Source organism: Microcaecilia unicolor, chromosome 6 (assembly GCF_901765095.1).
Source record: "Microcaecilia unicolor chromosome 6, aMicUni1.1, whole genome shotgun sequence".
Classification (NCBI taxonomy): domain Eukaryota; kingdom Metazoa; phylum Chordata; class Amphibia; order Gymnophiona; family Siphonopidae; genus Microcaecilia; species Microcaecilia unicolor.
Window position 1 is genome coordinate 330,361,253 of NC_044036.1, and position 1,153,433 is coordinate 331,514,685.

At 45.0% G+C, this 1,153,433-nt stretch overlaps 5 protein-coding genes and 1 long non-coding RNA gene across 10 annotated transcripts in view; 3 read left to right on the plus strand and 3 right to left on the minus strand.

Moving 5' to 3' along the window:
* Positions 1–10,395: 10,395 nt before the first annotated feature.
* Positions 10,396–87,218, minus strand: CACNG4 (calcium voltage-gated channel auxiliary subunit gamma 4). Its single transcript, XM_030206890.1, has 4 exons — positions 86,996–87,218; positions 26,558–26,641; positions 16,781–16,921; positions 10,396–10,963 (listed from the first exon to the last, which is right to left on the minus strand). The coding sequence occupies exons 1-4, from the start codon at positions 87,216–87,218 to the stop codon at positions 10,422–10,424; spliced, it is 990 nt and encodes a 329-aa protein (XP_030062750.1). The 3' UTR covers positions 10,396–10,421.
* Positions 87,219–200,780: 113,562 nt separating this feature from the next.
* On the minus strand, positions 200,781–240,616 carry CACNG5 (calcium voltage-gated channel auxiliary subunit gamma 5). Its single transcript, XM_030206902.1, has 6 exons — positions 240,499–240,616; positions 222,240–222,472; positions 214,850–214,936; positions 209,465–209,605; positions 202,785–202,930; positions 200,781–201,561 (listed from the first exon to the last, which is right to left on the minus strand). Exons 2-6 carry the CDS (start codon positions 222,433–222,435, stop codon positions 201,304–201,306), a joined length of 828 nt encoding a protein of 275 aa, XP_030062762.1. The 5' UTR covers positions 222,436–222,472; positions 240,499–240,616; the 3' UTR covers positions 200,781–201,303.
* Positions 240,617–295,782: 55,166 nt separating this feature from the next.
* Positions 295,783–907,455, minus strand: PRKCA (protein kinase C alpha). 2 transcript variants are annotated; one of them, XM_030208455.1, is made up of 18 exons: positions 907,143–907,455; positions 885,583–885,614; positions 703,685–703,767; positions 502,712–502,823; positions 490,172–490,300; positions 414,505–414,661; positions 411,314–411,448; positions 409,217–409,310; positions 379,145–379,168; positions 373,110–373,253; positions 364,782–364,955; positions 360,186–360,277; positions 353,356–353,418; positions 347,235–347,373; positions 314,533–314,613; positions 314,105–314,212; positions 312,278–312,418; positions 295,783–298,008 (listed from the first exon to the last, which is right to left on the minus strand). In XM_030208455.1, the coding sequence occupies exons 1-18, from the start codon at positions 907,316–907,318 to the stop codon at positions 297,844–297,846; spliced, it is 2,049 nt and encodes a 682-aa protein (XP_030064315.1). In that variant the 5' UTR covers positions 907,319–907,455; the 3' UTR covers positions 295,783–297,843. The 2 variants fall into 2 exon arrangements, with proteins under 2 accessions (XP_030064315.1, XP_030064316.1); XM_030208456.1 differs by lacking the exon at positions 379,145–379,168.
* LOC115473475 lies at positions 760,064–771,579 on the plus strand. Its single transcript, XR_003942665.1, has 3 exons — positions 760,064–760,075; positions 768,921–768,925; positions 771,512–771,579. It is a non-coding gene; the product is annotated as an uncharacterized LOC115473475 (long non-coding RNA).
* Positions 907,456–943,309: 35,854 nt separating the features above from the next.
* APOH (apolipoprotein H) lies at positions 943,310–965,667 on the plus strand. Of its 4 annotated transcripts, XM_030208457.1 has the most exons (8): positions 943,311–943,462; positions 945,521–945,697; positions 949,958–950,054; positions 954,022–954,098; positions 957,920–958,108; positions 959,496–959,675; positions 960,068–960,265; positions 965,260–965,667. In XM_030208457.1, exons 1-8 carry the CDS (start codon positions 943,402–943,404, stop codon positions 965,337–965,339), a joined length of 1,059 nt encoding a protein of 352 aa, XP_030064317.1. In that variant the 5' UTR covers positions 943,311–943,401; the 3' UTR covers positions 965,340–965,667. The 4 variants fall into 4 exon arrangements, with proteins under 4 accessions (XP_030064320.1, XP_030064318.1, XP_030064317.1 ...); XM_030208460.1 differs by lacking the exon at positions 957,920–958,108 and having other exon boundaries at positions 943,310–943,462; XM_030208459.1 differs by lacking the exon at positions 945,521–945,697.
* Positions 965,668–1,011,962: 46,295 nt separating this feature from the next.
* The window catches only part of CEP112 (centrosomal protein 112), a 704,958-nt gene continuing 563,487 nt past the window's right edge, over positions 1,011,963–1,153,433 (plus strand). The window contains exons 1-11 of the mRNA XM_030208453.1: positions 1,011,963–1,012,299; positions 1,017,518–1,017,659; positions 1,021,007–1,021,197; positions 1,029,099–1,029,262; positions 1,032,182–1,032,301; positions 1,047,997–1,048,072; positions 1,057,409–1,057,486; positions 1,090,853–1,090,900; positions 1,091,023–1,091,097; positions 1,137,036–1,137,122; positions 1,150,508–1,150,607. Of these exons, the coding sequence (XP_030064313.1) occupies positions 1,017,560–1,017,659; positions 1,021,007–1,021,197; positions 1,029,099–1,029,262; positions 1,032,182–1,032,301; positions 1,047,997–1,048,072; positions 1,057,409–1,057,486; positions 1,090,853–1,090,900; positions 1,091,023–1,091,097; positions 1,137,036–1,137,122; positions 1,150,508–1,150,607 (1,039 nt within the window). The 5' untranslated portion in view covers positions 1,011,963–1,012,299; positions 1,017,518–1,017,559. The remainder of the gene's footprint in view (positions 1,012,300–1,017,517; positions 1,017,660–1,021,006; positions 1,021,198–1,029,098; positions 1,029,263–1,032,181; positions 1,032,302–1,047,996; positions 1,048,073–1,057,408; positions 1,057,487–1,090,852; positions 1,090,901–1,091,022; positions 1,091,098–1,137,035; positions 1,137,123–1,150,507; positions 1,150,608–1,153,433) is intronic.

Below are 1,153,433 nucleotides of genomic sequence, written 5' to 3' on the forward strand. Positions count from 1 at the left end.
TAACCGGGAGGTAAAAGGCATTCTATGCACGTAGACCATTACCGCCCGGTTAACGCGTGAGACCTTACCGCTAAGTCAATGGGTGGCGGTAAGCAGGGGCGTAGCTATGTGGAGCCACGGGGGCCTGGGCCCCCATGGATTTGGCCCTGGACCCCTCCTGCCAATGACCCTCTCGACCCCCCTCCCGCCGCCAACCCGCCATCGCCTACCTTTGCTGGCGGGGAACCCCAACCCCCGCCATCCAAGGCCCTCTTCTTCCTTCGTTCTGTTTCTGAGTCTGACGTCCTGCAGAACGAAGGAAGAAGAGGACCTCGGCTGGTGGGGGTTGGGGCCCCCGCCAGCAAAGGTAGACGACGGCAGGGGAGGGTTGGCGGCAGGAGGGGAGGTCAAGAGGGTCGTCGGCAGGGGGGGGGGGGTCAAAGTTGTTGTTGTTGGTGGTGGTGGCAGGGGGGGGTCAGCAATGGTGGGGCGGGGGGGGGGGACTAAAATGTGCCCCCTCACCTCAGGCTCTGGACCCCCCCTCCCGCTGAAGTCTGGCTACTCCCCTGGCGGTAAGGTCTCAGACCCAAATGGAGGAGTGCCAATTTTCATTTCGCTGCACGTCCATTTTCAGCCAAAATGTTTTTTAAAAAGGCATTTTTTTACAGGTGCGGTGAAAAACGGATCTGCGTACGTCCAAAACACGCACCTACAGTAGCGTGGGCCATTTTTCAGCGCACCTTAGTAAAAGGACCCCTCAGTGTAAAAGAGAGCTAACAGCCAGGATGAACTGGAAAAAGTATGCACCGACCGCTTAAGGAAGAACAAAAACATGGGATTATTTAGACATCTCGGAATAGAGACAAAACAGTCTTAGTGACACTTGAACTAGTTGGTAAAGCTACTCCTTTTTCAGGTTGAGAAGATTCCTACGGAGTTTGATTATATGAAGGCATGGATGGGGCCCTCCATACAGTCCAGAGGTGGGAGGGAGGAAGAAGCTGAAATTCATGAAGTGCGATCAGATTCAAATGAGAGAATTTGTTCTCTATATGTGGAGGCAAAATTGGGAGATGTTCTTATCTATTGACGATGAAGCTCTAAACAATATTCTTCAAATGGTTAAGACTGCAGTTGGTACCTGGACCCAGGCCCACAGGCTAATGTTTGCCATTGATGATCTTTTGGAATACTTCCTTAACAAAGGGCAGTTTCCCAGCTCTTTGGAGGAAAGCATTAATGAGACTGATTTAAGCAAACTTATGAACTTATTTTTATAACCATCGTATTGATTTGTGTGAATTCATTGTGATTGCGTTGCCCTGTCCATTGGCTTATTTCCTATGATTTTGCTGAGTGCTGCTGAAGAATGCTATGTGGCATATAAATATTTTTAAATATTAAAACAGCTGTGATTGCAGACCAATCTCAAATGTAACGCCGTGGAATCGATTTGAATTGGGCAAAGTCATTGAGAAGGTAGTAGCCAGGCAGGGGCGGGTCGCACAGGGCCTTGCGCTCCCAGGGGCCCCGCATCTCTGGCGTGTCTGTCCTCCTGTCTCACAGCACCTCCCTGCTCTGTACCTTAATGTGCATCCACATTTTAACAGAGAGCATCAGACAGCAGCAGCAAATTTCATATCCCGTCAGCTGCCAAGCCCAGAGCCTCCTCGCTGTTGCATCCCGCCCCCTTTTGATGTCACTTCCTGCTTCTGCAAGGGCGGGATTCAGCAGCGAGGAGGATCTGGGCTTGGCAGCTGACGGGTTATGAAAATTGCTGCCGTTGTCTGCCGCTCTCTACTGAAACGTGGTGGATGCATTTCAAGGTATGGGGTGAGGTAGGGTTCCGAGAGCTCTAAACCACCTTTTAAACTGATAAATTATGGCTTATGGTGGCGGGTGGGCGTGGGCGAGGATGGGCGGGCGTGGGTGGGGGGCCCCACAATTGCTACTTGCCCTGCCCATGTACCACTCTTTTGTAGTGAGGCGCTATTGCACGTGTAGCACATGAGTCTTTACCGCTAGGTCAATGGGTGGCATTAAGGGCTCAGGCCGGTTTTGGGTACGCGCTGGTTTCATTTTTACCACAGGCCCTTTTCCTGTCCCATGAAAAAAAAGCCATTTTTTTTGTAGATGCGGTAAAAACTGGCCCGGCGTGCCCCAATACACGCGCCAACACAATCGCAGGCTGCTTTTTACTGCGGCTTAGTAAAAGGATACATGAAAGATTTGGTTTTGGGTCACCTCTGATTGGTATTTCTATATTTACATGTTCCAAAGAAAAACACCTCCACAGTTTGCAAACTGAAAGCTCTGCCCTAAGGATGTGCACAGGTGAAACACTTTTTTGGTTCATTAAAAAAAAAAATTTAGACTTTTCCCCCCAGTTTTTATGCATTGGTTTGGATCATTTCAGACTTTTTTTTAAAGGAATTTTAATGCACATTAGAACTTTTAGGGGTCCTTTTACTAAGGTGTTCTGAAAAATGGCCTGCTGTAGTGTAGGTGTGTTTTGGGCGCGCGCATATCCATTTTTCAGCACGCCTTCAAAAAATGCCTTTTGAAAAAGTTTTGCTAAAAAAATGGATGTGCGGCAAAATAAAAATTGGCGCGTGTCCATTTTGGGTCTGAGACCTTACCGCCAGCCATTGACTTAGCGGTAAGGTCTTATTCGTTAACCGAGCAGTGATGACCTACACGTGTATAATGCCGCTAGATGGGTGTCTGCTACGCGCGTCAGAAAATAAAAATTATTTTTCGGATGCACGTAGTGGATATACATCAAAAAATAAAATTACCGCAAGCAACACGCATTAGCTGGGCGCTAACTCAAAATTGGCGCACGATGGGTGCACATAGGTGCCTACGCAGCTTAGGAAAACGGCCCCTTAAGGGGCATACTGTAGATCTGTTTGCATGTGTTAGGGTCAGAGCTTTTTTTGAGGGGGTACTTGGGGGTACTGAGTACCGGCACCTTTTCTATTGTCTGCTAAAATTGACCCTTCCTTAGCGTCCCTCCGGACAGGTGCAGGAGTTGATTGATGGGGTTATGCATCTCCTCCAGCAGGTGGAGACTGAGAACTTTGAATCTAGAGAGCCAATAAGATCCATGGCCACCTAGCCCTAGAGTCAATATTCTCAGTCTCCAGCAGGTGGAAGGAGGTAAGAGCCCTTTAGTCTCTTCCGGGACTTTTTTGTCTCGGCACCTTTTCCATTGTCTGCTAAAATTGACCCATGGTCCCCAAGTTTTAATGAAAGAGCTCAGGCTCTACACACCAATTCTGCCTTGTCATAGATTCTGTGACTGGTTGTAGAGGACCTGGCTATTGTGGGATGGGTTCCTCAGTGATCACCCCCACACCTGAAGGGTGACCTGGCATTTGAGTACCGGCACCTTTTTTGCTAGGACAAATGCACTGGTTAGGGTTAGCACCCATTAATTTGATTTTGCATTCCCTATATTTATTAAGGATATATTGACAAATGCTCAATGCGAGTCTGTCTTTTCTGATCCATTTACGAAGTTGGGGGAAATGCCAGTGATTCTGTCAGGTTCAAAGTTCAATTTGATATCGCCAGTATCAAAAACAGTCTAATCAGTTTTATGTCATTTTATTTTAAAAGAACAAAATGGGGAAGGAGGGAACCAGGACAAAGCAGGACACGACTAGATCTAGAGGAGAGGAGTTGATGGGGAAGGATATGATTTATGCAGGGGGAAAAAGTAGGGAAGGGAAAAACATCGAGATAGGAAAAATGCCCGATGGGTTTCTAAAAAAATGATTGTGGTATGAACTTATACGAAAGATATCTGAGTGGACAGAATCTATGTTGACGCCTTGATTGTTACTAACACTCATGAGTTTGAAGCTTGTCTTAATTAATCCCCTTCTGAAGCATTTTTTTTTAAAAATTTGAAACATTTAACCACCAAGAGTTCACGGTAGGAATGAACTGTACTCAAAGCTTTACCCATCTCGGTTGTTTTTCAAATCTAAAATGATACTAATGTTCTTTGCTGCTGTAAAATACCCCGTGTGATAAATATTTAACTTTTTGATCTTCTCTTTCATGATTAAAAATGAATGTTTGATGCAATTCACATCCCACGTTGCTAATTTAGAAAGAAAAGGCTTGAATTACTAGTACATGTGTAGGAAACGATGCTTTTTGTGTGCTGTTTATTTAAGTCAGTAATAATAGCAAGAGTGGAGATGGTTTGTGCTTGGTTTTTTCTTTCACTTCTAGAAAAGGCTTTCGATTTTCAGGTCTAACGTAGTAGGCCATGGCAGAAAAGGTCCAGCTGAGTCACCTCAACTGTCAAGTGGAGCACCACAGAGGACAACGTTCTTCACTATTGTCCAGTGGTGGGGGGGGGGGGGCTACTTTGGGAGGGGTACACCCACCTCCTCCAAAATCCTCAATGTGAGAGTCAAGATTGTGTTGGACAAAGTGAACAGCACACTGGGCAGGGTAGCATGCTCACTCCAATGACAACACTGGCCTGGGGTACCCGGTCAAAATAGCCCCGACAAAAAAGCTCCCGACATAATAGCCCCTGACATAACAGCCAGTGTCAAAACGGCCCGCCCACAATATAGCCCTTAACAAATTAGCCCCCTGACAAAAGGGCCCGATCAGGCTGCCCAGAATATGGCACTTCAAACCTTGCCAAACAGGATAAGGTTGGTAAGACTATGAAAATGACACTATTGTTTTTTTTTTTTTAATTAGCATGTTGATGGAAGAATAGTTTCCTTAAACAGCAGAACAGATCGTGAATACCAGTTGGTAGCTATAGAATTTTGTTTATTGATATACGCTTTATACAATGCAATGCTGGAAGGAGCCTTTATCAGTGAAGATTTCACTTGTAGTTCATCATCTTTTTTCATGATGTGCTATTTTTGTCTAGGGGCTATTTTGTCAAGGGCTATTTTATTACAAGGCTGTTTTGTTGGGGCTTTTTTATCGGGGCTATTGTGTCAGGGTGCCCTGGCCTGGTGGCTTTGCTGCTTAGATACATTTTACAGTGACTTGCATAATGCAGTCTACTCCCGCAACAATTTCTTACCCTAAGTCCACCCCCTCCTCCCCACCGGGGCCAGCGCAACCCAGTAAACATGGCGGGGGGGGGGGGGGGGGAAGATGCCAAAAGCTCCTGCAAGCCATGCTTACCTGTTGCACCAGGCTACTCTCCTCTCCCTTCCCTTCCTCAGCTCTTGTGGGTCCACACCCCCTCTCTCCCTCTTCCTACAACCGCCCCCCCCAAAGCCCAGTACCTCTCCTACTCCTTTTTCTCCCCTCTACTCTGCAGTCCAGCACTGGTTTCTCCCTTGTCTCCTGTCTCCTTCCATCTCTCAAAACTTTCTTTGCAACATCAGTAATGTCAGCAGGCTGCTTTGACCAACCCAGGGGGAGGCAGTGATAACCAGAGCAGCAACAGCAGAAAGGAGAGATTTGAGGGAAAACGCTGAATGGGAGGGTGGGAGGAAGTAAAGAAAGTAAGGGAAACGCTGGACTGGGTGGAGGGGAGAGAGAGGGGTGATGCTGGGTGGGTGGTAGGGGAGAGAAAGGGCAATGCTGGATGAGGGAAGGAAGACAAAAGGGAGATGCTGAACAGAGGGAAGAGAAGAGAAACAGGAGATACGGGGGTGGGGAGGGGGAGGGGGAGTTAGAAATCCAGCATAGCCTACTACTACTACTATTTAGCATTTCTATAGCGCTGCAAGGCGTACGCAGCGCTGCACAAACATAGCCCTGCCTCCTATCCCCTTATTCTCTATAGTTCCTCACATGTTCTTTCCCAGTTCCTCTCCAGTACACACTTCACCAACCAGTCTCAGTTCGTATTCCCACCAGTTAGCGTTTATCATCCTTTTTCTATCCAAACCCCTTCAAGCTGACCTTCATGCCACTTTAAGCCTCCCCCTCTGTATTTTCTGCAAAGCTTATTGGCCTATTTTCTTCCCACACCACATGGCTTTGAGTTTGAACTGCACTGTGCCCGATTCCTTCACTGCTCGTTCAGCCTCAAGAAAAAAAGCTTGCAGGTTTGGGAAGTATATAGCACAGGTAGAAAATAGAACAGCTGTTATAAATGTTGTCTAAGCAACAAGTGTCAGGACAAGATGGGGGGGGGGGGGGGGAAGAATGTGTATGGGATAAAAATCGGGAGCCACGCTGGCTCCTGGGCCTTGCAATGAAGAAGGTTGATTATAGCTGATCTCCCACATAGCAGCTGTACAAGCCTGACCACTTTTCTTGTCTTGCCCTCTGCCTTTCTGCATAGATAATCAAACTGGACCCCCTTACTTACAATCAATGGTACTAAGCCACCTAGATTACTGCAATGCAATCTATGCCGGATGCAAAGAACAAATCATTAAGAAACTCCAAACTGCTCAAAACACAGCAGCCAGACTCATTTTTGGAAAAACAAAATACGTAAGCGCCAAACCCCTAAGAGAAAAATTACACTGGCTCCCACTTAAAGAACGTATTGCGTTCAAAATCTGCACCCTGGTCCACAAAATTATTCATGGCGAAGCCCCGATCTACATGACAGACCTCATAGACCTACCAACCAGGAACACAAAAAGATCAGCGCGAACATTCCTGAACCTCCACCACCCTAGGTGCAAAGGACTAAAATATAAATCAACATATTCATCCAGCTTCTCCTACATAAGCACGCAATTATGGAATGCACTTCCAAACGCCATAAAAACAATGCACGACCTAACGAACTTCCGAAAATTACTAAAAACCAACCTGTTCAAAAAGGCATACCACAATCGATCCATCCTAAATACCAGACAACGAAACCGATACTAGAAATAGACAAAAATGAACGCTTAATACTTGACTACTTCACCTACTCTGTCTATTACTGAACTTTAATGCATTACCACTTGACTTCTCACTCCAGAAACGAATCTTTAAAACTTGACTGCTTAATTTACTCTGTCATATACGAACTATACTGCAATACCACTCTGTATTTCTTAAACAGGAAATGGTGATCGCCATAACGGTACAATGTAAGCCACATTGAGCCTGCAACTAGGTGGGAAAATGTGGGATACAAATGCAATAAATAAATAAAATAAATAAAACCAGCCCCCAGGCCCCCTACATCTCTCTATCTCCTGACATCTTGTTTCCCAGAAGAAAGCTATAGATTTAACTTAATTTCAATCATCATTAGAGAAGTTATTACGGCTTTGGTTAACCAGTGCTAAAATGTTATTGGCCAATGAAGCTTTTTCATGCTAAAGTCAAGTTAAAATTGCCAGCAGGATTCCTTCTGACATAATAAATTAAAGGATTTGAAAAGGTGCTGAGGGAAGAGAAGGGCTCGGTGAGATTTGGCAGGCAGCGGTACATAATTGTACTGAAATCCTGAAACACTTAAATGCATGATCTACACCATCCAATGACAATGAAGTTGATGACATCACAGTAGCTCCCTGGACATTTCAGCCGCTTGGAGCATTTCAAGTGTGCAGTTTTCACTTGATGTGTATAAAAATTTCAAAACAAGTTCCTGTCCTGTGTTTAGTTACATAAAATTAACATGATTCATATTCCTAATAGCAGTGAACGTCGCCCCCCCACACACTCTCTTACAGCACTCTATCCTGTGCTACAGCTTAATTAGTTATGGCGATGGTCAAGGGCTGATGGCCATCAATGCCACTTATCTTTGGTCTGAAGAGTTTCATCAGCCCAAACGCCCAAATGTCAGCCCATGGTGCGGTTTCTCATGCTACAATTTGAACAGAATGTGGGCTGACCCGCCCTTGAAAAGAATTATTGCTACCTTATACCCTTATACTGGATTTTGTTTTTTTCCGTACACCCTGTTCTGCAAGATTCAGGTTTAGCTATCTGGCTGCCCTTTCTAAGTGACACACACTAATGTAGGAAATCGGCAAAATTTCTTAAATGACTGGACTGGTTAATCGTGCTGTGACTGTTCTTTGATCCTAAAGCAACAAAAAGAGTCCAATTCTCCCGTAAAAAACAACAGAAAAAACAAAAAGAACGGAAGATATCAAAAAGACCAGACTCAAAGATATGAAAAGCCAAATTTATTGCACAAGACCCTACACGGTCCGTGTTTCGGCCAAAGAGGCCTCTTTGGCCGAAACACGGACCGTGTAGGGTCTTGTGCAATAAATTTGGCTTTTCATATCTTTGAGTCTGGTCTTTTTGATATCTTCCGTTCTTTTGTTTTTTCTGTTCTTTGATCCTGGCATCTTGATTTTACTACACTTTGTAATTTTAGAAATACCCAGAACACTTTGGGTGGAGGTGGGGGGGGGGGGGGGGGGTTGAAAACCCAGGTGGAAGTGCCCCTGGTGGAAGACGGTTACGAAGTATGATGGTGCTTCACGCAGTTGAAAAGATCTGCAGATTAAACTGTTCAGTTGCAGCCTGCTTCTTTTTTAAATTTCAAATACCTTAAGAGCTTTAATGTGGGTGTACATAAATCAAAATTCCCTTCTCATTAAGCTGTTCTTCTGTACAGAATGATTCCTGATGGGCTCTACATTTCATCGTTATGGAACCTCAGTGGAGTGGAAGACACACACACGGCAGCTTGCCATAATCCTTGTGAATATTTAAATATTCACACAATTTGTTATATGAAGAAGATTATATATCAGAATTGAAGTGTCGTTATTTCATTCATTTCAATGATGTCTGGGTATTGGTCTTCCTTAGGCTATAAGAATGAGTGGACAAGAGAGCAATTGTACTGAGTGGAAAGCAACTTACTTACAGGCGGAAAAATGATGAAATGCAAGCATGGGCTAGCAACAGATGAAAAGCCAAAGTACAGACAGAGACTGCTCATCAGGGTATGTGTCTTGGGGGGGGGGGGGGGGGAGAGCAAGAATTAGGGTAGAGATCTGGGAAAAGGAGGAGGAACTCTGATTTTCCCTTCATGCATCAGGGTATGACTTCTGGCTCATTGCCCATCTACCTAGGGTTACCATATGTCCGGATTTACCCAGACATGTCCTCTTTTTGAGGACATGTCCGGGCAACCGGGCGGGTTTTGCCAATCTGCCCGTTTGTCCAGAAATCCGGACAAATGGACAGATTGCTAGCCTCCCCTCCCCTTACTTACTACTGCCCTGGTGGTCTAGTGACCTCTTCTATCTTCGGGGCAGGAAAGAGCCCCCTCTTTCCTGCCTGGGGCGCTGCCCTCGCGAGACTTCAACTCTCAGTGGCCATTTTGAATCGGCGCTGAGATCACGAACAGGAAGGATGCATGCAAGGCAGGACTCTGGGCAGGAAAGAGGGGGCTCTTTCCTGCCCCGAAGAGGTCACTACACCACCAGGGCAGTAGTAAGGTAAGGGGGGGGGGGTGACGGGGAGAGGGAGTGACGGGATGTGTGACAGGGGGAGGGGAAATTTGACAGGGGGCGGAGCGAGGGCATGAAAGGGGGTGTGCGGGGTGTGCAAGGGGCAGGATGGGGCATAAAATGGGCGGGGCGTGAAAGGGGGCGGGGTATGTGTCCTCCGTTTTGGGGGACAAAATATGGTAACCCTACATCTACCTGCGTGATAACTCTTAAGGTATTTTACTGACATCTGGATCTCCCTAGGCCCTGTTTTTAGGGTATTTCTGCAGTCTTCAGAGATGCACATTCATGGCAAGGCAGTACAGAAAGAGTCGCATACTGTGAAAAACCCGGTGGTGTGATCTTGGTGTATTGTTTTCCCCCAGTATTACCAAAAGTTGCAAGGTAAAAATACTTTTGCAAATACTATCTAAAAAATATATAAAGCTAATTAAAAACACACATTAAGTGAAAAACCTATTTTAACCTGAACCTAGAATCAGTACCGCATTTGTATTTCTGCAAAGTATCTCTTTAAAGAGTCATTTTAAAATGTATATAAATAAGTTAATTAGAGAGAGATCACTTGAATCCAGTCTCCACTCTGGGAAATATGTCTGACCGCATTAAGGGTCTAGTATAAATGAGGCAAAGGGACCGTTACAAGACTGAAGGCAGGAAGAAGGGTGGAGCTGCTCCTCCTGATTCTTGCTGGAGACCTCAGACTGCAATAAATCATTTGTTACCGAAAATTGTGCACCTCAGTTCATGAGACTGTGCTCCTTTGACACTTGATACCTAATAAAACTGGGTCTAAACAGTTCATGGCCAGCTCTTCATGCCTATCAGTTGCTTCCCGTTTCTATAGTATGTCAGACTCTTCATCAACATATCACGTATCTTTAAAAAACAGAGAACAATTTTGAGAATCTATGCCTCTTCCAAAGAGTATGTAAGAATATGCCATACTCGGTCCAACTAGTCCAGTATCCTGCTTCCAACAGTGGCCAATCCAAGTCACAAGTACCTGGCAAATATCCCAAGGAGTAGCAAGAATAGCAATTTGATGTTAAAGGGGAAACTTCAAACAGGAGTGGTCCTGCGGTTGACCATACTAATGTTAATCCCTTCTTTAATTTCTTTCTGGAAGCAATTGTGGATCTGCAGAAAGCTGGCTTCCTGTTCTGGATCGTAGCTTGCCGCAGTCGTCACTTTCAAGGGTTCTCTAGAGAGAGTGTACATGGAGAGCTCGCTCATGGGTATAGAACTACCAATCCTCATGCCGACTGGCGAAACATCCCTAGAGGGGGAAGGTTCTGTGGATTGAGAGCTAGACCGTGATCTCCTCCTCCTGTACCTGTAGCTTGGCATTCGGGCGTAAGGAGAGGAAGAGGAAGACGTCTTCAAGAACTCCCTCTTTGACTTGAATCTCAATTCTTTATTTTTTTCAATGTAAATGTTTACTGTGAGTACGCCTATGGTCTCTGCCACAATGAATGACAATGCGCCAAAATAAAATGACCATCCATAGCTGTAATGATTCTTCTTGTCTTCATCTTTCTTGTCACTTGGGTCCCCTGCATTGCTGGATATGTAGACAATAATTCCAATGATGTTACTTAGTCCTTTAAAAAAAAAAACCAAAAGCAATTGTTAGCTTTATATTCTTCAAGGGCTCACAGAGTAATTAGAAAATACATTCAACACAAACATTACTCATGCACCTACTGTACGCAAATGCAACTTGCCTTGAACTACCACTGGAAAGGTGTCGAATAAATACTAAAATAAAAATAAATGTGTTATGTCTACTAATGAGAGCATTCTATTAACTATTTGTAAGCATGCCCATTCTTTCAAAAATGTGTAAGATGTACCGAGTACCGGATCTTTATGCCTGCAAAATGAACAAAATTCCTCTAAGTGTACATTTATTTTCAAGAGGATGATTCAACTCTCATTCCAAGCCATGCAAATTGATCAAGAACTCTTGCTTCCTGGAATTAATATGTAAGAGCTAGATCCATTGTATACAGATCTGTCTAGGTAGTCTCTGTCTCCTTAATTCTATAAACTTGTGTGTGTAAGTTAATTAGCTGTTAATTTGCATTAATAACCAATTAGCTATACATATAACTGCTACCAGTTGGTAGTCTATAAATTGTGTGCGCAAAAAAATCTATTGTGTGCAGCTACAAATGGGTGAATATTAAACTTCTAGAGTAGGGCGCAGCACTTGAATGGGGGGAGGGGTGAGAGGGCGGGGGCGAGAGTGACCTTAAGGGCTCATAGGTGGGTTCTGTAGCACTATCTCTTCAAAGATGAAGGCACTAATGGTTGGAGTCTTTCTCTTGAAAGGCCCTGGAGTATTTTCATATTGTTTTGTACTTACTACTACTACTACTACTACTACTTGACATTTCTAAAGCGCTACTAGGGTAACGCAGCGCTGTACAAAGTTGATGGGGGCGTGTCAGAGGTGTGGCGAAGGCGGAACTGGGGCGTGGTTATCTGCCGAACAAAGATGGGCGCATTTCACCGATAATGGGAAAAAAGTATGCGTTTTTAGCTAGAATTTAGGACACTTTTCCTGGACCCTGTTTTTTCACGAATAAGGCCCCAAAAAGTGCCCTAAATGACCAGATGACCACTGGAGGGAATCGGGGATGACCTCCCCTGACTCCCCCAGTGGTCACTAACCCCCTCCCAGCACAAAAAATGAAGTTTCTCAACTTTTTATTTTGACCCTCAAATGTCATACCCAGCTCCCTGACAGCAGTATGCAGGTCACTGGAGGAGTTGCTAGGGGGTGCAGTGGACTTCAGGCAGGTGGACCCAGGCCCATCCCCCCTACCTGTTACAATTGTGCTGCTTAATGCTTATTAGTCGTCCAACCCCCCCCCCAAACCCACTGTACCCACATGTAAGTGCCCCCCTTCACCCCTTAGGGCTATAGTAATGGTGTAGACTTGTGGGCAGTGGGTTTTGAGGGGGATTTGGGGGGCTCAACACACAAGGAAAGGGTGCTATGCACCTGGGAGCTCTTTTACCTTTTTGTTTGGTTTTGTAAAAGTGCCCCCTAGGGTGCCCGGTTGATGTCCTGGCATGTGAGGGGGACCAGTGCACTACGAATCCTGGCCCCTCCCACGAACAAATGCCTTGGATTTATTCGTTTTTGAGCTGGGCGCTTTCATTTTCTATTATCGCTGAAAAACAAAAACGCCCAGCTCACACATTGTTGAATAAAACATGGGCGTCTATTTTTTCCCAAAATACGGTTCGGTCCGCCCCTTCACGGACCCGTTCTCGGAGATAAACGCCCATGGAGATAGGCGTTTTCGTTCAATTATGCCCCTCTATATGGCATGCAGGCAAAAGAGGGAGAGACCAAATCACTTGTGGGATGACACGGGGTTCTTCTGCCCACCCATCTTGGGCCCAGGCCCTCCCAAAATTGGGAGTCTGGCTACGCCCCTGTCCCAGATTATTATTGAATGTATTTTGAAACAAATATGTTTTCAGAAACTTATGGAAATGAGTATAAGAATAGGGGCTTAAGGGGCCCTTTTACTAAGCCATGGCAAAAAGTGGCCCACGGCAGTGCGAGCGTGTCTTTTGGGCGTGTGCCGGGCCAGCTTTTGTTGCGTCCTGGAAAAAGGGCCCTTTTTAAAGGGGCCATAAAATGAACCTGAAGCAAAATAAAAACCAGCGCATGCCCATTTTCAGTCTGAGACCTTACGGCCACCCATTGACTTAGCGGTAAGGTCTGACGCGCTACTCTGGCGGTAGGCGTGCAGCACGCATACACTGCCATTTACCGCCAGGTAAGTGCCACATGGTAGAAAATAGAAAATATTTTCTACTGTGTGTTTTCAGCGTGTGCCAAATTCAGAATTACTGCCCGGGGCACGCAGTAGCCAGACGGTAATGCTGATTTGGCAAGCACTGGACTCGCTTAGACCCTTATGCGCCTTTGTAAAGGGGTCCCTATGTTTGTTATGCCAATTTGTTACATAAGCACTTAAGTAATGCCACACTGGGAAAAGACCAAGGGTCCATCGAGCCCAGCATCCTGTCCACGACAGCGGCTAATCCAGGCCAAGGGCACCTGGCAAGCTTCCCAAACGTACAAACATTCCATAAATGTTATTCCTGGAATTGTGGATTTTTCCCAAGCCCATTTAGTAGTGGTTTAGGGACTTGTTCTTTAGGAAACAGTCTAACCCCTTTTAAAACTCTGCCAAGCTAACCACCTTCACCACGTTCTCCAGCAACAAATTCCAGAGTTTAATTATGCGTTGGGTGAAGAAACATTTTCTCTGATTTGTTTTAAATTTACTACACTGTAGTTTCATTGCATGCCCCCTAGTCCTAGTATTTTTGGAAAGCGTGAACAGATGCTTCACATCCACCTGTTCCACTCCACTCATTATTTTATATACCTCTATCATGTCTCCTCTCAGCCGTCTCTTCTCCAAGCTGAAAAGCCCTAGCCTCCTTAGTCTTTCTTCATAGGGAAGTCGTCCCATCCCCGCTATCATTTTAGTCGCCCTTCGCTGCACCTGTTCCAATTCTGCTATATCTTTCTTGAGATGCGGCGACCAGAATTGAACACAATACTCAAGGTGCGGTCGCACCATGGAGCGATATAACGGCATTATAACATCCTCACACCTGTTTTCCATACCTTTCCTAATAATACCCAACATTCTATTCGCTTTCCTAGCCGCAGCAGCACACTGAGCAGAAGGTTTCAGTGTATTATCGACGACAAAACCCAGATCCCTTTCTTGGTCCGTAACTCCTAACGTGGAACCTTGCATGACGTAGCTATAATTCGGGTTCTTTTTTCCAGAATCACCTTGCACTTGCTCACATTAAACGTCATCTGCCATTTAGCCGCCCAGTCTCCCAGTCTCGTAAGGTCCTTCTGTAATCCATGTTAGGATTTGGGGGATATACATTGGAAAGGGCACAACACCTGCTTTGTTCACGGCTATGATCGATCTTTTTGCCCTGCTTCTCAAGTGTGGGTTTGGATTTGAACTGTAATTATTTGCCTTTTCCAAATCAGCTCAAAGTGAGTTAGGTACACAAGTCATTTCCCTACATGGGACTTATAATCTAAATCAGTGTTTCCCAAGTCCAGTCCTGGACTACCCCTTGCTAGTCAGGTTTTCAGGATATCCACAATGAATATGCATGAACATGATTTGCATACACTGCCTTCCATTATATGCAAATCTGTTTCATGCATATTCATTGTGGATATCCTGAAAACCTGACTGGCAAGAGGTACTCCAGGACTGGACTCGGGAAACACTGTTCTAAATTGTACCTGAAGCAATGAACGATTGAACCATGGCTTCCTGGCCCTTGGTCCACTGCTTTAAGCATTAGGTTACATCCAAAACTAAACCCAAAAGACTGGATATAGCCAACAGTAGGCAGCCAGGGACGGAGCCCAGAATCTCTGAATATGGCTATGCTTTAGTGCAAACCTTTTAAAGACATATCGGTAGTCCTGTCATCTCCTTAATTACACTTTTACAAAGGAAACCAATCACTGCCTCAGTTTTGATGTAAATAAAATGTGTGGTTTTTTTCATTCCTTCCCCTAGTTGATTTTCATCCTATGTTCAAGTGATTTGACAATATTTTTAATCTAACCTTTTGAATCACCAAAGTTCCTCTCATTGTCCTTCGTAGCAAAATATCCATCCACTTTCCTAGCCTGTATCTTCATAGCAAAAGATTCTTGTTTTGACAATTGTTTGGTAACAATGAGTATTTATACTGATGGGTTTTGAGAACAAGAGTCTTAAAAACATATTTAAATGAGCTATGTTTAGCTCTCTGTACAGCTGGAAGAACAGTTGACTTGTCAGAATGACATAAGGAGGGACCTGCACAGTGGAATACTTTGCATATACAGATTTGAAATCTACATTCAGGGCCTGCTCAACCTATGGAGCAGGTGAGGATCTGTCTCAGGGCACTAAAATCCCAGTCTGGCATCTCCTCCTCTTTCTTCCCTCCCTCCTGCAGGAGGAGGTAGAGTAGGGAGAGATGTTGGACCTAGGATTTGGGATTTTGACACCCTTTATCACCAGCTGGGGGGTGGGGGGAGGGACGAGAAAGAGAGGAGGAGATACCGGTTTGGGTGCGTATGTGTGTGTGTGGGGGGGGGGGGGAGGTATTGATAGTAACATAGTAAATTATGGCAGAAAGACCTGTCCAGACCATCCAGTCTGCCCAACAAGATAAACTTTACATGGTATGTGATACTTTATATGTATACCCGAGTTTGATTTGTCCTTGCCTTTCTCAGAGCACAGACCGTAGAAGTCTGCCCAGCACACTTCTTGTACTAAGTTCTGAAGATTCTGGAATCCTAGAGTTACAAGATTCCGGAATTCCAATTAGTAGCAACATTCCATGTAGAACCCCAAAGAGTAACATAGTAACATATAGTAACATAGTAAATGACGGCAGATAAAGACCTGTATGGTCCATCCAGTCTGCCCAACAAGATAAACTCATTTTACATGGTATGCGATACTTTATATGTATACCCGAGTTTGATTTGTCCTTGCCTTTCTCAGAACACAGACCGTAGAAGTCTGCCCAGCACTGTTCTTGTACTAAGTTCTGAAGATTCTGGAATCCCAAAGAGTTACAAGATTCCGGAATCCCACTTACTAGCAACATTCCATGTAGAACCCCAAAGAGTAACATAGTAAATGACGGCAGATAAAGACCTGTACGGTCTATACAGACTGTCCAACAAGATAAACTCATTTTACCTGGTATGTGATACTTTATATGCATACCTGAGTTTGATTTGTCCTTGCCTTTCTCAGGCCAGGGCACAGACCATAGAAGTCTGCCCAGTACTGTTCTTGTACTAAGTTCTGAAGCTAACGCCGAAGCCCCTTAAAATTTACACTCCAGTCCATCTCTATTTATTCTCAGGGCGAAGACCATAGAAGTCTGCCCGTTTTGTTTCTCAATTACCAGCGTCGCCACCCAATCTCCGCTAAGATTCCGCGGAACCAGAATTGTCATAAATATGTTGACATAATGTGACTGTCCCAAGCTGTGGGTTCCCAATAAAAGTTCTGACCCATTTGTACCTTTCATGGTACAGAAGAGGGTCCCCAAATCTTATCCTTGAAAGCTACAACTCAGTTGGAATTCTAGGATGTCCACAATGAATGTGTGAGTTCTATCTACGTACGGAGAAGGCAGCTCATGTGAACTGATCTTTCCTCATTATGGAAAAACTAACTCAAGGAGCAGATTTGGAGACCCTTGTTGTGTAGGGATTTTACCAAGGCTTCCTCCTCTCTACAGCCAAACTCTTTGACAACAGGGACTTGGATTTCTAGCTAGGACTACCGAGTCAATGTTCCTTTCAGAAAACATTTTGCCCCTCTTACCTGCTGCTACAAACAGAATCCCCGCACTAAGGATAATGTTACTTTTGCTGCTGTAAATCCTTCCGGCTCCAACACAGAGGCCTCCCAGCAGCAGTAATATTGTACTAAGGATGGGAAACACACTGGAGGCTCGAACGATACCTACAAATGAAAGAAATAAAACAGACGATAATTAATTGGGTGGTTTTGCTCCCTCCCACCAGGCAGACTCCAATGGAGGGGGAGGGGAGAGTAACTTATTTCCATGTACTCTGAAGGGGCCAGACATGAGGAGGGCGTGCTGCAGGCTAAGTATGTAACAGAAACACTTTTTAAAACTCGGATGTCACCAGCAAGCGCATAACTTCATAGATTAACTAGATCATTGGCCGTAACCAATTATTGGTTCTAATTAAGACTGTTTATAACTATTCTGCATGCTGTTTTAGATTCCTTAATTTGTACTTTTTCAGTTTGCTTTTCTTATCTCTATTACGTTTTCATTCTTTGATTTCTTTTAGGGTTGAATTTTGATTAAAATTTTAATTACGCGATTAAAGGCATGTTGGTTTTTTTTCCCCACTGCAGCTTCTTGTGACTCTGGGTAGTGGAGGGTTAACTTGCCCAGAGTCACTGGGAGCTGCACTGGGGAAAAATATGTCTTTAATCGTGATTAAAATTTTAATTGAAACACAGCCCTAGCTCTAATTGGTAATGGTGCTAATTGGTACTAATTGATAGTTACATGTGTATTAGTCTGAATTCTATAAATTGCACACTCAAATTCCAAAGCACGCAACTCCAAGGAGGATGGGTCAGAGGCGTGTGAGGCAGTAACGCGCGTGGGGGGGGGGGGTTCTAGAATACTAGTATTTTCATGTCGAACTGCCGACAGTTAGGTGCAATTGTTTGCATCAGTCATTTGGCTGGCATAAGTTCTCATTAGGAGTCACCACCTAGAAAAGGGATCTAGGTGTCATTGCTGATGTTACGTTGAAACCCTCTACTCAGTGTACAGCGGCGGCTAAACAAACAAATACAATGTTAGAATTATTAGGAAAGGAATGGAAAACAAAAATGAGAATGTTATAATCACGTAGCTGGTCAAAAGCAATTCCATATTTCAAAAGCATATAATAACATGGTAGATGACAGCAGATAAAAAGACCTGTACGGTCCATCCAGTTTGCCTTTGTATCGCTCCATGGTGCGACCGCACCTCGAATACAGTGTGCAATTCTGGTCACCGCATCACAAAAAAGATATAGCGGAATTAGAAAAGGTACAGAGAAGAGCGATGAAAATGATAAAGGGGATGGGACAACTTCCCTATCAGGAAAGGATAAAGCAGCTAGGGCTCTTCAGCTTGGAGAAGAGATGGCTGAGGGGAGATATGATACGGGGAAAAACTGAGTGGAATGGCACAAGTAGATGTGAATTGCTTGTTTACCCTTTCAAAAATGCTAGGACTAGGGGTCACGCAATGAAGCTACTAAGTGGTAAATTTAAAACAAACTGGAGAAAATATTTATTCACTCAATGTGTAATTAAACTCTGGAATGTGGTAAAAGCAGTTAGCTTAGCAGAATTTAAAAAAAAAAAAAGGTTTGAATAATTTCCTAAAAGAAAAGTCCATAAGCCATTATTAAGATGGACTTGGTAAAATCCAATGCTTATTTCTAGGATAAGCAGCACAAAATCTGTTTTTACTCTTTTGGGCTCTGTCCCAGTATGGCAATGCTTATATATGCGCCCAAGTTTTACATATAAATGTGGACGGGTGCTAGTATTTTTTATAATGGCAGTTGTGAACAAGTGCTGTGTTAGGTATCTATTAAGAATTACACCCAGAGTGCACAACTTCCTTAGAAATATTTCCTGTCATAAATCTCATGCATTAATGACTCACCAGGGTTTAAAGATGAGCTCCACAAAACACCATATTAGCCTAAATGTAAGATGACCCTATACATCAGAGCTCTGGGAAAAAATATTTAACTTTTAAAATTGTGGAGCTTAGGTATCTTGTCATGGACTTTTTGTAATTGGTGGAGTCACTGGATGGACTTTATCTTTAGGTGGTGTTGCCAATGTCCTTTCTAATCTAATGATCAATGATCATTCAGTGTAAAAAATGTAATGAAGGATGCTATATTGGAGAAACAGGCCAGATGCTTAAGACAAGATTCAATTTACATAGACATCATATAAACAATACTGGTGCCAGCAGGGTTCCCACGCCTGTTGGGCAACATTTTACAGGACCAGGACACTGCACCAGTGACTTCACAGTGAGAATCCTCAAAGGTAACTTTAAAACCATACAAGAACGTAAGACCTTTGAAGTCAGAATGACTGAATATTTTAACACCCAACAGAAAGGACTTAACAAGGATCTGGGGTTCCTAGCCCATTATAAACCATAAAGCTGTATGTCTCTGTTGATCACCCTCCCCTCACCTATCTACACCCACCCTGTTAGAATATCAATGATATGCTTTGATGTCCCCATGCATACCTCCGACCCACCCCCATCCTCCCACCCTGTCAGACTGTCATAGTAATGCTTGAATGTTATCACTTATATACACTGTCAGCTAGCACATTTGCTTATTTCCGATCTGAGGAAGAAGGGCAACCTTCGAAAGCTAATCAAGAAATGTATTAAGTTATGTCCAATAAAAAAGGTATCATCTTATTTTCTTTTCCATGTTTTATTTTGTTTGATTTCTATAGATTCTACATGGAATGTTGCTATTCCACTAGCAACATTCCATGTAGAAGTCGGCCCTTGTAGATCACCAATGTGGCTGCGCAGGCTTCTGCTTCTGTGAGTCTGACGTCCTGCACGTACGTGCAGGACGTCAGACTCACAGAAACAGAAGCCTGCGCAGCCTTCTACATGGAATGTTGCTAGTGGAATAGCAACATTCCATGTAGAATCTCCAATAGTAGCAACATTCCATGTAGAATCTCCAATGGTATCTATTTTACTGTCATAGTAATGCTTGAATGTTTTCACTTATATACACTGTCAGCTAGCACATTTGCTTATTTCCGATCTGAGGAAGAAGGGCAACCTTCGAAAGCTAATCAAGAAATGTATTAAGTTATGTCCAATAAAAAAGGTATCATCTTATTTTCTTTTCCATGTTTTATTTTGTTTGATTTCTATTGATAACCTTAAGAGTGGACTAACACGGCTACCACACTCCTCTACTTAATCTAATGATAAATTTCTTGAAAATCATTCTTGGGCCACAGGCCACCTTGCAAATACAATTTTGCTCTTTATTTTTCTGCCCCATTTGCATAGGGACCCAATATGTTTTTTTTTTGTTTTTTTTTTTTAGCTCAGGTGCCTGATAGAAAAATTGTTCAGGCAGTAATCTCTAATTGCTGCTACCCCAACTCCCCCCACCGTGTGTAAAAACATGTAATCCCGTTACTCTTATCTAAGCACCTGCATATCCATATATTCAGGGAGATAAAAATAAAGGCTGGTTCAGCCCAGTCCGGATGACCGCTTTGGGCAGCTTATCAAATTCGATACCGGAGCACTCTGAGTGTGTAAAACTTCCTTTAAGTTCTTAGGTACCGTTACTTCAACGGATCCAGACTGACCCACCAACTTTGACTCGGTGGAGGTCTCAAATGCATGAACTATTGTGCATGGAATGTCTTTCAGTGCAGTCAAGGGGACGTCCAGCTAAGCGACGCTTCCTGAGGCTGTGGACACCTTGTTTGGATAAATTAATGGCAAGGACTCTGTTTTGATAAATGATTTAGATATTAATTGTTAGCACCGCTTGAGAGATGATTTTGTACTGAGGAGGCATGCAGGGGGTGGGGGGAGACTGTTAAGTATTGTTTTTGGCTTTTGGCTATAGTGAGCATTCTGACATGTTGATTGACTTGTGATGTAAGTGAATTTGGCATTGTTCATTTTTTGTGGGTTATTTTTGAAAATTTAATAAAGAAATTTAAACGTAAGTTCTCAGGTATCTTTTTTGGTCTAGGCTAGACCTTTTTGTTTGTTTGTTTTTTACAAACGAGGAGGGGCCAAAATCTCTGTTTTCAAATCAGACTTCATGATTTTGGGCAATTCTGGTCAGAAGATATTCATGGATGCTGCTTGACTTCAGACCCAACAATTCATCCACTCATTCCTATTTTCTCATTTCCATATTTAAAAGTTTATTTTCTGTTTTTCAAAACTAATTTGCCACAGAACCAACAGCAGGTAAACTAAATGGCCTTTCTTTTCAATTCGGCTTTATCAACAGCTCAGCTGGGGACAAGAGAACACATTAGACTTGGGAAACAAGTCTTTGAATACTGAGAATTGGAAACGGCAACGAATTTTGACAAGCTCCTCTGTTTCTAGATGTTGTTATACAATAAAGTTACTTCAAATAGTGTATCCAGTGGTGTCATTCATGTTAGCAGTTGAAAGGTTTCTGTCCTGTATATTTTACAGTACAAATGAAGAAAGATCAAGATCAAAACTAGGAAGTTAGTTGAGTGACTTCCTAGTAAGTAACAGATCTGGGACTAAAACATGAAAGGATGGGTGAATAGAGATTTCACGTGTTCACTGCTCTAACACATTTTACAGTCAGTTTTTACATTTTTAATTTTATCTTTACAATGTGCAAACACTTAAGCAGTAAGGTGGGGTAGGGATGAGGGGAAATTGGAGATAAGGGACATAACATGCAATGGCTTAAACACTGCTGAATGAAAAGTCATTAGCGTTGTGTCAACTGAGGACACCTGGATGAACCCAGAGCATGCTGGCACTTGTGTAGGAAATCCCAGTTGGGGTTGTGGAGCCTTCATGTACAAGTCATTGGGCCCCCTCACCCTGATTGTGATGTCATTTGAGGGTGACTAGATGTGACGCTTTACTCCAGGTCTTCTCATGGAAGATTGAGAGAGGGAAGGTCCTTAGAGGAAACCAGAATGTGCAGGTACCTGGGTGAGAAGCCTAGTTGTGGTTGTGGAAGGCCAGTCTTACAGGGCCATCATGTATAATTCATTATCCCTCCCCTAGCTGTGGTACCATGTTGGGGGAACAGGGTGTGACTATTTAAACCAACCCTTTGCACAGCTGCAGGTATGACTGAAGGGACCTAACCAATGAGCAACTCCCTTTTGGTGCCCCTTCACTGCCTGCTGGAGGAATACAAAACGAAGATTAAGCACCAGCTGACCCTTGGGGATACCAGAAGAGTTCATTCAGGCTTGATGGACAAGCATGTCTAGATAATATCAGGTACACGAACGCCTGGTATTTCCAACCCTCCAATTCCCAACTCACCTCAGTCTTCTATTAGGGAATTCAGGTTCTCCATGGACCCTTGCGAAGTTTTTTTTTCAAGAAGGCTAATAGAAGCCCATCATCTGATTCTGTGTCTGGCCCTCAAATAATATCTTCAGTTCCTCAGGTACTGTACTAACCGAGGACTATTCACGGGAGGCAACAGTAAGGTTGAGTAGAGGTAATATTGATCTGGTTAGATTAAATCAGTCCTTAGATACTCACCTTGGTGGAATGTATTATCAAAATAAGAATTTAACGAATTTGCTTGGGATCTGGGATGATGGTTGTATAGATGAGTTTCATATAAAAAAAAGAAGAAAAGCAAGTTGGAGAGGTGTTGGAGGAAACAAAGATGTCGGGATTAGGAGAGAATGACACAAGCTTAAATGAATTTCAAAAAGATTAGGGAAGATGGCAGCACATTTTTCAGAAAAGATTCTATCAGTTAAAAATCCTACAAGAGAATGAGTTGGTGTAGTGGATAAAATTTTTGGAGTGAGTAAAAGACCTTTGACCCCGGGAAAAACGCATTCGAGTGATGAATTCTGTAAATACTGCCTTCAAAAGAGTGATTTAAGAAACGGTATTGATCCATATCAGGTGAGGTAGAGGAGATTGTATGGTCCGAAGAGGAACAGATGTTGAACCTTAGTGCTATTTTCTTATCTCAAATATGAGCATTCAATTTTGAGAATTAAGCCAGGCCTATTCTCGTTGGATAATTAATCTGTTGGCAGTGGTAAGAGGATTGGGAGAACATGGCTTACCTTTGACCTCTTTGGTTAATTCATCTTTATAGGAAGGGGTAGCACCAGTATCTGAGGACCTGAAGGCGACGAAACAGTGCGACAAGGCGGTGGCCGTAGCGAGAAGATTGCTAGGCTGTATAGGGAGAGGTGTGACCAGCAGAAGAAAGGAGGTTTTAATGCCCCTGTATAAGACGTTGGTGAGGCCCCACCTGGAGTATTGTGTTCAGTTTTGGAGGCCGTACCTTGCGAAGGATGTAAAAAAAAATGGAAGCAGTGCAAAGAAAAGCTACGAGAATGGTATGGGATTTGCGTTCCAAGACGTATGAAGAGAGACTTGCTGACCTGAACATGTATACCCTGGAGGAAAGGAGGAACAGGGGTGATATGATACAGACGTTTAAATATTTGAAAGGTATTAATCCGCAAACGAATCTTTTCCGGAGATGGGAAGGTGGTAGAACGAGAGGACATGAAATGAGATTGAAGGGGGGCAGACTCAGGAAAGATGTCAGGAAGTATTTTTTCACGGAGAGGGTGGTGGATGCTTGGAATGCCCTCCCGCGGGAGGTGGTGGAGATGAAAACGGTAACGGAATTCAAACATGCGTGGGATATGCATAAAGGAATCCTGTGCAGAAGGAATGGATCCTCAGAAGCTTAGCTAAAATTGGGTGGCGGAGCAGGTGGGGGGAAGAGGGGTTGGTGGTTCGGAGGCGAGAATAGGGGAGGGCAGACTTATATGTTCTGTGCCAGAGCTGGTGATGGGAGGCGGGACAGGTGGTTGGGAGGTGGGAAAAACTGCTGGGCAGACTTATACGGTCTGTGCCCTGAGAAAGACAGGTACAAATCAAGGTAAGGTATACACATAAGTTTATCTTGGGCAGACTGGATGGACCATGCAGGTCTTTTTCTGCCGTCATCTACTATGTTACTATGTAACTGAGTGGAAAAAATCTATCATTAGATTGATATTCAAAGGAAAAGTGAAGGATGCAAGAATATGTGCAAACTACAGACCTGTAGATAATCAGTCTTGAATATCAAAACGTACGGATAACATTTTAGAGCAAACTGTGATGTTTTTTGTGAATGATTTTAACTGGTTGGATCTGGCTCAGTCAGGATTCAGAAGGGGATTTAGTACATAAAATGTAGTTTTAGTTGTTGAGGAATCTTGCATCATTTGTAAAAGGGTGCTGAAATGATACTGTTATTGGTGGACCTTTCAGCTGCCATTGACTTAGTTGACCATTCTTGGTTAATATTATGGTATAGAACCATTGGCAAAAAGGGAGGGGAGATTGTTTTGAACTGGATAATATCATTTATGGAAGTTTGTATGGTCAGGATAAAGAGATGGAATACCATCACAATGGAAAGTATCAGGTGAATTTTCGAAAGAGAAGGACGCCCATCTTCCGACACAAATCGGGAGATGGGCGTCCTTCTCTCAGGGTCGACCAAATCGGCATAATCGAAAGCTGATTTTGGGCATCCTCAACTGTTTTCCGTCACGGGGACGACCAAAATTCACGAGGGCGTGTCTGCACCGTACGGAAGGCGGGACTGGTTCATGATTTAGAGTTAGGTGTCCTCGGCTGATAATGGAAAAAAGAAGGGCGTCTCTGATGAGTATTTGGCCGACTTTACTTGGTCCATATTTTTTTTCACGACCAAGTCTCGAAAAGGTGCCTGAACTGACCAGATGACCACCGGAGGGAATCGGGGATGACCTCCCCTTACTTCCCCAGTGGTCACCAACCTCCTCCCACCCCCCCCCCAAAAAAATTTAAAAACATTTTTTGCCAGCCTCTATGCCAGCCTCAAATGTCATACCCAGCTCCATGACAGCAGTATGCAGGTCCCTGCAGCAGTTTTAGTGGGTGCAGTGTACCTTCAGGTAGGCGGGCACAGGCCCATCCCCCCCTCACCTGTTACACTTGTGATGGTAAATGTGAGCCCTCCAAAACTCATCTGAAACCCACTGTACCCATATGTAGGTCCCCCCCCCTTCATCCATAAGGGCTATGGTAGTGGTGTACAGTTGTGGGGAGTGGGTTTTGGGGGGATTTGGGGGGGCTCAGCACCCTAGGGAAGGGAGCTATGTACCTGGGAGCAATTAATGAAGTCCACTGCAGTGCCTCCTAGGGTGCCCGGTTGGTGTCCTGGCATGTGAGGGGGACCAGTGCACCACAAATTCTGGCTCCTCCCACAACCAAATGGCTTGGGTTTGGCCGGTTTTGAGATGGCCAGCCTCGGTTTCCATTATCGGCTAAAACCAATGCCGGCCATCTCTAAGGGTGGCCATCTCTAAGGCCGAACCAAATGTTGAGATTTGGCCATCTCCGACTGTATTATTGAAACGAAAGATGGCCGTCCATCTTGTTTTCGATAATACAGTCAGGGCCGCCTCTTTACGAGGCCGTCCTTAGAGATGGGCGCTCTTATAGATGGGCGCCCCCGTTCGATTATGCCCCTATATATGACTATATGCATCCATTTACACCAAGGAATCATGATTTAGGCACCCTATAGCATATTCTATAATAGTGCATGGAACGCTAGGTCTGCTATATAGAATCCGGGAGAAAGCAACTTGCGATGTGTACCTAGTTTTTGCATAGTAATGAGCGGTTTTGCATGCTTTTGCATCTCATTGCTATATAACTTGCAGTGACCTAAATTATACAGAAGTAGGGCAAGAGCCCTGTAAGTCATATTAAGGGGCAAATAAAGTGTCTTAAGGCCCTAATGCAGCTTGATAACTCCCCTCCCCCCCATGCTTACTTACTCCCTTGGTAGGAGATTATCTGGTTTTGTACCTTAACTAAGCATTTGCACTCTTAAGAACATCTGAGTAAGTTTTTGAAGAACAGGGTTGTGAGTCCATTAAGGTTTTTGTTATTTGGCTTAATTAGCTTATGGTTTAATTGTACTTCCTTCTCTCCCCCCTCCCCCTTAATTCCTTGCTTTACCCTTTTTCTTTCAAGGATGTGATGTGGACTTTAAAAGTTGAGCCAATTTTGTTTTTCTTGTAATGCTCTGTAGCTCCTTGAAATGATCAATTAAAAAAATAAGTGCAAGAAACCGCCCCCCCCCCCCCCCCCCAAAACAGAATTATAACCTATACTGAGCAGATGAAAAACCAGGCATGAATCTAAACTGTGTTCATGGCATTCTCTGGTCTTGCATTTCGGGAAAAGGAGACCTGGATGTGGTAACAGTTTCAATGGAAACAACAAGTCAAGCAGAAGATATCCAGAAGGACCAGACTGAAGTCGCAGATGTTAACAGCCAAAAATAATTTATTAAGACCCTACACAGTCCGTGTTTCGGCCAAAAGGCCTTCTTCAGGGGTCTTCAAATTGGCAAATACAGATAATCCAATCAAAAGTGCTTATGTAATAAACCAATCTAGATGGAACTCAGAATAAAAAGCTGTTTGAAGCTATGAATGGTATATACAGTCTATATTCACCAGTAAAAGGGTCTTAATAAATTATTTTTGGCTGTTGACATCTGCGACTTCAGTCTGGTCCTTCTGGATATCTTCCGCTTGACTTGTTGTTTCCTTGTGTGTTTTTGTGGGAGAATTGGACTCTCTTTGTTGTTCTTCGAACAGTTTCAATGGTGCATGTTTTTGCACTAAGTTTCTAAAGAAGTCTTTTTTGTTCCCTTTTAAGCAAAAAAAAAAAAAATGTTTTGAACTTGCAGAAATACTTACGTAAAAGGTATTCTGAGCTATCATGGTCATAATCATTGTCCTCTGGAAAGTGATTGATTCGAAAACAGTTTCCTTTATAAAGACCTAAACATAGGGAGACAGAAAATGAAAGGTCAGTGTCTCGCAATGGACAGGAAAAGGACTGAGTTTGCAGTAAACATCTGTCCATTTAATTTTGGTTTCTTGCATGATGGGTTCGGTAACACTTGCGCCCTTTCTGTAAAAACTCTGGTCACAAAACCTATCTGCACAAAATCCCAGTGTGTCTTTTAATGACGGGAGAATATTGTTTGCTTATTAACTATTGTACGCCACATTGAGCCTGCCCTTGGGTGGGAATACTGTGGGATATAAATGTCATAAATAAGTAAATAAATATGTCCAAAATATAACATAAAGCACCACCAAAAATGGAGAAGTACTTAGCTTCATCCACAGAAAAAGCGTGACACGCTATCCACAGGCCACTTCCTGCTTGGTGTAGCATCAATAGAATGTAAATTTTTTTTAATTACATTTGTACCCTGTGCTTTCCCACTCATGGCAGGCTCAAAGCGGCTTACATGGGGCAATGGAGGGTTAAGTAACTTGCCCAGAATCACAAGGAGCTGCCTGTGCCTGAAGTGGGAATTGAACTCAGTTCCTCAGGCCCAAAGTCCACCACCCTAACCACTAGGCCACTCCTCCACTGTTGCTACTATTTGAGATTCTACATGGAATGTTGCTATTCCACTAGAAGTCGGCCCTTGCAGATCAACCAATGTGGCCGCACAGGCTTCTACATGGAATGTTGCTAGTGGAATAGCAACATTCCATGTAGAATCTCCAATAGTATCTATTTTATTTTTGTTACATTTGTACCCTGCGCTTTCCCACTCATGGCAGGCTCAAAGCGGCTTACATGGGGCAATGGAGGGTTAAGTGACTTGCCCAGAGTCACAAGGAGCAGCCTGTGCCTGAAGTGGGAATCAAACTCAGTTCCTCAGGACCAAAGTTCGTCTCCCTAACCACTAGGCCACTCCTCTTCCGTCAGTATAGTTTTGACTTTTCTGATAATCGTTCTTCCGAGAATATAAATAAGATAGGCATTGCTTGCATATTTAGATAACTGATTTGTCACTATTACACCCTCTGTTTTTTTTTTTTTTTTTTACTGCTGACTGCTTTAATTTTTCTCTAGATATAGAGTTGTTTAACTCTGCAGGTTTTTCGGAGGTGGTGGTTGGCCTGTGATGAAAGCCAATGTAGGTGTGTCCACAGAGTTGGTACCCTCGGCTTATGAGGCCTATATTTAGAAACACACAACAAGTGACCTTTAATATATGTACAAGCAATACCAATCTTTTAGAGCAAATATATATAATTTTAAATAGTATACCATGCCATACTTTGTATTGTTTTTGAATATTTTTACTGCTGTAATTGTCTATTGCTCATGTTTGATCTATTCTTACTCTACACCGCAGTGGCGTAGCCAAGGGTGGGCCTGAGTGGGCCAGGCCCACCCACTTTGTACTCAGGCCTACCCAGTAGCAGCACACCTATGCTGATTCCCTAGCCCCACCAGCTGAAAACTCCCAACAACTGTCCCTCCTGCACACCTTGTAAATAGCAGATGGCATGCAGGTGAGACAAGGAGAGACCAAATCACCAGTGGGACAGGGAGGGGTTCTTCTGCCCACCCATCTTGAGTCCAGGCCCACCCAAAGATGGGTGTCTGGCTACGCCCCTGCTACACCGCCTTGAGTGAATTCCTTCAAAAAGGCGGTAAATAAATCCTAATAAAGAAATAAAATAAACCGGAGCAGTAGCAGCATGGTTTAACGGTTTCCTAAGAACGCAAGCCTATCTCGTTAAGATGGCTAATCAGTTTTCAGTCTCCTGGAGCTCTGAATGCGGGGTATCACAGGGCTCCCTGATATCACCAATATTATTCAATTTCATGATGGCTCCACTCGGCAAGAAACTGGGAAAATGGAATTTAACCTATTTATATATGCTGACGATGTCACCATCTACGTACCTTTCAACAACAGTATCACTGAAATACCGGCCAAGGCCAAAAAAGGGTTGGACCTTGTGGAAAACTGGGCCACAGTTTTCAAACTTAAACTAACTTGAGACAAAACCAAACTCCTGATTTTATCCAGCCCGCACAATCCCACTACCTAGCAAAACCTCACAGCAGCCCAACAAACATACCCAACGGAAACACAACTAAAAATACTAGGAATAATTCTCGCCAAACATCTGTCACTTAAATTCACCCACAACAAAACTCAAATGTGCATAAGTGCGCTCAAAGTAAACGCTGGAATGGCCCCAACCTGCTTCGCCCCGGGAATCTTGTAAACTGGCCATAAACTGAACTCTTCTATGAGCGGCTGAGACACACCACTGGGAATGTATTATGGAACTTACTAGTAAAAAAGGCCCGTTTCTGGAGCAAATGAAACGGGCGCTAGCAAGGTTTTCCTCCCGAACCCCCCCCTCCCTACCCACCCCTTCGTCGTTGTGAAGCCACTGACGCCATTGCTCCGCACCTCGTCAACGCACGCCACCTTCATCTCCTGAGTCCTTGTTCGTTGTGAAGCCACTGACGCCATTGCTCCGCCCTCGATCTGTGACGCCATTGCTCCGCCCTCGATGTCACCACGTTTGACGTGAGGGCGGGGCCCAGAGACCGTGATTTCGCTGGCTTCACCACCACGAACCCTTCGAACCCGAAGGAAGTGACAGTGACGTCACTGTCTTCAGAACGTTGAGGGTGAGTTTTATTATATAGGATTAGTTGTTACTGCTACTGTGATAGGTTCAGGGGTTCGGTTTCTGGCACTGTTAATCGTGCACCCCACAAGCGCTAAATTTATAACCAAAATAAGAACAAACAAAAAACCAAATCCCCTGACATTGATCCTGTTCCTTGTGATGAATGAGCTTGGGTTGCATCACATTTTTGCTTTGTTCATCGGCAATGCATTTTTCATCAGCCTCAGTTGAAAAAGCTCAGTCTCTCTTCAGTTTTATCTTCTCGTGGAAGTGTCAGATATAACAGCTTATGTGGCTGCTTTCTTTGACAGTCACAAAAACAGACTGGGTGGGAAAAAAAAGCTGCTCTTTGCTGTTCTGCTACTGTTGGAAGAATTAATTCCTCATGGAGACTTTCTGCTCCCGAATCCTCTCCTGTTCTCTACCTTAAAACCTAAGAAATGTAATTCCCTCTTGGCCCCCCCCCCCCTCTCTTCCCATTGTCTGTACCACCCCAATGCCCTGACAAAATTACACTTTTAAAGGCGACTCTTGCTTCACCTGGGCTTCTGCTGTCAATCTGCTGTCAGTATGATTAATTCCGTTTTTTTTCCTTCATGTTTTTATACGTCAACCCGAGTTCAAGATAGTTTGCTATTGAAATTCCCTGTTTTTAAAAATCTCCGATTCAAGGCTCAGCTAGGCTCTATCTTCGCTTTTCAAGCAGTTGCTATCTGGAATAATTTACCTGGTATAATCTGAACAAAGTTCAAAATTATACGCATTTACGTGAGATGCTGACAACTTTTTTTATTTGATAATTTTGATGGTTAAAATTTTTATTCTTTTATTACTTTTATCATTATGTAAATTCCTCTTCTTTGATTGACTTTCTTTTTATGTAAACCGCCTGGAACCCCCTGTAGGGAAAGAGCAGTATATAAGATATGTATTAGATTAGATTAGCTCACACAGCTGCCAAGTTTGAATTTTCACATTTATTTGATATAACTCTTATTAGAGGGCTATCAGCGCAGTGATCCTCAACAAAGGATTTGCCCATTTTTGTCTCTGTTTCCCAAAACCTCGGCATTGAATGTTCTAATCTCTGGTGTATCCACTGGATTTCGTTCCATTTTCCTCCTCTATTCTGCTGCTCTACGTTTCTCTCATTTAGGAGCCTTTTACTAATCTGTGGCCTTAGTGCGCCCTTACGTGGGGTTTTCCCACACGCTAAGACCATTTTTACCGCACTTTAGCCTGCGGCCATGAAAACGAATTACCGTGTAAGTACTTACCGACACACATTTTGCAGGTGGTGAGGGCTCATGCGGGAATCCCGGACTAACCAGTTTACTTTCACCACCTATTTATTTATTCCAACGGACCCTGTACCACCCATCTTGTCCCCATCTATATATTTGCACTTGGCTCCTCAGCTATATGTAAGCTGTATTGTAGAAAAGCATTAGTATCAGTGGTGTACCGAGGGTGGGTCGGAAGGGGCAATCCGCCCTGGGTGCACACTGCAGGGGGGTGCAGGGAGCAGCCGTATGGCTGTTGACTCCGCTGGTTCCCTGCTCCCTCTGATGTTACTTCCTGTTCCGGGGCAGAGGGAGCAAGGAACCGGCGGAGCTGCTCCCAGCACCCCAGGAGGTAAGAGCAATGCACCCGGGGGGGGGGGGGGGAGGGGAGTGTTTGGAGGTGATGTACCAGGGGGGACAGTGCTGCATCTGGGGGAGGAGACAACGCTGGATCTGGGGGGTGCATAGCAGTGCTCCGCCCCGGGTGGCAGCCGACCAAGGAACACCACTGGCTACAATCAAAATCAAAACGTCTCCAGTAGTTTTTCCAATGCCATCAGAAGCATCCGGCACATCAACGAGTTTCTCCTCTTATGATTTCTGGTAATAACTTTATTTATTTTTTATTTATTTATAGCATTTATACCCCGCTCTTTCCCGCTCGACAGCAGGTTCAGTGCGGCTTACAAGGTATGGTTCAAAGTATCACAGAGATAACACAAAGTATGGTACAAAGTCTATGACAGTCTCAAACAGAAGGCAAAAATGCTCTACTGGAAGGGATGCACCAAGTGGGAAAAAGTAGAGCAACGCAACCTCTCACAGATGGTGGTCAAAACAAACTTTATTGAAAATTCTTCCAAAATAACGATGGAAGAATTTTCGATAAACTTTGTTTTGACCACCATCTGTGAGAGGTTGCGTTGCTCTACTTATTCCTGCTTAATAACTGTGTATGACACTGTTCTTACTGCAGCCTCTTTCTTTCTTTTTCTATAACATCAGCAAAATCCGTTCCTTCATCTCCAAGCACTCTACCAGAACTCTCATCCACACTCTTATCACCTCTCGCCTAGATTATTGCAACCTGCTTCTCACCAGCCTCCCACTTAGCCATCTCTCTCCTCTTCAATCAGTCCAAAACTCTGCTGCGCAACTCATTTTCCGCCGGAGTCGCTATGCTCACATTAGCCCTCTTCTCAGTCACTTCACTGGCTCCCTATCCGTTTCCGCATTCAATTCAAACTTCTTTTACTGACATATAAGTGTATTCACTCTGCTGCTCCCCAGTACCTCTCCACTCTTGTCTCTTCATACACCCCTTCTCGAGCACTCCGGTCTGTTGACAAATCGCTCTTATCTGTCCACTTCGCCTCTACTGCTAATTCCAGACTCTGTTCCTTCTATCTCGCTGCGCCACACGCCTGGAATAGACTTCCCGAGCCTGTATGTTTAGCCCCGTCTTTGGCTGTTTTTAAGTCCAAGCTAAAAGCCCACTTCTTTGACGCTACTTTTGAGTCCTAACCACTGCTCACTTGCCTGTACCTTTATCCCCTCCTCTTTATTTCCCCCCTGCCTCTCAGTTGTTCTGTCTGTTACCTGTCTTATTTAGATTGTAAGCTCTTTGAGAAGGGACTGTCTTTGTGTGTATGGTGTACAGCGCTGCGTATGCCTTGTAGTGCTATAGAAGTGATAAGTAGTAGTAGTAGTAGCCTCTTGATCGATCACAGAGTATGCTCAACTTCTATAAGTCTTTGATGTTACTGCCAGCTGATGGCATACTACAAATAACTTACTTTATGCAGTGTTCTAGCTGTCTCCCCCATGTTAACCAACAATCTTCCCATATTCTTCTGTTTTGAATTCAGCACTGAGGAACCGTACAGGGCTTGTATACCCAGCATATTTTACTGCTTGTATTATGTTTTCACAGTTGCGATTCAGTATCATTTCTCTATCATCGTTGATAACCTGTATCAACTTTTTAAAAAAATTACCACAGCTGTTCCCACCTTCTTGAGCCGGTTCTAGACAGCTTTCATGATTGCTTAGCCATCTAATTCGGTCAGCTACTGATAGCATTACACTACAATTCGAGGACCTTTAGTGGCGTTATTAACCAAAAGTCTAGTCTGGCGCCCATCTCATTAATGGCATACTAGAGAGCTGGTCCTTTGGACACCTTCCGGTGAGAGCATATCTTTAATATGCTTTTAATTTTAAGAAAAAAAATTAATATTGCCACCTGGAGACTAACATGAATCCTGTTTACACAACAGGAGTGGCCTAGTGGTTAGAGTGGTGGACTTTGGGCCAGGGGAACTGGGTTCAATTCCCACTGCAGGCACAGGCAGCTCCTTGTGACTCTGGGCAAGTCACTTAACCCTCCATTGCCCCATGTAAGCCGCATTGAGTCTGCCATGAGTGGGAAAGCGCAGGGTAAGCGCAGGGTACAAATGTAACAAAAATAAAATAGATACTATTGGAGATTCTACATGGAATGTTGCTATACCACTAGAACATTCCATGTAGAAGCTTGCGCGGCCACATTGGTGATCTGCAAGGGCCGACCTCTACATGGAATGTTGCTAGTGGAATAGCAATAGAATCTCAAATAGTAGCAACAGTGGAGGAGTGGCCTAGTGGTTAGGGTGGTGGACTTTGGGGAACTGAGTTTGATTCCCACTTCAGGCACAGGCAGCTCCTTGTGACTCTGGGCAAGTCACTTAACCCTCCATTGCCCCAGGTACAAATAAGTACCTGTATATAATATGTAAGCCACATTGAACCTATGGGAAAGTGTAGGGTACAAATGTAATAAAAAAAAAAAACTCCAGTGTAGAGTTTGAACATCAAATAGTAGAACACAACATAACTTTTTTCTAGTTTCATACAAATATTGCGATTAAGTACTTCAGTCTATTTACATTGCACAATCACTAGTGTGCACACTGGCTGAAGTCACATCAGAGAACCATGTTCTTCAAAATGGACTGCTTGTATATCCAGATTTCAACTGTGGCTGAATTTTAGGCCAAACCTTGACGGATGCCTTTACATGCCTTCCCCATGATTGTGCCTATCTTGCACCCTACGTTTTCTCGTAAACATAGACAGATCCAACTTGTGGCCAGTATACAAGTGATCAAATCATTACTACGTTACTTCAAGTACAATTACTATTTTTAATGTTACAGTCTATCATCGTCCTATTAACATATATATTCAAATCGTTTCTGTTCAATCCCAGATGCAAAGGCCTGAAATGCCAATCGTCATACGCCTCCAGCTTCTCCTTCATAGGCACCCAACTCTGGAACGCTCTACCAAAAAATCTGAAACTCTTGAACAACTACCTAAACTTCCGGAAAAACCTTAAAAACACACCATTTCAGGAAGTTCATCCCCTCTGCGTCTTCATAACCTTTCAACCACAAAATATCGGAAATAACCTAGAAAACGGAAAATAACGATACAAACCACTAATAATATTATCCCTCCCACACGGTATTTAAACGCATTCTATGCCATGACTGATCACTTGTATTAAGTGATACTCATCAACAAACCAAAACTCAGTAACCGTCTCTATTGTAATATGTAAGCCGCATTGAACCTACCAAAGGGTGGGAAAATGTGGGATACAAATGCAATAAATAAATATATAAATAAATAAGACCACAACCCTTCTCCCATGGTTCACCCACTTGGCACATTGCATCTTATTCTCCCTTAGCATGGCTTCAGTTCACAGTTACAATAGCACCTCATGTATCATTGACATATTTTCAGCATCTCTTGATAGGCTAATTGCATGAGATGAAGTAAGTGCAAAGCATCAGTCTCTTGAAACTGAGGGCTTTTTTCTTTAGCTCTTATGTGATTTCCACAACATTATACAACTTGTTTGCCAAGGATTATGTCAATCAGCGGAGGATGACACATACTCATGTTTACTCTAAAAACACGCTATTCAACTTCTCAACGCTTAACGTTCTGCTAGATTCTTTGGGCAGAACCTTGAGGTCTCATGAATAATCATTCAGATTTAATTCTTCTAACCATTTTCAGAAAGTACAGTTAACTCTCCATAGATCGTTTTTTTTCCCTTAATGTGAAATATCACAGATATATTTCAAACAGCCTCAATTAAAAAAACAAAAAACACCTTGTTGCATTTCTGATCATCTACCTTCAGAACTTTATACCTACCGTACAATTTCCTCTCACTATATAAATAAATGTAAGGGAATCTCAGCATCAGACTGTTAACAGGTGTTGATTTTCATAGCTCAGAGTCAACTCTTTTCTTTGCAATGGTACTGACTTTCATATCACAGACCCAACACATCCTTCTCAACTTAGGTTTTTCCAACCTCACCCTTGCAAAACAGATCATCACCCATTGACCTTGACTGACATTGCTTTTTCTCCATAAGGATCGACGTACTCTTTTGGTAGCACGTCAATACTTCACCACTTGAATAACTACTTCAAATGCCATTGGTTATCTTTCTTGTATGTGGTACATCAACCTGAATCTGACTGCATGTATCTTTTTTCAGCTATTGAATACTTTACTTGGCTTTCCAATAGTAGCTTTCTGTTTCCTTTCCTCTCTGGGTGGATATTTAGTTACGGTTTACACTATTCCACGATTCCAGGGCCGATACTCCTATAATACGTCAACAGTTTACTCAGGGGTTCTTTTACTATGGTGCGCTGAAAAATGGTCTGCGGTAGTGTAGACACATGTTTTGGGCACGCACAGAATTATTTTTCAGTGCACCTACAAAAAAATGCCTTTTTTTTTGCTGAAAACGGACGTGCGGCAAAATGAAAATTGCTGGGTGTCCATTTTAGGTCTGAGACCTTACTGCGAGCCGTTGACCCAGAGGTAAGGTCTCATGCGGTAACCGGGTGGTAATGACCTACGCGTGTCAAATGCCACTTGATCTGCGTAACTGCCATGCGCCAGAAAATAAAAAATATTTTTCAGATGTGCGTAGCAGATGCGTGCCAAAATTGAAATTACCGCAAGGCAAGCGAGTGGTAAGTCCAATTTGGCGCACGTTGGGCGCACGTTGGCGCCTATGCGGCTTAGTTAAAGGGCCCCTCAATGTTTTCCGGGACACCTCTTCCTTTTCTAGTCACAGTATGACCTTCAGTCATGACTATGCACTTCATTTTGCTTCTGGAAAACTAGAAAACTGTTCTCCAGTAGCCAACTCTGCCATATTCTCATATTGCATACTTCAATCACTTATGCACATTACAACATATATATAAATTTGACATCTTATGATGCTTATTCACACCCACCTGCAGTTTTTACCTCCAGCTGTTGCATCATTCCATCTCACCAGTATTATATATTACTAGTATGCTGTCCATTTCCCACATACTAGTTTGGATACCAGACAATTTCATACCTCACTTTATACTCATCCTTTTGGTCTATAATTGGCTCGTACTAAATCCTTTGACCCCCCCTGTCTCACACAGTGTCCTTTCTCTAAGTAGACTGAGCTTTGCATCTTTTCTGCTAGGACCGCAATGGCCGTTATCACTCTATTCAAACGCCGGATGTCACAACACATGGACGAGGAACTATATGGAGATCAAGAATTCTTCCACAGCACCGTTTCACTAGATAACTGTAAAGCAAACATATCTGAAATTTTGCTCATCTTACAAGATACTTCTCTACTGTGGATGCCTATTCAGCAGACTCTGTAACAAATGTTTATTTTCATTAATTGGAGGTGTCAACTCACCACCTCCTCCAGGGCCAGTCCAACCTGGTAAGCGGGGTAAGCACCGCAGGGGGGCACCTGCCTTCAAGGGCACCTCCCTCCCGTGGCCCGCCCAGCTGTTCGACGATGGGTCAGGTGCAAACCTGCCTGCCCATGCGCCTTCCCGGTTCTTGGCTTGCTTCCTGCAACACGGCGCTGCTCTTGCTTCTCTCTTGTCTCCTTCCAGCCTTCCACTCTCGACGTCATGATGACGCCTCCTCCCCCTGCGGCACCTTCATGCGCGCGCGCCAGTGTGTGCCTTCCGGTTGCAGCCCTGCTTGAAGCTGAAGCATCTCTCGCATCTCTCTGAGTCCTCAGGCCAGCACGCTCTGCCGCAGAGCTGTGTGTGGCCCGGTGTGGGGGGGGGGGGTCTCAGTCAGTTCTGGCAGTTGCATTCGAATCAGGACTCAGGAGTCAGACATAAGTAAGTTGTATTGCAGTCTTTTGCAGAGCTTGCACGTGTGTGTGTGTGTGTGTGTGTGTGTGTGTGTGTGTGTGTGTGTGTATGTGTGTATGTGAGAGGGGTATTTGTGACCTGGATTGGTGGGGGGAGGGTCTCTATTGAAATAGGAGGCACTGCAGGGAAGGAGAAAGGTGCTTTGGTAGACCTGGGATTCTCAGAACTTAAAAGGCAGAGGGTGCTGCATGGGCATGGCAGGATTTGAGTGTTCTGCAGGGCTCCTCCATTAAAGTGGAATGAGCAGACTATCAGCATAGGAGCTCCAGGCTACAGTGTCACATGCTTAGAAGGGAGTAGCCAGGGATGAAGACCTGCAGGAGAGAAAGAGTGCTAGACCGGGGGGGAGGGGGGCGCCAACTGATAGTCTGCAGGGAGGCACCAGAGACCCTACGACCGGCCCTGACCTCCTCCACTTTAAGGAAATAGTCCTACTAGCAGTACATAAGCATACGTTTGGTATTCTTCTATGGACTGTTTCCTCTTATAGCTTGGGAGTCTTCGGCTGTGTGGCTAGATGATCACTGTCCATGAAGAAAAAATAGTTACTTATGAACCTTTTCTGGAGACGGGAAGGCAGTTGAACTAGAGGACATGAAATGAGGTTGAAGGAGGCAGACTCAAGAAAAATGTCAGGAAGTGTTTTTTCATGGAGAGAGTGGTGGATACTTGGAATGCCCTCCCGCGGGAGGTGGTGGAGATGAAAACGGTAACGGAATTCAAAAATGCGTGGGATAAACATAAAGGAATCCTGTTCGGAAGAAATGGATCCTCAGAAGCTTAGCAGAGATTGGGTGGCAGCACCGGTGGTTAGGAGGCGGGGCTAATGGTTAGGAGGCGGGGCTAGTGCTGGGCAGACTTCTACAGTCTGTGCCCTGAAAGTGGCAGATACAAATCAAGGTCAGGTATACATATAAAGTAGCACATATAAGTTTACCTTGTTGGGCAGACTGGATGGACCGTACAGGTCTTTTTCTGCCGTCACCTACTATGTTATGTTACCTGTAATGGTGGTTCTCCGTGGACAGTAGATCATCTAGCCACACACTCACTCTCCCAACCAGAGTTGCTGCCAGTTTTTCATTAACTGAGGCGGGCCAGCTGAGCGTATGGTATATATAGTGGCCATTAGTGGTGGGACATGCGTGGAGAGCTCTGTTTGAGTTTTCTGTGCTTTAGAAAGGCCCGGTCAGTGACGTCACCAGGGCATCACTTCAGCTGTGTGGCTAAATGATCTACTGTCCATGAAGAACCACCGTTACATGTAAGTAACTATTTTTTACGCCCCTAGCTGTTATACTTCCTGTTTCCTGTTCTTCTGGCTCCACCTCTCCCATGTCACTTTCTCCTTGGGTGAGACTATGGGCCTTAAGGTGGTTCTAGCACTGTGAGGGAGTATCCTTAAGGGGAAGTGGCCATGTCCTATTGACTCACTCACAGACCACTGGATTTCAGAGGTCTTCATTTGGCAATTGTGGAGGTCAGAGAAAACACTTCTTCCAATTAATAACACCGCCGTGTTGTCACAAATATTTGCGGGTTACGAGAAGTTGGCAATGCTTGCAGCTCGGAGCTCACCTTGGAATCTATTCTATTTCCCCCCCCCCCCCCCCCCACTTAAAATTTACTTTTTTGTCCCAACCAAAGATATAAGTACAAGCAGGACAACATACAATTCTCAATTATAATAAGAATAAATAAATGAAACCATTATACATTCTAAAAATTAGAACACCATGACCGCAACAAATACAGCCAGTTATATACAAATTGTCCCACCTCAATGGACTCTATTAATTCTTAGAGTAAAATGACAAAAAACCCAAAAGCCCTAGTCCTGGCGCATTACTACAGTCCTCACAGTGAAAAGCTCCACAAAAAACAGTATTTAAAATGCATTTATAACCCACTGTGCTACAATTCTTTACAATTGTGCATCTTTGAGTAATATTTTAAAGGAATTACTAATCAAAGAGTGATTCTATAGTACTATTTTGACAAAAATAATAATCAGAATTTTAAAATGTTCACACAGCTGCCAATATTTTTGCTCAGAATTCCCCGAGTAAATTGTGTTGGCTTTCTACAAGGACACAAATTAATTACTGCTGGATTTCTTCTATGCTGGATCTGTAACAGAAGCTTTAGCACTAATTGGTTCCAATCAAGGATGCCTCCGATTCTTAGAGGACAGCAGTGGTTACATTTATACCTGTCCAGACTGAGAGCGGCTGCCCTGCTTCCTAAAGGTCAACTTTGCATGAGTGTTAGAGAGAGACAAAACATGACCTAAATGTAGATGTTCTCGGGTCCTGAATCGGTCCAAATCTTCCCATGCCTTATCTGTAAACATTTACATAGTAACATAGTAAATGACGGCAAATAAAGACCTGTACGGTCCCCCCCCCCCCCAAGGTTGTCACTGCTCCCCCTCAACCCCCCCCCCGCCGAGGTTGCCGCAGCCACTGCTCCCCCCCCTCTGTCTGCCACCGGGACGGGCCCCCTGCATTGAAATCGCAGTCTCACCTCCGTGAAAGCAGCGCTGCAGGCAGCAGAGCGCCTCCCTTCGGCCCTTCTTCCCTCCTTGTGTCCCGCCCTCGCGGAAGTTACATCAGACGAGGGCGGGACACAGGGAGGGAAGGAGGTCTGCAGGGGGCAGACGGTCGACGACGGAGGGCGGGTGGGACTGCAGCACTGGGCCCCCCCTTGCAGGCCCGGCCCGGGGAATTTTGTCCCTCCCTGCCCCCCCCCTCGGTGGCTATGATTAGGGCTGGTGGAGCAGAAGGTGGCCCCACCCAGGTTTTTTGCTGGCCTTGCTCAGTTGTAGCTAAGCCCCATATCAATATTTGAAATAAATAGGATTAAAATTAGCAGATGAAATAGAAACTTATAAATAAGAGTTTTCAGCATACTGCATGATGGTAAAAATAAAAAAAGAAATAAAATGATTGTTTTCTGTTAGCTAAAATCAAAGGAATGAAAAAATCTTGTTCTCCTTTTGGCTTTAAATACCGTAATCACTGGGTGTTTTTCTATCAGCACAGACTGAGGTCAGAACTCCTAACCCGCTGTTCTTAAGGGTAGATAATTCATTTTGCTGTTTAATCAGGAAATACAGAATATGATGGTGGATAAAGACCACAAGCTCTTCTCAAGTCTACCCATTTTCTTTATTTTTTTTTCCAGCACAGCAGCCTGTGTTTGACCCTACTGTCACCTCCCTTGCAATTGAATGATTCTTTGTGCTTATCCTGTAGTTGTTTAAATTTAAACACTGTTTTTACCTCCACGGGGAGGCTGTTCCCTGCATTCGCTAACCTACGTGAGAAGAAATATTTCCTGATGTTATTTATCTCCATGATCACTTGTTCGAGAACAGGGCCAATCTCGGTCCTCGAGGGCCGTAATCCAGTGGGGTTTTCAGGATTTCCCCACTGCCTCCATTGTATGCAAATAGACCTCACGCATATTCATTGGGGAAATCCTGAAAACCAAACCTGGTGAGGGCCGAGGTTGGACACCCCTGTTCAGAAGCTTAACCGAGACTGGGTGGCAGAGCCGGTGGTGGAAGCGGGGCTAGTGCTGGGCAGACTTCTATGGTCTGTGCCCTGAAAATGGCAGATACAAATCAAGGTCATGTATACATATAAAGTAGCGCATATGAGTTTATCTTGTTGGGCAGACTGGATGGACCGTGCAGGTCTTTTTCTGCCGTCATCTACTATGTTACCACGCAGTGGCGTACCAAGGGGGGGGGGCGGTGGGGGCGGTCCGCCCCGGGTGCACGCCGCTGGGGGGGGGGGGGGGGTGCCGCGCGCCGGTCAGCTTCGTTCGTTTCCATGCTCCCTCTGCCCCGGAACAGGTTACTTCCTGAGCCCAAGGTGGGTGGGCATGGGATTTGCTTCTCCCTCGGGTTTGCTCCTCTCTCCACCCCTCCTTCCTCACAAACCCCCAAATACTAAATACTTGAGCTGTCGGGATCCCCAAACCCTGCCACCTGCAGATTTCCTCCTCCTCCTCGAACAGCCAGCACTCTTCCAAACGGCAGCCAGCAGCACTTGCCTCAAACTGATGCTGCTACCGGCTTGTCGTGCATGCTCAGTGCTTACGCATGTGTGAAAACTGAGCATGTGCAGAAGGGCCGGTCTCAGGATCAGCTCAAGGCAAGTGCTAATGGCTGACCTTTGGAAGAGCAAGGGCTGCCCAAGGAGAGGAAATCTTCAGCTGGCAAAGTATGGTGATCTCCACCAGTCACAGCAAGAATGACACAATTTTGGGTGGGCCTGAATCCATAGTGGGTGGGCCCCAGCCCACCCAGGCCCACCTGTGGCTATGCCACTGGTAGGGGGGCAGCAGTGCGGCAGTAGGGGGTGTCGGGCAGTGGCCAGGCGGGGGGCCCAGAACACCCTCAATGCCTGGGGACCCAGACCAGTCTCAGTCCGCCCCTGCACTTTGCTATCCTCTCACTACCACCCTAACCCAGGTATGAAACTCACACTAATACAATGCAAATGCTTTCCCGGTCTCTTTTTTGTTATGTGTTCATTGTTAGGTAGAAGATCAAAAAAGATAAGACATTTTCAATGTAACCTTTAAAAGCTAGGTAAGCCTTAGAAGCAACCCTCCCCCCTCCCCCCTTTAACTGAGTAATCTGAGAAGAGGCGTAGTGGAAATATTTAGAATCAAAAGCTGACAGTCCCTCTCCCCTCTCCCCCTTCTTCATTTACAGTTTGTGCTGCTTCAGGACAACAGGAGCCTGAATCATGTAATGTGCTGTAGTGGAAGGAATTTTTCAAAGCGCATTTCCAGCAGGATGCGGCATATGCCACTGGCCCTGTTAAAAATGTGATGGCAATTTTTTTTTTTTGAAGTTTAAAGTAATTTTATTGATAACTCAAAGTTAAGCAACACAACACACAACATACTCAATATTGCCAACTTACAAACAATAAGATACTATGCATGAACCATACAGCTTGTAAACCGCCTGCTTGTAAAAAGAAAAATAATTAAAAAAAAAGATTCAGATCACAGTGAAATGCAATTGATTGTTTTTTTTTTTTTAATGTTTGAAAATAACCTTTCTCGATTGCATGTAGTATAGAGGAACATTCTTGCATTTATTTTATTGATCGGGATTTTGCTCACAGTCAATTATATTCAGGTATATTGGGTATTTCCCTGTCCTTGGAAGGTTCTTAATCTAATTTTGTACTTGAGACAAAGGAGCAGTGCCGTTCCTAGGGGGGCTGACGCCCGGGGCGGATCGCCGATGCGCCCCGCCCCCCCCCGGGTGCAGTGCCCCCCCAGAACAGCGCAACGCCCCTCCTCCCTGGCGAAAGAACACCCCCCGGGTGCAGCGCCCCCCCGGAACAGCGCAACGCCCCTCCTCCCCGGCGAAAGAACACCCCCCGGGTGCATGCTGCTGGGGGGGGGGGGGTGCCACGCGCCTGCCAGCTCTTCGTTTTCATGCTCCCTCTGCTCCGGAACAGGAAGTAACCTGTTCCGGGGCAAAGGGAGCATGAAAACGAAGAGCCGACAGGCGTGCGGCACCCCCCAGCGGCATGCATCCGGGGCGGACCGCCCCCCCCCTTGGTACGCCACTGCAAAGGAGGGTTAAGTGACTTGCTCAAAGTCACAAGTAACAGCAATGGGAATTGAACCAGGCACCCCTGGCTGTCAAGCCTGTTACGCTAACCACTAAGCTACTTCACTGCATGCATCCTTCTGTACCAAAAAGTTAGTAATGGAGGAGTGGGATGGTATTAACGGTGCTTAGAACAGTGTTTCCCAAGCTGTGCACCGTGGCACCCCAGTGCGCAGGGCAGATGGGAGTTAACACACCGAGCGCCAGAACAATTGGTGAGGTATCGTTCATCTTCCTCTCTGCACTCCTGCCCTGCCCGCCCGCCTGCTCGCGGCAAAGTAAGCACTGCCTTTGTCCTGCCCCCGAAGTGGGAAGAGGAAGTGGCTGTACAAAGAAGGCTTCCGGGGCAGGCTGAAGGCAGCGCTTAGCCGTTAGAGTGATTCATGAGCTGATGTGCCTTTTTCACTTATTCAACCGTGGCTGGAGGGACACTGCTGGTTCTTGTGTTTGGATTCGAAGGCTTGACTGTTGTGTTTGCTTTAATGGACTGCACAGACAGTGAGTCCAGGAGCTCCCTAAAAGTTTTGTTTTCTCTAGTTACAATTGTTTTATATTACTAGTCTTTTTACCACCTTCCCCAAATTAGTACTCACCAACCACCTGCAAGTTTGAGAGATAAAAGACTAGGTAGGCCACGTGTATGAGAAAAGCAATTCTTTAATTATTTACCAAAAGAAAGTTACAATTATAAATGCTAGTTTCTCATGTGGAGAGCAGGGGACACAAACATGTGGTCTGCCACTGCCTCTCCAACGTAATGCTCTGGTTCTACCTTTTGTGTTAAGCAATGCTTCACATTACTTCAGCACTTATCTTCCTCAGAGATCATTCTGTTCTCTGTTCTCATCATCTATTTTCCCTTAAGTTGCTAAATCACATTCTTCTGTCTATCCATAATTGCACCTTTCCTACGCCAGCTTGCCCATAAGGGTATCATAATAGATCATAAATTCCTGAGTTTACACAGGCTCATGTTCTTTAATAAATTACCTGCTTCTCAATCTCTGAGAGATTCCAGAGTTACACCAGCTTGTCAGCCTCTGCCCTTTTTGACCTGTGCTGGAGTGCTGACCTGTGCTCATGATTCTACATCTCCCCCCTTGAAGGCCTTGAAAAGGGCTTCACTTATTTTGAACCTTCATATCGGGATCCCTCAAGGATCTGTTAGTGCTCCGGCCACAGGCTGTCTTAGGTTGCAGGCTGTCCTATCTTACCTGTCATTACCATATGACCTCATGAGCACTAATGGATGATCTCATTTTTTCGTTTAAGGGATAGCCCCTCATAGGTTCCCGTCAATTTAGGTAGGGAGATTGTAGGTGTCAGCCACAATGTCAAACCCTTTTTACAGGTATCGGGCTATAGGTGACAAAAGAATGTGGTTATAGTGAGATGTAAGTTACTCCTCTTTAACCTTCCCCAGGCCTTATGTTACTTAGAATACCTTACCATCTAAATGATCCTAGAGGAAGATAATAATGCAAAACCAAGAGTATCACAAAGAAATAAAACATTATCATCAACATTTTCAATTTCTGCGCAAATGCGTAGTCTTTCATACAGTACATACGCATGTTCTATAGGTTCTCATTTACTTAAAGCAGTTTAAATTAACTGTTGCACTAAGCTTCTAATACATGCAACAGCCAAGAAGTACAAATACAGCAATAACAATTTATACAATGTCGGTGTGAGTGGGGTTTGTCGGTGGTGCAGCTGTTTTGTGTGGATGTTGATAGGGGGATAGATACTCTGAGGAAACAATTACTATGAGCTGAAAATTACATTTGAAGTGTGATTAGTGAGATTGAGAGTGGTGATGGGTAAGAGTGGAGTGAGTGAGGTATATGTTGAATCAGTGGCGTTCCTGGGGGGGCTGGCACCCGGGGCGGATCGCCGATGCGCCCCACCCCCCCGGGTGCAGTGCCCCCCCCTGGTGAAAGGACACCCCCGCGAAGGAACCCCCCTGCCGGGTGCACGCCGCTGGGGGGGGGGGGGGTGCTGCGCGCGCCTGTCCTCCGTTGGTCCATGCTTCTTCTCTGCCACGGAACAGGACGTAACCTGTTCCGGGGCAGAGAAGAAGCATGGACCAACAGAGGACAGGCGCGCGTGGCACCCCCCCAGCGGTGTGCACCCGGGGCGGACCGCCCCCACCGCCCCCCCCCTAGGAATGCCACTGTGTTGAATTATGGCAAAGAATGGGTTCTGCTTAATGGGGATCCACTCATTTTGGATTTGGGGATATGAGGGGAGAGGTAGAAAGGAAAGTGCACATTTTGAAACATGACATTCTCACCGAGTAGTGTGAGGAAGGGACAAAGGGGAGGAAGGGGGTGGGGTGGGAAGGCAGAGGTTGAAAACCTCTGAGGTAGACGGTGGAGGCTGGGCACATTGCACCAATTGCAAGAGGTAAACTTTAGAGAAATGCTGTTCTAAGTCTACTACTACTACTTATCATTTCTATAGCACTACTAGATGTACGCAGCGCTGTACACTTGAACATGAAGAGACAGTCCCTGCTGGACAGAGCTTACAATCTAATCAGGACAGACAAACAGGACAAATAAGAGATAAGGAAATATTAAAGTGAAGATGATAAAATAAGGGTTCTGAACAAGTGAATAAGGGTTAGGAGTTAAAAGCAGCATCAAAAAGGTGGGCTTTTAGCTTAGATTTGAAGACGGCCAGAGATGGAGCTTGACGTACCAGCTCAGGAAGTCTATTCCAGGCACATGGTGCAGCAAGATAAAAGGAACGGAGTCTGGAGTTAGCGGTGGAGGAGAAGGGTGCAGATAAGAGAGATTTACCCAGTGAACGGAGTTCCCGGGGAGGAGTGCAGGGAGAGATGAGAGTGGAGAGATACTGAGGAGCTGCAGAGTGAATGCACTTATAAGTCAATAAGTTTGAACTGTATGCGGAAACAGATAGGGAGCCAGTGAAGTGACTTCAGGAGAGGGCTAATATGAGCATAGCGACATTGGCGGAATATTAGTCGTGCAGCAGAATTGTGAACAGATTGAAGAAGAGAGAGATGGCTAAGTGGGAGACCTGTGAGAAGCAAGTTGCAATAGTCTAAGCGAGAGGTGATAAGAGTATGGATGAGGGTTCTGGTAGTGTGCTCAGAAAGGAAAGTGTGAATTTTGGTGAAATTGTAGAGAAAGAAACGACAGGTTTTAGCAGTCTGCTGAATATGTGCAGAGAAGGAGATGGAGGAGTCAAAGATGACCCCAAGGTTACGAGCTGATGCGACAGGAAGGATGAAAGTGTTATCCACAGAAATAGAGAATGGGGTAAGAGGAGAGGTTGGTTTAGGGGGAAAGATAAGAAGCTCAGTCTTAGTCATGTTTAGTTTCAGATGGCGGTAAGACATCCATGCAGCAATGTCAGACAAGCAGGCTGATACTTTGGCCTGGATTTCGGCTGAGATTTCTGGTTTGGAGAGGTAGATCTGGGAGTCATCAGCATAAAGATGATACTGAAAACCATGAGATGAGATCAGAGTACCAAGGGAAGAAGTATAGATGGAGAAAAGAAGAGGTCCCAGGACAGATCCCTGAGGTACACCAACTGACAATGGGATAGAAGTAGAAGAGGATCCACTAGAGTATACACTAAAGGTACGCTGGGAGAGATAAGAAGAAAACCAGGAAAGAACAGAGCCCTGAAATCCAAGTGAGGACAGCGTATCAAGGAGTAGGCTGTGATCAACAGTGTCAAAAGCAGCAGATAGATCGAGAAGGATGAGGATAGAATAGAGCCCTTTGGATCTGGCCAGGAACAGGTGATTGGAGACTTTAGCAAGCGCTGTTTCAGTTGAATGAAGGGGGCGAAAGCCAGATTGAAGTGGATCAAGAATAACTTGAGATGAAAGAAAGTCAAGGCATCGACGGTGAACAAGCACGTTCAAGTATCTTGGATAGGAAAGGGAGGAGGGAGATGGGGCGATAGTTGGAAGGACAGGTAGGGTCCAATGAAGGTTTTTTAAGGAGTGGTGTGATAATACCTAGATAATACCTAGATGCTGTGGCTGGTTGGGGGGGGGGTGCCGCGAAAAATTGCTCAGACACTAAGGGTGCCATGAACCGAAAACGTTTGGGAACAACTGGCTTAGAACATTGACCAATGCTTCATGTCTTCAAGAATCTCCTCTGCTGCAGACTTGCTTCATCATAAGCCAGTACTTTATCTCCTCTGTTGAAAACAAGCCATTTTTTTTCTTTCTTTGGGTTTGCTGGTCATCAAATTACATGACACATGATTTACAGAAAGCAACTTTAGCGAGACTCATATTAGACTTTGAGCGTTGATTTCTGTACACCATCCAAGCCTATTTGATAGTTTCTGAACCTGTACAAGCAAAAACACTTCCCCCCCAAAAAACAAACTGGGAGACAGCACTTAACAAAGGTAAGCTCTTGCACTCACTCCAGATAAACCTCTGAGCAGAAATCTTCCAATCTCTACAGTACGGTAAATCTTGATTCTGCAGTCCAGTTGATTGATTCATGTCTTACTGCTGCAGGACACGCACTGTCTGGTACTTCTGTCTAGCATTGGGATAATAGCTGATGAAAATAACAGCTGTATTTCAGCATTTAATTGCCTTCACTACAGCATGAACAGGATCACAAACAAAGCACAACAGTTTTGTAATGATACGACGAGTAGTAAACGATCCACACGAGTGGCTATTTTCAAAACGGGCTAAGCGTTCCATTTTTAGGGTGTGCTTTTCTTTGAAAATGGCATAAGAACAATAGTGAAAAGCCAATGGAATTTTCTTTTTCCTGTTTTAGTACACACCAACTGCTGGATTCTATATAGCGCACCTAGAGATCTGCGCCAAAATCCAGGCATATTCTATAACAAAGTGCATAGCTTAATTGGCATAACAAGGTAATTAGTGTTGATTACAGCACTTAACAAGCAATAATGAGCACTAATTGGCAATAACTAGAATTTATACGCACAACTCGCTAAGCATATTCCGCAGTGCAGTGCGCCTAGCTTCTAAGTGTGCAGGCAAAAAGGGGCATGGCTTGGGATTTGCGTATGGGATTTGCATTGCAAACCGTACGAGGAGAGACTTGCTGACCTGAACATGTATACCTTGGAGGAAACAGGGGTGACATGATACAGACGTTCAAATATTTGAAAGGTATTAATCCGCAAACGAACCTTTTCCGGAGACGGGAAGGCGGTAGAACTAGAGGACATGAATTGAAGTTGAAGGGGGGCAGACTCAGGACTAATGTCAGGAAGTATTTTTTCACGGAGAGGGTGGTGGATATGTGGAATGCCCTCCCGCGGGAGGTGGTGGAGATGAAAACGGTAATGGAGTTCAAACATGCGTGGGATAAACACAAAGGAATCCTGTTTAGAAGGATTGGTTCCATGGAATCTTAGCGGAGATTGGGTGGCGACGCCGGTAATTGGGAAACAAAACTGGAGCTGGGCAGACTTCTACGGTCTATGCCACGATTGTGACTAAATAGATAGGGGTGGGCTGGGGTGTAAATTTTAAGGGACTTCGACGTTAGCTTCAGAACTTAGTACAAGAACAGTGCTGGGCAGACTTCTACGGTCTGTACCCTAAGAAAGGCAGGGACAAATCAAACGGGTATACATAGTAACATAGTAGATGACGGCAGAAAAAGACCTGCACGGTCCATCCAGTCTGCCCAACAAGATAAACTCACATGTGCTACTTTTTGTGTATACCTTACCTTGATTTGTACCTGTCCTTTTCAGGGCACAGACCGTATAAGTCTGCCCAGCACTATCCCCGCCTCCCAACCACCAGTCCCACCTCCCACCACCGGCTCTGGCACAGACTGTATAAGTCTGCCCAGCACCATCTCCACCACCCGCCACCGGTTCTGCCACCCAATCTCGGCTAAGCCCCCCTTCAATCTCATTTCATGTCCTCTCGTTCAACTGCCTTCGCATCTCCGGAAAAGGTTCGTTTGCAGATTAATACCTTTCAAATATTTGAACGTCTGTATCATATCACCCCTGTTTCTCCTTTCCTCCAGAGTATACATGTTCAGGTCAGCAAGATACGGCCTCCAAAACTGAACACAATACTCCAGGTGGGACCTCACCAACGATTTATACAGGGGCATCAACACCCCCTTTCTTCTGCTGGTCACACCTCTCTATACAGCCTAACAACCTTCTAGCTACGGCCACCACCTTGTCACACTGTTTCGTCGCCTTCAAATCCTCAGATACTATCACCCCAAGATCCCTCTCCTTTCAAAAATACAAAATGACATTACATAGAAATTCTTTAGCATTGAGTTTTAATGTTAGCTGTACTGGAGAATTCCCTGAAGAAGACGAATTCTTTAACGTGTATGTTAGGAGTCAAGCATAACGCATATACAGCTCGAAGGAACAGATCAAGAATCATACCTTACAACTGAGAGTAAACGTCCACATTTGATGAGATTTTTTGGTGGTGACGGTGACAGATAGCTCAGGACTGTGATCTACCCTCACTCCTTCTACACAATATACATATAAAGTATCTTGTTGGGCAGACTGGATGGACCGTGCAGGTCTTTATCTGCCGTCATCTACTATGTTACTATGGTTATGGGCGAGGAAATAGACATTTTGTGGCTGTTCTGAAATTTACACGTGTAGTTATACAATACGGTCCAGTGGTGTAAATTTACATGCTGGGATTCATGCCACAGTTTCATTGGTTGAAATGGAGGTGCGTACTTTCAGACACACGGATATCAACTAAGCGTATTCTATTAAACTGCCCCTAAATCTAGGCACCGCTTATAGAAGATGCTTAGTTGGAAAGGTTTTCCACGTGGATTTTTTTTAGGTGTCATATGTAGAATCTGGTCCTAAGCCCCTAATTGTAAAACGTTGTGTGCCCAAGTTTGAATAGTGTGCAACTTTAGAATAAGGGCAGTTGTGCATATAATTTAATAGATTAATCATATGCTAATTGGCTTTATTGGCGTTAATTAGCACTTATGCGCATAACTACCCTTAGTCAGTATTCTATAAGTTGTGTACTCAAATTCCAGAGTACACAACTCCGAGGGGGCGTGGACTGGGAAGGGCCATGGGCGGGTCTGGGGTGTGTCTGGCAGTTATGCACCTAGGTAATAGAATGCCTGCAATTGTAGTATAAATATGGACTTGGGCTACTATATTCTACGATGTGGAAAAAAAGTGAGGAAATAGTATGAGGATACCAAATCTGTTTATTCACATAAAAATGACGAAATTTACATAAAAAATGACCCGACACGGCCGTGTTTCGGCCAAAAAGGCCTGCCTCAGGGGTCTTTGAAACCTCGGAGAGTGTGGCTTGAAGTATATGCTCCAAGGAGAATGATAAAACGTAATGCTCTCCGGTCTCCTCTCTAATAAAAAATTTTTTTGTTATTTTAAAAGGAAGAACGGCATTACATTTCACAGTTTGCACACATCGTTTTGCAGAGGAGTTTAACGAGCCTGTGCCGTTCTTCCTTTTAAAATAACAAAAAAAATTTTATTAGAGAGGAGACCGGAGAGCATTACGTTTTATCATTCTCCTTGGAGCATATACTTCAAGCCACACTCTCCGAGGTTTCAAAGACCCCTGAGGCAGGCCTTTTTGGCCGAAACACGGCCGTGTCGGGTCATTTTTTATGTAAATTTCGTCATTTTTATGTGAATAAACAGATTTGGTATCCTCATACTATTTCCTCACTTTTTTTCCACATCTCACGGTTTCGTGAGGGTTTTTACCTCCTGTTTGTTTTATCTACTATATTCTACAACAGCAGGTGTATATGCAACTGCCGCTATAGAATCCACGTTTAGCACGCATCATTGCTGCACCTAACTTTAGATGATCTCAGTGGCGTAGCCAGACCCATTATTTTGGATGGGCTCAGAGTTAACTTAGATGGGCCCTTCCACACCATGCCACACCCCTCCCCCCTGGAGATCTAAAAAAAATGTAGGTTTTTTTTTTCCACCTACCTCACGAACATCTCTCCTCCTCAGTGGTGCCTCGGCATCTGCCTGCCCGTCACTGAACCCCGCTCTGCCCCAGTGTACCTTACAGGCGTCCCCAGTGCCTGCAGTGATCCATTATTGCTGCCCGTGCCAGCCCCACAGTGTCTCAGCATCTGCTCACCCGTCTCTGAACCCCGTCCTGCCCTGGTGTACCTTACAGACATCCCCGGCACCTGCAGTGATCCATTATCGCTGCCTGCGCTGGCCCCACAGGCTTCCATTGGCCGGATCCCTCCAGACAGGAAGCAGGAAATGACATCAGCAAGGGCAGGATCCGACCAATGGAAGCCTGCGGGTCCGTCACAGGCAGCAATAATGGATCACTGCAGGCGCCAGGGATGCCTGTAAGGTACACTGGGGAGGAACGGGGTTCAGCGACGGGCAGGCAGATGCCGAGACACTGAGGAGGAGAGATGTTCGTGAGGTAGATGGGAAAAAAACCTACATTTTTTTTTTAGATCTGCCTAAGTGCATTCTATAAGTGGCACTGAGATTGTCATGCTAAATATGCTTAGTTAATATTACGTTGCCTAAAACTAAGCATCTCCATTTAGACTAATGAAAATGTGGCGTAAATCCTGGGCCATATTCTGTAACTAGGGGCGTAAATTTTGGAACGCCTACAAAACGTCCATTTCCCCACCCATAGCCACATCCCTTTTGAACTGCATGCATTATAATTTAGGCACACTTCATTACGGAATACGCTTAGTGAGTTGTGTGCGTAAATTCTAATTATTACCAATTAGTGCTCATTATCGCTTGTTAAGTGCTGCTATCAATGATGATTAGCTTGTTAAGCCAATTAAGTTGCGTGCATTGTTATAGAATATGCCTGGATTTCAGTGCGGATCTCTAGGCGGGGGTATATGTGCAAGTGATGTGATTCTCCTCCCCCCCCTGCATTTATGTGCACTGCCACTGGGGCGTGCCCTCACAGAATAGCGCTCAGTCGCTTCACTGTCCCGTGTGTAACTATACACGTCACCAAATGGCACATAAATTTGGGCGCTCAATTATGCCACAGATTCACAGACTCCTGATGCAGGCCTCCCGACCGAAACACAACGTTGTTAGATAGCCTGGTTTTCATTCCCACGTTCCTCCTCCATTTGAGTTTTCCTGTGGGATTTTTTTTTGTTGTTGTTACATTTGTACCCCGCGCTTTCCCACTCATGGCAGGCTCAATGCGGCTTACATGGGGCAATGGAGGGTTAAGTGACTTGCCCAAAGTCACAAGGAGCTGCCTGTGCCTGAAGTGGGAATCAAACTCAGTTCCTCAGGGCCAAAGTCCACCACCCTAACCACTAGGCCACTCCTCCACTGTTGCTACTATTTGAGATTCTACATGGAATGTTGCTATTCCACTAGCAACACTCCATGTAGAAGTTGGCCCTTGCAGATCACCAATGTGGCCGCGCAGGCTTCTACTTCTGTGAGTCTGCAGGACGTCAGACTCACAGAAACAGAAGCCTGCGCAGCCTTCTACATGGAATGTTGCTAGTGGAATAGCAACATTCCATGTAGAATCTCCAATAGTAGCAACATTCCATGTAGAAGTCGGCCCTTGCAGATCACCAATGTGGCCGCGCAGGCTTCTGCGAGTCTGACGTCCTCCTGCACGTACGTGTAGGACGTCAGACTCACAGAAACAGAAGCCTGCGCAGCCTTCTACATGGAATGTTGCTAGTGGAATAGCAACATTCCATGTAGAATCTCCAATAGTAGCAACATTCCATGTAGAATCTCCAATAGTATCTATTTTATTTTTGTTACATTTGTACCCTGCGCTTTCCCACTCAAGGCAGGCTCAATGCAGCTTACATGGGGCAATGGAGGGTTAAGTGACTTGCCCAGAGTCACATGGAGCTGCCTGTGCCTGAAGTGGGAATCCAACTCAGTTCCTCAGTTCCCCAGGACCAAAGTCCACCACCCTGACCACTAGGCCACTCCTCCACTCCTTGAGTGGATTCCTTGAGTTCTCCACGCTTGTGGATTCTCTTTAGCCTAATATTTTTTTAAACATATTCTAATATGTGTTTTGCCACTTTTGGTTTCTTTTCATTCAGAGTACAGATAAAGAATTCTATGGGGAGAATCTTTTTGGCTTTATCTTTCTTTCTTTTTTTTTTAACCCGATAAGAAACGCTAGTGCTTTCAAATGCTAGCAACAGTAATAATGAGACCTTAACTGGAGACCTGGAACATCAGAGGAAAAACAGCAGCACCTCAAGATAACCTCCCGCTCTTGATGCTTTCGCCTTGCTATCTTTTCATATTGTGTTCATTAAAAATTAGTCTCTCCGAGCCACTTTGGAGCTTTCCGTTCACATTAACACAGACTCCCAGTGAATGTCTGTTGTTCTAGCCTCACATGGATTATTTAATTAGCACATTATTGCTGTAAACTAGAATCCATGCTGCGAAGGGTGGAACGGCATTTAGGACTCACATTTGGGAGAAGATGGAATGGACAATGGTGACAGAGGCCTACATTTTCTGATGGAACTCATATTTCAGATTGAAGACGCAGGGGCCACTTTACTAAAGTGCAGGGCTTTTTTTGAGGGGGGTACTTGGGGGTACTGAGTACCGGTACCTTTTCCATTGTCTGCTAAAATTGACCCATGGTCCCCAAGTTTTAATGAAGGAGCTCTTGCTCTACACACAAATTCTGCCTAGTCATAGATTCTGTGACTGGATGCAGGGGGCCTGGCTATTGTGGGGTGGGTCCCTCAGTGATCACCCCACCCCTGAAGGGTGGCCTAGCATTTGAATACCGGCACCTCATTTGCTAGAACAAACACACTGGATAAAGGGACCCACGTGTGGGTGATCAGGCCTTTGTGACATCACTGATGAGGTTGGCTGTTAGCCATTGGTGGAATGAGGCATTATGACATCACATTATCAAAAGTGAGCCAAGTATAGAACAATCAAGCTAATTACAAGTTAACAGTAAAATAACATGTCTTAACAATAGCTCATGTTGATAAGCCCCCTAAATGAAAAAGAAATGCCTGTAGAAATCAAAATCACTGCTACATGTGATAAAAGCAGGGCTTTTTTTGAGGGGGTACTTGGGGGTACTGAGTACCGGCACCTTTTCCATTGTCTTCTAAAATTGACCCGTGGACCCCAAGTTTTAATGAAAGAGCTCAGGCTCTACACACAAATTCTGCCTGGTCATAGATTCTGTGACTGGATGCAGGGGGCCTGGCTATTGTGGGGTGGGTCCCTCAATGATCACCTCAACCCTGAAGGGTGCCCTGGCATTTGAGTACCGGCACCTTTTTTGCTAGAAAAAACACACTGCTAAAGTGTATCGAGATTTACAGCTGTGTTAACTACAAATCTTAACGTGGCATTAGCGGAGGCATTTGCAGTAGGTATTTTGTTCAGGACATGCATTAAGTTTCCCACTAATGTGCAGTACCTGCTCACAGTTAACGCAGGAACGTTCCTGTTTAGGAGGGTCTAACTGCTCTTGCGTTAACCGTACATTAGCCAGTTAGGGACCCTTTTTCTAAGCCGCGTAGGCGCATACACGTGCCCAATGCAGGTCAATTTGGTGTTACCGCCCGGCTACCGCATGGCCCAGGTGGTAATTTCGTTTTTCATGTGTGACGGAAAATAATTTTTATTTTCCTGCGTGTGGCGGAAACCGGGCGATAATCATCATTCTACGCGCACAGGCAATTACTGCACAGTTACTACGTGAGACCTTACCGCTAAGTCAACGGGTGGCGGTAAGGTATCAGACCCAAAATGGACGCGTGCCAATTTTTATTTTGCCGCACGTCCATTTTCGGCAAAAATTTTTAAAAAAGGCCATTTTTACAGGTGCACTGAAAAATTGATCTCTGTGTGCCCAAAACATGCACTTACACTAGCGCAGCCCATTTTCAGTGCACCTTAGTAAAAAGACTCCTTAGTGTATGATAAATATAACATGCTAATTGGATAATGTTTCCAGGCTGCTTCCTTGCCCTGGCCACACCCCCTGAGAGAGTCTGAGAAATTCATTAACACGTGGTAACAGGCATGGTAGCACATTAATGTTAATCACACATTAAGGGCCAGATTTTATATATATGGCGCCAAAACTTTTGCGCCAACAAAAACCGCACTTAGCAGTATTTTTATAAACCTTGCCTAAAGTTAGACGTGGTTTATAGAACAACCTTGCCTAAAGTTAGGCGTGGTTTATAGAACAACCTCGCCTAAAGTTAGATATGGTTTATAGAACAACCTCGCCTAAAGTTAGGCGTGGTTTATAGAACAACCTCGCCTAAAGTTAGGCGTGGTTTATAGAACAACCTTGCCCAAAGTTATCCGTGGTTTATAGAACAACCTTGCCTAAAGTTAGGCGCAGCTTATAGAATATACATAGTGGCCGTCCTGTGACTAAAATTTAGGCACAGCCAATTACATTCTTATTACCAGCTGCTACTATTCGTTGCTTTCCTGCTTGTAAGCTTACCTGTCAAGATGGTGTCACGCTCTAAAAAGATGCTATTCTTCAAACGGATCAATCAGATTACCCCATACTATATTCTAACTCCCGAAAGGTTAAATCAACGCTCCTTAAAAAAATTAGTTCTTCAAAAATAGGCGGTAGTACCGTCCTGAGCGCACGTCATTTCTGGGAGGAACCCCCCCCCCCGGAAATGGCTTGCATGGCGGTAACATGGTAGCAATTGGGCATTGTCGAATGGTGCCCGGTTACCACTGGGTTAGTGCAGGAGCCCTTATCGCCACCTCAATGGGTGGCGGTAAGGGCTCCCCGTTGCATGGCCATACGGTAAGAGTTCTCATACCGCATGGCCATGTGTGCCTGGGGTCTTTTTACCCCCCAGACACACATGGCCATGCGGTAAGAGAACTCTTACCACACCATGCAGTGGGGGAGCCCTTACCACCACCCACTGAGGTGGCGATAAGGCCTCCCGTGCTAACCCAGTGGTAACCAGGCAGCGAGTGGCGATGCTCGATTACCGCCAGATTATTTATTTATTTATTTGTTGCATTTGTACCCCACATTTTCCCACCTCTTTCCATGCTCAATGTGGCTTACATAGTACCGTGAGATGTTAGCCACCTCCGGTGATGAAACAAATACAGAGTGATATTGTTACAGAACATTAGAGAATCAAGAGAGGAAGAGGGATATATTTTGTTCATTGCAGGTTATGGCTTCGTTGTGTTGCTGAGTTCAGTTACTTAAGTTGGATCAGTAGTGTATGCCTTTTCGAACAGATCGGTCTTTAGTGATTTCCGGAAATTGAGGTGATCCTGCATTGTCTTTATGGCTTTCGGTAATGCGTTCCATAGTTGCGTGCTTATATAGGAGAAGCTGGATCCGTAAATTGATTTGTACTTGAGTCCCTTGCAGCTTGGGTAGTGAAGATTTAGGTATGTTCGTGATGTTCTAATTGTGTTTCTGGTTGGTAGGTCTATGAGATCAGCCGTAGATAATCTTGTGGACCAGGGTGCAGATTTTGAAAGTAATACGTTCTTTGATTGGGGAGCCAATGCACTTTTTCTCGTAGGGTTTTGGCGCTGTCGAATCGGGATTTACCAAATATAAGCCTGGCTGCTGTGTTTTGAGCAGTCCGTAGTTTCTTTATGAGTAGTTCTTTACATCCTGCATACAGTCCATTGCAATAGTCAGCATGGCTTAATACCATTGATTGTATCAGGTTGTGGAAAGTTACCCTTGGGAAGAATGGTTTCACACGTTTAAGTTTCCACATTGAGTACAACATTTTCTTGATTGTAGAGTTAACTTGGGTTTCGAGTGTGAGGTTACAGTCAATTGTGACACCAAGGATTTTCAGGCTATCTGAGACGGGAATGGCGTAGTCCGGGGTGACTAAGTTTGTGGATATATTCGTGTTTATCGTATGGTATATCGCCATGCTAGTCATTTCTGGGGGGGGGGGGGGTTCTTTTTCCCCCAGAAATGGCACACGCTCGGGGCAGGACTACCGCCGGTGGCCACATTGGGACGGCGGTAGTCCAAGAAGAGCGAGCGGTAAGCCTGCATTGGGCTTACCACCGCTCTGTAAAAGGGCCCCTCGGTAAATTATAGAGGTGAGATTTAATATCTAGTAATAGTTGATGTTGAAAGAAATTCTGAAATTTTGCAGTCCGCTGGTTATAGTTTCATAGAGTGCCCCATTTTTGTGTTTGAAAGGTTGTACAGCCCCACTCTTGATTTTGTTAACATTAAATTGTGTCCCTTTCATTCATTTTTCACTGTTCTTGTGCTAGAGAGTTGCTGAAAATGGATTTCCTACCAAAACTGACCTGATACAGCAGGCAGAGCTGCCCACACAAAAACTGATTGGGTGTTATCACTCACTGAAGAAAGAAGTGGACAGGGAAAGGAAAGCAGAAATCTGAAGTTTAATATATTTTTCCATCAAATAAATTGCACAAGGCTACTTGCTAGCATAACAGGCATTATAGACAGCTCTTTCGCTACAGTAATTGGAAAACACCCACCAATGTTGATTGATACTTTAACTTAAAGGAAAAGTGTTCTTTCAGTGAGAAACGTATTGCCTGTTGTGCCCTTAAGAATTGTTTTGATAGTTTATTTAAGTAATTGTAGGTAAAAAAAAAATGATGGGCCCTATCAAATACAGTGTAAAAGTCTATAATCTTTCAGCTGAAAGTACCATGTGTACGTTTCATAAAAATCTTTTTTTCAGAAAATCAGAGTCCCGTTGCCCCTTTGCTCTTTGGTATTTTTAAGTTGACAATAGGGTATCAATAAGCAGTTGATGTAGGTGGGGGCAGATACTAGGCCAGCCCTTGAAGACTAAAAACAAAAATTTGAAGCAAATGCATGCTGAAACAGGGAGCCAGTGTTCAAATTGAAGCAGTGGAGAGATCTGATCAAACCGATGTGAGCTATGGATGAGTTTCACAGCTATTGATTGAATAAGTTGGAAGTGTTTGATGGGAAAACCAACTGACCCAGAGCAGTTCAGCTGAAATCTGTGATCTTTGACTCCTCTGTCCACGAGACCTTATGGAAAAAAAATTATTCAAGTGATATTTCAAAAACTGAGATTAGTTCGTTGCTTGAATCCTTGAATCCTATTAATTTTAGGATGGTGCTGCAGAGTCTTGTGACTGCCCATTTTGATTATTGTCATGGGTTATTGTTGGGGATGCCTAAACTCATTTTGAGATTATTGCAGGTTGCACGGAAAGCTATTGCACGCATTACTGAGGAAATTTCTAGATCAAAGTACATGACTCCAGTGCTCAAACTTTGTTGGCTCCCGATAGAATGGTAAATCCACTATAACAATCTAAGGGCCCTATTTACAAAGCCATGCTATAGATGTGCTAGCGTTTTAGCGTGTGCTTAAAAATTTGCATGCGCTAATGCTAGAGACACCCATAGGAATATATATATTTATTTATTTGTTACATTTGTATCCAAGTAACACAAACAAAAGGGGATCACTCCGCTGAACTATATAACATAACAACCAAAAAAACAGCGGAAATCTTATGACGATTGTGAATAAATAACAGAGGGGGAGAGGACCTCAGACCAGTGACACTTTTTTAATCAATTAAGATTATAATCATATGGTCACAAATATATAATCACTGGTCCTCTACCAACCTCCTCCCTCGATATTGGTTAGTGCGCTTTTGATATTTTAATATTTGTTAATGCTGAATTTCTCAAACATATTCAGTAAACATTAAACACCACAGTTACTTAGCTTAGCTTATTACTGTTCCAACCAGGGGCGTAGCCAGCCTTCCGTGGGAGAGGGGTCCAGAGCCCGGGGGGAGGGGGCACATTTTAGCCCTCCCCCCGGCGCCGCCCCCCCCACCGCCGACATTGCCGCCCCCCCTCCCGCCGCGAACCCGCCGCCGCTGCAGCTTACCTTTACTTTTGCTGGCGGGGGATCCCACTCCCCGCCAGCCGACGTCTTCTTCTTAGTCGCTTCCTGCTCTTCAATTTGTTTGCTGACGTCCTGCACGTACAATTACGTGCAGGACGTCAGCAAACAAATTGAAGAGCAGGAAGGACTGAGAAGACGTCGGCTGGCGGGGAGTGGGATCCCCCGCCAGCAAAAGTAAAGGTAGGCGGCGGAGGGGGCGGGTTCGCTGGGAGGGGTGTCCTGGGGTGAATCTGCGGGGGCCCCGGCCCCCTCAGGCCCCACGTAGCTACGCCACTGGTTCCAACCAAGGGCTAAGTAGCTGTGGTGTTTAATGTTCACAGAATATGTTTGAGAAATTCAGCATTAACAAATATCAAAAGCGCACTAACCAATATCGAGGGAGGAGGTTGGTAGAGGACCAGTGATTATATATTTGTGACCATATGATTATAATCTTAATTGATTAAAAAAGTGTCACTGGTCTGAGGTCCTCTCCCCCTCTGTTATTTATTCACAATCGTCATAAGATTTCCGCTGTTTTTTTGGTTGTTATGTTACATTTGTATCCCACATTTTCCCACCTATTTGCAGGCTCAATGTGGCTTACATGTTATCGGAAAGGCGATTGGCGATTCTGGTAAGAAAACAAATAGAAAGTAGTGTCCGGTAAGAAAGACAGATCCGGTGAGAAAAACAGAGTACAAAGTAATGTTGGGTATTATAGATTGGAGTGGAACAAACACAGTTACGTTGCCATTGAGCGGAAGAGTTATATCATGTCCATTTCGTGCTTTGAGTTCGTTGTGTTGCTGAGTCCGGGGCTTTAGGTTCATTGTGTTGCAGAGTCCATGCAATTAGGTTGGGTCGGTAGGATAGGCCTTTTTGAACAGCTTGGTTTTTAGTGATTTACGGAAATTTAAGTGGTCATACGTTGTTTTCACGGCGTTTGGTAGTGTGTTCCACAACCGTGTGCTTAAGTATGAAAAGCTGGATGCATAGGTAGATTTGTGGTAGTGGACTTTTAGGTATGTTCGTGTGGATTTGGATGTGTTTCTGGTTGGTAGGTCTATGAGGTCTGTCATATGGGTGTCTCTAGCATTTAGCGCATGTTAATTTTACTGTGTGCTAAAAACGCTATTGCATCTTTGAGAGGAGGAGTGGCCTAGTGGTTAGGGTGGCGGACTTTGGTCCTGAGGAACTGAGTTCAATTCCTACTTCAGGCACAGGCAGCTCCTTGTGACTCTGGGCAAGTCACTTAACCCTCCATTGCCCCATGTAAGCCGCATTGAGCCTGCCATGAGTGGGAAAGCGCAGGGTACAAATGTAACAAAAATAAAATAGATACTATTGGAGATTCTACATGGAATGTTGCTACTATTGGAGATTCTACATGGAATGTTGCTATTCCACTAGCAACATTCCATGTACAAGGCTGCGCAGGCTTCTGTTTCTGTGAGTCTGACATCCTGCACATACGTGCAGGACGTCAGACTCACAGAAGCAGAAGCCTGCGCGGCCACATTGGTGATCTGCAAGGGCCGACTTCTACATGGAATGTTGCTAGTGGAATAGCAACATTCCATGTAGAATCTCCAATAGTAGCAACAGTGGAGGAGTGGCCTAGTGGTTAGGGTGGTGGACTTTGGTCCTGGGGAACTGAGGAACTGAGTTTGATTCCCGGCACAGGCAGCTCCTTGTGACTCTGGGCAAGTCACTTAACCCTCCATTGCTGCATTGAGCCTGCCATGAGTGGGAAAGCACGGGGTACAAATGTAATAAAAATAAAATAAATAGGGCCCTTAAATTCTCAACAATAATGTTCTGGGGTAACAGCAAAGGTTTGTCTACGTGTCAGCCATATCTAGGCTTTTAAGATCTGATGTTCCTTATTTCCAACTTGTAAAATTAAAGGGTCTCTAATTTTCACATTGTGGAATTCGCAACTGGCATTTTAATGTTTAATTAAGAGCCTTGAGACCTTTAAAAACATTTGAAGGCTTTTTTTTAATTTCAACAGGCTTATAGTGATGTACTGTACCAATTGCGCAAGCAAGATGATAACAGTCAGTCTGTCTGATGTTGAAATGTGTATTGTGTTATGTTTTTGATTTAAGTTTTACCTATGTATTTTTGTACCTCATTCAGAACTGCAGATAGCGTGGGATACACATTTTAAAATAAATAGATCACATTGTAATGTCACTGAGCATTTTTTTTTACAGGCTCCTGCCATTGGTTACTGGTCACGTACATTATTTGCAAATTTCTGTATGAAAGAAAGTTTCCTGGAACATTCATACATCCTCTTGTTTCCGCTCTCAGACCTCTGTACCAGTGATTTCACAGTGAGAATACTGAAAGGTAACTTTAAAACCATACAAGAACGTAAGACCTTTGAAGTCAGAATGATTGAATATTTTAACACCCAACAGAAAGGACTTAACAAGGATCTGGGGTTCCTAGTCCATTATAAACCATAAAGCTGTATGTCTCTGTTGATCACCCCACCCCTCACCTATCCACACCCATCCTGTTAGAATATCAATGATATGCTTTGATGTCCCCATGCATACCTCCGACCCACCCCCATCCTCCCACCCTGTCATAGTAATGCTTGAATGTTTTCACTTATATACACTGTCAGCTAGCACATTTGCTTATTTCCGATCTGACGAAGAAGGGCAACCTTCGAAAGCTAATCAAGAAATGTATTAAGTTATGTCCAATAAAAAAGGTATCATCTTATTTTCTTTTCCATGTTTTATTTTGTTTGATTTGTATAGATTCTACATGGAATGTTGCTATTCCACTAGCAACATTCCATGTAGAAGTCGGCCCTTGTAGATCACCAACGTGGCCGCGCAGGCTTCTGCTTCTGTGAGTCTGACGTCCTGCACGTACGTGCAGGACGTCAGACTCACAGAAACAGAAGCCTGCGCAGCCTTCTACATGGAATGTTGCTAGTGGAATAGCAACATTCCATGTAGAATCTCCAATAGTAGCAACATTCCATGTAGAATGTCCAATAGTAGCAACATTCCACGTAGAATCTCCAGTAGTAGCAACATTCCATGTAGAATCTCCAGTAGTAGCAACATTCCATGTAGAATCTCCAATGGTATCTATTTTACTGTCATAGTAATGCTTGAATGTTTTCACTTATATACACTGTCAGCTAGCACATTTGCTTATTTCCGATCTGACGAAGAAGGGCAACCTTCGAAAGCTAATCAAGAAATGTATTAAGTTATGTCCAATAAAAAAGGTATCATCTTATTTTCTTTTCCATGTTTTATTTTGTTTGATTTCTATTGATGCTCTCAGACCGATACCTCAGCAAATGAAAATGTTACTGGTTTCTATACCCTAGAAATACAGGGACCGATGTTCAGCATGACCTGCCTGGATAGGAAGAAGAAAACTGAAAAAAAAAATCCCACGTAGAACTTAGGCAAACCAACAACAGTGGGAAGGTAGAGAAGGCTTGAGAAACGCCAGGTACTCAGGATGATCATAAATTCTTATACTCGCAATGACATGCAATACCAGACATGGCACCATGTTTCGGGCACTAAGAGCCTGCCTCAGGGGTCACATGGCACCATGTGTCCAGAGAAATGTTAAAATATAGCAATGGAATATTGCTTCAACAATCATGTACTCGGTCTTTAAAAAGACCTTTGTAGTTGCGATGCGCTTATGGCAAACTGCGGTGTAAACACTGTACAGAGAGTATAAGAAATAAAATGTTTTAGCAATTTATGATTATCCCGCATACCTGGTGTTTTTCAAGCCATCTCCACCTTTCCACTACCTAGATAGAAGCCATTCCAAGCCAAATAAGTCCTGCTCACTGGATCATACTCAGAATTTCAGCAGAACATTTATATGGCTAACCTGCTTATAATCGAACGAGAAAAATGCCCAAGTTCCGACCTAAATCGGGAGATGGACGTTTATATCACAAAAACGAATAACGCGGTATAATTGAAAGCCGAACTTGGACGTTTTCAACTGCACTCCATCGCGGAAGCGTACAAAGTTGACGGGGGCGTGTCGGAGGCGTGGTGAAAGCGGGACTGGGGCATGGTTATCACCCGAACAGAGATGGGCACCTTTCGCCGATAATGGAAAAAAAGTATGCGTTTGTAGCTAGAATTTAGGGCACTTTTCCTGCACCCTGTTTTTTCACAAATAAGGCCCCAAAAAGTGCCCTAAATGACCAGATTACCACCAGAGGGAATCGGGGATGACCTCCCCTGACTCCCCCAGTGGTCACTAACCCCCTCCCACCACAAAAAATGATGTTTCACAACTTTTTATTTTCACCCTCAAATGTCATACCCACCTCCCTGGCAGCAGTATGCAGGTCCCTGGAGCAGTTGTTAGGGGGTGCAGTGGACTTCAGGCAGGTGGACCCAGGCCCATCCCCCCCCCACCTACCTGTTACAATTGTGCTGCTTAATGCTTATTAGTCGTCCAACCCCCCCCAAACCCACTGTACCCACATGTAGGTGCCCCCCTTCACCCCTTAGGGCTGTAGTAATGGTGTAGACTTGTGGGCAGTGGGTTTTGAGGGGGATTTGGGGGGCTCAACACACAAGGGAAGGGTGCTATGCACCTGGGAGCTCTTTTACCTTTTTTTTTTTGTTTTTGTAAAAGTGCCCCCTAGGGTGCCCGGTTGGTGTCCTGGCATGTGAGGGGGACCAGTGCACTATGAATCCTGGCCCCTCCCACGAACAAATGCCTTGGATTTATTCATTTTTGAGCTGGGCGCTTTCATTTTCCATTATCGCTGAAAAACAAAAACGCCCAGCTCACAAATTGTCGAATAAAACATGGACGTCTATTTTTTGCGAAAATACGGTTCGGTCCGCCCCTTCACGGACCCGTTCTCGGAGATAAACGCCCATGGAGATAGACATTTTTGTTCGATTATGCCCCTTTAAGGCTCCTGAAAAAAAAAAAAATCCATGAAATAAAACAAGACAGACAGCCTTGGCACACTTTGGGCAGTGCTGGGGCATCCAGGGATGGAGTCTGGGAGGTTCTGGGAGTTTACAGGCAACATTCAGTCCACTAACCGAGTAACTATCTGTATAAAGTTGAGCAGTGGTGTAGCCGTGGGTGGGCCTGGGTGGGCACAGGCCCACCCAGCAGCAGCCCAGCTGGTTTGGGGCTGGCAGGGATCCCCAAGCCCCACCAGCTGAAGATGCCTGGCAATCTGGTGTCTTTTAACTTCACTCCCCCAACTCCACCAGTTACAGTACCTTTTAAATCCTTCAGTGCTGGGCTGGCAGTGAGCAGTGACTCATAGCAGCTGTTAGCCTTGGTCCTGAGCCTTCCCTCGGATGCAACTGTGCATCCGAGGGAAGGCTCAGAGCCAGCCCAAGCAGGCGGTATGAGTTGCTTCTCACCCAGCACTGAAGGATTTAAAACATACGGGGGGGGGGGGGGGGGGGGGGGGGGGGGGGGGGGGGAGTTGGGGGAATGAAGTTAAGCGATGCTGGATCGCCTGGGGAGGGGGGAGATGCCAGGCACAGGGCGGGGTTCCTGTGCCCACACATTTGAGGCTTAAGGCTGCCCAAAATTGGGTGTCTGGCATTGAGGGAAACAGGGACAGACAGTTCGTTGCAGCCAGCATTTAAAAAAATGGTAACCACCGCAGGCTGAATATTGACTGATATTATTTTAGTCCCCATTAGGTCCATATCTGTGACTTTCTTATTGGTCGTATTTACTATTGAATACAGTTTGCAACAAGCTTATTTCAGGAGGTGAAACTCAGCACTTAATATCTTAGAGATGGCGTCTACTAAATGTGATTTCTTGTCGACATGACGCCTTCAGGCAGAAACCTATTTCAAGTCATAATTTTGACATGGTTTTTAGTTACCACACTGGCCCACAGGAACCCTGCATACCGTAGATGCTGCCTTTGGGAAATGGAAACCCACAGAATTATTGGACATTGCTGCCGGGGGCCAGAGAAAACGTTCAGCCATTTGCGCTCTGAGTTGCTGAAGGAGCTCTTTCAGGCATCTGAACAGAAGTCAAAGAGGAGGTCTGTGGTTTGGAACTGGGGAAGGGCTCCAACCTGAAGTTAAAATTATTTTCTAGGCAGATCAAATCAAAGCGGGATATATTCTTTAATTTAGCACAGAGAATAAGGTGTTATGTAGTATTTTGCATTAACTTAGACCCAAAGGACAGTTTCATCCCTGCTGTCTGAGAAAGGCACAGTGCCTGATAACTACATAGATGAGCTTTGATGGTTAAAAGCCAATGTTTTGCTACTGTTCTGCTCATTATCTTTTTCCACTGGGCAATATTTCTGTATGGCTGCACTATCCCTGAAAAGTCTTGATTTCGCTAATGTACATTAATTATATTGGCTGCTGTAATGTGGTTGGTGGGTACGGCTCACCCTGAAATGCTAATTAGGGAACAAAAATGCCTCCTTTGGTACAGTAACATCAATGTTTAGGCAAAGTCCACAGAAAGCAGGCTATTTAGAAAGGCAACACTTAACTATAATTTATCTGGAGGTATCTCAGGTTGTGCTTTAACTGGCCTTTGTATCAGATATGAGATGAGTTTACGTCTGTGTAATCGGATTCTGCCGTGAGTATAACTGTCGGTGATTTACTGCTTACACAGAGAGAGAAATGTACAGGAAACATGATGCTGCTCATTTACATCTGCCGTGTCCCTGGGGCGTAGTCAGATCTCGAGGTGGGAGGGGGCCAGAGCCCAAGGTGGGGGGGGGGCACATTTTGGTTGCCGCCGCACCCCCTCTGCCACCTCCACTGCCTCGCCGCCCCCCTCTGCTGCCCGCTGCTGCCGCTGTAATATCTTGGCTGGTGGGGGTCTCCAACCCCCGCCAGCTGAAGCACTGCCACCGCAAATACCTTGGCTGGCAGGGACAGGATTAGAGACAGGATTAGTGGCGTAGCTAGGTGGGGCCACAGGGGCCTGGGCCCCTCCCCAAATTTACTCTGGGCCCCTGGTTGGCTGGCAGGGGTCCCCAACCTCCGCCAGCTAAAGACTTTGCCCAGCACTGGTCTCTGGCGCCACCGCATTGCCTGCCCTGCTCTCTCTTCCTCTCACATCTGGCACACTCTTTTAGTTAAACTGAGCATGCTCAGTTTCACTAAAAGGAGCATGTCTGACGTGAGGGAACGAGAGGAAGCAGGGAAGGCAATGCTTCGGCGGCACCACGGACCAGCGCTGGATGAAGTCTTCAGTTGGCAGGGGTTGGGGACCCCTGCCAGCCAACCAGGGGCCCAGAGTAAATTTGGGGGGCCCAGGCCCCCGTGGCCCCACCTAGCTACGCCACTAATCCTGTCTATCTTTCTGCACAACTGAATGCACGCACACCTGTGCGAAGAAAAGGAGCGCTGATGCACCTAATAAAAACGTATTCCTGACTTACACATTACTATTCAAATGTTTTATTTTGATTTTCATCTATTAGCTGCTATTTTTATGATAATAGCATTTTAGTTATGCTTTGTTTTAGTCGATGGACTTTGCTACGTTTGATCATTAGATAGGATGCTAACACTTTTGGTGATTAGATTTATTTTGGCTTGTTCGTGTAACTCGCTTGGAGAACGCTGGCAATAAAGCATGTTGGAGTATTGCTACATGAAAAAGAGAGAAGGAAGAAATGTCCCTCATGCCAACGTGAACAGCAAAACAAAAAAGTGAGGCAAGTCTAAGGAGGCTATGAAAATGTGAAAGTCTTTAATTCTAATAGATGCAAAACTGACCCGACACGGCCGTGTTTTGGCACAAAGACCTGCCTCAGGGATCCATTAGGTCTTGTGTTTTGTGATGATAAAACTTGACTTAAAAGGAATATTAGGATGCTGATCGCTAAAATGCTGAGTAGTCCGTATAATCTCTCTGCTTGAACCAGGGGCGTAGCCAGACTTCGGCGGGAGGGGGGTCCAGAGCCCGAGGTGAGGGGGCACATTTTAGCCCCCTCCCGGTGCCGCCGACCCCACCCCCATCCCCCGCCACTGCCGACACCCCCCCTGCCATTGCCGACACCCCCCGCCGCTGCCACCAACAACAACTTTGACCCCCCCTGCTGACTACCCTCTCGACCCCCCTCCCGCTGCCAACCCTCCCCCACCACTGCCGCTGTCGCCTACTTTTGCTGGTGGTGGACCCCAACCCCCGCCAGCTGAGGTCCTCTTCTTCCGTGCAAGGCTTTGTTCTGTTTCTGTGAGTCTGACATCCTGCACAAACATAGAAGAAAGACAGTCCCTGCTCAAAGAGCTTACAATCTAATAGACAAAAAAAAAAAATAAAGTAAGCAAATCAAATCAATTAATGTGGACGGGAAGGAAGAGAGGAGGGTAGGTGGAGGCGAGTGGTTACGAGTCAAAAGCAATGTTAAAGAGGTGGGCTTTCAGTCTAGATTTAAAGGTGGCCAAGGATGGGGCAAGACGTAGGGGCTCAGGAAGTTTATTCCAGGCGTAGGGTGCAGCGAGACAGAAGGCGCAAAGTCTGGAGTTGGCAGTAGTGGAGAAGGGAACAGATAAGAAGGATTTATCCATGGAGCGCAGTGCACGGGAAGGGGTGTAGGGAAGGACAAGTGTGGAGAGATACTGGGGAGCAGCAGAGTGAGTACATTTATAGGTTAGTAGAAGAAGTAGCCTACTGTCTCTTCTGTATTTGTCAGTTTATTCTTTTTTTTTTGCTTTTGTCTTGGTATTTTTATTAATTTAAAATAGAATAACAGAGGACAATGCAGTGTAACATCATAACAGCATACAAATTGCAAGAATCATGAAAAGGATAGAAGAGAGAAAGAGTGGAGAGTAAGAAAAGAAAAGTCTCTAAAGTAGGACAATAACAAAGACCACTTCTCCTTATGAGTGATATAGTGACATGACGTTTTAGTTTATTCTAAAGCCTGGTTCAGCTTGGGGCTTGGAAGCTTTTTTTTTTTTTTTGTTACATTTGTAGCACGCGCTTTCCCACTCATGGCAGGCTCAGTGCGGCTTACATGGGGCAATGGAGGGTTAAGTGACTTGCCCAAAGTCACAAGGAGCTGCCTGTGCCTGAAGTGGGAATCAAACTCAGTTCCTCAGTTCCCCAGGACCAAAGTCCACACCCTAACCACTAGGCCACTCCTCCACTTGAGGTTCTACATGGAATGTTGCTATTCCACTAGCAACATTCCATGTAGAAGTTGGCCCTTGCAGATCACCAATGTGGACGCGCAGGCTTCTGCTTCTGTGAGTCTGACGTCCTGCACGTACGTGCAGGATGTCAGACTCACAGAAACAGAAGCCTGCGCAACCTTCTACATGGAATGTTGCTAGTGGAATAGCCTGTGTACACAAACCAGGACTCTTAGCCACCAACTTCAAGAAAGTGCTAGAAACAGTTCACACCAGTATAATATAGCAGATATATAATTTATGTGTATAGAGTACCCTCAGATATGAACCACTATAACTGCAGTCAATGAATGCTGCTAAAAAGTGGCATAGCACTTCTTTCATTAGGTAACTCTAACAATTTTTTGGGAGAGCAAATTATGCTCGTTTTTTTTATGCGTCCCAATCACCACAGTGCTATAAAATCACTTGTTACTTTTAAAATAGTATATACTAGGTGAAAACTGTGCACTTATCTTTTAAGTTCTTGCCTCCCAGGCAGAACTGTCTTGCCTTGCTGAAACATTTATCAGTTGCCTTCCCCTGGAACTGCCCGACACCGCAGGGTTTCAATAGCTTTCCTCAGGGACAAGGGTTAAGGCTGCATAGATCTTATCTTACTCCTTCTTTGTTGCTTCTTTTCTTTGTTTAAGCAATCCACAAAACAAGGCCTTGTTAAGTGACTTGCCCAGAGTCACAAGGAGCTGCCTGTGCCTGAAGTGGGAATTGAACTCAGTTCCCCAGGACCAAAGTCCACCACCCTAACTACTAGGCCACTCCTCCACTGTTGCGACTACTTGAGATTCTACATGGAATGTTGCTATTCCACTAGCAACATTCAATGGAGAAGTCAGCCCTTGCAGATCACCAATGTGGCCGCGCAGGCTTCTGCTGCTGTGAGTCTGACGTCCTGCACGTACGTGCAGGACGTCAGACTCACAGAAACAGAAGCCTGCGCAGCCTTCTACATGGAACGTTGCTAGTGGAATAGCAACATTCCATGTAGAATCTCCAATAGTAGCAACATTCCATGTAGAATCTCCAATAGTATCTATTTTATTTTTGTTACATTTGTACCCCGCGCTTTCCCCCTCATGGCAGGCTCAATGCAGCTTACATGGGGCAATGGAGGGTTAAGTGACTTGCTCAGAGTCACAAGGAGCTGCCTGTGCCTGAAGTGGGAATCCAACTCAGTTCCCCAGGACCAAAGTCCACCACCCTCCCTAACCACTAGGCCACTCCTCCTGTAAGATTGTCTGTCTACAGAGAACAACCATTACAGACCAGTTTATGTTCATTTTACCAGACGTATTGCCAAGGACACTTGATTGTCAAGTATACGCATCAAGCCCCTGACGCAGCCCCTTTGGGCAAAACACGACCTGTGATGTTTTATTGGTGTTTTTTTTCCCTAGAATAAAGATTGATTTGCACTACTGACTGATCTGCTCCATTTGTCTCCACGTTGGATTTTGCAGATCATCTGCCTTGTTGTTTCTTGGAAAGAACAAAATGGTAATGTTATAAAACCATTTCTATTCCTATTTTGAATTCTATAGCACTTTTCTTTCCCTGAAAAGGAATCCAAAGCTATTTACACCGAGGAACATTCAACAGTACGCTTTTTATAACAATGACTGCCAGTATCTGAACCATACCGTAAATTATAAAGTACAGGATGTCCCCGTTTTGTTAGTGCAAAATATATTTAAACTCACAGCATAAAATACACCCTTGGCTGCTTGTTCATGCTGTTTAGTTTGTGGCCACTAGGGGTGCTGTAACACATACATAAAATACCTTGGACCAAGATGCACTAAAACAATCGTTAATGCCCGTTGCTTACCGATTCCTCAAGGAAAGGGAATGCAAATGAGCTGCTCGTTGTAGCTCACTTGCATTCTCTATTCCATCGCTAAACAGTCGGTCAGTTGGCCGGTCGAGTATGTGCAGAGCAGCCAAGCGTTATGCTGGCTGCTCTGCGCATGCCAAATATGCCTCCCTGTGCCGCCCTAAAGGAAGACGCCGTGCCGCTCACCTCCTCCACAGTGTGCTGCAAGAAGGCTCCAATCCTAAGGAGAGTGCAGTTGAGGACGCCCATCGAAAAAGCCGAGCTAAACGCATTGTGATTGGCTCAGAGACTTCCAGGTCTCTCAGCTGAGTGAAGCACGTCCAAAAAGGATGTTTTTATTATTGCGGGGGGGGGGGGGGGGGAATGATAGCCAAAAAGGACATCTTTTTTGAAGTGGAGCGCTTTTTTTTTTGTTTGCAGGTGGGGGGGGGGGGGGGGGGGTTGAGCTAAATGCGCTGTGAGAGACTTCCAGGTCTCTCAGCTGAGTGAAGCACGTCCATAAAGGACGTCCCTGACGAGCACTTTTTTCCCCGATTTTTTTTGTAAAATTTATAGACGTTTTTCAATCCCGCGCAGCCCCAACGACAGGTACAGACCTCTCGTTAGATTTTCCAGCGTTAAGGCAATCGGAAAAGGTTAGTGCATCTCATTACAATAGGGTTTCTACTCAATTTGCTCATCTGTTGCTGTCCTTGGAAAATGGCTTGGAGACGTCTTTAGTGCATGCCAGGGTTTACTACTTGCTCGTTATTGGCTCATTAATGGCTCGTTAAGTTTAGTGCATCTGGCCCCCAAAAAACACAGGGAAGTGGGATGGGGTATTGGGAGGCCAGGAAACAAGGTGCACAAATGGGAGGGGAGAATTGACAGAGTACTGGGAGTGACTTGGAGAGGTAAAGGAGGACTGCAAAGGTTGGGCTGGACCAGGGCCAAATATTCTCCAGTGAATTTTCACTGACTTACAGCTAGTATATGGGAAATGTCACATTCCCTGTTGACTGGGGGGGGGGGGGGGGGGGGGGGTGGACATACCATAGAGGGTTTTGATATGTTACTGAAGTCCAGGGTATTGCTTGACCAATTCTGACATTGACTGTTCTCGACCACCACAAGAGTTGAGCGAGAATATTTAATTTCTCTCTGGGCTACTGTAATCTAATATCTATATATATAAAGCTCACCCTCAACGTTCTATTGACTGCTGACGTCACTGAAGCCAAGGTTCGTATGTTCGAAGCTCTGAAGCCACGAAAATCACAGTCTCTGGGCCCCGCTCTCGCGTCAAACGTTATGACGTTGAGGGCGGAGCAGATTCTCACCTCCAACGATCTACTCAGGCCACAAACTCCGGTTTTCCACACTGTAGCTCTGCTCCGCCCTCGCGTCAAAACGCGATGACGTCGAGGGCGGGCCACGAAAACCGCCACCCACACAGAGCTACAACGGAAACAGCAGCGGTGCATGCCACGAACCAGGTAAAACCGCGACGAGCCATGCAGCCATGAAACCCTTGCTAGCGCCCGTTTCATTGCGCTCAGAAACGGGCCTTTGTTTACTAGTATTTAATAAAACAATAAATGCCTCAGCATTGCTACATGTGTGAAGTGAATTTAGAGAATCTTATCTTATGATACATATTTACTAACTGCAAACAGATCCAGAGTAAGGCATCTAAATCCAGACCACGAAGAGGCCGAGTACAGAATATGAAGCGTTTGGAGCTTCTTGGATACTGGTTGAAGTAGCCTTGGCAAGATTTATAACAACTGATAACAGATGATAGCCGTAAACAGTGCTTTTTTTGAGGGGGTACTTGGGGGTACTGAGTACCGGCACCTTTTCCATTGTCTGCTAAAATTGACCCTTGGACTCCACGTTTTAATGAAAGAGCTTATGCTCTGCACACCAATTCTGCTTTGTCACAGATTCTGTGACTGGTTGCAGGGGGCCTGGCTATTGTGGGATGAGTCCCTCTCAGTGATCAACCCACCCCTGAAGAGTGGCCTAGCATTTGAGTACCGGCACCTTTTTTGCTAGAAAAAACGCACTGGCCGTAAAGGAAAAATAAATAGGAAATCTGATGCTGTGGCTCTGTAAAATTATCCTGATATTTTGTTGGAGGAATTCCAGTGGCAGTGACATTCAGCTACTATCGGGATAACCTTATCTATATTGTAGGTCAACCTAGTGGTCCTATCTCAATGGATAAAACAGATGAATATTGGGCATCGAAATAAGCAGATAAACCCTAGTCATCTGTTTTTCTTTTGTGGTGGCCGGGACAGCTGAATATCTCCCCCCTTAAGGATCTATAAGATATAAACAGTAATAGGGGTCCTTTTACAAAGGCGTGCTGAAAAATGGCTTGCAGTAGTGCGGGCGCGGGTTCGGCGCACGCGCCGATCCATTTTTTTAAGCGCGCCTATAAAAAAAGGCCTTTTCAAAATGTTTGCTGAAAACGGACGTGTGGCAACGTGAAAATTGCCGCGCGTCCGTTTTGGGTCTGAGACCTTACCACCAGCCATTGACCTGGCGGTAAAGACTCACGCGGTAACCGGGCGGTAATGACCTAGGTGCACCGTGCCACTTGGCGCGCATCCATTACTCGCGCCCGAAAATAAATAATTATATTTTTCAGACGCGCGTATCGGACGTGCGCCAAAAATGAAATTACAGCAAGAGTCACGTGGTATTCGGGCGGTCACTCCATTTTGGCGCATGTTGGGTGCAAGTAGACGCTTAAGCGGCTTAGTAACAGGGCCCCTTAATGATGTAATAAATGAAATTGCCTAATCTTTTATTTGTCCTGTGTTTCTTTCTTGAATATATATCAAATTCTGTCAAGGAGGGACTGCCTTATGTGCTTGTGTACAATGCTGGGTATAAAACCAGTAGTAGTATCATTTTACATCCTTGACTCCTTATCCGCATTGGGACAGTTCTTAAATGCACAGCTTCACCTAAGTTCCATTTCGGCGTATTTAAAATGAATTGGAATGGAGAATTAGCCTGATAGTTAGAGCAGTGGGCTGAGAACCAGGGGAGCCCAGTTCAAACACCACTGCGGCTCCTTCAGATGTTGGGCCAGTCACTCAACTGTCCATTGCTTCAGGTTGTACCTGAATGTAACTCTCCTTGAGCTAAATCCCAAATCCCATCCCTTCCCTTCCCCTTGAAGAGAATTCTCCTTTGTACTTTACAATTTGAATTCACTTTGTTTTTGTCTGCTGGAGACTTTGGGAATACTTCTGAATTTGGATTCATGCAACTCCTTCACTTGACTCAACTAAAAAAGCATTCTTAATTACCAATAGCCAACAGGGTTGGGGTGGGGGTGGGGTAGAGGAGGAGCTGGAAGTGTTATACCTACTTAGGTCATTTATAACAAAATTCTGAATGACTGCAAAACTAGCTTAGGTGCAGGTACTTCTCATTTAATAAACAGCTGAGAGTTGGGATTATCTGCTGTGGTCATCTGATAAACCTGTAGTAGTAACATAGTAACGTGAGTAACATAGTAGATGACGGCAGAAAAAGACCTGCACGGTCCATCCAGTCTGCCCAACAAGATAAACTCATATGTGCTACTTTTTGTGTATACCTTACCTTGATTTGTATCTGCGATTTTCAGGGCACAGACCGTAGAAGTCTTGCCCAGCACTAGCCCCGCCTCCCACCACCGGCTCTGCCACCCAATCTCGGTTAGTGATGGCCCCTAAAGATGTCCACTATGTGTTGCCTTTGTGGAATGACTGTACCTTCCCACTCAACAGGGCTACAGTTAGACATGCAGGGTCCCAGGGCACAAACCGGGGAGGGAGCCCATAAGCTGACCTTCAGCCTATGCCTCCTATAGCTTGAGGCAGGTTTGGGACCCCCTAGGTTATGAGGGTCCAGGGCAATTGCCCCGTTGGCTACCCCCTAACGCTAGCCCTGCTACTCATAGGATGCTGTCAACTCTGCTTCTGCAACAGCCAAGGGAAGGAAGGAACCCCACCTTGGTTCTGAATCCAGTTTTCCACACAGTAGACTGGGTTTAGCCCTTTAGTTTTCTTAAATGTACCTACGTTAGCTTGGGCTCAAAATAACACATTTCAAATCCATGATAATTGCATGATCTTGTGCAATTAATTATTTTTTAAGTGTACATGAAAGGGTGCAATTGAGTTCATTCTTAACATTTCTGGTGCAAAAAATGCAGCTATTCTACATTATGGAGAACACGCATGGAGTTACTATACCAATCAATATATAAACTTCATGAAAGGAGAGTCCGCGGGGGGGGGGGGGGGGGCTTATTTTAGGCTCAAGAAATGTGTGCTACCTGACCCTGTCAAGTAGGGTGATCCATAGACCACAGCATGTTAACAATGGAGCTTGACATTGCTAAGTCCTGCTGATTGAAACAGGTGCGCTGGAGTTGAAATTCCAAGTGCGTTGCCGTGAAAAGAACAGACCGCGTTAGCTTTTAAAAAGTTTTCATAAATCCAAACAGCTTCAGAAAAAAATCAACAGCCTTTTCTTTTGTAAGCTGCATCCTTCGCTACAGCTGGAAGTACCCTTTTGGCTTTCTGCACTATCTGAAGATGATATTCAACCTGGGTTTCTGATTCCCCCCCCCCCCCCCTCCAAAATACCCTTGGATTCCAATGCAGCTGCAATTTTGTCGACTGCCTCATTTTCCATTATATTTTTTAACACAATGCCAGGGCTGGTGGTTGGGAGGCGGGGATAGTACTAGGCAGACTTATATGGTCTGTGCCTGAAAAAGACAGGTACAAATCAAGGTAAGGTATATACAAAAAACTAGCACATATGAGTTTATCTTGTTGGGCAGACTGGATGGACCGTGCAGGTCTTTTTCTGCCGTCATCTACTATGTTACTATGTTATGTTACTATGTTATGGTTAGTTTTGGGGTGGTTTTGCATCTGTAACCTATAGGGAAGTTAGATTAAATTAGACTTTGCTTCCTAGCTATCTAGACTAGGCCTGAACTGTATTTTTATGAGGATTAAGCTGTCAGTATTATTGATCCAAGCTGGTGTACCATAACGCAATGCAGTGCAACGTGGAGCTTAATTGTTTACTCTAGGTGGGACAGAAGAATTGCAATGGACTAGGTGACCTGGGTACAGTAAAGGACATGACAACACGAGCACCAGAATATATGACAAACCTAATAGAACTACCTACACGTAACGCTCTCAAGGGTGCTAGAACATACCTCACCCTACACTTTCCCAGCTGCAAAGGCCTAAAATACAAATCTTCATAATCAACCAGCTTCATATACATTTGACCCAAGACTTGGAACACAATACCGAAAGTCCTAAAATGCACGATATGACTACATAACTTTCCAAAAACACCTGAGAGCTCACTTCTTTAGAAATGTTTTCTTCAATGAGCCCACATGGAGGGGCATAATCGAATGGGGCTGGCCATCTATATGGCTGGCCCCATAAAGTGGCGCCCTGACCGTATTATCGAAACAAGATGGCCGGCCATCTTTCACTTCGATAATACGGTCGGAGCCGGCCAAATCTCAACATTTGGGCTGGCTTTAGAGATGGCCGGCATTGGTTTTCAGCGATAATGGAAACTAATGGCAGCCATCTCAAACCCAGCCAAATGCAAGCCATTTGGTCATGGGAGGAGCCAGCATTTGTAGTGCACTGGTCCCCCTCACATGCCAGGACACCAACCGGGCACCCTAGGGGGCACTGCAGTGGACTTCAAAAATTGCTCCCAGGTGCATACCTCCCTTAGCTTGTGTGCTGAGGTCCCCAAATCCCTCCCCCCCAAAACTCACTCCCCACAACTGTATACCACTACCATAGCCCTTAGGGATGAAGGGGGGCACCTACATGTGGGTACAGTGGGTTTTTTTTTTTTGGGGGGGGGGGTTGGAGGGCTCCCATTTATCACCACAAGTGTAACAGGTAGGGGGGTGGGCCTGGGTCCACCTGCCTGAAGTGCACTGCACCCACTAAAAACTGCTCCAGGGACCTGCATACTGCTGTCATGGAGCTGGGTATGACATTTGAGGCTGGCATAGAGGCTGGCAAAAAAATGATTTTTTATTTTTTTGGTGGTGGGAGGGGGTTGGTGACCACTGGGGGAGTAAGGGGAGGTGATCCCCGATTCCCTCCGGTGGTCATCTGGTCAGTTGGGGCACTTTTTTGAGGCTTGGTCCTAAAAATAAATGGACCAAGTGAAGCCGGCCAAGTGCTCGTCAGAGTCAGCCTTCTTTTTTCCATTTTTGGCTGAAGCCGGCCATCTCGTAACCACGCCCCCATCCCGCCTTCCGTACCGTGCCGAAACGCCCCCTTTAACTTTGGCCGGCCCTGCGATGGAAAGCAGTTGGAGCCGGCCAAAATTGGCTTTCCGTTATACCAATTTGGCTGGTTTTAGGAGATGGCCAGCCATCTTCCGATTTGTGTCGGAAGATGGCTGGCCATCTCCTTCGAAAATAAGCAGGATAGTCAACCTGAACACTAACCAACACACTACAATGCTCAATCAATAATGGAAACTGAACACGACTTGCATCTGCTCCAAAAAGCAATATAACATGTCTAACTGAATTAAACTGTAAGCCTCATGGAACCGACAATTTGGTTGGAAAATGTGGGGTACACATGAAGAAATAAGTAAGTAAATAGAGACAAACCCTATATAACATGGGATTTCCTGGAAATTAGGGGCAGTGAGAGGAGGGGACTGGGAGACTGAGTGAGACGGAATATGTGAAAAACAGTGGACTCCAGCCCCTCAGAGGGACTGGAAAGATATGTCACCAAAGTGGGGGGGGGGGGGGGGGGAAGCAAGGATTTCTTCCTGGAAGAAGGTGAAAAATTCCTATTCAGATTGAGCTAACATCAGAAATGATGCTACAGTGCAATTCTGATTTTAAATTGGACTTTTTTTTTTTAGCCTGATCACAGATAGCACAGTCTTAAGTCCATCCGAGCGAACAGGGGGTAAGCTAGAATAAATATGTGGTATTGACCAGGGGCGTATCTGCGTGGGGCCACAGGGGCCTGGGCCCCCGCAGATTTCACCCTGGACCCCCCCCCTACCGCCGTCAACCCTCCCCCGCCGTCACCTACTCCCGCCGAGGTCCGCTTCCTCCTGCCTGCCAGTGCCTTTTACTTCAGCTGGTGGTGGACCCCAACCCCCGCCAACCCAGCCGAGGTCTTGTTTAAGTTTTCTTCCTCGTGCTGTGCTGTTAAAAGCTGCTTGCATCCCTTCCCTTCCAGTTTCGGACGGAGTCTGACGTCGCAGCATGTTGACGTCCTGCACGTACAAACAACGTGCTGCGACGTCAGACTCCGTCCGAAACTGGAAGGGAAGGGATGTAGCTTTTAACAGCACAGCATGAGGAAGAAAACTTAAGACCTCGGCTGGGCTGGCGGGGGTTGGGGTCCCCCGCCAGCTGAAGTAAAAGGCACCGGCAGGCAGGAGGAAGCAGACCTCGGCGGGGGTAGGTGACGGCGACGGTGGGGGAGGATTGACGGTGGTGGGGAAGGTCGGCGGTGGCGGCGGCCGGGGGGGGGGGGCTATAATGTGCCCCCTCGGTCTAGCCCCTGCCCCCCCCCCCTACCGCTGAACTTCAGATACGCCCCTGGTATTGACTCTGTGTGGAAACATTAAGCGTAACATCGAACTGAAATACACAGATATGTAAGTTTCTACATATTTCTTTAATCAAAACTTAATCAGCACAGCAAACGCAATGAAACCCATAGGAATTGAAAGGGCTTCTTTCACATTTGTTGCATGAGAATCGCAAGTGCGGCTTTTGTAAAAGGAGCCCTGAATTTGTTAATTACTTTGTCTAGCTATTAGCTTGAGTTAAATAAAAAAAATCATACATTAATTCTCAAGCACAGTTGTATTTACTGTGAGCATCTTTTGCTTATAAAAGAAAAGGCATTAACATGTACCGCCTTTCTGTGGTTTACATATTATATACAGGTACTTATTTGTACCTGGGGAATGGAGGATTAAAAGACTTGCCCAGAGTCACAAGGGAATTGAATCCAGGTCCACCAGGATCAAAGTCCACTGCACTAACCACTAGGCTACTCCTCCACTAGCAACATTCCATGTAGAAGCCTGCCCTTGCAGATCAGCAATGCGACTGCGCAGGACGTCAGACTCACAGAAACAGAAGCCTGCGCGGCCACGTTGCTGATCTGCAAGGGCAGGCTTCTACATGGAATGTTGCTAGTGGAATAGCAACATTCCATGTAGAATCTCCAATAGTAGCAACATTCCATCTAGAAACTCATCCTCCACTAGCAACATTCCATGTAGAATCTCAAATAGTAGCAACAGAATCTCAAATAGCAGCAACATTCCATGTAGAAACTCATCCTCCACTAGCAACATTCCATGTAGAATCTCCAATAGTAGCAACATTCCATGTAAAATCTCAAATAGGGAAAGGGAACTGGGACTTGACATGCCACCTTTCTGAGGTTTTTGCAACTACATTCAAAGCGGTTTACATATATTCAGGTACTTATTTTGTACCAGGGGCAATGGAGGGTTAAGTGACTTGCCCAGAGTCACAAGGAGCTGCAGTGGGAACTGAACTCAGTTCCCCAGGATCAAAGTCCACTGCACTAAACACTAGGCTACTCTTCCACTAGCAACATTCCATGTAGAAGCCTGCCCTTGCAGATCAGCAATGGGACTGCGCAGGCTTCTGTTTCTGAGAGTCTGACGTCCTGCATGTAAGTGCAGGACGTCAGACTCACAGAAACAGAAGCCTGCGCGGTCGCGTTGCTGATCTGCAAGGGCAGGCTTCTACATGGAATGTTGCTAGTGGAATAGCAACATTCCATGTAGAATCTCAAATAGTAGCAACAGAATCTCCAATAGTAGCAACATTCCATGTAGAAACTCATCCTCCACTAGCAACATTCCATGTAGAATCTCCAATAGTAGCAACATTCCATGTAGAATCTCAAATAGTAGCAACAGAATCTCAAATATCAGCAACATTCCATGTAGAATCTCAAATAGGGAAAGGGAACTGGGACTTGACATACCACCTTTCTGAGGTTTTTGCAACTACATTCAAAGCAGTTTACATATATTCAGGTACTTATTTTGTACCTGGGCCAATGGAGGGTTAAGTGACTTTGCCCAGAGTCACAAGGAACTGCAGTGGGAATCAAACCCAGTTCCCCAGGATCAAAGTCCACTGCACTAACCACTAGGCTACTCCTCCATTAGTAGCATGCCATGTAGCATCTCAAATAGGGAAAGGGAAATGGAACTTCATATAGCACCTTTCTGGGCTTTATACAACTACATTCAAAGCAATTTACATAGTATATACTGGTACTTATTTGTACATGGGGCAATGGAGGGTTAAGTGGAGTTGCAGTGTGAATCAAACCCAGTTCCCCAGGATCAAAGTCCTCTGCACCAACTACTAGGCTACTCCTCCGCTACCAATAAGGTATAAACAGATCCTTTAACAACCCATGATTCACAATTTGCAGATTTCCAACAACTGTATCATCAACTTGACACTTGGGAGCATGGTTCAACCAACTGTGCTGCGTAATGTGCATTTTGTTTACCTGGTGCCCAGCGTGGAGGGCTTGCATTGCCTGACTAGGCACACATGGGACATTCCCATACCAACTGATGCTAGAAAAACATGAATATATGAAAAACACAGGAATGGTATTGCTGAAGGTACCCATACTTCTAAGTAGAGTGACAGAAGATCACCAAGTACCAAGTGATGCATTTGGAAACCAAGAAAATGTAATAGAAACATATAGAAAAAGCCCCAGCTCACATAGGTGCCCCAGACTGATGGGGGGGGGGGGGGGAGGAGGAGGGAACTTAAAAGCTCACCTGGATCTCTCTCCTCTTCAATCAGTCCAAAACTCTGCTGCGCGACTCATTTTCCGCCGGAGTCGCTATGCTCACATTAGCCCTCTCCTCAAGTCACTTCACTGGCGCCCTATCCGTTTCCGCATTCAATTCAAACTTCTCTTGCTGACCTATAAGTGCATTCACTCTGCCGCTCCCCAGTACCTCTCCACTGTTGTCTCTCCTTACGCCCCCCCTCGGGTACTCCGTCCTGTGGATAAATCTCTCTTGTCTGTCCCCTTCTCCTCTACTGCTAATTCCAGACTCCATTCCTTTTATCTCGCTGCACCTCATGCCTGGAATAGACTTCCCGAGCCTGTACGTCATGTGAAACTTAACATGGCCAAAACCGAGCTTCTCATCTTTCCCCCTAAACCTACCTCTCCTCTCCCCTCTTTCTCTAACTCTGTGGATGGCACTCTCATTCTCCCTGTCTCATCAGCTCGTAACCTTGGGGTCATCTTTGACTCCTCTCTCTCCTTCTCTGCTCACATTCAGCAGATTGCCAAAACCTGTCGTTTCTTTCTCTATAACATCAGCAAAATCCTTCCCTTCCTCTCTGAGCACTCTACCAGAACCCTCATCCACACTCTTATCACCTCCATTAGCCCTCTCCTCAAGTCACTTCACTGGCTCCCTATCCGTTTCCGCATTCAATTCAAACTTCTCTTACTGACCTACAAGTGCATTCACTCTGCCGCTCCCCAGTACCTCTCCACTGTTGTCTCTCCTTACGCCCCCCCTCGGGTACTCCGTCCTGTGGATAAATCTCTCTTGTCTGTCCCCTTCTCCTCTACTGCTAATTCCAGACTCCATTCCTTTTATCTCGCTGCACCTCATGCCTGGAATAGACTTCCCGAGCCTGTACGTCATGTGAAACGTAACATGGCCAAAACCGAGCTTCTCATCTTTCCCCCTAAACCTACCTCTCCTCTCCCCTCTTTCTCTAACTCTGTGGATGGCACTCTCGTTCTCCCTGTCTCATCAGCTCGTAACCTTGGGGTCATCTTTGACTCCTCTCTCTCCTTCTCTGCTCACATTCAGCAGATTGCCAAAACCTGTCGTTTCTTTCTCTTTAACATCAGCAAAATCCTTCCCTTCCTCTCTGAGCACTCTACCAGAACCCTCATCCACACTCTTATCAACTCCATTAGCCCTCTCCTCAAGTCACTTCACTGGCTCCCTATCCCTATCCCTATCCCTATCCGTTTCCGCATTCAATTCAAACTTCTCTTACTGACCTACAAGTGCATTCACTCTGCCGCTCCCCAGTACCTCTCCACTGTTGTCTCTCCTTACGCCCCCCCTCGGGTACTCCGTCCTGTGGATAAATTTCTCTTGTCTGTCCCCTTCTCCTCTACTGCTAATTTCAGACTTGATTCCTTTTATCTCGCTGCACCTCATGCCTGGAATAGACTTCCCGAGCTTGTACGTCTAGCCCCGTCTTTGGCCGTTTTCAAATCCAGGCTAAAAGCCCACCGCTTTGACGCTGCTTTTGACTCCTAACCACTATTTATTTATTTATTTATTTGCATTTGTATCCCACATTTTCCCACCTATCTGCGGGCTCAGTGTGGCTTACAATACACTGTGAATGATGGAAATACAATTTGCTGCAGTACGATTATCGGTTACATTGTGAAGAGTTATGGGAAGACAAAGTAGAGTCAGGATATCATTTGGGAATAGAACAATGGAATATAACAGTGGGGAATTGATAGGGCAATACTCACTTGCCCTGTACCCTTTTATCCCCACCTCTTTAATTCCCTTACCTCTTAGATATTCGGTCTGTTTGTCTGTCCTATTTAGATTGTGAGCTCTTTGAGCAGGGACTGTCTTTTCGTGTATGATGTACAGCGCTGCGTATGCCTTGTAGCACTATAGAAGTGACAAGTAGTAGTAGTATTAGTAGTATATATCTAGACCAATGTGGATCTACCATACACCATAAATCTATCACTTCAATTTAGTGTAAAAGAGAGGAAAAAGGCCTCAGAAGTAAGCATACAGCACCCGCAGACTTCCGAGGCCGTTTTCCTCTCTATTAAGTGATATATTTATGGTGCATGGTAGATCCACATTGGTTTAGAGTGATAGTCTGGTTTTGGTGGATTCATTCTCTTTTTGTTGTTGGCAATGTATATTACACTTTCTAAATTCCAGAAGGAAGACATCTTTGGTACAATGCCAAGATTGGCACAAGAGAAAATATGAGAGCGTGAAAGTTGTGCCCATGTTACCCTGGCTTAAGATAAAAGTTCATTCCTGCTATGGTATATGTAAACAGATCCCATTTAAGTTATTCCAGCCTGCTGTAGCAGGCTGTGTTGCTTCATGAGTTGGTTGTATCCAAAGCAGCCTCACAGGACCCAGATATGTATAAACAGTCCCTTCACATGTCACTAAGACAGTTCATAAGTACATAAATATTTATTTATTTATTTATTTGTAGCATTTGTATCCCACATTTTCCCACCAATTTGCAGGCTCAATGTGGCTTACATTATGCCGTAATGGCGATCGCCATTTCCAGGTACAGAATTACAAATGGTATTGCATTAAGGCGCATACATGGTAAAGTAGAAAACAAAGTGGAACTGCATAGAAATTCCTGAGCGAAAGAGAAAATGATAACATAAGTTAGATGGTCAGCTATAGAAAGTTCATTTCCGACATGAGAGATAAAGTGACAGTGCGTATTGCGTAACTTTTATTAATAGCAGCAAGGTTTTTTTAGTCAAGTATAAAGAGTTCGGTTTTGTCTATTTCATATAAAGTCTAGTTGTCTAGTATTTAGGATACATCGTTATGGTATGCCTTCTTGAATATTGTCACACTGGGACAGATCAAAGGTCCATCAAGCCCAACAGTGACCAATCCAGGTCACAAATACCTGGCAAGATCTTGAAAAAGTTCAATACATTTTGTGCTGCTTATCCCAGAAATAGCAGTGGATTTTCCCCAAGTCAGTTTAATAATGGTCTATGGACTTTTCCTTTAGGAAGCCGTCCAGACCTTTTTAAAACCCTGCTAAGCTAACCACCTTTACCATGTTCTCTGGCAACGAATTGCAGAGTTTAATTACACGCTGAGTGAAGAAAACATTTCTCCGATTCGTATTAAATTTACTACTTTGTAGCTTCATCACATGCCCCCTAGTCCTAGTATTTTTGGAAAGAGTAAACAAACGATTCACGTCTACTCGTTCCACTCCACTCATTATTTTATAGACCTCTATCATATCTCCCCTCAGGCATCTTTTCTCCAAGCTGAAGAGCCCTAGATGTTTCAGCCTTTCGTCATAGGGAAGTCGTCCCAACCCCTTTATCATTTTCATCGCCTTTCTCTGTACCTTTTCTAATCCCACTATATCTTTTTTGAGATGCAGCGACTAGAATTGAACACAAGCTCAAGATCTATGTCTCTGCTACTTTATGGCCTGAACTCTTTCCACTTAGCAATAATGCAGGACCCATGTCTCACAGAGCCCCAAGAGTATCAGTAATGCCATGCTTGCTCTATACACTCCCCATCGTCTTCTGTATCCTCTTTCTTGACTTCTCCATTCTTGGGACCTCACTCGCTTTCTAGACTTTGTGTGAAAGATAGAACTATTGCTGGGGGAAATGGTGCATCAGGAAAGGATTGCCATCGGCAGCTCTCTGGCTGACTGTATAGCTTCCATGATTCACCCTCACTCTGGGACAATATATGCTACTATTAATTTGCTCACATACTCCTCAAACCTGGGGGAGGGGAGAGAAGGATGCATAGTAGAGCCCAGGCGGTGAACTCCACCCTTCTTGTCTTCATCCTCCTGTGATCCTCTTGGTTTTGGTGGTTTGAAACAGACCTGATCAAACTTGACCAGGACTACACTGAAATGTGGGTAAGGGTTAAGGCATCGCATCCTTATTATCCCACCCCCCTCCACACACACACATCTGCCTCATTTATTTGTTAAATCTAATATAGTTCAGTAGTTCTCAAACGTGTCCTGGGGGACCACCAGCCAGTTGGGTTTCCAGAATATCCCTAATGAATATGCATAAGAGAGATTTGCATGCCTGTCACCTCCATTATATGCAAATCTCTCTCATGCATTTTCATTAGGGAAACGATTTGCCAGTGGTCCCCCAGGACAGGTCTGAGAACCAGTGAGATAAATGATGGACTTGCAGAACCCAAGTCTCTTCATTAGCTGGTCAGTGTCTTATGGGTCTGAAGGTAGAGCTGCATCACAAGTAGGACATTTTTTTCCAGACTATAAAAAGATGTATTAGATCATCTTTTACTTTAATACCTTCAGGTTTTGTTTTCATGGTTTACTTGTCCTTTTTTATCTAATTTGGAGATTTTTTCATCACCTAATTGAACTCTTCAGTCTGTGAGTTACAGCACATACTGGACTTTGCCTAAGATCAATCAGGGCTGTCTCACCTCTAAACTTTGCAAAGTGTACCTGAAAAACTAATACATTTTAAAAACTTGTCAATTCTGTTTATAGAGAAAATCACAGAGGCTTCTGCTGGTTTTTTTTATAGACAGTAAAATTATGGATGCACCAGCTTTTGAGGTCAAACATCCACTTCAATCAATCTGTTGTCTATAAGGTGTCACCGGTCTCTGGACCAGTATTTATAGCTACTTTTCTTTAGAAATTTTTTTCTCAAAACTATATTATTATTCTGAGAGCCTATCCCATAATTCCAGCTACAGTCCAAAATTATTTCCCTCCACCAAACTTAAGTATTGCCATGCCGGGAAAGACCAAAGGTCCATTGAGCCCAGCATCCTGTTTCCAACAGTGGCCAATCCAGGTCACAAATACCCGGCAAGATCCCCAAAATGTACAAAACATTTTATACTGCTTATCCCAGAAATAGTGGATTTTCCCCAAGTCCATTTAATAACGGTCTATGGACTTTTCCTTTAGGAAGCTGTCCAAACCTTTTTTAAAGTCCGCTAAGCTAACCGCCTTTACCACATTCTCTGGCAATGAATTACAGAGTTTAATTGCACGTTGAGTGAAGAAAACTTTTCTCTGATTCGTTTTAGCCCATAACTTACAAGTTATGGGCTAAGGAAACAAGTCACCACCCCTCATTGACCAAAACTGTCATATTTTTTTTCCAGAGGTTTAATGATTTAGAAGTACCTTATTGTTTGAACTACACTAATCCTATTTTTAAATATTTCTCTCTCCAGTGCCCTTTCTCAACCAGTTCAGTGACAGCAGTGGTTTGATGCCTGGCAGTCTATATAATGTAGTGACCTGAAATAAATCAGAGGAAAAGCCTAGAGCGTTTCATTTATTTTAAAGGCTTAATTCCAAATGCCTCGCTGAGACAGAACTAATGTCTGTCTACCTTTATCTTAAACAGTATAGCTGCATTCACAGCACAAAGAACACACACCACCGAGGTTCGTTTGTGACTGAGGCTGCAACCATATCAGACATTAACCTGCTCACTTTGTATTGACGGGATGAAGGGTTGACTCAGGAAAGCTTTCAAAAACTAGTCATGGATGCATTGAGGGGGTCTTTTACTAAGCGGCGTTACCGCTCACTAAAACGAAAGTTCCGCTGGGCTACCGCAGCAGCCCGGCGGTAGTTCTCACCCCCCAGCGCGTTTTATTTTTGTAGTGCTGGTATGTACCCGGCAGTAATCGGGCCGTGGCGCAAGCTGCCCGGTTACTGCCAAGTTAGCAAAGGAGCCCTTATTGCCAGCTCAATGCTTCACTTGCCGCATGGCCATTTCTTAAAAAAAATAAATTTGTGTCCTAAGCTTTTATCTGTATCTTAAATAATTGACTGTGGATAATTAATGCACCTTAGAACCTTAATGTATCCTTAATGTAAGCTCTTTGAGCAGGGACTGTCCTTCTATATTAAACTGTACAGCGCTGCGTAACCCTAGTAGCGCTTTAGAAATGTCAAGTAGTAGTAGTAGTAATGTATCCAGACCGCCCAAAACACAGCAGCCAGACTGATATATGGTAAAACACGATTCGAAAGCGCTAAACCCCTTCGAGAAAAGCTGCACTGGCTCCCAATCAAAGAACGGGTCATCTTCAAAATATGCACATTGGTCCACAAAATCATGTACGGCGTAGTCCCAGGATACATGACAGACCTCATAGATCTGCCAAACAGAAACAGACTCAGATCAGCACGATCATACCTAAACCTACATTACCCAAACTGCAAAGGGCTAAAATACAAAACAACTTACGCATCCGGCTTCTCCTACATAAGCGCACAACTATGGAATGGACTCCCGTATGCTGTGAAAACAATACATGACCACCTATATTTCAGGAAGTCATTAAAAACCCACCTCTTCAGAAAAGCTTATCCCACCGATCCAACATAAATCCCCACACCCTGCAACACAACATAATCAAAGATCGTACTGGACAATTTACTATCCTCTTTCCCCTCGACCCCATGATGCTTGATTCACCTCTATCTCATTTGACCACAACACAATCTTGTATCTGTTGTCAACCGAAATGGCAAACGCCTTTACGGTACTTTGTAAGCCACATTGAGCCTGCAAATAGGTGGGGAAATGTGGGGTATAAATGTAACAAATAAATTAATGCTCTTCCTGTCATTTCACTCAGACTTTGCAATATCTAACCCCCCCACTACAAATTAGAGCTGTCCAGAATAACATATTTTACTACTCAGCCAAACACCAATCGTGGGCATTGAGCTTTCACATAAATAATAAAAGCAGCAACCTGAAATCAGAGATCGAGAGTTTATTTCATATTCCAACGGATTATTCTTATTCGAATTTAAATCACTATTCGGCCGAATAATATATTCGGGGCCGAATCGAATTGAATACGGATATTCGGTACAGCCCTAGTATAAATATCCCCCCTTCCCCATCCCGTACTAACAAGTGTCAAAAAGCCGAATTTGCCAGACGCTTTTATTTAATCCATGCTTTCTGTCCCTTGGCACGGGGAGTCTGGGCTTTGTAACATTATCATGTCCCCCCCCTTAACTTCATTCCTACAGCAGCCCTGAACTCCGCCCATCCCTCCCCCCCCCCAATATCCTGAGATTGTGTAAAATTACTGGGAGGGGTTTTCTACCCCCCCCCTCCAATATCCAGACATAGGACTCTGCCAGTTTCCCCACTCGCCACCCTGCCTCTATTGTCATTTGAGAGTTCAACTGAGAATTAACCACAGACGTACGAGGCGAGTTACACCCGCCCCCCCCCCCCCCTTCCCCAGGACTAACCTGGCTAAACTCATTGTACTGTCAATGACAAGGTTCCCATAGCAATCGTACAGATAACTTGTTGCCAAGCAACAGCATCAGCTACAGCCTGAAAGAAGAATCCTTTTGGGACCCGACTGCTACCCAGACTTCAATTATTTGATTACTGCAACAACCTGATGCCCCTGTCGGTTCTCCGAATATATACTGCACCCAAGAAACGGGTTTTAAATTTTACTTTTCACTCTGCTGGGGTTTGTTTGTTTTTTTTTTTCTTGCCACAAAATAACTCAGGAAGCTGCTCTCCTATTTGCATAAGTTAAAACAAGACCAAAAGAAAGAGCATAATACCTTCGAGGCAACATATCCTCCAAAGTCCGGAGTGAGTAAGATCCCCTTTGGTCTTCTTGGGCTGAGTCTGCGTTTCATCCAGAGTCACGTTGGTGCCGTTACAGATGTGAGCCCTGGAATAGAGCCAGTAGTCGGTGCCAATCGCGATGGTCATCAGGCTGAAGGCAGCAAAGGCGCCCGCTGTGGTCAGCAGCATCTGGACCCCGCGATCACACCACCCCATCGTGCATCATAGTCTCGCCCCCACAGCCCGTCCGGTGAAAGCGGAGCCGCTCCGGAGCCTCAGACCAGGCTGCTCGCCCCTGGCTAATCTCCTGTCCATGCACACGGCTCAGACAAAAGAAACCAACGAAGCAGCATGGGTGGGAAAAAGTAACCAGGGCTTTGCCTGCACCCTCTAGGAAAGTGCTGAGAGCTCCGTCTGCAAACTGCTGCTCCCCTGAAGCATGATCAGCCCTAAAGCCCGCGCTCTCTCTGAAGTGATGTGCAGCTCTCCCGGGTTAATCTACTTTCTCCTAGCCCTAAACTCCAGCCTTAGGAACCGGGAAGGGTTCAGATGGCAGCTTTCCCTTTCTGGGGTGGAGCAAAAGAAATATGCAAAGAACTGGGCGGAGACTGATTCTGTAAGGACCAAGGGGAAAAGACTTTACAGTCAGAGTCTGACCCACCTCCAAGAAGTAGAATTAGAACACAAGTTCCAGCCAATTACCCCCCCCCCCCCAAATCAAATTCAGCGTCCGGTATTTAAACTTCACTGCCCGGATATAAACTGAATTCACTTTAGTTGTGAATTGCCTTGTGCGTGAGTGTGTGTTTTAAATACGTTTCTCTGCCTTATATCAGTTAATCCCTCACAATTTAATAAAACGTATGATTAGATCTATTAACATATTAGACCCATCAGTCTCTTCCCTGCTTTTGGATCTGAACAAGGTGAGAGAGAGAGGGAGAGAAGCATGGATATACAGAGACAAAAAGAATGTTTATTTTTTTTTTTTTGTAATTTCTGGAAATTTTCTAGGTTTATGCACTGCTTATCTTTAAAACCTGTTTTACACATTCAGTTTAATTAAAAAGTTCTAACACATTTCATTTTTTTAAATGTGCACTGCTAGACTGTGCATAAATTTCTGTTAACACAGTTTAATCAATATAGTAACATAGTAATATAGTAAATGACGGCAGATAAAGACCTGTACGGTCCATCCAGTCTGCCCAACAAGATAAACTCATTTACATGGTATGTGATACTTTATATGTATACCCCAGTTTGATTTGTCCCTGCCTTTCTCAGGGCACAGACCGTAAAAGTCTAACCAGCACTGTTCCTGTACTAAAAGTTCTGAAGATTCTGGAATCCTAAAGAGTTACAAGATTCTGGAATCCCAATTAGTAGCAACATTCCATGTAGAACCCCAAAGAGTAACATAGTAACATAATAAATGACAGCAGATAAAGACCTGTACAGTCCACCCAGTCTGCCCAACAAGATAAACTCATTTTATATGGTATGCGATACTTTATGTGTATACCCGAGTTTGATTTGTCCTTGCCATTCTCAGGGAACAGACTGTAGAAGTCTGCCCAGCACTGTTTTTGTACTAAGTTCTGAAGCTAGCGTCGAAGCCCCTTAAAATTTACACTCCAGCCCATCCCTATCTATTCAGTCACGATCAGGGTGTAGACCATAGACATCTGCCCAGCTCCCGTTTTGTTTCCCAGTTACCGGCGTCGCCACCCAATCTCCGCTAAGATTCCATGGAACCATTTCTTCTAAACAGGATTCCTTTGTGTTTATCTCACACATGTTTGAATTCCATTACCGTTTTCATCTCCACCACTTCCCGCGGGAGGGCGTTCCACATATCCACCAAACAGATCAGCTGGGAGGTGGTGGGGGCGGTGCAGGCAGTAGCGAAGTGGGAACGGGTGGAGAAAGGTAGGAGGGTGGCCGCTAGGTGGTGGGAACAGGTGAGGTTGAACCCGCCCTGAATACTATGAGGGTTTGTTGTTGTAGGTGGGTGTTATTTGGTTGGTGGGGGAGGCCCTATGGTGGGATTGTGGATAGGAGGTGGGAGGGGGTTGCGTTGTGGATAGTTGTTGTTCGGGGATGAGGGGGGAGGGATGAGGGGGTGATATGTGCTGTTTGTATTCTGTTTTTAGTTTTTATAATAAAATGAGTTCTCCACATATCCACCACCTTCTCCGTGAAAAAAATACTTCCTGACATTAGATCTGAGTCTGCCCCCCTTCGACCTCAACCTCAATTGCAAGCACTAAAGTTTTAAGATGTGCTAACAAACCAAGGGCTGTTTTTACTAAGGTGGGCTAATGATTAGAGTGTGCAAAATGCTGAGAAGTCTATTCTATTCCTGTGGGCTTTTTAGCACTTAGCACATGCTAATCATTAGCGGATGTTAAATCCGTTAGCGCACCTTAGTAAAAGCACCCTCAAATACCAATCCCTACTTGAGCACTTTTCTCCTTCCACTTTTATTTTACAAAAATGTCTTGCCTCACCAAAAAGCCCAAAGTGTTGCTGCAAATGTAAAATATAAAAGCAATACAATTTAAAAAAACACGAACATAATACAATACACATACAATAAGATCTAGACTAAATTAACAGACCCAACAAAGTGCAGCAGGTACAGTGGCTTAAACATACTTACATTATCCACAGAAGATTCACTTCTTCAGAACCTAGAGACACAAGGAGCCACAGTGGGAATTTAACCCAGTTCCCCTGGTTCTTGGCTCACTGCACTAACTGTACTTCTGTAGTATAATCAAGTATATTAAAATGCTAGCAATCACCTTTCTTATTCCCACTTTGAACTAGTAGGGGACCGGGACAGAGTCAAAAGTACAAAAGTACACTTCAGGCTTTTTGGAACTTTTCAGGTATACATATATTTATTTATTTGCTGCATTTGTACCCCACATTTTCCCACCTACAGTGGGGGAAATAAGTATTTGATCCCTTGCTGATTTTGTAAGTTTGCCCACTGACAAAGACATGAGCAGCCCATAATTGAAGGGTAGGTTATTGGTAACAGTGAGAGATAGCACATCACAAATTAAATCCGGAAAATCACATTGTGGAAAGTATATGAATTTATTTGCATTCTGCAGAGGGAAATAAGTATTTGATCCCCCACCAACCAGTAAGAGATCTGGCCCCTACAGACCAGGTAGATGCTCCAAATCAACTCGTTACCTGCATGACAGACAGCTGTCGGCAATGGTCACCTGTATGAAAGACACCTGTCCACAGACTCAGTGAATCAGTCAGACTCTAACCTCTACAAAATGGCCAAGAGCAAGGAGCTGTCTAAGGATGTCAGGGACAAGATCATACACCTGCACAAGGCTGGAATGGGCTACAAAACCATCAGTAAGACGCTGGGCGAGAAGGAGACAACTGTTGGTGCCATAGTAAGAAAATGGAAGAAGTACAAAATGACTGTCAATCGACAAAGATCTGGGGCTCCACGCAAAATCTCACCTCGTGGGGTATCCTTGATCATGAGGAAGGTTAGAAATCAGCCTACAACTACAAGGGGGGAACTTGTCAATGATCTCAAGGCAGCTGGGACCACTGTCACCACGAAAACCATTGGTAACACATTACGACATAACGGATTGCAATCCTGCAGTGCCCGCAAGGTCCCCCTGCTCCGGAAGGCACATGTGACGGCCCGTCTGAAGTTTGCCAGTGAACACCTGGATGATGCCGAGAGTGATTGGGAGAAGGTGCTGTGGTCAGATGAGACAAAAATTGAGCTCTTTGGCATGAACTCAACTCGCCGTGTTTGGAGGAAGAGAAATGCTGCCTATGACCCAAAGAACACCGTCCCCACTGTCAAGCATGGAGGTGGAAATGTTATGTTTTGGGGGTGTTTCTCTGCTAAGGGCACAGGACTACTTCACCGCATCAATGGGAGAATGGATGGGGCCATGTACCGTACAATTCTGAGTGACAACCTCCTTCCCTCCGCCAGGGCCTTAAAAATGGGTCTTGGCTGGGTCTTCCAGCACGACAATGACCCAAAACATACAGCCAAGGCAACAAAGGAGTGGCTCAGGAAGAAGCACATTAGGGTCATGGAGTGGCCTAGCCAGTCACCAGACCTTAATCCCATTGAAAACTTATGGAGGGAGCTGAAGCTGCGAGTTGCCAAGCGACAGCCCAGAACTCTTAATGATTTAGAGATGATCTGCAAAGAGGAGTGGACCAAAATTCCTCCTGACATGTGTGCAAACCTCATCATCAACTACAGAAGACGTCTGACCGCTGTGCTTGCCAACAAGGGTTTTGCCACCAAGTATTAGGTCTTGTTTGCCAGAGGGATCAAATACTTATTTCCCTCTGCAGAATGCAAATAAATTCATATACTTTCCACAATGTGATTTTCCGGATTTAATTTGTGATGTGCTATCTCTCACTGTTACCAATAACCTACCCTTCAATTATGGGCTGCTCATGTCTTTGTCAGTGGGCAAACTTACAAAATCAGCAAGGGATCAAATACTTATTTCCCCCACTGTATTTACAGGGTCAATGTGGCTTACACTATGTTGCAAAAGGTATAATCATAAACAGAGTAAGAGGTATGGTCTAATTTAACATATTACTGTGTAAGAAATTAGGTAGATAGGTCAGTAGAATTATTTACATAACACAAAATAAAACGGGTAAGATATAATGACCAATAGTGATAATGTGATTAACATAATCAAATTAGAAGGGATCAGTATTAGTTGGTTCAGATATAGAATGGAATCAAGTCATTAAGGAGGATTTTTATTTTAAGTCTCTTCAAACAGGTGCGTCTTCAATAACTTCCGGAAGGTTGTCAAGTCAATCGTTGTTTTTTATAGCATTCGGTAGTTTATTCCATGATTTTGTGCAGAGGTATGTGAAGGCAGATGCGTGTAGTGATTTGTATTTGAGTCCTCTACAATTGGGGTAGTGGAGGTTTAAGAAGGTACGTGATGAGCTTTTGATGTTTCGTGCAGGTAAGTCATGAGTTTATCTTGTTGGGCAGACTGGATGGACCATACAGGTCTTTATCTGCCGTCATCTACTATGTATGTTTACTATGTTACTTTAAGCATGGCTTATAGAATACTGCTTTTCTCCGTGCCGATTCTTTTGGTTTCAGAGTTTTCTGCTAAATGACACCTCTTTCACGGATCCTTTTTCCCCGGAAAAAAAACTTTTTTTTTTTTTTTTTATAATTCTTTTTATTTATTTCCATATTACAAAACCATATAGAAACATTACAGAAATTGTAGAAATGTACCAATCAAATAGAATCTCAAAATAACATAAAGAATTTTACTAACATTCTCCACCCACAATATCAGATTCAAGATCAAGGAACTATAAAAACTAATATCATAACATATATTATGTACTTAAATCAAGAGCAGAAGTTCCTTCAGTGATAACAATCAGGCAGCAGTTCTTAATTGGGAAGCTACACCAACGGGGCCTTTCATCTGCTCCCTACTAACCACAAATTCTTGCAATTTCTTGGGGTCAGAGAAAATATAATTATTAGATTCAAAGGAAATACAACATCTGCTAGGAAACTTTATGAAGAAGGTAGCCCCTAGGGCTAATACCCTTGACCGAAAAGTCAAGAGCTCCTTCCTTCTCAATTGAGTCTCCTTAGCCAGATTTGGAAAAATACTACGGAAAAAAAACTTTTACACTTGATTGCTTAACTTACTTTATCTAGTTTGACCTTTACTTTAATAACGTTATGTATTTCTTGATTCTGAACTGGCGATCGCCATTACGTTACAATGTAAGCCACATCGAGCCTGCAAATAGGTGGGATAATGTGGGATACAAATGCAACAAATAAATAAACACACGGAGCACATTGATGTCTGTGGATATTGCCATTCCACTGTCAGGTGGGTACCTTTCTTCCCGAGATACATCTTCCGTACCCTGGTACAGTCAATGGTAATAAGTCATCTGGACTACCGCAATGCACTGTACGCCGGATGCAAAGAACAGACCATCAAAAAAACTCCAAACTGCCCAGAATACGGCCGCCAGACTCATATCTGGAAAAACTAAATATGAAAGCACAAAACCCCTAAGAGAGAAACTTCACTGGCTCCCACTTAAGGAACGCATCGCCTTCAAGATCTGCACGATTGTACACAAAATCATTCACGCAGACGCCCCAATCTACATGCTAAACCTCGTGGACCTACCTCCCAGAAACGCCACAAGATCATCCTGCAAATTTCTCAACCTGCGCTACCCCAGCTGCAAAGGTCTTAAATGCAAGCTGATGCACGCCACTACCTTCTCTTACAAGAGTATGCAGTTATGGAATGCATTACCTACAGACTTGAAAGCAATCAACGAAACACCTATCTTTCGAAAATCTCTGAAGACATTCTTCTTCAACAAGGCCTACAATGAGAACCTATAGCCTCACTAAGCCACCTCACCAACCCACTCAATTCTGAAAGCCCACCTTCTATAACTACCCTAATCACCCCTTCCTCCTTCTTTATTCCCTTCCTTAATCACCACACATTACTAACTTTATCTGATATCCTGAAATGACAATGTTAACAAAACTATGTAAGCCACATTGAGCCTGCAAATAGGTGGAATAATGTGGGATACAAATGCAACAAATAAATAAACACACGGAGCACATTGATGTCTGTGGATATTGCCATTCCACTGTCAGGTGGGTACCTTTCTTCCCGAGATACATCTTCCGTACCCTGGTACAGTCAATGGTAATAAGTCATCTGGACTACCGCAATGCACTGTACGCCGGATGCAAAGAACAGACCATCAAAAAAACTCCAAACTGCCCAGAATACGGCCGCCAGACTCATATCTGGAAAAACTAATATGAAAGCGCAAAACCCCTAAGAGAGAAACTTCACTGGCTCCCACTTAAGGAACGCATCGCCTTCAAGATCTGCACGATTGTACACAAAATCATTCACGCAGACGCCCCAATCTACATGCTAAACCTCGTGGACCTACCTCCCAGAAACGCCACAAGATCATCCTGCAAATTTCTCAACCTGCGCTACCCCAGCTGCAAAGGTCTTAAATGCAAGCTGATGCACGCCACTACCTTCTCTTACAAGAGTATGCAGTTATGGAATGCATTACCTACAGACTTGAAAGCAATCAACGAAACACCTATCTTTCGAAAATCTCTGAAGACATTCTTCTTCAACAAGGCCTACAATGAGAACCTATAGCCTCACTAAGCCACCTCACCAACCCACTCAATTCTGAAAGCCCACCTTCTATAACTACCCTAATCACCCCTTCCTCCTTCTTTATTCCCTTCCTTAATCACCACACATTACTAACTTTATCTGATATCCTGAAATGACAATGTTAACAAAACTATGTAAGCCACATTGAGCCTGCAAATAGGTGGAATAATGTGGGATACAAATGCAACAAATAAATAAACACACGGAGCACATTGATGTCTGTGGATATTGCCATTCCACTGTCAGGTGGGTACCTTTCTTCCCGAGATACATCTTCCGTACCCTGGTACAGTCAATGGTAATAAGTCATCTGGACTACCGCAATGCACTGTACGCCGGATGCAAAGAACAGACCATCAAAAAAACTCCAAACTGCCCAGAATACGGCCGCCAGACTCATATCTGGAAAAACTAAATATGAAAGCGCAAAACCCCTAAGAGAGAAACTTCACTGGCTCCCACTTAAGGAACGCATCGCCTTCAAGATCTGCACGATTGTACACAAAATCATTCACGCAGACGCCCCAATCTACATGCTAAACCTCGTGGACCTACCTCCCAGAAACGCCACAAGATCATCCTGCAAATTTCTCAACCTGCGCTACCCCAGCTGCAAAGGTCTTAAATGCAAGCTGATGCACGCCACTACCTTCTCTTACAAGAGTATGCAGTTATGGAATGCATTACCTACAGACTTGAAAGCAATCAACGAAACACCTATCTTTCGAAAATCTCTGAAGACATTCTTCTTCAACAAGGCCTACAATGAGAACCTATAGCCTCACTAAGCCACCTCACCAACCCACTCAATTCTGAAAGCCCACCTTCTATAACTACCCTAATCACCCCTTCCTCCTTCTTTATTCCCTTCCTTAATCACCACACATTACTAACTTTATCTGATATCCTGAAATGACAATGTTAACAAAACTATGTAAGCCACATTGAGCCTGCAAATAGGTGGAATAATGTGGGATACAAATGCAACAAATAAATAAACACACGGAGCACATTGATGTCTGTGGATATTGCCATTCCACTGTCAGGTGGGTACCTTTCTTCCCGAGATACATCTTCCGTACCCTGGTACAGTCAATGGTAATAAGTCATCTGGACTACCGCAATGCACTGTACGCCGGATGCAAAGAACAGACCATCAAAAAAACTCCAAACTGCCCAGAATACGGCCGCCAGACTCATATCTGGAAAAACTAAATATGAAAGCGCAAAACCCCTAAGAGAGAAACTTCACTGGCTCCCACTTAAGGAACGCATCGCCTTCAAGATCTGCACGATTGTACACAAAATCATTCACGCAGACGCCCCAATCTACATGCTAAACCTCGTGGACCTACCTCCCAGAAACGCCACAAGATCATCCTGCAAATTTCTCAACCTGCGCTACCCCAGCTGCAAAGGTCTTAAATGCAAGCTGATGCACGCCACTACCTTCTCTTACAAGAGTATGCAGTTATGGAATGCATTACCTACAGACTTGAAAGCAATCAACGAAACACCTATCTTTCGAAAATCTCTGAAGACATTCTTCTTCAACAAGGCCTACAATGAGAACCTATAGCCTCACTAAGCCACCTCACCAACCCACTCAATTCTGAAAGCCCACCTTCTATAACTACCCTAATCACCCCTTCCTCCTTCTTTATTCCCTTCCTTAATCACCACACATTACTAACTTTATCTGATATCCTGAAATGACAATGTTAACAAAACTATGTAAGCCACATTGAGCCTGCAAATAGGTGGAATAATGTGGGATACAAATGCAACAAATAAATAAACACACGGAGCACATTGATGTCTGTGGATATTGCCATTCCACTGTCAGGTGGGTACCTTTCTTCCCGAGATACATCTTCCGTACCCTGGTACAGTCAATGGTAATAAGTCATCTGGACTACCGCAATGCACTGTACGCCGGATGCAAAGAACAGACCATCAAAAAAACTCCAAACTGCCCAGAATACGGCCGCCAGACTCATATCTGGAAAAACTAAATATGAAAGCGCAAAACCCCTAAGAGAGAAACTTCACTGGCTCCCACTTAAGGAACGCATCGCCTTCAAGATCTGCACGATTGTACACAAAATCATTCACGCAGACGCCCCAATCTACATGCTAAACCTCGTGGACCTACCTCCCAGAAACGCCACAAGATCATCCTGCAAATTTCTCAACCTGCGCTACCCCAGCTGCAAAGGTCTTAAATGCAAGCTGATGCACGCCACTACCTTCTCTTACAAGAGTATGCAGTTATGGAATGCATTACCTACAGACTTGAAAGCAATCAACGAAACACCTATCTTTCGAAAATCTCTGAAGACATTCTTCTTCAACAAGGCCTACAATGAGAACCTATAGCCTCACTAAGCCACCTCACCAACCCACTCAATTCTGAAAGCCCACCTTCTATAACTACCCTAATCACCCCTTCCTCCTTCTTTATTCCCTTCCTTAATCACCACACATTACTAACTTTATCTGATATCCTGAAATGACAATGTTAACAAAACTATGTAAGCCACATTGAGCCTGCAAATAGGTGGGATAATGTGGGATACAAATGCAATAAATAAATAAAAATAAATACCTGTGGCCAGGCCAGGTGCGGTGTTAGGAAGCATTCATTTGCGGACAGAACCAGTTTGGCTATCATCTTAGACTGTGGATTCCTTGACTGGGGCGTGTAGTTGCCGGCTAGTTAACTTTACCATTTCGCAAGAAGCAAGATCACCAGGGGTTCCACTGCCTATGGAGAGACCTGGCATGGGCTGACTGGCTTGATTTGGCTTTTGCGGGAGCCATGTGCCCTCAGGGAGATGAAAAAAAAAAATGGATGAATGTGTAAATAGGCAACAGAGGTCTGAGCTCCCTGCACTTAGTTCACCTAGCCTGGAATAAAGTGACTGCGATGATATCCACTGAGCTGCCTATGAAGAAAGGGAAAGGGGATGGGACTTATATACCACCTTTCTGTGGTTTTTCCAACTACATTCAAAGCAGTTTACATATTATATACAGGTACTTATTTGTACCTGGGACAATGGAGGGTTAAGTGACTTGCCCAGAGTCATAAGGAGATGTAGTGGGAATTGCACCCAGTTCCCCAGGCTCAGAGTCTGCTACACTAACCACTAGGCTACTCCTCCACTCCAGATTCATTCAGAACAGGCTTTCAAGAACTAAACTCCCTTCATCGGTTGGCAGTGTTTAGCTAGTTTTTAAGATTTTCTGCGTTCTCATTTGGCTCACAAGAAGCCTGCTCTTATTTTTTTTTCCTTTTAAATAAAATTCTGAATTGCGAGTTGTAGTAAATAATTCCTGAGGCTGTGCCTGAGAATGCGCTTTAGAGCGGTCCAGTGCATGTCTCTTAAACAGAAGCAGATAACGTATTATGGCTGTGGTTCGTTCTTGTGCATTCAAATGAACTAAAGTTAACCAACAAAACAACTGATCTAAGGTCAGTCCTTTTAAATATTTTTCCTGACCAGCTTTCTGAAGCTGACCGTCCCTTCCGCAGGTCAGAACAGAATAAATAGAGAACGACATTTTCCGGGAAATAGAGGTAAATCAGGAAGCGTATCTCAGTGGGGGTGTGATACGTTAAAGTGGTCAGAAAGGCCTCGCTCAACTATCGCTACTTCAGGAAGCAGGTAAAAGCTTGACTCTTCTCCCAAACCTTTAATGGAAGAAGCAGTTCACTTGCCGGTTGCCGACACACAGCAGGACTTTCTTACCCTAGTTGAGAATATATTTGTGTACCTTTCTGACTTCACATCAGGGGTAGTCTGACCATTGGGACAATAGGGCAGTGCTTGAGGGTCCACAGCAGTAGGGAGCCCACTTTCCCCTAGCTTCCATCTAGTTTAGTCATTTTGATAGATGGATAGGGGCCCATGACCCTTGTTGCCCGGGGTCAAGATCATTGTCAGTCCGCCTCTGCTTCATGTGCAACTTTCTTTAAATTAGTCCCCTTGTTTTCTAACTCCTGCTACTCTACCGTATCTATCTATAAGTTCCATCTTTGCTTACACCATGTGCTATCTCAAGTGGGTAATATTAAGCACCTTATATTTGACTGTGTATGCATGCAAAACTATTGGAAAGAAATTTGGTCACAACTGGTAGACATTTTTCACCTTCCTGGCTCAATCACTTATAGATTGCTGACTCCCGATGAAGGGATTCTTGTTAGCGCCATGATATCTTTAGCGTTGAAGGTAATCTTTTTGCATTGGAAGTCCTTATCTCAAGCCACCTACCAGGAATGGTGGAACTTATTGTTGTAAATTTATAAATACGAAATTCACCTCGCAATGAAATCTTCTTGTTTTGCTTCGTATAGGGAGAAATGGCTACCACTTGTACCTTACCTTAACACTGTACAGTGATTAGTACTAAACTCTGTGTATCTCATAGCTTATGCAGGCTCCATGCTCTGACTTGTATCCTCTAGCCCCCCTCCCCCCTTTTTTTCTCTCTGCTTCCTCTCTCTTTTCTTTTCTTAATTTATTCTTAATCACAACATTCTCGTCTGCGTGGTCATCAAAATGCGGAGTCCCCCAAGGATCGCCTCTATCCCCGATTCTCTTCAATCTTATGATGATTCCCCTGGCCAAATCCCTATCCAAATTTGGTCTAAACCCCTTCATCTACACAGATGACGTTACTATATTCATCCCTTTCCAATCCAACCTAGCAGAAATCTCCGATAAAATAATCACTGGCATGAACATCTTAGCCTCCTGGGCTAACACTTTCAAGATGAAAATGAATAAAGAAAAAACTCAATGCCTAATCCTCTCATCACAACACTCTATTCTCCTCCCAACTACCCTGATCACCCCTGACGTCACAATCCCAATATCCGAAAATCTAAAAATCCTAGGAGTAACTTTAGACAACCACCTAACTCTAGAAACTCACACAAAAGCTATGACAAAGAAGATGTTCAACATGATGTGGGTACTGAAAAGAGTGAAACCATACATCTCCCTAAAAACTTTCCGCAACCTGGTACAATCCACTGTACTCACCCACGCTGACTACTGCAACAGCATCTTCATTGGATGTAAAGCCCAAATCCTGAAAAAACTCCAGACCGCCCAAAACACGGCAGCCAGACTCATTTTTGGTAAATCACGATTCGAAAGCGCAACACCACTCCGTGGAAAAACTCCATTGGCTCCCTATCAAAGAACGAATAAACTTCAAAGTCCACACCAGGGGCGTAGCCATGGGCGGGCCTGGGTGGGCCTGGGCCCACCCAATTTGGGGTCAGGCCCGCCCAGCAGCACAGCGATTCCGGAGGCTCCGGTCCCCATCATCATCCCTTCCCCCGTGGCGTGCAGCAACTTTCATCCCCATCTTCCCTCACCCTCACCCTCGCAGGCCCGCCCAGCAGCGATTCCGATCACAGGCAGCTTCTTCGGCTCGCACACGCTGCCTGCCGGCTGCCGCTCAAATAGTTCAGCTTCCGGGTTAGCGAGCTGCTAGTAGCTGCAAGGAGATTTGAGCGGCAGCCGGCAGGCAGCGTGTGCGAGCCGAAGAAGCTGCCTGCGATCGGAATCGCTGCTGGGCGGGCCTGCGAGGGTGAGGGAAGATGGGGGTGAAAGTTGTGTCATGCAACGGGGCAAGGGATGATGGGGAAAAGATGTTGGAATGGGGGAGGGAAGACGGGGACAGCAGCTGCACAAGGGGGGGAGGGAAGAAGATGGAAGGAAAGATGCTGCACAGGGAGGAGGGAAGATGGAATGATGAGGCATGGTGGGTGGGGGAGAAGCTGCATGGGGAAGAAGGGAGAGATCCAGTAAAGGGGTGGAGGGGTCAGGAAGGGAGAAGTCTTGGCTGCATATGAGGTGGAGGAGAGGGAGACATGCTGCATAGAGAGGGGATAGGTGGTGAGAGGGGGAGAAATGTTAAACATAGGGGTGGAGAGGAGGGCAAAATGGTGGGCATAGGGGTGGAGGGAAGGGAGAAATGTTAGACATACTGGTAGAGGGGAGGAAGGGAGATATGCTGTATGGGAAGGGGAGAGAGATGTTGGACAGTGGGAATGAGAGGGGGAGATAGACATGGGGGTGGATGAGAGGTACACACAGTAGGTGGTGAGGGGGGAAATGCTGGGCCATGGGGGAGAGGACTACTACTATTACTATTTAACAGGAATGAAGAGAGAAGGGGCAGGAAAATATAAGGCTACCATGGTGGGGTGGGGAGGGGAGGGGATCAGATGCTGGTTAGAAGGGTGGAGGGAGAAGATGATGGGAATGGTGGAACCCTGTGGGAGAGGGCAAGGAAATGAATGAGAGATAGTGGTTACAGAGGGTAGAAATATGGTAATGGGGAGTAGATTAAAGATAAAAGAGAAAGTAGGGATGGGGAGGAGTAAGATGGGGAATGGGAGAGCTAGTGGGTGAAAGAAGAAGATGGAAATTTGATAGGTAGTTGAAAAGTAAAAAGGAGACAAAGAAGGGTGAGAGAGAGGCAGAAAAGAGCTACAAAGGAATGACCAACATGTCAGAGGCAGGAATAGTGAGGGAACAGACAGGAGAGAGGAGAAAAGACAAATGGACTACAGCTGCTTGAAGAAGAATTAGCAGACGGCAGAGAGGAAAGCAGAAAAGAGAAATTGGAACCAGCAAGATGGAAAAATAAAATGTCCAGACAAAGGTAGAAACAAAGCATTTTATTTCAAATGTTTTAAATGGAATATGTTAGCTTTTGGAAATGTGCATAGCAAACGCCTTTGTATTGTGTTCTGTAGAAAAGGAAATGCATGTTTTGTGTCTCCAGTGTTGCAGTAATGCTATGTTTAACTTCTTGGGGTTCCTTTTCAATTTTTGTCTAAATATTTTTATTTCTAATTTGTGATCCCTTGTTCTGAATTTGGTGAGGTTCTGTTGGTGTGATAGTAATGGCAGGTGGGAAATTGGAAGGGAGGCAAAGAGGAGAGGGAATCGGGGAGGGGAGCCCTCCTTTATTTTCTGGCCTGGGCCAAGTAGGTCTTACAACAGTCCTAACCCTTGCTGTATAGCTGGTGAGGATTCCCAGACATCCCCAGCTAAGGACCTCCTCCAAAGGCGGCCAGAACTCCCTTCTACCAAGCTCTGGCAACAGCATCCTTGAGCCATCGACAGCTAAGCATGTGTGGGGTGCTGGCATCAGTGGCTTAGGGTCATTGCTGCTGCCTGCCAAGCTTGGTAAAAGAGAGTTCTGGCCACCTTCAGAGAAAGTCTTCAGCTGACTGAGCTTGAGGATCCTCATTAGCTAAAGTATTTATATTTTGAGGTGGAGGTAGGGCGGAGCAGAGAAAATTTTGTGCCCACCCACTTCGGGCTCAGGCCCACCCAAAATTGGCTGTCTGGCTATGCCACTGGTCCACACACTGATTCACAAGACTATCCACGGAGAATCTCCAAGTTACATGACCAATCTGATCGACCTTCCAGCTAGAAACGGGTCAAAATCTTCTCAAACATATCTCAACCTTCACCTTCCCAATTGCCAAGGTCTCAAGTACTATGCATCCAACTTCTCTGTTATAGGTAGCAACTCTGAAATGCCATACCAAGATCCATCTGAACAATCAACAACCATCTACCCTTCCGAACGTTGCTGAAAACTTACCTCTTCAAGCAAGCCTATCCTAATGACCCCGACTTAATTTACGAGCCTATTCCACACCACTAATACCTCTACCTCCCTCGTACATCTCACCTTCTTGTCCTACTTAATACAACCGCGTCATAACTCTACTATTCTACAGCTGTGTTCTTTCTGTGACACTTTGTAACCCATATTGTGTAAGCCGCACTGAACCTGCTATCGAGCGGGAAAGAGCGGGGTATAAATGTAACAAATAAATTAAAAATAAATAAATATAGGATTTGTTTACTGCTTCTTGAATGTGAGCTCCGGTATTGCCATATATTGTAGAATGTTGCTTGTTACTATATTGTGAGCTCTTGTTCATCTCTGTATTGAAATGCAATAAAAGAAATTTAACTAAAAAAAGAAAAAAATATATATATCATGTCATATTGTGTTGACACTGTAATGTAGCACACTATCCTGCTTATAATCGAACGAGAAAAACGCCCAAGTTCCGACCTAAATCGGGAGATGGACGTTTATCTCACAAAATCGAATAATGCGGTATAATCGAAAGCCGAACTTGGACGTTTTCAACTGCACTCCATCGCGGAAGCGTACAAAGTTGACGGGGGCGTGTCGGAGGCGTGGTGAAGGCGGGACTGGGGCATGGTTATCACCCGAACAGAGATGGGCGCCTTTCGCCGATAATGGAAAAAAAGTATGCGTTTGTAGCTAGAATTTAGGGCACTTTTCCTGCACCCTGTTTTTTCACGAATAAGGCCCCAAAAAGTGCCCTAAAGGACCAGATTACCCCCAGAGGGAATCGGGGATGACCTCCCCTGACTCCCCCAGTGGTCACTAACCCCCTCCCACCACAAAAAATGATGTTTCACAACTTTTTATTTTCACCATCAAATGTCATACCCACCTCCCTGGCAGCAGTATGCAGGTCCCTGGAGCAGTTGTTAGGGGGTGCAGTGGACTTCAGCCAGGTGGACCCAGGCCCATCCCCCCCTACCTGTTACAATTGTGCTGCTTAATGCTTAGTCGTCCAACCCCTCCAAACCCACTGTACCCACATGTAGGTGCCCCCCTTCACCCCTTAGGGCTATAGTAATGGTGTAGACTTGTGGGCAGTGGGTTTTGAGGGGGATTTGGGGGGCTCAACACCCAAGGGAAGGGTGCTATGCACCTGGGAGCTCTTTTACCTTTGTTTTTTGTTTTTGTAAAAGTGCCCCCTAGGGTGCCCGGTTGGTGTCCTGGCATGTGAGGGGGACCAGTGCACTACGAATCCTGGCCCCTCCCACGAACCTATGCCTTGGATTTATTGGTTTTTGAGCTGGGCGCTTTCATTTTCCATTATCGCTGAAAAACAAAAACGCCCAGCTCACAAATTGTCGAATAAAACATGGACGTCTATTTTTTGCGAAAATACGGTTCGGTCCGCCCCTTCACGGACCCGTTCTCGGAGATAAACGCCCATGGAGATAGACGTTTTCGTTCAATTATGCCCCTCCACGCATTGTTTGAATATTTGTACTGCAGTAATTGTCTGTTGCCTATGTTCAACTTTTTCTTGCTGTGCACCGCCTTGGGCTTTTTCAAAAAAGCGATATATAAATCCCAATAAATAATTAATAACTAAATAAGAAGGCGATAAGCAGTGAAAATTTATGATGCATGGGGTGTTAAGAAACCTTTGAACCTATGTTCGACTCCTTGCTTGTCTGGTCCAAAGTGTCTGATCGTTTCCACTTCAAAACTCCTATGGTTCGGGGTTGTTTTTGAATTTGCCTTTCTTAAATAAAACATACGGTGATATCGATTGATTGACTGGGATTTGTTAACCGCCTTTATGAAGAGATTCACCCAAGGCAGTTTACAGTGCGAACAGTTTCACATCAAACTTTAAAATGTTTTATTACACATTGTGTTGACATTGTAAGTAGTATACTGTGCTATACTTTGTATTATTATTTGAATGTCATTTTACTGCTTATGTTTGATTTATTCTTACTGTACACTGCCTTGAGTGAATTCCTTCAAAAAGGCAGTAAATAAATCCTAATAAATAATAAATAAACTTACAATTTTGTTAACTGCATAACAATAGGAAAATGTGCAGTGCAAGTATATACATAAATACAATGAAAGAGAAAAACTTGAAAACAGCAAATTGCAACCTAACAATAAGAATACCATGAAACAGGATCAAAAATTTATACGTTTAACAGCACTGAAATTCAAATAACAGATATAATACGATGTAGGCATAATGGTGATGGAATCTAATATAATAATTTGCTCCTTCAACATTCGAATGTGTCTCACTGGGATCGTAACCATTTCCTGATGTCATGAACTCAGTGAGAGACATTTCGAACGTTGAAGGAGCAGACTGGGCCGGGCCCGGGCAAGGCCGCCCCGGGGGTTTCGCCCCTGCTGCCACGCCCCCCACCATGAGGTCGCCGCTGCCGCTCACCCCTCCACCCCCCAAGGTCCCCACTGCTCCCCCCAAGGTCGCCGTAGCCACTGCTCCCCACTCCCCAGGTCGCCACTCCCCCCTCTCCGTCCGCCCACCCAACAGACCTGCGAAATCTCCAGCGACACAGGCGGCGCCAGCTCCGATTTCTGGCCGCTGCTGCCTCTCCTGTTCATCAGCAGCCGCCGCTACAAAAACACCAACAGCTGATTTTAGGAAGCAAGACGGCACCGCAGGCAGCCAGCAGGCATTGGCTGTTGGCTCTGCAGCCGCTCCTCTCACCTCTCACGTCACTGCCCCTGAAGGACGACCCCGGGGGTGAGTAGTGGCGGCCTCTGGGGGGGCATGGTGGCAGGGGCGGGGAGAGAGGAGTATCGCTGGGTTGCTGGAGGGGGGAAAGGGGAGAGAGGAGAATCGCTGCGTGGCTAGAGGGGGGGCAGGGGAGAGCAGAGAATCGCTGGACAGTGGGGGCAGGGGACAGAGAGAAGAATCACTGAGTGGCTGGAGGGGAGACAGAGGAGCCAGTCTCACTCTCTCTCTGTCACACAAACACACACACACACACACACACTCGCACATTCACTCTCTCTCACACACAGTCACTATCAAACACACTGTGTCAAACACACACACTAAAAAGGAAAACCTTGCTAGCGCCCGTTTCATTTCTGTCAGAAACGGGCCTTTTTTACTAGTCCTATATAATAATTTTCACCTCCAACGTTCTGTGCTTGGGACCGTGGCTCCCTGGAGGTGGTGGTCTGCTAGGCAGACACGCACTGACGTCACTGACAGCTGATTCCAAGGCAAGGGGAGGAGCGTGTTTCCCTACTCCTCCCCCTGCCTCGGAATCATCTGTCACCCCCGCGCTACGGCCCCCTCGACCCCCCCCGGCCCGCCGAAAACTGCTCCCCGCCGCCATTGTGGACTACCTATGCTGACGGGGGACCCAAACCCCCGACAGCCGAAGTGCTGTTGTGCCCTTCTTGTTGTTCATCTTCTCTGCAAGTTTCTCTGCGTGCGTCTGACGTCAACGCAAAGGGCACAACAGCACTTCGGCTGTCGGGGGTTTGGGTCCCCCGTCAGCACAGGTAGTCCACAACGGCGGCACCGCAGCGGGGAGCGGTTTTCGCCGGCACGGGGGGGTCGAGGGGGCCGTAGCGTGGGGGGGGGGAGAAATTGCCTGCCTAGGGCCCCTTTCCTTGCCTTCAGAAATGGGCCTTTTTTACTAGTATCTAATAAGCACACAATTAGAACATTCAAATAGCATTGCTATGTGAGAACCTCAACCTTGCAGGTCCAGGAGACAGCTTCCCTTTTAGCAGGTAACATCCAAAAATCAGCTTGTTTACTTTCTGTCAGAATGAATCTGGGTAGTGCAAAATGTAATGCTGTATTGCAAGTACAGGCTGCTGTTTCTGCCAGGCGGTTTAATGAGTTACGGTTCCACTTGAGTGGCCATTGAACTAAGTATTATAAAAGTAAACTCATGTCTTGATGAGATGTGGATGGATGTATGAGGAAGGAGCAGGGAGAGGACCAGTTTTTTTTCGGATTAGGGCTATCCAGGTTTTAACTCCTGCTAAGACCTTTTGACTATCTGTCCTGATGCTCCAACAGCCATCCCAAATTAGAATAAGGACTTGTACTTTAGACTTTAACAGCCAGTTGCTATAGTTTCAAATCCCCACTTCCTTCCCAGATTTATGATGTTTGGCAGCTTAACTGATCCTACAGCTCTCGTTATGTTATACCGGGTACCGCAATTTTTAATTATGCAGACAAAGGAGGCTCTGTAGTGATATTGGGCACAGAAAAACACATCGAAGGACACAGACAGCTCTCAGACAACACATATTACAGGAAACGAACTGAGGAACCCACGCAGGATTAAAGAAAGCACTTGAAACATCTTATCAAAATACTTCCAAAGCAAGTACAGCCACATCTAAAAAAAAAAAAAGCTTGTACCAAACCATCTTTCTTTGGACACATTCTACATGTTACCCAAAATCAGTGGCGTAGGAAGGGGGGGGGAGGGGTGGTCCGCCCCGGGTGCACGCCGCTGGGGGATGTCGGCTCCGCTGGTTCCCTGCTCCCTCTGCCCCGGAACAGGTTACTTCCTGTTCCGGGGCAGAGAGAGCAGGGAACCAACGGAACCGACGGAAACGATGCAGCTCCCAGCAGGTAAGACTGCACTCCGGAAGAGGGGGGTTGCTGCGCTGAGGGGGGCTATCGATGCGCCGAGGGAGGGTGTCGGGCTGCACCCGGGGGGGTGCACAGCGGCGACCCGCCTCAGGTGGCAGCCGTCCTCGCTACACCACTGCCCAAAATCCACAAACCTGGAAACCCTGGCATACCAATCATATCTGGTATTGGTATACTTACAGAGGAAATAGATGGAATTCTTAAACCCTTCATGCACAAGACAAACAGCTTCATACAAGACACCACAGACATTCTGAACAAATTAAAAAAAACATCAAGCAGTTGGCACCGGGTTGCCCTTCTGGTCACAATGGATGTAGGATCACTATACAGCAACAGTCCCCAAGCAGATGGCATAGCTGCATGTGATAAATTCCTAAAAGCATCCACCCTGGACCACCAATACTCACCGGAAACTATTACAAAATGAATCAAATTTATTCTAACTCACAACTATTTCCGCTTTAACAATGATATCTATCTACAAATCATGAGCACTGCGATGGGCACCAGGATGGCACCCCAACACGCTAACCTCTTTATGACAGAACTGGAAGAGACATTTTTGAATACATATCAGACTAAACCCCTAAAATACTACTGCTATATTGATGACATTTTCGTGATTTGGACTGAGGGGGAAGAGACTCTCAAACAATTTCACAGTTTTTTCAATACATACCATCCTACAATCAAATTCAAAATTGACTACCCCTAGAAAAAGTCAATGTTTTGGACACTATTCCATCAGCAATGGCTATATACAAACATTTTTATATAGGAAACCTACAGACATATGCAGTTACCTCCACAACTCCAGCTTCCACCCTAACAAACAAAAAAATCCATTACACACAGCCAAGCCACAAGACAGTGGCGTACCAAGGGCGGGGTGGTGGGGGCGGTCTGCCCCGGGTGCACGCTGCTGGAGGGGTGCAGAGAGCAGCCGCGCGCCTGTCGGCTCCGCTGGTTCCCTGCTCCCTCTGCCCTGGAACAGGTTACTTCCTGTTCCAGGGCAGAGGGAGCCAGCGGAGCCAACAGCCGCATGACTGCTCCCAACACCCCTCCAGCAGCATGTGTCGATGCCAGGTATGCTGATGTGTTGGGGGAGGGGGGTGTTGATGCTGCGGGGGGAGGGGGGTGTTGATGCATCAGGGGAGGGGGGTGTTGATGCTGCGGCGGGGGGTGTCGTGCTGCACCCAGGGGAGGTGCGCAGCGGCGATCCACCCCAGGTGGCAGCCGACCTAGGAACGCCACTGCCACAAGAAACCATTGTATCTGCTCTGACCCAAGAGACAAAGATAAACACCTCAAAATCCTGACTGAATCCTTCAAACAAAAAGGCTGAAACCCCCAAATAATCTCCAAGAATGTTGCCTCTTCCTTTTAAAATACCCAGGGAAAAGAGAGAGAATCCATTTTGTAGTGACGTACAACCGAAAGCTAGAAAAATTGAGAAGAATCATAAAAGATCTACAGCTCAGTTCACAGGATAAATCCCTCCTCTCAGTACCCTTCTCCACCACCGCCAACTCCAGGCTCCGCTCATTCTGCCTCGCCTCACCCTATGCTTGGAACAACCTTCCTGAGCCCTTACGCCAAGCCCCCTCCCTGCCCGTCTTTGCTTAAAGCCCACCTCTTCAATGCTGCGTTCGGCACCTAACCCTTACCGTTCAGTGAATCCAGACTGCCCCAATTTGACAGCCCCTATCGGACCGACCGTTCACTTGTCTATTAGATTGTAAGCTCTTTGAGCAGGGACCGTCCTTCTTTGTTTATTTTGTACAGCGCTGCGTAACCCTAGTAGCGCTCTAGAAATGTTAAGTAGTAGTAGTAGTATTACATATAGCAGTGATTTAACCAGAGCTGAGATTGTGATGTCATAATGCCTCATTCCACCAATGCCTAAGAGCCAACCTCATCAGTGATGTCACAATGGCTTGATTGTCCTATATCTGTCTCACTCTTATCTATTAGATTGTAAGCTCTTTGAGCAGGGACTGTCTCTCTTTGTTAAATTGTACAGAGCTGCGTAACCCTAGTAGCGCTCTAGAAATGTTAAGTAGTAGTAGTAGTAGACTGTCATTTGTCAACATTTGCTTATTTCTGACCTGAAGAAGAAGGGGTTACCTTCGAAAGCTAATCAAAAGAATGTGCAGTAATACCTCGCTTTTCGTTGACTTCGGTTACCGTCGGTTTCGATTTTCGTCGATTTTTTTCTGCAAAAATTTTGTCTCGGATATCGTCGGTTGCCTCGGATTTCGTCATCGTGCCACGTGACCTTGCTGCTAATTTTGCGAAAACAAAGGGCGACCCACGCGTTCTCCTGCTCAGTGTGGCGTTGTTTCTCGTTGTGCCTCGGTTTTCGTCGGTTTCGGATTTCGCTGATTATTTTCGGACGGATTATCGACGAAAACCAAGGTATCACTGTATTTAGTCCAATAAAAAAGTATCCTCTTATTTTTTTTTCTATGTTACGTTTTATTTCTAATTATGCTGGAAATTTCCACCCCCACCCCCCCTCTAATGCCCAGTATTAAGTCACATGCTTTAGGTTGCTCCAGCACTACTGATGGTCCTTTTTAACGATTTACACAGTCTAAGGAAATTAATTGGTCAACAAAATTTCTGGTGCCTCCTCTCAGCAGTTCAGTGCTCAAAGGAAGTATTAGAAGAGAGGGCCAAAGTTGATTAAGTTGCTTGGTTGATTATATCAGAGTTTCAGTGAAACAAGGGAAAGCTATGCAGAGTGTGTTTCATTGCCTACTGTACTCGAATGTTTGAACATAAGACTAGCCATACTGGATCAGACTAATGGTCCATCTAGCCCAGTATCCTGCTTCCACAGTGGCCAATCCAGGTCACAAGTACCTGGCAGAAACCCAAATAGTAGCAACATTCCATGCTACCAATCCCAGGGCAAGCAGTGGCTTCCCCTTCCCCCATGTCTAACTCAATAGCAGACTTTGGACTTTCCTCCAGGAACTTATCCAAACCTTTTTTTAAACCCAGATACACTAACAGCTGCTACCACATCCTCTGGCAACAAATTTCAGAGCTTAACTATTTGTTTAGTGATAAAATATGTCATCCTATTTGTTTTAAAAGTATTTCCATGCAACTTCATTGAGTGTCCCTTAGTCTTTGTACTTCTTGAAAGAGTAAAATATCGATACACTTTTACCCATTCTTTACCACTCAGGATTTTGTAGACCTCAATCATATCCCCTCTCAGCTGTCTCTTTTCCAAGCTGAAGAGCCCTAACAACTTTAGTCTTTCCTCATATGGGAGGAGTTCCAAACCCCTTTATCATTTTGTGTCTCTTCTTTGAACCCTTTCCAATGTTCTTCACCTTGAGCTAAATCCAAAACCCCCTTTCCATTTGGAGACCTCCTATAGCAGGGCTTCCCAAACCTGTCCTGGGATCCCATGCTGAATGGGATTTTAAGAATGTGCACCAAAACTATGCCTGAGATAAATCTGCATGAACAGCTGACCTAGAATGTGAGAATTTTATTTCAGATGTACGCATTGTGGATATCCGGAAATCCGGAGTGGCTTTGGATGTCTTAAAAAGAGGATGTTGTTTATATGTGTACTGCATATATGTTTTCTGTGTTAGCTGATTTTTATAATGAATATATTTTTTAGACCCCCTGAGGCAGGCCAGGAGGCCGAAACACGAGTTGTGTCTTATTTGCTTAGAAGACTCAATAAAGTACACTTGGACACCATCTGTGAGAGGTTCTCTTTGTCTCTATTGTTTTGTGCTTTGTGATTCCCCAAGCAGGTTTGGGAAGCCATGCTTTATCGTTTGGTTATTAGAAGAACGAAGCAGGGAAAAATGAAGGCAGATAAAGACCATGTGGCCTATCCAGTCTGTCCATCCGTGTCCTCTACTCTCTCTTGGTCTGCCATGGAACTTGCTCTCCCCCCCCAACCTGAAGTGAGTAGCCTACTAGAACAGCAGGCTAAGAACGTGGGAAGCCGAAGTTCAAATCTCACAGGGGAGAGGTAGTGTTCCTCATTCTTCCTCACCTCCACCTTTCTCTCAAGACTGTCATTGGAGTGCTCTTCATGTTTCAAGTACATATATTTTGATATTATCATCTTTTCTCCATACCTGAAGAAAGTTCTGCCTTCAAAAGCTAGCCAAAAATTGGGATTTATTAACCGCCTTTATGACGAGATTCACCCAAGGTGGTATGCAGTAGGAATAGTTTAACATAAAATGTATAATTTTATAAACAGTATAACAATAGTAAAATAACCAAGAATAAACATAAATACAATAAATGAATTAAACTTGAAAACAGTAAATTGAAACCTAATAATAGAACTACCATGAAACAGTATCAAAAATATACACCTTTAAGAGCACTAGAAGTAAAATACCAGAGATATAATACAATGTTAGCATAATACTAATGATACACGCAATAAGCATTAGAACATTCAACTAACATAGATATGATGCTAAAGAGTTTCTACAATATGGCTAACCATATAGCTGAGGGACCAAGAGCAGATATATAATGGGAACAAGATGTGTGGTACAGAATCAGTTGGGGTAATTTGATAGTTAGTTAAAGTCAAGGCACGTTTGTTGTATAGTTAAGCAAGAGATGATGAACTGATCTAAGTTACAGTGTGTGTAGCAAGCTAGTCCAGGTGCAGAATGGGTGTACAGCCAGTCACCCTATGTATTAAAGGCTTGGGAGAAGATTCAGACTTTTACTTGCTTCCTGAAGTAGAGTTAGTCTCGAGTTAAACGTAGCCCCTCTGGGAGTAAATTCCAGAGTGTGGGGGCTACTCCTGAGAAGGCTCACTGGTGGCTATCACATCATACAATTTCTTTTGATGAGGGTACAGATACTCTGGCCCATTTTATCTGAGCCCTGTAAGGTACTGGTAGCCAGTGTAGTTTTTGCAGGAAGGGGGTAATTTTTGCAGGAATTAGATGGAGCTGATACAAACACATTAATCTCCATCACTACTACTTCTACTACTGCTTATCATTTCCATAGTGCTACTAGACGTCAACCACCACCAGGAGAACAAACAGAAGGAGGTGAAGGCAGTGTTTAGTTTCCTCCTCTAGGTTAAGGAGAGCCACAGCACAATGCCGTTCCTCCACTCTCTAATACCCTTGGAGACACGGACTCTGCCTGAATGAAAGGAGCTACATGAATTGTTGCACTGTTGTCTTTACTTACACTACTGGAAATTTCCACGTTATGGCCAACGGTTAAGGCCTAATGGCCTTTATGTTTAAGCTCTGCTTTCACACATTTAGTTGGACTAACACAGCAACCAAGTTCAATTCACCTTTCAAAGTCTCTTGGGTGTAGAACAAAGTTTGGTTTCCTACGCTGGAAAGGAGACCCACAGATACCAAAATGGAGGTAGCTGTGAACATAATTATCAGGGTGAATTAAAATCTGAGGGCATTTGCAGGAACCGAAAGCCCTGCCAGCTTATAAGACCTGCAACAAGACCCCACCTGAAAACCTCTTTGCATTGTTTTTGAACAAGAAGAACAAAACAGCATTTTCCAACACTCAGAAGTAGATATGGCATGTCTCACGCATTTGGCTTGTGACACACATATCCGGGCCCTTTCTCCAACTCACCCGCATAACTACGTGTGTCTCACACATTGCTGATCTCTCTCTCCTGCCTCTACTCCAGCCTGGCCCAGCATCTCTCACTTTCCTGGCTCATGCAGTCTGCCAAACTTGCTTGACGTTGACACAGGAAGTGCTGAACAGACGCTGGTTCTGGCCAACGTAGGGCCTTTCTTCTGCTGCTCCTGCCTCCAGAAACTGGAAGTAGCACCAGAGGAGGCGGGAGCAGCAGAAGAAAGGCCCTATCTGTTCAGCACTACTGGTGGCGACTGGCAAATGGGAGATGCCGGCTGGGCTGCTGGGGAGCAGGGGAAAGAAAGGGGGAAGTGAGAGGAAGGGATGACAGGATGTGGGGGAAAGGAGAGAAAGAGAGAGAGAGAGAGAGCTGCCAGGATTTGGGGGAAGGGAATGAGAGGCCAGGATGTGGAGGAGGGGAAAGAAAGAAAGAGATGATAGGATTTGGGAGGGAAGAGAGAGAGAGATACCAGGATGGTGGTGGTTTGGAGGGGGGGGGGGGGGGGAGAGAGATACCAGGATGGTGGGGGAAAGAAGGGAGAGGTGCTGGACCTCCGAAGGGGCAATGGAACAGGAGTGAGATAAGAGAGAGGGACACTTACTGGATCCCTGGGAGGGGGTGGGGGCAGAAGGAGGGAAGAGAGGGAGTGATGCTGGCCTGATGGGGACAGGAGGGAGAGGAAGAGATGCTGGTTTGCTGGGGGAGTGGCAGCATAGGAACACGAAAGAGTTATGTTTGACAGAGGAGGGAGATGCTCAACATGGCAGCAAGATAGGGCACAGAACAAAGAGGTGATGCTGGATAGGGTGAATAGGGATACAGAGAGGAGAGTAGATGGATGGTGGACACGGAGAGGAAAGATGTGCCAAACGGTCAAGGAGACCCTGGCAAGACAGTTAAGGAAAGACAGAGGAGAGCAGAAAGCAGAGACTGGGACCAACATGATTATTACCAGACAACAAAGGTAGAAAGACTTTTTCTTTTTCTATTTATTGATTAGACTATGTTTTGGAATGTACATATGCCAGAGCTGGATTAAGACATGGCAGGGACCCATGAGAGAAATCTTACTCACTGGCTTTAAATCTCCAGCTTTAGGATGTGCCACCCTTGGGGTTTCTGCAGAAGCCTGGGTGACTGATCCATGCACAACTGACAGTTTTTTCTCACCACACTCCACTGATATTCTCGCTGCAGAGAAATGTGTGTGAAATCTCTCTCTCTCCCGCCCCAGTTCTAATGTGCAAAATTCCAAAGTTTAAAACCAGAAGCGCATCAGAATGTTTTATACATGTCTGAACCTTGATAATGGCGTGGCCAATTAAATTATGCAGCAGGCTTGCGGGACCTCTCTGTGCAGGGAATCAGAATATTGCATTACTGACTGAATGGTAAATTTTGTTTTCCTTTTTATTGGCGGCCACTGCCATCAGCGTTCGAGGCTTGGCATTATTACTCTTCACATATCCAGGGGGCCTTGTTGGCTTATTTGGTGGAGAGCAGAATCATTTTTCAGAGATCAATTTACCTCTGGCTTACAGGGCTCCTGCTCTGCGTTGAGAGCAGTTGTATGTCTGGCAGTAATGAGTTATTTTTCAGAGGGGGCAGAGTCCTTTTGCTGAGGCTTGATTAAGATGTAGGAATAATATGGTGCAGAGGAGGGAAGAAACTAGGCATGGGATGCTGAGATGCAGAAGTGGCAGGATTGCTCCACTCGGGGCAGGATTAATCTTTTGGTATGCCCTGGCCTAGGCAAACTAGCGCACTGGGCCCCTCCCCCCCATTGTAATATAAAAACAGATTTTAATGTTCATATAAATGAGGTCTCATTGACTGCAGAGGAAGCAGCAGGTAGGAAGTGCTGTTTGCCGATAACTCCTGGAAATGCACAGAAGGTCAGGAAAATTGACAGAGTTCTGCTGGCAGCTATGACTCTTCCATCCCCTCCCCCCTCTCCCCCCCCCCCCCCCCCCCCCCCCCCCACCACTCTTCTGTCAGCCAGCAGTTATCTTGCTAGGGCGAATATCTACCTTGAAAGCCATTAAATCAGCACATCTGAGAGGACCTTTCTTAAGTGCCTGGGCCCTGGGCACATATCTGCTTTGCCAAATGTGCTATTTCTAGTCTGATTCTACTCACTGACAGGTCCTTTTACTAAGGTGCACTGAAAAATGGACTGCGGTACTGTAGTTGCGTGTTTTGGATGCATGCAGAATCATTTTTCAGCGCACCTGTAAAAAAATACCCTTTTTTTTGGCCGAAAATGGAGATGCAGCAAAATGAGAATTGGCGGGTGTCCGTTTTGGGGTCTGAGACCTTACTGCCAGCCATTGACTTAGTGGTAAAGTTTCATGCATTAACCGGGCAGTAATCATCCATGTATGTAGGGCGACTAAAATGATAGCGGGGATGGGACGACTTCCCTATGAAGAAAGACTAAGGAGGCGAGGGCTTTTCAGCTTGGAGAAGAGACGGCTGAGGAGAGACATGATAGAGGTATATAAAATAATGAGTGGAGTGGAACAGGTGGATGAGAAGCGTCTGTTCACGCTTTCCAAAAATACTAGGACTAGGGGGCATGCGATGAAACTACAGTGTAGTAAATTTAAAACAAATCGGAGAAAAGTTTTCTTCACCCAACGCATAATTAAACTCTGGAATTCGTTGCCGGAGAACGTGGTGAAGGCGGTTAGCTTGGCAGAGTTTAAAAAGGGGTTAGACGGTTTCCTAAAGGACAAGTCCATAAGCCGCTACTAAATGGACTTAGGAAAAATCCACAATCCCGGGAATAACATGTATAGAATGTTTGTACGTATTGGGAAGCTCGCCAGGTGCCCTTGGCCTGGATTGGCCGCTGTCGTGGACTGGATGCTGGGCTCGATGGACCCTTGGTCTTTTCCCAGTGTGGCATTACTTATGTACTTATGTACAATGCTAACTACTGCCCATGTGCCTGAAAATAAAACATAGTGAATGTGCGCAAAATATGAAATTACTGTACGGGCCACGCGGTAGCAGGGCGGTAGTTCAAAATTCACATGCATTGGACATGCGGCTCAGTAAAAGGGCCCCTGATATAGGTGAATGAGGATAGGGACTCTCAGAAGTTTATTTGGAATTTAGCTCACACCTCTTCAGTAATATCTGAAGGCAAATCACATTTAGAACTTAACACCAAAACCTCCCTCTTGGACGTAGGTAATTTGTCAGTTCTGTGTATTTTATTTTTATTTTGCTGCGTTTATATCCCACATTTTCCCACCTATTTGCAGGCTCAATGTGGCTTACAATATAACACAACTACAATCACATTGATGGAATAGAGAATCAGAGTATATATAACAGATAAGGTGCATAGGAATATTATGGCAATCGTATTAACGGAGAAGAATTTCAGAATTATTGCTATTAAGGTTCATACGAAAATTATGTTGATTAAGAAGTGGGTAAGTGGATAACAACATAATATAATGATATCAGCACAAGGTATAATTGTCAGTAATTATGTGTTAGGGATGCATCAATGTGGGTAAATTTTGATAAATAAGGCAGAAGGATGGTGGTAAGGGGGAATACTGAGATTAACAACAGCCATAAATTACATGTATTCTATTAAAGTAAGCGTACATAAGTACAGAAATATCGCCATACTGGGAAAGACCAAAGGTCCATCAAGCTCAGCATCCTGTTTCCAACATGCCCCTCTCTGGTTCACGTCCCCATGCAGTTGTACACTCTGTAATTTGGGCACGCAATTTATAAAATACCAGCGGCAGTGTGTGTAAATCCATGTGCAGGGATTTACGTGACATTTTCATTGGTGTAAATGGAGGCATATAGTTTTAGGCGCTAGGATATCAATGAAGCATAGTCTATATACTGCGCCTAAATCTAGGTGCCACTTATACAATACACTTAGGCAGAAATGCTTACCGCGCGGATTTTTTAGGCGCCTTATATAGGATCTATCTATCTACTTATCATTTCTATAGCGCTACAAGGCATACGCAGCGCTGTACACCATACACAGAAGACAGTCCCTGCTCAAAGAGCTCACAGTCTAAATATGGAATGTTGCTAGTGGAATAGCAACATTCCATCTAGAATCTCAAATAGTAGCAACAGAATCTCAATAGTAGCAACGTTCCATCTAGAATCTCCAATAGTAGCAACATTCCATGTAGAATCTCAAGTAATAGCAACATTCCAGAATCTCAAATAGTAACAACATTCCATGTTCCACTGCACTAACCACTAGGCTAATCCTCCACTAGCAACATTCCATGTAGATTAGCAACGTAGCTGCGCAGGCTTCTGTTTCTGTGAGTCTGATGTCCTGCACGTGCAGGACGTCAGACTCACAGAAACAGAAGACTGCGCGGTCGCGTTGCTGATCTGCAGGGGCAGGCTTCTACATTACTACTACTACTTATCATTTCTATAGCGCTACAAGGCATACGCAGCGCTGTACACCATACACAGAAGACAGTCCCTGCTCAAAGAGCTTACAATCTAGATAAGACAGGTAAACAGACAGAACAATTAAGGGTAAGGGAATAAAGAGGTGAGGATAAAAGGACAGGGCAAGTGAGTTAGGAGTCAAAAGCAGTGGTAAAGAGGTGGGTTTTGAGTTTGGACTTGATATAGGATCTGGCCCTATATGTGCAAAGATGGAACAAACGGGAAGATGAGTCAATGCTGGCTGACTATGAAGTCATCTACTTACTATTGACTATAAAAGTAGTGGAAAGCCCCCCCCCCCCCTTTAGGATGAATCCCTCCTCTGAAAGAGCGTGATGCAGTTCCCAAACTTTCTCTCTTTTTTCGCTGAAATGGGGACTATCCCAGCTGATGGACACTGAGATGATGCGTGGGATAAACATAAAGGAATCCTGTGCAGAAGGAATGGATCCTCAGGAGCTTAGCCGAGATTGGGTGGCAGAGCCAGTGGTGGGAGGCAGGGATAGTGCTGGGCAGACTTATACGGTCTGTGCCAGAGCCTGTGGTGGGAGGCTGGGCTGGTGGTTGGGGGGCCGGTGGTGGGAGGCGGGGCTGGTGGTTGGGGGGTGGGGATAGTGCTGGGCAGACTTATACAGTCTATGCCAGAGCCGGTGGTGGGGCTGGTGGTTGGGAGGTGGGGATAGTGCTGGGCAGACTTATACGGTCTGTGACAGAGCTGGTGGTGGGTGGTGGGTGGTGGGGCTGGTGGTTGGGAGGCGGGGATAGTGCTGGGCAGACTTATACTTTCTGTGCCCTGAAAAAGACAGGTACAAATCAAGGTAAGGTATACACAAAAAATGGCACATGTGAGTTTATCTTGTTGGGCAGACTGGGTGGACCGTGCAGGTCTTTTTCTGCCGTCATCTACTATGTTACCACGTTACTATGTATTTTAAAGCTGCTAATAAATGTCTGTCTGTCTTTCTTTAGTATCTTTATCTGTGTAAGTGTCTTTTCTTGCTTTTTTTCATTGGGATCTACACGGACCTAGAACACCCTGACTTGCTTATCCCATGGCCATGCCACTTTTTGAGTTGCGTGCAATGGGATTTGGGCACCTTGCATGATAGAATAGCACACAGCCAGATGCGCAAGCAAATCCTAATTGGTGGGTGGTTGGCTGCTGCTGATTGATGTTTTATAGCTTGTTAACAAATTAAGTTGCATGCGCATTGCAGGATCGTACCTAAGTCTGGACGCTATATCTCGAATCTGGGGGGCAGCATGCAGTATATGGAAACAGTGCACACTATTATCTGCCAATGACATTTCATTTCAAATGACAGCCCATCCCTAGTGCAGAAGCATTGCTCACAGACCCTGGCTGGGAGATGAAGGGAGCTAATCACGGAATGGTAACATAATCTAATTTCAGTTTACTGCAGATCAATTCTTTAATCACACAACGTATTGCACTTATAACTATAATCCTTGTACAAATTTAAATTGTATAGTGCTTATAATTAATTAATAATTTTTCTATCACATTGTTGTTATTATCTCTTTTCTCATGTTATAATACTATTTATCTTCCGCCTAGACCGATATGCTCATATCACCCCTCTCCTCAAGTCACTTCACTGGCTCCCGATCAGGTACCACATACAATTCAAGCTTCTCCTACTAACCTACAAATGCACGTGATCTGCAGCCCCTCAATACCTCTCTACCTTCATCTCCCCTTACGCTCCTACCCGTAACCTCCACTCACAGGACAAATCCCTCCTCTCAGTACCCTTCTCCACTACCGCCAACTCCAGGCTCCGCCCTTTCTGCCTCGCCTCACCCTATGCTTGGAATAAACTCCCTGAGCCCATACGCCAAGCCCCCTCCCTACCCATCTTCAAATCCTTGCTCAAAGCCCACCTCTTCAATGTCGCTTTCGGCACCTAATCACAACACCTCTATCCAGGAAATCTAGACGGCCTCAATCTTGATTGACTGCACTTTTTGTCCTTTAGATTGTAAGCTCCTTTGAGCAGGGACTGTCCTTCTTTGTTAGATTGTACAGCGCTGCGTAACCCTGGTAGCGCTTTAGAAATGTTAAATAGTAGTAGTTATAATGATTGTTCTTTATTATTCACTGAAAACATATTATTTTTCGTCCTTATTATATCCTTCTGATTATTCAACTTATAACTACCTTAATACTACTACTACTACTACTTAACATTTCTAGAGCGCTACTAGGGTTACGCAGCGCTGTACAATTTAACAAAGAGAGACAGTCCCTGCTCAAAGAGCTTACAATCTAATAGATAAGAGTGAGACAAATATAGGACAATCAAGCCATTGTGACATCACTGATGAGGTTGGCTCTTAGGCATTGGTGGAATGAGGCATTATGACATCACAGTATCAGCTCTAGTTAAATCACTGTCATATATAAAAAAAGTGAACCAAGTACAGGACATTCAAGCCATTGTGACATCACTGATGAGGTTGGCTCTTAGGCATTGGTGGAATGAGGCATTATGACATCACAATCTCAGCTCTGGTTAAATCACTGCTATATGTAATACTACTACTACTACTTAACATTTCTAAAGCGCTACTAGGGTTACGCAGCGCTGTACAATTTAACATAGAGGGACAGTCCCTGCTCAAGGAGCTTACAATCTAAAAGACAAGTGAACAGTCAGTCCGACTGGTAATATATTGTTCCTTCCACTGCTGTACTGATTTCATGTTGTAAGCCACATTGAACTCAAGATTCCTTGGTATAATGCGGGATATTAATGTCACAAATAAATAAACATTCTGGACCGCTTTGTCCTGAGTTGGTGAATGCTCATTTCAACGATGACTGGGTTAGGTAATTTGGGAGGGAATACAGTGTGTCTGTGTGTGTGTGTGTGTGTATGTGGGGAGGGGGGATCCTCCCAGTTCTGAACAAAGGCTTGTTATGCCAGATCCCAGCTACAGCTCAGACTGATGATAACCCCCCCCCCCCCCCAACACAGCCCTACCTTACCCTGCCAGTCCCTTTCTGTTGAAATTACTGCAGCTGCTGCTGGTATAAAGACATGATGGACCCATGGGTCTGCTTCGAGCACATCCACCATCCTTTTTACGCAGCCACTGCATGAAAGAGAGAAGTCGAAATACAAGCTCTGGCTCAGCTAAAATAACATTTATTCACTTCAGCTGTTCCTGCAAGGCAGGGATCCTCCAGGGAGAACCTGAGCAGCTTGGTCTGTTCATCCTGGGCTAAGTGATGTCTGTGGGGCCATTTTACCCAGCCTGTATCCACGCAGTAATACGATAAACATGTTCGCTGTGCAAGAAACATTTCAGTCATCAGATCTGTCCTTTTCAAACTCTCCGGTACCTGTTCATAGGTCCCCAAAGGGTGCAGTACAGGGGTTCTAACTGTTGAAAAGGCTCATGGTTTATTATTATGATCATTATTTGTTTTTGTTTTTAATCTTTTGCATTCAATTATTTCATTGGTAAAGGCTTGATTTTCTCTTGGACTGAAAGAGGACTATGGACTTGAGGACAAAAAATAAATAAACCTTACCTTGACGATAAGGAATGACCAGTTTAAACAATTTCTCACAAATATTTGCACAAAACTCAATTACAGGAATAAAGGTTCTAGCATTTTCTACTATTATTAATCATTTCTTCACTGGCTCCCCATCAGAGAAAGAATTAATTTTAAAGTCCACACACTGATTCATAAGCTAATACATGGAGAAGCCCCTATCTACAAGAAGAACCTCATCGACCTCCCAACCAGAAACAGATCGACGTCTTCCCGTATTTACCTCAATTTACACCTTCCCAACTGCAAAGGTATTAAGTACAGATCTTCCTATGCATCCAATTTTTTCCTTTTTGGGTAGCCAGCTTTGGAACGCTCTACCAAAACCCATCCGAACAATCAACGGCCATCTGCCCTTCAGAAAAGCGTTGAAGACCCATCTCTTCAAGAAAGCCTACCCCAATGATCCAACTTAACTAAAGCCCACCCACATGGTACCTGTCCTGACGATTGTTATACATTAGACCATGTCCCCCATTCTCCTTATGCTCACCCCCTATCTTTTCCTCCCCATCCTTCCTACGCCTTACCCTCCTCATATTCTTTTCCTTTTACGCATCCTATCTTTGTTACCTTTCCATGCTCAGTTTACTTATCCTTTAACCCCATTATTACTACGTTTACTACAATTTGTAATATCTCTTTCAAGACTTTGTAATTCTATTTACTTTTTACTATGTAAGCCGCATTGAGCCTGCTATGTGTGGGAAAGCGCAGGGTACAAATGTAATAAATAAATTTCTATAGTGCTACTGGACCTATTCATACTGTACTTATTATATACAGGTACTTTTTCAGACCCTAGAGGGTCATAATCTAAAGGGCCCTTTTATTTTTTGTTGCATTTGTACCCCACACTTTCCCACTCATGGCAGGCTCAATGTGGCTTACATGGGGCAATGGAGGGTTAAGTGACTTGCCCAGAGTCAAAGGAGCTGCTTGTGCCTGAAGTGGGAATTGAACTCAGTTCCTCAGGACCAAAGTCCACCACCCTAACCACTAGGCCACTCCTTCACTGTTGCTACTATTTGAGATTCTACATGGAATGTTGCTATTCCACTAGCAACATTCCATGTAGAAGTCGGCCCTTGCAGATCACCAATGTGGCCGTGTGGCCATGCAGGACGTCAGACTCACAGAAACAGAAGCCTGCGCAGCCTTCTACATGGAATGTTGCTAGTGGAATAGCAACATTCCATGTAGAATCTCCAATAGTAGCAACATTCCATGTAGAAGGCTGCGCAGGCTTCTGTTTCTGTGAGTCTGACGTCCTGCATGGCCACACGGCCACATTGGTGATCTGCAAGGGCCGACTTCTACATGGAATGTTGCTAGTGGAATAGCAACATTCCATGTAGAATCTCCAATAGTAGCAACATTCCATGTAGAATCTCCAATAGTATCTATTTTATTTTTGTTACATTTGTACCCCGCGCTTTCCCACTCATAGCAGGCTCAATGCAGCTTACATATTATATACAGGTACTTATTTGTACCTGGGGCAATGGAGGGTTAAGTGACTTGCCTGTAACTGCAGTGGGAATCGAACCCATTTCCCCAGGACCAAAGTTCACCACCCTAACCACTAGGCCACTCCTCCACTCACTAAAACCAACAAAACAAAAAACAAAACAAAACAAAAACAAAAGTCAACCAATGTGAATATACACAACTCCCCCACACATATTCAGAATTGTTTTACAATGAGGCATATTTTCAAAGCACTGTGAAAACGTGAAAATGTGCAAAAACTGAGATCCAAATCTTTGGTTCATTTGTTTTTTCAGTTCTTTGGGGAGATTTTGAAGAATGTCTATGACCTTGCATTTGCAGAGTGTGGGTCCTGTCGGCTGTGCTTTGTAGGCTGTGACACTCGATACTGTTTTATGTTTCTTTAGATTCCTAATTCGGTTGGACCCACCTCCTCTATGCACCTTCATCTATGGTTATCTAAGGCTTTACCTTCATTGCTAAACCCTAGTGAGCTAGCTCAGCTATTGTGGGATTGTCATCTTTTTTTTTCAATGAAAGGCACAGAATGTGGCACACGTATGCCAGTAGGTGTCGCTGTTGCACAATGGCTAGGATTCTTAGCCCCAGGTAACGGAGAATGCTGCCCCAACAGCATCTCTAGTCATAGCCAGCCCGATCATCTGAAGCTGGCTATGGGATGAAATGCAGGCTTTGCACATGGATAAAGGGAATGGGAGGACTTGCCTATGAGGAAAGGTTAAAGAGGCTAGGGTGATTCAACTTGGAGAAGAGATGGCTAAGGGGAGATATGATAGAAGTCTATAAAACACTGAGTGGAGTGGAAATGGTAGACTAGGGCACACAATGAAACTACTAAATTTAAAACAAACAGGAGAAAACATTTTTTTTCACTGAACATGAAATTAAACTCTTGAACTCTTTGCCACAAGATGTGATAAAAGCAGTTAGCTTAGCAGGGTTTAAAAAAAAGGTTTGGCAACTTTCCTAAAAGAAAAGTCCATAAGCCATTATTAAGATGGACTTTGGAAAATTCCCTACTTTTTTTCCTAGGATATGCAGCATAACATTTGGTTTACTCTTTTGGTATATCACCAGGTACTTGTGACCTGGATTGGCCACCGTTGGAAACAGGATGCTAGACTTGATGGACGTTTGATCTGTCCCAGTATGGTGATGCTTACATTCTTATGTTGCTTGATCCATTGAATATACAGCAACAAAATAGATCAAGCAATTTGCATGTTGTTCAAACAAAATAACGGAAGGGGAGAAGAAGGACCTCAGACTGATGACATTTTAACCAAGTTAATGGAATTACTTATGCACATGTATCACATGTGTACAGTCACCATACTTCAATCACTGGTCCTCAACCAACCACCTCCCTAGATGTAAAACAATATCTATTTTATAATGATTTTTGTGCGAAAAGTGTCACATATACACCTCCTCAGGACGTAGAGAGCAAAAAAACTTATAATATGGCGGCGTTGAACTTAGACCTCCCCAATGGTCCATTTCGCCGGTAAGGGCTTCGTCAGGGGAAGGACGCCTTAATATTAGAATCCTGCTCAAATGGCAAACGACAACATCCTGTCCTGCCGTCAACTACGTTGAGTACGCCAACTTTTCAAAATGATTGAGGGTGCTAAATCCAGTGTAAATGATGTCTTCGTGGACACAGGGAGTTTCCTCTATATTGGGGGTTGTCAAGCACCCACAGAGCTGACTCTTATGGAATATGCTAATTTTTCAATTCAAACTGTATTGTACAGCTGACATGATGGGAACATCTCTGCTGATTAATAGGGATGTAAGAAAAGCCATGGTGAATCAGACCAAGGTCAGTCAAGCTCAGAATCCTGTCTTGACAGCAGATCCCTAAAAGCTGTTCTAATTTTTCAGAACCTATTTCCAGAGATTGAGCAACGGCTCTCCCAAGTCTACCTGGCTAATAATTATTTTTATGGACTTTTCCTCCAAGAACTTACCTAAACCTTTTTTTGAATTCCTGATTCCTGCTATGTTAGTCGCCTTGACCACATCCCGTGACAGCAGATTCCAAAGTGTAGTTATGCCCTGTTCTTAATCTGCTGATGCTTAGTTTCATGCAGTGTTCTCTTGCTTTTGCAAAGTTTGACAGGTTACACAACTGTTGTGCATTTAATTGTTCATCCCCACTTGTGATTTTATAAACTTATAACCGCTCTGTCATTTTTTTTCCAAGCAGAAGAATCCTAACCTATGTGGCTTCTCTTCGTAAGGTTGAATTGCCTGCCTCTTCACTCTTCCTCTGGAAGAAAAATTTGGCCCTGGACCCCTGTCACTCCTTACCCCCCCCCCCCAACTTTCCAGAGTGCTGCTCCCAGGTCAATTCTGGTCATCGCATCTCAAAAAAGATATAGTGGAATTAGAAAAGGTGCAGAGAAGGGCGCCGAAAATGCTAAAGGGGTTGGGACGACTTCCCTATGAGGAAAGGCTAAAGCGGCTAGGGCTCTTCAGCTTGGAGAAAAGGCGGCTGAGGGGAGATATGATAGAGGTCTATAAAATAATGAGTGGAGTTGAATGGGTAGATGTGAAGCGTCTGTTCACGCTTTCCAAAAATACTAGGACTAGGGGGGCATGCGATGAAGCTACAATGTAGTAAATTTAAAACGAATCGGAGAAAATATTTCTTCACTCAACATGTAATTAAACTCTGGAATTTGTTGCCAGAAAATGTGGTAAAGGCAGTTAGCTTAGCGGAGTTTTAAAAAAGGTTTGGACGGCTTCCTAAAGGAAAACTCCATAGACCGTTATTAAATGGACATGGGGAAAATCCACTGTTTCTGGGATGCTGGGCTCGATGGACCTTTAGTCTTTCCCAGTATGGCAATACTTATGTACTCATGTATTAGCAGAATCCCCTTTTTCCCTCTCAGCATCAGCATTGCTCTGCGAATGCTACATTTGCTGTGTAGGGTAAAGTACAAATGGTTAATGCAGCTGTCATAGCAACACAGCAAATATGGCATTCGCAGACCAATGTTGATGCTGAGAGGGAAACGGGATTCTGCTAATGACGTGGCTCGGAGGGCTTTGGGAGCGCTCTGGAGAGTGGTGTGTGGTGTCTGGAGTGTGTGGTGGTGGTGGTGGGGGGGGGGGGGGTAAGGAGTGACAGGGGCCCAGGAAACATCTTCGGCTGGCAAGTCCTTGGCATCTCCGCCAGCCAAGAAAGCAGGGGGGGGGGGCCAGAGCTGAAGGTAAGGGGGCTCAGGCCCCTGAGGCCCCTCTGTGGCTACATCACTGTGTCGTAGCATTGTGTTTAGAGATACTTTACTTGAAAACCTTCCCTGCTTTTGTTTCTAATTCCTGCTGTTTTTCCAATGAAAAAGGTTTGCTTAAGGATTATTCATTTCTCTCCTCTCCTCTAATATGTAGATTCTTAATTCCCATATCATGGAGCTTTAGGTTACCCTGCATCATTTGTCTTTCTGTGTGGAGGGTCTTTTTTCTCCAGCCTCTAGGTGAAGGGAATCCTAGCTCTTGCTCAATGCTGACACCTACTGTTTGGAAGTAGGGGGCCATGCCTACCAGGTTCTAGAGGGAATTCATGGTCTTGGCTTTAGGGCAAGAACAGTCACTGCAATGGCTGGGCTTGGGGGAAAAATAGGGGGAAGGGGAGAATATCCCCAGGCAGCTGCAAATGAAGGTTCATGGAGATATCGCCTGATGGAAGTAATTTCTGGTTGAGCTGAAAATCCAAAGAAGCTGGAGGAAATTGTCAGGCCCAAAACACTATTAAAAAGGAAAACTGTAGCTGCCTAGTGAGGAACAAAGCTCAGCGGTACTGTGATATCAGGTAAGACTAGAGCAATACACTGTACACTGTGAAATTGTTCAAAGATGCAAAGTTACCCTTAGTAACGTTTCCTGATGCCTCCCACCCCTCCCCCAATAAATGGATAGCTGCAGAATGAATCTGAATCTCACATAAATGCAGAACAGGGAAATAGGAGTCTAACCTGTGAGGTTCCTTGAAAATAATTTCTAAATATTCTAATTACAATTATGCTTCTATTAGCAGGGTAAGAGTAATTGTTTTTCCAATGCCATAAAAGGAAATCCCCCCCCAGGAGCATCGGACCACTTATCATATTTTCATATTCAGTGCTAAAGGGCCAGGTAGCAAAATGATTTATCAAGGCAGCTCCATGATGTTAAATTAACTTGGAAGCAGGGACAAGACTGACACCGAGATAAACAATGTCAGAAAACCAACGTACGAGGCAGTAATTTATCCGAATTAAGTAAATGTTTTGTAAGATGTTTACCGACAGGACTGCATAGGCTGTAGAGGTGGAAAGTTACCTTCCTAATCATCTGTCAATTTTTGCAGAATGTTTTACAATTAAGCTGCAATGCTTCTGGCTGTTTATTCTTGTGAGTATCTCCCTATCACCGTATCATTTGCCCCCATTAATTACCACAAAGTATTTATTCATTTATTTATTGGGATTTATTGATCACCTTTATGTCATGCAAGGTTCCACGCTAGGAGTCACGGACCAAGAAAGGGATCTAGGTGTCGTCGTTGATGATACGTTGAAACCTTCCGCTCAGTGCAGCGCTTGAAGGGAAATCAGCGTGCACTAAGTGTGTACGAAAAATAGTTTTGCACAGATGAGGCTTGTCTGGGGGAGGGGGGAGGGGGCATTTCTGTGCAGGTGCATTACCGCGTGCTGATTAATGCAGGATTACCACGTGACCCCTCACCACCTACAAAATAGATGTCATTCGCTGTTAACGTGGTAATTCGTTCTAATGGCGGCAAGCTAATGGTAAACAACCAAAAAGGAGAAAAAAAAACCTGACAAAGACGTGAGACGTAAAAAAAGACAGTGAGGGAAATCCAAGGACGAAAACAAAGAAGTCTTTATTGAAGACTTGTAAAAGAGGCCCGTTTCTGAGCAAATGAAACGGGCGCTAGCAAGGTTTTCGTCGCCAACACCCCCCCTCCCTGCCCAACCCCTTCGTTGTTCTGCCATTGCTCCGCCCTCAACATCATGACGTTTGACGCAAGGGCGGGGCCCGGAGCGATTTCCCAACACCCCCCCCTCCCTGCCTCCCTCCCTGCCAACCCCTTCGTTGTTCTGCCATTGCTCCGGCCTCGAGAGCGGGGCCCGGAGCGATTTCGGTGGCTTCACCACCACGAACCTTCGAACCCTGTTTGAAGGAAGTCAGTGGCTTGGCTTCACTGACGTCACTGTCTTCAGAACGTTGAGGGTGAGTTTTATATATATAGATACTTAAAAAACAACCCGACACGGCCGTGTTTCGGCCCGAAGGCCTGCCTCAGGGGTCTTGGTAAATCTCTGGTGTTGCAGTATAGTACTCTACAACGGAGAAATATAATACGCGGATCTGGCAATCGAAATCCTTCGTTTATCCTCTGTCTTGTAAGCACGCTGATTGACAATTGCCTAGCTGTTGGCTAATGTAAACGACGCATCATTTACATTAGCCGTGCCGGGTCGGTTTTTAAGTATCTTCAATAAAGACTTCTTTCTTATCCTCCTTTTCTTTTTTACGTCTGCAAGCTAGTGGTGACATTAGCACATGGCGATTAATGCAAAAAAATTTTTACTGCTGTGGTAAAAATGGCCTTAGTGCAGGGGAAAAACCCACATAAGGGCACGCTAAGGTCATCTTAAACTGCAGTTTAATAAACGGACCCCCAAAGGGAACCAAATATGTACCAAGGACAAAGTGCCAACAATGAAATGCCAAACAGAGGTTTAATAATTTCAAAACTTCACCACATAAGGGGGGGGGGGGGTCCTTTTACTAAGGACTTTCCCTATGAGGAAAGGCTGAGAAGGTTAGGGCTCTTCAGCTTGGAGAAAAGGCGGCTGAGGGGTGATATGATAGAAGTCTACAAGATAATGAGCGGAGTAGAGCGGACAGATGTGAAGCGTTTGTTTACACTTTCAAACAACAACAAAACCAGGGGACACAAGATGAAGCTAGAATATGGTAGATTTAAAACAAATCAGAGAAAGTTTTTCTTTACTCAGCGCATAGTTAGACTCTGGAACTCGTTGCCGGAGAATGTAGTGACAGCAGCCGGCCTTACTGAATTTAAAGGGGGTTTGGACAGATTCCTGAGGGAAAAGTCCATTGAACATTATTAACTTTTTTTTTTTTTTGGGGGGGGGGGGGTTGCCGGGTTCTTGAAGCCTGGATTGGCCGCTGTCGGGGACAGGATGCTGGGCTTGATGGACCCTTGGTCTTTTCCCAGTATGGCGGTACTTAGGTACTTATGTACTAAGGTGCTCTGAAAAATGGCCTGCGCTGGTGTAGACGCGTGTATTGGACGCGCGGGTGTCCATTTTTTAGCGCACCTGCAAAAAAGACCTTTTTTTTGCCGAAAATGGACGTGCGGCAAAATAAAAATCAGCGCGCTTCCATTTTGGGCCTGAGACCTTACCGCCACCCGTTGACTTAGCGGTAAGGTCTCACGCGTTAACCGGGCGGTAATCGTCAGCGCGTGTACACTGCCGATTACCGCCCAGTTAGCGACACGCAACAGAAAATAGCCATTACTTTCTGCCGCGTGCGTTGAACACGCGTAGAAAGTAGAATTACCGCCAGGGGCACGTGATAGCCGGGCGGTAGTTCTAATTTGAGGTGTGTTGCACGCACGTAGCCGCTTACGCGTTTTAGTAAAAGTGCTCCAAGGTTATTATGTTTAGAAGACCTGACACAGTCATCTTTCGGCTTGTCTCCTGGCAGAAAATGTGTTTTTTGACACTCCGTTGTTGGCATCTTGTCATTGTACTTCCTCTGGAACCTCCCTGGACTCCTTCTTATTGTTTACATCTTTCTCTGCTACAAGACAAGCCTGAAATGATGTTTTCAGACTGTGTGTAGCCGCCCGAAACCTCCAGAGATTCCACAGCTACTACAAACGATCATGAGGTCACTCAGAGGCGCCCGAAACCTCCAGAGATTCCACAGCTACTACAAACGATCATGAGGTCACTCAGAGGCGCCCGAAACCTCCAGAGATTCCACAGCTACTACAAACGATCATGAGGTCACTCAGAGGCCAAGGAATCGATAGCTCTGGGGTCCTCCATAGATAGTAGAGAAACCTACGTCTGTCCTGAGCACTGGGAGAAGACAAAAAACACAGTGTATTTGGATAAGACTGTGAAAAGGCTGATGTCATCCTACCGGCCATAAAAACAATGAATTATATCATTTTTACTCTAGTGTACTGGGGTCTTAGTGAATTAGCAGGACTAATTGTGAAACAGTTCAGAGCAATAACTAGCAATTAAGAACCTTCTTTTCCAGGGCCATTGTCTTGTTTGAACTTTGCAATAAATTAAATGGGGTTTCTTGTTGTTGGGTATTTACAGCTTTTAACCTTTCGCTCCTTTCGTCTTGAGATGCTAAAAGTCTCTCTAGCTTCTGCCTTGACCCGCACAAAAATTCTTTTGAATTAGCTAAAAGAACGGATAACGGAAGAATCTTTCAGAGCAGCAGCATTCTCCATCCAACAGGTGACGCGTGAGCCCTGACTGCTAAGTCAATGGGTGGCGTTAAGAGCTCAGGTCGTAACTAGACGTGCACTGGTTTTCGTTTCGCTGCATGTCCATTTCCCAGACCAAAATCCCCCCCCCCCCCCCCCATTTTCCAGATGCGGTAGAGAAATGGTCCAGCACGTGTCCAATGCACGTCCCACACAGGCCACTTTTTGGCATGCCTATGCCTCCAACTTCACATTCATAGGCACACAACTGTGGAATGCTTTACCCAAATCAGTAAAATCTACCCAGAACTACCTAAATTTCAGAAAATTATTGAAGTCCGTCCTGTTCAAGAAGGCTTATTCTACAGGTTCAACATAATTCTGTTTAACTCCTAGTTTAATTAAGACTCATGGACACTAATTATCTTTATTATCTTCTACATATTGTTGTTTAAATGATGTTTACTATCTTACTTTTACACTGTTTAATTGTACTTTTCTGTACTGTAGCCTTCCTACAGATTCATGTAAGCCACATTGAGTCTGCAACTAGCTGGAAAATGTGGGGTACAGTGGCGTACCAAGGGGGGGGGGGCGGTGGGGGCGGTCCGCCACGGGTGCACGCCGCTGGGGGGGTGCCGCGCGCCTGTCGGCTCTTCGTTTTCATGCTCCCTCTGCCCCGGAACAGGTTACTTCCTGTTCCGGGGCAGAGGGAGCATGGAAACGAAAAGCCGACAGGTGCGTGGCACCCCCCACCCAGCGGCGTGCACCCGGGGGGTGTTCTTTCGCCGGGGGGTCGCGCTGTTCTGGGAAGGGGCACTGCACCCGGGGGGCGGGGCGCATCGGCGAGCCGCCCCAGGTGTCAGCGCCCCTAGGAACGCCACTGGTGGGGTATAAATGTAATAAATAAATATGTAGAAAACCTCCAAACCTTCAAAATAAAGTGGTGTGTCTGTCATACCCAACACATAAGTTGGATAGGATCAGACCTTATCTTATTCGATTGCATTGGTTGCCGACAGAGGTTAGAGCCATTTTTAAGCTATGCATAACGCTTTTTCTTATATTAACCCCATTATTTGCTCTTTTCTGTTTTTCCAAATTTGTACTGATATCGGTCACTTTGACAGCAAATCACATTTTTGTTTTCCGGACCCCAAAAGGGGAAAAGTATAAGCTGGTGTGATCTCAAATTGTTGCCGTACCAACTGGCTAAAATATGGAACTTTGCTTATACCCTACGCTGTCTATTAAAATGTTCTATTACGTATTGTGTTGACATTGTAAGTAGTATACACGCCAGACTTTGTAGTGCTATTTGAATATTTTTACTGCAGTAAGTTCCTAGCCTGGATGACACCCGGGGCGGCCCGCCCCCACCCCCCTCCCTTGGTACGCCACCGGTCTTTTGCTTATGTTTGATTTATTTTTATTGTACACCACCTTAAGTGAATTCCTTCAAAAAGATGGTAAATAAATCCTAATAAGTAAATAACAAATAGGGCCCTGTTTACTAAGGTGCGTTAGTGTTTCTTTAGTGTGTCCACAATTAGCGCGCATTAACCATGTAGGCGCCTATAGGGATATTGTAGGCACATACATGGTTAACGCACATATATGGTTAATGCGTGTTAAAAGCGTTAATGTGCCTATAACGCTGTTTAGTAAACAGGGCCCTAAATAAATAAACTTATCTTCAGGACACATTGAGGGGCATTTTCGAAAGGGATATCCAAGTTGCAATTTGGACGTCCTTGCAAAATGGTGAAATCCAGGGGCAGGGAAACCCGTATTTTTGAAACAAGATGGACGTCCATCTTTCGTTTCGAAAATACCATCAGGGACGTCCAAATCCTTAAATTTGGACATCCCTAGATTTGGACATCTCTAGACATGGACGTTTCTGACTTTCGGCAATTTTTGAAACCAAAGACGTCCATGTCAAAAACATCCTAATGCAAGCCAGCATTTGTAGTGCACTGGTCCCCCTGATATGCCAGGACACCAACCAGGCACCCTAGGGGCACTGCAGTGGACTTCAGAAAAAGCTCCCAGGTGCATAGCTCCCTTACCTTGTGTGCTGAGCCCCCCAAAAAAACCCAAAACCCACTACCCACAACTGTACACCACTACCATAGCCCTTACGGGTGAAGGGGGCACCTAGATGTGGGTACAGTGGGTTTCTGGTGGGTTTTGGAGGGCTCACAATTACCACCACAAGTGTAACAGGTAGGGGGGGATGGGCCTGGGTCCGCCTGTCTGAAGTGCACTGCACCCACTAAAACTGCTCCAGGGACCTGCATACTGCTACGATGGACCTGAGTATGACATTTGAGGCTGGCATAGAGGCTGGCCCGACATATTTTGAAAGATGTTTTTTGAGGGTGGGAGGGGGTTAATGACCACTGGGGGAGTAACAGGAGGTCATCCCCGATTCTCTCCGGTGCTCATCTGGTCATTTCGGGCACCTTTTTGTGCCTTAGTCATAAGAAAAACAGGTCCGGGTGAAAACGTCCAAGTGTTCATCAGGGATGTCCTTGTTTTTTTCGATTATGGGTCAAGGACATCCAAGTGTTAGGCATGCCCAAGTCCCGCCTTTGCTACGCCTCCAAACGCCCCCTTGAACTTTAGCCGTCCTTGTGACGGAGTGCAGTTGGAGACGCCCTAAATCGGGTTTCGACTATACCGATTCGGACGTCCCTGGGAGAAGGACGTCCATCTTCCGATTTATGTTGAAAGATGGACGTCCTCTCTCGAAAATGAGCCCAATTAGCACCCTAATTTTATAAAAGTTGCTAAAAATTGCACGCACAAATTTGGGAGCACAATTTAATTGAATAATGAGCAAATTTGTGCCAATCATTGGTTTAACAAGCAATTTTTAACTATAACATCAAAGAGGTATACAACTACATGTTAAATCATTTAGAATTAAACAAGGTTGATAGTTCTATTTTTGGTAAATTACAGCTGCTGTGGCAAATTACATAAAGGGGCATAATCTTACAGAAACGTCTATCTCCATGGGCGTTTATCTCCGAGAACGGGTCCGTGAAGGGGCGGACCGAACTGTATTTTCGAAAAAAAATAGACGTCCATGTTTTATTCGACAATTTGTGAGCTGGGCGTTTTTGTTTTTCAGCGATAACGGAAAATGAAAGCGCCCAGCTCAAAAACGAATAACTCCAAGACATTTATTCGTGGGAGGGGCCAGGATTCGTAGTGCACTGGTCCCCCTCACATGCCAGGACACCAACCGGGCACCCTAGGGGGCACTTCTACAAAAAAAAAAAAAAAAGGTAAAACAGCTCCCAGGTGCATACACCCTTCCCTTGGGTGTTGAGCCCCCAAATCCCCCTCAAAACCCACTGCCCACAAGTCTACACCATTACTATAGCCCTAAGGGGTGAAGGGGGGCACCTACATGTGGGTACAGTGGGTTTGGGGGGGCGGTTTGGAGGGCTCCCATTTACCAGCACAAGTGTAACAGGTGGGGGGGGGGATGGGCCTGGGTCCACCTGCCTGAAGTCCACTGCACCCCCTAATAACTGCTCCAGTGACCTGCATACTGCTGCCAGGGAGGTGGGTATGACATTTGAGGGTGAAAATAAAAAGTTGTGAAACGGCATATTTTGTGGTGGGAGGGGGTTTGTGACCACTGGGGGAGTCAGGGGAGGTCATCCCCGATTCCCTCCAGTGGTCATTTGGTCATTTAGGGCACTTATTGGGGCCTTATTCGTGGAAAAACAGGGTCCAGGAAAAGTGCCCTAAATTCTCGCTACAAACGCATATTTGTTTTCCATTATCGGCGAAAGGCGCCCATCTCTGATCGGCCGATAACCACGCCCCAGTTCCGGCTTCACCACGCCTTCGACGCGCCCCCATCAACTTTGTCCGCATCCGCGACGGAGTGCAGTTAAAAACGTCCAAATTCGGCTTTCGATTATACCACTTTATTCGTTTTTGTGAGATAAACGTCTATCTCCCGATTTGGGTCACAATATAGGCGTTTTTCTATTACGATTATAAGCAGGATAGTAACATAGTAGATGACGGCAGAAAAAGACCTGCACGGTCCATCCAGTCTGCCCAACAAGATAAACTCATATGTGCTACTTTTTGTGTATACCTTACCTTGATTTATACCTGTCCTTTTCATGGCACAGACCGTATAAGTCTGCCCAGCACTAGCCCCGCCTCCCACCACCGGCTGTGGCACAGACCGTATAAGTCTGTCCAGCACTATCCCCGCCTCCCAACCACCAGCCCCGCCTCCCACCACTGGCTCTGGCACAGACCGTATAAGTCTGCCCAGCACTATCCCCGCCTCCCACCACCGGCTCTGGCACAGACCGTATAAGTCTGTCCAGCACTATCCCCGCCTCCCAACCACCAGCCCCGCCTCCCACCACTGGCTCTGGCACAGACCGTATAAGTCTGCCCAGCACTATCCCCGCCTCCCACCACTGGCTCTGGCACAGACTGTATAAGTCTGTCCAAATTAGAAATTTATTTTTCATTAGATACCTTCAAAGGGAAACCGAAGCAACTGTTTTGTCTCGTATGGACTATTGAAACATTCTCTCTCTCTGGAAAAGTACGTTGAGGCTTCAATTGCTTTAAAACATGGCATCTAAGATTATTCTTTTTACCAATAAGTTTGATAGAGTCACGCCATTTGCTTTCCAGCTTCATTGGCCGTCCATTATCAATTTGTGCTGCATTTGAACGGGTTTGCCTGGTTCTCTCTCAAAATTGTATACGGCTCCAGCCTTGATTATCTGTCAACATATTTATTGCTGCAGACGAGGATTCGTTCTTCTCGTTCCTTATAAACAAATCAAGTTCACTTACCTCCTGGTCTGAGTGTTGAGAAAAAGTTCACTGGTAAAACTCTGTTCATGAAATTGTTCCAGGTATATGGAACCCACTGTCTGTTAGAATATGATTATATGAAGTTTTGAAAACTTTTAAAGACCTGGCTATTTAATAAGCTTTTATAGCTAATATTTGTTTTGTAGAATTAGTTCATTTCTTTGAGGTTTGATGTTCTGGGGACTGTAATTTCCCTTGTAATTTTTTCCCTTTTCTTTTGTAAACCATCTAAAGCTAATAGTATGAGATGACATGGGAAAAGGTGGGATACAAATGTAACAAATAAATACATAAATAAATTAAAACAAGGATAGTAAAACATATATGTATATGTGTTGGGTTGTGTTTATGTTTTGGGTTGAGAGTGACATACAGTTACTACTATGCTGTTATGTATCTATCTATCTATCTATCTATTTTATTTATTTAATTTATTTAATACATTTGTATCCTGCGCTTTCCCACTAAAAGCAGGTTCAATGCGGCTTACATAGTATTAGGTTATACAGAATTTTGTTTGATAGGTAGGAAAATTAAATGTAGCATAGGAATAGCTTGGATAGGTCGGTAAATATAGGCGATATGGGGTAGTGATTGGATGGAGAAATGGAAGAATTGATGGGTTGGTATATATATATATATATATATATAATAGGATAGTAGTAACTGTATGTCACTCTCAACCCAACACATAAATACACCTTCAAAAGAGTTTAAATTGAGATCTTCAGACAATATGGTTCATATGTCAAGTTAGGGGTGTCTCAGCTATGCTTTATTGGTCAGACCCAACACGGTCCATGTTTCGGCAAGAAATGCCTGCATCAGGGGTCTAATATTGGTATTTACTGCCAAGGATATCAGTGTGCTGTTGTAGCTAAGAAAGCAGACTGGAAGGACCATGCAGGTCTTTTTCTGCCGTCATGTACTATGTTAAATAGAATGTTAGGTATTATTAGGAAAGAAATGGAAAACAAAAATGAGGATGTTATAATGCCTTTGTATCGCTCCATGGTGCGACCGCACCTTGAATATTGCGTTCAATTCTGGTCGCTGCATCTCAAAAAAGATATAGTGGAATTAGAAAAGGTGCAGACAAGGGCGACAAAAATGAAAAAAAGGAATGGAATGACTTCCCTATGAGGAAAAGCTAAAGTGGCTAGGGCTCTTCAGCTTGGAGAAAAGGTGGCTGAGGGAAGATATGATAGAGGTCTATAAAATAATGAGTGGAGTTCAACAGGTAGATGTGAAGCGTCTGTTCACTCTTTCCAAAAATACTAGGACTAGGGGGCATGCGATGAATCTACAATGTAGTAAATTTAAAACGAATCTGAGAAAATGTTTCTTCACTCAACGTGTAATTAAACTCTGGAATTCGTTGCCAGAGAATGTGGTAAAGGCGGTTAGCTTAGCGGAGTTTTAAAAAGGTTTGGATGGCTTCCTAAAGGAAAAGTCCATAGACCATTATTAAATGGACTGGAAGAAATTCCACTATTTCTGGGATAAGCAGTATAAAATGCTTTGTACATTTTTGGGATCTTGCCGGGTATTTGTGACTTGGATTGGCCACTGTTGGAAACGGGATGCTGGGCTCAATGGACCTTTGGTCTGTCCCAGTATGGCAATACTTTTGTACTTAGGATTCTGAATGGAATCTTGCTACTCTTTGGTGTTCTACATGGAACGTTGCTACACTTTGAAATTCTGCATGGAATCTTATTATTCTTTAGAATTCTAGAATCTTGCTACTCTTTGGGGTTCTACATGGAATGTTGCTACTCTTTGGGTTTCTGCCAGGTACTTGTGACCTGGATTGGCCACTGTTGGAAACAGGATATTGGGCTTGATGGACCTTTGGTCTGTCCCAGTATGGCAATACTTTTGTACTTAGGATTCTGAATGGAATCTTGCTACTCTTTGGTGCTCTACATGGAACGTTGCTACACTTTGAAATTCTGCATGGAATCTTGTTATTCTTTAGAATTCTAGAATCTTGCTACTCTTTGGGGTTCTACATGGAGTGTTGCTACTCTTTGGGTTTCTGCCAGGTACTTGTGACCTGGATTGGCCACTGTTGGAAACAGGATGCTGGGCTCGACGGACCTTTGGTCTGTCCCAGTATGGCAATACTTATGTACTTAGGATTCTGAATGGCATTTTCCTACTCTTTGGGGTTCTAGAATCTTGCTGCTCTTCGGGGTTCTACATGGAATGTTGCTACACCTTGAAATTCTGCATGGAATCTTGTTATTCTTTAGAATTCTAGAATCTTGCTACTCTTTGGGGTTCTACATGGAATGTTGCTACTCTTTGGGGATCTTGCCAAGTATTTGTGGCCTAGATTGCCCACTGTTGGAAACAGGATGCTGGGCTCGATGGACCTTTGGTCTTTCCCAGTATGGCAATACTTATGTACTTATGATCCGTTTTTCTATGTGCACCCTTAGTCTTAAAAAAGACAAATGTGCTGGAAACGCATCTAACAAGATGCCAAGAAACGGAAATGCCGGAACAAATAGGGTTCCAACAATAAAAACTGCCCTGTATACATTCAACACAGAACGTGTGGGACCCAGGGGTGTAGCCAGACCTCGGCGGGAGGGGGACTCCAGAGCCCGAGGTGGGGGGGGGCACAATTTAGCCCGTCTCCCCAGCTGCTGCTCCCCCTCCTGCCGCTGCCCCCGCCGCTGCCGCCCCTTCCCCGCCGCCAGGTACCTTTACTGGTGGGGGTACCCCAACCTCCGCCAGCCGAAGTCTTCTTCAGCGCCGGTCGACTCCGGCGCCTTCACTGATGATCTATTTCTAACTCCTGATGTCCTGCGTGCACGTCCTGTATGTAGCCCCGTGCAGGACGTGCGCACAGGACATCAGGAGTCAGAAACAAATCATTAGCGAAGGCGCAGGAGTCGACCGGCGCTGAAGAAGACTTCGGCTGGCCGGAGTTGGGGCCCCCCGCCAGCAAAGGTACCTGGCAGCGATGGGGGAGGGTTGGCGGCGGTGGGGGTCGGCAGCAGGAGGGGGGTCCAAAGTGGCGGGGGGGGGGGGGGGCGGCGGCTGGGGGGGGGGTCAAAAGTAGAGGGGGCCAGGGCTTAATCTATGGGAACCCATGCCCCCATGGCCCCAACTAGCTACGCCCCTGACTCGGACCTGACCAATAAACCATAGCTGAGATGCCCCTAACTTCAAGGCTCTTTGTGCTTTGCTTTCTGTTTGCCTTTGGGCTTTTGGATTCCCTCTCCTTGTCGTTTGCCAAGATTTTTTTAAACACATGTATAGCTCACAAAATGTGCATACACGCCTAGCACAAGATGGTGTAAGTCTGTGCAAGAAAATGTATTCACTATTGGGGCTCATTATCGTAGTCTATTTTCATGCTGCATGTATATAATAAGTATTGTTTTGCATGTCACAAAGGTGTACAGTTACCACTGTAGTAACTATTCCACTCATTAGTGCGAATGGCAAGTGCTTTTTATGGCACTTCATGCAGTTCTCGCATTTACTCAATATTTTCCATGCAGTTCTCAAAATTACTGAATATTTTCCATGCATGTCAAACTAGATCACTCAGATGGAATAACACAAACACTTACTGCTGGGAGGACTAGGGAACAAGGGAAGATAGCATTCCTGGAATTAAAACCAAGGGGTCGATTCTCAAAAGGGTTTAACAGGGCAAGAGAAGCTCTTGCCTTTTTAAACCCTGCTGAGATATTCAGTACCGCTTAACTGGGTAGTGCCACTAACTAACCAGCTAGGATAGGGGCAGTCTGGGGGCGGGGCTTGGCAGAGCCGCCAAGAGACAAAAGCTGGGCCCGGGGCAAAAAATCTTCGGACACTCCCCCCGCCGCTGCTGCCACTATCACCACCATCCTTCCCGCTGCTACTTTCCCTTCCCCCGCCACTGCCGCTTTTCTCCCCTCCCCTCCCTTCTCCCCGCTTGTCTCACCTACAGGTTCCTGCAACTCAGCAGCGATTCACAGTCAGAGGCCGTCTCTGACTCTGAGGCCTTCCTTCTGCTGAGTCCCGCCCTCTGTACTACAACTTCCTGTTTTGATCTTCCAGGCTGATCCGGTCTCCTTGCACATGCTGATCAGAGCCCCTTGGCCCGATTCCAATTCATGGCAGTCCTCTGGCAAATGCCTCGGAAAACTGCGGGACACATTCTTTCTGCATCGGCACAACCACCGATGCTTCACAGCAGGGCCTCTATCAAGAATCTGGGACAATGGAAGTCACATGCCTACAAAAAATATATTCCCCCCCCCTCCCCCAACAGTAACAAGGGCTGACTGTTGCATATACTCTCTTTCTGGTACCGTGAATTACTACTACTACTACTACTTAACATTTCTAGAGCGCTACTAGGGTTACACAGCGCTGTACAATTTAACAAAGAGAGACAGTCCCTGCTCAAAGAGCTTACAATCTAATAGATAAGAGTGAGACAAATATAGGACAATCAAGCCATTGTGACATCACTGATGAGGTTGGCTCTTAGGCATTGGTGGAATGAGGCATTATGACATCACAATCTCAGCTCTGGTTAAATCACTGCTATATGTAATACTACTACTACTACTACTACTTAACATTTCTAGAGCGCTACTAGGGTTACGCAGCGCTGTACAGTTTAACAAAGAAGGACAGTCCCTGCTAGAAGGAGCTTACAATCTAAAGGACGAAATGTCAAATTGGGGCAGTCAGGGCTGTGCCAACACAGTAAGCAGGGTAAGCGCCGCAGGGGGGCGCCTGCCTTCAAGGGCGCTGCGCAGTCGAGCTGTATTTAAAAAAAAAAACCTTACTCCTCCGCTCCCGCTCCATCCCCGATTCCCCGGCGCTTTAAATTTACCTCGCTCTGCCTCCGACATCTGTGTAGCGTCAGTGAAAGCACTGCCTGTCTGACGTCTCGCCACCAGCCTTCCCTTCGCTCGTTCGTTCCCTCTGTGTCCCGCTCTCAAGGAAATGACGTCAGAAGAAGGCGGGACACAGAGGGAACGAACGAGCGAAGGGAAGGCTGATGGAGAGACGTCAGACAGGCAGCGCTTTCACTGATGCTGCGCAGATGTCGGAGCCGGAGGCGGAGAGAGGTAAATTTAAAGTGCCGGGGAATCGGGGATGAAGCGGAGGAGGCTCAGGCCAAACCCAGCTATTTCCTCCATCGTGCCCCAGATGGCAGCTTGGGGGAGCAGCGCTCGACTCTTTGGCACCGCCCAGCTATTCACGTGCCTTGGAGCCAGGCAGGTCCGGGGGAGGGCACCAACTGATGGTCTGCAGGGTGGCGCCAGAGACCCTAGGCACAGCCCTAGGGGCAGTCAAGATTTCCTGAATAGAGGTGTAGTGGTTAGGTGCCGAAGGCAACATTGAAGAGGTGGGCTTTGAGCAAGGATTTGAAGATGGGCAAGGAGGGGGCCTGGCGTATGGGCTCAGGGAGTTTATTCCAAGCATGGGGTGAGGCGAGGCAGAAAGGGCGGAGCCTGGAGTTGGCGGTGGTGGAGAAGGGTACTGAGAGGAGGGATTTGTCTTGAGAGCGGAGGTTACGGGTAGGAACGTAGGGGGAGATGAGGGTAGAGAGGTAAGGAGGGGCTGCAGATCGAGTGCATTTGTAGGTTAGTAGGAGAAGCTTGAACTGTACGCGGTACCTGATCGGAAGCCCTCCAGAGGTTGGCGACCCCCGCCATGCTTACCAGGATGCGCCGGCCCCGCTTCACAGGCTCGGGTGCTTCCTTAATATCTGTTGTTGAATAAAGCTGTGGCCTAATTTCCCACAATTTCACTGAAAATCTATGGCTCTGGTGATGTTTGTTCAGATTGTAATAATGTTTTCTTGGGCCCGAGAGAGCAGTGTGCTGCCTGCCTATGTTAAACAGATTCTAGTTGAACTGAAAACCCAAAAGAAATATGATAAAACTTCTGAGTGAAACGTTAGTCATTTCCTTAGCGTTAACAGATGACCTTTAATTTTTAAGAAACTGGGGAAAAGGAAATCTGGAGAATATCCTGTTAAATCGCAGTGGTTTCTATTCATTTTTAGGTATAACTTGTCTGGAATGTTTTTACGTTTGGGGAGCGTGCCAGGTGCCCTTGACCTGGATTGGCCACTGTCGGTGACAGGATGCTGGGCTAGATGGACCTTTGGTCTTTCCCAGTATGGCACTACTTATGTACTTATGTACTTATGATCAGTCTTCATGAGCTGTTCTAATGTTATTGCCTTTGTACACCCAGTATGTGATCAGTATCTTGGAGTCTGCGTGAGCTCGAATTTTTTCAATAAATGAGAAAACACTTCAAATGTTTTAATTTTGAAAATGACTTTGGGATGAGAGAGCAATTTTTCAAAAAACTTCAATCAGGGATGTCCAACCTTGGCTCTCGCCCAGCTGGATTTTCAGGATTTCCCCAGTGAATATGCAAGAGACCTATTTGCAAACAGTGGAGGCAGAGCATGCAAACAGATCTCTGGCATATTCATTGGGGAAATCCTGAAAACCCGGCTGGGTTGCAGCCCTTGAATAAACCAGTGGCGTAGCCAAGGGTGGGCTCGGGTGGGCCCAGGCCCACCCACTTTGGGCTCAGGCCCACCCAGTAGCAGCACACCTATGATGTGACTGGCAGGGATCCACAAGCCCCACCAGCTGAAAACTCCCAACAATTGTCCCTCCTGCATACCTTGTAAATAGCAGATCTTCACCTGCAGTGAGACGCAACTGATACACACTGCTTGCTTTGGCCCCACAGCCTTCCCTCTGATGTATTCCTGCCTATGCGGAAACAGGAAGGTGCATCAGAGGGAAGGCTTTGGGGGTCAACATGAGCAATGTGTATTAGTTGCTGCTCGATGCCGGTGAAAATCTGTTATTTAAAAGGTATACAGGAGAGGGGGGGGGGGGGGATGTTTGATAGACCATATGGCATGCAGGCGAGAGAGGGAGAGACCAAATCACTTGAGGGACAAGGCAGAGTTCTTCTGCCCACCCATCTTAGGCCAAGGCCCACCCAAAATTGGGTGTCTGGCTACGCCCCTGGAATAAACTAATTTTTCCTGGATGCTTTGAGATAATCCAGATACAGGGGCATAGCCACGGGTGGGCCTGGACGGGCCCAGGCCCAGCTACTTTTGCTCCAGGCCCGCCCAGCCTCTTCTGCCCGCTCTCCCTGTCCGTGTGGTCTGCTCACTTTTACTGCCCTGAAGCGCCGTTCTCCCTCCAGCACCGGCGATTCCCATAGCCAGCCTTCTGCCAGCGCGTGTCGTCGGGGCCTCTTCTCAGGCGCGTCCTGCCTACTCTGCAACTTCCTGCGTCCCACCTTTGCGGAAAACAGGAAGTTGCAGAGTAGGTGGGACGCGCCTGAGAAGAGGCTCCGATGACGCGCGCTGGCAGAAGGCTGGCTATGGGAATCGCCGGTGCTGGAGGGATAATGGCGCTTCAGGGCAGTAAAAATGACCAGAACTGACCATGTGCAGGGGGCTGTCGTGGGGGGGGGGGTCGCGGATGGAGTGGAAATGCGGCGGCGGGCGGATGGAGAGGAAATGCGGCGGCAGCGGCGGGCGGGGGGGGGTGGTAGTGGGTGGAGAGGAAATGTGAGGCCTGTACCCACCCAGTCCACCTCCAGGCCCATCTAAAAATTAAACTCTGGCTACGCTACTGATCCAGAAGGTTAAGGAGTTGGGTGTTCACTATCAGCCATTTGGGTGAAGAGCATCTTAATGCACTGCATGTGCCCTTTGAATCCAGGGGGATTTTCTAGTGAATATTAAGATTGTATATACCAGTGGTTTTCAAACCTGTCCTGGGGGACCACCAGCCAGTCTGGTTTTCAGGATATCGCTAATGAATATGCATGAGACTAGGGGGCATGCGATGAAAGTACAGTGTAGTAAATTTAAAACAAATCGGAGAAAGTTTTTCTTCACCCAACGCATAATTATAAGTACATAAGTACATAAGTAATGCCATACTGGGAAAAGACCAAGGGTCCATCGAGCTCAGCATCCCATCCACGACAGCGGCCAATCCAGGCCAAGGGCACCTGGCAAGCTTCCCAAACGTACAAACATTCTATACATGTTATTCCTGGAATTTTGGATTTTTCCAAGTCCGTTTAGTAGCGGTTTATGGACTTGTCCTTTAGGAATCCGTCCAACCCCTTTTAAATTAAACTCTGGAATTTGTTGCCGGAGAACATGGTGAAGGCGGTTAGCTTGGCAGAGTTTAAAAAGGGGTTAGACGGTTTCCTAAAGGACAAGTCCATAAACCACTACTAAATGGACTTGGGAAAAATCCACAATTCCAGGAATAACATGTATAGAATGTTTGTACGTTTGGGAAGCTCGCCAGGTGCCCTTGGCCTGGATTGGCCGCTGTCGGGGACAGGATGCTGGGCTCGATGGACCCTTGGTCTTTTCCCAGTGTGGCATTACTTATGTACTTATGAGAGAGATTTGCACATAATGGAGGTGACACGCATACAAATCTGTTTCATGCACACACACAAACATAATAAGAACACGGCCCTATATATTCTGGAAGTAATATAAAATCTATAGAAATGGAGGTTTAATAGGCTGTCTTTTACATATGTTTGAATCAACCACAGTCTTACCACACTGCTGTTCCAGGGCTGTTCTCTAATAAATAATGTATAATTAAGCCGATAGGTTAGGCCTGCAACATTTCATTCTACAGCAGCAAAGGGTGTTCTAATGAACTAGTTTTTTTTTTTTAATGCAGAAAAGGAGAATCGATCTCCCTATAATGATCTTCCTCATTTTCCCAGTGTCAGACACAAGGGCCCCCCCCCAGAGCAGGGTGGTGAGAAAGTGCCATGCTTGGCTTTCCTTTACCTGCTGTGTGTTGTGTTCTGGGGTTAATGAGTCTCTACTTGCCGATTTTTATCTTAGTGCATGGGAAGGAAAGAGTGAGGCAGGGAAAAGAGGCACAAATTTAAAATGCCTCCCTGTTGGAGAGCTACTTGGTTATGATAAAAGATCACAGTGGCCTGGGGAAAGGTCAGTGTCTGAATAACATCTGAATGGGATTGGCCCCTTTTTGAAAGCAAAGTGAATAAATGAATATTAAGTAGCTGTAGGCTGACACCTTTACCTACAGCATTACAAATTTCAGGTCCAAGCAAGGACCTGGCTCCGGAGTTGGTTGAGGAGGGGCTTTTGGCTAGTCTAAGAGGAACAATAAGCAGGATGGGACTTGTTTGTAGGGGTTTTTTTCCTCCGTGGAGCAGCTGAGAGAGTAGCAGAAAGATGGGGGAGGGGTTCCCACTTTGTTTTTTTTTTTAGTTGGATGGTCTGAGAAGCCCAGGGGCAGACTGAGAATGGTCTGGGCCCCCGGGCACTGAGGGTGGTCTGGGCCCTCAGTGGTCTGGGCCCCCTGCCCGGCCGCTGCCTGACACACCCTTTACCGCTGTGATGCTGTCCCCCACCACCACCACAGCCAACACCCCCATTGCCCCAGTCCTACCTGAAGGGCCCTGGTGGCCTCTGTGGGGAGCATATTCTTTCCTGCCCACTGCTCTGCCACTATTCCCCCGCCTGTCGGTGCCATCATGTTTTCAAAATGGTGGCAGAGACTTCCCACGGTAGTCTTGCGGGTCTCGACAGTCTCATGAGACTTCCGCAGGGAGTCTTGGCTGCCATTTTTAAAGTGCGGCGGTGCCAGGCAGGGGGAATAGCAGCAGCACAATGGGCAGGAATGAACATGCTCCCCCACCCCCTCCCCGCAGAGGCCCCTAGATCATCAGCTGCATGCCTTTAAAGGTAGTGTGTGACGGGCATCCGGGCAGAGCCTCTGGGCCCTCGGGCACTGCCCGGTTGCCCGAATCGTCACTCCACTCCTGGAAGAGCCGGATTCTTGCCAATTGGGAAGTAGGGTAGAAGAGGTTTACATAGTTTTTCTCTTCATAGGGTCAAGTTAAGTGGACAAGGGAAGGGGAAGCTCATTCAAATGATTTACTTATAGCTCTTTGCAAAGTAAAGTAGATCGTAAAATGACATAAACCATATTGTCAATTTTTTGTGTTTTGGCTGAGAAATGCCACAAAACGAAGCTGGAAAAGTAATTGGTATTTAAATGCTTTCAAATGACAGCTCACTTCTAAGTGTAAATGTTCTATTTTCATACAGGCTTGGTATTTTTAATGCTCTGGCAATGTCGACCGCTTCGCAGCATGGTGGCCTTCCAGATCTCAGCTTTGTCTTTATCTCAGTGAATGGGCTGTCTCAGCATTAGCGCACTGGCAGGCGCTAGCGCGGCTTTGTAAACAGAGGTATTGACACAGGGAGACACGTTCACTTTTAAATATAATTAGGGCTGCATTTCGACTAAAATTTGTAATCACGATTAATCACATGATTAAAGTTCAGGTATCTTTTTATTTATTTATTTCCCGCTGCAGCTCCTTGTGACTCTGGGCAAAATCACTTCAATCTCCACTGCCCCAGGTACAAAATAAGTACCTGTATATAATATGTAAACCACAGAAAGGCGGTATATTAAATTCCATCCCCCTTCCCTTCCCTAAAGGACTGATAATCTCCCTCCCTCCTGCCCCCACCCCAGATCCAATTTATCTCCCTTTCTGTTCCTTCCCTCCCTTTCCTCTTCACCATTATCTCTTTCTTTCTATCTTTCTTTCTTTCTCTCTCCCTCCCTCCTATTGTTCAACACCTCACCCTCCCTCCTTCCACCCTCATGAGTAGCAACACAAAGTCCTTTTCGTGGCTTCTGGAGCTTACTGCTGTGACAATAGCTTCCACTGGTGATTCCTCCAGTTCTGCTCGTGGGTCTGCAGCTCACTCCACTCCCCCACTCAGGGTTCGGCATCTGCACCCTCTCAATTCCCCTCGCCCCCCAGTCTTTCTTCAAGGTGGCAGTGGCTGCCTGCAGCCAGGTCCAAAACTATACCTCTAGCCCATCCCGCCCATGCAAAAACAGGAATTGACATTAGAGGAGGCAGAACGGGCCAGAGCAGACTGCAGGCAGCATATGTGTAACTCAGCCACTGCTGGGGACCAACAGAAGACCATTTTTAAGGGGGGGGGGGTGGAGGGAAAGATACTGGACCATGCTAAGGAAAGGGGTCGGGGTGGATGAGAGCAGAAGAGATGTTTGGAGGAGACAGGAGATGCTGCAGCGTTATTAAAGAATACTTTTTAAAATTGCGATTAATGCATAGTTAACTGCGATTAACTTGCAGCCTTAAATGTAGTACAACAGAAAAAGCTTCCCTCATTGTGGGGTCTTTTTACTAAGCTGTGGTAAAAAGTGGCCTTAGCACACGCCCTTACAAAGGTCTTTCCTGCGAACTAAGGCTATTTATACTGCAGCTGAAAAAAAGACCATTTTTCTATTTTTTTTTGCATTAATGGCCATGCGCTAATTTTGCCATTAGGGTGCAGCTATTAAAAAATATTAGCAGGCGTTTTGTAGGTGGTAAGAACTTATGCGCTAATCGTGCGTTAATCAACGCACAGAAATGTAGATGCATGGATTAGTGCAGAAACACCAACTCTTCATCCCCCAGACATGCCCCCTCTGCGCTAAAAATGAAACATTTTAGCACGCTAGAAACCTGAACACATCCTGCATTAAGCCATTTTAAGTTGCGGTAAGTGCGTCCTCTTCAAAGCAATGCAAATCTTAAGATCAGCATTACCAGTGAATTTTTTAGAGGTTACAAAAAATCTCAACACACCCCGGAAGAGGGGTGAGGTTCTTTCCTATCATTGTATTCACAAAATTAACCTATTTGGAGACATCACCCCAAGTTTTACGGGGCATTATGTATTAAATAATTTCTTTTTAGAAACCGTGAATGTACAAAAATACTACATAGATTGTTACAATTCCATCCCAGAAAGGTGATTGTCTTTTTTAATGCATTGTGCTGTTTGTCTTTGGAAATTAGCATAAATTATGCATTCTATAAGTGTTCATTGACTTTAGAACGACATGGGTTATTCTACTACTACTACTACTATTTAGCATTTTTATAGCGCTACAAGGCGTACGTAGCGCTGCACAAACATAGAAGAAAGACAGTCCCTGCTCAAAGAGCTTACAATCTAATAGACAAAAAATAAAGTAAGCAAATCAAATCAATTAATGTGGACGGGAAGGAAGAGAGGAGGGTAGGTGGAGGCGAGTGGTTACAAGTGGTTACGAGTCAAAAGCAATATTAAAGAGGTGGGCTTTCAAAAATTTTTATTCGAAAATTCCAACAAAGTAATTACATTTATATTAGTGCAATAATTTTTTTAAAAAATAGGTAGGTTTCCAAACTCCTCTCCCCCCCTTAAAGATGATAGTTCCTTCATCATACTGTTGTAGAATTCAGCTTTGGGAAGGAAGGAATGATTGGCCGCTTCTGACTTTTAGATCAAACTTTATTATTCTCTCTCAGTTCCGCTGTTGAGAATGAAGGGTATGATAGGACAGCTCTGGTTGAATGGGTGAGAGATACTTAGCACAGCCTGTACTGAATGCCAGCTGAATGGGATCCCAGAATTAAAACAAACAAATGAACAAAAGATGCTTGTGTGTGTGTCTCTCTCTCTTTGAATAAAGAATCTCCAGCCATTTCTGCTCCCCACCCCCACCCCACACACACACAACACAAAGAAAAGCATGTTACAGTTTCTTAATGAGCCAGCTGTAGATTTTTCTCAAAAAGGGGACTTAATTATGATGCTGATGGAAGGATACACAAGCACAGTAATGTGAGATGCCAAGGAACATCACAGAGGTGGGTTTTTTTTTTTAATGAGTGGTGGAATTTTGAGGGATACCAGACTGGCAGAAGAATTAAGGGTAGGGGGGAGGAAGCCCTAAGGGGCTAATTTATAAGTGACTCAAGTGGATAGAACAATGTTTTATATGCTCATGTGGGCATTTATGAAATTGCATGCAGACATATAAGTAGGGCAGTCAGAAAACATAGCACCTAGTTTTAGGCGTTTCTGGAAGCAGAGAATGGGTAGACCTGGGACTGGTTTGGCACATATGCACGCAGGCAATAAAATAAGGACTGGATTCAGTAAATGGCACTCACACCCCAAAAATCAGCGCTAAGAGACAGATTCTATACAAGGCACCTAAAAAATCCAGGCGGTATACATTTCCGCCTAAGTGTACTCTATAAGCGGGTGCCAAGATTTAGGCGGATTATATAGAATGCGCTTAGTTATTATTATTTATTATTTGTTGCATTTGTATCCCACATGTTCCCACCTTTTTGCAGGCTCAATGTGGCTTACATGGTACCGTAATCGGCATTAACCGATTTCGGTATGAACAAATACAAGTTGCGATTAATATCAAGGTGATATTATGGTAGAGTGAGATACATGTAAGGTAAAGACAATTGGGGAGAACTTAGAGAGGGAAGAAGAGTTAGGATATGTCCGTTACGATCTTTGGTTAAGTTGTCGCAGTCCATATCCCAATTAGATTGGGTGAAACAATCTAATCTTGTAGTGCGAGCAGTTCTTTCTTTTTGGACTACAGCTCCCTGTCTGTCCAAAGGAGTACCATTCCAGGCTACCATCTTTGGCTCTAAACAGTTCTTCACTGTTCCCGCTCCCAGACTGGGATCCCCTACTTCCCACATGGAGCACTCCTCCTCCTCATGGATAACGCTGGAATTAACGGAAACCACCTCCGTCAGTCTTAGTTTCTCGAAACCATCCAGGACTCCCCCTCTCCTCCAAGGGTGCCAGCGGGGGTACAAGCAACTAAAGACCTTGTGCACTCCCCACCATCCTCATTTGTTAGCTCCTAACTCCTCCCTACTGTCATTCAACAACCAGAAACATCTTCCTCTGCAACTTACCCAGGAACTTACTCCCTTGGGTTGGATCCTTCACCAACCACAACCTCAGAATCCTCCTCTCGGAAACTCTGGAATTCTACATTCTGACTCATAGTAATCCGAGTTTCCAAGTTGGCCAACTTTATTAAGATTTACTAGTCCGCCAGCTGGGGGTGCCATCTAGGTGGCTCACAATTTCATCAATAATAATAAACTGAGTGAGAAGATGATAGCATGTGTACATAGACAATCGACAGAGAGTGAGGGAAGGAGGGAAGAACTCCATATATTCAAGAAAAAGAAACGGAAGGAACAAAGAATAGGGATGCCGTTAAGTAATTCAGGGATGATAACATGGTGCTCTATAAATAAAGTTGGTAAGGAAGTCTGATGTCGCTGAGAAGTGGGTAAAAGGTTCAAGGACCAAACAGAGAAGACTGAGGCACGAGTATGATCATGAAGAGCTTGCTTATACGTCTGTACAATGAGTAAGTTCTGATCTTGTGAACGAAGAAGATGCAAGGAGGTATATTGAAGTAGAAGGTGAAAAAGATAAAGAGGTTCCTTTGAACCTAAAGTTTAGAAAACCAAGAGAAGCAGCTTATACAGAATTAGATGTGTCCTTCCACTCTACTGGAACACTATACTGTAAGTCCCGGCAGCTTTTGAGTGCCAAAAAGCTCAACCCCAAATGAAAAGAGATTGTTGTAGGTGAAAGCACTCCCCCCTTGATGCCTGATGGTCCCTGGAGTGGGCCTGGCCGTGATATCCCTAGACTAATCTGAATTTATTTCGTTTTGTTATAAGAAAAAATTAGCTGCCCTTAAAGTGAATAACCCACCAAGGCAGTTCATAATAGCCATTAGCATACGTGGTGAATTGCTTCTGAAGAAAAGATGAGAGATTGGTGTATGCTTCCAATCCTGTAGGTATAGTTACTTTTTCTAAGCTTTTCTTTAATTCTAATTCATTATACTGTTGCCATTTTACCTCAGAACCTTCTTAGAACTTTGTGAACGAGTTATCATTAAAACAAATAATTTTATTTAATTAGATGCCATTCACTTCAAGAAAGAGATCAATTTGCTTAATTTCATTTCTGGTATGGTGTCACAGACCTCTGTGTATCCCTGGCCTTGCCTTCACTTTTCTTTTTTTGCAACCAGAGATCCCCTGGGGTTTTCCTCCTTGAATTCTGTGACTGTTCCTGCCTTCTGGGTTTCAGCTAGAAGGCTGCTTAGTGTTCCCCATCCTTTCTGTGAAGAAGTGTTTATAGTAAATATTTCATGGGTTATACTCTCATTTATCTTCTAGGCCCAGGGTGAGCAACCAAGAGTTAAAGCTCTCTTCTCTAAATGCAATAGCTCTCCACGCTTTTCTCTGCCTGTTTTGTTGAATTCATCAGGCGGAGTGAAGTCATCAGCGCTCACATCCTGCCCAAAGGCTTATTCCTCTCCATTCCTGCCCATCTTCATCAAAACTCCTAACCATCCATGACAAAGCTGACCTTTCTATTCCAGTGGAATGGAGATGGTGTAAAAGCAAAAAGTCCCAGAGCACCGGGTGCTCAATTACCCAGGGAGTCTGTAATTTTGCTATTTCCAACCTAGATAACAGAATAGCCAGAGAGAGAGCGAGAAAAGGATAAGTATGAATAGAACTATTTGGGCTTAGTTTATAGGGAAGTTTTACTCTTATAATTAAACATTAGCCCTGCTTAATTCAGACTTAGGAAAGAGAAAGGAAATGAATCTCAAAGGGCAGGAAGCAAAACGTTTTCTCTACACTCTATCCTGAACATGTATATCCAGACCTTCAAAGATTTGGAAGGTATTAATCCACAAAACAAACCTTTTCCGGAGACGGGAAGGTGGTAGAGCTAGAGGACATGAATTGAGGTTGAAGGGGGGCAGACTCAGGAAAAATGTCTGGAAGTATTCTTTCACGGAGAGGGTGGTGGATACTTGGAATGCCCTCCCGCTGGAGGGCGTGGAGATGAAAATGGTAACGGAATTCAAAAACGCATGGGATAAACACAAAAGAATCCTGTTCAGAAGGAATGGATCCACAGAAGCTTAGTGGAGATTCAGTGGCAACACCGGTAATTGGGAAGCAAAGCTAGTGCTGGGCAGACTTCTACGGTCTGTGCCCTGAAAATGGCAAGGACAAATCAGGTATACATATAAAGCACAGGCAGCTCCTTGTGACTCTGGGCAAGTCACTTAACCCTCCATTGCCCCATGTAAGCCGCATTGAGCCTGCCATGAGTGGGAAAGCGCGGGGTACAAATGTAACAAACAAACAAAAAAAAAGCAGCTCATATAATGAGTTTATCTTGTTGGGCAGACTGAATGGATCGTACAGGTCTTTATCTGCCGTCATCTACTACGTTACTATGTTACAATGCCTTCTGTGACAAAATTGAAGTGTTCAAACGCTCTTGATGAGAATATGGTCCCTGAATTCAGTGATGTATTTATATGTACTCTGTAACAAGAGTGCATGAAATATAAGAACACTGAAAATAGATTTAATTTAGCTGTTCATTTAGGAGGTCATTTATTAACAGTGTGGGCTCATTCCACCAATGCGTTTTATTTACCACGGGCCTGCTGAATAAATGGGATCAGTGGTATATAGCATATGTGTTAATGATATTAGGGTTCCTTGTTAGTATATGCATAGGAGCCAACTTTGCAAAATTATTGGGGGTGCTAAGCCCAATGGAAATAACCCCTCCCTGGACACATACAAGGAATTTTCTCAATATTGGGGGTACTCAAACACCCACAGCACCCACAGAGTCAGCTCCTATGAGTATATGATCCCATTTATGTATGTGGTGTTTATAAAAATGGTCAGATTAGTGACCTTCCCAATTGCAAAGGTCTCGAGTACAAAACTTACCACGCATCCAACTTCTCCGTCATAGGCAGCCAATTCTGGAATGCCCTACCAAGACCCATCCGAACAGTCAACGACCATCTACCCTTCCGGAAGTTGCTAAAAACTTACCTCTTCAAGCAAGCCTACCCAAATGACTCAACTTAATCTACAAGCCCATTCCACACCACCACTACCTCAACCTCCCTCCTCCCTTGCCCATTACACCCTTCTTAACCTATTCTAAACAACCGCATCATTTCTTTCTGTGTCATCATCGCATTGTTCATCGTTTTTCTTAAAACTGAAGCCTCAGCCCTCTGGTTGTAACACATCGACTTTCAGTGGAGGTAGCTGGTAAACAATTTCTGAAATCTTGGGCAACAGAAGGGATTACTTGGACAAGGGATAGCCAAGATGGTCCACAGACACCAAGATGCACGGGTGTGTGTGTGAATAAATTGTACGCTTTCTTGGTGTGTCTAAGTCCTTCATCTGAAAAATGACTTTAAATCATCTTGAGTAAACTAAGCTAGGAAAAGAGGAAGGTTACACTAATACCAACCTCTGTGTCCTTCACTCATTTGTTATATATCAATTGACATCTGCAACAGAATGTGATGAGTCCATGAAATCATGTTAATTGCAGCTGATGGCCATGCTGTCGCTAAGCAGGTTGCTATGCAAGTAGGTTGATATCCATTAATTATAAAGGCATTCCATATATGCAGGCGCAGGGGGTTTGCTTTTTTTCAACGAAGAGAACCGCATTAAGAACTGCAACTGGAAGAGGTCAGTCATTTCTTTGCCACCACATTACATTGTTCAACAAAATTGCAAGTTTTATTTTAAACTGTACCTGCTGTACACCGCCTTGGGTGAATTTCTTCATAAAGGTGGTTAATAAATCCCAATAAATAAATAAACAAACTGTATTTTAAAGCAATTGCTGAGCCCAAAGTACACTACAGCTCCATGGATAAATACCTACGGCCATCGGTTTCTATTTGGCTGCTTAGTTGTAAACTGATAGGGATGTGCATGGAGAATAGTTACATTTTTGCTTAGTTTAAACTTAGTGTCTGTTTCATTTCTTTGCTTTTCCAAGTTAGTTTGTTTTATTTTCTGTTCAAACCCTTCTTCCTATTTTTGACTTCCACATGGGAGTTCTCCTTCTTGCAGGTATGGCATCAGCAACAGAGCCAACAGCACCCTCCAGCATGACGAGAGGAGCAAAGTGGCTTGAACAATCAAGGCACCACGAGAGGACCAACCGTGCAAATGTTGAGAGAGTAACATAGTAAACGACGGCAGATAAAGACCTGAATGGTCCATCCAGTCTGCCCAACAAGATAAACTCATTTTACATGGTATGTGATACTTTATACCTCAGTTTGATTTGTCCTTGCCATTCTCAGGGCACAGACCGTAGAAGTCTGCCCAGCACTCTTCTTGTACTAAAAGTTCTGAAGATTCTGGAATCCTAAAGAGTTACAAGATTCCAGAATCCTAGTTGGTAGCAACGTTCCATGTAGAATCCCAAAGAGTAACATAGTAACATAGTAAATGATGACAGATAAAGACCAGTACGGTCCGTCCAGTCTGCCCAACAAGATAAACTCATTTTACATGGTATGTGATACTTTATACCTCAGTTTGATTTGTCCTTGCCATTCTCAGGGCACAGACCGTAGAAGTCTGCCCAGCACTGTTCTTGTATTAAGCTCTGGAGCTAACGTCGAAGCCCCTTAAAATTTACACTCCAGCCCATCCCTATCTATTCTGTCACAATCAGGGCATAGATCGTAGAAGTCTGCCCAGCTCCCATTTTGTTTCCCAAGTACCGGTGTCGCTGTATTTTTGACTGATTCAGATTCTCACCTTCTCGAACAGCACAGGCAAGCTGTGTTGTTTTCTGAAGTTAGTCATTTTTGCATCTGCAGGAAGTAACGCCAACAGAGGTAGGGGGGGGGGGGGAGCCCAATAATGTACTGCTAAAATGTGATGAGTAGTTTAAACATTTTAAGCTTGTGTAGCATGAATAAATCAAACAGTATGGATACACAGAATACTTCTTAAACATCATTTCCCTTCATTTCTGCTGACAGGATGGCAAAATTCTCTGAACAGCCATGAAGGCGTGATTGGAGGAATGGGGAGATACAATTGGCACGACGAATTAACATCTTCCAGTGTGATAATTAGTTTAGTGACAAAAAGTAATTCTGCCATCTATTGGGTTTCATGAGATGTCAATTTAAGTTCTGTAAATGCAGATAAGGTTCACATAAGGTATTTTTTAATAAGTGTAATAAACTTCATCAGCGTTCCAAATAAGGTTGAAACGAGTCAGCACACGGGTAATTAGCAGGAATCAGACAGGGGCAAAACATATTTATTTTCTGATAAGATTATAATTTTAGTTTGTTCCCAAAGAAAATAACCTATTAGAAAGCCACTAGAACCATAAACACAGCAAGGAGACAGAAGAGACTCTAGATTAAGTGGAACAAAGTTTAATAAACCCTACTAGATAGCCCTGGGTCTGTTCTGTTCTCATGGTTGGACTTTTGACTCCTTGATCGGGGGCTCTTTGAAATTGAAGGTTTTAATCCAATTGATGCCAGTGGCAGACATGAATGAGACCCTTCGCTTTCATGAAATCTCAAGACACCGCCCTGCCCCGTTGGATCAATTCCTTTCAAAGATGGCAAACTCTACATAGCTAATTATCTTGATACATACAGCAGTGGCAATTCCCAGCTTGGCACTTGAACAATAATTTGTTCTGTGAATTTCAAGGAAACAGTGAAGAGTGTCTGCTAGTTATAAATCAGTCCAAGCTACCTTTATCTACAGTACCCTATTATCTTGAATAGAAGTGACCCTCAATATCCAGAAAAAGTCACACCAAAATTCAGCAGTTCTACTGCAAACCACAGTTAGGTCATCGTGCAGAATGTGCGATACAAAGCACATTACATAATGCTGCTATATTCAGTCTTGCAAAGGGTGAATAACACTTTTCATCTAACCAGGAACAAAATACTTTGCCCTTGTAGCACTTTTCGAAACACAGGCATCATATCCTCTATAAATAACTATGCACATTATCCTTGAACCCTTTTTAGAGAAGAGGAGAGACAAATGTTATTAAAACAGTTATGGGCAGGTAAATGAAGTGGTAAAAACCAGAACCTTGTCTCAGTGGAGTAGGAAGGGGGGGGGCGGTCCGCCCCGGGTGCACACTGCTGGGGGGTGTCGGCTCCGCGCTGGTGCACTGCCCTCTCTGCCCCGGAACAGGTTACTTCCTGTTCCGGGACAGAGAGAGCAGTGAACCAGCGCGGAGCCGACACACCCCAGCAACGTGCAGTCGGGGCGGATCGGCCCTCCCGCCCGTCCCTCGCCGCAGGTATGCGCTCCGGGGGGGGAGGTATGCGCTCCGGGGGGTGCGCCGTGCTGTACCCGGGGGGGGGGGGGGGGTGCGCAGCGGCAACCCGCCCCGGGTGTCAGCTCCCCTCGCTATGGCTCTGCCTTGTCTAGACTCTAGATCAGAAGTCCTATCTGCAATTTAACATTAAGCTACGCTTTAATTCAGAAATTGGAAGATAAATGAGCGTCTTGACCTGTAAATGCTACCACTGAGCATCGTAAAGAGAACATTAAAAGAAGACGGAAGGGTCACGTTGGAATAGAATTTAATTTGTTCTAAAGACGAATGGCCGTCAGGCTTTTGAAGGAGCTGTGATCTGAAATGAAGTGGACAGAGAGAAGCTAGTGGGAAGAAGGGAAGGAAGGTAGGTGGAAAACGTCAGTCAGGAGCCCTTTTACGAAGCCACGTAAACGTCTACGCATGCCCAACGTGCGCCAAAATGGAGTTACCGCCCAGCTACCACGCGGCTCTTGCGGTAATTCCATTTCTGGCGCGCGTCCGCTAAGCGCGTCTGAAAAAGAATTTTTATTTTCCGACGCCCATATCGGGCTCGCGCCAAGTGGCATTTGATGCGCGTCGGTCATTACCGCCGAGTTACCAGGTGAGACTTTACTGCTAGGTCGATGGCTGGCGGCAAGTTCTCAGACCCAAAATGGATGCGCGGCAATTGACGCACGTCCATTTTTGGCAAAAATTTTAAAAAGGCATTTTTTTTTTGCAGGTGCGCTGAAAAATGATTCTGCTCGTGCCCAAAACACGCGCCTACACTACCGCAGGCCATTTTTCAGCGCACCTTAGTAAAAGGACCACTTAGTGCCTTCTGCAGATAACATGGGTGAATTGTTTCTGTGCATTGGTGTTACCTGTTCATGCATGTCAGGCTATTGAAAATCTAACACGTTGACTATGTCCCTCTTTGCTATTGGTTATCTTGATGCAGACGGAAGATAGATCGCCGTTTTTATCTAAACATCCATTTTGCTTTCCACATTTTTGTAGATGACAGTGGGGTGATGGATCTTATGCACTGATAAAGATCAATCTTTCCTTGACCCCCAGAGCATCTGTCATTGCCACAAAATAAATCACCAGTGGAGCATTGTATAATCCACACTGACCAGATTTTTCAACCAGGATTTTGAGGAATATAACTTCAATGAGTAAAATGAAAAAAAAAACCATGCTCTACTAACCTGAGACTGGGCCCATTCAAAAGAGAGCAGATAACGATCTCATTAACAAAGATACTTCTTGTTTTAAATCTTATCCAATAGATAACTAATCTTCAAGAAAGGGTGGCAGGTATTTAAGATTCATTATTTGTAACATTTCCATAACGTAGTAGACAGCAGGTAAGCCACAGAAGCAAGCACAGGGGACTTCTGTAAAGGAAAGTAGAGAGGTACTGTATTTATGAGAGACATTCTTTTACCCTCTGGAGATTTAGGGCCCCTTTTACCAAGCTGTGGTAAAAGTGGCCCTGTGGCAGTGGTGTAGCCATAGGTGGGCCTGGGCCCACCCACTGTGGACTCAGGCCCACCCAGAATTCTAGTGCACTTGTTATAGCTGGGTGGAGATCTTCAAGCCCCACCAGCTGCAGAGATCCTCCAGAGGCAAGGACAGCTCCCTTTCCTACTTGCTTCAGCCAGCGGCACTGTGTATGCTGCCTCCCCCTGCCGCACATGCTCAGTTCTTACGCATGCATGAAAACCGAGTATGCACGAGGTGGCAGGGCAGGGCACCAGCAGCAGCATGTGCACAGAGCCACCAGCTGAAGCCAAAAAGGAGAGAGAGGGTTTTTTTGCCTCCAGAGTACCTTTGCAATTAGTGGGGCTTGGGGAACCCCATCAGCTCGGGTGTTTAATGTATTTTATTGGCACTGAGGGGGAGGGGGATGTAGAGACTGCAGGTGCTCACCCAGTTTGCCAAGTGGCTCATCCAGAATTTGAGATCTGGCTACGCCTAGGGTTACCTTATTTTGTCCTCTTAAAAAGAGGACACCTGTCCCGCCCATGCCCCACCCCTTTTGCATCATCTCCCCGCCCCTGTCACATATTCCCCTCCCCTCCCCCATCACCTCCCCTCCCCCGGGTCACATATTCCCCTCCCCTGCCCCCTGTCACCTCCCCTCCCCCTTGTCACATATTCCCCTCCCCTCCCCTCCTCTCCCCTTACTTACTATCTACTGCCCTGGTGGTCTAGTGACCTCTTCGGGGCAGGAAAGAGCCCCCTCTTTCCTGCCCAGAGTGCTGCCTTGCCCTGCATCCTTCTTGGTCTTGGCTCGGGATTCAAAATGGCTGCCGAGAGTTGAAGTCTCACGAGGCCGCGTCAACTCTCGGCGGCCATTTTGAATCCCGAGCCGAGACTGAGAAGGATGCAGGGCAAGGGCAGGCAGTGCTCCGGGCAGGAAAGAGGGGGCTCTTTCCTGCCCCAAAGAGGTCACTAGACCACCAGGGCAGATAGTAAGTAAGGGGAGGGGAGACCTATGGCACCGCTCGCCTGCCCCCCCGCCCGCCCGCCCGTTTGTCCAGAAATCCGGACAAACAGGCAGGCGGGCAAAACCCACCCGGACGCCCCGGACATGTCCTTAAAAAGAGAACATGCCCGGGGAAATCCGGACATATGGTAACCCTAGCTACGCCTCTGCCCTATGGAAGCATTGGCACGTAGATTCACAGCACGCCAAGGCCCCCCTTTACTGCAGCGATTAAAAGGCTGGTTTTTAAAAAGCACTACCTCCACTGAATGCAAATCTATCTCATGTATATTAATTGTGGGTATCCTGAAAACCCGACTGACTATGGCAAAGACTGGGTTGAGAGCCCCTGTTCCAGAAAGATTCTTTGGGGTACAAAGGCCCTTACTCGTTCCCCCAAACAAAGGAAGAAAAGTTGGAAAATGGCAGTCTTATCTGAGGGGGCGAGACTGAAAGAAGATGAGTATGGGCTTGGGCTCCGAGATTCTGTGTAGCCATTTTCTTTCGGCAACAGGCCTGAGGGCAACAACGGCAGCGGTGAGAGGAGATGCTGTACGGGGAGTGGGATAGAAGGCAAGATCAGGGGGAGATGCTGGACATGGATGTTGGAGAGATTGAAAGCTATAGATAGAAGCAGTAAAAAGAATGATGAAATCTGAGTGGATTGAGAGGCAGAAAATAAATGGAAGAAAGCTGAGTGTGAAAGATCCATTCCAGAGATGAATACAGGGGAGAAACCGAAGACAAGAAAGAAACGACATGGCAAGGAGGCTCTCTGGACGGCAAACGAAGAGGATAGAGGAAAGAAGAATCCGAGACTGGGGCCAATATCATTAGAAAAATAAAATCACCAGCCACATAGGTAGAAATAATAATTTTATTTTCTGTTTAGTGATTGAAGTATGTCAGGTTTGGGAGTTGATCTCTGCTGTCTTGATATTTTGAGTAGCACAGGAGGAAATGCATCTATCTTTCTATTTCTCTGGTGTTGTGCTGCATGCAACGTCTGGCTTCTTGGAGTTTCAGATTAATTCTTGTCTACATATTTCTAATTTTAGATTGTGGTCACCTATCTTGTATAAGGAAAGGGTCTGTCTGCGTTATGCCTGTGTGACCATGGCCAGGTATTCTGTTAGCACTGAGTGCCCATAGGAATCTGTAGCAATTCAGCTTGCTCAATTTTCCCGATAGGTGTATTGATGTTCTAGGGCTCACTGCAATATTTATGATGCTGCCTTTTCCTAGGAAGGTCCATGTTGATGTTGTTATAAAATGGTAAAATTGATCTATAGGTCCTGAGTGACTTTGGGTCTTGTAGTTCACACTATGCCTGATACTACAGAGGGGTATGTTACTGTAAATGGGATGAAACCCATCAGCTTCTCTGAGCAACTTGTGAAATCTCTTCTGTACTGCAGACCCTTCCACTGCATTCCCCTGCTTCCATGCCCTCTTTACACACCTTGGGCCTCACATCTCTACTGCAGACCCACTTCAAACACCCCTCCGTCCCCCATACTATACCACCACCACAGGCAGAACCCTTCTAAGACCACGCCCACCATGCCCTCACTGTGCACGACACCCCTCTCCTGGTCTCTTTCACACATACACTGCCCACAGAAATAGACACCTCTCATAACATACTCATATACATACACTCCCACTGCCCCCCCCCCAACATACTCAAATCTCTACTCCCACATCTTAGACATCTCTCCAACAGTAGATACCGCCACAACTCACATGTGTCATCCTGGCCTACATTTCCCCCCCCCCCCCCCCCTCCGACCTATAATCTCCTACCACAAATATCACCCTCCCCATACACTATCCCAGATATCACTCAGTTTTCAACACCACCCCCTTCCCCCCCTTCCCTGACTGACTGGTGTGCAGAAGGAGACCTGCTTTTCTGGCCCCTTGGGAAATATGGTGTTATGGGGGAGGGGTGAATTTTGATTTTTCTACCCAGGGACCATTCAATCCTAACTATGCCTCTGGACTTTTAAGAAATGCTTCTCTTCTTCCTGACCCATCCTTCTGTACCCCTAAAAACATGTGGCCAAACTTTGTGCTTAGATTTGAATACACTGTTACAGCTATTTATATCAATCAAGCATTAAATAGAAATAGTAAAGAGATGACAGCATTATGTTTGCAATTTTCCTAAAATCAATTGTAATTGTGAATTTCCATTAAAACATACAAATAATATATTTTACTGTGATTGAATATTTGTCTGCACTATTTGCATCTCAAGAAATTATTACGCTGTCTCCCTCCAGGAAATCGTTCAAGAGTTAATCACCGCATTGCTAACCCTCTTGAAATGAGGATTCACTTAGGCCATTATCATTTCAAATGCACTGTTTGCAACGTGGCAAAGCAGATTATTCAGAAATGAATGCAGAGTGAAGAAATGCAGGCAGTCGTATAAATCAGTAAACGGAACGCTGTCCCTTCAGAGGTTCATAATGATTGTCTTTTGACACACAGACTAGGGATTCTTTTGCCATCTAGTCATTCAAGACAAGGCGATAAGTTTTGTTAAGATATACTATATGAATGTATGAAAAGAATATATTCCTTTCATATGGTTGGTGACATTGGGGTTAATATTCGGACTGCGGGAGGCAGCCTGGCTAACTCCCATGGTTGGCGGTGAGACAGGATATTCAATGTTGGGCTATTTCCAGTGACCAGCGTTGAATATCCAGTTTATTTTTGGCCAGATAAGTTTAAACCAGCCAAAGACAGGCCTGCTATTTTGGCAGCCCGATTTGGCCACCAAATGTAGCCAGCGTTGCACTGAATTTTTGTGGCTAGCCAGTGCCAGAAATAGTATTCAAAGTTGACGAGTCAGATAAACTAAATCAAATCTCTGTAAACCTGGAAGATGTAGGCAATTTGACAAATTGAAGAGCAGAAAATCTCCTGGACCAGATGGTATTCATCACAGGGTATTGATAGAATTGAAAAATGAACTTGCAGAACTATTAGTAATATGTAATTTATCTTTAAAATCAAGCATGGTACCGGAAGATTGGAGGGTGGCCAATGTAACTCTGATCCTTAAAAAAAGGTTACAGAGGTGATCCAGGAAATTATAGACCAGTGAGCCTGATGTCCATGCCGGGCAAAATGGTAGAGACTGTTATAAAGAAGGAAATTACAAAGTATATTGAAAAGCATGGATTAATGAGACAAAACCAACATGGATTTAGTGAAGGGAAATCTTGCCTCACCAATCTATTACATTTCTTTGAAGGGGTGAGCAAACATGTGGATAAAGGTGAGCTGATTGGTATTGTGTATCTGGATTTTCAAAAGGTATTTGACAAAGTACCTCATGAAAGGCTTCAGAGGAAATTGAGTAGTCATAGAATAGGAGGTAGTGTTCTATTGTGGATAAAAAACCTGGATAAAAGATTGAAAACAGAGAGTACAGTTAAATGGACAGGTTTCTCAATGGAGAAGGGTAGATAGTGAGGTTCCGCAGGGGTCTGTGCTAGGACTGCTGCTTTTTAACATATTTATAAATGATCTAGATATGGGAATAACTAGCGAGGTAATTAAATTTGCTGATGACACAAAGTTATTCAAAATTGTTAAATCACAAGAGGATTGTGAAAAATTACCAGAGGACCTTATAAGACTGGAAGACTGGGCATCCGTATGGCAGATGACATTTAATGTGAGCAAGTGCAAAGTGATGCATGTGGGAAAGAAGAACCCAAACTATAGCTACGTGATGCAAGGTTGCACATTAGGAGTCACCGACCAGGAAAGGGATCTAGGTATCATCGTTGATGATGTATTGAAACCCTCGGCTCAGTGTGTGGCGGTGGCTAAGGAAGCAAATAGAACCTTAGGTATTACTAAGAAAGGATTGGAAAACAAAAATAAGGACATTATAATGCCTTTGTATTGCTCCATAGTAACCTATGAAACTCTGTAAGTCTAAGTGCTTTGAAAATGAGCTCCAGAGTGGAATTGGAAAAGGTACAGAGAAGGGCGATGAAAATGATAATGGTAATGACACGACTTCCCTATGAGGAAAGGCTATTCTGGCTAGGGCTGTTCAACTTAGAGAAAAGACGGCTGAGGGGAAATATGATACAGGTCTGTAAAATAACGAGTGGAGTGGAACAGGTAGATGTGAATCGCTTTTTACTTTTTCCAAAAATACTAGGACTAGGGGGCACGCAATGAAGCTACAAAGTAGTAAATTTAAAACAAATTGGAGAAAATATTTCTTCACTCAACGTGTAATTAAACTCTGGAATTCGTTGCCAGAGAATGTGGTAAAAGCACTTAGCTTAGCGGGGTTTAAAAAAAAGGTTTGGCTTAATTTCCTAAAAGAAAAATCCACAAGCCATTATTAAAATGGACTTGGGGGAAATCTACTGCTTATAAGCAGCATAAAATGTATTGTACTGTTATGGGATCTTGCCAGGTACTTGCAACCTGGATTGGCCACTGTTGGAAACAGGATGCTGGGCTTGTTTGACCTTCGGTTTGTCCCAGTATGACACTGCTTATGTTCTTATGATATAACCGGTTAGCCCCCAAGCTATGACCCGCTGGATATTCGCAGATAGTCAGTTAAGCACTATTTAACCAGCCAAGAGGATTGTGTCTAGACAGCTCTTTGAGAAGCTTCTGATAGCAACAATGTACAATAATGCATTAGAAGGTCAATGAAATGCTAGAAGCTCTGTTAATATCAAGATAGGTACATAATGTAGCAACAAACTGTTATGGATGTAGCCGGTCCCCTGATTCGTAGTGATGGTCTGTGGCTAAAATCTTCAATCTCCTTAAAATCCTTCGCCAAACATGCACACCAGTATGAAAGTCATCTGATTACTGGCTGTAAAACTAGAATGAGATCTCTCAGGGCAGACATACAAAATTCACTCACAGAATGAATGAGGGAGGCTGATATATATCATCTTAAAACTCCCTTTTAATTGATCATCCCCCAAGTCCACAAATATATACAAACGTAGGGCTATGAAAATGAGGCAGACAGTCTATAAAAGCAGTCCTATAGTTGTAACATGTATCAAATGTACTTGCAGTATTTTGATTCCTTGGCCGTTCTCTTCTAACATAGTAAATGACGGCAGAAAAAGACCTGCATGGTCCATCCAGTCTGCCCTACAAGATAAAATCATATGTGCTACTTTTTGTGTATACCTTACCTTGATTTGTACCTGTCCTTTTCAGGGCACAGACCGTGTAAGTCTGCCCAGCACTATCCCCACCTCCCAACCACCAGCCCTGCCTCCCACCACCGGCTCTGGCACAGACTGTATAAGTCTGCCCAGCACTATCCCCGCCTCCCAACCACCAGCCCCGCCTCCCACCACCGGCTCTGGCACAGACTGTATAAGTCTGCCCAGCACTATCCCCGCCTCCCAACCACCAGCCCCGCCTCCCGATCTTGACTAAGCTCCTGAGGATCCATTCCTTCTGCACAGGATTCCTTTATGCTTATCCAACGCATGTTTGAATTCTGTTACCGTTTTCATTTCCACCACCTCCCGCAGCAGGGCATTCCAAGCATCCACTACTCTCTCCGTGAAAAAATACTTCCTGACATTTTTCTTGAGTCTGCCCCCCTTCAATCTCATTTCATGTCCTCTCGTTCTACCGCCTTCGCACCTCCGGAAAAGGTTCTAGTCTCCTTCTTCTCATAGACTCATTCACTTACTGCTGGGCTTTTGAACCCTCTCTGCTCCTTTGTAAGTAGCTTTCCCCCCTTATCACTTCAGCAATCCCAGCTGCCTCCTAACTCATCTCAGATCTAAATAGGGTTTAGGACAGGTACGTCAAACTCATGACCGATAGGCTGCTAGGGCAACTGATGAGCCATACTAAAATATCCATCCTCACTGTTCTCCCCATTACAATTACTTAGGAGCCCGTTACACTATGCAATTAACCAGATGTTAAATTTAGAATCACATGTGGTTCTTGGTCCTCATGTTTGACACACCTGGATTAGAGCATAGGATGTTCCCTGCTCTCCACATTTCTTCTCTGAAACCCTTTGCTCTTGCTCCACCCAGATTCTCTTCATACATCTCATGATCTCCTTCCTCCTGGTACAATTCCTCTGTTTCTTCCCTGGAATCCTTTACTTGCTCAACCAAGATTCTATTCTTACATCTCCTGATCACCTTCCTCCTTGTACAATTCCTCTGTTTCTTCTCTGGAACCCTTTGCTTGCTCCACCCAGATTTTCTTCATTCATCTCCTGATCTCCTTCCTTCTGGTACAGTTCCTCTGTTTCATACATGGAACCCTTTGCTTGTTCCACCCAGATTTTCTTCATTCCTGATCTCCTCCTCCAGAGCTGGAATCTCTCCAAACATCTCCTCTGGAGGAACTCCTTTAATTGCAGCTACCACTTTGGCTACCTACGACTCTGTCTCATTCACCAAACTTGCCCCCAGATTCTGTACAGGTCACCCACATGTGGACACAGATCCCAGATCTGCACGTAAACTAATTAATCAACTAGGTGCTATCAATTATTGGAGTTAAGCATGTAATTGGCAATAATTAGGAACTTGGCACAGATCTGGCATATGCCCTATTCTGTAACTGATGCAATTTCCTGTTTCCTCAGAGGTGGCCAGCCCACAGTAGAGAGAAGAGGCCAGGACCGGCAGCAAGGCATTCTACGGGAGTCGCTGCTACAGCCTTTTTCTGAAAAACAAGAAAAGAAAAGAAAAGAAAAAGGTAATTTGGGGGAATGGGATTGGGGAGGGAAGGGCAGGGGTGATGCCACCTCACAAGAGTGTCACCTGTGGCTTAGTGGTAGGGCCACCACTGCACAGAACTAACTTCTTTGGAGACACTGCCCACTGGATGATCCAAACCAGGTATTGAACTAAGGACTACATAAGTACATAAGTAATGCCATACTGGGAAAAGACCAAAGGTCCATCAAGCCCAGCATCCTGTCCCCGACAGCGGCCAATCCAGGTCAGGGGCACCTGGCAAGCTACCCAAACATGCAAACATTTTATACATGTTATTCCCGAAATTGTGGATTTTTCCCAAGTCCATTTAGTAGCGGTCTATGGACTTGTCCTTTAGGAAACCGTCCAACCCCTTTTTAAACTCTGCCAAGCTAACCGCCTTCACTACATTCTCCGGCAACGAATTCCAGAGTTTAATTATGCGTTGGGTGAAAAAACGTTTTCTCCGATTTGTTTTAAATTTACTACACTGTAGTTTCATCGCATGCCCCCTAGTCCTAGTATTTTTGGAAAGTGTGAACAGACGCTTCACATCCACCGACAAATGTGTCAGTGAGTTCACAGCACCCTGTGGGTCAACCTATGTACTATTTTCTATATTATTTGATATGTCTGCAAAATCGCTTTGGATCTCTACTAACCAAGAGGCTCATTTTCAAAGCACTTAGACTTACAAAGTTCCACAGGTTATTATGGGGCTCATTTTCAAAAGAGAAAAACATCTAAAGAGTGGCATAAAGCAACATTTTGACTTTTTTCTCTCCAAAACTTCAAAACAGTATTTTCAAAACCCATTTTCCAGACTTTTTTTTAAAGATGTTTGTCCTGTGTCCAGATCTCAAGGGGGCTGTGTTGGGGGTGTCTTAGGGGCGGGATTTGGGTGTTCTAAGACCTGCACTTTTTTCAGCCATAAATGGAACAAAACAAAAACATCCAGGACTAAAACTAAGACTTTTTGAGCTAGGCCTGTTTTAATAATGACTGAGCCACAAAAAGGTGCCCTAAATGACCACTGGAGGAATAAAGGAATGACCTCCCCTTACTCCTCCAGTGGTCACTGACCCCCTCCTACCCCCCTAAGATGTGAAAGAAACAGTACATACCAGCCTCTCTGACGGCTTCAGATGTTATGGCCAGTCCTAAGAGCAGCAAGAAGGTCCCTGGAGTAGCCTAGTGGTCGGTGCAGTGCACGGTGGAGAAGGGGACCCAGGCCCATATCCCACTCTGCACACTTGTGGATGGAATGTGTCTAGGGTTACCATATTTTGTCCCCCAAAAAGGAGGACACATGCCCCGCCCCCACCACACACTCCACCCCACTCCCTTTCACACCCCGCCCCTTCAAATTTTCCCCTCCCCCCTGTCACATACCCCATCACCCCCCTCCCCATCACCCCCTCCCCTTACCTTACTACTGCCCTGATGGTCTAGTGACCTCTTTGGGCAGGAAAGAGCCCCCTCTTTCCTGCCTAGAGCGCTGCCCTGCATGCATGCTTCCTGTTGCTGATCCTCGGCGCCGAGTCAAAATGGCCGCCGAGAGTTGAAGTCTCACGAGGTCACTCTCGGTGGCCATTTTGAATTGGCTCTGAGGATCAGCAACAGGAAGCTTGCATGCAGGGCAGCGCTCTGGGCAGGAAAGAGGGGGCTCTTTCCTGTCCCGAAGGCGGAAGAGGTCACTAGACCATCAGGGCACTAGTAAGTAAGGGGAGGGGAGGCTAGCAATCTGCCCGTTTCTCTGGATTTCTGGACAAACGGGCAGCCTGGCAAAACCCGTCCGGTAGGACGGCCCACCCACCAGCCTGCCCGTTTGTCCAGAAATCAGGACAAACGGGCAGATTGGCAAAACCCGTCCGGTTGCCCGGACATGTCCTCTTCCGGACATATGGTAACCCTAAATGTGTCAGCCCTCCAAAACTTACTGTACCCACATATATGTGACCATGCATCCATAAGGGCTATTGTAGTGGTGTACAGTTGGGGACGATGGGTTTTAGAGGGCTCAGCAGGCAAAAGAAGGGAGCAACAGTGAAATATGTACCTGGGAGTTTTTATCCGGTCTATAGCAGTGGCCCGTAGGGTGCCCCATTGCTCTCCTGGGATGTCTGTGTGGCCAGTCTACTAAGAATGTTGGTTCCTCCGACATCCCAATGGCTTGATTTTGTGCATTTTGCAGTTGGACCTTTTTTTTTTTTTTTTTGAAAATGGGCCAAAAAGATAAACGCACAGAACACAAAAATAGCATGTGGCCATTTTCGAAAAATAAAGATAGATGTTTTGCTGTTTCGAAAATGGCTATATTTGCTATTCAGATTCTGGACGTTTTGAGCAAAATGCCCAAAGTTGGACATAGACAATGAAAATAGGGTTGAGATACCTAGATCAGTCAGATGAAAGTGAACAATTGTTATTTAGGTCCTCAAAGAAATTACTTCAAGCAAGTACTCGTAGTGACTTTTAATGACTTCAAGAGGAAAAGGCCAAAATCAACAAAGGGAACACAGAGATCGCCAGGGTCGCTTTACTCATACTACCCCTCTCCTCAAGACCCTTCACTGGCTCCCTATCCGTTTTCGCATCCTGTTCAAACTTCTTCTACTAACCTATAAATGTACTCACTCTGCTGCTCCCCAGTATCTCTCCACACTCGTCCTTCCCTACACCCCTTCCCGTGCACTCCGCTCCATGGATAAATCCTTCTTATCTGTTCCCTTCTCCACTACTGCCAACTCCAGACTTCGCGCCTTCTGTCTCGCTGCACCCTACGCCTGGAATAAACTTCCTGAGCCCCTACGTCTTGCCCCTTCCTTGGCCACCTTTAAATCTAGACTGAAAGCCCACCTCTTTAACATTGCTTTTGACTCGTAACCACTTGTAACCACTCGCCTCCACCTACCCTCCTCTCTTCCTTCCCGTTCACATTAATTGATTTGATTTGCTTACTTTATTTATTTTTTGTCTATTAGATTGTAAGCTCTATGTTTGTGCAGCGCTGCGTACGCCTTGTAGCGCTATAGAAATGCTAAATAGTAGTAGTAGTAGTAGACTTCTAATTGAGCTAAGTTTGTTTAATTACTGTTTTGCCCTGATAAAAGATTACATAGAGGTTTTTCTGGCCGGTGACGAGGAAGTCCAACCCCCCCCCCCCCCCCCCCCCCCCCCCCGATTGACTTTTCTATGTGTCAAGGGGTTTCTCGAGGCCTTTTCATCTTGAAGTCATTAAAAGTCACAAAGAGTATTTGCTTGAAGTAATTTCGTTGAGGACCTAAATAACAATTTTTCACTTTCAAAGTTGGACATACATACATCATATCGAAAATGCCCCTCCACGTAACTTTGTAAGTGTAAGTGCTTTGAAAATACGCCTCGATAGTCTCTCTGCAGCTCATGCACCAAGTAGTCAGAGGAGTATGTCATGTTGCTATAGCACCCCCTGGGGGAATTCTAGCATGATATTTTCTTCTTCCTATAAGAGCTAGGGCACCTCCAGCAACTGGATATTTTTAGTTAGTGTTGGGGGAACAAGAGCTTTTTCCTCTAGGTCCTGTCAAGACGTCCTTTTGCTAGAATAGAACTTTCAAGGAAACACTTCTGAGCTCAGTACAGGTTTCACCCGTGGCCAGGTTAAGACATAGGTCAACCAGGTAAGTGCCTAGGACACATTTAGGGGGGGGGGGGAGGGTGGTGGGGGATGGACTGTCAGATGTGCTCAGGAAGGCTAGGATTGCTACATTATTTTTATTTTTTATGATTTTGCATATTTGTAAATGAACTGTCACAAACCCAGAAGGATGTCTAAAGTGTCGGGATGTTTTTTTTCAGAGTTTATAGTTCTTCAATCCTTCCTTTGTCCAATTAGAAGGCTACATCGTCACATGAAGAAGAAGTGAGTTACAAGTGCTGATGAGGAGACTGAGCTCTGCAGGGGACCTTGGAGAAAACCAGTGGAACCATTAAATGTTCTGGGGGGGGGGGGTAGTTGTTGATAAGGAGCAGGAAGGTAAGAGGAATGAAGGAAGTGTGAGGGATCTGCTACTACTGGATGAAAAACAGCTGGCAGAGAATGCAATAACGTTACATGATGGTGAACAGAGCTGGTAGGGGTGGGGGTACTGAATGATTGAGCACATGAAAAGCAGACAGAAGCACAGCACCAGGAGAGAGAGAACACGCCAATCGGCGTAGTTTGGGGGGGCGAGGGGGGAAGAGCCACCGCCTGCATTGCCGATCGCCAATTCCGTCCAACCCCTCTCTTCCTCCCTCCCTCCCTCCGGCGCTGCAGTCTTCAATCTTTCTGTGCTCCCGGCAGCGTTAGTGATGTATACACGCTGCCTTCGCACTGCCCCAGAAGCCTTTCCTCTGCAGCGTCCCTTGGTCCCACCTATGCGGGAACAGGAAGTTGAAGAGAAGGCTTCCAGGGCAGACCGAAGGCAGCGTGTATACATCGCTAACTCTGCCGGGAGCACAGAAAGATTGAAGACTGCTACGCCAGAGGATGGAGAGGGCAACTTGGTTGTTGAATTGTTGGTTGTGCAAGAATAGTTGGGAACGAAGACCAATGCCGGACAGACTTCTACAGTCTGTGCTCCACAAACGGCCAAAGTCAAATGAAGATCAAGACTGCGCAAGACAGATGAAGGTCACATCTGCATATCATATGCTCCAAGTGAGGGTGCAGGGTATCTCAAGGGGGAGGTGAAAACGTCTTAGTGCTGAAATTAGCAAGTTAACCAAAAGCACTGCTAACAGTCGGTGTAATTTGGGTTATAAGTACTGCATCATATTTAACTTCTTATAGGTAGTTGGCATGATGGCAAAATGCCAACCAGTGTTTAAGCACGAATGACTATAACCTATACCAAACGTCATGAAAACAAGGCACAACCTAACAAACTTCAGGAAAGCATCAAAAACCAATTTGTTCAAAAGGGCATACCATAATGATCCAACCTAAACACCTGAACCCTGCAACACAACGAAACTTATACCAGAACTGGACAAAACTTAACTCTCTCTCCTTGACTACCTAATGACTACCTAATTTACTCTGTCACTCATGAACTTTAATGCAATACCACTAGGTATTTCTCATACCGGAATTGGCGATCGCCATCACGGTACTATGTAAGCCACATTGAGCCTGCAAATAGGTGGGAAAATGTGGGATACAAATGCAATAAATAAATAAACAAACCTGCACAGAGTGGTGGGTGCAGTTCTGGCTGACTTCTTGGGCAGACTGGATGGACCGGGCAGGTCTTTATCTGCCATCATTTACTGTGTTACCATGTATTTTACAGTTATATATGGCCTAACATTCCTGCTACATATATAGTTAGGTGCAGAGCCAGTGCAAGCGGGCGCCCTAGGCAAATCTTCAGCCTACCCTTCCCCCCCAATTATCTTTCAGGCCCCTAGCCTGCAGCTACCCTCTCAAGATTTTGATAATTAAACTCAACAGTCATGATCATCACAAACAAATCCTACATAGATGCAGATTAAAGTATTTGCTGATGGTTGTTTGAGTTTGTGTGGCTACCAGAACCTGTTGTTTTGCTTTGGCTGAGGTTGCTCACTGCTACCCAGGGTAACTGCCTCATCTTGCCTAGTGGTGGTGCCGGCCCTGGTTAGGTGTTACTGCCCATGCTCCGCCTCTAATATCACCCAGGCATTACACGGAGAGTGTCGAATCGGTTAGACTGATTTTTTTTGCTGACATTCTCCAAATGGTGCCTTTGAAAATCAACAACATGGAGCATTATGCATTTACCAGCAAATGTTAAGCTGCGCTAAAACTTCATTGGCTGCCTGTACAGGAGCGCATTGCTTTTAAGATCTGCTCCCTGACACGTAAAATCATCTATGGGGCTGCCCCGGATTACATGCTCCCCTTGATCGACCTTCCGCCTAGAAATGCCAACCCTGCTGCTCGGTCCTATCTCCACCTCCATTTTCCGAATTGTAAGGGTGTCGAGTACAAGAAAATCTTCGCCTCGTCCTTCCATTATTGGAGTCCCAAACACTGGAACACGTTACCTCGTCACCTTAAAGCTCAAGTGGACCATGCCCTTTTTAAGAAGTTGTTAAAGACATTCCTCTTTGCTAAGACTTACCCCCCCAACTTACCATGTTGATTGATGCATCCCTTGTCCCTTACCCTGCCTAGTTCACGCTGTTAGTTTCTCCCCTCCTATTTGCTTCTTTTATGCTTGCCTAAGCTTTTAACTTTGTACTCTTATTTAATTCTCTGTAAGCCATATTGCGCCTGTATGAGTGGCAAAATGTGGGATATAAGTAACAAATAAATAAATAAATAAATATAAATCCTTTCGCATACTGGCCTGGATACAATGGATGGCAGATCTAGGCACGTCCATGACCACGTGGCAGTTTCCAGGTGTGGAGAGATGGAGAAAAATTAGCAATGGGCTAGCTTTGAAGCAACCAAGAAAAGCTGGTTCGTAGTAGAAACAAATACACCAACATCCACTTACTTATTTTTTTTTTTTTCATTTTTGGCTTCTTTAGAGAATAAAAATTCTCCTCTCAGAAGAAGCATCATCTTGCTTCCAGGTGGGTTGCTTTAAAACGTCGGCATTTGTTTTCCTGTTAGGATAGGGTGATTAATATTCGTGTCATGCTGATGTGCCTAAACAATGAGACAGTGGGGACATGCATTATTGACTAGTGTTACATTGTCACTCAAGTTTGAGTTTCATGCTTATCAGCTCGATGGTGCTTTGTGGACATTCTGGTCACTATTAAACGATCTTAGGGGCCTACGTGCTCGTAACCTTTATCTTGTCTTCCTCTCTTCAATAGTCCCCTTTTCCCTATGTGCCCTATCTGTCTGTCCTACCCTTATCCCTTATTTGTCCTGTCTGTCTGTCCTGATTTAGATAGTAAGCTCTTTTGAGCAGGGACTGTCTTTTCTTCATGTTCAACTGCGAAGCGCTGCGTACGACCGGTAGCGCTATAGAAATGATTTGTAGTAGTAGTTTGTAGTACCCCTCCCCCCCCCCCCCCCCCCCCCCCCCACCATGGTGTATAACCTGTAGAAATGTACACAGTGTTCACAATTTTAATAGAGTGGATGATTGAATGGATGACCTATGCATTGTTACGTTAACAGCTGATGAGGGAGCAGCATTGGTGGACCTGATCACCCTGAGGCGATCAAACCACTGCTATCACAGAGGGTCTCAACTTGGAATGCCCTCCCGCGGGAGGTGGTGGAGATGAAAACGGTAGCGGAATTCAAGCATGCGTGGGATAAACATAAAGGAATCCTGTGCAGAAGGAAGGGATCCCCAGAAGCTTAGCCGAGATTGGGAGGCGGGGCTGGTGTTTGGGTGGTGGGGCTAGTTCTGGGCAAGATTTCTACGGTCTGTGTCCTGAAAATGGGGCTAGTTCTGGGCAAGACTTCTACGGTCTGTGTCCTAAAAATGGGGCTAGTTCTGGGCAAGACTTCTACGGTCTGTGTCCTGAAAATGGGGCTAGTTCTGGGCAAGACTTCTACGGTCTGTGTCCTAAAAATGGGGCTAGTTCTGGGCAAGACTTCTACGGTCTGTGTCCTGAAAATGGGGCTAGTTCTGGGCAAGACTTCTACGGTCTGTGTCCTGAAAATGGGGCTAGTTCTGGGCAAGACTTCTACGGTCTGTGTCCTGAAAATGGGGCTAGTTCTGGGCAAGACTTCTACGGTCTGTGTCCTGAAAATGGCAGATACAAATCAAGGTAAGGTATACACAAGAAGTAGCACATATGAGTTTATCTTGTTGGGCAGACTAGATGGACCGTGCAGGTCTTTTTCTGCCGTCATCTACTATGTTACTATGTAGCCAGTCAGGTTTGATATCCATAATGAATAGCCAGGAGAGAGATTTGTATACAGTGAAGGCAGTACATATTCATTGTGGGATCTTGAAAACCTTACGGGCCAGAACTGGATCAAGAACTACTGCTCTATTATACAAAAGCAAATCAGATTCCATAGCAGTACTACTACTACTACTATTTAGCATTTCTATAGCGCTACAAGGCGTACGCAGCGCTGCACAAACATAGAAGAAAGACAGTCCCTGCTCAAAGAGCTTACAATCTAATAGACAAAAAATAAATAAAGTAAGCAAATCAAATCAATTAATGTGGACGGGAAGGAAGAGAGGAGGGTAGGTGGAGCCGAGTGGTTACGAGCCAAAAGCAATGTTAAAGAGGTGGGCTTTCAGTCTAGATTTAAAGGTGGCCAAGGATGGGGCAAGACGTAGGGGCTCAGGAAGTTTATTCCAGGCGTAGGGTGCAGCGAGACAGAAGGCGCGAAGTCTGGAGTTGGCAGTAGTGGAGAAGGGAACAGATAAGAAGGATTTATCCATGGAGCGGAGTGCACGGGAAGGGGTGTAGGGAAGGACGAGTGTGGAGAGATACTGGGGAGCAGCAGAGTGAGTACATTTATAGGTTAGTAGAAGAAGTTTGAACAGGATGCGAAAATGGATAGGGAGCCAGTGAAGGGTCTTGAGGAGAGGGGTAGTATGAGTAAAGCGACCCTGGCGGAAGACGAGACGGGCAGCAGAGTTTTGAACCGACTGGAGAGGGGAGAGGTGACTAAGTGGGAGGCCAGCAAGAAGCAGATTGCAGTAGTCTAAACGAGAGGTGACAAGGGTGTGGATGAGGGTTTTGGTAGAGTGCTCGGAAAGAAAGGGGTGGATTTTACGGATGTTGTAAAGAAAGAAACGACAGGTCTTGGCAATCTGCTGGATATGAGCAGAGAAGGAGAGAGAAGAGTCAAAGATGACTCCAAGGTTTCGAGCTGAGGAGACAGGGAGAATGAGAGAGCCATCAACAGAAATAGAAAACGGGGGGGAGCGGGGAGGTGGGTTTGGGGGGGAAAATGAGAAGCTCGGTTTTGGTCATATTTAATTTCAGGTGGCGTTGAGACATCCAGACAGCAATGTCAGACAAGCACGCTGAAACTTTGGTTTGGATGCAAGGTGAGATATCAGGGGTAGAAAGGTAGATTTGGGAGTCATCAGCATAGAGATGGTAGGAAAAGCCATGGGATGCGATTAATGAACCAAGGGAAGAAGTGTAGATAGAAAAGAGGAGGGGACCAAGAACAGAACCCTGAGGTATGCCGACAGGCAGAGGGATAGAAGTAGAAGAGGATCCACCAGAGTGAACACTAAAGGTGCGGAGGGAGAGGTAGGAAGAGACATTTGAATTTGGTTTGAGGGCTAAGCGATCTACCTGGACCTGTTCGACTGTGCCTATCGCTGTTTGCTCTCCTGTTTTATTAACGGAGTTCCTTTCTGCGTTCTAAATTTTAGAGGCCCATTTACTAAGCTGAGGTGAAAGGGGCCCTACGCTGGCGGTGGTGGCCATTTTTGCCGTGCGCCAGGGCCCCTTTTACCGCCGCGGGTAAAAAGGCCAAAAAAAGCTGACCCTGATGCACAGCAGTTGATCAAAATACAATCACATTTGCAACTGATAAAATAAAGTTTCTTGTATTTTCACTGGTGAAATGTGCCTAATAATTTTGTTGGATTATAGAAGGAATAAAATTAATCGATTTTTTTTAAACTGCATGATAAAAAAAAAAGCTGGAAAGGATCGATGGCTGAAAACTAGTTTCCTATATGATGGTCATTGTATTTAAATGTTATTTATACTATTTTGGCTCTGGGGAGGTTTTTTATGGTGCCCTTATAAAACAACAGATTAACAATCCCTTAGCTTTTACCAAAACCCCAAGGGTTAGTGCAGTAATAATTTCGCATTTGCCACATGGCCATTTCGGGGGGGGGGGGGAGCACTTCCCGTAAGGGCTCTCGCACTAACCCGGCGGTAACTGGGCAGTGCATGATGCTGCCCAATTACCGCCGGGTAACCCCCTGTGGAAATGTTTTTTCAATAGTGACGCTAGCGCCGGAAATGGCACGTGCTGGGGTGGAACTACCAGCGGCGCCCGCGTTGGGCCAGCGATACTTCCAGATTGACATGCAACAATCCTTTAGCGAAAGGGTCCCTTAGCCTGTAAACCGCTTGGTCCTACTTGTTAGATTAAGCGGTATAGTAAACTTAGAATAAATAAATAAATAAAAAATAAACCATACCGACTTCTTTTTTTTAATTTTTATTATTTTATAACAGGACACCTGGGTGAAAAATTCACAAAGGTGCCTATTTTAAGGACCTTTTACAAAAGCGAGAAAGGTGTCCCTGTGCCTCCAACAGCGCACAATTACTCTCATGCAAATTTAGGGACCATTTTACTAAGGCATGTAGGCGCCTATTTACGTCCAACCAGGGGTGTAGCTATGTGGGGCCACGGGGGCATAGGCCCCCATAGATTTGACCCCTGGCCCCCCGCTGCCAACCCCTTCGACCTCCCTCCCGCTGTCAACCCTCCCCTGCCGCTGCCATCGGGTACTTTAGCCGAAGTCCTCTTCTCCGGCGCGGCCGCATTGCTGATCTGCAAGGGCAGGCTTTTGTTTCTGAGAGGCGGTGGGGGAGGGTTGGCGGCGGCAGGAAGAGGGGGGTCGAAAGGGTTGGCATCGGGGTTTCAAAGGTGGTGGTGGTGGGGGGGGGGGTCAAAAATGGTGGCGGGGTTAAAAATGGCAGAGGGGTCGGCGGCGCCGGGGGGGGGGTCTAAAATGTGCCCCCTCACCTCGGGCTCTGGACCCCCCCTCCCGCCGAAGTCTGGCTATGCCCCTGCGTCCAATGTGATCAATTTGGAACTACCCGGTGGCCTGGGCAGTAATTCCATTTTTTTACATGCGCCCGATACGTGCGGCAGAAAATATTTTTTTATTTTCTACCGCATGGCGCTAACCGGATTACCGCCCAGTTAACGCGTGAGAACCTTACCGCTAAGTCAATGGGTGGCGGTAAGGTCTCAGGCCCAAAATGGATGCGTGATTTTTATTTTGCCGCACGTCCATTTTCGGCATAAAAAAGGTCTTTTTTGCAGGCACACTGAAAAATGGACCTGCATGCATCCAATACACGCATCTAAACCAGCGCAGACCATTTTTCAGCGCACCTTAGTAAAAGGACCCCTTACACATGTCTGAGAATGATGTAGATTTGTATGTGCCAGTGGCGTAGCTACGTGGGGCCAGGGGGGCCTGGGCCCCCGTAGATTTGGCCGTGGACCCCCCTGCCTATGACCCTCTTGACCCCCCCTCCCACCATTGCCATCGCCTGCCTTTGCTGGCGGGGGACCCCAACCCCCACCAGCCGAGGTCCTCTTCTTCCCACAAAAGGCTTCCTTCTGTTTCTGACATCCTGCACGTACAACGTGCAAGACGTCAGAAACAGAAGGAAGCCTTTTGCGGGAAGAAGAGGACCTCGGCTGGTGGGGGTTGGGGTCCCCCGCCAGCAAAGGTAGGCGACGGCAGGTTGGTGGTGGGAGGGGGGAGTCGAGAGGGTTGGCGGGGGGGCAAAGTTGGCGGTGGTGGGGATGGTGGGGTCAGCAATGGCAGGGGGGGGGGTCGGTGGCGTCGGGGGGAGGGTGCTAAAATGTGCCCCCTCACCTCGGGCTTTGGACCCCCCTCACGCCGAAGTCTGGCTACGTCCCTGGTATGTGCACGGGCATAGCTAATACAATGTGCTTGTTGATCACAACTCTGCCTCCGTTCCACTCAAACCAAGTGTCACATGCAGACATGTAAAAGTAAGAGCCCACCCTAGTCCTCCCCTGCCCCCCCCCCCAAAAGAAAAGACACCTCCAACACACTCCCTTGCTAGTTGGTCAAACTGCAGTTTAAAACGTCCAGATTCTGCCTTTGGAAAATCACAATGTGGATATTTTCGACAGACGCATCTTATCATTTGAGAAATGAACTAAGACATACCTTGTCAAGAAACCCACTGACTATTCCATATGCACTAACAGTTATCTTGCCAACCGCTCTAAAACACAGCATCTTACAACCTTGTAAATGAAATTGAATCAATGTCATCTCTAACAACTGTTCGATGTAAGCCACATTGAACTGAAGCTCATTTTTTGGATAATTGTGGGATACAAGCATGAATAAATAAAATTTCGAGACATCCATCTGCTTTGAAAATGAGTGCCGTGGTGTTGCGTCCAGAAACCCTACACAAAAAGAAGACAGACATGTAAAACTGAAAATTAAATATTGATGAAGTTCTTTGATCCTTCAAATGGTGTCGAGTTTCTTAGATTTTAAGTTGCTTAGCAGTTTCAGATGACAATCGCGTGCTCAATAAATTTACTGAACTTGGCAGTAAGAAATGAAGAAACTTAATCCCTGGGATTCTGTATATTGTGTCCTAATTTCCACATAGAAATCAAAGCGTATTCTACAACTTAATTGTTTAACTAGCTAATCAGTGCTGTTAACTGGATGTTAACAAGCCAAATTATAGCTTCCTCATGCAAGGTTCCACGTTAGGAGACACAGACCAAGAAAGGGATCTAGGTGTCGTCGTTGATGATACGTTGAAACCTTCTGCTCAGTGTGTTGCTGCGGCTAAGAAAGCAAATAAAATGGTAGGGATTATTAGGAAAGGAATGGAAAACAAAAATGAGGATGTTATAATGCCTTTGTATCGCTCCATGGTGCGACCGCACCTCGAATATTGTGTTCAATTCTGGTCGCCGCATCTCAACAAAAGATATAGTGGAATTAGAAAAGGTGCAGAGAAGGGCGACGAAAATGATAGCGGGGATGGGATGACTTCCCTATGAGGAAAGGCTAAAGCGGCTGGGGCTCTGCAGCTTGGAGAAAAGGCAGCTGAGGGGAGATATGATAGAGGTCTATAAAATAATGAGTGGAGTTGAACAGGTAGATGTGAAGCGTCTGTTCACGCTTTCCAAAAATACTAGGACTAGGGGGCATGCGATGAAGCTACAATGTAGTAAATTTAAAACGAATCAGAAAAAAAGTGTCTTCACTCAACGTGTAATTAAACTCTGGAATTCATTGCCAGAGAATGTGGTAAAGGCGGTTAGCTTAGCGGAGGTTTAAAAAGGTTTGGACGGCTTCCTAAAGAAAAAGTTCATATTATTAAAATGGACTTGGGGAAAATCCACTGCTTATTTCTAGAATAAGCAGCATAAAATGTATTGTACTTTTTAGAGTTGGAAACAGGATGCTGGGCTCGATGGACCTTTGGTCTTTCCCAGTATGGCAATACTTATATACTTATGTACTTATTATCAGCACTAATTGGCATTAATTAAGATTTACACACACAACTTGCTAAGCATATTCTGTAACGTGGTATGCGTAAATTCTAAGCCACATAGTTGAAAAGGGGGTGCGGCCATGGGCGTTTCTAAAATCTATGGGTCCAATAAGGGCTTACCACTTGCTAAACAGGAAGTGCCACCAGGCTACCGCAGCAGCCCCGCGGTACTTCCCACCCATAGCGCGCCATCATATCTGGCGCTACAAAAATACATGTATTTTTGTAGCACCGGCGTGTACCCGACAGTAATCGGGCAGTCATGCAAGCTGCCTGGTTACCGCCAGGTTAGCGTGTGAGCCCTTACCACCACCTCAATGGGTAAGGGCTTCCCCCAAAATGGCCAGGCGGCAAGTGCTTTACTTGCCGCGTGGCCATTTCCTGCAGGAGAGAGAGACTTCTCTTTTACCCGCTGCGGTAAAAGGGGGCCTCTGTGCACATGAAAAACTACTACTACTTAACATTTCTAGAGCGCTACTAGGGTTACGCAGCACTGTACAGTTTAACAAGAAGGACAGTCCCTGCTCAAAGGAGCTTACAATCTAAAGGACGAAATGTCAAGTTGGGGCAGTCTAGACGTGTCGATGCCAGCGCAGGCCCCCTTTTGCCGCAGCTTGATAAAAGGGGCCCTATTTGCGTTGCTATAGAATACAACAGCTCTGCGTCTAGATACAAGTCAAGGTCAGGTATACATATAAAGTAGCACATATGAGTTTATGTTGTTGGGCAGACTGGATGGACCTTTCTCTGCTGTCAACTACTATGTTATGTTATACTAGTAAAACATGTCCATTTCTGACACAAATGAAACAGGCACTAGCAAGGTTATCCTCTGAGTTCCAGCTTGGCCCCCTCCCTCCCCCCTCCCCTCCGAGTTCCATGACCCCTTCTCCTCCGAGTTCCAGACTCCCGCGCCTCCCTCCCTCTCTCTCCTCCCCTCTGAGTTCCAGTCCCCCCTTCCCTCCGAGTTCCAGGCCCCCTTCCCTCCAAGTTCCAGGCCCCCCTCCCTCCCTCTCCTCCCCTCCGAGTTCCATGCCCCCTTCTCTTCTCCGAGTTCCAGACCCCCGCGCCTCCCTCCCTCTCTCCCCTCCGAGTGGCAGCCCGACCTGCGTTGCCCGCCCTCTTCTCTGAGTCCTCCGCCTGCCCCTCGCCTTCCTGTGTGCCGGCCTGAATTTAAAAGTTCTTACCGTGGGGTCCGCCGGCAGCAGTAAAAAGCGAGCAGGCACGGCGCTTCAGCCTGCCTTCCCTTCTGTCTCAGCTCTGCTTCTGGTCCCGCCCTCATTTCCTGTTTTCGGAAGGGCGGGACCAGAGGCAGAACTGAGACAGAAGGGAAGGCATGGCATAAATGGCCACAACTAAATTTGGTCACGTGGAGAGGCGCTGGCATAATTCTATATACCACACAGGTATTTAAACCTATTCTATAAAATTTAGGCGTAGTATAGAGAATATGCCTAGGCGTATTTTTTTTTCCTTGCAGAATTTTCAGGCAGCATATATAGAATCTAGCCCAATAGCCTTTTATGTAGAGAATGGAAAGATTTTAAGAATATTCCCAGCATTTGCACTCTTCACAAGTATTGTTGAGTATGAATTTAGGAGCTATCCTGCCATCTTCTGTTCCTGCAGAGTTTCACACTTTAAAAAAAACTTGCCAGTGATTCTTTGTCATTCACAAACTGCGTTCAATTCTGGTGGCCATATCTCAAAAAAGATACAGCAGAATTAGAAAAGGTTCAAAAAAAGAGTGGCCAAAATGATAAAGGGGATGGAACTCCTCCCATATGAGGAAAGGCTAAGGAGGTTAGGGCTCTTCAGCTTGGAAAAGAGATGGCTCAGGGGTGATATGATTGAGATCTATATAATCCTGAGTGGTGTAGAACAGGTGAAAGTGAATCAATTTTTCCCTCTTTCAAAAAGTACAAAGACCAGGGGACATTCAATGAAATTACATGGAAATACTTTTAAAACAAATAGGAGGAAATATTTTTTCACTCAAAGAATAACAATAGCTATACTGAGTCAGACCAATGGTCCATCTAGCCCAGTATCCTGCTTCCAACAGTGGCCAATCCAGGTCACAAGTATCTGGCAGAAACCCAAATTAAACAAAAGCTGAGCCTCCTAACTTGCTTCTGCCCCACAAATAAAAAAATAACTAACCCTACCTTCAAGCCACCTGGTTTTTACTGAAATCTGGGTCCACCCAAAATAAGGTGGGAATAAGTGCCCCAGTCACCAATCACAGTAGACATGACGGTCCTGACTGACAGGTAACATTCTAACCTCCTTGAGTGTTCCTCTACCCCGTAAAGCCGTAGTTTAGCTAAGTTCTGCAACTCATTGCCAGAGGATGTGGTAACAGCGGTTATCATATCTGAGTTTAAAAAAGGTTTGGACAAATTCCTGGAGGAAAAGTCCATAGTCTGTTATTGAGGTGGACATGTGGGAAGCCACTGCTTTGCCCTGGAATTGGTAGCATGGAATGTTGCAACACTTTGGGATTCTGCATGGAATCTTGTTATCCTTTGGGGTTCTACATGGAATGTTGCTACTTTTTGGGATTCGGAATGGAATCTTGTTATTCTTTGGGATTCTACATGGAATATTGCTACTTTTTGGGATTCTGAATGGCTATTCTTATGTGCTTAGGGAAGTATCTTTCACCATGTAGTTTGCCTTTCAGCTGACATTTATGGAAGGATAATACAAGGCAGCTGAAATGAACTGCATACAACGGAGAGGGTCAAAGTACACAGCAAAGCAATCCAGAAAAAAAAGTGCAACGGTCTCTCAAGAAAAGGTACAAGTGTACTTTATTAATGACCCAACATGGGCCGTGTTTCATCATAAAACAACGTCTACCTCAGGGGTCAATTCAAATTGGACAGCACAATTAATTCTACTCAGAGAATTATCAGTCCGCTCATGGAACAGTGAACCATCAACTAGCTGCGGAACAAATCGCCATGAAAGTGCACAAAAAAAAAAAACCCTACCAAATAAAATGTGACCTGGATGCTCAATGGAATGGACTGGGGATGATCTGAATAGAGTTTAAGACCTGTTTCTGCTAATGACCTTGGGCAGCTTAGTTCCCATTCCTTCAGGATCTCCTCTGATTGTAAGCTTGTTGTGAACAGAAAGGCCATGTTAGAGTCCAGTTTAGGGTCCTGATTCACTAACTTGCACTGATTCAAATTAACCCCTTAGTGTCCAGTGTTCCCATCAATCTGTTCCCATGTGGCTTATTACGGGAACACTGGACACTAATTAAGTGCATAGCTAGCCCATGAGGACCCACAAAATACTGGAGCTGTTTATTTAATGTGTGTTAATGTGTATTAGGTTGAATTCATTTGATTCTGATTTAAAGTTTACTTACGCTTTTGATGAGAACCGAGTGAATATTTTAGACCTTATCAAATGATCAGGGAGAAGTTTCTTGTCTTCCGTCTTCCGGAAACCTACAGATAGGAACACCTTATTGACAATTGTCATCCCCGCAAGCTTAGGGAGAATGTTCAAGTAACGCAGGTTAGTAAACACAGACCTTAAGGGAGTCTTTTACTAAGCTGCAGTACAAGCCAGCTGGCGGTAAGCGTGTGTTTTTGCCACATGCCGAGGCCCCTTTTACTGCAAAAGGTAAAAAGGCCAAAAAAAGAAATGACTGTGTGGTAAGTTTGCATTTGCTGTGTGGCCATTTTGGGGGGGGGGGGGGGGAGAAAGCGCTTAACCCCTGGTGGTAAAAATATTTATTTATTTATTAGGATTTATTTACTGCCTTTTTGAAGGAATTCACTCAAGGCGGTGTACGGTAAGTTTAGATCAAACGAGCGATAAGGCAATTAAAGCAGTAAAAATATTCGAACAACAATACAAAGTATGGCATAGTATACTACTTGCAATAACAACACAATATGTACTAGAACATTATAATTGGTAGTGAAGAGTAAGGCAAAGTTGTAACATATAGATGAGTAAGAAAGTAGGAAGAATTAGAAAGTAAGGTGATTGATTTGAAGAAAGTTGCACGTGACGTCAGAGAGATGGTTAAATATTATCTCAGCTAGGGTAGGAGTGGATAAACATGTCCCACTGCAGTATGTGCAGCCTGAGTCAATCCTTGTGTGTGTGAAAGACTAATAAGTTAGTTACTTCTTCCGTTAAAGGCTTGGTTGAAGAGCCAAGCTTTCACCTGCTTCCTGAAGTAGAGGTAGTCTTGTATTAAGCGGAGCCTTTCAGGCAATGCATTCCAGAGTGTGAGAAGGCTCGCTTGCGGGTATCACATCGTGTAATGTTTTTAGTGAAAGTCCTTGGGAGGACCTTAGTGTCCTTGGCGGTGTGTGGAGGATCATCCTATTCTTCAGACCATTTCCTTTCAGGGCCTTGAAGATCAGACAAATTTCCATAGTGCTGCAAATGGCATGCACTGGAGGGGGGGGGGCACAATTACCAGCAGGCTGCTGTGGTAGCCCAGTGGTAGTTCTGGCTTGGCGCGTGCCAACCCTTTAGTAAAAGGTCCCCTAACAGGGACATTTTCGAAAGAGAAGGGTGCTCATCTTCTGACACAAATCGGGAGATGGGCGTCCTTCACTCAGGGTCACCCAAATCGGCATAATCGAAAGCCAATTTTGGGCGCCCTCAACTGCAGTCTGTCATGGGGATGACCAAAGTTCATGGGGGCGTGTCCGAAGTGTAGCGAAAGCAAGACTGGGGCATGCTTAAGAGATGGGCATCCTCGGCCGATAATGGAAAAAAGAAGGGCGTCTCTGATGAGCATTTGGTCGACTTTACTTGGCCCAATTTTTTAAACGACCAAGCCTCAAAAAGTTGCCTGAACTGACCAGATGACCACCGGAGGGAATCGGGGATGACCTCCACTTACTCCCCCAGTGGTCACCAACCCCCTCCCACCCTAAAAAAACTTTTAAAATATTTTTGCCAGCCTCTATGCCAGCCTCAAATGTCATACCCATCTCCATGACAGCAGTATGCAGGTCCCTGGAGCAGTTTTTAGTGGGTGCATTGCACTTCAGGCAGGCGGACCCAGGCCCATCCCCTCCCTACCTGTTACACTTGTGCTGGTAAATGTGAGCCCTTCAAAACCCACCCGAAACTCACTGTACCCACATCTAGGTGCGCCCTTTCACCCCTTAGGGCTATGTTAGTGGTGTACAGTTATGGGGAGTGGACTTTGAGGGCTCAGCACCCAAGGTAAGGGAGCTATGCACCTGGGAGCAATTTCTGAAGTCCACTGCAGTGCCCCCTAGGGTGCCCGCTTGGTGTCCTGGCATGTGAAGGGGACCAGTTCACTACGAATGCTGGCTCCTCCCATAACTAAATGGCTTGGATTTGGTCGTTTTTGAGATGGGCGTCCTCGGTTTCCATTATCGCTGAAAACCAGGGACGACCATCTCTAAGCTTGACCATCTCAACATTTAGGTCGACCATCTCTAAGGTTGACCTAAATGTTGAGATTTGGGCGTCCCCGACCGTATTATTGAAATGAAAGATTGACACCTATCTTGTTTTGATAATAGCGGTTTCCCCGCGCCTTCACAGGGCCGTCCTGTGGGGACGCCCTCAGGAAAACTTGGGCACCCCGTTCGATTATGCCCCTCCACGTGAGCAGGAGGTCTTTACTTTTTAACCCTTGAAAACTACAGTCAAAATCCTGTCGCCTGTCAGATGTACAGCCATTTCAGGAAATTTCAGAATGGAAAATCTGGATTTTGTCTGTCAAGTCAACCCACCTAACGAGTTATATTAAATGCAATTAAAGTAAATAAATGACTAGCATTTGCTATTTACTCCTGAATTTTGAATACTTTGGTTCTGCAATTTTCTTATCTTGTTTGATGTTCTAATTACTCTGCTTTTCTATTTTATTGTGCTTAGTGCTTTGCTTTATTTTTGGTTTCTAAAATTACTTTTTTGAAAATCTATTCTGTTTTTGTTGCATTTTCTGTTTGTTCCATGTTCTGTTTGTTCACATGCTGCCTTTGGTCATGTGAAAATAATTTATTGGCCACATCCCATTCCTCTAAATCTTGCTGTAAATTAAGATTTCAAGCCCCAGAGAGTGCTGTTCACATCTTTCTGCAGCCATGAAAGGCAGATACTGTATTTCAGGGTCACATATGTGACTGAGAATGTTAATTACACAAATAAGGTAATCTTTGAAGTACAAAATTTTCTTTGACAACGGTTCCTTTTTTCTGATTATATGACATCCCTTCTCCAATTCACCTAGCCCAGCCATAGTAGACAGTCCTTAACCAGAGGAAATGCAGCAGGGCTCTCCCCTCAGGACAATTCAACCTTCAAATATAAATCTAGCCATCAGAGGCCACTATTGTGCAATGGATGGCATTCCCCCCTCCCACCCCCCACCGAGTTTTCAAGGCTTTTGGTAATGCGTTCCACAGTTGTGTGCTTATGTAGGAAAAACTGGACACGTAAGTTGATTTGTATTTGAGTCCTTCGCAGCTTGGGTAGTGCAGATTTAGGTACGTTCGTGTTGATTCAGATGTGTTCCTGGTTGGTAGGTCGATCAAGTCTGTCATGTATCCTGGAGCTTCACCGTAGATAATTTTGTGAACCAGAGTGTAGATTTTGAAAGCAATGCGTTCTTTGATTGGGAGCCAGTGTAGTTTTTCGCGAAGGGGTTTTGCACTTTCGAATCGCGTTTTTCCTAAGATAAGCCTAGCTGCCGTATTTTGAGTGGTCTGAAGTTTCTCTAAGGTTTGTTCTTTGCATCCCGCATAAATTCCATTAGATTGTAAGCTCTTCGAGCAGGGACTGTCCTTCTATGTTATATTGTACAGCGCTGCATAACCCTAGTAGCGCTTTAGAAATGTCAAATAGTAGTAGTAGTAGTAATTCCATTGCAGTAGTCTACATGGCTTAGTACCATTGATTGTATCAGGTTGCAAAATGTTCCCCTCGGGAAGAATTGTTTCACGCGTTTGAGTTTCCACATTGAGTAGCACTACTTAAGTCACGGTATATAGAATCCAGGAGATAGTGCCCGAAGTAGTGTGCGCCATTAGAATAAGGGCCATATGTGTGTGCAAATTGGACGGGACAGACAGTTACTGGCTATAATCGGAGTTAATTGATGCTAATTGGCACCAGTTTTCAGTTGTGTGCACAACTGCCCTTAGTCACGATTCTATAACGTGGGTGCTTCTTTAAAGTGGGAGGAGTTGATGTGGGAGGGGCATGGGCGGGTCAGGGGTGTGCTCTGAATATGCATGCAGAGGTTCCAGAATACTTCCAGTTATGTGTGCAGCTTTTGAGCTGGCACACGTAGGAGGTGTATCAACCATAAGCAAATATAGGGGCAGCTTAGTAAAAGACCCCCATAGATACCAAGTGCTTTCATTAGCAAGTGATATTTTCATTGTAAACAATACAGAAATCTCTGTATATTTATTTATTTAGCCACCTTTTCCCACATGGTTGCAGGCTCAAAGTGGCTTACAATGTACTGATAAGGCTAATCGCCAGACCAGTGGTTATACAATTACAATTAAATTAGATAGGATAGAAGGAACAGGGAAGAAGAAAAAGGGAAAGGGTAAGAGAGACTAAAAAGGTCCACGGATACGTTGTTAGGAAGGACTTTAGGATATTTGTTGAATCCACACACAGGAGCAGGAGAGGACAGACCCATTTAGGCATTTACACCTTATAATAATGCACATACCCCAAGTGCAGCAGCGTACAAGGGCGGGGCGGTGGGGGCGGTCCGCCCCGGGTGCACGCTACTGGGGGGGGGGTGCCTGTCGGCTCCGCTGGTTCCCTGGGAGCCGAGAACCGCGCGGCTGCTCCCCACAGCTAAAGATGCACCCGGGGGGGGGGGGCTTGATGTGCCGGGGGGTGTCATTTCACCAGAGGGGGGTGGTCGTGCTGCACCCGGGGGGGGGGTTGCACATTGGCGATCCGCCCCGGGTGGCAGCCGACCTAGGATCGTCACTGCCCATGTGACCCCTGTCCTTTAGCATAAATGGTTGGGTCCAACACACATCTCAAGCCCTGGTAGCTGGACTGGTAGCCTCAGACCGATAGGCAACCAGCAAGCTCCACATAGCATCACAGCCATTCAGTCCTGTGGAGGCAAAGGGCCTGGTGGCTGGCAAAGAAGTCAGCTCTATCCCTCGCCCCCTTGATGGTTTCATTGTCCAATGAGTCCCACCTCACTGGTGCTGTCAGGCAGAGAGAGGGAGGGAGGGCAAGTGGTATGTTCACCACAGGTGTGTTACGGTTATCTTCCATGGTGTCCTTTTTTTCTGGTTCCCCTATTACTTTAGTGGACTCCTTTTAAATACTTGCGTTTCATCATGGACTCGCAACTTTTTTCTTTGCCCTACAGATATCATCTGTCCTGAAAGTATTTATATAGTGTGCGACAATTCCGTGTCCCTCATAATTGTTTTGAGGCGCCATTTATGGAATTCAGCCCTAAGTGTTCTTTTCTGGAGAGCAGCTAAGCTCTTGATTTATCTGGATTTAATTGCATCAGGTGGGTGGAGAGCCAGTCTCTGATTGGTCTTCCCCCTTAGTACTACTTTGTCCTGCCCTTCCATCCTAGTTACTCCTCCCCCCACCCTGAACTTTGTTGGTTTCCATTAGATTTTAGCCTCTTTGTTGACTGCTTGATTTCTTTCATATTAGAAACAGGGAAACATGACGGCAGACAAAGGCCATATGACCCATCCAGTCTGCCCATCCTCTGTAACTCCTAATTCTTCCTGTTCCTAAGTGATCCCACATGCTTATCCCTTGCCTTTTTAAATTCTGGAACAGTCCTTGACTCCACCACCTCCACTGGGAGGCCATTCCACACCTCCACCACCCTTTCTGTGAAATAATACTTCCGTAGGTTACTCCTAAGCCTATTCCCTCTTAACTTTGTCATATGCCCCCTCATTCCAGAGCTCTCCTTCATTTGAAAAAGGCTCTCTTCCTGTACATAAATGCCCTTGAGATATTTAAACGTTTATATCATTTCTCCTCTCTCCCTCCTCTCTTCCAGCGTATACATGTTGAGGTTCATAAGCCTGTCCCTATAATTTTTGCATTCAAGACCACTTACTAATTTCGTAGCCGCCCTCTGGACTGACTCCATCCTGTTTATATCTTTCCGTAGGTGCGGTTTCCAGAACTGCACGCAGTACTCCAAATGAGGCCTCACCAGAGACTTATACAACGGCACTATCACCTCCTTTTTCCTGCTGGTCATGCCTCTCTTTATGCACCCAAGCATCCTTCTGGCTTTGGCCGTCGCTTTTTCTACCTGTTTGAAAACTTTAAGTTCGTCAGACACAATCACCCCAAAGTCCCGCTCTTCCTTCGCACACTGAAGCACTACACCCCCTATACTGTATCGTTCCCTCGGATTTTTGCAACCCAAATGCATGACCCTGCATTTTTTGGGATTAAACCTTAGTTGCCAAATATCGGTCCATTCCTCTAGCTTCGCTAGGTCCTTCCTCATGTCATTCACACCCTCCAGGGTGTCCACCCTGTTGTAGAGTTTAGTATAACCTGTAAAGAGACAAACCGTACCAGACAGCCCTTCCGCAATATCGCTCACAAAGATGTTAAAAAGAGCCGGCCCTAGGACCGATCCCTGCGGTACTCCACTGATGACCTCCTTTTCTTCAGAGCAAGCTCCATTTATTGAATTATTGTAGTTCCTTTCTTCTTTTAAATTAATTTTTTAAAATTTGTAAACCACCCAGAACTGCCAGTCAGCTAGGGAGGCATAGAAAGCTTTAATAAATATAAGCAATCCATTTTTCATTAAAGGAAGCTCTATTTTGTGGAGAACTAGGGTTGAAAGAGGAAAGGATCGTTGGGATCCAAGATGGCCGCATCTTACTAAGTTGCTGTGATTCTCACCTCCGATATACAATGCCGAAGCGCAGAGGGAAGATAGCGGCTAGAGCCTCGCCGTTGACTCCTTCCTTACCTGGATCTATTGAGAGATTCTTGAGACCGCAGAGGGTTAATTTGGATAGCGGAATGCTGCCAGAAGGGAGCGTCGGCGTTCTAGGAGAATCGACTTCCCCTGGCTTAGAGACCACGCTGAGCCCCGCTATGCGCACCCCACCTCCTCAGCCGGTTGGAGCGAGCTCCTTTCTCGATGACTCGACGGGGTCTCCCCGCGAGGGTATTATTGACCCGGAAGAATGCCGAGTTGAAGGTTCGTTTCTAACAGAGAGAGGAATGGAGGGCCTTGAGCCTGTGAGACCGCCACGAACTGAGGAGGCAGGAACCGAGGGTCAGGATAAGCCACCTGTAAAGTCTTCTGAAAGGTTTGCGATTCCAGTTGAGTTAGTAGTCAAGCCAAAAGAGGTTACACTCGACGCTTTATGGGATTTGGTTTCTAATCTGGGACAGACTTTTTTGAAGCAAATTAATGAGACTGTACCTAAAGTAAATTTATTGGAAACTGCTATACAAGAGATAGAGGAAAAGACTAAACTTATTGAAGATAAAGGAGAGAAAATGGAACAAAGAGTTATGAAACTGGAATCAGTACAAATGTTGATGACAAATGATTTAACAAATCTTAGGAGAAAAACTGAAATGTTTGATAATTATACCAAAAATCATAATCTAAGATTTGTTAACTTTCCTAGGATTATGACTGTTACTCCTCTTGACATGTTAAAACGATATATGCGAGAAATCCTGAATATACCAGAACATAATTTGCCCCCATTTACCTTAGCATATTATATACCAGGAAAGGAACCGAATCAAAATTTGGAAAACCCATTAGACGTATCCCGTTTGCTTGAGACTTCTGACACAGAATTAGCAGTGGCGGCGACTTTGGTCGCAACCACTGCATTATTACCCGATAAAGGTTGGATCTTTCGTCTATTTTTCCGAAATAAAGATAAACCCTTTTTGGGTTTTAAAGTATTATTATTTCCTGATGTCTCCAAGGAGACACGTAGACGAAGGAAACAATTTTTGCTCCTTAAGTCTGAAGTATTGCGCTTGGGGGGCACCTTTTTTTTAAGATACCCCTGCAAGTGCATAATAAGACTTGTTGAGAAGAAATATGTCTTTACAGAACCTTCACATCTGACAGCCCTGATAGCATCGTTGACTAGGGATAAGCGTTAAACTATAATTATATTAACTCCACTTAGTAAGAATAATGTGATTCCTTAGTTATATATTTTTCCTTTTGTATTTTTACATGATTTACTCCCTGAATTCCTAAATCTTGGATCCTAAATTATGGACTTGAGTATCATTGCCTATTTAAAGGAAAAATGTATTTACATTTTCTGTAATATGATTATCCTTATTTTTATGATGCTTTTCCATCAAGATGTTTTTCTTGTATAATATGTTTAAATTGAATAAAGAAAAAAAAAAAAAAAGAGAGGAAAGGATCTGGATTTCATCTGCGTATACAAAAGATATCAATCCAAGAGCAATATAGCAAACAGAAATGGCAGTCTCACCTGCTCAGAGGCAGATCACAGATAGATTACTTGTAGCGAAGCAAAATGATTCATGATAGGATGAGATCCATGATGTGGAGAATTTCGGAAGATGGTTTTTCACAATCATACAGATCCTGTCGGAAAAAGACCTGGAAAGCTAACAGATGAGAACCTGTTTTACATAAAATGCCATTGACAAGTGTTTGCGGAAATGCTGATTTTATCACTTGGCTCTGATTAGACTGACCACTTGTCCAGGCTAATTCCGTATGCGTTTATGAAATTGTTTAACTGTAATCTCTTTAGCTCATATGAATATTGTATGATGGAGGCCTGCCTTGCGATATGACCTACTTCGCCTTCTGAAAAATGAAGCTCGGGAAAGGATTTCTTTTCATCTTGGCAATGATTTAAATTTTTTTTATTTTATTTTATTTTATTTTTATTTATTTATTTTAAATTTAAGTTTTATTGATTGTTATAGACAACGTAACATACTCATAACATCTTACATACATATCGCAATTAAACTATACAACGTGTAAAGTTCCCTTCCCTCCCCCCACACCCCCTCCAACCCCTCCAACCCCTCCTCCCCCCTATTACTTAGTCTCGGGAACCTACTTACTGCTAACTGAGTGGTTACAAGTAAATACATCAGAACCATATCATACCATCCTCAATGAGCATTAATAAGCAAGCTTCTACCCCTTGGGCTGAGCACCTGAAGATAAGGCATCCATACCTGAAGAAATTGTTTCCTACTTTTAGGCGATAATTTTGAATCTCTAGCCTCCCAAGAAGCTAATTGGTGCACCTGATTGCTCCAATGCCAGTAGGCGGGCGCTTCCGGTGAGGTCCAATATTGCATTATACACTTTCGAGCCACCAAACTCAACTTTCTACATTACAGAGTTGCTGGAGCACACAAAGGGGAAAAAGCTCTTGGTCGATCAAGCAAAAACTGGCCCCCCGTTCCCTGTATTTTATATCCTAGTCTGATCAGAAACCCTCGTATCCGCTGCCAGAATGCACGCACTTTTGGGCATTGCCACAATGCATGGTAGAAGGAGCCTGGAACCCCCCCACATTTGGAACAGGCAGTACTAACCAAACCCAACACATGAGCCCGCTGCGCTGTGGACATATAACCCCGAAGGACTATCCTGTACTCACATTCTCTCAACCTTTCATCCTTTACTAACCGCCTTAATCCTAGTAAAGTAGCCTCCACATTCCATGATGTCAAGGAGTATCCCAGATCTTGCTCCCATTTATGCTTGAGGCCCTCATATCTTCTCTGTGGTATACGCCGAACCAGAGCCCCATACAAATCAGAGACCAAATGCCTATCAGTTACCAGCTCTTCAAAAAAACCACGGATCCGGCCCCCCCAACGGCCCCTCAAGGAGGCCTGATGCAAGGACTTCATATAATGCTTGACTTGTGCAAATGCAAACCGATTACCCCAGGCCACTCCCACCCTGTCCTGTATAGCTTCAAATGGCAACACCTCCCCATCATCTTGCAGCAAATGCTCTAATTGCACAATTCCCTTCTTCGTCCAGGTGCCAAAAATCGGATTGTCCATTCCTGCTGGAAACATGACATTTCCCATAATTGGTAATAAGTCAGTGATATGAGGTTTTCCCCCTAAATGACGCACCCACCAATGCCACACCTCACGGAGCGGCTGCAACAAAACACTGTTTTTAAGCCTGGGGGGTATTTTGTTATGAGGCAGGTGAAGAAGCGCCATTATATCGTAAGGGGCAAATAAAGCTTGCTCTAAGTTTGTGGGTGTATAAAATTGAGTGGATTCCAACCAGTCCCCCAGATGGCGCAGCAAACATGCTTGATTGTATAAGAACAAATCTGGGAAACCTATACCACCCTGTTTCCAACTCCCAACTAGTAAATCCTGATTTACTTTAGGATTTTTGTTTTTTTTTTTAACTCATCAAGAGGGTTTGTTGAGATGCATCCAGTGTAAAGTTCCGACCTTGCTAACTCATTATACCTGCACGTGCTATCTGAATACATTTCAAACATTAATGCATCTTTTTTATGACAAACCAGCTTTGCCACCTCGGGCAGACGTTTGTACTGCTTCCTTGACGTCTAGTTCAACCTACTTGGGGTGTGATGCAGTTACCTTGGAAATTTTGGCCCTCTCTCTTCCCTCCCTTCAGCCCAAGCACTGCAGTGAAAGTCCCCCTGGAAACATGAATGCACACGTCAGACCAGTAGGTGTCACCATTGCGCAATGCCTGGAATTTCTTCTCTTCCCCACGATTGTGAGCACTGCCTCCATGGCATCCTGAGGAGCAGAACCCGAGTTCAGGAATTTCATTCAGAAGCCACTACTAAGCTATTGGGCCAGCATCCATAATTTTAACAGATAAGAATCTTTCTAACCCTAGACAGTATCTTGTGTTGAACATAGTTGAGGTTTATGAATAGTTAAGCTCTGGAATTCATTGCCAGAGGATGTGGTAACAGCGGTTAGTGTATCTGTGTTTTTTTTTTTTTAAATAGGCTACTCACCTGCTTTACTGTCAAGGGGGCCCTTTTACTAAGCCGCGTAAGCGTCTACGCTCGCCCAACGCGTGCCAAAGTGGAGTTACCGCCCGACTGGCATGTGGCTCTTGTGGTAATTTCATTTTTGGTGCATTTGACGCACATAGGTCATTACCACCCAGATTCTTTACCGCTATGTCAATGGCTGGCGGTAAGGTCTCAGACCCAAAATGGACGCGCGGCAATTTTGATTTTGCTGCACGTCTATTTTCAGCAAAAAGAAAAGGCCTTTTTTTACAGGCAAGCAGAAAAATGGATCGGTGGGTGCCTAAAACCCGCGCCTACACTATCTGCAAGCCATTTTTCAGCGCGCCTTAGTAAAAGGACCCCTTGGTTACTTTGAAAAGAATCTGTTGAGGGGGGGTCATCTCTTATCAGCCACCTAGGTCTAGATGGCAGGAACACAGGTAAATGCTGAGAAGAGATTAAAGAAGTTTTTTGATTATCCATATATTATCCATATATTGGGCACAAATTCTCATCGGTGTATTATATCACACCGCAACACCTGAGATTGATCAAGACCCCTGAGGCAGGCCTTAGGGCCGAAACACGGCCATGTCAGGTTGTTTTTTTTAGAAACCCAATAAAAGTTTTTTGGTATCCTCCTTGGTTTCTCCTCACTACTTTGTTCCAGGTCTTCTAGTGAATACATATGCCCGCAATTAACACTCCTAGATGCAATGGGGCATACTTTGCAAGTGGGTATTCACACGGGTGGAAGTTTGGTGGGGTACATACTTACATATGGAATTATAAAATTTTTCTTCTATTAGAAGTAGTATCAAACTGTATGGTGATAAGTATTGTATTAATTTTTTATAGATAAGGAGAGAAAGCTATTTAATTCTTTCTGGGATTTGTTTTGGCTTGTTTGTACCCTAAATGTAAATTAAATGTGCGGCCAGGGTACTTTAGGCAAAACCCAGTGACAAATGCTCTTTTTGTTAAAGTATAACTAGCAAGTAATTGTCATGGAAACAAGGACAAGAGAATTAATTTTAAATATGGGTGGTTTGCTAGCAAGTATAACACATTCAAAATGTACAGTATTTTCCCTAGTTTAATCATTGAGACGATCATTTTTTGTTTCAAAAATAATAAATAAATAAAAATAAAATAAAATTTTTCTTCACTCAACGTGTAATTCAACTCTGGAATTTATTGCCAGAGAATGTAGTAAAGGTGGTTAGCTTAGCAGAGTTTAAAAAAGGTTTGGACAGCTTCCTAAAGGAAAAGTCCATAGACCGTTATTAAATGGACTTGGGGAAAATCCACTATTTCTGGGATAAGCAGTATAAAATGTTTTGTACATTTTTGGGATATTGCCGGGTATTTGTGACCTGGATTGGCCACTGTTGGAAACAGGATGCTGGGCTTGATGGACCTTTGGTCTTTCCCAGTATGGCAATACTTATGTACTTATAAAATCTTATACTCTACCTGTGGACTTTTGCAATCCATGTGTGAGCAATTACACCACTTCTATGGCTGGTGTAACTGTACCTTACCTATAGGTGCTTTCGGCCATTTTCACTAGTATAGGAATGGCTTCAAATAGGCACTCCCTTACAGAATTGCTTTCTGTCCCCTATATTCCAGGGCTACTGAGGGGGGGGGGGGGGGGGGGGGGGGGGGGAGGGCGGCGCCAGCAAGGTTTCGAGGGAGAACCTTCTTCCTGCTTCTGGGTCTGTCTCTTTCCTGTTCCTCTGTGCCAGGATCCAGATGATTGTGTTAACGCAATCACCCAGGCCTCAGCACACAGGAGCAGGAGAGGACAGACCAAGGGAGGAGGACAGCCAGACAAAGGAAGGTAAGGGACGGCGGCCTGAGTGTGTGTTGGGGGTACAGCACGGCAGCAGCCTGGGGGGGTGGGGTGGCAAGGTAGCAGCCCAGGTGGGCAGAGGAGGTCCTGCCCCAGTCCCAGCTGCGTCTCTCGGCGGCCCTGCTGTATTTTATAACGGGCAACCAAAATTGGGCGCAGATCCCAGATCTGCACAAAATAATTAGTTATTGAGCTCCAATGATTTAAATATTGGAGGTAACCAGCATTTAATTGGCACTAAATATGATTTGTGCCCAGATCTGGTGATGCACTATTCTATAACAATGGGCACCTAAATTGAAGCATGCGCAACTCAAAAGGGAAGGGAGGCCATGGAAGGGGCACTTTGATGTTTTTTTCTGCTAATTTTTAGATGTCATCCTTCTTTGATTGGTAATATACAACACCTTTATCGTATGTTATATATAATCTAATATTTTTTAATAATTTAAGTATTTATTATATATTTGAAAACTATATATGCATGTATGTTTGAGTATATGTATTTTTACATGTATGGATGTTATATGTATGTGTATGTATATGTATGTATATGTGTATATATATTATAGCATTTCTGCAATACTAATAATAATTTTTTTTATAAAAAAATTTTTTTTATAAAAAATGTTTTTATTAATTTTTTAATTCTACATGGAATTTATGTTTATCACACATTTAACGTTCTACACTTATTTTACTTTTGTTCTGCATGTTTGTTATATTACCATTGTTTGGTTTTATTTCATAGACTCCTGAAGAAGGCGTCTGTAGCGCCGAAACACGGCTGTGTTGAGTCGAGTGTATATTTAAATAAAGAGATTGTTTCTAATCTACGTCGCCTACTAGTGTTGTTCAAGAGCCTACGCCTCCTACTCCCCCTTTCCTCAGGGGCATGGGTGAGTCAGGAGGCATTCTCAAGATTTAGGCACAGTGTTATAGAATAACAGAGATTCATACCTAACTTACACAGCAGGATTCAGGGGCAAATTAAGAGTGGTCTGGGCTCCTGGGCACTGGGAGTTGTCTGGGCCCCCCGCCCGGCCGCTGCCTGACACCCCCCTACCACCTCACAGCTGCCCTCCCTACTGCCGCATCCGATGCCCCTGCTGCCCCAGTCCTACCTAAAGGACCCCTGGTGGTCTAGTGGTCTCTGGGGGATCATGTTCTTTCCTGCCCGCTGTGCTGCCACTATTCCTCCACCTGCCAGTGCAAAATGGCCACTGAGACTTCCCGCGGTAGTCTCATGGGTCTCAACAGCCTCATGAGACTTCTACAGGAAGTCTCAGCCGCCATTTTTAAGTACGGCGGTGCCGGACAGGAGGAATAGCAGCAGCACACTGGGCATTTCTTCCCAAGGAATGTTTTCTGCAACCTGGTACAATCAATGGTGCTTAGCCATCTAGACTACTGCAACGCACTCTATGCCGGTTGCAAAGAACAAATAATCAAAAACTTCAGACAGCCCAGAACACTGCAGCCAGACTCATATTCGGCAAAATAAAATATGAAAGTGCTAAACCCTTACGAGAAAAGCTACACTGGCTCCCACTTAAAGAAGGCATCACGTTCAAAATTTGCTCCCTAGTTCATAAAATCATTCACGGAGAAGCACCAGCCTACATGTCAGACCTGATAGACTTACCACCCAGGAATCATCCCGCACATTCCTTAATCTGCACTTCCCAAACTGCAAAGGCCTAAAATACAAATTAATGCATGCGTCGAATTTCACCTACTTGAGTACACAGCTATGGAACGCACTGCCGTGCAACCTAAAAATGAGTTACAAACTAACCAACTTCCGAAAACTACTGAAGACCAATCTCTTTAATAAAGCATATCACAAAGATCAACAGATGTAAACATACACTACTCCTTCACAGATATTCAGAACTGCCTTATAATATCTGGTTGTTATATTCCTATCCTGTTATATCATTATCATGTTACCATGATTCTTCTGTTAACTAATTTGTCTATTTTTCTATTATATCTTCACCATTAAGTGGAGGAGTGGCCTAGTGGTTAGGGTGGTGGACTTTGGTCCTGGGGAACTGAGGAACTGAGTTTGATTCCTGGCACAGGCAGCTCCTTGTGACTCTGGGCAAGTCACTTAACCCTCCATTGCCTGCCGCATTGAGCCTGCCATAAGTGGGAAAGCGCGGGGTATAAATGTAACAAAAAATAAAATTAAATTTAAAAAAAAAAACCTATGATGTACAGTGGTGGAAATAAGTATTTGATCCCTTGCTGATTTTGTAAGTTTGCCCACTGACAAAGACATGAGCAGCCCATAATTGAAGGGTAGGTTATTGGTAACAGTGAGAGATAGCACATCACAAATTAAATCCGGAAAATCACATTGTGGAAAGTATATGAATTTATTTGCATTCTGCAGAGGGAAATAAGTATTTAATCCCTCTGGCAAACAAGACCTAATACTTGGTGGCAAAACCCTTGTTGGCAAGCACAGCGGTCAGACGTCTTCTGTAGTTGATGATGAGGTTTGCACACATGTCAGGAGGAATTTTGGTCCACTCCTCTTTGCAGATCATCTCTAAATCATTAAGAGTTCTGGGCTGTCGCTTGGCAACTCGCAGCTTCAGCTCCCTCCATAAGTTTTCAATGGGATTAAGGTCTGGTGACTGGCTAGGCCACTCCATGACCCTAATGTGCTTCTTCCTGAGCCACTCCTTTGTTGCCTTGGCTGTATGTTTTGGGTCATTGTCGTGCTGGAAGACCCAGCCACGACCCATTTTTAAGGCCCTGGCGGAGGGAAGGAGGTTGTCACTCAGAATTGTACGGTACATGGCCCCATCCATTCTCCCATTGATGCGGTGAAGTAGTCCTGTGCCCTTAGCAGAGAAACACCCCCAAAACATAACATTTCCACCTCCATGCTTGACAGTGGGGACGGTATTCTTTGGGTCATAGGCAGCATTTCTCTTCCTCCAAACACGGCGAGTTGAGTTCATGCCAAAGAGCTCAATTTTTGTCTCATCTGACCACAGCACCTTCTCCCAATCACTCTCGGCATCATCCAGGTGTTCACTGGCAAACTTCAGACGGGCCGTCACATGTGCCTTCCGGAGCAGGGGGACCTTGCGGGCACTGCAGGATTGCAATCCGTTATGTCGTAATGTGTTACCAATGGTTTTCGTGGTGACAGTGGTCCCAGCTGCCTTGAGATCATTGACAAGTTCCCCCCTTGTAGTTGTAGGCTGATTTCTAACCTTCCTCATGATCAAGGATACCCCACGAGGTGAGATTTTGCGTGGAGCCCCAGATCTTTGTCGATTGACAGTCATTTTGTACTTCTTCCATTTTCTTACTATGGCACCAACAGTTGTCTCCTTCTCGCCCAGCGTCTTACTGATGGTTTTGTAGCCCATTCCAGCCTTGTGCAGGTGTATGATCTTGTCCCTGACATCCTTAGACAGCTCCTTGCTCTTGGCCATTTTGTAGAGGTTAGAGTCTGACTGATTCACTGAGTCTGTGGACAGGTGTCTTTCATACAGGTGACCATTGCCGACAGCTGTCTGTCATGCAGGTAACGAGTTGATTTGGAGCATCTACCTGGTCTGTAGGGGCCAGATCTCTTACTGGTTGGTGGGGGATCAAATACTTATTTCCCTCTGCAGAATGCAAATAAATTCATATACTTTCCACAATGTGATTTTCCGGATTTAATTTGTGATGTGCTATCTCTCACTGTTACCAATAACCTACCCTTCAATTATGGGCTGCTCATGTCTTTGTCAGTGGGCAAACTTACAAAATCAGCAAGGGATCAAATACTTATTTCCCCCACTGTATTGTAAGCCACATTGAGCCTGCAAAAAGGTGGGAAAATGTGGGATACAAATGCAATAAATAAAATGTTCTTCCCCCCCCCCCCCCCCACAGAGTCCACTAGATCACCAGCGGCGCTTTTAAAGATAGGACTGGGGAGGACTGTAGTGTGCAGTGGGCATCTGGGCAGAGCTTCTGTGCCCCCTAGAGCCTCTGGGCCCTCGGGCACTGCCCAGTTGCCCTAATGGTCAGTCCACCCCTGACAGGATGTACAGCAGGTTTCACTGCTCTCATCCTTCCTGTCTCATCAGCTCGTAACCTTGGGGTCATCTTCGACTCCTCCCTCTCCTTCTCTGCACATATTCAGCAGACTGCTAAAACCTGTCGTTTCATTCTCTATAATATCACCAAAATTTGCCCTTTCCTTTCTGAGCACACTACCAGAACCCTCATCCACACTCTTATCACCTCTCGCTTAGACTATTGCAACTTGCTTCTCACAGGTCTCCCACTTAGCCATCTCTCTCCTTTTCAATCTGTTCAAAATTCTGATGCATGACTAATATTCCGCCAGCATAGGAGCCAACTTATCTGCAATTTCTCTTATCTGCACCCTTCTCCTCCACCGCTAACTCCAGACTCCATTCCTTTTATCTTGCTGCACCATATGCCTGGAATAGACTTCCTGAGCCGGTACGTCAAGCTCCATCTCTGGCCGTCTTCAAATCTAAGCTAAAAGCCCACCTTTTTGATGCTGCTTTTAACTCCTAATCCTTATTCACTTGTTCAGAACCATTATTTTATCATCCTCACTTTAATATTCCCTTATCTCTTGTTTGTCCTGTTTGTCTGTCCTAATTAGATTGTAAGCTCTGTCGGGACTGTCTCTTCATGTTCAAGTGTACAGTGCTGTGTACGTCTAGTAGCGCTATAGAAATGATAATTAGTAGCAGTCTTTGGAATTCCGGAATCTTGCTACTCTTTGGGATTCCACACAGAATCTTGCTTCTCTTTGGGATTCCAGAATGTTGCTACTCTTTGGGATTCTGCATGGAATCTTGGTACTCTTTGTCCTTATCTCTTATTTGTCCTGTTTGTCCTAATTAGATTGTAAGCTCTGTTGAGCAGGGACTGTCTCTTCATGTTCAAGTGTACAGCGCTGCGTACGTCTAGTAGCGCTATAGAAATGATAAGTAGTAGTAGTAGTCTTTGGGATTCCGGAATCTTGCTACTCTTTGGGATTCCGGAATCTTGCTACTCCTTGGGATTCCAGAATCTTGCTACTCTTTGTCCTTTTCCCTTATTTGTCCTGTTTAGATTGTAAGCTCTGTTGAGCAGGGACTGTCTCTTCATGTTCAAGTGTACAGTGCTGCGCACATGTAGTAGCGCTATAGAAATGATAAGTAGTAGTAGTGGTTTCAGCAGGCATAAGTCCTTGTACTCAAAGTTGGGCGTGGAAATCCACGCTAAGCACTATTCAATACAGGGCACTCATCCTGGAGCACCTTTTATTGAATATCGCCGAGTATGAATTTTTATTTTTCACACCATTTATAGAATCTGACCCCTTGGGACTAGATGCTGTAAATCACATCTAATATATAGGCGCATCAGAACAACGTGCATAACACTATTCTATAAAACATGTCTACATTAAGAAGTGCTTTATAGAATAGAGTATAGGCCAGGGGAATGCGTCTACATTTAGGCACAGTCACCTACGCCAGTGAAAACCTGGTGTAAATACTCACGCCGAAATGTAGGTGCATTCCCCCAAATTCTTTAACAACAAATGTAAATCCGAGTAATGCCCCTGGCATACCCACACTCCTCCCATGTCTGTGCTGTATTTTCTGCTACACACGTTAGGATTTACGCATACCTTTTTTTAGAATACGCCGAAAAAGAAATGTGCATAAATTCCAATTATTGACAATTAGTGAAGATAATTGGTTATTGGCCAATTATCATTACCGATTGGCTCGCTACTTGAGTAACGTGCGTAAATTGGCCGCATGCACAATTTAATGCGTGCTACTTGCCACGCCTTGTATAGAATCTGGGGATTAGTGTGGAAATTCTCTGGCAATCTGCAAAATGTGCTCACATTTCTCTGTTCAAAGTAGCTCTGCCAGTGTCCAGTACATATGGCGCAACTGACGGCTTTTGTAGCTCTGGATCCTTTTGTACTTTTGTATTTTCGTACCTCTGTTCTGAAGTTTGCAAAAATACATTTAAAAAACAGTATGTACCTCCTTCCTCTGCAGAATATAAATTGGGATCAATGGATACTTACATATTTCAGATCAGTTTGCAGTTACTTCCATGTTCATTGCGATACTAATGTTTCCTTAGATTAGGATCCTTAAAAAAGTACCTTACTGCAGGGTATTCATAACCGTGATATTTAACTGAAGTGTCATTTCACACTTTGAAAATACAAAAGTTTACACTACTGTTTTAGCAGTGCTGAAAACACAACGCAATTAATAGTTCAACATTCACATTCTTAAGATCAGTAATGTTTGAAATAATCTACCAACAGAATATATTTACATACATCATTCAAAACCACTACATTTTATTACATCAAATACAGCATTTAGAGATCAAGTTGTTAATCACTTGTCAAGATCGTTCCTATCATGCAGCAAAACAGCAAAGATGACTCAGAAGTGAGTGGACAACCTTCCAAATAATAAAAGTTTATTAAAAGTCGTGATGATCGAGACTCGACACAGCTGTGTTTTGGCCGATAAGGCCTGCCTCAGGAGTCTCATATCAAATCAAGGTCATCCGCCTGAAAAATTAGTCGTTGCAATTGTATAAAGATTTTAAAAAACGTGCACTCCATGCGCCCAAGTGGAACAGAAGTTCTGAAAAGCAGTAAAACTTCGAGAGTGAATTCGTGGTTTAGAATCAGAAATCTTTTCTGATTCTTTTCTGATTCTAAACCACAAATTCACTCTCTGAGTTTTACTGCTTTTCAAAGCTTCTGTTCCACTTGGGCGCACAGAGCACACGTTTTTTTAATCTTTATACAATTGTGATGACTAATTTTTCAAGTGGATGACCTTATTTGAGGCAGGCCTTAGCAGCCGAAACACAGCTGTGTTGAGTCTTAATCATTACGACTATCTTTTTTTTAAAAAATTATGTTTTGGAGCATTGTCCACTTACTTCTGAGTCATCTTCGCTGTTTTTCTGCTTACTGTGTATTCTGAGGAGATTTGTTTCATCTGTGTACACATCAAAGATTATTCCTATCTACATAAATATATAAAAATGTTTAAAAGAGAAATTGTTTTGTGAGGGTGAGATCCAGCATCCACACAGAGAGGTACAACATCTAGAACTGTTATCTCCATTTATGTGACTGGCACATCTGTACATTGCGTATACAAAAACGTTCTAAAACTGAATACATCAGCGAAGGAACAAGTATTTACTTTGAGAGCAGGAATATACCAGTGGATTTAGAAAACCATTACAACCTGGTCCTGTAATGAAACATTGAAATCAGTGCACTGAAAAGTAAGCCAAATTTAGGGGCCCTGTGTCACACCCTCGCGCAAGTTATGTCAGATGAGGGCGGGACACAGGGAGGGAAGGTCAGAAGGGAGGTGATCTGCAGACTGCTGCTGCTGCGCTTCTTTCACATGGAGCGAGGTCTAGGTGAGGCGCTATGATTTGAATTCAGGGGGGCCCGGCCCAGTGGTGGACGGAGGGGGGCGGCGACAACGATGACCTTGGGCGGAGCGGGGGCGGGGCCCCGGGGGTGGCCTTGTCCTGGGCCCACCCCAGTCTCTCGGCGGCCCTGGTGCTGATTAATTCAGCATCGTCATTTTGTGCACTCAACGTGTGTGTTAGGTTACATCAATGAAATGATCCCCCTAGGAACTTCTTCATAGCATGAAATAACTAAGGGGCCCTTTTACTAAGCCGCGTAAGTGTCTACGCGCGCCAGAATGGAGCTACTGCGTGGCTTATGTGGTAATTTCATTTTTGGCACGCATCCAATATGCACAGCTGAAAAATAATTTTTATATTCAGACGCGCATATCAGACGTGCGCCAAGTGGCATTTGACGCCCATAGGTCAGTACTGCCTGGTTACCGCGTGAGACTTTAACGCTAGGTCAATGGATGCACGGCAATTTTGATTTTGCTGCACGTCCATTTTTGGCAAAAATTTTAAAAAGGCCTTTTTTACAGGTGTGCTGAAAAATGGATCGGCGCGTGCCCAAAACCCGTGCGCAAGCCATTTTTCAGTGCAACCTAGTGAAAGGACCCCTAATTTTTTAATTGAATTAATCAATGAAGTATTGCAGGTCAAGCAAGGCATTATGGGTTCGGACTTTCAACTACTCAGTGCAACTAGAAAAAAAGTTTCTTCTTATCTTTAAAACTGATAAACACATTTATAAATCTATACAGTCATTATTCATCAATTGATATTTTTGGTTTTAATTAAATAAATATCAGTGAAATAGTGCTTATAAAAAGGAAAATAGTTTAAATTGAAGACCACTTTTTTTAAAATTAATTTTTCATTATTGTATTACAGATGGTATTTTAGGTTGGCAATCTGACACCACACTCAGAAATCAACGGTACAATTATACAAATGAGCACACAGGTCCCAGTCACAGCTTGAATCCATCTTGTCCAGTAGTTTTAGGTTAGTGAACTTTTCTGAGCTCTGCTTTTCAAACTCAATACAACAAGCAGTAATTAAAAATGAACCTCTCAAAGAAATGGCTGAATATTGGAATGTCTCGAAATGATGACCCAAACAATCTCATGACCTAGCAAGAGACGCCTGCTCCATACTTATCCAACTGGACGTGGTGGCTTAGCAAGGGGACGATGACATTTGATCATAGTCTGGACATTTGAGCAGAGCAGGATAACTGGTATTCATCTGCAGAGATGCTTCACTAGAGATATCGGATGGGCTGCGGCCTCGAATCCAAGCGTCCGGGTGCAGGAACTGACCTGAATAATCGGAACAGTTGCTAAGTCTGGGGCGATAGAAGCCAGGGTGGGGTCGGTAGATTTCCTCTGCTGTATATCTTTTCATGAATAGGTAGACGGACATCACACCAGCACTCTGTAAGGGATCATACAATTGGGATGCAAGATGGGTCAGCACAGATAACCCTCATCTCAGAAATTATATTAATAGTCTTAACATGGAATAATCTTAAGCATGTAATTTGGTTTGTGAGACGCAACACACACAAAAAACTGCTGACATCAAATCTTTTTAAGTAGTTTAAACATCACAAAAAAATATCCTAAACACTCCTGCCATAACATTAGCTTATTTGGAACTATATGATTTTGGGAACTAAGGGGAATTGTTATCAATGGGGGCTACTGTTAAGACAGGTTATTTTACCACTAACGTGCTATTTTAGCACAGGTCCAATTTTATGAAATGAGACCCCAGTTACTAATAACTGGAGTTAACGGTAATCTAACACATCTTAATGGTAGCCCATGTTGATAACTTCCCCCTTAATTAAAGAGAAGAGAAATGTCTTCAGAAATGGAAATCACTGCTGTATGTGATAAAAGTGAGCCAAGAATAGGACAATCATGTCATTGTGACATCACTGATGAAGTTGACTCTTAGGCATTGGTGGAATGAGGCATTATGACATCACCATATCAGCTCTGGTTAAATCACAGCTATATGTAATAAAAGTAAGCCAAATATAGGGCAATCAAATCATTCTGACATCACTGATGAGGTTGACTCTTAGGCATTGGTAGAATGAGGCATTATGACATCACAATATCAGCTCTGTGAAACTCCACACTAAGGGGGAACATTATCAACCAGGGCTACCATTAGGATGGGTTAGTTTACCACTGTTTTAGCACAGGTCCCATTTTATGCTATGACACCTGGTTACTAGGTTTTATTGCATAAAACCTCATCCTCTCATCCCAATATAACAAGTATAAACCCACAACCATAAACAATCCAGGCCATACCCTCCCTATCTCAAACAGCCTAAAAATACTTGGAGTCACAATGGACTGCAACCTTACCCTTGAGAGCCAAGTAAACTCCGTAATAAAGAAAATGTTCTACGCAATGTGGAAACTTAAACGATTAAAGCCTTTCTTCCCGAGAGCAATTTTTCAAAACCTAGTACAATCAATGGTCCTAAGCCATGTAGATTACTGCAACAGAATCTACGCGGGATGCAAAGAACAACTCACAAAAATACTCCAGACCACAGTCCCAGCAGTCTCCAGTACAGTTCGTCCCCCCCACCCTCCACCCCAGGACCCTGCGATCACAATCCTTCTTCCCAATACCTCTGTCAAAAGGAAGGATATAGCAGCAAACGCAAAGGACCAGCCATATTTATAATTGAAGTAAGTCTCCGAATCCTTGGTTCTATTCAGGAGTTCGTCGTTGATGCTTGAGATGTACAACACCAGTCCCACAACCAGAGATAAACCTACAAAAGACACTTGTGTCACAATAAAATTCAACATGCAGTTTTGCACGTAATGACCAAACTGGGTCTCTGTGATAGCAACTCTAATATTGTAATGTAAACCCCCTGGTGGCAGAGCAAGGTATTAAATGATGGTACCAAATATGTCACAGTGTTTCCCCAAAATGACTCAACACCAACCAGGGAGTTTAACAATAAAAAGAAAATATTTTTTTATTAGTATTATATTTAAATGTTAATTAAATTTTACCAACTTGCACATTCAACATATGTATTTCAATTACAGGTTTAAACATTGGGAGCATTTTCAGATAACTATAAATATTAGGTACATAAATCATGTAAGCACATTCAATTTTACAAAACACTAGATTCTTTAACATTTCTTTTCTCCTGTCTTTCAGATTTCCATAGACCCTCAAGGATCTCAACATGTAACTCTACTTTTTTTTTTCCCTTAGTTATCTCTCACTTATTGTTCAGGTTTCCTTTACTATTTTCTCTTTTGTGCACTTTTTAAAATAGTCTCAGTCACTTAGCTGCTCTCTCTGTTTTCTCTCTCTCTCTCTCTTGAACGGTGGGCGCCTTTACTTTCAGGTGATGATCTCCAGCATAAACTTTCTTCCAGTCTTTTCCTAGTAACATCTTCTCATCAATACAGCTCCATCCCAACTGCCAGCCTGAGCCGTTTTGTCACTCTCCTGAGAGTTCCATCAGCGTGCGGAACACTCAGCGCATGCACACAGACTACTCAGTTTCTCTGCACTGCTCACTGTCTCTACACCAGATCTAGAAGGAGCCAGGTAATCTTTTCAAATTTAACCCATAGGGTTACATTCGGGCTGGCAAAATAAAAAAAATGTATATAATAAACTTTTTTTTCCAAACATCACCCCAAAACCAACACCCCCTTAGACAATACATCTTCAACTATCCCCAACATTACAATTTCCACGCACTTTACCCACATATACATTTAATTTTTACATGCCACCCTTTTTAACTTCAGTTTTTATCACAAATTTTTTTATGTGGTGAATATGTTTCAATATACTTTTCTTTTACCACAAGCACAATAAGTAATTACATGTTACCTCCTGATTGCACAGTCTCTAGCAGAAACAGACAAGGTTGTTTCTGGGTAACCCCCAGTCCTTCCCTCAGGTCAGAGTCACCCCTCAGTCACAAAATGTCTCTTCTTTTTCCTCTTCTTGAAATCGTAAGACTTTCTTTCCCTGCGTCTTCTTTCATGCTTCTCCGCCTTACACTCTCTGGCTGTATCTCTCTGACTGAAGTCCAATTCCCCATCTGTACCTTTTCGTCTCACAGGCCAAGAAAACAGTTGCAGTTCTTGCCCCGCAACAGACTCTAGCTGCATCTCTGTCCATTTATCCTGGCCCCTTACTTCTCATTGCTTTATTTCTTTAGTGTCTTTCCTGATCACAATTTTCCTCAATTTATTGTATTTATTTTCAGATTCTGGTGACGTTTCCTTCAGTACCATTTCTTTTCTTTCTGAACTGACTGTCCATTCAATCTCTTCTGACTGTGCTGATTCACTTATTTCTGACCATATTAAATTTTCAGAACCATTTCTCTCAGGATTTATTTTCTTTACCTCATCAACATCTGCCTGGAGTTTTCCGTTTTCCACAAGGGGTTCCAAAATTTCCTGCTGCTCCAACATCTCCTCCTCCACCTGGAGCTCTTCCTCTTGCACAGGTTCCCTGTGTGATTGTATCACCAGAGGATCCTCATTTACCACTTCTCCTTCTGGCAGCTGGACTTCATCAGAGTGAGAGAACAATATTGATTTAGGAAGTGATTCCTCCAACTCAGGAACTGAGGCTTTTTCATTTCCATTCCCCTCTGCAACTGCCCGCTCTTCTTCAAACACCAGAACCTGTGACTCCACGTCCTGTTGAACACCCAAATTTTCCACAGCTTCCTCCTTTTTCCTTCTTTCTTCCTCAACCAACTTTTCATACGCCCTCTCAATCTTATGTAATTTCTCTTCCACCAGAACCAACTCCTCAGACGAGAGGGTCAGGACCTCAGTGGTCTGATAGACCTGGTACCACTGTGTTAGACTACACCTGGGTTGCCGGACCCTTTCAACTTCAGGGTTTGACTCATATTCCCACAGGCCTAGGTTGCTGCTTCTGGTTGCCATGGACCTCTGCATCCTGTCATGATGGAGGTCTTCCACTGCCCATTCAGCTTGGCACTGTCGCCAGACATGACCTGCTTGACCACACTTGTAACATATGAGAGGCCTCCGGTCCTCTTGAAATGAGAACCTCCCAGCATTCTCACACCACTGTCCATGATGCCAACCTGCATTTTTTCTGCAGTATTCTTCTTCTTCCCAGTAATCTTCTCTATTATAATCTGCTCCTCGATCCCCAAATCTTCTCTGTTTCTCCATTCTGTGGCTGGGAGTGAACTCAGACCCTCGGGGAACCTAAAAATTAGCCAGAAAGAACCCACTGATACACAATACATTTTAAATTTACAGGCAAGGCCACCCCCAGGGTGTTAAGTGGGGTGATGTATCCTGTCCGTGACGCCAACTGTAAACCCCCTGGTGGCAGAGCAAGGTATTAAATGATGGTACCAAATATGTCACAGTGTTTCCCCAAAATGACTCAACACCAACCAGGGAGTTTAACAATAAAAAGAAAATATTTTTTTATTAGTATTATATTTAAATGTTAATTAAATTTTACCAACTTGCACATTCAACATATGTATTTCAATGACAGGTTTAAACATTGGGAGCATTTTCAGATAACTATAAATATTAGGTACATAAATCATGTAAGCACATTCAATTTTACAAAACACTAGATTCTTTAACATTTCTTTTCTCCTGTCTTTCAGATTTCCATAGACCCTCAAGGATCTCAACATGTAACTCTACTCTTTTTTTTTCCCTTAGTTATCTCTCACTTATTGTTCAGGTTTCCTTTACTATTTTCTCTTTTGTGCACTTTTTAAAATAGTCTCAGACACTTAGCTGCTCTCTCTGTTTTCTCTCTCTCTCTCTCTCTCTCTCTCTCTCTCTCTTGAACGGTGGGCGCCTTTTCTTTCAGGTGATGATCTCCAGCATAAACTTGCTTCCAGTCTTTTCCTAGTAACATCTTCTCATCAATATAGCTCCATCCCAACTGCCAGCCTGAGCCGTTTTGTCACTCTCCTGAAAGTTCCATCAGCGTGCGGAACACTCAGCGCATGCACACAGACTACTCAGTTTCTCTGCACTGCTCACTGTCTCTACACCAGATCTAGAATGAGCCAGGTAATCTTTTCAAATTTAACCCATAGGGTTACAGTAAATACAGCAGCACACATTTTATCCTCTCAAACAAGCTGTACTAGTCAATGTTTTCTGCAAGAGAAATGAAACAACCAAGGTTTTGATTGTTGCAGTTGCCCAGGTCTTGCTGTGTCTGAGTAAGTAGTACTGATGTTTCAGCCATTGTGGCTTTGTTCAGGATATTCTCTGAGGTCTGCGGTTTGTGTTTATATAGTGGGTTCTCAAACCTCCCAAATTTTCAGAATATAGCCTACAGAAAATCCATCCCCCCCCCCCCCCCCCACCGCCCACCACCAAACCCCATAGAGTCAGAACTGTTCAACAAATTACCTGCCTCACTTCCTACCAGAATTTATAACTGTGACCAATGAACTTTCCTGCCAAAATTTCCTCACCTCAATTTCCTGTTGAAATCTCTTGTCTTTCTGAGGAAACCATCCACCTCAAACCCAACCAATCGAGTTTGGGAATCCTTGAATGGGCTTCTTCTCATTTGCCGCACCGAGAATAGGTAGCACGGCTTTGTAAAAGAAGCCCAAACCAAGAAGGGACTGAGCGATATTTCATCAATAGTGACATCCTGTATTTCTAAAATTAATAATAGAGTCTTATCCATAGATTTAAATTGAACATTGATAATACTAAACGTCTCTGGTTGATTTTGTTCCTGACTCTCTAACTATTTCTGATAATCTTTCTTTAAACTGGAGGAGTGGCCTAGTGGTTAGGGTGGTGGACTTTGGTCCTGGGGAACTGAGGAACTGAGTTCGATTCCCACTTCAGGCACAGGCAGCTCCTTGTGACTCTGGGCAAGTCACTTAACCCTCCATTGCCCCATGTAAGCTGCATTGAGCCTGCCATGAGTGGGAAAGCGCAGGGTACAAATGTAACAAAAATAAAATAGATACTATTGGAGATTCTACATGGAATGTTGCTAAACTTGGAGATTCTACATGGAATGTTGCTATTCCACTAGCTATTCCACTAGCAACATTCCATGTAGAAGGCTGCGCAGGCTTCTGTAGAATCTCAAATAGTAGCAGTGGTGGACTTTGGTCCTGGGGAACTGAGGAACTGAGTTCGATTCCCACTTCAGGCACAGGCAGCTCCTTATGACTCTGGGCAAGTCACTTAACCCTCCATTGCCCCATATAAGCCACATTGAGCCTGCCATGAGTGAGAAAGCACGGGGTGCAAATGTAACAAAAATAAATAAAATAAAGGCTGACAGAACATCCAAAGGTTCTTGAAATCATCTTGGATGCCACACTTTCTTTTGAACCTCAAGTAAATCATATCTCACGAGTTGTATTTTTTAAGCTTCGTGAGCTACGTTAAATTCATCATTTGTTTCATACTCATAATTTTGCTACTTTGATGCAGGCTACTGTATTATCTCATTTTGACTACTGTAATATTTTATATTTATCCATTACTGCTAAACTTCGCTCAGAACTACAGATCTTGCAAAACACTGCAACCAAATTGATATTGGGTCTTAATAAATCAGATGACTCTTCTTCAACTCTTGTTTCTCTTGTATAATGTTCAAAATGTTTGATGGGTTTATTCCTGCTTACATTCTTGATTTTTTTTAAAAAAATTCCTTCTGTTAATGGTTTCATTGGAACGAGGGACCCGTTTTGTTTGTTTCTGCCTTCTTTTTTAGGAGTCGGATACAAGTGATATCTTGAGGCTTCTTTTATTTATGAAGCTCCTCATTTTTGGTCATCTCTTCCATATGTTTTTTTGGGTTCTTCTTACTCTTTTCGTAAAAACTTAAAAACTTTTTTACTTAAGAAATTTAGGAGTTAACTTTTCATTTTTTATTACCCGCTTTGAACCACTTTTGTGGGAGTCAGCGTGATACAAGAGCCATATTACATGTATAATCTGATTGACCTTCCAGCTAGAAACGGTTTAAGATCTTCTCGAACATATCTCAACTTGTATCTTCCTAATTGCAGAGGACTTAAATACAAGACATACTATGCATCCAATTTCTCTGTAATAGGCAGTCAACTCTGGAATACCTTACCAAGATCCATTCGATTAATCACTGACCTTTTACCTTTCCAGAAGCTATTGAAAACTTACCGCTTCAAGCAAGCCTACCCAAATAACCTGAATAAAACCACAAGCCCATATGCACTACAAGACCAACATAAGACTACAGAACTGGTCTATCCTCCCCTATCCTAATCCTTCAACATACCCTTCTTCTTACACCTCCCACACAATCTATTACTTCCTTCTTCCTAGCCCTCCCTTACATTTGTTCCCTTACTTAACACGTTAACTCCCGATTCTCATCCTCCTCCCATTACCCTACATCTTCCACCCTCCTTTCCTTGCCTATCTTACATATCCACTCATAAATGACCATCTCATCTCTTACAATGTTATAACTGTACTCTATCTGTATCACTTTGTTACCTGATATATTATGTAAGCCGCATTGAACCTGCCATTGAGTGGGAAAGTGCGGGATATAAATGTTACAAATAAATAAATATTACATTACATTACAACTGCAGACCTCACAGCACACTCTGAAGAAAGCCACAGTACGATGGCTACAACAATCATAACACCAGCCACAGAAGCTAAGAGAACAACCAAGGTTCAGGGCCACCGAGAGGGGGGGGCAAGGGGGGACAAAATTCCCTGGGCCCAGGCCTCTAAGGGGGGCCCAGCGCCGGGGTCAGGCTGCCGGCGCTGCAGTTCCCGGTCTGACCTGCCTGCCTCCTCGGCTCCGGGCTCCCTGCATTCGAAGCGGCAGTCACAGATCGCCTCCCTTACGGCCTTCCCTCCCTGTGTCCCGCCCTCGCGGAAACCGGAAGTTACCTCAGAAAAGGGCGGGACACAGGGAGGGAAGGCCAGAAGACAAGTGATCTGCGACTTTCGCCTTGAATGCAGGGGGCCCGGAGTCGTGGAGGCAGGCAGGTGAGACCGCGGACTGTAGTGGCAGGGGGAGCGACGGGGGGGGCGGCAGCAGCGGGGGGGGGGGGGGGGGGGTTGGAGGCGGGGCGGCCTTGCCCCGGGCCCGGCCGAGTCTCTCAGCGGCCCTGCCAAGGTTTCATCCCTTCTTCAAAGGTTACCGGATCTGTGTCATGCGGCATCTTCAGAGAAAGATACTGGGCCAAAGTTGGAACAGAGTCCTTGGGCAGCTGTACCACAAATATTTTAAGTTGGACAAAAAGACCAAGGCTTACCAGAAAGTATAAAGAAGATCCCAGACACAAAAGCTAATATAGTTCTGTGGGGACGGATGTGTCCAACGTTGCTCATAATAAATCCAATGAACATGAAGAAGAGGCTGACCAGGGGGAAAGGGGTAGCAGACCGAATCATCTCTGGTGGAGGAAGGACACACAAGAGTTAACAATTGCCCTGAGAAAGTGTGGGGGGGGGGGGGGGGGGGGAATGGCCAGGTCAGTTTAGCTGCGATTAAAAAAAAAAAAAAAAAGAGGTAAGTCGCATAAAAATAACCCTATGAATTTCAGCTTAAAATCACAGAAAGAGGAGATATGAAAGGGTGTTGCCAGATAAGGACACAGAGGTGGCACCTTAAAACTATTCCTTCTCTGTCCTTGGACGCTGCCCCCAATATCTATTCTGAAAGTATTGAAGCAAAGGTGAGAATATGCTGGGGAGAGGCATAGTAACATAGTAGATGACAGCAGAAAAAGACCTGCACGGTCCATCCAGTCTGCCCAACAAGACAAACTCATATGTGCTACTTTTTGTGTATACCATACCTTGATTTGTATCTGCCATTTTTAGGGCACAGACCGTAGAAGTCTTGCCCAGCACCAGTTGCGTTCCTAGGGGGAGGCGGTGGGGGCGGTCCTCCCCGGGTGCACGCCGCCGGGGGGGGGGGTGTCGCGCGCGCCTGCCTTCCGTTGTTCCATGCTTCTTCTCTGCCCCTGAACAGGTTACTTCCTGTTCCGGGGCAGAGAAGAAGCATGGAACAACGGAGGACAGGCACGCGTGGCAACCCCCCCCCCCCAGAGGCGTGCACCCGGCGGGGGGGGGGTCCTTGCGGAGATGTCCTTTCGCCGGGGGGGGGGGGGGCGCGCTGCACCCGGGGGGCGGGGCGAATCGGCGATCCGCCCCGGGTGCCAGCCCCCCTAGGAACGCCACTGCCCAGCACTAGCCCCGCCTCCCCCCACCGGCTCTGCTACCCAGTGTTGGCTAAGCTTCTGAGGATCCATTCAGATCAGAAGGGGGTCCTTTTACTAAGTTTTGGAATGTGCTTGCGGTAAGCACACGCTACAAAATAAGTTTTATTTATGCACGGGAGGGGGTGTGTCTGGGGTGGAGAGTGGGTGTTCCTGTGCTAATCACTTAGGGCCCCTTTTACAAAGCGGCGGTAAGCCCAACGCGGGCTTACCGCTCGCTATACAGGAAGTACGGCCGGGCTGCTTCCCACCCCTATGGCAACTGTCATTTCCGGTGCTACAAAAATCTATTTATTTTTGTAGTGCCGGAGTATACCCGGTGGTAATCAGGCAGTGCTGCACGCTGCCTGGTTACCATTGGGTTAAAGCGGAAGCCCCTGCTGCCACCTCGATGGGTGGCGGTAAGGACTCCCCCTGGAAATGGCTGCGCGGCAAGTGCTTTACTTGCCGCCAGGCCATTTCCTGTAGGAAAGCAAGACTTCCCTTTTACCAGCTGCGGTAAAAGGGGGCCTCAGTGCACATGTAAAATCACGCGCTGAGGCCAGCATCGGCCCTCTTTTGCCGCAGCTTGGTAAAAGGGGCCCTTAGTGTGTCCACATTACCGCACACTAATTAGTGTCAAATTACCGCATGAGCTCCTACCACCTACAAAATCAGTGTTGGTCAGGGCCATGAGGTCATTTTATTCTAATGGTCATGCGCAAATGGCACAGATGCAATGTAAAATCAGCAAAAAAAGGAGGTAAAAAGACCTCACACACCGTGAGAAGTAGAAAAAAAGTGAGGATGAACCAAGGAGGAATACCAAACAACTTTATTAAGGATTTTCAAAAAACGACCTGACACGGCCATGTTTCGGCCCTAAGGCCTGCCTCAGGGGCCGAAACACGGCTGTGTCGGGTCGTTTTTTGAAAATCCTTAATAAAGTTGTTTGGTATTCCTCCTTGGTTCATCCTCACTTTTTTTTCTACATATAACAGATGCAATGTAAACTGGGTAGACTGGATAGCCAATATGGTCTTTAAGTGCCTTAATATTTCTCTGTTTCTATTAGCGCATTGCCATTAATGCAAAAAAAGGGAAAATTGGCCATTTTACTGCTGAGGTAAAAATGGCCTTAGCACGCGGGAAAACCCCATACAAGGGCGCACTAAGGCCACTTTTTACCGCAGCACAGTAAAATGACCCATCAGTGCTGTAATATCTCATATACACTGAAGAGTTTTGCTTGTGCTGTGAACAAGAGCACACACAGTGCCTCGACAGAAGAAGCAGACGCTGTGCATTGTGTTAAATGCTCCGAGCACGCACGAGAAGTCCCGGCATGCTGCTCAGAGCCAGAAACAAGCAGTGGAGAGCAGCGGCAGTCCAGTTATTTGGCTGGTGGGGCTTGGCAATCAGGGCCGCTGCGTGAATTTGGAGTTACCACCCGGCTACCGCATGGCCCAGGCAGTAATTTTGTTTTTTATGCTATGTGCCAGAAAATAATTGTTATTTTCTGGCACGTGGCGGAAACCGGGCGGTAATTGTCATTCTATGCGCGTAGACCTTACAGCTAAGTCAATGGATGGCGGTAAAGTCTCAGGCCCAAAATGGACGTGCGCCAATTTTTATTTTGCCGCACGTCCATTTTCGGCCAAATAGGGAGGCCTTTTTTGCAGGTGCGCTGAAGACATTCGCGCATCCAATACATGCGCCTACACCAGTGCAGGCCATTTTTCATCGCACCTTAGTAAAAGGACCCCTAAATGTCTTCTTTCCCTCCTCATTTTCTAGAATGGATCAGTTTGGGAAACAGACATCCTGCAAAGTGGGAAAATGAAATAAAACACCTCTCTCAGAGCAGAGATTTCCTGTGAATCAGCTTATCCAAGGTGTAATTCGCAATCACACTTCATCTGTTAACACTTTCCATTCCACAAGCTTTTGCGTAGGGCGCACTCAGTAAGAATACGAGTTTAAAATGGTCTGAAGATATTCTGTTGTTTTTACATTACGAAAAGCAAATCATTTCAAAGTTTCAAGGTTAATTCTGAACAGTTTACTAACAAAACAATATCAGATGTGTTTCGGTTTGTGTGATCAGGGCGTAGCCAGACCTCACGGTGGGAGGGGGCCAGAGCCCGAGGTTGGGGGCACATGTTGAGTGCCGCCCCGCCGCCGCCCTCTCCCACTTCACACCTCACCTCGCCTCCTCAGCCCCCCACCGCCTCGCCCCCTCACAAACAAATACATTTGCTGGCAGGGGTCCCCAACCCCCGCCAGCCAAAGCCTTCTTCAGCGCGGTCTCCGGTGCAGCCGCATTCGCAGCCTGCCTCCTGCTCTTCTTTCTTTTTGCTCCTCCCGTGCATGCTGACGCTGAGCATCAGCGTGCACAGGAGGAACAAGAAGAAAGAAGAGCAGGGGGCCCGGATTAAATTTGTAGGAGCCCAGGCCCCCGTGGCCCCCCATAACTACTCCCCTGACTGAATTACCGTCAGGTAAACACCGATGCTACAAAAATAGAAAATATTTTTGTACTGCTGGAAATGGCGCGCTCTGTGGGTGGGAACTAACAGCGGGCTGCTGAGGCAGTAGTTCCTGTTTGGCAAGTTAAGTCCACGGTGGGCTTACCCCACCGCTTAGTAAAAGGGTCCCTTATTTTCTTTTATGCTTATGTGTGCACATTTTACAATGATGCTGTTAGCACTATGGGCCCTGTTTACAAAGATGCTCTCAGGGCCGGTCAAACCCGGTAAGCGGGGTAAGCACCGCAGGGGGGCACCTGCCTTCAAGAGTGCTGCCGCGGCTCTGCGCCGCCATACCGCGCCGCCCTTGGGGGTTTAAATCTTTAATTTACATCCGTCCCAGCAGCCGCGTCATTTGAAAGCCCTGCCCGTCTCTAGCCTTCCCTCCCTTCGTGAGTTCGTTCCGCAGAGTCCCGCCTTCTGATGTCATTTCCTCGAGGGTGGGACTGAGGGAATGAACAGACGAAGGGAGGGAAGGCTAGAGATGGGCAGGGCTTTGAAATGACGCAGCCGCTGGGACGGAGGTAAATTAAAACAGACTTAAACCACGCAGGCTGGCAAGTAGAAAAAGGGGGATGTTGGGGGGAGAAGAGGGTGGGCAGGTGGCCATAAATGGGAGGGGGAGGGGGGCGAAGGAGAATCGCTGGACAGGGGCAGGGTGGGACAAGAGAGAAAGGAGATGCTGGGGAGGGGGGGTGCCAACTCATAGTCTGCATGCAGGGGGGGCGCCAGAGACCCTAAGACTGGCCCTAGATGCTCTAGCGTTTTTAGCAGGCGCTAATGCTCGAGACACCCATAAGAATATATGGCTGTCTCTAGCATTAGCAGGTGCTTATTTTTAGTGTGCGCTAAAAACGCTCACACACCTACAGCGCAGCTTAGTAAACAGGGCCCTGAGTAAGCTGTCTGTCAAGTTATACCTGGTTTTCCACTGCCTGGGGTGAATTTCTTCATACAGACAATTAAATAAATCTCGATCATCCTCAAATACATGATCTAAAACATAGGGAAATTCTAACATCTATATAAATAAAATCCCCCCTCAGTGTTCTGAAGCTAACTCCATCTGTCCTGAACTCCTGTCCTCCTGGTAGGCTAGGCTATTCGGACTACTCACCCTCAGTCTCAGCCACGCCCATCTGGGCCGTAGGCCACGGCCCATCTGCACATAAAAAGCACCCTCAACGTTCTAAATACACTCTGAGGCTTCAACAGTTCGTATGTTCGAAGCTCTGTAACCATTTTTAAGCACACTACATCTCTGCCCCGCCCTGACCTATCAGAGAAGGGAGGAGTGTCACAGCTGCACCGCTCTGACCTATCAAAGGGAACTGAAACAGGAAAAGGGAGGAGCGTCACACCGAATGACGGACCTATCAGAGGGAAGTCAAATAGAAGAAGGGAGGAGCGTCAGAGGCCAAGGGGACGGCCGTATCTACGTCTCATAGGTTTCCTTGCTTTCTTTTCAGTGTATTGCAGCTGCAGCCACTTAGGTAAGTCTAGCAAGCCTGTCAGCTACTGAATACAGAAATCAAAAGATAGCATGTGGGAACTTGCTCCATTTTGTTCTCTGGAATGCAGTGATTATTATACAAATGGTCTTGCTTTCATTATTTTGGTAGGGGCTGCCTTCATGACTGTCCACAGTCCTCCCCAGTCCTGACACCTGACAGGGGGGACAGGGAAGGACACTCACTGTCTCACATACGCACTCGCACACACTCATTCTCACATACACACACGCTCTCTCACAGACACACTCACACCCACTCTCTGTCACACACACACACTTGCACATTCTCACTCTCTCAAACATACACACTCTGCGCAAAACTTTGCTAGCGCCCGTTTCATTTCAGCCAGAAACGGGCCTTTTTTACTAGTATTAAAGAATCATAACATCACCTACTTAAAACATTGACTGTGGATTCAGATGTCAACTGGACATTCACTGGCACAACATATTCAATGGTAAAGCATCGCCCACGTTCCTCACCTGGAAGCAGAAAGACGTATTAACTACTTTTTCATCAGCTAGTACAATGTTCACAAGATAACTACATTTCTCCCTTTCTGCAAAACGAACTATTAGAATTACAATTAAAACTTATATTTCGCTGCAATCCAAACCAGTTCAGCACGAATAGCAATACAAGAGAGCCAGCAATTTCTAGTGAAATACAAAATACCATAGAGTAGCAATCAGTATGCAAACTACATTAGAAACTTCTGAAAAAGAAAAAGCTGTCACCAATTCCTAAACAACTTTAGGGAAACCCTTTGGATTTAATTTAGTTAGTTAATTGCTGGAAACTTGTTTGCTTAATGAATGATATCCTGTTAACACATGGCTTTAATGTGGTATAAGATGCTATTAGTCTTACCCCCTTGTTTACTAAGCTGGGTGTGTGTGTGTGTGTGGGGGGGGGGGGGGGGGTTAGAGAAGTCCATCAGCAAAATGAATTGTGTATGATCTATGGTCACCCTAGAAATTAGGAATGGAAAAACTCTATTAAATGCCAAAGAGGTAAATAAGCAAAATGCTATGCAAACTGCATAGTGGAGGAGTGGCCTAGTGGTTAGGGTGGTGGACTTTCGATTCCCACTTCAGGCACAGGCAGCTCCTTGTGACTCTGGGCAAGTCACTTAACCCTCCATTGCCCCATGTAAGCCACATTGAGCCTGCCATGAGTGGGAAAGCGCAGGGTACAAATGTAACAAAAATAAAATAGATACTATTGGAGATTCTACATGGAATGTTGCTACTCTTGGAGATTCTACATGGAATGTTGCTATTCCACTAGCAACATTCCATGTAGAAGGCTGCGCAGGCTTCTGTTTCTGTGAGTCTGATGTCCTGCACGTACGTGCAGGACGTCAGACTCACAGAAGCAGAAGCCTGCGCGGCCACATTGGTGATCTGCAAGGGCCGACTTCTACATGGAATGTTGCTAGTGGAATAGCAACATTCCATGTAGAATCTCAAAGAGTAGCAACAGTGGAGGAGTGGCCTAGTGGTTAGGGTGGTGGACTTTGGTCCCAAGGAACTGGGTTTGATTCCCACTGCAGGCACAGGCAGCTCCCTGTGACTCTGGGTAAGTCACTTAACCCTCCATTGCCCCATGTAAGCCACATTGAGCCTGCCATGAGTGGGAAAGCACGGGGTACAAATGTAAGAAAAAAAATGTTTAAGAAAATGGAATAAAAAGTCAAATGAGGCCTGTTAGCAGCGTGCAACCATTTTCTGTCAGAAAATTTATACGTTTCAACTTTAAGTATTAGCTCTTCCCATGGTTACAATACTTTGGGATCCTTTTACTAAGCCACAGTAAAAAGTGGCCTGCGGTAGTGCGAGCACATCTTTTGGGCGCACGCTGGGCCATTTTGTTACCGCGTCTAGGAAAAGCGTGCGTCCGTTTTCAGCCTGAGACCTTACCGCCACCCATTGATCCAGTGGTAAGTGCTCGCGTGCTACATAAGCGGTGACTGGTCGGCGCATGCCAACTGCCGATTAATGCTGGAAACGCAACAAGCAGTATGAAATTAAAAAATCATTCGTCCCAGCGCTATGGACACGCCAAATCCAAAATTACTGCCAGGGGAGGGCGCGCTAGCCTGGTGGCAGTCTCATTTTGGCATGCACTGCATGCGTGTAGAGCAGGGGCGTAGCAAGACTTTAGCGGGAGGGGGGTCCAGAGCCCAAGGTGAGGGGGCACATTTTAGCCCCCGCCAGTGCTGCTGATCCCCCCTGCCACTTTTGACCCCCCCCCCCCTTGGTGCCGCTGCCCCTCCCCATCCTTTTCGACCGCGCTCCCGCCGCCGCCAATCCTCCTCTGCCACCGTCAGGACTCACGTCAGAAACAGAATCCAGATCAGCAGTGCGCCGGACTCGGAGACCGGCGCTGAAAAGGACTTTGGCTGGCGGGGGTTGGGGACCCACGCCAGCAAAGGTACCTGACGGCAGCAGGAGGGGGGGTCGAATGTGGCGGGGGGCGGCAGCAGGGGGGGAGTGAAAGCATGGGGGCCAGGGCTAAATCTGCAGGGGCCCATGTCCCCTTGGCCCCACATAGCTACGCCCCTGGTGTAGAGCCTGCCGCGCCTTCGTAAAAGATCCCCCTTATTTTGTATTTACATTTTAATTTGTATTAGTCGCCAGGTAGCAAATGCATAACTCATTTGTCCATGGATTTTTAGCCCTTAAGGGCCAGGTTCTGTAAATAGTGTCTAAAACATAGACATGAGAATGGGAAATGGGTCTTGATATACTGCCTTTCTGAGGTTTTTGCAACTACATCCACAGCGGTTTACATATATTCAGGTACTTATTTTGTACCAGGGGCAATGGAGGGTTAAGTGACTTGCCCAGAGTCACAAGGAGCTGCAGTGGGAATTGAACCCAGGTCCCCAGGATCAAAGTCCACTGCACTAACCACTAGGCTACTCCTTCACTCATTCCACCAATAAGAGCCAACCTCATCAGTGATGTCACAATGGCTTGATTGCCCAATACTTGGCTCACTTCTGATATTGTGATGTCATAAGGGAAAGGGGGGGAAGGGAAATGGGACTTGATATACTGCCTTTCTGAGGTTTTTGCAAATACATTCAAAGTGATTTACATATATTCAGGTACTTATTTTGTTCCAGGGGCAATGGAGGGTTAAGTGACTTGTCCAGAGTCACAAGGAGCTGCAGTGGGAAAAAATAGCGCTTAGCGCCAGTGGCGTAGCTACGTGGGACCCTGGCCCCCGTAGATTTGACCCTGGACCCCCCTGCCGATGACCCATCCAACCCCCTCTCCCACCGCCAACCCACCGTCGCCAACCTGCCGTCGCCAACCTGCCTTTGCTGGCGGGGGACCCCAACCCCCGCCAGCCGAGGCCCTGTTCTTCTCACAGAACGAAGCCTTGCAGATCAGATCGGGTCCCCCGCCAGGAAAGATAGGCGACGGCGGGTTGGCAGCAGGAGGGGGGTCAAGAGGGTCGGCGGCAGGGGGTCAAAGTCGGCAATGGCGGTGGGTCGGCAGCAGGGGGGGTACAAAGTCAGCAATGGCGGGGGGGGGGGGGGGCTAAAATTAGCTCCCTCACCTCGGGCTCTGGATCCCCCCTTCCCCTGAAGTCTGGCTACGCCCCTGCTTAGCGCTATTCTACAAACCACTGCTAAAGTTAGGCGCGGTTTACAGAATAGTGCATAGGGCCGAGGAACATGTCTACCTTTAGGTGCGGTCATTTATGCCACTGAAAACCTGGAGCAAGTAGCCTGCACCTAAATGTCAGCGCATTCCCCCAAATTCTATAACTACCTGCGCAAATTTGTGGAATGCCCCAAACCCTCCCATGGTCACGCCTTCTTTTCAGCTATGTGCGTTAGGATTTATGCACACCTCATTTTAGAATTCGCCTAAAAAGATGCACGTGTAAATCCCAATTATTGTCAATTACTGATTGGCTCGTTAGTCAGTTCAGGTGCATGTGTAACTTGGACGTGCACTCAATTTAACGTCCGCAGCTCACCGTGTCATATGTAGAATCCAAGGGTAAATACATAAAATCAGGATAAATGGTTTATATATATGAAAAAGGTGCTGATACAGGCTTACCGCTCGCTTTTCCGGGACTACTGCCGGCCCAACGCAGCCGCCGGTGGTAGTCCCGCCCTGATCGTGTGCCATTTCTGGGGGAAAAAGAACTCCCCTTCCCTCGGAAATGGCTTGCGCAGCGATAACCTGGGTTAGTGCAGGAGCCCTGTATAGGCTCCCTACCTTGTGGTCATGTGTGTCTGGGGGCTTTTTTTAACCTGCTGCGCTAAAAAGGGCCCTGGCGTACAGGAAAATCAGCCCCCGCCGCTAGCGCAGGGCCCTTTTTCCTGCAGTTTGGAAAAAAGACCCCAGATGAATATGTTACATGTTTAAAGACGGGCCTTACAAAATAAATTCTCTTTAAACATTTTTATATACTAGGACTAGGGGGCATGTGATGAAGCTACAATGTAGTAAATTTAAAACGAATCGGAGAAATTTTTTCTTCACTCAACATGTAATTAAACTCTGGAATTCGTTGCCAGAGAATGTGGTAAAGGCGGTTAGCTTAGCAGAGTTTATAAAAGGTTTGGCCGGCTTCCTAAAGGAAAAGTCGATAGACCGTTATTAAATGGACTTGGGGAAAATCCACTATTTCTGGGATCAGCAGTATAAAATGTTTTGTACATTTTTGGGATCTTGCTGGGTATTTGTGACCTGGATTGGCCACTGTTGGAAACAGGATGCTGGGCTCGATGGACCTTTGGTCTTTCCTAGTATGGCAATACTTATGTACTTATGTTCTTATACAGTATAAATAATGTAATAAAGCCATCCCAAAACAGGTTTTTTTTCCCTTTTATCTTTTTCCAGCCTACTTTTTTTCTTCTCTACACATTTTCCATTTTCATCATTATTGCTTTTATGCTCTTTGAGCTTTTATTGTTAACCGCACAGATGCTACTTAGTGATTAGCAGTATTTATTTTATTACGTTTGTACCCCGCGCTTTCCCACTCATGGCAGGCTCAATGCGGCTTACATGGGGCAATGGAGGGTTAAGTGACTTGCCCAGAGTCACAAGGAGCTGCCTGTGCCTGAAGTGGGAATCAAACTCAGTTCCTCAGTTCCAAAGTCCACCACCCTAACCACTAGGCCACTCCTCCACTGTTGCTACTATTTGAGATTCTACATTCCACTAGCAACATTCCATGTAGAAGTCGGCACTTGCAGATCACCAATGTGGCTGCGCAGGTTTCTACATAGAATGTTGCTAGTGGAATAGCAACATTCCATGTAGAATCTCCAATAGTAGCAACATTCCATGTAGAATCTCCAATAGTATCTATTTTATTTTTGTTACATTTGTACCCTGCGCTTTCCCACTCATGGCAGGCTCAATGCGGCTTACATGGGGCAATGGAGGGTTAAGTGACTTGCCCAGAGTCACAAGGAGCTGCCTGTGCCTGAAGTGGGAATCCAACTCAGTTCCCCAGGACCAAAGTCCACCACCCTAACCACTAGGCCACTCCTCCACCAAGTACAAATGAATGAATGAATGAATCAATCAATCAATCAATAAATAAATAAATTTAGATGGGCACAGCCTTAACAGGTGATCTCAAAACTTTGATCTCTAAATCTTAGTGATTTCGAATGATGAGTGTAAATATGTTCTGTTGGTAGACTGTTTCGGACATTGGTAGTATTAACATTAAACTTTTAATCATTTAGGGGGTCCTTTTTACAAAAGCACCCTGAAAAATGGCTTGCGGTAATGTAGCCGCAGGTTTTGAGCGCGCACCGATCCATTTTTTAGCAAGCCTGTAAAAATAAATTGAATATACACCGTTTTGGGTTTAAAGAAGCCAACCATATGATCAATGTGGAATAAAGATTCAGATAAATAATAACTGGGGATAATCAGGTTAATACCACGTTTTTTCTGTTTACTGTTGTTTAATTGATCTCCTTATCTTGTTTCACTCTCCCTATTTTGTGGTCTAAGGAAGAGTATAGAATTACCTGATTGAAATAATTTTTGTGTATTACTTTCTCAGTATTTCTGGCAAATTATTTTATTGCTTGTAAATTTGAATTCTTATAAATGTTAAAAAAAAAAAAGGCCTCTTTTTTTTTTGCCGAAAATGGACGTGCGGCAAAATCAAAATTGTTGCGCGTCCATTTTGGGTCTGAGACCTTACTGCCAGCCATAGACCTATTGATAAAGAATCTGGGCGGTAATTATTATTATTAACATTTGTATAGCGCTACCAGACGCATGCAGCGCTGAACACCTGACTGGCGTGCGTCCATTAGGCGTACCAGAAAATAAAAAATATTTTTCAGATGCGCACCAAAATTCAAATTAACACAAGGGCCACATGGTAACCGGGTGGTAACTCCAATTTGGCGTGCGTTCGATGTTCGTAGGCACCTATGCGGCTTAGTAAAAGGGGCTTTTAGCTTTTCAGCACTGTTAAAACAGTAGCGTAAACTTAAAGGGTTAGATTCTATTTAAGGCAATTTAAAAATCAGCGCAGAATAAATTTCCGTCTAAGCGTATTCTGTAAGTGGCTCCTATATCACAGTGCTTAAAACTACACACATTCAAGGGAAACAGGGTGTTTTGGTGCAGAGGGCATAATCTATAGCAGTGCATGTAAATTTTGCAACGCTCATGAAATGCCCATTTCCCCACCCATAACCTCACCCCTTTTTGGCTCTGTGCATTGCAAAATACGCTTAGTGAGTTATATGCATAAATTCTAATTATTGCCAATTAGTGCTCATTATTGTTAAGTGCTGTTTAAAAATAGCCGATGGATCTCAGGCATATTCACTGTCAAAAGTTTAAAAACCTGACCAAGCTGTGGCCCATGAGGGCCAGGGTTGCCCACCCCTGGGCTAGAGGTACAGGATCAGAGCAGGGGCGTAGCCAGACTTTGGCGGGAGGGGGGTCCAGAGCCCAAGGTGAGGGGGCACATTTTAGGCCCCCCCGGCACCGCCGACCCCCCCAACATTTTTGACTCCCCCGCCACTGCTGCCACCACCAACAAGAACTTTGAGCCCCCCCCTGACGACGACCCTCTCGACCCCCCCTCCCGCCACCAGCCCTCGACCGCCGCCTACCTTTGCTGGCGGGGGACCCCAACCCCCGTCAGCCGAGGTCCTCTTCTTCCGGCGCAAGGCTTCGTTCTGTTTCTGTGAGTCTGGCATCCTGCACGTACAGGACATCAGACTCACAGAAACGGAACAAAGCCTTGTAGATCAGCCAGCAATGCGGCCACTGGCTGATCTCGTCCTGCACGTACAGACTCACAGAAACAGAACAAAGCCTTGCGCCGGAAGAAGAGGACCTCGGCTGGCGGGGGTTGGGGTCCCACACCAGCAAAGGTAGGCAACGGCGGCGGGAGGGGGGGGTCGAGAGGGTCGTTGGCAAGGGGGTCCAGGGCCAAATCTACGGGGTCCAGGCCCCCGTGGCCCCACGTAGCTACACCACTGACTCAGAGTACAACTGTGTGGGCCCTGGGTCTAGCTTTAAGACAGCTCTGGTCACACAGTCTCAATGCGACTTACCTGATAGGCGAAAAAGTTTAGTTTGGTTTGAACTTTTTTGGACTTTTTTCCCCAATTTGGGGGGAATGTTTTTTCAGTTCATTTCAGGCAAATTTTACTTACATTCATAGGTTAAGACATGTAAAATAAATGTTAAGGTGCACTTAAGAACATGCAGGCTCTTTTAACCGAATCCACACTACAGCTTCTATCCAACGTCTTACCCGCTAAGAAGCAAACTCTCCAGAGGCCAGAATGCAGGGACATCTTAATTTCTGTTGTTTGGTTTTGAGGAAGGATGATACCCTCCTCCAGATAGAGCCAGTAATCTGTGCTAACAGCAATTCCTAAAAGTCCCAGACTGCACACAGCAAACACACTGCTGAGCAGGGTCAGAGCTTTCCGGCTGCATACACCCATTGCACCGAGCTTCGGCTTAGAGGGACCCAGGAGAAAGCTGTAGAGAGACAAAGCGTTACCGCTGGAGTTGCTGTTCTGTAAAAGTGTGTTCACCGTTCCTATTTTCTTATTCAGGTATTTAGTCTTTGTTCTGTCGCTGAGTTATACAAAGCAACACAGGAAATCATGTTCACTAACCAGAACTGTAGAAGTGAAGGGATTTTAGATTTAGCTTCTCCTTTTCAGTAGCAGGTTACATTCAGGTACAGCAGTGGCGTAGCCACAGGTGGGCCTGGGTGGGCCGGGTCCCACCCACTTAGGGCTCAGGCCCATCCAACAGTAGCACATGGTAATGAAAATGCTGCTCTCCACAATACTGGCACCTTCGCATGCTCAGTTTTCAGTGCATGCCTGCTGCCAGTGGCGTAGGAAGGGGGGCGGTGGGGCGGTCCGCCCCGGGTGCACGCGCTGGTGGGGGGGGGGTGTCGGCGCTGCTGGTTACCTGCTCTCTCTGCCCCAGAACATGTTACTAACTGTTCCGGGGCAGAGAAAGCAGGGAACCAACGGAGCCAACGCAGCTCCCAGAGACGACGTGCACTCGGCAGGACGGAGCGCCAGCGGTAAAGATTCACTCTGGGGGGGGGGGTTTGCGCAGCGGCGACCCGCCCTGGGTGTCAGCCGGCCTCGCTAGGCCGCTGCCTGCTGCAGACTACCAAGGTGGAGACTGGATAGAAGCATTTTCCCACAAGCTGAGATATTTTTTTGTTGTGGGGGTGGGGGAGAGAACATTTGGTGCCCACCCACTTCTTGCCTAGGCCCACCCAAAATCTGCTGTCTGGCTACGCTCCTGAGGTACAGTAGGTAATTCTCCTGTCCCAGGGCCACCAAGAGACTGAGCTGGGCCCGGGGCAGGGACGGAATCATCATCGCTGCCACCCTCCCTCCAAATCGTCCTCGCCGCTGCCCCTCCTCCCTCCCTCCCGCCCAGAGTACCTTGGCTAGTCCCGCCAGCTGCAGGCAGCGCAGCTTCTTCCTCTGCCCATCACTGCCTGCCCCTGCGGCTGCTTTCCTCAGGTCGCACATGCTTATTGTGAAAACTGAGCATGCGCGGCCTGAGGGCCCAGCAGCTGCTAGGCAGGCAAAGCAAGGGGGGGCCCAGCGCCGGAGTTTTCTCTCTCTTGTCCTGTCACCCAGGTCCCATCAAGAGCAGGAGAGAGAGAGAGAGAAACCCCTGCGCCGGGCCCCCCCTGGAGGCCCAGGGAATTTTGCCCCCCCCCCTCTCAGCGGCTATGTCCTGTCCACAGAGGACTTGCTGTCTGTCTGTACCCGAGGCTATGGAGGGTTAGGTGACTGCCCAAGATCACAAGGGCAGCAGCGGGAGTTGAACCCTGGCTTCAGACCGCTGAGAGACGAGGCCGGGCCTGGGGCAAACAACCTTGGTGGCCTCACCACCCTCCCCCCCCCTCCCCCCACCGCACCATCAGTCAAAAGTAAAGCCATTGGCTGACAGGCAGCAGTGATCGAGAGAGACTGATCTGACAGCCGTAGGTCCCTCTACTTGCCACGTCCTGCCTCCTATGAAGTAACTTCCTGTGTCCACATAGGCGGGACATGGCAGGAAGAAGGACCTGTGGCCGGCAGAGCAGTCTGTCTCGATGATTGTTGCCTGCCAGCCAATGACTCCAAGGCAAGTAGAGGACTGGGGGGAGGGGGGTTTGGAAGGGAGGGAGACGCTGGATCTGACTATGTGAGGCTCTCAGGCTGGATGCAGCAGCTCTGAAAAAAAGTGGCTTTCCTATGACTGGCCCTCCTTGGAGGCTGGGCTCGGGCAATCTTACCCCCCCCCCCCCCCCCCCCCCCATGGCCCTGCCTGGCTTCCTTAGTTCTCAGCCCACTGCTCTACTCTTCCACTCCATTTCATTTAAGTAAATAAATAGATACAAAAGCCACCTTTTTGACAGGTTCATGGCCCAGTTACAAGAAACAAAAGATGAAAACCTTCAATTAACTTTAAAAACAAGAATAGCAAGATTCAAAAGCATGTATACTGCTAACGTTTGGGAGTGATCCGGATAAATACTTGCTTTTTTCAATTTAACTTTTGTCTGACGTGTAAAATTAGAAAGGATCAGAGGCGTGGCAGGGGTGGGTTTAAATGTAAGCCAGATAACGGTGACATTTAGCTATTATCCTATTAAACTGATCTGGATAAGTCAGCCACAGAGAGCCGGTTACATTCACTACCACTGACTTAGTTTAAAGATAACTTATCTGGATATTGTTTCATTGAATATCATCCTCTCAGGATATTTACAGGGACCTTTGCTTCCTTCCCTCCCCCTCCCACCCCCCCCCCCCCCCCCCACCCCCCAACATCTTGCAGAGATTTAGCAACATTCTGAGCTAACTCAAAATACAGAACAAACTGATCTGGATAAGTCAGCCACAGAGAGCCGGTTACATTCACTACCACTGACTTAGTTTAAAGATAACTTATCTGGATATTGTTTCATTGAATATCATCCTCTTAGGATATTTACAGGGACCTTTGCTTCCTTCCCTCCCCCTCCCACCCACCCCCACCCCCCAACATCTTGCAGAGATTTAGCAACATTCTGAGCTAACTCAAAATACAGAACAAGTCAAGAAGTTTACACGACATTGAATGTTGTTTTTTTTGAGAAAGCATTTACATTTTTAACATGTGAGTACAATATTAAAACTGACATCTTGTATAAGATCTCATTAATGAGGAGCCTTGAAATGTACAATTGGACTTTATGGAATACATAGAAACACAGAATGTGACAGCAGAGGTCAAGGAATGAGGGGCCACATGATGAAGTTAAGAGGGAATAGGTTTAGGAGTAATCTAAGTAAGTATATTTCACAGAAAGGGTGGTGGAGGCATGGAATGGCCTCCCGGTGGAGGTTGTGGACTGTTCCGGAATTTAAAAAGGCATGGGATAAGCATGTTGGGATCGCTTAGGAAAAGGAAGAGTTAGGGGTTACAGAGGATGGGCAGATTGGATGGGTCATACGGCCTTTATCTGCCGTCATGTTTCTCTGTTTCTAGGTTTCTAGTCCTGCCCAAATCCTTTCCCCCTGAAGTGCCAGAGACCCCCACCTGATCTTTGTCATTTTCATAAACGAAGCCTAAATATCCTACTCCTGACACCTTTAATTTTTGCTCAGGATCAGACACATTAGATGTTCAATGTTTGGAACATAAATCTGAGCATTTAGGGGACTAAGGGAGGATATGAGTGAGGTCTATAAAATCCTGAATGGAGTGGAATGGGTAAATGAAATCGTACTTTTTGAAAGCGTAATCAATCAGAGACTAGGGGACACTCCATGATGTAACACAACAGCATACTTAAAACAAAAGTCGTTCAGCTGGTTGATCTTTATATTAAAACAATACGCACCTGGATGACAGCTAATTGTCTATTCTTAAACTTATCTAAAACCCAGATTCTCTGATTATCTCGATTTGAAACTGCAACCATGATCATTATTCCTGAGTCGCCCCCCCCCCCCTCAACCTCAATTCATGTCCTCTAGTTCTACCACCTTCCCATCTCTGGAAAAGGTTTGTTTGTGAATTAATGACCTTTCAAATATTTGAACGTCTGTATCATATCACCCCTGTCTCTCCTTTCCTCCAGGATATACATGTTGAAGTTTCTCCTCGTACGTCTTGCTACGCAAACCCCATACCATTTCCATCACTTTTCTTTGAACCGTTTCAAGTCTTTGTACATCCTTAGCAAGATATGGCCTCCAAAACTGAACACAGTACTCCAAGTGGGGCCTCATCAATGACTTGTACAGAGGCATCAACACCTTTCTTCTACTACTACTACTACTACTACTACACATTTCTAGAGCGCTACTAGGGTTACGCAGCGCTGTACAAATTAATAACTAAGGACGGTCCCTGCTCAGAAGAGCTTACAATCTAAAGGACGAAATGTCAAGTTGGGGTAGTCTAGATTTCCTGAGTAGAGGTGTTGTGATTAGGTGCCGAAAGCGACAATGAAGAGGTGGGCTTTGAGCAATGATTTGAAGATGGGTAGGGAGGGGGCCTGGCGTATAGGCTTAGGGAGTTTGTTCCAAGCATGGGGTGAGGCAAGGCAGAAAGGGCGGAGCCTAGAGTTGGCGGTGGTGGAGAAGGGTACTGAAAGGAGGGATTTGTCTTGAGAGCGGAGGTTACGGGTAGGGACGTAAGGGGAGACGTAACAGTCTTCTGTTGGTTATACCCCTCTCCATGCAGCCTAGCGTCCTTCTGGCCATGACCACCGCCTTGTCACATTGTTTCGTCACCTTGAGATCTTCAGACACCATCGCCCTCATTTTGAAAATCTCCTTCACATCTGAGTCATCTGAGCCTGAAGTCATCCTATAATGGACAGGCAGCCTTTTCTCTCCTAACTTGTTACGCTCCCTGTAGTGACTTCTTAAATGCATTGTCTAACCAAATGTAAATCATTTGTACCAGCGGAATAATTTTTATTGTGTCGTGATCTTTCACCATCAGGAACAACATTTCATAATGGAGTCCATAATTTATTGTAAAACAAATGAATTTTTTTTTCTACTTGTAAGGAATATTAAATTCTTGGTTTGTAGAATGTCACTGTTGTCAAGGACACAGAAATCTGCTGATAAATGCAGATTAATAAGAAATCTGAAAAGCCGAGAGAGCGCTGTGCCATGAAAGGATCGCAGGTGGCTTCTGGCATCATTTCCCCCCACCTACACGAGTAATAATATTGTAATTTCCCCAAAGATTAAAAGGAAGCATTTTCTGATTGCACCCCTGCCTGATTCTGTTATCGAGTTGTCATGTCTGCTCTTCCTAGCAGTAGGGAGACTAACGTGAGCAAGTTCAGTTGTTGTTTGAACACGAGAATGTACATCTTGCAAGATCGTATTATTGCATGTCAAGCTCGCACCTTCCATAATTTCAGCCAGTGTAACTGCGTAAATCACTCAGCCTCTCCAAACCTCTAGTAAAAATAGGTTACCTACCCTGTACCAATTGCAAATGGTAGTTTAAATTGCTAATTTCGAAGCTCTTTAAGCTGCTCCCCTGCAATTCTCTTGGCCACCCCTGAGCACTTGAAGGAATTTGTGAAGTGACATAACCAGGCATGTTTTGGATTGGCTGAAGCAGAAAGTGGCCTAGTGGTTAGGGTGGTGGACTTTGGTCCTGGGGAACTGAGGAACTGAGTTCGATTCCTGGCACAGGCAGCTCCTTGTGACTCTGGGCAAGTCACTTAACCCTCCATTGCCCACCGCATTGAGCCTGCCATGAGTGGGAAAGCGCGGGGTACAAATGTAACAAAAAAAAAAGTATGGCGAAACAATATGACCCAATCAAATTTGGACTCGGGGCTGGTGCCAAAAATCACCCCAAACTATACTTGTTTCCATGGTATATTACAATTACAGAAGAGCTTGAAAGTAAAATTTGTAAACTGATTCATAATGTATATTCCTGTAATACTGGATTTTACAAAGCCGTGGTAATGATTCCCACACAATTGCATAGAATAAGGAGGGTTTTTTTTTTTACATTAAAACTTCACCCACCATTCTCCCCCCCCCCCCCCCCCCTCTTCTCCCTCAAAAATGCTGTTTACATCTTAAAAGAACAAATATTATTCTTAATTACTGATTTGATGGAAACCCAGATTACAAATATATTTATAGAGGTTAACATTGGTATCATGCGTCCCATCGGTAGAAGCAAAAGAATAAGCGAGAAAGGAACAATTCTAGTTCCAAAAAACTAAAACAAAGCATGGACAGTTGCCAGGTGTTTATTGAGCTGCAGTTGAAAGAGTGGCACATTGTTGCTGTGGTATTTATTTATTTATATTTTGCTCACACCTTTTTCAGTAGTAGCTCAAGGTGAGTTACATTCAGGTACTCTGGATATTTCTCTGTCCCAGGAGGGCTCACAATCTAAGTTTGTACCTGAGGCAATGGAGGGTTAAGTGACTTCCCCAAGATCACAAGGAGCAGCAATGGGGGGGGGGGGGGGGGAGGATTAAGTGACTTCCCCAAGATCACATGGAGCAGCAATGGGATTTGAACTGGCCACCTCTGGATTGTAAGATTGATGCTCAAACCACCTGACCACTCCTCCACTAGCAACATTCCATCTGGAATCTCAAATAGTAGCAACATTCCAGAATCTCAGAAAGTGGCAACATTCCATGTAGAATCTTCAATAGTAGCAACATTCCATATATTTATTTATTTAGATTTTTTTCAGTAGTAGCTCAAGGTGAGTTACATTCAGGTACTCTGGATATTTCTCTGTCCCAGGAGGGCTCACAATCTAAGTTTGTACCTGAGGCAATGGAGGGTTAAGTGACTTGCCCAAGATCACAAGGAGCAGCAGCGGGATTTGAACTGGCCACCTCTGGATTGCAAGACTAGTGCTCTAACCACTAGGCCTCCACCCCAAAATAATCTTGTTACTCTTTGGGGTTCTATATGGAATGCTGCTACACTTTGAAATCTGCATGGAGTTATTCTTTAGAATTCTAGAATCTTTATTTATTTATTTAGATTTTGCTCACACCTTTTTCAGTAGTAGCTCAAGGTGAGTTACATTCAGGTACTCTGGATATTCCTCTGTCCCAGGAGGGTTCACAATCTAAGTTTGTACCTGAGGCAATGGAGGGTTAAGTGACTTGCCCAAGATCACAAGGAGCAGCAGTGGGATTTAAGTGGGGATCCCTAGCCACACCACCTAAAAACTCCTGGCAACTCTCCCTCCCATATGCTGGTGATCTGGCATCTCTCCCAGTCTCCGAACCTGCCCCCTCCCCTCCACACCCCCCCGGTGCACCTTTTAAAAACTTCTCTTCACTTCTGGAGGTTGCTGGAAGTGAGCAGCACCTCATATATGCTGCTTGTGCTGGTCCTACAGCCTTCCCTCTGAAAGGTAGGCCCAGTAGCGTACCAAGGGTAGGGCGGTGGGGCAGTTCGCCCCCAGGTGCAGGCAGCAAAGGGGTGCACAGAGCTCCCTCTGAGATTACTTCCTGTTCCAGGGCAGGGGACCGGCAGAGACGACAGCCACGTGCCTGCTCCGTGCACACCCTTCCTAGGAGGAAATGTGGTGGGGTGATGCGCTTTGGGGGGGGGGGTTGTGGTGCACCTTTGGGGGATGACACGCTGAGGAGGGGGGAGCAGCAGCGACCAGCCCCAGATGGCGAACAAGCTAGTAACGCCACTGGGTAGGCCCATACGCACTGGGTTCAGGCCCATTGAAAAATTGTTGCGCCCTTAGTTTTGACTGACAGAGTTCCTGAAGCCCCACTAGTCGAAGACCTCCTTTCAGCCAGGACACTTGCAACCTCAACAGCTGACAGCAGTACCCCCGAGCTGCTGCTACCACTGCTGCCCGTCCCCCCTGCATGCAAGTGTTTTGGCCTGAAGGAGGTCTTTGTTTCCCCACCAGCTCACGTATTTCTATTTTTTGGAGAGGGCAAAGAGATCAGGGGTTTGGGCAGAGATGAAATTTTGGGCCCATTCACTTTGGGCTCAGGCCCACGCTAAATCAGCCATCTAGCTATGCCACTTCCTCTGGCATGGTCCCACCTAGTTTTGTAGCACCTGAAATGGCGCATGCTGGGGGTGGGAATTACCGCCGGGCTGCTGCAATAACTTGGCAGTAGTTCAAGATTAATGAGTGGTAAGCCCGCGTTGGTCTTAGTGCCGCTTCGTAAAAGACCCCCCTCTGCCAGTCAGGTTTTTCAAGTTACTTACAATGAATATGCATGAGGTCGATTTATATACAGCAAAGGTAGTGAAAGCAAATTTATCTCATGCATATTCATTGCTGATATCCTGAAAGCCTGACTGGTTAGGTTGTGTCCTGAAAATTGAGTTGAGAACTCCTGGCTTAGTGTAAAGGTGCAGTATATAAACCCTGAACACTGATCAAGATCGTGGAAGACTTCAAAGAACAAATAAAAAGGGCAGGGGCAGACTGAGGGTGGTCTGGGCCCCCCCCCTGCTGACCCTGAGGGGTCCTGGTATTCTGGTAGCCTCTGCAGGGGGGGAGCATGTTCTTTCCTGCCCGTTGCGCTGCTGCTATTCCCCCATCTGTCAGCGCCACCGTGTTTTCAAAATAGAGGCCGAGACTTCCCGGGGTAGTCTTGCGGGTCTCGATACTCTCGCAAGACTTCCGCAGGGAGGCTCGGCCGCTATTTTTAAAATACGGTGGTGCCGGGTGGGGGGGAATAGCGGCAGCTTAGCGGGCCAAGCAGGAAAGAACATGTTGCCCCCTCCCCCCCCCCCCCTGCTGAGGCCACTAGATCACCAGCGGCGCGCCAGGCATTCGTCAGAGCCTCTGGGCCCCCTATGGACCCTGGGGCACTGCCCGGTTGCCCAAATGGTCAGTTCGCCCCTGGAAAAGGCAAACAAGAGAACCGAGAACTAGTAGGCATTACAGCTGTGGGGCTTAAGGAATCGTGGAATGTTGCCCGTAATTGTCACAGCTAAAGTGAGAAACCATTAAGAAGGCATGCGGTGAGAAAACCAGGCGCAGGTAACAGTAATTATTTGCTACTATTATTCTGTATGATTGCAGCTTAATCACTAAAGAATTACAGCATGAGTAGGGAGATCAAGGGATTATGAGAGGCACAAAATACTAATGAATGTATAGTTTCTGTAGACCGATTGATACAGTGCATAAAGGGAGCAGTGGCGGAGCTACAGGTGGGCATGGGTGGGCCAGGGCCCACCCACTTTGGACTCAGGCACACCCAAAATTGTGACACTTGCTGTGACTGGTGGGGATCCCCAAACCTTGCCAGCTGAAGATTTTCTCTCCTTGGGCAGCCAGCGCTCTTCCAAATCTCAGCCAGCAGCACTTGCCTTGAGCTGACACAGACTGGCCCTTCTGCACGTGCTCAGTTTCCGCACATGCAAAAGCACTGAGCATGCTCGGCCTGCCAGCAGCAGCATCAGTTTGAGGCAAGTGCTGCCGGCTGCCGTTTGGAAGAGTGCTGGCTGCTTGAGGAGGAGGAGGAAATCTTCAGCTGACAGGGTTTGGGGATCCCCGCCAGCTCAAGTATTTAATATTTGGGGTTTGTGGGCAGGGAGAGGAGCAAACCGGAGGGGGACTGGGGGGGGGGGGCAGTGAATTCCATGCCCACTCACCTTGGGCTCTGGCCCACCCAAAATTGGCCATCTAGCTACGCCCCTGAAAGGGAGGAAGTGCAAAGGAGGAGTTCCAGATTGAGTCTAGGTCTCCCTGGGATAGCTTTGTTTTTAAATGTGCCCATTAAATTGCCACCCTATACCAATGTTTCCAAAACTGGACCTGGAGATATCCGCTAAACCGTCTGGTTTTCAGGATAACCACAAAATGAATATGCATGAGGTAGATTTGCATACCCTTCCTTCAGATTCCCCATCTCCCATGCAATCTCCATAGCAGGAGGTCAATGGTTCCCAAACCTGGTCCTGGAGGCCCCCCAGCCAGTCAGATTTTCAGGATATCCACAATGAATATTGATGAGAGAGAGATTTGCATACACTGCCTCTACTGTATGTAAATCTCTCTCATTGTGGATATCCTGAAAACCTGACTGGCTGGGGGGCCTCCGGGACCAGGTTTGTGAACCATTCAGGAAAATGCTGAAGACCCAACTTTTGAAGACAGCTTATCCGAATAACCCTACTTAACTTTTAAACCCTTCCTCTTAATCCCGGTCCTGATGATGATACATCCCAATCTCCTTATACCCTCATCTTTCCCTCTCTACCCTTTACCTTCTCCTCTCCGTCCCTCCTCTCCTCACCTCTCCCAATCTCTTTTCCTGCTTTCCTTTGTTTGCCTCTACACGTTCAACTTTTTTATCCTCAAACCCCCACTCACTGCTTATAATATTCTCCTTCAAGACTTTGTAATTGTAATTATATTTACTATGTAAATCTACTACTACTACTACTTAACATTTCTAAAGCGCTACAAGGGTTACGCAGCGCTGTACAATTTAAACATAGAGGGACGGTCCCTGCTCAAAGAGCTTACAATCTAAGAGACAAGTGAACGGTCGGTCCGATAGGGGCGGTCAAATTGGGGCAGTCTGGATTCACTGAACGGTAAGAGTTAGGTGCCGAACGCAGCATTGAAGAGGTGGGTTTTAAGCAAAGACTTGAAGATGGGCAGGGAGGGGGCTTGGCATAAGGGCTCAGGAAGGTTGTTCCAAGCATAAGGTGAGGCGAGGCAGAATGAGCGGAGCCTGGAGTTGGCGGTGGCGGAGAAGGGTACAGAGAGGAGGGATTTGTCCTGTGAACGGAGGTTATGGGCGGGAACGTAAGGGGAGATGAGGGTAGAGAGGTAGTGAGGGGCAGCAGACTGAGTGCATTTGTAGGTAAGAAGGAGAAGCTTGAATTGAATGCGGTGTCTGATTGGAAGCCAGTGAAGTGACCTGAGGAGAGGGGTGATATGAGTATTGAGCCTGCAATGTGTGGGAAAGCGCAGGGTACAAATGTAATAAATAAATAAACAAACACTGCAGTAAGTGATGAGAGCTGGCCCTCCTTGGTATGCAGTGGGAATGTTGCACATCATCACTTATTTTTATTAAAGCAAGTATTTCGTTAATATTTCTTCAGTCTATATATTTTAGTATTGGTAACGCATGAAGCTCTCTGGGGCAGGGAGAACACCCCTTGCATTCTTTTCCCTCCTTGGCCAATGTGCACTTTACCTCCTATGGTGTTGAAAGTTATTGAAAGAACGCTCTCGAATTAAGCAATTGTTCTAACTTCCTAGATATCGCATTTGTTACCTTTCGCTCTACTGTGCATCAAACAATAGACGCCTGCTTTAAATTCTGTCCGATTTCTTCTAGAGAGTGACTTTCACTGCATCAGCCCCCCCCCCCCCCCCCGACTCACTCTGTATACCACATACTACAGCTGAGGTTATAACAGCCATAGCAACAAAGGAACTTCTGCTAGTGACTAACCCTTGTGTGTCATTGCAGCTCGGTCAGTAATTACAGACTGTCAGACCGTGCCCTGCTTATTCCTCGGTTTTAATTAATTAATGTATTTCTTTTTGTTCAACTAGAAACCCTGTCATGTAGATGGGATGCCACAGCTATTTCAGGAGATGCATTGCTTTCTCTGCTAGGCACAGGTGAGCAGGGAAGGCCTGCCCTTGGTTTTGGGAGACAGTGGCATGGCTTCAACATGTGTAAGAGCCTTCCTCCAGGTGCTGACCAAGATGGCGTCAAGGTTAGATGCACTATGCTAAGCTCCAGAAGACTGTTTTCTTTTTTTACTTATTTCTTGGTCTCTACGATGCCGAAGAGAAAGGGAAAGATTAGAGGAGCTCCCTACTTGCCCTCTGCGATCGTGGCTCTTCATCAGGCTCTGATTACTGCGTATGTGGGTGTCTACTGCACCTCAGGGCATTCCTTTGACCGGCACAGAGAGGAGTCCCGGTCAGGAGAGTGAGATTCCACTCAGCCCGCGAAATCCAGCACAGCAGGCTCAAGGAGCAGAGAGTATGTTGGGAAGCGCGTCTGCTGAGACCTCGGAAGTCGGGGCTTCTGGCTCAGCTAGGGAGGGGCTCTCTCCCAATACTGCAATGTTCCAGGATGGGGTTCTTCCCGAAGAACTGAGCCTTCTAGTTACCCCTGCGGCCGTCGGGCTGAATTTGCCAGAACTAGAGAAGCCATTGGAAACGGCGATGGTGGAGAACGGCCTAGTCCCGATGTGGCTCTACAACTGCTGGTGAGACCTTCAAAGTTAACATTGGAGTCCTTATGGTCAGCTATGGAGTCCTTGCACAAGGTCTGTCTTACCTTTGTTTCCATTAATGCTTCAATGATTGAAACAGTCCAATCTCGACTAGACAATCAGGATAATAAATTAAAAGATTGTGAGTCATCTTTATCCCAAGTAAAGGAAGTAGAATATAAACTGGTGCAAATTTAGTACATCGAAAATTGGAGAACCTAGAAAATGGAGCTAGATCATTAAATTTGAGACCCTTTTAAATTTTCCAGCTGTTAAATTTAGCTCCCCACGGGATATATTTCAGAAGTTTCTAAAAGAAGTATTCCAATATTCTGAAACAGGGCTTCCACCAGTACAAAAGCTTTATTATTTAACTGCACCTTCTAAGCGGGAAGCTAGATTACAAGGTCAAGTAGTCGCTGAGTCATCTTCTTTTGGAGAGTTCACAAGAAGAGGCGGATTTTCGTGCCAGTCTATTGGTCTCATTTGTGTTTCTTCCAGACAAGGAAGCTTTACTTAGACTTTCTTTGAGACAATCTACTTCAGTTACTTTTATGGGAGGAAAGATCTAGATTTTTCCTGACGTTTCCAGATGGGCGCAGGAGAGAAGGAAGAAGTTTCTCTCTATGTGGCAGGAAGCCTTGAATATGGGAGCTAAATTTCAGTTAAGGTTTCCATGTAAATGTGTTCTGCAGATTGATTAATGTTACTTATCATTTCTTTGAGCCTTCACAACTTCGTTCTTCCTTGGATGCAAGAACTCCTAAGCAAGATCCGTAAATGGCAACTGGACCTTTTGAGTTTAGGTACAGTTAAACTAGAATTATGAATAATATTTTTTTTCCTTTATACTTCCTCTCAGGTTATGGTGTATTGGTCAGTCTTCCCCCTTTCTTTTGCGGACCAATGCCTGCAACGTTTTGTATAAACGGAATTTTTCCCTAACTTTTTTTATGTATTTCTTGGCAATTTGCTTGACAAAGATATCTTTGGTGAATATTGTAATCTTTTATAAGGAAAAAAACAGTAATAGCCTTCCTCCTAGACCTGCTGCTGCCACCTCTGACCCCCCACCCCCTCTCATGCCAGTCCCAAGTTAGGGGACTGAGTGCTGGGTGGGCCCTGTAGTAGCACAGCAGGGCAGGCCTTGGCAGCATTTCACTGTGGGCTTGTACTTAACGAGGCCTATGCAGCCCTCAATCCTCTTTAGCTTAGGGCTGGTGAGGGAGGGGAGAAGCAGCATCCCAGACAACAGGGAGTGAAGGGAATGGGGGAAAGATGCTGTATATTGGATGGGGGAGGGAAGATGCTAGACCTCGTTGACCTACCTCCTAGAAATGCTAAAAGATCAGCCCGCACATTCCTGAACCTACACTTCCCCAGCCGTAAAGGACTAAAATACAAACTAACACATGCGACCAGCTTCTCATACATGAGCACACAACTGTGGAACGCACTACCATCAAAACTGAAAACAATTAACGAAATAACTATCTTTTGCAAATCTCTGAAAATGTACCTCTTCAACAAGGCCTACCACGAGAACCCGTAGCTTAACCATAACACTTCACCACCCCAACTGAAACGACGTCTTTCTTTAAACGTTGACTTAGTTCTTCTCTGTCGTCCTTGATCTCTTTATAACACCAATTTGTATCTTTTAACCTGTATTGGCGATGCCATAACAGGTCTTTGTAAGCCACATTGAGCCTGCAAATAGGTGGGAAAATGTGAGATACAAGTGCAATAAATAAAAATAATAGTAAATAATATGGTATGGAAAGTGTCACTTTAATGTATAGTAAAACCATTATTGCATGGGAAATCATTTTAATGAAAAAATATTTATGGAATGTGAAACAAAACAGTGCATTACGCTTAGCACATGTGTACCTCATCCCTTTGTTGGAATAATAAGCTATTTCCTTTAACTGATCAGCCACTTTTTCCCCAAGTGAAGAGCTTGCAAAACCTTCTGTAGCTTAGGGATGGTCAACAGTCCTCAGGACACACCCAGCCAGTCACATTTTCAGGATACCCACAATGAATATGCATGAGATAGCATTGCATACTATAAAGGCTACGCATGCAAATTTGACTTATGCATATTTATTGTGGATATCTTGAAAATTAGACCGACTGGTGGCCTTATTTTCGAAAGTGATGGGCGCCCATATTTCGACCCAAATCAGGGGATGGGCGCCCATCTCGCAAAGGCGCCCAAATCGGTATAATCGAAAGCCGATTTTGGGCGTCTCCAACTGCAATCTGTCGCCGAAACGGACAAAGTTGACGGGGGCGTGTCGGAGGCGTGGTGAAGGCGGGACTGGGGCGTGTTTATCGGCCGAGGAGAGATGGGCGCCCTCGGCCGATAATCGAAAAAAGAAAGGTGTTTTTCGCGAGAATTTAGGTCACTTTTTTTGGACCCTTTTTTTCACGAACAAGTCCCAAAAAAGTGCCCTAAATAACCAGTTGACCACCGGAGGGAATCGGGGATGACCACCACTGACTCCCCCAGTGGTCACTAACCCCTCCCATCAAAAAAAAAAAACAACTTTAACAACTTTTTTTCCAGCCTGTATGCCAGCCTCAAATGCCATACCCAGCTCCATCACAGCAGTATGCAGGTCCCTGGAGCAGTTGTTGGCGGGTGCAGTGGATGTCAGCCAGGTGGACCCAGGCCCACCCACCCCCACCTGTTACACTTGTGGTGGTAAATGGGAGCCCTCCAAACCGCCCCCAAAACCCACTGTACCCACATCTAGGTGCCCCCCTTCAGCCATAAGGGCTATGGTAATGGTGTAGAGTTGTGGGCAGTGGGTTTTGGGGGGGGGGATTTGAGGGGCTCAGCACCCAAAGGAAGGGAGCTATGGACTTGGGAGGTACTTTACTTTTAAATAAAATGTTACAAGTGCCCCCTAGGGTGCCCGGTTGGTGTCCTGGCATGTGAGGGGGACCAGTGCACTATGAATCCTGGCCCTTCCCACAACCAAATGCCTTGGATTTGTTCATTTTTGAGCTGGGCGCCTTTGGTTTCCATTATCGCTGAAAAGCGAAACCGCCCAGCTCAAATCTGCTCAAATCCGTGCATTTGCCCAGCACAAACCGTATTATTGAAAAAAAAAGATGGGTGCCCATTTTTTTCAAAAATACGGTCTGTCTCGCCCCTTCACGTACCCGTTCTCGGAGATAGACGCCCATGGAGATGGGTGTTCGTGTTCGATTATGCCCCTCTGGGTGTGTCCCGAGGACTGGTTGAGGGCCCCTGCTTTAGGCCAGGTTGGGTTTTCAGGATTTCCCCAATGAATATGTATGAGATCTATTTGCATACAATGGAGGCAGTGCATGCAAATAGATATCATGCATATTCATTGGGAAAATCCTGAAAACTTTACTGATTGTGGCAGTGGCGTAGAAAGGGGGGGCGGGAGGGGCGGTCCGCCCCGGGTGCACGCGATCAGGGGGTGCCGGCCCCGCTGGTTCCCTGCTCCCTCTGCCCCGGAACAGGTTACTTCCTGTTCCTGGGCAGAGAGAGCAGGGAACCAGCGAGGCCGACGCAGCTCCAGGTGACGTGCACTAGGGGCGGATCGGCCCTCTCGCAGGTAAGAATGCGGTCTGGGGGGGTTGCGGTCCGGAGGGGGAGTACGCCGCAGAGGGGGGGGGGTCGCGCCATGCTGCACCCGGGGGGGTGCGCAGCGGCGACCCGCCCTGGTACCATTAGCCCTCGCTACAGCACTGGATTGTGGTTCTCAAGGACCAAGGTTGGACAACCCTGCTTTACATGAACAGAACAGATGGATCCAAACCAGAAATAGCAGCCAGGGATGAGCTCTAGAGACAAGTGTGGCTGAGTGCAGGAAGGGATAAAGAACTGAAGTAGAAGAATGCTAAAAAGAAGAAAAAAAAATAAAAACTATTGGAAGTGTGTAAAAGATTATTTTTGACAGCGAGACAGTGACAAATATCTGATCTGGTCTGAAGCAACATAATAAGGATTTATGTCAGGAGAAGAAGATAATCTGTTAGATTTGTGCTACTTTATTGGGAGATTTAGCTAAAACCTATTAGTCTAGACCTCAAGGGAGCCAGCTTGTAAAATCATTAAGGCTTCTGAAATGAACACAAATTACTTCCTCACTTGATCTGGGGCAGGAGTTTTCTTTTTCAATACTGATAGTGGAGGGAGTCAGCCTAGTGGTTAGAGCAGCAGGCAGAGAAGCTGGGGGTTCAAATCCCACTTCTGTTTCTTGTGCCCCTGGGCAAGACACTTAACCCTCCCATTGCCTCAGGTACCAAATTAGATCAGAAACCATCTGATTGTAATGAAACGCCTTAGTCTACCTGAACCTAACTCACATTGAGCTATTATTAAAAAATGTCTGAGCTATAATCCAATTAAAAATAATTCTAGTGGTGTTAACAAAAGATCCGGAGCTGACACATATGCTTCTGTCAAGTCTTCTAGCATTCTGCTGATACTGCCACATTGGCTGCCATCTCTTTATAACAGCCCCCTCCTCTCTCTCCCCCACCTTGGTGACGAGAATTTATTATTTATTTGGATTTTGCTCACACCTTTTCAGTAGTAGCTCAAGGCGAGTTACATTCAGGTACCCTGGATATTTCTCTGTCCCAGGAGGGTTCACAATCTAAGTTTGTACCTGAGGCAATGGAGGGTTAAGTGACTTGCCCAAGATCACAAGGAGCAGCAGCAGGATTTGAACCAACCACCTCTGGATGTCAAGACCAGCTTGCTAACCACTAGGCCATTCCTCCACAATATCTCACACTTTCTGCACTGGCCCAAGAAAGGGATCTGGGTGTCGTTGTCGATAATACACTGAAACCTTCTGCTCAGTGTGCTGCTGCGGCTAGGAAAGCGAATAGAATGTTGGGTATTATTAGGAAAGGTATGGAAAACAGGTGTGAGGATGTTATAATGCCATTGTATCGCTCCATGGTGCGACCGCACCTTGAGTACCATGTTCAATTCTGGTCGCCGCATCTCAAGAAAGATATAGTAGAATTGGAAAAGGTGCAGCGAAGGGCGACTAAAATGATAGCGGGGATGGGACGACTTCCCTATGGAGAAAGACTAAGGAGGCTAGGGCTTTTCAGCTTGGAGAAGAGACGGCTGAGGGGAGACATGATAGAGTTATATAAAATATTGAGTGGAGTGGAACAGTTGGATGTGAAGCGTCTGTTCACGCTTTCCAAAAATACTAGGACTAGGGGGCATGCGATGAAACTATAGTGTAGTAAAATTTAAAACAAATCGGAGAAACGTTTTCTTCACCCAACGCATAATTAAACTCTGAAATTCGTTGCCGGAGAACGTGGTGAAGGCGGTTAGCTTAGCAGAGTTTAAAAAGGGGCTAGACGGTTTCCTAAAGGCCAAGTCCATAAACCACTACTAAATGGACTTGGGAAAAATCCACAATTCCAGGAATAACATGTCTAGAATGTTTGTACGTTTGGGAAGCTCGCCAGGTGCCCTTGGCCTGGATTGGCCGCTGTCATGGACAGGATGCTGGGCTCGATGGGCCCTTGGTCTTTTCCCAGTGTGGCATTACTTATGTACTTATGGAGTTAAACAGGTCCCCATCTGGTGTCATACCAGAAGGGCAGCGTTTTCTCCCTCCATCCTTCCCTTTTGCATTAGCCCCTGCTGGTTCCTGACACAGCAGCCTTCCAGGGTTACAATGAAACCTTTCGGCAGCCCAATGCGTACAAAACACACACATTTTCAATGTATTTTAGCCCACAGCCTGAATTGCAAACGCTTAATACAACACGATGACTCTTGCCACGGCCGTATTATAAAAATACGGCGCAAAAGCTTTGAAAAGTTCCATTGCTGCAGATGATGACTTGATTCACAAAAGAACATTTCAGATCGAGCTGACCCCAGAACACGGTCTCTGCTGAATCCTTCCAGGACCGAGGGAAGGATGTCACTATTTTTGAAACATCCAAACACTAAGGACCAAGGCTTTAACACCCTACCACCGTCGCCACCATCACAAAGGAGCCTGATGAGCAGAGAAACCTGCAATTCAATACATTAAAAATTGCACCGAATCTCATGTCAGCAGTCCCAGAATTATCCCCTCTCTCCCTCGAGGAATGTGTACTAGCTGTGACCGGGTACAGTACAACCCTATTTCTTCCCCACGTATTTATTTATTTACATCTAAAAAAAATCTCTTCAAATGAAACTGCAGCATGCTTGATTTTCAAGACTAAAAGCAGCCCCGGTCGTTAGAAATGTAGGCACCGGAACGCGCATCTTACCTGGGTAGCCAAATAATGAAGGATGTAGTTCAGATTCGCTTGGGTGATCGAGGGGGACCTTGAGGGGTGCGCTGTGCAGCAACAGCAGCACCCCTCCCCCCTCCCTCAGAGCCCTTCAGCTGAGTGGACTAGAAGCCATGAAGCCCCGGGTAGGAAGGAGCAGAGCCGGTACGAGAGAACTTTCCCTAGGAACGGTCGGAAGGAGCCACAGGCGCAGAAAGACGGGGCAGAGCCTGCCTGCGTGCAGTCAGCAGCTTACTTGCTGGATATCCTGAGCATGTGACTGCTGGTCCCAGGCCCCCTCCTCCCCCTTCCTTTCCCCACTGCCTTCAAGCCCCTGCAGATTACCTGCTTTGTGCCTCCCCCCCACCCTCAAATCTCCGGAGGGGGGGGCGTTATAAAGATCCTTTCCCTTAAATCACTTCCAGCTCGTCCAATCTAATGTGGGGATGGAGACAGGGAGAGGCCCCCACTTTTTGGTAGATGGAGAGTGGAGGGGGAGGGAGTTCTTAGCCTAGACGGCCAGGAGAAAGACACAAAGTTCCCATAGGGGAGGGCTACGCTGTATTTAACTTTTGTGTTTCTTTCTGGGTGACTGTTAGCATCCTTCAAACTTCCTTGATCATCTCCAGCAGCTCTGCTGAGCAATTAAGCGTCATCAATCGTGAATAGAGCTCAAAGAAAAGGGGGTGGGGCGGGGCTGAGCGACATAGCAAACCCAACCACTTATTTAATATTGAGTTCATGGCTTATTACCCGGGAGAGAGAGATTTACCCTTTCCGGAACCCAAAGTGCGTAGCTTTTGTCTTTTGCTGGGATTTTTGCATGTGTCCTGTATTGGCTCTCCAGTATTTAGGTATTTTTTTAATGGCTTTGACTTTGACCGTAGGGAGTCCTCAAGCGAACTATTGCAACATTCCCTAGAGTTCAGGGACCCCCAACCTGACAGCAGAATAAGGAATGCTAGCAGCCATTTTATTTCTAGCTCTCCCAGCAGGGTACCAGATGGGGTATCTCAGCTCTCAAGACAAATCCCTCCTCTCAGTACCCTTCTCCACCACCGCCAACTCCAGGCTCTGCCCTTTCTGCCTCGCCTCACCCCATGCTTGGAATAAACTCCCTGAGCCCATTCGCCAGGCCCCCTCCCTGCCCATCTTCAAATTCTTGCTCAAAGCCTACCTCTTCAATGTCACCTTCAGCACCTAACCACCATACCTCTATTCAGGAAATCTAGACTGCCCCCACTTGACACTTCGCCCATTAGATTGTAAGCTCTTTTGAGCAGGGACTGTCCTTCTTTGTACAGCGCTGCGTAACCCTAGTAGCCCTTTAGAAGTAGAAGTAGTAGTAGTAGTAGTATTTAAAAGGTCCTAGAACTAACATTGGGTACCACCACTGCCAACTTTTTGATGCCCCAGGTCTCTGGGTTCTAGTAACTAGCATGAAAGTGCTTAGTGTCCGGGAAATCACATCCTATGGGCAGCACAGACCAGGTTTTTTTTTTCCCTACTGCAGAAAGAACCCCAGCCAGGACCCCCTCTTATCAGTTCCCTTCCATTTTCTTGCAAATTTCTTGCAAAGTTGCTCGTGATTTTTTTTTAATTCTCTTGTTTTTCTTTCTTATTTTTCTATAGCATTACGGTAGCTTTCAGACTCTACTTGTTTCTTCTTTTTGTCAGGAAGTTTCTGCCCTTTGGTATGGGTTTTCAGCTCAGTTGGAACTGGCTTTTTCTGGGCTATGTTACCATAAGCTTTTGTTCTCAGCTACCCAAGGTTTTTCCTCATTTAATAACCACCATTCTTAAAATCCGGTTTAGCTAGGACAGTAACAGGCCATACCCAGACTGCAAACCTTTGCTCCATCCAAAAATGGTGGGCATTTACCTTCCGTTTGGCCACTGTACATGCACAGCATTTATTCCCTCTTCCAGCCCCCCCCCCCCCCCCCCCAGTTTTAGAGTTATGATGTTATTCAGGAGGAGGGTGAATAGTGGAGTGCCACAGGAATCTTTACTGAGACCGGTGCTATTTAACATATTTATAAATGATATGGAAGACAGCTTGTGTTTGGGGAAGGGAAGGGAAGGGGGAGGAATACGGTTGGGAGGTTGAGATTTCAGGGGGAGTGGGGAGTGAGCGGGTAGGATTTCCCCGGGTCCTCCCAGAATAGTTGATGGCCATCACTTAGCAGGGGGTAGGATTGGGATGATCTGGGGGGGGGGGGGGCGAAAATGGAAATTACTTGACGTTGATAGAGTTACTGCTAGTTGCTTGTTGTATTAGTGTTCTAGCTGGTTGCAATTCCTGACTGTATTATATCAAGCATTATATGTCAATAAAAAAGATTTAACCATAAATGATATGGAAAACAGAATGATGAGTGAGGTGATTAAATTTGCAGAGGACATAAAACTATTCAAAGTTGTCAAAACACTTGGGGCTTGGGGATAGTGCTGGGCAGACTTATACGGTCTGTGCCCTGAAAAGGACAGGTACAAATCAAGGTAGGGTATACACAAAAAGTAGCACATATGAGTTTATCTTGTTGGGCAGACTGGATGGACCATGCAGGTCTTTTTCTGCCGTCATCTACTATGTTACTATATTACTATGATGTTATGCATCATTTAAAAAAGAAGTGGTCTCACTCAACTTTTTGGCATGGTAAAATGACTTCAATCTTGCTATACTTTTGACCCAGAAGTTGCATGAATCCACACTGAAGCATACAAGAAGACATAACATAAAAACATAAGAATAGCCATACTGGGTCAGACCACTGGTCCATCTAACCCAGTCTCTCTGCTTCCAGCAGTGGCCAAGTCAGGTCACAAGTACCTGGCAGAAACCCAAATAGTTGCAACATTCCAGAACCTCAAAGAGTAACAAGATTCTGGAATCATAATGAATAGTAAGATTCCATGCAGAATCTCAGAGTAGCAAGATTATGGAACCCAAAGAGTAGCAAGATTCCATTCAGAATCTCAAACAGTAGCAACATTCCATGCTACCAATCCCAGGGCAAGCAGTGGCTTCCCCCATGTCCATCTCAATAACAGACTATGGACCTTTCCTCCAGGAACTTGTCCAAACCTTTTTAAAAACCTAAATATGTTACCTGCCATTACCACATCCTCCAGCAACGAGTTCCAGAGCTTAACTATTTTGTGACTGAAAAAATATTTCCTCTATTTCTTTTAAAAGTATTCCCATGCAATTTCATCGAGTATCTTCGGTCTTTGTACTTTTTGAATGAGTGAAAAATTGATTCACCTCCACCTGCTCCACACCACTCAGGATGTTGTAGATGTTGTGATGCATGTGGGTAAGAGGAACCCGAATTATAGCTACGTCTTGCAAGGTTCCGCGTTAGGAGTTACGGATCAAGAAAGGGATCTGGGTGTCGTCGTCGATGATACGCTGAAACCTTCTGCTCAGTGTGCTGCTGCGGCTAGGAAAGCGAATAGAATGTTGGGTGTTATTAGGAAGGGTATGGAGTCCAGGTGTGCGGATGTTATAATGCCGTTGTATCGCTCCATGGTGCGACCGCACCTGGAGTATTGTGTTCAGTACTGGTCTCCGTATCTCAAAAAAGATATAGTAGAATTGGAAAAGGTACAGCGAAGGGCGACGAAAATGATAGTGGGGATGGGACGACTTTCCTATGAAGAGAGGCTGAGAAGGCTAGGGCTTTTCAGCTTGGAGAAGAGACGGCTGAGGGGAGATATGATAGAAGTGTATAAAATAATGAGTGGAATGGATCGGGTGGATGTGAAGCGACTGTTCACGCTATCCAAAAATACTAGGACTAGAGGGCATGAGTTGAAGCTACAGTGTGGTAAATTTAAAACGAATCGGAGAAAATGTTTCTTCACCCAACGTGTAATTAGACTCTGGAATTCGTTTCCGGAGAACGTGGTACGGGCGGTTAGCTTGACGGAGTTTAAAAAGGGGTTAGATAGATTCCTAAAGGACAAGTCCATAGACCGCTATTAAATGGACTTGGAAAAATTCCGCATTTTTAGGTATAACTTGTCTGGAATGTTTTTACGTTTGGGGAGCGTGCCAGGTGCCCTTGACCTGGATTGGCCACTGTCGGTGACAGGATGCTGGGCTAGATGGACCTTTGGTCTTTCCCAGTATGGCACTACTTATGTACTTATGTACTTATATCCCCCCTCAGCCATCTCTTTTCCAAGCTGAAGAGCCCTGGAAAAGAGACAGCTGAGGAGGGGGGGGGGGGGGTATGATTGAGTTGTTACCCTCTTAGGAGTCACCAAAAAGATCACTGTGACCATTTCCAAGAACTAAAGTAGAAACATTCAGTGCAAATCACGAACGAGAGAGAGACTATAATTTTCACTTTTAATGGAATACGATCTTAGCACAAATTGAATCTGTATTGTCTGTTTCCATATAATTTCAACGACCATTAATTTCTTTTTTTAAGATGCGTAAGTTGGTGTGTTAACCCTATTAGTCCACTTTTAAAGGTAATAAATAAAAAAAAAAAACCCACACACAAAAAAGAAAATAAAATGATACCTTTTTTCATGTAATAACATAAAACAATTTTGACTAGCTTTTGAAGGCAATACCTTTTTCTTGGGGTCAGAATGAGCAAAATGTAACAAATATCGGAATATAAGAAAGAAAAAAAGTATTCTGACAGTTTTAGGGAGTAAGGTAAGGATGGGGATGAGGGCGTGGGTGACTGATGGGAACCGCAGCAAATTAACTATGTGGAAGTTAGGCAATCTTCAAAGTAATACTAAATTACCTGTTTTTGCTTTGAATATCTATCACACACACACATATACCCTAGTTTGTAGTAATATCTTTATATTAATATTATTTCGTTAATATTAGTATAATAATATGAAGTACATTTTTTTTAAACTGCATATCTTTGTAAAACCCTGAACAGCATTCTGAGTTATGGCAGAGTAAGATTCCTCATATTCTTTCCCTACTGATAAGGGGAAAGGAACTCCATTGTTTTAAACTCCTATGTGCTTGAAGGCAGGTTTCTATGCTCCACCCCTACCTGGTCAGGAAAAGGCTCTCTTGCATACAGTGTCAGAATGCGGGGGGGGGGGGGGGGTCCCCTTCTATTCCTTACATGGTTATGGACTCCCCCATTGGCTGAGTGCCAGAGCTGGGATTTCCCTATTGGCCGATAGCCAACCTGGGCAATTAGAACTCAAGGTATATCCTACAGGGCTGCAGAGACTATGCGTTAGGTCTGCACAGAACTCACAGTGTAAGCAGCTGCCTAGTGGCTCACATCCAGTGGCACCTTCTTCATAATATTTCAACTGGAAGGTCAATTATTTATGAAGGGAGACAAGATATTTTGTTCCTTTTAGAAAAGAGTGAGTATAGTGTGATTTCTCAGTTTGATGGCTTCCAAGTATCTCAACAGGGCTAACGGGAGTATGTTTGACTGTCATGCTTTCGTCCCCTTAGCTTTAACCTAGTGGTAATGTCAACAGGTAGGTGGTAATCCTGCCATCTCCCAGTCTGTCTTCAGACTCCTTTGAGGAAGGTGGGAAAGGAAGGGAGATAGGATGATCATTTCTGATGTCAAAATAACTGAAGACTAACTTATTATTAGACTTCAAGGTCACTACCGGGTCATTGTTTGTACTTCTGGAGTGAACTATTTGTATTTGAATATTTTTACTGCTGCAATTGTCTATTGCTCATGTTCGATTTATTCTTACTGTACACCACCTTGAGTGAATTCCTTCAAAAAGGTGGTAAATAAATCCTAATAAGTAAATAAATAATTGAACAAATCCATTTGATACATCATCAGGCATGTGACAGGTTTAATCAGATCTGAGTTAACTTTTCATGCATATACAAGAAGGGATCCATATTTTTCTGTTCAACAATAACCTACTACACCAATGGTCCTCATCCTGGGCTTGGATGAGTCCCTGACCCAGGCTGGTATTCAAGATATTCAACATGAATATACCTCCATTGTATTCAAGTATCTTACACCTATTCACTGACCTTATCTTGAAAATCAGAAGGGGGGAGGCATAGTCCCCAAGCATTTGGATTGAGAAGTATTTTAACAGTGTAAAATTAAAATATAATGGAAGAGATTTTATAAGCCTGAGGGTCTGAGTGATCCTTATTTTGACAGAAAGATTGCTACACGTTAATCAGTTTCCATTCATTTTCAGCACCTGAACAGCTCCATGGTAACTTAGAAACAGAAACATCCCTTTTCTTGGGGAATGAAACCATGCCCTGAGCCATTCTAGACACACTGTCATTGAGCTGAAGAGACATAAACTAAGGAAAGGCGCCTGGCAGCTGACTGCCTGTCCTGTGTGACCTTTGCTTACTCCACATGTGATGGATAAGCATTTGAACTGACCACAATTGTGGCTGAGAGAGATTTCCTCAATCAGAGCTTGTATGAATTCAGGTGGCAAAATGCATGATAAAATCCACTCACAGTCATTCACTCATGTTTCCAGACAGATGAGGAAATCTAAGACTTCTGCGTTAAAGAAAACAAACCAGCTGACAACAGAATATACCAAGCAGCCTAATGGTTAGTGCAGTGGGCTTTCATCCTGGCAACCTGGATTTAATTCTTACTGCAGCTCCTTGTGACCTGAGGCAATTCACTTAACTAGCGGCGTACCAAGGGCAGGGCGGTGGGGGCGGTCCGCCCCGGGTGCACACTGCTGGAGGGGTGCAGAGAGCAGCCGTGCGCCTGTCGGCTCCACTGGTTCCCTGCTCCCTCTGCCCTGGAACAGGTTACTTCCTGTTCCGGGGCAGAGAGAGCATGGAGCCAGTGGAGCCGAGAGCAGCGCGGCTGCTCCCAGCAGCTAAGAAGGCATCCCGGGGGGGGGGGGGGGAGTTGAAGCGCCGGGGGGGGGGTGTTGTTGTGCCAGAGGAGGTGTTGTGCTGCACCCGAGGGGTGGGGGTGCACATCGGTGATCCACCCCGGGTGGCAGCCGACCTAGGATTGTCACTGCACTTAACCCTCTATTGCCCCAGGTACAAAAACTTAGACTGTGAGCCCTCTAAGGACAGAGAAAATGCACATATAATGTGTACAGCGCTGCATACATCTAATAGCGCTATATAAATGATTAGCAGTAGTAGTAATATACCATTAAATGTGTGGAGGAGTGGCCTAGTGGTTAGAGTGGTGGACTTTGGTCCTGGGGAACTGAGGAACTGAGTTTGATTCCCACTTCAGGCACAGGAAGCTCCTTGTGACTCTGGGCAAGTCACTTAACCCTCCATTGCCCCATGTAAGCCGCATTGAGCCTGCCATGAGTGGGAAAGTGTAGGGTACAAATGTAACAAAAATAAAATAGATACTATTGGAGATTCTACATGGAATGTTGCTATTCCACTAGCAACATTCCATGTAGAAGCCTGCGTGGCCACATTGCTGATCTGCAAGGGCTGACTTCTACATGGAGTGTTGCTAGTGGAATAGCAACATTCCATGTAGAATCTCCAATAGTAGCAACATTCCACGTAGAATCTCAAATAGTAGCAACAGTGGAGGAGTGGCCTAGTGGTAAGGGTGGTGGACTTTGGTCCTGAGGAACTGAGTTTGATTTCCCACTTCAGGCACAGGCAGCTCCTTGTGACTCTGGGCAAGTCACTTAACCCTCCATTGCCCCATGTAAGCTGCATTGAGCCTGCCACGAGTGGGAAAGCGCAGGATACAAATGTAACAAAAATAAAATAGGTTTATCTAAAGAGAAAAGTATAGGCCTGTACAAGTTCTGAAGGGACTATTTCATTTATAATGGTTGTCCACTATCACTTAGCCAGTGATACAAGCAATGTCAGTAACTTTAAAGCCTTTCATAGTGTGCATTCTTAGAAACTACACCGTTTACATAATGCTCAGCTCCTGAAAGCAGCTGTATTGGTTCTGGTTGCTTTCTTGGCAAGCAGACCAACATAAGAATTTATGGAAAGATAGTGGACTAACCAGCATATAATTGAAAAAGAAAAACGCCTATATTGCGACCCAAATCGGGAGATAGACGTTTATCTCACAAAAACGAATAAAGCGGTATAATCGAAAGCCGAATTTGGACGTTTTCAACTGCACTCCGTCGCGGATGCGGACAAAGTTGATGGGGGCATGTCGAAGGCGTGGTGAAGGCGGAACTGGGGCGTGGTTATCGGGCGATCAGAGATGGGCGCCTTTCGCCGATAATAGAAAAAAAATGCGTTTTAGCGAGAATTTAGGGTACTTTTCCTGGACCCTGTTTTTCCACGAATAAGGCCCCAAAAAGTGCCCTAAATGACCAGATGACCACTGGAGGGAATTGGGGATGACCTCCCCTGACTCCCCCAGTGGTCACAAACCCCCTCCCACCACAAAATATGCCGTTTCACAACTTTTTATTTTCACCCTCAAATGTCATACCCACCTCCCTGGCAGCAGTATGCAGGTCACTGGAGCAGTTATTAGGGGGGTGCAGTGGACTTCAGGCAGGTGGACCCAGGCCCATCCCCCCCCCCCACCTGTTACACTTGTGCTGGTAAATGGGAGCCCTCCGAACCGCCCCCCCAAACCCACTGTACCCACATGTAGGTGCCCCCCTTCACCCCATAGGGCTATAGTAATGGTGTAGACTTGTGGGCAGTGGGTTTTGAGGGGGATTTGGGGGGCTCAACACACAAGGGAAGGGTGCTATGCACCTGGGAGCTCTTTTACCTTTTTTTTGTTTTTGTAAAAGTGCCCCCTAGGGTGCCCGGTTGGTGTCCTGGCATGTGAGGGGGACCAGTGCACTACGACTCCTGGCCCCTCCCAAGAACAAATGCCTTGGATTTATTCATTTTTGAGCTGGGCGCTTTCATTTTCCATTATCACTGAAAAACAAAAACGCCCAGCTCACAAATTGTCGAATAAAACATGGACGTCTATTTTTTTCGAAAATACGGTTCGGTCCGCCCCTTCATGGACCCGTTCTCGGAGATAAACGCCCATGGAGATAGACGTTTTCGTTCGATTATGCCCCTCTAAGTGACTTTTCTAGTTGACACAAGACATCATTTTCAGATACAGTCTGGCATTCCATTGTAAAATCATTTGGTCTATTAATCTTCACATGGGTGGATTATTTCATTTAAAGTTTATGGTGCATTGTCACCCACTAAAGTCATACCTCCCTCCCCCTCCCCCCCAGCTTACTGTGCTAGCAGCTGCCGTGTGGCAATTCAAAATGAACGGGCTGTGTCAGCATTAGCACACAGCAGCCTGCTAGCGCAGTTTAGTAAACAGGGGGGATAAAGTTAAGGGGCCCTTTTACTAACGGGTTGCTACGTGGCAACGGGCTTGTAGAGCACCAATCCAGAACTATCACAGGAGTCTGGCGGTAGTTCCCACCCCCAGCCATTTCTGGCACTACAGTCATTTTTTTTAGATCTTTGTAGCGCCAGAACTTAACCGGTGGTAATTACTGCCCAGTTACCGTCAAGGTAGCTTGGGAGCCCTTACCGCCATCTCAATGGGTGGAGGTAAGAGCGTCCCACCAAAATGACTGTGCCGTAAGTGGTTCATGACCAGCCTTTTACCCACTGCAGTAAAAGGGAGCCTCAGCGCATATCGAAAACACGCACCGACGCTAGCGCAGGCCCCCTTTTACTGCAGCTTAGTAAAAGGACCCCTAAGTTAATTTAGATTTTAAGAGTTTTTTTGTTACATTTGTACCCTGCGCTTTCCCATTCATGGCAGGCTCAATGTGGCTTACATGGGGCAATGGAGGGTTAAGTGACTTGCCCAGAGTCACAAGGAGCTGCCTATGCCTGAAGTGGGAATCCAACTCAGTTCCTCAGGACAAAAGTCCACCACCCTAACCACTAGGCCACTCCTCCACTGTTGCTACTATTTGAGATTCTACATGGAATGTTGCTATTCCACTAGCAACATTCCATGTAGAAGTCGGCCCTTGCAGATCACCAATGTGGCCGCGCAGGCTTCTGCTTCTGTGAGTCTGGCGTCCTGCACATATGTGCAGGACGTCAGACTCACAGAAACAGAAGCCTGCGCAGCCTTCTACATGGAATGTTGCTAGTGGAATAGCAACATTCCATGTAGAATCTCCAATAGTAGCAACATTCCATGTAGAATCTCCAATAGTATCTATTTTATTTTTGTTACATTTGTACCCTGCGCTTTCCCACTCATGGCAGGCTCAATGCGGCTTACATGGGGCAATGGAGGGTTAGGTGACTTGCCCAGAGTCACAAGGAGCTGCCTGTGCCTGAAGTGGGAATTGAACTCAGTTCCTCAGTTCCCCAGGACCAAAGTCCACCACCCTAACCACTAGGCCACTCCTCCACTGTTGCTACTATTTGACATTCTACATGGAATGTTGCTACTATTGAGATTCCACTAGCAACATTCCATGTAGAAGTCGGCCCTTGCAGATCACCAATGTGGCCGCGCAGGCTTCTGCTTCTGTGAGTCTGACGTCCTGCACATACGTGCAGGACGTCAGACTCACAGAAACAGAAGCCTGCGCAGGCTTCTACATGGAATGTTGCTAGTGGAATAGCAACATTCCATGTAGAACCTCCAATAGTAGCAACATTCCATGTAGAATCTCCAATAGTAGCAACATTCCATGTAGAATCTCCAATAGTATCTATTTTATTTTTGTTACATTTGTACCCTGCGCTTTCCCACTCATGGCAGGCTCAATGAGGCTTACATGGGGCAATGGAGGGTTAAGTGACTTGCCCAGAGTCACAAGGAGCTGCCTGTGCCGGGAATTGAACTCAGTTCCCCAGGACCAAAGTCCACCACCCTAACCACTAGGCCACTCCTCCATTCCCTATCTTTATTAACAAATATGTGACAAAACTAGCAACAGCCAAACCAGTACAACACCACCCTTTACACAATTCCTTGAGTAACCCAACTATCACATTTCAACAAGGGTCACACCAGCCTCCAGGCAAAAATGGCTCCATGTGGGTACTGAGGGTCTGCTGTGCCAACCTTTTCTTTATTCCCCACACTGGAAGTATCCAGTCTCCCAGGAGACCACCAATCAACAGCAAGGTATTGCTACACTGCATATTATCTCAGCTTCACCCTCTCCTCCACTCCCCCCCCCCCCACCTCCAAAGACCACCAGGGTGACGAGGTGGTTGGAGGGCAGGTCAGGTGCCAAATTGTTCACTGCATTACTGGTTCTCTTATGAATATTTTCCAGAACACTTAAAAAAAATTGAGTGGTTAAGTTCAAGTTCGATTTATTATTTGATATACTAATGTTGATCCACTAATGTTGTAAACTGCACTGAACCCTAAACAGGGGATATTAGCGGTATATAAGACCTAAATTTAATTGAATTGACAGGGCCCATCTTTCCACCCACCACCGTAAGCCATAATTTATCAGAGTTTACAAGGAGATTTAGAGCTCTCGGAACCCCACCTCACCCCGTACCTTGATGTGCATCCGGCATGGTTCAGTAGAGAGCGCAGCCAGTGGTAGCAATTTTCATGTCCCATCAGCTGCCACGCCCAGAGCCTCCTCGATGCTGTATCCCACCCTTGCAGAAGCAGGAAATGACATCAAAAGGGGGCGGGATTCAGCAGCAAGGACGCTATGAGCTCGGCAGCTGATGGGATATGAAAATCGCTGCCTGATGCTGTCTACTGAAATGTGGATAAGCATTAAGGTAAGGAGCAAGGAGGTGTTCCGAGACAGGAGGACAGATGTACCAGAGATACGGGGCCCCTAGGAGCCCGGGGCCCTGTGCGACCGCCCCTGTCACCCCTGCCCAAGACTGGCCCTGTGAATTGAATATACCGCAAATCAGGGGCGTAGCCAGACCTCACGGTGGGAGGGGGCCAGAGCCTGAGGTGGGGGGGGGCACATTTTGGTCTGCCGCCCCCCCCCCCCCACCGCTCCCCACCCATGACTCAGTAAATACCTTGGCTGGAGGGGGTCCCCAACCCCCGCCAGCTGAAGTGTTTGAGCATGCTCAGTTTCAGTAAAAGGAGTGTGCCGGATGTGAGGGGGAAGACAGAGCAGGACAGGCAACGTAGTGGCGCCGGCAGGGGTTAGGGACCCCCACCGGCAAAACCAGGGGCTCACAGGAAATTTGGGGGGCCCAGGCCCCTGTGGCCCCACGTAGCTACACCACTGCCGCAAATCAGTGTAAAGTGTAAAAAAAAAATAATTAAATCTGGAGAATAGGGAGGGTATTGGCTCTCTAGTGTGGAAAAACTGAGAGCAGATGTATTTCCTGGAGAGTGAGTGCTGTACAGGAGGCTGAACAAAGATTGGGTAATAGTCTGAAAATATGACGGAATTTATTGTTCCACTTTTACACAGACAATTCATTCACAAAGATACAAAAAGCTTTGATTTGCTTTGTCAGGTTCTGTTTAAGATGTGCACCCAGTTGACAATTTCCTTTCGAAATGATTGAGATAATTCATATCTTCCAGGATCTGTTTCTTGCTACTTGTCAAAAGAAATAATACACAAATCCAGTACTTGATTGACAAGGAAACCTCAGCTACATTGTTGCACGTGTTTGGAATTTCTGATTTGAATTTATTTATTTGGGATTTTCTCGCACTTTTTTGTTTTCAGTTGTAGCTCGTTTTCCAATTAAGTTTTCACTAAGTGACCACCTGAAACAAATGGAACCTCCCAGATGAGATAAGAGACAAGAAAAAGCTGAGAATTTCTTTGAGGCCTCAGACTATTCACACCTGGATGAAAAGACTCTACAGTGTATAATACCCCTGTATAAGATGTTGGTGAGGCCCCACCTGGAGTATTGTGTTCAGTTTTAGAGGCCGTATCTTGTGAAGGATGTTAAAAAAATGGAAGCGGTGCAAAGAAAAGCTACGAGAATGGTATGGGATTTGCGTTACAAGACGTATGAGGAGAGACTTTCTGAACTAAACATGTATACTCTGGAGGAAAGGAGAAACAGGGGTGATATGATACAGACGTTCAAATATTTGAAAGGTATTAATCCGCAAACGAACCTTTTCCGTAGATGGGAAGGCGGTAGAACGAGAGGACATGAAATGAGATTGAAGGGGGGGCAGACTCAAGAAAAATGTCAGAAAGTATTTTTTCACAGAGAGGGTGGTGGATGCTTGGAATGCCCTCCCACAGGAGGTGGTGGAGAGGAAAACGGTAACGGAATTCAAGCATGCGTGGGATAAACATAAAGGAATCCTGTTCGGAAGGAATGGATCCTCAGAAGCTTAGCCGAGATTGGGTGGCAGAGCCGGTGGGGGGAGGTGGGGCTGGTGGTTGGGAGGCAGGGCTAGTGCTGGGCAAGACTTCTACGGTCTGCGCCCTGAAAATGGCAGATACAAATCAAGGTAAGGTATACACAAAAAGTAGCACATATGAGTTTCTCTTGTTGGGCAGACTGGATGGACCGTGCAGGTCTTTTTCTGCTGCCATCTACTATGTAAGATGAGATTTCCTGGGAGCGTGCTGGGTCAGAGTGATAAAAACACGTGTACATTTTAGTTCCAAATCTTTTGCATGGAAAATCAGCCCACACCAAAAGCAGGTGCAAACGACAACATAGGGGCCCTTTTTATGAAGCTGCGGTCCTGGTGGTAGTTCCCTCCCCCAGCGAGCACCATTTCTGGCGCTGCAAAAATATTTAAATTTTTGTAACGCCGGTGTGTACCCGGCAGTAATCGGGCAGTGCCATGGGCTTCCCGGTTACCACCACTTCAATGGGTGACGGTAAGTGCTCCCCCCCCCCCAATGGCCGTGCAGCAAGTGGTTCACTTGCCGCATGGCCATTTTTTTAAAAAAAGGGAAACCTGCCTTTTACCCACTGCAGTACAAGGGGGCCTTGGCATGCATCAAAAACCGAAACCGATGCCAGCTCAGGCCCCCCTTTGCCGCTCCTTCGTAAAAGGACCTCTCAGTTTCAATTCACGGAAGCATATCGAGCTGCATTTTTGCATTAAAAGTTGGTAGAATGTCTTGCAGGTAAAAAGTGTGGGATTCATTTACTAACAGGACATGCTAATACAATTAATTTTATTCTTCTGGGCCCCATGCAAGTAACATGCATTGACAGTGTCAGAAACACTGTTCGCAAATGATTGTCTTTATGCCATCCTTGTCCAATGTGGACAGTTGAAAACCGCCTTCATAATATTTCGCATATCGATAAATATGTAGCAGGATTGGAGGATATCACCGCTCTATTTCAAACCTGTGCTAAAATTATGCAAATGATCACAGAATGGAAAAAGAGTTGGTTGCCTGTTGCCCAGTTCCTTCTCATTAGGAGCCTTCCAGATTATAAGAGAGTAGTTTAGCTTGGAGACTTGCCGACAGAAACTGGATGGTCTCGGTAGACATCTTGCCAACCAAATAACAGGCAACATCAATACCAGCTCATTACAAAGCACGACTGTGTTTTGCTTCGGAGGTGGGAAGTTTTCAAAGCCATTTACGCAGATAACTTGGCTGTTCCTCAATCCAGCTGGGAGTTTGTGCAGCTTTCACTAGCAATAAACTTTTTGCTGAGCGGTCAGGAGGTCTTCCCAGAGGCACATTGAGGTTGCGGAAGCAAAATAAAGGGAAAGGGAAATGATATATCGCCTTTCTGAGGTTTTTGCAACTACATTCAAAGCGGTTTACATAGTATATACAGGTACTTATTTGTACCTGGGACAATGGAGGGTTAAGTGACTTGCCCAGAGTCACAAGGAGCTGCAGTGGGAATTGAACCCAGTTACCCAGGATCAAAGTCTGCTGCACTAACTACTAGGCTACTCCTCCATGTAAATTAAATGTAAAGTAATGCACCAGGATTTGAAAACATACCCACGAGCCTAATCACCCCTGACTATACCCTCCCTATTTCAGATTATCTGAAAATCCTCGGTGTCACAATTGACAGGAACCTGACACTTGAGAGCCAAATTAACTCTACAATCAAGAAAATGTTCCACTCAATGTGGAAACTCAAACCAGTAAAACCGTTCTTCCCAAGGGCAATATTTTGCAATCTGGCACAATCAATGGTCCTAAAGTATGCTGACTACTGCACAGTGGCATTCCTAGGGTGGCTGACACCCAGGGAGGATCACCGATGCGCCCCCCACCCACGGCGAAAGGCCACCTCCCCCCGTGAAAGGACACACCTCCCTCCCGGCGAAAGGACACCCCCCCCCCCCGGGTGCATTTGTACCTGCTGGGGGGGGGGGGGTGCCGCGCACCTGTCTGCTTCGCTCGTTCCATGCTCCCTCTGCCCCGGAACAGGAAGTAACTTGTTCTGGGGCAGAGGGAGCACGGAATGAGCGGAGCAGACAGGCGCGCGGCACCCCCCCCCCAGCGGCGTGCACCCGGGGGGGAACGGATCCACCGCCCCCCCCTAGGAACGCCACTGCTACTGCAACGGAATTTATGCCGGATGCAAAAAAAATCTTATAAAGAAGCTTCAGATCGCTGAAAACACGGCAGCCAGGCTTGTATTTGGAAGATCGCGATTTGAAAGTGCCAAACCCCTTCATGAAAAATTACATTGGCTCCCAATCAAAGAACGTATTACTTTTAAAATCTGTACCTTAGTCCATAAAATTATCTATGGTTATGCCCCAGGATATATGTCTGACCTCAAGGACCTGCCAACCAGAAACTTAATCAGATCATCACGTACTTACTTAAATCTCCACCACCCTAGTTGCAAAGGACTCAAGTACAAATCTATTCATGGATCCAATTTCTCATATATAAGCACACAACTCTGGAATGCATTTCCAAAAGCTGTGAAAACTATGTACGACCACCTCAACTTCCGGAAATTACTAAAGACCAACCTGTTCGAAAAGGCATATCCCACTGACCCAGTGGAGTGGAGTGGAGTGGAGTGGAGGAGTGGCCTAGTGGTTAGGGTGGTGGACTTTGGACCTGGGGAACTGAGTTCAATTCCCACTTCAGGCACAGGCAGCTCCTTGTGACTCTGGGCAAGTCACTTAACCCTCCATTGCCCCAGGTACCTAAGCCGCATTGAGCCTGCCATGAGTGGGAAAGCGCAGGGTACAAATGTAACAAAAATAAAATAGATACTATTGGAGATTCTACATGGAATGTTGCTATTCCACTAGCAACATTCCATGTAGAAGGCTGCGCAGGCTTCTGTGAGTCTGACGTCCGAAGCGGAAGCCTGTGCGGCCACATTGGTGATCTGCAAGGGCCGACTTCTACATGGAATGTTGCTAGTGGAATAGCAACATTCCATGTAGAATCTCAAATAGTAGCAACAGTGGAGGAGTGGCCTAGTGGTTAGGGTGGTGGACTTTGGTCCTGGGGAACTGAGGAACTGAGTTCAATTCCCAGCACAGGCAGCTCCTTGTGACTCTGGGCAAGTCACTTAACCCTCCATTGCCCCATGTAAGCCGCATTGAGCCTGCTGCCATGAGTGATAAAAGTGCGGGGTACAAATGTAACAAAAAATAAAAACTTAAGTACCTGAACCCAGCAACACAAAGATACCTAAACTTGTAATGAACACTATGAACTTTGCATAACTTCCCTCTCTCTGATTCCCTAATGTGTCTGTCCATACCTATTTCATTGAAAATTAACCTCACTCTGTATTTGTTTCTTCACCGTAGGTAGCTATCACCTTATGGTATTATGTAAGCCACATTGAGCCTGCAAATAGGTGGGATAATGTGGGGTACAAATGTAACAAATTAATAATAAAAAAAAGTTTTACCAGCATATTTAATTGAACTTGTTTGTAATCTGCTGTATCCTGCAATTCACAGCAGCTAACATAACAGTATCACAGTTGGACAATAACAAAATGCATTACCTTTGCTGCCGATTCAACGCCTCCTCGTCAGGTGTCGTGTTAATGAAAAATCAGCACCTGTTGGTTCCTGTCCACAAATCTCTTTCATAATACAGAGCTGATGGTCTGGTTAAACAAAAATGCCTTGCAGAAGTAAAAGGACCAAGCGACCCTACAAGTAAACATGCATCACAAAAAAAGTAGGGATGGACAAGCAGGTCTTCCGGAAAAGGACCCCAGGGACACAGTTGGAAGTAGATGTAGGATCAATTTTATTGATGTCACCAACTATGACAGGATTCTACATGCAAACAAACTTGTCACAGGCCTGTGTTTCGACGCCTAAGCACCTGCATCAGGAGTCCTTTGATCTTATGAGTGTCACTGTATATTGTAAAAAGCTTAATGAATGTCTAAGAGAAATTTCCTCAGGCATATGATCAAAAGCCCCGCGCTGTTCCAAACAGCGCTCTAAAATAGCGCTGGAACAGCGCGGTGCGCTATTAGAACTATGATCAGAGATAATGCGTGCAAATTTAAGCAGCGCAATTATCTCTGATTATGGGGTAGAAGTGCGGGAGAATTGTGCCTGAGCATGCGCTCAGCACAATCCTCCCGCACTTGTTTGCCAGGTCTGGGCTGGAGACCAATGAAAAGAGAAGGACACCCATCTTTAAATCGGAAGATGGACGTCCTCAACTGCCCTGTTGCAGGGATGGCCAAATTTCAAGGGGGTGTCAGAGGTATAGCGACGGGGCAGTTGAGGACGTCCAAATTTTGGACGTTTCTGCAATGGGCAGTTAAGGATGTCCAAAACTGGATGTTTCTATGAGAAAGATGTCTTTCTCATAGAAACATCCAATTTTGGACGTCCTTAACTGCCCATTGCAGAAATGTCCAAATTTTGGACGTCCTCAACTGCCCTCGCTGGCAGGTTTGCTGTAGGGGCAAATGGGGGCCTGCTGAACAGGGCTCACCATTCCTCCCCAATGATCTGCAAACCCTAACGCCAGCTCGGATCTGGCGTAGGGTTTGTCACGGCCAGCGACCCAATCTTTGTCGCGGTGGATGCTGATCATTGGGGATGAATGCGTTAAGTGCTGATGAGCATGCATTTGCATGCTACTTGTGCTAAGAGCCCTCGAGCACGTTGTTTCACGCACTCGAGGGCTCTGATCATGGGGCGGTAGCAAACGCCGGTGCTGGTATGGCGCTAACAGCCTCTAGCGCTGGCATTTGCTTTTCATCATCTGCCTCAGAGCCTCTCAGCTTGTCTGCATTCTTCTGTTTGGCTGACTTGAGTAGATATTAAGCTCTGTCGAGCAGGGACTGTTGCTTACATTTATATCCCACATTATCCCAAACAAGTTTGAGTTCAATGTGGCCTAAAATAAACAGTATAGGATACATAACAAAGAATAATGCATAAGAAAGTAATTTACTACTACTACTACTATTTAGCATTTCTATAGCGCTACAAGGCGTACGCAGCGCTGCACAAACATAGAAGAAAGACAGTCCCTGCTCAAAGAGCTTACAATCTAATAGACAAAAAATAAAGTAAGCAAATCAAATCAATTAATGTGAACGGGAAGGAAGAGAGGAGGGTAGGTGGAGGCGAGTGGTTACAAGTGGTTACGAGTCAAAAGCAATGTTAAAGAGGTGGGCTTTCAGTCTAGATTTAAAGGTGGCCAAGGATGGGGCAAGGCGTAGGGGCTCAGGAAGTTTATTCCAGGCGTAGGGTGCAGCGAGACAGAAGGCGCGAAGTCTGGAGTTGGCAGTAGTGAACAGATAAGAAGGATTTATCCATGGAGCGGAGTGCACGGGAAGGGGTGTAGGGAAGGACGAGTGTGGAGAGATACTGGGGAGCAGCAGAGTGAGTACATTTATAGGTTAGTAGAAGAAGCTTGAACAGGATGCGAAAACGGATAGGGAGCCAGTGAAAAGGAGAGGGGTAGTATGAGTAAAGCGACCCTGGCGGAAGATGAGACGGGCAGCATCCAATTTTACAATACAGTATCATAAACATTATTATTATTAGTTTTCCTGAATGCTATCTCAAAAACAGTCATGTGTAGCTTCTTTAGGGGGTCTTTTACAAAGCTGCGATAGCGTTTTTAGGTCGTGGTAAAAAATCAGCTGCCAGTAAACACTGAGACGCCCATTACATTCCAGGGTCCCCCTCCCTCTGAGTTCCAGGGTCCCTCCAAGTTCTAAGGCCCCCCTCCTTCCCTCCCTTCAAGTTCCAGGTCCCCTCCCGCCGAATTTTAAAAGTCATCATCTTACCTCGTCGGGCTTACGGTGGCAGCAGCGGTGAAAAGCTTGCAGGTTCGGCACTTAGTTCAGTCTTCCCTTCTCTTTCTCTCAGCTCCGGTCCCGCCAGACTAAACTAAGCGCCGAGCCTGCACGCTTTTCACCACTGCTGCCGCCGTAACCCCGACGAGGTAAGATGATGACTTTTAAAATTCGGAGGGAGGGGGCCTGGAACTCGAAGGAAGGGAGGGAGGAGGGATGAAGGAAACTTCCGGTGGGTGAAATATTGGGGGTGCTCGAGCACCCACGGAGTCGGCACCTATGCTGCGCATTAAAATGCATGGTACATGGGACATTAGCAATGCTGCCCCCAATGCAGAGAAGTTTTAAATGGAGAACAACATGAGAAAATTGCCATTAGTCCTGAGGTGGAGCAGAAGGTTTAGCTCACCCTCTATATTGGGGCAGAAAAGTTAACAAGACCCCTGGGTCTCCCAACCCTCCAATACTGTCCCCACCAAAGACAACCCCTGATTTTCTGATCACCTGTCCCCTATATTATTTGTTACATTTGTAGCCCACATTTTCCCATCTATTTGCAGGCTCAATGTGGCTTCCATAATACCGTAGAGGCGATCGCCATTTCCGGTAGTGAAACAAATACATAGAGTTGTTGTGGACGAATAAGGTTGATGTGTTATAGACACATTGGGGAATCGTAGAGGGGAAGAGTTGCGTAGAGTCTATTACGATCTTTGGTTTCGTTGTGTAGCGAGGTTTAGGCACTTAGGTTGGGTCGGTTGGGTATGCCTTTTTGAACAGGTTGGTTTTTAGTGATTTCCGGAAGTTCAGGTGGTCATACATTGTTTTCACGGCTTTTGGTAGTGCATTCCACAGTTGTGTGCTTATGTAGGAGAAGCTGGATGCATAGGTTGATTTGTATTTGAGTCCTTTACAGCTTGGGTAGTGGAGGTTTAGGTATGTTCGTGTTGATCTGTGTTTCTTATTGGTAGGTCTATGAGATCTGCCATCTAATCCCCCCCCCCCCCCCAATAAATCACTGGTAGTCTAGCGGTTCTTTCCCTCCCCCAATTCCCTCACCCCTGAAATTAAAGAAAACATTTCAGTTGTCTACTGACCGCTGCCCCTTCTCTGCCCTACTCTGGTTGATTAATCGAAGGGTTTGTGTTTTCCTCACCTCTAGTGGGTGCTTTCCCCCAACCAACCCTCTCCCCCTGACATTAAAAAAAAGTCCCACTTGCTCCTGCCTCCAGTGCTGCCCCTCTCGCTCCTGCTTTAAGTGCTGTCATCTTGGAAAAGACCCTGCTCAGTGCATCCTGGAATGCGCTGAGCAGGGTCAGTCTGCTCAATAAGGAAACGTTTCCCTTCTTTGTTAGGTTGGGCAGAGACTACCAAACAAGGGAAGCATTCTTCTTATTTGGCAGATTGACCACACTTGGCGCATCCCAGGATGCACTGAGTGAGGTCAAGCACCACTCTATTTCAAGATGGTGGTGCCAGAGTCAACAGCAAGTGGGCATCACTCTCGCCTTAGTTATGCCCTGGGGTTACCTTATTATTATTATTAGCATTTGTATAGTGCTACCAGACGCACACAGCGCTGAACACCTGATACAAAGAGACAGTCCCTGCTCAAAAGAGCTTACAATCTAAGTAATACAGACAAACTCCCTACCTCTTGAGTAGGGAGTGGCACTATACACCAGGGATTGCCACTTGACATGGGAATTTCTATTTTAAAACTGGAGGGGGGGGGATGTGGGTCAGGGGGTGCCTCTAGACTGCAGGAAATTATGGTGTTAGGACCCTTCTGCTGGGGAACTGCAGACAATGCTCTTTTGTAGGAAATCGGGTACCTGTTTTTTATAGTGGGTGTTGCTGAACACCCCTTATGAAATCCTGGGGTATCGCCACACCCTCAACAAACTGAGGAGTCCTTTTACTAAGGCATATAGGCGTCTACATGCGTCCAACGGGCGCAATTTGGAACTACCGTGAGCTCCAGGCAGTATTTCCATTTTTTACATGCGTCCGATATTTTTTATTTTCCACCACGTGGCGCTAACTTGTCTGTAATGGCAGTGTACGCGTGCTGACGATTACCGCCCGGTTAACACGTGAGACCTTACCACTAAGTCATTGGGGGGGGGAGCGGTAAGGTTTCAGGCCCAAAATGGACACGCACCAATTTTAATTTTGCCGCACGTCCATTTTATGGTGTTAGAGGGGGAAACATACCTCTTAAAAAATTTTTTAAATGTCCCCTTTCCTGTCTGTACATGAGCCAATCACAACTCATGCACTGACAGGAAGGTGGACATTTTTTGCAATGAGTGGCAGATTACTGCCACAGTTTTAAAGTGGCAGTAATTAGCATACTCATTGGTTACTGCGTCTTTGGGGTCATTTTTTGTGGAAAGCTTGTAAGCTGTGAGTCAGCAGCTCTCTAACACACAGCTTTCTGTATCAACCTCCTCGGTGAATAAATTGACAGTCCTAGGAATTATAATAGCCCAGCTTTGAGAATACGACTGCCTGTAATATATAGATCTAAAGTTATCTGGCAAATAACTATGACTTCAGTTTCAGTAAAAGTCACATCTTAATGTAGTGTTAATAACCTCATTCATGAGGTGACACAGAAATGTTACGTGTTACTAACCTCAAAACGGAAGAAAAGAGAACAGTCTTTGGTCAAGTTAGGACAATAACTTCTGTTTTCACAATATTTAATGTCAGTCAGTCTCTAGACCTCTAATTCGATGACACCTAAGCAATTTTCTGCTGATAGAAATGCGTCTTCTACCAGGGGCACAGCCACACACCCAATTTTTGGTGGGCCTGGGCCCAAGATGGGCGGGCAGAAGAATCCCGCCCCATTCCACAAATGATTTGGTCTCTCCTTCTCTCACCTGCATGCCATATGGTCTCTCGAACATCCCCCCCCCCCCCCTGCATATCTTTTACATAGCAGATTTTCACTGGCAGCGAGCAGCAACTAATACACACTGCTCATGTTGGCCCCACTGATGCAACTTCCTGTTTCCGCATAGGCAGGAATACATCAGATGGAAGGCTGTGGGGCCGGTGCGAGCAGTATGTATCAGTCGCTGCTTGCTACAGGCGAAGATCTGCTATTTACAAGGTATGCAGGAGTAACAATTTGGGGGAGTTTTCAGCTGGTGGGGCATCATAGGTGTGCTGCTACTGGATGGGCCTGAACCCAAAGTGGGTGCCACTGTGACTTCTACTGAAGTTGTGTCAAGAAAAAAAATTATTGGAAGTCATAGTTATATCAATAGACATTATGTCAGGCAAACCCTTTGTAGAGGGATGCCAGAGATAGGTTACAAAGTACAGCAGAAAGCACAGACCCCTGGGGTACACTAGTCAATATATAGGTTGATGGGATGAAAACTCAGTTTTCTAGTACACCTGCTACATTCTTACTGATTAAATAAAAAAAAAAAAAGAGGTAAACTCTTTAAGAATGATACCAGTAATCATCCTATACTCTCTCTCCTTGCCACAGTGGCATAGCAAGTTGGGGCCTGGGACCCCTCACTTTTGGATTAGGACTCTGCTTTCCTGGCTGGTGGGGATGCGAAGCTCTGCCAGCCAAAGACCTTTCCTACCTGAGTCGCACCTGCAATAACACTTTGCTTCTAATGCCAACTCAAGTCCAACTGAGCATGCATGGAAGAGCTGGCATTATCGGCGGAGCACACCTGTTGAATAAGTGCTACATAAGTACATAAGACTAGCCATACTGGGACAGACCAGAGGTCCATCAAGCCCAGTATCCTGTTTCCAACAGGGGCCAATCCAGGTCACAAGTACCTGGCAGAAACCCAAATAGTAGCAACATTCCATGTAGAACCCCAAAGAGTAGCAAGATTCTATTCACAATCCCAAGTACATAAGTGTTGCCATACTGGGACAGACCAGAGGTCCATCAAGCCCAGTATCCTGTTTCCAGCAGTGGCCAATCCAGGTCACAAGTACCTGGCAGAAACCCAAAGAGTAGCAACATTCCATGTAGAACCCCAAAGAGTAGCAAGGTTCTAGAATTCTAAAGAATAACAAGATTCCATGCAGAATTTCAAAGTGTAGCAACATTCCATGTAGAACCCCAAAGAGTAGCAAGATTCCATTCAGATTCTCAAGTACATAAGTGTTGCCATACTGGGACAGACCAGAAGTCCATCAAGCTCAGTATCCTATTTCCAACAGGGGCCAATCCAGGCCACAAGTACACGGCAAGATCACAAAATAGTACAAGTGCTGCTGCTGGTGTGACTCAAGCAGGAGAGCTCTTCGGTTGATGGGGCTTGGCATCCCCACCAGCTCAGGTATTTACATTTTGAGGAGCTGAGGGTGGAGACTGGGATCCTGGGGGTGGGGTGGGGGGGGGGGGAGAGAATTGCATGCCTACCAACCTCAGGCTAAGGCCCACCCAGAATTGGTCATCTGACTATGCCACTGCCATGCCAGCAGCACTCCATAGTTTAAAGTATCAGACACCGCTGTTATGGTTTAATTTTATTTGATGAACCACTACTTGTACAGCAAAGCGGTTTAAATTACTCATAAAATTAATAAAGTAAATCAAACATAAGGATAGCCACACTGGGTCAGACCAATGATCCACCTAGCCCAGTATCCTGCTTCCAGCAGTAGCCGATCTAGGACACAAGTACCTGACAGAAACCCAAATAATAGCAACATTCCATGTAGAACCCCAAAGAGTAACAAGATTCCATGCTACCAATCCCAGGTCAAGTAGTGGCTTCCCCCATGTCCAACTCAATAACCTGTCGTTTCTTTCTTTACAACATCCGTAAAATCCGCCCCTTTCTTTCCGAGCACTCTACCAAAACCCTCATCCACACCCTTGTCACCTCTCGTTTAGACTACTGCAATCTGCTTCTTGCTGGCCTCCCACTTAGTCACCTCTCCCCTCTCCAGTCAGTTCAAAACTCTGCTGCCCGTCTCATCTTCCGCCAGGGTCGCTTTACTCATACTACCCCTCTCCTCAAGACCCTTCACTGGCTCCCTATCCGTTTTCGCATCCTGTTCAAACTTCTTCTACTAACCTATAAATGTACTCACTCTGCTGCTCCCCAGTATCTCTCCACACTCGTCCTTCCCTACACCCCTTCCCGTGCACTCCGCTCCATGGATAAATCCTTCTTATCTGTTCCCTTCTCCACTACTGCCAACTCCAGACTTCGCGCCTTCTGTCTCGCTGCACCCTACGCCTGGAATAAACTTCCTGAGCCCCTACGTCTTGCCCCATCCTTGGCCACCTTTAAATCTAGACTGAAAACCCACCTCTTTGACATTGCTTTTGACTCGTAACCACTTGTAACCACTCGCCTCCACCTACCCCCTCCTCTCTTCCTTCCCGTTCACATTAATTGATTTGATTTGCTTACTTTATTTATTTTTTGTCTATTAGATTGTAAGCTCTTTGAGCAGGGACTGTCTTTCTTCTATGTTTGTACAGCGCTGCGTATGCCTTGTAGCGCTATAGAAATGCTAAATAGTAGTAGTAGTAGTAGTAGTGGTTAGGGTGGTGGACTTTGGTCCTGGGGAACTGAGGAACTGAGTTCGATTCCCACTTCAGGCACAGGCAGCTCCTTGTGACTCTGGGCAAGTCACTTAACCCTCCATTGCCCCATGTAAGCCGCATTGAGCCTGCCATGAGTGGGAAAGCGCAGGGTACAAATGTAACAAAAATAAAATAGATACTATTGGAGATTCTACATGGAATGTTGCTATTCCACTAGGCTGCGCAGACTTCTGTTTCTGTGAGTCTGACGTCCTGCACGTATGTGCAGGACGTCAGACTCACAGAAGCAGAAGCCTGCGCGGCCACATTGGTGACCTGCAAGGGCCGACTTCTACATGGAATGTTGCTAGTGGAATAGCAACATTCCATGTAGAATCTCAAATAGTAGCAACAGTGGAGGAGTGGCCTAGTGGTTAGGGTGGTGGACTTTGGTCCGGGGGAACTAAGGAACTGACACGATTCCCACTTCAGGCACAGGCAGCTCCTTGTGACTCTGGGCAAGTCACTTAACCCTCCATTGCCCCATGTAAGCCGCATTGAGCCTGCCATGAGTGGGAAAGTGTGGGGTACAAATGTAATAAAAATAAATACACTAACCACTGTTACTACATCCTCCAGCAAAGAATTCCAGAGCTTAACTATTCACTGAGTGAAAAAATATTTCCTCCTATTTGTTTTAAAAATATTTCCATGCAATTTTATCTAATGCAAGTTGTGGATATCCTGAAAAGCCAACTACAATCCAATCATAGTGTCAATGGATACTAAATGGGGATGGGTGTGGTTACAAGAAAAAGCTAACGTGTATCCAAATATGGTTTGGATCTACATTTCTAACTTGAGTACACCTTTTAATTTGCATATATGTGTCCATAAAGACGTTGCAATGTAGATGAGTTTTATGCTTACAGTCCTTAATGAGTTTGAATAGATACCATATGGCTCTTTAGTTCTAATATATAACCTTCACTTTCGATTAGTGGAAGCTGATAAGCCAAGATGAATGTCATGGTGTTGCCTCATTTAAATTACTTGGTGTGAACACAGCTAACATAGCAGCAATAGTCGAGATTATCCTTTGGATGGACTTCCAAATACAGCTAGTACAAGCATGATATTGGAAATGTATATCCCATGCTAACCTTGTAAATTATTGATTTAATTATTATCCTTTTTGTTTTAGTTTTGCCTAATAAAGCCCCCCCCCCCAACAGCTTGCCAGCATGCAATTACGATGCATGTGGATGCTTGACATCTGTTTTGTGAAGCAGGTGGTGCATTTGTAATTGGTTTTTTGAGCGACGTCTCAGCTAATGGAAAGATGCTTTCATCCCAGTACAACATAAATTCCAGACATGGTACATTCTTCCTTGTTCTCTGCTAGGAATGCACTCTTAGATGGCAGCTTGCACGGTAGAAAGGTAGCTGCTTGTTGGGTACAGTAGCGTAGCCAGAGTTTAATTTTTAGATGGGCCTGGAGGTGGACTGGGTGGGCACAGGCCTCGCATTTGCTCTCCACCCGCTACCGCCCTCCGCCACATTTCCTCTCCATCTACCCAACGCTGCTGCCACATTTCCTCTCCATCCACTACCCCCCCCCCCCCCCCCCGCGACAGCCTCCTGCACATGGTCAGTTCTGGTCATTTTTACTGACCTGAAGCGCCGTTCTCCCTCCAGCACCGACGATTCCTATAGCCCGCCTTCTGCCAGCACACGTCGTCGGAGCCTCTTCTCAGCCGCATCCCGACTACTCTGCAACTTCCTGTTTTCCACAAAGGTGGGACGCAGGAAGTTGCAGAGTAGGCGGGATGCGCCTGAGAAGAGGCCCCGACGACGCGCGCTGGCAGAAGGCTGGCTATGGGAATCGCCGGTGCTGGAGGGAGAATGGCGCTTCAGGCCAGTAAAAGTGAGCAGACCACGCGGACGGGGAGAGCGGGCAGAAGAGGCTGGGCGGGCCTGGAGCAAAAGTGGCTGGGCCTGGGCCCGTCCAGGCCCACCCGTGGCTACAACCCTGGTTGGGTATGGGGCTCAAAAGGTTTAGTCAGTGCTTGGAAAGGGCATATTGGGTTTTGACTGGACCGTTAACTCCTTGCTTCCGTTGCTTTGATTGAGCAGCTGAAAGAACTTCCTGGGGACTGTTTTTAGATTTGGTTGTCCTGCCTCCTCCAACACAAGGAACTCACAGCCGGTTTCCCCATTTCCTGTCTCTGCTATCCTCTGTTTGCCCTATTGATTTTATAAGAAAATTATATTATTATTATTTGTTGCATTTGTATCCCACATTTTCCCACCAATTTGCAGGCTCAATGTGGCTTACATTATACCGTAATGGCGATCGCCATTTCCGGATAGAGAAATACACAGTGGTATTGCATTGAAGTTCCTAAATGATAAAGTGAATTATAGAATAAGTTAGACAATCAACTATAGAAAGTTCATTTCCAGTATATGAGATAAAATGGTAGTGCGTATTGCTTCAATTTCATTAGTAGCCCATAGGTTATCAGTCTAGTGCGCAGTTTTCGGTTTTGTCTAGTTCACGTAGAGTCTACTTGTCTAGTATTTAGGATGGATCATTATGGTATGCCTTTTTGAACAGGTTGGTTTTCAGTAGTTTTCGGAAGATTGCTAGGTCGTGCATTGTTTTTATGGCCTTTGGTAGTGCGTTCCACAGTTGCGTGCTTATATAGGAGAAGCTGGATGCATATGTGGATTTATATTTCAGTCCTTTGCAGCTGGAGTAGTGGAGATTCAAGAATGTGCGTGATGATTTTATTGTGTTCCTAGTTGATAAGTCTATGAGGTCTGACATATAGATCGGGGCTTCACCGTAAATGATATTGCCCATAGACTTGTGTGGAGAAGTACCCTAATGATTAGTGCAGCAGCCTTTGATCCTGGCAACCTGGGTTCAATTCCCACTGCAGCTCTTCACTTAAGGGTTAAGTGAAGAGCTGCAGTGGGAATTGAACCCAGGTTGCCAGGATCAAAGGCTGCTGCACTAATCATGGCTCCAGGTACAAAAAACAACAACAATAGAACTTAGATTGTGGGCCCCCTATGGACAAAGAAAGTACCTGTATATAATGTATACAGCACTGCCTACATCTAGTAGCACTATAGAAACTACTAGTAGTAGACTTTTAAGTTCAAAACTATCTCGTCAATATACAGTGGGGGAAATAAGTATTTGATCCCTTGCTGATTTTGTAAGTTTGCCCACTGACAAAGACATGAGCAGCCCATAATTGAAGGGTAGGTTATTGGTAACAGTGAGAGATAGCACATCACAAATTAAATCCGGAAAATCACATTATGGAAAGTATATGAATTTATTTGCATTCTGCAGAGGGAAATAAGTATTTGATCCCCCACCAACCAGTAAGAGATCTGGCCCCTACAGACCAGGTAGATGCTCCAAATCAACTCGTTACCTGCATGACAGACAGCTGTCGGCAATGGTCACCTGTATGAAAGACACCTGTCCACAGACTCAGTGAATCAGTCAGACTCTAACCTCTACAAAATGGCCAAGAGCAAGGAGCTGTCTAAGGATGTCAGGGACAAGATCATACACCTGCACAAGGCTGGAATGGGCTACAAAACCATCAGTAAGACGCTGGGCGAGAAGGAGACAACTGTTGGTGCCATAGTAAGAAAATGGAAGAAGTACAAAATGACTGTCAATCGACAAAGATCTGGGGCTCCACGCAAAATCTCACCTCGTGGGGTATCCTTGATCATGAGGAAGGTTAGAAATCAGCCTACAACTACAAGGGGGGAACTTGTCAATGATCTCAAGGCAGCTGGGACCACTGTCGCCACGAAAACCATTGGTAACACATTACGACATAACGGATTGCAATCCTGCAGTGCCCGCAAGGTCCCCCTGCTCCGGAAGGCACATGTGACGGCCCGTCTGAAGTTTGCCAGTGAACACCTGGATGATGCCGAGAGTGATTGGGAGAAGGTGCTGTGGTCAGATGAGACAAAAATTGAGCTCTTTGGCATGAACTCAACTCGCCGTGTTTGGAGGAAGAGAAATGCTGCCTATGACCCAAAGAACACCGTCCCCACTGTCAAGCATGGAGGTGGAAATGTTATGTTTTGGGGGTGTTTCTCTGCTAAGGGCACAGGACTACTTCACCGCATCAATGGGAGAATGGATGGGGCCATGTACCGTACAATTCTGAGTGACAACCTCCTTCCCTCCGCCAGGGCCTTAAAAATGGGTCGTGGCTGGGTCTTCCAGCACGACAATGACCCAAACATACAGCCAAGGCAACAAAGGAGTGGCTCAGGAAGAAGCACATTAGGGTCATGGAGTGGCCTAGCCAGTCACCAGACCTTAATCCCATTGAAAACTTATGGAGGGAGCTGAAGATGCGAGTTGCCAAGCGACAGCCCAGAACTCTTAATGATGTAGAGATGATCTGCAAAGAGGAGTGGACCAAAATTCCTCCTGACATGTGTGCAAACCTCATCATCAACTACAGAAGACGTCTGACCGCTGTGCTTGCCAACAAGGGTTTTGCCACCAAGTATTAGGTCTTGTTTGCCAGAGGGATTAAATACTTATTTCCCTCTGCAGAATGCAAATAAATTCATATACTTTCCACAATGTGATTTTCCGGATTTAATTTGTGATGTGCTATCTCTCACTGTTACCAATAACCTACCCTTCAATTATGGGCTGCTCATGTCTTTGTCAGTGGGCAAACTTACAAAATCAGCAAGGGATCAAATACTTATTTCCCCCACTGTATATGCTCTGATCCAAAAGAGAGGGACCAATCTCAAAGTCCCGAGCCTTTCCATTGAAAAGGCCACAATCCTACAATCATATCCACACAGCCACAAGACTCTTTATGTCAAACTCAGTAAAACAAGTGACGATACTTTAATTCTACATTGTGGCAGTAGTAATACCCTTCCAGCAGCATTCCTCTTCAACCTCTGGGGCAGTCATATTAAGTACAATGTCAACATAGTGGAGGAGTGGCCTAGTGGTTAGAATGGTGGACTTTGGTCCTGGGAACTGGGTTCGATTCCCACTGCAGGCACAGGCAGCTCCTTGTGACTCTGGGCAAGTCACTTAACCCTCCACTGCCCCAGGTACAAATAAGTACCTAAGCCACATTGAGCCTGCCATGAGTGGGAAAGCACGGGGTACAAATAAAAAAACAAAAACAAAAAACATTATCCTATACTAGCTCAGTCCTGGAAAAGTATAGGGCTCAGGTAATGTTGAATGTGTACAAGTGTACATGATTGCTTTCATAAGCTTGTATGTATTGGACTCTATGCATAATTGTAAATTCCCAGCTTTCTTGAACTGGCTTTGTCTTTGTGAATTGTAATCCGCTCCGAACCTACTTAAGGTGTTGAGGGGAATATAATATCAAGATAATATAATATAATAACTTTGTACTTATGTAATGCTGAAAAACGCAGGATCATGCATTTCAACTACAGAAACCAGTTCAGGAGGTGTGAAGAAACAGTGTGTGTTTAGCCTGTAAAATGTATTGGATATTTTTCCTGCCTAAATTAATTCTGACGAGTGTTTCTCTAGTTTGGCCAGAAGATGGTGCATGTTTATGCTTAAAGCTGTTACAGAGGACTGACTTCTCTTTCTTTCAGACAGCACACAGATAATAGGAAGTGCCTGTAGTGATTTAGCCAGTTTTTATTTGAAACTTGACTGTTCTGGGCTCTGATTGGCCTGGTGTTTGAAATTACCCAGCAGGTGCTGGCTGTTGCTTCAGTTTCAGCCCGGGAGAAGAGAGAGAGAGAGAGAGTTCTGTGCTAAAGCCCTGTAAGAAACAGTTATATTTGAAAACCGGTAAACAACTATATATGTCCTGATCTCCCCAGGTACTTTCTAGGAAGTATGCAAATATTTAGTTAGTTTTCTAATTGATCCTTTTTTCAGTTACTTGCTACTGTTTGCTATTTGCACATTTGTTTGTTCATTCTGCCTATCTGGACTGATAAAGAATCCTGGTGGTTTGTGTGTTGGTTCTGTGAGTGCTTTCTGGGAGCCATGGGACTACTGGGAGTGTGGCTCCAGTAACCTAGAAATCACAGAGGCGGTTGTGACCCAGTCGGTGGGAGGAGGGTGCTAATGTATAGCACAAGCAGCAGGTGCAGGTGGACCTGAGCTATGCTGGGGATAAACTCTCTAAGTGGCCACGGGGTAACCCCAGATGGGTGGTTAGGCATTTCATGGCAGGAGGTAAAGTCTTTCTGTGCATGAAAGAGGAGTGGGGAGTGATCATATGTGATAAACTTAAGGTGGCCAAACAGGTAGAAAAGGCAATGGCAAAAGTTAGGAGGGTGCTTGGGTGCACAGAAAGAGGCATGGCCAGTAGGAAAAAGGAGCTGATGATGGTGAGATCTCATTTAGAATATTGTGTACAATTCTGGAGACTGCACCTTCAAAAAGATATTGACAGAATGGAGTCGGTCTAGAGGGCTGCTACTAAAACGATTAGTGGTCTTCATCATAAAGTGTATAGGGACAGACGTAAAGATCCCAATATGACTTTGGAAGAAAGGTGGAAGAGGTGAGATATGATAGAGATGTTAAAATACCTTCATGGCATAAGTGCACAGGAGGAGAATCTTTTTCAATGAATGAAGAGACACAGATCGAAGGTGAAAGGAGGCAGACTCAGGAGTAATCTAAAGAAATACTTCTTCACGGAAAGGGTGGTGCGTACATGAAACATGCCTTTTGGCACAAACCCCATGCTATTTTCGTTGCCTTCTTCTGAACCGCTTGAAGTCTTTTGACTTCCTTAGCAAGCTACGGTCTCCGAAAGTGAATGCAATCTCCAAGTGGGGCCTCACCAATGACTTGTACAGGGGTATCAGCACCTCCCTTCGTCTGCTGGTTACACCTCTCTCTATGCAGCCTAGCATTTTTCTGGCTACAGCCATCGCCTTGTCACATTGGTTCATTGCCTTGAGATCCTCAGATACTATCACCCCAAGGTTCCGCTCCCTGTCTGTGCATATCGGCTTCTCACCTCCTAGCACAATATAGCACTCTTCGAATTCTGCTCCCCAAGTGCATCACTCTGAGCATTAAATTTTAACTGCTAAACATTCGCTGTTTAGATGACTTTTCGTGGTATCCACTCTGTTGCAAATCTTGGCTTCGTCCACAAAAAGGCAAACTTTGCCTTCTAACCCTTCAGCAATGTCATAAATGTATTGAATATAGAATCTGCTAATATTACATCTCTCCTTCCAGGAAGATTCCACTCCCCCCCTCTGACACCCAATACCAAGACTGTTCCTATGCTATGGCTGAAGGTACAATATGGAAAGGACAGTTCAAGCCAATAACAGATCAGCTTTGAAAAGATGAAAAAAACCATCCAAAGATTAAACCTGAAATGGTCTTATGTAGAAAGAGTTAAAACGCAATCATAATTACGTATCATGCGTCTGAAAGAGACATACATTTCGTTGCATGATATCTTCAGTTCATCTAATCCTCATCTGTGATGTTGCCGAATAATGCAGGCCACATCATTAGTTTCTGCTTTTATGGTGACACTGTGAAATTGCTCTGGCTCCACAGGAAGGCTGCTTGTCCCATAAGGTCATGCCTTTCTTTCCCCCGTATTGTGTGAGTGGGTAAAGCTGTTTAAAAACCTTCAGACTGGAGCTCTGTGGGGAACTCTGGAGTCCTGTGGTCTCCTCTACCTGAATGGAGGATCAAGGTTGACTGGGGCTGCTGATGGAAAATTAATACATGAGCAATCGCTTTCAAAAGTCACACTTCATTAGAGAGATGCGGTAGCCGTGTTAGTCCACTTTTAAAGGTAATCAATAGAAACAGAATAAAAGAAAACTGAGAAAAGACAATAAGATGATACCTTTTTTATTGAACTAACAATACACTTTTTTGATTAGCTTTCGAAGGTAGCCCTTCTTCGTCAGATCAGAAAGAAGCAAATTTTGATAAGTCACAGCATATATAAGTGAAACATCAAAGTACTTCAGTGACAGTCTGAAGGGATGAGGGAGGGGTGGGCTAGGTGAGAAACAGAGAGGGCTGAGAGGATGAGGGACAGGGAGATATGCATGGGACAGTGGCGTTCCGAGCGGCGCTGACACGCGGAGCAGATCGCCGATGCGCCCCGCCCCCCCCCGGGTGTGGCGCTCCCCCTCCGTGCAGCGCGACCCCCCCCCAGTGAAGGGACACCTGCCACCCCGGCGAAAGAATCCCCCCCGGGTGCACGCCGGTCAGCGTCGTTGGTTTCCATGCTCCATCTGCCCCGCGCGGCCCCCCCCCCCCCCCCCCCCCCAACAGTGTGCACCCGGGCGGACCGCCCCCCCCCCCCCCTTGGTACGCCACTGCATGGGGATCACAGGGTGACAAAGCAGTGAAATTTCATGGTTTATAATGGGCTAGAAAACCCAGATCTTTGTTAAGCCCTGTCTGGTGGGTGTCAAAATATTTAATCATTTTGAATTCAAAGGTCTTACGTTCCTGTATTGTTTTAAAGTTTCCTTTCAGTATCCTCACCATAAAATCATCGGTACAGTGTTCTGGCTTTGTAAAGTGCTGTCCCACAGAGGTAACATCCTGGTTGGCACTGGCATTTTTCATGTGATGTCTATGTAAATTAAATCACTTCCTCAGCATTTGGCTTGTTTCTCCAAAATAGCACCCTTCATCACATTTTTTTTTACACTGGATGACATATACTACATTGAAAGATGAGCATGTGAAGAAAGTCACACTGTAAGTAGCATTCACTTAATTGCTCTGCACTCAGCAAAATTAAGAAAAAAAAAGAGCTCAGTGAGAAGAACCAGCCTTTCAAATCAAGTATTTATGATGTCTTTTGAATATGTAGCATATCTTGAGTACTGGTAAAGATAGTACTGTGATGCTACTAAAGACCTTCCATTCCATGGGAATATTAATGCAAAATATTATTCTCCAGATAACTTAAAGGTTATTTTATTCTTGTTACATTTGTACCGTGTGCTTTCCCACTCATGGCAGGCTCAATGTGGCTTACATATTATATACAGGTACTTATTTGTACCAGGGGCAATGGAGGGTTAAGTGACTTGCCCAGAGTCACAAGGAGCTGCCTGTGCCTGAAGTGGGAATCAAACTCAGTTCCCCAAAGTCCACCACCCTAACCACTAGGCCACTCCTCCACTGTTGCTACTATTTGAGATTCTACATGGAATGTTGCTATTCCACTAGCAACATTCCATGTAGAAGTCGGCCCTTACAGATCACCAATGTGGCCGCGCAGGCTTCTACATGGAATGTTGCTAGTGGAATAGCAACATTCCATGTAGAATCTCCAATAGTAGCAACATTCCATGTAGAATCTCCAATAGTATCTATTTTATTTTTGTTACATTTGTACCCCGCGCTTTCCCACTCATGGCAGGCTCAATGCGGCTTACATGGGGCAATGGAGGGTTAAGTGACTTGCCCAGAGCCACAAGGAGCTGCCTGTGCCTGAAGTGGGAATCCAACTCAGTTCCCCAGGACCAAAGTCCACCACCCTCCCTAACCACTAGGCCACTCCTCCCCTGTTGCTACTATTTGAGATTCTACATGGAATGTTGCTATACCACTAGTAACATTCCATGTAGAAGTCGGCCCTTGCAGATCACCAATGTGGCCGCACAGGCTTCTGCTTCTGTGAGTCTGACGTCCTGCATTCTAGCATTTGAATATAGACACTTCAAATTGAATTTTTTCCTTGCATCTACAGGCTGCTTTGAAGTTGATGGGGATAATTTGCATCCTTCATTGGAGCCGACTCTGTGGGTGCTTGAGCACCCCCAATATTGAGAAAATTCCTTGTATGTGTCCAGGGAGGGGTTATTTCCATTGGGCTTAGCATCCCCAATAATTTTGAAAAGTTGGCTCCTATGGCCATCCTTTACTCTGTTCGCCCATTAAACACTCCTGGCTTTCTTTCACCACTATTGAAACCTCTCTAACGGGATTCCCTAAATATCCTGTTTCAATAATATCCTTCAAGGATACTCCACACTGAACCATAAACTCCTGGGTGACTTCCCCTTCATACATCTTAGTTTAAAAGCTGCTCTACCTCATTTTAAACGTTAGCGCCAGCAGCCTGGTTCCATCACGGTTAAGGTGGAGTCCATCCTTATGGAAAAGGCTCCTCCTTTCCCGGAATGTTGCCCAGTTCCTCACAAATCTAAATCCCTCATCCCCACCCATCGTCTCAACCACGCATTGAGACTGCGGAGCTCTGCCTGCCTCTTGGGTCCTGAGCGTGGAATGGGGAGCATTTCCGAAAATGCTACCCTGGAGATCTGGGTTTCAGTTTTCTACCTAAGAGCCTAAACTTGTCTTCTGGAACCTCCCTCCCACATTTTCCTATGTCATTGTTACCCACATGCACCAAGACAGCTGGCTCCTCCCCAGCACTCTCTTATCATTGTCTATGGACCAATTTTTGTTTTTAAAGACCTAGTCTGAGTGGCACCTAAAATTGTCTGGAATACTGCCAGATATGACAGCATTAGAAGTGTACATCTGTCCAGGAGTGATACTGTAGATTCAGATCAATTTAAGGTTATCAATAGAAATCAAACAAAATAAAACATGGAAAAGAAAATAAGATGATACCTTTTTTTATTGGACATAACTTAATACATTTCTTGATTAGCTTTCGAAGGTTGCCCTTCTTCGTCAGATCGGAAATAAGCAAATGTGCTAGCTGACAGTGTATATAAGTGAAAACATTCAAGCATTACTATGACAGTCTGACAGGGTGGGAGGATGGGGGTGGGTAGGAGGTATGCATGGGGACATCAAAGCATATCATTGATATTCTAACAGGATGGGTGTGGATAGGTGAGGGGTGGGGTGATCAACAGAGACATACAGCTTTATGGTTTACAATGGGCTAGGAACCCCAGATCCTTGTTAAGTCCTTTCTGTTGGGTGTTAAAATATGCTTTGATGTCCCCATGCATACCTCCGACCCACCCCCATCCTCCCACCCGGTCAGACTGTCATAGTAATGCTTGAATGTTTTCACTTATATACACTGTCAGCTAGCACATTTGCTTATTTCCGATCTGACGAAGAAGGGCAACCTTCGAAAGCTAATCAAGAAATGTATTAAGTTATGTCCAATAAAAAAGGTATCATCTTATTTCTTTTCCATGTTTTATTTTGTTTGATTTCTATTGATAACCTTAAGAGTGGACTAACACGGCTACCACACTCCTCTACTTAAGATCAATTTAACAAATTTTTAACTGCAATTTATTTAAAGCTCACAGAAATTTACATCCCTGCTGATTGGTCTTCCATGAGACCTGATCTGATATGGGCGATGGAGAAGTCCCAGTACCTGGGATCAATTCTCAGTACCTTGCAGCAAAAAAAATAGCACAAGTGGTAGCTCTAGAAAGTGTAGGAGCATCTTTCTGAAATCACGCCTCGTCTTAGTTGTATGCAGAGCAACGTTAGCTGGGATCTGCATGCATGGACCTACTTATTCATAAGACCTACTTATTCATAATTTTTATTTTTGTTACATTTGTACCCCGCCCTTTCCCCACTCATAGCAGGTTCAATGCGGCTTACATATTAGATACAGGTACTTATTTGTACCTGGAGCAATGGAGGGTTAAGTGACTTGCCCAGAGTCACAAGGAGCTGCAGTGGGAATTGAGCCCAGTTCCCCAGGATCAAAGTCCTCCGCACTAGCCATTAGGCTACTCCTCCACTCCTTGGGATTCCGGAATCTTGCTATTCATTCGGGTTCTAAATGGAATGTTGCTACTCTTTGAGATTGTGCATGGAATCTTGTTAATGGGACTTGATATACTGCCTTTCTGTGGTTTTTGCACATTCAAAGCGGTTTACATAGTATATACAGGTACTTATTTGTACCTGGAGCAATGGAGGGTTAAGTGACTTGCTCAGAGTCACAAGGAGCTGCCCATGCCTGCAGTGGGAATCAAACCCAGTTCCCCAGGACCAAAGTCCACCACGCTAACCACTAAGCCACTCCTCCACTCTTATTCATAAAGGCGTACAATCAGTGGCGTTCCTAGCGTCGACGACACCCGGGGCGGATCACCGATGCGCCCCCCCGGGTGCACGCCGCTAGGGGGGGTGCCACGGTGCGCGCCTGTCGGCTGCGAGTTCGAATCGCTATGCTAAATTCTCTCGTTCACTGCAGCTCCCTCCCTCTGCCCCGGTACAGGAAGTAACCTGTTCCGGGGCAGAGGGAGGGAGCTGCAGTGAACAAGAGAATTTAGCGTAGCGATTCGAACTCACAGCCGACAGGCGCGTGTCGCAGCACCCCCCAGCGGCGTGCACCCGGGGCTGACCGCCCCCACCCCCCCCCCTTGGTACGCCACTGTGTACAATAAATTTTCCCCATAACGATCTGACTTCCTAATTATTCCAATCACAACTATTAAGGAACCCTCCTATCTGTTCATCCTAATTACATCCTCACGACTGAATATTATATCTTGTCCTGATATCATTATGGTATGTTATGTTGATCTTTCAATCCACTTCCAATCCAATATGATTTACTTATGCACTCTTATTTGTAATCATTGTAAAATTATTATTCCGTTGATATGATTGCTTTGATATTCTATGTACCCATCTGTATCTATATTTTGAAATTCTTATCCTATAATGTGTACATGTTGCTCTAACATCACGTAAGCCACATTGAGCCTGCAAATAGGTGGGAAAATGTGGGATACAAGTGCAGCAAATAAATAAATAAATAAATCATGCAGCACCAACACTGCACTCAGAATGGTGCCTTTTCCCCCTATTGAGCATTCTTGAGTCTTTCCAGCCCTCTTGTCTCAGGCTGTGAGTCACCAAGAGCGTACACTGAGCACAGGATGTGACTCACTCCAAGTGTTAGAAGTAGCAACAATGGAGGAGCTCTGGGGGGTCACATTGGCAGCCAAGATAATAATGAGCTGAGCCAGCTTCCCACACTGCATGAATTTCTCCTGCAAGTGGAAGGAACTGGAATCTGGAAATGGAGAGCGGTGTTCACGAGAAGGAACTCGGAAGATGAAATAAAGGGTTGCCAACAAGATCCAGATTTGCCTGACAGGGTTGATCCAGGCCTGGGCTTGCCCCGTTACATGAAGGGACTTTGTGGTTCTGATTTCCCCGCTGGATTCCCCAAGAAACGCAAAGCTACAAGTCCCTGCATGCATTGAGGTAAGCCCAAGACTGGATCAACCCTGTCGGGTGAATCTGGATCCAGTTGTCAGCCGTACATAAAGAGAAGTCGTCCATGTGCAGCGAGGAGCGGAGAGAAGGGAAAAAGCAAGAGTTAGCAAAGGGAGCAGGAGCATCTAGAGATGTGCCCAGGGCCCAGAGAATTACTACTGAAGCTGTGGATAACCCACACAACATATCTCATATGTTATCCTGCACAGGGTTGCCAGGTGGAAAATATTTTTCCAGCCTAAAGGAGCCCAAAATCCAGCCCAAAACCCGCCCAAACTCAAACCCCGCCCCTGACACCCCCGCCCCCGCGTCATCACCCCCGCCCCCGCCGTCATCAACCCCGCCCCCGCCGTCATCGGCCCCGCCTTCCCCGTCACTAACCCCGCCTTCCCCGTCACGAACCCCGCCTCCCACGTCACTAACCCCGCCTCCCACGTCACTAACCCCGCCTCCCACGTCACTAACCCCGCCCACCGCGGCCGAAAAAGCCACCTAAAAAAACCGCCCGAAGCACAAAAACCAGCCCAAAAAAACCGCAACCCGCCGCGGGCAAAAATTTCCCGCGGCGGGTCGCGGAAAACCGCCCAATTGGGCGGTAAAACCGCCCACCTGGCAACACTGATCCTGCAGTGCCAGAGGAAGTTCGTGGGTAAAAATGAGAAGAAAGCCAGCAGCAGTTATCTGCATGCTGTGCACCTAGGACTACAGTTTAAAGCTGGTGGTGTCGGGTAACTGGTCTAACAACCAGGGCAGCCCAGTGCAAATCTGCTGCTTTTTCTTGTGATTTTTGGGCAAGTTACTTAACCCTCCATTGCATCAGGTACTACTACTACTACTACTTATCATTTCTATAGCGCTACTAGACGTACACAGCGCAATACTTGAACATGAAAAGACAGTCCCTGCTCGTCAGAGCTTACAATCTAATCTGGACAGACAAACAGGACAAATAAAGGATAAGGACAAAGAGTAGCAAGATTCCGGAATCCCAAAGAGTGGCAAGATTCCGGAATCCCAAAGAGTGGCAAGATTCCAGAATCCCCAAGAGTGGCAAGATTCCAGAATCCTCAAGAGTGGCAAGATTCCGGAATCCCCAAGAGTAGCAAGGTTCCGGAATCCCCAAGAGTAGCAAGATTCCAGAATCCCAAAGAGTAGCAAGATTCCAGAATCCCAAACACTACTACTACTTATCATTTCTATAGCGCTACTAGACGTACGCAGCGCTGTACACTTGAACATGAAGAGAAAGTCCCTGCTCGACAGAGCTTACAATCTAATTAGGACGGACAAATAAGAGATAAGGACAAAGAGTAGCAAGATTCCGGAACCCCAAAGAGTAGCAAGATTCCGGAACCCCAAAGAGTAGCAAGATTCCGGAATCCCAAAGACTACTACTTATCATTTCTATAGCGCTACTAGACGTACGCAGCGCTGTACACTTGAACATGAAGAGACAGTCCCTGCTCAACAGAGCTTACAATCTAATTAGGACAGACAAATAGGACAAACAAACCTAGAAGCACTTTTACTAGGTTATGGTACAAAATGACCTTAGCACGGCTGTAACAATGGCCTTTTTGTATTAATGATCATGCACTAATGTTGCCATTAGCGTGCGGCCATGAACAAAAATTACCATGTGAGGCACTTACCCATTTTATTTATTTATTTAAACATTTCTATCCCTGATGCTCTAACCATTAAGCTACTTTTCTACTTTCTACAGTCCTGTTCCAGCTTCTTTACTCTTTATCTTTCACAAATAAACTATCACTGGCAAAAGTATACAATTCAAATATAGAGATTAAAGAGATTACAAACAATAGCAGCGCCTGCTTCCTGAGGAAAAAGGCCTCGAGAAGCGCCCAGCCTAAATGTGGTTCCGGGGACTGGACTTCATCATCATTGGCCAAAAAACCTCTTGTATTATAGCTTGTCTCTCGACATAAATTCAATTAATAAAGTTACTTAGCTTTCATAACTATATTGCTTGTGCAGGTCTACTTCACACCACGGCCACAACCTAGGATGGCCGCCGTTTAGAAAGTCTGCCTCAGGGTTCAGTAGTCCGTGTGTTAACCTCCGCATCAGTCAAGCTCGTTGTGGGGTCATTGGGTGGGGGGGTGCTCCGCTCCCGCTGCTCCGCCTTTAACATTTTTGTTTTCGAAGCGCCGGAGAGTGGCAGGCAGCGCGCCTCGCGTCTGCCCTGCTAGCAAAGATCTTGCTGATGTCGTCGCCCTTCCCACATTGAGTCCCGCCCCCCTCTGAGGCAACTTCCTATTACCGCGAGGGCGGGCGGGACTCAGTGTGGGAAGGACGACGACGTCAGCGCGATCTTCTTTACTAGCAGGGCAGACGCGAGGCGCGCTGCCAGCCACTCTCCGGCGCTTTGAAAAAAACAGCTGTGGGGGGGGGACTCAGGGGGGAGAAGGGGATTGGGGAGGGGTGGGGGCGCTCAGAGGGGTGCTTAAAGGGGATTAGGGAGGGTGGGGGAGCTCAGAGAGGGGAGAAGGGGATTGGGGGAGCTCAGAGGGGTGCTTAAAGGGGATTAGGGAGGGTGGGGAGCTCAGAGAGGGGAGAAGGGGATTGGGGAGGGGTGGGGAGCTCAGAGGGGTGCTTAAAGGGGATTAGGGAGGGTGCGAGAGCATCAAGGAGGGGAGAAGGGGATTGGGGAGGGGTGGGGGAGCTCAGAGGGATGCTTAAAGGGGATTAGGGAAGGTGGGGGAGCTCAGATGGGTACTCAGGGAGGGGAGAAGGGGATTGGGGAGGGTGAGGGTGCTCAGAGGGGGGAGGGGAGTGCTCAGATGGGAGAAGGGGTCTGAAGCTGGAACTGGGGGTCTGACAAGGTGGCAGGAGGGAAAATGGGTCCATGCCTGGGGCAGGTGGGAGAATGGGTCTGGGGCTGAAAGGGGGGGATGCAAGGCTTGTGGTGGATGAAGGGGACTGGAACTGGGGGCTGAAAAGAGGGGGCAGATCCTGGATGGAAGGGGGGCACGTGAGGGAGGGCAGACCCTGGATGGATGGGAGAAGGAGGGCAGACGGATTGAAGGGGCAGAGAGAAAGGGCAGATGGTGGGTGGAAGGGGAGAGAGAAAGAGGGCAGACTGGGGCAAATGGTGGATGGAAGGGGCAGAGATAGAGGGCAGATGTTGATGGAAGGGGGAGAGAGAGATGGCAGACTGGGGCAGATGGTGCATGGAAGGGGCAGAAGTGGATGGAAGGGAGAGAGGGCAGACAGTGGATGGAAGGGGCAGAGAGAGAGGGCAGACACTGGATGGCAGAGAGAGAGCAAAGACAGATGCTGGATAGAAGGAAGACAGTGAAAAGATGAGGAAAGCAGAAACCAGAGACAACGAACTGTAAATATATATTTTTATTTTTTTGCTTTAGGATAAAGTAGTATTGTAGCTGTGTTAATAAATGTTTATAATAGAACATGTAAATAAGGTAATCTTTTTATTGGACTAATTTTAATACATTTTCCTTTCGGAGAACAAAACCCCCTTCCTCAGGTCAGGATAGGACACTGTAACAGTACTATACTGAATTGACCTGAGGAAGGAGGTTTTGGCCTCTGAAAGCTAAATGTATTAGTCCAATAAAATGATATTATTTGTTTTATTTCTATTTGTTAATTTGTAAAGTGGTGATTGGTATTTGTTAGTTTTTTCAAATTTACATCTGCTGTCGTTATATTTTGCACAGTACTAGAGGACATTTTCTGTTTCTGTGGTGTTGCATTGTATGCAGAGTCTGGCATCTTGGGGGTTCAGTTTAATTTTTGTGTAAATAGAAAGTTTATGATTACTTATTCTATAGTGGATTAGGGTGTATCTGTGTTTGTGAAAAAGACATGGCTTTCGGTTGGCATTGACTGTGCAGGATCGACGATCTGTACTAATCTGTCTGGTTTTGTTTTACAGTAGGTGAATTGATGTTCTAGTGCTCACTGTAGTGTTTAAGATGCTTTCCTTTTCCTTGTGTGACTCGTACAAATTACTGCTTATGGTATGGTAGAATTGCTCTATAGGTCCTGAGTGTTTTGTATTCTTGGTATGCCTAGTACTGGATTTCAGGGGGGGGGGGGTGTGTTAAAAAATGACCGGCCCAGGGTGTCAACTACCCTAGCTACGCCACTGCTTAGATCATAATGCAAATGCTAATAATAAGTCCGCTGGGGACAGGGAAATACCTGGTGTAATTCAGGGACTATGGAGCCCATTTTCAAAAGAGAAAAATGACCAAAAAGTGGCATAAATCTGCATTTGGATGTTTTTCTCACAAAAACTCAGAAGTGCGTTCAAATCACAAGGGGGGCGTGTAAAGGGCGGGATCTGGTTGTTCCTAACACTTGGACGTTTTTCAGCCATAATGGAACAAAACAAAGCCATCCAGGCCTAAAAATAAGATGTTTTGAGCTACACCTGTTTTTATAACAAGTAAGGCACAAAAAGGTGCCCTAAATGACCAGATAACCACTGGGGGGAATCAGGGATGACCTCCCCTTACTCCCCCAGTGGTCACTAACTCCCTCCCACACCCCACAAATGTGATTAAAAACAGTACTTGCCAGCCTCAGATGTTATACTCAGGTTCATTAGAACAGCATGCAGGTCCCTGGAGTAGTCTAGTGGTGGGTGCAGTGCACTGCAGACAGGTGAACCCAGGCCCATACCTCCCCCTACCTGTTACACTTGTGGTGGAAGCTATGAGCCCTCCAAAACTCAGCAGAAACCCACTGTACCCACATATAGGTGCCCCTTTCACCCATAAGAGCTAAGGCAGCAGTGTACAGTTGGGGGTAGTGGGTTTTGGGTGGGGGGGGGAGGGCTCAGCAGACAAGATAAGGGAGCAATGGTGAGATGTGTAGCTGGGAGCATTTTATGAAGTCCACTGCAGTGCCCCCTAGGGTGCCCTATTGCTTTCCTGGGACATCTGGGGGACCAGTCTACTACAAATGCTGGCTCCTCCTACATCCTAATGGCTTGAATTTGTGCATTTTGCACTTGGACATTTTTTTTTGAAAATGGACTAAAAAACAAAACGTCCAAATCACAAAAACCTTGTTCAAAACAGTATTTTTGAAAAAAAAAAAAAAGACAGACTTTTTTCTTTTTTGAACACGACTTCCTTTCTTATTCAGATTTTGGACGTTGTTTTGCAAAACATCCAAAGTTGGACTTAGATGTCATATCGAAAATGCCCCTCCACATGGATCTCAAGAAAGAATACACCGTTGGCCTCTTACCTTGTGTTACGAAGGTGGTCTGCTATGGCTTCTTGATGAAATTGTAAATCTGGGAGTGAGATCTGACCAGTGAAACACATGTCCTCAGACTGACAGAAAAGGAAGATCTTGCTTTAGATTGTAAGCTTTTTGAGCAGGGACTGTCTTTCTTCTATGTTTGTGCAGCGCTGTGTACACCTTGTAGCGCTATAGAAATGCTAAATAGTAGTAGTAGTACTTTAACCCCATGGTTCAACAAGGGACCTTTTTACTAAGCCGCGTAAGCGTCTACGCGTACCCAACGCGTGCCAATTCCAAGTTGCCGCCTGGTTACCATGCGGCCGGTGAGGTCATTTCATTTTTGGTGCACGTCCGATACGTGCTTCTGAAAATATTTTTATTTTCTGGCGCCTAGGTGGTAATCAGCATTTGGAGGCGCGTGTACCATTACCGCCCAGTTACTGCGTGAGTCTTTACCGCTAAGTGAATGGGGGGTGGTAAAGTCTCAGACCCAAAATGTACACGCGCCTATTTTCTTTTTGCCGCATGTCCATTTCCCCCCCCCCCCCCAGGGCATTTTTTACAGGTGCGCTGAAAAATGATTCTGCACGTGCCCAAAACACGCACCTACACTACCGCAGCCCATTTTTCAGCGCATCTTAAAGGATCCCTAAGAAAATTCCGTACCTCTGCCAATTTGACACAAATTGTTTATGCTGCCATTTCTAACGGATTAGACGATCATAACTCATTTTAATCTTGGGCTATCAAGGAACAGCTTGAAAGATTAACTCTTGTGTGCAATACAACTGCTAGGTTGAAAGGTGCCAAAAAGTATGACCATATTACACCGATTTTTGCCAGCTTATGTTAGTTTCCAATTGCTGGCAACAGTCCATTTTATTAAATGCTTTGCTTGTCTATAATGTTTTATTCAGGGGAGTCACTTTTTTTTCGGTCTAATGAATGGTGTAATACGTCTTCCAGATTAAAATTCTTCTCAGTAGTGTCTGCTTCAGTTGCTGAATATATTGGTGATTTTGAACTAGGAACAGCACAGCAGGGCTGCCGAGAGACAAGGCTGGGCCCAGGGCAAGGCTGCCCCGCTTCCGCCTCCCACCACTGCCGCCCCCTGTCGCTCCCTCTGCCGCTGCGGCCCCCCCCCCGCCACTGCAGTCTGCGGTCTCACCTGCCTGCCTCCACAGCTCCGGGCCCCCTGCATTCAAGGCGGCAGTCGCAGATCACCTCTCTTCTGGCCTTCCCTCCCTGTGTGCCACCCTCGTCTGATGTAACTTCCAGTTTCCGCAAGGGCGGGACACAGGGAGGGAAGGCTCAAGGGGAGGCCATCCGTGACTGCCGCTTCGAATGCAGGGGGCCCGGAGCTGGAGGAGGCAGGCAGGTGAGACCAGGAACTGCAGCGCCGGCGGCCTGACCCCGGCGCCAGAACCCCCTTGGAGGCCCGGACCTGGGGAATTTTGTCCCCCCTGCTGCCCCCCCCCCTCTCGGCGGCCCTGCAGCACAGTTAAGTGTTACGGGACTTGTGTTGTGGAAAAGTCTGCTGCAAAGTTTGTGGGACTCAATTATTTATCCTTTCAAAAGACGTTAAAAACCTGGTTCAATATTACGATTAGCAAAGAACTCTCTCAGTTTGGAAGTTTGTGATTCAGGATGTTAACGGTTAATACTGTCTCAAATATTTGCAGGCTCTGGGAATCCCCACCCACCCCAATATCAGTTTGAGTTGTGGTTTTAATTTGATGGTTTGTTGTGTTCTAGTATACTGTTAGCACAGGGTCCGTCCTCTGAGGAATTTAGTAGAATTTTGATAAACATTTTGCTTGCTGCTATTATCTTTTGTGAAATGTTGTTGAATTGTTATTTACTTGGTAAAGAATAAAAACTTTAGGTGTGGCTTATAGAATAGTAGGGGGGTTTTTGGCACCAATTTTTAGGTGCAATTTATAGAATTCATCCCTTAGCGTCCAAAGTTGCGCATGCTGTTATAGAAATAGGGCTGTATGTGCACATAAATGATTTGAATAATTGGCAGTTAAATGGCCTTAACTCCAATTATAGCTATTAATTAGCTAATTGGAGCTAATTGGCACCAGTTTCCAATTGCTCTTAGTTGCTACTCTATGACCTGAAAATACATATTCAAGACTGTGCATCTTCAAAATGGGCATTGATGCAGGAGGAGCATGGGCGGGTCAGGAGCACGCCTGGAACATGCATGCCTAGGTTACAGAATACCTGTATTTATACATGCATTTGGCCCATTTAGATGACTGGTTTTACGCCGACCTAAACGTGTGTAAATGCAGACTTTTATTCTACAACAAAGTATATATGTACTTTACGTTATAGAAAAGCCATTAGCGCAGTGGTGTACCTAGCTTGCTAGCCACCCGAGGCAGGTTGCTGTTGCGCTCCCCACCTTCTGAGGTGCATCACACCACCCCCTTTCTCCTACCAAGAGGGTGCACTGAGCAGTCACGCTGCTGTCAGAAGTAACATCAGAGGGGACTCGCATTACCTTATGCCTGGAACAGACTTCCCGAGCCCATACGCCATGCGCCCTCCCTGCCCATTTTCAAGTCCTTACTCAAAGCCCATCTCTTCTCCCTTGCTTTTGGCGCCTAACCACCTTCCCCATTCATACCTACACTGACTACATAGTTTGCTACCTTTAGATTGTAAGCTCTCCTGAGCAGGGACTGTCCTTCCCCATGTTTAAACTTGTACAGCGCTGCGTAACCCTGGCAGCGCTATAGAAATGCTAAGTAGTAGTAGTAGTAGGGGACAGCAGAGCTGACAGTCGTGCAACTACTGCATCCAGGATGAACTGCTCCCACTGCCCCACCCTTGGTACGTTAGCAAGGGCGGGGCACTCTGTACAGAATCTACACCATAGTGTTTATATTCATGACAACCTCAAACTGATGATAAATATCACTTCTGTTTTTCGTAATGAGAAACATTTGTGCATTCTCAAGAAACCTCCCATTTTATATACCAGGTTGCTCACACACGTAACGCTGGGGACGTATTTTAAAACTTTATTTACAAAACATTCATTTTCCTCCTTGCTAAGTTTAAAATAAGAAACAATTAAGTTAAAGAAACCTGTTACATTAGATAAAAACTTAATTTTCAATTAATCAGCAAATCCTAGGATGTCTCTCTTAAAACATATATATAAAATTTAGAAGGTCCAGTTCTAACGCGACAGTTCAGTTTCATACACAAAACATGGAAGAAATCATTTAACATTTCAACAATATTTGGCTCTCTGGCAAACATCTCACTGATAAATTATGATTTGCCTGTGATTTGGAATTGCTGAGCTTCTTAAGATTGAGGCATCATATCTAAACTTTGTTTCAGAACAGCAAGGACGAGTTGTAAAATTAACAGTGGAGAACGGCAGCATCAAAAACAGGAAACCATTCCAGATGATTCGTTTTACTAGGGTTGCCAGCTAGATTCAGATTTGCCCTACAAAGCTGATCCAGTCCTAGATTGACCCCACTGCACGGAGAAACTTGTAGGTTTTTTTTTGTTACATTTGTACCCCGCGCTTTCCCACTCATGGCAGGTTCAATGCGGCTTACATGGGGCAATGGAGGGTTAAGTGACTTGCCCAGAGTCACAAGGGGCTGCCTCTGCCTGAAGTGAGAATCAAACTCAGTTCCTCAGGACCAAAGTCCACAACCCTAACCACTAGGCCACTCCTTCACTGTTGCTACTATTTGAGATTCTACATGGAATGTTGCTATTCCACTAGCAACATTCCATGTAGAAGTCGGCCCTTGCAGATCACCAATGTGGCTGTGCAGGCTTCTGCTTCTGTTAGTCTGACGTCCTGCACATACGTGCAGGACGTCAGACTCACAGAAACAGAAGCCTGCACAGCCTTCTACATGGAATGTTGCTAGTGGAATAGCAACATTCCATGTAGAATCTCCAATAGTATCTATTTGTTACATTTGTACCCTGCGCTTTCCCACTCATGGCAGGCTCAATGCGGCTTACATGGGGCAATGGAGGGTTAAGTGACTTGCCCAGAGTCACAAGGAGCTGCCTGTGCCTGAAGTGGGAATCCAACTCAGTTCCTCAGGACCAAAGTCCACCACCCTAACCACTAGGCCACTCCTCCACTCAAGGAGTGGAGTTCTGAGTTCCCCACCGCATGCCCTTAAAAAAGCAAAACTACAAGTCCCTGCATGCAATGCGGTAAAACTAGCATTGGATCAACCCTGTCGGTAAATCTGGATCCAACTGCCTATTTTCTCTGTTCTGGACATTTGGCATTGGAAGCATTCGTTTAAGACAGATGTGTGTGGCATTTGTGTTCTTTTAAATTCATTTCTGCTTTATTGTATTTTTCATTTGTGTGTAATTTTGTTTTTAACTTGCATGTTTATTTGTGTATTGTATGTAGACCCTCGACACAGGCATTCCGCTGAAACATGGGCTGTTGTCAGATTCTTGAATAAATCTATAACAAGTGGCTCATCACTGTCTCCTCTGTTCCACCCGGGGCCCCTTGCACGTTTTTCTGTGTCTCTCTATAATTGTTTTTGCAACGTGCAGCGTCAGACGGATCATTTAACAAACGGACTTTTTAAAGCCCATTTTTAAATCCTTGTCTGCACTTTTCTCATTCGTGACTTCAGTTCTCTTCATCACGTCACTTGATGATCATATTTTATCATTGTCATTAGCCACAAGACTCCTGATGTAGGCCATCCGGCCGAAACACAACATTGTGTCGAGTCATTTTTAATGTGGAGTTTTGTTATTATTTGTTTGAATATTAAATTTTGTTTATTTTAAACTTAACTTCAGGTCCAATTATTGGATAGCCTGGCTCATATTCCCACCTTTTTGTTTACACTCTCTCTATAGATAGCCATAGGGGGCCAGATTTTATAAATGATGCCTAGATTCCGCACGGAGATACGCGCACAACTTAATTGGAGTAACAAAGCAATCGGCGTTTTTAACAGCACTAAACAAGCAATAATGAGCTTTAATTGGCAATTATCACAATTTCTGCACGGAAATCACTAAGCATATTCCATAAAGAACTGTGCCTGAATTACAAAGCACGCAGTTCAAAATAAACATGCATAGCTTAAAAGGGGCATGTTTATGGGCATTTCATGGGCGTTCCAAAATTTATTGTACGTAATTACAGAATACGGGTCACTGCGCCTAAATCTATGCGCACAGATTTACACCAGGTTATTATTGGCCTACATGGGTGTGCGTAGATTTAGGCGCTACGGTATCGACTAAGAGTATTCCATACACCAACTAAATCTTACAGAATACGCTTAGTCCCACATGGATATTTTAGGCACCATATATCGGATCCGGGGGAGAATGTGTGAAATTTGCAATAAAAGGCATTTATTTGTAAGGTATATAATATTCAGTGAAGATAAAAAATGCTCACGTTGCATAGAACTCTTGTAAATAAAAACTTGTATTTACCCAGAGAACAGCTTTTCATACTTAGGTTTTGGAACTCACCTCTTCAATTCTACTCTGTTTTGGGACGATCTTAGTTGAGAAGGTTTTGCACAACAGTGCACAGGTTGATGTGCTGGGCTGATACCCTATCCACTTCCATTGCGGCAGCACTTAGAAATGGCCAGGGCTACAATAATCTGTGCTGATAAGTCACCCTATAAAGCTGACCTGCAAGCTAGGTTGTGCATCCTCTGTTAAATGATTCCTGTGTCATCTCTGCCTAGATTAATGCTTTGAATTACTTTTTTGCCCTCAGGGCACAGTGAGCTTTACCAGACCGATGGCTCTCTATTAACTGGATGGTAATAATGTTTTTAAGGACTTTTAGCACAATTTCTGGGCTTTTAGCATTTTTCATTCTTTTTGCTTGTTTTACGTAATGGACAAGGCAAAGGTTAAATTTAAAAAAAAAATCCTCAGCAAATTCTTCCTACCTACATACAGATCTTTGTGACCATCTGCCCTTTCGGAAATCACTAAAAACCCATCTGTTCAGGCAAGCCTACCCCAACGATCCAGATTAATTCCCACAAACCCATCTATTCATCACATATCCAGGAGACAATGACAATGACCTAGACTACGTCTCCCGCCTCATTTTCCCCTGCTTATCCCCTGTTGCTTCATCGACCCCTCCCCCAATGCTCACCTACCCTTACTCACACCTCTCCTACTCCCTTCACTCTTGCCCATTCCCCTCCGCAAAGGACTCAAGTACAAAACCTATTATGGATCCAACTTCTCCTTCTTAGGCAGCCAACTCTGGAATGCCCTCCCCAGACCAATCCGATCACTCAGTGACCATCTGCCCTTTCGGAAATCACTAAAAACCCATCTGTTCAGGCAAGCCTACCCCAACGATCCAGATTAATTCCCACAAACCCATCTATTCATCACATATCCAGGAGACAATGACAATGACCTAGACTACGTCTCCCGCCTCATTTTCCCCTGCTTATCCCCTGTTCTATCCCCTTTCGCCCCATCAACCCCTCCCCCAATGCTCACCTACCCTTACTCACACCTCTCCTACTCCCTTCACTCTTGCCCATTCCCCTCCACCTCATCTACCCTCCAATTGCTCACTTACCCTTGCTCATGTTTCTCCTACTCCCCTCATCCCTGCATTTCTACATTCTTATTTTTTTTATTACTCCGATAATACTCAACTTATTTCTCTCCACCAATACTTTGTAATCCCAATTACTATGTAAGCCGCATTGAACCTGCTTTGAGTGGGAAAGCGCGGGGTACAAATGTAATAAATAAATAAACACTTAGGAATCAATTATTACATTTACTAGTAAAAAAGGCCCGTTTCTGACACAAATGAAACGGGCGCTAGCAAGGTTTTCCTCGGAGTGTGTATGTTTGGGAGAGTGTATGTGAGAGTGAGTGTTTGAGAGTCAGAGTGAAAGTGTGAGTCCAATCCATGCTTCTCTGTCACCTGGCCCCTCCATTCATCCCTATCCAGCAATTCCGCTGTCTCCCTGAGGCCTGCCCTGCAATCCATATGCATCCATGGCCATCTGTCCCCTCCATTCATCCCTATCCAGCAATTCCCCTCTCCCTGAGTCCTGCCCTTCCAATCCATGCCCATCCATGCTCCTTTGTCACCTGGCCCCTCCATTTTTCCCTATCCTGCATTTCCCCTCTCTGCCTGAGGCCTGGCCTGCAATCCATATCCATCCATGGCCATCTGTCCCCTCCATTCATCCCTATCCAGCAATTCCCCTCTCCCTGAGTCCTGCCCTTCCAATCCATGCACCTCTGTCACCTGGCTCCTCCATTCATCCCTATCTAGCAATTCCCCTGTCTGCCTGAGGCCTGCCCTGCAATCCATATGCATCCATGCCCATCTGTGCCCTCCATTCATCCCTATCCAGCAATTCCCCTCTCCCTGAGTCCTGCCCTTCCATCCTTGACGTCAGAAGGCGGCGGAACACAGCGAAGGGAAGGCTAGACGTCGAGAGCGCCGCCTCCTTCCCTGACGCTTCGCTGCCGAGCGTTGCGATTGGTTGAGTGTCATTGCTCCGCCCTCGACGTCATCACGTTTGACGCATGGGCGGGGCAGACACAATGCGATCTCACCCCCTTCACTTAGAATGTTGGCTAACAGAGGCTTCATTAGAACGTTGGAGGTGCGTTTTATATAGAGAGATATTTCAAAATTCAGCTTACTAGAGGCCCCTCTTACTAAGCTGCGTAGGAGCCTACGTGTGCCCAATGCGCGTCGAAATGGAGTTACCACCTTACTACTGCGTTGCTCTTGCGGTAATTTCATTTTTGGTGCGCGTCCAATACGCATGCCTGAAAAATATTTTTTATTTTCTGGTGCGTGTAGTGGACACGCGCCAAGTGGCATCTGATGCGTGCAGGTCATTACCGCACAAATTCTTTACCGTTAGGTCTATGGCTGGCGAGCGTCCATTTTTGGGAAAAAAGAGGGTTTTTTTTAATAGGTGCGCTGAAAAATGATTCTGCGCGCGCCCAAAACCTGTGCCTACACTACCGCAAGCCATTTTCAGCGCGCCTTCGTAAAAGGACCCCTTAGCTGTCTATGTTTATGAATCTAAGAGCCCCTTTTACAAAGCTGTGGCGAAAGGGGGCCTGCGCTGGTGTTGGCACGTTTTTGACACTCGCCGAGGTCTCCTTTTACCGCAATGGGTAAAAGGCAGGTCTTGCTTTTTTCAGGAAATGGCTGTGCGGCAAATGAAGAACTTGCCAGGCGGCCATTTTGTGTGTGTGTGTGGGGGGGGGGTACAGCCCTTACCGCCACTTCCAGCACTGCCCAATTACCCCTGAGTTCACACCAGTGCTACAAAATAAAAATGTTTTTTAGCGAGCGGTAAGACTGCGTTGGGCTTACCGCCGCTTTGTAAAAGGGGCGGCCCTAAGCTAAGTACTTGATGCTGAAAATAACTATAGATGACTTTATGGTTGTTTAATCAACTTTTTCAAATCTGAGGTCAAGGTGAGTTACTGATTGAGGTACATGAATTATTCCCCTGCCCAAATTGGCTTACATATCTAAGGCCCTGATGATCAAAGCTCTGGCACTAAAGTGAACAGCGCCCGCCCCAAAAAAATAGACCTCCAATACTCAAAGTTAATGGCTTTCAAATTATATATGCACTGTGAGACTGGGATAAGCAGGTATAACATGTGCTGTACTTTTTGGGGATCTTGCCAGGTACTTATGACCTGGATTGGCCACTGTTGGAAACAGGATACTGGGCTTGATGGCAACACTTACGTACTTGGGATTCTGAATGGAATCTTGCTACTCTTTAGGGTTCTAAATGGAATGTTGCTATACACTTTGAAATTCTGCATGGAATTCTTGTTATTCTTTAGAATTCTAGAATCTTGCTACTCTTTGGGATTCTACCAGGTACTTGTGACCTGGATTAGCCACTGTTGGAAACAGGATGCTGGGCTTGATGGACCTTTGGTCTGTCCCAGTATGGCAACAGTTATGTACTTATGTACTTGGGATTCTGAATGGAATCTTGCTACTCTTTGGGGTTCTACATGGAATGTTGCTACACTTTGAAATTCTGCATGGAATTCTTGTTATTCTTTAGAATTCTAGAATCTTGCTACTCTTTGGGATTCTACCAGGTACTTGTGACCTGGATTAGCCACTGTTGGAAACAGGATGCTGGGCTTGATGGACCTTTGGTCTGTCCCAGTATGGCAATACTTATGTACTTAGGATTCTGAATGGAATTTTCCTACTCTTTGGGGTTCTACATGTTGCTACACTTTGAAATTCTGCATGGAATCTTGTTGTTCTTTAGAATTCTAGAATCTTGCTACTCTTTGGGGTTCTACATGGAATGTTGCTACTATTTGGGTTTCTGCCAGGTACTTGTGACCTGGATTGGCCACTGCTGGAAACAGGATGCTGGGCTTGATGGATCTTTGGTCTGACCTAGTATGGCAATACTTATGTACTTGTGAAAGGGGAACATCATGCCTGGCACAAGATTTTTGCGGTAAGTACACACTGGCGTCATTCTTTTGTGCCCTTAAATATAAGCTTTTCAAAAAAAAAAAATGTTTTCACTTGAAAGGCTTACATTTAAGTGCAGAAAACATGCGCCAATGTGTGCGTTCATTTTTGGGTTTGCTCGGACTCGCACACATTACTTTCTCAGTACTGGCACGTAAAGGCTTGCACAGGCTTCCCCTTCTGCTTCTGAAACAAATCAAAACCGGCAGATTTCAAACAGAAAGTCATAAGAAATCCTCTCTTCAAACCCCCAACCCCAGCTCAGGGCTGGCACTGGCGTTCCCAGCGTTAAGACCAAGATTTGTTTGTGCGCTGTTCTCCGAGCACTGGAAGGGAAGAGCAAACGACCCCATTTAACATCCATTTGAATACATTTACATTCAATTTGCGGCCATCTTTGGCGCGCACAATGTTTTCTGCGATAAGCCCTCTGAGCATTCTGCACAGGGTAACGCCGGCGCTAGTCCAGCGCTAACTGGCTCTAACACTGGCGTTATTTTCTGAGCATTGGGGCCTAAGCTTGTACCTGAGGCAAAGGAGGGTAAGTGATTTCCTCAAGATCAGAGAATCAGCTGTTAGATATTGCTATCGCGGAGCCTCTAACAGCCATATCATAGCTGTCATTTGCAGCACGAATCATCTGCTTAGAACAATCTTCGAAATGTGCTAAAATCAACTGGAAAGAAGGTTTGTTAACTTCTGATAATCCTTCCACTAACTGATTCAAGTTATCCATAATAGTATGTAAATAGTGTACATAATGATAATTATGCACTGCAATGTGAGCAGCGAGCATGGAATTTCGGTACATTCTTTTACCCATTAAGTCTATAGATTTAAGGTTCTTGTTTGGAGAATAAGGCATACGGTCTTTAGATGCTTTGTTCCTCCTCATTGCAGATTTGACTATCAAAGAAACATGAGACAATTGTTGCTTGCCATGTCCTAAAACGTCCTACACTCAATATTTATTATCTGAAATTTTGTTTAGTTGGTCTAACTGAATTAGGAGTTGACCAAATGGATAAGTAAAATCAACAAAGCAGATCGTTATGAAAAAATGTAATTTATTAATCGATATTAAAAATATCGGGCTGTACTGTATATAATTTTTAATATCGATTAAACAATGTCCCCATGCATACCTCGTACCCACCCCCATCCTCCCACCCTGTCATAGTAATGCTTGAATGTTTTCACTTATATACACTGTCAGCTAGCAAATTTGCTTATTTCCGATCTGACGAAGAAGGGCAACCTTCGAAAGCTAATCAAGAAATGTATTAAGTTATGTCCAATAAAAAAGGTATCATCTTATTTTCTTTTCCATATTTTATTTTGTTTGATTTCTATTGATAATATCGATTAATAAATTACATTTTTTCATAACGATCTGCTTTGTTGATTTTCCGTCTTGGAGTTTGCAGACCGTCTGCCCTTTTGCTTTCTTGGACCAAACGGATATGTACAGGTCTTGAAGTATTTCATCTATAGGGAGCCGCAACACTCTCCTTATGAAGGTCATATAATGGACAAATATAAATGTGTCTTTACACACGAACCTTATTCTACCACAACATTGCTGTATTTGTTCATACCGGAATTGGCGAACGCCTTTACGGTACAATGTAAGCCACATTAAGCCTGCAAATAGGTGGGAAAATGTGGGATACAATTAAAAATAAATAAATCAGTGAGTCAGGCATTTGAATATTGTCTTATTTTCCTCCAACCCCCAACTCCAACCCTGTAACCATCCACTCATATTTAGGGCTCCTTTTACTAAGCGGCGGTAAGCCCAATGCAGGCTTACCGCTTGCTATACAGGAAGTACCGCCGGGCTTTTACTTCCCACCCCTAGCGTGCCGTCATTTCAAGCGCTACAAAAAAATTTATTTTTGTAGAGTTGGAGTGTACCCGGCGGTAATTGGGCAGTGCCGTCCTCTGCCGGGTTAACGCGGGAGCGCTTACCACCAGCTCAATGGGTGGCGGTAAGGGCTCCCCTCCGAAATGGCCATGCTGCAAGTGCTTTACTTGCTGCGTAGCCATTTCCTGCAGGAAGGCGAGACTTCCCTTTTACCAGCTGCAGTAAAAAGGGGAAGTCGGTGCACGTGTAAAACACGCGCTGACACCAGCGCCGACCCCCTTTTGCCGCAGCTTGGTAAAAGGGGCCCTTAGGTACTCACAGTAGGTACCAAGTGAAAACAGTCTCCTAAAATTAGGAGCTCAACCCTACACTGTTTTCAAAGGGGCTAATTTCAGTCCTTTATTCCCTAAATCAGGAACCTGAATGAAAATCGAGCCCTTGTTACATGTTAAGATGGATTTGCTCACAGCAGTTTATACAAATTACTTTTTTTCCGAACTGTGGTCAGAGAAAACACAGCTTTGAGCTTCAGAATTAACTTTCATGTCAGAATCGGTAGTTTAGAAACTGAAGTGAGACAAGAGACTTTTAAAGCAGTACAAAAGATGCTTCAATTTGTTGACAAGCAATAGAGAAAGAAAGTACATTTAATGACAAATGTTAGTGAATTTTAGACAAAGACTAACAGAAAACCTTGGAATACTGATGGAAAAATTGACAGTTTTATTCCAGCAGAATTTGTCAGAACAGACCATATGACATCTCCCTACAGTGGAACCTGGCCATATGTCCACAGTAACCTGGTTCAAGCAAAAATTTGGCACAAGTAACCATTTCATTCTAATAAGCACTTACCCCTTTCAAAACTGTACGGGGACTTGAACTATTAGGTCTGATGGTTAAACCCATCAGATCATGGACAGAAACAACTATTTTAAGAATCTCATATCTTTCCGGTAAATGCTTGTCTTTTGCATGAAGGTGTGTTAACATGCTAGAAACACGATAGTTCTGCATGCATGCATCCATTAAGAAAACATGCATCCGAATTCAACATGCACATCGGGAAGGCAAAAACTCTTTTAAGTCACCGACATTAACAAGGCAAAAGTAAACGAAACAAAACAAAACAAAAAAAAAAAGAGTAAAAACTTAAAAGAAGAAAATACACCAGATTACTCGTCATAACAGAATCGAACAATGCACAAATATATTACGAATTCCTTAACCAGTGTATTCTATTTTATTCTAAGAGAATGTACTAAGCTTATTTGTATGTATGGTTGCTGAAGATGGCAAGGGGAGGTGGTTCCATTAAATAATGTTTAACATTGTTGATAAAACATTGTTCTTTTTAATGAGTATAAGCAGATATACGTCAAAAACAGCCCAATTGAGACTTGTATAAAACCTGCAAGTGATTATTACTTAAAGGAGAGCTATCTAAAAAATATATATATATATTCTAAACTGACGATGATGCAGTAAGTGGTTGGGGTGGGGGGGGGGGGGGGGGGGGGAAGAGAGAGCATTTCCGAAGGACACATTAACCTTGATTTAAATAAGAAAACTCATTCAGAACAGGGACTTCCATAAATATAGCACAATTTTATCTTAAAAAAATTATTGTAATACTCTCTTTATTATGAGATAATGATTATGTCAATTATATTATAGATTAATTTGTTGTTAAGGTTTAATAGAAAACATGCAAAAAACTCATTGCTTGATGGACGTCTAAAATGTTTAATCTCTTCACCCAACAAATAAAAAATAAAAATCTTTCCAGCTGCTTTTTCATCTGGGTTCTATTGTGCCATCTTATTTTTCCCCTTAAGTAAACTTGAATCCATCCCTGGGGAGTTGGTAGTAACGCGTTAGATAAACGTACACTGTACATAGTACCTTCTGAAACTCTACTGCAGTTTGCCAAAGGCAATGTAATGGTTTCTGTTGAGAAATTAGCAATGGTGTATGCAAATACCAGTTTTTAATGTGATTAGATTTTTGGCATCATTAACACGAATCTCTTAGAGATTAAAATTAACAACAAAATCAGGCAAATGTAATTAATGGCCATAAGTTCTAACACGCAGTATTTGGCAATGTTATCAACCATCTGGGCCTCTCTAGAAAATTCTGCTCGAATTGTATGTTACTCAATAGCCTTCGATACAATTGATTTTCCAGAAATCTAAAAGGTCCTGATAACATATAATTTATCTTTGAACAGCACTTCAAGCTTCGTTAATCTTCCACCTTACTCTTTCATACAGTTCTTCTAACCGAAGCCACAAGATCGACCATAGGAAAAAGTGGCCTCTCAAGGCCATACGCTTTCATTGCCACGTCATCCACATTTACAGTAAGAACAAAAAGCTTTTTCCATTTAAAGGGTTTTCAACTCTACTGAGTAACCTTGTATTCCTCCTAGACTCTATAGTGAAAAATTCCAGTGGCTAAAGGAGATAGAGATTACGAAAATAGACTTAATTTGTGCCAAAATGGCTTTGTAGCTTTCAATAGATCCTAAAACCTACAGCTCGTTGTGGTCTCAACATGAGTAAAATGGATGCTGGGTATTATCTTTTTTTTTTCCCCACTAAAACAACTTCCCTTTTCAACTTTCCTAGTGATCTGCTAAGAGATGTTTCTAACCCTACAATTTTCAGGTCCTACTAAATGAACGAAATTCATGACCTTAAAATTCTAGGGTTAAGGACCGTTTCCTATTGTTCCTGTCTGTGCATGCCTTTTGGTTTCATACTGTGCTTTGTAAGCTGGGGTGCACAAACTGGGGGTTTATAAACGAAAAGCCTTCAAAATCTGCTTGATCGATGTTGGCGATAACGAGCTGGTCAGGTGGCGTCAACACTGGTTGCCCTCGCGTGAAGAACTTGTCGAAGTTTTCAGCACCTTTGCCACACTGTAGAAAAAAAGGAAAAACAACAGACGCTTTGAACAATATATTTGTGTTTGCGGGATTCTCAGAACGTAGGTGGTTAATTCATTTCTTTAAATTTAGTTGGCTGGAAATAAGATTAAACAACACACAGACACGTCTCTGGATGTGAAAGAACATCATCCTTTCCATTTTTTGCTTTGTAATAACTTTTCTTTTTTTTTTTTTTTGTTACATTTGTACCCCGCGCTTTCCCACTCATGGCAGGCTCAATGCGGCTTACGTGGGGCAACAGAGGGTTAAGTGACTTGCCCAGAGTCACAAGGAGCTGCCTGTGCCTGAAGTGGGAATCGAACTCAGTTCCCCAGGACCAAAGTCCACCACCCTAACCACTAGGCCACTCCTCCACTGTTGCTACTGTTTCAGATTCTACATGGAACATTCCATGTAGAAGTCGGCCCTTGCAGATCACCAATGTGGCCGCGCAGGCTTCTGCTTCTGTGAGTCTGACGTCCTGCACGTACGTGCAGGACGTCAGACTCACAGAAACAGAAGCCTGCGCGGCCTTCTACATGGAATGTTGCTAGTGGAATAGCAACATTCCATGTAGAATCTCCAATAGTAGCAACATTCCATGTAGAATCTCCAATAGTTGCAACATTCCATGTAGAATCTCCAATAGTATCTATTTTATTTTTGTTACATTTGTACCCTGCGCTTTCCCACTCATGGCAGGCTCAATGCGGCTTACATGGGGCAATGGAGGGTTAAGTGACTTGCCCAAAGTCACACCAATGTGGCCGCGCAGGCTTCTGCTTCTGTGAGTCTGACATCCTGCGCAGGACGTCAGACTCACAGAAACAGAAGCCTGCACAGCCTTCTACATGGAATGTTGCTAGTGGAATAGCAACATTCCATGTAGAATCTCCAATAGTAGCAACAGAATCTCCAATAGTAGCAACATTCCATGTAGAATCTCCAATAGTAGCAACATTCCATGTAGAATCTCCAATAGTATCTATTTTATTTTTGTTACATTTGTACCCTGCGCTTTCCCACTCATGGCAGGCTCAATGCAGCTTACATGGGGCAATGGAGGGTTAAGTGACTTGCCCAGAGTCACACCAATGTGGCCGCGCAGGCTTCTGCTTCTGTGAGTCTGACATCCTGCGCAGGACGTCAGACTCACAGAAACAGAAGCCTGCACAGCCTTCTACATGGAATGTTGCTAGTGGAATAGCAGATGAAACAAAAAAGGGTCATTTTTAACAAAATTTTAATACTGTATACATCATTTTTTATTTTTCATGTGAATAAATATTTTTGGTATCCTTAGTCCATCTCCTCACTTTTTGTTTTATAGCTAGTGGAATAGCAACATTCCATGTAGAATCTCCAATAGTAGCAACAGAATCTCCAATAGTAGCAACATTCCATGTAGAATCTCCAATAGTAGCAACATTCCATGTAGAATCTCCAATAGTAGCAACATTCCACGTAGAATCTCCAATAGAAGCAACAGAATCTCAATAGTGGCAACATTCCATGTAGAATCTCCAATAGTATCTATTTTATTTTTGTTACATTTGTACCCCGCGCTTACCCACTCATGGCAGGCTCAATGCGGCTTAGATGGGGCAATGGAGGGTTAAGTGACTTGCCCAGAGTCACAAGGAGCTGCCTGTGCCTGAAGTGGGAATCAAACTCAGTTCCCCAGGACCAAAGTCCACCACCCTAACCATTAGGCCACTCCTCATCATAACCTGACGCCATTTTTTGTACTCGCTCTCAGTCATGGCATCTACTACGTTGAGAACAAATGACAATCTTACAGATATGAGTATAGTGAACCATATGCATTATTTATAGCATTCTGTATCTGGGTCAGCATGCCAAACCACACGAAGGGTTGGCCACAGGCTCTGAGAATATAGTCGCTCTACCTATAATAGCCCTTTCCTGGGCATTGCTCATATACAGTAATGACAAGTTTTATTCTCACCACATCTCATTCCGTTTCAAATTTGGTATTGATAGTCCTCGCTTATAAGCAGTCCATACAGGCCACCCTCCCCATCTTCAATCTCTTCTTACCCTCTATTCTAACTCTGGTCTCCTCTGTTTGGAAAAGAGACGGCTGAGGGGGGACATAGGGAGGTATATAAAATAATGAGTGGAGTGGAACAGGTGGATGTCAAGCGTTTGTTCACGCTTTCCAAAAATACTAGGACTAGGGGGCAAGCGATGAAACTACAGTGTAGTACATTTAAAACAAATTGGAGAAAATGTTTCTTCACCCAACGCATAACTAAACTCTGGAATTCGTTGCCGGAGAACGTGGTGAATGCGGTTAGCTTGACAGAGTTTAAAAAGGGTTAGACGGTTTCCTAAAGGACAAGTCCATAAACCACCACTAAATGGACTTGGGAAAACCCCACAATTCTGGGAATAACATGTCTAGAATGTTTGTACGTTTGGGAAGCTCGCCAGGTGCCCTTGGCCTGGATTGGCTGCTGTCGTGGACAGGATGCTGGGCTCGATGGACCCTTGGTCTTTTCCCAGTGTGGCATTACTTATGTACTTATGTCCTCCACTTGGCTCACTTTTATTACGTAGAGCAGTGATTTAACCTATTGTGATGTCATAGTGGCTCATTCCACCAATAAGAGCCAACCTCATTAGTGATGTCACAATGGCTTGATTGTGTAGAATGTTTGCACGTTTGGGAAGCTTGCCAGGTGCCCTTGGCCTGGATTGGCTGCTGTCGTGGACAGGATGCTGGGCTCGATGGACCCTTGGTCTTTTCCCAGTGTGGCATTACTTATGTACATACTCCTTCTGTACATCCCTCCACTTGCACTGGCCTGGCTTGCCATTACTAGACTACCTTCTTTTTTTGCTGCCTTCCCCCACCCCTCCACACACACACTTTATGGAATCATTTCCTGCTTCAGCTTGAGCCATCATATATCGAATTCAGGCATCTTTGAAAACTCAGGGGTCTTTTTACTAAGGTGCGCTGAAAAATGGCCTGCGGTAGTGTAGGCGCGTGTTTTGGCCGCGCGCAGAATCATTTTTCAGCTCACCTGTAAAAAATGCCTTTTTCGGGGGGTGAAAATGGCCATGCGGCAAAATGAAATTTGATGCGCGTCTATTTTCGGGTCTGACACTTTACTGCCAGCCATTGACTTAGCGGTAAGGTCTCACGTGTTAACTAGGCGGTAATGGTGAACGCGCAAACTAGGCGGTATTGGTGAACGCGCATTCAAATGCCGATTACTGCCCATGTGCCAGAAAATAAAAAATATGGTTGGGCCATGCAGTAGCTGAGCAGTAACTTGGAACTGATGTGCATTGGGCACGTGAAGGCGCTTACGTGGCTTAGTTAAAGGGCACCTCATTTTTTTTGGGACTGCCTAGGCTATAAAGCACAGCTAGAACAGATCTGTATTCCTTCCTCTTCTCTCTTTCCACTTTCTTTTATTTATTTGTTGCATTTGTATCCCACATTTTCCCACCTATTTGCAAGCTCAATGTGGCTAACATTGTTCCGTAATAGCGATCGCCATTTCCGGAATGAGAAATACAGAGTTATATTGCATTAAGGTTCGTAGGTGACAGAGAGGGGGATAATCGAACGGGGGCGCCCATCTCTAAGGACGGCCCGGTAAAGGGGCGGGGCAACCCGTATTATCGAAACATTATGGACGTCCATCTTTCGTTTCGATAATACAGTCGGGGACGCCTAAATCATGACATTTAGGTCGGCCTTAGAGATAGTCGTCCCCGGTTTTTGCCGATAATGGAAAGCGAGGACGCCCATCTCAGAAACGACCAAATCCAAGCCATTTGGTCGTGGGAGGAGCCAGCATTCGTAGTGCACTGGTCCCACTAACTGAATGGAAAAAGCCCTTCCCTTACCGATCCGGAAAGGAACAGGCATGCATGAAGGAAATTGTATGCAAATGAGCTGCTCGCTGTTAGCTCATTTGCACACGATTTCTTTCCTAAAGAGGGGAAGTGACGGCAGTCGAGAACGTCCTTCCCTACAACGGCAGTTGAGGACGTCCAAAACATGGATGTCTCCGCGAGGACATCCACGCCCCCGCCATGCCTCCGACACCCTCTCCATCATCCTTTTACAACTTTCCTATCTGACTGGTGTTCTTTTCTATTTTAATTTGTTGTGAACTGTCTTGTTTTGCCTCAAGAGAGACAGTATATCGAGCTCGATTAACACAAATATATCCTCTGTACTATTTTTTTTCCCAAGTTCGTTTATCACTGGCATTTGCCCACTGGATTACTTGCCATCATGGATCAGAATAGCATCTAGTACAGGGATAACATCCTTTTCAAATCTGACCAAGTATGAATGCAAACAACTGATGGAGGAGAGGAAAGGGAGAGCTGCAGGACAGAGAGAAATACATGCAGCACAGAAGCAAGTAACATATAGTAACATAGTAAATGACGGCAGAAAAAGACCTGCACGGTCCATCCAGTCTGCCCAACAAGATAAACTCATATGTGCTACTTTTTGTGTACACCTTACCTTGATTTGTACCTGTCCTTTTCAGGGCACAGACCGTATAAGTCTGCCCAGCACTATCCCCGCCTCCCAACCACCAGCCCCGCCTCCCACCACCAGTTCTGGCACAGACCGTATAAGTCTGCCCAGCACTATCCCCGCCTCCGGCTTTGCCACCCAATCTCGGCTAAGCTCCTTAAGATCCATTCCTTCTGAACACGATTCCTTTATGTTTATCCCACGAGTGTTTGAATTCTATTACCGTTTTCATTTCCACCACCTCCCGCGGGAGGGCATTCCAAGCATCCACTACTCTCTCTGTGAAAAAATACTTCCTGACATTTTTCTTGAGTCTGTCCCCCTTCAATCTCATTTCATGTCCTCTCGTTCTACCGCCTTCGCACCTCCGAAAAAGGTTCATTTGCGGATTTATACTTTTCAAATATTTGAACGTCTGTATCATATCACCCCTGTTTCTCCTTTCTTCCAGAGTATACATGTTCAGGTCATCAAGTCTCTCCTCATACGCAAATCCCTTACCATTCTCGTAGCTTTTCTTTGCACCGCTTCAATTCTTTTTACATCCTTCGCAAGGTACGGCCTCCAAAACTGAACACAATACTCTAGGTGGGGCCTCACCAACGACTTATACAGGGGCATCAACACCCCCTTTCTTCTGCTGGTCACACCTCTCTCTATACAGCCTAACAACCTTCTAGCTACGGCCACCGCCTTGTCACACTGTTTCGTCACCTTCAGATCCTCAAATACTATCACCCCAAGATCCCTCTCCCCGTCCGTACCTATCAGATTCTCCCGCGGTCTGAATATCGGCCCCATTATGTATAGTTTCAAAACTTTTTATATAATTTTATAATCTGTATTATGACTATAACTTTACAATGTAAACCACTAAATTCCTCCACAATACGGTTGGTTTAAAAATGTTAAACTAAATTAAAGTTGTAAGCCATGCGGCAAAGAGATTATGTGGTTTGCAACTGGACAATCAAGGGAGCCTGGGGGCACTGCTTATAGCCTGAAGCAGTGGCGTACCAAGGGGGGGCGCCGAGGCGCGCGCCTGTGGGGTCCGAGTTCGCTATGCTAAAACTTCGCTGGTTCGCTGCAGCTCCCTCCCTCTGCCCCGGAACAGGTTACTTCCTGTTCTGGGGCAGAGGGAGCTGCAGCGAACCAGCAAAGTTTTAGCATAGCAAACTCGGAGCCCACAGGCGTGCGCCGTGGCACCCCCCCCCAGTGGCGTGCACCTGGGGGGGGGTGTCATTTCGCCGGGAAGGGGAGGTGTCGTTTCGCGGGGGGGGGGGGGGGGGGGGGGGGGCGCTGCACCCGGAGGGGGGGCTCATCAGCGATCCGCCCCAGGTGTCACCGATGGTAGGAACGCCACTGGCCTGAAGCATCGTGATATGTTTTGCTGAAGGGAAGAGAAGACACTGAACATGTACAGTTGATCGGTGGTACTGGACTGATGCCATGTGGGGGCAGTGCAAGAACTCCAAGAAGATTTCAGTGAGCCAAACTAAACACCTAGAACTACCTCCTTCAACCTCAATTCACGTCCTCTAGTTCTACCACCTTCCCGTCTTCCGAAGATTTGTTTGCAGATCAATACCTTTCAAATATTTGAACTTCAGTATCGTATCACTCCTGTTTCTCCTTTCCTCATGATACAGAAGTTCAAATATTTGAAAGGTATTGATCTGCAAACAAATCTTCGGAAGATGGGAAGGTGGTAGAACTAGAGGACGTGAATTGAGGTTGAAGGGGGCGGACTCAGGAAAAATGTCAGGAAGTATTTTTTTTCACAGATAGGGTAGTGAATACTTGGAATGCCCTCCCACGGGCGGTGGTGGAGATGAAAACGGTAACGGAATTCAAAAATTCATGGGATAAACACAAAGGAATCCTGTTCAGAAGGAACAGATCCACAGAAGCTTAGCTGAGATTGGGTGACAACACCGGTAATTGGGAAGCAGAGATAGTGCTGGGCAAACATCTATGGTCTGTGTCCTGCAAATGGCAAGGACAAATCAAGGTCAGGTATACATATAAAGTAGCTCACACAACGAGTTTATCTTGTTGGGCAGACTGGATGGACTGTACAGATCTTTATCTGCCGTCATCTACTATGTTACCTAGTGGAATGGACTTCTACGCTGCTTTTTATTTTCCCGTTAAACGAGCCCATAATGAAGCTGACAGTGTTCTTCAATATTGTGCAACAAACAGAGGGTAAAACTTGTTATGAGGGAATAAGGAAACACGAGACAGCCCCAATGCTCTTTTGCTGTTGTGGTCAATGTGGGAATTAAACAGTTAACTTTAGCATAACATAGCATTGTTTTTCAAAAAAAGACACCATTAATATAGTCAAATATATGGGTGAATCTCTTCATAAAGGCAGTTAATAAATCCCAATAAATAAATACATACAAGCCACACTGGTTATGGCTGCATCGTTTTGATGCAGAATCAATTTCCATTCTTTAATGATCCCATCAAAGAAATCTGCGTTGTACAAGATGTACCATCTGCCATGACCAGGAATGCCTTGTTCCAGACCTGCTGCATAGAAAAGATATTCCACTCAATGTGGAAATTAAAAAGAGTAAGACCTTTCTTCCCAAGGACTGTCTTCCGTAATCTGGTACAATCAATGGTGCTCAGTCATCTAGACTACTGCAACGCACTCTACGCCGGCTGTAAACAGCAAATAATCAAGAAACTTCAGATAGCCCAGAACACTGCAGCTAGACTCGTATTCGGTAAAACAAAATATGAACGTGCAAAAACCCTTACGAGAAAAACTACACTGGCTCCCACTTAAAGAACGCATCACGTTCAAAATATGCTCCCTAGTCCACAAAATCATTCACGGAGATGCACCAGCCTACGTGTCAGACCTGATAGACCTACCACCCAGGAATGCCAAAAGATCATCCCGCGCATTCCTTGATCTCTGCACTTCCCTAACTGCAAAGGTCTAAAATACAAACTAATACACGCGTCAAACTTCACCTACTTGAGCGCACAGTTATGGAACGCATTGCCGCGAAACTTAAAAACGATTTGCGAACTAACGAACTTCTGCAAACTGCTGAAGACCCATCTCTTTAACAAGTCATACTACAAAAATCAACCACTGTGAACACACACAACTCCTCCACATATATATAGAACTGTCTTACTATATCTGGCCCAGATGATCAAAAGCCCTGCGCTGTTCCAAACAACGCCCTAAAAATAGCGCCGGGACAGCGCAGGGCTTTTCTGCATCGATGATCAAAGATAATGCATGCAAATCTAAGCAGCGCTATTATCTTTGATCATCATGTTTAAAGTGCGGGAGAATTGTGCCGAGCATGCGCTCAGCACAATCCTCCCGCACTTGTTTGACAGGTCTGGGCTGTCAAAAGCCCAAACCTGTCAAACAGCCTGCCCCAAGGCCCGAACAACGAGGCCCCCCCCCCCAAACCCCCAGAGAACGTCGTGGCCGCCGCCGTCCAAACCCTCTCCCACCCTCCCACCCAGCTACGGGGGGGGGGCTGGGGGGGGGGCTGGAGGATCTGTGGGTCTCCAGCCCCCGAAACCCCCAGAAATCGTTGCTCCATCGACGGGGGGGGGGGGGGGGGGGGGGGGGGGGGGGGCTGGAGGTCCGGTGGACCTCCAGCCCACCCCAAATCCTCCCCCCAGCATTGTCCTTAAATTCCCTGGTGTCGTGACACCCCCCTGGCCCCATCCCGGCCCCCTCCTGGCCTCCCTACCTTGTGTTGGAGGAGGGACGCAGCCTGCCTCCCTCCTCTTCCAGTCAGTCGATGCCCAAAATGGCGGCGCCCAGCACCGCCCAGTGCATCCATGTAAGGGAGCGATTCCCTCCCCCCCCCCGTTGATGGAGCAACGATTTCTGGGGGTTTCGGGGGCTGGAGACCCACCGGACCTCTAGCCCCCGTTCGCGTTTGCCTTGGGGGGGGGAAGGGGGGCCTGGACAGGGCTCACCATTCCTCCCCAATGATCCGCAAAATCTAACGCCAGCTCGGAGCTGGCGTTGATTTTGCTGCGGCCAGCGACCCAATCTTTGGCGCGCTAGTCGCTGATCATTAGGGATGAATGCGTTAAGCGCCAATTAGCATGCATTTGCAAGCTAATTGCGCTAGGAGCCCTGTTTAGCATGCATTTGCATGCTACTTGCGCTGAGAGCCCTCGAGTGCGCTGTTTCAGGCGCTAGTATGGCGTTAACAGCCTCTAGCGCCAGAGTTTGCTTTTGATCATGAGGGCCTCTGCTTGCTATACCACTATCTTGTTTTATCATTACCATGTTGCCCAAGATCCTTCTGTAACACTAAATGTCTATTTTCTGTTATATTTCCACTATTCATGATGTATTGTAAGCCACATTGAGCCTGCAAAGAGGTGGGAAAATACAATAAAGAAAAGTGAAACATCTGCCATGATGACCAAGGATGCCTTGTTCCAGACCTGCTGCGTATAAAACTACATGATGAAAAGGAGGAGGAGGGATTGCTCTGTCCCCACTCGGTAGACCTACTTTCAGAGCCTGCTTTTAAATATTGCAACTTCAACAGAAATGTGCCTCTCTTCCTCCCACAACAGTTTGTGTGTTTCCTAGTATATTTTAATGAAATTAGCATAAAGTGTAACAAAAAAAAAATCTGGTTGCTTGAATTTGTAGGATCTTTGGTGTGAACTACATAATGAAACTTCTTACACCAAGTGGAACATGCCCTTAGATGGAAATCATTTCTACATCTAGAACACACATGTGATGCACTTAGGAAGTAGAAATCCACGGGAGACGTATGTATTAGGCGGGGAGAGTCTGATAGGTACAGGCGGAGAGAGGGATCTTGGGGTGATAGTATCTAAGGATTTGAAGGCGACAAAACAGTGTGACAAGGCGGTGGCCGTAGCTAGAAGGTTGTTAGGCTGTATAGAGAGAGGTGTGACCAGCAGAAGAAAGGGGGTGTTGATGCCCCTGTATAAGTCGTTGGTGAGGCCCCACCTGGAGTATTGTGTTCAGTTTTGGAGGCCGTATCTTGTTAAGGATGTAAAAAGAATTGAAGCGGTGCAAAGAAAAGCTACGAGAATGGTATGGGATTTGCGTTACAAGACGTATGAGGAGAGACTTGCTGAACTAAACATGTATACTCTGGAGGAAAGGAGAAACAGGGGTGATATGATACAGACGTTCAAATATTTGAAAGGTATTAATCCGCAAACGAACCTTTTCCGGAGATGGGAAGGTGGTAGAACGAGAGGACGTGAAATGAGATTGAAGGGGGGCAGACTCAAGAAAAATGTCAGGAAGTATTTTTTCACGGAGAGAGTAGTGGATGCTTGGAATGCCCTCCCGCGGGAGGTGGTGCAAATGAAAACGGTAACGGAATTCAAACATGCGTGGGATAAGCATAAAGGAATCCTGTGCCGAAGGAATGGATCCTCAGGAGCTTAGTCAAGATCGGGAGGCGGGGCTGGTGGTTGGGAGGCGGGGATAGTGCTGGGCAGACTTATATGGTCTGTGCTAGAGCCGGTGGTGGGCAGCGGGACTGGTGGTTGGGAGGCGGGGATAGTGCTGGACAGACTTGTACGGTCTGTGCCAGAGCCGGTGGTTGGGAGGCAGGGCTGGTGGTTGGGAGGTGGGGATAGTGCTGGACAGACTTGTACGGTCTGTGCCAGAGCCGGTGGTTGGGAGGAGGGGCTGGTGGTTGGGAGGCGGGGATAGTGCTGGGCAGACTTATACGGTCTGTGCCCTGAAGAGCACAGGTACAAATCAAGGTAGGGTATACACAAAAAGCAGCAAATATGAGTTATCTTGTTGGGCAGACTGGATGGACCGTGCAGGTCTTTTTCTGCCGTCATCTACTATGTTACTATGTATGTGCTTCAGCAGGGCCGCCGAGAGCCAGAGCCGGGCCCGGGACAAGGCTGCCCCCGGCCCCCCACCCGAGGTCGCCGGCCCCCCTTCCACCCGCTACCGGGCCGGGCCCTGCACTAACCTTAAACGCCTCCTTTCAGCACATTTGCAGCAAGCAGCAGCAGGGCAGACCTCTCCTTCCTTCCGTGCCCCGCCCTCGCGGATATTACGTCAGGCGAGGGCGGGACACGGAAGGAAGGAGTGGCCTGCCCTGCTGCTGCTTGCTGCGAACGTGGTGAAAGGAGGCATTTAAGGTTAGTGCTGGGAGCGACGGAGGGAGGGCGGGTCGGACTGCGGTGTCGCCGGGCCGCATCCGGAGGCCCGGGCCCAGGGACTTTTGTCCCCTCTGTCCCCCCCCCCCCCCCCTCTCGGCGGCCCTGTGCTTCAGACAACAGAAAAGTGTTAGAGCAGTTTAGACTACATTGGACGGTCATTTTGCTATAGGAGGTGTAGAATCTGATAAATAAATGGTTAATGTTAGAATACTTGAGGAAAGTATTCTACATTTGATGGTAGAAAACGTTGAGACTGACTTGTTCTCTCTGCCTTCACCTTTAACCTCTGGATTATCCAGGAACTATAGGCAATAGCTAAGGGATAAGCTGTCTGTAGGAATGATTACTTTTCCCCTACTTCCACGGAAGTCTTGCGAGGCCACCGCTGGAAGTCTCAGCAGCCATTTAAAAAAAAACAGAGAGGAGAGGATCAGCGCCGTGGTACCGGGCAGGAAAGAGTGTGGATCTTTCCTGCCCCGAAGAAGACATTAGATCACCAGGCTGCCTCGAGCTATGTGCCGGAAGGGCACCCAGGGTCAGAGGGGAGTTGGGAAGGCGAACGAGAAGTCTGTTTCCCTTTCCTCATGCCGCCATCCACTCAAAACAAAGAGAGCGAACCTATGATGAAACTTAACGTGGCCAAAACCGAGCTTCTCATCTTTCCCCCTAAACCCACCTCTCCCTCTCCCCCCTTTCCCTGTCTCTGTGGATGGCACTCTCATTCTCCCTGTCTCATCGGCTCGTAACCTTGGGGTCATCTTCGACTCCTCTCTCTCCTTGTCTGCTCACATTCAGCAGATTGCCAAAACCTGTCATTTCTTTCTCTTTAACATCAGCAAAATCTGTCCCTTCATCTCTGAGCACTTTACCAGAACCCTTAGCCACACTCTTGTCACCTCTCACCTAGATTATTGCAACCTGCTTCTCACCGGCCTCCCACTTAGCCATCTCTCTCCTCTTCAATCAGTCCAAAACACTGATGCGCGACTCATTTTCCGCCAAAGTCGCTATGCTCACATTAGCCCTCTCCTCAAGTCACTTCACTGGCGCCCTATCCGTTTCCGCATTCAATTCAAACTTCTCTTGCTGACCTATAAGTGCGTTCATTCTGCTGCTCCCCAGTACCTCTCCACTCTTCTTTCTCCCTATGCCCCCCCTCGTGTACTCCGCTCTGTAGATACATCTCTCCTGTCTGTCCCCTTCTCCTCTACTGCTAATTCCAGACTCCGTTCCTTTTATCTCGCTGCACCTTCACACCTGGAATCGACTTCCACAGCCTGTACATCTAGCCCCGTCTTTGGCCGTTTTCAAATCCAGGCTAAAAGCCCACCTCTTTGACACTGCTTTTGACTCCTAACAACTACTTACTTGCCCTGTACCCCACACCTCTTTATTTCCCTTACCTCTTAATTGTTCTATTTACCTATCTTACTTAGATTGTAAGCCCTTTGAGCAGGGACTGTCTTTTGTGTATGGTGTACAGCGCTGCGTATGCCTTGTAGCGCTATAGAAGTGATAAGAAGTAGTAGTAGTAATGTAGAAGCCTGCCCTTGCAGATCAGCAACACGGCCGCGCAGGCTTCTGTGTACGTACAGGACGTCAGACTCACAGAAACAGAAGCCTGCGCAGCCGCATTGCTGATCTGCAAGGGCAGGCCTCTACATGGAATGCTGCTAGTGGAGGAGTAGCCTAGTGGTTAGTGCAGTGGAACATGGAATGTTGCCACTATTTGAGATTCTACATGGAATGTTGCTACTATTGGAAATTCTAGATGAGATTCTGTTGCTACTATTGGAGATTCTACATGGAATGTTGCTATTACTTGAGATTCTACATGGAATGTTGCTACTATTGGAGATTCTGGAATGTTGCTATTACTTGAGATTCTACATGGAATGTTGCTACTATTGGAGATTCTGTTGCTACTAGTTGAGATTCTACATGGAATGTTGCTATTCCACTAGCAAAATTCCATTTTTAGATTGTGAGCTCTTTGAGCAGGGATTGTCTTTTCATGTATGGTGGAATAACTTTTCATAGGCAGAGTAGTGATTTGTTATAAATCGTAATCAGTGTGTTATTTAGAAAGGCTGGTTATAGGGCACCCTAGCATGTGCTATATTCGTGCAGAGATTTTTTTTTTCTCCTGGTAAAGGGCCACACTAAAACAGACATAGTTATGAGAATCAGGTGCTCAACATTCAGAGTTTCTATTTATTTATTTATTTATGACATTTATTATCCCACATTAAACATGAATTAAGTTGAAACTTGGGAGCATTTAAAATCTTTTTTTTTTCCTATGCCTACATCTAAAGAAAAAGATGGCATGTGGGAACTTGATCCTTTTGTTCTGTGAATTGCAGTGGTATATTATAAAAATGCACTTGCCTTTTTTATTATGACTTTTTCACAAACGATATTGAATAATTAGAGAATGGCTTCCTTCATGCAGATGTTTTTTCCAGCATCAGTCTAAATGTGCCAACATTGTCCAGTTCAGAATATTATTAGCCACCAAGTTCATACAAAGTTAATTATGTTCAGTGGAAAATAAATCTGTTAACTCAGGCCGCTTGCTATATGAATATTCCATGAAGTATTACGTATTAAGGGCATTTGCTTTAAACTTTGTTTTAATTCATTTATCCAGTCCTTACACGTATATGGTTTTGCTTTTTAATCCCAAAGGTGAATTCTAAGGGTGGTTGAACAATTAGGTATAAACTGTGTTGTTTCCGACTTTGTTTGTTTTGGAATTTGGACTGCTTCGGGTCCCGTGCTGATCTGTATATCTGCTGTCTTAGCAGAGTATGGAAGAAAATTATTTATTTATTTATGTTTTATGATTTATGTTACTTTTACTAGTATTTTTTTACTGCTTATAGAATCTGGCTTTCTTGGGGGGAGGGTCAAGGTGACTGCGGCACGGCAAGGGCTTGGCAGGTCGGGAGCTGGGATTGAGGAGATTAGTTGCGGTGGGAACGGGCTAGATTCCAGCAGGGACGGGGCGGGGACAGGCTAGGTTCCCCACAGGGACGGGTGAGACTCCAGTGGGGACGGGTTGGATTTCTGTCCCTTTGCAACTCTTTACACCAAAAGTTCATTTGCTGTGCAATAATGACAAATGTCTGCATGACATAATGTAATTCATGAAAAGCTGCAACTGCCAACAAAGATTGTATTAGCATAACATAAGAACGTAAGCCATATTGGGTCAGACCAATGGTCCATCCAACCCAGTATCCTGTTTTCAACAGTGGCCAATCTAGGTCACAAGTACTGACAGAAACCTAATTAGTAGCAACATTCCATGTAGAATCCCAGAGAGTAGCAAAATTCCGAAATCCCAAAGTGTAACAAGATTCTGGAATCCCAAAGAGTAGCAACATTCCATGCTACCAATCCCAGGGCAAGCAGTGGCTTCCCTCCATGTCCATCTCAATAGCAGACTATGGACTTTTTCTCCAGGAACTTGTCCAAATCTTTATTAAACTCAGATACGCTCACCATTACCACATCCTCCGATTTCTGACTCACCACTTTAGGCTTGAATGGGGGCTGGATCTCCCGACCCTCTAATTTCTCCCAGTCGATTCTTCTGAAGAAACCATGTTCTCTGATGTCTCTCTCCCCCTCAAGGCCACAGCCCAGACGCTTAGCAGGGTGTTTTGTCATTAACTATAAATCCAGAAAACAAAAATGATTAAAGTGGAAAGTATTCACCATACAAGACTGAGGAACTATTCATGGCTTTCAATACAATCCTTGCAACCTTTACCCAAAGTGTGAAAGAGCAACCTTTTGATTTCACGTTCATAAGCCTTTTTCCATAACAGAAAACAAGATTTATTTAAAAACTCTGAAGCACTGTGTAGTTTCAGTACTGTACAGCCCCAGGCAGAGACGGACCTGCCCTCAGTTATGCCTCCAATCAAGTGTCAGGCTTGGCGTTCGGGTTTGAGTTCCAATCTTTGCTTCCCATTGGGACTGCCAGTGAAAATCTGCCCCAATGGAGATATTTTTTTTCTGATTTGCTCATCTGTTCATGGTCACGTGGACCCAAGCACTCTCTGATTTTGGAGGGTAACAGCATTCGGTTATTACTGGATCAGGATGTGATTTGAGCTAGACTGAGTCGGGTGGTTGCAGACAGAAATAAAATGAAAGGCTCCAGTTGAATCCTCTGCCACACATGCAATGAGGCACTGATTTTACACGTATTTTCAGAAGGAGCCCCCCCCTACAAACTGTATGTAGCATTATCAGGAGACAGCCTCCCCCCCCCCACACACACTCCAAACAAGAATGATTAACTCATTCAGAAGGCAAAACTGTATGAACTGTGCAGTACAGAAATATATATTTGTTTTCTCATCACGTTTATGACATTCTATTACAAACACTTATGTTCTCTGGTAGCTTTGAGGACAGGAAAAAAAAAGTCTGCCCAGCCTGCCTTGTAAATTGTATACTTAAGGCCAGTTCTCATCAGCACAGAGAACGCCCAGGTCCCTGAAAGAAGAGCTTGAGGGGTCCTTTTAATAAGCCGCCCAACGTACGCAAATTTGGAGTTACCACCCGGATACCGCGTGGCTCGTGTGGTAATTTCATTTTTGACATGCGTCCGCTACACGCACCAGAAAATGTATTTTATTTATTTATATATTATTATTAAATATATATTATTTATTTTCTGGCACAAGGCGAAAATCGGGCAATAACTCCGTGTTGACACGCGTAGGCGATTACCGTACGGTTAACGTGAAAGACCTTACCACTGAGTCAACGGCTGGCGGTAAGGTCTCAGACCCAAAATGGCCGTGCGCCAATTTTTATTTTGCTGCACGTCCATTTTTGGCAAAAATTTTGAAAAAGGCCTTTTTTTTACAGGTGCACTTGAAAAATGTATCTGCGCGCGAGTCCAAAACACGAGCCTGCACTAGTGCAGGTCATTTTCTTTATTTATTTTTTGTCTATTAGATTGTAAGCTCTTTGAGCAGGGACTGTCTTTCTTCTATGTTTGTGCAGCGCTGCGTATGCCTTGTAGCGCTATAGAAATGCTAAATAGTAGTAGTAGTAGTCTCTTGTAACCAGAGCTAATATTGTGATGTCATAATGCCTCAGGCCACCAATAAGAGCCAACCTCATCAGTGATGTCACAATGGCTTGATTGTCCTATACTTGGCTCACTTTTATTACATAGCTCTTTGAGCAGGGACTGTCTTTCTTCTATGTTTGTGCAGCGCTGCGTATGCCTTGTAGCGCTATAGAAATGCTAAATAGTAGTAGTAGTAGTTTTCGGCACGCCTTAACAAAAGGACCCCCTTAGTTATTTTTGTGTTCCAAGAGGAGACAGGTACTTACCCCTTTGCAGATGGACACAGCTTCTTTGGACATTGCTTTTGGATAGGAAACATTATGTTCCATTATAGACTGGAACAGCTCATCCTCATCCTCCCCATCAAATGGCGGCTGTGAAAACACAAATTGGTGGCATTCAAATTGTTAAGCCCTTGTGTTTATTCCTTGGCACCATTAACGTGCTGCCAAGCAGGTGACCTACAAGGTGAAAGAGTGCAGTTGGTTCTGTGCTGCCATTTCTTTGGTTCAGTAATTGCGACGAGGTTTGTTTTGCTCTGCTTAAGACAAATGATCCTCCACTCGGGCCTTTTATGCCGGGTAGGATCTCAGCCTCTCAAGTTTACTGGAGCAGTACAATGGAGTTGCCATACAAAGTCTAATCTTGTCCTTATCACTAGGTGTCAAACAATAATATGTTGTGGATTCCTTACCTGCCCAGCCAGCATTTCATATAATAATACTCCGTAGGCCCACCAATCCACAGACTTTCCGTATGGCTGATACGCAATGATCTGAAAAAGTTTTACAAATCAAGATGAAGGTGAGAAGAGGTAATTCAGTGACCAACCAAGTTTACTTCATTTATCGTATTTATGTTTATATTTGGCCATTTTTACTATTGTTATGCTGTTAACAACATTTTAAAGTTTTATGTAGAGGAGTGTGGTAGCCGTGTTAGTCCACTCTTAAGGTTATCAATAGAAATCAAACAAAATAAAACATGGAAAAGAAAATAAGATGATACCTTTTTTTATTGGACATAACTTAATACATTTCTTGATTAGCCTTTGAAGGTTGCCCTTCTTCGTCAGATCGGAAATAAGCAAATGTGCTAGCTGACAGTGTATATAAGTGAAAACATTCAAGCATTACTATGACAGTCTGACAGGGTGGTAGGATGGGGGTGGGTAGGAGGTATGCATGGGGACATCAAGCATATCACTGATATTCTAACAGGATGGGTGTGGATAGGTGAGGGGTGGGGTGATCAACAGAGAAATACAGCTTTATGGTTTATAATGGGCTAGGAACCCCAGATCCTTGTTAAGTCCTTTCTGTTGGGTGTTAAAATATTCAATCATTCTGACTTCAAAGGTCTTACGTTCTTGTATGGTTTTAAAGTTACCTTTCAGGATTCTCACTGTGAAGTCACTGGTACAGTGTCCTGGTCCTGTAAAATGTTGACCAACAGGCGTGGGAACCCTACTTGCACCAGTATTGTTCATGTGATGTCTATGTAAATTGAATCTTGTCTTAAGCATCTGGCCTGTTTCTCCAATATAGCATCCTTCATTACATTTTTTACACTGAATGATATATACCACATTGGAAGATGAGCAACTGAAAGATCCCTTTATGTTGAATATCTTTCCTTTGTGGGTAACTGTGGGGTCCTGTGAAATATTTTGGCATAGTTTGCAACTGGATAAATTACAGGGAAGTGTGCCCTTCTCATCACATGAACAATACTGGTGCCAGTAGGGCTCCCACCCCTGTTGGTCAACATTTTACAGGACCAGGACACTGTACCAGTGACTTCACAGTGAGAATCCTGAAAGGTAACTTTAAAACCATACAAGAACGTAAGACCTTTGAAGTCAGAATGATTGAATATTTTAACACCCAACAGAAAGGACTTAACAAGGACCTGGGGTTCCTAGCCCATTATAAACCATAAAGCTGTATTTCTCTGTTGATCACCCCACCCCTCACCTATCCACACCCATCCTGTTAGAATATCAATGATATGCTTTGATGTCCCCATGCATACCTCCGACCCACCCCCCTCCTCCCACCCTGTCAGACTGTCATAGTAATGCTTGAATGTTTTCACTTATATACACTGTCAGCTAGCACATTTGCTTATTTCCGATCTGACGAAGAAGGGCAACCTTCGAAAGCTAATCAAGAAATGTATTAAGTTATGTCCAATAAAAAAGGTATCATCTTATTTTCTTTTCCATGTTTTATTTTGTTTGATTTCTATAGATTCTACATGGAATGTTGCTATTCCGCTAGCAACATTCCATGTAGAAGTCGGCCCTTGTAGATCACCAATGTGGCCGCGCAGGCTTCTGCTTCTGTGAGTCTGACGTGCAGGACGTCAGACTCACAGAAACAGAAGCCTGCGCAGTCTTCTACATGGAATGTTGCTAGTGGAATAGCAACATTCCATGTAGAATCTCCAATAGTAGCAACATTCCATGTAGAATCTCCAATGGTATCTATTTTACTGTCATAGTAATGCTTGAATGTTTTCACTTATATACACTGTCAGCTAGCACATTTGCTTATTTCCGATCTAAGGAAGAAGGGCAACCTTCGAAAGCTAATCAAGAAATGTATTAAGTTATGTCCAATAAAAAAGGTATCATCTTATTTTCTTTTCCATGTTTTATTTTGTTTGATTTCTATTGATAAAGTTTTATGTTAAACTGTATGTGCTGTACACTGCCTTTGGGTGAATCTCTTCATAAAGGTGGTTAATAAACCTCAACCAATAAATAAATAAATAAATAAATAACCCAAGGATATGGCATCTGAGAAGAATGAAGATCAGCCAAGGCGATCAACATAAAACAGAGGTTCTCATAAGTCTGAAATACTAAATTCCACCAGCCTTGATGTGTGGCTTGATTCAGAGTCTTCCAGTGGCAGAATACAATTTCCAAGGCTAAAGTGAGTGAAGTATTAACAAGCAAGCATTCATTTTGACTTAACATAGATTGAAAACACTGGTCTCGAAGCAACACATATTTTGTATAACACAGGACCAGTGAAATGAAACGTATCTGTTAAAGTGAGCCATACTTCATTCCAAAATGGATTACTACATACGCAGTCAAACATAAGATGTTTGATATGCCCAGTTGAGCATGACAAGACAGACATGAACTGGGAATGGAAGGGTTAATTGAATGCGACCTGAGGGGCTTCCAAAGTGATCTGTGCATGAAAAAATAGAGGGACTGTGTTGGGGCCGCAGACCTGGAGCACTTAAACATTGAGTTCCCTACCTGGTGGAATTTAGTATTTCAGACTTATAAGTATGAATCATTCCTTGCTAAAAAAAAAAGTCCCGTCGCTATATCTCTTATAAGGAGAAGTGGTCTTTGTTACTAACGTACTTTAGAGATGCATGTTGAGAAGTCCTTTCCCTCCGGGTTTAAAAAAAAAAAAAAATTATTATTCTTTTTCTCTCTTTCCCTCCTTCACGCTTTTTGACATTTGTATGATATTATAATGCTTTATGTTATTTATTTATTGCATTTGTATCCCACATTTTCCTACCTCTTTGCAGGCTCAATGTGGCTTACAATACATCATGGATAGTGGAAATAAGAAAAGAATAGACATTTGGTGTTACAGAAGGATTTTGGGTTGTACGGTGCAAAAAAATGGAAGCGGTGCAAAGAAAAGCTACGAGAATGGTACGGGATTTGCGTTCCAAGACGTATGAAGAGAGACTTGCTGACCTGAACATGTATACCCTGGAGGAAAGGAGGAACAGGGGTGATATGATACAGACGTTTAAATATTTGAAAGGTATTAATCCGCAAACAAATCTTTTCCGGAGACGGGAAGGCGGTAGAACGAGAGGACATGAAATGAGATTGAAGGGGGCAGACTCAGGAAAGATGTCAGGAAGTATTTTTTCACGGAGAGGGTGGTGGATGCTTGGAATGCCCTCCCGCGGGAGGTGGTGGAGATGAAAACGGTAACGGAATTCAAACATGCGTGGGATATGCATAAAGGAATCCTGTGCAGAAGGAATGGATCCTCAGAAGCTTAGCTAAAATTGGGTGGCGGAGCAGGTGGGGGGAAGAGGGGTTGGTGGTTCGGAGGCGAGAATAGGGGAGGGCAGACTTATATGGTCTGTGCCAGAGCCAGTGATGGGAGGCGGGACAGGTGGTTGGGAGACGGGAAAAACTGCTGGGCAGACTTATACGGTCTGTGCCCTGAGAAAGACAGGTTCAATTCAAGGTAAGGTATACACATAAGTTTATTTTGGGCAGACTGGATGGACCATGCAGGTCTTTTTCTGCCGTCATCATCTACTATGTATGGTAATGGAATACATGATAGTAATATAACAGAAGGCATTATTAGGCATTTCTGGATATATGTGGGGAATTTCACATGTGTTGATCTTTGTGGTATATTTTTTCAAATATACCAATAAATCAATAAAAATCCTAAGGCAAAAAAATAGAGGTTCTCAACCCAATCCTTGGGGCATGAATCCTGTCAGTCTGAACATGCAACAGATATATATCTTCACGTACAGCCTCTGTCCTATGGATCTACAGCTGCTATTATTTAAGGCCTATTAAGCAGATTCTGCTTACCTAGGTTTCCTTTTAACAATTTTAATTAATAATTTGTCCTGAAATATTAACAAGGAAATGTCCTTAATTTATTCGCCTCTTTTTATCAACTCAGAATTAATTTAAGTCACAAGGACTGAAAGCTCAGAGCAGCTTCTTGGGGAGAAATCAAAGCTGCAGCCTTGCAATTTCCAAGAAAGAAGCTCAATTTTCAGCTCAACAATGCAATTCGATTTAGTGAAAGCATAACGAGTGCAGAGCCCACTAGAAAATTGCTCCCTTTTCAGTGGTAATAACAGGATGCAGTTAAAATTAAGCTACCATCTCCTGGGTCCAAGAAATTAGAAATCTGCCACCTATTGAACGGGAAACTCAAAAGCTCTCAAGTTTGCAGCTGAAATGTGTGGGTCAAATTTCCAAATTACAGTGTTTATGCCTCAACTGTGCTGAAGTAGTTTCACGTGTAGACGAGGGAATATTTCTTTTTTTTTTATTTTGTTCACTCGGCGCTGGTGACTATTAATGAACATGTCCAGTTTATTATAAACTAGACTTTGAGCCCGTAAAAACGGGCTATTATAGGAAGGGGGGGTTGAAAGGCCCGCCCCCACCGCCGAGTTCGCCGCTGCCCCTCCCCCTCCGAGTTCGCACCCCCCACCGAGCCGTCACCACCCACCTTCCACCCGGCCGGGCCCTCGCTCCGCTATTGAAACAGCGATGGTCCGGGAACGCAGCACTGAGCTCTGCTGAGCTGCCGACGTCGGCCTTCGTTCTTCTTCTCTGCCTGTCCCGCCCTCGTGTGACGTAACGTCGTCGAGGGCGGGACAGAGGCAGAGAAGAAGAAGGAAGGGTGATGTCGGCAGCTCAGCAGAGCTCAGTGCTGCGTTCCCAGACCCTCGCTGTTTCAATAGTGGAGCGAGGGCCCGACCGGGTAGAAGGTGGGTGGCGGCGGCGACTCGGGTGGGGGAAGCGTTAGACGGCGGTGTCCCTCCCTCAGCAATGCGCAGTACAGACCCTCTGTGTTCCGCCCCCCGTCATGACGTATTGACGTGGGGGCGGGGCAGAGGAGGTCTGTACTGCGCATTTGCGAGTGAGTACGGTCACTCGCCGTTTATATGTTTGATAATAATATTAATGAACAAGTCCAGTTTATTACGCATAATAATAAAAACAAACCACTCTGAAGAACTCTCTTCACCATATGGAAATGCTGAGAATAATATGGCCACTTAATTTTCTTTGCAACTCATTTTGTGAAAGAAAGTATCACGACTGCCATAATGCAGTGGCATAGCCACAGGTAGGCTTGAGTGTGCACAGGCCCACCCACTTTGCGCTCACACCTGTGTTGTGGCTGGTGCAGATCTGCATACACAAAAACTGAGTGTGCGTGGCGTGGCGTGCCATGTACGGCACAGGGACATTATTTATTTATTTACACATTTGTATTCCACATTTCCCCAGCGCGATTAGTTTCAATGTGGCTTACAATGACATCAGATGAGCCAATTCTGACAATACAGTGGAATGCCTAGGACTCAAAAGTTCTAATTATTGATCGAAGAATTAGAGTGGAGGAGTTTGAGACGAGAGTATAATGGGGATAGTGGAGTGTAAGTAGGTGACATACGAGATGCACGCAAGACTGGTTATATTGAGTGAGGCAGGTATTATGTGTTATCAACATGAAAGGATTTCCTGAAAAAGGCGGCTTTTAGATGTTTTCAAAATAAAATATAGTTATTCGTAGACCTTAATTCTTTTGGTAGAGAGTTCCAGGTTTTTATACATAGGAAGGGGAAGATGAACGACTACACTGATTTATATCGTAATCCTAGGCGGGTCAGGAAGTGAAGGACAAGATAATTACATGCTCCACTAATAGTGTTGCGCAGTGGGAGATCGATTAGGTTGGCCAAGTATTCATGAGCAAGACCAATGATGATCTTGTGGACCAGTGTGCGTATCTTGAAAAGAATTCTGGCTCTTATCGGGAGCCAGTGTAGGTTTTGAAGTAGTGGGAGGGCGCTTTTGTAGTGTGACTTCCTGTAGATCAGTCTAGCGGCCGTGTTTTGGGCTGTTTGTAATCTTGCCAGTAGTTGTTCTCCACAACTGGCATACACGACATTACAGTAATCGATGTGTGCTAAGACCTTTGATTGGACTACTACTACTACTATTTAGCATTTCTATAGCGCTACAAGGCATACGCAGCGCTGCACAAACATAGAAGAAAGACAGTCCCTGCTCAAAGAGCTTACAATCTAATAGTCAAAAAATAAAGCAAACAAATCAATTAATATGTAGAGGAAAGAGGAGAGGAGGGTAGGTGGAGGCGAGTGGATACAAGTGGTTACGAGTCAAAAGCAGTGTTAAAGAGGTGGGCTTTCAATCTAGATTTAAAGATGGTCAAGGATGGGGCAAGACGTAGGGGCTCAGGAAGTTTATTCCAGGCGTAGGGTGCAGCGAGACAGAAGGCGCGAAGTCTGGAGTTGGCAGTAGTGGAGAAGGGAACAGATAAGAAGGATTTATCCATGGAGCGGAGTGCACGGGAAGGGGTGTAGGGAAGGACGAGTGTGGAGAGATACTGGGGAGCAGCAGAGTGAGTACATTTATAGGTTAGTTGAAGAAGTTTGAACAGGATGCGAAAACGGATAGGGAGCCAGTGAAGGGTCTTGAGGAGAGGGGTAGTATGAGTAAAGCGACCCTGGCGGAAGATGAGACGGGCAGCAGAGTTTTGAACCGACTGGAGAGCATGTGGATGATCTCTCTGGGAAAGTAGTCCCTTATTCTCCTAAGATTCCACATTGTTTGAAACATTTTTGATGTGGTAGTGGAGATCTGTTGTTCAAATGATAATTTATGGTCAACAGTGACTCCTAATAGTTTCAGCTACTGGGTGAGTGATTCCACCTATGCTGATGCTTGTGAAGGTGTTGTTGCAGTAAGTAGATGTTAGCACTAGGAATTGGTTTTTTCTGTGTTAACTATGAATTTGAATGTGGTGGCCCGTGATTCTAGGATGTTTACACCCGATTTAATTCTGTCCATGTCACTGAGTTCATTGTCAAATGGGATGTAAACTGACATATCATCGGTGTATAGGAAAGGATTAAAGTCGTCTTTTCTCCAAAGTTCATGCTAATGGAATCATCATAATGTTGAACAAGGTAGGAGAAATGGGTAAGCCTTGGGGAACTCCACATTCTGCTTTCCATATCTGAGATATGGTTGTACCCATCTTTACTTGATAGGTTCTGGATGTTAGAAAATCATCACACCATCGGAGAACCTCACCACCGATTCCAATTTTGTCTAGCAACTTCAGAAGAATCATGTGATCGACCACGTCAACTGTGCTTGACATGTTGAAATGTAAAAGAAGAATTTTCTTGCCTTTGCTGAACTCGTTCCTTAGTCTTGCTAGAAGGGTGATTAGCACTATTTCAGTGCTGAACAGAAGGCGGAAATCTGATTGGGATTCATGTAGTATGGGGTGTTTGTTTAAGTATTCCATTAGCTGGCTGGGTTTGGGGAGCCCAGATATTTATATTTTGAGTTTGGGGGGGGGGGGGTGGTTTGAAAATAAAATTTCATCACACACCACTTTGGCCATCTGGTTACGTCACTGGTATAAGTCTGCTGTGCAACAGTTTTTTTTTTTACATATGTTCCCTCACAAGTAATCACTGTATGGCAGAACAAATGCAACGAAAATGCCACTGGGGTAGTTTTATGAGCACCCGAGTATACATTCAAGTAGATGCTAATGAACTTGCCTGGGGTTTAACCAGGATGCTTCTCCTCACTCTTTGCTCCATGCTAAGACTATCAGCTAGTGTGTCCATTGAGATCCTCTCAAAAGCCGTTCCTTGAGCTGCCATCTTACCATATGGTGTGATTGGAAGAATATAGGTTTTCTATTCTTTTCCATCATTGGTCCCAATTATGGTATACCCTACCGTTTGAGCTTTGTGCAATGCGAAATATAGCTCAGTTTAAGAAAGAATTAAAGACCTATTTCTTTCTTCAAGTGTATGTGATGGAAGAATAACAAGGACCTATTTTATCTGGTTTATATTGATACCTGACACTTTCTGTTTTTAATCTGTTTATACAGTATTGATAGTTTGTTTATTTTACTTTGTATGTGAATTGCTCTCCACTTAGAATTCGTGGATAATGCAAATTTTATTTATTTTATTTTTACGTGCTTTGAAACAATAACATTACTTCTTATTTGATACACCCACAGACATTCTCGGGGCCAGAGAAGAGGCAGTGTGAAGAAAGAATCAGCACTTCTCCGTCCTGTTATAAATGTATTCCCATTGTCAAAACAGGTGACTCCAGTGTTAAGGTCTACACTGACTATAGCCATCCATATACAGAACACTTAAATTATAGTGGAGGAGTGGCCTAGTGGTTAGGGTGGTGGACTTTGGTCCTGAGGAACTGAGTTTGATTCCCACTTCAGGCATAGGCAGCTCCTTGTGACTCTGGGCAAGTCACTTAACCCTCCATTGCCCCATGTAAGCCTCATTGAGCCTGCTATGAGTGGGAAAGCACAGGGTACAAATGTAACAAAAATAAAATAGATACTATTGGAGATTCTACATGGAATGTTGCTACTATTGAGATTCTGTTGCTTCTATTGGAGATTCTACATGGAATGTTGCTATTCCACTAGCAACATTCCATGTAGAAGGCTGCGCAGGCTTCTGTTTCTGTGAGTCTGACGTCCTGCACGTACGTGCAGGACGTCAGACTCACAGAAGCAGAAGCCTGCGCAGCCACGGATCTGCAAGGGCCCACTTCTACATGGAATGTTGGAATAGCAACATTCCATGTAGAATCTCAAATAGTAGCAACAGTGGAGGAGTGGCCTAGTGGTTAGGGTGGTGGACTTTGGTCCTGGGGAACTGAGGAACTGAGTTTGATTCCCACTTCAGGCACAGGCAGCTTCTTGTGACTCTGGACAAGTCACTTAACCCTCCATTGCCCCATGTAAGCCGCATTGAGCCTGCCATGAGTGGGAAAGTGCGGGGTACAAAATGTAACAAAAAAAAAAAAAATCACCTTAAAATGATTTAATTATTGGTCTTCTAAGAATCTAAGAGGGAAGTGACAGGACCTGAAGTAGCCCACCAGCAGGAAGGTGTTACCCAGTATATTAAGATAACTGGAACTTTTGATGTTCTGGCATATCCGTCATTACAAGTCCTACTGACAGCGTAGGAGGACCCCTCCCCTCCGCCACCTGTACATGCACCCTCTTATTCAAAATCCAAATAGTTCTGTCAGAATAAAGCCACAGCTTCAGCAGCCTTTGGCCCTGCTCAGTCTTTGAAAGTAGAGGCTGTGCGCGAATGAGAGCAACCAGGAAATTCTGACTATGCTGCCACCTTAGAAAATTTTGACTGAAGCATAATCTTTTGTTGAGCAAACGCTACAGCCCTTGACTTTCAGAAGAAGCTCAGGGCTATATTTAGCCCTTCAAACTGTAGGCAGAGCTGCACTTTTACGTATAATGCGGGGGACAGTGTAAAGAGCCCAAATCACCATGGTATTCTTGGAGGACAAGTCTAATTATGCATCAGCTGGTATGGCCCTGAGGCTTGGAAGACACTCGCTTCTTTTGTAAGTCCTAATTATCCGCATCCCAGGTGACACCATCAATTTAACGCTTAGTATAGCTTTGCAGATCTGATGAAATGAAATGCAGGAGAGCACAACCTGCCATAATCATCTGTTCACCTTTGCATCATGCACAGTGAAACCGGTAGTCATGTTGACACAGAGTAAACGGTAGCTGATTAACACGCTAATTGGGAAATCAAATGAAGAACTTTGGTCTGCAGAGTAAGACATAAGGGGGAATTTAGTTTGCTTTATTCTGGCATTTTCAGAAGCCCTGCTCTGGCCATAATTTGAATTTTGTGACACTGTCAGGATACATTAAACAAAGTTTAATATTTAAAAATACATGAACGTTGAGGTTAATTACAAGTCTGAAAGGAGGGAGGCCTAGGGGTTAATGAGGGGGGGAGGGGGGGAGGGCAGCACAAAATATCCTTACATCAGCCCTATAAGTCACACATTTTTAACAGACTCAAAGTAGCCGGGTAACAGTGAATAAAACCTTCAGATTTGAAAATGTTTACTTTGTGTTACCATTTGCCAGCCTATTGGTTGACTATTGTAATGCACTCTACGCTGGCTGCAAAGAGCAAATAATCAAGAAACTTCAAACAGCCCAGAACACTGCAGCTAGACTCATATTCGGTAAAACAAAATATGAAAGTGCTAAACCCCTATGAGAAAAACTACACTGGCTCCCACTTAAAGAACGCATCACGTTCAAAATATGCTCCTTAGTCCACAAAATCATTCACGGAGATGCACCAGCCTACATGTCAGACCTGATAGACCTACCACCCAGGAATGCCAAAAGATCATCCCGCACATTCCTTGATCTGCACTTCCCTAACTGCAAACTTTACCTACTTGAGCACACAGTTATGGAATGCATTGCCGCGCAAATTAAAAATGATTTACGAATTAACGAACTATCGCAAACTACTGAAGACCCATCTCTTTAACAAGGCATACCACAAAAATCAACCAATGTGAATATACACAACTCCTCCACACATATTCAGAACTGTTTTACAATCCTGCTTATAATCAAACGAGAAAAACGCCCAAGTTCCGACCTAAATCGGGAGATGGACATTTATCTCACAAAAACGGATAACACGGTATAATCGAAAGCCGAACTTGGACGTTTTCAACTGCACTTCATCGCGGAAGCGTACAAAGTTGACGGGGGCGTGTCGGAGGCGTGGTGAAGGCGGGACTGGGGCATGGTTATCACCCGAACAGAGATGGGCGCCTTTCGCCGATAATGAAAAAAAAATATGCGTTTGTAGCTAGAATTTATGGCAATTTTCCTGGACCCTATTTTTTCACGAATAAGGCCCCCAAAAGTGCCCTAAATGACCAGATTACCACCAGAGGGAATCGGGGATGACCTCCCCTGACTCCCCCAGTGGTCACTAACCCCCTCCCACCACAAAAAATGATGTTTCACAACTTTTTATTTTCACCCTCAAATGTCATACCCACCTCCCTGGCAGCAGTATGCAGGTCCCTGGAGCAGTTGTTAGGGGGTGCAGTGGACTTCAGGCAGGTGGACCCAGGCCCACCCCCCCCCCCCTACCTGATACAATTGTGCTGCTTAATGCTTAGTCGTCCAACCCCCCCCCCCCAAACCCACTGTACCCACATGTAGGTGCTCCCCTTCACCCCTTAGGGCTATAGTAATGGTGTAGACTTGTGGGCAGTGGGTTTTGAGGGGGATTTGGGGGGCTCAACACCCAAGGGAAGGGTGCTATGCACCTGGGAGTTCTTTTACCTTTTTTTTTTTGTTTTTGTAAAAGTGCCCCCTAGGATGCCCGGTTGGTGTCCTGGCATGTGAGGGGGACCAGTGCACTACGAATCCTGGCCCCTCCCACGAACAAATGCCTTGCATTTATTCGTTTTTGAGCTGGGCGCTTTCATTTTCCATTATCACTGAAAAACAAAAACGCCCAGCTCACAAATTGTCAAATAAAACATGGACGTCTATTTTTTACGAAAATACGGTTCGGTCCGCCCCTTCACGGACCCGTTCTCGGAGATAAACGCCCATGGAGATAGACGTTTTCGTTCGATTATGCCCCTCAATATCTGCTTGTTATACTACCATTATGTTTTATCATTATCATGCTGCCTAAGATTCTTCTGTTACACTAAATGTCTATTTTCTAATATATTTCCACCATTCATAATGTATTGTAAGCCACATTGAGCCTGCAAAGAGGTGGGAAAATGTGGGATACAAATGCAATAAATAAATAAACCTGTATCTTTGACTGTTGATTAAGAATAAGTCAAAAAATGTGGAAAGGTCATGCACAGCATGACAATCTGGAAGCAAATCAACAATTTTTCTCATTCATGTTTCTTAGTTAAACCACCACTGGTTACCAACCTGAGCAAGAGGAGACATGTCTCAGAAACCAATCACAAAGAGCGAATACAATAAAAAGATGTCACATATCTCTTTTGCCGCCCTTCATTTCTACAGTGCGTCACCTAAATCAGAAAGCGGAGGAAGAGAGTGCTGGAAAGGATTGGCAGACTTCATAGGCCACGTGGAAGGGCATAATCGAACGGGGCGCCCAAGTTTTCCTGGGGCCGTCCTCGCAGGACGGCCCCGTGAAGGGGCGGGGAAACCCGTATTATCGAAACAAGACGGGCGTCCATCTTTCGTTTCGATAATACGGTCGGGGACGTCCAAATCTCAACATTTAGGTCCACCTTAGAGATGGTCGTCCCCGATTTTCGGCGATAATGGAAACCCAGGACGCCCATCTCAGAAACGACCAAATCCAAGCCATTTGGTCATGTGAGGAGCCAGCATTCGTAGTGCACTGGTCCCCCTCACAAGCCAGGACACCAACCGGGCACCCTAGGGGGGCATTGCAGTGGACTTCACAAATTGCTCCCAGGTGCATAGCTCCCTTACCTTGTGTGCTGAGCCCCCCCAACCCCCCCCCCCCAAAAAAAAGCCACTCCTCACAACGCACTAAGGGGTGAAGGGGGGCACCTATATGTGGGTACAGTGGGTTTCGGATGGGTTTTGAAAGCCTCACATTTACCACCACAAGTGTAACAGGTGGGCGGGGGGGGGGGGGGGGGGGGGATGGGACTGGGTCCGCCTGCCTGAAGTGCACTGCACTCACTAAAACTGCTCCAAGGACCTGCATACTGCTGACATGGAGCTGGATATGACACTTGAGGCTGACAAAAATTTTTTTTTAGGGTGGGAGGGGGTTTGTGACCACTGGGGGGAGTAAGGGAAGGTCATCTCCAATTCCCTCCGGTGGTCATCTGGTCAGTTCGGGCATCTTTGTGAGGCTTGGTCACAAGAAAAAAATGGACCAAGTAAAGTCGGCCAAGTGCTCGTTAGGGACACCCTTCTTTTTTCCATTATCGGCCGAGGACGCCCATCTCTTAACCATGCCCCAGTCCCGCCTTCGCTACGCTGCCGACACGCCCCAGTGAACTTTGGCCATCCCCGCGAAGGAAAGCAGTTGAGGGCGCCCAAAATCGGCTTTCGATTATGCCGATCTGGGCGCCCCTGAGAGGACGCCCATCTCCCGATTTGTGTCGGAAGATGGGCGCCCTTCTCTTTCGAAAATAAGCCTGATGGTCTTTATCTGCTGTCGTTTTCTATGTTTCTGCTATTTTCACGTGCCCAAAATCGGGATTTGTGTTTTTGGAAAATTGGCTATTTGAGTTTTAATCTCTGAACGATAAGAGTAATTTTTTGAAAATGTAATAAGTATCCAGTCATTAAGCCCTGTTATTTTATAAAAGCAGCCTAGGTGCTGTATGTTCCTTGGTACAATAGGCTGCTAAACTCCTCTCTCGTAATGCAACAAAGCTCTCAGACAAAGTGCCGGTACAGGTGTATTTATAAAACGCATGCATACCTCGCAGCTCTACCGAAGTGTCATCCCTGCAAACGCCAACACACGGACCCGTTCTGAAGTACACAGGGCCCGCTCAACATATGGACTAGGTGAAGCAAACTCCCAGTCCAGTCTAAACCTCAAACTTCTAGAAGAATAGGTGGTGGACTGGGATTTTGGCACCCTTTATCATCAGTGCCCTGAGCCACTGCCTCATCTGGTCCAGCGGGAGGGAGATACTTGAGAGAGAGAGACTCCGCTCCTTCTATCTCGCCGCACCTTATGCCTGGAATAGGCTTCCTGAGCCATTACGTCTAGCTCCATCCCTGTCTGCCTTCAAATCTGGGCTAAAGGCCTACCTGTTTGATGCTGCTTTCGACTCCTGACTTGTAACTTTTATCTTATCCTTATGTGTCCTTCTGTCTGTCCTTCTCTTATCCTTTTTGGTCCTGTCTGTTTGTCCTGATTTAGATTGTAAGCTCTTTTGAGCAGGGACTGTCTTCTTCATGTTCAATTGTAAAGCGACTGGTAGCGCTATAAAAGTGATTTATACTAGTAGTAGTAGAGAGGGGGAGATACTGGATCACAGGTGAAAGGAGGGTGGGTGAAATTGTGTGTGTGTGTGGGGGGGGGGGGGGGGGGGGGGGGCGCCAATGCAAAAGTTGGCTCAGCCGGCCCTGCTTCAGGACATGTACTTGTATGTGCAAAGGCACATGTACAATTCGATAATAGCATAAAGCCCCTGTTACGCATAAAATGCTTTAGTGTTGAGAGAAAACCAAGGCAGCATTTCTCAAGACCAGTCAAACGTTTCTGGGGAAATTAAAACAATCGTAGGCACAGCTGAGTCAGGTGACCTCAGGAGACAAACAGGAAGATTTTTTTTTTTTAAATCAACATTGCTGGCACTTCAGACACCCCCCACCCGGAGGGAAATGTTAGGGGAAAACAGCCACATATCTCATTATTGATAGGTAACTAGTTTAGGGTTAAGAGAGTAAAAATGTACACACACAGCGGGATGCCTCTGGGCTGCTTTTTTTTGTTTTGTTACATTTGTACCCCACACTTTCCCACTCATTGCAGGCTCAATGTGGCTTACATGGGGCAATGGAGGGTTAAATGACTTGCCCAGAGTCACAAGGAGCTGCCTGTTCCTGAAGTGGGAATCAAACTCAGTTCCTCAGGACCAAAGTCCACCACCCTAACCACTAGGCCACTCCTCCACTGTTGCTACTATTTGAGATTCTACATGGAATGTTGCTATTCCACTAGCAACAACATTCCATGTAGAAGTCGGCCCTTGTAGATCACCAATGTGGCCGCGCAGGCTTCTGCGAGTCTGACGTCCTGCACGTGCAGGACGTCAGACTCACAGAAACAGAAGCCTGCGCAGCCTTCTACATGGAATGTTGCTAGTGGAATAGCAACATTCCATGTAGAATCTCCAATAGTAGCAACATTCCATGTAGAATCTCCAATAGTATCTATTTTATTTTTGTTACATTTGTACCCTGCGCTTTCCCACTCATGGCAGGCTCAATACGGCTTACATGGGGCAATGGAGGGTTAAGTGACTTGCCCAGAGTCACAAGGAGCTGCCTGTGCCTGAAGTGGGAATCGAACTCAGTTCCTCAGTTCCCCAGGACCAAAGTCCACCACCCTAACCACTAGGCCACTCCTCCACTGTTGCTACTATTTGAGATTCTACATGGAATGTTGCTATTCCACTAGCCAGACACACGGACGGCTACACAGCATTTTGGTTTCGATTTAACTTCTCTACATCTTTATATATACAGTGAGGGAAATAAGTATTTGATCCCTTGCTGATTTTGTAAGTTTGCCCACTGACAAAGACATGAGCAGCCCATAATTGAAGGGTAGGTTATTGGTAACAGTGAGAGATAGCACATCACAAATTAAATCCGGAAAATCACATTGTGGAAAGTATATGAATTTATTTGCATTCTGCAGAGGGAAATAAGTATTTAATCCCTCTGGCAAACAAGACCTAATACTTGGTGGCAAAACCCTTGTTGGCAAGCACAGCGGTCAGACGTCTTCTGTAGTTGATGATGAGGTTTGCACACATGTCAGGAGGAATTTTGGTCCACTCCTCTTTGCAGATCATCTCTAAATCATTAAGAGTTCTGGGCTGTCGCTTGGCAACTCGCAGCTTCAGCTCCCTCCATAAGTTTTCAATGGGATTAAGGTCTGGTGACTGGCTAGGCCACTCCATGACCCTAATGTGCTTCTTCCTGAGCCACTCCTTTGTTGCCTTGGCTGTATGTTTTGGGTCATTGTCGTGCTGGAAGACCCAGCCACGACCCATTTTTAAGGCCCTGGCGGAGGGAAGGAGGTTGTCACTCAGAATTGTACGGTACATGGCCCCATCCATTCTCCCATTGATGCGGTGAAGTAGTCCTGTGCCCTTAGCAGAGAAACACCCCCAAAACATAACATTTCCACCTCCATGCTTGACAGTGGGGACGGTGTTCTTTGGGTCATAGGCAGCATTTCTCTTCCTCCAAACACGGCGAGTTGAGTTCATGCCAAAGAGCTCAATTTTTGTCTCATCTGACCACAGCACCTTCTCCCAATCACTCTCGGCATCATCCAGGTGTTCACTGGCAAACTTCAGACGGGCCGTCACATGTGCCTTCCAGAGCAGGGGGACCTTGCGGGCACTGCAGGATTGCAATCCGTTATGTCGTAATGTGTTACCAATGGTTTTCGTGGTGACAGTGGTCCCAGCTGCCTTGAGATCATTGACAAGTTCCCCCCTTGTAGTTGTAGGCTGATTTCTAACCTTCCTCATGATCAAGGATACCCCACGAGGTGAGATTTTGCGTGGAGCCCCAGATCTTTGTCGATTGACAGTCATTTTGTACGTCTTCCATTTTCTTACTATGGCACCAACAGTTGTCTCCTTCTCGCCCAGCGTCTTACTGATGGTTTTGTAGCCCATTCCAGCCTTGTGCAGGTGTATGATCTTGTCCCTGACATCCTTAGACAGCTCCTTGCTCTTGGCCATTTTGTAGAGGTTAGAGTCTGACTGATTCACTGAGTCTGTGGACAGGTGTCTTTCATACAGGTGACCATTGCCGACAGCTGTCTGTCATGCAGGTAACGAGTTGATTTGGAGCATCTACCTGGTCTGTAGGGGCCAGATCTCTTACTGGTTGGTGGGGGATCAAATACTTATTTCCCTCTGCAGAATGCAAATAAATTCATATACTTTCCACAATGTGATTTTCCGGATTTAATTTGTGATGTGCTATCTCTCACTGTTACCAATAACCTACCCTTCAATTATGGGCTGCTCATGTCTTTGTTAGTGGGCAAACTTACAAAATCAGCAAGGGATCAAATACTTATTTCCCCCACTGTATATATATATATATTTTTTTTTTGTGCTACGTGATGACGCATTTCCGCCTACTTTACGTATGCCAGACACACGGACGGCTACACAGCATTTTGGTTTCACTTTATGGATCAGCTGACATCAGCGTCGTTTTGTTTTTGCGCGCTTCTTTCGCGCTTTTTTTTGGCTATTTAAATTGTCGTGCAGTTCAATTTTACCTTCATTATAACTGTTGAGATCACTGCAACAGACGGTCCACTTGTGCAACGGTCTTTTTTAAGGTACGTGTCTCGCGTCTTTTTTAAGGTACGTGTCTCGCGTCCTTTTTCCAATACATGCGGTTCGCGTCTCTGACGCCGCCGCGTTCTATCATTTTTGTTTTATTTGTGCGCTGGTTTTCTATTATTAATATGCAGTACGTATTTGTAGCTAACCTTGTGTTTTTGAGCTAGTCTTGCGTTTCAATCCCGGACCAGTGCTGTAAAAAGGTTAAATAGGTAGATCACATGACTCTTTATCTTTGGCTTTTCTCTATTTATCCATTTAAATTGCTTGGTGTGACCCAACGGTTAAACATATTTATTGTCTCGTGAATGTTAATCACAATCGTGATTATACGGACTTTTTTTGTACTTTTTTGTATATTTTTTCCTCTCTGTCTTCTACTAAACAAATTTTTCTTTGTCTTCTACAGACCATTTTCAAGATCTTATCTGTAGATCTTTGGAATCTTTTATCTGCGTTTTGAGATTCCTTTGATGTGTTATATTTAATTTCAATTTGACCAATAAGGTTAGTTTTTTCATTCAATTTTTTTACCCCCATGTATGTATATTTAAATTTGTTTTTTCCGTATAAAGTTAGCTCAACATATTATTTGGCATATACATATATATACATGTATAGTTTTCAATTGGTTTTATATTAATAGAATTTTATTTCTTGGATTTATATGGTTCCTTTGATTTTTTTGATAATCTATATATGTTCCTCTTTCAGTATAATTCTTGTTGCATATTATTATTTATTTCTATATGTTTAATTCATTCATTTATTGTTTGTTTATGTTTATAGACTCCTGATGTAGGCCATTCGGCCGAAACACAACGTTGTGTCGAGTCAATTTTAATGTGTTATTGTTACATTATTATTTGTTTGAAGATTATTAAATTTTGTTTTTTTAAAAAAAAGATAATTTGGTTCCATTCTTTGGATAGCCTGGCTTATATTCCCACCTTTTTTATTTTTCGCTATTCCACTAGCAACATTCCATGTAGAAGTCGGCCCTTGCAGATCACCAATGTGGCAGCGCAGCCTTCTACATGGAATGTTGCTAGTGGAATAGCAACATTCCATGTAGAATCTCCAATAGTAGCAACATTCCATGTAGAATCTCCAATAGAATCTATTTTATTTTTGTTACATTTGTACCCCTCGCTTTCCCACTCATGGCAGGCTCAATGCGGCTTACATGGGGCAACGGCGGGTTAAGTGACTTGCCCAGAGTCACAAGGAGCTGCCTGTGCCTGAAGTGGGAATCAAACTCAGTTTCTCAGTTCCCCAGGACCAAAGTCCACCACCCTAACCACTAGGCCACTCCTCCACTCCACTTCTCTGTTGGGTCATTGTTTAGTGTTTCATGCTTTGCTTTCCTGTGCCAGAGTCCTATTCCTGATTCTGGATCTTCCCTATGCCTGGTTTTCTGTATTTGATGATCTATTGCAAGGTACAGAGATGTTTAATTTGCCTGCAGTACTAAGGGTTACTGACAAGTGCCATTAAACTTGTTTTTGACTATTGCAATTTACTTCTCACTGGTCTTCCGCTCAGCCATCTCTCTCCTCTCCAGTCTGTCCAGAATTCTGCAGCACGACTTATTTTCCGCCAGAATCGTTATGCCCACACTAGCCCAACTCCTCAAGTCACTTCACTGGCTCCCTGTCCGCTTCCGTATTCAGTTCAAACTCCTCTTGCTGACCTTTAAATGCATCCACGCTATGACCCCTCACTACCTCTCATCTTTCATTTCTCCCTACATTCCTCCCCGTGAACTCCGCTCTCTGAACATATCTCTCTTATCGTCCCCCTTCTCCTCCACCGCTAACTCCAGACTTTGTTCCTTTTGTCTTGCGCCACCTTATGCCAGGAACCGACTTCCTGAGTCCATACGTCTAGCTTCATTTCTACCTGTTTTTACATCTATGCTGAAAACCTACCTTTTCACTACTGCCTTTGGCTCCTAACCCTACTCATTTGCCCTCCTCCTCCCCTGTTCCTCTTTACCCTGTAATTCCTTTGCCCATAAATGTCTTGTCTGTTTTTACCTAGATTGTAAGCTCTTTGAGCAGGGACTGTCTCTGTGTGTCTCATGTTCAGTGCTGCGTATGCCTGGTAGTGCTATACAAATGTTATTATTATTATTAGTAGTACTCTGTGGACTTCCAGCAGTCCTTTGCTTATCCTTAAAGGGGCTCCGAACTCTGAAGGCTGGCCTACGTCCTGGCCGAGATCCTAACAGTGTGGCTAGCTCAATTCAAAGGGACCAACAGGGGCCCTAATTCTTGCTGCTGGTTGCCCCCATGTAGCTATGCTTTTTCATTCCTCCAGTTACTCTCCAGCACACTCGCTGTGCTACCGCAGCTCAGCCACCTGCAAGCCGAGGAGCCAGGAATCAAACCAACGGACCGGGCCTGATGGTACAGGGAACCAATGTCAAATTAACCAGTAGGGAAATGCTGTCCCTTGAAAACATGGAGACAATGACATTTTTGCTTTGTCTTGTGTGGTTTTAGAGTGCAGTTAAATTAGCAGAATACGAAAATGAAGAAATGAAATGGGGAAAAACAACCCCGAAGGAAAACAAAGAACAAAACATTTCTATCCCTACTGAGCAGTTCTGCTTCTCACATCTGTCTCCCTTCCTGAAGTGCACTTACAAATAAAAATGACACTGAAGTCAGGAAAAAACACATTGGCTAAACGGAAACCTGTCCACCGTTGTCTTTATCTACTACTAATGAAGTAGGGAACTTGTATTTTTCACTTAATTGGGTTGTGGTTGCTCAGATATCCAGACAAAAAAAGCAACACTGGGCCTTCAAGTCTGGGACAATTGAAGTTCTTTATTGATGACCCGACACGGGCCGTGTTTCGGCGTTAAAAAGCGTCTGCCTCAGGGGGTCAAAGGAAAACACTGTGACGTGCACGTAGTGTAGGTTCAATGCCCCAACGTGTAATATATGGTTTTCATTAGCGTTTTTATGCACACGAGAAGGCTCCTCATAGAGCTATATTTTCAGGAGTGTGGCAAACGGCGATTCAATATATTACACGTTGGGGCATTGAACCTACACTATGTGCATGTCACAGTGTTTTCCTTTGACCCCTGAGGCAAGCGATTTTTAACGCTGAAACACGGCCCATGTCGGGTCATCAATAAAGAACTTCAATTGTCCCAGTCTTGAAGGCCCAGTGTTGCTTTTTTTTTTGTCTGTATACTTTCTATGTATGCTGTTCTACCCTCTCTATTTGTGTGTTGCTCAGATATCAAAATCAAACAGTAGGCCAATAACTGCAGCAAAGGTTTCAGAGTTAGAGGCTCTGCTGAGAATTTTCCTTATTTATTCCAATTTCTCTGTATATACTCTTTCCAGCTCTCATAACACGTTAGTTCATGAGTCATGTACCAGGGCCACTCTTGAGCGGACAGTGAGAGGCTGGAGTATTAATTTATCTTAAGGGCTCCAGACACTTAGGTTGACGTAGTAATGCTTCTGACTAGAATATTAATGAATTTTTTATCCAATGTGATGCCTCTGCTTTGGTCTGACAGAGCTACTTATTTGCTCAAGACAGTATCGCGGTCAACTCCGTACCAGTGTAGAACGTAAGTAAAAGAGAGAAGTCAATGCTCCACCTGCATCCAAGCTGCTGTGAATGAGACTTGTGTAAACATCAGGTCTATGAACATTTTTCACTAGATGAGCAAGTTTTCAATGTCCCATTTTTAAACTCTCCGCCGCCTAATGCTTTATATGCATGCCCAGGAAAAGAGAGAGCTGGCATCACTATCACAAAGCAGACCAAGCAGTAGGACAAAAAGCTGGCACTTCTAAAAACCACAAGGTGCCAGACGAATCCTTCAAGACTACATGCGAGTATTTTACAAGTATACCTTGGATATCTCAAGTACTCGCTTTTGTGTAGAATTATCTCTCTACATTTCAATGTCCAGACTCCTGAGGCAGACGCCTAGAGCGCCGAAACACATCTGCTGTGTAGAGCCTTGTTTGATGTACCTTCAATAAACATCACTTTATTGGAATGATACGTTTCCCTTGTGGTTTTTGGAAGGGCCAACTTTTCGCCCTACTCCTTGGTCTGCTGTATTACAATTGTAGAGATTGGTGTTCCTCCAACTTGTGGGGTTGCTCTACCAATCGCTATCACAATAACATCTTCCAGCAACTCTGCCGAGGGAAAATGATCGCCAAAAGATTCAGAAAAAGCAGATCATGTACGGTGATATAGCTATCACACGCAACCACTTAGCAGCATATCTCATTCTTCATGTAGGTCTCATCTAGAAAGCGGGTAAGAATAAAACTGGAGGAAGTTACATAGAAATACTTTTAAAACAAATAGGAGGAAATATTTTTTCACTCAACGAATAGTTAAGCTCTGGAACTCTTTGCTGGACGATGTGATAACAGCAGTTAGTGCATCAGGGATTAAAAAAGTTTTGGACAAATTCCTGGAAGAAAAGTCCATAGTCTGCTATTGAGGCAGACACGGGAAGCAACTGCTTGCTCTGGGATTTTTAGTATGGAAGGTTGCTACTCTTTGAGATTCTGCATGGAATCTTGTCACTCTTTAGGATTCCAGAATCTTGCTGTTCTTTGGGGTTCTACATGGAATGTTGATACTCTTTGAGATTCTGCATGGAATCTTGTCACTCTTTGGGATTCCAGAATCTTGCTATTCTTTGGGGTTCTAATGGAATGTTGCTACTCTTTGAGATTCTGCATGGAATCTTGTCACTCTTTAGGATTCCAGAATCTTGCTGTTCTTTGGAGTTCTAATGGAATGTTGCTACTCTTTGAGATTCTGCATGGAATCTTGTCACTCTTTAGGATTCCAGAATCTTGCTGTTCTTTGGGGTTCTAATGGAATGTTGCTACTCTTTGAGATTCTGCATGGAATCTTGTCACTCTTTAGGATTCCAGAATCTTGCTGACATCCCATCTGTAGACAACCTTGCTAAATATTTCAATGAAAAAATTGTAAATCTACGCAAAACCCTACCTCAGAACAACATGGACATAGAAAACTTCATTAACGGTCTAGACCCAACCCCTAGTGAATACCATGCTGACCAAATATGGTCAAATTTTGCTCTACTCAGCGCTGACACAGTTACTCAGGCGATTAAACAATACTCAAACAGCCATTGTCTACTGGACACGTGTCCCAGCCACCTAATACAATCTGCCCCCCAACCGCTTCAAAATAGATCTCACATCCCACTTAAACTTCTTGCTTCAACAGGGTATCTACCCTCAAGAAAAAGGCAACATCATGCTCACCCCAATACCAAAAGACACCAAGAGAGGCACCTGGATACATGACAGACCTCATCGACCTGCTACCAAGAAACACCACAAAATCTGCACGAGCATACCTAAACCTCCACTACCCAAGCAGCAAAGGACTCAAATACAAATCCACCTATGCAACCAGCTTTTCCTACCTAAGTGCACAACTATGGAACGCATTGCCAAAAGCAGTAAAAACTGCGCTCGACCACCTACATTTTCGGAAAGCACTAAAGACAGACCTGTTCAGAAGAGCATACCCCACCGACCCAACATAAAAATACCTGTTCACTTGTGACACAATGCAATCAAAGACCATAACGAACATTACCTGACTCTTCTTCCCCCTTTTCCTCTCTAAGTTCCCCCCAGCTGTACCTACCATACATGTACCTCATTCTACCACAATATCACTTTGTATTCATTCATACCATGTATTTGTTCAGACCGTAATCGGCTAACGCCGTTAACGGTTATATGTAAGCCACATTGAGCCTGCAAAAGGTGGGAAAATGTGGGACACAAATGTAACAAATAATAATAATGTTGCCACGATTTGGGTTTCTGCGGCTTGCCCACTGCTTGGAAAACAGGATACTGGGCTAGATGGACCATGGGTTTGACCAAGTAAGGCTACTCTTATGTTCTGACCTTCTAGAGTTACACTGGCAATAAAACTGGGGTACTACCGGATCAAATGATGGTATCTCGAAAGCTGGAACAGATAGAGAATTATAACAGACGGTTAAATCTGAGAATTTTGAATTTTCCTATTTCTGTTGGAATATCACCGATAGATTTCTGTAAGAAATATCTAACTGAGGTTTTGGCTTATCCTCAAACAACTATTCCACCAATAAACAAAATATATTACCTTCCAGCAACTAAGCAACCGGAGATGAAATCAAATGAAAAGAATCAAGAATTAGAACTGAATATTCAAGAAATTTCAGCATTACTAGAAGAATCTATTTCAGAGGTCTCTACACGCAGGACACTGTTAGTGTCATCTGTTTTTGAGCAAGACCTAAATGCTTTATTGAAAATTTACTGCAAAAATTCACTAAAAACATTTTGTGGACAAAAAATTTGGATTTTCCCTGACGTAACTAGAACAACTCAAGATTGAAGAAATGTGTTTCTAGCTTATAGAGAAGAGGTTAAATCCATGGGAGCAAAATTTCTTTTAGCCTACCCCTGTAAATGTTGCATCATAGTGTGCTCATGCCAACAACAGATCTTTGTCTGCCCTTCCTGCCTATGCGGAAACAGAAAGTTGCATCAGACAGAAGGCTCTGATGTTGGCACAAGCAGCGCGTTGTGAATCACTGCTGGTAACGTCTAAAACAAGGACAGCGTTGAGAAGGTATGGGGGTGGGGAGAGAGAGGGTTGCCATCATACATTAGAGAAGGAGCAAAAGGGATAGAAGCTTGACCGTAGCGGAGGGGAAGAAGGAAGTCCTAGGTGGTGACATCACTTTCTGAGACTAAAGAAGGGCCAGAATGCTGTTCCGCTCCGTTCTGGCACAAATTAAGCTCTGATGACCAGCAGAAGAAAGGGGTGTTGATGCCCCTGTATAAGTCGTTGGTGAGGCCCCATCTAGAGTATTGTGTTCAGTTTTGGAGGCCGTACCTTGCGAAAGATGTAAAAAGAATTGAAGAGGTGCAAAGAAAAGCTACGAGAATGGTAAGGGATTTGCGTTACAAGACGTATGAGGAGAGACTTGATGACCTGAACATGTATACCCTGGAGGAAAGGAGAAACAGGGGTGATATGATATAAACGTTCAAATATTTGAAAAGTATTAATCCGCAAACTAACCTTTTTCGGAGATGCGAAGGAGGTAGAACGAGAGGACATGAAATGAGATTGAAAGGGGGCAGACTCAAGAAAAATGTCTGGAAGTATTTTTTCACGGAGAGAGTGGTGGATACTTGGCTCCCGCGGGAGGTGGTGGATATGAAAACGGTAACAGAATTCAAGCACGCGTGGGATAAACATAAAGGAATCCTGTTCAGAAGGAATGGATCCTAAGGAGCTTAGCCGAGATTGGGTGGCAGAGCCGGTGGCGGGAGGCGGGGATAGTGCTGGGCAGACTTAATGGTCTGTGCTAGAGCCGGTGGTGGGAGGCGGGACTGGTGGTTGGGAGGCAGGGATAGTGCTGGGCAGACTTAACGGTCTGTGCCAGAACCGGTGGTGGGGAGGCAAGGATAGTGCTGGGCAGACTTACACGGTCTGTGCCCTGAAAAGGACAGGTACAAATCAAGGTAAGGTGTACACAAAAGTGGCACATATGAGTTTATCTTGTTGGGCAGACTGGATGGACCATGCAGGTCTTTTTCCTCCGTCATCTACTATGTTACTATATTAAATATTTGGGCAACAAATACGTGTTCTTCGATCCAGACCAGCTTAACCTTTTTATACAAAAAAAAACAAACTAGATGTACTTAGATCTCTTCATTTAAATTCCTCCTCCCAAAGTTTTGTGGTCTGAGAAAGCAGAAATTAATATTTTCTTCTTGTAAAAGTTTCTTTTTTCTTTTGTTTAGAGGATATATGTCTGGTAATGAGCAATTATATGGTTTCTTTATAAATCTGTAACGAAATTGCTGTTTTACAAATTTATAAGTTAATCTTGTAAATTAAAAGTTAAATTCAATAAAGAAAAATTAAAAAAGAAAAACTGGGGTACTGATGTCGGTTCTTATTTGCCTTTCAGGAATATATGATGCATAAAGCATTTTTTGCACTATACCTGGACCTTGCTAGGTCTCATAATCCTATAGTCTAGTGCCATCTATGCAGCAAATCCCTTGGCCACGACCATTTTTTTTTGATCCGATGACATTTGCTATGAATGTGAAATCCATTATAGACAACACGCTTTCAATGCACTGTTTCTGCTGGCAAGGGCTCCAGCTTCAGAACGTTGACTCTAATCATTTCATTTAACAGATCTAATCATTAATCCATACAGCTGTGAGGTATCAGTGCAATACTAATTATCTGTAATCCCCTGAATCCATCCCAAAGGACAGTGTCACACATACTGAGAAAATGAAGCACCTCATTCCAATTATATGCAGCTCTCACGTATCTATCGAAGAATTCAGTGATAGCTCACATTAATGCTATTAAAGATCTAAAAATGGTCTTCTTCGCTTAAGAGTTGCAGTGTTGAACCTTGAGTCATCAGCTACCTCGCTGGAAGCAACCATGAAGCTGGGATAGCCAGAGACAATAGAAGTCTTGAAATTTTCTTCTGTTAAGTAATTGTGGAAGTACTGAACATAGCCTGCCAGTTTATCACGTCCTACCCCAAGGAAGTGGTAAAGCAACTAACACACCGGGGGGAAATCATCAGACGCTAATTGGAACCAGAACTCCCTGTGGCTGGTGCACTTAAATGTAGAGTCGATATTTAGTTTCCGAAGGGTCAGTCAATGATGAACCTGGCCCTAATGAGGTATTTTCATGATGAGAACGTCCTACATATGCTTTACAGGTTGGGTTGGTAGCAAATGTACTCCTTTATATAAGGCTAAGGGGTCCTTTTACTCAGTGGTGTTCCTTGGTCGGCTGCCACCCGGGCTGGATTGCCGCTGCGCACCCCGCCCCCCCCCGGCACATCACCTCGAACCCACCCACCCCGGGTGTATTGTTCTTACCTCCTGAGGTGCTGGAAGCAGCCGCATGGCTGTCGGCTCCGCTGGTTCCCTGCTCCCTCTGCCCCGGAACAGGAAGTAACATCAGAAGGAGCAGGGAACTGGCAGAGCCGCCAGCCACGCGGCTGCTCCCTGGACCCCAGTGGCGTAGATAAGTGGGGCCAGGGCCCCAGTACATTTGGCCCTGGACCCCCCTCCCGCCATTGCCTGCCTTTGCTGGCGGGGGACCCCAACCCTCGCCAGCCGAGGTCCTCTTCTTCCCGTCCAAGGCTTCCTTCTGTCTCTGACGTCCTGCACGTTGTATGTGCAGGACGTCAGAAACAGAAGGAAGCCTTGAGCAGGAAGAAGAGGACTTCGGCTGGCAGGGGTTGGGGTCCCCTGCCAGCAAAGGTAGGTGATGGCGGGTTGGCGGCGGGAGGTCGAGAGGGTCATCGGCAGGGGGGTCAAAGTTGCTGGTGGTGGGGGGGGGGGGGGGGGGGGGTTGGCGGGGCCGGGGAGAGGGGCTAAAACATGCCCCTCCCGCTGAAGTCTGGCTATGCCCCTGCTGGACCCCTCTGCAGCGTGCACCCGGGGCAGACCACCCCCACCGTACCGCCCTCGGTACGCTGCTTTATTTACTAAGCCATAGTAAAAATTGGCCTGTGGTAGTGTTTTTTGCGATGCGCTCGGCCACAGTTTACTGAGGCTGGGAAAAAAGACATTTTTCAATGGGGGCAATAAATTGCCGTGCGATAGAATTAAAGGTAGCGTGCGGCTATTTACTGCCTGAGCCCTTACCGCCATCCATTGACCTAGCGGTAAGGGCTCATGCAGCGAGCGCCAATGTGGCCACACTGCCAATTATCGCTGGCAACACCCCCCCCCCCCCCCCCCGCAGTAGAAAACAGAAAAATATTTTAACCGCAGGACACAGCACGCACGCCAATTTTGACATTACCAATGGGTGGGTGCGTTACCCGAGCGTATTGTCGATTTGGTGCGCCCTAATGATGCTTTGTGAAAGGGCCCCGTTAAGTTAGCACCTCTCTCCAAAGACCCTTCACAAAGGCTCTTTTCCAACACATCGCATTTCTGCCTTGACTCTTATGTTTTGACTCTCAACATCATCGATTTAAAGCCAAAGCCATTTCTACTTTAATCATTTTCATTAGTCTTCCAAAGCAAGAGGAAGGCACTCATTTCGATGATTGTGTCATATCAGAGTGGCAACCTCAAATTAAGGATGTCAGGGTTAAACTTTAAAGAAAATCCATTTGGTTTCCAATGAGATCATTTTCTAGCAATCAAAATGCATAACTCTAGTAGCTGTACTGGTCTATGAGAAGAGTTTCAACTTTTGTAGATTATGAAATAAGTACATAAGTGTTGCCATACTGGGACAGACCAAAGGTCCATCAAGCCCAGCATCCTGTTTCCAACAGTGGCCAATCCAGGTCTCAAGTACCTGGCAGAAACCTAAATAGTACCAACATTCTATGTAGAACCCCAAAAAGTAGCAAGATTCTAGAATTCTAAAGAATAGCAACATTCCATGTAGAACCCCAGAGTAGCAAGATGCTAGAATTCTAAAGAATAACAAGATTCCATGCAGAATTTCAAAGTGTAGCAACATTCCATTTAGAACCCTGAAGAGTAGCAAGATTCCATTCAGAATCCCAAGTACATAAGTATATAAGTGTTGCCACACTGGGACAGACCAAAGGTCCATCAAGCCCAGCATCCTGTTTCCAACAGTGGCCAATCCAGGTCTCAAGTACCTGGCAGAAACCTAAATAGTACCAACATTCTATGTAGAACCCCAAAAAGTAGCAAGATTCTAGAATTCTAAAGAATAGCAACATTCCATGTAGAACCCCAGAGTAGCAAGATGCTAGAATTCTAAAGAATAACAAGATTCCATGCAGAATTTCAAAGTGTAGCAACATTCCATTTAGAACCCTAAAGAGTAGCAAGATTCCATTCAGAATCCCAAGTACATAAGTATATAAGTGTTGCCACACTGGGACAGACCAAAGGTCCATCAAGCCCAGCATCCTGTTTCCAACAGTGGCCAATCCAGGTCTCAAGTACCTGGCAGAAACCTAAATAGTACCAACATTCTATGTAGAACCCCAAAAAGTAGCAAGATTCTAGAATTCTAAAGAATAGCAACATTCCATGTAGAACCCCAGAGTAGCAAGATGCTAGAATTCTAAAGAATAACAAGATTCCATGCAGAATTTCAAAGTGTAGCAACATTCCATTCAGAATCCCAAGTACATAAGTGTTGCCATACTGGGACAGACCAAAGGTCCAACAAGCCCAGCATCCTGTTTCCAACAGTGGCCAGTCCAGGTCACAAATACCTGGAAAGGTCCCCAAAAATTACAAAACATTTTACACTGCTTATCCCAGAAATAAGCAGTGGATTTTACCCAAGTCCATTTCAATAAAGGTCTATGGACTTTCCCTTTAGGAAGCTGTCCAAACCTTTTTTTAAACCCCGCTAAGCTAACCGCCTTTACCACATTCTCTGGCAATGAATTGCAGAGTTTAATTACACGTTGAGTGAAGAAAAAGTTTCTCCGATTCATTTTAGGGAAGCAGCAACAACAACCACAAAAAAAAAAAGATGTGAAGAGGGGGTGTCCGTTATCTCAAAAGCTTATTCATATCTTAAGTGTAAGCAATGAAGGTAAAGCGACAGGAGGACATTCATTTTACTAGGGCTGCAAGAACTGAAGAAATTACGGTGAATTTCAAGAAGTCTACTTTTTTGTCCCTTCCTTGGCTCTAAAATTTGAATGGCAGGCAGTGTTCCCTCTATTTCCTCTAAGGTGAGCGCGCGAGCAATTGCTCATACAAATCAGGAGCGCTCACAAGATCAATGTGCGCTCACATCAGAGGGATGCGGGAACAAAACATTTTACTGTACTGTGGGAACGGTAAAATATTTTGTTCCCGCAGTAAAGAAATCCTTTCATCCCTTCCCGTCTTCCTCCCAGCAGGTCTCACTTACAGGATCCTGCAACCGGAGGCCGTCTCCATGGTTTTCCTCCTGCCGTGTTCCGCCCTCTACTGCAACTTCCTGTTTAGTGTCAAAACAGGAAACTGCAGTAGAGAGGGCGGGATGCAGCAGAAGGAAAACCATGGAGACGGCCTCCGACTGTGAATTGCTGCCGGCTGCCAGAACCCAAGGAGGATGGATAAAAACAGGAGACGGGCTGCTGCATCCATGTTGCCGGTGGCATTTTTATTTAATCTCACTTATATTTTTAAACATGCCAGCTTGCACAGCATATGGATGTAAACAGAGGAAATATTATATCATAAACATGCACTTAATATTGTTTATTACTACTGGTTGATATACAGCAGACGTTAACCAAGTCAACTTCATGCTTTCTAATATAATTTAACAGCATCTTCTCAGTCATTACCCAAATGTGATCACAATTATAATGTTAATTAATAAGCTTTGGATGTTACTGAATTCTATTATTCTGTATCACTATATTTTTTGGGGCACAGTCATCACAAGGACAAAATATACGAAAATCAGTGGACTGCATTAGGGGCTTACAGCCCATTTAGTTATGTTTAAACACATGAGAAATCTACACGAAAGAAAATATTTTTTGTATTATTTTGACTTATGAAAACCACTTGTCCCTGAAACATGCTCAAAACAGAATAATCCATTTCTATAAAAGAGATGAGGTGAAAATGTGATTCCATGTGCCCCAATGAAAGGAGAGTTTCATTTTACTTCCAGTCTTTTATAACACCAGGCTTCCCAAGGCAGATTACAACAGTTAAGTAAACAGGATATCCTCACTGAAATTTGGCCATGTATTACTGTTGGAAGCTGTTTTAGTGATATTCAGTTTTTATTTCATATCTACATATGGGAAGCTTTCGAATAAATTAAAAAGCTGTTGAATAAGTTAAAAAGAAATCTGTCCTCCACCTATCCAACTGGAACAGCTTTTGATTTTTTACAGCTCTTTTTTGGCTGTCAGGCCAGTGGCGTTCCTGGCCTGGATGGCACCCGGGTCGGAGAGCCGATGCGCCCCCCCCCCCCCCCCCGCCGCTAAATTACACCTCCCCCCCTCTCCGGCGAAATGACACCCCCCCCCGGGTGCACGCTGCTGGGGGGGGGTGCCGCGGAGCGCGCCCGCTCCGAGTTCGCTAAACTTCGCTTCGCTGCAGCTCCCTCTGCCCCGGATCAGGAAGTAACCTGTTCCGGGGCAGAGGGAGCTGCAGCGAACGAGAGACGAAGTTTAGCGAACTCGGAGCAGGTGCGCGCCGCAGCACCCCCCAGCGGCATGCACCCGGGGCGAACCGCCCCCACCCCCTAGGTACGCCACTGTGTCAGGCTATTTTCAGTGCTCACTTGAAAAAAAAACATTTTTATGCAGCAGGTCGCTCCTTAGAGGGAACATCGGTGGTAGGCTGTATTTCTGGCTATGTGTTGATTACTCTCCTTCAGCACCAAATCAAACTCGAGAACACTGGGCCCAATATTTAGTCGGCGGTGGGCAGCGCTTTTGTTGTCTGCCGAAGGGGTTAAACCCGTATATTCACCATAAAGAAAATGTTTCTCTCAATGTGGAAACTCAAACGTGTGAAACCATTCTTCCCAAGGGAAATATTTCGCAACCTGGTACAGTCAATGGTACTAAGCCACGTAGACTATTGTAACGGAATCTATGCGGGATGCAAAGAACAAATCATAAAGAAACTTCAAACCGCCCCAAACACAGCAGCAAGGCTTATATTTAGAAAAACGCGTTTTGACAGCGCCAAACCACTCCGAGAAAAACTGCACTGGCTTCCAATTAAGGAACGTATCGCATTCAAAATCTGCACGACAGTTCACAAAATCATCTAAGGCGAAGCCCCGGGATACATGACAGACCTCATCGACCTGCCAACCAGAAACACCATAAAATCAGCACGATCATACCTAAACCTCCACAACCCAAGCAGCGAAGGACTCAAATACAAACCTACTTATGCATCCAGCTTTTCCTACCTGAGCGCACAACTGTGGAAGGCACTACCAAAAACTGTAAAAACCGCACTTGACCACTTAAATTCCAGAAAGCACTAAAAACAGAACTGTTCAGAAGGGTAAACCCCCTAACTATATGAACAACTTGACAGACCTTCCAATTAGAAACAGATCAATGTCATCACGAACGTATCTCAATTTACACCTTCCCAACTGCAAAGGTATGAAATACAAAACCTACTATGCATCCAGTTTCTCCTTTTTGGGTAGTCAACTTTGGAATGCTCTACCAAGATCCATCCGAGCAATTAACGATTATTTACCTTTCAGGAAAAAACATTTTTCAGGAAAGTCCCATTGTTTCAAACAAGCTTACCCTAATGAACCCACTTAATTCCAGCAGCCCACCTACACCACTCCTGCTCTAACGATGACACTGACTCTGACACCAATTACTGTATACCTTTGACCTTATTTTCCATTCTCCTTATACTCTACCTCCAATCTTGTCTTCTCCATCCCTTTATACCATATCCCTCCCAATCCCCTTCCCCTCTTACCTATCCTATCCTTGTCCACCTCCCCATATTCCAATTCATATATTATTGGGAACTGTTGCCACTATGTTTTATCACAGTTTATAATATTCTTCTCACATGTCCTTTGTAATGTTTTTTTTTTACTATGTAAGTCGCATTGAGCCTGCCGTGTGTGGGAAAGCGCGGGGTACAAATGTAATAAATAAATAAATAAGCAGTCATGTATCTATTTTTGTAGCGCTGGACTGTACCCGGCGGTAATCGGGCAGTGCTGCTCACTGCCTGGCTACCGCTGAGTTAGCATGGGAGGCGGTGAGGGCTCCCCCCCCCCCAAAATGGTCGCGCGGAAAGTGCTTTACTTGCCTCCCGGCCATTTCCTGCGGGAAAGTGAGACCTTCTCTTTTACCAGCTGCTGTAAAAGGGGGCCTCAGCGCACATGTAAAACACGCGCAGACGCCAGCGCCGGCCCCCTTTTTCGCAGCTTGTTAAAAGGGGCCCTAGATTCAACCATCGGTGTTGCCCATATGCTGTGCCTGGAGCTGGGATGAAGGTAAGCAGCAAATATTCACTCAAAACACACACCTACACAAGGGCAGTAAATCCAGGGCTGCCGAGAGACTAGGCCAAGCCTGGGGCAAGGGCACCCCGCCCCCTTGCCGCTGCCGCCCCCCCGTCACTCCCCCCACCGCTGCAGTCCCCGGTCTCACCTGCCTGCCTCCACGGCTCCGAGCCCCCTGCATTCAAAGCGGCAGTCGCAGATCTCCTCTCTTTTGGCCTTCCCTCCCTGTGTCCCGCCCTTGTCTGATGTAAAGTCCGGTTTCCACGAGGGCGGGACACAGGGAGGGAAGGCCAGAAGAGAGGAGATCTGCGACTGCCGCTTCGAATGCAGGGGGCTCGGAGCCGTGGAGGCAAGCAGGTGAGATTGGGGACTGCAGCGCCGGCGGCCTGACCCCGGCGCTGGGCCCCCCTTGGAGGCCCGGGGAATTTTGTGCCCCCTGCCCCCCCCCCTCGGCGGCCCTGAGTAAATCAACGTAATCTAGACTTTGTGTCCTCATGACGAACATGAGAAAGGGCTGAACATCATGACACAGACAGAAAGACGTCTAACGCGTTTACCTCTGGTGCAATGTAGTCTGGAGTCCCACAGAAGGTCCGAGTTGTTACACTATCCACCATGTGTTCTTTGCACATCCCAAAATCCGCAATCTTTATGTGCCCTTCTGAATCCAACATCACATTATCCAACTTCAGATCTCTGGAAGAAAGAAGGGGTTGACATTCAAAGTGGCCTTCTTTCAGCTGAAAATGCAACCAAGGAAATAAAATAACAATGTTTTAAAAAAAATCCTTGAAGCTGGGCTGATGAGATAGTCCACCAGCCAAGTTCCATACAGGGGACCCAGCATGGATCTTTGAGTACGAATCCTGCTCTGGAAGACATCAATTAGGTAAACTTGAAAATGGCAAATTTAATCCTAATAATAGGACTAACATGAGACGATATCAGAAATATAAACATCACTGAAACAATCATGTAATAGAAATATGATAAATGTAAGAGTACAAATGAAACCATAACAGGCAGCATGGAAGAACATTTATATAGTTTATATATTATTTAGATTTTGCTCAGACCTTTTTCAGTGGTAGCTCAAGGTGAGTTACATTCAGGTACTCTGGATATTTCTCTGTCTCAGGAGGGCTCATGATCTAAATTTGTACCTGAGGCAATGGAGGGTTAAGTGACTTGCCCAAGATCACACCTCTGGATTGCAAGATCGGTGCTCTAACCACTAGGCCACTCCTCCACCCCAAAGAATCTTGTTACTCTTTGGGGTTCTACATGGAATGTTGCTACATTTTGAAATTCTGCATGGAATCTTGTTATTCTTTAGAATTCTAGAATCTTTATTTATTCAGATTTTGCTCACACCTTTTTCAGTAGTAGCTGAAGGTGAGTTACATTCAGGTACTCTGGATATTTCTTTGTCCCAGGAGGGCTCACAATCTAAGTTTGTACCTGAGGCAATGGAGGATTAAGTGACTTGCCCAAGATCACAAGGAGCAGCAGTGGGATTTGAACCGGCCACCTCTGGATTGCAAGACCAGTGCTCTAACCACTAGGCCACTCCTCCACATGCACAATATTTTGCAGATCACTGAGAATCAGACTACTGGGTATCCATGCAAGTAAAGAAACCTCTTTTTAGAAGTTACGTTCCGGAGGTTCAGTACCGTACCACATGCTTCACTTTTCTTAGGCTTTTTCTATAGTGATGGGGCAAAACTCTTTGGAAAAATCCATCCCAAACGTTTTCTGGGATGGTCTGAGCTCAGAGCTAAAAATTCAGAGGTAAAGCAAAACCAAGAGCAGCGTTCTCGTAAGCGCTCACTCAAGCAGAATCAATCCATACGCTGCTGTGGTGTGACTGGATGAAACTAATTCCACGGCATTCACCACAACCTTTGCATTACTGAAAAGCCGTGATGAACGCCACGGGGTCACATCCTGCTCTCTTTCAAACATAGACACACATGTATGTAAGGAATGGTGCTTAAGCCCCACATGATTCTTGCCTATTTAAAACAGAAAAGGGCCAGATTCTATATATGATGCTTAAAAAAAATCCATGTAGAAAACATTTTCACCTAAGCGTATTCTATAAGATTTAGGTATAGTATATAGAATACGCTCATTTGATATCCCAGCGCCTAAAACTAATCGCCTCCACTTACAAGAACGAAAATGTGGCATAAATCCCTCCGCGTATCTATAACAAGGCCCATAAATTTGGGAACGCCCATTTGCCCGCCCCTTTTGAAACTACGCGCTTTAGAGTTTAAGCGTGGTTCATTACAGAATACGCTTAGCGAGTTATGCACGTAAATTCTAATTCTTGCCGATTAGTGCTCATTATTGCTGCTTAAGTGTTGTTCAAAATTGCTGATTGGCTTGTTAAGCCAATTAAGTTACGTAGGTTGTTATGGAATCCGGCAGAATGTGCGTTACTAATGGTAGCTGCATTCAAACATTCTTCTGTGTGCATATTTTCATACACTGGTAGGCAGTATTCATGGATACCTTGAGACAGGTATACCAAATACTGTAGTTTTACGCATATGACACGCCAACGTGTATAATATGAATAAATTGTGAGTCAATGTAAAAATAAACTGGTATAACGTGGTCACGCATATAACACGCGCTATACCAGTTAATTTTTCTAAGATGCGCTGATTGCAAAACTAAGACTTTTTAAAAAATGTTTAAATGATTTTTATTGAAATTTCAGCATTAAATATCTGCTCAAAACATTGCACTGTATATATTCCACAAACAAACCATGCTGAATGCAAACACTTAACATTAATCAACATCCAAAAAATATTTTTAAACATTTTCTCCCCTATCCCTCCGATAACCCTCCCCCCTCCCCCCAATAGTTTATCTTGTTGAGCAGGGCAGACTGGATGGACTGTGCAGGTCTTTTTCTGCCGTCATCTACTATGTTACTAGACCTCCGACCATAGACTAGCCAGAGTACTATAGTCTCACTCCCCTCTTCCCCTGTTACCAACTCCCCCCCATCTATGCCTCGTAGGGTCTAGACTCTGATGACCCCCCTCCCCCCGGGGCGATGGACGAGAAGTCTCTTTAATCATTTTTATTGATGATTCTGCTTACAAGACATAACCACAAGATTCCAAACATAACCTTTAAATCTCATAACATGTCCTGTGGACAAATATTACCCATATGAACCAGTCTACTGCATTATCACCTTTCCACCTAGCTCCTCCCCCCCCCCTTCCCTACCCCTCCTTAACTTTCCCCTCCATACTTCAAGGAACCCCTTTACCCGAGTCCCTCTCTGACCCTCTTATACTATTCAAACTGTACTGATTACCAATTTAACTTATTATTCGTTCTAAGACATTTGTTTTTAAGAGCTTTTCTTTTTAGGCTTTTGCAGGCATTACGACTGAACAAAACCTGCAAAAAACCTAAAAAGAAAAAAAAAAAACCTTAAAAACAAATGCTCTAATTGTGCAATTAGCATCTGTTAGTGAAACAACATCAGTATAGTGCAACCACTAACACAGGGTCCCTTTCACCAAGCTGCGGCAAAAGGGGGTCTGTAATGGCGTCAGCGTGTGTTTTTGACGTGCGCCGAGGCCTGTTTTTACCGCAGCAGGTAAAAGGTAGGTCTTTGGGGTTTTTTTAAGAAATGGGAGGTTCTTTTTTTCTTGCATATCCATATACCGTATTTTTCAGACTATAAGACGCACTTTTTTCCCCCAAAATTTGGGAGGAAAATGGGGGGTGCGTCTTATAGTCCGAAGGTAGCGATTTCCCTCCCTCCCGCCCTCCCCCCGAGTTCGGGATCGCCCTCCCCCCAAGTTCGGGATCGCCCTCCCCCCGGCCCTGTCACCTCTTCTCCCCTACTCACGTCACGCGATCTTCCCTGGTGGTCTAGTGACGTCGGGGCAGGAAAGACCCTCCTCTTTCCTGCCCAGCGCGCTGCTCTCCATCCTCCTGTATGCAGCCTGACGGTCTCGGCGAGATTCAAAATGGCCGCCGAGACTTCAATTCTCGGCGGCCATTTTGAATCTCGCCGAGACCGTCAGGCAGCAATGCATACAGGAGGATGGAGAGCAGCGCGCTGGGCAGGAAAGAGGGGGCTCTTTCCTGCCCCGACGTCACTAGAACACCATGGAAGATCGCGTGACGTGAGTAGGGAGAAGTGGTGACAGGGCCGGGGGGAGGGCGATCCCGAACTCGGACAAGACACACCGGAGCACCTAGGTTTTAGAGGAGGGAAAAAGGAAAATTTTTTTTCCTATTTCCCTCCTCTAAAACCTAGGTGCGTCTTATGGTCTGGTGCGTCTTATAGTCCGAAAAATACGGTAAATGCATAGTAAAAATGGGTATGACTAAATATGTGTTTTATTCACCAGATCAATTAAAGTCATTTCTGGATATGAAGCAACTTAAATAACATATGTATGTATATATTGGGAGTATGCAGCGATTTTTCTATTTGTTTAAATAATAATTTCCGCATTGTAAACTTCTCTATTCATTTCACCCCCCCACCCACCCCCAACCTAGTGGTCTGAGAAAGCGAAATTTGTTTCCTTGTAAATTGTCAATCTTTAGCATTTTTTTTTTTTTACAATATGTTTGTTTAATATTTCCTGGCTGTATTTCACTAACAAGTTATGCTTGCTAATTATTTTGAAAAAAAAAAAAAAAAAATAATAATAAAAAAAGAAATGGTCGTGCGGCAAGTGAAGCCATTCTGTGGGAAGAACTTACTGGCGGTAACTGGGAAGTGCACGGCACTGCCCGATTACTGCTGGGTACACACCGGCACTACAAAAATATATTTTTGTAGCGCCAGATATGACGGCCCGCTGGGGGTGGTACTTCCTTTTTAGCCAGTGGTAAGCCCGCGCTGGGCTTACTGCCGCTTTGTGAAAGGGGCCCTAAGACATTTGTTTTTTAAGAGCGTTTCTTTTTAGGCTTTTGCAGGCATTATGACTGAACAAAACCTGCAAAAAACCTAAAAAGAAAAAAAAACCTTAAAAACAAATGCTCTAATTGTGCGGTTAGCATCTGTTAGTGAAATAACACTAGTATAGTGCACGGGGGGGGGGGGGGGGGGGGGGGGGGGTGCACAGCTTGTTACATTGCATATAACATGCGCATTATCCCCCGGATTCTATAAATTGTGCTGAGATTTCCGTGTGGAAATCAAAGTGTAATTTATAATAATACGCATAACTAATTAGTTAACAATCTAATCAGTGCTGTTAATTGGATGTTAGCAAGCAATTATCAGCACTAATTAGTACATACATAAGTAATGCCATACTGGGAAAAGACCAAGGGTCCATCGAGCCCAGCATCCTGTCCACGACAGCAGCCAATCCAGGCCAAGGGAACCTGGCGAGCTTCCCAAACATACAAACATTCTATACTTGTTATTCCTGGAATTGTGGATTTTCCCCAAGTCCATTTAGTAGAGGCTTATGGACTTGTTCTTTAGAAAACCGTCTAACCCCTTTTTAAACTCTGCTAAGCTAACCGCCTTCACCACGTTCTCCGGCAACGAATTCCAGAGTTTAATTATGCGTTGGGTGAAGAAAAATTTTCTCCAATTTGTTTTAAATGTACTACAGTGTAGTTTTATGGCATGCCCCCTAGTCCTAGTATTTTTGGAAATTGTGAACAGATGCTTCACATCCACCTGTTCCACTCCACTCATTATTTTATATACCTCTATCATGTCTCCCCTCAGCCATCTCTTCTCCAAGCTGAAAAGCCCTAGCCTCTCTTCTCTTTATTTCAATCAATTGGACCAGGTAACCATCCTTAATATCTAAGACATCATAGAACAATACTTAGCATACATTTATTTCTTATTCCACCTTCCCCTCAAGCCCAAGAAGGCTGCATTCCCCAGTCATATGCAAAGGAAACTCCAAAATTCAGGTCAGGTATTCAGCAGTCTACTGCATGTTAGATGCAATAAGGAGTTCTAAAATGGTTCCCAAGTCAGGGTAATTTTTTTTCCCTGGCATCTAGTCAAGGTTACTAATTTGCTGATGTTCCATCATTAACAGTATTATAATTTCTGACCTCCAGCGTGCATCCGAAGGTGGGTCTGCTGTCATATCTAGCACAGCAAGATACACTTCTTGCCTATCAACATCGCTCACTTTAAAATACCTTTCAGCCCCTTTGGAAGGGGATGGTGAATAGAAAAGACATTTAAAAAAGCTGTTAGGTTCCAGGAACCAACTGATCCTTCATAAACATATGATGTGGGAAGGAAGTCCAAAAATTGGACTGAGATTTACGCACACAACTCGCTAAGTGTATTCTGCAAGGTGGTGCACCTAGATTCTAAGTCGCATGGTTGAAAAGGGGGCGTGGCTACAGGCATTTCTACAATCTATGCGCATTATTACAGGATACACCCGCACTGTGCCTAACTTAGGCATCGGTATTTACGCTAAAACATGGTCTAAATGGACGCAACTAAATTTGGATGCGAGGAGAGTTGTTCGGCTTATTCTGTTCACTGCGCGGGACTTCAAGCTGATTCTATAAAATTTAGGCATACTTTAGAGACAATGCTAGGCGTATTTCTTTTCCGTGTGGATTTTTCAGGCGCCATATATAGAATCTAGCCCCATATGGGTAAAAATACAGTAATGTAACACTCACCTGTAAACAATCCCTTTTTTGTGCAGGAAGAATAAACCAATAGAAATCTCTGCTGCATAAAATCTGAAAAAGAAAAGGATTTCAGATTTGGTTTTTTTGATATGTAATTTTTTTTTTCTGATGATTAACACATCAAAACAATTCAGCCTACCAAAGAAATTTATAAAATGACATCAAAGTTCCGAGGCAGAAAACATTGCTCGTCATTCACGGTATAAATCTTGCTATATTCATAAATTCATTGTATTACTGTTCTAACATGAATCATGTATCTCCCCAAAATAGTGACAGAGTTAAAACATAAGTTCATAAGTATTGCCACACTGGGACAGACCAAAGGTCCATCAAGCCCAGTATCCTGTTTCCAACAGTGGCCAATCCAGGTCACAAATACCAGGCAAGATCTCAGAAAAAAATCAATACATTTTATGATGCTTATCCCAGATATAAGCAGTGGATTTTCCCAAGTCAATTTAATAATGGTCTATGGACTTTTCCTTTAGGAAGCTGTCCAGACCCTTTTAAAACCCTGCCAAGCTAACCGCCTTTACCACATTCTCTGGCAACGAATTCCAGAGTTTAATTACACGTTGAGTGAGGAAACATTTCTCCGATTCGTATTAAATTTACTACTTTGTAGCTTCATCGCATGCCCCCTAGTCCTAGTATTTTTCGAAAGAGTAAACAATCGATCATAGATAATGAAATCTGGTTCTTAAGTGCAACATACAGCTCCTGTTTTGGGGTTAGCTGAATTATACAATCAACCTGGTTCTTGTGCAGGCAATATACACACAGTCTGAAATCTTGAAAACTGGAACTGTCTGTGCCCTTTGAAGACCAGAGTTTGCATGAAGGGCAGTACTGCTTTTGAAGATCAATATGGTTTCTCAAGCAGTCAACCATCACTATTTGGATTTGATCACACCTTTTTCCATAGTAGCTCAGGGTGAGTTAAATTCAGGTACATTAGGTATTTTCCCTATGCTTGGGGGGCTCATAATCTAATTTTGTGCCTGAGGCAATGGCGGGGTAAAGTGACTTGCCCAAGATCACAAGGAATAGCAGTGGGATTTGAACCAGAAATCCATGGACATCAAGCCCAGTGCTCCAACCACTAGGCTACTCCTCCATGCCACAGTACAACACACTGCAGCACTGAAAATAGTCTTATAAACCTTGTCATGAAAAACGTGAATCTGGGTGGCGCCAGGGATCAGCAGAGTATAAGATAAAACTGAACCCTGTGATGTCAGACTCAGTGGGCTCAAGTTTGAAATTTAGCTCTTGCAATCTTTATAACAGAAAGGTAATATGTACGGCTGCAGATTTATTGCGTTCATAATGCCATCAACTCGCTAGAATTTTAACATGCATTACAAATTTTAACTCATGTTAACACCTGCATCGCCTGTCTCTCTTCCCCAGTTTCATTCCCCCCTCCCCTATCCGACGATCCAACATGGCCTCATCTTTCCCACTCAGCAGCACCATCCAAGCAGGCTGCCTCTATCTCCCTTTCCTTCCCACTCCTCCTTGTTTACTCACATTGCCGGGCTGCTGCTTCTCCTAGTCCGCATGGCTACGGGACTGCAGCAACAACAGGAAGCAGGCAGACACGGGGAGATTAACTTGTATGCGCTGCTATTGGCTATGCCAGTCCCAGAAACAAGAAGTGATATCCGAGTTTAAGGTCACTTCCTGTTTTCGGGACTGGCAAAGCCAGCGGCAGCGCAAACAAGGCAATCTCTGCCTACCTTCTATTGTTCTGCTGTCCTGCAGCTGTGCAAACCAGGAGATGCAGCAGCCTGGCCATGTGAGTAAACAAGGAGGGTGGGGAGGAAAGGAAGATGGACACAGCCATGCTTGGATGAGGATGGTGGTGGGAATTGGTGCTGGATGTTGGTACTGGGGAGAGGAGTAGAGATGGTGCTATACTGGATGGTTGGGGTGCGGGGGACAGACAGGGCCATGCTAGATGATGGTGGTAGGGACTGGGGAAGAGATAGGGCAATGCTGGTTGGTGGAGGAGATGAGAGGAGGGGAGATGGAATGATGCTGGATGGGGGGAAGAGACAGAGGGGGGGGGGGGGGATACAGGATGATGGTGGTAGTGGGGGAGATGGGGCGATACTGAATGGTGGGGGTGGGGGGAGGGAGAGAGAGAGAGATAAGCAGCTCTAGAATTTGGTAAATATAAGTATTATTGGATTTTGTATATCCCGAATCACATCAGCTATATACCATAATTCAGTGGCTTAAACGTGTTTGTGTTAAAGATATTTAAACATAAAAAAGGTGGGGGGTGGGGGGTTCAATAGCTAATGTCCAAAAACAGCTTATATGTTAATCACGATTAATCACAACCGTACTATGTGATTAATGACTATTAACATTTTTAATCTTCATGCAGCCCTAAGCACATTACCTCCGTTACAAATTATTCAGATCAACATTCAAAGGAGTTGTGCGTATGCTGGTCACTAAAACACATAATTCCTCCAGCTACCAATGTTCAATGCACCAGACAGATAGTGCAGGACGAAATGTCCTCTAACTGCTCCGGAAATATCTGTGTACCCCATAATCTTCTATATATATAAAAGGCACCGCCAACGTTTCATTGAAGCCTCAAGCCGGATGTTGAGGTGCCCGAGATATCCGATTTGGCCTGTTGCCTGTAGCTCCGGCCTCCGCCCTCGCGGGCGCGTCCTCTCCCGCCGTTGGCTGAGCCGCGCGATAGGCAGGTCCTCAATGGGCGAACCTCCCCTAGAAGACGTGGCGAAATACCGTCATTGGACGAGCCTTCTGGATGGACGACGATGCGGAGAGGATTACTTTTACACTGACAGCTCAGGCGATCCAACCCCGCCTCTCCCGATGATGTTGCCGGCGAGGCTGGGAAGGCAGAAGCCACAAGTCGCATGGACAGATGACGGCAGGGCAGGAAAGGAAGAAGGCACACAAAACCGCGACTGACGCAGGGGGAGGGGGGAGCACCACCACGGAAACAGGGGGAGGAGCAGGAGTACAAAAACAAACAAAACCTCGACGCGCGCACGGCAACCAGTAGGCCCTGCCCCCCTCCTCGGCGCATCGCCCACCACCTCCCCCCCCCCCAAGCACATACCTCCCAAACAATCGCCATACCGCTCATCAACAGTGCCCACAGAGAACACAGCTTGCCAGACAGCATGGAGGAACTGTCTGTGAAGGCAGGCAACCTACAGAGACACGCAGGAAATGACAGCCCATTGCCACAGAGCCTCACACAAACACTGCAGAATCATTTCTACACAGAACCCACGCACCTCTGTCTCACACAGAGGGAAACAGCAGGAAGCTATGTACAACATACAGAGGTATAGAAACTGTGACACCCTCCATCACGATAGCTCAGGGACCTCACGGCGCAGATGGCAAATAGCCTGGCACAGCCAGCCTCCCCGGAAAACCCCCTCAACTACAGAAACCAGGATCACATACGCACTTGCACACACTCATTCTCATCCACACACTCTCTCTGTCACACCCAAACTCGCACCCACACTCATTCTCTCTCACACACACACACACACACATTCACTCTCTCTCTCACACACAGTCACTCTCACATACACTCTCTCAAACATGCACACTCCCAGGAAAGCCTTGCTAGCGCCCGTTTCATTTCTGTCAGAAACGGGCCTTTTTTACTAGTTGTATATAACAAGGCAACTTTATTTAATGCATCACTTGGGCTGGAATTCTTTTTCCTGTTATATCAGGATGGAAAACAATTATTTTAAATTCTGTAAAAAGGTTAAGATCTTTTTGTTTGATAGGTACTAATTATATTAGTTTTATCTTTAGTTACTTTGCTTTTACTTTTGAGTACCCTCTTTTCATTATCTGTACATTGTTTTATGTTTTAATGGTTGTACCCTGTTGTAAATGCTTTGTACTAATTGTACACCACACTGAACCCATGATGGGGAATTAGCGGTTATTAAGAATCATATTTATATTGATCAGTGGCAGCAGAACACCCAAGCATTATTCTGTACGGGCTCATATTAAGTTTATGTTGAATTATTTCTTGATATACCACTATTGCTGAACACAGCTTCCTCTATAATATTAGCAAAATTCGCCCATTCCTTTCTGAACAGACCACCCGAACTCTCGTCCACTCACCTCTCGTCTTGACTATTGCAACCTTCTCCTCGCTGGCCTCCCACTTAGCCACCTATCCCCCCTTTAATCTGTACAAAACTCCGCCGCACGTCTTATCTACCGCGTGAACCGATACTCTCATATCACCCCTCTCCTCAAGTCGCTTCACTGGCTCCCGATCCACTACCGTATACAATTCAAGCTTCTCCTATTGACCTTCAAGTGCACTCAATCTGCAGCCCCCCCATTACCTCTCTACCCTCCTCTCCCCGTATGTTCCCACCCGTAACCTCCGCACTCAGGACAAATCACTCCTATCTGTACCCTTCTCCACCACCGCTAACTCCAGACTCCGCCCCTTCTGCCTCGCCTCACCTTATGCCTGGAACAGACTTCCTGAGCCCATACGCCATGCGCCCTCCCTGCCCATTTTTAAGTCCTTACTCAAGGCCCATCTCTTCTCCCTTGCTTTTGGCGCCTAACCACCTTCCCCATGCCAGATACCTACACTGACTACATAGCTTATTACCTTTAGATTGTAAGCTCTCTTGAGCAGGGACTGTCCTTCCCCTTGTCTAAACTTGTACAGCGCTGCGTAACCCTGGCAGCGCTATAGAAATGCTAAGTAGTAGTAGTAGTAGTAGTATTGCTGAACACAGGTAAAAGCAGTTAGTGGCATAACATGTAAATGCAAAGGGGCCTTCACGTGGATGGGGCTTCCACTTATGCACACCACTTACATATTACAGTAATTTACACGCTCCCTTGCTGCCCACAGTTACATCACATCAAAGGCTGGTGTAACCGCCAGTGCCTAACTATTATGCCTGCCGATACTGGGTTCTGCTCGTATTCTATAATGGAATCGAAGTGCCCAGATGGCATTCTAGAACTGGTTCTCATTGCGTGATATCAGGGTGCGTAGAAGGAGGCCTGTAATGTGCCTGGCTGGAGTTTGGCCAGACTGAGGACGGACCAGAAAGCAAAGTTTTTTCTTACCGGGATCTAGTTCTTTTCTTCGTCGGTGTTGTATCAGGTCCCTTAAGTAGCAGCATTGTACTGTGTGATATGCTATCGCATGGCATCGAGAGGCATGGAAGTGAAGCGGTAATCATCATTCTACGCACGTAGACGATTACCACACGGTTAACACATGAGACCTTACCGCTAAGTCAATGGCTGGCGGTAAGGTCTCAGACCCAAATTGGACATGCGCCAATTTTTATTTTGACACATCCATTTTTGGCAAAAAAAATTTTAAAAGGCCTTTTTTTACAAGCGTGTTGAAAAAATGGATCTGTGTGCGTGCCCAAAACACGCGCCTACACTAGCACAGCCCATTTTTCGGCGCACCTTAGTAAAAGGGCCCCCGAGTCTCAACCGCTCTTGTGGACAGCAATTGCTCTTCATCCGATCTTGCAAGGAACGCTTTATGGTCCTGTCACTGAATTCATACAATGCAGCCTAATAAAAGTAAGGCTGTGATTTTGTAACCCCCTCCCACTGGAACAGTGAATTGGCCTCTGAATGTACTTCTCTTCCCCTTTGGAAGGCATCAGGAGGTCAGTTCCTCACAGGAAGCTGAACAGAGCATCTATAGCACCCGGGTAGCAAAGGAGTGAGCACTCCTGTTCAAAGAAAACATGATATCATAAGTAATAATTCTCAATCTCTGGCTGACCCCCTGCAACCGCTGTAAAATGTGCAGGAACAAATTTACAGAGCAAATGCAATTCATCCAGGTGCAAAATGAGATCAAAGAGCAGGCTGGCTGCCGATGAGCCACACAGATCACACCTCTCCCCCTCCCTGCAAACACATGGCAGACAACACAATCCACACCTTCATTTGCAACTTTTAACAACCTTTGTTCCTTTATATCTATCAAAGGATAAATTAACTTCAGTGAACTCAAAACAGCTGCCTGATGCTAAAAATCATCACAGGTAGGGGCAACTGAGTAGAATGGGTAAGCCAAATGGATCGTATCTACTGCCATCCTCTGTAGTCTGGACAACAGTACAGTGTCATTAACTAAGATATCTACTTAATGTCAATGTTACTATTATCGGAGGAAAAGCCTCAAACAAATAATGGGAGACTCCTTTGTTAATTCATCAATCAAGGAAGGCCCATACATTCATCACTGGCACAAAAACCTCCTGTCTTTAATACTCTTGAATGTTTGTATATACTTTTTCAAGTGGCTCTTACACCGAAATATGAAAAGAAACTTATCTTTCCAGCTATCCAGTCTTCTGCTTAATCTCTTCCCACAAACCACGGCCCAACTTTGGCCACGGCTTCGACTCCTGCATCAGGGTCCGTGGTATACATCGGCTGGAATTTTCATAGCTAGATCCTTCCAGCCGATGTATACCACGGACCCTGATGCAGGAGTCAAAACCTTGGCCAAACACTCAAGAGTATTAAAGACAGTAGGTTTTTGTGCCAGTGATGAATGTTATGGGCCTCTCTTAAGTCGATTGATGAATTAACAAAGGAGTCTCCCATCATTTGTTTGAGGCTTTTCCTCCGATAATAGTAACATCGACAATAAGTAGATATCTTAGTTAATGATCTGTTTATGAACCAAGTCATATTCTACTAGCTCTAGTTATTGATTGACAACAGTACAGTGTAACATGGTTGTCTAAACTACTGATTGTACTCACACTGCTTGTGGTTCCTTGAATTTTCCCACTTGCTGAATGTGATACATGAGGTCCCCACCATTTACATACTCCATGACAAAATACAGACGATCCTAGGATACAGGATTAACACAGTTAACGCAAATGGCTTTAACACAGTGAAAGGTGCTTGAAGAGTTAACTGATGTGTACTTAGGCTAACTTCACTTAAGAAGGTCTTAAATCCCTGGGGCTGTCTAGGCTCAGAGAAGAGAATAAAATGACACTAAATTAGCTAGATCAATGGCCACTGTGAGGTTGCATTTACTTTGAGTGCTTTTCTCAATGATATAAATCACATGTGCTAGGAAAACTGATGTAAGCCTCCACATGGGAAAGGCCATTAACCAAGGCTCAGCCTGCTTCTGATCATCTGAAACCCTCTGCAAGCACTATATAAAGAGCTCTCTAATTAGAATCTAGCTGTCTGCTATTTGCCTGTTCTCCAAATTTCAGATTTTATAAGAGTTCATATATCTTATTCAGGCTACGTTTTATTGGCCTTCTTTTCCTCTTTTTAAAATTTGGGGTAGAAAGTAATGACACTTCATTTAAGAGTTTTCTTTTACCTTTCAGTGGTTACCCTTAATTGAAATTCTTTTGTTTGATTACTATGGGCTTGATATTCAAAGGATTTATGCTTCTAACTGAGTTATGCTCATAAATTGAGCCTGCCATGAGTGGGAAAAGCACAGGGTACAAATGTAACAAAAAAAAAAAAAAAAAATTGACAAAAAATTCAGTAGGGCTGAGAGCATAAATTTGTACTCAAAATTTCAACAAACTCTTAAATTTGGGAGCATAAAGAGTGAGTGAGTGCAGTGGCGTTCCTAGAAGGGCTGACACCCAGGGCAGCTCGTCGATGCGCCCCGCCCCCCCGGTGCAGCCCCCCCCCCCGGCGAAAGGACACCCCCCACCCCAGCGAAAGAACCCCCCCCCCCACTGGGTGCATGCCACTGGGGGGGGGGGGGTGCCACGCACCGGTCACTGTTGTTCGTTCCGGGGCACAGGGAGCATGGAAACGAACAACGTTGACTGGCGCGCGGCACCCCCGCAGCAGTGTGCACCCGGGGCGGACCGCCCCCACCTTGGTACACCACTGAGTGAATGTGTGTCGGGGAGGGAGGGACATGGGTGGAAGTTAGGAGCTAAGCACTAGCCTCAGAAACCCAGGCAAATGAATGTCAGACCTAAATATATGAGAATCATTTTTAAGCTCCTAAATTAAGATGAATTTTCAGATGAAAAGTTATGCTCCTAAGGGGCTCTTTTATCAAACAGCGGTAAGCCCGTGCAGACTTACCGCGCAGCAATCTGGAATATCGCCGGTCCAGTGCATGTCATTTCCGGAACTAGGGAAAATAGGTCCTCATTTTTTTTTTTTTTTACCATTCCCCGGTTACCGCTGGGTTAGCGCGGGAGCTCTGACCACCACCTCAATGGGTGGTGATAAGTGCTCCCCACTGCATGGCCATGCGGTAAGTGCAATCTTACCGCATGGCCATTTCTTTTTTGGCCTTTTTACCCGCTGCGGTAAAAAGGGCCTCAGCTTGTGGCTAAAACAGCCTCCACCACTAGTGCATGGCCCTTTTTACTGCTTAAATTTGACTGAAAATAGGGTACATATTTAGGAGACTGACTTAGGAGCTCAGCATTTTCCAAATATTGGGTCTTGTCTGTTTGGACTTTTGACTAGAGGTGTGGTAGCCGTGTTAGTCCACTTTTAAAGGTAATCAATAGAAATGAAACAAAATAAAACACGGAAAAGAAAATAAGATGATATCTTTTTTATTGGACATAACTTAATACATTTCTTGATTAGCTTTCAAAGGTTGCTCTTCTTTGTCAGATCGGAAATAAGCAAGTGTTGGTAGATGACACTATACAGTGGGGGAAATAAGTATTTGATCCCTTGCTGATTTTGTAAGTTTGCCCACTGACAAAGACATGAGCAGCCCATAATTGAAGGGTAGGTTATTGGTAACAGTGAGAGATAGCACATCACAAATTAAATCCGGAAAATCACATTGTGGAAAGTATATGAATTTATTTGCATTCTGCAGAGGGAAATAAGTATTTGATCCCTCTGGCAAACAAGACCTAATACTTGGTGGCAAAACCCTTGTTGGCAAGCACAGCGGTCAGACGTCTTCTGTAGTTGATGATGAGGTTTGCACACATGTCAGGAGGAATTTTGGTCCACTCCTCTTTGCAGATCATCTCTAAATCATTAAGAGTTCTGGGCTGTCGCTTGGCAACTCGCAGCTTCAGCTCCCTCCATAAGTTTTCAATGGGATTAAGGTCTGGTGACTGGCTAGGCCACTCCATGACCCTAATGTGCTTCTTCCTGAGCCACTCCATTGTTGCCTTGGCTGTATGTTTTGGGTCATTGTCGTGCTGGAAGACCCAGCCACGACCCATTTTTAAGGCCCTGGTGGAGGGAAGGAGGTTGTCACTCAGAATTGTACGGTACATGGCCCCATCCATTCTCCCATTGATGCGGTGAAGTAGTCCTGTGCCCTTAGCAGAGAAACACCCCCAAAACATAACATTTCCACCTCCATGCTTGACAGTGGGGACGGTGTTCTTTGGGTCATAGGCAGCATTTCTCTTCCTCCAAACACGGCGAGTTGAGTTCATGCCAAAGAGCTCAATTTTTGTCTCATCTGACCACAGCACCTTCTCCCAATCACTCTCGGCATCATCCAGGTGTTCACTGGCAAACTTCAGACGGGCCGTCACATGTGCCTTCCGGAGCAGGGGGACCTTGCGGGCACTGCAGGATTGCAATCCGTTATGTCGTAATGTGTTACCAATGGTTTTCGTGGTGACAGTGGTCCCAGCTGCCTTGAGATCATTGACAAGTTCCCCCCTTGTAGTTGTAGGCTGATTTCTAACCTTCCTCATGATCAAGGATACCCCACGAGGTGAGATTTTGCGTGGAGCCCCAGATCTTTGTCGATTGACAGTCATTTTGTACTTCTTCCATTTTCTTACTATGGCACCAACAGTTGTCTCCTTCTCGCCCAGCGTCTTACTGATGGTTTTGTAGCCCATTCCAGCCTTGTGCAGGTGTATGATCTTGTCCCTGACATCCTTAGACAGCTCCTTGCTCTTGGCCATTTTGTAGAGGTTAGAGTCTGACTGATTCACTGAGTCTGTGGACAGGTGTCTTTCATACAGGTGACCATTGCCGACAGCTGTCTGTCATGCAGGTAACGAGTTGATTTGGAGCATCTACCTGGTCTGTAGGGGCCAGATCTCTTACTGGTTGGTGGGGGATCAAATACTTATTTCCCTCTGCAGAATGCAAATAAATTCATATACTTTCCACAATGTGATTTTCCGGATTTAATTTGTGATGTGCTATCTCTCACTGTTACCAATAACCTACCCTTCAATTATGGGCTGCTCATGTCTTTGTCAGTGGGCAAACTTACAAAATCAGCAAGGGATCAAATACTTATTTCCCCCACTGTATATAAGTGAGACATCAAAGCATTTCAGTGACAGTCTAACAGGATGGGGGTGGCTAGGTGAGAGGAGGGTGACAAACAGAGCAATACAACTTTATGGTTTATAATGGGCTAGAAAGCCCAGATCTTTGTTAAGTCCTGTCTGGTGGGTGTCAAAATATTTAACCATTCTGACTTCAAAGGTCTTACGTTCCTGTATTGTTTTAAAGTTACCTTTCAGGATTCTTACTATGAAATCACTGGTACAGTGTTCTGGTTTTGTAAAGTGCTGCCCCACAGGAGTGGAATCCTGGCTTGCACTAGCATTTTTCATGTGATATCTATGTAAATTAAACCAGAACACTGTACCAGTGATTTCATAGTAAGAATCCTGAAAGGTAACTTTAAAACAATACAGGAACGTAAAACCTTTGAAGTCAGAATGATTGAATATTTTGACACCCACCAGACAGGACTTAACAAAGATCTGGGTTTTCTAGCCCATTATAAACCATAAAGTTGTACTGCTCTGTTTGTCACCCTCCTCTCACCTATCCACCCCCATCCTGTTAGACTGTCACTGAAATGCTTTGAAGTCTCACATATATATATATGGTCATCTACCAACACTTGCTTATTTCCGATCTGACGAAGAAGGGCAACCTTCGAAAGCTAATCAAGAAATGTATTTTTTTTTTGTTACATTTGTACCCCGCGCTTTCCCACTCATGGCAGGCTCAATGCGGCTTACATGGGGCAATTAAGCTATGTCCAATAAAAAAGGTATCATCTTATTTTCTTTTCCATGTTTTATTTTGTTTTATTTCTATTGACTATAACTAGGAAATGAACATCATGTAAGCTTGGAATACTGGTAGAACCTTAGGATTTCTTTAATACAATATCACGTACATTAAAATCCCATTAAAATTATGCTCGCTTCTCAGGAAACTTTCCGGCTTCCTTCTTTTCCATGGACTTTCCCTTTGCTCTTTGTGTCACAACCTTTCAGTATTCAGAATCTAAAGATAGCTGATGGGCAAGGTTGTAAAAGATGTATTTCAAAATGGAAAACTCAGAAAGTAGTGAGGGTACAGCACGCAGATAAAGGAGAGCGACATACCACTGTTTGAAAACAGGAATGCAGCTGTGTTAGGAAAGGTGGTTTATCTGAAAGGGCTAAAACTCTCTTTTCTACCATGGTACATTCTACATCATCATCTTGAATCACTACGTCCTTTTTCAATATTTTGATGGCATAAAGGTCTTCTGTCCCCTTTCTGTCTGCCAGCATCACCTACAAAAAAAAAAAAAGAAAAGAAAAGAAAAAGTAAGCAAGACTTTTTCTTTCTATACATACACCCCCCCCCCTCCCCAATTTTATAAATGCTGTGAAAAGTTGTGTGCTACCCTCCATTCCATTTCCAGCTCTTACATCCTGCTTAATCCAAATGGAATCAAAGTGGGTTGCACTAAAATTCAGATGCCAATAACAGACCGTGTCTTCAAAAATATTTTTTTCAAACAGTAAAGTTTTCAAACACTTTCTAAACTGACAGCACGAATCAATGCTCCGAATTCATACAGGAATACTATTCCATAATTTAGCTGCAATATAACTAAAAAGAGCTAACACGGAAACGTTTTAAATGAATCCGATTAACAGATGGAAAGCCCAGGTTTAATAGATAATTGGATCGAGTTGATGAACGAACTGTCGGAAAAGTTAACAAAAATTTATGATCCAAAGGGCAATGGGGAGATTTTATATACGGTGCCTAACATTGAATCTTTATTAAAGTTTTTAAAGGGAAATAAAGTTTGTGAAAACTGTGTTTTGAAAATGGAGGAGAGGAGCACATGTAAAGTTTGAACACGAGCACTACCTATCCTCAAGGGAAGTAGTATACCTTTATGTAGTTTCTACATTAGTATATGAGCATAATTGCTGTCTTCTGTAGGGACCTACATTTACTACCAGTTGTCTGTGTTTAGTAAGTGATCTAATCATTTTTAGTATTCTCACAGTGTGTCCATTACTAACTCCTTCATGTTTAAGTAAGCGGGGATCTTCAGAATTTATAACAGCAAAAAACCATCTAAAAAACTTTTCAGTTATACTGATGGTGCTATTCACCTTGTCATAGAACAAATTAAGTTTTAAATGGTATATCACAGTGAATTTACTCTTAGGAATAGCTATTTGTGGTTGATGGGATTTTATATACTTTTTTGATGTACTGTTTCTCTTTTTAGCAAACCTCTTCCCTGAAGAAGACCTTCGAAACCTGGCCAAGTCGGTAGAGGTTTAAATTGGAGATACAATGCTGCTTTAAGTGTCTTCAAAGCTAAGTTACAGTATTCCATTTCTTCTGGAAAAAGATTTAAAAAGTATTTAAGACATTTTTAAGAAGAAGTTTATTCAAGAAATGATTGAAAATAAATAAATAAATAAATAAGAAATTAGGAGAAAACGGGTTGATCTATGACGAGGTGAACAGCACCATCAGTATAACTGAAAAGTTCTTTAGATGGTTTTTTGCTGTTATAAATTCTGAAGATCCCCGCTTACTTAAACATGATGGAGTTAGTAATGGACACACTGTGAGAATACTAAAAATGATTTCATTCTTTAGTGTTTGGGATGATATGAAGATTGTTGATTGATTTAATCCCCACACCTATTCTATATGGTCCCTTTAAAGTAGTAAGTGATCTAGGCACAGTTCCGTAAATCTCCTTTTGTAATAACTATTATAAGGAATCATATGAACATTTATAGTGTGTATGCATACATGTATTAAGTAAGCGTGGCATTATTTGAATATCAATCATATATGCTTGTATTATTTCTGGAAAACTTAAGCTGGATTACGTTATACTGTATGTACATACAATGTTTAGGAGGCGGAACAATTAATGTGCTACGATGGTTCCATCTGTGACACTGCCACATATTCCCTTGGGGATATAATGGCTGGAATAGGCAAGGACTGAGCACATTATTAGAACTCCTATGAGTATTCAATGAGAGTATAATTAGCTTCTTGTTTCTGAGTTTGCTCTGAGTACATTTTTATGTATATATAATTCTGACTCAGGGAACTGTTTGTGTTACTTCCAGTTGTTTATTGTTTTAGTTAAAATTGAATGCCAAGAAGTGTAGAGTGATGCACTTGGGGTGCGGAAACCCAAAAGAGAGATACCGGATAGGAGGGGAGAGATTAGTAAGCTCGACTCAGGAGAGAGACCTTGGGGTGTTGGTGTCGGAGGATCTGAAGGTGAAGAAACAATGTGACAAGGCGATGGCTGTGGCCAGAAGGATGCTAAGCTGCGTAGAGAGGGGCATAGCCAGCAGAAGAAAGGAGGTGTTGATGCCCCTCTACAAGTCGTTGGTGAGGCCCCACTTGGAGTATTGTGTTCAGTTTTGGAGGCCATATCTTGCTAAAGATGTAAAAAGACTGGAAGTGGTGCAAAGAAAAGCTACGAAAATGGTATGAGATTTGCGTTGCAAACCATACGAGGAGAGACTTGCTGACCTGAACATGTATACCTTGGAGGAAAGGAGAAACGGGTGACATGATACAGACGTTCAAATATTTGAAAGGTATTAATCCGCAAATGAACCTTTTCCGGAGACGGGAAGGCGGTAGAACTAAAGGACATTAAATGAGGTTGAAGGGGGGGCAAACTCAAAAAAAAATGTCAGGAAGTATTTTTTCACGGAGAGGGTGGTGGATATGTGGAATGCCCTCCCGCAGGAGGTGGTGGAGATGAAAACGGTAATGGAATTCAAACATGCGTGGGATAAACACAAAGGAATCCGGTTTAGAAGGAATAGTTCCGTGGAATCTTAGCGGAGATTGGGTGGTGACGCCAGTAATTGGAAACAAAACGGGAGCTGGGCAGACTTCTACGGTCTACGCCCTGATCGTGACTGAATATATAGGGATGGGCTGGAGTGTAAATTTTAAGGGGCTTCGATGTTAGCTTCAGAACTTAGTACAAGAACAGTACTGGGCAGACTTCTACGTCTGTGCCCTGAGAAAGGCAAGGACAAATCAAACTGGGGTATACATATGAAGTATCGCATACCATGCAAAATGAGTTCATCTTGTTGGGCAGACTGGATGGACCGTTCAGGTCTTTATCTGCCGTCATTTACCTTGTTACTATGTTACTCTTTGGGGTTCTACATGGAATGTTGCTACTAATTGGGATTCCAGAATCTTGTAACTCTTTAGGATTCCAGAATCTTCAGAACTTTTAGTACAAGAGCAGTACTGGGCAGACTTCTACGGTCTGTGCCCTGAGAATGGCAAGGACAAATCAAACTGGGGTATACATATGAAGTATCGCATACCATGCAAAATGAGTTCATCTTGTTGGGCAGACTGGATGGACCGTTCAGGTCTTTATCTGCCGTCATTTACCTTGTTACTATGTTACTCTTTGGGGTTCTACATGGAATGTTGCTACTAATTGGGATTCCAGAATCTTGTAACTCTTTAGGATTCCAGAATCTTCAGAACTTTTAGTACAAGAGCAGTACTGGGCAGACTTCTACGTCTGTGCCCTGAGAAAGGCAAGGACAAATCAAACTGGGGTATACATATAAAGTATCACTTACCATGTAAAATGAGTTTATCTTGTTGGGCAGACTGGATGGACCGTACAGTCATTTATTATGTTACTATGTTTCTTCTAACAAAAAATAAGACTAGCTGCATTAGAACTTTTTAAAGAATGAAATCAGCTTTATCCACTTTAATTCATAGAGTAACTTGTGCTAAATCTATTTTATATGCACTTTTTTTTTGGATAAGCCACCTAAAGATTGCACATCCCTAGTACTAGATGAAAAATATGGAGAATCATTTTTAGAGCACAAAGACTTACAAAGTTACACAGGTTACTATGGGGCCCTTTTACAGAGTGGCAGTAAGCTCAACACAGGCTTACTGCTCGGTCTTTTGGGACTACTGCTGGCCCAATGCGGCCATTGGCAGTAGTCCCGCCTTAAGTGCGCACCATTTCCGGGGGAAAAAGAAAACCTCCAGAAATGGCTTTCGCGGCGGGAACCCAGCGCTAATCTGGCATTGCTGGGTTAGCTCGTGAACCCTTATCGCCACCGTAATGGGTGGCAGTAAGGGCTCCCTGTCGCATGGCCATGCGGTAAGAGTTCTCTCACCATGTATACTGGGGTTTTTTTTAACCCGCTGCGGTAAAAACAGCCCTCACCGCTAGCATAGGGCCCTTTTCCTGCAGATTACTGACACTCTATAAAAGGCCCCTTAATTATTTCCTGAAGTGTATTTCTTCTAGTGGCCAGCAGGTGGTGCATGTTTTATGTTAAAGCTGTTATAGAAAAGTGATTGCTCCCTCTTTAGTTTCACTCAGTGAGGAAGTGATCTACAGTACTGTTGAGCAGTATAATTTTATAACTTGTTGCTCTGGGCTCTGATTGGCTCAATTTCATTTGGATTTTACTGGCTTTTTCCCCAGTCTCAGCCAGGTTAGAAGAGAGAGACAGATCTCACTGCTGAGGCCTTGTGATCAATTATGTTTGATAATCTGTGAGCAGCATATTTCCTGATCTCCTCAGGTACTTTTTAGAAAGTAAACAAATGTTTATTTAGTTTTATAATTGATCCATATTTCAGATACCTGTTATTGTTTGCTGATTGCACTTTCACTGTTCAATATTTTTATGAGAATAAACATAATTGTTTGTTCGCCCTGCTTGTCTGGACTGATTAAGAATCCTGGTGGTTTGTGTGTAGGGTCTGTGAGTGCTTTCTGGGAACTGTGGGACCACTGGGAGTGTGGCCTCCAGTAACCTAGAAATCACTGCGGATAATTTGAGAGCGAAGACTCACCCAGAAGAGGTTGAGACCCAGTCGGTGGGAGGAGGGTGCTAGTACAGAGCAAAAGCGGCAGGAGCAGGCGGACCTGGGCTGTGCTGAGGATAGACCCTCTAAGTGGCCGCGGGGTAACCCCAGGCAGGTGGCTAGGCATTTCATCACATTATGTAACTTTGTAAGTCTATGTGCTTTGAAAATGAGCACCATAATGTTCCAAATGTAAAAAATATCTGTGGTAGCTCCAAGACAGTTACCTTAGACCTTCCAAATGCAGAGCATCTAGCTGTATATTTTCTAAACAAAACTGTCCTGTTAGTGAAGGGCATGTCTACAACTGATTAGAACTTTACTAGTCAAGTTCATAGGCTGGTCAGAATTAGTTTCAGATGACTCCAGTTACGAGATCGAAGCCCATTTTTTAATCAGATCCAAGTGCAACTTGGAAGAAATTATTCTCTCTATAAATAATTGCACTTCACCCTCAGTTCCCATTTCAGTATGCTGCTCATTAAAAGTTGGTTACTAAACCTTTTGTCTTTTATGCATTCTCACCCAGATTCTATATAGCGGCGCCTAGAGATTGGTGCTGAAATCGGCGCAGATTCTATAACAGTATGTGCAATTTAACAAGCTTAACTAGCTAATCAGCACTGATAACAGCACTTAAGCAAAAATGAGCACTAATTGGTACTGATTAGAATTTAGGTGTACAAGTCGTTAAGTGTACACAAAAAGGGGTGTGGTTATGGGTGGGGGAATGGGTGTTTCATGAATGTTCCAAAATTTACGCACCTAGTTACAGAAAATGGCTTAGTGCGCCTAAATCTACGCGCAGGTGTTTACAAGTTTCGTTGGTGTAAATGGATGCGCGTAGATTTAGGTGCTGAAATAGAAACGAAACATGTTCTATAATCGGCGCTTAAATCTAGGCACCAATTATAGAATATGCTTAGTCAGCGCTGATTTTTTAGGCGTCATATACAGAATCTCCTCCTCTATGTTCACCCTAAGTTCGACAGAAGGCTAATTCCATTAAATTGGAAGGATGCTTGTATTAAACCAGTGCTGAAGTCACGAATAGATCCAGTTCTGCCTACTAGTAACAGACTATCTTTAACTCGCCATTGTTGGCCAAGTTACCATGCGAGTTGTTTTTTTTAAACAACTGGCAGATTTCCTAAATATGGCCAATTTCAGTTCCATGCAGTCAAGCTCTTGGAAGTGTCACGGCACCGAAACAGCGCTTGTAAGAATTTTCACAGAGATTTATACACATTTTGATACAGGAGATCAGGTATAACGCATCTTCTCTGGCTACATCTGCTATATGATTTGGTCAATCACAGATTTTTACTCTAAAGGCTGTTATTCAAGAAATTGCTATTCAATCACATTTAGTAGATTTTAGGTACAGGATATATTGGAATTGAAACATTTCTGCCATATATACGCTGACTTGGGGTGTTCTGCGGGGATCTCTTTTGGCCCTGGGTACCTTTCAACATTTTTATTGTTCCACTGGTAGCACTGCTGAAGTGCATTGGTTTCTGCTGGTATATAGTATTTGAGGCTTGTTGAGAGACTGTTCTGAAAAGCAATGTGTATTTTTTAAGTTAATTTTTTAAAGATAAAAACTAAAATAAATCTTATTGGCTAGAAGGATTTTTCCCATACATTGGAGGACAGCAGGGTTACGTAGCCTAATCTCACTGTGTGGCATTTGAAGTTTTGTCTAATTTTCCTTTGTGCTTAATATTTTTTATATTGTACCTGCGAAGGGATGTGAAAGGGCTTCTTGCCTGTTCATTTGTGTCTATTTAAGCTCATAGTTAAGGTTCTAATCAGTCAGTCCTACATATTGAAGTCTTAATATGTGCAGCGACCATTGTATATTTTAGGAAAGACTTGTACATCTCACAGTTTCTTAGCCAGTTAGAGAAGAAACACACATTCCCAATTATAGTGATAATGGGTTTAACAACTGGGCAATGTTTATTGCTGAAAAGCATGCAGAAATCATCGCCTCACCATTTGCATCCAGTTTAAAGATCCCAAATACTTTTTAGTACCACAGTGTTTGGAGCATTTGAGAGAATGTGTTCCAGGCGTGTGGAACCTTTTCCATGGCAATTGTCAGGAGATAGTGGGTGGGATCGAGGTCAGGTATACATATAAAGTAGCACATACAAGTTTATCTTGTTGGGCAGACTGGATGGACTGTACAGGTCTTTATCTGCCGTCATCTACTATGTTACTATGTATGCCAACAACATGCAGTTAATTTATCAGTAGGACCCCAGGCTGTGACAAATTTATCCTTAAATTCACCTGAAGAGTGGCTTAGAGTGGAAATTACACCTTTTAATCTCTTTTATTCCAAAGACTGCAGATCTGATGATACCCTTGAGATACTGTCACAGCATTAGGTGCCATGACGTCCAAATCTGTATAATCAAAACCCGATTTTGGACGTCTCCAACTGCAGTCCGTCGCAAGGATGGCCAAAGTTCAAGGGGGCATGTCAGAGGCGTAGCAAAGGAGGGACTTGGGCATGCCTAGCACTTGGACGTCCCTGACGAACACTTGGATGTTTTCATCTGGACCTGCTTTTCTTATGACTAAGGTACAAAAAGGTGCCCGAAATAACCAGATGACCACCAGACAGAATCAAGGATGACCTCCCGTTACTCCTCCAGTGGTCACTAACCCCCTCCCACCCTCAAAAAACATCTTTCAAAATATGTTGTTCCAGCCTCAGATGTCATACCCAGGTCCATGACAGCGCATGTAGGCCCCTGGAGCAGTTTTAGTGGGTACTGCAGTACACTTCAGACAGGTGGACCCAGGCCCATACCCCCCACTACCTGTTACATTTGTGGAGGAAACAGCGAGCCCTCCAAAACCCACCACAAACCCACTGTACCCACATATAGGTGCCCCCCTTCACCTGTAAGTGCTATGATAGTGGTGTACAGTTGGGGGTAGTGGGTTTTGGGGGGGCTCAGCACACAAGGTAAGGGAGCTATGTTCCTGGGAGCAATTTATGAAGTCCACTGCAGTGCCCCCTAGGGTGCCCGGTTGGTGTCCTGGCATGTCAGGGGGACCAGTGCACTACAAATGCTGGCTCCTCCCACAACCAAATGGCTTGCATTTGGCCATTTTTGGCACGGACGTCTTTGGTTTCGAAAATCGCCGAAACGTCAGAAACGTCCATGTCTAGGGACGATCAAGTCTAGAGACATCCAAATTTAAGGATCTGGACGTCCCTGATGGTATTTTCGAAACGAAAGATGGACGTCCATCTTGTTTCGAAAATACGGGTTTCCCCGCCCCTGAATTTCGTCGTTTTCCAAGGACGACCCATTCGAAAATGCCCCTCTTTATGTCTCTGCCTATTTAATGTCTTGATTCTTATTATCCCCAGTTTTGATTAACTGTACACCACCTGGATCCCTGGCTTTGAGGGGTATAGTAAATTGTAGACATAAAAACTTCAGCTCTGCCAGGTGCCTCTAAGCCTGCTCTTCCCTTTTATTTCCATTAATGAAAACTGTGTTACAGGGATGAGGGGTGAAAGTTTCTCTTACCTTGCCAAAGCTCCCTTTTCCTAGCACCATGAGGAAGTTAAAGTCCGACAACTTGACCCGGTCAAGGTTGTTGGATGGCACATAGGGCTTTCTGTCTTCTATTGGACTGATTACTTTGTTACCAGCTGGTCCAAGTTTGGCTTTCTAAAAGAAGAAGTACAGCAATACAACATTAGTGGGAAAGTCAGCATTCAATTGCTATATATATATATTTTTATAATGAAATGAACATTTGACTGCATTATACAATTGAAACGAGGCATCTTACACACAGCTTCTAAAAATATAAATATCATAAAGTCTACGTGCATTTCCAAGCTGAAAATATTACTTATTGCTAACTGGATTTATGTATAGAAAATACTTTGAATTGGCTAAACAGTTTTACCAATGAAAAATGTTTTTATTCTATTTTAACACCATATCCAATGAATAGGTATAACATAAAATAGCATGATTTTTTTTGTGAACAAGGCATGCAACTATATAATAGACGTGTTTAGGTGAAAAATAAATGGTTAACTGTGAATTTCTTTTTTTTTTTTTTTTTTACATATTCAAGCATTTCCAGTCTCCAGAGTTGCAATCATGCTGTTCAGGGCATGCACATGAGAAAAAAAAATTATTGATTTTTCAAATGCAGCAGGCCTCACATTGCCAAGACATTTGCATTCACTAGCACAGCTACAGCTCAGAAGTAGATAACAGTGTCCATTAAAAAAAAAAAAAAAAATTCTATCTCTACAAGAAAAAAAAGCTGCCCCGGACATGCAGCTTTTCTTGCCTTCTTTGCGCTGGTTTGATTTATAGAATGATAAATTGAAAAGTCTTCCCCTGTTGATAAACGTAACCGTGTTAATCTAAAGCCGTTGGTCCCTCTTTCTGTAGCTTTCATAGCTGTGAATTTTTACTAGTTAAATTTATTTATTTATTTTTTTTATTAACTCTGCCCACAGTCAATACTTGGCTAACTCAAGTGCCGATGAATTACAACCTTGAGATGAAAGACGTGAATCACGTAGTCTCAAAAGCTCACGAACAACATTTTTCTTTTGGCCCAATGAAATGAATTAGAACCAACTACTTTTCTCCAAGATTAATATGGCTATTAGAAGATGCAAATTATTAACTTGTATCAATTGACAATGCCTAACCCATTGTCCGGTGACATCTCAAGGAAGAACGCTCAGTGACATTCCATTTCCATTGTCTTAGAATGGAATAGGTTGGACAAATAAAACTGATATTCTGTTAAGTGGATGGTGCTGGAGCTCAGAGAGTAATAGCGTCCAGGTTCTCAGACCTGCCTCAGGCTTGCACAATGCCATAAAAAAACAGATATATCTTACACACACACAGTCACAATAAAACCTAAACTGCTGACCAGTCTCTACTACAGAACTTCAGAGGGCAGGGGGCCAGAGGAATGATAGGAAGCTGTAGTATAGCGCTGCGTAACCCTAGTAGCGCTTTAGAAATGTTTAGTAGTAGTAAATACCTTGGCTGGCGAGGATCCCAAGGCCCCACCAGCAGAAGAGTCTTCCTCTAGTGCAGTGGCGTTCCTGCCCAGGATGGCACCCGGGGCGGAGCGCCGATGCGCCCCCCCCCCCCCCCCGCTAGATGACACCTCCCTCCCTCCGGCGAAATGACACCCCCCCCGGGTGCATGCCGCTGGGGGGGGGGGGGGGCCGCGACACGCGCTTGCTCCTCCGAATTCGCTAAACTTCGCTGCAGCTCCCTCTGCCCCGGAACAGGAAGTACCTCTTCCGGGGCAGAGGGAGCTGCAGCGAACGAACAAAGTTTAGCGAATTCGGAGGAGCAGGCGTGCGCCGCGGCACCCCCCAGCGGCGTGCACCCGGGGCGGACCGCCCCCACCGGCCCCCCCCTCCTTGGTACGCCACTGCTCTAGCGCTGCCTTTCTCTGCTGTGTGGCCTGCTCCTGCGGCTGCTTTTTCTCTCAGGTCGCGCATGCTCGGTTTCAAAACTGAGCATGCGCGGCCTGAGGGAAAAATCAGCTGCTTGGAAGGGAATGTGGCAGACAGTGAAGAAGAGCAGTGCTGGAGGAAGATCTCTTCAGCTGCCCCCCCCCCCTCCCCCCCGCCGTGTCTGCTTCTCTGGGTCCTCCCCAGCCTCCAAGGAGTCCGGCACTGGAGTTTTCTCTCTCCTGCTCATGTCGGGATGTAACCACCCGGGTCCCCTCAGGAGCAGGAGAGAGAGAGACAGGGACCCCGGCACCAGGCCCCCCCCTTGGAGGCCCGGAGAATTTTGCCCCCCGCCCCCCTCTCAGCGGCCCTGTCTCAGTTTAAAAGAGTTCCTTATCCACAGATTTCTGAGAAATACACACTCTTCTGACACTCTACTATGGAAAGACCAGCCTTCATACATTCTAGCCTTAGGGTGCCACACTGCCACTGTAGCAGAACAGCAGTCATCTCATGGGGCTGCGGGGGTCTGTGCAAAATGAATCAGGTCATTAAATTTCAGTCAGTTCGGACAGGCCAAAATGAAAACTTGCACATCTGGAAAGATAAGAGAGCAGGAAAAACCACTAGAAATGATAAGTTCAATATGTAGAAAAGGTTTGGTAAAACGTTCCCTTTAGTTTCTAACAACTGAGTGATAAGATGCTTAAAAAGCTGAAAATTTGTGTGTATACATATAAAAAGATGCATGTGGTTCCATGTAGAGTAACTGGGCTTCCACTTGCCTGTGGGAACGAGCCACATATAAAAAGCTTTTCCAATGAGACTCCATAAAGTCACAGCAGAGGGTTTTCATCAAACTGCAATTTGTTTGAAACAACCAAGGTTTATATTTCTACAAGCTATTGCACAGAGCAGTGGCGTAGCCACAGGTGGGCCTGGGTGGGCCTTAGGGCTCAGGCCCACCCAACAGTAGCACACATTTAGCGGTAGCTGGTGGGGATCCAAAGCTCCGTCAGCTGAAGACTTCTGCCTAATGGTAACAAAAACGCTACTCTCAACGATACCGGAACCTGCGAACGCTCAGTTTTCAGCGCATGCCTTCTGCAGACTGCCAAGGTGGAAAGAAGCGTTTTCCTGCCAGCTTAGATATTTTTTGGGTGGTGGTGGTGTGGAGAACACTTGGTGCCCACCCACTTCTTGCCTAGGCCCAGCCAAAATCTGTTGTCTGGCTATGCCCCTGGCACAGAGAGCATGAAACAGTGATTTTCCACCAGTAATCTGTGAGCGTCCAAACAGAATGCTAGTGATTCACCTAATGCTGTCTGGAGAGCACCTAAATGGCTTGTAATTGTAGAATAATGGTGCTCTGCGCGCAAATATAGGCGCAGGCATTTGTACATTTTTATTGGTGCTAATGGCAGCGCCTAAATTTACGCATAAACACTCTTCTTAAGCATTGATTCTATAAACCGTGCTGAACTTTAGGTGTGGCTTATAGAAGAAGTGGAGGGGTTTTCGGTGTCGATTTTTTTAGGTGCCTATATATAGAACCTAGCTCATTTTTGATATGTATCTGTAGGTATATATTTTTTAATATAAACACACTGGACCAGTATAACACGTCCTAAGGAGTGCCTAAAAGTGGCCTGCGCTGCTGTAGGCATGCGTGTTGGTCGCACACTGGTCCATTTCCTCAGTGCGCCTGGAAAAAAGGCATTTTTTTGTGCCAGAAAATGAATGTGCGGCAAAATTAAAACCAGCACGTCCATTTTCTGACTTACTGGTAAGGTCTCACACGCTAACTGGGTGGTAAGGTTTCAACGCACGTAAACTGAAGTTTACTGCAGGGTAAGCGCTACGCGATAGAAAAAAGAAAATATTTTCTACTGCGTCTTTTGGGCATGCGTCAAAAATGGAATTACTGTCCAGGGCACACAGTAGCGCCAACTTGACGTGTGTTGGACGCAGGTAGGTGCCTACGCGCCTTAGTAAAAGGGACCCCTATGTTAGGAATGGTTAAGATCCATGCAAAATGCCCTTTACAGAATGCTAGCTTAGCACGCTTCTCATGCCTGACTTTGGGCGTGAACACTTACTCCTTCCTAATGCTGGCATTCAATAATATCCCGTCTAATTTCTTGGAACGCCCCTGACCAGTCCATGCTCCTCCCATGACCATGCCCCCTTTTGAACCAAACAGTATGAAGTTTAGGTGTGCAAGTGATAGAATAGGGCTTGGGGCAGATCCGCCCGTAACTCTTAATTACTGCGAATTAAGTGCTTGTTAATTAAAAATAATTGATTGTTAGCGTTTACTTGACTATACAGAATCCAAAGGATTTTATTTTTATATATGTATATAAACACAAGTTAATATATATCATAGTTCAGTGGTTCCCAAACCCGGTCCCGGAGGAACCCCGGCCAGGACACCTGCAATGAACAGCATGTAGTGGAGGCAGTGCATGCAAATATTTCTCATGAATATTCATGGTGGGTATCCTGAAAACCTGACTGGCTGGGGTGCCTCCAGAACCAGGTTTGGGAGCCACTGCCATAGTCAAGTGATGAGAGCTCAGTGTTGGGCTGCAGCTTGCAAGGCAGGGCATGTGCTTCCATGCATTAGCTGAAGAACTGTGAACAGAGGAAAAAAACAGTCTTAGCGCTTAACTACAAGGAGTATAATACACAGTACTGATACTTAACAGCCCCATGGGCGTAGACTGGGGGGGGGGGCGAGGGGGGGCAGTGCCCCCCCCCCCCCAAAACGACCAAGACGACGAAGACGAGTTCTTTCCTGCAGCGGCGAACGGGCGGGTGGGAAAGCAGCAAGCAAGCAGCCACGCTGAACTCCGTCCTTCGCTTCCTCCTGAATCCTGCCCTCTCAGCGTCCTGCCCGCCCCAAAGGAAATGACAGCAGAGGAAGGCGGGACGCAGAGAGAGGGCAGGATTCAGGAAGCGAAGGACGGAGTTCAGCGTGGCTGCTTGCTTGCTGCTTTCCCGCCCGCCCGTTCGCCTCTGCAGCTTCGGGAGTGGAGTGAGTCAGGAGATAGGCGTCCACTGTAACAGAAGTAAGGAAGCCATTTCCACTCCCCCACGCAGCCGTCGCCGTTCACAAGCACAGCAAGCAAACCTGTGTGAGCTGCTGCTGTTGCATCCACGTTGTCGTTTGGGAGATGCTTTGAAGGGGGAGGGAGTCGCTGGATAGAGTGGGAAGAGAAGGGGATGGAAAGAAACAGGACGGGCAGCTCTTTTTCCCTTCCTCCTTCCTTCCTCCATATTAGCATATTCATTTGAATATATATATATATAAATATATATATATGCAAATGAATATGCTAATATGCTCCACCCCATTTTGCCCCCCCCCCCCCAAATGAAACAGTCAAACTACGCCCATGAACAGTCCCATAGCGCAGAGTCAACCAGCACAACAAAAGGCATTGAGAATGATCTGGAAGAAAATGTTGGCTCAGCTGGTTAGAAAAACTCAGGGGACATGTATCACTCTATGTTCAGACACATTCTCAAAGTCTCTTTTATCCAAAGGTTTCAAAAGAATATTTCACACCAGAAAAACTGAGGTACCCTTTTTTTTTTAGGATCGAAGAAGAGGGGGTTGAAGCTCAATCTTGGTATTAGTTTTTTTTAAGCCTTGGTATTCCCCAGCCAGGCTCCCTGAAAATTTTCTAAACGATCCAATTTTCTTTTGATGGGTTACAGTGAAAACAAATGGCCAGTATGCCACAAGGTTTTTTTTTTTTTTTAAACTTCCTCTGGCCAATCTGCGCAGAAATCATGTCCCCCCAACCCAGAGAGTCTGAAGAAGGGTGAACTGACATGTCCTCTTGTAAACTACAGAGCCAACTTTACACTATACGGAGTTATGTCTGGATCGGAGTGACTCACTGCAAGGGCACAAAGCAATTTCTGCCTTCAAAACAAAATAGAAATTATTTTCGAAACAAACTCAAGTTTGTAATGAAGCTGCGTAAAGCCGAGAAACTCATAATGAAGTGGTGATTACTCTGCATTCACAGCAAAATGAGTTATTCTCAAAAGGAAAACAAAATCATGCAAATCGTCTTACTTCCTTCGGTTTGGACGCACCTTATCTTGGCCATGTCTTTTACCCTGCAACCGTAGGTGAGACATGATTTACTCTTGTAGAGCTCAAGGCATCCAGAATGCATTTCCTTCAAGGCAAACTGTAAGTCAAACGTTAAAGGCAACCCACGTTTCATGGGCGCTGCTGAGCTCCAGGACAGTCATGGAGCAGCGTTTGTTTATATGCATTAAATCACATTTGAGAACTGAATGATTGACGGAGTCTTTTACTAAAGATCAACTCGTGTCATCTGCAGCAGGGCCCATTTTATTCCTATGGGCCCCGCTGCAGACAGCTCGAGCTATTCCTTACTAAAAAAAACTCCCGAGTCTTCTCCTGTGGACGTCGGAGTGGTTTTACAGCTGAATATTGCACGGTAAGAACACAGTAGGTAACCAGTATAGTTAGCTTTGCAAGCAACTTTGAAAACTAGAGATGTGCAAAGGCATAAAGGATTCAGTTTTCTTTTTTTTTCATGATTTTTTTCTCAATTTCCAGGTTTTTTTTTTTGTTAGTTTCACACATTTAACAGTGCATTTTCAGTGCCTACTACACTGATTTCACAAACATTAACAGACAAATTAAGGCATGTTAAGTTGATCAGTTCAAAAAAGGTCAATTGAGCTCACACCGTGGGCTCCTTTTACGAAGCGGCACTGTCGATTAGCATGCGCTGAATGCGAAGAAGCCCATTCAATTCCACTGGGTTTATTCACATTCAGCGCACGCTAACCGGTAGCGCTGCTTTGTAAAAGCAGCCCTAAACATTTTTAATGTGCGCTGAATATGCGCTTATGAATGCACACTGATGAAAAAAATGGAAAGTGAGTGGGGGAATACAGGCGCATCGCTGCTAAAACAAACTCAATTGATATTACATGTGTACATTTTTAACAATTACTTCCATTCAAGTGTCTGTCTTAAACATACTCCTCGGGGGGGGGGGGGGGGGGGGAAGCAAGTTAAATGATTAAGGTTACCATATGTCCAGTTTTACCTGGACAGTTCCTCTTTTTGAGGACACTGCTGGGCATCCGGGTGGGTTTTTGCCAGCCTGACCGTTTCTACAATTTTGCGGATGAATGGGCAGGCAGCCCTCAGGGTGTCCTATCCGCCCTCTCCTTCTTCACCTTATTATCGTGCCCTGGTGATCTAGTGGCCTCTTCGAGGGCAGGAAAGAACCCCCCCCCCCTCTTTCCTGCCCGGCCGCAGGCCTGTCTTGCTTCCGGCGCCACTTCAAAATGGCTGCCGAGAGTTCAAGCGGTGGCCTCACGAGACTTCTGCAATTGCGACTGTTCATGTCCTGTGACACCTACTTTAAACCGAGTACGCTTGGATATAACTAGAAAAGGAACTTTTTCAGTAACTGGACTATCGGAGTGGAATAAGCTGCCAAGTGGACTTAAACACGAGCGTTGTGCGCAAATGTTTAAGCGACAATTGAAAGCACATCTGTTATGCTTAGCGCACTATGGGCTCCTTTTACCAAGCTGAATATTTTTGACACGTGCCGACGCCCTTTTACCGCAGTGGTTAAAAGATAGGTCTATCTTTTTTTCAGGAAATTACCATGCGGTCAATTTTTTTTTTTTTTTTGGGGGGGGGGGGGGGGGGGGAGCCCGATTACCACCAGGTATACATCGGCTCTACAAAAATAAAAATATTTTTGTAGCGCCGGATATGATGGCGCGCTGGGGGGTGGGAACTATTGCTGGGCTGCTGTGGTAGCCCGGCAGTATTTCATTTTTAGTGCGCAGTAAGCCCACGTTGGGCTTATCTTCGCTTTGTAAAAGGGGCCCCTACTGCCCACCGGTCTTGATTTTTTGTCCATTTAGAGAACCTGGACATTGTTTGTTTTTTTTAAATATTTTTAGTTTTCTTTTTTGACAGTGTATTATGAAGAATTTATTGTGATTGTTTTTATGTGATTTTATGTATTATTTTATGTATGTATTTTATGTTTGCCACCCTGGATAAGGGCGGGTTATAAGGAATAAATCAAATCCAATCCAGTGTTACTATGACTTCTCCGTGATTAAAAATGGCTTTTTAGTGAAAGGGATACTTAGTTTTTTTTTTGTGTGTGTGCGTTTCCTATAGAAAGTATTTTTATAGGGAAAAAAAGACATATTTCCAAGGAATGTCATTAGATATGTCTCTGTGGCAGCAGATATGCTGCCTATTGTCATGGCAACTCATTTAAAGCCCACTGGGAGCTGGAGTATTAGGAGACACGGAAGAAAATAACGCCATAAAATATAAAGGACTTGTGTCATTATTACTGGTGCCCTTGGACTGCTGTTTTGATTAGGAGCAGAGCTGCTTCTCTGCAGGTTTTCTATAGCTTAGGTTTTCATTTGCTGTAGTGACACTTCAAAAGGAGGTTATAAAAGGCAGGCTTTGTTCTCAAGTTAGGATTGGCCCAAGGCTCTTGCCCCCTCATTCTATAATTGGCGCTTACTATTACGTGCGAACAGCATGCGAGGGTTTATAGAATTCCTGGTCCTTACTCATGATTGGCATTTAGGGAGGGAAAGGGGATAGGACTTGATAGATCGTCCATTGCCCCACGTACTTATTTTGTACCAGGGGCAATGGAGGGTTAAGCGACTTGCCCAGAGTCACAAGGAGCTGCCGTGGGAACCGAACCCAGGTCCCCAGGATCTCAGTCCACTGCACTAACCACTAGGCAGTTCCTCCATTCGCCTAGCACTTAAATGCTAGGCGCTACTCTATAAAGTATGCGCCAGTAACTTCTCTCTTGCGTTCTATAAATGGTGCCAAAATTTTGCTGCGGACCGAAGATGCATGCACAAAGACAATTTGGTCTAACAAGGCACGCTGTTTCATAAGCCTTTCTCAGGAAACCACCAACAAATCCAATCCAGGGTCCCTTCAATCAAAATGGCTGACTTCCAACAGAGCATAATAGAAAAGCAGAATGCCTACCACTACCAAGCATAGAGGAGGTAATGAAAAGGGCAAATATCCAAATCATGGAATGGCCTAAAGTAACCAAAAACTGGAAACTTGGCCAAGACGTGCCCTGGCCATGAATGGAGTATCCAACCCTTGGTTCAAACATTTTACATCCCTCCCAACTACAAAGATCAATTGTTCAGATAGCCAGAATTAATACCAGAATGGTTAATCAACAAAAGAACACTCTTCCATTCAATAGGCGACCCAACTAACATCCCCAAAACTACCTCCTCATGACTTGCTCAGCTATCAGTTACAAGTTGTTCACTTCAATAGATGCAGATAAAATATATGATCACACAAATTCTAATAATGTTATGGAGGTAGAACAGAAAGGCAATAAAACAGAAGCTATGGAACCAAAGATCAGTTCATGCTGAATAAAGGCACCATGGGCCAGCTGTAAAAACAAACAAACAACCCCCCCCCCCCCCAGAAACCTCAGAGACAGCCCTTGAGTTTGAGCACCATCAATACTTCTTAGCTGTGGACGTGGGTAAGTGGTAAGTAAAACACAGACTAGGACAGAGGTGAGAACTTCACAAGAACCAAAAGGTAGAGGAACAAGTGAAGATGAATGGCAGAGGAAGGCAGACAAATATTACTACAAAACCTGGAACAGGCATGCAAATAGTGGATCATCTCAACTTAAATTTTGATGTTCAGTGGAGTTGCCTGTGTTTGTTGAATTGGTTACTGGTCTCCACTCAAACAGAATAGTGATGACTGAAGCGGAGAAAGCTGAAGCTGATTGCAATTCTTGGTGAATAGAGACATATGTCTCTACCACAACAGACTGCTGGTCATCTAATGGAAAATTCTACATTGGCATGACTGTCCACTGGATTGACAAGAGTCTTTCAAGAGGATGTCTCCTTGTTTGGACTTAAGGGGGTTCCCATACATTCAACATTCTTACATCAGTTCTTGAAGATATTCAAACAGAGTTTGTCATCAGACGAAAATTTGTTAGAACAACAATCGACAATGATTCCAACTTTATGAAAGCCTTTTCTGTTAACTGGACAGCACGACAACGATTACGATGAAGATGCAAGTGATGAATTAGATTCCACTGCTTCTAATGCAGATGATAAATGACGATGATGATAAAAGCATTCTTTGAAATAAGGAAATCAAGTGTTTCAGACAAGAGATTCCCCTGATCAATACCTGCAACCCCAAAGAGAAGATATACCAGTAATACTGTAGCCCAGTCTGACATGAAGGAACCTTTTAATCAGACTGAACACTCCACTTTCTGCTAGTGCAGTTGAACACGTTTTTAACTGTGCTGGATTAATGATTTCCAAGCGCACCCATGAGTGATGGCCATTTTCAACATTTAGTTTTACTGAAAGCAAAGCAGATTGAATTGTAGAGCAATAAAGCTGTTGGGATAAAAATGTTAACAATAATTGCAGTCATTGTAGTTTAAGTACTTTTACTCTTTAAATAAAAAGTATTATATTAGGCAATAAGTTTACATTTTTAATGTGTTCTTCACTGTGCTTTTACTCAAGTGTTAACATTTACATTTATTTTTACTTAATACTTTGATCTAGTACTTTGAACAACACTGCAGAAGCGCATGAGTCCATCAGCAGAGTAGCCTTTTCCAGATGATTACATATATCCAGGATGACAATGCTCCATGCCACCGAGCAAAAGCAGTTGTTGGCTGGAAGAAACCCAAGATGATCTCGACTCTGGATCGGCCAACCCATTCAGCAGACTTGAATCCAATTTAAGAACTTGTGGCATGAAACAGCATTGGAAATATCCAAGAGGCATCCTGCGTCAAAGACGGGGCACTCACCGTAGCCTGGAATCAAGTGGTTACCAGCCACCATCTTCTAAAGCTGGTCCATCCAATGCCGGGAGAGCGCAAGGCTGTTTGCAAGAGTAAAGACTGACCTAGCAAATACTAACCTTCAATAACACACATACCAAATGGCTATTTTCCTTGCCACATTAAAAAATAAAAAAAAACCTTTGTTTGAATTATTTATATTTATTTATTCAGACTTTCTATACCACCTTTGCTATCTTCTATACCGACTCTGCTAACAAGCAGTTCAAATTGGTGTTCAGAAATCATAATCATAAAATATATATATTCAAGGTAAGGAAATACAATAATGAATAGTAAAGCAAAATAGAAGCAAGCATACAACAACTGGGAGAGATCAGACAAACGCCTAGGTGGGAAAAACGCTTAGGCATAGGATTGAGGTTAATCGAGTGCAAAATAAAATCCAGAGAAGCTAACCCTAAGGAGCAGAAAAAGCTTGATGAAAAAGCTAGGTTTTAACCAGGGATTTACAATTCTGCAAAGAAAGCTCAGGACGGATGAAAAGAGGTAGCCAGTTCTAGGGAGATCCTTTTACTAAGCCGCGGTACGCACTAACACATGTTTACTGCAGCTAAAACTGCCTTACAAGGCTTAAAGGGTTGCATATGTGTTTTGCATGTCAAGTGGTGCTTAGAGGGCAGCTCTGGCTGTATCAACTAAGGCTGGTGCTGGGCTGGCTTGTATGGTCTGAGTGCTAGCGGTGGGGACTGTTTTTCCCGTGCGCCAGGGCTGTTTTCCTCACAGCTGGTAAAAGTTGAAAAAAAAGTGGCCACGCAGTGGGATAACGCTTACCGCGTGGCCATGCAGTGGGGAGCCCTTACCGCCACCCATTGAGGTGGTGATAAGGGCTCCAGCGCTAACTCAGCAGCAACCGGGCAACACGCGGCGATGCCCGATTACCGCCAGGTTATCACCGCACAAGCCATTTCCGGGAAATGATGTGTGCTCAGGGCGGGATTACCGCTGGCGGACGCGTTGGGCTGGTGGTAGTCCCGGAAGAGTGAGCAGTAAGCCTGCGTTGGGCTTACCGCCGCTCTGTAAAAGGGCCCCTCAACAATCTGATTGTAAGATGGGCTGTAGGGAGCTTTGACGGAAACACCAGTAATTTGGAACTTGAGGGACAGTTGCCGGGCAGACTTTTACAGTCTGTGTCCCGCAACTGACAAGAAGGATTCGGATAGGCTGGAGTGGGCTTTGACGGCAACTCCAGTAGTTGGAACATAAGGACAGAGCTGGGAGGACTTCTACGGTCTATGTCCCAGAAAGACCATGATCACGTATATAATATCATGTTCATTGTTGATTTAATCTAGAATTGACAATGAATGTCACTGTTGGGCACACTGGATGAACAACCCAGGTCTTTATCTGCCGTCACTTACTGTCTTACTTACTACAGGGCACGCTCAGGAATCCTGCAGTAATTTTGGGACCAGCACATGCTACCCATGCGATAAAAAATAAAGTTTATTTTTAGCGCTGGGGTGGGTCTAAGGGTGGAGAGTGGGCATGCTCTGCCCTAATCGGTGGTGGTAACAGCTTATGCGCTAATGGGAAAATTAGCACATGGCCATTAAGACTGAAAATCGGCCCATTTTACCCTGGCGGAAAAATGGCTTTAGCGTGGGGAATAAACCATGTAAGGATGTGATAAGCCCACTTCTGAGGGCCCCATAAAGTCATGGGTACAACATCCAAACAGCAGCTAAGCCACACTGAAGTTACAATGTGTAGATCAGTACAGTAGGGCCAGTGCTTCCCAAACCTGGTCCTGGAGACACTGCACCCAGTCAGGTTTTCAGGATACCCACAATGAATATTTGATGAGAGAGATTTACATGCAGTGCCTCCAAATCTCTCTCATGAATATTTATTGTAGAAATCCTAAAAACCTGACTGCCTGGGGTGCCTCAATGAACAGGTTTGGGAACCACTGCAACAGGCATTTACGACTGAAAGAGCATTACAGAATCGTTGTGCAGGAGGCCACAAAGAATAACACTAAATAAGCACAATTTTTAAAAAAATGGAAATGAAAAGAATGCCAACAATACTGAAATTCCACATTGCAGACGATCTAGTCAGGACTTTTGCATGCCGCTGTATTGCTTATGAAAGGAGGAGGGGGTTAGGGTCAAGCCTGTTGGAGGACTGGAAAAAAAGTTAAACAGAGAGCAGTGAAATTCAGCCATTGCTTGCATTTTATCCAAGAAACTCTATACTTCACCAGGGATATTCAAATTAATATAATATAAATTCAACATCAACATAAGTTTGAAATGTACGTTTTGTAGATGTCTCTCTTTGTTATTTAAGGATTTAACCAACAAAATCCTTGATTCTAAATTAATCAACAAGGAGCTTTGAGGTTCCTTGTTGATTAATTTAGAATCAAGGATTTTGTTGGTTAAATCCTTAAATAACAAAGAGAGACATCTACAAAACGTACATTTCAAACTTATGTTGATGTTGCACATTATCAATGCATAAATCAGGCCACAGGAACAGCCTAACTTACCTGTACGAGTGGCAACACAGTTACTGCTTACATGTAGGTTCAGCAGCTCTTTTTAAATGGGCAGTACCATCGAACATAAAGATAAGTCCTGAAATTTTACTTTTATCCACCAGCCATCCTTGATGAAAACCCAACCCACAGTCTCTAAAGGACTGCAAGTATTATCATTTATCAGGAAATACATTTCCCAAGAACGATAAGCTATAAGAATCTCTGCCTTTCTAGGGGTTGAAACAAGGAGGTTCACAATTTAAATCATGAAATCGAAAAGAAACACATTTTTAAATAGAAAAGTCTAAGATATTGATGGACCTTCGTTCTGTCCCAGTATGGCAATACTTATGTACTTTTATATAAAAATATTAAGCACTAATAATGCATTCTAGCTAATGCTCTTAATGACCAAAGATGGCTGGTATCCATGGAAATTGGGGGGGGGGGGGGGGGGGGGGGGAGACCCTATATGGTCTCTGCCTTCATAAAGTATGTAGTCACCAGGCTTCAAAGTTAGACAAAAAACCATTGAATTAGTCGTTGAATGATATGCCACTTATAATTCAACTAGAATTGAGCAGAGGGAGTAGCCTAATGGTTAGAGCAGTGGGCTGATAACCTGGATCTCCCGGTTCACATCCCATGTTGGCTCTGTGTGAATTTGGGTAAGTCAACCCTCCACTGTCTCAGACACAAGCTTATATTGTAAGTCCCCCGGACAGGAAATACCTGCTGTATCTGAATATAACTGCTTTGAGTTACAACTGAAAAAAGCATGAGCTAAATCCAATATTTTTTCCCTTCTCCTAGAATAAGAACATAAGAATAGCCATACTGGGTCAGACCAATGGTCCATGTAGCCCAGTATCCTACTTCCAACAGTGGCCAATCTAAGTCACAAGTACCTGGCAGAAACCCAATTAATAACAAAATTCCATGCTACCAGTCCCAGGGCAAGCAGTGGCTTCCCCCATGTCCATCTCAATAACAGACTATGGACTTTTCCTTCAGGAACTTGTCCAAATCTTTTTTAAACCCAGATATGTTAACCGCTGTTACCACATCCTCAAAAAAGCAATTCACTTTTACCCGTTCTACACCACTCAGGATTTTATAGACCTCAATCATATCCCCCCGCAACCATCTCTTTTCCAAGCTGAAGAGAACTAACCTCCTTAGCCTTTCCTTATATGGGAGGAGTTCCATCCCTTTTATCATTTTGGTCGCTCTTCTTTGAACCTTTTCTAATTCCACAATATCTTCTTTGAGATACGGCGACCAGAACTGAATGCAATACTCAAGGTGAGGTTCCACCATGGAGCGATACAGAAGCATTATCCTCAGTCTTATTTACCATCGCTTTCCTTATAATTCCTAGCATCCTGTTTGTTTTTTTGACCGCTGCTGCACACTGGGCAGAAGATTTCAGCATATTATCTACAATGACACCTATCTTTTTCTCACTATATGCATAAGCTATTTGCTGTCCAGCTTTATTACAACCTAAATGAAGTAGTCACCTAATAAAGTAGATGATGGGGGATAAAGACCAATATGGGTTCATCCAATCTGCCCAGTAGGGTTGTGGGATGACTTTTCCCATCATGTTTTTATATTTTTGGGGGGAGGGAGGGAAGCACTTGCAACACAATGCAGGTGACTCTGCCCACAGTTTGGTTTCTTAGGATAAGCACTACAGTCATTTCACAGCTGTTTTGAGTTGAGGTGCTCCAGTTTTGGTTTCCATCCTCCTCATGGGCCCACTCTGTATAGACCATACCTTTTTGCTCTCCAGAACAGTTTTTACCTCCACCATCTCCTTCAGGAGGGCATTCCAGGCATCCACCACTCTTTCCATGAAGAAATATTTCCTGAGGTTGCTTTTGATTCTACCTTCTTGTAGCCTCATATCATGCTAGAGCTTCTCCTCAATTGGAAAAGGCATTCTTGTTGAATAAGTCCTTTCAAGTATTTAAAGGTCTGTATTATACATCATTTCTGCCCCTACTCTAGGGTATACGTTCTTAGGATCTCCAGTCTCTTCTCGTATATGTCTTCTGATGGCGGACTCATCCTTTTAGACACTTTCTTCTGTACTGACTCCAGTCTCTATGTCCTTAACAAAATACGGCCTCTAATAAAACTGAACACAGTATTCCAAGTCAGGCCATATCAGTGTCTTGTACAGGGTATCATCACCTTCCTGCTGGTTATGCCCCTCTGTATGCAGCCTAGCATTCTTCTGGCTTTGGCTGTCGCCTTGACACACTGAGATCCTCAGACACCAACATTCCTGGTCTATGACACATCAGGTTTTCCCTCTTATCGCACTCAGCTCCCTTGTGTTTTTGCACCCCCACATGATTCACTCAGCACGTCTTCACATTAAAAGGTTAACTGCCAAGTGTTTAATCAGTCTTCAAATTTTTGTTGATCACTTCTCAATTGGCTTACTCTTCCTGGGGTGCCCACTCTGATGAATAAGGTCTCTCTATAGTCAACGACCTAATGTATGTATGTATGTATGTTACAATCCAATATATTACTCAGGATCCTTCATGCTATACAATAAGATATTCTTCTTTATCATATATGTATACACATGGTATATATACCATGATCTGGTTGATATATGTTATGTTTCATGTATGTACCATGTATGTTACATAGTAACATAGTAGATGACGGCAGAAAAAGACCTGCACGGTCCATCCAGTCTGCCCAACAAGATAACTCATATTTGCTGATTTTTGTGTATACCCTACTTTGATTTGTACCTGTGCTCTTCAGGGCACAGACCGTATAAGTCTGCCCAGCACTATCCCCGCCTCCCAACCACCAGCCCCACCTCCCAACCACCGGCTCTGGCACAGACCGTATAAGTCTGCCCAGCACTATCCTCACCTCCCAACCACCAGCCCCACCTCCCAACCACCGGCTCTGGCACAGACTGTATAAGTCTGCCCAGCCCTATCTCCGCCTCCCAACCACCAGCCCCGCCTCCCGTTCTTGACTAAGCTCCTGAGGATCCATTCCTTCGGCACAGGATTCCTTTATGCTTATCCCACGCATGTTTGAATTCCGTTACCGTTTTCATTTCCACCACCTCCCGCAGGAGGGCATTCCAAGCATCCACTACTCTCTCCGTGAAAAAATACTTCCTGACATTTTTCTTGAGTCTGCCCCCCTTCAATCTCATTTCATGTCCTCTCGTTCTACCACCTTCCCATCTCCGGAAAAGGTTCGTTTGCGGATTAATACCTTTCAAATATTTGAATGTATGTTTACACATTAATGCAAGACCAGTTGTAATTCTGTTACCCGGTAATGGCAACCGCCATTACGGCAACTGTAAGCCACATTGAGCCTGCAAATTGGTGGGAAAATGTGGAATACAAATGCTACAAATAAAATAATAATAATGTCTTCCACAAAAAATGCAAAATTTCCATTTTAACCCTTTGGCAATATCATTCACAAAGATGTAGAACAGAATCGGCTCCAAGACCAAGCCCTGAGGCGCTCCACTAATCTTTCTTTCCACCAGATAAGTTCCATCCTGTACTGTCTTTCAGTCGAACCGTTTTTAATCCAGTTGATAACTCTGGGACCCACCCTCAGGCCACTAAGTTTATTTTTAACCTCCCATGAGGAACCATATCAAATGTTTTGCTGAGTCCTAGTATACCAGGTTCAGAGTTTGCCCTCTGTCTATTTGGCATGTGCTGGACAGGTTAGGGCAGCAGGAAGAGAGCCAGGGTTCAAATTACCACTGTTGCTCCCTGTAACCTTGGGGAAATCACTTAACCATCCTTTGTTAGATTTTGAGCCCTCTGGGGACAGGCAATTAGAACTTGAATGTAACTTGCCTCGAGCCACAATTGAAAAGGCGTAAACAAAATCCAATATATGGTTTCTATCATAAAAATATGGACACAGCCATCCTGCTCCTTAGAGCAGAGCCGCGTGGTCAGGGCATATTTATTGTTTCCAATGGGTTTTGTGGAATAAGCAGATCATAGTACGAGGAAAAGATAAACTTTGTAATCCTTATAGACATAAGGTCCTAACATTGTTGGGCAGACTGGATGAACCGTACAGGTCTTTGTCTGCCGACATCTGCTATGTTACTATGTTACAACCAACTCTAAAGGAAACCTAGGGGTCCTTTTACTAAAGCACGCCGAAAAATGGCCTGTGCTGGTGCGTACTGGACGCGTGCAGGCCCATTTTTCAGTGCGCCTGCAAAAAAGGTCTTTTTTAGGGGGGGCGAAAATGGACATGCAGCAAAATAAAAATTGGCGCACGTCCATTTTGGGCCCGAGACTTTACCGCCACCCATTGACTTAGCGGTAAGGTCTCAAGCATTAGCCCGGCCATGACCGTCAGAGCGCGTACACTGCCAATTACCGCCCGGTTAGCGCCACATGGTAAAAAATAAAAAAATTATTTTCTGCCTCGCGTATCGGATGCACGTAAAAATTAGAATTATCGCCCGGGGCACGCAGTAGCTGGGTGGCAGTTTTAATTTGAAACGCATTGTACGCTCGTAAAGAGCCCCCAAGAGAGAAAAAGCATAGCAGGGAGAGGTAGTGAGATGAAGGTTATTTTTCAAAAAGGATTCCTCAATATTGCTACACACTTTCTTAATGATATTTTTATTGTTGGTTTTTTTTTTTAATAAAAAATGTGACGAGGAAGCAACTTGGGTAGGATTTTTCTGTTTTGTTTTTCAAAGGCCTACTCTTCATGTCCGTTCATGACTATCATACTCCTGACCTGAGGACGGTCACCTACAGACTGTGATACCCTACTGCTCTCTGGTGGTAAGTATGCATTACAACAGCTGTATGGAAAAATACACAGTGTACAGGAGTAATGTTTAAATACATAGGAAGCCACCAAACAAAAGACCGGTGACACTTTTTAAAACTATGCTTAACTACTAAATTCAGGGTTTTGCTTCTGTGCTATTTCTACACACTGCAAAATGGAAACGTTAGTAAACAGGCTGTGGATCAGGCCTTAATTTTAACGTGAGTGACTTTCTGCTCCACAGATCAGGCTGATAGTGGTCACATAGGTCCCTAATTTTAAATGCATTTCCCCCTCTGTGTCTGACTAGTGAGGACCACCACAGTCTAAATGGTAACAGAACCACAGTTTTCCCTTAATACATTAAGAAAAAGAGAAACACCAAGTTTTATTTTTGAATCTAAACTATTTAAAAAAGAAATAACTAAGAAATCCCCGTGCTCCCGTGAAAGTAAACAACAGGAAGCAAACCAGAAATTTATGGTTCTGTGATGTCTGGCAAAGCTGCATGTCGTCATCCTTTGGAAACGTTAATTAATGGGCCACATGGCAGGCATTACTGTGGAATGTGGAACATGATAGGGTCTGCAGAGAGGAGTGGAGGAGTAGCTTAATGGCTAGTGAAGTGGGCTTTGAATTCAAGGGTTCAATTCCTACTGAAGTAACTTGTGACCTTGGGCATGTCACTTAACCCTCCATTGCCCCAGGTTCAGAAACTTAGATTGTGATCCCAATAGGGACACAGAAAGTACCTGCATATAATGTCTACAGTGCTACAGGTACATCTAATAGCACTTTAGAAATGATTAATAGTGGTAGAAATCAATTTTAAATTTCCAGAAAATCTGGTTGAAAGTTAAGGGAGCAATTTTATAAATGGGCACCCCAATTAGGTGACTAATGCATACAGCAGGTCATACACTTGATATTATTCTCAACCAGCGAGACTCAAATTTTCCAGTTGCGTTTAGTCCAATTCATACTATAGCCCTTCCCTGGACTGATCATTTGTTACTGTTGACTTCCTTAACATTCCTTCCCGGTAATTCTTTGATCATGAGAGAAAGTTCCTCTAAAAACTGTGCCCCCTGCTTCAAAGCCCAAGACTCTATGACTTGTCAACCGCTCTTTTATTTCCTCCCTAACGACTTTACACATGTTATGTGATTCTTCATATGTATACCTGACCTTGATTTGTCCTTGCCATTCCCATTTGTCTATTCATCTTGTAAGAACTACTTCCCAAAACACCTTGGTTCCACCACGGTCTTAATTTACTCAAACACCAGTTGCGCCACGCAGAACGTCGTTGGAGAAAACACCGTGATGCTACTACCCACCAAGTGTACAGAAACCTGACTAACCGTTATAACTTTTCAGTTCATAAAGCTAAAAGGGATCACTATACTGCGGTCATGAACAACTCAGACAATCCCACTAGAAGTCTTTTTCAAACTGTTTCATCCTTAACCCATTACAGACCAGTCTAACCGAACCGGACTTTAAGATCTTAAAGCTACTACAGCAATTTACTGCAGTTCCAGTAAACTGCTCTATAATCATTTCACCTGTAAGCTGTGGCATTTCTTTCAGGATACACATCCTGGTGTGATTTCACTATACCATCACTAACCTCCCTAGAAAAAAACCATTATTACTATGCATCTCACATCTTGTGCTTTATTTATTTGTTACATTTGTACCCATATGGAAAAAAAGTGAGGAGAATGAATGAGGATACCAAAAATATGTTTATTCGCATAAAAATTGACAAGATTCTCATAAAAAATGACCCGACACGGCCGTGTTTCGGCCCAAAGGCCTGCCTCAGGGGTCTTTAGCAATCTGGAATAGTGTGTTTGGGAACGTGCACAGTGAAAATATGGTGTAGCGAAACTCTCTTGAATCTCCTCTCTTCAGAAAAAAAGTTTTTATATATTGAATAGCCAGGAACAAGCCTGATATGCTCCTCTCCAAAAAAGCGTGTGCAATTGCCAATTGCTATAAAAAAAAGCTCCATCTTACATTTGTACCCCACATTTTCCCCACCTATTTGCAGGCTCAATGCGGCTTACATAGTACTATAAAGGCATTCGCCAGTCGGTTGATAACAAACACAAGGTTGTATTGTGCTCAAATGAGGTAGGTGTGTGTCAGACACCGTGAAGGTCACATGGAATGAAGATTGTATATTGTCCAGTACGATCATTGGTTGAGCTGTGTTGCTGGACATGGGGATTTACGTAGGATCGGTGAAGGAAGCCTTTTTGAAGAGGTTGGTTTTTAGTGATTTTCTGAAGTTTAGGTGGTTATTGATTGTTTTTACAGCTTTCGGGACCTTTGGACCCCTTTCTAGTTGAATGGCTTAAATTAAATTGCCATTGCCTTACTCCTTATCTTTTGCAAATGGTTTCCCTGAGTCTCATCTGGGTTAGTAGACAAACAATGGGAAAAAGCAACTGTCAAACCAGGTCCCCCAAAAAACCTTCTACAGATCTTTCTGACCCAATTAATTACCGTCTTATCTCCAATTTCAGTATCATTTCAAAAATTACAGACAAAAATAGTGTATGATCAACTTCTCTCCCATCAGGGGCGTAGCTGCTATGGGGCCACGGGGGCCTGGACCCCCCTGCTGGCGACCCTCTCAATCCCCCCCTCCCCTCCCGCCGCCTGCTACCTTTGCTGGCGGGGGACCCCAAACCCCGCCAGCCAAAGTCCTCTTCCTTCGTTTGGTGTCTTTTGACTACGGCCTCGCTTGCCGTATGCATTTCTGTCACTACTCTGAAAGAGAAGGGACTGCATGTTCTTCAAAATTGTTTTTCTTGGAGTATTTTTTTTTTTTAAGTTACATTGTACCCTGTGCTTTCCCACTCATGGCAGGCTCAATGCGGCTTACATGGGGCAATGGAGGGTTAAGTGACTTGCCCAGAGTCACAAGGAGCTGCCTGTGCTGGGAATCGAACTCAGTTCCTCAGAACCAAAGTCTACCACTCTAACCACTAGGCCACTCCTCCACTCAGGTACTCAATATACTCTTGGAAGACTCCTGAAGAAGGCGCTACGTCGCCGAAACATGGCTGTGTTGCGTCAACCTGTTATAATAAACATTACACCTTTTTCAAATATACGTCTCCCTTATTGATTGGAAAGAGCCTATCTTCCCCCACTCTTCTCTTTTTTCTTCACATATTCTGTACGTTACATGTGCGAGAGCCCCATCCATGCTCTGCCTGTGTATACAGTCCCTTGAATTTACACACAATCCCCCAGATTCTATAAATGGTGCCCAAACTTGCATACACAACTAAGGGCGTGCTCCTAATTTGACTAACGAGCCCATTAGCACGAATAATTGGGTGCTATGAATTACTGGTGTTAATTGTCAGCAGTTTGGATTTATGTGAGCACCTTCATAAGTGTTATTGTATAAAGATGCAGGAGGAAATCACTCCCTATTTATATAAGAGAAATGCAAAATGATTTGAATTTTAAAGAAGTTATTAAAGACTTTAAAAAATTGTTTTTGAATGTTTAAATAGACTTTGATGTTACTTTTAGATAGCTTTATTGTTAGCTCCCAGGACATGCCTGGTTCTCTTTGATCTTGCGGAAGATAAGAATTTTTTATAATGTAATGTATTAAGGAGGCGGCTATGGTGGGAGATATAAAGGAAGCTTTCTCTCTACCTCTTCTAAAAAAAATGTCAATTAAAGCAACCTGATGAATGCTCCCAGAAAGCAAAGGAACTGGAAAAAATATTAGATGAAGGAATTAAAATCCCGTTTTGCCTCAATGTCTAAAGAATTTTCCAGACCAATTTTAGTGGAGTTTAATTTTACTGCCATGAAACCAAAGCAAATGGGTGCCAACCCACCCCCCCCCCCCAAAAAAAAAAAATATAAACAACCTACAAAGCATTTTATTTTATGGAGAGTATAACATGATATAATCAGGCAAGAAAGTAAAAAGGTATTTGAAGAATGGCCTCATAACACTGGAATAGCCACCTAATGGTTAGACTAGTGGGCTGAGATCCTGGGGAACTGGGTTCCATCCACTACAGCTCAGGCCAGGCTGACCCCAGGCAAGTCACTTAACCCTCCATTACCCCAGGTACAAAAACTTAGATTGTGAGTCCACTAGGGATAGAGAAACTACCTGCATATAATGCGTACAGTGCTGCGTATGTCCGGCAGCACTATAGAAATGATTAGTAGTAGTAGCACACACAGAGCATACGTGGACTGAAACAAGTACTGGTTTCATCCATACACTTTCAGACAAGTTCGGTTTAGGACAGAGTGTTTTTTTGTTCCCTCTCAGGGCAATTTAAGAACATAAGAATAGCCATACTGGGTCAGACCAGTAGTCCAACTATTCTAGTATCCTACTTCCAACAGTGGCCAATCCAGGTCACAAGTACCTGGCAGAATCCCAAATAGTAGTAACATTCCACGTAGAACCCCAAAGAGTAGCAACATTCCACGTAGAACACCAAAGAGTAGCAACATTCCACGTAGAACCCCAAAGAGTAGCAACACTCCACGTAGAACCCCAAAGAGTAGCAACATTCCACGTAGAACCCCAAAGAGTAGCAACACTCCACGTAGAACCCAAAGAGTAGCAACATTCCATGCTACTGATCCCAGGACAAGCAGTGGCTTCCCTCATGTTTTATCTTTAAACTCTGAAGACCGCCGGCAACAGGAGGTGACCTCTTAAAATGACTTTCACTTTTGGCCAAGCTATTTCCAGTGGAACAGTGTCCCTGTAGCAGAGCGTCAGTGAATTTCTTTCATGTCTATTAAACATACAAGAACCTAACCCCATAAACCAAGCTCTGAAAAAGTCTGTGTACTCTGCATATGCTACATGCTAATTATCATATATGTTATATACAAATACACACACATATATATATATACATACATATACACAAACACACGTATATTCATTTCCAGAATGAATAGAGAATCGACATGAAAGATATGAACTGGACATCAGAGCTATGGCAAGGAAAGAAAAAGAACTCAATTCCTAAAGGCGACAGTAGGATAATGTTCAAAATCGCAGGCAGATCATTACTGGCTACTGGAGAGCACTTCTAACACCCAATGGTCCTTACTTTCCTGCCATAATTCTGACATTTCCAGTGCATGGTATAATTTATGACACCCCTATCCGTTCTCAAGTCTGTTCTACCTTAGCATTCGTTCTCAACCTAATCAGGTAATTTCATTTTTATTTTTTTAAAAACAGTATTCATACCCAACTGGGGAATTTACTTTACATCGCGCTGCCTTCCCAAGTCTAAAACAAAAGTCTCAACATAATGTTTAAATACGTGCATGGTAACTTGTTAGAAAGTCTGGAGCTGTCACTGAAGTAAGCTGAGAGCTTGCTACACAGACTGGGGTAGGAAACAGAGGGGGAGGGGAGGTGCAGACTGCTAAGCCAAGTGGGTCTATGGCACATTTCACAGTGGCTCGTACGTGTCACGTACATCAGTGGGGCACACAAATAAGGTTTTATTTTTCTTTAAAAAAAAACCTGTTCCTTAAATCTTTTATATTTAAAAATTATGATTTCTTTTCTAGGTTTGCCAGATAAGGATAGGGAGAAGGAAAGAACAGAAAAATAAAATAAAATAGATATACCTTTTAGGTAACAAGGGGAGAAGCCGGTCCAAAAATATTAAACAAAAAGTGCAAAATAAAATGAGAGTAAAAAGCAAAAGGAAGCACATCATAGATGATAGCATGTTAACTTACATAGAGGCATATTTTCAAAGCACTTTGGGAGGCTAAGTTCCATAGGTTTCTATGGAACTTTGGGAGGCTAAGTGCTTTGAAAATGAGCCTCATAGTAACATAGTAGATGACGGCAGAAAAAGACCTGCACGGTCCATCCAGTCTGCCCAACAAGATAAACTCATATGTGCTACTTTTTGTGTATACCCTACCTTGATTTGTACCTGTCCTTTTCAGGGCACAGACCGTATAATATACGTCTGCCCAGCACTATCCCCGCCCCCCCAACCACCAGCCCCGCCTCCCACCACCAGCTCTGGCACAGACTGTATAAGTCTGCCCAGCACTAGCCCCGCCTCCCAACCACCAGCTCTGGCACAGACCGAATAAGTCTGCCCAGCATTATCCCTGCCTCCCAACCACCAGCCCCGCCTCACACCACCGGCTCTGACACAGACCGTATAAGTCTGCCCAGCACTAGCTCCGCCTCACAACCACCAGCCCTGCCTCCCAACACCGGTTCTGGCACAGACCGTATAAGTCTGCCCAGCACTAGCCCCGCCTCCCGCCACCGGCTCTGCCACCCAATCTCGGCTAAGCTCCTTAGGATCCATTCCTTCTGAACAGGATTCCCTTTATGTTTATCCCATGTTTACTGAGAGAGAGAGAGAGAGAGAGAGTCTGTGTTTCCAGACTGGGAAGGCAGGCAGGCAGTGGGAGAAATTGAACAGCAAGTATCTGGAAATCTGGATTGTTAGATTTGCAAACCAGGGGTGCCATAAATATATATGTATGTATATATACTGGCTCTTTTTAAAGGAGCTTCAGCTATAGAATTCATTCTCCCCAGGTCAGTTTCTCCAATACGTATTTTTTCTTTGTAAATGCATTACGGTTTCCTTTCAGTCCTATGAATGCTTCTTAAAAGAAGAGCCCATGAGGTATATGCTGTATATATCTTATATGTCACATATATCAATTTACATAAATAAGTGAACATGGCCACTGATTTACAGAACTTACTAAAAGTTCCATAAAAAAGACATGGAAGAAAAAAAAAACAAAAGCTCATTAAAGATGCACCTGTTTGGTTTTCTTAGGAAAAGGCAAACCCCCTGTGTGCTAAAATTTACTAAGGTGGCAATGCAACTCCTAGCTTCAAAAACATCCCACCCTCTTGGACCTCATTCTCCATTTTTCAGATACATTCTGAAGACAGTTATTAGGTAAAACGGTGCATCTTTAAAGGTCTGACAGCGCTGAGGAGCGTTCAAGAGGGGGGGGAAGGGTCAGATGCGCAAATCTCTGCAAAAAGAGGAACATTCTTGATGTGTTATGCTGTGCACAATCAGAAAACTGAGCAGAAAGAACTACCTTTAAGAAGTGGATATTTTTTATATGACAGCCCTGGGGAAGAGACAGGAAAGAAGAAATTAAAGAGAAAACCCTGGTTTGGTTAGGATGAGAGGGCAAAGTGGTGTAATAAAGGCAAGTAATTCAAGAATCAGTGAGTAGAATGGGATAAAAATACACAACAAAAGACATAACCATAGAGAGAAAACGGCAACTTAATACATAAACTGAGAACATACACTGAAATCAGAACTATGCAGCCATTTCTTCATTGGGCAAGTTCCACAATGCATTCGAAATGGGTTCTGCATTCATTTACACTCAGTTCCCAGGTCAACTTAAAAAAAAAAAAGAAAGTTTGATTTTGCAGTTTTGAAAGCTGCAGAAAAACACGTTTTTGCAGCTCAGTGCTGTAATAAATGGTCAACAGCTACCTGGGAACACATTCGAACCTTGAACGAAGCCAGTGTCACGCGCGCCCTGCAAACAAAGTTAAGGGAAAGCTCTTGATATCACGCAGCCTGGGGCCGCGTTAAACCTCGAGAATGAAATTAGTATTACGTTACTTCAGATCATCAAGACAAACCGGGCCTCATGATTAAAGGAATTGAACCTCAAGGAGTCTACATCCCATCGGATCTACTGAATTAGTCCCTGGTAGTACAGAATAATACATTTTCTTCCTGAAGGAAAGAATAGAATTATAGCTGCAACAGTTTTCCATGCATCAACAAATGAAAACACAATATAAGATCTAGTACAGGGGTTCTCAACCCAGCCCTCGGGACACAGCCAGCCAGCCAGGTTTACAGGATACCCACAATGAATATGCACGAGATATATTTGTATTCACTACCTCTACTGTATGCAAATCTATCTCCTGCATATTCATTGTGGTATCCTGTAAAACTGATTGGCTGAGTGGGTCCCAAGGAATGGGTTGAGAACCGCTCATCTGGTCTAGACCAGCACATCTGGAACTGAGAACGTTAGATCAGGTCCTGGATGTGAAAGTTCAATTTTCTCTCAACCTTATTCATATTCTGTTTACAGAGAATACATTACACTTTCCCTCCTTCCCCTGATGCTCCTTTTCCACCTTAGAGAAAAGTGTTCATGTCACTGGCTAGGAAGCAGAATGGTTTTTTTTAACAGTTTACTAATAATAAAAATTATAGGTTAGTTATAAGAAAGGAACCAAATTTCTCACAGATGACTGATGAAAATAAAGCTGTTATCTAGCTGTGCAAATAGTATTTTGAAAATATGTTGCAGTTGCCCCTAGAAAAAAACTTGGTTAGATGCGCCCTGCGATATCAACCATTATTTTGTCTTCATTTGATACAGAGCAGACTCCACACAACCAGATAGGCACAAGGAATATAGGTGAGATGAGTTGGCACATACCAGACCTCCAGAATCTGCAAATCACGCTCGTTGTGGATATTATGAAATTCCAAAAGGCTACAGGGTTAACCATGATGGTTTAGGAAGCCCCGGCCCATGAGTAAGAGAGAAAGTGCACAGCTTTGTGAAGTCACCAGCTTCCTCCTGGCTCTGGGTCAGCGTGTGCCTGAGTAACATATTGCTCCAAGCCTCTGCACTTAAAAACCACTTTTCCCTTCTGTTTATTACTTTATTTTATTCATTTACTGTCAAGGAGTGCCAAGGACGATCATTAGCCCTTAATTTGCAATACAGACTGCTCTCGCATGAGATGCAGGGGTTGGTTTGCCAGTCCAAGGAGAGAGACTGGGGATTCAGATTAAACAGGCTTCAGGTGACTGTCATCGACCTCCTTCTTTCCCTCCAGTTCATCCTTCTAGGCCCCTTTTTCTCTCAAACAAAATGATGCTCTGTGCTGCAGCTCCAGATGTGATGCTTTGGCGTTACGTACGTTGGTGGATTCAAACATGCCAGTATTACCATGCCGCTACAAACTTTGGCTGAAGATGGTAAGGTTCATATTCAGCTAGGGGGAAATTCTGTAACTTGGTGCTAAGATGCAGGCGCTGCATTGGGCTGTGCTTAACATCAGCTCTATTATGGCACTGAGGTGCACCTAAGCCATTAAAGAATTCTATCACAAAGCCACGTTGGAACACCAAAGCTTAGGCACGCCTACTTACAACAGGTCAATGGTCGGGGTAGGTTAGGGCATTTAAGTACTCCATGATACGCATGCAACGCTACGTGTCGCTGGGTGACACAACAAAGGCCTGCCCGTGCTTTGCCCACATGTACACCGCCTCGCAGTTATGCACTAACCCCTGAATTAAATCTGGTCGTATTCTGGATTTGTGTGCGCAATTTAATTAGCTTAACGAGCCGACAGCGCTGATAATTGCCACTAACTGGCATTAATTAGAATTTGCACGCACAACTGTCTAAGCTTATTCTGGAATGTGATGCTCGTAAATTCTAAGTTGCATAGTTGAAAAGGGGCGTAACCATGGGCATTTCTAAAATCTATGTGAACTGCTATAGAATAAAGCTGTTCCACACCTAATTTAGGTGTTGGCATTTATACCAAGTTTTACTAGGCGTAATTGCCCGTGACTAAATTTAGCTACGTGGAAGGGCGCTTGGCACACTCTATAAGCCGCACAGAAATTTGGGCCTAGTCTATACAGTACACCTAAATTTAGGCGTACTTTTCTTCCACATGGATTTTTCAGGTGCCATATATAGAATCTATCCCTAAGCGACTTTGACAAATAATTTATAGAATAGTATTTATGCGTATAAATGCCTCAGACGTGCATAAGTGCTTGCATTCTGCAAACTACATGTGCACTTGCCCCTGGATTCTATAAATGGTACCCAAAATTCCACGCAATCCTGAGATTCACATGCAAATAAATTCATGAGCCATTATCCTATATAATAAAACGCACCTCCAACATTCTGAAGCAGAGAAAGTGAAGCCTTCAAGCCTTGAAGCATTCCTGCAACGTTCCGGAGCTGTGTGTCGTCAATTAAGGAGATGGAGCCTTACAGAGCGCATGAATGCTTCAAGGCTTGAAGGCTTCACTTTCTCACACACACACACTCACTCTCTGTCTCTCACATACACTCTCTCTCACACACAGACTCTGTCTCTCACACACTCTCTCTCTCTGACACAAACACACACTCTGTCTGTCTCTCTCTCTCACATATACACTCCATCTCTCACCCACACACTCTCTCTCAAACATACACACTCCGAGGAAAGGTGGGCATGGAACACGCTGGGGAGAAGAGGGAGAGGGGCATGGAACTCGGAGGGAAGGGGGGGCCAAGAACTTGGAGGGGAAGAGAGAGAGGGGGGAGAGGTGAGGAGGGGAGGGGAGAGGGGAGGGGGGCCTGCACCTCGGACAGAAGGGGGGCCTGGAACTCGGAGAGGGAGGGAGGGAAGGAGGAGGTCATGGAACTCGGAGCCCCACACACACACACACACACACTCACTCTGTCTCTCACATACACTCTCTCTCACACACTCTCTCTCTCTCTCTCTGACACACTCACTCTCACTCACACATATACTCTGTCTCTCACACTCTCTCTCTCTCTGACACAAACACACACACACTCTCTCACTCACTCACACACACACTCCATCTCTCACTCATTCTCTCTCTCACTCACACACACTCCATCTCTCACACACACACTCTCTCTCTCAAACATACACACTCCGAGGAAAACCTTGCTAGCGCCCGTTTCATTTGTGTCAGAAACGGGTCTGTTTTACTAGTCAATCAATAATTGGCTGATAATTATTGACGTTCATTGGCTTTAAATTTGGATTTGTGGCTGGATCTGGCTGGTCATGATTCTATAAAGGTCCACGCCCAAATCCTCTCGCAAGCAACCCAGAAGAGGGCGTGGCTATGGGAGGCGCCACGTTACAGAATGAGGGGGGGGGAGGGCTAAGCCTTTGCCTCTCTCTAGTTTCTGGTATATTTGTATTTCCCTTTGGTTGCTTTTCCTGGGTCTGGATCTACGGCTTGGCCACTTTGGCGTTTCAGCTCCATCACTGCTCACCATGGTCCTCTTCTCAAGGAGTGAGGGTGTGAAAATATGTGTGTCTAGTGGGATGGGGGGGAGGGAGGGGGAGACTAAAATGGGCGTAGCCCAGCAGCTGACAGATTGCTTCTTGAAATGCTGTGCCTCAAACAAAGGAGTGATTTGAACCCATTTACGTAACTGGTAAACGTGGGGAAAACTCAAGTCACCCAGACAAACAGGGAGAAGAAACTAATGACAAAAATTGTTCTCAATCTATAAGCTAGTGAAGCACTTTGACAATGAGGCAGATAACTCAGAAAAGAATATCACAGTTTTACTGGGGCCCATCTTCTATGTTATAAAATGTGAAATGTTCTCATCCAAAAAAAATATTTCAGCAAGATTCAGTCTTCAACCTTTCACTACACTTAAGAGACCTTCTGAACACTGTCTGGAGCCAGAAGGAAAATTTTTTTTCTACTGCTTAGCAGACAAGAAATGTCATTTAATCATATTGTTTTCACCCAAAAGAAACCAAAAAGGAAGTGCAAGCAGCAGACAGATTCTGCAGGTAAGTATCTCCAGGGTGCCACAAACTTTGCACAAGGATCTGAGGAGGTGTGGCTACCTGCTGGCCAAAAACCTGACAGAATCATCCCAGAGAAATTCCTCATGTCCCTTGGCTGTTAGTAACAACACAGTAATATGAATGTTTGTAGGGAGGTCAAAAGAGCCTATCCTAATTTTAAGACTGCTCAAAAACTCAGGCCTTCATTTGAGATCTCAGGACACACTTAGGCCTCGTACAGTAGTTGGGCGGAGCCTAGAGTTTTCACCTTTTATGAGTGTTCTCCTGTATTGTGAGGTCAATCAAGGCTCCATTGTACAAGCTGACCTTTGAAAATTCTTTCTGTGTTGTTTTCATTGCGTTTTTAGCATATTAACCTCAAATAACAGGATTATGCCAATAAAACACTGGGATTACAACTTCATCCTCTTTACAATCTCTCTCACCCATTTCTCTTCTGAAATTCATCTGGTATATTCTTTCTGGAGTTTTTTTTTAAATGACTAATTTCATGTTAAAACTAATTTCATTTTGACCTCCACACCGGCTGGTGCAAAGGTACTGGGTTTGCTAAGTGAACCTTCACCCTTAACCCCCCCCCCCCCCCAATTAATTTTCAGGCCTCTAATTGTCCCCCTGCAAGACATCATGCTTTTAAATATTAAACTTTGGTGTGAGGGTGTGTCATTTATCCAGGTAAATGGACTACTGATAATATTTTCACAATTCCTTCAGGTAAAGGTCTGCACTGATGGTTCATTGAGTTTCGGGGGCTGTCCAGATCTATTGTTTTGCTTTGACTCCTCCAGCTGCCCTTTCCTCCCCTCCACAAGCTGAATCTTGCCTAAAGGCTGGGGGCCAGCAGTGACTCCAGGCTAGAAGGTTTGGGGATAATCAGAAGTACAATGAAAACATTTGCATGAACTCTGAAACAGGACCTGTGGGTCAGTGGCGTTCCTAGGGCGGCTGACACCCGGGGCGGATCACCGATGCCCCCCCCCCCCCCCCCGGTGCATTTTTACCTGCTTGGGGGGGGGGGGGGGGGCCGCGCATGTGTCTGCTTTGCTCGTTCCATGCTCCCTCTGCCTCGGAACAGGAAGTAACCTGTTCCGGGGCAGAGGGAGCACAGAACGAGCGGCGCCGACAGGCACGTGGCACCACCCCAGCAGCGTGCACCCGGGGCGGACCGCACCCACCGCCCCCCCTAGGAACGCCACTGCTGTGGCTTTTCACCACGAACCCCCCCCCCCCCCCCCCCAAAAAAAAAATAACCCGGTGACCATTTTATAGGCTTTCACTGTTTTGTTCACCTCTATATTCAGGGTGAAATTATTTCATTAACCACTTCCTGTTGTGTTTCATTGTAATTTAACCCCTTCTTCTTTCTGCATTTCGTGGTTAGAGCTTCAGGAGGGAGTGTGCTTTTTAAAATCAGGACCTACCTGCAGTTGAGATATTTAAAATGTGAACATTGCTCAGATCCTGTAGAGGCCGATACTTTGGTAGGTGGAGGAAGGATTGGTAGATATTTCTTTCTTATTAAATGTGATTGGGAACTGATATTATTTACCATATGTATATCCCACTCCTTCCACAATGCTCTCGGCAGATTACAAAAAAACTATATTAAAACATACAGACCACCAACAAGGTAACAAATATAACAACATTTAAAACACTAAATTAGATGCCTTTAACAAAACTATCTGGACCTTCCTTTGGAATACAACTAAATCTGAAATACCCTGTAGTTCAACAGGGAATTTCAGAGAGCGAAAGAAAGAAAGAGACAGAACGAGAGAAAGAGCAAGAAAGACAGAGACAGCAAGTGAGCGAGAGAAAGCAAGAGAGAGAGAACAAGGAAGAGAGTGAGAGAGAGAGCGAGCGAAAGAGCAAGCAAGAGAGAAAGTGAGGGAGAGAGCATGCAAGAAAGAGAGCAAGTGAGCAAGCAAGAGAGACAGAGAGCAAGAGAGACAGAGAGACACAGACAGAGTGAGAGAGAACAAGAGAGACAGAGAGCAAGAGAGACACAGAGAGCAAGAGAGACAGAGACAGAGTGAGAGAGAACAAGAGAGACAGAGACAGAGAGAACAAGAGAGAGCGAGAGAGAGCAAGAGAGACAGAGAGAGAGCAAGAGAGACACAGACAGAGAGCAAGAGAGACAGAGTGAGAGAGAACAAGAGAGACAGAGACAGAGTGAACGAGAGAGAGAGCAAGAGAGAGAGAGAGAGCAAGAGAGACAGAGAGAGAGAACAAGAGAGACACAGACAGAGAGCAAGAGAGACAGAGACAGAGTGAGAGAGAACACGAGAGACAGAGAGCAAGAGAGACAGAGACAGAGAGAACAAGAGAGACACAGACAGAGAGCAGAGAGACAGAGACAGCGAGAACACGAGAGACAGAGAGCAAGAGAGACAGTGAGAGAGAACAAGAGAGACAGAGACAGAGTGAGAGAGAACAAGAGAGACAGAGAGCAAGAGAGACAGAGAGAACAAGAGAGACACAGACAGAGAGCAAGAGAGACAGAGAGAACAAGAGAGACAGAGAGCAAGAGAGACAGAGAGAGAGAGAGCAAGAGAGAGAGACAGAGAGAGAGAACAAGAGAGACACAGACAGAGAGCAAGAGAGACAGAATGAGAGAACAAGAGAGACAGAATGAGAGAGAACAAGAGAGACAGAGACAGAGTGAGAGAACAAGAGAGACAGAGAGCAAGAGAGACAGAGACAGAGAGAACAAGAGAGACACAGACAGAGAGCAAGAGAGACAGAGACAGAGTGAGAGAGAACAAGAGAGACAGAGAGCAAGAGAGACAGAGAGAACAAGAGAGACACAGACAGAGAGCAAGAGAGACAGAGACAGAGAGAACAAGAGAGACAGAGAGCAAGAGAGACAGAGAGAGAGAGAGCAAGAGAGAGAGACAGAGAGAGAGAACAAGAGAGACACAGACAGAGAGCAAGAGAGACAGAATGAGAGAGAACAAGAGAGACAGAGACAGAGTGAGAGAACAAGAGAGACAGAGAGCAAGAGAGACAGAGACAGAGAGAACAAGAGAGACACAGACAGAGAGCAAGAGAGACAGAGACAGAGTGAGAGAGAACAAGAGAGACACAGACAGAGAGAACAAGAGAGACAGAGAGCAAGAGAGACAGAGACAGAGAGAACAAGAGAGACACAGACAGAGAGCAAGAGAGACAGAGACAGAGTGAGCGAGAACAATAGAGACAGAGACAGAGAGAACAAGAGAGACACAGACAGAGAGCAAGAGAGACTGAGACAGAGTGAGAGAGAACACGAGAGACACAGACAGAGAGCAAGAGAGACAGAGTGAGAGAGAACACGAGAGACAGAGCAAGAGAGACAGAGACAGAGTGAGAGAGAACACGAGAGACAGAGAGCAAGAGAGACAGAGACAGAGAGAACAAGAGAGACACAGACAGAGAGCAAGAGAGACAGAGACAGAGTGAGCGAGAACACGAGAGACAGAGAGCAAGAGAGACAGAGTGAGAGAGAACAAGAGAGACAGAGAGCAAGAGAGACAGAGACAGAGTGAGCGAGAACAATAGAGACAGAGACAGAGTGAGAGAGAACAAGAGAGACAGAGAGCAAGAGAGACAGAGACAGAGAGAACAAGAGAGACACAGACAGAGACAGAGAGAACAAGAGAGACACAGACAGAGAGCAAGAGAGACAGAAACAGAGTGAGAGAGAACACGAGAGACAGAGAGCAAGAGAGACAGAGACAGAGAGAACAAGAGAGACACAGACAGAGAGCAAGAGAGACAGAGACAGAGAGAACAAGAGAGACACAGACAGAGAGCAAGAGAGACAGAGACAGAGTGAGAGAGAACACGAGAGACAGAGAGCAAGAGAGACAGAGACAGAGAGAACAAGAGAGACACAGACAGAGAGCAAGAGAGACAGAGGAACTAAGACAGAGCACGTAGGCACAGACAATTCCTTGCATAAGTCTTCATCTTCTGAACATCTCTTAACTGTGGGTAAGAATATGAATTGCAAAAAACATTACCTAATTGTATTGCATTTCTTATTAAATAATGTAATAATGCTCCATCCTTGGCGAGAGTGGGGGAGAGAATGAGGTGTTTATGCTTATTAAGGTTAGTATCTAATAGATTTGTTTTTTTTAATAAACTGCTGTAAACCACTGTGTGTCATTTTTTCCAAATAAGATGTCTACACATACGCAGATAGCAAATATCTTACAAGGCCAGCCCTGTCACTAGGTGGACTAGATATCTGCCTAAGGTGAAAATTTGGGGTTGGGGGAGGGTACTCTCGCTCCTTGGCCAGTATCTCTCATCTTTCGGAACTGCCACCCCCAGGAGCCAGAAGTTGTAAGTACCTGAGCACTGCATCAGGACCTTTAAACCCAGACCCTCCCTGAAGTGTTATTGCATCCCGCCATCCCACCTTCCTGTTAGAGAAGAGCAGCAGGACATGGCAGCACTTGAGTTCCAGGCTTGAGTGTAGGTCCTATTGACCTACAAGTGCATCCACTCCGCAGCTCCTCAGTACCTTTCCGCTCTCATCTCTCCCTACACTCCTCCCCGTGAACTCCGTTTGCTGGGTAAATGTCTCCTGTCGTCCCCCTTCTCCCCCACTGTTAACTCCCGGCTCCGTTCCTTCTATCTCGCTGCTCCCTATGCCTGGAATAGACTCCTTGAGCCAGTACGTCAGGCTCAGTCTCTGGCTGTCTTCAAGTCTAGGCTTAAAGCCCACCTCTTTGCTACTGCTTTCGACTCCTAACCATGACTCTCTTACTCAACACCCTCACTTATCACCCCTAGCTGTCTGTTCGTCTGTCCAATTTAGATTGTAAGCTCTGTTGAGCAGGGATTGTCTTTTCATGTTCATTTGTACAGCGCTGTGTAAGTCTAGTAGCGCTATAGAAATGTTTAATAGTAGTAGTAGTAGTATGAGCCAAGTATAGGACAGTCAAGCCATTGTGACATCACTGATGAGGTTGGCTCTTAGGCATTGGTGGACTGAGGCATTATGACATCACAATGTCAGCTCTGGTTAAATCACCGCAGTTCCTCAGTACCTTTCCGCTCTCATCTCTCCCTACACTTCTCCCCGTGAACTCCGTTCGCTGGGTAAATGTCTCCTGTCGTCCCCCTTCTCCCCCACTGCTAACTCCCGGCTCCATTCCTTCTATCTCGCTGCTCCCTATGCCTGGAATAGACTCCCTGAGCCTGTACGTCAGGCTCAGTCTCTGGCTGTCTTCAATTCTAGGCTTAAAGCCCACCTCTTTGCTACTGCTTTCGACTCCTAACCATGACTCTCTTACTCAGTACCCTCACTTATTGCCCTATCCTTTATGCTCACCTCTTTATTCCCCTACCCTTAATTGTTCTGTCTGTCTCATGTCTTATCTAGATTGTAAGCTCTTTGAGCAGGGACTGTCTTTTTTTGTGTATGGTGTGCAGCGCTGCGTATGCCTTGTAGCGCTATAGAAATGATAAGTAGTAGTAGTAGTAGGCTATGGTTAAAAGTCCCATGCAACTCGCAGGTATCTTGCAGCTTCTGGCCTAGAAGGACCTAGGATGGTGGTAGGCCTGGAAAGAGGGGGAGATGCTGAATACAGTGCATTGGTAAGAAAAAGGGAGATGAGATGCTGGCTGCTAAGGGTGGGGGTCGAGGGGAAAAGGGAAGAGTGAGGCCATATTTGGGGGGGGTAGAGAGAAGGGGAAAAGCTGGCCATATTAGAGGGAGATGCTGACCATCTAGGGGTAGGGGAAATGCTGGACTACAGGAGCGGGGAGGTAGGGCCTTGAGTCACCTCTGAGGAGGGGGCAGATGACCGAAGATGGGCCTTGATATTTTCAAAACATTTTCTGGACATTTTTCACAAAACGATGTGCAAACTGAAAATTTTAAATGTTTGCACCATCTTTAAGATGACCGCAATCCTCTTTCTCATTTTTCTGCACGGAATGTGCATGGATTTCATTCAGAGCTATCCTACGCACGCTTCACAGTATGCACTGTACTACCCATGCATTTTGCTAATGCAAAGTACCAGTTGCTCCAAAATGATCAACATACCCTTCATTTCTGCACTCACGCACAGCACTTCTAGCCTAATTTCAAGACCGGGCTATTACAGCAGTTGCTGTGCCATTTTTATACTTTAAGCCTTGATCTTTCCAAACATTAGGATGTTTTAGAGAAATACATGACGGCATTAAAAAAAAAATCATTTGATCTTAAATCTCACCTCGAATTTCTGTCTGAGCTCCACGTTGCCATCATCCGCTTCCGGAATGGGGACGTTATAGTACTCACCTTCTTCTTGGTTAAGCAATTTGTACCTGAAACACACAAGCAAAAGTCTTGCAAGCAAGTCCACGTGATTTCATATTAAACCTAAGGCAGGGTTTATGCATTATTGAATCTGGAAACAAAATCTGGCCTTCCACCTGCCAAGAGGAATCAGACCTATTAAATTAATCCACTCAATTACACCCACTCTTAATGTTGTAGTTTTAGTAAATTCATCTGAAGATAACCCTGTATGTGCTACCTGCTCAATGCCCAACTTTCTTTCACAGCTAAGCCCCCCCCCCCCCCACTACTTACTAAGCTGCATCAGCACCGTTAATGAAGTGACTCCCGCTAACTGCATGACCTGTTAACGGTTGATGTGCACCGAATGCAGATGTAAACAGTTACCACAAAGAAAAAGTGAGGTCTCGGTCCAGGAGTGAACAGTCACTTCTATTTATTAATAGCAGATGAAGGTAAAGGCAGCCACTAGGATGGACAGTAGCACCTGGAGAAGCACAACTCGACACGGCTGTGTTTCGGCAGAAACGCTGCATCAGAATTCCAACAAGCTAGAATGCGGTAAGTCCAATATATATATATATATATATGTGTGGATACAGGGATTTTTGTTAGAAGCAGATGGAACATCTCTCAGGCAAGCTTAGCTTTTCCTGGCATTAAGGACTCATTTGCTAGATTCTACAATCATATCAAACATATAAACGGCAAGTGACCGTACTCACTTGCAAATGCACAGTACAGACTTCCCTCTCTGTCCTGCCCTCATGTCAAGACGTCAGAGGGCGGAACAGAGAGGGAAACAGAGTCGAATTGTCGGACGCTGCCACCTGGAAAGGAACATCGCACAAAACAACCTCCACCCTCCCCCCCCATCCCCGCCGCCGCTCCCGCCCCCTCCGTATCGGGCCCCCTGCACTGACCTGACAGCGCCTCTCACCTCCGTGTGGAAGCGCTGCAGGCAGCAGCAGAGCGATCTGCTGCTGCCTGTATCGCTTTCACACAGAGGTGAGAGGCGCTGTCAGGTCCGTGCAGGGACCCCGGCACGGACGGGGGAGGGAGCGGCGGCGATGAGGGTAGCTGGACATGGGGGGAGGGCAGGGGGAGAGGCCATAGTGGCTGGACTTGGGGTGAAAGCAGGGCACAGAGGAGGGTTGCTGGACATGGGGGGAGGGGGAGGCCAAGGGAAAGAGGAGGGTCGCTGGATATGGTGGGGGGGGGGGGAGGATCGGTGGATGGGGTGAGACCAGGGGAGAGAGGACGGCTGCAATACTCGCCCGTTTTCACGGGCTTAACGGCTAGTATATATATATATTAGTCTTACAGCATTCTAGCTTCTTGGACTCCTGATGCAACATTTCTGCCGAAACATGGCCATGTTGAGTTGTGCTTATCCAGGTGCTATTGTACACCCTAGTGGCTGCTTTTGCTATTAATAAATAGACGTGACTATTTTACTCTTGGACTTCATCAGCCTTCTTTGAGACCTCTGTTGCTTGCACATCCGGGAGGTGCTCTGTTCTCCCTCTTTTGCCCACAGTTACCACCACGGGGTGTGGAATGGATGGAGATTATGTGGAAACAGATACTTTCAGATAATGAGGAGGGTCCGGGGGAGGGGGGGGGGGCAGCAGTGGCGGCCCTGACCCGGGCCTGGCTCAGTGTCTTGGCGGCCCTGGAGCATTGATCCCAATTAAATCACCACTGTAAAGAGGGTTTGTTTGGTAGTAATGGAATCCAGAGTCCAAGGACAGCTGATTACGAAGTCTATATAACCTCACGGCACTATCTGACAACCTACCCTAAAGGAATTCTCACAGGATAGGCTTACTGTAAACTATTTCAATTATATAATCCAAATGTGATATTCTATGTTTCAGCAACTCTAAAAAAAAAAAAAACCCCAAAACAAAACAAAAACAAACTCAGGGGCAGACAACACAGAGGAACTGCAGAGAAGTACTGTAATCTCTGTCTCGTGATTGGAGCCGATCACTGTAAATGTCAGTATTAAAACGGTGCATCTTACCATCCACATGCCGGCATTTTCATGAGTTCCGACACCCCGAATGAGAAGGACCCCATAAAATCATTTCTTGTCGTCCGATCCCAGTCCCAAATCTCTACCGATAGCCGCCTGTCTTTATCCGTTGGCTTTAGCTTACTAAAAAGAGAACACACGGACGAAAAAAAACAAGGGGGGGGGGGGTCAAATCTTCATTAGTGAGCACTGCTTAAAATACACGAGCTATTTCACTAAAGTTTGTTAAGCAGATAACACGCAAATTAGTGTGTGTTAACTGCTTCCACGCAAGTGGCACAGCAGTTAGCATGCACTAATTTCCATGTTACTCCATGTTGTGTTAAAGAACGGGAATGACACAGGACAAGGGTGGAGAATGCGCATGGACTGCATGCTATAGTTAACGCGCTGTACTTACCATACGCTAACCATCATTTTTAGTTCAAACAAATCCGCAGTCAAGCGGAGCACTCGAACGCCCCACGGGAGAACACAGGTATAGAAGAAAGTGGGATGTCTGACCACGGCATAACAAAACCCGGAGAGATGGATCTTAAGAATACTTGTTTATTGATGAAAAAAAATACGCGACACAAACGTTGTGTTTCGGCCGTTAGGCCTGCATCAGGAGTCTCGCTTGACGGTGTTCCGTAGAGTGGGTCTCAAACACCGGCAGACAGCTGATGCGTGCGTTAGGGGACACGTAGCGTGCTTCATGCGGACAACCCATTCGTCTACGAGCCAAGTTCCTACGTAAAAGGTCTTTTTAAAGACCCACTTCACAGGTCCACACGCTACGTGTCCCCTAACGCACGCATCAGCTGTCTGCCGCTGTTTGAGACCCACTCTACGGAACACCGTCAAGCGAGACTCCTGATGCAGGCCTAACGGCCGAAACACAACGTTTGTGTTGAGTCTTTTTTTTTCATCAATAAACAAGTATTCTTAAGATCCATCTCTCCGGGTTTTGTTTTGCCGTGGTCAAACATAACCATCGTTTTTAGTGCAGGTTCACTTAGCATTTCCAACAGTAGGAGGTGTTAAATTTTTTTTTTTTTGTTACATTTGTACCCCGCGCTTTCCCACTCATGGCAGGTTCAATGCGGCTTACATGGGGCAATGGAGGGTTAAGTGACTTGCCCAGAGTCACAAGGAGCTGCCTGTGCCTGAAGTGGGAATCAAACTCAGTTCCCCAGGACCAAAATCCACCACCCTAACCACTAGGCCACTCCTCCACTGTTGCTACTATTGGAGATTCTACATGGAATGTTGCTATTCCACTAGCAACATTCAATGGAGAAGTCGGCCCCTGCAGATCACCAATGTGGCCGCGCAGGCTTCTGCTTCTGTGAGTCTGACGTCCTGCACGTACGTGCAGGACGTCAGACTCACAGAAACAGAAGCCTGCACAGACTTCTACATGGAATGTTGCTAGTGGAATAGCAACATTCCATGTAGAATCTCCAATAGTAGCAACATTCCATGTAGAATCTCCAATAGTAGCAACGTTCCATGTAGAATCTCCAATAGTATCTATTTTATTTTTGTTACATTTGTACCCTGCGCTTTCCCACTCATGGGCTTACATGGGGCAATGGCGGGTTAAGTGACTTGCCCAGAGTCACAAGGAGCTGCCTGTGCTTGAAGTGGGAATTGAACTCAGTTCCTCAGTTCCCCAGGACCAAAGTCCACCACCCTAACCACTAGGCCACTCCTCCACTCCCATTCATGCACACTAGTGCAGGAATTGTGAGGTCACGCTGGGCACATTTCTAACAAGTACCACACAACTAAAATTCCCTCCGAGCTGTGAAGGAGTCCTCCACCTACTTCCTGCCAGTGGGGAGCGCTGTTTCAATATCATATTTTCAATAGTGAGGAATAGGCAAGCTGTACAGGATTCCAAAGGACTTGCCTTTCCTTAGCTACTGGAAACACGATATTGAAGCACTGCCCCCACTGGCAGCAGTGGGGAACACTGCACACAGTCTTTGATTTTAGTTGTTAAGCTGCACGAAGTGCAAACACATACTGCCCTTTAGTAAAAGACCCCCGTAGTGTAACGCGTGGTATAATAAGTAAATGGATCGCATAAGCTCTGGCTTGTAATGTGGACAGGGACCCTATAAATGGCTAGCTAAGAAGTTCTGATGCAGTTCCAAGCAAATACCTCGACCCATTCTGGCACACCACACTGGATTACAGTAGTTATTTAATGCTGAACTATTTCTGATGCAAAATGTACCACTGCAGTAGGTAAGTTCAACGACCTACATCTATCCACCGTCTCCAATAATAAGCAGAGTTCAACTGGGGTCTACAGCAGAAACGAAACTGGGCAAATTAGGCCCTGAACCCCCCCCTGCCGACGACCCTCTCGACCCCCCTCCCGCCGCCAACCCTAACCCTCCGTCGCCGTGGGCTACCTTTCTGACGTCAGAAACAGAACGAAGCCTTCGCGGGAAGAAGAGGACCTCCTCGGCTGGCAGGGATTGGGGTCCTCCGCCAGCAAAGGTAGCCCACGGTGGGGGAGGGGGTTGAGAGGGTCGTCAAAGTTGGTGGCGATGGGGGGGGGAGGGGGAGTCGAGAGGGTTGTCAAAGTTGGCGGCGGCAGCAGGGTGGATAATGGTGGCGGGACGGGGGCTAAAATGTGCCCCCTCACCTCAGGCTCTGGACCCCCCTCCCGCCGAAGTCTGGCTACGCCCCTGCAGTACAGGCAGAAGAATGATCTTACTATGGGGGGGGGAGCAATCTTGTCTTTAACAGGTGCGTAGCTAGACCTCGAGGTGGGAGGGGGCCAGAGCCCAAGGAGGAGGGGGGGCACATTTTGGTCGCTGCACCGCCGCTGCTGTAACATCTTGGCTGGCGGGAGTCTCCAACCCCCCCCACCCCCCCCCGCCCGTTGAAGACTTCGTCCAGTGCTGGTCTCCGGCGCTGCCGCGTTGCCTGCCCGATCTCTCTTCCCCTCACGGACAGGCAATGCGGCAGCATCATCGCAGACCAGTGCTGGATGAAGTCTTCAGCTGGCGGAGGTTGGGGACCCTCACCAGCCAACCAGGGGCCCATAGCAAATTTTTTTTTTTTGGGGGGGGTCCACCTAGCTACGCCACTGGTCTTTAAAACAGATGGTCTGGAATAAATAAATTCCACAAGACTTATGCAGTGCTGCTGTGAGTAAACTGAGATGTCAGACTTACAACGTAAATGTTTCGTTCCAGTGTGGGTTCAAGGTAGAACGAATGGTTCTTGTTTTCTTTTTGCTTTCACTCTTTGGGTCGGGAATAAGTTTCAACTTCACGTATGGATCGGACAGCCCATTAGGGTCCATAGGGATTAAGTTTCTTGCTTCTCGAACTGGAAAAAAAAAGATAAAGGAACGCACATTCACATTATCAATGCGTATGTATTTATTCAGCAAGCAGGGAAAACAAAACTATCCTTGCCATTGTTAATTTATAAAGAGAAATGAAGAAAGAGATTCTGAAAGAGCAGAGACCCAGCAGGGCTCAGTGGTGAACAATGGTATTGCAACAGCATGAAGATAGAAGGACCATTCCTTGATTTATTTATTTATTTATTTGTTGCATTTGTACTCAGTGGTGTGCTGGAGCAGGCTCTCACAGGCTCGCAAGAGCCGGTTGTTAAGTTTTTAAGAATTTTGGGAGCCGGTTGTTAAAGTAGGGCCCTCCATGGCTACTTTAACAACTGGCTCCCAAAATGTGGGCTTGGGCCCCCTGCTGAATTCTCTTCTACTTTGCTGGTGGGGATGCTGAGCCCTGCCAGCCAAGTAAATAGACTGCTGCTGCTCCCCACTCCTTGTTTCCAGCTCTGGGCAGCAGGCTGGGACTTCTCCAGCATGTGAGAGAAGTTCCAGCATGCTGCTTAGAGCAAGACGTTGGGAGTGGTGGCAGTCCATTTATTGGCTGCCAGCAAAGGTATGCCTAGCGTGCCCGCACGAAGGGAGGGAGGAGAGAGAGGCAAGTGTTGCTCCCCCCCCCCCCCTTGGCCCTTACAACTGCAGAGCCTGTTGTTAAAAATTTACCAGCACACCCCTGTTTGTATCCCACCTTATCCCACCTCTTTGCAGGCTCAAAGTGGCTTACAATATATCATGAGTAGTGGAGGAATGTTAGTAAATAAACATTTAGTATTACAGAGTATTGGTCAGCATGATGATAATTAAACAAAGTTATAGTATACAAGCAGATAATTGAGAAACAGTTCTAAACATAGATATCAGACAATAGAAACATTTTTTTTTAAATAAATGCCTACTGCGGACAGTCACATTGTTATGCTGCATTTTTACAGTGCTATGGTGGCAATCAGATAGAGCAGCAAAAAAAGCCAGGAAGTGCAAAACCCCACAAAACAACTCAAAGAAACCAGAACAGTGGAGATTTGGTTAGTAACATATAGTAGATGACGGCAGAAAAAGACCTGCACGGTCCATCCAGTCTGCCCAACAAGATAAACTCATATGTGCTACTTTTTGTGTATACCCTACTTTGATTGGTACCTGTGCTCTTCAGGGCACAGACCGTATAAGTCTGCCCAGCACTATCCCCGCCTCCCAACCACCAGTCCCGCTTCCCACCACCAGCTCTGGCACAGACCGTATAAGTCTGCCCAGCACTATCCCCGCCTCCCAACCGCCAGCCCCACCTCCCGATCTGAGATTTGTTTCATTTGAGAGATGATAAAAATCTGACGATTCTATCTGCAGATGAAGGACGAGACACTACTATCCAAATGAGCACTGCCTATGTTAATGAAACCTTATCTCAATTGCAAGAGGAAGAGGTTTATTGTAAATTGGAGGGGTATCCAGCTATTCAGTCGCGGGAAGAAATAAGGATTTGTGTAGGGCAAGCTTTTTCACAAAATATACTGACAGTAAAAGAAATGTTTTATTTGTGTACGCAAAGCAAAAAGGAGTTTCACAATATCCACAAAATTCAACAGCACAAAAGAAAGTGGAAAAGAAACCAACTTCAAGAGATCAGTCCAAACTCAGGGTAAGATGCTCCAATAAGCGATTTTATTTGGACCCTACATGGTCCGTGTTTCGGCTTTTAAAAAAGCCTTCATCAGGGGGTTGATCAGTACTACTACTACTACTATTTAACATTTCTAAAGCGCTACTAGGGTTACACAGCGCTGTACAATTTAACATAGGAGGACAGTCCCTGCTCGAAGAGCTTACAATCTAAAGGACAAATGTACAGTCAGTCAAGTAGGGGTCATCAAATTGGGACAGTCAAGTTTTCCTGAAAAGGTATAAAGGTTAGGTACCGAAAGCAACATTGAAGAGGTGGGCTTTGAGTAAGGATTTGAAGATGGGTAGGGAGGAGGCTTGGCGTAAGGGCTCAGGAAGTTTATTCCAAGCATAGGGTGAGGCGAGGCAGAGTGGGCGGAGCCTGGAGTTGGCGGAGAACGGTACTGAGAGGAGGGATTTGTCCTGTGAGCGGAGGTTTCGGGCGGGAACTTAAGGGGAGATGAGGGTAGAGAGGTAATGAGGGGCTGCAGACTGAGTGCATTTGTAGGTAAGAAGGAGAAGCTTGAACTGTATGCGGTATCTGATCGGAAGCTAGTGAAGTGACCTGAGGAGAGGGGTGATATGAGTATATCGGTTCAGGCGGAATATAAGACGTGCAGCAGAGTTCTGAACGGATTGAAGGGGGGATAGATAGTGAGTGCACAGTTGTATACTGATTGACAGTGGAGCATATGAATTGATCGCTCTAAATGCAAAGAAGAATGCTGTCTTACACCAACAAATTCAAATTGAAGGCTTTTATAAAAGCCGAAACACGGACCGTTGTAGGGTCCAAATAAAATTGCTTATTGGAGCATCTTACCCTGAGTTTGGACTGATCTCTTGAAGTTGGTTTCCTTTCCACTTTCTTTTGTGCTTATTTGTGTACGCAACATCCTCGCACACCTAGGATCTGTTTTTTTTTTTTTTACCAAAAATACATAAGCATATGTAGCCACCCCCTGAACATCCGATAGTGTCTTTGAACGATACCATACGTGAGCCTCTGAGTAAGTTTGTGGATATATATATATATTTTTTTTTAACCTGTTGCTAAGAAAGTGTCTTCTTACATTCAAGATACAACTCAGTTTTTGAAGGAGGTTCAGAATGTTCGTTTAATTTTAGTGATGATTTTGTCACCTTTGATGTTAAGTCATTGTATACTCAGATTCCTCAAAGAGATGCACTGGAGATTATACGAGAAGCACTGGATCAGAGAGAGGGATGACAGCACATTCCTACTTCTTTTTCAATAGAATCATCATGTTTAGTCATCACTAGAAATTATTTTTGGTTCCAAGGGACGTTTTATAGCTATGGGGCATAGATAGTGCCCCTCTGTCGCTACTTTATTTGTAAGGAGAAAAAAGTCCACCGAAGTGGATGAATGCCAAAATCCCACGCGAAGACAAAAGTGGAAGGAAGGTGGGAAGTGGTCCGATGACTCAAGAGACCAGGACAACAAACTATCATTCACGATGGTTTATTGTAGACTCGACACAGATCTGTGTTTCGGCCACAGGCCTGCCTCAGGAATCTTTGTTGTCTGCGTGAATAAGTAAAACTCCAGAAGGGAGTTAAATGATGCACTGATGGTCTTGAGAAAGACCTTTTGTAGAGAGTTTTGGCACCCGGGGGTGGGTTACATTTGGAGATAGATTGGTGGTCTCTGTTGTAATGGGATGGTGTTTACGGGCTGCCTTCTTTGCTTTCATTAGTTAGTGAATCCTTTAGATAGGTGGGGCTTTGGGTAGTGGTGGAGTGACATCTGTTATTGTCGCGGCCCTGATGCCACTCTGAGGTAGGTGAGCTCTTGAGTTCTCCCGAGCTTCACTAGTCCCAGGAGATCACCGCGCACCCCGACTCTTCACCCGCGGCGACCGCCGTTCACCGAGGGTTGAGCCCTCAGCTGCTGGCGGCCAGCAGGACTGCTGGAACCACGGGGCGACGGTTGACCTGACTAGGCGACTAGCCGAGGGCAAGTACAGTCTAGGAAACAGCTTTGCAGGCCGGCTGGCCTCCACGAAGGACAGACACAGTCTTGGAAATCGCTAGCAGGACGGCTAGCCTCTACGAGGGACAAACACAGGCTTGGCAAATGGCTAGCAGGACGGCTAGCTTCTTCGAGGAACAAACACAGACTTGGCAATTGGCTAGCAGGACGGCTAGCCTCCACGAGGAACAAACACAGGCTTGGCAAATGGCTAGCAGGACGGCTAGCCTCCACGAGGAACAAACACAGACTTGGCAAATGGCTAGCAGGACGGCTAGCCTCTTCGAGGAACAAACACAGACTTGGCAAATGGCTAGCAGGACGGCTAGCCTCCACGAGGAACAAACACAGACTTGGCAAATGGCTAGCAGGACGGCTAGCCTCTTCGAGGAACAAACACAGACTTGGCAAATGGCTAGCAGGACGGCTAGCCTCTTCGAGGAACAAACACAGACTTGGCAAATGGCTAGCAGGACGGCTAGCCTCTTCGAGGAACAAACACAGACTTGGCAATTGGCTAGCAGGACGGCTAGCCTCTTCGAGGAACAAACACAGACTTGGCAATTGGCTAGCATGACGGCTAGCCTCTTCGAGGAACAAACACAGACTTGGCAATTGGCTAGCAGGATGGCTTCAAACACGAAAACGGAAGCACTGGATCCTCTCCGTGCTTCCGTTTAAATTCCCCGCTCGACCTGGCTTGGAGAACAGCTGGAACCAATCCTCGCCGCCCAGGCCGGCAGCGGGTCCCGGATTGGCCCTCCCATCCGATGGGCGGAGTTCCTACGTGGATGCGCCAATCCGGCGCGAGTGGGCGGAGCCTCCTCTCGGGTGCTGCTGCCGCGAGGGGGGCGTCGACGCCGGCGCCGCCATCTTGGCCGGCGGATCTCCTTCTCCGAGGCCGGCGTTAGTTCCTTGGGGTCGCCGGCCTCGGAGCACCTTGCGGTCGCGGCGATCCCCGTGGCAGCCCTCCCTGGTTGGCCCGGATTCCTCGGGCGCTTCAGCCTCCCGCTCCGGCCCGCGGAGCCCCAGGTAAGGGCCCGGAACGGGACAGTATCCTCCCCGGACGACCCCCTCCTCCGGGGGCCGGGTTTGGACGGATATCGGGCGTGGAAGGCTTTGACCAATTTTGGAGCATGAACATTAGCCACGGGTTCCCAGGAATTATCTTCGGGACCAAAAGATCTCCATGACAACAAATAATACAGTCTTCCCCGCCGCCACTTGGAGTCAAGAATTTCTTCTACCTCGAACTCCGGTTCTGGAGACACCTGGAGATCTTTCTCCGGGACGGGAGGCGGGTGCCACCTGGACTCTTGAAACCTCTTGAGGAGTGAGATGTGGAAGGCGTTATGCACTCGTAGGGTGGCGGGTAGGCGTAATCGATATGTTACGGGTCCAATTCGTTCTTGGATCGCGTAGGGTCCCGCGTATCTCTGTCCTAGCCTTCGGGAGGGTCCTGGGATTCTCAGGTGTTTCGTGCTTAACCATACCCTTTGTCCAGGGTGAAGCACGGGAGCGGGCCGCCGGTGGCGATCCGCAAAGCGCTTGTCCTTAATCGCGGTTTTCTGTAATTGTTCTCTAGCTATCCTCCAGACCTTCTGTAGGTCGGCTACTACCTGGTCCCCAGCTGGTGTCATGGCGGTAGTCGGGAATGGCCCTGGAAGCCGTGGATGTCGTCCATATACCAGGAAAAACGGGGACTGTCCTGAGGAGGAGTGGTCACTTTGGTTATAAGCGAACTCGGCCCATGGAAGTAGCGAGACCCAGTTGTCTTGTCGTTGGTTGACAAAAGCTCTTAAGAAGTTTTTCAGAGTTTGGTTTAATCTTTCAACCAGGCCGTTGGTCTGCGGATGGTACGCGGATGAGAAATGATTCTCCATCCCCAAGGCTTTGCATAATCCTCTCCAGAAGCGAGAGGTGAATTGAGGCCCCCGATCACTAATGACCCGAATGGGTAGTCCATGTAGTCGAAAGATGTGGTGGATGAAGGCTTGAGCTAGAGCTGCTGCTGTCGGGACGCTTGTGAAGGGAACAAAGTGAGCCATCTTAGAGAATCGATCTATCACCACCCAGATCACAGTCTGACCCTGGGAACGAGGTAATTCGGTGATGAAATCCATGGAAATCTCCGACCAAGGACTGGTCGGTATGGGTAAAGGTTGTAGGTCTCCCACAGGGGGTCCTCCTACTGGCTTGGTTCGGGCACATACTGGGCACGAGGTAACAAACTGGAAGATATCTCGTCTCATTTGTGGCCATCGATATTGCCTCGCGATGAACTGGAGGGTCTTGTGGAACCCGAAGTGTCCCGCGTACTTAGACGCGTGTCCCCATTGCAACACTCTTCTCCGGTCGGCGGCCACCACGAATTTTTGAACCGGGGCAACCTCCCCTGTGGCCGTACTGAGACAAGCGGGATCTAACATAGGTTGAGTCTCCTGAGTATCCTCGGGGATTTCAAAGGCCCGGGAGAGTGCATCTGCCGGGGTGTTCTGGGAAGCCGCTCGGAATACTAGTTGAAAATGGAACCGAGAAAAAAATAATGACCACCGGGCCTGTCGGGGATTCAACCGCTGGGCCTCTTGAAGGTATAGGAGGTTTTTATGGTCCGTGATAACCGTGAACCGGTGTTCTGCTCCCTCCAGTAAATGCCTCCACTCTTGCAGTGCGAGTTTCAAGGCCAAGAGTTCTCTGTCTCCAACTGTATAATTCCGTTCGGCTGGAGAGAATTTGCGTGAGAAGAAGGAGCACGGTTGACGTCGGCCCTCGGGGTTGATCTGGGAAATGACTGCCCCGGCCCCTAAAGCGGACGCGTCCACCTCCACCGTGAATGGCTTCTCAGGATCGGGGGTTAGAAGAATAGGCGCGGATTCAAAAGCCTCTTTGACCTGCTGGAACGCCGCCTGCGCCTCTAGTGGCCAATCCCGGACCCTAGCGTCCTTCCGGGTGAGCTCCGTCAGCGGGATGGTCAACCGGGAATACTGTGGGATAAACTGGCGATAGTAATTAGCAAACCCCAGGAATCGTTGTAAGGCCTTCAGACCCTTCGGTTGCGGCCATTCGCGAATGGCCCGGAGTTTGTCTGGTTCCATCTTTAACCCCCCTGGAAGTAAGATATGCCCCAAGAAAGGTAGCGATCGTTGATGGAACGCGCACTTACTTAACTTCGCAAATAGATGGGCTTGGCGTAAGCGGTCCAGCACCGCACGGACATGCCCCGGATGCTCCTTGGGGTCCTTAGAGTAGATTAGGATATCATCCAGATATACGATCACCGTGGAATTGAGCAATTCTTCTAGGACACTATTGATGAGCCGTTGAAACACCGCAGGGGCATTACATAGTCCGAATGGCATTACCCGATATTCAAAATGACCCTCATGGGTATTGAAGGCCGTCTTCCATTCGTCCCCTGATCGGATTCGTACTAGATTGTAGGCTCCCCGTAAGTCCAACTTCGTGAAGATCTGAGCTCCCTGCAGACGGTCCAAGAGCTCGGGAATCAGGGGTAACGGGAACCGGTCCTTCACGGTGATGGCATTTAATCCCCGATAGTCTATACAAGGTCTCAAGGTCCCATCCTTCTTGGTGACAAAGAAAAACCCCGCCCCGGCTGGGGAAGTCGACGGCTGGATGAACCCCTTCCGGAGATTCTCGTGGACATACTCTCGCATCGCCTTGACCTCCCCTCGGGACAATTTGTACGGGCGACCCCGGGGAGGAACTGTATCGGTCTTCAGATTAATGGCACAGTCAAAAGGCCGGTGTGGGGGTAATACCTCCGCCTCCTTGGAACTAAACACATCAGCAAAGTCTCTATACTCCAGAGGCAGGGAGCCCAATTCGTCGGTTCCCTCCCCGGGCAACGAATTTAAGGCCGGACAGCTACCACCCCGGTCCTCACAGCAGGTCTCCTGGCAGGTCTTGCCCCAAACTTGAATCTCTCCCCTGGCCCAGTCGATTACCGGGTTGTGGTGTCGTAGCCAAGGCAAGCCCAGAACTACCGGGTGGATGGTCCGGGGTAATACTAGGAACTCGGCCTCCTCCCGATGACCCTCCCCTACCTGCAGACCCAACATAGGCGTAATCTCAGTAACCGGCTGGGGAAGAGTAGTGCCCTGGATGGAGGTTATCCGCAGGATCGGCTTGCGGGGCAGCGTGGGCCATCCCATCTGCTGCAACAGTTCGAGCCCAATAAAGTTACCCCCAGACCCTGAGTCCACCAGGGCTCGGGTCTGAACCTGGGTCTCTTGCCACCGTAAGGTCACTGATAGGATGAGCAAGGTCTCTGGTAGGGGAGCAGAGTGCCCCAAGAACCCTCCCCTCAGGGTGCCTTGGGGAGCGCATTTCCCGACCGGAGGGAGCAAGTCCGGATGAAATGCCCAGCCTGCCCGCAGTAGAAGCACAGTCCCTTAGACTGTCGGTGTTGTCTCTCGGCAGGGTTCAACCGTTGTCGGCCCAACACCATGGGCTCCTCCCCGGGCTCTGCAGAGTCCCGGTTCACCTGACGGGGCGCCGGCCCCTTGCTCGTCCTGGCGGAACCTCGTCCCCACTTCTGCCGCTCCACCCGGTCTCTGGCCCGCTCTTGGAATCGGGTGTCCACCCGGATACAGAGGGATATGAGGACATCCAGAGACCCAGGAGTCTCCCGTCCCGCCAATTCATCCTTGATTCGTTCGTGTAACCCCTCTCTAAAAATGGCCGTCAAGGACTCCGGATCCCACCGCAGCTCAGCGGCTAAAGTACGAAACCGGATGGCATAGTCGGCCACTGTCCCCTCCCCTTGACGAATCCGGAGCAGCTCGGATGCCACGGAGGAGGGTCGTCCCGGAATATCGAACACCATCCGGAACAGGCGCTGAAATTCGCTATAATCCCCCAAAATGGGGTCATGCCGGTCGTCCAGAGGGACCACCCAGTCCCGGGCCTTCCCCGTACAAAGGCCCATGACGTAACCAACCTTACTCTGATCCGAAGCAAAAGCCTCCGGTTGCATCCGGAAGGCTAGATTGCACTGATGAAGGAACCCCCGACAACCCTCCGGGTTCCCATCGTATCGTGCTGGCTCAGGGAACCGAGGTCCCAAGCGGAACCCTCCCATACGGGGAGCCGCTACGGCCTCTGGGACCGCAGCGGCCTGGTTCTGTACCTGGAGCGTGGAGAGTTGGGAGCAAACATTCTGGAGAGCCCCGGATAGGGCATTAAGCTGTTCCTGTTGCTGCTGGAGTACCTTAGCCAGGTCCCGTAGATCAGGTTGCGTCGGCGAGCTCATGGCTTCCGTTTTCTGTCGCGGCCCTGATGCCACTCTGAGGTAGGTGAGCTCTTGAGTTCTCCCGAGCTTCACTAGTCCCAGGAGATCACCGCGCACCCCGACTCTTCACCCGCGGCGACCGCCGTTCACCGAGGGTTGAGCCCTCAGCTGCTGGCGGCCAGCAGGACTGCTGGAACCACGGGGCGACGGTTGACCTGACTAGGCGACTAGCCGAGGGCAAGTACAGTCTAGGAAACAGCTTTGCAGGCCGGCTGGCCTCCACGAAGGACAGACACAGTCTTGGAAATCGCTAGCAGGACGGCTAGCCTCTACGAGGGACAAACACAGGCTTGGCAAATGGCTAGCAGGACGGCTAGCTTCTTCGAGGAACAAACACAGACTTGGCAATTGGCTAGCAGGACGGCTAGCCTCCACGAGGAACAAACACAGGCTTGGCAAATGGCTAGCAGGACGGCTAGCCTCCACGAGGAACAAACACAGACTTGGCAAATGGCTAGCAGGACGGCTAGCCTCTTCGAGGAACAAACACAGACTTGGCAAATGGCTAGCAGGACGGCTAGCCTCCACGAGGAACAAACACAGACTTGGCAAATGGCTAGCAGGACGGCTAGCCTCTTCGAGGAACAAACACAGACTTGGCAAATGGCTAGCAGGACGGCTAGCCTCTTCGAGGAACAAACACAGACTTGGCAAATGGCTAGCAGGACGGCTAGCCTCTTCGAGGAACAAACACAGACTTGGCAATTGGCTAGCAGGACGGCTAGCCTCTTCGAGGAACAAACACAGACTTGGCAATTGGCTAGCATGACGGCTAGCCTCTTCGAGGAACAAACACAGACTTGGCAATTGGCTAGCAGGATGGCTTCAAACACGAAAACGGAAGCACTGGATCCTCTCCGTGCTTCCGTTTAAATTCCCCGCTCGACCTGGCTTGGAGAACAGCTGGAACCAATCCTCGCCGCCCAGGCCGGCAGCGGGTCCCGGATTGGCCCTCCCATCCGATGGGCGGAGTTCCTACGTGGATGCGCCAATCCGGCGCGAGTGGGCGGAGCCTCCTCTCGGGTGCTGCTGCCGCGAGGGGGGCGTCGACGCCGGCGCCGCCATCTTGGCCGGCGGATCTCCTTCTCCGAGGCCGGCGTTAGTTCCTTGGGGTCGCCGGCCTCGGAGCACCTTGCGGTCGCGGCGATCCCCGTGGCAGCCCTCCCTGGTTGGCCCGGATTCCTCGGGCGCTTCAGCCTCCCGCTCCGGCCCGCGGAGCCCCAGGTAAGGGCCCGGAACGGGACAGTTATACAGTGGATGTCTCAGACCCTGGTCGCCATTTTGAAAATAACATGGAGAATGAGAAAAGGCTGATGCTATAAAGGTAAGAGTTAGTTAGCAGGGATTGTTTAAGATTTATTTGGATACGTTTATGATGTTGAAGCTAATCAAAACGATGAGGTTTTTTTTAAAGACCAAACCCTGAAGCAAGTTCCTGAAACATGGAGCATGTTGGTGCGGGTCTGTCAGCATTAAACTAAGGGCCCTGTTTACTAAGCTGCGCTATCGTTTTTAGCATGCTTTAATGGTAGAGACACCCAAAGGAAGTTTGGCTCATGGCAGCACTGGAGGCAGGAGAAAGTGAGGATTGCTCCTACCTGGCCAAAGTTATTATTATTATTAGCATTTGTATCCCACATTTTCCTACCAATTCGCAGGCTCAATGTGGCTTACATTTGCTGTAATGGCGATTTCCATTTCCGGGTCACAGAATACAAAAGGCGCTGCATTAAGGTGCATGCTTACGTGGTAGAGAGGAGTGCATTGTGGTAGTGCATATTAATTTCTATGTGATAAATAGGAATGTAATACACATTAGATCATCGACTGTAGAGAAATTATTCAACATAAGGGTTAAAGTGAAAGAGGTCAGTCAGTCAAGTGTTAAGAGTTCGGCTTTTCTAGTTCATGTGTAGTCTTTATTATTATGTATTGAGGATGAATATTATTGGTATGCCTTCTTGAATAGATCGGTTTTCAGTAGCCTTCGGAAGATAGTTAAATCTTGCGTTGTTTTAATGGCCTTCGGTAGTTGAAGTGTGTGGGTAGGGTCGGGGAGTACACCAGCGATGCTTTTTTCCTTGTTTGTTGTAACTTATTCTGTAGTCACTGAGGGTCTACATATATGAGGACAGGTATTCTGGTGGCATGGTACATCTATGTAAGGATCTGCAATAGTCTGGCTTGTTCAGTTTTCCCAATATGCATATTAATAATCTCTAAGGCCCACTGCAATATTTACGGTGCTGCCCTTTTCTCAATAGGTGTTTTGTATTACTTCATAAAATGTCTGGTGTGGGAAGTTTTTTTTTATTGCTGTTACTGAGAAGGCACCAGGGTGCTTTGCACCCACTGGTGGGTGACGGGTAACTTCTGTGGCTATAGAATATGTTCATACTTAACACTATGAAAGTCTAGTATGCAGGGTTAGGAGTCAGTGTTTTTTTTTTTTTTTTTTACATTAAATTATAAAGCCTAGGATTCTGCTACAATTTTTGTTGAGAATAATAAACAATTAGAATTTTTTTTTTTTTAATTTTACAGCCTGGGAAATAGAAGTTGTGCTTTTTCCCACAAGGCAGCCATGTGCTGAGTGATGGGCCCTTCCCCTTTCCCAAATGGGCTCTAAGAGGACCTTTCCTTTTTGGTGCCGGGGGGGGGGGGGGGGGGGGGGGGTGGCACCATCTCATCCAATGCCTCATCAGGCAGCAGATTACCTTGAGCTGCCCCTGATTATCTGCTAAGTTGGGCAAGTAAAGATCTCTGAAATGGATCTGCAACCAACAGTCACATTAAGTTTGATTACAGCATTTAGCAAATATCTAGAGTTACCGGGGAGGCCTGTCCCCTCTGGGAGAACCCAGCTGGAAAAGAAAGTGTTTTGCATGGTGTGCAGCTATAATGAAATTAGGGGCCTGCCTTTGGGACGTCCAAATAGACGCCCCGGGGTGCATTTATAAAATAGACTCCTACCATCCAGCTCCAACAGTGTGCAAATGCAGACGTGTTTTCTCTCCTTATCTTTGGAAACCTTTAATACATAACAGTGGCCTCTGGGTAATGAAGCAATAAATGTAAACAAAAAACATCCACGGTCTGTGCGAAGCAGGGAAACAATTTTAAATAGGCAGAGTTGGCATAAGTGAATCTCAGAACAGCATTAACAAGAGAAAATAAAATTTGCTGAAAATTATCGTGTAACATCCTGTTCTTTAAAGGCCAAGTATCTCTCCAGCCTGAAGCAGTTGTTTTAAAATATCAGATACTACTAGAGAACAAAAAAAAAAGAGGAAGGAAGCCAGAGCCGAAGTGGTGATGGATTTGATAATCAGAGGGCACACAAAATTTAGTAACTGTCACGATTCGAGGGAACAGAGCCGTAGCGAGGTCAGCTCTACCTATGTGACGCAAGCGCAGCACAGGTCCTCCGCTGATGGCTGCTGACACAGATGCTGACAAAATCCAGCAGTGACTCCAAGCTGGGGGTGATAAACGCCAGTGCCAGCTGCAAACAGACAAGGGCTGGAGCAGACCTAAGGTCAGGAACAAACAGGCTGGAATGTTGGAACGAGGCAGGGCAGGAGCAAACAGGCAGAAATAAGCTGGAGTGAGGCAGGGCTGGAACAAGGCAGGGCAGGAACAAACCAGCTGGAACGCTAGAATGAGGCAGGGCAGGAACACTGGCACAAGGCACCGCATACTGAAGTCTGCAGGACATCAGGAAGCTGTTGCCGAGGCACTGGATAAGTGGATGGAACGTCCTTATATAGTTAGGCAGGATGTGATGTCATCAGTCAGTGCCCTCTTGCAGAGCTATAAAAGGAAGTGCAGAGTTCCAGGAAGTAGAAAAGATTCTTCAGGCACGGGAGGCTGCTGGATCCTAGAGGACTTCTGGAACAGGTGAGGGTAGGGTTACCATATTTTGTCCCCCAAAAAGGACACATGGCCCGCCCCCACCACACACCCCAACTCGCTCGGCCCCTCACGCTCTCGCTACGCCCCCTGTCACATTTTCCCCTCCCCCCTGCCACATACCCCATCACCCCCCTCCCCTTACCTTATTACTGCCCTGGTGGTCTAGTGACCTCTTCGGGGCAGGAAAGAGCCCCCTCTTTCCTGCCCGGAGCGCTGCCCTGCATGCATCCTTCCTGTTGCTGATCTCGGTGCCGATTCAAAATGGCCGCTGAGAGGTGAAGTGACCTCGCTCTTGGCGGCCATTTTGAATTGGCGCCGAGATCAGCAACAGGAAGGATGCATGCAGGGCAGCGCTCCGGGCAGGAAAGAGGGGGCTCTTTCCTGTCCCGAAGGCGGAAGAGGTCACTAGACCATCAGGGCACTAGTAAGTAAGGGGAGGGGAGGCTAGCAATCTGCCCGTTTGTCCGGATTTCTGGACAAATGGGCAGGCTGGCGGGCGGGCTATCCTATAGGACGGCCCGTGCACCAGCCTGCTCGTTTGTCCGGAAATCCAGACAAACGGGCAGATTGGCAAAACCCGCCTGGTTGCCCGGAGATGTCCTCAAAAAGAGGACATGTACGGGTAAATCCAGACATATGGTAACCCTAGGTGAAGGGCATGACAGTAACATAGTAAATGTCGGCAGATAAAGACCCGCATAGCCCATCCTGTCTGCTGAAAAAAGTGGCCAGAGTTGTACTTGGCACTCTGCACAGGTTCCACTTCTAAATTATTAAACACTAGTATAATTAATCTCTCTCTCTCTCCCTGCCAGTTTTGGGGCACAGACCATAGAAGTCTGCCCAGCACTGGTCCTACTTCCCAACCACTGGAGTTGCCAAAGCCCACTACAGCCTGGACTCTAATCTTGCCGTTTACGGGACCCTGACCGTAGCAGTCTGCCCAGCACTGGTCCTACTTCCCAACCACTGGAGTTGCCAAAGCCCACTACAGCCTGGACTCTAATCTTGCCGTTTACGGGACCCTGACCGTAGCAGTCTGCCCAGTATGGGTCTTCCCAACCTCTGAAGCTGCTGCCAAAGCTCACTCCAGTTATGAGGTCAATTAAATTTGGCTTTAATTTGATTCCATCCTTTTTCTAGTGATCCTCTGTGTTTATCCCACGCATTCTTAAATTCTGTCACCGTTTTTGTTTTCACAACCTCCACCGGGAGGCCATTCCAGGCATCCACCACCCTTTCTGTAAAAAACGTATTTCTTGACATTGCTCCTAAGTCTCCTATCCTGCAACCTCAACTCACTACCTCTAAGCCGATAATGTTGACCACAGTACTATATTTTGTATTGCAGAAAATTAGACAGATCTGCCTGGGTATTTCAATTCACAGCTATGTAGGCATAAAAGCAAAAAGGTAAGAACAGAAAATAAAATAAATATGAAAATGCGTCAATAATCCAACAACAAAGAATTCCTCTAGAGCAGGGTTTGAGACACATCCAGACAGTTGGGGGTTTCAGGATCTCCACAATAAACAGGTACGAGATTGATCTGTACACAATGAAGGCAGTGCATGCAGCTCAGTCTCAAGCATATTAATTATTTTATTTTTTTATTATGGATATCCTGAAAACCTGACTGGCTGGGTGTGTCCCGAGGACTGGTTTGAGAACCACTGCTGTACAGTCCGGTCCTGGAGTACTCTTGCCAGTCAGGTTTTCAGGATATCCACAATGAATATGCATGAAAGAGATTGGAGGCAGTGCATGCAAATCAAGTTCATGCATATTCATTGTGAATATCCTGAAAAAACGGACTGGCAAGGGGCACTCCAGGACCGGACTTGGGAAACAGTCTCATCGCTATATGATGCCTGAACTCAGGGCCGCCGAGAGGGTGGGACAAAATTCCCCGGGCCTGGTCCTCCGGGGGGGGGGGGGGGGGGGAGGGGGGGCAGCGCCACTGCCGCAGTCCGGCCCGCCCTCTGTCGCTCCCTGGCATTGAATTTAAGGGCCTCACCTCCGAAAGCGCAGCAAGCAGTGGCAGACCACTCCTTCCTTCCGTGTCCCGCCCTCGCCTGAAGTAACTTCCGCGAGGGCGGGACACAGAAGGAAGGAGTGGTCTGCCGCTGCTTGCTGCGCTTTCGAAGGTGAGGCCCTTAAGGTCAGTGCAGAGGGCCCGGGGGTGGAGAGAGGGTCCGGTGGCGGGTGGAGGGGGCCCGGCAACCTCGGGTGGGGGGGCCCGGGGCGGCCTTTTTCTCGGGCCTGGCCCAGTCTCTCGGCAGCCCTGCCTGAACTTTGATGACCTGGTGATTGCAATTTGACTGATGCTATGTAGCTTCAAGGTCACCACAGAAGTTAGATTGGATCCTTAAGTGTCACCAGCAAAGTTAAGACATGATTGAAAGAAACTGTCTGAACGATGGTGTTGGGCTTCGACAGTCCACTGTTTCCAGCCTTGAAACCCCACCTGACTGTCCATTAATCATCATTCAAAACGATATCTACTGTAATTGCTTTCCATGTAAATGGAAAGCTCAAAATTGAGTAGAGATGAAAGACAGAGCATCTGTCTCTCTCCACACTTTAAAGAGCCAACGCAACAGGACTGTTTCATTGATTTTATGTATATTTATCAAAGCAGCTGGTGTCATTTTTCACAAATCTTTCCAAACAAAAAAGGGGAACACAAATGAATTTTCTTTGTGAGTGTCATTTTTAGCTGCACTAATACATTTGTTACTGTACTGGATGAGGACAATTAGGCTATTTTAGAGGTAAATCCAATGATGAAACCAGTATGGTAGGAACAGAAAACATACCTGAATATAATCAATGTAAACCACTTCGATTGTACCACAGAAAGGAAGTATATATCAAATCGCATAGCCTAGTGGGGTTAGAGTGGTGGACTTTGGTCCAGGGGAACTGGGTTCGATTCCCACTGCAGCTCCTTGTGACTCTGGGGAAGTCACTTAACCCTCCATTGCCCCAGGTACAAAATAAGTACCTGAATATATGTAAACCGCTTTGAATGTAGTTGCAAAAACCTCAGAAAGGCGGTATATCAAGTCCCAGTTCCCTTTCCCTATTTCAGATTCTAAATGGAATGTTGCTACTATCTAAGATTCTACATGGAATGTTGGCTACTGTTTGAGATTCTGTTGCTACTATTTGAGATTCTACATGGAATTTTGCTATTCCACTAGTAACATTCCATATAGAAGTCCGCCCTTGCAGATCAGCATCGCGGCCGCGCAGGATGTACGTGCAGGACATCAGACACACAGAAACAGAAGCCTGCGCGGCCGCATTGCTGATCTGCAAAGGGCAGGCTTCTACATGGAATGTTGCTAGTGGAGGAGTAGCCTAGTGGTTAGTGCAGTGGACTTTGATCCTGGGGAACTGTATTGGGCAATCAAGCCACTGTGACATCACTGATGAGGTTGGCTCTTATTGGTGGAATGAGTGGAGGAGTAGCCTATTGGTTAGTGCAGTAGACTTTGATCCTGGGGAACTGTATTGGGCAATCAAGCCATTGGGACATCACTGATGAGGTTGGCTCTTATTGGTGGAAGGAGTGGAGGAGTAGCCTAGTGGTTAGTGCAGTAGACTTTGATCCTGGGGAACTGTATTGGGCAATCAAGCCATTGTGACATCACTGATGAGGTTGGCTCTTATTGGTGGAAGGAGTGGAGGAGTAGCCTAGTGGTTAGTGCAGTAGACTTTGATCCTGGGGAACTGTATTGGGCAATCAAGCCATTGTGACATCACTGATGAGGTTGGCTCTTATTGGTGGAATGAGTGGAGGAGTAGCCTAGTGGTCAGTGCAGTGGACTTTGATCCTGGGGAACTGAGTTCAATTCCCACTGCAGCTCCTTGTGACTCTGGGCAAGTCACTTCGCTCTCCATTGGCCCAAGTACAAATAAGTACCTGTATATAATATGTAAGCCGCATTGAGCCTGCCATGAATGGGAAAGCGCGGAGTACAAATGTAATAAAAATAAAAAAATAAAGATAAAGTGTGATTTGACTTAAGGAAAACTTGCACACGGAATCATAAAACATGTGTCATAAGCACGTCCCACTTCAGTAAGAACAGTCAAGGTTAGTCCTTGTATGTGTGACTATCTAAATTAATTATTGCTCCTATCAAACACTTGGGCTGTACAGTTTTCAAAATGATACAAACACCAAGGATCATTTTTAAAATTTGTTTCCAGTTGGCAAACACGCCCAACGGTCCATTTTGTTGTTTCAGCATGCATTAAACACAACTTAGCACTTGTTCAAATCATTTTAATGCATACTTAAATGAAAGCAAAACATAATACACATCCCTAAAAACTGTACTGATTTTGAAGAATTAAAATAATTAAAATGAGCTGCATAAGATCAGGGAGCGGAGTGGAGTGCTTTTATGTGCAGTACAGAAACTGTCCATTTGGAGGGACTCTTGGATCACAATAAAATCCCCGAAAGCACGAGGAGCCAGCCAAGACACTCCTGCAGAAAAAAGTATCTGGATAAACCTCTCCACCCCCCCCCCCCCCCCCCAACAAAAGTGAAGTGCAAAACCAGGAAATTTGGCCATTTTACCAGAGCAGTAAAAAGAGACCCATCTAAGGGTGTGCTAAGGTCACTTTTTACCACTGTTTGGTAAAAGGGTCCTTTTACTAAGGTGCGCTGAAAATGGCCTGCGGTAGTGTAGGAGTGTACTTTGGGCATGTGCACAATCATTTTTCAATGCACCTGCAAAAAAATGCATTAAAAAATGTTTTTTGCCAAAAATTGCCACACGTCCATTTTGGGTCTGAGACCTTATTGCCAGCCATTGACCTAGCAGTAAAGTCTCACACGGTAACTGGGCGGTAATGACCTACGCACATCAAATGTCACTTGGTGCATGTCCAATATGTGCGTCTATCGAATGCACGCCAAAAATGAAATTAAGATCCACGAGGTAGCTGGGAAGTAACTCCATTTTGGCAAGCGTTGGGCGCGCTTAGACGCTTAAACGGCTTAGTAAAAGGGCCCCGAGGTATATTTCAAAGGGTGAGGACAGTGCACAGTTTTGTAAGAAAAAAATGTTTTATAAACCTTCATGCACACAAAAAAAAAATCATTCTTTTCTATTTCGTTTTTGCTACGTTGCATACAGCATGCTCCTTCCTACGTGTGACTGTGTCTGCCTTGGTATGAAAAATAACCAAATAAAATCATAGGAAAATGATTTATAGCAAATAAATCACTGCGGCAAAGAGCCTTTTTATGTTGTTGAAATACCTGAAAGTAAATATTCCCTCTTTGTCTATTTGAATACAGCATCTTTACACATGTCAACAGGAAAGGGGCAATGCTTTTCATAGACAAGGCAATTTGACAGTCATGTTACAAGATTTACTTGTATTATGTCCCAAGTATCATGGAAATGGGCATGTACGATACTTTACTAGCAGTTTGGCTATTTACAGTATCCATAATTGCTAAATGAATTATAGCAAATTACAGTCATTTGATTAATACACATGCCTACAAGCCTCTAGAAGCCTAAGACGCAAGGACATAAGAACATAAGAATAGCCATACTGGAGCAGACAGATGGTCCATCTAGATAGTATCCTGCGCCCAGCAGTGGCCAATCCAGGTCACAAGTAACTGACAGAAACCCAAATAGTAGCAACATTCCATGTTGAATCCCAAAGAGTAGCAAAATTCCATGCAGAATCCCAAAGACTAGCAACATTCCAAGTAGAACCCCAAAGAGTAGCAAGATTCAATGCTACCAATCCCAGGGAAAGCAGTGGCTTTCCCCATTTCTATCTCAATAGCAGATTATGGACTTTTTCTCCAGGAACTTATCCAAACATATTTTACACCCAGATATGCTAACTGCTGTTAGCACGTCCTCTGGTAATAAGTGTCTTGCCTGTGTGGTGAGGAAGAGGAGGAATCTGAATTCTGGATTTATGTTCACAGCTCACTGTTCTAAATACTGGGCAAGTCTCTATCCCTCTTATCTGTGACATGAATGGCCAGAGGCCATGCTCTGAAAAAAAATAAACAAGCAGTTTAAAAGTGAAAGTTAATGGGAAATGAAATTAAAGCAAACTGAGCAGTACAAATGCCAAGACAAAGATTTTAAAAATTATCAACAAGAGGGATCACGTGATGCACGGCTAGAGAGGGGTTGTCGTTGTGCTGAGCTCCTGCCTCCCCCGAGTTTATTATTACTTAAATATCCCATCTTTCGTTGTTTTGGGAGCGGAAAAGACATGGTGGGATCCCTTCAAGGTCGGAGAAATTCAGGGAGTTTGAGACACGAGCGATGGCAGCCAAATCGGCGAAAAAAGATGGGACCAGAAGTCACGTTGTAGAATCTAAGATGGTGGACAGAGAGGGAGAGAGCTCGAAATCCGTGAGCTCCGCATGGGCGGCAGAGGTCTCTGCGATGATAGAGGCCTCGGTGGACACAAAGCTGTAGAAGATTGCAGATCAGTTGATGGGCATTGATGAAAAGCTGGGAAACATACAATCGGAATTTTCCCTTTATAAACAGCGGCTTTCGGATGTGGACGATCGGGTCCAGAAACAAGAGGAAACACAACAATCTTTGAAATGTAAAGTGGAACGGCTGGAGACGAAGCTGGAAGACTTGGAGAACCGGGCCAGAAGAAGTAACATCAGAATGGTGGGCCTGCCTGAAAAGATTAAAGATTCAGAGCTGCGGGAGTTCCTGGAAAGCTGGTCGCCAAAAGTGTTGAAGTTGCAATTGTTAGCGGGTCCCCTGAGAGTGGAGCGTGCTCACAGGTTGGGGCCTGGGAATGCGAAAGATCCGCGACCCAGAGTGGTGATCTTTAAAGTGCTCAACTTTGCCCACAAACAAGATATTTTTCGAGCCTTTCGGAGGGCTGGGACTGCGCTGTTTCCAAGACTTTTCGGCTGGCGTGTCTGCACAGCGGAGGGCGTTTAGAGAAGTACGTCAGCTGTTATTCTCTAAGAAAATGCAATTTGCCCTGTTATACCCGGCCCGGTTAAAGATTTGGCATAATGGAAAAGCAGAGTATGTTTACTTCGGCCGAGGAGGCGCTGCACTTTGTGAATCGGGACTTGGCAGCTGAGGGACCAGCGTGAGTTGGCGGGTGTTGGACAGAAGGTAAAGAGCTGATGGCGATGGCCTGTGGGTGCCGGGATGGAGACCAGACATCCAGGACACATTGGACATAGACCTGTAAAAGTTAATTTACTTGGGTGGGGTAGGTTCATAAGAAACTGTAGAATTGTTGGGGGGGTTTGCAATTTGGCTGTTTGGAATGTTTCAAATTTTGGATTTGGGAGACAAGGTTAATTCGTCAATACCCATTTCTCTGCTTTACATATTTGAGCATAGATTGACTGGGATGGTTTAATAAGTATGGAGGGGGGGGGGATAAATAGAAGGTAAAGTTCTCTGTCATATTCACTTTTATGGTGGTACTATCCTGTATCACAGATATTAAGCACTTGAGTAGGGTAGAAGAAGGACTGTTCTACGTGATATTTAGTTTTAGGGTGGTATTATAATGGTATAGGATTTGTGGCTGGGTATTTCTGTGCACATATATCTACTATAATAAAACTCACCCTCAACGTTCTGAGGACATTGACGTCAGTGAAGCCAAGCCCTGACTTCCTTCAAAAAGGTTCGAAGGTTCGTGGTGGTGAAGCCAACAAAATCGCTCCGGGCCCCGCCCTCGAGGGCGGAGCAATGGCAGAACAACGAAGGGGTTGGCTGGCAGGCAGGCAGGCAGGGAGGGAGGCGGGGGTGGGAAATCGCTCCGGGCCCTGCCCTCGCGTCAAACGTCATGACGTTGGGGGCGGAGCAATGGCAGAACGAAGGGGTTGGCGATGAAAACCTTGCTAGCGCCCGTTTCATTTGCTCTGAAACGGGCCTCTTTTACTAGTATATATATATTTGTCATGAAGGTAAGGGATTTTGCAGGAAGTTGGGGTTTAAGATTTTACTTGTTGTATGTTCTGTGAGTTGAAGATTGGTATGTGTGAGGAAATGGTAAGCGGTGGGAGCGTGTGTGCAATACTGGCTGGAATACATGAGAAAGAGAGAGTGCAGAGTGTTCCCCTGCACCGTAGAGATAGAGGTCGAGGAATGTATAAGGGAGTGTTTTTTCTTATTCTTCTTTTCTTTTTCTGGGGATGGATGTTTGGAGACGGGGGGGGGGGGGAGGGGGGGGGAGCTCGCGTGATCTGGGACTAAGGTAGTTCTCTGGGGAGGTTCTAAGGTGGGGAAGGGGGGAGGGAAGGGGGAGAAGGAGGTGCCTGAAAGACTTGGATGCAGGAGGGAAGAACTGTTGGGGATTAGGGGGAGGAGACCCAGGGGCTATGTGAGTAAATAAGTTTTGTTATGATAATAAGGGATTTTTGGTGTTCTGGGATCACTTAAAATTGTTTCTTGGAATGTTGGGGGAGTTTCTTCTCCAATAAAAAGGGCCAATGTGATCCAGGCTTTAAAGAGACAAAAAGCGGATATCACTTTATTACAAGAGACACATCTTTCTTCAGGGGAACACATCAAATTTAAGACGGGATGGGTGGGATCTTTATTAGAGGCTCCAGCGGTAGGGCGAAAGGCTGGGGTGTTGATTCTTTTTAGGAAAGGTTTACAACTTAAGATCACATCCACAATTGTGAGCCCAGATGGTCGGTATATTTTGGCCTCGATGGAGATTGAAGGTCAAAGTCTGGTGATTGCAATGTATATGCTCCAAATGTCTTTGAAAAAGGGTTTTTTCAGGGGTCGATCGCTAAATTATCTGTGTTTAAGGGGGGATATATCATTCTGGGAGAGGATTTTAATCTGGTGCTTGACCCTTTGCTTGATAGATCTGGCTCTGGGAGTTTGGGGAGAGGCCGTGGGGCCTTGTCATTGCTCTGCGAGGCTTTGGACTTAGTGGATGTGTGGCATGTGCTGCATTCATCGGAAAGGGATTTTACCCATCTTTCTAGAGCTCACGCATCCCAATCTCGTATTGATTACTTGTTTGTTTTGAGCCCTCTTTTTTCTCGAGTAGCTCAGGCGGAAATTGGCCCTTATGTATTCTCTGACCATGCCTTGGTTTGGTTGTTGCTGGAAGGTATATTCCGGGAGTGCAGAAGTTGTTTTTGGTGGTAGACCAGAAATTCCAGGCAGTTTTGGAACAGAGAATGGCAGATTATGAGTTTCACAATGGCATTCATAAACAGCAACCAGCCCTTTTTTGGGAAGCGGAGAAAGCTGTATTATGAGGAGATATTATTTCTTATTGTGCTCGGACTCGGAAAATTAGAGATAAAGAGATTTTACGGTTGGAATCGCAGATTCGGAGATATAGAAGGCAATATGGGGCTCGTGCTACTTCTGAGAATAGGGAAGTGTTATTGGTAGCGCAAAAAGAATTAAATGAGTTGTTACATCAGCGAGCGGTTGAGACCCAGTTCTACTATAAGTATAAATTGTTTCGTTATGATAATAAGGCTGGACAGCTATTGGCGAATATGGTGAGGAAAAGGGGAGGCTTTTCTAGAGTTTTGCAGTTAAGAGCGCTGGATGGGAGGATGTTGCGATTGGATAAGGACATAGCGGATCGCTTTGGTCAGTTTTATGAGACTTTCCAGCTTATTTTCGAAAGAGAAGGACGCCCATATTTCGACCCAAATCGGGAGATGGGCGTCTTTCTCCGATGGGCGCACATATCAGTATAATCGAAAGCCGATTTTGGGCGTCTCCAACTGCAATCTGTCGCCAAAACGGCCAAAGTTGACCGGGGGGGGGGGGGGTGTCGGAGGCGTGGTGAAGGCGGGACTGGGGTGTGTTTATCGGCCGAGGAGCGATGGGCACGCTCGGCCGACAATGGAAAAAAGAAAGGCGTTTTAGCGTAAATTTAGGTCACTTTTTTTGGACCCTTTTTTCCAAGAACAAGTCCCAAAAAAGTGCCCTAAATAACCAGATGACCACCGGAGGGAATCAGGGATGACCACCCCTGACTCCCCCAGTGGTCACTAACCCCCTCCCACCAAAAAAAAATACAACTTTAAACACTTTTTTTGCCAGCCTGTATGCCAGCCTCAAATGCTATACCCAGCTCCCTGACAGAAGTATGCAGGTCCCTGGAGCAGATGTTAGTGGATGCAGTGGACTTCAGGCAGGCGGACCCAGGCCCATCCCCCTCCTACCTGTTACACTTGTGCTGGTAAATGGGAGTGCTCCAACACCCCCCCCCCCCCAAACCCACTGTACCCACATCTAGGTGCCCCCCTTCAGCCATAAGTGCTATGGTAATGGTGTAGAGTTGTGGGCAGTGGGTTTTGGGGGGGGGGATTTGGGGGGCTCAGCACCCAAGGGAAGGGAGCTATGGGCTTGGGAGGTATTTTACTTTTTTTTTAAATTGTTACAAGTGCCCCCTAGGGTGCCCAGTTGGTGTCCTGGCATGTGAGGAGGACCAGTGACTATGAATCCTGGCACCTCCCACGACCAAATGCCTTGGATTTGTTCGTTTTTGAGCTGGGCGCTTTCGGTTTCCATTATCACTGAAAAATGATACCGCCCAGCTCAAATCCGCACAAATCCAATGCATTTGCCCAGCACAAACCGTATTATCGAAAAAAAAGATGGACGCCCATCTTTTTCGAAAATACGGTTCAGACCGCCCCTTCACGTACCCGTTCTCGGAGATAGACGCCCATGGAGATGAGCGTTCGCATTCGATTATGCCCCTCTTTATATGCTAAGCCAGAGGACGAGGGGTTGAGCAGTGAATTGTTTCTAGATCCCTTGGATTTACCTAAGCTTTCTCCTCGACAGTTGCAGATGTTAAATGGCCCAATTATAGAAGGTGATCTTATGCTGGCGCTCCAGCAAAGTGCTTCTCCAGCAAAGTGCAATTCTATGGCCATATTAAGGGGCCACTTTTCAACTCGATGGTGCTAGAATGGACTATTCCAGAGACGATGAAGGTGGATCAGATTGTAGTCATACCCAAGGAAGGAAAGAATTTGGCGGACCCGGGGTTGTATAGGCCCATATCTCTCCTTAATGTGGACGTCAAGTTATATGCAAAAATTTTAGCAAATAGATTGGCGAGAGTGCTTCCTGACTTGGTAGATCAAGCACAAGTAGGGTTTGTGAGAGGGAGGACAGCGGTTCGGAATGTGCGTGCTATATTGACATCTTTGGAGACAGTGCAGTATAAACGTCTATCTTCTCTTTTAGTTAGCTTTGATGCCGAGAAGGCTTTCGACTTGGTGCGGTGGCCCTTTTTGTTTGACACTCTGCAGAAATATGGTTTTCGGGGGGTTTTTCTTGACGCACTTCGGGTTTTATATTTGGAGCCTTTGGCGTCTGTTTGGGTAAATGGGGTATGCTCCCGTCCATTTAACATCTTTAGAAGAACAAGACAAGGGTGCCCATTATCTCCTTTACTGTTTGTGTTGTCTCTGGATCCCCTGATCCAAGCAGTGCAGTCCCACCCAGGGATCAGGGGAGTGCCGATTGGGATTTCGCAGTTTTTGCTGTTGGCCTTTGCGGATGACCTGCTGGTACATCTTACACAACCTTTTCAATCACCTCCTGCTTTGTTGGAACTCTTTCGGGAATTTGGGGACTTTGCGGGGTTTAAGCTTAATTACACTAAATCTTTAGCATTGGCTTCTGGAAAGAATCAGAGAGGTGAATGGGGAGGGACCTTTCCACTTCAGTGGGCAAAAGGTTCTTTTTGTTATTTGGGGATTTGGTTGTCTATGAACTTATCGGATATATATCATCTGAATGCCCAAAGACTCTTAAGAGCCACGGAGGAAAGGTTGTATAGCTGGGTAGCTTTACCCCTCAACAGTATATGGGCGTATACAGTTGTTTCGGATGGTGGAATTCCCCAGATGGTTATACTGCTTGCGGTTGTTACCTGTTCTTATTTGTCAACGAGACCTTAAATTGCTATATCGTGCAGTTAGGCGTTATTATTGGGGGGGGGGAGGAGAAGGCTAAGCTTTCACTACCCTTGCTGATGGGCCGTTGGAGTGAAGGAGGTCTTGGATTGCCTGACTTGAAACGTTATAATCGGGCATGTTTGTTGCGCCATCTGGGGGATTGTTTTTTTGACAGAGAAGATTATACGCCTAGGAAGTTAGAAGGTCAATATTTTGCCCCTTGTCACTTTTATTTTTTGCTGCAGGTGCCCAGAGATAGTATTCCGGAATATCTACGGAATAGTTTACTGTTGTCCTCCTTGCGTACTCTCTGGAAAGACTTGATGTGCATTTGGGGTTTGGCCCTCGGTACGTCGGATTTGTTACCAATATGTGGGAATTTATTCTTTAAACCTGGGATGGATAATGGGACATTCCAAACCTGGGGGTGGATGGATATTAGCCGATTAGAACATCTTTTGAATGCGCGGGGGATATTGCTAAATTTGGGGGCTTTGGGTATTGGTTATGATATGAATAATATTTTTACATATAATCAAATAGCACATTATGTGAGAGCTTTAGATGCGGATGCTTTGAGTTCTCGGCATTGTCATCAGGTGAGACAATTCTTTCAGTAGGACAGAGAGGATCGGCTTTCAGTCTCGAGACTTTATAAAACGTTGGGGAAATTGCCACTTAATAAGCACAGGGAGTTGATAAGAGAGCGTTGGGCTCGAGATTTGGCCAGGCCTAGCCTGTCTTTGGACTTTGATATAATGACCGCTCGGATTCTGGAGTTGACTGGGAATGCGGGTCTCTGGGAGTGTCAATTTCAAATTTTACAAAGAGCTTATCTTACGAAGGCTCAAATTTTCAGGATGGGCGGAGTGGATAGTCCTTTGTGTGAGAAGTGTGGGAGGCTGCCGGGGTCTTTCTTTCATTGTTTATGGGAATGTTTTCAGGTACAGAAATTCTGGACTTCCGTCCTGAGCCACTTGACTTCTTTGTTGGGTTCTAGAATTGTGTATTCCCCGGTTGGAATATTGTTGGATAAACATGAAGTCTTTGCCTTGCAGAGCAAATTGGATAAGCATTTGATTCGTAAAGCTTGCCTGGTTGATAAAAGGTTACTTTTGAGTCAATGGGTGGGCGGCTCTCTCCCGGACTTCTGGCACTGGAGAAATAGATTTCATGAGCTGATGTTATTTGAGCGAAGGGCGGACTAGGATCCCCCAAAAGGAGACAGGGCTTTCTAGACATTTGGAGTCCGTATATTCAGTTGTTACATACACGGGGCAGAAGTTTGGTACTTAATTCCCTCTGATTTGGGGAAGGATAGGTGTTAGATTTCATGTAGGTAATGAGTATGGATGGCACCTCCACAGGGGATGGGGTGGGGGGCGAGGTGGTGGGGGGGTGAGGAGAATAATTCATAAGGTTTGGATTTAAATATGAATAGTATCAGGGGGGGAGAAAATGGGAAGAAAAAGTAAGATGGTATATGATGTACTTTGCTATTTAGTACTTTGTTGGCTTCTATATTGATTGTGTATTGTGAATATCACCTGTCAATTGTGTTATACCATCAATAAACATGTTAAAATATAAGCATATGTCATGCAAAGACTTTCACACGAATTTCAGAAGCCAGCCAAAGTTGTTGAGGGATATGCACTCTTCTGATAAGTACGCTCGGGCTCAGACTCTGTCAAATTCAAATCCAGACGTTCTTGAAAAGTAGATTTTCTACTACTGTACTGTAAGTCACTGTTTGATGTGTGTTCATTAATTACAATTAAATATTTCTCAAAAGTTAAAAAAAAAATTATCTGCAAGTTGATCATTTTATGTGAAAAGACACGATCCAGGAGTGAACTAACAGTGATCTGGGCCCTCGAGCAATAATGGTCATGGGCCCCTAAGCACCTATCAAAAAACTGGATGGGAGGCTACAGGAGAGTGGGCCCCCTACTGGTTATCTGGTACTGCCCTACTGTTCCAATAGTCAGTCTGCACCTGATATGATCTATGGCAGTGTAACCTGCGCGCTAGCCCTGGCCAAGGGCACAAAGCAGATCAGGCCACATTCTGGGTCACTCATCCATTGAAATTGAGCTTGGGAGTGGGTCACTGGTCAATAACAGAAATCCAGGGGTTTGGGGGACACTCACGTTCTTGGGGATCAGTTCACCCTCCCCTCTTGGTCCCCAAAGTCACACTGTAATCCAGTGTCTATGCAAGAACTCAAAACTTTCATTTTCCAACTTTGCAACGGCAGCAACATCGAACAACCTTTTGCGATTCAACTCCAGGTAAACACAAACTCTGTTCCAATTTTTCTGTTGCTCCTCAGGAGGAACTCCTTTACCACCTCTCTCCTCAGGTTTATTTACAAGGGCAAGTTCCCAATAGGGAGTATGTACATATATTTACAGTTCCCCTGTTCATGCCTATCCCTTGGACGGTGTTCTTCCCCACGGCTGCTGTTTATTTATTTGTTCTATCTAACCCAGAGGTGCTCCACGCACTCCCAAAGTTAGGGAGAAACAAAATGAAGACCACCAAGATATGAGAAAATACTGAAATTTTTATTCACTTACCAAAATAGAAAAACAGACAGGCAATAAGTCTATAATGCTTTTCTCATGGGAGTGCGCCCAAGATGCAAAATGCAGTCTCCAAGTACATCTCCACAGAAGCAAGAATTACAGTCACTTTTATATGGAAAAGTTAGCATTGAGTCTATGGTAGACATGTCACAAGTCCCGCCTTTTTTAAGTTCTCCTTTTCTACAAAAGCTCAGCAAGATTTTCTAGGGTGGTTCACAGAAACATAACACTGATATTTGTTTATTACATTGCTTAAAGGTCCATTTCACCAGCAACCTGATATCCCCGGGAACTCCGTTCACTGTGTAAATCTCTCTTATCTGCACCCTTCTCCTCTACTGCTAACTCCAGACTCTGTTCATTTTATCTTGCTGCACCACATGCCTGGAATAGGCTTCCTGAGCCAGTACGTCAAGCTCCATCTCTGGCCATCTTCAAATCTAGGCTAAAAGCCCACCTTTTTGATGCTGCTTTTAACTCCTAACCCTTATTCACTTGTTCAGAACCCTTATTTTATCATCCTCACTTTAATATTCCTTTATCTCTTGTTTGTCCTGTTTGTCTGTCCTAATTAGATTGTAAGCTCTGTCGAGCAACAGCGCTGTGTATGTCTAGTAGCGCTTTAGAGATGATAAGTAGTAGTAATCTTGTATTTCCATCACCTGCACATCCAGATAATTTGCAAAGGGCTCCTACACACATTCTGTCCAATTACTCTGGCTGGAACATTTTAGCTACCAGTTCCTCTTTTCTGCAAGCTGCAAAGCTAGCTTGTCACAAAATACAATCTCAGAGAGAGTTTATGCTCTTAATATTAGCTGTTAGCCTAACTCATAGGCCTTTGGTTCAGAGAAGGCCTCAAGAAGGCTTAGACAGGTTCATTATTATCATATCCCCCCTTGAAGTCCTGCGCAAGCAAGGGCTTCACAAACAGGGATAGTCAAGTTTGATGGCATAGGGGAAAGGTCCCAATGATGCTGTGACCTGACTTCAGTTGCAATATGTTAGTACCCCGGCCATAGGCTGTCTTAGGTTGCAAGTGAAAACTAGGCACTTACTTTACCTGTCCTGGACACACGACCTCCAGAGCACCAAGATGTATAAGTGGGCCAAGAGGACATAGAGCGAATATGGTCAGAGTGTATATATATGATGGATAATTAAAACCTGTACCTCCCCCCTTGGATCTTATATTAATTGTAACTTCCAAAATTCCCCGTGGTTGCTGAGGGAATAGACCGGAAGGGTCCAGATCAAAAGACAGATGATATTATAACATAAGTAATAAGAACATAATAAATCTAGACATAATATAACATAATAAATCTAAACATAATATAGCTTGTAATAATCTTACTTAAAAGCAATATATCCTATAATAAACTAAACTTAAAACTAATACATCTTATACTAAACCTAAAATAAACATGTCACATAGTAATATGTTATACTGAAAAGAAATCTTGTGCTGACAGGAAGTTTTTCTAGCAGAACAAAAAGCTTGTCCTGTAGGCCTTATTTCTTACTACCAGCAGTTTCAATTATATATTTTTAGCAGAGTAAAAATGATTACATGTTGTGCAGTTGATTACATTCTATCCTAAAAGCTATTTTCCCTAACACACTCCATGTGTTCATAATCATCACTGACATTGCAGTCTTCACTGATAGGATGGCCTAGGTTTCAGCGTCGCGAGATAGCCTCTCATACAGCACATACTGTCCAGCTGGATCTCTGTTACTACGAGCTGCTTCAATTAAACGTTCAACAAGTCTCCTGACACATCGTATGATGCAGCAGCCTACAAGCACAAAAACAGCAACAACAATGAGTATGGTCGTAGCAGCAGATGAAAAGAAATTCCTCCATTTCCCAAAGGCACTGTCTAGCCACCCTGTCCAAGACGTGTCAATGCCAGAATTCTCTGCAAGTTCACTGGCAAGGGCGGTGAGACCTTCCAGGGCCCTGGTAATGGTTCCATCGGGTGCTGTATTGTTGGGAATAAAAGTACAGCAGTGGGGGCCAATCAAGGCACACATCCCCCCTTTCTCAGCTAGCATCATATCAAGAACTATCCGATTATCCCAGGCCATCCGGCTTCTGAGATCTAGCTGTTCAGCAATCCCTTTGACAGCATCTCGAGTATAACTGATGAAGCGCTGTTGATTATAATAGATATAATTAATCCAATCAACGTTTTTATTAATGGTCACCCACCAGAGAATAGACTTAAATCCTGCTGCTATTTGATTGCAGGCCTTATGCTCATCAGGTACCCCCCTTGGCACGCCTATAGCGTCCAAGTAAACTCTTTCATCAGATGAACCGGGAATCTCTGATCTCCTTTGCCTGGATTTGTTTCGGCTAGGGATAGGTTGACTCAGGATAGGTCTGTCAACATGCTGTAATGCAATGGCAATGGGAATTATCAATTGAACCAAAGCACACTGCCCTTGCCACCTTTGTGGCGCCAGGCCATGGGGGTGACCCAGTGTACCACCACATATCCTGGTCCCACGTGTGGCAGGGGGTAGAAAACCGATGTGGGCGGTAGGTTGGGTCAGTGCACATATATACAGCGAACGCTGAATAATGTATCTGCCATGCTAAATCACCACAATTGGTAATGTTACAAATGTAAAGTTGGGTCGAAATCGTTGACTGAGTTAGCTCGAGCCGTATGGTAGTTTTAATCGGGTAATTGGTACTATCGTACTGATTTTTTTATTGGCTGAACTGTGTTACCTTTTTTAGAGTTACCACTCCCCTAGATACTGTGTTAAGATTTTTTCCCGGGGAGAAAAAAAGAGCTTACTGCAATTTGTAAAAAATGGTACAAAAAGTGGAATAAGATTGAACCTAATCTCCACCGGCTTTAAAATGGCTCTTTTGAGTCACAGAGACAGAAGCCTGCCCTTGCAGATCAGCAACGCGGCCGCGCCGGAGAAAACGACTTCGGCTGGCGGGGGTTAGGGAGCCCCTCCAGCAAAGGTACCCAACAGCGGCGGGGGAGGGCAGGGCCAAATCTACGGGGGCCCATGCCCCCGTGGTCCCACGTACCTACGCCCCTGCTGTGAGCACAGGCATTAAAAAAAAAAAAAGTCTTTTCTAGAAGTCCTACTGCAACCCATCTGCTGCCCCCTACAGCTCTTTAAAAATGTCTCTCTGGGACCCTCCTCTAAATAATTTGTTCATAGCTGGTTGTGGAAAAATGCTCAGCTTTCATATACAAAAATAACATTTAATACGAAAGTTATTTCCTCTATTAGTGTCTGCATGTTTCCTCCTGTTTCTGCTTTCCTAGCCTTGACCCCCCTGTAAGATAGGCCTCATCTAAGAGCAAATTAGGGACACCATCTCTCGGATGGGACCCAAAAGGGTCAGAGAGCCATTGAATCAAGGAAGCTGCTGCCCCCCCCCCCCCACCCCGTGCTTGCTTCTTTAACCTTTGCAGAGGAAATAATTTGTTCTTTTAAATGCTACAGCTCCTGCCAAAAGAACATAAAAGCAGCAGCAAACTTACATCTGGACATTTTAACACTGACCATATGCTGAGCTCCTACAGTAATTTAAACGCTATGTTCGAACTGGTCAGGAATTGGAAACACAGGCAACTCCTTTCACCCTGAAGACTGGCAAGTACAGACACAACATAACCCTACCATTTCTGAATTTCTGATACAGGATTGCAGCTTCCTGAAAGAGGTCACCGTATTCTTATTACTGATACTGCATGCATCCAGTGCCGAGAAATACTGATTCCTGGATAAAATATTCTCCTTGGATAGGACCAAAACCGAGCTTCTCATTTTCCCCCCCAAACCCACCTCCCCGCTCCCCCCGTTTTCTATTTCTGTTGATGGCTCTCTCATTCTCCCTGTCTCCTCAGCTCGAAACCTTGGGGTCATCTTTGACTCTTCTCTCTCCTTCTCTGCTCATATCCAGCAGATTGCCAAGACCTGTCGTTTCTTTCTTTACAGCATCCGTAAAATCCGCCCCTTTCTTTCCGAGCACTCTACCAAAACCCTCATCCACACCCTTGTCACCTTTCGTTTAGACTACTGCAATCTGCTCTTTGCTGGCCTCCCACTTAGTCACCTCTCCCCTCTCCAGTCGGTTCAAAACTCTGCTGCCCGTCTCTTCTTCCGCCAGGGTCGCTTTACTCATACTACCCCTCTCCTCAAGACCCTTCACTGGCTCCCTATCCATTTTCGCATCCTGTTCAAACTTCTTCTACTAACCTATAAATGTACTCACTCTGCCGCTCCCCAGTATCTCTCCACACTCGTCCTTCCCTACACCCCTTCCCGTGCACTCCTCTCCATGGATAAATCCTTCTTATCTGTTCCCTTCTCCACTACTGCCAACTCCAGACTTCGCGCCTTCTGTCTCGCTGCACCCTACGCCTGGAATAAACTTCCTGAGCCCCTACGTCTTGCCCCATCCTTGGCCACCTTTAAATCTAGACTGAAAGCCCACCTCTTTAACATTGCTTTTGACTCGTAACCACTTGTAACCACTCACCTCCACCTACCCTCCTCTCTTCCTTCCCGTTCACATTAATTGATTTGATTGGCTTACTTTATTTATTTTTTGTCTATTAGATTGTAAGCTCTTTGAGCAGGGACTGTCTTTCTTCTATGTTTGTGCAGCGCTGCGTACGCCTTGTAGCGCTATAGAAATGCTAAATAGTAGTAGTAGTAGTAAGGGTTAGCGATTTGTGAAAATATTTTTCTAGAATAATTTTTCTTTAGTGAACTTGCCAAAGTTTAGAGCGAGAGAAACTGAATTGGTGATTTATCAGTGAGAGATAAATATATAGTTCTCACATACCGAAATCCGTGAAGCTGTGGGCTACGGGAAGGGGGGCAGGTTTGGGAAAGGCAGGGGAGATGCTGGAGGGGGGGGGGGGGAGGAGGAGGGGAGATGAGAGAGAGAGGGAACAATGTGGGGCCCAGCTTTGACTTATACACAGATCCAGCATGTTTGACCATTGTAAGCTCTTTGAGCAGGGACTGTCTTTCTTCTATGTTTGTGCAGCGCTGCGTACACCTTGTAGCGCTATAGAAATGCTAAATAGTAGTAGTAGTAGTAGTAGTTTTGTCCTAAAATTGCCCTCAACTTATACACGAGATGTGAGTCGTCAAGAAGGGCTGAGCCCTCTTCTTCGAGCCTGCGTCATCTGGGTCTTTTAAATATCCACTCTCTTAAAGGTAAGCAAGCCTTGGTTACGGATCTTTTGAAGCGTTATAGTTTTGATATTTTTTTGTCTCAGAGACCTGGTTAGAAGATTCGGAGCTGGTTTATCTCTTGAAAGCAGGTTATACTTTTTTTACACTGAGGCTTAGCTTGTTAGCCGCCACACCATCTGCCCCTTTGGCCTCCTCAGTTTTACAGCTTTCATGCCCTTTTTCATTAAATTTGTTGTTGATGTGTTTTTCTCTCCTGTTACAAATGATACATTGCAGTCTCTATTTACTTCACATGCGATGAAACTACAGTGTAGTAAATTTAAAACAAATCGGAGAAAATGTTTCTTCATCCAACGTATAATTAAACTCTGGAATTCGTTGCCGGAGAAAGTGGTGAAGGCGGTTAGCTTAGCAGAGTTTAAAAAGGGGTTGGACGGTTTCCTAAAGGACAAGTCCATAAACCGCCACTAAATGGACTTGGGAAAAATCCACAATTCCAGGAATAACATGTATAGAATGTTTGTACGTTTGGCAGGCTTGCCAGGTACCCTTGGCCTGGATTGGCCGCTGTCGTGTACAGGATGCTGGGCTCGATGGACCCTTGGTCTTTTCCCAGTGTGGCATTACTTATGTACTTATGTCCTCTACTTGGCTCACTTTTATTACTTAGAGCAGTGGTTTAACCTATTGTGATGTCATAGTGGCTCATTCCACCAATAAGAGCCAACCTCATTAGTGATGTCACAATGGCTTGATTGTATAGAATGTTTGTACGTTTGGGAAGCTTGCCAGGTGCCCTTGGCCTGGATTGGCCGCTGTCGTGGACAGGATGCTGGGCTCGATGGACCCTTGGTCTTTTCCCAGTATGGCATTACTTATGTACTTATGTACTTACTACTACTTAGCATTTCTATAGCGCTGCTAGGGTTACGCAGCGCTGTACAATTTTAAACAAGGGGAAACCAGAGTATATACAGTAATTGCAGAACCTGTAGCTGTCCAGAGAGATCCCCACTTACTTCCTACCAACTCCATTATTCCCAAGCAAAGAGCTACAAGGTGAGAATCTGTGTTTCAACCAGGAGTTAGTTAATTACAGAGCCTGTAGTCCTGCACGTTGTACGACGGAGGGTTGTCGGCGCGAGGGGGGGGGGTGTCAAGAGGGTCATCAGTAGGGGGGTCCAGGGCCAAATCTACGGGGGCCCAGGCCCCCGTGGCCCCACATAGCTACGCCACTGGCCTAGACAATTACCCTGATCCTTCTAACATTTCAGCGAGTGACTGCTGACTTTCAACAACACTAAGGCTCCTCAAAGCAAGAGTCAGAGCATTTGAAAATGATAACTTACTTTTACAAAGCGGGGGGATGGGGAAAGTATAAAAGTAAATCTGAAAATTACTAGCTAAAGTCATTTGGGGGCCCTACTTACTAAGCCGCGCAAACATTTTAGCGCATGCTAAAAATCAGCGCACGCTAACGAGAGAGACACCCATAGGAATATAATGGGTGTCTCTATTAGCGTGCTAAAATGTTTGCGCACCTACAGCGTAGCTTAGTAAACAAGGCCCTTAAACTGCTAGAAATATTGTTTAAGAAATGCACGTTACTTGAACTGGTGACGTCTAGGCAAGACCTGAAAACCATGAAAAATCTGACAGAGCTGATCTAAAACAGCTTATTATTATTAACATTTGTATAGCGCTACCAGACGCACGCAGCACTGAACACCTGACAGAGAGAGACAGTCCCTGCTCAATAGAGCTTACAATCTAAAAGTAATACAGACAGACAGACAAGACAATTAAGGGCGAGGGAAGTACTGGGTGAGAAGGAACAAGGGGAGGGCAATTGAATAGTGGCTAGGAGCCAAAAGCAGTGGTGAAAAGGTGAGTTTTCAGCATAGATTTGAAAACAGGTAGAGATGGAGCTAGACGTACAGGCTCAGTAAGTCTATTCCAGGAATAAGGTGCCACGAGGGAAAAGGAACGAAGCCTGGAGTTAGCAGTGGAGGAGAAGGGGGGCGACAAAAGGGATTTGTTCAGTGAGCGGAGTTCACGGGGAGAAATGTGGGGAGAGATGAGAGTGGAGAGGTAATGGGGGGCTGCAGAGTGGATGCATTTAAAGGTCAGCAAGAGAAGTCTGAACTGTATGCGGAAGTGGACAGGGAGCCAGTGAAGTGTCTTGAGGAGTGGGTTAGTGTGGGTATAACGATTTTGGAGGAAAATAAGTCGTGCTGCAGAATTTTGGACAGACTGGAGAGGAGAGAGATGGCTTAGAGGAAGACCAGTGAGAAGTAAGTTGCAATAATCCAAGCGAGAGGTGACAAGGGTTTGGATAAGGGTTCTGAACCCACAGAACTGCAAATAACCTGCTGAAACCCTAACAGTGCTCTACAGCTCCATTGTACAGCATCGCCTACACAATGATCTACGTGAGAGCGTCAGACGGAAGCCTTTATTTTGAAAATCATTTTCTTGGTATGTAGTACCAATTAATGTTTTATACTTTAAATATAAGTTTTGGTTTATTAATAATATTGATGTTAATATTATATATGCCCTCCTTTGTTAATTGAACTTAGTTGATTTCTATGTCTTACTTTTGTGTTTATGTGTTTTTAATTGTAGCTACACCCCTGATGAAGAATTTTCAAAACATGGCCACGATGAGCATTTTGCAGCCATAAAATAATGAAGTCCTTTACACATCTGCTGACTCCGTTGGATCCTCTTTGGTGATCTCTTCTTTCTTTGTGACATTTATATACCACATTATCCCAAACAAGTTTGAGTTCAATGTGGCTTACAATAAACAGTGTAGGATACATAACAAAGAATAATGCATAAGAAAGTAATTTGTTGTAAGAATCCAATTTTACAATACAGTATCATAAACATACTGGGATAGCTATGGACGTTTAACATTTAGAAAATCCATTATGAATAAGAAATTGGACATGAAACAATGAGAAGATTAATGGTAAACAGAGTAATAACCAATTCAAGTAATAATGAGTTGTTTGAGATATGACTGTTCTTTGTGAGGGTTTGTTTGAATAGGAATCAAACAAAATAAAACAAGGAAAAGAAAAATAAGATGATACCTTATTGGACATAACTTAATACATTTCTTGATTAGCTTTCGAAGGTTGCCCTTCTTCATCAGATCGGAAATAAGCAAATGTGCTAGCTGACAGTGTATATAAGTGATCTGGGGTTCCTAGCCCATTATAAACCATAAAGCTGTATGTCTCTGTTGATCACCCCACCCCTCACCTATCCACACCCATCCTGTTAGAATATCAATGATATGCTTTGATGTCCCCATGCATACCTCCGACCCACCCCCATCCTCCCACCCTGTCAGACTGTCATAGTAATGCTTGAATGTTTTCACTTATATACACTGTCAGCTAGCACATTTGCTTATTTCCGATCTGAGGAAGAAGGGCAACCTTCGAAAGCTAATCAAGAAATGTATTAAGTTATGTCCAATAAAAAAGGTATCATCTTATTTTCTTTTCCATGTTTTATTTTGTTTGATTTCTATAGATTCTACATGGAATGTTGCTATTCCACTAGCAACATTCCATGTAGAAGTCGGCCCTTGTAGATCACCAATGTGGCCGCGCAGGCTTCTGCTTCTGTGAGCCTGACGTCCTGCACGTACGTGCAGGACGTCAGACTCACAGAAACAGAAGCCTGCGCAGCCTTGTACATGGAATGTTGCTAGTGGAATAGCAACATTCCATGTAGAATCTCCAATAGTAGCAACATTCCATGTAGAATCTCCAATAGTATCTATTTTACTGTCATAGTAATGCTTGAATGTTTTCACTTATATACACTGTCAGCTAGCACATTTGCTTATTTCCGATCTGACGAAGAAGGGCAAACTTCGAAAGCTAATCAAGAAATGTATTAAGTTATGTCCAATAAAAAAGGTATCATCTTATTTTCTTTTCCATGTTTTATTTTGTTTGATTTCTATTGATAACCTTAAGAGTGGACTAACACGGCTACCACACTCCTCTACTTTTGAATAGGAACAATTTGAGGATTTTGCGGAATCTAGTATATTCCTGTATATTTCTTATTTAGGGTGGTAAAGAGTTCCACCGTTTGGTTCCTAGGTCAGTGAAGTCTGCTGAGTGGACAGTTTTGTAGATCATTTCTTCTAGTGTGGATCCCTAATTCTTTGTTTTACACATGCGTGAAATTTGCACCATGTAGAAGTTGTATTTGTAACTCTTCATGCAAGGATTCCTGGATACATATAGCTTGACCATGGGAAAAAAACATTTTCCTTGTACACCTTTACTCTGTGAAGCTAATCTGTTGCCCAGAGCTGCCTGCAGTCTAACCTGCAGAGATAGTGTTTGGATTCATGCCGCTAGTCAACATCCCTATCTGAAGTCCTCCCCAACTGCAAACACAGTTCTAATGAAATTATTCCGAAGAAGGTAAATATGAGAGGATGCATAGGTCCCTAGAAGCTATTATCCCTCAAGTGTGTCTACCAGTTGTTTTCAAGTTTGGGCGTGCATTGCTAAACATGGCTTTTTAAGAGTTAAATATCCCTTTGACACTTCATAGTTTCTGCTTTAGTTCATCTACATGTGCAGCATGAAAATGTACGATTTTTGCCAAACCCACCATGGCTTTGTTTTTCCACAGTTACAGCACACAGAGAGAGCTATCAGCTGAGAAAGGTGTCTTGTTTCCTTATAGAGCATTCCTACGGTAGATTGTCCAGATGTTTCAGAGTCACACAGATGAAGAAAAAAAAAAATAGAGCAATAGAGCATTTGCAATATTTGAGAAAACCATACGATGAATAATGAAAAGATTTTCTGTCATATAACAGAAGACTCAAACTTACTGCAAAGTAAGGTACAATATCTCCCCCCAACAAAATCCGTTTGATTTATTACAAAACTTCCCAGAATGAATCCCACTCGAGACGGAATACGACATAAACATCATTCTTCAACATGTATCTTCAAACCATGCAATAATACAAGAATAGAGAATGATTTTACAAGAATGACCTGCTGTCATTTCATGGTGCAAGCAAATACCCCCGGGAAAAGCAATGATCTAATAAGCAAAGCACTGCTTATGACTTTTTTCAAGATAAAGAAATGAGAGGCCCTTTTACAAACGTACATCAAATCAGAACTACCGCATGCCCCGGGCAGTAATTCTAATTTTGACGCGCATCCAAAATGTGCACCAGAATATCCTATATAATAAAAGGCACCTCCAACATTCTGAAGCTGACTGCATGGCTGAGGCATTCCTGCTCTCTGTATCCATCTCCTGAATTGACATCACGTACTTCCGGGTTTGTCACAAGCAGAAGTGACCAACCACACGAGGTTTCTCGGCTTCGGAATGTTGGAGGTGCATTCTATTAAATAGGATTGGTCAGTTCCTTGAAGCACAGCCAGAGCTCAGCGTCCTGCACAGTAACGCTCAGATACCAGAGAGAGGGGGGGGGGGGCCTGACACCAGAGAGGGGGGGGGGAGGTATCTCTGTCACACACACACTCTCTCTCTTACACACTCTCTCTCTCACAGTCAATGTCTTTCTCACACACTCTATATCTCACACTGTATCACATTCACTTTCTATGTGTCACACAGTCACTCACACACTCTCTTGGACTCATACACTCAGTCTCACAGACAGTCTGTGTCTCACACACACTCTCTCTCTCTCGCACACACTGTATCTGTGTGAAACACACTCTCTCTCTCTCTCTCACACTGTGTCTCACATAAGCACTTGCACACACACTCATTCTCGCACACACACTCTCTCTCTCAGACACACTCGCACCCAGACTCACTCTCTCTCTCACACACACTCGCACATTCACTCTCTCTCTCACACACAGTCACTCTCACATACACTCTCTCAAACATACACACTCCGAGGAAAACCTTGCTAGCGCCCGTTTCATTTGTGTCAGAAACGGGCCTTTATTAGTAGTAATTTATATTTTCTGCCGCATGGTGCTAACCGTCGGAAAATGGCAGTGTACACGCGCTGATTACCACCCAGTTAATGCGTGAGATCTTACCGCTAAATCAATGGGTGGTGGTAAGATCTCAGGCCCAAAATGGACTCGCGCTTTTTTATTTTTCTGTACATCCATTTTCGACCAAAAAAAAAAAAGGCCTTTTTTGCAGGTGTGCTGAAAAATGGACCTGCGTGCGTCCAATACTTGTGTCTACACCAGCACAGGCCATTTTTCAGCGAACCTTAATAAAAGGGCTCCTGAATTTCTATATGTTGGCATAAAATATACCCACGCATTAAGAAAAAAAAAAAAAAGAAATAATCAATGAGAAAACCTGGGCCCTCAAATTGTCCTCCGAATGTTGTTCAAATGTCATGACTCGTAACACATCTTTGACCTTTTGCTTATTAGCATTAGTTGCTAGAACTAATTTCACAGTAATTAGCTTTATGCTTAAAATGATACCCCTATAATTAGAAACAATTAAAATACTGCAGGAAAACGACCTGCACAGTCAATGTCAAAGCTAATGAGACAATATTGAAACAGACCTTTATCGTCATTTATTTTTCCTCTCCGGAAGGATGACACACTTGTATAGCAATATGCAAAGCAAACTTCCATTTTTCATGAATCACCGAGTCAGATAGTATTTGTCTAAAAGGTAAGTCCAAACTAATTGGATTCTTGTTTTATCTTTATTTGCATGTTATAATCCTGTTCCCTGAATAAAATTACAATTTATAGTCAATAAAGAAGATGTTTTAAAAACATAGTGGTGGTTCTTGCAAAAAGATCAAGCCACTCCACTGACCGACCAAGCACCTGACTCGACTGTAAGGAACAAGCGATTTAATTCCGGGATTATTTTCCTCTCTGGTTTCAAAGTCTTTCTTATTAAGAAAACTCTCAAAAGCACTAGAAGTGGAGCAAAAACAGGACTGACTCGCTCGTTTCCTTGGCATGCAGCATTTGTCTTCAACAAAGGATCTAGCGACCTTGCGGTCAACTGAAGCACGAAAATCAAAAACAGAAGGAAACGTGAAAACAGTTCTAAGCATTTTAAATTATTTCCCCACTATGTTTACAGTGCAAAAGGAATGAAGAAGCCACATTTGTTCTGCATTTTATTACTGATTATACCGGGACCGGTGCTATTTAACGTATTTATAAATTACTAGTAAAAAAGGCCCGTTTCTGGAACGAATGAAACGGGCGCTAGCAAGGTTTTCCTGGGAGTGTGTATGTTTGAGAGAGCCAGAGTGAATGTGCGGGTGTGTGACAGAGTGAGACTGTCTGTGTGACAGTGTGTGTGTGAGAATGAGAGTGTGTGACAGGGCCCCCTCCCCTGTTCCTAATGCCCCTCACCCCGTTCCCTCCCCTCCTTTTCCTCCTCCTTCCCACACTTTGGGTTCCTTAAGGCTTTCAAAAGTCTATGTACCCCCGTGGCCCTAACGCCCAGTATCCGGATACCCCACCGCTTTCCTCCTCACCCCTCCCCCAAGATGTAATACTTTCACATCCTTCATTTTTTTTTAAAGTGTTCTATCTACCCTGTGTCCAAATGCCCGGCATTCAGATTGTGTTCCTCTCATAAATTTTCATTTCTTTCATTCATTCAGAACTTGCCCCCCCCTGAACACTTTTGGTTCCTTCAGTCTTTAAAAACTCTGCTATGTACCCTGTGTGCTAATGGCCAGCATTCAGATTGTTTTCCTGTCCCAAATTTGCATGTCTTTCAGTCATTCACAACTCCCCCCCCCCCCTTCTCCAGTTTAACACTTTCGTTTCCTTCAGTCTTTTAAAACTCTCCTATCTACCCTGTGTCCTAATGGCCAGCATTCAGATTGTTTTCCTTTCCCAAATGTTCATGTCTTTCAGTCGTTCAGAACTCCCCCCTCCCCCCATTTAACACTTTCAGTTCCTTCAGTCTTTTAAAACTCTCCTATCAACCCTGTGTCCTAATGGCCAGCACTCAGATTGTTTTGCTTTGCCAAATTGTCTGTCACTGAAGTCACTGACGTCAGTGCGTGCCTGCCTAGCAGACCACTTCCGGCAGGCACGGTCCCAGGCACATCCTGTTGGAGGTGAGAATTATTATATAGGATATGGAAATCGGAACGATGAGTGAAGTGATTGCTTTTGAAGATGACACAAAACTATTCAAGGTTGATAAAACACGTGTGGACTATGAATATTGCAGGAACATATTAGCAAATTAGAAGACTGGGCATCCAAATGGCAGATGAAATTTAATGTGGGCAAATGCAAGGTGATGCACATTGGAAGAATAATCCAAATTATAGTTATCTGATGCTAGGGTCCACCTTGGGGGTCAGCACTCAAGAAAAAGATCTAGTTGTTATCCTATATAATAAAACGCACCTCCAGCATTCTGAAGCTGACCGCATGGCTGAGGCATTCCTGCTCTCTGTATCCATCTCCTGAATTGACATCACGTACTTCCGGGTTCGTCACAAGCAGAAGTGACCAACCACACGAGGTTTCTCGGCTTCAGAATGTTGGACGTGCATTCTATTAAATAGGATTGGTCAGTTCCTTGAAGCACAGCCAGAGCTCAGCGTCCTGCACAGTTAACGCTCAGACACCAGAGAGAGAGAGGGGGGGGGGGGTATCTCCGTCACACACACACACTCTCTCTCACAGTCAATGTCTTTCTCTCACTCTCACACACTGTCTCTCACACACTCTATGTCTCACACTGTATCACATTCACTCTCTATGTGTCACACAGTCACTCACACACTCTCTTGGTCTCAAACACTCAGTCTCACAGAGAGTCTGTGTCTCACACACACTGTATCTGTGTGAAACACACTCTCTCTCACTGTGTCTCACATACGCAGTTGCACACACTCATTCTCACACACACACACTCTCTCTCTCACAGACACACTCGCACCCAGACTCTCTCTCTCTCTCTCTCACACACACACACTATAGCGGAATTAGAAAAGGTTCAAAGAAGAGGGACCAAAATGATAAAGGGGATGGAACTCCTCTCAGGTAAGGAAAGGCTAAAGAGGTTAGGGCTCTTTAGCTTGGAAAAGTGACAGCTAAGGGGAGATATGATTGAGGTCTACAAAATCCTGAGTGGTATAGAATGGGTAGAACTAAATAGATTTTTTTTTTACTCGTTCCAAAAGTACAAAGACTAGAGGCCACTCAAGGCAGTTACTTGGAAATACTTTTAAAACAAACAGGAGGAAATATTTTTTTCACTCAATGAATAGTTAAGCTCTGGAACTTTTTGCCAGAGGATATATTAACATTGGTTAGCATATCTGGGTTTAAAAAAGGTTTGGACAACTTCCTGGAGGAAAAGTCCATGGTCTGCTATTGAGACAGACATGGGGAAGCTGCTTGCCCTGGGATTGGTAGCATGGAGTGTTGCCATGATTTGGGTTTCTGCCAGGTACTTGTGACTTGGATTGGTCGCTGTTGGAAACAGGATACTGGGCTAGATGGACCATTGGTCTGACTCAGTATGGCTGTTCTTATATTGTTCTGTTATCTTTCTGCATGGAACCATGACACAGGCTGAAACAATTATAATGCAGCCTCTCATCTTTGACATATTATATAAACTGTGAATATCTTTCAAATCACCAGCACACAAGGATGTAGAACAAGTGTTCTGAGACCCAGTGTTAAAATTTTGAGAGACGATTCTAAAGACCAGCAGCAGACGGTGCCTGTTTCAGCTCTGAGCAGGCCTAGCGTCCCCTGTGGTGCCTGGGCCCAGGACAACTGTCCCAGCTGCACCTCCTTTAACACTGCCTCTGTCCAAAATGTCTGTGCGAGAAATGGACAGAAGACATCGGAAGAAGAGCCTGTCTCTGACTTTAATCAGGTTCTTTTATGTCTTTCTCTGTCCTAATTATGAAGGAACAAACTGACCTTGTGTTAAATTATAACAAAGTAAATGTGGCAAACGCACCAGTAGGATAAGCAGGAAGGCAAACTGTGTTTACCTACTGTGAGACAGGGATAAACCAGAATGCTTTCATGCTTATCATCTAAAAGGCAGGAGGTGATGCTCTGGCTTTATTCTGATCTTCAGTGCATGCAAATAAAGGTGAGCAAATAAAATATACACATATAGATTTAGATTATTTATAACCCACCCTTATCCAGGGCGAGGTACAACATACACAGATAGAAATTCAAACGCATACAAAGCAAAACAAACAAAAAAAATTGGAAATCGGATCAACTCATCATATCTTGAGCAGTTTTCTAAAACTAATATACCTTCCAAGGGTCAGATTAAAAGGTCACCATTGCAGTTTGCGCCGACCTGTTCATTCTGTTTCCAAGTGCATTAACACCGAAATCACACTATTTTCTTGTTTTCATGAATGGGCAGTGATAAAGTATATAGATAGATTGATATATATATCTTATATAATAAAACTCACCCTCAACGTTCTGAAGACACTGACATCACTTCCGTCACTTCCTTCAAGACGGGTTCGAAGGGTTTATGGTGGTGAAGCCACCAAACTCGCCAAGTCTCGGGGCCCTGCCCTCGCGTCAAACGTGATGACATCGAGGGCGGAGCAATGGCGTCACACCGAGAGCAGAGCAATGGCGTACGGTGCGTTCAGGAGGTGCGGAGCAATGGCGTCAGAACAACGAAGGGGTCGGTAGGTAGGGAGGGAGGGAGAAGGGGGGGGTGTTGGGGAGGAAAACCTTGCTAGCGCCCGTTTCATTTGCTCCAGAAACGGGCCTCTTTTACTAGTATATATATATTAGACAAAGTTCAACTTTTGCAGTGGGAAGAAATACTGGATGAATATGCTTTTGGCACGTGAGCAAAGACAGATGCTGAAAGTAGAGGCTAGGAAATCCTTACCTGTGTGGGGATCTGAGCTAATCAAACTTCAGTCTGCTGCCGCTGTTGCCATTTCACTAGGGGCTACCTAGGGGCTGGCAGATCCTACAAAAGCACAGCACAGTAGAGAAAGGACAACTCCAGACCGACAAACAAAACAGGGACGGAGATAGCCATGGGTGAACGTGATACTGTGTAGGTGGAGCTATAGGAAGGGGATCTTGTTCTTATTAATTTATTTGGAATTTTGATCGCTATGCTCATATTAGCCCTCTCCTCAAGTCACTTCACTGGCTCCCTATCCGTTTCCGCATACAGTTCAAACTCCTCTTATTGACCCAGAAGTGCATTCACTCTGCAGCTCCTCAGTACCTCGCCACTCTCATCTCTCCCTACATTCCTCCCTGGGAACTCCGTTCACTGGGTAAATCTCTCTTATCTGCACCCTTCTCCTCCACCGCTAACTCCAGACTCCGTTCCTTTTATCTTGCTGCACCATATGCCTGGAATAGACTTCCTGAGCCGGTCCGTCAAGCTCCATCTCTGGCCGTCTTCAAATCTAAGCTAAAAGCCCACCTTTTTGATGCTGCTTTTAACTCCTAACCCTTATTCATTTGTTCAGAACCCTTATTTTATCATCCTCACTTTAATATTCCCTTATCTCTTGTTTGTCCTGTTTGTCTGTCCTAATTAGATTGTAAGCTCTGTCGAGCAGGGACTGTCTCTTCATGTTCAAGTGTACAGCGCTGCGTACGTCTAGTAGAGCTATAGAAATGACAAGTAGTAGTAGTAGTCTTTGGGATTCCAGAATCTTGCTACTCTTTGGGATTCCGGAATCTTGCTACTCTTTGGGATTCCACACAGAATCTTGCTACTGTGGGATTCCGGAATCTTGCTACTCTTTGTCCTTATCCCTTATTTGTCCTGTTTGTCCTAATTAGATTGTAAGCTCTGTTGAGCGGGGACTGTCTCTTCATGTTCAAGTGTACAGCGCTGTGTACGTCTAGTAGCGCTATTGAAATGATAAGTAGTAGTAGTAGTCTTTGGGATTCCGGAATCTTGCTACTCTTTGGGATTCCACACAGAATCTTGCTACTCTTTGGGATTCCAGAATCTTGCTACTCTTTGTCCTTATCTCTTATTTGTCCTGTTTGTCTGTCCTAATTAGATTGTAAGCTCTGTCGAGCAGGGACTGTCTCTTCATGTTCAAGTGTATAGCGCTGCGTACGTCTAGTAGCGCTGTAGAAATGATAAGCAGTAGTAGTAGTAATGTTTGCCTGTTCTTGGGGTAAGTATCTTTTGTCGTGTAAAAACCTCCTTATTTTCTATTTGGTGCAAAGGTTCTTTTTGAAAGTGCTCTTTAAACACTCACAATTGGTGTAGCAAACAAAATTTTTTTTAAAACACTTATTACCAAAACCCAACAGGGCCACCGTTTCACCCGCAGGTTTTCTCAGGTGTATCTTGATTACAGCAATTCAAACTTCAAGCCGCTTCTAAAACTGAAAAGCAGTAAACTATACCACCCCCGATGTAAGGGTATGAATTTTGAACTGCTATAGTCCACAAACCCCTGAGGAAGCCTGTGGGTGAAACGGTGGTCCCGATGGGTTTTACATGAATATAAGTGTTTAAAAACTTTTTTTTTTTGAGAGAGAGACAAGTTCTTGACTAGAAGTAGTTTCAGTTTGCTGCACTAATTGTGACTGCTTAAAGAGCACTTTCACCTTTGCACCAAACAAAATAAATAAGGAGGTTTTTAGACCAATGAAAGATATTTACCTCCAAGAGCAGGCAAACGTGCCATAAGCAGGGCTTCTGAGGTCTTTTCCTCCTAAAAACTGGAAGTACTGATCTGTTCACGCTTTCCGAAAATACTAGGACTAAGGGGAATGCGATGAAGCTACAATGTAGTAAATTTAAAACGAATCGGAGAAAGATTTTCTTCAGTCAACGTGTAATTCAACTCTGGAATTCGTTGCCAGAGAATGTGGTAAAGGCAGTTAGCTTAGCGGAATTTAAAAAAAGGTTTGGACGGCTTCGTAAAGGAAAAGTCCATAGACCGTTATTAAATGGACTTGGGGAAAATCCACTATTTCTGGGATAAGCAGTATAAAATGTTTTGTACATTTTTGGGATCTTGCCAAAAATGTTGGAAACAGGATGCCACTGTTGGAAACAGGATGCTGGGCTCGATGGACCTTTGGTCTTTCCCAGTATGGCAATCCTTATGTACTTATTTTCCTCTTCGCTTCCCCCCTTCTGGGGGCGGCTCAAGTGAATGTGTCGGCGGCGTTGGTTTCTCTCCCCTTTCTTGTTCCTTCCCCATCCTTCAGCTTCCTCGCTTTGTTCTGGTTTCTCTTTACAGTCTGAAATTGTTGTTCTCTTCAATAATTATTTATTATTTTATTGACTGTAAACTGCCTTGACAGGTTTCTCCAAGGTGGTATATCAAATTCCTTAATAAACTATATTAAACTATCTAAAGTCAGGCTTTTGGAGAGTTATGGATGTCATTCATCACGAGGGAGCTGCATCACTAACTAACCATTACAAATACCAGAGACGGATTCTTTAGAAATCACACCAAACAGCAGGTTTGCTGCCAAAACATTACATTTGAAAGGGCAGAAAGCTATCTTATATCACCTTTACTCTAAGCTTTTTAGCATTTGTGAGATGCCTAGAGGTTATATACAGGCCTCTAAAGGAGAGTGGAGGAGTGGTCTAGTGGTTAGGGTGGTGGACTTTGGTCTTGGGGAACTGAGGAACTGAGTTCAATTCCCACTTCAGGCAGAGGCAGCTCCTTGTGACTCTGGGCAAGTCACTTAACCCTCCATTGCCCCATGTAAGCCGCATTGAGCCTGCCATGAGTGGGAAAGCGCAGGGTACAAATGTAACAAAAATAAAATAGATACTATTGGAGATTCTACATGGAATGTTGCTACTATTGGAGATTCTACGTGGAACGTTGCTATTCCACTAGCAACATTCCATGTAGAAGGCTGCGCAGGCTTCTGTTTCTGTGAGTCTGACGTCCTGCACGTATGTGCAGGACGTCAGACAAGCAGAAGCCTGCGCAGCCACATTGGTGATCTGCATGGGCCGACTTCTACATGGAATGTTGCTAGTGGAATAGCAACATTCCATGTAGAATCTCAAATAGTAGCAACAGTGGAGGAGTGGCCTAGTGGTTAGGGTGGTGGACTTTGGTCCTGGGGAACTGAGGAACTGAGTTCAATTCCCACTTCAGGCACAGGCAGCTCCTTGTGACTCTGGGCAAGTCACTTAACCCTCCATTGCCTCGTGTAAGCCGCATTGAGCCTGCCATGAGTGGGAAAGCGCGGGGTACAAATGTAACAAAAATAAAAAAAATAAAATTCCTTGCAGAAAGGCATTTTGTCAATAAATTAAAAACACTCTTGGAACCAAAACTGCAAACAGCCACTCAGTTCCATTAAATGTTCCGTCTGAAATGTGCCAAACTACACAGAAATCCAACTACTGATTACCGGTCAACTGATTCTGCAGTCTTATCTACTACTGACGAGCCAAATCATTATGTACTTATATGTCTGAAACTTATAATTATGACCTCTACATTAATCAGTGCTGCTTCTTCTATATGCTCGGATGCTGCATGAGTGAAAATGGATTACAAAGCGAATGCTGTATTGTAATCCCCCAGGGGTACTCCTTGTGCTGAGGGCCCTCTTGTGGCTCTTGTCTAGCATCACAAGCCCTGAGCCAGAGCTCACTAGCGCTTTGCTTCTAAGCTCAGAGACAAGTCTTCTCTATGACAGCCTGTAATCCTAGTCTCAATGTTTGGGGCTCCTGTTTAAGTCAGGGTGACGGTTCCTCATTAATCATCCCTTCTTAGAATCCTTCTCTGATGTATCCTCGGGTAACAGATCACCTTTCTGGTACACCTGATGTGCTCCTTGACACCTTCCTTGGGAATATAACCCTGGTTTCTCAGCCTTCACAAATATGCAAATTAGATACACCAGATGCAAATCCACATTATTAGCACCCTGCTCCAGTCTTGTGGGGAACAACTTCTTTCCAGCTTATCATTCAACTTGTTTGTTCTCCACTGAGCCCACTTATTTGGGAGACCTGGGTCTCAGTTTAAAACAGCCTCCTCCCCTGGACAGAACTTTCATCACTCACTTTTTTACAGTCCTGTCCTCCACCCCACAGCTTAGTCAACTTCAAATGACACTACCATTACTACCATGTTCATAGCCAGGTAAGTACCTTCTGGGTTTTAGAGTGATCCTTCTCTCTCAGCTTCAAGGTGATCTCCTCCAGCAGGCTTCAGACATTCCAGGTCCCCATCTCCTCTCTCTAGCTCCCCTGGAGGTGCTCTTTATATAGGGCTGCTAATAGCCCACCACACTCTTTCTGGGCCCCTACTCCTAGTTCTGGAAGAGTCCAGAGCCTTCTCCGGTGTGCCTTTTCTCTTAAAGGGGAATCCTCTGCTACGGGTCCTCCCTGGTCCCCCTGTTCAGGCCTTGGCTGGAGCTCCCTCTACTGGCCCCTTCAGGTCATTACCCTGATGTCCCACTGGAGCTCCCTCTAGGGGCCATATCATGGCATTTTTCAATCTTTTCTGTAGGAGAGCGCTCTCTGGCGGCCTCCTCAGGGTACGGCAGTCATGTGTTTATCACAGTATCCATGCCCAAGCTGAGGCCCTCATGATCAAAAGCAAACTCCGGCGCTAGAGGCTGTTAACGCCATACTAGCGCCGGAGTTTGCTGCCGATCCATGATCAGAGCCCTCGAGCGTGTAAAACAACGCACTCGAGGGCTCTTAGCGCAAGTAGCATGCAAATGCATGCTAATCAGTGCTTAACGCATTCATCTCCAATGATCAGCGTCCAGCGCGCCAAAGATTGGGTCGCTGGCCGCAGCAAAATCTACGCCAGCTCCGAGCTGGCGTTAGGGTTTGCGCCGATCATTGGGGAGGAATGGTGAGCCCTGTCCAGCATGCAGTTGCATGCTGGCAGGCCCCCGTTCCCCCCCAAAGCAAATGCGAACAGGGGGCTGGAGGTCCGGTGGACAAATTGTGTGTGAACTTACTTTTTTAATTTTTTCACATTACCAGAAATGGCAGCAATGCAAAGCAGTCATTCACATCACTGTTGGATAAAGACTCATAGAAAGCCTCTCTCAATAATCGGAGCCCGCTGCAACAGTGTTGAGGAAGAAAGGAACTTATGAATGAGTAGGGCTGGATTTCAAAACCACGGTACAAAATAAAACTGCATTAAGACCCCTGACATACATTAAAGATTAAAAAAAAAGCCCTCCCTGAAAACAATCAGTCCCCAACACAAAGAAAAGCCCATCTGAGATCTGCTACTCTAAGTGTAAGCAGGGGTGGGCAGGGGGAAGTCACACAGGGGGTCTTTTACAAAGCCATGCTAGTGTTTTTATCTCACGGTAAAAATTAACTGGCCGTAAACACCGAGATGCCCATTAAATTCCTACGGGCGTATCAGCGTTTACCGCCAGCTAAAAACGCTAGCATGGCTTATTAAATGACCCCCCTCCATAATGAGCGTCAGCACTGGTAACGGAGGGTCCCAGTCCCAAACCTTAACCAACACGTTTCACAGGACATCAGCTTGGGTGGAAAGAAGCTACGCAATGCTCTGAAAGCTGAACACCCACCCGCCGTGTTTTTGCATCTGTTATTGCCTGAAAAGAGTGCTGTTAAATAATTAAAGTAAAACCATTTAATCCTTGGATCAGCAGGACAGAGCACTCAGGCTGGCTCTACAGACAGTAGGTGCCTTGCTCCGGCAGCTATGGAAAATTTTGTTTCCCGGCGCTGGTTGAGTCTCACAAAACACAGGGTTCCACAAACAAGACAGTGAAGTGAAAAGGTGAGGAACGGGTAAAAGAACACTTTTTTTTTTGTTACATTTGTACCCCGCGCTTTCCCACTCATGGCAGGCTCAATGCGGCTTACATGGGGCAATGGAGGGTTAAGTGACTTGCCCAGAGTCACAAGGAGCTGCCTGTGCCTGAAGTGGGAATTGAACTCAGTTCCTTAGGACCAAAGTCCACCACCCTAACCACTAGGCCACTCCTCCACTGTTGCTACTATTTGAGATTCTACATGGAATGTTGCTATTCCACTAGCAACATTCCATGTAGAAGTTGGCCCTTGCAGATCACTAATGTGGCCGCGCAGGCTTCTACATGGAATGTTGCTAGTGGAATAGCAACATTCCACCAATAGTAGCAACATTCCATGTAGAATCTCCAATAGTATCTATTTTATTTTTGTTACATTTGTACCCTGCGCTTTCCCACTCATGGCAGGCTCAATGCGGCTTACACGGGGCAATGGAGGGTTAAGTGACTTGCCCAGAGTCACAAGGAGCTGCTTGTGCCGGGAATCGAACTCAGTTCCTCAGTTCCCCAGGACCAAAGTCCACCACCCTAACCACTAGGCCACTCCTCCTTGAGATGTAATGACAGAAATTTTCAAATGGGCAGTCATGAATTGGTTTCCCTCAATTGATTTACAGAAGAGAACTCATAATGAGATGATGGCAGACCTGTATTTATGATCTGTCTGGATAAGAGTGGTATCCATTGAAATGCATATTCTCCTTGCTCTAAAAGGGGGAAAGATTCTGCAATGAATGTATTAAAAGCAATTTGTGCTTGTATCCTGGACACAGAGGGAATGGCACCCTGCCGTTCTCTCTCTAGAGCAGCACTTCCCATCCTCCTCCTGGAGGTTCACCTGCCCAGTTGGGTGTACAGCGTTACCAGAGTAAATATGCATGAGATAAGTTTGCATATATATATTCTGCTCTACAGATCCTACCGAGAAATATAAATGAAAAAGACCCTAACGTTCTCACAGCCTGACCGGCTCAACTGCAGCTGGAAACTAGACAGCACATCTGCATGTCATGCACAGTGAAGCTCTCTGTGGCCTCTCTCTCTCCCCCCCCCCCCCCCCCCTCAATTTCCACAGGGAACATGCACAGTATGGGAAATACATACTAGTGGCCACGATGCCAGCTGCCTTGCTAAAACGAACTTTGATGCAGAAGCAGCGGAGAGTGTGGGAAGGTTACGAAACGAAGAGTAACGAGGGCTCTTGTCATCTGCAGCTCAGGGTCAGTTTTCACTCACTCTCCATTTTGGATTAAACCCACGCTTTTAAAAGCCAAAGTTCAACATTCTCAGCCGAGCAGAAGAAACCACTTCTAGACTTAAAATGTTCACGTTCCAGCAAGCCTCTGAGGAGGACAGCTACTATCAGTCAAGCAAGAAAGCCGTGGCCAGCCTCTCAGTTGTTTACCCAAGGAGTTCCAGGGACATCAGCTGTAAATATTTAAAAGACGCACCCCTTTCTCTTTTGGCTCCCATGTGAATAATGACTGCAGGGTTTCTTTTCTCCTTTTTTGGTTTAAGGATTTTTCTCTTATCTCAACGAGAGCGTATCCCTCCAAATGAAAGTTTAATTGAAATCCAAGAGAGATTTAGTACGCCAGCAACCCACTTCCACCACCGAATAAGAAACTTCATTATACACGGGGCATGTTTAAGTTTAACAAGGATATTTCATCTCTTTGTTATTTAGATATAATCTCTTTATTTAAAGCTGATGCCTAGCAAAGCATCTATTCTTTCAAATTTATCCTATTTTTGCAAAGCACAGGTTTGTGTAAGGGTCACTATTTCAGTCATGCTTTTGTTGAATACAGTTATTTATTTGGCTTAAGAATTTAGCGCCAGATTCTATAAATGCCACTCAAAAAGGGGCGCTGAAAAAAAAAAAAAAAACAGCGCCAAGCAACTATTCCATAAGGGGTAGCACTCTTTCCAGAACAGTGTTTAGCAGCGAATTCTGCAACCCAGGTGCGTAGCCAGACCTCAATTTGGGGGGGGGGGGGGGGGCCTGAACTCAAAGTGAGGGGGGGGCACATTTTGCCCGGTTCTCCGCTGCTCTCCACCCCCTGCTGAAACTCCACATACCTAGGCCGGTGGGGGTCCCCGAGCCCTGCTAGCAGAACCCTTCCTCCAACACTCTTCGCTGCCGCGCTGTCTACCCTGCTTCTACCCGTGATGCACACGCTTGGTTTTTAATGAAATTGAGTGTGCGTGAGGACTCACACACATGCTCAATTTCACTAAAACCGAGTGTGCGTGCAGGGGGGAGGGTGGGGGAAAGCAAGGCAGGCAGCAAAGCGCTGGAGGAAGGTTTCTGGGGCCCAAATCAAATTTGGGTGGCCTAGGCCCCCAAGGCTCCCCCATGGCTACGCCACTGCCGCACCCTAACTTTGGGTGCCAGACTTATGCTTGCTGAAACTTGGTGTAAAAGCTGGTGCCCAAGTTGAGTGCGCTGACCCCGTATACCATAACTACATGTGTAACCTTTTTGGAATGCCCCTGACACGCCCACGTCCCCTTTTGAAATATGCGCTACGGGAGTTGGGTGCCCTGTCATAGAATAGTGCACAGCCGGATGTGTGTGCAAATTTTCATGGGTGCCAGTTATTGATACTTGGTTGTTAGCACCACCTCTTCAATGTCGCCTTCGGCACCTAACCTTTATACCTATTCAGGAAATCTTGACTGCCCCAATTTGATTGCCCCTATTTGACTGACTATACATTTGTCCTTTAGATTGTAAGCTCCTTGAGCAGGGACTGTCCTTCTATGTTACAGCGCTGTGTAACCCTAGTAGCACTTTAGAAATGTTAAGTAGTAGTAGCACCCAATTATTGACGGTTCAGAGTTCGTTATTCAATTAATTTGAACATGCATCTCTAATCCCAAGTCTGGGGGTTAGAGGATAATTCTTTAACAGGTGCCTATTTTAAGTGTATTCTATAAAGAATAAGTGGGTGCCTACTTTTTTTTTTTTTAGTACAAGAAAACACGCGTACATTTAAGGCAGTGGGTTGTCAAACCTGTCCTGGGGGAACCCCGCAGTCAGGTTTTCTGGAGAACAGGACCAATTTGTATTGGTAGTGCAGAGATTAATCTTGTCAAAATTAGATTACTGCAATATCATCTATTTAGGCTGCTTGAAAAATGAATTAAGGAAACCATATACCGTGCAAAATATTGTTCTCCGATTGATTTGCTCATTGAACAAGTTTGAGAGAGTTATATCTTGGTACATTAAATTATATTGGTTGCTGGTGGAAGCCAGGATTGATTTTAAACTATATTGTTTTATATTTAAAATCATCCATAGAATAGCTCCACCCTATTTATATTGACTTATCAAATTTTTCCATTCTAAATTTGGGACGTGTAACCAATTAAAATTAATGTCCACATCCTATAAGGGTATTAAATCTAAGAGAGCTTTTTCCATGCTATTTCCTATTGCGCACCTAAGCGATGGGATTTATTGCTCATGTCTGTGGTGCAAATGCATAATTATGTTAGCTTTCGCAAATCGATAAATGCAATTTTGTTTCAAAAATATTTCCTTCCAAATAAGTGCTAGTTTAAACGCTGCTGTTAGCTTAGTTGTGTGGACGTAAACTGATGCAAACTGATTGTATTCTGTATCAGGGGCGGCCCGACCATTAGGCCACCTGAGGCGGGGGCCTCAGGCAGCACCTTCAGGAGCGGCATCTCAGGGGACGGCTTCATGGCATTTTACCTCATCACGGTGACGTTCCAAACCCAGCAGCGGCACCAATCCCCATACTCTGCCCTGCAGCCGCCGGCACCCGCCTCTTTCCTTTACTGCGGCCGCCTCTGTGAAGTAACTTCCTGTTTTCGTCAAAGGCCCAGAGGGGCAGAGTGTTAGCTTCGCCCCGGGTGGCATCTTGCCTTGGGCCAGCCCTGTTCTGTATAACCCAGAATTAATGCCTCTGGTTTATCCTTTTGTAATCGGCTTCGAATCAGTATTGCTGTAAGTGGAAGATAAGAAATGGATAAGTAAAGTCTGAGATCGATTTCCATGCACTGCTTCCACTGCATGCAAATCTGTCTCATGCATATTCAGTGTGATTATCCAGAACATCTGACTGGCTGGTGCCCTCCAGGACAGGGTTGGGAACCACCATAGCTGGTCTAAATGCCCACGTATTTACGTACGTGAGAACGTGCATTACTCATAGCATTCTATAATTTACGTATTTAAATGTGCTCTCCTGTCAAACTTCACCCATGCACACATTCACTGGCGAAGTACAGGCCATTGAATCATGACCCGCATATTGTGTTCTGCTCTGGATAAGCGTAGAATATAAATGGTAATGAATGAAAAAAAAAATCTACCTTTCCACACGACAGTAAGAGGCCACTTACATGCAGAAGTACACATTTCAACACATAAATGACGTGAACACCGCTGTTTTTTTTTTATTCATGAATTTCCAAATTTCTTACAAGCATATCACTTGTTACAGAAAAACAGCATAATACAAACGTTAAAGAGAATAATCAAAGAAAAAGTTATAGATGCTTCCTTAGACCTCAAATTGAGGGGAGAATTACAGTTTAGTGGAGTTTTGTACAGGTATATTAACACAAATATAAAGAATGCGGTTTAAGTGTGTAATTCGTCACATATCATTTAACTAATTCTACATTGAGCTGTTTCATATCCAGAAAGGATTTTAGCTGTTCTGAGTCATAAAATACATACTTTATTCCACTATACCTGACCAGGCATTTGCAAGAGTACACTAGCAAAAATGAACCACCCAATTTAAGAACATCCTGTTTCAATGCTAGAAATAATTTTCTACGTTCTTGGGTTACTTTAGTAACATCTGGAAATATCCATATTTTTGTTCCATCAAAAGGAACCTTTGAAAATTTAAAATATAACTTTAATAATTGCATTGAGGTCTTGTTCGAATACCAGCGAAACCAAAAGGGTGGCTCTTTGCGGAACTATTTCAATAGATTGTTCTAGAATTTCAGACAAATTGTTAAAGTCTATAACATCCAAACCTTCTTTCTTTCCTTCTTTTCCACCTGAGCTTGTCGGGAGATAATAAATTTTATTTATAGGAGGAATAAGTTCTTGAGGCATTTTCAAATTTTCTTGCAGGTATTTTTTAAATAACTCTATAGGCGTCTTATCAGGAATTTGGGGAAAATTCAGAACACGGAGGTTTAGTCTTTTATTGAAATTCTCAATCTGTTCAATTTTTCTATGTATTGCCAAATTGTCTTTTATCACCGTCATTTTAAAGTCTTGCAATTGGTCCATATCTTTTTTTAAGTCTTTTACTTGAATCGTCAGGTCTTCTTTAACCATTTTTCTAAACTTTTTTGCCATATCCTCAATTTTCAAAGACAAAGTATTTACCTTTTCTGAAGCATTTTGAAGCGTAGAGTCCATTTTACTCAGCTTTAGCCAGATCCTCTCTAGATTAACCTCCGGAGTTGTTACGGGTTCTTTAAGCCCAAGGACCTCTCTCTCCTGGCTACTTTCCTGTGGCTTGGGTCCTCCGTCTGCAGGCTCCTTGCTCCCCTTATTGGGCTCTTGGATGCCTGCTCCCCTCGCCACATCTATAGCTGGACACGGAGGGCATTTAGAATCGGGAGGCGGGGATAAGGATGTTTCTAAGCCCATCAGGGGCTCCGCTCCACCGGTTGCCCCTGCTGCAGGCGACCCCGTCTCTTCTCTCTGTGACGGGCGCGTCAGGAAGCGGACCATGCTACCCCGAAGTGGAAAAGAAGAAGCTGTGGGCGGCGGTGGAAGCCTCACGACTCCTTTTCGTTTTGTATGCGGCATTATGAAATAAAGGAATCACTTCACCCTCGAGCAGCAAGGAGCGGTTTTGCCGAACGCGCTCACACTTCCGCCATCTTAGGTAACGCCCCCCCCCCCCCGTGAACACCGCTGTTTACGCTCATTCCTGCCATTCAAAACTACTACTACTACTATAAAACATTTCTATAGCGCTACCAGTCGTACGCAGCGCTTCACAATTGAACATGAAGAAAAGACAGTCCCTGCTCAAAAGAGCTTACAATCTACATCAGGACAGACAGACAGGACCAATAAGGATAAGAGTAGAAAGACACATAGGAATGATTCTAAATGGAATGTTGCTACTATTGGAGATTCTTTTGCTACTATTTGAGATTCTAAATGGAATGTTAATGTTGCTATTCTGCTAGCAGCATTCCATGTAGAAGCCTGCCCTTGCAGATCAGCAACACGGCCGCGCAGGCTTCTGTTTCTGTGAGTCTGACGTCCTGCAAGGGCAGGCTTCTACTACTACTATAAATCATTTCTATAGCGCTACCAGTCGTACGCAGCGCTTCACAATTGAACGTGAAGAAAAGACAGTCCCTGCTCAAAAGAGCTTACAATCTAAATCAGGACAGACAGACAGGAGCAGGTGGGTTCCTTATAGAACTATCCCTTACTGTTAATTATGCATTTCTATTTTATTATTAATACCACTTTGATGATTATTGTTGAAAGGTGGCTAAGCAAATGCCAATAAACCAGGGCTTCTCTATCCAGGCCTTGGAACGCACCAAGCCAGCCAGGTTTTCTGGATACCCACAAAAAATATGCATGAGAGGGATCTGTATGAACTGCCTCCACTGCATGGAAATCTCTCTCATGCATATTCATTGTGGGTATCCTGAAAACCTGACTGGCTGGGTGTGTCTTGAGGACTGGGTTGAGAACCCCCGCAATAAACTAAACGTATTGTTTGATTGGAATGATAAACTCTGGAATTATTTGAATTTTTTTATTTATATGGGCTGTTACCATTGTTTTACTATTTTATGACTTTATTAACCATGTACTTTGTGGTATTTTTTTCTTTGTCATTATACATCTACCTCTGGAGAGGAATGTGACTAACCTGCTTATTTTCGAAGGAGAAGGGCGGCCATCTTCCGACACAAATCGGGAGATGGCCGGCCTCCTCCTACGGCCGGCCAAATCGGTATAATCGAAAGCCGATTTTGGCCGGCTTCAACTGCTTTCCGTCGCAGGGCCGGCCAAAGTTCAAGGGGGCGTGTCAGCAGTGTACCGAAGGCGGGACGGGGGCATGGTTAAGAGACGGCAGGCCTCGGCCTATAATGAAAAAAAGAAGGCCGGCTCTTACAAGCATTTGGCCGACTTTACTTGGTCCTTTTTTGTTCACGACCAAGCCTTGATAAGGTGCCCAAACTGACCAGATGACCACCGGAGGGAATCGGGGGTCACCTCCCCTTACTCCCCCACTGGTCACCAACCCCCTCCCACCCCCCAAAACAAATTTTAATACATTTTTTGACAGCCTGTATGCCAGCTTAAAATGTCATACCCAGCTCCATCACAGTACTATGCAGGTCCCTGGAGCAGATTTTAGTGGGTACTGCAGTGCACTTCAGGCAGGCGGACCCAGGCCCATCACCCCCCTTACCTATTACACTTGTGGTGGTAAATGGGAGCCCTCCAAAACCCACCACAAACCCACTGTACCCACATCTAGGTGCCCCCCGTTACCCTTTAAGGGCTATGGTAGTGATGTACAGTTCTGGGTAGTGGGTTTTGGGGGGCTCAGCACACAAAGTAAGGGAGCTATGCACCTGGGATCAATTTGTGAAGTCCATTGCAGTGCCCCCTAGGGCACCCGGTTGGTGTCCTGGCATGTGAGGGGGACCAGTGCACTACAAATGCAGGCTCCTCCCACAACCAAAGGGCTTGGATTTGGCCTGAGATGGCCGCCATTAGTTTCCATTACCGGCGAAAACCAACGGCGGCAAACTCTGAGGCCGGCCCAAATGTTGAGATTTGGCCAGCCCCGACAGTATTATTGAAACGAAAGATGTCCAGCCATCTTGTTTCGATAATACGGTTGGGTACGCCACTTTACGGGGCCATCATTACAGATGGCCGCCCTTACAGATGGGCGGCCCCGTTCGATTATGCCCCTCCACGTCAAATAAAATTTTGTTTCATTAAGGTACTCTTTTACTAAAGTAAATTAAGTAGTTAATGCAGAAAAACTGTCAATCACACAACTGCATTATGGGGTTTTTGGGTAGTTTTCCTGTTTTCACGCATAAAACACGTTACAGAATTTTTCAGAATTCTTCTGTTAGGGGGTGTGGCATAGGCAGCAGTGGTTGGGAGAGCTTACAGTTAGGATGAGTGGGCCTTCCAAAACTCCTCCCCCCCTTTGTCCTACATTTCTCTTCCTCTCCACCTCTGATCCCAGATCCAACGTTAGCCCACTTGCGGCCAGGCAGCCTCGATAGGTTAGCCCATCATGCTTGCAAGGCCTCCCTCTGCTGCGTCCAGGAAACAGGAAGTGACATCGATAAGGGTGGGATACAGCAGAGGAAAACCTGTGAGGATGTTAGAGGCCGCTGCTGCTGCGCCGGCGAAGATTCTGAGGTAGATCAGAGACAGGGAGGAGCAGCCCTGCTACAGGAGAAGGAGTGCTAGATCCGGGGATGGGAGAGAGGAGAGCGAGGTGGCTACCACTGAAATGTTTTGGTGGGCCATTCAATGATGGGCAGTGAGTGAGCTCAGAAACATTAGCCAGCTAGCGCATTAAACTTACTGCACAATAACTGGTTAATGTAGAGTTAACACCCGACCACTTACTACCTCCTAAACTGAGGCACTAAGGGCTAGATTCTACAAGCTGTGCTTAAAGTTAGGCATGGTTTACAGACTAGCGTTTAGGCAGGAATCGCACCTAACTTTAGGTGCGGCCATTTGCACCAACTGAAACGTGGTACAAATGTTTGCGCATAAATTAGGCATGTATCCACCTTATTCTATAACAATGCGTGTTAATTTTAGGAAAGCCCCCCCCCCCCCCATTACGCCCATGCCCTCCCATTTCCACACTCCATTATTCAGATCGTGCATAGATGCCAATTAAATCTAATTACTGCTATCAATTGCTTGCTAGAAAGCCCATTATTCATGCTAATTGGCTCGTTATTCAATTAAATTGTGCATGCCCAAATTTCTGCATGCAATTTTTGGTGACTTTTATAGAATTAGGGGGTAAGTGCCTCTGCATTAACCGGGAGCAAGTACTGCATGTTAATCTAAATGTTAACACAAGACCAGTGGGAACACCCCTTTTTGCTGCAGTGTTAGTTATGGGCGTGCTGCATGCTTAATTTCTGTGTTATTGGGGTCCTTTTACTAAGCTGCGGGGAAGAGAGCCCTGCACTAGTGGCGGGGGACCATTTTTCCCATGCATCAGGGCCCTTTTTACCGTAGCAGGTAAAAAAGCCCCCAGACACACATGGCCATGCGGTAAGACAACTCTTACCGCATGGCCATACGGCAGGGAGCCCTTACTGCCACCCACTGAGGTGGCGATAAGGGCTCCTGTGCTAACCCAGAGGTAAATGGGCAATGTGTGGTGATGCCCGATTACTGCCAGGTTAACGCAGCGCAAACCATTTCCGGGGGGGGGGGTTCTTTTTCTCCATGAAATGGCGCACGCTCAGGGCGGGAATACCGTCAGCGGTCGCGTTGGACCGGAGATAGTCCCAGAAGACGAGCAGTAAGCCCAAAACTTATACATTTAGGTGCTCTTCCACTAAAATGCATTAAATACAGAGTGATTGAATATTTGAAGTGATTAAAATCAGAATGATTGAATATTTTGACACACAACAGACAGGACTTAATAAGGATCTGGGTTTTCTAGCCCATTATAAACCATAAAGTTGTATTGCTCTGTTTATCACCCTCCTCTCACCTATCCACCCCCATTCCTGTTAGATTATCACTGAAATGTTTTGATGATCCCATGCATACCTCCTACCCACCCCCACCCTGTTAGACTGTCAATGAAATGCTTGGATGTTTCACTTATATATACTGTCATCTTCCACATTTGCTTATTTCCGATCTGACGAAGAAGGGAAACCTTCGAAAGCTAATCAAGAAATGTATTATGTCCAATAAAAAAGGTATCATCTTATTTTCTTTTCCATGTTTTATTTTGTTTGATTTCTATTGATTACCTTTTAAAGTGGACTAACACGGCTACCACACCTCTCTAATACAGAGTTTGAAACTCCATGTGCGTAGAAAACAAGATTTACCTTCCATGTCTCATCAATATTGTTGAAGTACGGAAGATAACCTTGTTTTCTGTGCACACCGAGTTTCAGTGAAGTTTTTTTTACTTAAATTTAAATACAGCTTATTGTCCTGCATAATATACGTCACTCCTCATTGATATTTATTGTACAGCGTCTGCCTAAGATCTGAAAGTGGTAAACATTTCATGTTTTGAGAGTGGCCTAGTGGTTAGGGTGGTGGACTTTGGTCCTGAGGAACTGAGTCCGATTCCCACTTCAGGCACAGGCAGCTCCTTGTGACTCTGGGCAAGTCACTTAACCCTCCATTGCCCCATGTAAGCCGCATTGAGCCTGCCATGAGTGGGAAAGCGCAGGGTACAAATGTAACAAATAGGTACTACTGGAGATTCTACATGGAATGTTGCTACTCTTGGAGATTCTACATGGAATGTTGCTACTATTGGAGATTATGTTGCTACTATTGGAGATTCTACATGGAATGTTGCTGCTATTGGAGATTCTACATGGAATGTTGCTATTCCACTAGCAACATTCCATGTAGAAGGCTGCGCAGGCTTCTGTTTCTGTGAGTCTGACGTCCTGCACATATGTGCAGGACATCAGACTCACAGAAGCAGAAGCCTGCGTGGCCACATTGGTGATCTGCAAGGGCCGACTTCTACATGGAATGTTGCTAGTGGAATAGCAACAGTCCATGTAGAATCTCAAATAGTAGCAACAGTGGAGGAGTGGCCTAGTGGTTAGGGTGGTGGGCTTTGGTCCTGGGGAACTGAGGAACTGAGTTCGATTCCCACTTCAGGCACAGGCAGCTCCTTGTGACTCTGGGCAAGTCACTTAACCCTCCATTGCCCCATGTAAGCCGCATTGAGCCTGCCATGAGTGGGAAAGCGCGGGGTACAAATGTAACCAAAACAAGAAAAAAAAAACTTTTGAAGAGTTTCTACCACCTCCCTCTAAACCCTATTACTGGATCTATAATTAGGGGCCAGGGAGTGGTTTTAAATTGCTAGAATTAAGAATATGAAGTGATGTGATAAATTAACTTGGATGATGAGAGGGAAAAGGGATAAATTCAAAGAGATATGGAGCGGGTGCCTTCTCCGTAAGACTAGGCACTAATGTCTACTGGTCCATTGCAGAGGTATGCGATGCCCATGAATGGGAGGGGACCGAGAGATATATTATGACGTTATTCAGGTACCATTTACTTCTAATTCTGAATCCCTTGCTCAGTAATTAGACCAGATGTGGTGTAATGATAGGGGGTGGGGTTCTTCAGAGAAGACTTGGTGGATATTAATTTTAGGATTAATGTATGGGTCAATATTCAACACAATTTAACTGGCTGGTTATATTGTCTGTTCGGGGCTAACTGATAGTTTTAAGCAGCACTCAGAGCCATATGCACTAAAGTCGTCGTTAAAGCCGTTCCCTACCGCATTCCATAGCGAATCGGTAGGGAACGGCAATACATCAAAAAAAGGGAATGCAAATGAGCTGCTCGATGCAGCTCACTTGAATTCTCTAATCCCTCGTAAAACGGTCAGAGAATCGGCCGGTAGAGCATGCGCAGAGCAGCCAAGCGTTATGCTGGCTGCTCTGCGCATGACAAGGACTGGCATATATACTGCCCCAGATTTAAAAAAACGACGTGCCTATGGACGTCCTTTATAGACGGCGTTCGCCCCCCTGCCCGAGGTCGCCGCCGCTCCCCCCTGTATTGAAAGGGATTTCCGCAGCTCCCCCCCCAGGTAGCCGCCGCCGCTCCCCCCTCTCTTGAAATAACAGCTTCCCCCACCACCCCCGCCGCCTCCCTCCACCCGCCCCCCTCCGTCTGCCACCGGAGTGCACCCCGTCTCACCCCCGTCCCCGCCCCGTCTCCGTCTCACCCCCATGTGAAGGCGCTGCACTGGCCGCAGCAGCAACAGCTGATCGCTTGGCTTCGGGACTTCCCTCCTTTCCTCCTTGGCCTGCCCTCGTCTGCACTAACCACTAGGCTACTCCTCCACTAGCAACAATCCATGTAGAATCTCAAATAGGGAAAGGGAAATGATATACTGCCTTTCTGTGGTTTTTGCAACTATGTTCAAAACGGTTTACATAGTATATACAGGTACTTATTTGTACCTGGGGTAATGGAAGGTTAAGTGACTTGCTCAGAGTCACAAGGACCTGCAGTGGGAATTGAACCCAATTCCCCAGGATCAAAGTCCGTTACACTTACTCCTCCACTAGCAACATTCTATGTAAAATCTCAAATAGTGGCAACATTCCATGTAGAATCTCATCCTCCACTAGCAACATTCCATGTAGAATCTCAAATAGTAGCAACATTCCATGTAGAATCTCAAATAGTAGCAACAATCCATGTAGAATCTCATCCTCCACTAGCAACATTCCATGTAGAATCTCAAATAGTAGCAACATTCCATGTAGAATCTCATCCTCCACTAGCAACATTCTATGTAGAATCTCAAATAGTAGCAACATTCCATGTAGAATCTCAAATAGTAGCAACAGAATCTCAATAGTAGCAACATTTCATGTAGAATCTCATCCTCCACTAGCAACATTCTATGTGGAATCTCAAATAGGGAAAGGGAAATGATATACTGCCTTTCTGTGGTTTTTGCAACTATGTTCAAAACGGTTTACATAGTATATACAAGTACTTATTTGTACCTGGGGGAATGGCCGGTTAAGTGACTTGTCCAAGGTCACAAGGAGCTGCAGTGGGAATCAAACCCAGGTTGCCAGACTCAAAGCCCGCTGCACTAGGCTACTCCTCTACTATTATGTGTTAGCCGGGCCCGCAAACCTGGAAATTCAATGCTGGTGTCCGGATACGGCCCCAGCATTGAATTCAACACTGGTGGCGGTCAGTAAAATGCTGATTGTTGAGCCCATAAATATTTGTGTCAGTTTGACATCATGGAATTGTATCTTGAGGGGATGGGTTGAGGTTTGCATTTCAGCATTTGTGAGTAATTTGGGGGGTTACTGATGGGAGACGCTATCATTCTGTTCAGACTGCTTTATGCTGTAGTGTTGGGTACTCTGTTTAACCAAATTGTTTAAATAAAAAGTAATGTTTTAAAAACAAAACAAAAAAAACCTAAAAAGGAATGTTTTGAACAGCTCCCACTTCCAGATTGAAGACGTACTTCTTTGTAAAAGCATGGGGATGATTTTTTTGTGAGCTGCTTAGTAGTAGGTGGCGTAGACATTTTTAAAAAGAAAAACAAAAAAGGCAACAGTCTACTTGCTACATAAAAGTCTGTTATAAAAAGTAGACCATACACATATATAAAAACAAGGAAATAATTTATTCAAATCAAGATAAAAGCAGTACCCGACGTGGCCATGTTTCGCCCTCAGGCTGCGTCAGGGGTAAAACTACAAATAAAAACATAAAAATAGTGATAACATCATCTCAAGTTATGTACATATATATATATATATATATATATTGTAAGGAATATGCCGAAAGGAAGATATGTAAGGAATATGCCGAAAGGAAGAGGGACCCCAGCTACCCACCGGAGAAAAGAGAGCCGGAGGGTAGGGGGGAAGACCCTAGGGATGCTCAGGTTTTGCCCAAAAGGGACATAAAGATGGGAAACTACAACTCCCAGAAGGCCACAGGAGAGCTCCGGGGGAGGAGAAGTAGGGTGCAGTACCAAGGAGCTCCAGAAGAGGGCCGCCCGGGGAAAGGAAAAGAGGATTCTCCCACCTGGTGGAGGAGGTGGTGGAACCGGTGGCAGGAGAAGGAAAAGCAGCCTAGCAGAGTTAATGAAGAAAAGTGTAATCAGCTGGAAAAGGGGTGGGGGGAGGAGAAAATGGACTGGGCTACTGAAGGAGAGGGGGAGAATGAACCGGAGGCGATGGAGCAAGAGGAGGCTGAGCTGGTCTTAGAAGAACCCATGGAGCTCTTGGCTATGGCTCCGCCAGCACTGGAGGTATAGGGGAGAGGCCTGGGTCAAAGCGGGAGGAGGTCAGGAGAATAGAGACTGACCTAGAGGGTGGGACCCAAGGCTTTGAGCCCGCGCAAAGTCTAGCTCCATTGAACTGTGCTGAGAGAAGCTTGGCTGTAATTGAACTGTGTTAGAAACAGCCTGACTTTATTGAGCTGTGCTGAGAGAAGCCTGGCTGTACTTGGACTGTGTTTGAAACAGCCTAGCTCCATTGAACTGTGCTGAGAGAAGCTTGGCTGTAATTGAACTGTGTTAGAAACAGCCTGACTTTATTGAGCTGTGCTGAGAGAAGCCTGGCTGTACTTGGACTGTGTTTGAAACAGCCTAGCTCCATTGAACTGTGCTGAGAGAAGCTTGGCTGTAATTGAACTGTGTTAGAAACAGCCTGACTTTATTGAGCTGTGCTGAGAGAAGCCTGGCTGTACTTGGACTGTGTTTGAAACAGCCTAGCTCCATTGAACTGTGCTGAGAGAAGCTTGGCTGTAATTGAACTGTGTTAGAAACAGCCTGACTTTATTGAGTTGTGCTGAGAGAAGCCTGGCTGTACTTGGACTGTGTTTGAAACAGCCTAGCTCCATGGAACTGTGCTGAGAGAAGCCTGGCTGTAATTGAACTGGGTTTGAAACAGCCGAGCTCCATTGAACTGTGCTGAGAGAAGCTTGGCTGTAATTGGACTGTGTTAGAAACAGCCTGACTTTATTGAGCTGTGCTGAGAGAAGCCTGGCTGTACTTGGACTGTGTTAGAAACAGCCTGACTTTATTGAGCTGTGCTGAGAGAAGCCTGGCTGTACTTGGACTGTGTTAGAAACAGCCTGACTTTATTGAGCTGTGCTGAGAGAAGCCTGGCTGTACTTGGACTGTGTTAGAAACAGCCTGACTTTATTGAGCTGTGCTGAGAGAAGCCTGGCTGTACTTGGACTGTGTTTGAAACAGCCTAGCTCCATTGAAGTGTGCTGAGAGAAGCTTGGCTGTAATTGAACTGTGTTAGAAACAGCCTGACTTTATTGAGTTGTGCTGAGAGAAGCCTGGCTGTACTTGGACTGTGTTTGAAACAGCCTAGCTCCATGGAACTGTGCTGAGAGAAGCCTGGCTGTAATTGAACTGGGTTTGAAACAGCCGAGCTCCATTGAACTGTGCTGAGAGAAGCTTGGCTGTAATTGGACTGTGTTAGAAACAGCCTGACTTTATTGAGTTGTGCTGAGAGAAGCCTGGCTGTACTTGGACTGTGTTTGAAACAGCCTAGCTCCATGGAACTGTGCTGAGAGAAGCCTGGCTGTAATTGAACTGGGTTTGAAACAGCCGAGCTCCATTGAACTGTGCTGAGAGAAGCTTGGCTGTAATTGGACTGTGTTAGAAACAGCCTGACTTTATTGAGCTGTGCTGAGAGAAGCCTGGCTGTACTTGGACTGTGTTTGAAACAGCCTAGCTCCATTGAACTGTGCTGAGAGAAGCTTGGCTGTAATTGAACTGTGTTAGAAACAGCCTGACTTTATTGAGTTGTGCTGAGAGAAGCCTGGCTGTAATTGGACTGTGTTTGAAACAGCCTAGCTCCATGGAACTGTGCTGAGAGAAGCCTGGCTGTAATTGAACTGGGTTTGAAACAGCCGAGCTCCATTGAACTGTGCTGAGAGAAGCTTGGCTGTAATTGGACTGTGTTAGAAACAGCCTGACTTTATTGAGCTGTGCTGAGAGAAGCCTGGCTGTAATTGGACTGTGTTAGAAACAGCCTGACTTTATTGAGCTGTGCTGAGAGAAGCCTGGCTGTAATTGAACTGGGTTTGAAACAGCCGAGCTCCATTGAACTGTGCTGAGAGAAGCTTGGCTGTAATTGGACTGTGTTAGAAACAGCCTGACTTTATTGAGCTGTGCTGAGAGAAGCCTGGCTGTACTTGGACTGTGTTTGAAACAGCCTAGCTCCATTGAACTGTGCTGAGAGAAGCTTGGCTGTAATTGAACTGTGTTAGAAACAGCCTGACTTTATTGAGTTGTGCTGAGAGAAGCCTGGCTGTACTTGGACTGTGTTTGAAACAGCCTAGCTCCATGGAACTGTGCTGAGAGAAGCCTGGCTGTACTTGGACTGTGTTTGAAACAGCCTAGCTCCATGGAACTGTGCTGAGAGAAGCCTGGCTGTAATTGAACTGGGTTTGAAACAGCCGAGCTCCATTGAACTGTGCTGAGAGAAGCTTGGCTGTAATTGGACTGTGTTAGAAACAGCCTGACTTTATTGAGCTGTGCTGAGAGAAGCCTGGCTGTACTTGGACTGTGTTTGAAACAGCCTAGCTCCATTGAACTGTGCTGAGAGAAGCCTGGCTGTACTTGGACTGTGTTAGAAACAGCCTGACTTTATTGAGCTGTGCTGAGAGAAGCCTGGCTGTACTTGGACTGTGTTTGAAACAGCCTAGCTCCATTGAACTGTGCTGAGAGAAGCCTGGCTGTACTTGGACTGTGTTAGAAACAGCCTGACTTTATTGAGCTGTGCTGAGAGAAGCCTGGCTGTACTTGGACTGTGTTTGAAACAGCCTAGCTCCATTGAACTGTGCTGAGAGAAGCCTGGCTGTACTTGGACTGTGTTAGAAACAGCCTGACTTTATTGAGCTGTGCTGAGAGAAGCCTGGCTGTACTTGGACTGTGTTTGAAACAGCCTAGCTCCATTGAACTGTGCTGAGAGAAGCCTGGCTGTACTTGGACTGTGTTAGAAACAGCCTGACTTTATTGAGCTGTGCTGAGAGAAGCCTGGCTGTACTTGGACTGTGTTTGAAACAGCCTAGCTCCATTGAACTGTGCTGAGAGAAGCCTGGCTGTACTTGGACTGTGTTAGAAACAGCCTGACTTTATTGAGCTGTGCTGAGAGAAGCCTGGCTGTACTTGGACTGTGTTTGAAACAGCCTAGCTCCATTGAACTGTGCTGAGAGAAGCCTGGCTGTACTTGGACTGTGTTAGAAACAGCCTGACTTTATTGAGCTGTGCTGAGAGAAGCCTGGCTGTACTTGGACTGTGTTTGAAACAGCCTAGCTCCATTGAACTGTGCTGAGAGAAGCTTGGCTGTAATTGAACTGTGTTAGAAACAGCCTGACTTTATTGAGCTGTGCTGAGAGAAGCCTGGCTGTACTTGGACTGTGTTTGAAACAGCCTAGCTCCATTGAACTGTGCTGAGAGAAGCTTGGCTGTAATTGAACTGTGTTAGAAACAGCCTGACTTTATTGAGCTGTGCTGAGAGAAGCCTGGCTGTACTTGGACTGTGTTTGAAACAGCCTAGCTCCATTGAACTGTGCTGAGAGAAGCTTGGCTGTACTTGGACTGTGTTTGAAACAGCCTAGCTCCATTGAAGTGTGCTGAGAGAAGCCTGGCTGTAATTAGACTGTGTTAGAAACAGCCTGACTTTATTGAGCTGTGCTGAGAGAAGCCGGGCTGTATCGTTTACAATATATATATATATATATATATATATATATAAAGTGTATTGATACATTATTGGATTTGATTTAATCCATCCAACGTTTTATACACTTTTATATGTTTGGAAAGTGGCTTGTCTTATCTCCTCCTCCATTTTACTTTTGAATGTGTAATGCATTTATTGTACTTTATTTTATCATTTGCTGTTATGACTTTCTATAGATATATACAGTGGGGGAAATAAGTATTTGATCCCTTGCTGATTTTGTAAGTTTGCCCACTGACAAAGACATGAGCAGCCCATAATTGAAGGGTAGGTTATTGGTAACAGTGAGAGATAGCACATCACAAATTAAATCCGGAAAATCACATTGTGGAAAGTATATGAATTTATTTGCATTCTGCAGAGGGAAATAAGTATTTGATCCCCCACCAACCAGTAAGAGATCTGGCCCCTACAGACCAGGTAGATGCTCCAAATCAACTCGTTACCTGCATGACAGACAGCTGTCGGCAATGGTCACCTGTATGAAAGACACCTGTCCACAGACTCAGTGAATCAGTCAGACTCTAACCTCTACAAAATGGCCAAGAGCAAGGAGCTGTCTAAGGATGTCAGGGACAAGATCATACACCTGCACAAGGCTGGAATGGGCTACAAAACCATCAGTAAGACGCTGGGCGAGAAGGAGACAACTGTTGGTGCCATAGTAAGAAAATGGAAGAAGTACAAAATGACTGTCAATCGACAAAGATCTGGGGCTCCACGCAAAATCTCACCTCGTGGGGTATCCTTGATCATGAGGAAGGTTAGAAATCAGCCTACAACTACAAGGGGGGAACTTGTCAATGATCTCAAGGCAGCTGGGACCACTGTCACCACGAAAACCATTGGTAACACATTACGACATAACGGATTGCAATCCTGCAGTGCCCGCAAGGTCCCCCTGCTCCGGAAGGCACATGTGACGGCCCGTCTGAAGTTTGCCAGTGAACACCTGGATGATGCCGAGAGTGATTGGGAGAAGGTGCTGTGGTCAGATGAGACAAAAATTGAGCTCTTTGGCATGAACTCAACTCGCCGTGTTTGGAGGAAGAGAAATGCTGCCTATGACCCAAAGAACACCGTCCCCACTGTCAAGCATGGAGGTGGAAATGTTATGTTTTGGGGGTGTTTCTCTGCTAAGGGCACAGGACTACTTCACCGCATCAATGGGAGAATGGATGGGGCCATGTACCGTACAATTCTGAGTGACAACCTCCTTCCCTCCGCCAGGGCCTTAAAAATGGGTCGTGGCTGGGTCTTCCAGCACGACAATGACCCAAAACATACAGCCAAGGCAACAAAGGAGTGGCTCAGGAAGAAGCACATTAGGGTCATGGAGTGGCCTAGCCAGTCACCAGACCTTAATCCCATTGAAAACTTATGGAGGGAGCTGAAGATGCGAGTTGCCAAGCGACAGCCCAGAACTCTTAATGATTTAGAGATGATCTGCAAAGAGGAGTGGACCAAAATTCCTCCTGACATGTGTGCAAACCTCATCATCAACTACAGAAGACGTCTGACCGCTGTGCTTGCCAACAAGGGTTTTGCCACCAAGTATTAGGTCTTGTTTGCCAGAGGGATTAAATACTTATTTCCCTCTGCAGAATGCAAATAAATTCATATACTTTCCACAATGTGATTTTCCGGATTTAATTTGTGATGTGCTATCTCTCACTGTTACCAATAACCTACCCTTCAATTATGGGCTGCTCATGTCTTTGTCAGTGGGCAAACTTACAAAATCAGCAAGGGATCAAATACTTATTTCCCCCACTGTATGTACATAACTTGAGATGATGTTATCACTATTTTTATGTTTTTATTTGTAGTTTTACCCCTGACGCAGCCTGAGGGCGAAACATGGCCACGTCGGGTACTGCTTTTATCTTGATTTGAATAAATTATTTCCTTGTTTTTATATATGTGTATCGGTCTACTTTTTATAACAGACTTTTACGTAGACATTTTTAAATACATATATACTACTACTACTGCTGCTTATCATTTCTGTAGCGTTACAAGGCATACACAGCACTGTACATAATAAATTTACATTCTCTTGATGACATTATAAGACACTCATCTCACCATGGCATTGTGGGGAGTGGAGAAGTAGCCTAATGGTTAACCCAGTGGGCTGAGAACCAGGGGAATCGGATTCAATTCCCACAGCACCTCCTTGTGTGACTCTGTCACTTAACCCTCCACTGCCCCAGATACAAAATAAGCACCTGTATATACCCCAGATTCTATAAAAGTCGCTAAAATTTGCACGCACAAATCTGGGCACATGTCCAATTTGTGTACGCAATTTAATTGAATAATGAGCCAACTGGCACTGATAATTGGCTTGACAAGCTATTATTGGTGCTAATCGGATTTAATCAATATTTATGCATATAAATTTTACACACAAATCCAAAAAGGGGCACAGCAATGGGAGGGTCATGGGCAGATCAAGGGCATTCCCACAATTTATCCGCATTGTTATAGAAAAACAGGGACCCGTGCCTAATTTAGGCATGGGAATTTACACCAGTGGCGTAGCTACGGGGGGTCCTTGGGGGCCTGCCCCCCCCCCCAATTGGATCCGGGACCCCTGGTTTAGCTAGAAGGGGTCCTCAACCCCGCCAGCTGAAGCCTTTCTCCAGCGCTGTTCTCTGCGCATTGCCTGCCCTGCTTCCTCTCACGTTGCATGTATGCTTGGTTTTAGTATGTGGGGTTGCAGCAGGGAGGCGGGCCAAACTGTGCCCCCCCCCCCCCCCCCACACACACACACACACTTTTGGCTCCGGACCTCCCAAATATTGAGGACTTGCAACGCCCCTGATTTACACCAAGGTTTCGTTAGCGGAAATGGTCACGCCTAAATGTCGTCACGGCTCCCGTCGCTATTCTATAAACAGCGCCTACCTTTAAGCGCCGTTTACAGAATAGCGCTATTTTTTTCCGCGTCTATTTTTTAGCCACCATTTACAGAATTTAGTCCAGAATGTGTAAACTGCATATCTTATCCTATCCCCACCCCACCCCCCACACACACTCTTTCCCTTATATGCTGATGTTTTGCTAAAGCTCATTACTTCCAACACAGCTGAATTGCTGAAATTGAGAGTTTTGGCATCACTTCCAGCTGACTGTAAAAGTGAAATAAGCCTACCTTAAGGGATACCAAACACTGCAACTTCTCTTGAACAGGCAATTCTTACTGCGCAGCATTTCAGTTAGACACTTGCAAGTATACTGCAAGCTGACTTTACACGGAGGACTGCAAAGCTAATGGCAAACACACACAGGACCTATGGAGCACAGTGTGTCAAGATTCAAAGAGCTACAAAGCAATAAACACCATCCCAGGGGCTTCCAGAAAAGTATCATCCCCATCACACACACAATTTGTCAGGTGTGCCTGTTTCCTACACGCCCCTCCATGTAGGCAGTTTCACACAAATTACAGTACGCTCAGGGGTATGAAAGGACCAGAATCATTCTAGTTATTAAAATCCATCTACTAAAGGTTGGCACACATCAACATCAATTGAAGCTCAGCTCTCACAGTGGCGTATTTTCAAAGAACTTAGACTTACGAAGTTACATGGAAGGACCATTTTCGATATGACGTCCAAGTTGGACTTTAGACGTTTTGCAAAAAAAAACGTCCAAACTCTGAATAGGAAAGAAGTTCATTTTCAAAATAGAAAAACACGCCTATCTTTTGTTTTCGAAAATACTGTTTCTAAGAAGGTTTTGTGCTTTGGACGTTTTATTTTTTGGTCTGTTTAAAAAAAAAAAAATGTCGAAGTGAAAAATGTAGAAAATCAAGCCATTGGGACTGTAGGGGGGGGGGGGGGGGCAGCATTTTTAGTAGATTGATCCCCCAGACATCCCAGGAGATAAATGTGGCTCCCTAGAGGGCACTGCAGTGGACTTCAAAAACATGCTCCCTGGTACACATCTCACCGTTGCTCCCTTATCTTGTCTGCTGAGCCCCCCAAAACCCACTGCCCACAACTGTACAGCACTACGATAGCCCTTATGGGTGAAGGGGGCACCTTGATATGGGTACAGTGGGTTTCTGGTGAGTTTTGTAGGGATCACAGTTTCCCCTACAAAATGTGAGAGGCAGAGGGAGATAGGGACCAGAGTTGCCTTCGGAAGCAGCAGAATGTTACTTCTAACGCCTTACAGCATATATCTCTCCACATCAAGCATATTACGCTATTGTTGCTGCTACGGTGAAGCCCTAAGTGCCAACATACTCGTGCTTCGCTGGGACATATGTTCTGGACTTGTCCCCAGATCCAAGCATTTTGGACCGAGGTTGTCCGTGCTACGGAGACTCAATGGTCTTGTAAAATTGGCTTGGTTCCTCAGCTTTTGTTTGAAGATTATAAATTACTTTTGCCTGCGTTGCCAGGTCTTTTGGGGTTTCTACGCCTCTGGCTCTCCTGGCAAACAAAAAGCTATTCTCCTCTATTGGGGTGAGCCAGCTGCGCCAACATTGTCTAGCTGGAGGTCAGAGATATATCATTGCTCACCATGGAGATATAGAAGACATTTCCTTGGTACAAGGTCAGAGATTCCAACATCGTTGGGAGCGATTCTGGTCTACCTTGCAGCCTGCAGTTACATTTTAAATTGGGGGGGGGGGGGGGGATTTTGGTTTAGGCTTGTGAAAATAGTGTTTTTTCTATACTACGTTTGTAGTCCCTGGAAATTTTCATGATTTGTTTGCTGTATTCTGGTATTGAGAGCTTAATAAATATGATATCCAAATATATAAATATTATATTGTAAGCAGTCACCCTTTACGGCAGTGCTCCTCAACCCAGCCAATTGTGTTTTCAGGGTCTTTACAAGGAATATGCATGAGACAGATCTGCATACCAAAGAGGAAGTGCATGCAAATGAATCTCATGCATATTCATTGTGGATATCCTGAAAATCTGACTGACTTGGTGTGTTCTCTGAGGACTGCTTTAGTGCATCACTGAACAAAAGCAGTATCCTAAAGGCTGAATCTAACCCACCCGGGGCTGACACAAGGGCACTGGACACCTTCGGTGAACCTTTAGTTGTTATGACCCCCTCCTCCTACAAGTGGCCTGCAAATCTCCTTCCCCTTTGATTCCCCCCCCCCCCCCCTTCTCCTTTCTTCTTCCCAACATTTCTTCCTTCCTTTCTCGCTGCCCTGTAAGAACAGGTCATCTGCCTCGGGAAGGGGGGGGGGGGGGGGGGACTGTGCAATAACATCATTTAATGCACTACAGATAATACCCTATGTATAAGCCTGATATATGTCATCTGAATATAAGACATGCCCTTACGTCATGAAGAAAACTAATTTCAAACATAGTATGAAACTGAACTATGCACCTGAAGTTTGCCCAGTGTCCGATACACTTACAACAGTTATGAACTGTTCAAAATTGGGCTATTGGGGTAATGTGTTGGACTCACAGGTTTGATCATGTTTCCCCTCTATCATCACTATTGGCTTCCTAGTAACTATGAAGAAAGACTAAGGAGGATAGGGCTATACAGCTTGGAGAAGAGACGGCTGAGGGGAGACATGATAGAGGTATATAAAATAATGAGTGGAGTGGAACAGGTGGATGTGAACCGTCTGTTCACGCTTTCCAAAAATACTAGGACTAGGGGGCATGCGATGAAACTACAGTGTAGTAAATTTAAAACAAATCGGAGAAAATTTTTCTTCACCCAACGTGTAATTAAACTCTGGAATTCGTTGCTGGAGAACGTGGTGAAGGCGGTTAGCTTAGCAGAGTTTAAAAAGGGGTTAGACGGTTTCCTAAAGGACAAGTCCATAAACCACTACTAAATGGACTTGGAAAAATCCAAAATCCCAGGAATAACATGTTTAGAATGTTTGTACGTTTGGGAAGCTTGCCGGGTGCCCTTGGCCTGGATTGGCCGCTGTCGTGGACAGGATGCTGGGCTCGATGGACCCTTGGTCTTTTCCCAGTATGGCATTACTTATGTACTTATGAGATGCTTTCCGCATAGCGCACTTTACAAAAGATGTTCCCCTGTATCTTGCATTCCTTTTGGTCCCTTATAGGCCATCTCGTCACTCTTTCGAGAAACTACTCTCAATTCCCGGATTGTCCAGAGCTAAATCTGATTCTACATACCGGTGGGCATTATTCTTTTTGCCCTGACACTATGAAACTCATTACCTAGAGACTGTTGTCACTCACTTTAAAGCTGCATTCGAGATACAACTATCGAGCCTTGAACGTCCCCCTTGAACATTGTAGCCTGGTTGATCCATTGGTGCTGAGGTGGTACCTTTTTGATTTTTTTTCAGGGGGAGGGGGAACAGTTTCCAATTTAACTTCTATTTTTAAATTTAGAATTTTAACTTTCTCATTACTTGATCTTTCTTTTCCTCTCTGTTGTATGATTATGGCTTTCTTTCTTGATCTGAATTTTTAGCCTGTACACTCTTTGATGTACATTGCAATATACAGTAAATACACCAGCAGTCAAAATTATATATACACTAGTAAAAGAGGCCCATTTCCAATAGAAAGGAAACGGACGCTAGCAAGGTTCCAGGGCCCCCTCCCCTTCCCCCCTCCTCATCACCCACCCTTCCCCTCCTTCCCCCTCTCCACCCCTCCTCCTGCCCCCCATCCCCTCCTCCTCCCTCCTCCTCCTCCCCCCTCGTCTCAGGACCCCCCTCTATCCGGGCCCCCCCTCTCCTCCCATTTCCGCCGGCCAGCGCCTCCCTCCCTCTGTCTCTGTGGCCTCCGACAGCAAGGAGAACGTGTGCGGGTGCCCCAGCCCTTCGTACGTGGCAGCTGCTGTTTAAAAAGTTTTACCTCCTGCTCGTCCGGCAACACTGAAGTGCAGCAAGTACAGACGCCGCTTGTTTCAGCTGTTCCTCTGGTCCCGCCCTCAGGTCCTGTTTGCAGAAGGGCGGGACCACAGGAACCGCAGAAACAGAAGCGAAACCACAGCCTGTCTGAAGCGGCGTCTGTACCTGCTGGACTTCAGTGTTGGCGGCCGAGCAGGAAGTAAAACTTTTTAAACAGCAGCTGCCACGTACGAAGGGCTGGGGCACCCGCACACGTTCTCCTTGCTGTCGGAGGCCACAGAGACAGAGGGAGGGAGGCGCTGGCCGGTGGACATGGGAGGAGAGGTGGGGGCGCGAACATTGGATGAGACGTACGGGGGGGGGGGGGGGGCGGGACTGCTGAACCGGGAGAGGATGGAGATGGAGTTATGAACTCATAGCGCCCGTGCTTGAGACGCGTCGCGGTTTCCCAAGCAGCACAGTGACGTCACCGGAAGGCTTCAGACATTACGAACCGGGCTTCAACTTCCTGGCAGTCAGCTTCAGAAAGTTGGAGGTGCAAATTATTATATAGGATAGGAATTCCAGAATAAAGACGCATCTAAGGGAGTTTGTAGCATATTTGTATGCCCTTATCCAGTCCATGCATTCAAAAGTTGCTTGGTAGAGGCCAATCTAATTTCATTTTCAGCCTCAGTAGCAAAACCGGCCTGAAATTCCAACTTACCTATGTTTCAGTTGTCCACTCTCTGCCCTCTCTCTCCCAACCAAAACCACTGACAGCTTCCCACCATCTCTAAGCCCTTCCCAGATCTACCTAGTGACCTAAATGGAGGAGGAGCAATCCTCCGTCACTCCTGCCTCTGCCATCTCCATTGTCAAAATGGCTGCTGAGACCTTCAATGGCAGCCTCAAGAGACTGCTGCTGAAAGTTGCCGCAGCCATTTTGAGATTGGAGCCGGCACAGGCAGGGGCAGAAGTGACTGAGGATTGCTCCAGTCGCTCCTGCCTATGCAGGAACCAATCTCAAAATGGTGGCAGGGGTGGGGGGGGGGGGGGGGGAGTGAGTACTGTTGCAGGAGAGGGCCTGGCTGGTTTCAGTTTCGTCCAAAACTGAGCAGTGGATTTCAGCTGCAGATTCGGTTCTGGTTGAAACCAAAAAGCCTGGTTTCAGTCAGCCTCCACCGCTTGGGTCTGTTAGAGAATGCTTAACAAATGAATCTTTTCAGCTCATCCATCTAGGTTCTGTCCTCTCCTGTTCTCTTCAGCACTTTCACTGAAGCATAAGTGACCTCTATTCATTGAAGATACACGCTGGCTACACCACCTCCCTCCCCAATGATCCACACCAGTGACATTGCTGGCAATGCAGTGGGTTCCTACAGCAACTCCAGGTAAATCAGAAGCAGTGGCATGGACTCACAGCCTTCCAGGAATGGCTGCTACTGGAACAAACAGTTTAAACACCTTAAATTTTATCTGTTGTAACTGATGGGCCATTCGATGCCTGTTAGAGGTAGGATGGAGAACAAACTGACTTGGTTTGAACAGCCAAATACACCAGAAAGTTTTTCCATTTTATGTCTATGAGGAAAATCATTTTCTCTGTATACAAATCAATTGCTGCCTTCTTTAAGATAATTGAAATCAATTCTATAAGAAAAAAAAAAGCGTCTGCTCCTTACCTATGACACTCAATGTATCGCCAACAACTTCTGCTTTCAGAAAAATTCTCCCTCGTTTCTCTGTGTGATCCATCCCGCACAGGCTTGGCACGTTGACAACACACACTTTGTGAACATTCATGTCACAAGCTGTAGAGAAACAAAGCAGAGATACTGAGAGTCGGAAAAGAAAGCCTGTCCGGTATAGAAAGCAGATGAAGAAAATAGTTGAAAAGTTAGGTAAGACACAGCAGAGGGAATTAAGCAATGGAACGTAAAGCTCAGCTATTCAATGTCATAGAAAACCAGACAGACTGCATAGACCAACTCAGATACCTAAAAAATGTAGCTATGGGGTAAGAATTTGCAAGGAATCAGCAGGCAGCCTTCATAAGAATCACTGTGTGTTCTTTAAAATAACCCCCAACGTAAAATGTACTGGCCAAATGGGGAAAACCTGAGCTACTAAGCCTTAGACCAGATCATCAAAGTGTAAGTGAGGCAACAAAAGACAAGGACAGCCAAGGCATACTGCAAAACCTTTTATTCTGTCAACAAATCCCATAGCTTAATGTAGAAAAGACTCGACACGGCTGTGTTTCGGCAAATGTGCCTCCGTCAGCAGTCGTAAAACTCAAGCACATGCTTCAACACAAACAGGATCCTAGACTCTCTTCCTCTTACAACTTCTTTCTGTCTCTTTCAGCCCTTCAGAACATTGTACTTAGGTCTGTCGAGCAGTGACTGTCTCTTTATGTCCAGCGTACAGCGCTGTGTACATCTAGTACCGCTATAGGAATGATAAGTAGTAGTAGAATTTTGGATTCAAAGAGAAAAACCTCCAAGAAGTGGCATAAATCTGCGTTTTCCTCACAAAAGTGTCCAAATTGGTATTTTCAAAACCACTTTTTAGACGTTCTTCTATGAAATCCATCAGAACTGCATTCAAATCCCAAGGGGGGGTGTCAGGGGCTAGTAGTCTTTGGGATTCCGGAATCTTGCTACTCCTTGGGATTCCGCAATCTTGCTACTCTTTGGGATTCCGGAATCTTGTTACTCTTTGGGATTCTGCATGGAATCTTGCTACCCTTTGTCCTTATCCCTTATTTGTCCTGTTTGTTTGTCCTAATTAGATTGTAAGCTCTGTCGAACAGGGGCTGCCTCTTTATGTCCAGCGTATAGCGCTGCGTACGTCTAGTACCGATATAGAAATGATAAATAGTAGTAGTAAGTATGTATGTCTATCCTAGGATACTCGCAGTGGTGTGCTGGAGCAGGCTCTCACAGGCTCTCGAGACCCGTTTGTTAAGTTTTTAAGAATTTTGGGAGCCGGTTTTCCATGGCTACTTTAACAAATGGATCCCAAAATGTGGGCTTGGGCCCCTCCTGAATTCTCTTTTACTTTGTTGGCGAGAGAGAGCCTCCTGTTAACAATTTACCAGCACACCCCTGGATACTCGTCTTTTGTTACCTCACCTTCTCATTTTCCTGTTGAATACTCATGAGGTCCAGACCTCCTCCTTTGGTTTTTGGACCAGATCATCAACAGGGAACCAACCTCTACACCAATGTGAGCTGCCCATCTTTAACAACGGTCCTTGCCATGTTTCTGGAGGCTGAGGAGATGTGAGTTTTACAGGGGGATAGCAATGCTTCTCTGGCCCACAAATACGGATAGGTGTGAACTTTGACAGCCGTGCACAGTCTCTTTGAGGTCAGCTTTGCTGGATCTGCTCGAAGTTCATTTTCACTAACTGATGCAGAATAAATTTCTCTTTTAGTTCCTTGAACCTGATAGTTTAAGGGGCCCGTTTACTAAGCATCCACGTTTGCCCAACGCACGCACATTCGAAAATTAACTTTTATTTTATGCCGTGCATATCGGACGCGTGCCAAGTGGCATTTGGTACGCGTAGGTCATTACCGCTGGGTTACCGCGTGAGACTTTACCGCTAGGTCAATGGCTGGCGGTATGGTCTCAGATCCAACATGGATGCGCACCAATTTTCATTTTGCTGCATGACCATTTTCGGCAAAATTGTTTAAAAAGGCCTTTTTACAGGTGCGCTGAAAAATGATTCTGCGCGCGTCCAAAACCCACGCCCTACACTACCGCAAGCCATTTTTCAGCACACCTTAGTAAAAGGACCCCTAAGAAATTAGAGCATTCTTTTCAGAAAAATTAAAATTTCTCTTCCAATTCAGGTCCTAAAATCAATTTATTTTTTATTTCATCTCAGACTTGTTGCAATTCTGTTTTAATGGCACGAGTAATATGTAAGTAATTGATATGGAATGTGCTATGAAAAAAACGAATTCCATTGTCATATGCATTAATTTGACTGCCATGGGCCTTTTTTTTTTTTTGCAGAAGATCAAAGAAATGTATTGCCTGTTTTTCAAACCAAGAACTACAAACAATGAAATAACCCAGTGTACCCACATCTTCCAAGAGTAAAGGAGGGAATTGAAATATGTGCTGGAGACCAATCACTGTAAGATAATAATGAGTGACAGAAACTTTTCCAGAAGATGAAAGGATACTTGTGTAGTTTGCTATCTGGATCTGGGCAGTTCCCTACCGAGCGGAGAGACACCATTCTAGCCAAATATTGATACAATATTCACAAAGGACACGGAAGTTCATGGGAAAAAGATGAATCCACTCTGTATTTATATTTCTTCTTCTCCAGCGGTGACTGGTATGCTTGATCCAGCACACCCACTGAAACGTATTCTGCAACAGACCCAGGATAACTGCAGTTACAAGCAGAGAATAACATGGAGACGGGGATGGAGAAAGAGCCCCGTGTCATTCTCTACTTCGAAGGCTGTTAATTTATTTATTTATTGCACTTGTATCCAACATTTTCCCACCTCTTTGCAGGCTCAATGTGGCTTACAATACATCATGGATAGTGGAAATATAATAAATAAATAATTTAGCGTTACAGAAAATTTTTGGTAACATGATAATGATAAGACATGATAATATTATGACAAGCAGATATTATAAGACATTTCTAACTACATTGGTTGATCTTTGTGGTAAGCCTTGCTGAAGAGATGGGTCTTCAGTAGTTTGCGGAAGTTCGTTAGTTCGTAGGTCATTTCTAAGTTGCGCGGCAGTGCGTTCCATAACTGTGTGCTTAAGTAGGTGAAGTTTAGGGAACTGCAGATCAAGGAATGTGCGGGATGATCTTTTGGCATTCCTGGGTGGTAAGTCTATCAGGTCTGACATGTAGGGCTGGTGCATCTCAATGAATGATTTTGTGAACTAGGGAGCAAATTTTGTACGTTAATGAATCGAACAGTTATTTATGTTCAAGTGAAGCAGACAACAATGTTTTCACTTTTGGGAAAGACAAGGAAAACCTGCTGGCCACAACTGCCAAAATTTGCAGTGGGGATCCTATGCATTCCTGCTACCAGCACATCTTCTGAGAAGACGCTTTCTATTACAGGAAGGACTGTGAAAAACTGAATCCTGAGATTGTTGATGGCTTACTATTCATACACAGATTTAAAAAAATCATTACAGTGCTTTGTAGGGCATATTTCTCCCCCGCTAGGGCATACAGAACGGGTTGTATTTTGTACCCCTGGACATTTTAACAGGGTGGATTGGGGTTCCTTGGGGTAGCAGACGTCAGCTATTGTTGGAGATGGAAAGGTAGAGGTTGGGGGGGGGGGGTATTATAATTGCTGGTTATTATTATTGTTTTCTATTTGTGATTTATAAACAACAGTTGCACAGAATATTGTTCCTTTTTATACTTTAATATAAAATCATAAATGTTCAAGGCTTCTGCAGATGAGGATAGAGCCTGCTGGGACGGAAAGGGGTGGAGACAGAGACTACGGGGATGGGAAGGGGTGGGGACAGAGTCCACGGGGACAGAAAGGGGCAGGGATGGAAAGGGGCGGGGACAGAGCCCACAGGGACGGAAAGGGGAGGGGACAGAGCCTGTGGGGACACAAAGGGGTGGGAATAGAGCCCGCAGGGAAGCAAAGGGGCACAGAAAGAGCCCGCAGGGATGGAAAGGGGTGGGGACAGCCCACGGGGATGCAAATGGGCGGAGACAGAGACCACGGGGATGGAAAGGGGCGGGGACAGGGCCCGCAGGGATGGAAATGGGTGGGGACAGAGCCTACAGGGATGGAAAGGGGCGGGGACAGAGCCCACGAGGACGGAAAGGGGAGGGGACAGAGCCTGTGGGGACACAAAGGGGTGGGGATAGAGCCCACAGGGATGGAAAGGGGTGGGGACAGCCCACGGGGATGCAAATGGGCGGAGATAGTGCCCGCGGGGACGGAAAGGGGCGGGGTCAGAGCCCATGGGGATGGGCCGGGACAAACTTAGTCCTCGTGTCATTCTCTAGTTATAAGAAGCCTACTGCCGGCAGTCACTAGGTTTGTCAATTTTCACAGGCAATGTACGGTCTTGCCAGTGCCACTGACTACAGCCAAAGTAAATCCCGGGCCAGTCACATATATCCACTCAGCCACCAAGGTCAATGGTTTTTTTATAAACACTGACTGCAGTGGTCAAAAAATATCCAGACATACAGCACCACTATTTGGTCAGTGACCGGCATTGAACACCTGCATAAGGCATCGGAGCTCATCTGGAATTCCAGAGTGCTAATATTTAGTCTGCTCTATGCATTACTTCTTTTTTTTTTATTTTTTTTATTCATTTTTTCAGTTATTTCCACATCGTAACTATTTGTTCTAAAAGGAAAATCCTGTAGAAAATCATAAAGTAAGGGGACATCACAGGATCACACAAAGCAAATGTAACTCTGACAAATATTGAATGGTTCATTGTGTTAAGAGAAGAACTCTGAAGCTTAAAATGACCAACTCAATCTGATGCTTATTTACTAAATTAACACTCCAAATACTTGTTAAGTCTACTTACCCTGTTTCCCCGAAAGTAAGACATCCCCCGAAAATAAGACCTAGTAGAGGTTTTCCTGAATTGGTAGATATAAGGCCTCCCCCGAAAGTAAGACCTAGCAAATTTTTGTTTGAAAGCAGGGCTGCTGAGAGCCGGACAAGGCTGCCCCCGGGCCGCCCCCCCCCCCCCATTCGAGGTCGCTGGGCCCCCACTCCACCCACTCTCTGTCGCTCCCGGAACTAACCTTAAACGCCTCCTTTCACCTTCGCAGCAAGCAGCAGCAGGGCAGACCTCTCCTTCCTTCCATGCCCCGCCCTCACGGACATTACGTCAGGCGAGGGCGGGACACGGAAGGAAGGAGTGGCCTGCCCTGCTGCTGCTTGCTGCGAAGGTGAAAGGAGGCGTTTAAGGTTAGTTCCGGGAGCGACGGAGGGCGGGTGGGCCAACCCCGATCCAACCCCGATGTTTCCCCAAAAAATAAGACAGCCCCTGAAAATAAGACCTAGCGCATTTTTGAGGGCAAAAATTAATATAAGACAGTGTTTTATTTTCAGGGAAACACGGTATTATTCCAAGATTGGACTATTGCAACAGGCTTTTATCTGGAATCCGTGCAACTGATATCAGACGGCTTCAACGTGCTCAAAACCTCAGTTAAAGTGATAACAGGTTCGGGCAAACTTGACTATCGTCATCTCACTACCCGAAAAACATTGGCTTCCAGAATCCCATAAAACAGTGGGTTCCCAAACCTGATCCTGGAGGCACCCCAGCCAGTCGGGTTTTTGGGATATCCGCAATGAACATTCATGATAAAGACCCGCATGCAGAGCAGGCAGTGAATGCAAATATCTCTCATGAATATTCATTGCGGATATCCCCAAAACATGACTGGCTGGGGTGCCTCCAGGACTAGGTTTGGGAACCACTGCCAAAGAATAACCCACAAAATGCTGCTAACAGTGCACAAGGTTCATCACTCTGGATCGCCAACCTGTCTTTTTCATGTGCTCATTCCATACTGCCCCTCTTGAACTCTCCGGTCTTCCCAAGTATTAGTTGTCCCATCATTCTAACAACTCTGTTATGATTTTGCTCTACCCAATCATCTTAGGATGGAACAATCTCTAGCTAACTTCAAGGCCACCTTAAAAAAAAACTCTCCTATTTTACAACACTTTTTCCCTTAATCAGCCCTTGCTGGAGTAGACAATACGGCTCGTTTTCAAAGGCAACTTAGACTACAAAGTTCCATAGGTTACCATGGAACTTTGCAAGTCTAAGTGCTTTGAAAATACGCCTCAACGTCAACAACGATGGCTCTGGCTTTCCGGCCTCTAATTTCTAATTTTATTAATTGGCCTCAGTGGCGCAGCGGGGGAGGCTGCCACCCAGGGCGGATCGCCGCTGCACCCCCCCCCCCCCCGGGTGCAGACCAACACGACACCCCCCCCCCACCGGCGTCGACACCCCCTCCCCGACCCCCACCCACCCACCGGCATAGCGCCACCCCGACACGGTTCCCACCTGCCTACGAGCTCCATGCATCTGCAGCGCTGCTGTAAAGAAGAAATCGCTTCGTCGGCCCTTCCCTAACTCACTGTGTCCCGCCCTTGAGGAAATAGGAAGTTACGTCAGAGGGTGGGTGAGGGAAGGGCCGACGAAGCGATTTCTTCTTTACAGCAGCGCTGCAGATGGATGGAGCTCGTAGGCAGGTGGGGACCGTGTCGGGGGGGGGAGGTGGTGCGCCGGGGGGGGGGGGGTGGACGGATGCACCCCCCCCACCCGTTGACACCCGGGGCAGACCGCCCCCACCGCCCTGCCCTTGCTACGCCACTGATTGGCCTTTGGCTCTAGTTTATCAACTTTAATTCTTATCCCAGTTGTTAACTAAATTTCCTTCTCTCTCTCTTTACTATATTACAATAGAACTCCTTTCCTTTTTACTCTCTTGAGGATTAAACTTTGTACAACACTCAGAAATCCGGGCGAAGAGGCAATACAAACAAGGTGCTAAATGAGTGAATCTGAAGCAGGCAATTTTATAGCCCAAACACGGTTCATATCGAGTCCATTGTTATCTGGCTTCTTAATAAATTTACTACAATCAACCTCTGGAGATTTGTCTATTTGGTTGGCCTACGTCTCTTCCCTACTACGTCTGTAGAAGCTAGCCGTGTCTAATGAAAATAGGTTAGCTACATTCTCCAAAGTGAGTTTAGAAAGATCCCGATGCAGCTTAGGTAAGTTCCTCCCGGTGGAGTCATCATAGTGCACGAGAAAGTAAAAAGAAGGAAGTGATCTAAGGAAGGGGTAACAAACTAGAAGAAGAGAGATCCAAAGAGTGGGAAAGGAGACAGAACAGTAAATGTCCATGGATATGAGTGGGACCATGTACAAACTGGGCAAGACTTAAATCGGAGACCAAACTGTGATTAATGTAAACTGCTATAACAGAACCTTCTCTTTAGCGGTATATCAAGATTTATAATAAACTTGGAAACTTGGCTTCATTCTTGCCAACCTCCCATATGGGCCAAATTTGTGAAGAAATCTTTACATTGTTGAACGATCAACATTTTTCCCAGTCTTAGATCTCTGTAGTCTAGACCTCCTCAGCAGTTTCCTTAACCCACGTCTACTGACTTCAGTGAGGATGGCCTGATGAAGACATTGTCTTGGATGTGCCAAATTGTTTCTGTTTAACAATGAATCTGACAGCGCCCTTCCCCCCAAGAGTTATTCAAACACAATGAAATTTTCTAACAGCCTTCCCCCAATGTGTACCTTTGAGTAACCATCTCAGAGATCTTTTCAGAGCTCCATTTTCATCATGTTTACGTCATCATAGGATCAAATTCACAACATACAATAGAGACAGCTCAATTCATCAGGAGTATTCGAATCAGGTCCACTACTATGACTGGAGAGTAATGAGCTCTATTTAATTCAAGAGGCAGATTAAGGCAATTTTCAGAAATAGAGCTAATTTCAATTTGCTATAATAAAGTGTGTGAAGCTTTATGCAATTATGACTATAATTTCCTTTCTTAAATGTTTCTGTAATTGTTGTTTCACATTGAACGTGTAGAGTACATTATGCCGATCAGTGAAACAAACTCCTACTTTGAGGCATTAATGTGAAAAATGCTAAAGTCTTCACTCCCTTGTACAAGGCAATGAAAGTGGAATGTAAAAAAATCTTTGCCCAGTGACTGTTCAGTAATGAAGCATTTTTATTAACGTCTGCAAAGCTTACGATGTACGTGACGCCATGTCATTAAAATTTCTGGCTGTCTTTTGCAGTCATTTAACTAAACATTTCTCATTACACACATGCAGTACAAGAGACAAAGTGCCTGAAATAAGAATTTTAATCAACTGGAGAATTCACGATAAGCTGGGAAGAATTTATTTGCGGATCTCTCAATTAAGACACACAAAGAGACCCAAGAGAGCTACAACCTTACAACAGCTGAAGTGCCATCAGCTGCTACAACTGCATGACGCGAATGTACAGCTTTTTCAAATTTACATTTGACCTTTATGATTCACTTGTACATTTTATCATCTCCTTTTCTATACCACATCATTCTATAGGAAGTAAACGCCGAGAAGAAAATATCTGGGTTTGAATATATTGAACACCTTTCTCAGTTATAACTCAAGGTGAGCCACACTCTGGTATAGTAGGTATTTCCCTGTCCCTAGAGAGCTTACAATTTAAGGGGTCTTTTTACCAAGCTGCGGGAAAAAGGGCCCTGCACTAGACATTTTTCCTACGCGTCAGGGCCCTTTTTACCTCAGCGGGTGAAAAAAAAGCCCCCAGACACACATGGCCATGAGGTAAGAGAACTGTTACCGAGTGGCCATGCGGCGGGGAGCCCTTACCACCACCCACTGAGGTGGTGATAAGGGCTCCCGCGCTAACCCGGCGTGCAAGCCATATCCGGGCGCGTGCTGGGGGAGGGACTACCGCCGGCGGCCGCGTTGGGCCGGCGGTAGTCCCGGAAGAGTGAGCATTAAGCCCATCGTGGACTTACCGCCGCTGTGAAAAAGGGCCCCTAAATTTGCTTCTGAAGCAACAGAGGGTTAAGTACTTGCCGAAGATCGCAAGGAGTGGCAGTGAGATCTGGACATGCCATTAGACCGCTCCTCCATGCAAATTCTAATGAGGCCGACACCTCGGTGACTTTTTAGTCCCAACATGAGTCAGTACTAGAGCTTTGGTCAGTCCGTCCCCTTCAGATTGCACCAACTCAACGTCTATCCTCCCAAAACCTTCAAACTAGTTGGCTGCTAATAAACAATGTAGCGAGCGTTGAGAGAGAGAGAGAGAGAGAGAGAGAGATGTTTTCAAAGTGTTCAAAACAGATCATTTTAGATAGAATGGAATTTTTCATCTTTTTTTTTTAACCTCCCCTCGACTGCCCCACAGAGCGCATATTCAAAGTGGCCACAGGAACTTTCGCTAGCTCCAGATGATGAAGGGGCACTTCCTCCCAGGGCCGTGCCTAGGGTCGTTGGCGCCCCCCTGCAGACTATCAGTTGGCGCCTCCCCCCCCCCCCCCCCCCGTGTGGCATCTCCTTTCTCTCAACGCGCCCCTCCCCCCACCGCTTGCTAAGCAGCTGAAGAGATAGATTCCTCGCTTCACATACCCGGGTGTAGAGCTCGCAGGCGGACATGTCTAGGCGCTGATGGGGAGGGAGGGAGGCGCGGTACGCTTTATTTTTTAAATTTTGACATAGAACTCGACCGGCAGCGGCGCCCTTGAAGGCAGGCGCCCCCCTGCGGTGCTTACCCCGCTTACTGGGTTGGCACGGCCCTGAACTTCCTCCTCCTCCACCCCCTGACCCTCAGTACCACATCTCAGCTAACTGGGACCACTCTGTTAGAGGCAGCCATAATCTCTTCCTCCCTAGACATGGCCTAATATCCCTGGCTGTATCCCACCCTCCATAAGAAAATGTGATGTCTAACTGCTGACTGAAAATAAGTGACCTACACAGCACAATAGCTGCCCCCTCCCCTCAGAGGTGACCACCTACACGTGTCTACTCTAACAACTGGAAACTCCACTCTTCTGACTGACACACTACTTTCACAGTCAGGGGCGGCCCGAGACAATCTGCTGCCTGAGGAATGAGCCGCTGCCACTGCAACCACATATACAATGACAGAGGGGATCAAATTGGAGGGAATTGAGTCAAAGAAAATAAATATTCTACGTGAAACAGTAGCGCGGAGTTATTATGGCTAGAAATTCCATGTGTGAAGGGAAGGAGTATTCTTGTAGGGATGTACTACCGTCTGCCGGGACAGAACGAACAGACAGATGAAGAAATGTTTACAGGAATTAGGAAAGCCGGCAAGCTTGGCAACAGTATAATAAAGGGTGATTTCAATTACCCCGATATTGACTGGATAAATGTTACATCAGGGACTGCCAGGGAAATAAAATTCCTAGATGTAATAAATGACTGCTTCTTGGAGCAACTGGTCCAGGAACCGACAAGAGAGGAAGCCATTTTAGATTTAGTCCTTAGTGGAGTGCAGGGCATAGTACAAGAGGTAGAAGTTGGGTCCACTGAGAAACAAGTGATCATAACATGATCAAGTTTGCGCTACTATCTGGAATGAAGCCACAAAGGACATCTACTGTAGCAGCATTTAATTCTCAAAGGGTGACTATGATAAAATGAGGAAAATGGTTAAAAAGAAGCTAAAAGGACCAGCTGCAAAGGTTAGGATATTAAATCAGATATGGACATTATTTAAAAACACCATCTTGGAAGCCCAGACCAGACGCATTCCACTTATTCACAAAGGTGGAAAGACGAGAAAATGACAGCCAGCATGGTTAAAAGGTGAAATGAAAAAGGCTATTACAGCCAAAAGTATGTCCTTCAAAGGATGGAAAAAGGACACAAATGAAGAAAATAAGAAGCAACGTAAGCACTATCAACATAGATGCAAAAACTCTGATAAAGAGGGATAAAAGAAAAAAGGAAGAGAAACTTGCTGCTGAGGCAAAAACTCAGAAACAACTTTTTCAGGTACATCAGAGGCAGAAAACCTGAGAGGGAATCCACGGGACTGTTAGATCATGAAGGAGCAAAAGGGGCACTCAGGGAGGACAATGCCATAACGGAGAATGAATTCTTTGTTTCGGTCTTTACGGAACAAGATGTAAGAGATCTACTTGTACCGGAAATGGTTTTCAAGGGTGATGATGTAGAGGAACTGAAAGAAATCTCAATGAACCTGAAGACATCCAAGGGTACTGAAAGAACTCAAAACATGAAATTGCTGACCTGCTCTTAGTAATCTGTAACATGTCGTTAAAGTCGTCCGTAGTACCTGAAGATTGGTCGGTGGCCAATGTGACGCAGATTTTTAAAACGGGTTCCAGGGGTGATTTGGGAAACTACAGACTGGTAAACATGACATCAGTGCCAGGCAAAATAATGGAAACTATTATAAAGAATAAAATTACAAAACACAGAAATAAACATGGTTTAATTGAACAGAGTCAGCACGGGTTCAGTCAAGGGAAGCCCTGTCTCATCAATTTGTTTCATTTCTTTCAAGACAAACAAACTAGTGGATAAAGGTGAGCCGGTTGATGTAGTATGTCTAGATTTTCAAAAAGCTTTTGACAAAATTCCTCATGAGAGACTCCTCAGAAAATTAGAGTCATGTGATAAGAGCCAATGTTCTTTTGTGGATTAGGAATTCATTATTTAACAGAAAGCAGAGGGTAGGATTAAATCGTCATTTTTCTATAGAGGAGGGTGAATAGTGGAGTGCTGCAGGAATCTGTACTGGGACCAGTGCTATTTAACATACTTATAAATGATGTGGAAACTGGAACGACGAGTGAGCTGATTAAATTTTCAGATGAATTAAGGTTGTTAAAACACATGCATACTGTGAAAACCTTAGGAAACTGGAAGACTGGGCATCCAAATGGCAAACGAAATTTAATGCAGACAAAAACAAAGTGATGCACATTGGGAAGAATAATCCAAGTCAGTTACCTGATGCTAGGGTCCACCATGGGGGTCAGTACCCAAGAAAAGATCTAGGTGTCACTGTAGACAATACACTGAAATCTTCTGCCCAGTGTGCGGCAGCGGCCAAAAAAAACGAACAGGATGCTAGGAATTATTAAGAAAGGGATGGAAAATAAGACCGAGAATACTAGAATGCCTCTCTGTATTGCTCCATGGTGTGACCTCACCTTGAGCATCGCGCTCAGTTCTGGTCACCGTATCTCAAAAATATAGCGAAATTAGAAAAGGTTCAAAGAAGAGCAACCATATGCTAAAGAGGCTAGGGCTCTTCAGCCTGGAAAAGAGGCAGTGCTTTCCTTCTTTTGTGGTCCGTCCACCTCTGATGCAACTTCCTGTTTCCATTTAGGCGGACCTCGGCAGAGGAAAAGCGTCAAGGAGGCCATCTCAGAATTGCTGCCGTGCCGGTGACCCCCTGTGAAGAACAATGCATTTTAAAGGTAGACCAGGAAGGTGAGGGAGACATTGGACAGGGGTGGAGAGAAGGGGGAAAGATATGCCAGCCCACGTGTTTGCCCCCCCCCCCCCCCACATGCCCTGCCAGCCCCACCACAAATATATTCAGATTCATCACTCAAACTTACTTTCACATTTCATCCCCTGGTGTATAAGTCCATAAAGCAACGATCCACAGTGATCGCAAAACGTAGGGCTTCCAAACGTGTGAATTTTGAACTTGTGCTTGCTTCTAGGGTCCTGAAAAAAAGGAAAATACAACATAGATGAGTCAAATTTTTCCCTTTCATCTCCAGTGTCTGACTTCTCATCTAACTGCTTTGAACAAGTTTTGGTAAGGAGGTATATCAACATTTACGTGTGGCATTCTTGTGTGCTAAAAAGCTGAAGGAATTATTAAGCTCTGCTCAACTATCAAAAGACATTAGAGGCTTGACAACATTACCGGTGGGTCATTTCAGATGTGGAGCTCCTGGCTATGTGACATTATTGAACAAATTGATATTTTTATGTAATCCAGTAGACAAGAAAATTTATCATTTGAGACTTCACACTTCTTGTCTCACTTCTCATGTCATCCATGTGCTCACATGTCCGTGTGACGTTATATGTTGGCAAGACGATGAGAACCTTGCACACACGAGTCTCGTGGGTATCCTGAAAACCTGACTGGCTGGGGTGCCTCCAGGACCAGGTTTGGGAACCACTGCCATATATCAAGAGTATAAAGCAGAACATATGACCGAGGGGTGTAACCTGCATGGAGGAACAGAGCAGCAGGTAGATTCTAGCCACCTCCTGGGTAGATTACATGGACTATGCTGGTATCTATCTGCTGTCCGTTACTATGTAGCCCGATGGTTAGTGCAGTGGGCTGAGAACCTGGGGACCTGGGTTCGATTCTCACTGCTGTTCCTTGTGACAATGGGCAAGTCACTTAGGGGCTATTTTACTAAGGCGCGTTCAACGCACGTCAATTTGGGGCTACCGCATGCCCCGGGCTGCAATTCCATCTTTTACGTGCGTCCGATACGCGTGGCAGAAAATATCTTTTATTTTCTATCGTGTGGCGCTAACCGGCAGTGTACGCATGCTGATGATTACCGCCCGGTTAACGCGCGAGACCTTACCGCTACGTCAATGGGTGGTGGTAAGGTCTCAGGCCCAAAATGGACGTGCTCTGATTGTTATTTTGTTGCATGTCCATTTCCAGCAAAAAAAAATAAAGGCCTTTTTTTGCCGGCACGCTGAAAAATGGACCTGTGCGCGTCCAATACATGCGTCTTTACCAGCACAGGCCATTTTTCAGTACAACTTAGTGAAAGGACCCCTTAACCCTCCATTGCTTCAGACACAAAAAACTTAGACTGTGAGCCCATAAGGGATAGAGAAAGTAACTGTATATAATACATGTAAAACTGCATTGGTTGGACTACAGAAAGGCAGTGAATCAAATCCATGATCCTTCACCCTTTATTTTGCTATTCTTACAAAAGAGATATTAACCCCCCCCCCCCCCCCCCCCCCTTAACTATCCATTTCTCTACTGGAAATTTTAAATTGGAACACAGCAGTTTAGTTAAGTATATTGCCTACCTAACGCCAAGTTAAAACTAGCTCACGTCCCCTTTGGATAAAGTCGGACAGCAAAATTGCTACGTTTCATCGTTACGTGGCTGTCAGAACGGTGCCAATTTGTACAAGGCTCATTAATTCCCTGAAAGTAAACCATTTGAAATGAAAAATTAGGATGTCCATTTCATCAGATCCGAGATTCAAGCTGCTCCACAGAACATGAGCAATGAAGGAATGAAGATGGTCATTGGAGCCGACTCTGTGGGTGCTTGAGCACCCCCAATATTGAGAAAATTCCTTGTATGTGTCCAGGGAGGGGTCATTTCCATTGGGCTTAGCACCCCCAATAATTTTGAAAAGTTGGCTCCTATGAAGATGGTTAAATGCCTGAATATGTATCTAGAAGTGTGACTAGGCCAGTGATATTAATAAAACACTTATCTATCCTTTTAAAATAATTTAAAAAAAAAGACCTCGCCCTGAGGAAGGTTTGTCTCATTTTAAAGACAGCACATCATTAAATGAAGCCCACAGTGTCACAGGTCTTTAAGATGAAGGAAGTCGGTCTTAAATCAACAGCATAATCATTTATCATAGCAGCAAGGTCCGGCAGCAGTTCTCAGTTTGGTCCTCAATACATTTGCAAGCTCTATGGTGCAGGGTAAAAACAAGATAAGATTTGGTGACTCTGCTGTAAGAATTTTGTCACAAAGGAATACTCTGACTGAAGTTCAGAAAATTCTGAAAATATTTTGTTACAAGCATTACAATTTCAAAAAAAAACGTTTTTGGGAGGTTTTTGCCAATGACTGGTCTGAGTCAACGGGCTGCTGTGGTCCTCCTGACGGAGTGGATCTGACCATCTTTGAACCCCACAGCGAATAGCTTCTGACTGCTGAGGCTTTTCTCCTCCCATTAGTATAAATATGAAGAATTAAACAAAGTTAATTATAGCACTGAAAGAATTTACATAAGTATTGCCATACTGGGACAGAGCAAAGGTCCATCAAGCCCAGCATCCTGTTTCCAACAGTGGCCAATCCAGGTCACAAATACCTGGCAAGATCCCAAAAAAGTACAATACATTTTATGCTGCTTATCCCAGAAATAGTGAATTTTCCCCAAGTCCAATTTAGCAATGGTCTATGGACTTTTCCTTTAGGAAAAAGTCCAAACCTTTTTAAAACTCTGCTAAGCTAACCGCCTTTACCACATTTTCTGGCAACGTATTCCAGAGCTGATTTATTATCAGAACTTTTGTATAGTTCCACATTTTTAAAAATTTTATTTTAAGCTGTGCTTTGCATGTGGAATTGTTCTTTGTTTTTTTGCAGGGTAAAAACAAAAAATGTATGTGAATTAATCTGGCCATTGGTTGCAAATACATCTTGTGCACAGACATGGAGGATCTCTTGAAAACCAGACCTTAGAGTGGGAGGAAGTCTCCTTTAAAGTTAGATGGGAAATCACTGTTTTAAAGGTTCATTCCTTAACAGGTTCAGCAGCATATGTTAATGCCCAGATTATACATCAACTCCACTACATTATAGAAAAGCAAAGAGCACCTAATGTACTGCATTCTTGTTACCAGCCTACCTTGAAGGATCAAAAAAAGGTATGCACTGAGAAAAAGGTATACACTTAAAAAAGGTATGAAAATAGTAAACGGGATGGGACGAATTTCCTATGAGGAAAGGATAAAGCGGCTACGGCTCTTCAGCTTGGAGAAAAGACGGCTGAGGGGAGCTATGATAGAGGTCTGTAAAATAATGAGTGGAGTGGAAAGGGTAGATGTGAAGCGTCTGTTTACTCTTTCCAAAAATACTAGGACTAGGGGCATGCGATGAAGTTACAAAGTAGTAAATTTAAAACAAATCAGAGAAAATATTTCTTCGCTCAATGTGTGATTAAACTCTGGAATTCACTGTCAATGTGGTAAAAGCAGTTAGCTTAGCAGGGTTTAAAAAAGGCTTGGATAACTTCCTAAAAGAAAAGTCCATAAGCCATTATTAAGGTGGACTTGGGGGAAATCCACTGTTTATTTCTAGGACAAGCAGCACAAAATGTATTGCACTGTTTTGGGATGTTGCTAGGAACTTGTGTCCTGGATTGGAAACAGGATACTGGGATTGATGGACCTTCGGTCTGTCCCAGTATGGCAACGCTTATGTTCACTGAAAAAGGTTTTTACCTGAGCACACAATTCTGGAATGCGCTGCCGCGAAACCTAAAAACGACCTATGAACAAGCCAACTTCCGAAGTCTACTGAAGACCCCCATCTCTTCAACAAGGCATACAACAATGATCAATAAATATGAACTCCTGCACACAGATCCAGAACTGCCCTACAATATTTGCTTGCCAAACCACTAATATTTCTTATTATGATTGCTTGCTAATACACTACCATGTTTTATCATTATCATGTTACCCAAAATCTTTCTGTTTACTACTAAATGTATACTTTATCATGCATTCTCACTATTCATGTATTGTAAGCCACATTGAGCCTGCAAAGAGGTGGGAAAATGTGGGATACAAATGCAACAAATAAATAAATAAATAAAAAAGGTACACACAATTCAAGTCACATATGCAGTTTTCACACTGCAAAATTGATGTGTGCTTTCACACTAAAAGCTGCCTAAGGAAAGTACCCACACACCAACTTGCACCTGCATTTTCTGCAGGAACCTTTCCGGCAGCCACAAGGTGTGTAGTTTTTGAACTTAAAAAATAAGGACAACTGGGTCATATCCGGTTTAACAATGGCACAAACGAAGCTGGTGCGGCATTGATACAGCGAAATTGACAATGGCAGCCTATTTTTCCCCGCGACATGGGTACCGTCGCTGATACAATGGTGGATTAAGCTGGGTTATATTTATACAATGGAGAAGTTGACACCATTAATCTGAAAGGCAATTGGGATATTTCAGGGACACTAGTTTTGTTTAGGTTTGGTCAACAACTGTATTTAGTTAGTACGGGAAGCTTGCATTACTTCAGAGAAAAACACTGGCTGCCGGTTTCTGTGCTTATAGAGTTTATTTATTTATTTATTTGCTGCATTTGTACCCCACATTTTCCCACCTATTTGCAGGGTCAATGTGGCTTACACTATGTTGCAAAAGGTATAATCATAAAGAGTAAGAGGTATGGTCTAATGTAACTTATTACTGTGTAAGAAATTAGGTAGATAGGTAAGTAGAATTATTTACATAACACAAAATAAAACAGGTAAGATATAATGACCAATAGTGATAATGTGATTAACATAATCAAATTAGAAGGGATCAGTATTAGTTGGTTTAGATATAGAATGGAATCAAGTCATTAAGGAGGATTTTTATTGTAAGTCTCTTCGAACTGGTGCGTCTTCAATAACTTCCGGAAGGTTGTCAAGTCATGCGTTGTTTTTTTCAGCTGGCAAGTTTAATTTTTTTAATAATTAATGGCCGTTGTCCTCATGCTTGTATTCACCTATTGACTATTCCAGCTGCTCGGCCTTCTTCACGTTTTGGATCCGTACTGCAACTGTGTTTTCCTACTTTTCGACATGTTCATTATAAACACTTTCTACTACTACTACTTAGCATTTCTATAGCGCTGCCAGGGTTACGCAGCGCTGTACAAGTTTAAACACGGGGAGGGACAGTCCCTGCTCAAGAGAGCTTACAATCTAACGGTAACATACTACGTAGTCAGTGTAGGTAACAGGAATGGGGAAGGTGGTTAGGCGCCAAAAGCAAGGGAGAAGAGATGGGTCTTGAGTAAGGACTTGAAGATGGGCAGGGAGGGCACATGGCGTATGGGCTCAGGAAGTCTGTTCCAGGCATAAGGTGCTGCAAGGCAGAAGGGGCGGAGTCTGGAGTTAGCGGTGGTGGAGAAGGGTACAGATAGGAGTGATTTGTCCTGAGAGCGGAGGTTACGGGTGGGAACATACGGGGAGAGGAGGGTAGAGAGGTTATGGGGGGCTGCAGATTGAGTGCACTTGAAGGTCAATAGGAGAAGCTTGAACTGTATACGGTAGTGGATTGGGAGCCAGTGAAGCGACTTGAGGAGAGGGGTGGATATGAGAGTATCGGTTCACGCGGTAGATAAGACGTGCGGCGGAATTTTGGACAGATTGAAGGGGGGATAGGTGGCTAAGCGGGAGGCCAGCGAGGAGAAGGTTGCAATAGTCAAGACGAGAGGTAACGAGCGAGTGGACGAGGGTTCGAGTGGTCTGTTCAGAGAGGAATGGGCGAATTTTGCTAATATTATAGAGGAAGAAGCGACAGGTCTTAGCTGTCTGCTGGATATGGGCAGAGAAGGAGAGGGAGGAATCGAAGATGACTCCGAGATTGCGTGCTGAAGAGACGGGGAGGATGAGGGTGTTGTCAACAGAGACGGAAAGTGGGGGTAGAGGAGAAGAGGGTTTGGGTGGAAAGATAAGGAGCTCAGTCTTTGCCATGTTCAATTTCAGATGCCGGTTGGACATCCAGGCAGCGATGTCGGAAAGGCAAGCTGAAACTTTGGCCTGGGTTTCGACTGTGATGTCGGGAGTGGAGAGGTAAAGCTGGGTGTCATCGGCATAGAGATGGTACTGGAAACCATGTGATGAGATCAACGAGCCTAGGGAAGAGGTGTATATCGAGAAGAGAAGTGGTCCAAGGACAGATCCTTGAGGAACCCCAACAGAGAGCGGGACGGGGGTGGAAGAGGAGTCATTAGAAGATACTCTGAAGGTGCGTTGGGAAAGATACGATGAGAACCAGGAGAGGACGGAGCCCTGGAACCCAAATGAAGACAGTGTGTCAAGAAGTAAATTATGATTGACGGTATCAAAGGCGGCGGATAAGTCGAGGAGGATGAGGATGGAATAATGGCCTTTGGATTTGGCGAGGAACAGGTCATTGCAGACTTTAGAGAGTGCTGTTTCTGTCGAGTGTAGTGGGCGAAAGCCAGATTGAAGCGGGTCGAGGACAGCCTGAGAGGAGAGGAAGTCGAGGCAACGGCTGTGGACAGCACGTTCAAGTAATTTGGAGAGGAAGGGTAGAAGAGAGATGGGGCGGTAGTTGGAGGGACAGGTGGGGTCAAGTGATGGTTTTTTGAGAAGTGGTGTGACTACTGCGTGCTTGAAGGAGTCAGGGACAGTAGCGGTGGAGAGAGAGAGGTTGAGGATGTGACAGATTGAGGGGTTAACTGTAGGAGAGATGTTGGTAAGCAGATTGGTGGGAATGGGATCCGAGGAACAGGTGGTGCACTTAGAGGAAGAAAGAAGGCGAGCAGTTTCCTCTTCGGTGATCTCAGGGAAGGAGGAAAAAGAAGCAGGGTTAGGTTGGTTGAGGGAGTGGGTTAAGAAGTCACAGGGAGGAGAAGGCTTGGAAGTGAATTCAAGGTTAATCTTCTGCACTTTATCGCGGAAGTGGTCAGCTAGTGTTTGAGGAGAGAGTGAGGGGGGGGGGGAGCGGAGGGTACTTTAAGTAGGGAGCTGAGGGTGGCGAAGAGGCGACGAGGGTTGGAGCCAAGAGAATTGGTTAATTGAGAGTAATATTCCTGTTTGGCAAGGAATAGGGAGGACTGGAAGGAGGATAGCATGAATTTGTAATGGGTGAAGTCTGATAGGGTGCGAGATTTCCTCCAGAGTCGTTCAGCAGATCGGGTGCAGGAGCGAAGGTAACGGATGCAAGGGGTTAACCAGGGCTGAGGATTAGTGCGCTTAGTGGGGCGAGAGACAGATGGTGCTAGGGTATCCAGAGCAGTGGAGAGAGTTTCATTGTAGGTAGAGACAGCCGTGTCGACAGATTCAGAAGACGAGATGGAAGAGAAGAGATTGGAGATATGGGAGGATAGGGTAGGGGGGTCGACAGCTTGGAGATTCCTGAAGGCCGTGGTTATAGTTGGGCGAGGTTGAGGGGGAGGGTGATGAAGTGTGAGGGTGATTAGGTGATGATCTGAGATAGGAAGGACTGAGGTGCAGAAATTGGAAGGTGAGCAGGAAGAGAAGAGAACGAGGTCGAGACAATGGCCATCACGGTGGGTAGGGGTGGTAGAGCATAGTCGGAGGTTAAAGGAGGATATCAGAGTGAGGAATTTAGAAGCGTAGGAATTGGATGGGTTGTCAACGTGAATGTTAAAATCGAATGTTAAAATCGCCAAATGACAGTTCATTTGGGGGTCCTTTTACTAAGCCGTGTAAAGTGCTTAAGCGCACCCAATGCCCATCAATTCGGAGTTACCACCCGGCTACTGCATGACCCGGGTGGTAATTTCATTTTTGACGCGTGTGCAATACGCAGGTCAGAAAATATTTTTATTTTCTTGCGCACGGGCGGTATTCGGCATTTGGACGCGCATTGACCATTACCACCCGTTAACGCGTAAGACCTTACCGCTACGTCAATGGCTGGCGGAAAGGTCTCAGACCCAAAATGGATGCGCGCCAATTTTCATTTTGCCGCACATCCATTCTTGGCCCTCCCAAAAAAGGCATTTTTAAAGGTGCGCTGGCCAAAACACGCGTCTACACTACTGCAGGCCATTTTTCAGCGCACCTTAGTAAAATGACCCCTTAATTATCAATCACGTAAAATCTGAAATTCGATCCCTATTCAAATTCGCAGGTTCTCAAATTACTTGATTTTTCAAAAGGCTAAGACTTATCTTTTCAGCAAATATTTTGTAAACGTTTAGTAAATCTATTGTCTTAATTTGTTTTGTAACCCACTTTGATTCCATGTTGATATAAGCGGGATATAAATGCTGGGAATAGAATGGAATCTTAGGGGGAGGGGGTGGGTCATTTGGGTATTAGGGGGAGGAAAACATCCGTTAGCGAAATGGTTTTCACGGATAATTGTTTCTCTCATTCTTTTCTGTTTTTCTGAGAGCTGGTCCATTTGAGCAGTAATTGTTTGCCTGGTTTGTTACAAATAAAGACCTCCTGGTGGTTGGGAGGCGGGACTAGTGCTGGGCAGACTTATACGGTCTGTGCCGGGGCTGGTGGTTGGGCGGCGGGGATAGTGCTGGGCAGACTTATACGGTCTGTGCCAGAGCCGGTGGTGGGTGGCAGGGATACTGCTGGGCAGACTTATACGGTCTGTGCCAGAGCTGGTGGTTGGGAGGCGGGGATAGGGCTGAGCAGACTTATACGGTCTGTGCCAGAGCTGGTGGTGGGAGGCGAGGCTGGTAGCTGGGAGGCGGGGATAGTGCTGGGGAGACTTATATGGTCTGTGCCAGAGCTGGTGGTTGGGAGGCGGGGATAGGGCTGGCCAGACTTATACGGTCTGTGCACTGAAGAGGACAGTACAAATAAAAAAAGTAGCACATATGAATTTATCTTCTTGGGCAGACTGGATGGACCGTGCAGGTCTTTTTCTGCCGTCATCTACTATGTTAATAATAATGTGCGCTGTGATTCCCGGTCTTGACTCAATGTGGGTAGAATTACATATGCAGTTCCAGAACGAGCATATTACCCACAGACAGGCTGGAAAATTTGCAAACAGCAAGTGTCTGAGAGCAACTTTCAAAGACTTTGGAACATGCAGAAAAGGCCATTTATAAAATCACCTTGCATTAAACATGCGTTGACAAGATGCTGCCTGATAAATATGCACACCGCGTGTAGCAGTTTGCTCAGGTTGTTTGGACGGAGCAGGAGCAGATTTGTGAGATGCTGACATTCTGTAAAACACTTGAATACACATGTACCGAACTCATGCACATTTCTTACCTGTTTGGGGCAGCATTAGTCCACTGTTGGGGCTCGATCTGAGTGCCTAGTTCATAAAAATAAGCGTGTTTTTGGAGTCTACGTGCATGCCCAAGTATAAACTCAGGCCCTTAAGGAGCAGCTTTTTCTGTTGTACCATGTGATTGAACTGTAAGAGCAACCCATTCCAAGAAAAGAAATGGAAATGAACCTCTGGTTAAACAATTTGACTTTTTTGAATTTATGTCAAACTAGTAAGGAAGGCCCGTTTCAAATCGCAATGAAACGGGCGCTAGCAAGGCTCCCCTCCGTCCCTTCGTGTCTCCGTGTGTCGCCGGCCCCCCTGCAGCCTCCGTGCGAATGTGTGACCCTGGCCCTTTTGGCACGCCTCCCGTGTGCTCCGCCCTCGACGTCATCGCGTTTTGACGCGAGGGCGGAGCAGAGGTACAGTGCAGTACAACGTTGGAGCTCAGAATGTGCTCCGCCCTCAACGTCATAACCTTTGACGCGAGGGCGGGGCCCACAGACTGTGATTTTGTGTGGCTTCAGAGCTTCGAACTTACGAACCTGGCTTCAGTGACGTCAGTGCAAACAGAACGTAGAGGGTGAGTTTTATATATATAGATGAGGAGAACAGCCAGGGCTTTTTTGGAGGGGGTACTGAGTACCGGCACCTCTGTCATTGTTGCTAAAATTGGCCCATGGACCCAGGTTTTAATGAAAGAGCTCAGGCTCTACACACCAATTCTGCCTTGTCATAGATTCTGTGACTGGTTGCAGGGGGCCTGGCTATTGTGGGGTGGGTCCCTCAGTGATCACCCCACCCCTGAAGGGTGGCCTAGCATTTGAGTACCGGCACCTCATTTGCTAGAACAAACGCACTGGATAAAGGGACCCACGTGTGGGTGATCAGGCCTTTGTGACATCACTGATGAGGTTGGCTGTTAGCCATTGGTGGAATGAGGCATTATGACATCACATTATCAAAAGTGAGCCAAGTATAGAACAATCAAGCTAATTACAAGTTAACAGTAAAATAACATGTCTTAACAATAGCTCATGTTGATAAGCCCCCTAAATGAAAAAGAAATGCCTGTAGAAATCAAAATCACTGCTACATGTGATAAAAGCAGGGCTTTTTTTGAGGGGGTACTTGGGGGTACTGAGTACCGGCACCTTTTCCATTGTCTGCTAAAATTGACCCATGGACCCCAAGTTTTAATGAAAGAGCTCAGGCTCTACACACCAATTCTGCCTTGTCATAGATTCTGTGACTGGTTGCAGGGGGCCTGGCTATTGTGGGGTGGGTCCCTCAGTGATCACCCCACCCCTGAAGGGTGGCCTAGCATTTGAGTACCGGCACCTCATTTGCTAGAACAAACGCACTGGATAAAGGGACCCACGTGTGGGTGATCAGGCCTTTGTGACATCACTGATGAGGTTGGCTGTTAGCCATTGGTGGAATGAGGCATTATGACATCACATTATCAAAAGTGAGCCAAGTATAGAACAATCAAGCTAATTACAAGTTAACAGTAAAATAACATGTCTTAACAATAGCTCATGTTGATAAGCCCCCTAAATGAAAAAGAAATGCCTGTAGAAATCAAAATCACTGCTACATGTGATAAAAGCAGGGCTTTTTTTGAGGGGGTACTTGGGGGTACTGAGTACCGGCACCTTTTCCATTGTCTGCTAAAATTGACCCATGGACCCCAAGTTTTAATGAAAGAGCTCAGGCTCTACACACCAATTCTGCCTTGTCTGTCATAGATTCTGTGACTGGTTGCAGGGGGCCTGGCTATTGTGGGGTGGGTCCCTCAGTGATCACCCCACCCCTGAAGGGTGGCCTAGCATTTGAGTACCGGCACCTCATTTGCTAGAAAGAACGCACTGAGAACATCAAAAAGAGCATCACAGAGATCCATCAATGAAACCTAATCACTGTTCTTTGGCAGCTTGTGTGCATACATCGGAATTCACGTGCAAGCAGCAAAATACATCAATTGCACTGGCTGAGGAAAAAGTTAAGACACTCAACATTTGTGTAGTGATCCAAAATGCTCCTATATATCCTGCAGCCTCAAATGACTGCGAGCATGGAATGGAAATCTTGTCATTCAACCAGACTGCACGACTTAGCCAAGACTTTTTACCAAGGTACTTTAATATTTTCCTAAAATAATGTGATCATAACCTGCAGTGGCCTGCGAGGACGAGAACTGGATTTATTTAAACAAGGTGTTCACTTGTTTCCAAAAGCCATAAAACATCAGTATTATTTAATTACGTTTGAGGCAGAGGACGGAGGCACATGACTCCTCCTAGAAACGATTACAATCTGCCAGGAGCAACCGGTGGCTGGCATACCAAAAAGCCAGACTTAATCTGATCCAACTACATTATCTTGACTCGGCCAAACGATTACGTAAAACTGAACGTAAGACAATAGATGGAAAGCAGGCAGTGACAGAACTCTGATACGTTGCAAAGCTCTGCCATGGAATTCTGGGCACTGCAAAAATAAATGCAATATTATAATAATAAATACAAATGAATAAATAAATGACATATAATACATGTAAACCACTTTGGCTGTACCACAGAAAGGCGGTATATATAATCCACGACCCTTTACCTTAAAAGGAAGCTTTCATGTAACATGGTGCGGTTAATATGTAATGATGGACTAGATAATTTAAGTGGAAATATGTATGTTTGGGGGGGGGGGGTCCACCTGGTGATCTACCTCTACATTTCTGGGTCTTTATCTTAACTGAAACTAGGACTGCACATAGGTGAATGAAGGGGAAAAAAACCCTTATGAATTCTTATGGACCCTCTGACATATCCTGCAAATTTTGTACGAATAGGACACCAAAACACAGAGGCCCAGATGCTCAAAAGCTAATGCCGGTGCTAGGACTAATTAGCACCAGAACTGCGCACATGTTAATGTGCGCAGCATGCACAAAACCCTCCAGCGAGACTGCTAATCTATGCGCTGAAGATCAGCGCAAATTGTATTTAAATGCATTGAAATAGATTCATAATGGTGATTACTTATTCACTCCAATTAGCCGTTAAGCCCGTCAAAACGGGCGAGTATTGGAATGTGTTTTTTTCCAAGGCCCCCTCCCCCCTCCCCGCTGCAAGGCCCCCTGCCCTCCCTCCTTCCCTGCCAGCTGCAAGGCCCCCCTCCGTCTCTCCCTCCCAGCTCCAAGGCCCCCTGCCCTCTCCCCCAGCTCCAAGGCCCCCTGCCCTCCCTCCCAGTTCCAAGGCCCCATTCCCTCCCAGCTCCAAGGACCCCCTTCCGTTCCTCTCTCCCATCCAGCTCAAAGGCCCCCTTCTGTCCATCCCTCCCAGCCAGCTCCAAGGCCCCCCTCTTTCGAGGTTGCCGATACCGCTCCACCCCCCCGGAGTCGCCGCAGCCGCCCCCCCTCCACCCGGGCCCTCTCTTCACCACAGAACTTACAGTGCCGAAACCGCAACAGGCAGATCAGCTCCCGTCGACCTTCCTTCCCTGCCTTTGTCCCGCCCTCGTGTGACATCACGTCGGCGAGGGCGGGACACAGGCAGGGAAGGAAGGCAGACGGGAGCTGAGCTGTTGCAGTTTCGGCGCTGTAAGTTCAATAGCGAAGAGAGGTCCCGGGCCGGGTGGAGTGGGGGAGGCGGTGACTCTGAGGGGGGGGGGAGCGGTAGCGGGGACCTCGGGGGGGGGGAGCGGTAGCGAAGGTATCCTTGTGCGGCTGTGTGTTTCCCTGAGTTCCGCCCTCCTTCCCTGCCTGCTCCCTCCTCCTCCAATTTCCACGCCCATGGAGGCGGGGCTTGGACTCAGCGTTCGGAGTGTACTGCGCATTTGCAAGTGAGTACGGTCACTTGCCATTTTTATGTTTGATGCTCAGAAGACAGCACGGAAACTAACGCCGGACTTAATGCTGAAAACACTCCACCAGGTCAGGGATGGTGTTCGGATTTTGAGGAGAGGATTTCTTCTAGTAGCCTAGTGGTTAGTGCAGCGGACTTTGATCCTGGGGAACTGGGTTCGATTCCCACTGCAGCTCCTTGTGACTGAGGGCAAGTCAGTTAACCCTCCATTGCCCCAGGTACAAAATAAGTACCTGTATATATGTAAACCGCTTTGAATGTAGTTGCAAAAACCTCAGAAAGGCGGTAAATCAAGTCCCATTAACAAGATTTCATGCACAATCTCAAAGAGTAGTAACATTCCATGTAGAACCCCAAAGAATAGCAAGATTCCGGAATCCCAAGAAGTGGAGGACTAGCCTAGTGGTTAGTGCAGTGGACTTTGATCCTGGGGAACTGAGTTCAATTCCCACTGCAGCTCCTTGTGACTCTGGGCAAGTCACTTAACCCTCCATTGCCCCCGGTACAAAATAAGTACCTGAATATATGTAAACCGCTTTGAATGTAGTTGCAAAAACCTCAGAAAGGCGGTATATCAAGTCCCATTTCCCTTTCCTCCTTTCCCTTATGACATCACAACATCAGAAGTGAGCCAAGTATCGGGCAACCAAGCCATTGTGACATCACTGATGAGGTTGGCTCTTATTGGTGGAATGAGTGGAGGAGTAGCCTAGTGGTTAGTGCAGAGGACTTTGATCCTGGGGAACCGAGTTCAATTCCCACTGCGGCTCCTTGTGACTCTGGGCAAGTCACTTAACCCTCCATTGCCCCTGGTACAAAATAAGTACCTGAATATATGTAAACCGCTTAGAATGTAGTTGCAAAAACCTCAGAAAGGCGGTATATCAAGTCCCATTTCCCTTTCCCTTATGACATCACAATATCAGAACTGAGCCAAGTATCGGGCAATCAAGCCATTGTGACATCACTGATGAGGTTGCCTCTTATTGGTGGAATGAGTGGAGGAGTAGCCTAGTGGTTAGTGCAGTGGACTTTGATCCTGGGGAACTGTATTGGGCAATCAAGCCATTGTGACATCACTGATGAGGTTGGCTCTTATTGGTGGAATGAGTGGAGGAGTAGCCTAGTGGTTAGTGCAGTGGACTTTGATTCTGGGGAACTGGGTTCGATTCCCACTGCTGCTCCTTGTGACTCTGGGCAAGTGTCACTTAACCCTCCATTGCCCCTGGTACAAAATAAGTACCTGAATATATGTAAACCGCTTTGAATGTAGTTGCAAAATCCCACAGAAAGGTGGTGTATCAAGTCCCATTTCCCTTCTGCATTTTTAATATTAAATTGATGGATTTTGGCTTCTTTTGAAAGGAGAAAGAAGACTGTGCAACCTGTAGAGCTGATAACGAGAAACAAAACATATCCGCAAGTCCAAGCAAAGCCTAGGGTGAGTCTCTTAGGGGATTTAAACGGCAAAAAAAAAATTTTATTTGGGGGGGGGGGGGGGCTTATATTTCATGGTGTGGGGAAGGGTGCCAATGTGCTCATTTTGTTTCACGGTAAGCGCAGTCACATTTCTCCCCCTTGCTCTCTCTTTACTAGCATGCATAAAATTTGCATCCTATTTGCTTTGGGAATTTGGGGGGGGGGGGGGGGCTAGTTTTCTGTGCTATTCTTGCACTATGGGATGTGTGTTCTGAGCACTGGGCCCAAAAGTTGTTAACACTGACCGACAGATACAGCCATGGTGAACCCATTGGCCTTTTTGCTCCTGAAATGCTAAAATAGGAAATCAATTTATGCAGAAAAACCTGAAGCCGTCAAAGACTGTTCTCAAAAAGGTTTTTATTCTCTGCTGTAGTGATCAAGGGACTTAATAAGTCTTGGGTATCTGTTCTAGATAAACACAAAATAAAGAATTCCCATGCGCCTAGGAATTCCTACTTCCTCTCTTGATTAAAGCTTAATTAGATAACTGCTAACCAGAAAAGGCAGGAAACACTAGCGCTAGTCAAACAGAAATGTACCCTATCCATATCAGCTTCAACGCCGCTGTGGTTCAAAACAAAAGATGGGGGAAATCATTGCCTAATACAAAGAGGGGCATAATCGAACGGGGCGCACCCAAGTTTTCCTGAGGGCATCCTCGCAGGACGTCCCCGTAAAGGGGCGGGGAAACTCGTATTATCGGAACAAGATGGGCGGCCATCTTTCGTTTTGATAATACGGTCGGGGACGCCCAAATCTCAACGTTTAGGTCGACCTTAGAGATGGTCGTCCCCGGTTTTCGGCGATAATGGAAACCAAGGACGCCCATCTCAAAAACGACCAAATCCAACTCATTTGGTCGTGGGAGGAGCCAGCATTCGTAGTGCACTGGTCCCCCTGACATGCCAGGACACCAACCGGGCACCCTAGGGGGCACTGCAGTGGACTAACTGATGCACTAACTGAACGGAAAAAGCCCTTCCCTTACCGATCCCTTAGTGATTCAGAAAGGAATGGGCATGCATGAAGGAAATCGCATGCAAATGAGCTGCTCGCTTTTAGCTCATTTGCACACGATTTCCTTCCTAAGGAGGGGAAGCCAGTGCAGAGCAGTCATGCGTTATGCGTGGCTGCTCTGCGCATACCAAAGACGGCTTCATACATGCAGACAAGCTGCGTGTATAATAGCCGTCTACAACCTTAGAAAAATACAAGTCCAGGTGAAAATGTCCAAGTGCTCGTCAGGGACGTCTTTTTTTTTTTTTTTTTTTTTTTTTAAGAGTATGGGTGAAGGACATCCTTCGCTATGCCTCCGACACCCCCTTTATTTATTTGGATTTTGGATCACAAGTAGGAGCAGTGGGATTTGAACCGGCCACCTCTAGATTGCAAGACCAGTGCTCTAACCACTAGGCCACTCCTCCACTCCCTTGAAATCTGGCCGTCCCTATAGGGGGGGCAGTTCAGGACTTCCACGCCTTCACTATGCCTCCGTTGACACTCACATACCTCCTCCCCCCCCCCCCCCCCCCAGGGATCTGCATACTTCTGCGATGGACCCGAGTATGACATTTCAGGTTGGTAAAAAAAAAATTTTTAAGTTGTTTTTTTTGGGGTGGGAGGTGGTTAGTGACCACTGGGGGAGTCAGGGGAAATCATCCCCGATTCCCTCCGGTGGTCATCTGGTGAGTTCGGGCACCTTTTTGAGGCTTGGTCGTAAGAAAAAAACGGACCAAATAAAGTTGGCCAAGTGCTCGTCAAGGACGCCCTTCTTTTTTCCATTATCGCTCGAGGACACCCATCTGTTAGGCACAACTCAGTCCTGCCCGCGCTACGCCTCCGACACGCCCCCGAGAACTTTGGTCGTCCCCGTGATGGAAAGCAGTTGGGGACGCCCAAAATCGGCTTTCGATTATGCCAATTTGGGCGACCCTGAGAGAAGGACGCCCATCTCCCGATTTGTGTCGAAAGATGGGCGCCCTTCTCTTTCGAAAATAAGCCTGAAAGCATCCCAGCTCAAAATTAATGATCTAATTTTATGCTTTGCAATCTCAATATCTTAATAACTGGTCCTAGCCTGTGGTTGGCTTCTGGGGAAAAAGGTGTGGTAAGTATTGTTCCCATCTACGGTGGTGGTGGTTCTGGGGGGGGGGGGGGGTTGCTTTATTTCTAGCTTTTTCATGGTGTAGTCAGACAGGATTCAGATGTCAGAAATAAGCAGTTACTGACTTCTCAAACTTCATTAATTTAATTGGCAAATAGGCTGTACTATTTTTATAAGACTGTGCAAAATACAGTATTTATTCACTGGTTCTGATCATATTTCTGTGTCAGGACTGGAACAATTTTCTTCCTTTATTTCAGGTCAGTAAAAAATATGACGACGCTTGTAAAATGAAAGCGCAATTCAAGCCAACACTTCATAGCTTGCGTTGCCTGTGTTTATATTACAGAGAGCAAGTACAAACTCATAATTAAGACAGCAAAATTCACTTCATAAACATTGTTAAAAAGTCATGTTTAACTGGAACTTCAGACAATTCCTGAAAACATCTGTTTGCCGCGTCCACTAGAAAGGGGTCATGGGAAGAGGCTCCGAGAAAGAGGTTATCGAACATAGAATCAAGCCAGTTGAGCAGCTGATGTACAATTCCCAACCCTTACATAGTACTCGAGGGAAAGTCACACTGCTATTTGCTTATAGCAGTGGTTCCCAAACTTTATTGGTTCATGGCACCCTTAGTATCTGTGCATTTTTTCGCGGTACCCCCCCCCCTCCCAGGTCTGCACCCCCGGCCACACAGGTCTGCACCTCCCCCCTGGCCATAAAGGTCTCCACCACCCCCATCATGTCCTATACTTCTCCCTTTCTTCCCCCATGCACCACCTCTCCCCCCCCCTCCAACCCATGCCCCCTTCTAATCCATTATAATCCATTTATAACCTTGTTCCTGGGGAGAGAATGAGGAACAGCCTGGAGCTGAGTACAGGAGGGAGGCAACATAGAGGGGCATAATCGCACGGGGACGTCCATCTCTAAGGACGTCCTGGTGAAGGGGCGGGAAAACCCATATTATCGAAACAAGATGGGCGTCCATCTTTCGTTTTCATAATACGGTCGGGGACACCCAAATCTCAACATTTAGGTCGACCTTAGAGATGGTCATCCCCGGTTTTCGGCGATAATGGAAACCGAGGATGCCCATCTCAAAAACGACCAAATCCAAGTCATTTGGTCGTGGGAGGAGCCAGCATTCATAGTGCACTGGTCCCCCTGACATGCCAGGACACCAACCGGGCACTGCAGTGGACTAACTGATGCACTAACTGAATGGAAAAAGGCATGCAGTGGTCACTAACCACCTCCCACCCTCCCAAAAAAACAACTGTAAAAACTTCTGTATTTTTTTTTTTTTTTTTAGAGTATGGCCGAAGGATGTCCTTCATTATGCCTCCACGACGGCAGTTGAGGACGTCCTTTGCTATTTATTTATTTAGATTTTACTCATGCCTTTTTCAGTAGTAGCTCAAGGTGAGTTGCATTCTGGTACACTGGATATTTCTATGCCTCCGTCCCTGCGACTGCAGTTGAAGACGTCCATGCCTGCTACGAGCTTACTTCTTGGGCGGCCGCTGGCGCTGTCCCCGAACTGCTGCTGCCAGCCACAGGCCCCTCCACCGCGCTCATGCTCGGTTTTCAGACATATGCAAATTGAGCATAGGCGGAAGCTGGTGTCTGGCAGCAGAGGTTCGGGAACAGTGCTTGTGGCCACCCAAGAAGTAAGCTTGTATTAGTACTCCGCTGCCCGTCTCGTCTTCCGCCAGGGTCGCTTTACTCATACTACCCCTCTCCTCAAGACCCTTCACTGGCTCCCTATCCGTTTTCGCATCCTGTTCAAACTTCTTCTACTAACCTATAAATGTACTCACTCTGCTGCTCCCCAGTATCTCTCCACACTCGTCCTTCCCGTGCACTCCGCTCCATGGATAAATCCTTCTTATCTGTTCCCTTCTCCACTACTGCCAACTCCAGACTTCGCGCCTTCTGTCTCGCTGCACCCTACGCCTGGAATAAACTTCCTGAGCCCCTACGTCTTGCCCCATCCTTGGCCACCTTTAAATCTAGACTGAAAGCCCACCTCTTTGACATTGCTTTTGACTCGTAACCACTTGTAACCACTCGCCTCCACCTACCTTCCTCACTTCCTTCCCGTTCACATTAATTGATTTGATTACTTTTTTTTTTGTCTATTAGATTGTAAGCTCTTTGAGCAGGGACTGTCTTTCTTCTATGTTTGTGCAGCGCTGCGTACGCCTTGTAGTGCTATAGAAATGCTAAATAGTAGTAGTAATAGTAGTAGTACTTGTGACCTGCATTGGCCACTGTTGGAAACAGGATGCTGGGCTTGATGGACCTTCGGTCTGTCCCAGTGTGGCAACACTTATATACTTATGTACTTGGGATTCTGAATGGAATCTTGCTAGTCTTTGGGATTCTATATAGAATGTTGCTACACTTTGAAATTCTGCATGGAATCTTGTTATTCTTTAGAATTCTAGAATCTTGCTACTCTTTGGGGTTCTACATGGAATGTTGCTACTGTTTGGGTTTCTGCCAGGTACTTGCCCCATCCTTGGCCACCTTTAAATCTAGACTGAAAGCCCACCTCTTTAACATTGCTTTTGACTCGTAACCACTTGTAACCACTCGCCTCCACCTACCCTCCTCTCTTCCTTCCCGTTCACATTAATTGATTTGATTTGCTTACTTTATTTTTTGTCTATTAGATTGTAAGCTCTTTGAGCAGGGACTGTCTTTCTTCTATGTTTGTGCAGCGCTGCGTATGCCTTGTAGCGCTATAGAAATGCTAAATAGTAGTAGTAGTAGTGGCGGGGCTTGGGGATCCCCTTCAGCTCAGGTATTCCATTTACTTTGGGAGGGAGAGAGAGAGGGCACTGGGAGGGGAGGCGGAAGTTAAATCTGGGTTTTACTTGGGGGTGGGGGGGAGGGCGGCTGGAGCAGCAGACATGGAATTTTTGGCCCACCCACTTAGATCTCGGGCCCGCCCTAAATCGGCTACTGGCACAAAGAGCAGCAACGTTTAATATTAAAACCATGATGTCCGATTCTGTCTTTGTACAGGACTGTTGTGGGACGACCGTGATCGGGAAGGGGAGATGGGCCAGAAGCCTGAAATGTAATTGAAGAGCACATAATGCTCAAGGTTTATCTAGGACAAACAATAACCTTGCACCTGCTCTGAAGAGCTGAATCCTCTCCGGTAATATGGCAACATAACTCTAGTTCTAAGAAGCAGTCCAGTGCTATTTCTCTGTTAATTAAAACAAAATATTTACACAAGGAGGCAACCCGGCTACAGTCAATAAACAGGAAAAGTGAGTTTGTTTTATATGACCTGGAAAATAATCTTCCTAAAATGGCAGGACGTGGTTCTGAGTTGTTAAGTCTGAAGTTTATGAGCTCGAGAAAAGGAGGGGGTTAGGGAAGAATCTCTCAAAGATAAGTACATAAGTACATAAGTAGTGCCATACTGGGAAAGACCAAAGGTCCATCTAGCCCAGCATCCTGTCACCGACAGTGGCCAATCCAGGTCAAGGGCACCTGGCACGCTCCCCAAACGTAAAAACATTCCAGACAAGTTATACCTAAAAATGCGGAATTTTTCCAAGTCCATTTAATAGCGGTCTATGGACTTGTCCTTTAGGAATCTATCTAACCCCTTTTTAAACTCCGTCAAGCTAACCGCCCGTACCACGTTCTCCGGCAACGAATTCCAGAGTCTAATTACACGTTGGGTGAAGAAAAATTTTCTCCGATTCGTTTTAAATTTACCACACTGTAGCTTCAACTCATGCCCTCTAGTCCTAGTATTTTTGGATAGCGTGAACAGTCGCTTCACATCCACCTGATCCATTCCACTCATTATTTTATACACTTCTATCATATCTCCCCTCAGCCGTCTCTTCTCCAAGCTGAAAAGCCCTAGCCTTCTCAGCCTCTCTTCATAGGAAAGTCGTCCCATCCCCACTATCATTTTCGTCGCCCTTCGCTGTACCTTTTCCAATTCTACTATATCTTTTTTGAGATACGGAGACCAGTACTGAACACAATACTCCAGGTGCGGTCGCACCATGGAGCGATACAACGGCATTATAACATCCGCACACCTGGACTCCATACCCTTCCTAATAACACCCAACATTCTATTCGCTTTCCTAGCCGCAGCAGCACACTGAGCAGAAGGTTTCAGCGTATCATCGACGACGACACCCAGATCCCTTTCTTGATCCATAACTCCTAACGCGGAACCTTGCAAGACGTAGCTATAATTCGGGTTCCTCTTACCCACATGCATCACTTTGCACTTGTCAACATTGAACTTCATCTGCCACTTGCACGCCCATTCTCCCAGTCTCGCAAGGTCCTCCTGTAATCGTTCACATTCCTCCTGCGACTTGACGACCCTGAATAATTTTGTGTCATCGGCGAATTTAATTACCTCACTAGTTATTCCCATCTCTAGGTCATTTATAAATACATTAAAAAGCAACGGACCCAGCACAGACCCCTGCGGGACCCCACTAACTACCCTCCTCCACTGAGAATACTGGCCACGCAATCCTACTCTCTGCTTCCTATCTTTCAACCAGTTCTTAATCCATAATAATACCCTACCTCCGATTCCATGACTCTGCAATTTCTTCAGGAGTCTTTCGTGCGGCACTTTGTCAAACGCCTTCTGAAAATCCAGATATACAATATCAACCGGCTCCCCATTGTCCACATGTTTGCTTACCCCCTCAAAAAAATGCATTAGATTGGTGAGGCAAGACTTCCCTTCACTAAATCCGTGCTGACTTTGTCTCATCAGTCCATGTTTTTGTATATGCTCTGCAATTTTATTCTTAATAATAGCCTCCACCATCTTGCCCGGCACCGACGTCAGACTCACCGGTCTATAATTTCCCGGATCTCCTCTGGAACCCTTCTTAAAAATCGGAGTAACATTGGCTACCCTCCAGTCTTCCGGTATTACACTCGATTTTAGGGACAGATTGCATATTTCTAACAGTAGCTCCGCAAGTTCATTTTTTAGTTCTATTAATACTCTGGGATGAATACCATCAGGTCCCGGTGATTTACTACTCTTCAGCTTGCTGAACTGACCCATTACATCCTCCAAGGTTACAGAGAATTTGTTTAGTTTCTCCGACTCCCCCGCTTCAAATATTCTTTCCGGCACCGGTGTCCCCCCCAAATCCTCCTCGGTGAAGACCGAAGCAAAGAATTCATTTAATTTCTCCGCTACGGCTTTGTCCTCCTTGATCGCCCCTTTAACACCATTTTCGTCCAGCGGCCCAACCGACTCTTTGGCCGGTTTCCTGCTTTTAATGTATCTAAAAAAATTTTTACTATGTATTTTTGCTTCCAACGCTAATTTCTTCTCAAAGTCCTTTTTTGCCCTCCTTATCTCCGCTTTGCATTTGGCTTGGCATTCCTTATGATCTATCCTGTTACTTTCAGTTGGTTCTCTTCTCCACTTTCTGAAGGATTGTTTTTTGGCTCTAATGATTTCCTTTATCTTACTGTTTAGCCACGCCGGCTGACGTTTAGTCTTTTTTCCCTTTTTTCTAATACGTGGAATATATTTGTCCTGAACCTCCAGGATGGTGTTTTTAAACAGCATCCACGCCTGATGCAAGTTTTTTACTCTGCGAGCTGCTCCTTTCAGTCTTTTTTTCACCATTTTTCTCATTTTGTCGTAATCACCTTTTCTATAGTTAAACGCTAGCGTACTTGATTTCCTAGTTTCACTTCCTTCAATGCCAATATCAAAACCGATCATATTATGATCACTGTTATCAAGCGGCCCTCGTATCGTTACCCCCTGCACTAGATCATGAGCACCACTAAGGACTAAGTCTAGTATTTTTCCTTCTCTTGTCAGCTCCTGAACTAGCTGTTCCATGAAGCTGTCCTTGATTTCATCAAGAAATCCTATGTCCCTTGCGTGTACAGATGTTACATTAACCCAGTCTATATGCGAGTAATTTAAATCCCCCATTATTATTGTGTTGCCCAGTTTGTTTGCGTCCCTGATTTCCTTTAACATTTCCGCATCCGGCTGTTCGTCCTGGCCAGGCGGACGGTAGTACACTCCTATCACTATCCTTTTCCCCTTTGCACATGGAATTTCAATCCACAGTGATTCCAAGGAGTGTTTTGTTTCCTGCAGAATTTTCAATCTATTTGATTCAAGGCTCTCGTTAATATACAATGCTACCCCTCCACCAATCCGATTCACCCTATCACTACGATATAATTTGTACCCCGGTATGACAGTGTCCCACTGGTTATCCTCCTTCCACCAGGTCTCAGAGATGCCTATTATATCTAATTTTTCATTTAGTGCAATATATTCCAACTCCCCCATCTTATTTCTTAGGCTCCTGGCATTCGCATATAGACATTTCAAACTATGTTTGTTGTTCCTAAGTACATCATGCTTAGTACTTGACAGTATTAATTGGCAATCTTTTGTCTGATTTTTATTGTTATTTAAAGATACCCGATCTACTACAATCTCTTTTGCAACCTCACTATCAGGATACTCTATCTTCCCTGTTATGGTGATATCTTTGAAAGATACCTTATCCCGAACCATGCTCTTTTGAGCGACTGTCGGCCTTCCCCCCATTTCTAGTTTAAAAGCTGCTCTATCTCCTTCTTAAACGCCGATGCCAGCAGCCTGGTCCCACTCTGGTTAAGATGGAGCCCATCCTTTCGGAATAGGCTCCCCCTTCCCCAGAATGTTGCCCAGTTCCTAACAAATCTAAAGCCCTCCTCCCTGCACCATCGTCTCATCCACGCATTGAGACTCTGGAGCTCTGCCTGTCTCTTGGGCCCTGCGCGTGGCACAGGTAGCATTTCAGAAAATGCTACCCTGGAGGATCTGGATTTCAGCTTTCTACCTAAGAGCCTAAATTTTGCTTCCAGAACCTCTCTCCCACATTTTCCTATGTTCATTTCTCCAGTGCTTTTTTAGAACAAGGGGTTAGAGGGGTTGTGAAAGGAGAAAATACCGGGTTTTGTGGCATGAGGGTGTATAGCAAAGTATTTTAGTGCTGTGTATCTTCAGAGAGCATCTTTAAATTACCTGACATTTGCACTTTCGATAGTATCACCTAGAACCAGTTTCCCCACACTGCTCAGTCAACATACTTCCATTCTGACCTGCAGTACTGTCTTGGTCACCAAACCTGGGTGTGTGGTCCAAAACTTAAAATAAAGAAAATGTTTCACTCATAGTAACATAGTAGATGATGGTCCATCCAGTCTGCCCAACAACATAAACTCATATGTGCTACTTTTTGTGTATACCCTACTTTGATTTGTACCTGTCCTCTTCAGGGCACAGACCGTATAAGTCTGCCCAGTACTATCCCCGCCTCCCACCACCGGCTCTGGCACAGACCGTGTAAGTCTGCCCAGCACTATCCCCGCCTCCTAACCACCAGCCCCGCCTCCCACCACCGGCTCTGCCACCCAATCTCGGCTAAGCTCTTGAGGATCCATTCCTTCAGCACAGGATTCCTTTATGTTTATCCCACGCATGTTTGAATTCCGTTACCGTTTTCATTTCCACCACCTCCCGCGGGAGGGCATTCCAAGCATCCACTACTCTCTCCGTGAAAAAATACTTCCTGACATTTTTCTTGAGTCTGCCCCCCTTCAATCTCATTTCATGTCCTCTCGTTCTACCGCCTTCGCATCTCCGGAAAAAGTTCATTTGCGGATTAATACCTTTCAAATATTTGAATGTCTGTATCATATCACCCCTGTTTCTCCTTTCCTCCAGGGTATACATGTTCAGGTCCGCAAGTCTCTCTTCATACGTAACGCAAATCCCATACCATTCTCGTAGCTTTTCTTTGCACCGCTTCAATTCTTTTTACATCCACTCAATGTGGAAACTCAAACGAGTGAAACCATTTTTCCCCAAGGGAAACATTCCGCAACCTGATACAATCAATGGTACTAAGCCAGGCAGACTACTGCAATGGTATTTACACAGGATGCAAAGAACAAATTATAAAGAAACTTCAGACCACTCAAAACACAGAAGCCAGACTTATATTTTGGAAAAAAGCGTTTTGACAACGCCAAACCCCTCTGAGAACAATCAAAGAACGTATTGCTTTCAAAATCTGCACCCTGGTTCATAAAATTATCTACGGTGAAGCCCCGGGATACATGACAGACCTCATAGACCTACCAACCAGAAACACAACAGTCTCATCACGAACATAGTTAAATCTCCACTACCCAAGCTGCAAAGGACTCAAATACAAATCAACATATGCATCCAGCTTCTTTTACATAAGCACACAACTATGGAATGCACCCGCTCTGTCCTGGCGTTACGTTTCGCAGCAGTAAGGCAGTTTTGTTTTGGATGCTGTTTTCTGAGCATTGCGGAGGAATACTAAATGATCTCTTTAACGTGAGCTTGACAACATTAGCATGCTACTTGCACTGTTCGTCTGCGTGCTCCTTTGTTCCCGCGCTCCGAGCCTCTGAACCAGTGCAGCGCTAATGGCCTCTAGCCCCCGTGTTTATGGGGGCCTTAGGCAAAGTGCTTTTCGCAACTTCCCCCTCTGGCAGTGCAGAACAAAAAGTGAAAAGCACGCTCCTAACACTAGAGGGAGCCACACACTGCACACGAAAGCGAATGCTACATACCTGTAGAAGGTATTCTCCGAGGACAGCAGGCTGATTGTTCTCACTGATGGGTGACGTCCACGGCAGCCCCTCCAATCGGAAACTTCACTAGCAAAGTCCTTTGCTAGCCCTCGCGCGCCCTCGCGCACCGCGCATGCGCGGCCGTCTTCCCGCCCGAAACCGGCTCGAGCCGGCCAGTCCAGTATGTAGCAAGACAATACACTTCAAGGGAAGACACAACTCCAAAGGGGAGGCGGGCGGGTTTGTGAGAACAATCAGCCTGCTGTCCTCGGAGAATACCTTCTACAGGTATGTAGCATTCGCTTTCTCCGAGGACAAGCAGGCTGCTTGTTCTCACTGATGGGGTATCCCTAGCCCCCAGGCTCACTCAAAACAACAACACTGGTCAATTGGGCCTCGCAACGGCGAGGACATAACTGAGATTGACCTAAAAAATTTACCAACTAACTGAGAGTGTAGCCTGGAACAGAACAAACAGGGCCCTCGGGGGGTGGAGTTGGATCCTAAAGCCCAAACAGGTTCTGAAGAACTGACTGCCCGAACCGACTGTCACGTCGGGTATCCTGCTGCAGGCAGTAATGAGATGTGAATGTGTGGACAGATGACCACATCGCAGCTTTGCAAATTTCCTCCATGGTGGCTGACTTCAAGTGGGCTACCGACGCTGCCATGGCTCTAACATTATGAGCCGTGACATGACCCTCAAGAGCCAGCCCAGCCTGGGCGTAAGTGAAGGAAATGCAATCTGCTAGCCAATTGGATATGGTGCGTTTCCCTACAGCCACTCCCCTCTTGTTGGGATCAAAAGAAACAAACAATTGGGCGGACTGTCTGTGGGGCTGTGTCCGCTCCAGATAGAAGGCCAATGCTCTCTTGCAGTCCAATGTGTGCAGCTGACGTTCAGCAGGGCAGGAATGAGGACGGGGAAAGAATGTTGGCAAGACAATTGACTGGTTCAGATGGAACTCCGACACAACCTTTGGCAGAAACTTAGGGTGAGTGCGGAGGACTACTCTGTTGTGATGAAATTTGGTGTAAGGGGCCTGGGCTACCAGGGCCTGAAGCTCACTGACTCTACGAGCCGAGGTAACTGCCACCAAGAAAATGACCTTCCAGGTCAAGTACTTCGGATGGCAGGAATTCAGTGGCTCGAAAGGAGGTTTCATCAGCTGGGTGAGAACGACATTGAGATCCCATGACACTGTAGGAGGCTTGACAGGGGGCTTTGACAAAAGCAAACCTCTCATGAAGCGAACAACTAAAGGCTGTCCTGAGATCGGCTTACCTTCCACTTGGTAATGGTATGCACTGATTGCACTAAGGTGAACCCTTACGGAGTTGGTCTTCAGACCAGACTCAGACAAGTGGAGAAGGTATTCAAGCAGGGTCTGTGTAGGACAAGAGCGAGGATCTAGGGCCTTGCTGTCACACCAGACGGCAAACCTCCTCCAATGAAAGAAGTAACTTCTCTTAGTGGAGTCTTTCCTGGAAGCAAGCAAGATGCGGGAGACACCCTCTGGCAGACCCAAAGAGGCAAAGTCTACGCCCTCAACATCCAGGCCGTGAGAGCCAGGGACTGGAGGTTGGGATGCAGCAGAGCCCCTTCGTCCTGCGTGATGAGGGTCGGAAAACACTCCAATCTCCACGGTTCTTCGGAGGATAACTCCAGAAGAAGAGGGAACCAGATCTGACGCGGCCAAAAGGGAGCAATCAGAATCATGGTGCCTCGGTCTTGCTTGAGTTTCAACAAAGTCTTCCCCACCAGAGGAATGGGAGGATAAGCATACAGCAGACCTTCCCCCCAATCCAGGAGGAAGGCATCCGACGCCAGTCTGCCGTGGGCCTGAAGCCTGGAACAGAACTGAGGGACCTTGTGGTTCACTTGAGATGCGAAGAGATCCACCAGGGGGGTGCCCCACGCCTGGAAGATCTGTCGCACCACACGGGAATTGAGCGACCACTCGTGAGGTTGCATAATCCTGCTCAACCTGTCGGCCAGACTGTTGTTTACGCCTGCCAGATATGTGGCTTGGAGCACCATGCCTTGACGGCGAGCCCAGAGCCACATGCTGACGGCTTCCTGACACAGGGGGCGAGATCCGGTGCCCCCCTGCTTGTTGACATAGTACATGGCAACCTGATTGTCTGTCTGAATTTGGATAATTTGGTGGGACAGCCGATCTCTGAAAGCCTTCAGAGCGTTCCAGATCGCTCGCAACTCCAGAAGATTGATCTGTAGATCGCTTTCTTGGAGGGACCACCTTCCTTGGGTGTGAAGCCCATCGACATGAGCTCCCCATCCCAGGAGAGACGCATCCGTGGTCAGCACTTTTTGAGGCTGAGGAATTTGGAAGGGACGTCCCAGAGTCAAATTGGAGCAAATCGTCCACCAATACAGGGATTCGAGAAAACTCGTGGACAGGTGGATCACGTCCTCTAGACCCCCGGCGGCCTGATACCACTGGGAGGCTAGGGTCCATTGAGCAGATCTCATGTGAAGGCGGGCCATGGGAGTCACATGAACTGTGGAAGCCATGTGGCCCAGCAATCTCAACATCTGCCGAGCTGTGATCTGCTGGGACGCTCGCACCCGCGAGACGAGGGACAACAAGTTGTTGGCCCTCGCCTCTGGGAGATAGGCGCGAGCCGTCCGAGAATCCAGCAGGGCTCCGATGAATTCGAGTTTCTGCACTGGGAGAAGATGGGACTTTGGGTAATTTATCACAAACCCCAGTAGCTCCAGGAGGCGAATAGTCATCTGCATGGACTGCAGGGCTCCTGCCTCGGATGTGTTCTTCACCAGCCAATCGTCGAGATATGGGAACACGTGCACCCCCAGTCTGCGAAGCGCCGCTGCTACCACAGCTAGGCACTTTGTGAACACCCTGGGCGCAGAGGCGAGCCCAAAGGGTAGCACACAGTACTGGAAGTGGCGTGCGCCCAGCTGAAATCGCAGATACTGTCTGTGAGCTGGCAGTATCGGGATGTGTGTGTAGGCATCCTTCAAGTCCAGAGAGCATAGCCAATCGTTTTGCTGAATCATGGGGAGAAGGGTGCCCAGGGAAAGCATCCTGAACTTTTCTTTTACGAGATATTTGTTCAGGGCCCTTAGGTCTAGGATGGGACGCATCCCCCCTGTTTTCTTTTCCACAAGGAAGTACCTGGAATAGAACCCCAGCCCTTCTTGCCCGGATGGCACGGGCTCGACCGCATTGGCGCTGAGAAGGGCGGAGAGTTCCTCTGCAAGTACCTGCTTGTGCTGGAAGCTGTAGGACTGAGCTCCCGGTGGACAATTTGGAGGTTGAGAGGCCAAATTGAGGGTGTATCCTTGCCGGACTATTTGGAGAACCCACTGATCGGAGGTTATAAGAGGCCACCTTTGGTGAAAAGCTTTCAACCTCCCTCCGACAGGCAGGTCGCCCGGCACTGACACTTGGATGTCGGCTATGCTCTGCTGGAGCCAGTCAAAAGCTCGCCCCTTGCTTTTGCTGGGGAGCCGCGGGGCCTTGCTGATTCGCACGCTGCTGACGAGAGCGAGCGCGCTGGGGCTTAGCCTGGGCCGCAGGCTGTCGGGAAGGAGGATTGTACCTACGCTTGCCAGAAGTATAGGGAACAGTCTTCCTTCCCCCGAAAAATCGTCTACCTGTAGAGGTAGAAGCTGAAGGCTGCCGGCGGGCGAACTTGTCGAATGCGGTGTCCCGCTGGTGGAGAGACTCTACCACCTGCTCGACTTTTTCGCCAAAAATGTTATCCGCACGGCAAGGCAAGTCCGTAATCCGCTGCTGGATTCTATTCTCCAGGTCGGCGGCACGCAGCCATGAGAGCCTGCGCATCACCACACCTTGAGCAGCGGCCCTGGACGCAACATCAAAAGTGTCATAAACTCCTCTGGCCAGGAATTTTCTGCACGCCTTCAGCTGCCTGACCACCTCCTGAAAAGGCTTGGCTTGCTCAGGGGGAAGAGCATCAACCAAGCCCGCCAACTGCCGCACATTATTCCGCATGTGTATGCTCGTGTAGAGCTGGTAAGACTGGATCTTGGACACGAGCATAGAGGAATGGTAGGCCTTCCTCCCAAAGGAGTCTAAGGTTCTAGCGTCCTTGCCCGGGGGCGCCGAAGCATGTTCCCTAGAACTCTTAGCCTTCTTTAGGGCCAAATCCACAACTCCAGAGTCATGAGGCAACTGAGTGCGCATCAGCTCTGGGTCCCCATGGATCCGGTACTGGGACTCGATCTTCTTGGGAATGTGGGGATTAGTTAATGGCTTGGTCCAGTTCGCAAGCAATGTCTTCTTCAGGACATGGTGCAAGGGAACAGTGGACGCTTCCTTAGGTGGAGAAGGATAGTCCAGGAGCTCAAACATTTCAGCCCTGGGCTCGTCCTCCACAACCACCGGGAAGGGGATGGCCGTAGACATCTCCCGGACAAAGGAGGCAAAAGACAGACTCTCGGGAGGAGAAAGCTGTCTCTCAGGAGAGGGAGTGGGATCAGACGGAAGACCCCCAGACTCCTCGTCAGAGAAATATCTGGGATCTTCCTCTTCCTCCCACGAGGCCTCACCCTCGGTGTCAGACACAAGTTCACGGACCTGTGTCTGCAACCTCGCCCTGCTCGACTCCGTGGAACCCCGTCCACGATGGGGGCGTCGAGAGGTAGACTCCCTCGCCCGCATCGGCGAAGCTCCCTCCGCCGACGTAGTCGGGGAGCCTTCCTGGGAGGTGGCCGCGGTCGGTACCGCACGCGGTACCGACGTCGGGGACCTCAACCTGGGCGATGGGCCAGCCGGCGCCACGCTCGACGGTACCGGTGGCGCAAGCACCGCCGGTACCGGAGGGGTAGGGCGCAACAGCTCTCCCAGAATCTCTGGGAGAACGGCCCGGAGGCTCTCGTTTAGAGCGGCTGCAGAGAAAGGCTGAGAGGTCGATGCAGGCGTCGACGTCAGTACCTGTTCCGGGCGTGGAGGCTGTTCCGGGCTGTCCAGAGCGGAGCGCATCGACACCTCCTGAACAGAGGGTGAGCGGTCCTCTCGGTGCCGATGCCTGCTGGGTGCCGAATCCCTCGGCGACCCAGAGCTCTCGGTGCCGACACGGGGAGGAGACCGGTGTCGATGCTTCTTCGATTTCTTCCGAAGCATGTCACCGGAGCTCCCCGGCACCGACGAGGAGGACGTCGAATCCATCCGTCGCTTCCTCGGGGCCGAGACTGAAGAAGGTCGATCTCGGGGGGGCTGTACCGCAGGAGCCCTCAGGGTAGGCGGAGACCCACCCGAGGGCTCACCGCCACCAGCAGGGGAATGGACAGCCCTCACCTGCACTCCACCCGATGCACCACCGTCCGACGACATCAGCAGACGAGGTCCTGGTACCACCGACGTCGATGCAGCTATCCGATGTCTCGGCGCCGATGCAGAGGCCCGATGCCTCGATGCACTCGATGCAGGGGCGGCCGAGGAAGATGGTCTGGACGCTGACGACGTCGATGCACTCGAAGATCCCGGTGCCGATGCCGACGAAGAGCCCGAGAACAACACGTTCCACTGGGCTAGTCTCGCTACCTGAGTCCGCCTTTGAAGCAGGGAACACAGACTGCAGTTCTGAGGGCGGTGCTCGGCCCCCAGACACTGAAGACACGACGAGTGTCGATCAGTGAGCGAGATAACCCGGGCGCACTGGGTGCACTTCTTGAAGCCGCTGGAAGGCTTCGATGTCATGGGCGGAAAAATCACGCCGGCGAAATCAAAAGCCGAAATGGCGAAATTTGAAGCACCAAATTTAGAGGGAGAAAAAATCTCGACCGAGGCCGAAAAGAGGCCTACCCCGACGACGAAAGAAAACTTACCGGGGCAAAAAAGCTGGAAGTACGGGGAGGATTTACACGAAACCCGGCGGGGGGTTTCCGGAGCACTTCCCGACTAGGACAAAGCTTTCCCGAAGGAAAAAAAACACGTTCAAAACAAATTGGACGCGCGAGGTCGACTTTCCGGGGCTCGACACGGCGAAAACACGACCGTACCGAGTGCGGACAAAAGAAGACTGGCCGGCTCGAGCCGGTTTCGGGCGGGAAGACGGCCGCGCATGCGCGGTGCGCGAGGGCGCGCGAGGGCTAGCAAAGGACTTTGCTAGTGAAGTTTCCGATTGGAGGGGCTGCCGTGGACGTCACCCATCAGTGAGAACAAGCAGCCTGCTTGTCCTCGGAGAATAAATACTCTAATAGAATGTCCAAGTTTCAGCTGGTTCCAGTACTGGAAAAGACCTCACTTCTACAACTGACACTGTATTTTCTATTCTGGAAATGGACACATATTGAAGCCCCTTCACAGCTCTTTATAACTTTGCTGTATCACCCTTCCTCCCTTGAGGAAATCATACAAAAAAAAAATAAGTCCATGACTTCTCCAAAAATGTGGATGCTAATCAATATTTCTGACGCATTCTGTTTTCATCAAGATTACAGTAACACATATCCATATGCTGAAATTACTTTATTCACACTCATGAAAAAAAAAAAAAAAAGGAAAATCTGAGCTTGATTTATACTCGAGTGTGTGGTAATCCTGACATGTTGACTGACTGGTGTTATTACTTCAATCTCAGGTGATGTTTTCATACTCATCATAACCCCTGATGGCCCTGGAACCTCTATTTCATCACCCTGAACAGCTGGTTGGATGGATCTCAGTTTTCCTGCTGGGTGGGAAGTGTTTACCGGATCTCCTCTAAGCAAACAGTCTTGTAACACTGCTAATGCAGTGATGTACTAAAGGGGAACATTTTAGGAGGGCAGATAACTGCAGCATTGCAATGTCTCTCAACTCTGTACTGAGGGGAGGTTAACTAATTACCTACAGTTTCTGTTCCTGAAAGTCATTAATAGGACATATCTTTCATATTTTCAATGAACTGCCTTACAAAGGGGACCTTTTACTAAACTGTGTAGTCGCCTACATTCGCCCAATGTGTGTCAAACTAGAGTTACCGCCCAGCTACCACGAGTCCCAGGTGGTAAATTTCATTTTTTACGTGTGTCCACTAGGCGCGCCGGAAAATAATTTTTATTTTCCTGCGCGCAGTGGAAACCGTGTGGTAATCGTCATTCTACGAGCATAGACGATTACTGCACGGTTACCGCGTGAGACCTTACCGTGAAGTCAATGGCTGGTGGTAAGATCTGAGACCCAAAATGGACGCGCGCCATTTTTTATTTTGCTGCACGTCCATTTTCGTCAAAAACATTTTTAAAAAACCCTTTTTTACAGGCGTGCTGAAAAATGGGTCTGCGTGCGCCCAAAACACACGCCTACACAAGCGCAGCCCATTTTTTTAGCACACCTTAGCAAAAGGACCCTAAAGGGTCCTGAATCCGGGCGGTAATGACCTACGCGTGTCAGATGCCACTTGGCGCACGTCTGTTACGCGTGCCCAAAAATAAAAACTATTTTTCAGACGTGCGTATCAGACGTGCGCCAAAACTGAAATTACATCAAGAGCCACGTGGCAGTTGGGCGGTAACTCCATTTTGGCGGTCATTGGGCGCGTGTAGACGCTTACGCGACTTAGTAAAAGAGCCCCTATATTTGTTTTAAGAAAATGGCTCATCTCAAACAAATATAAAAATGTGACAAAAAACAAACGAAAAGCTTTGCTATAGGAGTCAATTTATCTTGACAAATGGAGAAAGCTGCTGCAGTATGTACTGAGCTGTCTAAAACACTCATAACAGTAGATAAAAAAAAATCAAATCAAGTTGTCTCTCTCTCTCTCTCTCTCTCTATATATATATACAGTGGGGGAAATAAGTATTTGATCCCTTGCTGATTTTGTAAGTTTGCCCACTGACAAAGACATGAGCAGCCCATAATTGAAGGGTAGGTTATTGGTAACAGTGAGAGATAGCACATCACAAATTAAATCCGGAAAATCACATTGTGGAAAGTATATGAATTTATTTGCATTCTGCAGAGGGAAATAAGTATTTGATCCCCCACCAACCAGTAAGAGATCTGGCCCCTACAGACCAGGTAGATGCTCCAAATCAACTCGTTACCTGCATGACAGACAGCTGTCGGCAATGGTCACCTGTATGAAAGACACCTGTCCACAGACTCAGTGAATCAGTCAGACTCTAACCTCTACAAAATGGCCAAGAGCAAGGAGCTGTCTAAGGATGTCAGGGACAAGACCATATACCTGCACAAGGCTGGAATGGGCTACAAAACCATCAGTAAGACGCTGGGCGAGAAGGAGACAACTGTTGGTGCCATAGTAAGAAAATGGAAGAAGTACAAAATGACTGTCAATCGACAAAGATCTGGGGCTCCACGCAAAATCTCACCTCGTGGGGTATCCTTGATCATGAGGAAGGTTAGAAATCAGCCTACAACAAAAAGGGGGGAACTTGTCAATGATCTCAAGGCAGCTGGGACCACTGTCACCACGAAAACCATTGGTAACACATTACGACATAACGGATTGCAATCCTGCAGTGCCCGCAAGGTCCCCCTGCTCCGGAAGGCACATGTGACGGCCCGTCTGAAGTTTGCCAGTGAACACCTGGATGATGCCGAGAGTGATTGGGAGAAGGTGCTGTGGCCAGATGAGACAAAAATTGAGCTCTTTGGCATGAACTCAACTCGCCGTGTTTGGAGGAAGAGAAATGCTGCCTATGACCCAAAGAACACCGTCCCCACTGTCAAGCATGGAGGCGGAAATGTTATGTTTTGGGGGTGTTTCTCTGCTAAGGGCACAGGACTACTTCACCGCATCAATGGGAGAATGGATGGGGCCATGTACCGTACAATTCTGAGTGACAACCTCCTTCCCTCCGCCAGGGCCTTAAAAATGGGTCGTGGCTGGGTCTTCCAGCACGACAATGACCCAAAACATACAGCCAAGGCAACAAAGGAGTGGCTCAGGAAGAAGCACATTAGGGTCATGGAGTGGCCTAGCCAGTCACCAGACCTTAATCCCATTGAAAACTTATGGAGGGAGCTGAAGCTGCGAGTTGCCAAGCGACAGCCCAGAACTCTTAATGATTTAGAGATGATCTGCAAAGAGGAGTGGACCAAAATTCCTCCTGACATGTGTGCAAACCTCATCATCAACTACAGAAGACGTCTGACCGCTGTGCTTGCCAACAAGGGTTTTGCCACCAAGTATTAGGTCTTGTTTGCCAGAGGGATCAAATACTTATTTCCCTCTGCAGAATGCAAATAAATTCATATACTTTCCATAATGTGATTTTCCGGATTTAATTTGTGATGTGCTATCTCTCACTGTTACCAATAACCTACCCTTCAATTATGGGCTGCTCATGTCTTTGTCAGTGGGCAAACTTACAAAATCAGCAAGGGATCAAATACTTATTTCCCCCACTGTATATAAAACAAGATTTATAAACTGCATTATCCAAAAATTCTAAGCGTTGTACAAAAAGCATTCACAATTCAATAAAAATTACTAACATAAATTATTGTTAGGAAAGGTATGGAAAACAGGTGTGAGGATGTTATAATGCCGTTGTATCGCTCCATGGTGCGACCGCACCTTCAGTATTGTGTTCAATTCTGGTCGCCGCATCTCAAGAAAGATATAGTAGAATTGGAAAAGGTGCAGCGAAGGGCGACTAAAATGATAGCGGGGATGGGACGACTTCCCTATGAAGAAAGATTAAGGAGGCTAGGGCTTTTCAGTTTGGAGAAGAGACGGCTGAAGGGAGACATGATAGAGGTATATAAAATAATGTAGAGAGGAAGAGGTGGATGTGAAGCGTCTGATCACACTTTCCAAAAATACTAGGACTAGGGGGCATGCAATGAAACTACAGTGTAGTAAATTTAAAACAAATCGGAGAAAATATTTCTTCACCCAACGTGTAATTAAATTCTGGAATTCGTTGCCGGAGAACGTGGTGAAGGCGGTTAGCTTAGCAGAGCTTAAAAAGGGGTTAGACGGTTTCCTAAAGGACAAGTCCATAAACCACTACTAAATGGACTTGGGAAAAATCCACAATTCCGGGAATAACATGTATAGAATGTTTGTACGTTTGGGAAGCTCGCCAGGTGCCCTTGGCCTGGATTGGCCGCTGTCGTGGACAGGATGCTGGGCTCGATGGACCCTTGGTCTTTTCCCAGTGTGGCATTACTTATGTACTTTTTGTTAACTTTTTAATGTTTTTCAGTTGGGTTACTAATGAATTTGTATTTTATGTATTTTATGCATGCGTATTGCTACTAGTTTTGAGACCTATGATTTCCTTGCACTTTGCAACCATAAAATTCTTTGAGCCTTCATACCTTTTCTTTGTGATCTGCTGTAAATTCAGTGCTTTCCACATGCAGATGCCAGTGTTTACACATATGAGGGCCACGTGATGCCACTCTTTCTGCAAGCGTGCTTTTTTACAATGGTTGCTCTGGCTCTACACGCCAACAAATACATTTGCACGTCCTTTTATATATTTTACAAAAGATTCCGCATTCAGCCAAGTCTTTCATAGCATACTGGGGGAAACGTGAGTGTCCTGACAGCGTCCACGGAAATGGGATTTCACACATGCCAAGTGCTGTAGCTGATATATTCGCCCCCTTGAATACTGAGAAATAAAGCTCAAACAAGCAATAGGTGCTGTTTACTGGACTAATCCCACATTTGTGACTTGCTTTTCAGCACAGTGGCGTAGCAAGGAGGGCTGCCACCCGGGGCGGTTCGCCGTTGCACCCCCCGCCCCCCGGTGCAGCACAATGACATCCCCCCTCGGCGCATCAACATCCCCCCCCCCCGACCTAGTGCCTACCCTCCTCAGCTCCCTCCAACCAGCTCCCGCACCCTATCTTTAACGAAATTTCGGAAGCCGTGAAGAGGCGCAGCGCCTCGCGCCTGCATGTAAAAAAGCGTGGATCGTCATCGGGCCTTCCCTCACGCTGTCTGTCCTGCCCTTGCGGAAATAGGAAGTTGCGTCAGCGGAGGGCGGGACAGACAGGGTGAGGGAAGGCCCGATGACGATCCACGCTTCTTTTACATGCAGGCGCGAGGAGCTGCGCCTCGCCTCTCCACGGCTTCTGAAATTCTTTAAAGGTAGGGTACGGGAGCTGGTCGGAGCCGGAGGGAGCTGAGGAGGGTAGGCACTGGTCGGGGAGGGGGGTATTGATGCGCCGAGGGGGGGGGGGAGCTGGCAGGGAGCACCCCCCACCGAGCTGACACCCAGGGCGGACCGCTCCTCCCGCCCCCCTTGTTACGCCACTGCTGCTGCAACATCCATATGACAGATTAAAAAGCTTAACCACAAAACTCTTTAGTTCTTCAGCCATACATTGAATGCTCAGATGTGCATAAACATGACAAAAAAACGGAAGGAAAAAGCCTAAAGAGAGCTCCAGACTTTATAGGGAAAGGGAAATAGGACTTGATATACCGCCTTTCTGAGGTTCTCTTCAACTACATTCAAAGCGGTTTACATATATTCAGGTACTTATTTTGTATATGGGGCAATGGAGGGTTAAGTGACTTGCCCAGAGTCACAAGGAGCTGCAGTGGGAATCGAACTCAGTTCCCCAGGATCAAAGTCCGCTGCACTAACCACTAGGCTACTCCTCCAGCCTATGGAGCTAAAACTTTTCATCACTGGCATTAAAAAAAACTTCCATCGTTAGTACAAAACCATTTCTTTCAAAATGTCCAATCTTTAACAAATAGTGAATACACCACTTTTAACTAACAATACTGTAGAACCTTCTTCAAATATTCAGAATATAAGAACCCACATCCAACGATGGCCAGCGTTTCGCTTAGCTGCTTCAGGGCCGATGGATCAAATTCTTATCATAAACTCTACGGTACACGGCTGAATTAAAAAGCTTGTCAGATTAAAAAGGTATTGCCTGCAACTTGTTTGTTTACCCCTTAGATCTATGAGAAACATCACTTTTTGAAGTTTGCTTTCAGTGGTTGAATCTCTTTCAATGCCTGTCCGTCTGTGGTACCGCTCTCCTGTCTCCATATGCCTATTATTTTTTTAAAATTTTTTATTTGTTACATTTGTATCCCACATTTTCCCACCTATTTGTAGGCTCAGTTATCTTTGATATTAAACAATGGTGCTCCTTTCTGAATTTTTTTTCCTCAGATTGTACACTGCTTTGACCTGTATAGTAATTGACTTATAATAAACAAACACAGATCTCAAGAGAAATAAGATTTGCACTGGATGGGTCAAGGCAAGAACCCAAAGTTCAACCAATACACAGCTTCTCAGGAAAACACAGTGGTTGTTCCAGCTGTAATACTTTGCTATCTGACCCATTCACAGGACCGTAAAAGGCAGGTGTAGCCTAGCGGTTAGAGCACCAAGCTTGACATCCAGGGGTGCCTGGTTCAAATATAGCCTGCTGCTCCTTGTGATTTTCAGCAAGTCACTTAACTCACCATTGCTTCAGGTATAAAATTAGATGGTCAGCTCTCCAGGGACAGAGAAATACCTAGTGTACCTGAATGTAACTTGAGCATGAAGACTTCATAATGCTTAACCTATTTTGCTAACAACTGATCATAGTAGGTGACGGCAGAAAAAGACCTGCACGGTCCATCCAGTCTGCCCAACAAGATAAATTCATATGTGCTACTTTTTGTGTATACCCTACTTTGATTTGTACCTGTCCTCTTCAGGGCACAGACCGTATAAGTCTGCCCAGCACTATCCCCGCCTCCCAACCACCAGCCCCGCCTCCCAACCACCGGCTCTGGCACAGACCGTATAAGTCTGCCCAGCACTATCCCCGCCTCCCAACCACCAGCCCCACCTCCCACCACCGGCTCTGGCACAGACCGTATAAGTCTGCCCAGCACTATCCCCGCCTCCCAACCACCAGCCCCGCCTCCCAACCACCGGCTCTGGCACAGACCGTATAAGTCTGCCCAGCAGTATCCCCGCCTCCCACCACAGGCTCTGGCACAGACCGTATAAGTCTGCCCAGCACTATCCCGCCTCCCAACCACCAGTCCCGCCTCCCACCACCGGCTCTGCCACCCAATCTCGGCTAAGCTCCTGATCTTCTCTTGTTTCTCTCCCCCCCCCTTAAACTAACAGTCTTCTGTGCTCATCTCATGTTCATCTGAATTCCAATACCAGGGCACCTTCTCTCTGCACTGACTTGGTTACCATCAGTGCTGCTGGACAGATTTTACAAGCTGTAAATACAGTATAGAAGTGAATAACTTCCGGTGCTTTTTGTCTCCACTTCCTCTGGGCCACCATAATGTCAGCTTGAATAAGGAGAAGACCAAAACACAGTTCATTCCTTTCTATTGCAGAATACAACCCAAACTTCTCTGAGGTTACTACCGTGACTGTGGTAAAAAGGAAGCCATCAAAATGTCAAGGCTTTTACATTATGGATATTTATTCATTTTGACATTTATATCCCACATTATCCCAAACAAATTTGACTTCGATGTGGCTTACAATAAACAGTATAGGATATATAACAAAGAATAATATATATCTCCAGACTTCGTTCCTTTTCCCTCGCGGCACCTTATGCCTGGAATAGACTTCCTGGACCTATACGTCTAGCGCTCTCTCTACCTGTTTTCAAATCTATGCTGAAAACCCACCTTTTCACTGCTGCTTTTGGCTCCTAGCCACTACTCAATTGCCCTCCCCTTGTTCCTTCTCACCCAGTACTTCCCTCGCCCTTAATTGTCTTGTCTGTCTGTATTTTTAGATTGCAAGTTCTATTGAGCAGGGACTGTCTCTCTGTGTCAAGTGTTCAGCGCTACGTGAGTCTGGTAGCACTATACAAATGTTAATAATAATAATAATGCATAAGAAAGTAATTTAAGAATCCAATTTTACAATTCAGTATCATAAACATACTGGGATAGCTATGGATGTTTAACATTTAGAAAATCTATTATGAATGAGAAATTGTACATGAAGCAAAGAGAAAGTTAACGGTATATAGAGTAATAACCAATTCAGGTAATAATTATTTGAGACATGGTTGTTCTTTGTGAGGGTTTGCTTGAATAGGAACAATTTGAGGATTTTGCGGAATCTAGTATATCCCTGTATATTTCTTATTTTGGGCGTTAAGGAGTTCCACCATTTGGTTCCTTGGTAAGTGAAGTCTGCCGAGTGGACAGTTTTGTAGATCGGTTTTTTTGCAATTTGGGAGGTGTAGTCTGAGATAGTTTCTTGCCTCAAATTTAGTGTTTCTTTGAGGTAAGTTTATTAATGGCACCATATAGTCCGGAGCTGTGCCATTTAGGATTTGAAAGATAAAGGTACGTAATTTGAAGGCGATTCTCGCTTTGATGGGAAGCCAGTGTCATTTGATTAGTAAAGGGGAGGCACTTTCAAAACGAGAGATTTTGTGTACGAACCTGGCTGCAGTGTTTTGAGCTGTTCGGAGTTTTTTCAACAGGTACTCCATATAGCCAGCATATATGGCATTTACAATAATCGAACTGGGATAATGTTAATGATTAATGCCTCGCCTCACCCTATGCTTGGAACAACCTTCCTGAGCCCTTACGCCAAGCGCCCTCCCTGCCTGTCTTCAAGTCTTTGCTTAAAGCCCACCTCTTCAATGCTGCGTTCGGCACCTAACCCTTACCGTTCAGTGAATCCAGACTGCCCCAATTTGACTGCCCCTATCGGACCGACCGTTCACTTGTCTATTAGATTGTAAGCTCTTTGAGCAGGGACTGTCTCTCTTTGTTAAATTGTACAGCGCTGCGTAACCATAGTAGCGCTCTTGAAATGTTAAGTAGTAGTAGTAGTAGTAGATTGTACCAATAATCTGAATGTTTCTGATGAGAAATAGGGTCTGATCCTTTTTAGTTTCCAGACTATGGATTTTCTATCTCATTTGTATAAAATGGACATGCTTTTCACATTCCTTATCGTGTGAGGAACAAAGTAATAGAACTCTGGATCTATATGCCAGTGGCGTAGCTACGGGGGGCCAAGGACCCCCCCCCCCCCCGACCCAAGTTGGCTATGGGGCCACTGGTTTTGACTGCCAGGGGTCCCCAACCCCCGCGAGCTAAAGCGTTTGTCCTGCACTGGCCTCACATTGCCTGGCGCCCTGTCCTGTTTTCAGTCGCTGAGCATACTCATTTTAATGAAACGGAGAATGCTCGCGCAATGCTCAGTTTCATTAAAATGAGCGTGCACGGTGACTGAAACCAGAACAGAGCGCCAGGTAATATGAGACCAGCATGGGTCAAACGCTTTAGCTCACGGGGGTTGGGGACCACAATCAGCCAAGGTACCTTTGCAGTGGCAGTGGGGGGACCGGCGGCGGGGGGGGGGGGGGGGGGGAGGGGGAAGTGGCAGCAGGAGGGTGGAGGCGGAGAGGCGGTAGCAGCCGCAGGGGGGGTGAAAGTGGCGGCGGAGGGGCGGTAGCAGTCACATAGGGGAAGTGGTGGCAGGAGGGTAGCGGCATGGAGGTGGGCCAAAAGGTGTTCCCCACCTTGGGTCCTGGCCCCCCCCTACCATCAAGGTCTGGCTATGCCCCTGCTATATGCTTGCAAAATGGGTCATCAGCCTAATTCTGTTTTCTTTTACCATGGTTTCAAAAGACCTGCAGTGAGAATTCTCTGTATCTTTCAAAGGTTTATGGTGGGGGGGGGGGGGGGGGGGGGGGGGGTAGAGCTGTGCAGCTGTTATTTTGAGTAGCTGTGATTTTCTGTTAGTGAGTAGCTGGCATGGGGATAACCGACTTCCCAGCACCCCATTAGGTATTTCATTAATGTTTACTCACTGCTCCACATTTTTAAACTTTAATTTTTAAATGTAATTTTCAAAAGGTCTCCTCGGTGCTACCTTCTAGTTCTCGATATCATGCACTGATCTCCAAGCATGGGTAAGTTTAATAACCATCAAGCCCCACAAATTTAATAAAAGTTATAAGTACAATGCAGGAGAAAAAGTTGTTTTATTTATTTCAAATATTTATGGACCGTAATTATCCACAGTTCTAAGCGGTATACAGCGAAAACATACATAATAAGTTGTTTTCTCTTGGAGAGGGTTTGTTGGTAAGTAAAGCCTTAAACAGAGTTAGTGCAGGGTCTTGTTCAGTTCAGTATAGCAGTTCAAGTTACTAGAACTGTATCTCGATAGTCTCTCTGCAAGCTTCAATGGACAATTGAGTGTCTATTTAGCCTATTCATTGGGAAAGGCAATTACTACTTTAATATGTAGCTTCCTTGTCCTACAACATTAGGCTTGCGTGCCCTGGGAACATCCCTTTTGCAAAGCAGGTCCACTGAAGCTTGTGTTCAAACAATGGCTCTTTGGGATAAATTGTCTGTCTGTCATCTTCAAGAAAGTCTTTCCCTGCCCACAGTGAAAAATCAACATAACTCTGATGTCCTGGAAGCATTTTCTGTTTTGTCACCACACCTATCAAACATAAGAGTAGCCATACTGGGTCAGACCAATGGTCCATCTAGCCCAATATCCTGTTTTTCAAACAGTGGCCAGTCCAGGTCACAAGGAGCTGGCAGAAACCCATATAGTAGCAACATTCCAAGTAGAACCCCAAAGAATAGCAAGATTCCAGAATCCTAAAGATTGACAAGATCCTATGCAGAATCTCAGAGTAACAACATTCCCTGTAGAACTCCAAAGAATAGCAAGATGCTGGAATCCTAAAGAGTGACAAGATTCCACGCAGAATCTCAACGAGTAGCAACATTCCATGTAGAACCCCAAAGAATAGCAAGATTCTGGAATCCTAAAGAGTGACAAGATTCCATGCAGAATCTAAGAGCAGCAACATTCCATACTATAAATCCCAGGGCAAACAGTTGCTTCCCATGTCTGCCTCAATAGCTGACTATGGATTTTTCCTCCAGAAATCTGTCCAAACCTTTTTAAAACCCAGATACACTAACCGATGTTACCACATCCTCTGGCAAAGATTTGCAGAGGTATTATAGGAAGAAAAACTGCATTTTAGAAAGCCCGGACACAATCAGAAAGTGAACATCCTCTGTTACAAATGGTCAAATTCTGCTTACGAACAGAGACCTCTTCTACAGTATCATGGCTTGTTTTGGAGGGTACCTCTCTGTATTGTTAGTGATGAACAGGTCAATATTCAGCCAAAATTATACATTTGCCACCTGATAAAGAACATATAATTTCCTAATTCTTAGATTTTTATAAGTATGCAGCTATCTGGCTATTTTAAGCCTTCAAACAACCAGATAATATCCATATAACTAGGGTTAGGTTAGAGGAGAGATGTGAAGGTGGCACCAGAATCTGTCCAATTGATGACGATATTCAGCTGCTAAATAGATACATTTACTCCTAAGAGAATTCTGCTCAATGCAACATTTGCAACAGAATTCTGCTATGCAGAAATCGGCATGGGAACCAGTGGCTCTCTTCCATTCCTCTTACCTCTCCCCACAGTTCACACTGGACCACGTTGACTTCCTCTGCTGTCCTAGGCCCAATTGTTTGAGCCATGTGAGCGTCCATACAGCAGTACAGTTAGTACATAAGTATTAACATACTGGGAAAGACCAAAGGTCCATCGAACTCAGCATCCTGTTTCCAACAGTGGCCAATCCAGGTCACAAATACCCGGCAAGATCCCAAAAATGTACAACTCCGCTAAGCTAACCGCCTTTACCACATTCTCTGGCAACGAATTCCAGAGTTTAATTACACGTTGAGTGAAGAAAAATTTTCTCTGATTCGTTTTAAATTTACTACATTGTAGCTTCATCGCATGCCCCCTAGTCCTAGTATTTTTGGAAAGCGTGAACAGACGCTTCACATCTATCCGTTCAACTCCACTCATTATTTTATAGACCTCTATCATATCTCCCCTCAGCCACCTTTTCTCCAAGCTGAAGAGCCCTAGCCGCTTTAGCCTTTCCACATAGGGAAGTCGTCCCATCCCCTTTATCATTTTCGTCGCCCTTCAAATGAGGGCAGTTGGGCCTAGGTGACAGAGGAGGATAACGTGGCCCCAATGTGCAGCCATTTAACTCCTCCTCCTCATGCTGTATGATTGGAAGGAAGGACAGATTAGGCTGTGGTACATACTAGGTGAGGATGCCACGGGGTAGGGGTCTGGTGCGTGTAGTATGATGAGGCAGGTGGTAGTGTGTACAGTAAAGGGAGAAAGAAAGCAAGGTGGGAGCATGAATGTAGAAAGGGGAGAAAAGAGGTGAGTATGTGGAAAAAGGGGACCTCGGGTACAGAGAGAATTAGGGATCTTGCTGGGCGCTAGAAGGATAGAGAACAGGAGATGGGCAAGGAAGGCTGGGGTAAGAAAAGAAGAAGAAAAGAAGTTTTAATGCCCCTGTACAAGTCGTTGGTGAGGTCCCACCTGGAGTATTGTGTTCAGTTTTGGAGGCCGCATCTTGCTAAGGATGTAAAAAGAATTGAAGCGGTGCAAAGAAAAGCTACGAGAATGGTATGGGATTTGCGTTTCAAGACGTATGAGGAGAGACTTGTTGACCTGAACATGTTGACCTGGAGGAAAGGAGAAACAGGGGTGATATGATACAGACGTTCAAATATTTGAAAGGTATTAATCCGCAAACAAACCTTTTCCGGAGATGGGAAGGCGGTAGAACTAGAGGACATGAAATGAGATTGAAGGGGGGCAGACTCAAGAAAAATGTCAGGAAATATTTTTTCACGGAGAGGGTGGTGGACGCTTGGAATGCCCTCCCGCGGGAGGTGGTGGAAATGAAAACGGTAACGGAATTCAAACATGCGTGGGATAAGCATAAAGGAATCCTGTGCCGAAGGAATGGATCCTCAAGAGCTTAGCCGAGATTGGGTGGCAGAGCCGGTGGTGGGAGGTGGGGATAGTGGTTGGGAGGCGGGGGTAGTGCTGGGCAGACTTATACAGTCTGTGCCAGAGCCGGTGGTGGGAGGTGAGGCTGGTGGTGGGAGGTGGGGATAGTGCTGGGCAGCCTTCTACGGTCTGTGCCCTGAAAAAGACAGATACAAATCATGGTAAGGTATACACAAGAAGTAGCACATATGAGTTTATCTTGTTGGGCAGACTGGATGGACCGTGCAGGTCTTTTTCTGCCGTCATCTACTATGTTACTATGTAAGACCTGTAGCTGGAGCGATAGCAAGCGAGCTAGGAAGGGGGGGGGGGGAAGGAGGAAGATGGAATGGAGGAGGTGTGAGGAGGAATTATCTGCATAACAGTTACAAAACTATGCATAAAATGGTGTGGTAGCCATGTTAGTTCATTTTTGAATAACAAAAAAAAAAAATAAAAGAAGACAATACATTTTTATTGGACTAACACATTTCTGATCTGAAGAAGGTATTGTCTTTGAAAGCTAATCAAAACTATATTAAGTTAATCCAATAAAAAAAGTATTGTTTTTATTTATTGCATTTGTATCCCACATTTTCCCACCTATTTGCGGGTTCAGTGTGGCTTACAATACATCTGGAAAAAGTATGCAGAATTTTAAAATACTGCGCAGAGATTTCAATATTTTGGGGTAGAATTTCTCCAGGAATATGAACTACTCATTTACTTTAGGCCTGGTGAGCACAGAAGACTTCTAACTTGATCTAATCGCTGCACCAAGTCAGAACGGACTCCAGTATCTGTAGCTTTCTGCTTAAAGCACAAAGCATTTTTTTTAAAAGGGAGGGACGAATGGCAGCTGGACCAAATTTATTTTACTTATGCCTTAGTTCCAACACAGCTGGACAGGGCCTCAACCTCTGCTTCTATGAACTGTACCGTGTGGCGTTCTGCATTGCGTTGCTATTTTGCCATGTGCAGTTATAATATTCTATTGTTGCGCATGTCCATGCTAAGGGAAAGGGGATGGTGTTTGATATATTAACGTTCTGTGGTTACAAAGTGGTTTACATATTATATACACATATACAGGCTAGGTATATTAAAATACTACTACACAGCTCATGATAATAACATAAGAACATAAGCGTTGCCATACTGGGACAGACCGAAAGTCTAACAAGCCCAATATCTTGTTCCCAACAGTGGCCAATCCAGGTCACAAGTACCTGGCAAGATCCCAGAACAGTGAAACAGATTTCATGATGCTTATCCTAGAAATAAGCAGTGGATTTTCCCATGTCCATCTTAATAATGGCTTATGGACTTTTCATTTAAGAAATTACCCAAACCTTATTTAAACCCTGCTAAGCTAACTGCTTTTTCCGATATATACTGTGACTACTGCACTACCTACCACGAGCCGAGTGCTTATCCATACAAAAAGAATTTGTCATTAAAGAAACAAAAATAAAAACGTTTAACGCACTTAATCCTTATTACCAACATTTGGGTACAGGTTTGTAACCCTTTCATCAGATAAAGGATGATGAAAACATGAAGTGAACCACAGGACTCTCATACTGAGCTTCCTCTGTTGCATTCAGGTTCCACAGTGAGATTTCCTGAGAAAGTCACACACCATTTGTGGTTTGCATTATTCAATTCTTAACCTTTCCATTGTATTTATTTTTACGATTATTATGTACATTTCATGGTGTGCCTGTTTTAGGCTTTTTGTTTGTTTAAAAAGTCTCTGTATGGGTTTCCTAAGGAGTTTGAGTGGGAGGCACACGGAACACTTTTACATTAACAAAGTAAACACTAATGTGTACAAGTATACTTTCCTATGTTAGCACAACCTGAAAGTCACACAACGGTAGTAACTTTGTAATCCAAATGCCTAGGGCAGTGGTTCCCAGACCTGGTCCTGGAGGAACCCCAGCCAGTCGGGTTTTCAGGATATCAACAATAAACATGCACGAGAGATATTTCATGCACTACCTCCACTGCATGTAAATCTCTCTCATGCATATTCATCGTGGATATCCTGAAAATATGACTGGCTGGGGTGCCTCCAGGACCAGGTTTGGGAATTACTGGCCTAGGGAGTTTTTTCTCATTGAATACTGGCCATACATTGCATAAGAAACCCACAGTAAGTACAGATGCATTTTCCCACATAATAAAGCTTTGGAAATAGGGCAATTTCCACAGGTAAAATACCTTGTTCCCCACAAATCGCTTTTTGAAAATTGCCCACCTTCAATGTAGCTATAAGTATACTGAGTGTCCTACAGTGGGTATCCTTCTACCTGCAAAATCCGGAGACGCTGGCTCGTGAGGATGCACTTAGGTCATGGGAGGGAGAAAAATACATGAAGACATTGCATTTTAAAAATTACATGCACTATGGGAATGGATCCTCAGGAGCTTAGCCGAGATTGGGTGGCAGAGCTGGTGGTGGGAGGTGGGGCTGGTGGTTGGGAGGCGGGGATAGTGCTGGGCAGAATTATACGGTCTGTGCCAGAGCCGGTGGTGGGAGGCGGGGCTGGTGGTTGGGAGGCGGGGATAATGCCAAGCAGATTTATACGGTCTGTGCCAGAGCCGGTGGTGGGAGGAGGGGCTGGTGGTTGGGAGGCGGGGATAGTGCTGGGCAGACTTATACGGTCTGTGCCCTGAAGAGCACAGGTACAAATCAAAGTAGGGTATACACAAAAAGTAGCACATATGAGTTATCTTGTTGGGCAGACTGGATGGACCGTGCAGGTCTTTTTCTGCCGTCATCTACTATGTTACTATGTATTACGAGTTTTGCACCTTGTCCTGTGGCAATAATCAAACAAAAACTATATGCGTAATTTCTATTGATTTGGTGCAAACCCTGCAGGTGAAAGGTACAACATTATGCAAAGCAGCTCATTAGATATGAACACAGAAATAAAGAGCGTGTGACAACTGCTTTACAGATGCAACACCAAAACAATTTAACTAATATTGTGTTCAATTCTGGTCACCGCATCTCAAAAAAGATATAGTGGAATTAAAAAAGGTGCATAGAAGGGCGACGAAAATGATGAAGGGAATGGGCGACTTCCCTATGAGGAAAGGCTAAAGCGGCTAGGGCTATTCAGCTTGGAGAAAAGGTGGCTGAGGGGAGATATGATAGAGGTCTATAAAATAATGAGTGGAGTTGAACGGGTAGATGTGAAGCGTCTGTTCACGCTTTCCAAAAATACTAGGACTAGGGAGCATGCGATGAATCTACAATGTAGTAAATTTAAAACAAATCGGAGAAAATGTTTCGCCACTCAACGTGTAATTAAACTCTGGAATTCATTGCCAGAGAATGTGGTAAAGGCGGTTAGCTTAGCAGAGTTTAAAAAAGGTTTGGACGGCTTCCTAAAGGAAAAGTCCATAGACTATTATTAAATGGACTTGGGGAAAATCCACTATTTCTGGGATAAGAAACTTTGATTGGCCACTGTTGGAAACAGGATGCTGGGCTTCATGGACCTTTGGTCTTTCCAAGTATGGCAATACTTATATACTTATATCCACCTACAAAACACACACTGTGGGCTCTTTTTGTTTTTTTTCAATAAGCCATAACAATATATAATAAAATAACATCTAATTTTTCATAAATGCTTACTGTATTTAAACATTTTCCCCCCACTAGGAGTGGCCTAGTGGTTAGGGTGGCGGACTTTGGTCCTGAGGAACTGAGTTCGATTCCCACTTCAGGCACAGGCAGCTCCTTGTGACTCTGGGCAAGTCATTTAACCCTCCATTGCCCCATGTAAGCCGCATTGAGCCTGCCATGAGTGGGAAAGCGCAGGGTACAAATGTAACAAAAATAAAATAGATACTATTGGAGATTCTACATGGAATGTTGCTACTATTGGAGATTCTACATGGAATGTTGCTATTCCACTAGCAACATTCCATGTAGAAGCCTGCCCTTGCAGATCAGCAACGCGGCCGCGCAGGCTTCTGTTTCTGTGATTCTGATGTCCTGCACGTATGTGCAGGACATCAGACTCACAGAAGCAGAAGCCTGTGCGGCCACATTGGTGATCTGCAAGGGCCGACTTCTACGTGGAATGTTGCTAGTGGAATAGCAACATTCCATGTAGAATCTCAAATAGTAGCAACAGTGGAGGAGTGGCCTAGTGGTTAGGGTGGTGGACTTTGGTCCTGGGGAACTGAGGAACTGAGTTCAATTCCCACTTCAGGCACAGGCAGCTCCTTGTGACTCTGGGCAAGTCACTTAACCCTCCATTGCCCCATGTAAGCCGCATTGAGCCTGCCATGAGTAGGAAAGTGCGGGGTACAAATGTAACAAAAACAAAAAACACCCAATAGTCCTACAAGACAGCTGCGGTCATGGGTATAAAAGTTCACAAAAAAAGAGAAAAGGTAACTTTGCTTAGGTAGTTTGTACGGGATTCCTCAAGGTTGTATACAGATTCCATTGCCTTGTGGTACAATATGACTGGTAATATTTGTAAGCTGTGAGTTGAGACATCAGACAGTAATAATCCACTTTCTGAAAAACAGTCTTGAGAGGTGGTACAGCAGATTGTTTCCATTTCAGGCCGCTGACCAGTGTGTGTCAGTGAGATCTTACTCAATCAGCCCACCTTCAAACTTTTCATTGAGGGTATCCTGAAGGTGGTGTGCATTTGCAAATGCATTCCCTACTGAGAAACGCCTTGTCCTTCAAGCATTCCTCCTTTCTGTCATGAACTTGGGTAGGGAGGCAAAGAGTAGAAGAAAAAAAGTCGGAATAATGAGGGTCACCCCAGAGGTCTTCAGGGGCTGCCACTGGCCCCCTGGACCTTGCACTGAAGAACACTGCATTAGAACACGCCAGAAATTGTTTCTTGCAATTAAATTTCAAAATGTAACACACATATTCACTCTCTATAGTAAACTTGCCCTTTGGTCTAGAGCGATTGAAGAAAAATGGAAGACAATCATAAAGGGCTGATATTCGCCCCCCAGTGGTCAGCATTTTTACACCCACCTTGGCTGTATTCCCAGATATTCAATGCCGAGTCATGTCCAGGTACTGACATTGAATAACCCGGTTGTATTTTAGCTGCTAAAACGTATGTAGTTAAGTGCAATATTCAGTCCTTAACTGCATAAGTTGAACCGTTTAAAGATGGGACTGTTAATTATGTGGCCTGATTGAGAGGTCCCTTTACAAAGGTGCGCTGAAAAATGGCCCTCGGTAGTGTAGGCGCGTGTTTTGGCCATGTGCAGAATCATTTTTCAGTGCACCTGTAAAAAAATGCCTCTTTTTTTGGGGGGGGGGGGCTGAAAATGGACGTGTGCCAAAATGAAAATTGGCGTGCGTCCATTTTGGGTCTCAGACCTTACCGCCAGCAACTGACTTAGCGGTAAGGTCTCACGTGTTAACTGGGCGGTAATGGTCAAATGCTGATTACCGCCCGCGCCAAAAATAAAAATATTTTCTGACGTGCATTGAGGACGCACGTCAAAAATGACATTTTACCACCCGTACCACATGGTAGCTGGGCGGCGACTCGAAACTGACGCACATTGGGCGCACATAAGTGCTTACGCAGCTTAGTAAAAGGACCCTCTCAAGCAGTTATCTTAAACAGTTAAGAGTCAAATATTGGCACTTAACCATGTAAGTCCAACGCCGTCCCTGGAACGCCTACAAGTTAGCTGGTTTTGGCTCCAGTGCCAACAGCAAATATGCAGAGACACTAACCAGTTAAGTGTAGCTGAATGTTCACGGTTAGCCCCCCGACAAGTGATTTAAACAGCCTGAAGCCTCTCTGGGCCATTTAAATTACTTTCAATATCAGGCAGGCAGTTTCTAAATAGATATTATATATACTACTACTACTACTACTTAACATTCCTAAAGCGCTACTAGGGTTACGCAGCGCTGTACAATTTAACAGAGAAGGACAATCCCCACTCAAAGGAGCTTACAATCTAAAGGACAAAGTGTGCAGTCAGTTAAATTGGGGCAGTCTAGATTTCCTGGATAGAGGTACAATGGTTAGGTGTCAAAAGCAACATTGAAAAGGTGGGCTTTGAGTAAGGATTTGAAGATGGGCAGGGAGGGGGCTTGGCGAATGGGCTCAGGAAGTTTATTCCAAGCATAGGGTGAGGCGAGGCAAAAAGGGCGGAGCCTGGAGTTGGCGGTGGTGGAGAAGGGTACTGAGAGGAGGGATTTGTCCTGAGAGCGGAGGATTCGGGTAGGGGAATAAGGGGAGATGAGGGTAGAGAGGTAATGAGGGGCTGCAGATTGAGTGCATTTATAGGATAGTAGGAGAAGCTTGAACTGTATGCGGTACCTGATCGGAAGCCAGTGAAGTGACTTGAGGAGAGGGGTGATATGAACATATCGGTCCAGGCGGAAGATAAGACGTGCAGCAGAGTTCTGAATGGATTGAAGGGGGGATAGATGGCTAAGTGGGAGGCCAGTGAGGAGTAGGTTGCAATAGTCAAGGCGAGAGGTAATGAGAGAATGGACGAGAGTTCGGGAGGTGTGCTCAGAGAGGAAAGGGCGAATTTTGCTGATGTTAAAGAGAAAGAAGCGACAGGTCTTGGCTGTCTGCTGGATATGCGCAGAGAAGGAGAGGGAGGAGTCGAAGATGACTCCGAGGTTGCGGGCCGATGAGACGGGGAGGATGAGGGTGTTATCGATTGAAATAGAGAGTGGAGGGAGAGGAAAAGTGGGTTTGGGTGGAAAGACAATAAGCTCGGTCTTGGCCATGTTCAGTTTCAGGTGGCGGTTGGTCATATATGGGATTTACATTCTCAAAAGAAGAAACAGTTGGAGTGGAGGAGTAGCCTAGTGGTTAGTGCAGTGGACTTTGATCCTGGGGAACTGAGTTCAATTCCCACTGCAGCTCCTTGTGACTCTGGGCAAGTCACTTAACCCTCCATTGCCCCAGGTACAAAATAAAGTACCTGAATATATGTAAACCGCTTTGAATGCAGTTGCAAAAACCTCAGAAAGGCGGTATATCAAGTCCCATTTCCCTTTTTTCTATACTCTCAGATTCTGCAGGAAGGAAGCTGCAGGTGGCAGTGCAGAACACTGAAGTGGCCAGTGTTTAGAAAACCCTTGAATTATGATCAAACTCGGCAAATTATGGGGAATGAAGCAGACTGAAGTATCTTGTGCCTGGTTGACAATTATTGTGCTCTAATGAATGATTACTGGAAGCTCAGCCAGCATTTGCAACGTACTAGTAAATGAGTTTTTCTTAATTGTAATTATGAGAGCCATAATAGCAGGCATAGAAATTCTGGAGAGCTGTCAGTTACTGTGCTGCAAAGCCTGATACGAACCTGCCGGGGTACATCGATACTACTTTATAGCTTTGGTTTTTTTTGTTTTTTTAATTTGCTGTATCAAGGCTAGACTCTGCCATTTTTGTGTGCCCTCCAGATATAGGGGACCTATTATTAGAGTGTTAGAATTTAGGCTTAGTACATCTTAACATGGAACTTTCCCACATGCTAAGCCCAGATTCAAAGCAGCATAATTTAAGGCATTTTTGAATTTTTTTCTGGTTGTGGGCATCAGCACACATTTCCTGTAAAAAGTTAACACATAAGAACATAAAAGCAGCTATACTGGGTCAGACCAATGGTCCATCTAGCCCAGCATCCTGCTTCCAGCAGTGGCAAATCCAGGTCACAAGTACCTGAAAGAAACTCAAAGAGTAGCAAGATTCCGGAATCCCAAACAGTAGCAACATTCCATGTAGAACCCCAACGAATAGCAAGATTCCATTCAGAATCCCAAACAGTAGCAACGTTTCATGCTACCAATCCAGGGGCAAGCGGGCTTCCTCCATCTCAACAACAGACTATGGACTTTTCTTCCAGGAACTTGTCCAAACCTTCCTCCCTACCTCTGTCACGCCGGCGAAATCAAAACTCGTAATTGCGGTAAGGCACCAAAAAGAGGGGGAGAAAAAAACTCGACCTGAGGCCTCAAAGGGGCCTACCCCGAAAACGAAAGAAAACTTATCGGGGCCAAAAACTAGAAATACAGGGAAGGGAAAAAGACCGAAAGGCCCTTCTCCGAAATCCCTTTTATTTTATTTTTTTTAGAGCGAAAAAGTCAAAAGACGCGCGAGGGTCAACTTAAGGGGCGCGAACGGCGCAAACACGACCGTACCGAGCGCGGACAAAAGAAGACTGACGAACACGAGCCGGTTCGGGCGGGAAGACAGCCGTGCATGCGCGGTGCGCATGGGCGCGCGAGGACTAGCAAAGGCCTTTGCTAGTGAAGTTTCCAATTGGAGGGGCTGCCGTGGACGTCACCCATCAGTGAGAACAAGCAGCCTGCTTGTCCTCGGAGAAAAGTTGCTACACTGCACCGAGAGTGGCATTCAACTGCCGCCCCACCCCTCAATTCTGCCAACCAAGGCAGACGTCTAGTTAATCTACTGGCAGGGATGGTTCTACACCCACTCTTCCTCTTTCCAATACATAGTCAAGTTAAACTAAGCCGTCTAAGTGCTGCAGCGTAAAAACTTGTTGCAAAAGTTGTACCTCAATTTATTAAAAAAGAAAGATCTGCTTGCAAATAAGGAAAGATCCTGAAGCAAATAACACAAATGTTTGTATTCCAGTATACTTTATATCCAGAGATTTCTGGCCAGTGTTTCACGACAGCAGTATTCCTTCTCTCTCAGGGGTCTTAAAACTAAGGTGTCCCTAACCCTTTGGTCAGTCTTCAATGCTCAAAGTCTTTCCTTCAGTGATAAAGTTGAATTCCTGGACCAAGTCAATGACATCCACTCAGTCTGTCTGTCTGTCTGATCCGGAGAATACTTCTAATTTTGGATTAAGTGAGGCGGCTTATTTTCCTTGAAAGCAAAAGTGACTGTGAAATTATGTTTGAGATAGCTGCATGCCTCTTCGGGGTTTATGAGATTCTGAAAAATTGTACTTACATTATCTCCTCTTAACTACCAAGTTCTGATCTAGAAACAAACCTGTTTCAATCCACAGATTATTCCTGTAAGGGAATCTTCTTACAGTAAAGATTCTTGATCTTTGGTGTACATTTGAAAAAAAAAAGTTTACTTTTTTCCATCATAATTTCTTGGGCGACAATAGAGCCCTGAAGAGCAATGCAAGAAGGAAAAAGCCCCCCAGGGGCAGAAGACACATGTACGCCTAATTCTATAAACTTGTGTACGCAATTTGACACTTAGGGCTAGATTCTATAAATGGTGCCTAAAAAACGGGCGCTGAAAAAAAACCCTGCTTGAGCGGTATTCTATAAGCTGCGCCTAAAGTTCGGCGTGATTTATAGAATTAACGCTTAAGCAGAGAGGTCGAGCGTAAATTTAGGTACCGCCATTTGCACCAACGAAAATGTGGTGCAAATGCACGCGCCTAAATTTACACACGCAGCACTGTTATGCTACAATTTTGGACGTAACTCAAAACCACACCCCCTATCTGCCGCCAAACGCCCATGACCCTCCCATTTCCATGTCCCCATGCATAAATTTTAGGTGCAGATCTCACGTCTCACTTTACATGCATACATCCCAATTAAATCTAATTAGTGCCAATAATTATTTGTTAAAAAAAAACCAATTATTGGCACTGATTGGCTCGTTATTGTATTAAATTATATTGGGGAAGTGCCTAAATTTGTGCACACCATTTTTGCCGAGGGGGGTTAGTGCTCAAAATTGTGCATGGAAGTTATAGAGTAGTGCCAACTATGGATGTTAAAATAGCTGCTAATTGGCGTTATCCACTAATTAGCTATAATTGGTGTTAACTGGCAGTAATTTGCAATTATGCACGTAACTGCCCTTAGTTGGTATTCGACAAATTGAGCATTGAAAATCTATAGCGCACAACCACAAGGGGGGCGTGGACCCAGAAGAAGCATGGACGAGTCAAGGCATACTTAGTTCTCTATAACATACACACAGAAATGTTATCAGTTATGCGCCCGACAGCAGCTAGGCATAAGCACTTATACCAGTCATTGACGCGCCTGAAGTTAGGTGTGTAACTGTGGACTTACACGCGTTGTCAATATAGAATTTGCACTTAGCACACATCATCCCAGTACGTAACTTTAGGCGACCTGTAGATGAATCACCCCCGTTAGTGCATGGGGGATTACTTGATTTTAGCCAGGCTATTAAACAGAGCAACGGTATGGGGAGGAGGAGGCAGGGCCGGAAATTCATGAGCCACCAGGCCCTTCTGTTGATTGGGAAATCTAACAAATATTAGGAGATTGTAGAATGTAATTTGTTTTTGCTTTAATTACACAAGTCAAGAGTTGCTTTGGAAGCAAAAAGGAGTTTCACTGACATTAAGGTAATCCCACATCAGTGAACATCACGATAGGCCTAGGGACAATGCCAAAGCTATCATCCAAGGTATCCAAAAAGTCTACTAATTATGCCAAGGAACCAGATGCTACTACTGAAAAAAAAAACACCCCCCCCCTAACTTCCGCAGCTTGATGTATAGCTCCTGTGATCCCCATCCAAAAGCGGAGGAGGAGAGGTGGAATACTGTGTGCTTTGATAATTGGCATCCAACCATGTCCTTTCTCCGATTAGCTACAACATATGCTTCCTTCTCTGCGTCTTTCTTTTTTAGGGTAGGTTAAAAATATGCTTTGAAAAGGATTGCAGGCGTGCTTTCTAGAAGAGAGACAGAACTGCAAAATAAAGGAACACACCAAGGACCAAGAGAGCAACGTAATACAGCCACTGCACAACTGCTGTAGCCTCCCTTGCCCATGCAATAACCAGATGGCCGGGGTTGGGGAATAAAAGAGTTTGGACAACGATGGCTATTGCTGTGTGGGGCCTAAGCCAACTTTGAGGCTTAGAGATTACCTGTGGGGTGGCCTCCTGTGAGCCAACCAGATGCAGTACAAATGCTCATGTTGTGTGCCTTTCCATAGTTCTGTAATACAGTACCACAGCAGATGCCTGTATCTTAACGTACCTTTTCCTCTGTTTAATTAGTACAATACTAATAATTCTACGATAACTTCTTAGGCAGTTTCTCAGTCAGCTCCTAGGAGATTGATTCTATCGTATCAGCAGATTGTAAGTTAACAAGAATCTGCTACAGAAAATGGTGTCAACGTCAACTGAAGAAAACGGACTTGACATGCAGAATAACCTGGATAATGTTGCCCTCATAGGAAGCAAGGGTTGAAAAGGGGAGGAAACCCCAAGGTAGCTCTTGATGTCCTTCTAGGGGATCAGTCCTGACTGAGGAGGAAGTCCACAGAAGGAAAACTCCTGAGCTAACATTAAATATTTGTCCTTGAAGCCTTAATCAAACTGTTGGGTTAGGCGCTTTAACTGTCTAACATACCAAGGTGCCCAAAAGCAGTATACCGGTTTTACAAGCAGAGAAGACCTTTCAAAAAACCTGTCGGTGACAAGACGGCACAGGCTGATACAAGTGCCGCATGGAGGCATTCCCCGGGGGCGAAACTGTGATGTACATTTTATGAAATACGCAGGAATAGATTAATATATTTACACCAACTATTTAAAAATTTCAGACACTACAAAATAGGGCAGCTCACATTATTTGTAGAGTCTCCAGAAATTTATTTTTGTATTTATTTATTTATGGAGTGGCCTAGTGGTTAGGGTGGTGGACTTTGGTCCTGGGGAACTGAGGAACTGAGTTTGACTCCCACTTCAGGCACAGGCAGCTCCTTGTGACTCTGGGCAAGTCACTTAACCCTCCATTGCCCCATGTAAGCCGCATTGAGCCTGCCATGAGTGGGAAAGCACAGCGTACAAATGTAACAAAAATAAAATAGATACCATTGGAGATTCTACATGGAATGTTGCTACTATTGGAGATTCTACATGGAATGTTGCTATTCCACTAGCAACATTCCATGTAGAAGCCTGCGCGGCTACATTGGTGATCTGCAAGGGCCAACTTCTACATGGAATGGTGCTAGTGGAATAGCAACAATGGAGGAGTGGCCTAGTGGTTAGGGTGGTGGACTTTGGTCCTGGGGAACTGAGGAACTGAGTTCAATTCCCACTTCAGGCATAGGCAGCTCCTTGTGACTCTGGGCAAGTCACTTAACCCTCCATTGCCCCATGTAAGCCGCATTGAGCCTGCCATGAGTGGGAAAGCGCAGGGTACAAATGTAACAAAAACAAAAAAATAAAACACATTTACACCCCACATTTTCCCACTAGTTGTAGGCTCAATGTGGCTTACACAATACCATAGTGCAGGCTACAGTTAGTAAAATACAATTTAACAATGTAATAATAAGATAGTAATCGAATATGCAACGTATAAGAAAAAACAAAGATAATAAAGTCCATGAATTTTGCTGTAACAAAGAAGATATGATAGGGCCTACCTCTTTACCGGCTTCCAACAGAATATAGGATTAACTTCAAAGTTCTCTTTCTGACATTCAAAGCTTTGCATATCACTATTCCTTCTTATCTGGCCTCTCTATTCCTTACACTCCAGCTCGCACTCTTTGATCTCTGACTGATAATAAGTTAGTTCTGCCACCTCCATCCAGAGCTAGATGGGAATCTACACGCCATCTCCGCTTTTTACTTTCTTTGTCCTGCTTTATGGAACTCGCTTCCCCAGCATATCCGGATTGGAAAGCTCATATACTTTATTTCTCACTGCCTTGAAAACACACTTTTTCCAGACTTCCTGAGCCTTCTCCCTTTCAGCTCCACTAAGTTCTGCAGCGGAAAATACTATAGCTGGACCCAGAGGGTTGCGGGTGTTGTTTAAGAATGGTTATTGTCTTATGTTAGTTTAAGAATGGTTATTGTCTTATGTTAGTTTTGTATTATTTTGGAATTGTAATTATGAATGATGTATGCTCTCTTGTTTGTTTTGCACTTTCCTTTATTTTAATATTGCTTGGTTTTTTTTAATATATTGTAAACCGATTTGACTTGGTGTGCAATTAATGTCGGTATAGGAAAAACTAATAAAACGATAAACTTCAGAGCAGGTGCAAATGTGAGCTTTGGCTTGGCCTGCTTACTTTATAAAGGACACATCATCGGCATCTGATTGGCTGGGTCAAAAAGGCACCTTTTGAGAATTCTCACATACACATCCTGTTATAAATTCAGGCAACACCTCGCTAGCCTACTCATTCAGGCTACAAGTCCTAGGCCTGGTCCTGGAGCCACTGACCATGGCTGCCTCCAAAATTCAAATTATACAAAACCTCTCACCTAAATTAGAAAGACTATTTATGCTCCAAAATGTCAATCACCAGGCTCAGCCATGCTGTGCGGCCGTGATCAGCAAAGCAGGGAGCTAGGCCAGGGACTCAGGGGGCATCGAACAGCAACGTACCGCCTACAGAAGGTAGAGAAAAATACAGGAATCTTCCAGGAGGTACCACAGATTATACTGGTGATGTCACTGCTAGAATTCAGTCTTTTCTCTACCTCCACCTGCTGGTAGGAAAGGATAACAACCCATTTGTACAGAACAGCTGAGCTGATGCTGAGAAATGCCAATTACAAATTGTTTGTAATTAGCATTAGCTCCTGACCTAAGAGTCCCTTTCTCTGATTTGTTCTAATTTAGGTGAAAGGTTTTCTTGTTATTTGGTTCAATATATTTTTTCTCCTGCACTTAGTTATTCTATTGCTTGGTTCCTTCATAGTTCAGCATGGGTGCAACCTGAATGTGAGGGCAGGTGATGGCTTTCATGGAACAAAAAGACCAAAAGGGACTCAGAAAAAAATAAAATTTGCTTGTAAAGCACCAACATTGGAAACAAAGGAACCCGATACGGTCCATGTTTCGGCAGGGGTACCGCCTGCTTCAGGGGTCAATACACAACTGGTGCTGTTATGCTGTATGCAGTGCATGTTAGAGACCTGCTTGTTGAGGGCTGACAAATTCAAGCACTTTGTGAGTTCAACTGTCGGTTCCCGTCCAACCAACAGGAGAGTGGAGGAGTAGCCTAGTGGTTAATGCAGCGAACTTTGATTCTGGTGAACTGGGTTTGATTCCCACTGCAGCTCCTTGTGGCTCTGGGCAAGTCACTTAACCGTCCATTGCTCTAGGTACACATAAGTACCTGTATATGCCATGTAAACCACTTTGAATCAGTGGCGTAGCCACAGGTGGGCCTGGGTGGGCCGGGGCCCACCCACTTAGAGCTCAGGCCCACCCAACAGTAGCACACGTTTAGCGGTAGCTGGTGGGGATCTCAAGCTCCGCCAGCTGAAGACTTCCCCCCGATGGTAATGAAAATGCTACTCTCCATGATACCGGCACCTGTGCATGCTCAGTTTTCAGCGCATGCCTGCTGCAGACTGCCAAGGTGGAAAGAAGCATTTTCCTGCCAGCTGAGATATATTTTTGGTGGTGGTTGGGGAAGGGGGAGGGAGAACACTTGGCGCCCACCCACTTCTTGCCTAGGCCCACCCAAAATATGTTGTCTGGCTAGGCCCCTGCTTTGAATATAGTTGCAAAAACCACAGAAAGGCGGTATATCAAGTCCCATTTCCCTTTCCCTATTTGAGATTCTACATGCAATGCTGCTAGTGGAGGAGTAGCCTAGTGGTTAGTGCAGCAGACTTTGATCCTGGGGAACTGGGTTCAGGTCCCACTGCAGCTCCTTGTGACTCTGGCCAAGTCACTTAACCCTCCATTGCCCCAGGTAAAACAAGTACCTGTATATACTATGTAAACTGCTTTTGATTGTAACCACAGAAAGGCAGTATATCAAGTCCCATTAACAAGATTTCATGCACCATGTCAACTTAGCAACATTCCATGTAGAACCCAAAGAATAGCAACATTCAGGAATCCCTAAGAGTGGAGGAGTAGCCTAGTGGTTAGTGCACTGAACTTTGACCCTGTCAACCTGGGCTCAATTTCCACTGAAGCTCCTTGTGATTCTGGGCAAGTCACTTAACCCTCCATTGCCCCAGGTACAGAATAAGTACCTGTATATAATATGTAAACCGCTTTGAATGTATTTGCAAAAACCTCAGAAAGGCGGTATATCAAGTCCCATTTCCCTTATGACATCACAATATCAGAAGTAAGCCAAGTATTGGGCAATCAAGCCATTGTGACATCACTGATGAGGTTGGCTCTTATTGGTGGAATGAGTGGAGGAGTAGCCTAGTGGTTAGTGCAGTGGACTTTGATCCTGGGGAACTGAGTTTGATTCCCACTGCAGCTCCTTGTGACTCTGGGCAAGTCACTTAACCCTCCATTGCCCCAGGTACAAAATAAGTACCTGTATATAATATGTAAAATGCTTTGATTGTAACCACAGAAAGGCGGTATATCAAGTCCCATCCCCTTTCCTTTACTCCCACCGAAACACAGACCATGTCGGGTCTCTTCATTTCCACTGTTGGTGGTTTGTAAATCCTCCCTCCCCCCCCCCCCCCCCCCCCCAAAGTCCCTTTTGTTTTGTGTTTTTTTCTGTTCTGTGAAAGCCATCACGCATCCCTACATTTTGCTCCATTTTGTGTTGCAACCTGAATGTGGTCAGTAAATACTGCTTTTGCAGAATGGCTCAACTCCCTTTTACCCTGGGAAGGGAAGAACTGAACACTGCCTATGAAGCATCCACAGCCCCTTGCAAGGATAACCTTAAAATATGAGACTTATTCCTTCCATTGAATGCAGATATAAAGGCAAGAGAGACAAGAAAAGATTTGTGCAAGAGTTTAAGGTAAAAACAGTATTTGTACTATACATCATGTCCCAGTGGTAGGGAGCTTCCATGTTTCAAGAAGAAACTTTGTAATATCCAAGGATCAGTGCATGCGGGCTCTACTTTACTTTTAGCTAATAATTCAGAAAACGGCTGCAAAACAAGTTGGTGAAGGACAGTCAGCTAAGCACTGCACATTACAATTGCTGTCATCTGGGACGCTGCAGAGATTTTGCATTCTACAATAATGGTATTATCCAGGGACAAGAGTCACTTCATGGCCAGAAACAGTTTCTATTTATTAAAAGAGGAAAGCTTATAAAACCGAAGATATGATCTTTTGGAATGGAATGGAACGGGTCGATGTGGAGCGTCTGTTTACGCTTTCCAAAAATACTAGGATAAGAGGGCATGCGATGAAGCTGCAGTGAGGTAAATTTAAAAAGAATCGGAGGAAATTTTTCCTCACTCAACGCGTAGTTAAACTCTGGAATTCGCTGCCAGAAAAGGTGGTTAAGGCGGTTAACTTAGCGGACTTCAAAAAAGGGTTGGACGGATTCCTGGAGGAAAAAGCCATAGAATGTTATTGAATGGACGAGGGAATATAGAATTTCTAGGATGGGCGGGACAAATTGCTTGTTCTTTTGGCCGCTGTCGGTGACAGGGTGCTGGGCTCCATGGACCCTTGGTCTGTCCCAGCATGGCGATACTTATGTACTTATTCCAGTTCTCCCCCCCCAAAAAAAGAGACTTCTTAAGTTTTCGCATCCTGTTCAAACTTCTTCTACTAACCTATAAATGTACTCACTCTGCTGCTCCCCAGTATCTCTCCACACTCGTCCTTCCCTACACCCCTTCCCGTGCACTCCGCTCCATGGATAAATCCTTCTTATCTGTTCCCTTCTCCACTACTGCCAACTTCAGACTTCGCGCCTTCTGTCTCGCTGCACCCTACGCCTGGAATAAACTTCCTGAGCCCCTACGCCTTGCCCCATCCTTGGCCACCTTTAAATCTAGACTGAAAGCCCACCTCTTTAACATTGCTTTTGACTCGTAACCACTTGTAACCACTCGCCTCCACCTACCCTCCTCTCTTCCTTCCCGTTCACATTAATTGATTTGATTTGCTTACTTTATTTATTTTTTGTCTATTAGATTGTAAGCTTTTTGAGCAGGGACTGTCTTTCTTCTATGTTTGTGCAGCGCTGCGTATGCCTTGTAGCGCAATAGAAGTGATAAGTAGTAGTAGTAGTCTCTTGTAACCAGAGCTAATATTGTGATGTCATAATGCCTCAGTCCACCAATAAGAGCCAACCTCATCAGTGATGTCACAATGGCTTGATTGTCCTATACTTGGCTCACTTTTATTACATAGCTCTTTGAGCAGGGACTGTCTTTCTTCTATGTTTGTGCAGCGCTGCGTACGCCTTGTAGCGCTATAGAAATGCTAAATAGTAGTAGTAGTAGTCTCTTGTAACCAGAGCTAATATTGTGATGTCATAATGCCTCAGGCCACCAATAAGAGCCAACCTCATCAGTGATGTCACAATGGCTTGATTGTCCTATACTTGGCTCACTTTTATTACATAGCTCTTTGAGCAGGGACTGTCTTTCTTCTATGTTTGTGCAGCGCTGCGTATGCCTTATAGCGCTATAGAAATGCTAAATAGTACTAGTAGTAGTAGTAGAGCAGTAGCCTATTGGTTAGTGCAGTGCAGCTCCTTGTGACTCTGGGTAAGTCACTTAACCCTCCATTGCCCCTGGAACAAAATAAGTACCTGAATATATGTAAACCGCTTTGAATGTAGTTGCAAAAACCTCAGAAAGACGGTATATTAAGTCCCATTTCCCTTTCCCCCTTTCCCTTATGACATCACAATATCAGAACTGAGCCAAGTATCAGGCAATCAAGCCATTGTGACATCACTGATGAGGTTGGCTCTTATTGGTGGACTGAGCCTCCACCTACCCTCCTCTCCTCCTTCCTGTACACATTAATTGATTTGATTACTTTATTTTTTGTCTATTAGATTGTAAGCTCTTTGAGCAGGGACTGTCTTTCTTCTATGTTTGTGCAGCGCTGTGTATGCCTTGTAGCGCTATAGAAATGCTAAATAGTAGTAGTAGTAACATGCAAGGGAAAGAACAACCCCCCCCCCCCTTTCCAGGAAGCTGTCAATCCCATTGCACCTCTATTCCCCTGTGGATCTTTTCCCTTGCAGTCTCTTTCAACTCTGAATACACTCACTAACAGACCTTCAAAGAACATCTCAATTCTTGCCCTTATATTTACTTATATGGTAATTAAAGCACTGCACTCGGAATTTGTAAGATAAGCTGAAAACAATTTAAAAGGTTCTATTTTATTTCTTTCAGGTTTTTTTTTTTATTCATAAGGACCCGCACCACAGACTTCTGCTGATCGCTTTGCCTGCTCCTAGGCTCAGATCAAATTATCTAAGGGTAAAACCTCCCTCAGCCGTCTAGAAACTATTGAGCAGTAACTTAACAGGATGCAAACTTCTAGATGCAGAGTTTTAATATTTCCTCTACTGAATCACAGCCTTTTCTCCGCATTTCAAGGGATCTGACAAGAGCTATCTAGTGTGAAATGATCCATAAGGATAGATGGACACCGCCCAAGAAACAAAAGGATGAGGGCTTTCCAGGAAATTGCTGGATTAAGCAAGCTGTTCCTAGCCAGCCCCTGACCTCAAGGTGGGGAGTTATAAGGAAGCAGAAATGAAGCACACAGATGTCCCTGAATCACTGGAGCACGATCCTAATTCATCTACAACAGTAGCTGAAAGCATGCTGCCAGCTTTTTCATAGGGTGGAGGGTAGGTTTCCCATATTTTGTCCCCCTAAAAGGAAGACACATGCCCCGCCCCCACCACACACCCCATCCCGCCCCCTTTCACGCCCTCACTCTGCCCCTGTCACATTTTCCCCTCCCCTCTCTCACACATCCCGTCACCCCCCTCCCCTTACTACTTCCCTGGTGGTCTAGTGACCTCTTCGGGGCAGGAAAGAGCCCCCTCTTTCCTGCCCGGAGCGCTGTCCTGCATGCATCCTTCCTGTTGGTGATCTCGGCGCCGATTCAAAATGGCCGCCGAGAGTTGAAGTCTCGTGAGGTCACTTCAACTCTCGGCGGCCATTTTGAATCGGCGCTGAGATCACCAACAGGAAGGATGCATGCAGGGCAGCGCCCCGGGCAGGAAAGAGGGGGCTCTTTCCTGCCCCGAAGGCGGAAGAGGTCACTAGACCACCAGGGCAGTAGTAACTAAGGGGAGGGGAGGCTAGCAATCTGCCCGTTTGTCCGGATTTCTGGACAAATGGGCAGGTTGGCAGGCGGGCCTGCCCGTTTGTCCAGAAATCCGGACAAACGGGCAGATTGGCAAAACCCGCCCGGTTGCCCGGACATGTCCTCAAAAAGAGGACATGTCCGGGTAAATCCGGACATATGGTAACCCTAGTGGAGGGGGAGGTTTTAGGCAGTGGATCTCTTTGGTTGGTGGGGCTCGGGCATCTATGCCAGCCATTTAAGGGTGCTGTAGTTATGGAGGAGGCCTCAGCCCAAAGGGGAGAGGTGGAAGGCCTCCAAGGCCCCCCCCTTCCCTGTTACCCTTATGCATTTGTTCGATGAATGCCTACCACGATACTATAGTGTTATACTCATGAATGGGAGGTGGCTACACTGAAATGCTTACCTGAAGATCTGGGAACTCTGCAATCCCTGTGCCAGCTGCTTATAAACTGGTTTGCGCTAATTATCGGAGCCCTGTATGGGATAGTCATTACTCCCAAGGGATGCAAACTATTTACTTCTACAGCTGCCAGACACAGATTTCCTAAACCCTATAACCTTGTCAAATGCTTTCTTTATCAGGAAGAAACTCATTACCGCTTTATTGAATTTTATGATAGCTGAAAAGCATATTAGGGGGCTGTAATTGACCAGATGAAGGTAATGCAACTTTAAAACATGTTTAGACTGGCTTTCAAGACTATTTCAAAAATAACTGTGTTCTTGGGAAATGATTAAACATCTGACATAAAGGCATAACCTACAAACTCCTGAATTTTTCTTCACTTGTCTTTTGCTTGTTAAAAGCTTAATTAAAACATTATGCTAATAAGATAACTATCTAAACATGGCAGACAAGGATCAACCAGCCGGTCTAGTCTGCCCGTTTATCTCCGCCCACACTGATGTGAATGCGACTGCAAGATCTCTTGTTTTCTTCATTGTACTCCATCATAGAAGAGCTCATGAAGAACAATAGCTCCCCCCCCCCCCCTTGTCAAGGCTAAAATAACCACTTAGGTGCCATTTACTTAATGATTAAGTGGGCACTAATACCTTTATTGCATACTAGTAAAAATGGCCCGTTTCTGGCGCCAATGAAAGGGGCGCTAGCGGGCACGGGACTCCCTTCCCCTCCCCTTACGGTACCTGTTTGGTCGGGGCAGGAAAGAAAGAGCCCCCTCTTTCCTGCCCGTAGCGGTGGTGGTAGCTTGCATCGTGTGGGAGTCCGGCTCTCGGCGTTTCAAAATGGCCGCCGAGAGTTGAAGTCTCGCGAGGCAGCTTGAACTCTCGGCGGCCATTTTCAAACGCCGAGAGCTGGACTCCCACACAATGCAGCAAGGAAGCCACCGCTACGGGAGGAAAGAGGGGGCTCTTTCTTTCCTGGGCCGACAGAACAGGTACCTGTAGATCACCAGGGAGACACGCGTAAGGGGAGGGGAGGTGACAGGGGGGAGGGAGGTTGGTGAGGTTAAGCGTGTGCTACCGTGGGCGGGGCGGTAAGTTGTAAGGGATGGGGCTATGTGGCGAAAGGGGCCGGGTTCATGTGCACGTCGGCTGGGATTTGTTGGAAGGGGAGGAGTAGGGAAACACGCGGAGTGCGTTAATTTGTTTTCGTGTTCTGCCCTCGACGTCATCACGTGTGACGCGAGGGCGGGGCATGAAGATGTTGTGGCTTCACCACCATGAAACCACAAACCGGTGTGTGAGTGACTTCAGTGATGTCAGTGTCCTCAGAACGTTGAGGCTGCGTTTTATTATAGTAGATTATCTGTCACAGATAAATGGCTTCTTTGATGCTTCTCAACTTTACTAAAATAAGGGTCAACAACCAAGTTGTAGGCCAGACCTTTTTTTTTTAAGGATAACTATGAATGTTTGACAAGCTTTTGAGAATTATTCTCTCTTCATCAGGTTATGTTTAGTTAAAAATGATTCTGTTCATTTAATTTTTGTGTTTAGTTTATTGCACGTTATATAATTTATTTCATGAGTCCGCTTACTATTTTATTGAACCCAGAATTTTTTTATTCATTTATTGTGGATGTCATTGATTCATAATTATTCATTATTATTATCATATTTTTCATTTCATTTTTTAATTAATTTTTTTTAAAAATTTGTTATTCAAACTTGTATTTATTTCATTCAAAGATACACGTGCCTTTATTGTTCTACATAAATTCTTAAATCATTTTTATATCATTTTTAATTTACATGTTGTTCATTATGTATATTGTTTGAATTTCAAACTTCAATGTTCATATCCTTTTGCATATTGTTATACATGTTTGTTTATAGTTTTTCATGTTTATGATCTTTCACCCATAGAGTATATTATTTGACCCCTGATGTAGACGCTTGTAAGTGCCGAAACATGGCCCGTGTCGGGTCCTTATTTTACTTATATCAATAGAGACTGTTGGATTCAAGTGTCCAGTGATGAATTATCTTTGGTCAGCCTCTATTTTTTTCTGCTGTGATGCCAAAGAACCGCCAGCCAAAGAAATTCTCTGCCGAGCTGCTCCCCTCTTCCTCACACTGGTGCCGTAACCCCGAAGTCTGCGTTGTGTTTCTCCAGTTGCTGACTCCGGGATGCCCCGAGAACGCTCAGTTCTTGCACTAAGATCCAAGTGAATCAAGAGGACATGTTTACCCTTATCCCAGATCATACGAATCTCCTTTAACACTGCCAACAGAGCGACTCGGTATTGTGTGAAGGGGACGGAGGCAGTTAGCGGTTTCAAGAAAAATAGTCTTTAAACTACCAGAAAGGTAGTTTAAAGACAAGTATGCTAAATAAATGAATAGAAAATTGTGGCTACCTGTTAATTGACTTGAATATGTCAAAAGTAAGTGTTAAACCTGCTGTAGGTGAGATATTTCATTCAAGTAACTCAGGGCAGTTACTGCATGCCCAGGGCGGTAATTCCACTTTTTTTACGCGCGTCGGAAAATATTTTATTTTCTACCGCATGGCGCTAATCAGCAGTGTACGCACGCTGACCGCTACCGCCCGGTTAACGCTCCAGACCTTACTGCTGTCAATGGGTGGCAGTAAAGTCTCAGGCTTAAAATGGAAGCGCGCCAATTTTTATTTTGCCGCACGTCCATTTTGGGCCCCCCCCCCCCCCCCCCCAAAAAAAAAGGCCTTTTTACAGGTGCTCTGGAACATAGGCCTGCATGCTGTGATATCCCCCTTCTCACTCAGGGTGACCTGGTTCTCAATATGCAAATCATATGCAGATTAGTGTGCTACCCCTTCTCAGTCAGGGTGACCTGGTTTCCACTCAGCAAATTAAGCAGGTCTCACCAACTGCATATTTCTCAGGCAACTCTTTATTCCAGCCTGCCTCCCCACACAGATATATGGGCTCAGTACTATACCAATACTTTGGGGACTCTTAACCCCAGGCTTTGCAGCCTGCTTCTCTCAGTACTTTGGACACACAGTCCCCTCTTTGAACACACAGTTCTAGACACACAGTCTTTTCTTCTTTGGACACACAGTCCCTCCACTTTGAACACACAGTTCTAGACACACAGTCAAACAGTAATGCTTTAGGGACTTCTTACCCCAGGATTTTCAGCCTGCTGATCTCCGTTGGACACCCAGTCCCCCCCCCCCCCCCCAAGTCCTTAAGGTTAGCCAGTATCTCTCAGGGGCTCTCTCTTCTTCTGCTGTTAGCTCACTCCCCTTCCTTTCACAACTCAGGTGGGGTATAAAGCAAGGTTGCCAGGTGGAAAAATTTTTTCCCACCCAAACCAGCCTAAATCCAGCCCAAAACCCGCCCAAACTCAAACCCCGCCCCTGACACCCCACCCCCGCGTCATCACCCCCGCCCCCGCCATCACCAACCCCGCCCCCGCCGTCATCAACCCCGCCCCCGCCGTCATGGGCCCCGCCTCCCACGTCATCGGCCCTGCCCAGAACGTCACTAACCCCGCCCAAAACGTCACTAACCCCGCCCCCCGTGGCCGAAAAAACGCCAAAAAATCCGCCCAAAACAGAAAAAAGAAGCCCAAAAAACCGCAACCCGCCGCGGGCAAAAATTTCCCGTGGCGGGTTGCGGAAAACTGCCCAATTGGGCGGTAAAACTGCCCACCTGGCAACACTGGTATAAAGTGGTTAATTAGCTACACAGGACCCAGCCCATAACCACCTGCACCTGTGGACCTCCCAGGGCTCTCCCCTGGTCCTAGCGACCTCCATCTTCTTCTAGCGCCCTCTAGTGGCCTACACCGTATAGGACACCCTCTTACTTATCACAGTGCATCCAAAACACATGTCTACACTAGCGAAGGCCATTTTTCAGTGCGCCTTAGTAAAAGGATCCTTCAATAGGTTTGAGATTAGCTTTCCAGAGTTCAACTCCCCCTGAGATCATCGATGAAATTAGGCCACCTGAGTTTGAACTATATAAACCCTTGCTGACCTGATGAAGAGAGAGGATAACTCTATATCGCTGAGTACTCAGATATATTAATTTAGTCCAAGTTGTTTGCAGACTGTTATTTTCTACATTTATTTATTTGTTTAAAATTCTTCTAGTCCGCTTAATCCGTAGTTCTTAGCGGATCACGTAAGTACGTACATAATATAATGTAACAACAAACCAGACTCACAATGTAATTCCATACATAAGCAGATAAAACAAATCAGCACATCTAATATAATAATTCACACCTACAACGTTCTGAAGCTGACTCCGTGGCAGCGTGGCAGTGAAGCCGTGTAGTGTTCGTAGGGTTCGTAATTGCCCTACCCTCGAGGGAACTCTGTATAATTTGCCAGGGAAACAAACGCGACGTCAGAAGGAGAAGGGACCAACCACAGGCAATCGCACTCGCTCTCACTGCCCCGCCCTCGGAGGGAAGGGAAGGCTGCATATAATATTCACCCACCGTTAGTTCGTTCCCTCCCTCCGAGTTCCAGGGTCGTTGTCCGTCCCCCCTCCTTCCCAGTTCCAGGGTCGTCGTCCCTCCCTCCCTTCCAGTTCTAGGACCCCTCCCTCCAAATTTTAAAAGTCATCCTGACTTACCTCGCGCGGTAAAAAGCGTGCAGGCTCGGCAGTTACTTCAGTTTTCCCTTCTTGTACAGCGCTGCGTAACCCTAGTAGCGCTTTAGAAATGTTAAGTAGTAGTAGTAGCAGCTCTGGTCCCGCCCTTGTGGAAACAGGAAATGAGGGCGGGACCAGAGCTGAGAGACAGAGAAGGGAAAACTGAAGTTAAGTGCCGAGCCTGCACGCTTTTTACCACTGCTGCCGGCTGCCGTAACCCTGACGAGGTAAGTCAGGATGACTTTTAAAATTTGGAGGGAGGGGGCCTGGAACTGGAAAGGAGAGAGGGAGGAACGACGACCATGGAACTCGGAGGGAGGGATGACGACCCTGGAACTGGGAAAAAGGGAGGGGGACCCTGGAACTGGGAGGGAGGGAGGGAGGGAGGGGGGCCCTGGAACTGGGAGGGAAGGAAGGAGGGAGGGAGGGAGGGAGGGGGCCCTGGAACTGGGAGGGAAGGAGGGGCCCTGGAACTGGGAGGGAGGGAAGGAGGGAGGGAGGGAGGGGGGGCCCTGGAACTGGGAGGGAGAGAGGGGGTACACTGGAACTTCCCTTAAAAACATTAATGGTAGAAAGTGAGCACCTGTTTCATTTCAAGGAGAAACGGACTTTTTCTACTAGTCAAAAATAAATCGCCAAATCATCATTTACTGCCCCAACTCAAAGCCTGCATGAATAGCAACGTTTTAAGCTCCCTTTTGATTCTGTTTAAAACTGAAAAGCAAAACAGTTGCAGGTTGCCCTAACCCTGATGGTTTTGCACTTCTGTGGAAATGATGAATAATTAGCTGGATCCACAACACTGGAGTTTCCAAGATTGTAATCTCTGCTGCTAATGGTCACGACTTCAGAGTACTGGATTTATGAGCAGAGCACATCATATGCACCAATATAACCAGGAGGAAAAGACAATGGTAAAGAATCAACCGAGTATTAGTCGCTTTATCTGCCCACCATAGCTTGGTTGGGGGGAGGGGGGGGCTGTTAATACAGCTGTCCAGCTTCTATCATTTCAAAACACATTTCACTCCCTGCCTGCCAGTTCATACATTAAGAGTCCCTTTTACTAAGCCGTGGCAAAAAGTGGCCTGAGGTAGTGCGAGTGAGTCTTTTGGGCGTGTGCTGGGCCTTTTTTTTTTTTTTACTGCGTCTAGGAAAAAGGGCCTTTTTTTAAGGGTCCGGAAAATGGACGTGCGCTAAAATTGAAACCAGCGCGCGTCCATTTTCGGCCTGAAACCTTACCGCCACCCACTGACCTAGTGGTAAGGTCTCACACACTACCAGAGCGGTAAGCACGAAGCGCGCACCAACTGCTGTCTACCGCCGGGTAAGCAGCCCACGGTAGAAAATAGAACATTCTATTTTCTACCACAGGATTTGGTAGTGCTGATTTAGTGTGCGCTGTACATGCGTAGACCCTTACACCAGGGGCTTAGCCAGACTTTGGCGTGAGGGGGGTCCAGAGCCTGAGGTGAGTGAGGGGGCACATTTTAGCCCCCCCCCCCCCCCCCCCCCGCTGCTGCCGCTGCCACCTTTGACAACACCTGCCGACGACCCTCCTGGCCCCCCCCCTTCCGCCGCCAACCCTCCCCCATCGTCGCCTACCTTTGCTGGCGGGGGACCCCAATCCCTGCAAGCCAAGGTCCTCTTCTTCCCACTAAGGCTTTGTTCTGTTTCTGACGTCCTGCACGTTGTACATGCAGGACGTCAAACTCACAGAAACAGAACGAAGCCTTGCAGACCAGCCAGCAACGGACGTCAGACTCACAGAAACAGAATGAAGCCTTGCAGACCAGCCAGCAACGGACGTCAGACTCACAGAAACAGAATGAAGCCTTGCATGAGTCTGACGTCCTGCACGACGACAGAAACAGAACGAAGCCTTCGCGGGAAAAAGAGGACCTCCTCGGCTGGCGGGGATTGGGGTCCCCCGCTAGCAAAGGTAGCCCATGAGGGGGGGGGGGTCGAGAGGGTCATCGGCAGAGGGGTCCAGGGTCAAATCTATGGGGGCTCAGGCCCCCCTGGCCCCACGTAACTACGTCACTGCCTTACACAGCTTAGTAAAAGGGCCCCTCAATATCAGGAGAGAAAAGACGGAATCAGCAAATCAAATGTCTCACAGCACAAATGCAAATTAGAATCACTGGAAGAATCGGCAAACACTAATTAAAAATCCTGACAGTATTTCCAGTATCTATTACTGTTTTATCTTCTTTTTAAAAAAAAATGATAATGCATAATTGAAGAGAATGCTAGGGATATGAAAGACTTCCTTTAGAACATCGTGCAATAAAAGGTAACATTTATTTTCATTTGTTCTCTGCGTTCAGTACTGAAGAGACAGCTGCTCCAGCCAGAATCTAAACAGAATTGCTAATCATAGCTAATTCCATATGCTGCCTGATAAAAAATGATAAGCACATATGCATTTTAAGTGTTCTAACACCATAGGAGGTCCAGGCAACACCATGTGTTTACAATCCAACTTCTGCAGGATGCCACCAGGCGGCGGTCGGTAGAAATAATATAGCTGGCTTGCAAGAAGACCCATAATTTAGATTATAACAGGGCGCAGGGTAGCCATACCAAGAAAAGGGGCTTTGCTGGCAGCAACAGGCGGAGGACGAACAAAGATGACACATGTAGCTGATTACGTTTCCAAGGGCGATATTACAGAACAGCGATGTGCCTTTGGCCCTGATTAGGTGTCCATGGAAAAAAAAAGGTGATCGCTGACTACGCTTAGGTTCATTCCAGCATTTGGACTCTGCTTTCAGAATGTTGCAACAAGAGTTACCAATGGTGAATATGCAACAAGTTTTCTTAATGAGGGAACCCCGTTTTCTCTCTTATTTTATTGAATCTAGATCACGTCTATTGTCAAAGACACTCAAGGTGAAGTACAAATGCAAGAGCAACAGTAAATATATAAAGACAATAACAGACAGAACATAAAACAAAATATACATAAAAAGGCAAGAATAATTCATAAATTTAAAAAAAAGAAAGAATAAGAAACTACATCATAGAAAATAAAAACATAAAAATAAAAAAAATATAAAATCCCCAGCCAAAGAACACAATCGGCCAAAAGCCTGAGACACAAAGGTCTGGACTAATTTCCTGAATGCCACGGCACTGGTGGACATACAAGCTTTTAATGGTAGTGGGTAGCAATGATAAAGGAGCCACACGCTGAAAGGCATGCTGGGTATATAAGGAACTCTTCCTAAACAGGCTCCGTGAGAAGAATGAAGGGGATATTTGGGGGTAATTAATGGTTAAGCTGGTTTCTAAGGCAAATTGCACTAATCTATGTACTGCTTTAAATATTAGACAAGCACTCTTGCATTGTAAACAGTCGTAAATTGGTACCACTGTAATTCTGCAAGGATAAAGGATCAGAGATTCCCTAAATCTATTATCACTTACACGGGAGGCCATATTTTGAACAGGTTGCAAACAGTGTACAAAATTCATAGTTAACCCAATAAGCAAGGGATACAATGGAGTGGAGGAGTGGCCTAGTGGCTAGAGCACCAGTCTTGCAATCCAGAGGAGGCCAGTTCAAATCCCGCTGCTGCTCCTTCTGATCTTGGGCAAGTCACTTAACCCTCCATTGCCTCAGGTACAAACTTAGATTGTGACCCCTCCTGGCACAGAGAAATATCCAGTGTACCTGAATGTGACTCACCTTGAGTTACTACTGAAAAAGGTGTGAGTAAAATCTAAATAAATAAAGATTCTAGAATTCTAAAGAATAACAAGATTCCGTGCAGAATTTCAAAGTGTAGCAACATTCCATGTAGAACCCCAAAGAGTAACAAGATTCTTTGGGGTGGAGGAGTAGTCTAGTGGTTAGAGCACTGGTCTTGCAATCCAGAGGAGGCCAGTTCAAATCCCGCTGCTGCTCCTTCTGATCTTGGGCAAGTCACTTAACCCTCCATTGCCTCAGGTACAAACTTAGATTGTGAGCCCTCCTGGGACAGAGAAATATCCAGAGTACCTGAATGTAAATCACCTTGAGCTACTACTGAAAAAGGTGTGAGCAAAATCCAAATAAATAAATGGAATTGAGTGGTAATGATAGCATATATCGCCCATTGCGAAAGACAATGTAATAAGAAGTTGACTAGCATACAATTTGGAGACCTTTCTATTTTGCAGGACCACTGAAAGGGTAAATGTTTTATGATTGGATGGATTTTCATGGTGTTGCTATGATTTTTAAACATTGTCACACTGGGGGTCCTTTTACTAAAGTGCACCGAAAAGTGGCCTGTGCTGGTGTAGTCGTGCGTATTGGGCGCACGCAGGTCCATTTTTCAGTGTACTTGCAAAAAAGGTCTTTTTGGGGGGGGGGGGGGGGGGCCGAAAATGGACGAGCGGCAAAATGAAAATTGGCGCATGTCCATGTTGGGCCTGAGACCTCACCGCCACCCATTCATATAACGGTAAGGTCTTACGTGTTAACCGGGCAGTAATTGTCGGCGCACGTACAATGCCGATTACTGCCCAGTTAGCGCCGCGTGCCAGAAAATAAAATATATTTTCTGGCACGCGTGGTAGGCGAACATAAAAAAATGAAATTACCGCCAAGGCCACATGGTAGCCAGGCGGTAGTTCTGAACTGGCGCGCATTGAGCGAACAAAGGCACCTACACGGCTTAGTGAAATGGCCCCATAGTTACTATGTAATTCTGTAAGGGGGTGTTTTACTAAAGCTTATTATTATTTTATTATTATTTGTTGCTTTTGTATCCCCCACCCCACCCTTGGTACACTAAACATAAGCTGAGAATCAGGGAAGCCAGGACTCAAATCCCACTGGTGCTTCTTGTGATGTTGGGAAGTCACTTAATTCTTCGTTGCCTCACGTACAAACTTCAATTGTGAGACCTGAATGTAACTTACTGAAAGAGTGTGAGCTAAATCCAAAATCCCTCCCTCGGAACCCTTCCCCCCTCCATTCTAATGTTGATTGCCTAACATAGAGCAGAGGGGAGAGAACCAGGGAAACCAAGGTTCAAATCACCATTATGCTCCTTGTGATCTTGAGCAAGTCACTTAACCCTTCACTTGCCTCCAGGGTACAGGAAAATACCTATTGTACCTCCAAGAAATACCTATTATAAATTTTATTTATTTATTTGGATTTTGCTGACATCTTTTTCAGTAGTAGCTCAAGGTGAGTTACATTCAGGTACTCTGGGTATTTCCCTGTCCCTGGAGGGCTCACAATCTAATTTTGTAGTACCTGAGGCAATGTACATTTGGTTTTACAGCAAGTTTTGGTTACATGATGGTGAAATACATGATAGTGTTAGAGCCAAAGGTATTAGGTACATGATAGTGTGAAAGCAAAAGACATTAGAGAACGTTCCTGGATATCTTAAAGAAAGCAGAGTTATGCGTGTTGTTCTTTATGATATATTTTGTCGAAGAGATACGTTTTCAGGAGTTTGCGGAAACTGGTCATTTCGTAGACTGATTTCAGGTTACGTGGCAGTGAATTCCAGAGCTGTGTGCTTGTATAGGAAAAGGTTGGTGAATGCATTGATTTGTATTTCAAGCCTTTACATTTGGTAATGCTTGATCATGAATATCAAAGAGGTTAATCAGTCATGAGGTAAAAGATCGGTTATGTATAGATCGTGTATAGGGTTGTTGTTTAGTATTTAAGATGGATGTTTATAGTATGCCTTCTTGAAAAGATCTGTTTTCAGTAGCCTTCGGAAGATGGTTAGGTCCTGCGTTGTTTTTATGGCCTTCGGTAGTGCGTTCCATAGCTGCGTGCAGATGTATGAGAAACTGGTCGCGTATGTGGATTTATATTCTAGTCCTTTACAGCTAGGATAGTGGAGATTGAGAAATGTGCGTGATGTTTCCCTCCTTAGCTAGGTCCCTTACCCTTTTACGACATTAATTGTTTGTTTTCTGAATTGTTGTATGTTTTTATAGACTGTTGTACGCCACATTGAGCCCGCCCATGGGTGGGAATATTGTGGGATATAAATGCTATAAATAAATAAATAAATATGTAGCATGAAACCTCAAAGCTTTGACATGCAGGTAACTTGCATAACGTGTGCCATTGTCTTGAAATGAATAAAATTATGGATGTTTTTTTAGTCTGATATTGCAGTTCAATTTCTAACAGTACTTTGTGCATGAAATTTGGCAAGTTTTGCACAATCTTAAAAGCAGAGGCATGGGAAGAGATAATGGTTATTTTGCTGGATTTGATTTGACTCCTTTTCAATAATAGATCAAGGTACTGTAGATTAATTTTTTTTACTGTTTTTAATGTTTATGAATGTTTCAACATTGTAATAGGTAGTTTCCAAATAATACTATATAATGCAAAAAAAATAAAATAAAAAGAAAGAAAGAAATGAAACCAATCCAGAAAAGCACCATCTGCAGAAAGAGGCTGCAGGAATAAAAGGAAACTAAATTTAAAAAATAAATTACATGGCCCTAATTACAGGTTTCATCAAATCTAGGGGCCCTGTTTCATAAGGCGCATTAGCATTTTTAACATGCCTACAATTAGCGCGTGCGTTAACCGTGTATGTGCCTTTAGGAATATTGTAGGTGCGTACGTGTTTAACATGCGTTAAAGACGCTAACGCGGCTTAGTAATCAGAGCCCTAGGACAGTTACATAGCACTAGAGACTTCCTTATTCTGCAGTTATGCTTTAAATTGTGTAGGAAAACATTGCGGAGTGGAGGCGTGGCCTAGTGGTTAGACATCCAGAGGTGGTGCCCAGTTCAAATCCCACTGCTGCTCCTTGCCATCTTGGGTAAGTCACTTAACTGTCTATTCTTTTCCATTTCCAGTATCCACGATGAATTGTAAGCCACATTTGAGCCTGCAAAAAGGTGGGATAATGTGGGATACAAATGTAATAATAATATGTCCCTGAACTCCCCCTTCCCCCTTTCTAATGTAGTCAAGTTTATGTGTATTATGAACACAAGGCACAACTGTTTCTGTAAACGTACCCTGTATGTACCTCTCTTTTCACACGGGGTCGTAACAGATTACCAGTAGATTTGTCAGCACAGATTTGAAATGAACACAGATATAAGTTCAGAATATTAGAGGATAGCTGCGCTGGGATGATGGGAGCACTTGCATGGTTAAAGATTTTTTTTCTTTTAATCCACAGATTCCCATGCCTTTGCAAGATACAAACAATGGAACCTTTTGACACGCAACCAAGAGGAAATGTCAAGAGAGCAGCAGAATCTTTCACACAGAGAACCAACTGTCGAGTCCTGCAGGGACTGTACAGATGCTAACAGTAGGCCAAGCTCCTTAAACTTTTAATTGGCTGGTTTCCAATTCCATGGCATTTATGAAAATGATAAAACTCATGAAAAGACTCAACCAGTCTCCATTCAGACTCTGGAAGCAGCATTCAAATGTTAATAGGACTTCTCGAAAATCATAAATAGTCATCTCCTGCACAGAACAGATCAGCTCTGGGGAGAGCAGAGCCTTAAAAGCCAGCTCTACTCTAGTCCACAGAGGCAGAACAACCATAAACGTGAAGCCGTTTTGTGCGGGGGTTTCCTAAGAAAACTGCGCGATTCTGGAAATGTCATAACTCAAAGGGGGATGGGATTTGATACACTGCCTATGGTTACAATCAAAGGCATTTATATATTACATGCAAGTACCCGGACAATGGAGAGTTAAGTGACTTGCCTGGAGTCACAAGGAGCTGCAGTGGGAATTGAACCCAATTCCCCAGGATCAAAGTCTGCTGCACTAACCACTAAGCTACTCCTCCACTTGCAACATTCCATGCAGAATCTCAAATAGTAGCAACAGAATCTCAAATAGTAGCAACATTCCATGTAGAATCTCAGATAGGGAAAGGGAAATGGGACTTGAAATACCAACTTTTCTGTGGTTTTTGCAACTACATTCAAAGTAGTTTACGTGGAGGGGCATAATCGAACGAGGCACCCAAGTTGTCATGAAGGCGTCCTCGCAGGACGGCCCCATAAAGGGGCCGGGCAACCCATATTATCGAAAAAAGATGGGCGTCCATCTTTCGTTTCGATAATACGGTCGGGGACGTCCAAATCTCCACATTTACGTCGACCTTAGAGATGGTCGTCCTTAGGTCATTTTTGAGATGGTCGTCCCCGGTTTTCGGCGATAATGGAAACCAAGGACGCCCATCTCAAAAATGACCAAATCCAAGCTATTTGGTCGTGGGAGGAGCCAGCATTCATAGTGCACTGGTCCCCCTCACATGCCAGGACACCAACCGGGCACCTTAGGAGGCACTGCAGTGGACTTCACAAATTGCTCCCAGGTGCATAGCTCCCTTACTACCTTCAGTGCTGAGCCCTCCCAAAACCCACTCCCCACAACTGTACACCACTACCATAGCCCTAAGGGGTGGGAGGGGCACCTACATGTGGGTACAGTGGGTTTGGGGGGCTCAACATCTACCAGCACAAGTGTAACAGGTAGGAGGGATGGGCCTGGGTCCGCCTGCCTGAAGTGCACTGCACCCAGTAAAAACTGCTCCAGGGACCTGCATACTGCTGTGATACAGCTGGGTATGACATTTGAGGCTGGCATAGAAGCTGGCAAAAAATATTTTTAAATTTTGGGGGGGAGGGGGTTGGTGACCACTGGGGGAGTAAGGGGAGGTCATCCCCGATTCCCTCCAGTGGTCATCTGGTCAATTCGGGCACCTTTTCGAGGCTTGGTCGTGAAAAAAAATGGACCAAGTAAAGTCGTCCAAATGCTCGTCAGGGACGCCTTTCTTTTTTCCATTATCTGCCGAGGATGGCCATCTGTAAATCACGCCCCAGTCCCTGCCTTCGGTATGGTGCTGACACGCCCCTGTGAATTTTGGTTGTCTCCGTGACAGAAAGCAGTTGAAATCGCCCAAACTCGGCTTTCTATTATGCCAATTTGGGCGACCCTGAGAGAAGGACGCCCATTTGTATCGGAAGATGGGCGTCCTCTTTTGAAAATGAGCCTGATAGTATATACAGGAACTTATTTGTACCTGGGACAGAGTCACAAGCAGCTGCAGTGGGAATTGAACCCAGTTCCCCTGATTCTCAGGCCACTGCACTAACCATTAGGCTACTCCTCCGCTGAACATTTTAAAAACTGGCATTCCTTTCATTAATGTGTGTTCTCTTAATGTCTGCCGTTTGAACAATTATGACAAATGTCTGCATCCAAGACAGCAAATAATAGAGGTTTTGAGTTTGAAGCAGGCGTCTCTTAAGATTTTAAGTACCTGATTATGGAAGAGGCAATCATCCCTTTATAAGCCACATATACCGGTACGTCCTCATTCTTTCTGGAATTATCAGCAAGAGCTTTTAAATTGAGAGTGTCAGAGGGATAAGGCAGAATTGTTTCTAATGAATTTGTTTTCAGATTGAATGTACGTATTGTAACTTCTGCAGCACATAAATTTAGAATTGAGAACATCTTGGGGGGGGGGGGGGGGGGGGGGGGGGGACACATTGCATGGTATGTTAGGCTGTCGGCAGCCTCAGGAGACTCTAGACGCACTCCGCAAGCTTGTAAACTGCTTTTCTCAACTACTCATGAAGCATTCTTCCTGGAGTTCCCATCTTGCTATGTCACTATAGGGAAGTTAAAGCGTTGCTTCCCACTTAATATTGATCCACATAGTAACATAGTAGATGACGGCAGATAAAGACCTGTACAGTCCATCAAATCTGCCCGAGAAAAACTCATTACAATAAGGTATGAGGTGATCAGTGGCGTAGCAAGGGCGGGGAGGTGGGGGCGGTCCGCCCTGGGTGCACGCTGCTGGAGGGTGCAGAAAGCAGCCGCACGCCTGTCGGCTCTGCTGGTTCCCTGCTCCCTGTGCCCCGGAACAGGTTACTTCCTGTTCCGGGGCAGAGGGAGCAGGGAGCCAGTGGAGCCGACAGGCACGCGGCTGCTCTCTGCACCCTCCAGCAGGCAAAAATGCACCCGGAGGGGGGGGGCTTGATGCGCCGGGGAGGGGGGTGTCATTGTGCCATTGGGGGGCTTCATGCGCACGGGAGGGGGGTGTTATTGCTCCGGGGGGTGGGGGGCTTGATGCGCCAGGGGGGAATGTCGTGCTGCACCCTGGGGGGACAGACGCCACTGCACCCGAGGGGAGGGGTGCACAGTGGTGATCCGCCCCGGGTGGCAGCCGACCTAGGATCGCAACTGGAGGTGATACAACATAGGTATACCTGATCTTGATTGGTCCATTGCTATTTTAAGGGCATAGACTGCAGAAGTCTGCCCGGCACTGTCCTTGTTCTAAAACTTTTGAAGTTTTTATCGGAGCCCTTGAAAAGCTCCATTTTAGTCCATCCAAATCTATCCAGCCACAATCAGGACACAGACCGTAGCAATCTGCCCAGTTTGTCTTATGACAAGTCTGGACAGTGCCTGACATCTGCAAAGTTTCTGAAGAAGCCACACAAAAATGACTACAGCTATGTTCTTATTACATGGTATAGTCAGGGCTTAATTTGGGGGGTGGGGGAAGGCCTGGAGACCACCACTTCTTTTCACACTGCAGAGCTGCAGCTTATAGGGAAGGGTGGGGAGAGCCTGGAAGTGGGACAGAGCAGAGAATCACTTTGGCCCTCATGATCAAAAGCAAACTCCGGCGCTAGAGGCTGTTAACGCCATACTAGCGCCAGAGTTTGCAGCCGACCCATGATCAGAGCCCTCGAGCGCCTGAAACAGCGCACTCAAGGGCTCTCAGCGCAAGTAGCATGCAAATGCATTCTAAACAGGGCTTCTAGCGCATTTAGCTTGCAAATGCATGCTAATTGGCGCTTAACGCATTCATCCCCAATGATCAGCGACCAGTGCACCAAAGATTGGGTTGCTGGCCGCAGCAAAATCAACGCCAGCTCCGAGCTGGCGTTAGATTTTGCGGATCATTGGGGAGGAATGGTGAGCCCTGTCCAGCATGCAGTTGCATGCTGGCAGGCCTCCCTTCCCCCCCAAAGCAAATGCGAACGGGGGGCTGGAGGTCCGGTGGACCTCTGGTCGCCCCGATGATCCCCCCACCATGTTCACGGAGGGCTGGAGATCTGGTGGGTCTCCAGCAGCCCCACCCCCTGAACCCACAGAAATCCAAGTGGCCACCTCCCGAAAAACGCTGTCCTACCCTCCCACCCAGCGACGGGGGGGGGGGGGGGGGGGGCTGGAGGATCGGTGGGTCTCCAGCCCCCCAAACCCCCACAAATCGTTGATTGGTCGCCTCTGGCCAAAGGATCGCCCACACGGTGATGTATCGACGGGGGTGGGGGCTGGAGGTCCGGTGGACCTCCAGCCCACCCCAACTCCTCCCCCCTAGCGTTCTACTTAGGTTCCCTGGTGGTCCGTGGTGTGGTGTCATGAACCTACCCCCTCCCGACCCTCCTACCTTTTGTTGGAGGAGGGACGCAGCCTGCCTGCCTCCCTCCTCTTCTACTCAGTCGACGCCCAAAATGGCGGCGCCCAGCCCCGCCCATTGCATCTGGGATGCGCTGGGTGGGGCTACAGACCATGGGTGGGTGGGAAGGTGGGAGATGGTTTGCCCGGCGGCGGCCTCGTTGTTCGGGCCTCGGCAGGCTGTTTGACAGGTTTGGGCTTTTGACAGCCCAGACCTGTCAAACAAGTGCGGGAGGATTTTGCTGAGCGCATGCTCGGCACAATTCTCCCGCACTAAAACATGATAATCAAAGATAATAGCGCTGCTTAGATTGGCATGCATTATCTTTGATCATCGATGCAGAAAAGCCCGGCGCTGTTTGGAACAGCACGAGGCTTTTGTTCATCTGGGCTTTTGCTCCCTAATCCATTCCTTCCCGAGTTGCTCCTGCTCCTGTCTGCCCCTTTCTCCTGCTCTAGTTCCATTTTCATTTTACCTACAAATTAAGCTCTGGGTACAGTATCACACTCCAACATTTTATCCTGTACCTGCCTTTTTCTCCTCTGAGATGCTACTCGCCCTTAACTCCTTCCAAAAGTGGTAAAGTTAGCTTTCTAAAAAACGTACAGTACAATGGAGATCTTTGATGCAACTTCAACCGAGCTACATCTATTCCAAATCCCTCCCTACACAACCCCATTTGAGAACCTACTACTACTACTTATCATTTCTAAAGCGCTACTAGACATACGCAGCGCTGTACGGCAATAATAAGAAACATGTCCACAGACTGCCCACCAGAATCCATGTGCTTTCTAGTATTTGGGTTAGGCATGAAGAATTTGCAAATCAAAAGAACCTGGGGATTTATACAGTGAGGTTTCTCCACATATACAATACCTAAAAGTAGAAACCTTTCGACTTGGATCAGGACTGCTGACTGTTTCTCGTCAGGTGGCCTCTGGATTTAAAATCCGTTCTCCTGAAGACGCCGACAGGCAAAACATGTGACAACATGTTGAGAGAGTGACTGAGTTATCATGGAAGTGTATACACGATTTTAATCGCACTATAATTGCACAGCATAAAAAAGAAAAAAGATGAGTTATATAGGACTGGGACCAACACTGTTGTTCGCTGCATTCTTGTAGGTGTAGCCCTGCCAGCCCAAGCTAAGTACATCTATCATTATAGTTTGTTCATGAATATCTAGTAACTTTGACATCTTTTGGTAGGTAGGGAGGGCTGACGGTGCTATGATGTTGGATGTGGTGGCCAGTGTACTGCTGGACAGTAGTTCTTGCCTACCCAGTTCTGAGCACTGTTCACTTTAATTTAAGTTAATATTTAGTCCTAGCCTGTTTTAGGCTCTACACTATTTTAGTGGTTTAGGTGGGTGGCTATATATATGTATGAACACTGAGGAGGAGTTCATTAGGTTTCTATTTTTTAGGTAATGAAGAATTTGCAAACTGAGGACAGAAAACCAATGGAACAAGTCATCTAAGTAGATGGTGGAATCTCTAGCACGCAGTACCCTCCACGGCATGAAAATATCTCATGTCACCTGAAAGCCAGACTGGCCAGCCAGGTCCCAGGGAATGGATAGAGAATCACTGCTATAGGGAATATCTATGGCTCAGAATGGGAAGCTGTAAGCCTCATTTCGCATAGGATGTTGAGGTAGGAATTAGGATGTCTATGTCAGGACACTCACAGTCATCGTCCCCCCAAGTACCATAGTAGATGACGGCAGAAAAAGACCTGCACGGTCCATCCAGTCTGCCCAACAAGATAAACTCATGTGTATACCTTACCTTGATTTGTACCTGTCTTTTTCAGGGCACAGACCATATAAGTCTGCCCAGCACTATCCCCTCCTCCCAACCACCAGCCCCGCCTCCCACCACCGGCTCTGGCACAGACTGTGTAAGTCTGCCCAGCACTATCTTCGCCTCCCAACCACCAACCCCTTTTCCCCCCACCGACTCCGCCACCCAATTACGGCTAAGCTAAGTATTTTACAAAAGGCTCTACTGAACATTGAGGCTGTAGTAAAATACATAGAAGTATGCAGGCAAAAGCACGTTCAGTGAGCGCATTGATCTCAAAGAACTATATATCCAGGAAGAGTGTCAACATGTCCAGGTTCCACATGTAAAAGTTGCGAAACCACTTATAGGTGCCGAGTTTTGGCACCTATACATTCAGTCATCATTAATTATATATAGAAGATCCATAATGAAGAAACGTACAAGCCCTGAATAGCAAAGTTTTAAAACACTAAGGACCTCGTTTACTAAGGTGCGCTAGCGCTTTTAGCAGACCACATGGTTGGCAAGACGGGTCTGGCTTAGTGTAAGGGGGCGGAGTCCTTGATAAAGCGAAAGCGAAACATGGCACATGGAGAATATCCCTCTGAGCCAACTTCAGGATCAAGAACCAAACAGGAAGTGCGTGCTGTCAGTCTCCGGGTGATGAGTCTCTAAACTGTGTAACGCACCGCTGAGATTCTTTTAAAAAACTTAAATAGAAAATTCTTTTGTTTATATATCTAGTGATTTTGTGAAAAGATTTCTTATATAGTACACCGGATATATCCTTCTTGCACCTGTTACTATACTGACTGCATATTGCATACTATGAGGGCCTCTCGCCTTGACCACTGTAACCTACTCCTCACTGGCCTCCCTCTTAACCATCTATCCCCCCTTCAATCCGTTCAGAACTCTGCTGCACGTCTTATATTCCGCCTGGACCGATACGCTCATATCACCCCTCTCCTCAAGTCACTTCACTGGCTTCCGATCAGGTACCACATACAGTTCAAGCTCCTCCTTCTAACCTACAAATGCACTCAGTCTGCAGCCCCTCATTACCTCTCTACCCTCATCTCCCCTTACGTTCCCACCCGAAACCTCCGCTCACAGGAAAACTCCCTCCTCTCAGTACCCTTCTCCACCACCGCCAACTCCAGGCTCCGCCCTTTCTGCCTCGCCTCACCCTATGCTTGGAATAAACTTCCTGAGCCCATTCGCCAAGCCCCCTCCCTGCCCATCTTCAAATCCTTGCTCAAAGCCCACCTCTTCAATGTCGCCTTCGGCACCTAACCTTCATACCTCTATTCAGGAAATCTGGACTGCCCCAATTTGACTGCCCTATTTGACTGACTGTACATTTGTCCTTTAGATTGTAAGCTCCTCGAGCAGGGACTGTCCTTCTATGTTAAATTGTACAGCGCTGCGTAACCCTAGTAGCGCTCTAGAAATGTTAAGTAGTAGTAGTAGTAGGTGTTGTGTAAATCAATGGGGGAGGGGAAGATATCAAAGTCCAATTTATTGAGTAAAATGTTATTCATTAGTATTATTATTTGATTGTTGGTGTAATCATGAATTGAATCAGCGTGGTCTTTTATTATTGTCATGTTAACATCAGAAACTGTTACTTGAGAGAGAGTGGAGATAAGCTCCAAATCACACATGAATGCCTTCAGCCCTATTAACCGATTTCAAGGATAGGCTAATAAAATTGAAACTTTCTATGACTTCTGTTATGGAGGACTTGAAGCACCAGTTTACCAGCTATGATGACATAAAGATTTTGCAAATTAAAGCCAGAAGATCGGCCCTTCTTGATATGCTAGCTGTTGAGAAAGATTCTCCTTTGCAGCTGCTCCTCCTCGGCTGTAAGCAAAAGGTTGGCTGCGGGTATGCTGTAGCCCTAAACATTTGCATCGCTTTCAAGGAAAAGGTTCCAAAGAAAAATGCACATGAACAGACTGGACTCTCGGTAGCCGCCCACACCGAGATTTGGAACCAATTTTCAAAGCTTCAGCCCCATCCACTTGCTATCTTTCACATAGATACCTGTAAAAGATGCATGAATAACCAACTGCTAGAGCCGAAATCTTAAAATGTTATCCATGTTCTATATGTAATACAAATTGAAGGTTTTCTCTTTTTTTTTTTTAATCCGATTCTTATTACGTCATCCATGCTCTTTATATAATATCAATTGTTATCTGCACTCTGGAATGGCGAAAGCCATGACAGAAAATTGTAAGCCACATTGAGCCTGCAAATAGGTGAGAAAATGTGGGATAAAAATGCAACAGAGAAATAAAATAAATAAATAAAATAATAATTGGTATGAATAAAGGTCCTAGACCATGCTAATTCAAGCCCGTTCTCTACAGAAAGCAGAAGACATAATAGCTAGCAACGCTGCACTGAATAAGATATGTATTTCAATGATTTTTTTAAAACAGTTAACTATTTTCTGTTCTGTTATGCTTTCACTTTTAGCTTGTCATGTGCTTTTTCCCTAGCAGTTTTCAGAATGTCCAGATTTGGACAAGAATCATTAACTGGCATTACCTACTTGCACACCATTGATTCTAGAAGCTTATCATCTTTATTTTTGACATCATAGTCACTGCGGACCATTCAGATTCAAATTATGATGAAATTTTTGTTATAGAGAACAAATCTTCAATCGCAGTCAGCGCCTCTCAGCGCTTTCCGGCGCAATAACACAAGATCAATTAGAACACAGGAGAAAGTGCTTCTATTGAAGCCAGCGCTTTCAGCGTTTTTCACCATTGCAAAGATCGCAGATAACCTCTCAGTGCCTTAAGGCAATCGTGTTTTGCCATCTGCACGTCACTGCATCAGCACATCGACCCCTGAAGCAGGCGCCTTTGTTGGCGCCGAAACACGGCCCGTGTCGGGTCATTGACTAATAAAGTACTCCTGTTGTCCTAGTTCTGAAGGCCCAGTGTTGCTTTTTTCTTTTGATTTGTCTAATTGTATACTGTAGTGCCCTCTCTGTCTGTATATTACCTACTTTGCACACCATTGATTTTAGAAGCTTATCATCTTTATTTTTGACATCATAGTCACTGCGGACCATTCAGATTCAAATTATGATGAAATTTTTGTTATAGAGAACAAATCTTCAATCGCAGTCAGCGCCTCTCAGCGCTTTCCGGCGCAATAACACAAGATCAATTAGAACACAGGAGAAAGTGCTTCTATTGAAGCCAGCGCTTTCAGCGTTTTTCACCATTGCAAAGATCGCAGATAACCTCTCAGTGCCTTAAGGCAATCGTGTTTTGCCATCTGCACGTCACTGCATCAGCACATCGACCCCTGAAGCAGGCGCCTTTGTTGGCGCCGAAACACGGCCCGTGTCGGGTCATTGACTAATAAAGTACTCCTGTTGTCCTAGTTCTGAAGGCCCAGTGTTGCTTTTTTCTTTTGATTTGTCTAATTGTATACTGTAGTGCCCTCTCTGTCTGTATATTACCTACTTGCACACCATTGATTCTAGAAGCTTATCATCTTTATTTTTGACATCATAGTCACTGCGGACCATTCAGATTCAAATTATGATGAAATTTTTGTTATAGAGAACAAATCTTCAATCGCAGTCAGCGCCTCTCAGCGCTTTCCGGCGCAATAACACAAGATCAATTAGAACACAGGAGAAAGTGCTTCTATTGAAGCTAGCGCTTTCAGCGTTTTTCACCATTGCATAGATCGCAGATAACCTCTCAGTGCCTTAAGGCAATCGTGTTTTGCCATCTGCACGTCATTGCATCAGCACATCGACCCCTGAAGCAGGCGCCTTTGTTGGCGCCGAAACACAGCCCGTGTCGGGTCACTGACTAATAAAGTACTCCTGTTGTCCTAGTTCTGAAGGCCCAGTGTTGCTTTTTTCTTTTGATTTGTCTAATTGTATACTGTAGTGCCCTCTCTGTCTGTATATTACCTACTTGCACACCATTGATTCTAGAAGCTTATCACCTTTATTTTTGACATCATAGTCACTGCGGACCATTCAGATTCAAATTATGATGAAATTTTTAGCTCCTGCCCACTGTGAGGCAGCTTCCAAAGAATGCAGGCCAAGAAAGCCATAACTATTCAGTAATTTAAAAAAAACGTCAGATACCCCCCCTCCTGGGAAAAAGCCATTCAGGATGGTTTTACAGACATAAAACAAATAAGTACTGAATGCAAAACTCACACATAAGTCAATATTATTAAGTTAATTAATACCAAGTGAAATTTCCTTGTCACGTCTATCTTTGCAGTCCTGCACAGTACTCTCACATGCGCAATGCTTTTCAAATCAAGCGAAATTAGCCAACGCTGGGTTTACAACATGCATCTAATACAAAGCGATGAATCATTTCCATATCCAAATTAAAGAAAAAGGACCATCGTAGCCCACAATGAATCACAACAGAATAAAATGTCTGAACGATAAAGACAGATGAAATCAATTACTATTGTGAGTCACTGTTTCACAGGAAAGATAAAGCCTCACACAGCATCTTTCTTATTAATTCAGAACCATTAAACAGCACAGTGAGAGCAGGAAGTGTATAACCTGTGAGCCAAGTGTGCAACAGTTCTCATCAAGCATAGGCTGTTCCAGAACTGTTGAAAAATGAATCAATATACTATCTTGATGGTAGCAGCACGACTTCACAGGATTATGTACATCTCAAGCCAGCCAAGGAGTTATGACTATTTATAACTGCATTTTTCCATACTCCCAGCTGTGTTTCTCGGTGCTTAACGAATGGAAATAGATGTTTTTCATCAACCTTAACTCTAACAGTTGGGCATAAGGGGATAGTCATGCACTTGCCTCATCCATTATGTAAACTGCATCTCTCTTTCAAGTTCAGCACTGAGAACAAGTATCTCCAAACCTGCAGTTTGTATAACACGGTCTACAGTCGGTGGATTGTAAGGGGGCCCTTTTAATAAGCCTACGCGCGCCTAACACGCGTCAGTTTGGAGTTACCACCCGGCTACCGCGAGGCCCGGGCGATCATTTCAATTTGTTTTCACGCATGTCCGCTACATGCGCCGGAAAATAATTTTTCTTTTCCAGCGTGTGGCGGAAACCGGGCGGCAACTGTAACTCATCCGTAACTGTCTTGTCTGTCTGTATTATTTACATTGTAAGCTCTTTTGAGCAGGGACTGTCTCTTTGTGTCAGTTGTTCAGCGCTACGTGCGTCTGGTAGCGCTATACAAATGCTAATAATAATAATAATAATTCTGCGCACGTAGACGATTACCGTACGATTACCGCATGAGACCTTACCGCGAAGTTATTGGCTGGCAGTAAAGTCTCTGACCCAATTTTTATTTTGCCGCATGTCCATTTTTGGCAAAAAAATTTTAAAAAGGCCTTTTTTAACAGGTGCGCTGAAAATGGATCTGCGCGTGCCCAAAACATGCACTTACACTAGTGCAGCCCATTTTTCGGCGCACCTTAGTAAAACCCTAAGTCTGTTATTAAAGCATCATAACTAGTTACATCTTGAATTTAGATAATCTTTCTCAGCCAAGTGATTATCAGGTGTGGGAGGTTATTAATTTCAAGTGTGTTTTCCCTGTGGTTACCATATTTTATGGGGGGTGGGGGGGAATCACAAAACAACTGATATTTCCTCAGTACTAAACTATTCCCCACTATAAAGAGTTCTGGGTACCCAAGTCCTCTCTTTTTGGTTAATTTTTAATACCATGATCATCATGCAAGTCTGCTCAGTCGTCTTCCTCTCTTGATCTCCGCATCAATTCTCATATATAAGTCAACGGCAACTCTGGACCTTACCCCGTAATTTTTGGGGGATGAATTTAATATACCGTCTTTCTGTGGTTACAATCAAAGCGCTTTATATATTATATACAGGCACTTATTCTGTATCCGGGGCAATGGAGGGTTAAATGAATTGCCCGAAGTCACAAGGAGCTGGTTTCCCTGGTTCTCAGGCCAATGCACTAACCATTAGGCTATTCCTCCACTCAACCTTTGAGCCCTGTTCCTACCACTTCTCTCTCTGCCCCAAGCATGTTTAAATTCCAACAGTGTAGACATTTACTACCTTCCACTGATGGACTGTTTCGGGCCTCGTTGTCCTCCATTTTGGTAGGGATGAGAGCAGAACTGATTTGCTTGGGATCCTAAAAGTTTAAAATGCATTTAAATATCTTGTATTCTCATGTACCTATGAATTGATGTGTGTACAACAGATTGCATGCTTTTTTAAGTTCTTGCATACATACAATGCACCTAAAAATTAAAAAAAAAGGGTACCAAGCATGCAAGAAATGTCAGCATAAAATTTGTTTTAAAATATGCAGAACCTACATTATACATCAAAGATTCAACTTTGATTATTATTTATTTATTGTATTTGTACCCCACATTTTCCCACCTTTTTGCAGGCTCAATGTGGCTTACAGAGTATGGAAATGAAAACGTCATTACATGATTTGAAGACAAAAAAAAAAAAAAGACAGTCAATCATAAGCTGAGGTGAAAGAGGAATTCAGATGGAAAGGTGTTAGGTAAGGTCGTGTGAGAGGTGTCTTAGGTGTACTTGGGTGGTTTAAGGAATGATTTGTTTCATTGAGGGTGACTTTTGTAGGCTCTGTTGAAGAGATGTGTTTTCAGGGCGTTGCGAAAGCTTGTTAGATTGGTTATGGTTTTCAGCGCCATGATCAGAAATCCAGAAACGATAACGAAGAATATGCATAATAAAATATCAACTACAAGACACCCAATATAGTCCATGAAAAGAGGGGAGGAGCCTAAAGAAAAACTCCATAGGAAAGTGCAGAAAGAAAAAAAGGGGGAAAAATATCAGAGCAAATAAATCCACAACTTATATCATAATGCCTACTATTAGGAAAGTATGGCAGAAGTCCCCGGAACGCTTTTACTTTGAAGAAAAGTCTGCAACTCCGAGGGATCATAATATACGGTATTTAACACTTTGATAAGAAATTAAGACATTTACAGGGAAAACGCAGTTGAAAAGATGCCCCCAAAGCAAGAACTAATTGGCGCGTAGCCAGAAATCTTTTCCTTCTCAGCCGAGTCCATCTAGATCCTGCAGGAAATGCTCAAACTTTACCACCATAAAACATAGCATTCCCAGATCTATAGAACAATCCCAAGATAGCTTCTTTATCTTGCAAGAAAACAAGAGAGACCGAAAGAGCAACTCTTCCCGATATTTCCATTTGAGAGGATTGCGGAGGATTCCATTAAAGTTGAAACACGTCTCACGTTTTATCCAATGCTACAGAGTTAGTTCAATTTCTAAGCTTTATAGCAATTTAAGTTGCCACCAAAACTACTACTACTACTATTTAACATTTCTAGAGCGCTACAAAGTGTACACAGAGCTGTACAAACACAGAAGAAAGACAGTCCCTGCTCAAAGAGCTTACAATCTAATAGACAAAAAGTAAAGCATTTAAATTTAAAATATTTAAGCAGTCAAGCACAAGAGAACAGTCACAGAAGGACTGAAGATGTTGAAGGGTGGTCTAACATGGAAGCCGCCAGTGAATTTACTGCATCCATTTCCCCACCAGTGCAGGTATTAGTAGTAGCACTGAAACAACAGCAGCACACAGAATCTCACTCTGAACACACCCTCTGGCCACTCACTGGCCAAACAGTACAGGGAACACAGAGACAAACTGGAGGTCAGGGAATACAATATACAGGTGGGAACAGTGAATGGAGAGGGATAGGGGAGGGGAAGGGGAAGGGACCGATAGAGCAAGGAGGAGGAGTAGGGAAAGGTCAAAAGGTAAGACACAAAAGAGGCAGGTGAGGGTGACAAAGTTCCGACTAGGGCAGACAGACGAAGGTAACAGGTACTCCACACACTCAGCTTTCTCTGCAACCACCAATGAGTAAACATCTGGCCATCCATGCTCATTCATGTGAAGGTTACAGTCATGTCCGATCTGTGCAAACTACCCAATCACGTCTGATTGTGCAGGTCTTGGAAGCCTTAAAAAGTCAAGGATTGCACACGGACTGCACTGGAAGCAGATTGAGGCAGAGGCTGTGTCTGTTCACACTCTTCTCCTACCCTTGATTCATCAATATACTTGCTCTCAAGTTTGAATCTCATAATTACAACCATGTTTAGCGCTGCTCGGTCATACCCAGTAAACGCAGCAAGGGGCCCTTTTACTAAGGAGTGGAGGAGTGGCCTAGTGGTTAGAGCACCGGTCTTGCAATCCAGAGGTGGCCAGTTCAAATCCCACTGTGGCTCCTTGTGATCTTGGGCAAGTCACTTAACCCTCCATTGCCTCAGGTACAATCCTGTTGCTGCTCCTTGTGATCTTGAGCAAGTCACTTAACCCTCCATTGCCTCAGGTTCAAACTTAGATTGTGAGCCCTCCTGGGACAGAGAAATATCCAGAGTACCTGAATGTAACTCACCTTGAGCTACTACTAAAAAGGGTGTGAGCAAAATCCAAATACATAAATAAGCCGTGTACGAGTGGCTAACGTGCAGCAAAATGGAGTTACCGCCTGGCTACCGTGTGGTTCTTTCAGTACTTTCATGTTGGGCGCATGTCCAAAAATGCATCCGCTACCACATGGTTCTTCCAATAATTTTATTTATGGCACACGTCCTATACGCTTGTCCAAAAAATAATTTTTATTTTCTTGTGCGTGTCCACTATGCGTGCCAAGTGGCATTTGACACGCGTAGGTCATTACCACCTGGTTACCTTGTCAGACTACCGCTATATCAATGGCTGGCAGTAAGGTCTCAGACCCAAAATGGATGCGCGCCAATTTTGATTTTGCCGCACGTCCATTTTCGTTAAAAACTTTTAAAAGGCATTTTTTTTGCAGGCGCGCTGAAAAATGGATCTGCGCGGGCCCAAAACACGCGATACACTACCGCAGATCCATTTTTCAGCGCACCTTAGTAAAAGGACCCCCAAATGACACAGTTATTTGGGGGGGGGGGGGTGGTGAGGGACAATACATTGGAAGGCAGCGGGTTCAGGGCATCTGGTTCTGATCCGTAAAGGCAGCAAACTGGTCAGATTTTCAGGATATCCCTAATATGCACGAGACGGTTGCTTATATTTGAGGCAACGTGTATGCAGATCGAACTGTTCTCAACTCTCTCTCTCTCTCATGCATATTCACCATGGCTACCCTGAAATACTCTGAGACACTAGGGTGGCATCAAAAAGTCACAGTTATACATCAAAGGTATAAATTACCATCGCATAAATAACAGTAATTCTGTAAAAAAGAAAATCAATAGGGATTTGTCAAACGGCCCACACCAGGCTGTACTTAATCCACACCAATACTTAAATGTTCTTGCAATTCATGAATCCTAAACGCTGCATGAAGGTTTACAATAGATACACCTTACGTTGCTCGCAAACTATCTTAAATCTAGACAAGATGGATCACTTCTGGCTATAATTTTTCACTCAGTAGCACAGTCTGGTGACAGGCTCGAGCAAAGATCAGCTTAAATTAATTTAGGTTCAGGCACCACAACATAAAAAAAGCCCAAGATAGAAACCTTATAGAATTTGATAATCGAGATACAGTATCTCTAGTGCTGTTTAGCACACTGGTGGCTAATCACAGAGAGGGGAAGGAGGGGGGGGGGGGGGGGGGGTTCAGTGAATCTAATGCAGACTGCTAACCAAACAGCCACTACGTTTTCTCTCCACAAAAAAAAAAAAAGTAATTATTTTCTTATATGTTTTAAAAAGATTCCGTGTTACTCAGTGCCGTAGCGAGGGCTAATGGCACCCGGGGCGGTACGCCGCTGCGCAACCCCCCCAGGTGCAGCACGCCGCGACCCCCCCCCCCTGCGGCGCACCCCCCCCGGACTGCTTTCTTACCTGCGGGAGGGCCGATCCGCCCTGAGTGCACGTCACTCAGAGCTGCGTTGGCCCCGCTGGTTCCCTGCTCTCTCTGCCCCGGAACAGGAAGTAACCTGTTCCGGGGCAGAGGGAGCAGGGAACCAGCGGGGGCCGGCACTCCCCCGAGCGCGTGCACCCGGGGTGGACCGCCCCTCCCCTTCCTACGCCACTGGTGTTACTGGGTCCTGGGGGGGGGGGGTACAGCAGCTGCCCAGGCACAGGTACAGATACTCAGCTTCTACCTTGCCACCCATCAGCTGCCAGGAGAAAGGTAAGTGGTGCCCCAAATACATCCTCGCCCCCCTTTCAGCCAAACTAGTCCCCCCCCCTTTTTCTCATGTCATGTCTTCTCTGCTGGCGAGGCAGGGCCAGACCACCCCTACTGACCAAGTGACTTCTCTCCTAGCACTGTGGTCTGCGTCACCAGCAGGGCTTACCACCCCCCCTCCTCCCCAAGCGGGTCTACTCCCTCTCATCAGCCTCCTTTATGGCAGGACCTGGCTTCCCTACCACTGCTACAGTTCAGGTCCTCTAGCACCACAGTCCATGTTCACAGACAGGGGTAGGGCTACATGAGGTCTGCAGGCCCATCTTCCAGTTTACTCAGTGCACTGGAATTGGGGGCACCGGTTTATGCAAAGCAATGCAACGAACAAACCTGGCGCTCAGAAACTCAACTGCCTAATATGTAAAACCACTGTAACATTAGGAAAAGCGGACTCTGGGTGTCTCCAAGAAGGGCATGATAAAGCAGCTCGACTAATTCCCCAAATCTGTACCCTTTAAACCTGCCCTGGGGGAACTCAAGACAGCTGGTTTTCAGAATAGCCACAATGAACTTGCATCAGATAAATTTGCATGCACTCCCTCCACTGCATATACATTTAGGTCATGAATATTCATTACAGATATAATAAAAACCTGAGTGGCTGGGGGGGGTCCACCAAACCAGGTTTGGGACCCAGTCCTCAGGACACACCCATCAAGTCAGGTTCTCAGGATACCCAGAATGCTGGGTCCCCTGGGAAACAGTGATCGTAACATGGTCCAAGTTTGAGCTGCTATTTGGGATGAACCCGAAAAGGAAATCTACAGTAGCTGCGTTTAATTTTTCAAAGGGTGACTATAATAAAATGAGGAAAATGGTTAAAAAGAAACTAAAAGGATCGGCTGCTAAGGTTAGGACACTAATAGGCATATTTTCAAAGCACTTAGCCTCCCAAAGTTCCATAGAAACCTATGGAACTTAGCCTCCCAAAGTGCTTTGAAAATATGCCTCTAAATCAGGCATGGACATTATTCAAAAATACCATCTTGGAAGCCCGGTTCAGATGCATTCCACATATTTGCAAAGGTGGAAAGAAGAGAAAACATCAGCTAGCATGGTTAAAGGTGAAGTAAAAGAGGCTATTGCAGCCAAAAGATTGTCCTTCAAAGAATGTAAAAAGGACCCAAATGAAGAAAATAAGAAGAAACATAAGCACTGGCAAGTCAGATGCAAAGCATTAATAAAGAAGGCTAGAAGAGAATATGAAGAGAAACTTGCCACAGAGGCTAAAACTCACAGTAACAACTTTTTCAGGTACATCAGAAGCAGAAAGCCTGCGAGGGAATTCGTGGGGCCGTTAGATCATGAAGGAGCAAAAGGGGTGCTCAGGGAAGATAAGGCCATAGTGGAGAAACTGAATGAATTCTTTGCTTCTGTCTTTATGGAAGAAGATGCTGACAAATTAAACAGAGTAGTAAATCACCTGAACCAGATGGTATACATCCAAGGGTACTCAAAGAACTCAAGCATGAAATTGCTGATCTGCTGTTAGTAATATGTAGCCTGTCATTAATTGCTCACCTATAGTTCGTTCATGCGTACACCCCCTGGCATTTAGACACGATGCCACTTCCTGCTAGAGCTTATACCTATATGTATACACTTACCCATGAAAGAGCTCATATTCCATAACTTTACACACCCTGCTACAGAATTGCCATTCACAGGTTTTCTCCCATTTTGTGCAAACCATTGGCATTTGTCTACCATCTAAAGGTAATATATGTATACTAGCCGTTCAGCCCATAAAAACGGGCTAGTATAGAGGGGGGTTGAAAGGCCCCCCCACCCCGCCGCCGAGTTCGCCGCTGCCGCTCCCCCTCCGAGTTCGTTCCCTCCCCCCAGGAGCCGTCGCCACCCACCTTCCACCCGGTCGGGCCCTCGCTCCGCTATTGAAACAGCGAAGGCACGCAGCACACAGCTCTACTGCTGAGCTGCCGTGGCCTTCCTTCTTCTCTGCCTGTGTCCCGCCCTCGTATGACGTAACGTCGTCGAGGGCGGGACACAGGCAGAAAAGAAGAAGGAAGGCCGACGGCAGCTCAGCAGAACTGTGTGCTGCGTGCCCTCGCTGTTTCAATAGCGGAGCGAGGGCCCGACCGGGTGGAAGGTGGGTGGCGGCGGCGACACCGGGTGGGGGGAGCATTAGCGACGGCGGTGTCCCTCGCAAATGCGCAGTAGAGACCCTCTCTGTTCCGCCCTCGTCATCACATATTGACGCGGGGCGGGGCAGAGAGGGTCTCTACTGCGCATCTGCGAGTGAGTACGACACTCGCCATTTATATATGTATATTCGTTTCCACAGTGGCCGGCCGGCGCTGTGGCAGATGTGTATATTTGGTTTCCTGTTAATAAAAATGATTTAAACATAAACAGAAATAAAACAAAACATAGAAAGAAAATAAGACGACGCCTTTTTTAATGGAATAATTTAATACATATTTTGATTAGCTTTCGAAGGTAACCCTTCTTCTTCAGATCAGAAATGAGCAAATGTTGACAAATATCAGAATAAATATGCGAGAAACAAAAGCATTACAATGACAGTCTTACAGGAAGAAGGTGGGGTGGGTTAGGTGAGAAACGGGGGGGGGGGGGGGGGGGGGGGGAGGGCTGAATGGATGAGAGACAGAATAAACTCCCTTAGCCCATACGCCAGGCCCCCTCCCTGCCCTTCTTCAAAGCCTTGCTCAAAGCCCACCTCTTCAATGTCGCCTTCGGCACCTAACCACTATACCTCTACTCAGGAAATCTAGACTGCCCCAACTTGACACTTCACATTTCGCCCATTAGATTGTAAGCTCTTTTGAGCAGGGACTGTCCTTTTTTGTTAAACTGTACAGCGCTGCGTAACCCTAGTAGCGCTCTAGAAATGTTAAGTAGTAGTAGTAGTATGAGAACAGAAAGAGATAGATGGTAGATAAGAGGGTGACAAAGCAGTATAATTTTATGGTTTATGGTAGGATAGAAAACCCAGCTCTTTGTTAAGTCTTGTCTAGTAGGTGTCTAAATATTTCCATCATTTTGACTTCAAAGGTCTTAAGTTCTACCATTTAGAAATGCATTTTGTTTTTAGTCAAAGGTAATACAGTCTCAAAGCATAGATACCTTATAGAGAGAGCAGTGGTCATCATTAATTTTTAGGTTGGGGCCACTTTGTATCCAAATAAGCTGATGAACAGCTGCCACAAATATTCCCATGAGGGCAACGAAACTGCTGACCAGCGGGTGTCAATGACAACCATTCCTACCAGACCCTCTTCAACTTTTTATTGGGGGTATCCTCAAGGAGGTTAGCATTTCCAAATACATTCTTTTTGTCGACTGAGAAATGCTTTGTGTTGAAGCTGGAGGCTCTTCCCCCCTCCCCCTTTCCACTTCCTCCTTTCAGGAAGGAGCTTGGGTAGAGAGGACAATAACAGAAAAAACAAACAAACAAACAGAATGATGAGGGCTGCTGTAAAGGTCTCCAGGGACCACCACTGGCCCCGGGGCCTTGCACTAAAGAATACTGCACTGCTACAGAGTAATTTTATGGTTTGTAAGCTGCAGTACTGAGATGTCAACAAGCATGGCCAGTGACCGCAAGATTCTGGCTGCACAACAAAGACAGAATCTTCAAATAGGTCATGTGAAAATCATTCCTTCTCTAAGCAAACCACAGGAGGCCAGCGGATGAAGCCCACCAGAGTCCACCTAGTCTTACTATCCTAGTAATATTTATTGGGCTGAGGAATATTTTTGTTGTGTAACACTTGCTTGTATGTAACGGTCTACCAGTTTTGCGGGATATAAATGGCAACACACAGAAAACTCCCCCATCTTGTCTTGGATTAAGCAGTTGAGCTACGTTCAGGTACAGAAGGTATTTTCCTGTCCCCACAATTTGTACCTGAGACAACGGAGGGTTAAGTGACTTGTATAAGATCGCAAGGAGCTGCAGTGGGATTTGCAGTTCACTGGTCTCACCATTAGGCTATTCCTCCGCTACTGTAATAATAGACTCCACTGGATCCCTGTTCTTACCTTCATTTCCTCCACCCTAAGGATTTTCTGCCTTTAGTTGATGCTCTTTTCAATTCCATTACTGTTTTTGCAACTAGTGCCTTCCTGGGATGCTGTTCCTCGTAGGGTTACCATATTTTGTCCTCCAAAAAGGAGGACACATGCCCTGCCCCAACTACACACACCATTCCGCCCCCTTTCACACTTACCCCAACCCCCTGTCACACCCTTGCTCCGCCCCTGTCACATACCTCGTTGCCCCCCCTCCCCTTACCTTACTACTGCCCTGGTGGTCATGCCCTGCATGCATCCTTCCTGTTACTGATCCTCGGCGTTGAGTCAAAATAGCCACCGAGAGTTGAAGTCTCGAGAGGTCACTTCAACTCTTGGCGGCCATTTTGAATCTGCTCCGAGGATCAGCAACAGAAACGATGCATGCAAGGCAGCACTCCGGGCAGGAAAGAGGGGGCTCTTTCCTGTCCCGAAGGTGGAAGAGGTCACTAGACCACCAGGACACTAGTAAGTAAGGGGAGGGGAGGCTAGCAATCTGCCCGTTTGTCCAGAAATCCGGACAAACGGGCAGATTGGCAAAACTCCTCCGGTTGCTCGTACATGCCCTCAAAAAGAGGACATGTCCGGGTAAATCCAGACATATGGTAACCCTAGTTCCAGCATCCTACACTCTCTTTATATTACTGGTGCAGGATGTCAGAAACACAAGGAAGCCTTTTGCGAGAAGAAGAGGACCTCGGCTGGCGGGGGGTGGGGTCCCTTGCCAGCAAAGGCAGGCGACGGCGGGTTGGCGGCGGGAGGGGGGGTTGAGCGGGTTATCGGCAGGGGGTCCAGGGCCAAATCTACGGGGGCCCAGGCCCCGCGTAGCTACGCCACTGGTGCATTCATTATGGATAGCATGGAAACCAAACTTGCTGGTGGATCTCCTCTGTTCTAGAACTTAAGTCAAAAAAGAAATGTGAAAAAAAATATATATATAACTCAACCAGCAACAATGACACACACTAAACAAATCAAGCTCCAAAGGTACGCAGTCGGCCTTAACAATTCTGTCTAGCTCATCAGATGTTTGCTTTGCCTTATATGTATTAACTCATCAATCAACCCTCTCTATATCAACATGTGATTTTAAGTACACTGGCTCTTTACTCTAGATGGTGAATTCAATTTTAACCTGATGTGTGTCAGTCACTAAATGATTCTACCATGGCCCTCTGTTTATATAGCTAAAGAATGGAGACAATCAACTTGGAAGCCTCTGGAAACAAATGGCATGATGATTGGGGCAGAGAAAGAAGATATGCAACTCACTCTACGCTGGCTCCAAACAGCCCAGAACACGGCAGCCAGACTCATATTTGTTAAATCAAAACACGAGAGTGCAAAACCCCTACGAGAGAAGTTACACTGGCTCCCACTCAAAGAACGCATCACGTTCAAAGTATGTGCCCTAGTACATAAAATCATCCATGGCGATGCCCCAGCCATTATGTCAGACTTGATAGCATCCAGGAATGCTAAAAAATCTTCTCGCACATTCCTTAATCTTCATTTCCCCAACTGTAAAGGTCTAAAGTACAAATTAATGCACGCATCAACCTTTTCTTATATGAGCGCACAGCTCTGGAACGCATTACCACGTAACCTGAAAGCGGTCTATGAACTGACCAACTTCCGGAAACTGCTAAAGACCCATCTCTTCGACAAGACTTAACACAAAGACCAAGTCATGTGAAACTCCATCTTGTTGGGCAGACTGGATGGACCGTGCAGGTCTTTTTCTGCCGTCATCTACTATGTTACTATGTTATACCATGAATGTAAATTAATGCCTTCTGTTTTTTTACTTTTATGTATTCCATTACCATGCAACCCAAATCCTTCTGTAACACCGAATGTTTAATCTCTTCTCATTTCCACTATCCATGATGTATTGTAAGCTACATTGAGCCTGCAAAGAGGTGGGAAAATGTGGGATACAAATGCAATAAATAAATAAAATAAAAAATCAAAAAGATCTATACACACTAACATAGTAGATGACGGAAGCAAAACACCTGCACAGTCCATCTAGTCTGCCCAACAAGATAAACTCATATGTGCTACTTCTTGTGTGCATTCAGGAAACAGAGTGCATTCAGGAAGTCACTTTTGACTCTAAACTTCCGTACAGGTCTTTATCGGCCATCATCTACTATGTAAACTTAATCCTTTTATTTGTGCTATCTTCCTTGAACTACTTCACATCTGTTCATTGAGCTTTCCTTCCTCTTCACACGTGATTAGAGTACTTCTTGCACTTGTCATCTCAAAAGCTGACTGCTGAAAGTCCTTACACAACGGACTACCTCTTATACCCCTCAAGAAATTTATTTTTATTAGGATTTATTTACCGCCTTTTTGAAGGAATTCACTCAAGGCAGCGTACAGTAAGAATAGATAAAACATGAGCAATAGACAATTACAGCAGTAAAGATATTCAAAAACAATACCAAGTATGGCGTGGTATACTATTTACAATGTCAACACAATACGTAATAGAACATTATAAGTGACAGCGAAGGGTAAAGCAAAGATGTAACATATAGAAGGGTAAGAAAGTAGGAAGAGTTAGAAAGTAAGGTGATTGATTTAAAGAAAGTTGCACATGAGGTCAGAGAAATCTCTCTATATAAAACGCACCTCCAACGTTCTAATGAAGCCTCTGTTAGCCAACATTCTAAAGTGAAGGGGGTGAGATCGCATTGTGTCTGCCCCGCCCACGCGTCAAACGTGATGACGTCGAGGGCGGAGCAATGACACTCAACCAATCGCAACGCTCGGCAGCGAAGCGTCAGGGAAGGAGGCGGCGCTCTCGACGTCTAGCCTTCCCTTCGCTGTGTTCCGCCTTCTTCTGACGTCAAGGATGACGTCAAAAGAAGGCGGAACACAGCGAAGGGAAACCTAGACGTCGGGAGCGCCGCCTCCTTCCCTGACGCTTCGCTGCCGGAACCGGCACGGAGGTAAATTTAAAAACAAGAAAAAAAAAAACAAAACAACCATGTTGGGGGGAGAGAAGAGGGTGGCCACTAAAGAACAACAATGGGAGCGGGAGGGCAGGGGAGAAACGACAGCATGGATGCGAAGGGGGGGGGGGGGGAAGAAGAGGGCGGCCCAGGCTGGGACATGGGAGAGAGAGGAGCATGGATGCAAGGGGGGTCATGAAAGGGAGACAGGGGACTTGCTGCAAAAGGATGAATGGAGGCGGCAGGGGACAGAGGAGCATGGATGGGCATGGATTGGGATGGCAGGGCTCAGGAAGAGAGGGCAATTGCTGGAAAGGGATGAATGGAGGGGGCAGGGGACAGAGGAGCATGGATGGGCATGGATTGGGAGGGCAAGACTCAGGGAGAGAGGGAAATTGCTGGATAGGGATGAATAGAGGGGACAGATGGGCATGGATGGAAATGGATTGCAGGGCAGGCCTCAGGGAGAGAGGGCAATTGCTGGATAGGGAAAAATGGAGGGGCCAGGTGACAGATGAGCATGGATGGGCATGGATTCGAAGGGCAGGACTCAGGGAGACGGGAATTGCTGGATAAGAATGAATGGAGGGGACAGATGGCCATGGATGGATATGGATTGCAGGGCAGGCCTCAGGCAGAGAGGGGAAATGCTGGATAGGGAAAAATGGAGGGGCCAGGTGACAGATGAGCATGGATGGGCATGGATTGCAAGGGCAGGACTCAGGGAGAGGGAAATTGCTGGATAGGGATGAATGGAGGGCACAGATGGCCATGGATGCATATGGATTGCAGGGCAGGCCTCAGGCAGAGAGGGGAATTGCTGGATAGGGATGAATGGAGGGGCCAGGTGACAGAGGAGCATGTATTGGAAGGGCAGGACTCAGGGAGAGGGGAATTGCTGGATAGGGATGAATGGAGGAGACAGATGGCCATGGATGGATATGGATTGCAGGACAGGCCTCAGGCAGAGAGGGGAAATGCTGGATACGGAAAAATGGAGGGGCCAGGTGACAGATGAGCATGGATGGGCATGGATTGGAAGGGCAGGACTCAGGGAGAAGGGAATTGCTGGATAGGGATGAATGGAGGGGACAGATGGGCATGGATGGATATGGATTGCAGAGCAGGCCTCAGGCAGAGAGGGGAAATGCTGGATAGGGAAAAATGGAGGGGCCAGGTGACAGAGGAGCATGGATGGGCATGGATTGGAAGGGCAGGACTCAGGGAGAGGGGAATTGCTGGATAGGGATGAATGGAGGGGACAGATGGGCATGGATGGATATGTATTGCAGAGCAGGCCTCAGGCAGAGAGGGGAAATGCTGGATAGGGAAAAATGGAGGGGCCAGGTGACAGATGAGCATGGATGGGCATGGATTGGAAGGGCAGGACTCAGGGAGAGGGGAATTGCTGGATAGGGATGAATGGAGGGGACAGATGGGCATGGATGGATATGGATTGCAGGGCAGGCCTCAGGCAGAGAGGGAAAATGCTGGATAGGGAAAAATGGAGGGGCCAGGTGACAGATGAGCATGGATGGGCATGGATTGGAAGGGCAGGACTCAGGGAGAGGGGAATTGCTGGATAGGGATGAATGGAGGGGGCAGGGGACAGAGGAGCATGGATGGGCACACACACACACACTCTCTATCACACTGTGTCTCACATACACACTTGCACACACTCTCATTCTCACACACACACTCTCTCACAAACACACTCTCTCTCACACACTCACACTTTCACTCTGACTCTCAAACAGTCACTCTCACATACACTCTCCCAAACATACACACTCCGAGGAAAACCTTGCTAGCGCCCGTTTCATTTGTGTCAGAAACGGGCCTTTTTTACTAGTGGTTAAATATTATCTCAGCTAGGGTTAGGAGTAGCTATTGACATCCCAGCCGGTGTTACTGAAGAGGAGTTTCACTACGTAGCTGTTGATTACGATCTACAAACAGCTGACGACAGCACTGATGTCGAGATATGCGCCTACACGCAGGCAACAACGGCCGATGATGAAACAGATGATGAAATGAGCAGCGAGGCACATGCTGACCAAATTCAACATCCTCCTGCTGTCACTTTTGCAAGAGCGCTGGAGAGTCTCAACACCGTGCGGGGCTATCTGGAGGCCACTGGACGTCAGTGCTATGACAGTTTTTACCGTCTGGCAGACGTAGTCTATGGAACTCACAGACACAAGAGTGTACAGAGGACTATCACTGATTACTTCAAGTAAGCCTAACATCAGTTAACGGAGACTGTATAACGTCAGTTAACGGAGACCGTATACTGTACGTATAATAAACAGTACTGTACAAATGTTTATCAGATGTCAAGCTTCTTTGGGTCACAACGGTTAAATGCACGCATTTCTTTGGTCCCAGACTCTTGCACTTAAGCGGATTGCACTGTATATAAAAAAATAAGGAATTTTGGTCTCCATGATAGAAACAAGTCAACGGCTAAGATCAATGCTGGTTCCAACCTAGGATTTTCAATCCGAGAGGTTTCTGAGGGATCTTTCTCCTTTCTAAACAATAGAACAAGCTCTAGTCTTTGGATAAGCTTGTCGATAACTAGTGATTTTGAGAACTAGTATAGATTTACCATGTGCTAATCTCCTCATTAGCGTGGGGCCATCACGAGCCTCTACCGTCACCTATTTTGCAGGCAGTAGGAACTCATGCGCTAAACCCGCACATCCATTAATGAGCAGCAATGCCCACGGGCTAACCAATTAGCACATAGCACGCTCACTCTCCATACCCAGTGCTAAAAAATACATTTTATTTTTTTAGTGTGTGGACAACGTGTGTATAGCCCTAAATTACTGCAGGGTGGCTCATTGTGCCCCCAAGTAAGGCATTTCTTGCTGTGGTAAACACACATTAGTTTTTAATGTGAACTTGGAAAATATGTGCACGTATATAGTCACAAGAAAACAGAGAAACCGGGATCAGATTAGAACAAGATTGATACTTGAGAGCATTATGGCAAACCTAACAATTTTCCAGATATAATCCCATCCCCCCCCCCCCCCCCCCCACCAACACACACCTGTACAGACAGCTATTAATTTCAAAACTTACTGCACTATTTTAATCATAATTACAGTCGAACATCTGTCCTACATGTCATTGCAGGCGCAGGATTAACAGGGCTCCCTGGCAAGACGGCAACTAAAAATACAATATCATTAATGCTGTTGAGGAAAATGGAGGGGGAGGGGGTGTCACTGCTATCATACCACTATAAAGACAATAGATTATGTTTCTTCAGTTGCCAAATGCATAATTGCAAAAGAGCTGGGAAATTAAAATGTGCAGCACTGCAATACCTTAAAGCCTTTCCATTTCCAACAAACAGACGAATGTCATATGATGGAGGTCAGATAGCCTCAAAGACACTGCCAGTTTGAGACAGGCCAGGTTTTCAGGATACCCCAATGAATACGTATGAGATTTGTGTACATTGGAGGTACTATGCATACGACTCTCTTTATGGTCAGTAGGGATTAGGGTGTTCCTCAAGGACTGGTAGAGAACAAGACTGATCGACGCATTCAGGGGTCCTTTTACTAAGGTGTGCTGAAAAATGGCCTGCGCAAGTGAAGGTCCGTATTTTGGACGTGAGCAGCTCCATTTTTCAGTGCGCCCATAAAAAAAAATGCCTTTTTTTTCTTTTTTTTTGGGCTGAAAATGGACGTGTGGCAAAATGAAAATTGGCGCGCCTCCATTTTGGGTCTGAGACCTTACCATCACTTATTCAATTAGTGGTAAGGTCTCACACGTTAACTGGGCAGTAATCGTCAATGAGCTTACAATCCCGATTACCGCCCGGTTAGTGCCGCGTGCCGGAAAATAAAATGTTTTTTTTTCCGGCGCGTGTAAAAAAAATGAAATTAATGCCCGGGCACGCGTAGGCGCCTAATTGTCTTAGTAAAAGGGTCCCTCAAACTCTATTTAGGATTTTCTGTAAACTACAGCAAATTATTTCTGCATGGCAGGTCAAAGTGCAAATTTCTAAGGTTCAAGGCCCTCTCTCTGACAATTCTTAGGGCCTGATGCTCAGAAGCAAAAGCGGGCGCTAGAGACCATCAGCACTGGTCTAGAGCCTGCATTTGCCAGGGCAGGCATGCTGCAAGACCTCTAACACAGAAATCTTGCAGGCTGACCATCAGCGCAAGTTGCATGGTAATGCATGCAAATAGGGGTCATTACGTATGCACTCCGATACCCATCCAACCGCAGACAACAAAAGGAGCCCATAGAGCAGAAAATCCAACGCCAGCTCAGAGTTGGCGCTAGGGTTCTGCCAGCGAGAGGAATGGGGAGAAAAAAAAAAGCATGATCTGATGTCAGTGCCAACACTTCTACTAAAAGAACTCCTCTTACTGACCTGTAAGTGCATTCACTGCAGCTCCTCAGTACCTCTCCACTCTCATATCTCCCTACGTTCCTCCCCAGGGACTCCGTTCACTGGGTAAATCTCTCTTATCTGCACCCTTCTCCTCCACTGCTAACTCCAGACTCTGTTCCTTTTATCTTGCTGCACCATATGCCTGGAATAGACTTCCTGAGCCGGTACGTCAAGCTCCATCTCCGGCCGTCTTCAAATCTAAGCTAAAAGCCCACCTTTTTGATGCTGCTTTTAACTCCTAACCCTTATTCACTTGTTCAGAACCCTTATTTTATCATCCTCACCTTAATATTCCCTTATCTCTTGTTTGTCCTGTTTGTCTCTCCTAATTAGATTGTAAGCTCTGTCGAGCAGGGACTGTCTCTTCATGTTCAAGTGTATAGCGCTGCGTACGTCTAGTAGCGCTATAGAAATGATAAGTAGTAGTAGCAGTAGTCTTTAGGATTCCAGAATCTTGCTATTCTTTGGGTTCCAGAATGTTGCTACTCTTTAGGATTCCGCACAGAATCTTGCTACTCTTTGTGATTCCGGAATCTTGCTATTCTTTATCCTTATCTCTTATTTGTCCTGTTTGTCTGTCCTAATTAGATTGTAAGCTCTGTTGAGCAGGGACTGTCTCTTCATGCTCAAGTGTACAGCGCTGCGTACGTCTAGTAGCGCTTTAGAAATGATAAGTAGTAGTAGTTGAAGGCAGTGATGAGCCCAATGGCGATGGCCCAGCCTTCATCATTTCCACACAAGTGTGGGCTCTTATAAACAGAAAATGCACTTTTCTTTTAATAGGGTACACGCAATGTTTCAGGGATGGGCGGGAGGAGCGACTGGCTTTTCTTCCCCCGCCATCTTCCCTTCTTCTCCCCCTTTCCTTTGGCTGTTCTCCCTTCCATCCTCTCTTTACTAGATGGACTTCTTCCTCCTTCTCTCCCCCCCCCCCCCCCAAGTGTTGTTCTGGGAATACACTCAAGCGCTGTGTGTTAAACACAGCTCTTGAGAGCATGCCCAAGCACAATCCTCCCACAGCTGTCTCTCACGCTCAACGCTATGAGTGCACCTGAATTTGCATGTCCTTAGCATTCAGCATGAGACAGCTGTTCAGACACGCTGATCAAGCATGAATTTCTCCAGCACTGTTCGGAACAGCGCTGGAGTTTTGATCATCGGGGCTACGAGGGTTTGGAATTTCCTCCCAAGAAATGCAGGCAGGTGAATTAGCATACCTTAAATCTGCTCTCAAGTTTTGGTAATTTTAACATATAGAGAGACTAGGGTTTGGACGAAGTATCATATTTATATATATGGAACGGAATGGGCCAGTTTTCTTCTCAGCAGGACTTTTAAAGAGGACAAGAGCCAAATAACTTGTTTGTTCAGCTGTGTCGGTGCTACTCAAATTTTATTATTCTCTGTCTGTTTTTATCATAGTAACATACATAGTAGATGACAGCAGAAAAAGACCTGCATGGTCCATCCAGTCTGCCCAAGACAAACTCATGTGTGTATACCTTACCTTGAATTTGTACCTGTCCTTTTCAGGGCACAGACCGTATAAGTCTGCCCAGCAGTATTTCCCGCCTCCCAACCACCAGTCCCGCCTCCCATCATCGGCTCTGGTACAGACCGTATAAGTCTGCCCTCCCCTATCCTCGCCTCCCAACCACCAACCCCTCTTCCCCCCACCCAATTTCCAACATTGTAATTCTCTGTAGTATATCCATAGGGAAATGCTTCACCTTCAGTGCTAATCTCACTTAAACAATGCTGTAAAACAGGGGTTCCCAAATTTTTCGGCTCACGGAACCCTTAGTGTCCGAGCAATTTGTTTTTAATGTGTTTAATAACAAACTTATGTTCTTTACATTTTTAACAACTGTAGATCACTTTGAGAAAGGAAGCGACCAAGCGAGTGAAATAAAAGTTAACTGATTTGGCAGTTATCTAATTTTAATTTTCATTTGGAAAACAGAAAATGGTCTAGAGAAATCAAGCAGATGCCAAGCGGAAGAGGAAGATTTGTAAATGTAATGTGATTCTTGCATCCTGACAACTCCCAGAAAAGTGATTCAAAGCAGGTAACAAAAATCAAAAAATAAAATAACTAAGAAAGTAGAGATTAAAATTCACTTAATTTTTTTTTTTTAAAGATATCTTCAGGTTTTTACACAAAAAAAAATTTGATGAATGCAGAACAAGCGGAAGGAATAACCAAAAATGAGGAGCTTGATAACTAAGGGCCCTGTTTACCAGGGGCGTAGCTTCATGGGGCCACGGGGGCCTGGGCCCCCGTAGATTTGGCCCTGGACCCCCCTGCCGACGACCTTCTCGACCCCCCTCCCGCCGTCAACCCGCCGTTGCCGCCTGCTACCTTTGCTTGCGGGGGACCCCAACCCCCACCAGCCGATGTCCTCATCTTCCTTCGTTCTGTTTTCAGACTCAGCCTTACAGATCGCAAGGCTTCGTTCTGTTTCTGTGAGTCTGACATCCTGCACGTACAACGTGCAGGACATCAGACTCGGAAACAGAACGAAGGAAGAAGAGGACCTCGGCTGGCGGGGGTTGGGGTCCCCCGCAAGCAAAGGTAGCAGGCGGCAACGGCGGGTTGACGGCGGGAGGGGGGTCGAGAGGGTTGGCGGGGGGGGTCAAAGTTGTTGGTGGTGGCAGTGGTTGTCGGCAATGGCGGGGGGGTTGGCTAAAATGTGCCCCCTCACCTCGAGCTCTGGACCCCCCCCTCCCGCCGGTCTGGCTACACCCCTGCTGTTTATTAAGGTGTGTTAGCTACACTTAGCGCATGCGCTAACCATGTAGGCCCCTTTAGGGATATTGTAAGCGCGTACATGGTTAACGCGCGTTAAAAATGTTAACGAGCCTATAACTCTGCTTAGTAAACAGGGCCCTAAGAGTTCTCAAGAAATCTTTTAAACTTAACACCTAAAAAGATGGTACAATAGACAAAATGGATCTCTGGGTCTAATAATACTGTGAACAGAGGGAAATGAAACAAAATTAAAAATACAGACCAGAGCAAAACCGTCAAACATTTTGAACATTATACAAGCCAATTTAAACAAACAGCAAGCCCGAAACGGGAGCCAATGAAGACAAATAAAAGCTGCCATCTTTTACGTTCCAGTACAAGTCTGGCCGCTGTGTTCTGCAAAATCTGAACCTTTAAACTAAGTTTAGCTGTAAGAGACAAATACAAAATATTAAAATAATCAGATGTGTTAAAACAATAGCTGGGACCAGAGTAGTGGAATGTACACTATCAAAACAATGATGAATTCTATGCAACTATCGAAGTTTGAAAAATATAACCTGTGTGTAATATGGTTTGAAAGAGAGGGTGGTATCAAAAATGAACGCAAGAAACTTTAGACGTTCACTCCACCTTTAAGGATCAATCCTTAGAGATGGCAAATGAATTTGGAACAAAATTAACATTCCGATCCAGCTTGAGCAATTTGGTCTTGTCAGCATTCAATTTGCAGCTGCGGATAGAACTATGATAGCAACTTGAGAACACTCAACTTGTGACTGATGGGTATCAATAATAGCATATAGTCTGCATACGAGTAGTGTTTCATACCCAAAGATGAAAAACCAAAATCCATCTGTGTCATATAGACATTGAAATAGGTGACAATGGAGACCCCTGTGAAACACCACAGGGAGGACCACCAGCTGGACTCCGAGAGCACCTCTTTCATTTTAACTTTATGATGTCGATTACCCCAAAACTCTAAATCATTGCAAAACACTGTCTGAGATACCGATGGAATTCAATTTAAAGATAAGAATATCATAATTCACTATGTCAAGCGCAAAAGCAGTGAGATAAAATTGAAGAGAAGTGATATGCCCTTAGCTTAAAAAGACTTAGCATCCAAGCAAGCCCAAGACAAGCTCCGGCAAGGCCAATTCCGTACTGTGAAAGGATCAAAACCCAAACTGCAGTGAAAGACATCCATGCTTGTCTAGATAAGAAGTCAATTGGGAAGTAATAATAGTCTCTGAAAGTTTAGATAAAAGAGGACTACTGGCCACTGGTCTAAAATCAGCAGGTAAAATGGGGTCTAGATTAAATATTTTAAGAATAGGTGTATGAATAATCCCACCCAACCTGGAAGGATAATGACAGTTGTAATAAAGAGTTCACAAAAGATGTGAGCCAGTCAATAATTAACGTTAGTGGCGATTTCATATGGTAAAAGGGACAACTGTCCAATTAACAGGACGAAGCAGAGAGTTTGGACAAAAGATGCTTGATTTCATCTTCGCTAACCAATGAAAAAGCATTTCAAAATCTATCAGCAGAAACAGAGATAGAAAGATCAATAACTACTTGAAGATTAGGGGGCACCAAATCTCTGATTTTTACTGTTTTGTCCAAAAGGTATGTAGCCAAGCAAGAAGATGATGGAAGACATTCGTCATTATCAGCCAATGAACTTGGAACTAGATTTCTAAAAAGGCCAAAAAGATGCTTGAAGGAAGAGAAGAAAAAAAAAAAAATATATATATATATATATATTTGCTTTATAAGATTTCATGGCCCTTTTCCAATCCACTTGGCATGACAAATCACGAGAGCGGCGCCAACGACGTTCGAGGTGCCGGCAAGCTGCTTTTAATTTTGCCAAATCATGTGTATACCATTTGGCTTTCTGATTTGATGGAATCTTTTTCCGCACTAACCCCCACCCCCTTTTACAAAGCCACGCGGTAATGCTGACATAGCACATTTACTTTGAATGGATGTGTCAGCATTACCACGCCAGCAGGCGCTCGCACAGCTTTGTAAAAAAAAGAGGGGGGGGGGAGCCAACTCATCCCTAATTGAAGAAACTATATTATGCCAAATATTATAAGATTGTATCAGGTCAGAGAAATCAAATTCTAATTGAGGAATCGCAAGTTGCCAAAACTTATCAGACTCGTTTTTCCCTCTTGTAAGCACAGAATGAGAACGTGAACGGCCAGCATGTGCTCTAAGAGAAAGTGTAAAATCAAAAATGAAGTGATCTGACATAGCAAGTTCCAGCAATCTTGGCCCCCAGATCCACGTTTCACCACTTGCTGTTTGTGCAGCCTTGGAGAATTTGGTTTCTTTTATCGTTCGGTTATTTTCAATAAATGATGCAGACAAGACGTCAAAAATCATCATCGCTGAAAGTCTAGAATTTAAAAAAAAACAAGCAAAAATATTCGATATTCCATTAAGGATTATAAACATAATACAGATTAAAAAGGGGAGAATTTGTTTTCAACTCCTCCTCCTACTCAGCATTTATATAACATTACAAGATATACCCAGCGCTCTACCGGTGTTTGCAATCGAATTTACACAGACACATAAAAGAAAGAAGATCTAGATTAAAATCAACATGACCAAGCTGAGAACAAGCTTCAAGACCCAGGAGCGGTGCCTTGGTTTACTTTAACAACAAAAGCTGGTACTACTTTGTCCTTCTGCTTCTATAGCTGAGAATAGATTAAGAACTGTGCGTGGGTTTGTATTGTTTAGGTAGCTATTATGGTAAAGTATATTGGGATTTAATGTCCAATTGAGTAGAGAGATGTGGTGAGAATACTGAAAGGAAACTTTAAAACAATACAGGATCAAAGACCTTTGAAGTCAAAATGATAAAATATTTTGACACCCACCAGACAGGACTTAACAAAGATCTGCGTGTTGGACAATTGTAGGTGCCTATGCGCTTTAGTAAAAGGGCCCCATTGTGTTCTGGTAGCTGTGAAGTTCCTGGAGAAAGCAGGATGTGGGGCTGCATTCATCCAGGGCCGCCGAGAGTGGGGGACTGGGGGGTCAAAATTCCCCGGGCCTGGGCCTTGGGGGGGGGGGGGCAGTGCCGCCGCCATAGTCCGGCCCGCCCGCCGTCGCTCCCTGGCATTGAATTTAAGCGCCACACATTCGGAAGCGCAGCAAGCAGCGGCAGACCATTCCTTCCTTCCGTGTCCCGCCCTCGCCTGACGTAACTTCCGCGAGGGCGGGATACAAAAAGAAGGAGTGGTCTGCTTGCTGCGCTTTCGAAGGTGAGGCGCTTAAGGTCAGTGCAGAGGGCCTGGGGGGTGAAGAGAGGGCCCGGTGGCGGGTGGAGAGGGGGCCCGGCGACCTCAGGTGGGGGTGGAGGGGCCCAGGGGCGGCCTTGTCCCAGGCCTGGCCCAGTCTCTCGGCGGCCCTGCATTCATCAGGCCAACAAAACGAACAATATATTGTAACATATGACCTTACAAGACCAAGAGGCAGATGCACTAAAGCTAAATGAGCCTTTAATGACCCTCCAACGAGGAAAATTTGATCCGTTGCATGCATCAAAGGGCTTTTACCGAGGAAGCCAGCAGCTAACGAAAACGAAATGGAGATGAGCAATTAGTGTGAAAACCCCATTGAAACGACATGCACTAACCTTTTCCGATTGCCTTTACGCAGGAAAAAGGCAGGAAATCTAACGAGAGGTCTGGACCTCTCGTTAGGACAGCTCTGTGCCAGGAAAAATCATTAAGTGAAAAAATAAACAAACTTTGAGCCAATCCCAGCGCATTAGCAGAGCTGAAAGCGCTGTGACTGGTCCAAAGGACGTCAGAAAACACATCAAATAAAAAAAATAAAAAAAGGATCGGGAGGGGGCAAGGGCGCTCATCAGGAGCGTCCTGTATGGACGGCCTTGCCCCCCCCCCCCCGCTGCTCCCCACTTTCCGCCGCTCCCCCCCCCCCCCGAAAAAGCAAAATTCTAGCAGCCCCGGCCCCCCTCCCTTCCTCACTACTCTGTCTCCCCCCAGCTCTGCCTCCCGACATTCTCCGCCCTGTGCCCCGCCCCTCTTGGGGTCGTCACCGCCATTCCCCTCCTCCATTGGGCCCCCCTCCCTCTTACCGGGGCCGTGCAGCGCCTCTCTCCTCTGTCTGAAGGCGCTGCACGGGCAAGAAGAAAGCTGATGCCTGCCTTCGCCCAGCTTCTGTCGCGCGTCTCTCTCCTCCTGCGCCCGCCCCTGTCTGACGTCAGTAACCTACGTAGGGGGAGACAGAGTAGTGAGGAAGGGAGGGGGGCCGGGGCTGCTAAAGGTACGTTTGCTTTTCTTCTTGCTTTTTAATTTAGAATGCAGGGGGAAGTGGGGCGGGGGGAGCGGCGACCACTGGTGGGGGGGGGGGGGGGGGCAAGGACGGCCATACAGGACGTTCCTGACCAGCGCCTTTGGCCCCTCCCGACCCTTTTTTTTTATTTTTGTTTTGATTTGGGAGCCATGTGCTTGTGATTTGACTGTGTTTTGACTGTTTGTGGCATGCGCAGAGCAGCTAACATAACGCTTGGCTGCTCTGCGCATGATTTGGGGGCCGATTAACGATGTGTATTGTGATTCTTTGATACATTGTACGTTTCAATACCGATCTCAGCATGTGTGACTTTTTTTTTTTGGTGCATTTTTCGTTATTTTAAAATCGTTAGGGACTTTAACGATTTAGATTTTTTTACGTTTGGTTGCTGCATCTGCCTCCAAGTGGGGCTTTTATTCAGAAGTTCATATTCTACAACTTTTTTTCGTTTTGTTGAGAGCCAATAAACATGATCACAGCCTTGAACGTCTGCAGAGTTTCAAGCAAATGGAACATGAAATACAGCTTTCCTTTGATGGACTATACTGTCATCCCTCCCCCCTCACACTATTTCTCACACTTACTGTTAATGGACAGAAAGTGTTCATTATGTCCAACAATCCCATCCATTAAAGCTGATGAATCATTTGCCAACTTCACGCGTTTTGTCTTTTTAACCGCAAGCCCATTATCCTACATTCGAGGGAACTGGCCATTACAGGGAGGTTAGGAAAGATGCAGGGATATGGAAAGACAACCATAAACAAAAGGGATGAATACAGAATGTATATCAACAAAACCAATGATAGTATTCAAATTTCACTAAATCTGCAATTTCTTTGTTTTTTTTAATTGGTCCTATTATGCTAAATTAAAGAGAAGTCAGCCAAGTGTGTTGGGGAGCTAGCGGCCCAGTTTATTTTATTTATTTAGATTTTGCTCACACCTTTTCAGTAGTAGCTCAAGGTGAGTTACATTCAGGATATTTCTCTGTCCCAGGAGGGCTCACACTCTAAGTTTGTACCTGAGGAAATGGAGGGTGCTTAGTACATAGATTAGAACAATTTGCCTAAGAAACCAGCTTAACCATTAATGACCCCAAATATCTCCTTCATTCTTCTCACCAAGCCTGTTTATTTATTTATTTATTGCATTTGTACCCCACATTATCCTACCTTTTTGCAGGCTCAATGTGGCTTACAGGGTGTTAATTTGGTATGATCGTTACATAGTGTTAGATACAGTCGGTAATAAATTGGAAGTAAAAGAGGAATTAATTAGAAGGTAATGGGTAAGGTCGTGTGGAAGTGTTTTAGAGCGTTTGGGTGATGTACGGAGTAGTGTGATTCATCAAGGATTGTTTTGTAGGCTATGTTGAAGAGAAATGTCTTCAAAGATTTGTAGTTTGATTAATCAAGGATTATTTTTGTAGGCTTTGTTGAAGAGAAATGTCTTCAAAGTTTTGCGAAAGTTGGTTAAGTTGTCCGTGGTTTTCAGGGTCTTGGGTAGTGCGCGTTCCATAGCTGTGTGCTTTTGTACGCAAAGGTGCCTGTTTGTATTTGGTTCCTTTACAGCTGGGGAAGTTCAAGTTGAGGAACTTACGGGCTGATCTTCTGGCATTTCTGGGTGGTAAGTCTATTAGGTTCAGCATGTAGATCGGGGCCTCTGCGTGAATGATTTTGTATACGGTCGTGCAGATCTTGAACTCAATTCGTTCCTTGAGCGGGAGCCAGTGTAGTTTCTCTCTTAAGTGTTTTGCACTTTCGTATTTGGGTTTTCCAAAAATAAGACGGGCTGCGGTTTTCTGGGCTGTTTGGAGTTTTTTAATGGTCTGTTCTTTACATCCTACATACAGAGCATTGCAATAGTCCAGGTGACTTATCACCAGTGATTGTACCAGGGTGCGGAAGACGTATCTAGGGAAAAAAGGTTTTATTCTTTTGAGTTTCCACATTGAGTAGAACATTTTTTTCGTTGTATTCTTCACATGGGTATCGAGTGTGAGGTTTCGATCAATAGTGACTCCCAGAATTTTCAGATTTTCTGAGATGGGAAGTGTGCAGTAAGGTGTGGTTATGGTAGGATAGTTGCTTGTGTTGTATTGGGATGTGAGAACCAGACACTGAGTTTTTTCTGCGTTCAGTTTTAACTTGAATGAGTCCGCCCAAGAGTGCATGATGTGGAGGCTCTGATTGATCTCGTTGGTTATTTCGTTTAGGTTATTTTTGAACGGGATATAGATCGTCACGTCGTCCGCATATATATAGGGGTTTAGGTTCTGATTTGCTAGTAATTTGGCCAGTGGTGTCATCATCAGGTTGAAAATAGTTGGCGAGAGGGGGGATCCCTGAGGAACTCCACACTCCGGTGTCCAGGTTGGTGATCTGTCATTGTTCGTTGCTACTTGGTAGGACCTGGTAGTGAGGAAGCCTTTGATCCAGTTGAGAACTGGGCCTCCGATTCCAAAATATTCTAATAAGTGTAGTAATATTAGGAAGAGTTCCTTATATACCCAGCATGCCTTTCAGCGTGTGGCTCCTTTGTCATTGCTACCTACTACCATTAAAAGTTTGTACGTCCACCAGTGCCATAGCATTCACAAGGAGCAGCAGTGGGATTTGAACTGGCCACCTCTGGATTGCAAGACCGGTGCTCTAACCACTAGGCCACTCCTCCACTAGCAACATTCCATCTAGAATCTCAAATAGTAGCAACATTCCAGAATCTCAAAAAGTGGCAACATTCCATGTAGAATCTTCAATAGTAGCAACATTCCATATATTCATTTATTTAGATTTTGCTCACACCTTTTTCAGTAGTAGCTCAAGGTGAGTTACATTCAGGTACTCTGGATATTTCTCTGTCCCAGGTGGGCTCACAATCTACCTGAGGCAATGGAGGGTTAAGTGACTTGCCCAAGATCACAAGGAGCAGCAGTGGGATTTGAACTGGCCAACTCTGGATTTCAAGACCAGTGCTCTAACCACTAGGCTACTCCTCTACGGAAAAGGGAGGCATATGAAGCACTTGCCGTGTGGCCATTTCGGGGGTAAGCCCTTACCGTCACCCATTGAGGAAGCCATAAGGGCTCCAGTGCAGCACTGCCCAATTACCGCCAGGTACACATCGGTGCTAAAAAAATAAATATATTTTTGTAGCGTCAGATATGACAGCGTACTGGAAGTGGGAAGTACTGCTGGGCTGCTGCAGTAGTCCTGCCGTATTTCGCTTTCTAAAAGGGGCCTATATGAGGAAGTGTAGCAAAGGTACATATAGATTCAGGGGTTCTTTTACTAAGCTGCATTAGCAACTAATACGCACCTAACGAAGCAAAATGGTCTAATGCGGGACACACTAAAATGCTCCAAATTAATTCTGCCACCTGTGCGCACCAGTCCCCTAATTCTATACCTCGCCAAAAATTGTGTGCGCAAATTTGGGCATGCACCCAGTTTGAGTGTGCAATTTAATTGAATAGTGAGCTAATTAGTTACAATTGGCTTTTTAACAAGCAATTATCGGCACTAATTAGATTTAAGTTAGTATTTATGAATGTAAATTTAGGCACGGGATCTGCATCCGCATTTCGCATGTAAAATTTACATGCGATCTGACAAAGACGGTATGGAAATGGGAGGGTTATGGACGATAACGGGGGTGTTCCTAAAATTATCCCCGTTATTCTATAATAACATGTGTTATGCGTCTAATGTAGGCACATACATTTGCGCATTTCAGTTGGTACAAATAGCTATGCCTAAAGTTAGGCGCAATTCCCGGGTATAAGAACTGTTCTATAAGCTACGCCTAACTTTAAGCGCTTTTAGAATAGCGCTTTTTTTCTTTTTTTGCACCATATATAGAATCTATCCGTAAGCGTGCAGTAATTGTTTACTTATTTTTGAGGGGGGGGGGGGGGTGTGTGTGTCAGGGGTGGAGAATGGGCATGGATGCACTAATCAGCTAGTGCCGTGACTAAGTATTGTGTCCATAACACAGGAGCCCTGTAGGGTGATCGTATGTGACGATCTTAAGGTAGCCAAGAGGTAGAAAAGGCGACAACAAAAGCCAGGTGGTGGCTTGGGTGAATAGGGATAAGAATGACCAGCAGGAAAACAGAGGTGATAATGCCTCTATAAAAGTCTCTGGTGAAAGTAGTGTGTGCATTTCCGGAGACCACACCTTCAAAAAGATGTAAACAGGATGGAGTCGGTTCAGAGGGCAGCTGCTAAAATAGTCAGTAGTCTTTGTCATAAAGTATATGGGGACAAAGATCTCAATATATATGCTCTAGAAGAAAGGTGAGAGAGGGGGAGATACGACAGAGGCATCTAAATACCTCCATGGTATGAACGCACAGAAGACAAGTCTCTTCCAACTGAAAGGAAGCTCTGGAATGAGGAGTCTGCAGATGAAGGTGAAAGGGGATATACTCAGGAGTAGCCTAAGGAAATACTTCTTCACTGAAAGGGTGGTGGGTGAACGGAACAGTTTTCCTGGTGGAGGTGGTAGAGACGAAGAACGTATCTGAATCCAAGGAGCGCTGGACAAGAACAGAGGACGTCTTAAAGAGGAGACAGCAGATGGTAACGGATGGGCAGACTGGCCTTTACCTGCCATCATTTTCTCTGTTTCCATTGGACCTTCTGCAACTACAGCTCCTGACGAGAGGCTTTTAACTTTCTTCTTCATCTTTCTCATTATGCGATCGAACCACTCCAACGTCAGAAAGAAGGTACTCATGGTCACTGCAATCCTACCACACACAACACAGGTCTCGGATCCTGCAGGTTCCTGAGCCCCAAATGTCGTTCCAGCTTGGCTCCAAGGATGTCCCTTCGAGCCACTCCTTCAGGCACTTGCCTGTGGCTGTGTGCCACAGTCAACACAGCTTAAATATAGATAGTTTGCACAGCTTAAAGGTAGATGGTTTGCGTTACTTCCCGTGATGTCACACGGGGTCCTCCCAGCTCCAGGCCAACCTTCCCACTGCTAGTCTGCTATACATTTTATGCAGAAACCTTCTCAATGCAGCAATAAATTAGGCAGCAGCTCTCTCAGTTTTCCTACCAAAATATACTTTAACCGGAACACCAGCAATAAAGCTGTGAATTCGTTTCTAACTTTTTCCCACTTGTACTTTAAACACATTGGTGTTAACCGTCATTAGTTTGTCAAGGGCTATTTCTCATTTAAAGCATATAGGAGAAAAGTCTTGCTTTATTGATCTCAATCCAAATACAAGATCTTTAGGGAGCCTGTGTGTATGTGTCCTATGACCTGCAGCCCACATTAAAGTCATAGGTCTTGGGGGAAGATCCAACCATGAGCGGTGGAAAGCAGAAACCAACAGAGGGACCCTCCGGACTTGTAGCTCTACCCTATAACCACTAGAAGACGGAAGTGTCCATCTAATCATTGTTCTTATAATACTACAGAAAAACGCCAATTATCCGGATTATCCTCTGCAGGGGGTGGTCAAGATAATCATAAATCCGGATAATTGTAACATAGTAACATAGTAGGTGATGGCAGATAAAGACCTATATGGTCCATCCAGTCTGCCCAACAAGTAGCGCATATGAGTTTACCTGACCTTGATTTGTACACAGACCGTAGAAGTCTGCCCAGAACTAGCCCCGCCTCCCAACCACTAGCCCCGCCTCCCAATCTCCGCTAAGCTTCTGAGGATCCAAATTGGAATAATAAAATTGTTCACCAGAACAGTGGGGTAACTTAGATGGGCCCATCCAAGGCATGGCACTCCACAGCCCCCCCCCCCCCCCCCCAAGGAGATTAAAAAAAACAATTATAGATTTTTTTTTCACCTACCCCGGTGCCTGCAACAATTCAATTGTTGATGCCCGCACCGGCTCCGCAGGCTTCCATCAGTGGGGTCCTGGCATCTGCCACCCGTCGCTGAACCCCATCCCTCCCTGGTGTAACTTACAGGCGTCCCCGGCACCTGCAGTGATTCAATTATTGCTGCCTGCACCGGCTCTGCAGGCTTCAATCGGCCATGTCCCGCAGGACAGGAAATGATGAAAGCGAGGGCAGGACATGGCTGATGGCATGCAGACACTCGTGATACAGTGGGGCTTCATGGGGTCTTCTTTCTATCCACCTCTGGACGGTTCCACATCCTTCTGGTGAGCAATTTTAATTCTTCAATTATCTGTGGGAAATGGAGACTGGGGGGGGGGGGGGTGACGCCGGTCTGGATAATTGGACATCCAGATGATCAGCATTCGGATAATCGGCGTTTTACTGTACTTCCTTTACGCAGTGCTGTTCAGATGCACATAAGAGGCAAATCCAGTCAAGATAAGCACATGTGACTAAACAAACGAAATGCATTATTTTGGGGTCCTTTTACTAAGGTGTGCTGAAAAATGGCCTGCAGTAGTGTACGCATGGGTTTTGGGCGCACGCAGATCCATTTTTTCAGCACATCTGCAAAAAATGCCTTTTTTAAATTTTTGCTGAAAATGGCCGTGCGGTAAAATAAAAATTGCAGCACATCCATTTTCGGTCTGAGACCTTACCGTCAGCCACTGACTTAGTGGTAAGGTCTCTCGCATTAACCATGCGGTAACCACCTACGCACGTTGTCAGAGTTACTGCCCAATTTTTGCCGCGCAGCAGAACATAAAATGTATCTTCTGGGGCCACACAGTAAACGGGTGGTAACTCCAAACTGGCGCACGTTGGGCGCGCATAGGCGCCTACGCGGCTTAGTAAAGGGGCCCCTTTATTTGGCTTTATTAACCACATTTATGCTCAAGGTGGTGTAAAGCAGGTGCAGTGTAGATTGCATTTAGGAATCCAATAGCAGTGCTCGCCAGTGATAAGTCCGCCTGATGATTTAAAACAGGTGGATACATAGTAACATAGTAAATGATGGCAGATAAAGACCTGAATGGTCTATCAAGTCTGCCCAACAAGATAAACTCATTTACATGGTATGAGATACTTTATTTGTATACCCGAGTTTGATTTGTCCCTGCCTTTCTCAGGGCACAGACCGCAGAAGTCTGCTCAGTGCTGTTCTTGTACTAAGTTCTGAAGCTAACGTCGAAGCCCCTTAAAATTTACACTCCAGCCCATCCCTATCTATTCAGTCACGATCAGGGTGTAGACCGCAGAAGTCTGCCCAGCTCCCGTTTTGTTTCCAATTACCGGCGTCACCACCCAATCTCCGCTAAGATTCCACGGAACCATTCCTTCTAAACAGGATTCCTTTGTGTTTATCTCACACGTTTGAATTCCATATGAGAAGAGACTTGCTGACCTGAACATGTATACCCTGGAGGAAAGGAGAAACAGGGGTGATATGATACAGACGTTCAAATATTTGAAAGGTATTAATCCGCAAACTAACCTTTTCCGGAGATGGGAAGGCGGTAGAACTAGAGGACATGAAATGAGATTGAAGGGGGGCAGACTCAAGAAAAATGTCAGGAAGTATTTTTTTCGCAGAAAGAGTGGTGGATACTTGGAATGCACTCCCACGGGAGGTGGTGGAGATGAAAATGGTAACGGAATTCAAACATGTGTGGGATAAACATAAAGGAGTCCTGTTCAGAAGGAATGGATCCTCAGAAGCTTAGCTGAGATTGGGTGGCAGAGCCGGTGATGGGAGGCGGGTCTGGTGGTTGGGAGGCGGGGCTAGTGCTGGAACTTTGGAAGGCTAAGTGCTTTGAAAATATGCCTCTATGTTATGTTACTATTACCGTTTTCAACTCCACCACCTCCCACAGGGCATTCCACATAGCCACCACCCTCTCCGTGAAAAAATACTTCCTGACATTACTCCAGAGTCTGCCCCCCTTCAACCTCAATTCCTGTCCTCTAGTTCTACCGCCTTCACGTCTCCGGAAAAGGTTCGTTTGCGGATGAATAATCGCGCTCTACACTCTTATTTTGCTGGAGATCTTCTGGCTACATTGGATAAAGAAATTTCCCAGTTCGGACCACAAGATCAGGTGCACTAACATTGTACAAGTATTTCCACAGAGAAATGCCAACGGTGTCTCTCTCAAATGATATAGAAATGGCTTCGATTTCAAAGTAGCCTGCAAAAAGCCAGCACTAATATACTAGGATACATTTTCTGGTTATCGCATCACGGCGACAAAACAGGACCGAGGTAAACATTCCCTTCACAGTGGGATTAAGCAAGAGCAGCAGATGGCTTACAATAGAGATAATTCTTAATAAAACAAACACTCCATCTTCAATAAAAGCAGGGAGGGAGCCACAGATAATGGAAGGCAGAGTAAATTGCTTCTGGTTTCAAATGTTCCTTTTCCAGACTAGCTCAGTGTGGAGTTAGTTTCATATGTAATTAGGCCCAAGCAAATGACCTCCGAGGACCTCCGAGGAATCCTAATGTTCCGTAATCAGATGATCACTGAAAGAAAAGTCAAACAGCAGGCATTTGCCAAATGCTGTTTAAATGTTCTAGTTGCAGGCTCTTTCAACCAGGCAAAGGAATATTCTAGTGAAGTACAATTTTTCTACAGCAGGTGTGCCAAGTCAAGCCCGAGGAACGGCACATTATGTCCAGCAATCTGTTTCCGACAATGGCCATTCTGGAAAGGAGTTGTGTGAGGGGGGGGGGGGGGGGGGGGGAGGGTTCCTGTTGCTGGAATATTTCACACCACACCTTCAAAAATACAATTCGAGTGACTAATTGGAGGAGATTTTGGATTTCACATACTCCCTTTTCAGTAGTGGCTTAAGGTGATTGCGTTCAGGTACGCTAGGTAGTTTCCTGTCCCTGGAGGGCTTACAATTTAAGGGCATTTCCAAAACCCTCCAAGTCCAATGACATCAGCAAATATGAACTTAACAGGTTTTGGAAATAAGCAGTTCAAAATTTAGTTTGTACCTGAGGCAATGGAGAATTAAGGGACTTGCCCAGATCCCAAAAAGCTGCTGTGGAGGAGTGGCCTAGTGGTTAGGGTGGTGGACTTTGGTCCTGGGGAACTGAGGAACTGAGTTCGATTCCCACTTCAGGCACAGGCAGCTCCTTGTGACTCTGGGCAAGTCACTTAACCCTCCATTGCCCCATGTAAGCGGCATTGAGCCTGCCATGAGTGGGAAAGCGCGGGGTACAAATGTAACAAAAATAAAATAGATACTATTGGAGATTCTACATGGAATGTTGCTACTATTGGAGATTCTACATGGAATGTTGCTATTCCACTAGCAACATTCCATGTAGAAGGTTGTGCAGGCTTCTGTTTCTTTGAGTCAGACGTCCTGCACGTACGTGCAGGACGTCAGACTCGCAGAAGCCTGTGCGGCCACATTGGTGATCTGCAAGGGCCGACTTCTAGTGGAATAGCAACATTCCATGTAGAATCTCAAATAGTAGCAACAGTGGAGGAGTGGCCTAGTGGTTAGGGTGGTGGACTTTGTTCCTGGGGAACTGAGTTCGATTCCCACTTCAGGCACAGGCAGCTCCTTGTGACTCTGGGCAAGTCACTTAACCCTCCGTTGCCCCATGTAAGCCGCATTCAGCCTGCCATGAGTGTGAAAGCACGGGGTACAAATGTAACAAAAAAAAAAAACCCTGGCCTTCCTGGTTCTCAGTCCACAGCTCTAACAACGAAGCTACCCCACTATGATTTTTTATTTTATTTATTTGTTTGGATTTTGCTCACACCTTTTTCACTAGTAGCTCAAGGTGAGTTACATTCAGGTACACTGGGTATTTTCTCTGTCCCTGGAGGCAGTGGCATAGTTATGGGGGGCCACGGGGGCCTTGTCCTCCAAAATTGGCTCTGGGCCCATGGTTTGGCTGACGGGAGTCCCCGACCCGCGCCAGCTCAAGCGTTTGTCCAGCGCTGGTTTCCACCGCATTGCCTGCCCTGCTCTTCCCCTCACGTCGCTGCATGCTCGTTTTAGCAAATCTGAGCATGTGCGACACTTCATTAAATCTGGAGGGCTCACTATCTAATTCTGTACCCGAGGCAATAGAGGGTTACGTGACTTGCCCGAGATCAAAATGAGCAGCAGTAGGAATTGAACCAGCCACCTACGGATGTCAAGACTGGTGCTCTAACCACTAGGCTACTCCTTTTGAATTCTTTGGTTTAAAGGAAAAGGAAAATGGGACTTGATATACCGCCTTTCTGAGGTTTTTTGCAACTACATTGAAAGCAGTTTACATATATTCAGGTACTTATTTTGTACCAGCGGCCATGGAGGGTTAAGTGACTTGCCCAGAGTCACAAGGAGCTGCAGTGGGAATCAAACTCAGTTCCCCAGAATCAGAGTCCGCTGCACTAACCACTAGGCTACACCTCAACTAGCAACATTCCATGTAGAAGCCTGCCCTTGCAGATCAGCAGTGAGGCCGCGTAGGCTTCTGTTTCTGTGAGTCTGACGTGCAGGACGTCAGACTCACAGAAACAGAAGCCTGCGCAGCCGCACTGCTGATCTGCAAGGACAGGCTTCTATATGGAATGTTGCTAGTGGAATAGCAACATTCCATGTAGAATCTCAATAGAATAGCAACAGAATCTCAATAGTAGCAACATTCCATGTAGAATCTACAAATAGTTTCAAAATTCCATGTAGAATCTCAAATAAGAAAAGGGAAATGGGACGTCATATACTGCCTTTCTGTGGTATTTTGCAACTACATTCAAAGCGGTTTACATATATTCAGGTACTTATTTTGTACCAGGGGCAATGGAGAGTTAAGTGACTTGCCCAGAGTCAGAAGGAGCTGCAGTGGGAATTGAACTCAGTTCCCCAGGACCAAAGTCCACTGCACTAACCACTAGGCTACTCCTCCACTCATTCCACCAATAAGAGGCAACCTCATCAGTGATGTCACAATGGCTTGATTGCCCGATACTTGGCTCACTTCTGATATTTTGATGTCATAAGGGAAAGGGAAATGGGACTTGATATACTGCCTTTCTGTGGTATTTTGTACCAGTGTACAATACCCAGTGTACCTGAATGTAACATTCAAAGCGGTTTACATATATTCAGGTACTTATTTTGTACCAGGGGCAATGGAGAGTTAAGTGACTTGCCAAAGTCAGAAGGAGCTGCAGTGGGAATCAAACTCAGTTCCCCAGGATCAAAGTCCACTGCACTAACCACTAGGCTACTCCTCCACTCATTCCACCAATAAGAGTCAATCTCATCAGTGATGTCACAATGGCTTAAAGTCCATTGCACTAACCACTAGGCTACTCCTCCACTCATTCCACCAATAAGAGCCAACCTCATCAGTGATGTCACAATGGCTTGATTGCCCGATACTTGGCTCACTTCTGATATTGTGATGTCATAAGGGAAAGGGGGAAAGGGAAATGGGACTTGATATACCGCCTTTCTGAGGTTTTTGCAAGTTCAAAGCGATTTAGGTACTTATTTTGTACCTGGGGCAATGGAGAGTTAAGTGACTTGCCCAGAGTCACAAGGAGCCGCAGTGGGAATGGAACTCAGTTCCCCAGGATCAAAGTCCACTGCACTGACCACTAGGCTACTCCTCCAATTAACTCCCTGTTTACTAAAGCTTAGCTTGAGTTATCTGCAGCAGGGCCCATTTTATTCCTACGGGCCCTGCTGCAGATAACTCGAGCTAAGCTTTAGTAAACAACTCCCTAGTGTTGAACCTCTAGGCATCGATTCAATGTACTATATGTGTATTGCAGTCAAATTGGACATCTACACTTCTGTTCTTTCTCTGAAGATATGAGCAATTAAAATAATTGAACTGATTGCACACTTGTTCGAAGGCAATCACTGCAAAAAGCAGACAATGAACAGTGAGTGATTATAAACTAAAATGACAGTGTTAATGCTGAAGGCAAGCCTGAGGTTGCAGAAACACTGAAAAAAAAATTGCCATGTCTATCACACAAAAGCTATCATTTAAGAAATATTTTCAAGGTATAAATACTAATTTTGGAAAGCTGCTATTTACACATGGAGATCTACACCACACAGAGGATTTCAAGGGGGCATGGGCTGGGCGGAGCTAAAATCTACACACGTATTTCCCATTTCACAAAGGGAAAAGTTTCCAAGTCAATTTTAAAACAGCCCAAAGACAGGAATATGTTTTTAAAAAAATGGCCAGGGCTTTACATGAGAGATTAAGGGAGCCATTCTCTTTAAATCTCATGTTTATTTATTTATTTATTACATTTGTACCCCGCACTTTCCCACTAAAAGCAGGTTCAATGCAGCTTACATAGTAATAGGGATTACAGAATATTGATAAAGACAATAAAGTTAAGTATAGCAGAATAATAAAAGAGAATAGGTAGGTAGAGTAGGGAGTAGGAGAGGAGTGAGCAAGGGTAGGTGAACATTGGAAGAGGGTGGAGGAGGCGGGAAGCGGATGGGTTACAGGATGAACAAGGGAATTTTGGTGGGAGAAGTAGTCTAGGTCATTGTCGTCGTCTCCTGGATATGTGTTGGGTAGTAGGGTTCATAGGATTAGTTTGGGTCATTAGGATAGGCTTGTTTATTTGGGTCATTAGGATAGGCTTGTTTATTTCCACCTCCAAAATGAAACTAAATTAAAATTGCTGTCTCACTACTTAATTGGCAGCATTGTGCAACACGGTAGCTACATGTGGACGTGGTACCACTTTACACATGGAGGATGCAAAATCACCACTTTCACGAGTAATTGCCAGTACTTCCACGTAGAATCTGCCTGGTTCCTTCCATTTGTTTGTTTTTTTTTTTTTCAACACCTGTCAAATGTCGAGACTCAAATTAACATTATCTACCAGATTTATTAGACTTCAGCGGCACCACTCAGGGCTCAAGCTTCTCATAGCCCTAAGATTTATGTTTTTGTGTATTTGGATTTTGCTCGCACCTTTTTCAGTAGTAGCTCAAGGTGACTTACATTCAGGCAAACTGGGCATTTCCCTGTCCCTGGAGGGCTCACAATCTAAGTTTCTACCTGAGGCAATGGAAGGCAGTGGCGTAGCTACGTGGGGTCAGGGGGCCTGGGCCCCCGTAGATTTGGCCCTGGGCCCCCCTGCCGACGACTCTCTCGACCCCCCCCCTCACACCGCCAACCCGCCATTGCCTGCCTTTGCTGGTAGGGTGACCCCAACCCCCGCCAGCCAAGGTCCTCTTCTTCCGGCGCAAGGCTTCATTCTGTTTCTGAGTCTGACATTGCAGGACGTCAGACTCAGAAACAGAACGAAGCCTTGCGCCAGAAGAAGAGGACCTCGGCTGGCGGGGGTTGGGGTCCCCTGCCAGCAAAGGTAGGTGGCGGTGGGGGAGGGTTAGCGGCGGGAGGGGGGGGTCGAGAGGGTCGTTGGCAGGGGGTTGGTCAAAGTTGTTGTTGTTGTTGGTGGTGGTGGTGGCGGGAGGGTTGGCAGCACCAGGGGAGAGGCGGCTAAAATGTGCCCCCTCACCTTGGGCTCTGGACCTCCCTCCAGCCGAAGTCTGGCTATGCCCCTGATGGAAGGTTAAGTGACTTGCCCAAGATCACAAGGAGCAGCAGTGGAAATTGAAGCAGCCACTTCTGGATGTCAAGACCAGCGCTGTGGCCACTCCTCCACATCCACTGGACACTTATTCCCCTGACCAATGTGGACTTTGATATTACAAAGATAAGTAAAGGGAGTTTTGTACCCTTTCAAATTTCTAAATTCTAAGTAATGTTTTTAGAAGAATTAATATTAAATATGTGGTTATATGTATGACCAATGATGAAGTGGGTTCACTCCACATGGAGTGGCCTAGTGGTTAGGCATCCAGAGGTGGCCGGTTGAAATGCCACTGCTGCTCCTTGTGATCTTGGGCAAGTCACTTAACCCTCCATTGCCTCAAGTACAAACTTAGATTGTGAGCCCTCCTGGGACAGAGAAATATCCAGAGTACCTGAATGCAACTCACCTTGAGCTGCTACTGGAAAAGGTGTGAGCAAAATCCAGATAAATAAATAACATGTTTTGCCTACTGGCTTTCTCGAGAAACACCTTTATCAAACACCAAACATGCCTCTACACCCCAGCTCCTTCCAGGACACTTTCAACTTACAATCCAAGCAGTACTGTGATTGTGAGTTGAATGTGAACGTATCTGTTGCAGGGGTTCAATCATTAGAAGCACCATGGAAGTTTAATGTTGAAGAACCAATCAGCAATTTTGTCTTGGAACACATTGGAATTTGTGACACGTTGATGAATTGGGTGAAGCCTCCTTTGGAACTTACAAAAAAAAACAATTAAGCATCAATTTAACTATCTACAGTTCCAAGAACAATAATTCTCTGCTTTAACTTCCTTTATATCAGTTACTAGACTTTGAGCCCGTAAAAACGGGCAATTATAGGAAGGGGGGGTTGAAAGGCCCGCCCCCACCGCCGAGTTCGCCGCTGCCCCTCCCCCTCCGAGTTCGCGCCCCCCCCCCCCCCCCCCACCGAGCCGTCACCACCCACCTTCCACCCGGCCGGGCCCTCGCTCCGCTATTGAAACAGCAAGGGTCTGGGAACGCAGCACTGAGCTCTGCTGAGCTGCCGACGTCGGCCTTCGTTCTTCTTCTCTGCCTGTCCCGCCCTCGTGTGACGTCACGTCGGCGAGGGCGGGGCACAGGCAGTGAAGGAAGGCCAACGGGAGCTGCTGCTTGCTGCTGTTTCGGCGCTGCTGTAAGTTGAATAACGAAGAGAGGGCCCGGGCCGGGTGAAGGGGGGGTGGTGGCGACTCCGGGGGGGGGGGGCGGTAGTGGCTACCTTGGGGGTGGGGGAGCGGTAGCGACGTCAGCGGTTTCCCTTCAGCGCAGTTTCCCTCTCTGTCCCGCCCCCCTCCTCCCGTCATCACGTCTTGACGCGGGGGCGGGACAGAGAGGGAAGTCTCTACTGCGCATTTGCAGGTGAGTCGGTCACTTGCCATTTATAGGTTTGATAAGAGATGTTTACCCTAAATGTAACTTCTGTTTTACTTACCTGAACACATTATTTTATTAATTTACTGTTCTCTTATAATTCATACTTCAACTCACACTACGGGCCCCATTTATTAAGGTGCGCTAGCATTTTTAGCACGCGCTAACGCTACAGACACCCATATGGGTGTCTGTAGCATTAGCATGCGCTAAAAATGCTAGCGTGCCTATAGCACGGCTTAGTAAACAGGGCCCTATATGTTATCCAGGATAATCCTATGTAATAAAACGCACCTCCAACATTCTGAAGCCGAGAAAGTGAAGCCTTCAAGCCTTGAAGCGTTCCTGCAACGTTCCGGAACTACGTGTCATCAATTGAGGAGATGGAGCCTTACAGAGCGCACGAATGCTTCGTTTTCTCAGTTTCAGAACGTTGGAGGTACATATAGGGATGAATGGAGGGGACAGATGGGCATGGATGGATATGGATTGCAGGGCAGGCCTCAGGGACAGATGGGAATTGCTGGATAGGGATGAATGGAGGGGGCAGGTGACAGAGGAACATGGATGGGCATGGATTGGGAGGGCAGGGCTCAGGGAGAGAGGGGAATTGCTGGAAAAGGATGAATGGAGGGGGCAGGGCACAGATGGGCATGGATTGGGAGGGCAGGGCTCACACTCTCTCTCTCATATACAATGTCTTTCTGACTCTCACTCTCACACACTATCTCACACTGTATCACATTCACTCTCTATGTGCCACACACTCACTCACACACACAATCGCTTGGTCTCATACACTCACTCTCACAGAGAATCTGTGTCTCACACACACTCTCTCTCGCCCACACACACACACTCTCTCTCACACTGTGTCTCACATACACACTTGCACACACTCTCATTCTCACACACACACTCTGTCACAAACACACTCACACCCACACTCACTCTCTCTCTCACGCACTCACACTTTCACTCTGACTCTCAAACAGTCACTCTCACATACACTCTCCCAAACATACACACTCCGAGGAAAACCTTGCTAGCGCCCGTTTCATTTGTGTCAGAAACGGGCCTTTTTACTAGTATATATATATTACTAGTAAAAGAGGCCCGTTTCAGAGCAAATGAAACGGGCGCTAGCAAGGTTTTCGTCGCCAACACCCCCCCTCCCTCCCTGGCCAACCCCTTCGTTGTTCCGCCCCCAACATCATGACGTTTGACGCGAGGGCGGGGCCCGGAGGGATTCCCCCCCCCCCCGCCTCCCTCCCTGCCAACCCCTTTCTTGTTCTGCTATTGCTCCGCCCTCGAGGGCGGGGCCCGGAGCGATTTTGGTGGCTTCTCCACCATGAACCTATGAACCTTTTTGAAGGAAGTCAGGGCATGGCTTCACTGACGTCAGTGTCCTCAGAACGTTGAGGGTGAGTTTTATTATAGTAAATATAATCTCACAATTGTTTGAAAAAAAAACTTTCAATAAGAATCCTCCTTAGAACTTGATTATTCTATATCTAAATCAACCACCTACTAATCCCTCTAAACTGATTATATTAGCCGTATTATCATATCTTTTTTTCTTTTTCATTATGTGTTACGTAAATTATTCCACAGACATATCTTCCTTAATTCTTACATAGTAATATGTTAATTTAGAACAAACCTCTTACTCTGTTCATAACTATATCTTTTGCAATATAATGTAAGCTACATTGAGCCTGCAAACAGGTGGGAAAATGTGGGGTACAAATGTAGCAAATAAATAAATAAATATATATATATATATAGCATGTGCTCGGTGCTTCTCTGTAGCACATGGGGGGAATTTAATATATGCTGATTAAAGTGGAGGAGTGGCTGGAAGGGGGGCAGGGGAGATAGGACAATCGCTGGGTGGCTGGAGGGGGGGCAGGGAAGAGAGGACAATCAGTGGGTGGCTGGAGGGGGGGCAGGGGACACAGGAGAATCGCTGGGCGGCTGGAGGGGGGCAGGGGAGAGAGGAGATTCGCTGGGTGGCTGGAGGGGGAGCCAGGGATAAAAGAGAAACGCTGGGTGGCTGGAGGGGGGGGGGGCAGGGAACACAGGAGAATCGCTGGGTGGCTGGAGGGGGAGCCAGGGATAAAAGAGAAACGCTGGGTGGCTGGAGGGGGAGCAGGGGACAGAGGAGACACAATCGCACCCTGCAGTCTCACTCTCTCTCTGTCACAAACACACACTCGCACATTCACTCTCTCTCTCTCACACACACAGTCAATCTCACACACATACTCTCTCAAACATACACACTCCGAGGAAAACCTTGCTAGCGCCCGTTTCATTTGTGTCAGAAACAGGCCTGTTTTAGTAGTAATCCTATAATGTACTGCTTCACTGTTACTATCTCAACTTTTACTGTAATAATAATTGATGTACTCTATATTCAATACTTCTCTTATAATTCTTGTTCACCTTTTAATATTTTCTATCAACTAATTATTGTGAGCCACAGTGAACTGAAGACTCCTTGGGATAATGAGGGATATACATGTCGTTCACTCATTCAACCAATCAATCAATAAATAAAGAATAAAATGGTACACCAGAAGTTATTCTGCATACAGATAAGGACCAATTTCTCATCGCTGCTTATAAACATTTTGTTGGAAGGTTAATGAAATTGTGGTGCAATGATTTTCACCTGGTTACCATAACATCCCAGAAAGGGACTATGGGGATGTACTGAGCACCTCACCATTCTGTATGAAACATATTGTGAGTTGCTCAGTACATCCCCATGTTTTAGTGTATTTTCTAAGGGTGGGTAATATTAGGGGCCCATTTACTACCGGCGTGGCCCGGTGGTAATTTCAATTTTTACGCGCAGTCACTAAACATGCTGGAAATTCTCTGGCACACAGCGCTAACTGGGCAATAATCGGCATTGTACGCACGTACACCATTACCGCCCGGTTAACGCGCGATACTTTACCGCTAGGTCAATGGGTGGCGGTACGGTGTCAGGCCCAAAATGGACATGCGCAAATTTTTTATTTTTCCGCACATCCATTATCGTTCCCCCCCCCCCCCCCAAAAAAAATGGACCTGCACGCGTCTAATACATACGTCTACACCAACGCAGGCCGTTTTTTTGGCACATCTTAGAAAAAGGACCCCTTAGTCTTTTGTAAAGAGAATTATAGTGGACATTAAGAATTCAGCGGTCAATTAGAATTTTGATAGTTTATAAGTACTGACTAGATAATCAATTTGAGAACCTAGAATACGTATAGTAAAGCGAATTCATTGAAAACCTGACAGACTGGGAATATCCCAAGAACTGAACTGAGAAGCTCCGGTCTAGAGTTTACAACTTTATGACACTGCATTTCAAATCATATGGCTTATGGTACAGACTTTGCTCAATAAGAGGTAACCACCACTGTACAATTTTCAGTACCAGTAACTAAAAAAAGAAAAGAAAGAAAAAAAGCACATATGAGGGGAGATATGATGTGTGTGTGGAGTGGAGGAGTGGCCTAGTGGTTAGGGTGGTGGACTTTGGTCCTGGGGAACTGAGGAACTGAGTTTGATTCCCGGCACAGGCAGCTCCTTGTGACTCTGGGCAAGTCACTTAACCCTCCATTGCCCGCCGCATAGAGCCTGCCATGAGTGGGAAAGCGCGGGGTACAAATGTAATTTAAAAAAATGATAGAATGTACCCGACAGTAATCAGGCAATGGGTCGCTGCTGCCTGTGCAAATTCCACAGTTCAAAATGGCGGTAGCGACCTCTCCCGAGACTGCTGTGCCAAAAACGATATGCAGCTTGAGCCAAAAGACATACGACAAGAGATGTCAAGACCTGACTATGCAAAGTGATGCATGTGGGAAAGAGGAACCCGAATTATAGCTATGTCATGCAAGGTTCCACGTTAGGAGTCACGGACCAAGAAAGGGATCTAAATGTCGTCGTTGATGATACGTTGAAACCTTTTGCTCAGTGTGCTGCTGCGGCTATGAAAGTAAATAGAATGTTAGGTATTATTAGGAAAGGAATGTAAAACAAAAATGAGGACGTTATAACGCCTTTGTATCGCTCCATGGTGCGACCGCACCTTGAATATTGTGTTCAATTTTGGTCGCCGCATTGCAAAAAAGATATAGTGGAATTAGAAAAGGTGCAGAGAAGGGCGACGAAAATGAAAAAGCGGATGGGATGACTTCCCTATGAGGAAAGGCTAAAGTGGCTAGGGCTCTTCAGCTTGGAGAAAAGGTGGCTGAGGGGAGATATGATAGAGGTCTATAAAATAATGAGTGGAGTTGAACGGGTAGATGTGAAGCGTCTGTTCACACTTTCCAAAAATACTAGGACTAGGGAGCATGCGATGAAGCTACAATGTAGTAAATTTAAAACGAATCGGAGAAAATTTTTCTTCACTCAACGTGTAATTAAACTCTGGAATTCGTTGCCAGAGAATGCGGTAGAGGCGGTTAGCTTAACAGAGTTTTAAAAAGGTTTGGACGGCATCCTAAAGGAAAAGCCCATAGACCGTTATTAAATTGGACTTGGGGAAAATTCACTATTTCTGGGATAAGCAGTATAAAATGTTTTGTACCTTTTGGGGATCTGGTCAGGTATTTGTGACCTGGATTGGCTACTGTTGGAAACAGGATGCTAGGCTCGATGGACCTTTGGTCTTTCCCAGTATGGCAATACTTATGTACTTTTCAAATCATCTTATGTATGTAGTATTCTAGAACCAGTTTGATGGAAAATGAATGGATGCATGTTACAGTCTTCCATTTAAGGGCCCTTTTACTAAGCCGTGTAGGCACCTATGTGTGCCCAACACGTGCCAATTCGTAACTACCACCCAGCTACCGCGTGGCCCAGGAGGTAATTTCATTTTTTATGTGCGTCCACTACTCGCGCAGGAGAATATATTTTATTTTCCAGTGCATGGCGTTAACCAGCATTTTACGTGTGCTGACAATTACCGCCCGGTTAACACGCGAGACCTCACCAAGAAGTGAATGGGTGGCGATAAGGTCTCAGGCCCAAAATGGGCGCACGTCAATTTTGCCACACGTCCATTTTCAGTTAAAAAAAGGGCCTTTTTTACAGGCACACTGAAATATGGACTTGCGTGTGTCCAAAACACGCACCTACACTAGCGCAGGCCATTTTTCAGCGCACATTAGTAAAAGGACCCCTTAGTTACTTAACTAGTTTGATATCATGGGCCAAAGATGGCTTTCTGCTTTAAACTGAAATTTTTTTTCAACAATGCTGTCGCAGAAAATTACTCCGGGATTCTATATAGTGTGCTTAGATTTATGCGCCAATATCGGCGTGGATTCTATAACACTGCGCATAACTTAATTGGCTTAACAAGCTAATGAGCGCTGATAATGTTAGGCTTCTCACAGAAACACTGGGTTGTGAGCCCTTGGACCACTGCCATACAGCGGCAGTGGCAGGCAAAACCCCCCAACCAGCACTGGGCTAGCACAACCACAAGGCAGGGTGCAGACGTAGATAAATAAGCTGGAACACTCTGGACTAAACACATTCGGACTGCAACAAGCCTTCACCTACACTTGACTGCCGTTCCGAAGGGGTTGAGCCCCTAGGTGCGGGTAGCCAGCAGGACTTACCGGATCCAGGAACCCACTCAGGGAATGGGACTCAGAAGCAAGCCAGACCAAGAGGGACTGAGGGTCAGCGGGGAAAGGAACAAACATGGGAGGCAAGGCAGGAAACTGGGCTAGAACTCACAGACAAACAATACAACACAAGACAGAAAGTGGACAGACTAAAGGACCAGGACTGAAAGCTGCCAAGCAGCCTAAGCAGAGCACAAAGACAGGTAACAGCAAGGACTGAAAGCTGCCAAGCAGCCACTAGGGAAAAAACACAGACAAACCAAAAGAGCAAGAACAGAAAGCTGCCTAGCAGCCACTAAGAAGGGAATTAGCAACTAAAGCTAATAGCTAACCTACACACAGACTAACCAAGGACCAGACAAAGAAATACAAATAAGAAACAAGACTAGGAAACAAGCAATAAAGTACACGCTAAGCTACACAAAAACTAGACTAGAACCAGGCAAGGATTTCAGACAATGAACAGACTAGGCAGAAGTGCAACAGAGCACACCAACATACCCAGAGACCTTAGGCGATGCAAAGGCAAACTCAGAAGGTTTCCAGGTGGTTAATAAGCCCATCAGCAGCTGAAGCTCAGCTGCAGGAATCACAAGGCAGCTACCGGTGAGGCTAGCTGCCAAACTTCAAACCAAGTCTGCAGGGCTAGAATATCTGGACCAGACTGGAATGAAAGACTGGAATGTGTAGGGAGACAGCAAGACAGTCTATGGCAGCCACCGGTTCTGGCCACCAGAGGGCGAGGAGAGCCCAGCCAAGGAAAACAGTCACAGTCGTGACAGATAACAGCACTTTACAAGCAATAATGAGCACTAATTGGCACTGATTAGAATTTAGGCGCACAACTCGCTAAGCGTATTCTGTAACTATGTGTGCCAAACTTTTAACATGCGAAGGCAAAAAGGGAAGTGGTTATGGGCGGGGAAATAGGCATTACAAAATTTAGGCGCCTCGTTATAGAATATGGCCCAGTGCGCCTAAATCTACGTGCTGAGATTTTCACCAGGTTTTCATTGGTGTAAATGGATGTGCACAGATACTGGCGCTGAAATATCAACTAAGCATATTCTATAATCGATGCTTAAAATCTAGCTGCCGATTATAGAATATGCTTAGTCAGCACTGATTACAGCGCCGATTTTTTTAGGCGCCATATATAGAATCTCCTCCTTAATGTCTACATTTAAATAAAGTAGAATGCAGCCATCTATAAAATATACCCAACTTTAAGAATTCCTGCCTGATACACTATAAATGGAACAGAACAAGTCTGTGTAGGTTGCCAACGATGACTCACTACTTCTCCATCTTCATCTGTGCATGAAAGTGCTGAAATGATTAACAGCTTCACATTGGAAGTTTTCAGAGTCAGTGGTGTTGGCTAAGAGCAAAAGAACGAGGAAAAGACACGGAGCGAATCTTTTACTAAGGTGCGCTGAAAAATGGCCTGCAGTAGTGCAGACGCGTGTTTTGGGAACGCACAGAAATATTTTTTCAGCGCGCCTACAAAAAAATGCCTTTTTAAATATTTTTGACGAAAATAGACATGCGCCAAAAATGAAAACTGAAGCCCGTCCATTTTGGCTCTGAGACCTTACCGCCAGCCGCTGACCTAACGGTAAAGTCTCATGCGGGTAACCAGGCGGTAATGACCTACGCGCGTCAAACGCCCCTTGGAGTGCGTCCGATACGCGCATCCGAAGATAAAAATGATTTTTTTTCGGACCCGCGCCAAAAATGAAATTACCGCAAGAGCCACGTGGTAGCCGGGCATTAACTCCATTTTGGCACCTGTTGGGTGCGCATAGACGCTTACGTGGCTTAGTAAAAGGGCCACAGAATGTCTGATTTGTGCGTTGTGACTAAAATGCAACTGTGTTTCAAGAAACAATGCAAGTGTTTACGGCAACAAGGATGTCATTCTGTCTACAATCCTCTTTTTGACAACAGTAATGGTGGCTCCCAAGCTGCTCAAAACAAGTGAAGACGAGGCCTATAGCCATCCTACATGCTCACGAACACAGTGCGGCACTCTGCGCTGAAATGTGCTCTGCAATGGAAATATAACGTTGACGGATGGACATAAGAACCACTGTCATTCTTAGGGCAACCAAAAACTCAGGGGCCCTTTTACTAAGCCACGCAAGTTCCTACGCACACCCAATGCATGTCAATTTTGAGCTACCGCTTGGCTATCACATGGCCCTTGCAGTAATTTCATTTTTGACGCGCGTCCGATACACGCACCAGAAAATATTTTTTTCTGCCTAGCGGGCAGTAATCAGGCGGTATTGGCATTTTACACGCGTACAGCATTACCACCCGGTTACCGCGTGAGACATTACCACTAGGTCTCAGACACAAAATGGACGCGCAGCAATTTTCATTTTGCTGCACGTCCATTTTTGGCAAAAATGCTTTTTAAAAAAAGACATTTTTTTACAGGTGCGCTGAAGAATGATTCTGCACGCACCCAAAACACACGTCTACGCTACCGCGGGCCATTTTTCAGTGCGTCTTTGTAAAAGGGTCCCTCAAAATGATATACAGGAAGGTAGCTGGCAGTTCCTGGTACTCATGGAACTATTTAGAACCACAAATTACGGATTATAGTCATTCATCCAAACTTCCACACAGAGTGACAGCAGTAAACCCATCACCTGGGAACGTATCTTCTGGGGTAGGGAAGTAAGAATAAAGTGGTCATATAGCCTCATTTCAAATGGGACAAGATGATCCTTTTTCCCTGTTGCTTGTACAGAGAGATGTTGTCAAGCTTTTGATAGAAATGTGATTACACCGTCATGCATGCAATATCTGTATCAGCCTATCCCCTTTGGATGTGGAACGATTATGGCCATTCTAATGAGGGACCGATTACATTTCCTCCATTTTATTTTTTTGTTTTTAAACTGTGCAAAACCCGTTGTGGATTTATAAAATACTAGTAAAAAAGCCCCATTTCTGATGCAAATGAAACGGGGGCTAGCAAGGTTTTCTTCTGTGTGCATGTGGGAGTGTGTGTGTCCCTGCCCTCTGCCTTCTCTCCCTTCCCCTGTGCTGTCTGTCCTCTCTGTCCCCTCCCCCCTGGGAGTCGAGTCCTTCAGTGTTAAGTTTCCTGCTGTGCTATGTTTATGTTACAGAGATAGTGAGGGCTTCTGCCCTCTCTCCCCTCCCCCCCTCTGAGTCCTTCACTGTTACAGAGAGAGCAATTTGATTTCCTGCTTTGCTGTGTTTTCCTTCACTGTTTGTGTTACAGAGAGAGCGAGGGCGGGGCAGACACTCACGGGGAAACCGGATATCTCTCCCCCCTTCACACTTCCGGCTGGAGGCTTCATTTAGAACGTTGGTGGTGCCTTTTATATATAGAGATTTTCCCCTGTATACATGTATTAAGAATATTTCCTAAGTAAACAGGGTGTGTGGAACAAGAGGTTGTTATTAAGAAGGTAATTCACTGAGGCTGCCCGTGGGACAGAAGACAAATAACTGTTTTGGTTAAATACACCCAGAGGTAGAAATGTTTATTACTGGAGGGTTTAACAAGCCTTCTTGAATTATTAAACTGCCTGCCTCCTCTATGGAAATATGGAATATTAGAACAGAGAATTTCTGCAAATTAGAGCAAATGGACTTGAATACCACACAATTATTAAAATGAGCACTCATTCACCAGTGAATAATTGTGCATTCAGTGGGCAGTGCTAGATTTATCAAGGACTAAGATTTTATTTTAACCAAAATATTACTGGGAAATGAAGTGTTATTTGGTAAAGATTCTTAATCCAATTCTTAATTCTTGACCCAACTTAATTACCTAAATCCAACAACGCAAAGAAATCCAAACTTGTATTTAACTTTATATTCGTTATATAACTTCCCTCTTTATGATCCCTTGATGTGCCTTTTTATATCTACCGTGTTTCCCCGAAAATAAGACACTGTCTTATATTAATTTTTGCCCCCCAAAATGTGCTAGGTCTTATTTTCAGGGGCTGTCTTATTTTTCGGGGAAACATCGGGGTTGGCCCGCCTGCCCTCCGTCGCTCCCGGAACTAACCTTAAACGCCTCCTTTCACCTTCGCAGCAGCAAGGCAGGCAACTCCTTCCTTCCGTGTCCTGCCCTCGCCTGAAGTAACGTCCGCGAGGGCGGGGCACGGAAGGAAGGAGAGGTCTGCCCTGCTGCTGCTTGCTGCGAAGGTGAAAGGAGGTGTTTAAGGTTAGTTCCAGGAGCGACGGAGGGTGGGTGGAGGGGGGGGGGCGGCCTTGTCCAGCTCTCGGTGGCCCTGCTTTCAAACAAACATTTGCTAGGTCTTACTTTCGGGGGAGGCCTTATATCTACCAATTCAGGAAAACCTCTACTAGGTCTTATTTTCGGGGGATGTCTTACTTTCGGGGAAACAGGGTATTTCATTGTAAATAACTTCAACCTATATTTGTTTCTTCACCGTGGGTGGCTATAGCCTCACGGCACTATGTAAGCCACATTGAGCCTGCAAATAGATGGGAAAATGTGGGGTACAAATGTAACAAATATATAAATCCATAAGCACAAAGATGGAGAAAAAAATACCTTTTTAAAAAAAGGTCCATAATATAGCGATGACAAGCCAGGAGTACATCGCAGGCAGCCAACTCCACACAATACAGTGTGTCCCGAAAAACCGGGGGCAGCCTGGGTGTATGAATACATGAACGTATTACTGCATTTATTAAGGGGCCCTTTTACTAAGCCGCGTAACTACAAAATGGAGTTACCGCCCGGCTACCGCATGGCTCTTGCGGTAATTTCATTTTTGGCGCGCGTCCGATACGTGCATCTGAAAAATAATTTTTATTTTCGGACACGTGTAATGGATGCACGCCAAGTGACATTTGACGCATGTAGGTCATTAGTGCGTGGTTATCGTGTGAAACTTTACCGCTAGGTCAACGGCTGGCGGTAAGGTCTCAGACCCAAAATGGACGCGCGGCAATTTTCATTTTGCCGCACGTCCATTTCCAGGCATTTTTTTTTTTACAGGTGTGCTGTAAAATGAGTCTGTGCGCGTCCAAAACACACGTCTATGCTACCGCCGGCCATTTTTCAGCTCGCCTTTGTAAATGGGCCCTTTAAATATTTACAGGCCCTTTTACCAAGCTATGGTAAAAAGCAACCTTAGCGTACCCTTAAGTCAATGAGTGGTGGTAAGATCTCAGGCTGAAAATGGACGCGCGCTGGTTTTTATTTTGCCGCACATCCATTTTCCAGCCCCTTAAAAAAAAAAGCCCTTTTTCCAGGATGTGGCAAAAACTGGCCCGGCACGTGCCCAAAAGACGCACTCGCACTACCGCAGGTCACTTTTTGCCGCTGCTTAGTATAAAGTGCCGCTCGATGCAGTGCCATTACAATATGCCCTAGCTTCACTGCGCTTTTCTCTGAGAAGGTCAAATAAAGGTATACTGGTAGCCATGTTTGACCAAGGGGAACCTGACATTCTCCCATATCTCTGGGCTTCCTGCTTAAGTGAAAGCAGCTCCTCCAGAGGCTGAAGTACTTTGAGCCGCTGCCTGGGCTTTTTCTCCTGTGATATCCCATTCTGATCCGTGATAATCCTTTTTACTGGTAACTACAGAACCCAGTTGCATGTGTGCCCTGAGTCTTGCCTGTAGGTGATGCCATTGAGTGACGGTTGGGATTCTCACTCCATCTCATCCCTGCTCCCAGGGTGCTACAGCCTTACTGTTGAAATTGTATTTTTCCACTGTGTCTGGGGAAAGTTTGAGAGGATGCTCCTTGTGATCTTGGGTAAGTCACTTAACCCTCCACTGCCTCAGGTACAAACTTAGATTGTGAGCCCTCCTGGGACAGAGAAATATCCAGAGTACCTGAATGTAACTCATCTTGAGATGCTACTGAAAAAGGTGTCAGCAAAATCTAAATAAATAAATAAATATTTGACATTCTATATGGAATGTTGATATTATTTTAAAATCTGTTGCTACTATTTGAGATTCTACACAGAATGTTGCTAGTTGAGGAGTGGCCTAGTGGTTAGAGCACCAGTCTTGTAATCTAGAGGTGGCCAATTCAAATCCCACTGCTGCTCCTTGTGACCTTGGGCAAGTCATTTAACCCTCCATTGCCTCAGGTACAAACTTAGATTGTGAGCCCTCCTGGAACAGAGAAATATCCAGTGTACCTGAATGTCACTCACCTTGAGCTAGTGTACCTGAATGTCACTCACCTTGAGCTACTACTGAAAAAGGTGTCAGCAAAATATAAATAAATATTTGAGATTCTACATGGAATGTTGGTACTATTTGAGATTCTGGAACATTGCTATAGTGGAGGAGTAGCCTAGTGGTTAGAACACCGATCTTGCAATCCAGAGAGTGGCCAGTTCAAATCCCACTGCTGCTCCTTGTGATCTTGGGCAAGTCACTTAACCCTCCATTGCCTCAGGTACAAACTTAGATTGTTAGCCCTCCTGGGACAGAGAAATATCCAGTGTACCTGAATGTAGCTCACCTTGACCTACTACTGAAAAAGGTGTGAGCAAAATCTAAATAAATAAATATATGGAATGCTGCTACTATTTGAGATTCCAGATGGAATGTAGCTAGTGGAGGAGTGGTTAGAGCATCAATCTTACAATCCAGAGGTGGCCAGTTCAAATCCCATTGCTGCTCCATGTGATCTTGGGGAAGTCACTTAACCCTACATTGCCTCAGGTACAAACTTAGATTGTGAGCCCTCGTGGGACAGAGAAATATCCAGTGTACCTGAATGTAACTCACCTTGAGCTACTACTGAAAAAGGTGTGCGCAAAATCCAAATAATAAATATAAATAAATAAATAAACTGGGATGTATAGCTAGAGGAAATACTGATAAAACCATCCAAAATGCTAGGCTTTTTCCCCAAACAGCTAACAATGGTGGATTATGCCCTGTGGCACCTTGTGAAACAGTAACTGCAGCATGTCAAAATGTACCATTGTACCTTGATCCTGCAAGATAGTCATGACGGATGGTGACAGCAGATCCCATATCACAGCTTTCAAATTGTTTGCATGTTTCAACCAGCCCTGGATTAAGCATTAAGCAAAATAAGTATGATCTTAGGGCACTAATGGAAGAGAGAACTGCAGAGTCTTTCCCCCTAGCTATCATGCCCTTGATTCTTTCGCTGTCTGCCACACCCATTATCCAACACGAATTTCAGTGTTTTTTCTAATCGTTATAAATATATATTATGTTTGTTTTGCACAATAATGATATTCCTCAGCACTCATTTAGTCATACTGTCTTCTCAGTTAAGCAGTGGAAGGGCCGAGGGGCAGCTTTGTCAGGCTGTGATTAGGACATCTGGCCCTGTTCTAACCAAAAGGTCCTGAAAGTTCCACGGGGCGGGAACAACAACCAAAAATTAATTCCTGAATCCCTGTTGACTCCTAGCTATATAAATTGAAATTCATCAAGGGATCTTACCTGGTATCAGGGGCCTTTTTACTAAGCCGCTTAGTTGCCTACAGACGCCCAATGAGGGCCAACTCAGAACTACCGCCTGGCTACTGCGTGGTCCGGGCGGTATTTTTTTTTGTTATGCACGTCCAGTGCACGCACCATAAAATAAAATTGGCATTGTACGCATGCTGACCGTTACTGCCCGGTTAACGCGTGAGACCTTACGCCCTCTTCACTCTACTGAAACTGCACTTACCAAAGTCTCTAATGACCTGCTGCTGGCTAAATCCAGAGGTCTCTATTCTATCCTTATCCTTCTTGACCTATCTGCTGCTTTCGACACTGTTAACCACACTATAATTCTGGATACGCTGTCCTCGCTTGGATTCCAGCGCCCTGTTCTTTCCTGGTTCTCCTCTTACCTCTCACTTCATTCTTTCAATGTTCACTCTAGTGGATCCTCTTCAACTTCCATCCCGCTTTCTGTTGGTGTGCCTCAGGGTTCTGTCCTTGGACCCCTCCTTTTCTCCTTCTATACCTCTTCCCTTGGTACCCTGATTTCATTCCATGGCTTTCAATACCATCTTTACGCTGATGACTCTCAGATCTACATCTCCACCCCTGAAATCTCAACCTCGATCAAGGACAAAATCTCAGCCTGCTTGTCCGACATTGCTGCTTGCACGTCTCATTGCCAACTAAAGCTCAACATGTCCAAAACTGAACTTTTCATTTTTCCCCTAAACCCACTTCCCCTCTTCCCCCTTTCTCTATCTCTGTTAATGGCTCTCACATCATCCCTGTCTCCTCGGCTCGTAACCTTGGAGTCATCTTTGATTCCTCTCTCTCCTTCTCTGCACATATTCAACAGATCGCCAAAACCTGTCATTTCTTTATCTTACTATATTAGCAAAATTCGCCCCTTCCTTTCTGATTACGCTACCAGAACCCTTATCCACAACCTTGTCACCTCAGCTTGGACTATTGCAATTTACTTCTCACTGGTCTTCCGCTCAGCCATCTCTCTCCTCTCCAATCTGTCCAAAATTCTGCGGGACGACATATTTTCCGCCAGAATCGTTATACCCACACTAGCCCACTCCTCAAGTCCACTTCACTGGCTCCCTGTCCGCTTCCGCATTCAATTTAAACTTCTCGTACTGACCTTTAAATGCATCCACTCTGCAGCCCCCCATTACCTCTCCACTCTCATCTCTCCCTACATTCCTCCCTGTGAACTCTGCTCACTGGACAAATCTCTCTTGTCGTCCCCCTTCTCCTCCACTGCTAACTCCAGACTTTGCTCCTTTTCTCTCGCGGCACCTTATGCCTGGAATAGACTTCCTGGACCTATACGTCTAGCTCCATCTCTACCTGTTTTCAAATCTATGCTGAAAACCCACCTTTTCACTGCTGCTTTTTAGCTCCCATTACTTCCCTCGCCCGTAACTGTCTTGTCTGTCTGTATTATTTAGATTGTAAGCTCTTTTGAGCAGGGACTGTCTCTTTGTATCAGGTGTTCAGCGCAGCGTGCGTCTGGTAGCGCTATACAAATGCTAATAATAATAATAAGTGAATGGGTGGTGGTAAGGTCTCAGGCCCAAAATGGGCGCGTGCTAATTTTCATTTCGCTGCACATCCATTTTTGGCCAAAAAAAAAAAGGCCTTTCTTGCAGGCGCACTGAAAAATGGACCTGTGTGCGTCCAATACACGCGTCTACAACAGCACAGGCCATTTTTCGGCTCACCTTAGTAAAAAGGACTCCTTAGTGTTTTATAGATTAAGGAACAGAGCTGTTGCAGGGATGATTGTGTAGTGAAGCCACTTCTCCACAACTTTGATTACCAAACACATGAACTTTGCTCTCTAGGAGGGTAGGACATGTTGAGATGCTGCCTGCTGTAAAGAGCAGTTCGATGGAAATGTATGATTCATTTAGGAGCCCTTTTATAAAGATGCGCTGAAAAATGGCCTGCGGTAGCGTAGACATGTGTTTCGGGCGCACGCAAAATCATTTTTCAGTGCACCTGTAAAAAAAATGCCTTTTTAAAAATTTTTTTTGCTGAAAATGAACGTGCGGCATAATGAAAATTGTCACATGTCCATTTTGGGTCTGAGACCTTACCGCCAGCCATTGACCTAGCGGAAAAGTGTCACGTGGTAATGTCCTGCGCATGTCAAATGTGCGCATCCGAAAATAAAAATTATTTTTCGGACACGCGCCAAAAATAAAATTACCGCAAGAGCCATGTGGTAGCCGGGTGGTAACTCCATTGTGGTGCGTTGGGCATGCGTAGACGCATATGCGGCTTAGTAAAAGGGCCCCTTAAGATTTTGCCCCCGTTGGTGCTTAGGGTAAGACCAACTTTACAACATGGCGCCACTGGAGGGGCCAATTTAACCTTCTCCATTTCTCAGGAAACAAAGCACAGTGCATCAAAAAGTACAAAAAAAAGTGAAAGGCAGGAGGAGGAAGAGAGGCAGTATTACAGAAAATTTAAAACGAGTCGGAGAAAAGTTTTCTTCACTCAATGAATAATTAAACTCTGGAATTCACTGCCAGAGAATGTGATAAAAGCGGTTAGCTTAGCGGGGTTTAAAAACAGTTTGGACGGCTTCCTAAAGGAAAAGTCCCTAAAATGACTTGGTGGGGAAAATCCACTGCTTATTTCTGGGATAAGAGGCATAAAATGTATTGAACTTTTGTCGGATCTTGCCAGGTATTTGTGACCTGGATTGGACACTGTTGGAAACAGGACGCTGGGCTTGACGGACCTTTGGTCTGTCCCAGCGTGGCAATACTTGTGCACTTATGAGGCGAATAAAAAATCATAACAGTAATACAGTACACAATAAACAAAAACAATCATAATTTTAAACATCTCTCAAAGAAAATTGTATTCAGATATTGTAAACTATACAAAATTGCTCAGGGTGGAGGATTGGTTTCATGCTTAGCACAACATCATCTCTAGCAAGACATACCTTCACACAGTATTAATTATTCAACAGATCTGGCACCCAGCAGGCACAAAACTCAACGCCTCTACTGTACTGCCAGCAGTTCCCCTGCTGGGAAAACCACTGCATTTTTTTTACACTATTCTTGTAATTCCTCAGGGTGGAGATTATGTCAGCGCAACCCAGAGAAACATGGATACTATCCGCAGCCATCTCTCTCTTCGTCACATATACCCTAGTAGTTTCCTATACTATCGTGTTCTTATTTCAGAGGCACCAGGAACATTCGCAAACAAAAATATATATATTTTAAAATAACTTTCACAAAATATTAAATAAAACTATTGGTGACATCATAAACATGTCAACCCATTTACACCTGTTGCTTACTAATTATTCACAGCGTGTGCTGGGGCGGTGGGCAAGAGATGTTAATGCACCACGACAATTTAATAACTGTCTTAAAACAATACAAGCCAGAAAAAAACTCAAGAGAGAAGGAAGCGGTTCCTGGCCATGTGCCAGGCACCCTTAGGCTTGGAGGCTACATTTCTATTGTAAATGTATTATTAGGTATGGGAACAAGTATGCTTTTTTTTTTAATTAACTCTCCCAGTCATGATTTTTTCTTAAGGTAGGCAGGGATGGAGAGGCTAGGCAAAATGCCCAATGGTTGAGACTGTAAAGGGCTGGATAGATATAGCATGAGGTCATTGTTCCTCTCCTCCGTTTCTCCATGGATTGCACCTTGGATTCTCAATTATTTATGGTCTGATTGCCAGCTGTAGCATTGATTTTTTTTTTCCATGCTTTTTTGCTTTGGTGTTGCTGAATACAGCACAGGGCACATTTCTAACTGTTAAGAGCATCTTAATGTATATTTTGCAAATGCAAATAACAAAAAGTCCCGCATGACTAAACAAAAGCATGCATTGAACTTAGCTGATAATAAAAACAAAGTACAATTCTTTTTTTTTTCTTATTAATTCTTGAGAAGGATGCAACAGCTAAAATGTTTTGAAAGCTTATCCCTGATCTGTTGGGCTTTCTGATATATAAATGTATCAGAAATAGGTAAACAACAAAGAAATACAGTATGATGGCAGACAGAGATCAAACAGCCTATCAGTCTCTACAATTCCTTTCTATCCCTAGGAGATCATCTATGCTTGTCCCATGCTTTCCTGAAATCAGATATACTGTTCACAACTGGGGCATTCGGCACTGCTCATTCGTCCACCCTCCTTTTACCACCAACAGAAGACACAGAACCAGCTGCTTCTTTGACAAATTTGGAATTTATTATGGCCGCAGCCAAGCAGTTTGCATTGCATCTCATAAATCACATTTACTTCCGTTGCCAATTTCATAACTCATAGGAAACCCCTGAGTACACAGCTTGTCATTCGTTTCTTGCTCCTCGCGCTGCCGGTTGTGCCGTAAAAGCACCCCCCCCCCCCCCGGTGATTAGGGTGCCTCCCGTTTAAGGACGCACCCTGCGTAATCTCAGGGCCCCCAGCCGTTTAAGCCAGGCGCCGACGCAATCACGCTAAATGAACTTCAACCTGGCCCCTTGCCGGTCGAAAACTTGAACTTGACCTTGAGCGTCAGCTATTAGTCCCCGCCCACGAGGAACTATTCTGTGCTGCCATGCTGTGTACCCGCTGTAGGTTTTCCTAATCCCTCTCCCTAACCACCTAGCTGCGACGGTTGTGCCCTACACTGTGGGTGGGTGGGTGGGCCGGGTCAGCTCCTCTGGGTTGCTGATTCCTGCTCGAAAGGACCTTTCCTTACCTGCTGACCCCTTTTATGTCTTCCCTCTCCGTACCGCCCCCCCTTTCCCTATTTTTCTTAACCCTTTCCTTCCCGCTGGCCTACAGCCCAGTTGTGTCCGGCCTCCCTAATTGGTTTGGCCTCCTCCTTTTTTCCACTTCCTTTTGTTTTTAGCATTCACCACACTTTCTATAAAGAAATATTTTCCTATATTACTCGTCGGCCCCGCAGGCTTCCCTCTGCTACGACCCACCATTGAGAAAACAGGAAGTGACGTCAGGGCGGGAAGCGGCAGAGGGAAACCTGCGGGGCCGGTGCAGGCAATGATTATGAATCACTGCTGCAGCTTTGGGTGAACTGTGTGTCGGGCGCCGGGGTGGGGAAGCAAGGATTCGCTGCTCTTGCAGTCTTGTGACTTCTCCCAAGCTACAGGCCAGCTGCATGGTAGCAGTGTGCACATGACGCATGCCCTTATCTCCCATCTTCTTGCGCTGCACCCCTGTAAGTGTGCTGCGGCACGCAGTTTAGGAAACGCTGGTCTACTCCCTTTTCACCTTCATCCTATGCCCCCCTCGTTCCAGAGCTTCCTTTCAGTTGAAAGAGACTCGCCTCCTGCGCATTTTTGCCATGGAGGTATTTAAATATCTACCATATCTCCCCTCTCCCACCTTTCTTCCAAAGTATACATATGGGGGTCTTTGTCACCCGTACTCTTTATGACGAAGACTAGTGACCATTTTAGTAGCCACCCCCTTTGGACCAATGATATCCTGTTTATATCTTTTTGAAGAAACGGACTCTAGAATTGTAATCAGAACTCCAAACACGGAGAGAAAATACAACAACAACAACAAAAAAAAGCCCAGGAGATGTGGTCCCACTAGACGCAATAAACCTTTTATTAAGGTTCCAACACGGGGGCTTAGATTGGTAGACTGACACAGAACAAGGACAAAATATATTTAGTAAAGGGAGAGAAAATACCCAACCAATTAGTGAACATAAGGAGGTAGAGCCATGTATTTATGGAAAGCTGGAAAAACAGTCTTGCAACAAGACTAAGAAAAGGACATCCTTATGAATCACTGAAGATGAAAACTAATTATAACATAGTAACATAGTAGATGACGGCAGAAAAAGACCTGCACGGTCCATCCAGTCTGCCCAACAAGATAACTCATATTTGCTGCTTTTTGTGTATACCCTACTTTGATTTGTACCTGAGCTCTTCAGGGCACAGATCGTATAAGTCTGCCCAGCACTATCCTCACCTCCCAACCACCAGCCCTGCCTCCCAACCAACGGCTCTGGCACAGACCGTACAAGCCTGTCCAGCACTATCCCCGCCTCCCAACCACCAGTCCCGCTTCCCACCACCGGCTCTGGCACAGACCGTATAAGTCTGCCCAGCACTATCCCCGCCGCCCAACCACCAGCCCCGGCACAGACAAGTTTGCTTGGTCATTTAGGGCTTCTTTTGCAAAGCCACACTGCCGACTCCCACGCAGCAAATGAGAGAAAGCCCACAGGAATTGAATGGGCTTCCTCTCACTTGCTGCAAACGGGAATCGGTAGCACGGCTTTGTAAAAGACCTTTTTGGGTAATCAGACAACCTGTCCAGTCTTGGACAGAGTAGGAACAATGTCCTCCTGTCTTGCATAAATAATTTTCATTTATCCAATCATTTGTCATCATTTTCTTTTTATTGAAATGATAAAAAAAATTGACACAAAGCACAAATTGCAGACAATATCAAAATTTTTACTAATGGCAAAATGGCTAGTGATATTTTTAATCGAAGTTTACCTGTTTGTATCGTTTAAGCCTTGCTCATCATTTATATGCCTACAAAATCATTTTGGTCCAGGAGTTTTCAAACACCACCAAGGTAAGTATTTTTGTCATTGAAATCATACTGCACACCATCTGTCATTGGGAAGTTTAAAGAAACTCTGAGGTGCAAGAGCGATACTGTACTATGCATTTTTGGCATTAGACCACCCCATGCCAGGGGGCTCAACAGAACAGCAACAGTGCTATGCAGAAAAAGCGAGAGCTTTGCTTTGACACTCTGCTGCTTTTCTGTTTTCAGGGTTGTTGGTTTTTCTTTAATGTGAACAAAAAGCTTGTCAGTACATCAGTTAAACAAACAGAGACCATCTCGCTAAACGAAAGGGACAAGGAAACCAGATAATTATCATTATCACAGAAGTGTTGCATCCCAAAGGAAATTACAACACAAGCAGCCTTCAGTTGCCACATTACAGATTTGAGTAATAGATCTGAAATTTTTTCAAGCACATAACTCGAGGCGGCCAAAGTACAAGCGAAATGAAGATGAACTCATCTGTCGCCTTCAGTAAGAAGAGGCTTTAGCCAAGGGTCAACAGCTCCTGTCAACTTTTCAAGTCCATCAATCCATATGCTAATAAATTCAAGGCAGAATCATTCTATGCAGATAAATCTTACTCCAATTCATTTTTAGTCATATGACATCATTGGTTTCTGTAGTTCAGGATTCAGAATTGCCTGCTTCTGATTGGCTGCCCATTAGCACAGAAACCTTTACTACACCTCTAAAACACTTTAATTATTGCTAATTATTATTTTTTTTGGGGGGGGGGGGGGGGATTTTGCTCATACCTTTTTCAGTAGTAGCTCAAGGTGAGTTACATTCAGGTACTCTGGATATTTCTCTGTCCCAGGAGGGCTCACAATCTAAGTTTGTACCTGAGGCAATGGAGGGTTAAGTGACTTGCCCAAGATCACAAGGAGCAGCAGCAGCAGGATTTGAACTGGCCACCTCTGGATTGCAAGAGTGGTGCTCTAACCACTAGGCCACTCCTCCACTATAGCAATGTTCCAGAATCTCAAATAGTACCAACATTCCATGTAGAATCTCAAATATTTATTTCTATTTTGCTGACACCTTTTTCAGTAGTAGCTCAAGGTGAGTTACATTCAGGTACTCTGGATATTTCTCTGTCCCAGGAAGGCTCACAATCTAAGTTTGTACCTGAGGCAATAGAGGGTTAAGTGAGTTGCCCTAGATCACAAGGAGCAGCAGTGGGATTTGAACCGGCCACCTCTGGATTGCAAGACCTGTGCTCTAACCACACTAGGCCACTCCTCCACTCCTCTTCAGTTGCCACATTACAGATCTGAGTAATAGATCTGAAATTTTTTCAAGCACATAACTCAAGGCGGACAAAGTACACGAGAAATGGTGATGAATTCATCTGTAGCCTTCAGTAAGAAGAGGCTTCAGCCAAGGGTCAACAGCTCCTGTCAAGTTTTCAGGTATAAATAGGTATACTGCTTGCTATCAAATGTATTTTGGCTTAGCTTACTGTAACAGGAAATCTAGACTGCCCCAACTTGACCTTTCGTCCTTTAGATTGTAAGCTCCTTTGAGCAGGGACTGTCCTTCTTTGTTAAACTGTACAGCGCTGCGTAACCCTAATAGCGCTCTAGAAATGTTAAGTAGTAGTAGTAGTGTCAGGAATTTTCAATCTCCCTGCACAGCAGGTCATCTCTCTCAGAGTTACTACTGCAAATTCTTGCCAATGAGGATCACAAGAGGTCAAGTGTGCATGCAGAGTTTGAAGGTGGCACTCCCCCTAAGGTTACACTTCCCCTAGGGTTACCATATTTGCAGGGACCAAAAAAAGAGAACACACAAAAAAATGGTTGCTAGCTTTGCTACAAAAAATATTTAATCATAACAAATGTGTAAATGGCTTTTAGACAGTTATTTATTTATTTTATTTATTTAGATTTTGCTCACACCTTTTTCAGTAGTAGCTGAAGGTGAGTTACATTCAGGTACACTGGATATTTCTCTGTCCCAGGAGGGCTCACAATCTAAGTCTGCACCTGAGGCAATGGAGGGTTAAGTGACTTGCCCAAGATCACAAGGAGCAGCAGTGGGATTTGAACTGACCACTGCTGCATTGTGCATTGCAAGACTGGTGTTCTAACCACTAGGCCACTCCTCCACTAGCAACATTCCATATAGAATCTCAAATGGTAGCAACATTCCAGAATCTCAAAAAGTGGCAACATTCCACGTAGAATCTTCAATAGTAGCAACATTCCATATGTTTATTTATTTAGATTTTGCTCACACCTTTTTCAGTAGTAACTCAAGGTGAGTCACATTCAGGTACACTGGATATTTCTCTGTGCCAGGAGGGGTCACAATCTAAGTTTGTACCTGAGGCAATGGAGGGTTAAGTGACTTGCCCAAGATCACAAGGAGCAGCAGTGGGATTTGAACCGGCCACTCTCTGGATTACAAGCCCGGTGCAGTACACATCAAACAGTGACTTGACTTACAGCACAGTAGCAGATAATCTACTTTCCACAAATTTCCAGATTTGAGTCTGAGTGAGCCTGAGCCCAGGTGTAATCAGAGGAGCGAATATTTATTTATTTATTTGTTGCATTTGTATCCCACATTTTCCCACCTCTTTGCAGGCTCAAAGTGGCTTACAATACATCATGAGTAGTAGAAGAATGCTAGAAAATAAACATTTAGTATATCCCTCAACAACTGTGGCTGGCTTCTGAGATACATATGAAAGTCTTTGCATGACATATGCTTACAGGGAAATAGAGAGGAGATCAGCAATGCCTTTCTCTCTCTCTAGCACCCCCATGTGTCCAGACTGACTAATAGGCCAGAGATAAGTGTCTTTCATTACGTGGGTAGGTGTGATGTTCATAAGCACGTTAAAAAAAAGAGGGCACCTTCCTAAAATTAAAAAAAAACCCGGAGGACATATCTGAAGAAGTCCAAAAGGAGGACATGTCCTGTTAAACAAGGATGTATGGTAACCCTACGCCTCCCCCCTTATAGAAGTGCATGTACAGAGTTTAATTTGAACTTCTCCTGCATATTTGCCAGGATGCCGTCTCCAATCCCATCTGTGGGACGGCCACCATTTACGCTCAGAAAATCTCTGAAAGTTGATCCCCACACACTGTAGTCCAGTGATATTAAGATTTAACTCTGGCTGGGTATTTTACAGTACATACCATAAACCTAATAGTTCACATAACTATAACACAGAACATTTAAATTACAGTGTAGGAGCAAAAAAAAAAAAAAAGTTTCATTCAACATTTGCAGGAAAAAGCTAATTTTCTAACAAAATTATAGTATACTCTGATTTTTATAGCGGTGTGTGCACATTTACAATTATATGAAATAATGTGTTGTGACACCATTGTATAAAACATTTAACATAGTACTGAAAATTTCAAAATACCGGCAGAAAATTCCACAGGTTGTAATATTCTATACCAGATGCAGCAAAGAAAGAAGGTTTGTAGATCTAGCAATACTGATCTCAGAAAAACAAGGATTCCAAACAGGTCATGATGTATCACTGAGTGATTGTTACAACCCTAAATAGAGGCAGTGTATGTGTATTGGGGGAAGGGGAATTCCAGTTTCGCTTTCACTATAACATTTTGTTTATTGCTCAAAAGGCTTTTATACTGGATACCCCCCCCCCCCCCCCCAAGTTCACTTCTCATACTGCATCGGTCATCCAGGACTAGGGTTACCATATTTTGTCCCCCAAAAAGGAGGACACATGCCCCGCCCCACCACACGTCCCGCCCCCTTTCACACACCGCCCACCCATTTCACACCCTCGCTCCGCCCCCTGTCACATTTTCCCCTCCCCCTGTCACACACCCCGTCACCCCCCTCCCCTTAACTTATTACTGCCCTGGTGGTCTAGTGACCTCTTAAGAGGCAGGAAAGAGCCCCCTTTTTCCTGCCCGGAGCGCTGCCGTGCATGCATCCTTCCTGTTGGTAATCTCGGTGCCGATTCAAAGTGGCCACCGAGAGTTGAAGTCTCGCGAGCTCACTTCAACTCTCAGCGGATATTTTAAATCGGCGCAGAGATCACCAACAGGAAGGATGCACGCAGGGCAGCGCTCCGGGCAGGAAAGAGGGGGTTCTTTCCTGCCCCGAAGGCGGAAGAGGTCACTAGACCACCAGGGCAGTAGTAACTAAGGGGAGGGGAGGCTAGCAATCTGCCCATTTGTCTGGATTTCTAGACAAACGGGCAGGCTGGTAGGCGGGCCGTCCTATAGGACAGCCCGCCCGCCAACCTACCCGTTTGTCCAGAAATCCGGACAAACGGGCAGATTGGCAAAACCTGCCCGGTTGCCCAGACATGTCCTCAAAAAGAGGACATGTCCGGGTAAATCCGGACACATGGTAACCCTATCTAGGACCCATTGGCCTTGTCCACAAACCAGCTAGTTACTCCCTTGCTCCGGAAGCTGACCCTTGCCAGCTTGTGGGACTCGGCTTTCTATTGTGCGGCCCCCACTCTTTTTTGAGGCTGCTTCCAGTAGAAATTTGCGGTACTCCCTCCCCGCAAAAGGTTAAGGCCTTGTTGAAGGCCTGGATGTTCCGCCGTGTTTTTCCCAACTATGTTCACTGATGGCTTCTCTTGCCCCATAGATACTTGTTCCTTCTACCTGCTGCTAATCCCCTCCTGTAGTCCCTCCTTCTGCATCCCGATACATTTTTAGGTTATGGTTAAGTACTGTTGTGCTTCTATTCTTCCCTCCTGGTCAGCTGGTCCGTTATAAGGTCTTATATGTTCTGTGAGTTGTTTTTTTTTGTACACTGCCATGATAATGCTAAATAGCATTATACCAAATTATCTTAAATAAAATTTTAAAAAAATAATAAATTTGCATGGCACAGTACTTACAACCCTTAAAAAAAAAAGGCAGGGGAGAGCAAGGTATTTGCACTGAGTAGAAGTCACAACACTAACATCTTAATGAGCAACTGGGATGGGCCATGTCAGTCTGTCATCATATACCGGGTTATACTGGAATATCATTTCCTTCTTCAGAGGTGAAAAAAAAATGATCAACACGACACTTCAAGACACCATGGAGGCGAGTAAGAGATAATCAAACTTTATTTAAAAAAACAGTGTAAAAAAATTTTTAAAGACTCGACACGGAGCTGTTTTTCGTCAAAAAACACCTGCTTCAGGAGTCTGTTTGTTCTGTAAGCCAATGGATGGGGCAGCTTAAGCAAGCAAAATCAAGCCTTTAAAAAGACTATTCATTAGTGAATGCACCAAGCACAAGCTTTAAAGTGACAATACAAACTGTGAGACGAGTCAATCTGAGTAGTGCTTACAGAACAGACTTCTGAAGAAGGTGTTTTTCGCCGAAACACAGCTCCGTGTCGAGTCTTTTAAGTTTTTTACACTGGTTTTTTTTTAAATAAAGTTTGCTTATCTCTTACTCACCTCCACAGTGTCTTAGAAGTGTTGTGTTGATCAGGCTACTTTTGGGGTTTTTTTTTTTTATCTTTACCCTCATAGCGGTTCTAGTTGAAAGGAGGAACAGGGGTGATATGATACAGACGTTCAAATATTTGAAAGGTATTAATCCGCAAACAAATCTTTTCCGGAGATGGGAAGGCGGTAGAACGAGAGGACATGAAATGAGGTTGAAGGGTGGCAGACTCAGGAAAGATGTCAGCAAGTATTTTTTCAGGGTGGTGGATGCTTGGAATGCCCTCCCGCGGGAGGTGGTGGAGATGAAAACGGTAACGGAATTCAAACATGCGTGGGATATGCATAAAGGAATCCTGTGCAGTAGGAATGGATCCTCAGAAGCTTAGCCGAAATTGGGTGGCGGAGCAGGTGGGTGAAAGAGGGGTTGGTGGTTGGGAGGCGAGGATAATGGAGGGCAGACTTATACGGTCTGTCCAGAGCCAGTGATGGGAGGCGGGTCTGTTGCTAGACATTTTACATAGCCGAGTGACAGACCACCGGAATAATTTCCCTTTGCCTTATGGGAGCTCACGTTCCTTGGTGATAGCACTTAGAAAAAGACATCTCCGCAACTTAGGGAAACCATGGAGCTTTTCAAGTCCTGGAGACCCGTAACACAACATTTGTGAGATCTCTTTGCATCGATCTGCTCTAATCACTGGTTCATTTGGGGGGGGTCTTTTAATAAAGATTAGATCCAGTTATCTGCAGGAGGGCCCATAGGAATAAAATAGGACCTGCTGCAGATAACGCGGGTTAATCTTTAGAAAAAGACCCCCTTGATCTTTTATTTGTTATTCTGAAAACTAGAATTTGTCAAGACTCCCAAGGACCCCAGTCCGAGATGCCCTTTCCTAGGAGACACTAAAATTCTACAATTACCCACAGAAAAATAACCACTAGAATATAATAGAGATTCCTAGGCTGTATGTAACATAGTAACATAGTAGATGACGGCAGAAAAAGACCTGCACGGTCCATCCAGTCTGCCCAACAAGATAACTCATATTTGCTGCTTTTTGTGTATACCCTACTTTGATTTGTACCTGTGCTCATCAGGGCACAGACCGTATAAGTCTGCCCAGCACTATCCCCGCCTCCCAACCACCAGCCCCGGCACAGACCATATGTCTGCCCAGCACTATCCCCGCCTCCCACCACCGGCTCTGGCACAGACCGTATAAGTCTGCCCAGCACTATCCCTGCCTTCCACCACCAGCTCTGGCACAGACCGTATAAGTCTGCCCAGCACTATCCCCGCCTCCCAACCACTAGTCCCGTCTCCCACCACCGGCTCTGGCACAGACCGTATAAGTCTACCCAGCACTATCCCTGCCTCCCAACCACTTAACCCTCCATTGCCCCATGTAAGCCGCATTGAGCCTGCCTGCCATGAGTGGGAAAGCACAGGGTACAAATGTAAGAAAAATAAAATAGATACTATTGGAGATTCTACATGGAATGTTGGTACTATTGGAGATTCTACATGGAATGTTGCTATTCCACTAGCAACATTCCATGTAGAAGGCTGTGCAGGCTTCTGTTTCTGTGAGTCTGACGTCCTGCACATACGTGCAGGACGTCAGACTCACAGAAGCAGAAGCCTGCGCGGCCACATTGGTGATCTGCAAGGGCCGACTTCTACATGGAATGTTGCTAGTGGAATAGCAACATTCCATGTAGAATCTCAAATAGTAGCAACAGTGGAGGAGTGGCCTAGTGGTTAGGGTGTGGACTTTGGTCCTGAGGAACTGAGTTTGATTCCCACTTCAGGCACAGGCAGCTCCTTGTGACTCTGGGCAAGTCACTTAACCCTCCATTGCCTGCCGCATTGAGCCTGCCATGAGTGGGAAAAAGTGCGGGGTACAAAATGTAACAAAAAAATAAAAAATATGAAACTTTAGGTCAAATTATTCCCACAGCAGCAAAATTGCCAACATTGACAGAATTTCATTATAAAGGCTTTTACATGTAAAGACGATTTTTTTTTTATAAACCTGTGCAGTTTTTTTATGCGCAAGTGTGTGCAGTGAGATCACACCTACTTACACATTCACAGCTTGCAGGCATTCCCGGGGGCGTGGTTTGGGTAGGGCTGAGGGACGGTTGTCATGTATATGCATGTTTTGTAAAATGTGGTGTATAATCCTTCCTATGCTAGGCCTCTATATTCCTAAGGGCTAGGCCTGCTACTAAGGCCCTACTTTGCTCAGTTTGGTTCTCACAAGTTGGCCTAACAAGTTAGCATCTTTGTAACATACAGTGCTTTCTCAGGAGCTGAGAACAGACACTTCACAGATGCACATTTGGCTGCAGCTGACTATTCATATAAGGTGGATATAACCTTGGAACTTGCTGAACAACTGACTGAGGACACAGTGAGCCTAAGAGAATGTTGCGTTTGTGGGGAGAGAGACAGGGAGAGGACACAAAGGTATTGTCCCATGCCCTGTGGCTAACTACACCCTGTACACGCAGAACTGATGGTTAATTAGCCAATGGCCACCGACTGTCCATGTTAACCCACATCAGGAGAGAGTGATATAATACAGGAATATCCATATATGGCACAGGCTAGTTTCTGATTTCTAGTTTGGGAGAAATCACATGATTTATGAGAAGCATAACTTGCAACAGTTTATATGTAATTACTGGGACAGAGTTAGCTGAGCAGACTTTGTTAGCCAGTATTTGCATGTGGCGCTGCTGCATGACAACCTGCTCCAGAGAGAGAACATGTATTTTGTATCTGACTTAGTGATATACCAATAAAGATTTATTTTCTGGTTGCGCCAAAACACCTAAGTCTGCTTCTCTCTCTTAATATTTTTTTTTTTTTACAGCCTATGAGGCTGTAGTGTTTTCCCTCCCTGTGGGGGCTAAGGGATAGTGAAAACACAGTGGGTACATGTGTACAGCACACGCATTAACAACCATTGTAAATGTGTGCATTCGGTATTTGTGCACTAAGGGGTCCTTTTACTAAGGTGCGCTGAAAACGGCCTGCGCTGTTGTAGACGCGTATATTGGACGCACGTAGGACAATATTTTAGCGCGCCTGCAAAAAAGGCCTTTTTTTGGGGGGGGGGGGGGGGGGGGGGGGGACCAAAAAGGGACAGTGAGGAGAAATAAAAAAAAGAACCGGAGAATGCTCTCGTTTCTGTTGACTATCCCCCCCGGATTCTGTATATGGCAAATAAGTTTCGTATAAAAACCAGCACGCATAGCCGATTTGTGTGCGGAAGTTAACTGGGTAACAAGCCAATTAGCAGTGATAATTGGATGCTAATAAGCAACGGGCACAGCTCGCTAAGCATATTCTATAAAGCAATGTGCATAAATCAGACCATGCGAAAATGAAAAAGGGAGGGGCATGAATGGGTCGTGGGTGTTCCTATAATTTAAACGCATTATAGAATACACCCAATCCGTGCCTAAATTAGTCATCCGTTTTTACACCAGGTTTTAGTTGGCGTAAATGGTCGCAACTAAATTTAGTCCCAGGAACAGGCGCTAGGGTGTATTCTATAAACGGAGCCTAACTTTAGGCAAGGTTTATAGAATAGGTGCTAAGTGCATTTTTTTTCAGCGACAAATTTTTTTTTTGTCTTATTTGTTTAAAGTTGTGCTGAATTTATTAAAAAGTCAGCATATGTCACACAACTAATAAGACACAGTTAAGGAAACTCACAGTTACGTGCGACTGGTACGGGTAAACTGAGAAGCTGGGGTGCCAAAATTGTGCCCCATCCACTGGATTTCCCTTGCTGGCGTGATGCAAGTGAGTAGGGCAGGAGCACACCAGAAAAGTTTGGGGAAGAGCCAACAAAGGGCCTGTTTCCAGCTTGCGTTCGCTCCTGGCTAAACATAAAAATTAAACAGAACCGTATCTAGCCAACCGAGAAAATCAACTCGGAAAGAGGTAAACAACTCATTAGAAAGGTCAATAAACCAAAGTTAAAACACCAGCAGACTGATCAGATGCTTGGCCAAAATGCCAGACTTGCATGCAGCCACAGTACCTGCACCTATGAGCAAGTGCAGTACAAAAGTCCGCCAAGCCAAACAAACCAGTACCGGCCTTGCTCCAAGGCTCTTTACTTGTTGATGCTATGTTGAACAAAACACTGTTTGGGCCTGGACCCAGTGGCCCACGCCATTTTGCTGACTATATGGGGCAACAATACTGTGCTTCCTAACAATTTCAGCAGACAGGCACGCGCCATATTTAACTTAACTCTTTTTAGTTGACAGGGAAACAATGCTACAGTTGTATTTTGAGCAGTATGCATCTGATTAATTTTGACACAGCTCAGCAAGAATCTTCTGTCGTCTGATGAAGCGATTTTTCTTTATATAAAAGAGAGGAGGAGCATGTTGTGACAGGGCTCTACCACACTACTTCACAAATGTCGACAAAACTGTGAAAGTGCAAATGCTGACTGATGTAGAGCGTCCCTAGAGGGCCGGCGTTTCCAACAAAGAGAATGCAGCTACAGAGGCTTCAAAGATGGCCTCGGGAAGGGAGGAAGAAGACAAGCAAGACAGGTGGCCATCTATTCACCCGCCTGCAAACTGTACTACCTCAAGTTTTTATCCTTAATTAAAATTTCCTATACCACCTCATTTGCCAGGCAAGTCTAGGTTGTTCACAATAAATCACATTTGGTAGTGACTATAGTGTTTATACTGCTTCCCTTTCCGCCTCAGTCTTTCTCCAACTACCGGATGGGATGAGAAATGTAGAAACTTAGTCTTCTACATCCCTTCCAAAAGCCATCCTAAAGAAACGCCTTAAGAGTTGACCAAAACTGTCCCTACGAAGACTCTGAACGTAATGAGAGAGGTAAGTTATTCCATAAGGCCAGGGCTAGAAAATAAAAAAGGCACAGTTCTTCGTCTCCTCCCACTTTGCTCAAGTTGGTCCTGGGAGAACAAGTCTATGATGCAGGGAACACATAAACCTTGTAGGAACATACGGCATGGTTAAAGACCCAGATAATCTGGATTACTAGTAATGGAGGGCCTTATGAGTTAAGTGTTAGAATTTTGTATTTAACCTTCTATTCTATCGGCAACCAGTGTAGATTCATGAAGAGAAGTGTGACATAATCTCTATGTTTGGCCTTGCATAAACTCAAGTCGCAGTTTTTTGATGAATCTGCAAATGTTTACGAATCCAAGCAATATAATTTACTTTCTAGATGATATCTTACTCCTGTGAAATCTTCCCTGATACTTTAAATCTTTGTTGGAAGTTTTGTGCCCAAGAGGGGCCATTCTAGCACATATGGAGGAGTTGTGAAAAAGTGGTGGACTTTTGAAGAAAGGTGGGTTCAGAACTACCTAAATTATTGGGACATCACTTGAGGGTGGATCCTAAATTGTCTCCCCAAGGATTACTACTCTGTAAATTAAGCAAAGGGAGAAAAAGACCGGTTAAATTGAGTCGTTTCAATATTATTGTATTAAGGCTAATACAGCTATATTGAAATTGATTTATCCGTTAGAGATAGGTACTACGATGAATATGCATGAGAAAGATCCGCATGTGTACCGCCAGCAGTGAATGCAAATCTCTCTCGTGCATATTCATTAGGGATATCCTGAAGCTCTGACTAACAACATCCAAATCTAAGCAGAACCGCCAGGAATCGGCAAGGTAAGCTGTTGGCCAGGTCTTTTATTCGACAGTACAATACCCTCCCATTTAATGAAGTACTAGCGGGCACACTGCCCTGACTTCCACATGCTGCAATACTAAACATACTGAAGCTGGTTGCTCACATATATTTCTGAGATGAAAAATGAACTGCTACACTGACATTTATTTGCTAGAGAGCCATTAAACTGATGTAGCACTCAGTACTCAAAATCTGCTGTCAGAAGAAAACACTAATGAGGTTTCACTAATGTGATTCCTAATCCTCGGTACAAAGCAGACAACATTAAAGGCAAAAAAAAAAAATACAGAACTGTAATTTTTCCTGCCTTGGGTTGTTTTGTTAATTTTACCCAGATTAGTTGTTCTACATTTCTTGCAGAATTATTACTGATTTTAAATTGCCGACAGAAATGTTCCTTATAACATATCAGTCATTATGCTGTGACACACATTCAGAAGTATTAATGGAGCTCTTTGTTGGCGATTTTGCATTATTAAAAGGCGGTTCATGCCTAGTGGTTAGTGCAGCGGACTTTGATCCTGGGGAACTGGGTTCAATTCCCACTGCAGCTCCTTGTGACTCTGGGCAAGTCACTTAATCCTCCATTGCCACTGGTACAAAATAAGTACCTGTATATATGTAAACCACTTAGAATGTAGTTGCAAAAACCTCAGAAAGGCGGTATATCAAGACCCATTTCCCCTTCCCCTTATGACAGCACAATATCAGAAGTGAGCCAAGTATCGGGCAATCAAGCCATTGTGACATCACTGATGAGGTTGGCTCTTATTGGTGGAATGAGTGGAGGAGTAGCCTAGTGGTTAGTGCAGTGGACTTTGATCCTGGGGAACTGAGTTCAATTCCCACTGCAGCTCCTTGTGACTCTGGGCAAGTCACTTAACCCTCCATTGCCCCAGGTACAAAATAAGTACCTGAATATATGTAAACCGCTTTGAATGTAGTTGCAAAATACCACAGAAAGGCGGTATATCAAGTCCCATTTCCCTTCCCTTCCCCAGCACATGCATTTGCTTTTATATGTTCTTATATTTTTATAATTACTCTTTTTTTTTAATTCAGACTTAGCTCACAACTTTTCACTTGTAGCTCAAGGCAACTTATTTAAAGTACCTAAACTTATTTCCCTTGACCTCAGAGTGCTTACAATCTAAGGGGCATATTTACTAAAGGGTGTTAGGATTTTGAGTTAACATGGATTTTAGGATGTGTTAACTGCAAATTTGCTTTTCTTTTTAAGGGTATTTTTTATGCAGATCATGTGTTACTACAGACACTAAGGTGAAAGCAGATTTGCTCCACTAGACTGTTGTTAAAAAAACATGAAGGTTTTTAACGAGATCAACCACTATTGAATACTTGTTTCACATCAATCAAGACTTCTGAGGCAGGCCTGTGGCCGAAACACAGTACTGTGTCGAGTCTACAATAAAGTTTTTTTATACGACATCATCATAGACTCATCTTCCTGGAGTCACTGGTCCACTTCCCACTTTGTTTATCTGTATTTTGACCTCATGGGATTTTGTGTTCATCCACTCAGGTGGAGAGCCTATCCTAATACAGACATCAACGTGTGGTACACCTGCATTGGTTTAACGCAGGAGCACTTAGCTCAGCTGTTATTCCATCAGCACACGTTACCTAGGATGTGCTAAAAGGATAATGCTTCTACACCCATGCCACGCCTTCTCCCAGTAAAATCCCGTAAGCGCGCTAACAGGCATATTACTGCAGAATGCCTTAATGTGGTTATGCGGTAAACCCTATTAGTGCACACTGAGAGCTTAACGACCTTTAGCGAACATACACTCAAGTTCATGCTGAGGGCAGTGGAAGGTGAAGTGACCTGCCTAAGGTCACAGGAGCAGCAGTGTGATCTGAATCCTGGCTTCCTTGGTTCTCAGCCTACTGCTCTAACAACTAGGATACTCCTTCACTCCAGTATACCAACATTTGGCAGCCATGAAGGGCAGGATTCTGGATATGAGGTCTAAAATGTAGGCACACCAGAATAAGGTGCCTAGTGCATTCTATAAACTGCGCCTACATAAGACGCGGTTTATAGATTAGCGCGCAGGCCAGGGGAATTGCGCTTACATTCAAGCATAGCCATTTATGCCTCCGAAAACCTTGCCTAAACGTACGCACATTCCCCCGAATTCTTTAACAACCCATGTAAATTTGATAGACGCCCCCAACTTGCCTACAGTCCTCCCCATGGCCGCAATCCCTTTTCAGCTACGTGCATTGGAATTACATGTGCCTCTTTTAAAATACACCTAAAAAGAAATGTGTGCAAATTCCAATTATTGATAATTGGTTATCAGCCAATCATCGCTAATCGGCTCATTACTCAATTGAGTAGCGTGTATAAATTGGCCCACACGCTACCTCACCACATCTTATGTGGTATCCAGGCCAAAGTGTTCGAGTTAGGAGGGAGATGTGTTGATCTCATACTGAAATGCAACTGTGTAAAGGTATTACCTGTATGCCATTATGGCAAAACTTGTGTGTGTGGGTGGGTGGCAAGAGCAGAGCTGTCAAGTTACCTGGTGCCAGGAGGAAGACTTTCCTGGTTTTAAACTAACATTTCAAAGCAGTGTGGGATTTGTCGCCCTAATTCTACCCATTGAAACCAGTACTGCAGAAACCATAATGCATCAGGATAGGGTTGTCAGAAATCCAGGACTGGCCTAAAAAAATATCCCTCCCATCGGTGCAAAGCCGCATGGCAGTCTCTGACCGCATTGCCCATCTTGGTTGATATTCAAGGCTTGCTTTAAATAGAATGGATTTGGACTACATTCCCGCCGGAATCCCACAGCAACTTCTTCCATCCTCATGGGAATCCCATGGTAACTTCTTTCATACCTGTAGGATTCCCACAATCCCCATTTCCCATGCAGCTCTCTACTACCAAAATTAAAGAGAAAACCATGAGAAAGAAAAAAAAAAAAGGAGATTAACTCAAAGTTAAGCAGAATAAATTCAAATTCAACTAAATCTATGCAGCTGGTTATAAACTCACTCTGAAAATGTCCATCTAATTGGAAGGGGTCTCACTAATTGTAGGTCCTTTCCCTACAGAGCTTATGGTAGTCTGAAAGATAAATATGAGTGTCCTTTATAGGCTGGACGCTCGGGGGAAGTTATCAATGTAAGCTACCATTAAGATGGGGGTTATTTTATCCCAAATCATGCTATTTTAGTACAGGATCTCGTTTTATGCAATGAGACCAAGTGCAAAAATATAATGCCTTGTGGCAAAATAACCCATCTTAATGGTAGCGCATGCGGATAACTATGCTCCTCAGTGACCTTTTAGATAGGATCTGACTGAACAATGCAGTCCATCCTTGGAGCAGTGGACATTGGGAGCAGTGGACAGCTGCCCAAAAATGAAATAAAATAAAAAGTTACTGAAAAAAATATGTCAAAGTTTAATTTATTAATTTATTTTATTACTTGTTACATTTGTATCCCACATTTTCCCACCTATTTGCAGGCTCAATGTGGCTTACATAGTACAGTAAAGGCGATCGCCAAGTCTGGTATGGAAACAAATACAATTTGATGTTAGGTCGGGTAGGTTGGTATATTAACATTTATAAAACCCATAAAACATAGAAAGGTAGGCATTAAAAACAATAATAATAATAAGTACATAAAGTACACATATATAGCAGGGGCTTATTCAAAATATGTTTTGAAAATATTAAATATTGGGAACAACAGACTTGCAGAGCAACATACACCGCCTACCCCATATAGTCTGTTGGTCTGAGGATGTTAGGAACGAAATGGATTAAAGATTTCATGGGATAACAGGTGATACTTAGACTAAGATAGGATTTTAAAATGGAAGATGGGGAGCCATATTGCTCTGAGATGAATACAAAGTGAGAGGCCACAGGATATAGAGTTTGGCTGATTCCCTATTGATTCACCTTTGGATGTAATTCTTAAGTCATGTTATTTGAGTTGGACCCAGAAAGGCTCACCTGTTCAGGAAAAACCAGGGCCAATGTTTACATTTGGGCAGGCCATGTTTAGAGATGTTCTGGTCGGCCTATGTGTGTGTATGTATATAGATAGATATATAGATACAGATATAGATTATAGATAGATAGAGATAGATACTATAACATATACAAAAAAGAATATTTATTAATCAATATTTATTAGCATCTGTTACCATTAAATAGATAGATAGATAGATAGATAGATAGATAGATAGATAGATAGATAGATAGATAGATAGATAGATAGATAGATAGATAGATATTTTTTATATTCATCTTTGTTTCATCCTATTCCTAAATTTGAAGCCTCTAACAAGGATGGACTGTACTACATCAGGAGCATACAAATACCCAACGCTGGCCGTGTCAAAGTTTGTCAAGCTTCTAACAGCAACCCAAGGGCTGGCAGGAATTCATTTTTCTTTGCCGAGACAGGGAGCCAGAAGCAACCTATTGCATCATTCTGTCAGTAGCAACAAGGGTGGGAAGCAGGGTGAGTCAGCAGAGCTCTCAGGAAAGAAAAGCAGAGGATTCCTGGCTTTACCCAGCTCAGGAGGCATAAAGAGCACAGAGGATGCTGTGTTTTCCGAAGACCAGCAACAGCACATCACAGGCAGGAGACAGGACTGCACTGTTTGAGAAATACACACACACAAAAAAAAAACATCTCCCCCACCCCCACCCCAAATTCCTGGTGCAGAGGACAGTGGTCTCAGAGGTAACCAACACTGTTTCACATAGACACACAAGGACGGCTTCTCTCAGCCCCCACTTTGGTAAACTGAACATAAGGGTGCTACGAACAGTCAGATGAGCTTAGAGGGATCCAGCCATCGGGAATTAGTGCTGCAACCAAAAGATCAAGAACTAGAAATGAACGCTCAAGCTAAAATTCACTCAGAGCAGCCACAAATAAAACTCATGATCCTGGAGACCCTGAACTTAATTACCAAGGTTTTATTCATTTCTTTGCAGTCTATTTTGTCACCTGGACAGCTGCAGAAAGCCAGATGTGGCTCCCAAGCTCATGGCTACATGCACGCAACAGTGCAAGAAAAGGCGGATAACGACATCAGAGATTGTAGGGATAATATACAGAGGATGTGAACAGCATGACGATGAGTTTCTAATTTGCACCAAATACAAAATAAGATTTTAAAAAACTTAGGGGTCCTGTTACTAAGGAGCGTCGAAAAATGACCCGCACTTTTGTAGGCGAGTGTAATGGATGTGCACAGGTTCATTTTTCAACGCGTGCAAAAATGGCCTTTTTTTTTTTGTCGACCATGGACATGCGGTAAAATAAAAATTGGTGTGGGTCTATTTTAGGCCTGAGACCTTACCGCCACCCACTAACTTAGTGGCAAGGTCTCAGGTGTTAACCGGGCGGTAATTGTCAGCGCGCATACACTGCCAATTGCCGCCCGGTAGAAAATAAAAAATATTTTCAGCTGCGCGTATCGGACGCACGTAAAAAAATGGAATTCTTGCCTGGGGCACGCGGTGGCCGGGTGGTAGTCTAAATTGGAACGCGGTGGGACGCACGTAGGCGCCTTTGCGACTTAGTAAAAGGGCCCCGTAGGGATTGAACTGATTTCAGAACAGTTCTCCAAGCTTTTGATGTCACTCAGGCTGGATTACTGTCATTAATTATTCCTGGGCTTGATGTAAACCATGTTGAAGGCTCTCCAAGCTGTTCACAACTCTGCCACCCAGTTTATTTATTTATTTTATTTTTATTTATTGCATTTGTACCCCACATTTTCCCACCTATTTGCAGTCTTAATGTGGCTTACATAGTACCGTCAAAGGCGTTTGCCCAGTTGGTGGATAACAAATACAAAGTTGTACAATGATCGTATGAGGTATAAGTGGCGGGTCGGAATGGATGAAGATTGCGTGATGTCCTGTTCGATCATAGTCATGCTGTGTTGGTAGGTGAAGAGGGTTACGTGGGGTTGTTGGGGTAGGCCTTTTCGAAGAGGTTGGTTTTTAGTGATTTCCTGAAGTTCAAGTGGTTGTAGATTGTTTTCACAGTTGAGTAGCTCTTCTCGTTTTCAGCACATTAACCCCGTCCTTCTTTCACTACACTTAGGGGCCCTTTTACTAAGTTGAGGTAGGGCTAATGCGCAGGTAGCGTGCACCAAATCGACACTACCGCCCGGCGATAATTTTGAAGTTGGCGCTTGCTGTTTCCCCCGCAGTAGAAAATATTTTAGCTTCTACCGCAGGGGGTGTTTTCCCAGCAGCAATCGGCAGCTCGGCCACATTAGCATGTGCTACCTAATTGCCGCACGAGTAGCGAATGAGCCCTTATCGATAGGTCAATGGGTAGCAGCAGGTGCTCAGGTAGTAAACAGCCGTGCGCCACTTTTAATTTTAGCGCACGGTCATTTACCGGCCCACTAAAAAAAAAAGTCCCTTTTCCCAGCTACGGCAAATAAAAACGGCCCAGCGCACACCAGTTTCACGCATCCAGACTATCGCAGGCCACGTTTCACCGCAGTTGAGTAAAAGGGCTCCTTATTTTTAAAGTGCTGTCCGGTGAAGCTCCTCATTATTTTGTAACCTCTCCGAAGCCCTACGTGTCCACTAGAATACTGTGCTCCGAAGGTGCTAAACTTTTACAACTACCAGCCACTCGATCATACCAGTTAGCAGAGAAGTAGAACCAAACATTTACCTTTGTTGGTCCATTTGAATAAATTGGCAATGGAATACAGACTGATGAAAAATTACTGCACCTTAAGGAAACGGTTGAAAAGGGCTTTATTTAAGGCTCAATAAAAGGGAAGTACCGCCGGGCTACTGCAGCAGACCGATGGTAGTTCCCACTCCCAGTGCGCCGTCATATCCGCCGTCATATTTCTGTAGCGTCAGTATATACCTGGCGGTAATCGGGCAGTGCCACATGCTGCCCAGTTACCACTGGGTTAGCACGGCAGCCCTTTCCGCCACCTCAATGAGTGGCGGTAAGGACCCCCCCCCCCCCCAAAAAAAATGGTCACGCGGCAACAGCTTCACTTGTCGCACAGTCATTTCCTGGAAAAAAGAAAGACCTACCTTTTACCCACCGCATTAAAAGGGGGCCTCGATGCATGTCAAAAAACACATGCCCACACCAGCGTAGGCCCCGTTCTGCTGCAGCTTTGTAAAAGGGGCCCCTCAGTCAGGCTTTTAGGAACAAAACAGTTTTCTTAACAATGGAAGACTAGCTGTAACCTTTATGATTGCATTGTTTTATTTTAGTGTTGTTTTATTGCGATTGTTTTAATATCTTCTGTACGTATCTCTGTACCCCGCCTGGAACTGTGGATAGCTGCGGGTTACAAGTATCTTAAATCAATAAAGGAATCGCTGGCATTGAGAAAATAGATCATCCTGATCTTTAACCCAAACAAACCTTGGAGGCAGACTTTCAATCCCTGAAACACTTGAAAAATTAGCAGCTTTGATCAAAAAGAAGAGATCTTATGGTTTCCGAAGACCGAGGAACGCTTAAAAGACAGACTAGAAAACTAGAAAGGATTTGGAGAATAAAAGGAAAGGGAAATGGGACTTGATATACTGCCTTTCTGAGGTTTTTGCAACTACATTCAAAGCGGTTTACATATATTCAGGTACTTATTTTGTACCAGGGGCAATGGAGGGTTAACTGACTTGCCCAGAGTCACAAGGAGCTGCAGTGGGAACTGAACTCAGTTCCCCAGGATCAAAGTCCACTGCACTAACCACTAGGCTACTCCTCCACTCATTCCACCAATAAGAGCCAACCTCATCAGTGATGTCACAATGGCTTGATTGCCCGATACTTGGCTCACTTCTCATATTGTGATGTTATAAGGGAAAGGGAAATGGGACTTGATATACTGCCTTTCTGAGGTTTTTGCAACTACATTCAAAGCGGTTGACATATATTCAGGTACTTATTTTGTACCTGGGGCAACGGAGGGTTAAGTGACTTGCCCAGAGTCACAAGGAGCTGCAGTGGGAATTGAACTCAGTTCCCCAGGATCAAAGTCCACTGCACTAACCACTAGGCTACTCCTCCACTCATTCCACCAATAAGAGCCAACCTCATCAGTGATGTCACAATGGCTTGATTGCCCGATACTTGGCTCACTTCTGATATTGTGATGTCATAAGGGAAAGGGAAATGGGACTTGATATACTGCCTTTCTGAGGTTTTTGCAACTACATTCAAAGCGGTTGACATATATTCAGGTACTTATTTTGTACCGGGGGCAATGGAGGGTTAAGTGACTTGCCCAGAGTCACAAGGAGCTGCAGTGGGAATTGAACCCAGTTCCCCAGGATCAAAGTCCGCTGCACTAACCACTAGGCTACTCCTCCACTCATTCCACCAATAAGAGCCAACCTCATCAGTGATGTCACAATGGCTTGATTGCCCGATACTTGGCTCACTTCTCATATTGTGATGTCATAAGGGAAAGGGAAATGGGACTTGATATACTGCCTTTCTGAGGATTTTGCAACTACATTCAAAGTGGTTGACATATATTCAGGTACTTATTTTGTACCGGGGGCAATGGAGGGTTAAGTGACTTGCCCAGAGTCACAAGGAGCTGCAGTGGGAATCGAACCCAGTTCCCCAGGATCAAAGTCCACTGCACTAACCACCAGGCTACTCCTCCACTCCTTCATAAACTGGAAGAGACAGCTAATACATATAAATCAGCCTTAAATAAAGCAAAAAAATTCTTTTGGATCAAAAGACAAGTCAGTCCGATGACTCCTTTAAATCGCTTTTTAAAATATTTTCAATTTTAACATGTAGATAATGCTCTTTCCACTCCAGATGGTAATGGTAACACTGCTTGTAGCCTGCCAAGTCCCAATCATAGGTCCAAAGCGGATAACACAAGTATTAATTATTACACAATGATGAAGAAGAACAGATGCCAGAAAAAAAAATGTTATCACTAAAGCAAAAAAATTTTAAACAGAAAGCTTTCAATTGCTTTCAAAACTGTAAGAAAAAAAATGTACCATTTCTAATACCAACTGGGAGTGAACACCACATAAAAAAATGATGTGGATAAAGATTTCTTAAACCTTACTTTTACAAATGATGGGGAGAAAAAAGAAGGCATGAGCCTATGGCACCTGATGAAGTAGGAGATAAAGAAAATGAAAATAAATATTCTGGACATATACCAACAGAACATCTTACATACCCAACAAAGAAGTTTAAAAATAATTTGGGCTTTAATGGGTGGCCAATGAAACTTGATCAATGTAGCTGTAACCTGATCCAATCTCTTCTGCCACATAATCGTCTTAGCTGCAGCGTTTTGCCGTAACTGCAGTCCAGCAGTCAAGTTGGCTGAGAGAAGACAATCTAGGCCGTTACAATAATCTAATTTAAAGAGAATCACTGCTTGAACCAAAATCAAAGAAGTGTTTCATCTCAAATCAACAGTGAATTTTTCTTATAAAAAGCAGAGAACGAAGTATCTAGATATATACCCAATATCTTTAACATCCTATCAACCTTTAATATATGGTCATCAGGAAGTGTTAAATCTGAAGATATATTCTTGCCCACTTGATCTAACCAGGGCAACTTGGTTTTAACCTTTATTTTATTTTAATGCTTTACAGCCTAGTGCATACATTTTTTTTCAGTCTAAAACAAGATCAGACAGTGTTTTGCATCAAATATTTTAAATCATCCAATCACTGTATCACCAAGGGGTCCTTTTACTAAGGTGGGCCGAAAAAATGGCCTGTGTTGTTGTAGACGCGTGTATTGAATGCGCACAGGTCCATTTTTCAGCGTGCCTGCAAAAAGGCCCTTTTTTTGGCCGAAAATGGACGTGCGGCAAAATGAAAATTGGTACACGGCCATTTTGGGTCTGAGACCTTACCGTCAGCCACTGACGTTGCGAAAAGGTCTTGCACGTTAACCGGCATTAATCATCAGTGCACATACAATGCTGATTACCGCCCGGTTAGTGCCGTACGCTGAAAATTTTCTGGGGTGCATAATAGGCACGTGTAAAAAAATGAAATTGAATCGACACTTGTTCTTAACCAAGAGCACTAACTCAGAAATCCTTAGCAGAAAACAATCATAAAGAATGTTCCAAGACCCCAGTGGCCTCCCTTAAATGCTGCAAGGGTATCTGTAGCCCTAGGACTCGATCCAGCTCCAGCTAATGCTCCAGCTATCGCTCCTCCATCTGCTCCCCCGCTAGTTCTTTGAGCTGCTTCCAAGCAGGAGGTAGAAAACGCTGCCGGGACTCCTTCGATGACAGGGAGACTCGTATCACCACTCTTCGCGGCTGTCTGTATGTCCCACAGCAAGAAGGAGAGGTTGCCGAGTTGAGCAGGGGCTACTCACTCTTCGGAGTGCAAAGAAACCCCGTTCGCACTCCTCTCCGATGGAAACGGAGACGCCAAAGAGAGACACTCCCTCACCGGAGCAACTCCATATGACTCCAGCGTCATCATACCGGAGGGTAGGAGGGATTCTTGCAGTCTTAGTCCGTCTCTTCTTTCCCATAACACTGGGAGAAATTGCAATCAACGCTTGGAGGTAAAGTCACTCCAACGTTGCTGCCTACGGCTCCATCTTGGATACCCATGTGCGTACATTCTTAATAGCATTTCATTATCATCACCATCGTCATCATCACATTCTTATCCTGGCCACAACTTTGCTAAATTCCAGGAGATGCAACATGGGATGCAAAAAAAACAAACTTCCTGACTAGTTTAAGAGCTATTCGGCTCTACTGCACATACACCTTTCCACTGACAAAAAGCCCTAAAAATAATAACTCTTATTGTTGCCTTACCAAGAGCACAGTGATGAGATGCCACAGCTCAGCACAGCGAAAAACCATGAAAGAAACGGAAACATTATCTGCTTTCAAGGATGTGCATTGTGGCACTCGGACAAGCCATTTTCTCTGCATTGTCAATCTAGGTCTGACTCCGTAAGGCTCTTAAAATGCTGAAGTCTGCACTGCACAATAGACTAGATTACAGCTGAAGAGTGTCAGAGACAAAGGAAGAGACTAAGGACGATTTTAGAACATGGGCAGGCTGGCGGAGGAGGGAGATACAAACCTCATAACGAGACTGAACAACAAAGAATGCTAGCAGAGAGAGAAAAGATTGCAAGTGAAAAATCGCAACAACAACTAAGGATCAGAACCAGACCAGCATATGCAATGAACGATTTAGCACAGGGAGTTGGAAAGGAGTCGACTGCTGCACAAGGAAGACTGCAAGCTACTTAAATTAGGGAGACCTTAAAGAAGTGGAGGCAAGAGATCTTCCTCACTGCAAGGCAGGGGAGCCAGAGGCAACTCCCTGATTCTCTGCTTCCAGTATGCATCCTTGACCCCTTTTGTCTGGAGTCTTGCAACCATTGTTACCTCTGGAAGAATTGCTCCTGCAGCACTGCCGGGCTCTCAGTAAGAGTCATGAACTACTGTCACAGGACTGACAGTACAGAGGTTCAGGAAGTGAGTGATGCCTCAAGAAAACACAACACTTGTTCTGGAGGCAGAAGGGGTATAAAAGGAGAGCTAGTTTTGCTGGGAGGAGGGGGGAAACGAGTAATAGGTGAAGCGAATGTGCATCGAGTAGAAGAGAGAGTTGGTGTGTATATATCTATGGAGGGAACATGGGCTGAGACACACAGAGAGAAAGCAGACTGCTTTAATTAATTACACGGGTTGCTCCAAGTGCACCTTAGCAACTAGGCTGGCCGTATCACTGGAACGGGACTCCCTTTCAAGCCAATGTCAATAGAACAGAACCCAGCAGTCTCAAGTTTCCTTCCTTCCCAAGGGCGTAGCCAGACCTTGACAGGAGGGGGGCCAGAGCCCAAAGGTGGAGGGGGGGGCACATTTTGGCCCGCTTCCCCTTCCCCCCCCCCCCCCCCGCTGCTACTGCCTCCCTGCTGCCTACCCCCGCTGCCGCCCCCTCCTGCCACCACTTCTGCCCCCCCCCCCACCGCCACTGCGAAGGTACCTTGGCTGGCGGGGGTCCCCAACCCCCGCCAGCTAAAGCGTTTGTCCCGCGCTGGTCTCACATTGCCTGGCGCTGCTCTGTTCTGTTTTCAGAAACGAACGTGCACAGCGACTGAAAACAGGACAGGGCGCCAGGCAATGTGAGACCAGCGCGGGACAAACACTTTAGCTGGCGGGGGTTGGGGACCCCCTCCAGCCAAACCAGGTGGGTCCAGGCCTCTGTGGCCCCCCCCTTAGCTGCGCCACTGTTCCTTCCTACACCCAAGCTAGCCAGCAGGACTAATGAATAGATCCCACCCCACCCCCACCACCTTGTGATCCAATTCTAATACTGCCTGTTGCTGTTTATTTTCAAAATGTGCCATTCTGCCTTTCCATAGCAAATACATCTAGGTCAGCGCTTTTCAACCCGGTCCTGAGCGCAGTGAACACAAACCTATTTCAGGTATATTCATTGTGCATATTCTGAAAACCTGACTGGGTGTGCGCCAAGGACTGGGCTGAACAGCATTGATTAAGGCGACTACATTAATCTGTCCCCTTTCACTTTTTGCTACGTCTGATGTAATAACATATTGGTTCTGTACACCATTACAATGCTTGCTCGAATAGCGGCCTACTCGATTCAGAGGCATTATTGTATTCTTGATCCTATTTACCATCCCTTTCCTAATAATTCCTAGCATGCTGTTTGCTTTCTTGGCTGCCACCACACACCGGCCAGGTACTGAATTCTGCGCAGCCTAAATAATTTTTCTACATTTTTTTTTTGAGGTGGTGTGAGAGTGAGCGTTCCTGTGGTAACTAGTTAGCAATCTACATTACTATCCACCTTATAATTGAAAGAGAAAAACGCCTAGATTTCGACCCAAATCGGGAGATAGACGTTTATCTCACAAAAACGAATAAATCGGTATAATGGAAAGCCGATTTTGGACGTTTTCAACTGCACTCCATCGCGGAAACGTATAAAATTGACGGGGGCGTGTCAGAGGCGTGGCGAAGGTGGAACAGGGGCGTGGTTATCGGCCGAGGAGAGATGGGCGCCTTTCGCCGATAATGGAAAAAAAGTATGCGTTTGTAGCTAGAATTTAGGGCACTTTTCCTGGACCCTATTTTTTCACGAATAAGGCCCCAAAAAGTGCCCTAAATGACCAGATTACCCCCAGAGGGAATCGGGGATGACCTCCCCTGACTCCCCCATTGGTCACTAACCCCCTCCCACCACAAAAAATGATGTTTCACAACTTTTTATTTTCACCCTCAAATGTCATACCCACCTCCCTGGCAGCAGTATGCAGGTCACTGGAGCAGTTGTTAGGGGGTGCAGTGGACTTCAGGCAGGTGGACCCAGGCCCATCCCCCCCTACCTGTTACAATTGTGCTGCTTAATGCTTAGTCGTCCAACCCCCCCAAACCCACTGTACCCACATGTAGGTGTCCCCCTTCACCCCTTAGGGCTATAGTAATGGTGTAGACTTGTGGGCAGTGGGTTTTGAGGGGGATTTGGGGGGCTCAACACCCAAGGGAAGGGTGCTATGCACCTGGGAGCTCTTTTACCTTTTTTTTGTTTTTGTAAAAGTGCCCCCTAGGGTGCCCGGTTGGTGTCCTGGCATGTGAGGGGGACCAGTGCACTACGAATCCTTGCCCCTCCCACGAACAAATGCCTTGGATCTATTCGTTTTTGAGCTGGGCGCTTTCATTTTCCATTATCACTGAAAAACAAAGACGCCCAGCTCACAAATTGTCGAATAAAACATGGACGTCTATTTTTTTCGAAAATACGGTTCGGTCCGCCCCTTCACGGACCCGTTCTCGGAGATAAACGCCCATGGAGATAGACGTTTTCGTTCAATTATGCCCCTCCATGTGCTAACTGATTAGCTCAGGGATAACCCGACAGCCGTTACCACCTTCAAAATGGCTGACAATAATGACAGCTCACCAGACTCAGGATTCAAGGACTTAAAAAAAAAAAAAAACGTCTTTTTAAGACCATGCTTCTTCATTTTAATGTGTCAGTGTTCACTGACTAACTGATGCTTATACATTTTTCGCAAAAAAAACCCTCCTAAAACAGTCTAACTGCCGAAACACGGCTTCATCAATAAACTGTTTATCATCTTTTGAAGTCTCCTCGTTTGCTTCTAGTTTGCCAGGTCTATTTCCCACTCCTGGCTGTGTCACTGCCATTTCGTCGTGGGATCTCAGCGTTCCTCCGCCTCGGCGGACTCTCACCACACAATAATGACAACATTAGGCCACGTCCATAAATACAAAAATAAAAAATGACAAAAAAGGTATTTTTACAGCAGTGGCGTACCAAGGGGGGGGGGCCGCGCCTGTCGGCTCTTCGTTTTCATACTCCCTTTGCCCCGGAACAGGTTACTTCCTGTTCCGGGGCAGAGGGAGCATGAAAACGAATGAAAACGAAGAGCCGGCAGGCGCGCAACCCCCCCCCCCCCCAGCGGCGTGCACCCGTGGGGGGGTTCTTTCACCGGGGGTGGGGCGTCACGCTGTTCCGGGGGGGCGCTGCACCCGAGGGGCGGGGCGCATTGGCGATCCGCCCCGGGTGTCAGTCCCCCTAGGAACGCCACTGTTTTACAGTTGTGTTAAAAATAGCCTTAGCATGCGGGAAAGACCTGCATAACGGAACGCTGAGGTCACATTTTTAATGCAACTTAGTAAAAGGACTCCTTTGGACAATAAACCTGGGCGCAAGAAGGATAAAACTGCTACTGTGATGTCTAGCCTTTAAGATACAAAACAGCCTAAAGCAGATATTTTAAGCAGTTTTGTTATTTGGTTAACTACAACTGCAGACCGTTTCCCCGCCTGCCATATGTAGAAGCTTAATTGTGCATGCAGTGAGGAATTAAGTAATTTAGGAACAAATCTGCCTTGAGGGCTGCAAGATGGTATGATAAACTACCATTACAGAAACAAACTCGTTTAGTGGCCTGAATCATGGCTTAATAAAGCTTCAAAGCTATCCTATGTCTGGGGAAATCAAAGCTTCACCAATTCTCAACCTAGGTTTTACATTATACTCTGCATGACAGTGCCTTGTCTTCACGCCACTGTACATTACAGTATGAAAAATAATCTCCTCCTGTAACATGTTGAATTTCTCTCACTGATTTACACAAAATATTCACTTTCAACATGACAGAAAATATTGAAAAGATAATTAAGAATGTAAAGAAAAAAAAACTAAAAAGTTGACTGCATAAATCTACATACCCTTTGTCACAGCAAACCCAAATGAACTCATAGAGGGGCATAATCGACCAGAAACGCCTATCTCCATGGGCGTTAATCTCCGAGAACGGGTCCGTGAAGGGGCGGAGTGAACCGTATTTTTAAAAAAAAATAGACGCCCATGCTTTATTCGCCAAGGTGTGAGCTGGGCGTTTTTGCTTTTCACCGATAATGGAAAATGAAATCGCCCAGCTCAAAAACGAATAAATGCAAGGCATTTGTTCGTGGGAGGGGCCAGGATTCATAGTGCACTGGTCCCCCTCACATGCCAGGACACCAACCGGGCACCCTAGGGGGCACTTTTACAAAAACAAAAAAAAAGGTAAAAGAGCTCCCAGGTGCATAGCACCCTTCCCTTGGGTGTTGAGCCCCCCAAATCCCCCTCAAAACCCACTGCCCACAAGTCTACACCAGTACTATAGCCCTAAGCGGTGAAGGGGGGCACCTACATGTGGGTACAGGGGGTTTGGGGGGGTTGGACGACTAGTAGCATTAAGCAGCACAATTGTAACAGGTAGGGGGGGGATGGGCCTGGGTCCACCTGCCTGACGTCCACTGCACCCCCTAACAACTGCTCCAGTGACCTGCATACTGCTGCCAGGGAGGTGGGTATGACATTTGAGGGTGAAAATAAAAAGTTGTGAAACGGCATATTTTGTGGTGGGAGGGGGTTTGTGACCACTGGGGGAGTCAGGGGAGGTCATCCCCGACTCCCTCTGGGGGTCATCTGGTCATTTAGGGCACTTTTTGGGGCCTTATTCGTCAAAAAACAGGGTCCAGGAAAAGTGCCCTAAATTCTAGCTACAAACGCATCCATTATCGGCGAAGGGCGCCCATCTCTGTTCGGGTGATAACCACGCCCCAGTTCCGCCTTCACCACGCCTCCGACACTCCCCCGTCAACTTTGTCCGCATCCGCGACGGAGTGCAGTTGAAAGCGTCCAAAGTTCGGCTTTCGATTATGCCGCTTTATTTGTTTTTGTGAGAAGAACGCCCATCTCCCGATTTAGGTCGGAACTTGGGCGTTATTCTCGTTCGATTATAAGCTGGATAGTAACATAGTAGATGACGGCAGAAAAAGACCTGCATGGTCCATCCAGTCTGCCCAAGACAAACTCATATGTGTATACCTTACCTTGAATTTGTACCTGTCCTTTTCAGGGCACAGACCGTATAAGTCTGCCCAGCAGTATTTCCCGCCTCCCAACCACCAGTCCCGCCTCCCATCACCGGCTCTGGTACAGACCGTACAAGTCTGCCCTCCCCTATCCTCGCCTCCCAATCACCACCCCCTCTTCCCCTCACCTGCTCCGCCACCCAATTTCAGCTAAGCTTCTGAGGATCCATTCCTTCTGCACAGGATTCCTCTATGCATATCCCACGCATGTTTGAACTCCGTTACCGTTTTCATCTCCACCACCTCCCGCGGGAGGGCATTCCAAGCGTTCACCACCCTCTCCGTGAAAAAATACTTCCTGACATCTTTCCTGAGTCTGCACCCCTTCAATCTCATTTCACGTCCTCTCGTTCTACCGCCTTCCCATCTCCGGAAAAGATTCGTTTGCGGATTAATACCTTTCAAATATTTGAACGTCTGTATCATATCACCCCTGTTCCTCCATTCCTCCAGGGTGTACATGTTCAGGTCAGCAAGCCTCTCTTCATACATCTTGGAACGTAAATCCCATACCATCCTCGTAGCTTTACTTTGCACCGCTTCCATTTTTTTAACATCCTTCGCAAGATACGGCCTCCAAAACTGAACACAATACTCCAGGTGGGGCCTCACCAATGTCTTATACAGGGCATTAAAACCTCCTTTCTCCTGCTGGTCACTCCTCTCTCTATACAGCCTAGCAATCTTCTAGCTACGGCCACCGCCTTGTCGCACTGTTTCGTCGCCTTCAGGTCCTCAGATACTATCACCCCAAGATCCCTATCCCCGTCCGTGCCTATCAGACTCTCCCCGCCTAACACATACGTCTCCCTTGGATTTCTACTCCCCAAGTGCATCACTTTGCATTTCTTCGCATTGAATTTTAATTGCCAAACGTTAGACCATTCTTCTAGCTTCTTCAGATCTTTTTTCATGGTGTCCACTCTGTTGGAAATCTTGGTGTCATCCGCAAAAAGGCAAACTTTACTTTGTAACCCTTCGGCAATGTCACTCAGAAATATATTGAACAGAATCGGCCCCAGCACCGATCCCAGCACTCCATTTCCATATTTTTTTTTAAATCAAGGCTTATGATCAGTTAAACTGAGCTTACCTGAATCCAACTGCAGAAGCTCAGCTAACTGAAATACTGCAAGATAAAGACATAACCTGTTTCTGTAATTAATTAAATTTGTCTTAGATTTAATAGTATCCAAGGAGCAAAAGGCAGGAAGTTTCTCTACGACAATCCAAAGACGACGCCAAAAGTAGTAGAGGATAACGCACGACTCACAGGCTGGGAGTTGAAAATAAAATCACTTTATTGTAGCACCAATGATAATAACCCAACACAGGTCCGTGTTCTGGAGGACGAACCGCCAGCTTCATCCACCAAGTACATACACTACAGCGGCTGCAGAGTGTTTGTACGTGACCCCTGAAGAAGGCAGTTCGTCCGCCGAAACACAGACCCGTGTCGGGTCATTATCATTGGTGCTACGATAACGTGATTTTATTTGCAACCAGTGGCGTTCCTAGGGGGTGGGGGGGTGGGTGCGGTCCGCCCCGGGTGCACGCCGCTGGGGAGGGTGTCACGTGCGCCTGTCCTTCGTTTGTTCCATGCTCCCCATGCCCTGAAACAGGTTACTTCCTGTTCCGGGGCAGAGGGAGCATTGAACGAACGGACAGGCACTTGCTGGACTTCCCCAGCGGCGTGCACCCGGGGGGGGGGGCATGCTGCATCCGGGGGGGCCCTGCACCCGGGGGGGGCGGGGCGCATCGGCAATCCGCCCCAGGTGTCAGCCCCCCTAGGAACGCCACTGTTTGCAACTCCCAGCCTGCGAGTCGTGCGTCATCCTCTAATTCTTTGGTGGCTTCTTAGATTTACTATACACAGTAGGAGTTGGAGCCGGACAGTAGAGAAATAGAGGAGTCGGGGTCAGAGTCAATGGTTTGGTGTATCGACTCCGCAGCCCTGCATTTCAGTCAAAGCTATGGCATTTGAGAAGCAATTACCCCCTCAAAATTATGAGCAACACACCCTACAAGAAAAATTACAGCAGCTTCAAGCCGTACACAGGAAATATGCTGCCACTTTCTTACAACCATTAAGACCTGTGAGAACAAAACAATTAACAAATACTATTGACCCAACATAGATGCCAACGCCCCACAACGCAGCAAATCCAGCGATCGTATTGGACACTATTTAACCTTCCCTCTCTCCGATCCCCTTATGCCTGAAAGAAATGGACCCTTTATTCGACCACAATATCACCTTGTATTTGTTTCTCTACCGTTCTCGGCAAACGCCTACGGTACTATGTAAGTCACATCAAGCCTGCAAATAGGTGGGAAAATGTGGGATACAAATGTAACAAATAAATAAATAAAAATTAAATCGACAAAAGATACATTATATGACTTCAAACATAAACGACAACCATAAAACACCAAACTGAGAGACCTGTTCTTTCAATTGTTTCCTGAGTTCCAAATAAAAGCCTGCTTTACTTCATTATAACGTAGCAACATAGAGGCATATTTTCAAAGCACTTAGCCTTCCAAAGTTCCATAGGTTTCTATGGAACTTTGGAAGGCTAAGTGCTTTGAAAATGAGTAGATGATGGCAGAAAAAGACCTGCACGGTCCATCCAGTCTGCCCAACAAGACAAACTCATATGTGTATACCTTACCTTGATTTGTATCTGTCATTTTCAGGGCACAGACCGTACAAGTCTGCCCAGCACTATCCCCGCCTCCCAACCACCAGCTCCGCCTACCACCAGCTCTGCCACCCAATCTCGGCTAAGCTCCTGAGGATCCATTTCTTCTGAACATTATACTTGAAATGTCTCCTGGAACAAGTGTGCTTTTAGCTGTTTCCTAAATGCCAAATAAGAATCTATTTCCCAAATGCATTCCACAAACTAGGGCCCACTTCTTGGAACGTAGAGTTCCTCAACCCAAGCAGACTAAAAGAATGAAAACTAGGCACCTCAAGTAAAAATTTATCTGAGGATCTCAGTGTCCTAACTGGTTGGTAATCTTCAAAATGAACGTCAAAGCAGAAGGAGCTTCATTCTTCAAAATGTTAAAAAAGAAAGTCTTGATCTTAAAATGAATTTGCATACTAAAATCTATGCTGAAAACCCACCTCTTCACTGCTGCTTTTTAGCTCCCATTAATTCCCTCAGGGTGCTTGTTATTAAGGGTCCCTTTTACCCGGCATGTCAGATCTTTTTTGTTGTTTTTTTGCGATGGGGTAGCACGGGAGACCTTACCACCACCTAAATAGGTGACGGTAAGGGCTCCCCTGGGAAATGGGGAATTCCACATTTTGGTGTTTATTTGTATACTATTTGAAATGGACGTCTGATAATATCATGCTCTAACCACCAAAGGCCTGAAACAATTATTACAATTTTTTTCTGGGGGCGGGGAAGGAATTATCAACCTGCAATTGGGCACTTACCTATGTTATTTCCCCCTTAACATATGTTAAAAGGCTCTAATTTGTGGTGAGTGGTACCCTAACACAGTATTAAATAAGTTTAAGAAATGCAAATGAAGGTAAAGCAGCTCATTATTATGTAAATACCATACCATGAAGTGCAGTGTGTCCTGGGTACACACTGCAAGCCCTGATATAGGCGGAACTTGTGTAGTGTGATACGAGTTTAATCATCAGAATTAAATGTGTAGCATGATATTGTGCTGAATCAGATACAAATATATATATATGTGCTGAATCAGATACAAATATATATATATAGCAACACAAAAATACAGCTTTAAAAATATATTTGAAGATGCATCAGAAACTGGCTTTCATTCCAAAAGCCCTCTTCCCCCTCCCTTTGGGGAACATTTAAAAGACAAAAGGTACTGCTGCAAGGACCTCACCTCCCCCTTTTTCTCCCTCTTTAACAAAAAGTAAGAGACTGCCTCAAGGTTAAATTGACTATCTTCCTCTGATCAAAAAGCCTGGCTGATCAACACAACAAATATCAAAGGTAACCAGTAGAGGCAAGGAGACAGGCAGGTGGGAAAGGTGTGAAATATAGCTACTAAAGACAAAGGACACCTGCTGGCCGCCCCAGACAAATCTTATCAGAGTATCTATCACAGAGATTCAAGCAGGAAACCTTGCACTACAATAAACCATTTGTCAGCAAAATCCAGACAGCAAGTCTTGTGATGTCATAAGACATGAGACCAAAATACCACAATGCTTTGCAACTACTCCGGGTCATGTGCAAAAACCAGGAAGAAGATGCACACAGGACATGCACTCATTCTTCCCTGCAAACTAAAAGTATAAAAGCAAAAGCTGTTTCCCCAAGAAGCAGATGCTTCCCTTCAACTGCAACACAGATTCTTCTCTGCAGATTCTCTCTTCAGCTGCAACTCATCCATCACTGCAGAAGCCCTGCTCCCTGCTCCTGATCATGTGCTCATCACTCAGCTTTGCAACAAAGACTCTCCTGTAAGTTAAATTATTACCTTAACTTTTAAACTGGCTACCTTACTTAAGTACAGATTATCTGTAAAGATCTCTTAAAAGAACTATCTCTCGTTTGTAACCTTATTTATATGATTGCATTAATCATATTGTAAAATAATAAACCTTTTGAATCTAAATATATAGTGTTCTTGTCCTTTAAATCTGGTAATGCAGGTTAATGCAATCCATACACTTAATTCCTTTTATTCTTGAATCGTTCTTACCTTGTGGGTAAGTGGTGGAGAAATTTTAGCGAGTGCTCTTAAAATATTCCCCTGCTCTTTGTTCTTAAATATCATATTAGGACTGTGACAACTTTGTAACATTTTTAATGGATATTAAGAACATTTAAATTATATCTTGTAACACTTGGAAAACCCAGGCCACCAAGCAGCGTCTTGATGCTTCCAAGCCATCTCATGAAGGGAACAGCAACGTTGGCTCCAAAGAGCACCCCCCCCCCCCAAGGCAGCCTCCCCTATAATGCCCCAACCAAACACACAACTCAACCTGAAGGATCTTCACCCTAGAAGCCCCAACCTCAGTCTAGAAGGCCCTCCCACCCTTCAGAAGCACCTATTAGATGGTTTCCACAGATCAGGAAGTAAAGAATGTTGCATACTTGGTCAACAGCAGTAGTTTTCCTGGTGATAGTAAATCAAGCATTGACAAAAGAGGAACAACTGAAAAGATGCACTTGATCTAGAAGCATAGGCAAGTCGAAAATTGTATAATTAGCCCTGCTAAAGGCCTGAGAATCCATTCATACACAACTAGATGAATTTAAAATTTCATGCAATATTTCACAGGAAGCCAGAGTAATTCACACAAATAAAGCAAGACAGAACTTGGTAACGGCCAACGTGCACTTAAACAAGCAGTAGCATTTGCAAAGAATATATCACATAATCAGGCAGTGTTACATAAAGGAGCATTATAATAATCTGTGACAACACCAGCACTCCCTACCAAGCAAAAGTCAAGAGATAATAGATTTCAAACTTTATGCACAAGACACAATTTAAAGAAGGCAACAGAGATAAATGATTTTATATGAGCCATCCCAGGTAGTTGGGAATCTAACCACCACCCTAGGCTTTTTGCCATCTCAGAGCCCAAAGCAATCAAATGAAGACCTATACAAAGCAATTCAGATTTCTTTAAATGGCGAGGGAATTTGTTAGAATTTAACCCTGAATTAATTGTCACTCAGACCTTTTCTTTCCAAAACCCAGACCTGGATATCATTAGCAGAGATCCAGAACCTCCGCCCATGCTCCCCTAATAAGTTGGTTGAAGGCAGATATTAGGAAGCAGAAGCATGGCAGAGAAAGATTAAGGAAAATGCCCAGATCCCCAATCACGTCCACAATTACCCAACCCAGCAAACTTACAGCCAAAAGCATCCAAGCCTGTCCATGCTTGTTTAATTTGGGGTTTTACCTAAGGTCACGCTACACAGCAGGGGCATAGCTATGTGGGGCCACGGGGGTGTGGGGCCACGGGGGCGTGGGCCCCCACAGATTACGCCCTGGCCCCCTCTACATGACTCCCCCCGCACCCGCCCACCTCGCCACATCATCAGGTACCTTGTTTGCTGGCGGGGGTCCCCAATCCCCGCCAGCCGAAGAGTCTTCTTCAGCGCCGGTCAACTCCGGCGCCTTCGTTGTGTGATGATCTGTTTCTGATGCCTTACGTCCTGCACCATGCATGCATCCCCGTGCAGGACATAAGGCGTCAGAAACAGATGATCACACAACGAAGGCGCCAGAGTCGACCGGCACTGAAGAAGACGCTTCAGCTGGCAAGGATTGGGGACCCCCACCAGCAAACAAGGTACCTGATGCACCGGCAGGGTAGGGGGCGGGCAGTGGCAGCGGGGGGGGGGGGGGGTTGCAGTTGCAGCGGCGGCAGTGGGGGGAGGCAGCTAAAGAGTACCCCCCCACCTCGGGCTCTGGCCCCCCTCCCGCCAAGGTCTGGCTACGCCCCTGCTGCACAGATGATCACAAAGCCTTCTTGGAAGCATTCAATGTTATTAAAATAAGTCTACTCTCACCCTCTTGTAGAACACCTACAGAATGGTACCTGCTATTTCATCCTTGCCAGAGGTTCGAAAGCAACATCTCTGTAGCCCCCTTGGTCTTATCAGCCAAGCACTAAGAGCAGGATTAGGATTTAAACTACAAATCTCCTTCACTGACAAATGAAAACACATCTTTTTAATTCCTCAACTACTTCCTAGGCTTCCTTAGCAAAGATATAAATCAAATCGCTCCCCCCCCCCCCCCCCCCCATATCTCAATATAAGTTGCTCCTGGGGGAATTCTGAGCAAAAAAAAAAAAAAAGAAAAAGAAAAATTATGCACACTTTATTTGTAATTATTTTATACAGAATTCCCCTATTATAAGGGTTGGCATCTCCTGTCCCCCACCATCAGATTTTCCTGTGCACCTTCCTGCAGACTTCCACCTCATTTTAATGGTGCACACACACAGGGCTCTTTTTGAGGGGGTACGTGGGGGTACTGAGTACCAGCACCTTTTCTAGTGTCTGCTAAAATTGATCCATGGACCCCAAGTTTTAATGAAAGAGCTCAGGCTCTACACATCAATTCTGCCTTGTCATAGATTCTGTGGCTGGGTGCAGGGGGCCTGGCTATTGTGGGGTGGGTCCCTCAGTGATCACCCCTGAAGGGTGGCCTGGCATTTGAGTACCAGCACCTTTTTTGCTAGAAAAAATGGACTGCACACACATAACCATCATTAACAGAGGTGAGGGGGGGAGGGGATTCTGCGTAAATTCTGCACTGTGCAGTAGCGCAGAATCCCCCCCCCCCCCCAGCAGTAACAAGTGCGCAACAACCATTAATTATTTTAACTGCTGACTGATATATTTTTTCTGTTTCTCTACAATAAATAATCAGCACGGACTGAAAGGGGATTTGTCAAATGGAAGATAGCAACTTTTTATGCCAATGACTGTTTATGCATTTTTTTTTTATTTATAGGATTTATAGTACCCAATTCAGACTGGGATGCAGGGAGTACAGCCAAAGGAACGAGACCATTATCAGCCAATTTGATAAAGAAAGCTACAAAGCTCTTCCTATATAATAATTCTCACCTCCAACAGGATGTGCTTGGGACCGTGCCTGCCGGAAGTGGTCTGCTAGGCAGGCACGCACTGACCTCAGTGACATTTGGCAAAGCAAAACAATCTGAGTGCTGGCCATTAGGACACAGGGTTGATAGGAGAGTTTTAAAAGACTGAAGGAACTGAAAGTGTTAAATGGGGGGAGGGGGGAGTTCTGAATGACTGAAAGACATGAACATTTGGGAAAGGAAAACAATCTGAATGCTGGCCATTAGGACACAGGGTAGATAGGAGAGTTTTAAAAGACTGAAGGAAACGAAAGTGTTAAACTGGAGAAGGGGGGGGGGGGGGGGAAGTTGTGAATGACTGAAAGACATGCAAATTTACGAGAGGAACACAATCTGAATGCCGGGCATTTGTACACAGGGTAGATAGGACACTTTTTTTTTTTTTTAAATGAAGGACGTGAAAGTATTACATCTTGGGGGAGGGGTGAGGAGGAAAGTGGTGGGGTATCCGGATACTGGGCGTTAGGGCCACGGGGGTACATAGACTTTTGAAAGCCTTAAAGAACCCAAAGTGTGGGAAGGAGGAGGAAAAGGAGGGGAGGGAACGGGGTGAGGGGCATTAGGAACAGGGGAGGGGGCCCTGTCACACACTCTCATTCTCACACACACACTGTCACACAGACAGTCTCACTCTGTCACACACCCGAACATTCACTCTGGCTCTCTCTCTCAAACATACACACTCCCAGGAAAACCTTGCTAGCGCCCGTTTCATTCGTTCCAGAAACGGGCCTTTTTTACTAGTATTTTATGATTTAACTGCAACTGAACGCATTTCTTTCCATACTACAGCTATTGCGATTTTGCATATTTTACTTTCTAGTTACTAAAGCATGTATACACTTCTGACTTTAAAAAATTAAATGAGAAAAGGTACAGTGCCAAGTGGTGTATAGTCAGTTACTCTATGGATTAAAGCAGGGCCGTGCCTAGGGTCTCTGGCGCCCCCCTGCAGACTATCAATTGGCGCCCCCCCCCCCCCCCCCCCCGTGAAAATGATCACGCCCCCCCCCCCCCCCCATGAAAATGATCGCTCACCACTTGCCACACTGAAAGGAATTGTCAGCAATATTCTTAGAAACAAATTGGTATACATTGCAAAATAAGATAGCAGATGTAAATTCTCAAAGTGGACATATTCCAAATGCTAAAATGAAAATAAAATGATTTTTTTTCTACCTTTGTTGTCTGGTGACTTTCTTTTTTCAATCATGCTGGTCCAGTATCTGATTCTGCTGCTATCTGTCCTCTTAACTCCATTTCCAGGGCTTCCTTTCCATTTATTTCTTTACTTTTCTCCTTTCTTCTTCATTTCTTGCTCTATATCCATTTCCAGCAATTTCTCCTCTCTCCCTGGGTCCTGCCCTCCCATCCATGCCCATTCTTGTCCCTCTCTGCCCTTCCCTCCTCCATCCATAGCCAGCAATCCTCCTCTCTCCCCTCCCCTCCATTTCCAGCAATTTGTCCTCTCCCTGGGCCCCCATGTCCATCCTTGTCCCTCTCTGCCCTTCCCTCCTCCATCCATAGCCAGCAATCCTCTCTCCCCTCCCCTTCCAGCAATTTGTCCTCTCCCTGGGCCCTGCCCTCCCATCGATGCCTCTCTGCCCTCCCATCCATGCCTCTCTGCCCTTCCCTCCGCGCCCTGGGGCCTTTAAATCTTTTACTTCTGGTCGCAGCAGCGTCAGTGAAAGCGGAGCGCTGCCGACATCTCCCTTCCCTTTGCGCTCTTGGTTCCCTCAGTGTCCGCCTTCTTCTGACGTCAGAAGAAGGCGGGACACTGAGGGAACCAACGAGTGCAAGGGAAGGGAGACGTCGGCAGCAGTGGCGTAGCTAGGGTAGTTGACACCCGGGGCCGGTCATTTTTTTAACACCCCCCCCCCCCCAAATCCAGTACTAGGCATACCGAGAATACAAAACACGACCTATAGAGCAATTTTACCATACCATAAGCAGTCGTTTCTATGAGTCACACAAGGAAAAGGAAAGCATCTTAAGCACTACAGTGAGCACTAGAACATCAATTCACCTATTGTAAAACGAAACCAGACAGAATAGTACAGATCGTCGATCCTGCACAGTCAATGCCAACTGAAAGCCATGTCTTTTTCACAAACACAGATACACCCTAATCCACTATAGAATAAGTAATCATAAACTTTCTATTTAGACAAAAATTAAACTGAACCCCCAATGCCAGACTCTGCATACAATGCAACGCCACAGAAACAGAAAATGTCTCCTAGTACTGTGCAAAATATAAAGACAGCAGATGTAAATTTGAAAAAACTAACAAATACCAATCACCACTTTACAAATTAACAAATAGAAATAAAGCAAATACAGAAAATAAAATAATACCATTTTATTAGACTAATACATTTAACTTCCAGAGGCCAAAATCTCCTTCCTCAGGTCAATACAGTATAGTGCTGTTACAGTATCCTATCCTGATCTGAGGAAGGGGGTTTTGTTCTCTGAAAGTTAAGTCAAAATGTATTAAAATTAGTCCAATAAAAAGATTACCTTATTTACATGTTCTATTTGTAAACATTTATTAACACAGCTAAAATACTATATCCTAAAGCAAAATAATAAAAATATATATTTACAGTTTGTTGTCTTTGGTTTCTGCTTTCCTCATCTTCTTTTCACCGTCTTCCTTCCATCCAGCATCTGTCTTCGCTCTCTCTCTGCCATCCAGTGTCTGCCCTCTCTAATGTGCCTTCCATCCACATCTGCCCTCTATTTCTGCCCCTTCCATCCACCATCTGCCCCAGTCTGCCATCTCTCTCTCCCACTTCCATCCACCATCTGCCCTCTCTCTCTCCTTTCCCTCCAGCATTTGCCCTCTATCTCTGCCCCTTCCATCCACTGTCTGCTCTTTCACTCCCTTCTATCCACTGTCTGCCCTTTCTCTCTGCTCCTTCGATTCACCATTTGCCCTCTCTCTTTCCCCCTCCCATCCATTCAGGGTCTGCCCTCCCTCTCACTCCCCATTCCATCCAGGATCTATCCCCCCTCTCTCAATGCCCCCTCTTTTCGGCTCCCAGTTCCCACCTGCGGCTGCCCCTAGTTCCAGATCCATTGATTCTCCCATCCACCTCTGCCCCAGGCATGACCCCATTCTCCCTCCTGCTCACTTTTCAGACCCCAGTTCCAGATCCATGCCCCTTCTCCCATCTGTCTCCCACCCAGTCCCTTCTGCCCATCCAAGTCCCCCTCACCCCATCTGTCTCCCACCCAGTCCCTTCTGCCCATCCGAGTCCCCCTCACCCCATCTGTCTCCCACCCAGTCCCTTCTGCTATCCAAGTGCCCCCACCCTCACCCCATTTGTCTCCCACCCAGTCCCTTCTGCTATCCATGTGCCCCCCCCACCCTCACCCCCACCCTCACCCCATCTGTCTCCCACCCAGTCCCTTCTGCCCATCCGAGTCCCCCTCACCCCATCTGGCTCCCACCCAGTCCCTTCTGCTATCCAAGTGCCCCCCACCCTCACCCCATCTGTCTCCCACCCAGTCCCTTCTGCCCATCCGAGTCCCCCTCACCCCATCTGTCTCCCACCCAGTCCCTTCTGCTATCCGAGTCCCCCCCACCTTCACCCCATCTGTCCCCCACCCTCACCCTGCCTCGTCTTCTCCCTGCCACCCGGTCTTTAAAAATAAATTGCCGACGCGAATAGCGAGCGCAGCACCTCGTGTGCAAGTAAAAGAAGCGGATCCGATCATCTCATTGGGCCTTCCTTCACTGTCCCGCCCTAGAGGAAATAGGAAGTTGCGTCAGAGGAGGGCGGGACAGTGAGGGAAGGCCCAATGAGATGATCGGATCCGCTTCTTTTACTTGCACACGAGGTGCTGCGCTCGCTATTCGCGTCGGCAATTTATTTTTAAAGGGCTGGTGCGGGGGAGGGGCTGCCAGGAAGAAGAGCAGCGGGAGCGGCGGCACCCCCTTTTTTTATGACACTCGGGGCGGACCGCCCCCACCGCCCCGCCCTTGCTGGTCGGCAGCGCTTTCACTGACGCTGCTGCGACCCAGGTGAAATATTTAAAGGCCTTTGCGGCGCGGGGCGAGGGTAAGCACCGCGGCGGCGCCCTCCAGAGGTGGGCGCCCCCCTGCGGCGCTTACCTCGCTTACCGCATCGGCACGGCCCTGGATTAAAGGCTTGTGAGAAGAACCAGGCTTTCACCTGCTTCCTGAAGTTTCGTTAGACATGGCTCTTCTGGGAGTAAATTCCAGAGCATGGAAGTTGCGCCTGACAAGGCTGGCTGGCGGGTATCACATCCTACAATTTCTTTTGTTGAGGGTACAGATAATGATGCTTCTTTAGAGGTCTCAAAGATGTGTAAAAGGCCTAACATTCTTTAAGAATTCAGGCCCATTTTGTCTGAGGGTCTTGAACCTGCTATGAGTGGGAAAGCGCGGGGTACAAATGTAAGGAAAAAAAAATCAAACATAGTTTTAAATTTAGCCCTGTAAGGTACTAGGAGCCAGTGTAGTTTTTGCAGGAAGGGTGTGATGTGGTCACTCCATTTGCAACCTTCTGTCAGTCGTGCTGGAGCATTCTGAATTACTTGGAGCTGATACAAGCTCTTTTTTGGTTTGGCCAGCGTACAGGGCATCTAGTCATGACGTTATCATGGCATGGACCACTGTGGTCAGACCCGTCTTTTCAACATATGGAGAAAGATTTTGTAGTTGCCGCAGCTGATAAACACAATTTTTAAAGGTTGCTTGAATTTGGGAGTCGGAGTCCAGCAGTTTCACAAGATTCCTGACTGGCGATTTTAGGGGAGTTCATACTTTCCAAAAAGTATTCTGAAGTCAGGTATTTGTCCACTTGTGTTAGGTACTCAAAGAATCTGTTTTGCTTGGGTTCAAGCAAAGTTTGTTGTTTTTGCTCATTCCTGAGTTGTGGTTAGACAGGCAGTCAGGTGTGGGTAGATCTGGTTCAATGGGTATGAATCAGTGGCGTAGGAAGGACGGGGCAGTGGGGGCGGTCCGCCCCGGGTGCACGCTGCTGGAGGGTGCAGAGAGGAGCCGCGCGCCTGTCGGCTCCACTGGTTCCCTGCTTCCTCTGCCCCAGAACAGGTTACTTCCTGTTCCGGGGCAGAGGGAGCCAGTAGAGTCGACAGGTGCGCGGCTGCTCTCTGCACCCTCCAGCAGCCAAGAATGCATCCGGGGGGGGGGGGCTTGATGCGTCGGGGTGGGGGGTGTCATTGCACCGGGGAGGGGGCTTGATGCACCGGGGAGGGGGTGTCGTCGTGCTGCACCTTGTGGGGACAGACGCCGCTGCACTCGGTGGGGGAGTGTGCAGCCGACCTAGGAACGCCACTGGTATGAATAGTTGCACATCATCAGCATAAATGTAGAATTTTCTGTCCATCGACTGAAGCAGTTCAGCCAGAGGCTTGAGGTAGATATTAAATAAAACGGGAGACAGTATGGATCCCTGTGGCAACCCACAATTCAGTGCCCAAGGTAATGATGTGCTGTTGCTGAACAGAGCTACTACTACTACTACTACTATTTAGCATTTCTATAGCGCTACAAGGCGTACGCAGCCCTGCACAAACATAGAAGAAAGTGCTCAAAGAGCTATGTAATAAAAGTGAGCCAAGTATAGGACAATCAAGCCATTGTGACATCACTGATGAGGTTGGCTCTTATTGGTGGACTGAGGCATTATGACATCACAATATTAGCTCTGGTTACAAGAGACTACTACTACTACTATTTAGCATTTCTATAGCGCTACAAGGCGTACGCAGCGCTGCACAAACATAGAAGAAAGACAGCCCCTGCTCAAAGAGCTTACAATCTAATAGACAAAAAATAAATAAAGTAAGCAAATCAAATCAATTAATGTGAACGGGAAGGAAGAGAGGAGGGTAGGTGGAGGCGAGTGGTTACAAGTGGTTACGAGTCAAAAGCAATGTTAAAGAGGTGGGCTTTCAGTCTAGATTTAAAGGTGGCCAAGGATGGGGCAAGACGTAGGGGCTCAGGAAGTTTATTCCAGGCGTAGGGTGCAGCGAGACAAAAGGTGCGAAGTCTGGAGTTGGCAGTAGTGGAGAAGGGAACAGATAAGAAGGATTTATCCATGGAGCAGAGTGCACGGGAAGGGGTGTAGGGAAGGACGAGTGTGGAGAGATACTGGGGAGCAGCAGAGTGAGTACATTTATAGGTTAGTAGAAGAAGTTTGAACAGGATGCGAAAACGGATAGGGAGCCAGTGAAGGGTCTTGAGGAGAGGGGTAGTATGAGTAAAGCGACCCTGGCGGAAGATGAGAGCTGATTGTTGTCTGTCTGACAAATAGGATATGAACCTCGTAAATACTTTGCCGCTGATACCTGCTTCTGCCTGCCTTGTAAGCATGATATTATGATCCACAGTGTAGAAAGCTGCTGAGAAATCCAGCAACACTATAATTACTTCAAATCAGTGTTTCAGAGCAGAAATCAAAAGCAGCTTTGTGAAATTGACCTTCCCTTTAGGTTAAGATTTTATTTATTTTGGGAATACCTTTTTTTACTAAATACAACACACATTCTAAACGGATTAAGTGAACTGCATGTTTGTTTGTATTACTTGCATAAAAACCTCTAAATGCAGAGCTATGTGTAAGTAACTTATTCCAAAATCTGCAGGAACTGTACTGCTTTTATATAGTACTAGGAAAAAAATGCCCGTTTCCGAGTGCAATGAAACGGGCGCTAGCAAGGGGCCCCCTCCCTCCGTCCCTCGGAGCTACTTGCGTTACTTGTTCGGGGTTCGCGTTTCGTCCCTCGAGTGTTATAGCTCCACCCTCGACGTCATGACGTTTTGACGCAAGGGCGGTGCAGACACTCCAGGGCACACCGGATATCTCGGGCGCCTCAATTTCCGTGGAGGCTTCAGAACGTTGGGGTTGCCTTTTATATAGAGAGATAAGCTTGAAAAAATGGTGCAGGTAGCATTTACCATGTTTAATTGTTGTTATGTTTTACTTATATATAGTCTGCACTATCTTAAAATTGTAGGTGGATTACAAAATTAAAACATACATAATAAAATCAACAACTGTTTCCTTATATCTTAACTTGCCTTAAGTTTAGCCACCCCTCTAGTTATCCCAACTGACTCTGTACTACCCATCTTGTCCCCATCTATGTTATCTGCACTTAGCCCCTTGGCTACATGGTAAGCTGTATTGTAGAAACGTTTTAGCATCATATGTTATCTATCTAATATAATAAAACGCACCCTCAACGTTCTGAGGACAACGTTCTGAAGCCATCTGACGTCACTCCCAGGCTGAAGGGTTCGTGGTGTGAAGCCTTCAAGCCAGCCAGCCGTCTCTGCCCCGCCCTCGCGTCAAACGTCATGACGTCGAGGGCGGAAAAAAATAAAACAAATCCGGCAGCGAAGCGTCAGGGAAGGAGGCGGCGCTCCCGACGTCTAGCCTTCCCTTCGCTGTGTTCCGCCTTCTTCTGACGTCAAGGATGACGTCAAAAGAAGGCGGAACACAGCGAAGGGAAAGCTAGACGTCGGGAGCGCCGCCTCCTTCCCTGACGCTTCGCTGCCGGAACCGCCACGGAGGTAAATTTAAAAAGAAGAAAAAAAACAAAAAGGGATGTTGGGGGGAGAGAAGAGGGTGGCCAGTAAAGAAGAACAATGGGAGCGGGAGGGCAGGGGAGAAACGACAGCATGGATGCGAAGGGGGGGGGGGGGGAAAGAGGGCGGCCCAGGCTGGGACATGGGAGAGAGAGGAGCATGGATGCGAGGGGGGGTCATGGAAGGGAGAGAGGGGACTTGCTGGAAAAGGGTGAATGGAGGCGGCAGGGGACAGAGGAGCATGGATGGGCATGGATTGGGAGGGCAGGGCTCAGGGAGAGAGGGGAATTGCTGGATAGGGATGAATGGAGGGGGCAGGGGACAGAGGAGCATGGATGGGCATGGATTGGGAGGGCAGGGCTCAGGGAGAGAGGGGAATTGCTGGATAGGGATGAATGGAGGGGACAGATGGGCATGGATGGATATGGATTGCAGGGCAGGCCTCAGGGAGAGAGGGGAATTGCTGGATAGGGATGAATGGAGGGGCCAGGTGACAGAGGAGCATGGATTGGAAGGGCAGGACTCAGGGAGAGGGGAATTGCTGGATAGGGATGAATGGAGGGGACAGATGGGCATGGATGGATATGGATTGCAGGGCAGGCCTCAGGGAGAGAGGGGAATTGCTGGATAGGGATGAATGGAGGGGGCAGAGGAAAACCTTGCTAGCGCCCGTTTCATTTGTGTCAGAAACGGGCCTTTTTTACTAGTGTTCTAATATGTGCTTATTAGGTGTTTCATTAATATCATGCTGACATCACATTATATCTCTGTTATTTTAATTTTAGTGCTGTTAAATGTGAATCATTTTGATACTATTTCATGGTTGTCTTATTATTAGGTTTTAATTTGCTGTTTTCAAATTTACCTCATTTATTGTATTTATGTTTATTCTTGGTTATTTTACTATTGCTATGTTGTTAACAAAATTGTAAGTTTTATGTTAAACTGTACCGGCTGTACACTGCCTTGGGTGAATCTCTTCATAAAGACAGCTAATAAAATCAATCAATCAATAAATATTATTATACCCAAAGTAAGGGGTCCTTTTATAAAGGTGCAGTAGTGTAGGCGTGGGTTTTGGGCGCACACTGATCCATTTTTCAGCTCGCCTGTAAAAAAAAATGCTTTTTTAAAATTTTTGCCAAAAATGGACGTGCGGCAAAATAAAAATTGCCGAACGTCCATTTTGAGTCTGAGATCTTACCGCCAGCCATTGACCTAGCGGTAAAGACTCACACGGTTGCCGGGCAGTAATGACCATACACACGCCAAACACCACTTGGCGCGCGTAACCGAAAATAAAAAAAAATATTTTTCAGACGCACGTCAAAAGTGAAATTACCACAAGAGCCACATGGTAGTCGAGTGGTAACTCAATTTTGGCATGCGTTGGGCATGCATAGCTGCTTACGTGCCTTAGTAAAAAAAAGCCCCTAAGTGTGTATAGCTACCTTCCTGAACAGATGCAAAAATGTACTGTGACTCTTGGATCAAATTACGTACAATCCAAAAAGATACCGCACTAGGTGTGGAGGTACCACACAGAGTGTGGAGGTGCACTTAATCCCCACGAAAAAAAAGTAAAGGGAAACAGAGGAGGGGTGGGGGAGATAGGCTCTTTCCGAACAATGGAGAAGACGTATGATTGTAAGTAAAACGTAATGTTTATTACAACAACTTGACTCAACACAGCCGTGTTTCGGCGCCGTAGCACCCTCCCCAGGAGTCCTCCAGAGGCCCCGACCGGCGCTTTGATAGTTAACACACCAACACAGCCTTCTTTTTCTGGACGTGTAATCACGACTCCTTTTGCTCATATGTTGTACTGTTATGTTCTTTGGAGAGAAGGAATTGTGTACTCTTCAGTGCATAGCTTTTGGAGGTTTTAACTGTTCAAGCACCGTTTAAACTTTTGGTGTGTTAACTATCAAAGCGCCGGTCAAAACCTCTGGAACACTCCTGAAGAAGGTGCTACGGCACCGAAACACGGCTGTGTTGAGTCAAGTTGTTGTAATAAACATTACTTTTTACTTACAATCATACGTCTTCTCCATTGTTCGGAAAGAGCCTATCTCCCCCACCCCTCCTCTGTTTCCCTTCAAATTATGTACATCATCTTTAACATTTGTATTTATTTATTGTTCATCTAAGGACAGCAGTTTGCAAATGCTTTCATTCAGCTTGGAGACTTAGAAATAAGACTGATATTCTGCAGCTGGAAATAGTCTTCTGATCAGTCAACCAAGAGACCACATTCATCAGGAATTTTGCAGCAGTAAAGACATTTCTATTTTTCTTGTCTAATTCTTTTTGACACAAGCCTACCTGAGTGAAAGATCTTTGAGCAGGGACTGTCCTTCTATGTTAAATTGTACAGCGCTGCGTAACCCTAGTAGCGCTTTAAAATGTCAAATAGTAGTAGTAGTAAGTACGTTAATAGGTCTATCTATACTCTTTGTCCTTATCTCTTATTTGCCCCGTTTGTCTGTCCTGATCAGATTGTTAAAGCCCTGTTGAGCAGGGACTGTCTCTTCATGTTAATGGATCCTCAGGAGCTTAGTCAAGATCGGGAGGCGGGGCTGGTGGTTGGGAGGCGGGGATAGGGCTGGGCAGACTTATACGGTCTGTGCCAGAGCCGGTGGTGGGAAGCGGGACTGGTGGTTGGGAGGCGGGGATAGTGCTGGGCAGACTTATATGGTCTGTGCCAGAGCCGGTGGTTGGGAGGCGGGACTGGTGGTTGGGAGGCGGGGATAGTGCTGGGCAGACTTATACGGTCTGTGCCAGAGCCGGTGGTGGGAGGCAGGGATAGTGCTGGGCAGACTTATACGGTCTGTGCCAGAGCCGGTGGTTGGGAGGCAGGGCTGGTGGTGGGGAGGTGAGGATAGTGCTGGGCAGACTTATACGGTCTGTGCCTGTGCCAGAACCGGTGATTGGGAGGTGGGGCTGGTGGTTGGGAGGCGGGGATAGTGCGGGGCAGACTTATACGGTCTGTGCCCTGAAGAGCACAGGTACAAATCAAAGTAGGGTATACACAAAAAGCAGCAAATATGAGTTATCTTGTTGGGCAGACTGGATGGACCGTGCAGGTCTTTTTCTGCCGTCATCTACTATGTTACTATGTAAGTGTATAGCACTGTATACTTCCGGTAGCACAATTTATTTGCATGTGCATCTTTCCTCCACAATGACATTTCGGTACCCAAACTTGGGTGCCATATACAGAATCCGGGAGTTTGTCTTTATTGCTCTGTTCTATGTTTCTGCGACGTCTCACCAAGAATGTATTTCTTTTTTGTATTGACTTTGCCTCTCTGAAATGCATTCCTTATATCCCTTTGGCTGTGGTCACCACTTTATGCTGTTTCCCTACCATGCAATCATCTCCGCACCTGGTTATTTAACCTCACATATACTTACCTCGCTTGCCGTCCGTCACCAGTGAGCTCTAACCTTCCCTAAACTTCTCCTCTCTTATTTTAGGCTCTGCTCATTTCGATTTTGTTCATATACTGCTAACTGGTTAGACACCCTGTGGTGTGATGGACAATGTATCAAGCAATGACAAAAAAAATACGTGCTATTTTTCATTCAATCATTCCCATCCTCCATCACTCACCTACCCCTTGCTTATGCCTCTCCTACTCCCTTCACCTTTCCCCATCTCTACCTACCTAGATCTTTTATTCTGCTATAATTAACTCATATTTTTTTTTCTATCAATACTATGTAATCCATATTATTATGTAAGCCGCATTGAGCCTGCCTTGAGTGGGAAAGCGTAGGGTACAAATGTAATAATAAATAAATACATTTTAAAAACCGTAGTACTTGCTACATCGTAATTCCGCCCTAAGTGAGGTGTGATCATCCTAAGGTCTCCTTACTGGTTGGTGCATAGTAGATTCCTTCCCCTCCAACCCCCATACAGATTTTGTACCACTCTCCTGAATTTCTGCACCTCAAAAATGCACAATACATTTTTTTGCATGCAATTTTGAACTGTATTACACCTTGACTGTCAGCCACAGAGCACGACTGCCTATAATGCAACTTGCCTATGACCATTTTTGATAGGTTTTCTTTTTTTTTTTCCAGAGTACTCCATCTTCTTTGGGCAGCTGATCATGCAAGATCCCTTTCACTCACGCACATCAAGTATTCCTTCCATATCTGCTTACAAGTTCCCATAATAAGCCATATCATATAACCAGCATAGCTATTGCTTGCATATCCTGGCTCTTAAAATCTGGCCCTTCCAAACAGCACTGGAACACCACCCCTCCCCCACTACACCTATTTAATCAATATAGGAAGCGTCTAGCCTGTCAAACAAACCTGGATCTGGGAGCACCTGCTCTGCAGACACCCTACTAGCACCTGGTCAATCAGATCAAACAGCTAATTAATTCTATCCCCTGATCTCCCCAGCCATTTAAGCACCAGAACTCATTACTTTTACTTGAATCATGCCAGACAGACTCAGCTGCTAATCAGTTCTGCTGCTAGATTTTCAATTTTGAAACTAGGGATCTTCTGTCCTTATGCTATCCCTTTTTCTAGCCCGTTACTACTACTACTACTACTATTTAGCATTTCTATAGCGCTACAAGGCATACACAGCGCTGCACAACCATAGAAGAAAGACAGGCCCTGCTCAAAGAGCTTACAATCTAATAGACAAAAAATAAGTAAGCAAATCAAATCAATTAATGTGTACAGGAAGGAGGAGAGGAGGGTAGGTGGAGGCGAGTGGTTACAAGTGGTTACGAGTCAAAAGCAATGTTAAAGAGGTGGGCTTTTAGTCTAGATTTAAAGGTGGCCAAGGATGGGGCAAGACGTAGGGGCTCAGGAAGTTTATTCCAGGCGAAGGGTGCAGCGAGACAGAAGGCGCAAAGTCTGGAGTTGGCAGTAGTGGAGAAGGGAACTTATCCATGGAGCGGAGTGCACGGGAAGGGGTGTAGGGAAGGACGAGTGTGGAGAGATACTGGGGAGCAGCAGAGTGAGTACATTTATCATCCAGTAGCTTCTCTGGGAGGGCTTCCACTGCCTCAAAGTGTGGGTTTAGGATTTTACAGTCTAACAGAACCGAGAATTAAGTTCCATCCTATATAATAATTCTCACCTCCAACAGGATGTGCCTGGGACCGTGCCTGCCGGAAGTGGTCTGCTAGGCAGGCACGCACTGACCTCAGTGACATCAGTGACAGACAATTTGGCAAAGCAAAACAATCTGAGTGCTGGCCATTAGGACACAGGGTTGATAGGAGAGTTTTAAAAGACTGAAGGAACCGAAAGTGTTAAATGGGGGGAGGGGGGAGTTCTGAACGACTGAAAGACATGAACATTTGGGAAAGGAAAACAATCTGAATGCTGGCCATTAGGACACAGGGTAGATAGGAGAGTTTTAAAAGACTGAAGGAAACGAACGTGTTAAACTGGAGAAGGGGGGGGGGGGAATTGTGAATGACTGAAAGACATGAACATTTGGGACAGGAAAACAATCTCAATGCTGGCCATTAGCACACAGGGTACATAGGAGAGTTTTAAAAGACTGAAGGAACCAAAAGTGTTCAGGGGGGGGGGAAGTTCTGAATGAATGAAAGAAATGGAAATTTACGAGAGGAACACAATCTGAATGCCGGGCATTTGTACACAGGGTAGATAGGACACTTTTTTTAAAAAATGAAGGACGTGAAAGTATTACATCTTGGGGGAGGGGTGAGGAGGAAAGCGGTGGGGTATCCGGATACTGGGCGTTAGGGTCACGGGGATACATAGACTTTTGAAAGCCTTAAGGAACCCAAAGTGTGGGAAGGAGGAGGAAAAGGAAGTGGAGGGAACGGGGTGAGGGGCATTAGGAACAGGGGAGGGGGCCCTGTCACACACTCTCATTTTCACACACACACTGTCACACAGACAGTCTCACTCTGTCACACACCCGCACATTCACTCTGCCTCTCTCTCTCAAACATACACACTCCCAGGAAAACCTTGCTAGCGCCCGTTTCATTCGTTCCAGAAACAGGCCTTTTTTACCAGTTTTGTATAACATGTGGCAAAGCTGCTTACCTCTAATACTTTATGAGACAAGCAGTTCTTTTTAATTGTCGAGAGATTACACTTAGCTAACACATTCGGGTTAGGAAAATTAAAAATCAACGAGATAGTCTATTTTTAAAAAAAGTGTCAAAATCTCGGATTGTGCACAGCATCAACAGCTGCTATTTTTAAAAATCTGAGTTGGGATTTGCTGCATGTTTATTGCATATGTAGTATTCATGAGTTTATTAGCCATACTGGTTCAATGAAGACAGATTTCTATTTCATAAATGACTAATGGAGTATGATGAAGCAAAATTGTTTTTTTGGCTAGCTTTAAAACCAGAAATATAAAATGAAGAAAAAATAAATATGCATAACATCAGCACATGGGAGGGATGACGATCATGAATAAATAATCAGATGAAATGTTTTCCAATTATTGCTCATGTTAATCATGGCTGCATCTAAAAACACGTGCACCATGAAGCAGACGCCGCTGTATTTCTGTGACTAACCAGCTGGAATGCTGGTCTCATTGTGCACCAAAACATCTGCATTCACTTTATTGTTATTAAAGAATTCAGAAGATTAATAGCAGTAACAATTCAAGAGCACCCGAATACGCACATTAGGACGGATTCCATATATGGCGCCTAGAAAATCAGCGCAGAAAACATTTCCGCCTACGTATATTCTATAAGCGGCGCCTAGATTTAGACGCAGTATATAGAATACACTTAGTTGATATTACAGCGCCTAAAACTATGCGCCTCCGTTTACACCAATGAAAATGTGGCGTAAATCCCAGCATGTAGATTTAGCCGCAAAGGGCCATTTTCTATATAACAACGCATGTAAACTTTGAAACGTCCACAACCATACCACTTTTTGCCTGCGGACATTCAAAGTTAGGCGCAGTGCGTTACAGAATACGATTAGGGAGTTGCGCGCGTAAATTCTAATGATTGTCAATTAGTTCTCATTATTGCTTATTAAATGCTGTTAACACTGATTAGCTTGTTAAGCCAATTAACTTACGAATCATTGTTACAGAAACTGTTTGGATTTCGGCACGCATCTCTAGGCCTGCTATACAGAATCCGGGGGACAGGGCTAGAAATTTATATATGGCACCAAAAAAAGCGCTATTCTATAAGCCGTGCTTTAGGTGCAGCCATTTGCACCAACTGAAATGTGGTGTCCGTGTATGTGCCTACATTAGGGGCATATCCCGTTATTCTATAACAACGCATATTAATCTTAGAAACGCCCCGTTATGCCCATAACCCTCCCATTTCCGTACCCCCTTTTTCAAATCGTGCGTAAACTTTAGGCACAGAACCCATGCCTAAATTTATACGTGTAAATATTAACTAAATCTAATTAGTGGAAATAATGGCTTGTTAAAAAGCCAGTTACTGGTGCTAATTGGCTCATTATTCAATTAAATTGTACATTTATTTGTAGCATTTATACCCCGCTCTTTCCTGCTCGATAGCAGGTTCAGTGCAGCTTACAATGTATGGGTAAAAGTATCGCAGAGATAACACAGTTGTATAGAGTAGGACAAAAGGAAGAGATGTGGGGGGAAGAATTGAGATATGGATAGTGTTAGTGGTGTGGATTAGGTTCGTAAATTGTTGGGTCGTTTGGATAGGCTTGTTTGAAGAGGTAGGTTTTCAGCCAATTAACGCCAGTTTTTGGCAACTTTTGTAGAATTAGGGGGATACAGCACTAATGAAAATGCAAGTTTCTTTTGATAACTCTATAATCCGCTGCAAATCTTCCGTTCTAATGTGTAAAACATTTATAGCATTCTACTGCAGGCCTAGAAGTCTCATGTGGCTTTTTTGGAGCCTTCTGTGACTCTCATAAAACACGGGATTTTTACAGCCAAGCATAAATCAAGTAATACTCTGGCTCAATAGGTTGCTAAACAGGTCTCCTTGCATTCAGTCGTGTGCCCCCCCCCCCCCCCCCCCCCCACAAACCTCCAGGGGCACTCAAAAGACCTACCAAACTCCCCACCTCCACTCACTATTCCCATGGCTAGCATCTTCCCTTTCCCCCTCTACCTTCCTTATTCCATGGCCAGCATCTTCCCCCCTCAAAAACTAGCATCTCACCCTCCCCCCACAAGGGGTATCATTCTCCCTCTTCTTCCTTATTGCTGCCGGTCCAAAGCTTAAAAGAACATTGAGGGCAGTGCGAGTACTGGTCTATACTAAAGTATTGCCATATCTCACAAATCACAAACAGAAGTCTACCTGGGGGGGGGAGGGAGAAGAAGTTAAGTGGAGGAGTGGCCTAGTGGTTAGGGTGGTGGACTCTGGTCCTGGGGAACTGAGTTCGATTCCCACTTCAGGCACAGGCAGCTCCTTGTGACTCTGGGCAAGTCACTTAACCCTCCATTGCCCCATGTAAGCCACATTGAGCCTGCCATGAGGGGGAAAGCACAGGGTACAAATGTAACAAAAATAAAATAGATACTATTGGAGATTCTACATGGAATGTTGCTACTATTGAGATTCTATTGCTTCTATTGGAGATTCTACCATGGAATGTTGCTATTCCACTAGCAACATTCAATGTAGAAGGCTGCGCAGGCTTCTGTTTCTGTGAGTCTGATGCAGACTCACAGAAGCAGAAGCCTGCGCGGCCACATTGGTGATCTGCAAGGGCCGACTTCTACATGGAATGTTGCTAGTGGAATAGCAACATTCCATGTAGAATCTCAAAATAGTAGCAACAGTGGAGGAGTGGCCTAGTGGTTAGGGTGGTGGACTTTGGTCCTGAGGAACTGAGTTTGATTCCCACTTCAGGCACAGGCAGCTCCTTGTGACTCTGGGCAAGTCACTTAACCCTCCATTGCCCCATGTAAGCCGCATTGAGCCTGCCATGAGTGGGAAAGCGCGGGGTACAAATGTAACAAAAATAAAATAGATACTATTGGAGATTCTACATGGAATGTTGCTACTATTGGAGATTCTACATGGAATGTTGCTATTCCACTACCAACATTCCATGTAGAAGGCTGCGCAGGCTTCTGTTTCTGTGAGTCTGACGTCCTGCACGTACGTGCAGGACGGCAGACTCACAGAAGCAGAAGCCTGCGCGGCCACATTGGTGATCTGCAAGGGCCGACTTCTACATGGAATGTTGCTAGTGGAATAGCAACATTCCATGTAGAATCTCAAATAGTAGCAACAGTGGAGGAGTGGCCTAGTGGTTAGGGTGGTGGACTCTGGTCCTGGGGAACTGAGGAACTGAGTTCAATTCCCACTTCAGGCACAGGCAGCTCCTTGTGACTCTGGGCAAGTCACTTAACCCTCCATTGCCCCATGTACAAATAAGTACCTGTATATGTAAGCCGCATTGAGCCTGCCATAAGTGGGAAAGCGCGGGGTACAAATGTAACAAAAAAAAAACTTGGCAGGGCTTGAGCATGGGTTTGCGGTTACAGGACCCACGCCACAATCGAATCGCCTTTTCAGTTCGGGCTGATGGAGGACATGGGGACAACAATGGAAGCAGCCCAGCAGAGAGGAGGGTCTAGCACATGCTGGAGCTGCACCAAATTCCGACACCCTAGGCAGACCCCTAGTCCACCTAAAGGCTTATTTTCAAAAGAGAAGGGCGCCCATCTTTCGACACAAATCGGGAGATGGGCGTCCTTCTCACAGGGTCGCCCAAATCGGCATAATCGAAAGCCGATTTTGGGCGTCTTCAACTGCTTTCCGTCGCGGGGACGACCAAAGTTCACGGGGGCGTTTCGGAAGCATAGCAAAGGCGGGACTGGGGCATGCTTAACACGTGGGCATCCTCAGCTGATAATGGAAAAAAGAAGGGCGCCCCTGACAAACACTTGGCCGACTTTACTTGGCCCTTTTTTTTTATGACCAAGCCACAACAATGTGCCCTAAATGACCAGATGACCACCGGAGGGAATCGGGGGTGACCTCCACTTAATCATCCAGTGGTCACTAACCCCCTCCCACCCTAAAAAAAAGGTAAATATTTTTTCCAGCCTCAAATATCATACCCAGTTCCATGACAGCAGTATGCAGGTCCCTGGAGCAGTTTTAGTGGGTACTGCAGTGCACTTCAGGCAGGCGGACCCAGGCCCACCCCCACCCCCTGCTGTTATATTTGTGGTGGTAAATGTGAGCCCTCCAAAACCCACTCTACCCACATCTAGGTGCCCCCCTTCATCCCTAAGGGCTATGGTAGTGATGTACAGTTGTGGGGGGTGGGGTTTTCTTTTGGGGGGGGGTGGTTTGGAGGCTCAGCACACAAGGTACGGGAGCTATGCACCTGGGAGCTTTTTCTGGAGTCCACTGCAGTGACCCCTAGGGGGACCAGTGCACTACGAATGCTGGCTCCTCCCATGACCAAATGGCTTAGATTTGGTCATTTCTGAGATGGGTGTCCTCGGTTTCCATTATCGCCGAAAATCGGGAACGACCATCTCTAAGGTCAACCTAAATGTCGAGATTTGGGCATCCCCGACTGTATTATCGAAACGAAAGATGGCCGCCCATCTTGTTTCGATAATAAGGGTTTCCCCCGCCCCTTCGCCGGGACATCCTGCAAGGACATCCCGTAAGAAAACTTGGGCGCCCCGTTCGATTATGCTTCTCCTAGTGTCACAGCTGGCTCTGATCCTGCTACATCTTACAGAAGTCACGCTGACAAATTATTTCTAATGCAACGCAGCTGTTTGTAGAATACCCAGGACAAGCTGTACAGCTGTTACGAGCAATGAGGAACCTATAGGAGTCACATCCTGAAAATACCCTTATAAAAAATCTGAAAAGCAAAGCTTTCCATATTACCAAGTTGATGCACTTGTATTTATGTGGAATTTGGAACGGCATAAAATAATTCTTGCACAGAAGAAATTTGGTCATGATGTTAGTTGGGACATTTCTGGAGATTTATTGCTGATCATGGTCCCGTAGTCCCAGACCAGGCTCTTTACTACTATTACTACTAATTTCTGGCCACAAAGGGTACAAAATTTCCTAGTTTTATTTAAAATTGATATAGTGCTCTTGAAGGGTTTACCTAGGCCAGGGTTGTGCAACCTTGATCCTCGAGGACCGCAATCCAGTTGGGTTTTCAGGATTTCCCCAATGAATATGCATGAGATCTATTTGCATGCATACCTGGCCCGGTGAGGGCCGAGGTTGGACACCCCTGATCTAGGCGGTTTACATGTAAAAATTATAATAAAAGTTTGAAAAGATAGGATAAGAAAGAGCAATGTCAAAAAAGGGAAGGGTAAAAGATAGGTCATGGGAGGGGGAAGGAAAGAGGATAGTTGCGGAGTGGGGTGTAGCAGATTCATCCACTACTGTGTACCAATCCGAGCAGAAGTCAAATTTAACGAAGGTCGCTGAAATGTGCCTGAAAAGAGAAAGGTTTTCAGGCCTATTTCAAATTTAGTAAAGAAGGATTCCAGACCAAGATGTAAAGGGAGCATGTTCCAAAGAAAGGGTTCATTTACACTAAATATTTTACAACGTATTGTAAGGTCTCCACCACCAGGAGACTCTTGGAAAAGTCAAAAGGTTCCAAATTCTCAGCAGTTCATATAAAGCAGTTATGCAAAGCAATTCTTCAAATAAAGTAGCTCAAAAAGGGTTCAAACCCTCCCCAGCAGTTCATGTCAGCAGTTAGGCCAAACAATTCCCCAACACAGCAGTTCAGGAAGGGTTCAAACTCCCAGCAGTTCCATGTATAGCAGTTATGCCAAGTAATTCTCCAAACCCAGTAGATCAAAAAGGGTTCAAACTCCCCAGCAGTTCATGTATAGCAGTTATGCCCAAAACCACCATTCCTCCTCTCTCCCTTTCAAAAGAAATCAACCTAGGGAGAGTGGCAAGGGACCCTCCCCAACCAGGCCAGCATTACACCCTGACCACCATCTGCATGACCCTTCCGTGGTAAACCTGTTCTCTCAGCTCCCCTCGTGGGATAGCCACCTTTTCCCTTCTTCTACCAGGCTCTCCTCCCGAGCAGCCCTCTCCTGTTTCACCTCCTTTCCTTCCAGTTTAGGCAGAGCAGCAATCTCCATCGGCTCCTCTTGCCCTACTTCCTCCCCCTTTTCTTCCCCTTGCTAGTCCATAGGTTCCTCCCCACACCCATTGTTCAGCTGCTCTTCATTTGCTTGATTGGGCAGGTTCAGAAGTCCTTCCCTCAACCTGGCTCTCTAGGACAGGTTTTTCCAACTCCCTTCTCTTGCCCTTCTCCTGACCTCCTCTGGGGGCTGTTGGGGATTGAAGTCCCTGTTTCTACCACGGGCCCTACTCAGGGGCTGCTGGGAATTGTAGTCTTTTCCTTTTCTCCAATCCCCCAGGGGAAAAAACTCCTCCCTTTCTGTACCCAGTCTCCCTTCCTCTCGAGCCTCCTCGTTCCTCCTTGTGCCTTCATTCTCCCTCTCACCCTCATATTCCTCACACAATGGTGTCGAAGCAGATTTGTCAATGGGTTGGTACTGTAAGATGTCATGAAGAGCAAAGGGATTCTGGGGGTATGTAAAGTATTAGCAGGCAAGAAAGATAGAGAGGTAATTAAACTCTGGAATTCGTTGCCAGAGAATGTGGTAAAGGCGGTTAGTGGGGTTTAAAAAAGGTAGATTATTATTAAAATTGACTTGGGGAAACTCCACTGCTTATTTCTGGGATAAGCAGCATAAAACGCATTGTACTTTTTGGGATCTTCCCAGGTAACTGTGACCTGGATTGGCCACTGTTGGAAACAGGGTGCTGGGCTTGATGGACCTTTGGTCTACCCCAGTATGGCAACACTTGTGTGTGGTAAGTTTTATAGCTCATTAAGAGTACTTTGAAGGTAATACAATTGGAAACCGGGAGTCAGTGTCCAGATTGGCGTAAAGAATGCTTCTCCAGAGCAAGACCAAGTTAAAATTTTGCAGTACAAAAAAAAAAGTGTAGCTTACTTATGGCTAATTGGAACAACAGCCACATAGGTTTGTAAAGTTAATTCATATAAATTTCAAGTTTACCTTCTTTGATGCCCTTTGCTTTATCTGTCCGTAAGCATGGAACTACATTCCTCATTAACCATAGAACGTACACGCGTTATCTTTAATATTTTCAAATTGATTTTCTGATCTTCCCATTTTTTTTTGTAATAAACTTATCAGTATTCATGAGCACTCAGAGGGGGATATCGTCACATCAATGCATATATAACACAGCATTCCATATTAAAGAAAACATCTGCCAATGTACTCACATCTGTGTCAGGCCCTTTGTCCGCACCAGGACAGGAAAAAGTAACAAATTCATGGCACCTCTTGTGAACCACAAAGCAGCAGACTGTGGAGAAGAGAGGCAAAGCAGGGAGATGGTCAGTGGATAGAACAGGAAATGCACATTCACTAAAACCAAGGCAGATGCAACACAAATTTACTTTTCCTCTAAACAAACCGTGGTTTTGCTATTCATACAAAAGGCAGCAAATGACCCTGACAATGGATATTTACCGCATGGCACCTTCTGCATATATGTTTTTCCCTTTGTTTCTGGATTGTGCTTTAGGGTCACCTTACTTGCAATAGAAGTTTTTTTTGTTTTGTTTTGTTTTTCATAGAAAGAGTATCCTCCCGGATGAGGGGATAATAAAGGAATTTTTTTTTTTTTTTAAAGCATGGGATAAACACAGAGAATGGATTCAAATCAGATTGGGGACCTTTCACAGAGTGGGCCTAAGTCCAACACAGGCTTACCACTAGCTCTTCTGGGACTACTGCTGGCCCAACGCAGCTGCCAGCGGTAGCCCCACCCTGAGCGTGCACCATTTCCTGGGGAAAAAGAAAACACCCCAGAAATGGTTTGCGCGGCAACAGCCCGCTGGTAATCGGGCATCGACGCACACAGCCCGGTTACCGCCAAGGTTAGCGCGGGGGCCCTTATCACCACCTCAATGGGTGGCGGTAAGGTCTCCCCACCGCATGGCCATGTGGTAAGAGTTATCTTACCATTTGGCCATTTGGGGGGGGGGGGGGGGGAGGGAGGGGGGCTTTTACCAGATGTGGGAAAAACAGTCCCTCGCTGCTAGTGCAGTGTCCTTTTCTGCCCTAGCTTGGTAAAAGGACCCATTATTCCTGCTGTACACTGCTTCCAGGGAATTTCTTCCAAAAAGGTAGTAAAACCTAGTAAAGAAGGTATACAGCATTTCCATTAAAAGCAAAACTTAACAGAGTAGCACATCTAAGAAAAGGCATAGAGGGGGGGGGGGGGGTATCCCTCCGCAGGACAGCAGAAACAACCCTAACCACCTTACTAAGCAGACTAGAAATACACTACATGAAAAATATTTATATCCCACATAAAAAGTTCAATGTGGTTTACAAAAAAAAAGCCTGCCGGTTAACTTCTAGGAATTAACAACCTGAACATAAAACTATTACGACTTATTCAATACACATTTCTGAAATACAAATGTTTTCAAAGCTTTCCAGGACAATCTATAATTGGCTAATTTCAAATCAGCAACTCATGCCACCATTTAGCGGCTTGATACAGGAATGATAACAATAACAAGCTCAGGGCCCTGTTTACTAAACCGCGCTGTAGGCGCTCAAACTCTTTAGCGGGCGCAAAAAGTTAGCACGCGCTAACACTAGAGACACCCATGGGAATGTTGTGAGCTCTTTGAGCAGGGACTGTCTTTTTCTTGTATGGTGTACAGCGTTGCGTATGCCTTGTAGCGCTACAGAAGTGATAAGTAGCAGTAGCAGTAATGTAGAAGCCCGCCCTTGCAGATCAGCAACGCGGCCGCGCAGGCTTCTGTTTCTGTGAGTCATACGTGCAGGACGTCAGACTCACAGGAACAGAAGCCTGCGCGGCCGCATTGCTGATCTACAAGGGCAGGCTTCTAGATGGAATGTTACTAGTGGAGGAGTAGCCTTGTGGTTAGTGCAGTGGAACATGGGATGTTGTTACTATTTGAGATTCTGGAATGTTGCTATTACTTGAGATTCTACATGGAATGTTGCTATTCCACTAGCAACATTCCATTTTTAGATTGTGAGCTCTTTGCGCAGGGACTGTCTTTTCATGTACGGTGTACAGCGCTGCGTATGTCTTGTAGCGCTATAGAAGTGATAAGTAGTAGTAGTAATGTAGAAGCCTGCCCTTGCAGATCAGCAACGCGGCCGCGCAGGCATTCTGTTTCTGTGAGTCTGACGTCCTGCACGTGCGCAGGCTTCTACATGGAATGTTGCTAGTGGGGGAGTAGCCTAGTGGTTAGTGCAGTGGAACATGGGATGTTGTTACTATTTGAGATTCTGGAATGTTGCTATTACTTGAGATTCTACATGGAATGTTGCTACTATTTGAGATTCTACATGGAATGTTGCTACTATTGGAAATTCTAGATGGAATGTTGCTACTACTGGAGATTCTGTTGCTACTATTTGAGATTCTACATGGAATGTTGCTATTCCACTAGCAACATTCCATTTTTAGATTGTGAGCTCTTTGAGCAGGGACTGTCTTTTTCATGTATGGTGTACAGCGCTGCGTATGCCCTGTAGCGCTATAGAAGTGATAAGTAGTAGTAATATAATGGGCGTCGTTATCGTTAGCGTGCCTACAGAGTGGCTTAGTAAACAGGGTCCTGTTTACTAAGCTGTGCTAGAGGCGAGTTATCGTTTTTATGTTTCAACAATTTTATTATTGAGAATCCAACAAGTTAAACACTTCAACAAGCTCTGTATGATTTGACACAAGTGAACATCATATAGAACAGTACAAAGTAAGAAATTCCATCCTCAAGATTTTATGTTTCCTCTCCCCACCTGTACACCACCCCATTTACCCATACTTATTCACTTAACTATTCAAGGGAAAGCCAAATTACTGCCCACAAGGTGGAGCAACAGGGTTTACCCTCCTCTTTGGAAAAGGGATTTTTACTTTTAACAATTTTTATTGACTATACAATTTAGAACAACATTTCGCAATCATCAAGTACACGCCATCTAATCATAAGAAAACAGCTTAGACTAACTAAATGTGCAGTGTATCATCAACGTTTTAACTTATTCCTTCTTCCCAATCCCCATCCAAACATTACCCCTCTTCAACAACCCCCTTAAGATAACTATTTATGCCTCATCATTCATCCCCATCCCCCTCTTCCCCCTCCCCCCCCCATACCCTATTCACCCATCTTCCCGTTCAGCATGCTTGCCCCCTTACCATGCTACTCCTTGATCCCTGTCGTACCCCATGGCAACCTATTCAAGATTTGACTACGTGCTCTTGGAGGCGAGTTACCGTTTTTTAGTGCACGCTAACCGTGTAGATGAAGAGAAACATGCGGAAAGGAGAAAATAGCAAAATGTACAGGGAAAACAGGAGGAACGATACTTACCTTTAAAATTCACGGCTTTTCCTTCCAATTTGTTTATAACATTCGCTAAGCCGAGCTCTTGTCCTCTGTTATCAGACACTTTTTAACTGCATTTTCTAGTATCCCATGTTTACATATACCTTTTCCCTTTTGCTTGTCTCTACAGTCTGTATTGGTACTTTAAAGCTTATGCTTGGTGCATTCACCTATCACTAGTCTATTTAAAGGTACTACTACTACTTAACATTTCTAAAGCGCTACTAGGGTTACGCAGCGCTGTACAATTTAACATAGAAGGACAGTCCCTGCTCAAAGAGCTTACAATCTAAAGGACACGTGAACACTCAGTCTGACAGGGGCAGTCAAACTGGTGCAGTCTGGATTTCCTAAAAGAGTTAGGTGCCGAACGCAGCATTGAAGAGGTGGGCTTTAAGCAAAGACTTGAAGATGGGCAGGGAGGGGGCTTGGCGTAAGGGCTCGGGAAGGTTGTTCCAAGCATAGGGTGAGGCGAGGCAGAATGAGCGGAGCCTGGAGTTGGCGGTGGTGGAGAAGGGTAATGAGAGGAGGGATTTGTCCTGTGAACGGAGGTTACGGGCGGGAACGTAAGGGGAGATGAGGGTAGAGAGGTAGTGAGGGGCAGCAGACTGAGTGCATTTATAGGTAAGAAGGAGAAGCTTGAACTGAATGCGGTATCTGATTGGAAGCCAGTGAAGTGACCTGAGGAGAGGGGTGACATGAGTATATCGGTTCTGGCGGAATATAAGACGTGCAGCAGAGTTCTGAACAGATTGAAGGGGGGATAGGTGGCTAAGTGGGAGGCCGGTGAGGAGTAAGTTGCAGTAGACAAGGCGAGAGGTAATGAGAGAGTGGACGAGAGTTCGGGTGGTGTGTTCAGAGAGGAAAGGGTGAATTTTGCTGATCTTAAACAGGAAGAAGCGACAGGTCTTGGCTATCTGCTGGATATGCGCAGAGAAGGAGGGGGAGGAGTCAAAGATGACTCCAAGGTTGCGGGCAGATGAGACGGGGAGGATGAGGGTGTTATCAACTGAGATAGAAAGTGGAGGAAGAGAAGTGGGTTTTGGTGGAAAGACGATGAGCTAGGTCTTGGACATGTTCAGTTTCAGGTGGCGGTTGGACATCCAGGCAGCAATGTCGGATAAGCAGGCTGATACCTTTGCCTGGGTCTCCGCGGTGATATCTGGTGTGGAGAGATACAGCTGGGTGTCATCAGCATAGAGATGATAGTGGAAACCATGAGATGAGATCAGGGAGCCCAGGGAAGAGGTGTAGATTGAGAAGAGAAGGGGTCCAAGGACAGATCCCTGGGGAACACCAACAGATAGCGGGATGGGGGTGGAGGAGGATCCATGAGAGTGGACTCTGAAGGTGCGGTGGGAGAGATAGGAGGAGAACCAGGAGAGGACAGAGCCCTGGAACCCAAATGAGGACAGTGTGGCAAGAAGTAAATCATGATTGACAGTGTCAAAAGCGGCGGATAGATCGAGGAGGATGAGGATGGAGTAGTGGCCTCTGGATTTGGCAAGAAACAGGTCATTACAGACTTTAGAGGTGCGTATCATTCCTCCTGTTTTCCCCTGTACATTTTGCTATTTTCTCCTTTCCACATGTTTCTCTTCATCTTTCTATATGTACCTCTTCATGTTTTGCATTGTCCACTTTTTAGGCTTGATTTGGCTTGCTTGCCTAAGCTGCCCCATCCACTGGCTTACAGAACAAACAAGTTAGCATTAAAATCTTACTCATCGTTGATATGCACATTTGACCACCTTAGAATTCTGTTACAGATGGACATAATTAAGGTTTCATCTCTAAAATAATTGTATTCACTTTAGCTCTTTTATTAATACCTTTTTGTATTGCTGTTTATACTAATAGTCCGATTTACATTCGCTCTTTTTTAATTAGCCCTATGTAATTTACAGTTTTTTTGGATGTTTATTCTTTATCTTTTTAGCATATACCTTTTATGTCTTTGTAAAAAAAACTCCTTGTTTTATTAGTCGTTACTTTTCATATTCTTATAATAAGTCACGTATATATTTTTATGCATTGTTATTTTCTATGCATTGTAATTGTATACTCCTTTTAAATTTATAGACTCCTGAAGCAGGCGTTTTTCGCCGAAACACAGCTCCGTGTTGAGTCTTTTAAAGTATTTTACATTTTTTAATAAAGGTTGATTATCTCTTACTTGCGTCCACGGTGTCTTGGAAGTGTCGGGTTGATCACGCTACTTTTTTTTTTTGGGGGGGAGGGTTATCTTTACCCTTGTAGCGGATCTAGTTTCTCCACTTTTGTTGGTTTTTTTACATAATCATACCATGCACATATTGGGCGGGGGAGGGGGGATCCCTGTACAATGGACAACACTAACATAATTTAAAAATGGACCTTGTTTCTATCAGGAGCCAATGAAGCCTAATAAACAATGGAGTAACTCAAACTTTGGCTATGTTGGTCTTCATACACCAGTATAAAACAGAGGAAACCAACAGTACACTGAAGATCTCGGCCATTCTGACTGCAGAGATGGCAAGGGCAGGAGCGACTAAGGACTGCTCTTGCCCCAATTAAGCCATTAAACCACCAGGGCATCTAAGGCAGACTTGGGGGTGGTAGGAGAATGGCGCTTTTGGTTGGAGGCAGTGGCGTACCAAGGGCGGGGGCGGTGGGGGTGGTCCGCCACAGGTGCACGCTGCTGGAGGGTGCAGAGAGCAGCCGCGCACCTGCCAGCTCTGCTGGTTCCCTGCTTCCTCTGCCCCGGAACAGGTTACTTCCTGTTCCGGGGCAGAGGGAGCAGGGAGCCAGTGGAGCCGACAGGCGCGGGGCTGCTCTCTGCACCCTCCAGCAGCCAAGAATGCACCTGGGGGGGGGGGCGCTTGATGCACCAGGGAAGGGGGTGTCATTGTGCCGGGGGGGGGGGGGGTCATTGCACTGGGGGGGTGTCGTGCTGCACCCTGGGGGGATGGACACCGCTGCACCCAGGGGGGGATGCGCAGCGGCGATCCACCCCGGGTGGCAGCCGACCTAAGATCGCCACTGGTTGGAGGGACAGAGTGGGCAGCGCTGTTGGATGGGGTGGGGGGAAAAATCTGAATTTCTGGCCAGTTTCGGAACTGAAGTTGAAACCGAAAATGAAATTCGGTTGGCCTCTAATTATTATCGTATACTGCCATTCTGAGCTTGAGTAACAATCACGGAGCCTCAGCATACGTGTTCACTCTCATCCGTTAGTGAAGCAGATGCAAACAAATAATTAAAAAAAGAAAAAAGCTGTTTGCTTCTAAAAACTAAGCTTCGGAAGAAAAAAGTTTAACGTGTCAACCTAAAATGTTTCCTCTTTTAAACCTTGGCTGAATTCCCATTAAGGATTTTCAACAACAACAAAAATGACGAAGAAGGGCAACCTTCGAAAGCTAATCAAGAAATGTATTAAGTTATGTCCAATAAAAAAGGTATCATCTTATTTTCTTTTCCATGTTTTATTTTATTTGATTTCTATAGATTCTACATGGAATGTTGCTATTCCACTAGCAACATTCCATGTAGAAATCGGCCCTTGTAGATCACCAACGTGGCCGCACAGGCTTCTGCTTCTGTGAGTCTGACGTCCTGCACGTACATGCAGGACGTCAGACTCACAGAAACAGAAGCCTGTGCATCCTTCTACATGGAATGTTGCTAGTGGAATAGCAACATTCCATGTAGAATCTCCAATAGTAGCAACATTCCATGTAGAAGGATGCACAGGCTTCTGTTTCTGTGAGTCTGACGTCCTGCACGTACGTGCAGGACGTCAGACTCACAGAAGCAGAAGCCTGTGCGGCCACGTTGGTGATCTACAAGGGCCGATTTCTACATGGAATGTTGCTAGTGGAATAGCAACATTCCATGTAGAATCTCCATTAGTATCTATTTTACTGTCATAGTAATGCTTGAATGTTTTCACTTATATACACTGTCAGCTAGCACATTTGCTTATTTCCGATCTGAGGAAGAAGGGCAACCTTCGAAAGCTAATCAAGAAATGTATTAAGTTATGTCCAATAAAAAAGGTATCATCTTATTTTCTTTTCCATGTTTTATTTTGTTTGATTTCTATTGATAACCTTAAGAGTGGACTAACACGGCTACCACACTCCTCAACAACAACAAAAAAATCCTGAACAAGGCGACTGAAACAGAACGGAAGATGTGCCGAGGGACAGCCCTCTTCTCATGGGTAGGATGGTCAGTGACGGAGGGGGAGCAGATACACTGCGTAGCTCAGATAATTTGTCTTACAGAAACGTTGACAGAAATCGAAAAAAGTGAGGCTACAAAAAAAAAAATGAATGCTGTCAAAACGATTCTCCAAATAGCTGACAAGACAGATAAATAATGAAACCTTTCCATTACAATGACACATTCTCAATTTACGCCAGAAGGATCCGTGCATATGCTACCGCAGGCAAGTATCAATTTTCTTGTTTAACAAGACAGCTTCTCACCTCATTCATTAATAATTTGTTCTATGTGAAACTTATACAAGGAACCCAAGGTCTGTTTGGTTTTTTTTTTTTTTTTTCATCTAGCTATGTAGCAGTACAATCTCTATCATACAACACTAACCAACAGTGGCGTAGCCACAGGTGGGCCTGGGCCCATCCACTTAGGGAAGGCGGTAGAACGAGAGGACATGAAATGAGATTGAAGGGGGGCAGACTCAAAAAAGATGTCAGGAAGTATTTTTTCACGGAGAGGGTGGTGGATGCTTGGAATGCCCTCCCACGGGAGTTGGTAGAGATGAAAACGGTAACGGAGTTCAAACATGTGTGGGATATGCATAAAGGAATCCTGTGCAGCAGAAATGGATCCTCAGAAGCTTAGCTGAAATTGGGTGGCGGAGCAGGTGGGGGGAAGAGGGGTTGGTGGTTGGGAGGCTAGGATAGGGGAGGGCAGACTTACACGGTCTGTACCAGAGGCGGTGATGGGAGGCGGGAAATACTGCTGGGCAGACTTATACAGTCTGTGCCCTGAAAAAGACAGGTACAAATTCAAGATATGAGTTTATCTTGGGCAGACTAGATGGACCATGCAGGTCTTTTTCTGCCATCATCTACTATGTTACTATGTTAGGGCTCAGGCCCACCCAACAGCTACACATATTTAGTGCTAGCTAGTGGGGATCCCAAGCTTCGCCAGCTGAAGGCCTCTCCCTGATGGTGCTGAAAACACTGCTTTCCACTTCAGCAGTCTAAGCTTCCTAAGGTGCTGATACTGGCCTCATCACATTGGGGGGGGGGGGGGGGGGGGGAGGAGAACACTTGGTGCCCACCCACTTCTTGACTAGGCCCACCCAAAATCTGCTGTCTGGCAACGACCCTGCTAACCAATAATCAAGAAATCAAAAAGTCTCTCTCAATTTTCCCAAGCCAGTCTTCCCGGAAGTTAACTGATAAAGATAAAGCATTATAAGAACCTCAACTTAAACTTCTACTGGAAATAATGGAAAGTGCAAAGGTCCTTCCAAGTTTCTAAGCAAAAACAGTACTTTAATTTATTCAGCAGAATTACTAGGAAACCTTCACACGCAGCAAACATCTCCGTAAAATGCAGCACTGAATTACTGTAAATCTTTTTGAAACGCTAGATTTTCCTGATAGTGAAATAATATAACTCATTCATAACATGAAAGGGGGTCTGTTAAAGTAATTTAGGGCAATTTTCCTTTTAGGCATTAAAACATGATTAGCATTTCCAAACTTGACAATATTTTCATGTTTTACCATTTTCATGTTTTGTTGCTGTTGAAAATCCTTAACGGGAATTCAGCCAAGGTTTAAAAGAAGAAGCATTTTAGTGGAGGAGTGGCCTAGCGGTTAGGGTGGTGGACTCTGGTCTTGGGGAACTGGGGAACTGAGTTCGATTCCCACTTCAGGCACAGGCAGCTCCTTGTGACTCTGGGCAAGTCACTTAACCCTCCACTGCCTCATGTAAGCCGCATTGAGCCTGCCATGAGTGGGAAAGCGCGGGGTACAAATGTAACAAAACAAACAAAAAAAGTGGCTTACATAGTACCGTCAAAGGCGTTTGCCCAGTCGGTGGATAACAAAATTGTATAGTGATCGTATGAGGTATAAGTGAAGGGTCGAAATGAATGAAGATTGCGTGTAGTCCTGTTCGATCATAGTCATGCTGTGTTGGTAGGTGAAGAGGGTTACGTGGGGTCGTTGGGGTCAGAATGGATGAAGATTGCGTGTTGTCCTGTTCGATCATAGTCATGCTGTGTTGGTAGGTGAAGAGGGTTACGTGGGGTCGTTGGGGTAGGCCTTTTTGAAGAGGTTGGTTTTTAGTGATTTCCTGACGTTCAAGTGGTCGTGGATTGTTTTCACAGCTTTTGGGAGCCCATTCCGTAGTTGTGCGCTTATGTAGGAGAAGCCGGCTGCGTAAGTTGTTTTGTATTTCAGTCCTTTGCAATTCGGGTAGTGTAGGTTTAGGTAGGATCTTGATGATCTGACTTTGTTTCTTATTGGTAAGTCTATGAGGTCTGTCATGTATCCTGGGACTACGCCGTACATGATTTTGTGGACTAAGGTGCATATTTTGAAGATGATCCGTTCTTTGATTGGGAGTCAATGTAACTTTTCTCGAAGGGGTTTGGCACTTTCGAAGCGTGTATTGTCCTTCCCAGTATGAATGTCATCTTTTAATTTGTTCTCATTTTATTTTGTTAGGTCCCTGACAACTAGTCAAAAAAAATAAATAAACCTTATTGTAATGTAGTGGTCTCAACCCAGTCCTAGCCAGGTTTTCAGGATATCCACAGTGAACAAGCATGAGAGAAATTGTCATGCACTGTATCCATCTTATGCAAATCTAACTGACCGGGTGTGGCCTAAGGACTGAGTCACCCCTATTCTAATGAAAATGTATTTTTTAATAGACTTTTATTTCTGGGCATTCAGAAGGGCTGTCATAAAAAAAACCTGGGAACACATCTTTTCAAGAAGTCTTTCCCCCCTGGATCTGCCTAATCCCACACCAACATACAACACGAAAAGTTCAGAAATGGAAAACAATAATATTAACCTCTCTCACAATATGCTAATATATCAACCTAAGCGTTTATTGTACTTCTGTATTATGTACTGGACTTCTACAAATCTAAATTTTGTAACCGCCTTTTTAGCAATATGTAAGCCACATTGAACCTGCCATATGGTGGGAAAATGTGGGATACAAATGCAATAAATAAATAAATTAAATTAAATATACCGCAGTACACCACAATAAATCTGCAGTAACGGCAACAATCTATTAAAAAAATTAGCCCGGATGTGAATATCCCTAAAAACCTAACTAGTTAAGTGGTCCCTGAGGGCTGGCTTAAAAAACACTGGTCTAGTGGAATAAATGTGAATGTGCTGGACTCGACAGAAACCCCAGAAGTGAGTTTCTGAGTAAGAACCAGGCACTGTTCTTCAAAATGACTGGAGGTCACAAATCACCAAACTGACTACCCTCAAAACAGATAGTCCGGCTCATTTTCGAAAGAGACGGGCACCCATCTTTCGACACAAATCGGGAGATGGGCGCCCTTCTCTCAGGGGCGCCAGAATCGGCATAATCGAAAGACGATTTGGGGCGCCCTCAACTGCTTTCCGTCGCCGGGAAGGCCGAAGTTCCCGGGGGCGTGTCGGAAGGGTAGCGAAGGCGGGACAGGGACGTGCAGGGGCGTGGTTAAGAGATGGGCGCCCTCGGCCGATAATGGAAAAAAGAAGGGTGTCCGTGGCGAGAATTTGGTCCACTTTATTTGGTCCCTTTTTTTCAGGTCCAAGTCCCCAAAAAGTGCCCGAACTGACCAGATGACCACCGGAGGGAATCGTGGATCACCTCCCCTGACTACTCCAGTGGTCACTAACCCCCTCCCACCCACCCTCAAAAACACAACTTTCAAAACTTTTTTTTGCCAGCCTCTATGCCAGCCTCAAATGTCATACTCAGGTGCATGACAGCAGTATACAGGTCCCTGGAGCAGTTTTAGTGGGTGCAGTGCACTTCAGGCAGGCAGACCCAGGCCCATCCCCCCCCCTACCTGTTCCACTTGTAGTGGTAAATGGGAGCCCTCCAAAACCCATCCGAAACCCACTGTACCCACATGTAGGTGCCCCCCTACACCCCTTAGGCCTATGGTAGTGGTGTATAGTTGTGGGGAGTAGGTGTTGGGGGGGTTTTCGAGGGGCTCAGCACCCAAGGTAAGGGAGCTATGTACCTGGGAGAAATGTGCAAAGTCCACTGTAGTGCCCCCTAGGGTACCCGGTTGGTGTCCTGGCATGTGAGGGGGACCAGTGCACTACGAATCCTAGCCCCTCCCACGACTAAATGCCTTGGATTTATTTGTTGTTGAGATGGGCGCCCTCGGTTTCCATTATGGGGGAAAACCGAGGGCACCCATCTCTAAATCCGGCGATCTCAGCATTTAGGTCGAGATTTGGGCGCCCCCAACCATATTATCGAAACGAAAGATGGACGCCCAACTCATTTCGAAAATACGGTTGGCCCCGCCCCTTCACGGCGCCGTCCTTAAGGATGGGCGTCCCCAATCGAAAATGTCCCTCGGTATGTCACAATCCAGTCAAAAATGGTGAGGCAAGACTTCCCTTGGCTACATCCATGTTGACTCTGTCCCATTAAATCACGGGGGGGTCATCAAACGCCTTGACATACAGTGGAATACATTTTGAAAAATAAACACACAAAAATTAAAGAGAATAACTTTAGCTTCCTAATATATATTGAATTTGTAACAGTAGCTTATTTACTTGTTCCATCCCCTCAATATTTACAACCAGAAGGAATTGATCGTCATGATCATGGCACAACCCTCCCTCAGGAAATCAGTTCTCCGAGTAACTTTCTCTTTCTGTTACATCATGAAAAGTCTAAGTCAAGTATTCTTCCTACAAATTTAATTTCTTGGATAGTTCTTAAGGCGATTCTGCAGAACATTAAAATTTAATTTCTTGCTTTCTGCACTCCAAGTGAAAATGCAGAGTTATTAAATCAGTGTTCTTCAAATCCCCAAGAAGAGGATGGATAGTGCTTTAACATTCAAGCTTCACAGCACGCTACTTCATGGCTCTACTTCAGGCAATCATAACTTCGAGAAACAGAGAATCTATCAACCCCCTGGCAATTTTATTTTAGGATTATACTACTTCTGTTGTAGCAACATTCTTCCCAATCACATTTAACTGAATCTCACTACTAGAAGAGGCATGAACATTTCTTAAACAGAACTGTGTCGCTATATATCTCTTATCTGCACCCTTCTCCTCCACCGCTAACTCCACACTCTGTTCCTTTTATCGTGCTGCACCATATGCCTGGAATAGACTTCCTGAGCTGGTACGTCAAGCTCCATCTCTGGCCGTCTTCAAATCTAAGCTAAAAGCCCACCTTTTTGATGCTGCTTTTAACTCCTAACCCTTATTCACTTTGTTCAGAACCCTTATTTTATCATCCTCACTTTAATATTCCCTTGTCTCTTGTTTGTCTGTCCTAATTAGATTGTAAGCTCTGTCGAGCAGGGACTATCTCTTCATGTTCAAGTGTACAGCGCTGCGTACATCTAGTAGCACTTTAGAAATGATAAGTAGTAGTAGTAGTCTTTAGGATTCCAGAACCTTGCTATTCTTTGGGTTCCGGAATGTTGCTACTCTTTAGGATTCCGCACAGAATCTTGCTACTCTTTCAGATTCCGGAATCTTGCTACCCTTTGTCCTTATCCCTTATTTGTTCTGTTTGTCTGTCCTAATTAGATTGTAAGCTCTGTCGAGCAGGGACTGTCTCTTCATGTTCAAGTGTACAGCGCTGGGTACGTCTAGCAGCGCTATAGAAATGATAAGTAGTAGTAGTATATGTGTGTTATCCATCCCATTATGGAATTTTTTTTTAAACACTGGTATGCAACTGCACTCCATATATTTAAATACAACCTTTCATTATAGGTTTAAAGCAGATGTCGATGTCTGCCCCCAACAACAAGCACAGAAGAACAAAGGACCCTTGCGCACGTCAAAACAAGCAGGCAAACTTAACGAAAGTCACAACAAAGATGATGAAAAAAAAAACGTCCCACGGATTCAGTGAGTTCGCATCAGAAGTTTTATTCACAAAATGCAGTGGACTAAACACGAATCGTGTTTCAGCCACAGAGGCCTGTCTTATGAAAGGAGCTCCACCCCCTTTATCATTTTCATCACTTCTTCTTTGAACCTTTTCTAATTCCGTTGTATCTTTTTTTGAGATACAGCGACCAGAACTGAATGCAGTACTCATCCATTTAGACACAGAACTGAATATCCATCAACTGAATCAGCTCAACTAGTGGCTTGAGGTACCTATTAAACAAAATAGGAGGTGGTGTAGATCCCTGTGATACCCCGCAGGTCAGGGTTCAAGTTGGCAATAAGGTGGCTTCCCGTCAAAGACCGGATAACTTTTAAAGTTTGCACCCTGGTGCATAAAATCCTCCACGGTGAAGCTCCAGCTTATATGGATAACCTTATCAACCTACCACCTAGGAACTCTCCCAGATTATCTTGTTCATACTTAAATCTCCATTACCCTACCTGTTCTGGCCTCAAGTATAAAGCCACTTATGCATCCACCTTCCCCTATGTTGGTGCTCATTTGTGGAATGGATTACCTAAATCTTTAAAAACTACTCCCGATCATCTGACCTTCAGAAAAACCCTCAAGACCACCTTATTTGGAATAGCTTACGCAAAAGTCCTGCCATTGCATCCATAACTTCTGAACTGTATCTATCTTAACGACATCCTCAACTCTATTTCCCCTTCCCCTTGTCTGTAATTACTCACTGATCTCTCCTACTTCCATGTACTTGATTGTTCGTGCCGGATTGATGTATGCCACATTGGGCCTGCCCGTGGGTGGGAAAATGTGGGATATAAATGCTATAAATAAATAAATAAATAAATAAATAAAATAAAGATAAAAGGTTGTTCTTTAGTTGAGGGTGCAGCAACGGCATTCTGGTCTGCATACATCTGGAAAACACCAGATCCTTTTCCCCAAAAATAAGTCCACTTGATGAAAAACCAGGTTTAGAACATGAGTTTTATCAGATTCAAAAACAAGAGAGAAGTAGAGTAGCCCAACCTTCAACATTCTCCAAGCTCAACAATTTTTTAACCCAATTTACCACCTTCAAAGGATATCCAGATCTGGACATCTATCCTTGTTCCTGATCAAACCATGCTGTCGTCTCAGCACGGAGTGTGATTTTCCTTTAATCAAACGGAATCTGCAAGGTGGTCCTGAAATTTCATAGCGAATTTCCACCTATCTATAGCAATGGATAGCTTAGTGGAAACATAGCCACCCGACATCCTTTTCATTAACGCAGGTTCCTATAACGTTACGAGAATATGAATCACAAGCCAAGAAAATCAACGCCAGTAAAAAAAGGAGAACATTTCTTTCACATTTTCAAAGTGGAAATGAAACCGTACTGCACAGAGGGCAAGCTGCACTCACAGCTATAATCTGTTCTGCCAGGAATGATGGAAGAGCGGCCAGAGAAAGAGAAACAAGCTCAACAAATACATTAAATCTTTCAGACGAAAAATCAATGGACATGGGCAAGTTTTTTCACAAGAGTGACAGGGTGATCAACAGTCACAAAAGCAAAAAAAACTACCAATAAAAGGAGACTCGTATCTCTCCAGAGCAAAACCCTACGCATTCCTACTTTTCTTTCCTGCAATTTCAAAATCAACTTAATTGCTGCTTTAAAAATTCTGAACTGTAAAAGACAGTAACACATAAGGGTGCAAAACAATTTGTTTTAGAAACAAAAAGGGTCCTTTTACTAAGCCACGGAAAGCAGCAACACATACTTACCGCAGCTAAAAACGCCTTACCGAAGGGCACACTCAGGTGTCCCTCGGTAATTTGGGGACCAGCACGCACTATCCATGCACTAAAAAAAAAAAAAAAATGTATTTTTTTAGCACTAGGCGCGAAGCGTGGACATTGCCACACGCTGATTAGTGCGCGTGGGTAGCGCGTGAGCCCTTACCGCCTACAAAACAGGTGGCAGAAGAGGCTCACGGACTAACAGGAAAATTAGCACGTGGCTATTAATACAGAAAACAGAACAATCAGCCATTTTACTCCTAAGGTAAAAATAGTCTTAACGCGCAGGAATGACCCATGTAAGAAAGCGGTATGGTAAACGGGCCCAAAATGTTTTTGTTTTTGTTCTTCCTGGTAAAAATATTTCACCAATCCAGTGTACTCGCCCTCTTTCTATTTATATCATGTCAGATTTGGAAATCTCTGTCTTGGGGGATCAATTACATCTCCTTGCATAGCATGGGATAGAAACAGGACTGGGTCAGCTCTCACCCACCCACCCCCACCCCCTCCCCCTGAGATCAGTTAAATAACTATACACACAGGCCGTGTTATTTAACTCACGTAATTTAAATACTATATTCTCTGATCTAAATGTTCTTGTAGTTTTCGGATGCTTGAATTATTTCCTGAACCTCAACTGTCTCATTCTGTAAATGGTTATCATATTAAGTAATGCAGCTTTTCGGCAGGCAAAGTTTCACTCTGTTTCACTCTGCGTTTAAGGCCATTTCCTGAATCATAATCCATCAGTTAACCTGATTTATATTTATGAGGAAAGAAATGAGTCTATTGAATATTTATTAGCACATTTCAAGTAGAAATGGGAATATTAACAAGTTGAATGACTACTGCAGTCTTGAATGCGTGTGTGTGTGTGTGTGTGTGTGTTTTGTTACTTTTCTTTTTTATATAATTCATTGCACTGTTTCAGCCATATGGAATTCATCATTTCATTTTCTATATTTCAGCAGGCAGTGAAACCTCGGTTTTCGTTGATAATTCGTTCGAAAATTATCGACGAAAACCGAAACCGACGAAAACCAAGGCACCATGGCAGCGTGAGCAGTCTTCACGTAATCCTGGCCACTATCTCTCAATCAACGCTGCCTGTACGCAAGGAGTTCCTCTCAACGCGAAGGCAGGGATTTGTTTGCGTGTATCAATAGAAATCAAACAAAATAAAACATGGAAAAGAAAATAAAATGATACCTTTTTTATTGGACATAACTTAATACATTTCTTGATCAAGAAATGTATTAAGTTATGTCCAATAAAAAAAAGGTATCATCTTATTTTCTTTTCCATGTTTTATTTTGTTTGATTTCTATTGATAACCTTAAGAGTGGACTAACACGGCTACCACACTCCTCTACTTTGCGTGTATCCAAAGTGAAGGAGCGTCGGAAGTTCCCCGGATGTTGTATACTCGTCCCAGCCCTTGCTATATACAGTATATAGAAATTATTGAGGTAACGCCGACGAAATCCGAGGCGACCGACGAAAACCGAGACAAAAATTTCGCGAAACAAATCGACAATAACCGAAAACGACGAAATCTGAAGTCGACGAAAACCGAGGTTTCACTGTATGTTTATAGCACAGCACCCACATTGTCATCAGATTGGGTCTAGATTTCCATGCTTGCGAGTCCTCTTTCACAACCTATCAAAATGAACTAAAGAACTCCCAGTATTTCATGTCTTACCATTTATATTCCATCCTATTTAATAAAATTGTTCTAGGCTGATCTCAACAATACATCCATAATAAAACGCTACAAACACCAATAACCACCATCCAACAACCTATATGAAAACACAAAGTTTAAGATACACAATATCACATTCAGGCCTCAAAATCAGGGGAGCAAAAGGGTCATGGGTAATTATAATTCTTCCCCAAAAGCTTACGTAAATAACATTTTCACCATTTTTTGAATATGTAAAACTGCCTCAACCCTGAGGTGTTTCGGTAACACGAACCGGTGGCAGGTCACAAAAGTTATAGACCTTCCCACTGCTTCTTTTTTTCTCTTTTTTAAAGTAAAAAGTTGCTTTTGTCTCCAGAGTTAAGTCTTTGCTTAGCACCAGTATTTCAAAATAAATTGACTGCCTGGCTATACTGATATGCTGTTCTTCTAACAATATACTGGGCTCAGTGCCTGGAAATTGTTTTCTACTGATGTGACAAAAACCTATAAGTCAAAAAAAAAAAAAAACCCTGGAGCTGAGAAACAAAATGAATTATCTAAAGATTAAGCGTCACATTTCTCTGTCGGAAACAATACGGTTCTCATATTCCAGGACTGTGCCCAATACAAGAGGAAATCCGTCTGTTGTCATTTCTAGTGCATGTCTGTTTTCAATTCCTATTTAGTGTGATGGAGCCATAAATTATGAATCACTATTTTGTTTCGTGTAAGCTGTCACCTAGCTCCATTGCTAGTAATGGCCTCATATTTTGTGTTTGCACACACGAGTTGGAAGGCCCATCAAAAATAGCAAGGTTGAATCACAGTGCACTTACGGAACCACCCCGACCACTTCTACGTAACCCCCTTGTGAAAATGCATTTTACTCCTGCATCCTTCCCCCCACCCCCACCCCAAAAAATGATCAAAAATTCCACCTGCTGCCTGCCTGTCTTCACAATATTTTACATCACACATGTGAACAGACAAAAAAAGCAACACTGGGCCTTCAAGACTGGGTTAAAGGGACCTGACACGAGAAGGCTCTCTAAAGAGTTCAGCCTTCGCATTGCAGCGATCTACATACAATTTTTCCAACTTTTGGGGCATTGAACTGATACAACGTGCATATTCAAGAACCAAACTTTGACCCCTGAGGCAGGCGTTGTTTAATGCCGAAACACGGCCCGTGTCGGGTCATCTGCCAATAAAGAACCCCTGTTGTCCCAGTCTTGAAGGCCCAGTGTTGCTTTTTTGTCAGTATACCTTCTATGTATGCTGTATTACCCTCTCTCTATTTGTTTTGTACATTACACATGTGAACCAGGCCTGGCTTACCCCTCCGTCACTCCAGGGGTCATCTTATTTTATCAGGACATAGTAACATAGTAGATGACGGCAGAAAAAAGACCTCCACGGTCCACCCAGTCTGCCCAACAAGATAAACTCACATGTGCCATTTTTTGTGTATACCTTACCTTGATTTGTACCTGTCTTTTTCAGGGCACAGACCGTATAAGTCTGCCCAGCACTATCCACGCCCCCCAACCACCAGCCCCGCCTCCCACCACCGGCTCTGGCACAGACCGTATAAGTCTGCCCAGCACTACCCCACCTCCCAACCACCAGCCCTGCCTCCCACCACCGGCTAAGCTTCTGGTGTCATCCGCAAAAAGGACAGGAGTGTTGTCAGCAGCTCTGTTTGCAGAGTGGCTTCGAGGCCGTGCAGAGATACTCTGTAGTGGCAATGCGATGTTACGGGTACATATACATGCATAACCCACAATAAAATGCAATAATTTAGTGACTGTGATATTCTTAATTGTAGGTGCTATGGTGCATTCACAGTTCTGGACCTCAAAGGACCTCCTTATTCAGGGCCGGTCTTAGCAAGTGCGGGGCCCTATGCAGACCAATTTGGTGGGGCCCCATCTTAGCCCCACCCTCACCATTGCCCCGCCCCACCCTAGCTCCACCCCATTGATAAAATTATTCCATTTTTAGAACATTTTTTATTTATGAAATTTCAAATAAAGACAAATGAAGCTAAACTTGTACAAAAAACTGATTGAAATAATAAGCACAATAATATCATGAAACCTCCCCTCCCCAGAAATTATTCAGTTCAAGTCCACTACAATTAGTAGTTCCAATTCTCATAACAAAGGAGAATAAAGGAAAAATATTAAGAAAAGATTCAGTACTTTCAAATTCCCCTATTACTCTGTAACCCATATATGCAATAAAATAAAAATGAAATGAAAAGATATACAATAAAATAAAGTGATATGTAAAATATAATGTACAATATAAAAACATATAGACCACCAAGGTATTAAAATTGTTTTAAAATATATACCACAACTCTCTGACTCAAGAAGACTCCGACTCTGTCATCCATAATTGTCTGACAACACACAGAAAAAAAATAAGTAGAAAAAAAAAGTCACAATTAATACCTTATACACCAATATACCAGCCATACGGAAAATGCAGATTATCAACAATATGAAGCTAGCAAGGGATCATAATATCACAATTCTCATGTAGAGCCACAAAACACCCTTTTAGAGATAGTGTGTCATGATTTAGGCTCTACACCCTTTCCGATATTTGGTGCCACCTTAGTAAGGCCAACACACAATCTCTCCACTGCAAAACACTATACACAAACGTGTGCAAAAACACACTCATAACCTTAACAAACCATAAACAGCACTAATTCCAAGGACAGGACAAGCTACAACCTTATGCGTGGCGTGGAAAGGCAACTGTAATTACACCTGGCTCTAAAACACCAGTGCACAACCTAGTGAAAAAAAACAAACAAAAAGGGCTGCAAATTATACGCTAGCAGAATACTGCACCTTCCTTGATCACACCTGAAAAACACATGAATGCAAAATACTGAACTGGAAAGTTACCTCAAGAAGTCAGACTCAGTATGTAGCAATACTACAAAAATTAAAACTTACATGAAAAATATCACAGATGCACATTTCCAAAAACTAACATATTCCAATTAATAAATCCTGAATAAAATAGTTTTTTCTACCTTTGTTGTCTGGTGACTTTGTTTTTCTGATCATGCTGGCTCAGTATCCGATTGTGCTGCTATCTGTCCTCTTAACTCCATTTCCAGGGCTTCCTTTCCATTTATTTCTTTACTTTCCGCCTTTCTTTTTTCTCCTCTCTTCCTTTTCCCTCACCTCATCTCCTTCCTCACTCTTCCCTCGCCTCCATCCATGTCCAGCATTTCTTCTCTCTCCTCCATCCACCCATGTCCAGCGACCCTCCTGTCCCCCCTGCCATCCATCTATGTCCAGCAACCCCCCCCCATCCCCTCTGTCCTCCCCTGCCATCCACCTATGTCCAGAGACCCCCTCCCATCCATCCACCCATGTCCAGCAACCCTCCTGTGCCCCCTGCCCTCCCCTGCCATCCACCTATGTCCAGAAACTAACCCTGCCATCCACCCATGTCCAGCGAAGCGACCCTCCTGTACCCCCTGCCCTCCACCTATGTCCAGTACCCCCCTCCCCTGCCATCCACCCATGTCCAGCGACCCTCCTGTCCCCCCTGCCATCCATGTCCAGCAACCCCCCCATCCCCTATGCCCTCCCCTGCCATCCACCCATGTCCAGCGACCCTCCTGTGCCCCCTGCCCTCCCCTGCCATCCACCTATGTCCAGAACCCCCCCTCCCCTGCCATCCACCCATGTCCAGCGACCCTCCTGTCCCCCGCCATCCATGTCCAGCAACCCCCCCCCCGTCCCCTATGCACTCCCCTGCCATCCACCCATGTCCAGCGACCCTCCTGTGCCCCCTGCCCTCCCCTGCCATCCACCTATGTCCAGAAACCCCCCTCCCCTGCCACCCACCCATGTCCAGCGCCCCTCCTGTCCTCCCTGCCATCCACCTATGTCCAGAAACCCCCTCCCCTGCCATCCACCCATGTCCAGCGACCCTCCTGTCCCCCCTGCCATCCATGTCCAGCAACCCCCCCTGTCCCCTATGCCCTCCCCTGCCATCCACCTATGTCCAGAAGCCCCCCTCCCCTCCATCCACCCCATGTCCAGCGACCCTCCTGCCCCCCTTGCCAACTGCCATCCACCTATGTCCAGTAACCCCCCCGTCCCCCCTGCCCTCCACCCATGTCCCGCGACGCGAGTCTCCTCGTTCCCCTGCTGCTCCCCCCTCCCTCCAGCCACCTGAGCCCCTCCCGTCTGAGCCCCCCCTCCCCGACCCGCCAAACGACCCTCTTCTGCCGCCCGCACCTCACCTGACCCGACCCAGCATTTTTAAAAAACCTCCAAGCGGTGGTGCCGGTGCCTCGCGTCTCAGAGAAGAAAACTCGCTTCGTCGTTGGCCGGCCTTCCCTCAAGTCTCGCCCTTGCGGAAGTTACATCAGAGGGCGGGACTTGAGGGAAGGCCGGCCAACGACGAAGCGAGTTTTCTTCTCTGAGACGCGAGGCAGGCACCGGCACCGCCGCTTGGAGGGTTTTTTTAAATGCTGGGTCAGGTCAGGTGAGGTGCGGGCGACAGAAGAGGGTCGTTTGGCGGGGCGGGGGTCAGACGGGAGATGTCTCAGGCTGGAGGGAGGGGGAGAAGCAGGGGAACGAGGAGACTCGCGTCGCGGGACATGGGTGGAGGGCAGGCGAGCGTGGTCGGCGAGGCAGAGGCGAGGCACGCCGAGCGGGGCCCCCTTAGGCGCGGGGCCCTATGCGGCCGCCTCGGTCGCCTCTGCCTAAGACCGGCCCTGTCCTTATTAGATGTCTCCACATATAAAGCAATTAGGGCCCTGTTTACTAAGCAGCGTTACAGGCGCATTAATAGTTTTTAACGCGCGTTAACCATGTACGTGCCTACAATATCTCTGTAGGTGCCTACACGGTTAGCACGTGCGCTAAGTGTAGGTGCGCTAAAAACACTAACGCACCTTAGTAAACAGGGCCCTTAAAGTGTTTACAGCTATAATTACACTGGTACAGGATAGAGTAAGTGGAGTAGTACATGGCACAATGGTGCAAACTCAAAAATATAGTAACATAGTAAATGACGGCAGATAAAGACCTGTACGGTACAAACAACATAAACTCATTTACATGGTATGTGATACTTTATACCCCAGTTTGATTTGTCCTTGCCTTTCTCAGAGCACAGACCATAGAAGTCTGTACAGCACTGTTCTTGTTCTAAGTTCTGAAGATTCTGGAATCCTAAAGAGTTACAAGATTCTGGAATCCCAATTAGTAGCAACATTCCATGTAGAACCCCAAAGAGTAACATAGTAACATAGTAAATGATGGCAGATAAAGACCTGTACGTTCCATCCAGTCTGCCCAAGATAAACTCATTTTACATGGTACGTGATACTTTACATGTATACCAGAGTTTGATTTGTCCTTGCCTTTCTCAGGGCACAGACCATAGAAGTCTACCCAGCACTGTTCTTGTACTAAAAGCTCTGAAGCTATTGTCGAAGCCCCTTAATATTTACACTCCAGTCCATCCATATCTATTCAGTCACGATCAGGGCGTAGACTCTAGAAGTCTGCCCAGCGCCGGTTTTGCTTCCCAATTACCGGCGTCACCACCCAATCTCCGCTAAGATTCCTTGAATCCATTCCTTCTAAGCAAGATTCCTTTGTGTTTATCCCGCGCATGTTTGAATTCCATTACCGTTTTCATCTCCACCACCTCCCGCTGGAGGGCATTCCACATCTCCACTACCCTCTCCATGAAAAAATACTTCCTGACATTAGTCCTGAGTCTGTCCCCCTTCAACCTCAATTCATGTCCTCTAGTTCTACCGCCTTCCCGACTCCGAAAACGGTTCATTTGCGGATTAATATCTTTCAAATATTTGAACATCTGTATCATGTCACCCCTGTTTCTCCTTTCCTCTAAGGTATGCATGTTCAGGTCAGCAAGTCACTCCTCGTACGGTTTGCAACGCAAACCTCATACCAATTTTGTAGTTTTTCTTTGCTACATGTCCTTCTGTGATAATCAATATCTTGAACAGGTGGCGATGACTTCCAGCGTTCTGGACTGCTCATAGTCAGAGGCAGGATGCTGGGCCCGAGGATCACTGGACTGACTCAATGAAGGCACTTATGGTCTATGAAACGCTCCAAGTCAGCTTTTGGAAAACTATCCTAAATTTTAAGAAACCTGGAGTTCCTAAATCAACCTCATGTATTTATTTATTTTCAGAAGATACACTGGCTATATTTATTTATTTATTTAAATTTTAAAGATTTATAGAGCACACTCCAGGGGCGTAGCCAGACAACAGATTTTGGGTGGGCAAGGGCAAGAAGTGGGTGGGCACCACCTTGGTAGTCTGCAGCAGGCATGTGCTAAAAACTGAGCATGGACAGTAGTGTTTTTGTTACCATCAGGGGGAGGTCTTCAGCTGGCGGAGCTTGGGACCCCCACCAGCTACTGCTAAACATGTGCTACTGTTGGGTAGGCCTGAGCCCTAAGTGGGTGGGCCCCGGCCCACCCAGGCCCACCTGTGGCTACGCCACTGCCGCACTCTCTTACAATTTTAGGCGGGTTCCAAAATACATACATCATAATATCGTTACAAATAACACACTGTACTTCAGTCACATCAGACAAGACATAACATAACATACAGCAAATAAAAATAAATAAAAAACAAAACTAACATCAGTCCTTAATTGTTAGCAAAAGCTTGTGTACCATGATGAATATGCAGGAGACAGATTTGCATTCACTGTCTCCAGCGTATGTATATCTATTTCATGTATGAAGGGGGAGGGGGGGCACGCTAAAAAGAGGTTCCCATTTTTCTTGAGCTTACAAAGAACAGAGTATTAACTTACTACATTTCTGGAGTTTTCCTTTCCCTGGTTGGAGAAAACTAACTCAGACCTATATTACCAAGCAAAATTATGCATTTAGAGCAGGTATGCCTACTGTATATCCTGAGGAGAAAATGAATCATGAGATATTCCACGGTTCAGTGGGTGCTCTGCACATGAAATAAAGGGTTCGTGAGCTCGTTATGCTGCACACAATGAGGTGGGGTTTTTTCTCTTCTTTCAGCCAACGCAAGCTGGAAATCTTCAGATCAAAATTTGCTAACGGCAGTGTTTTATACCCACCATTTCACGCAGCAATTTCAAGAGCACTTCATCAGTTTAGTGACAAGTTAATAGAGCATTAAATAAAGGGGGGGGGGGGGGAAGCTGCCTTGGTGTTTACTCGCCTGTTCTCTGCAGTCAGTATTATCAAACTGCTATGACATTTCAGACACAGGAAAAAAAAAAAAAGGTTTTCCTCAGACAACTATCATTTTAATCCACTGTATTCATCGTTGCCAAAAGGGAAAATATCTAATATTTTCCAAAATATTTTATCAAATAGCTATATTTTGCAGAATACAAAGGAAAAGGTGTTCTGGAGAGAGCCACGGTCTTTGGCCCTGTTGCAGCAGCTGGGTCATATGGCCTATCCAGTCTGCTCATCCAAGTTGGAATGCCCTCCCGCGGGAGGTGGTGGAGATGAAAATGGTAACGGAATTCAAACATGCGTGGGATATGCATAAAGGAATCTTGTGCAGAAGGAATGGATCCTCAGAAGCTTAGCCGAAATTGGGTGGCGGAGCAGCTGGGGGGAAGAGGGGTTGGTGGTTGGGAGGTGAGGATAGTGGAGGGCAGACTTACACGGTCTGTGCCAGAGCCGGTGATGGGAGGCGGGACTGGTGGTTGGGAGGCGGGAAGTACTGCTGGGCAGACTTGTACGGTCTGTGCCCTGAATAAGGCAGGTACAAATCAAGGTAAGGTATACACATATGAGTTTGTCTTGTTGGGCAGACTGGATGGACCGTGCAGGTCTTTTTCTGCCGTCATCTACTATGTTACTATGTTATGTTATGTTAATGGGTGGTGGACTTTGGTCCTGGGGAACTGAGTTCGATTCCCACTTCAGGCACAGGCAGCTCCTTGTGACTCTGGGCAAGTCACTTAACCCTCCATTGCCCCATGTAAGCCGCATTGAGCCTGCCATGAGTGGGAAAGCGCAGGGTACAAATGTAACAAAAATAAAATAGATACTATTGGAGACTCTACATGGAATGTTCTACTATTGGAGATTCTACATGGAATGTTGCTATTCCACTAGCAACATTCCATGTAGAAGGCTGCGCAGGCTTCTGTTTCTGTGAGTCTGACGTCCTGCACGTACGTGCAGGACGTCAGACTCACAGAAGCAGAAGCCTGCGCGGCCACATTGGTGATCTGCAAGGGCCGACTTCTACATGGAATGTTGCTAGTGGAATAGCAACATTCCATGTAGAATCTCAAATAGTAGCAACAGTGGAGGAGTGGCCTAGTGGTTAGGGTGGTGGACTTTGGTCCTGAGGAACTGAGTTCGATTCCCACTTCAGGCACAGGCAGCTCCTTGTGACTCTGGGCAAGTCACTTAACCCTCCATTGCCCCATGTAAGCCGCATTGAGCCTGCCATGAGTGGGAAAGCGCGGGGTACAAATATAACTAAAATAAAATTAATAGCCCAGTCCCTTCCTCTCCATCCGAGATCCTCAGTTGTTGCCCCAGGCTTTCTTAAATTCAGAGGTCTTCCTCATCCTCTCCGCAACCTCCACTGAGAGGCTGTTTCACACATCTTTCTGTAAAGAGATTCTTAAAACGTATCCCCTTTCACCCTCAACCTATTACCCAGAAGCAATCAGATATGAGACGACCAAATGCAACTCCTAAAACCACAAAGAGCATCACTTTTACTTTAAAAGATGTTTTCTAACTTTCTGAGCATACAGTACTATATTTTAACAGTATACACCCTCAGGGAACATTTCAGTTTTGAGTCACCGCTGAAATGCCTCATACGTGAACAACTGAACTCTGACTCAGCAATGAAAATCACTAACAACAGGCTCCAGCAATAGGCAGCATCAGAAGCAAATACGTAGGCCTGAAACAGCAATAAAACCAACTTTCTTAGAGAAATTACTGCACAGGGTGACAGCAGAAAGTTTGGGGGGTATGGGGGGGGGGTGCGTGCCAGGGGTGTAGCCAGACCAGGCGGTGGGAGGAGGCCAGAGCCCAAGGTGGGGGAGGGCACATTTTGGTCTCGTGTGCCAGACGTGAGGGTAAGACAGAGCAGAGCAGGCAACGCAGCGCTAGCGCCAGAGACCGGTGCTGGACAAGGCTTCAGCTGGCGGGGGTTGAGGACCCCCGCCAGCAAAACCAGGGGCCCAGAGGAAATTTAGAGGGGCCCCGGTCCCCGTGGCCCCATGTAGCTACGTCACTGGTGTGTACAGTTGTAGACACGTTACGGCCTTATTTTTGACACCTTATCCACAATGAACAAACACAGACAGCCCAATCTTAGAAAGCCATGATTTACAGGTGTGAATCTGCAATACATGCCCGTGGAAAGGGAGTGTGGTTTGGGTGGGACAGAGTAACCGAAACATGCACATGTATCCCTCCTTTCAGAAAGACAATGCACACCTGTTGATTCGTAAGATCAACACCAATATTTCAGATTTACAGCTGCTCCTGGGTATTTATAGGTTTTGTAAAAGTGCTCATTTTGGGGCAGCATTCTACAGAAGGAATTAGAGGAGGTTGCCTCTATAATCCCCCTGTGTTTGTTTCCCTTCCCCAAATTCGATATCACCAAATGATTGCGGCCTCTGTTCTTAACTGGGAGTATTTTGGTCTTGCTACTCATTGGGATTCTGCCCGGTACTTATCACCTGGATTGGCCACTGGTAGAAGCAGGATATTAGGCTAGATGCACAGTCGGCCTGACCCGGCATTGCAGTTCTTATGGTCATGTAGGTTTCTAAAGTGACAGAGACATACATCTCAGTGTAGGCCATCACACATCTAGAACCTGAAATACCATCTCACACGTGCTAGATGCTGGACATGTAAATTGCCCAAGATGTGCATTCCAGCATGTATTTTACAAAAGGCTTCATGCTGGCAGATCCTTTTCTAAAATACCACCAAATCCGATCGTGACCTGGATTTTACAGATGCCCCATCAAATCCTTTGAGGTTACTGCTCAAGACTGTTTTGTTTACAAGATCGGTTTAGCTTTGGCCCCACATGCGCATCCAAGAATTTTCTCACTGAAGGCAGCCTTGGAGCTTGCTGACCCTTTGAGAACACACGGTCAGAGCCAGGAACGGACACTGTTGCATGGCAGCCTTCCAAACAAGCCAACCCATGTTCCCATGGGCAATAAAAAAAAAATGCAAATCCAAAAAAACAGGAGGAGCCTCCACGGAAAATCAAAACAAAACAGCAAAATCAGAGGCTGACAAATGTACAAACCAATAGGGAGATAATATCAAAGAGCAGTTCATTTAGAATATTCATATCAAGGACCCGACACGGTCCGTGTTTCAACGCCAAAGCGCCTGCCTCAGGGGTCACAAACAACTTTCTCTGAAAAGAAGCTGAAAAGCACAGGAATAGCCATCTTGTCAAGTTTTTTAAGACACCGATAACTTCCTTCTCCCTTTTCCTAGTATTTAGTTTCTAGTGAAAAATGTTTATTTCCAAGCTCCTCAGTACCTTTCCGCTCTCATCTCTCCCTACACTCCTCCCCGTGAACTCCGTTCGCTGGGTAAATGTCTCCTGTCGTCCCCCTTCTCCCCCACTGCTAACTCCCTGCTCCGTTCCTTTTATCTCGCTGCTCCCTATGCCTGGAATAGACTCCCTGAGCCAGTACGTCAGGCTCAGTCTCTGGCTGTCTTCAAGTCTAGGCTTAAAGCCCACCTCTTTGCTACTGCTTTCGACTCCTAACCATGACTCTCTTACTCAACACCCTCACTTATCACCCCTACCACTGCAATTTCCCCACCCCTAGCTGTCTGTTCGTCTGTCCAATTTAGATTGTAAGCTCTGTTGAGCAGGGACTGTCTTTTCATGTTCATTTGTACAGCGCTGCGCAAGTCTAGTAGCGCTATAGAAATGTTTAATAGTAGTAGTAGTAGTGAAAAATGTTTATTTCCAAGACTGCAGCCTCTTCTTTGGAACACAATATTTTGCTTTCAGCCAGCATTACATTCACAGCACTGTAAAAGCATCTGGAATCATCTTTTACATCTACCAGGGTCAAATCCTTGGAGAACAGCTCTGACTTCTGCTGTCATTTGTCCCCCCCCCCCCCCCCCCCCCCAAAGCCCACAACACTGTTTCCATTTCATGTTAAGACGCTTGTCTTTTCACATCATTTCCCCTTATTCTTCAGATCCCCAGAGCCTTTTCCTCGCTCTCTCCGTTTTACAATAAAAGTATCTACCCCGAATAGGTGGCTCAATGTTGATCCTCCAGATTTTTGGTATTGGAGAAGTCAACTACATGATCTACTGCTGCATGAACGTCGGGCGGTGGGACCTTCCCCTAAAGCAAGAGAGCGTTTCTTGAGAATTTGGAGGTTGTTTACTACTACTACTACTACTAAACATTTCTAAAGCGCTACTAGGGTTACGCAGCGCTGTACAATTTAACATGGAAGGACAGTCCCTGCTCGAAGAGCTTACAATCTAAAAGACAAATGTACAGATAATCTGAAAGGTCAGACAGATTGGGGCAACCTATATGTTCGAAAGGTTAGGTTCCGAATGCAGCATTGAAGAGGTGAGCTTTAAGCAAGGATTTGAAGATGGGTAGGGCACGAAGTTTAGTTTTAAATGGTATGTGATGGAGGAGAGATGGAGAGGAGCAGATAGCAGAGTTTTGGTTTTTTTTTAGGGGGGAGGAGGGGTGGTTGGATAATAAAGTAGGAGGGAACGGCTTATAAGGAATGTTTGGATAGGATACGGGGATGGTGGGTAGGGGGCATGTTTAACTTGGTTATGGGGTTGACATGTTTCGATGGGGCAATTACATGGTATGGCTGTACTATAAAGAATACTGACTATGTGAATTTAGCAGCATTTCTCACGTTGGGGGATTTATTCAAGCTCCTCCTCCTTACCTACAAATGCACTCAGTCTGCGGCTCCTCGCTACCTCTTCACCCTCATCTCCCCCTATGTTCCCGCCCGTAACCTCCGCTCACAGGACAAAGCCCTCCTCTCAGTACCCTTCTCCACCACTGCCAACTCCAGGCTCCGCTCATTCTGCCTTGCCTCACCCTATGCCTGGAACAATCTTCCTTTACCCATACGCCATGCCCCCTCCCTACCCATCTTCAAATCTCTGCTTAAAACTCACCTCTTCAATGCTGCCTTCGGCGCCTAACCACTCGAGAAATATAGAATGCCCCAATCTATCCACCCTATCAGATTAACTGTTCACTCGTCCTCTAGATTGTACACTTGTCTTTAGATTGTTCTCTTGTCTTTTAGATTATAAGCTCTTTGAGCAGGGACTGTCCTTCTATGTTTAAATTGTACAGCGCTGCGTAACCCTAGTAGCGCTTTAGAAATGTTAGTTAGTAGTAGTAGTAGTAGTAGATTTATTTATTTCTCAAAAATAGCCTACAGTCATAGCTTGGATGAAAATGGCCTGAAGGATGGAGAGGAGAAAATCTTCTCAAACGTGGACGACCCAAGGCACAGGTTTACACTTGCTAGTAAGCTCACCTGTACCATCAGAAATTAGCTCCTTGTATGGCATATGTTTATTTATTTATTTATTTTTTGTTTATTTATTTGCATTTGTATCCCACATTTTCCCACCTATTTGCGGGCTCAGTGTGGCTTACAATACATTGTAAATGATGGAAATACAGTTTGTTACATTACGATTTTGGGTTACATTGTGAATAGTTAAGGAAGACAGAGTCAGGTCAATCATCTTTGGGGCGTAGAAACTATAGGATATGACGTTGGGGGATTACTAGGGTGATCGAATAATAGCAAGAGAGCGATGGGGTATAACAGTTTTTATCTGTGGGTAGATTATTGAATGGGAGAGAGTACGGGGAAATGGAGTACGTGAGGTAATGTCTTGAGGCATTATTATGGCGTATATGGGATTTCCACATGTTTGTTCACCCCTTCAAAGAAATGTAGTAGATTGGTGAGGCAAGATTTCCCTTCACTAAATCCATGTTGACTTTGTCTCATTAATCCATTCTTTTGAATATGCTCTGTAATTTTGTTCTTAATAATAGTCTCTCCCATTTTGCCCGGCACCGACGTCAGACTCACCGGTCTATAATTTCCCGGATCTCCTCTGGAACCTTTTTAAAAAATCGGCGTTCCATTGGCCACCCTCCAACTTCCGGTACCACGCTCGAGTTTAAGGATTAATTTCTTTATTTTGAGATGTTGGCATGGAAAGCATGTATTTAAATATAATTGGGAAAGAATCCACTTTACGATATCCTGCTTTCGGAGGCTTGTCTAGATAAAATGGTCAGATCACGACATCTTAAATGACACAACATCGAGAAAACACAGCAAAAATCAAAACACAAGAGAAGCTGTAAAGAAGAAGAAAACTTCAAAATGTAGTTGCTATGATTTCCAAAACTCATAACTTGTAAACTATTTATTTATTTATTTATTTGCATCCCACATTTTCCCACCCATTTGCGGGCTCAGTGTGGCTTACAATACATTGTAAATGATGGAAGTGCAATTGGTTGCAGTACAATTATGGGTTACATTGTGAAGAGTTATATAAGACAGAGTAAATTTAGGATATTATTAGGGGCTAGAACAGTGGAATATAACAGTGGTGAGTTGAGAGGGGGGCAAAACATTATCGAGGGAACAGGGAGGTCTGACAATTTTATCTGTGGGTAGGGTTTGAGAGTGGTGAGAGCGCGGGAGTAGAGGTTCAGAGAGCGTATTGGCGCGTGTCTATGAGATTGTATGGGCTTCATGTGTTTTGATCCTTGCCGTAGATTTTCTCGAAGAGATAAGTCTTTAGTAGTTTGCGGAAGTCGGTCAGTCCGTAGGTCGTTTTCAGGCTGCGTGGTAGTGTATTCCAGAATTGTGTGCTCATGTATTTGAAAGTTGATCCGTGCAGTACTTTGTACTTTATGCCTTTGCACTTAGGGAAATGGAGATTAAGGAAGGTTCTGGACGATCTTTTAGCGTTTCTGGGTGGTAGGTTATTGCGTTGTGGGGCTGCCAACAGTTGTTATACGTTTCCGGTAGTTGGTACAGATGGGGGGAGGGGGAGGGAGAGGGGAAGAGAGGGGATTTAGGAGAAGTCAGCATAAGTATTGCATGTGCAGTACAATTAACAGGTTTAAATGTTATCTTTCTTGATATTCATATTACATAGCGCATGCAAACACATTGGATATAATGCTATGGTTGGGGAAAAAGGGGGGGGGGGGGGGGGGGAAAGGGACAAAAGGATAAAATCATTGATGATAAAAGGGATGGATGAATGTAACCAAATGTGATGTTTTCTTACCTGGTCCTATTATTGGTTATGTAAACCACTACAATCTGGTTTTCGCCCTCTCCACTCAACCGAAACTGCGCTTACTAAAGTCTCCAATGACCTATTACTGGCTAAATCCAGAGGTCAATATTCCATCCTCATTCTTCTTGATCTTTCCGCTGCTTTTGACACTGTCGATCACAGCATACTTCTCGATACCCTGTCCTCACTTGGATTCCAGGGCTCTGTCCTTTCCTGGTTCTCTCTCTTCCTACCTCTCCCTCCGCACCTTTAGTGTTCACTCTGGTGGATCCTCTTCTACTTCTATCCCTCTGCCTGTCGGCGTACCTCAGGGTTCTGTTCTTGGTCCCCTCCTCTTTTCTATCTACACTTCTTCCCTTGGTTCATTAATCTCATCCCATGGCTTTTCCTACCATCTCTATGCTGATGACTCCCAAATCTACCTTTCTACCCCTGATATCTCACCTTGCATCCAAACCAAAGTTTCAGCGTGCTTGTCTGACATTGCTGTCTGGATGTCTCAACGCCACCTGAAATTAAATATGACCAAAACCGAGCTTCTCATTTCCCCCCCCAAACCCACCTCCCCGCTCCCCCCGTTTTCTATTTCTGTTGATGGCTCTCTCATTCTCCCTGTCTCCTCAGCTCGAAACCTTGGGGTCATCTTTGACTCTTCTCTCTCCTTCTCTGCTCATATCCAGCAGATTGCCAAGACCTGTCGTTTCTTTCTTTACAACATCCGTAAAATCCACCCCTTTCTTTCCGAGCACTCTACCAAAACCCTCATCCACACCCTTGTCACCTCTCGTTTAGACTACTGCAATCTGCTTCTTGCTGGCCTCCCACTTAGTCACCTCTCCCCTCTCCAGTCGGTTCAAAACTCTCCTGCCCGTCTCATCTTCCGCCAGGGTCGCTTTACTCATACTACCCCTCTCCTCAAAACCCTTCACTGGCTCCCTATCCGTTTTCGCATTCTGTTCAAACTTCTTCTACTAACCTATAAATGTACTCACTCTGCTGCTCCCCAGTATCTCTCCACACTCGTCCTTCCCTACACCCCTTCCCGTGCACTCCGCTCCATGGATAAATCCTTCTTATCTGTTCCCTTCTCCACTACTGCCAACTCCAGACTTCGCGCCTTCTGTCTCGCTGCACCCTACGCCTGGAATAAACTTCCTGAGCCCCTACGTCTTGCCCCATCCTTGGCCACCTTTAAATCTAGACTGAAAGCCCACCTCTTTAACATTGCTTTTGACTCGTAACCACTTGTAACCACTCGCCTCCACCTACCCTCCTCTCCTCCTTCCCGTTCACATTAATTGATTTGATTACTTTATTTTTTTTTTGTCTATTAGATTGTAAGCTCTTTGAGCAGGGACTGTCTTTCTTCTATGTTTGTGCAGAGCTGCGTATGCCTTGTAGCGCTATAGAAATGCTAAATAGTAGTAGCAGTAGTAGTAAACATTGTTAAATCATCAATAAAAATTGTTAAAACCTAAAAGTATCTACCCCCTTTACTCTCTTGCCACACAGAATTCCAGTTTTGTTTTGTTTTTTAAAAACCTTTCCCCACAGTTCTAATCTGTTTCTACTTCCGGAAATATTTTGCTGCTTACTGGAACGCTGTGCGCAGGAGAGAGGCTTCTCAAAATCCTAGCATTTACCCACAATTCCCATTAAATGAGCAGTCTGCCTATAACAGAGCACATGGCATGAAAAACAAGACAGCATATGGCCTATCCAGTCTGCTCATTACCACCACTCATTGCTCTCAGTGTCTGTCCGAGAGTGCTTGCATTCATCCAAGATAAAGAGAGAAAAAGAGAGACAGAGTCAGTTTTTGGCCATTTTCATTGCAACTGCTCTGTATTTCAATGAAAAATTTTGCATACTTATTAAAGGGCTCCTTTTATCAAGCGCCGGTAAGCCCAAATTTGGGTTTTCCTCTCGTTATACAGGAAGTACCGCCAGGCTCGTTGCCACCCCTAGTGTACTGTCATTTCCGGCGCTACAAAAAATGTATTTATTTTTGTAGCACCGGAGCGTACCCGGCAGTAATCAGGCAATGGGGTCGCTACTGCCTGTGCAAATTCCACAGTTCAAAATGGCGGTAGCGACCTCTCCCGAGACTGCTGTGCCAAAAACGATATGCAACTTGAGCCAAAAGACATACGACGAGAGATGTCAAGACCTGAGTATGCAAAGTGATGCATGTGGGAAAGAGGAACCCGAATTATAGCTATGTCATGCAAGGTTCCACGTTAGGAGTCACAGGCCAAGAAAGGGATCTAGGTGTCGTCGTTGATACGTTGAAACCTTCTGCTCAGTGTGCTGCTGCGGCTAAGAAAGCAAATAGAATGTTAGGTATTATTAGGAAAGGAATGGAAAACAAAAATGAGGACGTTATAATGCCTTTGTATCGCTTCATGGTGCGACCGCACCTTGAATATTGTGTTCAATTCTGGTCGCCGCATCTCAAAAAAGATATAGTGGAATTAGAAACAGTGCAGAGAAGGGCAACGAAAATGATAAACGGGATGGGACGACTTCCCTATGAGGAAAGGCTAAAGCGGCTAGGGCTCTTCAGCTTGGAGAAAAGGCGGCTGAAGGGAGATATTATAGAGGTCTATAAAATAATGAGTGGAGTTGAAAGGGTAGATGTGAAGTGTCTATTTATGCTTTCCAAAAATACTAGGACTAGGGGGCATGCGATGAAGCTACAATGTAGTAAATTTAAAATGAATTGGAGAAAATATTTCTTCACTCAACGTGTAATTAAACTCTGGAATTTGTTTCCGGAGAATGTGGGAAAGGCGGTTAGCTTAGCGGAGTTTAAAAAAAGGTTTGGATGGCTTCCTAAAGGAAAAGCCCATAGACCATTATTAAATTGGGGAAAATCCATTATTTCTTGGATAAGCAGTATAAAATGTTTAGTACTTTTTTGGGCTCTTGCCAGGTATTTGTGACCTGGATTGGCCACTGTTGGAAACAGGATGCTGGGCTTGATGGACCTTTGGTCTGTCCCAGTACGGCAATACTTATGTACTCATGTACCCTAGAGAACGTTTTCAACCCAGTCGGGTTTTTCAGGGTACCAAGAATGAACATGCACGAGAGATTTCTGCATGCAATGGAGGACATGCATGCTAATACATCTCATGCAATCTCACTGTGGCTATCCTGAAAACCGAAATGGTCAGGTGTCCCTGAGGACTGAGTTGAAAACCACTGCCCTAGAGGAAAGAAGGGATAAGGGGGATATGATGCAGATGTTTAATTACTTAAAAGGTATTAACATGCAAACTAATCTTTTTCGGAAATGGGGAACTGGAGGTCGTGAGTTGAGGTTGCAGGGTGGTAGACTCAGGAGTAACATCAGGAAATATACTTTTTCCACGGTAAGAGTGGCAGATGCCTGGAATGCCCGGGTCCCAGGGAAGGTTGTAAAGACAAAAATGGTGACAGATTTTGAGAATGTGCGCGATAAACACAAAGGATCCCTATACAGAAACAGGATGGAATTCAGTTAAAAGTTGAATGATCTCATAAGCTGGCTTTGACAGCAACTCCAGAGCTTAGGAAGTAGGACCAGTGCAGGGCAGATTTCTATGGTCTGTGCTCCAAAATTGGCAGGGAGACAAAGGTTACTGCATGCCCGTGTTTAATCATTAAGAAATGGAACCTGTGCGAAGTGCCAGATACAACTCTGGACACATAGTTGCACAGACTGGATGACCCATGTGGACCTTAATCTGTCAACAACTAACTTTGTGGTGTGGATACACAACAATATTCAAAAAGAGACAAAAAATGTCCAGGCAATACAAAATGACTCACAGAGAAAAAGCCTCAGGGAGCTCCGAGACCAGTGTGACCGTTCGGCTCCGTGAGATCAAGTTTTGGTCTCGGAGCTCTTTGAGGCTTTTTCCCTGTGAGTCATTTTGTATTGCCTGGATTAATCTGCCGACATTTACTATGTTACTAGCCTCTGGCTTTTAGATGGCAGCCTGTAAAGGTAAGTTTTAACTGTTGAAAGTTGATATTGATCATTGAACTTATTTTTATGTAATATATTTAGCAAAATCTGTTTATGGAGTCTAGAACTGCAATTGATATACTAAAACATTTTTTAAAAATGCCACACTGCGTCAGATAAAGTCCATCAAACCAGTATCCCGTCTCAGACAGTGGCCAACCCGGGTCACAAATACCTGTCGGGATCCCAAAAAACAGATCCAATCCTCCTTGCTCATATCCAGGTATAAGAAGTGGCTTACTGTATTACATATGTCTTGCTGTAACTCACTTTGAATGTCATTTAGACAATGAAACACGCGATAAATCTGGATTTGAATGGCATTTCAGGAAGTAGCTTTTTTCACCACATTTATTTCTGGTCTGCCACAGATTTATTCAGTATCATGAGCCTGGCATGTAAAATGGTTAATCTGTCCAAATCTCTTTGAATCCTATGAATATCTTTTCAGTTGCTCATTACCCACTGATTTATAAGGTTCCCAGCTCACTATTTATTCATACTTCCACTGAGCCCCATGGACATAAATCTGCTCTATGTTCTCATCAGTTTTTTTCCATCCCAGAGTAGAGCAACCAGCCAACTGTTCCCTTTCACGAAACAGCACAAGAGGTGGAAAACAGAACACATGCTCCAATAGTTCAAATCCAACATCCATGGTTGAGAGGGGGAGGGTGGCTGGGTGCTCTCCTTCCCGTCGGTATTTCAGTTACCAAACAGAAGTACAATTTCAAAACTGCTGACTCATAGCCAGGGGCGTAGCCAGACTTCGGCGACAGGGGGGTCCAGAGCCCGAGGTGAGGGGGTACATTTTAGCCCCCCCCCCCCCGGCGCCGCCAACCCCCCCCCCCGCCATTGCTGAACCCCCCACCACCAACTTTGACCCCCCCCCGTCAACGACCCCCCCCCCCCTCCTGCCGCCAACCCTTGCTGGCGGGGGACCCCAACCCCTACCAGCTGAGCCGAGGTCCTCTTCTTCCAAATCCCTTGCAAGGCTTCGTTCTAGTCTGACGTCCTGCATGTTGTCAGACTAGAACGAAGCCTTGCGCGGGATTGGTAAGAAGAGGACCTCTGCTCGGCTGGCGGGGCTTGGGGTCCCCTGCCAGCAAAGGTAGGCGACGGTGGGAGGGGGGTCATCGGGTCGTCAGCAGGCGGGTCCAGGGGCAAATCTACGGGGGCCCAGGCCCCCGTGGCCCCATACTGGCTACGCCCATGCTTATAGCACCTTTTCTAACTGTAACAGTAAAATTCTAACAATGTTAAAAAAAAAATACAGCAACACAACATAATTGTTCTGGGATCTTATCAGGTATTTGTGACCTGGATTGGCCACGGTTGGAAACAGGATATTGGGCTTGATGGACCTTCAGTCTGTCCCAGTATGGCAACACGTATGTTCTTATGTTAAGAAGCATCTGGCTCATCAGGGGCTGATGTAATAAAGTAAGTAGGCTCTACGCACAGCTTAGCACCTGGTTGTGTGCATTGTTTTGGAGTGTAGAGTAGCAACCAATGCAGAAAGGAGTTTTGAATGTAAAAGCATGTGCACATGTTAGCATGTATTCATTTAAATCCTTTAGTAATAAGGCTTTACCTGGTTATTTTCTTTCCATTAGGGTTAGCAAATGAATCCAGAAACTGCTGGGTTGTAATCTACCAGCAGGTGGAGATAGAGATCCCTGAACTGAACTCAACCTTATAGGACAGCCAGCTCCTCCCTTAGTCGGTATGTCTTGTACCAAAGAAGAAGATAGGACCATGAATCCCTGGCAATCTTCCTCAGACATACCGCAAAATCTAAGGCCAATTCAGGAAACCATAATGCATGCACTACCTAGAACACAGACCCCCTAAGGCAAACAGAGCAGCACTAGGGCAAGAGCCTGGATTCAGCTACTACACTAAAGGAAAGAAAATTATCAGGTAAGACATAATTTTACCTCCCTTTGCGTAGCAGCAGATGAATCCAGAAATTGATGGGATGTATAAAAGCAGTCCTAAAGAGGGAGGGAAGCCGCCGATCCCGCAGAAATGACAGTCATCCCAAAACTGGCATCTGACCGTGCAGCCACATCCAAACAGTAATGCCTAGAGAAGGTATGCTCCGAGCTCTGCAGCAGGTTCCATTCGAGCTGCTCTGCAAGGCCTCGGAGAAGGATCTCACTCTGAAGATGGTGTTTCTGGTGGCCATGGCCTCAGCGCCGAGAGTGCTGGAGCTACAGGCTTTGTTGTGAGCCTCTCGTTCAGTTCACAGAATTGGGGGTGACAGTACAGAAGATGGTGCTGTCCTTTTTGCCAAAGGCCATCTCGGCGCAATCTTCTTGCCTTCCTTTCAGGAGGTGGACCACCCAATGGACTTCGGGGTCCTGCGGTACTTGGATGTTCGTATGGCTTTGCTACCTTTAGCGGTAGGGTCATCTTTTTGTGGTTCTGTCAGGACCCAATTGGGGCAACGCTGCTTCGAAGGTGACGACTGTGTGGACGCCATTTGCCTTGGTGTATATGCTTGCGGGGCGTAGCTCTCTGGTGTCGCTGCGGGTGCATACCACTCAGGTGCTGGCGATATCCTAGGCATAGGCCTGGGGGGGGGGGTTCCAGGAGATGAGGAGGAGCCATCCACCACCTGCTGGAGATAAACTGGCTGAGGGAGGAGCTGGCCATCCTATAAGACTGAGTTCAGTTCAGTGATAACTATTCTCCATCTGCTGGCAGATGGACACAATCCATCTGCTTCTACGCTAAGGAATCCCGCGGGAGGTGGTGGAGATGAAAACGGTAACGGAATTCAAACATGCATGGTGGGATATGCATAAAGGAATCCTGTGCAGTAGGAATGGATCCTCAGAAGCTTAGCCAAAATTGGGTGGCGGAGCAGGTGGGGGAAGAGAGGTTGGTGGATGGGAGGAGAGGATAGTGGAGGGCAGACTTATACGGTCTGTGCCAGAGCCGGTGGTGGGAGGCGGGGCTGGTGGTTGGGAGGCGGGAAATACTGCTGGGCAGACTTGTACGGTCTGTGCCCTGAAAAAGGCAGGTACAAATCAAGTTAAGGTATACGCATATGAGTTTATCTTGTTGGGCAGACTGGATGGACCATGCAGGTCTTTTTCTGCCGTCATCTACTATGTTACTATGTAATGCACGACAGACCCTGAAGATTTAACATGAAGTTTTCCACATTGGGAATTAGTTTCAAGAGGGGCAGAATGGCTGGTGTTAGTGCAGGTTGCTGCATGGTACAATTATTTGCTTGTACATTATCCAGGGAGAGCAGGAAATACCCCCTCACCCACTGACTTAATTGTAGCAGGCAGAGTGGATCCCCTCCCAACCCGTCAATGTGTTTGGCATATTCTGAAATGATAAATTTAAAACAAATATATGTCAAGAGTACAAGGCAGTATTCAACGGATTTATGTTCCTTAGCTTTGAGACATGTACTCCTAAATTGCTCTGAAAATTTACTAGGACCGAGTCCCTAGATTTATGCACAAAGTTTCACTAAACTCCTAAATTTAGGATCATAGAAAGTGGGTGGGTCCAGACGCAGATTTATTGTGGGGTAAAAAGTTAGGAGCTTAGCATCAACACTAGGCACCTACATTAGGCTCAAATCTAGACAAACGAACGACAAGCCTAACATTGAAGAGCACAACATTTAAGCTCCTAAATTTTGGTGAATTATCTACAGGAAACTTAGGCTCATATGTTTCACTGAAACACAGTTCCTTAAGCCTCATCGTGTAAGTCTTGGGCTAAAACCCATATGCTAACTTTGTTAGCCCTTTGGACTGTTTCCATCCTCTCCAAAACAAAACGGAGGAGTATTTCTCACCAGTGACCTATAAAAAGCTATATTAGCACTTTTTAAAAAACAAATTATAACCTCTTATGCACCTGAACATACTGTTAACGCTTCATGTTGCTTTATCATACAGATGAGCAACCTTGAGATCACCAGAGATAATTACTCCTGGGTCCCTTTCGCATCTGGTAGTTGACACTTTTCCCCTCCTAATACATGTGACTAATGGGTTTATCGCATTAAAGTATCAAGAGGACGATGCAAGACAGAGCTTGAATATCTGCTAACGTGAGTGAGAGCATCTTCTACAGTATAGACACAAGTGTGAGAGGCTGAGATGTCTCTCTACACTCCTTAATGGCACTTTACACCAGGGGCATAGCTAGGTGGGGCCACGGGGGCATGGGCCCCCCCAGATTTAGCCATGGCCCCCTCTACTTTCGACCCCCCCCCCCCCCGCCGCTGACCCTCCCCCACTTTTGATCCCCCCTTCCACTCCCGCCGCCTCCACCAACCCTCCCCTGCCGCTGTCTGGTACCTTTGCTGGCAGCGCCAGCCGAAATCTTCTTCAGCACCGGTCTCCGGAGCCTTCGCTGATCTGTTTCTGTGAGTCAGGATGCTGGAGACCGGCACTGAAGAAGACTTCGGCTGGCGGGGGTTGGGGACCCCTGCCAGCAAAGGTGCCAGGCAGCGGTGGCAGGAGGGGGGATCGAAAGTGGCGGGGGGTTGAAAGTGGCAGGGGGGTCGGCGGCTGGGGGAGGTGGGCTAAACCCCCCCCCCCACCTCGGTCTCTAGACCCCCCTCCCGCCGAGGTTTGGCTGTGCCCCTGCTTTACACAAATGGGGCAGTTATTACCATGTACATGGTGAAATAAGCACAATGTCTGATTTGCTATACAAAGTCAACCCCCAAATATAATTTTCTTGTATGCCTGTAAACTCCTACGGTCCATCCACTCTAGTGGCAAGTAGCCACATGGCCACAGCCTGCCACGCTGGAATTGATGAGCACTTTTATGGCTGCATTCTGTTAGTGAAGACATGGGGGTCAGATGGTGCGTTCTCTGGTCTAATTGCAACTTCTGTTTCAAGTTGTGCATCTTAATTTCATGAACACCTCTCTCTGACTAAATAAAAAAAAAAAAGAGAATGGCTTTGATTACTATCGAAAAAGATTTATCTTGAGCCAGTTAAGCACAGGAACAACTCTTTACACAGCCCATGAAAAATAATCAATATATTCATGCTTTTAAATTTCTCTGACCTTTACAGGAATTGAATAAATATTGTGTGAGGAGCATTAAAATCAAGTCTTATCTGGTGACTCAAGTCCACAAATGTGAAAATAACAGCATTTTATTGTTTTTATGGACACCTAGTCCACAGAAATTTGGGGATAGATAGCCTTGATTTTATTTTTAAGCCCAAGGGGCTAATAAAATCCAGAACAGTAAGTAAACAAGTGAAAAGTGCAGACTTAGAGGTCCTTTTACTAAAGTGCACAGAAAAATGGCCTGTGGTAGTGTAGGCGCGCGTTTTGGACTTGCGCAGGTCCATTTTTCAGCGCACCTGTAAAAATGCCTTAAAAATTTTGACTGAAAATGGACATGCGGCAAAATGAAGATTGACACGCGTCCATTTGGGGTCTGAGACGTTACCGCCAGCCACTGACTTAGTGGTAAGGTATCACGTGTTAACCGGGCGGTAATGGTCTACACGCATCAAATGTCTTTTATCGCCCGGTAGCGCCGCGCACCAGAAAATAAAAATTATTTTCTTGCACGCGTAGTGGACTTAACACAGGAGTATTTGAATTTCTTTTCCAGAGTGTTTGGTTTTTGATCAGAAGTGGCTAAGATCTTCCTTTGAAAACTTGTTAAGAATTCACACACAAGCATTTATACTGTTCGTACAAGAGTTTAGGAAGTGTGTGTATATGAAAGGATAAGTAACATCTGTGGAAAATATTGGTGTTACATGGGGTTTTATATTGACGTTTATAATTTAAAGTATGCATTATCTAAGTTTGTAATAAACAAATTTGTATAAATCTATTCTTTTTTTGCTGGATATAATATGTAATTTGAAGAATACTACTACTACTACTTAACATTTCTAAAGCGCTACTAGGGTTATGCAGCGCTGTACAATTTACATAAAAGGACAGGCCCTGCTCAAAGAGCTTACAATCTAAAGGACAAGTGAGTAGTCAATTCGATAGGGGCAGTCAAATTGGGGCAGTCTGGATATCCTGAAGGTAAGAGTTAGGTGCCGAAGGCAGCATTGAAGAGGTGGGCTTTAAGCAGAGACTTGAAGATGGGCAGGGAGGGGGCTTGACGTAAGGGCTCAGGAAGGTTGTTCCAGGCATAGGGTGAGGCGAGGCAGAATGGGTGGAGCCTGGAGTTGGCAGTGGTGGAGAAGGGTACTGAGAGGAGGGATTTGTCCTGTGAACGAAGGTTTTGGGTGGGAACATAAGGGGAGATGAGGGTAGAGAGGTAGTGAGGGGCAGCAGACTGAGTGCATTTGTAGGTAAGAAGGAGAAGCTTGAACTGAATGCGGTATCTGATTGGAAGCCAGTGAAGTGACCTGAGGAGAGGGGTGATATGAGTATATCGGTTCTGGCGGAATATAAGACGTGCAGCAGAGTTCTGAACAGATTGAAGGGGGGATAGGTGGCTAAGTGGGAGGCCGGTGAGGAGTAAGTTGCAGTAGTCAAGGCGAGAGGTAATGAGAGAGTGGACTTGAGTTCGGGTGGTGTGTTCAGAGAGGAAAGGGCGAATTTTGCTGATGTTAAAGAGGAAGAAGCGACAGGTCTTGGCTATCTGCTGGACATGCGCAGAGAAGGAGGGGGAGGAATCAAAGATGACTCCAAGGTTGTGGGCAGATGAGACGGGGAGGATGAGGGTGTTATCAACTGAGACAGAAAGTGGAGGAAGAGGAGAAGTAGGTTTTGGTGGAGAGACGATGAGCTCAGTCTTGGACATGATCAGTTTCAGGTGGCGGTTGGACATCCATGTAGCAATGTCGGTTAAGCAGGCCGATACCTTTGCCTGGGTCTCCGCGATGATGTCTGGTGTGGAGAGATACAGCTGGGTGTCGTCCGCATAAAGATGATACTGGAAGCCATGAGATGAGATGAGGGAGCCCAGGGAAGAGGTGTAGATTGAGAAGAGAAGGGGTCCAAGGACAGATCCCTGGGGAACACCAACAGATAGCGGGATGGGGGTGGAGGAAGATCCATGAGAGTGAACTCTGAAGGTGCGGTGGGAGAGATAGGAGGAGAACCAGGAGAGGACAGAGCCCTGGAACGCGAATGAGGACAATGTGGCAAGGAGTAGATCATGATTGACAGTGTCAAAAGCGGCGGACAGTTATAGTGGTACTTCCCAAAAAACTTTTTTGTATCTTGACCACAGATGGACCAACTCTCCCCAATAGGTGCTGCTTCTACAGCAAAATGCATCTAGTAAAATAAAAAGTAAAAAAAAAAATAATACCACAGTAATTAATAATCTAGCCATCAGACTAATCTAATATAATAATTTGCTCCTGCAACGGGGTCCAATGTGTCTGCCTGCGCCCGTAACTATCTCCCGACGTCACTCTCCCATAGTAGAAGCCTGCTTGCCTGATGTCAGGAGATGTTACTATTCGAAGCAGGGAGGCGGGAAGCGCGCGAAGAAAAGAAGAGGGAGCCGGTTTAGCTCTCAGCCCTTCCTCCACACGCTACGCAGGAGCCGCTTTACCTCTCGCTCGCCACTGAGCCCTTCCTGCACACAGAACGCGGGAGTTACTTCAGCCCTTCCTCCACAACCTGGAACTGGGAGGAAGGGTGGGTGGGAGGGGGGACCCTGGAACTCAGAGGGAGGGGGGAGGGAAAGAAGAGAGAGAGGGGAGGGAGGGGGGCAAGGGACAGAGGAGAATTGCTGCACCTCGATGGATGGAGGGGGCAGGGGAGAGATGCTGCACACGGATGGATGGAGGGGGCGGGGCACAGAGGACGTTTGCTGCATATGGATGAATGCAGGGGAGAGAGCATAATTGCTGCACACGGGACACACACTACACTCTCTCACTCACACAGACACACACACACACACATTCTGTCTCTCTCTCAATCACACACACTCTCTCTCTCTGACACACACTCTTTCTCTCACACACATACTCACTCCCTCTCTCACACATACTCTCTCCTAACAGTTCCCTTAAAAGATAATTACCATTACAACATCCGTAAAATCCGCCCCTTTCTTTCCGAGCACTCTACCAAAACCTCATCAACACCCTTGTCACCTCTCGTTTAGACTACTGCAATCTGCTTCTTGCTGGCCTCCCACTTAGTCACCTCTCCCCCCTCCAGTCAGGTTCAAAACTCTGCTGCCCGTCTCGTCTTCCGCCAGGGTCGCTTTACTCATACTACCCCTCTCCTCAAGACCCTTCACTGGCTCCCTATCCGTTTTCGCATCCTGTTCAAACTTCATCTATTAACCTATAAATGTACTCACTCTGCTGCTCCCCATTATCTCTCCACACTCGTCCTTCCCTACACCCCTTCCCGTGCACTCCGCTCCATGGATAAATCCTTCTTATCTGTTCCCTTCTCCACTACTGCCAACTCCAGACTCCGCGCCTTCTGTCTCGCTGCACCCTACGCCTGGAATAAATTTCCTGAGCCCCTACATCTTGCCCCATCCTTGGCCACCTTTAAATCTAGACTGAAAGCCCACCTCTTTGACATTGCTTTTGACTCGTAACCACTTGTAACCACTCGCCTCCACCTACCCTCCTCTCCTCCTTCCTGTACACATTAATTGATTTGATTTGCTTACTTTATTATTTGTCTATTAGATTGTAAGCTCTTTGAGCAGGGACTGTCTTTCTTCTATGTTTGTGCAGCGCTGCGAACGCCTTGTAGCGCTATAGAAATGCTAAATAGTAGTAGTAGTAATTAGAGGACAACCTTGCTAGCGGCCGTTTCATTTCTTTCAGAAACGGGCCTTTTTTACTAGTCGGTAATATTTCCTTGTCCTATTTATATTCCGCTATCATGAGTCTGCTTTAAAAACACCCTCTTATATAATCAGAAGGAAAGACACCTCCGCAGTTATGAGATGCCATTCAGTCACTTACTCAGTTTTATTTAATATGATTTTCATAAAAATAGAACTTTCCCTTACTGCAGATCTGTAGCTGCAGAATCTAATCAAAATAACAGCAACAAAATTAGTGTGGGGGGGGGGGGGGAGTTCCCCAGTGTAAAATATAAAAGAAAGAAGAGTATTCCTACCTCACTGCCAAATATATCTCCAGAAGGGATAAAAGTCAACGTGTTTGACCACACACCAAAACCAAATTCTCAAAAATTTCTGGACGGAACATTAAAATTCTTGGGGAAAATAAAAAGCAAAACAACCAGCTTTCACATTAACAAAAAAATAAAATGTTATTTATTAGGAAGTTACTTTCATCTTTCCTCCTCACAACCTTAGACAGATTGGGATGGTAGCAGAGGCGTAGCTAGGTGGGGCCATGGGGGCATGGACCCCCGCAGATTTAGCCCTGGCCCCCCTGCTTTCACCCCCTGCCACCGACCCCCCCCCCCCCCACACACATTTGACCCTCTTCCCGCCACTGCCAGGTACCTTTGCAGCAGGGGGTCCCCAACCCGCGCCAGCCGAAGTCTTCTTCAGTGCCAGTCTCTGAGTCCGGCACGTTTCTGATCTCGATTCTGTTTCTGTGAGACCTGACATCCTGCATGTTCCTATGTGCAGGACGTCAGGACTCATGTCAGAAACAGAATCCAGATTCTAACATAGTAACATAGTAGATGATGGCAGAAAAAGACCTGCACGGTCCATCTAGTCTGCCCACGATAAACTCAGATGTGTATACCTTACCTTGATTTGTACCTGTCTTTTTCAGGGCAAAGACCGTATAAGTCTGTCCAGCAGTATTTCCCGCCTCCCAACCACCAGTCCCGCCTCCCATCACCGGCTCTAGCACAGACCCGGTATAAGTCTGCCCTCCCCTATCCTAGCCTCTCAACCACCAACCCCTCTTCCCCCCGCCACCCAATTTCGTATAAGTCTGCCCTCCCCTATCCTAGCCTCTCAACCACCAACCCCTCTTCCCCCTGCCACCCAATTTCCACAGAAGCTTAGCTGAAATTGGGTGGCGGGGGGAAGAGGGGTTGGTGGTTGAGAGGCTAGGATAGGGGAGGGCAGACTTATACCGGGTTTGTGCCAGAGCCGGTGATGGGAGGCAGGACTGGTGGTTGGGAGGCAGGAAATACTGCTAGACAGACTTATACGGTCTGTGCCCTGAAAAAGACAGGTACAAATCAAGGTAAGGTATACACATATGAGTTTATCGTGGGCAGACTAGATGGACCGTGCAGGTCTTTTTCTGCCGTCATCTACTATGTTACTATATTAGAATCACTGTCTCCACTTCGGCTTTCTATTTCCATTTAAGATTTTTTTAAAAATTTTTATTGATAACACATTCGCCATCACCAGTCCATTCTGGATTGAAAGTACGTAAAATTTTCCTGTGATAGTTGTTAATTATGAGATGTCTTCCGTTTGTTTTTTCTATTTTGTTATTGAGAAATGTAATAAAATTTCTTGAAAATAAAAAAATACCTCCTTCCATGAATCAAGGATACTTACCAAAGGACAGACTATGATTAATGCAAATGAAACAAGACCCAGAGAGGTAACCCACTTGGACGGAACAGGGTCCAGACGGCAGGTAGTAGGCCTAATTGCGAGATGGGTTTTGTTCTATCCCCAACTCCTCTTTCTAAAAGAAAATGACTTACCAGGGCAAAACTCTGTCTTGAGAGCCACTGAATTAGCACATCTGAGGAGCTTTCATACATATGTCGCCTTAAGCGCATCCCCAGTTTGCCTACGCCTTAATCCTTCACTGCTTCCAGAATCCTGTGACTCCCTGGACTGGGACATAAGAACTTAAGAATAGCCATACTGGGTCAGACCAATGGTCCATCTAGCCCAGTATCCTCCTTCCAGCAGCGGCCAATCCAGGTCACAAGTACCTGGCAGATACCCAATTAGTAGCACCATTCCATGCTACCAATCCCGGGGCAAGGGCAAACAGTTACCCATTAAACAGGCTCCAGCAATTCACTTCCTTGTTTTATTAAGTAACATGGAATTCTTTTCATATCAGAGGATGTAAAGAAATAACAAACATGTTTGAATCAATATTGACCGATTAGGCTGGGCTCTCCAGTCTTATCACTAAAGCCATTACAACTAGGCCATGAGTTTACACATACTAAAATACATTAACTACTATAACCCAGCTTTCCTATTCTTGGTTGTTTGTAAAGAGGTGAGTACACAATTAAAATGTAAATGCACAGTTAAATATTCATTCTGTGGCTGGCTTGTACAATACCAAACAAGTACCAGCAACACACTGGAAATATTTACAGTCAAAACATATATTTTATAGCTTAACTAGTATATACTAACATGAAAGGCAGAGATATCCAACACCGTATTATTAGTCGAAAGAGTTTCACCCTACCACTGACTCTTTTGGTGTGCTCCAAGACAAGCCATTTGTTCTCTTCCAGAACTCATGTTCAAAACAAGGCTCTCGACAACCCAACTTTTAAGTGAAAAAAAATGAATTAACAAGCATCTCATGAAAAGCTTTGTTTTGCACAGGGGCTCAATGTGGGAACTGGGACATTCACATTTCCCTAGTATTTTATGAAAGGCTCTGCGAATGTTGAGCCTTTTGTAAAACTGGCAGCAAATACATATATGTTTGTTGACACAGCGAGAACTGCAATTTTGTAAATCTCTTAGGCAGTTTTTTTCCAAACCTGGTCCTGGAAGCTCCCCAGCCAGTCAGGTTTTCAGGATATCAACAATGAATATATATGAGAGCGATCTGCATCCAAACGGCAGATGACGTTTAATGTAAACATCTCCAATCTGTCCAAAATTCTGCGGCACGACTTATTTTCCGTCAGAATCGTTATACCCACACTAGCCCGCTCCTCAAGTCACTTCACTGGCTCCCTGTCCGCTTCCGCATTCAGTTTAAACTTCTCTTACTGACCTTTAAATGCATCCACTCTGCAGCCCCCCCCCCCGTTACCTCTCCGCTCTCATCTCTCCCTACATTCCTCCCCGTGAACTCCGCTCACTGGACAAATCTCTCGTCATCCCCCTTCTCCTCCACTGCTAAACTCCAGGCTTCGCTCCTTTTCTCTCGCGGAACCTTATGCCTGGAATAGACTTCCTGGACCTCTACGTCTAGCTCCATCTCTACCTGTTTTCAAATCTATGCTGAAAACCTACCTTTTCACTGCTGCTTTTTAGCTCCCATTACTTCCCCCACCCGTAACTGTCTTGTCTGTCTGTATTATTTAGATTGTAAGCTCTTTTGAGCAGGGACTGTCTCTTTGTATCAGGTGTTCAGCGCGGCATGCGTCTGGTAGCGCTATACAAATGCTAATAATAATAATAATGTGAGCAAGTGAAAGTGATGCATGTGGGAAAGAGGAACCTGAACTATAACGACGTGATGCAAGGTTCCATGTTGAAGTTACCAACCAGGAAAGGGATCTAGGTGTCATCATTTATGATACGTTGAAACCCTTTGCTCAGTGTGCAGCATCTGCTAAGAAAGCAAATAGAACGTTAGGTATTATTAGGGAAGGAATGGAAAACAAAAATGAGGATGTTATAATGCCTTTGAATCGCTCCATGGTGCGACCACACCACGAATATTATATGCAGTTCTGGTCACCGCATCTCAAAAAAGGCATAGTGGAATTAGAAAAGGTACAGAGATGGGCAACGAAAATGATAAAGGGAATGGGACGATTTCCCTATTAGGAAAGGCTGAAGCAGCTATGGCTCTTCAGTTTGGAGAACAGACAGCTAAGGGGAGATATGATAGAGGTCTATAAAATAATGAGTGGAGTGGAACGGGTAGACGTGAATTGCTTGTTTACTCTTTCCAAAAATACTAGGACTAGGGGGCACGCAATGAAACTACAAAGTAGTACATTTAAAACAAATCGGAGAAAATATTTCTCCACTTAACATGTAATTAAACTCTGGAATTCTTTGCCAGAGAATGTAGTAAAAGCAGTTAGCTTAGCGGGGTTTTAAAAAGGTTTGGATATCTTCCCAAAAGAAAAGTCCATAAGCCAGTATTAAGATGGACTTGGGGAAAATCCACTGCTTATTTCTAGGATAAGCAGCAGAAAATGTATTGTACTGTTTTGGGATAGAAATGTTTAGTAGTAGTAGTAGTAGTAGTACTTGTGACCTGGATTGGCCACTTTTGGAAACAGAATGCTGGGCTAGATGGACCTTTGGTCTGTCCCAGTATGGCAATACTCATATTCTTATGTTTTGCTTATAGAGTTCCTTGAGCTCCTTATCTGTATGTAGAGTGGCTTGTGAAATATGATAAACAATGTTTGGTTGACTGATGGGTTTTTAGAGGAAGGGAGCAGCTTGTACTTCCTCATTATTCAGCGTAAAAACGTTCTTAGCCTATACTGGCTAGTGATTTGCTGTTTCCATGTGTGAAGCTTGATGGCTGCCTCTGTGTCAACAGAATAATCAGTAGCTCTTGTTTTTCTTGTACCCTTGCCTTGAGCACTGTTTAATAATAAGAAAAACAAGATAAGAGCATCAACAGATGCAAGTGGCATCTGCACGCCACTCATTATTTTATAGCCCTCTATCATATCTTCCCTTTAGAGAGAAGGGAGTAGCCTAGTGGTTTGTGCAGTGGACTTTGATCCTGGGGAACTGAGTTCGATTCCCACTGCAGCTCCTGGTGACTCTGGGCAAGTCACTTAACCCTCCATTGCCCATGGTACAAAATAAGTACCTGAATATATGTAAACCGCTTTGAATGTAGTTGCAAAAACCTCAGAAACGCGGTATATCAAGTCCCATTTCCCTTTCCTTATTTCAGATTCTACATGGAATGTTGCTACTATTTGAGTTTCTACATGGAATGTTGCTACTATTGGAGATTCTGTTGCTACTATTTGAGATTCTACATGGAATGTTGCTACTATTGGAGATTCTACATGGAATGTTGCTATTCCACTAGCAACATTCCATGTAGAAGCCTGCCCTTGCAGATCAGCAATGCAGCTGCGCAGGCTTCTGTTTCTGTGAGTCTGACATCCTGCACAAGGACGTCAGACTCACAGAAACAGAAGTCTGCGCGGCCGCGTTGCTGATCTACAAGGGCAGGCTCTATATGGAATGTTGCTAGTGGAGGAGTAGCCTAGTGGTCAGTGCAGTGGACTTTGATCCTGCGGAACTGAGTTCAATTCCCATTGCAGCTCCTTGTGACGCTGGGCAAGTCACTTAACCCTCCATTGCCCCTGGTACAAAATAAGTACCTGAATATATGTAAACCACTTTGAATGTAGTTGCAAAAACCTCAGAAAGGCGGTATATCAAGTCCCATTTCCCTCTCCCTTAGCCGTCTTTTCTCTAAGCTGAAAAGACCTAGCTGCTTTAGCCTTTCCTCACAGGGAAGCCGTCCCGTCCCCTTTATCATTTTTGTCGTCCTTCTCTGTACCTTTTCTAGTTCCACTATATCTTTTTTCAGATGCAGTGACCAGAATTACACACAATATTCGTGGTGTGGTCGCTCCATGGAGCAATAAAAAGGCATAGCATCCTCATTTTTGTTTTCTATTCCTTTCTTAATAATACCTAACATTCCATTTGCTTTCTTAGCCACCGCCGCACACCTTAAAACACAAAACACATCACAGGGATGGGCGAAATATTAGTGAAGCCCTTGTATTTTTGGAACTAGGAAGCAGTTGGGTACATGTCTGCAAATTTCTGGTTTTGGATGAAGCAGGTAAATTGCTATCATGTCTAGCTACTACACTGCAGCACATAAAGGTGTGTTTTCGCCATTCTCCTAATGATGGCTAAACCTTTCAGTAATCTGCTATTCGATTCTACGACGTTGCTGAGTTCACAGCCATAAAACATTGAAATGAGAAAAACTTATTTTCTTTCCTACCATTGTAAAAGAATTATAAATGTTATTATTCCTTGTGCTCTGCAGTAGTTCTAATATCAATATGCCTGAAGGATTTTGTGCTCATTTTCATTTCCTGAATGCACAGTCACAACTTATTTCATGGCCCTGACCAATTATACTCACTTTATTAAAAGGTCATATAATCTAGCACGAGATAATAGCAACAGTCTGCTGCACCAGGAACACACTGATTTTAGTCTCAAGCCTTTTAGGAAGAATTCCTCCCTATTTGTTGTAACCAGATACCTCTCTTGTGCAGCCAAGGATAGAACAATCTCCTCCAGCCACAGGCTCTCGGTACAATGAAGAAATAGATGTCCACCAGTAACTTCAATCTTAAGGACTTTTATTCCATGCAGGTTTCTAGTACACAGTTCCTACAGCAGCATAGCCCATATCAGGAGTGGAGGAGTGGCTTAGTGGTTAGGGTGGTAGACTTTGGTCCTGGGGAACTGAGGAACTGAGTTTGATTCCCACTTCAGGCACAGGCAGCTCCTTGTGACTCTGGGCAAGTCACTTAACCCTCCATTGCCCCATGTAAGCCGCATTGAGCCTGCCATGAGTGGGAAAGCGCGGGATACAAATGTAATAAAAAAAAATGACAGGCTTGCAGGCTCCAGTCTGGGCTCTTTATCCAGTGCACAATAAACAGTAATTCAATTCCCAAGACAAACAGTTCTTTCAGTTCATCATCACAGTTCAGTCACCAAGCAGCGGTTTCTACCTTCTATCCTCTTTACCTTCAGAAGAGTTCAATATTTTAGGGACTCCCTCTACCCAAGGGTTTCCCCTGCATCAGCTTCACAGTGAATTCAATACTTTTGGGACTTCCTCTCACCCAAGGAATCTCAGCCTGCTTCAGTACTTTAGGGACCTCCCTGCCCAAGGGTTTTCAGCCTGCAACTGCTTCTCTCCTTCTGCTTCTCTCTCCTGAACTGAACTCAACTGCTGGGATTCCTTCCCACCTGCCTAATCAATCCCCGGCTTCAGCTACCACCACCAATCATTCTCCTTCCATTAGCTTCCTCACACCCCAAACTAGCTGAGTTCAGCATTAGACTAATGAGACCAATTATGAGCTCCTGCACACAGGGTTTCCCAACTCTCTTTCCGCCTAGTGGCAGCCACTCTACACAACCTGCCAGCTTACACCCATGTCTTCCCTGATTGCAGCTAGGAGTCCAGTCCGGGTTCTTCATCTCCCCCTCTGGCTCCTTGCCTGCAATGCCTTCTGGGACTTGTATTTCAGACTGAAACTGCCTTAACCCCACTATCCTGGAGGTGACTTTATCACATTGTTTAAACTATGACTTCTTTTTATAGCTTTCCGGTGCTTAATTTGGTTAGGTTTTGCTCACCAACTGAGTTTTAAGGCCACAAAGTCCCATAATGAAGATACAATGTGAAATGAGAAACCTCACTGGTTGGTTTATGAACAGAGCAATGTTCACCACCTTCATTCCTCATCTTTCCCTATCAATACCAGTAAGTAGATCGGCCTCCTTAATTTCCCAGTTGATGCTATTTAAGAAAGGAAATTCCAGAGGAGGGTCATTATAAGTACATAAGTATTGCCATAATGGGACAGACTGAAGGTCCATCAAGCCCAGCATCCTTTTTCCAACAGTGGCCAATTCAGGTCACAAGTACCTGGTAGGATCCCAAAACAGTTCAATACATTTTATGCTGCTTATCCTAAAAATATGCAGTGGATTTTCCTCATTTCCATTTTAATAATGGCTCATGGACCTTCTCTTTTAGGAAGCTAGCCAAACCTTTTTTAAACCCCGCTATGCTAACTGCTTTTATTACATTCTCTGGCAAAGAATTCCAGAGTTTAATTACATGCTGAGTGAAGAAATATTTTCTCCGATTCATTTTAAATGTACTACTTTGTAGCTTCATTGCATGCCCCCTAGTCCTAGTATTTTGGGAAATAATAATTCACATCTACCCATTCCACTCCAAGTTGATTCCATGTCATATGAAAGAGACATGGGTCAGCAGTTTAGAACGATGAACTATGAGTAAGAAAACGTCCTAAGACTTTATTCTGCTAAGTACTTCCCAATCTTTTTGTGGCTGTGTCCCCGTGATTGCGGTAAAATAAAATATGTGGTCCCCCCTGATGCAGCTATAGTCAGCCCACTGAAGTCGTGAACCCAACGTCAGGTTTTATGACCCCCCCACAGATTGGGAGGCTCTGTGCTAGAGTCTACGCAACTTTACTTAAATCACTTGACCTCTTTGCTTCCAAGATACAAATGAAAATAAAACATGTTTTCGCCTGGTTTTTCTAATCAACATACTAAAAGAAGTGTCTAGTTTATTCATGATTTGATATTACGCTTAGCCAATAAGATCTCAGCGATGTACAATTAAAAAAAAAAAACATCAATATTAAGAAAGGAAAAGAACTCCAAAGTAACTAGCAGAGAGAAACAAGAAATAATGAGTGGAGTTGAACGGGTAGATGTGAGGCGTCTGTTCACGCTTTCCAAAAATACTAGGACTAGGGGGCATGCGATGAAGCTACAATGTAGAAAGTTTAAAACGAATCTAAGAAATGTTTTCTTCACTCAACGTATAATTAAACTCTGGAATTCGTTGCCAGAGAATGTGGTAAAGGTGGTTAGCTTAGCGAAGTTTTAAAAAGATTTGGCCGGCTTCCTAAAGGAAAAGTCCATAGACCGTTATTAAATGGACTTGGGGAAAATCCACTATTTCTGGGATAAGCAGTATAAAATGCTTTGTACATTTTTGGGATTTTGCCGGGTATTTGTGACCTGGATTGGCCACTGTTGGAAATAGGATGCTGGGCTCGATGGACCTTTGGTCTTTCCCAGTATGGCAATAATTATGTATATACTTATGTACATATGTAGTATGTATGTACATTCTAACACGTATACAACAACCACCAACAAAACACACACATATACATCAAGAGGAAGCTTTCATCAACCCTGAATCTGGCCTTCAAATTCAATTCAGAAAAAGTAAGGGGTCCTTTTACAAAGGCGTGCTGAAAAATGGCTTGTGGTAGTGTAGGCGCGGGTTTTGGGCGCGTGCTGATCCATTTTGTAGCACCATTTTCAGAAACATTTTTTTAACAGGCCTTTTTAACAGGCACGCTGAAAAATGGATCGGCGCGTACCCAAAACCCACGCCTACACTACCACATGCCATTTTTCAGCGCACCTTAATAAAAGGACCCCTTAGTACAAGGGGCGTAGCCAGACTTCGGCAGGAGGGGGATCCCGAGCCCGAGGTGAGGGGGCACATTTTAGCCTCCCCCCCCCCCCATTGCTGACTTTGCCCTCCCCCCCCCAACCCTCTTGTACATACAGGAGTCAGAAACAGAAGGAAGCCTTTTGCGAGAAGAGGAGGACCTCAGCTGGCGGGAGTTGGGGTCCCCCGCCAGCAAAGGCAGGCAACGGCGGGAGGGAGGGGTCAGGCGGGTCGTCGGCAGGGGGTCCATGGCCAAATCTATGGGGGCCCAGGCCCCACGTATCTACGCCACTGCTTAGTACCTTTAGATGATGGAAAGTGTAAAATCACGTTGTCTCTTAGCATAGTGAGTATCTTAATGGTAGTTTGAAATTCTATCAAAATCGCTTACTGTGGGGCAGAGCCATACAGAATTTTAAATGCTGTTATACATCTCTTAAACATTATTCTGGTCTGAATGGGCAGCCAGTGAGCTTTTATCAACAGAGGAGTACCTCTATCATATTTCCCTGCCAAATATACCAGCCTGGCTGCCATATTTTATAATGTCTGCTGTTTCCTCAACAGTGATAGATAGTGAACAGATAGGGATGGGCTGGAGTGTAAATTTTAAGGGGCTTCAACTTAGCTTCAGAACTTAGTACAAGAACAGCGCTGGGTAGACTTCCACGGTCTGTGCCCTGAGAAAGGCAAGGACAAATCAAACTCGGGTATACATATAAAGTATCACATACCGTGTAAAATGAGTTTATTTTGTTGGGCAGACTGGATGGACCGTTCACGTCTTTATCTGCCATCATTTACTATGTTACTATATGTTACTCTTTGGGGTTCTACATGGAATGTTGCTACTAATTGGGATTCCGGAATCTTGTAACTCTTTAGGATTCCAGAATCTTCAGCACTTTTAGTACAAGAAGAGTGCAAGGCAGACTTCTACGGTCTGTGCCCTGATCGTGACTGAATAGACAGGGTGGGCTGGAGTGTAAATTTTAAGGGGCTTCGACTTAGCTTCAGAACTTAGGGCACAGACCGTGGAAGTCTACCCAGCGCTGTTCTTGTACTGAGAAAGGCAAGGACAAATCAAACTCGGGTATACATATAAAGTATCACATACCATGTAAAATGAGATTATCTTGTTGGGCAGACTGGATGGACCATTCAGGTCTTTATCTGCCGTCATTTACTATGTTTACTATGATACATTGCAACCAGCGTATAACAGAGTACAATAATCCATCCGGCTTAAGACTAAAGACTGAACTAGTAAATTAAACTGAGAACATTTGAAACCGTTACGAACATGTCTCAAGCATCTTAAACACACACAAAAAAAATGTTTTTTTGAAAGTTGAGATCTACCAGTGTGCAAGGTATGATTTAACTAAACTGAGAGCGAATACGCTTGTTAAAATGAATCTACCAGGAAACAAATAATGATTATAGAAATGTTTACTGCCCTGTTAAATGTTCCAGATGATTTTTAAAACACACACACACACTTTGCTCGGAAGGGAAAATTCCCAGGAAAAAGTATTTTTTGAATGGGACCCCTAAGACTTGACCCACAAAGCCATGTGAAAACCAAACGAAAGTAGTACTACAGCTTCAAAGGCACACGTGCTCACACGCGCACACACATACACATTTACACCCCCCCTACACACAGCATCTTTCGATGGATAAATAGATTTCCAGTTTTCAGAAGATTATACATTTTTATTTTTTATTTATTGCATTTATTGCATTTGTGTCCCACATTTTCCCACCTATTTGCAGGCTCAATGTGGCTTACAGAGTTTTGTTATAACATAGTCATTCCAGGTTCACGAACACAATTGGTAATGTGCAGTATAACAGATACAATTGGAAGCATACAAACATTAAGTAAGGGAAGAAAGAAGGAAGGAAGATGTTAGGCGGGATAGTATAGAAGGTGGACTTTAAAAGCTGAATGGGTTGGTGAGGTAGTTTTGTAAGGCTATGAGTTCTCTTTGTAGGCCTTGTTGAAGAGATGTGTCTTCAGAGATTTGCGAAAGTTAGTTATTTCGTCCATAGTTTTCAGGGCTGTAGGTAATGCGTTCCATAACTGCGTGCACGTGTAAGAGAAGGTGGTGGCTTGTATTTTAGTCCTTTACAGTTGGGGAACTGCAGATTGAGAAATTTGCGGGCTGATTTTGTTCTCCAGAATGCTTAATGTGACGGACCTAATAAAGCAGGTTTTACTACATGCTTCTGTTTGCAGAAGGACATCTTCCTTTTCTTACCATTGGAAATGTCACGTGATGAAAAAGTTACTTAACCTTTAAGTGGAAATGCCCGAGAGAACACATCATTTATCTCTCTCATAAGAAAAGGAGGCAGAGATCAATTTTTTAAATTCCATGGGCTCGTTAAAACATTTCGCACTGACCACCAACATCAAAATCGACTTAAAGTGCATTTCTCACCAAGGCTTTCGTAAACCTCAAAAGTGAAGGGTTTATTTTATTTTTTTAAATGAAGTGAGTGGTTTGTGCACTGGGATGATCACCAGGGAAGTCTGGTTCAAATCCCACTGCTGCTCCTCGTAACCCTGGGCAAGTCACTTAACCTTCCATTGCCTCAGGTACAAACAGATTAAGTCCTCTGGTAACAGGAAAATACTTTCTGTACCTGAATGTAACTTGCCTTGAGCTACTACAGACAAAGATGTGAACTAAATCCAAATAAATTAATAAATATTAGTTCACAAATAAAAAAAATAGCATCGAATTGAAGCAGTGCAAAGAAAAGCTACGAGAATGGTAAGGGATTTGCGTTACAAGACGTATGAAGAGAGACTTGATGACCTGAACATGTATACTCTGAATGAAAGGAGAAACAGGGGTGATATGATACAGACATTCAAATATTTGAAAGGTATTAATCCGCAAACGAACCTTTTCCGGAGGTGCGAAGGCGGTAGAACAAGAGGACATGAAATGAGATTGAAGGGGGGCAGACTCAAGAAAAATGTCAGGAAGTATTTCTTCACGGAATAGTGGAATGCCCTCCCGCGGGAGGTGGTGGAAACGAAAACGGTAACGGAATTCAAACATGCGTGGGATAAACATAAAGGAATCCTGTTCAGAAGGAATGGATCCTAAGGAGCTTAGCCGAGATTAGGTGGCAGAGCCGGTGGCGGGAGGCGGGGATAGTGCTGGGCAGACTTATACGATCTGTGCCAGAGCCGGTGGTGGGAGGCGGGACTGGTGGTTGGGAGGTGGAGATAGTGCTGGGCAGACTTATACGGTCTGTGCCCTGAAAAGGACAGGTACAAATCAAGGTAAGGTATACACAAAAAGTAGCACATATGAGTTTATCTTGTTGCGCAGACTGGATGGACCGTGCAGGTCTTTTTTCTGCCGTCATTTACTATGTTACTATGTTACATCCAGACATCAAGGTTGCATCTCACGCACAGAAAAATGAGCTGAAGGTCTCTCTCCTTTATACCTTCTCATACCATTTCTCAGGCACAACTAGTTTACAGTGCAGCAAGAATGCATAAAAGCATTCAAAAATAACTCCCCAAAACTGATCATTAGAAATATTTCCAAAGCTGAATACACCGAATTTATCAAAAATGTCAAACTCTGCTTACTTCTTTGTGACCAAACTGCTTTCAAAGGAATCTTGCAAAATGCAACAAGAATTTGATAAGACCTATTTCTAAGTAAGCACTTCAAAACAACACTAAAGGGCTAATATCTCCCAAAGGCTTTAGTACTTCCTGCTGGTGTTTACTGACATTTCGAAGACGGAAGGCACACATGCAAAGAATAAATGCCATAATGGGTCAGACGAAAAGGTTCAAGTCTTCTATTCTGTTCCTTACAGCAACCAGTCCACAGTCACAAATACCCACCAGGATCCCAAAGGATAAGTACTGAATATCCCAAATTTACATGAAGAATGGTGATTTATGGACACCTGCTCCATAAATCCATAAAATCCAGCTATGCAAAACAGCTGCCAATAAATTCCACATTCTATTTTGCACCAACTGATTAAAAAATATACTTTCTCCAATTTGTTTTAAATATGTCTTACCTATTAGAATAGAAAGTTGCTTTGTAGGCCGCTACCTCAGTTATTGAGCCTAATGGGGCATCCGCCATCCTAACCTGTGCATAAAAAGAGGGATGGCCAACAGGAAAAAGGAGGTGATAGCGTCATTGTAGAAGTCTCTGGTGAGGCCCCGTTTACAGTACTGTGTGCAGTTCTGGAGACCGCACCTACGAAAAGATATAAACAGGATGAAGTCGGTCCAGAGGGCAGCTACAAAATTAGTAAGCGGCCTTGAGCACATAAAATATAGGGACAGGCTTATGAACCTCAACATGTAGACGCTGGAAGACAGGAGGGAGAGAGGAGACATGATAGAGACGTTTAAATATCTCAAGGGCATTAATGTACAGGAAGAGAGCCTTTTTCAACTGAAGGAGAGCTCTGGAATGAGTGGGCATACGATGAAGTTAAGAGAGAATAGACTTAGGCGTAATCTAAGAAAGCATTAGTTCACAGAAAGGGTGGTGGAGGCGTGGAATGGCCTCCCGGTGGAGATTGTGAATTCAAGAACTGTGCCTGAATATAAAAAGGGCATGGGATAAGCATATGGGATCGCTTACGAAAAGGAAGATTAGGGGTTACAGAGGATGGGCAGACTGGATGGGCCATTTGGCCTCGTCATGTTTCTCTGTTTCTATCATGCAAGTCTGCCCAGCCATCTTCCTCTCTTGTTCTCCACATCAATTCTCATATGTAAATCAACGACAACTCTGGATCTTTCCCATTGATCTCCCCAGTACTATCTTCCAGTTTACTGTGCTGTAAAAACCATATATTCACGTATAAGTCTATCTCATGTATAAGTCAAGGGAAGTTTTGGGAGACCCCCTCCAGCCCTTCCTCTCACATCTGGTTCTCTCCCTCCCCTCTGCCCCCTAACGTATCCCCCTATCTCTCAAGCCCCCCCCTCCCCCACCACTCTACCTTAAAATGTCTCTATTTAGAGGCTGCTGATAGCAGCAGGATGCGTGGCCTGATCCAGAGCCTAATGCATCCGGCCCCCTCTGATGCAACCTCCTGTTTCCGAAAAGGCAGGACATGTCAGAGGAAGTTCCAGGTCAGGCTGCAGGCAGTGGATGTGCGTTGTTGCTGTTGCCAGAAGCCACTCAACACAGAGAGAAAGAGGTATTAAGGAAGAGAGGGAACAGGGAAGGGGGCATGCTGAGGGAGAAGTTTCCCAACCGCAGCTGGGGGGGGGGGGGGAGGATGGGATGCTGGACCACAGGCAGAAAAGGGGGATGGCTTCCAATCAGATACCGCATACAGTTCAAGCTTCTCCTTCTTACCTACAAATGCACTCAGTCTGCAGCCCCTCATTACCTCTCTACCCTCATTTCCCCTTACGTTCCCGCCCGTAACCTCCGCTCACAGGACAAATCCTTCCTCTCAGTACCCTTCTCCACCACCGCCAACTCCAGGCTCCGCTCATTCTGCCTCGCCTCACCCTATGCTTGGAATCAACTTCCTGAGCCCTTACGCCAAGCCCCCTCCCTACCCATCTTCAAATCCTTGCTCAAAGCCCACCTCTTCAATGTTGCTTTCGGCACCTAACCCTTATACCTTTCAGGAAATCTAGACTGCCCCTATTTGACTGACTGCACATTTGTCCTTTAGATTGTAAGCTCCTTTGAGCAGGGACTGTCCTTCTATGTTAAATTGTACAGCGCTGCGTAACCCTAGTAGCGCTTTAGAAATGTCAAGTAGTAGTAGTAGTAGTAGAGATGCCTGCCTAAGAAAAATGACCCATGGATAAGACAATCCTTTTTAAAATGGCTTCATTTAAGAGTCTGAGGGGTCCTTTTACTAAAGGTGCGCCGAAAAATGGCCTGCGCTGGTGTAAGCGTGTGTGTTGGATGTGCAGGTCCATTTTTCAGTGCGCCTGCAAAAAAAGCCCTTTTTTTGGGCCGAAAATTGAAATGTAGCAAAATAAAAATTGGCAAATGTCCATTTTGGACCTCAGACCTTACCGCCAACTACTGAAAGTGGTAAGGTTTCATGCATTAACCAGGCAGTAATCATCAGTGCACATACATTACCAATTAATGCCTGGGTAGTGCCATGCAGTAGAAAATAAAAAATATATCTTCTGACGCGCATATAGGACGCACGTAAAAAATGGAATTACCAGCTGGGGCACGCAGTAGCCGGGCGGTAGTTCCAAACTGATGTGCGCTGGACGCGCGAAGGCGTCTATGCGCCTTAGTAAAAGGGCCCCTAAATTTCTCACCTTAGGATCTACAGAATCTTAGCGGAGATTGGGTGGCAACAGCGGTAAATGGGAAGCAAACCCGGTGCTGGCCAGACTTCAATGGTCTGTGCCCTGATCATGACTGGATAGATAGGGATGGGCTGCAGTGTAAATTTTAAGGGGTTTCAATGTTAGCTTCAGAACTTTTTGTACAAGAATAGTGCTGGGTAGACTTCTACGGTCTGTGACCTGAGAAACGACAAATCAAACTCAGGTACACATATAAGGTATCACGTACCATGTAAAATGAGTTTATCTTGTTGGGCAAACTGGATGGACCATACAGGTCTTTATCTGCCATCATTTACTATGTTACTCTTTGGGGTTCTACATGGAATGTTGCTACTAATTGCGATTACGGAATCTTGTAACTCTTTAGGATTCCAGAATCTTGTAACTCTTTAAGATTCCAGAATCTTCAGAACTTTTAGTACAAGAAGAGTGCTGGGCAGACTTCTAAGGTCTGTGCCCTGAGAACAGCAAGGACAAATCAAACTTGGGTATACATATAAAGTATCACATACCATCTAAAATGAGTTTATCTTGTTGGGCAGACTGGGTGGACCGTACATTTCTTTATCTGCCGTCATTTACTATGTTACTCTTTGGGGTTCCACATGGAATGTTGCTACTAATTGGGATTCCGGAATCTTGTAACTCTTTAGGATTCCAGAATCTTCAGAACTTTTAGTACAAGAACAGTGCTGGCCAGACTTCTATGGTCTGTGCCCTGATCGTGATTGAATAGATAGGGATGGGCTGCAGTGTAAAATTTAAGTGGTTTCGACGTTAGCTTCAGAACTTTTAGTACAAGAACAGAGCTGGGCAGACTTCTACGGTCGGTGCCCTGAGAAAGGCAAGGGCAAATCAAACTCGGGTATACATATAAAGTATCACATACCATGTAAAATGAGTTTATCTTGTTGGGCAGACTGGATGGACCGTGCAGGTCTTTATCTGCTGTCATTTATTATATTACTATGTTACTATACATGAGCATATAGGCTGGTTGTCAGTGGATAATCTCCTAGGACGAATGGAGTGGAGAATGAAGTGTCAGGGTAGTAAAAGCCAAGCATCCTTGACATAATTGCTACTCATAACGCAAAGTATAATAAAACAGATGATTTATTAAATTGCATATATGTGAGAGTTTTCCCAACTCCTGTACAGTGCTGTTTTCTAATATCATTCTATATCAGAAATCACCCACGACAGTGTATAATTCAAAATACATAAAAACAGTCCCTTAAAAGCCAGCCAAAATACAACATATTCAATTTATTTATTTTATTTTTCTTACATTTGTACCCCGCACTTTCCCACTCATAGCAGGTTCAATGCGGCTTACATATTATATACAGGTACTTATTTGTACCTGGGGCAATGGAGGGTTAAGTGACTTGCCCAGAGTCACAAGGAGCTGCCTGAGCCTGAAGTGGGAATCGAACTCAGTTCCTCAGGACCAAAGTCCACCACCCTAACCACTAGGCCACTCCTCCCCTGTTGCTACTATTTGAGATTCTACATGGAATGTTGCTATTCCACTAGCAACATTCCATGTAGAAGTCGGCCCTTGCAGATCACCAATGTGGCCGCGCAGGCTTCTACATGGAATGTTGCAAGTGGAATAGCAACATTCCATGTAGAATCTCCAATAGTAGCAACATTCCATGTAGAATCTCCAATAGTATCTATTTTATTTTTGTTACATTTGTACCCTGCGCTTTCCCACTCATGGCAGGCTCAATGCGGCTTACATGGGGCAATGGAGGGTTAAGTGACTTGCCCAGAGTCACAAGGAGCTGCCTGTGCCTGAAGTGGGAATCGAACTCAGTTCCTCAGGACCAAAGTCCACCACTCTAACCACTAGGCCACAATAACACTCACTAACATTTTAGCAAACAGAAAACTCTAGCCAATGGCTCATGGCAGACGGTACTACAGTCCAGAACATGAAATGTTAAATTTCTCCATTTCTTTCCATTTCCCTTTCTCCCATTTGCTTCTGATGACGTAATGCCACATAAGTACTCTTGATCATGTTTAAACGCAAGTAGTGATAATTCCCGACCTCACAGTGTGAAGAGTCACTGTACCTTCCTCCGCTCAGTGCTGGATGTTTACATCAGGAAAGCAACTGCATTAATCAGCGTCATGAATATTGCAATGGTGGTGAGAATGTATTACAGCACTCTGAGTGGAAGCCAGTCTATAAACCCTGAAGGAAATCTGCTTCCCTCAGATACCCAGCGCCTCCGATCCGTTACTTGAATATTTATTTATTTATTTGCTGCATTTGTATCCCACATTTTCCCACCTATTTGCAGGCTCAATGTGGCTTCCATACCGTGTTTCCCCGAAAATAAGACAGTGTCTTATATTAATTTTTGCTCCCCAAAATGCACTAGGTCTTATTTTCATGGGATGTCTTATTCAGGAGTAGTAGGGGAACTGTGGCGGTCGGGAACAGTATTGAAGTGGGGGGCGGTATCCTGCAGGAGTAGGCCGTGGCTTGCCTATCTGCCCACAGTGACCGCAGGACTCGAGCGGAGCAGAGCTGCCCTGGCTGGTCTGGGAATGGAGGGGTATGCACTAGGGAAGGTAGTGGAATGTGGGGCCGGGCTGCTCTGGCTGGGGGTCTTGGGAGGTTGTGAGAGGGCTTAGGGCGCAGGATCATCCCTACCGTATTACAAAGGTTAAAAAAAATTCTACGGTAGCTCCGTTCCCCGTTGGTGACGCTTTATGCGCTCCTCCTGTACATTCGCAACACTTTCCATCCTTCTAGTCTGACTTAGCCCTTGGGCAATGGAGCAGCGCCGAAAGGGCTCGGTTACTCATTTTCTTTTCTTTTATTATTTCTGCAAGGGGGATGTTCCTTTTCTTTCTGGGCTCACTTACCAGTAGTTGATCTTCACAAAAGCGTGAAGGAGGATGGTAGGAGTCCGCTGGACGATAGATTTTCCACCTCAGTCTTGTTTCTTGCATTTCTTTAATGTTATTTCATCTTTGGGTTGCAGCGAAAAAAATTAAGGTTTCTGTGTCCATGTCCCATCGGGGCCAAACAAAAACTTTGCTAGGTCTTACTTTCGGGGGAGGCCTTATATTTAGCAATTCAGCAAAACCTCTACTAGGTCTTATTTTCGGGGAAACAGGGTAGTACCGTGATGGCGATCGCCAATTCCGGAAACAGAAATACAGAGTGGTCTAGTGTTGATGTCCACAGATGATAGAGTATTTTAAGTGATCAAGGAGAGAGAGTTCGATTTTGTCAAGTTCTGGTAAGAGTTTCGATTGTGTTGCAGGGTTCAGGTGTTTAGGTTGGATCATCCTGGTATGCCTTTGTGAACAGGTTGGTTTTTTAACGATTTCCGGAAGTTTGTTAGGTCGTGCATTGTTTTCATGACGTTTGGAAGTGCATTCCATATTTGCGTGCTTATATAAGAGAAGCTGGATGCATATGCCGTTTTATATTTTAGTCCTTTATATTTATACTAGTAAGAGAGGCCTGTTTCTGGGAGAGATGAAACGGGCGCTAGCAAGGTTGTGGGGCAGGGGGAGATGGGGTTTGCAGCCTGTAGAAGCATGTTCAGGACTTAACAAGGATCTGGGGTTCCTAGCCCATTATAAACCATAAAGCTGTATTTGTCTGTTGATCACCCCACCCCTCACCTATCTACACCTATCCTGTTAGAATATCAATGATATGCTTTGATGTCCCCATGCATACCTCCGACCCACCCCCATCCTCCCACCCTGTCAGACTGTCATAGTAATGCTTGAATGTTTTCACTTATATACACTGTCAGCTAGCACATTTGCTTATTTCCGATCTGACGAAGAAGGGCAACCTTCGAAAGCTAATCAAGAAATGTATTAAGTTATGTCCAATAAAAAAAGGTATCATCTTACTTTTCCATGTTTTATTTTGTTTGATTTCTATAGATTCTACAAGGAATGTTGCTACTATTGGAGATTCTAGATGGAATGTTGCTACTATTGAGATTCTGTTGCTACTATTTGAGACTCTACATGGAATGTTAACGTTGCTATTCCACTAGCAACATTCCATGTAGAAGCCTGCCCTTGCAGATCAGCAACGCGGCCGCGCAGGCTTCTGTTTCTGTGAGTCTGACGTTAGTGCAGCTCCTTGTGACTCTGGGCAAGTCACTTAACCATCCATTGCCCCAGGTACAAATAAGTACCTGTATATACTATGTAAACAGCTTTGAATGCAAATGCAAAAACCACAGAAAGGCGGAATATCAAGTTCCATTTTCCTTTCCCTTCCCTATCCAAATCAAACAATAGACATGCTCTTATTACTTGGGCTTGCATCCCTCAGACTGGTTGGGTTTGGGAGAGATCTGAAGATACTAGTGGTGATTTGAAGTGCTGCTGGTGGGAGGGAGGCCAAAAAAAGTGGAAGAAGCCAACCAATACCCTTTAGTTTGGCTACAGCAGGTGAATAAAAGGAAGGAATGCTTAAGAAAATAGAAAACAGTGAAGACTTTGTATAGCGGGTCTATGACAGCAGTTATATAGAAATAGATATGAGACACAAAATGTTCTTCACAACTGTGCCCAAAACATCTAAATAACTAAAATCTGAGTCAACTTACTGCTGAAATTTCTGTTGAAATAGGTTCCAGTTTTGGATGAATTGAGTCCTAAAGAAGGTTCCCAAACCTGGTCCTGGAGGCACCCCAGTCAGTCATATTTTCAGGATATATGTTCAAACAAATCCGCAGTCAAGCGGAGAACTCGAACGCCCAACGGGAGAACACAGGTATAGAAGAAAGTGGGATGTTTGACCACGGCAAAACAAGACCTGGAGAGATGGATCTTAAAAATACTTGTTTATTGATGAAAAAAGGACTCGACACAACCGTTGTGTTTCGGCCGTTAGGCCTGCATCAAGAGTCTCGCTCGATGAAAAGGTCTTTTAAAAGACCCACTTCATAGATAAACACATTACGTGTCTCCTAACGCACGCATCAGCTGGTTTCTGGCGTTTGAGACCCACTATACGGAACACCGTCGAGCAAGACTCCTGATGCAGGCCTAACGGCCGAAACACAACGGTTGTGTCGAGTCTTTTTTTCATCAATAAACAAGTATTTTTAAGACCCATCTCTCCAGGTCTTGTATTGCCGTGGTCAAACATCCCACTTTCTTCTATACACATATTTTCAGGATAACCATGAATATTCATTGTGGGTATCCTGAAAATATGACTGGCTGGGGTGCCTCCAGGACCAGGTTTGGGAACCACTGTCCTAAGGGAACTGAGAACAAAGACTCAAGCTGATGCTCTTTCATTAACAGAGTAAACGGCAGCAGATTAAGACCATAACGGCCCAACCACTCTTCCCAAGATCAAGGTGTCCTCTTTGGATAGACACACATGCAAATCCCCATGTGGAACCCAAACACCAAGGCCCCACGTTTAGGGTTACAAATGCCACTTCATGAAGGTTACCTGTTGTAATGCACAACACCAAAAAAGAGCAAAATACTCCTCAGTTTCAGCAGTTTTCCAATAATCAACTGCATGGCACAACTTCAATCATGCTTCTCTTCACAGCTAACGTGACAAAAATCCCAACAGCCAAGACTGCATCACACTGAACTCCATTTACAAGTAGAATTACTCAACATGGCTCAAGACTCAAAAGGGAAAATATATATACAAAATATTTAACTGACTAAGCTTTAAAGGAACATAAAAGCTTTTTACCCATAAACAGTTTAATGACTAAATATACCATACAAAGGAATAATCAGGTGAGATTAGCAATTACACTTGTCATTAACCCAACTTGTATGTCACTATAATCATAAAGGCCTTAACGGCATCACTGGTCTCTTGTAACTCCCACTGATTGCAGGTCAGAAAAACTGCAACGAAAACCAAGCAACGCTAAAATGTAAAACTAATCCACTTATAAGAAGCAAATCACTAACACAAAGGGGAAAGGCTAATCAAACAAGTTTGATAAATGTTTTCAGCATTTCTGTTTTAATAAAAAAAGCCACACGTCGGGTACAGCAGTTCAGGATGTCTGTAACAATATCTGTCTGATTCATCTTTTCCTGCTTGGCTGCACATACAAAGTGGTTTGTCAGCAAAGCGATCATCTGTTTATAGCCGAGACCACATAAGCAATACAAATTACTTTCAATAATACAATACAGAATGAATACTGCACATTCCATGTGCTACAAAAACGTTCTACCAAGAATTTTCTTCAACTTGTTTTACAAAAATACCCTTCGACACGACCGATATCCCAACCATTCACTCCTTCCTGGTACAGAATTACATTTGGTACTGGGCTGCCGCCCACAACAGGTTGCAATATATTTGTCAACGGCAAAGCAAAGGAAGTTTTCAGTTTGAGTCTTATACTTTTCATCTGCCATCTCACCAGTATTCAGTGTGGACAACCTGACCAGATATGTTGGAAGATCCAAAGCACTAGAACTGAGAGTCCCAGTGACAAACTATATTTCTGGATTCTCATAACTATTTCTCAGTAGCTTACCAAAGATTCTACATATAGCAATCCACATTTGGGCGCACTGCTGAGATGTGCATGCAATTTAACTGCTTAGGGCATCTTTTGTAGCCATCCAGAGGTGGCTACAAAATTAGTAAGCGGTCTTGAACGCAAAAATTATAGGGACAGGCTTATGAACCTCAACATATATACGCTGGAAGAGAGGAGGGAGACAGGAGACATGATAGAAACGTTTAAATATCTCAAGGGCATTTATGTACAGGAAGAGAGCCTTTTTCATAAGTACATAAGTATTGCCATACTGGGAAAGACCAAAGGTCCATCGAGCCCAGAATCCTGTTTCCAACAGTGGCCAATCCAGGTCACAAATACCTGGCAAGATCCCAAAAATATACAAAACATTTTATACTGCTTATCCCAGAAATAGTGGATTTTCCCCAAGTCCATTTAATAACGGTCTATGGACTTTTCCTTTAGGAAGCTGTCCAAACCTTTTTTAAACTTCGCTAAGCTAACCGCCTTTACCACATTCTCTGGCAACGAATTCCAGAGTTTAATTACACGTTGAGCGAAGAAAAAGTTTCTCCGATTCGTTTTAAATTTACTACATTGTAGTTTCATTGCAAGCCCCCTAATCCTTGTATTTTGGAAAGCATAAACAGACGCTTCACATCTACCCGTTCAACTCCACTCGTAAGCCCTCCAGCAACAGAAGACAACCTCTAGTGTACCTAAATGTAGCTCACCTTGAGCTACAACTGAAAAGTGTGAGCTAAACCCTAAATTTCTTCCTGTTTCCTCTTTTTAACATAATAAAGTTTAGTTGTGATGTAAAGTGTTAGTCATTTAAAGGCCTGCGCTCTGCCAGTGATCCGGCACAGTGCAAAGACAGTCAATGCATAGACAAAAGGCTGAAAAGGGGTGAAGACGACTGAGAATTTGAAGGAAGGAGGACCAATGTCACCGGCTAGCCAGTAGTTATTTGAAATCTTTTCAAGCATATCTTGGGGGAGGAAGGGGTTTGGGATGTTCCAATTATGCACAACCTAGGTAGATGTTAGTACTGCCCCTTTCATGAAACTTGAGACATCTTTAAATCAGAAGATGCAGAAGATTCAGGCAATAATTTACGTGTGTCCTTCTGTCAGACTTCCGAACTGCCCACATGATTACTGAATTCATTTTGAAGGGACGGTCCAGAGAAGAAGACAAGATCACAGACATTCATATCAAGGACCGGGCCTCGACTACAAACATCTGATATCTCCCTAAGACACATGAGCCCAAATTAAATTGATTTTTTTTGAACTAGAAAAGTTACACTGTGACTTCTTTGTCATGCATGCTACCAGACCATTCATCCATCAGGCTCGATTAGAAGTAGGACAAACAGCCCTGGTATCAATGAAACTCGTTTAATATAAAAGGGAAGACGTGCCATATTGATCATTCAGCAAGATGCAAAAATGAGTCAATTCAGTTAACTGAACATTATAGGGAAAATGAAGAGAGAGAGAAGTCAAGTATCGATGGGTAAGTTAATATGCACTGCGGTGTCACTAATCCAACTGCCCATTACTTCAACATCATAGGGATGGCAGATTTAACTGGAAACACCACCTACAAAAATACTACTTGTGATTTGTATGGGCAGCAAAAGACCCAAATAATCTCATGAACCCATCTACCTTACATATAATGAAGAGGAAAACGACATTGACCGAAGGGGTGGTTACCAAACAACTTACAAACTACCTCAACAAGTTCTCCATACTACATGATTCCCAATCAGGATTCCGGTCAAATCATAGCACAGAAACAGTGTTAATTACCCTAATGACCAAATTTAAACAAATTATTGCAACCGGCACCAATATACTCATCTTACAATTTGACATGTCAAGTGCCTTTGATATGGTAGACCACGAAATCCTATTACACATCCTCGAATACTTTGGAATCGGAGGCAATGTTCTAAACTGGTTCAAGGGGTTCTTAACCTCACGCTCATATCAAGTCACATCAAACTCAAATACGTCTGCTGCATGGACAACCTGACAGTGGAGTACCGCAAGGATCCCCCCTCCTCACCAACCATTTTCAATCTACTGATGACCCCCCTGGCAAAACTTCTATCAATTCATAACCTTAATCCATATATATATATGCCGATGATGTAACGGTATATATTCCATTCAAAAAGACATCAATGAAATCTCTAATGAAATCAGCCAAAGTCTACACATCATGAACACCTGGGCAGATGCATTCGACTAAAACTGAACGCAGAAAAACTCAATGCCTCATACTAACCTCCCAATACAACACGAAGAAATTTACGCCATTAACACACCTAAACTAACTTTGCCAATCTCAGAAACTTTAAAAATCCTTGGAGTCACTATTGACCGCCACCTAACACTCGAAACTCATGCGAACAACACAACAAAAAAAAATGTTCTACTCCATGTGGAAACTGAAGAGAATTAGATCATTCTTTCCAAGATCTGTCTTCCGCAGTCTAGTGCAGTCACTCGTACTCAGTCACCTGGACTATTGCAACTCAATATACGCAGGATGCAAAGATCAAATACTGAGGAAACTTCAAACAGCCCAGAATACAGCAGCCAGACTCATCTTCGGAAAACCAAAATACGAAAGTGCAAAACCCTTACGGGAGAAACTACACTGGCTACCACTCAAGGAACACATCACTTTTAAAGTATGCACTTTAGTCCACAAAATCATTCACGGCGAAGCCCCTGCATACATGTCTGATTTAATAGACCTGCCACCCAGAAACGCTAAAAGATCGTCCTGAACCTTCCTCAATCTCCATTTCCCTAAGTGCAAAGGCATAAAATACAAAGCACTGCATGGATCGACCTTCGCATACAGGAGCACACAACTCTGGAATACACTACCACGCAACTTGAAAACGATCCACGAACTGACCGACTTCCGCAAATCACTGAAGACTTATCTCTTCGAGAAAATCTACGGCAAGGATCAAAACACATGAAACCCATACAATTTAATAAATACGCACCTACACACTCTCTCTTGAAGTCTCCTCTCCCGCACTCCAACCAATCCTAAAACCCCACCCACAGATAACATTATTAGACCTTAATGTCCCCCGATACTGTTTTGTCCCCCTTTCAACTCGCCACTGTTATATTCCGCTGTTTCTATTCCGAATGATATCCCGAATTACTCTGTCTTTTACAATTCTTCCTAATGTAACCTATAAGCGCACTGCAACCAACTGTACTCCCACATACTCCGCTGTTCCATCCCCAAATGAGGGTACTGTATTTACCTTGTTTTCGATAACTCTTCACAATGTAACTCAGAATTGTACTGCAACCAATTGCACTTCCATCATTCACAATGTATTGTAAGCCACACTGAGCCCGCAAATAGGTGGGAAAATGTGGGATACAAATGCAAATAAATAAATAAATAAATAATCTATCTCCCACCTTAACCTCCTCTCTCTATCACCTGTTTCTACCTACCTACCCATCCATTTACTACCCATCCATCCTTCTATTATGTATACTTAATTTCCTACTTTATACAACAAAATCTGTGTTACCTATTACTGTGTAAGCCGCCATTGAGCCTGCTTTAGTGGGAAAGTGCGGGATACAAATATAATAAAAAATAAATAAATAAATAAATAAATATAACCTTCGTCTATTAATGACGACATAGTGAATGGACCTTCAAACTGACCAATCTACAGAATAATAGGCTAGAGGTCAAAACTAATGCAATTAATTTCATACAAACATACCATGGCAGGAGCGAGAGCACAATGTACTCCCATCACCACTTTGCAATCAGAGTCTCACAGCAGCCACCTATTGTATTTGCAGTAACTGTATGTCATCTCTTCTGTCAGGGACAGGAAGGGCATTTTAACAGAAACAAAGACAATGCACTGTTTATGCAGCAGAACAGACAATGCATTCTGTGGAATCACTGAATACCCTTATTCAGAGTGCTGATACAAGAGACTCATATTGATCCTCATTCAACCAAAGCATTTGGAATATATTTCCAGAGTACATTTTTTAAAACTCAGCCGAACACTTTCTTGATACCAAAGTTGACTTATCTGTTAAACCACATCACTCAACTTCAAAAACAAGGATTTTAAAAAAGTGACATTTACAGTGTGAAAAACCACTAGTTATTTAACGGAGTCTCCCACGGATGGCAAACTATGAATTAATAGTTATTGACTAGCCCGAGATGTTGCTATTATCAGGGTCAACTCAACCATTAGGCAACCAGTTAGGTGAGCTGGTTGATGTAGTGTATCTAGATTTTCAGAAAGCTTCTGATAAAGACTCCTGAGAAAGTTAAAAACCCATGGGGTAGAAGGCAGTCCGTCTCATCTGCCCGCAACCTCGGAGTCATCTTCGACTCTTCCCTCTCCTTCTCTGCCCATATCCAGCAGACAGCCAAGACCTGTCGCTTCTTTCTCTACAACATCAACAAAATTCGCCCCTTCCTCTCTGAACACACCACCCGTACTCTTATCCACGCTCTCATTTCCTCTCGCCTTGACTACTGCAATCTGCTCCTCACTGGCCTCCCACTTAACCATCTATCCCCCCTTCAATCCGTTCAGAACTCGGCTGCGCGTCTCATCTTCCGCCAAAACCTTTATGCGCACATCACCCCCCCTTGTCAAGTCTCTTCACTGGCTTCCGATCAGACACCGCATACAATTCAAGCGCCTCCTACTAACCTACAAATGCTCTCAATCTGCAGCCCCTCACTACCTCTCCACCCTCATCTCCCCATACGCCCCTACCCGTAACCTCCGATCACAAGGCAAATCCCTCCTCTCGGTACCCTCCTCCACCACCGCCAATTCCAGGCTCCGCCCTTTCTGCCTCGCCTCACCCTATGCCTGGAATAGACTCCCTGTGCCCATACGCCAAGCACCCTCACTGTCCATCTTCAAATCTCTACTCAACACCCACCTCTTCAATGTCGCTTTCGGAATCTAACATTGTACCTAGTAACCTAGACTGTTCCAACTATTGATTGTCTACTCCAATTATTGCTTGTCTGCTCTCCTTGTCCGTCTTGTCCTCTGGATTGTAAGCTCCTTTGAGCAGACACCGTCATTCTTTGTTTATTGTACAGCGCAGCGTAACCCTAGTAGCGCTCTATAAATGTCAAATAGTATTACTAGTAGTATTATGGATTAAGGATTGGTTGATGGATAGAAAACAGAGAGTAAGGTTAAATCACCAATTCTCTCAGTGGAGGAGGGTGAATAGTGGAATGGCCCAGGGATCTGTACTGGGACCGGTGCTATTTAACATATTTATTAATGATCTGGAAATGGAAACGACAAAAAAACTATTCAAAGTTGTTAAAATGTATGCGGACTGTGAAAAATTGCAGGAAGACCTTAGGAATCTGGAAGACTAGGCATCCAAATAGCACGTGAAATTTAATGTGGACAAAACCAAAGTGATGCACACTGGGAAGGATAATCCAAATCATAGTTATTTGATGCTAGGGTCCACCTTAGGAGTCAGCACCCAAGAAAAGAGATCTAGGTGTCATCGTGGAGAATATCAGGCCAAAAAAACAAACAGAATGGTGGGAATTATTAGAAAAGGGCTAGGAAATAAGAAAGATTATTATAATACTACTACTACTACTATTTAGCATTTCTATAGCGCTACAAGGCATACGCAGCGCTGCACAAACATAGAAGAAAGACAGTCCCTGCTCAAAGAGCTTACAATCTAATAGACAAAAAATAAATAAAGTAAGCAAATCAAATCAATTAATGTGAACGGGAAGGAAGAGAGGAGGGTAGGTGGAGGCGAGTGGTTACAAGTGGTTACGAGTCAAAAGCAATGTTAAAGAGGTGGGCTTTCAGTCTAGATTTAAAGGTGGCCAAGGATGGGGCAAGACGTAGGGGCTCAGGAAGTTTATTCCAGGCATAGGGTGCAGCGAGACAGAAGGCGCGAAGTCTGGAGTTGGCAGTAGTGGAGAAGGGAACAGATAAGAAGGATTTATCCATGGAGCAGAGTGCACGGGAAGGGGTGTAGGGATGCACGAGTGTGGAGAGATACTGGGGAGCAGCAGAGTGAGTACATTTATAGGTTAGTAGAAGAAGTTTGAACAGGATGCGAAAACGGATAGGGAGCCAGTGAAGGGTCTTGAGGAGAGGGGTAGTATGAGTAAAGCGACCCTGGCGGAAGATGAGACGGGCAGCAGAGTTTTGAACCGATTGGAGAGGGGAGAGGTGACTAAGTGGGAGGCCAGCAAGAAGCAGATTGCAGTAGTCTAAACGAGAGGTGACAAGGGTGTGGATGAGGGTTTTGGTAGAGTGCTCGGAAAGAAAGGGGCGGATTTTACGGTTGTTGTAATGAAAGAAACGACAGGTCTTGGCAATCTGCTGGATATGAGCAGAGAAGGAGAGAGAAGAGTCAAAGATGACCCCAAGGTTTCGAGCTGAGGAGACAGGGAGAATGAGACAGCCATCAACAGAAATAGAAAACCGGGGGGAGCGGGGAGGTGGGTTTGGGGGGGAAAATGAGAAGCTTGGTTTTGGTCATATTTAATTTCAGGTGGTGTTCAGACATCCAGACAGCAATGTCTCTGTATCGCTCCATGGTGTGACCACACCTTGAGTATTGTGTGTGATTCTGGTCACAGTACCTTAAAAAAGACATAGCAGAATTATTAAAGGTTCAAAGAATGGCAGACAGAATGATTAAGGGGATGGAAGTCCTCTCATATGAGGAAGGCTTCAGAGGTTAGGACTCTTCAGCTTGGAAGAGAGACAGCTGAGGGGGGGGATATGATAGAGGTCTACAAAATACTGAGTGGTGTAGAATGGGTAAACATAAGTTGAGATTTTTGCTCTTTGAAAAAGTACAAAGGCTAAGGGACACTCAAGAAAATTACATAGTACTACTTTTAAAATGAATAGGAGGAAATATTTTTTCACTCAGTGAATAGTTAAACCCTGGAACTCGTTGCCAGAGGATATGGTATCAGTAGTTAGTGTATCTTGTTTTTAAAAATTTTTGGACAAGTTCCTGGAGGAAAAGTCTATAATCTGCTATTGAGATAGGCATGGGGAAAGCCACTGCTTGCCCCTGTGATCAGTAGTATGAATCTTGCTACTATTTGGGATTCTGAATTGGCCACTGTTGGAAGCAGGATACTGGGCTGGATGGACCATTGGTCTGACCCAGTATGTGTATTCTTGAGTTCTTAAGACTGGGCAGTCACTGGCTGGCAGATTCTTGAGAGCAGCTGTAGTCTACGCAAAACGAAAGGTTCCCACTGCCACCCAATCTCAATGAACAGCACATACTGTAACCTGAATATTTAAGGGATTTCTGTGTGATCATCATGATTGTTGAGTTTAATTGTCAAAATCTTACATTTTGCCTAGGGCACCCAGTGTCCTTGCTCGAGTTCTATTACTCACACAACAGACGTGACTTCACGAGACCACATTCTGATTAAACAATCAATGCTGTCTTCAAAACTGCATTTCCAGAATAAAACGTTCCACTGAGGATCAAGAACACCCCTTCTATGTCCAAGTTCCCTATCTGCATAAAAGTTTGGAACGGATTATAATAACTGCCTATTGTCCAGTTTTGGACCACGGCGTTTCTCCCTCTGCCTCTTTCCCCTCCCTCGGTTCCAACCTCTGATACAAGAAGCAGACTAAACAATGTATATAACCTTTCGAGCCAGACAAAACTGTAACTTCATCTATATTCAATGTCCGGAGAAGTGCAGTAAGAATGAGACAAGTGTGCTGCTTTTTTTCACCTGTGGATGTATATTACAAAAAACATTGAAATATTTCTTCTTTTTTTTAAAAATTTTTTATTTATAACCATTTAAATTTTTACAAGCGATAAAACAACTTGCTGGAAATACAGAGAAAGTAATATAACATAGTAACATAGTAAATGACGGCAGAAAAAGACCTGCATGGTCCATCCAGTCTGCCCAACAAGACAAACTCATATGTGCTACTTTTTGTGTATACCCTACTTTGATTTGTACCTGTCCTCTTCAGGGCACAGACCGTATAAGTCTGTCCAGCACTACCCCCGCCTCCGCCTCCCACCACTGGCTCTGGCACAGACCGTATAAGTCTGCCCAGCACTATCCTCGCCTCCCACCACCGGCTGGCTCTGCCACCCAATCTCGGCTAAGCTCCTTAGGATCCATTCCTTCTGAACAGGATTCCTTTATGTTTATCCCAAGCGTGTTTGAATTCTGTTACCGTTTTCATTTCCACCACCTCCCGTGGGAGGGCATTCCAAGCATCCACTACTCTCTCCGTGAATGTAGGAATTATTTCAAGGAATTCTATTCTCTTCCTTAGACCACTAAATAGAGTGAAACAAGATAAGGAGATCAATTAAACAGTAAAAAGAAAAAAAACGTGGCATTAACCTGATTATCCCCAGATATTACTCGTCTAATTCATTATTCCACATTGATCATCTGGTTGGCTTCTTCAAGGCCAATACGGTGTATAGTCAAATCATTTCATTGAAAACATACTTATTGTCCAATATTAGTTAGAAATAATACATCTGATTACATTCTTTCTCTTTTAAAAACCAGAAGTTATTTAACAATACATATACTTAAGTCTCTAATTCAAATCCCACTGATTAAAGTAATCCCAGTTTTCACAGGCTTCACTCCTTTTAAAGTAATAATTGAGGAAATATTTCTGAGGAAAACTTTAGGAGTCATACCCGGAATTCTGGGAAAAACAATAATCTCGATATTAATCATCTATAATAATATTCATTTTATTATTCAAAATTTCTGGTCTATTATCATAACCACTTGCTTCTTCTTTTTTAATGACGGTATTGCATTATGAAATGAGAGGAAACAGAGAGGTTTTTTGGGCCAATGATTGAGTCTATGTCTCCAGGGAGCTGTATGAAAATTTGCGTACCGCAGACGGTTTCATTTTTCTACGTTTTTGCAATATGAGAATCTAATGTTTAGGTTGTACTTAGAACTTCTGTTTCCACGTTTATGTGAATAGGTGTTGTAGTTATGGATACTGAGGAATACATAAAAGAGGTCAATTGGCAATTGGAAGAGCACAAATTTTATATGAAAAAAAAAAACTTTAAAATGACCACACTCCTGTATAAGTCGTTGGTGAGGCCCCACCTGGAGTATTGTGTTCAGTTTTCGAGGCCGCATCTTGTTAAGGATGTAAAAAGAATTGAAGCGGTGCAAAGAAAAGCTACGAGAATGGTATGGGATTTGCGTTACAAGACGTGTGAGGAGAGACTTGCTGACCTGAGCATGTATACCCTGGAGGAAAGGAGAAACAGGGGTGATATGATACAGACGTTCAAATATTTGATACTATATCACAATGTCAACACAATTCACAATAAAACATTTTAATAAACAGCATAGGGTACTGTAAGCCAGTGGTTCCCAAACCTGGTCCTGGAGGCACCCTAGCCAGTCAGGTTTTCAGGTTATCCACAATGAATATTAATGAGACAGATCTGCATGCAGTGAAGGCAGTACATGCAAATCTCTTTCATGGATATCATTGTAGTACAGAATGTCAGACTCAGAAACAGAACGAAGCCTTGCGCCGAAAGAAGAGGACCTCAGCTGGCGGGGGTTGGGGTCCCCCGCCAGCAAAGGTAGGCGATGGTGGCGGGTTGGCGGTGGGAGGGGGTCAAGAGGGTCGTTGGCAGGGGGGGGTCAAAGCTGGTGGCGGTGGCGCCGGGGGGGGGGGGGGGTCGGCGGCGTGGGGGGGGGGGCTTAATATCCCCCCTCCCGCCTAAGTCTGGCTACGCTCCTGGCATGTACAGGTGTTCTATAACTCTGTGCCTAATTCCTGGACACACCCCTGACCCGTCCATGCCCCTCCCATGGCCACACCCCTTTGGAGTTGCATGGTATGAAAATTAGGTGCAAAACAAAAGGAGCGAAGACACAAACACTCCCACAGAAGGAAACAAAAAAAATATATTAAAAAAAAAAAATGAATGGAAGTGGCCAAAACCTGAGTTTGTTCCAGGATAAAATTAAACAAAGCTTTATTAGCACATTCACAGTCCCAAATGAAAGCACATCTGTTCTTGTAAAGACACTTAGACTTGGGTAGAAGGAACCAACGTGGGCCATGTTTTGGCTATCAAGCCTTCATCAGGAGTCTTCAAAAAAATCAGGTGTACCTGTTATAAAATAGGACACAGTGCAAATCCACACATTAAGTCCTTGCTAATGCCACATATTATCACCAAATTTATGCAATTACTTTGCGCATGGATCTTTGATCTGCTCAAAAAACGGAGCACCGAGCGACCTATACAGAATCTTCCTCAAAGTTATTAGCCACGTGTCCCACTGAAGGATGTAGGAATAATTTAAATGGTGCGGTTTACAAAATAGCGCACAGGGTCAGGGAACGCAACTGCATTTAGGTGTGGCCATTTATGCCGCTGAATACCTGCACCTAAATGTAGGCATGTTCTCCTGAACTCTATAAGCATGCGTGTAAATTTGAGGAATGCCTCTGACACGCCCACACTCCTCCCGTGGCCACGCCCCCTTTTAAGTTACGTGCGTTAGAATTTACGTGCGCATCTTTATAGAATACACCTAAAAAAGAAGAGCGTGTAAATTCCAATTACTGCCAATTAGTGTTATCCGCCAATAATCACAGATTGCCTCGTGACTCAAATAAGGTGCGCATGTAAATCGGGCACATGCCCGATTTAACGCACGCAACTCACCGCGCCTTCTATAAAATCCAGGGGATAATGTTTACCTACCTGTCCAACAAAAAAGCTGAACTCCCAAAACCAAACAGCGGTTGATTCCGAAAAAATATTTGCCTGTCGCAGGACATCAGGGGCTGTAGCCTGCCAACATTTCAACAAATGCCTAATTAAATGCAGCAGTCGTTTGCAGAGGTGTGACATTAGAATTGCTACCTTCAGCTTCTACATTTTGTCACAGCAGATAACAGGGTTTCTCTGTGTACAATACGGGAGGCGGTTTGGCCTTCTTGGGCAGAGCTATCTTAAGAAACAGAGCACTGACATCTCGTTCATCCCTTACATGTATGCGAATAGGTATTACTCAGCCTAACAAGAAAATCTCTCTGGTATTTAAGAATCAAGCTGCAAATGAAAAAGAAGGAAGAAGAAAAAAAAAAAAGCTAGGCTTCAATTCCTTGCAGCACAAACATTTGGTGGTTTGCGGCATAAATCTGTCCATTCATTCACCAGTTCATGATGCTCAATGCCTGAGAACGTACAATGTACCATCTAAAGATGGCAGACAGTCACCGGTAAGAAAAACCTTACATACGAATGTTTTAAAGACTAATTTAGACGCGTCAACTTTTGCTTTCATTTTATTTTCTGTTCACACTATCCAAAACCCTTATCCACACCCTTATCACCACTCGCTTAGACTACTGCAACTTGCTTCTTGCAGGTCTCCCACTAAGCCATCGCTCTCCCCTTCAATCTGTTCAAAATTCTGCAGCACGACTTATATTCCGCCAGTGTCGCTACGCTCGTGTTAGCCCTCTCCACAAGTCACTACATTGGAACCCTATCCGTTTCCACATACAATTCAAACTCCTCTTATTGACGTGCAAGTGCATTTACTCTGCAGCTCCTCAGTTCCTCTCCACTCTTCTCGCTCTCTACCCTCCTCCCCGGGAACTCCGTTCGTTGGGTAAATTACTACTACTACTATTTAGCATTTCTATAGCGCTACAAGGCATACACAGCGCTGCACAAACATAGAAGAAAGACAGTCCCTGCTCAAAGAGCTTACAATCTAATAGACAAAAAATAAAGTAAGCAAATCAAATCAATTATTGTGTACAGGAAGGAGGAGGGTAGGTGGAGGCAGGTGGTTACAAGTGGTTACGAGTCAAAAGCAATGTTAAAGAGGTGGGCTTTCAGTCTAGATTTAAAGGTGGCCAAGGAAGGGGCAAGACGTAGGGGCTCAGGAAGTTTATTCCAGGCGTTGGGTGCAGCGAGACAGAAGGCGCGAAGTCTGGAGTTGGCAGTAGTGGAGAAGGGAACAGATAAGAAGGATTTATCCATGGAGCGGAGTGCACGGGAAGGGGTGTAGGGAAAGACGAGTGTGGAGAGATACTGGGGAGCAGCAGAGTGAGTACATTTATAGGTTAGTAGAAGAAGTTTGAACAGGATGCGAAAACGGATAGGGAGCCAGTGAAGCGACTTGAGGAGAGGGGTAGTATGAGTAAAGCGACCTTGGCGGAAGACGAGACAGGCAGCAGAGTTTTGAACCGATTGGAGAGGGGAAATCTCTCTTAACTGTACCCTTCTCCTCCACTGCCAACTCCAGACTCTGTTCCTTTTACCTTACCGCACCACACGCTTGGAACAGTCTTCCTGAATCAGTACGTCAAGCTCCAGCTTTGGTCGTCTTCAAATCTAGGCTAAAAGCCTACCTTTTTCAGGCTGCTTTTAACTCCTATTTACTTGTTCAGTACACGTGTCTGCTTTACATTATGTAATTCCCTTATTTGTCCTGTTTGTCTGCACCGAATAGATTGTAAAGCTCTGTCAAGCAGGCATTCTCTCTTACATGTTCAGTGTACAGCGCTGCGTACGTCTAGTAGCGCTATAGAAAATGATTATTAAAATGAACCTGTGAAAACAGAAGCTGAAAAAATCAAGAAAAAAAGCCCAAATGAATTGAAAATGCATGAAAAATGTTCTGCCCTACACATATCACTAGTAAACATGCAGGAATGGTGTCAGTTCAGCCTCCACGTGGCTAAGTGATGAACATGCTGAAAGGCCTAAAACACCAAGACCCAACTTCAATGGCCACCGATCGGTCAACAATACTACAAAAGCAGCACTATAGGCCAATCCAGGACAGCGAGGAAAAACACTACTGGCCAGTAGCCAGTAGCAAAAGCAAGGAGGTTTTATGACAGGTGATGGCATGAGCCAATCTAGACCATTCTGCGGGCTGTAGCCAGTGGGCGGAGCTTGCCACCATGTTGAGTGATCCCAAACATTGGTAGATGCTATTGAAAACAATAGAAAACGTGTGAGGTTTATGACTGACTACGTGTGTGTTTTTTCTTTTTTTTTTAATATTTGAAAGCTTCCGATATGGAACCAGAGGTGGGCTTTTTTTTACCTCTGTGGGGGCCCTGGGGCATGAGCCGAAGTCCACGTATGTAGGTGCTCCAGAGCGGTAGACTTGTTTTTGGAGCTACAGGAGGCTCACTTTTTGTAGGGGGCAGCTTTAAGAAAGGCCCTGGCTCTGCTTGAGCTTTGGGGCCTACTTGTGCCCCCCCCCCCCCCCAGAGGTTACAAAAAATACCTTGGGTTACATATGGGAAGCCTTCAAATAAATAACAAAAGCTGTAAAATTTATTTTTAAAAAAAAACACACACTTAGGCAAACATAAACCTCACAAGTTTGCTATTGTTTTCAATAGTGCCTGAGAATGTTTGGGATCACACAATATGGCGGCTGCGGGGGAGGCAGCTTCAACGTTTTGATGTCATGCCGTCTCCCATCATAAAACCTCCCTGGGCAAAAGGATACTACACTGATCAGTTCTGTGATGGTTTTTCTTGGTCAAGGAGAACCAGGAGTGGGGTGCAGTGTCCGGATTCAGGGGAAGACAGGGCAGGGTCTTCCACCTGTAACGACTACCTTCCTTTCAGGCCATGTCCTCAGGTGCTGGTGGTCACCAGCTCTTTGCTGTCCATATCCAGAACCCAAAGGGAAAACCATAAAACACAGGAATCCTAATAGAGACACAAGCACAGAGCACTCATTGATGAGGAGCAAGGCAGGAGTAAAGCAGAGTCCAGCAGGGCAGTGGCGTAGCTAGGTGGGGCCACGGGGGCTTGCCCCCCCTATTTCATTCAAGCCCCCCACCCCTGCCAGCCGAAGCCTACTTTAGTGCCGGTCTCCAGTGCGCTACATTCGCTGCCCTGTGCTTTCTTCCTCCTAACATCCTGCACATTCCTTTAAGTGAAACTGAGCATGCTCACTTTCACTTAAAGGAGCGTGCACAGGACGTCAGGAGGAAGAAAGCACAGGGCAGCGAACGCGGTGCACTGGAGACCGGCGCTGAAGAAGGTTTCGGCTGGCAGGGGTTGGGGACCCACTCCTGCAAAGGTATTTGGTGCAGTGGGGGGAGTGGCGAGGAGACCGGCGCTGAAGGCAGCTTCGGCTGGTGGGGGTTGGGGGTTGGGGACCCCCGCCAGCAAAGGTATTGGCGGCAAGGCGGTGGGGGGAGGTGAGGCGGCGGGTTGGCAGACTAAAATGTGCACCCCCACCTCAGGCTCTGGCCCCCCTCCCACCGTGAAGTCTGGCTATGCCCCTGCAGTAGGGTCTAGGGCAGATCAAGCAGGAACAACAAAATGAACAGGATTCAACAAAAGACAGACAGCCAATGCATATGATGATACCAAGTAATACAGACCAAGCTCTGGCAAGGAAACTAACCACTGACTACAGTAGGCTTATATATGAATCCAGACAGGAACAAGATAGCCACTAAGAAAACACAAGGGCAAACGGTCTGCAAGCTCCAAGATGGAAAAAAACGAAGCAGATCACAAAAATAAAACAGTAATTTATTATTAAAACCTGAAGTTATATATCACGATTTCAGAGATAAGAGACTGATCGTTTGAAGTTGTGTCAATACTCTTTTGGCATCTCTGATAGAGCTGTTTTTCTAAAGTGATCTCCTATGTATGAAATTTCAGTTCATCTCAGCACATATCCAATATTATCAATTAAACTTGTGAGTAAAGGATTGTTGTAGAGCCCCTGAAGCAGCCCTGTCGGGCGAAACACGGCCTGTGTCGGGCTATTTATGTATATATAACTTCAGGTTTTAATAATAAATTACTGTTTTATTTTTGCGATCTGCTTCGTTTTTTTCCAACAAGATAGCCACTGGCAGGAAACAGTAGCCGTGGTGTGAACAGAGATGGCCAGCCTGCTTGGTGAGGCACACTGACACCAACTGGTAGGAGGTCTCAAGTTCACGTCAAGAGATGAGTCCCCTGCAGGCTGGCAGTGAAACCTCACAAGCTCTACAGAAAGTCTAGTCTTCCACTTCATCATGAAACCTTAAGTGTGAAAGTGAAGGATGAAGCAAAACTAGAGAAGAAAATAAAAAATAAAAAACTATTTTTAAAAAAAGCCAACAGGTACTGGATAACCTGTGTTTTTATTCCATCCCCAGTATTAAAGAAGGAAGAATCCTGAGATACAGCACCCAAGAAAGCAGCACAATATCCTACTGAAAACAAATCCATTCCCACAAGATACCACCCAGAGAGCTGCAGCTCGATAAATAAAATCACTTATGCTCTGTGCTTCTACTTGCTGAAGGGTGAAAATGTTTTAAGCAACTAAAAAAGTGAATCAAATGACAAATAAATTATCACCCCTTTCAGTAAGGGAGCTTGGCTGCTATCAGAGCATGGTAAAGGTTTATTCATGAGGGGATGCAGACATGTTATTTATGTCCTTCTGCAGAAACTGCTTACTTACACATTCAACTGGTACTTAATAAACCTTGATAACCCTTATTTTATCATCCTCACTTTAATATTCCCTTATCTCTTGTTTGTCCTGTTTGTCTGTCCTAATTAGATTGTAAGCTCTGTCGAGCAAGGACTGTCTCTTCATGTTCAAGTGTACAGCGCTGCGTACGTCTAGTAGTGCTATAGAAATGATAAGTAGTAGTCTTTGAGATTCCGGAATCTTGCTGTTCTTTGGGATTCTGCACAGAATGTTGCTACAGTGGGATTCCGGAATCTTGCTACTCTTTGAGATTCTGCACGGAATCTTGCTACTCTTTGTCCTTATCCCTTATTTGTCCTGTTTGTCCTAATTAGATTGTAAGCTCTGTCGAGCAGGAACTGTCTCTTCATGTTCAAGTGTACAGCGCTGTGTACGTCTAGTAGCGCTATAGAAATGATAAGTAGTAGTAGTAGTCTTTGGGATTCCGGAATCTTGCTACTCTTTGTCCTTATCCCTTATTTGTCCTGTTTGTCTGTCCTAATTAGATTGTCAGCTCTGTCGAGCAGGGACTGTCTCTTCATGTTCAAGTGTACAGCGCTGTGTACGTCTAGTAGCGCTATAGAAATGATAAGTAGTAGTAGTATAACCAACGGTGGTAAAAACATATCACAATTCCTATACAATGAAAGCAGTACATGTAAATCCATCGTGCATATTCACGGATTGGCTGGGTGCGTCCCAAGGACTGGGATGAGAATGCTTTACCTCTCCACTGTGACTATTCTCTACACTCCCACTTGTCAGCTCCATTCTTTGGATTCTGATCTCTTGGTTGTCCCTTCACCTAAATTTGCCCACTATGAATCTACTCGCCACTCAGCTTTTTTTTTTTTTCAAGCACCTTTTCTTTGGAATGATTTGCCCCCTTACCTGCGGACTGAACTATCATTTGCCCATTTTAAATCGTTACTTAAGGCAGATTTTGTTTTTGAACAGGCTTTTAAAATCCGGTTGGATGTTTCGATACTGGGTTCCGATGAACCTATATCTCTCCAGCAATCAGTTGTGCATATGTGATTTTTGGAAGTTATATCTTGAGTGTGGTGTGTACCTCCCACTGCCCTATTTATTCCCTAATAGTTGTTTATAGAATGTAAACCGCTGAGACTTTCTTGAATTGGTGGGTAATCAAGGTTTTAATGAACAAACATAAAAGAAAAAAAATATTTTCCTAAAAATTAAAAAATCTGGAGGACATATCTGAAGACATCCTTAATGAGGACATGTCCTCTTAAAAGACAATATATGGTGAGACCCTAATATCACCCATTCTGGCAATATGGGCTTAAGGATGATTATTATTCAATTATAACTACAGGACGGTGAGATAAAGCGTCTTGACCAAGATTCAGCTTTATCTTCAACCACCAAGACTTTAGCCAACTCAAAAAGTTAAATTCTCTAGCCATTACACCCCACCAGAGGAGAAAGCGAAACTGAAAATATTGCGTAAGTAAGGCATGCACTAGACGTTTAACGAGAATGAGTTACCCAGGTTCCCTTCCCATAAGCCTTACCCCTCCGTCACCCTCCTTTACCCGACACAATGAAATGTTTGGAATTTCACTTTTGGCATCATCTTAGTCTCATTTTGCACCAACATGGAGGATTGCAGAGCTCTAGAAAGTTAGTCAAAGTCAAGCAAAAAAACATTTTACTCCCTGCAACTTGTCCAAATTTTAACCATTCCCGATTACAAAAACAAAACAGAACCAGGGCCATCCAAGACTTCAAATATTTTACTAAAAATACAAAAGCAAACTATGGCAGAAAATTCCTTAAAACACAAAATTACTATACCTCAAAAGGCTGGAAGGAGAGTGAACTACACAAATTTATGCTGTGTGTTTCTTTTCATGCTGTTCTAATCGATGATCATTACCTCTTTGGTGTATTATATAACACATTGAATACAGGTTTTGAAAAAGAAGGACTGAGCAATTAACCTTTTATGTTCTGTAAATCACCTCAAGTGTTTTGGCAGTCCAGGCAATTGAACACAAACTACAGGGTAAGGCATAAAAAAAAAATAAAAAAAATAAAAAGGAACCCCCTACTGTTTTTTGCCCTTTTCTCAGCAACCGCTTTGAATTTCAATGAGAAATTTTGCGTCCTTATATAGTCATCACACTTGTGTATTACTATTAAACAACATTTAATTATCTTAAGCTAAGTTGATGTTACTGACATTTCAGCTTTACTACCTAGCAATTTTTGAGTGTTAAAAATGTTTGAGCTAAAACACAGCAAAATAACGTCTTTCAAATAATACAATTACAACAACGTGTCAGAATTACACAGTCACCGTGAACGCTCAAAGTGTCCACCCCTAGGTTAAACACAGGCTTTCAGTGGTTTCGGGAAGTTGTTGTATCGCAACTGGATTCTCTACACTGGTCTCCCTCAGCATGAACTTAGCCGCCTACCAACTCATTCAAAACGCAGCTATTAAGCTTATTACCGGACACAAAAAAAACATGACGTTATTCCACTTCTAAAGGATGCCCACTTGTTAACTATTCCTTTTCGTATTCAGTACAAGCTACTCTTTTTGGTTTATAAGATTCGGACTAAGGAGGAGCTTTCAAATTTCTCTCTATACTTCTTCTCCCCTATACTCCCCTCTCGACCCTTATGCTCCTCTCAACAAAATCTTCTAGCTGTTCTTTCATTTCGTGAAATGTCCGCAATGCTCATTCGTCGTTCCATTTTTTTCTGTTCAAGGCCCTCAGCTCTGGAACTGTTTAACACACAGTTTAAAAGCTCTCCCCCACTTTACGTCAGTTTAAAACTGACTTTAAAACACGCCTGTTTTTGAAGTCCTTTGGAGGTTAGCGGAGACTGCACGACACAGCCGTCTTCCCGTGACCCTAGTGTTTTCTCCCTCCCCCCTCTCTCTTTTTTCTATATGACACTGCAGTTCTCCCCCTCTGCCTCTTGTGTCCATATGTCCAAACAGTTAAGCATGTGTAATTGTCTTTTCCTCCCCCTTCAGACTCTAAGCAGCTCAGATACCAGATGGGCGGGATAGAAAGCACTTAACAAACTTGAACATTAACAGCCTTGATCGGGCTCTGTGACAGGCTGTCCCAGATCGCTGCAGCACTTCCTTGCAGCTTTGGGTGGAGCTTGTGATGCCTCCAACATTACTCCCCAGACAAAAGTCTACGTCACTGTGATGTCATTAATAGTAAGCTGGTACCCCCGTTTCCCCCTCCCCCCTCAAAATAATTTTTAGTTTTACAGTGTAGACATTTTTGAATATGTGAAAATCACTGGGTAGCCACGCTAAAGAGTCTGTAACTTCGCCATGTTCAAAGATAATCTCTTTCCACTCGGCACATAAATGTAGACAGTAGAAATAAATAAAACTGTAAAATTTCACATTGAAATTCCAAGCAGTTGCTGAGAAAACAGAAAAACACTTTAGGGGGGTTTTTTTTTGCCTCACCCTGTATAAAATACATCTGTGAAGGAAGCACAGTGGGTTTATTTTCTCACCCCAAGCAAAACACATATCTGAAACTTTCAAAGCAAAGGTTCTCAGAAGTCAAGACATGGGATAATACACCTGAAATCTTTTTTTTTTATTTTAGGTCTTCATCTTAACTCGGGCTGGAAAGATTCCTACAAAGTTCTAACCTTCTAGAGAACTAAGAATCCTTTCAATGGTTTTGGTTTATAAAACACAGTAATTTAACAAGTAATGATACATCAGGGATCAGCATAACGAATTTAAAATTATTAGTGTTCCTGTAAGTAGTTACACTGATAATTGCCACTGGTATTCACATAGATGACAATCTCTCTAGGGAAGCAACCCACAGTAGCTAGTTCATAGTACAAAATAAACTGAAAAAAATAAAAAGTGAATAAAAAAATGTTAAAAACTCAGTTAAACACCTGAAGAGAACCTGGTTGATATTCAGTCGGCAGCAGTCAGCATTTTTCTAAACGCTGACCTTTGCTGGTTAGATTAGCCCCAGATATTTAGTATCGGGTCATGTCCAGGAACCAGCACTGAATATCAGGGGGCTAATTTCAAGGGGGGGGGGGCTGGCTGCCGGAGATTATGTGGATCCCAGCCAATATTCAGCCAGGCTTCGCATAAGACAATTATGCGGTTCTCTGCTGAATATTGGGTCGGCACCCACATAAAAAAACTGTAGCCACTCTATAGTAATGAAAAGCAATCCTTCCGATTCCAAATAGGTTCAGCTTCAAGTTGATCAGGTAACCTGCTCATCGGTTTACAATTTTAATAAAAGGCTTATTTGAAAGATAGAAAAGGAAGTTCTCACCTATAATGAAATGGCTGAAGAAACTGCAGCCTGCGAGTGAAATGAACATCTCTCGTTGGTGAATGCAGGAAAACCTCACTGAAGTGAGTGTGTTTTTGATGAAATGTCCCTGGATTTTAGTTTTGTATATGCTATCTGGCTCGCTCATGTGTATTCCAGGTAGGCATTTTTTAGTGGTAATGTTAATACACCTTGAGGGTTTTCAGGCATCTCTCGGCGAATAATGATTGTACCAAGCATTATTACTGCTTATGCAGAGACATCTGTCAAAGTATGTTTTCTGTTTTTGCACTTCTGGCTATTGTGTTAAGAATTGTGCAATGTTCAGATATGATCCTTTTTATAAAGCTCTTTAAAATTTAAAAAGAATTCTAAAAAAAAGTTACAATGGAGCCAACGGAGGAAGAAATACTCAGCATGCACATTTAAATCTTCATTACAACTAGCCCTCAGGCTGTACATGCCTGTAATGAGCTGCTTCAGAGGACCCACTAGCTCCAAATCTTTTCAAATATATGGAACAGCATTAAATAAACCACGTTTAAGAAAACTTGCTACACCCACTGTAACTTAGACCAGTTCCTTATATCTTGATTAACTGTACAAAGGACTTGATTTTAGTTTATCCATTGTACCAGACACCTCTCCCCCATCTATAAATCTACACTTGGCCCCTCAGCTATATGATAAGCTGTATTGTACTACTACTACTTATCATTTCTATAGCGCTACTAGACGTACGCAGCGCTGTACACTTGAACATGAAGAGACAGTCCCTGCTCGACAAAGCTTACAATCTAATTAGGACAAACAGGACAAATAAGGGATAAGGACAAAGAGTAGCAAGATTCCGTGCAGAATCTCAAAGAGTAGCAAGATTCCGGAATCCCACTGTAGCAACATTCTGTGCAGAATCCCAAAGAGCAGCAAGATTCCGGAATCTCAAACACTACTACTACTACTTATCATTTCTATAGCGTTACTAGATGTACACAGTGCTGTACAATTGAACATGAAGAGACAGTCCCTGCTCGACGGAGCTTACTATCTAATTAGGACAGACAAACAGGACAAATGAGGGATAAGGACAAAGAGTAGCAAGATTCCAGAATCCCAAAGAGTAGCAAGATTCTGTGTGGAATCCCAAAGAGTAGCAAGATTCCGGAATCCCAAAGACTACTACTACTACTTATCATTTCTATAGTGCTACTAGACGTATGCAGCGCTGTACATTTGAACATTAAGAGACAGTCCCTGCTCAACAGAGCTTACAATCTAATTAGGACAGACAAACAGGACAAACAAGAGATAAGGGAATAGTAAGGTGAGGATGATAAAATAAGGATACTGAACAAGTGAATAAGGGTTAGGAGTTAAAAGCGGCATCAAAAAGGTGGGCTTTTAGCTTAGATTTGAAGACGGTCAGAGATGGAGCTTGACGTACCGGCTCAGGAAGTCTATTCCAGGCATATGGCGCAGCAAGATAAAAGGAACGGAGTCTGGAGTTGTAGAAAAGCATTAGTATCATAAGTAATGTTATTTGAATGTTCTAATTGTGTGCTTATTAGATATTCCATCACTATTACGCTAACAACATATTATTTTTCTTTTATTTGAATTTCAGTGCTCTTAAACATATATATTTTTGATCCTGTTTCATGGTAGTCTTATTATTAGGTTTCAATTTGCTGTTTTCAAATTTCCTGTTTCATTGTATTTATGCTTATACTTGGGAGAATCGCTTCATAAAGGCAGTTAATAAATCCCAATAATTACACAAATACATTGGAAATTAGATGGCTAAAGCCCTGATGCCTTGGTAAAAATTAGAAACTCGCAAACAGCGAGGGACGCACAAAGGGGATCTCATGCAAATGAGCTGCACAAATCCCCCTTCGTCCATCACTCGCTGTTTGCGAGTCTGAGCTGTCTTGACAGCTCTGACGCACCAGACCCCGGCACCCCCGCGCCTCCCGACAGCCTCCTTACCAGAACCCCCTCCCGCCTCCTGACCCATCCACAACACACCTGCTTCTCAACCCTCCCTGACCATTTTTTGGTTTTCTTGTTTCTTTGTTTTTTTAATTTCCCCGGTGGTCCAGTGAACCGGACCCCTTCCCCGCTCAGCCCCCCCTCCTGATCCCTTCACACCCTTTACAAGAGGTGGAGGCAGGAGGGCAGGAGCAACAGCTCCTCCCTCCCTCCTCGGGCCTGCCTGGAACAAAATGGCAGCGCCCAGATCCTGCCCACTGCAATCTGGGATGCACTGGGCGGAGCTAAACACCATATAAGGAGAAGTAAAATTTGTTCATTAATTATGACTGCTTTGGAGCTGTGCATCCCCCGGAATTAGAGTACTAGTGAGCTCATTAGAATACATTTGCATGGGGTTCTCTGTGGCTGCTAAAACGGCACGTTAGAGCCAAGGAAAACCCCTTTGTGCGTTACTAGGCTACATAAACATTTGCTTTAGACTGGGTAGAACCAGTGTAAAGCAAACATTAATAGCATGGTAAGTTTTATCCATCTGGCACTAAGTCAAGAAGTCTGAATTTCCGCTAGTTTATTAGAAAAGGATCTGCCAACACACAGCCTGCTCAAAAATGCATGTAGAAATGGACATTCATATGCTGGTTACACACAGTAGATGTCTAAACTGTGATTATTTTTTTACAGTGACTAACTTTTCTAATTGGAGAGAAGCTATAATAAATTAAAATGCAAGACTGTTCAGTGTTAAAGGGCATCTGAAAGTAAAGTCCTGTAGCTCAGTGGCACAGAATAGATCAGAATTATCTGCCCCTGCTGTGTGGCTGCTGGGATCCACGGAACTTATGACCTGCAAAGTTCAGTGTTTTCAAGATTATGGTACCACCAAACTCCATGAAAATTCACATATGGCTGCTGTGAATGCACATCACTTGATTCTTTTAATTATAAGTATGCAACTGAGTTCGATTCCCACTTCAGGCACAGGCAACTCCTTGTGACTCTGGGCAAGTCACTTAACCCTCCATTGCCCCATGTAAGCCGCATAGATACTATTGGAGATTCTACATGGAATGTTGCTACTATTGGAGATTCTACATGGAATGTTGCTATTCCACTAGCAACATTCCATGTAGAAGGCTGCGCAGGCCACATTGGTGCGCGGCCACATTGGTGATCTGCAAGGGCCGACTTCTACATGGAATGTTGCTAGTGGAATAGCAACATTCCATGTAGAATCTCAAATAGTAGCAACAGTGGAGGAGTGGCCTAGTGGTTAGGGTGGTGGACTTTGGTCCTCAGGAACTGAGGAACTGAGTTCGATTCCCACTTCAGGCACAGGCAGCTCCTTATGACTCTGGGCAAGTCACTTAACCCTCCGTTGCCCCATGTAAGCCGCACTGAGCCTGCCATGAGTGGGAAAGCCCGGGGTACAAATGTAACAAAAATAAAAAAATAAAAAATCAAGAGGGAAAAGAACCAGTGAGCAAGGGTTAATTAATAACCACACACACAGATTCCAGGGTTCTGTATGCTGTGCTCCTGGTAAGAAAGCCCTCTTCGAAAAGCCAGCTTGGTATCTGCCTTAACGTTTAGACAGCAGCGTCACGCAGAGTGGAATTATCAAAGTGCTGGAAGACATTTCTGTTTTCAAAGAAAGGAACTTCAAGCGGCGGCCTCGCGAAACTTCCGTGGAAGTCTTGCACGGCCGCCAACATTTTAAAGAAACGGCTGCAGAGAGAGGATCGGCGGCGGCGGGCAGGAAAGAGTGGGAATCTTTCCTGCCCTACTATACCACCAGGGTGTACAGAGGTATGCTCGGGGAGGGGAAGGGAAGGGAAGGGAAAGGAGGGGAGAATAATCCACAGTGTTAAAAACATCAACACGTTTTTTTAAAAGGAGAATATATGTTAAATGTCCATATCTCAATATCTGTATAAGAAAAAGGATAAGGATCTGGGTTTTCTAACCCATTATAAACCATGAAGCTGTATTTCTCTGTTTATTTCTCTGTTTATTATCCTCCTCTCACCTACCAACACCCATCCTGTTAGAAAATCAATGAAATGCTTTGATGTCCCCATGCATACCCCCACCCTCCCACTCTGTCAGACTGTCAATGTAATGCTTTGATGTTTCTCTTATATATACTATCTGCTACCACATTTGCTTATTTCCGATCTGAGGAAGAAGGGCAACCTTCGAAAGCTAATCAAGAAATGCATTAAGTTATGTCCAATAAAAAAGGTATCATCTTATTTTCTTTTCCATGTTTTATTTTGTTTGATTTCTATTGATAACCTTTAAGAAAAAGGTGAACTTTTAAAGGTTTTCTAAGAGGATCGGGGAGGATCCTGGGGATCCCGCTGTATCCGTTTTTTACCATTTGCCAATGGAGTCGTGTACGGGGGAGGGAGGGAGGGAGCTAGAAAAAATTTTAGTAAGGGAGACATACATGGAGAGGGAGAAAGAGAAAAGGGGAAATAGAGCAAATGGGATAGAAGGAGATGCAGAAGAGAAGGGGACATGCTACTCATGGAAGGAAAGGAAAGGGGGACATGATGCTCATGAACGTTTGCTTTTTTTTTTATTTTGAAAATGTGTATTTAAAAAAAAAATTTTATTTAGCAGAGTATAGAAGGTTACTTTTACCAGTATTTATAGAATCTGGCTTTCTTGGGAGGTGGGGTTCAAAGTGACTGTGCAGCGAGGTGCGATGCAGTGTGGCGGTGTGATGGGGGCAGGGCTGGGTGGGCCAGGGGTAGGAATGGAGGAGACTACTTGCGGCAGGAACGGGTGGGGACCGATTAGATTCTCACGGAGATGGGTTAGGTTTCTGTCCCCGTGCCACTCTCTATTGCAGACGTAAACCAGCAGATTAAAAAGAGGGGGGAGAAAAACAGAAGTTGAATGATTCAATTAAAGTTTCATTAGCAAGAAGTCATCAGTGCAATGCATTCTAGCTAAAACCCACCCAGGCATTTAGCTGTTAATGTTTATCAGTACAGCTGCAGGACCGTACTGGGCTACAGCTCCACCCTGTGTGGCTCACCCACTAACACCTCCCTTCTGGCTGCCACCAAGGAGAGCAGATAACGGGCAGCAGCAATTGAAGGGCTCATTTCCAAAACCCACTGTCCATATTAATTGCATTGGACAGAGGAAATCAACCTTTTCAATTTTTCCAACCCTTCCTTATTTGTGCCTTGTGTAAGCCACAGCGCACGACACAGCTCTGCTCTCTGCCACCCAAACCCATAAATAATGCTTACGGATATCACCAGGGCCTGATTTAGATTGTAAGCTCTTTGAGCAGGGACTGTCTTTCTTCTATGTTTGTGCAGCACTGCGTACGCCTTGTAGCGCTATAGAAATGCTAAATAGTAGTAGTAGATTTACACGTATTGCAGCCTCTAAACTGTAACATTTAAGAAGACCACCCCCCCCCCCTAATGATTTATATCGAAAGTAAATTTTAGGTTTAATAGATGATAATTGCGAAGGAGCTTTCGTTTCCATTCTACTTTGTTGTTGGGGCTTCCATCTGTTAGGGAACATTTGCTATAAAAGAATCCATGACGTTTCTTTTTCTTTTCAGGCTAGTAAATTGTGGAACTGGATACCTCAACAAGGTTGTGTGATTTCTAGTTATTTACAATTCTGCAAGGGACTGAAAACTTATGTTTTGATAAATATTTGAATGACTAATTTTTGTGTTTTCCTAAATTTCCAATTTATGGCTTATATTTATGTAACCCGCTTAGATTCACTATTGATTTTAGAGGGATACAAATACGATAGATAGATAGATAGATAGATAGATAGATAGATAGATAGATAGATAGATAGATAGATAGATAGATAGATAGATAGATAGATAGATAGATAGATAGATAGATAGATAGATAGATAGATAGATAGATAGATAGATATCTCTCCATCTCAGTTGATAACACCCTCATCCTCCCTGTCTCATCTGCCCGCAACCTCGGAGTCATCTTCAACTCCTCCCTCTCCTTCTCTGCGAATATCCAGCAGATAGCCAAGACCTGTCACTTCTTCCTCTTTAACATTAGCAAAATTCGCCCTTTCCTCTCTGAGCACACCACCCGAACTCTCGTCCACTCTCTCTTTACCTCTCGCCTTGACTACTGCAACCTACTCCTCGCTGGCCTCCCACTTAGCCATCTATCCCCCCTTCAGTCCGTTCAGAACTCTGCTGCACGTCTTATCTTCCGCCTGGACCGATATACTCATATCACCCCTCTCTTCAAGTCACTGCACTGGCTTCCGATCAGGTACCGCATACAGTTCAAGCTTCTCCTACTTACCTACAAATGCACTCGATCTGCAGCCCCTCCCTACCTCTCTACCCTCATCTCCCCCTACGTTCCCACCCGTAACCTACGCTCTCCAGACAAATCCCTCCTTTCAGTACCCTTCTCCACCACCCCCAACTCCAGGCTCCGCCCTTTCTGTCTCGCCTCACCCCACGCCTGGAACGAACTCCCTGAGCCCATATGCCAGGCCCCCTCCCTGCCCATCTTCAAATCCTTGCTCAAAGCCCACCTCTTCAATGTCGCCTTCAGCACCTAACCACCATACCTCTATTCAGGAAATCTAGACTGCCCCAACTTGACATTTCGTCCTTTAGATTGTAAGCTCCTTTCAGCAGGGACTGTCCTTCCTTGTTAAACTGTACAGGGCTGTGTAACCCTAGTAGCGCTCTAGAAATATTAAGTAGTAGTATAGATAGATAGATAGATAGATAGATATCAGATAGATAGATAATCTGTCTGTCTGACAGATAGAGACAGACAGATAGATAGACACATAGACAGACAGACAGACATACAGACAAGATAGACAGACAATATAGATAGACAGACAGACACACACACAGTATCTGGAAAAAAGTGACCCCCCCCCCCCTAAACATTTTGCAATAACCACCACAAACCTGCACCAAATTTAATAAAAATTTTACATGCACAGTGACATTATTTCAAACAACGTTGCGTGGTTTCACAGAAGCAAGAGACCAGTTTTGTCTCGGAAATTCAGCCATTAATCTTTTAGCGCAGTGTCTTTTTTTTTTCAACTCTTCGAGTATTTTAATTAAAATGCAATCTTCTTTTGACAACATTTTGTTTGTTTATCAACGCGCACCGACATCAAAGATGACGTCAGCGAGTAAATAAGTAAAGTCATGTTTGAAACCCAGATTTGCGACAGCAGTTTGTAAAAAATGTAAAAGAAATCTCTTAAACGGGACGAGGGATTCCTATGTAATTTGCCGTCCGTGTCAATAAGAAAAGCAATCATGATTATTTTCAACTGTAATTTTGATTTACAAATGCATGTAAATTTTTTTTGGGGGGGGGGGGATGTGATGTGAGCTCCGCCCCTCCCCCCCCTCCCCCGGTAACGTGAGGCCCCAAGCTGTACCTTGTCTAGCTCATACATAGATCCAGCACTGCATATCACCTTCCTGTGAATCTTATGTTTAGAAACATTGGTCTCATTTTTCCTATTTTATAAGAGCGGATTCCTCCAAAAGAACCTGCTACAAAAAGCTTAACAATTAAAAAGCTGCTAAGCTGCGCACCTCTTCCCCTCCCCGCCCCCCCCCCCATCCCCACCGTAATGACTGAGTACTGCACTGTCAGAGCAGCTCAGCCATAAGCACCTGCTGAACCCATTATATTTTTAGACCCCTGTTTACTCCTAGTGAGCGTCTGCCATGGCATCATATTTATCTTTTCAGCCTCGACATAAGCTAAACAAAATTTCCAGATCGAGAAAGCTGTTGGTCAGTAAAGGAATATTTTAAATGAGGTAGCATTCAAACATTGTTAAATTACAGCTCTGACACAGCCTAACCACCCAAATTTCACCAGGCCAAGATACAAAAGGAAAAATGAACTAAGCTAAGGAAGGTTTTTTTCTGGGGGAGGGGGGCAAGATTGCAAGGGACAGAAGTACATAAGTAATGCCACACTGGGAAAAGACCAAGGGTCCATCGAGCCCAGCATCCTGTCCACGACAGCAGCCAATCCAGGCCAAGGGCACCTGGCAACTTCCCAAACGTACAAACATTCTATACACGTTATTCCTGGAATTGTGGATTTTTCCCAAGTCCATTTAGTAGCGGTTTATGGACTTGTCCTTCAGGAAACCGTCTAAGCCCTTTTTAAACTCTGTTAAGCTAACCGCCTTCACCCCGTGAAGGTTTACTCCAATTTCATAATTACCCAGGCCTTGAATATTTGCATCTTCAAATCTAAGCTAAAAACCCACCTTTTCGATGCTGCTTTTAACTCCTAAACTTAAACCTAACCCTTCAACTGTCCCCTATCCCTGATATGTCCTGTCTGTCCTAACCCTTATCCCTTACTTGTCCTGTCTGTCATAATTAGATTGTAAGCTCTATCGAGCAGGGACTGTCTCTCCATGTTCAAATGTGAAGTGCTGCGTACGTCCGGTAGCGCTATAGAAATGATAAGTAGTAGTAGTAATAGTAATAATAAAGAAAGGAATGGAAGCCAAGAAAACTGAAACCATGCACCAGAGGGTGCTGTTGGAGCCCTGTGTTTCATGCACAAAAACAGATGAGTGGCATCAAGAAAATAAGATGCACAGTTCACAAAGAACAAGCCTTCAAAACCTGGAAAAAGCACTGCCTCTCTAAGGTAACCCATAAACACCTTGCACCACAGAGCTCTGAATAACACTTTCTAAAACTTTGCTTGATAATAGTGCTCAGAACTTCAAGAATTGCACTGATTTGTATTAGATGCTGGTGGGATAACAAGCAACCAGGTGTAAGGGATAAATATATGTTGTCATTAGATTTAGGCAATGTAGGCCCTGAGGAGCGAGTGAAAAGCTACTGCAGAGAAGCAGTGAGCTATGGAAAGAGGTGAAACTGTTGACCCCCTAATTGTGGTTCTCTAAGAATTATGTACTTGTCAGTGGACTGAATTTTTATATATTAAAATGGTATGAATTGATGCATAGTAATTAACTGTAAGGGAGACTGCAAACCAAGTGCATTCTAGATATAAAAGCACAGCTACCTCCCAAGGCTAAGAAAGTCAGTACTAACTATAATTAGCTCCACAGTAACTCTACCACCAGAGGGGGCCAGTGTGCAATCTCAAGGCAATGCTCAAATAGTGAGATATCTGGTACATGGCACAACTCAAACTCCTTGCCAAGGCTCCGACGCAGGCTGCTTAACTCAAAATCAAAACTATGATTTTTTTTTTTTTGCAACCATACGAAGGATGCATAAGGCCAGAAATGCGATTTTGAGAACAGAGTAAAACAGGAAAGTTTTTAACACAGTAGATTCAGGACATGCAAGCTAAGTCTTCAGGCTTTGGAAATGCCCCTTTAATCACTAAATATCTGAGAAATTAAGAGGCCCTTTTACTAAACCGCGTAAGTGTCTACAGGCGCCCCCAACGTGCGCCAAAATGGAGTTACCGCCTGGCTACTGCGTGACTCTGGCAGTAATTTCATTTTTGCCGCGCGTCCAATACGCTCGTCCAAAAAAATAATTTGTATTTTCGGACATACGTAATGGGCGCGCGCCAAGTGGCATTTGACACGTGTAGGTCATTACCACCCACTTACCGCATGAGACTTTACTGCTAGGTCAATGGCTGGCGGTAAGGTCTCAGACCCAAAATGGACGCGTGGCAATTTTCATTTTGCCGCACATCTATTTTCGGCAAAAAAAATTTTAAAGGCATTTTTTTTGCAGGTGTGCTGAAAAATGATTCTGCACGCGCCCAAAACACGTGTCTACACTACCGCAGGCCATTTTTCTGTGCACCTTAGTAAAATAAAAGGGCCCCTCAGTACTAACTATAGTTAGTCCACAGTAGCTCTACCAACAGAGGGGGCCAATGTGCAATCTCCAGGCAAAGCTTAAATAGTGTGAGATATCTGGTACATGGCACAACTCAAACTCCTTGCCAAGGCTCCGACGCAGGCTGCTTAACTCAAAATCAAAACTATGATTTTTTTTTTGCAACCATATGAAGGATGCATAAGACCAGAAACTCGATTTTGAGAACAGAATAAAACAGGAAAGTTTTTAACACAGTAGATTCATGAAAGGGGTTTGGAAGTTCCCCTTTCAATCGCTAAATATCTGAAAAATTAAGATATAAGCACATATAGAAGGTTTCTTCAGATGAGACTTAATAGGACTGGATGTGTTCCTTGTAACAAACCAGTGAAAACTAGATTAGAATAAATTACTGCACTGTAGAACGAGACATTCTGTTAGGCATCATGGCTGAAGAGTCTCATGTCATGCAGGCCTGCTAAATTTAAAACTAAATCCAATGCCCTCCTTCTGGGACAGAGGGAAGTCAGGGCAAGCATTCAAATCTCAGCTGGCACCAAGGCAAGGCATGAGAGAAGCTTGCAGTCCCTTTCAGTTGTGCCCTGGATAAGCACTGTTCAAAGCACACAGCGATGTGGAACAATAGGACCTGCCTCAGCCAGGGTTCAGCAAAAAAATAAAAAAAACTCAAAGACAACAAACTACATTCGTTCCAACAAGGAGAGCCCTGCTAGGTCTTTTCAACATGTTTACTCGTGGGTCGGAACAGCATAAAAACATTGCCAATTGTCGCCAGAAAAGTACAGAAGAACACAAGTCACTGTTTGACGTGAACAAACAAATATTTTCGATATCTCCCCCCCCCCACAAAAAAAACCCCGGAAAATTCCACCTCAGTTCACATATGCTGCTATTTGCCTATGTAAATGGCTTTGGAAGTTGTCTTCCCTGGGGGGTCACCTCTCTCCCCTGGTTTTGTCCAATGCTACTACTACTACTATTTAGCATTTCTATAGCGCTACAAGGCATACGCAGCGCTGCACAAACATAGAAGAAAGACAGTCCCTGCTCAAAGAGCTTACAATCTAATAGACAAAAAATACATAAAGTAGGCAAATCAAATCAATTAATGTGAACGGGAAGGAAGAGAGGAGGGTAGGTGGAGGCGAGTGGTTACAAGTGGTTACGAGTCAAAAGCAATGTTAAGGAGGTGGGCTTTCAGTCTAGATTTAAAGGTGGCCAAGGATGGGGCAAGACGTAGGGGCTCAGGAAGTTTATTCCAGGCGTAGGGTGCAGCGAGACAGAAGGCGCGAAGTCTGGAGTTGGCAGTAGTGGAGAAGGGAACAGATAAGAAGGATTTATCCATGGAGCGGAGTGCACGGGAAGGAGTGTAGGGAAGGACGAGTGTGGAGAGATACTGGGGAGCAGCAGAGTGAATACATTTATAGGTTAGTAGAAGAAGTTTGAACAGGATGCGAAAACGGATAGGGAGCCAGTGAAGGGTCTTGAGGAGAGGGGTAGTATGAGTAAAGCGACCCTGGCGGAAGATGAGACGGGCAGCAGAGTTTTGAACCAACTGGAGAGGGGAGAGGTGACTAAGTGGGAGGCCAGCAAGAAGCAGATTGCAGTAGTCTAAACGAGAGGTGACAAGGGTGTGGATGAGGGTTTTGGTAGAGTGCTCGGAAAGAAAGGGGCGGATTTTACGGATGTTGTAAAGAAAGAAACGACAGGTCTTGGCGGTCTGCTGGATATGAGCAGAGAAGGAGAGAGAAGAGTCAAAGATGACCCTAAGGTTTCGAGCTGAGGAGACAGGGAGAATGAGAGAGCCATCAACAGAAATAGAAAACGGGGGGAGCGGGGAGGTGGGTTTGGGGGGGAAAATGAGAAGCTCGGTTTTGGTCATATTTAATTTCAGGTGGCGTTGAGACATCCAGGCAGCAATGTCAGACAAGCACGCTGAAACTTTGGTTTGGATGCAAGGTGAGATATTAGGGGTAGAAAGGTAGATTTGGGAGTCATCAGCATAGAGATGGTAGGAAAAGCCATGGGATGAGATTAATGAACCAAGGGAAGAAGTGTAGATAGAAAAGAGGAGGGGACCAAGAACAGAACCCTGAGGTACACCGACAGGCAGAGGGATAGAAGTAGAAGAGGATCCACCAGAGTGAACACTAAAGGTGCGGAGGGAGAGGTAGGAAGAGAACCAGGAAAGGACAGAGCCCTGGAATCCAAGTGAGGACTTGCTATGCTCATAGGGTGGTCTAGCATCCATACTACAAAGTTCCCCAGTCTTTGTATTTTAAATACACACACCCAACACACACTCAACCTAGCAACATTTACATGTAGGCCATGTTGTCCAGTGGGAATCAGAAGGAGAAATCATACTCTAGCTATAATGAGAAATTGGAATTTCTTAGAAGCAAGAAGCACAAAATAGCTGTGGTGCAACGTTGCTGAAAAATAAAAAAAAAATTTGAAGTTGGGAGAGGCAAAGAGCCTCCGTTTTAAATGCAAGCCATAAAAGTTCTGTAGCAAACTCATAACACAGGCTGCCAGTGGTTCTATAGTTAATAGAGTGGTCACAGACTAAATGAATTCTAGAACACTTTGTAAGAAAAATATTTATTCCTGCTTTTATATACACACCTTATTTTCCCCCCTGTAAACTCGAGAGATTCACTTCCAGTATTATCAGGCATACAATGTAGATCAATTATATCCAAGATAAAAACTACAGATGCCCACTTACCTCCCCTAGTTCAGCGAGGGTTCATTTCTGTTGTGACATATTCCTGAGCTATTACCCTCTCTTCCTGTCATCCAACCATAAGACGCTCCGTCATTTCCACCAGCGTTCCTACGGGAAAACTACAGACGACTCTTGAAAAGTGATATATAAAACCTCGCCATGGTTTATAAGCAAGCTGCCATTGTTCAAGTGGTGTTCCTCTCTTGGGAGGTTGTGTTGGCCAGTTGTAAATGTGAAAATAGCACCGATTCGCAATTTATGAACAATAATTCCAGTTTACCACCCACAGGCTCTACACAGCCTTCTTAAGGATATGTAAACTAAGCCATATTGTAAAGCACAGCAAGCAGCTGGAACTCTTTAAGAGCTGCCAGTCAGCAGAGGCAGAAAGTGCCAACACGTACAGTAAAGAGGTACATACAGTTACCCTGTTTTGGCTAGGGGAGCCAAGAACATAAGAATTGCCATACTGGGTCAGTCCAAAAGTCCATCTAGCCTAGTATTCTACTTCCAACAGTGGCCAAACTAGGTTATAAGTACCTGGCAGAATCCCCAAAAGTAGTGAGATGTCGTGCTGCTGACCCCAAACCTTTTTGAAACCCAGTTATACTAACTGCTTTTATCAAACCCTCCGACTACGAGTTCCAGCGTTAACTATGCATCGAGTGAGAAAATGTTTTCTCCTATCTCTTTTAAAAATATTACCATATAAATTTCATGATGTGTCCCCTACTCTTTGTACTTTTTGAAAGCATAAACAAATCGATTCACGTTTACCCGTTCTACTCCAATCAGGAATAGTAGACCTCAATCATAACCCTCCTCGGCTATCTTCTCTCCAAACTGAAGAGCCCTAACTTCTTTAGCCTATCCTCGTATGAAAGGTAATCGTTTTGGTCACCCTTCTTCGAACCTTTTCTAATTCCGCTATAGGTCACCAGAACTGCACACAATAGTCTTGGTGAGGTTTCGCAATGGAACAATACAGAGGCTGCTGCCTATGTTCACTGCAAGGATTTTTTTTGTTTAAGGATGGTCAACTTTCCTCCTCCAGATCCATCAACTGCTCTAGTTTCAGGATACTCACACTGAACATGCATGAGACATATCCACATACAGGGGAAATAGTACACACGGGTTTCCCTCATATATATGTAGTGTTGATACCCAGTCTATGACTGTTGAGGAAAAGTATTGGCCATCCCTAAATCAACCAAGGGCCCTTGCACTGAACAAAGGCAGAAGCTCCCCCTGCCAAACCAGAATAATAACTATTTCCAATCTAATGTTTTATTTCCTTCCCTCTTCAGTGTGAAAAATTTCACACTTAAGTTCTCTTGCTTGACCATTCAGCAAGTGACTGGAAATGATCATTCCTCCCTTGCTTCAGTCACCCGCTGAACATAAGGTCAGAAATTGTTTCCTCCTTTCCTGAGCAGATTTTGTTACATCAGGATAAATCCAAATTCGTTTGCCATGAAATAAATCTGATGCACGCCTAAAATACAGTCTTAAGATGGCATTTAGGTCTTGCTCAAAACCCAGAGATACTAATAAAGTAGCTCTTTCAGAGGTGTGAGGCAGTGAGGGACATAAAGTGAGACGTCCCTAGAGATATTCCCCTATGGAGAGTTGCAGTACAGCCACCTTGCAGCAGGTGGGGCTAGACCTGCTGTGTCAGAGGCTGAACTGCAGAGCCACTGTAGCAGAGTCGGTGCATTGTGGGAAAGTTAAGCTGCCTGGTCAGGAGGGTGTGGCTCCACAGTGCAGAGGAAGTTAAAAACCTTTGCATCAGTGTTGCCAGGTGAGCGGTTTTACCGCCCAATTGGGCGGTTTTACGCGACCCGCCGCGGGAAATTTTTGCCCGCGGCGGGTCGCGGTTTTTTGGGCTTCTTTTTTTTCTTTTCCGCGGTTTTCGGGCGGTTTTTTCGGCCGCGGGGGGCGGGGTTAGTGATGTTTTGGGCGGGGTTAGTGACGTTATGGGCGGGGCCGATGACGGGGGAGGCGGGGGCGATGACGGTGGGGGCGGGGTTGATGACGGCAGGGGCGGGGGTGATGACGCGGGGGGTGGGGGTGTCAGGGGCGGGGTTTGAGTTTGGCCGGGTTTTGGGCTGTTTTTAGGCTGGATTGGGTGGGAAAAAAATTTTCCACCTGGCAACCCTGCTTTGCATAGAGCAGAATGGAGAGGCCCAGGGGAGGAAGAGGAGACGCTCCAACCTATGCCTTGACTGAAGACATCCCAAATGCTGTGATTGGGCTGAGATAAACCCTTATTGCTAACTATTTAACTTTGCAAGTTTGCTGCAGGTCTGGCCAAGATATGAAATAGAACTGAAAGGCTGTGTTTGGGGCACAGCAACCCCGCAGCCACAGACTGTGTTTTGGGACTGCCGTCAGAGGCAGCTTATCGCTGTTTGACAGAATTGCCGGGGTTTTCCTATTCTATGCCTTGGGCTCTGAAGAAACAGGCTCAAGGGTACATGAAAATAAATATAAACTGTGTTCCTGACCCGCAGAGGTTCACCCTCACTACAACTCAGACTCAGGCCCGTTTGTTCCTATAAGTACTTATCTTTGGGATTCCACCCTTTTGTCCGGCTGTATTATTTTCTCTGGCCATGCCCAACCCCCGCTCGGGGTCTCAAATGAGGATTCAGTCAAAGATTCTTCTAGAATGGCAGAGATATTGTTCACATCCAGTTGAACCCTCTGGTCCCATTCCACCCTCCAGTTCTCCCTGAGAATTCAGTGTAGATATAGGAACACAGTATATGAGGTCATTATGCTTTTACAGTAGAGGTCCGGGCGGGTCCTGGTTTTCAGCACATCAGCAACGAACGTGAACTGGATTACGCTGCGTATTTTACTCCTGCCAGAATTCGGCATGACTGCGGAGCGCAGAATTTGCCAGAATTCCCCAGTCATGCAGAATTCAGTATTTCTGTGTACATTCTGCGCTCTCTCCCGCCCACTCATTCACCTGACCCCCCCACCCGCTGCCACTCGATGACGCCCGACCCCTCCACCCGCTATCACCGGCACTGCCCGACTCCCCCGCCCGCTGCCGCCTACCTGAACATAGCACGCCCTTGTGGTCTAAGTGGCCTCTTCAAGGGCAGAAAACAACCCCAACTCTTTCCTGCCCATCTGCCGCCACCACTCTTAGTCTCACTGCCGTGCTTTTTCAAAATGGCCACCGAGAGTTCAAGCGGTAATCTCATGAGACTACCGCTTGAAGTCTCGGTGGCCATTTGGAAAAAGCACAGCACCAACAAGAGAGCGGCGGCAGCAGGGTGGAAAAGAGTGGGGTTCATTCCTGCCCCGAAGTTTCTCCCGGTGCAGCTCCTCCTACATCGTGGGTGAGTAAGGGGATGGTTGGAGGGAGGGAGAGGGCAGCCAAAAAAAGGGAAATGCTATATGTGGGGGAGGGGGGCTGTAAAAAGAAAAGGGGGGGATGCTGTGGGAGGGGGCTGCAAAAAATGTAGGTAATACTGGTTAAATTATGCCAAATAAACTTGCAGAATTTGCAAATTTTGTGCACAGAATTTTTGCAGCATTTTCAAACGTTGTGTGCAGAATTTTGAAATTTTTTGCGCGGAATTTTGATTTTTTTTTTTTTTTTCTGGCATAGAATTCCAGCAGGGTAATATTGTGGTTACCTAGAAAACCAGCATTTCATACAGCTACAGACTATCCATTTCCAGATTTTAAAGAGCCTCTGTAAACATTCTGAAAGGCTGGAAGAAAAACAGGACTTCACGGAAGACGACTGTCAACAGGTGATTCGTCCCAATAAAAAAAAAGTCTCTGTAGTGTCAGGAATCTACATTATACCTGCCAATGAAATTCCTCATCAGTGAAGCCCCCGCTACATCCTGAACTGAAGAGCTGTAGAGTATCATTTCAAATGATATTTGACATCAATCCAAACAGTTATCAGTTTTCACTTGTATGTCGTCAACTGCAAGGATCTGTACCCAAATATACCTGCAACTAAAACATGATCTGATTTATTTTTAAAATATTTCATTGTATTCTTCGCCTCTCGTTTACTGTTCCCATACCAGTAATTTATTTAATCATGGCACTTCTATTAAACTTTTAAAACACTACACAGTAGTTCAAGTCTGTGGCTCCCTCAGAGCTTATGAGCTAGACAACGGGTGGCAGCCAGCACCACAAGCAGCAAAAGCAGATTCGAACATGAGTCTTCTTAGGCGCAGCCTAATGGTTACTGCTGCGGCCTGCGAATCTGGGGAGCTGGGTTTGATTCCCACCACAGCTTCTTGTGACTGAGCAAGTCACTTAGGGCTCCTTTAACTAAGCGGCACAACGCGGCCTTCCCGCTCGCTATACAGGAAGTACCGCCGGGCTACTGCAGCAGCCCAGTGGTACTTTCCCACCCCTAGCACGCCGTCATTTCCGGTGCTACAAAAATGTATTTATTTTTCTAGTGCCGGAGTGTACCTGGCGGTCATCGGGCAGTGCCGCACACTGCCCAGTTAACGCGGGAGCCCTTACCGCCACCTCAATGGGTGGCGGTAAGGGCTCCCCCCCCCCCCCCCAAAATGGCCGCACGGCAAGTGCTTTACTTGCCGCACAGCCATTTCCTGCAGGAAGGCGAGACTTCTCTTTTGCCAGCTGCGGTAAAAGGGGGGCCTCGGCGCGTGTGTAAAACATACACCGACGCCAGCGCTGGCCCCCTTTTGCCGCAGCTTGGTAAAAGGGGCCCTTAACCCTTCATTGCCCCAGGTACAAAAACCCAGGTTGTGAGCTCAGTAGGGACAGAGAAAAGTACTTGCATATAAACCACTTCAGATATTTTTTTTTAATTTTTATTTATAACCATTTAAATTTTTACAAGCGATAAAACATCTTGCCGGAAATACAGAGAAAGTAATATATAGGAATTATTTCAGTCCGGTAATTCTGTTCTCTTCCTTAGACCACTAAATAGGGAGAGTGAAACAAGACAAGGAGATCAATTAAACAATAAACAGAAAAAAAAACGTGGCATTAACCTGATTATCCCCAGATATTACTTGTCTAATTCATTATTTCACATTGATCATCTGGTTGGCTTCTTCAAGGCCAATACAGTGTATAGTCAAATCATTTCATTAAAAAGCATACTTATTGTCCAATATTAATTAGAAATAATACATCTGATTACATTCTTTCTCTTTTAAAAACCAGAAGTTATTTAACAATACATATACTTAAGTCTCTAATTCAAATTCCACTGATTAAAGTAAATCCCAGTTTTCACAGGCTTCACTCCTTTTAAAGTAAACCACTTTGGTTATATCACAAAAAAGCGGTATATATCAAGTCCATAACCCTTTATCCTGGATTTTCTCCCACTTAAAATCCAGAAATACAGTAAATATGGTTTATTCTAGCAACAAAAGACCAAATATAGAAACGGCATCAACTAACAGCCCACATAGAATCAAAGGAAGCATCAAACCGTCAAAGAGGTACATGCCTATGGGTCCAACCCCCACCCCTGGAGGCTGACCATTACGTAAGTTACTAGTAGTGAACAGAAGTCCAACTGGTGCATACACAACTCATCTGCTACTACTACTACTACTATTTAGCATTTCTATAGCGCTACAAGGCGTACGCAGCGCTGCACAAACATAGAAGAAAGACAGTCCCTGCTCAAAGAGCTTACAATCTAATAGACAAAAAATAAAGTAAGCAAATCAAATCAATTAATGTGTACAGGAAGGAGGAGAGGAGGGTAGGTGGAGGCGAGTGGTTACAAGTGGTTACGAGTCAAAAGCAATGTTAAAGAGGTGGGCTTTCAGTCTAGATTTAAAGGTGGCCAAGGATGGGGCAAGACGTAGGGGCTCAGAAAGTCTATTCCAGGCGTAGGGTGCAGCGAGACAGAAGGCGCGAAGTCTGGAGTTGGCAGTAGTGGAGAAGGGAACAGATAAGAAGGATTTATCCATGGAGCGGAGTGCACGGGAAGGGGTGTAGGGAAGGACGAGTGTGGAGAGATACTGGGGAGCAGCAGAGTGAGTACATTTATAGGTTAGTAGAAGAAGTTTGAACAGGATGCGAAAACGGATAGGGAGCCAGTGAAGCGACTTGAGGAGAGGGGTAGTATGAGTAAAGCGACCCTGGCGGAAGACGAGACAGGCAGTAGAGTTTTGAAAAGACTGGAGGGGGGAGAGGTGACTAAGTGGGAGGCCAGCAAGAAGCAGATTGCAGTAGTCTAAACGAGAGGTGACAAGGGTGTTGATGAGGGTTTTGGTAGAGTGCTCGGAAAGAAAGGGGCGGATTTTACGGATGTTGTAAAGAAAGAAACGACAGGTCTTGGCAATCTGCTGGATATGAGCAGAGAAGGAGAGAGAGAAGAGTCAAAGATGACCCCAAGGTTTCGAGCTGAGGAGACAGGGAGAATGAGAGAGCTTATACTCGAAGCCCCGACCCCTGCTGACCAACATAAGGCACAGGCTGCTCTATAAGTCACATATATTGTTCCATCCACATAGGGCCAGATTCTATATATTGTGCCTAAAAACATCCACACGGAACTAAGCATATTCTATAAAATTTAGGCGTGGTGTATAAAATACGCTTAGTCGATACCGTAGCGTCTAAATCTACGCATGCCCATTTATGCCAATAAAAACCTGGTGTAAGTCCGTGCGCGTAGATTTAGGCGCACTGACCCGTATTCTGTAATTACGCGAGGAAATTTCGGAACGCTCATGAAACGCCCATAAACACACCCCTTTTAAGCTACACACGTTTATTTTGAACTGTGCCCTTTGCAATTTAGGCGCAGTTCTTTATAGAAAACGCTTCACGCTTTCCAAAAATACTAGAACTAGGGGGCATGCGATGAAACTACAGTGTAGTAAATTTAAAACAAATCGGAGAAACTTTTTCTTCACCCAACGCATAATTAAACTCTGGAATTCGTTGCCGGAGAACCTGTTGAAGGCAGTTAGCTTAGCAGAGATTAAAAAGGGGTTAGACGGTTTCCTGAAGAACAAGTCCATAAACCACTACTAAATGGACTTGGGAAAAATCCACAATTCCAGGAATAACATGTATAGAATGTTTGTACGTTTGGGAAGCTCGCCAGGTGCCCTTGGCCTGGACTGGCCGCTGTCGTGGACAGGATGCTGGCATTACTTATGTACTTATATATTTCCGTGCATTAATTGTAATTACCGCCAATTACTGCTTGTTAAGTGCTGTTAAAAACGCTGATTACCTTGTTTCACACATTTCTCCGCGCGGAATCCAGGCGCCATATACAGAATCCGGGGGACAGTGCTCCTTCTACAGAGAAAAGTCGAACCGCTTGGGGCCCCAAAGTGAGTTAACCCACCACTGTTACAGGCAATAAATTCACTGGGCCACATGACAAAGAATTTCTGTGCCATATGCAATGAACACCGCTGCTGATTCACTGCAATTGAATTCTGTAAAACGATTATTATAACCAAGGCAAAGCTAATATCAGTGTAACGAAGCTGAATGCAAGCAGCATTCTGGTTAATGACATAATGATGATAATTTGAGGATGATATAGGGCAAGGGACTTACATTTTCACACCTGCATGAACCGCACACTGCACAGCCTCACAGGTTTATCAAATGTTCATGTGCGTAAGTGAAACAACCAAGTGCACAAAGGGAATTTAACCGATATATAGAATGTTAAACCTAATAACTGGCACACTGTGCCAAAAGCAAGAACGAAAACAGAACTGCACCTAAATAAAATAAACTTCGACCGTGTACTGTGCCAGCAAACAAGTGTCGCAGCTCCAGTTAAACAATTATATTCCTAGTCTTAGCAGCCAAAGATTTCCTATAGCATCTGTCTCATCAGCCCCCCCTGATGCGTTTCTATCTTTTGCTTAGTAACATAGAAAATGATACTAGATCAATGCCAGCACGGTCCGTCAAGTCTGCCTAGTAAAATGGCTACAGCTGTACCTGCTGCTCCCATGCAGGTTGCTCCTCTGTCCGTGTTTACCGTAGCTTAAGAACATAAGAATAGCCATACTGGGTCAGACCAAAGGGCCATCTAGCCCAGTATCCTGTTTCCAACAGTGGCCAAGCCAGGTCACAAGTAGAAACCCAAATAGTAGCAAGATTCTAGAATCCCAAGGAGTAACAAGATTCTAGAATCCCAAGGAGTAGCAAGATTCCGGAATCCCATACAGTAGCAAGATTCCGGAATCCCAAATAGTAGCAACATTCCATACGTCCAATTCCAGGGCAAGCAGTTGCTTCCCATGCCTGTCTCAACAGCAGACTATGGACTTTTCATCCAGGAACTTGTCCAAACTTTTTTTTTTAAACCCAGATATACTAACCGCTGTTACCACCTCCTCCAGCAAAGAGTTCCAGAGCTTAACTATTTGTTGAGTGAAAAAATATTTCCTCCTATTTGTTAAGTATTTCCATGTAACTTCCTTAGCGTCCTCTAGCCTTTGTACTTTTTAAAAGAGTAAAAAAATAGATCCACTTCTATTCATTCCACACCACTCTACGCCCTTGAAACACGTTGCAGAGCCCTGAAGAATGTGTACTTGAAAATAATGCGCAGTCTTCTAGCTATTGACTTTATTATGGATTATTATGAAAACCTTGCAAGGTATGAAGCAATATATAATCCAAAATACCAAATTTGAGATGTTATATAAATCTTATTGTTTGATTAGCTAAGTGTAGGATAAAAACATAAGAATAGCCATACTGGATCAGGCCAATGGTCCATCTAGCGCAGTATCCTGTTTCCAAGAGCAGCCAATCCAGGTCACAAGTACCTGGCAGAAACCCAAATAGTACCACCATTCCATGCTACTAATCCCAGGGCAAGCAGTGACTTCCCCATGTCTATCCCAATAGCAGACTATGGACTTTTCCTCCAGGAACTTGTCCGAACCTTTTTTAAACCCAGATATACTAACCGCTGCTACCACATCCTCCAGCAATGAGTTACAGAGCTTAACTATTCGTTGAGTGAGTGAAAAAATATTTCCTCCTATTTGCTTTAAAAGTATTTCCATGTAACTTCCTTGAGTGTCCCCTAGGCTTATCGCAGGGTGCGGCGAGACATCCCGTAGTGAGTTTCAAATGTGCGCACGCTACCTATGAGCTAATTTTTTAAACTTTTTGGCCAAGGGGGCATCACTGTGGGGGGGGGGGGGGGTCGGAGAGTTGGCATTTCTGCACTAATCAGCACGTCGCATTGCCGCATGATCAGCGCAGGATTAGCATGTGAGCCAGTACCGCCTATAAAACAGGTGACAGTAAGGGCTCCCGCCCTAATTTTTGTTAATGGGCACATACTAACGGTAATATTAGCGCATGGCCATTAATTCAAAACTAGAAAAGCAGCTATTTTCCAGCTGTGTTAGAAACGGCCTTAGTGCACAGGAAATACCCACGTAAGGGTGTGCTAAGGACCACTTTCTAGCGCAGCTTTATTAAGAGGACCACTAGGTGTCCTCCATTGTCTCTGTTAAAAAATATATTTCATGATGTTGCTCTAAGTTTATCTCCATGCAACAACAATTCGTGTCTTCCAGCTCTACGCTTCCGTCTTTGAAAAAGTTTATTCCATTAGTACCTTTCAGTATTACATCATTTCTTGCACTATGCCTCTGTGCAACATATGTGTACTTAGCCAAATATTTGTAAACCACGAAGAGAAAAGATTTCTAGACCAGCAGCTTAAGTTCTGCATAAATAAATACAGATTTAAAATAAACATAGTTTTCCTACACAGTATCATTAAATAAATATGTTCCACCCCAATCGAAAGGAAAAAATGTACTAGTCCAGGTGAAATTCTGCTGTAAATGAAACAAGCATATTCTATACACAAGGCATTAGTGCTGGATCTGATCAGTTTAAGCAGGAATTTTGAACCATATTTAAGTATAACCCTTCTACATTTCAGCTTATGTATCCATTTTTTTAAATACATTTTCTTTTCCTCAAATCAGGTGCCACCACTCACGATCCTTCCAATCCAGCCCCACCGTCCCTTCTCCCCCCTTCCTTATTCTCTATCCACCTCTTCAAGCTAATCCCCTACCACTTTCTCTCCACCATTTCTCTTTCACCTCTAAGCCACACCCATGATTTTCTTTCCCTGTGGATCCCTTCAGTGTCTCACTCCCTTCCCCCATCGATGGGTCCTGCACCACACTCGCTCTTCTCCACCAGCTTTCCCTCCTTCCTTTCTTTCTCTGAAGGTTCTGTTGTTGCCTTCCAACCTGACCCTGCCTCCTTTCTGTCCATCTGGGTTGTTCCTGCCTGCCAACCCAGACCATGCAGGCAAATGCTATTTCCTCTTTTGGATCTACTGGGCTGGCATGACAGCTTCATGCAGCCTACATGGGCTACCTAGGAACATAAGAATAGCCATACTGGGGCAGACTGATGGTCCATCAAGCCCAGTATCATGCTTCCAACAGTGGCCAATCCAGGTCACAAGTACCTGGCAGAAACCCAAATAGTAGCAACATTCCATGTAGAACCCCAAAGAGTAGCAAGATTCCATTCAGAATCCTAGAGAGTAGCAAAATTCTGGAATCCTAAAGTGTAACAAGATTCTAGAATCCCAAAGAGTAGCAAGATTCCATGCTACCAATCCCAGGGCAAGCAGTGGCTTCCCCCATGTCTATCTCAATAACAGACTATGAACTTTTTACTCAGGAACTTGTCCAAACTTTTTTTAAACCCAGATACACTAACTGCTGTTACCGCACCCTCTGCTTGCTCTTCCTGTCCACAAAAGGAAACATACCTGTTCCTTCCTTCCTAACCATGTGGACAGACAGCTTTCTCTTTCTGGCTACGCAGAACACCATCTTCCAAAGCCAGTGCACTGGGAAGAAATAAGTGTCAGCATGGAACTTTGACCTCATTTTTACTGCTTTGATTTTATATATTTTTTTGCTGACTTCATTGTATTATGATTTATTTATTTATTTGCAATTATTTTAATGTAGTTCATGCCTATTTATTGTAGCTCAAGGTGAATTGCATTCAAGTACACTCGGTATTTTGCTGTCCCTAGAGGGTTTACAATTTAAGGGGTCCTTTTACTAGTACACTCTTACGCAGATCTTTCCTGTGCACCAAGGCCATTTCTACCTACAGTGTGAAAATGGCTTTTTAAATTTTGTGTACTAATTGTGCCGTGAATTCATCTTCAAAATGCTCCAGACCGCTCAAAATACTGCTGCAAGGCTAACATTGGGCGGATCACGCTTTGACCATGCGCATCCTCTTTGTTATACTCTACACTGGCTTCCAATTAAAGACCGTATTACCTTCAAAATCTGTTCTTTGACTCACAAAATTATATATGGGGAAGCCCCTGCCTATATGCTAGATTTGATTCATCTACCATCCAGAAATGCATCAGTGTCTGCTCCATCCTTCCTCAATTTACACTATCCAAGTTGCAAGAATGTTAAATATAAATTCCTCTTTGCGTCAACCTTCTCCTACGTTAGCACGAAATCTTGGAATGTTCTACCAAGGCAGCTAAAAGAGACTGATGTCCACCAGCTCTTCAAGAAATCCTTAAAGACATTTTATTCCAGAACACTTACCCCACTGCCAATACCAAGTCCTAACCTTCCTCACATCGACTGTACCCACCTCGTCATGTACCCTTGTTCCAACCTCGTGATGCACCCTAGTCTTATCCTCTTGTTCTTACCCCTCCCTTTGATTCCTTGAATCTGTACCCTCCCAGAATTGTATCCTTTTGTAAGCCACATTGAGCCCGCTCTTGTGGGATAATGCGGGATATAAATGTACCAAAATAAATAAATAATGACCTTATGTTAATGTTGCCATTAGGGCCCTTACCACCTACAAAATGGGTGGCAGTAAATACACATGTGGCAGTTACCACATAATGCCTGAACATAGCCTGTGCTACACCATTTTTAGCTGCTTTAGGCGTGCATTAGTGCCCAACCCAGTAAAAGGAGCCCTTAAACTTCTACTCGAGTCAATGGAGGGTTAAGTGACTTGCCAAGGTCACAAGGAGTTGATGTGTCTATTGAGTCAGTATTCGTGCTTATCCCACCAAGGACAGGGAAAGTACCTGTATATAATAAAAGTAAACTGCTTTAGTTGTGTCGCAGAAAGGCTGAAAATGGCCTGCGCTGGTGTAGACAAGTGTATTGGATGCGCATAGGTCCAATTTTCAGCGTACCTGCAAAAAGGCCTTTTTCCCCCAAAAAATGAACATGTGGCAAAATAAAAATCAGCGCGCGTCCATTTTGGCCCTGAGACCCTACCGCTACCCACTGACTTAGCGGTAAGTTCTCACGCATTAACTGGGTGGTAATCGTCAGCGCGCGTACACTGCCACGCGGTAGAAAATTTTTTTTAAATTTCTGCCACACATATCGGACGTGCGTAAAAAATGGAATTACCGCCCTGGGCACGCGGTAACATAGTAACATAGTAGATGACAGCAGAAAAAGACCTGCACGGTCCATCCAGTCTGCCCAACAAGATAAACTCATATGTGCTACTTTTAGTGTATATCTTACCTTGATTTGAATCTGTCATTTTCAGGGCACAGACCGTATAAGTCTGCCCAGCACTATCCCCGCCTCCCAACCAGCCTCCCCTCCCACCACCGGCTCTGCCACCCAATCTCGGCTAAGCTTTTGAGGATCCATTCCCTCGGAACAGGATTCCTTTATGCTTATCCCACGCATGTTTGAATTCCATTACCGTTTTCCTCTCCAGGCAGTAGTTCCAAATTGACGCGTGTTGGACGCGCCTAGGCACCTACTCGCCTTAGTAAAAGGGCCCCTTAATGAATGAGAGACTATTCCGTGTGCACTTTCTGAGGCCTTTTCAAGCACGGCCCATTGAAAATTCCTGGGTTAAAAAGAAGATAAATTAAATCTAAGGAGGAGGCTCGTGTTCAAATCTTTCCACTGACCATCAACGGTGTGAATCTGGACAAGACCCTGCAGGCACATTCTGCTATACCTATGGAGCTGAGACTCTGCAATCTGTTCCTACTTGTAGGAAGTTAGAAACATAGAAACATGATGGCAGATAAAGGCCATATGACCCATCCAGTCTGCCCATCCTCTGTAACCCCTAATTCTTCCTGTTCCTAAGCGATCCCACATGCTTATCCCATGCCTTTTTAAATTCTGGAACAGTCCTCGACTCCACCACCTCCACCGGGAGGCCATTCCATGCTTCCACCACACTTTCTGTGAAATAATACTTCCTTAGGTTACTCCTAAGCCTATTCCCTCTTATCTTTGTCAAATGCCCCCTCATTCCAGAGCTCTCCTTCATTTGAAAAAGGCTCTCTTCCTGTACATAAATGCCCTTGAGATATTTAAACGTCTCTATCATGTCTCCTCTCCCTCCTCTCTTCCAGCGTATACATGTTGAGGTTCTTAAGCCTGTCCCTATAATTTTTGCATTCAAGACCACTTACTAATTTCATAGCTGCCCTCTGGACCGACTCCATCCTGTTTATATATTTCCGTAGGTGTACAGGCAAAAACGTTTGTTTCACAAAAAATGAAACAGGCCCTAGGAAGGCTATTGTCTAAGCGATTTCTCCTCTCTCCCCTGCCCTCGCCTCCATGTCCAGCAATTCTCCTCTGCCCTCCCTTCCCCTCCTCTCCCATCCCATCCATGTCCAGTGACTCGCCCCAGCCCCCACCTGCCCCTCTTTTAAGCACCCAAGGTTGAGTTCAAGCCCAGCCCTCACCTGCCCCCCTCCTTTCCTTCCTGCTGCCCTGCCTTTAAAACTTTCCTTTTACCTCAAGTCGCAGCAGCGGCAGACTCAGCTCGTGTCGCCTCCAGCCTTCCCTTTCCTTCCCTCTCAGTGCCCCGCCCTCCTCTGACGTCATTTTGTCTTTCCGTGAGGGCGGGACACAGAGGGAAGGGAAGACTGGAGGTGAGCTGACATAAGCTCATTTGCATACAGTTACGAACCTAGCCATCAAGGGACACAGACGGACAAATTTATTATATAGAGAGATTATATATTTTTAACGAATGGATGTTACGGTGGTTTGCAATACCGTGTTTATTTTGTTGCTCCCTATGTTCACCATTTTTTGAGTGTTGGAGAGAGATAAATGATTAATTTAATTTAAACAGAGACCAAAACATACAAAAACACACAACACAATGGCTCAGTAAGGGGCTGATTTAAATGCTGTTTCTTTACTCTAAGGGCAGTGCACCCAACTGTGATGCAATCCACAGACACAAAAGCAAATATTGTTTCGAAAGCATCACGTCTGCACGCACGGATGCCTCTTGACCCGGATGTTTATTTACCTTACCAATTTAGCTCTACCACTAAGGTTATGGGCGGAAGAAAAAACAACAGAGAAGCAATCACCGAGCAGATGTCACCATGTTTAGGGATTAGCTCGATTCTTCAGGTTGGAAGTTTCACCTGCCATTTGGATAGTCGGGTTATCAGTGTACCTAGAACTTATGAAGGTGCTGGAAAATATTCAGTGCCAGGTATCTGCGTAGCTAACCAGGCCAAGATCAATCCAACAGGAGAGCATGGTCTGCAGTGTTGAATGTTACACCAAGGTCCTACAAAAACCTACTGCCTACAGTACTTAACTATGAAGGAAAAATGACCTTTTTTAAAATATTTATTCATTTATTATTACATTTGTAGCCCACATTTTCCCACTGATCGCAGGCTCAAAGTGGCTTACATAAGTCTGCAGTGCAAGCTACAATACAAGAAGAACAATTATACAAATTGCGAAAAGATATAAAATAACAATCAAACACCAAAAGGCAAGAAATAATAACAGGTAATTATTGTCCTTGGATCTGAATTTATAGTAATAGTTAATTCAATTTAAGTTAAACCTGGGGAGTAGGCCTTCTTAAACAATACTGATTTCAATAATTTTCAGAAATTTAGGTAGTTCTGGGTAGATTTTACTTGTTTGGGTAGAGCATTCCATAATTGAGTGCCTATGTATGTAAAGTTGGTGGCATAAATTGATTTGTATTTGAGGCCATTACAGTCTTAAGTAGCGTAAGTTCAGATATGATCTTGAGGTAATGAATCTAAAAACAGTGCCACCAAAACCGCACCTGAAAGAACGGAGGCACACTAAGAATTCTGTGAAACTCAGCACACAGTGGGGCTCACTGTCAAAGCACAAGACTTACAAAGTTGGGCCTGATATTCAGAGTGATTTAAGTAGGCAGGAGAGGATCCAAGATGGCGCCTGAAGCAATGTGAGTGGACTCCCTGAGCTCCTAGCGGGGAAGACGCCAGAAACCCGTAAGAACAACATGGGGAAGAGAAAGGGGAAGGCGAAAACTCTTACCTCCTCGAGTCAAGCCCTGAGTCCCGCTGTGCGCCAAACCGTACTGGAGAATTTCGGAGTTCAGACACTTGGAGAGCGGATACCCGCAACCGCGAGATCAACCTCATTTGAAGCTGATCATAGCATTGAGGGAGTTTCGCTTAGCCCGCCCTCTAGCACAGTCCCCCCGAGGCCAGGAGCAGGTATGCCGCTGACGGAGGCTCAGAACGACGGGGTGATTGGTGGAATACAACCCCTGTCGTCTGAACCAGGAGGGCCCGTTAGCGCTGCAACGCCGACTAAATTAACAACGAAGGATAATATCTCTTCTATGGATCGTGCACCTGCCCCTGTGGAAACCCGTGGTGTTGGAAGACCGGCTGTGATTACGTTGGAGACGCTCTGGGACGCCATCCAAGGTATTAACACTGCTTTACAAATTAATTTAAACTCCCTTCAGGGAGAAGTAACTGACTTGAAACAAAACTATCAAGAAACTTATGGAAAAGTCCAAGATAATATAAAAAAGGTAGCAACTTTGGAAGGCTGAGGTCAACAAATTGCAAAATGTTTCAGCCACATTGATCAGGGAGAAAGAGGTTCAACATCGTAAAATAGAATTTCTTGAAAATCAAAGTCGTAGGAACAACTTGAGATTTATTAATTTCCCCAAGTCTCCACTAATTCCCGCTTTTGATATGTTGCGTAAATACTTTGGAGAAGTCCTGGGAATACCAGCAGAGGAGCTTCCCCCTATTGCTAGAGCCCAGTACATTACAGGACTTAAAAAAATGATTGATGGACAGTCTCAGGCTCAACCGGACTTTGATTTGACTGGATTTTTGGAGTCATCCCTGGAAATTGTGACTGAAAGAACTACTCTAATTGCTACCTTTGCTTTGGAGATAGATCGTAACAACAATTTCAAGACTTATTTTCGTCATGCAAATGCAAATTTTATGGGTTCAAGGATACAAATTTTTCCTGACCTAGCGAGGGATACTCAAAAGAGAAGGAGAGGGTTCCTGTCTTATAAGACAAGACCTCTCAACTTAGGTGCTGTCTTTCAATTAAAATTTCCATGTAGATGTTTGATATCCCTAAATGCTAACAATTATGTATTCTTTGACCCTGTAAAATTGCAACAATTTATTGAATTACAGGAAAGCGCTGTTAAGCATTGAATGGTTAACCCAGTGAGAAATGCTATAAGTGGGCTAGCGGGATAAACTGCTCTCAAAGTTTCTTTGATAGATTAATAATATTTTCTGTTTTTCCTAGTACTTGGATCACAGAATTGTGGACAAAGTTTATAGAGAACCTTATTTCCTTTAAAAAGTTTATTTTCTATTTCTGTGATTTCCTGAACATTTCCATTTACATTTGTATTGTGGCGGGGGGAAGAGGGGTTGGTGGTTGAGAGGCTAGGATGGGGGAGGGCAGACTTATACGGGGTCTGTGCCAGAGCCGGTGATGGGAGGCGGGACTGGTGGTTGGGAGGCGGGAAATACTGCTGCACAGACTTATACGGTCTGTGCCCTGACAAAGACAGGTACAAATCAAGGTAAGGTATACACATATGAGTTTATCGTGGGCAGACTAGATGGACCGTGCAGGTCTTTTTCTGCCGTCATCTACTATGTTACTATGTAAATAAAATGTAAAAGAATAAATAAAGAATTGAAAAAAAAAAAAAAGACTTACAAAGTTCCATAGGTTACAATCAGGCTCATTTTCAAAGCACTTAGCCTCCCAAAGTTCCATAGAAACCTATGGAACTTAGCCTCCCAAAGTGCTTTGAAAATATGCCTCTATGGGGCTCATTTTCGAAGCACTTAAGACTTACAAAGTTCCGTAGGTTTCTATGGGGCTCATTTTCGAAGCACTTAAGACTTACAAAGTTCCGTAGGTTTCTATGGAACTTTGTAAGCCATAAGTGCCTTGAAAATACACCTCAGTGTGACCTGATAATGCTCTCAAAAGCTGAGAAGCAGCAGGGACAAAATCTTGCTCCAAAAATTACGTCTACTCTCTCAAAGCCTGCCAAAAAATAGCTATTAATTTGAAATGCAGAGATTCTCCAGCATGAAACTCTTGCGTTTGTTTACTATCTCTTCTTTGGCAGGTGAATAAAATTTAAGATGAATTCCATTTGCACACTACATGAGTCTGCTAACTTCAGTTTTAATGCAAGAAATTAAAAAAAAAGCCCCAGGAAAACAGATCTCCCTTCCAAAGATTAATTTTTAAATACTTTTCTGTTTGCTTAAGATTTTACCCCAAGCGTATCCAGTCTGTGCAGGGCATTAAATCATTTTCATACAGAAAGATGGATAATGACCAGAATTTTTCAGGTATGTCAACTATGCAGGCACAGCATTGATTTCATCTATCATTTATATATGTTGTCTGTCCTCTTAAAAGATTCTGGGCTGCTCATGACAGTCTCAGCATCAATCCACTGCGCTTAACTTCTGGGAACGCCCATTGTATGCTATGCAATTTAGGTGCACATGTCAAGAGTAGGGTGTAGACTAGGGTTACCATATGTCCGGTTTTACCCGGACATGTCTTCTTTTTGAGGACACCGCGGGACGTCCGGGTGGGTTTTTTTCAACCTGCCTGTTTGTCCAGATTTGCAGGTAAGTGGGCAGGCTAACTGGCGAGCTGGTACTGGCGGACCTCAGGGTGTCCTCCTCTCCCATACCTTATCATGAATTGGTGGTCTAGTGGCCTTTTGGGGGCAGGAAAGGACCCCAACCTTTCCTGCCTGGCGATGCCACTCCCGCTCGATGTTAGCGCCGCTTCAAAGTGGCTGCACTAATGGTAGAGACACTCGTATATTCTTATGGGTGTCTCTAACATTAGCGCACGCTAAAAACGTCAGCGCGCCTACAACGTGGCTTAGTAAACAGGGCCCTAAACGGTACTGCGGCCAAAAAAAGCACGCTAAAAATGGTCAGCAGCCATAGAAGAAACTTTAGTAACACAATAGTATTAATATTAATTGTCTTGTGATGTTTCTTCTTAATTTACGTAAACCCCATTGAACCTGAGCTTTCTTGGGAAAATACGGAGTAGAAACGTCATAACAAACAAATAAATAAATAAATAAATAAAGCCAGGCTCAATTTACATGAGTTAGAATGGAGCCATATTAAACTGATTTTATTTTTACACATTTTTAAGAAAAAACATGCTTTGTCTGGCAGCCAGTTGAATTATTGGCAGGGTGCGATACTCTTTAGCTGGATCGACCCTTAAGAACTGCTCATAGATAAGGATCTGAAAGACCTTTCAAGGGATGTACGTCTTTCCAGCTGCAAGAGGTCCAATAAAAACATAAGTCAAACTGCCAAGGCTCCATTTTCTCCAGAACCAGTACAACCACTAGGGACTATGAACTCAAGTGGCCTGACAAACCTCCCATGAACCGTTAACATGTGAACACCAGGAAAAAAATAATGTATCTACCATAATCTGAAGACATTCAACAAGGTTGAATGTCTTAACACAGTCACTGTCTTTTTTTTTTGTTGTTACAATTGTACCCCGCGCTTTCCCACTCATGGCAGGCTCATGCGGCTTACATGGGACAATGGAGGGTTAAGTGACTTGCCCAGAGTCACAAGGAGCTGCCTGTGCCGGGAATCCAACTCAGTTCCTCAGTTCCCCAGGACCAAAGTCCACCACCCTAACCACTAGACCACTCCTCCACTGTTGCTACTATTTGAGATGCTACATGGAATGTTGCTATTCCACTAGAAGTCGGCCGTTGCAGATCAGCAATGTGGCCGCGCAGGCTTCTGCTTCTGTGAGTCTGACGTCCTGCACATACATGCAGGACGTCAGACTCACAGAAACAGAAGCCTGCGCAGCCTTCTACATGGAATGTTGCTAGTGGAATAGCAACATTCCATGTAGAATCTCCAATAGTAGCAACATTCCGTGTAGAATCTCCAATAGTATCTATTTTATTTTGTTACATTTGTACCCTGCGCTTTCCCACTCATGGCAGGCTCAATGCGGCTTACATGGGACAATGGAGGGTTAAGTGACTTGCCCAGAGTCACAAGGAGCTGCCTGTGCCGGGAATCCAACTCAGTTCCTCAGTTCCCCAGGACCAAAGTCCACCACCCTAACCACTAGGCCACTCCTCCACTGTTGCTACTATTTGAGATTCTACATGGAATGTTGCTATTCCACTAGCAACATTCCATGTAGAAGTCGGCCCTTGCAGATCACCAATGTGGCCGCGCAGGCTTCTGCTTCTGTGAGTCTGACGTCCTGCAATAGCAACATTCCATGTAGAATCTCCAATAGTAGCAACATTCCATGTAGAATCTCCAATAGTATCTAGTTTATTTTTGTTACATTTGTACCCCGCGCTTTCCCACTCATGGCAGGCTCAATGCGGCTTACATGGGGCAATGGAGGGTTAAGTGACTTGCCCAGAGTCACAAGGAGCTGCCTGTGCTTGAAGTGGGAATCGAAGTCAGTTCCTCAGGACCAAAGTTCACCACCCTAACCACTAGGCCACTCCTCCACTTTGGCCTGCTGACTTGACCTGCAGTATGCTGAATCAAGTGATTACCTAGACCAGGAGTCCTTAACTTGCAGACAGATTTCAGAGAGTCCATGAACTCAGACTGGAAAAAAAATTAGTTTAATTTTCACTAACCCGTAAATGAAATTTAGCTTCTCATTCTAATTATTGCCAATTAGTGTCCAACCCGCGTCAAATTGGAACTACCGCCCGTTAACCGTGCCCCAGACGGTAATTCCATTTTTGACACAGTAGAAGTCGTCTACCGTGTGGCACTCACCTGGCGGTAATCGGCAATGTACGTGCACTGACAATTACCGCCCAGTTGACACATGAGACCTTAACGCTAAGTCAATGGGTGGCGGTAAGGTCTCAGGCCAAAAATGGACGTGCGCTACTTTTAATTTTGCCAAACGTCCATTTTCAGCCACAGAAAAAAAGGACTTTTTTGCAGACGTGCTGAAAAATGGACCTACATGCACCTAGACCAGCGCAGGCCATTTTTCAGCATGCCATAGAAAAAATGCCTCTCAAAGAGGTAACCAAGTGTGTGTGGTATAACAAAATCATACCTTAAGAAAGGGGTTAGTGCATAAGGTGCCACCTCTGTCATATCAAGAGAGGCTGAACCAGTGGCGTAGCTCCGTGGGACCAGGGGGGCCTGGGCCCCCCGTAGATTTGGCCCTGGACCCCCCTGCCGACGACCCTCTCGACCCCCCCCCCTCCTGCCGTTGCCTGCCTTTGCTGGCGGGGGACCCCAACCCCCGCCAGCCGAGGTCCTCTTCTTCCCACAAAAGGCTTCCTTCTGTTTGGACGTCAGAAACAGAAGGAAGCCTTGCGCGGGTAGAAGAGGACCTCGGCTGGCTCGAGTTGGGGTCCCCCGCCAGCAAAAGTAGGCGACGGCAGGTTGGCAGCGGGAGGGGAAGGTCGAGAGGGTCGTCTGCAGGGGGGGGGGGCAAAGTTGGTGGTGGCGGCGGGGTCGGCAATGGCAGGGGGGGGGCTAAAATGTGCCCCCTCACCTTGGGCTCTGGACCCCCCTCCCGCCGAAGTCTGGCTACACCCCTGGGCTGAAACAGATTTGGATTCTTTAACTTGGAGAAAGATAATTGAGCAGGAGTTTTGACAGAAGTTCACAAAAACATGAGTGATGTGGAAAATGTTAATTATGAATATTTACCTTTCCATATACTATGGCTAGGGTGGACTTGGGTTAACAAGTGTGGAGAAAGATGCCTAAGAGGAGGGAGGAAAGGGAAAAGAAAGTAAAGTAAAAAGAAGCGGAAAAAAAGTGAAAAAGTTAACAAATTTTTAAAAATTTGTAAAAAGTCTCTGGTTGGGAGAGAACTTCAGGAAATGAATATCCCCATAAGATCTTTCGGGAAATTCTTCCACGCAAGCAAGAATGGTTGCTGTTGGAAACAGGACGCTGGGCTCAACGGACCACTGGTCTAAGTAAAGCATTTCTTACATTCTTCTCAAGTAGCCTTTTAAAAAGGCTTTGCAGTTTTTACAAAGCGCATTTCTTTTCTATAGAGCTTAATCCTAAACAGGACCTCAAAATGAAAATGCACACGTTCATTATGACCTCCCATATTCATAAATGTTGCAAATGAAACTAGGTCGAGCCGATTCTGGCCTCCTACGTAACTGCAATGAGCACAACTGCACAAGGTACCGTCCTGGACTGTGTGTCAAATTTCCCATCCCCCACCTCTACACCTGCAACTCATAAGGGGAGAAACAAGGCTACTGATTGCCCGGATTAATACCTTTCAAAATATTTGAACATCTGTATTGTGTCACCCCTGTTTCTCCGGACAACCTTGAAGCCTAAATTTAAAAAATAAAAACCCTACCCTTGGAACATTTTGGGTTAAAACAGGCAAACACACACACACAACCATGAGAGTGGTGGGAAACAGCTAAATTCTTTTGTACAAATGTTTGCTGACCAATGAAAAGTCTAATCTAGGTCTTTCTCCTCAATCCGTGCATAAATAAAAAGTGATAAATCCTCTTTTGTCTACAGGAATTATTTATTCAGCAGCAGTGAATCAGGCTAAGAAAGAAGCAAGCTGTGACCCATATTCCTTTATTTATTTATTTATTTATTGGGCCTTATTAACTGCCTTTATGAAGAGATTTCTTCTTTTTAAGGAAAAACAGCAATACGTCCTGCAAGAGCTTGCTTTGTAGAAGCTTAATTAGCGAAAGCAAAACAATCACAGCAAAGAAGAGATGATGATACCTTTTTTGTACGCCGCGCTTTCCCACTCATGGCAGGCTCAATGCAGCTTACATGGGGCAATGGAGGGTTAAGTGACTTGCCCAGAGTCACAAGGAGCTGCCTGTGCCTGAAGTGGGAATCCAACTCAGTTCCTCAGTTCCCCAGGACCAAAGTCCACCAAGTCCACCACCCTAACCACTAGGCCACTCCTCCACTGTTGCTACTATTTGAGATTCTACATGGAATGTTGCTATTCCACTAGCAACATTCCATGTAGAAGTCGGCCCTTGCAGATCACCAATGTGGCCGCACAGGCTTCTGCTTCTTGTGAGTCTGACGTCCTGCACGTACGTGCAGGACGTCAGACTCACAGAAACAGAAGCCTGCGCAACCTTCTACATGGAATGTTGCTAGTGGAATAGCAACATTCTCCAATAGTAGCAACATTCCATGTAGAATCTCCAATAGTATCTATTTTATTTTTGTTACATTTGTACCCTGCGCTTTCCCACTCATGGCAGGCTCAATGCGGCTTACATGGGGCAATGGAGGGTTAAGTGACTTGCCCAGAGTCACAAGGAGCTGCCTGTGCCTGAAGTGGGAATGGAACTCAGTTCCTCAGGACCAAAGTCCACCACCCTAACCACTAGGCCACTCCTCCACTGTTGCTACTATTTGAGATTCTACATGGAATGTTGCTATTCCACTAGCAACATTCCATGTAGAAGTCGGCCCTTGCAGATCACCAATGTGGCCGCGCAGGCTTCTGCTTCTGTGAGTCTGACGTCCTGCACGTACGTGCAGAATGTCAGACTCACAGAAACAGAAGCCTGCGCAGCCTTCTACATGGAATGTTGCTAGTGGAATAGCAACATTCCATGTAGAATCTCCAATAGTAGCAACATTCCATGTAGAATCTCCAATAGTATCTATTTTATTTTTGTTACATTTGTACCCTGCGCTTTCCCACTCCATGGCAGGCTCAATGCGGCTTACATGGGGCAATGGAGGGTTAAGTGACTTGCCCAGAGTCACAAGGAGCTGCCTGTGCCTGAAGTGGGAATCCAACTCAGTTCCTCAGTTCCCCAGGACCAAAGTCCACCAAGTCCACCACCCTAACCACTAGGCCACTCCTCCACTGTTGCTACTATTTGAGATTCTACATGGAATGTTGCTATTCCACTAGCAACATTCCATGTAGAAGGCCGCGCAGGCTTCTGCTTCTGTGAGTCTGACGTCAGACTCACAGAAACAGAAGCCTGCGCAGCCTTCTACATGGAATGTTGCTAGTGGAATAGCAACATTCCATGTAGAATCTCCAATAGTAGCAACATTCCATGTAGAATCTCCAATAGTATCTATTTTATTTTTGTTACATTTGTACCCTGCGCTTTCCCACTCATGGCAGGCTCAATGCGGCTTACATGGGGCAATGGAGGGTTAAGTGACTTGCCCAGAGTCACAAGGAGCTGCCTGTGCCTGAAGTGGGAATCCAACTCTGTTCCTCAGTTCCCCAGGACCAAAGTCCACCACCCTAACCACTAGGCCACTCCTCCACATCATGCAGGGCAAAAGCAGTTATCTGCAAGTTACAGAGCGCCTCTCAGATTAGAGACGTACAAACACACACACCAATAATCACCTGACTGCACTGTTGCAAACAGAGGTCCGAGCCAATAACCACAGCAAAAAATGTATGTCATTTGGCTTTGATTACTGCTCCAGGACCAAATATTCAAGAGATCTGTGCTTTGAAAACCCAAAACTTTCCTGTTGTCTCCTACATCCTAACCCCAACCCATGGGAACCCCCTCTACTGTGTGTATGGAAAAGACACAGGAGAGAAGGAATATACATGCTTTTACCCAAGTAGAGGGGGTATTTTTAAACAGTCCACAGAAATAGCTCTGATCATTGCCTACTACTACTACACACAGATCTGCTGCTACCGCTACTTATCATTTCTAGACGTACGCGGCGCTGTACACTTGAACATGAAGAGACAATCAGTCCCTGGCTCGACAAAGCTTACAATCTAATTAGGACAGACAAACGGGGCAAATAAGGGACAAGGACAGAGTAGCAACATTCTGTGTGGAATCCTAAAGAGCAGCAAGATTCTGTGCAGAACCTCAGAGTAGCAAGATTCCGGAATCCCAAAGATGACTACTACTACTACTTATCATTTCTATAGCGCTACTAGACGTACGCAGCGCTGTACACTTGAACATGAAGAGACAGTCCCTGCTCGACAGAGCTTACAATCTAATTAGGACAGACAAACAGGACAAACAAGAGATAAGGGAATATTAAAGTGAGGATGATAAAATAAGGGTTCTGAACAAGTGAACAAGGGTTAGGAGTTAAAAGCAGCATCAAAAAGGTGGGCTTTTAGCTTCCATTTGAAGACGGCCAGAGATGGAGCTTGACGTACCGGCTCTGGAAGTCTATTCCAGGCATATGGTGCAGCAAGATAAAAGGAACGGAGTCTGGAGTTAGCAGTGGAGGAGAAGGGTGCAATCTAATCAGGACAGACAAACAGGCCAAATAAGGGATAAGGACAAAGAGTAGAACGATTCTAGAATCCCAAAGAGTAGCAAAGATTCCGGAATCCCAAAGACTTCTGCTACTACTACTTATCATTTCTATAGCGCTATTAGACGTACACAGCGCTGTACACTTGAACATGAAGAGACAATCAGTCCCTGCTCGACAAAGCTTACAATCTAATTAGGACAGACAAACAGGACAAACAAGAGATAAGGGAATATTAAAGTGAGGATGATAAAATAAGGGTTCACTCAACAAATAGTTAAGCTCTGAAATTCGTTGCCAGAGGATGTGTTATCTGGGTTTTAAAAAGGTTTGGACAAGTCCCTGGAGGAATAGTTCATAGTCTGCTATTGAGATACACATGGGGGAAGCCACTGCTGTCTCTGGGATTGGTAACATGGAATGTTGCTACTCTTTAGGGTTCTGTCAGGTACTCGTGACCTGGACTGGCCACTGTTGGAAACAGGATACCCGGCTTGATGGACCATTGGTCTGACCCAGTATGTCTATTCTTATGTAACATTATTTTGCTACTGAGATAATTCAGAAACTTTCTCAGGCCAGGTTCTCCTTTGCAACAACCCCACAAAAAAAAAAAAAAACCAGCTGTCTCTCAATAAATATAACCCTGACTTAACATCTGTGTGCCATTCAGAAAACACTAACCTTTTTATACAGAAGACAAAAGCTGTTTATGGGAATAAAATTACAGGAAATTATAAAAAAAAAAAATCCCAGCTATGCAGCAGAAACAGTTCCCAAATAAGTTCAACTTCCTGAGCCCCTATGTCTTGCCCCATCCTTGGCCACTTTTAAATCTAGACTGAAAGCCCACCTCTTTAACATTGCTTTTGACTCGTAACCACTCGCCTCCACCTACCCTCCTCTCTTCCTTCCTGTACACATTAATTGATTTGATTACTTTATTTTTTGTCTATTAGATTGTAAGCTCTTTGAGCAGGGGCTGTCTTTCTTCTATGTTTGTGCAACGCTGTGTACGCCTTGTAGCGCTATAGAAATGCTAAATAGTAGTAGTAGTAGTAATACTTGCGACCTGCATTGGCCACTGTTGGAAACAGGATGCTGGTCTTGATGGACCTTCGGTCTGTCCCAGTATGGCAATACTTATGCACTTAGGATTCTGAATGGAATCTTGCTACTCTTTGGGATTCTATATAGAATGTTGCTACACTTTGAAATTCTGCATGGAATCTTGTTATTCTTTAGAATTCTAGAATCTTGCTACTCTTTGGGGTTCTACATGGAATGTTGCTACTATTTGGATTTCTGCCAGGTACTTGCCCCTACGTCTTGCCCCATCCTTGGCCACCTTTAAATCTAGACTGAAAGCCCACCTCTTTAACATTGCTTTTGACTTGTAACCACTCGCCTCCACCTACCCTCCTCTCCTCTTTCCCGTTCACATTAATTGATTTGATTTGCTTACTTTATTTTTTGTCTATTAGATTGTAAGCTCTTTGAGCAGGGACTGTCTTTCTTCTATGTTTGTGCAGCGCTGCGTACGCCTTGTAGCGCTATAGAAATGCTAAATAGTAGTAGTAGTAGTAACAAGAGTAATACCACCATAACCTTCCTCTGTGTTCATCAGTTCCATCTGGTTACTGCTATAGAAATGTTTAATAGTAATAGTAGTACTGCTATCTTGATGTAGTCTTGGTCACTGTTCAATATCTTCGTAGCCTAACAATGGTACATATCATGTGTGCAAAAACAAAAAAAAAAACGGATGGAAAGGGATCTGTGCTGCTGACTGGGTGCACATGGGATATTTCAAAAGGCATTAAGGCCAGATTCAATATAAGTCTGTTATAAAAAGTAGACCGATACACATATATAAAAACAAAGAAATAATTTTTTTATATATGTGTATCGGTCTACTTTTTATAACAGACTTTTATGTAGCAAGTAGACTGTTGCCTTTTTTGTTTTTTCAGATTCTATATAAGGCACCTAAAAAAATCCACATGGTAAATATTTCTGCCTAAGTGTAATCTATAAGCGGCACCCAGATTTCGGCCGCTATGGGGAGAGGTTGAGACGGCGAGGACTCTTTAGCCTGGAGAAAAGGCGGCTGAGGGGCGATGTGATAGAGGTCTACAAAATAATGAGTGGGGTAGAGCGGACAGATGTGAAGCGTTTGTTTACACTTTCTAACAATAATAGAACCAGGGGACACAAGATGAAATTGGAATGCGGTAGGTTTAAAACAAATCGGAGAAAGTTTTTCTTTACTCAGCGTGTAGTTAGACTCTGGAACTCATTGCCGGAGAAGGTAGTGACGGCAGCTGGCCTTGCTGAGTTCAAAGGGGGTCTGGACAGATTCCTGAAGGAAAAGTCCATTGATCATTATTAAATTTGGGGGTTTTGCCAGGTTCTTGGGGCCTGGATTGGCCGCTGTCTGAGACAGAGTGCTGGGCTTAGTAAAAGGGCTCCTAACTTCTTTCCCCCCCATTTTCCAGCTCTTCTCTTTGCTTAATTTATTAAGGGGTCGTTTTACTAAGCCGTGTTAAGCGTCTATACGCGCTCAACGCACACCAAAATGGAGTTACTGCCCGACTACCACGTGGCTCTTGCGGTAATTTCATTTTTGGCACGGATCTGAAAAATATTTTTTTATTTTTGGGTGCACCTAGCGGGCACGTGCCAAGTGGCATCTGAAACGCCTCGGTCATTACCGCCCAAATTCTTTACCGCTAGGTCTATGGCTGGCGGTAAGGTCTCAGACCCAAAATGGCCGCGCGGCTATTTTCATTTTGTCGCACATCCATTTTTGGGGGGGGGGGGGGGCGGAGAAGGCCCTTTTTACAGGTGCGCTGAAAAATGATTCTGCGTGCGCCCAAAACCTGCGCCTACACTACCGCAGGCCATTTTTCAGCGCACCTTATAAAAGGACCCCATAGTGCACAAGTCACTTTGGTTGTAACCCAGAAAGGTGATATATTTATTTATTTATAACATTTGTATCCCACATTTCCCCACCTATTTGCAGGCTCAATGTGGCTTACACAATTCCGTAAGTGGTGATTAGCAGTTCCGGATAGGAGAAATACATAGTTGGGGTAAAGGGGCAGATTAGCGTTAGGTTACAAGAGGAAAGTTCGTCCTATGATAAGAGCTAAAGGTAATAGGTTAAACTTCATTCATGACAAAAAAGCTTGAATAATTAGGATCATTAAACTGGAAATCAAGATAATTAGCAAAAACAGTAGAGATATAGAGAATATATCAAATACCCAACAAAGATATAGCTGGCAAAGAATTCACACCCCAAAGATACAGTACTACATTATAGTGTTAAGCCTTTTGGGTTGCACTAGACTATACCAGGAACATTTTTTAACCCTCCACAGTGGCTCCTTAATTGGTGCCCTGCGCATTACTCATAAATCAACCAAGAACAGAGAAACAGAATGGCCCATACAATCTGTAAAGTAATAATTATTTTAAGGGCATCTCTCCAAAAGCTATTCACCACGGTAAACTGCCCATTTGAAAGTGTACTAGTACTCACGAGGGCTACAGATTGCATAGATTACATTTAAAAACCTGCTCCGAGGGGGGGGGAGGGGAGGGGAATACCCTTAATATAAAAACAAAATTTTAAAAAGGGGTGGGAGGGCAGGAATGAATCTTTCGCAGAGATTTTTCCCCCAGAACAATTTTCAAATATACTTGTGGATTTTGCAACAGAATAAGCAAATAATCAAAACCACCCTATCCAGAGGCAAAGACACTCTGGGGTCCGTTTACTAAGGTGCGCTGAAAAATGGCTGGTGTAGACGCGTGTATTGGATACGTGCAGGTCCATTTTTCAGTGCAACTGCTGAAAAGGCCTCTTTTTTTTGCCAAACATGGACATGCGGCAAAATAAAAATCAGCGCGTGTCCATTTTGGGCATCAGACCTTACCACCACCAACTGACTTAGCGGTAAAGTCTCGTGCGTTAACTGGGCGATAAATGTCATAAGTACATAAGTAATGCCATACTGGGAAAAGACCAAGGGTCCATCGAGCCCAGCATCCTGTCCACGACAGCGGCCAATCCAGGTCAAGGGCACCTGGCAAGCTTCCCAAACGTACAAACATTCTATACATGTTATTCCTGGAATTGTGGATTTTTCCCAAGTCCACTTAGTAGCGGTTTATGGACTTATCCTTTAGGAAACCATCTAACCCCCTTTTAAACTCTGCCAAGCTAATCGCCTTCACCATGTTCTCCGGCAACGAATTCCAGAGTTTAATTACGCGTTGGGTGAAGAAATATTTTCTCCGATTTGTTTTAAATTTACTACACTGTAGTTTCATCGCATGCCCCCTAGTCCTAGTATTTTTGGAAAGCGTGAACAGACACTTCACATCCACCTGCTCCACTCCACTCATTATTTTATATACCTCTATCATGTCCCCCCTCAGCCGTCTCTTCTCCAAGCTGAAAAGCCCTAGCCTCCTTAGTCTTTCTTCATAGGGAAGTCGACCCATCCCCGCTATCATTTTAGTCGCCCTTCGCTGCACCTTTTCCAGTTCTACTATATCTTTCTTGAGATGCGGCGACCAGAATTGAACACAATACTCAAGGTGCGGTCGCACCATGGAGCGTACACTGCCATGTCAGCACGCGTACATTGCCAATTACCACCCAGTTAGCGCCATGTGATAGAAAACAGAAATTACTTTCTGCCACGCGTATAAATTAGAATTACCGCCAGGGGCACGCAGTAGCCGGGCAGTAGTTGTAATTTGACGCTCGTTGTACACACGTAGGTGGCCTTCGCGTCTGAGTAAAAGGGCCTCTCCATTTAGTGCTCCTTATGCCCAAGAACGAGGAAAGAGATGAAACATTTCTAATGTAAACCCCATGCAACAAGGGCAATTTAACAATACTACAAGTCCATGAACTTATACCCCTTGAAATCAGCTGCTGGTGTAATACACCAGTATCTTGGAACCAGAAGAAGTTCAGAGTATAATTAGAAAGAGTCAAAATGTTCCTGAACAGATCATAATCTCCATTTTGACCTGTTTGCTGCAGAAAACAGATCAATCGTCACTTAACCGCACTGCCCTATAGAAAGAAACATGAATATTGTATGCGGGGAGACCTCTTCAGCCTACGCTTCCTCCTACTGCTGCTAGTTACAAACGGTTATTACACTGTTGAGCGTTGGATTCAGGGGCAAACTCCCCTCCTCAGCCACGGATTCTGTAAATGGCACAAAAAGGCTTATTTTCGAAAGAGAAGGGCGCCCATCTTTCGACACAAATCGCAAGATGGGCGTCCTTCTCCCAGGGCCGCCCAAACCGGCATAGTAACATAGTAGATGACGGCAGAAAAAGACCTGCACGGTCCATCCAGTCTGCCCAACAAGATAAACTCATATGTGTATACCTTACCTTGATTTGTACCTGCCTTTTTCAGGGCACAGACCGTACAAGTCTGCCCAGCAGTATTTCTCGCCTCCCAACCACCAGTCCTGCCTCCCATCACCAGCTCTGGCACAGACCGTATAAGTCTGCCCTCCACTATCCTCGCCTCCCAACCACCAACCCCTCTTCCCCCACCTGCTCAGCCACCCAATTTCGGCTAAGCTTCTGAGGATCCATTCCTACTGCACAGGATTCCTTTATGCATATCCCACGCATGTTTGAATTCCGTTACCGTTTTCATCTCCACCACCTCCCACGGGAGGGCATTCCAAGCATCCACCACCCTCTCCGTGAAAAAATACTTCCTGACATCTTTTTTGAGTCTGCCCCCCCCTTCAATCTCATTTCATGTCCCCTCGTTCTACCGCCTTCCCATCGAAAGCCGATTTTGGGCGTCCTCAACTGCTTTCCATTGGGCAGTGGAGATTTAGGTATGTTCGTGTTGATTCTGTTGTGTTTCTAGGTGGTAGGTCTATGAGGTCTGTCGTGTATCCCGGGGCTGCGCCGTAGATAATTTTATGAACCATGCTGCAGATTTTGAACGCGGTTCGTTCTTTGATTGGGAGCCAGTGCAGTTGTTCTCGGAGGGGTTTGGCGCTTTATAGGTGAAGGGGGCACCTACACATGGGTACAGTGGGTTTCTGGTGAGTTTTGGAGGGCTCAGTTTCCTCCCACGAATGTGACAGAGAGAAGGAGAGAGGGACCAGAGCCCCCCATTCCATGGTGCATTGCACTGACCACTACACTAGTCCAGGGACCTGAATGCTGCTCTAACAGACCTGGCTCTAACTTCTGAGGCTGTCATAGAGGCTGCGAAATCGTATTTGTATTTACATTTGTGGGGGATGGAACGGGATCAGTGACCACTGGGGGGGGGGGGTATTGGGGGGGGTCACTCCTGATTCCCTGCAGTGGTCATCTGGTCATTTAAGGCCCCCTTTTGTGCCTTATCCGTTATAAAAACAGGTCTAGCTCGGTTTAGTCATGGACACGTTTGTTTTGTTCTATTATGGCTGAAAAACGTCTACGTGTTAGGATCACCCAGATCCCGCCCTTAACGCACCCATGACACACCCCCTTGTGATTTGAACGCACTTCTACTACTACTACTACTACTTAGCATTTCTGGCAGACTTCACAGAAAAACGTCTGAAGTTTGGTATTGAAAATACCAACTTGGACGTTTTTGTGAGAAAATGTCCAAATGCAGATTGATGCAACTTTTGGACATTTTGCTCTTCTGAAAATGAGCTCTATAGTAACCTACAAAACTTTGTAAGTCTAAGTGCTTTGAAAATGAGCCCCTATACCAGTGATGGGCAACCTTTTGAGCTTGCTGTGTCAAAATTCGCCAAAAAACCGAGCATAACTCGGGTGGTGTGTCACTTCGAGAAAAATCACTGCTACTAGGACCGCCCCCGGGCCCCCCCTACCCGAGATCGCTGCCCACCCGAGGTCGCCGGGGCCCCCCTCCACCCGCTACCGGGCCCGGAACTAAGTCTCCTTTCACGTCGCAGCAAGCAGCAGCAGGGCAGACCTCTCCTTCCTTCTGTGCTCCGCCCTCGCGGACGTTAAATCAGGCAAGGACGGGACACGGAAGGAAGGAGTGGCCTGCCCTGCTGCTGCTTGCTGCGACGTGAAAGGAGGCTTTAAGGTTAGTTTCCGGGAGGGAGGGCGGACCACACTGTGGCAGCGCCGCGTGTCATCGAAAATGGCTACGTGTGTCAGTGCTGACACGCGTGTCATAGGTTCGCCATCAGGGCCCTATACAGTAACGAAGGTAACTTTATAAGTCTATGTGCTTTGAAAATGACCCTCTATATTTCATCCAAAATATGAATAAAACAGCGTGATCGTTGTGTTGGTCTACCTGGAAAAAATATAAAAAGAAAAGGTCTAACAAGTCATATGCAATTTCCCTGTGGACTAATTTAATGGGTTTTTCAAAAAGCACAGGAGCCTATTACAGACTAGAGCGAGATGGTCAATCCAGTGGGGGATTACTTTTCTAGGCCAAACCATTACATCGCTGGGCTTTATGAAGACACAAAAAAAATAAAAAGGGAACAAACTACTCAGAAATGTAGGGCATTCCACATAAAAAGCAATCAAACGCTTTGGAAGATCTAGAGAGACAACTGGAACGTTACCCTCCCGTGTCTGCAAGTTCTGTCATCTCCCTCCCTTAGTTTTCTCATCATTCCACAAACATCTCCTGCCCCCAATCCATCTCCATCCTTTAACTTTACAAACTCTACAGTTTTGAAAACCAGCACCACTGCAAAACAACTTGTAATCTAATCTACTTGTATCTTCAGGCAATATCATCTTTCGCACTTTCTACACAGACTTCTCTTGTGACTGCCAAACATTACGTTTTAGCCCAATAAAAATGTATTACCTACAAGGGTATTTGTTGACCAACATATACAAATGAAGGGTTTGAATTTCATGAATTTGAAATGTGTGAGCAGCGGTGCTAATCAAGGCTTCAACCTTGACCGATATTCAATCATGCGTCTTTCACATACATGCATAATTAGATTTATGTTTTTAAATAAGATTGATCTAAAGTGGAGAATACATCTTACATTTCATGCTTGGATTAGAAATGGCTGGGCATTCAGGCTGAAAAGTCTTAAGGAAACATTTACATAGGGGAGAAGCAGAGGAGGAGGAAACTCTTCCTTCAGATCAGACAAAATTTATTTATCTATTCCAGAGACTTTATTAAACATCCTTCAAAATATTTATTAAAAAATTTCTGAAGTTAGATATCTATTTATTGAACCCATGTACCTGAAAGAATTTCTTTTGACAATGATTTTCAGTACTACAAGGTTGGAAGCCTCTCAAGTGTGCAAGATAGGTTGGTCATGTTGAATATAAGTACTAGATTGCTGGGGAGTCAACTGGGAGCTTTAGTGAAAGGTCTGCAAAAGCACTGCCTTGGATACCCTGAGGCTGATCTGATGCCGGAGAAAGACCCCTTTCCATCATAAGGGGCTGTCCTAGCTGCAGAAACTGCTCCAGGAAAGGGACATTTGAGTGTTTCTTTCACTCATACATCTTTGCCTAATTCTTCTCTGGCGGGAGATATATCCTTAAAAGAAGTCGTTGATAATACACTGAAACCTTCTGCTCAGTGTGCTGCTGCGGCTAGGAAAGTGAATACAATGTTGGGTATTATTAGGAAAGGTATGGAAAACAGGTGTGAGGATGTTATAATGCCGTTCTATCGCTCCATGGTGCGACCGCACCTTGAGTATTGTGTTCAATTCTGGTCGCCGCATCTCAAGAAAGATATAGTAGAATTGGAAAAGGTGCAGCGAAGGGCGACTAAAATGATAGCGGGGATGAGACGACTTCCCTATGTTCACTTGTCCTTTAGATTGTAAGCTCTTTGAGCAGGGACTGTCCTTTATGTTAAATTGTACAGCGCTGCGTAACCCTAGTAGCGCTTTAGAAATGTTAAGTAGTAGTAGTAGTAGTAAGAAAGACTAAGGAGGCTAGGGCTTTTCAGCTTGGAGAAGAGACGGCTGAGGGGAGACATGATAGAGGTATATAAAATAATGAGTGGAGTGGAACAAGTGGATGTGAAGCGTCTGTTCACGCTTTCCAAAAATACTAGGACTAGGGGGCATGCGATGAAACTACAGTGTAGTAAATTTAAAACAAATCGGAGAAAACCTTTCTTTACCCTACGCATAATTAAATTCTGGAATTCGTTGCCGGAGAACGTGGTGAAGGCGGTTAGCTTGGCAGAGTTTAAAAAGGGGTTGGACGGTTTCCTAAAGGACAAGTCCATAAACCGCTACTAAATGGACTTGGGAAAAATCCACAATTCCAGGAATAACATGTATAGAATGTTTGTACGTTTGGGAAGTTCGCCAGGTGCCCTTGGCCTGGATTGGCCGCTGTCGTGGACAGGATGCTGGGCTCGATGGACCCTTGGTCTTTTCCCAGTGTGGCATTACTTATGTATTTATGATGCTATAAGAAAGACGGATATAAAAGTTAAAGGATCATCTTTCACAGTTTAGCAAATTTTCAGAGAAGTGGTGGACAAACTGACTGAACACGATGTTTGGCTGCTTAAGGTGGAGCAAGATTTGGGGAATGTTGATTCACATATTGCTTTAGCTCAATCCGTTGCTGCTGTGGCGACAAAGGATAGTTTAATGACACATCTCAGTCTTGAAAATCTGGAAAACATCAATAGAGCATCTAATTCGTGTTTCCTTAAATTTTCCTGTCACTCATGATTTGTCCTCTATGGAGTTGTTCAAAATGTATGTTAAAAATGTATTACAACGAAGGTGGGATAGGGGGGTGGCGAGGTATTGGGGTGGAAGGGCGGGATGGGGTTGGGGGGAGTTCTCTGGGTGTATTTTGCACGATGTTGGTTGTTATTTTGGCATCACGGGATACTCTAAGTGTATTCTGTGACTGTATTTATCGTTATGTTTTAGATTCTGTGGACATGAATAAAATATATTTTTTTTTTTTAAAAAAGGATGTATTACAACTTGCTAATGAAGCTGGTGATGTTAAATCTGTGTATGATCTTCGTAAGGGAATGAAACAGAACCAATCAGGAAGGAGAGTGATAATCTGAACGCTGATAGATCCAGGCTAAAATTTTAGAACCATCAAAGAACATATGACCAAGACAGCTTCTTTGTTGGTAACACTGTTCAGTGGAGAAAAGAAAATGGTGATGAAAGTATATTTTCAGAAGAAAAGAATTCTTTTCTGTGGGCACTTTTGATGTTCCCTGATGTAGCCAGGGTGACTCAGGCCCAGATGCACAAAACCTAACGAGCCCACAACTTGCGTTTTAAACTGGTTCCAGCCAGTTTAAAACGCAAGTAGTTCACCCCGGGCATGCACTAAGGGCATTTTCCCTGCCACGGTAGCAGGCAACGAAAACAGAATGCAAATGTTTGAAAAGCTATTATAATGAGCTGCAGTACCGTTGCAGCCCATTATAATCAGATGCACTACCGTTTTTCCGATTCCCTTACCGTAGGAACCCTAACGAGATGTCTGACCTCTTGTTAGGGCTCCTGTGAGGGAATCGGAAAGGAAAAGGGCCCCCAAAAAAGGTAAAAAAGAAAAAAGCAGGGAGCGCATGTGAGGGGCGTCCTTTAAGGACGTACTCTCCCTGCGCTTCTGAGAGACGTCTTTTTTTTTTTTTGCAGTTTTTTGTTCTGCCGGCGCTCGTGTTTTTTTTTCCCCCCTTCTTGAGAGTCTTCGCCGCGCCACTTACCCCTCCACAGCGAAATTTTTCTATTTTCCTGGTTGCCGGAGAATCGGGACGTCCCTTTAGATTAGGCTCCTCTTCCTGGTCTCTTCAGCCAATCAGAGCGCGTTTCGCTGACAACAGCCAGCTAAGCCCGCTTTGATTGGCTGAAGAGACCAGGAAGAGGAGCCTAATCTAAAGGGACGTCCCGATTCTCCGACTCAGGTACTGAAGGACTAGAGAATGCAAGTGAGCTACAACGAGTAGCTCATTTGCATTCCCTATCGTTGATGCATTCCGGTTCCCTACCGATTCGCTATGGAATCGGTAGGGAACGGGAATTACCAATGTCTTTCATGCATCTGGGCCTCAGTTACATCATTAAGCTTTCCTACTGCTTAAACCTTATGTATTGGCGTTCGGAGGCATTTTTCTCTTAAAGTTTCCCTGTAAATGCTTGGTTAAATCTGAGAATCAATCTTTTTTTTTGGGCAGGGGGGGAGGGGGATCCTGTGCATCTAGAGTCTTTTCTTTTGTCTAAGGCAGCTAATATTGCTTAGTTGCTAATGTATCAGGGTTTTTTTGTATAAGGGGTTTATGGGGGGGGGGTCAGGCCTACAGACATTTCTATTTCATTTTACCTTAATTCTGATGTAGTTGAATTCAAAGTGCTGTTCACCCCTTGAAGTGAGCCAGCTTTGTTTTATATGTATATCAATTTGATTTTTAAATGTTTTCCTTGGATTCGTATTTTCTTCTGTAATAAATGATAATTAAAAAAAATTAAAAGCTAGATTGTTTACAAAGTTACTAGTGAAACCAAGCCCGTTTTGTCAACAATGAAACGGGCCCTAGGAAGGCTCTCGTGTAAGCGTTTTTTTTTTTCTCTCTCCCCTTTTCTCTCTCCCCCTGCCCTCCCCTCCATGTCCAGCGATTCTTTCCTCCCCTCCCATCCCATCCATGTCCAGTGATTCTCCTCTTCCCTGCCCTCCCATCCGTGTCCCGCGATTCTCTCCTCTCCTCCCATCCCATCCATCGATTATTCTCTGCCCTTCCCTCCCCTCGATGTCCAGCGATTCTCTCCTCCCCTCCATGTCCAGTGATTTGTACCTCCAACATTCTCTGGCTGGCTGGCTGTCTGGGTTCGTAACATCTCCTGACTTTAGCTCGCTTCCAGCGTTCCCTTCCTTTTCACTGTTCCGCCCTTCTCTGATGTCATTACGTCGTTACGCGAGGGTGGGACAGTGAGAGGGAAGGGAACGCTGGAGGCTTGCTGACATCAGGTGATGTTACGAACCCAGACAGCCAGCCACAGAACGTTGGAGGTACAAATTATTATATAGGATTAGTGATTTGGGAAACTTTCCTAAATTCTGTTGGATCCTCCATTTTGTAGGGGAGCTTGGTAGCGGGTAATTTTAGGGGATGATTATTTCTAAAGGGGAGGGGGAGGTTTCTTCCGTTTTGGGTAATGTTTAAATTGGTCCTGTATTTGCCACCTATTTGCTGTAGAGATATCATTTATAAAGTGTTGGTTAATTCCTCTGGGTTAGAAGACTTTTGTCACACTGTTCTTATGCTTTAAAAACATCCACTGAGCCCCGATGCAACCTTATTAGACGAAACGTGGATATATCGGGCATTTTTTTTTAAATTTAATTTAATACATTTTGGAACTCCTTTTTGGACTACTTTGCTTTCTGATGAAATCTGTTGCTTCCATTTTGGTAGGTTAGCACCTGCCTCCTTGTTTGATATTTTCACCCTATTTATTGTTATAAGAATTAAGTGAATTGTAATTATTCAAAAAAAGAAATATATATATTTTTTGTTACATTTGTACCCTGCGCTTTCCCACTCATGGCAGGCTCAATGCGGCTTACATGGGGCAATGGAGGATTAAGTGACTTGCCCAGAGTCACAAGGAGCTGCCTGTGCCTGAAGTGGGAATCGAACTCAGTTCCTCAGGACCAAAGTCCACCACCCTAACCACTAGGCCACCCCTCAGGACCAAAGTCCACCACCCTAACCACTAGGCCACTCCTCCACTGTTGCTACTATTTGAGATTCTACATGGAATGTTGCTATTCCACTAGCAACATTCCATGTAGAAGTCGGCACTTGCAGATCACCAATGTGGCCGTGCAGGCTTCTGCTTCTGTGAGTCTGACAGGACGTCAGACTCACAGAAACAGAAGCCTGCGCAGCCTTCTACATGGAATGTTGCTAGTGGAATAGCAACATTCCATGTAGAATCTCCAATAGTAGCAACATTCCATGTAGAATCTCCAGTAGTATCTATTTTATTTTTGTTACATTTGTTCCCCACGCTTTCCCACTCATGGCAGGCTCGGCTCAATGCGGCTTGCATGGGGCAATGGAGGGTTAAGTGACTTGCCTAGAGTCACAAGGAGCTGCCTGTGCCTGAGGTGGGAATTGAACTCAGTTCCTCATCTATAAGAGCGAAAGTTTATAGAGGGGGGATGTGATTGGGGGGGAGGGAGCTGGAAAAGAAGCATTTTAAGTAGTTGAGCTGCTTCCTGTGTTTGGAAGCTTTAAAAAAACAAAATCACTACTTTTTCAGCAACATTTGCACATTGCCAGTGAATGTATACGATAAATGTGTAAATGGACAGAAGACAGAGTTGAAGCTCTGACAGCTGGCACCACTACTCACAAGTTTCAAACTTATGCTAATTCAATCCCTTCTGTGACTGCTGCCATGTGTTCCATATATACACACACATGTATGTTTGACTAAAATATGTAATCTAGAGAGAAAGAGAGAGAGAGAGAGAGAGAGACACACACACACACACACACAAATCCTCCACTCAGCCAATTTTCCCATTTTCTGACCTAGAAGAATTGAAGATGACTACAAAAACCCCAAATTTGATTGTAGAACATAGTTTTCAGCTTGTTAAGTTAAGGTGTCTTATAAAAGGAGGACTTTGCATCACTCCCCAAAGCAATTATTCAATAGATTTACTTTGCAAGATCAGACACCGGCTGGAGCGGAAGCATTTTTGCAGCGGACACTCCTGGTGGGGAAAAAGGTGATATTGCAAGTCTGGCTTTCATCGTAAAATCCCACAATTGCCCAGTGGCGTTCCTTAATGATACAAATGTGCTCTATGGAACGTAGGAGCATTACGGATCTGGCCTCGAAAAAAGGGGGATATATTTTGTACAACTTGGGCTCCGTTTTGGGACAACTTGACCGCAGTGACAAGAAGCAGAGTGCTGAATTCCTGAAGTAGGGGAGGAGGAGGTAGTAGGGAAGGGCGAGAAGGGGGAGGGGAAAAAAAAAGAGGAAAAATCGAAAGGAACTGTTACCGTAAACTGGTTGAATTGGAACTTGTATTACTGAAATTGGAGGAGTGGCCTAGTGGTTAGGGTGGTGGACTTTGGTCCTGAGGAACTGAGTTCGATTCCCACTTCAGGCACAGGCAGCTCCTTGTGACTCTGGCCAAGTCACTTAACCCTCCATTGCCCCATGTAAGCCGCATTGAGCCTGCCATGCGTGGGAAAGCGCAGGGTACAAATGTAACAAAAATAAAATAGATACTATTGGAGATTCTACATGGAATGTTGCTACTCTTGAAGATTCTACATGGAATGTTGCTATTCCACTAGCAACATTCCATGTAGAAGGCTGTGCAGGCTTCTGTTTCTGTGAGTCTGACGTCCTAGGACGTCAGACTCACAGAAGCAGAAGCTTGCGCGGCCACATTGGTGATCTGCAAGGGCCGACTTCTACATGGAATGTTGCTAGAGGAATAGCAACATTCCATGTAGAATCTCAAACAGTAGCAACAGTGGAGGAGTGGCCTAGTGGTTAGGGTGGTGGACTTTGGTCCTGCGGAACTGAGTTGGACTCCCACTTCAGGCACAGGCAGCTCCTTGTGACTCTGGGCAAGTCACTTAACCCTCCATTGCCCCATGTAAGCCGCATTGAGCCTGCCATGAGTGGGAAAACGCAGGGTACAAATGTAACATAAATAAATAAATTGATGTAAACTTCTGTCTTTGTAAAGTTCTAAGTCTAAGACTGGTGTTAATAAACAAGATATTTAAAAAAAAAGGAGGACTTTGCAAAGAGATGGTTCAGGGAACAGATACGATGACTTCAACTATCCTTGAAAACAGCATCTCGGCTACAGGTTCCGACTGCAACATGTCACCCATCACAAATTACGCTTAACTGATGTTAAAGATTTTTTTTTTTTGGGGGGGGGGGGGAGTATAATTTCTGAGAACGTGGGTGGGTCAATGGATGTGCCTGGAAAAAGCAAAGTAGTTTTTATGAAGATGTGGGGTTTTCCCCCCTCCTCCCTCCCCCCCCCCCCCTAAATTCTACAGACCTGGAACTAGGAAACATACTCCAGAGATGATAATGTGACAGCCCTGCTGCAGTCTGCACCAACAACTTTACCATAAATAGTTGTCCAGGGTACAAAGAAAGCAGCTGTATCCAACTTCAGCCAAAAAGACTCAATCAAAACAGAAGGGAACCATTTGCTTGTTCTTTTTTCTGTTGGTGCTATGAAACACGATGCTTTTTTTCCCTAGCTGCATTTAACAATCCACAAGATATGCGAGAATACAAAAAAAAAAAAACCCTCACACAGCACTCTCAAATCATGTCACTTTAAAAGTCATTTTTTCCAGTCCCAAAGACCAATGCTAGCTAATAGCCACTCTCAGCACCAGTCACAACCTGGGGCAAATTTCAGCTATCCTAAGCGGCTTCTGGCACCTTTGATGAAGTCTGTGATAAGTACGTAAGTGTTGCCATACTGGGACATACCAAAGGTCCATCAAGTCCAGCATCCTGTTTTAAACAGTGGCCAATCCAGGTCACAAGTACCTGGCAAGATCTCCAAAACAGTACAATACATTTTATGCTGCTTATAAGCAGTGGATTTTCCCAAGTCCATTTTAATAATGGCTTATGGACTTTTCTTTTAGGAAGCTATCCAAATCTTTTTTAAACCCCCGATAAGCTAAATGCTTTTACTACATTCTCTGGCAGCAAATTCCAGAGTTTAATCACATGCTGAGTGAAGAAATATTTTCTCCGATTTGTTTTAAATTCCCTACTTTGTAGCTTCATTGCATGCCCCCTAGTCCTAGTATTTTTTGGAGAGAGTAAACAAGCAATTCACGTCTACCCGTTCCATTCCACTCATTATTTTATAGACCTCTATCATATCTCCCCTCAGCCGTCTTTTCTCGCCATATCAGCCTTTCCTCATAGGGAAATCGTCCTATCCTCTTTATCACTTTTGTCGCCCTTCTCCGTACCTTTTCTAATTGCACTCTATCTTTTTTGAGATGTGGTGACCAGAATTGCACACAACAATACAAAGGCATTATAACATCCCCGTTTTTATTTTCCATTCCTTTCCTAATAATATCTAACATTCTATTTGTTTTCTTTGCCACCGCAGCACACTGAGCAGAGGGTTTCAAAGTATTGTCAATGATGACTCCTAGATCCTTTTCCTGGTCGGCGACTCCTAACGTGGAACTTTGCATTACATAACTATAGTTTGGGTTCCTCTTTCTCAAATGCATCACTTTGCACTTGCTGACATTAAACATCATCTGCCATTTGGATGCCCAGTCCCCCAGTCTCGTAAGGTTGTCTTGCAATTTTTCACAATCCTCTTGCGATTTAACAACATTGAATAACTTTGTGTCGTCAGCAAATTTCATTTCCTCACTAGTTATTCCCATATCTAGATCATTTATAAATATGTTCAAAAGCATCGGTCCCAACACAGACCCCTGTGGAACCCCACTATCTACCCTTCTCCATTGAGAATACGACCATTTAACCCTACTCTCTGTTTTCTATCTTTTAACCAGTTTTTAATCCACAATAGGACACTCATGACTCTCCAAATTTCCTCTGGAGCCTTTCATGAGGTACTTTGTCAAATGCCTTTTGAAAATCTAGATACACAATATCAACCGGCTCACTTTTATCCATGTTTGTTCACCCCTTCAAAGAAATGTAATAGATTGGTAAGGCAAGATTTCCCTTCACTAAATCCATGTTGGCGTTGTCTTATTAACCCATGCTTTTGAATATGCTTGCAATTTTCTCCTTTATAATAGTCTCTACCATTTTGCCAACCACTGACGTCAGGTTCATCGGTCTGTAATTTCCGTTATCACCTCTGGAACCTTTTTTAAAAATCTGCGTTACCTTGGCCAATCTTCCGGTACCATGCTTGATTTTAAAGATAAATTACATATTACTAATAGCAGCTCTGCAAGTTCATTTTTCAATTCTATCAATATTCTGAGATGCATACAATCTATTTCTGGCAATTTGCTACTCTTCAGTTTGTCAATTTGCCCCATTACATCTTCCAGGTTAACAGAGATTTGATTCAGGTTCTCTGACGCCTCAGCATCGAATATCTTTTCTGGCAATGGTATCTCTCTAACAGCTTCCTCGGCCGAAGCAAATAATTCATTTAATCTCTCCCCTATGGCCTTGTCTTCCCTGAATGCCCCTCTTACCCCTCGGTCATCCAGCGGTTCAACCAATTCTTTTGCCGGCTTCTTGCCTTTAATATACCTAAAAATGTTTTACTATGCATTTTTGCCTCCAACACAATCTTCTTTTCAAAGTCTCAGTCTCTCTTTCCCTTCCTCATCAGCACTTTGCATTTGACTTTTTTTTTGTTTTGTTTTTTTTGTTACATTTGTACCCCGCGCTTTTCCTACTCATGGCAGGCTCAATGCGGCTTACATGGGGCAATGGAGGGTTAAGTGACTTGCCCAGAGTCACAAGGAGCTGCCTGTGCCTGAAGTGGGAATCCAACTCAGTTCCTCAGTTCCCCAGGACCAAAGTCCACCACCCTAACCACTAGGCCACTCCTCCACTGTTGCTACTATTTGAGATTCTACATGGAATGTTGCTATTCCACTAGCAACATTCCATGTAGAAGTCGGCCCTTGCAGATCACCAATGTGGCCACGCAGGCTTCTGCTTCTGTGAGTCTGACGTCCTGCACATACGTTCAGTTTGTCAGACTCACAGAAACAGAAGCCTGCGCAGCCTTCTACACAGAATGTTGCTAGTGGAATAGCAACATTCCATGTAGAATCTCCAATAGTAGCAACATTCCATGTAGAATCTCCAATAGTATCTATTTTATTTTTGTTACATTTGTACCCCGCACTTTCCCACTCATGGCAGGCTCAATATGGCTTACATGGGGCAATGGAGGGTTAAGTGACTTGCCCAGAGTCACAAGGACCTGCCTGTGCCTGAAGTGGGAATCGAACTCAGTTCCTCAGTTCCCCAGGACCAAAGTCCACCACCCTAACCACTAGGCCACTCCTCCACTTGTCATTCTTTATGCATTTTCCTCGCAATGGATTAATGCTCACCAATCAATATGTCTGAGATGGGCTGAAGGATAGGCCAAGAGTCATAAAGAATACTTGTGACTTATAAGTGGAAGAGGATGATGGTTAAAATATTGGCCTTCTAAGAATCAAAGTTGAAGATGGTGAAGCTTAAAATCTATTGGTAGGGGTGGTGAATGTTATAGCACATTTTGGACGAATATGGAAGCACAGCCAGTCTTAAACAGGGATGACAGAAGTGCAGGACCCTGTGCAGCTGCCCCTAGGGGCCCTAAGTATGCTCCTGTCTCCTACAACCACCTCCTCTCCCCAACTTAACGTATGAATTTCTCCATAGAGGGCTCAGGATAGCAGCAGTAGCAATTTCACTAGGCCATTTGCTGCCAACCCCAGAGCCTGATCTCTGCCGTGTCCCACCCTTGCGGAAGCAGGAACTTACACCAGAAGGGGGCAGGACACAGCAAAGAGCATGCTCCAGGTTTGCAAATCACTGCCATTACTGTGATCACTCTACGGAGAAACGTATGTTTTAGGGTGGGAGGTGGTTTAAAGACAGGAAGGGCCCCCCTCAAACTTCCGCAATCAGTAACACCGGCCCTGTATGGAGGGCAGAACTAGGAAGCAGGTTGAGAGGTTAGGCAAGAACCAGAGCAGCAGAAGAATCCAGACTTGTAGGATGTGGCAAAGCAGTCCTCAAATAGGGTGGGAAGCAGAAACTGCCGCAAGAAAAAAAAATGACACCCCCCAAAGGAAGTGTCTGCTTCCAGCATGCGATCCTGCACATCCTTGAGGGCGAAGCCGTCCTCCACCGGCAGAGTAGACTCTCTACCTCCACCTGCTGGTAGATGGTCATAACCCACAAGTCTGGATTCGCTAAACAGGCACAAACTTACCTTTTTTAAATTCATTACTCATTTTAATTGCATTGTTTAGATATGTAATAGAACAATATTAAAGTGAAATACTTAACAGTGGCAGAGTGAGCGCTGAAGTAAAGATGCATATATTAAACTGGAAGACAAAGGCAGAAAGAAAAAGCGCCTCTGAATATCTCTCTGAACTCTGATAGTAAAATAATCCTAAACCATTCTACCAGGGTGTTGTTAACATGCATTTCTGGAATATCAGGGCTATTTTAACAGCTTATAAATATGAACACACTGAAATTAATTAAGCTGCTTTTATTTAAAAAAAAAAAAAAAAAGATTTTTGAAGTTTATGACTAAGGGGTTGTATTTGTTCTGTGTGAGATGAAAAGGAAAAGCCTTATTTAAATAATACAAATGAGCCGCTGCATTTCTGTTTGAAGTGGCAGGTGTGTTCCTCACATATTGCAAGTGCTCCTGGGTAATAATATACAAGATGAAAAACTGGCTCGTTCTCATTTTAACCCTAACTCTAAGCCAACTTGGGTGACTTCTTGCAGAACTCATACAGTAGAAAAGGGTGTTAGCACATATATCAAACAACATATGATTCACGAAGGTTCAAACGCAAGGCAAAATAAAACATTAACTACCCCCGGGGATAACAAGACTGAAACTGGAGACTAGCAAATTTCTACCTTAGACTTTAAGCTCATTTTGTGCATTCTGAGATCTAATCTAATGTATCAAAAGGGTTATAACCTTTATTGATGGGTGATCCAAAGTACAGGCATCGTTATAAACAGATAGGGTTATCAATGATCATACCTAATCTAGTAGATCATTGACCATGTCCCACTATCTAGACCGCAGACTGAAGTACACACTCGTCAACCCTATCACCCACAAAAACCCGTATCCACTATACTTATGCTAAATGTAAGCCACATTGAACCTACCAATAGGTTGGGAAATGTGGGGTATAAATGCAGAAATAGATACATCTAGTTCATGGCATTAATGTCTCCAACCTCAAGGGCGGCCCCCGAAGAAGCCGTCCGAGCCGCGTGGCCGGCCAAGATGGCGGAGGCGAGGAGCGGGGGATGGGCGTTTATGGCGGGAAAAACCGCCACGCCGGAGGAAGGACCGGGACATTCATCGGTCACTAAACTGTCACCCATCAAGGGCGAACCTGGCTGTAAAACCCCCGCATCCCCTCTAGAAGCGCTCCAGCGATCCAGGGAGCGACCCTTTGCGCCCTCGCCCTGCGACGCCATATGCCACGAGGAGAAGAATCGGGGAACCCCCTGCCCGCTATAAAAAGGTAAAATTACCTGCTTGCCGCTCCGAGCTGTAACGAACTGGTGTCCCAGTGAGTAGCTGCAATGAACGTTTAAAGAAACGCCAAAATAAACGCCTTTAAAGACGTTTAAAATTTTTTTTTTTTTTTTTTTTTAAACGGAGCCAGCGGGAGGGGGGAGAAAAGGAGGGACCTGGCACCACCAGGTTTGCACTTGCTCAAAAGAGCCCTCAACCCCAGGCCTCAACAAAACCTAAGGATTAGGCTTGGAGGCCTAGCCAGAGCTGCTGCTGTGTGTGACCACCACCTGCTGAGATAGAGAACATACTGAGGAGTTTCCGGCAGCACATGACCACATATAGGGAGGCAAAAGTTTGCTCTCTATCTCCACCTGCTGGTAGATGGACACAACCCACCAGTCTATGGATTGATCAGCTTGATGATATGGAAACAAATAACAACAAGTTATTAGTATATCACCTCTGGTACCGCATTGGGTCACTAAAGGGCAGACAGTTCAGGATTTGAAATTCGTTGTATTATTTCAATGTCACAATATTAGAAGGGGAGGGGACATCCCTTTTTGTTACTTTTACGTAAAGAACAACAACGAATGATATTCACACGGAATATTATTGCTCATCATGGTCTGAACAGAGAGGCTGAATGTGTGAGGGGGGGGGCGGGGTCTTGAGTATTTAAACCGCTGAGAATCCAGGCCCTCTATACTCATGCGTCAGCTATTTTGGCACTGGGGCATTGCTGCAGGATGTGCCGAGAGTTATGTGATGATATGGTATAACTTTTAAGTGGGGTAAGGTAAAACAGTTATATAAGAATTATGATGGTTAATATTTTTTAGGAGTCCGACCCCTGACGACACTAATGAAGCGAAACACAGACTGTATAGTGTGCGGGGAAAACTGCAAGATACAAAGGGTTTGACCTGTGAAGATTTGTTGATTTGAAATGTCTGGACCCACTTAATACCTGCTGTGTTGGGGAGAAGCTCATTGCCACCTAGCTGTTAATTTTGTGACTGGGGACAATACATTCCAGCAACAGCACCATGGGATTGATAGATATGGATTACCAGTGGTGGAAGGAGTGAAAAAACTTTTGAGAAGTGAATGGAAGGGAGCCTCTATGAAAGAACTTTAAAGCTGGAGTATCAGGCCAACAGCGTGGTAGTGGATGAGGATTTGCTGTTATAGTTGTACTGTAACAGGGGCGTAGCCAGACCTCGAGGTGGGAGGGGGCCAGAGCCCAAGGAGAGGGGCACATTTTGGTCGCTGCCCTGCCACCCCCCTCCGCCGCTGTAACATCTTGGCTGGTGGGGGTCCCCAACCCCCCCGCCAGCTGAAGACTTCATCCAGTGCTGGTCTCCAGCAGTGCCGCATTGCCCGCCCTACTCTCTCTTCCCCTCATGGGCAGACAATGCGGCGGCATCACCACAGACCAGTGCTGGATGAAGTCTTCAGCTGGCAGGGGTTGGGGACCCCCACCAGTCAACCAGGGGCCCAGAGCAACTTGGGGGGGCAGGCCCCGGTGGCCCCACCTAACTACGCCACTGCTGTAGTAGGAAGGCATTTCTATTGTATTAGGCAGAATACACTGAAATGCTTGGTTGTGAACGCTAATATCGTGCAACATTTCCAGATCACTATTCTTCTGACCAAATAGGTACTTGTTCCACCATTTTCCAAGTGCAAGCCTTTTTCACGCTATCCCCCTCATTTTGTAACATAAGCATCTCAATGTGTATGCCAACTGCGCACTCAGATTATGAATATTTGCACTTACACATGTAAATGTTACAGATTTACATCTATGTGCTAGCAGTACTCTATCATCTTAGTACAACTTGAAAAGTATGAAAATGCAAGGGGGGGGGGCATTCACATGGGCAGGGCAAGGCGTCTCCCATAATTACGCACACTTTATAGAATACTGTCAGTTATGTACCAGAGTGCAGAATTTAGGCAGATGTATTTAGGGTGCACCTAAATTTTGGCAAGTAAATGCCGACTCACGCTAGTATTCTATAATTTATTTATTTAACACATTTATACCCCACATTTTCCCACTTAGTTGCAGGCTCAATGTGGCTTACACAATACCATAGAGGCAGGCTCCGGTTTGGTAAAATACAAATACACAATATAGTAGTAAGCATATAAGTAACGTATGTATAAAGCAACGAAGAAATAAAGAGGGGGTGGTGGTAAAAGTCCAATACGGTCCATAGTTTTGCTGTGTCACAGGAAGTAGGAAGTTAATTTGGGTCAGAGGGGTAGGACTTCTTAAACAAGTTGGTTTTCAGTGACTTCCTGAAGTTAAGATGGTTGTGGATAGATTTCACGGTTCTGGCCAAGCGTTCCACAGTTGTGTACTTATGTAAGAAAAGCTGGATGCATAAATTGATTTGTATCTAAGTCCATTTCACGGAGAGAGTAGTGGATGCTTGGAATGCCCTCCCGCGGGAGGTGGTGGAAATGAAAACGGTAACAGAATTCAAACATGCGTGGGATAAGCATAAAGGAATCCTGTGCCGAAGGAATGGATCCTCAGGAGCTTAGTCAAGATCGGGAGGCGGGGCTGGTGGTTGGGAGGCGGGGATAGTGCTGGGCAGACTTGTACGGTCTGTGCCAGAGCCGGTGGTTGGGAGGAGGGGCAGGTGGTTGGGAGGCGGGGATAGTGCTGGGCAGACTTATACGGTCTGTGCCAGAGCCGGTGGTTGGGAGGAGGGGCAGGTGGTTGGGAGGCGGGGATAGTGCTGGGCAGACTTGTACGGTCTGTGCCAGAGCCGGTGGTGGGCAGCGGGACTGGTGGTTGGGAGGCGGGGATAGTGCTGGACAGACTTGTACGGTCTGTGCCAGAGCCGGTGGTTGGGAGGAGGGGCAGGTGGTTGGGAGGCGGGGATAGTGCTGGGCAGACTTGTACGGTCTGTGCCAGAGCCGGTGGTGGGCAGCGGGACTGGTGGTTGGGAGGCGGGGATAGTGCTGGGCAGACTTATACGGTCTGTGCCCTGAAGAGCACAGGTACAAATCAAAGTAGGGTATACACAAAAAGCAGCAAATATGAGTTATCTTGTTGGGCAGACTGGATGGACCGTGCAGGTCTTTTTCTGCCATCATCTACTATGTTACTATATTGCAGTCTGGATAATGCAAATTTCAGTAAGTTCGGGATAGACTGGGACTGTTTGTGGGTGGTAGATTTATGAGGTTCAACATGTATCCAGGAACTTCGCCATAAATGATCCTGTGGACCAGGGTGCAAACCTTGAAGGCAATACGTTCCTTAGTGGGAAGCCAATGCAATTTTTCACGAAGGGGGTTGGCACGTTCCTATTTAGATTTTCCTAAGATCAGTCTGGCTGCTGTATTCTGTGCGGTCTGAAGTTTCTTTGTTAGTTGTTCTAATGCAATCTTGGGGCCCAGATCCCATTCTAGAATTCACGCTCAGCCCCAGCCTCCATGCTGGCACACTACAGAAGTGCCCCCTTTGTATTTCCATCAGCAGAGAAAATAAGATGATACCTTTTTTATTGGACATAACTTAATACATTTCTTGATTAGCTTTCGAAGGTTGCCCTTCTTCGTCAGATCGGAAATAAGCAAATATGCTAGCTGACAGTGTATATAAGTGAAAACATTCAAGCATTACTATGACAGTCTGACAGGGTGGGAGGATGGGGGTGGGTCGGAGGTATGCATGGGGACATCAAAGCATATCATTGGTATTCTAACAGGATGGGTGTGGATAGGTGAGGGGTGGGGTGATCAACAGACACATACAGCTTTATGGTTTATAATGGGCTAGGAACTTAAGGACTTAACAAGGATCTGGGGTTCCTAGCCCATTATAAACCATAAAGCTGTATTTCTCTCTACCCCTCACCTATCCACACCCATCCTGTTAGATTATCAATGATATGCTTTGATGTCCCCATGCATACCTCCTACCCACCCCCATCCTCCCACCCTGTCAGACTGTCATAGTAATGCTTGAATGTTTTCACTTATATACACTGTCAGCTAGCACATTTGCTTATTTCCGATCTGACGAAGAAGGGCAACCTTCGAAAGCTAATCAAGAAATGTATTAAGTTATGTCCAATAAAAAAAGGTATCATCTTATTTTCTTTTCCATGTTTTATTTTGTTTGATTTCTATTGATAACCTTAAGAGTCGACTAACACGGCTACCACACTCCTCTGCATCAGCAGAGAGAAACACACAAAGACCGCCTTAATGCTCAGTACCTCATTTTAACCATTGCTCCAGCCAGCTGATGCCTGTGTTGAAGACAAAAGGAGATGCTACAGGATCTTTAAGGGAGAGGACAGGTCAGTAGATGCTACGGCTGGGCAGAATTGACGGGCCATAAGGTCTTTATCTGGTGTCATTTTCTCCATTTCTATGTGTATAGACAAAACTTCACTGCAGTCCTTTAAAAAATATATATTTTTTTTAAATGTCTAACCTGAATATACATCAAAATCTCTCTTTTTTTGGGTATAGGTCTTTCTTCTTGTTTTTTTAAATGTCACTGCTGAATGACGGCAGACTCTCCAGAGAGGCTGTGAATGTTGCTCTGGCTGACCTAAAGGACAGGAGCCAGATTTGGGTAAAGAAGCTTGATTTTCCCTCATCACTGCCACCAAAATTGTAATTTGGCAATAACAGACCAATAAAAGACGGACATGCGACTATACAGACCATATGTGGCTCACTTGGAAGTCAAATGCTCTAGAAAGCAGAGCACAGAAACTATTTAAAACCCTTAAAAATAACATTACCTTATAATGGAAACTTCTAGTTCAAGCAAGATTATTACTCACCACAGACAATGTCTGCAGCTCTGCCTCACCCATTTTAACCACAGTTCTTTTAAGTGACTTTTATAAATTGATATAATATTTAACCTAGAGCAGCAGAAAGCACTAATCCCAAGACATTTTGTGTTATTTTATGCTTTATTGTTTGTTTTGAATTTTATGCGTGTTTGGTTGGAACCCACTTTGGAAAACATTTTTTTCAATAAATAAATACTTGCATTCTTCTCTTGACCGCCTACACAACTGGCCATCCTTGTCCCTGCCTGTTTTCAGCACACTGTGTTTTTGTCCCTTGGGGATTACTGGTTGTCAGTGATTCTCTTACTACGGTGAGTAACAAAGAAACCCTGGCTTGCTTAGCAATGCTATTTAAATAACTACCTGCAGCAGCTACGTCACTCATTTCCCTCTTTGAGAGGCTGCTCTTCCTCGCTATGTTTCTGCTCAGCGATTCTAAAGTTAGAACTCTTGAGCTGCTGCCAATCTGACATGTTATGGCATCCCTATGATTTACGCTGCATCTTTCCAATCAACAAGCTTGAGTTTCGGATTCAGTGTGGGTGTGTCCCTGGGTAAAGCCAAGCTAAATCTAAAAAGGGAAGGGAAGGAATTTTGAAAAGGTCATAATTTACACATGCTGGACCATGGCCAGGACTGATTTGACAGACCTGCATTATACTCCAGCACCATAAGTGTCCCCCCCCCCCCTCTTCCACTCCAACAAATGGCTATTTCAAGAATAGGGTGACGCCCAGTTAAAAGTCCAACGCAAACATCTTTACATCAAACTATAATGTTTGAAGGCAGTAGAGCTATGCAAGTCTTAGATAAACAGTTGTCAGTCAACCCAATATCATTAATATTCCCAATAAGGTCTTGAGGGCTGAAGCAGTCTGGCCTTTTCCTCAGTTTACACACAAAAAAAAGTGAACTGTTCCACCCAATTTAGTGACACTAAAAAAAACAAAAATTGTGGAAACTTTTTTTTTTTAATTTTAAATATATTTTATTGACAACCCAAAGGTAAACACAACGTTCTCAATGTATCCAACATACAAGCAATAAGATATCATGCTGGAACCATACAACGTGTATATGTCCGCTGCTCTGATCTTCTCCGCTCAACAACTTTGTTTCCAGTACAATTGAGCACTATAGCTTCAGTTTATTGGTAAGACACACATATTCTTTTTATATTTGGATAGAATTAATAATCAACAGACGGCAGAGAAGACTCCTGATGCAGGCCAGTATGGCCAAAACACAGCTGTTTCGAGTCCCTTTCTCCCTGCTACTGTTTGGCTAATAAAGTTGATTCTTCATTTATACATCCAAAGTGTCGTCTTTTTTATGTAATTTTTTTATTTTGATGGATTCATCTTTTAAATACATATTTTATGATTAATTTTAAATTTTGACGTTTTTTATATATATATATATTTTTTTTTTTTTTTTTTTTTTTTTTTTTTGCTTTTGTTGGTCATCTTTGCTGTTTTGTTTCTTGTTGATTTCCTTGCGAAGACTGGTTTCTTCTGTTTTTTGTACTACCTTCCCTCCCCCCACCATCCTACCCATCCCCCCCCCACACTACCCATCCCCCCCCCCCCCCCACACACACACACACTATTTCCATTGCCTCGGGAACTTGCTTTTTGCTATCCGAGTGGAGTCAAATAAAAACAGTAAGCCCAATAATTCTGTACGCCTGGACAGCCCACATTCTACTAGTATAGAAAAAGTATCCAGGGACTGGGCTTAGAGTACATGCCCGATCCCCCCCCTCCCCCTGCTCCTCGTCTATAAATCTGTACTTCTTCCCATCCATACTATCCTCAACAAGCATTGATAAGCAAACTTCGTCCCCTTGGGCTGAGATTTTGAAGATATGGCATCCATATGGAAACTTTTTAAATTAAAATTTCAAAAAACATTTTTTCAACAGAGTATTGTCTGTTTGAGAAATATTGTTTGGAGACTGCACATTATCATTGTCATTGGGATCTGAAAAGTTTCCACAATTTTTGTTTTTTAGTGTCACTTTTCCTACGTTCACCATATTGGCCATAGCACTCTGCCTTCTCTTTACCTTCCTGTGTTATCTCAGGATGAGTCATGGCTCAAAGTGACATCCTTGAAAAAAAAAAACTTGGCAATGCATCTTTTTTTATTTGTTTGCTACTTAAAAACAAGATACCAGTGTTCTGAACCGTGTTTCTTCATCAGCCACGACCAGGGTCAGATTTAAGATGTTGGCGTTTTACAGAGCTGCAGTACTTTAGCACCGGATGCCAGATCAGTGAAACTGATCTGCCACGGACCCTGAAGACGGTTCGAAACTTTGGCCGTAGTCGGCCGTGGCGTTTGGGCAGTACTGAGCAGCATACATAGATAAGCTTATTGTAAAACCTACTCTGGATTTGCGTTACAAGACGTATGAGGAGAGACTTGCTGACCTAAACATGTATACCCTGGAGGAAAGGAGAAACAGGGGTGATATGATACAAACGTTCGAATATCTGAAAGGTATTAATCCGCAAACGAACCTTTTCCTTAGATGGGAAGGCGGTAGAACTAGAGGGCACGATTCAAGACTGAAGTGGGGCAGACTCAAGAAAAATGTCAGGAAGTATTTTTTCACGGAGAGAGTGGTGGATGCTTGGAATGCCCTCCCGCGGGAGGTGGTGGAGAGGAAAACGGTAACGGAATTCAAACATGCGTGGGATAAACATAAAGGAATCCTGTTCTGAGGGAATGGATCCTCAGAAACTTAGCTGAGATTAGGTGGCAGAGCCGGTGGTGGGAGGCGGGACTGGTGGTTGGGAGGCGAGGATAGTGCTGGGCAGACTTACACGGTCTGTGCCCCGAAAACGACAGATACAACTCAAGGTCAGGTATACACAAAAAGTAGCACATATGAGTTTATCTTGTTGGGCAGACTGGATGGACCATGCAGGTCTTTTTCTGCCGTCATCTACTATGTTACTATGTTTACTATGTAAAACCTACTCAAGTTGATATTTTGAATAAAGTATTCACATAAAGTTTAAAGGAGGTTGGAAGTTTTTTTGCCAATGATGATAAGGTCAGCTGCTTGATTAAGAAGGCAGTTGCCATTAAGAAAGGAGTCTTATTGAGGCTTTTTCCTCCAAACATTTCCTCTTTTTTGGTATGATAGAAGAAGTTTGAAGTAGTAACTGTTTAAACCATTAATTATTGACGAGGACTAGTGGAGTTGCATCATTTATTAATATCCTCTCAAGCTCATATAGATATAATAGAGATGTCTACAGGAAAAACAGCAAGGCAGTAGGGAGAGGAGGTTTATCTCTCCCCACCCCACCCCCCACCAAGATCACAGAACACAGTCCTAAAACAAGCGGAATCAAGCTCATGTTTAGCATGGGTATTCTATGATTTCAAAATTCGGTGCCCTAGGCTTCTGCCTGTGTCATGTGGGCTTACATGTGAGCCTGGCCATGACGGTGAACCTCCGTTTGTCTTTAAAGGATGCCCAAAAGGTGGCTCTAGTTTACAGCTAACGCACATGTTTTGGTTAATCCTCAAGGCCAGGCCCACCGGACACCCTTCAGGACATGAAGTTCATAGAAATACTACCCTGCGTGCCACCTGTTCTTCACATGGGAGGCTACAGGTGTAGGCATGCTAGGTTTTAACCAGCAGATTCCTAGAAGTGAAATACGGGCAGTATGTGTCAACCTTATGGAATGCAGTCATGTTCTGCAACTTGTCATGTACTAACTAAACTCATTTATTCATTTTGGTTTGTTTTTTTTAATTTAGGTCATGGCATGTTAACGTTCCGGTACAGTAGGTGTTTCCCTATGTCTGGAGGGCCTACAACCTAACTCTAGCTGATGTGATGGAGGATTGCATTACTTACCCAAGGACACTAGGAGACTTGGTGAGATTTGAACCAGGCTTCCCCGATTCTCAGCCCACTGATCTAATCAGGCTACTCCCCTACTATAAGAAAACTTGCACCAAACTATTGATGGCATTAACAAATTTGACTATAGAACAGCAAAAAAAAAGAATATCTCACTTCATTCACAGTAACTAAATGCGAGCAGATAAAGACCTAAACTTCCATCCATTCTGCCCAGTTGAAATTCATCTACTTTTAGAAGCGCATATGGATATATACGTGTCCAGAAAAAGTGAGCCCCCTAAACATTTTGCAATAACAACCTCGAACCTGCACCGAATTAAAATTTTACGTGCACAAAGTGACATTTATTTGCATCACTGAAGCCAAATTACATAGGAATCCCTCGTCCCAGTTAAGAGATTTTTAATTTTTACAAACTGCAGTCACAAATCTCAGTTTCCGGCACGACTTAATTACTTACTTACTTGTTGATGTCATTCATGTCGTCATTGTGCCTTAACAAAATGGTCAAAAGAAGATTGAATTTTAATTAAAATACTCACAGCTGAAAAAGGATATGCTAATGGTCCTTTTACTAAGGTGCACTGAAAAATGGCATGGTAGTGTAGGCGTCTGTTTTGGGCGCGCACAGATCTATTTTTCAGCATGTCTGTAAAAAATGCTTTTTTTACATTTTTGCCAAAAATGGATGTGCAGCTAAATAAAAATTGTCAAGCGTCCATTTTGGGTCTGAGACCTTACCGCCAGCCAATGACTTAGCAGTATGGTCTCACGCATTAACCAGGCAGTAATGACCTATGTGCGCAGATGACCTATGCGTGTAGAAAGTCACTTGACACGTATCCGCTACGCGCATCAGAAAATAAAAAATATTTTTCGGATGCGTGTCAAAAATGAAATTACTGCAAGGGCCATGCATTAGCCGGGCGATAACTTCAAATTGACGCACGCTGGGCGCGTGTAGGCGCCTACGCGGCTTAGTAAAAGGGCCCCTGAATTTCCAAGAAAATTTCTCTTGCTTTTGGGTAGGTGTTATTTAAAATTTGACATATCAGTAACATTAAAGTGGATTTCTACGAAACCACACAACATTGTTTGAAATAGATATCACTTTGTACATGTAGAATTTTAATTAATTTGGTGCAGATTTGCGGTCATTATTACAAAATGTGTAGGGGGCTCACTTTTTTCAGACACACACAACTCAGCACCAGTACCGTTTCCATGCCTTATATTGACAACGCTACCACCATTTCCCCTCAATATTTGCCCAAACTATGTTGTAGTGATGGTCTTCACCCCTCTACTGGTAGAGTATGTCAGACCTTGTCAAATCTCAATTATATATTTCTCCCAGGACCAGTAATTAAACCAACATCCATTTCCCTTTACATGGTGTATTACCAAGTTCTGTAATAATCCCAACGGCCACCAGAGGTGCTGGTGTACAAAGTTCAGCCTCTGCGCTTTAACAGGGTTGCTCCATGCTCGCCACCCAGCCTAAACAGAAGACCAATGCTCTTGTACCACTGCTGTTTAAAAGGTGTGGCTATATATCCACGCATATTACCCCCACGCACTTTCTTGGAGATCAGATGCAATCGTACCTCCGTTAATAAGCATTGCAACTGCAGGAAGCTAATCAATACTAGATCGAGAATCCAAGCAACAGCGAGTTAAAGTTGTCACCTGGAAGTCTAAATTAGCATTATATGCAATTAGATAATATATTTAAAAGCCCCTCTCTCTCTAAATTGTCCATCAAATATACTAATTAACTAAACTGCATAAGGTAAAGTCCACAGCACAAACATTTCACGTTTTCTGAATCATTACATTTTAGGAAGGCGACGAATTAAAACTGAACAGAAAATGTTTTGTTGGGGTGGGAAGGAAACAAAAGTTGACCTTCCTACAAGACATAACTCATTTTGTAGGTATGTCACAGCTTTGGCCCACAATCCTTTTGTGTTGAAAGCCCATCCACATCTATAGATGCAAATGCCCGTCACTGTCCATGGATAGCTGTCCAAAGGAAGAATTTCAGAGCTGAGGGCCAATCAATCACAGAGCAAGAGAATACTAGACAGAATCAAGGATGAATAGAAAGGGGATAACAAAACAATTAATTGGTTTGTGGGTGGATCAGGATCGAGTGCGTACGTTTTGCTATATTTGGCAATTTACATGTAAAAATAAAAGCAACATTTATGGGTCATCTCTTCCAGATTATAGGGAAATTACTTGATGACTGCACATGATATTATAATGAAAATCATACACAAAACTACAATGTGTATCAAAATATTGAAGCAATATTTATTTTGACATGATCATCTATTTCTCCATCACAGGAGCTGTCCAGACCATGGTGCTGAACAGTTGTAGTTGGTTGGTCATTCTTTTTTTTTTTTTTTTTTTAAAGATTTTGTTATGCAAATAGTTGACTTCCCAGCTGATGATGGTAGCTGGGTATAAATGCAGCAGTCAGCAGGATTTTTGTGGCATGTTACAATATTAAAGTACAGTTATGAGCCTAGGGGGCTCATTTTCAAAGCACTTGGACTTCCAAAGTTTCATAGGCTACTATGAGGCATATTTTCAAAGCACTTAGCCTCCCAAAGTTCCATAGAAACCTATGGAACTTAGCCTCCCAAAGTGCTTTGAAAATATGCCTCTTTGTAACTTTGTAAGTCTAAGTGCTTTGAAAATACGCCTCCACGTCCACTTTATTCTTTGATCATTTTTTACAATTATCTCTCTATATAAAACGCACCGCCAACGTTCTATGAGGCAAACTTACCCAGCATTCCAAGTTAAGTTGTCATGGTCCAGATCAGTTTTCCACCATGAGTGCTTGCCCCGCCCTCGCGTCACAACGTGATGACGTTCGGGGCGGGGCTATGACACTCAACGAATCCCCAGTTCCACCGCCCTCCGACGCTCCACACACACCCCACACCCCCACGCACACAGAAAAACAGCGACCTACGCAGATCCTCCACCCCCACCCCACCCCCACGGAGTGCCGTCCGAACACCTGATCCGCCGCGATCACCACGGAGGGTAAGTCCAGCAACAAGGGGAGGGGGATGGTAAGGAAAGCGCCTTGCTAGCGCCCGTTTCATTGGCCTCAGAAACGGGCCTTTCTTACTAGTATTGTATAAAACAGCCATATTGAGGACTACACAGAGCCACAAGCTAAAAAAAAAATTTGAAAACTACTATCACTACTTATCACTTCTATAGTGCTACTAGACGTACGCAGCGCTGTACACTTGAAAATGAAGAGACATTCCTGCTCAACAGAGCTTACAATCTAATTAGGACAGAAAAACAGGATAAATAAGGAATAAGGAGGACAAAGGGTAGCAAGATTCCGGAATCTGAACGAGTAGCAAGATTCTGTGCGGAATCCTAAAGAGTAGCAACATTCCGGAACCCAAAGAATAGCAAGATTCCTGAATCCTAAAAGACTACTACTACTACTTATCATTTCTATAGTGCTACTAGACGTACGCAGCGCTGTACACTTGAAAATGAAGAGACAGTCCCTGCTCAACAGAGCTTACAATCTAATTAGGACAGAAAAACAGGATAAATAAGGAATAAGGAGGACAAAGGGTAGCAAGATTCCGGAATCTGAACGAGTAGCAAGATTCTGTGCGGAATCCTAAAGAGTAGCAACATTCCGGAACCCAAAGAATAGCAAGATTCCTGAATCCTAAAGACTACTACTACTACTTATCATTTCTATAGTGCTACTAGACGTACGCAGCGCTGTACACTTGAAAATGAAGAGACATTCCTGCTCAACAGAGCTTACAATCTAATTAGGACAGAAAAACAGGATAAATAAGGAATAAGGAGGACAAAGGGTAGCAAGATTCCGGAATCTGAAAGAGTAGCAAGATTCTGTGCGGAATCCTAAAGAGTAGCAACATTCCGGAACCCAAAGAATAGCAAGATTCCTGAATCCTAAAGACTACTACTACTACTTATCATTTCTATAGTGCTACTAGACGTACGCAGCGCTGTACACTTGAAAATGAAAAGACAATCCTGCTCAACAGAGCTTACAATGTACTCAAGACACAAACAAAACAAATAAGGGATAAGGAAATTGATGTGGAGTGTTGTTCATAAATTATACTTTCAAAACAAGGTATAAATTCTCTACTTACAACATATGCCCATGAGACAAATAATTTTCCAAACATGGGAAAGGTTTAAAGCGATTCTTACTAAAAGCAGCTGTTCTTTGAGTTTTACATTTTTTCCTGTAATCAGACAGAAGTTTTGTTACGACAACTGAAATATTGTACATATCACCAAAGTGCAACCTGCAATCCTGTGTGGATTACAGTGGGGGGGGGGGGGGGGGGGGAAGGGGGGAGTTATAACCTAAACAGATGGCATCAATCAGCAGCCTAAACCCCAGAGTCTGCACTGCTTTAATGCTGCAACCACAGGTTACCACCAGCAGGGGCGTAGCCAGACAACAGATTTTGGGTGGGCCTAGGCAAGAATTGGGTGGGCACCAAGTGTTCTCCTCCCCCCCCCCCCCCCCCCCTCCAAAAAAACCCAAATTATCTCAGCTGGTGGGAAAACGCTTCTTTCCACCTTGGCAGCAGGCAACTGAGCATGCGCAGGTGCCGGTATTGTGGAGAGTAGCATTTTCGTTACCATCAGGGGGAAACCTTCAGCCGGCGGAGCTTGGGATTCCCACCAATTACCACTAAGCATGTGCTACTGTTGGGTGGGCCTGAGCTATAAATGGGTGGGCCCTGGCCCACCCAAGCCCACCTGTGGCTATGCCACTGACCACCAGTGGCACATTCAGCAATCTGTATGTGCCTTAATGATACCACAGTGGTTGTGAAAAATTCTATTTCTGGGCCTAACAGGGCAACGAATGTGCCACGTTTAGCTGACACAAAACGTAGCCACTAAAATAGGCGAGACCATACATGTACCTTCACTATGAAAACCAGCGATGCTGTACCTCTCTGCACAAGTACGGCAAGACAACTGAACATCAACCCACAAGACTAGTGCAATTTATCAGCTAATGATTCTTTTAATCATTTATTTATTTACTAGCAGTTGAGCCCGTAAAAACGGGCTGGTATTGGGGTTTTCCTTCCTTCCCTCCCCCTCCCTCCCTCCCCGCGAGGTCGCCACCGCTACCGTTCCCCCCCCCCCCCCGGAGTCGCCGCCGCCATCCCTCCACCCGGCCCGGGCCCTCTCTCTCTCCGCTACTAAACTTACACATCCATTCGCCGGAACGCAGCACGCACATCAGCTGAGCTGCCGTCGGCCCTTCCTTCTCTGCCTGTGTCCCGCCCTCCTGTGACGTAACGTCAGCGAGGGCGGGACACAGGCAGGGAAGGAAGGCCGATGGCAGCTCAGCTGATGTGCATGCTGCGTTCCGGCGAATGGATGTTTAAGTTTAGTAGCGGAGAGAGGGCCCGGGCCGGGTGTGTGTGTGTGGGGGGGGGGGGGGGGGGGTAACGGTAGCGGTGACCTCGGGTGGGTGGGTGCAGTATCAACCTCGGCGGCGCAGTTTCCCTCTCTGTCCCGCCCTCGTCATCACGTATTGACGCGGGGGCGGGACAGAGAGGGAAGTCTCTACTGCGCATTTGCGAATGAGTCGGTCACTCGCCGTTTATATGTTTGATTAGATTTTCAAAACTTAAACAGGTTACATCTGTTAAGTGAAATACAGCCCCCCAATTTTTTTTTCAAATCAATAAGTAATACTATACAAAAAATCAATAAGGCTTTCTTAGACCTCAACAATTGGGGGAGGGGTAGGAATTAGTGAAGATTATAAAGCATATTTAACAATTTAACAAAATTATGGTGCCATATTTCTCAATATTTTTAATTTCTATCTCTCTACCGCTGTTTTGAGTCAATAATTTATCAGCTAATGTTTACGCTGAAATCAATTTTTCTGTAGCGCACTTGACTACGTTCTTCCTTCCTCTTACCTGCACTGTTCGTTTTTACTCTCTTTGCTTACTCCACACCAAATGAGCATGACATTCCCGTACGGTTGGTTTAGATCCAGCGTATGTGACACGGCAAGTTATTCAGAATCCCACATTTGCCTGCTTCATGCCACCATGCAATAAGTTTTCTAACATTCCTGGCTTTGCAACTTAATTTACATGAAATAAGCCCAGCTTGATATCAGCAGGTGCTTTGATATGCTGTTGCGTAATCATGCAAAATGAACGGTAGAAGACAGGGATTAAAAAAAAACCCCATACTGTCAGTAAAACGTTCTTAGCTGTGATATTCCAAGCAGGTGTCACGCCTATGTACTGGATTAGTGCTTAGCGAGATCGTTAAGAGGAACCAAGGCAAGTACCTTATTACACGCAGCGTCACGAAAGAAAACAATTAACTCACAGCCACCTGTTAAAAATATGTGAATCCAAATTAGGCTGGAGTCATGCCATCCTTTGAACCCCACATTTGCAAGGTGAAATCAGAAAATGTCCACTGAGTTTACCTAGGAAAGCAGCAGAGGGTGCAAGGTATTCCTGTTCGGTATAGCTTCCTTATATCCAAGGATGTTTCTTCCTTGTTACCATACATAGTAACATAGTAGATGACGGCAGAAAAAGACCTGCACGGTCCATCCAGTCTGCCCAACAAGATAAACTCATATGTGCTACTTTTTGTGTATACCCTACTTTGTGTATACCCTACTTTGATTTGTACCTGTCCTCTTCAGGGCACAGACCGTATAAGTCTGCCCAGCACTATCCCCAGCTCCCAACCACCCGCCCCGCCACCCACCACCGGTTCTGGCACAGACCGTATAAGTCTGCCCAGCATTTTCCCCGCCTCCCAACCACCAGCCCCGGCACAGACCATATAAGTCTGCCCAGCACTATCCCAGCCTCCCAACCACCAGCCCCGCCTCCCACCACCGGTTCTGGCACAGACCGTATAAATCTGCCCAGCACTATCCCCACCTCCCAACCACCCGCCCCGCCACCCACCACCAGCTCTGGCACAGACCGTATAAGTCTGCCCAGCACTATCTCTGCCTCACACCACTGGCTCTGGCACAGACCGTATAAGTCTGCCCAGCACTATCCCCGCCTCCCAACCACCAGCCCCGCCACCCACCACCAGCTCTGGCACAGACCGTATAAGTCTGCCCAGCACTATCTCTGCCTCACACCACTGGCTCTGGCACAGACCGTATAAGTCTGCCCAGCACTATCCCCACCTCCCAACCACCCGCCCCGCCACCCACCACCAGCTCTGGCACAGACCGTATAAGTCTGCCCAGCACTATCCCCGCCTCCCAACCACCAGCCCCGCCTCCCACCACCGGCTCTGCCACCCAACTATATACTCAACTACAAACTGAATTTTTTGACCAAAAAAGGATATCAAAAAATTAATGTTTCTAGTCAGGCCTACCCTCCCGCCCCCATGGCATTTAGCATTCTTCCCGTTCCCTCCCTTCCAAGGTGTCCTGCCACCTCCGCTCGCGCCATTCTCCCCCCCCCCCCCCACAAAAAAAAAAATAGAAGCCCCCACCTTCCTCACTTCTTCCTTTCCTCCCGCTATGCAGACAAAGCCCCTCCCCAGGTCTACCTTACAGCACTGGTGGTCCAGTGGTGAGCTCAGGAACGAGCAATCCCCACATACTCCTGCCCATGCGGTTTCCATAGGCAGCCCCGAGTTCCAGCGGCAGTCTTACAAAATTGCTGCCGAGGCCATGGCAGCCATTTTGGGACTGGAGCAGGCACATAACTGTTATGCATTTACTCAGGTTCCCTTTATCTAATCTAATATTACATTTTGTTCACAGATCAGCAACCATTCAATACGACATATATCCATTAATAGGGTAAATCAGAAGGGGAGGGGAACTCACATTACTGTACTATCCCTTCCTCTCTATGTGCCTGTTCACGCTTTCATGAATTCAGATATAGTTTTGGTCTCCACCTCCTCCACCAGGAGGCCATTCCATGCATCCACCACCCTTTGCATACAGAAGTATTTGCTTAGATTACACCTGACTCTGACCTCTTTCACCGTCAGCCTATTCCCTCTCTTTCCAGAGCTTCCTTTCAATTGAAAAAAAAAAGTCTGCTTCGTGTGCATTTGTGCCACGGAAGTATTTAAGTATCTTCATCATATCTCCCCTCTGCTGCCTTTCATATTGAGAGCTTTAAATCTGTCGCCATATGTTTAATGACGAAGACCACTGACCATTTTATTAGTCGCCCTCTAGGCCAACTCAATCCTGTTTATATCTTTTTGAAGGTGTGGTCGACAATAATCCGAATGAAGTCTCAGCAGAGTCTTACACAGAGACATTATCACCTTCTTCCTGATGGCTGGTTTCTCTTCCTATGCACCCAAGCATCTTGCTTCTGCCTTCACCTTCCCTACCCTGTTTGGTCACCTTAGGATCATCAGATACAATCACCACCAGATCCTGCTCTTCTTTCATGCACAAAAGTATTTCACCCCCTTAACTCAAAGATAACCCTCCATTTCTTATTACTTCGCTCTAATAGATAAGAGATCATGAAAATTGAACCTCTAGTGTCAAGTCCTTCAACACTAAGAGGGACATCATCGAAAGGGGCGCCCAAGTTTTCCTGAGGACGTCCTCGCAGGACGTCCCGGCGAAGGAGCGGGGAAACCCGTATTATCGAAACAAGATGGGCGTCCATCGATAATACTGTCGGGGATGCCCAAATTGCAAAATTTAAGTCGACCTTAGAGATGGTCGTCCTTAAAGATGGTCGTCCCCAACTTTCGGTGATAATGGAAACCAAGGATGCCCATCTCAGAAACGACCAAATCAAACCCTTTGGTCGTGGGAGGAGCCAACATTCGTAGTGCACTGGTCCCCCTGACATGCCAGGACACCAACCAGGCACCCTAGGGGGCACTGCAGTGGACTTCAGAAAAAGCTCCCAGGTACATAGCTCCCTTAACTTGGGTGCTGAGCCCCCAAAACCCACTCTCCACAACTGTACACCACTACCATAGCCCTTATGGGTGAAGGGAGGCACATACATGTCGGTACAGTGGATCTGTGGTGGGTTTTGAAAGGCTCACATTTACCACCACAGGTGTAACAGGTAGGGAGAGGATGGGCCTGGGTCCGCCTGCCTGAAGTGCACTGCACCCACTAAAACTGCTCCAGGGACCTGCACACTGCTGTCATGGAGCTGGGTATGATATTTGAGGCTGGCATAGAGGCTGGAAAAAATATTTTTCAAATTTTTTTTGAGGGTGGGAGGAGGTTAGTGACCACTGGGGGAGTAAGGGGAGGTCATCCCCGATTCCCTCCGGTGGTCATCTGGTCATTTAGGGCACATTTTTGTGGCTTGGTCGTAAGAAAAAAAAGGACCAGGTAACGTCATCAAAGTGTTCGTCAGGGACGCCCTTCTTTTTTCCATTATCAGTCGAGGACGCCCATGTGATAGGCACGCCCCAGTCCCGCCTTCGCTACGCCTCTGACACGCCCCTGTGAACTTTGGTCGTCCCCACGACGGAAAGCAGTTGAGGACACCCAAAATCGGCTTTCGATTATGCTGATTTGGGTGACCCTGTGAGGACGCCCATCTTGCAATTTGTGTCGAAAGATGGGCGCCCTTCTCTTTCAAAAATAAGCCTGTTAATCTCCATCTTCAGCTTGTATGTTTAACTCTAGAGCAATAGCGATGCCTGTCTGCGTGGAAGTGAACAGTCTGAAAAGAAACTCAACCCAGGGGTCCTTTTACAAAGGCATGCTGAAAAATGGATTGAGGTGGTGTAGGCGCGGGTTTAGGCCACGCGCAGATCCATTTTTCAGCGCGCCAGTGAACAAGGCTCTTTTTTTTTTTTTTTGCTGAAAATAGACGTGCGGCAAAATCAAAATTGCTGCGCATCCATTTTGGGTGTGAGACCTTACCGCCAGCCATTGACCTAGCGGTAAAGAATCTAGGCAGTAATGACCTGCGCAAGTCTGAAAATAAAAAAAATATTTTTCAGACGCACATATCGGACGTGCGCCAAAAATGAAATTACCGCCTGACTACCGTGTGGCTCTTGCGGTAACTCCATTTTGGCGCGCGTAGACACTTACACAGCTTAGTAATAGGAACCCCCCCCCCCCCCTCCAGTTAAACCTAGCAAGTTATCATTGCCTTGATACCATCTCAGAATCTTAGGGTTAATTACTTCCTTTCCGTATCAACATGGCTTCAGACTGGACAAGAATCAAGTTTAAAGCAGAAGTGGACATCCCACATTGCAGCCACCGGCAGTGTTGCCAGGGCTGCGTGTTTCTCACCCAACTGGGCTCCTTTCCACGAGCCACTGCGGCTTTTTCAAGCCGCATGCGGGTTGCGGGATTTTGGGCGGCTTTTTTAAACCCCGCTGGCAGCTTTTCGCCCACCGCGGTTCTTTTCCCTGCAGCCGCCGGCCGTGGGTTAGCTGATTTTCCCGCGGCCGTGGCCAGTAGAAGCCCCACGGAGGCGGGCTTAATGATGTCATTTGTATGCAAATGGCCTCATTAATATTTATTAATGATGTCATTCACATGCAAATTGGCTTTGTGCGGTTTTGGGCTGGCTTTGGGCGTGACAAATTTTTTCCATCTGGCAACACTGGCCACCAAGATACTTGTAAGTCTGAAGTCATAGCTCTGACAGCACCTCCCAAGTCCATGGGCAGAACAGTATTCAGGGGAGCAATTCAGCCTTCCTTCAGGCCTAACTTAAAGATCCCTCTAGTACAATTCAGTAGAGCAAGTATCTGCTGAGGGGAAAACAGTCTCCTTGCTGTTTTCCAATCTAGCTCAAACGACACTCTGTAGAGCTCAAAATTAACTTTCACCTTCAGGGATCCTTTTCCTCTTTACATTTATAGTTTCCTCTTTGCAAAAATTAACAGTCTATATACATTCTCTCATCCCAAGGCCTAGGGAGTTGGCTTTTAAGGATGACCTCAGGATGCACCGGCAACACACTGTGCTGATCTAAACAAAATGATGTCTTGTCCCTGTACACTATCAAAAATCTCAACACATTTCACTAACTACACTCTCTCCAAAAGACATTACACGATGTGATACCCGCAAGCGAGCCTTCTCCGGAGTAGCCCCCACACTCTGGAATGCACTGCCTGAAAGGCTGCGCTTAACACAAGACTATCTGTACTTCAGGAAGCAGGTGAAAGCTTGGCTCTTCAACCAAGCCTTTAATGGTAGAAGTAACTAACTTGTTAGTCTCACTCACACACACGAGGAGGGACTCGGGCTGCACATACTGCAGCGGGACATGTTTATCCACTCCTACCCTAGCTGAGACAATATTTAACCATCTCTCCGACCTCACGTGCAACTTTCTTCAAATCAATCACCTTACTTTCTAATTATTCCTACTTTCTTACTCATCTATATGTTACAACTTTGCCTTACCCTTCACTACCAATTATAATGTTCTATTACGTATTGTGTAGTCATTGCAAATAGTATACCATGAGGCTCATTTTCAAAGCACTTAGCCTCCCAAAGTTCCATAGAAACCTATGGAACTTAGCCTCCCAAAGTGCTTTGAAAATATGCCTCTATGCCATATTTTGTATTGTTACTTGAATATTTTTACTGCTGTAATTGTCTACTGCTCATGTTTGATCTATTCTTACTGTACACCGCCTTCAGTGAATTCCTTCAAAAAGGAGGTAAATAAATCCTAATAAATAAATTTCTAACAGTCTTTTGCCTTGATTTTTTTTGTGTGTGTGTGGGGGGGGGGGGCTTCTAAGCGTGGATAGACTAACAAATGAACAAATTCACTCTCTAACAGGCTCCAGCAATTCCTGGCCATTTCATTGCCCCTTCAGGTTGCAGACCATCAATACAAATAGAGCCATTTAAAAACTGTCTGCAAATAGGCACTGGGCATTTCAACTCCTGTACCTAGAGGAGTGTGGCAGCCGTGTTAGTCCAAGTAGAGGAGTGTGGTAGCCGTGTTAGTCCAGGCTACGGCTACCACACTCCTCTGCTTAAGATGGAAGATACCGCATACAGCCACATGAAAAAGCAAATGAACAAACTTTTGGAAAAAGAAACCAAAGTGAACAGTCATCTTTACTTTCTGACAATCTGCAAGAAGAATGACATCATTCCCAAAGGACTGAGGATCAAAAATCCTTTGGCTACTACTTACAATTCTGACTATGCAGAGAAACTCTGCAAACGCACTAGTCAGAAACTAAGAAATGAACTTATACAGAAACTCCTGTACCCGTAACTGGAATCTTTCCACCCCTGCAGCTTGTGAAATGTGGAGAAACAGCCAGCCAACCATCTGGTCAAGACCTGCCCCATTAACAGCTTTGAGGAAGGAAGGGTTGCGCTCCACTACCTCAGGAATGACACACCAGAATGGCTGAGGTCCATCAAACGCAGCTGCTCTAATCATACATAAGCTGGCGGCTTCTTTACCTTCCCAGTGCTTCTAGCTCCTACCATAACCTCTACTGCACTCTGCTATCCCTTCTCATTTCTTCTCTCTGAGCATTTCAACCAAATGGAAAGCAAGCAAGTACGGTCCCCATTTCATTGCAGCACCTAACTTCCTCTTCTGATGGAATGGATGATTTATTATGCAAGCACCCAGCAAACTGAAGAGCCTTAAAAAGGAGGTTAGAAAAATAAAAACAGTAGTCCCACCACAGCTAAAGAAGACATTAGAAAGCAAAAATGGTAAAAAAAAAAAAAAATTTTAAAGCAAGGAAATGTTCTCAACTTGGAGTTGAAAAAAGAACAGCCATACGGGCTCAGACCAATGGTCCATCTAGCCCAGTATCCTGCTTCCAACAGTAGTCAATCCAGGTCACAAGTACCTGGCAGATACCTAGTTAGTAGCAACACTCCATGCCAGCAATCCAGGGGCAAGCAGTGGCTTCCCCTATGTCCATCTGAATAAGAAGACTATGGGCTTTTCCTCCAGGAACTTGTCCATAATTTGCTTTTAACTCAAATGGGCCCAATTCAGAATTTACACGAGGAAAAACATCCTCTAACCACTGTTTGCAACCAAATTCCAGAACATAATGATGGTTCAATCCCAGCATTTGAACTCACATCCTACTAGTGTCCAGCATTTGTCATTCTGTGGGATGAAACTAGATTGGGAGCCCCGTCCATAATTACAGGGCCACCGTGAATTTTCCACAATGAAAGAAGTTGGTTTGTGTTCTATATTAAAAAAGGTAACATTATAATAAAATGCTTGACCAAATGAAATTAGATCCCTGTGGTTCTAACATAGCACAAAAAGAAAAATCACAAAAATGTCAAGCTGAATGCAGAAAGGAAGTCAATGCTTAAGGGCAAATCGGGATGTTTTGTTATAGAGAAGATACTTAAAGTTATGCGACATAACAGTAACTTAATTTTAAAGTTTTCAATATGTAGAATTGGTTTCCTTGAAGCTGCAAGACTGCCCAGGAGACCAGTTTTATAAGTGATCCATATTTCAGTTACCTGTTGTTGTTTGCTGATTGCACTTTTTCTGTTCCTTGTTCTAATTTTTCATGACAATAAACATTTTTAGTTTATTGCCACTGCTTGTCTGGACTGACTAAGAATCCTGGTGGTTTACGTGTTGGGTCTGAGTGCTTTCTAGGAACTGTAGGACCACTGGGGTGTGGCCCCAGTAGCCTAGAAATGACTGGGGATTTGAGAGTGGGAGACTCGCCCAGAGGTGGTTGGGACCCTGTGGGTGGGAGGGGGTGCTAAAGTACAGTAAAGCACAAGCAGCAGGTGCAGGCAGACCTGAGCTGTGCTGGGGACAGACCCTCTAAAAAAGTGGCCACGGGGTAGCCCCCAGGTGAGTGGCTGGGCGTTTCACACGTTATGACCATGTGACACCGTTGCTTGGGTGATTATATTGGTTACCAGTTTCTGCTCGGATAGTTTACAATTGCCTGCATTGCGTTTAATATATTGCAGAGCAATTGTTCTTTTTTTTCCGCAGTTGATAGCGTATCCAAAACTGCGAAGGAGCTCTCATTTCTATTATACTTTGTTGTTGGGGTTTTCATCTGTTAGGAAAATTTGTTATAAAAGAATCCACACCGATTCTTTTTCTTACCAGGCTAGTAAATTGTTTATACCCGAGACAAGTTCGTGTGATTTCTAGTTATTTACAATTCCGCAAGGGACTGAAAACTTATCTTTTTGATAAATATTTGAATGATTAACTTTTGTAAGTTTTTCCAACTTTCTAGTATATGTTTTGCATTTATGTAACCCGCTTAGATTCTTGATATTAGCAGGAGGAGTGGCCTAGTGGTTAGGGTGGTGGACTTTGGTCCTGGGGAACTGAGGAACTGAGTTCGATTCCCACTTCAGGCACAGGCAGCTCCTTGTGACTCTGGGCAAGTCACTTAACCCTCCATTGCCCCATGTAAGCCGCATTGAGCCTGCCATGAGTGGGAAAGCGCGGGGTACAAATGTAACAAAAATAAAATAGATACTATTGGAGATTCTATATGGAATGTTGCTACTATTGGAGATTCTACATGGAATGTTGCTATTCCACTAGCAACATTCCATGTAGAAGGCTGCGCAGGCTTCTGTTTCTGTGAGTCTGACGTCCTGCACATACGTGCAGGACGTCAGACTCACAGAAGCAGAAGCCTGCGCGGCCACATTGGTGATCTGCAAGGGCCGACTTCTGCATGGAATGTTGCTAGTAGAATAGCAACATTCCATGTAGAATCTCAAATAGTAGCAACAGTGGAGGAGTGGCCTAGTGGTTAGGGTGGTGGACATTGGTCCTGGGGAACTGAGTTCAATTCCCACTTCAGGCACAGGCAGCTCCTTGTGACTCTGGGCAAGTCACTTAACCCTCCATTGCCCCAGGTACAAATAAGTACCTGTACATAATATGTAAGCCGCATTGAGCCTGCCAGGAGTGGGAAAGCGCGGGGTACAAATGTAACAAAAAATAAAAATACCTAGAATAGAATCTCAGAAGCACAGTAGCATATATGGAATCCAGGGGTATGGGCCTAAAACTGAAGTTGCTTTCCATTTTTCTCCCCTTTTCCGTGGTTTTATGTTGTACACAGATTACATGGATACTTTCCCTGGAAGGCACAACTATCTTCATGAGCATCGCATAAGAACCTTGAACAGAGATCAAAGTATTGCAGTATCACAATAAAACAGCAACACAAGCCAACAGCACTTCAAAAGTTTACAAATGAATCCATTCAGTCCTGCTGATCACTGCAGAAACATCACAGACAGGGGCTGTTACTGCAACAGCAAATCAGATGTCAGAAAGCTATCTACAAGATGCTTCTGTACCTTAGTGTCTCCGCTACCAAGACTAACAACTATTTACAGGCAACAGAACAGCAAAACCTCACCTAAACACTGCAAAATGCGAGCTGGTCAATCCAGGTTACAAGTACCCGGCAAGAACCCAAAACAGTACAATACATTTTATGCTGCCTAACCTAGAAATAAGCAATGGATTTTCCCAAATCTATCTTAATAATGGCATGTGGACACCTTTTTAAAACCCCGCTAAGCTAACTGCTTTTACCGCATTCTCTGGCAACGAATTCCAGAGTTTAATTACACATTGTGTGAAGAAATATTTTCTCTGATTCGTTTTAAATTTACTACATTGTAGCTTCAATGCATGCCCCCCTAGTCCTAGTATTTTTGGAAAGCGTAAACAGACGCTTCACATCTACCCGTTTAACTCCACTCATTATTTTATAGACCTTTATCATATCTCCCCTCAACCGGGTCCAGAGCCGAAGGTGAGGGGGCACATTTTAGCTTTCCCCCCCCCTCGGGCGCCACCGACCCCCCTTCCTGCCGCCGGGGGGGGGGGGGGGGCTAAAATGTGCCCCCTCACCTTCGGCCCTGGACCCCCCTCCCGCCGTAGTCTGGCTATGCCCCTGGCGCAGAACTGTCACCTCATGTTCTGTCTTAAAAGCTGCAGGTACTGTGACGCTTGCAGCAAAAAGAAAAAAAAAAACAGCATTAAATCGTCTCAACTAACCCTTCTCAAAAGTCAAGTTGTAGCATCTTGCTCATCATTGTAAGTCTTCTGCATATTTCTCTGCATCAGAGCTGAATGGCTAATAGCCTCCGTTATTATTCATTTTAATATGGGAGTGCCAGGGCCGCTGAGAGACTAGGCCGGGCCCGAGGCAAGGCCGCCCCCCCACTGCCCCCCCCCCCCCCCCCCCCCCCGCTGCCGCCCCCCGTCGCTCCGCCCGCTGCTGCAGTCCGCGGTCTCACCTGCCTGCCTCCACGGCTCCGGGCCCCCTTCATTCAAAGCGGCAGTCGCAGATCGCCTCTCTTCTGGCCTTCCCTCCCTGTGTCCCGCCCTCGTCTGATGTAACTTCCGGTTTCCGCGAGGGCGGGACACAGGGAAGGAAGGCCAGTAGAGAGGCGATCTGCGACTGCTGCTTTGAATGAAGGGGGCTCGGAGCCGTGGAGGCAGGCAGGTAAGACTGGGGACTGCAGCGCTGGCGGCATGACTCTGCCCGGGCCCGGGGAATTTTTCCCCCCCCCTGCCCCCCCTCTCGGCGGCCCTGGGGGGGGGGGTGCAACAGTATCCTACATATGGATTCATGCAGCATTATCTTCCGCGAGAAACGCTTCTCTGCATCGTGTGACCATAAAAATGCATGCAGACATCTTATTAACCACACACTTCCGCCTGCGTTAGCTTTCTGCATCAGCCTCTTAGACGGTAAGCCCTCTGCGGCAGAGAAATACCTCCTGTAACCCAAACGTAACTCTACTAAAAAAAAGTAGCGAGTTAAACCCAAAACGAATTTAAGCTACGTTAAGCACTTATGCGCGTCTAAAGCAACCCAAAAATGTGTTAACACATGCAAAAAATGATTCAATTTTTTTTGAGGGGGCGTGTCAGGGCCAGAGAGTGAGGCGTTCCTATGCTAACCAGTTAGCAAGCTATCTTACTGCTCGCTAACTGGTTAGCACACAGCTACCACATGAGCTCTCACCACCTACAAAATAGACGGAAGCGGTCATACGATAATTTTTTTAATGGGCAAACGCTAATGGCAACGTTAACACATGGCCCCCCAAAATAGAAAAAAAAAGACAGGCTAACTCCAGACTTCGTTCCTTTTATCTTGCGGCACCTTATGCCCGGAACCGCCTTCCCGAGCCCATATGTCTAGCTCCATGTCTACTTGTTTTTAAATCTATGCTGAAAGCTCACCTTTTCGCTACTGCCTTTGGCTCCTAACCGCTACTCATTTGCCCTCCTCCACCCCTGTTCCTCTTTACCCTGTAATTCCCTTGCCCGTAACGTCTTGTCTGTCTGTTTTACCTAGATTGTAAGCTCTTTGAGCAGGGACTGTCTCTCTATGTCAAGTGTTCAGCGCTGCATGTGTCTGGTAGCGCTATATAAATGCTATTAGTAGTAGTAGTAGAAGCCTGCCCTTGCAGACCAGCAACGTGGCCGCGCAGGCTTCTGTTTCTGTGAGTCTGACGTCCTGCACGTACGTACGTGCAGGACGTCAGACTCACAGAAACAGAAGCCTGCGTGGCTGTGTTGCTGATCTGCAAGAGCAGGCTTCTACATGGAATGTTGCTAGTGGAATAGCAACATTCCATGTAGAATCTCAAGTAATAGCAACATTCCAGAATCTCAAATAGTAACAACATCCCATGTTCCACTGCACTAACCACTAGGCTACTCCTCCACTAGCAACATTCCATCTTTACCTGTTTTTAAATCTATGCTGAAAGCTCACCTTTTCACTACTGCCTTTGGCTCCTAACCGCTACTCATTTGCCCTCCTCCTCCCCTGTTCCTCTTTACCCTGTAATTCCCTTGCCCGTAACGTCTTGTCTGTCTGTTTTACCTAGATTGTAAGCTCTTTGAGCAGGGACTGTCTCTCTATGTCAAGTGTTCAGCGCTGCATGTGTCTGGTAGCGCTATATAAATGCTATTAGTAGTAGTAGTAGAAGCCTGCCCTTGCAGACCAGCAAAGTGGCCGCGCAGGCTTCTGTTTCTGTGAGTCTGACGTCCTGCACGTACGTACGTGCAGGACGTCAGACTCACAGAAACAGAAGCCTGCGTGGCCGTGTTGCTGATCTGCAAGAGCAGGCTTCTACATGGAATGTTGCTAGTGGAATAGCAACATTCCATGTAGAATCTCAAGTAATAGCAACATTCCAGAATCTCAAATAGTAACAACATCCCATGTTCCACTGCAGTAACCACTAGGCTACTCCTCCACTAGCAGCATTCCATCTTTACCTGTTTTTAAATCTATGCTGAAAGCTCACCTTTTCACTACTGCCTTTGGCTCCTAACCGCTACTCATTTGCCCTCCTCCTCCCCTGTTCCTCTTTACCCTGTAATTCCCTTGCCCGTAACGTCTTGTCTGTCTGTTTTACCTAGATTGTAAGCTCTTTGAGCAGGGACTGTCTCTCTATGTCAAATGTACAGCGCTGCGTGCGCCTGGTAGCACTATATAAATGCTAGTAGTAGTATTTTTACAGCTGCGGTAAAAGTGGCCTAAACGCACAGGAAAGAACCACGTCAGGACACGTACTAAGGCCACTTCCTTACCGCAGCTCAGTAAAAAGAACCCATTAAAAAAAAGCTCTTTTCAGCCCATTACGCTTGTGGGTCCCTTCTTTATACAGAGGCAGCTACAAATATTTCAAAAGATTTTTAAACAAATACAAATTTCAGTATTGCTACCATCGAGAAAACATCTTTTTTTTCATCTTTTTTAAACCCTATAGAAAACCTTTTACAGAAGGGAAAAGCACTTACAAACCAAGAAACGGATGAGAGAGATCATTTTAATTACAGACATGCAATTAAAAAATACAAAATTGATGGTGCAGTTATCTGTGTTTGTGATGTTTCTGTGAGTCAGTGGAACAGAAAAAAAAAAAAGTCTTGTTATTCAGGGTTAAGTGCACCATAATTTACCCCAAGCCATTAAAGAAGAGCTTTCCACCCCCAGAGTCTACCCACCATCAAGAGAACCTCCAGCGTGTCACAGTATGAACAAGATAGACGGTAAGATAATTAAAGCAGTACATTTCCCTGTATAGCTGGGAAAATCCTCTATGACTCACACTGCAATTAATATTCATAATAAAAGAATCAGTGAACACGTGGTCCCGACAATCAGGAGCACCGATTTTACCAGCATCGGAGAGCCCCCCTTCATTCAAAGAACAGCACAAGGCGACGTGGGAGGCTCCCACTGAACAGTCCACATTTCCGAGCGCTACCAGCAGAGCTGTGTTTCAAGTGCCCTTTATTTTTTGAACTTTTCCTGGATACTTTCTTTTGCTCTTTGCAGTCTTGAAGTAGCTGCCCACGTGCCTTTTACTCAGCTTTGAACCCTGAGCCCATGCAGCGAACAGAAAATGAGATCGAAAGACACTTCTAGTTTAAAACAGTGTATTGTCCATGGCTATAATCTCTCCACGCAAGGTAATGTTCAGGTTTGGGAAAATGAATACAGTAGGTTAATCTCCCTTCTGTGGACTACAGATCTAAAAAGTTCCCCAAAATAGACTAAAGGGAGAAGTTTACCCAACTTCTGAAATATCTTCAGTGAATCACTTGTTCTCAGCCTCTTCATTGTACTATTCTGTAGCGAAAGGGGAAGTTAAGTAAGAACAATTCGATCTGCTTAAAAAGGTATTTGCCCTGCCAGATATGGCTTCAATACACTGGTAGTCCCAAATTCTCCTTTTAAAAAATAGGTTTGAAAAAAAAATGTCGTGTTCCTTTTTTTTCGGTGTGTTTTGCTTACAAGAACTCCTGTACCCAGTGAGCCTAAATTTTCAGTCTCGTTGAGTAACCGCCAGTACAGAGATATATGGGGGAGAGTGCTTGCCCTGTTTGTGACAATGGGCCCTGTTTCTTAAAAATTAAAGGAAGCGAGGTGGATGGACAGCGAATGGAAGGGGGGGTGGGAGGTAGAAGGGGGGACAACCGGCTGGGGGGGAAGAAGAGGTGGGAGGAGGGTGATCGGGGGGAGGGGGGGAGATATCACACATATAAACGGCGAGTGACCGTACTCACTCGCAAATGCGCAGTAGAGACTTCCCTCTCTGCCCCGCCCCCGCTTCAATACGTGATGATGGGGGCGGGACAGAGAGGGAAGTCTCTACTGGCATGCTGCAGACGTCGGAACCGCTCCCCCTCCCCCGGAGTCGCCGCCGCTGCCCCTCCATCTGGCCGAGCACTGTGAACTTACATCACCACGCAGCAGCAGGCACATCAGCAAAGCTGCCGTCGGGCTTCCTTCTCTGCCTTTGTCCCGCCCTCGCCGAAGTTACGTCACACGAGGGCGGGACACAGGCATAGAAGGAAGCCCGACGGCAGCTTTGCTGATGTGCCTGCTGCTGCGTGCTGATGTAAGTTTACAGTGCTGCTCCGGCCGGGTGGAGGGGCGGCGGCGACTCCAGGGGGGGGGGGGGGGGCTCGGAAACCCCCCATTCCAAAAGTAGCCCGTTTTCACGGGCTCAACGGCTAGTTAAATATAAAATCCATGGAGACAGGTGCATACACGCTAGTGGGTGCTAGAGAGGCATTGCTTGGCCCTCACGCATAGAGGGGTATGGTTGAAGTTGTTTCTCTCCTTTACTGTGTTCTTGGTGTTGCACATGTCCTCATGTATCAATAAAGATATTTTTAAAAAAAAAAAAAAAAAACTCCTGTTCGTGGAGTGCATCCATCTGTATGCATGCCATGTTGCTCTCGCTTCGCAGCACCCTATGGGGCCCTTTTACAAAGGCGCGCTGAAAAATGTCCCGCGTTACGCGCGCAAAATCATTTTTCAGCGCGCCTGTAAAAAAAAGTGCCTTATTAAAAATTTTTGCCGAAAATGGGCGTGCGGCAACATGAAAAATTGCCACACGTCCATTTTGGGTCAGAGACCTTGCTGCCAGCCATTGACCTAGCGGTAAGTTCTCACGCGGTAAATGGTCTATACGCGTAAAATGCCGATTACCGCCCGCATGACAGAAAATAAAAATATTTTTCCCGGCGCGCGTAGCGGACACACGTCAAAAATGAAATTACCACAAGGGCCACGCAGTAGCCGGGCGGTAACTCAAAACTGATGGGCGTTTAGGCGCCTAGGCGGCTTAGTAAAAGGGCCCCTGCGTTTGGCCCATAAGTATTCTTCTTCTTCTCTCCCCAGCTTCCTATCAGAGTGTGCTCTGATCCCAGTCCAAGGTCACAGTTTGCGAGTCTGTCCACTCGTTAGCGTCCCCTTCTCCCCGCTACTCCACAATGCCATGTTATATGCAAACCAGAGTGAGAACAGCTGGAAACACAGAAGCAACACTCGGACCCCGATGCTCCAAGCTTACCGTGCTTGCAACATTCGATTCAGACTGGTTGTAGCCAGTTGAGAGGCCCTTTAATTAAGGCGCCTATGCACGTCCAAACTCACATCAAATTGGAGCTACCGCGTGCCCCAGGCGGTAATTCCATTTTTGACGCGTGTACAAAACACACAGTAGAAAATATTTTCTATTTTCTACCTAGTGGCGCTTACCCAGGCAGTTTACAAATGCTGATGCTTACTGCCCGGTTAGCGCGTGAGACCTTACCGCCAAGTCAACGGCAGTAAGGTCTGAGGCCAAAAATGGATGCGTGCTGGTTTTTAAATTTTGCTGCATGTCCATTTTCAGCCACAAAACAAAAGGCCTTTTTACCAGGCGGGCTGAAAAAAAATGGACCTGCGCACATCCAAAACACGTGCCTACACACCAGCGCAGGCCATTTTTCGGTGCGCCTTAGTAAAAGGGCTCCCTAGTGCATCCATTATTCAGCATCTAATGCACCAAGGGGTTCAGCGTTGCTTTTACCGTTCACGCTAGCAGCTACCCAGAATCCTATGCAAATGTACTACAACGAGCTCATTAGCATTAAAACGAGCATTCCGTGTGATGCACAGAAAGGAGCAACTGCCTTTAATGTTCAAAATGTTCCAGCAGGTCTGGAGCGGTCGTTGCATGAGGACAACTTCCCGGTGGAGCAGTTCGATTGCATTTTTTTTAAATAGTATTTTGCAAGTGTGTGTTAAACGTGCCATGTGCGTGTATTATATGTGTGTGTTCCGCACCTAACAGTAGAATGAAAAAGTTATCGTGGAACATTTGTTAATAGAAGGTGCAAGTGTGTATGTGTCCTGCATGTAATTGTGCTATGCGATTGTATTATATATGTATGTGTGTGTGTGTGTGCGTGTCCCGCACATAACAGCGCCACTACAGTCATGGAACCCTATGACGTGGTTGTCGCCCTTTTTCCCTGGGCATTCGTATAACATCGACGTTTACAGCGAGACTGTTCTAGGCATATGCTAGGTACTTCACCTACCCTTCGTGAAGTACCTAGCATATGCGTAGAAGTGCAAAAGCCCTTCGCAAAAAACTACACTGACTCCCAATCAAAGAACGCATTGCTTTCAAAATCTACACTCTGGTTCACAAAATTATCTGCGGTGAAGCTCCGGGATACATGACAGACTTGATCAACCTACCAACTAGAAACACATCTGAATCAACACGAACGTACCTAAATCTGCACTACCCAAGCTGCAAAGGACTCAAATACAAATCAACTTACGCGTCTAGTTTTTCCTACATAAGCACACAACTGTGGAACGCATTACCAAAAGCCTTGAAAACTACAAACGACCACCTAAACTTCTGGAAAACACTAAAAACTAACCTGTTTAAAAAAGGCATACCCTACCGATCCAACATAAATGCCTGATCTCTGCAACACAACAAAACTAAAGAACGTAATGGACATAACACAACTCTTCCGTTGTACGATTCCCTAGTGTGGCTGTGCCACATGAACTTTATCTTACCACAACATCACTTTGTATTTGTTCACACCAGAGCCTGCAAACGCCTCTCCGGTACTATGTAAGCCACATTGAGCCTACAAATAGGTGGGAAAATGTTGGATATAAACAAATAAAATACCCAACTGCTTGCAGAATTTCCGTGCATCCGATTTCTTTTGAGCATCGATCACCATTTCAAAATTGGTAAACTTCAACCGCAGATACAGACGCGCACAATATTTCTGTTTCAACAATATTTATTGATGACAAACCGATTAATATACAGAAAGCAAAAATCGCATTGGTTAGATATACCATCCAAAGTCACAATATCTAGACATAACCGTCATCAACCTGTTAGTTTTAGCTTATTACCCTATTCCCTCCTCCCTCCCTCTCCCCTGCTCCTCCCAGTCCCCCTTCTTTATTTAAAGGTGACTTTTGAGCATCGGGCCCTAAGAAAATAAAATAAAAAGCGTAAGCCACTGCCACATGGAGTCTTTTGCCACTGCAGTTCCTATATACGTCGCTGTGGATTCGTGTTCATTTTGGTGAGGGAAAAGCTCAGGTGCCCTAGAGCCACCAACTGCCAAAGGGGGACCAAGGACTTCAAAACTGAAACTGATGAGCGAGCAAGAGAGGGCTGCAAAGTTGAGCCAGGCACTTACAGGTATGGGCACAAAGCCAAGGACCAGGAAGCAGTAAGGCCAAGGGGTGGCATCCTACTTCCAAGACTTTTTAGTAGCTGCTCTTAGGAGGAACTGAGAGGAGAAAAGAAGGCACCCTCCCTCACTGTTCCCACCCAAAACAGCAGCATTTCCTTTTTGTCTTATTTCAGTCCTGGGACGCTCTAGAGGCACTGGGATAGGGGAGGGGGACAAAAAGAGGGACTGACTGGATAAAGTGTAGATCTCTTTTCTCAGCAGGTAACCGGCAGTCCGATGAGGACTCTTAGCTGCTCTGGGCTGTTGCTTTTCAGGGTTTCCAAAGCTTTCAGGAAGTAGTTGTGTGACTGAAAAGCAATGGCTGTTAGTGGAAGGCCAGCGAGATTCCACAGGAAGTATTTGGCAATAATTGTTTTAAGTAGGCTTGGGTAGAAAAAAAAACCACTCTAGAGCAGGGATTCCCAGTCCTCCGGACACACCTAGCCAAGTCTGCTTTTCAGGATATCCATGATGTATACTGTAACGGCTCAGAGGCTCAGCCCCAAACAAGATAAGAAACACAGTAGGAAATCCCAACTCCTTTTCTTCACAGCCCAGGTACAGAACCCCCCAAGGGAGGCTAAAAACCTGGAACGGTCCTGGAAAGGAAGGGAAGCCCAAGAGTCAGTCCAGTATCCCTGGCTGACTAAGCAATATAATATGGATTCACATTAAGGCTGGAAGGAGGAGGAGGTGCCCTCATGAGCTGACAAGAAGAAAGCTGAGGCAGGGGATGGGGAAGTACTCTGATAAGAAGCAAAGGAATACCGCACTGGATCGGGATCTGCATTGTGGTGTTTTTGTTCGTTGTTTCCTGAGGAAGAAGCAAAGTCCTAACAAGGTTCCGTGAGTTAAATTTGCATACAATGAAGGCAGTGCATGCAACCCTCTCTCTCATGCACATTCATTTGCATACACTGCCTTCATTATACTTTACTGCTGCCACTGCGACTTGAAAGGGTGATGGGGGAGAACAGAGCGGGCAGGTGGGGCTGGGGCTGGAACCAGAACTCGAGAACTGAAAAGGGGGGCAGGTGGGGGCTGGGGGCGAGTCACTGGACATGGAGGAGAGGGCAGGGGAGATGAGAAATCGCTGGACATGGAGGGGAGGGGACAGGAGAATTGCTGGACAGGGGAGACTAGAGTTGCTGGACATGGATGGAGGAAAAGACAAAAGAGGAGAAATGTTGGACAGGGATGGAGGGGATAGAGAGGAAGTGAGAAGAACATGCCAGAGCCGGTGGTGGGAGGCGGGGCTAGTGCTGGGCAGACTTATACGGTCTGTGCCAGAGCCGGTGGTTGGGAGGCGGGGCTGGTGGTTGGGAGGCGGGGCTAGTGCTGGGCAGACTTATATGGTCTGTGCCAGAGCCGGTGGTTGGGAGGCGGGGCTGGTGGTTGGGAGGCGGGGATAGTGCTGGGCAGACTTATACGGTCTGTGCCAGAGCCGGTGGTGGGAGGCGGGACTGGTGGTTGGGAGGCGGGGCTAGTGCTGAGCAGACTTATACGGTCTGTGCCAGAGCCGGTGGTTGGGAGGCAGGGCTGGTGGTGGGGAGGTGAGGATAGTGCTGGGCAGACTCATACGGTCTTGTGCCTGTGCCAGAGCCAGTGGTTGGGAGGTGGGGCTGGTGATTGGGAGGCGGGGATAGTGCGGGGCAGACTTATACGGTCTGTGCCCTGAAGAGCACAGGTACAAATCAAAGTAGGGTATACACAAAAAGTAGCATATATGAGTTGTCTTGTTGGGCAGACTGGATGGACCGTGCAGGTCTTTTTCTGCCGTCATCTACTATGTTACTATATGCAAAATTTAACTCATGCATATACATCACGGATATCCTGAAAAGAAGACTGGGTTGAGAACCCCTTCTCTAGAGAACTAGCTTTTTTATTTTTTTTTTTAAACCAGTGGCATTGCCACTGTATATTGATATATTATTCTTGAATTTGTGTTATGAAAGGCTACAGGGATTCACATTCTTTGTGTCTGCTTTGTGATATGGTTGGGAAAAGGAAGAGATTTAGGTTGTGGCAGTTTGGTTGGAAGGAGACAGTATTTTCAGTTTATCAAATATGAAAAATGTTTAAGCTAGTTTGCGCCTAAAAAAATTTGGCACTGAAATCAGTGGCAACTAAGCGTATTCTATAATCGGTGCCTAGATTTAGGCACCAATTATAAGTACATAACTATTGCCATACTGGGACAGACCGAAGGTCCATCAAGCCCAGCATCCTGTTTCCAACAGTGGCCAATCCAGGTCACAAGTACTACTACTACTACTACTATTTAGCATTTCTATAGCACTACAAGGCGTACGCAGCGCTGCACAAACATAGAAGAAAGACAGTCCCTGCTCAAAGAGCTTACAATCTAATAGACAAAAAATAAAGTAAGCAAATCAAATCAATTAATGTGTACAGGAAGGAGGAGAAGAGGGTAGGTGGAGGCGAGTGGTTACAAGTGGTTACGAGTCAAAAGCAACGTTAAAGAGGTGGGCTTTCAGTCTAGATTTAAAGGTAGCCAAGGATGGGGCAAGACGTAGGGGCAAGTACCTGGCAGAAACCCAAATAGTAGCAACATTCCATGTAGAACCCCAAAGAGTAGCAAGATTCTAGAATTCTAAAGAATAACAAGATTCCATGCAGAATTTCAAAGTGTAGCAACATTCTATATAGAATCCCAAAGAGTAGCAAGATTCCATTCAGAATCCTAAGTGCATAAGTATTGCCATACTGGGACAGACCGATGGTCCATCAAGCCCAGCATCCTGTTTCCAACAGTGGCCAATGCAGGTCACAAGTACCTGGCAAGATCCCAAAACAGAAGAATACATTTTATGCTGCTTATCCTAGAAATAAGCAGTGGATTTTCCCCAAGTCCATTTTAATAATGGCTTATGGACCTTTCTTTTAGGAAGCTAGCCAAACCTTTTTTAAACCCTGTTACGCTAACTGCATTTATTACATTCTCTGGCAACGAATTCTAGAGTTTAATTACATGTTGAGTGAAGAAAATGTTTCTCCAATTCATTTTAAATTTACTACTTTGTAGCTTCATTGCGTGCCACCTAGTTCATATTTCAGAACCTGAATCAACGCGCATCCATTTGCACCAACAAAACTTTGGTGTAAATCTCTGCACATAGGTTTCGGCAAACTAGGCCATATTCTATAACTAGGCGCATAAATTTTGGAATGAAACGCCCATTTCCCTGCCCATAACAGCGTCCCCTTTTTGCCTGTGTACATTAGAAGTTTGGCGCACTTCGTTACAGCGCACGCTTAGCAAGTTGTGCGCCTAAATTCTAATCAGTGCCAATCAGTGCTCATTAGTTTGTTCAACTTGTTAAATTATGCGCATTGTTATAGAGTCTGCACTGATTTCGGCACCAATGTATTAAACTGGTCCAAAAGAGTTGAACGAAATAAAACAGTAACGTTTCCATGCATTAAAAATTAAATTTTTGTCAGCTTTCCAACATATAAAAGTCATCATAATATAGATTATATCATAATAGATTTTCTAAATGTTAAACATCCATAGCTATCCTAGTACGTGTCACGCTTTCACAACAGGAACTAGGTTTGTGAGCCCTTGGGCCACTGCCAAGGAGCGGCAGTGGCAGGCAAAACCACCCCACACCAGAGACTAGGCAGAACAGGACTGGAACCCCGGACCGGAGTTGCAGCAGAGGCAAACAAGCAGGAATAAGCAGAGCAGGCACACTTAAACTTCACCTGCGCTTGGCCGCTTTTCACCAGGAGTTGAGCCCCTGGCTGCAGGTGGCCGGCAGGACTTACTGGGCAAGGCAGGACTGGATACCCACTAGGCTGAACCAGGACTGAGGGTCAGAGGGGAAAGGAACATACCGGGACAGCAGGGCAAGGAAGGGATAAGCTAAAGAACAGGACTGAAAGCTGCAAGCAGCCACTAAAAACACAAACAGACAAGGACTGTACACAAAATCATTCACGCAGAAGCCTCAATCTACATGCTAAACCTCGTGGACCTACCTCCCAGAAATGCCACAAGATCATCTCGCAGATTTCTGAATCTGCACTTCCCCAACTGTAAAGGACTAAAATACAAGCTGATGCATGCCACCACCTTCTCATACACGAGCACGCACTTATGGAACGCACTACTTACAGACCTGAAAACAATTGACGAAATAACTAACTCTCGCAAATCTCTGAAGACATATTTCTTTAACAAGGCCCACAAAGAGAACCTATAACCTCACTAATCCACTTCACCAACCCACCCTGCTTTGAAAGTTCACCTTCTATACTCAACCCTAATCACCCCCTTCCTTCCTTCCTTCCTTCTTTCTTCCTTTATTTAATCTCTGCACATCACCAATTGTATCTGATATCCTGGAATGACAATGTCATAACAAAATTATGTAAGCCACATTGAGCCTGCAAATAGGTGGGAAAATGTGGGATACAAATGCAATAAATAAATAAATAAAAATAAATAAAACTACAAGCCAGAGACAAGACTAGCGAACAAGCAACAACCTAACCTAAACTACACACAGACTAACTAAAACATACAAGAATCTCAAAGAAGAACCCAAACTAAGCAAAAGTGCAACAAGCACCAACGTACCAGGGCCTAAGGCAATGCAAAGGCAGAACGTCTCCAAGTGGCTAATAAGCCCAGCAGCAGCTGAGGCTCAAGCTGCAGCAATCACCAGGCAACTACGGGTGCTGTGAAGGTCCAAACAAAACAAGCAAGTCCGGCAGCCTGGAAGATCCGGACCGGACCGCGCTGAAATCTGGAACAGGTGACAGTAACCAGTCCATTGCAGCCACCAGGTGACGAGAAGGAGAGCACGAAACATGGGCACAACCGTGACAGTACGTTTATGATACCAACCTGTTCAATAAGGCAATGATCCATCCTAAATACCAGACAACAAAACTCATAGCAGAACTGGACAAAACAGAACTCTCTATTCTTGACTGCCTAAGTTACTCTGTCACGATTGAGCCTGAACGCAATACCATTTTATTTCTCATCACGAAAATCAATCCTTTATACTTGATTGCCCAATCTACGTCACCTACGAACCTTAATACAATATAACTCTGTATTTCTCATTCCGGAAATGGCGATCGCCATTACGGAACAATGTAAGCCACATTGAGCCTGCAAATAGGTGGGAAAATGTGGGATACAAATGCAATAAATAAATAAATAAACACTGTATTGTAAAATTGGATTCTTGCAACACCGTACTTTCTTATGCATAATTCGTTGTAATGTATCCTATTCTGTTTATTGTAAGCCACATTGAACTCAAACTTGTTTGGGACAATATGGGATATAAATGTCATAAATAAATAAATCCCTACAGGATATGCATGTGTAAGACTGACCATAATTACTAGCATTAAGTATTAACCACATTCCGTTTGGCAGAGCATCAGAATGCAGCCTGGGTTCCTGTTTCATGCAACAGACCTACAGTTTACAAACCAGACCAGACATGGAAGATGTGAAATTGAAGCCTTATAAAAACAGAACAATTTCATTTTCTTGCACACCCACCCACAGGCAGAAATCTCCAAAAGGAAAAAAAAATTATTCTCTAACGGAAAAAAAACAGAGAAATTGCATAAAGATTCATTTCATAAAAACAGAAAATGCAGCTCCCCACGACATTTAATTTGGGGAAATTCTTCGCAACCATGAATCACTTATTTGCATGTTTCGCATTTCAAAATCATCTTGCTGTACTAACACCGAGTAACCATCTTAATTTAGACTCGTTAGTGCTGTGTGTTTGCTGGGGGCTTACTATTTCAGTCTAATTGTATTAGAATAAGCACACAAATTGCTGAGTTTACAGAAAATCTTAGCAGTCCATGCCAGTGAACCACTTCTTGCTTACCTTGGCACTGAAATCCTTGCTTTCCAAAGCCCCTGCAGGAATAAAACACAAGGAAAACAAGCGGTTACCATCCCATGTATTTCCTTTATAATGCAGATTTATTTTTTCTTTGTATATATGAATAGTGTAGCGTTGTTAAATATGTATACGCTAACTGTAAGTAATTAAAAAGTCATCACACACTGCAAATGGCATATGTAGAGCAGCGTTTCCGAATTCAGTCCAGGAAGTACTCTTAACAGGTTGCCTTTCAAGACAAATACGTGACAGATTTGAATGCACAAGATAAGCAGCTGATTTGAAATTAGATTTGATTACTCGCCCTTGCAAATCTGAGCTGAAAGAGAATTATTGTATTTTACATACAGGGCCAGATTCTATATATAAGGCGTCTTATATGTAGCCACGTCAGAATAACACGCATAGGACTAAATTCTATATATGACGCCTGAAAAATCCACATCGGAAAAAAAAATACACCCAGGTGTATTCTATAAAGTACGCTATAAATGTAGGCGTACTTTATAGATAGGCATAAATTTCCACGCGGTTTTAGAATACATCGAGCGCCCATCTGCGCAACTAAATTTAGTTGCGGGCAGTTACTCCAAATAAAACTTGGTGTAAATCCAGACACCTAAATTAGGCACGGACTGGGTGTATTCTATAACAACACACATAGATTTTAGAAATGCCCATGACCTGCCCCTTTTCAACTTTGCACACATCACATTACAGAATACGCTTAGACAGCAGTGCTTGTAAATTCTAATTAATGTCAATTTGTGTCAATAATTGCTTCTTAATTGGCAATTATCAGTGCCGACTGGGTGGTTAAGTTGCACAGGCAAATCCTGAAAATGACCGGATCTGTGCACGCAATTTAAGTCACGATATACAGAATCCGGGGAACAGCGCTATTCTATAAACCATCTCTACAGTAAGACACGTTTTTTTTAATAGCGCATAGGCCGGGGAGCACGCGTAAAATTTAGACGCGGCCATTTAAGCCACCGAAAACATGGTGTAAAATGTTAAGTGCCTAAATGTACAAACGTTCCCCAAATTCTATAACATGCGTAAATGTGACTGAAACCCCCGACGCGCCTACACTCCTCTCATGGCTGAGCCCCCTTTTCAGCTACACGCATTGGAATTTACGTGCACCTCTTTTTACAGCAAAAAGCACTTAAATTCCAATTATTGCCAGTTAGTGATGATACCTGGTTATCGGCCAATCATGACTAATTGGCTCGTTACTCAATTGAGTAGCGAACGTAAACTGGCTGCCCACACAATTTAACATATGCTACTCGCCGCAGCTTAAGTGGAGGGGCATAATCGAACGGGGGCACCCATCTATAAGGGCACCCATCTCTAGGGACAGCCCCGTAAAGAAGCGTACACGACCGTATTATCGAAACAAGATGGGCGGCCATCTTTCGTTTCGATAATAGGGTCGGGAACAGCCAAATCTCAACATTTGGGCTGCCCTTAGAGATGGCCGGCATTGGTTTTCGCCTATAATGGAAACTAAGGGTGGCCATCTCAAAACCGACCAAATCCAAGCAATTTGGTCGTGGGAGGAGCCAGCATTTGTAGTGCACTGGCCCCCCTCACATACCAGGACACCAACCGGGCACCCTAGGGGGCACTGCAATGGACTTCACAAATTGCTCCCAGGTGCATAGCTCCCTTACCTTGGGTGCTGAGCCCCCCAAAACCCTACCCACAACTGTACAACACTACCATAACCCTTAAAGGGTAAAGTGGGGCACCTAGATGTGGGTACAGTGGGTTTCGGGTGAGTTTTGGAGGGCTTCCATTTACCACCACAGGTAACAGGTAAGGGGGGATGGGCTTGGGTCCGCCTGCCTGAAGTGCACAGCAGTACCACTAAAAACTGCTCCAGGGACCTGCATAGTGCTGTCATGGAGCTGGGTATGACATTTGAGGCTGGCATAGAGGCTGGCAAAAAAATGTATTAAAACTTTTTTTTGGGGGGGGGGGGGGGAGAGGGTTGATTACCACTGGGGGAGTAAGGGGAGGTGATCCCCGATTCGCTCTGGTGGTCATCTGGTCAGTTCGGGCACCTTTTCAAAGCTTGGTCGTGAACAAAAAGGGTCCAAATAAAGTTGGCCAAATGCTCGTCAGGGCCACCCTTCTTTTTTCCATTATCGGCCGAGGACGGCCATCTCTTAACCACGCCCCCGGCCCGCCTTCGGTACACTGACACGCCCCCTTGAACTTTGGCCGTCCCTGCGACGGAAAGCAGTTGAGGCCGGCCAAAATCGGCTTTCGATTATGCCGATTTGGCCGGCCCTGAGAGAAGGCCGCCCATCTCCCGATTTGTGTCAGAAGATGGGCGCCCTTCTCCTTCGAAAATAAGCTGGATAGAATCCAGGGGATAACGTGCCCACATGTACAAACTACATGTCTATGTAAAAATAAACTTGTATAAAGTACCCATGCATATAGGGCACCTTTTTTTTTAAGCACTATATATATGGTGCCTAAAAAATCCACGCAGAACACATTTTCACCTAAGCGTATTCTATAAGTGGTGCCTAGATTTAGGCGCGGTACACAGAATTATGCTTTGTCAATATATCCCAGCTCCTAAAACTACACACATCCATTTACACCAACAAAAATATGGTGTAAATCCCAGCGCGTAGATTTAGGCACACTGGGCCATATTCCATTAACTATCCGCATAAATTTCGGAATGCCCATGAAACGCCCATTTCCTCACCCATAACCATGCCCCTCTTTGGCTGTGCGAAATTAGAAGTTAGGCGCACTGCGTTACAGAATACGCTTAGTGAGTTGTGCACGTAAAGTCTATTGCCAATTACTGCTGATTATTAAGTGCTGTTATCTACTACTACTACTTATCATTTATATAGCGCTACAAGGCATACGCAGCGCTGTACACCATATACAAAAAAAGACAGTCCCTGCTCAAAGACTTACAGGCTCGGGAAGTTTATTCCAGGCGTGAGGTGCAGCAAGATAAAAGGAACGGATTCTGGAATTAGCAGTAGAGGAGAAGGGGACAGATAAGAGAGATTTATCAACAGGACAGAGTACCCGAGGCGGGGCGTAGGGAGAGTCAAGAGTGGAGAGGTACTGGGGAGCGGCAGAGTGAATGCACTTATAGGTCAATAAGAGAAGTTTGAATTATCAACGCTGATTGGCTTGTTAAGCCAATTAAGTTATGCGCGTTGTTACAGAATACGCTTGGATTTCGGCATGGATCTCTAGGTGCGTTACATAGAATCCAGGGGATAACGCCTATCCACTGTAGGCATCCTAAAGGCCAGAATGACTAGGTATGTCTCCAGGACAAAGTTGGGTCGCACTGGATTTGACTACGCCCTCGGCAGCATGCGTGCAGACACATAAACTTGCCCTTTTGCCTTAGGCTAAGAGAACCCAGGAACAGGAGGCAGAACCAGCGACCATCTTTGTAGCCCAAGGGTGGGCAACCATGGTCCTCGAGAGCCACAACTCAGTCGAGGTTTCAAGATTTCCACACCAAATATGCATGAGATGTATTTTGATTTGAACGTACTGCTGCCATTGTATGCAAATAGATCTCATGTATATTCAATATGGAAATCTTGAAAACCTGACTGGGTTGTGGCCCTCTGGGACCGTGGTTACCCACCCCTGCTGTAGCCAATGAAAAGTAAGGTGTATCTGATTTACATATACTGCTTCCATTGTATGCAAATAGATCTCCCTGCTGTGGCCAATGAAAAGCAAAATCCAAGCAGCAGAGGAAACCCTCACTGCCAAACGGAAGTGGCAGTAAAACAGAGCATGCAGTGGGGAACACAGTGGGTCAAGGCTGAAGGGGAAGGAAGGTGGCGTGCCAAGGAGCCAGGCCATAGAAGTCACTAACACTGCCAAACAAAGAAACAAAAGAGGCACAGGCCAGCACAAACCATTCAACACCCTCTCCCAGAGGTGAGCAGCAAAAGCATTTTCAGCCCCCAGTGGGGTGTGGGAGGACTGAGAGCCACAGGTATGCTACGAACTCCCACATTATTGGGGGAAAGAGGAAAGGCACAGGGAGGTAAAGTCCTAAAGGAAGTTTTCAATCCCTACCTATTACCACCCACTTAAAATAACAGCTCACAACAGATGTCTCACAAAATCTGTCATATATCATTTTGAATTTTGTAGTAATAAAATTTAATGGGTAGAAACTGAACCAGGAAATTTAACAAAAACTGCTTAAAATTTAAGACCTTGCTTTCCGGGGAACCCTTCCCTGTTCCTCAGACAACCCGCTCATTTTCACGCAATATCAGCAACTTTACATAATCACCGGCGACACAGGTTCTTGGTCTAGGACAATGAATATGCATGAGCCAGATTTGCAAACACTGCAGAAGTGATGTCTGCAGGTGCCGTGTGTACATTCATAATGATTATCTTGAAAAGCAGATGGGTCAGGTGCGCCCCCAGGACACAGCTGAGAATCGGCATTCAATCATCCTAAATAATAATGAAGACGCTAATTCAGACTGAACCAGTATCAGGGCTTCGAGCCAGTCCATTTCCACAATCCCTCTAATTCTATAAACTTGTGCACACAATTTCACGCTTATTCCTTCTTTTAAAAGCGCTAAAAAAAATGCACGTGCAAATTTGAGTGCGCCCAATTTGCATACTCATTTTAATTGAACAAGCTAATTCGCGCCAATAATTGGCTTTTTAGCAAGCAATTAGTACCATTAATTAGATTCAACATATATGCCTCTCCTGGCCGTATAATGGTTTTACATATCGGGCTGTTTACATATATACATACATACACACCAGGGGCATAGCTACTATGGGGCCACAGGGGCCTGGGGCCACGGGGGCCTGGGCCCCCTTAGGTTTGGCCCTGGACCCCCTGCCGATGACCCTCTCAACCCCCCTCCCGCCACCCACCCGCCGTCAACCCGCTGTCGCCGTCTGCTACCTTTGCTGGCGGGGGACCCCAACCCCCGCCAGCCGAAGTCTTCTTCTTTCGTTCTGTTTCTGTGAGTCTGACGTCAGACTCAGAAACCAAACGAAGAAGACTTCGGATGGCGGGGGCTGGGGTCCCCCCGCCAGCAAAGGTAGTTGACGGCGGACGGGCAGGTGGGGTCAAAGTTGGTGGTGGTGGTGCTGACGGCGGCGGGGGGTGTTGGCAATGGCGGCGGGGGGGGGGGCTAAAATGTGTCCCCTCACCTCGGGCTCTGGACCCCCCTCCCGCCGAAGTCTGGCTACGCCCCTGACACACACACATACATACATATCTATATATACATAAAATGTAATCAGTTAAGGGGTTCCTTTACAAAGGTATGATAGCATTTTTAGCATGCGCTAAATGTTAAGACACTCATATATTTCTATGAGCATCTCTAGCATTTAACTGCGCTAATCACTAGCGCACACTAAAAACGCTAGCGCACGCCTTTGTGAAAGCAACCCTAAATATTTTCAGTCATATGTTGAATGAGGCATATTGTTGTATTTTGCCGATTTTATGCAAGCTTCTTATTAAAATCTGTTTGGGGACTAAAGCTTAATATACATTTGGTACCTGGTCAAAATAGCCCCAACAAAACAGCTTCAAACAAAAAATGTTCCTGATGTAATATCCCCTGACATAACAGCCACTGTCAAAACGGCCTGCACCAGTGGTGTGCTGGAGCGGGCTCTCAAGGGCTCGAGAGAGCCGTTTGTTAAGTTTTTAAGAATTTTGGGAGCCGGTTGTTAAAGTAGGCCTCCCCATGGCTACTTTAACAACTGACTCCCAAAATGTGGGCTTGGGCCCCCTCCTGAATTCTCTTTTACTTTGCTGGCAGTGATGCTGACCCCACCAGCCAAGTAAATCGACTGCTGGTGCTCCCTGCTCCTTGTTTCTGACTCTGAGCATCAGGCTGGGACTTTTCATGCAAGTGCAAGAAGGTTCCATCATGTTGCTCACAGCCAGAAACAAGCAGCGGAGAATGGTGGCAGTCCATTTATTGGCTGGTGGGGCAAAGGTATGCCTAGCGTGCCCGCACAAGGGAGGGAAGAGAGAGGCATGTATTCCTCCCCCCCAAAAAAAAAAAAAAATTTCAGGGCCGGCTACGCCTGGAGAGAGATCCTGTTGTTAAAAATTTACCAGCACACCCCTGGCCTGCACACAATATAACCCTTGACACATTAGCCCCCTGACAAAAGGGCCTGATCAGCTGCCCAGAATATGGCACTGCATTTTTTTCTAGGGGGCTATTTTGTCAAGGGTTATTTTGTTAGAGGCTGAGTTGTCAGAACTTTTTTGTCAGGGTGCCTATAAATGCTTACATACACACACAGATTTACTCGAATGCAATGAGCATTAAAGAATTCTTTACTTGCTTTGATCAATCTAGAGCGGTGGGTAGTGGCTATTAGTGATCAGAGAGAGAGAGATTTGCTGAATCATTCCAACATGCCTTGGTGCACCGTAAAAATGACTAGGCAAAGCTTGGAAAAAAGCAGCCAATGTTTTGGTTCTTCATTTGCTGACAGTGACTGGGTGATCCTTAAACACTCTGCTAGTTATTTAGGTTAGAAATGTTATTCAAAATGCAGTGTTTGCTACAACATATTTATTTATTTAGATTTTGCTCACACCTTTTTCAGTAGTAGCTCAAGGTGAGTTACATTCAGGCACTCTGGATATTTCTCTGTCCCAGGAGGACTCACAATCTAAGTTTGTACCTGAGGCAATGGAGGGTTAAGTGACTTGCCCAAGATCACAAGGAGCAGCAGTGGGATTTGAACTGGCCTCCTCTGGACTGCAGGACTGGTGCTCTAACCACTAGGCCACTCCTATGTGATGCAAGTGTAATTCTAATGCAATATCCAATAAGCACACATTAGAATATTCAAATAACGTAGCTGTGATACTAATGCTTTTCTACAATATAGCTTACCATATAACTGAGGGGCCAAATGCAGATGTATAGATGGGGACAAGCTGGGTAAATAAATGGGGGGCTAAACTCAAGGCAAGTTCTCTGTACAGTTAATCAAGATATAAGGAACTGGTCTAAAGTTACAGTGTGTTAGCAAAGCTAGTCCTGGTGCAGAATGAGTGTATAGTTGGTCACCCTATGTCCATAATGTCTCTTTATTTTTGTTACATTTGTACCCTGCGCTTTCCCACTCATGGCAGGCTCAATGTGGCTTACATGGGGCATTGGAGGGTTAAGTGACTTGCCCAAAGTCACAAGGAGAAGCAGTGGGATTTGAACCAGCCACTCTCTGGATTGCAAGACCGGTGTGCTAACCACTAGGCCACTCCTCCACTAGTGACATTCTGTGTAGAATCTCAAATAGTAGCAACAGAATCTCAAATAATTTATTTGGATTTTGCCCAAGATCACAAGGAGCAGCAGTGGGATTTGAACAGGCCACTCTCTGGATTGCAAAACCGCTGCTCTAACCACTAGGCCACTCCTCCACCCCAAAGAATCTTGTTACTCTTTGGGGTTCTACATGGAATGTTGCTACACTTTGAAATTCTGCATGGAATCTTGTTATTCTTTAGAATTCTAGAATCTTTATTTATTTAGATTTTGCTCACACCTTTTTCAGTAGTAGCTCAAGGTGAGTTACATTCAGGTACACTGGATATTTCTCTGTCCCAGGTACAATCTAAGTTTGTACCTGAGGCAATGGAGGGTTAAGTGACTTGCCCAAGATCACAAGATCACACTTATTCTAGATTGTGTAATGGTATGACAAGCATTATAAAAGACTGCCAAAAGGCAGTTGTGTATCAGGTGTTGATTACATAGGGAAAGTGAAAAACTGGTCAGTCAGGCAGAAGCATCTAGGCAAGTGCCTTGGGCCTAAAAGTTTAGGGGGGCCCTGTCAGTTGTGTTCAGGATTCAGGAGGCTAGGATTTCCAACTGTCTTAATATTTTTATGTCTGTAAAAATTAGTAAGCTACAGTGTGGTAAATTTAAAACGAATCGGAGAAAATTTTTCTTCACCCAACGTGTAATTAGACTCTGGAATTCGTTGCCGGAGAACGTGGTACGGGCGGTTAGCTTGACGGAGTTTAAAAAGGGGTTAGATAGATTCCTAAAGGACAAGTCCATAGACCGCTATTAAATGGACTTGGAAAAATTCCGCATTTTTAGGTATAACTTGTCTGGAATGTTTTTACGTTTGGGGAGCGTGCCAGGTGCCCTTGACCTGGATTGGCCACTGTCGGTGACAGGATGCTGGGCTAGATGGACCTTTGGTCTTTCCCAGTATGGCACTACTTATGTACTTATGTACTTATGTAAAGCTAGAAGGATGGCTAAGTGTGTGGATATTTTGTTTTTAGAGTTCACTGCACTTCAGCTCTCCATGCTCTCCCCTCCCCCCTTCCAGTGCAGAAGCTGTGGTAGGATCCAGCCAATGGGAAGGCTTCTAGTCACAGAAAGGCGGGGCTGTGGGGGGGGGAAAGCCTATGAGATTTTATGACAGGAAACAGCATGACACCAAAATGTTGAAGCCATCTTCCCCACACAGCCACCATATTGATGAATACTACACAAACTATCAGCTCCATCCTTAAATCTTTCCTTCCTGCTCTTCCCTCATGTGCTCTCAGTTTTCAGTGCATTTTTATTCAATCTCAGTTATAGACAAATACCGGCTTGTGCAGCAAACGGATATACACGGAAGAAACATCAGAATGGAATTACCTTCCATCGGTTAGAGTAGTAATGCAATAAGGCAGCGGTCAGAAATAAAGAACTATGGCCCAGATGCATCAACCAAACGTAAAAAAATCTAAAACGTTAAAGTCCTTAACGAATTTGAAAAAACGAAGCATGCACCAAAAAAACAAGTCGCACATGTTCGGTGCGGTATTGAAAAGTACAATGTATCAAAGATTCGTAATCCCCGTCGGTAATCGGCCCCTAAAGCATGCGCAGAGCAGCCAAGTGTTATGCTGGCTGCTCTGCGCATGCCACAAACGTCAAAACAACAACAACAACAAAAAACACAAACACGTGGCTCCCCGCTTCCCCCTGCATCAATACAAAACTAAACATACATCAAAAAAGGATCGGGAGGGGGGAAAGGCGCTCATCAGGAGCGTCCTGTATGGACGGCCTTGCCCCCCCCCCCCCCCACCCGAGGTCGCCGCTGCTCCCCGCTTCTCCCTGTATGAAATAAAAACTCTTTTAAAATAAAAATCCAACTTTTGCAGTGCCAGGCCCCCCTCCCTTCCTCTCTCTTCTCCCACCATTGCTCCGCCTCCCGCCATCGTCCACCTCTGTGCCCCGCCCCCCTGAGTTCGTCGCCGCCGCTCCCCCCTCCACCGGACCCCCCCCTCCGCTTTAATGGCTGGTGCAGCGCTTCTCACCTGTGTTTGAAGGCGCTGCACGGATGAAACAGCTGATCTGCCTCCACCGACGTCTCTCTCCTTCTTCCTGTGCCCGCCCTCCTCTGACGTAGGTTATCTAGGTAGGTAACCTACGTCAGAGGAGGGCGGGCACAGGAAGGAGAGAGACGTCGGTGGAGGCAGATCAGCTGTTTCATCCATGCAGCGCCTTCAAACACAGGTGAGAGGCGCTGCACCGGCCATCAAGGCGGAGGGGGGGAGCAGCGGCAACAAATTCAGGGGGGCGGAGCACAGAGGCGGAGCAATGGTGGGAGAAGAGAGAGACAGGAAGGGAGGGGGGCCTGGCGCTGCAAAAGTTGGCGGGAGGTGGGGGGGGGCAAGGCCTTCCATACAGGACACTCCTTTTCCCCCCTCCCGATCCTTTTTTGATGTAGGTTTAGTTTTGTATTGATGCAGGGGGAAGCGGGGAGCCACGTGTTTGTGGTTTTTTTTCTCACTTTTGTTTTTAAACATGCCAGCTTGGGTTTTTATGGTGCAGGGAGAAGCGGGGAGATGACAGCTCTGGCCTTTACGACTGCTCTGACTATACGTTAAATATGTTGCGGTAAATGACTCGGTGTGATCGTCGGTATTGTTAGTGCATCCCGAAGCGTCCACATTACAATGGTAGTTACTCGTTTGTATTCAGTTTTCGTTAGCTGCTTGCTTCGTCGGAAAAAGGCCTTTAATGCATGCAACGGTTAGGAATTTCTTCGTTAAAGGGTTCTAAGAGGGTCGTTAAGGTTTAGTGCATCTGGGCCTATGACAGGGTACACAGGAAGAGGAAAAAGTAAAATTATGCCACTTTGTAGGTTTTGATCCAGGTAGCCCAGGAGGTTTTAAATAAAAAAACAAAACTCTGAATGTTGACTATTAAAACCTCCTTGCAGGCAGCAGGCAAGCATCTCACGTCTTCCTATGAAAGCAAGTGGGCGGATTATTCTGCTCTGGCACAATTCCATAATTTTGCATAATTTAGCTCAGGCTAATCTTTCCCAAGTCCCTGAAAGAGGCGAAAACCGCACACCCCAGTCACCGCCATAGAAAGGATCGGGCAGGACACACGAAACCTCGGACAAACTCACTTTCCCGCAGCAACTCACAAGTAGTTTGTGTTGGGAAAAGAATATGGGAAGCTGTCAAATAAAAATGCTTAAAAATCCACACATAAGCGTCTGCCGTTGTTTTTATGTTGAAATATCTTTATTGTCATCATAAGGAAAAAAGAAAGGCACATAGCACAGCTCTGAAATCCACAATACAGCACTGCAAATTAAAAAATCTAGGCCGGAATGGAGACGTTCACCGGTGCAACTGTACCTGTGCACATATTAAGTGAAGAGAAGTTTTCTGCCTAGTGAATTTACCATGATAGGTTTTTAATTTTGTTTTTTTAATGCTTCTGAAACATTACAGGCAGAGTGGATGCAGTATTAAGACAACATTCAAAAGAATTTAATAGATAAGGGCTTCGTTTACAAAGCTGACCTACCGATTAGCCATGAGCTAAATGCGAAGAAGCCCATTCTAATCCCATGAGCTTCTTCGCATTCGACACGCCACAGCTTTGTAAAAGGAGCCCTTAATATTTTTATTTTGCTTTTTTCATTCGTGAACCTTTTTTCACAGGTAAAACTGTGCATATCTATTTGGGCAGTCCATCCTTGGAATCTCTATATCAGAGGCAATTCAGAGTGAAAATGACTTGCCCAACTTCCCTGGTTCTCAGCCCACTGCTGCCCAGTTTCCCAGCTCCAGTCCTGTGTTTGAACTTCTACCCCCCAATCCAGTACTCTATTTGTAGTCCCTGATGCCACCAACTGAAAATCAGCACTTCAGGTCTCATAACGTACCGGGATAGGGTTACAGAAATCCAAGACCGGCTGGGTATTTCCCTCCTGGAACTGGGCAACGTGGCAGTGCTCCAGCTCTAACCATTAAGCCTCTCCTTTCGAAGCTGGTGCTTGCACAGTTCTCACGCTCACTTACTGCTATCATACCCACAGCTAGAATTTGCACTTTCCCTGCTACGTCTGGATGGTGGAGGGGGATCCACAAATATAAAAGAGAGTGCCTAGGGCCCAATACAGTGTTAATCCAACCCTGCAGTCAGATTAACCAATTCATATCCACGCAAACAAGGACCAACTGCCCCATCCAGTCAGCCTCGCTGTTAAAAATAAATCACAGCTGCCGACAACCTGGAAGATACCTGCCTAACAGCCAGATCACTCCTTGCGCTTATTCTCACCATCTGCTCCGTTTCAGATGTATTTTAACTCCTTTTCAGATCTTAGAAAAACTCACACAAATACAATAACTTTCCCTCCTACCCCCTTCCCCACCAATATCTCTCACAAAGATACTGAACAGAGCTGGTGGCCTCACAATCCCTGAGGCACACCACTTTCCACCTTTCCTTCTTCAGGGTCAACTCCATTAACCACCACACTCTACCGTCTACCTCTTAACCTGTTTCTGATCCAGTTTCCTCCAGATTCTATGAAGGGCACCCAAAATAAATAGTTAATGGCAGGGGCGTAGCCAGACTTCGGCGGGAGGGGGGTCCAGAGCCCGAGATGAGGGGGCAGATTTTAGTCCCCCCCCCCCCCGCCGCCAACTTTAACGACCCCTGCCAATGACCCTCTCAACCCCCCTTCCACCGACGACCCTCTCAACCCCCCTTCCCGCCACCAACCCTCCCCCGCTGCCACCGTCGCCTACCTTTGCTGGCAGGGGACCCCAAATCCCCGCCAGCCGAGGTCCTCTTCTTCCCGCGGAGGCTTCATTTTGTTTCTGACGTCCGATGTCAGACTCACAGAAACAGAACGAAGCCTTGCAAGATGGCTTTGTTCTGTTTCTGTGAGTCTGACATCCTGCACGACATCAGAAACAGAACAAAGTCTTCACGGGAAGAAGAGGACCTCAGCTGGCGGGATTGGGGTCCCCCGCCAGCAAAGGTACTACTACTTAACATTTCTAAAGCGCTACTAGGGTTACGCAGCGCTGTACAATTTCACAAAGAGAGACAAAGGTAGCCCACGGGGACAACGGCGGCCGCGGGGGAGGGTTGGCGGCGGGAGGGGGGTCGAGAGGGTCGTCAGCAGGGGGGGTCCAGGGCCAAATCTACGGGGGCCCAGGCCCCCGTGGCCCCACGTAGCTACGCCACTGGTTAATGGGCTGCAATGATTTACTGATTAGAGCCAACAAGCATTTTAAATAGCACCAATTACGATCTGGTCACCGATCTGGCTTCTCTCTCTTCTGTGAACGATGGGCACCTAAATTGGGTCACGTGCAACTCAAAAGGGGTGTGGCCATGGGAGGGGCTGGGGTGTTGACCAAACATGAGCACAGCGTTACAGAATAGCAGGGATCTATGCCCAATTCGTATGCCAGGATTTACCAGGTATCAGCAGTCATTAAGTTCTGTCGCCAAAAGTCAAGTACCGAATTCAGGGCTCCAGCTGAAACACCCTTTATAGAATTGCACTGAGCACCGAATTTTATCGGCGCTGAATTTTCAGCATCATTTTCAGAATCTGCCCCTTTATGTTAAATGTTTATTGTGCTGGATAATACTATTTATTTATTTATTAGGATTTATTTACCCCCTTTTTGAAGGAATTCACTCAAGGCGGTGAACATGAGCACTTATACAGAACTAAGGGCCCTGTTTACCAAGATGCATTAGCGTTTTTAACGCGCTTACAATTAGCGAGCGCGCTGTGTAGGTGCCTATAGGAATATTGTAGGCGTGTACATGGTTAATGTGCGTTAAAAATGCTAATACACCTGTAACGCAGCTTAGTAATCAGGGCCCTTAGTGGTTCGATGATATAGTTAAAATTATCCTCAATAACAAATAAAATAAACCCAAATCAAAAACTCCATTGTTGATAGAAAAGCCTACCTCATTCATACAAAAAAAAAACCCAACATACATACTATCGTATTTTTTAATCCTAAATTGTTTCACGAGTCCTCTAATTCTATTACCTTTAATCATTCTCAAATGCCTGAGTGAATAAAAAGGTTTTTCTAGTCCACTTCACCGCAAATTAATCTAGGAAGATTATCTAAATTTAAACCTGTGAATTTCAAACTATCTCAATTCAAATTCTAAATCTCTAAAAAGTTTGAAATATAGGTTTTATGGGTGTCTCACCTTGTAAGATTATACCATCATAAGTACGGGGCTAACTCAAGAAAGCCCCCCCCCCCCCCCCACCTCCGGTCCAGTCTGCCGATGCTCTAAGAGTACAAAAATCAAAAATCGTCAATCCCAAAATAAGAAAGATATAACAGATACCTAGAAAATTACACAATCCTGTAAAACTTTATTTTAAAAGGGAACGAAGGAGAATTTCAGTTTAGGCTGTAACCGCAGCTGAGCTTAATTTCAGTGAGTTTAACAGAAAACGGTTCACCTGAAAGCTCTATATATCATTAAAATGTATTGCTTTTTTATATATCAAATGCTTATCTTAAAAAAAAAAAAAGAAATAAATTAAGGGATACACATTGGGAGTATTAATGATATACACAGCTTTCAAGTGAACCATTTTAGGCTAAACTCACTGAAATTAAGCTCGGCTGCGGTTACAGCCTAAACTGAAATTCTCCTTCGTTCCCTTTTAAAATAAAGTTTTACAGGATTGTGTAATTCTCTAGGTATCTGGTGTATCTTTCTTATTTGGGGATTAACTATTTTTGATTTTTGTTTACTTTTGGTCTCTCCCTTGTTAGATGCTCTAAGCGTGGCCTGATCATTCTATAGTCTTGGAGTGATCTTAATACTCTTCGTCCAGCCCTATCCCCCGACCTTTCAGTTTATTCTCTGGTCACAACCAAAGAAACTTAAATTTATATGACTGATAAAGCTATACTGCGCAGGTGCTTCACTATCTTTTCCTTCATTTGTTTGTCTCATGAACCAGAGTGTAATTGAGTCTAATTTTGGTGACTAAACTTTCTGGTTCAGAGCTTTAATTTTCTGTGTCTACCTGTTCCTTCTCTCAGAGTGGAAAAGCAGCCTAACGGTTAGTGCACCGAGAAGCAGGGAAACCAGGCTTCAAATCCCACTGCAGCTCCTTGTGATTTGGGGCAAATCACTCCATTGCCTCAAGTACAAACAGACGTGGAGGGGTAATTTCGATATAACATCTGAGGAGTGGCCTAGTGGTTAGGGTGGTGGACTTTGGTCCTGGGGACCTGAGGAACTGAGTTCGATTCCCACTTCAGGCACAGGCAGCTCCTTGTGACTCTGGGCAAGTCACTTAATCCTCCATTGCCCCATGTAAGCCAAAAAAAAAAAAAAAAAAGTCTGACTTTTGACGTTTTACAAAAAAACGTCCAAAATCTGAATAGGAAAGAAGTTCATTTTCAAAAAAGAAACACGTCTTATCTTTTGTTTTCGAAAATACTGTTTTCTAACAAGGTTTTGTGTTTGGACGCTTTGTTTTTTTTGTCCATTTTCAAAAAAAAAAAATCCATGTGTAAAACGTACAAAATCAAGCCATTAGGATGTAGGAGGAGCCAGCATTTTTAGTAGACTGGTCCCCCAGATATCCCAGGAAAGCAATAGGGCACCCTAGAGGGCACTGCAGTGGACTTCATAAAATGCTCCGAGGTACACATCTCACCACTGCTCCCTTACCTTGCCTGCTGAGCCCCCCCCCCCCCCCCAAACCTACTGCCTCCAATTGTACACTACTACCATAGCCCTTACGGGTGAAGGGGACACCTTTATTTGGGTACAGTGGGTTTCTGGTGAGTTTTGGAGGGCTCACAGTTTCCTCCACAAGTGTAACAGGTAGGGGGAGGTAGGAGCCTGGGTCCACCTGTCTGCAGTGCACTGCACCCAACACTCGACGACTCCAGTGACCTGCGTGCTGTTCTAATGGACCTGAGTTATAACAACTGAGGCTGGCAAGGAATGTTTTTCATCACATTTTTGGGGGGTGGGAGGGGGTTAGTGACCACTATGGGAATAAGGGGAGGTCATCAGGTTATTTAAGGCACCTTTTTGTGCCTTATTCGTTATAAAAACAGGTCCAGCTCAAAACATCTTAGTTTTTTTAGTCCTGGACGTTTTTGTTTTGCGCCATTATGGCCGAAAAACATCTAAGTTTTAGGAATGCCCAAGTCCTGGCCTGAACACGCCCCCCCTTGAGATTTGGATGTACCTCTGATGGACTTCATAGAAAAGCATCTAAAAATAGGGTTTGAAAATACTGATTTGGACATTTTATTTATTTATTGATTGATTGATTGCATTTGTATCCCACATTTTCCCACCAATCTGCAGGTTCAATGTGGCTTACGTAGTTTTGTTAAAATTGGCATTCCAGGATATTAGATAAAGTTAGTATTGTGGAGAGATTAAGTAAGGGAAGAGAGAAGAAGGAAGTGTGTGATTAGGGTAATAATAGAAGGTGGGTTTTTATAGCTGAGTGGGTTGGTGAGGTAGATTAGTGAGGTTATCAGTTATCGGTTTTTGTGAGAAAAACATTCAAATGCTGCTTTGTGCCAATTATAAGACGTGTTTCTGTTTTGAAAATGAACCCGTCAGACACCTGGGGACAGAGAAATACCGTCTGAACCTTAAGCAACTCACCCTGAGCTGGAAAAACAAAAGTTTGAGCTAAATCCAAATCATTCTGAATGAACTTTCAAATTCCACGGCCAAGAGTGTAATAAAACTGGATGGTGACCTTTAAAATTATTTCAAGCCAATAACGGCCAGACAAAACACTGGCTACATATGAGGAAAAACATCTTAAAAACCAGAAACCAATTTTGAATTGCTCAGGCACTGTACATAAAAAAAATTAGGTCAACCAGTAAGTTATACACAGAAAACAGCACAAAACAATCAATATATCCTTCTTATCTTCCCAGGTCAGGAATTTTCATATCACACATGCGATAAGTACTTTTATTTTTATTATCTGCAGAATACTAATCCTCTCACAAGTCATTCTGCACTTCACTTCATTTTTGACTGCACTCAATGTATGCCCTTCAGTTTCCGCATTGCTCCATCTCCTGTGTGTGTATTAAAGATGGGCCTGTTTACTGACCAAACACAAGCACGGAGGGACTTACTGAACTATGACTGCAGAAACAGTCAGCAAACTGTACAGCAAGCCGAACTTACACATCACGGAGGAACTGAAGCAAAATCCACTTAGCTGGCCTCGTTGCACTCAACCAGCTACCAAAACCTCAATATACTATATTTAAGTGGTCTGTACGTTTCTAGCCACTGCGTGCCCCGCCCACACAAAAGAAAATGCAATGCCAAGAGTACCTGTGTTTCAAAATTTCTGTAAACACTGTCAACAAATGAAGACCCAAAGCATGGCAGATTGAAGGTGGCGAGGTCCGCAACAATGGCGGTCAGTGCCTTCAGAATGCCGAAGGGGTGAGTAAGGAGGGGGGGAGGTTCGGAAGGAAAACCGTGCTAGCGCCCATTTCATTTGCGCAAGAAACGGGCATGTTAGTGCAGCGGACTTTCGATTCTCGAGAACTGCGTTCAATTCCTACTGCAGCTCCTTCTGATTCTGGGCAAATCACTTAACCCTCCATTGCCCCAGGTGCAAACAAGATCTGTAAATACTATGTAAACCGCTTTGCATGTAGTTGCAAAAACCACAGAAAGGCGGTATATCAAGTTCCAGTTCCCTTATAGCATTATGCCAGATTGCAGAATAGCGATATTCATCTGATTAATCAACCCTTTAAGTTTTGTTTCAAGATAATTGAGAACCAAACAAATGAACAGTCTAAATGAAACTCTGGCCCTACCTCTAAGGGGTCTTTTTCCATAAACTGCAGTTTCATTACATTTTAAAACAGAAGCCTCCAAACCCTAGGTGTGGCTTTCACGCTGTGCAATGAGCCTGGCTGCCAAATCTTCTCCCAACTGATAGGGAAACACACTGGTGCATAAGCAGAGCACATCTTTAAATGCCCCCTTCCTACGTAACACTTAACATGCCACTTCCCTTGGCCTACAAGAAATGCTCATTTATATCACACCACAGAAATAGTGTCTCACAGTGTAACTTTATAATGTACGAACACAATATACGGGCCTTTACATAATTATCTCCCTGTAAATTTCTGCACAAAGTAAACCTCTGGTCTAAGGTACTGTATACCTAACTTTTCTGCCTAAGTTTGACCCAGCAGATACATGTGATGTAAAACACATTTGTATCTCAAGCTCTTTCCAACCTCTGTCCAGGGAAAGCCTAAGAAACAAGTCTGCAATAGGGTAATTCTATTTGAACAGTCTGAGGCCACTTCACAGGAACCTTTAATAAGGGCACCTGGGAACGCAGGTGCCATTATGGGATACCAGTCTAACCTGTATCGGCACATCTAATATTTAGACACCTGCACTTAAACCAATCACACAGCTCATAAGTGTGAGCGACTAAAAAATGAAAGGAATGTGCATAACTTATACTTATTATTTATCTGGATTTTGCTCACACCTTTTTTAGTGATAGCTCAGGGCGGACTACATTCGGATACATCAGTTGTTTCCATGTCCCTGGAGGGATCCCAATATAATTGTTTGTGCCTGGGGGTTAAATGACTTGCCCAAGATCACAAGCAGCAGCAGCGGGATTTGAGCCAGGCACCCCTGGATGTCAAGCCCGGTGTTCTAACCACTAGCCTTTCGACTCCTAACCATGACTCACTTATCACCCCTACCACTGCAATTTCCCCACCCCTAGCTGTCTGTTTGTCTGTCCAATTTAGATTGTAAGCTCTGTTGAGCAGGGACTGTCTTTTCATGTTCATTTGTACAGCGCTGCGTAAGTCTAGTAGCGCTATAGAAATGTTTAATAGTAGTAGTATGAGCCAAGTATAGGACAGTCAAGCCATTGTGACATCACTGATGAGGTTGGCTCTTAGGCATTGGTGGACTGAGGCATTATGACATCACAATGTCAGCTCTGGTTAAATCACCGCAGTTCCTCAGTACCTTTCCGCTCTCATCTCTCCCTACACTCCTCCCCGTGAACTCCGTTCGCTGGGTAAATGTCTCCTGTCCTCCCCCTTCTCCCCCACTGCTAACTCCCGGCTCCGTTCCTTCTATCTCGCTGCTCCCTATGCCTGGAATAGACTCCCTGAGCCAGTACGTCAGGCTCAGTCTCTGGCTGTCTTCAAGTCTAGGCTTAAAGCCCACCTCTTTGCTACTGCTTTCGACTCCTAACCATGAGACTCAACACCCTCACTTATCACCCCTACCACTGCAATTTCCCCACCCCTAGCTGTCTGTCTGTCCAATTTAGATTGTAAGCTCTGTTGAGCAGGGACTGTCTTTTCATGTTCATTTGTACAGTGCTGCGTAAGTCTAGTAGCGCTATAGAAATGTTTAATAGTAGTAGTATGAGCCAAGTATAGGACAGTCAAGCCATTGTGACATCACTGATGAGGTTGGCTCTTAGGCATTGGTGGACTGAGGCATTATGACATCACAATGTCAGCTCTGGTTAAATCACCGCAGTTCCTCAGTACCTTTCCGCTCTCATCTCTCCCTACACTCCTCCCCGTGAACTCCGTTCGCTGGGCAAATGTCTCCTGTCGTCCCCCTTCTCCCCCACTGCTAACTCCCGGCTCCGTTCCTTCTATCTCGCTGCTCCCTATGCCTGGAATAGACTCCCTGAGCCAGTACGTCAGGCTCAGTCTCTGGCTGTCTTCAAGTCTAGGCTTAAAGCCCACCTCTTTGCTACTGCTTTCGACTCCTAACCATGACTCTCTTACTCAACACCCTCACTTATCACCCCTACCACTGCAATTTCCCCACCCCTAGCTGTCTGTTCGTCTGTCCAATTTAGATTGTAAGCTCTGTTGAGCAGGGACTGTCTTTTCACGTTCATTTGTACAGCGCTGCGTAAGTCTAGCAGCGCTACAGAAATGTTTAATAGTAGTAGTAGTAGTAATAGTGGTAGCCTCCTCTTCCTGTAAGAGTAATTTCTTTGGATTTATTTACCGCCTTTTTGAAGGAATTCACTCAAGGCGGTGTACAGTTAGAATAGATCACACATGTGCAATAGGCAATTACAACAGTAAAACAAATATTCAAATAACCATAAAAAGTATGGCATATGGATTTGATTTCTTATGTGTTTTGACAGTGTTGACAATGTTATGCGGCAGCTCTGCGCATGAATCCCCCAAGGGTATTCCCCCCTTGCCAATACGCGCTATGTACGTTAAGCAGGGATTTGAAGAATAGCACTTAGGTGTCCTGCTGGCACCTTTGCACAGATGTGCATAAGTTCTAGTATGTTTAACATTTCTGCGTGCAAGGGCGGGCACCTACATTATAGACTTGCCCTTCGTGGTATATCACCTAAAAGTGCAAGCTATGCGTTCGCATCACACACTTTTGTGTACCTATACCCCAGAGCGATTTAAAAGCAGCTATTTCTGCTGCTTTACATGCAAAGGGGGTTTTATAAAAATGACCCCCTCCCCCCCAGTAAATACTATAAACAAATGTCTTGAGCTGGAAAGAATACTTCCACCACCTTTACCACCTAAAATAAACCCGTATATGTCTAGAGGCAGAGAAAAGCAGTTCGTTAACTTAAAGGAGACCATTTTCTTAACACAACTGAGATCAGCAGTCTTTCTCACACCTCCGGATCTGGTGGAATCCCTACAATTCATTGTCACTGCTTTCTGGCAGACTTCTTTTTCTGTTTTAATACCGGTATCAGAGGGGAATACGTGAAAAAAACAAAACTGGAAGAACTACTTCCGGGAATAAAATTGTGCAAGGATTTGTTTCTTTTTCATTATCTTTTATGAAGATCAAAAGATTTCTTTCAACTGTCTGGGTCCCTCAAGGATCAGACTGTACTTAAAAGAAAAAATATATATAAGAAGGATATATATACATACGATATATATATATATATCTACACATGCCTGCAGAGATGCGCCTGACCCATGACTATTTTGTTTTCACCAGAGGCTGTTTTCATGCAGTTGTCACCAGAACGTGCTTTTGTTTAGGGGAACTATCAAGACCTTAAAACCGCTGTGTTTAAACTCTTCAAGTGCCGATTCACTAAAGCATCCTCATTTACATGGAAGGAAGCCTCCCCTTTAAAAATCGGCCCCTAAGGCGGCATCTTGCCCCCACAGCTTCGTAAGATGTTGCACTTACCCTGGGGAAAAGCGAAGTGTGGGGTGGGGAGATTAGGGTTCAACAGTGTCATTAAAAGCAACAAAAAGGAGAATTATTTTCAAAACCACCGTGCTAAAGGGTGTCAGAAACCATAGCAATGCAGCTAAACTTTTGAAGGGCCTACACCTGTGATTTATTAATTGAAATTGGACTTATTACTTATAACCCGCCCTTATGCAAGGACTGAGCTAAACCTGCTTGAAAGTGATTATAGCTGCAACGGAGAGCATTCGACTAAGAGGACCTGGTTTCTACTATTCTCTCAAGGGGATCACCTGTCATTTAGCAGGTCGTAGCAGCCACTCTCCAGCTGAGACGAGGGCGCTCCACGTTTGGCAAGGAGCACACACTCGCCTAAGAGGACTAGTTGCTTCTGAGGGAAACCCAAGCACCGGAATGGGGGGGGCGATCTACTCGGAAATACTCCTAATAGCCAAAACAGGTTATTTTTGCAGCGGACCACCACCAGCTCAGAACCACTACTGATACAGCAAACGATTTCTGCCGCGTCTCCGTGCAATGCACGATTTTACACTCCTGGGTGCCCGTGTTTTGCCGATTCCCGCGAAGATCATGCATGCAACACGCTGCTGTCTGCAAAGACGACGAAGTAACGCTCTGCCGCGAGCGGGCACATTGGCATGATTTCCATCTGTATAAAAGCTTTCCGGAAATCAAGGCTTTGCAAAGTTGCCACCTGCTCCGAAGAGCTTCCTTCTCTTCCTGCCCAAAGCACGGAGCACCTGTCGAGCGCCTTCACTCGCATCCTCCCCGGAGGACTGGGATTGGGATTGTTATGACTGTGCGCACGAGGCGACAGCACAGCCCCTGCAGCCGGCGCGAGACGGCAAGAAGAAGAGCGGCGCGCGCGCCCACCCCCGGGGCTTCCCTGCTGCTGCCTCGCGCCTTCCTCCGGCGCCGCGCCCTTACCAGATGAAGTCGGTGCAGTGGCTGCAGAAGGTGGGTTGCTTGAAGAAGCGCGCGATGAATTTGTGGTTCTTCACCTCGTGCACGTTCTTCTGCCTCAGCGCCCCTTTGCGGGCGAAGCGGTTGGCCACGTCCTCCTCGGTCGAGGAGGACTCGCCGGGCTGGAGGACGTCGGCCATGGGGGGAAAGGCAGGGACCGAGGCGGTGGTGGTTGTTGCTGCTGCTGTGGTGGTGGCGGCGCTCACTGACAGCTCCAGCTCGCGCTCTGCTACTGCTGCTGCTGCTGCTGCCACCGCCGCTTCCTCCTCTTCCTCCTCCTCCGGGCTCTCTGCTGCTGACGTCGCGCTGCTGCCTGGGCAGGGGAGGGAGGAAGGGGGGGGGGGGGAGCTGAAAGCGGGCAGACGGAGCCCCCTAGCGGGGGAAAGGAGACCTAGCAGGCAGCCTGGGAAGCTCCCACTGTCATGATCCATTTAGTAGGATTTAGAATCATCCAGCGTTGCTCCTCCAAAGTGGAATCGTTTTGCACCTTAGCCCCTGGACTCTATGGACTTGCAAGCCCCACGTTAGGCTTGACGTGTAAGAGCTGTGCACCAAGTTATAGAAGGGGAGTGGGGGAGGGGGGACAACCTTGGTCCTCAAGGGCCTCAATCCAGTCAGGTGTTCAGGATTTCCCCCAACGAATATCCACCAGATCTATTTGCATGCGCTGCCACATTGTGTGCAAATAGATCTCATGCATATTTATTGTAGAAAACCTGATTGGGTTGCAGACCTCGTCGAGGATCGAAGTTGCCCACCCCTGGGAAGAAGGTTGGTTGCGTGCATAAATTAATAATGAGCTGATAATTGATGTTAATGCCAATTGTAGCCTATTATTGCTCATTAATTGGTGCTAACCGGCACCAATTAGCAGTTACGTGCAGAACTGCCAATAGGCAATATTCTGTAACATGCAGGGCTTTTTTTTTTAGGGGGGTACTGAGTACCGGCACCTTTTCCTTTGTCTGCTAAAATTGACCCATGGACCCCCAAGTTTTAATGAAAGAGCTGAGGCTCTACACACCAATTCTGCCTTGTCATACATTCTGTGACCGGTTGCAGGGGGCTTGGCTATTGTGGGATGGGTCCCTCAGTGATTATCCCACCCCTGAAGAGTGGCCTAGCATTTGAGTACCGGCACCTTTTTTTACTAGGAAATACACACTGGTAACATGTATGTGCAAATTCTATCACAAGCACCTTCTAACAGGGTGTCACCATGGGCGGGTCAGGGGGGTGACTAGCAGTTACACACATATAATGGATTACTGTAGTTAAGCACAAGCATGTATAGCAGTCTTTGGCATGGTATAAGCGCTTGCACTTATGGTTAGCCGTGTATATTCAGGCTTACATTAGTATTTGCACGCACAAATGCCATATTAGAATTCATGATCAGCACACAGTATCCCTGCGCCTAGTTCAGCACCCTTTCTTGAATCTGCCCCTAGGTGAGCATCGGGATCTCTTTGCTTTCACTGCTGCTGCTCTTTGCCGCCCCTTAGCAGCTTCCGCTCTAGGCAGGCCTAGTCTTCCCGCAATCTTCTCATTGCAGCCTCACAGCCCAGTGAGTTTTGACCCAGGACAGTTCCATTCCCAACATGGCTGAGACCCAGGACAGCCCAGTTCCATTCCCAACGTGGCTCAGTGTGACACTGGGCAAAGACAATTCTATAAGGCATGCCTAACCAAATGTACCACTTTGCAGCAATTGTATAAACTTGGCGTGCACTTACACATCTGATTGGTGCAATAAATTAGTAGTTACATGTGCAAGTGTTAGATGCTATTCTACACGCTTGGTGTATATGTCACTTACCCCTGGGTTCTATATATGACACTCAAAATTGTGCGCACAATTCAATTGAGTAACAAGCCAATTAGCACCAATAATTTGGTGCTAACAATTACTAATTGGCACCAATTTAGATTTACGTGGGTATCTTGCTAAGTGCTATTCTATAAAAATCCTCACATAAGTCTGTCAGTGTGCAACTGAAAAGGGGCGTGGCCATGGGAGCAGCATGGGTGGGTCAGGGACGTTTCACTAAAGAGGCATGCACTAATAGAATTCAGGAGATCCATGCACAAGGATTTACACCAGGTTTCAGTTGGTGTAAATCCTCGCTCCGGAAAGTTGGCGCAGGTCCTGGTGCTACACGCTATTCTAAACAGCGCCCAACTCAGAGCGCCATTTATAGAATAACGCTCACCACTCATTTTCTTTAATGCCTAAATTTGGGCATCATTTACAAAATGTGGCCTTTCCATGTAATCACAAGTGGGCCACATCATAAGTGTTCTGCCTAGCGATGCACGCAATGTATATGATTGTATCAGTTACACACCTTGCAAGGTGCACATAGGCACACCAACACTTACATCTGCCATTGACCTGCCATAAGCGGTCATGCCTACATTTCAGCATGCCAAATTGGATTGGTCATGATAAAATTGGGGCTAAGTGGACCCCGTTGTGGTGTCTTCATTTAGGCAGCACTCAGGAAAACAGCGAAGATTGAAAAATGAATAGATGATGCTTGAAAAAAAGTCTATGAATTCATTATACAACAACCAAGACTGTTGTATAATAAATTCAAGACTTTTTTGAAGCATCATCTATTCGTTTTTGAGTCATCTTCGCTGTTTTCCTGAGTGCTGTCTAGACTGCGAGGGCTTGTTTCTTCTGTGTGCATATTATCTTAATTTAGGCTCCATGATATAGATTGTAGACCCCCTTTGGACAAAGGAATAACCTACTGTACTTGAATATAGTTGGCACTAAATTACAACTGAAAAAAAGAGTAAGATGGTGGTGAAATGGGCTGATATGTTATCCGAGGTCCATTTTGGTGGATATGGGTGTGCCCCAGTGGATCTGCCCTATGGACTCTATTGTTCAACCTGTTTTTTGAAGCCTTTATGTGATGTTCTGAATGTAGATTTCAGGGTTTATGCCGATGTTCAGTTCTTTTTTTTTTCTGGCTGCTGATGATTTTGTAACTGGTCATCTTAAATTACAGTAATGCACGGAGGATATTCAATTTTGGATGAAGGACAATTGAGTGAAGACAGAAATTATGCTTCTTGTTCAGGAGGGTTGTAGTCAAGCTGAGCCAGTGCAGCTCCGGGGCTGTCTTGTTCCTGTGAAGCATCAGATTGTGAGTCTTGGAGTTGTACTGGATGCACAGCTGAATTTAAGGCGTAGGTAGCAAAGGTAGTTCAAGCTTGTTTCTATCAGCTACATACATGGTCTAAGCAAAACTAAACCTACGATCCGTGGATCTGATTTTAGGATAGCGGTTCAGAGTTTAATTTTGTCTAGATTAGACTATTGTAATAATCTCTATCTGGTTTATGTCAATCTTGTTGTACAGCTTTACAGGTGTTGTATAACGCTGTTGTACAATTGATTGTGGAATTACAATGTAATGATCATGTTCCATCTTCTTTGAAGCCTCCACATTGGCTACCTGTGTGCTTTATGATATTATTTCAAGTGTTGTTGATTATTTTTAAAACTTTGACCAATGTTACTGCTAATACCCTAATACCCTGAGGCTCTATGAAACAGTTCATTCCCTGAGGTCAACAGGAACTTGGCGTTTGGTGCAACCTTCTTTAGCAAAGATTCAGTATGTTGACACTTATGATAATGTGTTCTCCCTAGCTGGCCCATGCCTATGGAATAAACTTCCTGGAAGTATTTGGATGTTTGTTTATTCAGGGTTTTATGGAATAAGAGGGCCTGGAATTGATCTGTATGATGTGGTTTATACCAGAATTTGTAAAAAGGGATGAATATCAACACTGCTGATGTTTTTAGTTTTTGATCTGATATATGATTTGTAATTTGTTATTATTTTGTTTGGTTTTTTATATTTAACATTATGTATTTTATTATATATGTTTTCTTATTCATCGCCTAGTTAATAGGTGGGTTATAAATTACATAAATAAATAAAAAATCCCCTTCTCCCTCTGGTATTACAAAATGACAGCTTTTGGAGAGGAATTCAAAGTAGCTGATCCATAGGGAAATATATTTAAGTCAACAGGTGAACAAATATCAGAAATCCCGCTTAGTATCTTAAGTGCATAAGTATTGCCATACTGGGAAAGACCAAAGGTCCATCGAGCCCAGCATCCTGTTTCCAACAGTGGCCAATCCAGGTCACAAGTACCTGGCAGAAACCCAAATAGTAGCAACATTCCATGTAGAACCCCAAAGAGTAGCAAGATTCTAGAATTCTAAAGAATAACAAGATTCCATGCAGAATTTCAAGGTGTAGCAACATTCCATGTAGAACCCTGAAGAGCAGCAAGATTCTAGAACCCCAAAGAGTAGGAAAATTCCATTCAGAATCCTAAGTACATAAGTATTGCCATACTGGGACAGACCAAAGGTCCATCGAGCCCAGCATCCTGTTTCCAACAGTGGCCAATCTAGGCCACAAATACCTGGCAAGATCCCAAAAAAATATTGCATACATCCATGCCTCCTGATTTATGAGGTATTAAACCTCAGATTATGGTTTGATAGAGATGGGAGGGGTTTTTTGGCATTTTGGGTGTGATGTATTAATGCTTTTCTCTCATTCTGCATATACAGAGGATAAATTCTTAGTAAATCTGGTCTCAAGCCTTTGCAATTTTCTTTTATTTGGGAAAGACACACACAAACAAGAGATTTCTGAATAAATACAGGTGACCTGCTTAATATGTTTTGGGCACACTTTTAGTTCTCAGAGTGAAATGCCAAGGCGGTGAGATTAGCTCACGGAGTTTAGAGTTTAAATGAGGGAGAACCTGAGTGTGTGGAATATGACCCAGTTCATTCCAATAAATGTCAAATGATCCTTTAAAATAAAATAGAGCTTTACCTCATGGCATGGCACTCTTCTGGGGCTGTGTTGCAATTCAAGCCAAGTTTTATTTTTTCTTTTCTTGCATTTGGCAAGACTTTGCTTTCCTTTATTATTCAGTTCTATCCTCAGATGTTAGATGAAAGGCAGAAATTATGGAATTTTCTTTGCCCTTCACAGATGCAATTCACATTAGGTCCTCCTGTAGGTCAAGAAAAAATATTCCCAGATAAATTACATTTTTGCATGCCCAACCACGGAATGCTGGAAATAGTTTGATTTCACTGAGGGAAAGAGACTCACTAAGAGGCTCATGCATTAAAGTGCACCAGGCTTTGTGCACAGATTGGCTTACACATTTTTGTGGGTGCACAATGCAAAAATGAGTTTTACATACAAGCTACACGAGCGAACTGTCTGCAAAGCCTCAGGTGATCATTAGCACACAGTACATTTAAATCCATGGTGATGGAGCTATTGGCTATTCAGTGCAGATGCAAAGAAGTGCACAGAAGACCCAAAGGTTCTCTAGCGCTGCAGTTTTAATGCAAGTCCTGAGAAGGAGAGAAAGAAGCAGGCCAAGAAGTCAGAGCAGGCCTTCACAATGGAGGGGGGCAGGGAAAAACAACCAATTGGGTAGAAGGAGAAGTAGGGCTAAAGGGAAGGTGAAGGCATGGATGGGGCTCTTACGCCATTCTGGAGGCGACTCCCGGCACGAGTAGCAAAACCCGCCCACCCTACCTTTGCTCGCGATTTGTTGCAGCAAAAAACACCCAGGGAGCCAGTAGCAAATGGAAAGGGCCATTCAGCGCTGTTTTGAGGTGCATTGCAGGGGCCCTCTACCGTGAGGGATGCACATGCACAAAAAAGGTGGCCCCCTACTCTTGCACGGAGGAGGGGGATCCCAAGCTGATGGAAACAAGCCACAAAAGGCCTCCCAGCTTTGAACGTCTGGGAAGGAACATGACTGTGGGCTCGGGTACGCTTGTGATGGCGACCTGAGGCACGGAGACCATAAGTGGCCCCTGCTTGAATGGCTGGGGTTGGACATCGTAGCCTGCAGTGGCTGAAGCCTTAACAGTAGGGCCATGCCTAAGCACCACGACTGTTAAGGCTTGGACTTTCAAATCAATTTGTTCTAAATATTAGTCTAGCAACAGAATTTTGTGCTGTTTGCAGTTTCTTTAGTAGTTGTTCCTTGCATCCGGCATAGGTTCCATTGCAGTAGTCTGCATGGGTGAGGACCATGGATTGGACTAATGTCAGAATATGTCTCTCGGGAAGGAATTTTTTATGCGTTTCAGTTCCCACATGGTTTGGAACATTTTCTTTATCGTGTTTGAGATTTGTTTATCGAAGGATAGATAGCGGTCAGTGGTGACTCCTAGGATTTTTAATTTGTCAGATATTGGAAGGGATATGCCCATGGTGTTGATGTTTGGAAAGCATTCAGTGTTGTCTGTTGTGTGATGATGTGAGTATCAGGCAATATGTTTTTTTCCTTGTTCAGTTGAAACTTGAATGATGATGCCCAGGATTCCATTATGTTTATGCCATCCTCGATCCTGGTTGCAATTTTTGGCAGATTCTTTTTCAAGAGGATGTGAATTGACATGTCATCAGTGCAGATAAAGGGGTTGAAGCCTTGATTGGATAGTGTTCAGGCAAGAGGGGCCATCATCAGGTTGAATAGCATTTGGTGAGACCGGCGAGCCCTGGGGGGCCTCATTTTCCACTTTACAAGGGGGGGGAGAGAAAGGAAGTTGTCTTCACTTGATAGGATCTAGTCAGGAAGTCTGGGAGACAGTCAAGCACCTTCCCTTCAATGCCAATTTTATCAAGTATTCTTTTGAGGATTTAATGGTCGGCCATATCAAATGCGCTTGACATGTCAAATTGTAGTAGGAGTATAATTTCTTTGTGTCTTTGTAGTCTGAGCCTACTTGTTATTTGTAGAATTTGTTTTTAATCTGTCTAATTTTGATTTTGTATCTGTTTCAAGCTTCTCTCCACATGGTTTTATTTGTTTCATTTTTGTTTTTTTCCGCATGCTCGTTCAAGTCTTCTGCAGAGAATTTTAACCATTTTTAGTTCTTCATCAAACCACGGGGCTGATTTTCGCTTCTGTCTGAATTTTGTTTTCGTAGGGGCTATTGTGTCCAATATGTTGGTGCTTCTTTCGTCCCATTCTGTTAGGAATTCTTCTGTGTTAGTCATTGGTCACCATTGATCTTCATATATGGCCATCCAGAATTTGGATGCATCAATCTTTCCTCATGATTTGTATGGCAGTCATGTTTGTATTGGATGAAATTTGTGTTCTTTCCAATAGAGAGTCATGTTTAGCTTAAAGTGATCAGACCAGGGAATTTTCGTCCATCTTGTGTTGTGTATTTTGTAGTTATTGTCTTGTGAGAATCTATAGGCTAGAAGGTCAATGGCATGGCCTTTAACGTAGGTTATGGTTATTGGTGGTTGCTGGAAGTCCCATAGTTGAAGGAATTTGTCACATTCTTTGTAGCTGTCTGTTTTCTGATCATCGAGGTAAAGATTAATATCTCCTATTAACAAGGTATTGGGGATGGTAACATGTATTTGAGATGAAGTCCATGAAGTTTGTATCTCTTTCCAATTTCCTGGGAGTCTGTAGAAAAGGATACAGCACAGTTGATTGTGCAGAGTTTGGTCCTTGATTTTAAAAGAGGTGATTTCTAGTTGTGGTGTTATAGATTCCGCTATGGCTTCCACCATTAGAAAGGATCTGTAGATCAATGTGTTTCCCCCACCTCTTTTCCCTTTTCTGGTGCAGTGTAGGTCCAGAAGAATAGGGTCTTCCTTATCCTGGATCCATGTCTCATTTAGAAAAAACAGACCAAGGTCTTCATCCATTATCCAGTCCTTTATTGTTTCTGTTTTGTTTACTACTGTATCCCACTGGTATTGGTAGATAGTCGTCCTCTGTCAACGCGGTTGTGGTAATTTTCTTTAGTTTGACGTTTGTTTGGGTTTCTGTGTTTCTTGGTCTCCTTTCTGGCCTTCTGTTGTGTTTGGACACCGAATGAACGATTACCATTTCATGGAGTGTTTCTTCTGACTGTTTGGGTTCTGTTCGAGAAGAGGGCGCAGGGTGGCGCAGGTTACAAAGTATCAGTATGTTGTTGTTCTCACCTTGGGTTTGGACTGTCATGGATGTTATTAGCATTAGGGCTGATAGCCCTATTAGTATTCTTGTGAAGAATATTTTGTTTCTTTGGAGTATGGGGGAGGTCGTTGTGTCACTGGGACCCTGTGGGGTTTATTTTTAATGTGTGTGTGTGGGTGTGTGAGTTTTCAGGTAGACCTTCTCTTTTTCTATTCCTGGTGGCTCGACCCTTAAGCGAGGTAGATAATGGAGAGTAGAGGAGCAGTGAGATGAGGGGGAAGGAGTTCTTCCATCCATGCTGTTACTATTACTGCTGCTCTGTGTAATGTCTGCCTCGAAGGCAGCCTTGAGGCACTGCGGGGAGGCTTCTCATGCTAGATTTCAATACCCTTCTTCATACCCCATTTAACCTCTTCCCCAGTCTTCCCACATCCCTTTGGAGTGAAGGCACCACTGGTTAAGAACCCCTGTCCTAGAATATTTGGGTGGAGGAACTACTGGTTAAGAATCCATGTCTTAGAATATTGTTGCTTATGCTTTCTGGGGTACATAAGGAACAGGGCATGGCCACTCAGTTAATGAAACACAAGAGCAAACAAAATGAGAGACTTGCTTTGATATTGTAACAACAGAGCAGAATAAACTGTGTTCCAGTCTCTACTCACCGGTCAGACAACTGGTTATCCCAGGCCAACCAAGGGTTCACAGTGCTGCATTATTTTCTATTTAGGGAAGTGAAAGGCCTTTCTGTAGTCTCAGCGCCATCTGAAGCTAAACATGACCAAGACTGAACTTCTCATCTTTCCCCCTAAACTAACCTCTCCTCCTCCCCCATTCTCTATTTCTGTGGATAGCACTCTCATCCAGGGGTGTGCTGGTAAATTTTTAACAACAGGCTCTTTCTCCGGACATAGCCAGCTCTGCAGTTGGAAGGGCCAATGGTGGCCGTGGGGGGGGGGGGGGGGGGGAGCAACACTTGCCTCTCTCTCCTCCCTCCCTTCGTGCGGGCACACTAGGCATACCTTTGCTGGCAGCCAATAAATGGACTGCCACCACTCCCAACGTCTTGCTCTGAGCAGCATGCTGGAACTTCTCTCACATGCTGGAGAAGTCCCAGCCTGCTGCTCAGAGCTGGAAACAAGGAGCGGGGAGCAGCAGTAGTCTATTTACTTGACTGGCAGAGCTCAGCATCCCCACCAGCAAAGTAAAAGAGAATTCAGCAGGGGGCCCAAGCCCACATTTTGGGAGCCAGTTGTTAAAGTATGGCTACTTTAACAACCGGCTCCCAAAATTCTTAAAAACATAACAACCAGCTCTTGCGAGCCTGTGAGAGCCTGCTCCAGCACACCACTGCTCTCATCCTTCCTGTCTCATCAGCTCGTAACCTTGGGGTCATCTTCGACTCCTCCCTCTCCTTCTCTGCACATATTCAGCAGACTGCTAAAACCTGTCGTTTCTTTCTCTATAATATCAGCAAAATTCGCCCTTTCCTTTCTGAGCACACTACCAGAACCCTCATCCACACTCTTATCACCTCTCGCTTAAACTGGTGCAACTTGCTTCTCACTTCACTGGCTTCCTATCCGTTTCCGCATACAGTTCAAACTCCTCTTATTGACCTATAAGTGCATTCACTCTGCAGCTCCTCAGTACCTCTCCACTCTCATCTCTCCCTACATTCCTCCCCGGGAACTCCGTTCACTGGGTAAATCTCTGTTATCTGCACCCTTCTCCTTCACCGCTAACTCCAGACTCCGTTCCTTTTATCTTGCTGCACCATATGCCTGGAATAGACTTCCTGAGCCGGTACGTCAAGCTCCATCTCTGGCCGTCTTCAAATCTAAGCTAAAAGCCCACCTTTTTGCTGCTGCTTTTAACTCCTAACCCTTATTCACTTGTTCAGAACCCTTATTTTATCATCCTCACTTTAATGTTCCCTTATCTCTTGTTTGTCCTGTTTGTCTGCCTTATTTGATTGTAGGCTCTGTCGAGCAAGGACTGTCTCTTCATGTTCAATTGTACAGCGCTGCGTACGTCTAGTAGCGGTTTAGAAATTATAAGTAGTAGTAGTAGTCTTTAGGATTCCAGAATCTTGCTATTCTTTGGGTTCCGGAATGTTGCTACTCTTTAGGATTCCGCACAGAATCTTGCTACTCTTTCAGATTCCGGAATCTTGCTACCCTTTGTCCTTATTCCGTATTTATCCTGTTTTTCTGTCCTAATTAGATTGTAAGCTCTGTCGAGCAGGGACTGTCTCTTCGTGTTCAAGTGTACAGCGCTGCGTACGTCTAGTAGCGCTTTAGAAATTATAAGTAGTAGTAGTAGTACAATCAAGGCACTTATTTTGTACCTGGGCAATAGAGGGTTAAGTGACTTTGCCCCATTGGCTCTTCAATGAGCACTATATTGTGAATGTTTACAGAGATAAAAAATCAATGAAGAACAATGTAAGTAGCTTGACTCTAGTAACTGGACTAACTTGCTACAATTATTGATTAGCCATTGGAAGCTGCCCTCCCAGTATAATCATGAAAGTGTTTCAAGATTTTAAGAGTCACTAATAAAGGACATGTATAATGAGATGCCAGTGATATCTACAAAATCCCTAGTCCCAAATTAATCTAGCTGGAAGATATTTTATCTTTCATTATTATTAAACTCTGGACCAATAAAACAAATACTTTTATCTTATTTTTAATGTTTAAATGTTTTATGACTTTCTAAGACGGAAGAAAGTCTCTCTGTATGCTTTCTGGGGGGAGGGGGGGGGGGTTCCAAATAAAAGATACCAATGAAAAAGCCTGCAGGAGGTCCGTATAGGAAGTCAATAAGAAAGAACTCTGTAACATAGTAACATAGTAAATGACGGCAGAAAAAGACCTGCACGGTCCATCCAGTCTGCCCAACAAGATAAACTCACATGTGCTATTTTTTGTGTATATTTTACCTTGATTTGTACCAGTCCTTTTCAGGGCGCGGACTGTATAAGTCCGCCCAGTACTATCCCCACCTCCCAACCACCAGCCCCGCCTCCTACCACCGGCTCTGGCACAGACCGTAAAAGTCTTGCCCAGCACTATCCCCGCCTCCCAACCACCAGCCCCGCCTCCCACCACCGGCTCTGGCACAGACCGTATAAGTCTGCCCAGCACTATCCCCACCTCCCGTCACCGGTTCTGCCACCCAATCTTGGCTAAGCTCCTTAGGATCCATTCCTTCTGAACAGGATTCCTTTATGTTTATCCCACGCATGTTTGAATTCTGTTACCGTTTTCATTTCCACCACCTCCCGCGGGAGGGCATTCCAAGCATCCTCTACTCTCTCCGTGAAAAAATACTTCCTGACATTTTTCTTGAGTCTGCCCCCCTTCAATCTCATTTCATGTCCTCTTGTTCTAACGCCTTCGCACCTCCGGAAAAGGTTCATTTGCGGATTAATACTTTTCAAATATTTGAACGTCTGTATCATATCACCCCTGTTTCTCCTTTCTTCCAGAGTATACATGTTCAGGTCATCAAGTCTCTCCTCATACGTCTTGTAACGCAAATCCCTTACCATTCTCGTAGCTTTTCTTTGCACCGCTTCAATTCTTTTTACATCCTTAACAAGATACGGCCTCCAAAACTGAACACAATACTCTAGGTGGGGCCTCACCAATGACTTATACAGGGGCATCAACACCTCCTTTCTTCTGCTGGTCACACCTCTCTCTATACAGCCTAACAACCTTCTAGCTAAGGCCACCGCCTTGTCACACTGTTTCGTCGCCTTCAGATCCTCAGATACTATCACCCCAAGATCCCTCTATCACCTCAACTCTGGCATTGAATTGGACAGCATCTGTCACCTGTTGACAGTGACACCAGTTCTCTGATTCTTTCATAATGCCAAGCTGAAGGGCACTTTTCAGAATGTGTGGGTAGTCCATTCAGAACTCTGCTGCATGTCTTATCTTCCGCCTGGACCGATATACTCATATCACCCCTCTCCTGAAGTCACTTCACTGGCTTCCGATCAGGTACCGCATACAGTTCAAGCTTCTCCTACTAACCTACAAATGCACTCGATCTGCAGCCCCTCCTTACCTCTCTACCCTCATCTCTCCTTACGTTCCTACCAGTAACCTCCGCTCTCAAGACAATTCCCTACTTTCAGTACTCTTCTCCACCACCGCCAACTCCAGGCTCCGCCCTTTCTGCCTCGCCTCACCCCATGCTTGGAATAAACTCCCTGAGCCCATACGCCAGGCCCCCTCCCTGCCCATCTTTAAATCCTTGCTCAAAGCCCACCTCTTCAATGTCGCCTTCGGCACCTAACCACTTTACCTCTATTCAGGAAATCTAGACTGCCCCAACTTGACATTTCGTCCTTTAGATTGTAAGCTTCTTTGAGCAGGGACTGTCCTTCATTGTTAAACTGTACAGTGCTGCGTAACCCTAGTAGCGCTCTAGAAATGTTAAGTAGTAGGTCCGTATGGGAAGTCAATAAGAAAGAACTCTGGCATTGAATTGGACAGCATCTGTCACCTGTTGACAGTGACACCAGTTCTCTGATTCTTTCATAATGCCAAGCTGAAGGGCACTTTTCAGAACGTGTGGGTAGCACTGAGGATTGTTCCTGTGCTGCCGGCCACCATCGCAAGCCATGAGTACAGCTTTCCAAAGATCGGGCTCATCAAACCATATTTGTACAATGTAGATGAGAGACTGCCTTGGCTGGCTATTCTTACTGAATAAAAATGCTTTGGGCTGTTTGTAGATCTCTTTGATGCTGTGCTTGAGTTTATGAGGGCAAAGGCGAGAAATTATCAGTATTTAAGTCACAGTGAATTGGTGTTTGAACCCTTTGAGATCCAATGATGAGGTGGGTGCATAAATCCTTGCATTGAAAATTTTATACATGTAAGGTGCACCGCTGAGGTTTTCAGAGCTTGTTAAAATTTCTTGTGGGATGATGATATTGAAGATAGGGGGCTCATGATTCCTACAAGTCATGACATGGACTACAAACACACTAAAATTAAGGGGGTCAATATTCAAAGCAATTTATTTATTTATTTGTTGCATTTGTATCCCACATTTTCCCACGTATTTGTAGGCTCAGTGTGGGTTACATAGTACCGGAAGGCGTTTGCCGGCTCCGGTGAGAACAGATACAAAGTGATAAGGTGGCAGGATAAAGTTCTTGTGGCAAAGTCACATTTAGGGAAATGTGCAGCGGAGGAATTGAGTTATGTCCATTACGTACAAAGATCAGGCATTGAAATGCCCAGAAATGGCTGTTGGCCACTTAACTGCCTTTGCGGGATTATCCACTGATATTCAGTGGAAGCTAACCAGGTAGTGCCACTGAATGTCACCACTGTTCGCTGACCTCAAAGCCAGCTATTTTGTGGGCTGCCTGGGAGTGGACTCTTGGTACTTGTGTTTAGGTATTCATCAAATAATGTACTCCTTAATTATACATCAGTTCATTTTTATTACTACATACCCCCCACATACAAACATACAAGAGTCATAGGAACTCACTCACTCAACCTTTCACTCTACTGTCATATCGCGGCACTATGCAAATCACCAATACCACATATCAACTCCAAGCTATCCGCATGAAATCACAAAAGTTCTTAATAGTGTCCATAATTTATCATATTATAATCCCATTATTATACTCAACGGGAGTATAATATGATAAATTATGGACACTATTAAGAACTTTTGTGATTTCATGCGGATAGCTTGAAGTTGATATGTGGTATTGTTGATTTGCATAGTGCCGCGATATGACAGTAGAGTGAAAGGTTGAGTGAGTGAGTGAGTGAATGAGTTCCTATGACTCTTGTATGTATGTATGTGGGGGGTATGTAGTAATAAAAATGAACTGATGTATAATTAAGGAGTACATTATTTGATGAATATGTATTTGTGAGTACTCTAGTTTGAAGAAAGATTTCCCCAGGTTGAGTAGACTTGTGTTTACCAGTTAAGCGCATAAGAGACCAAACTGGACCACATAAAAGTCAGTCCTATCTTTATGTGGTGTAAATTAGGGGTCCTTTTATAAGCTGTAGCAAAAGGGGGAAGATGTCAGACTAGGGGTCGGAATAGAGCAGAGCTGAGGTGGGGGCAGAGTGGAAGACCATCCCCTCGCCTCAGGCAGCAGACTGTATCGGGCTGCCACTGGTAAGAGGCGTGTGAGTCAGTTTATCTGTCTACGCTTATCTGTCTACGTGCGAGCATTTACACCAACCATTTCGCTCACGTAAGTGTAAGTACTCGTGTCTAAAGTTAGGTACATAATAAGTGCAGACATGTTCGTTTTCTATAACAGCAGTTGTGCACACAAGTGACATTATAGAATCCACGCTTGGTGCACACAACCCCGGCACTTAACTGTAGGTGATCTATTGGGAATTACTCCACAGTGCACACATGCAATTCCTCATGTATTTGTGGTGTGTCTTTTTGCAGCTTTGACACAGACAAGCCTCCTATTAAATTACCTCCCACAAGTGCAAGCGGCATTAAAATTAGCATCTAAGAAAAGACTGAAGACAGACGGTACAGAGGATGAAGTGGATACAGGGCTGTCCTCAGTCATAAAGACGAGTAAAATGAAAGGCTCTGTCTGAAAAAGACGGTACAGCTGGGAGAAAAGATGATCATATTATAATACTACGCACAGATATGCACTCGTTTTCATTTTGAGGAAGCACGCTTTCGTGATTTGGACGTAGGTATAATTATGCTTCTGTCATCCCGACAGCATAGTCTTCCAGCCAGTGGCGTAGCTACGTGTGGCCACGGGGGCCTGGGCCCCCGTAGATTTGGCCCTGGACTCCCCTGCCGACGACCCTCTCGACCCCCCCCATCCCGCCGCCAACCCTCCCCCGCCACGTTGCTGGCTGATCTGCAAGGCTTCGTTCTGTTTCTGTGAGTCTGACGTCCTGCATGTACAACAGAATAGGAACGAAGCCTTGCGCAGGAAGGAGAGGACCTCAGCTGGCGGGGGTTGGGGTCCCCCACCAGCAAAGGTAACCGACGGCAACGGCGGCGGCGGGACAGTGGTCAAGAGGGGCGGCGGCGGGGGGGAGAATCAAAGTTGGTGGTGGTGATGGCGGCGGTGGCGGGGGGGGTCGGCAATGGCGGGGGGGACAGCGGCGCTGGGGGGGGGGGCTAAAATGTGCCCCCACCTCGGGCTCTGGACCCCCCTCCCGCCGAAGTCTGGCTGCGCCCCTGATTCCAGCTCCAAAAACAATGTTTCTCTGTACTTAGATTTGTTTGTTGACCGTCTGCCAAGAATCTTGCAGCTCCCAACAAGCCCGATACCATTAATATTTAACTTTATTTACTGTAAGATGCTCTGATGTGTGAGGCGTATGCGTTCTCTCTTTCTTAATGTGATAGCAAAGTGAGCAGTCCATTCTGTGCATAAAGGTGCAGGAGAGCTACAGGTTACACTTTAATAGGTTCTTATTACGATCCTCAGGAGAGCCTGTGATCCGTTAAGATGAAGCAGGAGCACTTTGAACCACTCAAGTAGTGCAAATCATAATAAACGGGTCGTGCTGAACTGCTTCTTGCAGTGATGAAGTGCTTAAATGGAGGGCAATGCATTTTCAAACACCCACCATGTACATCCTGGATAGGGATGGTATGCCCATGTCATCACTTTTAGTCAAAGGCTCTTCGGATGGTTCTTAGACTTTTCAAAGTCATTCCCACAGGGCTTTTGTGGTATCTTCCGTTCTGCACCTGGAAACATATTCCATTCATTATCCCCCTCATTCCATAGTCTTCTATGCAAATTCACACGCCTTCCCCCGGATTCTATCTATGGCACCCAGATTTACCAAGAAGCATTTGCAACCTAGTTTGCTAAGGAGCTGTTCTGTTAACCCTGAGTAATTGGATGCTAACAACTAATTATTGATGTTAATTGCCCTCAATTAGGATTTTCACACTGTAATCCCTCCGGGCTATGGCTGAAGTCTATAGGAGGGGCAGTGGGTCCTCCTCGGAAGGCCTGTTTCCTCTCACAAACATACAGCTCACTTCAAAAGACCCCAAAGGGTCCAGGTAGGATTCCCCTGGAGTTAAATTCCCCTCGTCCAGGTTGGCTCTGGCTATGCAGCAGAGAAAAGTTTCCCTAATAATTAACCCAGTGAGCAATTCTTTCCAACAGTTCATAAGATTCCGGGCTGGCAGCCCATATCTATAGCCCTTAAGTCTCTGGTAAGGCCAGTGACGTACCAAGGGTGTGGCAGTGAGGGCGCTCCGCCCCGGGTGCACACTGTAGGAGGGGAGCAGCTGTCGGCTTCGCCGGTTCCCTGCTCCCTCTGCTGTTACCTCTTGTTCCGGGGCAGAGGGAGCAGGGAACCAGCGGAGCCGACAGCCGCACAGCTGCTCCCAGCACCCCAGCAGGTAAGAAGAATGCACCCGGAGGTGATGTGCCGGGGGGGGGGGGGGGTTTCTTGCTGCACCCGAGCGGGAGGTGCGCAGCGGCGATCCACCCCGGTTGGCAGCCGACTCAGGAACGCCACTGGGTAAGGCTTCACCCAATTCCCCTCCCCCAAGCAGTTCAAACACTTTATCTTAGTAAATTCATCAATTCAGCAAAAATATCAGCAACCTTTTTACTTTCACTTCTCCAGTTCACACAAGAAGCCCTTCTATAACCAGGGCCGGCAGCACACCTCCCACTACGCAGTCCTTATTCACCTGCGTCCTCCCACAATGCCTTTAGTTGCTGGAGTTCTCTTGCTCTGTAATTTTCCATTCCATAACTGCAGGCTCTGCTGAGGGTTCCAGAGATACGTCCTTCCCCTCCTCCATATACTCCACGGTTTCTTCCCTCTCAGAGCCGCTTCTCTGGGATTTTTGTTCTCGGAGAGTGCTCAGAAATTCCTCCCTTTGCTCACCACACCCAGGAGGAGTCACATACTGCTTTCTCAGCCAAGGGTATTGGGCTTCATCCCTGACACTCCCTCTAGTGGGGGCTGGGAAAACTGGCAAGCCGTTCTCTAAGCTACTTCCCCTCCCCCCCCCCCCCCCCCCCCAAATTAAACTTCAACCATCCATAAAACAACATTTGTCCTACTGTAATCATGACCTTTGGATTACTGTACTTTAAGGATTATGAACATTTTAATTCTTACCATACATACGAAAAGCATTGCAGATTATCTGAATACTGTACAATCCCCAGGCTCTAAAACTGTATTTGTGATTCTTTCCAAAGCAGGCTTACTCTGCTGTGTAATTAAATACAAGTTGCGCATTTCTTAGAAATCTATCAATGTTTATGTTTAATAATGTATAACTTGCACCTCCTGGGATCGTCTCGGAATGACTGTCTAATGATTTTCCTCATCTCCAAGGAGATGAATTCATTGTATCAGGGATTTGAACCTACACGTATTCACTAATGGGGACAATCTAGAGATCAATGTTAGCATTTTTTTTAAATTGCTATGATAATGATGATTAAGTGCTGTCAAGTTGAAGCCGGCTCCCGGCGACCATATAAATTGACTTTCTCCAGAACGTCCTGTCTTCTATTTGTGTGCGGAGGCTTTTTAATGGAGCATTCATTGTTATTATGATTGTGTCAATCCAGTTTTATTGCTGGTCTTCCACATCCTCTTATCTTCAACCCTGCTTTTTTCCAGGGGCTCTGGCCATTGCATAAGAATATAAGACTAGCTAAACCAGGGCCGCCGAGAGCCGGAGCCGGGCCTGGGACAAGGCCGCCTCCGGGCCATCCCCCCCACCCGAGGTCGCCGCCGACCCAAGATCGCCGGGCCCCCCCCCACCGCCCACCCACCCAAGGTCGCCGGGCCCCCCTCCACCCGCTATCGGGCCGGGCCCTCGGAACTAACCTTAAGCCTCCTTTCACTTCGCAGCAAGCAGCGGCAGGACAGACCTCTCCTCCTTCCGTGCCCCGCCCTCGCGGACGTTACCTCAGGCGAGGGCGGGACATGGAAGGAAGGAGTGGCCTGACCTGCTGCTGCTTGCTGCGAAGTGAAAGGAGACTTAAGGTTAGTTCTGGGAGTGACGGAGGGCGGGCCAGGCGGCGCCGGGCCCCCCTGGAGGCCCGGGCCCCGGGACTTTTGTCCCCTCTGTCCCCCCCTCTAGGTGGCCCTGAGCTAAACTGGGTCAGACCAATGGTCCATCTAGCCCAGTATCCTGTTTCCGACAGTGGCCATTCCAGGTAACAAGTACCTGGCAGAAACCCATTTAGTAGCAACATTCCATGTAGAACCCCAAAGAGTAGCAAGATTCTATTCAGAATCCCAAAAAGAGTAGCAGTATTCCAAGCTACCAATCCCAGGGCAAGCAGTGGCTTTTCCTCCAGGAACTTGTCCAAACCTTTTTTTTAAACCAGAAAACTAAATATTGTTAAGCTTGGGGAGAAAAAAAAAAGAAAAGCTACCTACAATACCCCCATTTGTTTTCCGCTATCACGTGACATTAAAATTATAAGTAACAACCTTACCTTATGTTTAAACTCCAGCTAAGGTTTACCCTGTCAAAGCTGCTCTTGAAGGATCTGTGTAGCTTTTCTTGCAAATGGTTATAGTACTCGCTTTGAAAAAAAAAAACATTGCAATTGGCCACTCATTGAGGTGTAGTAGAAGACCCAGATTTGATGCCCAGCTCCAGTTTCTGCTTCACAGCCAGGGCTGGACATACCATTAGGAACGTGTTCACAGGTCATGTCTAGGAGAAGGGAATCAAAGCCATTTCCAGAGCTGCATTACCTAGCCAAAGTCAGGGAGCACACACATTCCCACATGGACCTGGTTGTAGAGGCAGCTGTGGTCTATGGCTTGGACAAGTCAATCCTGTTGCCCATTCCAGTCTTCCCAGGTTCATTGCCTCAGTTCCTCCCCCATCTTGCAATCAGCTTGCATCCACCAAATGCAGTGCTTCTTTTCTGTTGCTGTAGCTCAGTAGACAGCTCTTCCTATCAGTGATTTTTTTATTTTTATTTTTGTTACATTTGTACCCCGCGCTTTCCCACTCATGGCAGGCTCAATGCGGCTTACATGGGGCAATGGAGGGTTAAGTGACTTGCCCAGAGTCACAAGGAGCTGCCTGTGCCTGAAGTGGGAATCAAACTCAGTTCCTCAGTTCCCCAGGACCAAAGTCCACCACCCTAACCACTAGGCCACTCCTCCACTGTTGCTACTATTTGAGATTCTACATGGAATGTTGCTATTCCACTAGCAACATTCCATGTAGAAGTCGGCACTTGCAGATCACCAATGTGGCTGCGCAGGTTTCTACATAGAATGTTGCTAGTGGAATAGCAACATTCCATGTAGAATCGCCAATAGTAGCAACATTCCATGTAGAATCTCCAATAGTATCTATTTTATTTTTGTTACATTTGTACCATGCGCTTTCCCACTCATGGCAGGCTCAATGCGGCTTACATGGGGCAATGGAGGGTTAAGTGACTTGCCCAGAGTCACAAGGAGCTGCCTGTGCCTGAAGTGGGAATCGAACTCAGTTCCTCAGGACCAAAGTCCACCACCCTAACCACTAGGCCACTACTCCACAGTGATTGCACTGACTTAACCTTTCCAAAATGTAAATCCAAGCTTAAGGCTCATCTTTTCATCCTTGCCTTTGGTATATCGGATTGAAGCGGTTGTACGAAGGGTGCCAGCGAGATCTGCTCTTCTGGTTTGCTTTGCCTTGTCTTTTCTTGGAGTGCGTGTATCTTATTTATTGATTGTGTACCTTTCCTACACTCTTTTTATATTTTGTCATATTTGTAAATCGCTTCGACCTGGTCTAGTAAAGAAGGTACATCAAACCTCAATACATCCTAAACCATTTATGACCAGGAGGAGAGGAAAATGTTCTACTTTCACAGACTCATTTGGAAGCCTTGCATTCCTCAGCGGAAGGAGTGAAAATGTGTACCAATATTTTTTTTTTTGTGCATGTGTGGTGCGGAGGCTACGGAAACAGAGGAATACAATGGATAGAAGTTCTAATCTATCTCTTTCATGCTGAGTTGATAGCTATCCTCATACATCCATTCACCTCCTTCTCACATCCAACTCTTTTATTTATTTATTTATTGCATTTGTATCCCACATTTTCCCACCTCTTTGCAGGTTCAATATGGCTTACATTACATCATGAATAGTGGAGGTACATAAGAAAATAGATATTTAGTATTGCAGGATCTTGGGTACATGATAATGATAGAGCATGATAGTAGTATAACAAGTAAATATCATAGGGCTGTTCTGGATATATGTGTAGGAGTTCACATTTGTTGATCTTTGTGGTATACCTTGTTAAAGAGATGGGTCTTCAGTAGTTTGCGGAAGTTAGTTAGTTCGTAGATCGTTTTTAGATTGCGCGGTAGCGCGTTCCAGAATTGTGTGCTCAAGTAGGAAAAGGTTGACGCATGCATTCCTGGACAGTCTTTGGAAAAGGACTGGCAATACCACCCCTGAACCTTCATGTTGGGCTGATCCAACCAGGGGCCAAGGGTGTGCCTGGGTGGGCCCAGGACCACCCACTTTGGGCTCAGGCCCATCCAGTAGCAGCACACCTGTGATGTGGCTGGCAGGGATCCCCAAGCCCCACCAGCCGAAAGCTCCCAACAACTGTCCCTCCTGCTGCATACCTTGTAAATAGCAGATCTTCGCCTGCAGCGAGGTGTGACTGATACATATTATTCACACCGGCCCCACAGCCTTAAAGGCATTAATCCGCAAACGAACCTTTTCCGGAGATGAGAAGATGGTAGAACTAGAGGACACGAATTGAGGTTAAAGGGGGGCAGACTCAGGAGTAACGTCAGGAAGTATTTTTTTCACGGAAAGGCTGGTAGATACGTGGAATGCCCTCCCGCAGGAGGTGGTGGAGATGAAAACGGTAGTGGAAGTCAAACATGCGTGGGATAAACACAAAGGAATCCTGTTTAGAAGGAATGGATCTATGGAATCTTAGCAGAGATTGGGTGGCAACGCCGGTAATTGGAGAGTAAAACCAGTGCTGGGTGGACTTCTACAGTCTGCGCCCTGATCGTAACTGAATAGATACGGATGGGCTGGAGTGTAAATTTTAGGGGCTTCAACATTAGCTTCAGAACTTTTAGTACAGGAACAGTGCTGGGCAGACATTGACGGTCTGTGCCCTAAGAAAGGCAGGGTCAAATCAAACTCGGGTATACATATAAAGTATCACATACCATGTAAAATGACTTTATCTTGTTGGGCAGACTGGATGGACCATTCAGGTCTTTATCTGCCGTCATTTACTATGTTACTATGTATTCACACCTATGCGGAAACAGGAAGTTGCATCAGAGGGAAAAGGCTGTGGGGCCAACATGAGCAGTGTGTATTAGTTGCTACTCGCTGCCGGTGAAAATCTGCTATTTAAAAGGTATGCAGGGGAGGGGGGTGTTTGAGAGACCATATGACATGCAGGCGAGAGAGAGAGAGACCAAATCACTTGTGGGACAGGGTGGAGTTCTTCTACTCACCCATCTTGGGCCCAGGCCCACCCAAAATTGGGTGTCTGGCTACACCCCTGCAATTAGGCAAGATCAGACAGTTGCCTAGGGCAGCAACTTCTGGGAGGCTGCCACAGGTAGAGCAAAACAATAGATTCTCACAGCCCCAAAACTCAAAGAACCATCAGTGCATACTTTAACCTGCAGAAAGGGTGGTCAGTTGGGTAAATGGCTTTTGGAAATTGCCCTCATTATAAGAATGATGTTGGAGGGGGAGGCAGATTGAGGGCCTCAAAGGGGGAGGCATAAGACTTAAGATTTACCTAGGATACCCAATGCCCCAGCACTGGTTCTGCCTCCACGTCCAGCAAAATCTCCCCAAGGCCCGAGCATTACACCTTTGTAACGTGTCTGAATCAGGGGCATAGCCAGACTTCGGCGGGAGGGGGGTCCGGAGCCCGAGGTGAGGGGGCACATTTTAGCCCCCCCCCCCAGCGCTGGTGACCCCCCGCCCCCCATTGCCACCGACACCGCCCGCCCACCAGTCATTTTTGACCCCCCCCCCCTCCTGCCGCCAACCCACCTACCTTTGCTGGCGGGGGACCCCAACCGCCCGCCAACCGAGGTCCTCCTTGCAAAAGGCTTCCTATTCCTTCTGTTTCTGACGTCCTGCAGGTTGTACGTGCAGGACGTCAGACTCACAGAACGAAGCCAGCAAAGGTAGGCGGGTTGGCGGCAGGAGGGGGGGGTCGAGCGGGTCATTGGCAGGGGGGTCCAGGGCCCAATCTACGGGGGCACAGGCCCCCCAGGCCCCACGTAGCTACACCACTGGTCTGAATCACAACAACCCTGTTTGGTGGTTGAATATGTACTTTTACTCTCTACACTGCCTCCAGCTCTACTCAGGTCTCTGGCTGTGAAGAAAACACATCTAGATGCAAATAGATGAATAGTGATGAGATTTATAATATCACCAGGCTGTGGGGCCCGGTAAGGAGAATTATTTAAAAAATAACTCTGTGGTAACGTGGCTCGTGGTTGGCTGCAGAACCTCACATGCATGTGGCACACATGCACAGGTTGCAGACAAAAAGTCAAAATGCTTTTATTTATGTACGTACAAGGAAAATAATTAACCCTGTTTACTCTCAGGATTGGTGCTCCCAATAAAAAGTCTCTAAACCACTGTACCGATTCAAGTAGCCTGCCCCTAGCTTGGCTACACTCTTCAACGTGCAATAATTTCCATTATCATAACCACATTTCCAATAGCCAAGGGATAATTAGTCTACCTTGGCAGTGTTCAGCTACCCTCACTCATGATCACACAACCCTAAGCACCGCCATACTGGGAAAAGACCAAGGGTCCATCAAGCCCAGCATCCTGTCTCCGACAGCGGCCAATCCAGGCTTCAAAAACCCGGCAACACCCATTAAAATTTTTTTAAAATTTTTAATAATGTTCAATGGACTTTTTCCTCAGGAATCTGCCCAAACCCCCTTTAAACTCCGTAAGGCCAGCTGCTGTCACTACATTCTCCGGCAACGAGTTCCAGAGTCCAACTACAAGCTGAGTAAAGAAAAACTTTCTCCTATTTGTTTTAAATCTACCATATTCTAGCTTCATCTTGTGTCCCCTGGTTCTATTGTTGTTTGAAAGTGTAAACAAACGCTTCACATCTGTCCGCTCTACTCCGGTCATTATCTTGTAGACTTCTATCATATCACCCCTCAACCGCCTTTTTTCCAAGCTGAAGAGCCCCAACCTTCTCAGCCTTTCCTGGAATCTCTGAAGGCATAGTCTTAAGACTTCTTATCACACAGGAATGCAATGGTCTGAACGAGGGCCAGTCCTCTCCCCTGGAATCTTCTTCAGGCACTGCGGCCAAGCCAAAACTCTTTGGGAAGATCCTTGCCTATGGCTCTTCTTGGAGACCTCTTCAATGGAGGCCTTTCTGATCCACTCTGCTCCAAGGCATTTAACCACCTCCTGGCCTGAGCCCCACCCTTGAGGGCAGTGTTCTTAGGGAAACCTGATGCTATACCGCTCACGAACTCCCTTTCTGAAGCAAGCCAGTAATATAACTTCCAGTATTTCCACTGGTTTATGGGCTTCTTATATACATCTTATTTATCCAAGAACAGAGCACTTTTGCTGCGGAGTGTTCTGGGTTGGAAGCCTTGAAAAACACGAGCTTTGCCTTAACGCTGTCTGTTTCCCAGTGATTCAGCAATCGTTTGCATGGAGCCTAACATCTATTCTAGCATCAGTGCTAAATTACCTCTGTCAAATGTGTTGTCAAATGTGATTTCTTACATGCCACCTCGGTCGTAAGCAGCACAACAATTGACAAACCATTGCACACATAACTGTACGTTGTTTAATATAGATATGACAGTTACATTGCAAAGCATCTTGTAAGACTCCTTAGGTTAGGAATAGTTGAACTACACAAAGCTAGTTCTTGATGAGTCATTTTAAGGAGGACAAGCTCAGAACCACTATGGAAAATACTTTCTCACTGAGAGTGTTGGAAGCCTGCCTGGAGCAGTCTTCCATCAGAAGCCACAGGAACCAAAGCAATGGCCAAAATTCAAGTGTGACTGGGATAGACACTAAGGAAATGGCTGTTGAGAGGAGGATTAAAGACCAGAGAGCAAGTAAGACCCGTGACTGACAACCTGCTAAAATAACAGTAACTCAGAATTCCACCGCCGAAGCTAACTCAGTTTTTCGCCTTTGTTAGAACGGAGATTGCAGTATGCAACCGGTTATTGGTGGAGATAGGACCATCAGAATAATTTTTAGCACAATTACGAAGCTGAACTTGAGTTATGGTTATGGGTGCGAAAAGCGTGTTCCTCTTACTCTAGAAGGACTTTTTTGACTGAAGGCCTGTACCGTGTGTGCCCAGACGTTAGATATCCTACTACCGGTAGACAATAGAGCCATCCAACCCTTACAATCACTTTCTCGTGCCCTATAGGTTCAGGCTGTGCCAAGGATAAGATACCATGGGCAGGTTTATTGAGTGAATGTACAACACCTTCGTCTCCCTCTCCCACGTCTGTCATTCTTTTAGTGTTCGATCCAGAGGAAGGTTAATAACGATTGAAAAATTAAGATGCTATACTTTGATGAAGTCTATTAGTCAGGGTCCCCAAGGTCCTTTACCAAAGGGTCACCAATCCCAGAGTAACAAACCTCCTCATTCTATAAAGGACACCAACAAATGCACATGCAAATTTATGCGTGTTCCAGATTTACATGTGCAATTTAATGGAATAATGAGCCAATTAGTGCCAGTAATTGACGTTTTAACAAGCAATTATAGGCACAATTAGATTTACTTGGGACTAATGAGCGTAAATTTAGGCACAGGATCCACACCTAAAATTTACCCATGGTCCAAAAAAGGAGGCACTGGCATGGGAGGGTCATGGACATTTCGGGGTGGAGTTCTTTTTATTACATTTGTACCCCGCGCTTTCCCACTCATGGCAGGCTCAATGCGGCTTACATGGGCAATGGAGGGTTAAGTGACTTGCCCAGAGTCACAAGGAGCTGCCTGTGCCTGAAGTGGGAATCGAACTCAGTTCCTCAGGACCAATGTCCACCACCCTAACCACTAGGCCACTCCTCCACTGTTGCTACTATTTGAGATTCTACATGGAATGTTGCTATTCCACTAGCAACATTCCATGTAGAAGTCGGCCCTTGCAGATCACCAATGTGGCCGCGCAGACTTCTGCTTCTGTGAGTCTGACGTCCTGCACGTACGTGCAGGACGTCAGACTCACAGAAACAGAAGCCTGCGCAGCCTTCTACATGGAATGTTGCTAGTGGAATAGCAACATTCCATGTAGAATCTCCAATAGTAGCAACATTCCATGTAAAATCTCCAATAGTATCTATTTTATTTTTGTTACATTTGTACCCTGCGCTTTCCCACTCATCGCAGGCTCAATGCGGCTTACATGGGGCAATGGAGGGTTAAGTGACTTGCCCAGAGTCACAAGGAGCTGCCTGTTGGGGGCATAGTTCTGAGTTACATACGTAATTACAGAATAATGGTGTTCTGCATGTAAATTTAGATGCGTGCATTTGCTCCATGTTTTCGTTGGTGCAAATGGTGACACCTATGTTTATGCACAACCTGTCCTGTCATTGACTAGATTCTATGGGGCCGATATTTAGACCATGGGAGGGAGCCTGTCTAACTCCCGCTGTTAGCGGTCAGCCTGGATATTCAATGCCAGGCCATTTCCAGTGCGGCACTGAATATTTGGTTTATTTTTAGGCAGTTTGAACTTTACCAAAGCTGATATTTGAAAATAGCTGGGTTACCTTTAAACTAGCTAAAGGTATACCAGCTATTTAAACAGCCCAACGTGGCTGCTTACAATAGCTGGATATGAATTGAATATTCGGGGATAAACAGTTATCCCCTAGGCGCTAACTGGGAATATTCAATGGGGGATTGAATATTGAATATCACTGGATAGCCTGTTAAGGGACACTAAGGTCCTCTCAAAGACAATCACTAACCACACCCTCTCCAAAAGACATTACAGGATGTGATATCTTCAAGCGAGCCTTCTCCAGAGTAGCCTCCACACTCTGGAATGCATTGCCTGAAAGGCTCCACTTAACACAAGACTATCTCTACTTCAGGAAGCAGGTGAAAGCTTGACTCGTCAACCAAGCCTTTAATGGAAGAAGTAACTAACTTGTTAGTCTCACTCAGACGCACAGGCTGCACATACTGCAGCAGGACACGTTTATCCACTCCTATCCTAGCTGAGATAATATTTAATCATCTCTCTGACCTCATGTGCAACTTTCTTTAAATTAGTCACCTTACTTCCTAACTCTTCTTACTCTTTTACCTATCCATGTGAAGAATACAACAAAGAAAATGTTCCACTCAATGTGGAAACTCAAAAAAGTAAAACCTTTCTTCCCAAGGGATATATTTCGCAGAATGGTACAATCAATGGTGCTAAGTCACCTAGACTACTGCAATGCACTCTATGCTGGCTGTAAAGAACAAATCATCAAGAAACTTCAAACAGCCCAAAACACTGCAGCCAGACTCATATTTGGTAGAACAAAATGCGAAAGTGCCACACCCCTAAGAGAAAAACTACACTGGCTCCCACTTAGGGAACGTATTACGTTCAAGGTTTGTACCCTGATTCATAAAATCACTTACGGAGATGCCCCAGTCTACATGTCAGACCTCATAGACTTACCACCCAGGAACACCAAGGGATCTTTCACGTACATTCCTGAATCTTCACTTCCCCAGCTGCAAAGGACTAATATACAAATTACCAGATGCATCCAGCTTTTCTTACATAGGCATACAGCTTTGGAATGCATTACCACTTGATGTGAAAAAAAAATGCGTGACCTAATCAACTTTCGGAACTCACTGAAGACCTACCTCTTCAACAGAGCATACCACAACGTTCCATCATTTGAACTTTAGCGCATTACTGCTTTAACTGTTATTTCAATTGTGATCTCTTTATACCTGATTCTTTATTCCATTATGTTACCCATATTCTTATGTAATTTCTAATTGTATCTTTTACTCTAGTATGGCGTTAGCCATGGCGGAACAATGTAAGCCACATTGAGCCTGCAAATAGGTGGGAAAATGTGGGATACAAATTTAAATACATAAATAAATAAATAAATCTATACGTTCCATCTTTGCTTTACCCTTCATTATCAATTAAAATGTTCTATTACAGTGGTGGAAATAAGTATTTGATCCCTTGCTGATTTTGTAAGTGTGCCCTCTGACAAAGACATGAGCAGCCCATAATTGAAGGGTAGGTTATTGGTAACAGTGAGAGATAGCACATCACAAATTAAATCCGGAAAATCACATTGTGGAAAGTATATGAATTTATTTGCATTCTGCAGAGGGAAATAAGTATTTGATCCCCCACCAACCAGTAAGAGATCTGGCCCCTACAGACCAGGTAGATGCTCCAAATCAACTCGTTACCTGCATGACAGACAGCTGTCGGCAATGGTCACCTGTATGAAAGACACCTGTCCACAGACTCAGTGAATCAGTCAGACTCTAACCTCTACAAAATGGCCAAGAGCAAGGAGCTGTCTAAGGATGTCAGGGACAAGATCATACACCTGCACAAGGCTGGAATGGGCTACAAAACCATCAGTAAGACGCTGGGCGAGAAGGAGACAACTGTTGGTGCCATAGTAAGAAAATGGAAGAAGTACAAAATGACTGTCAATCGACAAAGATCTGGGGCTCCACGCAAAATCTCACCTCGTGGGGTATCCTTGATCATGAGGAAGGTTAGAAATCAGCCTACAACTACAAGGGGGGAACTTGTCAATGATCTCAAGGCAGCTGGGACCACTGTCTCCACGAAAACCATTGGTAACACATTACGACATAACGGATTGCAATCCTGCAGTGCCCGCAAGGTCCCCCTGCTCCGGAAGGCACATGTGACGGCCCGTCTGAAGTTTGCCAGTGAACACCTGGATGATGCCGAGAGTGATTGGGAGAAGGTGCTGTGGTCAGATGAGACAAAAATTGAGCTCTTTGGCATGAACTCAACTCGCCGTGTTTGGAGGAAGAGAAATGCTGCCTATGACCCAAAGAACACCGTCCCCACTGTCAAGCATGGAGGTGGAAATGTTATGTTTTGGGGGTGTTTCTCTGCTAAGGGCACAGGACTACTTCACCGCATCAATGGGAGAATGGATGGGGCCATGTACCGTACAATTCTGAGTGACAACCTCCTTCCCTCCGCCAGGGCCTTAAAAATGGGTCGTGGCTGGGTCTTCCAGCACGACAATGACCCAAAACATACAGCCAAGGCAACAAAGGAGTGGCTCAGGAAGAAGCACATTAGGGTCATGGAGTGGCCTAGCCAGTCACCAGACCTTAATCCCATTGAAAACTTATGGAGGGAGCTGAAGCTGCGAGTTGCCAAGTGACAGCCCAGAACTCTTAATGATTTAGAGATGATCTGCAAAGAGGAGTGGACCAAAATTCCTCCTGACATGTGTGCAAACCTCATCATCAACTACAGAAGATGTCTGACCACTGTGCTTGCCAACAAGGGTTTTGCCACCAAGTATTAGGTCTTGTTTGCCAGAGGGATTAAATACTTATTTCCCTCTGCAGAATGCAAATAAATTCATATACTTTCCACAATGTGATTTTCCGGATTTAATTTGTGATGTGCTATCTCTCACTGTTACCAATAACCTACCCTTCAATTATGGGCTGCTCATGTCTTTGTCAGTGGGCAAACTTACAAAATCAGCAAGGGATCAAATACTTATTTCCACCACTGTACGTATTGTGTTGACATTGTAAGTATTATACTATGCCATACTTTGTATTGTTATTCCTTCAAAAAGGCGGTAAATAAATCCTAATAAATAAATATATCATGCCTAAAAAATTGGTGTCAAAAAATATGCCTAGGTGTATTCTATAAATTACGCCTACATTTAGGCCATGCCCCCTTTTCAACTATGCAACTTAGAATTTACGTGCATCCCATTATAGAATATGCTTGGGCAGTTCTGCGCACAAATTCTAATTAATGGCAATTAGAGTCAATAATTGTTTGTTAAGTGGCAATTATCGGCACTGATTGGCTTGTTAACTAATTAACACCCTCCCCCCCCCCCCCCCCCCGTTTACAAAGCCGCATGGCATTGCTGACAGTATCGCACTGCCAGCCGCTAGTTGCATGCACAAATCCAGAATATGACTGGATTTGATTGCTCAACTTAAGTCACGCTATATAGAATCCGGGGGTAATTCTATAATCTACACCGAACTTTAGGTGCAGCTTATAGAATACCGTTTTAGTGGGTATTTTTCAGCACCAATATTTTAGGCACCATATGTAGAATCTAACCCAAAATGTACCTCCAGTCCCTCTGATACCCCCGACACAAGTTCACAGGGGGCTGCAGATCCACTGGATCTCCAGCCCCCTAACCCCCCCTCGCAAGCCCAAAAAGCCCTGGTGGTCCAATGGGTCGCAAATCAAGCTCCCCCCAACCTGGTGGTCTAGCGGCCCTCTTCCCCACCCCCCTACCTTTGTTGGAGAGGGAGGTAGTACACTCCCAGCGCCATCTTGAAATTGGTGGTGCCCAGCCCTGCCCAGTGCATCCTGGGATGCGCTGGGCAGGGCTTCACAGGACAAGGGGGAGCAAAGGGAATTTTGGCAGTATTTGATGCCATGATCTGAAAAAGTTACGTAATGGAGAGGATCCATTGTCAAGCTTCAAACTGAAAGAGAAATGGAGATGAACATCACTTTTCTTTTTTACAAAAATAAAATAGTCATCCCTCCTGAGTGTAGGTGGAATGGATAGGCCAAGCTGGACTGGAAGGGATATGACTGTGGTATAGGGTGTGGGTTGGAGAGGGGAGGGAGAAGAAGGAAAGGAAGGTGGAGTAAATTGGTAGGGATGATGTGAGGTTGGGGACACTCAATACTTCTCCAGCTCTCCTTCCTTCTACTCTGTTCACTACCTGCTGTGCTCTACAACTAAGGATAGCCTGGCTGGTTGTGCACATGACCCTGCTATACTTTGTTTTCCTTTTTCCAGACACAGAAATGTGTGCCGAGTTGAGCCCCCACCACCAATCATTTTGAAAAGTTGGCATTCCACGCACGTAACCATCCTTAGTCACTATTCTAGAAGCTGTACAATGAAATCTATTACATGCAACTTCTAGGGCAAGGGCTTTCGACAAATCAATGGGGATATCCTGAAAACCCTGACTGGCTGGGTGTGCCCCGAGGATTGGGTTGGAAACCTCTGTGCTAGAGGGTGTGGACATGGGGAGGTATGAGTGGGATGTGGCGTGTCAGGCCGTAAATGTGGACTTATGTGCTGTGGATAATGGTGGCTGTATGCACAGCTGCATTTAGCGTGCTGGCTCGCAGCGCCCGACTTTTTAATGCGCTTCTTTGAGAATTCACCCCCACACGTTTAGCGTAATGTTATATCAAGGGTGAATAAACTGTCTCCAACGAGAGACCTTGGAAAGAGAACTCTGATTTTAACACTTTCATTTTTCCACGAGTATTTACTCAGCAGCTGTCTTGTGTAATAACTTGGTTTAGCAACGAGGCCTGGAAAATGGATTGATTTGTCAGTGTAGCAGATCAATACTTCATTGTATTTTAGCACTGAAAATGGATTAATATTTTTCTAACCCCCCCCCCCCCCCCCCCCCCCGTGGGCCACAACTCAAGAATGCATCAAGGAAAATATTCAAGCAGGTCACAAAGTATTAGGGTGTGGGGGGGGGGGGAGGGGTTAGTGCACTGGCTTGTGAGAAGCCCTAATGAACATTTTTTTGTCACATGTTCTCTCAGCACTTTGTCTTTCTCTGCAAGGCTGGTTTTAAGGACTTGAAGCCCCAGCACCACAAAGGAGCCCGTTGGCAAAGCTGGCCAATGATACTTTTGTCAGAGTTCCATGACATGTGGCACAGGTAGGGTCCATAGAAGCAGGCAAACACAGCGAAGGTGACACCAAAGATGGTGCAAAACAAGACGTCCAATGGACTCAAAGAGTTCACATCAGAAGCTTTATTCAAAGTATAATGGACTTGACACAAACCGTGTTTTGGCCACAGAGGCCTGCTTCAGGAGTCCCTAAACAATACAGAGAACATATGCATACAAAAACCATTATAAAAAACAGACAGTAAAAATATAAAGATTAATATAAAAACAGCACAAATATAGAGGAAGAATGACACAGTAAATTGTGTATAGATCAGTGTATAGAACAAATGTGCATCAATAGCAAACAACAATATATGTATCAATAATAAAAGACTCATATTAAATATAATAAGCTGCTGACATTAGACATAAATATAAGGTATACGTAAAACAAAATAATAAAATAATCATAATGCAGGAATAAACGCCTGGCATAAACTTCCTGAGCCCCTACGTCTTGCCCCATCCTTGGCCACCTTTAAATCTAGACTGAAAGCCCACCTCTTTAACGTTGCTTTTGACTCTTAACCACTTGCCTCCACCTACCCTCCTCTCCTCCTTCCTGTACACATTAATTGATTTGATTGCTTACTTTTTTTTTTGTCTATTAGATTGTAAGCTCTTTGAGTAGGGACTGTCTTTCTTCTATGTTTGTGCAGCGCTGCGTACGCCTTGTAGCGCTATAGAAATGCTAAATAGTAGTAGTAGTAGTAGTACTTGTGACCTGGATTGGCCACTGTTGGAAACAGGATGCTGGGCTTGATGGACCTTCGGTCTGTCCCAGTATGGCAATACTTATATACTTATGTACTTGGGATTCTGAATGGAATCTTGCTACTCTTTGGGATTCTATATAGAATGTTGCTACACTTTGAAATTCTGCATGGAATCTTGTTATTCTTTAGAATTCTAGAATCTTGCTACTCTTTGGGGTTCTACATGGAATGTTGCTACTATTTGGGTTTCTGCCAGGTACTTGCCCCTACGTCTTGCCCCATCCTTGGCCACCTTTAAATCTAGACTGAAAGCCCACCTCTTTAACATTGCTTTTGACTCGTAACCACTTGTAACCACTCGCCTCCACCTACCCTCCTCTCTTCCTTCCCGTTCACATTAATTGATTTGATTTGCTTACTTTATTTTTTGTCTATTAGATTGTAAGCTCTTTGAGCAGGGACTGTCTTTCTTCTATGTTTGTGCAGCGCTGCGTACGCCTTGTAGCGCTATAGAAATGCTAAATAGTAGTAGTAGTAGGTAGGGTCCATCCCATAATTTCTGCCCTGAATCCAGCATCTCCAACTCCAGCCCTGTTTAATTATCAGTATTAAAATTACAGGGTGGTCCATCAGTTAAACTATCAATATTAAACTGACAGGGCAATAGAAGACCAGGTTGCAGTGTGTTTTAAATTGTAAGAAAACACTTTGGTTGTGGTATGCTCTGTCAGTGTGGGACAGAGGGATCTAAAACCCATTTTCCTTCGTTTATAGCCACCTACTCAGGTGACACGTGTCCCCCTCACTGTCCTTGAGTTCTGCAGGGATATATCTTCAGAAATTATCCCTCAGCACTGCACTTTGATCTGTGAGAATGAATGTCGTTCTCTCCCCAGGTTCTCACATACCAACCTTGCTGTGAACTCAAGCAAGGACCGGTCTCTTGTTAATGGAGTTTCTGCATGAAAATCTGTGGCTTTAAAGGTTCAGTGGTAGCAGTTCTTGTAAATGGTAATTACAATTTCATTTCACTCGTTCATTGCCTTCTGAAAAGAGCTCCATGTTAGTTCCCAAAATGGTGAATGTTTGAATACCGTGAGGTAAGTTTTCAGGCAGATCACTATACTTCTCAGGGTTGATATTCAAAGCAATTTAACTTGTCAGAATTGGCTCCTGTCTGCTTAAATTGCTTGAGCAGAGCTATCACCGATATTCTGTGGCACTTAACCATTTAGTTGTCAACCAGAAGAAAGCAGACCACCTGGCAACCCTGCTTATAGCAGCAGCTTCAGAGAGCATTTTCCATCTCACAGATAGGCTGCAGAGAATACCTTCTCCTGCTTTAGACTTAGCCTGGCCTCAGAATGACATCCTATAGTATATCTCCTATCAAACTGAGCTCTCTTTTTCATCAAGCACTGCCATTTCCTCCCCTCACCCTCCCCACTGACAGTTTGAACTTCGTGGGTGTGGCTTGGATCTCTTTCAGGGAGAGAAAACTAACAACTTATAGCAGCAGCTTCAGAGAACATTTTCCATCTCACAGATAGGCTGCAGAGAATACCTTCTCCTGTTTTAGACTTAGCCTGGCCTCAGAATGACATCCTATAGTATATCTCCTATCAAACTGAGCTCTCTTTTTCATCAAGCACTGCCATTTCCTCCCCTCACCCTCCCCACTGACAGTTTGAACTTCGTGGGTGTGGCTTGGATCTCTTTCAGGGAGAGAAAACTAACAACTTATAGCAGCAGCTTCAGAGAACATTTTCCATCTCACAGATAGGCTGCAGAGAATACCTTCTCCTGCTTTAGACTTAATCCCGCCCACCCTACCCCTCTACCCACCCACCCCTAGAGTGACATGTCTTATATAACCTCCCTATCAACCCACTCATTACTTTACCTCACCCATTTCTATTCTTCTATCACCTTCTCCCACTACTCCAACCAGAGTTACATCTAATCACACTGACCACCCTTCAACATCTTCAGTCCTTCTGTGACTGTTCTCTTGTGCTTGACTGCTTAAATATTTTAAATTTAAATGCTTTACTTTTTGTCTATTAGATTGTAAGCTCTTTGAGCAGGGACTGTCTTTCTTCTGTGTTTGTACAGCGCTGCGTACACTTTGTAGCGCTCTAGAAATGTTAAATAGTAGTAGTAGTAGTAGTATGCAGATAAAAATTCATTTCCAAGCACCCGATGTGGCCATGTTTTGCCAACAAGGCTGCGTCAGGGGTTTATAGTACACTGTTAACCAAACATATTTACTAAAATCCATAATTAAAATGCATGAACTAAAAACATAATTAAAAATCAAAATGTAACTTAAAAACAAAGCGACATATCAAAAACCATGCCAATCCTCCAGAATTCATAAACATAACAGAAATACATGCTTATCAGTTTGCTGTGAAACTGACAGCCAATCATAACTGAAATACATAGAAAATGTGTGAACATGCAATCATATCGGACAAAGGTGGATTGCAAAAATGCATTAATGATCTCATCAAAAATTAATTACACGGTGGGACTCATTTTCAAACCACTTAGACTTACAAAGTTCCATAGGTTCCTATGTAATTTTGTATTTCTAAGGGCTTTGAAAATACACCTCCACGTGTTATACATCTCAAATGTGGATACTGTGCCAAAATGCTGAAAAACTGGTGAACACAGGTAGTGAATAGACCAGTGGCGTTCCTAGGTCGGCTGCAACCCGGGGCGGATCGCCGCTGCGCACCGCCCCCCCCCGGGTGCAGCGGCGTCCATCCCCCCAGGGTGCAGCACGATACCCCCCGGCGCAATGACACCCCCTCCCTGGTGCATCGGACCCCCCCCCCCGGGTGCATTCTTGGCTGCTCTCTGCACCCTCCAGCAGCGTGCACCCAGGGGCGAACTGCCCCGCCACTGAATAGACCCAAAAGGGACACATACCTAATAAGGGGTTCAAAAGATGCTTCCCCTTAATTAGCAAATTTGCATCCAAGACTGTAATTAAATTTTGATGAGCTCACTAATGCATTTTTGCAATCCACCGTTGTCCGATATAATTGACTATTAGGCTCATTTTCAAAGCACTTAGCCTCCCAAAGTTCCATAGAAACCTATGGAACTTAGCCTCCCAAAGTGCTTTGAAAATATGCCTCTAAGTGCTTTGAAAATAAGCCTATTTGTGTATGTTCACACATTTTCTGTGTATTTTATTTATGCATGACCGGCAGTTTCACAGCAAACCAATATGCTTGTATTTCTGTTATGTTTATGAAGTATGGAGGATTTGCATGTTTTTTTGATATGTTCCTTTGTTTTTAAGTTACATTTTGATGTTTAATTATGTTTTTAATTCATGCATTTTAATTATGGATTTTAATAAATATGTTTGGTTAACAGTGTACTATAAACCCCTAATGCAGCCTTCTTGGTGAAACATGGCCAGGTTGGGTGTTTGGAAATAAATCTGCATACCAGCTGGTGTGCTTTCTTCTGTTTGAGGGTTTATTTGTGAGCAGATCATTCCCTCTTGTTTGCTTGACTTAACCAGTTAGTGGCACTGGATTTCACTACAGACCACTAAACTCAAACTATTTTGTGGACTCTTAACTGCATAAGAGATAGCCAACCGCATAAGTGCCTGGACATGGTTTGGCATTGAATATACAGGAATAACACCGGCAGCAGCTTTAAAAAAATGATCACTGTCACTTGCTGAGTATCTTCTACTTCCTACTCTTAGAATCCAATTTTAGGGGTCCTTTTAGTAAGGTGCTCTGAAAAATGGTCTGCGGTAGTGTAGGCGTGGGATTTTGGGCATGCGCAGAATCATTTTTCAGCGCACCTGTAAAAAAAGGCCTTTTAAAACTTTTTGCCGAAAATGGACGTGCGGCAAAAAGAAAATTGCCGCACGTCCATTTTGGGTCTGAGACCTTACCACCAGCCATTGACCTAGCGGTAAAGTCTCACGCGGTAACTGGGCTGTAATGACCTACGCACGCCAAATGCCACTTAGCGCACGTCCAATACACGCGGCAGAAAATAATTATTTTTCGCACGTGCAGCAAAAATGAAATTACTGCCATGTGGTAGCCGTGAGGTAACTCCATTTTGGCAAATGTTGAGCACGCATCGACGTTTATGTGGCTTAGGGCCCTTTAAACTTCGGTCCAGTGCTTTCCTCCTGCTCCCTCGTTGCAGCTATGGCATCATAAGCCTTCCCCTCTGTTTTATATCCCACTCAAAGAGGGACCCAGAACTGTATGACTGTCCTGCAAACTGCAAAGAACCAACTATGACTCATCTTTAAAGTTTGTCATTGTTGATCAACTTTATATCTTATCTTCTGTTTACTTTTATCCGAGCAAATGTAGCTAGTTAACCTTTAGAAGTACCATTTCAAATTCCCTTTTCAGAGTAGATGCACTCAACCCTGGATTCTTTCTATAGGTAAAAGGTTTGTCTAGGGCCCGCGATGTCATACGTGCTGTTACTCTGGGGAATTTTTTTCATCAACGGTGTCGTTGCAAAAGCAGGTGAGTTTTCTTTCCTTCTTCAGAGCAACAACTTGGCCTGCAGAAGTTTCCAGATATATGAGGTACATTTTGAAAGGCTTGGGCACTTTTTACACTAGTAAAAACAGAGTTACTACTTCTAAATCAGCCGTTCCCAGGTTATTGAAGTTTGAACTGCCTAAAGCTAGCAGGTAGTTTTGTAACAGGTAAAGTTTATAGAAAAAAGGGCATTTTGCAGGGGGCAAGGGGCACATTTTGGTGGTATTTTTGCAAATTACGGACTAGATGTACTAAACTACATTACCGTTCCTACAGAGCAGAGGGGCAGCCTAGTGGTCAGTGTAGTGGGCTTTAAACAACAGAACTCAGGTGCAAATCCTACCTTAATTCCTTTATATGTTATTATGAGCCCTGTAGGATCGTTATCACAGCTAATAAATCTCTTCAAATCCAGGAACAGATAAAATCCTGCTGTACCTAAAAGGTCCACCACTACGATAACCATCACCCTTGCAGGTGTCTTAGAAATAGGTATTTCTATGTTCCAAGAGGGCTCACATTTTTGTACAGAAATAAAAGAGTTAAAGTGGGAGTTACACCTGGGTACCATTGTTCAAAGTCCACTGCACTGACCACTAGGCTACTCCTTACACTTGCTTGCTGCTCTGTTAGGAATGGCCATAATACCTGAAGGTGTCATAAGGTCTGATATCTACTGTCACTTTCACTACTTAGGGGAATGGGAGGGGGGTCAGCAACGACTGGGAGATGAAGGAGGGGTCCTGCCTTCGTCCCTCCAGTGGTCAGTTGCTCAATAATTTTGGGTCTTCTCTAGTCCTGCCGAAAAGATGCCTCCAACACGCCTCCTTGCAGTTTGGATGAACTGCAGCATAAAGCATCCAAATTCTGCCTTTTGAAAATCACGATTTGGACGTCTTCAGCAGATAGCCATTTTTGGCCATTTTGAGACATGCACCTGCTTCAAAAATCAGCGCCATAGGCACCTACATTGCTTTTATAAAATAGACGTCAAATAGACTGTTTGGACATAGGTGTCCTGTTATAGAATTATTCATCATATGAGCACCTGCTTTTCCATCCTAAATTCATAGAGATTGGCTAACTCCTGTGGTTGCCGGCAAACCTGGAAATTCAATGCCGGGGCCATATCTGGGCCACGAGCATTGAATTTCCGGGTATTTTTTTGGGTGCCCCAAACATAGCAGATTAAGCCAATATTCACCAGCTGACCGGCTAAGTTATAGCGGCCAAAGATAGACCTGCAATTTATGTGGGTCTATCTGGCCAATAAACTTAACCGGCTAGTCGCTGACCTGGAAATTCAGTGGGAGATAGCCGGTTATCTCCTTAATTTTATCCCTCCTTACCCTTTCTCCCAAATTACACTATCCTATCCTGTCTACCCTCTTTTATCCTAGTCATATATTATCTAGCTCAACTTATCATACACTACTAAGCCCAACTTTACATTGTTTTACTACTGTTTTATTAAAATTCTATTAACTTTGTATTTCAAATTACTATGTAAGCCGCATTGAGCCTGCATTATGTGGGAAAGCGCGGGGTACAAATGTAATAATAATAATAATATTGGTGAATAGCCAGCTTGAGAGTACTTAACCGGCCAGGTGCTGTTCCTGGCTGGTTAAATACTTTTGAATATTGGCCGGATGGTACCATGCAGCCTTCCTATTTAATGAACGATCTGTAACATTGTAGAATTGTTGCAGGAGAGTCATTAATGCCAACAGAAGTATACATGCCCTGGGATTGGTAGCATGGAATGTTGCTACTAATTGGGATTCTGAATGGAATCTTTCTACTCTTTGAGGTTCTGAATGGAATCTTGTTACTCTTTGGGGTTCTACATGGAATGTTGCTACTAACTGGGATTCAACCAGGTACTTGTGACCTGGATTGGCTACTGCTGGAAGCAGGGTACTGGGCTAGATGGACCATTGGTCTGACCCAGTATAGCTATTCTTATGTTCTTATATAAGAATAAAAGTTTATAACATCTAATGCAAATTACCGCATCTCATACTCTCGGTACTACAGTATGTCCTGGGCCACCTCAAGTGGAATTTGCTTCAGTTCATCCTGAAAAAAGACTATATGAACCTGGAGAGGAAGTATCCTATGTATGCCAGTCTGGATATATATATGCCAGTGGTACCAGAAGAGCAGTCTGCACTAATGCTGGCAGGTGGACTAGCGTAACACTGAGATGTAAATGTGAGTATAGTCATCCAGGTGCTGTTCCTTACAGATTTCACAAATAAAGTTTAATGATTTTGTATGTCTTAAACAGTACGATGCATGACTGATATGTCATTCCTAATAGATCACACACTAGGTGGATAAACAGATCATCGTAAAGTTGTTTAACAAAATAAAACCACCCAATATGGGCTCAATTTCTCAGCAAAAGAAATAGAATCTTCCTCACAAAACTATCCGTCAAAAAACCCTCCATATACAATAATCCATAAGATCATATCAGGAGAATCCCCCAGCTATATGAACAACTTGATTGACCTCCCAATTAGAAATAGAACAATGTTATCGTGAACATACCTCTATCTACACCTCCCAAATTGCAAAGGTGTCAAGTACAAAACATACTATGCCTCCAGTTTCTCCTTCCTGGGTAGTCAACTCTGGAATGCTCTCCCAAGACCCATCCGAACTATTAATAACTATTTGCCTTTCAGGAAAATATTGAGTATAAGGGATTAGTGAAAAAGGTCAAATGTAACATTGGGGTCAAAGTGAGCATTGACATCTTAGAAGGAGTATTCTAGGTGATCTGGTGGAATTAAGCTGGTCCATTAGGGTAAACTTGCTTGAAAAATGGGACTTTAATTCCACCAGATCACCTACGATACTCCTTCTAAGATGTCAATGCTCACTTTGACCCCAGTATTACATTTGACCTTTTTCACTAATCCCTTATACTCAATCCCTCATCTTCTTCCCTCCATCCTTTACCATTTCCCTCCCATTCTCCTTCCCTTTCACCTATCATATCCTTGTCTACCTTCCCTATTCTAAATCATATATTCTGGGACACTGTTGCCACAGTTCATTATATTCTTTTCGCATGTCCTTTGTAATACTTTTCACAATGTAAGTAGTTATGATCATCACAATTTATAATACTGTTCCTACATTTCCTTGTTTTTACTGTATTCTTTACCATGTAAGATGCTTTCTTCTACTATGTAAGCCGCACTGGACCTGCTGTATGTGGGAAAGAGCGGGATACAAATGTAATAAATAAATAAATAAATACATATTCTTAGATTACACACTTTAGTAACTATCATTTTCAAACATACAAAATTTATTTTGGACTGTATCGGTGATATTGAAAGCAGGGAACTTATCTTGCCAAAGGCTCAACAGAGTCGCTCATTTTGCATGCTCCCAACATACTCAGCTTACATAATGTAGCATACATTTATTGCACAGTATTAAGGTCAGATTTACTCCCTGCTATCTCCTTACAGATCTAACAAATTGTCAGATTTGTGAGTTCTTATACCAAGTAGAACGCTGCTGAGCCCAGTACTCGGACCAGGTTCTGCTTGGCGACTTGGCAACCCTGGGTTTCACCTGCACTGACCGCCGTTCCCCAGAGGTTGAGCCCCTAGTTGCGGGCAGCCTGCAGGACTTACGGGACGGAGCTGGAAGCGGGGTGATGAACGTATCGCCCAGGCAGGCAGCAGGTCAAGAGAGTAATCCAGGTACAAGCGGCAGTCAGTAGTCAGGCGGCGGGCAAGAGAGTAATCCAGGTACAGGCAAGTCAGTAGGCAGGTGGCAGGCAAGAGAGTAATCCAGGTACAGGCAAAAGTCAGTAGGCAGGCGACAGGCAGAAGGGTAATCCAGGTACAGGCAAAGTCAGCAATGAGGGACCAGTAGATAAGAAGCAGACTACAGAGTTAGAAACACCTACTAAAGTAGAAGCCGAAGTATGGAGTCCAGGGAGAGCTCAGCTGATAAAGTACAGGCGTTTGACATCAGCACGGAGAAGGGGCACAGCCATAGGACAAGAGCAGGGGAAGGAGGAACCGGAAGACCAATAAGAGAGAAGCCAGGCAGAGGAAGAGCAGACCCAGGTGGGTGGAAGCAAAGCAATCAAGGAGCCTGGAAGCCAGGCAGAGAGAGAGAGCAGAAACAGGTGCATGGAAGCAAAGCAATTAAGGAGCCTGCAACCACCGCTCTCTGAACAAACCCAGAGAGGACTACACACACACGGCTCAGGCAGTGCCAGTCAAGTGTGCGTGTCGACGGGACCCCACGCAGCCCGAGGACGCCGCTTGCGTTGAGGTAGGGGACATGACAGTACCCCCTCCTTTAGGATCCCCCTCTGCCTAGGTCCGGGTTTCAGTGGGTAGCGGTCATGGAAATCGCGAATCTGGTCAGGAGAGTGGACGTTAGCAGCGGGCTCCCAGGAATTGTCCTCCGGGCCAAAATGTTTCCAGGATAGCAGATAAAATAGTCGTCCTTTCTGATGCTTGGAGTCTAGAATCTCCTCTACCTCAAATTTAGGGTCAGGCTCAGAATCAGGAACGATGATCTTCTTGGGTTCCGTATACCATCTGGAAGTTTAAAATTATTTAAGCAGGGCTACATGGAAGGCGTTGTGAACCTTGAGGTTAGCTGGTAACTGGAGATGGTTAAGTGACCGCCCCCACCCGAGATTGTACTGGAAATGGCCCTATGAATCGGGGAGCAAACTTGAAGGAGGGTAGGCGAAGCCTCAAGTATTTGGTGCTGAGCCAGACCTTCTGTCCAGGTTGAAAAACTGGCACAGCTTGTCTTTTTCGATCTGCGAAGAGCTTGTACTTAGCCGAGGCTCGCTGAAGATTTTGCTGGACCTTGACCCAGATATCCTGAATATCCGTGAGAGTCCGGTTGGAGCAGAGGTGAGGCTTGTGTCTGAGGGATTGGAAGCGGCAGATGAGGATGGCATCCATACACTGTAAAAAATGGCGAGGTCTGAGGAGGGCGGCAGCGGGGAGCCGGGCCAGGAACGTCTATTTCTCCCTGTAGTTTAGGACAGGCTCTTTGTCAGCAGATCCTCGTCTAGGATACTAGCAGAACTTGAGACATCCTGGCCTGAGCATTTATACATCTTTTCTAAAATGCTGCTCCACTTTACTATTTTACTATGAGTCGTATTTTCAAAGAACTTAGATTTACAAAATTACGTGGTATTTTGCACAAACATAGATCCAAAACATGATTCAAATCCAAAGCCATATAAATCAGGTGATAAGCTAGAATAAGCCACAAACACCAGAGAAAATCATAAAAAAAAACAAATTAATAAAATGACAGTATCCATAAAAATCATAAAATAATGATAAATCGTGACATGTAAAAAGTGAAATAAAAAGGTGCAATATACCATATAAACATATGGATGAAGAATGACACTGCTATCAAAAAGAGAGTGACTTAGATGTGAAAAATTCATTCAAAACTTTTAATAGTGTCCCGTGATGATACAAAATCACCCTTTGTCTGAATATTGCAAAATAAGGATCCATTAAATAAACTGTCTACGGATTAACCTCAGATCCTACATTACAGTACCCTAAAGGAATGCCTATATTAAGTCATCTGATGGTTAAATATATTGAAATACAAAATATAAAACAATCGGCATTAATGGATCTCTAAAGAAATAAATGTCTGGTTATTAACCTTGTTATAAAAGACACACCAATATCAAAAACAACCACTGAAAAAGAAAAATGCTGCAGAAACCCCATGTTGTCTCATGTGATCTGCCCAAACGATGCTGATCACGTTAATGCTGCCATTTTAAAGAAATCTTACTTCTGCGACATCTTGTGTGCAATTAACAGATGACATCAAAAGTGATTTAATAGTTATATTGGGCTTTAATATGTGATTTATTTAAATTGTTCTTGGTGGATGCTTGGAATGCCCTCCCGCGGGAGGTGGTGGAGAGGAAAACGGTAACGGAATTCAAACATGCGTGGGATAAAACATAAAGGAATCCTGTTCAGAAGGAAGGGATCCTCAGGAGCTTAGCCTTGAATGGGTGGCAGAGACGGTTGGGAGGCGGGGCTAGTGCTGGGCAGACTTATACGGTCTGTGCCAGAGTCGGTGGTGGGAGGCGGGGCTGGTGGTTGGGAGGCGGGGATAGTACTGGGCAGACTTATACGGTCTGTGCCCTGAAAAAGACAGGTACAAACCAAGGTAAGGTATACACAAAAAACTAGCACATATGAGTTTATCTTGTTGGGCAGACTGAATGGACCGTGCAGGTCTTTTTCTGCCGTCATCTACTATGTTACTATGTTACTATATCATATTTGTATCCATTTTTTTTGGTGCTGTTCTTCCGTTTCTGTTTTCTGGGTTGATATAGTACTAGTCTCTGTTGTTTAGTTTGACATTTACACATAATAAATATTATTATTATTATTATTTATCTTTTCTGTCTACAAAACACAGTAAGAACATGTGTCTACCCTGGACTGCTTCATAATGGAGAAATACATCACACAGAGCTAACGTACCAAAGTGTGATAAGCTTCTCTTGCAATGAAGGGTAAGGTACCACCATGAGATGGGTAAAGTTCCAAAGAATGGCATAATTAATAGTCTCTTCATTTTTTATCAAGTTGACAGAACTGCTTATTGTGATATGATAAGTTAGAGTGAAAGTCCCAGGAAGTGAATCATAAAGTCCTCCAGATGAAACCAAGTGAGCTCTTCGTTTGGGTTCCAGGGCTCTGTCCTCTCCTGGTTCTCCTCCTATCTCTCCCACCGTACCTTCAGAGTACACTCTCATGGATCTTCCTCCACCCCCATCCCGCTCTCTGTCGGAGTTCCTCAGGGATCTGTCCTTGGACCCCTTCTTTTTTCAATCTACACCTCTTCCCTGGGCTCGCTGATTTCATCTCATGGTTTCCAATATCATCTCTATGCCGACGACACCCAGCTTTATCTCTCCACACCAGACATCACTGCGGGAACCCAGGCCAAAGTATCGGCCTGCTTATCCGACATTGCTGCCTGGATGTCCAACCGCCACCTGAAACTGAACATGTCCAAGACAGAGCTTATTGTCTTTCCACCCAAACCCACCTCTCCTCTCCCTCCACTCTCTATCTCAGTTGATGACACCCTCATCCTCCCCATATCATGTGCCCGCAACCTCGGAGTCATCTTCGACTCCTCCCTCTCCTTCTCCGCACATATCCAGCAGATAGCCAAGACCTGTCACTTCTTTCTCTATAACATCAGCAAAATTCTTCCTTTCCTCTCTGAGCACACCACCCGAACTCTCGTCCATTCTCTCATTACCTCTCACCTTGACTATTGCAACATACTCCTCACTGGCCTCCCACTTAGCCATCTATCCCCCCTTCATTCCATTCAGAACTCTGCTGCATGTCTTATCTTCCGCCTGGACCAATATGCTCATATCACCCCTCTCCTCAAGTCACTTCACTGGCTTCCAATAAGGTACCGCATACAGTTCAAGCTTCTCCTACTAACCTACAAATGCACTCAATCTGTAGTCCCTCACTACCTCTCTACCCTTATCTCCCCTTACGCTCCTACCCGAAACCTCCGCTCACAGGACAAATCCCTCCTTTCTGTTCCCTTCTCCACCATCGCCAACTCCAGGCTCTGCCCTTTCTGCCTTGCCTCTCCCTATGCTTGGAACAAACTCTCTGAGCCCATACACAGAGCCCCATCCCTGCCAATCTTTAAATCCTTGCTCAAAGCCCATCTCTTCAATGTCACCTTCAGCACCTAACCATTTCACCTCTATCCAGGAAATCTAGACTGCCCCAATTTGACTGTCTGCACATGTTGTCCATTAGATTGTAAGCTGACTGCACATCAGTGTTGTAGCCAGACAGCCAGTTTTGGGTGGGCCTGAGCCCAAAGTGGGTGGGCACAAAATTTTCTCTGCTCCGCCCTCCCTCCACCACTAAACCCACCATTTCTCCCTCCTCTCCACCCCTATGCCTACCACTTCTCCCCCTCCCCACCTATCCCCTCTGTATGCAGCATGTGTCCCTCCCCTCCACCTCATACACAGCCAAGACTTCTCCCTTCCTCACCCCTCCACCCCTTTGCTGCATCTCTCCCTTTTCCCCCAGTGCATCTCCCTTACCCACCAACCAAGCCTCATCTTTCCATCTTCCCTCCCCCCTGTGCAGCATCTTTCTTTCCATCAGCTGCTGTGTCCCCTGTCTTCCCTCCCCCATGCGACATCTTTCCCCCATCATCCCTCCCCCACCCCCCCCGTGCAGCTGCAGCATCTCATCCTCCTTGCAGGCCCGCCCAGCAGCAGTGTTCCTGACGGCGATTCTACTCGCAGGCTCTGCTCGCAGTCGCAGCGATTCCCACACGCTGCCTGCCGGCTGCCGCTCAACAATCTCCTTGCACTACTAAGCGCTAACCCGGAAGTCTGTCCTGCAGAGGAGAGACTTCCGGGTTAGCGCTTAGTAGCGCAAGGAGATTGAGCGGCAGCCGGCAGGCAACGTGTGGGAATCGCTGCAACTGCGAGCGGAGCCTGCAACTGGAATTGCCGTCAGGAACTTTGCTGCTGGGCGGGCCTGACACGAAATTGGTGGGGCCCAGGCCCACCCGGGCCCGCCCGTGGCTACGCCCCTGCTGCATATGTTGTCCTTTAGATTGTAAGCTCCTTTGAGCAGGGACTGTCCTTCTTTGTTAAACTGTACAGCGCTAGTAACGCTTTAGAAATGTTAAGTAGTAGTAGTAGTAGTAGCTCGATGAAAGCTCTGTCCTTGCTTTGTGCTTTGACAAGAAAAAGAACATTTAAACCTGGAAAAAATCAAAGGAAGATAAAACAATGAGGCCGACCTTGTACAAAAACGATGTGTTTATTTGTAGATTAAAAGCTCCCAGGTATTCTACATAAAATGCCCGACATGGCCACGTTTCGCCAGTATAAAAATGGTTGTATCAGGGGCAATAGGTCAGTAGCTGGTATAAAACTTCAAAATAAACCAAGCCATGGTTGCAGCATTTTTTGGAGAGACTGTTCCCAGAATCTAGCTTTCTATGTTTTTTACAACCACAGCAGCCTGGTTTATTTTGAAGTTTTATATCAGCTAGTGACCTATTGCCCCTGACGCAGCCATTTTAATACTGGCGAAACATGGCCATGTCGGGCATTTTTGTAGAATACCTGGGAGCTTTTAATCTACAACTAAAGGCATCGTTTTTGTACAAGGTCGGCCTCATTGCTTTATCTTCCTTTGATTTTAACCAGGTTTAAATGTTCTTTTTCTTGTCAAAGCACAAACCAAGGACAGAGCTTGGTTTGTGCCGGATATTAACTGAATATTCGGGCTATCCCCGAAAATTCTGTTAATATCCAGCTATTATAAGCGGCCACATCGGGCAGCTTAAGGGGCCGGAATTCAGACCGCGGTCAGTGCTAAACCCAGATAATCAATGCCGGGCCGCTTCCGGTGACCTGCATCGCATATCTGGTTTATTTATGGCCGGTTTGAACCTAACCGGCTACGTCGATATTCAGACTTAGCCGGTTAGGTTCAAACCGGCTAAAGATATCCCATATTTTCACTTGGCGAAATATAGCTGCTAATGTCACGGGTTCAGGTATGGTGAGCCCTTGGACCAAAGCCAAAGCTGTGGCAGACAGGTCACCTGGGTTGGCACAAGGCAGGAATCAGGACTAGAATAAACCAGGAGACTAGACAAGGCAAGACAGAGGTAACAAGGTACAATAGACAAGACAAGGACAGGGATCCAGGCGAGGCAAGGAAAACAAGGCAAAGCAGAACAAGGCAAGACATGGAACTAGAAGGAACTAGATTAAGATCACTGGAAAAAAGGCGAGTCTGGACGCAGGGTTACGGCCACAGCTGTGACAGCTAAAGTCGGGCTTGAAATCAGCAGGCAGCCGGTTATATCACCAAATATAACTGGCTATCAGCTAACTGGCGATATTCAGTGGGAAAGAGCCGGCTACCCCGGCACGACTTATTCTGCGACACAACTTATTTTCCGCCAGAATCGTTATACCCACACTAGCCCACTCCCCAAGTCACTTCACTGGCTCCCTGTCCGCTTCCGCATTCAATTTAAACTTCTCGTACTGACCTTTAAATGCATCCACTCTGCAGCCCCCCATTACCTCTCCATTCTCATCTCTCCCTACATTCCTCCCTGGGAACTCCGCTCACTGGACAAATCTCTCGTCGTCCCCCTTCTCTTGTGGTCCTTGGATGGTTCTTTTCATGGCTGGGAATTTTGTGAATGATTATTACATTTATTACATTATTACATCACCCTTAGGAGTTTTCTGGGATGAGAAACAGATCTTGGCTATGCTGTCAAAACGAAGAGACCGTAGTCTCAATAGGCAAAAAAAAGAAATACATCAACCCTGCCGCTTCCAGTACTTAAATATGACAGTGAGAATTATAGTGTTGGTGGGCTAGCGGCTGTCTGCTATACTGTTGCAATCGGATGTCGTTAAGCTATTTTCATCTCTCCCTGAGCAGGTATATTCTGAGAGGAGCCAACAGCAGTCAGTGCAATGAGAAAGCAGAATGGACCGAGGAGCTCCCTGTCTGTGAACGTACGTATGTATATAGGTCCGATTATTACCTCACTTGCTCACCATTGTTAGCTTAGAGGCCGATGTACTAAAATGCAAAAAAAGCATAGCTAATGGGGCTTTGAGCAACAGAAAAACACCCCATATGAAAGGCAATTCTATAACAGGGTGCGTACATTTTGGAACACAAATCTAGACACCATATATAGAATCCGGGGGTAAGTGCCAGTTCTATAATGGCAGTTATTATTGAATGCTAGCGTAACATAGTAACATAGTAAATGACGGCAGATAAAGACCTGTACAGTCCATTCACTCTGCCCAACAAGATAAACTCATTTACATGGTATGTGATACTTTATATGTATACCAGTTAGGTTTTCAAGGCAGAAACTAGGTTCGTGAGCCCTTGGGCCACTGCCGAGGAGCGGCAGTGGCAGGCAAAACCACCCCACACCAGAGACAAGGCAGAACTCTGACAGAAACAGCTAGACTTCACTTGCACTTGACCGACCATCCCCAGGAGTTGAGCCCCTGGGTGCAGGCGGACGGCAGGACTTACTGGACTGGGCAGGAACTGGATACCAACAGGAAACACACAACAGAGTCAGGACTAAAAGCTGCCAAGCAGCCACTAAAAAGGAACACAGACACAAGACAAGGAAATGCAGACCAGAAACAAGACAAGGAACTAAGCAATAAAACCAAAGCTAACTACACACAAACAAACTAGAACCAGGCAAGAAACTCAGACTAAAACTGGACTAGGCAGAAGTGCACAGAGCACACCCACATACCAGGGACCTTAGACGATGCAAAGGCAAACACAGAAGTTTCCAGCAGGTTAATAAAGCCCATCAGCTGCTGAAGTTGAGCTGCAGGAATCACAAGGCAGCTACGGGTGCTGTTCAGGCACAAACAAGAGAAGCAAGTCTGGCAGCCTGGCAGATCCGGACCGGACTGGGCTGAAGTCTGGAGCGGGTGACAGTCCATAGCAGCCACCGGTTCTGGCCACCAGAGGGCGAGGTGAGCACAGACAAGGAAACATTCACATACGTGACAGCAGATAAAGACCTGTATGGTCCATCCAGTCTGCCCAACAAGATAAACTCAGTTACGTGGTATGTGATACTTTATATGTATACCCGAGTTTGATTTGTCCTTGCCTTTCTCAGGGCACAGACCATAGAAGTCTGCCCAGCACTGTTCTTGCACTAAAAGTTCTGAAGATTCTGGAATCTTAAAGAGTTACAAGTTTCCGGAATCCAAATTAGTAGCAACATTCCATGTAACATAGTAACATAGTAAATGATAGCAGATAAAGATCTGAACGGTCCATCCAGTCTGCCCAACAAGATAAACTCATTTTACATAGTATGTGATACTTTATACTCGAGTTTGATTTGTCTTTGCCTTTCTCAGGGCACAGACCGTAGAAGTCTGCCCAGCACTGTTCTTGTACTAAGTTCTGAAGCTAACGTCGAAGTTCCTTAAAATTTACACTCCAGCCCAACCCTATCTATTTAGTCACGATCAGGGCATAGACTGTAGAAGTCTGCCCAGCTCCCATTTTGTTTCCCAGTTACCGGCGTTGCCACCCAATCTCTGCTAAGATTCCGTGGAACCATTCCTTCTAAACAGGATTCCTTTGTGTTTATCCCATGCATGTTTGAATTCCATTACCGTTTTCTTCTCCACCACTTCCCGCGGGAAGGCATTCCACATATCCACCACCCTCTCCGTGAAAAAATACTTCCTGACATTACTCCCTAGTCTGCCCCCATTCAACCTCAATTCATATCCTCTAGTTCTACTGCCTTCCCATCTCCGAAAAAGGTTCATTTGCGGATTAATACCTTTCAAATATTTGAACGTCTGTATCATGTCATCCCTGTTTCTCCTTTCCTCCAAGGTATACATGTTCAGGTCGGCAGGTCTCTCCTGAACACCTGTTCCCTGGGTTCGCTGATCTCATCCCATGGTTTCCAATATCATCTTTATGCTGACGACACCCAGCTTTACCTCTCCACACCGGACATCAATGCGGAAACCCAGGCCAAAGTATCGGCCTGCCTATCTGACATTGCTGCCTGGATGTCCAACCGCCACCTGAAACTGAACATGGCTAAGACCAAGCTTATTGTCTTTCCACCCAAACCCACTTCTCCTCTCCCTCTATCTCTGTTGATAACACCCTCATCCTCCCCGTCTCATCTGCCCGCAACCTCGGAGTCATCTTCGACTCCTCCCTCTCCTTCTCCGCGCATATCCAGCAGATAGCCAAGACCTGTCGCTTCTTTCTCTATAACATCAGCAAAATTCGCCCTTTCCTCTCTGAGCATACCACCCGAACACTCGTCCACTCTCTCATTACCTCCCGCCTTGACTACTGCAACCTACTCCTCACTGGCCTCCCACTTAGCTATCTATCTCCCCATCAATCCATTCAGAACTCTGCTGCACGTCTCATATTCCGCCAGAACCGATATACTCATATCACCCCTCTCCTCAAGTCACTTCATTGGCTTCCGATCAGGTACCGCATACAGTTCAAGCTTCTCCTACTTACCTACAAATACACTCGATCTGCAGCCCCTCATTACCTCTCTACCCTCATCTCCCCTTACGCTCCTGCCCGTAACCTCCGCTCACAGGACAAATCCCTCCTCTCTGTTCCCTTCTCCACCACCGCCAACTCCAGACTCTGCCCTTTCTGCCTCGCCTCACCCTATGCGTGGAATAAACTCCCTGAGCCCGTACGCCAAGCCCCCTCGCTGCCCATCTTCAAATCCTTACTCAAAGCCCACCTCTTCAATGTCGCCTTCGGCACATAACCATTATACCTTCATTCAGGATATCTAGACTGCCCCAACTTTACATTTCGTCCTTTAGATTGTAAGCTCCTTTGAGCAGGGACTATCCTTCTTTGTTAAACTGTACAGCGCTGCATAACCCTAGTAGCGCTCTAGAAATGTTAAGTAGTAGTATGGTTTGCAACGTAAATCCCATACCATTTTTGTAGCTTTTCTTTGCACCGCTTCCAGCGTAGGTCCACAGTTATGCATCTAACTTTAAATTCTGCACACACCCTTCCTATGCTTTGCCCAAACTCTACCCATATCAATGCCCTCCAGCAAATTACACACCATTGAATATTGGCCATGTACTTACAGAACAGCGCTATAGAAATGAAAGGTAGTACTAGTGATAGTAGCAGAGTTGGAAACCACTTGTTTACATGTATATGTGTTCACATATGTGTGTAAATGACGAGAATTCTGGCATTTACATGCATTCTTGACACATAAATCTAGGAGTCCTTTTACTAAGGTGCGCTAACAGATTTAGCGCACGCTAAATGATAATATGCTGATAGGAATACAATGGGCGTCTTATCATTTAGCGCGTGCTAAATCCATTAGCGCACCTTAGTAAAAAAGATCCCCTAAGCTGCTTCTTATAGAATTACCTCATAATGTGGATTCTCTTATATTAACGTAGTAGATGACAGCAGACAAAGACCTGTACAGTCCTATCCAGTCTGCCCAACAAGATAAACTTCAATGCCTGCAGTATATATGGCATAATATTTGGTATCAATATATGGGTCCTTTTATTGATGAGTGAGATCGTCGAGGAGAGATATTACACCAGTCTATAAGTGGTCTATGCCGTTTTTATCCAGCCGTTTGGTTGTCTTTCTAATTGGCGTGGACTGGAGTTTATTCTTAGCTGTTCGTGCCCTTCTTGATCCTGCAGGTAACATTCCTAGAGATAAGACACAGCGTCTCTCGTCTTCAGGTTTGTAACGCCCAAGACTTAACGATGTTCTGTTTCCCCAGCTGTGACTTGTCCGTTTCCCCCTGTTCCTGAATTTGCAAGAATCGTCTTCCATCTGCCAAGGCCAGGAAACGTGTCCATCTTCGGAGACGTAGTTAGATATGCCTGCCTCCCAAACTACGCCTTGATTGAACATGAAACAGTTAGCTGCTTGGCAAATGGAAACTGGAGTCATATCCCAGAATGCAAGGGTGAGTAATACATTAGAAAACGTTTCTGTTCCCTTTTTTTTTATATTCCACTTTTTTTCATTCCCCAAAAAGGGGACCCACAGTAGTTTATATCAAAAATGGTATACATTGATACTATTCAAATATATTACAATACATACAGTAGTAAGATAAAAATAAATTATCCTCATAATAAGGGCACGGTTACGTAGAGGCAGGTTTTACTAAGTTGCGTTAAGCAATACCGCACGCTTGCCGTAGCTTAAAACGGTGCATTGTGGGATGCACTCAGGTGTCCTGCAGTAATTCCACATCCGCGCGTGCTAATCGCATGCTAAAAAATATTTTAACGTTCTTCTTGGAGGGGAGTGTCTGGGGGGGGGGCAGAAAGTGGGCGCTCCTGCACTGTATTAATCAGCGCAGGATTACTGTATGAGCCCTGACTGCCTGCAAAACAGGTGTCAGTAAGTGCTCACATGGTCATTATTTTTAATGGCAACCTAAGCGCAAAGCCATTAATTAAAAAAAGAGGAACACATCCACTTTAATGCTGCAGTCAAAATGGCCTTAGCGCATGGGAAAGACTTGCAGAAAGGCACGCTAAGGTCACTTTTTACCACAGCTTAGTACAGGGCTAGTCTTAGTAGTTGTGGGGCCCTGTGTAGACCTGTTTGGTGGGTCGCCCCACTGACCCGGCTCTTTGTCTAGCCCTACCCACTGCTCCTTGCCTAGCCCCTCCCCTTTTGACGACATTCTTTAAAAAAATGTATTTATGTGCACCGCTGAAGAGGGCTCCGAGCCTCAGAGGACTCTGCCCTCTATCTCCCTCTCCACCCACCCGAGCCTCAGGGTGCATTGCCTTCTCCTCTCTACCCTACCCTACTAAGAGTCAGGGTGCCGTTCATTCTTCAAAATGGCTGCCGAGACTTCAAGCGGCAGGCCTTGTGAGACTTCTTCCATTTTGAAGAATGAGGTAGCGGCAGCAGGTAGGAAAGAGTGGGGTTCTTTCCTGCCCTGAAGAGACCCCAGTGTGCAATGCGTTAAGGTAGGTTCGGGGAGGGCCATAGGGCCACAGAGCCCCTGGGAACACGAGGCCCTGTCACCCCTGCCTAAGACCAGCCCTATCTTAGTAAAAGAGCCCAAAAGGAAGAATACCTAACTTGTGATGCACTATGTAGAAATACTATGTAAATGGGCTAAGTGAAACATAACTGTAATAAAATACAGCGTCAAAGAATTAAGCTATAATTGTTATTTAAGTGTTTAATTTAAAAAATGTGACTTTTTTAGCCTGCTATTCCAGGATGCACCCTTGGTTCAAAGCTGTATACGATCTCTATCAAAGCAAAATTAAAATAAGTAAAATCTGTACTGCCTCAGAATTTTCTTCATGCTTCTTGTTCTCCAGATATACGATGTCCACGTCCAACTGGAATAGAGAATGGATTCGTTAGTTTTAACCTGGACAGATTATACCACTACATGGAAAAGGTCTCCTATGGCTGTATGCCCAATTATGTATTGGATGGGCCTCGAGAATCAAGATGTGAAAAGACAGGAAACTGGTCCATAAAGCCCTCCTGCAAAGGTAGAAAACTCCACGTCTAGGAACCCTCGCTTCACCCAGAACAGATCACCAGATTTATCAATCCTGTCTGTGGTGTCTAGTGGGGGGGGGGGGGAGGGGGCACAGGAGTGATCCCCAGTTGCTCTTCTCCTCCAAGCTGCCAAATTCAAAATGGAATTGATCGACCCTAGTGGAAGTCTTGTGGTACTACCGCTAGGGGTCAAGCTGCCAAATAATGGAGCATGGTCTTTAGTTTGCACCTTGATCCCTAGCATTAGTACAGTAACACTATCACCACTACACAGCCTCAGGGTACCTTAAATGGAGATGCTGAGTTATGGAATTACCCCTCTCATGTATGAATCATCCACGGCCACGAGACATAACGTGTCATATTTCTTTTTCTCCCGCAGCACCTTGTTCCATAAGTGTTAAGAGAGCGGAAGTCCTATATTATGGGCAGAGAGTGAAACTGCAGGGTATGGCAGAAAGACGCATACAGCATGCAGAAATCATGGCTTTCTTCTGCAAAGATGAAGAAAAGAAATGTGGTTATCCAGTTCCAACTCAGTGTATGGACGGAGTTCTTAGGATCCCTGAATGTTTCAAGGGTAAGAAATAAAGCCTTCCATTTTACAGCTGAGCCTGGAGGAGTTTCAGGATACTCATTTGGAAGAAGTGAGTGCAGAGGTTCAAGATATTCTAGTTTGAAGGGTTGAGTGTAAAGGTTTAGGATAGTCTAGTTTGACGGGGTAAATGCACACCTTCAAGCCGTGGTCTGACAATTCTTTAAACCTGCGTGACTGGAATAGAGACACAGAAGAAGAGGAGGGGGTGTATTGAATCTTTCAGAAATACGTTTGATGGAAATTCCGATGATTCCCCTAAAAATTGTTTTCCAGTTACCTACTGAAGTTTGTTCACAGTTTGAACTTGCAAGTAACTCTGAGCATATTTATCAGATGTTTCTTCTAATGCAATACAGTTTTTTCCCCCCTCATATTGAAATAAAGGTGAAAAGTGCTTTTTGAATAAGGCCTATTTGTCAAATCTTCAGAAGTTTTCTTTTATAACTGTGCGCCTTGTTAAAAACTATGCACATACTTTCTTCTCTGCGGACGTTGCAGAATTCTCACAGCGAAAGTACACTCATGCCCTCATTTTGAAAATGATGCCAGAGAAACAACGCTTGCATTTTACAACTACTCTGTGGGATGCACAATTTTTGTGGGTTAGAAACTTGAATTTTCATTGGTGCAAACCCTGCTCCAGTCCTGTCCTGGGCAGTGGCGTACCAAGAGGGGGGGGGGGGCGGTGGGGGCGGTCCGCCCCGGGTGCACGCCGCTGGGGGGTGCTGCGGCGCGCGCCTGTCAGCTGAGTTCGCTAACTTCGCTGCAGCTCCCTCTGCCCCGGAACAGGTTACTTCCTGTTCCGGAACAGGTTACTTCCTGTTCCGGCCGGGGCAGAGGGAGCTGCAGCGATGTTAGCGAAGTTAGCGAACTCAGATGACAGGCGCACGCCGCAGCACCCCCCCCCCTCAGCGGCGTGCACCGGGGGGGTGTCATTTCGCTGGGGGGGGGGCGCATCGGCGATCCGGCCTGGGTGTCATGCAGGCTAGGATCGCCACTGGTCCTGGGAACACCTCTGCTCCCTGAAATAATAATATAAACATATAGGACTAGATTCAGTTAATGGCTCTCATAATTCAGCAGCAAAAAATTGTCCCTGAACAATATTACTACTACTACTATTTAGCATTTCTAACTACTACTACTACTACTACTATTTAGCATTTCTAACTACTACTACTACTTTTTAGCATTTCTAACTACTACTACTACTTTTTAGCATTTCTAACTACTACTACTACTACTACTACTATTTAGCATTATTAACTACTACTACTATTTAGCATTTCTATAGCGCTACACAGCGTACGCAGCGCTGCACAAACATAGAAGAAAGACCGTCCCTGCTCAAAGAGCTTACAATCTAATAGACAAAAATAAAGCAAGCAAATCAATTAATGCGTAGAGGAAAGAGGAGAGGAAGGTAGGTGGGGCGAGTGGTTACAAGTCAAAAGCAATGTTGAAGAGGCGGGCTTTCAATCTCGATTTAAAGATGGCCAAGGATGGGGCAAGACGTAGGGGCTCAGGAAGTTTATTCCAGGCATAGGGTGCAGCGAGCTAGAAGGAGCGAAGTCTGGAGTTGGCAGTAGTGGAGAAGGGAACAGATAAGAAGGATTTATCCATGGAGCGGAGTGCATGGGAAGGGGTGTAGGGAAGGACGAGTGTGGAGAGATACTGGGGAGCAGCAGAGTGAGTACATTTATAGTAGAAGAAGTTTGAACAGGATGCGAAAATGGATAGGGAGCCAGTGAAGCGACTTGAGGAGAGGGGTAGTATGAGTAAAGCGACCCTGGCGGAAGACGAGACGGGCAGCAGAGTTTTGAACCGACTGGAGAGGGGAGGGTATTCTCTAGAGTGGTCCAGAAAAGTACGTAGCACCAGGATCTGTGCTCAGCTTTCGGCACGAGGAAACAATGGGGACTTTTGCAAATTATTTTTATCGTTTGATTGGGGTATTGTGTGCAAATATGAGTGTTGTCTTTTGCTTGGGGTTGGCTTCCCTATTGAATTACGGTGTTCCATATGTTTTGTTTGTTTTTGTTTATGTTTTATTGATTGCGTAAACTGCTTTGCCCTACATAAGTTAAGCAGTATTGTGATTACGTGAACCGAGTCGGGGCAGGAGGGCTTTCATAAATATACAGCCAGACAACGGGGGAAGTGAAACAAACTCCTTTGTTAAACAACTACTGAGTCCTGTTTCTTCACAGTACATCAAAATAAATAATAAAGTCTTTCTTAAGTTCAAAGGCAACCTAAGCTTGTAAACTTCTGGCTTTAACCCCACGTATAGACATCCACTTGCCATGTTTTACTGCACGTCTCTGCCTCCCACCAGACCTCAAGTGTCCTTATGAAGCTTAAAGCTTAGCCTACCTTGTATCAGGTTGAGTAGCTTCTACACACTACACTGTGGAGACCCACACTCCAGGGCAGGGGCGTAGCCAGACTTTGGTGGGAGGGGGGTCCAGAGCCCGAGGGGAGGGAGCACATTTCCCCCCCCCCCCCCGGCGCCATTGCCGCCCCCCCATCCTTGCCGCCCCCCTCCCGCCGCGAACTCTCCCCCGCCCCCGTCTACCTTCGCTTTTGCTGGCAGGGGACCCCAATCCCCGCCAGCCAACGTCCTCTCCATCCTGCTGCAGTCAAAAAGTCTTCTTCCTTCTGTTGCTTTTTTTCCCAGCCGTGGTAAACAATGGCCCAGCGTGTGCCAAAAACAACACCTCTGAGTTGGGCACCAAAATTCAGATGGCATTTACTGAATCTGGTCCATAGTGTGCGAATGTAAGGGGGTGTTTGCATGGGCAGGGCCTGAGCAAGGCTTTGGCGTCTCCACAATTAATTGCACGTGTTATAAAACAGTGTTATTTACAAAGCAAAGTGCAGCATTTAGGCAAACACACATTTACACCTGCCGTAGATACGGCATAAGTGGGAGCGTCTACATGTCGATGCAGAACTTCCGCCTTACGCTAGAATTCTATAATGGAATATAGGCTCCCAGATTCCGTTATAGAATTCACACTTAGCCCCCAGCATTTTGCCCTATTCCCCCCCCCCCGAATCTATATAGTGTGACTTAAATTGTGTGCGCAAATCCAGTCGTATTAAATTAGTTAAGCCAACCAGCACCAATAATTGCCAATTATCAAGCAATTATTGACACAAATTGGCATTAATTAGGATTTACGCGCACAACTGTCGTAGCATATTATGCAACGGGATGCGCATAGCTGAAAAGGGGGCGTATCAATGGACATGGAATGGGCGGGTCATCAGCATTCCTAAAATCTATGCGCATTGTAGAATACACCCAGTCTACACCTAATTTAAGCATCGGTATTTACACTAAGTTTTACTTGGCATAACTGCCTGTGTCTAAATTTAATCGCACGGACGGGCGCTTGGTGCATTCTATAAACCGCACTGAAATTTAGGTGTATTCTATACAGTACACCTACATTTAGGCATAATTATTTAGTTTTATTTATTTATTTATTTATTTGTAGCATTTGTATCCCACATTTTCCCTTGGCCTGGATTGCTGCCAGGTGCCCTTGGCCTGGATTGGCCGCTGTCGTGGACAGGATGCTGGGCTCGATGGACCCTTGGTCTTTTCCCAGTGTGGCATTACTTATGTCCTCTACTTGGCTCACTTTTATTACATAGAGCAGTGATTTAACCTATTGTGATGTCATAGTGGCTCATTCCACCAATAAGAGCCAACCTCATTAGTGATGTCACAATGGCTTGATTGTATAGAATGTTTGTACGTTTGGGAAGCTCGCCAGGTGCCCTTGGCCTGGATTGGCCGCTGTCGTGGACAGGATGCTGGGCTCGATGGACCCTTGGTCTTTTCCCAGTAATGGCATTACTTATGTACTTATGTACTTTGCAGGCTCAATGTGGCTTACATTTGCCGTAATGGCGGTTGCCATTTCCGGGTAACAGAATTACAAATTATAGAATGTGCCTAGGCATATTGTTTTTCAGTGCCGATTTTTTTTAGGTGTGATCAGGGCTGCCAAGTGGGGGGGGGGGGGGGGGGGGGGCGGCAAGGTTCCCAGGCCCAGCTTCCAAGGGGGGCCTGGCGCTGGCAAGGCTTCCAGAGGCAGGCAGAATTTTCTGCTCCCTCGGTCTGTCTCTCTTCTGCTCCTGTACGTCGGGACCCAGGTCAGGGCTGCTGAGAGGGGGACAAAATTCCCCCAGGCCTCCAAGGGAGGCCCAGCGCCAGGGTCTCTCCCTCTCTTCATGACGGGACCCGGGTGATTGCCTCCTGACAGGAGAAGGAGAGAGAAAACTCCGGCGCTGGGCCCCCCCTTTGGAGGCTGGGGGGACCTGGAGGAGCAGACACTGCAGGACCTCTGGTTTGGCTGGTGGGGGTCCCCCCCCAGGCCCTACTAACAGAAGAGGTATTCCTCCAGCGCTGCTCATTATTCTGCCCATTGCTTGCCAAGCGGCTGCTTTTCCCCTCAGGGCACGCATGCTCGGTTTTGAAACCGAGCATGCGCTGAGAGAAAAAGCAGCCGCAGGGGCAGGCAATGAGCAAAGAGCAGCGCTGGAGGAAGACCTCTTCCGCTGGTGGGGCCTCGGGATCCATGCCAGCCAAGGTACTTGAATTGCAGTTGCAGCAGCGGCGATCGTGGGGAGGGCAGCAGTGGCGGCGAACATGGGGGGTGGCAGCGATGATGATTGTGGGGGAAGGGAGCGGCAGCCCTGGCCCAGGCCTGGCTCAGTTTCTTGGCAGCCCTGACCCAGGTGACTATGTTAACGCGATAACCCGGGTTCCGGCACCCTGGAGCAGGAGAGTGACAGACCGAGGGAGGAGCAGATGCAGGAAGTTAAGGAGGCAGGGTGGCAGTGGCCCGAGTGGGGTGGCGGGGGTGGCGCGGTCCTGGTCATGATATATAGATTCTAGTCCTAAATGTTGCAAAGGACAAGCAGCCCAAATAAATGATGGAAATTTGCTTCTTTTTCAGAGTACGGCAGATTTTCTGCACTTTTTACAACCGAAGCGTCCTCGATGAAACAGTGCGATACAGTTAATTCACAACAGTAGAGCCTGCCATGACCAATACACCAGTGGAGGCCTGCTCTGGAAATACAGTGCTGTTGAATAGTATTTTGTTAAAGTATACATTTATTTTGCCTTATTTTCAGCATTACTTTAAAAACATCAAATAAATCCATTGCGTTTGCACTAGGTGCTGTTCATAACAATATATGCAAGATAACTCGATTAAATAGTAGAGAGACAACATGTATAACTGCCAGCAAGTATACCACCTTGTTTTCTATTATGCTTTATGTACCATGCTTTCTTTTCTTTTATGATTGACTCTTCTCTCGTCACTGCAAAGTTTAATAAACAGATTTAACCAAATAAATCCATTGCATAAGTGTTTGTGTTGTACCCTTTTGAGACCCAAAATATAGAACAGGAAAAGTTCTCTACGATGACGAATCACAGAAGGCAAAAGTAGAGACTAATAGACGATTCACCACTGGAGACGTGAGTCCAACAGTCTTTATTATATCAGAGATAACGACCCGACACAGGCCGTGTTTCGACGCTAACAAAGCGTCTGCATCAGGGGTCAATAAATACACCAAGTAATGAATGCAAAACGAAGAGTCCTACTTGTATATGTGTTGTCAACTCACTGATCACGTAGCAGCAAACAGAATATGCTGGATACAAACTATCAGAGCAAAATTTTGGACTGTTGGACTCACGTCTCCAGTGGTGAATCGTCTATTAGTCTCTACTTTTGCCTTCTGTGGTACCCTTTTGAGACACCTGACTCTGTTACCTATACAACTGTGTTATGTTAATTTCTATAGCCTTTGGAAATGAAAATCATTTTAGTTTTTAGGTTATTTTGTCATCCTTTGGCTAAGGTGCTCTAACAGATTTAGTGTGCACTACCATTTACTGTGTGCTAATTTTTTTTTTTGTTGTTGTTTAATATTTGTATTGGTTTTCAATACAGTACAAACAATAAGCAACAACTATGCAACAGAAATTATACACGGTGTACAAGGCAATAAAAGAGAAGAGGAAAGAGAGAGATTAAAAAAAAAAAAAATCACATGCACATGCCATATCCAGCGAAAGAACAGCAGCTAGTGATATTAAGCACAGCGTGGTACGTTTTGAAAGTAAAATATAAGGGGAGACCGTTTTTCCTCATGCAAGGAAAACTTAAGTGATTTTTTTTTTTTTGCAAGATATGTTTCATATTTATAAGTTTAGATAAATAAATTCCACCATTGCTGATATGTGACCTGGTTCAGAGATTTACAGTGTAAAAAAATTAGCTTCAGAGCCAATGAAAGCATGATGTTAACAATTGCACATTCATTAGAAGAATGTCAGGAAGTATTTTTTCACGGAGAGGGTGGTGGATGCTTGGAATGCCCTCCCGCGGGAGGTGGTGGAGATGAAAACGGTAACGGAATTCAAATATGCGTGGGATATGCATAAAGGAATCCTGTGCAGCAGGAATGGATCCTCAGAAGCTTAGCCTAGAATGGGTGGCAGAGCTGGTGGTTGGGAGGCGGAGCTAGTGTGGGCAGACATATACGGTCTGTGCCGGGGCTGGTGGTTGGGCGGCGGGGATAGTGCTGGGCAGACTTATACGGTCTGTGCCAGAGCCGGTGGTGGGTGGCAGGGATAGTGCTGGGCAGACTTATACGGTCTGTGCCAGAGCTGGTGGTTGGGAGACGGGGTAGGTGGTTGGGAGGCGGGACTAGTGCTGGGCAGACTTATACGGTTTGTGCCGGGGCTGGTGGTTGGGAGGCGGGGATAGGGCTGGCCAGACTTATACGGTCTGTGCACTGAAGAGGACAGTACAAATAAAAAAAGTAGCACATATGAATTTATCTTCTTGGGCAGACTGGATGGACCGTGCAGGCCTTTTTCTGCCGTCATCTACTATGTTACTATATTGCACATTCATTAGGCTTTAAACTGTTCTGAAAACAGCAGTCTTTAAATATCACACATTTATAAAATAGTGAACCCAAAAGGTGGAAAACATCTGCCAACAGCAACCAGATGTTGCTCCAGTAGCCTTGAATACACGCACAATCAAATATGAGATGTTTAAGGCTGCCTTGCTGAGATTGACAAGACCAACAAAGGTTAGACTTTGAGGGGCCAACGATATGGAGTTTAATAGGTGTCCACAATGCCCTATGCGTACAGAAGTACATAGCAGTGGCGTAGCCACAGGTGGGCTTGGGTGGGCCACATGTTTAGTGGCAACTGGTGAGAATCCCAAGCTTGGCCAGCTGAAGATTTTCCCCTGATGGTAATGAAAATGCTACTCTCCATGACATTGGCACTTGCGCATGCTCAGTTTTCAGTGCATGCCTGCTGCCAAGGTGGGGGGGGGGGGGGGGGTAGAACACTTGGTGCCCACCCAATTCTTGCCTAGGCCCACCCAAAATCTGTTGTCTGGCTACGCCCCTGGTACATAGATTGCAACATCGACGAGGATTTGGAGTATTTAATTAAGGATCTCCAAGTCCGCTCCCATAGACTATCCGAAATAGATTCCTGAATATCTTCTTCCCAGCGTTTACGAAGGCTGTGTGCTAAATAATAAGACACCCATAGGAATATAGGGCCAGATTCTATTTAATGCACCTAAAAAATATCCATGCGGTAAATATTTCCACCTAAGTATATTCTATAAGTGGTGTCTAGATTTAGGCGTGGTATATAGAATACGCTTAGTTGATATCCCAGCGCCTAAAACTACGCGCCTCCATTTACACTGATGAAAACGTTCCATAAATCCCTGCGCATAGATTTACACGCAGTGAGTCGTACTCTATAACTACGCATGTGAATTTTGGAACGCCCAAGAAACGCTCATTTCCCTGCCCATAGCCACACCCCTTTTGAACTGCACATATTAGAACTTAGGCGCAGGTCATTACAGAATATGCTTAGCGAGTTGTGCGCATAAATTCTAATTATTGCCCATTAGTGCTCATTATTGCTTGGGAAGTGCAGTTATCAATGCTGTTGAGCTTGTTAAATCCAAAAACAATACCGCACTGGGTGTGGAGGTACCACACCGAGTGTGGAGGTGCACTTAATCCCCATGAAACAAGTACAAGGAAAACAGAGGGGGGTGGGGAAGATAGGCTCTTTCCAAACAATGGAGAAGACGTATGATTTTGAATAAAAAGTAATGTTTATTACGACAAGTTGATTTAACACAGCCGTTTTGGACGTGTAACTACGCCTACGTTCATTATATGTTGCACTGCTATTGTCTTTGAAGAGAAGGAATTGTGTACTCCTCAGTACATTGCCTTTTGGTGTGTTAACTATCCAAGCACCTGATAAACCTTTGGAAGACTCCTGAAGAAGGTGCCACGGCGCCGAAACACGGCTGTGTTGAGTCAACTTGTCATAATAAACATTACTTTTTATTCAAAATCATACGTCTTCTCCATTGTTTGGAAAGAGCCTATCTTCCCCACCCCCCTCTGTTTTCCGTTGAGCTTGTGAAACCAATTAAGTTACGCACGTTGTTATAGAATACGCATGGATTTTGATGCGGATCTCTAGGCGCTCTATATAGAATGCGGCAGATAATGGGCACCTTATCATTTGGGTGCACCTTAGTGAAAGAGCCCCTTTGTAATTTTGGGGAGACATTTTAAGATTTAAAAATACTTTTTTTTTTTGCTGGATTTGTACCTTCCATCCTCCCAGGTCTACAAAGTACAAACTCAGAATGGAAAACCATCCTGCTTATTTTCGACGGAGAAGGGCGCCCATCTTTCGACACAAATCGGGAGATAGGCGTCCTTCTCCTAAGGTCACCAAATCGGCATAATTGAAAAATGATTTTGGGTGTCCTCAACTATTTTCCATCGCGGGGACGACCAAAGTTCAAGGGGGCGTGTCGGCAGTGTACTGAAGGCGGGACAGGGGCGTGCTTAACAGATGGGCGTCCTCAGCCAATAATGGAAAAAAGAAGGGCGTCCCTGACGAGCACTTGGCCGACTTGGTCCATGTTTTCTTGCGACCAAGCCTCAAAAAGGTGCCCGAACTGACCAGATGACCACCGGAGAGAATCGGGGATGACCTCCCCTTACTCCCCCAGTCGTCACTAACCCCCTCCCACCATAAAAAACAAGTTTAAAATACTTTTTTGCCAGCCTCAAATACCATACTCAGGTCCATCGCAGCAGTATATAGGTCCCTGGAGCAGTTGTAGTGGGTGCAGTGTACTTCAGGCAGGCAGACCTGGGGGGGGGGGGGGTTGGGGTGCTCAGCACCCAAGGTAAGGGAGCTATGCACCTGGGAGCAATTTGTGAAGTCCACTGCAGTGCCCCCTAGGGTGCCCGGTTAGTGTCCTGGCATGTCAGAGGGACCAGTGCACTACGAATGCTGGCTCCTCTCACGACCAAATGGCTTGGATTTGGTCGTTTCTGAGATGGGCGTCCTCGGTTTCCATTATCGCTGAAAATCGGGGACGACCATCTCTAAGGACAACCATCTCTAAGGTCCACCTAAATGTTGAGATTTGGGCGTCCTCGACCGTATTATCCAAACGAAAGATGGTCGCCCATCTTGTTTCGATAATACGGGTTTCCCCGCCCCTTCACGGGGACGTCCTGCGAGGACGTCCTCAGGAAAGCTTGGGCGCCCCGTTCGATTATGCCTCTCTATGCCATACTTTGTACTGTTGTTTGAATATTTTTACTGCTGTAATTGTCTATTGCTTATGTTTGACTTATTCTTGCTGTACACCGCCTTGAGTCAATTCCTTCAAAAATGCGGTAAATAAATCCTAATAATGCCAGGTATTTGTGATCCAGAGTTGCCAACATTGCAAACGGGATAGAACTGGTCTCGGTCAGATTGGCTTTTCTTTTTATGTTCACATGCTTTATTACACAGAGGATGAGGGTCTGTTTACTAAACTGTGTTACATATTCCAGGTACTGCTGCGTCATGGAAAAAAAAAGGATGGTTCGGTAGTTGCAAATCTAGGGCTTCTTTTACAAAGCCATGCTAGCGATTCCCGTGCGGCAATTGAGAGAAAGGAATTATCGATTACCGCCGGAAACGATGAGCGAGAGAGGAAATAAATAAATAATTCATCCAGGTGTTATGGGCGCACGCCAAATCTGAAATTACCCCCCAGGGGAGTGTGCTGGCCCGGCAGTAGTCTCGTTTGGGCGTGCGCCAAATCTGCACTTACCGCCAGGGGAGCGTTCCCGGCGGTAGTCTCGTTTGGGTGTCCGCCAAATCTGAAATTACCCCTAGAGGAGCGTGAAGGCCCGGCGGTAGTCTCATTTGGGCGTGTGCCAAATCTGAAATTACCGCTAGGGGAGCGTGCTGGCCTGATGGTAGTCTCATTTGGGCGTGCGCCAAATCTGCACTTATCGCCAGGGGAGCATGCTGGCCAGCATTCGTAGTGCACCGGTCCCCCTCACATGCCAGGACACCAACTGGGCACCCTAGGGAGCACTGCAGTGGACTTCAAAAAAAGCTCCCAGGTGCATAGCTCCCTTACCTTGTGTGCTGAGCCCCCCAATCCCACTCCCCACAACAGTACACCACTACCATAGCCCTTGGGGATGAAGGGGGGCACCTAGATGTGGGTACAGTGGGTTTGTGGTGGGTTTTAGAGGGCTCACATTTACCACCACTAGTGTAACAGGTAGGGGGGGATGGGCCTGGGTCCGCCTGCCTGAAGTGCACTGCAGTACCCACTAAAACTGCTCCAGAGACCTGCATACAGCTGTCATGGAGCTGGGTATGATATTTGAGGCTGGCATAGAGGCTGGAAAAATATATATATTTATATTTTTTTTAGGATGGGAGGGGGTTGGTGATCACTGGGGGAGTAAGGGAAGGTCATCCCGATTCCCTCCGGTGATCATCTGGTCATTTAGAACATCTTTTTCTGGCTTGGTCATAAAAACAAAAAGGACCAAGTAAAGTCAGCCAAGTGTTCGTCAGGGACGCCCTTCTTTTTTCCATTATCAGCCGAGGACGCTCATGTGTGGGGGGGGGGGGCATGTTAAGCATGCCCCAGTCCCTCCTTCGCTATGCTTCCGACACGCCCCCGTGAACTTTGGTCGTCCCCGCGACGGAAAGCAGTCGAGGACGCCCAAAATCGGCTTTCGATTATGCCGATTTGGGTGACTCTGGGAGAAGGACGCCCATCTTGCGATTTGTGTCGAAAGATGGGCGCCCTTCTCTTTCGAAAATAAGCCTGATAGTATGCTACATTATAATGTCAACACAATACACAATAAAACATTGTAATAGACAGCACAGGGTGTAAGCAAAGATGGAACATAGATAGGCAAGATAGAGTAACAGGAGTAAGAAAATAAGGAACTAGTTAAATCAGGGGCGTAGCTACGGGTGGGCCTGGGTGGGCCCAGGCTCACCCAATTTCAGTCCAGGCCCGCCCAGCGCCAGCGCCAGCTCCCATTGCCGGCCACTGCTGCTTTTCCTGATGAGCAGCAGGGCCGGCGCTACAAAAAGAAGAAGCGCTCAGCTGACTGAGCTGAGCGCCAACGCGTCGCTAAGGACGAGAAAAAAATGTTTTTAAAAAAATGCGGCACCGCAGGCAGCCTCGAAGCATTGGCTGCTGGCTCTGCAGGCTCCTCCCGTCTTTTACATCACTGCCCCTGTAGCGAAGCAGGGGCAGTGACGTAAGAGACGGAAGGAGCCTGCAGAGCCAGCAGCCAATGCTTCGAGGCTGCGTGCAGTGCCGCGTTTTTTTTTAAACATTTTTTCTCGGGTTAGCGTTGGCGCTCAGCTCAGTCAGCACCAGCCCTGCTGCTCATCAGGAAAAGCAACAGTGGCCGGCAATGGGAGCTGGGGCTGGTGGGCCTGAATGTGGGAGAGGGAAAATGGATGGCAGGATGGGTAGAAAGAGGGAAAATGGAAGGATGGGGAGAGAAAGAGGGAAAACAGATGGGAGGATGGCAGAGAAAGAGGGAAAACAGAAGGATGGGGAGAGAAAGAGGGAAAACAGATGGCAGGATGGGGAGAAAGAGGGAAAATGGAAGGATGGGGAGAGAAAGAGGGAAAACAGATGGGAGGATGGCAGAGAAAGAGGGAAAACAGAAGGATGGGGAGAGAAAGAGGGAAAACAGATGGGAGGATGGCAGAGAAAGAGGGAAAAGAGAAGGATGGGGAGAGAAAGAGGGAATACAGATGGGAGGGTGGCAGAGAAAGAGGGAAAACGGAAGGATGGGGAGAGAAAGAGGGAAAACAGATGGCAGGATGGCAGAGAAAGAGGGAAAACGGAAGGATGGGGAGAGAAGAGGGAAACAGATGGGAGGATGGCAGAGAAAGAGGGAAAACGGAAGGATGGGGAGAGAAAGAGGGAAAACAGATGGGAGGATGGCAGAGAAAGAGGGAAAACGGAAGGATGGGGAGAGAAAGAGGGAAAACAGATGGGAGGATGGCAGAGAAAGAGGGAAAACGGAAGGATGGGGAGAGAAAGAGGGAAAACAGATGGGAGGATGGCAGAGAAAGAGGGAAAACGGAAGGATGGGGAGAGAAGAGGGAAAACAGATGGCAGGATGGGGAGAAGAGGGGGAAAACGGAAGGATGGGGAGAGAAAGAGGGAAAACAGATGGGAGGATGGCAGAGAAAGAGGGAAAACGGAAGGATGGGGAGAGAAAGAGGGAAAACAGATGGCAGGATGGGGAGGAAAGAGGGAAAACGGAAGGAGGGGAGAGAAAGAGGGAAAACAGATGGGAGGATGGCAGAGAAAGAGGGGAAACGGAAGGATGGGGAGAGAAAGAGGAAAAACAGATGGCAGGATGGGGAGAGAAAGAGGGAAAACAGATGGGAGGATGGCAGAGAAAGAGGAAAATGGAAGGATGGGGAGAGAAAGAGGGAAGACGCTGGATGGAAGGGTAGGGAGAAAGAGGTGACACTGTGATGGAAGGATGCAGAAAGAAAGAGGGGAGACTATTGGAAGGATGGGGGAGGGGAGGACACTGGAAGGATGGGGAGAGAAGAGGAGAGCTGCTGCATCGAAAGGGGGAGTAGTGAAAGATTGGAGAATAAGAGGAAGGGGCATGGGGAGAACAAGGGTGAGAAAAAGATGAAAAGCCATAAGTAGATGAAGGAAATTAAAGAATGGATAGTAAGAATGAATTAAATCTGGACACAGAGAGAGGCAGAAAAATATTGAAGAAAGCAAAGAAAAAGGAGAGAAAAATGACAAATGGCCAGGAAACCCTGGCAGAAGAGTTAAGCAAAAACGAAGGAAAGCAGAATCTAGAGACTGGGAGCAACACAATGAGAAAAAGTAAATGGCCATACAAGAAAGGTAAAGAAAATAATTTTATTTTTAATTTAGGATAAAGTAATATGGTACCTGTGTTAATGAAGTTTCAGAGGCCAAAACCTCCTGCCTCAGGTCAGTATAATGCTGTTATGGTATCCTCTCCTGACCTAAGGAAGGAAGTATTGGTCTCTGAAACCTCACTGAAAAGGATTAGGCTATTAAATAAATTGTCTGAAATCTGATGCACTGAAAAGCAGCACTTTACCCTGTGTGACAAATGCATCTGAGTGTGGCTACATTTTGCTGGGGGGGGGGGGGGGGGGGGGGGGGTAGAGAGAAAATTTTGTGCCCACCCACTTTCGGTTCAGGCCCACCCAAAATTGGCAGTCTGGCTACGCCACTGAGTTAAATAGACTTGCAAATAAGGTTGTAAAGGTGCTTGAATGTTAGGGCAGGAGTGGATGAACATGTGCAGTTGATGTCATTTACTTCTTCCATTGGTTGAAGAGCCAAGCTTTCACCTGCTTCCTGAAGTAGAGATAGTCTTGTGTTAAGCAAAGCCTTTCAGGGAATGCATTACAGACTGTTGGGGCTACTCCAGAGAAGGCTCACTTGCGGGTATCATATCGCGTGATGTCCTTTGGAGAGGGTGTGGTTAGAGAAACTCCATGGGAGGACCTTAGTGACCTTGAAGGTGTGTAGAGGGAGATCCTGTTCTTCAAGTACTCTGGGCAATGGCTCTTCCCAGTCTACCTAGGTATTTGACCTGCCCCTTTTCTTGTGCTTTGAAGTAATTGTGAAGTCTGGTGATAATTTTCCCATATGTTGCTCTTAGTATCTGCCTGCTCAAGGAAATGTGTATAAAATATAATTATAGCCCTGTCTATTAAAGGTATGTGCTGCTTTTATTTATTTATTTGTTACATTTGTATCCCACATTTTCCCACCTATTTGCAGGCTCAATGTGGCTTACATAGTGCAGTAGAGGCGATCACCAATACTGGTAGGGACAACACAAAGTGAGGTTACGGTAGAGTAATGATCAGTGTTGGAACAGAGCCCCCTACTCACCAGTCTGCTGTCTGGTTTTCTGTGAGTTAGGGAGTTTGCTGAATGGGAGGCAACACTCAAAAAAAGATCTAGGTGTCATTGTGGACAATACGCTGAAATCTTCTGCCCAGTATGTGGCGGCAGCCAAGCAAGCAAAGAGGATGCTAGGAATTATTAGGAGAGGGATGCAAAATAAGACCAGGAATATTATAATGCCTCTGTATTGCTCCATGGTGCGACCTCACCTTGAGTATCGTGTTAAATTCTGGTCGCCATATCTCAAAAAAGTTATAGTGGAATTAGAAAAGGTTCAAAGAAGAGTGACCAAAATGATAGAGGGGATGGAACTGCTCCCATATGAGGAAAGGCTAAAGAGGTTAGGGCTCTTTAGCTTGGAAAAGAGAGGACTGAGGGAGTATCTGATTGAGGTCTACAAAATCCTGAGTGGTGTGGAGCTGGTAAAAGGGAATCAATTTTTCAAGAGAGTAATCTAGGTACAGGCAGAGTCAGTAGGCAGGCAGCAGACACGAGAGTAATCCAGGTACAGGCAAGGTCAGTAGGCAGGCAGCAGACACAAGAGTAATCCAGGTACAGGCAGAGTCAGTAGGCAGGCAGCAGACGCAAAAGTAACCTAGGTACGGGCAGAGTCAGGAAGCAGGAAGCAGACACGAGAGTAATCCAGGTACAGGCAGAGTCAGCAACAAAGAACAAAGTAGAAGAGAAGCACACTAATGAGCAAGTAACACCTACCAAAGTAGAAGCCGAAGCAAGGAGTCTAGGGAGAGCTCAGCTGATAAAGTGCTGGCGTCTGACATCAGCAGGGAGAAGGGGCACAGCCATAGGAGAACAGCAGGGGAAGGAGGAACCGGAATACCAATAGGAGAGAAGCAAGGGAAGCAAGGCAGAGGAAGAGCAGACCAGGTGGGTGGAAGCAAAGCAATCAAGGAGCCTGGAAGCCAGGCAGAGAGAGAGCAGAGCCAAGTGTACACAATGTAAACAAGACGCTGCCCCAGTTAATGTCACATTTCCAGTAAATGTCAAATTTCCTTTCGGAAGGACTTTGAGTTGTATCTCCCCTATAACAGTAGCATCAATATCTGGAGGATTCTTGATGTCACACAAGTAGGTCCCGTTGTCTTGCAACTGAATATTTTTCACGAAAATAGATGCATTGTTCTCCTGGAGGTCTCCAGCCCATGAGACTCTATCCTTGAAGGGTTCGACCTTCCGCTTGTAATCTTTCCAAGCAGCATAATAGCAGCATCCTAACAGTAACCCAAATTGATAGCTAAGCCCCTTAACCAGCAAAATTAAAGTAGGATATAATGAGGGGGCATTTTGATATGATGTCTAAATCCAATTTTGGATATTTTAGGGAAAACGCCCCAAAATCCAGTAGCAAACACAGCTATTTTCAAACCAGAAACACGTCCAACTTTTTGGTTTCATAAATGGCTATTTGCTAGATGTTTCTGTGCTCAGTGCATCTATGTTTTAGAACTATTTTCAGAAAAAAATGTCTAAGGGAAAAATGCACAAAAACAAGCCATTGGGATGTATGGGGGGGGGGGGGGGGGGGGGGGGGGGTCAGCATTCTTAGTAGACTGGCCACATAGACATCCCAGTGGAGCAGCCTAGGGGGCACCGCAGTGGATTTCACATAAAAGGTCCCAGGTACATATCTCACTGCCACCCCTTATATTATATGGGGAGCCCTCCAAAACCCATCAAACACCTACAGTACCCAACTGTACACCACTACAATAGCCCTTATGCCTGCAGGTATCACCTATATGTAGGTACAGTAGGTGTTTGGTGGGTTCACACGTTCCACCTCAAGTGTACCAGTTAGAGTGGGGTATGGGCTCGGGTCCCTTTCTCTACAGTCCACTGCACCGACCTCTAGGCTACTCCAGGGGCCTGCTTGCTGATCTAATAGGACTGGCCATAATATCTGAAGCTGTCATAGAGCCTGGTATATGCTATTTCTTTCACATCTTTGGGGGGGGGAGGAGTCAGTGACCACTGGGGGAATAAGAGGGGTCATGCCTTAATCCTTCCAGTGGTCATCTGGTCATTTAGGGCAACTTTTTATGATCCAGTTGTAATTGAAACAGGTCTAGATCAAAATGTCTAACTTTTAGCCCTGGACATTTTTGCTTTGTTCCATTACAGAAGAAAAGTATCCAAGTTTTGGGAACGCCCAAATCCAACTCCCAACATACTCCCTTATGATTTGCATGCACTGAAGAGAAAAATGTCTCAAATCTGAGTTTTGAAAATCATGATTTTTGGATATTGTTTTAGAGAAAAACGTTCAAATGCCACTTTATGCTGTTTTTGAAATGTTTTTCTCTTTTGAAAATGAGCCCCAAAGTCACTTAAGTAGAAATAATATCAGTTATAAGCATTCTAAGCCATGGAACGTAACTTAAATCAACCCATTCTTACAAGTCTACCTCTTATCAATTGTGAAAAAAACAACAATAAACAGTGATAAACAAGTGGAGTGGAGGCGTGGCCTAGTGGTTAGAGCACCAGTCTTGGCATCCCAACGTGGCCGGGTCAAATCCCACTGCTGTTCCTTGTGATCTTGGGCAAGTCACTTAACCTTCCATTACCTCAGGTACAAACTTAGATTGCGAGCCCTCCAGGGACAGGGAAATGCCCAGTGTACCTGAATGCAACTCAGCTTGAGCTACTACTGAAAAACACATGAGCAAATTCTAAATAAATAAAGCAAATATGATTCTAAGTCATCAGTGGTGTAGCCAAGGGTGGGCCCAGGCCCACCCACTTTGGGCTCAGGCCCACCCAGTAGCAGCACACCTATGATGTGGTTGGCAGGGATCTCCAAGCCCCACCAGCTGAAAATTCCCAACAACTGTTCCTCCTGCATACCTTGTAAATAGCAGATCTTCGCCTGCAGTGAGGGACCTACTTGTGTGACATCAAGAATTCCTCCAGATATTGATGCTACTCACTGCAGGCGAAGATCTGCTATTTACAAGGTATGCAGGAGGAACAGTTGTGCGCCCTTCAAGGATAGAGTCTCATGGGCTGGAGACCTCCAGGAGAACGATGCATCTATTTTCGTGAAAAATATTCAGTTGCAAGACAACGGGACCTACTTGAAAGGGCGCACTGCTCGCACCAGCCTCACAGCCTTTCCTCTGATGTATTCCCGCCTATGCAGAAACAGGCAGTTGCATCAGAGGAAGGCTGTGGGGCCAACATGAGCAGTGTATATTAGTTGCTGCTTGCTGCCGGTGAAAATCTGATATTTAAAAGGTATGCAGGGGAGGGGGGATGTTTGAGAGACAATATGGCATGCAGGTGAGAGAGGGAGAGACCAAATCACTTGTGGGACAAGGCGGAGTTCTTCTGCCCACCCATCTTGGACCCAGGCCCACCCAAAATTGTGTGTCTGGCTACACCCCTGATCATAAGTACTGTATATTGTACTAAGGGGCATAGTTATCAATGTGAGCTACCATTAAGACAGGCTATTTTAGCACAGGCCCCATTTTATGCAATGAGACCTCATAACTGGCAGATGAAGTTCAGTGTTGACAAGTGCAAAGTGATGCATGTGGGTAAGAGGAACCTGAATTACAGCTATGTCATGCAAGGTTCCGCGTTAGGAATCACAGACCTAGAAAGGGATCTGGGAGTCATCGTGGACAAGACGTTAAAAACTTCTGCTCAGTGTGCTGCTGCGGCGGCTAAGAAAGCGCACAGAATGTTGAGTATTATTAGGAAAGGGATGGAAAACAAACTCGAGGATGTTATAATGCCGTTGTATCGCTCCATGGTGCGACGGCACCTCGAATATTGTGTTCAATTCTGGTCGCCGCATCTCAAAAAAGATATAAAAGGAATTGGAGAAGGTGCAGAGAAGGGCGACGAAAATGATAAAAGGCATGGAACGACTTCCCTATGAGGAAAGGCTGAGAAGGGCTCTTCAGCTTGGAGAAAAGGTGGCTGAGGGGAGATATGATAGAAGTCTACAAGATAATGAGCGGAGTAGAGCGGACAGATGTGAAGCATTTGTTTACACTTTCAAACAACAATAGAACCAGGGGACACAAGATGAAGCTAGAATATGGTAAACAAACAGGAGAAAGATTTTCTTTACTCAGCGTGTAGTTGGACTCTGGAACTCGTTGCTGGAAAATGTAGTGACAGCAGCTGGCCTTATAGAGTTTAAAGGAGGTTTGGACAGATTCCTGAGGGAAAAGTCTATTGAACATTATTAAAAATTAATTTGGGGGGGGGTTGCCGGGTTCTTGAAGCCTGGATTGGCCGCTGTCGGAGACAGGATGCTGGGCTTGATGGACCATTGGTCTTTTCCCAGTATGGCAGTGCTTATGCTCTTAACACATCTTAATGGTTAGCCCACATTGATAACTTCCCCCCCCCCCCCAACAGTAAACAAATATCAAAAAAATAATGCCCTCTGCATTCTGCTCCTTTGTATATCCACGATTAAAGCTAGTCTGTGAATTATAAAATTAAGTAAATGAGGTTTCACCATACAATCAAACTGCATATAAGAGTCCCAGGCCTTCATCTCTTGGAGGGAGGGAGAGTGTTTCAAAGACAAAGTGCAGTTTCCAAGAACATCCAGTTGAATTAATTTCACTGAAAGGACCCAGAGATTTGCTAATTGACTTGACTGCAAGGGTCATCTGAAACTTGAAGATAAACAGGACCACGAAAGCTGAAAATGCTAAAGTGCGTAATTTTCTACACTTATCGACAGCAACCCAGTGTGAAAAGCAAAGGAGTGGAAAGATCCTGTTCTACCTGCAAAATCCTTGCTGCTTTATTATGCACAGGCTGTAATCTAGACATTGCTTTGGTTTTGGAAGATAGTATAATATTTTCAAAGCACTTTGGGAGGCTAAGTTCCATAGGTTTCTATGGAACTTTGGGAGGCTAAGTGCTTTGAAAATAAGCCTAATTGTCTATGTGGCTCAAAACAACTTCATGCATTATAAGATGGAAATCACTGCAATTAGGTGTCAGAAAAGGCCGTAATTGCCTTTCAAGTCTTAAATTTTTTTTTCCTTAGACCATGCGTATTTACATCAAATCAGCATAGTAGTGGCTGGTTTTTGCAAGCCTATTGAATAATTTTATAGTCTGCAATGGTTGCGTAGTCTGAGCGAACTGTTGAAAAAAAGAGAAGCATACCGACCCGGCAAGGATTAATAGCAAAGCAGTAAAAACAACTGCAAGAGCCTTCAGCCTCAGCTTTATCCTCCTGAGTGAAAGTCCAGCAACACTGCATCACGGTTCGAGGAAAGTGAACCCTTGGGCCATAGCGAAGTTGGCTGTACCTGGGCAACGCAAGCGCAGCACAGATCTTCATTAACAAAGTCCAGGACCCAGCAGCGACTCCAAGCTGGGGGTGATGAAGGCTGGGGCCGGCCACAGGCAGACAAAGACTGGAGCAGACCCAAGATCTAGGCAGACAGCAAAAGAGGTCAGGAACCTGGCAGAGGTCTAGGCAGATAGTGAATGAGAACAGGAACCAGGCAGAGGTCTAGGCAAACAGCAAGTGAGGTCAGGAACCAGGCAGAGGTCTAGTCAGGCAGTGAGCGAGGTCAGGAACCAGGAAGAGGTCTAGGTAAACAGCAAGTGAGGTCGGGAACCAGGCAGAGGTCTAGGCAGACAACGAGTGAGGTCAGGAACCAGGCAGAGGTCTAGTCAGGCAGTGAGTGAGGTCAGAAACCAGGCAGAGGTCTAGGCAGAGAGCAAGGTCAGGAATCAGGCAGAGGTCTAGGCAGACAGCGAGTGAAGTCAGGAACCAGACAAAGGTATAGTCAGGCAGCAAGTGAAGTCAGGAATCAGGCAGAGGTCTAGGCAGATAGCGAGTGAGGTCAGGAACCAGGCAGAGGTCTAGGCATTGAGCAAGGTCATGAACCAGGCAGAGGTCTAAGCAGACAGCAAGCGAGGTCAGGAACCAGGCAGAGGTCTAGTCAGGCAGCAAGTGAGGTCAGGAATCAGGCAGAGGTCTAGGCAGATAGACAGCGAAGTCAGGAACAAGGCAGAGATCTAGTCAGGCAGCAAGTGAGATCAGGAACCAGGCAGAGGTCTAGGCAGACAACAAGCGAGGTCAGGAGGCAGAGGTCTAGGCAGACAGCGAGTGAGGTCAGGAACCAGGCAGAGGTCTAGTCAGGCAGTGAGCGAGGTCAGGAAACAGGCAGAGGTCTAGTCAGACAGTGAGTGAGGTCCGGAACCAGGCAGAGGTCTAGGTAAACAGCAAGTGAGGTCAGGAGGCAGAGGTCTAGGCAGACAGCGAGTGAGGTCAGGAACCAGGCAGAGGTCTAGTCAGGCAGTGAGCGAGGTCAGGAAACAGGCAGAGGTCTAGTCAGACAGTGAGTGAGATCCGGAACCAGGCAGAGGTCTAGGTAAACAGCAAGTGAGGTCAGGAGGCAGAGGTCTAGGCAGACAGCGAGTGAGGTCAGGAACCAGGCAGAGGTCTAGGCAGACAGCGAGGGAGGTCAGGAACCAAGCAGAGGTCTAGTCAGGCAGTGAGCGAGGTCAGGAAACAGGCAGAGGTCTAGGCAGTGAGTGAGGTCAGGAATCAGGCAGAGGTCTAGGCAGACAGCAAGTGAGATCAGGAACCAGGCAGAGCTGAAGGCAGGCAGCGAGGAGGCAAAGTCAGGCCTGGGTGGCACATTGTGGGGTTGATATTCAGGCAGCGATGGTGAGCATTGTTTTAGCTCCTGCTACCATTATTCCCACCAGCACTGCATATCTGGGTTTACATGGTTAAGTGCAATATTCATTTAACTACCTAAGCGACTCTGTATAAAGACAGGACTGTGTATTATGTGGGCTGATATGGTCACTTAACTTAGGCAGTTAATTGCTGAATATCGGCACAACAGCATAAGTGCAGACTCTGCCCCTGGACCACCCACAAGAAGCTGGCTTTCACTTGAGTGGTCTGTGGTGATTATTAAGTGGCACTAACCGGTTAAGTTCCACTGAATATCAGCAGATAGTCCTGCACAAGTGATTTATTGTTATGAGTAAAACCATTCCTCCCACAGAAAACTTTCCGCAACCTAGTACAATCCACAGTACTCACCCATGCCGACTACTGCAACAGCATCTTCATTGGTTGCAAAGCCCAAATCATTAAAAAAACTCCAAACCACCCAAAACACAGCAGCCAGACTCATTTTTGGCAAATCACGATTCGAAAGTGCAACACCACTTCGTGAAAAACTTCACTGGCTCCCTATCAAGGAACGCATAAACTTCAAAACCCACACAATGATCCACAAGATCCTCCATGGCGAATCTCCAAGCTACATGACCAACTTGATCGATCTTCCAGCCAGGAACGGGTCCAAATCTTCTCATACATATCTCAATCTTCATCTCCCCAATTGCAAAGGCCTCAAATACAAAACCTACTATGCATCCAACTTCTCCGTTATAGGCAGCCAACTCTGGAAAGCAATACCTCGACACATCCGAACAACCAATGAACACCTACCCTTCCGAAAGCTGCTGAAAACTTACCTCTTCAAACAAGCTTACCCAAACAACCCAACTTAATTCTCGAACTTAATCCACGCCACTAGCACTACCCATACTCCAATCCTCTCCCCCACATCTCTCCCTACTGTCCTACTCTTTATAACTGGATCATCTCTTGATACTCTGTACCATACTTTGTGCTACCTCTGTGATTCTTCGTACCATACCTGTACCATACTTGTGTCATCTCTGTGATACTTGTACCATACCTTGTAAGCCGCACTGAACCTGCTATCGAGCGGGAAAGAGCGGGGTATAAATGCTATAATTTAAAAAAAATGATGTTCCAGAGCTTAACTATTAGTTTAGTGAAAAAATATTTCCTATTATTTTAAAGGTATTTCCATGTAACTTCCTTGAGTGTCCCCCAGTCTTTGTACTTTTGGAATGAGTAAAAAAAATCAATTTACTTCTACTCTTTCTACACCACTCAGGATTTTGTAGACCTCAATCATATCTCCCCTCATCCATCTCTTTTCTAAGTTGAGGAGCCCTAACCTCTTTAGCCTTTCTTCATACGAGAGGCGTTCCATCCCCTTTATCATTTTAGTCGCTCTTCTTTGAACCTTTTCTAATTCCACTCTATCCTTTTTGAGATACGGTGACCAGAACTGAACACAATACTCAAGGTGCGGACGCACCATGAAGTGATACAAGGGCATTATAGTATTTTTGCTCTTATTCACAATCCCTTTCCTAATAATTCCTAGCATACATTTTGCTTTTTTGGCTGCCGGCGCCACACACTGAGCAGAACATTTCAGCATATTATTTACAATGGCACCAAGATCTTTTTCTTGAGCGCTGACCCCCAAGGTGGACCTTAACATCAGATAACTGTGATTCAGATTATTTTTTCCAATGTGCATCACCTTGCATTTGTCCACATTAAATTTCATCTGCCATTTGGATGCCCAGTCTTCCCGCAATATTTCACAGTTCGCACATGTTTTAACAATCTTGAATAGTTTTCTATCATCTGCAAATTTGATCACCTCACTCGTCGTTCCAATTTCCAGAAGAAAGAAGGTGTTGATGCCCCTCTACAAGTCGTTGGTGAGACCCCACTTGAAGTATTGTGTTCAGTTTTGGAGGCTGTATCTTGCTAAAGATGTAAAAAGACTGGAAACGGTGCAAAGAAAACCTACACAAATGATATGGGATTTGCCGACCTCAACATGTATACCTTGGAGGAAAAGAGAAACAGGGGTGGCATGATACAGACGTTCAAATATTTGAAAGGCATTAATCTGCAAATGGACCTTTTCCGGAGACGGGAAGGCATAGAACTAGAGGACATGAATTGAAATTGAAGGGAAGCAGACTCAGGAGCAATGTCAGGAAGTATTTTTTCACAGAAAGGTTGGTGGATACATGGAATGCTCTCCTGAGGGAGGTGGTGAAGATGAAAGCAGTAATGGAATTCAAACATGCGTGGGATAAACACAAAGGAATCCTGTTTAGAAGGAATGGATCCACGGAATCTTAATGGAGATTGGGTGGCAACACCGGTAACTGGGAAGCAAAACCAGTGCTGGGCAGACTTCTACGGTCTATGCCCTGATCTTGACTGAATAGATATGGATGGGCTTAGAGTGTAAATTTTAAGGGGCTTTGACGTTAGCTTCAGAACATTTAGTATAAGAACAGTGCTGGGCAGACTTCTACGGTCTGTACCCTGAGAATGGCAAGGACAAATCAAATTCAGGTATACATATAAAGTATCGCATACCATGCGAAATGAGTTTATCTTGTTGGGCAAACTGGATAGACCGTACAGGTCTTTATCTGTCGTCATTTACTATGTTACTATGCTGTGCTACTATGATATACCTGAAAAAGTTATTAGTATGAGTTTTTTCCTCTGAGGCAAGTTTCTCTTTGTATTCTCTTTCGGCCTTCTTGATCAATGCTTTGCATCTAACTTGCCAGTTCTTATGTTGCTTCTTGTTTTCTTCATTCAGATCTTTTTTTCCAAATTCTAAAATTTATTCTTTTAACTCTGATAGCCTCTTTCACTTCTCCCTGTAACTATGCTGGCTATTATTTTTCTCTTCTTTCCACCTTTTCCCCCTTCCTCCCTATTATATCAACCATACATGAACCCTATTCTAATGCAATAACACCTTGTATTTGTCCATACCGGAACTGGCGAATGCCATTACGGTACTCTGTAAGCCACATTGAGCCTGCAAATACGTGGGAAAATGTGGGATACAAATTTAACAAATAAATAAATACATTTAACCAGCCAGGAGCCATTAATGTCCAGTTAAATCACTTTCAGTATTGAACCCTATAGATTCAGAACATCAGTGCATCAAGAGTCAAAATTTATGAAGGACTTTTCCCTACAGACTTCTGCAGAGCTGTCCAGACAGGCTTTAAAAACATGCACAAAAAGTATGAGCTGAACATCCCCCCCCCCCTTCTTCCCCTCCCCCGCTAATTGCAATATGTCTCCCCTCTGAGCTCTGTCATACAGAATCCCCCAGTCAGATCTGTCTCAGCCTCCAGCAAGCTCTGACGGTTCCTCTTGCAAAGCAGTAAACATAATAATTACATGTGGCAGCCTGACTAACCGCACAGAAGAGCAACTCTGAACAAAAGGCCCCATACTGCCTGCGCACCGAGAGCAGACGCACATCTCTGGAGCGCTGTGCTTCACTTTGCTGGTCTCCGTGAGATGCTGTAACCATGGTGATGCAGGCCACTCTCTCAAAGATGCAGTGAGCCCTGCTGTTTGGAAGCTCGGGCGACATCATTCGTGCTAGTAATGAGGAGGCCAGTAAATAATTTAAGAACATAGTCTTGAGAACTCCAAGGAACAAAACTGCGGTTCTGTACAATTAATGAAATGATCAATTATGGTTATTCAATTCTTATGGTTACATAGAGCAATAACATTATGACTTGACCTGACAGGGTTCCTCTTCAGATGTGAAAACCCACAAAGTTAAGGGCCCGATGTTTAAAACAATTTTAAAGGCCAGGAGAGGTTCCTGGCCATTTAAATTGCCTATCTGATCAGTATCCAAGCCCTTGGGCAGGGCCGATATTCAGCAGTTAATCAGCCAAGACAACCACAGACCAGGGGCTGAATATTGGCACAACAGCATAAGTGCAGAGTCCGCCCCTGGACCACCCAGCCAGACCTCGCGGTGGGATCAGAACTAAAAGATCTTGTCATACTGGAGTTTGCAAAATCACGTAGGACTTTCTTTGGACTAATGATGTGCTTAGGCAGTGAACAATGTTGTTGAAAACAAAGTTACAGGAAAATTGGTGGGATTTAATTACTTCCACACTTACGGGCGGAATTATATATATGGCACCAAACGATAGGTGCTAATTCGATGTGGAAAAGCGCTCTAACAGATGCGAGGCGCCAAGATGGGGCAGAAATGGCAGATCCGCACAATAACACACTTATGCACCCAAGTGTTTTCTTACGGATTTGCAAAGGGGGTGTGGCTGTGGGAGGAGCATGGGCAGATCAGGGCATTCCCTGAATATTTCGCACAGTGGTATAGAATTTGGGTGATCTGCGATCAACTTGTGCACCTAGATTTGCATCTGTTTCAGTTGGTGTAACTCCTCGCTCCCAAAGTTGAGCATAGATCCTGGTGCTATGCACTATTTTATATAGGGCACTGATCCCGGAGCACCTGTTATAGAATACCATTCAATGCCAATTTTTTCGACATTGAATCTTGATTACTGAATCTGGTCTTTAGGGGGCAGTTCTATAATGACGTTATGGAACACCTAACCTGTTATACAATACAATAGAGTCTTACTTATTCGACTTCACTTATCGGACATTCTGGATTATTTGACATATCTAGATGACGTCAAAATGTCGTTAATGAGATGTGTACGTATTTCTTTCTCTTTGTTGGCATTGCGTTTATTTAAAAGGCAGTAGTGCTAGGCAAGATTCTTGGGCACAATGGGCCCAATATTCAGACTGTGGGAGTTAGCCCGGCTAACTCCAATGGTCGGTGCTCAGCCTGGATATTCAATGCCAGGCCGTTTCCAGTGACCAGCATTGAATATCTGGGGGGGGGGTTTTGACTGTTCAAACTTAACCAGCCAAGCTGATATTCAGCACTAACCAGTTAAGTTTGAACTGGCCAAAGATAGGCCTGGTATTCACGCAGCCAATTATGGCCACCAAACTTGCACTGAAAATCGACTGATAGCTATCCGTGAATTTTCAGCAGGACATGGCTCACCCTCTTTCTGAATCTGCTGTTCATTGTATTTCGTCTTCTCTCTCCACTTTAATTCAGCCTTCCATGGACTCACCCCAGATTTATGCTGATACATTAGATCTTTATCTGCTTGATTGCCATGTTCTGCCTCACCCCCCCTCCACTTATTCTTCCACCCCATGGTTTACAGCCGCTCTTCAGCTCTTGTGGACCCAGTTACATCATGCAGAATGTCTGTGGTGCAGATCACAGTCGCCTTCTCTTCTCACTATCATGTTCAGCTCCATGAATATCACATGGCTATCAAGTTAGCCATACGTAAGTATTTTCACAAGCACATAGCTCTTACGGTTAATCGTCCCCAGGTGCTCTTTCACATCTTTAATCACCTCTCTCCTCCAAACTCCCTGCCCTCTTCCTATGATCCCTCTATGCTGTCCCTTTCTACTCTTGAAGATGGGTGGCATTCTATGATCTCTACTTTGCGCTCCTCTTTTCCTCTCCTTCCCCTCTCTTCCTCTCCATCTCACTTAAGTCAATCATCTACCACTCAACCAGCAGCTCCCTGCACTGTTTCCACAGCTGTTGTACTCAAGATCATTCAGTATCTTAATCCTATCTCTTCTTCGTAGGACCCGTGGCCAGCCTGCCTTGTTAAACATCTAGCTCAGCCTCTCCTTCCCCATCTTATTCCTTTTCTTCTTTCCTGCTTTTCTATATGATATATCCCCTCTTATTGGAAGCATATTCTGATCACCCTCTTATTGAAGAAGCCCTATCTTGACTCCTCCTTGCCTTCAAATTTTTGACCTGTTTTCAACCTTCCTTTCGTTGGTAAAGTATTGGACAAACTAGTTTTCTGTCGGTTAGAAACTTTTCTTGATCAATCTAATGTTCTGCATTCGAACCAGGCTAGCCTCCTCACCAACCACAGCACATAAACCCTTCTGGTCTCACTATAAGACACTATTCGGATGGCTCTCAATCAACGTTTTGCTGTTATCATTGTTTCTCTAGACTTATCCTCTGCCTTTGACTTAGTGGATCACTCGATTCTTCTTAATCGTCTTTGCAGTATCATGATTTTGAGCTCTGTTCTCTCCTGGTTCACTAGCTATCTCACTTGTCATTCCTATCAGCTGACCCATTCTGATTCTCACTCTACCTCTTTCCCAGTTCTCTCTGGTGTCCCCCAAGGTTCAATTCTCTCTCCCACCCTATTTAACGTATTTCTTGCCCCACTTTTAACCATTATCCAGGAATAAGACTGCCTGACCTTTTCTTACACAGATGATATTCAAATTCTTTTACGCACCACTGACCTTACTTCTGCTTCTACCTCTTTGAACTTGTCTGGCTGCTGTCTCTACCTGGCTGAAAGAAAATGGTCTCTTTCTTAATTTGACTAAATTGGTTGAATCAGTTGGTTTCACTGGTCCATATTCTACTCTGCCTCCTGTTCCAGTGTTGGATGGCGTTTAGTTTACTTTCAAAGATTCCATCCGTATCTTGGGGGTCATTTTTTCACTCTAAACTCACTTTTCAGAAGTAAATTGATAATGTGCTTAAGTCTTCATTTTTTCCATTACATCATATCCATTCAGTTTGCCCGTTTCTCTCTCCCCAGTCTACTCGCTCTCTCATCTTAGCTCTAGACATCACCCAGATAGACTACTGCAATTCTCTATATGCCGGTCTTCCATTATCCTCTCTAAACAGACTTCAATTAATCCAGTCCACAGCAGTAAAGCTCATTCATTGGGTTCATCGTTTTGACCATATGACCCCTCTTCTCCAGCACAAACATTGGCTCCCTGCCAATTATTGTATCCATTATAAACTCCTTTTGCTTGTTTCCAAAGGTCGTGCATCCAATGCTCCGGCATATCTGCAAAAGCTTTTGATCCCCTACTCTCCTTCAAGGGTTCTCTGATCATCCTCTGTGTAACGTCTCCTATGGCTCTTCATCTCTCACTCTCTCAGGAAACTGCATTTAGCTACCTAGGTCCCAAAATGTAGACTGCTCTCCCCTCATCTCTTAGAGTAGCTATGCCTACTCAGGCCCTTTTAAAAACCTCTCTGATCTCCTCCGCCTTCTCTCCTACCAGCTAGTTGCTCTTTTCCTTCTCTCCTTCTTTTTTTCCTTCTCTGTTATCTTGCCCTTCCCACCCCTTTCCCTTACCTTCTCCCCATTCCCCCTCTTCTCCCCCTTCAGTGCAGTGTTTTAATACTAGATTGTTGTGAACAATACAAAATGAATACACATATTAACGTTTTCTGTTCAAAACATGAAATGACCATAGTTCTGTGTTTAAAAGGGGGTTTATGTTTGTTAGGGACTTATTTTACTGCCTTTCTTGCTAGACAAATCAACCAATTTACAGAGTAAAAAAAAAATGTGGTTAGGGCTGTTCCAGAGCTGGCCATGAAATTATCCATTTAAGTTGCAATATCCAGAGTCTCTAGATGCACAGCTTTATCCATTTGAGAGATGTCAGACAAATCAGCAGGGATCAACTTAAATGGAGATCTTATCCGTGGATATGCAGCAGTTTCACCCAGATGGATAGCACTGCTGAGAACTCATATAAAGATAAATGGAGCTCCTCAGTTAACCCTATGCTTTGGCCATTAAGCTGGAAATTGATATCTTAGTTTTTAGTGTTGGCACACTCTTGGTCTCATTGTTTACCCGAATGGAATTAGATCATAATATTGTCCTTCTGCCCTGCTCAGTTTTGAAGCTGCCACACAGGGCTCAGACAACGAAACCCATTGCAGAGTTATCAGTTCCGGAGGTCACTGTGTGCATGCTTGAACATGGTTCTACAGGGCTAAGATTATAAATGGTCTTTTGTTTGGATGACAAGTGCTTTTTATCTGCTAATTATTATTTTTGTTTCATGACTCATGGAGAACCACTATGACAAAAGTTACGCACCAGTGGAAAAAGACTAACACTTATTTGATGCTTACTGCACTAATTATAGTAGGTAGTAGGCATCAAATGAGTCCACAATAAGGCTAGTTAAATTGGCTTATAAATAAAATGTCACAACATCTACATTTTGTTTTTCTTCTCATCCTGTGGGCTATTTTGATAGGAAATGAGGAAGTCCTTGCCAGCATTCTGAATTAGTCTCATAAAGATAGAGAAAATGACGACTTACCAAGATCATACAGCCTATCCAGCCTAACCATCCACACCAACTACTAGGCTCTAGTTTACAGTCCCTCTCCTCCCTCAGGGTTCCTCTGTGCTTGTCCCATATTTTCTTGTGTTCAAATATAATCCTTGTCTCCATCATTTCTGCTGGGAGACTGTTCCAAGCATTCACCTCCCTTTCTGTACAGAAATATTTCCTCATATTACTCCTGAGCCTGTCCCCTTCCACCTTTATCCTATGACCCTTCATCCCAAAGCTTCCTTTCAATTGAAAGAGGCTTCCTTCCTATGCATTGATGCCACAGGGGTAATTAAATATATCTATCATATCACCCCTCTCCTGCCTTTCTTCCAAATTATTTAGATAGATCTTAATTCTGTCCCCATATGCTTTATGACCAATATCATTGACCATTTCAATAGCTGCCCTCGACCTACTTCATCCAGTTTATATTGCTTAGAAGATGCCAGTAGCAAAGTCATGGGGGAGCCTAGAAAAATTGCAGCACTGTCTGCTGCTATGGCTGGCAGGGCCTCTAAGCCCTGCCAGTGGAAGAGATCACACTCTACCTAGAAAGACACACAAGGAAGCAGAACAGCTCCTTCTAAAGGAGGGGAGGCAGCTGCTTTACATAGCACAGGTCTAACCCTATGCTGGGCCTTACAAAAGCTCTCTATACCATGCTACACCCTTGGAATTTGCTGCAAAAGCTCTAGATCAGGAGTGGGCAACCATGGTCCTCAAGGGCCACAACTCAGTTGGATTTTCAAGATTTCCACAATGAATATGATGGGATTGATTTGCACGAACTGCTTCCATTGTATGCAAATACTAGAACTGGATGAAAACTCGACACACAACTATGAGTAAAGGCCCACGGCACAGTAGCCCAATAGAGGCTTGAGCTGACTGAGCTGCAAGCCAAATGAGCAGATGGAAACTGCCAAGTCAGAACAAAATAAAAAAATGACAGGTATAAATACTCCTGCAAAGGAAAACAAGGTAGGGTTGCCAACTAGATTCAGATTTGGCCGACAGGGTTGATCTAGTCCTAGGCTTACCCCAATGCATGCAGGGACTTGTAGTCTTGCTTTTCTTAGGAAAGCCAATGGGGAAATCAGAACCACAAGTTCCTGCATGCAATGGGGTAAGCGCAGGACTGCATCAACCCTGTCGGGCAAATCTGGATCTAGTTGGCAACCCAAAAACAGGGCAATCCCTGCAAAATCAATGAGATTTTGGACTACGTCTTAAAGATGAAGCTAAAGTCAACTGGAAGAAAGGAACCAGTTGAATGTTGAAAATGTTCAGAAGATGACCGAGATCCTTCAGAAATGAATTTATCTTGCTTGAGATGAAGGAGCAGATGTCCATTCACCATAATGGTCCCGGATAAAACGACAAATTCCACAAACCTTTGGTAGACCTGTGTAAGATTTCTCAAGAGGTGTTGCAGTATTTGTGTTGTTGAGGCCGCTCAGGTATTTCCTTCAGGGCTTCTATGTAGACTGGAGGCAGTTAGATTCCCAAAGCTACTTCCACATTGAGATCTTGATATCAAAATGTGCAAACATTGACATTGCTTATGTAATATCTGTTAGTTTGCAGAAAACCACTCCACAAATATTGACGAAGCTGGAGCTGTGATTTCAGACATTTGAACACAGTGTCGCTGGCATGCATTTTCTGGAAATTAAAACCTGCTGTTGGTAAATGAATTGGATTCTGCAGAGTTTTCAGTTCATGGAACACTACTGCATATTTACGTGGAGATAACCACACATTTCCAGGAGACTCTAGTTCCAGAGCACTGAAGTACTTAGTTGGCTCTCAGTGGCCAAACATCATAGGCCATTTTATTGGCCTAGCGGTTCTTCCTCTCCTCTTCTGTTCCCTCTTCATTTGGAACTGGTGCTGGGATACTGGAACCAGGGCTGTGCCAAGGGTCTGTGGCGCCCCCCTGCAGAAGATCAGTTGGCGCCCCCAGCGCCCCCCGCAGACGAACAGTTGGCGCACGTGTGCCCCCTCCCCCCCCCGTGAAAATGAGCGCTGCCCTCCCATCCACGCTCCTCTCTCCCCTGCCCTCCCGCTCCCATGTCCCAACTGCCCGCCCTCTTCTTCCCCCACAAGATCCCTTTTAAATTTACCTCCGTCCGGCAGCGAAGGCGCAGCGTCAGTGAAGGAGGCGGCGCTCCCAATGTCTCTACTAGTCTTCCCTTCGCTCAATATCCCGATTTCTTCTGACGTCATTTCCTTGACGTCAGAAGAAGGCGGAACACTGAGCGAAGGGAAGACTAGAAGAGACGTCGGGAGCGCCGCCTCCTTCACTGACGCTGCGCCTTCGCTGCCGGACGGAGGTAAATTTAAAAGGGATCTTGTTGGGGGGAGAAGAGGGCGGGCAGTAGGGACATGGGAGCGGGAGGGCGAGGTAAGCATGGTGCGGCGGGGCGCCCCCCAGAGGACGGCGCCCTCCTGCCATGCTTACCTCGCTTACCGTGTTGGCACGGCCCTGACTGGAACTAGTGTTGGGCTTACCGCTGCTTTGTAAAAGGGCCACTAAGTTTAAATAAGTTAAACCAAACTATTATTACATTTAGCAAATAGAAAAGGTTCCAGTCATCCCAGAATTGCACAAGGAGCTGGCAGCAGCCTTTGATGTTATCCCCGTAGGACCTTCTTATCTCCATATAGACAAAAACAGCTCACAAAATCATTCAGGAAACAACAGCAACAGCCCCGACAAATCTGTCGTCCTTTACTGTAAACAGCAAAATTCACCAGACATGGCGCCACATTTTGGTCTGCATCTGCTTCAGGGGTACAAGCACAAGATGTGCTTGGGCTAATCAAGTCAAATTTCTCACACAGGGGATCTTTTACAAAGGCGTGGTAGCGTTTTTAGTGCATGCTAATGATTAGCATGTGCTAAACGCTAGAGGCGCCCATAGAAATATCTGGGCATCTCTAACGTTTAGTGTGGGCTTATTTTTAGCATGCGCTAAAAACGTTACCATGCATTTCTAAAAGGACCCCACAGTTTCTTCCTCAAACCATAGGAGGCATATTTTCAAAGCACTTACAAAGTTCCATAGGTTACTATGGGGCTCATTTTCAAAGCACTTAGACTTATAAAGTTCCACAGGTTACTATCCAGCTCATTTTCGAAGGAGAAGGGCGCCCATCTTCCGACACAAATCGGGAGACGAGCGTCCTTCTCCTAAGGTTGCCCAAATCGGCATAATGGAAAGCCGATTTTGGGCGTCCTCAACTGCTTTCTGTCGCAGGGACGACCAAAGTTCAAGGGGGCGTGTCGGCAGTGTACCGAAGGTGGAACGGGGGCGTGGTTAAGAGATGGGCGTCCTCGGCCGATAATGGAAAAAAGAAGGGTGTCCCTCACGAACATTTGGCCGACTTTATTTGGTCCCTTTTTTTTCAAGAGCAAGCCTCGAAAAGGTGCCTGAACTGACCAGATGACCACCAGAGGAAATCAGGGATGACCTCCACTTACTCCCCCAGTGGTCACCAACCCCCTCCCACCCAACAAAAACACATTTTTTCCAGCCTCTATGCCAGCCTCAAATGTCATACCCAGCTCCATGAGAGCAGTATGCAGGTCCCTGGAGCAGTTTTTAGTGGGTGCAGTGCACTTCACACAGGTGGACCCAGGCCCATCCCCCCTACCTGTTACACTTGTGGTGGTAAATGGGAGCCCTCCAAAACCCACCACAAACCCACTGTACCCACATCTAGATGCCCCCCTTCATTCCTAAGGGCTATGGTAGTGGTGTACAGTTGTGGGGAGTGCGTTTTGGGGGCTCAGCACCCACCCAAGGTAAAGGAGCTATGCACCTGGGAGCAATTTGTGAAGTCCACTGCAGTGCCCCTAGGTTGCCCGGTTGGTGTCCTGGCATGTGAGGGGGACCAGTGCATTAGGAATGCTGGCTCCTCCCACGACCAAATGGCTTGGATTCGGTCGTTTTTGAGATGGGTGTCCTCGGTTTCCATTATCGGCGAAAACCGAGGTCGCCCATCTCTAAAATCGGCGATCTCAACATTTAGGTTTAGATTTGGGCGTCCCCGACCATATTATTGAAACGAAAGATGGGCACCCATCTTGTTTCGATAATACAGGTTTCCCTGCCCCTTCGCCGGAACGTCCTTGGAGATGGACGCCCTTAGAGATGGTCGTCCTCGTTCGATTCTGCCCCTCTATGGGGCTCATTTTCAAAGCACTTAGACTTACAAAGTTCCATGGGTTACTATCCAGCTCATTTTCGAAAGTGATCACCGGCCATCTTCCGACACAAATCGGGAGGTGGCCGGCGATCTCGCAAAAGTGGCCAAATCGGTATAATCGAAAGCTGCTATTTTGACACCATCGCCACTTTCCCGTCGCAGAGCCGGCGAAAGTTCAAGGGGGCGTGTTGGCAGTGATGCGAAGGCGGGACATGGGCGAGGTTATGAAATGGCCAGCTTTAGCCCATAATGGAAAAAAAACCCGGCGATGAAGAGCATTTGGTTGCTTTTTCAGGTCCAAGCTTCAAAAAGGTGGCCGAACTGACCACATGACCATCGGAAGGAATCGAGGATGACTTCCCCGTACTCCCCCAGTGGTCACCAACCCCCTCCCAGCATAAAAAACAGGTTACAAATACTTTTTTGCCAGCCTCTATGCCAGCCTCAAATGCCATACCCACCACCTCCATGACAGCAGAATGTGTTCTGTCCTCCGACAGCCTTTGCCTGCTTGTGATGTGGCTCTGGGGTGAGTGTGGCACCTTTTCTGTTATTTGCACTGCAGAGTCACATCAGCAACGTATTGTGGTAGGTATAGGTATTGGTAGTTGGTAGGCTCTGCTTTTCCCCCTGCTTACTGGGTCAGAGTGTGCCCTGTTTTGTTTCCTATTGTAGTCCATGCGGTAGTGGCCATTTTTGTAAGACAGTTTTAGATCCCTTTCCTGTGTTACCCACGTCAGAGAACGTAGTTCTACCCTTGAATGGTGCTGAAAGAGGGCATTGTACACTATTGTGCCAGCTCTGACCTACTGCTAATCTTAGTACCAGGGGACTCTTTGCCAGTGGGGCACAACCTCTGATCTGCAGTTAACTGTGAGTAAACGTGGTTATTTCAAGAAAGGACTTTTTCAGAGAGATTAGTCTTCAGGTGTGAACTGGTGTGCCAAAGTTATACAGCAGCAATAAGTCCTAGAGGCTGTATGCAGGTCCCTGGAGCAGTTTTAGTGGGTGCAGTACATTTGTGGGTAGTGGGTTTTGGGGGGGTGGGGTGGTTGGGGGGCTCAGCTCCCAAAGTAAGGGAGCTATGCACGTGGTGGGAGCTTTTCTGAAGTCCACCGCAGTGACCCCTAGGGTGGCTGGTTGGTGTCCTGGCATGTCAGGGGGGCCAGTGCACTAAAAATGCTGGCTCCTCCCACGGCCAAATGCCTTGAATTTGGCCGGGGTTTGAGATGGCCGATATAACTTTCCATTATCGCTAAAAAACGAAGCCGGCCATCTCAAACCCCGGCCAAATCCAATGCATTTGGCTGGCCGGAACCGTATTATCGAAACAAAAGATGGCCGGCCATCTTGTTTCAATAATACGGTCGGGATGCCGCTTATGCACCTCCATGTAACTCTGTAAGTCTAAGTGCTGTGAAAACGAGCCCCATACTAATTGTGCAGTTAAACTGCCAACATTCGGGGGACTCTTGCTGTTTATAATAAATGATATTGCATTTGTTGTGCAGCTTGCTGTTTTATTTCCTTCTAGTAGGCCTGTAACTCCCTCCAGAGGCCTGTAACTGTCTTAGATTGTTTATTTAGCAAATTTATTATGATCCATATTGTAAATTCCTTCTAATGTGAAGTTATCTTACTCCCCTCCTCCTGTTTACTAAGCCGCACAACAATGCCGACACAGCCTATTCAAAGTGAATGGGCTGTGTTGGCATTAGTGCACGGCAGCCACTAACGCAGCTTAGAAACAGGGGTTGGGGGGGGGGGGGGGGATATTATGTTATCTGCCTTGTAGCATTTTTGGTTAAAAGCAGAATCGATATTCATTATTACAATATAATTCCTTTTACCAGTCCCTGGTTGAGCTGCCTCTGTCTTTCCAGCTGGTAGTATATCATTTCTCGGTGAATGTGCGCCATCTGCTGGCCCTGTTCAGTGTAGGCAACATGCTGTACACTAAATAAACTTTGTGCAAGAGCAGAGACAAAAAGGGTCACAGACAGATAGATGGAAGGGGAAAGGAAAGGATTTTGGATTTACAGTAGCTCCACACTTTTCAATTATAGCTGTAGGCAAGTTAAATTCAGGTACCCTAGATATCTCCCCGTCCCCGCAGGGCTCACTCTCTAAGGGGTCCTTTTACTAAGCTACAGTAACAAGAGGCCTTAACGAGCCCATACATGGGCCTTTCCTGTGTCCTAAGGCCATTGCTATTGCTTTCAGGCGAAACTCACCTGAAACTGACAAAAGGCTAATGTTCACTGCAGTAGATTTCACCAAATCAATAAACTGGAACACACATGGGGCTAGATTGTGTATATGGTGCCAAAAACATTGGTGCCGAAAAAAAGAGCTATTCTATAAGCTGAGCTTAAAGTTAGGCGTGGTTTATAGAATACAGCTGATGCCTGTGAATCACACTTAACTTTAGGCATGGCCATTCGCACCAACTGAAACGTGATGCAAATGTATGCGCCTGTATGAGTACATAAGTACATAAATATTGCCATACTGGGAAAGACCAAAGGTCCATCATGCCAGGGCCGTGCCTAGGGTCTCTGGCGCCCCCCTGCAGCCTATCAGTTGGCGCCCCCCCCCTGCAGACTATCAGTTGGCGGCGGCGGCGCCCCCCCCCCCCCCCGTGAAAATGATCGCTCACCACTTGCCACACTGACAGGAATTGTCAGCAATATTCTTAAAAACAAATTGCTATACATTGCAAAATAAGATAGCAGATGTAAATTCTCAAAGTGGACATATTCCAAACACTAAAATGAAAATAAAATGATTTTTTTTTCTACCTTTGTTGTCTGGTGACTTTCTTTTTCTGATCATGCTGGCCCAGTATCTGATTCTGCTGCTATCTGTCCTCTTAACTCCGTTTCCAGGGCTTCCTTTCCATTTATTTCTTTCCTTTCCTCCTTTCTTCTTCATTTCTGGTCCTCAGCTTCTGCCTATTTTCTTCATCCATGTGCAGTTTTTCTCCTCTCTTCCTTTTCCCTCATTTCATTTCCTTCATCTCTCTTCCCTCCCCTCTATGTTCAGCAATTTCTCCTCTCTCCCTGAGCCCTGCCCTCCCAATCCATGCCCATCCATGCTCCTCTGTCCCCTGCCCCCTCCATTCATCCCTTTCCGGCAATTCCCCTTTCTCCCTGAGCCCTGCCCTCCCAATCCATGCCCATCCATGCTCCTCTGTCCCCTGCCCCCTCCATTAATCCCTATCCAGCAATTCCCCTCTCTCCCTTCCATGACCCCCCCTCGCATCCATGCTCCTCTCTCTCCCATGTCCCAGCCTGGCCCGCCCTCTTCTCCCCCCCCCCTTCGCATCCATGCCCCCCCTTCCCATCCATGCTCTCGTTTCTCCCCTGCCCTCCCGCTCCCATTGTTCAACTGCCCGCCCTCTTCTCTCCCCCCAACATCCCTTTTCTTTTTAAATTTACCTCCTTGGCGGTTCCGGCAGCGCAGCGTCAGGGAAGGAGGCGGCGCTCCCGACGTCTAGCCTTCCCTTCGCTGTGTTCCGCCTTCTTCTGACGGTGACGTCAGAAGAAGGCGGAACACAGCGAAGGGAAGGCTAGACGTCGGGAGCGCCGCCTCCTTCCCTGAACGCTGCGCTGCCGGAACCGCCACCACGGAGGTAAATTTAAAAAGAAAAAGAAAAGAAAAGGGATGTTGCGGGAGGGCGAGCGAGGTGAGCATGGTGCGGTGGCGCCCCCCAGAGGGAAGCGCCCCCCTGCCATGCTTACCTCGCTTACCGTGTTAGCACGGCCCTGCATCATGCCCAGCATCCTGTTTCCAACAGTGGCCAATCCAGGTCGCAAATACCTGGCAAGATTCCCAAAAAAGTACAAAACATTTTATACTGCTTATTCCAGACATAGTGGATTTTCCCCAAATCCATTTAATAATGGTCTACGGACTTTTCCTTTAGGAAGCCGTCCAAACCTTTTTAAAACTCCGCTAAGCTAACCGTCTTTACCACATTCTCTGGCAACGAATTCCAGAGTTGAATTACACGTTGAGTGAAGAAAAATTTTCTCCAATTCATTTTAAATTTACTACATTGTAGTTTCATCGCGTGCCCTCTAGTCCTAGTATTTTTGGAAAGCGTAAACAAACGCTTCACATCTACCCTTCAACTCCACTCATTATTTTATAGACCTCTATCATATCTCCCCTCAGCCACCTTTTCTCCAAGCTGAAGAGCCCTAGCCGCTTTAGCCTTTTCTCATAGGGAAGTCATCCCATTCCCTTTATCATTTTCGTCGCCCTTCTCTGTACCTTTTCTAATTCCATTGTCAGGCTCATTTTCGAAAGAGAAGGATGCCCATCTTTCTACACAAATCGGAAGATGGGCATCCTTCTCATAGGGTCACCCAAATCGGTATAATCTAAAGCCAATTTTGGGCGTCCCCAACTGCTTTCTGTCGCGGGGACGACTAAAGTTCACAGTGGCATGTCGGAAGCGTAGCGAAGGCAGGACTTGGGCATGCCTAACACATGGATGTCCTCGACCCATAATGGAAAAAAAAGGGTGTCCCTTTCAAGCACTTGGACGACTTTACCTGGTCCTGTTTTTCTTATGACCAAGGCACAAAAATGTGCCCGAACTGACCAGATAACCACCGGAGAGAATCAGGGATGACCTCCCCTTACTTCCCTAGTGGTCACTAACCCCCTCCCACCCTCAAATAAATCTTTAAAAATATTTTGTGCCAGCCTCAAATGTCATACTCAGGTCCATCACAGCAGTATGCAGGTCCCTGGAGCAGTTTTAGTGGGTGCAGTGCACTTCAGGCAGGCAGACCTAGGTCCATCCTTCCCCTTACCTGTTACACTTGTGGTGGTAAATGTGAGCCCTCCAAAACACACCAGAAACCCACTGTACCCACATCTAGGTGCCCCCCCCCCTTCACCCATAAGGGCTATGGTAGTGGTGTACAGTTGTGGGTAGTAGGTTTTGGGGGCTCAGCTCACAAGGTAAGGGAGCTATGGACCTAGGAGCAATTTATGAAGTCCACTGCAGTGCCCCCTAGGGTGCCCGGTTGGTGTCCTGGTATGTGGGGGGAGGACCAGTGCACTAAGAATGCTGGCTCCTCCCATGACCAAATGGCTTGCATTTGGTCATTTCTAAGATGGGTGTCCTTGGTTTCCATTATCGCCAAAAAACAGAAATGACCAAGTCTAGTGACGACCATCTCTAAGGATGACCTAAATTTCAAGATTTGGGCATCCCTGACCGTATTATCAAAACAAAAGATGGACGACCATCTTGTTTCGATAATATGGGTTTCCATGCCCTTCCATCAGGACGTTTTGCGAGGACGTCCTCAGCAAAACTTGAGCGTCCCTTTCGATTATGCCCCTCCACATCTTTTTTGAGATGCGGCGACCAGACTTTAACACAATATTTGAGGTGTGGTCACACCATGGAGCGATACAAAGGCATTATAACATCTTCATTTTTGTTTTCCATTCCTTTCCTAATAATACCTAACATTCTATTTGCTTTCTGAGCCGCAGCAGCACACTGAGCAGAAGTTTTCAACGTATCATCATCAGTGACAACACCTAGATCCCTTTCTTGGTCTTTGACTCCTAACATGGAACCTTGCATGACATAGCTATAATTCAGGTTCCTCTTTCTCACATGCATCACTTTGCACTCGCTCACATTAAACGTGTATCCCAGTTATTCTATAACAAAGCGCGTTAATCTCAGAAACGCCCCGTTTTGTTACGCAATATAGAATCCAGGGGTAAGCTATTATTCTACGACAGCACATTTTTGCACCTACAGGCCTTTTTACTCATTAAGCCTACTGTGGTCATACCGCGCGCCAATCTGGAACTAGTCTGGCGGTAATTCCCACCCCTTGCTGCGCCATTTCCTGCGCTACTAAAACATGTCCTATTTTTGTAGTGCTAGAATTTAACCAGCGGTAATCAGTGCTGCCCGGTTACCATCGAATTACCGCGGCACCCTTATCGCCATCTCAATGGGTGGCAGTAAGGGCTCCCCACTGAAATGGCTGTGTGGTTCGTGGTTCACTTACCACACGGCCATTTCTTGTTCCCAAAAATGGACAGCCTTTTAACCCACTGCGGAGAAGGGGGCCTTAGCGCATGTCACAAACACATGCTGACGCTAGCGCAGGCCCCCTTTTACCACAGTTTAGTAAAAGGATCCCTAATGCATTACAAAATGATAGTTTAAGTCAGCAATTACGCTCCCAAATTTAGGCACCGTCACTTTATGTTCAGTGCATTGGCGGCTAAGTTTTGCGGGCAAATTAGGCCACCAAAAAGCAGGAATATCTTTGGCCAGTTTAAACTTAACTGAATTATCGGCATGTCCAGTTATGTTTAAAGTGGCCAATTATAAACCAGATATGGAGGAGTAGCCTAATGGGTAGTGCAGTGGAACATGGAATGTTGCTACTATTTGAGATTCTACATGGAATGTTGCTACTAATTGAGATTCTGTTGCTACTATTTGAGATTCTACGTGGAATGTTGCTACTATTTGAGATTCTATATGGAATGTTGCTACTAATTGAGATTCTGTTGCTACTATTTGAGATTCTACGTGGAATGTTGCTACTAATTGAGATTCTGTTGCTACTATTTGAGATTCTACGTGGAATATTGCTACTATTTGAGATTCTACATGGAATGTTGCTAGTGGAGGAGTAGCCTAGTGGTTAGTGCAGTGGAACAAGGAATGTTGCTACTATTTGCGATTCTACATAGAATGTTGCTAGTGGAGGATGAGATTCTACATGGATTGTTGCTACTATCTGAGATTATACATGGAATGTTGCTACTATTTGAGATTCTGCATGGAATGTTGCTAGTGGAGGAGTAGCCTACTGGTTAGCGCAGTGGAACATGGAATGTTGCTACTATTTGCGATTCTACATAGAATGTTGCTAGTGAAGGATGAGATTCTACATGGATTGTTGCTACTATCTGAGATTCTACATGGAATGTTGCTACTAGTTGAGATTCCACATGGAATGTAGCTACTAGTTGAGATTCTACATGGAATGTTGCTAGTGGAGGAGTAGCCTACTGGTTAGCGCAGTGAAGCATGGAATGTTGCTACTATTTGAGATTCTACATAGAATGTTGCTAGTGGAGGATGAGATTCAGGGTCGTCAAGTCGCAGGAGGAATGTGAATGATTACAGGAGGACCTTGCGAGACTGGGAGAATGGGCGTGCAAGTGGCAGATGAAGTTCAATGTTGACAAGTGCAAAGTGATGCATGTGGGTAAGAGGAACCCGAATTATAGCTACGTCTTGCAAGGTTCCGCGTTAGGAGTTACGGATCAAGAAAGGGATCTGGGTGTCGTCGTCGATGATACGCTGAAACCTTCTGCTCAGTGTGCTGCTGCAGCTAGGAAAGCGAATAGAATGTTGGGTGTTATTAGGAAGGGTATGGAGTCCAGGTGTGCGGATGTTATAATGCCGTTGTATCGCTCCATGGTGCGACCGCACCTGGAGTATTGTGTTCAGTACTGGTCTCCGTATCTCAAAAAAGATATAGTAGAATTGGAAAAGGTACAGCGAAGGGCGACGAAAATGATAGTGGGGATGGGACGACTTTCCTATGAAGAGAGGCTGAGAAGGCTAGGGCTTTTCAGCTTGGAGAAGAGAGACGGCTGAGGGGAGATATGATAGAAGTGTATAAAATAATGAGTGGAATGGATCGGGTGGATGTGAAGCGACTGTTCACGCTATCCAAAAATACTAGGACTAGAGGGCATGAGTTGAAGCTACAGTGTGGTAAATTTAAAACGAATCGGAGAAAATTTTTCTTCACCCAACGTGTAATTAGACTCTGGAATTCGTTGCCGGAGAACGTGGTACGGGCGGTTAGCTTGACGGAGTTTAAAAAGGGGTTAGATAGATTCCTAAAGGACAAGTCCATAGACCGCTATTAAATGGACTTGGAAAAATTCCGCATTTTTAGGTATAACTTGTCTGGAATGTTTTTACGTTTGGAGAGCGTGCCAGGTGCCCTTGACCTGGATTGGCCACTGTCGGTGACAGGATGCTGGGCTAGATGGACCTTTGGTCTTTCCCAGTATGGCACTACTTATGTACTTATGTACTATCTGAGATTCTACATGGAATGGAGGAGTAGCCTAGTGGTTAGTGCAGTGGTCTTTGATCCTGGGGAACTGGCTGGGTTCAATTCCCACTGCAGCTCCTTGTGACTCTGGGCAAGTCACTTAATCCTCCATTGCCCCTGGTACAAAATAAGTACCTAAATATATGTAAACCGCTTTGAATGTAGTTGCAAAAACCTCAGAAAGGCGGTATATCAAGTCCCATTTCCCTTTCCCCTTATGATAGATGCAGTGGTTAGGCACCTAACTGACAGTTTCAATAGTGCGCACTTAAATGGTCAGAGCATCCATGCCCCTCCCATGTGAAAGCCCCCTCCCCCTTTGCAGTTACCCATTAGAACACTTAAGTGCCAAGTTATAGAATACAGCCTAAGTGCGCATAAGCAACCAATTGCCATTTTACCCTCCCCTCACATTTTGGTCCTTACTAGAGAATGACACGGGGACCCACAGTAACCACAGGGACAGAGCCCAAGAAGATGGGGCGGGGAAGGGGACAAAGCCCATGGGGATGGGGCGGGGATGGGGACAGAGCCCGTGGGGACAGGGACGAACTTTGTCCCCGTGTCATTCTGGCAAAATTTGCAGTGGAGGATCCTATACATTCCTGCTACCAGCACATCATCTGAGAAGACATATTGCAGGAAGGACTGTAGAAGACAGGAGAGCTAGACTGAATCCTGACATTGCTGATGACTTATTCATTCACAGATTCAAAAATTATAACGGTGCTTCATAGGGCATATTTCTCCCCCGCTAGGGCATACAGAACAGGTTGTATTTTGTACCCCTGGACATTTTAACAGGGCAGATTAGGGTTCCTGGGGTAGTAGAAGTCAGCTATTGTTGGGGTTGGAAGAGTATAGGGATGTGGTGGGGGGCTTATTAGTCGCTCCTTATTATTGTTTTATATTTATGATTTATAAACAACAGTTGCACAGCATATTGTTTATTTATTTATTTATTTGTAACATTTGTATCCCGCATTTTCCCACATATTAGCAGGCTCAATGTGGCTTACAAAATACCGTCATGGTGGGCGCCAAGTACAGTAGGTTTTAAACAAATACAATTAGAAAAAGGGTCAGGTAAGGTAGGGGTAAATGGATACAATAAGGGACAAGGAAATAAGAAATAAAATATCCACTGCAATGTATGTACAGATGCATTGTAGAGTTGAGGCATTTAAGTAGAATCAATAGGGTAGGCCTTGCAAAACAGATAGGTCTTTAAAGTTCGCTTGAAGTTTTGATGGTCGTGCGTCGTTTTCACACTCGTTGGTAGTGCATTCCACATTTGCGTACTTAAGTAAGAAATTTTATTTGTTTTTTATTTTTATTACACTTGTACCCTGTGCTTTCCCACTCATGGCAGGCTCAATGCGGCTTACATGGGGCAATGGAGGGTTAAGTGACTTGCCCAGAGTCACAAGGAGCTGCCTGTGCCAGAAGTGGGAATCAAACTCAGTTTGTCAGGACCAAAGCCCACCACCTTAACCACTAGGCCACTCCTCCACTGTTGCTACTATTTGAGATTCTACATGGAATGTTGCTATTTCACTAGAAGTCGGCCCTTGCAGATCACCAATGTGGCCACGCAGGCTTCTGTTTCTGTGAGTCTGACGTCCTGCACGTATGTGCAGGACGTCAGACTCACAGAAACAAAAGCCTGCGCAGCCTTCTACGTGGAATGTTGCTAGTGGAATAGCAACATTCCATGTAGAATCTCCAATAGTAGCAACATTCCATGTGGAATCTCCAATAGTAGCAACAGAATCTCCAATAGTAGCAACATTCCATGTAGAATCTCCAATAGTAGCAACATTCCATGTGGAATCTCCAATAGTAGCAACAGAATCTCCAATAGTAGCAACATTCCATGTAGAATCTCCAATAGTATCTATTTCATTTTTGTTACATTTGTACCCTGCGCTTTCCCACTCATGGCAGGCTCAATGCGGCTTACATGGGGCAATGGAGGGTTAAGTGACTTGCCCAGAGTCACAAGGAGCTGCCTGTGCCTGAAGTGGGAATCGAACTCAGTTCCTCAGGACCAAAGTCCACCACCCTAACCACTAGGCCACTCCTCCACTCCATTGGATGCATAGGTTGATTTGTATCTGAGTCCAATGCAGCTTGGATAGTGAAGGTTCAGATAAGTACTTGATGAACTGATTCTGTTTCTGGCAGGAAGATCTATTAAATCAATCATATGTCCTGGGGCTTCACCGTAGATTATCTTGTGGACCAGAGAGCAAATTTTGAAAGTAATGTGGTAATGTTCTTTTTTATACTTTAATACGAAGATTTAAATATAAAATCATGTGTTCAAGGCTTTTGCAGATGAGGCCAGAGAGCGCGGGGATGGAGTGGGGACGGGGCAGGGACAGAACCTGTGGGGATGGGGCGGAGACAGAGACGGGGCCCGTGGGGACGGGATGAGGATGGAGACAGAACCTGCGGGGATGGGGTGGGGACGGAGACAAACTTTGTCCTTGTGTCATTCTCTAGTCCTTAACTACCATTAATTTCTATTTGTGTGCATACGTTTGGCACACTATATAGAATTAGGGGGATAATTTCTTGGTGGAGGGAATGGGGGTGGGGGGGGGGGGAAGAGCCCTCAGTCCTTTTCCTACTAGAAAGAAAAGGCCACTGACTGGTTAAATCACTTGGTCGGGGCAATCTGCTAATTTTTGGCGGCATTTAACCGGTTATCATGCTGAAAATTAGCGGTTAGCGCTTCAGTGAAAGCTGGATATTTTGGGCGGGCATTACAGGGCAGAGTCAGCACTTAACTGGTCAAGGTAACCACATAAATGGGAATTAATATAGCACAGTCCGTCTTTTTGCAGCAGGCCACGGATGGTTAAGTTCTGCATATTGACTTAACTGCTATGTGTTAGCAAGTGCAGTATAAACTAGATATTGAACATGTATACCTTGGAGGAAAGGAGAAACAGGGGTGACATGATACAGACGTTCAAATATTTGAAAGGTATTAATCCGCAAATGAACCTTCTCCGGAGACAGGAAGGCAGTAGAACTAGAGGACATGAATTGAGATTGAAGGGGGGGAAGACTCATGAGTAATGTCAGAAAGTATTTTTTCATGGAGAGGGTGGTGGATATATGGAATGCTCTCCTGCGGGAGGTGGTGGAGATGAAAATGGTAATGGAATTAAAACGGGATAAACATAAAGGAATCCTGTTTAGAAGGAATGGATGCACGGAATCTTAGTGGAGATTGGGGTGGCGATGCTGGTAATTGGGAAGCAAAACCAGTGCTGGGCAGACTTCTACAGTCTATGCCCTGATAGTGACTGAATAGATATGGTGACTGGAGAGTAAATTTTAAGGGGCTTCGATGTTAACTTCAGAAAGTTTAGTACAAGAACAGTGCTGGGCTGTCACGGTCGTGCCCTGGTTTCAGGCTTTCAGTCATCTCGCCCCCTGGTGGCCAGGCCTGGTGGCTGCATTGAATTGTCTGTGTGCTGTTTCCCGTTCCAGACTTCAGCCCAGTCTAGTCCAGATCTTCCGGCCTGCCAGACTTGCTTGTCTTGTTTGAGCCTGCACAGCACCCGTAGCTGCCTGGTGATTGCTGCAGCTGAATCTCAGCTGCTGCTGGGCTTATTAGCTATTTGGAAACTCTCTGCTCTGCCTTTGCATCACCTAAGGCCCTAGTTTGTTGGTGCTTGTTGCACTTCTGCCTAGTTTTGTTTTTATTCTAGTTCCTTGTCTGATTCTAGCTAGTCTGTGTGTAGTTTAGCTTAGGGTTATTGTTTGCTTCCTAGTCTTGTTCCTTGTTTGTCTTTTGTGTTTAGTTTCTGTTTGTCTGTGTTTCTTGTTCAGTGGCTGCCTGGCAGCTTTCAGTTCTGTCTCGTGTTTGTCAGTGTTTGTTTCCTGTTTTAGTGGCTGCTTGCAGCTTCCAGTTCCTGCCCTGTCCTGTAAGTCCTGTCGGCCGCCTGCAGCCAGGGGCTCAACTCCTGGGGAAGGGCGGCTAGTGTAGGTGAAATCTTGCTGTTCCTGTCTGAGTTCTGTCTGGTTCCTGGTGTGGGGTGGTTTTGCCTGCCACTGCCGCTCCTCGGCAGTGGTCCAAGGGCTCACAAACCTAGTTCCTGCTTTTGAAAACAAGACATGGGTAGACATCTACGATCTGTGCCCTGAGAATGACAAGGACAAATCAAACTCGGGTATACATATAAAGTATCACATACCATGTAAAATGAGTTTATCTTGTTGGGCAGACTGGATGGACTGTACAGGTTTTTATCTGCCGTCATTTACTATGTTACTATAATCAATGCCGAAGCCCAGACATGGTTGGGCATTGGATTTCCAGGAATAACACCACTGGTGGTCAACAAAACGTTCACCACCGTCAGTTAAATATTGCCCTGATATTGTTGATTTTACAGTCTGCCTCTCATAATCGCCTATATCTTACTTGTACCCTTTTCTTTTGATGTGTAACAGTGTAGGCTTCTTTTGTTCTCCCAAAAGGAGGACATAACTTGAAAGAAGTCTCACTGTCAGCTTTCCAGTCTCCCAGGGTCATCTCTCAGGATCCCTGGCTGGCTGGCTCAGGCCTGGGCTGTAGCATGTAGTGGAAAAGTAGCACAATGAACCCCCGCAATGCACCGGCAGTTTGTCTTCCGTCTATGACTCAGCTCACTTCTGTAATTGTGCAGGTCAGTACTATAAATTCAGGCCGGTTTCTCAGGCCTGTAAACTGTGAGCTGAATCACCATGTCAGGCCTCTAAATTCACATTTTAATTAAACCCCAACTCTCCTCGTAAAGCCTTATATATTACTGTTATTGTGCTCCACCTTGGCGTTTCTAAGTGCCAGTTCAGTACTGAATTGAATTTTAAACAGCTGCAGTCACATTCATTTCTACATGGCTTTAATGTGAAAAATTATATCTTAAGCTCATTTTTTTTGTTATGGAGGTTTAAGCTAGATTTGTGCCGGAGCAGCTGGAAAGTGAAAACAGCAAAGATGGAGTTCCATACTGATTTTCAAGTGACTTATAGCAATAATTTATACCAGACAAGGGGATGGTAAGCAGAAGCTGATTAGATTGAAATCCCATAACAAACAAATACTTCTTTAGCATTTAATGTTTTTATGATTAGTTTTATGTGTTATTGTAATAAACCCTGATTGCTTGCACTGCACAGCTGGGAGTACAGAGTGGTGAACAGGATGTCATGCAGCAATGGGCATCAGGCAACACTCTTTCCCCCAATTCCCTCCTTCCTTTATTCTTTCCCTCACGTCTCAACCCTTCTCATCCTCCCTGGCTTTACGGGTCACTAAGGGTTACCCATACTTGATCCCCCTTCCAATGCCCAAATCTACAGGCTGGCGGTACATAAGTAATGCCATACTGGGAAAAGACCAAGGGTCCATTGAGCCCAGCATCTTGTCCACGACAGCGGCCAATCCAGGCCAAGGGCACCTGGCAAGCTTCCCAAACGTACAAACATTCTATACATGTTATTCCTGGGATTTTGGATTTTTCCAAGTCCGTTTAGTAGCGGTTTATGGACTTGTCCTTTAGGAAACCGTCCAACCTCTTTTTAAACTCTGCTAAGCTAACCGCCTTCACCACATTTTCCGGCAATGAATTCCAGAGTTTAATTAACGTCGAACCTTGCATGACGTAGCTATAATTCGGGTTCTTTTTTCCCACATGCATCACCTTGCACTTGCTCACATTAAACGTCATCTGCCATTTAGCCGCCCAGTCTCCCAGTCTCGTAAGGTCCTCTTGTAATTTTTCACAATCCTGTCGCGAGGTTAACGACTTTGAATAACTTTGTGTCATCAGCAAATTTAATTACCTCGCTAGTTACTCCCATCTCTAAATCATTTATAAATATATTAAAAAGCAGCGGTCCTAGCACAGACCCCTGAGGAACCCCACTAACTACCGTTCTCCATTGTGAATACTGCCCATTTAACCCCACTCTCTGTTTCCTATCCTTCAACCAGTTTTTAATCCACAATAGGACATTTCCTCCTATCCCATGACCCTCCAATTTCCTCTGTAGCCTTTCATGAGGTACCTTGTCAAACGCCTTTTGAAAATCCAGATACACAATATCAACCGACTCCCCTTTGTCCACATGTTTGTTCACTCCTTCAAAGAATTGAAGTAAATTGGTCAGGCAAGATTTCCCCACACAAAAGCCGTGCTGACTTGGTCTCAGTAATCCATGTCCTCGGATGTGCTCTGTAATTTTGTTTTTAATAATAGCCTCTACCATTTTCCCCCAGCACCGATGTCAGACTCACCGGTCTATAATTTCCCGGATCTCCCCTGGAGCCTTTTTTAAAAATGGGCTTTACATTGGTCACCCTCCAATCTTCCGGTACCACGCTCGATTTTAAGGATAAGTTGCATATCACTAGCAGTAGCTCCGCAAGCTCATTTTTCAGTTCAATCAGGAGATGTTTAATCTAGGGTTACCATATTTGTGGAGACAAAAAAGAGAACACATAACATTTAAATGGTTGCAATCATTGCTAAAGAAATATTTAATCCTAGCCACTGGCGTACTGAGGCGGGGCGGTCTGTCCCGGGTGCATGCTGCAAGAAGGTGTAGGGAGATACCGTGCAGCTGTCGGCTCTGCCGGGTCCCTGCTCCCTCTGACGTTACTTCCTGTTCTGGGTCAAGGAACTGGTGGAGCTGACAGCTGCGCGACTGTTCCCAGCACCCCCAGGAGGTAAGAGCAATGCGCCGGGGAGGAGGGGGGGGGGGGGTGCAGCTCTTAAGCTTGTAGATGTCACTTATATGTATGTACAATAGGTATTTAGTGGTTTTGGAAGTCTCACACATTTCACCATAAGTGTACCAGTTAGAGTGAGATATGGATCTAGGTTCCCTTCTCTACAGTCCACTGCACTGACCACTAGTCTACTCTTGGGACCCGCTTGCTGCTCTAAGAGGAATGGCCATCATAGAGCCTGGAATGTACTGTCACTGTCCAAACCGAGAGGGTTAAACAGCCTACATAGAAAGTCTACAAACAAAGAAAGCAACACTGGGCCTTCAAGAGTGAGACAACAGGAGTATTTTACTGATGAATGACCCGACACGGGCCGTGTTTCGGCGTTACAAAACGCCTTCCTCAGGGGTCAGAGATTGATTGTGAATATTGTAAATGGTATGTGTACCCAATGCCTCCGAAATTTCGTAGAAAAAAATCTTTATTGTTGAGCGTGCCTGACAGTCAGAGCAAACCGCCACAATGTTGATAGAAAGACTCCTGTATTAGACGTATCTCCTGCAAATGAAGAAATTTCGGAGGCATTGGATACACACATACCATTTACAATATTCACAATCAATCTCTGACCCCTGAGGAAGGCGTTTTGTAATGCCGAAACACGGCAGGGAGTCGGATCATTCATCAATAAAATACTCCCGTTGTCTCATTCTTGAAGGCCCAGTGTTGCTTTTTTTGTTTGTGTACTGTCACTGTCACATCTTAGGGGGCTGGGAGGGGGGGTCAGTGAGCACTGGTGGAATAAGGGGGGAGGGTTATGCCTTAATCCCACCAGTACTCATTTGGTCATTAAGGGAACCTTTTGGTCACTTAGTTGTGATTGATACAGGTCTAGCCAAAAATGTCTTAATTTTGGCCCTACACATTTTCATTTTGTTCCATTATTGCAGAAAAATGTTCGTCTTTTGGTGCCACCCATGTCCCGCTTAAAACATGCCCCCTTGAAATTTGGATGAACTGTGGCTGCCACCTTGTGACGGTTTTCTTGTTTTGAAAATAAGCCCCACAGTGGTATAGAACGAGGAGATGCATGTCTACAAATTTGTTTCATAAAATATGCATCTGCTTTGTAACTCTGCACAAATTCTGCCTCCTTTCTGCTCTGGAAATGACGCAGACTTCTACACTCTACCCTAACTCTTCAAACCAGTCCTGTAACACCAGATGATTTATCAAACCAAAAACAATTGTATAAGAGCCATTTTCTACATCCTGAGAGAACCTGGTTCAAACCCTCAGGTACAAAACTATTTTTTTTTCAGAGCCTATGATTCATCAACAACATCAGGAAATCAAAACTTCAGCCATCGAACAAGATTTCATCCATACAAGTTGTTGTAAACACAGTTCAAGCAAGGGTTTTTCTGCTGCTGGACAGATGAAAAACCCTAGTATGTGATCAGAATGTTCATAAATCATTCCTCTACCACCATCACAGCCAAGGCCTACTGGCAGGTATTGGGTTACTCTATACTATAATGTATGCTGTTATCTGAATATTTTACTGTTGTAGTTGTTTATTGCTTATGTCTGGGATATACTTGCTGTACACCACTTTGGGTAAATTTCTTCAAAAGGATAATAAATCCTAATTAAAAAATGCTTTACATGAATGAAATTATTAAGTTTGGACGGGTTGTCACTTATTTTCATTTGAAACTAAAAAGATGAGAGCATTACAAGGGTAAGTAATAAAGAACGAAGGTACTCCCAGGGCCTTTTGTGAAGGGGTACTTAGGGGCACTGAGTACCAGCACCTTTTCCATTGTCTGCTAAAATTGACCCATGGTCTCCAAGTTTTAATGAAAGAGCTCAAGCTCTACACACCAAGTCTGCCTTGTCGTAGATTCTGTGACTGGTTGCAGGGGGCCTGGCTATTATGGGGTGGGTCCCTCCATGATCACCCCACCCCTGAAGGGTGGCCTAGCATTTGAGTACCCGCACCTTTTTTGCTAGAAAAAGCACACTGGGTACTCCAGGATACTCCATTTCATGAAATGAAATACATGTTTTATTGGGTCAGATTCAGGTAATTTTATAAGGGAACTGAGAGGGTAGAAGTGTGGTACAAAACTGCCCGAGGGTATAACACAAGTGAAAAGTAGGTGCACTGAAATGTAGCACTAATTTAATGTGATCTGTATTTTGCATTTCTGGGTGTGGAGAATAGGTACTTCTCTGCACCTTTTATAAGCTATTTGCATATGTAGCTATTCTTACTGGCACATATATGCACATAATATCACCTGCCCTACAGCGAGTGTAAAAGTGTGCCTCTGCTTTCCCTGGTGCAATTTTACAAAGCACATAAGAACATATCTTGTGTTTATAAAACGATCTAAAACAGGCTCATCCCCGATTTTTTACAAATATTTTCAGATCATTGACAAACAATGTAAATATTTAAGTGCAGAGGGAGGATATCAGTCATAGGAACCACAAAACGGTTCACAGAACCTACTGCTTTCAACAGAGCAGGCAAGTTACCCATTCCAGGAGGGAGACTTTTCGACCAGTCCTGGATTTCCGCCAACCTCATCCTGGTGCAATATGAGACCCTCAGCACTGATTTCAACAGATAAAAATAATTTACTACAAATACCACACTGCTCTGGGATGTAAGTTTTAAATCAGAACCAACCAAAAGGTCTCCCTCCTCCTGGAATGGGTAATTGGGCAGCTCTGGTTCTGGTCATATTTTCATCATACATCCTCCCTCAACGTGCAGGAGGGAGACCTTTTTGGCTGGTCCTGGATTTCTGCCCACCCTCATCCTGTCCTGGTGCATTATGGGACTTGTAGTACTGGTTTCAATGGCTCACCATCAACTACATGCTTTGAGATGTAAGTTTTAAAGTAGAACCGGCCAAAAAGTCTCCCTCCTGGAATGAGTAACTTGACAGCTCTCTGATCCAGCTGTTGCCCCCCCCCTCCCCCTTCCATCCACTTCCTCCCGGCGGCGCTTTAATTAATCGCACACTCTCGGGCGACATCTTCTGGCCCAGCTTGCAGTACCTTGTGCGACCGAGCCCGCCATCGGTGGCGCTGCTCCGGCGGCCAGTGGGAAGCAGTCTCCGCCGGGGGAACTCCTTTTTTCCTCAGCGGTTGCCGTGGCAACGCCGGACGCCCGAGCACGGCCGTTCCCGGAAGTCGGAAGTGCGTCACTCTGTCAAAAGCCAGAGAGAGGGTGGAAGAAGTTTAAACGGTTTGCAGGCGGGGCTGGACGAAGCTGCAGCTGGGGTCGGTCACTCACTTCTTTCTTTTTTTTTCCTTGGCTGGTGTCTCCTCTGCAGACTGGGGAAGTCGCGCAGGTCAGAGGAAGGGACGAGCCTGAGTTTAGCTGCTTTTAATTATTCTAAACGCAACATGATGACAATCCCTTGAAGGAGACCGACTGAATGTGTTACGGGGTTGCAAATGGAGAGATGTGGACTACAGAGAGGAAAAGATCGGGCCTGAGCGTCTTCTTCTGAGCCTGCATTTCCAACTGCCCCGAAATCTGAGTTGCCCTGCTGAGAGCTCTTCCCGCGCGCTTGGAGAAACCTGCACGCAACAAGGTTTGACTTCTTCTGCTTTACTCTAATCCTCGGTGCTGCCCAAAGCAAAGATGAAATCCACAATTCCAGGAATAACATGCATAGAATGTTTGTACGTTTGGGAAGCTTGCCAGGTGCCCTTGGCCTGGATTGGCCGCTGTGGTGGACAGGATGCTGGGCTCGATGGACCCTTGGTCTTTTCCCAGTGTGGCATTACTTATGTACTTATGTCCTGTACTTGGCTCACTTTTATTACATAGAGCAGTGATTTAACCTATTGTGATGTCATAGTGGCTCATTCCACCAATAAGAGCCAACCTCATTAGTGATGTCACAATGGCTTGATTGTATAGAATTTGTATGTTTGGGAAGCTTGCCAGGTGCCCTTGGCCTGGATTGGCCGCTGTGGTGGACAGGATGCTGGGCTCGATGGACCCTTGGTCTTTTCCCAGTGTGGCATTACTTATGTACTTATGTCCTGTACTTGGCTCACTTTTATTACATAGAGCAGTGATTTAACCTATTGTGATGTCATAGTGGCTCATTCCACCAATAAGAGCCAACCTCATTAGTGATGTCACAATGGCTTGATTGTATAGAATTTGTATGTTTGGGAAGCTTGCCAGGTGCCCTTGGCCTGGATTGGCCGCTGTGGTGGACAGGATGCTGGGCTCGATGGACCCTTGGTCTTTTCCCAGTGTGGCATTACTTATGTACTTATGTCCTGTACTTGGCTCACTTTTATTACATAGAGCAGTGATTTAACCTATTGTGATGTCATAGTGGCTCATTCCACCAATAAGAGCCAACCTCATTAGTGATGTCACAATGGCTTGATTGTATAGAATGTTTGTATGTTTGGGAAGCTTGCCAGGTGCCCTTGGCCTGGATTGGCCGCTGTGGTGGACAGGATGCTGGGCTCGATGGACCCTTGGTCTTTTCCCAGTGTGGCATTACTTATGTACTTATGTCCTGTACTTGGCTCACTTTTATTACATAGAGCAGTGATTTAACCTATTGTGATGTCATAGTGGCTCATTCCACCAATAAGAGCCAACCTCATTAGTGATGTCACAATGGCTTGATTGTATAGAATGTTTGTATGTTTGGGAAGCTTGCCAGGTGCCCTTGGCCTGGATTGGCCGCTGTCGTGGACAGGATGCTGGGCTCGATGGACCCTTGGTCTTTTCCCAGTGTGGCATTACTTATGTACTTATGTCCTGTACTTGGCTCACTTTTATTACATAGAGCAGTGATTTAACCTATTGTGATGTCATAGTGGCTCATTCCACCAATAAGAGCCAACCTCATTAGTGATGTCACAATGGCTTGATTGTATAGAATGTTTGTATGTTTGGGAAGCTTGCCAGGTGCCCTTGGCCTGGATTGGCCGCTGTCGTGGACAGGATGCTGGGCTCGATGGACCCTTGGTCTTTTCCCAGTGTGGCATTACTTATGTACTTATGTCCTGTACTTGGCTCACTTTTATTACATAGAGCAGTGATTTACCCTATTGTGATGTCATAGTGGCTCATTCCACCAATAAGAGCCAACCTCATTAGTGATGTCACAATGGCTTGATTGTATAGAATGTTTGTATGTTTGGGAAGCTTGCCAGGTGCCCTTGGCCTGGATTGGCCGCTGTCGTGGACAGGATGCTGGGCTCGATGGACCCTTGGTCTTTTCCCAGTGTGGCATTACTTATGTACTTATGTCCTGTACTTGGCTCACTTTTATTACATAGAGCAGTGATTTAACCTATTGTGATGTCATAGTGGCTCATTCCACCAATAAGAGCCAACCTCATTAGTGATGTCACAATGGCTTGATTGTATAGAATGTTTGTATGTTTGGGAAGCTTGCCAGGTGCCCTTGGCCTGGATTGGCCGCTGTCGTGGACAGGATGCTGGGCTCGATGGACCCTTGGTCTTTTCCCAGTGTGGCATTACTTATGTACTTATGTCCTGTACTTGGCTCACTTTTATTACATAGAGCAGTGATTTAACCTATTGTGATGTCATAGTGGCTCATTCCACCAATAAGAGCCAACCTCATTAGTGATGTCACAATGGCTTGATTGTATAGAATGTTTGTATGTTTGGGAAGCTTGCCAGGTGCCCTTGGCCTGGATTGGCCGCTGTCGTGGACAGGATGCTGGGCTCGATGGACCCTTGGTCTTTTCCCAGTGTGGCATTACTTATGTACTTATGTCCTGTACTTGGCTCACTTTTATTACATAGAGCAGTGATTTAACCTATTGTGATGTCATAGTGGCTCATTCCACCAATAAGAGCCAACCTCATTAGTGATGTCACAATGGCTTGATTGTATAGAATGTTTGAATGTTTGGGAAGCTTGCCAGGTGCCCTTGGCCTGGATTGGCCGCTGTCGTGGACAGGATGCTGGGTTCAATGGACCCTTGGTCTTTTCCCAGTGTGGCATTACTTATGTACTTATGTCCTCTACTTGGCTCACTTTTATTACATAGAGCAGTGATTTAACCTATTGTGATGTCATAGTGGCTCATTCCACCAATAAGAGCCAACCTCATTAGTGATGTCACAATGGCTTGATTGTATAGAATGTTTGTACGTTTGGGAAGCTCACCAGGTGCCCTTGGCCTGGATTGGCCGCTGTTGTGGACAGGATGCTGGGCTCGATGGACCCTTGGTCTTTTCCCAGTGTGGCATTACTTATGTATTTATGTCCTCTACTTGGCTCACTTTTATTACATAGAGCAGTGGTTTAACCTATTGTGATGTCATAGTGGCTCATTCCACCAATAAGAGCCAACCTCATTAGTGATGTCACAATGGCTTGATTGTATAGAATGTTTGTACGTTTGGGAAGCTCACCAGGTGCCCTTGGCCTGGATTGGCCGCTGTTGTGGACAGGATGCTGGGCTCGATGGACCCTTGGTCTTTTCCCAGTGCGGCATTACTTATGTACTTATGTCCTCTACTTGGCTCACTTTTATTACATAGAGCAGTGATTTAACATATTGTGATGTCATAGTGGCTCATTCCACCAATAAGAGCCAACCTCATTAGTGATGTCACAATGGCTTGATTGTATAGAATGTTTGTACGTTTGGGAAGCTTGCCAGGTGCCCTTGGCCTGGATGGGCCGCTGTCGTGGACAGGATGCTGGGAGCAATGGACCCTTCTTGGTTTTTTCCCAGTGTGGCATTACTTATGAAAGGTTTGCTTGGTATGCAGAATTAATTCGGGAGTTGTGTCCGTTGGCTTTGCACAGCTTTGAGAGATTAACAGTTCGTACCAGCTAAGCTCATTTTTTTTTTTTATAGTTACGAGACAAAGCCAGTGTGTGCTGAACAATGTAAAGCACAATGACAAGGTCCCTACGTTAGGGAGCTTACCATTTGAAGTTTCAGTACATGATGTATATATCCAGATAAGTGGCTAATTTTATGGCCATGCAGGAAGGTGGTGGGATTGAATGTATAAGTCTATAAGTTTCATATCCTGGTGCTCTGTAGCCTCTATTGCAGTAAGCATGGGAAGGACGGTTTTCAAAGCCAGGGGTAAGTTTATCTGGAAGTTACCCTACTACTACTACTTAACACTTCTAAAGAGTGGAGGAGTGGCCTAGTGGTTAGGGTGGGGGACTTTGGTCCTGAGGAACTGGGTTCGATTCCCACTTCAGGCACAGGCAGCTCCTTGTGACTCTGGGCAAGTCACTTAACCCTCCATTGCCCCATGTAAGCCGCATTGAGCCTGCCATGAGTGGGAAAGCGCGGGGTACAAATGTAACAAAAAAAACCCACTTATAAAGCGCTACTAGGGTTACGCAGTGCTATACAGTTTAACAAAGAAGGACAGTCCCTGCTCAAAGGAGCTTACAATCTAATGGACAAAATGTGCGGTCAATCAAATTGGGGCAGTCTAAATTGCCTGAATAGAGGTAAAATGGTTAGGTGCCGAAGGCGACATTGAAGAGGTGGGCTTTGAGCAAGGATTTGAAGATGGGCAGGGAGGGGGCTTGGCGTATGGGCTGAGGGAGTTTATTCCAAGCATAGGGAGAGGTGAGGCAGAAAGGGCGGAGCCTGGAGTTGGCGATGGTGGAGAAGGGTACTGAGAGGAGGGATTTGTCCTGTGAGCGGAGGTTTCGGATAGGAGCGTACGGGGAGATAAGGGTAGAGAGGTAAGGAGGGGCTGCAGATTGAGTGCATTTGTAGGTTAGTAGGAGAAGCTTGAACTGTATGCGGTACCTGATCGGAAGCCAGTGAAATGGTTAAAAGTACATGCGTTCTGCAACTTATGTACTCTTTGCTGCATTTAGGTGAAGCATTCTTGGGGTGGAAAATAAGACACAAATTTCAGTTTCAGATCTGCATGTTATTTTCAATGAAAAAAGTACCTGTTTTGCCTTTGAAAATTAGTGCAAGGCCTGTGGTAAAAAAAAAAAAAAACCTACCAGTGGACTTTGGCCCACTGTGGGTAGTTTAAAAATTGCTTCCCAAGTGGTTGACAGCCCTAGGAGCTGGATTTCAATCTATATCCAAAATATGCAGTTATTAACTTTATCACTAGACATGTGAGTAGCTGAAATATTGTGATCTACTACTACTACTAACTAGCATTTCTAAAGCGCTACTAGGGTTACGCAGCGCTGTACAATTTAAACATAGAAGGACAGTCCCTGCTCAAAGAGCTTACAATCTAAAAGACAAGAAAACAATCTAAAGACAAGTGAACAATCTAGAGGACGAGTGAACAGTTAGTCTGATAGGGTGGATAGATTGGGGTATTTTATATATCTCGAGTGGTTAGGCGCCGAAGGCAGCATTGAAGAGGTGAGTTTTAAGCAGAGATTTGAAGATGGGTAGGGAGGGGGCATGGCGTATGGGTAAAGGAAGATTGTTCCAGGCATGGGGTGAGGCAAGGCAGAATGGGCGGAGTCTGGAGTTGGCAGTGGTGGAGAAGGGTACTGAGAGAAGGGCTTTGTCCTGTGAGCGGAGGTTACGGGCGGGAACATAGGGGGAGATGAGGGTGGAGAGGTAGTGAGGAGCCGCAGACTGAGTGCATTTGTAGGTAAGGAGGATCTAAAACCATTTCCATTACTTGAGTATTTTCTGTAGAGTTTAGGGAGTTTTGATTCAAGAATAGGAAAAAATTGTGTCCCCAATAATATGTGTTTCTGGTGGTTTTATGTAATTCATGTTATATATCTATTTCTTTGGACAAAGGAGAATGATATGCCAATTTTCTATTCACAGGTACATCATTTTCTTGATGAATTTTTTTTCTTTTAAAATATCATGAGTAGCTCAGAGGAAACATGGGAAAAGTTGGATGCAGAGTTTGATCATTATCTGGTGGACATGAAACCATATGTCCTCAAACTGTCAAATAAACCAGGTAAGATTGTGATCTTTCAAAGCCACCTTGTACAGATTGTTTTTAAGTTGCTATATTTTTGGACTGTGTAAAAATGTTGTTGAAAAGTTTTTGACACCTTTTAAGTTTTTGCAATTGTTACATATGTATAAAGGATGTGATATGGAATCCAAGAGGGCTGAAAGAGGGAATACAGGATGATTGTTTTGCTTCCTCCTTCAATCCAAGTGCCCTCACTCTATTCCTTTTCTTTAGAAAATCAAATATTTTAATTAATTTACTTACCTGTTATGAATAGATATCCCACTCATGACCTGCCAAACAATGCCCAGTTTTGTGGTAGCTGTGATAGAAACAAAAGGGTATTTCCAGATGACTTTATAAATGAAGAAAGAAGTTGAATTAATGGGCATGATGAGAGAAGAGTGGAATAATTGCATGAAATTTCTCTTTGACCTCAAAAAAATGTAAAAAAACCAAAAACAACAAACTTTTTGCTAAATCGGGTCTGGGCTTTCTTTAGCTGTTAGCTTCATCAGGTTCACCTTTCCCTGGCGCTCCACTCTACTTAAACTCATTTCTATACTCCACCAAGATCTTTAAAAGCCAACTTTCTGGTTATACCATTATCTAGGGTGTTGAGGTCTGCATCCTTTCGTGGCTACTGTTTTTGTTATCTTGCCTTCGCACTCTGGAACTCCATACCAGCTTTTGTTGTCAAGGTTTAAAGCTGGTATTAAGATCTGGGTATTTGAGCAAGGGGCATTTTTGGATACGACATCTAAGTCTGAATTTGGACATTTTTTGTAAAATGTCCAAAATCAGAACAGGAAAGGTCATTTTCTACAAAAAAAGTCTCTTTTCCTTTTGAAAGTTCTGTTTGGAAAAATGTTTTGTGATTTGGAGGAGGAAGAGGAGGTGATCCCCCAGTCCCTCCAGTGGTCATCTGGTCATTTGGGGCACCCCTTGTGTGGAGTAGAGGAGTAACCTAGTAGTTAGTGCAGCAGACTTTGATCCTGGGGAAGTGGGTTCAATTCCCACTGCAGATATTCGTTATAAAAACAGGTCTAGCTCAAAATGTCTTAGGGACGTCTTTGTTTTGTTCCATTATTGCTGAAAGATGTCCATGTCTTAGGAACATAAGTACATAAGTAGTGCCATACTGGGAAAGACCAAAGGTCCATCTAGCCCAGCATCCTGTCACCGACAGTGGCCAATCCAGGTCAAGGGCACCTGGCACGCTCCCCAAACGTAAAAACATTCCAGACAAGTTATACCTAAAAATGCGGAATTTTTCCAAGTCCATTTAATAGCGGTCTATGGACTTGTCCTTTAGGAATCTTTAGGAACGCCCAAGTCCCGCCTTGAACACGTCCCTAGCATATCCCCTTGAGAGTTGGACATCCTTCTGGCGGACTTCAGAGAAAAACGTCCAAAAAGAGGTTTTGATAATACTGATTTGGTCGTTTCTGTGAGATAAACGTTCAAATGTAGACTTATGTCACTTTCTGGACGTCTATCTCTTTTGAAAATGAGCCTGATGGTCTATATGTTTTTATGTTCTGTGTTTAATGTGTTTGTTAGCAGATAATGACCACATGAGGCTAATTTTACAACACAGTGCCTATGTGCCTATTTTTAGTCCATTCTATAAAGCCACATGGATACCTGTGTGTGTTTATTAAATACTAGCCCGAAACCCTGCAGAAATCACACTTACATTGGAGGCGTAGACATCAGTGATTCTGCCCACATTCCGCTTAGACTCGTTCTCTGAGCATATCTACTGTAGAAATACATGCTTACTTGCACCATACGTACCTTTTAGCCTTGATCTAATTTTATTAGAGGCTTTTTACATGTGTAAATGGTTTATAAACATACTCGGGAAAGAAACAGAAGAACACCAACTCTTGCAGTCACACAAACAAGTCAAACAAAGCGAGGGTGACAAATGATTGAACAGCAGACAATGTTTAATGTATTGTAGCTTTATTGCAAACATCCGAGACTCGACACGAGTCATGTTTCAGCCAAAAGAGGCCTTCCTCAGGAATCTTCTTTTTTTGATGTATGGAATTCTTGGCTAGCCTCTACAAAAATACATATGATGTCTAATACTTTGCTGCTTGCATCTCAGAGAGAAATCGTGAATGCTTGAACTCTCTGGAGTACAGACTGGACTACCTAAGAATTCCATACGTCCAGTAGAAGGCTCCTGACGAAGGCCTCTTTTGGCCGAAAAACGACTCATGTCATGTCTCAGATATTGCAATAAAGTTACAATATATTGGACGTTGTCTGTTGTTTAATTATTTGTCATCCTTTCTGTGTTTGACTTATAACTTACTCTCCATAACTGCATAAAAAAAAATTGGCACCACTTGGATAAGTTTGGCCATGTAAGTTTCTATATGGACACAGTTATTCTTTTTAAATTGAGGGATTCACGGTACTCTGGAAACAGATCTTTGTTACATAGAGAGTGGCAGAATTCAGCTGGTGTCTGCCTGAATTCAGAAGTAGTAGGAAGAGCTTTAAACAGATAATTGTATCCATTTATTTTATTTTTTGTTATTTTTGTTACATTTGTACCCTGCACTTTCCCACTCATGGCAGGCTCAATGCGGCTTACATGGAGCAATGGAGGGTTAAGTGACTTGCCCAGAGTTACAAGGAGCTGCCTGTGCCTGAAGTGGGAATCAAACTCAGTTCCCCAGGACCAAAGTCCACCACCCTAACCACTGGGCCACTCCTCCACTGTTGCTACTATTTGAGATTCTACATGGAATGTTGCTATTCCACTAGCAACATTCCATGTAGAAGTCGGCCCTTGCAGATCACCAATGTGGCCGCGCAGGCTTCTGCTTCTGTGAGTCTGACGTCCTGCATGTACGTGCAGGACGTCAGACTCACAGAAACAGAAGCCTGCGCAGCCTTCTACATGGAATGTTGCTAGTGGAATAGCAACATTCCCTGTAGAATCTCCAATAGTAGCAACATTCCCTGTAGAATCTCCAATAGTAGCAACATTCCATGTAGAATCTCCAATAGTATCTATTTTATTTTTGTTACATTTGTACCCTGCGCTTTCCCACTCATGGCAGGCTCAATGCGGCTTACATGGGGCAATGGAGGGTTAAGTGACTTGCCCAGAGTCACAAGGAGCTGCCTGTGCCTGAAGTGGGATTCAAACTCAGTTCCTCAGTTCCCCAGGACCAAAGTCCACCACCCTAACCACTAGGCCACTCCTCCACTCGTGTGTTGGTTAAGCTGCAGAATATTAACTTCCGTGTTAACATGCCTGTAGTTACTGCTACAATTTCATAACAAATGTTTGGAGAATGATGTGGTATTTGTTCCCCCAGAACGCCAGAAATGTGCACTTTGGATTAAAAAGCTGTGTGATCCTTCTGGAGCAGGCGCAGGAATCATGGGGAGGAAAAATCGGAACATGCATGCCAAACTGCTGCTGCACATGCTGAAACGAGGGGTCTTAGAAGGCCCTTTTACACAGCGACCTGAAGCTGGGCTTCTTAAAACATTACCTTCATACATGGTATGTATTAAGTTCATTATGAGGTTGGTATTCGGCGCATAAAGATAAATGGATGGCTTCTTCACTTGGTTTTTGTATCCGCTGTTCATGAAGGTTTCAAACTGAAATGGATGCTGTCCGTATGTGTTAAACAGCTGTTGGTGTGACCTTATTTAAAGGGATAAAATTATTAAATTAGCACCGAATATTGACATTATTTGTATGACTTGGTTTCACCGTCTGGACTACCTCCCTGCCTTCCTCCTCCTAAGTACATAATGCTGGTCATCCCTGAGTTTTGGAAAAAAGAAGGTTTTTCAAACTCTGAAGTAGAGGTTTGAAAACAATTGAGAGTTACATATTTTATAAAGAGTTTTTTCAGAATGTTGCTCAGTTCATTGCTCCTCAGCTGGTTAAAAGCCTTCACCTTTTGCTTTGGAACAGCTTGCTTCTTTATTTATGACATTTTATTGACTTTTGCTTCTTCTTTTACTGTGGTCTCCTGGTTTTCATTTCATTTATTTTGTTGCTTGCCTTCTGTATGCGTGACTCACTCAGAGTGCTTCTAGAAGTGGGCACGCGACCAGTTTTTATAGGTATGTGGCTCTGAGGTTTCAGAGTGCTTTCTACATTATGACTAGACGGTTGAGTATTCCCCACTAAGAACGTAAAACTAATATCTGGCAGCTAAACCCTTCATAGACCCCGGCTGAGTGTCACTTTCAGTTCTGGCTTGTCCCGGCTCCAAGTATGATGTGGTAGCTTTCTCTTCGATCGGATGCCAGTAAGATTTTGTTTATGTGTAGACAAAAGTGTATTTTGGAATTTTGCGTAAGAAAACTGTTTACTGCTCTGTAGTAGGGATCTGTGGGGCAGGAGATACAGTAGAGGCATGGTATTAATACTAATACATCATTCTTCTATACCGTCTTTATCAAATAAGCTCTAGACGGTTCACAAATCCATTATTCTAAAAAATAATGTAAAAAAAAAAAGACTAGTTAAAATATCAGAAATACATTAAGGAGATAATACGTATTTTTTGAATAACCAGGTTTTCAATTGCTTACGATAGCAAATATAACGGAATTCCAATCTAATTTCTAATGGAAGTGAATTCTTATTTATGGCATTTATACCCTGCTCTTTCCCGCTCGATAGCAGGCTCAGGGCGGCTTACAGGATGTGGTACAGAGTATCAGAGATAACACAAAGTAAGGTACAAGGTGTGGTACAAAGTACCACAGAGATAACACAGAGTATGGTATGAAGTATCACAGAGATGATCCAGTTGGAAAGAGTAGGACAGTAGGGAGAGATGTGTGGGAGAGGATTGGAGTATGGGTAGTGTGGTTTGAGTTCGAGAATTAAGTTGGGTTATTTGGGTAAGCTTGTCTGAAGAGGTAAGTTTTAAGCAGCTTTCGGAAGGGTAGGTGTTCATTGGTTGTTTGGATGTGTTGAGGTATTGTGTTCCAGAGTTGGCTGCCTATAACAGAGAAGTTGGATGCATAGTAGGTTTTGTATTTGAGGCCTTTGCAATTGGGAAGATGGAGATTGAGATAAATACGAGAAGATTTGGACCCGTTCCTGGCTGGAAGATCGATCAAGTTGTTCATGCAGCTTGGAGATTCGCCGTGGAGGATCTTGTGGATCATTGTGTGGGCTTTGAAGTTTATGCGTTCCTTGATAGGAAGCCAGTGAAGTTTTACACGAAGTGGTGGTGCACTTTCAAATCGTGGTTTGCCAAAGATGAGTCTGGCTGCTGTGTTTTGGGCGGTTTGGAGTTTTTTCTGTAATTAAGGATCAATTGTGTTGATGATAACCGGATCACCGAACAAAAATAAGCTCTAGACAGTGCACAAACCCATTATTCTAAAAAATAATGTAAAAAAAAAAAAGACTAGTTAAAATATCAGAAATACATTAAGGAGATAATACGTATTTTTTTGAATAACCAGGTTTTCAATTGCTTACGATAGCAAATATAACGGAATTCCAATCTAATTTCTAATGGAAATGAATTCTGTAATTATGGATCAATTGTGTTGATGATAACCGGATCACCGAACAAAAGATTAAGTGGACCATTGGTCTGGCCCAGTATGGCTGTTCTTATGCACTTACATTAGTTTATTTGCATGGGGCAGTCTGCCCGGTCTAGCAGTAGAGCGGAAACTTATACACTAAGGCCTGGCTCTATAAATGGTGCAAAAAAAAAATGAGCGCTGATCGCTTTTCTATAAACAGTGCTCTGAGTTGGGGCGTCGTTTATAGAATAGCGCATAGTGCCAAGGTCCGCACTCGACTTTAGGCGCAAGGTTTTAGACCAGCTTGAAACCTGGTGTAAATCCTCGCAGCTAAATTAGACGTGGATCCCTGGAATTCTATAACACTGTGCGCAACTTTAGTGAACACCCACTCATGCTCCTCCTGTGGCCACGCCCCTTTTTCAGTTGCATGCTAGGATTTACATGCGCATTTTTATAGAATAGCGCTTAGCAAGTGGCACGTGTAAATCCAAAACGTCAATAATTGTTAGCGCCCAATTGGCACTAAATTGATTCGTTACTGAATTAAATTGGGTGCGCACAATTTTGAGTGCCGTATATAGAATCCAGGGGTTAGCCAAATAAATTGAGATCGGACTGTATAGAATTTTAAAAATAAAACATAATGCCTTAAATTCTGTATTGGTAACCAATACAAAGACTGTAACGAGGGAGTTACACTGAAGAAATCAAAATCTGAGAGGTTAAGTCTCAGTACAGTGTTTTGAATTAGTTGTAATTGTGCCTCTGGGAAGGAGAGTGACGCAGCTGTTTGGCAAAGGCAACGATTATTGTTTAGCTCAAGAACTCACTAGTCTCTGTCAGGTCAGAAGATTGCCTGTGCAATATTTGCTGGGCACCTCTGGTAACTGAGTGATTGCTTCTAGTGCAGTAGCCCAGTTTATCTGAGCTGGAAGCCTAAAACAGCAGTTTGACAGAAAAGAAATCCTGCTTTTTTAGTGATATGTTTCAGTCAGTTCCGATTGCTGTTACCAGATAGGACGGTATATCAAATCCAATAAATTGGAGCTGCCTTGTTCAGAATACCTGGACTGGTAAAAACGATCATTTCAATGTCTGACATATAAACAAGCTGTGGGAACAGGATCAGGCTCTTAGAATAGACCAAGGACTCTCGATATATAGTTAAAATTTTTTATTTGATAACTCGACACTGTACCATGTTTTGGTACATATGTACCTGTCCATAGGCGCCCGGTATTGGAGGCTTGGGGAGGCTAAGCCTCCCCAGCCGCAGCAACGGTGGTGTGCTAATTCTTCAGGGCAGTCTTGCCTGCCCGCCCCGCTGCCAGCGCTGATTCCCCCCACTGGCGCTGTGCTGCCGGCGTTCACGCTTTAAAAATGACCGCCGAGACTTCCAGCGGCCTCGCGAGACTTCTGTAAGTCTCGGCAGCCATTTTGAAGCGTGAACAGCGGCAGCGCTGGGGGGGGGGCAGGAATCAGCGCTCGCAGCAGGCAGGCAAAACTGCCTGCCCGCCCGAAGAATTTGAAGAGTCAGGATCCGGAGGGAGGAGAATTCATGCAGGGCAGGGGAGAGGAGGATCACTGGACATGGGTGGATGGAGGGCAGGGGAAGGAGGGTCACTGGGCATGGGTGCATGCAGGGCAGGGGAGAGGAGGGTCACTGGACATGGGTGGATGGAGGGCAGAGGAGAGGAGGGTCGCTGGACATGGGTGGATGGAGGGCAGGGGAGAGGAGGGTCGCTGGGCATGGGTGCATGCAGGGCAGGGGGAGAGAAGGGTCACTGCTGGACATGGGTGGATGGAGGGCAGGGGAGAGGAGGGTCGCTGGGCATGGGTGCATGCAGGGCAGGGGAGAGGAGAGGAGTGTCGCTGGGCATGGGTGGATGCAGGGCAGGGGGAGAGAAGGGTCACTGCTGGACATGGGTGGATGGAGGGCAGGGGAGAGGAGGGTCGCTGGGCATGGGTGCATGCAGGGCAGGGGGAGAGAAGGGTCACTGCTGGACATGGGTGCATGCAGGGCAGGGGAGAGGAGGGTCACTGGACATGGGTGGATGGAGGGCAGGGGAGAGGAGGGTGGCTGGGCATGGGTGCATGCAGGGCAGGGGGAGAGAAAGTCACTGCTGGACATGGGTGCATGCAGGGGAGAGGAGGGTCACTGGACATGGGTGGATGGAGGGCAGGGGATAGGAGGGGAGAGAGAAGAAATGCTGGACATGGATGGAGGGAAGGGAAAAGCGAGGAAGGCGATGAGATGAGGGAAAAGGGAGGAGAAAAACTGCAGATGGATGAAGAAAATAGGCAGAAGCTGAGGACCAGAAATGAAGAAGAAAGGCGGAAAGTAAAAGAAATAAACGGAAAGGAAGCCCTGGAAACGGAGTTAAGAGGACAGGTAGTAGCAGAATCGGATACTGATCAGAAAAACAAAGTCATCAGACAACAAAGGTAGGTAGAATCGTTTTATTTTCATTATAGTGTTTGGAATATGTCCACTTTGAGAATCAGGTGCTCAACATTAAAAGTTTATTTTTATTTACTTATTTATGGCATTTTATCCCACATTAAACATGAATTAGGATGTTTTGTGGCTCTACATGAGAATTGTGATATTATGATCCTTTGTTTCATATTGTTGACAGTCTGCATTTTCCGTATGGGTGGTATATTGGTGAATTAGGATGTTTTGTGGCTCTACATGAAAATTGTGATGATATGATCCTTTGTTTCATATTGTTGACAGTCTGCATTTTCCGTATGGGTGGTATATTGGTGTATTAGGTTCTGCCCAGTGTAATATTTATGGTACAGTAAGGTTCTGAGTGTGTTTTTGGACAAAGTTGTGCATAATGTTTTGCAGTTGAGCGATTGTGGTTAGAATATGCTTTGAGCAACCACTTTATTCTTTGACATATGATACATATCTAATATCTAAATTTAATAAAAGGTATTAATTGTGACATTTATTTATTTTTTCTGTGTGTTATCAGACAATTATGGATTTAAGCCCCACCCCTAACCCCGCCCCCTTTAGCCTCCCCAAACAGTTGGGCCACCGACCGCCTATGTACCTGACTCAGGAGTCTTGGTAAATATGTTTGCTAATCGCAAATATTTTTGGTGATGTATCTTTAGAGGGTGAACATAACTGGTCTTTAAAAAGACTGTTGATAAGTTTAAGGAGTTGTATTGCTTTGTAGATGCCACTGGTAATTCTTTCCACTTTTGTGGTTCCCTGACATATGAACAAGACACTTATAAGTGTTAACAAGTATCCAATAAAAATGATTTTTTTTTTTTGTTAAGCTGGATTTCATTTCTTTATAATTATTTTAGTTTGTCTGTGGTGCGTTGACTAAGATTGTTCCACGACAAAGCTGTATTGAGATAAGAAAGCCATGCAAGACAAATGGGGCCATTCTCTAAGAATACAGATGGCTACGTTTCAGGGAAGATGAGTTGGAAGGACTGCACGCTTGGTTTGGTAATGAATTTGGGAGAAGAGATGGTTTTCCTGGACAGAAGATGGAACTTTGTTCCGGAGCATAGGTACTAGTAGTGGGAAGGCGCAAAGGGATACATGGTAGACTAGGTAAATGCGAGCAAAGAGAGAGAGCCGAAAGATGTTCAGGGTAAGCTTGTGAATGCATTTGTACATAAGACTCAATGATTTAAACATGGTGTCATGGTTGATAACGAGTTGATGTAGGAGTGCAGCACAGGCGTACATGAGAACATTGGAAAAGGAGCAAAAAAGGTGTGGGGCAAAGTTCATTAGAAATTGAAGTAGACTGGAGACCATGAAAACTCTTACAATTGTCAAGGCAAAAGAAAGTCACGTAGGAAGAGGTGAGGGAGGCAGGACTTTGCAGATGCAGCAAAATGGAGATAAGAATGCAGGATGGAAATGGAGAGATGGTGAGAAGGAGCTTAATCTGCAAGGTTCTCTTGAGGAACTGCTGGGTTCGCCTCGGAATTCTTGAATTTATTCTTGAGATTTTCTTTGGTGGTGACTGCTTTTCAAGTTGATCCTTCAGGTTTTCTTTTCTTTTTCATTTTTTTTTTTAACACTGGTTCAAAAGTTTGGGATTAGAACTCCCAAATTAGTTGAGGGTGAAGGAGACATAAAAGGTTTTAATGAAGGCAAAGGAGGAAGGTGGTCCCTCTATACTGAAACACAACTTGGTGCCCATCAAATGGCTCAAGAGGCTGTTAACAGATAATTATTTGAATAACTTAAGTGATGTGTATACTTCTTACTGAGATTGGAAGTTTTGTTTTTGTTTTTTATTGCAAAGAAACATAGTGCATCTAAACATCCTTCTTCTATTTTTCACTGTTGACTTTTCTCCTGTTTGGCCACACCCAAGTCCTGCTCTTTTGTGCACCAAAGTTCTTTACCTCCCAAAACTGTACCATTCCCTCATGCTTTTTCAGCCCAAATTCATGGCCCTGCATTTTTTATGCATTAATTCTAAGCTGCCAAATTCCAGACCATTCCTCTAGCTTCGCTAAGTCCTTCTTATGTTATCCATATTCAGCGCCACTATGTACACAAGAAGCAGGGGTGTCTACCCTATTGTAGATATTGGTATCATCTGCAAAGAGGCAAACCTTACCAGACAGCCCGACAAAAATGTTAAAAAGAACTGGCCTAAAAACCAAATCTTGCGGCACAACACTGGCAATGTTCCTTTCCTCAGAGTGAGCTCCATTTACCCCTGCCCTCTGTCGTCTTCCACTCCAACCAGTTCCTAACCCAGTCAGTCATTTTAGGGCCCATACCGAGGGCACTCAGTTAATTTATTAGTCTATGCGAAAACATGTCAAAAGCTTTGCTAAAATCTAAATACACAACAGTCAAAGAAATTAATCAGATTTGTCTGACAAGACCTGCCTCTAGTTGAAGCCATGTTGCCTTGGATCCTGCAATCCATTGGCTTCCAGAAACTTCACAGTTCTCCATTTTCAAAAGGATTTCCATTAATTTACTTACCACAGAAGTCAGACTTACCGGCCTGTAGTTCCCAAGCCTTTCCTTACTTCCGCTTTTGTCCAGACTGATGGAGACGCTTCTGGAAAGTGTGGGAACCTGTTTGGAATGCAGTGCCACACGGGACATGAAGTTAGATCCTGAACTGTTGAAGCTTGATTGGGAATGCCTGTTTTGAGAATGTTTTGGTTTTGGGGAGGGAAGGGGGGGGGGGACCTCTCTTATGGATTTGTCATGTTATTGTTTCATTGATGGTTGGATACCTGTTTGATATGTGTTTTCCTTTTTTGTGTATTTAAAATAAACGGAATTTAAAATAAAAATACTTCCAGTTTTTGGGAGAGTGACCACGTATGCTCTTCAGTCCTCCGGGACCACTCCCAGCTCTAGAGACACATTGAATAGTTCAGCCAGCAGAGCCCCAAAACTTCCCTAAAATTTTATTTTTTATTTGTACCCCGCACTTTTTCCCACTCATGGCAGGCTCAATGCGGCAGGCAATGGAGGGTTAAGTGACTTGCCCAAAGTCACAAGGAGCTGCCTGGGCCGGGAATCAAACTCAGTTCCTCAGTTCCCCAGGACCAAAGTCCACCACCCTAACCACTAGGCCACTCCTCCACTCTTGTCCATCTTTAGCTAGCTCCTCATGAACACAGTCTTTTGAAAATCGTTCAGGGTCTACCACACCTCCATTTCTATTTGGGTTTGTCTTCTGTGGTCCTGCTCTCGACCCTTCAGCTGTGAACACAGAACAGAAATATTGTGTTAAGCATATGTGAAAAACGTTTAAACTGAAACTAGACACAGAGAAAACCACTATACCTAAATGTGAGTTCTATCGAGTTTTATGATGTATGGATTTCTTAAAAGTTAATTGTATGTGGATGTTCTTTTTAATTTAGTCCATCTACTTTGATGAACCCCCTTCTCTGAAAGTGAGCAGCCCTAGTCCTGAGGGAATACCTGACTGGGTGTTGGGGGAATTGGGGTCAGGAGACCTGAAAACAGAAGAATTGTGGAGACTGTGCGAAGCTCCTGCAGTTGAGACGCCAGTTCACACTCACAGGTATATCTTTCACATGGTCTGTATTAAATGTCTTTAATTGTTGGGTTATGTTTATTTCTAAGAGTTGGATATCTACATTTGTGTGATCTTGTGTGCCTAGTACTGGGATTACTGTAAAGGCTGTGTTTTCAGTCTTGTGTGAGACTCGCCAGTCTGCACCCGGTTTAGCCTGCTGAGAGAGGAATAAAACCTCAGAGGAGGCTTGTAGCACTTCTGACTATAAACGCTCCATATTCTAATCTAGATGCGGTACTTAAACATGAAGTTCTTCTGTCAGCTAATTAGTCTTGGTCCATTGTTTTTCTACTAGTGAGTAGTCCTATTTAGAAGCAATTGCGTGTCTTTAAAACAGCCTGATCAATGGCTCATTTGTCCCTTGTAGGGTATGAACATTCTCTCTGCCTGGGGAATGACGCACTGGGGGTGGGGGGGAGGCAGTGTTGGGCCCATAGTAATTAGCTCAGAACAATGTGTTGGGTATTCAAAAAACACCTGCTGTTGTAGATAAGTGCCTTATTGAGGAACTAGTAAAAAAGGCCCGTTTCTGACACAAATGAAACGGGCGCTAGCAAGGTTTTCCTCGGCTCCCCTGCAGCTACCCATGTCCAGCGACCCTCCTCTCCCACTGCCACCCATGTCCAGCGACCCTCCTCTCCCACTGCCACCCATGTCCAGCGACCCTCCTCTCTCCCCTGCCCCCCCCCCCCCTCCAGCCACCCATGTCCAGTGACCCTCCTCTGGACATGGATCAGCTGTGAGGCATGTTATTTTTTTCCCCCGGGTTCTGAAGTTGACATCATAATGGCTACGGTGATGTCAGCCTGATCTACGGAGCCGTCCTGACCAACTCGGAATGAGCCACGGTCCCAGGCAGCAAGTCAGAACGTTGGAGGTGAGAATTATTATATAGGATGTTTAGTGCTGCTGAAAATTCTTCACCAATCGTATCGGTGCTATCCAGGTAGCAGGGTGGAGCATGGGCGTCCTACCTAACTCGTCAAGTAGTCGGCAGTATTCGGTCACTCTTCAGATAGCTATGTGAGGATAAAACTAGGACAGCAAAACGATTTATCCGCATAGTTCTCTGGATAGCGACTGCAGATCTTCACAATTTATAAAGCTAGTGCTGGTAATCCCTGGTATATTTAGCACTGCTTCTTGTGTACATAGTGGCACTAAATATGGACAATATAGACACCGCATCCGACGTTTAAAACAAACTCTGACCGCAGCGTTTTGAATATTTATTTATTTAACACATTTATACCCCACATTTTCCCACACAGTTGCAGGCTCAATGTGGCTTATACAAATACAATATAAAGTGGAAGTATAAAGCAACAGTGAAATAAGGAGGGGTGGTGATAAAAGGGTAATACAGTCGCATATAGTAGGACGTTAATTTGGGTCCAAAGGATAGACTTTCATAAGTAAGATGGATTTTGTATCTTAAGTCCGTTGCAGTCTGGATAGTGCAGGTTTAAGTAAGTTCGGGATTGACTGGTGCTGTTTCTGGGCGGTAAATTTATTACTGATACTGATATGAATGTTATTTTTACTACTAAAACCCCACATTCACATAACATTTAAAAATTTTACATCCTATTTTATAGTGCTTATATGTATGGAATCCAATGTTTCTTGAACAGGGGACAGTGATGTGAGAGAGAATAGGAGAGAAGGGTGATGTAGGCACACCCCAGTGGGGAGTAATGGTAATAAATCTCAGGATGGTGTAGGACAGAAGAAGAGAAGCAGAGGTTCAGGGGAAATTAAATGTTTTGGTTGGGCTGTGCTGTGCTTGGAGGAAGGGGCACTTGGCATCATTGGAGCCTTGTATTGTTGCTGTTTTCCAGCAATTCAGATTTGCCTCCTTGTCTGTGGAAGGAGGGTCACATATATACTTGCAGTTGGATAGATAACTTTTCACGTTATAGACTCCAAATGTCGACAAGGTTGACTCTGACAAACTTTCCGTGGTAGGTGAAATGGGAACTGATTTGTAGCGGACCTACTAATAGTTGTTAAAGGGCTATGCTAGAACGATATTGTAGTATCCAGGTAATGTACAGTACAGTCTTGATTATCCGATGTAAGTGGGACCGACCCATTGTTGGATATATGAAAAATCAGACAATATAGAAAACACTACATAAACCCCTCAATGTATAAACAAAGCAAACAGTTCCTGGTTTTCCAAAATTGTTCTAAAACAAAGATTTTTAATAGAAATAAATGTGATGACATCTCCGGGGGGGAGGGGAGGGGGCTGTTGGATATGCCAGAAGGTCGGACAATCGAGACTGTGCTTTCTCTATATATTTATATAGAAGATAGAGTAACATAGTAGATGACTGCAGAAAAAGACCTGCACGGTCCACCCAGTCTGCCCAACAAGATAAACTCATATGTGCCACATTTTGTGTATACCTTACCTTGATTTGTACCTGTCCTTTTCAGGGCACAGACCGTATAAGTCTGCCCAGCACTATCCCCACCTCCCAACCACCAGCCCTGCTTCCCACCACCGGCTGTTGCACAGACTGTATAAGTCTGCCCAGCACTATCCCCGCCTCCCACCACCGGCTCTGGCACAGACCGTATAAGTCTGCCCTGCCTCCCACCACCGGCTAAGCTTCTGGGGATCCCTTCCTTCTGAAGGGATCCCCAGAGTATGAGGTTATATGAGAACAGCAGTGTTCATTTGGTGCATTATCAAAGTTAATTTCTGGCTTTCTCTTGCTTCACCGCAACTAAGAATCCATGCAATTTTCACAAGCTTTCTTGAATACCATTACTATTTACACTGCCACCATCTCCCCTGGAAGACCGTTCCCATATATATGTATACATATACTGATTCTGCTAAAAATATTCAATTCCCTGTCATGGCCTAATCTGGTTTGTATGTCTTTTCAGACGACAGATACAGTGGCACCAAGAAAAAGATGGTATCAGGGAGCAAGGCAGAGCCGAGGAAGAGTTATTTCAATTCACAGGGAAAGCAGAGAGTAATCTGGAGAGGCAGAAAAGAAAAAGGTGAAAATAAACAACTAAGATATCATCCCCATTTATTTCATAACACGCATCTGCAAGTAAAGAGCTCCAATCGAGTTGCAACAAGTTAGAAACCACAATGAGGTATATTCATTCAGCAAAACAATAGGGTTAATATCTGAAAAAGGCATGAAAAGGCCTGGAGTATGCTAATGAAAATATCTGAGTAAAATACCAGAAAGGTACATAAGCACCGCCATACTGGGAAAAGACCAAGAGTGCATCAAGCCCAGCATCCTGTCTCCGACAGCGGCCAATCCAGGCTTCAAGAACCCGGCAACCCCCCCCCCCCCCCCCCCCCCAAAAAAAAAAAAAAAAAAAAATTGAATAATGTTCAGTGGACTTTTCCGTCAGGAATCTGTCCAAACCCCCTTTAAATTCCGTAAGGCCAGCTGCTGTCACTACATTCTCCGGCAACGAGTTCCAGAGTCTAACTACACGCTGAGTAAAGAAAAACTTTCTCCTGTTTGTTTTAAATCTACCATATTCTAGCTTCATCTTGTGTCCCCTGGTTTTGTTGTTGTTTGAAAGTGTAAACAAATACTTCACATCTGTCCGCTCTACTCCGCTCATTATCTTGTAGACTTCTACAGGGTGCAGTGAGGATAGTTTGGCTATTTGTAAGGGCTGGGGAGCACGGCTTGAGAGCTCTGTTCTGTTCCTGTTTCTAGTCTGGACTTCTTCAGAGAGCCATCAAACATATAAACAGCAAATGACCGTACTCACTTGCAAATGCGCAGTACAGACTTCCCTCTCTGTCCCGCCCTCACGTCAAGCGATCTGCTGCTGCCTGTAGCGCTTTCACACGGAGGTGAGAGGCGCTGTCAGGTCAGTGCAGGGGGCCCGACATGGATGGGGGAGGGAGCAGCGGCGATGAGGGTAGCTGGGCAGGGGGGAGAGGCCATGGTTGCTGGACTTGGGGTGAGAGCAGAGCACAGAGGAGGGTTGCTGGACATGGGGGGAGGGGGGAGGCCAAGGGAAAGAGGAGGGTCGCTGGATATGGGGGGGGAGGATTGGTGGACGGGGTGAGGCCAGGGGAGAGTGGAGGGCTGCAATACTCGCCCATTTTTACGGGCTTAACGGCTAGTGATTCTAATATTTTCCTGAAGACTAGCAGGCTTGGGATAGTCTGATGCTAAGTGGCGGTGAGCTCCTAGGGGCTAGAACTGATCCCGAGACACAGTTCCTTAGGTGTCGGCAATAAGGAATGGACTAAGTATATAAGGGTGAGATGGCAGCGACATCTTTTGAGAGCCTTATCGATCAGCACCGCGATGGGACTTGGCTCAAATGAGTATTGGAAGCCAGTGTAGGGATTTTAGGATAAGGGTGATCCTTTTGAATGCCCTTGCACAGCAGTATTTAAATTCTGGTGTACTGAATGAGTTGTAGGCCCTGGTTCGTTTTGGAGGTGGGGGGTGGGGGGGGGGGGGATGTCGGTATACAGTGAGCTGCAGCAATTCAGGAGGAAGCTGCACTTGTCTGGATGACTGTGGCAAAGGTAGTGGTGTTAAAAAGAAAGGGATGGAGATGGCTCATGCGTTGTAAGTGGAAAAGCTTGGCCTTCAGCTTCCACAGTGAGCTTGGAATTTTACTGTAAGTCCCAAGCTAAAATCCTGATGGTTGGAAGACTTGGCTGTTCCTTTCAGCATAAACCTGATGGGGTTTCCCTCCCTCCCCCCCCCCCCCCCCCGCCCCATCCACAGTACTTCTGTTTTTAGTGTATTTAATTTCAATTTTGACATAGCTAGTTGGAATTCTTTTGTAGGCACTCCTTCTTTTAGCCATCGGTTTGTCTGGATCTGGACCCAAGATGGACTAGTAACTATAGATCTTCAGCATATGAGTAGTGGATGATCCGAGTTGTCTCAGGGAGACTATAAAAATGTTGAACAATGTTGGTGATAGAACTCCACAGTAGAGTCTGCTAATTAATAGGAACATGATGAACTGTATATAGCGGGGAAAATTTATTGTGCTTTATATAGTTACTAGTAAAAAGGGCCCGTTTCTGACACAAATGAAATGGGCGCTAGCAAGGTTTTCCTCGGAGTGTGTATGTTTGAGAGAGTGACTGTGTGTGTGTGAGAGAGAGAGAGCGTGTGTGTGTGAGAATGAGAGTGTGTGCAAGTGTGTATGTGAGACACAGTGTGAGAGAGAAGAGAGAGTGTGTTTCACACGGATACAGTGTGTGTGAGAGAGAGTGTGTGTGTGGGACACAGACTCTCTGTGAGACTGAGTGTATGAGACCAAGAGAGTGTGTGAGTGACTGTGTGACACATAGAGAGTGAATGTGATACAGTGTGAGACATAGAGAGGCATATTTTCAAAGCACTTAGCCTTCCAAAGTTCCAAGGAAACCTATGGAACTTTGGAAGGCTAAGTGCTTTGAAAATATGCCTCAGAGTGTGAGAGAGAGAAAGACATTGAATGTGAGAGAGAGAGAGAGTGTGTGTGTGACAGAGATACCTCCCCCCCCCCCCCCCCTCCCTCTCTCTGGTGTCTGAGCGTTACTGTGCAGGACGCTGAGCTCTGGCTGTGCTTCAAGGAACTGACCAATCCTATTTAATAGAATGCACCTCCAACATTCCGAAGCCGAGAAACCTCGTGTGGTTGGTCACTTCTGCTTGTGACGAACCCGGAAGTACGTGATGTCAATTCAGGAGATGGATACAGAGAGCAGGAATGCCTCAGCCATGCAGTCAGCTTCAGAACGTTGGAGGTGTGTTTTATTATATAGGATGCTACGGTATTACTGGGCTTGGTGGGTCAGAGGATAAATGTGAGGGTGGCAGAGGGAATACACCATCACAGAGCTTTGCAGAGCTGCAACTGATTGGCAGAACAATGTAATACTTTATTCCATGGATTGGGTATTTTAGTTTTCAAGAAGGTATATGTGACAAATGTCCTTTGGAATGGGCACTGTTAACCAGAAGAAATCAGTGTGTAGGGTAGGACAGCATTAGTTGGCATGAGATGCTAAATACCAACATTAAGCATATTAACTGTATAATCTCATTTTTACTGTTGTTAAGGTAATGTACCTTTTTTTTTTTTTTGATAGCTTACTGTGACCATGACGTGATGGTACATTTTCAGTGCTTGCATTCACTGGCAGGTTTAAAGGGAGAAGCTGCAGGCTTACAAGCACATCATGTTGTAAGAGGAAATTGAGAGTCCATGGGCTGTTATATAACAAATGAATATTTCTTGATAGGGACACATGTATCCTCTGTTTATAAAAGCAACACATACCTGTCTTAGCAATCAGTCACACTCTGTTCTCAGAAATGGTGCTGAGACCTTCGTGGAATACTTCAATGATGTAATCTTACATACAAAACTCACATAAGAAAAGTTTTTAATTAAAGTTTTTTTTTTTTAATTCTTTGCATGCATAGTGTGTATATGTTTCCCAAGTCTGTCCTGGAGTACCCCCTTGCCAGTCAGGTTTTCAGGATATCCACAATGAATATGCAGGAGTTTGATTTACGTGCATTGCCTCCATTATATGCAAATATTTTTTTTATTTTATTTTAGTTACATTTGTACCCCGCGCTTTCCCACTCATGGCAGGCTCAATGCGGCTTACATATACAGGTACTTATTTGTACCTGGGGCAATGGAGGGTTAAGTGACTTGCCCAGAGTCACAAGGAGTTGTGCCTGAAGTGGGAATCGAACTCAGTTCCTCAATTCCCCAGGACCAGAGTCCACCACCCTAACCACTAGGCCACTCCTCCACTGTTGCTACTGTTTGAGATTCTACATGGAATGTTGCTATTCCACAAGCAACCTTCCATGTAGAAGTCGGCCCTTGCAGATCACCAATGTGGCCGCGCAGGCTTCTGCTTCTGTGAGTCTGACGTCCTGCACGTACGTACGTGCAGGACGTCAGACTCACAGAAACAGAAGCCTGCGCAGCTGTGTTGCTGATCTGCAAGGGCAAGCTTCTACATGGAATGTTGCTAGCAACATTCCATGTAGAATCTCCAATAGTAGCAACATTCCATGTAGAATCTCCAATAGTATCTATTTTATTTTTGTTACATTTGTACCCTGCGCTTTCCCACTCATGGCAGGCTCAATGCGGCTTACATGGGGCAATGGAGGGTTAAGTGATTTGTCCAGAGTCACAAGGAGCTGCCTGTGCCTGAAGTGGGAATCGAACTCAGTTCCTCAGTTCCCCAGGACCAAAGTCCACCACCCTAACCACTAGGCCACTCCTCCACTGTTGCTACTATTTGAGATTCTACATGGAATGTTGCTATTCCACTAGCAACATTCCATGTAGAAGTCGGCCCTTGCAGATCACCAATGTGGCCGCGCAGGCTTCTGCTTCTGTGAGTCTGACGTCCTGCACGTACGTGCAGGACGTCAGACTCACAGAAACAGAAGCCTGCGCAGCCTTCTACATGGAATGTTGCTAGTGGAATAGCAACATTCCATGTAGAATCTCCAATAGTAGCAACATTCCATGTAGAATCTCCAATAGTAGCAACATTCCATGTAGAATCTCTAATAGTATCTATTTTATTTTTGTTACATTTGTACCCTGCGCTTTCCCACTCATGGCAGGCTCAATGCGGCTTACATGGGGCAATGGAGGGTTAAGTGACTTGCCCAAAGTCACAAGGAGCTGCCTGTGCCTGAAGTGGGAGTCAAACTCAGTTCCTCAGTTCCCCAGGACCAGAGTCCACCACCCTAACCACTAGGCCACTCCTCCACTTTCATACATATTGATTGTGGCTATCCTGAAAGCCCGACTGGCAAGAGGGTACTCCAGGACTGACTTGGGAAACACTTGTATATAGCACCAAATGATGAAAGGTTATACTTTCTTCCAAGTCAGTCACTAAATTAAGAAAGGTTTGACATGGACTTTGTTTCGACATTATCTTCTTGTCGTGGAGATAAGTGACGAAAACTGCCTGGTCCAGTGTCACCTTACAATATGTGGGCTCTTTGGCTAGTCACTTGACTTCTTCAAGCGTTCTGGTAGCCTCCTGCTTGTTCTAGCAGTTGGCCTGCTCCACTTGTACCGCACTGTAAATTTGTACGCGTCGTTTCTAATATTTGACATATGTATGTTTTTATAGTGAATAAATTATTTTTGCTTAGATCTTGCATTTATTGCTGCCTCATAAATTTTACAATCACTTCAGCTTATCCTTTGGAAAAAACCTCTTTGATCTTGAAAGATTTTTTTCCCCCATAGTGTTCTCTTTTTGATTACTTTGTAAAATCTTTCTGTACTTAATTCTATTTTAAGTTATGCCGTTTGTGCATTTTGTTTTTTTTATGCCCTGTTCTTTGCTTTTTATGAGGACTGTGCTAAGAAGCTTCATGCCTCACAGTCATCTTCTAGACTGATCGAAGACGATCCGACAGGGAAAGTCACCCTCAAAGTTCCTGAACTGACTTTATGGGCCAGAGTTGCTAAGGATTTTTCCATATCTCCAGAGGAGGAGCCGTTTACGTTTATCTCAGTTCTAGGGTTGTAACTTGCTGGACCATATCCAGCCATCTGCAATGACTATCTACATTGATGGCATACCTGGAAGTTAAAACTAATACTGAAGGCAATCTCCTTCCAATACTTCTATCTGAAAAACCATATATAATGAAGGAGATAGGTAGAGACTCAACTGGCTTCTCTGATCATAAATTCATTAAATAAAGAGGTGAAGCCTCAAGAAGCCCCCGGCTCAATGATTAAAGAGCTCTCGGGAGGCTGGACTGCTTCATCATCGGCAAACACCCCACGGCATTTAAATGATCTGCAAATATTTTTTCTCTATTTTTACTTAATTTTTCTTTTTAATCTTTTTTTTTCTTTACTCTTAGAAGTCAGATATGTAAATTACTTAGCTTGTATCCCATCCAGGCTCTCGAGACGCTAAATGCGACCATGACCAACGGTGGCCAACGTTTCGTCACCTGCCTCAGGGTCAAATGGTCTGCGTCAATCTTAGCCTAAAGAAGTTATGCAGGTTTGCCATGCCTGCATAACTAAACGGTCAAAGATTTATTTATTTTTTTGGTTGTTACATTTGTATCCCACATTTTCCCACCTATTTGCAGGCTCAATGTGGCTTACATAGCGCCGGAGAGGTGTTTACAGGCTCCGGGGTAAAACAGTTACAGAGTTATGTTGTGGTAGAAAAGGAACATGTGGTGTAAATCTCTCTTGCCTGTCCCCTTCTCCTCTACTGCTAATTCCAGACTCCGTTCCTTTTATCTCGCTGCACCTCACGCCTGGAATAGATTTCCCGAGCCTGTACGTCTAGCCCCGTCTTTGGCTGTTTTCAAATCCAGGCTAAAAGCCCACCTCTTTAACGCTGCTTTTGACTCCTAACCACTACTCACTTGCCCTGTACCCTTTTATCCCCACCTCTTTAACTCCCTTACCTCTTAGTTGTTCTGTCTGTTTGCCTGTCCTATTTAGATTGTGAGCTCTTTGAGCAGGGACTGTCTTTTTGTGTATGGTGTACAGCGCTGTGTATGCCTTGTAGCGCTATAGAAGTGATAGCTAGTAGTAGTAGTATAGCCACATAAAAGATTTGTTTGGCTGAGGAGTTATGATCTTTAGTCAAGTTGTGTCGCAGGAATCAGTCATTTATGTTGGGTCAGAAGGATATGCCTTTTTGAACAGGTGAGTGTTTTTTAGAGATTTTCTGAAGTGTTGTTGGTTGTTCGTGGTTTTCAAGGCCCTTGGCAGTTCGTTCCTCAGTTGTGCGCTGATGTAGGAGAAACTGGCTGCGTAGGTTGATTTATGTTTGAGTCCTTTGCAACTTGGGTAGTGTAGATTTAGGTACGTACGTGCTGATTCGGATATGTTTCTGGTTGTTAGGTCGATCAAGTTCGTCATATATCCCGGTGCTTCACGGTAGATAGAGCCCTCATTTAAGTGGTCCTACTGGCCAGGTTAGCTATTCAGGGACCAACACTGAATATTGCCAGTGCCTGCATAATAATGATACAGGTTCTTGTATACAGTTATTTCCCAGCGAATTTGGTTCGGCACAGCTCACAAAGAATAAAAAGAAACTAGTGTTAGTGATAAAGTAGTGATATATTCTTAATACGTTTAGAAACAAAGGACCCTGTTTAAGCTGCGCTGTAGGCGCGCTAGCGCTCACTAACGCCAGAGACACCCATGTATTCCTATGCATTAGTGTGTGCTAATTTTTGGTGCATGCTAAAAACTCTAGCGCACCTTACTAAACAGGGTCCAAAGTTTTTAATTTTCCCTTAAAACTCATATAGTTTCCAATCTTAGTTCCAATGGAAGGGAATCCCATACAATGTTACCTTATTCTGTTCTTCTGGAATGTATTATTTTTTCTCTCTTAATCCAGCCCTACCCTAGCTGAGATAATATTTAACTACTACTACTACTACTTAACATTTCTAGAGCGCTACTAGGGTTACGCAGCGCTGTACAATTTAACAAAGAGAGACAGTCCCTGCTCAAAGAGCTTACAATCTAATAGACAAGTGAACGGTCGGTCCGATAGGGGCAGTCAAATTGGGGCAGTCTGGATTCACTGAACGGTAAGGGTTAGGTGCCGAACGCAGCATTGAAGAGGTGGGCTTTAAGCAAAGACTTGAAGACGGGCAGGGAGGGGGCTTGGCGTAAGGGTTCAGGAAGGTTGTTCCAAGCATAGGGTGAGGCGAGGCAGAATGAGCGGAGCCTGGAGTTGGCGGTGGTGGAGAAGGGTACTGAGAGGAGGGATTTATCCTGTGAACGGAGGTTACGGGCGGGAACGTAAGGGGAGATGAGGGTAGAGAGGTAGTGAGGGGCAGCAGACTGAGTGCATTTGTAGGTAAATTACTCACCTTTCTAACTCTTCTTACTCTCTTACCTATCTATACGTTCCATCTTTGCTTTACCCTTCACTATCAATTAAAATGTTCTGTTTCATATTGTGTTGACATCAGAAGTAGTAACTATGCCATACTTTGTATTGCTATTTGAATATTAATTGCCTATTGCTCATGTTTGATCTGTTCTTACTGTACACTGCCTTGAGTGAATTCCTTCAAAAAGGCAGTAAATAAATCCTAATAAATCTTTTCCCTTTTCCCTGTGTCTTTCCCCATTGTTTTTTTTACTACTACTACTTAACATTTCTAGAGCGCTACTAGGGTTACGCAGCGGTGTACAATTTAACAAAAAGGACAGTCCCTGCTCAAAGGGGCTTACAATCTAAAGGACGAAATGTCAAGTTGGTGCAGTCTAGATTTCCTGAATAGTGGTATAGTGGTTAGGTGCTGAAGGTGACATTGAAGAGGTAGGCTTTGAGCAAGGATTTGAAGATGGGCAGGGAGGGGGCCTGGCGTATGGGCTTAGGGAGATTATTCCAAGCATGGGGTGAGGCGAGGCAGAAAGGGCGGAGCCTGGAGTTGGCGGTGGTGGAGAAGGGTACTGAGAGGAGGGATTTGTCTTGAGAGCGGAGGTTTGAACTTCGTGGGTGTGGCTTGGATCTCTTTCAGGGAGAGAAAACTAACAACTTATAGCAGCAGCTTCAGAGAGCATTTTCCATCTCACAGATAGGCTGCAGAGAATACCTTCTCCTGCTTTAGACTTAGTCCCACCCACCCCTAGAGTGACATGTCTTATATAACCTCCATTTCAACCCAGTCATTACTTTTACATCACCCATTTCTATTCTTCTATCACCTTCTCCCACTACTCCAACCAGAGTTACACCTGATCACACTGACCACCCTTCAACATCTTCAGTCCTTCTGTGACTGTTCTCTTCTGCTTGACTGCTTAAATATTTTAAATTTAAATGCTTTACTTTTTGTCTATTAGATTGTAAGCTCTTTGAGCAGGGACTGTCTTTCTTCTGTGTTTGTACAGCGCTGCGTACACTTTGTAGCGCTCTAGAAATGTTAAATAGTAGTAGGTTACGTGTAGGAACGTAAGGGGAGATGAGGGTAGAGAGGTAAGGGGGGGGGGGGCTGCAGATCGAGTGCATTTGTAGGTTAGTAGGAGAAGCTTGAACTGTATGCGGTACCTGATCGGAAGCCAGTGAAGTGATTTGAGGAGAGGGGCGATATGAGTATATCGGTCTAGGCGGAGGATAAGACCTGCAGCAGAGTTCTGAACGGACTGAAGGGGGGATAGATGGCTAAGTGGGAGGCCAGTGAGGAGTAGATTGCAGTAGTCAAGGCGAGAGGTAATGAGAGAGTGGATGAGAGGTCGGGTGGTGTGGTCAGAGAGGAAAGGGCGAATTTTGCTAATGTTATAGAGGAAGAATCGACAGGTCTTGGCTATCTGCTGGATATGCGCAGAGAAGGAGAGGGAGGAGTCAAAGAGGACTCCGAGGTTGCGGGCAGATGAGACGTATTGTTGTATTGGCTGGTGGTTGGGAGGCGGGGATAGTGCTGGGCAGACTTATACGGTCTGTGCCAGAGCCGGTGGTTGGGAGGTGGGGCTGGTGGTTGGGAGGCGGGGATAGTGCTGGGCAGACTTATACGGTCTGTGCCAGAGCCGGTGGTGGGAGGCGGGGATAGTGCTGGGCAGACTTATACGGTCTGTGCCAGAGCCGGTGGATGGGAGGCGGGGCTGGTGGTTGGGAGGCGGGGATAGTGCTGGGCAGACTTATACGGTCTGTGCCAGAGCCGGTGGTTGGGAGGTGGGGCTGGTGGTTGGGAGGCGGGGATAGTGCTGGGCAGACTTATACGGTCTGTGCCAGAGCCGGTGGTGGGAGGCGGGGTTGGTGGTTGGGAGGCGGGGATAGTGCTGGAAAGACTTATACGGTCTGTGCCAGAGCTGGTGGTTGGGAGGCGGGGATAGTGCTGGGCAGACTTATATGGTCTGTGCCAGAGCCGGTGGTTGGGAGGTGGGGCTGGTGGTTGGGAGGCGGGGATAGTGCTGGGCAGACTTATATGGTCTGTGCCAGAGCCGGTGGTTGGGAGGCGGGGCTGGTGGTTGGGAGGCGGGGATAGTGCTGGGCAGACTTATATGGTCTGTGCCAGAGCCGGTGGTTGGGAGGCGGGGATAGTGCTGGGCAGACTTATATGGTCTGTGCCAGAGCTGGTGGTTGGGAGGCGGGGGGTAGTGCTGGGCAGACTTATATGGTCTGTGCCAGAGCCGGTGGTGGGGAGACGGGACTGGTGGTTGGGAGGCGGGGATAGTGCTGGGTAGACTTATACGGTCTGTGCCCTGAAGAGCACAGGTACAAATCAAAGTAGGGTATACACAAAAAGTAGCACATATGAGTTGTCTTCTTGGGCAGACTGGATGGACCGTGCAGGTCTTTTTCTGCTGTCATCTACTATATGTTACTATGTATGGCAACTCTTATGTTCTTATTTTCTTTTTTGTTCTGTTTTAATTCTATTTATTACTTTAAATGTGGACTAACACAGCTACCACACCATTTTATCTAGGAAAAATCATGAAGATTCATTACGAATAGGTCTTTCTTCTTGCTAAATAGTAGTAACGTACTGTCAGTTTACTCACACCCAGTGTGTGTGCTACACTTGGCCAAACTTCTCAGATAACTTGTTCACTGAAACTGCCAGTAGATGGCGATCTTGTATTGCTGAACAGTGAATGGGCTGAAATGGGGTTCATGAGTACAAGTTTGCAGTCTGAGCAGTGGCTCAATTGTTTCTTTGCTTTAGAAAATATGAACAGGGGATGAAGTTTGAAAAATTCAGAGGTAGCACTACTAACTGTATCTGGTTTTTATTCTTCCAGTTCATTATTTCCTTCCGTTGCTGGACACGGTTAAATGTAATATTTCTGGTGGATCTATTATATATGGAAAGCTATGGGCCCTTTTTGCTAATGTGCATTAAGCACTTTGTGCGTGAATTAACATGTGCTAACTTTGCTATGTTGGCTTGACATTTAAAGGGCAGTTCTATATCTGGAAGCCCGTGTTATGCACCATTTGAGCAGATAAATGTACAGAATCTCCTCACATTCACGGATAAATGTGCACATACGTACATTAAGTAGCAGCAGGGCAGCTAAGGGCTATTCTGTAAGGATGCGAGTAAGTTGGGTTACCATACGTCCAGTTTACCCAGACATGTCCTCTTTATGAGGGCACAGCCGGGCATCCAGGCGGGTTTTTATTTATTAGGATTTATTTACCGCCTTTTTGAAGGAATTCACTCAAGGCGGTGTACAGTTAGAATAGATCAAACATGAGCAATAGACAATTACAGCAGTAAAAATATTCAAACAACAATACAATGTATGGCATGGTATACTATTTGCAATGACAACACAATATGTACTAGAACATTATAATTGGTAGTGAAGGGTAAGGCAAAGTTGTAACATATAGATGAGTAAGAAAGTAAGGAAGAATTAGAAAGTAAGGTGACTGATTTGAAGAAAGTTGCACATGGAGGAGTGGAGAAACATGTCCCGCTGCAGTATGTGCAGCCCGAGTCAATCATTGAGTGTGTGAGTGAGATTAACAAGTTAGTTACTTCTTCCGTTAAAGGCTTGGTTGAAGAGCCAAGCTTTCACCTGCTTCCTGAAGTACAGATAGTCTTTCAGGCAATGCATTCCAGAGTGTGGGGGCTACTCCGGAGAAGACTTGCTTCCTGTTTGATTGGATTTGCGGGTGAACGGGCAGGCTGGCAGCGGACGGACGGACAGGTGGGCCTCAGAGCGTCCTATCCTCCCCTCCTTTACCTTAGTGTGGTGCCCTGGTAGTCTAGTGACCTCTTCAGGGCAGGAAAGAGGGCTTCGGGGCAGGAAAGAGCCCCCTCTTTCTTGCCCAGCGCGTCTACAAACTTTCTTGCTCCTGGTGCCGCTTCAAAATGACTGCCGAGAGTTCAAGCGGTGGCCTCGCGAGACTTCCGCAGAAGTCTTGCAAGGTCACTGCTTGAATGCTTGGCAGCCATTTTGAATCGGCGCCTGGCGCAAAAGAGGTCTACAGCCGCGCCACTAGACCACCAGGGCACTACAATAAAGTACAGGAGGAAAGGGGAGGGGTAGTGAATGGAGTCATGAGGCTGGAAAATTGGGGAGGAATATACATGGGGGGAGAGATAGGGAATCTGGCTTTCTTTGAGGGGGTCAAAGTGACAGGGGGCAGGACAGGAGGCGGGGCATGTGTCCTCTTTTTCCTTAGGGCAAATGTGATAACCCTAGGATTAAGTGACATTGCATAATACAAGGGGGCGAACATGGGCATGCCTGGAAGTTTGCATGCGCTTCCAGTTAACACCTGCAGGCACTTATTTATTTGGATTTTGCTCACACCTTTTTCAGTAGTAGCTCAAGTAGAGTTACATTCAGGTACACTGGGTATTTCTCTGTCCCAGGAGGGCTCACAATCTAAGTTTGTACCTAGGTTTTAGGTACGATGGTGCTGGGCTAGCTAGTATTCTATAATGCAATCTGGTTCCCCAGGTACCATTTATAGGAAAGGTTGACGCCATGCGACATCAGGGTGCTGGTTGCTCGCTTAGCAGTTGCCCCCTTAGCATGCACTGGTTCATGTGTTAAATGCATAGCATGGAATGAGTGTGGAGAGGTTACTTATTGAGCATTAACTGTTACTGTACCAGAAAGCGTAGATCTCGCATTCTATAAAGAATACCATTTAGCACCGATTCCTGCACCCGATTTTGGACGTGAGGACTTATGCCTGCTGAAACCGGGTGTGCAAGTTGGGCGTATAACCCCTGAATTCTATAACACCGCACCTAAAGTATCGGAATGGCCCCTCCCATGGCCACGCCCCTGTTTGGGTTGCACAGCGTTATAGAATAGCACATAGGCAGCTACACACGCCAGTCCAAATTAACATCAGTAATTACTAACAGCTCATTAATTAATTTGCACGCGCTTCTGCCCTACATACCCAAATTTGGGCGACCTATATAGAATCCAGGGTCTTCCGAGGTCACTGTAGGAGAAGATGTTTGGTAAACCCCTAATGGTTACTGCATATTAATTCATGCAATTAATATACGGTAGGTAACTGCGGTCTTTTTTTTTATTTTTTTTTTTACCACACTTTAGCAAAGACCCTTCAGAAATCCACTCAGCTGGCCTCATATTTAGGTCTGATGGAGCCAGCGGGATTTGCTCTTGGACTTTGGGAAATGGCTGGGGATAACAGCTGACTTTTGCTGATCTGAGAATAGTGCTTAGAAGCTCATTCTCAGCGGAGACTGTCCCTTACTTCCAGCTGGTCAAGGGACTTTTCCATTGTGTGGGAGTGAAAACAGAGAGGGGGGGAGAGAGAGGCAAATTGAAAAAGAACATAACTGTAACAGCAAACAAAGCCGTATTATAGATCCAATCGAAACTGCAGTCATGTTATAGAACTGTATTAGAATTTCTGTGTTAGATCGGTGACATTTCTTATTCTTATATACTGTTTCCAGTAAACTTTTTTTCTGGCTTCACTGAGCTTCCGATTTGGCAGCACTGGAAGCTGAAATCCCGCGTTTCATCCACAGCAATAGCAGAGCCGGCACTGCTTGCAAAAATGTCCGTCGACCTCAGCTTTGCTTTGGAGAGACCATGTATAAATTGAGAGAGTTGAGTTCTTTTGATGTGTGCCAGTATGGAATCACTTTATGCTGCCAACCGTGCAAATAATTAGAATCTCATACCAGCCCTGTTTAACTCTGCCTTTAAGTCAGAACCAAAAGTGTAAATGTAGTTCTCCTTATCAAATGCCACCTTATTTATTTAATTGCATTTGTATCCCACATTTTCCCACCCATTTGCGGGCTCAGTGTGGCTTACAATACATTGTAAATGATGGAAATACAGTTTGTTACATTACGATTATGGGTTACATTGTGAATAGTTAAGGAAGACAGAGTCAGGTCAATCATCTTTGGGGGCGTAGAAACTATAGGATATGACGTTGGGGGATTACTAGGGTGATCGAATAATAGCAAGAGAGCGATGGGGTATAACAGTTTTTATCTGTGGGTAGATTATTGAATGGGACAGAGTACGGGGAAATGGAGTATGTGAGGTAATGTCTTGAGGCGTTATTATGGTGTATATGGGATTTATGTGTTTTGATCCTTGCAGTATGTTTTTTCAAAGAGAGAGGTCTTCAATCGTTTGCGGAAGTCGGTTAATTCATAGATCGTTTTCAGGTTGCGTGGTAGTGCGTTCCAGAGTTGCGTGCTCATGTAGGAGAAGGTTGATGCATGTAGTACTTTATACTTTATGCCTTTGCACTAAGGGAAGTGAAGGTTGAGGAAAGTTCTGGATGATTTTTTGGCATTTCTGGGTGGCAGGTCTATTAAGTCGGACATGTATGCAGGGGCTTCACCGTGAATGATTTTGTGAACTAACGTGCATAATTTAAAGGCGATACGTTCCTTGAGTGGGAGCCAGTGTAGTTTCTCACGTAAGGGTGCTGCGCTTTCGTATTTTGGTTTTCCGAAGATGAGTCTGGCTGCTGTATTCTGGGCCGTTTGAAGTTTTCTCATTATTTGTTCTTTGCAGCCTGCGTATAGTGAGTTGCAGTAATCCAGATGGCTTACCTTCAGTATGGAGGTTGGGAACTGTGCCCCAGTCCTCTCTGTTTGATAGTAGGATATATGATATTTTACCACAAGTAGGGTTACCATACGTCCGGATTTCCCCGGACATGTCCTCTTTTTGAGGGCATGTCCGGGGCGTCCGGCGGATTTTGCCCGCGCCCACGTTTGTCCGGATTTCTGGACAAACGTGGGCGCGGGTGCGAGCAGGCGCGTGCGTGCGGTGGGCGTGTGATCGGCGCCGTGGGTCTGGTGACCTGGTCTCCCGTCCCCTCCCCTTCCTTACCATGTTCCCTGGTGGTCTAGTGACGTCTTCGGGGCAGGAAAGAGCCCCCTCTTTCCTGCCCGGAGCGCTGCCTCCCCTGTCTATCATCTTTCTCGGTCTGGCTGGGGATTCAAAATGGCCGCCGAGAGTTGAACTCTCGCGAGGCCGCTTCAACTCTCGGTGGCCATTTTGAATCCCCAGCCATACCGAGGAAGATGCAGCAGGCAAGGGCAGGCAGCGCTCCGGGCAGGAAAGAGGGGGCTCTTTCCTGCCCCGAAGAGAAGACTCTACTAGACCACCAGTAAGTGAGGGGGGGGTATGTGATGGGGGGGGGGGGAATAGGGGCGGAACCCGGACCTGAAGGGGGCGTGGCGGGGGGGCGGGACATGAGGCGTGGCGGGGGCGGGGTAGGGGGCGTGACATGTGTCCTCTTTTTCAGAGGACACAAAATGGTAACCCTAACCACAAGCCCACATTAAAATCGCATCCTGCAAAAAGAGTTTTTCAAAACCCAGTGGTCCAGGTGAGTGGTGAAAGGATAGCTCAGGTACTAGCAGAGAGTTAAACTACTACACAGCACATAAAAAAAAATAAAATAAAATTCTCTTTCTGGGTGCACCATAGGCCCATGTCTGCATATTTTTCTTTTCAAAGCAAAGAGGAGCTGTATCTAAGGCATGCCATGTTTTAGCCAAAAGAAATACAAAGCTAGCTCAAATCAGAGTCTTCTCGACTGAGCCTTACCCAAGTATTAAAAAAAAAAAAATAACGTTGTTCTTTATGGTCCTGTAGGCCAAATTGCTTCAGAGACGTAAATGTAACACTTGGTTATTCTATAATTCTTTCTATTTACAATGTTCTCTTGTGTTTATTAAGTGCAGTTTCTCTCTTTCATTTGGTGGCAGGCAAAGATATGCATTCAGATCGCAGTCCTCGAGTCCTATTCGTCGCTCTGATGAAGAAAACCTCGCTACTCATCAGGTAAAATGGGGCTGAGCAGGGTCCTCAAATGTTTCAAGAGAATATCACTGAAAGGGCCAATGGGGTGTCCCACTTGGAATTTGAGCAAGATTGGGGGGAGGGGGGGAGGTCTCGGTCCATCTAGGACTTTGCTATCGTGCCATTATCTTCTTTGGCTGGTGGAACTTCATCAGCCTTGCTGCCTTGTTGCTAGCATGCATGATTTAAAAAAAAAAAAAAAAGGAAATTTCTTCATGGGTTGGATTCAGCCATAGCAAAAAAACCCCAGAAGAATGAAGTCCCATGCATTATACATGGTAACATAGTAGATGACGGCAGAAAAAGACCTGAATGGTCCGTCCAGTCTGCCCAACAAGACAAAGTCATATGTGCTACTTTTTGTGTATATCTTACCTTGATTTGTAACTCATTTTCAGGGCACAGACCGTACAAGTCTGCCCAGCACTATCCCCGCCTCCCAAAGCTAGATGATGTATAAATCATGCAGAAAGTTTATTCAGACATCCAAAGACTCATAAGTAACTTCATTCTAATGTACGCTACCAACATCACAAAGACGTGCATGTCTAAAAGATGTATGCAGAATCCGAGTGTCTAAAATGTGACACCTTCGCTGTGTTTGTCTGGATTCAGTCATAGACAAGGAAAGTGAATTCAGTGGGGCATAGTTTGGAGAACTAGAGATGCATGTAGGCAAGATTGGGTGGCAGAGCTGGTGGTGGGAGGCGGGGCAGACTTATACGGTCTGTGCCAGAGCCGGTGGTGGGAGGTGGAGCTGGTGGTTGGGAGGCGGGGATAGTGCTGGGCAGACTTGTACGGTTTGTGCCAGAGCCGGTGGTGGGAGGTGGAGCTGGTGGTTGGGAGGCGGGGATAGTGCTGGGCAGACTTGTACGGTCTGTGCCAGAGCCGGTGGTGGGAGGTGGAGCTGGTGGTTGGGAGGCGGAGATAGTGCTGGGCAGACTTGTACGGTCTGTGCCCTGAAAATGACAGTTACAAATCAAGGTAAGATATACACAAAAAGTAGCACATATGACTTTGTCTTGTTGGGCAGACTGGATGGACCGTTCAGGTCTTTTTCTGCCGTCATCTACTATGTTACTATGTATGCAACCTAGCTACACGCAGTAGCTCATCTGGGGGAGCTGTCGCTTTAAATCAGTGATAAGAGTTCTGATTTGGAGCCGTAGGATTATCAGTTCACATCCATTGACACACATAGCATTTTATTTATTTACTGGCTTATTGAACCAGATGGTGAAATCCGACTTCAAATCTCTGAAAATGAGAAGAATTTAAATCTGACTGCATGGTTATGTTTGTATTTTGTAGCTAGACTGAAAGCTTGTTCTCCTTTTGAGAGATTTATAAATTACTTTTGCCTTGAGTGTGAACTGGTATTTCATAGTACATAAATTGCATTTGTTAAGCTGAACCAGTTCAAAGACCTTAGGCAGTGTTTATACAGTTTTCTTTCCAAACTCTGAAATATTGTTTAGGTTGCAGATGAAATCATGTCTCTGTAATAACTGGCCTTGGGAAACATTAGAGGTGTTCTGAGGCTGGCATTATTTTCATGGACTTATTTAGATAGATTTTTTTTTTTTTTGCTCACTTAGTAAATCAGTTGATGTCAACAAAGTTAATAGCCTGACTTCATATTAGAGCAGCAGTTTCACAAACACACTTGAATTCCTCTGAATTTTATTGGCATGTAGAATGACTTACCGCTATGCTCAATAATCCATCAAATTGTGGCTCTTGGGATGGTTAAAAGATGAGTTCATAAAGGATCTAATCTATTACCACCAAGAACGATAGATTGTAAGCCACATTGAGCCTGCAAAGAGGTGGGATACAAATGCAATAAATAATAATAATCTGTTTTAATTGTGCTTAGAAGTCTATGCATCTAATTTTTTCCCCTCTGCTAGGGCCAGCGTTAAGTGTGCCATCCTTTGCGTATAGCTTGGCTTATGGGGTCGATACTCTTTTTCCAAAAATACTAGGACTAGGGGGCATGTGACGAAGCTACAAAGTAGTAAATTTAGAATGAATCGGAGAAAAAGTTTCTTCACTCAACGTGTGATTAAACTCTGGAATTCGTTGCCAGAGAATGTGGTAAAGGCGGTTAGCTTAACGGGATTTAAAAAAGGTTTGGACAGCTTCCTAAAGGAAAAGTCCATAGACCGTTATTAAAATGACTTGGGGGAAAATCCACTGCTTATTTATGGGATAAGCAGCATAAAAATGTATTGAACTTTTTTGGCATCTTACCAGGTATTTGTGACCTGGATTGGCCACTGTTGGAAACAGGATGCTGGGCTTGATAGACCTTTGGTCTGTCCCAGTGTGGCAATACTTATGTACTTATGTATAAAGCGATTTCACCGGCCAGAAATGGTTCCTGACCAGTTTATATTGCTTGTGTGGTTCTATCATGAAACGACTATGCTTATCTTCTCTTACCAACATTCAAACTATAAGAACTGTACCTGTTATCACGAAATGATTATATCATAACCACACTCTGTAAGCCACTTTGAGCCTACAAATAGGTGGGAAAAGGTGGGATATAAATGCTATAAATATAAATATCCAGTGATATTAGTTGGTACATGACCAGCTAGTGCTGCTGAATATTGTCACAGATTGCTCAAACTCAAATCCAGCTATTTTTTGTTGGCGGTTTGGGAACGGAGTTGACACTTCTGCAGTAAATTGCTGATTTTCAGCACTTAGCCACCTAAGGACCCTGTTTACTAATCAGCGCTAAGGGCGCGTTAGCGTTTTTAGCATGCACTAATGATGGACACACACTAAACGCTAGGTTGCCCATAGGAATATATGGGCGACTCTAGCATTTAGCTTTGCCTACTTTTAGTTTAGTTAGCTCCTCACAAACAGTCCTCTGAGAATAGGTCTCGGGTCTACCATCCATCCATCCCCATTTGTTTTCTTCTGTCCAACCCCCAGCCTTTCAGCCATGAACACAGAACAGAAATACTTGTTTGTAAATGAAAAATTGTGGCTCCAGATTCACATTCATCTAAGCTACAGGGGGGAAACTGCTGGATCTCACTCTACCCTCCCCAAGCCCACCAAAACACTGGTACTTGTATGCAGGCATAAAAAGCTTAGGGGGGTCAATATTCAGTGGGTGGATGCGGGCTCCTCACCAGATACTTCCACTGAATATCTGGTCAGACCACCTTGGTGATTTCCAGGGCTTTTTTTTGAGGGGGTACTTGGGGGTACTGAGTACCGGCACCTTTTCCGTTGTCTGCTAAAATTGACCCATGGACCCCAAGTTTTAATGAAAGAGCTGAGGCTCTACACACCAATTCTGCCTTGTCATACATTCTGTGACCGGTTGCAGGGGGCTTGGCTATTGTGGGATGGGTCCCTCAGTGATTACCCCACCCCTGAAGAGTGGCCTAGCATTTGAGTACCGGCACCTTTTTTTTTACTAAGAAATACGCACCGGTGCTTTCTATGAGGGCAAAGCGAAGGCAGAGCCAGAAGGTTATCTGGGTACCATCGCTGCTCTCCACCGGTGCCCACATAGCTGTGTGTCCAAGTGAGGCCGGAGCAAAAGCTGTCAACTCATACCCAAATGAAGAACCAGTGGTGTGGGCTGGCACTGAATGTCCGGGCCTAGAAACACCTGTGGTGGCCAGTGTTTAACAAAAAAAAAAAAAAGCTGACTGCCATGGACCTCAGAGATACGTGACTGTAATACTGACTCTACGTCAGCAAATTATGCTTTTGACATCTCTGATTCAGCTGTTTTTTTTCAGACCAAATCAATTCTTCATACATTGTTTGATAGGACATTTCACATGCACCTTATATTTGGTAGCAAAGGACTCTTATATAGCCCCTGAAGCAGCCCAGTTGGGCGAAACACGGCCTGTGTCGGGCTGTCTATATTTATATAAGCATTAGTATATTGTTTGAAATAAATTATATTTGTCCTTTTACACGATCTGCTTTTTTTATCTTCCATCTTCTGCCATGGACAGAATATCAGGCGATTTCCATGAATAACACCTAAGGGAGAGAAGTCTACATGTATTTTTTTTTTCTAGCTACCATGATGTACACTGCCTTGAGTGAATTCCTTCAAAAAGGCAGTAAATAAATCCTAATAAATAAATACTACAATTATATCTACCAGAAAGATCTTTATAGCCTAAAGGACAAGTCTAGAACAATTTAAATAACTTAAAATATATTAAAATTGCATTAGCTACTGTTGTTTAGCCCAGCTAAAGCTATTGTGAAAGTCTGCCATAGCCCTGAGCCAAGAGTACGAAGTAAAACGTATTACTTTTCTGTATGAAAAAAAACCATCTTTCACTGGGCCAGCCTGAGTTCATTTTGCCCAATTACAGATAACATCAAAAATGCAAAGCATTGAACCTGAAGTGCAAAGCTGCCCCATTTATTTTACTTTTCAAATACAGTGCGGGTGCCAGAACAATCTTCATTTTCACACTTTTCTGTTACCCGAGTCTCCTTCCTGGATGTTAAGTGCAGTGTATATTTCTGGCTGTTTTGCAACTCAGTTCCTTTTGTTTTCTTGTGCCATCATGAAGATTTTCCTGTTACAGTGGTCATTTCTAAGAAAATGTATTTGGGGAAAAAATGCCTGAAAGAAGAGGATCTTTATAAAATGGTTTATGTGTTTTTTTTTTTCCCTGCTTTTATTTGGTCTCTAAGTCATGCCCCTAGACTAGAAGCTTCAGTCTTGGAAAAGGATTCATTGTAGTAGGCCCCGTTCACTCTAAATGAAAAGATGTCCCCTGCGGTGCGTCCCAGTAACCAGGAAACCGGAGAGTGATTTACAACCCCAGTGAACTTGTGGTACAGCACCACTCGGTGGATCTGCATTTAAAGCAGGTTTGAATCTCTGCTTCTTTTTTGTTATTAAGCTTGGTAACTGTGGGACTGGGCCCCATACTTCAGCCATCCCACAGTGGTGCAGGAGCCTCCTGCCGGGCGAGAATGCAGTATGGAGACTGTGTTCTCAGGCTCCAGGAGGGGAGGTGGTTGTTGCCAATGACACGGCTCCCGCAAGTGATGTTAACGGGGGTTTAGTCTCGCAGGAGCAGTGCCCTTTAGCCCTTGACCACCTGGGTCAGTTGTCTAGAGAGGAGCAAATAATATATAAGAAAAATAAATGGAGGGGGAGGGGAAGGCCAGAAAGTAAGCCCTGGATATTGGTTTGCTGGGTATTTATTTTGAGGGTAATTTTGTTAGAACTAGTAAAAAAAGGCCCGTTTCTGTCAGAAATGAAACGGGCGTTAGCAAGGTTTTCCTCGGAGTGTGTGTTTGAGAGAGTGACTGTGTGTGAGAGAGAGTGAATGTGCGAGTGTGTGTGTGTGTGAGAATGAGTGTGTGGAAGTGCGTATGTGATCCTGGTTTCTGTAGTTGAGGGGGTGTTCCCGGGAGGGTGGCTGTGCCAGGCTGTTTGCCATCTGTGCCCTGAGGTCCCTGAGCTATGGTGATTGAGGCTGTCACACTTTCTGTCCCTCTGTATGTTGAAGATACCTTCATGCTGTTTCCTTCTGTGTGACACAGAGGTGCCTGGGTTCTGTTTAGTTTCTTTGAGGCTCTGTGGCAATGGGCTGTTCCCTCCCTTCACAGTTCTTCCATGCTGTCTGGGAAGCTGCGTCCCTGTGGGCACTGTTGATGAGCGGCATGGCGATTGTTTGGGAGGTATGTGCTTGGGGGGGGGGGAGGTGGTTGGGTGATGCGCCTGGGAGGGGGGCAGAGGAGGAGTAGGGAAACGCCGTCCGCGTGTTTCTGTACTCCTTGCCGTGCACGTGTCGCGGTTTTGTTTGTTTTGTATTCCTGCTCCTCCCCCTGCGTCCGTCGCGGTCCTTCCCCTGCGTCCGTCGCAGTTTTGTGTGCCTTCTGCCTTTCCTGCCCTGCCATCGTCGTCTGTTCATGTGACTCGTGGCTTCTGCCGCCCCGCCCCGCCGTCGACGTCATTGCGAGAGGCGGAGGGACGCGCCGTCAACGTAATCGCGGGCGGCAGAGGGATGCGAGGGCGGAGCTACAGGCCACAGGCCAAACCGGATATCTCGGCCGCCTGAAATGGCCGTTTCTGAAACTAATGAAAGGGGCGTTAGCAAGGTGAAGGCTGCAGTTGGGAGTAGCGTCGGTCCCAGCCTGCTGTTTGGGAGACGGCAACTGTCGTGGGCAGGGGGATTGGGTTGCGTCAGTGGGAGTTGGTGGTGGGAGGGGTGATAGAGGCTGGAGGCGTGTTTGGGGAGCGAGAAGCAACCTTGCCCTGGGGGGGGAGATCTAATTTTCACGTCATCACGGTCGACGCGAGGGCGTGTCCGAGAGACATGGTGTGTAGAGAGGCTTCACCACCATGAAGTTACGAACCCTTCACGGACGTAGGTGGAGCTTGGGGGCTTCATTTGAACGTTGGGGTTGCGAATTATGTCCGGATGGGGCGTGGCTGGGGGCGTGGCTAAGGGTGGGTGTATGAGTGACAGTGAGAGTGAGTGGTGCTGACAGGCTACAACAGTACAGGGCTTCAGTGTTTCCCTGCCACACTGTGAGCTTCAGAATTGGAGGTGAGAATTATTTATATAGATATTATTAGATTTTTCAACCAATGGACAAACTCAGTACCATTAACAAAAGAATGTGATTAGAAAGAGCTAACAAGGAAATGCTAAAAGACAATAACAATCACATATTCAAACTGAGTAATCCCATGCAGAATACACTTGCCCCTTCCAATCTCCCCCCCCGCCCAAACCTAAGTCCCTTGTGACCTAAATCCCAGAGGTTAGAGAGAGAGTGCCTGGATCATCTAAACTTAAAAGGCAGAGTCCCATAAAGTATTCAAAAATGCAGAGGGCAGAAACATTGGGAGGGGTGTGCATTTACCGGAGTCTACAACTTTAAGAATCTCTTCCTAGCTCTACGGCCCCGAGAGCCTTTCCATCTGGAGGAGCTCCTGCATCTGATTGCGCCACTGTGTAAGTATAGGTGGGGCATCCTGTATCCACTGCGGTAACAGGCAGCGCTTCTCAATCAAGGATGCCTTGCGTAAGAAAAAAACCAGAAACTCGAGTGCCCTCCGCTATATTGGCGACATCATCAAGGACAGAGTGCTCAGAGGTCACCTCCCAGCGCTTGTTATAAAGGCCACCCAAATGAGACCAAACATCTTTCCAAAATGGATGAAAGCCTGGGCAATCCCATACACAGTGTTTATAAGAGGCATTAAGTGCTCCACATTTCAGACAGGTCCCATCTGAAGGGAGACCTATCTTTTATTGGAAACGGGATACTCAGCTTGATGGACCTTTGTCAGTCCCAGTATAGCAACACTTATGTTCCTAAGCTACGAAACCCTATGTGCTGACGCAACAGCCACCAAGAACATGGTCTTTAACGTAAGATCTTTCAAGGAGGGCCTTCCAGAGTAGATGAAAAGGAGGCTTCTGAGGAGCCCGAAGGCTAAATTAAGGTTCCACTCTGGACACGGGGTATGAAAGAGAGGCTGCAAGGACTTTGAAAAATCTTTTACAAAGTTTAAAAGCTGGGCTGCTGCTTGTGGAGAGTGTTCAGTTGCAGGAGCTGCGCAACAAATGTGTCACGTTTTCAAGCAGGAAACTAGGTTGTGAGCCCTTGGACCACTGCCGAGGAGCGGCAGTGGCAGGCAAAACCACCCCACGCTAGAGACAGGGCAGATCTCTGACAAACAGGCTTCACCTGCACCTGGCCACTTTTCACCAAGAGTTGAGCTCCAGGCTTCAGGTGGCCGGCAGGACTTACTGGACAGGGCAGGACTGGATAACAGCTAGGCAACACAGGGACAGCAAGGCAGGGAACAGATAGGCTAAAGGACAGGACTGAAAGCTGAAAACAGCCACTAAAACAGGGAGCCAAACATTGACTAACAAGATACAAAACTAAAAGCTGCAGAGCAGCCAGTAAGATACAAACAGACAAGGACTAACACAGAACTACAACTCAGAGACAAGACAAACAAACAAACAAACAACAATCTAATCTAACTATCCACAGACTAGCAAGAACAGACAGCAATCAAGGCAGGAATAAACTGGAAACAGCAGTTAATTCCCGTGCACTCCGCTCCATGGATAAATCCTTCCTATCTGTTCCCTTCTCCACTACTGCCAACTCCAGACTTCGCGCCTTCTGTCTCGCTGCACCCTACGCCTGGAATAAACTTCCTGAGCCCCTACGTCTTGCCCCATCCTTGGCCACCTTTAAATCTAGACTGAAAGCCCACCTCTTTGACATTGCTTTTGACTCGTAACCACTTGTAACCTCCTCTCCTCCTCTCCTCCTTCCTGTACACATTAATTGATTTGATTTGCTTACTTTATTTTTTGTCTATTAGATTGTAAGCTCTTTTTGCCCGGAAATAGAAAACAATGACCTCCAATGTATTTGCTTCTTCAGGAGCCTAGTACATAACCTTGAATTTTCACTACAGTACTCTGTTTACCTTTCACCATTTGGGGGGGATAACTGAAGGGGGAATGTATGTTACGACAAATAACAGAATATAGATGATAGTAATAAATCAACAGCTATGTACAAATTAGTTTTCATCAAATTCTTGAAGTGAAGCATCTAAGAGAGAGACAGATGAATGTCACATGAGACACCTGGAAAACGCTGTGCACTTTTTGAAATTTTACAAAAATATTCCTTACTTGTAACTACACCTTGTAGTTTGCAGGGAGCGAGTAATTAAGTGGCAAATTTTATTGTGCAAGAGTTATGACCGAGTTCTTGAAGTGGAAAATCTTTGCAGCTACATTGTAGACCGCTGCATTCTGTCTCTCTCTCTCCCTCCTACCTATCACCAGTGATTGCGACCCCAGGCCACCAGCCAGGTGTTCTTCAAGGTAGATTCAGAAGGCAGTGGGGGAAATGTATGGGAAGTGACACAGTCACAGCGAGAGACCGCAGTTTGGCCTTTGTCTTCTGAAGGAAGACTAATCACCAAGAGACCTCGGCTATTGAATTGTGCAAAGCGTCTGGAGACAGCACCTGCAGACACCTCTTTTTAGAACCTAGATAAGTCTCTCTTCGTTGAATATTTTCTTATAGCGACTTTGAATACTTCTTAGACTTGCAAAATGCACTGGAAATATAAGGAACTAGTGTGGATAAGAACCGATTTTGCTTTCACGGGTGAAATAGCTTTGCAACGGTGTGGTACAGTTTCATTTAATTATGTTAGTTTCAGGGTCAGTTCAGCAGTGAGCTAGAGCAAAGACAGAATAAAACAAAGTGATTCTAAGGTTGCTTTTCAAACTTATCTTCCAGGGGGACTATCGTAAACGAGGTGCTGCTGCTTTGGATGATAGCGACATAGAAGTGCGTCTCAACAGCTGGAATCTTGGGGTAAGGTAAACAGACTCAAAACAAAAATGTTTATAATGTTTTTGGCCAGAAGTTGAAAGTAGTCGGGCTGCCATATGCTTTTGCCATTCGGAATGTGGAGACCTCTTGCTGTTTTCCCAGGGTTGCGATTTGCTGGTCACTTTTAAGTACTTGGTGTCTGAGAGGAATTTCATATGGGTTTAAGTGTAAATGGGGAAAGCAACTGGCCAACGGCATATCTTTCAAAGAAGTAGGGATGGAAAGTTTTTGGTTTTTTTAATGCATGAAAAAAAATCTAAATGAAGGACTTTTCCAGAAAAATAATGTGTACACCTGTGCTGTAGTCAGAAGATAGTGAGAGCATTTAGGATTACATCTTAAGTAGAGGAGTGTGGTAGCCGTGTTAGTCCACTCTTAAGGTTATCAATAGAAATCAAACAAAATAAAACATGGAAAAGAAAATAAGATGATACCTTTTTTATTGGACATAACTTAATACATTTCTTGATTAGCTTTCGAAGGTTGCCCTTCTTCCTCAGATCGGAAATAAGCAAATGTGCTAGCTGACAGTGTATATAAGTGAAAACATTCAAGCATTACTATGACAGTCTGACAGGGTGGGAGGATGGGGGTGGGTCGGAGGTATGCATGGGGACATCAAAGCATATCATTGATATTCTAACAGGATGGGTGTGGATAGGTCAGACTGTCATAGTAATGCTTGAATGTTTTCACTTATATACACTGTCAGCTAGCACATTTGCTTATTTCCGATCTGAGGAAGAAGGGCAACCTTCGAAAGCTAATCAAGAAATGTATTAAGTTATGTCCAATAAAAAAGGTATCATCTTATTTTCTTTTCCATGTTTTATTTTGTTTGATTTCTATAGATTCTACATGAAATGTTGCTATTCCACTAGCAACGTTCCATGTAGAAGTCGGCCCTTGTAGATCACCAACGTGGCCGCGCAGGCTTCTGCTTCTGTGAGTCTGACGTCCTGCACATAGTGGAATAGCAACATTCCATGTAGAATCTCCAATAGTAGCAACATTCCATGTAGAATCTCCAATGGTATCTATTTTACTGTCATAGTAATGCTTGAATGTTTTCACTTATATACACTGTCATCTACCACATTTGCTTATTTCCGATCTGAGGAAGAAGGGCAACCTTCGAAAGCTAATCAAGAAATGTATTAAGTTATGTCCAATAAAAAAGGTATCATCTTATTTTCTTTTCCATGTTTTATTTTGTTTGATTTCTATAGATTCTACATGGAATGTTGCTATTCCACTAGCAACATTCCATGTAGAAGTCGGCCCTTGTAGATCACCAACGTGGCCCCGCAGGCTTCTGCTTCTGTGAGTCTGACGTCCTGCACGTACGTGCAGGACGTCAGACTCACAGAAACAGAAGCCTGCGCAGCCTTCTACATGGAATGTTGCTAGTGGAATAGCAACATTCCATGTAGAAGTCGGCCCTTGTAGATCACCAATGTGGCCGCGCAGGCTTCTGCTTCTGTGAGCCTGACGTCCTGCACGTACGTGCAGGATGTCAGACTCACAGAAACAGAAGCCTGCGCAGCCTTGTACATGGAATGTTGCTAGTGGAATAGCAACATTCCATGTAGAATCTCCAATAGTAGCAACATTCCATGTAGAATCTCCAATAGTATCTATTTTACTGTCATAGTAATGCTTGAATGTTTTCACTTATATACACTGTCAGCTAGCACATTTGCTTATTTCCGATCTGAGGAAGAAGGGCAACCTTCGAAAGCTAATCAAGAAATGTATTAAGTTATGTCCAATAAAAAAGGTATCATCTTATTTTCTTTTCCATGTTTTATTTTGTTTGATTTTTATTAAGGATTACATCTGAAAGGATACGCAGAAAGAGATGGATTCAGATGATACCAGTTTTAACGTGGAAAGGAGAGTACAGCTCCTCATTCCGATTTAGCTAGCAGATGATAAATCTGTTGTTTATAGTAAGAATTAGGAAACACGAGTAGGACAATAATGAAACCTACAGGCCTGCAAGTGAATTTTCAACTTCTTGTGGCATTACCTTTCCAAGTACTTCAATTTTCTTACCTGCAGGCTTTGCATTTCCATGGGTCAGGTACAAATATTCACTGGAAAGAATGTGAGCTCACGGGAGGCAACTAACCTTCCCTAAAGAGACAAAAATAACATAGCAACATAGTAAATGTCGGCAGATAAAGACGGGCACGGTCCATCCAGTTTGCCCAGCAAGGTGGCCAGGGTTGAATGTGGCTTTCTACAAATGTTCCACTTTTTCATGATTAAACACTGGTATACTTTATCTCCGTCTCTCCCTGTCAATTTTGGGGCACAGACTATAGAAGTCTGCCCAGCACCGGTCCGACTTCCCAACTATTGGAGTTGCTGTCGAAGCCCACTTCAGCCTTGATCCTGATCTGTACGGGACCCGGACTGTAGAAGTCTGCCATCACTGGTCTAACTTCCCAACCTCTGAAGCTGCTGTCAAAGCTCAGTCTAGTTATGAGGTCATTCAGGTTTTGCTTTAATTGAATTCCGTTACCGTTTCTGTCTTCACACCATCCCCAGGAAGGCATTCCAGGCATCCACCACCCTTTCTATATATGCGAATTTCACAGTATACATACATTTTTTTTTCCAATTTTAGATTTTGCTCACATCCTTTTTTTTTCAGGTGTGTTAGGTTCAGGTACACTGTCCCTGAAGGGCTCACAATCTAATTTTGTACCTGAGGCAATGGAGGGTTAAGTGACTTGACCAAGATCACAAGGAGCAGCAGTGGGATTTGAACGGGGCATCTCTGGATGTCAAGACCGGTGCTCTCTCCACTCCTCCACTACTTTTACTCATACAAGGGGTGTGGGGGGTTGGAAGTATTCAAACCGTGAAAGCCTTTGGTGATTGCACCCTTAGATAATAACTTTTGGGTTCAATATTGAAAACAAGGTAACTAGGCAGGAAAGGTGGCTGCCTGGTTGAAGTAGGCTGACTGTTCCTAGAGCAGATAGTCAGTTGAACTTAACTGGAGAGGGCTCCAACTGCAGTATCATTCTCTGGTTAGTGCCGGGGTGGACCCACAAATCAGGGCACCGTCGATCTTCAGTGCTGGGATCCCAGATAACTATCCGGGTAGGAAGGGCTGTCTGCTTTCTGGCACTGAATATCAGCCAGGTAAAGATTTGGATATTCAATGCCCGGCCTTGACTAGCTGGGTCAAGTTTAGCCCACTGCAGCCGGATGAATATTGGGCCCTTCACTTCTTTGAACTGAGATTTGTCTGTCTAGATATTATCCTACTATTTTACTACTACTATTTAGCATTTCTATAGCGCTACAAGGCATACGCAGCGCTGCACAAACATAGAAGAAAGACAGTCCCTGCTCAAAGAGCTATGTAATAAAAGTGAGCCAAGTATAGGACAATCAAGCCATTGTGACATCACTGATGAGGTTGGCTCTTATTGGTGGACTGAGGCATTATGACATCACAATATTAGCTCTGGTTACAAGAGACTACTACTACTACTATTTAGCATTTCTATAGCGCTACAAGGCATACGCAGCGCTGCACAAACATAGAAGAAAGACAGTCCCTGCTCAAAGAGCTTACAATCTAATAGACAAGAAATAAAGCAAATCAATTAATGTGTACAGGAAGGAGGAGAGGAGGGTAGGTGGAGGCGAGTGGTTACAAGTGGTTACGAGTCAAAAGCAATGTTAAAGAGGTGGGCTTTTAGTCTAGATTTAAAGGTGGCCAAGGATGGGGCAAGACGTAGGGGCTCAGGAAGTTTATTCCAGGCGTAGGGTGCAGCGAGACAGAAGGCGCGAAGTCTGGAGTTGGCAGTAGTGGAGAAGGGAACAGATAAGAAGGATTTATCCATGGAGTGGAGTGCACAGGAAGGGATGTAGGGAAGGACGAGTGTGGAGAGATACTGGGGAGCAGCAGAGTGAGTACATTTATAGGTTAGTAGAAGAAGTTTGAACAGGATGCGAAAACGGATAGGGAGCCAGTGAAGGGTCTTGAGGAGAGGGGTAGTATGAGTAAAGCGACCCTGGCGGAAGATGAGACGGGCAGCAGAGTTTTGAACGGACTGGAGAGGGGAGAGGTGACTAAGTGGGAGGCCAGCAAGAAGCAGATTGCAGTAGTCTAAACGAGAGGTGACAAGGGTGTGGATGAGGGTTTTGGTAGAGTGCTCGGAAAGAAAGGGGCGGATTTTACGGATGTTGTAGAGAAAGAAACGACAGGTCTTGGCAGTCTGCTGGATATGAGCAGAGAAGGAGAGAGAAGAGTCAAAGATGACCCCAAGGTTTCGAGCTGAGGAGACAGGGAGAATGAGAGAGCCATCAACAGAAATAGAAAACGGGGGGGAGCGGGGAGGTGGGTTTGGGGGGGGAAATGAGAAGCTCGGTTTTGGTCATATTTAATTTCAGGTGGCGTTGAGACATCCAGGCAGCAATGTCAGACAAGCACGCTGAAACTTTGGTTTGGATGCAAGGTGAGATATCAGGGGTAGAAAGGTAGATTTGGGAGTCATCAGCATAGAGAACGCAGAGAAAGAAAATGGACGTTGAGGAAACAGAGCGAAGAAGAAGAAAATCAGTAAATAAAATGTTATCTCGATATATTTAGGGAGATGAGCGTGGGACTGTGAATATAGAATTAAACTAGCAGCTGGGTCCGTGTTGCAGGCTGCAGACTGTGTAGTACCTTGCACACACAACTAGGTCTGTTTTGCAGGTTAGGTAGGCAGCCTAGGAGTGGAATGTTCAGGCAGCCACTTCCTGGTTTGACACGGGAAGGGAGGAGTCCCAGGTGTGAAGTAAATAGGGATTGGTGGCTTACAAAGGAGGTTGTTCAGAAACTATTCCAAATAAGGAATGATATTTTAGAAAGTAACTATATTCCAGAGCTTGACAAATCCCAGATACCAGGATGCTACGGTGCCCAGAAATTCCCCCTAGCGTCTGGGATTTCTGCACCTTAGCACGGCTTAGTAAAAAGTCCCCTCAGTGACGTGTGTGGAATTGTGCAAGCACAGTGATCAGTCCGTTCATTTCTTTTTCTTGTCTGCCACATCTCTGCTTTGGACTCCAAGATGAATGGCCTTTTAAAAGGCGTTCTATGAGAGACAACTTGTAAAACTGTAGAGGCTAAAATAAATAAAAATTGGATTCTGTAAAAGGAACTTTATCCTCTCAAATAACAGACAATGCTTTGAAAAAAATGTTGGAAGATATTAAGTTTTTTTTTTTTTTTTTTTTTTTAAAGTAGCAGCAACTGCATACAAAAAAATCCTGGAAACCCTTAAAAGGCTGTTTAAAAAAAAAAATATGGGCGTTCACCTGCTCTTGACGAAAGTTGGAAGCCTTTAAAAAGCTTTTTTTTGGGAGAATAACAAGAGAAGTGTTATTTATGGTAAGTTGAAGTAATGTAGTTTGGTTCTTGGTCAGCTGCAGTTAGGAGACGGAATAAAAGGGCTGATAGTCTAAACCATGCTTTAATCATTTGGGTTTTTTTGCTTAAAAAGTTGTACTGATCTTAAATGTACAGCCAAAGTGGTGTTACTGGCGCACACCCTTATCGATCTGTGCACAAAGCAAATTCACATGATTGCCCCTTAAATGAGATAACCAGTAGCAGGGTTTTTATAACGCACAGCAGACAATGACAAGATAGTTGCAGCAGCAGCTCATCCTTTTAATTGATTGAGTAGGAGAATTATCTATATATGTGGCCAGTGTGGAGGAGTGGCCTAGTGGTTAGGGTGGTGGACTTTGGTCCTGAGGAACTGAGTTCGATTCCCGGCACAGGCAACTCCTTGTGACTCTGGGCAAGTCACTTAACCCTCCATTGCCCCATGTAAGCCGCATTGAGCCTGCCATGAGTGGGAAAGCACAGGGTACAAATGTAACAAAAATAAAATAGATACTATTGGAGATTCTACATGGAATGTTGCTACTATTGGAGATTCTGTTGCTACTATTGGAGATTCTACATGGAATGTTGCTACTATTGGAGATTCTACATGGAATGTTGCTATTCCACTAGCAACATTCCATGTAGAAGGCTGCGCAGGCTTCTGTTTCTGTGAGTCTGACGTCCTGCACGTGCAGACTCACAGAAGCAGAAGCCTGCGCGGCCACATTGGTGATCTGCAAGGGCCGACTTCTACATGGAATGTTGCTAGTGGAATAGCAACATTCCATGTAGAATCTCAAAGAGTAGCAACAGTGGAGGAGTGGCCTAGTGGTTAGGGTGGTGGAGTTTGGTCCTGAGGAACTGAGTTGGATTCCCGGCACAGGCAACTCCTTGTGACTCTGGGCAAGTCACTTAACCCTCCATTGCCCGCCGCATTGAGCCTGCCATGAGTGGGAAAGCGCGGGGTACAAATGTAACAAAAAAAAAAAATGTAATAAGATACACTAAGGGGAAGATTCATCAAGCAGCGATAGAACTGTAACGTGCGCTATCTGACCCTAATGCTGCTTGACTTAAAATACTGTGACGACCCATTTCCACAGGGTTACTGAGTCAAATATGGATCTCCCTATGCTCTCAGGTCATTCCTTTATCCGAGTTGATCAGGGTGTGTTGGATGAGCGGGCTTCTAGACTTTGGTATTTTCAATCATATTTGTACTGGGATTCTTCCTTTAGAGCTTATCTTGTCCAGAAGTGGCAACATTATTTGGCGGATAATGAGCGCCACGTTTCGGACAGGGGAAATCGTTGCCTATGTGGCTGCTTGGAGATGGAAACAGGCAAAAGAACTGTTTTATTTGGAACGTCAGGTTGACTGATGTAAGAGGGAGTGGATTATGTTTCCTTCTACAATGGCCGAAGATAATTTACAAGCAGCTAGAGTGGCCCTCAGTTCTCTAGTTCAGGACCAGACCGTTAAGTCCCTTGTGTATTATAAGAACAAGCTATATCGACATGGGAATCGGGCTGGGAGGTTGCTAGCTCACTTAGTCCAACCTTGGGAGGGTCCCTGGTTTTGTAAATGTATACGTCAGGGTAAATTTGAGTCTGATAAGGACCAACTGATACATTTGTTTTCTCAATATTTTGCTTGCTTCTGTCAGCAATACCACTTGAAACAGTTCAGTCATATGTCTCTACCCTGGCTTTGCCTAGGATTTGACCCACAGGTAGCTGGACGTTTGCATGAGCCAATTTCATCTTTGGCGATCCTTCAGGCCATAAAACAGGACCCACTGACGAAGACTCCAGGCCCTGTTGTACTAAGTGCCGAATTTTATAAGCTTCTCCAGGATCATGTTTCGTTACCACTGGAGGCATATCTTGGATGAGTTTGTGATACCGCTGCTTTTCCCGCTCATGCAAATTGTCAATAATAGTGGTATTGTCTAAGCCTGGTTGTGACTCCACTCAGCTGGACCCATATAGACATATCTCTTTGCTCAATTTTGAGGTGAAGTTGATGGCTTTTAGCGACTCAGGTGTCGGACGTGCTGCCGGATCTTATTCATCAAGATCAAGTGAGCTTTGTACAGTCCTGACAAGTGGTTTGGAATGTCCGTAAGGTTATGGCGGCTATGGGACATTGCGCTACTGAAAATGTTCATGCTATCTTAATCAGCTAGACGCCCAAAAGGCATTTGACTGTGTAAATTGGGACTATTTGTTTCTTTCATTGGATAAATATGGATTTGGGGGTCCCTTTTTAGACATGATAAGTAGACATGGGAGAGAGAAGATTGCAAAGTACTGAAAATTTCAATAGCTGGCTCAAAGCTTGGTGTCACAAAGAAGGTTTTAGGTACATAGGAGGATGGGGCAATACATGGAAAAACAAAAGACTATATTGTAATGACGGGCTGCATCTCACTGTGGCAGGAAAAAAAGTCCTTGGGGAGAAATTTAAACAATATGCTTGTAGGCATTTAAACTAGATGGCGGGGGGTGGCATATGGAGTCAGGTCACTTCAAGTGATCAACCCCAGCTAAAGCTAAAGACAAGATGTGACACTAGAAAAGAAAGCAATGAAAACAACCTTAGTAAATCACTTCTTATCAACACAGCAGAAAGTGAGACTAAAAAAAAAACTAAACAGAAGACAAAAATGCCACTGAAATGTAGATGGAAAGCGATGACCACATATGCTCGCAATCTAAGCAACAAAGTTCATGACCTGCAAGCCCTGATGTTAGAGGTAGACTTAGACATTGTTACAATCACGGAGACATGGCTCAATGATTCCCATGAATGGGATGCAAACATATCAGGCTATGATCTATTTAGGAAGGATAGAGATGGTCGTAAAGGTGGAGGAGTAGCTCTGTATGTGAGAAATGATATCGTAGCGATTGAAATGAGAGGGGCCTGGGGAAAGGAAGAAGCGATATGGATCACCTTAAAAAGAAATGATGGAACCTCTGTCCACATGGGTGTTGTCTACAGACCTCCGACACAATCGGAGGAACTAAATAAAGATCTGGTCACAGATATCCATAAGTTGGGAAAGAAAAGAGAGGTGCTGTTGATGGGAGATTTCAATCTGCCAGATGTGGATTGGAAAGTTCCATCTTTGGAATTGGAAAGAAGTAGAAAGATCATGGATGCTTTTCAAAGTGCTCTACTCAGACAAATGGTGATGGAACCCACGAGAGAGGAAGCGACGCTGGATCTGGTGCTCACAAATGGGGATAGTGTGTCAAATGTCCAAATGGGTGCCCACCTGGGCAGCAGTGACCATCAAACAGTTTGGTTTGATGTAACAGCTGAAGTTGGGGGCAGCCACTCAAAACTCTAAAAGTCCTGGATTTCAAGCATGCTGACTTTAGTAAAATGGGGGAATACCTGAGGAAGGAGCTGATGGGCTGGGGGAACATACGAGAAGTGAAAGGGCAGTGGTCCAGGCTGAAAGAAGCTATAAATATGGCCACAAACCTTTATGTAAGGAAAGTAAATAAAAGCAAGAGAAAAAGGAAACCGATATGGTTCTCCAAGCATTTGGTTGAGAAAATAAAGGCTAAAGAGTTGGCGTTCATGAAATACAGAAAAACTCGAGAAGAGCAACGCTGAGAGGAATACCGGATGAAACTGAAAGAAGCCAAGAGAGAGATACATCTGGCGAAAGCGGAAGAACAAATGGCTAGAAATGTAAAGAGGGACGACAAAAATTTCTTCAGATATATTAGTGAAAGGAGGAAGACTAAAAATGGAATTGTGAGACTGAAAGATGCTGCGAACCGCTATGTGGATAATGATGAAGGAAAAGCAAATTTGCTAAACAAATACTTTTGTTCTGTTTTCACTGAAGAAAATCCTGGAGCAGGACCACGATTGGCAAAAGTACATATGAGAATGGAGCAGATATAGCACCGTTCACGGAAGCAAGTGTGTATGAACAACTTGAAAATCTAAAGGTGGCCAAACCATGGGACCAGACGGGATCCACCCCAGGATATTGAGGGAGCTCAGAGAGGTTCTGGTGGGTCCTCTTAAAGATTTGTTTAATAAATCCTTGGAGACGGGAGAGGTTCCGTGGGATTGGAGAACAGCGGATGTGGTCCCGCTTCACAAAAGTGGTGATAGGGAAGAAGCTTGAAACTACAGGCCGGTAAGCCTCACTTCGGTTATTGGAAAAGTAATGGAAGCGATGCTAAAGGAAAGGATAGTGAATTTCCTGGAAGCCAATAAGTTGCAAGATCCGAGACAACATGGTTTTACCAAAGGTAAATCGTGCCAACTGAATCTCATTGAATTCTTTGACTGGGTGACTGGAGAATTGAATCAGGAACGTGCTATAGATGTAATCTGTTGATTGCAGTGCGGGCAGACTTGGAGGTCAGCGGCCTTCCTATTGGGAAGGAAGTTGTAAAGTGTATGGCATTTGCGGATGACATGCAGTGTGTTCTTACACATCCAGCCTGATCACTGAGGAGGCTTTTGCACCTGGTACACTCTTCATGGTGAGTTGTCTGGATTGTCTCTCAATCTTAGTAAATCTGAGGCCCTGGGAGAGTATCAATATGCTGACTGGGGTGACCAATTTCCATTGAAGAAGGTGCAGCATAAAATGAAATATTTGGGAGTTTGTTTGACCAGTAAGGTGACAGAGGCCTATCGGGAAAACTACACTGTATTGCTCAAAAAGAATTTGGATGTTTTCGCTCTATGGGCACCATTGCCACTGTCCATTGCCACAATGGTTGTGTCTTACAGACCTTTCCCATGTACCTTACTAACCGGGATGTGGCTGTCTTTCAGAAGAGTCTTTACAAGTTTCTCTGGCATAATAAAAGGCCTAGAGTCTCTTTATCTCAACTCTTTCCTTTTTGAGAAGGGGGGGGGGGGGAGCTTAAAACTGTCTGATTTGAAATGTTATAATGTGACTTGCATTATGAGACATCTAGTGGACTAGATAAAAGGAAAATCTCACTTTACACCTATTGAACTGGAACAACGGTTCTTTGCTCCAACACACCTATTGCACTATCTTCATATTGCACACCCTACGTGACTGATTACTACTGCAACACACCCTATTCTAAAAACTGTGCTCCAGGGTTGGAAATGGATTTGTAAGCAGCTGAAACTTCCGCCACCATATTGCTCCTCTCTGGGGTAATAAAGACTTGGATCCTAATGGGACCAAGTTATATTTAAAATGTTGGTCACGTCATAGTTTAACTTATGTTCGCAACTTGGCAACGGATGCAGGACCTATGAAGTCCTTTGAACAACTTCAGGAGGAGAGGGGTGTGCAATCTGATGACTGGCTTGCTTACAATCAGATAATTAAAGTTCAGAAAATATTTATGGCTAAATGCACAGCATTGACCTATCTTATAAGGCCACTCTTCATTCCAATCAACCAAGGCTTTGATAATACATACTGTAGCCTACAACACTGTTTTCCAAGTCCGGTCCTGGAGTACCCCTTGCTAGTAGGTTATCGGGATAGCTACAATGAATATGCGGAGTTTAAAAAAGGTTTGGACGGCTTCCTTAAGCAAAAGTCCATAGACCGTTATTAAATGGACTTGGGGAAAATCCACTATTTCTGGGATAGTAACATAGTAAATGATGGCAGAAAAAGACCTGCATGGTCCATCCAGTCTGCCCTACAAGATAAAGCAGTTTAAAATGTTTTGTACATTTTTGGGATCTTGCCGGGTATTTGTGACCTGGATTGGCCACTGTTGGAAACAGGATGCTGGGCTCGATGGACCTTTGGTCTTTCCCAGTATGGCAATACTTATGTACTTATAGATTAGCATATAATGGAGGCAGTGTATGCAAATCAAGTTCATGCATACTCGTTATGGATATCCTGATAGGCAAGAGGTACTCCAGGACCAGACTTGGGAAACACTGGCCTACAGTATGCTCAATTTTCTCTGTTGTAGGCCAAGCAGTGCAGTCTCCTTCTTTGAGATGGAGGCTGGTATTCGTTCTACATATGCTTCCAGCATTGCCCCTTGCCTAGGTCTTACTTAAGTCCTAGCACCTGTGTCTTATTTCCTGTCCTCAGTCTTGGTGTTTGTCACAAAATGCCTAGCCACCTGCCTGGGGCTACCCTGCGGCCATAGAGGATCTATCCCCAGCACAATTCAGGTCCGCCTGCACCTGCCACTTGTGCTCTACACTAGCACCCTCCTCCCACTGACTGGGTCAGAACTGCCTCTGAGCGAGTCTCCCACTCTCAAATTATCCCCAGTGATTTCTAGGTTACTGGGGCAACACTCCCAGTGGTCCCACAGTTCCTAGGAACCATTCACAGACCCAACACACAAACCACCAGGATTCTTTATCAGTCTAGACAAGCAGAGTCAACAAACTAAAGTGTATGTATTGTGTGAAAAATTGAATAGTGAAACAGAAAAAGTGAAATCAGCAGAACAATAACAGGCAACTGAAATATGGATTAATTTTAACACTAACTAAACATTTGTATACTAACTAAGTATTACCTGGGAAGATCAGGACATATAACTGTTCACAAAGACTCAGCAAAGAGATCCTACTCTTTTCTTCCTGGCTAAGACTGGAGCAAAAGTCAGTAACTTCTGGGTAACTTCAAACTCCAGGCCAATTAGAGCTCAGAACAACAACATTTGAAAATAGCTGGCTACACACTTGCAGGCACTTCCCCTTTCTCTGTATTAACTAAAGAAGGAAAGGTCAGTTCTCTGTAACAGCTTTAAGCATAAACACGCACCCCCTGCTGGCCAAACTAGAGAAATAAATTGCAGGAAAATATCAAAACAATTCACAGACTTAAAACACACTGTTCTGTCACAGTGTTACTTAAGCTTCATTGACACCCACACAAGCTTAAGGTGCAAAAGGGTAGGATGCAGATCAGCTCAGTTATCCAGTTTGACAGCATGAAGTACAAACCGCTAAACCACAGAGTTGGCCCCAGGATAAGTGGGTTTTGTTATTTTACTTCCAAACTGAACTCTTCCAAAAGGTGTTTCAGCACATTCCATTCAGAATGGCATTTCCAGCTTTCAAAACTGCTTAATCCCACAGTTTCAGAAGTAATATTAAACTGCATTCTAGCACATTCTGATGGTAGTTAAAAAAAAAAAAAAAAAAAAAAAGCCATCATAGCACATTGCACTTGACACTTCACAGAAGTATTTTCTGTATTTAAAAAAGCTGAATCAGTCTGTTTGAAACAAGATTATGGAGTGAAGCAAAATCCAGTTTAGCTGTTTAACCCTCTCCAAATCTTAACGGTTTTGGCTTATTTCTTTTCTTAATCCTTGTTTTGAAAACAAGTAGCCAATTTTCTTCGAAAAAGCTTCCTATCTCATTTGTACAAATACTTTCCTGTATTCCAACACACACACACAAATTGGAATGCATTTACTAAGCTGTGCTAGCTGTTAATTTGCAGTTAGCCTGAGGCCTTAGTGGTTGCGGCAGAAATAACTGCCTATTAACAGCTAATGCAGAGTGGGGTGGGCAGGGGCGTAGCCAGACAGCAGATTTTGGGTGGGCCTAGTCAAGAAGTGGGTGGGCACCAAGTGTTCTTTCCCCCCCCCCCCCCAATGCAATGAGGCCAGTATCAGCATCTTAGGAAGCTTAGACTGCTGAAGTGGAAAGCAGTGTTTTCAGCACCATCAGGGGGAGGGTCTTCAGCTGGCAAAGCTTGGGATCCCCACTAGCTAGCACTAAATATGTGCTGCTGTTGGGTGGGCCTGAGCCCTAAGTGGATGGCCCCGGCCCACCCAGGCCCACCCAGGCCCACCTGTGGCTATGCCACTGGGGGGTGGGGACCATGCCTTGCAGCTAATGCAGAAGTGTTGTTAATGGGGCAGCTGATGGCCCCTCAGTTAACACAGAGAAAGTATTTTAACTGTGCAGCAACACAGAAACCTGGTGCAGGCACTACTTCACAGTTTGCTTCATGTTTGTGGGTGCACGATGCAGAAAAGGGGTTTTGCACAGAGGTTAATCCTGTACAAAGCTCTACAGCAGCGCACAGCATATTAAAATGAGGCTATTTGCGCAGAAGACTTTAAGGTGAGCACGAAACTGGGTTCAAAACCAGATGATTGTTATGATGCCAGAGTAAGATTGCGTTAAGACAAGCACTCGTTGCCTACTCTCTTCCCTTTTGACTCCTTTTCTCTCTTCCACACACCTTAGTCCTCTCAAGGAGTATCACTAACCACACCCTCTCCAAAAGACATTACAGGATGTGATACCTGAAAGCGAGCCTTCTCCAGAGTAGCCCCCACACTCTGGAGTGCACTGCCCGAAAGGCTGCGCTTAACACAAGACTATCTCTACTTCAGGAAGCAGGTGGAAGCTTGGCTCTTCAACCAGGCCTTTAATGGAAGAAGTAACTAACTTGTTAGTCTCACTCACACACAAGGAGTGACACAGGCTGCACATACTGCAGTGGGACATGTTTATCCACTGCTACCTTATCTGAGATAATATTTAACCATCTCTCTGACCTCATGTGCAACTTTCTTCAAATCAGTCACCTTACTTTCTAACTCTTTCTACTTTCTTACCTATCCATATGTTACATCTTTGCTTTACCCTTCACTATCAATTATAATGTTCTATTACGTATTGTGTTAACATTGTAAGTAGTATACTACGCCATACTTTGTATTGTTATTTGAATATTAATTGCCTATTGCTCATGTTCGATCTATTCTTACTGTACACCACCTTGACTGAAATCCTTCAAAAAGGCAGTAAATAAATCCTAATAAATAAAATATTTTTGACCTGTGACATTCTTTTCATAGTTTTAAGTTTGAATAGTTAATGTAAAACCACTGCTCTAAGCCTACAAAAGGTGATATATTATTAAAATAAATAAGCCGTAATTTGAACACCAGGTCTGAGGAGGCATCATAGAAGGGTCACCTTTTGCAGAAGCATCTGTGAGGATTTCATTCCGATTTACTTTCTTTTGCTATTTTTATTTTATTTTACTTTTTCGCCTTGAGCATAACAGTACCTGCAACTTTTGAAGACAGGAGATGATGGTTCTGTGCACAGGTCTGAGCAGAAAAGAAATGCATCTGCATGAGCTGGAATATTGTTCTGCGTATAAGTATAAGTTTTGCGATTCTGAAATTTATCCAGAGAATAACATTCCAGCACATGTGTAGATGTGTGCTGACACTTTTGCATTGCTCAGGCATGTACACAGTATTATTTGCCCTGAATAACGCACGAGTTCTACGTACTTCAGATTTGTATATTTTTTTTCTTTTGTTACATTTGTACCCCGCGCTTTCCCACTCATGGCAGGCTCAATGCGGCTTACATGGGGCAATGGAGGGTTAAGTGACTTGGCCAGAGTCACAAGGAGCTGCCTGTGCCTGCAGTGGGAATCGAACTCAGTTCCTCAGTTCCCCAGGACCAAAGTCCACCACCCTAACCACTAGACCACTCCTCCACTTCCCTATATGATCAGCAAGCAAAACTGTGACATGTTTCCGTTAGTCCGTGCACTCAGCTATCGGGGCACTGCTCTTAACGCACGCTTTCCTGCATCGACTCATGAATGGGAAGCTGGTGAGAACACCCCCAAAAGTTAAGGCAGAGGTTTTGCGTTGCAAGTTTTGTCAATGAACACACAGGACCCCTTTTACCAAGCGGCAGCAAAAGGGGGCAGCTCGGCTATTTATTTATTTATTTGTTACATTTGTATCCAGGTAACAAACACAAAAGGGGGAGATTCGCTTTAACTTGTGTAATACAACAATGCTGTGAAGGCGAATCTAATCATACACAATGTGCAGGGCAACAAAATTTGGCAGAAGAGGGGAAAGACCTCAGAAAGGTGACAGACAGCAAAACTGCTGAAACTATTCCCAAAGGAGTCACCGTACTTTCTTTAATCATTGGTCTTATCCCCCACCTCCTCCCTTTATGTGAAAATATTTTTTCAAAAGGTTTTTAGTAGAAATTATGCTGTGTGTAACTAACTGCAAAAGACAAAAACCATTTAGCTAATAGCAGCGTCTTGAACGGGCATCCCCACCCAACGGACCTGTTTCACCGATAGGATTCTTCAGGGGATAAGGATGCCGAGCCAAGGATCACTGCTCCAGTGGATAGTCATTAAGTCGTTCAAGTTGTCGGCCTAATTGTCGGCTCGAAGGACAATTAGGCCGACAACTATTTTCACATAAAGGGAGGAGGTGGGGAATAAGACCAATGATTAAAGAAAGTACGGTGACTCCTTTGGGAATAGTTTCAGCAGTTTTGCTGTCTGTCACCTTTCTGAGGTCTTTCCCCTCTTCTGCCAAATTTTGTTACCCTGCACATTGTGTATGATTAGATTTACATTTGTATCCCACATTTTCCCACCTATTTGCAGGCTCAATGTGGCTTACATAGTACCGTAAAGGCGTTCGCCAATTCCGGTATGAACAAAAACAGTAATATTGTGGTAGAATAAGGTTCGTGTGTACAGACACATTAGAGAATCGTAGAGAGGAAGAGTTATTATATGTCCATTACGAGCTTTGGTTTCGTTGTGTTGCAGGGTACAGGCATTTAAGTTGGTTCGGTGGGGTATGCCTTTATGAAACAGGTTGGTTTTTAATGATTTCCGGAAGTTCAGGTAGAGCCCTAACCGCTACCCATTGAGGTGGCAGTAAGGGCTCCTGTGCTAACCTGGTGGTAACTGGGCAGCGTGTGGTACTGTCTGATTTACTGCTGGATATGACTGTGCACTGGGGTGGGATCCACCGCAGGGCTGTTGCGGTAGCCCAGTGGTAGTTCCTTTTTGGCGAGCGCTTACCGCCGCTTTGTAAAAGAGGACCACAGTAACTGCAAAAGCTTAACAGAGCTTAGGAAATTAGCCCCAAATTTGCTTTTTAATATTTGTTTTAGAGTTTTAGGGCCCTGTTTACTAAGCCATGCTGCAGGCCAGGGGTAGGCAACTCCGGTCCTTGAGAGCCGCAGGCAGGTCTTCAGGATATCCACAATGAATATGCATGAGATAGATTTGCATACCATGTAGGCAGTGCTTGCAAATCTATCTGCTGCATATTTATTGTGGATATCCTGAAAACCTGACCTGCCTGCGGCTCTCGAGGACCGGAGTTGCCTACCCCTGCTGTAGGCATACTAAAAATTAGCGTGTGCTAACACTAATATTCCTGTGGGTGTCTCTAGTGTTCGTGCACGCTAAGAACGGTAGCGCACCTTAGTAAACGGGGTCCTTAATGCATCTTAAGGTTTCTTGCAATGGCTTTAATAAATAGAAATAAAACAAAAAGATGCCACCTTTTTTATTGGATTAACTTAATACATTTTTTGACTAGCTTTTGAAAACCAAAATTGTCTTCCTCAGGCCCTCAGGACAGTATGAGCAAAAGATGACAATGTCAGAATATTTAAGTGAAACATAAAAGCATTCCAGTCATTGACAGTGGGTCAGGGGAGTTTGGCCCGATTGGGGGTGGATACATCTGGTTAGATCGTTTGTGAGGGTCCTACCCCCATGTTAAGTGGTCCGGGAAGTGGGCCGGAGGCTATAAGAACCAAAGCCTCTGGTCTTACGTGCGGACGTTAGTCCTTCACTTATAAAGTGTAAATGGTTTTCTTAAAGTTCTTCTTGTTTAGTTTGTCAGGTTGCTGGTATAGGGGGGGGGGGGGAGGGAGAAACGGGGAATGCGAAATTTGTTATAATCCTCAAATATGTGACATCTTGAAGCACACACGTGTTATTTCTATGTTGAGATATGTACCTGCAATATATGTATTGGATTACCAATAAAAAGATTTAAACATAAAAGCATTCCACTGACAGTCTCAAGGGGAAAGTTAGCGGGAAGATGAGAACCAGGGAGTGATAGGTGGGTGCTCAGAAGGTGACAAAGAAGTATCATTTTATGGTTTGTAACGTGATAGGGCTTAACAAAGATCTGGGTTTCCTTTCTTGTTGCTGTCAAAGTATTTTATTGCTTGATAACTATACTAAAAATCATAATCTGAGATTTGTTAATTTCCCTAGAGTTCCTAATGTAGCCCCTCTTGAGATGTTAAAACGTTACCTACATACTGTTTTGAATATACCAGTTCAGAATTTACCACCATTCTCTCAAGTTTATTATATTCCAGGGAAAGACTTGAATCCGCTTGAACAGCCTTTAGAGGTTTCTCTTTTGCTTGAATCCTCTGACTCTGAATTGGCAACAGCCGCCACTCTCGTGGCGACTGTTGCATTATTGCCTGACAAAGATTGGATCTTCCGTCTGTTTTTCCGGAATAAAGAAAAACCTTTTTTAGGTTTTAATATATTGCTTTTTCCTGATGTCTCAAAAGAGACAAGAAGACGGAGGAAACAATTTTTGCTCCTTAGGCCTGAAGTTTTGCACTTGGGGGGTACCTTTTTTCTAAGATACCCCTGCAAGTGCATAATTAGGCTTGAGGGGAAGAAATATGTGTTTACAGATCCTGTCCATGTCTCAGCACTTGTAACCTCAGCGAAACAGGAAAAGGGCTAAAGAAGAGATATTAACCCTACTTAACAGAGAATGCTTAATCCTCAGTGTGCTGCTGCGGCTAGGAAAGCGAATAGAATGTTGGGTGTTATTAGGAAGGGTATGGAGTCCAGGTGTGCGGATGTTATAATGCTGTTGTATCGCTCCATGGTGCGACCGCACCTGGAGTATTGTGTTCAGTACTGGTCTCCGTATCTCAAAAAAGATATAGTAGAATTGGAAAAGGTACAGCGAAGGGCGACGAAAATGATAGTGGGGATGGGACGACTTTCCTCTGAAGAGAGGCTGAGAAGGCTAGGGCTTTTCAGCTTGGAGAAGAGACGGCTGAGGGGAGATATGATAGAAGTGTATAAAATAATGAGTGGAATGGATCGGGTGGATGTGAAGCGACTGTTCACGCTATCCAAAAATACTAGGACTAGAGGGCATGAGTTGAAGCTACAGTGTGGTAAATTTAAAACGAATCGGAGAAAATTTTTCTTCACCCAACGTGTAATTAGACTCTGGAATTCGTTGCCGGAGAACGTGGTACGGGCGGTTAGCTTGACGGAGTTTAAAAAGGGGTTAGATAGATTCCTAAAGGACAAGTCCATAGACCGCTATTAAATGGACTTGGAAAAATTCCGCATTTTTAGGTATAACTTGTCTGGAATGTTTTTACGTTTGGGGAGCGTGCCAGGTGCCCTTGACCTGGATTGGCCACTGTCGGTGACAGGATGCTGGGCTAGATGGACCTTTGGTCTTTCCCAGTATGGCACTACTTATGTACTTATGTACTTATGATTTAACCTATTGTGATGTCATAGTGGCTCATTCCACCAATAAGAGCCAACCTCATTAGTGATGTCACAATGGCTTGATTGTATAGAATGTTTGTACGTTTGGGGAGCGTGCCAGGTGCCCTTGACCTGGATTGGCCACTGTCAGTGACAGGATGCTGGGCTAGATGGACCTTTGGTCTTTCCCAGTATGGCACTACTTATGTACTTATATGTTTAATTTTTCCTTTATTTTATTTTATTTTTTTCTCCTATTTCCGAATTCTTGAATCTCAATTTATGGACTTGAGCATCATGCTTCTTGATAATTTTTCTTTTTATTATTATATGTAATTTCTTATTTACTGGATGCTTTCTAAAACAAGATTGTTTCTTCTATGATATGTTAAATGAATAAATAATTAAAATATAAAAAAAAAAAAGTATTTTATTGCGTAATAGTTTTGAAATATCTAAAAATATTTGATTTGAATCTGTCTTAAGTAGCTGCAGATTGGTTATATTTACACAGTAAAATAAAAAAAAAAGATGTTTATGAACACTAAATTCATGAATGATGAGAAATGAAGTATTTGGGGAAAAATAAAATGAAATTGTTACATGCTATTAGCAACATCTCCTGGTGAGCGGAAGAGCTAACTTTCTCCTAGTTGCCTGTAAGTTTCTTAATAACATATGAACTATAAATTAAAAAAAAAAATCCCATATCCACATTTATTGTTATTGCTAAAGGCAAAGCTGCTCTGTAGTGTTTCATTTCATTTATTTATTTATTTTTGTAAGCGAGCCCCTGGAATGTGTAGCTGTGCAGGAATTGTTTTTCACATTTTCTTTGGCATATTGGCACTGTCTGACTTTTCTTTAACATCAGGAATGCATAGCGTCTTCTTTCTATTTCTTTTTCACTCTTAAGTAGCGGAGTGTGGTAGCCGTGTTAGTCCACTCTTAAGGTTATCAATAGAAATCAAACAAAGTAAAACATGGAAAAGAAAATAAGATGATACCTTTTTTATTGGACATAACTTAATACATTTCTTGATTAGCTTTCGAAGGTTGCCCTTCTTCCTCAGATCGGAAATAAGCAAATGTGCTAGCTGACAGTGTATATAAGTGAAAACATTCAAGCATTACTATGACAGTAAAATAGATACCATTGGAGATTCTACATGGAATGTTGCTACTATTGGAGATTCTACATGGAATGTTGCTATTCCACTAACAACATTCCATGTAGAAGGCTGCGCAGGCTTCTGTTTCTGTGAGTCTGACGTCCTGCACGTACGTGCAGGACGTCAGACTCACAGAAGCAGAAGCCTGCGCGGCCACATTGCTGATCTACAAGGGCCGACTTCTACATGGAATGTTGCTAGTGGAATAGCAACATTCCATGTAGAATCTATAGAAATCAAACAAAATAAAACATGGAAAAGAAAATAAGATGATACCTTTTTTATTGGACATAACTTAATACATTTCTTGATTAGCTTTCGAAGGTTGCCCTTCTTCCTCAGATCGGAAATAAGCAAATGTGCTAGCTGACAGTGTATATAAGTGAAAACATTCAAGCATTACTATGACAGTAAAATAGATACCATTGGAGATTCTACATGGAATGTTGCTACTATTGGAGATTCTACATGGAATGTTGCTATTCCACTAGCAACATTCCATGTAGAAGGCTGTGCAGGACGTCAGACTCACAGAAGCAGAAGCCTGCGCGGCCACATTGGTGATCTACAAGGGCCGAATTCTACATGGAATGTTGCTAGTGGAATAGCAACATTCCATGTAGAATCTATAGAAATCAAACAAAATAAAACATGGAAAAGAAAATAAGATGATACCTTTTTTATTGGACATAACTTAATACATTTCTTGATTAGCTTTCGAAGGTTGCCCTTCTTCCTCAGATCGGAAATAAGCAAATGTGCTAGCTGACAGTGTATATAAGTGAAAACATTCAAGCATTACTATGACAGTAAAATAGATACCATTGGAGATTCTACATGGAATGTTGCTACTATTGGAGATTCTACATGGAATGTTGCTATTCCACTAGCAACATTCCATGTAGAAGGCTGTGCAGGACGTCAGACTCACAGAAGCAGAAGCCTGCGCGGCCACATTGGTGATCTACAAGGGCCGAATTCTACATGGAATGTTGCTAGTGGAATAGCAACATTCCATGTAGAATCTATAGAAATCAAACAAAATAAAACATGGAAAAGAAAATAAGATGATACCTTTTTTATTGGACATAACTTAATACATTTCTTGATTAGCTTTCGAAGGTTGCCCTTCTTCCTCAGATCGGAAATAAGCAAATGTGCTAGCTGACAGTGTATATAAGTGAAAACATTCAAGCATTACTATGACAGTAAAATAGATACCATTGGAGATTCTACATGGAATGTTGCTACTATTGGAGATTCTACATGGAATGTTGCTATTCCACTAGCAACATTCCATGTAGAAGGCTGTGCAGGACGTCAGACTCACAGAAGCAGAAGCCTGCGCGGCCACATTGGTGATCTACAAGGGCCGAATTCTACATGGAATGTTGCTAGTGGAATAGCAACATTCCATGTAGAATCTATAGAAATCAAACAAAATAAAACATGGAAAAGAAAATAAGATGATACCTTTTTTATTGGACATAACTTAATACATTTCTTGATTAGCTTTCGAAGGTCTCCCTTCTTCCTCAGATCGGAAATAAGCAAATGTGCTAGCTGACAGTGTATATAAGTGAAAACATTCAAGCATTACTATGACAGTAAAATAGATACCATTGGAGATTCTACATGGAATGTTGCTACTATTGGAGATTCTACATGGAATGTTGCTATTCCACTAGCAACATTCCATGTAGAAGGCTGCGCAGGCTTCTGTTTCTGTGAGTCTGACGTCCTGCACATACGTGCAGGACGTCAGACTCACAGAAGCAGAAGCCTGCGCGGCCACGTTGGTGATCTACAAGGGCCGACTTCTACATGGAATGTTGCTAGTGGAATAGCAACATTCCATGTAGAATCTATAGAAATCAAACAAAATAAAACATGGAAAAGAAAATAAGATGATACCTTTTTTATTGGACATAACTTAATACATTTCTTGATTAGCTTTCGAAGGTCTCCCTTCTTCCTCAGATCGGAAATAAGCAAATGTGCTAGCTGACAGTGTATATAAATGAAAACATTCAAGCATTACTATGACAGTAAAATAGATACCATTGGAGATTCTACATGGAATGTTGCTACTCTTGGAGATTCTACATGGAATGTTGCTATTCCACTAGCAACATTCCATGTAGAAGGCTGCGCAGGCTTCTGTTTCTGTGAGTCTGACGTCCTGCACATACGTGCAGGACGTCAGACTCACAGAAGCAGAAGCCTGCGCGGCCACGTTGGTGATCTACAAGGGCCGACTTCTACATGGAATGTTGCTAGTGGAATAGCAACATTCCATGTAGAATCTATAGAAATCAAACAAAATAAAACATGGAAAAGAAAATAAGATGATACCTTTTTTATTGGACATAACTTAATACATTTCTTGATTAGCTTTCGAAGGTCTCCCTTCTTCCTCAGATCGGAAATAAGCAAATGTGCTAGCTGACAGTGTATATAAATGAAAACATTCAAGCATTACTATGACAGTAAAATAGATACCATTGGAGATTCTACATGGAATGTTGCTACTCTTGGAGATTCTACATGGAATGTTGCTATTCCACTAGCAACATTCCATGTAGAAGGCTGCGCAGGCTTCTGTTTCTGTGAGTCTGACGTCCTGCACGTACGTGCAGGACGTCAGACTCACAGAAGCAGAAGCCTGCGCGGCCACGTTGGTGATCTACAAGGGCCGACTTCTACATGGAATGTTGCTAGTGGAATAGCAACATTCCATGTAGAATCTATAGAAATCAAACAAAATAAAACATGGAAAAGAAAATAAGATGATACCTTTTTTATTGGACATAACTTAATACATTTCTTGATTAGCTTTCGAAGGTTGCCCTTCTTCCTCAGATCGGAAATAAGCAAATGTGCTAGCTGACAGTGTATATAAGTGAAAACATTCAAGCATTACTATGACAGTAAAATAGATACCATTGGAGATTCTACATGGAATGTTGCTACTCTTGGAGATTCTACATGGAATGTTGCTATTCCACTAGCAACATTCCATGTAGAAGGCTGCGCAGGCTTCTGTTTCTGTGAGTCTGACGTCCTGCACGTACGTGCAGGACGTCAGACTCACAGAAGCAGAAGCCTGCGGGGCCACGTTGGTGATCTACAAGGGCCGACTTCTACATGGAATGTTGCTAGTGGAATAGCAACATTCCATGTAGAATCTATAGAAATCAAACAAAATAAAACATGGAAAAGAAAATAAGATGATACCTTTTTTATTGGACATAACTTAATACATTTCTTGATTAGCTTTCGAAGGTTGCCCTTCTTCCTCAGATCGGAAATAAGCAAATGTGCTAGCTGACAGTGTATATAAGTGAAAACATTCAAGCATTACTATGACAGTCTGACAGGGTGGGAGAATGGGGGTGGGTAGGAGGTATGCATGGGGACATCAAAGCATATCATTGATATTCTAACAGGATGGGTGTGGATAGGTGAGGGGAGGGTGATCAACAGAGACATACAGCTTTATGGTTTATAATGGGCTAGGAACCCCAGATCCTTGTTAAGTCCTTTCTGTTGGGTGTTAAAATATTCAATCATTCTGACTTCAAAGGTCTTACGTTCTTGTATGGTTTTAAAGTTACCTTTGAGGATTCTCACTGTGAAGTCACTGGTACAGTGTCCTGGTCCTGTAAAATGTTGACCAACAGGCGTGGGAACCCTGCTGGCACCAGTATTGTTCATATGATGTCTATGTAAATTGAATCTTGTCTTAAGCATCTGGCCTGTTTCTCCAATATAGCATCCTTCGTTACATTTTTTACACTGAATGATATATACCACATTGGAAGATGAGCAAGTGAAAGATCCCTTTATGTTGAATATCTTTCCTTTGTGGATGACTTTGGGGTCCTGTGTTTTCACTTATATACACTGTCAGCTAGCACATTTGCTTATTTCCGATCTGAGGAAGAAGGGCAACCTTCGAAAGCTAATCAAGAAATGTATTAAGTTATGTCCAATAAAAAAGGTATCATCTTATTTTCTTTTCCATGTTTTCTTTTGTTTGATTTCTATTGATAACCTTAAGAGTGGACTAACACGGCTACCACATTCCTCTATTTTTCACTCTTGAAAGTGCATATTCTTTTTTGGTGGGCAGAAAATTCCAACGCTGCACTTACCATTTGAATTTTTCTGTGTATCACTGAAAATACCAACGGAGGCCACGTGCAGATTTTAATTCAAATCCATTTGCTGTCTTTTTTTTTTTTATATGGTTGGGAGGGGTAAGAAAAATGGAGCATCTTTTAAGACCTCAGAGAGAAGCTCCTAGAGTGCTTTTTTTTTTTTTTTTTAATTCAGGTGAACTGAAAGCGTTATTTCAGTAGTGTTCAAGACTCTTGAGGCTTGATAACTAGAAGCCCCAATATCTTGGAGTATAACCTTGGCACACCAGTCACCTGAAGTCTCTATTATTTTTATGGTCTCTTTTATTGAATAAATCACGGATAATTTACTCACAGATAGATGTTCAGAGGTGCTGCTCCAGGACACAGAGACTCCTTAATTTGAGAGCTGTTGGGGGTGGAGATCTGAAGAGAAGTAGATATATTGCAGGGGGGAAGGATAGGTGAACAGGTAGAAATGGTCTGAAGCTGGGTGACTGGAATGTGCAATATCTCATTAGAGAGGAGATATTTTCAGGGTAAAAAAAAAACAGGTTCATTACAGGGAGTTTCAGCAGGACAGAGGAGTCTGGAATGAGATGATCCATGCTCCATGTCTCTGGCTAGATGGTGTTGGAATGCCTCATGGCGGAAAGGACAAAGAGGTGATGAGGCTTTACGTGGGTTCAGGGAGGAGCAGTTAGAGACCAATGGTGACAGAGCCTGCCATCGGGTAGCAAGGGGTGGTCCTAGAGGACGGCTCTCGATTGGAGGGAAAGGTCATATCTGGCTGACCTCCCAGGACAGAGATAGTGAGAATGGCCAGGAAATGATAGCAGGAAGAGAAAAGAGCCAAGCTTGGCAGAGAGAGAGAGGGGAGGTCTGGGCAGCCTCACAACCAGTGGAACAGTTCTTACACAGCCAAGCAAGTGTGGTTGCACTGCCTGTGAACTTCATTACCCACAGTGCATTTCTCATGTATCTTTGCAGTGAGAAACTGCAGCAATGATGGTCCTTAGGACTGAGAATAGCAGTAAAGGCATTACACACATTTTAGGATCACGTTATAAACCAGTGCGAGGCTGTCGGAGGACAGAACAAGTAGTTCCTTTGGATCTTTTTTTTTTTTTACATATAAGAATTCACTGTACTTGTATCTCTCTCTCCGGGAAAATCACTTGGTACCAGTAGCAGAAACGAAACGTGGCAGCAGCGTTTAGGGCAGGGGTGGGTAGCCATGGTCCTCAAGGATCTCAACCCAGTCTTGTTTTCAAGATTTCCACAACGAATATGTATGAGGCTGATTTGCATGTACTGTTTCCATTGTATACAAATAGATCTCGTGCATATTCATTGTGAAAATCTTAAAAACTCGACTAGGCTGTGGTCCTCGAGGACCGTGGTTGCTCAGTTCTGGTTTAGCACATTAGTAAGGTCCAGTCTGAAAATATTATCTGAGGAATTTTCCCAAACAGGTCTATGAAACCATCTGGTTCCTGTTTATTACCCTCTGCCTAACCTTTAACATTTTGTTAATGATCAGCTGTTGAACATATCTTGCTCGCTTGAAGAGGGCCATCTCAAGTCTCTTGATTCATCTGCACTTCAATGGTCTGTGTTTATACTCTGTTTCAATAAAGATATTTACAAATTGTAAAAAAAAAAAAAATAAAGGAAACAAAGTGATGATCCATAGAGCTGAAGTATAAAAGATGCTCATTGGCTGTTTATTTCATGGATCTCGGAAGTATTTTTTATGTGTAAGATAGATAAGCTTGTAAATATTTTTAGACAACTGAAGTTTTGTATCAAATAATTTGTCTCCCCCCCCCCCCCCCAAAAAAAAAACCAAACTGTACAGTTTGAAGCAGCGGCGTTCCTAGGGGGGCTGACAGCCGGGGCAGATCACCAATGCGCCCCCCCCCCCCAAGCGAAAGACCCCACGGGTGCACGCTGTGGGGGGGGGCGCGCGCGCGCCTGTCCTTTGTTCCATGCTCCCTCTGCCCCGGAACAGGAAGTAACCTGTTCCGGGGCAGAGGGACCATGGAACAAACGAAGGACAGGCGCGCGCGGCATCCCCCCCCAGTGGCGTGCACCCGGAGCGGACCACCCTCACCGGCCCCCCCCCCCCCCCCCTTGGTACGCCACTGGTTTGAAGAATAGTGATGTATTCAACTGGATCAAGAAAGAGCTCCTACAAGAATGCAGTTATGCTTTATGCAAGGCTTGTCCAAGTTCAGTTCTGGAGAGGTGCAAAGCAGACCACGTTTTCAGGCTATGCTTAATGAATATGCATGAGAAAGAGCTGCATACAGGACCAGATTCTATATAAGGTACCTAAAAAATTTGTGCAGTAAACATTTCCGCCTAATCGTATTCTATAAGTGGGGCCTAGATTTAGGCGCAGTATATAGAATACGCTTAGTTGATAGCCCAGTGCCTAAGCCCTTGTGCCTCCATTTACACCAACGAAAACATGGCGTAAATCTCTGTGTGTGGATTTACGTGCACTGGGCCATATTCTGGAATGCCCACGAAATACCCATTTCCCCGCCCCTTTTGAATTTAGGTGCAGTCCATTACAGAATACGCTTAGTGAGTTGTGCTTGTAAATTCTAATTATTACCAATTACTGCTTATTATTTAAGTGCTGTTAGCGCTGATTAGTTTGTTAAGCCAATTAAGTTATGCTTTATTATAGATTATGCCTGAATTTTGGCGTGGATCTCTAGGCGCGCTATAGAATCCAGGGGACAGTGGATGAAGTGGGCATGCAGATCTTTCTCATGCATATTGATGAGGGATATCCTGAAAAGCTGGTCTTTTTGCAGCCCTCGTGAACAGTGTTGGAACAGAGGTTATCAGCCCAGTCCTCAGGACACACCCAGCCAATCAGATTTCCAGGCTCTCCCTAACGAAATGCATGAGAGAGATTTGCATGTAGTACCTCTATTGTGTGCAAATCTATCCCACGTGCATTCATTGTGGTATCCTGAAGACCTGACTGGCTAGGTGTGTTCTCAGGACTGGATTGGGAACATCTGCTGTAGAATAAGGGCTTTTGGATAGAGATGGGCATAATCAGGGCAGGATTAAGCCATAAGCAAGCGTAGTACTAGGGTCTAGACATTGAGAAGGGGCCCAGATGTGCCAGTTCAGGTAAGGTAGCTGCTGACTGAAAGAAGATGGGAGAGGACCAGACCGTGCTGCTGTTTGCAGAAGTCTGTCCTTCCTCCTTCCTCTCCATTTTCCTCCCAGTAAGCAGGCAGAGACGGCGAGCAGCACTTCTTACCACGTGTGACCCCTAAAATGTATTTGTATTACAGTGAAAGGTCCAATGTATTTATTTGCCTAGGGCCCACCAAAGGGTTAATACTGCTCTGGATATAATAATCTTCCTCTGCAGAGTTAATTGGATTGTGATTAGCAATCACAATAATGCGTAATTGGGGAATCAGTTTAAATAAAGTTAGTTGCAGCCTATGCAGGTGTCTGTTTATATGCAGTGTGGATGGGTAATTTTTAAAAAAAAAACCTATTTCAGCAACTAAAACACAGCTTTAGTTACACACATACTTCTGAAAATTGCCCTGTTGTATCCATTTATACGGTGCTCATTGATGGCTCTTTACATCCTGGAACTAATCATTTCTCTCTCCTTTAACATAAATTTCATTTTAACTTTACGTTCTTGCTAGGAACCCGATTCCCCTTTTCAGTTTCTGTACATTAGCAGTCTTGAGGAGGAGGTTGCCACGACAAATGCATTATTTGAAGTATACCTTTTGGGACAGATTGAGAATGGATTAACGCTAGTGGCCAAAACAGAATTTAGGAATGCTAGAGGGAATGGGAACAGCAAAGAATAGCCTTTGCCCTGGGAAAGCTAAAGGTGGAGGATGGTCTGTAGTTCGGCAGCGGGTAAGGCAAAGCAGAGAATAGGTGGGCTTGGCCACTTTTTTTTTTTTTTAAATGGCATCAATTTCTGTTTCCAGATTAATTGAAACCATATGCGATTATTAATACCCATTGAGAAGTAAATTGCACTGTTTATTTTACATTTCTGTTCAAAGCATCTTGTAAATGAATACATTTTGAAAAACAAACACAGTTAGTTAATAAAAATAATTGGAGGTTATTTGTCTTTAGGAGAACTTCCAGAATGTAAGAAATAACTTTCAGGTTAACAGACATCTGACTGCTCCCAGTACTGTGCATGCTATAGAAAACAGACGTGAGGAAAATCGTGGGAAGTTATGGAAAATGCTGGAAATGGTGAAAAATGGCAAAATAATAGTTTCCATGACTTCTGTGACAAACATGCTGTTTTAATTAGAGCCAACTTCATCAGAGTAAGAAAAGGAGGATTCTGGCAGCCGCGTTACTGTTAAATCGGGGAATCAAAGGCACCAAAATCGTTCCCTTTCAGATCAGCCAGTACAAACAGCAAAGTCCATGAAAGACAAATTGAAACAAGCTTTTTTTGGACAGATCATCTTATCTTAGATACAGTGTTAACAAATATTTCTCCTTTCGGATGAACAAGGCTACTTACAGAGCCTCCTACAAAATTTTGAACCATTTTTTAAAATTATGTACTATTTCTAAATGATACATTGAACATGGAGAGCGAAATCACTAGCAGGTTCAATACCACAGAACATAAGCTGTATGCTACTCGTGCATACTGTAAGCTTTTGGACTTGAATTTCAATTCATTATTCCTATAAAAAAACAATATACATTGATATTTATTTATTAGGATTATTTACCACCTTTTTGAAGGAATTCACTCTAAGAATAGATCAAACATGAACAATAGGCAATTACAGCAGTAAAAACATTCAAATAACAATACAAAGTATGGCATGGTATACTATTTACAATGTCAACACAATATGAAATAGAATATTTTAATTGACAGTGTAGGGTATAAGCAAAGATGGAATGTATAGAAAGTAAGAGGAGTTGGAAAGTACGGTGACTAATTTAAAGAAAGTTGCACATGAGGTCAGAGAGATGGTTAACTGATAGGTAAGAGAGTAAGAGGAGTTAGAAAATAAGGTGACTAATTTAAAGAAAGTTGCACATGAGATGAGAGATGGTTAAATATCATCTCAGCTAGGGTAGGAGTGGACAAACATGTCCTGCTGCAGTATGTGCAGCCCGTCTCACTCCTTGTGTGTGCAAGTGAGACTAACAAGTTAGTTAGTTCTTCCATTAAAGGCCTGATTGAAGAGCCAAGCTTTCACCTGCTTCCTGAAGTAGAGATAGTCTTGTGTTAAGCGGAGCTTTTCAGGCAGTGCATTCCAGAGTGTGGGAGCTACTCCGGAGAAGGCTCGCTTTCGGGTATCGCATCGTGCAATGTATATTCCTGAATGTTTCTTTTATTACCAAGGTGTGCACTGACAATGCCATAGGACCCTAGTTAGAATTCATTTTTATCATAACTTTCCTGCAACATCGATATGAAAAATCATTTGCAAACATTTTGTCCCGGTACCTGCTACTCAGCCAAACTGTTGAAGTGGACACCAAGGTGAGAGACCTCTCGAAACCTCTCGTCCTAGAAATGTGCTGGATTCAGAGGCACTGAACTCTGGTGACTAGACTTGTTGCTGCAGCCAACTTTTCAAAATAATTGGGGGTGCTATGCACAACAGAAATTACTCTTCTCAGGGGGGACAATGAAGGAGCTTTCTCAATCTTGGGGGGTACTTGGCACCCATGACTCCAGTGAAACCAAGAACGTTTAACACCTGTGTGAATCATGAGCCACAAATGAACCTTTTCAGTTGAATGTGTAAAGTTGACAGTGAGCAAGGCAGGTTGACTAGTTCGGTTTCAGCTCTCATTCAGGTTGAGATGCATTTTTTTCTTATCATGAAGTGTACTTGCTTTATCTGTAAGAGCCGTATTTATCATTCCACACCTGGTACTTTCACAACTTCTTACATCTGTATTCTGATTGTTTCTTCTTGGCTTTTCTTTAATTTGGTATTGTTATGTTTGCATGTTTTGCTGAAATGTGCATGTTTTCTTTTGTTTTGGGTAAAGGGGAGGGGGTGTCAGGCTTTATTGTGGGATCGTTTCTTTATTGTGGCTTTATTAAGAGAACAAGATGTTTTGTAGAAGACCAGCATGAAAGAAAAAAAATGTTAAGACGTTTTAAATGTTTACAGACCAGAAGAAGTGGATGTTACTTGTTGTGGATTACAAAGTGGGAACACTGAGCTTCAAAGCACATCTGGCTGCTGTTAGAGAATCAACAAACGCATGACTAAGGGCCTCATAAAATAGCAAAGCTTCATTTCCTCTCTTTTAAAAAACTGCATCTCACATTGAACGTGAGCTAAATACGCTTTTGAATGAAACCAATGCTCTTAATTAATGTTTTTTTCCTAAAGCAACAGGAAAATGATCTGCGGTTGTGTTGGCCCTTTATTTCCAGGATAAACTGCTACATTTTTTTTGCCTGTTTTCAGAAGGGAAAGAGGCATGATGAGATGATCATTTGTGTGTTTGTATGGCTGTCCTGTTAATAACTTCTGTGTTTGGTGTCTATTGACATCAAGTTTTTAGATGTCTGGTGGTGGTAAGGTCATGTGCTTTGAGATCCCTGGGTTGATTATTCCAAATTAAAAGTAGCTTGATAGCAAAAAAAGCTATCTAGCACTGATTGTACTATATAAATGAGCTTGGACTGACTCACCCGCAAATGCGCAGTGGAGAGCAGCTGTCATCAACGTTCCGCGCATGCGCAGCAGGTCACAGTGATCCATTGCCGGCGTCGCTGTCCCGCCCCTTCCACCGACGGAAGCTATGTGCGTTGCTAAGGGGAGGGAGACAGCAGAAAGAGCAGCAGCCGCCCTCCCTCTCTGAGAACTGGATGGCCGCAGTCCACCGTGGGAACCGCCTTTGAGAGCCCGGCGTCCCAACCTCCACCCCCCCCTCTCCCCGACGTCACTGCTCCCGCCCCCTCCGTGCCGGGCCCCTTAACTACGCCGCCGCTCCCATCCCTCCACCCCCACGAGGTTGCCGGCGCTACCCCCTCCACCACCTTCCCTGAGGTCACCGAAGCACCAACCTCCACCCCCCCTCCCCGACGTTGCCGCCGCTCCCGCCCCCCTCTGCGCCGGGCCCACTGCACTGACATGACAGCGCCTCTCACCTCCGTGTGAAAGCGCTGCAGGAAGCAGAAGTGAAAGGTGAGAGGCGCTGTTATGTCAGTGCAGGGGGCCTGGCACGGAGGGGGGCAGGGAAGAGAGCAGGGTTGGTGGACGAGGGGAGGCCAAAGGAAAGAGGAGGGTTGCTGGACATGGGGGGAGGGCAGGGGAGAGAGGAGGGTTGCTGGACATGGGGAGAGAGCAGGGGTGGTGGACAGGGGGAGGCCAAGGGAAAGAGGAGGGTTGCTGGACATGGGGGGGAGGGCAGGGGAGAGAGGAGGGTTGGTGGATGGGGGGGAGGCCAGGGAAGAGAGGAGGGCTGCTGGACATGGGGGGAGGGCAGGGGAGAGAGCAGGTTTGCTGGACATGGATCGGGGGAGGGGAGGGCAGGGGAGAGAGGAGGGTTGCTGGGCATGGATGGATGGAGGTGAGAATTATTACATTTACAACAACAAAAAAACCCCTCAACTTTCATTCCTTCCTTTCGCTCTTCCATTACATTTTTAAAAACAAAAAGCTTGCATGTTTTAACTGGCTTAATGGCTAGTTTATAACATAAGAGAAAAAGAAACAACAAATTATTCTTAAATTGAGATGATCTACTAAGAGTTGGAAAAGACACATGAGAAATACTAGACCAGTGCTCTCAAAATTTTTAGATACCATATAGGACAGTGTGAGCATGATTTGTCACTACACCGGCAGGCTAGTGCAGGCGAATAAATATGAGAGAGACTGGGCGTTTGTTTTTTTTTAGTGATAATGGAAACTAAAAACGCCCAGCTCAGAAACGTCCTAATCCGAGCCATTTGGTTGTGGGAGGGGCCAGGATTCATAGTACGCTCGCACCCCTGACATGCCAGGACACCAACTGGACACCCTAGAGGTCAGTGCGGTGGACTTCAGAAAATGCTCCTGCAGGATGTCAGACTCAGAAACAGAACGAAGGAAAAAGACGACCTCAGCTGGCAGGGGTTGGGGTCCCCCGCCAGCAAAGGTAGGCATCGGCGGGTTGGCGGCGGGAGGGGGGGTTAAGAGGGTCATCGGCAGGGGGGTCCAGGGCCAAATCTACAGGGACCCAGGCCCCCGTGGCCCCACGTACCTACGCCACTGGTGTTGGCGATTGTTGGCGCCCAATTATCTGTGCTGATTGGCTCGTTGAGCAATTTGCACATGGAATTTGGGTGCAATCAACGTGCAATTTTGAGTGCCATATATGGAATCTAGGGGTATGCGGGTATTTCCGTGAAGTGGATGTTGACTTCCTACCAACAAAGGTACCGGTGCAGGGCTTAAACTCGTACGTAAAAATGAGTAGTGTGACCAGCAAGGCTCTTCCAAAAACAACAGGAAGACAGATATATAGTTGGAAAAGCTTTATTGTGATTCCCGACTCAGCACCATGTTTCAGCTGAGTGTCTGCCTCAGGGGTCTCTGTATAAATAGCAAAGAGTATGAGCTTGAAAATCTAAATCACTTGCTGTCTTTAAAAAGACGCGAAGTACGGCAGAAAAAGGCAAGGAAGCACACAATAAGGGTGATCACTGCAGAAACAGGATGCACATAAATGCATGGCATTTTCTTAGCTCTGATAAAGCTGTTCTGTCTGTGTTCCATCAGTTGATTGATTTATGCTGCGGACTACAGAGAACCTCCGTTACAGATAAGCAACTTCACTTTCTCTGGAAAGTCAGGCATAAGCCAAACCAATTATAGAGACTGTAACTTTTTAATATTAATTTACTCCTTTTAAGGGTCTACAGCACTGTCCTTGTCCTGGAATTTAAGCCATCAAATTTTACTATATGGCTTCTCAGTGCTAATGTGATATCTGATGAACTTTAAAATATATTCAGAAAGTTCAAAACTATTTTTAAACACCTTATTGTGAAAATACCTTTGTGAAGATCTATCAGTTTAGAAAACGGGGGTTTGTTTTTAATTCAAGGAAACTTTAACAAACATTTTACAAAAATATGTAAGCTGCACTGAACCTGCTATCGAGCGGGAAAGAGCGGGGTATAAATGTAACAAATAAATAAATCTCAATGCTATTTGATATTTATTGGACATGATGGAGAAAAAGTTGTGTCACAATGATCAATAAGGTTTTATTGTGCTCTTTTGTTTTCAGATAGAAAACCCAAGGTATTTGCGAGAGAAACCTATTTCTCTGTCTCCGGTAGGTGTTAAAAATTCCCCCAGATGGGTCTTTGATGACTAAAGCATTACCTTCAGATTTGAAAGTGATTCCTTGTGAAGTTTGTGCTTTGATCATTAAACCTGATCTTTTCTATTCAACAGATTTCCCCCAAATCAAGCCTGGGAAAGATCTCCTTCCGTGATGACCAGGCACTGTTTCGCATGCATGAAAAGGAGGTAAGGCAAAGAATTTAGCCCCCGATGCTCAAAACTCTGGCGCTGTTCCGAATAGCGCCGTAAAAATACCACTAGAACAGTGCAGAACAACACCCTAATACCCAGTGCTAATTTATTTATTTATTGCATTTGTATCCCACATTTTCCCACCTCTTTGCAGGCTCAATGTGGCTTACAATACATCATGGATAGTGGAAGCATATAAGAAGATATACATTTAGCATTATAGAAGGATCTTGGGTAACATGGTAATGATAGAACATAATAGTAGTTTAACAAGCAAATTTTGTAAGGCAGTTCTGGATATTTGTATTGGAGTTCATATTTGTTGGTCTTTGTGTTATGCCTTGTTAAAGAGATGGGTCTTCAGTATTTTGCGGAAGTTGGTTAGTTCATAGTGAGATACAAATATAGGCGCGCTCATAGCATCAAGCTTTAGGGAGTTCGGTGGGAGGATTGTGCTGGCGCATGCGCAGAAGAGTTCCTTGGTAAGCTTGGCTTCTGTACTCATGTGCCTGGTGAAACTGGAATGTGAAGAACACATAGATGTTTGTTTTCTGCGGCCTAAATATAAGCATTTTACATTTTTTTTTTTTTAGCTTGGATGTTTATATTGAGATGCAGGAAACAGACACTAAATATGTGCTTTCGCTGGGCATTTTTAATTTTTTTTTTTTTCTTGCATGGACGCTTTAAATTTAGATGCAGTATACAGATGCCAATGTGTGCTTTACATAAGTGTTCAAAATACAGAAATTAAAGAGAGAGCAAACAACAGCAGCGCCTGCTTCCTGAGGAAAAAGGCCTCAAGAAGCCCCCAGCCTAAACGTGGCTTCGGGGACTGGACTTCATCATCATTGGCCAAAAAACCTCTTTTCTATAGCTTGTCTATCAACATAAATTTCATTGGTGAAGTTACTTAACTTTCATAACTGACTTGCTTGTGTGGGTCTGCTTCACACCACGGCCACAACCTACGATGGCCGCCGTTTCGAAAATCTGCCTCAGGGTTCCGTGGTCCGTGTGTTGACCTGGTAAGGAAAAAAGTATATTACCACCAGCCCTCATTAGTGAAATTCTTCAAGATCTAACCCCTCACCAGTACCTCCGCACCAGTCAAGCATTACACAACAAGACAAACTCAACAAAAATGGCCGCTCTGTTATAGCCGGCCAGACGCCTATGCTTGAATGTAGCCAATCGGCTTGCGGGAATCCAAAGGTGTGTCTCAAAATTTAAATCCTCAAAATACTTTTTGGTTTTCATAATTATAATTTATTGCCATACTAGGAAAGACCAAAGGTCCGTCGAGCCCAGCATCCTGTTTCAAACAGTGGCCAATTTTGCTAAATAAATATATTGGCATAAACAGCATGCACAGTTTGACCTATGGTTTTTCAATAACTTTTTGTTTCACCCTTGTATTGATTTACTTTTTTTTCCCTGTGTTCCTACACGTACCTTTTCCTCATTATCTTGGTAGTAAGTTTAGATCAGTGGTTCCCAAGTCCGGTCCTACAGTACCCCTTGCCGGTAAGGTTTTCAGAATATGTACAAAGGATATGCATGAAACAGATTTGCATATAATGGAGGCAGTGTTTTTGCAAATCAAGTTCATGCATATTCATTGTGGATATCCTGAAAACCTGACTGGCAGGGGGTATTCCAGGACTAGACTTGGGAAACACTGGTGTAGAGTATAATATTTAAAATTCTATATGGGTATTGCTCTTCTTTTCATACTCAAGTAATAACTTATCTAATTATCCAGAATAATTCTCATTTTTATTCTCTTTTACTATTAGGATTTCTGTCTGTTAAGAAAGTTTGTTAGAAAAAAAAGCTTTAGGCATTAATGTATCAAACTAGTAAGTTATTGGACGTAATGGGACACTTTGGGGCTCATTTTTGAAAGGAAAAATGTTTTAAAAGAGGCATAAAGCAGCATTTGGACGTTTTTCAGACAAAATGGAACAAAACTGGACTAAAACTAAGACGTTTTGAACTAGATCTATTTTTGTAATGAATATGGCACAAAAAAAGTGCCCTAAATGACCAGATGAGTACTGGAGGGAATCAGGGATGACCACCCCTCACTCCCCCAGTGGTCACTGATCCCCTCCCACCCCCCCCAAAAAAGTGATTAAAAGTGTTACATTCCAGCCTCTTTGCCAGCCTCATATGTTATACTCTGGTCCATTAGAGTAGCATGCAGGTCCCTGGAGTAGGCTAGTGGTGGGTGTAGTGCACTGCAGGTAGATAGACCATGGTCCATACCTCCTCCTACTTGTTACACTGGTGGAAACATTGAGCCCTCTAAAACTCACCAGAAACCCACTATACCCACATAGGTGGGAAAATGTGGGATAGAAATGTAACAAACAAACAAATAAATAAATATTGGTGCCCTCTTCATCCATAAGGGTAGTAGTGTACAGTTGGGGACGGTGGGTTTTGGGGGGCTCAGCAGACAAGATAAGGGACCAATGGTAGGATGTGTACCTGAGAGCATTTATTTGAAGTCTTCTGCAATGCCCCCTAGAGTGCCTCATTGCTCTCCTGGGATGTCTAGAGGACCAGTCTAGTAAAAATGCTGGCCCCTCCTAAATCCCAGTGGCTTGATTTTCTCTTTTTCATTTTGATGGTGTTTTTTTGAAAATGGTCCAAAAAAACCCAATATACAAAGCACAAAACTTTGTTCAAAATGGTATTTTCGGAAAAAAAAAGATGGATGTTTTTTCTTTTTTTTTTTTAAGATGACCTTCTTTCCTATTCTGATTGAGGACATCTTGTGCAAAATGTCCAAAGCTGGACTTAGACGTCATATTGAAAATGCCTCGCTATGTTATTTATTTATTTGCAGCATTTGTATCCCACGTTTTCCCACACACAAGCAGGCTCAATGTGGCTTACAAGTCAGTAAGAAATAGGGTCAGGTAAGGGAGTTGTACATGTGTAAAATAAGGTACAAAATAATAAGGAATAAATGGTCCTTTGAGGCACTATAATGTAGAGTATTGAGTAGCAACAGTAGGGTAGGCCTTACAAAACTGGTCTTTAAAGAGCGCCTAAAGTCTTGATGGTCATGCTGCGTTTTCACACAGTTCGGTAATGCATTCCACATCTGCGTTCCTAAGTAGGAGAAATTAGACGCGTAGGTGGTTTTGTATTTAAGACCAATGCAACTGGGATAATGAAGATTCATATAATTACGAGATGATCTGTTTCTGTTCCTCTCTGTTATCAGAGTACAAATTGTATCGCAATGATACAGTGGATCAAATTGGAGGGAGGGTTGTGCAATATGTTAAAGAGTGAATTGAGTCAAACAAAATTAATATTTTAAATGAAACAGCAGCGTGGAATTCTTGTGGATAGAAATGTGTGAAGGGAAAGAGATACTGGTCGGGCTGTAGAACCGTCTGCCAGGACAGAACAAACAGACAGATGAACAAATGTTTACAGAAATTAGGAAAGCTGTAAATTGGGAAACAGTAATTATAAGGGGTGATTTCAGTTACCCCAAAATTCTTAGATGTAATAGATGACTGCTTCTTGGAGCAACTGGTCCAAGAACTGACAAGAGGGACAGCTACTTTAGATCTAGTCCTTAGTGGAATACAGGGCTTTGTGTGAGAGGTAACTGTATTGGATCCACTGGGAAACATTTAACATGTGGTTACATTATCAAATTTGAGTTGATATCTAGAGTGAAGTCACTAAAGAAATCTACTGTAGCAGCATTTAATTTTCAAAAGGGTGACTATGACAAAATAAGGAATATTATTAAAAAGAAGCTGAAAGGGTCAGCCTCAAAGGTTAGGACTTTAACCCTTTAGTGTCTAATGTTCCCGTAATAAGCCATATGGGAACAGATTGATGGGAACATTGGACACTAAAGGGTTTAAATCGGGCATGGACGTGTAGGCTCATTATAGATACACCCTTTTTGGGGTGTTATTGGGGTATCAATGGGTCTCAAGACTAATATTAGTAAGGTAAGTGTTAGATGTAATATGTATTCCCCTTATCCTTAGATCCAGGCCCATTGCGCCAAAAGAATAGAAGAATCTAACTCCACAATTATTTTATTTACAATTGCAGCAAACATGGTACAAGAAAAGCAAAAATGAAGACAAAGACAATTTCATTGCAAAAATAGCTGAGAGTAAACGCACATAAATCCGTGACATGCAAAGCATCACTCTAACCCACAGCACTGATACATGGCACATATAACCTGATGAAGTCCTTCAGATGTCAGCAAGTCCCTCAGATGTCAGGCGGTCCAACGCAGATCTGCTCTTCAGAGTGAGATGTTGACACAGCCATCGCTGTCTCTGATAAGAGCCTCTTTTTATAGAGAAATCAGAAGCTGTAGCTGTATTGCTGGTACTGTCTGTCCTGGCAGTGACATCAAGTCTGATAACAAACTTGTTGTCCTGGAACATTGGGAGCCTTGTCCGCGGCATTCTGTGCCAAGTACAGTAAACAAGAGTAGTTGTTGCAAACATTTTGCCTTTATCAGACTGAATGTCTCCGCATTGTCTTAGAGATGAAACCTCTGAATCTGCATGTTGTATTCAAGTTGTTAATGCTGGATCGTGCGATATGTTTATGAAACCATATATTTGGCCATATAAGTACGTGCAGGTCTGTACATAGTGCTTGTTTTGCCCCTACAGACGTTGTTTAAAAATACCGTGGAAGCCAAGACTAGATATATTCCACATATTAACAAAAATGGAAAGAAGAGCAAATGGCAGGTGAAGTGAAAGAGGTTATTAGAGCCAAATGAGCATCCTTCAAAGAATGGAAAAAGGATCCAGATGAAGAAAATAAGAAACAGCATAAGCAAGCTAGATTAAAAGATTGATAATGAAGGCCAAAAAAGAGAATATGAAGAAAATCTTGCCGTGGAGACAAAAACTCATAGTAACACCTTTTTCAGGTATATCAGAAGCGGAAAGCCTGCGAGGGAATCCGTGGGACCGTTTGATCATGAAGGAGTAAAAGGGGCACTTGGGAGGACAAGGCCATAGTGGAGAGATTGAATGAATTTGTTGCTTCGGTCTTTATGGAAGAGATCTACCTGTACTGGAAATGATTTTCAAGGGTGATGATGTGGAGGAACTGAAAGACATTTTGGTGAACCTGGAAGACGTACTGAGCCAAATTGACAAGTTAAAGAGTGATAAATCACCTGGTCCGGGTGGCATACACTCCAGGGTACTGAAAGAACTCAACTCAAACATGAAATTGCTGATCTGTCGTTAGTGATCTGTAACCTGTTGTTAAAATCATCCGTAGTACCTGAAGATTGGAGGGTGGCCAGTGTAACTCTGATTTTTAAAAAAGGGTTCCAGGGGTGATCTGGGAAATTACAGACTGGTAAGTCTGATTTCAGTGCCGGGGAAAATAGTGGAAACTATTATAAAGAATAAAATTATGGAACACATAGACAGACATGGTTTAATGGGACAGAATCAGCATTGCCTCACCAATTTGCTTTATTACTTTGAAGGTGTAAATAAACACGTGGTTAAAGGTGAGCTGGTTGATGTAAGTGTGTCTAGATTTTCAGATAGCTTTTGACAAAGTTCCTCATGAGAGACTTCTGAGAAAATTAAAAGACATGGGGTAGAAGGCAATGTCCTTCTGTGGATTAGGAATTGGTTACTGGCCCATAAATACCGTAGAGTTCAGTCTGTCTTAAAGACTTGGGCCTCACTTAGACTTATTTTGTGAGGAACCCCATAGCACTAATTGACCTTATGTATCCATGCTGTTTGTCTAAAGGTATTGTCATGGAACGCTGATAATGTTGTTCTGATCTTTATTTACGGTTATTTACCCTGGATTGTTGATATTGTTTGACTTTGTGTTTACTTTTATGTTATATGTTTTGAAAAAACCTTTAATAAAAATATGGAAAAAAAAAGAAAACAGAGTGTAGGGTTAAATGGCCATTTTTCTCAATAGAGGAGGGTGAACAGTGGAGTGCCACAGGGATCTTGTCTGGGACTGGTGCTATATAACATATTTATAAATGATTTGGTGTAAACGGGCCCGCTGCTCCAGTATGGGGGAGGAAGCTGCCTCCCCTGAATAGCCAGAACTTCACAAAACTGCCACCAGGAAATACTTCAAAAACATTCCTTTATTTTCCAGATTCATAAACAAAACTTCACTCCAGAGTAGAGACTTGCTTCTCAGGCAGGGCTGTTCTGCCTTGCTTAGTACATCAACCAATTACACAAAGACTTTGCCCCCTTCCCAGAGGGGAATGCAATAGTCCTTTGGAAATCCTTGCTTTTTTTGGTCCCAGTCAGCAGCAAACAAATAGTACTTGTCCCACAAGCAGGATTTCCCCTCAAGACAGTGTTAATCACCAAACAGCCTTTACTTTCAGGAGGTTCAATACTTTTGGGACTTCCTTTCACCCCAGGTATTTCAGCCTGCTTCAGTTCTTTAGGGACCTGTCTTGCCCAAGGATTTTCAGCCTGCACTGCTCCTCTCCTCCTGAACTGAACCCCTCTTCCCACCAGGCAGCCCTCCTTCAGAAACAAGCCTTCCAACTTCAGAGGTTCTCACAATAATCAGGTTTCAAAACAGGGTAGTAATTCCCACACCACTCAGGGTTTTCCCAAAAGAAACCCAGGTTTCTCTACTTAAGCAGGGTTTAAACCAAAATAAATTCCCAAAACCTTGTAGGTTCCAAACCTTCAGGGGCTGCCTTCCTCAGCTCTCAAGCTCCCATTCCATTCTGCTTTCTTCCCCTGCTCAGGCTGATTAATTCCCTCTTCCATCCAATCCTCCTCCTGCTTCTCAGCCCACCCCACCCTATTACAGGTGGGCAGCATGATATACAGATTGCTGGTCCCGGGAACTGGCTCCTTCATTCACCCTCCCTCTTGTGGTCAGAGACGGTATATGGCCAGCTTGCCTATCCCCTGGGATCTCACTGCTAGGACTGGAAATGCATTCTGGGATATGTAGTTCATGGTTCTGCTGCTTCACTCTACACATCGGGGATGTAGCCTTGTCACACTGGAAAATGGAATGATGAGTGAGGTGAGTAAGTAAGTTTGCAGATGACACAAAACTATTCAAAGTTCTCAAAACACATTTGAACTGTGAAAAATTGCAGAAAGGCCTTAGGAAATTGGAAGACTGGGCATCGAAATGGCAGATGAAATTTAATGTGGACAAATGCAAAGCGATGCACATTGGGAAGAATAATCCGAATCGTAGTTACCTGATGCTAGGGTCCAACTTAGGTCAGCACACAAGAAAAAGATCTAGGTGTCATTGAAATCTTTTGCCCTGTGCGGCGGCAACCAATAAAGCAAACAGAATGCTAAGAATTATTAGGAAAGGGATGGAAAATAAGACCGAGACTGTTATAATGCCTCTGTATCGCTCCATGGTGCGACCTCACCTTTTATTGTGTTCAATTGTGTTCGCCGTATCTCAAAAAAGATATATTGGAATTAGAAAAGGATCAAAGAAGAGTGACCAAAATGATAAAGGAGATGGAACTGCTCCCACATGAGGAAAGGCTAAGGAGGTTAGGGCTCTTCAGCTTGGAAAAGAGACGTCTGAGGGGAGATATGATTGAGGTCTATAAAATCCTGAGTGGTGTAGAAGTGAATCAATTTTTCACTCTTTCAAAAAGCACAAAGACCAGGGGACACTCAATGAAATTACATGGAAATACTTTTAAAACAAATATAAGGAAATATTTTTTCACTCAAAGAATAATTAAGCTCTGGAACTCGCTGCCAGAGGAGGACGGAGGAAGTAACAGGAGTGCGGAAAAAGGGCAGCAGTAAAAGCTGGAATCTGGGAGTGGAGCTGTATGTAAGCAAGCAAGCAAAGTCCATAGAAGACTCTGGTTCAGGCTGTGGTAAACTGCATTCCAATCCCTCTATTGGTGATCACAGAAGACTAGAGATGCAACAGTACAATAAGACAAGTTCAGACACTAGTTTTTAGATTGAATGGTCCTGTCGATGCCCAGGTGTGGTTACTTAATGCAGGCCATAAAGTATTTTCAGATTCCTGCATTATTCTCTCAACAGAAGACCAAGACTTGTGCAAGGTGTTAAGGCAATCGTGTTTTGTCATCTGCACGTCATTGCATCAGCACATCGACCCCTGAAGCAGGCGCCTTTGTTGGCGCCGAAACACGGCCCGTGTCGGGTCATTGATTAATAAAGTACTCCTGTTGTCCTAGTTCTGAAGGCCCAGTGTTGCTTTTTTCTTTTGATTTGTCCTATTGTATACTGTAGTGCCCTCTCTGTCTGTATTGAGCTCAAGGACTGACCATTCTACTCTTCACCCCGGTAAATGTTAGACCAGCGTATGGAGTTTAAGCAGCTGTCCTAATTTTTTGAATGTGGGCCCACATTTCTTTTTAAAACTGAACTTGTTTTCAGAACACTTCACAGAGTTCACCACAATTTATAACAAGGAAAAAGAGTTATTTTTGAAAGTGTAATGGTAGGTCTCCTGCGACGGATCCACCTTCTTTTTCAGTTCTGGCTTCAGTCGACCATGCTGTTTTTTTTTTTTTTTTTTGCCTTTGTTGTGAAGTCCTTTTCCAGTTTATTCCCAGTAAGTCATTTCTGTTATTTTATCCGGTATTACAGGAAATAATTAAAAGGACATTGTGGCTTTTGATGTCTTTGTCTTGTGTGAAATAAGATGTTTATTTTAAAGATGAGAGAAAAGCGAGAGATCTTCAAGTTACTTATGGCTAGATTTACTAAAAGGCATTACCGCGTCCCCTTGTGTTAAAACACATTCGTGTACATTATGTACTGCAGGGCTCATTTTATGCACTGGGACATTTTCACTAAGGGCTCTGTTTACTAAGCGTTATAGGATAGTGCTGGGAAGACTTATACGGTCTGTGCCAGAGCCGGTGGTGGGAAGCGGGACCGGTGGTTGGGAGGCGGGGATAGTGCTGGGCAAACTTGTACGGTCTGTGCCAGAGCCGGTGGTTGGGAGGCGGGGCTGGTGGTTGGGAGGCGGGGATAGTGCTGGGCAGACTTATACGGTCTGTGCCAGAGCCGGTGGTGGGAAGCGGGACCGGTGGTTGGGAGGCGGGGGATAGTGCTGGGCAGACTTATACGGTCTGTGCCAGAGCCGGTGGTGGGAGGCGGGGTTGGTGGTTGGGAGGCGGGGATAGTGCTGGGAAGACTTATACGGTCTGTGCCAGAGCCGGTGGTGGGAAGCGGGACCGGTGGTTGGGAGGCGGGGATAGTGCTGGGCAAACTTGTACGGTCTGTGCCAGAGCCGGTGGTTGGGAGGCGGGGCTGGTGGTTGGGAGGCGGGGATAGTGCTGGGCAGACTTATACGGTCTGTGCCAGAGCCGGTGGTGGGAAGCGGGACCGGTGGTTGGGAGGCGGGGATAGTGCTGGGCAGACTTATACGGTCTGTGCCAGAGCCGGTGGTGGGAGGCGGGGTTGGTGGTTGGGAGGCGGGGATAGTGCTGGGCAGACTTGTACGGTCTGTGCCAGAGCCGGTGGTTGGGAGGCGGGGCTGGTGGTTGGGAGGCGGGGATAGTGCTGGGCAGACTTATACGGTCTGTGCCAGAGCCGGTGGTGGGAGGCAGGGATAGTGCTCGGCAGACTTATACGGTCTGTACCAGAGCTGGTGGTGGGAGGCGGGGTTGGTGGTTGGGAGACGGGGATAGGGCTGGGCAGACTTATACGGTCTGTGCCCTGAAGAGGACAGTACAAATAAAAAAGTAGCACATGAATTTATCTTCTTGGGCAGACTGGATGGATCGTCCAGGTCTTTTTCTGCCGTCATCTACTATGTTACTATGTCGCTCCTGCTTTATAAGGCATCTTGTTTGCCTATATAACTTTATAAAATAGCCTCCATGAAATCTCATAAGAACATAAGAATAGCCATACTGACATACCCATTCCCCTTCCCTTGGTCAAGCCCCTTTTGAGTAACATGCTATGCAATCTGGACGCCAAATGTTATAGATTAGCGCATAGCCAGATGTGTACACAAATTGTAATCGGTGCCAAGTAATGCCAATCATTGGTTGTTAGTGTCTAATTATTGCTTATTAATGCTTCGTTAGCCGTTAAGTTGCGTGCGCATCTCAGGATCGCGCCCAAATCTGGGTACCATATATAGAATCTGGAGGGATTTGTTTTCTAAACATTTACTTTTACGCATACATACACTGAGGTAGCTTTATAACTGTCTTCCTGGTTATGCAAAACACAGTGCTGTAGACCAAAGGGGATGGGATGACTTCCCTTTGAGGAAAGGCTGAAGCGGCTACGGCTCTTCAGCTTGGAGAAAAGATGGCTGAGGGGAGATATGATAGAGGTCTATAAAATAATGAGTGCTGGAACGGGTAGACGTGAATCGCTTGTTTTACTCGTTCCAAAAATACTAGGACTAGGGGGCACACAATGAAACTACAAAGTAGTAAATTTAAAACGAATCGGAGAAAATATTTCTTCATTCAATGTGTAATTAAATTCTGGAATTTGTTGTCAGAGAATGTGGCAAAAGCAGTTGGTTTAGCGGGGTTTTAAAAAGGTTTGGCTAACTTCCTAAAAGAAAAGTCCATAATCCATTATTAAGATAGACTTAGGAAAATCCACTGCTGGTTTCTAGGATAAACAGCATAAAATATATTGTAATGTTTTGGGATCTTGCCAGGTACTTGTCACCTGGATTGGCCACTGTTGAAAGCAGGATGCCGGGATTGATGGACCTTCGGTCTGTCTCAGAATGGCAACACGTATGTTCTTAGGTTCTTATCGCTCATGAAATTACCTCTAGCGTGAGAAAGTGAATAAGAGCAACTAATGGTTGGGTATGTGTGTCTCTCTGATCCTCTTTCTGAGGTTACAGGGGAGGAGGTATAGTTTCTGCATTTGGACTACATGAGTACTTCCTTGTCCCAGTTTCAATTTCCTTTGTTTGTTTTCTTTATTGATTGCATGGCAAGAGATCAGATGCTAACCATGTAGTGATGCGCATATGCTGGTAGAGAGACTGAATGAATGTTGCGCAGTATCAGCAAGACAGTGATGAGGCAACCCCACCTTGTGTACCGTTGACTGTGACATAACCATGGGGGCAATTCTGTAGCTTGAGGCCTAAAGTTAGGTGCCTCAGTGCTGAATGATGAACACCACTTCTATAATGGCATCTTGAGTGTGTGAAAGTAACTGATAAAGTTGTTGAAAATTGAAAACATTTTGTGATAAAACTAAAACCAGCTGATTTTTTCTTGCCAGTGCACATCCCTAATACCCATCCTATGGTAGAAAAATTAATTTCAGTAGTCATGCAAAACCATTGACCTTATTTATCCAAAATCTTTTCCCCTAGACACGAAGTGAGATAAAAATCCCTAGAGAATTAGGCCCTGCTGCGTGTAGTAGGCCCAAAAGAGGTCAGTTTTAAAATTAAAGATAAAATCAGTTGATTTTTTTTTAGCTTTTATTTTATTTTATATATATATTTATTTATTTATTGCATTTGTATCCCACATTTTCCCACCTCTTTGCAGGCCCAATGTGGCTTACAATACATCATGAATGGTGAAAGCTTATATGAAAAGATACATTTAGCATTATTGAAGGATTTTGGGTAACATGATAATGATAGAACGTAATAGTAGTTTAACAAGTAAACATGATCATGATAAAACATTTTAGTATTTTACAAACAAAAAATTGTAAGACAGTTCATATTTGTTGGTCTTTGTGGTATGCCTTGCTAAAGAGATGGGTCTTTAGTAGTTTGTGGAAGTTAGTTAGTTCATAGAGCGTTTTTAAGTTGCGCGGTAGCGCGTTCCAGAATTGTGTGCTCAGGTAGGAAAAGGTTGACGCATGCATTAGTTTGTATTTTAGACCTTTACAGTTGGGGAAGTGAAGATTAAGGAATGTGCGGGATGATTTTTTGGCGCCTCTGGGTGGTAGGTCTATCAGGTCTGACATGTAGGCTGGAGCGTCTCTGTGGATGATTTTGTGAACCAGGTGGATATAATCTGGCCATCTTAGAGGGAGGGAAATGGGACTTGATATACCGCCTTTCTGTGGTTTTTGCATCTACATTCAAAGCGGTTTATATAGTATATACAGGTACTTATTTTGTACCAGGGGCAATGGAGGGTTAAGTGACTTGTCCAGAGTCACAAGGAGCTGCAGTGGGAATCAAACTCAGTTCCCCAGGACCAAAGTCCACTGCACTAACCACTAGGCTACTCCTCCACTCATTCCACCAATAAGAGGCAACCTCATCAGTGATGTCACAATGGCTTGATTGCCCGATACTTGGCTCAGTTCTGATATTGTGATGTCATAAGGGAAAGGGAAATGGGACTTGATATACCGCCTTTCTGAGGTTTTTGCAACTACATTCTAAGTGGTTTACATATATTCAGGTACTTATTTGTACCTGGGGCAATGGAGAGTCACAAGGAGCTGCAATGGGAATTGAACCCAGTTCCCCAGGATCACAGTCTGCTGCACTAACCACTAGGCTAGCTGCAAAGTTGTATTTTTAGTCAATTTTAATTGCCAGAAAAGGAAACCTAGTGCCGAGTGCCTCCCTTTGACACCAGAAGTCTCCTCTCTTAAACTAAAGAAGTTAGAAAATATGTTAGTAGAGAAGTAACTTAATAAATAAGCAGCATAATTTAGAACTTTCTTAGTTATAGAAATGCTCTGGTTTCTCAGTAATGAAAATGGCAGCACAGATAGATTAACTGCAGTTCCCTGTTCTTAACCTTTAGTCATTAGTCTATAAAACACTCTTGCACCTGTTTTGACTCTAGTGCCAAATTCACAAACAGTTTCAGTTGTAACCACATCACAGAGCTCAGCGAGTAGCAAAATCATCAGACAGTGGTTTTTAAGCTTCTATTCAGAGCTTGTGACATAGAGTAAACCACTTGGGGAACTGCGGTCATTGAAGAATCTTGGGTTCAAAAGAGGAAGAGGCATCAAAACAAGGGCAGATCAGTTTTCAGCAGCTCAGAACAATTGCAAACAGATGGTAGAAGAAAATGACACTGCATGCTTTGAACTTCACCTCCACCCATCTGAAATGCCACCCACCCATAACCTAACAAAAGAGAATCAAGTTATTTATGTTTTTCAGAAATGCCAACCAACATTTGTGTTAAGAATTTTTTTTTTTTTTACCTCAGCCTGGAATGTAGAAGATAATAATTAACACAAGCTTGGCTTTCTAACACATTTGAAATTGTAGACGGGTATAAAATTCTTCATTTTAGGTAATGTTTGCTTTTTCTGTACAGCTTTATTATGGATTAATTTCTTGCTGTTCGGACATTTCCTCGTCTTCCTTGTGACTGTGGGCAAGTCACTTAACCCTCCATTGCCCCTGGTACAAAATAAGTACCTATATATTTATTTGTTGCATTTGTATCCCACATTTTCCCACCTATTTGCAGGCTCAATGTGGCTTACATTATTCCGTAATGGCGATCGCCATTTCCGGCATGAGGAAATACAAATTGGTATTGCATTAAATGTTCATAAGTGAGCAAGTAGATTAATAGTCAAGTATAGAGAATTCATTATCGAGATAAGAAATAGAGTGGTGTAGCGTTAAAGTTAATTCGTGACAAGTTGATAAGGCAATCAGGTATAGAGAGTTCGGTTATGTCCAGTTCTGGTACAAGTTTCGTTGACTGGAATTTAGGATGGATCATTGTGGTATGCCTTGTTGAACAGGTTGGTTTTTAGTGATTTTCGGAAGTTTGTTAAGTAACATAGTAACATAGTAGATGACGGCAGAAAAAGACCTGCATGGTCCATCCAGTCTGCCCAACAAGACAAACTCATATGTGCTAGTTTTTGTGTATATCTTACCTTGATTTGTAACTGTCATTTTCAGGGCACAGACTGTATAAGTCTGCCCAGCACTATCCCTGCCTCCCAATCACCGGCTCTGGCGCAGACCGTATAAGTCTGGCCAGCACTATCCCCGCCTCCCACCACCGGCTCTGGCACAGACCGTATAAGTCTGCCCAGCACTATCCTCGCCTCCCAACCACCAGCCCCGCCTCCCACCACCGGCTCTAGCACAGACCGTATAAGTCTGCCCAGCACTATCCCCGCCTCCCATCACCGGCTCTGGCACAGACCATATAAGTCTGCCCAGCACTATCCCCGCCTCCCACCACCGGCTCTGGCACAGACCGTATAAGTCTGGCCAGCACTATCCCCACCTCCCAACCACCAGCTCTGGCACAGACCGTATAAGTCTGTCCAGCACTATCCCCGTCTCCCACCACCGGCTCTGGCACAGACCATATAAGTCTGCCCAGCACTATCCCCACCTCCCAACCACCAGCTCTGGCACAGACCGTATAAGTCTGACCAGCACTATCCCCGCCTCCCACCACCGGCTCTGGCACAGACCATGTAAGTCTGCCCAGCACTATCCCCGCCTCCCACCACCGGCTCTGGCACAGCGTATAAGTCTGGCCAGCACTGTCCCCACCTCCCAACCACCAGCTCTGGCACAGACCGTATAAGTCTGGCCAGCACTATCCCCGCCTCCCAACCACCAGCCCCGCCTCCCACCACCGGTTCTGGCACAGACCGTATAAGTCTGCCCAGCACTATCCCCTCCTCCCAACCACCAGCCCCGCCTCCCACCACCGGCTCTGGCACAGACCGTATAAGTCTGCCCAGCACTATCCCCGCCTCCCACCACCGGCTCTGGCACAGACCATATAAGTCTGCCCAGCACTATCCCCGCCTCCCACCACCGGCTTTGGCACAGACCATATAAGTCTGCCCAGCACTATCCCCGCCTCCCACCACCGGCTCTGGCACAGACCGTATAAGTCTGGCCAGCACTATCCCTGCCTCCCAACCACCAGCCCCGCCTCCCAACCACCAGCTCTGGCACAGACCGTATAAGTCTGGCCAGCACTATCCCCGCCTCCCAACCACCAGCTCTAGCACAGACCGTATAAGTCTGCCCAGCACTATCCCCGCCTCCCATCACCAGCTCTGGCACAGACCATATAAGTCTGCCCAGCACTATCCCCGCCTCCCACCACCGGCTCTGGCACAGACCATATAAGTCTGCCCAGCACTATCCCCGCCTCCCACCACCGGCTCTGGCACAGACCGTATAAGTCTGGCCAGCACTATCCCCACCTCCCAACCACCAGACCCGCCTCCCACCACCGGCTCTGGCACAGACTGTATAAGTCTGCCCAGCACTATCCCCACCTCCCAACCACCAGCTCTGGCACAGACCGTATAAGTCTGCCCAGCACTATCCCCGCCTCCCACCACCGGCTCTGGCACAGACCATGTAAGTCTGCCCAGCACTATCCCCGCCTCCCACCACCGGCTCTGGCACAGACCGTATAAGTCTGGCCAGCACTGTCCCCACCTCCCAACCACCAGCTCTGGCACAGACCGTATAAGTCTGGCCAGCACTATCCCCGCCTCCCAACCACCAGCCCCGCCTCCCACCACCGGCTCTGGCACAGACCGTATAAGTCTGCCCAGCACTATCCCCTCCTCCCAACCACCAGCCCCGCCTCCCACCACCGGCTCTGGCACAGACCGTATAAGTCTGCCCAGCACTATCCCCGCCTCCCACCACCGGCTCTGGCACAGACCATATAAGTCTGCCCAGCACTATCCCCGCCTCCCACCACCGGCTCTGGCACAGACCATATAAGTCTGCCCAGCACTATCCCCGCCTCCCACCACCGGCTCTGGCACAGACCGTATAAGTCTGGCCAGCACTATCCCCGCCTCCCATCACCAGCTCTGGCACAGACCATATAAGTCTGCCCAGCACTATCCCCGCCTCCCACCACCGGCTCTGGCACAGACCATATAAGTCTGCCCAGCACTATCCCCGCCTCCCACCACCGGCTCTGGCACAGACCATATAAGTCTGCCCAGCACTATCCCCGCCTCCCACCACCGGCTCTGGCACAGACCGTATAAGTCTGGCCAGCACTATCCCCACCTCCCAACCACCAGCTCTGGCACAGACCGTATAAGTCTGTCCAGCACTATCCCCGTCTCCCACCACCGGCTCTGGCACAGACCATATAAGTCTGCCCAGCACTATCCCCACCTCCCAACCACCAGCTCTGGCACAGACCGTATAAGTCTGACCAGCACTATCCCCGCCTCCCACCACCGGCTCTGGCACAGACCATGTAAGTCTGCCCAGCACTATCCCCGCCTCCCACCACCGGCTCTGGCACAGACCGTATAAGTCTGGCCAGCACTGTCCCCACCTCCCAACCACCAGCTCTGGCACAGACCGTATAAGTCTGGCCAGCACTATCCCCGCCTCCCAACCACCAGCCCCGCCTCCCACCACCGGCTCTGGCACAGACCGTATAAGTCTGCCCAGCACTATCCCCTCCTCCCAACCACCAGCCCCGCCTCCCACCACCGGCTCTGGCACAGACCGTATAAGTCTGCCCAGCACTATCCCCGCCTCCCACCACCGGCTCTGGCACAGACCATATAAGTCTGCCCAGCACTATCCCCGCCTCCCACCACCGGCTTTGGCACAGACCATATAAGTCTGCCCAGCACTATCCCCGCCTCCCACCACCGGCTCTGGCACAGACCGTATAAGTCTGGCCAGCACTATCCCTGCCTCCCAACCACCAGCCCCGCCTCCCAACCACCAGCTCTGGCACAGACCGTATAAGTCTGGCCAGCACTATCCCCGCCTCCCAACCACCAGCTCTAGCACAGACCGTATAAGTCTGCCCAGCACTATCCCCGCCTCCCATCACCAGCTCTGGCACAGACCATATAAGTCTGCCCAGCACTATCCCCGCCTCCCACCACCGGCTCTGGCACAGACCATATAAGTCTGCCCAGCACTATCCCCGCCTCCCACCACCGGCTCTGGCACAGACCGTATAAGTCTGGCCAGCACTATCCCCACCTCCCAACCACCAGACCCGCCTCCCACCACCGGCTCTGGCACAGACTGTATAAGTCTGCCCAGCACTATCCCCACCTCCCAACCACCAGCTCTGGCACAGACCGTATAAGTCTGCCCAGCACTATCCCCGCCTCCCACCACCGGCTCTGGCACAGACCATGTAAGTCTGCCCAGCACTATCCCCGCCTCCCACCACCGGCTCTGGCACAGACCGTATAAGTCTGGCCAGCACTGTCCCCACCTCCCAACCACCAGCTCTGGCACAGACCGTATAAGTCTGGCCAGCACTATCCCCGCCTCCCAACCACCAGCCCCGCCTCCCACCACCGGCTCTGGCACAGACCGTATAAGTCTGCCCAGCACTATCCCCTCCTCCCAACCACCAGCCCCGCCTCCCACCACCGGCTCTGGCACAGACCGTATAAGTCTGCCCAGCACTATCCCCGCCTCCCACCACCGGCTCTGGCACAGACCATATAAGTCTGCCCAGCACTATCCCCGCCTCCCACCACCGGCTCTGGCACAGACCATATAAGTCTGCCCAGCACTATCCCCGCCTCCCACCACCGGCTCTGGCACAGACCGTATAAGTCTGGCCAGCACTATCCCCGCCTCCCAACCACCAGCCCCGCCTCCCAACCACCAGCTCTGGCACAGACCGTATAAGTCTGGCCAGCACTATCCCCGCCTCCCAACCACCAGCTCTAGCACAGACCGTATAAGTCTGCCCAGCACTATCCCCGCCTCCCATCACCAGCTCTGGCACAGACCATATAAGTCTGCCCAGCACTATCCCCGCCTCCCACCACCGGCTCTGGCACAGACCATATAAGTCTGCCCAGCACTATCCCCGCCTCCCACCACCGGCTCTGGCACAGACCGTATAAGTCTGGCCAGCACTATCCCCACCTCCCAACCACCAGACCCGCCTCCCACCACCGGCTCTGGCACAGACCGTATAAGTCTGCCCAGCACTATCCCTGCCTCCCAACCACCAGCTCTAGCACAGACCGTATAAGTCTGCCCAGCACTATCCCCGCCTCCCATCACCAGCTCTGGCACAGACCATATAAGTCTGCCCAGCACTATCCCCGCCTCCCACCACCGGCTCTGGCACAGACCATATAAGTCTGCCCAGCACTATCCCCACCTCCCAACCACCGGCTCTGGCACAGACCGTATAAGTCTGGCCAGCACTATCCCCACCTCCCAACCACCGGCTCTGGCACAGACCGTATAAGTCTGCCCAGCACTATCCCCGCCTCCCACCACCGGCTCTGGCACAGACCGTATAAGTCTGGCCAGCACTATCCCCGCCTCCCACCACCGGCTCTGGCACAGACCGTATAAGTCTGGCCAGCACTATCCCCGCCTCCCAACCACCAGCCCTGCTTCTCACCACCGGCTCTGGCACAGACCGTATAAGTCCCATTTCCCTTTATGCTTTTTATGCTAGCATCACAGTAAGATTTTTTTTTTACATTATGAAGCCAAGATCTCCCCAGCTTTAACTCACAGTAGCCTTCCATCCAATGAGAATACTTAATTTAGTTTATTACCATTTGCTATACCGCCTTTGCTAACTTAGCAGATCAAACCTAAAGAAATGGAAAAGAACTACAGTATTCATATAGGAAAGATTAGAAACACCATCCATACCAGTTGAAGCCAGTAGTAGAGATGGGAAGGTAAGTATGGGAAAGGGGGTTGGGGGAAGGGACTGGAAAGGGGTGGAGAAAGATACTCCTGAAATGAGGAAGGTCAAAAAGGCACCCGCTTAGATGGAGCCAAAAGCTAATGTAAAGAACCAAGTCCCAAGATGGTCAAGATCATAATCTCCTGTCATATCCTGATCTTTTTTAATTAAAACTGGCAGATCTTTTGTTAGATGGGGGAGGTTAAAAAAAAGAGTAGTGTATGTAACACTTGAGAAAGCATGAGGTGTTCGATGTAGACATAGCTCCAAGGGGCCCTTTTACTAAGCCGCGTAGTCACCTACGTGCGCCAATTCAGAGTTACTGCCAGTGGCCCGGGTGGTCATTTCATTTTTTACCCACGCCTGCTACGTGTGCCAGAAAATATATTTTATTTTCTGGCGCGTGGTGAAAATCGGGCAGTAACTCCGACTCGACGCACGGTTAACGCAAGAGACCTTACCGCTAAGCCAATGGCTGGCGATAAGGTCTGAGACCCAAAATGGATGCGCGGCAGTTTTTATTTTGCTGCACGTCCATTTTCGGCAAAGATTTTTAAAGAGGAATTTTTTGCAGGCGTGCTGAAAAAATGGATCTGGTGCGCCCAAAACCCGGGCCTACACTACCGCAGGCCATTTTTCAGCGCACCTTAGTAAAAGGACCCCTAAAAACGTTGAGTGACCATGTTTTTCATGTCTTTTAATCACATGTACTATTGATTGATATACAGAGTACCATATATACTGCATTTTTCTTGAATCTACTAAGCCACTATGGTTGTAGAGTGTAATCTGTTTCTCTCTCAAATATAGCTTGTACTGCATAGTTTAGTTGGCAGCTGCCAAAACTCCATCAAAGCATCCCTGTTTAGAGGATCACTCATCCTCTTTGATACCATGAGAGACGCGACAGTCTCAAGGTTCCTGATTCCAACCACTGCTTCACCTCAGATTACTATCCTATCCCTATTATAGTCTGTTATGGGAGTCCTGCTTTGATTCCTTATACTGGCACTGATGGCACGGACATCGAGGCAAGCTGACTGGTGCCATGATATCAACACAAGGGCATGGAGATACATCACACTGGTGCAGGCTACACTGATGCTCATATCCAGTGAATCAGAACGCTAAGGTCTGCATCTTGTCTACTAGCCAAGCATAAATTCAGACTTACTACACAATGTTTTTCCAACATGTGGGGGATCTCCTTATAAATCAGAAGATGCCTCTGTACAAGAGAAATCAACTGATCTCCCCTCGGATCCCACTTCTCCCTAGAAAAGGAGAAAGATTCCATTAGAGGATTTCTTCTTTATTGATTTTGTACTAGAGAAAGGGGAAGGGGGAAATGGGACTTTATATCGCCTTTCTGAGGTTTTTGCAACTACATTCAAAGCAGTTTACTACTACTACTACTACTACTATTTAGCATTTCTATAGCGCTACAAGGCATACGCAGCGCTGCACAAACATAGAAGAAAGACAGTCCCTGCTCAAAGAGCTTACAATCTAATAGACAAAAAATAAATAAAGTAGCAAATCAAATCAATTAATGTGATCGGAAGGAAGAGAGGAGGGTAGGTGGAGGCGAGTGGTTACAAGTGGTTACGAGTCAAAAGCAATGTTTAAAGAGGTGGGCTTTCAGTCTAGATTTAAAGGTGGCCAAGGATGGGGCAAGACGTAGGGGCTCAGGAAGTTTATTCCAGGCGTAGGGTGCAGTGAGACAGAAGGCGCAAAGTCTGGAGTTGGCAGTAGTGGAGAAGGGAACAGATAAGAAGGATTTATCCATGGAGCGGAGTGCACGGGAAGGGGTGTAGGGAAGGATGAGTGTGGAGAGATACTGGGGAGCAGCAGAGTGAATACATTTATAGGTTAGTAGAAGAAGTTTGAACAGGATGCGAAAACGGATAGGGAGCCAGTGAAGGGTCTTGAGGAGAGGGGTAGTATGAGTAAAGCAACCCTGGCGGAAGATGAGACGGGCAGCAGAGTTTTGAACCGACTGGAGAGGGGAGAGGTGACTAAGTGGGAGGCCAGCAAAAAGCAGATTGCAGTAGTCTAAACGAGAGGTGACAAGGGTGTGGATGAGGGTTTTGGTTGAGTGCTCGGAAAGAAAGGGGCGGATTTTACGGATGTTGTAAAGAAAGAAACGACAGGTCTTGGCAATCTGCTGGATATGAGCAGAGAAGGAGAGAGAAGAGTCAAAGATGACCCCAAGGTTTCGAGCTAAGGAGACAGGGAGAATGAGAGAGCCATCAACAGAAATAGAAAACGGGTGGAGCGGGGAGGTACTTATTTTGTACCAGGGGCAATGGAGGGTTAAGGGACTTGCCCAGAGTCACAAGGAGCTGCAGTGGGAATTGCACTCAGTTCCCCAGGATCAAAGTCCACTGCACTAACCACTCCTCCACTGAGGAGTAGCCTAGTGAAAGAGGATAAGTGAAGGCCATAAATGTTGGACATCCTTGAGTTTCTTGAGGCCTCCTGGAAAGGCATCATATTATCCTTGCACAAAATCCTTAAGGAAGTGCTATATATGTAACATTCAATGATTTGTGTCTATGCTTCCTTGGATAAACATTAGCAGTTATGTATTTCCTACTTCTTGAATAGTAAGGCAATGAGAGAAATCTATTGATACCCAGAATGTTATAGAACATGTTAGATTTGCTTGTATTGTAATATTTCGCCAAAGTCGTTATGCCCATATCAGCCCTCTCCTGAAATCGCTTCACTGGCTCCCTATCCATTTCCGTATACAATTCAAGCTCCTCTTATTGACCTATAAGTGCATTCACTCTGCAGCCCCTCACTACCTCTCCACCCTCATCTCTCCCTACACTCCTTCCCTAAAACTCCGTTCACTGGGCAAATCTTTCCTAATTGCACCCTTCTCCTCCATCGTTAGCTCCAGACTCCGCTCCTTCTATCTCGCTGCACCTTATGCCCGGAAGAGGCTTCCTGAGCCATTACGTCTAGCTCCATCCCTGGCTGCCTTCAAATCTGGGCTAAAGGCCTACCTGTTTGATGCTGCTTTCGACTCCTGACTTGTCACTTTTATCTTATCCTTGTGTCCTTCTGTCTGTCCTTCCCTTATCCTTATTGATCCTGTCTGTTTGTCCTGATTTAGATTGTAAGCTTGTGTCCTTCTGTCTGTCCTTCCCTTACCTTATTGATCCTGTCTGTTTGTCCTGATTTAGACTGTAAGCTCTTTTGAGCAGGGACTGTCTTTCTTCATGTTCAATTGTAAAGCGCTGCGTATGACTGGTAGCGCTATAGAAGTGATTTATAGTAGTAGTAGTAGTATTGTTTTACTGTAAGTAATTGCACTTGTAGATTTTTCTTTTGCAGCCAAGCCAGCTACAAAATGAGTTTATTTCTTCAGCTCCTCTTATATGTAACTAACTAGTAGTTTTGTGAGAATGCTGAGCTAGAGCTAAACCATTTCAAACTCTGGAAGGAATGTAGTACTTGCCCAAATTAAATATATTCTTTGTTGCCTTGAATAGAAATCTAAACTTGCCCCAAGGAAGTCTCAAAACCTCTATAACAGGTGCGTCAACCAATAAAAGTGGTAGTGAAACAGTTGCTTGGAGCCATCAGAACACTTGAGAAGTGATAAAGCTTGACCTTAGCAATACTTTTCATCCCTGGAAGCCTTCAGCTGTGACTACCCAGGAGAGAATCCTTTGTAATAAAGAAATCTTCTACATTCTGTTTCCTGAGCTGATGAATTGTTTGGACAATGAAGGGTTGCTTTGGGGATGGCCAGCCATTTCTCCGCTTTTGTGACTAACACATACTCTGCATATTCCCTCAATGAGTTCTATGAATAAGTATTCCGGTATGATCTTTGAAGATGTTTCTGGTTAGATTTAATGTACCAAGAATTCCCCCAAGGACAAAAATTCATGGTGTATCATCTACTGTTAGAGTGTCTATTGTAATTTCTCTAATCTTTTTTACTTCTGGCTTATACTACTGATTTAAACCCCCCTCTCAGTCTAAATGCATAGCAAGATTGCTTTGTAATTTTATGAAACAACCTTGTGGGGATCACTTATTTCTGCCTTTCGTGCAATATCTTCAGATTCTGTTGGTCCCTACAAGACCATGTATCTTTGTACATGACATCTTTCTTTGTGCTTTGGATTCTAATGTACCTTATTTCCGATCTGACGAAGAAGGGCAACCTTCGAAAGCTAATCAAGAAATGTATTAAGTTATGTCCAATAAAAAAGGTATCATCTTATTTTCTTTTCCATGTTTTATTTTGTTTGATTTCTATTGATAACCTTAAGAGTGGACTAACACGGCTACCACACTCCTCTACTTAATGTACCCTTGCAAGTTGCTATTTCTACCCCTTGTATGTAGAGCACACTTTATATCTAAACTAGCCATTGAGCCCGTTAAAACGGGCTAGTATGGGGTTTTGGCAAGGCCCCCTCCCCTCACCACTGCCCCTTCCCCCCTGAAGTCGCCGCTACCGGTCCCCCCCCCCCCCCCCGGAGTCGCCGCCACCCCTGCACCCGGCCAGGGCCTTCTCTTCGGTATTGAACTTACATCGGCGAAACGCAGGCAGCACGCAGATCAGCTGAGCTCTCGTCGGCCTTCCTTCTCTGCCTGTGTCCCGCCCTTGTGTGACGGGTGGAGGGGGGGCGGCGGCAACCTCGGGAGGGGGAGCGGTAGCGACGTCGATAGCTTCGCACAGTTTCCCTCTCTGTCCCGCCCCCGTCATCACGTATTGATGCGGGGGCGGGACAGAGAGGGAAGTCTCTACTGTGCATTTGCGAGTGAGTACGGTCACTCGCCATTTATATGTTTGATTGCCATAGAGATATTGAGCTGCTTTAGCTGATTTCAGGCAAAAAGCATAAGTTATGATAGATTTACCTCAACTTGACATTTGCCATTTCACTTCAGTTCTTCTGGAAACGGTGGGAATTTGACAGATTTCTACTGGTTTGACTGTAAGTCTCAAAACCAGTAGTGTATAAATGTTTCAACTTAACATTTATTGTGAGTCTATTTTCAGAACTGCTGGACCAACTTTATGGAAGTGCTTCTGTAATACGTTTGTTTATCTGGCTTTTTTGAAAATCACTTAAAGCATTTTTTTTTAGTTTTTTTGCACAAGCCTTTTCCAGTTAAGATTGTTGGGGGGGGGGGGGTGGGGGAAGGGGATAGGATTAGATATACTGTCTTTCTGTGCTTACAGTCCAAATGGTTTACATTATATACTGGTACTTATTTTGTAGTTGGGACAATGGGGGGGTTAAGTGACTTTCCCAGACTCACAAGGAGCTGCAGTGGGAATCGAACCCGGTTCCTTTGGTTCGCAGGCCACTGCACTAACCTTTAGGCTACTCCTCCATATTCAGATGTTGAATAATACCAGCTTGTTTTTTCTGATTTATTATTTTTTTAGTTTTGTTTTACTGTAATGTTTTTTTTATTTTGTATATGTTGTTGTAACCTGCCTAGATTTGGAGATAGTGTGGGATACAAATATGTTTAAATAAATCGGGCTGAAATGCTTATTATAATCCACATAATTGTCACCCCTCCTTATGTATCTGCTAATAGCTTTTATATTGTAAATAGTCGTCGTATGGACAATTTGTGGTGTGTCAAGCTCAGAAAATAAATAACTAAATGCAATGCCATTAGGTAAAAACCCTTTTTCTATTGTTTGCATTTACCTATCTGATAGGTTTGACATGTAGAAAGCAAATTTGGGCTGTGGTGAAACCTAACTTCAGATAGGATAGGTTTGCAGAAAATTTATAATGCAGACTATTTCTGTCCTGACAAACATTTGCAAAGTTTGGATTTAGACTGATTAGGTTTATCAAATTTAGCACCAGACTATGCTGTTCATTTTGCATCAGTATTTATATAAGAACGCAAGAATAACCATACTGGGTAAGACCAGTGGTGCATCTGGCCCACTATCCTGTTCCAACAGTGGCCAGTCCAGGTCACAAGTACCTGGCAGAAACCCAAAGAGTAGTAACATTCCATGCAGCCGATCCCAGTGGCTTCCCCATGTCTATCTCAATAGCTGACTATGGGCTTTTCCTCCAGCAACTTGTCCAAACCTTTTTTTAAACCCAGATACACCACAGTTACCACATCTTCTGTCAATAAATTCCAGAGCTTAACTATTCGTTGAGTGAAAAAATATTTCCTTCTATTTGTTTTAAATGTATTTCCATATAATTTCATTGAGTGTCCCCTGGTCTTTGTACTTTTTGAAAGAGTGAAAAATCAATTCACTTTTACCCATTCTACACCACTCAGGATTTTATACAACTCAATCATATCCCCCCTCAGCTGTCTCTTTTCCAAGCTGAAAAGGCCTAACCTCTTTAGCCTTTCCTCATATGAGAGGAGTTCCATCCCCTCTATCATTTTGGTCGCTCTCCTTTGAACCTTTTTGTAATTCCACTATATCTTTTTTGAGAAACGACAACCGGTACTGAATGTAATACCCAAGGTGAGATCACACTATGGAGAGATACGGAGGCATCATAATATTCTTGGTCTTGTTTATCATTCCTTTCCTAATATTTCCTATCATCCTGTTTGCTTTTTTTGGCTTTCTGAAAATCTAGATACACTACACCAACTGGCTCACATTTATTCACACATGTTTATTTCTGATAAGATCACAGTTTTTAATAATGCTCTTAGGGTCTGATTTATATAACAGAACACTCATGTGAGAAGTTCCAAAGGTACCTGTAAGCAATTTTATACAGGCAACATGGAACCAACCCCTGTAGCACACAAATGCTCTGATGCTGGTATAAATGTGTGCGTGTGCTGCATACGTGTTCCTGTGTATTTTATAAAGTACACGTGGACGTGGAATTCACCTATACCATTTTAAGCGGTGTCAGGCATGCATTAGTGCCTTATGTGAGTTATGTAGTAATGAGATGCAAAACATATCCGTGTAACAACAATGTAAAAACCATAGTGTGACTTGTGGTGTGCCCCAGGTGCATACCGCAAGTGATGTTGTAGCCATAAAATCAGGGTAACATAACCCCATCCAAAAGCTGGGGGTTAATTTACTGTGCTGGGAGAATTGGACCTCAAAGCAATGGCCTGATCCTCCCATAAGCATATAAGCACCGCCATACTGGGAAAAGACCAAGGGTCCATCAAGCCCAGCATCCTGTCTCTGACAGCGGCCAATCCAGGCTTCAAGAACCCGGCAACCCCCCCCCCCCCCCCCAAAAAAAAAAAAAAATTTTAATAATGTTCAATGGACTTTTCCTTCAGGAATCTGTCCAAACTACTACTACTAATAATCATTTCTATAGCGCTACTAGACGTATGCAGCGCTGTACACTTGAACCCCCCCTTAAACTCCATAAGGCCAGCTCCCAGGCTTGACCTTAAGGGGCCGTGGGCTGCTTTAGCCCATCTCCCATCATGAACCCCCAAACCAGCCTCCCTGCCCCTCGATGAACCAGATGAAGACCCCTCCCTACCTACCAAGTCCCTTGCCCCTGGGTGCCCTGTACCTGGTGGTCCAGTGGGTTATGGACAGGAGCCATCTCCATCCTTGGAAATATGACCCGTATCAATAGTAGCACGAGACTACTACTAGGGGCATCATTTTGGAGGCAGCACTGGCAGGGCAAAAGCAAATGGGGATCTCTCCTGCGAGTGACCCACAACCATCAGGTACAGGGCTCTTAGGCTCTTGCTGATTGGGGAGGGGGGCTGAGTGATGGTGGGGGGCTTCAGTAGGTGATGGGGAGGGGGCTTGATTGGGGGAGTCTGCGTCTGAGGGTATGAGGGTATTGATGGGGGAAGGGTTGCGAGCAGCCCCGCAACCACTTTAAAGTCAGGCCCATGAGCATTGGTACGTGACCCGATGCTCCTGGGTACATAAAATAGCTTGCAAGCAGAGTTATTTTTTTACCACAGAATTCCTGAGACACTGCAGGTTGTTCACTCTCAAAGGTGCGGTCTTGATAACTTCCCCTAAGAAGGCAATCCTATAGAAGGGGGCCTACTTTTAGGTGCCGAGAAGAGGCCTATCCAGAGCCTAAACTATAATGGAAAGTAGGCACCTACTCGTCTTTATAGAATACTAATATAGCAGCGCAGATATGCACGTATAATTTTGGCCTGACCATTTAGTCTAGCCATAGAGCCGCTGTAGAACTGCCAGAAATTATAGTATTCCGTCATTTATGTGCATAACTCTGTGCATACTCGGCCCAAGCTCCATCTTCAAATTATGTGCCATCACATTTAGATGCTAGAATATCGGCTTGTACGTGCCTGTGTGCTGGTATCCCGATCATTTACCGGTGTTTGTAGCGTCTGAATGTCGGAATCCTCTTCATGAAATCACTTCCTCATGGCCTGATGTACTAAGCTTTGGCTCCCAGACGCTCAGTGGAAAAGCACCTTCATGAATTGGACCCTTTCTGAACACGCAGAGAGTCAATATTGCATTGCAGGCAGAGTGATATGGACTTGTGCTGTGCAACGGAGGCCTGATGCCATGTAATCGCCATGGATAATTTAAATACCTAAATTGCTGGCAGATGAGAGTCGTTGGTATATAAAACCACTGTCGTCTACTCAGCAGGGAATTAAATGAGTTTGCTTTAATGAAGGAAAAATAACATTCTGGTCTGTAATGGGTAAGATGAATTTGATTTCCATCTAAACAAAGTTTCAGCATATGAGTCATTTCCCTATTTAAAGGAGACGAGCATTCCAGAAATGACATTAAGTTACTTGATGTATATACTTTGAGATTTTCTTTGTTCTTTGTATGTGGCATATTCATTGTAATGGGTTTTTTTTTAATAGTATGCACGTAAATACATAAATGCTTATTGGAAGCAGTTCTTCTGCTAGGAGCCATACCTGCCATACCTGTATGCATATGTACGTCTTTTATATTTTACTAGCCATTAAGCCCGTTAAAACAGGCGAGATTTCCAGCTACCCTCCTCGCCGCCACTTCTTCCCCCCTCCGTGCCGGGCACCCTGCACTGACCTGACAGCGCCTCTCACCTCCGTGTGAAAGCGCTGCAGGCAGCAGCAGATCACTCTGCTGCTGCCTGCAGTGCTTCCACATGGAGGTGAGAGGCGCTGTCAGGTCAGTGCAGGGGGCCCGATACGGAGGGGGGAGGGAGCGGCGGGGGTGGAGGTTGGTGCACGCGATGTTCGTTTCCAGGCGTCAGCATCCGACAGTCCGACTCAGTTTCCCTCTCTGTTCCGCCCTCTGACGTCATCACGTCTTGACGCGAGGGCGGGACAGAGAGGGAAGTCTCTACTGCTAATTTACAGGTGAGTCGGTCACTTGCCATTTATATGTTTGATGCTTCAAATTCATTGTAATAAAAAACTCTTTTCCTTGCACCTTCCAAAAAATTGAAAAATCTAAAACTAAAGCACATTTTACCTATTAACAATGTTTGAGCTTTAAGAGATACTTACTTTATTTAGGTGGCAGGTGAATTTGTGGAGGACCCCTAAAGAAGAGCAAAAAATCTGTAATAGTGACAGTGCTCCTAATATAATCTAAAACTAATCTGTAAGTACCAAAAGAGAACATTATGCACTCAAAAATCCATTTTGTCTATATAAAGCTAACTATATAAATAAAATGGGACATTAAACACAGTTCAGCCACAGATGCCAATTTTTATATGCTTTCTTAGCTGAAGTGGTGTTGGTTTCATTGTCATGTAAAAACGTAATGGCAGGTAAGGGCCAAATGGCCCATTCAGTCTGTCCATCCTCAGTAACCACTAACTCCTCCTTTCCCTAAGAGATCCCACCTGCCTGTCCCACGCTTTCTTAAATTCATACACTGTCCTTGTCTCCTCCACCGGGAGGCGATTCCACATGTCCACCATCCTTTCCGTGAAAAAGTATTCCCTTACATTACTCCTGAACCTGTAACCTCTTAATTTCATCCTGTGCCCTCTCATTCCAGAGTTTTCCTTCATTCGAAAAAGGCTCACCTCCTGTACATTAACGCCACAGAGATATTTAAATGTCTTCTATTATATCCCGTCTCTCCCGCCTTTCTTCCATATAGAGGTCTATAAGTCTGCCCCCATACTCGTTAAGACAGAGACCACTGACCAGTTTTGTAGCCGCCCTCTGGACCGACTCCATCCTGTTTGTATCTTTTTGTAGGTGCGGTCTCCAGAATTGCACACCGTATTCTAAATGGGGCCTCACCAGAGACTTAGACAAGGGCACTATCGCCTCTTTTTTCCTGCTGGCCATTCCTCTCTCTATGCACCTGAGCATTCTTTTGGTTTTGACCGTCGCCTTTTATACCCGTTTGGCCACCTTAAGATCATCAGATACGATCACCCCCAAGTCCTGCGTTTCTTTTGTACACAGAAGAACTTCACCCCCTATACTTTACCGTTACCTTGGATTTTTGCAACCCAAGTGCATGACCCTGTATTTTTTAGCACTCACTCTTTAGTTGCCACTTTCTGGACCATTCTTCAATCTTCACTAGATCCTTCCTTACGCTATCCACACCCTCTGGTATGTGTACCCTATTACAGGGTTTGGTATCATCTGCAAAGAGACAAACCTTACCAGAAAATCCTACCACAATATCACTGAAAAGGAAGTTTGAAAAAGCTGGACCGATCTCTGCGATACACCACTGATAGCAACCTTTCCTCAGAGCAAACTCCATTTAGCACTAACCTCCGTCTCCTTCCATTTAACCAGTTTTTAACCTAGTCAGTCACTTTAGGGCCCATACTGAGGGCACTCAGTTTATTTATCAGCTGCCTACGCGGAACCATGTCAAAGGCTTTGCTAAAATCCAAGTACACCACATCTAGCGCTCCTCCCATATCCAACTGTTTGATCACCCAGTCAAAGAAATAAATCAGATTTGTCTGACAACACCTGCCTGTAATGAAACCATGCTGCCTTGGGTCCTGCAGTTCATTCAGTTCTAGAAACCTCAATCCTCTGCTTTAAAAGGATTTCCATTACATAGTAACATAGTAGATGACGGCAGAAAAAGACCTGCACGGTCCTTCCAGTCTGCCCAACAAGACAACTCATGTGTGCTACTTTTGTGTATACCCTACTTTGATTTGTACCTGTGCTCTTCAGGGCACAGACCGTATAAGTCTGCCCAGCACTAGCCCCGCCTCCCAACCACCAGCCCCGCCTCCCAACCACCGGCTCTGGCACAGACCGTATAAGTCTGCCCAGCACTATCCCCGCCTCCCACCACCGGCTCTGGCACAGACCGTATAAGTCTGCCCAGCGCTACCCCCGCCTCCCAACCACCAACCCCGCCTCCCACCACCGGCTCTGGCACAGACCGTATAAGTCTGCCCAGCGCTACCCCCGCCTCCCAACCACCAGCCCCGCCTCCCAACCACTGGCTGTGGCACAGACCGTATAAGTCTGCCCAGCGCTATCCCTGCCTCCCAACCACCAGCCCCGCCTCCCACCACTGGCTCTGGCACAGACCGTATAAGTCTGCCCCGCACTATCCCCGCCTCCCAACCTCCAGCCCCGCTTCCCACTACCGGCTCTGCTATCCAATTAGTTTACTCACTCCTGATGTCAGACTAACAAGCCTCCTCCTTACTTCCGCTCTTGTGCAGAGGGACCACATCTGCCCTTCTGCAGTCCTCCAGGACAACTCCAGACTCTAAGGAAGCATTGAAAAGGTCAGACAACGGAGCTGCTGGAACTTCTCCGAGTTCCTTGAGTACCCTTAGGTGTATCCCATCAGGCCCTTATTGCTTTGTCTATTTTAGATTAGCTAGCTAACACAGTCTTCTGAGAATCGATCCTGCTCTGCTACACATCCATTTATTTATTTTAGTTCATTTCTACCCCACATTTACCCATATGAGCAGGCGCAATGTGGCTTACAATAAATCAGGATACAAAACAGGACAATGATGGCCCAGAAACAGAAAGTGACAGTGACAGGAGGGGTAGGAACAGGGGATAACACAGGGTAGATGACAGGGGTGAAGCGACGGCAAGTGGGAGAGGCCAAGCATTGGAGTTGCCAGTGGAGTAAGCCTTGACGAAAAGCATTCCCTTTATCATTTGTTTTCTGTGGTCCTACCCCCACCCCCGGCTTTTCATCTGTAAAAAACAACCGAAATAATGGTTAAGCAGGTCATCTTTATTTTTATCAACTTCTACGTATTCCTCCCCTGCACCCTTGAGCCCTGCAATATCGTTTTGGCACTTCCTCCTATCACATATATCTAAAAAAATGTCTTGTTCCTCAATTTTATTGTATTGGCTATCTTTTCTTCCATTTGCATGTTTGTTTTCCTGACAGCTTTTCCAGCTTCTCTTAGCTTTTCCGGGTATTTTTGCCTGTTTTCCTCTTTCTGCAATGTCTTGTAATTTATGAAGGCTAACCTTTTTTCCCTTACCTTTTCAGCTACTACATTTGAGAACCAAAGCAGCTTTCTTTCCCTATTACTATTATGTACTTTCCTTACATAGTATATGACAGTAGATAAAGACCTGTACGGTTCATCCAGTCTGCCCAAGATAAACTCATACATATGGTATGTGATACTTCATATGAGTACCTGATCTTGATTTGTCCTTGCTATTTTCAGGGCATAGACCATAGAAGTCTGCCCGGCACCGTCCTTGTTCTGAAATTTCTGAAGTTGTCATTGAAGCCCCTGAAAAGCTCCACTCCAGCCCATCCAAGTCTATTCAGCCATGATCAGGACACAGATTGGGCTTCGTTGCTGCCTAATCCCTGCTTCTTTGGATCCATTCCTTCTAAACAGGATTCCTTTGTGTTTATCCCACGCATTTTTGAATTCCGTTACTGTTTTGCATCTCTACCACTTCCCGCTGGAGGCATTCCAGGTATTTACCACCATCTCAGTGAAAAAATACTTCTTTAAAATAGCTCCTTTCGGTTTTGCCCACTGCTGTTCTCCTTCTTCAGCTGTTCTCATCCAACTGTCTCTTCCTTGAGATATTCCTCCATCTTGACAGTTAGTTCTTTTGACGTCTAGAACCTTCAATCTTGAATAAGCCCTCTCCTCCTGTGTGTTAATATTGAACCAGATGCCAAATGATCATCCACTGAAACATTCTCACCATTTGTAAGCACCAGTTCCCGAATGGCTCCATCCCGCTTGGGTTCCATTACCAACATAAAAGTTGAAATGGCAAGAGTTCCAGGCTATGCACAAAAATCCAAAGCTCAAAGAGGCAGCCACCTAAGTTCCCACACTGGCTGGGATAGATTGAAGAAAAGGTTTTGCTGCTTCTTCAGAGGTAAAGAAGTGAGTTTGACCAGCAAAGGTGACCCAAAGTCGTGCTGGGTAAAGTAAAACACAGAGAATCTTCTGAACACAAAGCTCAGTGCATAAGGGAGTGAAAGCTTTATTTTGAGCACGCACTTTAGCAATAAAATCCTGAAAACAAAGTACTTTCCGAGCATCATATTCCAAGGACTTCCCACTCCGTAAAGCCCACAAAATAGCTTGCTTATGCATTAGGTGGACGACACAAAAAAGAACCACAAGAGGATGTGCAGGATCGCCACCACTGGGACCCTCATGGTGGGCCCATTCAGTTTTATTTTAAGAGGTTCCCCCGAAGATTCCAAGCTTTAAAGATTGTGTAAACCAAGTCTCCAGGCTATGCACGAGCTCTACATCCTTCAGAGACTCAGATAGCCCCACAAGTTGCAGATTTTTAACGTCTGGATCTGCCCTCCACGGCCTCCAATTTACATTCCATCTGTTGAGTGGGGAGCTGGAGGTGTTCCAAGTCTCATGCTGCTTACTGAGCCTTGGCCTCCAATGCACCAGCCGGATGTTGCTGGCCATCCGTCTCTATCTCTGTGCTGTCCAAATACTCATGAGTGTCTTCTGTTGTATCATGAATTTGCTGCAATTTTACATCCAGCGCAGCCTTCACAGCAGTCCGTACTTCTTTCACAGTCTCCATGGTCAAAGCGGAGCTAAGTGAAAGGCTCGATTGGTCCGAGAGAGCCGCCATCTTAGCATCTGCTCCCCGGTACTTCTCTTTGTCTCTGCGGGTCAATCTCGACGCCATTTTAAAGTTAAGAGCCTCGGAACTCTCACCCTACCACTCCAACAGGAGCAGCTTAAAGCTAGCAAATATTCAACCTGTTTCTCGCTAAAATCTGCGGGATATGTAGCTTTTTTGGTGGGGAGACAGAGGAGCCGAGCAGGCAGCCTCCACTCCTGCTCTAGGCATCACGTGCTCTTAAGCAGCACACAATTTTTATACACGTGTGTAACTGTGTAGAAATTTTCTGCTTAAAAAACATCCTGTACATGTGGAAAATGCTTGATAAAAGATTCCCCTAAGAGAGCCCTTTTTCATGTCTGTCTTTAAATTTGGGGCATTCGGGCATTACTGATTTATACAACTGATGATGGTGCTGGTGGTATGAGTAGTAATTATCTTATTTACTTATTTTTTCTTTTCATTTTTTTATTATTATTTAAACAATATACAAGTTGTAATAACAACACACTTGTGAAAACACAGAGATCATATTAAAGGAAAATAAACATCTGGACCCACAAGTCTCAAGCAAATAATATTATAACAATCATATCTCTTTCTCAGACCTCAATCTTCAGAGGGGGAAAAGGCAGTGAAAATCATATAGGAGAGATTAATAAAAGGAAACATTGTCTATTTGTCAGTGGCATTACTTCTGATATTTTCTCGCTATTTCTTATAATTATTCTCAATTCAAGCTTTTCCTATCTACAAAACCCTGTAATTGTTCAGGATCATAAAAGATATACTTGTTATTCAAATATTTGACAATACATTTACAGGGGTAGGCGAGTAGAAATGAAGCTCCCATTTCTCTCACTCTATCCCTCTCTAACAAAAATTTTCTACGTCTTTCCTGAGTTACTCTAGTAACGTCAGGATAGATCCATATTCTTTGACCATAAAATGTTTTCTGGAAATTTTTAAAGTATAATCTCATCAGTGAACTTAAGTCTTGCTCAAATATTAGGGAAATAATTTACTTTAATTACCACGAGTTGTCACTTCAGTTATGGATTCTTCCAATATAGCCGTTAAATTCTGAAGATCTATTTCATTACCCTCTTGTCCAGGTTCATTCTTCTTTGCTGGCATTTTTAAATAATAAATTTTATTACAAGGAGGGATAGCTTGAGATGGTAAGTTCAGGTTCTCAGTTAGGTATTTTTTAAATAAATCATTTGGAGATATCCCAGATATTATGGGGAAGTTTATTGCTCTAAGAGTCAATCTTCGATTGAAGTTTTCTAACTGTTCCATTTTTCTATGAAGCAACCGTTTATCTTTTACCAAAGAATCAGCCGTAGTCTTTATACTTTTTATTTCCTCATAATTCTAGGATATTTTTTCCATTGTCTCTGAACGTACCTTATCCAAGGATTCCGTTAACTGAGTCATTTTTGTCCCAATTGAAGTGGTTTCTCGAACGGATTTAGAAACAACTTGTTTTAGATCTTGAAGCGCTTTCCAAATTAGAGTCAGCGTTATTTCTGCAGGATCTGCTTCTTCCAAGCTTTCTTCCGTTGCAAACTCAGGAGAGGCACTGCCGGGCTGAGTGTTGCCGTCAACGACTTCCGTTGCTTCAAACAGACCTTGCTCTCTCCTTTGTGTTGCCGGGCATGGAGGTGGAATAATCCCCGGGGGCGAGAGAGAGATGTCCAAACCCTGGGGCGTCGGCGCTCCTACGACGGCGTCCATAGCGGGTCTCGCCACATCAGCTTCGCGAGGTTGATTCACCACGAAGCGCTCCAGCGTTTGCTGCCGCGGAGACGAAGTCCTGGCCGCCGGCAGTTGGCCCCTGGTTATCGCCTTTCTTTTAGTGTGAGGCATTGTAAGTAACTAGAATTATTTTAGGAAATATTATTTCAAGGCAGCGGGAGCGTCTCGTATGTGCGTTAGATCATCATCTTGCCACCGGAAGTTCCCCCCTACTTATTTTTTCTTGTGTGTTTACATAGTGCTGCAGAAGTTATTTAATGGCTCATAGTTCCTAACATTCAAATTTAAATTCAAGGTCACACACTGAGTGGTGGATAAAGACACCGAACCTGTGTCTGCTGTGAATTTAGCAGCTTTGCCGCTTTACTACAGGTATTAAATTACAATAGCAGTTTTGCTATAGAGGTAGCACTGTAGGCTGTTGTACTGAAGATCGGGATCTGCAATGTCTCAAAAGCTCATGCACTGTAACATCTGTTTGGCTGATCCAAAAGGGGTATTACAGTTCAGGAACGTTCCAGACCATCGCACTAAATTCATTGGAAATCTGACAGTCAAATGTAAGCTTTTTGTGACGTGGAATAAGGGACATAAGATACTTAGAGGCTCTTTTACTAAGCTGCGGTAAAAAGTGGCTTGCGCTAGTTTGGACGCGTGAGATTGGTTCACGCCAGGGGGGCATCTGCGTGGGGGCCTGGGCCCCCTAGATTTGGCCCTGGACCCCCCCTACCGCCAACGCCTTCGACCCCCCCTCCTGCCGCCAACCCTCCCCCGCCGCCGTTGATACCTTTGCTGGCGCTGCCAGCCGATCAAGTCCTGTTCTCTAGTGCGGATGTGCAAGGGCGGGCTTCGCTTCTGTGAGTCTGACGTCCTGCACGTACAAAAGTGGGGACAGGGAAGAAATGGGAAACTATGGGTCAGCAAGCCGACGTGGTGAACTGGATTAGGAACTGGTTGACGGACAGACGCCACCCTCTGGCGCCTGTCCGTCAACCAGTTCCTAATCCAGTTCACCACATAGGCTTGGAGACCCATAGTTTCCCATTTCTTCCCTGTCCCCACTTTTGTGAAGCAGGATAATATCCGTGCTTCTCCAATCCCATGGTACCTCTCTCATCTCCAAGGATCTCTGAATTGCCATAATATATTTGCATGTCTCCCATTTGTTCCCATAGCTTTCTGTAACTTAATAAATATTTAAAATAAAAATGAAAAGATTTGTCTTAAACAGTGTGACTTTTTGGGATGTGAATTTAATTGCGCTTCCTGATCTGTGTCAGGAGACACAGCTGCAGCATAAGTCTCCACTGAGTCAGAAAGATCAGGTTCTTTCCTTGGGGGCAGTGTTTACAGTTAGATTTCCTTGTAAATGTGAAATCAAATCTAAGGGTTCAAAATGGATTTTTAAAAATAAAATTTGGATATGTTGAAACAGAGGCAAGTTTGTGGCTGACATGGACTGTGAGGATTAATTTGTGGCCTATGAGGAAGTATGAATATAGGATTCCTTAATTATTTATCTTATTTTTATGTGTGTGAGTAATACAGAGAATATTGCTTTCTTTGGCTAGGAGGAAGGGATGGCTTTCAAATGTGGTCTATTTGGTTTTATTTCTCATAATTTGTTATTTTTTCTTATTGCAGTATTTCATATTTTTTGTTTCAAATCTTCGCCTTGAATCGTATTTTGAAACCTGTTTTCAGAAAACAGTGGGGTATAAAAATGCATTGCATAAATAAATGTATAAATAAAAAAAGTGTTTAAAAAAAAGCAAAGGAAAAAGCTTTATGTGATTAACTGTGTTATTAATCATCTATGGTACATTTTGTACAATGCTGGTGAAATGACTTTAACAATGAGATTTCTCACTCCTGCAACTGAGGAATTCTGGATTTGGCTCATATGCTGAGCTCCAGTTCTGTAGCAGCATCTGTGCATCAAGATGCCACATTATAGAACAGTCGATAAATCCAAGTATAATCGTCACAAATGTAACTTAGAAGTGGGGACACCAACCATCAAAAATAATCACACCCCAGCGCTTATATGAACTCTTCAGGCACAAACATTCATTCGGCCTCAGCAGCGACTCTTTTCACATGAACACACAGGTTCATGACTCCTCATAAGTACATAAGTAATGCCACACTGGGAAAAGACCAAAGGTCCATCGAGCCCAGCATCCTGTCCACGACGGCGGCCAATCCAGGCCAAGGGCATCTAGCGAGCTTCCCAAACGTATAAACATTCTATACATGATTCCTGGAATTGTGGATTTTTCCCAAGTCCATTTAGTAGTGGTTTATGGACTTGTCCTTTAGGAAACCGTCTAACCCCTTTTTAAACTCTGCTAAGCTAACCGCCTTCACCACTTTCTCCGGCAACGAATTCCAGAGTTTAATTATGCGTTGGATGAAGAAAAAGCTTCTCCGATTTGTATTAAATTTACTACACTGTAGTTTCATCGCATGCCCCCTAGTCCTAGTATTTTTGGAAAGCTTGAACAGACGCTTCACATCCACCTGTTCCACTCCACTTGCTTCACTGAGATTTCTTTCCTCTGCATTGTCACCCCTGAAAACCATTTCCGGTACAGGTAGATCTCTTACGTCTTCTTCCGTAAAGACCGAAGCAGAGAATTCATTCAGTCTCTCTGCTATGGCCTTGTCCTCCCCGAGTGCTCCTTTTGTTCCTTCCTGATCTAACGGTCCCACAGATTCCCTCGCAGGCTGCCTGCTTCTGATACACCTGAAAAAAGTGTTACTATGAGTTTTCATCTCCGAAGCAAGTTTTTCTTCATATTCTTTTAGCCTTCTTTATCAATGTTTTTTTGCATCTGGCTTGGCAGTCCAGCATTTCCTATTACATAAGTACATAAGTATTGCCATACTGGGATAGACCAAAGGTCCATCAACCTCAGTATCCTGTTTCCAACAGTGGCCAATCCAGGTCACAAATACCTGGCGAGATCCCAAAAAAAGTACAGTACATTTTATGCTGCTTATCCCAGAAAAAAGCAGTGAGTTTTTCCCAAATCCATTTTAATAATGGTCTATGGACTTTTCCTTTAGGAAGCTGTCCAAACCTTTTTTAAACCCTGCTTAGCTAACCACCTTTACCACATTCTCTGGCAACGAATTCCAGAGTTTAATTACACGTTGAGTGAAGAAATATTTTCTCCGATTTGTTTTAAATTTACTACTTTGTAGCTTCATTCCATGCCCCCTAGTCATAGTATTTTTGGAAAGAGTAAACAAACTATTCTCGTCTACCCGTTCCACTCCACTCATTATTTTATAGACCTCTATCATATCTCCCCTCAGCCATCTTTTTTCCAAGCTGAAAAGCCCTATCCACTTCAGCCTTTCCTCATAGGGAAATCTTCCCATCCCCTTTATCATTTTCGTCACCCTTCTCTGTACATTTTCAATAGAAATCAAACAAAATAAAACATGGAAAAGAAAATAAGATGATACCTTTTTTTATTGGACATAATACATTTCTTGATTAGCTTTCGAAGGTTCCCTTCTTCCTCTGATCGGAAATAAGCAAATGTGGTAGCAGATAGTATATATACTTTTTTGAGATGCGGTGACCTGAATTGAGCACAATATTCGAGGTGCGGTCGCACCATGGAGCGATACAAAGGCATTATAATGACCTCATTTTTGTTTTCCGTACCATTCCTAATGATACCTAACATTCTATTTGCTTTCTTAGCCGCCGCCACCACTGCACACTGAGCAGAGGGTTTCAACGTATCATCAACTACGAAGCCTCCTTCTCTCCTGTCAGGCATCTCACCTTTTTCCTTCTCCAGCTCCCCTTTACTGTGGCATTCAACAAGTGTCCTTCCTGCTGTGGGACAGCTGCAACTGGGCTTGCAGTTCAAGTCTGTGTCCATGCTGGAGGCCTGCTGTAATCATGCCCACTCTGATAGGAAGTCAGCATCAGAGTGGTGGGGACATGCCAGGCCTCCCAGTCGTGCATACAGATGAGCTCAGAGCCCGGATGCAGCTGTTTCACTGCAAAGGCGGGACACAGCAGGAAAGGTCCAGAAGGAGCAGTGGTATCCTATGCGCTATGAAGGCAACAAGTAAGGTACCACATGCTCAGCTCTGTTCCATTGAAAAATCATAGCGTTCTTTTACAGTAGAACCCAGGAGCAAAGTTTGACAAAACTCTCAAGTTGGTGGTTTCCATATGGAACAGCAAGGTGTCTTGGCAATCCTAACTCACAAGGTGAAAGGTTTTTTTTTTTTTTTTTTTTTTTGGCAGGCTGGTTCCTTTTTAAAGGGAGCAGCATAAGAAGTGTAAGAAAAATGCACCCAGATAATCTCGTTCATTTGCTACTACTACTTAACATTTCTAAAGCGCTACTAGGGTTACGCAGCGCTGTACAGTTTAACAAAGAAGGACAGTCCCTGCTCGAAGGAGCTTACAATCTAATAGATAAGAGTGAGACAAATATAGGACAATCAAGCCATTGTGACATCACTGATGAGGTTGGCTCTTAGGCATTGGTGGAATGAGGCATTATGACATCACAATCTCAGCTCTGGTTAAATCACTGCTATATGTAATACTACTACTACTACTACTACTACTTAACATTTCTAAAGCGCTACTAGGGTTACGCAGCGCTGTACAATTTAACAAAGAGAGACAGTCCCTGCTCAAAGAGCTTACAATCTAATAGATAAGAGTGAGACAAATATAGGACAATCAAGCCATTGTGACATCACTGATGAGGTTAGCTCTCAGGCATTGGTGGAATGAGGCATTATGACATCACAATCTCAGCTCTGGTTAAATCACTGCTATATGTAATACTACTACTACTACTACTTGACATTTCTAGAGCGCTACTAGGGTTACGCAGCGCTGTACAATTTAACAAAGAGAGACAGTCCCTGCTCAAAGGAGCTTACAATCTAATGGACAACATGTGCAGACAGTCAAATTGGGGCAGTCTAGATTTCCTGGATAGAGGTGAAATGGTTAGGTGCCGAAGGTGACATTGAAGAGATGGGCTTTGAGCAAGGATTTAAAGATGGGCAGGGAGGGGCACTGTAGTTTGGATGCTTCATACAAGAACGAGGCTTTTATTTTTAGAACTGCAGTAGGATATTGTATTGTTGGTGTTATAGTGAGATAACGAATATCCCATCTTGCTGATTGCTGTCTGTTACCCTCCTGCCCCCTCCCCCACGCAGCATGTGTTATCTCATGGTACCACAAGCTTCAGCATGTCCTGCAGCTTAATCTGTAATGAAGCACAGTGTGCAGACCTCTTTCTAGATCAAATCCTAAAGAAAGCATCAACCCGTTAAAAAAAAAAACCCAACTTTTAACCATCTCTCTGTGAAATAAATTGAACATTCAAGTGTTGATGCGATGTCTGGCACTAATAAAATTGAATAGAATCTCAGTCTATGAGGCAACGTTTCATTGGTCTTTTCAGCTGTTTATTTTTGTGGATGCAGAGGAGGTTGTTTTGGGCTTATTCATCCTTAGCTCTATGAAACAAATGCTCTCTTTGTGAGAGCAGGTATAATAAATATGACACAGATTCACCAGGAGGTCAGTTTTACAGCAGACTGCCCATCTTGTCCAAAAGAAATGCTCTTAAGCTAGATTTATTTAAAAAAAAAAAAGAACTTTTGCATAAATATAGTGGTAAAATTATCCCCCTCCCTAGAAAGTTGTTGCATAGTTACCGTGTTTCCCCGAAAATAAGACACTGTCTTATATTAATTTTTGCCCCCCAAAATGCGCTAGGTCTTATTTTCAGGGGCTGTCTTATTTTTCGGGGAAACATCGGGGTTGGATCAGGGTTGGCCCGCCCGCTCTCCGTCGCTCCCGGAACTAACCTTAAACACCTCCTTTCACCTTTGCAGCAAGCAGCAGCAGGGCAGGCCACTCCTTCCTTCCGTGTCCCGCCCTCGCCTGACGTAACGTCCGTGAGGGCGGGGCACGGAAGGAAGGAGAGATCTGCACTGCTGCTGCTTGCTGCGAAGGTGAAAGGAGGCGTTTAAGGTTAGTTCCGGGAGCGATGGAGGGTGGGTGGAGGGGGGGGGGGCCCGGCGACCTCGGGTGGGGGGGCGGCCTTGTCCGGCTCTCGGCGGCCCTGCTTTCAAACAAAAATTTGCTAGGTCTTACTTTCGGGGGAGGTCTTATATCTAGCAATTCAGGAAAACCTCTACTAGGTCTTATTTTTGGAGGATGTCTTACTTTCAGGGAAACAGGGTGTGTGTGAGGAATGCACAACTGCAAAGGATTAAAATAGAAGTCCACTTACGCAACCAGCTTCTCCTACATTTGCACACAGCTATGGAACGCGCTCCCGAAGACCATAAAGACAACGCAAGATTTAACCATCTTTCGTAAACTACTGAAAACGGACTTATTCAAAAAAGCATACAACAAACAATCGTCCTAACTTCTAAACAACAACAATGAAGAATAAGATTGAAACGACCTAATCACTGCCCAACACTATTACTCTCACCATAATACCGTCACCTGAGCAACTACATAAAGCCGACACCTACACAAGACCACAATGTATTCTTCTACCATATATATGCGCACTTGATTGTAAAACCACGTGTTAACAAGTACGCAAGTACACATTGCATTCTTCTACCATGCATGTACGCACTTGATTGCAAAATCATGTGTATATCTGAAGTCCGGAAATGGCAAACGCCGTAACGGCAAATGTAAGCCACATTGAGCCTGCAAATAGGTGGGAAAATGTGGGATACAAATGCTACAAATAATAATAATTTCCAGTTTATTTCATAAATGCCTATTTCAGTGCATACAACACAGTTTTGTCTATAAAATGGTTACAGAATTATCTCATTTTGTATGATTTCTGAGTGTTTTATTGGCTTTACTATGGGTATATTTCATATTACCTTTAAATCTTTGTTTTTATTTATTGACTGAAGACAGAGGCGTAGCTGTGGGGGGGGGGGGGGGCAGAGAAGGGGAGCGGCTGCTCCCCCAAATGGGTTTTCAATGAAATGGCGCTTATGCGGATTGGGCCTGCAGCCCTGCACCAGTGCCTGTTTTAAAAAAGATCTGCTCCCCTCTGTTATCAAAACCTGGCTACGCTTAGATTTGCTGCACAGACACAGAAGGAATCAGGTCATAGATGCACAGGTACTTTGTACCCACAACCTACAAACCCGATTGCAAAGGGGAAGTGTCCTGCCAAGCTGCCCTTCAAAAATTCATGGCCGGCACTTTGGCACCATTGCACTCAGCATCCGCTTTAAGCAGGGTGAAAAACACACAGGGATTTCAAATCGGACTCTCGCACATACGTTACTTTTCTCTGCTAGAACAAGGATGATACTGGATGCCTTCAGAAAATGTTCAGACATAAGCAGAAGAGAACACAAGTCTTGTTTAGGTAGTTCATGTCCTGCCATCTTTATTCGGGATACTGCACAGAATATATTCATGGTTCAATATGCAGTGTTTCCCCTTATGAAAATAAAGGTTTCAAAGAATTTGTTGATAAAAATACAAGCAAACGTTCGGTGCGTATAACTCTATTTTACATAGAGCATCTAGGTTTGGAGATTTAACATTCATATCGTAATAATCATGATTTCCAGCCTGCTTTACAAATGCCCACTGAATGTGGAGCTTTTTGTAAAATATGTATAGGGCAGCACGGAAATACATGTGTGTTGTTTCAGACATGAAGTGGGAATACGCATTTTAGAAAAAAAAAAAACCAATGCATGACAATAGTGACATCACTCATGGCTATTTTATTAAAGCTTAGTGTGTACTTAGGGAGTCTTTTATTTGTTTGTTTATTTATTTGTTACATTTATATCCCACATTTTCCCACTTATTTGTAGGCTGAATGTGGCTAGTACCGGAGAGGCGTTACAGACTCCGGTGTAAACAAATACAAAGTGATGTTGTGGTAAATTAAAGTTCACGTGGCACAGCCACAATAGGGAATCGTACAATGGAAGAGTTGTGTTATGTTCATTACATTCTTTAGTTTTGTTGTGTTGCAGAGATCAGGCATTTATGTTGGATCGGTAGGGTATGCCTTTTTAAACAGGTTAGTTTTTAGTGTTTCCCAGAAGCTTAGGTAGCCGTTCGTAGTTTTCAAGGCTTTTACTAAGCTGTAGTAGCCTTTTTAGCTTGTGGTAGTAAACACCAAGACGCTCATTATATTCCTACGGGCGTCTCGGTCTTTACTGCCAGCTGATTTCTACCCGAGCTAAAAACGCTACCACGGCTTAGTAAAAGACCCCCTAAATGCTGGGTGTTCTGTTTTATACCTGTGGGTCACATGGCACTTAACACATGTGCTTATACAAGTAGGCCTCTCCAATCTGTCCAAAATTCTGCGGCACGACTTATTTTCCGCCAGAATCGTTATACCCACACTAGCCCACTCCTCAAGTCACTTCACTGGCTCCCTGTCCGCTTCCGCATATTTTTATTTATTTATTTTTTTGTTACATTTGTACCCCGCACTTTTCCACTCATGGCAGGCTCAATGCGGCTTACATATACAGGTACTTATTTGTACCTGGGGCAATGGAGGGTTAAGTGACTTGCCCAGAGTCACAAGGAGTTGCCTGTGCCTGAAGTGGGAATCGAACTCAGTTCCCCAGTTCCCCAGGACCAGAGTCCACCACCCTAACCACTAGGCCACTCCTCCATACAGTTTAAACTTCTCGTACTGACCTTTAAATGCATCCACTCTGCAGCCCCCCATTACCTCTCCACTCTCATCTCTCCCTACATTCCTCCCCGTGAACTCCGCTCACTGGACAAGTCTCTCTTGTCATCCCTCTTCTCCTCCACTGCTAACTCCAGGCTTCGTTCCTTTTCTCTCGCGGCACCTTATGCCTGGAATTAGATTGTAAGCTCTTTGAGCAGGGACTGTCTTTCTTCTATGTTTGTGCAGCGCTGCGTATGCCTTGTAGCGCTATAGAAATGCTAAATAGTAGTAGTAGTAATAGACTTCCTGGACCTATACGTCCAGCTCCATCTCTACCTGTTTTCAAATCTATGCTAAAAACCCATCTTTTCACTGCTGCTTTTGGCGCCTAGCCACAATTGCCCTCCCCTTGTCCCTTCCTTCCTTCTCACCCAGTATTTCCCTCACCCGTAACTGTCTTGTCTGTCTGTGTTATTTCGATTGTAAGCTCTTTTGAGCAGGGACTGACTCTTTGTATCAGGTGTTCAGTGCTGCGTGCGTCTGGTAGCACTATACAAATGCTAATAATAATAATAATAATAGGCCAGTATTGAGCAAGCTCCTTCGTTGTGTCCAGAGACAGGTAATTTGAAATACTGGCACCTATGCCTGTAAGTGATGATTTCCATATTGTACAAAAGTGGAGGAGTGGTCTAGTGGTTAGGGTGGCGGACTTTGGAATGTTGCTACTATTGGAGATTCTACATGGAATGTTGCTACTATTGGAGATTCTACATGGAATGTTGCTATTCCACTAGCAACATTCCATGTAGAAGGCTGCGCAGGCTTCTGCACATATGTGCAGGACGTCAGACTCGCAGAAGCCTGCGCGGCCACATTGGCATTGGTGATCTGCAAGGGCCGACTTCTACATGGAATGTTGCTAGTGGAATAGCAACATTAACATTCCATGTAGAATCTCAAATAGTAGCAACAGTGGAGGAGTGGCCTAGTGGTTAGGGTGGCGGACTTTGGTCCTGGGGAACTGAGGAACTGAGTTCGATTCCCACTTTAGGCACAGGCAGCTCCTTGTGACTCTGGGCAAGTCACTTAACCCTCCATTGCCCCATGTAAGCCGCATTGAGCCTGCCATGAGTGGGAAAGCGCAGGGTACAAATGTAACAAAAATAAAATAGATACTATTGGAGATTCTACATGGAATGTTGCTACTATTGGAGATTCTACATGGAATGTTGCTATTCCACTAGCAACATTCCATGTAGAAGGCTGCGCAGGCTTCTGTTTCTGTGAGTCTGACGTCCTGCACGTACGTGCAGGACGTCAGACTCGCAGAAGCCTGCGCGGCCACATTGGCATTGGTGATCTGCAAGGGCCGACTTCTACATGGAATGTTGCTAGTGGAATAGCAACATTAACATTCCATGTAGAATCTCAAATAGTAGCAACAGTGGAGGAGTGGCCTAGTGGTTAGGGTGGTGGACTTTGGTCCTGAGGAACTGAGTTCGATTCCCGGCACAGGCGGCTCCTTGTGACTCTGGGCAAGTCACTTAACCCTCCATTGCCCCATGTAAGCCGCATTGAGCCTGCCATGAGTGGGAAAGCGCAGGGTACAAATGAAACTAAAAAAAAAATATTACAAACACATAAAGACAAATTTGTACGTGTTAAATATTGGAGTATTAGACAGTCTTCGTCTAATCACTTTTTAAAATCTCTGGCTGAAATGAGCAGTTCGTTGATGTTTACGAGTGCCTTGGAGGAGATACAAAAGCCAACTGGGAAATTTTTTAATATATGCGTGTACTCGTGCAAAATCAGGAATGTACCTATATTTTTTTGGCCCGCTGAAATAACACCCAGAAGATGCTCCCCTAGAATCTCTGCATCCCATGACATCTACTCAAAAATAGTGGCATTGTAAAATCAGCATTGACTATACCACACGACAGTTCTAAAATAACCTTCTCAATCCTATAAACCCTATGCTTTGTTCCAAGAGTCTGCATTCTGCACAACCACTACAGAGAGGTGATACAGAAAATTATTGGGTAGTGAAACGGATTAGTACACAATAACAATTTACTTCCCAAATTCTATCCTGCAGGCTTTGGATATTGGAATTGGTAATAAGTGCAGTTCTTGAAATCAGACTTTAACCATGGTTAGATTGGAGTTAACTTTGGTTATTATGGTTTCCTTGGAAATGTTACACTTCTCATTTTTGTGTTAGTACTTGCATCCAGATAGTAGCTGCCGGAAAAAATAATTAAAAAATAGAGATGTAGGGCTATTGGCGGGGGGGAGGGGGGGAGGGGGAATTCTCTGGGTCTAGCCTCCGGGGGGAGAGGGGGGGGGGGGGTTGGCCCAGCACCAGCAAGCTTCTTCCTGCCTGCTTCCGGATCTGTTTTTCTCCTGCTTCTGCTGCCAGGATCTGGATGATTGCACTAACGCGATAACCTGGGTGACCCCGGGTTGTTGTGTCGAATGCAATCATCCAGGTCCCGGCTCACAGGAGCAGGAGATGACAGCAGACCAAGGGAGGGAACAGTCAGACACAAGGTGGTAAGGGGGTGGGTGGGGACAGTGGCCTGAGTGTGTGTGTGTGGGGGGGGGGGGGGGGGCGTGGTGCAGTGACGGCCCAGGTGGAGTGGGGCGATTTTGCCCTGGGCCCGGTTGTCTCTCTCGGCGGGCCTGTAGATGTTAAATAAATGGGGGCAAATGGATATATTGAGTGTGAAAATAACACCGACTTCTTTTTCTCAAAGTTGGACATGAAAATAAAAATGATGGAGACTAAATTCCATGAAGAAAAGCTAAAGTTACAACAGAAGCATGATGCAGAGGTACAAAAGGTATGAGACCCCCTATCCTGTTGATTTTGCCTATGAAAGATCTCTTACGATGATAATACTTTATGCATAAAGCAGTGATGACTGGATATATGTATTCTACCGTTATCAAGGATTTCTAGAATGCAAGCTTTTATTGTTTTTCTTTTGTGGGAGGGGGGTTAGGGGGTAGAGGAGCAGAGCAATCAGATCAGTATTTCCACATTAATTTGTACCATTTTTTTCATCATTTATCGTTGATTAAAATTTGATATATTATGATTCATCCTATCAAAGAACTGACCATCAAAAAACTCCAAACAGCCCAAACAGCGTGCTTGTCTGACATTGCTGTCTGGATGTCTCAACGCCACCTGAAATTAAATATGACCAAAACCGAGCTTCTCATTTTCCCCCCCCAAACCCACCTCCCCGCTCCCCCCATTTTCTATTTCTGTTGATGGCTCCCTCATTCTCCCTGTCTCCTCAGCTCGAACCTTGGGGTTATCTTTGACTCTTCTCTCTCCTTCTCTGCTCATATCCAGCAGATTGCCAAGACCTGTCGTTTCTTTCTTTACAACATCCGTAAAATCCACCCCTTTCTTTCCGAGCACTCTACCAAAACCCTCATCCACACCCTTGTCACCTCTCGTTTAGACTACTGCAATCTGCTTCTTGCTGGCCTCCCACTTAGTCACCTCTCCCCTCTCCAGTCGATTCAAAACTCTGCTGCCCGTCTCATCTTCCGCCAGGGTCGCTTTACTCATACTACCCCTCTCCTCAAGACCCTTCACTGGCTCCCTATCCATTTTCGCATCCTGTTCAAACTTCTTCTACTAACCTATAAATGTACTCACTCTGCTGCTCCCCAGTATCTCTCCACACTCGTCCTTCCCTACACCCCTTCCCGTGCACTCTGCTCCATGGATAAATCCTTCTTATCTGTTCCCTTCTCCACTACTGCCAACTCCAGACTTCGCGCCTTCTGTCTCGCTGCACCCTATGCCTGGAATAAACTTCTTGAGCCCCTACGTCTTGCCCCATCCTTGGCCACCTTTAAATCTAGTCTGAAAGCCCACCTCTTTAACATTGCTTTTGACTCGTAACCACTTGTAACTACTCGCCTCCACCTACCCTCCTCTCTTCCTTCCTGTTCACATTAATTGATTTGATTTGCTTACTTTATTTATTTCTTGTCTATTAGATTGTAAGCTCTTTGAGCAGGGACTGTCTTTCTTCTATGTTTGGGCAGCGCTGCGTACGCCTTGTAGCGCTATAGAAATGCTAAATAGTAGTAGTAGTAGAATACTGCTGCCAGACTCATATTTGGAAAAACTAAATATGAAAGTGCAAAACCCCTTAGAGAGAAACTTCACTGGCTCCCACTTAAGGAACGCATTGCGTTCAAGATCTGCACGGTTGTACACAAAATCATTCAGGCAGACGCCCCTATCTACATGCTAAACCTAGTGGACCTACCTCCCAGAAACGCCACAAGATCATCCTGCACATTTCTCAATTTGCACTTCCCCAGCTGTAAAGGACTAAAATACAAACTGATGCATGCCACCATCTTCTCTTACACGAGCACGCAGATATGGAATGCACTACCCACAGACCTGAAATCAATTGTCGAAACAAATAACTTTCGCAAATCTCTGAAGACACACTTGTTCAACAAGGCCTACAAAGAGAACCAATAGCTTCATTGACCTACTCTATTACCCACCCAGATATGAAAATCCACCTCTACAAACACCTGCTTAATCACTTCCTCTACCTTCCCTTACTCAATCTCCACACACCTACTAACTGTTTATGATCTTTTGGTATGAAAATGTCATAACAAAACTATGTAAGCCACATTGAGCCTGCAAATAGGTGGGATAATGTGGGATACAAATGCAATAAATAATAATAATAATAATAATAATAATCATTGTTTTGCAAAGTCTCGTGTATTTTCAATAATATTTATAGTTTTCCCCTTGTCTTTTTATTTTTATTTAATTTAAAACTATTTATGTTCTGCTAATCACTTCTGATTCTCAGTGAATTCCATATCTGTATTTATTATCCTAGGAGTAGTCCATTTTTAAGGTTATCAATAGAAATCAAACAAAATAAAACATGGAAAAGAAAATAAGATGATACCTTTTTTATTGGACTTAACTTAATACATTTCTTGATTAGCTTTCGAAGGTTGCCCTTCTTCCTCAGATCGGAAATAAGCAAATGTGGTAGCAGATAGTATATATGAGAGAAACTTCAAAGCATTACTTTGACAGTCTGACAGAGTGGAAGGGTGGGGGTATGCATGGGGACATCAAAGCATTTCATTGATATTCTAACAGAATGGGTGTTGGTAGGTGAGAGGAGGGTGATAAACAGAGAAATAAACAGAGAAATACAGCTTTATGGTTTATAATTGGTTAGAAAACCCAGATCCTTATTAAGTCCTGTTTGTTGGGTGTCAAAATATTCAATCATTCTCATTTCGAAGGTCTTACGTTCCTGTATTGTTTTAAAATTACCTTTCAGTATTCTTACTGTGAAATCACTGGTGTAGTGTTCTGGTCTTGTGAAGTGTTGGCCCACAGGGGTGGGGGCCTGACTGGCACCGGCTATTTTCATGTGATGTCTGTGCAGATTGAATCTTGTCTTAAGCATCTGGCCTGTTTCTCCAATATAGCATCCTTCGTTACATTTTTTACACTGAATGATATATACCACATTGGAAGATGAGCATGTAAAATAGTCCTTTATGTTGAATATTTTTCCTTTGTGAATTTAAGCAAATTTCATATCTTAAGGCTACTTTTTCAGCTCATGAAAAGTAAGATATTGTTTCAAAACTCCCCTTTCCATAACAATGTCCATAAGTATTGTAAAGAGTAAATGCAGTTTTCCTGACCTTCACTAAATTTTCCCCGATTTGCACTTTCATCATGAGTTTACCAGTGTTTCCAAAGTTTTGTGAGAACTTCGCAGTGAGAAAGGACAGAAACATGAATGAGTTATGAAAAGCCATCTACAATGCCTAGTACCAATCTGGATTTATTTAGCATCTTTGATCCACGCACATTTCAGGGTATTTTATGCCTCAGCACTTGTGGTCATACTGTTCCTATTAAGGAATCAGGATTTCAAGCCCCAGAATTCTTTGTGATGAGAGCCTTAGAACAAGAAGAGGCCTGAGACCTTTTCATGTATGGTCACATCTGACAATGCTGTGCAACGTTCTTCCGTACTCATCTCTGCCACTCACAAGCCGTGTGACCTGTTTCCCAATATATCGGCTTTTGTACTTTGTAATAAGACAGACATTCATAGAAACTGCTTCTTTCCTCCACTTGTCAATAAAAGTTTTCATGTCATCTAAAGCCAGATATTAACGGGTCCATTGCCCCTGGTACAAAATAAGTACCTGAATGTATGTAAACTGCTTTGAATGTAGTTGCAAAAAAAAACCTCAGAAAGGCGGTATATCAAGTCCCATTTCCCTTTCCCTCTTTTTTACTAAGCTGCGGTAAAAGGGGGCCTGCGCCAGGGGTGTAGCCAGACCCTCACGGTGGGAGGGGGCCAGAGCCCGAGGTTGGGGGCACATTTTGAGTGCCGCCCCGCCGCCCCCCCACTTCCACGCCTCGCTGGCCCTCACCTCGCCTCCTCGCCCCCACCTCCTTGCCGCTTCCTCTCACAAACAAATACCTTTGCTGGCGGGGGTCCTCAACCCCCGCCAGCCGAAGCCTTCTTCAGCGCTGGTCTCCGGTGCAGCTGCGTTCGCTGCCCTGCTCTTCTTTCTTTTTGCTCCTCCTGTGCATACTGACGCTCCTTTAAGGAGCGTCAGCATGAACAGGAGGAGCAAGAAGAGCAGGGCAGCGAACGCGGCTGCGCCGGAGACCAGCGCTGAAGAAGGCTTCGGCTGACGGGCCCCAGACGAAATTTTGGGAGCCGCCTGCAGCTACGCTCCTGGCTTGCGCTAGTGTCGGCACGGGTTTTTGATGTGCGCTGAGGCTCCCTTTTGCTGCAACAGGTATAAGGTTGGCCATTTTGGGGGAAAAATGGCCATGTGGTAAATGAACTGCTTACCATGCGGCCATTTGAAAGAGGAAGAGCACTTAACCGCCACCCATTGAGGTGGCGGTAAGGGCTCCCATGCCAACCCGGCGGTAACTAGGCAGCACTTGGCACTGCCCAGTTACCGCCGGGTAAGCACCAGCTCTACAAAAACAGAAAATATTTTTGTAGAGCCGGAAATGGCACTCACTGGGGGTGGAACTACTGCGGTAGTTCTGGATTGGCGTGCTGCAAGCCTGTTACCGCACACTAACCCTTTAGTAAAAGGGCCCCTTTATCTGCATAAATCTCCTGTCTTAAACTTGTCCCCAAATGCAGGTATAATTATGTGATTTGTTCATCAAGGCATCTGCTTTACCCACAGAGCAGAGAAGGCCTTCTCAGGACATTGGGAAGAAGACCACGTACATAGTTTTGCTCAAAAGAAATATCTGTATAAAAAGTGTTTTCCGAAGGTGATTTTCAAAGTGAACGTACTTGTACTCTCTCATTTTGAAAACTGATATGGTGGTGATGAATAAAAATGACCTATGAGATTTGCGGCAGTGCAGGACGTTTGAACATTTACCGCCATGGAGATGTGTAATCCTGTTTTCTTCATCAGAAAAGTGTGATTGCAAGTGCTATCATGACTTGGCACGGCATTTGCAAAACAAGATGGTGCAGAACTATAAAAATAAAATCTACAGAAGAGAAACTCTGCATAGATTTGGTTCTTGTGGAGTAGTAAATCTTTTACATTGAGTCTGATAAAGTAAAATTTTCATTTAGTTATGCATGATCATGCGATGTCTGAACTCCTTTTTATTTAGATTAACTTTTTGAATGTTAACGTCTGTTTCATTGTTTATTATTTATTTTCTGTGAATATGTTTTTGTGTTTATTTTATTGTATGAATGTGTTTTTGTACCTTGCTCAGAGTAATGAAGATACATTCATTGTACAGCGGGCCAACTTGCGTTGATCGTACTGCTTTGTTCAGCACTGCCTAATGTTTCTAAATGGTTATAAAAAAAGGTTTATTCTCGGGCCGCACTCTGTCCTGTGGTGTGCTGCTACAACACATGACAGAGCTTAATATAGATTTAGATGGGGGAGTTAGAATATATTGCACTAAATGAAAAATTAGATATAATAGGCATCTCTGAGACCTGGTGGAAGGAGGATAACCAGTGGGACACTGTCATACCGGGGTACAAATTATATCGTAGTGATAGGGTGAATCGGATTGGTGGAGGGGTAGCATTGTATATTAACGAGAGCCTTGAATCAAATAGATTGAAAATTCTGCAGGAAGCAAAACACTCCTTGGAATCACTGTGGATTGAAATTCCATGTGCAAAGGGGAAAAGGATAGTGATAGGAGTGTACTACCGTCCGCCTGGCCAGGACGAACAGACGGATGCGGAAATGTTAAAGGAAATCAGGGACGCAAACAAACTGGGCAACACAATAATAATGGGGGATTTCAATTACCCGCATATAGACTGGGTTAATGTAACATCTGTACACTTAAGGGACATAAGATTTCTTGATGAAATCAAGGACAGCTTCATGGAACAGCTAGTTCAGGAGCCGACAAGAGAAGGAAAAATACTAGACTTAGTCCTTAGTGGTGCTCATGATCTAGTGCAGGGGGTAACGATACGAGGGCCGCTTGATAACAGTGATCATAATATGATCGGTTTTGATATTGGCATTGAAGGAAGTGAAACTAGGAAATCAAGTACGCTAGCGTTTAACTATAGAAAAGGTGATTACGACAAAATGAGAAAAATGGTGAAAAAAAGACTGAAAGGAGCAGCTCGCAGAGTAAAAAACTTGCATCAGGCGTGGATGCTGTTTAAAAACACCATCCTGGAGGTTCAGGACAAATATATTCCACGTATTAGAAAAAAGGGAAAAAAGACTAAACGTCAGCCGGCGTGGCTAAACAGTAAGATAAAGGAAATCATTAGAGCCAAAAAACAATCCTTCAGAAAGTGGAGAAGAGAACCAACTGAAAGTAACAGGACAGATCATAAGGAATGCCAAGCCAAATGCAAAGCGGAGATAAGGAGGGCAAAAAAGGACTTTGAGAAGAAATTAGCGTTGGAAGCAAAAATACATAGTAAAAACTTTTTTAGATACATTAAAAGCAGGAAACCGGCCAAAGAGTCGGTTGGGGCCGCTGGACGAAAATGGTGTTAAAGGGGCGATCAAGGAGGACAAAGCCGTAGCGGAGAAATTAAATGAATTCTTTGCTTCGGTCTTCACCGAGGAGGATTTGGGGGGGACACCGGTGCCGGAAAGAATATTTGAAGCGGGGGAGTCGGAGAAACTAAACAAATTCTCTGTAACCTTGGAGGATGTAATGGGTCAGTTCAGCAAGCTGAAGAGTAGTAAATCACCGGGACCTGATGGTATTCATCCCAGAGTATTAATAGAACTAAAAAATGAACTTGCGGAGCTACTGTTAGAAATATGCAATCTGTCCCTAAAATCGAGTGTAATACCGGAAGACTGGAGGGTAGCCAATGTTACTCCGATTTTTAAGAAAGGTTCCAGAGGAGATCCGGGAAATTATAGACCGGTGAGTCTGACGTCGGTGCCGGGCAAGATGGTGGAGGCTATTATTAAGAATAAAATTGCAGAGCATATACAAAAACATGGACTGATGAGACAAAGTCAGCACGGATTTAGTGAAGGGAAGTCTTGCCTCACCAATCTAATGCATTTTTTTGAGGGGGTAAGCAAACATGTGGACAATGGGGAGCCGGTTGATATTGTATATCTGGATTTTCAGAAGGCGTTTGACAAAGTGCCGCACGAAAGACTCCTGAAGAAATTGCAGAGTCATGGAATCGGAGGTAGGGTATTATTATGGATTAAGAACTGGTTGAAAGATAGGAAGCAGAGAGTAGGATTGCGTGGCCAGTATTCTCAGTGGAGGAGGGTAGTTAGTGGGGTCCCGCAGGGGTCTGTGCTGGGTCCGTTGCTTTTTAATGTATTTATAAATGACCTAGAGATGGGAATAACTAGTGAGGTAATTAAATTCGCCGATGACACAAAATTATTCAGGGTCGTCAAGTCGCAGGAGGAATGTGAACGATTACAGGAGGACCTTGCGAGACTGGGAGAATGGGCGTGCAAGTGGCAGATGAAGTTCAATGTTGACAAGTGCAAAGTGATGCATGTGGGTAAGAGGAACCCGAATTATAGCTACGTCTTGCAAGGTTCCACGTTAGGAGTTACGGATCAAGAAAGGGATCTGGGTGTCGTCGTCGATGATACGCTGAAACCTTCTGCTCAGTGTGCTGCTGCGGCTAGGAAAGCGAATAGAATGTTGGGTGTTATTAGGAAGGGTATGGAGTCCAGGTGTGCGGATGTTATAATGCCGTTGTATCGCTCCATGGTGCGACCGCACCTGGAGTATTGTGTTCAGTACTGGTCTCCGTATCTCAAAAAAGATATAGTAGAATTGGAAAAGGTACAGCGAAGGGCGACGAAAATGATAGTGGGGATGGGACGACTTTCCTATGAAGAGAGGCTGAGAAGGCTAGGGCTTTTCAGCTTGGAGAAGAGACGGCTGAGGGGAGATATGATAGAAGTGTATAAAATAATGAGTGGAATGGATCGGGTGGATGTGAAGCGACTGTTCACGCTATCCAAAATACTAGGACTAGAGGGCATGAGTTGAAGCTACAGTGTGGTAAATTTAAAACGAATCCGAGAAAATTTTTCTTCACCCAACGTGTAATTAGACTCTGGAATTCATTGCCGGAGAACGTGGTACGGGCGGTTAGCTTGACGGAGTTTAAAAAGGGGTTAGATAGATTCCTAAAGGACAAGTCCATAGACCGCTATTAAATGGACTGGAAAAATTCCTCATTTTTAGGTATAACTTGTCTGGAATGTTTTTACGTTTGGGGAGCGTGCCAGGTGCCCTTGACCTGGATTGGCCACTGTCGGTGACAGGATGCTGGGCTAGATGGACCTTTGGTCTTTCCCAGTATGGCACTACTTATGTACTTATGTACTTATGTACTTATATTACTGGCTACTTCAGTTTCCCTTCCCCAGACTGAATCACAGACAGGGAGGAAGTTGACACCACAGCATGACACATCAAAGGCTCTAGGAAAGGATGTTAATATTTGGTCAGGTGCATATTTAACTCATCTGGTCTCAACACGTCCAAGTATCTGTGACAGAGATGAGAGTCTTACGGAAGCATCTTAGGAAAAATCAGAAATAGGTTAAAAAGAAAAAACCCTGGTCGTGCCTTCCGTTTTGCCAGCCAGCATCTGTTAGTTGTCTCAACCTATCTCCAGATTCATTCACATTCAGTTAAAGTTTCTTGTTTCAGTATTGGGGCCCCAACATCCCCCTCTTATTAGAAATTCGTTCAGAGCTCTCCTTCAAAAAATTATAAATCTTTACTTAAAACGTGCTTTTTCTCCCCAGCGTTTTCCACGGTTAACGAACTGTTGACTCTCCTGTTTTCTACTTATTTTAGTTTTGGTCCTGATACTACCCTTGCACAGCATTATACTTGTATAATGTCAGCTTTTCACTCCCGCTCCCTCTTTTGTGATTTAGATGTTGGTAGTCACCCTTCCCCCATCCCTTATTATATAGTTTAATTGTAATCCAGACCCTTCTGTGTTTTCCTCTCTTACCCCTTTATTTATATTCAGAGAGGAGATTTTCCTGGGCTCCTTGGGCTCATGCTATATCTGTTCGACAGCTTGTTATTGCTGCGCTGCCTGAAGGGCCCGCAGGAGCCGACATCTTATGCGCTTGAGGCTGCGAGTGAAAAGCCAAATCTTTTAAAGACTTATGTGGCGCCTGTTGCATATCAACTCCAGCCAACTTTTTGTGGAGCCTAAGCGAAATGTTACAGGTTAGTACGTCGTGAAATCTTCTAATTTGGCTGGGATTAAGCTTATTTTAGTGAAGGAGTGTGCAGAGCCTCTTGTTCAGGGAGCCATTTCAGCACATGACGTCACCACTCCAGCCAAATAATGTATGTTTTTGATTCTGTTTCATGGTAGGTCCTATTGTTAGGTCTCAATTTGCTGCTTTCAGGTTTTCCTCTTTCATTCTGTCTATGTGTTTACTTGTCCATTTTGCTATTGTTATGCTGTTAGGTTAGTTTTATGTTAAACTGTACCTGCTGTACACCGCTTTGAGTGAATCTCTTCATAAAGGCGGTTAATAAATCCCAATAAATAAATTAAATAGTTCTTTGATTTTCTTCTGCTTTTCTATCCTAGTTGTAGTTCCTTTTATTATTATGCTTCTTCTGTTATTTGTAAAACTGTAAACCGCTCCGATGGTGTGCTCTCTGTAGCGATACATCAAATAAAGATGAATTTGAACTTCATACAAGTGCCTGTTCCCTAAACTGCATTAGCTGTCAGTTAACATGCACTAAGTCATTTCCTCATGGACATTTTTTTTTTGTTACATTTGTACCCTGCGCTTTCCCACTCATGGCAGGCTCAATGCGGCTTACATGGGGCAGTGGAGGGTTAAGTGACTTGCCCAGAGTCACAAGGAGCTGCCTGTGCCTGAAGTGGGAATCAAACTCACTTCCTCAGTTCCCCAGGACCAAGGTCCACCACCCTAACCACTAGGCCACTCCTCCACTGTTGCTACTATTTGAGATTCTACATGGAATGTTGCTATTCTTCCATGTAGAAGTCGGCGGCCCTTGCAGATCACAAATGTGGCCACGCAGGCTTCTGCTTCTGTGAGTCTGACGTCCTGCACGTACAGAAACAGAAGCCTGCGCAGCCTTCTACATGGAATGTTGCTACTCTTTGAGATTCTACATGGAATGTTGCTATTCCACTAGCAACATTCCATGTAGAAGTCGGCTCTTGCAGATCACCAATGTGGCGGCGCAGGCTTCTGCTTCTGTGAGTCTGACGTCCTGCACGTGCAGGACGTCAGTCTCAGAAACAGAAGCCTGCGCAGCCTGGAATGTTGCTAGTGGAATAGGAATGTAGAATCTCCAATAGTAGCAACATTCCATGTAGAATCTCCAATAGTATCTATTTTATTTTTGTTACATTTGTACCCTGCGCTTTCCCACTCATGGCAGGCTCAATGCGGCTTACATGGGGCAGTGGAGGGTTAAGTGACTTGCCCAGAGTCACAAAGAGCTGCCTGTGCCGGGAATTGAACTCAGTTCCTCAGTTCCCCAGGACCAAAGTCCACCACCCTAACCACTAGGCCACTCCTCCACTCCATTTAATGTGAAATGGGAGGGAACAGATAGAGACAGTATCTTACACAGTGCAACAATACATTCTCTTCTGAATTCCCATCCCCCGTAAATTTTTATCACATTTATACCTCTACTCATAGAAAAATGTTATACCGAATTGTTCGTCTACTATTGTTCAGTTGCCCTATTAGTTCCCGTTGTTTCTTTTCCATTGTTCCATTATTGTTCTCCATTGTTCTACTCCCTTAACGACACCTTAACTTTGTTTTCGCATAACCACTCACAATGTAATCAATAACCGAGTTGTAACAAACTGTATTTCCACCATTCACAATGTATTGTAAGCCACACTGAACCCGCAAATAGGTGGGAAAATGTGGGATACAAATGCAATAAATAAATAAATAAATATTCTCAAAAAACTTCAGACAGCCCAGAACACCACAGCCAGACTCATGTTTGGGAAAACAAAATACGAAAGTGCAAAACCCCTAAGAGAAAAACTACACTGGCTCCCAATTAAAGAACGAATCGCGTTCAAGGTCTGCACTCTAGTTCATAAAATCATTCACGGAGATGCCCCGGCCTATGTGATAGACCTTGTTGACTTGCCACCCAGGAATGCTAAAAGATCGGCCTGCACATTCCTTAATCTACACTTCCCCAGCTGCAAAGGACTAAAATACAAACTAACACACGCGTCCATCTTTTCCTACATGAGCAAGCAACTGTGGAATGCATTATCACTTAGCTTAAAAACAAATTACGAATTAAGCAATTTCCGTAAATCTCTGAAGACCTATCTATTCAACAAGGCATACCACAATGAGGAATAACTTAATGATAACACAATACCACTTCAGCTACACTCTTAATACTGTCTCGCTATACCCGCATACTTAATTCTATATTGTTATCCATGTACTCCATGCAACTCTAATGTGTCACTTACTCCGGCATGACGAATGTCGTAACGGAACTTTGTAAGCTAATTCGATATTGTCATCCATGTATTTCATGTAACACCAATTGTTTCTTTTACTCTGGAATGGTGAATGCCATAACGGAATATTGTAAGCCACATTGAGCCTGCAAATAGGTGGGAAAATGTGGGATACAATAAATAAAATTCACAGTAAGTTCTTGTATTCTGCAAACACTGAGAAGTTCTATGGAGATTCCAGCTAAGAGAGCAAGGGTAGACCCTGGGAAAGGACATTTAGTCTCAACATTTCAGTGTCTCAGAATCACCTCTTAAGTATTTTTTGAAGATGAAAGATTCTAGAGGCTTTCTAAATAGAAGATAATTCAGCATCATTCTAATTTGAAGAGCTAGAGAATGCTTCATAAGAAAAGCTCGATGAAAAGACACGGACATTTAAGATCGGGAAAATGCAGAAGTGTAGGGCTACGCAGCATCTTAATCTTGCTTCCTTTAAGCATACATATTAGATCTAACATAAAATCATTCATGGCGAGGCCCCGGCCTACATGTCAGACCTCATAGACTTACCAACCAGGAACTCGAAAAGGTCAGCACGCACATTCCTGAATCTCCACTACCCCAGCTGCAAAGGACTAAAATATAAATTAACATATGCATCCAGCTTCTCCTACGTAAGCACGCAACTATGGAATGCACTACCAAATTCCATAAAAACAATGCACGACCTAAGTAACTTCCAAAAATCACTAAAAAACCAACCTGTTCAATAAGGCATACCACAATGATCCATCCTAAACACCAGACAACGAAACTTATACCAGAACTGGACAAAACCAAACTCTCTATACTTGACTGCTTCAGCTACTTTGTCACGAATGAACTTTAACGCAATACCACTCTATTTCTCATTCTGAATATGAATTCTCTACACTTGACTGCTTAATCTACTCTGTCACTTATGAACTTTAATGCAATACCTCCTTGTATTTCTCATTCCGGAAATGGCGATCGCCATTACGGATCAGTGTAAGCCACATTGAGCCTGCAAATAGGTGGGAAAATGTGGGATACAAATGCAACAAATAAAAAAAAAAAAAAAATTAAAAAAATAACATAGCGGATAGCAGGGCACAGTTAGTACCATCTGAATAGATACAGCTAACCATATTACATTATCTGCCATTCAAAGAACACACTGTAAAGGACTTGGGGCCCTTTTACTAAGGCGCTTAGGTTCCTACGCACGTCCAACGCGTGTCAGATTGGAACTACAGCCTGGCCACTGCGTGCCCCGGGCGGTAATTCCATTTTTAACACATCGTAGAAAATATTAAATTTATTTATTTATTGCATTTGTATCCCACATTTTCCCACCTATTTGCAGGCTCAATGTGGCTTACATTGTTCCGTAATGACAATCGCCATTTCCGAAGTGAGAGATACAGTGGTATTACAGTAAAGATCTTAATTGATATAATAGATTGAGCAGTCAGGTATAAGCAGTACATATTCGGAATAAGAGATAGGGTGGTATTGCGTTAGAGTTCATTCGTGGTGGAGTGGGCCTTTCTATTTTCTATCGCTTGACGTTTACCCGGCGATAATCAGCAGTTTACGCGCGCTGATTACCGCCAGGTTAGCACGTGAGGCCTTACCACTAACTCAGTGGGTGGCGGTAAGGTCTCAAGCCGAAAATGGATGCGCGCTGTTTTTAATTTTGTCGCACGTCCATTTTCAGCCACAAAAGGCCTTTTTTCCAGGCGCGCTGAAAAATGGACCTTCGCACATCCAAAACATGCGCGTACACCAGCGCAGGCCATTTTTCGTCAATCCTTAGTAAAAGGGCCCCTTTGCTCTGTATTAGCTAAATACCAAAATATTGGGGTTGTCCCTAAAAGTTCATGCAGAAGCTTTGCTGTTACCATGCCTTAATTTTGGTTGTTAAAAACATTAGCTCTTTTCTTGTTGAAAACTTGCAGTTGTGTTGCGGTGAAGATTCGTCTCAAGTCTTGCATTAACAAAATTAAGAAACTCTTCTAATTTCATATTGTTCACAACTGTTCAGGGTGTTATTTTGATATAGTTTGCTTTATAATTTAGCTAGCTTTCAACACTAGCTGTTTGCGTACGGGGTGTGCATGCTTATATGCTCTCAATTCTTCTTACAGATCTTGGACAGAAAAAATAATGAGATTGAGGAACTGAAGACCATGCACAGATCTAAACAGAATGAATCAGAGGAGATAATACGCAAGCTTGAAAAAAAAGGTGACAAATGGATGTTCTTTGAAAATAATAAAAATGTGCTTCTGTATCTAACCGCTACAATTTGATAAGAACCTAATGTACAAAACAATGCAACAGTTTAATATCGATGGCATCAGAAATAAAAGTTTAAAAAAATGTTTAGAGTTGGTGTATCCCAGGGGTCAGGGTACAAATTGACTTTGATATCCAACAACCTTTTGAGGTCACTTGATTTTGGAGGGATGGCCACTAGTAATACAGCTATTGCCGTTTTTAAAATAAAGGCCAGATTAAATAAACGACGATTTATACGCCCAAAGTGGATTTATACCGGCTGAAACCTGATGAAAATCCTGGCGCACAAGTTGGGTGCATAACCCTGGTATTCCGTAACACTGTGCCTAAATTCTGGGAACGCCCCTGACCGTCCTGTGCCCCTCCCCTTTTGAGTTGCACGCGAGACCAGTTAGGCACGCAGTGTTATGGAAGAGTGTGCAACCAGATGCGCGCACGGATCCCATTTACTGCCAGTTCACAGCAATAATTAATTATTGACACTTTTTAAACTCATTAATTTGCGCACGCATCTGCCCTACCCGCCCAGATTTGGGTGTCCAACTTTGTGCAACCTACATAGAATCCGGAGGTAAATATATTTTAATCCAAATAATGGTTTGGTAGAATTATAAGGGGGGGGGCTAGTTTTATAACTGATGCAATGGTGAAAAGTGATCACATGCTGCCTGATATAAAAATCAAATTCTACGTAAGTACATAAGTAATGCCACACTGGGAAAAGACCTAGGGTCCATCGAGCCCAGCATCCTGTCCACGACAGCAGCCAATCAAGGCCAAGGGCACCTGGCGAGCTTCCCAAACGTACAAACATTCTATACATGTTATTCCTGGAATTGTGGCAGATTATGCGCATTTTGTATATCGCGCCTAGTGTTCCATGCCTAAATCGAAGTGTATACCGTAACAATGCACATAACTTAATTGGCTTAACCAATCAGTGTTTTTAATAGCTCATAAGCAATAATGAATACTAATTGGCAACAATTAAGAATTTATGCACATAACTTGCTAAGCGTATGCGGTAACTCACTGCGCCTGAATTCTAATGTGCACATCCAAAAAGGGGTGTAGTTAGGGGCGGGCAAATGGGCCTTTCATAGGCGTTCCCAAATTTACATGCATTGTTATAAAATGTGGCCTAGTCCATGTAAATCTACACGCAGGGATTTAACCATGTTTTTCCCGGTGTAAATGGAGACAAGTAGTTTTAGGCGCTGGTATATCAACTAAGTGTATTCTATATACTGTGCTTAAATGGTATAGAATACGCTTAGGCCAAAATGATTTCCTTGCGGTTTTTCCAGGCGCCATATATAGAATTCCCCCCCCCCCCCCCCTCCAATTTGCTTATCCATATATTTTAAAAAATGACAGAGGTGGCCCTAAAAATTATCCAATAGCAGCTACATTCAGCCACTATTTGGATCAGTTTTGTTTAGGCCTGTGTAATATTGGGCCAAAACGAAATGGATAGTGTCAACTTAGTCACCGCACTATTCATATATTTGATGCTGCTGAATATATGTATTAAGATAAGCACTGGTGTTGGTGTATAACTTTGCACGGTCACTGTGCCACCTGAATATTGACCCCAAATTGTTCAGTCTATGGTCTTCTGCAGGATTTTCAAAGTAAGTGCGTGTGTGAAAAGTATCTACACCTATATAATACCTGCTGATTTGTTTGGATGCTTCTTCTGACTCAAATACATTCATGTTTTTGAAGATGTGAAAGTCTGCAGGTAGTTCTAAACACTTCCCTGACGCCCCTTCCCAAGAAGGTCTCCCCCCTTCAGCAGATAGAAGAGCAGCCGTATTGTTACCTGTACATAGACAGGATCATTCCATAACAGGCGTACCTATGTGAGAAGTCCAAAAAGGTAGCTTTTGTAAAATAGGCAACCGGAACCAGTTCCGATAGTGCGCAAGTGCCTACACACAAAATTTACACCTGCGCTGAAAAAGGTGTAAGTGTATACACTGAGCTGGATTTACATATAAGTTAGGCAACCTGACGCTTAGGGCCTCTCATTACAAGGGGTCTCACGTTCACTTGCATGGAAAACTATTAAACCTAAAATATTACTTCCTACTTAATAGGGGGGGGGGGCCTTAAATATTCCAGCATAGGGGCCACAATATGCATAAATCCCATCCTGACTGTATATGTGTACCTATTTATTTCTATTTATTTGGAATGCTCTACCCAGAACTACCTAAATTTCAGAAAATGATTGAAATCAGAATTGATTAAGAAGGCTTATTCCCCAGGTTCAACTTAATTTAAATTAACTCTTTCCATAAATAAGACCCAAGGACACTAATTCCTAGTTATTATCTCGTGTCTATTGCTGTTTAATTGTTAGATTGTAAGCTCTTCCGAGCAGGGACCGTCCTTAATTGTTAATTTGTACAGCGCTGCGTAACCCTAGTAGCGCTCTAGAAATGTTAAGTAGTAGTAGTATTTCCTATCTTATTCTCAATCTGTAAAATTGTTCTTCTTGCACTGTAGCCTCACTACAGATTTATGTAAGCCACTTTGAGCCTGCAATCAGTGGGAAAATGTGGGATATAAATGTAATAAATAAATAAATAAAATCTGCACATATATCTGCCCACACTGTGTCCCTGGGGACACTACCCATGGATCGTGTAAAAGCAGGCGCAACCTTTCCATGCACCCGCTTTTTATATGTGTATGCAGTTATGCAATTTTATAAAAGCCATTTTTTAAAATGTAAAACAGAAACTTTATAAAATTATCAAATAC

Coding starts and splice junctions, on each gene's coding strand:
- PRKCA (XM_030208455.1), bottom strand. CDS start 907,318: ATGGCCGACGTCCTCCAGCCCGGCGAGTCCTCCTCGACCGAGGAGGAC. Junction 347,374..353,355: donor AAAAAAGGGATTGTTTACAG/GTGAGTGTTACA, acceptor TCTTTCTTCCAG/AGATCTGAAGTTGGATAATG. Junction 312,419..314,104: donor CTGTGTCCATCTGCAAAGGG/GTAAGTACCTGT, acceptor CTGGATTTATAG/TTAATGACAAAACACCCTGC.
- CACNG4 (XM_030206890.1), bottom strand. CDS start 87,218: ATGGGGTGGTGTGATCGCGGGGTCCAGATGCTGCTGACCACAGCGGGC. Junction 26,642..86,995: donor GAGGATATGTTGCCTCGAAG/GTATTATGCTCT, acceptor CCCTATGTTTAG/GTCTTTATAAAGGAAACTGT. Junction 10,964..16,780: donor GATTCTGTTTGTAGCAGCAG/GTAAGAGGGGCA, acceptor TTTTTTTTAAAG/GACTAAGTAACATCATTGGA.
- APOH (XM_030208457.1), top strand. CDS start 943,402: ATGTCATACGTGCTGTTACTCTGGGGAATTTTTTTCATCAACGGTGTC. Junction 950,055..954,021: donor AGCTTCTCTTGCAATGAAGG/GTAAGGTACCAC, acceptor CTCCCTGAGCAG/GTATATTCTGAGAGGAGCCA. Junction 960,266..965,259: donor GATCCCTGAATGTTTCAAGG/GTAAGAAATAAA, acceptor CTTCTTTTTCAG/AGTACGGCAGATTTTCTGCA.
- CACNG5 (XM_030206902.1), bottom strand. CDS start 222,435: ATGGGTGTATGCAGCCGGAAAGCTCTGACCCTGCTCAGCAGTGTGTTT. Junction 202,931..209,464: donor GATCTTCTTTATACTTTCTG/GTAAGCCTTGGT, acceptor TGTCTTTTGTAG/GTTTATCTCTGGTTGTGGGA. Junction 201,562..202,784: donor TATCCTTCCTTTTGACAGAG/GTATTGGGAAGA, acceptor GATCCCTTACAG/AGTGCTGGTGTGATGTCCGT.